Genomic DNA, 1,153,433 nt, shown 5'->3' with positions numbered 1-1,153,433 from the left:
TTGTTGGGAGCAGAGGCATTAGCTGTGTTCACATCAGGTAAGCAGAAATCAGATTGGAATTCTTTTATGACTGACTCCAGGTAGGAAGCTAAAGATTTCAGGATTGAGACTCATTGACACTATGGCCTCTTTATACCATTCTGGCAGAGTAAAGAGGCCCCAAGTGGGTTACCTTCCTGCCCCCTTCATTCTCCCCCTCCCCCTCTCCGGCCCATTTACACTGTCCAAGTGATACAAAGGCGCCTAAGAGTATGTCTACACTGGAGCTGGAGGTGTAATTTCCAGTTTGAGTAGATGTAGGTGTAATGACTTTGATTAATCTAGCACACTAAAATAGCTGCCCCAAGTCTGTATTTAGGATTTCAGACAGCATTGTACAGGGACACAGGACCGGCTCCAGGGTTTTGGCCGCCCCAAGCAGCCAAAACAAACAAAAAAAAAAGCCGCGATCGCGATCTGGGGTGGCCTCCTCAAGCACCTGTTTGCCAAGCTGGTGCCTGGAGCCGGCCCTGCAGGGACACCTAGCGTGTCCCACAACACATGCCTCCACAGCTATGCTTCTATGTTTAGCTTGCTAACTCAGTCAAATCTAGTGCAGGTAAGTCTACACAAGCTGGAAATCACACCTCCACCTCCAGCATAAACATACTGTTAGTATCAATGCAATCCATGGTCTTCATCTTGATGAACTTATCTACAAATATAAGCATGTTTCTTAAGTGTACTGTAGAATTTCTCTCTAATGGATCTCCTGCCCAGCACACTATAAACAAGTGGGGTGCACTGTGAAGGTAACCCAGTGGTGCCTATCTACCTCTATGCAAGTCTAGCAAAGTCCTTTTGCTTTTAGAATAACTAGCTGCAGAGGCTTAGCATGGATAACTCACCATTGGTGTAACAGAAAGAGTTGTCCACACACGCAACCGTTAAATGGATTAACAATCTTACTCTCTATGAGGCTCAGTGTGGGAGCTAGGGCAATGACTCACTTTCCTCTCTTGACTGAGCCCCAATCTGTCTTCTCACTGTAATTTTGATTCCAGAATAATCAATCGAATCAGGCTGCCCAAATGAAGATTTTTGAGGCAAATAGTTTTGGCTGAAATCTAACAATGATGGGTACTAACTAGTTTTCCCTCACTTCATTTCTGCAAAGATTCAGTGTTTCTCACTAAATTCATTGCAATAGGAGGAAGACTGAATAATGGAGTCCTTGATGTTTAAGAGAGTCCCTGGTTTCTCTGTGGATTTTCTCAGGCAGTTAGCACTAGCAGATTGCAAGGGATGCATTATTTCTAAATGTTGCCTAAGTGAAATTATATCAAGATGGGTTTTCAGCTTGTCATGGCTAATGCTTTTCTTACAAAGGCAGAAAATTAGCCTGCATGTACCTGCTGACTAAACGTTGTAGAGGGTTACTCACTTAAACATGCATCAAAAGCTTGTCATCACGAAAGCCTTGACCCTGCAAATACTCAAATGTGACATGCTTAACTTTAGCATTGAAATCAGTGAGGCTGCTCATGTTCATATTGATAAGCATGTGCTGAAGTATTTGCAGGAATGAGGTCTAGAACATAAGTGGGAGGAAAAAGGGACACTTGGGAGTATTATTCAGTAGTGTTAGAACAAAGGCCAAATACTCGCCTATTATTTCAGCTGTTCCCCATGGCCATAAACTCCCTTTCCCATATATGAACATATAGCTAGGGTTACCATATTTCAGCAAGAAAAAAAGAGGACGGGAGGAGCCCCGCCCTAGCCCCGCCCCTGCCCCTCCCACTTCCCGCCCCCCCAGAACCCCCAACCCTCCCCCCGTTCCTTGTCCCCTGACTGCCCCCTCCTGGGACCCCTGCCCCTAACTGCCCCCCAGGACTCCACTCCCTATCTAAGCCTCCCTGCCTCTTGTCCCCTGACTGCCCCAACCCTTATCCACACCCCCACCCCCAGACAGACCCCTGGGACTCCCACGCCCCATCCAACCACTCCCCACCCCCTGACAGCCCCCCCCCCGAACTCCCAACCCATCTAAACCCCTCTGCTCCCTGTCCCCTGACTGCTCCGATCCATCTCCCCACCCCTGCCACCTGACAGCCCCCCCCAGAACTCCCAAACACTCCCCCCCGCTCCTTGTCCCCTGACTGCCCCCTCCTGGGACCCCTGCTCCTAACTGCCCCCCAGGACTCCACTCCCTATCTAAGCCTCCCTGCCTCTTGTCCCCTGACTGCCCCAACCCTTATCCACACCCCCACCCCCAGACAGACCCCTGGGACTCCCACGCCCCATCCAACCACTCCCCACTCCCTCCCCAGAACTCCCAACCCATCTAAACCCCTCTACTCCCTGTCCCCTGACTGCTCCGATCCATCTCCCCACCCCTGCCACCTGACAGGCCCCCCCAGAACTCCCAAACACTCCCCCCCTGCTCCTTGTCCCCTGACTGCCCCCTCCTGGGACCCCTGCCCCTAACTGCCCCCCAGGACTCCACTCCCTATCTAAGCCTCCCTGCCTCTTGTCCCCTGACTGCCCCAACCCTTATCCACACCCCCACCCCCAGACAGACCCCTGGGACTCCCACGCCCCATCCAACCACTCCCCACCCCCTCCCCAGAACTCCCAACCCATCTAAACCCCTCTGCTCCCTGTCCCCTGACTGCTCCGATCCATCTCCCCACCCCTGCCACCTGACAGCCCCCCCCCAGAACTCCCAAACACCCCCCCTGCTCCTTGTCCCCTGACTGCCCCCTCCTGGGACCCCTGCTCCTAACTGCCCTCCAGAACCCCACCCCCTACCTAAGACTCCCTGTTCCTTGTCCCCTAACTGCCCCCTCCTAAGACCCCCCCCTAACTGCCCCCCAGGACCCTACCCCCTACCTGTACCCTGACTGCCCAAAACTTTCTCCACTCCCCCCAAAAAGCCCCCCCCGTTTCTTGACTGCCCCCTCCAGAACCTTCCTGCCCCCGGTCCCCCTTACCCTGCTGCTCAGAACAGAGTGTTGGGCTCTGTGCAGCCGAGCCGGACACGTGGCTGAGCTCCCCAGCACAACAAAACCCGGTCTGGCCCTGCACAACAAAACCCGGTCTGGCCCTGCACAGTGCTGCTGGACTGGGCTGCAAGGGAGCTGCCGGCTCAGAATGCAGGGCGGATCCGGCTCCTCTACAGCTGCTCCTGAGTCCAGCCCGGGACTTCCCTGCAGCCCTCCCAGCCGCTCGCTCTGCTAATCCCGGACATTGTGAGTGCTTTACAAATTCCCCCCGGACGCTATTTTTAGCACACAAAAGGAGGACATGTCCGGGTAAATCCGGACGAATGGTAACCCTACATATAGCAAGACAATCAATCAAAGAGGCTCAACAAATGTATCCTATTTACGGCCCCAACAGATGTATTCTATATACCCCTAAAAAGGAATTTAAAAATTCCTTAGGTCAGCAGAATGTATGCACGTTAAGTCATTTGTTACTGGGTATAAAAAGGCTTGTTCTACGCTTGTAAGGTGTGCTCCTCCCTCTGGCATGAGTCGAGGGGGACACCCGCTCAGCTGACTGATCAATAAAGAACTTGAAGCCGTCTTCTAGACTCCCGTGCCTCCTTGGGGTAATTGGGCAGCTCCAGGGGGAAACGAGCCCACTTGGCTAACAAATGGCGACCCAGATGGGACTTCTCTCCCTGTAGAGGGCACTGACCGACGGCCGAGGGCGATTCCGAGGAGTGGCCACCTCGAGCTGTTGCTTTGCTCGGGCCTCGGATCGTCACAATCGGCCGGGGCGGCTGTGTCCTCTCTAAAGAGAACTCTGAAGGACACGGAAGCAAGACGGCTTCAGAAGAAGGGGAAGTCTGACTGCCGGACGCGGCCACTTCGGGCGGTAAGTGCGTTTACCTCCTGGGTTTGAGGAATAACGCCCCCGAGGTGTGGGTTGGACAGTGGAAATCCCCTAGGCAGCCTGTATACGGGAAGGTATATTAACATTATTGTAGCTTTGTAAATGTCTTGTTGTTGTGTTTTTGGTTAAAGGGTAAGCAAATAACGGCCAGTGAGTAACGTAACTAACTCCACAAGTCCATGGGCCGTTTTTAACAATTATTGGGACTTGGAGCAACCTCAGGGATTGCTCTTGTTTGTGGGAGGGGTAATCTTGTTTCTCCTCTTGATGGTGTGTTGGAAGCCAAGATTGTAACTGATTAAGGGATCTGTGTAAAATGAGTAAGTGCCGCTGACAGGTCTGAGGCTTAAGCTGACTTCAGCCGCCCCAAGACTCCTGCGAGGGGAAAACCGGTGACCAGGATATCTTGATTGCAAGGGGGGTCAGCCGAACCTCGTGGCCCAGCGGATATCTGAGTTAAAACTAGATCCCTAAAAACCCCTTGATACCTTTGTCTTGAACGAACCCCTGGGTAGAACATAATGGGGTCCGGACAAAGCTCCTTCTCCAGTACGCCCCTGGGGTGTATGCTGGATAACTGGAAGGCGTTTAGACGCCAGGCTGATTATGGAACTGTATTATGTAAAGACAATCTTGTAAGATTTTGTACTCTTGAGTGGACAACCTTCGGGGTGGAATGGCCCGAAGGGGGGACACTCAAGCCAGAAATTGTACAAGCAGTACATAGCATTGTGACCCGGGATGGGCATTGGGACCAATATCCCTATATAGATATATGGCAGGACCTCGTAGCCAATCCTCCCCCATGGTTACAGAAATACACACTATTAAAACCTTAATGGCCCGTGCCCCTGTTAGGAAACCCTGTTTCCCTGTTAAGAAATCTTGTCTGCGGGCTGTGATTCCCTCTGCCCCTGATCCTATGCCCCCTCCCCCTTTGTATCCTGGCCTCCCCGTTCTGGCATCCTCAATTGAAATCCCCACCCCCTCCTCTGAGGATAATGCCTCAACTGAAAGGGGTGAGCCAAGCGACCAGGACTTTTCCAAACGGGAACCCCCTCCGATCTCTCTGAGCTCCCAGGTGTCTAACCACACCAGGAGAAAGACTGGCCCCGTGACAGCTCAGAGCTCCGAAACGCAGTGGAACTTGTCATCTGACTATAACCCTGGGGATATTCGGTTTACCCTTATTAGCTCATCGAGCAAGGGTGGCCCGGTACTCCAAGGGCCCCTGCAACAGAATTATTTGTGTCCACTGCGGGAAACTGTAGCCCCTGAGGGCAATCTCACTATGGTATATGTTCCCTTTACCACTAGTGATCTATATAATTGGAAGCAACAGAATCCCCTGTTCTCGGAAGAAAGGGGCCTGCATTTTAGCCATGGCCCTAAGGGAAGGATATGAAGAAAGGGGGGACAAAGTTAAGGGACGGCCAGGGCCACCGGGGCCCCCGCCTGGGTCGAAATCAGTGTGCTATCTGTAGGAAAGAGGGGCACCAGAAGAATGAATGTCCCCGGTGACAGGCCATGGGAAAGGAATGTAAAGATAAAACCCCGTCCCTTCCCATCCTCTACAACAGTACAGGACGTTCAGGGGAGGGATCTTCCCCATAGAGAAGCCGAGGGACCCAGTGGCCCCTCCTGACAGCACAAGCTGCCAGCCTGGATCCCACGGTAAAAATTAAAGTGGAGGGCCGCCCAATTGAAGCCCTTATTGATACTGGGGCCACTCTTAGTTTGCTCCCCCTTAATAAGGCCCCCCGAGATAGAGCTCGGGGACGTGCCATAGTCCAGGGGATAGAGGGACAAACTACAGCTTTGGAAAAAACTTTGCCTCTCCTAGTAAAGGTAGGGGACCGCCAAATTTCCCACCAATTTGTTTGCAGCCCCTCTTGCCCCATCGCGCTGCTTGGACGAGATATTCTTACTAAACTACAGGCAGAAATCTCGTTTGATAAAGGGACTATGGAAGTTAGACTTCCTAAGCAGCAGTCTTCAAATTACCAGATGACCCTGATAAGCGCTGGAAATCACCTCCCGGAATGCTGGGGGAGGAATGAAGAAAGCCAGCTGTCAGGGGTTAACCTTGAGGTTTGGGCAGAGGAGGGAGGTGTCGCTCGAGCCCGGAATGCTTCACCAGTGCATATTTCCCTTAAGGAAGGAAGCAGCCCGGTCTGAATTCGACAATACCCTCTTAAGCTGACCACTAGAATCGGGTTAAAACCTCTGATTCAAAAGTTTCTGCAGTGTGGGTGGATCAGGGAAGGCACGTCCCCATACAACACTCCGATAATGGGAGTGCCTAAGCCTAATGGGCAGTATCGGTTGGTCCAGGACCTGAGACAGGTTAACAAGTTAATAGAGGCTCCCTATCCAGTCGTCCCAAATCCCCATACTATTTTGGGCCAAGTTCCCAAAGAGCACAGTTGGTTCTCTGTAATAGACTTAAAAGATGCCTTCTTTTCTATCCCCCTTGATTTGGAATCTCAAAAACTGTTTGCCTTCGAGTGGGAGGACCCAGATACTCACTATAAGTCCCAATACCTTTGGACCGTGGTCCCACAGGGACTTACCTGTGCACCCGAGATTTTTGGCAGCCAGTTGAGAAGGGACCTTGCCCCATTCCTGGCTAGACACCCCTCATGTAACATAGTCCAGTATTGCGATGATTTGCTCTTAAGTACTGAAACAGAGGCAGCTTGTAAAGAGCAGACTGTAAAGCTCCTTAATTACCTTGGGGCACAGGGGTATAAGGTCTCAAGGGAAAAAGCACAACTGGTTAAGCAGCAGGTCACTTTTCTTGGGTATCATTTGTGCCAAGGAAGTCGTAGTCTGGGTAAAGAAAGAATCCAGGTGATACTCAATAACCCTCGACCTCAAAACCCCCGGGAGTTGAGGGCTTTCCTGGGGTTAACTGGATTTTGTCGACTCTGGATCCCTGACTACGGGGGAAGAGCCAAACCACTGTATGAATCCTTAACTAAAGAGGGTCTGCTTCATTGGACATGGACCAAAGAGATGGAAAAAGCATTTCGAGAGCTAAAAGAAGCCTTGGTTCAGCCTCCCGCTCTAGCCCTCCCCGACCCTCAGAGGCCGTTCACTCTATATGTTCATGAGAGGGGAGGGGTGGCTGCTGGAGTTCTATGCCAAAGGTCGGGACCAACCTGGTGACCCATTGGATACTACTCAAAGATACTTTGACTAAAATATGCACACAGTCTAGCTTAAAGTGGCTTGATGCGTTACCACTCGCCCTTAACTGCATTCGAAGGGCCCCACGTAAGGGTCTTAAGCTTTCACCATTTGAACTGGTCTTTGGGTTCCCTCCCCGAATACTTATCCCAGGATTCCGGGAGGATGTAACCTGGGAAGTGGGAAATGACTTACTATGGAAACAGGTTTCCGGGTTGCAATCTGTCTTGTTGCAGCTTTATCGATACGCGGCGCCATTCCAGGCTCTCCCCTTGGACCAGACCGTGCATCCGTTCCGGATCGGTGACCAGGTCCTTGTCAAGAAGTGGAAACGCGACCCCCTTACACCATGGTGGGACGGCCCGCACACTGTCTCGCTCATCAGCCAAACTGCGGTCAAAGTTCTCGGGAGCGACAAATGGACACACCATACACGGGTAAAGCGGTTTCTGAGCCCTAGCCCGGAGACTGAACTAGCAGAAGAGGACACCGGCCCTCTGCCCGCCCCGGCTCCGGACGCCCGGGGTGGCACAGGTGAAGACTCTACCTGGGAGTACCAGTACTTGAACGGACTAAAGGGACTGTTTAGAAAGAGATAATGAAATTGCTGCTAATATCTTTGTTTATATGCTTCCACCACTATTACGGTTGGGAGAATAGGTTTTTACAGCTAGGGGAGACAATAGCAGGATCCTTTAACCTCAGTAACTGTTGGGTATGCGGAGGCCCAGGGGATTGGAATGAATGGCCTTGGGTAGCCCAGCCAGTGCAAGCTAAATGGTGGATCAGTAATTTAAGTATAGTCCACAAAGGAACAGAAGTTTGGGATGAGGATAGTAGCCCTTGGCGACTCTATTCCTCTGAGATGGGGATCCTTTGTCTAAACCGAACAAAACAAGAAGGGGTATATGTGGGCAAAAGCCAATGTGACTGGACCCTATCTCTAGGATTTGACTGCTATGATCACCCTAGTTGCCATACGTATGACTGTTCTAAATATCAGGGACGATGGAACCAAACCCACGTAAAACTCACTAATCATAGCTGGGTACAATGTTCCTACCTACAGCATACTGGCGAAGGCTGTAAGGCAGTTGGACAAGATGGGTTCTTTGATGCCCTCTTTCTAAGTTGCCAGCGAGATAATACTGACAGTAAGGATCACGTGGTACGCTGGTATCAGTGGGCATGGCAACATTCTAATGGAACTCGGGTAACCCATTTTAATCATTTTTGGTCTACTACCAATAGCCCTAAATTTGGTTGTAATTGCGCTTGGAAGGAAGGGGCTGGGCCTTGGAAATGTGACTATTGTAATCCTGACGGTACATCTATTGTATTAGGGGGACCCCTGGAGATGGGTAACTCTTTGTATTACGAAGAACCGGGCCGCGAGGACTACCCCGAAGCCTGGGATGGCCCCTTTGCGAATGGACAATGGGCCCTAAAAGGCCATTACTGGATATGTGGGCAATATGCTTATCGAAGATTGCCTCCAAATTGGTCAGGAATTTGTTATGTTGGGTACATTAGGCCCTTATTCTTTCTACTACCCCAAATCCAGGGAAATAAATTAGGAATTAAGGTATATGACGACTTGATTAGGGAGAGGCGGTCCGTTGATTCTGCATTGACTGCTGGAAGCTCCCAAAAGTGGGGGGCTCAAGAGTGGCTCCCTGTGTAATTGCATTAGTCCGACAAATGGCTAATCAAATTGTACGCCAACGCATGATGGCATTATATCAACCGGTTAAAGCTGAGGATTGGGGGCCATAAGGCTCTCAAAATGCTTTTAAGGGGGGAGAACCTTGTTAGAACAAAGGCCAAATACTCGCCTATTATTTCAGCTGTTCCCCATGGCCATAAACTCCCTTTCCCATATATGAACATATAGCAAGACAATCAATCAAAGAGGCTCAACAAATGTATCCTATTTACGGCCCCAACAGATGTATTCTATATACCCCTAAAAAGGAATTTAAAAATTCCTTAGGTCAGCAGAATGTATGCACGTTAAGTCATTTGTTACTGGGTATAAAAAGGCTTGCTCTACGCTTGTAAGGTGTGCTCCTCCCTCTGGCATGAGTCGAGGGGGACACCCGCTCAGCTGACTGATCAATAAAGAACTTGAAGCCGTCTTCTAGACTCCCGTGCCTCCTTGGGGTAATTGGGCAGCTCCAGGGGGAAACGAGCCCATTTGGCTAACAGTAGTCACACAAGTTTTCTTAGGTTACCATTACACAGTGATGCCATGCCATCCACCTCAAGATGCTCTTATTCCTGACTTTTAGCTACAGTGACCCTACACTTATCTTAAAACACAACCAATACACATGATTACTTGGGGCTTGCACTTTTGGTGGCCACCCAGCTAGCAAGCTAGGCTAAACAGCATCAGCAAGTTATTATCCAATTCCACCCTGGGGGAAGAAATCAGGGCTTATCCTCTTCTTCATATGCACATAAATGCAATTTGCTAATGCATGTTTTCATAATGCCCATAAAGTTCAAGGATTTACTTCCACCACATGCCTACCACTATGATTTCCAAATGCCCAGACAGAGGTCTTGGGGCCCTGAATGTCATTAATGCCAGCCTGGCTCCTCTTCTTTCCTTTACGTCCAAGATTTAAGACTGATACAGTAATAGGATTATGAAGGGTTTTGTCAGTTTTCAGCAATTTCCTCTGATCACTGATGCAAACTGTTGTGGTTACTTCAGGCCTACTTGCTCCCTATGGGCGACACGAGTCCATGTGGAGTTTCCCATCAAGGAGGGGATGTGCTGTTTCTTCCCTCTCCCCCTCACTACACCAGAAGGTTTGGTTTCCAAACAAAATAAAACAAAATAGTGGAAGCCAGGGAATCTCCAGAGCTGTGCACCAGCTCACAGCTAGGCTGACTAGGGTGTCCCACTGAACCTGAAGTCCCACCCCAAAAGAAAGAGAATTAGGAGGATATAGTGTGGGGGAGGGAAGTTCAACAGTATGGAGAAGGGAGATGGGTAAGTTAACATTACGCAAGACAGAGAACCTAATGGGAAACAGTGCAAGAATTACTAAGATTTGGTGGTAGAATTATGCCACAGGCAGATTCCAACACCCCAAAAGAGGTTTCCATGCAATCATAGGAAGAGAGGAAAATATAAGTCTTGCTGGGTTGGGCTCTAAACGTTTTGCACATCCTCCACTTGCAGCAGTAGATGCCGTTCATGTTTCTCCATTCTCCTTGTATGTATAGTTAGCCCTGATAACTGAGTGGGCGGAAGGACAAAGAGTTAGAATCAGAACATTCAAATAATAAACTACACTCCATTATCAAGGAAACAGTGATCAGAGTCTGCAGCTCTCATAACAACATGGTGATGAGAACAATATAAAAACCTATTCCATAGATATTACAGTATTTGCAGAGAGTGGAGACGTTTTTGATTTCCCAGAATATGTAGAAAATTAAGGGACCAATTCTGCCACCCTTACTCATGTCATGTTGAATAGGATCTTACTCCATGAGAAATCCCATTGACTTTGAAGCTGTAAGATGCTATTTAAAGAGATCACAGATATAAGAATCTGGCCCTAACATATTTGGAAGTTTTGCAAATTTTATAACTGTTTAAAATAATTGTCAAGAAATCTTCCTCTCCTTCTATAAAAATGGCCATAAAAAATGAAAGTTTTTGTAAATATTGAATTAATTAGAGGCCTAATAATCCAGAAAGCTCTAAATGAATGGCCTCTGAGTTCTCTCATTTCTTTTCTGTAATACTCCACCACATTTAACATTTTTGCTCAGCTTTTAGTTGCATTCACACTATTGCATATGGTGGTTGACCCCCATCTACCATTTTGAGTGAAAACACAGAATAAGCAGCAGGGAGACTTTTTATACTAAAAGAAAAAGAAAGAGAATATGAAAGTGTGAGCAGCTCTCATGTGCTGCTGGATATGCTACATGATATTATAGGAAACTAAAACAGGATTAGAGTTAACAAGGAGCTTCCTAAATGCAGTTCATTAGCCTCCCATTATTGTCCTCAGAGAATAATGAATTGCTTAAGTTGGTAAACAAATTAAAAACCATATCAACTGTACAACATGCCATTCTTTACAAGAACACAGCTTGAATGTTTGAATTGAAATCAACTGTGTAAAATACAAAAATATTTTAGAGTTGTCTCAAAATGTTAATCCTTTTCTAAGTTGCTTGTTTGTACCTTGGAGTAGAATGCAATAGTAGTAACAACAACCAACTGTAGCTCTTTTCATGCTGAATGATCCCAATTATCTTTACTAAGGCCTGGTCTACACTGGGGGGGTAGAGGGGAAATCGATCTAAGTTACGTAACTTTAGCTACGTGAATAATGTAGCTGAAGTCGATGTACTTAGATCTGCTTACCGTGGTGTTTTCACTGTGGTAAGTCGATGGCTGATGCTCTCTTGTCAACTCCACCTGTGCCTCTTGCCCTGGTGGAGTACCGGAGTCGATGGGAGAGCACTTGGTGGTCCCGTCGATCCAGCGGGTAATGTAGACAAGCCCTAAGTGTCACAAATTCTGCCTCAGGACTCTTGCACAAAGTTCTCAGTGATGTCAATAGGAAGCCTGTGTATGAAAACCAGAATGCACAGTTTGGCCCTGTACAGGATAGGGAGTGAGTGAGAATAAAATATACAAGTGAAAGTACAGCGGAAATTTTGGTAGGTGCTATATAAATACTAAAGCTGAGGGAATATTTTGCTCCCTCCCTTTTTCTCCTTGCAGAAGTTTCATGAGTAGATTTTCTAGAATGTACTTGTTATTTGCAAGTACTTAGCAATTGTTTTGTAAACATCGTATTCTGTGACTTGATTAAACAACTCATTTTGAGGATTTGATACTCCATAAGCAAAATTCAAACTGTGTTAGTGAGTATTGATTATTACCTAAGTTGATGTGACCTAGAAACCTCTCAAAGCCAAATGACAAGAAGTTTTCAAGAATATCCTGCTCTTGGTATGTACATTCTGGTTCATCAATGAATATCATATGGTGAGGTCTTAAATGAAAGTCAGGGTCAGATTGGTCATTAATAGTGTTGTGAAATGTATGCACAAATACTATTCATACTACTACTACTATTCATACATACTACTATATGTACACTAAAACTATGTTCCTAATGTCTGTATCAAGGCAGAGTTGGCAAACAGGTTTCCGCCAGATAAAGGATGTTTTTTCACCTGTCTCTCTTGGTCCACACATAAATTAAACATTGTAAACTAACACAATGGAAGCCTCATTTACATATAAAATCTTCGTGGGGGGGATGTGAAACCAACAGGGAGGATGAACACTGGCTACTAAATTACAGGGGACTCAACCTGATTGAGGTACAAGCAATGAACTTTAGAGAATATAAGGAGAAGGCAAGAAAGCCATCCCTTTATCCTGCACCTAAGAAGTAATAGGGCATTGAAATTACATTCATGAAAATGAGATCTCAAACATGCTTGGCTGAAACACTGCAAAGGACATTTGGGGCGAGATAACGTTCTTTATACCAAAAGTTAGTATGTTATATTTAATCTCTAGAAATTGTGTTATAATTTTGTATTATATGTAACCCTTTTGTTTCCATTATCCTTGAATCTAGAACCTTTGAGAATAAGCTTGTAGTTGTTTTCACTATAGAATATATCTTGGTGCAGTGGTAATATACAAGGAGCTGTTCCTGAGTGGAATTATTCAAGCTGATATGTTCAAAATGTTTTAAGAAAAAGAAACCATGAAGTCAAAATTAAATGCAGTAAAACAGAGTACTTTTTCTAATATTCTCAGTATTGCTTGCACTTTGAAGTACACAATTTTAAGAAATGGAAGTTTCAAAAATAAGTTGTTGGTCTTTTTAAAATCTATTTGGATTTTTTGATATGCTTAAATGTTTCAGATAATTTCAGGTCATCTTCTTAAGCTTTTGGCAAACTTAATGGCCACTGAGCCAACTTTGAAGCAGATCTTCCTACACTTACTCACATGAGTAGTCCCGCTTAAATCAAAGAGGATGGGGAAAAAAACTCATGCAAATAAACTTAGTCGTGTGAGTAATTTATTGCAGATCAGGCCTTAATTATATTATTGACATATTAGTTACTGATCTAGATTTAAAATATTATATAGAAGCCAGTGTTTCAGGAATCAGAGCGGAATTACCTTTTGAGAATGCAGTTCCTAATCTGCAAGAATTTACAATACTAATTTCTAGGGCTATGGCTCATTAAAGGAGATAATTTATCCATTGGAAACTAAGTGCAGTATCATCTAATGGACTGAGCGCAGGCTTGGTTATATAGTCAATGTTTTCTGAAATTTGATTTTTGTTGTTGATGAATTTTATGTTGAAATTTCAAAATTTCAACCAAAAAAACCTTGAGAAACATTTTGACAATATTTTAACAATGTTGTTTCAGGTTTTGACCAGTTATATGGTTGGTCAGGCTGTTTCAATTTTTCAAACTATTTCAATGAAATTTTGAAGAAAAAAAAGAAAATTTAAAAGAAAAAACATTTAACATTTCTAAAAAATGTAGTTAAAAAATTAACTGGTATTTCAACTAGTTGTATTTGGGAGCAGCAACTTAACTTCTAATCCCATCTCTATTAACAATTCACTGTGTAGTCTTGAAGAAACTGAGAGAGCGAGAGAGGACACATGCACATCTTTCAAACTTGGGTACCCAAAGCTAAGCTCCTAATTAAGTGGCCTAATTTTCAGAGGGTCTAAGTTTCCACAGTTCCTACTGAAATCAACAGGTAATCCCGCTGCTCGGCACCTGCAGCGATACTACCCCTGGAAAAAGTTGGGTTCTAGAATTATTGATAAATATCTTGAGAGCTGAAAAGTCAATCTGAGTTGAGTGATTAACTCCCATAGGTGTCTTTGGAAAAAATCACAATCTAAATAGTGAGAGGTATATTATTTATTGCATCTTAGGTCTACTAAAAAATGTAAACACAAAGGCTGAAATCCTGACTCTACTGAAGTCAATGATAAAACTCCTATTGATTGCAGCTGGCACAGACTGTCTGTTTGCACAATGCCTAGCACAATGGAGTCCTGTTCCATAACTTGGACTACTAGGTGATATGATCATATTAATTTAAAAGGTCCAACGCTTTCAATGAAAAAGACAGATGTGAATTATTGGTTACCATTGATCTGTTCTTTGTCTTAATTTTTATTAAATTATAAAATGTTTGGAGGATCAGGTACACAATATATCAGAAGACGGTAACTGGATAATACTAGTGTCATCACTTTATTGCCTCTTGTCAGTTATCATCCTTACATTTACTGTTGCATCAGTGAACATAATGTTCTCTCTCTCTCTCTCTCTCTCTCATCTCTTCTGTATGAATATGAATATATGAATATATACCCAATGAATATATAAGGGAATGTTAGGGGCTATTTTTGTGAAGTTTAGCTTAACTTCTAAGAACACACCATATAATTTCGAAAATCTTGCACGAACACTTTATGCTTAGCTCATTCAAAACAGTTTCTTTTTTAATGCTTTGTGCAATCCATGTTAGATGGAAGGTTATTTCTTTTCTTATTTATGAGGTTTTTGATGCATGCTCTGAAAGCACCACAAACCCTATGATGTACTTCAGGGATACACAGCCCTGAAAATGGGGAGAGAAAAAGCAAAGAGATGTGGCCTTGTGCTACCCTGTAATACTCATGGACAGCATTTTCTATTAATTCACCTTGATTCTGTGGTATGAGTGCACTAAAAATAGAATCCTGAGCTAATCCTCCTGGGGGTCTATGTGCAAGGCCTTTCATGACAAGACTCCTGCCAATTTCTGCCTAAATGTACTAGTTACCATTATTGCTTTCTGCTTTGCAACCGAGTGGGTTTCCCTTGAGCTTTTTCAAGGTTTTTCCAGAGTAAAACTCCCTAACCTATACATCACACCATGAAGTTTTGTGTCTGTACGTGCGTGCTTACGTGTACATCATGGAATGCATTTTACAGCTAAAATGCAAAACTTCTTAAACATTCCTAAAAGGTGTGTAGATAAAAACAGTATACATGCTCTGAGAACAAAGGTAATATGAGGCTTTGCCATGTAAATATTTGTACATTTTCATTCACTTCCCATTATGAAGGAGCAAAAAAAAAAAAAAACTGTGGAACCTCAGTGCTTGAACAGTGATGAATATTTGACAGACATTGCAAAGAGCATCTGTTGGGAGGCCCAGGGAGGGAGAAGTGCTAGAGGGGAGGGAGGAGGAAGCACTTTCCTCCGCAGATGAGTTTCAGAACTGAATATGCCTCTTCCCCAGCAAGTAGTGGGCATTAACAACAGCGATGGAACACTGAGAAAAGGCACAGGTCAGATAATTTCAATTTCAATGCAGCAGACCTGGCTGTGAAAGCACTTTGATGTTACTTTATCAGTGCCAGTATTGAAATTCAAGGAACGTGGAACAGCCATATACTTTTATAGCTCTTTTGTTGTCAAGGTTTGAATGTGCAGTTTTCCTTTTATCATACTAGCTACTTCTACATTAATATAATAAATAGTAGCAATCCAGTGTCAGTGTTTTTGCTTCCAAGCAAAGTGATACTTCAAGGATTTTGAAAGACCAGGGTACTTTAAAGAGGTCATCACACAATAACACAAACACCAGAGTCCTTGTCATTTAAGATAATAGTTTGACTAGTGATGTCTAGGGCTCAGAGCTGTTTTTCATAAAGATTAGGGTACCAAATAGTTAAATGTTTTGCAATATACAGTGATCTGATCATTCTATTTTGACTTTGTGTTTGCACTCATGTCATACAAGAAATCTTGGGTTTCAATGCTTTAAAAAACATGAATGAACTTTACAGTGCTTCAGAATATGAAGTCTGATTAGAACTGAAGGAACTGTATGTGTTTCTCACCTAAATTCTGATCTCTGGTATTACAAATATTGAGTCTCCTCAGAAAAAGACTTGCCTACTGTGTCAGAGGTGAGAGAGCTGTGCTGTATGGCCATTCATCCCGAGACACCAGAATCATACCCCTCAAAGGTTATTTCACTGTGACTAAGAACATAAGAATGGCCACACTGGGTCAAACCAATGGTCCATCTAGCCCAATATCCCATCTTCCACTGAAAGTGGACAGAGCCAGATGCTTCAGACAAAATCAATAAAACAGGGCAATTATGGAGTGATCCATGCCCTGTCCTCCAGCTTCTGGCAGTCACAGGTTATGGGACACTCAGGACAGGGGTTTGCATCCCTGACTATCTTGGCTAATAGCCATTGATAGACCTATCCTCCATGAACCCATCTAATTTTTTTTTAACCCAGCTATAATTTTGGCCTTCACGAGTTCCACAGGTTGTCTGTGTGTTGTGTGAAGTAGTACTTCCTTATATTTGTTTTAAATCTGTTCTTGTGTTATATGAAGGGATCAATAACACTTTCTTATTCACTTTTTCCATGCTGTTTGTGATTTTATAGACCTCTATCATCTCTTAGTCCTCTCTTTTCTAAGATGAAGAGTCCCAGTCTTTTTAATCTCTCATCTTATGGAAGCTGTTCCATACTCTTAATAATCTCCATTGCCCTTCTCTGTACCTTTTCCAATTCTAATATCTTTTCTGAGATGGGATGACCAGAACTGCACACAATACTCAAGGTGTGGGCGTACCATGGATTTATATAGTGGCATGGTGACATTTTCTGTCTTATTATCTATCCCTTTTCTAATGGCTTCTAACCTTATCCTTTTTGACTGGCATTACATATTGAGCAGATGTTTTCAGAGAACTATCTGAACACTGGGAGAAGTTTCACAACAGAGGCCAAACCAAACAACAGAGGTATCTCTTAAATTTGCAAAAACAAAATGTTGCCATTTAAATTTTGTATTTGGCATAAGTCAAAAATTAAGTTCCATTTCATAAACATGTTTACCATTCTAAAAAAAAAAAAGACATTTAATGAAATAAGTTTCACAATACAAATCACTAAAAGTCAGTATGCCACATGTAAAGTGCTAGTACATTTGCCAACTTCACCTGCAATCCTGGGATTTTTTTTTTCTTAATGCTCACATGTGGTCAGAAAATCTTGCAGCTGTGGAGCATATACTGCACATGAAAAAGGTACTTGAAATACAGAATTTATCTAAAATTCTCTGGCATACCTTTCAGGTTCATTGCAACTGTGGTCTAATTTTGATTTAGAACTTGTTTTAAAAAAACTGTAATGACGTTGAATGAGAAACAGGAAACAAGCTGGAAAGCTTGTCTCTCTCACCAACAGAAGTTGGTCCAATAAAAGATATTACCTCACCCACCTTGTCTCTCTAAACAGGAAACAAGTCATTAGGCTACTGTGGAATGTAGGGTACATTCCACATGAATTCTTTTCCTTTCTCAAAATATGCTGCAATGAATCACTTGGGTGAAGAACAGCTGCATAAGATTACTCTGACATAATGAGCTGAAAGTTCATAAATCCAGTCCAACAATTTATATTAGCATGCCGTATGGGGAAGCGTTGAATTTGATTATCAAGAACCACTCTGACTTGCCTGCTTCACTTCAAAAAGAAACTAAGTAGTGCCAGAATTGAATGATAATATTGAAACAGACAGACCAAGGAGATTCACATTGCCATTAAAAAAATAAATCACACGACTTCCTACACAATGTGGGTGCTATGTGTGTAATCATTTACATTAATAGAAAGGCCATACTGCAGTCCCGACTTTGTGCTCAGTGGATAAGGTACTAAAATGGTTTCCCATCTGCTCATGTTTTCCTCAGATAACATCACTAATATCTCACAGACAGGTTTCAGAGTAGCAGCCGTGTTAGTCTGTATCCGCAAAAAGAACAGGAGTATTTGTGGCACCTTAGAGACTAACAAATTTATTCGAGCATAAGCTTTCGTGGGCTGTCTGTGAGAAGAAGTCATCTCACAGTTACATACAACAGGCAAGCTAGTTTAGCACTTAGTAGATAAGATCTGCATTTCACAAACAATGGTTCCAGGAAAAAACAAAGCTAATTCAACAATGAATATTATTTTACAGCTTCTTGGTCCAGATGCTAACTTTAGTGTATTGAGATATCACTGTCTTAACTTTATTTCACTCTTTCATGTGATTATTCAACATGACAAGTGTTCAATGTCTTGTTTTTTTCTTTCAATGTAATTACTACTACCAGTGACATATAGTAAGTGGACATGACTTCATGCTAAAAAACAATGGATTTCCTGTGGAATGAGGGATTTCATCCACATGAGCTCATGAAGAATTCAGCCTCATTATTTTTATAACATGAAATACCAAAGGAAGAATATAATGACTCATTGTTTATGTTAAAGGTTGCCAGCAATGGTTGCTGGATGTTGAATTAATTTCTATTTGATTGACCTGTATCCAAGTTCATCAGAGCCACCTGGGACTATACATTTTAAAATAAACAGGGATTTTTTTTTCATGTGGTATATTTCTCTTAATAGTATTTACAGATATTCACTCAACCAGAGACTGCAAAAGGATGACAGTGGTTTCTGCAGCCTCAGGCAATCTAGGGATAGACTGACTTTCCCACCCAGGATAGAACCATGCCTATTAGTTAAGGTTAGATTGTTTCCTGGGAAAGTTCATGTTAAGTGATTCTAAGGCCAAATGTACACTATAAACTTACATTGGTATAGCTGCTTCACTCAGGGGTGTGAAAAATCCACAACTGTGGGTGACGCAGTTACACCGACTTAACCCCCAGGGTAGGAGTGGATTAACTACACTGAAGAGTGAAGCTCTCATGTTGGCATAGTAGTATCTTTGCTGAAGCACTAGGGTGGCGCAGCTGCATCGCTGCAGCGTTTTAAGTATAGACCTGCCCCAAGTGTAAGCATCTTTACTAATGCCATTGGGATCTATTATCCCCTTAATTCTCAGGTCGCCTTCTTACCATATGCGCCACGTGCCTCAGGTAGCATGTAATCAGGATTCATCACTGAATTTGGTCCGCTGGTTGGATCATTAGCTTTCCCAGCTCGAGCCAAGTACTGACGGGGAATGTGATGTGATGCTGATCTATGCTCCCCATTCTCATATGTAATTCCCATTAACCTTAACGGGAGTTTTACATATAGTTTCAAAAGGGGATAGCTTCCTATAAATTTAGAAAACAAAATCCCTTGGAACTGCAATAGAGCAGCTCCCATATTTAATGTTAAATTTAGCTTCCAAGAAATTGATTTCAAAAAGAAACAAAAACCTTCTATTGGAGTCAATTATTCTTTTCTAATTTATAATGCAATTCCAATGGAATTTTACATTACTGTATATTCTTATTAATATAAAGAATCCAATGGCGTTAATGTTACAATGAAGACAGAACAAATTGCTGAGGAGTTGCTTGTATGTTAATATATTGGTCAAAGATTCAAATAAGTAATTTCCATTTGCTTCACAACTTATGAAGGAACTTGGAAATCTCCCCTATCAATCTATCATTGGGACATCTTGGCACCAAATGGCGTTGCTGATAGAATATTGTAAATAATTAGACATCAAATTAATTGTTTGCTGCAGTCACCTGTTTCTCCCTTCATGGAATGTTCATGAGTGGATCACAAACTTCTTTACCTTGTTATTCAAAATCTACTCTCCCTCCCCACCCCCAAATTTCACTTTGTGAAAGCCATTCAAAATTCAGGTCATGTTTCACCATTGAGACTGGTTACAGAATTCACACATTACTTTTCGTCCCTGAGTGGATGAACTTAACTCTTTTAATCAAGTTTACAGTGTGAATGTTTGTGGAAAACCAATTTAAAATTTAAAATTCCTGGAAGCATTCAAGCATGAGACCTTAAAATTTGCTTTCTGTGAGAATTTATGATATTAAACCTCAATGGCATGGATGGAATGCAGACACAAAAGGGGTGCAAACATGGCCAAAGCAAAGTTGTTCACAAATGCAAATTAATATTCACAGAATTTTCTCTCTTTTAGATTCAACATACCAGGAATAGTGTTCAGCAATTTACCATAAGAAAGCTGGTAAGACACTGGAGCGCCATGTCTCTGTCTGTGTCAAAACTATTACAGATTTTGATACATATATTAATTGGATCAAATCAGTTTATTCTATGCCTGGCTCCTTCTCTCCCTTCTCCTAGAATCTGCACTACACCCAAACTTAACTTTTTCACTGTATTGTAGGTCCATCCAAAGATGCCCTCGCTTTTTCTCCTCACATTGCCTATTATTTTGGCACTCCCTGGTGCGACTTCCTATCGTACAAATGAACATGCTTAAATTCAGGAAAATGGTACTTTCGGATACCTATTCCGACATACACAAAAGTGCACACGCACACACATGACAAAAACAGTAATGCTTTCCTATAATGAGGACAGCAGAACCCTACCTTGATGGTTGGAATCCACTCTCAATCTTGCTAAGTGGCAAGATAATCACCATTACATTTTTTATTTTACCTTGCTTAATTATTCCAGAGCTTTTTTTGTAATCTGCAAAGTACTGTTTCTTTTTAGAAAAGGAAACTGAGCCCTCTGATATCAGTGTTTATTTGGGTAAAGGACCATATTAAGATTAAACTGATGACTTTATAGGATTAGTTTTTCCTGATATTTGAATACCCTAGCTATTCAAGCTCAGTTTTTAATTCTAGGATTCACTCAGGGTATGCCTACACCATGGAGACTATACTGGCATAGCTAACTCAACCTAATTATGCTGACATATCCCATATTGTAGAGACAGCTTACACCAATGGAAGGAATCCTGTAGCTCTCCAAATGACTGTAGCTGTATCTATGGAAGCATTCTTCTATCAACATCGCTATATCTACACTGGCAATTAGCTCAGCATAGCTACCACACTCACAGTGTTTTCTTCCCCCGCCCTCCCCCGACCTCTGACCAACATAGTTATGTCAGCCCTAACTTTTCAGTGTAGCCCAGGCCTCAAACTCAAATGAGGTGAGAACTGAGGCCAAGTCTACACTAAAAAATTATGTTGACCTAAGTTACATCATCATATAGCCACACCAATAACTACATCGCTTGTGTGTGTGTGTGCACACTTCACTACTCGTGTCAACGGTATGTGTCCTCATGAGGAGTGCTCACATTGATCCATAGTGCAGTGCACCATGAGTAGATATCCTGCTGTGTAACTCGCCACCATGCAGCACAGGGTGTTTTGGAAAGTTTTTGCAATGCCTGACGGAGCCAAAACAAGTGTTAACTGGGAGCATGGAGTCAACATCTCATAGTGCAGTGTTCTTCACCCCATAATTTCATCTGCATCTCATAACATTTCATGTCCTCTTTTCAAAATCCCCACAAACCTGCACATCCCTCCTCATGGCCTGCCATCACTGACAGACCCATGGAGCTTGCACAGCTCTGCACTATTGTCATGAGTGTCGCAAACACAGAGCGCCTGATCCTGCAGTATTTGCAGAGTTGCAAAAGGAGTTGCAGATAACATGATGATTCCTTGGAGGCTAGATTGCAGTGGGACATAGAAAGAAACAATTCAAGATTGTTGGTGGCATTCACAAGCAGCGGCAGATGGTGGAGTGCTAATTCTGGGCCTGACAAACAAGCACTCACTGGTGTGGCTGAAGAACTTTCAGATGCACCAGGCCACATTTCTGGCTCTGTGTGCCGAACTCACCCCAACCCTCCAGCACAGAGACACCAAAATGAGAGCTGCCCTGACAGTTGAGAAGCAAATGGAAATTGCGCTGTGGAAACTCCCAACACCAGATTGCTACTGGTCAGTCAGTCATCCCCGGCCGTTGGGATGCAAATGTACAGGGCTGTTAATCACCTCCTGCTACACAGGACTGTGACTTTGGGCAATGTGCAGGACATAGTTGATGGTTATGCAGCAATGGGGGTTCCCAAACTATGGTGGGGCAATAGATGACATGCATATCCCTATTTTAGCACCAGACCACCTTGCCACAGAGTACATCAACTGAAAGGGCTACTTTTCTATGGTAATGCAAGCACCAAGGGATCACTGGGGATGCTTTACCAATAGCAATGTGGACTGGTCAGGGAAGGTGCACAAAGCGTGCATCTTTAAGAACACAGAACTGTTCAGAAAGCTGCTAATAAGGACTTTCTTTCCCATCCAGTGGATTACTATTGGGAATGTTAAATGCCAGTAGTGATTTTGGGAAACCCAGCCTACCCCTTATTCCCATGGCTAATATTACCATACACCGGCAACCTTGATAGTGCTTCAACTACAGGATCAGCACGTGCAGAATGACAGCTGAATGTGCATTTGGTCATTTGAAGGGTCGCTGGCATTGTATATTTATGAGATTAGACCTCACTGAAAAAAATATCCCAGTGCTTATAGCTGCCTGCTGTGTCCTGCATAATATTTGTGAGGCAAAGGGGGAAACATTTCCTGCTGCACATCTCTCTCCTTTTCCTGTGCCTTTCTCCTCTCCATTCTAACCTTATCCATGCTGTCTGCAAAGGTGATCCTCCAGGCCCTGTGCCCAGTCTCTGATGCAGCACTGGCTTGCTGGATCTCCTGGAACATGTCATCCTGAGTTCTCCTTCTCCTCTTTATCTGTCTCAGGTGTTCCATGAGTTTGGAGGGGGAGACCCTGAAGACCGCAATGGCAGCAGCTGCAGATACAACACGCAGGAGTTCCATTGTCAGAGTATTCACAACAGAAATTGAAATGTAAGATAATGAATTCACTTCTTCATTCCCCAAAAGTTGTATGCACTACAGTCTCACTTCTGCTTGGGATTGATAGAGCACAGTGCCAGGCATGGTGAGTATCGCCCTCGGGGGGGGGGGGGGGGGGTAATGGGGAAATGAGTGGGGGATAACTAGTATAGGGCAATGGAACTGAATACTGGCCCTGTTTTCCACAGGCGGTGGTGATTATTGCTGATATCCAACTTCAACAGAGTCAGAGAGTACAGCTGCTGCTGGTGTCCCTGTATGCTGTTAGCCTGTGTACTGCAGTGGTGCCTGCTGAAGTAATTGCTGAGTGGCATGGGAAACTGTCCTCCCACAATGGAAGAAATAAGGCTGCCATCCCCAGACACCTTTGTCAGAGGATTGCAGAGTACCTCCGTGAAAGTTTCACTGAGATCTCTACGGAGGATTCACAGGACATCCCAGTGCATATAAACAAACTGCTCCGCATGCCCTCCCCACCTAACTCTAGAGGGAAATGAAAAGGTGATAGCAACTGTCAAGACTGATTCCCCACTCTGGCACTTCGAGTGCAGAAGGTGAAGGCCCTCAAGGATTCTACAAATTAATACTGGCCACTCCAGGCTTCTATTAAACTCCTAAGGTTACAGCTTCTCTCTTACTTTGGATGGGTAGATCCCCCCGGTTGCCTGTCCCCCAAAATCCTCCTCTTTGCTGTTCATGGCAGGGGGCTGTGACTCAGGCTCCTCAGAAGTATCTACGGTACTCTGGGGGATGGTGATGATGTCTCCGCCCAGGATGGCATGCAGCTCTTTGTAAAAGTGGCAGGTCTGTGGCTCAATACTGGATCAATTGTTAGCCTCCTTGCCCTCTGCTATGCCTGCCACAGCTCCTTGGCTTTCATGTGTCACTGCTGCTGGTCCCTGTTGTAGCCCTTCTCCTGCATCCCCCAAGCAATCTGCTCACAGATGTCCACATTTCTATGGCTGGATCGGAACTGTGTCTGCACACCCTCTTTTCCCCCACAGACCCAGGAGAGCCAATACCTCCTGTGTACTCTGGGCTGGAGCATGTCTGCAGTTGATAATCAGCATGGTCAGCTGGGTAGTTACACTCAACATTAGAGAGCTGCTAGGTGTGCTCGCCAAGCTGGGCAAGCAGGAAAAGGAATTTCAAACATTTGTGGGGCTTTAAAGTGGGGAGTGGTTTCCTTTCTACTTCACAGCTGGGCAGCAGAGTTCACAATAGTGACTGAAGTAGTCAATGTGGGACAGCTTCTGGAAGCCAGTAACAGTCAACATAAGTAACCCAGTGTCTACTGTATCAACCTAACTACATTAACTGTGATGCTACACCAGTTGGGGGTAATGGTGTTATTAAGTTGGCGTAGCGGGGCTCTGACATCAGCGGGAGCCAAATTTAAGTGAAGATACATCCATACCTTGGTCGACATAAGCTGCCTTGTGTCAACCTAACCGTGTAGTGTAGACCAAGCTTGAGAATAGGAATGGGACCTATGGAGTTGCTTCTCCTCCGCCTTCCACTTTATGTAGTCAAACCTTTCTAAAGTGACTGAAAAGTGGGAATTTAAGATACTACTATTTTGATTGGTTAGTATTTCACTCCTTCCCTCCCCACATTTGCCCAGGGGTAAATGACTGCATAAGGTGAAAGGCAGTGGAGAATCAAGCTCCTTATATGTATTTGATGCTGAACGATGTGTGTGTAATTAAATGTATTGGCTATATTCAGTAGACCCTTCTCTACTCTCATTGTCTTCAGTTTCGCCTGAGAAATGACTGAATGTATGAACTGCAGGTTGCAATCCCATAGGATAAGAACACATGGGTCCAAATTCCATTTTCAGCTTCATTCATTTAGCTTGTAACTTCATTCTTTGCACAGCTGTAATTAAATGGAAGGCAGAATTTAAGCCTGTTTTAATTTTGGACAGGTGTTTGCAACAAATAAAAAGTGTTGCCAAGTCTCACAATTATATAGGAGTTTTGCATCATTTGGGGTTTTTCGTAAAGTCACAGATCATTGATTACTTATGAATCTCGGTTTTCATTTTTTTTTTAATAGGCACATTTTTAGTCTATGTGATTATAGAGAAAAGCTTGAAAACCATGGTCCCCCAAAGGCTCAAAAAAGGCAAATACAAAGAACCCCAAACATATATTGTTTTAATCCCATGATTTTTAAGTCAATATCATGACTGTTTGGGTCCTCCTGACTCATGATTTTTGAACACATGGATAAGGCAATAAGAGATAGATCTCACTATGTGGACTTGTGGCTGCACCTAAAAAATATCTATGGGCCTGAGAACTCTTGCCAAGATCTAAAACATGTCACTTAGCTATATTTGGAAATTTGAGTGCATAACAATCAATCAAACAAACAATCAATTGGAAGATGGTTCTAAATAGTTATTTAATGATAACTGGAAACCTACTATAACAAAGGTAGCGCCAATTGCTGTTGTGTCTATTGAAGTTGAATGGGATTTTGCTATTGACTTCTATGGAAGCAGGAAAGGGCTTTAATAGATGTTAGGTATCAGGAAAACTTAAATTTCAGTGTATGTGGTAAAGTAAATGTGGCTAAAGTGATTTATGCTCAAAATTGAATTGTGCATTGGAAGTTTCTGGCAGTGGCAGATTAGCCTGTGCCTGTGGCCACAGCCAACTGAGGGGCCCTGGAAAAATGGGTGCCCCTACATCCCACTCTGTCAACCCGACGCTCCTACCGCGGGAGAAGCTCCTGCACTCTGACCTTGCTCCTTGGCAGGAGCTCCGGGGGAATGGGGGGTGCACAGGGCCCCACAAAATCCCTAATCCATTCATTTTCACTGGGCTAGGGCAGGGGGTTGTGGTGTGTGAGGGGGCTCTGGGCTGGGGCCAAGGGGTTCAGAGTGTGGGACAGGGTTCTGGGAAAGGGCAGGGGTTGGGATGAGGGAGAGGGAAGCTGGGGGTGTGGACACCAGCTGGGGCCAGAAATTAGGGGTTTGGAACATGGGAGGAGTCTCCAGGCTGGGTCAGGGGGTTGGGATGTGAGGGTGTGAAGGCTCCGGCTGGGGGTGCGGGCTCTGGTGTGGGACCAGGAATGAGGGATTTGGGGTGCAGGAGAGGTCTCCAGGCTGGGGCCAAGGGGTTCGGAGAGGGATCAGGGCTGGGACAGGGGGTTGCGGAGTGGGAGAGGGTGAGAGGTGCAGGCTCTGGATGGCGCTTACCTCAGGCGGCTCCTGGAAGCAGCAGCATGTCCCCCCTCTGGCTTCTAGGTGAAGACGCAGCCAGAGGGCTCTGCATGCTGCCCCGTCCACAGACGCCTACCCTGCAGCTCCCATTGGCCGTGGTTCCCAGCTAATGGGAGCTGTGGAGCCAGCACTTGTGGCGGGAGCAGCGCATAGAGCCCCCTGGCTGCCCCATGCCTAGGAGACAGTGGGGGACATGCCACTGCTTCCAGGAGCCGCACAGAGCCATGGTAGGCAGGGAACATGCCTTAACCCCACTGCGCCACTGTCCAGACTTTTAACAGCCCGGTCAGCGGTGCTGACTGGAGCCACCAGGGTCCCTTTTCAACCGGGCATTCTGGTTGAAAACTGAATGCCTGGCAACCCTAACTCCCTACCTGGGAGCTAAAGCAGAACATGACCAGCAGCTCTTTTTAAATGGCCTTCCCACTTTGTCTTTGAGGAACTGTATCCTCAGAATGTGTCCTCTACTTCAGCAGGAATAGACAGACCTGCCTCCTAGTCCCTGTCTTGTGAATCCTTCTGGAAAGTGGGCCAAAAGTAGAAGCCACAGGCTTACTGACAATAGTTCTATTTTGGTTGAGCTAGTCTCAAAAGTATTTGAAAAGTTGTCCTGGGAAACAGTTGTCCTGATACTATATGGAAGGCTCCCTTCTGCTCCTCTTTGCTGCAACAGGATCCCAGTTTTGACTCATTGGAACTGCCTCTACTGTCCCACTCAGCTGAGGAGGTGGTGGAGCTCAGTGACAAATAGGGTTTTGCACCCTAACTATGTCGGGGGCCCTATTTTCAAAATTACAACCTGGGACATGTTTGTGGCAATATTTTTGTGCCTTTCTTCAATCTGCTCCACTGGGTTTGGAAAAGCTCCAACTAAAGCACTAGGCACCAGCAGAGAATACATTTCTATTTGGTATTTAATTAGTATTAAAGTTTCTCTTTAAGAATTAATATCTATCCATTGAGTGGATACAAAGCAATGACACCATTAAGGCAAAATGATTTCAGATTACCATGGAAGCTCAGTGAGTGCCAGTGGCATGGGGATAGAAGTAAATACTTGAGAAGGAATTTTCCAAATGTTGCATAAACGTTAATACTGTGTATGTGTGCGCAATTCCCAGGTTTCACTTTAAGACAGTTTGTGGATAAACAACTGTAACCACTTATATAAATGGTTGCCTATTTTAAGCATGTAGCTGGGTATTATTTAATATATCTACCACAAAAATGTAGCCAGGATAGCATAGAGCTACTTATGTAAACTGTACCTGTAAGGTTATTTTCTTTATGTTAAAAATGGTCAAGAGTGGATGTAAAACTGTAACATCACAAGCATGCTATTCCCGACATCTATATTGTATCTCTTAGTATCAAGGAACTTCTGACAGAGCAGGCTATTCAAGAGCACAGGCAATTTTTATCATTATATATTTGAATAATTATTATATAACCATCTTAAATAAGCAATGTCAAAAGAGACAATCCTCACTAGTCCATACATCCCAGCAAGCTTTGGCGAATTCCACAGCAATCTCACAGTCTTCCTTTAAAGTATGTAGCCAACTGGTTAGCAAGTAAGCAATAGCTCAGATATATCTAATGATCTCCTTTTTCCACGCACTTAATAATGAAATTCTAGGCAGCTTCTGAGCATTTTCATTACAGCCTCTTACATCAAGCTGGGGATAATTGCCCGCTATCCTTCACATCTTCTTTGTGAACTGATGCAAAGTTCTGATCTAAACCAGCATATCCTAAAGTTAGCAAACACCTATTTGAAGCATCATATGAGAGTTAGAACATTTCTACACTCTGAAGGCAGAATTCTGCCAGAAAGTGTTTCTATGAGAAAAGTTACCAGTAAAAGAAAGGAAAAACATGACTGAGTTCAAAGGCAACTGAAGAAAGAACCAAAAAAAGGGGAGCAGAATTATGATCCACAAATTTAGATTATGTATAAAGTATTGGTTCCAACTTCTGATCTACAACTCTTTCATCTGCCATGTCTGTCTACAATGGAAGATAAATCAATCATTCAATAAATAAGATTATAAATTCTTCTGTGCAGGAACAAGTCTTCATATATATATTTTTCACAGCACATGGAACAAGGGTGTTCCAATTCTGGTTGGTACCTCTGAGCCCTACTATAAGAACAAAAAACTAGTAAAGAAAAGTAAAAGAAAACACTAAGGGCTCGAGTCTCCTCTCATACCAATTTTATATTAAAGTTCATTGATTTCAGTGGCGTTACTTCTGATTTACATCACTGTATATGAACAGAATTAGGTGTTGGTGTTTTCCTATTGTATTAAAAAGGGCACTAGCCATTCCAGTCACTGCCAGGGTGCAGGATAGGTCTGTGAGGGTAGGCCATCTCCTAGAATGGCAAGGTTCCACGGAATGGACAATGGGAGCCCTCCTTTGTCAGGATCAATCCTGGATTGGTTGGAAGGAATGAGGGTTGCCAGGTATAAAAGGTGCTGTGAGGTGGAAGTAGGCTTCTTCCTCTTCCTCTTCTGCCCAGCCACAGCAGATAACATGGATATTACTGATGAGCCCACCTACTCTGGCAGTAGTTCTAAAGAAGCCCCATTTTCCTTACCCCCTGGCTCCTCAGTTAGTGGTTCCATTAACTCTGGGGGGCTTATTATTCAGATGGTTTCCTGCGTACCAGGGCATAAGGTTTGGGGCATTGACAGTGACCTCAGTGCTGGCATAGGGCTACAGGCCAGGAAACTGAATGGGCCTGCCAAGTGATTGGATTAAATTGTGATTGTTGGCATTCAGAAAACTTAGACTGCTCTGGATTTGAGTAGTGGGGGGGCAGACAGATGTCAGTTTGATTATAGGGGGTTGTTGCCTTTAGGGATACTTCTTGTCTTATGTTATGGTCCACTTGGCCAATTCGAATGCTTGTGTCCATCCTTATTGACTCCTGTTGTTCATGTTGTATATTTACAGCTTTACCCTAGGGAATGGGAAATGTATTACTTTATCAAGTAGATGCCTATGGGTAGACAATCACCAATACCAAATGGAGTGGGCCATACTACAGTTGTATTTATAGTCCAGGGGCTTAGGGTACAACGTTAAAGCCATAAACTGCAGACATCTACTGTGGATCTCTCCTTGATGATAATGGTAGCTTTGCACAAAGATCAAGTGCAAAACAGGCCCCATAAGTAGCAACTAACCTATACCCGATGTTGTATTCTGCAGACTCCGAACTGCAAGCAGAATTTAAACATACAGTGGAATTTAATGTCCCTAATGTAGATAAAGTGATTCAAGAGCAACAGCATCTTTGCAAATCCCCCATCCCACCTTTCTGCTTAGATCAAGCAATGGCTGGGAAATGACACAAGAAACCAGTTCTGATCTTTGTAAAATAAAGTATGTGGCGTGTTTTATGGCCTATGAAACCTGTATATTTGTTTTAAATCAAAGTCTTGGAAGAATGATTAACTTTTACTGAGATAGTGCTCAGAAATGGTTAGCTTCTGACTTGTCCTGTAAAGTGACAGGATGGCACCTCATTCCCCATTCTGGTACCAGGAGCAATAAAAATTAGAAAAAGGAGAATAAAAATCTGAAAAAAAAAAACAGATGAGTCTTGGGGCTTAAACCAAAGACAGATTTAGTTGTCTCATGACAATGATGCTAGAAAGAGTGGGAAAAGGGAGCAAGTAAAACATTTTTATTGAATGAACTTTGTGCCTGCAAATAATTGACAAATAGCCCCAGAGAAAACCTCCCTTCCAGAAAGGCTTGGTCTCTTCCTCAGAAGGTCTTTAATGCTCTCGTTATCTCTGCATAAGCATATTGTGAAGGACTCGTCCTACATTATAGCACCCTCTCCTGCCTAGACTCAGGCTGGTCCCCAGCTCCCTCCCAGGGGAAATCCTACCTGGGGCCCTCTCACAGAATTCAACCCTTCTGCCCCTCTGTGTCTTGAAGCTGCTCCTTCCAGCAGTTGCTCCATCCTTTATGAGAATCAGCCAATTAAGTTGCAGGTCTTTTTCCCAAGTGCAGCAGGTGGGGCTAAGTAGCCAGCCAGCCAGCTGCAGAGCTCTGGCCCCAGAGGAATACTGTCCCTTATACCTTCACAAATATGAAATCCAATAAATAGCTAAGAACACAATCTAGACAGCACCAAAGTATTGCAATGAATAGCCTTTGACATCAATTTATGTACATACATCCCTCGCATCAATGCAGAGCCGAATTCTTCTCAATTACACTGGTGTAAATCCAGAGTGGTTTGCAAGCACTGCTATGCTGTTTACTGTACCATTCAATTCAGATGCAGCCAAATGAAGTCCAACAAGCCCAGAATTCTTAAAAAACACACATATTATAGAAGATACGTTAGCAACTGCTGAAGTTAAAGATTGAAGTGCAACTTTCATTATAACCCCCCTTTTTTAGTTTCTGGTTTGATCAAGGTAAAATTATCAGTGATTGGGCTCAGCCTAAGGCAGTTTAATTTTGAAAGTTTGAGCAACATCTATCCAAGTGTTTTCTGAATTCTGTATGGGTTTAAAAAACAAAAACACAAACACATTCCCACTTGTTTCAATCAGTAGGTTTGTGGGTGCATAACTTACTAATGTTTGAACCAATTTTATTCAAACTTGGCTTGTTTTGTAGCTCTCAATTTGAAGTGGATTAAGCTAATCAGCAAGAAGGCACTCTTATTCCAGGATAAGAGTGTCCACACACAGAGTTAATAAGGAATAGTTAATCTGCTTTAAATTCACACCCTACCTTAGACTATGTCTTCACTATGGGGGGGAGGGCGATTTAAGATACGCAAATTCAGCTACGCAAATAGTGTAGCTGAATTAGACGTATCCGAGCTGACTTACCCCTCTGTGAGGACGGCGGCAAATCGACCTCCGTGGCTCCCCCGTCAACGGCGCTTACTCCTACCTGTGCTGGTGGAGTACAAGCGTCGATTCGGGGATCGATTGTCATGTCCCAATGAGACGCGATAATTCGATCCCCAAGAGATCAATTTCTACCCGCCGATTCAGGCGGGTAGTGAAGACGTAGCCTTATTCCAGATTAACTTTAACATCGAAACAAATGCTTGCCAAAGATTAGTCCTAATACCTAACCTTCTGTCACTCAACTGATGCATCAGCAAGATTGCCACAAGAATCTATGCATTCAGTTTTATTTAATATCAGTTAATTATTTATTGCATACATATTAGTAGCTCCTAAAGGTTTGGAGAAGTGGTTCACAGCACGTCAGCAAGTTTTAAATCACCCTATTTGTTCTGTTAATGAAGAATTGTTTCTCCTCTAGTTTCCCCACCTCCACTGTGCTATTCTAAATCTTCCTAGTAGCCAGAGAGCTGCAATATTTAGAAGACAAAACTCTTCCTCAGAAGCCATACTCAGTCCAGGTTGGCAAGTGCATGGCCAATCCATCTTCCCAATCACCCGAGAATCATAAGTGATTCTGCCAAATCATGCTGCAGGTCCTGGCATCACTCAGAGGTTTGACAACCTTCCTGTATTTGTCATTGAACCAAGAGCAATGAAGTAGTGTCTCCAGCATCACAAGTGCCAACTCTGATTCTGGATGTTAGCTGCTGCGCTGCTTGTGCCTGTGTTGCTGTTATGATTGATACAAACAGTGTATAAATCAGGTGGGGAGGAGGGGACAGAAGGAACTGTTGGCTATATTGTAAATGGTACTTCCGACTTTGGCCCACAGAGCAATGTCTATGCTGTTAATGGAGGATGGATGTGTTGACTTATTCCTGAGATTCCTCTCGTGGACAGATTTAAGGTGTAATCTTTGCATTGAATCACAATACACTAGATGTAATACAGCTACATCCTCTTTAAATTAACACATTTTTAAAGTGCTCATTGCAGTGATAAAACTGTTAATTTGTGTTTCTTCAGGATATCTGATAGAGGAAACCATTCAATAATGTCTTAATAAAGTCAGGGTATTCTATCTAAGCTCCTCTCTCTCACTTTTCAGTGAGAGGAATTAATTTAGCAAATTCAGATATGGTTTTCATTAGATCAAGATTAAATGAATGATCCAAGCTTTATGCATCAACACAATTTGTCTCTAAATAGCCATTTTAAAATATTAGATTTCACAAGAATAGGTTTCTATTTTATGGCTTATTTTCCTAGAAGAAAAGGCAAGTCGTCTATTAAAAAAGGTATAGTCTCATTTTCTTTGGGTCAGAAACATATTCAAAATGTTCTCAGTCTTTTCCGTTTCCCTTTTCTGAACAATGCTCTCAGATACTGCTGATACACTGCTATGACATTCATAGGCATGTTAAAGTTATTTACAGATTTGTGGAAGGCAGATATCAGAGGCTAGTGTTCACTTCCCAGAATCTATTGTTATTAGAAACTCCAGTTATAGTCATTTCCTCTAGTTTAATCAGAGTCTTGAAACATTTGGATCGTATTGTTTAATATTTTGTTCTGTTTATACAACATCCTCTCTACTTCCCTCATCACCTGAATAGCTCTATATTTCCCAAAGGGGAGCAGCCCCTCAAGAGCTGCAAAAATAAAATTAGAAGATTACAATTCACCCTTGAAAGAATAACTAGGAGCAGGATATTACCACATTTCATTTAATCTTCAATTAGAAAGCACCCTGAAAACATAAAGGAAAGGCTTTCCAGCTTACAGATGTGATTTTGTGACTTTGCAATATTGCGGCACCTCATCCTGAACTTTTCAATGGAAATGTTATCTGATTCCATTCATTCAGATTGTTTTTCTTCTCACAATACAGATCAGCTGTTTCTTTCGTCTCTCTTCTGAAACATTTTATCAGATGCTAAAGAAAAAACTAGAGATAAATGGAAAGAGCCTTATGTGAAAGCTTGAGTGTTAAAATAGTTTCTGGAGACAGCAAGCCCCCAACACTGCTGCAGAATGTCCCAGATACATAGGACTGAGTTCTGGTCATTGAATCCAATCTGACACTGTCTCACTGTAAAGCAAATCAACCCTCCAACACACAGAAAAAAAAAATCTTTTGCTCAGCTGTGACCCTTCAGTTCAATTATCAGGACATCAGAGTGGGTCAAAAGCCATTTTCCTCATTAAAAAATCCTGAATATGTTGCTTTTATATACTGAAGCACATAATTCTGGTCAGAAACAAGAGGGAATTAGTTATGTAATACACCGTAGTTATTTATGCTGCCTTTTAACAATGTTACATCTATTAAGGGAGAAAAAAACTGTCAGAAAGTAAAAATTATCCTTCATTAAAACAACCACCACCACCACCACCACCTACTTCTCTGGTGAATTTGCCATTAAACTGGAGAGGGTTCAGAGAAGAGCTATGAGAACCGTTATAGGATTAGAAAATATGCCATATAGCAATAGACTCAAGGAGCTCAATCTATTTAGCTTAACAAAGAAAAGGATGAGAGATCACAGTTCATAAATACCTACATGGGAATACGAAATTAGATAATACAGGGCTATTCAATCTAGCAGACAGAGGTGTAACAGGAACAAAAGGCTGGAAGATCAAGCGAGACAATTTCAGACTAGAAATCAGATGCAATTTTTTCATAGTGAGAGTAATGAATCACTGGAACAACTGACCACAGGATGTGGTGGAGTCTTCATCACTGGCAGTTCTTCAATCAAGATTGGATGTTTTTTTCTACAATATATGCTCTAATTCAAACAGGAACTAATTCAGGGAAGTCCTATGACCTGTGTTATGCAAGAGATCAGACTAGATGATCACAATGGTACATTGTGGCCTTAAGATCTAGGAACTGGTTATTGTTCCAAGGTCATAGAATATTAGGCTTGGAAAAGACCTCAGGAGGCCATCTAGTCCAATCCTCTGCTCAAAGCAGGACCAACACCAACTAAATCATCCCAGCCAAGGCTTTGTCAAGCCGGGCCTTAAAAATCTCAAAGGATGGAGATTCCACCATCTCCCTATGTAACCCATTCCAGTGCTTCACCACCCTCCTAGTGAAATAGTGTTTCCTAATATCCAATCTAGACCTCCCCCACTGCAACTTGAGACCATTGTTTCTTGTTCTGTCATCTGCCACCACTGAGAACAGCCTAGCTCCATCCTCTTTGGAACCCCCCTTCAGGTAATTGAAGGCTGCTATCAAATCCCCCCTCACTCTTCTCTTCTGCAGACTAAATAACCCCAGTTCCCTTAGCCTCTCCTCGTAAGTCATGTGCCCCAGCCCCCTAATCATTTTCATTGCCCTCCACTGGACTCTCTCCAATTTGTCCACATCCCTTCTGTAGTGGGGGGGGGGGGCAAAACTGGACGCAATACTTCAGGTGTGGCCTCACCAGTGCCAAATAGAGGGGACTAATCACTTCCCTCGATCTGCTGGCAATGCTCCTACTAATACAGCCCAATATGCCATTGGCCTTCTTGGCAACAAAGGCACACTGCTGACTCATATCCAGCTTCTTGTTCACTGTAATCTCCAGGTACTTTTCTACAGAATTGCTGCTTAGCTAGTCGGTACCCAGCCTGTAGCGGTGCATGGGATTCTTCCTTCCTAAGTGCAGAACTCTGCACTTGTCCTTATAAAAAAAAAATTAATGGAGACATCCTATCTTCTAGAATTGGAAGGGACCTTGAAAGGTCATCAAGTCCAGCCCCCTGCCTTCACTAGCAGGACCAAGTACTGATTTTGCCCCAGATCCCTAAGTGGTCTCCTCAAGGATTGAACTCACAACCCTGGGTTTAGCAGGACAATGCTCAAACAACTGAGCTATCCCTCCCCCTGTTGAACCACATTAGATTTATTTTGGCCCAATCCTCCAATTTGTTTAGGTCACTCTGGACCCTATCCCTACCCTCCAGTGTATCTACCTCTCCCCCCAGCTTAGTATCATCTGCGAACTTGTTGAGGCTGCAATTAATCCCATCATCCAGATCATTAATAAAGATGTTGAACAAAACAGGCCCCAGGACCAACCCCTGGGGCACTCCACTTGACACCAGCTGCCAACTAGACATCGAGCCATTGATCACTACCCATTCAGCCTGACAATCTAGCCAGCTTTCTATCCACCTTATAGTCCGTTCACCCAATCCATACTTTTTTTAACTTTCTGGCAAGAATACCGTAAGAGACCATATCAAAAGCTTTGCTGAAGTCAAGGTATATCACATCCACCGCTTTCCCCATATCCACAGAGCCAGTTATCTCATCATAGAAGGCAGGTTGGTCAGGCATGACTTGCCCTTGGTGAATCCATGTTGACTGTTCCTGGACACCTTCCTCTCCTCCAAGTGCTTCAAAATAGATTCCTTGAGGACCTGTTTCATGATTTTGCCGGGGACTGAGGTGAGGTTGACCGGTGGTCTGTAGTTCCCCGCGTTCTCTTTTTTCCCCTTTTTTGTCTCCTCAAAAAATAAACTCCACAAAATGTAAAAACTGGGATTCCCAGTGTTTCCTGTCTTCAATGTGTCTGTCTTTGAATGGAAGCTTTTCAGAGCAGGAATGTTCTATTTTTGAGGGCCAAGTATAATGCTGGAGCTAACTAAACAGTATATTCTTATAATAATAAGAGACATTTTAAGTGTCAGCAGAAGTGTCAACAAATCAGGCTGCCAGATTGAGGCAGAGAGTGAAGTCCAGAGTTTGGAACTCTTAACAGAGAGCACCCAGCTCCCTCGCATTTCAATGAAGCGGCTTACCATAAGCATCTAACCGATTGCTTCTGCAGTATCATTTAAGGAAAAAGTAATCTCCTAGGTGACTTAGAGATGACATGTAAAAGTACAGTGTGGAGTGAAGCAACCTCGCAATGGCAAAAGTACATATATACACTTAGTGATGACGCAACCTAAACGTTTTGTATGTTTGGTTCTGATACACCATTGAACACTAGCCAAACCTGTGGAGGATCCTTCCAGAACCCTTTTTCCTCCACATAATTCCTCCTCTTACAGTAAGCACAGCAATAGACACCCACTCCTGCCTCCACACACACACACTCCTTATCTAGTAGTGTTGTCTAGAGACCAGTGACCTTTTACAGCTCACCTCCAACACGATGGATGGCAGGGATGGATGTTGCTTTGGGAAAAGCTGCCAGACTCGGCCACTGTCCCAAACTCAGAATGGTCTGGATCTGGAAAGGAGGAGTCAGTGGCCCTACCCCAATCAAGATGTAACATGATATAGCACAATGCAAATTACTACTGCTGCACCCAGCACACAGACTTTCCCCAATAATCCTTTGCAAATGTTTCCTTGTCTATCTCAGAAGAGAGAGCACACTGAATACAAGCATCTCTGAGAAAACAAGTCAAATGGCTTCTTCTGACCTACTGCTGCTTGAAACACCAATAAATAGAAGGAAAAGGTCTCAGTTTTCAGTTAACTAGATTATAACAAAATAATAATTGTGTTCAACATTCAAGTTGTTACAGGTGCTTAAATTATCATCTGTAAGAATGTCTGTTCACGGAAGTGCCACTAAGTCAAGACCAGACATATTTTGACTTAAAAAAAAAAAAATCTGTTGAATACCTTAAATAGCCTAGCTAGACCAGGGCTCACATGCTGCTGAACTAAACATGAGCTACATTACACTGGAATGTGGTAAGAAATTCATACTGCTGTTCTGTGTGGTTTGAAAATCAAGATGTATCTGAAAGGAAATATCAACCAGGGAGGGCATAACTAGTTTGGATATGCTTGTTTAGACAGATATGAGGTCTTGTCTACATTTTTCTTAAAATCTCCTACCATTGCACAGAAACATAAGCACATGCTGTTACAGGAGTTCACTGTGTCTGCATATGTAAACAGTTAACAGAGAAAGTGCCAGTAGATGGTGCTCAGAAATATGTAGCATAGTTCCTGGGTTTGTGAGGCCAGTAAAACTTGTGCATGCCGTGAAAAGCTCTGTCGCTGTGCAGCTGTTTTCACCAGCTCTTAACACTAACAACTGCCAGCGTTTTAAGCACTGTTGTGTGCACAGCTGTCCTTAGCAGGGTTAGACAACAAGGTGATTAAAACATTTGAGATTCTATCTATACTTGGGCTATGTGACAGAGAGGGTCCTTGCTGATGGGTCCCCTCTTCTTTGCAAACATCTCTTACTTCAGACCTGAAACTCACTACACTACACAAGTCTTGCAGAGTAAGAATAGTGTGTAAAGTACCTGCAGAAAGCTTGTAACTGGTCAAAATTCATAGTCATTGCAAGATGTGTGTACAGGTCATATTTAAGGACTAATGTACATATATTGAAAGTATGCTTTATGGTCTTGGATGTAAAAGTTAGTCACCAGAGCATAATAAGTCTCTCTGATTTCCTATTCAAGCAGGAGAGAGTTGTCACCCTGCCCAGGTTAGCTGGTGACGTAATAAAAGACTCAGTTGTGTAGCTTTGCTCCATCCCAAGACTATTAATGGAAAACCATCAGACAACTGTGAACAATCAAAACTACTTGGACATAAAAAAGGAACATTACAACAGACAAGGGATTGCCCTGTCTATGAACAGAGACAAAAGACTGTTTCAGTATAACACAGGGTGGGGAAAGGTACTCTGGATCTGTCACCTGCTCTGGGTGTGATCTTTTGAGGGGTCCCTGCTTGAGAGGTTGACTAGCCTTCCTTAATTAGCCCCTAGTCAGGGCAGTTCTTCGACCCTCACCTCTAATTGAGTCTATTCAGTTGCTTGGCTGTGTTTGCAGAGGCAGCCTAGTGAGGAGTTGGGTGGGCTGACTCTTTTTTATTGTCCCAACCCTTTCTGCCTCCACATCCTTCACTGTACTCTCCCTCTTTATAGTAGGACTTGTTTCCTCCATTGGCTGCAGCTGTGGGTGCCTGCCTCCATGATTGGCAGTTGTGGCAGCTGCGTGGGGGTGTGGTGAAGCTACTTGCCTGTAAATGCTAGAAACCATTTTTTTATTGGCTTTTTGGGTGTGAAAATTCTGGAATTGGTGAATTGCTTTCCTGTCTGTTTTTGAAAGTAATGAAGAGCACAGCAATAATAGAGCACTTTAGGTATTCGCTCTGTGCAGTGGGATTTTTCATGTCATTGTTCATTGATGACTTGCTGCAGTAATTTCATAGTCTCAGTACCTCTTCAACAACTTTACAAAGGAATGTAACTCCATGGTATCATACTGGCATTTACTCTCAGGGGTGGGGGACTATGGCCCAAACCCAACCGACACTTGCACCCAAGCTTTGCTTTAAGCACAGGACTAGCCCTATTGATTTTGTGAGTCTACTCACATGCTTAAAGCTAGGATCGTGTGTACATTTTTGCACTACTGGGACCTACAATACTATGCCTAGGCAACCTTTTCTGGAGCTCTCTGATCACCAGCATATTTGGACAAAGTACAACTACAATAGGATTTAAAAAAAAAAAAAAAAAAAAAAACGGTCAAAGTCATTACAACAGTCTTTTGGCCAGATCTTCAGCTGGGGCAAATCAGCAGAGCTCCACAGCAGGCAATGGAGCAATGCTGATTTACTCCAGCTTAGGATCTGGCCCTCCATATTGCAATGTGATGATGTTCTCTACAGCATAACACAAGTTGATCACTAAGCTCACATTGTCCCCAAACTGAATTTATAAGTATTTCCTGATATTGGTTTTCAGGACCAGGGACTGACCCATGAAAGACAGGACAGTCCCCCAGCATTCATAGAATCATAGAATATCAGAGTTGGAAGGGACCTCAGGAGGTCTTCTAGTCCAACCCCCTGCTCAAAGCAGGACCAATCCCCAGACAGATTTCTACCCCAGTTCCCTAAATGGCCTCCTCAAGGATTGAACTCACAAGCCTGGGTTTAGCAGGCCAATGCTCAAACCACTGAGCTATCCCTCCCCCCATTCTAGAGGAGCATCAGTCCTATACTGTAATGTGTACAGAGAGACTTACGTGAGTTTACCCTATGATAAGAATATGTTAGAGACATGGTGTAGCTAGGTACAAATCCTACAACCATACCTTCTCCCCAAGTCCCAAGCATCCTAAATCACCAAAGGCTCCTCTGAAGCAAAACAGAAAGGAAAAAAAATTCCTAAATGTTGCCCTTTAGTCAAAAAAATAAGGATAACAACATTTCATTACTCCTGTATCCAAGACTTAAAGGAATTTTAACCCAAAACAGCCAAAATTGATCACTTTGGCAAAGCAAGTCTGTCTGCTGATTTCCTTGAAAAGTAGGCGTGTCTATACAAATATAGTCTGCTTGTGAGACAGGGGACAGCTCATTCACATCACTGGCTTACTGTATAAACAACCAAAACAACCTATAGAATATGGACTTGATCCCCATAGCCAATAGCTTCCCTTTGCTGCAATGGAGCAGTTTCCCTGGAAGATCTTTGTGTTAGAGGCTGCCTTCACTTTATACTTCCCTCATTAGCATTGAAATGTAATTATCTTTGTTAATCAAGCTTTAAAGGGTTCCAGATGTCCTCTCTCAATTCATCTGACATGAGAGAGATGCTCTCCCAAGTCTTAGCTTCTCCTGGAGCTCTCTGGTCACGCTATATGAGTCAATGTTCTTTCCTTTTAAGAGGGACACGGAGATGGAAGGCCCAGAGCCTCAAAGGTTTTTAGAGGATCTGGGCCAAAGTGCCATGCCTTAGAGATCACTAACTGGGTCTGTATATGCCTCTCACATGTGAATAAAACCTCACAACCATTCTACATGCACACATGCACACCTCAAGAGGATCCATGATTTCTGTACTCCAGGAAATTTTAGGGGGCAAAAGTCTAATATAGGCACAGCCCTAATGACACACTGACCATTAACTCTCTGACCCTGATGGGTCAGGAAGAAACTCTCACTGCTAGTGCTAATATGTGTCTTTGTCAACATCTTGAATTGGGAAATCCCAGCTCCCAAGGTTAATCAGGAATGGGTAAGGGCAAGAAGATTCCCACGCACTTTCCAAACAGCAGGAAAACCAACTGTTTGCAAACATGGGCAGTGTTTTGTGGAAATAAAACTGAGATGTCTCTTGACCCAATATAAAATGACTTGGCATGCTATGAATAATTTAGTGTGATGTCATGGCTGTAATTTAAAGAGAGAAAACCTTTTTTTTTTTGATTGGAGCGCCGCTTGTGATCTGTTTCTCATAACCCTTTGACCAGAATAGGACAAGGTGAACAAAACAGTGAAGAGTCTGCAGCATTTAGAAACTGGTTTCAAGCCTAAGTGAATTATTTATCCGTGACTCAGCACATCTCTTCTATTTGCAGGAATATTGCACAAATTAAAAAGGGTTCTTGCTTATTTTTGCATCCAAGAAACAAATCTGATTAAGATAAACAAGTAGCAGAGTGCTTTTTTTGAAAGCTATAAATAATGTCTGTAATGAATGTCTACTGGCTGCATGCCTTGAAGATATTTTTAAATGTTCCGTCCTTTCACATTTAATCTAAAATGCATTATACTGCAATTAATAATACAATATGGTCAACTGCATTAGTTTCCCTTAAATTTCCTGATATCATATCTATATCCCTGGGAAAAGGCTAGTACAGGACAGGGGTATCCTGTTTCATTATTGGGCACATTGTGGTAATATTATGGATAATCCAGAATGTTAGGTTATTTTAATTTTACATTTTCTTTTTAGTCCTCTCTCAGTTTGAACTCAGGGTAGTTTTGAAAAAAAATTAGACAGTCTAATCTGAACATGTTCCCTTTCCATGTTAAAAGTGATAGGATTTTTCTTTAATGTACTTAATGTTGATGAGTATTGTAACCAAGAACCAAGATAACTTTATCTTCTGCAACTATGGAAAATTGTTCCTCTGTATGCCACTCAGATGCAGTGGCAATTGACCTTTTGAGATCTAAGGAACCTGTGGAATTTATATGGGGTTTCCATTGACCTGGGGGAAACTCCAAACTTCATTTGGCTCAAGAGCAGAGCAAGAAAGTTCATGGCACTGCTTGTGCATTTTAAAATCCTCTGCCACGCGTAATGAATGATCAAATGAAATAACCAACAGCCTTTTTATATCATGCAACAATCGAGAGGAATTTTCTCAGACTCGTAACTACTTGGTTCTATAGTAAGGTTTCTTCAAGGCAAAAGCCCTGGCTGAGGACATGTTGTGGAAGACAGCCAGTGCTCTGTCTCCTCTAGAGAACAGGCTCTTTTCTACAGGTATGCTGCTGTTGCATCTTCAGGGGTGATATTATTGCAATTAACAAGAGGAGGAGCCTAGAGGAGAAGCTCCTCCTGGGGGCTGTCCAGAGTCTGCATCTAGTCCCCACCTGGTAGGAGTGGGATAATAGAAATAGTCATGGGATATTTGATTTGGTCTAAATTCAGATTATGCTGAAGAAGAGAGCAACAAGATACTACAAAGTATCAAATACAGATAAACGGGGTGACAGGTGAGATGTTATATTCACTTTAGGACCAAGGGAAGCAGAAATCAGTAGCTAGCTAAACCAAGATCTCAGCATTAGTTAGCGGCTATAGGTGACCATTGGCGCTCGCTGTAGGTGATCTGTGTTTCATTCACACAGTGTGACACTGAATGTAATTTATGCTGAACAAGTGGAATTTTATTAAACTATGTGCACTTCTCTATCCATATGGCTGAGTTGCTTCCAACCTAACTTTCTGCGTTCCCTGTTCCACTGTTCCCTCCAGGGAATATTAGCCCTATGAGTCCAGTTCCACTAATTATGATACACTCAGAACTCCTCACATAATACTATGAGCCTGATTCTCCTTTCTTATACCACAAGATGCTCAGATGAAGTCAATGGAGTTCCACCAGTGTAAATGAGAGGAGAGTCAGGCCATATGTTACATATATTAATGAAGATAAGTGAACTACACACTTTTTATGGGAATCTCGGTGTGCTGTTTGTGTGTGCATGGTTTTTAAAAGTTCAAGAGCCTTAACAAAGAAATTTCAATATGCTTAAATGGATCTGACATTTTCATTCCCCTCATCCCTAAGACATTATTTGCCACCCAGAGCAGGTACTACAGTCAACAGCAGTACAAGTTTCCCCACAGTGCCCATTGACATAATAACCAAACCCCAAACTAGACAGGCAACCAATGAGCTCAGCCTGGCATGTTAATCTGGAACTCTTGGAACAGGTCAGGTCGACAATGAACCTCAATGCCTGAAACCTGATTTTTCAAACTAGCCTTCTCACAATAACCCCAGATACACAAAATAAATGAAAAATAAACAAAGTCTAGCCACTGATGAGAGGAGGAAAGAAAGAGACCAGGGGAAAGAGAGAGAGAAAGGTATGTTACATAACCACAGTATCAGTTTGAGAGGGGCTCAAATCTACTAAAGGACCCAACCAAGATCAGGGACCCTTTGTGCTAGGCAGTGTACAAACAAACCTACTAAAAGACAGTCTCTGCATTGAAGATCTTACTGTCTAAAGATGCAAGATGGACAAAAGGTGAGAGGGGAAACAGAGGCACAGGGAGGGGAAGTGACTTACCCAAGATCACTCAGATGATCAGTGACAAAGCCAGAACAGAACCCAACTGTCCTGGCTTCCAGTCCAGTGTCCTAGCTCTACATTGATGAGCAACATATAAGAACCTAGACAGGTCTGTTGGTGTCACTAGGCATAGCTACCAAGTAACTCAGGGGAGTGGAAGGCCATAAGTGCCGATGAAACTCCTTTGCTCTGGGTCTAAGTGAGCCACAGTGACTCCATCTTGTGAACTTTCACCTACATCTATGCTAACTGCTTACATGCTGAAGCAGGCTAAAGCAGTAATGTAATGGTCAGCTTTTCTAGCAGATAGCTGCTGTTTCGTTCATACTAACAAGGTCAAAGATAAGCAGACGAATGGGAATTTTCCTAACTGTAACTGCTTGAGGAGGGAGGGGAAGGAGAGGTAGGGGGAAAAGTAACAGACAAAGCCTGCACAGAAACTGCTTGGAATATAAAAGGGAAAACTTGCTTGTATTTGCTGCGCTTGATTTGAGACATGTTGGTCTCCTAGTGCCTATTCAGAGCTCTTGAATAAAGTTGTTTTGCTTCTCCACACCTGGTGTGTCTATTAGTGCGAAGCACACCGTGCAATGAACTCTGCTGTTTGCCTCCTCGGGCCCTTTTGGGCTGGCAACAGGTCCCTCTCCCATTGAAGTTGTTCCACTATATATAAATAAATATTCATAGGAAAAAGGGGAACTGCAACACAGTCACACACCTCCCAGGTGAGTTCCCTAATTGCTGGTCACACACCTCCCAGGTGAGTTCCCTAATTGCTGGGCTATAGATGTTGTAATGTATATGTTGCAATACGCTATAGGCCATATGGGCCTATTATAAATGCTGTATGCTTGATATCAGTATGTGAGTAGCGTGCTGGCAGCTGAAGCAAGGATTTAAGGTTATAACTGCTCAAGCATTGTCTGTGCAAAACAAACTTTATCATGCCCATAAGAGGAAATGGAATGTCTTGGATTATGGCGGCCTGCCTGGAACTGCTCTTCTGGAATTATGGATGAAAGGCTTAGTAAACAGACAAAGAGCTAATGACGCAATAGACTGGTGTATAAAAAAGGTTAGAGTCAGACACTGACCCAGAGTCCTGAAAAAGAAGAGGCGTGTAACATGGGGCTCCCCAGCCCTTGTGATCAGACTGAATTTCGACTGGCCATTGGGATTTCCTTCAGATCTTCAGATTCTGGTGTAGTATGAAAGGAGTGTGAATGTGGAGTGAGTGGGGTTTATACTGTAATCAATAAAAATATTTAGAGTATTTTATATCACTGTGTCTGGTATCTGCCTGCTCCCCCATCCTGTAGGGAGGCCTCTATCAGAGCCTACCATTTGGTGGAGAATGTGGGCAGTAGATTGCCTGAACATTTATATAGATTCAGATTTTGTAGTACAAGGATTGTTTTATTGGATTGGGACTTGGAAAAGAAATAATTGGGAAACAGCTGAGGGGAAAAGTGTGGTCCAAAAGAAGGACTGGAAATGAATTTATAATTCGTTAAAGAGGAATCCAGTGAAACTGAAGGTAGAACATAAAGGCCATCAAAAGCGAGAAATTCTGGAATGATAATGCTGATAGCTTGGCCAGGGTGGAAGCAGCAAAAGAGCTTTTGGGAATTGCGGTGGTTACTAGAGCTCAGGCTATAGTGCAGGAGATTAAGCCAGAAGAAAAATGGGGAAACTGGAGGGTACAGGGGGATATGCAGTGAACAAAAAGACAGGAGAGGTAAAGTGGGTACCTGAAAAAACCCAAAGGGAAGAAATTATTAATGTCTGCCACTCCATGGCACATCAAGGAATAGAGAATATGCTTTTTAAGGTAAAACAAATTGGAATCTGACCTAGAGTACAGGAAGATGTAGAAAGATTTGTTAAAAATTGTATAAAATGCATGGCAGACAGCAATAGAACACCTAGTGCAGGGCCATTGTTACATCAGAGAATTGTAGGGCCATGGAGTAGGATACAAATGGACTATATTGATAAGTTGCCAAAAACTTCCAGAGGAAATCAGTATTTGCTGGTGGTGGAGGATTCTTTTTCTGGATGGGTGAAGGCGATTCCTATCCAGAACCATACTGCAGAGACAACCGCTAAGAAACTATGGGAAGTTGTTTTTAGCAGGTATGGAACTCTGAGACCAATTGATTTGGAAAATGGACCGCATTTTGTGGGGGAAGTAGTGAAAAGCTTATTGAAAGTTTTAGGACTAAAGCAGCAGTTACACATTCCTTACCGTCCTCAATCATCAGGATCAGTAGAGAGAATGAATCAAACTATTAAGAAGGCTGTATGAAAGGTGGTACAGGAAACAGGTAAAGATTGAGCAGAGAAATTACCATTGATGTTGGCAGCAATTCAAAGTAGTGATCGGTGAGGTACAGGGTATCAGCCATACCAAATTCTCTTTGGAAGGCCTATGAGACTGTGGGGCCCTCTACTGTACCAAGGAAAAGGGGATGTAGAGGAAGTATCAGTTACTCAATGGGTTAAAGAATTATTGACTGAACTTAAGAAAATGGAATTTAGATTAACAGATGCAACTGAGAAAGCAAGAGAATATAGGGACTCACAGGCCACCCAAGATACGAAATTATGGAACATAGGGGATAGGGGATGTATCTGAGGCTGACACCAAAAGATCATGTCTTAGAATCAAAATGTGTTGGACCATTTTCAATTATGAATAAAATTTCCCTCACTGTAGTGCAAATTAACAAAGAAAAAAAAAGGGGAAATGAGTACACACATCACAATTAAAGGTATGGCCCAAAGATTAGATAACCTTTTGGTTTGTTTTACAGAAATAAAAGTGGAATGTCCAACTGCACTGGAGGATATCCCGAACGGATCCTGGATTGGGAGTGTGGATATGGTGCAACGACTTTTGCAATTGGTTTGCTGCTTATGCTCGCTTTGCTTTGCTTTATTTGTCTGGTGGAAAGATTGTTTTGTGTCATTTACATTTTAGGAAGAAGAATACCAGAGCTCAAGTGAAGACAGAAGAGTTTAGCAAAGGCTTAACAAAAGTGCTTGGGGTAGTAGAGTCAGAGGCACTGGACATTATTCTTATGGAATAATGACCATGACCTCAACACAAGAGGTGTGCAAAAGTGGAACCAGAAAAGCGGAAAGTTTGCAGAGAATGAAAATTGATTTTAAAGTAAAAGTTCTAACATTGTCAGCAATGATTCGGGAAAAATGGGAACGTCAATGGCACCCTGAAGGGTGGGGATATGGTTTCTGTTTTTTATGTTTTGTAAGTATCTGGGAAAGTTTAGGGGTACAAGGATATACACATGGGAGCACCTCTAAAATGGAGGTATGGATTAAAGGGAATAATACATTCGACTATCAATGGGACACAATGGAGAAAATGGGACCAAAGACAGATGTGAGTGGAAACCCTTTGAGGTAAAATTTGAAATATGGTGGAAAAATGGTTAGAATTTAATATGGGAATATTTAAAACCAGAGGACTTGGAGAAGCAATGGGGGTATTTTTATATTATAAAAGGGGAGCACTGGTTGACATTTAAATTTAGTTATAATGAAAATAACCCAAATATAAGCATCCTGAATTGCACTTTTTGGAATTTGGGATTTAATGTAACTACCCTGGATGTGATTTATGAAAAAGAATTGGCTAATGTCCATGTGGGATGGAATGAGTCAGCGGCTTTCGAAGTGTGGAGGTATAACTCTATGGTAAATTCCATAATGGTGAAATTAAGCTGTTTCAGGAAAATCAATAGGGGAATATACTTTTGGGGATATGCAGGGCCGTCCTTCCCTATGCAAAGTACGTAGCTGCTCTAGCCCCTACTTCGGCTCTTCCCCAGGGCTCCTGCCCCTGCTCCGCCCCCACCCTGCCCCAGTCCTGCCTCTTCCTACCCCTGCCCAGCCCCACCCTCACTCCCCTGAGCTCTGCAGCAGGGCTGGGGCTGCACTCACCAGCAGCGGGAGTGCAGCGACCCAGCCCCAGCCATGCCACTGGTGAGTGCTGGGGGGTGGTTCCCCCTGCCGACCAAGCCAGCCCCACCATGGAGGCCTGGGGCCTGCTCCTTCCCCCAACCCCTGCAGAGGCCTGGGGCCAGCCCTCCCACAGAGACCTGGGGCCTGCTCCTCTCCCGCAGAGGCCTGGGGCCAGCCCCCCCCCGCTTCCTCCTCTGCAGAGGCCTGGGCCCCCCCCCCACACACACCCTTGGGGGGGTTGCGTAGGGCCCCAGAATAGCTAGGGATGGCCCTGGTGATATGGTAGGTATTTCATGTTTCTTAATCAAATACCAGTAAATAAAACAGCACCAAGAATTATGGCAGATGAAGGGGGAAGTAATTGAAGCCCCAACTATTGTGCACCAAACGATCTGGCTGGAGGGGTCACAATTAGATGCGAGTGCACAACATTCAGAGTGTATGCCATATGCCTTGCCTCTATTACTAACGTGGCAACAACAATGGGGAGATGGAGCTAAAAGAAGTAAAAGAGGTATCAGAGAGTATATTGTGGGTGGCATTGGCGCTGGGGTTGGGGTGTTGAGTTCATTTGTTATTGAGACATTACAAAAGAAAATGTCAACGTTGGGTGAGATTTTGGGAGCCATACATACGCATGTAATACAAAATGTTGGCACATTATCAGCGCCAGGAATAAGGAATGTAGTGCTCCAAGTAAAACAAATACAAGCCTTGGAAGCATCTTTAAATGCTAGTTTATTGAGTATGTCAGAAATTAATAACACGACTGCATTAGCAATATTATGTGTACAGATTCAAGCTTATGGGATACGGTATATAGAGAGGATAGTCAATATACTGAGTAATGGGCAATGACCCTTTGAGTTGTTCAAAGACTCCCATATATAGAGACAACGAATTATAGGATGGAAGAAACACCTTGGGTTTAATTGGAATCAGACCACTCTAAAAGGGGATTGGAAGGGCAGGATAACACTGGAAAAAAGAAAAGAGCGGCAATGGCCGGGATGCTGCCAAAGATTATGAACAGAGAATTATGGCAAATAGAAATAAGGGGAAGACATTTGATTCAGGAAGAGGGGGGCTATAAATTGGTGGAATTGGTAAAACGTTGTGAGGTGTGCAGGCAAAATGAATGGATGTGCCCAGAGCTAACTTGTTCTTTAGAGGTATGTCCTCCAAATCATTCAAGTGGACATTGTATAATACAGTATTTAGCCCCAATGGCACAAGAGTGTTTGATTTAGGCAATGGGTGCATTTGTGTTGTGGCCACTGAAAAATATATATTTTGGGGAGATATGACAGAAAAAGGTCCAATCGAGTCATGCAAATGTAATGTAACAGAGGTTATTATTGAAGGAATTGTTTATCGGGAACCCTTATTCTTAAAAAAGGAAATCATTTGGGAACCAAAAGATGGGGACTGGTCCTTTGACTTAGGGGTACCTTGGGAACAATGGGAGGAATTGGTTGATAAAAGTGAAAAAAAATAAAACAATATGCAAAGGATGTATCTAAATCTGCCTAGTTGGGAAAGATAAGTATCTTGTTGCTTAATGGTCAAATATTAAAATTAGGAAAAGAAGGGGAAGAATTGACAGTCCACCATTGGTACAATGTTTCTAAGGAATGGTGTCCCAGTGCTACAGCCCTCCTGAATGAGGCATTGTATCCTATTGTTATATTGTTCATGTTAATGATTCTATTAATGTTTGTCATGCTGTGTTTGTACTGTCAAATAAGAAAATGACAAGCAGTTTTGGAATGAGAACTATATAAAGCTGAGTTGCTTGCAAAATTATAAAAGTCATACAATAATCAATGTTATTAATCATGTATCAAAAGGGGGACTGTTGTGATGTATATGTTGGAATACGCTATAGGCCATCTGGGCCTACTATAAATGCTGTATGCTTGACATGAGTATGTGAGTTGCATGCTGGCAGCTGAAGCAAGGATTTAAGGTTATGAGCAGTCAAGAATTGTCTGTGCAAAACAAACTTTGTCATGTCCATAAGAGGAAATGGAATGTCTTGGATTATGGCGGCCTGCCCGGAACCTCTCTTCTGGAGTTATGGATGAAAGACTTAGTAAATAGACAAAGAGCTAATGATGCAAGGGGCTGGTCTATAAGAAAGGTTGTTTGCTATAGCTGAAGTTGGAGTTAGACACTGTCTCAGAGTCCTGAAAAAGAAGAGGCGTGTAACGTGGGACTCCCCACGCCTTGTGATTGGACTGAATTTTGCCTAGCCATCGGGATTCCTTCAGATCTTCAGATTCTGGTGTGGTATGAAAGGAGTGTGAATGTGGAGTGAGTGGGGTTTATATTGTAATCCATACAAATATTTAGAGTATTATATACCAACACTGTGTCTGATATCTGCCTGCTCCCCTATCCCGTAGGGAGGCCTCTATCAGAGCCTAACATTGGGTCATTCCAACTCTCTCTCTAGCCCAATGTCTGCTTCAACAGGAGAGACTGAGAGCAACCAGCCCTAAACCACCCTGTAGCCCAGTGATTAGAGCACTCTTGTGGAGAAGGGATTTGAACTTGAGCCTCCCCACCTTCCACATCAGGCAGAGGTGAAAATTGACCCCCACAGCCTGGGTGAATACTCTAACCACTGAGCTAAAAGCTATGGAGGGACACCAGCAGCTCCTGCTGCCATTTTGTGTGGGTTTAGATGTTCTCAGAGCATGTGTACTGGATTGGGCCTAAACTGCAGGGTATGTGGGGAACACAGGGGCTGTGCTAGCTATAGGCAAACTAGGCAGGGGTCTTGGGTGGCAGATTCTGCCTAGGGCAGCAGGAATAGACAAACAAATCCTGAGTGGCACTGCGATCTCATGCTCGAGGTTACAACACCACTCACTCAAATTCCAATGGCCATCCCCATTATGATGGAGGGACAGCTGGGCCAAACCTGAGTGAGCGGCACTGTAACCTAGTGCTTCCCTCCCAATGCCTACCGTAACCACCAAACCATCAGAAGGCTTGCTATGCCCCCCAACTAAGTCTGCCCAGGTTGAGAACCTGTGTTCAAGAGTGTAGGAGGAAGGCAGCAAATTGTCTTGAGTGGCCTCTGAGGAACACCTAATTTGCGAATCCCAGTAGGGCTTAGGCACCAAGCTGTTGGGCAGTGTCAATTTAGGCACTTCAGGGGCTTTACTGGCAGAAACTTAGATGCCCAGGGACTTTAAGTGACAGCTGAGCAGTGGTTTTGTGATGCCAATGACACCTAAATGTTGGATTTAGGTGCCCAAAGTGGCAGTTAGGTGCCTAAATCCCTTTGTGAATCTAGCCCTCTGTCTCTTTCTTCAGTTCACCAATAGCCAGCACAGAGAGCTCTTTGGGTACGTCTATACTTACCTCCAGGTCCGGCGGTAAGCAATCGATCTTCTGGGATCGATCCCGGAAGTGCTCGCCCTTGACGCCGGTACTCCTGCTCAGCGAGAGGAGTATGCGGAGTCGACGGGGGTGCCTGCTTGCCGCGTGTGGACCCACAGTAAGTTCGAACTAAGATAGTTCGACTTCAGCTACGTGAATAACGTAGCTGAGACTTCAGCTACGTGAATAACGTAGCTGAAGTTGCGTATCTTAGTTCCAAGTGGGGGGTTAGTGTGGACCAGCCCTTTGTCTCTAGAGCGCTAGCCACAGATTTAGAGGAGCAACATCCAAAAGGAATGTCAGAAACCAAAGAGTGTTGTGTGAAAAGAAATAGACTATTAGCAATGGAACATTTCAACTCCCCAGACAGAAACTAGAACACACTACAGTAAATGCAAGAATAAAATCAATGAATCAATAACACACTATATAGAAAATAGAACTAGAAAGGGAGAGATTATATTATTTGCTTTTGGAGAATACATGGGGATACAATTCAAGCTGTAGAAGCAGGTATCCATAATTAGGCCAATTTTGTAATTAAGACCACAGTGAGCCTTGCTACTGTAAATACGATACGGATAACTTTTAACCCAGCGAGTTTTGCAAGACTTGCTGGCTAAATCAAATAAAATAAATCAATGCAGGCAAAGGGGCCCAGAGGGGAAATCTATATATAACTTATTTTTTATACAGGAGAATTGGGGCACCTCGGTGGAAAGAGAAACATGTCAATTAAGCAATCATCACGATTATCAATGGCTCAGAGGACTAAATGGTGCTGGTACAGCGTATATCCTCTTTTGTTTTATACATTGCTTCAAAAATAAGCTCTGCACAAAGTATCTTAGAAACTATATTAATTTACGATTGATTTGTTTAGTTTTAGAGGCCATAACAGAGCTGAGAAGAAGAATTAAGCACTCGGCAAACAAGGGGGGCCACACAGCAAGAGACATATCCTCTCAAATACCAATTTGCACCTGTGAACTATTTCAACAAGGCTTGTAGACAACACCAGGTGTGCCATTTAAATTGATTTTTCACAAGCTGGTGTGCCAGTTAATCACTGTTTAGGGTCACTGAAATGCGTTGCATTAAATATATCCCCTGGTGTGCCATTTATAAGGATCCCAATTAAGTGGATTCTATTGTATAGCAACCTTCAGACAAGACATCACAAATCATTCTGAGACTCCCATACAAGCATTTGTTTGTTGTGTCTGCTAATAAATTCAGTGGGATTTTTAAAATTCAGTGTGAATTTCATGAATGTATTTAGATTTAAATAACAAAAAGATTGCCTGTACTAGATATTTAGGCGCCCTGTCATAATTTAATGGTGCAGCAAGGCCATAACCCCAGCAGCATTAAGAAACGAACGCATAACTGGAACAAATAACTCAATTCAGTGGGCCATTTATAAACAAAAAAAACACCCTCATCTTCACTCCCCATCATTCTGGGAACGTATCCTCAACCCCCACGAAAAAAACAATTTAGTAGATGGGTTTTGCAGCATGGCTGGAAGGTCTCCAAATTCAAGCTATGGGTGAATAAAGCCTGCAAAATATAATAAAATGTCAGGAAAGGAGACTATGGAAGGCTCTCTTTAAAAAATTAGTAAGACAAAAAGGAAGCTGGGCAAGAACCCAGTTTACTGTGAGTGTGTTATACATTGACTGACTGCTGTCTTTCAAGACTGTCTCATCTGTCTTATGGCTGAAAGGAAAAAAGGCAAACAAGTACTTTGCTTGCAAACAACTGATGCATGCTGACTGTTTAGAAACACTGCATCATTTAGCATCTGAATCCTACGGGTGAAAACAAATACCTTGAGAATGAATGTTTCTGAAATGTAATTCCTGCCGCCATGAGAAAAGGGAAGATAACTGGCCATTGAAAAAGAGAAACACAACCCTGAAGGAAGCCCTCTTTCTAGGGCTCGATCCTGTTCCTTATGAAAACAATGAGAGAGATGTCATTGCTTCAGTGTCAGCAGGAGCAGGCCTATCCTCCAATGGGAGTTGAGTGCACTACATACCTCCCAGGAAACGCTCAATACATTGCAGGATTGAGCCCCAAATATAAGATGCAGACTGGTAAAAAGACACAACATATAAACATTGGTTATTACATTGGGGAAGGAGGGTAATGGGGCCATATGAAAGGGTACACAAAGGTGCCAGGTAAAGCTGTTTACAGGGCCAATTTACAGCAGCTAGGAAAAATCATACTATATCTATACCTGTTATCTTCCTCTTTAAAAAAAAAAAAAGTTATACGCAATTTTGTTTATGTTTTTTTTTCAGATTGTCCAGACAACCCAAGTCCATTTAGCTGAATGTATATTGTTGTTTCACTGTTCTGTAAGGAACTGATCCTTTTTAAAAAGTCCAAAATTCACAATAGAAAACATTGCTAAATGGCCTTAATAAGCCGGTAAACAACCGCAAAGAGATAAAAGTAAAACCTTCTAGTAAGTCAGCAATTCAAACCTTACATGATACAGAAAAAGTCTATATGATTAGTGACCAAATATGTTTGTATTCAGTAGATTAAAGGAGATTTCCCTTTCCACAATACAATTTTGCCTGAATTTCCTCCTATGAATTGTCAAGCATAACCAATACTCTCTGGCTATTAAATCAACAGCTTCCTGTGCACATCTATGCTTCCATAAATCTACCTTACACCAACACCAAGATTTTAAAAAGTAACTGGTCATTTTGGGTGCCTTCATTTTTGGATACCCAACTTGAGAAAGCTTGATGGGTTCATCACATTCTGAAAATGAGAGCCCCTTGCAGTGTTTCAAGCTGGACACCCAAAATTTGAGAAGCCCAGAAACATTAGTCACTTTTGAAAATCATGGTCTGAGACTTTTCAAGAATGGGTGCCTAAATGTAGGCTTCTAAATCCATATTTAGACACTTGGTAAGCGATCCAAATACTGAAAGTGCTGCACACACAGTAACTCCTGTTGACTTCAAGACCAAAGAACTCGGTTTTCACATAGGTCTAGCATGGTCAGTGGAAGAGCAAACATCACCATCTTGGCCAGCTAATGTACCATAATGCTGGCCTGGAAGGACAACTTCTATAGTTGACAGAGAAGCTCATTTTCTCATGGATTTGACTTCTCTGCTGAGGCTGCCAGCTGGGGCGCTATTAGTACCAGCTATGGGAGTGACTTAGTACCGTTAACACCTGTCAACTGGAAACCAGACTGCAGACTCCTAATTCCTTTCACATCGGACACTGAACAACTATCTGAAGGTAACGATTCCTTATCATTTCTGACTTCAGTCAGATATGAATGGTTGACCTACAGATGAAAGGCTCCATATTAAATTAACAAACCTCTGAAATATCCAATTGCCTTACACCTGCATTTCCTTTCACTAAGTAGTAATCCTTCACTGTGAGCATTTGCATTTACATTGGGACTTATTTATGATAACCAATGTGTCACAGAAGATTAAGGTTTTTCTGTCAGAAGATATTCAGGGGGATGGTAGCAGAGATTTTTTTTCTTGATAGAAATACTAAAATGTATTAGGAAAAAAAGAAACCCAAAGTTTAAAGAGAGAAAAGCAAGGAGTTAAAATAAGTCAAAAATGATTGCTGCTGTAATTGCACATGCCTTCCTAGTGGAGCAGCAGGAAGCTAGACCACTGCTATTTGCTAGGCAACAATTATATAAACAGAAGTAAAGCCCACAGAATTCTTAGCAAATATCATTAAAATAGATTAAATATAAACATAATCCACATTATAAATCATGTGGGGGGAAGGGAATTTATAAAGTATTCTTAACATTTTATGAAGTGCTGTAGGCATCAGACTGCAGAGTCTTAGCCACCTAGAGGAATAGGGGGACAGATTTTTCTCTCAGCTCAGTCTCCTTCAAGCACACTTGCTGAAGAACAAGAGACTAATTAACCCTATGACACTGATATATTTTTTTTAAAATATAGTAAATTACAAACAAGATGGGAAGGCTGCGGTTCACCACTCCAGGCCAATGGGGGCAGCAGGAAGTGGCGCGGGCCGAGGGATGTGCTGACAGCCCTTCCTGCAGCCCCCATTGGCCTGGAGCGGCGACCCGTGGCCAGTGGGAGCCGTGATCGGCCAAACCTGTGGACGCGGCAGGTAAACAAACCAGCCTGGCCCACCAGGGGCTTTCCCTGAACAAGCTGCGACCCAAGTCTGAGAACCACTGATCTAGACGACATTTCCCTACTTTGCTTATGAGAATGTGCTAGAGAACTGTGTCAAAAGCCTTACTAAAATCAAGATATATCACACCTATTGCTTCCCCGCATCATATCAAAGAAGGAAATTAAGTTGGTTTGGCATGATTTGTTCTTGACAAATCCATGCTTACTAATGCTTATTATTAAGGCTATGAGTCTGTAATGGAGGTCACGGACTCCATGACTTTCCAGGACCTCTGTGACTTCTGCAGCGGCAGGTACAGCTGGCCTGGGGACCACCTGAGCAGCTCATGCAGCTCCCAGGCCAGCTGCACCGGCCACTGATGGAGCAGGCTCAGGCCACCATGCCCATCCCTTCCAGCAGCAGCAGGAGTTCGGGTGTGAGAGGGGCCTCAAGGGGAGGCAGGGGGTTGGGATGCGGGATGGGGGAGGGCTCTGGGTGGCGCTTACCTCAGGGGAGCTCCCTGGAAGCGGCCGGCATGTCTGGCTCCTAGGCAGAGGTGCGGCTAGGCGGCTGCGCGTGCTGCCTCTGCCTGTAGGTACCACCCCGCAGTTCCCACTGGCCATGGTTCCTGGCCATTGGGCACTGCGGAGTGGGCACTGGGGGCACGGGCAGCGCATGGAGCCCCCCTGGCCAAGCTTCTGCCTAGGGCCACACGAACATGCCAGCTACTTCCAGGAGCCACGCAGAGCCAGGTAGGGAGCCTGCTAGCCCCACCAGCCTCCCCCTCCCCACCTCCAGCACCAGCGGGGGTCACAGGCCACAGGCTGCTGCCCCTCCACCCCCCCCAGCAACAGCAGCAGAGGTCCCAGACTGCACATCGCTGCTTTTCCTCCCCCCCCCGAACCAGTGGGGGTCCTGGCCCCCCCCCCCCCGTCTCCCCTCCAGAGCACCCAAGTATTAGTCAGGGGTATATACTGCAAGTTATGGACAGGTCACGGGCCATGAATTTTTGTTTACTTCCCGTGACTGTCCGTGACTTTTACTAAAAATACCCCGACTAAAACATAGCCTTACTTATTATCCTCCAGGTGCTTATAAAATTGATTGTTTAAGAATTTGCACCAGTATGTTTCAGCTACTGAAGTTAGGCTGACTGGTCTATAATTCCTTGGGCTTTACTTGTTCCCCTTTTTCAAGATAGGTACTCTGTTTGCCTTTCTCCAGCCTTCTGGGACCTCTCCCATCCTCCAGGAGTTCTCAAAGATAATTGCTAATGGCTCTGAGATTGCTTCAGGCCCTGCTGACTTCAATATATTTAATTTATCTAAATATTATTTAACATTTTCTTCCCCTATTTTGGCTTGTATTCCTTCCCCCTGATTGTTAACATTAATTGTGTTGAGTATCTCGTCATCATTAACCTTTTAGTGAAAACAGAAGCAAAATAGGCAGTAAGCACTTCAGGTTTTTTGATGACATCAGTTAAGTAGAGGGCCTGCACTTTCCTTTGTCTTTCTCTTACTCCTAATGCATTTGAAGAACCTCTTCTTATTGCCTCTTTTGTCCCTTGCCAGGTGTAACTCATTTTGTGCCTTAGCCTTTCTGATTTTGTCCCTACCTACTTGGGCTGTTCTGTTTTACTCCTCCTTATCAATTTGATCATGTTTCTACTTTGTGTGGAGTCCTTTTTCATTTTCAGGTCATTAAAGAGCTCCTGATGGAGCCATATTGGCCTCTTACTATTCGTCCTACATTTCCTTGGCATCGGAATAGTTTACAGTTGTGTCTTTAATATTGTTTCCTGTTATATTGTCTCTTGTTATATGCTAAACACTTTTAATAAGGCAATGCAAATAGGAATTCTCTCGAAAGACGCTTACAGGAGATAACATTGTAAACTATTAGGTTCAGGATTGTATTCCTTGCAGCAAACATATATTCTTTGTTAATTAAAAGCAAATGTTCATGCAAGGAATGTAAATCCTTATACATGAATTCAATAAAACAATTAGAAAAATAACTCAGAGTAAGAAGACTCAGTTGCAGTTTAGTCACAGAGTTCTAAATTAAATTATTTGTAATCCCTTTATTTTAGAATGCTTCAAGACCTGTCTGGGTATAATAAAATCCTTTGAATTCAAGATATCAGATCCCCAGCTAGGGTAAACTGTTGTAGCATCATTGACTTCAACTGATACTGATTTATATTAGCTGAAGATCTGGCCTGCTTATTCTAGACATACATGTAGATTCCAACTCAGTTTTAAGAAAGTTTGATTCCCTAAAACCAAATCAGGACAAAGCACAATCCATGTCATTCCAATCTCCAGCTTGTTACGAGCTTCCTCAGTTCCCTTAACAGCTGCTAAAGTGTCAATCTGCCTGTGTTTAGAAATCTCCAATTCTAAAATCCTTCCACTGTCCCAGCCCTGGATTAGCATGATTATTAAAAATTGTTTACATAGCGCTGTAAATTAAAGACAGCCCTTTATAAACAAACACAAATCACGTTCCTTGTTCTTTTATTCCTTATGAATGCTAAAAAGGGATATTCAACTGGATGATTCTCACTGGCTATTCAACAGTCTCCTTCATTTCTCTTTCAATGGCCTCTTACAGTTTTACTGAGTTTCTGCTGGATTTCTTGTGATTCAAACTTTCAAATAGACCAAGAGTTGAAGAACAAGAATAATTTTCATAAAAAGGCCAATTCTGCTCTCTGTACAATGCTAGGGCTGATTATGGTGAGCAAGAAAAACCCTACTTGTGGATAGTAATTTCTAAACCTAATCCACATCATGGATGGAAAAATACCAAAACTAGCCTGAGGATCTGTTGGTGGAAAGAGTTTGAGTGAAATTATAAACTGGGGGACAGGGGGAGACACTCACACCACCAGAATATGGAGCATTTTGACATGGTTTCATGTGTACTGGACTCCTTGGTTAAAAGCCTTTTGTCCTAACAAAACCCACAAAGCAGTCCAAAATGAAAGCGAGGCTATGGTGACAATCTAGGAGACATGCCTGTGTATGTGGGATCCTGTCTTAATGCACCATACCCTACTGCTACCGTGATTTAGGGCCCTTATATTCCTATTGTGAAATGCAAATTGTTTTTTGGTGAGGTTTAGTTGTAGCTGTTTAAGGATAAGCTGCTCCTCCCCTGTCTGTGCAGCACACAACTGAGTCTCAGCCCATTACTACTAAGTGACACCTATTCTGCTCCTCATACACACCCTCATTACACTTTGCTCTTATGACGGCAATGGTAGCAGCAAAGATATAACCACATGGAGCCCAATCTTACTTCCACTGGAGCTGATGCCAAAAACCTTCATTTACTTCAAAGGTTGCAGGATTGGATCCAGTACAAAAAAACAGGGAGAACATGGGAGTTTACTTTTTATACCTACTGAGTAAACTTGGGCAATTGCTCTGAGTAAAGCCTGGTTCCTTCTTCAGAGTCTGATCTGCTCATTTTAGGGACTAAAATAAGTTTGTACTGTGTTAGCCCTGCAGAGCCAACACAGTGCATAGAGACAATTAGCTTCTTTCCTCCTTGTGCATCTTCAACAGATTTATTTTCTAAATTCAACTCAGCTATATTGCTGGAGATCTATTCCGTCTATTTAGGTGATTATATGGTCCCCATTATTGTAGTATCTGAGCACCTAGCAAACGTTTTTAGCCTCACAAAGCCCACATCTTCCCCCTGGAAATAGAAAGGTATAGTCTTATCATCCCCGTTGAACGTATGGAGGAAGCTGAGACACAGAAAGGTTAAGCAACTTGCTCACGGACACACAGGAAGTTTCTGGAAGAGGCAGGATTTTCATGCATGTCTCCTAACTTCGAGTCCAGTGCCTTAATCACAAGACCATCTTCTTCTGTCTTTTGAAAGCCGTGGGTGAAATGTTCAAAGCACCTAAGGGAGTTGCAATGGCTGTTGGGAGTCTAACTCTATTAGGCTCTTTTCAAAATCCCACCCAATGCGAGTTCACAAGTGGGTCTAATTTAGCTTTCAGAATCTTCAGAGCTTCTCTTAACTCTCATATCCCAGGGTGAGTGTGCCGGTCTGGCAGTTAGGAAAAAAGTATCATTTTTACTTGTAAACCAGGGGTCAGCAACCTTTGGCACACAGTCCATCAGGGAGCTGCAGCTCCCATTGGCCGGGAATGGTGAACCGCGGCCCCTGGGACTTGCGGGGGGCCATGCCTACGGACGGTCAACATAAACAAAATGTCTCGGGGCCCGCCAGCAGATTAACCTGATGGGCTGCGTGCTTAAGGTTGCTGACCCCTGTTGTAAACTAAACAAATTTCATCTGAAATCACTAAGACACAGCAAGCATGGAACCTTACAAGGCCACGTTTACAGAGTCACCTTTCAGAGCACAGCCACACTTTAAGCATTGCTTTCAAGTCACAAGACCAACCAAGGAGTCACGGGTGCTACCGACCGAATTTCAATGTTACAAAACAACAACAAGGTTTCTTAAATCTGTATTTCAATGGGATGAGTTGGCCAGCAGAGAGGCACATCTCCAAACAAATGTATAAAGCTATATCCCTGCTGCTGTAAAATATATGAGGAAAACTCTTTATGATGTAATAAAAACCAACAACCCCTAGCTGTTGACTGGTAATGATAAATGTTTTGAATGCTTTACTTAGAATAAATTATCTCAACCACCTGATTCCCACAATAAATTAAAAATTGGATCCATTTGAAATGTATGCTTGTGGGGGAAGATCGAAATCAGCAAAGTGTGACCACATCTTTAAAAAATGTGTAGGTAGTTCTCATCTTAAAATTATATGGGCTTGCAAAGATTAGATGATGTGCTAGAGTGGTTAGGAGAGGATTGGGAATCCTATCTGCTGTACTTCTTCAACAGGCTCAATTCTCAAGCTGACCTGTTAATAAAGGAAGCCCCTGGACCATGGAGAGAGTTGCTGAGGCATAGCGAGGTGTATTGGCCAAGTTCAGCATTAATGGCAATTGTGAATCATCTATTATTCATGACTAGTAGGAAAGGAAAAGGATATTTCTACTGTTAAGTAAATAGGGGATTGTTCATTTGTTGATTGACTTTGTATGACTAAGGGACATTTACTTCTTCCCTTTCAATAATCAGCCAAAGATATAAATTGCTCTTCTAAGCTTACTGATATGAAGCAGCAAACATTTTTCTTAGTAAATATCAAGGAGGCACACTTGAGGAAAAGGAAATTTTTATGTAAGAAAAGGATTTCTTACTGATAAGTTAAGGAAGAGAAAGATCAAGATTCAGAAGAGAGGGAGAGGAAATTGGACCAAACTGAACAAACTTTAGGGCTGTGTTCTCATTTGTGCTGTACCTGTAGCATCTCTAAGCTATGTGTATGGGGTATGTGTGATGCCAAGTCAAATAATCTGTGTGCGAGCTTGTAATCAGTCCCACTTGCATTTCTAAAGGCATTTGACTTGTCCTGCTTGTGACTGGAGGCAAATAAAATATTATAAACCAAAGCAATTTACAACAGGATATTTCAGTTGTTCACTTTACCCAGGAAACAGAACTCCCCTAAAGAGTATGATCTCTGGGCTACCCAATACTAATAAACCTACAAGAATCTGGTCACGTACAAAAAGGAATTTGCACCAGAGTTTTATGAAGATTTATATTCAGCTGTAAGCATGCAAGATAGCAGGGAAGCTGTGGGATAAAAATTTGTAATGGAGTGCACAAAACAGGAAATGCTACAAAACCCTGCTTAATATACATAAGATAATAATTAGTATGCATTGAATCCTGGGGAAGAAAGCAGATGCACAAGCATTTTTACTGTAGATAAATGAAGTGTGGCTGCTGCTGAATGTAAACCACAAAGGGCAACTTTTTCTTCTAACTCTTATTCATGCGTGATGATTTTGCAGCAGTTTTGGATGAGAATTAAGTAGATATATTATGGAAATTAATGTGTCACCTAGTCCACTTAATCTCATTTTCAGGATGGGCTGAAGTAAAGCATCTTTGTTTTCTGAGAGGCAGGGAGAAGATGCAGACCTAATGATTTTTGGCCTTTGACTGTATGAGAAAGTTGTAGAAAAAAATCACACAGAAAATCAGTTTCACAACTGGTGATCAAAATAATAATAAATAATAGCCATTCCCCAGCTTTCTCTGCTGTAGGCTAGGAATTTCTTGATCACTGTACTTCTGTGATAAACTGGGAAGAGTAGACATCTAGCATTTTGAGAGAAAGTAGTCTGAAGCACTGTAGTGCCACAAAAATCTACAAAGGAAACACTTCCTTATCTTCATGAAAATGCCCAGAGGAAGAATGTTAGTGCCTAGTTTCCACTACTAAAAGCCAGCTGGAGTTCTGAAGCAAGTTTGGGCAGCTCAAGATCCTGCAGCCAACTTTGATCCATCCCCACCTACTCCCAACTTTAGTAACTGAATTGATGGCCAAACAGTGCCTGGACTGTGGTCCCTCACCATTGAACTGTACAGTTTTCGAACGTGTAGCGATGCCCGGGATAGTCCGAAACATGGTCCTTGCGATTTGGCATGCACCAAGATTTGGAGTGCCAACAACCCATTGTTTTCTATGGTGCTCCACAATTCAAAAGGTAAGTATTGTGCAGGGCTGTAACAAAGGTACAACCTGTGAAACGGTAAAACGGCCAAGAAAGGGATAAGAGCTACTTGCCTGTCACGTGACCCAGCCAGAGACTGAAAGGAAAGGTGTGTCGCCTTTAAGGGCTGCAAAAAGGCAACAGAAAGGCCTCCATAGCTTGGGTTTATCAGGGGAATTGCTTTGGGTTTTTTTTTAATCATGAGTTTTTGTGCTTGAACAATAAATTGTGCCCTGGGGCAAGGCCCTGAATATGGACTTTGGCTTGGCACTGGTTCTTTCCTGGGCTGTGAGACAGCCCACCATCTTACACAGCCAAAGTTCAACTTTTCATCAAGATAACTGATTGCTGGCCGCAGTGCCTGAGTAAGAAGATACTAGTGAGCAGAGGCACAGCGGCATAGAAGCAGGGGAATGGAGTTGGTAAAATCTAACCCAGTGTCAAGTCGTGCATTTATAGGACTGTATAAATGTGTATTAATATACATCATGGCAGGAGACATGTCCCACTGACAAGTGCCCCATCCCAGCTCTCAAAACTGTCCTTTGCCTGCCTTGCAAAGCCAACCTGGCCACCTTTCCACTTGCCCAGACAGCATGGAGATAAGTGCAGCATAGGAATCTGAATAGAGAATCGTTCCCTCATTCCCTCCTAAAAAGCCACCTCAGTTCTTTCTACATGATCCCGCAACCCCCGTTTCTAAAACCCTCTCATTCAACCAGTGAACAGCACCCTTATCACAACTCCCTAAAGTTGCCAAAACCTTCCCTCTGCCCAGTGACGATCATCCTTAGCCCACTCCGTGCCTCATGTCATTCCCAGAAGCACAGATCTCAGGAAGTGAGTCTAGAAACATAGCAGAACTTAACTGGTATTCAAAGGAAGTACAAGTAGCCACAAGCTCGTTGAACAGCACTGAGGTGCTTCTGAACACACCCGTACTCTAAAAATAACGCATTTCTTAAACCTCATCAGTCAATTTCCAAAACAAAGAGATGCAGCAGAATGGGGCGGACTGGCACTAAAACCAAATCCAACCCCTCAGCAGGGACACCTCATTTCTCAGCCAAGAGTCAATAGCTCAGTGCTGCAGTGAGGACTCATACTTCTAATAGCTGCTTGTGTGGGTTTTTTTAAGTATACCCAGGTACATTTACTAGGACATTATAATGTTTTATCATGAATAATTAATCCCAAACTACAGCTCTCAAAAAAGAGAGAACAAAGAACATATTATTATGTATTAGTCTTGCAATTTAGGGCCAGACTGTACCGGGAAGACACTAGCCTTTGTAGGGGGTGTTGCACTTTCCAGTGGCACAGAGTATAGAATGGTGCATAGTATTCTCCTCTCTTAGCCCATCCAGGTAGGCTTGTTGATAAAAAGATGGAGGTTGGGGTAGGGCCATGGTCCTTGATCCCCTACTATTCCCCAATGTCCACGGGATGCCTAGTGCCCCTTTGGGTGCTTGGACAAAGCAGTCCCTGAGCTACCCCAAGTGCAGGGACTGGGACTGGCACTGGCACTTCTGAACAATGTGAAATGGGGTTGGAGAGTACAGACTCCAGGCATCCCCCTCCACACAGCAGGACAAGGCACAATCTAGCCTTTTGTGCATGTGTTCTGAGTTTGGGCAGAATTCCGCTCTCAAATTGCTTCCATACAACCCATTGAAATCAAGACACTGTGTAGACATATCTGGGAACAGAATTTGCCCTATAGTGACTATTCAGTGGGTCTCCCAAACATTAGTGATGTTCTGTTGTATACATTTTCCTTTCAAAGGTCGTATGTTATGTTACAAAAGGGAACAAGAAAGTATACAGTTTTGATACTAAGGAAAAAAACAATGTTCTCCACTAAGGCTCCACACTCCCTTCAGTGGGAACAACTTCTGCAGTGAAGGAGAAACACTGTGACCTACGTCTTCCAAGGCTGGGGGAAGAAGTAGGAAATATTTTTCTGTCCATGAAAGAAACCAGGGTTCTGTTATTTTTTCCAATGTGCATTGCTTTACATGTATCCACATTAAATTTCATTTGCCATTTTGTTGCCCAATCACTTAGTTTTGTGGCATCTTTTTGAAGTTCTTCACAGTCTGCTTTGGTCTTAACTATCTTGAGCAGTTTAGTATCATCTGCAAACTTTGCCACATCACTTTTTACCCCTTTCTCCAGATCATTTATGAATAAGTTGAATAGGACTGGTCCTAGGACTAACCCTTAGGAAACACCACTAGTTACTGTGTCACCGAACCCTCCTTGGGAGCTGCCACCTGATGTGTCAAGACTACTTCTACCCTTGCTCTCCCTGCCAGCTCGGGACTGCAGCACCCTGTCTTGCTGAGCCAGACACTCCCGTCTGCTCCAACACAGACCCAGGGTCTGAATTACTTGCCCTAAAACTTGCCCCAAAGCTGCAGGTTTACCTGAAAGCAGCTAACAGAAGTGTTCCTGTTTTTAACACTCAGATGCCCAACTCCCAATGGGGTCTAAACCCAAATAAATCTGTTTTACCCTGTATAAAGCTTATTCAGGGTAAACTCATAAATTGTTTGCCCTCTATAACACTGATAGAGAGATATGCACAGATGTTTGCTCCCCCAGGTATTAATACATACTCTGGGTCAATTCATAAGTAAAAAGTGATTTTATTAAATACAGAAAGTAGGATTTAAGTGGTTTCAAGTAGTAACAGACAGAACAAAGTAAGTCACCAAGAAAAATAAAATAAAATACGCAAATCTATGTCTAATCAAACTGAATACAGAGTAAAGCATCTCTGAGGGTGAGATTATAAGTTTTTTCCTCAGACTGGACACCTCCCAGGACTGGGCACAATTCTTTCCCCTGGTACAGCTCTTGTTCCAGCTCAGGTGGTAGCTAGGGGATTCGTCATGATAGCTTCTCTCCTCCCTTGTTCTCTTTCACCCTTATATATATCTTTTGCATAAGGCGGGAATCCTTTGTCCCTCTCTGGGTTCCCACCCCCTCCTTCTCAGTGGAAAGACACCAGGTTAAAGATAGATTCCAGTTCAGATGACATGATCACATGTCACTGCAAGACTTCATTGCCCACTTGCTAGCACACACATATACAGGAAGACTTACAGGTAAAACACAGCCATCTGCAGACAATTGTCCTGGTTAATGGGAGTTATCAAGAGTCCAAACCACCATTAATGGCCCACACTTTGCATAATTACAATAGGCACTCAGAGTTATATTTCATATTTCTAGTTTCAGATACAAGAGTGGTACATTTATGCAAATAAGATGATCACACTTAGTAGATTATAAGCTTTGTAATGATACCTTACAAGAGACCTTTTGCATGAAGCATATTCCAGTTACATTATATTCACTCATTAGCATATTTTTATAAAACCATATAGACCACAACATCACAGTTACCCCTTTCCATTCTGAAAATTTATCATTTATTCCTACCCTCTGTTCCCTGTCTTTTAACCAGTTCCCCATCCATGAAAGGATCTTCTCTCTTATCCCATGACAACTTAATTTACGTAAGAGCTTGTAGGGCAGCATGTGACTCTCAGGCCACATCTATACTATACTTACACTTATATTGGTGTAACTATGTCACTCAGGAGTGTGAAAACTCTACATCCCTGAGCGACACCATTATACTGACCTAAACCCCACTGTGAATAGTGCTATATCGATGGGAGAGCTTCTCCCCTCATCATAGCTACTGCCTCTCACAGAGGTGGATGAACTACACCAACGGAAGAAGCTCTCTTCATTAAAGTGCTACAGCAGTGCAGCTGCAGCATTTTAAGTATAGACCTGCCCTTAGTTAATATATTTCTCTCAGGGATGGTGCAGTAAGTTGAAGGGTCATGGGGAAGGGAAAGGATATCCTTCTTTTTTGCTGTAGATTGTGTAACCATTTTATACTGCTCATTATGTGTTTACTCAGTGCAATATGTTGGCTACATGGGAATGCAAGCCTCATTCTTATTATATGTTACATATTTGGCCTGATTCAAAGTCCATTCAAGTCCATGGAAGTATTTCCATTGACATTACTGGGCTTTGGGTCAGGCCCATACTTTACATTTTACTTACAAATCAATATAATGTAAAACAAAATATTCACTATTCAAACCCATTCTGCTCTATAGGTCTACTGTGCACATGAGAGGCCCCTAACTGAAGCCTCACTGTAGCGGGGTGGTGACCCTTCCAGCCCGGAAGAGCTTAAAACAGCCCTGGAGAGGGCTGGGGCAGGGGGAAAAGCTGGGCTGATTGGGAAGCAGCCGCAGCTGGGGCCACACCCCAACCAGACCCAGCTGGCCCTATAAAGGCCAGGGAAGCCAGGAGCAGCCACAATCTCTCTCTAGCCTTTGGAGAGGGAGGGACCAGGCTGCCTGGGGAGCTGAGGAAGGTACCGAGGGTGGAGCAGTGCTGGGGAAGGGCCAGGGAGCTGGGAAGCTCCAGCCTAACAGAGCCCCAGGCTGCGGGCCGAAGGAAGGGCCCACTCTCTGCTCTTGGTAGAGGCTGCAGGTCCAAACCTAACCTTGCCTGTGATGAGTGGCATTTACACTGCAGTCTGCCCCAGTGAATGGGGGCTAGGTGATGGCTGGCAGTGGCCATAAACTGAGGCAAGGTGTGGATAGTGTGTTGGGGTTCCCTGAGGAGGGGAGACCCAGAGACTGAGCGGTGTACTGGCAGGGGGCAGCACCCTGGTGTGCAAGGGGCACCAGGTCTGAGGGAGGGACATGAGGGCCAGGAAAAGTGGAACACTGGCCTGCAGAGGGTGCTCTGATGGCTGGAGAGCTAATTCCCAGAAGGTACCAGCAGGAGGTGCCACTGGGGTGAGTCTGCGCATGGTTACACTCACATTGAACGAATGAGACTTTCTGTAATTTGTATATGTTAATCAATGGTCATTACTGATTAATTGATTTCCTAGGGTATGAAATATCCTGCCATCTGCCTTTATTATATGCCCTTATTTTAGTTTCTCAGAATACAGCCAAATATCCTCCAGCTCAGAAGCAAGACTGAAAACACCCTGCTTTTCGATGACTGCCCAATGGAATAGTACTAATTGTAACCTGGATTAAAGAAGAGTAGATGGAGTTCAAAGAAGGTGCACTGCTTTATAAGCCACAGATAGACAAAATGTATAGGTGTTGGTCCCAGGATATGAAAGAGACAAGGTAAGTGAAGTAATACCTTTTATTGGACCAACTTCTGTTGGTGGAAGATACAAGCTTTCGGAAGAATTTGGTTCAATAAAAGATATTACTTCACCTATGTTGTCTCTATAGGAACAGATACTGACTTCAGTTACACTGGATAATCTAAGGTTACTAGTCAGTAGAGCTCCTCTGATTTGTCTCTATGCAGATTACAGAATCTGGCCTGTAATAGATACACACTTCCATATACTGCTCATAGAAGGAGAAGTTTGGAATTAGGCAGTTAGGCAAGAAAAGATACCTATTGTTATGTTGCACACCATAATACTTTATGGAAATATGCTTATGAATGTATATATAACATAACTGGAATATGTTTTATGCTACATATGCCATGTAACATCTCTGTAAAGTTATGATCTACTGAATATATTTATCCTATTTGTATGCATGTATCATTTTTATATTCAAAGCTATGAATATTGGCTGTGTACTTGTTTGATTTTAAGTAGCCTTAGGCCTTGGCTACACTTACCAGCTAGTTCGACGGCTGGAAATCGAAGTTCTGGGTTCGACTTATCACGTCTAGTCTGGACGCGATAAGTCGAACCCGGAAGTGCTTGCCGTCAACTGCGGTACTCCAGCTCGGCGAGAGGAGTACCGCGGAGTCGACGGGGGAGCCTGCCTGCCGCGTGTGGACCAAGGTAAGTTCGAACTAAGGTACTTCGACTTCAGCTACGTTATTCACGTAGCTGAAGTTGCGTACCTTAGTTCGAATTAGGGGGGGTAGTGTAGACCAAGCCTTAGTAAGGCATTTGGTCAGCTTCTTAAGAAAGGAATTTGCAAGTTAAGTGCCCACTCAAGAAACACTTAATGACAATGGAACCTTGGAAGACTCCAATCCACATAAGGAGTCTACCTGGGAATGTTCAAGGTAGCATGTGAGCAATGGCTGCCACTTGTGAAAGTTCGGAGTCATGCATGGACATGTGACTTACCCATGTGACTCCAAAACTCCATCTTGTAGCTGGGATTTTACACAGGGGGGAGGGAAGGGTCTCCACCCACAAGAGAGTCTATTTAAGCCCCTGGGAGACCCATTTTGTCTTCAGCTGGCTCAAGAGAGAGCCTCTCCACCCCCAAAGGATACCTGAAAGAAACTGGAACAAAGAACAGTAACCACAGGGATATGAGTGATTGCTGGACCCAGACTAGAAGAAGGCTAGTCTGTAAAAGAAGCTTACTGGAACATCCCTGAGGGTGAGATTTCATCTGTAATCACTTTCTTACTGTATTAGGTTTAAACTAATGGTTTTTTATTTTGCTTGGTAATTCACTTTGTTCTGTCTGTTATTACTTGGAACCACTTAAATCCTACTTTTTGTATTTAATAAAATCACCTTTTACTTATTAATTAACCCAGAGTATGTATTAGTGGTGGGGGAGTGGGGGGGGGGGGGCAAAATGCCATATTGCATTGCAAACCCCTGACTAATTTGCTGTCTTTATCACTCCAATGGGTCTCTTAGTTTACTGTTTTCCTGAGATATACTGGCTTGCATGTTTCCAAGATGAATCTCATTTTCTATCCATGCTTCTATTCTGTCTGTAGGTCCCTTCTTATTTATATTTCCCTGCTGGACATTGAAACTCCTCCTAATGCAGTAGAATATAAATTAATAGAACATATCTACTTTTTCTACTGTAGTTTATTGATGAAGATGTTTAATAAACCCGCAATCCTGCAAAGGCTTCCTACTGAGCCTAGTGCTCTCCACAGTTTGTAGCCCAATCGGATTATAATATAGCATTTGATGGATTGTCTCATGAAATCTTACACTCAAAATTAATTAATTTTCTGTTTGGATAGGAACATTGCCATGTAGATTGAAAATAGGCTTACTGGCTGTAAACAAGCAGTAATGCGAAACAGTAAATTAAATGTGTGTGGGGAAGAGATGTCTAGTGGCATGCCACAGGGGTCTGGGCTAGGTCCAGTTGAAAGGTCTGAACATGAGTAGTCCCACTGAAGGCAATTCAGAAAGAATTAGCTCTACTCCTTTCAATATGTGTTTGCAAAATCAGGATCATAGAGAAAAGCAGTAAATGTAACAGCTACCCTAAATTTGTAAATCTGCCAGGAAAAGCATCCATTTTTTTCTGGCGAGATCTGCTTTTTATCAACTCTGTTTATTTCTCATATTACCTTCTAGAAGTTTATTTTTTTTATTTTAGAAAATAATTTTCCTCATACTATTTATTAGGAATATGAATTAGACTCAGGGACCAGTCGATGAGTTTAGTAATGTGAGTATCTTAAGAAATGGCACATTTCAAATGAATAGTAGAGAATTTTCAGGGAAAACAAATTTTGAACTCAAACATTAGTATTCATACCAAAAACATGATCCCATGGGTTATGCTCATCTAATAAAGGAACAGAAACAGCAATGCCATGTGACTGTCTCCAGTCAAAAATGAACCAGCTCTACTTGAATTCTGAATATCCAATATTCACAGTAGATTACCCACAGACAGTCTATAGGCCAAGAATTATTTGTAGAAATTATTTGGTGAATAATTTTGAAGGATGAGCTAGTATCCATGCTCTTGTCCTCTAGAAGAGTCAGTACAGACCATATGAGGGACAGATGCATGGCACAGCAGTAACTGAATCAGCTCTTACATGTACTTCAACTTTTTTCCTGCTCTCTTTACTAGGAAATAGCATTTCCCTTTAATAAATTAATCACTAAGGGATGTCTTTGCCCAAATTGTGTGCTCTCTATACCCATTGGCTTTCCCTGAACCCTTAGTTTAAAAAATCCTCTACAACCTTTTTAATTTTACATGCCAGCAATCTGGTTCTATTTTGGTTTAGGTGTTACCCATCCTTTCTGTATACGCTTTCTTTCCTCAAAAGTTCCCCAGTTCCTAATAATCCTAAAACCCTCCTCCCTACACCATTGTCTCATCCATGCATGGAGACCCTACAGTTCTGCTTGTCATTCTGACCCTGCATGTGGAACTGGAAGCATTTCATAGAATGCAAACATGGAAGTCTTGGACTTTAATCTCTTATCTAGCAGCCTAAAATGGGCCTCAAGGATGTCTTTCCTACCTTTCCCTATGTCATTGATACCTACATGCACCCATGACCACTGGCTCCTCCCCAGGACTGCAATAAGTGTATCTAGGTGTCTCATGAGATCTGCATACCTGGCAGGCAATTTATCATGCAGTTCTTCCAGTCATCACAAACCCAACTATCTATATTTCTAATAATCAAATCCCCCAGTACTATAACCGTGCTGTTCCTAGTAACTGGGGTACCCTCCTGAGGGGTATCTTAAGTGCAAGAGGATTCCAGGACATCATCTAGAAGAAGGATCCCAACTATGAGATTGTTTTCCCTCTACTCCAAATTGATGTTCTCCTTACCTGAGGCTTTCAGTCTCCTCAACAGCACAGTAAGATCCTCCTGGACTAGAACTTAGGGCATTCGAGACTGCTGACACCACTACCTCACCACTGGAGGCTTAGGCAAGGTTCCTGCAGGAGGACTCTGTGAAGCTAGGCCCAGCAGGAAGTATCACTCAGCAGGACCTGAGCGGTAGCTCCTCTTAGCCGACTGATTGGCTGGCACTGGTACTTAATCCAGGAAGCCATGACAGGGAGTTGGCTGACCAGTAGTACGGACTGCTTGCCTGTCTTCCTTCAGACCCTATGTGTGAGAGAGCCCAGACTCTGGCTTCTGATTCAGCCTGACCCCTGCCCTGACTGCCCACAGCTTGGTCGAGACACAGATGCTGTCACACTGGGACTGGGATCACTCTACTGTGTTCCTGAAAGTTTCCTCTATGTACCTTTCGGTCTTCCTTAACTCTCCCTTTCAGCCACTCTGGCCTCAAGAGCATGTACCCTGTTTCTGAGAGCCTGTAGTTGCTTGCACCGTATGCACATATATGCCACCTGCCAACAAGGCAAGTACTCATACATGCTGTGGTCAGAGCAATAAACTGGATAGCCCCCACTCAGCTGCTGGACTTCTGCCTGCTTTACTTTTACTGTTGCAGGTTGTTGTTCTTTTAACTCTTGCAAGCAGTTATTAGCCTAAGTTTAGGTGATGTTGGTTAGGGGTATTTGCCTCTCACACTCTCTCTTTAAAGTCCCTTGTAAAACTCCCCAGTTTGCCACACACCAGCCCCCAAACAGACCACACTATAATCTTCAAGCAAGAACACAACAAATAAACTAACAAACTCACCCCATTCTCAAAGATGGCATAGTCTCTCTCCTTCGCTTGCAGAACCCCTCACAAAACTCCTGTCTGCTATGATGGTTTTAGCTATTCTTTTGCCTCCTAAAACTGAAACCAACTAAATTTCCCAGAGTCTCATTTGGAAAGATTTTCAACACTAGTGTGTGGGCTTTCTTTAGTTTTTCTCTGTCTTCATTTTAACTGGCGAATAGCAGCGAACTTACTACCGTGTTTGCCAAAGTTAAGGTCACTGCAGCCTTAGTTTTTCAAAAAATACCATTTTTCTGTTTGTTCTGTTGGCCTGAAAAGACCACACATTACCCTTCTCAGCTGAACAGTTTAGCTTTTGTACCTTCTACTATTAATCTGCTAGGTTGATAGCAAAAATGTGTGAACCTCTACTATGCCAGATGATTGACAGGTAATTAGCAGCTCCTAGAGAGCCAAGGCTTTGAATTCTATAGATATGTTTGGGTCTGGACGTAATGGCTGCTACTCTGACCTTTTTTTTTTTTTTTTTGGTATACTTTCATTGCATTACTAAGAGCAGTGTCTCTACAAGAAGCAACGTGCCTGTCCTAGATGATGTCAGCTTCTGGAGTGCCACTGAAGCAAGTCAGTGTAATGCAGAGCTTTGTTTAGGTGGACTTTGCCCTAAACAAATAATTAATTAAGCAGTCACCATTCAGCTCTCACAGAAAGGATGTCTGAAAAATGCCTTGTATGGTTCTATCCTTGCTGTCTTCTGTCAATGGCTTTCATGACCAGATTTGCTCATTTTACCAATAAAGTTATCCTTGTTTATATTTAACTTCTGTTCCTGCAAACACAATCTGTGATTTGCCAGTCAAGCTGAGTTTTAATGTCTCCCTGGGCAGATTCTGCCCTCACTCACACCTGTGCAATCTGTATTGGCTTCAGTGGGAGAACTGTTTCTGAGGCTCACCAAAACTGATTCAGTCACCTTACAGTTTCCAACTCAAAGTGAGGCCAGGACTCCGCCAGCTACCACCCATTAAGACAGCTGTCTGGGAGTGGTGCAGAAGCAAACAGAACACCCAGTATCACTGACCGAGGCAGAACAATTTTGAGAGAGCCCTTCGTAAAACATTGGCAGCACATCTCTAGTTATGGACGCTCTTGGCAATTATGAAATAATGTTAGCATTTGTTGCAGTTCACATATCTTGATTTGAACAGGAAGCAGGAGAGATGAGTTCCTTACTTTTTTTGTATATATACTGCAGACTGTTGCAGGGCTGGTTAACAGAATAGCAAACATCTGTTTACACGGTGATGCCTTTGTAAACACATATTTGCAATAGAAAAAAATAGCTGAATGTGTATAGAATATTCCAGAAGACCATTCAACTTTTTTTTTTTTTGCACAATTTTTGCATGTCAATGTTAGATCTTAGGATTGTGTTGTGTGTGCATTTCAGTGACCCCATTACAATCTTCCTCATGCAAGTTGTCCTAAGAAGCACTTGATAAGCAGCAGCCCTCTATGGCTATCAGACTAGGCAAACAGAGTGTGCAGTGATCCCATGAAGTTTGTGCGGTTTCATTAGGCTGGACACATCTTAGAAACCTACTGAACATGCTCCAAGTGTTTTTGTCATCATTTATAGAGTACTTTTAGTTCTCCCCATGAGTACCGAGTCTCATGCCAAGTTCCAAACTTCAGGTTCTTTTGTAACTATTCCAGAAAAGCAGGATTCAGAACTTTTTTACCATACAATGTGAAAAGTTTTTTAATCCCCACTCTCCTGTAAATCAAAAGCAATGGAACGTGTTTTATATTCAAACTTTACCCAAACACACAAAATCACACTGTTGGACAGAGATCAGCACTGAAAATCTTATAGCCGAAGGTGAATGCCTCAGTAACAATTTTGAAAACTTCACTATAGCAATTACTAACAGAATCCTATAATAGCAGCACTAGTCTTCAGGAACTTCTGGTGTGGAGTGCCTGTGCCAAAGGCACACAGCACAGTATAAAATAGCAGGGGAAAGAGAGGGAGAGTTCATAAGACAATGGAAAGAAATAAAAACAAAAAATCCCACAAGGTTTTTCCCCCCCAAAGTGCCATAAATTCTTTATGCCTGTGCAGGACAGACAGGACCTCAGATTTTAAAGAGTAAACTGCACGGAACTCAAACTTCCTTGCGAGGATGAAGGAATGAGCTGACTGTGTTGGGATTTGGAGGATGCTATAAAAACCTATATAGAATAGAACAGAACCTGTGATTTCAGAGAGCATAGGGTATTTAAAAACCTGAGGCGTAATCACTATGCTGTCCCCCTTTGCTTGCTTTAAAAACTGCCAGACAAATAAAAAGGTGTACGTGTGTGTTAGAATTATAAGACGTTTGGTGCAGAATATATTTCTGCTGCACTTAAACCAGGTAAAGGCTGTCTGCAAGCAAGTGGAGTGCAATCTGCGCATGCGCGCGCACACACACACACACCCCCCTTGAAAGGTCTTTCCCCTTTCTTGCAAGTTGTTTTAATTCACTGTGCATGATCCACTTCTCAGAAAACACTTTATACTTCTACTTTAAACACCAAAATGGCTATTCAATGTGGGATTAAAAAAAAAAAAAATTACTGAATTCAACAGCCACAAAGCTATTGAAACATTTCATACTTGAAATAAGTTTTTCCATGCAGGACTTCTCGTTCTGTTATATATAGCTAGATTTAAGGCCTTTAGGAAGCCCTACTGGCTTCTCCTCAAGCAATCTTTATTGAAACAATAATTTAAGCTGCTTCCAGCTAGGCTTCAGAAATTACACATGACAAAGATTTCCTTTAGAAATATGTCAACTTAGTTTTACAAGTGCTTTATTAGACCTTTTTATAGCCCCCACACTTACACTTTTTTTAAACAGAAATCCTGTAAGAAATATTCCTAATTTTAGGGCAAGCAGCATATAAATAGAAAAAAAAAGTGTGAGAGGTGCATAGTTCTCTATTGCTAATCCTTTTACTTATTATCAGATGTTTCTGTAATTAGGTAAGCCCTCAACTATGTATTGCACAGAGCTAAAACTTCTCACTGAACCCCATTATACTAAGATAAAGTCAGTATTCCATTTTCTCATTCCGGCTTTCTCATTCTGTTGATTCCCAAGCAGCTCATGCTGGTTTCTCTCTTTCCTGTTGATGAGGAAAATAAATAAGAAGTCAAAGAAAAAAACAAAACCAGAAACAACCAGTGCAGCAGCATTAATTTTGAAAGTAAGATGGTGTAAAGGAAAAACCCTGAAAAGAGTCTTTTAAATAAGCATTGAGAATAATAGAAATGTAGGGCTGGAAGGGGTCTCAAGAGGTCATCAAGCCCAGCTTCCTGTGCAGAGGCAGGACCAAGTAAACCTAGACCATTCCTGACTGGTGTTTGTCCAACCTTAAAAACCTGCAATGACGGGGATTCCACAACCTCCCTTGAAAGCCATTCCAGTACTTAATTGCAGAGCGGGGCATGGATCAGCATTCATGTCACACTCCCTGTCACTACCCGGCCCAGGCCAGGGAAGCTAATGATCCAGCCAGTAGACCAAATTTGGTGATGAATCCTGGTCATGTGTCACCTCAGGCATGTTGCACATACACTAAGTACTTAACGGCCCTTATAGTTAGAAAGCTTTTCCTAACTTCTAATCTAAAGTTCCCTTGCTGAAGATTAAGCCCATTTCCTCTTGTCCTACCTTCAGTGGACATGGAGAACAATTGATTACCATCCTCTTTAAAACAGCCCTTGCAGTATTTGAGGTCAGTTAACAAGTCTACTATGAGTTGTCTCAAGACTAAACATGTTCAGTTTTTTTAAACTTTCCTCATAAATAAGGTCTTCTAAACCTTTTCTCATTTTTTGTTGCTCTCCTCTGGACTCTTTACAATTTGTCCACATCTTTTTTGAAGTGTGGCACCCAGAACTGGACACAGTGCTCCAGGTGAGGTCTCATCTTTACCAAGTAGAGGAGGACACTTACTTCTCTGTGTCTTTTACCTACGACACTCCTGTTAATACACCCCAGAACACTAGCCTTTTTAGCAACTGCATCACATTGTTGACCCATATTCAATTTGTGAGCCATTATAATCCCAGAGCCTTTTCAGCAGCACTATCACCTAGCCAGTTATTCCCCATTGTGTAGTTATGCATTTGATTTTTGTTTCATAAGTGTAGTACTTTGCACTTGTCTTTATTGAATTTCATCTTGTTGAATTCAGACCAATTCTCCAATTAGTCAAGGTCATTTTGAATTGTAATCCTGTCCTCCCAAATGCTTTCATCCCCTCCCATCTTGGTGTCATACACAAATTTTATGAGCATATTTTCCGCTCCATTAGCCAAAATACTTACTAGTACCAGACCCAGGACAGACTCCTGCCAGACCTCACTCAATAAGTCCCTCCAGTGTCACAGTAAAACATTGATAACTACTCTGAGTATAGTGTTTCAATCAGTTGTGCACCCACCTTAAAGTAATTTTATCTAGACTGCATTTCCCTAGCTTGCTTATGAAAATGTCATGTGGGACTTAGTCAAAAGCCTTACTAAAATCAAGATCTAGCACATCCAGATCTTCCCCCTATCCAGTAGGTCAGTAACCCTGTCAAAGGAAATGAGGTTGGTTTAGTATGATTTGTTCTTGAAAAATATATGTTGGCTATTGTCTCTAGATGCTTACAAATTGATTATTTAATAATTCACTCCAGTACCTTTCTAGGTATTGAAGTTAGGCTGACTAGTCTATAATTTCACAGGCCCTCTTTATTCCCCTTTTTAAAGATAGTACTACATTTGCCCTTCTCCAGTCATCTGGGACAGCACCCATCCTTCCTGAGTTCTCGAAGATAATCACTAATGGTTCTGAGATTGCTTCAGCTAGTTCTTTAAGTATCATAGAATGCATTTCATCAAGCCCTGCCTACTTAAATATATCTAACTTATCTAATATTCTTTAACCTGATATTTCCCTATTTAATGAACTATTATGAGATAAAACAGAAATTGGCCTCAACTAAAAGAGATGAAGGCAATGTCTCTGATTTTCCCTCCTGCCACAGCTGTACTCAGCACAGGAACTTAGGGTGTTGGGGAAGGTGGGTATTTCATCCCAATGTAAATTAGAGCAGTCTCAGGGCTACTCTAATTTTTCTATTATCAAGTTATAGACTTACATGGGATACACACTGTGGCATTGACAAACTGGTCAATTTATGTATGACCCATAACAACTTAACAAGAAGCACTGAAATGTAATCAAGACAATCTACTGGTATGTTAATTTCAAAGTGATGTCCTAGACCAGCAATCATTAACCCATTTATATGTAGTAATATATATCAAGGGTAGATGCTAAATGTATTTGTCTGTGTTAAACTTCTAACAAGATACAGGTAAACAATGTGATCTAATTAGCTTGTAGATGCTAAAATCCTGTTCCTGTCTTATAATGCTTCATTACTGTATTCTATTAACTCAAAGATCAAAAATGTAAGATACTACAGGAACTAATAATATTATTTACATTGTCTTCAGCTTAATTATGTATGTTATAATGAACTGCCTTGATTGTTTGAATGACTAATTGCATTGTGTTAATGAATACAACTAGTTTACCTGTGTATGCACAGGAAATAGAAGATTAGCTTCAAAGCAACACTCTGCACTGCCAATTCTTCATCGGAGAAAGGTCATGCTGTGACAACTGCTCTCAAGAAGTGTATTAGCTTGTTAGACGACTATAAAGAAAAGGCCTGATCCTTTTTATCTCAGGTCTGCTTAAACTTTGACAGGGAAGGTCTCAGGCACAAGACTGAGATCTCCAGATTTACTCTGGATTTACCCTGGAATTCTCATAGAAGAATTTGAACAAACTCTACACCTAGACTGCCCAGTGGACTAGAACCTTTTACATTGATTCCAGAAAAACTTTTGCAAATCAGCAGCCTCACCACCTCAGCTATGAAACTGGCCGCAGGACTTTTTACATATCTGTGTATATATATTGAGATCTTAACCACTGCAACGCTCTTCCTTCTTTTTCCTTTTATTATTAAAACCTTCAGTATTAGTTACTAAAGGATTGGGATTTGTGTGATTATTGGGTAAGTTTTGAAACTCATACTGACCTGGGGATCCGTGTCCTGTCCTTTGGGACAGGTGGACCTAACATATGGTGAATCTGGTTTTCAATAACCCCACTCTATTAGACTTGGCTCTCTAGGTGGGGGTCAAGAGCTGGCATGCTTAAAGGGGACTGTATTTGGCTTCTTGATAGTCAGCGTGGTACTACAGAAGCTATTTTGTTACTGGCTTGGTGAATCTAATTATTGAATAAACTACCAGGTTTGGGATTGACTGCCCTATTCTTTGCAGTCTGCCCTGAGTATAGCATCCTCAGTGTGGCCCATCCAGTCACCCAGTCTCACACACACACAAATCATTACAATATCTAAGACCTTGCCCATTGTATGGCTTTTTGTATCTAGTCTAGCTACACCAGTGCAAACCCCAGTGTAGACACATTGCACAGATGTAAAATGAATTTTCACTGCTGTGGCTTATCCCAGTTTCAAATAGTTTAACACTGGTGATGCAAAGACAGAAATTTCTCAGGAGACGGCCAAGACTGTAGCATGAACTCCAACAGAAACTAAGGCCCATCACAAACTTCACCACTTTCTGTTCTAAGTGCAAAGTTCATTTCTTTGACTTTGCTTTCTCTACCATAAATATATAGCAACATGTAAATAAAAAATCCAGAAGACACTCCACCACACACTCCTCCCTCTGGGGAGAGGATGAGAACAAACATGTGACAGATGTTAGTCCCATCGTTTGCTGCAATACTGAAAGACACTCAGATACTATAGTGACAAGCACGGCATAAAAACCAATAGAGGATAGAATTGAATCTACACTGGGGGGTTTGTACTGGTGTAAATGTACCTGATATAGACAAGTCTTAAGTGCATTGAACAGATTTTATGTATTCATCCTCACAATACTTAGGATGTCAGAAAATGCTACTAACCTCCACTTTGAAGATGGGGAAACTAAGGCACAGAGAGATTAAGTGACTCACCCAAGGTTAACCTGGCAGTCTGCTGCAGAGCCAAAAGGTGAACCCAGGTATGCTGAGTCCCAGTTCACTTCCTTAAACACCCCATCTCTCCACCTGTCCTAGAATATGTTACAGCAGCCGAGAGCCTTAGGAGCATTCTAGCCCCCTCCTTCTGAGCACACACCATCTGCTGGGGCTGGGCGGATGGGTGAAGTAGAGCCAACTATGCCACCTCTCTGCCTTTGAGGGAAGGCCCGATGCTGGGGATTTTCCCTGGTGGTGACATTGTGGCAATTCTGGCCCCTTTCCACTATCAGTGGAAACTCTGCATTGGCCCTAAAGGAGGAGAGAAAAATGAGTGAAAAAAGCAGCACGATATAAAATAGGAGATGGGGAGTGTAATTATTATAACATTTAGCTAGAGGGGAAGGTTCTTTGTATGTTTATATTAATATTTGAGAACTCATTCACTCGTTACAGAAGATGTAGTTCAATAAAGCTTCACAGCTTTGTCATAAAAATCCCTCGCTCTACCCCATGTATCCCCCCCAAGAGTGGTATAATTGCCTCATCTGCCTGATACCACACAATTTGTCAAATGATTGGCACATCTATATCAGAATGCCCCCCTTAGCAGGTCAAAATATTTGTTGGAGCTATTCGTTGAATATGTAGCACTCCTGTGGGAGATAATGCAGGGTCCTGTCAAACCTCAGTGCCCCTTTAATTTCCAGGGGACATTGTGAAGCCAATTTGTGTTTGAAAAAAAAGTTTGACAATTGTATTTCAGCAAATGTGAAGGAAAATGGGAGGAACAAAATAAGAGACACACAAGAAAACAACACTCTTCTATATACTCAGTCAGAATTTAGTCATTTCCATATCATGAAACATGTGGTGGGGAAGTACTCTCAAACATATAGAAATAAGTTTTTTGAAGTGGCAAATTTTAATTAAAATAATTCTGAAGGATATTTTTCATCATCCTTTTGGAGCTGGAAGGCCACACTATTGCCAGTATTTCACAACCCATAGGATGGAACTTATACACATCTTCTGTTTCCATGTTGCCATCTTGCACTCTAGTGGCATATATGTTCTTGTTTCTAGTTTACTATTACTACCTTCCTACTACCCCTTGTTACCTCTCTTTAAAAATTCAAGGTTTCTAAGGAATCCCGGTCCTCCTCCTTTATTGGCCCAGTTTTCTCTTCTGAATTCTTTTCCCACCACTTCATTTCCACACCCTCTCATGTGCCCAGATGGTAGTGCTCATGAATCCATCCATCCTCCATAAACGCAAAAATAGGTCTGTTGCCTTTCAAATTATTGAGGGCCAGATTATCCACCCCTTTCTTGCTTTGGAGAGCAGTTACTCAGGATATGTCTGCACTGCATACTCTACCCTGCTCTGGGCATCCAAGCCCGTGAACCTGCACTTGCCAAGCTCACCTGCTAACGTCCATGCTGCAGCAGAATGAATGCCTCACCGTCTCAGAGTGAGGTACAGCTCTGGAACAGTTGATGCACCTGATGTGTGCTGCCATAGCTGTGGTTTCTCCACACTGATTCCGAAGCAGGGTCACAAGCATAGACTAGTGGGATCTCATTGTCATGAGGTGTGAGATGACTAGCAGTAGGTCCAGAACTTTTGCATTAGGAAACACACCTTCGAGGAGCTTGCATCAAGTCCCCCATGCCAAGAGATACACGAGGGAGGCCATACCACTCCAGAAGTAGGCTGCTGTGGACATCTGGAAGCTGGCTACCCCAGACTACTACAGACCCCAAGTTAACTGTTAGCGTGGTGGAGCCTTGTGATGCAATTAGGACTGTGGTTTACCCAAAGATGGTGGGCAAAACTAATGTGCCCAAAATAACTGCTGGCTTTGTAAGAATAAGCTTCCCAAACTGCACCATGGCTACAAATGTGCCCACAGTTCGCCCTCCACAAGGAGCAAGCAACTATGTCAACTCTTTGGTCAGCCAAGGCCTACATAGCGATGGAGTAGTATCCTTTGTAGGATACTACTCCATTGCTATTAGGGATGTAAAAGGTTAAATGGTTAACTGGTAAGCATTAGGCTTACTGTTAACTGGACCTTAACCGTTAACCCCTGTAGCTGGCTGCGGCGGGATGGCCGGTGTGACCCCGAGCGCAGTCACGTTGGGCCGGGCGGGCTGGAATGGCCCTGGCCACACTGGCGGGACCCCAGCCCAGGCCGGTGGGCTGGAGTGGCCCCACCCCACTGGCAGAGCCCCAGCTCTGGCCACACTGTGCTTGCAGGTGGGCTGCAGCGGTCCCGGCTGCGGTGGGCTAGTGGGGCCCTAGTTCTGGTGGGAGCCCTGCTGTCCCACACTGCCCCACTGCTGGAGTGAAATCAGTTAACGGTTAAACGATTAAATGATACAATTTTAATCCTTTCACCGGTTAACTATTTTAACCAATATTTCCATCCCTAATTGCTATGCCGGCCTTGGCCGACCAAAGAGGCAGGTTTGTGAACACCAGTGCATGCTGTATTGGCAAGGTGCATGATGCCACGTGCTAAGATCTGGCGTTTACCGGTTTGGACAAGCAGTGACCTTATTTGCTCCAAATTACATGATTATCAATAGGGTCTCTGTGCCCACTCATGACAGCAGACTCTGCTTACACTATCCTGCCATGGCTCATGAAACCATACCCTGAGCTCAAAGAACCTGGCAAAAGAAAGCTCAATAAATGCTTGGCAGTTGCAGGCTGGTGGCTGAGTGCACATTTGGCAGATTCAAAGCAAGATGTTGCTGCCTTCAAAACTGTTTGGACGCAAGCGTGGCCAACACTGTCCATTTTATTGTGGCATGCTGCACACTGCACTCTGTTTGCAAGGTGAAACAAGAGCATTTTCACATGGAGTGGACTCAAGTAGATCTCAGCTTACCAGTGAGAGAAAGGGGTTGACAAGCTGTAACCTGAATGTGATGGAGATCATAATACATGTTTTCTTTATTTAAACTGTGCTTTTAAATACACAGTTCAATACTCCCCTCCAGGTTAAAAAGGAAGAATAGTGTAAAAGATTATTCAAAACGTGAAAAAGTAACCCATACTTCAGGTTCATACAGAAAATAGCACTATATAATCTGGAAATATGGAAAAGAATATTGAATATATCACATTAATTTACCATTGAAGTAGTTGGAGTGGTACATTCTGAATGCCAATACACTGCTTTTTATTTAACAAGTTAAAGGGCTCTGTCATTCAAACGTTACAATATATTGTGTAAGGGCATTTTGGGCTGAATAGTGCCGAGATGTATACCACAGTCAACCCCACAGGATACTAACTAGGGCAGAATTTAGCTATATTTTTTTTTATAACATGCCCTTATTGTGATATTCAAGTGTCAGACAAATTAATTTAAGTAAAAACAGAGTTCTGGTTTCTTACTCTCCCTAACAAAAACAGCAGCAGAACTTTTCAGTGTTTAAATATTCTACACAGGGCAAAACAAGTGCATTTTGTTAGTGTAATCTTTTTTTTATTTTAGTTACTTTTTCACATATAACTTCATGTAAGCTACAAAAGTTGTGAAATGCAAAAATGGTAATAAAACAGCAAACTTAAAACAGTTTAGATAAAAAAACATGTGTCTTCCCCCTAACAATGACCATTAAAAATGAACCACATTTTGATGGATTCATTCAATAAACATACCATACACTTTTCAAAAGTAAACAGAACAACATTAGAGAAACTAATACCATCAACAGCATGAAGTATTTAGTTGATTGATTTGTAAAGACAAATGAAATCTCTAGGCACAGTTTTAGGCATTATAGAGGACACAGAGGCAACAGGTTAGTGTGCACTGTTCTGTACAAAAATACAGTCTGAATAAATTACATTGCTAGCCATAAGATTAGACTTCACTTACCAGTTAGTTCATTGCATGTTTAATAATATACAGTTACATGCTAATCCATATATCATTCATATTTCAAACACATAGGTCTCTATATTTATGTCTTTAAAATTTACATGTTGAACTTACAAAAGCTAAATGTAGTTGTGCAAGAAATTCAAAAGAGTGGGTTGGTACTTGTCGCACCGGATAGTATACTTTAAGCTTAAAAAATAAAAATAACTAGCCCTGCTTGCAAGTTCACTATATATATTTGGAAGAGAAATAATGGGTTTGTGGTGTGAAAAATTAGCTTGCTAGTGAGATAAAGCCACATACAACTGAAATGATGAAGGCCTGATGTAAGAATAATATATAAAAAATGATGTCTATTGTATATACACTCCAATAAAGGAGTGTTTTATTCTATGGGTAGAAAAAAATATTTCCGCTTTACATTGTATTTACTTTTCGTTTGGTGCCAAAACATACAATATTCGGCAATCTTGGCCATGGTAGGGGAAAAAAGCAGCAGCATAGGCTAAAATTAGGTGCCTAATCCCACACTTAGGCTACTAAATAAAAAGGACCAGATTCTCATAAGTTTCCCCACACACAAACCCCACTAGTTTTATTGAGTTTAAGGCCAGAAGGGACCATTAGATCATCTAGACTGACCAATATAATACAGGCCATTACATTTCACTCAGATGCCTCTGAGTTAGACCAAAACATTTCAGTCCTCAAGAAACTAAACTTTGTCCCACAAACAGAGAACAGAAGAGACCAAGGTGCCACCAATGCCCACAGCCCCTGCAGTGGCAGTGAACTGATTATGTGCTGATCACCTGTAGATCCCATTAACTTCAATGGAAGTTGCAGGTATTCAGAACCTCTGAAAATCAAGCCCCGACTTTTGATGCCTAAATATGGATATAGGATCCTAACTTTAGGCACTCAAGTTTGAAAATGTTTGCCTAACGGCCTTTTATGTTATGAATTGTGTGTTTTCCAGTATATGTGCAACTTATGTGTATATGCATTAGCCCACTGAATGTGTTCTCTCTAGCTATACAGAAAGAGAAAGAGGGAGTTTACTAAGATTAGTAGATATGACATAGGTCTAGCATTGTACGGCTTCCTCTCCTTGTACTAAGCAAAGTGCTGTGTAACTGTCAGCACCAAAGCACTGTTTCCCCTAGAAAGGGGCAGAGATCCACTCACAGTAGACTTAAAATTAGCCTAATTCCCATTCCATCACACAATGTTCCTAATGCTGCTAAATAAGAGCAGTGTTATGCTGCAGTCCAGAAAGATTTGCAGTTAAAGCCAAGGCCTGGAATGTGGTTAAGTCACGCAGGAAAAAATGCAAAATTCCAAATATTCTCAGCTGCATGCGAGATAAAGTGAAAGGTGCTCTCCTTCTTTCCCTCATGCCCTTTTACCCTCATCCTTCAGCAGGCCACACAAAAACATTTAAGTGAAGCTATCATTTTGCTCTGTCATCCTAGTCTAGCTAATCATCACTGATCCAGGGAAGAGTGCTGATGCTGACGATTCTCCTGTGATATTATACACTCTATCCCAGAGAGGCCTAGGTTTGTTAAGAACTGGGTCTTGTTTTTTAAAGTATTTCTGTCAAACAACAGGCTACAAGCAGGTTTATGCTTCTTCTATGCCTATTGCTGAATTGCCTCTCTCTGTAAACTGTGGCGAGTACATTTAATAACATTAGGACCACATCCTTTTGCAGAACCAGCAATACATCAACCATACGAATGCATGTTTACAGCTTCAAAGTCCCTGCTCTTACAGGGGCCCAACTAGGATATATTTTAAATTTCTCCATTAACAAAAATAATTATTTCTAAAGTTGTATATTAGAACTGTATAAAAATATGTTCACAATTAATTCAAAGTACCCAAATAAGCAAATATTAAACAAAAATAAAAGTTATGCTGTGTAAGTCAATTTAAAACCCTAGTTTAACTTGGCTCTCATTTCATTTGTATAGCCTCTGGAAGTTTTAAGTGGGAAATATTCAGCAAGTAGTAATTAGACAGATGTCAATCAACCCTTTATACTCAGAGAAAAACAAATATCTGAGCTTACATACTGTACTGATAACATTTTTATACTATACATAACTAGATCTCAGCTACGTTCTTTCAATTAGAGACAGAAAGTAACTGGATTTTTAGAAAGTGGCAGTCTCTCTCCAATAAACAGCTTTTTTTTTTAAATAAATACTTTTAATAAGTACCAAGCAACTAGTTATTTTAGATTTAATCCAATTCCATCTCAAATTTATATGAACTTTTAGGTATTTCCCATCAAAACAGAGCATAAGGGCATACAGAGAGAGCAACCAATTTTAAGATGTTTATTTTGCATTACTAACCCAAAATGGAGATCGCGATCCAAGCCTCGTAAGAAGGCATACAAAGTTAGTGCTTTAACCACTGCACCACAGCAAACATTACCATTTTGAGATGTAATATGTTTCTTCCTCTGCATATGTTTATATATTATATATATATATTCATTTATACTAACAAATGCCTTCTATAAAAATAGTTGGACTTGTTATTTATGCATTTTTACTGCACAGTTTGGAAATTAAAAGGGCATGAAGACAAATGCAGCTCATACATGCATTTTATTTGCCTCAGGGAAATTCGAGGCCCCATTACCCCTCACCTCACCCCACAATACTCAGAGCTGAGACAACTTCCAGCCACATAATTAGAAGCATATGTCTCCAGGTTTTGACTTCCCTTCAGGGATCTGCCACAGTTGGCAGGGAAGATGTGGATTGCCAATGCATAAACTCCCATTGTTGTTTTTTTTTTTTTTTCAGCAGACTGTCCAATGCAGACATTAGGAAAGTCATTGATCATTTACATTCATTGCCCCCAACACATGGTCATTTGCAACTAATTCCTCAAAAGCTTTTTCTAGCAAGTGACCAGGGCCCAACACCACTTGATGTAAGATGGCACCACCTGCTTATCATGACATCTGAATCCACCATGATATAAGGAAACTTCTAAATGGAGCTTATGATAGCTGCTCCCCTGCAGGCGATGGCAGAAGCAGGCACTGCGTTTTCATTCCAGCAATGTCACTCACAAGGATCGCTGTATGTAGATCCTTTGCTTGTTGTCAAGAAAAATGACATTAACGTATCAGCAGCTTCCAACGTTTGCCTGTGTAAGATTAGCAATCTTAATTTTCGCAGTTGTCTTAAATGGATGTAAAAGCTAGTTATAGTGTTTGCAGCCAAAAGGCAAAGGCTATTAAATCAACAGAGCAGACTGCTTGGTGCTCCACAAGTATTCTAAAAAACAGCGAGTTAGAAAAGATGGAGAAATCCTTTTGTTATTTCTTTTCTTTTTCTCAAACTAAAGTAGTACTAGTAGTAGTCTTCATAGATCTTAGGGTTCAGGCAATAAAGGAGGGCACCCCCAAATGAAAATATAGTTGCACCCCAAGCCAGGCCATAGCCCCAGTTGAACTCATGGTATATTTTCAAGTTGACTGTCTCGATGAACTTGACTGGATAAAGGACTAGGCTGCACGCCTGAAGAACAACTGAAAGAGAAATTAACCAAAAGTCAGAAGAGGGTTTTACTCATTTACATAAAACACACCAAACATTACATTACCAACACTCACATTAAAAATGTGGTTTTTGGTTACATGAACCTATTTGAGCTAGCAGTGAAAGAAATAGCAGCTTATCGGTGTAGAGAACAATTAAATGAATTGCAAGAAATTTGGACCCCACTTCTTGATACATTTGTGTAAAGAATGTTGAGATAGCTCAAGTAATGCTAAACTTCCGTTCCATCTGACCTCTCCGCTTTTCCTCTCCCTCTGTCCATCCTCCAATCTCCTCCTTCCCTTTTTAAAATATTGTTACCCCCCATACACACACTCACACACACATTCCAACATGTTATTTCTGTGTAATATCATCTGATTTTGTATTGTTTGGTCTTGCAGCTTTAACAAGTTGTAAAGTTGCATAACTGCATAATTTAATTGGCTATCTTGTGAAATGTGAGGTATTTGATAATATGCACAAGCAGCAAGTCATTTACCTTTTTGTATTTTTAAAAAAATAATCATAAAAATGCCTTTGGTCCAATTTTTATTTGTATATATTGCTCTATTTGTATATAAAAATAAACTAACACAAACTATAGAGCGTATAGCAACTCCAATATATTCCCTAGGAGATGAACAAATGTTATTGTTATTGTATAATTATATGATTCTATTTGTTCCCTGGAAATTTAAAGTAGCAGCAATCTCTTCCCAATGTCCTTTTTGCTACCTTTTTTTAAGTCTGGAGTTTGGATTCTTTCTGTAAATAAAACAAAAATGACTAATCTAATAGATACTACAAATAGAACACATTGAAGATGAGGAGGAATAAAGGAACCTGAAGAAATACAGTCCACACTCAACCATTTTATTCTAAACAAGAAGTAATATGGGATATTAATTAATATGTCCAATTACAATATAATTCTTATGGAATTATATATTATGTAGACATCACCCACTGTAATCAGGATTAACAAAGGAATTCATAAAGCTTTGTCACCTATTGTAAAGTCATAAAACTCTAATACGTGGAAAAATATTTGCTGCATATGGTAAATACAGAGAGGAAAAATATGTCTTACTCCGGCTCTAAACTGATGAAACAGAGCAAATACTAGGAAGTGAGATGCTTAAAAATAATTATTTTCCAGGATACTGTTCCTGAGAGAGTGGGAAGATTTCATACAGCAAGAGGTATATGCTACAAACACATTTGCAATGAAATTCAATAAATGTGATAACTATTGCGTTGTATCCTGACCAGATGTAATAAGCTGCATTGTGTGTGCATGCAAGGATGAAGAACCTAATTTTCTATTTGGAGAGCTCAGTTTTATAAGGGTCCATTCTTCCCTAATGCAGGTACATAACTACCATTAGCATAATTGGGATAAACAGTTATTGGGTTCAATACAAGGATAAGTGGGTGAAATTTAATAGCCTGTATTATGCAGGAGGTGAGACCAGATGATCTAATGGTCCCTTCTGGCCTTAAACTCTACGAACTGCATGTGCACAAGAGGAGAAAAGACACCACAGCAATGTGATTTCCAGCCTTTTTTCATCCTAAATACAGTGTGCCCCTGATCTCATGAACATTTAAGCAGATGATTAACTTTGTGCACAGGAGCAGCCCCATGATTTCAGTGGGACTATTCACAACCACAATGATAAGCACATGCTTAAGTAATTGCAGAATTGAGGCATATACTGTTAAAAGCACAGAGCTATCTGATATGATAGCACATTTTTTTTTAAACAAAGAAATATATTAAATGTAATAAAAATAAGAAAGCTATTTAGAGATAATTCTCTATGAGCCCCGTGCCAGATTAAAATTACACTAAAAAAATGACTATTCTGAATTACAGAATTCTGTCTGAAATTACATTGCAAAATTATAATAACATGAAATACATCTTAATTGTATTACCCTGGTGTTTAAACATTTATTGCACAAAAAATCATTTCAATTTTGCTTTTTATATCCTCCCTGTGCACTCTTTCCCTCTTTTAAGTAAATGGCTTTAGTGCTACCAAAAGATGCCAATTTGAGTGCACTAGAGACAAAAGCCCTCAATTTACTGGCAGAAAAGGAACTGCAACAACAACAATAGTGCAAAACTGTCCTGCCAATGCAGCTCAACCCAACATTGTCTCATAGACTTTAAAGCCAGAAGGGACCATCCTGATCATCTAGTCTGACCTCCTGCACATCACAGGCCACAGAATCTCACCCACCCAGTCCTGTAATAAACCTATAACCTCTGGCTGAGTTACTCAAGCCCCTAAATCATGTTTTTAAAGATGTCAAGTTACAAAGAATCTATCATTTACTCTAGTTCAAACTAGCGAATGATGCATGCCCCATGCTGAAGAGGAAGGTAAAAAAATCCCTAGGATCTCTGCCCATCTGATCTGGGAGAAAATTCCTTCCTAACCCCAAATGCAGTGATCCTGCGCATGTCAGCAAGACCCACCAGCCAGACACCTGGGAAAGAATTCTCTGTAGTAACACAGAGCCCTCCTCATCTAATGTCCCATCTCCAGCCATTGGAGATATTTGCTACTAGCAGTCAGTTGGGCCACGTGCCATGGTAGGCAGTCTCATCATAGCATCCCTTCCATAAACATATCAAGCTCGTCTTGAAGCCAGTTAGGATTTTTTGCCCCCATTGCTCTCCTGGGAAGGCTATTCCAGAACTTCACTCCTCTGATGGTCAGAAACCTTCACCTAATTTCAAGCCTAAAACTTGTTGATGGCCAGTTTATATCCATTTGTTCTTCTGTCAACATTGGTGCTTAACTTAAATAACTCCTCTTCCTCCATGGTATTTACAGAGAGCAATCATATCTCCCCTCAGCCTTTGTTAGGTTAGGCTAAACAAGGCAAGTTCCTCAAGCCTTCTCTCGTAAGGTAGGTTTTCCATTCCTCCGATCATCCTAGTAACCCATCTCTGCACCTGTTCCAGTTTGAATTAATCTTTCTTAAACATGGGAGATCAGAATTGCACACACTATTCCAAATGAGGTCTCACCAGTGCCTTTTATAATGATACTAACACTTCCCTGTCTACTGAAAATACCTCACCTGATGCATCCTAGGACTGCATTGCCTTTTTTTACAGCCACGTCACATTGGTGGCTCATAGTCATTTTGTGATCAACCAATACACCCAGGTCTTTCACCTCCTCTTGTGCCAAGGTCATGAATGAAAATGTTAAATAAGATTGGTCCCAAGACCAATCCCTGAGGAACTCCACTAGTAACCTTCCTTCAGCCTGAGAGTTCACCTTTCAGTCTGATGCGTTGTAGTCTCCCCTTTAACCACTTGCTTATGAACCTTTCAGTTTTCGTATTGATCCTCATCTTCTCCAACTTAACTAATAAATTTCCCACCTGGAACAGTATCAAATGCCTTACTGAAATCCAGGTAGATTAAATCTACTGCATGTCCTTTGCCAAAAAAAAATCAGTTAACTTTTCAAAGAAAGATCAGGTTGGCCTGGCATGATCTACCATTTGTAAAACCATGCTGTATTTTATCCCAGTTACTGTTTACTTCTATGTCCTTAACTACTTTGTCTTTCAAAATTTGCATACATCCTAGGTCAAACTAACAGGCCCGTGGTTTCCTGGATCACTTTTTTTCCCTTTCTAAAAAATAGGAACTATATTTGCAATTCTCCATTTACAGATTCATTAAAAATCCTTGCTATTGGGCTTACAATTTCATGTGCCAGTTCCTTTAATAGTCTTGGATGGAGATTATCTGGGCCCTCCGATTTGGTTTCATGGAGCTGTTTGAGTTTGACTTCCACCTCGTATGTGGAAATTTCTACCTCCATTATCTTCATTTCTATTAGCCACCCTGTCACTACCACTAACCTCCTCATTACCCATACTAAAAAGTAGGGTAAAGTATTAGTTTAGGTGTTGGGCCATGCCTAGATTATCTTTAATTTCCACTCCATCCTCAGTGCTTAGTGATCCCACTTCTTGTGATCCCACTTGTTTCCTTGTTTTCTTTTTATTTATATGGCTAAAGAATCTTTTACTATGGTTTTAATTTCCTTAGCTAGGTCCAAGTCTGCTTGCCTTTGGCAGTTCTCACTTTTTCCCTACATCGTCTGACCTCCAAGAGGGAGCTTTCCTTGCAGAGCCTTCCCACCTTCCATTCCTTGTAGGCTTTCTGCTTTCTCTTAATCACTTGTTTGAGATGCTCTCTCATCCAGTTTGGTCTGCAACCCTTCCCTATGAATTTTTCCCCCCTGATTGGGATGCAGTTTTCAGATAGTTTCTGCAACTTTGACTTAAAGTAATTCCAAGCCTCTTCCACATTCAGTTCCTTGACTTCTTTGGTCCAGTCCACTTCCCTAACTAATTCCCTTAATTTTTTTTTAAAAGTTAGCTCTTTTGAAATCAAGGACCCTTGTTGCAGATCTATTTTTGTTTATCCTTCCATTTCGTTTAAACTGAATTAGCTCATGATCACTCAAACCAAGGCTGGCCTCTACAATCAGTTCTTCTATGAGGCCCTTACTACTCACTAATACCAAATCTAAATTGTTATCACCTCTTGTTGGTTCTGTGACTATTTGATGAAGAAATCTGTCAGCCATCACATTTCAGGAATATCTGGGACCTGACGTTATTAGTAGCACTTGTCCTCCAATCTATATCTGGAAAATTAAAACCTCCCATAATCTGACAATTCCCAGTAATATTTATTTCATTATTAAAGAGGTCTCTATTCATATCCAAAATGGATCCCGGGGTCTGTAGCAGACCCCAAGTACTAACCCAGTGGAGCCTCTGTTGCCTTTCTTCCCCCTAAGTGATTTTGACCCCAAAAGACTGTTTTATCCATTCTATCACTTTTAATTTCTTTAGAATCTACCTTGTCATTAATATCCAATGCTACTCCACCACTTTTACCTTTATTTCTGTCTTTCCTGAACAGCACATACCCTTCAATATCTGTACTCCAGTCTTGACTAGTGTTCCACCATGTTTCTGTTATCCCTGTAATATCTGGTTCCTCTTCTACACCAGAAATTCTACTTCCTCCGTTTTGTTACTGAGGCTCCTTGCATTGGCCTACAGATATCTTAGTTGTTTCTACTTGGCTTCACCCAGATTCTTCACCTGATTAGGTATGGTCATTCTACTGCCTACCTGACTGTTGGTGTCATTGATACTGGCACTTTCTTTTCTCTTGATGTCCATTCTCCTACCCTTTATTTTTCCTTTCTCCACTGCTGTATCCTCTCTTACTTGATTTTCCTCCAGCTCAATGTTAGAATCAGGTATGGAGATTGCATGAACATCTTCCAGCCATCTCCCATGAATTCCTAGTTTAAAGCTCTTTTAGTCAGTTGTGCGAACCTCCATCCCAGAAATCGGTTTCCCTCCCTACTCATGTGGAGTCTATCCCACAAGAACGGTCCTCTGTCCATGAATGCCTCCCAGTGATCGAACATCCCAAAGCCCTTCTTATAGCACCACTGCACGAGCAATCTGTTGATCATCATAATCTTGTCTTGCCTTGCCTTCATTCTCATCATCTAGGGACAGGCAGAATCCCACTGAATATCACCTGAGTCTCCATTTTTAATACATCTTCCCCATCCTGGCATAGTCTCTTTTGATGCATTCCAGCGAGAATCCAGTTGTGTCATTTGTTCTCACATGAAGGACAATCAGTGGATTATTTCCTGCTCCCATATCTTAGCTCCCAGCAGACAGCACACCTTTCTGTTCTCCAGATCAGCTCTGGTGACAGGTCCCTCTGTCCTTCTTAGTAGGATGTCCCCAATCACATAGACCTGCCTCTTCTGATGGTTGCAATTCTTTGGCCTTCCTCCTTCCATTCTCTCTGACTGCAAGTCCTCATATCTTTTGTTCTCTCCTGCAATCTTCTGCGAGTCATCCTCTATCTATCTGAACTTTGGCTATCTCAATCGACTTTTCCCTCTTCTTGTAGAACTAGCTGCTCTTTTCTTCCTTGTCCTCCCACCTTCTGTTACTGCCTGTAGTGCCCCTTCATTTTCCAACTCAGCAAACCTGTTCCTGAGCTCTACTTCTCCTTCAGTAGCCAGTCTTTTCCTCTGGCTGGTCCTTGTAATCACATGCTTCCACTGGCCACTTTCCTCATCCAGCAATCTACTCTCACAGTTCTCCAGTCCAGCTTGCATCTGCCAGTCCTGAGTTTTCCCTTCAGCCTCCTCTCGTCTTCCCCTTCCCCTAGTGCGCTAGTCCTTGTTACAAACTGAAATATTCAAGTCCAGAACACAGTGCAGGGTTTGTTTTTATGAAGTATTCTACTGCATTTCAAAGACTTCTTTCCTGGAAGTTGCATTTGAACCAGCATTTTATATAACACTGTATATGCAGAACAACAACACTTTTGAAAATAGGAAAAAAGTAATCCACTAGCTTTTTTCATCTTGTTAAAAAATGTTATGGTATGAAGAGTTTGCTGAATAACAATCAATGCAGCCGTCTATTTGGAAAATGTTTATGAAAATGGAGTACTTCTATGTAAATACACCTCTACTCCGATATAACGTGACCCCATATAACACGGGTTCGCATACAATGCGTAAAGCTCTGACACGCTGCTCTGAGCAGCGTGTTAAGGGTGCCGGGCCGGACCGAGGCCGAGGGGTTGGATAAGGGGCAGAGGGTCTCGGGGGCGGTCAGGGGCACACCCCCCCCCAGGGTCTAGGAGGCAGGAGCTGTGGGGGGGGAGCAATTTGGGGGGCCCAAAAGTCCCAGAGTAGCCCAGGGGATTAGCAGGGGGCCGGGAGCAGCCCACTCCACTTCCCTCACCCCGCCCCAGCCGTGTCGCTCGGGGGAGAGGGCTTGGGGGAAGGGATCCCCCCCACACTCACCGGCAGAAGCGGAGCAGCCCGGTCCCAGCCCGCTCCACTCTGCCAGCTCCCAGCCACATCGCTCCGCTTCCCGCCACCGGTGAGTGCAGAGGGCGTCCTTTCCCCAACCTCCCCACACTCACCAGCAGCAGGAAGCGGAGCGCCGCGGCTGGGAGGTGGCGGAGTGGAGCGGGTTGGGACTGCGTTGCTCTACTTCCCATGCATGTGACTGCGGGACTTTTCCCCAACCTCCCCACAGCGACACAGCTGGGGCTGGGGCTAGGAAAGCGGAGCGGGCTGGGGCCGCGTCGCTCCGCTTCCTGCCGCAGGTGAGTGCGGGGGGGCGTCCTTTCCCCAACCTCCCCGCACTCACCAGCAGCAGGAAGCAGAGCAGCCCGGCCCCAGCCCGCTCTACTCCACCAGCTCTCAGCTGCGACGCTCCGCTTTCCAATGCAGGTGAGCACGGGGGGCATCCTTTCCGCAACCTCCCCGCGCTCACCGGTGGCAGGACGTGGAGCGCTGCAGCTGGGAGGTGGCGGAGTGGAGCAGGCTGGGGCCACATTGCTCCACTTCCTGCCACTGCTGGTGAGTGCCTGTCAGGGGGCAGGAGGTGTGGATAGGGGTCGGACCAGTCAGGGGACAGGGAGCAAGGAACGGGGGGCCAAAGCAAGTTCGATATAACAAAGTCTCACCTATAACATGATGAGATTTTTTGTCTCCCGAGGACCATGTTATATCGGGGTAGAAGTGTATACGGCTTCTCACCTCCCTCCTCTCCCCCCCCACCCCAGCACACACTGAGTAATACCACACACTGAGTAATAACTGCTAGGTGCTATAATTTCAAAGATAAGCACACATGCAAGATATAGATATGAAACAACTAAGAACAAAGTCAACCAAATCCTGTGCATCATGCCCTTATAGTCACTAGATTTGGATGCTAATGAGCTGAGAAGGGAAGTGAATTTCAAAGACATGGGCCCTCGGATAGGGAGCGTGTGCCCAGTTCTCTGTCATGAACTGTTGAAATCCAGTCTCTGAAAGCAACCATTTCCTAACTGATCTCCACTGCCTTGGAATTGTATAAGGCAAGAGAGAAGGGTCTCTCAGCTATAACTGGTCCCAAACAGTCTGAACAGGGCTTTAGGGTACTATTCAGGGTTTTGGTGGTGGCCTTTAAAGAAAATTCCTGTCATAGTCCTAAAATTTATCAAAGGGGTGGGATTTCCTGCCAGCTCCCTAGCCAACCATTGTCTGGGAGCAGAAGGCTGACCCTACTTCTTGCTGCCCAATCTCCTCAAACTGAAAGAAGAGATTATTCAGGGTGCAGGACAAGAATCTGATCTTTGGGCTGGGAGGCCGGTCTCTAGGTATGAAACTGTGACAGTGTGTACCCCTATTATCACACCTTTTAGAGGATCATGGTAAAACTTGTACAAAGTATGAATTGTGAGGGATCATTTGAAAACGTATGGCACGCTGATCATTATTGTCTTGGTAAAATGTGTGGCCACATAGTATGTGAAGTTATAAAATTCCACTGTGATATTACATGTTCCAACATGTTCCGGAGTGCAGTCACAAACTGCTTCTCCAGAGACAAAAAGCTAGCCAATGCCTCAGCCAGGTGTCAACGAGATCAAATGGACCATCACCTGATTAAGTGGCCATTCTTCAGCATGAGAGAGGCTGTGGGCAAAGAATCTGAATTTTGACAAAGAAGCAACTTGAGGTTCCTGTCCACACAGACTTTCTGTCTCCTGCACCTCAGCTGGAGACAATTCTTGCACAAGAGAAATAACTACAAGATGACAGAGCAAACGCCCCAAGTCATCTCTTCTTTTCTCTCTACCAATGGCATGAACAACACCTGAAGAAAAAAGGAGTAGCATTGGACTGGGGAGGGATCCGGATTGAAACATTCAGCCACTAAGACAGGGGGAACTTGTGATGAGCGAGACCTCTGCTTTGAAGTCACTTAACTAATACCTAACTTAACAAGCTGCGTTATTACTTTTTGTTTCTTTGTAACCAAATCTTTTATGCCTCATTACTTGTAATCACTTAAAATCTATCTTTCTGCAGTTAATAAATCTGTTTTATCTAAACCAGTGTGTTTGGACTGAAGTGTTTGGGAAACTTCATTTGGGATAACAGGATTCAAGCATATCATTTTCTATTAATGAAATGGCGGACTTTATATGAGCTTGTATTGTCCAGCAGGGCAGGTGCAGAGCAGTATAAGATGCACATTTCTGGGGGAAAGTCTGGGACTGGGAGTTTACTGGTGTTGCCCTGCATTGCAATTCATTAGTGGCTGGCTATAGCACTCAGGCAGTATAACTTAGCGTGACTTACATGCTGGAGGCTGTGTGTGAGCAGACCAGCAGTGGTTGCTCTCACGGCAAAGCAATGGAAAAGGTACCCCAGATTGGAGAATTGAGGAGACACAGCTGTCCAGTGGTCCAGATTGTACCCTGGGTAATGTCACAGAAACTATATGCAAGAATTGGGCAGAACACAAAGATAAGTAGGAGCCCTGACCAATATTCCCTTTAATTTTTTCCATCCAGGTGTGAAATAAATTTTGTTATGTGCACCGAGGTAATGTTCGGATGTGCGCCACCAGTAGAAACAAAATACCTAGATATAATATATATTTTTTAAAAGTTACCATAGAGATAATTACTCTAGTCAGGAAAGGTTAGGCATTTTAGAATGTACTACTCAAAGCATTAAATAAAAATTATGAAATGCATAGACCAGTCAAAAAAACTAAAATAACACACTTTGAAAAACTAAAATTACAGAGAATATATGTTCACTGCAGGAAGTACTAAGAACTAACAACAAACAACAATAACACAAGTATGTGTTGGGAGGTGAGTGTGAAAGACTGCGTGTGTGTGTGTGTGTGTGTGTGTGTGTGTGTAGAGAGAGACATACAGACTGCGCGCGCGTGTGTGTGTGTGTGTGTGTGTGTGTGTAGAGAGAGACATACAGACTGCGCGCGCGTGTGTGTGTGTGTGTGTGTGTGTGTGTGTGTGTGTGTAGAGAGAGACATACAGACTGCCTGTGTGTGTGTGTGAGAGACAGACAGAGATTGTGTGCGCTGCGGAAGTCTCTGAGAGACCGTGCGCTGTCTCTTTAAGGTAAAGGCACTCACTCACCACCTGGAACAGCATTCAGACCTCAGACCCTCGAGGTTGTCCCCTCTCCTCTGCTGGAGTACAGGGGCAGGAGGATATCCTGATATCAGCACCCCTCTCCCCATTCACTCTGCACAGACAGCAGGAGAGTCCCAGGAGTAGCAGGGCTCCAAGGCAGAGGGCAGGAGCAATGTGAAGCACTGAGGGGGGGTGGATCTAAAACTAGATCATGCTTAAATACTCACAACTAACTAATGCCCTACTATGGAAATCCCTTTGGGGACACTCTTCAAATTTCAGTGTGTAAAGCTTCTGACACATCCTGGAAACAGGGGGCAGCATTTGCCTGCTCATTTTATTAGTCGTTTCTTATATTGCCCAGTGCTCAGAAACAACTATCTGGATGAGAGCTCTATTATTATAGGTGCTGTATGAGGAAGAGACAGCCTCTGCCATCGAGCGTATACAAACTAAAAGGCCAAGACATACCAAGGATAGTGGGATATACAAACAAGCAAAGTGATCAGGTGATGATTGACTAGCATCTTGTTTGCGTCACAGCGTTTTGTAGGGAAGGGGCTTGTTTTTGTTCTTATTTTTTTTTAAATATAACTTGTCCTCAATTGCTCCTCTACTTACCCATTGTTAATTTCAAACATGTACTAAAATGTAAACTATCCCTATCTGCTGTTCTAGCTAACCTTCTGCACTGTGTTGGCCCACTCTCAATAATTAGCCAGGGTTCCTTCACTACCTGTTGTGCCTCTGCCTTCCTACTCCCCAAGTATCCTACTACACACACACACACACACATACTTACTAGCTAAGGCCTTTTGCTGGGAGAAAAAAATAAAAGTGGTAGCCAACCACAAAAGCCCTCAACAATTATCCAGAATCTAAAGTCTTTGGAGGACACTCTCACAATGTGACATGGAGTGGGCTGATTCCCATCCTTACACATTCTCATCTGCCCCCACCACACACAGTCAGTGGCTCTAGGCACTTCTTTTGTTCCACCTGGAGTAGATATCTCCATCTGAAGGGAGGGGGAATAAATTCTTAAGCACAATCATGCAGGTTTCTGGAGCTGGGGACCCTATAACCTCTAAAATATTCTGAAATCCACAAAGAATCTGAATCTAGAGACATCTGCATGGAAGGCAAACGCCTCTGTGCTCCAGCCTAGATGTCCCCAATAGCATCACAGGTCTCGCAGGGTGATGCCTGGCCCCTGTCCAACTCCAAAGATATTTGAAAGAGCTGCAACCCTTAGGAATAAATGACAACGTCAGCATTAAATCCCAAAACCATTCCCCACAGATTTGCCAGGCAACGTTGCACAGGCAGCTCTTCTTGGCCTCACCATATCCCTCCCTCCATCACATTTTGGGCCATGGCTCTTAAATACAAACAACCTAGGGTAAAGGAAACAGGTAAATTATCTTCCACATAGTAGAGCATTAATATAGTCATACTGATGTAGGTAAGTGTGAAGAGCAGAATTGTTGTAATAAACAAGCAAATTTATTTTAATCCCAGTGGAAAACATTGGGATTCTTTCTCAGGCTCTCTCCGAAAAGAGAAAGCAAGGCTTTTATATAAAAAAGAAAAAGCTACAAAATTTAATAAGATATTAATTAAGCAATAAGTCATGATAGACAGTATATTTCTGGGCAATTACTGCACAGTATTATGAGACATGGAGTCAAAGGCCAAATGAGAAACCACCAGAGAAGTACAATAATCCCATTTCCCTAGAAATTAACTGCCTGGAGTGTTTTATAATGTTATGGTTGAAGGGGAGTTTAAAAAAGAAAAAATAAGAGAGAGACTAGTGCGTTCATTTAGTGGGCATGTGTCAGTTAATTCACACACAGATCAAAAAGATCCATTTCTACTCAAGATTTCTGAACCCATTTTGCATTTTCTCAGTAAAAACAAATGAGACAGACAACAGTAATATTACCTGCATAAAAGTGTGTCCCTATCCCTGCTAAATTGCAGCAGGCCAACTGCATTAATACATACAGCAGGGGGCAGCAGGATCCTTCCCCAGAGCTTTGTTTCAGCTCTAAATACCCTTCAAATTCTAAAAGCCTATCTTTTCATATCCTTGAAAATGGCTTTTTTTTAAATCCATCTAGCAGACTAGATGTATCTGTCAGTCTCTTCATTATGGGCTATCAGAGAGGCTTAATCTGTTGGCTCCAGCACAGATATGATTGACAGGATGAAGGGAAGCCATGCTTGGTGGATCTCGCGGGGGAGGGGGGAATATATCGTTTACCGGCCAAGCCAAAAACACCAGAATGCATAATAGGACAGGATTTGGTATGGCAATTATATACTGTATTGCAGAATTCTTGGGGCCTATTTGTTTTTAAAGGTCTTTCTTGAGGTCTCACTGTATCTCTGGATAAACTGTTCCATTTTGGTGCTTTGAAAATCAAAGAAGAGCTTTACAGTATACAACAACCGTTAAAATTAATAACTAAGAGTTAACCAATTAAATTAATTCTCTGGTGGTGCAGGAGCAGAAATAAACACCTTTAAAATTTAATCCCATTTATTTTCATCTTTATGGCTTCGGGGTTCATTCACCATTACGAATTAATTGTTCAATCTCAAATTTTAAAAAAAACATGAAAACTTATCAGAATGGGCTTCAAGAAGAATAAAGGGGGACATGAAGCAACACAAAATAACCTACTCAAAAAGCTGGTACTTTTGAGTTATTCCCTGCAGTCCCTCATGCCGCAGGTACTTCAGACAATAATTATTTGTTTGCAATGGATTTAGAAGCTGCAAGACTGCAAATGTAAAAATTATTGACCTATTACAAAATTGATATCCCAAAAATGCTTAATACTATTTAGCATAAGACAAACAAAATGTCTCTGAACTATTATGACTACAGTGGACATCTACTGCATGAAAGTGAAGCTGTGCTCATAACATTTTAAACACAGTTCTGGAAGTGATTAGTTTATTTACCTGCTGCAAAGAGCATGACTGCGAGTGGTCTGTAGAACCGCCTCCGAGACCCCACACAGATCGAGATCAAACCAATCAGGAAAGCTATGAGAATGATGGTAGCACCGCCCAGAAGCAAAGCGAGAGTCGCTATCTGCCAGTCTAGAAAGAGAAAGAAATAAAAACAATTGCAGCAAAACAACAAACACTTCCCCTACAGAGGAAAAGGAGAACTATGAAGGGTAACGAGCATATCAAGCCCTGAGGAAACTCACAACCATTTTTTCTTTTTGTAAATGAGTGCAAATCCTTCAGGAGTTTTTAAATGCTTCATATGATAGATACAAGTTTAAAGACAAATCCTGCAATCCTTTCTCCAGATTCAACTGGGGGTTTTGCCTGAGAAACAACTGCAGGAGTTGAGTCTTTGGCTTTGTCCAGTTTAGGAAGAGAGGACAAGATTAGGTCAGGATTAGTTAACATGTGTTAGTTTAGTCCAATCTAATTTACAGCTTTCCCCTAGTATTAACCTTTATTCTACATTATTCTACGTGTCCTTTGGAATGGTGGTTGAAGCATGAAGGAACATATGAATCTTTAGCGCATCTATCATGTAAATATCTTGCGATGCTAGCTACAACAGTGCCATGAGAACACCTGTTCTCACTTTCAGGTGACATTGTGAACAAGGGGGCAGCATTATCTCCTGCAAATGTAAACAAACTTGTTTGTTTGAGCAATTGGCTGAACAAGAAATAGGACTGAGTGGACTTGTAGGCTCTAAAGTTTTACATTGTTTTATTTTTGAATGCAGGGTTTTTTTTTACATAATTCTACATTTGTAAGTTCAACTTTCATGATAAAGAGATTGCACTACAGTACCGTATTAGGTGAATTGAAAAATACTATTTTGTTTTTACAGTACAAATATTTGTAATCAAAAATAAATATAAAGTGCGCACTGCACACTTTGTATTCTGTGTTATAATTGAAATCAATATATTTGAAAATGTAGAAAACATCAAAAATATTTAAATGAATGGTATTCTATTATTGTTTAACAGTGCGATTAATCTCAATTAATTTTTTTAATCGCTTGACAGCCCTAGTTAATACCTTGACTTGAGCATGTCAAGGCTGACCCTCATGAGGAGCATTGTGGGGTCTGATCACCCATTTATGAGTATGAAATGGGAAGTGAGGTAGCCACACAAAAAATTTCTTGAAGGAAAAAAGAAGACACATTCAATAACCTGAATCATAAGACTCAGAAGAAGGAGGGAGATATTACAAGCAAGAATTCATTTTGAACTAAAAACAAGGATAAATCCAGAAACTTCCCAGTGCCAAAGTAATGACTGTAATAAGCAGAATGGGCTAAATCCTAAAGTTCTTACTCTAGATGCAAATCCTTACTTACAATGAAGTCAATGGGAGTTTCGCTTAGATATAACTGCAGGAATTGGCCCAGTGATAATTCACAATCATCTTTGCAGTCTGGAATCACGTATTTCTGTACACTGTAAAATCCACCCCATGCACAGGGCCAGGTAATCCCAATTTGAGGGTTTAATCTGAAATTGAGGGGGCCTTGTGCTGACCATGTGCAAAGAAGCGGATTTCAACCTTAGTCCCATTGCAACAATGTGGATCATAGCAACAACTCCAGTCATTCAGAACTAGAAAAGAGATAATCACCAACACAAATCCCTACAATGAGTTAGTGGGGAGAGAAAGAGCTATGGATACTTTGGATCTCTCACTGTCTGGCACATCTAGTGCTGATATTTCACTTGGAATAGAATAGCAAAGTGTATGACTATTAACTCTGTACCACAGAACTGATTTAGGACCTCATTCTCAGCATGTATTTAGAGATCAAATATTACCAGAATAAGATCAAATCAAGAAGAATAAATTGCCCAGAACCTTTACATTTATTTTTAAAGGCAAGCAAGCAAAATATGTTCAAAATTAAGCACATTTTGGTTTCAACAACTAGTTAGAAGGAAGGACTCCTACAGTATGGATGATGGATGAAAGAAATGAAGAGGAAGCTGTGAAAAAGGAAGTTTGTGAATGCATTTCTAAATGAAAACAGTATTGTTTTTTGAAAAGCCATATTTGTGCATGTTTTATTGTCATGCTATTTAAATGTTTATGCATATATTTTGTCATTTTAATTACTGAAAAACACCCAAATAATATTTCAAACTATTTATTCTTTGTTTTCTTAGCTAAGCAATCATTAGGAAGACATATGCTCAGGTGATACTGTGAATTTCAGTTTCTCACACATAGAAATGAGCAAGAAGGACATGCCTCTTAGGTCCTCTCTACAATGGTGAAGTTTGAACTGCTGTAACTACACTGATGTATTTATGCCAGTGTAAATACATTCTACATTAAAACAATATATACATAGTACACAACTGATTCAAACCCATAAAGTAGACACACTGCAATAACCTGAAGAGGGGCTTACCACCCGCATGACTTATCCCAGTAAATCACCAGTAAGTCATGTATGAGTGGAGCATCTCTTTGCTAATGGGTCTGCGCCAGCGTAACTATATAGATGCAGTTACATTAGAGAAATTTGTAGCAATGAAGACAGGTCCTCGGTGACTGAGGTTCAGATATTGGACTGTCTATGGCCTGGGAACCAGGAACTCTTCAAGTCTCCTACCCTGACTCAATATATGCAGTTAAAGAAGTCATTTACTCTCTCTGTGTGTTTTTCTATTAGTGAAATGGAAATACTGTCTTATTTACCTACAGGAGTATTACGAGAACTGATTGATTAATGCTGATATGACAATGAAAATTTTAAATGATTATCATGTTACTGATTTATAAGACAGACACTTTTCTAGTAACAGAATGCTGTGCAAAATGAATATATAAACATAGCAGCACCCACAGATATCAAATGGAGGAGCATCCCACCAACATGGAACCACATCAGAGAAAACCCTACACTTAAAAATTGCACTGGTACAAAGACAAGACAAGTAATTCATCTCACCCAGAAGGTAAAGCCCACCGAAGAGTGCAAGTATAAATCAAATTGCATACACATGGAGACACTAAGGAATGAAAATTTTCAATGCTTACAAATAACAGGAGATTACATGTTATCTTCAGGATGATCAGAAGCCAGAATGTCTCCTTAAATAAAGGTGTGTGACACTGGAGCTACAAGGTGATGAGAAAGTTAAGAATGCTACTGCTTTCCAAAGGGATTGCAAATAGGTAATAGATAAGGCAGGAAGACAAATCAAGTGGTAACAATAGTCCAAGTACAAGATGTGAACTTGGAGTAACATCTTAGCCACCAGCTCAGACACATTATGGATTTTGGAAAGGTTAAAAACAACGATACCACCATGTTTCATTACTGATGTGGGCTGTAAGCAGACAAATCAATGTTGACAAACACCTATTTTCCAGACTAAAAGATTTAAATTCAGTGTGATTACTCACATGTATAAAGTGATGGATGTGACTGAAAGTTTGAAAATTGAGGCCTTATTGATCAGTATTAGTTTTATTGGTTCTGAAACATGATCCACTTACATTGTAATAGTCCAATACATCATAGCAGTGCATCACATCAACCAACAGAGCAAGACTTTGGTGACTGCAACAAAGTTGTTAGAAATTGTGCTAGTCTTTTCACTATGCCTAAATGGTAGACATCTTATATAATTTGGGATTTAAAAGAATGGTCTCCTCAAATTTGAACCCAAATTTAGAAACTTAGATTTTGAAAGAATGGCTTTTTAAAAATCTACACCCAATTGAAATATTTCCAGGGTATTTTAAAAGCTTAAAAGAAAAGGTATTTTCACTCATAAAGTGTTTGCAACACAAACATTGCAACACTGAGAACCTGAAATTGGTCATGAACAAAAGTGAAACTGACTTAATTGATTTTCATTGGACAAGCTGAGAGAAATGCAAAAAGAAAAGTAATAAGTAAATTATGTTTTAAAATTATTTCAGTTTTGAAATCTAAGTTGTTGTTAGTAACAAGTAAAGAATTACATTAAATGTGTCATAGAATCATAGAATATCAGGGTTGGAAGGGACCTCAGGAGGTCAACTAGTCCAACCCCCTGCTCAAAGCAGGACCAATCCCCAACTAAATCATCCCAGCTAGGGCTTTGTCAAGCCTGACCTTAAAAACCTCTAAGGAAGGAGATTCCACCACCTCCCTAGGTAACCCATTCCAGTGCTTCAACACCCTCCTAGTGAAAAAGTTTTTCCTAATATCCAACCTAAACCTCCCCCACTGCAACTTGAGACCATTACTCCTTGTTCTGTCATCAGGTACCACTGAGAACAGTCTAGATCCATTCTCTTTGGAACCCCCTTTCAGGTAGTTGAAAGCAGCTATCAAATCCCCCCTCATTCTTCTCTTCTGCAGACTAAATAATCCCAGTTCCCTCAGCCTCTCCTTATAACTTATGTGCTCCAGCCACCTAACCATTTTTGATGCCCTCCGCTGGACTCTTTCCAATTTTTCCACATCCTTCTTGTAGTGTGGGGCCCAAAACTGGACGCAATACTCCAGATGAGGCCTCACCAATGTCGAATAGAGGGGAATGATCACGTCCTTCGATCTGCTGGCACTGCCCCTATTTATACAACCCAAAATGCCGTTAGCCTTCTTGGCAATAAGGGCACACTGTCGACTCATATCCAGCTTCTCATCCACTGTAACCCCAGGTCCTTTTCTGCAGAACTGCTGCCTAGCCATTCGGTCCCTAGTCTGTAGTAGTGCATAGGATTCTTCCGTCTTAAGTGCAGGACTCTGCACTTGTCCTTGTCTTTTGGCCCAATCCTCTAATTTGTTTAGGTTACTCTGGACCCTATCCCTACCCTCCAGCATATCTACCATTCCTCCCAGTTTAGTATCATCTGCAAACTTGCTGAGGGTGCAGTCCACGCCATCCTCCAGATCATTAATGAAGATATTGAACAAAACCAGCCCCAGGACCGACCCTTGGGGCACTCTGCTTGATATCAGCTGCCAACTAGACATGGAGCCATTGATCACTACCCGTTGAGCCCGATGATCTAGCCTTTAATTCACACCTGCTTGATCACAATTAACATACCTTAGTATGTAACTAGACATTCCTCATGGAATGCCTCTGGGATAGATATGCTAAGCAAGGGGACTACAACTCCTATCAGCCCTCTCCCCACTTCAGATCTCCTTTCCCCTAGCCAGGAAAGGGGAACGGTCCTGAACCAGGAAATGGCTGGACTCTGGCCACTGAGGTCAGGGAAGTTGAAGCAGAAGTTGCATGGCTAGCCAGAAGCTGCACAGAAGCTAGATGCAGAGAGGAATCCCCAGGGACTGTACACAGAGCCACCTGTGTCCAGGCTGGGATGCTGGACGATAAAGCCAGGTATAGGTCTGCGTGGTACTTATGTGGGAAAAGCAGCAGCTGGGCAGAGAACCAGTGCCCCCATGAGAAACAGTAACTGAGCCGGACCTAGAACCCTGCAAGCTCCTATGTGCTCCAATAGAGACTGGACTGGAAAGGACACCTCAGGCACTAGGCATGAAGAGCCCTGACTCTTGATTTGTACATGCCATAGGAAACAATCACCCCTACACTGATCCTGGTGGGTGTTTTTACAACAAAGAGATTTATTAATAATGTTATTATTTTAGGGGTATCACAAAATTTGCAAAGTCTATGTGATTTTTAACCAGAAGAATTTCATACATATTTTCATCATCCAGAATGTGCCATACAAAACAGAAAATGAGCCTTTAACATACAAATGCTCTTCTCAATTAAATAAAATAAAAATAAATAGTCCTGGCCCCTTTGACATTAATCACTTTCTTGCAACTCATATTTAAGTCTTTGCCTTTTCCCATCTGAGGATAACTTCAGTTTCATATCTATTTAGAAATTCTGCCATTTTTTTAGCTATTTATAAGCACAATGTTAATTCGACCTTGAAAAGTATCACTCTGCTCCCTGCCACCCGGTAAAGTGAAGTGAACCTAAGTACTCAGCTATATCTTCATTCTTAATTAAAAATAGCTTTATTTGTCCAATTTCTTTGCCAAAATAGTACTTCAGTTTTAGGATAACATCAGCAGAAGTCATAAAAGAAGGATAAAATGTCTCCAAGTTCTGAGAATAAAAAATGTATTTCCTTTTAATAAAGAGGTCATTCATGGTAAATATGTGAAAAAGCCATGCAAATGTTTTGTGTTTCAGTACTTCAGTGTTTTGGGGCATTCCTGGAAAAGAAAATATTTTTCTCTCCACAGAACTCTGGATTGAAAGTGGCTGTGAAAATACATATTGTAATATACTGAATATTAACATACAGTAGCTCTTTCATATACTGTAAGTAAACTTAGTTAATCTATTTTTGGAAAACAAGAAAGATAAAAGATAAAGCCAAGGATGTACAAAATTTGATTTGGACAAAAGTTCTCCACTGAGCCCTCTGCTTGTAAGGAATGAAATAAGCGAAATTATTTGTGTCACTGACAGTGGTAATGAAACATTAGAAGAATTTCTGAACAAGAAACTTTAATATTAGAGAAAATACTATTTTCCTTATTCTAATATTTTCTCAGCTTCTTAGTAGAGCTTATACCTAGGACACATCCCAGCCTCCTCCTGTTTAGCACTCTGCTACAGATTTAAATAACAGTACACATCCTCAGAGTTTGTATTCTGTTGTATACAGAATTTAGATCAAAGAATGATGAACCTGAAAGAATGTGCCAAGTGAAATGCAGAAAAATTGACACACCTACACCAGATGCAAAAGAAATTAAGTATAACCCACTGAGTGTCATAGCAATTAACTAATAAAGCAAATAAGATAATGAGAACATTTCTAATTACTTTAAAATGTCAACAAGTGATTTGTGCAGTTATAAATAGCTATATATCTCTCCTTTTGCTACAATTACAAACCTCCAAAAACAAATTAATCATAAAGAAACATAAATCATCATTAAAGCAAAACATAAAGTAGAGTATACTTTCTAAAAAGTTCTCTGACCAGCAAACTTGTCATCCCTTTTCTTAACATTATCCATATGCAAAGACTAGCATGGCAGGCCTGATTCTCTTCTCATACCCAAGTAAATTAGGAGTAACTCCATTGAAGTCAGTGGAATTATTGGTGTAAAAGGAATATCGTGACCACCATAAAACTCTTGTGGTGAAATTACTCCACCCACATAGAGACCAAGTATGTAGGCTCTACGTGAGTGGAGCACAGAACGCGCAAAGAATTTCTTGGAAAGGTTATTTGGATTCTATGCAGGCAGAGTGCAGAACTGTTAATGACGTGAAATCCACTCCCCACCTTTCCATCCCCACCAAGCCTGGGCCAGGCCATGGGTCTGCTATGCAGTCCGTCTCCGCAGCTATGAGCGCAGAGTACTAGGGCCACTAAGATCAAAATAAAGATGGATCTGCAGCCTCTGTCCTTTTGGCTCTCTTCACAGAGATCCTTTGCACATCTTGCAGAGGTGCACAGACACCCCTGTGAAGTCACTCCATCAGCAAACCTCCAAAGCAGTCCCTTACACAGGCACTCCATACTATAGGTGACTTTTCTGTGCTATTTATGTGCTTATATTGTTCTCATCATCATGCATGACTGGTGCTGCCCCTTTTGATCTTTGCATGTTGTAGCAGATTCTTAGGCACTTGGGAATATTTTACCTAAGGCCAATCCTGTCTACATGAAGCCATTGTCTGTGAACCAGCCCTATTGTGGCTGTATAAATAGTTTTCTTAGGGTTGAATACAAATATTTTGTTGAGTCATTGCTCTGTTTGTGACATGAAACTGAATTTTGGCACTCAGTACAGCTATCTAAGTCTACAGATGCACTGAAAGTAGCCACTCATGGGAAAATTCAGAAGTATTTTTATAAACCAAACCCACCAAGTTCTGCTGCTATCTTAGAACAAGAAAATGTGGAGACAATAAGTATTTTATTAAATACCAAACTCCAAATAAGGCATATTAAAAGAAACACATATTTATTAATTAATTGAACAAAATATTCCAGAATATATTTTTGTACTTAAGACTCACAGCTAAGGGGTGGAGAGTTACCATTTTCATAGAATCATAGAATTGGAAGAGACTTCGAGAGGTCATCTAGTCAAGTCCCCTGCACTCAACTAGGACTAAGTATTTTATACACAATGATCCAAATATTACTTGTTTTACTCACATAAAATGCCAGTTAAGGCCTCCAATCTACAAACTGCTGTTGTGATAGTTGGGCCTACAAATTTAGCCTAATTGTGAGCTCAACTGTAAAAGATATGTAAAAGTTCATAAAATGTCAACAATAACCTATAATAAGTTTTGATGGGAACAGTTGTGGAAGGGAGACAAAAAAACTGAATTAATCCAAACAAAAAGATCTCGTGATATAATTCAAGACTTTTAAAATCATAGTAAACAAGGAAACAAGAACTAAAATTTTAGTAAATGAGAAAAGTGTGAAATCAGTGAATTAAAATTGTGTCAGAGACTAGGTCTAATTGGTGGACAAAATATGAGGAGATAGGCTATTCCATCCATCACTCCCTCTCTGGGTCCTTAAACAAAGAGACTTTGTGGGGGAAATATGGAAAAACAGAGGGAGGCTACTGGAATGATCTTCACTGTCATCCCCACCATTTGCTGTGATCCCAGACCCAGGGCCAGTGCTACCATTTAGGCAAACTAGGCGGTTGCCTAGGGCGCCAAGATTTGGGGGCACCAAAAAGCAGTGCTCCCAATTTTTTTTTTTTTTTAAACAGCGTTCCTGGGCTGGGCTGCTGGCAGCATGCTGACACGTGCAGCTCCGACTCCCTCTCCCAGCGCAGCGGCCGCTCCACTTCTCCCGCCTCCCAGGCTTGTGGCGCCAATCAGCTGTTTGGCGCCGCAAGCCTGGGAGGAGAGGAGAATTAGAGCAGGGGCTGCGTGCTCGGGGAGGAGGCAGAGCAGAGGTGAGCTAGGGTGGGGAGCTGCCGCAGGGCTGGGGGCAGGGGGGAAAGTGCAAGGTGGAAGTTTCGCCTAGGACGCAAAAGTTCCTTGCACCAGCCCTGCATCCTAATTCTGAGAGATGTCCCAACCAGACCAGGCCAGAAAGAGGGACCCAGATGACATCGCCACCTCTACCGGCTCCAGCTTAATCCCAAACACCACCTGGGATGAAATGGGATCGGACTATAATAGGAGCAGCTTCAGCCCATTTTAACTAACTTCTTCTCTCAGGTTTTTACCCACGAAAGCTTATGCTCCCAATACTTCTGTTAGTCTTAAAGGTGCCACAGGACCCTCTGTTGCTTTTTACAGATTCAGACTAACACGGCTACCCCTCTGATACTTCTTCTCTCACAGTGGTTCTCAACCCACTTACCATTGTGGGTTGCATATGCAGCTTTTTGTGTGTTATCTGAGCTGCATCCACACAATAGATATACTACAGGTCTGGCCCTGAGGATGTCACATGGGCCGTAGCTGTGTGGTGATTGGGCCGCAAGTGGCCCACGGGCCACAGGTTGAGAACCACTACAGGAGGACAGTTATTACTATCTTGAACTAGGATCGCCAACTTTGTAATATTTAAAAACCGGACACTCCAGCAGGAGTGGCGGAATCACCCCTGCCCCGTCTCTTCCCCAGAGTCCTCACTCCTGCTCTGCCCCCTCCTCCTGAGGCCCTGACCCCGTTTGCTCCTCTTTTCCCTTCCCCCTGTCACTCACAGCTCTTCCCCTCTCTCCCCCACCTCAGCCCAGGTTGGGAAGGACTTGCCTCCCCTGCCTGCAGTAAGCTGACTTTGAGTATCAGGTCAATAGATCTGACCGGACACTATCAGGTCCCCTTTTCGACCGGATTTTCCAGTCAAAAACTGGGCACCAGGCCACCCTATCTTTAACACCATCAGAGAGACTGTCAAACTAAAGGTTTTTTCCTTGTAAGATGCTCTCCAGCTAAAGGGAAAGAGAATAAGGAATGTTGTTAAAATAAAGGTCTTATGTTACATTCCAAATGCTTTAACTGGTTTTCCTTATTTTCTGTTTCTTTAATAAAGCTTTTAAAAAGAATTGTAATGGTTTGTTTGCCATAGTGCTAAGGTCTCTGCATGCCAAACCCTGGACCTTATTTAACATGTTTGACAGTGACTGGGTTACGTTAACACCTTTTGTCCATTTATTCCATCTAAATTAATACAACACTTGCTCCATGCAGGCAGCACCTGGTGTTTATCTGAAATGGCACTGTAATCAATGGGGGTCTGTGCAAAGATCCATTTGCACAAAGCAGCATGCAGGATCAGGGCCTTATTCAATAGGAGTTTTGCATAACACAAACAGGATTTGCAGTACAATTTTCAAAAGCACCTAGATGACTTAGGAGCCTAAGTCCCACTATTTTCAATTAGACTTAGGATATGTCTACTAGGGTTACCATATTTCCACAAGCAAAAAAGAGGACACTGGGGGGGAGGAGCCCCGCTCTAGCCCTGCCCCTGCCCCGCCCCATCCACTCCGTCCCACTTCCCACCCCCTGATTGCCCCCCTCAGAACCTCCAACCCCCCCACTCCTTGTCCCCTGACTGCCCCCTCCTGGGACCCCTGCCACTAACTGCCCCCAGGACCTCACCCCGCTTCTTGTCCCCTGACTGCCCCCTCCTGAGAACCCCCCACCCTCACTGCCCCCCCTATGACCCTACCTGTCCCCTGACTGCCCCAACCCTTATCCTCACCCCCACCCCATATTCACACCCCCACCCCCAGACAGACCCCCGGGGACTCCCATGCCCTATCCAACTGCTCCCCACCCCCTGACAGGACCCCCAGAACTCCCAACCCATCCAACCCCCTCTGTTACCTGCCTGCCTCGATCCCTCTTCACACCCCTGCCCCCCTGACAGCCCCCTCAGAACCCCAGACCCATCTAACCCCCCCTGCTCCCTGTCCCTGACTGTCCCAACCCTTCTCCACACCCCTGCCCCCCTGACAGCCCCCCCCAAACTTCCGACCCATCCAACCCCCCCTCCCTGTCCCCTGACCAGGGCCAGCTTTAAAGAGCCCAGGAATCGGGCTGCGCTCCGGCCGGCGCTGCTGGGGTCTGAGCCGCCGGAGCCGGGGCTGGCGCCGCTGGGGCCCGAGCCACCGGAGCCGGAGCTGCTGGGGCGCTCGGCCAGCGCCGGGGCCGCTGCCCTGGGGCCCGAGCTGGGCTGGGGCCGCCGGGCGCCGCTCGGCCCGGGCCGGGGGGAGCCACTTGGCCAGGGCCGCGCCTCCCCGGAGCTCTCCTCTCGCGCCCCCCCCGCCCCAGCTTACCTGTTGCTGCCTCCCGCTTGCCCCTGCTTCTTTTCAGACTTCCCGCAAAGATCTGATTCGCGGGAAGCAGGGGAGGGGGAGGAGCAGATGGGCGGAGCGTTCAGGGGAGGGGAAGAGGGGGAAGACAGCTGCGGGGCCAGACAGCGTGGTAAGGCTGCAGGGGATGGGGGGAGCCGGGAAGGGGCTTTGGGTGCCCAGCGGCGCTTGGCCGCCGCTTTTCTTCTGTCTATAAATAGCCGACCGGGGGGAAATCCCGGACATTTTTAGATTTTTTAAAATCCCCCCCGGACGGCTATTTATAGACCGAAAAGCCGGACATGTCCGGGGAAATCCAGACATATGGTAGCCCTAATATCTACACTGCAGTCATGGGGTGTGATTGCTGCTTGTGTGTATATATCCAGCTAGCTCTAATCGTTTACCCTTAGTCTTCAGAGAAGAAAGTCAAATCTATCCCAAAGATATTAACATCTAGTAGTTGGTAAATAATACAGATTTGCATGTAAAAAAAAAAAAATGGTGCCAGGATGCATAAGTTTACAGATGTATGAACAACTTGGGATGTACCATGCACTTGATCATTTGGCCATTGATGTATTGCTCCCGAGGAAAGTAAAACAATGTTTATTTAATAAAAAAATCCCCCAACACAATTGGATACTACTTTTCCTTTTTAAGCCAGCTGCTCTCGCTTTTCCAACCTCACGGAACACAAGCTTCTAAGACCTTGTGGGATTATTCTTTAGGTGATGAGGAAAAAAGTGTTTTCATCAGATGAAAGAAGATATACTTGATGTGAAATGCTTAACACTTTTTTTAAAAGGTGCTATACATCAGACATCTCTTCAGCCAACCAATCTTCAGACTACAAGACAAGCACAGTATTACAGGAAATCATGTAATCTATAATTTATTCACCGTGTAATGTATGCCTAGGAATTTTCTGCCCCAGATACACGACCTTGATCTGAGATTCATATAGAATGTTTATTGTGTTGAAACTAATTGCTGGGCATTCATTCCAATAATTACAGAAACCTAGAAATCTTAGAATTACAAGTAGCTAATGCAGAGAAAGGGAGGGAGACAAAGAGTGAAGACATACTTTTCAAGGTAAAAAGAATCTAATCTCTCCTTTTCTGAGCTCCTATATACACACCTATGCATTTGGCTTGTAATATTTCAACAACTAGAAATGGGGGCGGGGGGAGATGAGAGAAATACACTTCACATTGCAATATGAATGTCATTATTTGCCAGAATTATCATTATTTACCAGAATTAGCAGAGTGCTCAAAGCTAACGAGCAATTTTTTCCTAACATTTGTAAAACTCATTTCAATGTACCCTGTGAAAAACGATCAGCACTTCAAAATCACTCAAAGAGCATTTTCCATCAAAATGATGGTCTTAATATTACTAATCTGGAGCAAGCAAAAAATGAATGAAGCAATACAACCTGACAGACCCTACCCCCTCCTACTTGTTAGATTGGATCCTATGTAATCATCTTTGGCCAAGGTTACAGTCCACTTGGTTCTAAATATACGTCTCATCAAATATTTAATCACTTCTATTATCACTAGCTTTAAGAGCATCAAATTTCTGAAACCATATATTTTTTTTTCAAATAAGCACCCTTTAATAGAAAAGTAAGCATTATAATTTAAAAAGTGATAATGCACAAAAGCAATTGTTAGGAGACACTTTACTGAAAATATCTTTCTTGCTTTGAAAAAAAACTGTTGGGTGTCTTTCTTTATTTGAATACATGCACACACACACCCCTTATGTGTTTGCTTAGCGGGAGTATTGCTGGGTTCCATGTATATACTTCCAACTTGGGTGACTGGAGAACATGTTTGTCTTTGGCTTTTCACTCCAAAAGGCCTGAAACAGTGTGTTTCATGGTATGCTGTAGTGGGAACATGTGTGGCCTAGAAGAATGAGCATAGGATTTGCTGTGAAAAGGCCCTGAGCTCTAATCCTGGCTCTGTTAGCCAGAGCACGGTCTTGGACGAGTCACTTTGTCAGTTTCCCTACCCATAAAACAGGGAATATACTATGCGGCTGATGGGATGACTAATTAGTTAGTGATTCTAAGGCACTTCAAATATATTTCAAGCACTATATAAACACTAATTATTATTAACAGAACTTCATTGATGGCAGGTTTGAAGTAAGCTTTTTACTTTTATACTGAGTCCACGTAAACTGCCAATTTAAAAGAGGTGAGCTTGTTGAAGGATGGATTAAATAACCCAACAGGCACCTTAGCTCCAACCTGATATTTTGAATTACTATATGAGGATTAATGTTTCTTTACCACTGACAGAAAAGAATGCTGAAAATGTTTGTATCCTTATAGGTCAGTATTACTCCTTTGGGTGGGGGGGGACAGGAGGGAAGAATGTGTATGTTCTGGAATTATGGAAATCTGTTAAGAAAAAACACTAAAAATCAATTTTCTGTCAAGGCAGAAGAGAGAAATATGCTGCACTTGCATTTTATTTAGTTTGGCATATAACTTTTTTGGATACATCAGTAAAGTACAGAAGTTTTCATGCTAGCTATGGGACTGAGAATTAATTTCCCATTCCTGTTTAACTACCCTTTTTTAGACTTAATAAAATTACATTTGTTCTGCTTATGCTACTTTATAGCAAGCCAGAAGAGGGTACTGTAGTGACTACTATCTTGCTGAGCTTTTTGCAAATATGTGTCAATACCTACTCACTTAGAGCAAAGATCCATAGCTTCCAAGGACAACGTCACTTTCGAGCTAGCAACTTTGCTTTGACGCAATTGCTCAGAATCAAAATAAGCATGTATGTGTCATCCAAGACTATTGACCATGTTACTTTAGAAATTTTCACCTAGTGTATAATTTAGGTTAAAGTCATGCAAGTAATCTGACACCAAACAAGGACAGTCAGTTCTACTTCATTTTTTTAAGAACAGCTTATTACATTAGAATAGGATTTGAAGCACAAAACTACAGTTAAATAATTTTTAATATGCACTATGTTCCAAGTTAAGGATGGATTATCAGCTTACCTTCAATGACTTCTGACTACTAAATTTAAACATCTATAAAGACCTTGTTGTATTTATTCCCTTGGGTTTGTTTTGTCTTTTAAACCTTCCTGAAAGATTGTAAAGAGTATAATTTTCTTAAAGGGAATTAAATGTTGCAAATATGTGTATTTAGGTGGTTTACTAAAAAGAATTAATATGTGCCCTATAAACCAGAAAAGCTTTACACTTGTTAACTATATTCATTTATATTCATAAATATTTTTATGTGTATTATTGATGCAATAAGCCATAATGCTCCCCGAGGAGCCATTTTGGTCTATAAAATACAGATGTATATATTTAAACCAAAATACACATTTACCTGATATAAATGGTTCCTTCAGAACTGATCTGTTTACCAGTTCATATTTATATGTATTTTTGATTTGACAGCATATGTTGGCTAAGGTCTATTGTAAAAAAAGAACCCAGGTTATATAGATGTGTCATACCATTTTTATATAAGATGCATTTAATTATATAGAAATGTCATGAGAAATTAAGTGTGCAGGCTCAATAACCCCTATTTAAACATGAACTTCTTTTGCCTTAAACACATTATAATTTAAGAAAAGCCTAACCCACATCAGAATAATAATCTGCAAGATTCTGTTTAAAAACAAAGCCAAAGAAAGCTGAATCCTGTAAATCCTTGGTTTCAGTCCCACATATTTAAAAATCAGAAGGATGACGTTTTAAAAAATTTACAGACAGATTTGCACATAGGCAAAACTCTGCATGTTAAGTTTTTGCCCCAGACAAAATTTGTGTTGCAGCACAACTCCTAAAATACTTAATTGGCGTAACCAACTCTTGCAATTGTATTGGAAGTCTTGTGATACTTTGTGACTTTTCCTTAAAGCCCCAGCTTCTGGAAATGTGTGATTAGATAAGAATATCAGCTTTCATTTGAAAACTAAATTAAGGTTCTAGCCCTCAGGGTTGCTGAGAAAAAAATCAAAAACATGACCCAAGTGAACCCTAATGACTCAAAAGCCAGGAGCCAAATACAAAGAACCCTAAAATGTATTTATATTTTTTTAAAAAATCTCATGCTTTTTAAGCCAATCTCGCGATTTTGTTGGCCTGACTCATGATTTTTGAACACATAGGGCTGGCAATACTAGGAAGTATTCACACAGCTCTAAGTATAACAATGCTAAGAAAGATATGGGGTGCTTAGTTAAAATTATTTTAAAAAATCCTCAAGAATAGATGTATACTGTATGTCAAGTGATGGAAGTATTGACATGAATGAAAACAGGCAAAAGAAATTATTTTGGATTACCGCCCATGCAATCACTCTCTGTAAATTCCTTGATACAAACACAACAAAGTAGCTCTTTTGACAGCAGTTGGGGACCCTAAGCCTAGTTATGACAAAAGTTTCCAAAATTTACAGCTTACTATATTCTTCATGTAGTAAGAAATTGCACTTCAAATATTAAGCAAGAACTCATGATGTCATGGAATATGGGTCTGATCTAACTCTCACTGAATTCAGCGGGAGCCTTTCCATTGACTTTAATGGGTTGTATCTGGCTCTGAAGAGAAGTGGGGCAGAAAGAACAGCACAGTTTCTCATATTTCAGGTTCCCTTTGAGAGCAGGATCATGTGCCAAACATGAGGAAAGTAAAGGTCTTGTTCTAGTCACCTCAAATAAAACAATCATTCATTTCTTCCCCAGTAGCTTGTGAAACCTGGCTCTCCTTAAAGGAAAATGAGCAAAGCTGTTTCAAAGAACTGGAATAGAATCGAACAGTCAAGAATTTCTGCAAGGGGTAGAGAAAGGGTCAGGTGAGGGCAGCAGATCTGCTTTGATTTTTAACATGCACTGCCCAGCAAGGCTGCATTGACATCTTAACCCATCCCCCTTTCTCCACCCACCTGCCTCCCTCTGTCTTCCATAAAAATAGAAAAGGTAGATGACTGACAAAGCAATTAGAGACAGATTAACAACCCTCAAATGCTGCTTTGCACTATCCAGCTTCTTTTAATTCTCCACATTCTTTTGTGGGGAAGGGGCAAACACACAGTGAAAGAAAGGGGGGAGGAGATGAAGCCATCTGAAAAGTCTTTATGCAATCAAGGGGATATTATTTCAGGACACTGAGAAAGGGCAAAGGATTCGTTGCTAAGGAGACACTTCGAAGCTGACATTCCTACATAAATTTACATTTATCCTGAAGAAGGAAAAGAAAGCTGTCCTCCAAAGTTTGTTTAAATTCCCTGGTAACTGAACCAAGATGACATTTTTAAGAGTATTTTTTGCATTACACAGTCTAAAACAAATAACACTAAACCCCACCATACGTTACCCCAGACACTGACAATGAATAAAATAATTTAAGACAACCAACGAGGGGAATTCTGTAATATTGTTTTCAAGCAGAGCTTAGATTGGTTCTGAGAACTACAAAATGATTTAGCAGAAGCCAGGAAAAGAAGAAATTCATGCATTAAAAACATACAGTACAAAACCAGGCTAACAGCTAACGATCTCTTCCCTTGCACGGTTACCAAAAATCTGAGGGCAACGACTGACACACATAGATGCTTTAGCAGTTTTTTCTGTGCGGGTTTTGATTTAACTTGTAAATGTTTCCATTGGGACTCCAGAAGTTTTTGCAAGGAAGCCTAGAAAAACCCGTTAAAAAGCAGATTTTTTAAACGAATGGAATCCAAGAGGCAGCTTGTTTGTTTCATTCACAGACCGTTTCTGAGTATCCCAAGCAATTTTTAAATAGGAAAGGTGCCCCCTCTCCCCCATCCATGAACAAAAGAGGCAAAAAACTGAAGAAACGCCAATAGACCAAAACGAGAGACGTGATTATAGGGCCAAAGGAATATGAAAGGAGAGGAAAAGCAGGGGTGAAAGCAAGATAAAAGACTTGCCGGTATGCGGGGCCGGCTCCGGGCGGAAGGGGCGGGGCTGGGGGTCAGCCTCCCCAGCCAGCCCTTCCATGCTGCCCGGGCTTCAGCCGGGAGCCCCGGGCCCTTTCAAATGGCCGGGTCCCGGGGCAGCTGCCCCTTTTGCCCCCTCCTCCCCCCCATCGGCGGCCCTGCAGGTAGTGTAGCTTTCCTGGAAAGGACATACACTTGCTAAGAAGGGAAACACATAACCGGGGGGGCTGAGAGGAGCAAAGGGGTGACAGAATCCAGAGGGTGTCTGCTCAGGACAAAGTAAAAAAAAAAAAAATTCTTATCTAGTCTGATCTGCAGATCACTGGGCTGGGAGCCCCAACTTTACAGACAGATCCTGCTGGTTACTTTGGAGGCGATATAAAAATTGCTCCTTCTTTGGTGAAGAACTACCAGCGGTCAAAAACCAGAACTAACCAAAGCTCAGAACCTTTTGGCATAGCAAAGACAAATGCAGCCACCTAGCTGATTTACAGAAACGACCTATTCTTAACCCGCTCCTGCCTCCCTAACCACAAAATAGAGAAAGGGCTTGGTGGTATGTGGAATTGTGGAGCTCTCGGCACATATGCATTATTTAGACATTCGCTTATCTATCCATTTGGAACTAGAGAGAGGGATGGGTAGGAGCAGAGGTGCAGGACTGGGATGCAGTATGGCAGAGTGGAACCTGGAAGGCAGCGCTAAAGGAGACAAGGGAGACTGGACTGCATTACTAGATAGCAGAGGACTGGGATTGGGATGCAGCACTGAGGAGGAGAGGCATCAGAGAGGGAGACTGGGATGCAGGCTGGCTATGGAGGGGGAATGGGATTTGGAGACAATGCTGGCGGATAGGCAGGCAAATGAGGATACAGTGCAGGGTGGAAGGTTAGGGGACTGGGGTAGACTGGGTGGAGTAGTGCTAGGTTGGAGTGGTGGAGTGGAATGGCTAGGGTATAATGGGTGGGAAAGCTGAGTATGGGTGGATATTATGGACGGCTGAAGGGTGGGGGATGGATAGGGGTGGTGTGGCTAGGTCGGAGTGACTTGGGTAGAAGGGTTGGTTGGGTAAGGGTGGACATGGGCAGCTGAAGTGTGGGGTGCTGGGTAGGGGTGGATACGGGTGGATGAAGGGTGGGATGGCTCGGTAGGAGTGACTTGGAGTAGAGATGCTGCCGGCGGCTTAAGGGTGGGATCTCAATGGGTGGCTGGGGGAGATGCTGGGGAGGGGTGGCTACAGGCAGCATGGCTGGGGAGGGGGTGGCAGGGAAGGGAGGAGATGCTGTAGCTCACCGCTGTGCAGGGTGGACTCGCAGAGCCAGCTGTCCAAGTTGCCGGGCTTGCGGCAGGACTCCCACAGGGACAGGTAATACTGATGATCTGCCGTGACCCAGGCCGGGCTCAGTACGGCTCCCAGATCCAGGCACAGCGACAGGAAGATGCACATCAGCCCCACCAGCTTGAGCGGGGTCAGCACAGACACGCGCACCTCCTCCATCCCGCTGCCGGCTGAAGCCATGGGGGCCGGGGCAGAGCCGCTGCCACCCGCCGGCCCGGCAAGCGCAGGAAGGAGAGAGGGGCAGCCGCGCTGGTGAACTGCAGCCAACCCAGAGCCCCGCGGCGGGGCGCGGTGCCGGGCTGGAGGCTGGACCCCTGCTCTGTCACAACGCACCAGGTGCGGCAGCAGCAGCTCCCACCAGTCCCCCAGCTCTCTGAGCGCGCACAGCCCCGCTCCCCGGCTCTGCCCAGATCACTCCTCCCCTCTTCCCTCCCCCTGTCTGGGGAAGGGGGGGAGCTTGCACGGGGCCCCCCTCCGAGCCACGCACGTCACGCCCAGGGCTTCCTCCAGGGAGCGGGGGATGGAAAGGCTGCCAGCCGCCTGCCTGGCCCTCCCCTCCGACACACGCTGATCTCCCCAGCCAATTGTGGGGAGAGTTGCCCCAGCCTGTTGCCTGGCTCCTGCGAGTGCCGTGGTGGTGGGGAAAGGGGCGGCCGTGCCGGGATGTTAACGCAGATTAACTCCCCCTGGCGGCTCCACCCCCCAGTTCGCCGCGATCCCCTCCTCTGCCTCCCCCCGATAAAGTTTTGAGGAACTTTTAGCTCTTCTCCACTTCTCCAACCAGGGCAGCCTCTCTGCTCACCTCTCGCTCCCACTCTGCGTCATCTTCTCCCCCTCCTCCCTTTCTTCTCGGCTGTGCCTGCCAGCCCCTAGAGATCTGCTCCCGGGGGCTATTTGAACCTGAGCAGTTTGGAAATCAATTCGCAGAGTTTCCAAATCAATCCTGTTCTCCAATTTACGCCACCTAGGGGTTGTCTTTCTCTCTTTTTAATTTGGCAGGATTCATTTCTTTAGCAATCTGTTCAGACACAAAACAAAACCCGTTCGGGACCATTAATACACAAGGTTTCTCTGGGGAAGGTTACCAGCCCCGCTGAGAGACCGTGCAAATAAGAAAACACAGCACCGTACAGACGAGATCTCTTCTTCCCACCCGACCCAGGCACCCCTTACACACGGAACTCTCCACTCATAACTTGGGTAGGAGGTGACCTCGATTAACGCCTATGATCTCAATCGTCTGGGAGGCGTGAAAGTAGATTATGCAGTTGCTAATCTAGTAGTTAGATTTGTTTAACCCTAAATTTGTTTTCGTGAGAACTAATCCATCAAAACCATACTTGAAAATATATGGTGGGTTTTTTAAAGAATGCTGGGGGTTTGTCCCACTCTGGTTCAGATGACGATTCCCCCCCCCCCTTTTTTTTTTTTTGTTGTTTTTTTTTTGTTTGTTTGTTTTCTGGGACACTGTTCTGAATCAGTTTCGGGCAGGGAGGGAAATGAACCCAGCGGACAGGCACAAAAACAAAAATGTGAGGAAGAATGCCTTTGAAGCTATGTTTGGAAGTAAGGCTAACAGTCCCCAACTGGTAGGCCTACTTCAAACACAATTATTTTGCAAAGTATATTAACAAAGAAATGAAAGAACACTTCTGGTTCAGGATTAGCAGCGAAGGGTGTCGACTATAATTCATTCTTTTAAGGATGAAACCTTCTGCCACTTCTAAACCCCAAAGGGTGTGTGTGTGTGGCTTTCAAAAACGGGAACATTAAATCTTTTCTTGCAAATGTAGGCTAGTGTTTTCCATTTCCCTCTCTTTAACTAAATCTCTGACCCCAAATTTAGTCTTAAATTTTTGGTGCCGTGCAGGAGTTTTGTTTCTGTTTTGTTTGTTGTGTTTAATTAGCACTATAGTGCTGTGAATGTCAAGGGCATATGTTTTAGAGTCATTCTCAAACATTGATACTGGTCCTATTCACTTCACTTTCCAAATCAACTCACAGGAGAAAGATGGAAACAGACTGGGAACATTTCTGGTGTCAAGCAAGAATTATTTTTTTAATAAACCGATTAAAGTCCCAGAATTTCAAAAATATATTGATTATATATCATTATATGTATATTTGAGGTAGGACTATGAAAAATGGATAGGCGGAAGAACCTCAAGAAAGCAATAATCAGACTCTCTAAATACAAGGAACTGTTTCCTAAGCCATAATAATTATTTTGCATGCATGTTATCCATCTGTGACATAGCACCACATAATGCTTTATAGGAATATGCTTATGAATGTATATATGATATAACTGGAATATGTTTTATGCTACATATGCCATGTAACATATCTCTGTAAAGTTATGATCTACTGAATATATCAGGGGTCGGCAACCTTTCAGAAGTGGTGTGCCGAGTCTTCATTTATTCACTCTCATTTAAGGTTTCGCGTGCCACTAATACATTTTAATGTTTTTAGAAGGTCTCTTTCTATAAGTCTATAATATATAACTAAACTATTGTTGTATGTAAAGTAAATAAGGTTTTTAAAGTGTTTATGAAGCTTCATTTAAAATTAAATTAAAATGCAGAGCCCCCCCAGACCAGTGGCCAGGACCCCCCCAGGCGAGTGCCACTGAAAATCACACGTGCCATAGGTTGCCTAACCCTGGAATATATTCATCCTATTTGTATGCATGTGTCATTTTTGTACTCAAAGTTATGAATATTGGCTGTGTACTTGCATTTGGTCAGCTTCTTGAGAAAGGAATGCGCAAATTAAGTGCCCAATCAAGAAACACTTAATGAACAATGGATCTTGGAAGGCTCCAATCCACATAAGAAGTCTACTTGAGGACATTCAAGGTAGCATGTGAACCATGTCTGCTACCTGTAAGTTCTGAGTCATGCATGGACATGTGACTTCCCCATGTGACTCCAAAACTCCATCTTGTAGCTGGAATGGTACACAGGGGGAGGGAGGGGTATCCACCCACAGAAGAAAGGACAGTTACCTGTTCCGTAACTGGCGTTCTTCAAGATGTGTTGCTCAGGTGTATTCCACTATAGGTGTGCGTGCTCGCCACATGCACCGGTGCCAGAAGTTTTTCCCTTAGCAGTATCCGTACTGGGGGAGCACCGCTGCGACCCCTGGAGTAGCGCCAGTATATCATGCCATAAAGGGGGCTGCGTGCTCCCCCATCCCTCAGTTCCCTCTTGCCAGATAACTCCGACAGAGGGGAAGGAGGGCAGGACATGGAATACACCTGAGCAACACATCTCGAAGAACGCCAGTTACGGAACAGGTAACTGTCCTTTCTTCTTCGAGTGATTGCTCCTGTGTATTCCACTATAGGTGACTCCAAGCTATCCCTGATGGAGGAGGGTAGGAGTTTAAGTTTTAAGTCTTAAGGGTTACCCGGGCGGAACACCGCCCTACCAAACCCGGCGTCATCCCTCGTTTGGGAGATAATTGCATAGTGCGATGAGAAGGTGTGGACAGCGGACCACATAGCTGCCCTACAGATGTCCTGAATAGGGACATGAGCCACATAGGCCGCTGACGAGGCCTGGGCTCTCGTCGAATGAGCCTTCACTATAGGAGGCGGGGGAACCCCTGCCAGGTCGTAACAGGTGCGAATGCACAAGGTGATCCAGCGGGAGATCCGCTGGGTGGAAACCGGTCGTCCCCTCGTGGTCTCGGCCAAAGCAATAAAAAACTGGGGGGACTTTCTAAATGGCCTGGTTCTGTCTAAGTAAAAGGCCAGCGCTCTGCGGACATCTAACGTGCAGTCGGCGCTCCTCACTGGAGGAATGGGGCTTAGGACAGAGGATCAGGAGGAAAATATCCTGATCCATGTGAAAAGCCGAGACTACCTTTGGCAAAAAGGCAGGGTGAGGGCGGAGCTGAACCTTGTCCTTATGGAAGACCGTACATGGCAGTTCAGAGGTCAGGGCCCTGAGCTCGGAGACCCGGCAGGCTGAGGTGATGGCCACTAAGAACGCCACCTTCCACGACAAGTGGGACCGCAAACACGTGGCTAAGGGCTTAAAAGGAGGCCCTGTAAGGCGGGAGAGCACCAGGATCAGGTCCCAGAGCGGGACCGGGCGTCTGGCGTAAGGGAATGCCCGATCTAAGCCTTTTAGAAACCGGGACGTCATGTGATGTGAAAACACCGAAAGGCCCTGCACCGGGGGGTTGAAAGCCGAAATGGCCGCCAGGTGCACCCTGATCGAGGAGGGCGCCAGCCCTTGGGTCCTAAGGGACAGGAGGTAATTGAGGACAAGCTGAATAGACGCGGAAGAGGGAGAGGAACCTCTATCCCTCGCCCACATAGAGAACCTATACCATTTGGCCAGGTAGGTTCGATGTGTGGAGGGTTTCCTTCTTTCCAGCAGGACCCTTCTCACATCCTCAGAACACCTTCCCTCCTCCTCATTCAACCATGGAGCAGCCACGCTGTCAGGTGGAGTTGGGCAAGGTTGGGGTGGAGGAGACAACCTTCCTCCTGTGAGAGGAGGTCCAGGCAGAGCGGCAGCCTGCGAGGGGGGGCCGCTAAGAGTTGCAGTAGGGTCCCGTGCCAATGTTGACGGGCCCAGTCCGGGGCTATGAGGATAACCCACACCCCATCTGACTTCATCATCTGTAGGACCCTGTCTATTAGGGGGAAGGGCGGGAAGGCGTACAACAGGGGCCCCGACCATGGAGCAGGAACGCATCCGATATCGCCCCGTCGCCCTCTCCCGCCCTGGAGCAGAATCGGGGACACTGGCGATTCTGGGTGGTGGCGAACAAGTCTACCTCGGGAGTACCACATTGTAGGAAGATCCACCTGGCCACCTCCCTGTGCAGGGACCACTCGTGCTGTTGGGAGAAAACCCTGCTCAGGCGATCTGCGAGCGTGTTGATCTTGCTGGGCAGGTAAAAGGCCCGGAGGAGTATGTTGTGGGCTATACAGAACTCCCACAGGAGCTGGGCTTCCTGGCATAAGGCCCGGGAACGCTTGCCCCCATACTTGTTGACATAATACATGGCTGTCGTGTTGTCTGTGAGGACTCTGACCACCTTCCCCTGTATGTGGTGGCAAAAGACCACGCACGCCAGGTGTACGGCCCTGAGCCCCCTGACATTTATGTGCAGGGTCAGTTCCTCGGGTGACCACATACCCTGGGTCCTAAAGTCTCCCAGGTGGGCTCCCCAGCCCAGGTCCGAGGCATCCGACACTAGATCTAGTAAGGGAGAGGGCTCTCGGAAGGGGATACCCTGGAGCATGTTGCTCGGGAGGGACCACCATTGGAGGTCTGCCACCACCGTTGGCGGCACCGTGATGACCTTGTCCAGGCCGTCCCTGGCCTGGGAGTACTGGGAGGCTAGCCAAAGCTGAAGGGGCCTCATCCGAAGCCGGGCATGTCGCATCACATAGGTGCATGCTGCCATGTGGCCTAGGATTTGAAGGCACACCCGTGCCGTGGTTACCGGGAAGGCCGTGACCGAGGCGATGAGCGCTTTGAGCATCTGGAATCTGTCTCGTGGGAGGGAGGCCTTGGCCACCCAGGAATCTAACAGTGCCCCTATAAAGCTTATGCGCTGAACCGGGATTAACGTGGATTTCTCCTCGTTTACCAGTAGGCCTAGAGCTGCGCAGGTGTGCAGCAGGAAATTCATCTGCTGCTGCACCAGAGCCCGAGATCAGCCCTTGAGGAGCCAGTCGTCGAGGTAGGGGAAGATCTGCAGCCCTTTCCTCCTGAGGTGGGCCGCCACCACCGCCATACACTTTGTAAATAACCTTGGGGCAGTAGAGAGGCCAAAGGGGAGGACCATAAACTGGAAGTGGTCCTGACCCACCAGGAAACGGAGGAAGCGCCTGTGACCCTCGACAATGTGGATGTGAAAGTACGCATCCTGGAGGTCCAGCACCGTAAACCAATCCCCCTGGTCTAGGGATGGAATAATAGAGGCCAGGGACACCATGTGGAATTTGAAACGAACCAGGAACTGGTTGAGATTCCGCAGATCGAGGATGGGCCAAAGCCCGCCCTTCGCCTTCGGGATGAGGAAAAATTTGAAGTAAAAACCCTTGCCCTGGTATTTCTGAGGTACCCTTTCCACAGCTCCCAAGGAGAGGAGGCGCTCTACCTCCAGGTGGAGGAGGAGGGCATGGTCCGGGTCCCCGGCTGGCTCCCAGGACGGGGGATGGTTGGGAGGGATTGAAATGAACTGCAACCTGTACCCTTGGGAGATGGTGCTGAGGACTCATCAGTCCAACGTTATACGGGACCATTGCAGCCGGAAGGCTGATAAACGGTTGATAAAACACAACCTTATTAACTGGGGGGGGGTACACTGGCAACAGGCCCCGTGACCTCCCTCAACGAGTCAAAAACGCCGTTTCCCTGGCCTCTTGGCCTTCGAAGGCCCAGGTCTTGGGGCCGAACGGGATTGGTGTTGGGCCCGACGCCTCTGCTCTCTCTGCCGCTTAGGCGGGGATTCGTTTCTGCCCCGAGCCGGAGGAGCAGAAGTTTGAGGCCTGGACTTGTCCTTAGAGGGTGGGATGTACAGGCCTAGCATCTGCAGGGTGGTGCGGGAGTCCTTCATCCTGTGCAGATGGGTGTCTGTCTGGTCAGCAAATAATGCTTTGCCATCAAATGTCAGGTCCTGCATTATAGACTGGGACTCCACGGAGAGCCCCGAGAGCGAGAGCCACGACACCCTTCGCCTGGAGACTGCTGAAGCCATCCAACGAGCGGCTGTGTCCGCTGCATCCGAAGCCACCTGGAGAGCTGCTTTGGCCGCAGCCGCACCCTCGTCAACCAAAGCCCGGAACTCCTTCTTGTCCTTGTCTTGAAAGAGGGGTTCGAACTTGGGGAGGGAACCCCAAAGATTAAAATCATAATGGCTCAGCAGTGCCTGGTGATTGGCCACTCTGAGCTGGAAGCTTGCAGAGGAATAAACCTTTTTTCCAAAGGAATCAAGTCTCCGAGCGTCCTTGTCCTCTGGTGTGGGCACGGGCTGGCCATTCCACTCACGGTGGTGAACCGACTCTACCACCAAAGAGTTCGGAGCTGGGTGGGTGTATACAGGGCCGGTGCTACCATTTAGGCAAACTAAGCGGTTGCCTAGAGCGCCAAGATTTGGGGGCACCAAAAAGCGGTACCCCCAATTTTTTTTTACAGCGTTCCTGGGCTGGGCTGCCAGTGGAGCGCTGACATGTGTGGCTCAGACTCCCTCTCCCAGCGCAGTGGCCGCTCCATTTCTCCCGCCTCCCAGGCTTGTGGCACCAATCAGCTGTTTGGCGCCGCAAGCCTGGGAGGGGAGGAGAATTAGAGCGGGGGCGGCGTGCTCGGGGAGGAGGCAGAGCAGAGGTGAGCTGGGGTGGGGAGCTACCGCATGGCTCCCTGGGGCGGGGGAGCTGGGGACGGGGAGCTGCCGCAGGGCTGGGGAAGTGCAAGGTGGAAGTTTTGCCTAGGGCGCAAAAGTTCCTTGCACTGGCCCTGCCCAGACCTTCTTCATCCTAATTCTAAGAGATGTCCCAACCAGACGAGGCCAGAAAGAGGGACCCAGATGACATTGCCACCTCTGCTGCACTGCTCCCCGGGGGGGGGAGAGCTGCCGTGGGAGGGGCGCCTCAGGGAAGGGGGGGGAACGGGGAGCTGCCGCATGCCTGGTGGGGGCGCAAGGTGGAAGTTTCGCCTAGGGCGCGAAAGTTCCTTGCACTGGCCCTGGATGTATAGGTACTCGTGACCCCTTGTGGGAACGAAATACTTCCTTTTGGCCTTCTTGGAAATGGGGCCAATGGAGGCCGGGTCTGCCAGAGGCCGGTGGTGATGTTGGCCACCCCCTGCTGGAACGGGAGGGCCACACGCCCCGGTGCCGAGGAGGTGAGGACATTAAACAGTGTGTCGGAGGGCTCCTCCATCTCCTCGGCCTGGACCTCGAGATTTGCTGCCACCCTCCAAAGCAGCTCCTGGTGCGCCTTAAAGTTCTCCTGAGAGGCCGGAGGCAGTACCGCGACCGAATCACCCAGTGCTGAGGAGATAGATGGTGCGGTGCCTTCAGCAACCGACGGCATTGTAGGCTCGACGTCCGGGTCCTGTCCCAGGGTCGGTGCCAGAGGTTCGGCATCCGCGGTCCGATCCCGGTGCTGAGGAGGCGATGCAGGGTGGCCCTGAGAGGCTCCCACCATGGAGCGAGGTCTTGGCCGTGCAGGTGCCTGAGGCCACGGTACCCACTGGCACCATTGCCCTTGCCAGGGAACGGCCTGGCACTGAGACGCATGGAACCCCGGCAGCGCTGGTTGCTCCTGCGGCACGGTGCGGCCCGGGGAGAGATGGCTGCGTGCCGACGCCGAAGTCCTGGAGGAGCGCACGGTGCCGTGGGAATGACTGGGGCGGTCTCTATCGTGACGGCTCCTGTCCCGAGACTTGGACCTGGATGACGTGGACAGGTAGATGTCCAAGGAGCTGTCTCTGTACTCCCCGCGGCGCCTGTGGCCACAGCGCCTCAGTGCTGGGGACTCACGGGACACACTCCAAGCACGGCGTCTCTGACAGTGGGTGCTAGAGTATGAGCGCCGGTGCAGACAGCGTCGGGACCTGTTCCTGTCAGACTGACTCAAGGAGGAACGGCGTCGCCTCTTGTCACCTGCTCTACAGCGCCCGAAACCGGAGGAGTGGGACTCGCTCGCAGAAGAGCCGGCACGCGGAGTCGAAGTGCGTCGCGGGCCTCTGCTCGGCACCTTGACCCGGGAAGGTACCTCGACCTTCGATACCTCTGGGGAGGGCTGATGGGCGCCCAAAGGCGGCTTTCCATGGGACTGGGGGCTCGACTGAGGTGGTGCTCCAAGCACCGAAAGGGCTAGGATGTCACGTGTGGCCTGAGCTGCCTCTGGCGTCGAAGGCATGCGTACTTCAGGCGAGGTTTGCACAGATGGGACCGGACTACTCTGCTCAGCCTGAGTCAGAGGTCTCTGTCCTGACAGGGATCGTGGGCTGTCCAACTTGGGTCTGGCCTCACCCCTCTTCTTCTCTCGGCACGGGACCGGGGGCCCTACTGAGGTGGCGCTCCCAGCACCGGAAGGGCTAGGATGTCACGTGCGGCCTGAGCTGCCTCTGGCGTCGAAGGCATGCGTACTTCAGGCGAGGTTTGCGCAGATGGGACCGGACTACTCTGCTCAGCCCGAGTCAGAGATCTCTGTCCCAACGGGGATCGTGGGCTGCCCAACTCGGGTCTGGCCTCACCCCTCTCCTTCTCTCGGCACCGCTGAGTCTTCCCTTGCTTCTTACTGGGGGAGTGGTGCCGAGTCGACAATGGTGCCTTGCTGTGCACCGACAACGCGGTGCCGGGCGCGGAGTCGGGTCGACGCGCCGGTGCTGGGGCCAATGCCGACTCCATTAGTAAGGCACGGAGTTGGATTTCACGCTCCTGCTTCATCTGGGGTTTGAAAGAACGGCAAATCTTACAACACTCACTAACGTGAGCCTCGCCCAGACAGCACAGACACTGAGAATGTAGATCACTTCTGGGCATGGAGTTGTGACAAGAGTCGCATGACTTGAAGCCTGGGCCACAGGGCATGCCCCAATCCAGGTACTGACGAAAGAAAAGTTCAGCAAAGGAAAAGTTCAGTGAACTAGATACTACTAAGGCTATAAACACTGCAGCCTAGGCTGGAGCAAGTTCCGACTACCCTCACTGGTGGCAAGAAGGAACTGAGGGTGAGGGGAGCGTGCAGCCCCCTTTATGGCGCGATATACCGGCGCCACTCCAGGGGTTGCAGCGATGCTCCACCAGTATGGATACTACTAAGGGAAAAACTTCCAGCATCAGTGCACGTGGTGAGCACGCACACCTATAATGGAATACACCTGAGCAATCACTCAAAGAAGAAAGTCTATTTAAACCCCTGGAGACTCCTCCATTTTGCCTTCAGCTGGCTCAAGATATAGCCTCTCCATCCCCAAAGGATACCTGAAAGTAACTGGAACAAAGGCCAGTATCCATGGGGTGTGTGAGTGATTGCTGGACCCAGACTAGGAGACTAGTCTGTAAAAGGAAGCTTACTGGAACACCTCTGAGGATGAGGTTTTATCTGTATTCAGTTTTCTTACTGTATTAGGCATAGACTTGCATGTTTTATTTTATTTTGCTTGGTAATTCACTTTGTTCTGTCTGTTACTACTTGGAACCACTTAAATCCTACTTTCTGTATTTAATAAAATCACTTTTTACTTATTAATTAACCCAGAGTATGTATTAATACCCGGGGGGGGGGGGAGGACAAACAGCTGTGCATATCTCTCTATCAGTGATATAGAGGGTGAACAATTTATGAATTTACCCTGTATAAGCTTTATACAGGGTAAAACAGATTTATTTGGGGTTTGGACCCCATTGGGAGTTGGGCATCTGAGTGTTAAAGACAGGAACACTTCTTAAGCTGCTTTCAGTTAAGCTTGCAGTTTGTGGGATGTGGTTCAGACCTGGGTATGTGTTTGTGGCCGGCAAGCATGTCTGGCACAACAAGGCAGGATTCTGGAGTCCCAAGCTGGCAGGGAAGCCAGGGGCAGAAGTAGTGTTGGCACATCAGTTGGCAACCCCAAGGGGGTTTCTGTGATCCAACCGGTCATACCATCTTTCTTTAAAACTCCATTTTTTTTCTAAAAGGCCTCCTCCTGCTTCTTTTGAACTCCATAGGAATTTTGCCAATGACATAATAGGTAAGAGATCAGAATCTAAATTACAACGTAAAAAAAAAACCCCTCCAAATTCCTGTTCCTCCATATATAACCTCTTGAGCAGGGCTGCCCGGAGGTGGGAGGGGAGGCAAGTGAGGCAATTTGCCCCAGGTCCCGGGCCCCGCAGGGGCCCCTACGAGAATATAGTATTCTATAGTATTGCAACTTTTTTTTATGGAAGGGGCCCCCAAATTGCTTTGCCCCAGGCCCCCTGAATCCTCTAGGTGGTTCTGCTCTTGAGATGTTTCAAAAGCCATTCAGATCAAAGCAAACTACTAAACTTTTAGTGTGCAAGGTCCACACAGACACTTAGAGCATGGCAGACTAGTGCGAGTTAGATTTACATCCCAGTGTGCTGTGAACTAGGTGTTTCTATAGACAAGCCCAGAGAGAGAGATGAGGGGGAGGGCAGATCATATTACTTAGATTGTAAATTTTTGGGGGTGCAGAATCAGTCTTTTTCATTATAGGTGTGAACAGTGCTTAGCACAGTGGAGTCTGGTCCTTGACTGGTGACATGTAGGTGCCATTGCAATACATATAACTGTCATAGTTTGCAACCATTTCTAATTTTCAAGGACATTCATGGACTGCGTCTCTAGAATTTCCCCTGTGCCTCAGCATAGCATTATCAATTTCAAAATGCTCAAGGTGAAAACCAAATCATGATAGTAGAATTAAAGGGTTTTTTTTTAACAGGTTGTTAATATTTTTATTTCTAAATGTTCTATATAGTAGAAATTTGTGTCCTTGTGAAGTACAGCTGAAGTCCATTAATCTCGGCCAGTCATTAATCCCAAGGAAATACCCTGTTTTGAATCATTTTGCTATTTTAAGATGAAGTTGGAAGGGAATGTGAAATAGGTGTATGGATTTTTTTAATGACTGGGGCAGTTTCAATTAGTAGGTAAAAGTCATTTATACATTAGCCAATCAGATTGCTTGAACCTCATCATTGCATTCATCTTATAATAATTAATTAGAAGAATATGGGAAATATAATTAGAAAATGAGAACAGGATTAAAAATTGATAAAGAGTGTACTTGGGCCTAGCTAGACACACTGTTCCAAAGCAGGATGATATGAAGAATCACGGCTCAGTGTTTCCCCCAAGATTTCATGAGAGTGGGGTAAATGTCAGCAGAATGTTAGCAGCACAGGGAAATTGTGTGCATTATGGATGGAGATGGTAATGCTGTCTTTAGTTAAGGTTGCCTAGCGCAGGGGTTCTCACAACAAAATTTTTGGTGGCCTCAGAGTGACATATTTTCCTAAAATACTTAATTAACTTTAGGAAAAACAACTATGCAAATATACATGTCCAAATCATCGTAATTTACTTATGTAGAATTTCCTTTTGCAAACTCAATAATAAAAATAAGGTACAGTTGTCTTTATTCTTTACTGGATCTAAACGAAACAGAAACACAAATAAGGTGCTTTGCACATTTTGTCTTTTTTTGGTGTTTCTTTTGCTTCGTCGGTTGCTTTGTTTAAAAAGACTTGCTAGCTAGTAAGTCTGCTGTTGTGAAAAAGTAATATTTGTTAATATCACTTTTCCCAGCAGACTTACTAGCTAGCTGGGAGGCTGTGAAAAGTGATATTAATGAATATACAAATATCAATGTTCACAGCAGATGTACTCAACCCTGGCAAACCAGGGGACAAATTAAACCCTCGATGGGGAGGCGGGTAGGAAGACAGCAGGGGCCAGCGGCGATGTGGGGGTGGTGGTGAGCCAAGGGCCAGCAGCTGTGGCAGTGTAGCTGGGGTCCAGAGCTGGAGCCCAAAGCCACTTGACTGAAGCCTGCCACCCGCGACCCCAGAGCTGAAGCCTGAAGCTGGAGCCACTGACCCTGGGAAGGTGGGAACTCACTGGCTGCCTGCTCCTCTGGTGCTTGTGGCTCCACAAGGGGTCAGGGTCCAACCCTTGCTGGTGGCCCTGGGGGAGGGTCCACTGGTCTCTCCCTGCAGTCACAAGAAAAGCTCCTGGTGGCCGCATTTGAGAAACGTTGGCCTAACGCTTTCCATTGTAAGATCTTTTTTGAGTTGCTTATAACTTTAACAAACTTTACCAGTTTGGACTGAACTTTTCCATGTCAGGTGTCTGTCTCAGGCTGCCTTTTTTTTTTTTTTTTTGAAAAGTGTCAGTTAAAATGGTCTCAGCCATTTCCATGAATGAGATGGGGGCGGGGGGAATTGTTATGCCCATGTTAAAAAAAAAACTCTTGTGCCTGTTTCATTGAGAAGCTCTAGCACCTCCATGCATGTGCAGGGACTTGAAATTTCAAAGAGAAATTCTCCCAGGAATGTGCTTTTTATCATCCCCATGAAAATATGGCGAAGCAGTAAGGTTTCGAAAAGTCTCAGTTTGCACATGCTGCATAGAGATTTGCTAGTGTTTAGCTAAATTCTCTGAAGATTCCATATGCACTGATTGTGCTCCATCCCCTCACAACTTCTGTCTATGACTGGATAGTGTTGTGCATGAGCAACTGAGCATGCTCCATCCCAGGGCTGCGGGGGTTCTCTTGGGGCTCTGGAACGTAGAGTAGGGAAACTGTCTTTCCTGTACTCCCAATGGATCCCCCTGAAGTGCCCAGGAGAAGATGGAGAAAACAGTCTCACTGGAATGCAAAGAGATGGGGAAAGAAGGGTAGAATAGATGCAGAGGGGGTGAAGGGAGAAAGACAGAAGTTGGGTGGGGAATGGATAGCAGGAGAGGGTGGCAGGAGCTGCGATGGGGGAGATAGGAGTAGAAGGGATGAGAGACAAGCTTGGAGGTGGGGAGGGCGGGAGGAAGGAAGAAGAGTCTAACCATATCACACTCCTGCCAGGACCTGGAAGTGAGCCCAGGAATCCTGAGTCAATATTCCTCTGCTGTCAGCAAAAAGCTGAAGTGATTTACCCGTACATACACTGCAGATGGAAACTGACAAAGAGAGAGATTCTTTTCCCATCAAAGTCGTAAGCAAAACTCGTATTTACTTCAGGAGAGCAGCACTTGCCAGTTAGTGTCCACTCCAGTAAGGTGCTAAGTGCACTCTACTCCCACTGATCGACACCTTTTATAATGACTGTGTGTAAGAAGTAGTCCTGCTAAGGGTCCAGTCTTGCAACTCTTACACAAGTATTGCTCATGAAAGTAGTTTTATTGACTTCAGAGGGGCTACTGGCATAAGAACTGCACAAATGCATAAGCATTGCAGGACTGGGCCCTAAGATGGTAGTAATAGTTATTCTAACATAACAGTAGTGTTCAGTTTTCCTCTGTATCTGGTGCCATGAGTAAAGTGCCTTTGTGTTTCAGTTACGCACTATTTGTGGCAGATGTTGCTAGTGCTTGTTATACCACATTAGATTCTTAAGCCAAGGAGCATCCAAACAGGAAGTGTGCTACCAATTGGAGGAGTGGCATGTTTCTTACCTATGGTAAATCTATCACTGCAGGCTAGATGGAGAGCCCTTAGAGTACTGAATGGTGTCATGAAGAACTACTGCCTTTTTTGCTTATTAAAAAAAACCCACCACCAGTTTTGGATTCTAGTGTCATACTAGCCATGACATATGAGCAAAAACAGAGTGACTCATCAAGAAGAGGCAGAAGTACTGAGAAAGAAGTGTAGAAAATTGTTAACTTAGGATGAGCATGGAAGGCAGTAGAAAAAATTCATAAGGTGAACTGTAACTTGAAGACCATGGTGAAGCCGAAGTATGGCTATCTTGTGAAAAAAAGAGATGGAGATGAATTATCCTATGATTGAAATAGATAGAAGTTGTAGCAAGGATAGGAAATGATTAAGTTGCTGGCTCTGATGGAATGCACTCTTGTATTCACACCCTACCCACTATTGTAATAATCTTTGTACAAAACGTGCCTTGTAAGTAGGGCTTTCAAACGATTTAAAAAATTAATCATGATTAATCAGTGCGATTAAAAAAATTAATAGTGATTAATTGCACAGTTAAACAATAATAGAATACCATTTATTTAAATATTTTTGGATATTTTCTACATTTTCAAATATATTGATTTCAGTTACAACATAGAATACAAAGTGTACAGTACTCACATTATATGTATTATGGATTTATTACGAATATTTGCTCCATGAAAAACAAAAGAAATAGTATTTTTCAATTCACCTAATACAAGTAATGTAGTGCAATCTCTTTATCATGAAAGTGCAACTTACAAATGTAGATATATGTACAAACAATGTAAAACTTTAGAGCCTAGAAGTCCAATCAGTCATACTTCTTGTTCAGCCAATTGCTCAAACCAGGGCTGGCTCCAGGCACCAGCAAACCAAGCAGGTGCTTGGGGTGGCACATTTTCAGGGGTGGCATTCCAGCCAGCCATTTTTTTGGGGGGTGGGAGCAGCAGCAGCAGTGGGGCCATAGTGTGGACCAGTGCCCAGGGTGCTGCCGTGCGGGTTCCACATCCCGCTCTCCAGGGCTCTGCTCCCTCTGGGGCTGCCCTGCCCCAGATCCTCGACCCTTTGCCGGGCAGTCCCCCAGCTCTGTCCTCTCGGGTCCCGGCTGGTCCTGGAGGCGGGAGCCTTGGCTGGAGGGACCCTGAGCTGAGGTGCGGCCCAGGAGCCCCACTGCTTACCCCAACCCTGCCAGCGCCAGACTGGCTGGAGGTTAAGGGGGAGCAGGCAGAGTCAGCACTGGTGGGGGGGAAGCCCAGCGCTGGGGCAGTAGGGGGTGCAGGTGGGGGAGAGAGCCCAGGTTGGGGCGGCAGGGGGTGTGGGTGGAGTGGGGGGGAGAGCCCAGGATTGGGGCAGCAGGGGGTGTTGGTGGGGGAGGGTGGGGTGGAGAGCCCAGCGCTGGGGTGGCAGGGGGTGCGGGTGGGGGGGGGGGGAAGAGCCCAGGGCTGGGGCTGCAGGGGGGTTCGGGGGGAGCCCAGGGCTGGGGTGAGGGGCAGCCAAATTTTTTTTGCTTGGGGCGACAAAAAACCTAGAGCCAGCCCTGGCTCAACCAAACAAGTTTGTTTACATTTCCAGAAGATAATGCTGCCTACTTCTTTTTACAATGGCACCTGAAAGTGAGAACTGGTGTTTGCATGGCACTGTTGTAGTTGGCTTTGCAATATATTTACATGCCTGATCCGCTAAAGATTGATATGTCCCTTGATGCTTCAACCACCATTCCAGCGGATGTGTCCATCCTGATGACGGGTTCTGCTCGATAACGATCCAAAGCAGTGCGGACCAATGCATGTTTATTTTCATGTCTAAGTCACATGTCACCAGCAGAAGCTTGATTTTCTTTTTTGGTGGTTTGGGTTCTGTGGTTTCCGCATCAGAGTGTTGCTCTTTTAAGACTCTGAAAGCATGCTCCTCCACGCCTCATCCCTCTCAGATTTTGGAAGGCACTTTTGGAAGAACATAAGAACAGCCATACTGGGTCAGACCTCCGACAGTGGCCAATGCCAGGTGCCCCAAAGGGAATGAACAGAGCAGGTAATCATCAAGTGATCCATCCCCTGTCACCCATTCCCAGCTTCTGGCAAATAGAGGCTAGCGACACCATCCCTGCCCATCCTGGTTAATAGCCATTGATTGACCTATCCTCCATGAATTTATCTACTTCTTTTATGAACACTGTTATAGTCTTCGCCATCACAACATCCTCTGACAAGGGGTTCCACAGGTTGACTGTTGTGTGAAAAAATACTTCCTTTTGTTTGTTTTAAACCTGCTGCCTATTAATTTCGTTTGGTGGCCCCTAGTTCTTGTGTTATGAGAAGGAGTAAATAACACTTTGTTATTTACTTTCTCCACACAAGTCATGATTTTATAGACCTCTATCATATCTCCCGTCATATCTTTTCCAAGCTGAAAAGTCTCAGTCTTATTAATCTCTCCTCATACGGCAGCAGTTCCATACCCCTAATCATTTTTGTTGCCCTTTTCTGAACTCTTTCCAATTCCAATATATCTTTTTTGAGATGGGGCGACCACATCTGCTCACAGTATTCAAGATGTGGGTGTACCATGGATTTATACAGAGGCAATAGGATATTTTATGTCTTTTTATCTATCCCTTTCTTAATGATTCCCAACATTCTGTTCACTTTTTTGGCTGCCGCTGCAAATTGAGTGGATGTTTTCAGAGAACTATCCACAATGACTCCAAGATCTCTTTCGTGAGTGGTAACAGCTAATTTAGACCCCATCATTGTATATGTATAGTTGGGATTATGTTTTCCAATGTGCATTACTTTGCATTTCTCAACATTGAATTTCATCTGTCATTTTGTTGCCCAGTCACCCAGTTTTTAGAGATCCTTTTGTAGCTCTTTGCAGTCTGCCCGGGTCTTAACTATCTTTAGTAATTTTGTATCATCTGCAAATTTTGCCACCTCACTGTTTACACCTTTTTCCAGATCATTTATTAATATGTTGAATAGGTCTGGGCCCAGTACAGACCCCTGGGGGACACCACTATTTACCTCTCTCCATTTTGAAAACTGACCATTTATTCCTACCCTTTGTTTCCTATCTTTTAACCAGTTACCAATCCATGAGATAACCTTCCCTCTTATCCTATGAAAGCTTACTTTGCTTAAGTATTCAGATCCTTAAATCTTGGGTCGAGTGCTGTAGCTATTTTTAGAAATTGGTATCTTCTTCGTATTTTGTCAAATTTTCAGTGAAAGTGTTCTTAAAACGAACAACATGTGCTAGGTCATCATCCGGACTGCTCTGATATAACATGAAATATATAACAGAATGCAGATAAAACAGAGCAGGAGACATACAATTCTCCCCTAAGAAGTTCAGTCATAAATTTAATAACACATTTTTTTGTGAGCTTCATCAGTATGGAAGCATGGCCTCTGGAACAATGGCCAAAGCACGAAGAGGCTTATGAATCTTTAGCACATCTGCACATAAATACCTTGCAACGCCAGCTACAACAGTGCCATGCAAATACCTGTCCTCACTTTCAGGTGACATTGTAATTAAGAAGCAGGCAGCATTATCTCCCGTAAATGTAAACAAACTTGTTTTGCTTAGCTATTGGCTGAGCAAGAAGTACGACTGAGTGGACTTGTAGACTCTAAAGTTCTACAGTAACTCCTCACTTAACATCATCCCGGTTAACATTGTTATGTTGCTGATCAGTTAGAGAACATGCTTATTTAAAGTTGCTCAATGCTCCCTTATAACATTGTTTGGCAGCCTCCTGCTTTGTCCACTGCTTGCAGGAAGAGCAGCCCATTGGAGCTAGCTGATGGGGGCTTGGAACCAGGGTGGACCAGCAGCCCCCCTATCAGCTCCCCTAAGTTCCCCGGCAGCCACCCAGCAGGCTATCAGTTGCAGGCCATCAGGTGTCCCTCCCCCCACTGCCTTGTGCTGCTCCCGGGAGCCTCCTGCTTGCTGTGTGGGAGAGGCCAATGTCAGGGTGTCCCCCTCTCCCCTCTCCTGCCCCCTGCTCCTGTACCACATCTCCACAGAGCAGGTGGGGACACGACAAAGTTCAGGATGGAGGAAGCTTGCTGGTAGCAGCTGCTGTCTCAACTTGCTGATCTACTTAAAAAGGCAATGTACTTAGAGTGGGGTCAGCATACTGAAAGGGGCAAGTCGAATCTCCCTCTCTCATACACGGTGTGTGTGTGTGTGTGTGTGTGTGTGTCTCTCTCTGTCCCTCTGTCACACACACACACAGTGTGTCTCTCTCTGTCTCTCTCTCTCACACACATGGTGTCTCTCTGTCTCTCTCTGCCATGCTGTCTCCTCTCCCTCCATTCCTGCTGCCCTATAGAGTGTGAGGCTACATTAATAACGTGTTAACCCTTGAGGGCTCAGCCAAGTACTAGTTCATCATTTAGCAGTAAGGCATTCCCTGGGAAATATCTCATCCTCTTCCACTCACTGGTCAATAATATCATGGTGAAATGTACGTAACAACACTGTGTGTAAAGTTATGATATCTCCCCTGTATGATGTTAAAGGCGCAAGTTCAAATTCACATAGCCCCAATTAGGTAAAACTGGTCAAGCAGGTATTGAACGAAGGGATATGTGTTTACTTCAGTTTGTGTATAAGCTGTAAACAGAATCTTCAGACAATGAGGGGAAGAAGGAAGAAGACAAAGAAAATCTGTATCTACACAAACAGAGGGAAGAGAAGGAACAGCTTGAAACCTCCCCCTTACAGGACTCCCCATGTCTCCTTGCTCTCAGCTGGAAAGAACTTTAGCTATGGGTCTCTCAAGGAAATGCATTTCAGAGGGTGACAGAACTATCAAAGTGAGAAGCAAAAACACACCAAGTTCTCTCTCTCTACCCATCTCTCTCGTCACCTAAGAAGGCAGAAGAAACTTTGGGAGCAGATCCTCATCTAGGAGTTTGGTTAGTAATGTACTGAAAACATGTGGTAAGGGACTTCACTTTAAACCAAGGCTAGTTTGTTAGTTTTAAAAAGTGTTTTATCTTTATTTTTTTCTTTTAACAATTTCTGACTTTAATGCCTCATTGGCTGTACTTAAATTCTATCCTTTTGTCATTAAATATACTTTTTTTGTTCTTTAATCAAAATTAATCCTGTGTTGTGAACTATGTGAGTTACTCCATTTAAGGTGGCAAGTTGCTGTATATTGTTTCCTTACCATGACAATGAACCTTTGTTATCTGAACTGTCCTGGGGAGGACTGGACAGACAGCATGGAATACACATTTTTGGGGGGGGGGGGGGAATCCAGGACTATGAGTGTGTTGGGGTCACCCTGCATGTGGTAACCAAGGCTGATGGAAGCCAGGGTGTGACTGAAGAGTGGCGGGGAAGTTGCACCTACACACAGACACTTAGGGTGTGACTTGCATGCTGTAACACTGTTTGTGAGTGGCCTAGGTGGGAGCTACAGCAACAAGGCATTGTGAGGCACCCAAGGTTCCAGTGCCTTGGGTTGTTATAGTGGAATGTTATAGTGACACATATTGCAAAGTGAATATCCATGGTTAGTCCATAATGGGGATGATTGGCAGCACTACTATATATTTTGATGTCTTTGTTCTGCAGCGGCTGTGATTATAAGGAGTCTATTATCTCCTGACATATCATCACCCCTTATGGTCAAGTGCATTACCATGAATCCTCATAGTCAGCACATTTAAGAAAGAGCATTTGTTCTGCTCTTTGATCCCTGTTGGAATTTCTTTCACAATGTTTTAAATCTTTCCCCTAAATCGTTGTCATTTGTATTTCTGACAGAGCACATTTCTTCACTCATATATCAGCACTTTTCGTGCCTATAAGCAGGAACAAAAATGTATTTTTCATTGGCTGAATTGATGTTGCTCTATTTTTGCCTGTAATTCATTTGTTTTCTGGTGTTTACTTGCTATTAGGGACGGCATGGCTTTTAGAGACTGCACGTTTGTTTATTGTTATTTTTTGTTTTTTTTATAAAAACAAAGTCTGCAAGCTAAGGGTGGTCTAATAAAAGTCAATGAGAAAAAAAAATAACAACTTGAATAAAGTACTATGTGGGGACTCACAAGTAGAGCTGGTCATGAATTTCTTAATGTAACATTGAATTTTTGGTCAAAACCAGAGAGCGAGAGAAAGATCAACCCATCTTAGAATAGCCAATATCCTTGCCAAACTGAATTCTTGTTTTCCAGCCAGCTCCACTCACAAGACATGGATAGAAGCCAGAAGCTTAGAGTTTTGTTCCTGGCTCTGCCAGCTAACTCATTGTATAGCTTTGGGTAAGTCCCTCACACTTCTATATCTCAGCTTTCTCATCTGTAAAATGGGAATAAAGGACATACTCCCACTCTTACATCCTAGAATACTCAAGAAGCTGACTGAGGAGATATCTGAGCCATTAGCATTTATCTTTGAAAAGTCATGGAAGATGGCAGAGATTCTAGAGGACTGGAAAATGGTAAATATAGTGCCAATCAATAAAAAGGGAAATAAGGCCAACCTGTGGAATTACAGATCAGTCAGCTTAACTTCAGTACCCTGGAAGAAAATGGAGCAAATAATTAAGAAATCAATTTGCAAATACCTAGAAGATAATCATGCTGACTTATTTATCACCTGGATTTGTCAAGAACAAATCATGCAAAACCAACCTAATAGCTTTCTTTGACAGGGTAACAAGCCTTGTGGATGGGGGGAAGCAGTAGATTTGGTATATTTTGACTTTAGTACGGCTTTTTATACTGTCTCGCCTGACCTTCTCATAAAAAAACTAGGGAAAAACAACCTAGATGGAGCTACTATAAGGTGGGTGCATAACTGGTTGGAAAACCATTCCCAGAGAGTTGTTATCAGTGGTTCACATTCGAGCTGGAAGGGTATATTGCAGGGATCAGTTCTGGCTCCAGTTCTGTTCAATATCTTCATCAGTAATTTAGATAATGGCATAGAAAATACACTTATAAAATTTGTGGATGATACCAAACTGGGAGGGGTTGCAAGTGCTTTGGAGGATAGGCTTAAAATTCAAAATTATCTGTAGAAACTGGAGAAATGGTCTGAAGTAAATAGGATTAAATTCAATAAAGACAAATGCAAAGCACTCCACTTAGGAAAGAACAATCAGTTGTACACATATAAAATGGCAAGTGACTGCCTAGGAAGGAGTACTGCAGAAAGGGATCTGCGAGTCATTGTGGATCACAAACTAAATATGAGTCAACAGTGTAACACTGTTGCAAAAAAAGCGAACCTCATTCTGGGATGTATTAGCAGGAGTGTTAGCAAGACACGAGAAGTAATTGTTCAGCTCTACCCCACACTGATTAGGCCTCAACTGGAGTATTGTGTCCAGTTCTGGATGCCACATTTCAGGAAAGATGTGGATAAATTGAAGAAGGTCCAAAGAAGAGGAACACAAATGATGAAAGGGCTAGAAAACATGTCCTATGAGGGAAGATTGAAAAAAAATGGGTTTGTTTAGTCTGGAGAAGAGAAGACTGAGAGGGGACATGATAACGGTTTTCACATACATAAAAGGTTGTTACAAGGAGGAGGGAGAAAAAATATTCTCCTTAACATCTGAGGTTAGGACAAGAAGCAATGGGCTTAAATTTCAGCCAGGGCAGTTTAGTATGGACATTAGGAAAAACTTCCTGACAAGCAGGAGTGTTAAGCACTGGAATAAATTGCCTAGGTAGGTTGTGGAATCTCCATCAGGGAGATTTTTAAGAGCAGGTTAGATAAACATCGATCAAGGATGGTCTAGATTAGTGGTTCTCAAATTTTTGCACTTGTGACCTCTTTCACACAGCAAGCCTCTGAGTGCAACCCCCCCTTATAAATTAAAAACACTTTTTTGTATACTTAACACCATTATAAATGCTGGAGGCAAAGCAGGATTTGGGGTGGAGGATGACAGCTCATGACCCCCCATGTAATAACCTCATGGGGTCCCAACCCCCAGTTTGAGAACCCCTGGTCTAGATAATACTTAGTCCTGACCTGAGTGCAGGGGACTGGATTAGATGACCTCTCAAGGTCCTTTCCAGTCCTACGATTCTATAATTCCTTACTGTAGAAGTTACTAGTAACCCCTTAACAGCTAGTAGCCATTATGTCAGCCAGCGGCCATTAGGAAAAACCAAACACCTTAAGTACACAGTAGCCTAAACTTTTCAACTGTCTTCCCTTTCAAGGCCTTAAGGTAGTTAAAGCTGGTCCCAAGCCGTTTTTCGCTAACAAAATAGCAAAAGCACGGGTCTAACAACCACCAATCAAGTGTTAACACGGCAAGGGTCTTTGTCTGAATGTGTATAAAGGATCTGTAAAATGTGTGTAAGACAAAGCTTTGTACCCCGGTGCAAAGCTCTCCTTTCTTCTGCAAAATAGAGCAACTCTTCCTTATCCCTTTCTGGCTGTTATTGGCTCTCAGCTAAATAAACCCAATATTTCGGTAACAGTTACTGGCGACTCCGCCGGGACTCTCCTAGCTCGGACATTGGACTTCGGACGACTGTGGCTAACTGAAAACGGCGCCAACAGGGTATTTCACCCCTTTTCTCTGCTTCACCACGGCCCCTGGGATTCATGTTCCAATAAGGTGAGTCCTAATAGGATAAGAAGACACTATCTGGTTCTGGTCTGGTTCTGTTTTGGTTAACCCGTTAATGAATTTCTGTCTTATACATTTGGGCGTTAGGTGTGTGAACAAAACTGAGCCTCTCATTCGTAATTCCTCAAAGTAAAAGCCATCGTGTCCAAAAAAATAGCTAATGCATCAATAAATGCTTTCCAAAAGTTAAAATAAAAAAATTAATAAGGTCGCAAAAATAGCTTTGCCATTAAAAAAAAGCAAACACCTTAAGTACACAGTAGCCTAAACTTTTCAACTAGAATCCCCTAGTATCATCACTAAAGCAAAGATACATTTGATCTATCATCAATGAGGCCCCCTTCCCGTACCTATCTCTGTGTTGTATCAATGGAACAGCCACATCAAAAATGCCAAAGACTAGAAGGGCAAATTCATTAATCCTGTAATTATTAAATAAATAAAATAAAAATAAATAAATAATTTTAAAGAGGGTATCAAGTAGGGAAAGTAAGTTTGGTGGAACATGTTCCCAAACTCTTTCCCCTGTAGGAGTCATACCATGTGTTGTATGTAAATATTATTGTTTAAAAATTAGCATAGTCTTTGAATGAAACAATATGAGGAAACATGCACTGAAGATTAAACTGATGGCAGATGTCAACTTGTTCCATTTAGAAATGTATTTTAATCATTTTAGTTCCTTGAAGTGATTACCTTTCCAAACCCCTTAAAAATGCAAGTGTGCCCCAGAGACCCCTTGGCAAAGGGTCCCCTGTTCTTTGCAAACAACTCTCATCTGAGACCTGTCAAAATCACTACACCAAACATATCTTGCAGTGTATTTACCCATGAAAGATAACATGTAAATGTGACATTGCTCTGATGTTATCTGAACCTGTGATCTGCTAGGTCACTCCAATCCTTGACTCTGGGAGCCAGCCTTACCCTGCTGTGCTGTGAGAACCCCCACTCCTGGGCTGTTTACGCACAGCCTCTAGCATGTAAGCTGCTTGGACTGTGCAACTGAATGACACTAGCCAATATCTCCGGTCCCAGACACAACCCTAGGAACCTCCGTCTTGCAGTGTCCAGTTATGCCCACTGGATGCTGCAAGCTTATATGAGTTCATCAATTTAACAAAGAAATTGATATGTACCAGGCTTGTTCTCCCAAGGGGAGTCTCTGACATGCTTCAAACCAAACGCACTGCTTCAGATAGAATAAACAAACACATTTATTAACTACAAAAGATAGATTTTAAGTGATTATAAGTCAAAGCACAGGTCAGATTTGGTCAAATGAAATAAAAGCAAAATGCATTCTAAGCTGATCTTAACACTTTCAGTGTCCTTACAAACTTAGATGCTTCTCACCACAGGCTGGCTGGTTGCCCTTCAGCCAGGCTCTCCCCTTGGATAAGCACTTCAGTCGCTTGGTGGTGATGTCTGTAGATGGAGGTGAAAGAGCGAGGAAGAGCATGGCAAATGTCTCTCCCTTTTATCATGTTCTTTCTTCCCTCTTGGCTTTGGTCCCCCCTTTCAGAGTCAGATGAGCATTACCTCAGTAATCATTACCTCAGTAGTCCCAGACTGACCAAGGGAAGGGGGGTGACTCACTGGAGAGTCAAACAGATCCTTTGCTGCTGCTTAGGCCAGTGCCTTTGTTCCTTGGAGGCTGGGCTGGGTTTGTCCCATACATGCCCTGATGAGGTATGAACTGCCCCACGGTTCCTGGAGAGTTTTGCCTGGGCTTGCTTTAAGCCACGAGGACACATTTTCAGCCTCATAACTATATACATGAAATTACAACCTATAACTTTACTATAACAACAATGCTTAGTGCATCATGAGCCTTCTGAAGACACCCGACATGACAAACTTTGCATTGGATACCTGTAGAGAGGGGTCGTTGGGGTTCGTCCCATTCCAGGGCGGCGGGGAACCACACCGCCTCCTTCAGTCCTTGCACTGGCCCCTGGGGAATCAGTTGGGCCACAGGAGTCCTGGCTCAAGCTGTCCGGCAGGGGGCTGAGCACACACACAGGTAACAATTAGCAGATAACAAGCACAGGCCCTGGGCCAGGGTGGGGCAGTAAAGAGTCACAGCTCAGGCCCTCAGGCAGGGGCTGAGCAGCGGTTTATATAGTCAATAGGCCCAGGCCCTGGGTCAGGGCGAGGCAACAATGAGTTCAAGGCTCAGGCCCTCAGGCAGGGGCTGAGCAAACTCAGGTAAATAGCATACCCAGGCTTCAGGTTCCAAGCAGCCTGCGAGAGGGGGAGACTGCCACCCACATGTTGGGTGGCAGGGTGGGACGCAGGCCCTCCCACTCCACTGTGTCCCAGCCCAGGGCCTTAGCAGCGGCCAAAGGCCCCCTGCTGTGTCAGTGGGGATCCTTGCTGCAACACACTGACCTGGGTTCCGGCTGTGCTGCAGCCAGACTCGGGTCAGCTGCCCCCGGGCTACTTCCCAACTCCCCCTCTGGAGTTACCTGGGTCAGGGTGTTGTCCTCAGGGGAGTCGATCACCATTGGATCCTTGGGGTAGCTGGCAAGGGGTAGGCTCAGTGACTTTTCCACACGCTGATCCGTGTTGAGTATCGGCCAGTCAGGCCAGTCTCCAGGTCCACTGCCGGTTGCTGGAGTCTTCCCAGTGAGACCTGGGCTGGAGACGTCTGGCATCTCCAGTGGCTGCCTCTCGAGTGAGCTCTCGGGTTGGGCTCTTATACTTCCTGTCCTGCCTCTCTCCCTCTGTGGGGCGGGCTTGGAGTGCTCTGGCTCTGCTCACTCTGGTGTCCGGCGGAGCTCGTTCCTCTCTGGAGCACTGGGGAACCACACTGCCTCCCTAAAATACCATACAATCATATTATAAGGATGAACATGGGGGTGCAGAGTATTCCCCTGAGATATAGAGTGTCACAGTAAGGTATCTACAAAAAGCGTGTAACTTGTCAAGACTCAATCATTTCAAGCTGTGGGTATGAGCTATGTTGAAAAAATAGGATTTATGGTTTTGGATGTAAAAATTAGTCACAGGGCCTATGTCTCAGTGATGGGCCATTCAAGCAGGAGGGAGTTGTTACCCTGTGCTGGTTAGCCAATGATGTAATGCAAGGCTCAGTTGTCTAGCTGTGCTCAGTCCCAAGACTATCAGTGGAAAACCATCAGAGACAACTGCAAACAATAAAAACCACTTGCATGTAAAAAAAAAAAACCTTTACAACATTAATTGCGCTGTCTATGAATACAGACAAAAGACTGTTTCAGTGTAATACAAAGTGGGAAGAGGCACTCTGTATCCATTCACTGAGTAAACATCTTCTAGAGCAGAGGTGGGCAAACTATGGCCCATGGGCCGGACCATCCTGTCCGGCCCCTAAGCTCCTGGCCCAGGAGGCTAGCTCCTGGCCCCTCCCCCGCTGTCCTCCCTCCCCCGCAGCCTCAGCTTGCTTGCTCCGCCGCCGGCGCAATGCTCTGGGCAGCGAGGCTGTGAGCTCCTGGGGCAGCGCAGCTGCAGATCCGGGGTCTGACCCGGTGCTCTGAGCTGCGTGGTGGTGGCGACAGCAGCGGCAGCATGGCCCAGCTCCAGCTGGGTGGCGTGGCTGTAGCGCCCCCAGCCACCGGTGCTCCAGGCTGCGCGGTTAAGGGGGTAGGTGGTTGGATAGAGGGTGGGGGGAGTGGTCAGGGTGGTCAGAGGGCACGGAACAGGGAGGTTGAATGGGGGCAGGGGTCCCGGGGGAGCCGTCAGAATGAGAGGTGGGGGTTGGATAGGGCAGCAGCGGGCAGTCAGGGGCAGGGGTTCTGGGGGCGGTCAGGGGACAGGGAGCAGGGGTGTGTGGATGGGGCAGGGGTCCTGGGGGGGGGGCAGATAGGAAGTGGGGTTCGGGCCATGACTCCTTCCCCAACCGGCCCTCCATACAATTTCCGAAACCTGATGCGGCCCTCAGGTCAAAAAGTTTGCCCGCCCCTGTTCTAGAGTGGGAAAGAGTATACTGGTTCCTGGGAAGCCAGCTAGATCTGCAACAAACTGATTATTTTTTTGGCGGGGGTGGGGGGAGGAGGGAGAGAGAGGAAACAACTTTATTAGTTAGGAAAGGTAACTTAATAAGGTATAGGCCCTAGGTGGTGTTTTATGATTTTGTTTTTTATTGTAACCTTTTTTTCCAGCACACTCTCATTTCAAGTTGAACCTTAATTCTTTCTTAAATAAACCTACTTTTGTTTTTTTATAAGTGCTCACACATGCTGTGTGTTATACAGGAGCAGTGATTTAAGGTAAAACTGGTAAACTGGGATACACTGCTCCTTTGAGTACCCTTGCTGTCAGAGAGCAGCTATGTGGAGGCAAGAGCCTTCAGTCAGAAGTCCTTTCTCTCCCCTCTGAATATTAGGGTCGCTCTGGTTTGGGGGGCTGAACTCCCTGCGGTATGTGGATGTTCAAGCTGCATGCCTCCCAATACAGAAATTAGGTGAAAACCCAGAGTGCAACATAGAGCATTTCCTTTTCCTTCATGGGTTATTCCCAGATAGAGGAACAAAGGGGCCAGGCACAGTCCCTGTCTACAAAGAGAATTCAAAGCACCCTTGGATATCTTCCCCTCATTGTACATTTGTCAAGATGGACGGTTAGCTGGCTTTTACAGAGCCAGAACACACAATTAGCAAAGAATGTGAAATTAAATGACTAAGTACAAACCAACTTAAAAGAGGAAATTGCTATGCTCCAGTGCATACATGTTTCACAAGACCAGGGCAGTGTAACTAATCTGCTTGCAACAGTGTCAGTGGATATACTAAGTTTATGGCAGTCATTGTCTGAAAGAAAAGTTATAGACACATAGATAGATTGAAGAAAAATCACTATGACTAGCATGGAAATTAAAGCACATAGATAGGGCCCAATCCTGCATTCCTTTCACATCCTGAACTCTTATTCATTTAAATTGTTCTGAGCATGCAAGGAATACAGGATCAGGCCCATAGCACAGAATGAAGAGAATATGAAAAGATTTCTGCCGTATCATTGCATTTTTGACTTTTGACTCCAAATGACTGGTATTTTTTTTAATATAGAAGAAATAATCAAATATTCTCTTTAATTTCCGGTCTGCATTGAGTTTGCTCCATTTCCTTTATCACTTACAGAAATAATATATTTTTAATCCTTAAAACTTTATATTCTTAAGGGACTGTACTGGGACCATGGCCAACTGTTGGCACCAGTGTTGCTGGTTTTGCACTCTCTCTCAAGTCTTGGCCGGAGGTAGTTTACGCAAAGGCATGCTAAGAACAGATTCCTAAGGTAATCTGTTCAATTTGAAATAACCCTGGATATTGATCTCTTGTTCTGTGCTTCAGTACAACCACACTACTTTGTTTAAAAGCTGTTTGCAGTACAAGAGCATGGTGGGCAAGTACAAGCCATTTTATATGGGGCCCTTCAGTATTACTAATAGATAATGGAGTTCTATTAAAGCTACATTCTTATTTCCACCCAGGTGTCTTTGCACCACTCTGGCAGTATACAGTGGCATCAAGGTGCCTGAGGCTATGTCTACACGAAGAGCAGCGTTTAGAGTACAGGCACTACACCCTGCCCCCAGCATGGGTATAAATAGCAGTCTAGATGGTGAAGCACTACTTAGGTGAATAAAGAACGGACATGCCAGAACTTTAGGTATGTACCCTACATGGCTCTCTGCATGCCCAAGCAGTGCCTCCCACATCTACACTGCTATTTTTAGCAGTGTAGCCTCCCACTGTCTCCACGCTGCTGGAGCCTTTCCCCACTGCCTTCCCCCGGCCCGAACTTTTCACTGCCTCATGTAGCTACACACTGCAGTGTGGACACTGCCTGCTTTTCACTGTGGCATGAAGCTACACAAACCCTACATGCCACCACCAAGGCCTTAGTAGAAATGAGAATCAAATCCAGAGTCTCCTGTGAATGATAGCCCCTCTTGGCTTTGGGGGAAAGATTTTTTATAGTTACCACAGCTAGTAGGAAACAACTGAACATCCGAAGAAGTGAGGTTTTTACTCACGAAAGCTTATGCCCAAATAAATCTGTTAGTCTTTAAGGTGCCACCAGACTCCTTGTTGTTTATGTATGCTTCAGTTCACCAAAGTATTTATAAGAACATACCTAAATTAAGTACAAGTAATCCCAGGGAAATTAGTGGGACTATTCACATGCTTAAAGTTTGATCATTTTAAATGCATTGGTGAACTAAGTGCAGGTTACCCTGGTTGAACAATTATAAAGTTGCTGGAGAACATTAGAGTACAAAAATATAAATTAGCAAAGAACAGAAACATTTTAGAACTTCAGAATATAGCTTTATCATCGCCAATGAAAATAAGCATAAATTTCAAAGTAGTTTTCTATAATTCTTGATTAACATTCTTAAGAATGACATTGTATCTAATATGGAGATCTAAAGAGATCCCAAGTTTTTAATTTATGAAGTTTTGTAAACTTGCTAATTTTTTCCCCCTATTGTTACTCACACCTTCTTGTCAACTGTTGGAAATGGGCCAGGTTTTTTTCTCCTGCTGATAATAGCCCACCTTAATTGATTACTCTTGTTATAGTTGGTATGGCAACACCCATTTTTTCATGTTCTTTGTGTATATATATCTTCCGACTGTATTTTCCACTGCATGCATCCGATGAAGTGGGCTGTAGCCCACGAAAGCTTATGCTCAAATAAATTTGTTAGTCTCTAAGGTGCCACAAGTATTCCTCAGTCTTTTTGCTGATACAGATTAACACGGCTACCACTCTGAATAACCCTATGTTATCCTGTGAGACTTGGGATCAAATCCAAGCTGGCTGTGCCATAATTATCTTAAAGCCTCATTGAGCTGTGAGACAACTTTACCTTAGTGCCAATATTTCTGTTTAGCACATAAGCATCAGAGGGTGCTGTGTATGAACAAAGGTAAATGGACATAATAAACTAGCATCTTCATATTGATCTGGAATCACTCCATGTCCTTGGCTCCAAAACTATGTAAATGAAAGTTTGTCATGGTAAATTTATTTGCTGTGCCCACTGCAGCTGAAGCAAAAGAGGGTATGTTTCAAAATGTATTTAGCTTTTTTCAAAGTGATTTTTTATTTAGAAAAACCTCTTAATTTTGTAACTGTAGTTATCAATTTTAGTTAAAACAGTAGAAGGAGCTGGCCTAGTGACAGTACTTTGCACCAATATGAAGGAGACCTCCGTTTAATTCCTATCCTTTTATAGTTCTAGCTGGTAGGGAAACTCACTCAGACCTTTTGAGAAAGAAAGAACTAGAACAATGCTTCGCAGTGTGGGATGGGACTGTTGTGAAGATTGGAAGTGGCAATGAGGTTCGGAGGCGATTGCTGACAGATGTCTAAGAAACAGCAAAATAATCCTCCCATCTGTCCGAGATGTCTGTGACTTCCATTCTAGACATCTCCACTGGTGTGTTTTAATTGGCTGTGTTCATTTGTGTTTGGTTGATATTATGTTTTATTTGCATTTGAAATTTGAACCGATGCTATCCCATTTGGGGCCCTAAGCAAGAATACCCCCCCCCCCCGGTACTGTACTAAAATAAGCAAGTTCTTATAATAAAAAGCAAACAGAGGCCCCCTTGAGCTGCTTGGGGCCCTAAGCAATTGTTTAGTCTGCTTATGCCTAGCACCGGCTCTCTTTGATATATAAGTAAGATAAGGGAATTCATAAGAGTAGCCACTATGGTAAATCGATACTGACCCAATCCTGAAACCATAAAGGTCTTGGTTTCTAAATGGTGGAAAAGACTAGGAAATAAGGGGAACTTTCAGTAAAGACTTGGGGAACTTCTGGGGCAAGGGGGTACTCTATCTTTTCCACATCAGTGAGGAGTAACAAATGTAGAATATCATCTGGATCCTGACCAAAGGTCAATATTGGAGCATTTATCTGGCATTCTTCTGACTTGATCCAGATGATATTCTCCTAGAAGCATGCTATCTGTGTGAGTATTCTCTTCTTCAGCAATGGTGTCAGGAGTGACTGAATCCCTCTCTCTAAAAGGAGAGCATGGAGATAGAAAGAACAATCCTCACTGTCAGCTAGGTTTGCTGATGGGGAAGGTTTGAAAGTCAGGGAAGGTAACAGGGAGAACTAGAGCAGAAAGAAGAGAAAGATGCTTAACTGTGGGAACTGAAAGGAAAGGAAAGCCAGATATCAAGTCTAAAGGATGAAGAAGGAGCCTGAACAGAAGCTGTATAGAGAAATAAATAAAACTTCAAGACTGCCTACAAAGTCAAAAAATAAGGGCAAGACCTATCTCCATAACATACTAAAGACAGCAGCAAACTTCAAGGCACAGAAACTGCTAATGCTTCAAAAAAACAGCAACAATGGAACCCATATTCCAAAAGACTGCACCAGAGTATTCAAATGTAGAAACTCATATGGCTGGGTTAACTGGATCCAAAGATTTGAAAAATTCTGGATGATTTAATAGACAAGTCAGAAGAATGCCAGATAAATGCTCCAATATTGACCTTTGGTCAGGATCCAGATGATATTCTACATTTGTTACTCCTCACTGATGTGGAAAAGATAGAGTACCCCCGCCCACAGTGAATGAGGCATTTGATACTAGATTTATAGGTAGGCATAATTTTATATAGGAAAAGGTAAAATTTAATAGGAGGCTTCAGGAATGAGAGGAAACAGCTGAAGTTTTTATAACAGCAGTTCACAGTCTTGCTGAACATTGCAAATAGGGTGCCTTAAAAGAAGAACTAATAAGAGATAGGATAGCTGTACATGTAAGGGATAATAAGTTGTCAGAGCATCTTCAATAAACCCATATCTGATAGTAGTGAAAGCTATAACTCAAGTCAGAGCACAAGAAACCATAGATAAAGAGTACTACAATTTATATGCTAGCAGCAGGAGGCACCAAATCAGATAACATTGATACAGTAAAGATGAGAAAAACAAATGAAACGAGCAATGAGACTAAGCTCCTAACATAAGAATCGCCCAGAACTAAAAAGTGGGAGGACAAAGAGCATTTACTGGAGGGAAAGTCAAATAAAGAAACACCAAAACCACTGTGGAAGATGTGGCAATACACCCAACCACACCTGGATGCGATGTAAAGTGAAATGGGCAAAGTAAGTGTAGGATATGCCACACACACACACACACACACACACAAAAACCAGGAGTACTTGTGGCATCTTAGAGACTAACACATTTATTTGACCATAAGCTTTCGTGGGCTACAGCCCACTTCATCGGATGCAAGCTTATGCTCAAATAAATTGGTTAGTCTCTAAGGTGCTACAAGTACTCCTGTTTTTTTTTTTTTTTTGCGGACTGCTAAAGACACGGTTGCTACTCTGAAACCAACAAAAAAAAGTTCATTTTGTAATAGCCTGCAGATCACTGAGAACCCCAGGTAGGAGTGCTATCATCAGAGGATGTTTCTATAAAAGCAGGAAAAAAGAGGGGCAGGTATACATAAATTAATCTAAATGGATGAAACTGGCACTGAAACAACTGTCACTATTATTAAAAAAAAATATTCCAAGGCTGGAGATGTGCAAAGACCCAATATGATTCTACACTGGTCCAGTTTTATATGCATAAAATATCGTAAAGTCAGGGATAAAAGAGGAGGAACCAAGTTAAGAGGTTTCCCTACTAAAAGGATGGCACCAATGTTCCATTGTTCTGTTGCCCATATTATCACAGTTACACAAGTAAAAGGATACATACCCTGTTGGTTTGTGGACCCAAATTTTCCTCACAGAGGGCCACAAATTCTCACTGTTCCTGAGTGGTAGCTGTTGATTCTGGGTCTCTAACGGAGATGTCTATAAACTCACAGTTAATCTGGCATTTCCTTTATTGACTATACCCTTTAGGAAGCTCATGTTTGTTATCTACATTTATATTGAATAATTACACTCAATAAATTATTTCCTGATATGCCTTTCTTCAATAATAGGATATGATTAGCTGGGTCAGAAGGCTCAGATCTTTATCCTTTTAAAGAAGGGGATCTTATTCTCCCAGAAAGACAAACATTAGTTTAGACGAAGTGTAACACGGACAGACTCCAGTTGTCAACGAGTGGGATTGAACCTCGGGCCTCTGGAGCTTAGTGCATGAGCTTCTACTGAATAAGCTAAAAGTCTCTCTCTCTCTCCCCCCCCACCGCCCCCAGATGGGACAGAGCACCACACCTGGGTGCTACGTGGGTTACAAAAGCAGCAGTCTGTTGGGCTATGTTGAGTTATGTTTTTAAAGCACCCCATCACTTGCCTATTTATTGTGGAATGCAATGGATATCAAGGGAGTTTCTCTTCTTCTTGGTCTTGTCTTAACTTAGAATGTATGCTTTTTTGGTAAGGAACTCACTTCATCTGTATTTCTTTGCAAAGCACCATGCACACATGTAGTGCTATAGAGCTAAATAATATTAATAATATTTCCATCCTTTCCCCCTTCAGGAGTTGCAGCATCAAGCGTATGTTTCATTTTTAGTCTGGTGAAGATTAATGGCTAGACCTGAGTGGGACAGCTCTAATATGGCAACATGTATCCAGCTGCAGCACCTGCTGTAGGCTCCTGTTAAACAGTGCATGTCTGGAGTTAATTTTTTCATAATTACATCCACAGGCAATGGAATTTAACATAACTGTATTAACCTTGATACAGTTCAGGATAAATAAATTAGAAGATATAGGAATGTGTCTATGGTGCAAAATTGATTGTTTGAATACAAATATTACTTGGTCTGTTAATTTGGAACACGTAAAGGCAAGTAAACAAAATAGCTTAGGCAGACTGAAATGTGAGAATAATGAAAAATGAGTGAACTTATTTATTGGAATCTCAGTGTCCCTGTTTGAGCTCTGTGTGTGAATAACTGTTTTTGGTATGCTGACAATTCGGGGGGGGGGGGGGAATTCTCATTTCAGGTCATCTCAAAACTGAATCTTTTGGGAATTTTTGGCAAATCAAAGAGTTGGGAAATATTTCCTCCTGGCTTAAAGGAAAAATTTTGCTTCACCCAAAACATTTCATTTCAATTTTGGATTTTTTGAAGCAAATAATAGTTCAGGCTAGATTTACAGTCAAAGCACATGGGAATGCTGTTACTGCCAATTGGCTGGTGGTTAGGGGACTCAGCTGGGAGATGAGACAGCTGGATTCAGATCCCCACTCTGAAACAGGGATTTGAACCTAGTTCTTGTACATTCTGGGTAAGTACCCTAACTCCCAGGCTATAGTGGGGGGCTCTCAGTTTCTCCTGTTGAAGCTGTTTCATTTTGTATTAAGTATTTAAATATTCATTGGGCCAGAGAGAGAGAGAGAGAGAGAGAGTGCATGAGTGAAAAATGACTCTGTGATCTGGTGTCTAGGCCACTCACGGTGCGGGGGCAGCTGGGTTCCAGTCCTTGCTCCAATAAATATTTAATTTATTTATTCAAAGTGGACCAGCTTCAACAGGAAAGACAAAGAGACACCCACCCTTGAACACCCTGTAGTCTGGTGGTCTGGGCACTCACCTAGGATGTGGGAGATCTGGGTTAAAGTCCCTGATCTAAAGAAGGGACTTGAACCTGGGTCTCCCTCTTCCCACGAGAGCGTCCTAACCACCAGGGTGCTTGGTGGGGAAAATACTACCAAAGTTGATAGGAATTCATGGAGTATTTTGGATTACCTGAATCTGCCAAAAAAAATTCACCCATCTCTAGTCCCTGTGAGTGGCAGTGGGTTGCTATCATACCTCCTTATTTGAAAAATGTGAATTGGATCCAATTAGGGGGCAATTGTATGTCACTGAAGACAACTGCTGTGCCTTAAATGGGCAATTATTAGAATACTTTTTTTGAGGACCACACAAACAGCTTAACCTCAGTCCTAGTATAGTTAATGTCAAGGAGTCCTAATATTGTTACACCACTTCAAGCTATTCTTGTCAATTAACACTTATTATTAAGGTTGTTGCTAACGTTAACTTGAGCTTAACTTCAGTGCACTGATATCTGCTATAAGTTTATTGTGGTCAGTGATTGCATCAGAAATGCTTAGTCATGACATTAAGAAAACTAGAAAAATGGATCCCCTTTCATTTTAGGTGTCTTCTGCTAATTATTTATCTCTCTAAAAATGAACAATTTTAGAAGGCTCTGTGTCTCACATTTGGAATCCAACAGTAAATATCCCCTTTAAAACAAGCAGTATGTGTGGTAATGAGGCCTCTATGTTGGCATTAGCATTAGGGTTTTTTTTTCTTGGTGGCAATACTTGTAGATCTATCAACCTCTTGGTCAAACTACCTAGCTCATCAGTAACCCTATTTTCATCCATTTCCCCAAGCTTTGTTATAACATTCTAAATCTGTGAGCAGATGCAAACAGCTGCCATTACAAACAAAAACAAAACCCACACACTAGAGAAATCTTTTTCTTTCCTCACAAATATTACCTGTAACATTTCTCTTATCTGAGGCCCAGAGTGGGCAATAGTGAGTTCTACACCAGTGGCAGGTCTAAAGACTAAGTGCGAGATTTATACCAGTGGAAAGAGGTGACTTCCTGTGATCTTGCATATTAAAATCACATTGTTAGGTATAGAAAAGCAACTTAATTTTTAGAATTAAATAAACATCAGTAATATTTCTCTCTCCCTCTGAGACCAGTATAATTAGACTTTGAGCTAGATGCGCAAAAGAATTTAGGCACCCAAATCCCAAATGTGGATCCTCATAACCCATGCTCAGCTGCCGCTTACCTCTGGATGTGCCTAAATACCCTAAGTACCTACATTACTGCTTCCAAAGTCCTGTAGGCACCTAAATTTCTGCCGTAGGACAGGCACATAGCCATGTACATCTTGACAGCCAGGGCCTAGCTCAGGCCTAAATCCTGGCAGAATTTTCAAACTAGGCATTCCCCTTCCTATGTTACCTGCAGGGCCTGATCCAGTAGATGAACCTTGGAGCATATCTAGTGACTTGGGCCCCACTCAAAACACAGTGGTAGCTCTCCCATGTCAGTATGCTATCCACTGTCTCTGTGGCCCAATGAATACGTAATTAGATATACAAAGTGCAGGGCCAGCTCCAGGCACCAGCTTAACAAGCAGGTGCTTGAGGCAGCCAAGGGAGAGGGGCGGCACCTGAGGCAATTCGGGGATGGCAGGTCCCTCACTCCCTCTAGGAGCGAAGGACCTGCCGCTGAACTGTCACCACCGATTGCATCTTTTTTTTTTTTTTCCAATTTTGCCGCCGCCGGTCGCTATCGCGGCTTTTTTTTTTTTGCTTGGGGCAGCAGAAATGCTGGAGCCGGCTTTGACAAAGTAGAAGTTTTTCAACAGGAAAGATTGATAAAAAACAAGCCCCAAATACTCTGTAGCCCAGGGATTAAGGCACCCACCTTGGAGGCAGATACCTGGATTCAAGTCCCTGCTCCACATCTGGCAGAGTGGGAATTTGAACTGGATGAGTGCTCTAGCCACCAGACATAAGCAAGGACACTGCCATCACCACAGTTTTTGCAAGAAAATGGTGATCTGCCATAGATACTTAACTCTAGGAGAGGATTCATGGCTGTGAATCCCAGCTACTATATAAAGAGCCTGGGCACCTAATGAATGGCAGAGTGCCTAAAAATTAGATGACAGGTTTCAGAGTAGCAGCCGTGTTAGTTTGTATCTGCAAAAAGAACAGGAGTACTTGTGGCACCTTAGAGACTAACAAATTTATTAGAGCATAAGCTTTCGTGGAAGCAGTGGGCTGTAGTCCACAAAAGCTTATGCTCTAATAAATTTGTTAGTCTCTAAGGTGCCACAAGTACTCCTGTTCTTTTTAAAAATTAGATGGTGCGGTGCTGAGACGAGGTCCCCTTTGTGGATCTAGCCTATGGTAACTAAGGGCCTAAGCCTGCTCTAACTAAACAATGGCAAAACCCCAAAGAAGGATCAGGTACGAATGGCTTTACAGGTGTGTACACACACACAGGAATCATCCATCACTGAAATGCAGTTGTCAGTGTATGTCTAGTCCATTTAGCATCATCTTTGGCAAAGTGTATTTTTATTTTTGCCCTTTCAGAACAATCATCCACATCCTAGTTGGAATCACAGCTGGTATTTCAGCTTCCATGTTAAATTATAATATAACGTACTTAAGTGCACATCTTCAAACCTAAGATAGCAGTGTACTATCCATCAATATAAGAACCTATCATTCCTGGCACTCTATTGTGTCCCTGTCCCTCAGCTGATCAAAAAGATAATCGGCGTCTGATGGTGTAATCCCTACACAGACAGACAAAGAGTGCTCCAGTTCTTCCCGTGGTGGTGGAAAGAGGCTGAAAAGGGACAAGCCTTATCTTAAGGGGGTTCCCCCATGGACGAAGGAGCCCTATTCCAACCTCCTGAGCAGCCCAGAGCATGCTGGGTATGGTCTTGGGGGGGAGGAAGAGAGGGAACGTACTACAGAGTGTACTACAGAATGGAACAGTCCATAGCCAGCCACACAAGGCAGCTGTAACATACAGTAACCCGTGGGGATGCTCTAAGTCGCATTGGTGGCTGAGGAGGCCTGTAGCCTGGCACAAAATTTGGTGGACACAAAGGTGGCATAAATCCATCTTTGACCCTGCCGAGGCTGCCCCTTCTGAGTTCGATTCTACGACGTGCCTCCGTCACAGAATTTCCTAAGCTAATACTTAGTCCTGCCTTGAGAGCAGGGGACTGAACCAGAAAACTTCTCGAGGTCCCTTCCAGTCCTACAATTCTATGATGCTATTCTCACTCAGACTGGTGAGCACTTAAACAATCACATCAATGTCACTGAAATGGTTCAAGAGTCACACAACCTACCCCCATAATGGGACTATGTAGTACTTTCACCATTTTTAAAGGAAGCTATTGTTTAAAATTGAAGAGACTATCCAAAAATAATGGAATATTTTTCAAAAGTGTATCTACTTCCTGTTCTTTCAGTAAATCCCAGTATTCTTAGGTTGCAACTTTTATTATTATTTGCTGGAATTTCAATCTTGCTATATAACAAAGAATTGTCCTTTATCTGAACACCAGAAAGAGCTTTTAAACTCTCAACCCTAGATCAGGTGGCTTAGGTATTATTGCTTACAGTTTTGATGTCTACTTCAAGTGTTTCTATTTTCTTCTGAACAACACTTATTCGCAGACCAAAGGAGGCATTTTCTTCTCTGCTACATTAACAGAGTGGAATGCAGTGAATTTAAAATCTATGTGACATCAGTTAAAGCAGCAAAAAAAATCGATGATTTGAGAGGCCTGAAAGGTGGTGGAAAAGCTGTTGTGATTTATCCATACATTTTAAAACCAATTGATACAAATAAGCATGTTGTAGTGTAATATGATTCTGACGCTGAGGAGAAGAGCTGGGTGGAGTATTGTGACAGAAACCCACCCACATCTGAAGGCTTCTTCCCCCAGCCTAAGAGGAAGAGCTACTGAACACAGGGCTCAAATAATTCCGGGGTCAACAAATGAAAAACAGGGCCAGGAGTGAGGGTTACAGGTTCAAAATCAGGGAGCCAGAAGGGGACACCAAGCAAAGAACCTTGGGTAGCGCCCACTGCTCCTCAAAGGTGTGCAGGGAGCCAGGGGACGCAGCCCAGGAGAACTCTGCCCACACTCGTGATTGAAGGGAGGAATGAAAATAGTACCCACAGTTGCAGAGCTCCCCATCCAGCATCCTCCTGGTGGAATAGATGACCACCTTGGCCAGCACCAGTAAGAGGTTCACGAAGAGGGTATGCATAAATCAGATGGCGCAGGGAAAAGTGCAGCCAGAACCTAAAGTAGGGTGACCAGACAGCAAGTGTGAAAAATCAGGACAGTGGGTGGGGAGTAATAGGAGCCTATATAAGAAAAAGACCCCAAAATCGGGATTGTCCCTATAAAACCGGGACATCTGGTCAGCCTAATCTAAGGAGAAGGTTCTGGAGGAGCTGGAAAAGGGGCTGCAACCTGGTGCACTCGAGATAGATACGCACCAGGGTCTCCCTCACACCACAAAAGGGGCAGATGTCGGGGAGAGGGGTGAACTGTGCCAAGGGCTGGGAACCATCAGCTAATCACTTAAACACCAATTAATTTCCTCCCTCCCGTGGACCTGACTGTGCCTAATTAGCAGGTTAGAATGGGCTGGGGAGGACAAAGGAGCTAATTAGCACATCAACACAGAGGTTAGAGGACAGCACAGGAAGGAAGTGCTAGTGGGAGAGGCAGGCTAGCAAAGCCAGAACTAAGAAGGATCTCTGATTGGAGAAAGAACAGGAGTACTTGTGGCACCTTAGAGACTAACATATATATATATGCATCCGAAGAAGTGGGCTGTAGCCCACGAAAGCTTATGCTCTAATAAATTTGTTAGTCTCTAAGGTGCCACAAGTACTCCTGTTCTTTTTGCAGATACAGACTAACACGGCTGCTACTCTGAAATCTGATTGGAGAGACTCTTCCCTTTCTGCTCCTTGGAGGAGGGCTGAGGAGCAATGGTATGGATCTTGGATCAGTAAAGGTGGTGGGAAGAGCAAGGCAAATAAACTACACCGTGGAGTTTAACAATGGAAGGTCTCTGACTAGTCTTTGTAGACAGGGCAGAAGACAGGGGCAGGATCTTGTCCTGTCACCAGTATAATCAACTAATTTATTGTTAAATTTTCATATGTACTCATTCAGAACTATTTGCCAAGTTCTTCAGCAAACAAACTTTAATGTTCTACCAGTCATTCAAACTTTTGCAACAAACTCTCTGAAGTCACCCCATGATCAAGTCAGACAGACAGTTATTGTTCCCTGACTGGATGTCTGCTGCAACTAATCATATGCAGCACACATTTCACATGGCATATTTGAATTTGCAGTTCAGCATTTGAACTGATGGTTAGTTATGCAATTTGAAATTCCTGCTTTTGTGAAATGTGTTCTTAGGTAACATTCAAGCTGAAATGATCTCTTTTTACACAAGTTTTGTTATTAGTGAAACTAGTTCATTAGTATGTTTGTTATTAGAAAATAGATGATTTTATTTAAATTTGAATGAAAATTTGAAAAAAAAAAAAAACCCAAACACCTGTTTTGGAAGAATTCACTCAGCCCTGTTGAAGACCAAATGTAACCCTTGCCAATCTTCTGTTGAAGCCATCGAGAACAGCAGTGCTGAACTTGTTCCCCGTCGAAAGCTGTAGGCTCTGGTTAGCTAGTTGGTCTTGTAAGGCTATGTCTACACTTGGAGGTTGGGATGTGTTTCCCAGCTTGCATAAACATAGTCTCAATAGCTCTCATTGAGCTACCACCTGAAAAATAATAATGTAGCCACAGTTGCATGGGCAACGGCATGGCCTAGCTGCCCCAAGAACCTACCCACAGTGGCCAGGCATGTTCGTACTTGAGGCAGCTAGGCCAGGCCACTGCTCACCGCTGCCTGTGCTACCATGGCTGCACTGTTATTTTTAGTGTGCTAGCTTGGTGAGAGATAGCAGGAGTGTGTCTGTGTGTGCTGGGAATCACATCCCTAGTCTAGATGTAGTCTTAGTGAGGTTACAGCCAAGATTTTCTACAGTGACTGATGATTTGGGGGCACAGGCATCAATATTTGAGTGTCTGTCGTGTGACACAGTGAAGGGGCCTGATTTTCAGAAACTGTGGAGCATGCTCCCTCTGAATATCAGGGCCTTTTAAGGTGTCTTAAGTTGGGCACCCAAACTTACTAATCACCTTTGAAAATCTGATACTTTTTTTTTACTTCTAAATAGAAGATTAAGGAAGTGGCTATTTTTCTGTCTTTTACAGGAATAAAATCAGGAGTAATGGCCTGAAATTAGAAATGGAAAGATTCAAGTTAGATATAAGAAACCATTTCTTAACAGAAAAAGTAATTAGAGAGTGGAAAAATAAAACTGTCTACTGAAGGAGCTGAGTCACCCTCGTTAGAGATGTTCAGAACTAAATTAGATAAATTCCTAGTTGGCTTAGTGTATAGGAAGATCATGCTCCACACAGGGGGTTGGACCGCAAGATCTGAGATTAGTGCAACCCAGTAATCAAAGTTTTTGTAAGTAACACAAAGCTTGACAGAACGGTGAACTCTCTTAATTATCGTTTTGACTGAAATATAGTGCAAGTGCAAAACATACAATTTAATAGAACCTCGCCAGTTCTCATTTTGCTCAATCAGAAATCTGATAATTCTTTATATATGGACTCACCCCTCTTCTTAGCATAAATTTAAACAGGCAAAGTGCTATAGTGAAGGTTTCTATTACTAAAACTTTACATTTACAAATGATACTACAGGGTGTTTGCTAGGAGGCTGTCAGTACTATTGTAAATAAAAACTAAAAACTTTTTTTAAAATAAAAAGAAATTGAGTAGTCCAGACTCACTAAGGGATCCTATTCTTATTGTTAGCTTAAGCTCCACTATAATCGATTGAAGACTATGTCAGAAGTTAAAGAATATGAATGACCTGAATAGTAAATGCATGCTGGAAAGATGATTTTGCCATAACATTGTTAGTGACATATTGGCAGTGTGTGGTAAATTTTCAAAAGGCCAAAGCCCCAGCTTCCCTTTTCTCAGGCCTATTTTGTGCCTTTAAAACTTACAGCCTCATTTCTTGCCTGCAAATCTAAATGCTTGTGCCTCTAACTACCTGATATGCATGCACAATCAGGTAGTTACAGGTGCAACAATTCAGAGTTGCACTTGCATTTTTTTACATTTACATTTTTTTAACATTTTTTTCAGGTAGCAATTATGCTTTCAAAAGAAGAGGCCTTCCTTTTGAAAATTCATCCCATTGTGTGTGTGTGAATAAATATAAATATGTATATACCTTATTTTTACAATTTGGTTTATTTTTTCAATTTTTTTAAATTTAGTAATCACATTTCTGATAAATAATTGAATAATGTATCTTTTGTGAGGTTGTATTCTTTTATAACATCCATTTGTTTTCATTGGTGCATTTACAGTAGTCTGGTAATATAAATTTCATCTCAGACATTAGTGCAAATTACTGAGGTTCTCCTGCACGCTATGAAAGTATGGTTATAGCTTGTGAAAGATATTAAAAGCAATGTCAAAATATAATATAATTATGTGATCATGACTAACACAAAGAAATAACAGCTAATAGAAGCACTTACGGATTCACTGAAATTACGGATATTATTAAGACCCTACTTCATTCGCGATATTGTGGATCCTGCAATATTAGGTTTCCACTGCAATTTTGATTTTAATTTGCTTACTTTGCACAGTCCACAATTTTGCATACATTTTGAGTATGCAATTAGTATGACACCAACATTCAATGCCTGTAAAATGAGCTCCCTGTGAGGGTGGAGAAAGGAACTCACGAGATCCTTGAATATATAAACCAGCAAATCTCAAATAGGAGTAGGGAGGTTATTTTACCTCTATATTGGGCATTGGTACGACCACTGCTGGAATACTGGGTACAGTTCTCATGCTCACAATTCAAAAATTATGTTGAAAACTTGGAGAGGGTTCAGAGAAGAGTCAAGAGAATGATTAAAGGATTAGAAAACCTGCCTTATAGTGATAGACTCAAAGAGCTTAATCTATTTAGTTTAACAAAGAGAAGTTAAGGGGTGAATTGATTACACTCTATAACTGCCTACATGAGAAACAAATATTTGATAATAAGCTCTTCAATCTAATTGAGAAAGGTATAATACAATCCAGTGGCTGAAACTAGATACATTCAGACCAGAAATGAGGTGTAAATTTTAATGGTGACTGTAATTAACTTTTGGGACAATTTACCAAGGGTTGTGGTGGATTCTCTGTCACTGGTAATTTTCAAATGAAGACTGGATGTTTTCCAAAATATTTTGGGGAAGTTCTATGACCTTTGTTACATAGGAGGTCAGACTAGATGATCACAATGATCCCTGCTAGCCTTGAGATCTATCACATCTATACCCAATAGCTAGAACACTCACTAGGATGTGGGAGACTGAGGTTTGAATCCCCACATTGCCCAATTTGGGGCAAGCTCTTGAACCTAGGTGCCCCACCTCCCAGGTAAGTGACCTAACTGCCAGTCTATAGCATTGCTCTCTCAGCCAATGTTTACTTAAGTATTTCATACAAAGTGTAACAGCTTTAACATGACAGATTGAGAGAGCTCTGCCCCAGGGTATCTAATAGCCCAATGGTTAGGGCACTCAAGTGAGAGGTAGGAGACCTGGATTGGAGTCTCTGCTCCAAATCAGGCAGAGTAGGGATTCAAACCTCTGTCTGTCCCTCCACCTCACCCCCAAATGAGTGCTATAAACCTAAAACTACTGAGCGTCTTTTGTGCAGATAGGTGTGCTTTGAGCACAGCTACCAGATTGGGTAAGGTAGGTATAGGAATGCTTAGTTTGTGAATCTTGTCAGAGTTTAGGCATGGCAAGCTGTTTGGTGGTGTCAGGACATAGTTGACTTTCTGCCAGTGGGCATGCACAAACCTAGGCAACTAGAGAATTTAGGCTCCTACAGACTTAGGTGGCAGCTGAACTGGGGGTTTTATGATCCAGAAAACCCCTGTTCAGCTTCCACCTAACCCTGTATGCACCGGAACTCACAGGGTCCCTAAATTTTTGCTGTAACAGTTTCCTAGGTGCGTAAGTTTCTATCTCTGGGCATGTGCACTGCTGCTTCACTTCAGGTGTCCAAATGCCTATCTGACACCTCAGCCCCAGTTTGATCCACAAACTGGGGGACAGGCAGGCAAATGCCTATCTTCCCTGCAGGTCTCAATCCAGATACACCTACTGCATCAGACCCCATTCAAAATCTGGCTAGAGGAGCAAGCAGTGGTGCTCACCTTATAACTTTTAACCCAGAGGTTAAAGCATTCACCTGGGATGTAGGAGACTCAGGTACAATCGCTCCCCTGCCTGATGGGAAGAAAGGAGTTGAAGAAAGGTCTCCAACCTCTTAGGTGAGTGCCCTGACAACTGGGCTATGGGATATTCTGAAGTGAGGCTCCCTCAGTCTATCCTGTTGAAACTGTTCTACTTTGTATAAATAAGTAAAGAGTCATTGGACCACAGAGAGAGCAAGAAACTAACTCTATAGCTTGATGGTTAGAGCATCCCCATGAGAGAGACCCAGGGCCAAGTCCCCCTATTCCAATGACTCTGTATTTATATAAATCACCACCTAGTGTGCTGGCTTTTGTAGATCCCATTTTTAAGCACCTCTCTCTCTCAAGTCATTCTCTAGAGATCCCTAGAGATCTTCGCTAACTGATGCTTTCCAAATAAAATATTTAATGCAGACATCGCTGTGCATTATTATTAGGTAGATGACTTTGACCATGGGCTTCAATTTATGTTCTGACTGAACTGTACCAAAATATCAGGTGAGCTAAAGCACTTGAGCACTAAGGATTTATCTGGTGCAAGGGGTTCCAAAAAGTCAAGGCTCCCGTAGCTGGGACTGTAACAGATTAATGTCCTTTGAGGATTGGGCACAGAAGTGGACTAGTAAAACACACACATACCAGTGGGTTAAACTTTTGCTACAGGGGCTCTGACATGGAGAGGGTTGGGTATGTTTTCGTATCAGCTTTGGACAGCCATTAGACGTACAATGTTAGTAGTTAGCACTTTATTACTGAGCATGAATAAAACAAGAAGAGATCCAGTATTGAACTGCTAACCCCACTGTTATAACCATCATGTACGGGGAAAGAGTGTGTGCAACTGTGGCCTAGCAACACTGCCATTAGATTCCTTACTCAGTACTGTTGCATCAATAATCAGAAGCATAGTGCAAAGAGGATGCTTGTTGCTATAAAGTGAAGTGTAAATGCAGTTATTGCTATGCATAAACTGCTGCTTCCTAAAGAACACTGTAATTTACTAGCTTGTGAGTATGGGCACCACTGCCCACAACTTCAAGAGCTTCTCAACTGTGTGCTACTACTCTATATCGCTAACAGAGATTCTCCATCAGGTGAAGCTGTAGAGACCCATGCTTTTGAAGCAGTAGGGTAGGAAGTCTATTCTGGCGGCCACTGGGCTGGATTGTGAACCTTGCTCAGGCAGGGAATCTAAGGGGAAGAAAAACCCTTGATGCCCCAGCACTTGCTACTAATACTGTGAGTAGGAGAACACTTTCATCAAGGCTGCTTACTCCCCCACCTACAGATGGACAGGGGAGCAGGTGGGTGGGAATGGGGAATGAGTAGAAACTTGGCTCTATCCCCTGCCCCAGAACATCCTGGCTGGTGCAGCTGAGCTTGCATGAAGGGGGAAGTAACTTGGGCCAAGAACAGGGCCTGAAAAATTTACTCCCCCCATGACCCAAAGGGGGAAGCAGGGACCAGACAGTGACTCAATCATAATTCAGACCCTGCCCTGCACTTACACGCAGCCACTTAGGACAGATTGTTCTAATCTAGCCCACAGTGATGTTCCAAGGAGATACAATGAGCAGTATAATGACAGTGTTGTGTTAGGCCACAGATTTGTTACAGCATTTTAAATTACCCAAATGCATTAGTGTCCATTACAGACTAATTAAGTGTATTCAAATTACCCAAATGTTCTCATTTCTTGGGTGGCAAGATTTGAGTCTGAAAATGGAACTTTTGAATTAGAGGTGGATCTGGGGATTGTTTGTTTGTAAAGAAAAAAACAACCCCAAAATCTTTCCTTCCTATTTGAAACCTTTATTTTAAAATGAGCTATGCACAGGCCGACCTCTGAACCCAGGAATAGTCCTGTGGAAGTCAAAGGGTGTAGAAGTCCACCCCTGCAGAGCTCATTGCTGGACTGGGGCCAAATTTCAAACTACATTGTTGTTGCTGTTGTGTTTGTTTTTAAAGACAAGTTACATAAACCTTGAAAGTCTGGGATTTTATAAAATAAACAATATTTTTAAAAATTTATCTACATCAATATGAAGAATGATACTATATCAACTGAAACCAAATATGTCTTGGATCAAATAATAGACTGTGCATAAAGATTTAGACATATGAATTTGACTTTTGTTTCCTCTATTCTGTTCCTATTCTAACTTCCTCTGCTCCCACGTGTCACCTTCTCCCCTATTTTCATTCACATTGCCTTCATCTTAAATTTAACCAGGACAGAGAAGACTAGTCATTAATATAAACTGCTTAAATGTATTTGTTTGCTGAATATATTTACATTCCCATCTGAAATACATCAACATGGAAAATAACACAAAATTAGTACTTGGAAAAAAGTTATTTGTGTGTGAAACCTTAATACACAATAACAATTAACTGTTTTTGCATTGAATCTATGATTTTTGTCATTTTTCACTCTCATTTGTCCTTTAAAGGTCATTGAAACTCTGAATGTGATAAGCCTTGTTTCATTTAAACTTTTAAGTACTAATGCAGCTTAAGTATCCTATTTACATTTTTAATAGCAAAGCTTATAGTGACAGTGTTATTAACACTAAGTATAGAAAGTAATTAATAACTTCATCAAGTTCACCCAAACGCAGACTCTGAGATGTCATAATAAACAATTTATCCTTCATCCAAGTTGAATGGCTTCTATTTATTAATTTAGAGCCAAAAATTCTATCTGCCTTGAAACTTACTTTGACTTTGTTATTTGGACTCCAAACATTTAAAAAAAATCCATCAAAATATCACTGAGGTTACAAAATAAAAAACAGACACGATTTGTATAGGTCCTTCAAGGTTCTATCCTATGGTGCTGCCAAGTAAGCAGAAGGAGGACATGTTAATTAAACTTATTCCAAGCCAAGCCATTTTGTTTTCATAGTTCCTTCGGATAGTGCCCAAATGGGGATGTCAAAGAAAAAAGCTACAGTATGATGACTTGGTCTCCATAATCAAAGGTTTTTTGGGGGGAAAAAGATACATTTCCATTTCATAATTGCTAACCATCATTGTAGATGGTATAATTTTTGAGCTCTTAAGAGGATTCTACACATAACAGAGAGCAAAAAAATCAAACTAAAAAAAAAAATGAAATTATAGAGGTTCAGTCAAAAATCTCAGATCAAAACCCAGATTGAGATCCATATTTTGCAAGTGAACCCTTGTTTACACTGGAGTGTTTCAAACCTAACAGTCTGAAAGTATCCAGACTATGAAAGTATCATATATATACTCTTAAGAGCTCAAAAATTATACCATCTACAATGATGGTTAGCAATTATGAAATAGAAATGTATCTATTTCTCCCCCAAAAATCTTTGATTATGGAGACCAAGTCATCATACTGTAGCTTTTTTTTTTTTTTTTTTTTTTTGACATCCCCATTTGGGCACTATCAGAAGGAACTATGAAAACAAAATGGCTTGGCTTGGAATAAATATATATAAAGTTTTGCAGCTTGAACTTCTTCTTAAATAAAATAGATATTAGAGATTTGGCTATAGAATCTATAATGCCTGGCTGAACGTGTGTTGTTAAAGTTTGTCGAGACTAATGAATATGTCCTTAAGTGAAGTAACTCGTAGACAAATAAATTAAACTAAAAATGTAATAAGGTTATTCTGCCATATTTCAGAACTCTGTGGAAATGGATTAGATTTCAGTTCAATAGTTGACACAGCACAAATGGCTTCTTTGGTAACAGGATTAAAAAAATATTGACATTTACTTACCATAACAAGATTGATAATAATGCATTAGCTGCAACCATCAATAACTAACTTGACCATTTCACTGAACTTGCATACTAAAGATGTTGACAAGGGAGGCACTTATTAAAAAAAAAAAAAAAAAGAAAAACAAGGCAAGAAAATGGAACCAACAAATCCTGCCGCAGAGCAGAAATCAGAACATGACAGGATGAGTGCAACATCTCCCAGAGAGGGTGCACTCAAAATACTTTTAAGAAGTGCCGTGTCACTTTTAACATCTTCTTTTTCAGCTAACAATAACTCCCTTAAAACTTCTGACTAGATCTTGGAATTGAACAGGAGACCAAATTGCTTGCATTTAAAACAGAATACGTTAGTCAGTAGTCTATTGTGCTTTAGGGAAAATTGAAGAATATAGGTCTAATTTCCCCAGTCAACACGCAAGAAAATAATCCTCTGACAGTGGTCAGCTCAAGAGCTGAAGCTTCAGTTTCTCCAGGGGTAGTCGGAGAGGGTGGAATGAACTCCCCCAGGAATGAAGGACCATCACTAACTTCGCCGCTTTCCACTCCAAGTGCAAGGCACGTTTCTTTGACCTTGCATTCTCTAACACACACATAGCAACAGGTATATTAAAAAACAAAACAAGACCCTCCACTGTGCACATTTCTTCCCCCTGGGGGAAAAAAAATAGAACAAACAAGAAGTGACAGATGAGTGACAGATGTATAGTCATGTTTTTGAATGCCCTACTGGAAGGCACTCAGATGAGTCCAGTGTAAGAATCTATATACAGTAGAAGAGGGCAGTCCATTCCTATCCAGCAAAGCACTTCAGTACATGCTTAACTTTAGGCACCTGCAACTTCAATAGGATTTAAATTCACAGTTAAATACTTTCCTGAATTGGAGCCTAAAATAGCCCCAGTTTCATCTCCAATGCAGTTGGCTGATGAAAGCATTACAAAAAAGAGGAGGAGCAATAAAGCCCGTAGCTTATAGCTACACTCCCTTCCAAAGCCTTCTGAAAAATGCTCAAGGAATCATCACCTCAGAATTGCTCATTATCAACCACCAACGTCATTTTTTGTTTAAAGGCAAAAACTACATTATAGTTTTTCAATTAACTGCTTGACGCAAGAGTTAATGTTCTCATAAACTAGTTGTTAACTGATGTAACCATTGGTTTCCACATAGGTTATTGAGATTATAAACCATACTCAACAGTTTAAAAAAATCAATAGAATGTTTAAAAAATGTTTAGTGAATCAGGAACAGCTCCCTTGGTAAATTGGTTGTTTGCTGACAATTAATGCTGACAATTAATGACTGATTGTTCCCAGTTCACAACGTGGGACATGCTCTGCTACTTTTACAATTATCAGTTGATTGCTTGTGTTTCTTTGGGTTTTTTTTAATATTAAGGTACCATTAAACAGAGTTTGAAGTCAAATCTCTCAGGTGCGAACACCAGGTTAGAGTCACTCAATTTATAATTGCAGAAAACTACAAACAGCAGAGACAGGGGCCGTCCTTAGACATTTTGGTGCCCTATGCAGCTCCCCCGTGGGGGGGGGGGTGGCCCCAAACCTCCGTGCGGGGGGAACCCCAGGGTTCTGCAGGGGGCCATGGGGAAGAGGCGGAGCAGAGGCAGGGGCAGCTTTCCTGGGCGGCTCAGGCGGCCGGGGGATCGAGCTGGCTGCTGGAGCAGCATGCAGCTGCATAGGGCACCAAGAAATTTGGGGCAATTTGGTGCCCCAAATTGCCTGGTGCCTTACGCAGCTATGTACTTTGCATATGGGTAAGGACGGCTCTGAGCAGAGAATGATATTAGCTGCATGGTAAGTTTTTCCAAGGCAGAAATCTGTCCAAAGCAAATACAAATGGAGAGAAATGTTGGCAGTCATCTAAAGGTTAAACAGAATTCCATGTACCTATTTAATGCAACATTTACAAAGAGTGAAGAGCTGGGTGACATACTAATTATCCAGGGGGTTAAGGATTTGCATTTTATTTCCTTGTACTGTTTCAGTAATGTGCTGTTCATTTTGCTTCTAAGTTATGTTAATGTGTAGTCTAAAAGCTATTGCATCTCCTGTCTTCCCCTGTTAAAAATTTTATAAGAACTATATTTCACCTGCTATCAGTGTGCCTTCTCATCTAGAGATAGATGGCAGGAAGCTAAAAAAAAGGGGGGGGAGGGGGACTTGATATATTGGAGCCTGTCTTCATTTCTTCCCTCTTCCTTTTTAACCCCACCAAAAAAAAAAAAGAGCACTTACTTGTAGCCATCAAGGGCCTAACTCTCCGAGGTGTTCAGTATCTCCCAGTAGTTTTAATGGAAGTTGTGGAAGCTCAGTAGCTCTGAAAAATCAGGCCTTAGATAAACAAATAAAAGATAGGGTTGTTTCCACTGCTATTTCCTGTACGTGTGAGATCTCCGCCAATGAGGACAGGAACAGGACTAATATGTTAAAAGTGGTGTCCTTACTGTGGCCTTACTGTTGCTATTTATAAAAGTTGTCTCAGAGCTGCCACTTACAGAAATGCAGATTTGCAGAATACGTGGTAGCAACAGTTTCAGCAAGACAGTACTAGCTGTATTGTGTCAGAATATATTAAGTTACGCAAGCTTTTGTAGAATATAATACAATTCCATTCTTCTCAGTAGATGAGTAACCAGGAGGTATTCATGAGGATATGAAATGAGAAACATCATCCTCTTCCAATTAATCACTGGTAAATTAATGATCTCATGAATGCATAAATGTCTTTATATATCATAAATATAACTAGCTATAAAAAGAACAAAAATAACTATGCCTATATCTCATATTAAACCAATATATATCAGCTTTCAAATTGGACTAGTTTGCATGATAAAAGGAAGTAGGAGTACTGTACATGTGCATTGTTATGACTTGATACAATAGTATTCCTGTGAGAGTTTTGATTTTCATCATGAAAAAAAACTGCACCAATGTATAACTAATTCACACTGAACCCCAATGATCTCTTCTTTAAAATGTCTTCACAAGTATAGTTGCAGTGGATAATTTGTTCATGTAAGTGAGCTTCTCATCTCTTTACCTGGTAAACTGTGCTTCATTCAACACAGCTTTTGTCATTTGTGCTGATCACTAGAGAGAAAGAGACATTTGAGCCTTTAAGACCACACAAATGTAAGTATTTTGCAAATGTGAGAACTCCCCAGTGGAAATTCTGGACTGCAACATCCTACTCAAAATATGTGACCCGATTCTCTTCTCACTTACAATGGTGTAAGTTAGACATTATTCCATGGCAGTCAATGGAGGAACAGTGATATCAAACTGGTATAGATCACAGTTGCCAACTTTCACACAGTAAATAAGCACCCTGACTTTCACAATAAGCCAAAAATCAAGCTAATACCATTTCAAAACAAGACCAAAACAAGCCAGCCCCTAAGCTCTATGTGACTAGATCCCCGCAGCATGTATTTTGGGACTGGTGGGCCCACTGTGCACTCCTGACTCTCTCCCCCCTTACCCTTGCTTGCTCCCGTTGCCCCTGCTTGCTGGGAGCCAATCAAAAAAAAAAAAAAAAAAAAAGGAAGCAACAAGCTACAAGCCAAAAACTAGCCAACAAGCAACTCACAAGCCAATTAAGCCAAAAACAAGCGCAATTTCTGCATTTTTTTCGTGGGTTTGGCATGTCTGATATAGGTGGGGGAGAACTCAAATTCAACATCTGCTCATCACTTCTGCGGTTCACCATTCCCGGCGCGGGCAGGAAGCGGCTCCCACAGCTCCCGTTGGCTGGGAACGGTGAACCGTGGCCACTGGGAGCTGTGAGCAGCCATACCTGCAGACACTCAGGTAAACAAAGCATCTCACAGCCCGCCAGGGCTTACCCTAAGCAAGCTGTGAACCAAGTTTGGAAACCCCTGCTTTAGTGTGTGATTTCTTCTGATCTCACAAACTAAATAGAGTAGGCTGGGTTCATACTTGGAGTGGAATATTCCAAGACAAACCCAGCTTCTCCAGGAAATAGTGTTTGGGATTGAGTGGGTACTACTTTTTGCTCTGACTTAGTTCTCAGCATGATATTAGTGGAAGCTATGTAGGAATAAGTGGTCAATTTTCAACATGGCATAGAGTTAACAATGGGGCACTCCAAGCTAAGGTGCCAGGGCCGGTGTTATGTAATATAGTCATTTGTAAGATAGGATGGGGGAGGGAGAGAGTTTGAATAATGAGTTGTTTGCAAATAAGACAGAATTATTCAGGATTGTCAAGACTCAAGAAGACTATAAAGAACTCCAGAGGGGACTATCAAGGCTTAGGCAAATGGATACCACAACAGCAGGTAATAATAATAGTTTTCACATATAAGGTATTCCATTGATAGAAATAATCGGAACTGTGTGTATGCACTGCTGGGTTAAAAATTAAATCTTTACAGGTAAAATGTTTTGGAGTCTCTCCTTAAATTAGGAAAGAATGAGCGCTTTGCCCAATTTTATTTCAAGACCTTACCTCAGGACATGACTTATGGTTCAAAGCAAAAAACTCATGAGGAAGACCAAAGCAATTGCCCTGACCAACACTAAAAGCCGTCCACGGAGATTTCATAGATTCCAAGGCCAAAAGGGACCATTGTGATCATTTAATCTGACCTCCTGTACAACACAGGCCATAGAACTTCCCTCATATAATTCTTTCAGCAGATCTTTTAGAAAAACAGCCAATCTTGATTTAAAAATTGTCAGTGAAGGAGAATCCATTGGTTAACTGTTCTCACTGTTAAAAATTTACACCTTATATCTATTCCAAATTTCTTTACCTTCAGCATTTCCCTTGCCTCTTTCAGCCCCCTAAAATAGGACACATCCTTCCCTTAAAACCCTGCTGAGTCATGTGACAGGCAGATCGGCCCAGAGTTACACAGGAATTTAGGCATCTAACCCCAGATTTAGGTGCCCAAATCCCATTTTTAGACACCACTATGATCCAGAAAACCCATTCGGCAGCCGCCTAGCCTGTAGGTGCCTAAATTCACTCAGAGCCTAAAATGTTGCAGTAAAAGTTCCCTAGGTGCCTATGTTTCTGCTTTTTTGGCATGTGCACTGCTGTCTCTCTCTAGGTGTCTGGACACCTGTCGCCCACCTAAACCCCAGAGAAATCCATGAACAGGGGAGAGAGATATAGAGGAGCCATACCAATGCCATCTCTCCAAACCACAGCCTCAGATCTAAGTTTGGATCTAGATTTGCAGCACAAATCTCTATTTAATGGGTCATACCTGAACATCAAATCCATGAACTCCAAAATTTGGAAGAGTTTGGATTCAGATCTGCATTTTAAACCCTCACATTTCAGATTCAGGTTTTTCCTTCAGCTAAATATCAAAATAAGTTTGGTTCTAGACAGGGTCGGCTCCAGGCACCAGCAGATCAAGTACGTGCCTGGGGCAGCATTCCATCCATTCTTGGGGCGGAACAGTCCGGGCGGCTTTTTTTTATTTTATTTTTTTTCCTGCTTCGGCAGTTCGGGCGGCAGCAGTCCGAGCAGTTTTTTTTTGTTTTGTTTTTTGGGTTTTTTTTTTTTGCTTGGGCCAGCAAAAATGGTAGAGGTGGCCCTGGTTCTAGAACTATAGTTGGTTTCTGGGATTAGGGTCCAAGGGCTTTCTTCAGGCTTTTCAGAGGATTGTTTACTTGCATACGATGCAAAATATAATTAAGGGCTTAAAATTTGAATTTTAAAGAGTCCCTGTATTACTTAAAATATAAAATAAATGAAAACTTATGTGAATATTGGCCTTTGAAAAGAGGGATTTTTCCTCTATAGGAAATATGCCAGAATGTAATCTGCCTTAAAAAAACAAAACAAACAAACCTCTATTCACTGACTCCCTGAATCTCCATCTGGCTGCCTAGGCATCGTAGCTTGGGTGTTGAATGCCCACAGTCATAAAGATAGCATTCTTTCAACCCTCCATACATATTATGTCAAGTTGCATCATGTCAGATTTGAAGTGATTTAATGTGCTGTGACACCGTGTAGCCCAGTGCTGTGCACTGCATTACAAACTGAGAAAAAAAAAATCAAAGGGACACAGAACCACACCCATTGGTGATTTGGCTACCTTGATACACTGACAATACCAGGCTGTACTGTGCCATTGATTTTTAAGCAGGACACTGACATAAATGGGGAAATTGGCTAAAAAATTAATGGCATGATATGTACCTCTGCCTTTGGTGGAGATGAATATTTACCCTCTGTGGCCACATCTCCTTCTTTATTTCAGACACCTTAAAAAAAGAGAGAGAGGGAGGAAATCACTTTACATTCATAATTAAACATATTCCACGTGATATTAGAATACCTTACTAATACAGCTTCACTGTAGCCCAGTACAGCAAGATAGTAAAGACCGGATTTTTTCAGCAGTATTCGCAGCAAATAATACCTTAATTACATTGATTGAAATGGGACTACTTGTTGAGTAAGTACTGGTCGATATTTGGAAGGGGCAGAGTCTGACCCTAAATGAGTTGAAGTGTGTTGATTATTCCACTATTGATTAGTTATTTCTAATTGGTATCAGTATATTTTGCAACCCCCTTACTAGAAAAGAAGGCGTTACAAGTCTATCACCAGCACATAAAACAGTGTCTTTCATGACAGCTGTCACTTCAGGTAATAAATACCCAAATGCAGATCTTGCAACCAGTTAGCAGATTGCTAAAAGCAGGAATCTCTGTACTCATTTTTTGTTTGAAATGTTAAATAGTGTAGTGACAGTTGTGGATGTTTAATTTCCTAATTTCCCTTCTCCACTATAGACCCATCAGCCCCCGCCATGCATGAGCCAAAAAGGAGACAGAGTATCTTTCCAAAAGCTGAATTTTGACTTGGATTGCCTGTATTAGAGAAGCTTCATAAATGCTCAGATGCTGACACCATTGCCGATTTAACAGCACCAATAAAATACTCAAACACTCTCTCATCACTGTATGCATTGTCACCTCACTCAGCGAGAAATATAGATTAGTAATGTTTCCATCATCTTGCCAAATTAGGAATGCATGGCTTTCTCGGTGAAGCGAGGTTAACAGAGTTGTAGATGGGATGTCTCCTGCCATCTTAATATGGAGAGCGTTGTTATCCATGTATGCTGGTTATATAAATGTAAATACATTCCTTCACACCTGGGTGCCCAGAGACCTCCAAATTAAGGGCCCAATCCAGCTCCCGTGAGAATGATCATTTACGTCAATGGGAACAGGTTAACCCCTTGGACAGTGAGGGGGAAAAAGTCCCATCTATGGTACAACTGTGTTATTTTACCACAGTGTGAATTAACTATCATGAAAAAAGCTAAGTATCTTACACCTCCTCTAGATATCTATTTTCTGTTTTAAGTTATTAAAATTTTATTTATTTATTTTAGAAAAACCCTATATAGCCCATAAACTTTTAATGTTTGTTTCCAAAATTAACTTTTTAAAAACCAGTAAGAGTGGCTTGTATTAAATATACTTTAAAACAGTATTTTGGTGGCTACCTGTAGCTTTTTCCAGTATTCTCTTTCCCCAAAATCTCTGTGTATTACGCCCATTTTTCCTCTGCTAATTATGCTGATGCGGGCACCTTCATCCACCACAGGAAGTCATTAGAGAGTAATATTATTTTTAAAGTTAATGTTAGTACTGTAGCATCTAGTAACATCAATTAAGGACCAGGCTTCATTATGCTAGATGCTATACAGAAACAGACAATAGTCCCTGCCCCCAGAGAACTTATACAGTCTGCGTGTTGGATGGGACAAGTGGACAAAACAGACCAAGAGGGCAGAGATGAATGGATGGGGAGGATGAGGTAACAAAATCAGACTTTAGCAGAAACTGGATTCCTCAAGTTGCTACTTGCCTAAACAAGCTTTGTTCTGCCCATAGGGCCTGAGCATTATATGCCTCATTGGTTCCAGCTCAGGAATTCAGTTGCTGAACTTGGATTCCTCGTATGACAGGACAATGTTCTGTCTCTAGATTTCCATGTCCGCCAACAGTACCTGTTTCTATATCCAAATAGATCTAACACCTTGCTGCTCTTTGCGACTTTTATACCACTGGTAGTATTTTCTCTGGGACGGCACCTCATTCAATGGGATTATTCAAGTACTTGAAGTTCAATATGTGCACAGGTATTTGCAGGACTGAGGCCTTAATGGGGAAGTGGGGTTTCAGTACAGGACCACAAGGCAGGAACTACTGAGTTTTAATCCTGATACACTCTCCAGCCTTGGTCAAATCACAGCCTAATTTCAAAAGGGGCCACTGATTTTGAGTGCCTCAATATTTTGGTGCCCAATTTGAGACACTGTGGCTCCCTTTGAAAGTTTTGGCGTTGGCCTCTCTGTGCCTTAGTCTCCTATCTCTGTTAAATGAAGATAATACTTAAGGCAACGCTAGTTGTTTAGTACTGGTAAAGCTCTTTGAAGTTTAGGGTTGCCTGTGTGTTGCTCACCTGTTGGAATTGCTTTGCCCTTTTCTTTTGCCTTAAATTTAATTCTATGGTACTTCTGTGATGAGGTTCTGTAGGTCATTTCACAGTAAAAAAAATATTAAATTCACACATAGCTAGAAGCTGAGGAGGGTTCTCAAAGCCCATATGCTGTACAGCAGGTTTCTTACATAAATAGGTCATGTAACCTGCTGCCTCCTGGCACAAGATGTGTTCATCTTTTATTTGTTTGTATAGATGGCCAGGAGGAGGGGTAAGAATCACAGGAGGGTACCTGAGAAGGCAGAAGAATATCAGACAGCATTCACTCTGGGGTCGGGTGACTAGACGTCCCAATATTAGTGGTTTTGTCTTATACAGGCAATTATAACGCCCCCTCCTCCCAGAAAAAAAGTGTCCTGATTTTTCACACTTGCTATCTGGTCACCCTACTTGAGGAATTTTGGGGGGAAGAATCTGATTTTTCAGATGCAACCTCTATTATGAACTTCATGGAGTTATTTTAATTCAGGTACCATAGTATTACCTGCTGCAAACTCATGGAAATAGACAACTTTGGGGGTGGGGAGAAAGAGGTCAGCACTAGAGTTAAAAATAAAATGGTTGTTGAGTAGTTTTGTAGCTTGACTATATTTTCCCACTTTCAATAGAATGAGATAAATGAGCTTTTGTTCCAAATTTAGGGTCTGCATTAATAAATAAAAGAAACACTTGGTGGGGGGCACTAAAGCTTCACCCCAAGCCCTCAGTTATGTATACCCAGCACGTGCATTTCAAGAAAGTAGACGAGACTAAAAGGTAACATTTGCGTCAATAGCTAATATTTTTATTTTTTAAGTAGGGATGCTTCCCCAGTCTTTGATATATTCCCCTTGTGTGCTGAAAATGAGACTGATTTCAAATCCACAGCCTTGCTCTGTCCCACTGAAATGGACTTTTTCAAACATGTCAACATGTTTATTTCAACATTATTTACAACTGTGATTTTTATAAATCATCTGGTTTAGAAATACAAATCTGTTTGGTTATATGCAAAACTTGTAAGTGTTTATTTAGACATCAGAAACCACACACTTCTAATTTAGTGTGTTAATTTATAGATCCCCCTCAAATCTAATTTAATATACTGATTTATAAACATTAAACAAAAAGTTCAAATTGATTAATGTTAACTCTGCTGTCAGATTTATGCTTCCTCGCTAAGAACACAGCTGTACCTCATTGGTTGGTTTACCAATCCTAATGTTAATTAGTTCTCTAGCTGTCTGATCAGAAAATATCTTCTTTCTTGATCATTAAGTTCTGATTTATCTTTTTGATGTATAACTATGTCTGATAATTTGTTACCACAGAGTCCTGATTTATTAACCCTATGTGTTAAAATTTACAACATAAATTTGAAAAGCTCTGAACTAGGTGTAAAAAAAAAAAAAAAAGTTGTGACTGCTTTATGACTGAAAAATAATCCTCAGGAGCATAGAGTTTTTATACAATTTTGCTGTGGAACTAAAAAAATAAATTGGGAGTGTTTGTCAGAGTTTTCCTTTTCTAGTCTTTCCTTATTTTTGCATTTGCAAATGACGCCCAGAGACATTTCATCAGCATTTTCTGAAGGTTGGCTTCCTAGTATTTGACCTGACTGAACTGAGGGAACTACAATATGTTGAGCTCCTTGACGATTTTGGGGGGTCTGATTTGGTTTCAATTCGGCTTTATCTTCCATGTGTATTTTTCATCCGCTGAAAATCGCTGATGTGTATTTGGACTTGAAGGGTAGCTTGGGAAGCTCGGACACTTGTAGGACAGACTATTAATTATATCTGCTGAAGTCGTTATTTCTCTGACAAACTGCTGAAAAATTTATGTTTATCAGTTCTGTGCTCTCACCTACTGAGTGTTGAGTTATTGCCTCCTGGGAGAGGCACTCATTGCCATGGCAATCCTGGAAAGGGTCAGAAAGCCTTGGACAGGGATTAACCTAGGAGAATAACGACCCTCCAGGGCCCCTTGTGCTTGGCAAAGGGATTTTATGGTTCTCATAAATATTATACAAAATTTAGCTGATCCTTTTGGTTTATTTTTATCTAACATTCCTCCTTCTTACACCTGCTGGATTTATTAGGGTAGTTTCCCCACTACCCATTTTTTGTGGAAAGGCTTTGTTTTACTTTTGAGCTAAGCCATTGGAGAAGGGATGCATGGCTGTCTATTCTGTTAGGGCCAAATCCCAGTCCCTTTGAAAAAACTGATTTTAATGAGCTCAGGGTTTGAACATTGAAGAAGTAGCAGCGGATTTCGAAAAGGGGATGCGATAATTATTGAAAATCTATAGAATACAGAAATCATGACCAAGGATTTGTTTTTGCGTTTCTTAACCTCACAACAGTATCATGGAGGAACTCCTCTTTTTCCATCAAAGTACTTTATATGGGGTTCATCACTGTAGTCTCTGAGGCTCGGCTCCACAGTTGAGAATTGTGTTGCTGAGCATTGCAATTCCTAACTTTGAGGCACCTCCAAAATCACAGAAACAATTCCGTGTGCCACAAAACCTGAGTTGGGCACGTGGGCTCCCTAACCAATGAGTGGAGAAAGACAGGTGCCTAAGAATGAGATCCGCCAAAGCCTTTGAAAAAAAAATTACAAGATCGCGGTAAGAAGTTTGTTTCCAAAGAATGAGACTTAGAGAGGCAACCATTATGAAAGGATCTGTTAGTATGGGGCCTGAACTTCCATCTACTGAAGACAATGGCTCCACTGGGAGCAGGCTTTAGATGCAAGAAATTCAATAGAAGTACCCAACTCAAGCAAGGAAAGTACAGTGTTTAATTACTTGAAATACCCAATTATCTGGCAAATTTTAAAGAATATTTTATGATTTACCTGTCATATGTTTTTCTATACATCTTTGTCCTTCATAACTGCTTAACATGGTATCCATGTAGAAGCAGAACTTTTCTCCTTCATTCTTTTCCTGCCAGATTCATCTAGTTGATGCCATGATCCAGTGTGTGTGTGACACGAAACTCACTTCTGTTCCAAACTGTGACACTACTGAGGGAAAGCAGAGAAGAGCAGTTGGCTGCCTACAAAGGAAAATGTTTGTCTCTGTATATGCCTCATGATAACAAGCAGACATACAGAAATGAAAGATAAAAAAAGTCAGAGTTCAAGGGGCTTTTTGGGTTAAAATACTAAAAATTTGAAAGTGAGCTTTTAGATTCAGAGTAGGATCTAGATCTCTTCCGATAAGATTGTATGGAGCCTAGCACAATAAGCCCGAGTTCCTCTACAGGCAGGGCTGGTAGCCCCAATGAATATTATGGTTGCCCAAGACCCTGCTGTTAATTGCTTATAACTCCCATTCTAAGACCCTGCTGTTAATTGCTTACAATTTAGCTGAGATTTAAACATTTGGGATGAAATTTTCCATGGTGGGTGTCTATCTCAGATTGAGCTATATTTTGGAAAATTTCAGCCCAAATGGTTCAGCCATTACTGAAGACAAGATTAGGAGGAAAATGCATTGTTTTGCCCACATTAAAAAATTCCAGTGACTTTTTCCATTGAGAAGCTTTTGCAACTCCATGCTGTGGAGAAGGGATTTCAAAATTGGTAGGGAAGCAGGGTACCCTTTTGCCCTCCTCCCATAAAAAGCCACACAAACTTGGCCAAGTTCGTAGCCCCTGGGGGAAAAAAAAAAATCAGTTTGCCCATGTTCTGAGATTTCCTAGAGTTTAGCAGTTAAAGTCCTCAAAGATTCTATCCTCACTGAGTCCAGGTCTACATTACAGACCTATCTTGGTATAACTACCTTGCTCAGGGGTGTGAAAAATCCACACTCCAGAGTGACGTAGGTATACTAACCTAACTGCCCCATGTAGAGAGCGCTATGTCGACAGGAGAGCTTCTCCCACTGATATAACTATCACTTCTCAGTGAAGTGGATTAACTATGTCAACAGGAGAAGATCTCCCATCAGTGCAGTAGTGTCTTCTCTAATGCAGTACAGCGATGCAGCTGCACCACTGTAGTGCTATACATGAATACAAGTCCTAAGTATGCTCCAGCCTCTCATGGCTCCTATTGCTGACCAGACAATTCATGAAGTCATCCCCACAGAGCAACTGAGGATGCTCCAGCCCTGGGTTAGAGGAGCCAAGCCAGACTCCCTGAGTAATGGCTGCTCCTGACCGTGGCACCATAAGAGAAGGGAAACTGTCTCTGCTATGCTCTCAATGACACTCTGCCATCCCCACTAGCACTCAGACAGATTGGAAGAGGAAACTGTTTACTTCAATGCAAAGGGGACAAGAGCCAGAGCAGACGGAGAGGGAAAGGAATAGATTGGGACAAGGAGTCTGGTGCGAGTGGGGTGGGGGCAGTGAGAGAAACTGGGAATGACAGGAGGATTCCCTCCATATTGGACATGCTCCAGTATGGGGTGGAGCAGGACTTTCCCTGCAATAACGGCTCTGGCTCAGGGGGAGTAGATAAGGACAAGGAGCGGAGGGTGGGGGTAGGGGTGGGAAGACAGGGACTGAAGGCTAGCAGCGGGAGGGGGAAGAAGAACTGGGAATTCAGAGAGGGAGATTTAGACTGGGTAGGTAGGGCGGCTGGTGACAAGGAGCCAGAAGGTGGTCTGCTAGGGAGTCCAGAGGGTGAGACTAGGATTGGCTGAGCAAGGTGACTGGGACTTGGACTAAAAGCCTAAGGAGCAGAGACTGGAGCTGGCTAGATGAGGAGAATGAGAACAGGACTAGGACAAGGAACCCGAGGTGGGAAAAGAGGACTGCGACAGACAGCTAGGAGGGAAGAGGGTAAATGTGGTCAAGCTTGAGGGGAAAATGAGCACAAGAGTCTGTACTCCGCAGAGCATACTCCCCTCCAGAGCCTGGAATGGAACCCAAGTTCTGAATCTCACCATCCCTCTGCAGTCAGCAAATACATGTGAAACTGGCAAAAATGTATCTCATCCCCTCCACTGATGGTCCACAGAGAGGATGACAACCTACTACTGCTATCAGTTACTCCATTAGCTCACCTGGCACAGGTCAGTGCAGGGGATCTAAAAGTTCCAACCCTGGTGATGGCTCATGGAGTATCAGTACGATGCCAAATGATGCAATTATTTTTTGTGTGTAGTTTCCTATGTTAAAAGAACATTAAGGTTGTAAAGTCAAGCACGGAAAAGTTAGGAAATGCCAGAATTAAGATGACTTTTGCAACCTTAATTCCCCCTCACACCCTGGTGTATATGCATTATGATACAGTTTCTAATTTCATGATTGCATACTGTTTTTTCCACAGGATCTGTGCATCCTTTATAGCATGGGATAGTTCTGTTATGATGATTAATTGGGGTTATGTAGTGAGGAAACTTGCATGTAAGATGCCTGCTTCATTTGTTGCAGAAGTTGGAACATGTGTACTATTAGTAGTACTAGTGAGGGTGGGTCTAGGTCTGCCCAAAACTGAATGCGCTAACTCCAGGCTTCAATTGACTTCTTGAGACAATGAAGTGGGGGGGGGGGGAGAACCACCACACACACAGGAGCAGAAGTGAGATCAGGGATCCACAGGGGACATCGAGCAGAGAATCCCCAAGTGCCCACTGCTCTTCAAAGGCACTTAAGAAGTCAGCCAACGCTGCCCAGAGGAACTCTGCCTGCAGGTATGATCAGATAAGGGACCTGATATAGCCCCCCCCTCACATCCAGCTTCCTCCTCCAGGTAAGGTAGATGGCTGTCTTGTCCAGTGCCCAGAGGAGGTCCTGCAACTTTGTGGGGCCACGGATGGAGTGTGCAAAGGCCAGAGCGGAATACAGACTGTCCCAGGGGTTCCTTGCCCTCCTTAGGTGGCAGCAGTTCCCACCTTCAGTGCTGGGACAGGACATGAGGGTAAGAAAGTGGATGGCATGAAGCACGCGTGCATACAGATGTTTCCTGGACATGGTTTGGGAACAGACCAACTGGATGTCATTCAGCTGACTTAGGCTGCATGTTGGGGCAGCTCAGGAAGGCTTGTGGGACATGAGCCTAATGTCAAGTTCCGGAGTGCCAGGGGTGAGTGGTGGGCAGGGAGCAGCCTTTCATGGGACCTGTTCAAGGAAAATGAGAGAAACAGGAGGCAAGGCTGCCCTCACCTCCTGGAGCACACGATTGGGGACACGTGGGTGAACAAACCCACATACTGTCTGAGCACCATGGGATCCACCCAATCCCTCTGGTAGTCTAGGTGGTCTCCAACTCTGGTGGTGCCAGACAGGACCAACTTCCAGCACACCAAGGGAGATTCCACCACCCACACACGTAGGTGAGGGTTGTGTAGCAGGGTCTCTGCGAGGAGGTCCTTCCCCTCGGTGGCTGCTGCAGACCTTGTTGCAGAGACTAGCTTCCAGGTCCTGAGGAAGTCCTGGTAGAAGACCGGCAGCTCAGAGAGGTCTCGGGGTAGATCTCTTGGGAGGAGATAAAAGAGCAGCTGGTCGTATCAGCGTCCTCGGAGGCGGTGGAGGAAGGTGCGTGCCATTATGCTCCATTGGAAGGTGTGTAGTGAATGAAGCAGGGGAGGAAAGGATAGTCTCATACCTAAGACAGTTGAACGATGCCCTAGAGTATTGGATTCCATCCTTGCTTCTGCCACAGAGTTCCTGCGTAGTGCTAGGCAAGTTACTTAAACCAGACATTTCACAGGCAGTCACTAATTGCGTGTTCCTCATTTTCCGGATGCCCAACTTGAGACCTTGGTGTTTGACTTCTATAAGTGCTGAACACTCACAGCTGCAAGTGAAGTTAATGGGAGCTGTATCTGAATACATAAAGTGCTAATGTAATGCTTAGTACTCTGAAAAATCAGGCCCAAGGTGAATTGGCACCCAAAATTTGTGAATTCTTTTACTCTAATCTCTCTGTGCCTCAGCTCCCTACCTGAATAATGAAGTTAATACCTATTCTTCTCACATGGGTATTGTGAAGATAAATTAATATTTCTGAAGCACTCAGAAGAAGAATCATAGAAAAGCCCATAAGTATAGTGATAATTCTGTCTTCAAGGCAGAGTGTGTATAAGTCATGGAGCCTCACTCTGAACAATTATTAGAAAACAAAATATTGAATAGTTGCTCATTAAGCAAGCACCATCCATTCTGTGCACTGAAGGAGGCAGGGGTCCACCAGAAAAAAAAAAGTGTGATCATGTGATCCGCTATATCCTAATGCATGCACATGTGGGGACTGAATCAAGGTTGCACAGACCACCTTAATTCTGGTATTTCCTAGTTTCTGACTGCTTGACTTTACAAGCTTAATAATGTCCTTTTAACATAGTTTTTTGTGTGTAAATTTAAGTTGGCATGGCTCTTTAGTCTAGAATTTGTGATTAAGGAAAAGTCTACAATGTACAACCGAAATTTCAGTAAATCTCCATTGCAAAGACATAATTCATTCCAAAATATAATTACAGAACAGAGTTATGGGATGTGTCATTAACATCTTGGTAATAACAGTGACCAATACATTAAATTGGTTTTCCCCAAGACTCTCCTCTCTGCCCCCCTCCAGATCATTTCTGTTCAACTATCACATACTGTATTCCAATTTTTAATAATGCCTGTGTACCCCTTAAGGTAATTTTCTCTGTCTGCATAGCCTACTTAATTTTAGTCTGCTTTAGCTTCAATTTCAGCTGTCTCAACTCCATGGGGACAAAATCCTCTCAAAGTCCTAAGTATGTAAGCCCAGTGGCTGAACTGCCTTCCTTCTCCAATGCTAAGGGACCCCTTAATTCCTTTGTTAAGCCTTTGAAAATGACAAGTAAAGATTTACAATCCCTGCAGGGGCAATGAAAAGGAAACCATCCAGATGCCACCACACAGTTCTGTAGTAACCCTCTCCCACCACTGCCAAATGCAGGAATGTGGTAAAGATGCTGAATACTCAGTACAAGAAATTTCACAACCCATTAGCAATGCTACATCAAAATAATAATGAACAAAAACCAAATAGGAACCCAGCAGGCTGAAATCCCCTGGGTTTGCTGGCAGGAGCATAAGTGAGAATTCAATGTCACATTTTGCACAAATACTATTTTGAACTAAATAAGTGCCTCTATCTAACACTGGAAAGGATAGAGACCACACACAAAATGTAGCACAAAATCATTGACTGAATCACCTTCAGGGCACAACAACTGACTAATTGTTTAGTGATCCCTTGGTATCCCATAAGGCATTAGAGACAGAGGCTAAATCTGTAAGATTTTCCAAAGGGTGTGTGCAAGTAAACCCACTGCTCTAGACAGCCTAATTTTCATATTAGCCTTTCCTGAGACATTGCTGGACAAGCGTGAAACTGATTTTAAGCCCTTTCAGCACAGAGCCAGAAACGCAGATCTGGGAAATCTGAAACTTTCTACCAAAACTTCGTACTGGAATGTGACCCTTTTCCTTGCTCTGAACTGTCTGTGACAAACGAGTCTATCATTATTCATAACAGTGTCATTTTTAAACTCCCCAGGCTTTTGGAGGGTGGAGAGTCATCATTAAAACATGGCAAACTATTTACAGCAAATAATTTATTACTATTTCAGTACTTATTCTGTTAGCTTGTTATCTATGAACAGGTTTGTTTTATTAAGTCATTTGTTACCAAAGTGATTCGGCAAATGCTTTATGCAAACATATTTCAGACTGTGGGTTGCTCTCAAACCTGTCACTGCACCATTGCTGGAGTATTCACCATGCATAATTTGCGGTTCCCATTAGTCTCCTAAGTCACATGATAACAGTTTCTGCTGCCTGACTGGATAACCAAAGCCTTAATAAGCGGGAGGTGGGGTGGAGTAAGTCATTTGTGACACCAATGCATTCTCATGAGCATCTGAGAGATTTCTGGTGCAAATATTCATTGGAATCCATATACACACAGATGTCTGCATCACTCCCTCATTCCACAGTCTTGCAAACACGAAACAAAAAATAATTCTCTCCTATGAATGTTCATGATAAGCAAATGAAAAGGATTCTAGATTTATGGACAGTGGTAGGACACTTGAATAGTATGTGCTTAACATGTTATAAATACCTAGAGAGAGAGAGAGAGAGAGAGAGAGTGATGAACTTTGTAGAATGAGCAACAGAGGGTCCTATGGCACCTTTAAGACTAACAGAAGTATTGGGAGCATAAGCTTTTGTGGGTAAGAACCTCACTTCTTCAGATGAGTAGAATGAGTTATTGTAAATCCTAGCATTATATGAAGATTGGTGGAGTTTTTCTCCCTCTATTAAAAACATAAGTAAATATTAGTGCTTATGAAATATATTGAACTGGAAGCAATTGGTCCATTCTTGAGCCAGAGGATAGGTACAGGATAGGCAGTGGCAATTGAGTATTTTACCATTGCACTGCCCCAAGATCCAGGAGAGACCATTTCCAGGGCTGAAAGCTAGTTTCCAACTACATAACATTAAATCATTGACCTGGTGGTGTCTGTCATGATCCAGGGCTTTGGTTTACCTCAGACCCACTGTTGTTCACTAACTCCAGATCCCCATTTACCTTCTTACCGGTTCCCATTTTTCTGAACCTCTGTGGCCTTCTCTTCTTCAGCCACCCCCACCCCAGTGCCCATGGCATCCTAGCTCAGTTCTCACATGCCAGTGAAATCCTAAATCATGACATGTCATGTGGTCAGTACATGCGGCAATTTGTGAGATCCGGTTCATACCTTCCATAGGACTAGCTAGGGTTTTTGCATAATTAAAGTTAAAAAATATTCTCCAGTTTTTCTTACAGAGATGAATTTAGTGGAATTCAAATATAGGCTAAATTCAGCTCTGAATGCCATCCATTTCTGTGGAAAGCAACAGGGATGGATTTGGCCTCATAGTACACTGTAGGCCCCTTCATCCACACTTCTGCCTCAAGTTTCAGGTCTTCCTATAATTATGAATGTAAATGGTAGTTTTGGTAGATTGACAAATCTTTACAGGAATCTGTTAGGAGTATATGAATATGAACTACTTCCCACATTGGAAAGATGTGTACATTACCAGACTGCAGCATGAAATACAACTCCTTAAACACTCCTCCACAGCACTTTAGCATGTTGAAAACTAGCATTTGACTGCCCATTACTGTTTTACAGGCCCCTCCCATGAGAACTCCAAAGTTACCCTGATATTTTGGAAAGCATGACAAGGGCCTGCTCAAGGTAGGCTGTTAATTAGGGCATACAACAGAAACCAATAATAGACTACGTAATAGAAAAGCAGAGGGTTTGTGTTTAAGAACCATGCAATCATAATGCTAGAGTTAAGAGTATCATTTTAATTATAGATCTTGTTTATGCTCAGGGGTTTATATCTCAGTCGTAAACTTTTTCTTCAGATTGCAACTTGGCATACAAGGCCTCAGCCTGAAATCTAATGTTTACACTGACCTAAAAAAGGCAACAATTTTGCATTTGAGACTTACATATCTAGGAATTCTTTATACTTTCAGAGCCCCCCAAAAAGCCAATTTCCATTTGGGAAAAAAAAAAGTGTGTTTTTTTTTAAATTCATCTGGCCACAAAATGGTGTAATTAAAAAAAAATTAAAGGAATTAAACAGTCACTGCAGCTATCATAGGTTGACAAAATCATGAAAGAAATCTGAAAAAAGGCCCTGCAACCTATTTCTATTGTTTGCTTTAGAATTTAACTTCTTGTCATCCACACTACAAAACTGGGGCAAAATCCTGGCCCCACTGAAGTCAATGAGAGTTTTGCCATCGACTTAACCAGAGGCAGGTTTTCATCCTTGAACTTTAACCATGGTAAAATAGTCAAATGTCAAAATAGTCCTTTACCTTGGAATATACCATCTGTGCTTTAGGCTGGGCTTGTGACATGCACATATTTCTAATTCTAGTCTCCAAATTTTAGCAAAGGACTCACTCAACACTTTGAAGCTAAATCAAAACACAGCACAAGCCATGTTGTTTCAACTTCCAGGTTCTAAAGAATTTGTTTCATTTGCTGTTTTTCTTCTCCCTCAGCCCAAGTCATGGATATTTGTGCTTTTGGAATGTAAATGAAGGGGTACTCATCAAATTATTCTGGTTGGCTGATCAAACTCTCTCTAGTCCTCTTCTTTGGAGTCTGCTGTATTTTTCCACCTTCACATTGCATGTAAAATGCTTTTTACCTAATTTTTTTATTTTTAAACAGGCACAGATACAGTTTTAGATTAACAAATACACCAATATGAAAAATATTACAACCGTAAACCATTACCTGACGTTACATTTCCACCATGTCAAAATGAAAGTTGTTCTACAGCACCATCTGATGAAGCGGAAAGGTGTAATTGCTCTGGACACCAGGGAACCTCATGGGATGCAGAAGGCACCTGTTTGCCAGACTCTGGTGTGGCAGTGGAGCGCTCTGCAGAGGTTACTCCAAGCTAGTACCTGGAGAAATCTGTGACCCTAGGAATCCATTCCAAGGTGCATGGGAGGTCTGGAAGATTTAAGTAGATATTTTCACAGCTCTATGGGAAACCAAAGTTCAAATCCCTGCTCTCTATCAGACAGAGTAAGGACTTGAACCTGGGTCTCCCTCATCTCATGTCAGAGCTCTAACTATACAGGTGTAAAGGGCAACAGTGGCATTTTCTCTAGTTGCTGGTGCTTGGAAGAGCAAGCTGTCTGTAGCACAGCCCTGCTCCTGACCTATGTCCCTGTACCCAGAACCATTATGGAGGCCCATCTAACGTGGCTGCACAGGTGTACACAAAGGGGTCTCAGTCCCCAGTGTAGCCATAATGCACAGGGCACAATCTCTCTAAATCTGTAGTTTCTTTGAAGACTTAATTGAAACTAATGGGGTTTCCATGTGCGGCCACAATTCAAATGCAGAATGCATAAAAGGTGGAGTGTCAACCTTCAGTATGAAGACTTTGGGTTTTGTTACTGTGCCACAGCCTAATTGCTCTTTATGTTTATTATTTGTCCTGAGATAGCACAAAGGCCCCAGTTAGGATCCCATTTTTCTAGGCACTGTGCTCACATAACGTAAAGACTAATCCCTGCCCCAAAGAACTTAGTCTAACTAACGTTAAATGTAAAAGGTTAGTTTTTAAGTCTGGCAATTGATGCTTTGTTACAATGTAGGAGACCTGAGCTGGATTCTAAATATCAGAGTTTAAATTTTTGGTGTATCAGAGGCTCAAATAGCCTAGTCGTTAGTGCTCTGCATTACTATGCAAGTCAGATTTACGGCCTGGTCATCATTGGTCACGACCAACAGGCCAAATTCTTCACTGCTGAAGTCAATGGAGGTATGCTATGAGAGAGTTTGGACCAGAAGGTGTTTTTTTTTCCAAAGCCTAAATACATTTAGAGAAGTTACATTACTGACTTTGGTTTCGAGCCTGACTTTAGAATATGCACAGCTGCTACAAGGAGGTGATAAAGTGTGTCTTTAAAATCTTTTATTTATAGAAACTTTGAGTTTGCAAACAGAACAAAACACCATCCCTCTATTTAAACTCTTCCAATGCATTCCGAAAGCTGCCCCTTCACAATCAGGTTTTTTAGTGTAAACCAACAAATCCTAAATGGAAATTTAGAACCATTCCCTACATTTTCTTTTTCAAGTAAAAAATACATATGTACATGAATACTCTACCAAAAAAATGCATTGCATTTAAAATTAATCTTGTTGAAGTGAAATCAATTCAACAAACCAGTTTTAGACTTTTCCCTTGGTTTGTGGATTTAAATTGCTTCTGAAAAAAATCACATGAACCAAACATCTATATGGCAAGATTTTAGCTCCATTACTACAAAAGTAGGCTTTCCACCTGCCTCTCAGATTCCATTTCCCGCACAGAAAATGCACATTTAAAAGCACACTTTCTGTGGCAGACATGAGCTCACCAAATTGCATATGACTGAATCTTTTGAGGACCTTTTAACTCCAAGATAGCTTTTCAAAACTGTATCCGTAAAAACAGCTTTGCATTAACAGATAATATAGTGTTTGCCATAAAGTTACAGGTACAGATAGTGATATGTAACATGGGTAAATTAGCGTATTTAAAACAAACATATTCCCTGGGAATGTTAACAGGTAAGGTATATTAACCCTAAGTGTAGCTTATTTAACTTGGCCATTTAAAAGGTTAGCTCTTTTCATGTCTGTAATGTTTGTATAACTTTCTTACATGCACAATGTTTTAAATCCTATGAAAGCACACAAAAGTTCTCCTTTTGTAGCATGTGTTCATCTCATTGATTTTGCAATATAAAAGCGTAAATACAGTGCAATCAACATGCATGCATATACAGTAATAAAGATGGTCATTATACGCTGTGGTACTTCTGTGCATTGTTTAAGGAAACCTGTTTATAACTTACTTGCTTTCAAAGTTACTTTAAAAGATAATTAATTTGAAAGGTACGTCAGTCACATCTTCTTTTCAAGGGATCTATGTCTAGGTTTTTATTCCACACTTAAATATGAGTGGCCACCATACTAGTGAACAGGTCTGACTACCAAAAGGAGGCTGCCAGACAACTCTCCAATACCAAATTCTACAGGCCACTTCCCTCAGATCCCACTGAGGAATACACTAAGAAACTGCACCATCTACTCAGGACACTCCCTACACTAACACAGGAACAAATCAACATACCTTAGAGCCCCGACCGGGGTTATTCTATCTACTACCCAAGATCCACAAACCCGGAAATCCTGGACGCCCCATCATCTTGGGCATTGGCACTCTCACTGAAGGACTGTCTGGATATGTGGACTCCCTACTCAGGCCCTACGCCACCAGCACTCCCGCTATCTCCGTGACACCACTGATTTCCTGAGAAAACTACAATGCATTGGTGACCTTCCAGAAAACACCATCCTAGCCACCATGGATATAGAGGCTCTCTACACAAACATCCCACACACAGATGGAATACAAGCTGTCAGGAACAGTATCCCTGATGATGACACAGCGCAACTGGATGCTGAGCTCTGTGACTTTATCCTCACACACAACTATTTCAAATTTGGTGACAATATATACCTCCAGACCAGTGGCACCACCATGGGCACCCGCATGGCCCCACAATATGCCAACATTTTTATGACTGACCTGGAACAACGCTTTCTCAGCTTTCGTCCACTCATGCCCCTTCTCTACCTATGCTACATTGATGACATCTTCATCATCTGGACCCATCGGAAGGAGACTCTGGAAAAATTTCACCATGATTTCAACAGCTTCCACCCCACCATCAACCTCAGCCTGGACCAATCTATACGGGAGGTCCACTTCCTTGACACTATGGTGCAAATAAGTGATGGTCACGTTATACCGAAAACCCACCGACCCCTATGCCTACCTTCATGCCTCCAGCTTCCATCCCGGACACACTGCACGATCCATTGTCTACAGCCAAGCGCTGAGGTACAACCGCATCTGCTCCAATCCCTCAGACAGAGAACAACACCTACAAAATCTTCACCAAGAATTCTCAAAACTACGATATCCACATGAGGAAGTAAGGAAACATATCAACAGAGCCAGACGTGTACCCAGAAGCCTCCTACTGCAAGACAAGCCCAAGAAAGAAACCAACAGAACCCCACTGGCCATCACATACAGTCCCCAGCTAAAACCTCTCCAATGTATCATCAGTGATCTACAACCCATCCTGGACAACGATCCCTCACTTTCATAGGCCTTGGGTGGCACACCAGTCCTCGCCCTCAGACAACCCGCCAACCTGAAGCATATTCTCACCAGTAACTACACACCACACCATAGTAACTCTAACTCAGGACCCAATCCATACAACAAACCTCAATGCCAACTCTGCCCACATATCTACACCAACGACACCATCACAGGACCTAACCAGATCAGCCACACCATCACCGGTTCATTCACCTGCACGTCCACCAATGTAATATACGCCATCATATGCCAGCAATGCCCCTCTGCTATGTACATTGGCCAAACTGGACAGTCCCTATGTAAAAGGATAAATGGACACAAATCAGATATTAGGAATGGCAATATACAAAAACCTGTAAGAGAACACTTCAGCCTCCCTGGACACACAATAGCAGATTTAAAGGTAGCCACCCTGCAACAAAAAAACTTCAGGACCAGACTTCAAAGAGAAACTGCTGAGTTTCAGTTCATCTGCAAATTTGACACCATCAGCTCAGGATTAAACAAAGACTGTGAATGGCTAGCCAACTACAAAAGCAGTTTCTCCTCCTTTGGTGTTCACACCTCAACTGCTAGAAGAGGGCCTCATCCTCCCTGACTGAGCTAACTTAGTTATCTCTAGCCTGACTCATTCTTGCTTGCATATTTATACCTGCCTCTGAAAATTTCCACTATATGCATCCGAAGAAGTGGGTATTCACCCATAAAAAGCTCATGCTCCAATAAGTCTATTAGTCTATAAGGTGGCACAGGACTCTTTGCTGCTTTTACAGATCCAGACTAACATGGCTACCCCTTTGATACTAGTGAGTGTTTGCCTTGGGTATCTGATTATTGCACTGATATCATTCTAAGGTGCTGAATTAGAGCCAGACACCTATGCAGACCCCATGTATAGATCCTAGAACTGATAGTCAGTCATCCTAGAGAAATGGTGGGTGAAGTAATATCTTTTATTGGACCAACTTCTGTGGGTGAGCAAGACAAGCTTTCAAGCTACAGAGAGTTCTTTCTCGGGTCCAGGAAAGGTACTCAACAGCTAAATACAAGGTCAAATAGATGGAATATGTGCTAACTACTTATGCTAAGCTATCTGTTCGATCTTGTATTTAGCTCTTTCGCTCTGAGTACCTTTCCTAGACCTGAGGGAGAGCTCTCTGTAGCTTGAAAGCTTGTCTTGCTCACTCACAGAAGTTGGTCCAGTAAAAGATATTACCTCACCCACCTTGTGTCTCTAATATCCTGGGACTGACACAGCTACAACACTGCATGCAACAGATTGTCATGTTTTTTAAAAACCCTGACAAGATGAGGTGTGGGAAATCTTTGTGGACATTTCCTCTCCCCAGTACTCCTCTTGCAGGTTTTACCATGGGAGATGATAGTCTGACCCCAGGAATGGAGGCGTAGTATGTGGCACTATAACTATAAGCAATCCAATGAAATTTTAAAAGGGAAAAATTGAAGTACAAAAAAAAAAAATCAAGAAAATCCTTCCAACAGCCAGGTCTACTGGGCTATGGAATAGTCTTCTTAGCAAAGTATTGGAAACCTAGTTGTGTAAAACAACTAGATAAAATATATTCTGCAGGAAATACAGGAAAACTTACTGGATGATCTCAGAGGTTTCTGCCACCTCTAATTTATGATTCTCATACTTTCTTCTACTCTATTCATATTCTTATATTGTGCCCCTCACTGTGGCATTTGAATGCCTTCCAGTGAACATCAAGCAACATGACTAGCATTTGTCACATTTGGTTCCTTCTACCATCTTCTCCTGTGACAAGGCACCACTTACCACTAGCGATGCCTCGTTGTTAGGTCACTAGGCTCTAGCCCTCCCCCATCTACAGCATTCACTTCAGCAGTGTGGCAGTCTCTCTCCTAGCAGATAGGACCTTAGCCCTCCATCCAGGTCACCAACTGAGTCCAACCACTTCTGGGATAACAGTCCAAAAATATATTAAGTCCTCACAAAAGAAAGTCTTCTGCCCACCTCTACCTCTCGGTTTACAATATCTCTATCCCTCCAGGGGGGGAAGGGTTGTGCCCTTTTCAGAGGGCTTGGGTGCCCTCCCTCTCCACTGGGCTCCAATCGAAGGTTTTACAAGAGGCAGTGATATCAAGCACCCAGGAGTGCTTTAGGACTGCCTCCCTGAACCACTTCCTACAACTTACCCTCCCACAGTCTAGGAGATGGTCAAAAATCTCACAAACAATCCTGCAGAATATTGAGTATAGGGTTCCTCCAGCCTAGTGAAAGGCTAGTGCCTCCTCCAGGGCTAGGGTTGCCAATTTTCTAATTCCAGAAAACCAAACACCCTTGCTCCACCCACTGCCCCACCCCTGCTCACTCCAGCCCCTCCTCCTTCCGTTGCTTGCTCTCCCCCACCCTCGCTCATATGCTCATTTTCACTGCAAGGCCCAAACAGACATATATATTGTTTTGACAGATGTATTATGCTAAGTTCAGGTTTTATTTGTTACAGGACACAAGAGTTGGCAGCAAAATAGTCAAAATGGGTAATTTAAAAACATGAAATTTCGCAAAGGTTTTCCTGATTCTTTCCCTCCCTCTTCCCATTTTTCGTAACCATCTCCATGTTTTCTGTTCACTTAAATTATAATTTTATGTGTGGAATTAGGACCACACATTGTCATAGCTGCAATGGGTCCATTAAAGGCCCACTCCTGAAGCCCAAATACAAATCCATAGAGCACAACCACAGAAATGCACACCTGTCCAGATACTCATATAATTAAATCTGTAGAAACAGACTCCCACACCTACATGTAGATACATACACCTAGCATGCACTAACACATATACTTCCACTTATTTATGATTACAATTGTTGTTTAGTGCTTAGAGACCCCAACTCAGATCAGGGCTCCAGAGTGGTAAGTACTGGACATACACATAAAAAGAGAGTCTGCCACAAAGGGTTTATAATGTAGCTAGCCAGAGGTGGGGAGAAATGTATGATACATTGGCTGTTCTGCAATTACTAGTCAACAACATTCATTTTTTAAGAAATACATTTCTTTTAGAGTTCCCTTCTCTTTTAAAAACTTGTTATGAAATGAATATACACATTTTAGGTCATCAATTTTTTTTGTACACAAGCCAGCAAAAGGAATAAAAGCGAAATTTAGGCTGCAAATTTTATTCACACAGGTATACACACATGCGGCAATACACGCACCTCCCTACACAAACACACACAGTATCTTACACACATACAATGCATACATGCACACACTTACACAGAGACCCTCTTTCATATACTTTTCCAGGGGCTGCCTAAATCACCCAGCATGAAGGGAGGAGGGTGGTCTGGAGGGGAAAAGATGGGGGTGGGGGTGGAGGAGAGAGGATGGGGAGGGAAAGAGACCAATGACGAGAGCAGGGTGCGGGTGAGAGAGGGCAGTGAAGGAGAAAGGAGGGAGTGTGTGTGGGGGGGTGGATGGGGATGCATGGAGAGGCAGAAGGCTACAGGTGCATGAGGATGTGGGGAGCACAGGGGTATATAGGGACACAATGGGTGCAGTAGTGTATGGAGGTGAATGGGGTTCAGGGCTGTGCGGGGTGAGGGACATGGGATTGGTGGCTCTGGAGGCCGAGAGGATGGGTAGAAGAGCGCTGTAAGGGGTACGGGGCTGGGATGGGTAGGTGTGGAGGCAGGATGGGATGTGGGAGGAATGCAGTGTGGGGATGGAGGTGCAGGGGTGGTGGGATGGGGAGGGATGCAATGATGGGGGATGGAGGTGCAGGGGGGTTGGGTTGGGGAGGGATGCAATGATGGCGGTGCGGGGGGGGGTTGGGATGGGGAGGAATGCAATGATGGGGGTGCCGCCCCATTCCCAGCACTCGGAGATGGCGATACACATACCTCCAACTCCTGGGTGCCGGTGATGGGGCAACAGACCAGTTTTGCTGCAGGGCATGTGCCAGAGCTCAAGCCCAGCTATGCGAGGCAAATAGGGCCAGGGAACAGCAGGAGAGGTGCGCACCACGCGACTCCTCAACAGCCGCCTGCGAGCGCTCGAGTGGCGCTAGTTCTGCCCCTACCCTGACCCAGCCAATGGGAGCTGCGCCTGAGGGCGGGGCCGCACTCAGACCACCGCTCCCCCACAGCAGCCCGTAAGGCTAGGAGCCAAATATGCCAACTGCTTCCCGACCCAGGAGCTGCATGGTCCATGGCACAATAGCCAGGGAGCCTGCCAGCCCCACTGCAGTGCCGCATGAACCAGTCATTCAACGTCCCGGTAAGCAATGCCAAAACCAGACACCCTATCTAGGGCCTGGACTTGCTACAACTTGTATACTTCATCCCTGCAACCAGGTCTCCTGCTGTACCCTTACTCAGGAATTTTCAGGATAGAATGGGAAGACTGACCTGTCTGCCCACCTTCTGAGCTGTCTGGCTTCCTTTTAAGCCCTTCCTCCAGCTAGAGCAGACTGCAGGTGCAGTAGGGCAGGTCCACGAATTGTCCTCATGAGGGGTTTATACACCCCATCCCATTCCCCAATGTGTAGATGTCTTCTAATCCAAGCCCTTAGCATCGAAAACTAGTGAATTGTTTTTTTTTTTAAAATACACAAGTTTGTAAATATAACAAAGTTTACAATACACTAATTTTCTTTGTTATACGTAACTCTGCTTAATACATTAATATCTGACTGGAAAAAAGCAGGGAGATACAGGGATAAGAAAGGATATGGAGAAGAGATCTCTAAATTGACACTGTTTATTGGCACATGCTTCTTCAACATATTCTTGGTTAGAATAAGGATTCTCTTGCTTTGTAAGGGCCCAATTCTGCCAGATCTCCACACTCTCCTCCCATTGAAGTCAGCAGCAAAGTTTACAAGATAGGGGCCTCAAGTGAGGAACCAATCCCAGTTTTCTGCAATGGATACTAATGTGTTTTTATATATGTATATTTATTTAGATTTCACATACACACACATATACATACTATAGCCATTTAAGTTCAGTCATATTGATGGCCCCACATTTTCTGTCCAATGCCGAAGATATTCTTTTCCACCATAACATTCAAAGAAATTCATTTAACTGTTCATGTGGAATCTTTTTAGTATTTGAAAAATGTGCTAATATTCACACTATGTATTATTCATATACAAGTCCTGCTGGAATTTATATACTTTATGAAAAATGGTCTCATTCAGGTTTTCATTTGCTGCCCAGACAGAACTGAAAATGCCCACCAGAGGTATATGATGAGGCCTTGGCTACCCTCGCGGATTCACAGCGCTGCCGAGGGGAATAGCTTGCAGCGCTGCGAGAGAGCGTGCAGCGCTGCAGACGCTGATTACACTGGCGCTTTACAGCGCTGCACTCGCTGCGCTCGGGGGGGGTGTTTTTTCACACCCCTGAGCGCAGCAAGTGCAGCGCTGTGAATTGCCCGTGTAGCCAAGGCCTGAAAGTGTCTTACAGCACAGTTTCAGAAGTCACCCTGGACATTTCCTGTTTTATGTTCGATAACTAAATAACCTCAGCATGCAATTTATAGTCCTTAGACTTAGCATAGGCCTTATCTAGGGACTAGGACAACCATTGCATACTCTGAAGAGTGACTCTTTAAAGAATATTGTGGGGTTCCAGAATTATTGCCTTAGTGATTCCAGATCACCTTTTTAAAACTTCCAAGTACAAAGATTCTCCCCACACACACACACCTCAATAATTAACCCTGTAAACTAAATCTAGAATTGGAAAGACACACTGTGTTCTTCAGGCTTTGACATCAGTAATAGAAATTCTGCCATTGGAACTTAGTTGATATTTCTGCATGAACCAGAAGACAATACAGACAGAGAATTCATGGCTTTGTCAGGGCTGCAGCCTTAACTGGAATGAGGAATTGTAAGAATTAATTCATGTTACTTAAAATAAGCAGACATGATTTCGGGGCGGGGGGGGGGGGGGGGGGGAGAGACGGGACACAGCAAATCAAATCCAGTGAATAAGAAAATGCCATTTCTGACTGACAGGGTGTCCAAGGGCAAAACCTTCTTAGGCCAGGAACATGTTGCTTCTCTTTCATGACCACACATACAAAGGCAAGGAGTCTGCCCACAGAGGCTAACTAGACACAGATCATCACCAGCAATCTTCCTTACATGCAATTCAGAAGATGAGTGAGTTAATTACTAAGCCAACTTGGCATATATAGACCTAAGTTTGCAGCTAACAAATATTCACTATTCCATTAAGGTCTTATGTTTAATATATAGTAGATTGTTAAAGTATTTTTACTACATGCTTCTTTATAAGCTTGTCTTTCATGGACTGCTGTTCTAGCATGCAGAACAACAAGAAAACATTTATTCTTCTCCAAATCCTACTGCCACTGACACCAGTGAAAAAAAACTATCTTTGACTTAAATGGTAAAGGAACAGGCCCTCAATGCAACTGATCATTTATTATACTACTACAATACTACTAACAGTATGATCTTGCTATTTTGCACAATGACAAATATCTCATGCGCTTTACTCAGTTTTGTGAATTAGTGACTACACATGATTATGCTTGGTTTTTTACTGTATCACAGAAAGAATTTCTGTGTTGTACAACCATGGTTCATAAATATTCAACAAGCAAAACTTAAGCACGCAACTCACCAGCTGGCACATTCCCTGGTAGCTAGGCATGGCAGACAGGCTCCCCTCCTTTAGCGCTCCCTGTTGATAACCATTCTGTCCCTGCAACTGTCTGCTTCTTCTTGCAACTCAGCCCTCTGGCTGGGTCAGGGTCCTCCCCCTTTTCCAGGGTACCAAGAGTTCAACAAGTTATAGTCCATCAATTTCACATTGGACCCTCTGTCTGACTCCAGCCTCACTAGTCCTTACTCCTTGACAAGGGGCTCCACACCACTTTCCTCTGTGGGCTGGTAGGGGAACCCATGCCTTCCCTCTCCACTCTGTTCCAATCCAGGGACCCCAACTAGACAGTCAAGACCTGACTACACAGACCCCTTGCTACCTCTCTGGACCACTTACAACCTTGCCCTGTCTTCGGCTTTTGCTTCAGCCTCCTCCTGGGCTCCAAACTCCACTCCCCTTAACCTCCTTCCACAGGCTCCCTCTGAGTGTCTGAGCACTTTCTGCTATCCAGCTGGTTCTGCGGGAAGCGAGCTCTCGTTACCCTCCCCTCACAGGCCAGTCTCTGTCTCAGCAGCAGTCTTACTGCTCTGGGCAGGCCCCTCCACCAGTGAGCAGAACTTTGGATGAACTCATTTCCTGCTGCTTTCATTCCCAACTGCCTTGGGCTCTCTCTCACAGACTTACCTTCCTTCAGGGAGGCTCTGTCTGCCAGCAATCCAGCTCAGCTCCCTGACACCAGCCAGGCTTCTCTTGTTGAAAGAGTGCTAGAGATCTGCTCTCCTACCTGGTCAGCCCCCACCTGAGCTGGGTTCAATCCTTTTAAGTTCTCCCTCTAGGACTGATACCTACTCCAGGTGTAGTAGGGTGAGACAGAGCCTGAAGACTCTCATTATCCCCTTCAGGCCCAGTGTGAGGTACGTATCCCCCAATGGACAAAATGACCACCCCAACTGGTACAATTGTAATCAAATAAAAGTAATTGTTGCACAATCAGAATAATGGCAAAATCTGTACAAAAATCTTATGACTTGTCATGCTGTTGAGATTCCTCACTCTTTGGCACAGAGTCTGTAATCCACTAATGAGCTATTCTAAGTGCTAACATTTAAAAGGCATGAAGAGAGCCTTTTAGTGAGCCCACACTACTCTATAATATTTCGGGGGCGGGGGGGAGAAGGTTGACAAGTGCAATTTATTTTAATGAATGCATGCTTTATACTATACTAGCAAATGTACAGTAGTACCTATTGTAAAAGTAATGTAATCTTAATCCTCCCTACACCACTCAGCTATTAAATCTGTGCTTAGTAATGGGGTAAAACCTTCTAGTTTGAGTGAATTAACAAATTTGCAAGTTACAGAAACAAGGGTTAATAAGGTTCTACTACTACAATTATTGTTGCTAGTGATATTTTCTTTTACCATTGATTATGGTTAATGGGCAACCTCCCTTCTCAAAGCACTTGAAAATGGGCAAAACTTCTTTGAAGGCCATTTTCTATTTCTGATCCCAAGTTTCTATGTCTTCCTGAGGCCCACAAATGCAGTACTGCTCTTTTCATTGGGCCCCTCTCAGGCACCACTAAATTCATCTGCTTCTCAGCCCCTTCTCCTGGTCCGTGCAGAGCTTTGCTGTCTTGCCTCTTCTTTGGCAGAATTCCCCTACTGCTACCATTCGCTATGGAGTCCAGCAGCTTTCCTTAGGATTTTCCCTGATTTTTGGAGGCCCTCTCTCAGGATTCCCCTCCCCTACTCTGCTGCCTTGGAGGAGGGGAGGGAGGAGTCTCCTTCTCCTATTACAGGCCCTAACTCAAAGCTCTCCTACAGTAGCCTACCCCATTTCCAGCAAGTACCTTAACCTAACTTCCTCAGCCTGTTCCCAGAGGGAAACTCCCCTAATTCTCTCTCCCAGCTTTCACTGCTTCACAACCACAGGTGGGGCCAATCTTTCTAATTAATCCCTAGGATATCCATCTGGGGTCACTAATTAGCCCGTATGTTACCAGCTCATTAGTGAGGCTGAGAGATGGCTGTTATGTTACAAGTAAGACTGAGCCCAGCTTCCCTCAGAGAGCCAGGAAAGGATGGTGGGTGCTGTAACAGACTAGATTAGATGGTCCACTACAGATATTTTTTGTCTTTAGTTTATTATTCTTTGACAAATGTAGGTTGGGGTTCTACTACCCATCTACTGCTCTCATGGTACAGGAAGTGGGTCATCTGGTCACTCCATACTCAAGTAGACCAGCCAAGAGAGGAATAGGAGGAGACTGGGTGGACTTTCCCCCCAGATACGATTCAAGAGGATGTGGAGTGGGAGATTTTCATGTAATGAAGAAATTACCTTTAGGAACAGAGGGTGCTGCAGAGTGAGTGAGTGGGGAGAGGCTAGGCTGAAATGTCAGGGGCCCAAGTGTTTCTGAGCTTATTTTGAGTCCTTTGCTGTGTTTGTAACAAGGCAGCATTCAGGAAAAAAGTGTGTCAACACACCTCTTGGGGCAGGAAGGGATCAGTCTGACTGGCTCTTTTGTCTCATCCCCATCCTGGAGAGCCTGTCCCTCTGAGAAATGATGTGCAGGGCTGCATTCCTGCCTGTAGATCCTGTCTGTATGAACATGGGCTGGCTTCACCCACTACCACATTGCAGCTGCCTCTTGTGTGGGGCAGCTGTTTAAAAAAGGATCCCTCTCCCAGCTCTGGTCCACGTACTTGTAGAGTAATATTCATGTCCAATACAAACATCTGCATTAAGGTTGTAAATTGAAGCATGCAAGTTAGGAGATTTACAACCTTCACTTGGCTATATATCCAGAATCCATGGAGTTAGTTACACTGGTGCACAGCAAGTCAAATCAGTTATTCCAAATTTATATTACATAACAGAGATCAGAATCTGATTTCTAGTTTTTCATGCTATTTGTCTAAAGCACAATGCATATCTATGAAGCTGTCTTAATAACCATTGTAATAAATGTTCACTACAATAAATCATGTAAATCCTTTAAAGTGATGCTTTCAACTTTAATTTTACATGTTTTGTTTATGTCACTAGAATAATATTTTTACTATAAACATAATTTATTATTGTTTAGCTGGCAGGTCAGTGGATTTGAAGCTCACCTCTGCTCAACTATTCTTGGCATTTCAATTAAGATCTTACATTACATTTCTTCCAGTATCCATTAAAGATCATTATGAGTGATTTTTTTGCTAGAACCACCTGAATGACTTCAATCAACTTTAGAGTGAAAGTCTAATGTGGTTTGCCCTAAAGCCCTGTATATGCACTTGAGATGTGGTGAATATATTACACATAGATTTTATTGAACATTACAATGGCAAACATAGGAGAGGAAGCCGAAAGGCAAATAAAACATGTGGTAAGCGTACAACTGCTTCATTGACTTGACAGACTCCTATGTGCAGGGGCCTAAAAAGAAGCAAGTAACCTTGAGATTTCTTGGCTAGAGATCATATTAAAGGAAGCCTATCCCACCTCTCTTATGCCTTCAAACTTGTTTTGAATATACTGTCACTGACCCAACCTCTCTTTGAAAGGGATATCAGACTACAGGATAACCACAGACTTGTCCTCTGGCTTGCACCAGACGAATGATTGTCTGTAATGGACTGACCAGTTGATCCTGGCTACATGGGACTATTGCCCACAGAAGAAGATCATCAATGCTATCCCAATGAAGTGCTGCTATTCTTGACTCCTGTCCTGAGGGCAGCTGACCCCACCCATTACTCCAATTGATACCACTGGGTCTAGAAAGTACTCAGAGTCCAGCATGAGCTTCAGTCCCATTGAAATCAATGGATCTTAAGCAGGTGCTTAAAGTGAAATATACCTAAGTGCTTTGCAGGATTGGGCTGATGATGATTGCAATTGGACATTGTGCTGTTGTTCTCTGATGATGTTCCAGTTCACTTGGTCAGACCAATGGTAGAGATGGGAGGGATTGCTTTTGACCACTTCACTGCTATATATCTTTATCTTATTTTCTTACCAAGGGGTGATCATGTGGGCGAGTCAGCAACAGTTTCCTAAAGAAACATTAAATTGTGCCAAGTAGAATTCCTATTAATTCTGCATTTAAAAAAAACCCACTATGATAAATGTTGCTGCAACAAAGTAATAATGACTTGCAATTTATTGCTGATAACTCTTCAGGTGCTTGATCACTATGAATTATTTTGTATTCACTGTCATTGCACTAATCATTATTAATTTATTTGATATCCATGTGGCTGTCATATACAATCTCATGAGACTTCCATTATAACAGCATTAATTAAACATATCATTAAGAAGAGTATCTTAGCCTTATGAAATCGTTTAGTATTCATAACAATATTGATCATAATGAATTCATTTGATATTAATGTGAATGTCCTATGTACTTCTACAGAAATTCCATTGTAATTTAGTACTGATGTGCCATTATAATAAATGGTTACCAGCAGAATGGGCAAGTTGTAAATCTCTGTATTCACTATCTTTTGACACAATACACTCACACACTGTTAGAAGCAGTATAGGAGCATTTGGCATTTTTAGAACTGAATTGGAAAATACCTACTGTCAAGCAGTGCTCAAAGGAAACATAGGGATGTTACCACACTCACATGCTATTCTAGGAAGAACTACTTCCGGGAGTGGGAGTGGGGAATGTTAGCATGGAATGCTACACACAATAGACCGGAGAATTAGCTGGGTCAGATGGCATAGGTCCATTTAACGCTTGTTGAAGATTTAATCTAGTGTTTCTTGGTTATTATAGCTAGGTCATGACTGCTTAGATGGTACAATGTTAGCTCTACCTGCATAGATTTTTGAACAGTGTGCCTGCATTTTTTTTAAAGTGGTCTGTCTCCTTTCTAATATTTGAGCTAGCCTTTCTTTATGTTTGCATCATTTGTAAAGGCTCTGGTGGTTCTCATGGACACAGCTGCTTTGGAAATCAGCTCTGTACTTACAAATAGAGCTATGAAAACACTGCCTACTGCCTCTTCAGCCTGTTGCACTGTCATGGACAGCTGTGCTTTCACATTCAATGCCAAGAGTTTTTAAAAGCTATCAAATAAATCATAAATAAATCAGGCAAGGAGCAGGAAAGGGTTACTCTCTATTTACTGCATATATATCTCTAAAACAAATAATACCAAGTATTGGAAGCTGGTGCTTTATAAAAGCAAGTTATTAAATATTCACAGTCAAGTAAATGCACACAACACACAATGAACGCGCTCAGTAACACACAGAACTCATTCCCACGTAACCATGATATTCCATCCCATTTGCTCTCTCCGATGCTAAGTTCCCTTCAATCACTCCCATAACTGTTATTTCTTTCTCCCCTCTCTTTGCTCCTGATATCCTCATTCATCACTATGCCCCCTTTGTGCTTCCCTGCATTTAGTAATTTCTCTGCTCAGACCTCACTTCATCTCTTTCTCAGTATTCCGTATCCCTTTGGAGTCTTCGCTTCTCTCCTTCCTGAAGATGCCATTTCTTTTTGCCTGAAACTCTTGGTTTTCCTCTTTTACTTCCACGTTCCTCCTTCAATTCCCATCAAAGTGCCTCCTTTCTCTTTATACTGTAGCTTCCCTTCTCTTTCCAAAGAGCCTAACTTCCTTCTCATTTCTGAATGGAGCTGCCGCTTTTGAGTGAGACTAGAGGCTCCTGTTCTCCCTCACCTCACTCTGAGGGTTTACAGCTGTTGAGAAGTGGGGTTCCTCCCATTCCCATGATGCATTTTCTTTCCCCTAACCCTCAGAGCAGCTGCTTCCACTACTACTGAGGTTGTGAGGGATAAGGTCAACCTGACTTACTGCAAATGAGCAAACCATGCTGACATCTCAATCCAAGAGGAGTCAAATTAGTAGCCAAAAGCACTCCTCAGCACAGCTTTATTTTCCAGCCTGGTTATCTCCCTAGAGACAGCCAGAAATGTGTCTGGTCAGAGGATGGGCAGCAAAACGTGGTGACCTATAGCCACAGATATCACAGGCCTCAACAGCCAGACCTGAGCAGCAAAAGTGGGGACTGAACAATCGCTAGTTTCTTTGTTTATGTAAATATCACTTCAATAACCTACTCTTCAAAATGTAACACAATCACTGTTTTATTAGTTGTATTACAGGAGTATGTAGATGTCGCCTCCACTGTCAGGGCCCCATTGTGCTAGGCACTATACAGACATGTAGTAGGAAATAATCCCAGTCCCAAAGTATTTGTAATCTAAGTAGCCAAGCCAGACCAAAGGTAGCATCAGAAACAAAGGCACAGAGATGCTAAGTGACTTGTCCAAGGTCACACAGCAGGTCAGAATCAGAGCCAGGAAAATGAATGCAACTCTCCCAATTCCCAGTCCAGTACCCTACCATTGGACCACACTGCCTCCACAACAAAAATACCTGTGATTATTCTGTTACTTAATGGACACTGCAAAAATCTGGAGCTCTCTGGGTATTGGCTTGGTGAGCCCCAAAGGCTATCATTGAGAATTAGAGAATGTAATTATGCCCTTGGTCATTACCTGCCAAAGCCTAATGCAGGGGATAGGAGAAATACTCATTTGTGTTTTTTCTCTTTCCAGCCGGACCAGAAAGTTCAACGAAATCATTGTGTGTCTGAGAAACCATGTGAAAGCTGTTCCTGCTGTTGTCTCTCCTGATTACATAGAATTGGTCTTGCCAAGCAGGGGCACAGGAGACATACCATGTGAGTTGCCCCCTGTGATATTTTCCAATGTATCAGGGTTCCAAATGATAAACAGAAGGCTGATAAAATTCACAGATACAGACAGGGCAAAAAAAGGTCACACAAAGCATCTGTAGACACTGCAGACAGAGAGAATGCGTAAGGAAACCACTGCTGGTTTAAGGACACAAGTTAATTTGGAGTACATTTATAGCATGAGTCAAACAGCTTCCACACTTGTACTTGGCAGCACTAAAAATGAGAGATGGCCAAAGTCTGAACATGGAGATGGGTCCAGATTTTGAACACCCTGATATGTACAGGTGTTTGGATCCAGGGATTTTCTTCAAGCTACTATAGAAAGAAATAGTTTCTTTGCAAATTTTGGGTTTGAATTATTAAAATGTGAAGATGTTTGGATCGGTGGTGGGGGAGATTGGACCAGTCTCTACCCAAAACACTCAACATTAATACTGGAAAATGGAAAACTAAAATAATTCAGATTAGGTGTGTTGAATACCAGCCATCAGGTCACACATCATATAAGCAGGAAGGGTATCACTTTGCCATCAAAATATAGGAATTGCCCTTCCTCTGTCACTCCAATCTTTATCAGACAAAAATCTGGGGACCAGTGCAAAGCTGCAATTGTAGAGGGTGCAAAAGAACATGTCTGCAAAGGAATTCTCTGAAAGAAATAGAATTTGTAAAAAAGAAAAATTGAGATGAAGACGATGACTAAGAAGTGCTCCTTAATAGGAGTAGGTGGGAATATTTTTCCCATTAATCTTTTCTGACATACAATTGGCAACCTAATCTAACAGATTCTGTCTGTGTTCTAAGTGACTCTCACCTTATTCCCTACAAAGTGAAGCATGCTGCCTTGGAATTTGGGATCTCAGAATGTAGCAATGATGTTCTCTGTGATCTTCAAGTGTGTTGGAGGGGGGTCATTTTCAACCCCGATAGTCCATCAAATGCTACTTAAAGTATCCTTGCATGCATTTTATTTGGCATTTATTTATTTGGCAAGCAACTAGGATGAATGAAGCTCTTGAGGCAAGCATCATGGCAGCTCATTAACGATGAAATGATTGTTTACATGCTCTCTACAAAATTCCACTCAGTCTTGGAACATAGATGAGCAGACATGTGGTTTCTCCCCATCCCCCACTTTCCACACATACCATCATCCTTGGAGCAGCGCTGAAGTGTCAGCAATGGCTTTGAACAGTTATTGAGAGGGTGGAATTCCATCTGGGCAGGCTTTTCTATATTGGCATCTCTTGTAAGATATGATAAGCAGGAAAAGAACAGCTGAAGTGGTTTGAGGTCATTTTTATCCTTGCTTAAGAAATCATGGGCAATCAAATGAAGACATTTATAATAAATAAATATGTAAATAAATTAAATAAAATGGGACACCATCGCCAAAAGTCCCCATATTGGGTTACACCTACCAAAGGGATGAACCCAGAAGAGAGCAATATACCAGCAACCTTTTATAATCTTCTAATTGAGCTTTTCCAACACATTTTAGTTTGGCAGCGTTCAAGGCCAAACATATTTTCTGACTCTTAGATACAGAACTTCCAAAGAAGCTGCTGCCAGTGTGGCCCAAGTTTAGGCCTGGTATTTGGAATATTCAGAGTACATATGTACATCACTGCCCTGTTGCCTCAGCAGACTGGCTATTATTGTAGTACAGTGAACCCAAGCATGTCAACATCATTTCTGTTTATTGCATGTGGAGCCAACTGACACCAGACAATAAGAAAGATCTCTGGTTCCTTCATGCTAAGTTGGTTGAGAAAGAAAGTGACACCCACCTAGCATTTATATTTAGGAAGGAGAAAAGACAAGAGGGGAATAAGAAGCAGAGAGACACAATAAGGAAACAGAGAGAAATAAGTGGTAGTGGCAGACAGATATTGAAGAAAAAAATTGAGAAGGAAGAGGGAACTCATCCAGGCAAGAAAGGTGAATTAAGAGGGAAAAAACAGTCCAACGAGTTAATTAACACATTGTTTCATTTCATCTTGGGAGGAGTAGCTTGACAGAAAATTGGAAATCCTGAATTAATTTGTGTTATGGGAGTAAGAGGTGTTGCAAGAAGGGTCTGTCTATCTACTCATACATCCCCCATCACTATAGTGTCTAAACACTGCAATATTGATGCATTTATCCTTCCAACACCCCAGTGAGGTAGGGAAGTATTATATCCATTTTACAGATGGAGAATTAGGACACAGTAAGCAACTTGCTGAAGGTCACGCAGGAAGCCTGTGGAAGAACTAGAAACTGACCTCAGTTCTCCTGAGTTCCAGTCCACTGCTTTAATCAAAAGATCAATCCTTTGGAGAGTTAATTCTTCTGGAGATTTTAAGTGTTGCTGCTATAAGGTTAGTATCAATACTGGTCAGGCTATGGATCATCCTGTACTGTTGAGCTTGTGTTTATTTGTTATGGGGGAGAGGGGATTGTTTATGTTTGCATGTCCCTAAAGTAAATAATCTTTTCTGAAAATTGGTTTAATCTAGAGAAAATATTTTCATTCCAAACAGACCAGGCTCCTTCACAGGTGGTAAAACCAATAGAGTGGTGTAAACTTGGAAAATAGTGTCACAACCTTGCCAAACAAGGAACGTTGGCCAAGAGTGGTAAGATTCTGGCCAAGCCCACACAGCATGAGGAAGAAGGCAGTGAATCCACGTTAGAGGCTTTTGCCTGGGCTGAGAATGACTGCAGACAATAATATAACAGATCCTTCCGATCAGAGTTCGTGCATTCTACCATGTATGTCTTTCTTTATTTGGATTTATGTGCCTCTGCTGTAAATTACAAGAGCAAAAATAAAATTAAATAGAAGATTACACCTTGACAGCCAGTAGAACTCAACCCCCAACAGAACACAAAGCTTCTCTCCCCTAGGCAGATCTAAGACCCAACAGTTAGTGATGGGCCAATGTCAGGGAGCTAAGTCTTGGTTTGATTCGGGCAAGGTTTCTATATCTATCTGAAGCTTATCCAAATTATCCAGAACATTGAGAGCTCCTCTCCTCTCACCACTCTGCCATCAGGCCCTGAAATCCTCTTTGACCCCCACATAGCCGCCACTTCCACAGCAGAATGATGTTCACTCTGTTCATTCTGTTTTCATCTGAGGATGTGAGCAGCCTCTTACCCCTTGCAATGACAATATTTGAGCTCCACATGGATACTGAGAAATCTGCATCTTCAGCAGGCCGACTAGTCTTTTCTTCTGCACTGGCCAGGGGAGCAGGCACAGCAGAATCTAGTAATCCCATGCTGGGTTCAGCTCCTCTGCCACTTCAGAATTAAAAGGCACTCAAGAATTTATTCCCCAGAGCAGTCCATGTGTATAGCTTGATTTTGACATAGTCCCACATAACATTCTCACAAGCAGACTAGAGAAATACGGTCTAAATGAATCTACTATAAGATGGGTGCACAACTGATTGAAAGACCATACTCAAAGAGTAGTTATCAGTGGTTCACTGTCAAACTGGGAAGATGTATCTGGTAGGGTCCCATAGAAGTTAGTCCTGGGTCTGCTACTGTTCCATATTTTCATTAAATGATTTGAATAATGGAGTGGAGATTATGCTTATAAAATTTATGAGTCACACTAAAATGGGAGGTGTTGCAAGCACTTTGGAGGAAAGGATTAGAATTCAAAAGGACCTTGACAAATTGGATAACTGCACTGAAATCAACAAGATGGAATTCAGTAAAGACAGGTGCAAAGTACTATACTTGAAGGAAAAATCAAATTCGCAGTACAAAATGGGGAAAAACTGGGTATGTGTTAGTATTGCTAAAAAGGATCTGGGTGTTAGAGTGGGTAACCAATTGAATATGAGTCACCAATCTGATACAGTTGCAAAGAAGGTTAATATCATTCTGGGATGTATTAATAAGAGTGTGTTATGTAAGACATGGGCAATAATTCTCCTGCTCTACTTGACAATGCTGAGGCCTCAGCTGGAGTCCTATGTCCAATTCTGGTGCCACACTTTAGGAAAGATGTGGAGAAGTTGGAGAGAGTCTAGAGGTGGGACAACAAAAATGATAAAAGGTTAAATGTTTAGTGTAAGAAAAGAAGACTGGGGGAGGGGGGATCTGATGATAGTCTCCAAATATGTCATGGACTGTTATGAAACATGGTCAGTTGCTCTCCATGTCCACTGAAGATAGAACAAGAAGTAATGGCCTTCATCTGCAGCAGCAGGGGCAAAAAAAAAAAAAAATCTAACCCGCTTCAAGACTGAGCTTGGTAAGTCTATGGAGAGGATGGTATGAGAGGACAGCCTACAGTGGCATTTGGCCGATCTGCAACTGCTAGCAGCAAATATCTCCAAAGGCTGGAGATGGGACACTAGATGGAGAGGGCTCCGAGTTACTACAGAGAATTCTTTCCCAGGTATCTGGCTGGTGGTCTTGCCAACATGCTCAGAGTCTAACTGATCACCATACATGGGGTTGGGAAAGGAATTTCACCATGGGTCAGATTGGCAGAGACCCTGGGGAGGAGGGATTCACCTTTGTCTGAAGCATGGGGCATGAGTCACTTGCGGATTTAAACTAGTGTAAATGGTGGATTCTCTATAACTTGAATCCTTTAAATCAGACTTTGAGGACCTCAATAACTCAGCCAGAGGTTAGGGGAGTATTACAGCAGTGAGTGGGTGAGGTTCTGTAGCCTGCAAAGTGCAGGAGGTCAGACTAGATGATCACAATGGTCCCTTCGGACCTTAAAGTCTATGAGACAGTGTTGGGTTGATATGCATTGGCAGGTTTTTTTGCACTATTGTTGTTGCAGTTCCTGTTCTGCCAGTAGATTGAGGGCTTTAGTCTCTAGTGCAGTCAAATTAGCATCTTTTGGTAGCACTAAAGCCATTTACTTAAAAGAGGAAAAGAGTGCACAGGGAGAATGTAAAAAGCAAAATTAAAATGATTTTTGTGCAATAAATGTCTATGAGTCTAAGGGAGATTTAGGTTAGATATTGGGGGGGGGGATGTGACTGAAGCGGTAGTTAAGCTCTGGAATAGGCTTCCAAGGGAGGTTATGGAATCTCCATCATTGGAGGTTTTTCAGAACAGATTGGACAAACACCTGTCAGGGATGGTCTAGGTTTACTTGGTCCTGCCTCAGCACAGGAGGCTGGATTTGATGACCACTCAAGGTCCCTCCCAGCCTTATAATTCCATGAAGCATCCGATGGCTCAATATCTTCTTTCTGAGAGTGAGGAGGGGCACCCATAAACACATGTTTTCAAGACTTCTGAAATACTTGATAGGTATTGGGACAAATATTGCGGAAGGAGGTGGTTTGTATTTTAACCCAACCAGTTGACCCTTCCTTACTTGGAATGCTCTGACCTTAGTGAAAGTCAGTTTCATTTCCCCCAAAGAAACAGTTAAATCACACTATTAAAAAAAAGCAGTTTGAATACTTTTCTCTAACCTACATCTTTTTCTGAATGTCACCCTAACCACGAGCTGTTCAAATTCTTTGCCAGAGGGGGATAAAGAGAGGGAGAGAATCATGACACTACTGCATTTAGATGAAGGAACTGATACATATAATGAGGTATGTTGTAGTGAGGGTGGACTTCATTATCAGAAAATAGAAAATAACTCATCTAAGTGTGGGCATTTGAACACCTGCTTCCTGTACTGTGATGTAATGGGCCTGTTTCTTGTACAAACTCAACTCCCAAATTTTGATTAATTCTCCCTCATCATTTTACCAAACTGTAATCCCAAACTATTCTACCACTCTGCAGTTACAGGCCAGATTACAAACCCTATTGCAATTATGCAGACATATGACTGGTAAAAGCCAATAAAAACATTTTAGATTCCTGATTTCACATTTGACAGAATAAGGGTTTGTGGGCTGTTGTTTTTTTCAAGATCATATTTCAGGAAGGAAAGCTTCAGGCAGAGCTAAGCGTCCAGTGAAGGTGATTGCTAGAACTAAGCCTGAACCGTAATCTGCCAACAGGGTGATTCTTACAAACACTCATAGCTCAGTGTAAGCCTCTCACTCTAATGCATAGTGAAACTTGATGACAAAGATTTTAAGACATTGCAGCAATTTGGGATGCAATCAGCCACCACAGTTTGTTAGTAGACATGTGCCTCTGTCATAAGGATGTCTAGTTATGACTTGTTTCCTTTTCAGGTAAAAGTAATTTGTTTTTTATTTTAGGCTGCATTAAAAAGAGAGAACAAAAAATGGAGAGAGGATAAGAAAACAGATTTTTATATTGAGATTGCTGTAGCAACAAGAACATATTTCCAAATACCCAGAGCTAAACAGCAGTTGGTAATTGAGGAGATAGGATGCTGGCATTGTGTCAAACCACAGAACAGTGCTGCAGTAGAAGGGGGGTGGGGGAAGCAAACCTCTTAAAACTGTAAGCTTACCTCCTTCTGCCTTTTATGAATTCTTGGTCTATGCCAAGGGGGAGGAACTCAAAACACCCCCTAAAACCTGGCAATGGCTTTATATCGTTCTTTGGTTTTGCTTTGTTACTTTCCAGCAAACATAAAAGAAAAATCAGAAGCTTTAAATGAGGCCAGATTTGTTACATTTTTTACCCTAGCATTAGTCAAAATAAATATTCCTCAGGAAATAGTTTTGGCAAGAAACAGAAAAGCATAGCTAATTTTTTTCTCCTAATATGGATGTAATTATGGACAATACAGTATGTTCTTATTGCAATCATTGGACAGAACTGCTAGTATTTACACAATAAGCTTTTCAGAGGCATATTTTCCTTTGTGTCACAGCTGCAGTGGGAGTCTTCTTGTTTAAAATGAATGGCTTTTTAAATAATTCCTAATCCTGGTGTTTAGGAAAACCAAGTAACTGCAACTGAAACTTCTAACCATTGGTTTGAGAACTCTAAGAACATAAAGAATGAAGAAATTTCATGTTCCTCCCTCCCTACTTTCCCTCCACCAAGTTGCTAAATGCTTTAGCTGTGTTAGCATATGCACATATCTATTTATATTCTGTAACAGAATGAACTTACATTAATAGCATTGCTTTCAGTCAAGGCCATTACTACGGGTGATTGCACAGTTTGGCTGACGACCCATTCCCAGCCTACTCCTTTTAGCCTTCATAGGCATGTCTAGGAGTTAAAATAGTTTTACTACATCGGTGTGCTGTTTCTAAATGCAGCAGGAGTAAGTCTCTTGTAATGCCTTCCCCTTGGTAGTGACTTTCCTTGAGTGTCTGTAACCAGGGAGGAAAGGGACTTTTCCCTGATGCACAGGACAGGAGGCAGACTGCTAACCAGAAAGGACTCTAGCAATGGAGGGTATGTTCACAATTCAAATGCAATAAAAGGCATTTTACTGAATGTGAAGTTTACCCCCGTAACTATAGACAGGAGAATGAATTTGGGAAGTCAGCGTACTTGGCTTGGGAAGGTGTCCCAATACTCTTTGGAGCAGGGGCCATCTTTTTGTCAGATGTGTGCAGAGTGCCCACCACCTTGGGGTCCCAATTCCCAGTTGGGACCACTTGCCACTACACATATACAATAAATAATGAAAATGACTCTGTCCGTAGGCACCTCGGTCCATCATGCATGATGAAGAGGTTCAGCTGGGAAGCATTGTGGCATTCTCTCTCTCATTGCCCACCCTGTAACAAGATCAGCTGCAGGGGTCAGTGAATGGCATGTACTGCACATTGGCTCACTGTTCTCACCTGGCTCTTTATTTCTTTTAGTAAGGCAGCCCACTGTCATTGCTGTAGCTGAAGTACCAATAAAGGAATAACTGTGACCAGGATATTTTATTGGGCTCAAAAGGAAGTAACTGTTTGGTACAAATGCTTTGTCTAGATAACTTGGCAAAGGTTAGGCGGAATGAGGTAGGACCAGCCATGGCTGCATTATGCCATAACAAGACAATCTGGCCACTGATGACTGATCTTGCCCCATTGAAGTCACTGGGAGCTTTGCCATTGATTTGTTTGGATATAGCCCCTAATCAGCATACCTTGTTCACATTTCCCCTCTGCATTATGATCCCCCTTTGAGATTCACTGAGTGCAGTGGCTGATGGATTCCTGTAGGAGCTGTTCTGACAGGGGGCTAGAGGGAGTACGAAGGACCAGGAGCACAAGAAGAGGTACAGAAACTGCATATAGTTAGCCCATTCTTCTGCAGAGGTTATTCAATCTGCGGGTTTGGGAGTCTGAACTCTTATTCCTTCCAATGGGAGAACATCTGAAGTTTTCAGATTCTAGTTGTCATGTAACTCCCACAGCACGATTCCAGGAAGCTGGGGGGAGGATGAGAATAGTGCTGCATTCCCCATTCCAACTTTTGAACTCACAGGGCTGGGATCCATTTGATTTCAGCAGCATCTGCTTGCAGAAGCTGAGAGTACACCTGTGATGGGTTGGATCACAGAACCTCCCTTGGGAGCTGCCACCTGATGTGTCAAGGCTACTTCTGCCCCTGCTTTCCCTGCCAGCTCGGGACCGCAGCACCCTGTCTTGCTGAGCCAGACACGCCCGTCTGCTCCAAAACCGACCCAGGGTCTGAATTACTCACCCCAAAGCTGCAGACTTAGCTGAAAGCAGCTTACAGAAGTGTTCTTGTCTTTAACACTCAGATGCCCAACTTCCAGTGGGGTCTAAACCCAAATAAATCTGTTTTACCCTGTATAAAGGTTATACAGGATAAACTCATAAATTGTTCGCCCTCTATAACACTGATAGAGAGAGATGCACAGCTGTTTGCCGCCCCTCCCCCGGTATTAATATATACTCTGGGTTAATTAATAAGTAAAAAGTGATTGTATTAAATACAGAAAGTAGGATTTAAGTGGTTCCAAGTAGTGACAGGCAGAACAAAGTGAATTACCAAGTAAAATAAAATAAAACACGCAAATCTAAACCTAATACAACTGAATACAGGTAAAATCTCACCCTTAGAGATGTTTCTTTTCTCAGACTGGACGCCTTCCTAGTCTGGGCACAGTCCTTTCCCCTGGTACTGCTCTTGTTCCAACTCAGGTGGTAACTAGGAGATTCCTCATGATGGCCACCTCCTTTGTTCTGTTCCACCCACTTATATATCTTTTGCATAAGGTGGGAATCCTTTGTCCCTCTGGGTTCCCACCCTTCCTCACTGGAAAAGCACCGGGTTAAAGATGGATTCCAGTTCAGGTGACATGATCACATGTCACTGTAAGACGCCAAGCCTTCATTCCTCCCAGCCTGACTCACAGGAAGGCCTGCCTGCAAACAGAGCCATCCACAGTCAATTGTCCTGGTTGATGGAAGCCATCAAGATTGCAAACCACCATTAATTGCCCACACTTTGCATAATTACAATAGGCCCTCAGAGTTATATTTCATATTTCTAGTTTTAGATACAAGAGTGGTGCATTTATACAAATAGGATGAACACACTCAGTAGATTATAAGATGTGTAATGATACCTTACAAGAGACCTTTTGCATGAAGCATATTCCAGTTACATTATATTCACTCATTAGCATATTTTTATAAAATCATATAGACTGCAACGTCATAACAATAATTCCCCTAGGAACATGATTCTGACAAACCAGGGCCTGTTCCTGTATTCCTTGTTCAGCCCAGATTCCTCAGTCTAGAGTTTTCAGAAGTATAAGTCTTTATATAGGGGTAATACCTGGAGATCCCAGTCCCATTGTGATAAGCATCATACAAACACAAACAGTCCCTGCCCTGAAGAGCTTAGTCGACGTATAACAAATAGACAACAAATATAGTGGACAGAGCAAGCCCAAGGGAAAAGTGAGATGATTAGTCTGCTCAAATCAGAGATCAGTGCTGTTGTAGAGAATGCTATAAAAAACACTACATGTTAAGGGTTTAGTCTTGGTTATGTGTTTAGGCCCTGATTCAACATAGCACTTAAGCACATGCTTAACTTTAAGTACCTGAGTAGTTTGATTGACTTATGTGGAACTATTTATGTGCCTAAATAGCTTTGCTGAACCAGGTCATTAGCCCTTTTTCTATGAAAGTTGTAAGTCATCTTTAAATTATACCTGTTTTCCTTAGTGTAACTTTTTAATCTCACATGGAACGGTGACCAGCTCAGTAGCATGGCCAGTGGATTCCTCGAAGCTCATCCTCGATCCCCTGATCCTAGCTTATTGAATTGGGTTTAACAAGCAGCAGAATGTGCCAGCACTAGATTACCTCTCTGTGTCTAAAAGGAACATGAGTTAACAGTAAACCTCCAACAGTTTTAGTGCATGCAGCAAGGAGATTATAGAAGATATAGGAAGGCCTAAATTTAAAGTGAGAATTTTTTATTTTCTTATCAAAATTAATTCATTTTATGAATCACCATAAAAGTGAGGTTTTGTATGACACTCCGCTGTGAACATATTACATAGGATCACAGGGTTTGAGGTTTTTGTCATATCACTCTCCTCTCCACCTCTCCCCTAAGGATACAAAATATAGGCCTTCCTGATAGAAATATTTTTAAAAGCAGATGTGAAGGGGAATCTTCCTTTGAAAACATGGCACATTTTAATAGTCCCCATTATTTTAAATAGGTGGACAGGGACATCCTGATAGTTTTAATTTTCCTTTGGATTTAGTTCCACTTGTGATTACACACACACACACACACACACACACAGAGAGAGCTGTCTATTCAATATTTGGTGTGCAACAGAAGGTGCCACTTTGTCAGAGCCCTCACTAGAAATGACGGTGCAATAAAAGATTATTTTTCTCTTTCATTTCCCCCGTGTTAGATTGAGTCTTCCTAGATGAGATTGGAACTTCTGTGGGGAGACCAACCTCGGAATATGAGAAATCCTGTGACACAGGGAAGGTATGGACAATTGGGGAAGATTTAAGCATCTGAAGAAAGGCTGCACAATAACAAATGTCTTTGTTTCCAGGGGAAATTCTGTATACAGTTACATAGATTATTTATGGCAACAGATCTTGCAAATACATTATGTGACAGACATGGAGAGACAACATAAGGGTTAAGTCAATTTTCTGCATTTGCTATGAAATGGCTTTGAAAGGTGAGGTAATTAGTGCTCCACAAGCGGGAGGGGCATGGTCATTTTAGAAAACAGCCCTGCTGCCTTTCAGCCAAAAATGCCATTGAGGCTATTATCATGATCTATTGTTTGTGTTGCACTAACACCTGAGATATGGCTACACAGGAGCTGGGAGTGAGCCTCCCAGCCCAGGTAGACAGACTCGTGGTAGCCTGACTCACGCTAATGTGCTAAAAATAGTAGTGACACTGCTACAGCTTGGGCTTCTCAAGCCCACCCGAACCCCTGGCTCTGAACTCAGCTAGCTAGTTCAAGTACCCTCTACAGCCACAACATCCTCACTGTTATTTTTAGCCTGCTAGCTTCCTAGCCTGCCTACCCAGACTGGGAGGCTCCTACGGTGTAGCCGTACCCCCTAAAGGCCCCAAATAGGTTGGGGCCCTGTTACACTATAAGCTGTACAGACAAGCTCCAGGCTCAAAGGCCCAGATCCTCAAAGCTATTAAGTCACCTAATTCCCATTGAAATCAATGAGCGTTAAGTGCCTAAGTACCACTGAGGATCTGGGCCAGAGGCTGTCAGGGCCAGGGCATGGGTAGCCTGGCCTAAGGGTTGAGATTAGCATCAGGCAGAGGCTAAGCGCCCAGGAGCACCCCAGGAATCAGGCCAGGTTGGAACACCAGGAGATCAGAGTCAAGAGACAAACCAGAAGAGAGGGATCAAGAGCCATTAAGTCAGGATACCAGGAGACTAGGAGCAGGACACCAGAACAGGTAAACACCAGAGCATCAGTCCGTGGCAGGATAAAGCCTAGCTGCACAGACAATGTCCTGTTTCCTCCTCTGGCTTAAATAGGGGCTGCAGCCTAATCAGCAGCCTTGGAGCTCTCCCAATCAGAGTGTAGGGGCAGGGTTTGTGCCCCAGTTGGGCTTCATGGATCCTAGTCCCAGTTGCTGCCTATGAGCTGCCAGGTGGAGGACTGCAATGTGACAACTCCTAGGAACTCCCCCAGACCTGCATTTGAGACCCATGGGGCCCTACACAGTCTTAAGACTTGGTCTTAAGCTGCTTTTGGCAGATGGCACCCTGTACCCACATGGAGCCTGCTGGAGAGTCAATAGTAGCTATCAGCCACGTCCTAAAATATTATTCCTTTAGAATAGAATCAAGTGGAGCACTTTGCAGTATCAGGGCCTTCACTGAAGACAAGATTTAACAAGAGGGTGAAGTAACCAAATGGGGAGTGGCTGGGATAACATTTATACAAGCATTATCCACTACTAAAGGAAACCTTTGATAAACTTCTTTCACAATGAAAGAGGCTAGGTTAAAACAAATCATGAATGGGAGGAAGGGAGGCGCAAACCAGAGGAGGAAAAACAATGATCAAATCAAAAGAAGATAAATATTTTCACAAGTAAAATTATTTTATTTAATAGACATCATGCCATAAATGAGTTGTTTTCCTGTGAAATCCTCTTTGTTCAGGCAACTTGCCCTTGGATAAATAATGGTTGTTCTTTTTGCACAGAAGTCTTGTGTAATTAGCTGATAATCATCACCCCTTGCATCTCATAAATGGAGAAAAAGGTAACAAAAGTGCTCACCATCTCCAAGTTCACCAGCTGAAAGTGATCAGCAAGTCTTGGAACACAAGATTCTCCCCTGCTTCATTGAAAAGGAGGACACTCAAGGAGACAGACCAAAATGCTGACTCTCATGTCTGCATTATACATTTCTTTAAGGCATATTGCAGCAGACAGGATTTTTCCTTGAGTGGAAAATACTTTAAATAAATCTCAGACTAGAAAAATAGCTATTAATCCTTTGCGCCAGAAATAGAAAAGTTGGTACAATGGTAGTGGAATCCTATTCCTTTGAATAGAAAAGGAGACAAACCTTCAGCTGCAAAATCTTCCAATATAACCGTCAAGGAGGAAACACATATATAATCATAATTGCTGTCTGCTGGTTGAGACAAATCTGATTCCTGCCTCTGCTGGTGATTGCAATCCTATCAACTTGCAAAAAGTGACAAGTCTGCTCATGCTAGCATAATTTATGTCTGTGTCCCACATCCAGTTCTCTACAGCAGAGTTTGGCAAAGCAGAGGGAATGTTAGGAGATCTATACTCATTTAAGAAGTTATTTGAGCCTCACCAGAGTGTAATCCACTGTTATTCCTCTGAATTCCTTCCTATTTAGATTGCAAGTTCTTTAAGGCAGGGGACATCTTCTCATGATGTGTGTATAGTGCACCATGGGGTCCTGATCACCAACTGGGACCTCTAAGTGCTACCATAAGACACCAAAAATAGTAAAAGTAAACTCTAAGGCCCTGATCCTGCAACAAGCTCTGGGTGGATGGACCCATATGCCTGTGCAGCGCCCAGGGACTGAGAAATCTGCAGGATCAAGGCCTAAAAGCCTACAGCCTATCAGTCACAACAATTCTTATGGGAAGTGAAAAATGGCAAAGATTCCACAAAAACAACAAGGAGTCTGGTGGCACCTTAAAGACTAACAGATTTATTTGGGCATAAGCTTTCGTGAGTTAAAACCTCACTTCTTCGGATGAGGTTTTAACTCACGCAAGCTTATGCCCAAATAAATCTGTTAGTCTTTAAGGTGCCACCAGACTCCTTGTTGTTTTTATAGATACAGACTAACACGGCTACCCCCTGATACTTGACACCATGAAAGATTCCACAGTTATTTTCTGGAATATACAATGCCAGTCTTTTAGGGTAGTTGAGCAGGGAGCAAGTTTGGATATCTTCTTCCCCCATGCTGCAGGGGAAGCCACATAGTCGTATCTCCTGAAGCTGTTGAACCCTCTAGGTAAAAGCCCCAACATTCCTGACTAGTGCTACTACACTGCCTTCTGTTGCAGAATCCTCCTGCTATTTGTGCCCCAATCCCAAGTGCTATGTTTCAACCTTCTGTCTCCTACTGGAGGGACCACATGCAACCCTCTCCCCAACAACTGACCAATCCCGACTTCCCAGCTTTTAAAACACAGCTGGAAAAATGTCAATGAACAAGTTGGTGAACAAAGATGTTGACAAGCAACCCTGCTTGAGGCCTTTCTTCTGCAAGGCTTCTGAAAAGCCCAAACAATTACTAAAAGCTATCTTGACGGGCAGATGAGGAAGAGCTGACACTTAATTTAAAATTAATTTTTTTAATCAATTGCAAAGGTATGTATTTATATATTCCTACTCTTTCACCTTTTGTATGTGACACATATTCTTAGACTGTAACCTCTGTGTCTGTCTTCAGATACATTTGTACAGCACCTAGAATAATGGGGCCTTGAGCCTGATTAGGGTCTCTGGGCACTAATATTGAGGACCAGATCCTCAGCTGATGTAAGTTGGCATAGCTCCACTGACCAACGGAACTATGCCATTTACACTGAGGATCTGGCCCCGCCTACAGAAAAAGCACCTAATAGCAACAGTTCAGTGCTGAGAGAAATTTGTCTGGGAGGTTCTAGCTGGGACAGTCTCCTGTGCTAGGAGTTAGAAAATAAGAACATAAGAACAGCCAGACTGGGTCAGACAAATGGTCCATCTAGCCAAGTATCCTGTCTTCTGACAGTGGCCAATGCCAGGTGCTTCAGAGGGAATGAACAGAACAGGTAATCATCAAGTGATCCATCCCCTGTCACCCATTCCCAGAGTTACTACTGTAACTTCTGATGCTGAGAGATACATGTACCTGAATATTTCAAACAGGGCTCTTTTCACTCATCTTGAGATGACAGAATTTGTAGCTATGCCTTTGTCACAGTTTCTAATGATTAGATTTGTTCATTTTATGTTTCTGCCTAGAACATCTGTGCCTGTTTTGGTCTAATTCACTCCCTGTTCTGTTACTCCAGTTTTACATTGGTGCATATCCACTGACATCAATCAGCTGGAGTAACACTGGGACAGAGGGAGAGCAATACAGTGATGAATCAGGTCCTTTGCTGTAAAGCAATGTCATTCCTGGCTCTGTGTGGGTGTTACATAACTGGATCAACAATAGTTATGGGAAATTAATCTCTAAAACATAAAACAGATGGGACTTTGCTCAGACTTTCCTGCTAACTGGACTATAAATCTTTTCCCTAATTTGGCATCCACTTGATTTGAAAAGAATGATTTGTGGTTATTAAGGGTTAAACAAAAATAAAAGAGATTAAAGAACACTGTTTTGCCTGCTTAATATTAAAAACATGGCCAGTGATTTCCAGCACTGAAAGGCAGTGATTCTTGTACTGATACTGCAGTAAAAGCTAAAGTTAACAACTTACAGATATAGCTACCATATTGCTTTAGGGTGAGAAATTCATGTGTTCCTGCAATTTGATCTTCTGGCAAGCTGACCTTGCTGCAATAAAACAAATACCATCTCTTTGTAAGTATTTTACAGGATTGGGGCTATGATATGTGTCAGTGCTGCAGGGTTTTGTAAATGATACACTAATCTGCTCCACTTCCCAGTTCATTCAGAATCAGTCCTCTGCCATTGCCCACCTCCAACTGATCTGTTTACATTAAGACCCGCAATGAAGTTTGAGCTGGGCAACAGCCTGTTCTCATTATTAGAATCTGGAACACAATTCTATTCAAGGCCCTAGTGTCCAGCAAAGTGCTCACTGTTTTATCTAATTTCTCATCTACGACAACCATCACTGACATCTGTGCATCTGGTAGGAGGTGTTAGACATCAGCTAATTCAGCCAACCTCCTAGCCTGGTTAAATAGCACAATAGTACAGGTACACAAAAATGCTGATAGTCAACAGCTGGAAGTTGTTACCGTATAAGCAAAATAAGCTATTCAAGAAAAAAGGCCAAGTTCAATCCATTGGTCTCCAATGTTTAAAAAAGATGAACTCAAACTGGAACGGGTGCAGAGAAGGGCGACTAAGATGATCAGAGGAATGGAAAACCTGTCGTATGAAAAGAGATTAGAGGAGCTTGGGTTGTTTAGTCTGACAAAGCGAAGGCTGAGGGGGGATATGATTGCTATCTTTAAATATATCAGAGGGGTTAATACAAGGGAGGGAGAGGAATTATTCCAGTTTAGTACTAATGTGGACACGAGAACGAATGGATACAAACTGGCCGGGGGGAAGTTTAGGCTAGAAATTAGACGAAGGTTTCTGACCGTCAGAGGGGTGAAATATTGGAACGGCCTTCCGAGGGAAACGGTGGGGGCGACGGACCTGTCTGGTTTTAAGATTAAGTTGGATAAGTTTATGGAGGGAATGGTTTAATGATAAAACATAGTAGCCAAGGAAAACCAAGCAATGGTACATGAACAACATAATGGCCAACAAGGGTCAGGCTAGAGACTCTTGCCTATATGCTCGGGGTATTACTGATCGCCATATTTGGGGTCGGGAAGGAATTTTCCTCCAGGGTAGATTGGCTGAGCCTCTGGAGGTTTTTCGCCTTCCTCCGCAGCATGGGGCAGGGATCACTAGCAGGAGGGTCTCAGCCGATTGAAGTCACTAAAACACAGGACTGGGGACTTCAACGGTAGAGTACAGGGAAGGGTCTTGCGGCCTGCAGCATGCAGGGGGTCAGACCAGATGATCATAATGGTCCCTTCTGACCTTAATGTCTATGAGTCTATGAGTCTATGAGTAAGCCAGTACGAGTCTGTTGCTTACATGGGGGCTGAATTTAGCCCAGAATATATTAACGAGTTTAGCCTTCTTCCAAAGTTAGATCAGCCATTTTCCTTCACATATATTCTTACCATCCTGATATCACTGTCACCTCAGAAGGATATCACATTAAAACCTAACCTGGTGCATGCTTGTGCAATGTATTGACTAAGTGGATATATTTAGTACTGCTCTCTTTTTGACAGAATGTCAGAACTCCTCAAGTATCTGTGACTTTTCTCCTGATTGTTGGCCATGTTTTTCAAATTTAAGGTCCTGAGTTTAAGGCCTGGTCTACACTACGACTTTAATTCAGATTTATCAGCGTTAATTCGAATTTACCCTGCAACCGTCCACACAACGACGCTATTTATTTCGAAATAAAGGGCCCTTTAAATCGATTTCTGTACTCCACCCCGACGAGCGGAGTAGCGCCAAAATTGATTTTAACATTTCGAATTAGGGATAGTGTGGCCGCAATTCGATGGTATTGGCCTCCGGGAGCTATCCCACAGTGCATCATTGTGACTGCTCTGGACAGCAATCTAAACTCGGATGCACTGGCCAGGTAGACAAGAAAAGCCCCGCGAACATTTGAATTTCATTTCCTGTTTGCCCAGCGTGGAGAGCACAGGTGACCACAGATAGCTCATCAGCACAGGTAACCATGCAGGCCGATAATCGAAAAAGAGCACTAGCATGGACCGTACGGGAGGTACTGGATCTGATCGCTATATGGGGAGAGGATTCAGTGCTTGCAGAACTTCGTTCTAAAAGATGAAATGTCAAAACTTTTGAAAAAATCTCCAAGGGCATGATGGAGAGAGGCCACAATAGGGACTCAGATCAGTGCCGCGTGAAAGTCAAGGAGCTCAGACAAGCCTATCAAAAAACAAAGGAGGCAAACGGTCGCTCTGGGTCAGAGTCGCGGACATGCCGCTTCTACGCCGAGCTGCATGCAATTCTTGGGGGGGCCGCCACCACTACCCCACCTGTGATCGTGGATTCCGGGTCAGGGATAGTCTCATCAGCTACACCTGAGGATTCTGCCGATGGGGCAGAGGAGGAGGAGGAGTTTGCAGAGAGCACACAGCACTCCGTTCTCCCCAACAGCCAGGATCTTTTTCTCAGCCTGACTGAAGTACCCTCCCAACCCAGTATCCAAGACCCTGACCCCATGGAAGGGACCTCAGGTGAGTTTACCTTTTAAAATATAAAACTTGTTTTAAAAGCAAACGGTTTTTAATGATTACTTTGCCCTGAGGACTTGGGATGCATTCGCGGTCAGTTCAGCTACTGGAAAAGTCTGTTAACGTGTCTGGGGATGGAGCGGAAATCCTCCAGGGACATCTCCATGAAGCTCTCCTGGAGGTACTCCAAAAGCCTTGCCACAAGGTTTCTGGGCAGTGCATCCTTATTCCGTCCTCCATGGTAGGACACTTGACCGTTCCATGCTTGCAGCAAGTAACCTGGTATCATTGCCTGACAAAGCCTGGCAGCATATAGTCCCGGTGTTTGCTGGCATTCAAGCAACATCCGTTCTTTATCTTGTTGTGTAATCCTCAGGAGAGTGATATCACTCATGGTAACCTGGTTGAAATACGGGAACTTAATTAAGGGGACAGAGGTGGCTGTTCCTACTGGGCTGTTTGCCTGTGGCGGAAAATAAATCCTTCCCTGCAGTTAGCCAAGCGCAGATGGGAAATTGGCCCTGAGCTTTTCGCGTTTGGCTAGCAGGGATCTTCCCTGTTACCAGCCACGCGGTGGGGGGAGGGGTACCGTGATCATCCCAGAGAATTTATGGCGGGAGGGGGGCGGCGGCGGGGGGGGGGGGTGGTTAGTTTGGTTCCTGCAGGGATCTTCCCTGATACCAGCCACGCGGTGGGGGGAGGGGTACAGCGATCATCCCAGAGAATTCATGGCGGGGGTGGGGTGGGGTGGTTAGTTTGTTTTCTGCTGCTGCTGAATGTTAACAGAAAAATCGCAGCACTCTACAGGCTATGCTTGGTATGTGGGAAAGGAGGGCGCTGAAGCTGTAAGGCAATGGCTTACCATGGCCGCATGCAAGCCGAATTCTGTTGGCCGGACCTGTGATCTCTAGCAGCAAAGCCACAGGCATTCAGTATTAAGAGGCAAAATGCGACCTTGCACAGAAATCACATGTGGTATGTAATGTGAATAGTGTTGGTCACCGTGAAAGAGTATAAGCATTGTTCTGCAATATGTATCTTTTTAAACAATTCTCTCTTTTCCCCTCCCTACAGCAGCTGCAAATTCCTCAAGCCTCCCTCCTCCATCCCGAAGGCTATCACAGATAAGGCGTCGTAAAAAGAATATGCGAGACGAGATGTTTGCAGAAATTATGGAATCCAGCCGCAGTGACAGAGCTCATCTGAATGAGTGGAAGGAAACGGTTTCAAAGTATAGGAAAGAAGCCAGTGAACGTGAGGACAGGAGGGACCAACGTGAGGACAGGAGGGACCAACGTGAGGAGAGGAGAGACGCTCGAGATGAGAGGTGGCGGCAGGAAGATCAGAGGAGGCAGGATGCAATGCTGGGGCTGCTGCGTGAGCAAACAGACATGCTCCGGCGTCTGGTGGAGCTTCAGGAACGGCTGCAGGAAAACAGAGTGCCACTACAGCCCCTGTACCCTCCTCCCCCCTCCCCATGTTCCATATCCTCCTCACCCAGACGTGTAAGAACGCGGGGGGGGAGGCTCCGTACACCTTCCCATTCCACCCCAGTGGACAGCCCAAGCAAAAGGCTGTCATTTTTTTAACCTTTGTTTAGTGGCCTTTTCCTTCCCACCGATCCTCCTCCCAAATCCCACCCGGGTTCCATCCCTCTTTTTCTAATCTATTAATAAAGAATAAATGATTTTTAAATGATAGTGACTTTATTTGGTTTGAAAGAAAGCTGGGGGAAGGGGGAGGGTGGGTTCCTTACAGAAAATGAGTCAATAAAGTGCAAGTGCTGGAGGAACCAACTAGGGGCAAAGCTTTTCTTGACCTGCTGCTCACAAACAGGGAAGAACTAGTAGGGGAAGCAAAAGTGGATGGGAACCTGGGAGGCAGTGACCATGAGATGGTCGAGTTCAGGATCCTGACACAAGGAAGAAAGGAGAGCAGCAGAATACGGACCCTGGACTTCAGAAAAGCAGACTTTGACTCCCTCAGGGAACAGATGGGCAGGATCCCCTGGGAGAATAACATGAAGGGCAAAGGGGTCCAGGAGAGCTGGCTGTATTTTAAAGAATCCTTATTGAGGTTGCAGGAACAAACCATCCCGATGTGTAGAAAGAATAGTAAATATGGCAGGCGACCAGCTTGGCTAAACAGTGAAATCCTTGCTGATCTTAAACGCAAAAAAGAGGCTTATAAGGAGTGGAAGATTGGACAAATGACCAGGGAGGAGTATAAAAATATTGCTCAGGCGTGCAGGAGTGAAATCAGGAAGGCCAAATCACACTTGGAGTTGCAGTTAGCAAGAGATGTTAAGAGTAACAAGAAGGGTTTCTTCAGGTATGTTAGCAACAAGAAGAAAATCAAGGAAAGTGTGGGCCCCTTACTGAATGAAGGAGGCAACCTAGTGACCGAGGATGTGGAAAAAGCTAATGTACTCAATGATTTTTTTGCCTCTGTCTTCACGCACAAGGTCAGCTCCCAGATTGCTGCACTGGGCAGTACAGCATGGGGAGAAGGTGACCAACCCTCTGTGGAGAAAGAAGTGGTTCGGGACTATTTAGAAAAACTGGACGTGCACAAGTCCATGGGGCCGGATGCGCTGCATCCGAGGGTGCTAAAGGAGTTGGCGGGTGAGATTGCAGAGCCATTAGCCATTATTTTTGAAAACTCATGGCGATCGGGGGAGGTCCCAGATGACTGGAAAAAGGCTAATGTAGTGCCCATCTTTAAAAAAGGGAAGAAGGAGGATCCGGGGAACTACAGGCCAGTCAGCCTCACCTCAGTCCCTGGAAAAATCATGGAGCAGGTCCTCAAGGAATCAATTATGAAACATTTAGAGGAGAGGAAAGTGATCAGGAACAGTCAGCATGGATTCACGAAGGGGAAGTCGTGCCTGACTAACCTAATTGCCTTCTATGATGAGATAACTGGCTCTGTGGATGAGGGGAAAGCAGTGGATGTGTTATTTCTTGACTTTAGCAAAGCTTTTGATACTGTCTCCCACAGTATTCTTGCCACCAAGTTAAAGAAGTATGGGCTGGATGAATGGACTGTAAGGTGGATAGAAAGCTGGCTAGATCGTCGGGCTCAACGGGTAGTGATCAATGGCTCCATGTCTAGTTGGCAGCCGGTTTCAAGTGGAGTGCCCCAAGGGTCGGTCCTGGGGCCGGTTTTGTTTAATATCTTTATTAATGATCTGGAGGATGGTGTGGACCTCACTCTCAGCAAGTTTGCAGATGACACTAAACTAGGAGGCGTGGTAGATACACTAGAGGGTAGGGATCGGATACAGAGGGACCTAGACAAATTAGAGGATTGGGCAGAAAAAAACCTGATGAGGTTCAACAAGGACAAGTGCAGAGTCCTGCACTTAGGACGGAAGAATCCCATGCACTGCTACAGACTAGGGACCGAATGGCTAGGTAGCAGTTCTGCTGAAAAGGACCTAGGGGTCACAGTGGACGAGAAGCTGGATATGAGTCAACAGTGTGCTCTTGTTGCCAAGAAGGCTAACGGCATTTTGGGCTGTATAAGTAGGGGCATTGCCAGCAGATCGAGGAACGTGATCGTTCCCCTTTATTCGACATTGGTGAGGCCTCATCTGGAATACTGTGTCCAGTTTTGGTCCCCACACTACAAGAAGGATGTGGAAAAATTGGAAAGAGTCCAGCGGAGGGCAACAAAAATGATTAGGGGTCTGGAGCACATGACTTATGAGGAGAGGCTGAGAGAACTGGGATTGTTTAGTCTCCAGAAGAGAAGAATGAGGGGGGATTTGATAGCAGCCTTCAACTACCTGAAGGGGGGTTCCAAAGAGGATGGAGCTCGGCTGTTCTCAGTGGTGGCAGATGACAGAACAAGGAGCAATGGTCTCAAGTTGCAGTGGGGGAGGTCCAGGTTGGATATCAGGAAAAACTATTTCACTAGGAGGGTGGTGAAACACTGGAATGCGTTACCTAGGGAGGTGGTGGAGTCTCCTTCCTTGGAGGTTTTTAAGGCCCGGCTTGACAAAGCCCTGGCTGGGATGATTTAGCTGGGAATTGGTCCTGCTTTGAGCAGGGGGTTGGACTAGATGACCTCTTGAGGTCCCTTCCAACTCTGATATTCTATGATTCTATGAAAGGGGGCGGGTTTTCATGAAGGAGAAACAAACAGATATTTCACACTGTAGCCTGGCCAGTCATGAAACTGGTTTTCAAAGCTTCTCTGATGCACAGCGCTTCCTGGTGTGCTCTTCTAATCGCCCTGGTGTCTGGCTGCGTGTAATCAGCAGCCAGGCGATTTGCCTCAGCCTCCCACCCCACCATAAAGGTCTCCCCCTTACTTTCACAGAGATTGTGGAGCACGCAGCAAGCAGAAAAAACAATGGGGAGATTTCTTTGGCTGAGGTCAGAGCGAGTCAATAATGAATGCCAGCGACCTTTTAAACGGCCAAATGCACATTCTACAACCATTCTGCACTTGCTTAGCCTGTAGTTGAACAGCTCCTGACTCCTGTCCAGGCTGCCTGTGTATGGCTTCATGAGCCATGGCATTAAGGGGTAGGCTGGGTCCCCAAGAATAACTATTGGCATTTCAACATCCCCAACGGTTATTTTCTGGTCCGGAAAGTAAGTCCCTTGCTGCAGCCCTTTAAACAGAGTAGTGTTCCTGAAGACGCGAGCGTCATGAACCCTTCCCGCCCAGCCCGCGTTGATGTTGGTGAAACGTCCCTTGTGATCCACAAGTGCTTGCAGCACCACTGAAAAGTACCCCTGGCGGTTTATGTACTCGGTGGCTTGGTGCTCCGTTGCCAAGATAGTGATATGGGTTCCATCTATCAACCCACCACAGTTAGGGAATCCCATTGCAGCAAAACCATCCACTATGGCCTGCACATTTCCCAGAGTCACTACCTTTCGTAGCAGCACCTGAGTGATTGCTTTGGCTACTTGCATCACAGCAGCCCCCACAGTAGATTTGCCCACTCCAAATTGATTCCCGACTGACTGGTAGCTGTCTGGCGTTGCAAGCTTCCACAGGGCTATCGCCACACGCTTCTCAACTGTGAGGGCTGCTCTCATCTTGGTATTCTGGCATTTCAGGGCAGGGGACAGCAAGTCACAAAGTTCCATGAAAGTGCCCTTACGCATGCGAAAGTTCCGCAGCCACTGGGAATCATCCCACACCTGCAACACTATGCGGTCCCACCAGTCTGTGCTTGTTTCCCTTGCCCAGAATCGGCGTTCCATGGATAGAATCTGCCCCATTAACAACATGATCTCCAAAGCACCGGGGCCCGCGGTTTCACAGAATTCTGTATCCGTGTCCATGTCCATGTCCTCATCATGCTTGTCGCTGCACTGCCGCCGCCGCTGCCTCCTCGCCTCGTTTTTCTGGTCCTGGCTCAGCATAAACTCCACGAGAACGCGCAAGGTGTTTACAATGTTCATGACTGCTGTTTTGAGCTGAGCAGGCTCCATGCTTGCCGTGGTATGGAGTCTGCAGTGTTCACCCACCCAGGAAAAAAGGCACGAAATGGTTGTCTGCTGTCTGTTGCTTTCATGCAGGGAGGGAGGGAGGGAGGAGGTGAGGCTGTACCCAGAACCACCTGCGACGATGTTTTTTGTCCCATCAGGCACTGGCATCTCAACCCAGAATTCCAATGGGCGCGGGAGACTGCGGGAACTATGGGATAGCTATGGGATAGCTACCCACAGTGCAACGCTGCAGAAATCGACGCTAGCCCCGGTACATGGACGCACACCGCCGAATTAATGTGCTTAGTGTGGCCGCATACATTTCGACTTTATACAACCTGTTTTCCAAATTCGAATTATATAACTTCGGATTAATCCCGTAGTGTAGACATACTGTAAGTCTCATTGCAACATATGTGTAATTTATTTAAGGTAATGTCTATTGTTTGTATAAAGCCATGGATTTGTTGCCCTTACCCTTGGTTAAACTTGCAAATAGATTTTTTTTAAATGGATGGTGTCGATCTCCTACAGTCATTTTTCATCTGCTTCCACTATCATTCAGTTGTCTTTGTGGGAATTTCTCCAATGTGTTCCCAGAATGACCTCTCTCAGATTGAGCACGGCTTCTTTTTCAATGGTACACGTTACCCTATGGCAATTAAGTGGAGTAGAACTCTTTTTGCCACAAATAGTGAATTCCAAATTGTTTAAATTTAGGCTACTTTTTAGCACTTACAATCTCACACCTAAAATGATATTTACACCACTGTGTAGATCACACATGAATTTAGTCCTTCTGACTGCTCCGCCTAAAACACTGCAGGATAAGGGTTTGTGTTAACCTTGAATTACAAATGGTTTTGACTCTCTTACCACTGTGACATCATGAAACTTTATGCATCTACTCATCCCTCACATTCTGAGTTTGAGTCTTTGCTTCTTACCCCACCAGTGTAACTTCTAGGAACAAGGCCATTTGGAGTTGTGTTAATGGCATTTGCCTCAGAGCTAGTGGGATTCCCTTCTATTTAATATTTGTACCACTGCTTTTCTTAGTATTTTTAGAATGCAACTTAAAATATTTATCTATTGTTTTTTATTTCATGTTGTTTGTCCTGTTTGATGTTGACCCAGTGTAAGTACCCTGACATGCACAAAGAGTGCTTAATCAATTCATAATATTTGCAACAACTTGCTGAGTTTTCACTTTGAGAGACATTGTCTGGGACAGGTATATAGAAGGAGCTTTTTTTATTGTTGTTTGCTTGTTTTTCCCTGAGAGTGGCCCATTACTATAGATTGCTCTGAAATCAAACGAAGTGAGCAGCAAGAAGTACTAAGGTACAAATCTACCTCTTAATTAGGGGAAGAAGGAGAGTACATAAAAACTTAGGTCCAGCTCCACAAAGGTCTTTAATCCCATAAATCCCGTTAAAATGGAAGCTAGATGGCTAATTCTCTTTGAGGAGCTGAACCTTAGCTTGGAAGATTTGGTCAGGAATTTAAAACACTTTTGGTAAGTAGCACACAAATGAATTTCTTTTCTGGCAACCTCCTAAATGAACTTTCAGACATTGCTAATGAATGTGATAGTCATTTCACTGGGTTGAATATTTTAATGAGTCCATCCTTACAAGTACTTGACCACTCAGAGAACTTGTCTTTTGTTCATGATGGCCCTAATGATTTTACTTCTCCCTTCCTCCCTCCCCCCATCTCTTGGGAAGGGACTTGTGTGATGCTCCTGCATATTAATCTTATTAAATGGGCTGGAGCTCACAATCTAAAACCTAAACTCCTTGGTTTAGCCACCAGATCTATTGCGAAAGTTATTTCCTCTTTATTTAACCTCTCTCTTGAGACTGTTGTACTGAACTGGACACACCTTTGTATCAAAGTGGAAGGAAATCAAACTTGATCCAACACAGGTCTAGGTCACTTCTTCCTGTGATTCCTAAATCCCAGAAAAAAAATATATACTCCCAGATAAGAAGTTATCTAACCTGTTGAGTTGTTTTATTACACAAGGCAGTCTAGTTTTCAAACAGTTCATTCCAGCCTTTCTACAAAAGGCTACACCTGTTATTTGTAGCCAGAGACTCAATGTGTAGTCAATCAGAAATCTCTCCTGTTTGGGAGAGTATTTCAGGTAGTAACTGGAGAGAGAAAACATTTTTAGAAACATTGGAGAATGTGATTGTAAAACCACAAAAATTGGCAGGGGAACTCAGGAAACAGTGTAGTAGCTGAAACTACTATTAACTCGTGTTTTGAAATTGACTAGATTTCAAGTTTGCCGTGTTCATTTAATGTTCTTTTTTCTGCTACATGTTAACTAAGTTTACATAATAGGAGGTAGGGTGTCCTGCTTCTTCTTAACTATGGAGATAATACTTTGTACAGAAACTGTCCTTCACAATCTGAATTTTATGTAGATAACTGAAGATTCATCTTCTTGTGATTATAAAATACCCCATTGTAATGTATAATTGGCCGAGCCATTCCACATATAGGCATTCCCATCAGCTTGCATTGCTGTATATGTTTACACTTGGTAATACACCAAGTTACTTTCTTTCGTATTTCCAGCAGCTTGATCCATCTTTTATCCTTTGTTCTTCTCCTTGGTTTGTAAAACTCCAAAGGTTAGAAGCAAAGCAGGTAAGCAAGCATTTGGTGTCTTAGCACCTAAGAGACAAAACCATTATCTGGCTCTCTTAGATCATTAAAAGTTAATATTATCTGATATTGTCCTTGTTTATGTAGTAAGTGCCTTTGCTTTAATGTGTGCTTTTAAAAGACTATATTAGCATTTAAGAAGAGTCTCACTGTGGGAATTCCAAACTGTGTTAGCATCCTCTAGATAGAAGTGTCCACACAGTACAACTTCACATATTGCAGGTAACCGGGCAGCTGGAACTGGGAATTTTGAACTGGACCTGAAAGATGAGCTGTGCATGGTACTGTACTAGGTGATGCTGTTAGACTAGTCTTCCAAGTTCTTTCATTTAGCAAATGAGCACGTTTTGACTTTTTGGAAGATTTGCTGTGTTGTTGCTACTTTGTTTAGAGGCAGCTGTGCAAGCTGCAGGAAAGTTTGCTCTTGGCCTTAGACTCTGAAATGCTCCCTGGGATCTGAGCACAGGGATTGGGCTGAGATTCCTGGAAGAAGGGGTTGCCCTGCATGTGCTGCTTGACCATCTCATTTCAGGACTCGTATGCATGTAAATAAAGCAAGTTACATTTAGAATATACCCAATTTCCACATCACTGATTTCTCCTCCACTGGGAAGCAGACCTGCAAGGCCCTGAACATGTGCTACCATTTGGCAGAGGAGCAACAGTGGTCTCAAAATTGGCTGCTGGTGCCAGAAGCAGGGGAAAGTGTACATTCTGTTATTGCTTTATTGTATAGTCCTGTCACTGTTTGACACTGCTAAGTTGAATAAAACCGTAGCAGGCTGCTGCTCAGAGCAGGCCTCGCCAATGAAGTTCCTAAAAAAATAAAACACACACACACAGATACACACACAATAATAAAGTCCCTCCCCTCATGATGGTGTGTTTGCATGGAGTGGGAGAGGGAGAGAGTTCTCTTTCCCAGTCATTTCTCTAGATATCTGATAGGAAAATCCCAGGTTACATCTATAGTACCTCTTGCATTTCCATAACTGATGTTGTTCATGGGTGTGAATAAACCACCACCCCAACCCACCCCAGACTGACATAAGTTACACTGACATAAGCACCAGTGTGAACAGAACTACACTGGCGGAGAGCTTCTCCCACTGACGTGGCTACTGCCATTCGCAGGGGCTGGAGTAGTTAAGCTGACAGGAGAGCTGTAAACTCCCTAGTGTATCTGCCCCCAGACAGCAAACTGAAAAATCTTTGACCCAAGTTCAAAATGAACAGACCACTGAAGGTCTGGGTTTTCTTTCTCTCCAGTGTCCCTGTTGGGAGCCAGACACTTTCCTGAAATCTAGGAAACTGAAAACCATTATATTAAAGTCCAAAATAAGGAAAACAGCCCCTCCCCAGGGGTCAAACCACTGAACTGATTTTCCTTATCTTTGGGACCAGCACCCAACAGCTCTCACTCCCTCCAAACTCTCCTCTTCTGAGGAGAGACGGTTTATTTCTTGCCTCTTCTTCCCAGCATGCCACAACTGGGAAGGCCTGGGATTCTCCTTCCCCAAAATCTTTCTGGCTGACAGAGACAAGGACATTTGCTCTGCCTTCCCTGCATTGCTTTGGTCCCAGGCTCAAGATGGCGTTAGTAACATGGGTTCTATTCAAATTTCAAACTGCTGCTGAAGAACTGCTTCCTATCTGTCAGCAGCTGTGTGCAGATAATAAGCTCCTGGAAATGGGATAGTATAGCCCCCCAAATTGCCCTTCTTCATCTGAAAGGGCCAGTACATCTCATTACAAAAACATTCCCACACTTCTTCCTAATCTGTTCTGTATCTTAGAATAACCATTTATTTGCTTTTCTGAAATGTTAAGTATTTATTATTTGTATTACAGTAGTGCAGATCCCTCACCCGAGATCAGGGCTCCATTGTTTTAAGAGCATACATACACTTAGTAAGAGTCAGTTTTAGCCACAAAGAGATTATAATCTAAAAAGGACATGATAGATAAATGGTAGGAGAAAGGAAACATTATCCCCATTTGACAGATGGAGAACTAAGAGAGATTAAATTACTTCTCCCAGGTTACACAGCAAGTCTGTGGCTGATCTGGGAACTAAGCCAGATCGCCCGAGTCTCAGTTCAACACCTTAACCAAAATGGCAGCCTCCTTTAGACATGCTTGACAAAAAGATTTTAACTGACAGGTTCTACCATCATCTCACACATATGAATGTCATTTGTCACATGGCACATTTTATGTCTCAAAAGACCTTGGCAAAAGAAAGAAAAAGTGGTCACCCCTTTCCTTGAACACATTGGAAAATTCACTTGTGTTTCCATGTCATGATGATCAGAGCATTTATTTGTATTGAAAGAGTTTACAATACACATGAGATCATTTTGTGAACCTCATTATTAAGGTTTTGCTGTTTGCTCTTGCAGACTCTTGTTAGAATTAAATGGCCTAATTATGTCACTGATCAATTAAATGCTTATTAATCCCCTCGACCAGGCCCACCAACAGCAGTTCCGGGCCTCAGGGCAGAACAGTCAATGGGACCCCTAGAGTGGATGGGCATGGTATCTCCTACAGTTGGGCCCAGGGGAATCTTCGCTTCTTTCCGGTCTCCTACTGTCTGTGTTTCTGTGGATCATTTTCTCTAAAACACATTTACCAACCATAGAGATCCTAACTTTCAGCTCTTCTCCATGGGTATCCATTCAGCTGCCTTTCCCATCCACCTGGGACTGGTGCAAGTTCCAGAGCTGCTTCAGAATGGCCCATTATATCACCAAAGAAGTTTCTTCTCATTGGCCTTTGGGAAGATGAGGCAGAATAAACGGTAGTTTCTGTAACTGTGTCACTACCTCAAGGCTCTGTGTCTGGAATCTGAAGTGCAATATCTCAACACTGAAGAATTCCCCTCCCCTTCCTTCCCCAGGCCAGGGGTAACCTGATGCTCTAGTAACCAGCTGAGATCTGCTTTTTTTTTTTTTTTTTTAAGGTATTTCCAGACAACCAGGCAAAAAACTAGGAGTGTATCCAAAGGTACTTGAGCATGCAAACGTCTTAACTCAGGTCCCAGTGGGAAACCATTACAGCTGTTATTATTTATGCTTTTGTATTACAGTAGCACCTCTGGATTCCAACTGAGATCAGGGCTCTGTTGTGCAGGGTGCTGTACACACTCATGGAGACAGTTCCCTGCCCTACAGACACTACAATCTAAACAGACAAGTCAAACAAAGGAAAGATTGCTATCACCATTTTACAGATAGGAAATTGAGGCCCAGATTGATTAAGTGATTTACCCAAGGTGGCATTCTGTTCCCCCCTTCCCCCTAACCAGAACCAGCCCACAAGCAGCCAGAGAATTCCTCTGCCGTGGGCACTGCATTGTGCCATCACAGGCAGCCCTACACTGCTCCCACTGTACTCTCCAGTCATGGGAGGCAGGAAGTCTAGGGCAGAGAATCGAACACAGAGTTCCTACTGCTGTACCCCCAGGACCATCCTTCATCTCTGTGCAAAAACTCTTCCCAGAAATAAGTATGAACTTCCAAGACATGACAATAAATACACTGAAAGGCAGTCAAGCTGTATGATCCATTCCTAAAGCCTACAGCTAAAAGAACCCCAACACTTTACATTTGTGGCACACAATTCTGCACACATAATCATTTGCATATGCAACAATCTGAAAAGAAGGCCAAACTGAGTTTCCTTTAAAAATATGGCCCTTTATGCCTAAATGTAGGGAACACTTAATATAATGTTGCCTAAAGGTTAGAGCAGCAAACTGGGTTCTATCTCTGTCTGTGCCACTGATTCATTGGGTTTCCTAAGGTAAGTCATTTAATCTCCCTGAGCCAAATTTATTGTGTTTCAGCTAATTCCCATCCTTCTGCCAATTTCCCACCCAGAACATGAAGGAAAATGCCAACTAAAAGTCTGGCTGAAACAAACAGAGTACTAATATATAGTAGAGGGAGGGTCCCAACATTAACCAGTGACCTAAATAATGATTCAATTTACCTACTGTGCGCTCATGGGGCTGTATAAAAATTCTCACAATAATCCCCTAAGGCTTGTATGTCCCTCTTTGACATGTTACTCATGCACCAGTTGAAGCTCTTTTTGGAGCCTTACATTCTTATTCATATTTCAGAGTAGCAGCCGTGTTAGTCTGTATCCGCAAAAAGAAGAACAGGAGTACTTGTGGCACCTTAGAGACTAACAAATTTATTAGTCTTTAAGGTGCCACAAGTACTCCTGTTATTCTTATTCATAGCTTCCAAGGCCAGAAGGGACCATTGTGATCATCTAGTGAGTCTGACCTCCTGCATAACACAGGCCATGGAACTGCCCCAAAATAATTCCCACAGCAGATCTTTTAGATCTTGATTTAAAAATGGTCAGTGATGGAGCATCCACCAGGATTATTATTAGTGAACATAAATAAATCCTCTGGTGAGACTCCATCACTGTCCCCTTTACAACAGTCCCAACAGCAAAACATCCCCATCCCCAACTACCAGCCCTGATCTCCAATCATCCCGTCACCCACAAACTATCTCCAAATACCAGAGATAATCCCCTAATGAGGTCAGCCACATGACCCCAAAGAACAGCCCCCAGCCCCAAATCTAAGGCTAACAGGGAGTTTCACAAGGGAGTTCTCCAGGTGAAGGAGGAGCAATACAGCACCCTTTTGGGGTAAGTGACTGTCTGTAGTGTGTGTTTGTTTGTGTTTGAGGGTTACTTGCTGTGTGCTGAGCTTGTGTTTGTCAGTCTGTTTGTTTGTTTTGGTTGTTTGAAGGACCGTGTGCTGTGGCTGGCAGTTGGAAGGTTTGAAAGCTAGAGGCCTCTGGTAAGTGGCTGAGCCTTCATCAGTGGGCAGGGCATTCATACAGGCCAGGGCTTTATAAAGCAGCGCACAAGCGACCAGGGGCTGCTAACAGGGAGTTTCGCAAGGGAGTTTGGAAGGGGAGCAGGAAGGGGGCGAGGGTCCCTTGCCAGTTCCATCTGTTGTCTCTTGATTCCCCTTAATACCTATAAAGCAACTACACTCATAACTTTTTGCTTAAACAACCCTTTCAGCTGACAGGGGGCTGCAGACGGGAGTTTGACAGAGGGAGGCTTACGATGGTTAGGAAGAGCCGCAACACCTGTGCCAGCACTTCTACTGTCTCCTCCACCTGTGCCTGTAGCCAGACAGAGTGCCTAAGCATGGATGCCTCTACCCAGATCCTGGTGTGGTTTTGCAAAGACTGTAACTTGCAATTTCCACTTACTGATATCCAGGCTGGGGGGACCATCCAATGTGAGAGGTGCCTGCTGGTGGAATCTCTCAGGCAGCAGGTGGGAGAGCTACAGGAGGAGGTGGCTAGGTTGAGGAGCATCCGTATCCACGAGCAATTCCTCGACAGTGTCCATGTGGAGACAGCTGAGGTAGCTGTCCCAGTACACAGGACTGCTGATACACCACTGGTGGAGGAGGAGATGGCTCAGGGTGGACACTGGCAGCTGGTTACTTCTGGCAGCAGGCAGTGCTCCACCCTTGCTCCGAACCCTCCTGCCGTGGTTATAGGTAACCGTTATGCTCTTCTTGATACAGGAAAGAAGGAATCACTCCCTACAGTAAAGGAGGAGAAGCCTCGTACCCCTAAGGCTGGAAAGTCTGCTGCCACCACTGCGAATAGGAAACGTAGGGTAGTGGTGGTCGGAGACTCTCTGCTGAGGGGGACGGAGGCGCCCATCTGTCGCCCTGACATTTCATCTCGGGAGGTATGCTGCCTGCCGGGGGCCCGTATCTGAGACGTTACGGAGGCATTGTCGAGGATTATCCAGCCCTCTGACTACTACCCCATGCTACTCATCCATGTGGGCACAAATGATACTGCGCGGTGTGACACTGAGCGGATCAAGAGTGACTACAGGGCTCTGGGAGTACGGGTGAAGGAGTTTGGAGCGCAGGTGGTATTCTCTTCAATTCTTCCTGTCAAAGGTAGGGGCCCGGGCAGAGACAGATGCATCATGGAGGTGAATGCCTGGCTGCGAAGATGGTGTCGCCAGGAGGGCTTTGGCTTCCTAGACCACGGGATGCTATTCGAGGAAGGACTGCTAGGCAGAGATGGCGTTCACCTTTCGAGGAGAGGAAAGACCCTATTCGGACACAGACTGGCTAACCTAGTGAGGAGGGCTTTAAACTAGGTTCGACGGGGACAGGTGAGCAAAGCCCACAGGTAAGTGGGGAACATGGAGACCGGGGAGATGGGTCGGAAACAAGAGGGAGTGTGGGCTATATTGGCAGAGAGAAAGGAAAGTCAGGACAAAACTGGGAGGAAAGATCAAACCAGTATCTTAGATGCCTATATACAAATGCGAGAAGTATGGGGAATAAGCAGGAAGAACTGGAAGTGCTAATAAATAAATACAACTATGACATTGTTGGCATCACTGAAACTTGGTGGGATAATACACATGATTGGAATGTTGGTGTGGATGGGTACAGCTTGCTCAGGAAGGATAGACAGGGGAAAAAGGGAGGAGGTGTTGCCTTATATATTAAAAATGTACACACTTGGACTGAGGTAGAGATGGACATAGGAGACGGAAGTGTTGAGAGTCTCTGGGTTAGGCTTAAAGGGGCAAAAAACAAGGGAGATGTCATGCTAGGAGTCTACTACAGGCCACCTAACCAGGTGGAAGAGGTGGATGAGGCTTTTTTCAAGCAACTAACAAAATCATCCAAAGCCCAAGATTTGGTGGTGATGGGGGACTTCAACTATCCGGATATATGTTGGGAAAATAACACAGCGGGGCACAGACTATCCAACAAATTCTTGGACTGCATTGGAGACAACTTTTTATTTCAGAAGGTTGAAAAAGCTACTAGGGGGGAAGCTGTTCTAGACTTGATTTTAACAAATAGGGAGGAACTCATTGAGAATGTGAAAGTAGAAGGCAGCCTGGGTGAAAGTGATCATGAAATCATAGAGTTTGCAATTCTAAGGAAGGGTAGAAGGGAGAACAGCAAAATAGAGACAATGGATTTCAGGAAGGCAGATTTTGGGAAGCTCAGAGAGCTGATAGGTAAGGTCCCATGGGAATCAAGACTGAGGGGAAAAACAACTGAGGAGAGTTGGCAGTTTTTCAAAGGGACACTATTAAGGGCCCAAAAGCAAGCTATTCCGCTGGTTAGGAAAGATAGAAAATGTGGCAAAAGACCACCTTGGCTTAACCACAAGATCTTGCACGATCTAAAAAATAAAAAGGAGTCATATAAAAAATGGAAACTAGGACAGATTACAAAGGATGAATATAGGCAAACAACACAGGAATGCAGGGGCAAGATTAGAAAGGCAAAGGCACAAAATGAGCTCAAACTAGCTACGGGAATAAAAGGAAACAAGAAGACTTTTTATCAATACATTAGAAGCAAGAGGAAGACCAAAGACAGGGTAGGCCCACTGCTTAGTGAAGAGGGAGAAACAGTACCAGGAAACTTGGAAATGGCAGAGATGCTTAATGACTTCTTTGTTTCGGTCTTCACCGAGAAGTCTGAAGGAATGCCTAACATAGTGAATACTAATGGGAAGGGGGTAGGTTTAGCGGATAAAATAAAAAAAGAACAAGTTAAAAATCACTTAGAAAAGTTAGATGCCTGCAAGTCACCCGGGCCTGATGAAATGCATCCTAGAATACTCAAGGAGCTAATAGAGGAGGTATCTGAGCCTCTAGCTATTATCTTTGGAAAGTCATGGGAGACGGGAGAGATTCCAGAAGACTGGAAAAGGGCAAATATAGTGCCCATCTATAAAAAGGGAAATAAAAACAACCCAGGAAACTACAGACCGGTTAGTTTAACTTCTGTGCCAGGGAAGATAATGGAGCAAGTAATTAAGGAAATCATCTGCAAACACTTGGAAGGTGGTAAGGTGATAGGGAACAGCCAGCATGGATTTGTGAAGAACAAATCATGTCAAACCAATCTGATAGCTTTCTTTGATAGGATAACAAGCCTTGTGGATAAGGGTGAAGCGGTGGATGTGGTATACCTAGACTTTAGTAAGGCATTTGATACGGTCTCACATGATATTCTTATCGATAAACTAGGCAAATACAAATTAGATGGGGCTACTATACGGTGGGTGCATAACTGGCTGGATAACCGTACTCAGAGAGTTGTTATTAATGGTTCCCAATCCTGCTGGAAAGGCGTAACGAGTGGGGTACCGCAGGGGTCTGTTTTGGGACCGGCTCTGTTCAATATCTTCATCAACGACTTAGATATTGGCATAGAAAGTACGCTTATTAAGTTTGCGGATGATACCAAACTGGGAGGGATTGCAACTACTTTGGAGGACAGGGTCATAATTCAAAATGATCTGGACAAATTGGAGAAATGGTCTGAGTTAAACAGGATGAAGTTTAACAAAGACAAATGCAAAGTGCTCCACTTAGGAAGGAAAAATCAATTTCACACATACAGATTGGGAAAAGACTGTCTAGGAAGGAGTACGGCAGAAAGGGATCTAGGGGTTATAGTGGACCACAAGCTAAATATGAGTCAACAGTGTGATGCTGTTGCAAAAAAAGCAAACATGATTCTGGGATGCATTAACAGGTGTGTTGTGAGCAAGACACGAGAAGTCATTCTTCCGCTCTACTCTGCTCTGGTTAGGCCTCAGCTGGAGTATTGTGTCCAGTTCTGGGCGCCGCATTTTAAAAAAGATGTGGAGAAATTGGAAAGGGTCCAAAGAAGAGCAACAAGAATGATTAAAGGTCTTGAGAACATGACCTATGAAGGAAGGCTGAAAGAACTGGGTTTGTTTAGTTTGGAAAAGAGAAGACTGAGAGGGGACATGATAGCAGTTTTCAGGTATCTAAAAGGGTGTCATAAGGAGGAGGGAGAGAACTTGTTCACCTTAGCCTCTAAGGATAGAACCAGAAACAATGGGTTTAAACTGCAGCAAGGGAGGTCTAGGTTGGACATTAGGAAAAAGTTCCTAACTGTCAGGGTGGTTAAACACTGGAACAAATTGCTTAGGGAGGTTGTGGAATCTCCGTCTCTGGAGATATTTAAGAGTAGGTTAGATAAATGTCTATCAGGGATGGTCTAGACAGTATTTGGTCCTGCCATGCGGGCAGGGGACTGGACTCGATGACCTCTCGAGGTCCCTTCCAGTCCTATAATCTATGAATCTATGAATCTATGAAAATCAAAATAGCCTCAAACACCCCCACCCCGCACCCAGCAGCCCAGCGCTGTCACTGAAACACCCTCCCCTCCCCCTTCCCAGACCCACCCTGCCTTTCTGCTCCCTGGCGGACCCCAGACAGAGTCTGGCCAGTGCCCAGCGGGGAGCTGCCAGCACCTTTGCTGCAGATGTTGGACCAGCGGCTGCTGGATCCTGAGACCTATCTCAAGTCTGCCCCCCTCCGGTCCTGTGCCCAACTCTGCCCACACCCCTGCCACTCAGCTCCTACCCCCCAGCCATCCCTGCCTCCTCTGCACCCCCACTTTTTCCCTTCCCAGCCCAGCTCCCCCACCCACATGGATGCAGAAAGTTTCACTCCTGGCTACAAAGTTGCAGCGATTGTCGCTGAAGCCGGGCTGGCTCCTCCCCCCGGCACAGCTAGGGGGCTGCTGCCCCGACTCACCCTCCAGCTGCCCAGGGCCCCTCCTGCCCCAGCACTGTTTGACGGGGTGCATGGAATCTCGCGGGCCAGCCCGGCAGAGCCGCTCTGCAGCCCACAGCAGGCACTGGGACTCAGGAGCGTGTGCCTGGAAGCCCTGCGACCTGCCTGGGTGATTTAAAAGGGGCTTGGAGCTCCCGGCTGCTGCTGTGGTGGCAGCCGGGGGCCCCAGGGCCCTTTTAAATCACTCCAGGCCCTGGGCAATTGCCCCCTTTGCCCCCTCTCCCATCAGCAGACCTGCCCTTGACTCATCCGCTATGCTAGAGGACATGCGAGACAGACAGGGCACAATGTTATATAAAGATCCAAGGAGAAGCAATAGCTGCTCTCTGTTCTGAACATTTCAAGGGGAAAAAAAGCCTTGCCTTGTATTATCTCTACTGCATTTACAATGTGACGAGCCCCAGTGGATGAGGACCTGTAATCTTTACCTAAGAATCCAGAGACCAAGGAAATGAAGTGCCAAGGTAAAACATACTGCCTAAGGAGCTATGTTTTATTACCCATTTGCAGCAGATTTAATAATAGAAAAGTCCTTCAATAAAAACATAACTTTTGTGTAATACATGCTTGCCAAAATGTTGTTACTAGCAGACTTCATGGGGATGTGCACTTTCTAATGCAAGTCATATTGATAAACATCTAGACTGCCTTTTCGGGGGAATTTAAACTGCTAACAAACAAAATATATCAGGGAGATTACATTCTCCCAATCCATTTCACAGGTCTCAACATCAGCCCTTTTATTTCATTAAGAGTGTGAACAGGCCCTAGAGTCACAGAATGAGCTTCATTCTTAGCTCAAAGTATTGTTCAAACTGACATACAAAAATGGGATAGACTAGGAAGCACAAAAAGAGAAGAAAGGAACTACAGTAAGAAATGAAGGAAGCTACATTATTAAAGATAGCAGTAATAATAGTATTCACACCCTGATAATGAATTGTACAGAACATTAAAAAGAAAACTCTCCTATACTTTTCTTCTTATTGTTTATCATCTGTATTGTGGGCACAGCCAATCATGGATCGGGCCCCACTTGTGGTGATCGGGGGAGGTCCCGGACAATTGGAAAAAGGAAAATATAGTGCCCATCTTTAAAAAAGGAAAGAAGGAGAATCCGAGGAACTACAGACCAGTCAGCCTCACCTCAGTCCCTGGAAAAATCATGGAGCAGGTCCTCAAGGAATCCATTTTGAAGCACTTGGAGGAGAGAAAGGTGATCAGGAACAGTCAACATGGATTTACCAAGGGTAAGTCATGCCTGACCAACCTGATTGCCTTTTATGATGAGATAACTGGCTCTGCGGATGAGGGGAAAGCGGTGGACGTGATATACCTTGACTTTAGCAAAGCTTTTGATACAGTCTCCCACAGTATTCTTGCCAGCAAGTTAAAAAAGTTCGGATTGGATGAATGAACTATAAGGTGGATAGAAAACTGGCTAGATTGTCAGGCTCAACAGGTAGTGATCAACGGCTCGATGTCTAGTTGGCAGCCGGTATCAAGCGGAGTGCCCCAGGGGTCGGTCCTGGGGCCAGTTTTGTTCAACATCTTCATTAATGATATGGATGATGGGATGGATTGCCCCTCAGCAAGTTTGCAGATGACACTAAGCTTCAGGGGAGAGGTAGATACGCTGGAGGGTAGGGATAGGGTCCAGAGAGACTTTGACAAATTGGAGTATTGGGCCAAAAGAAATCTGATGAGGTTCAACAAGGACAAGTGCAGAGTCCTGCACTTACGATGGAAGAATCCAATGCATTGCTACAGGCTGGGTACCGACTGGCTAAGCAGCAGTTCTGCAGAAAAGGACCTGGGGATTACAGTGGATGAGAAGCTGGATATGAGTCGACAGTGTGCCCTTGTTGCCAAGAAGGCCAATGGCATATTGGGCTGCATTAGTAGGGGCATTGCCAGCAGACTGAGGGAAGTGATTATTTCCCTCTATTCAGCACTGATGAGGCCACATCTGGAGAATTGTGTCCAGTTTTGGGACCCCCACTACAGAAAGGATGAGGACAAATTGGAGAGAGTCCAGTGGAGAGCAACGAAAATGATCAGGGGCTGGGACACATGGTTTACAAGGAGAGGCTGAGGGAACTGGAGTTATTTAGTTTGCAGAAGAGAAGAATGAGGGAGGATTTGATAGCAGCCTTCAACTACCTGAAGGGGGGTTCCAAAGAAGATGGAGCTCAGCTGTTCTCAGTTGTGGCGGATGACAGAACAAGAAGCAATGGTCTCAAGTTGCAGTGAGGGAGGTCTAGGTTTGGATATTAGGAAACAGTATTTCACTAGTTGGGTGGTGAAGCACTGGAATGGGTTACCTAGGGAGGTGGTAGAATCTCCATCCTTAGAGGTTTTTAAGGCCCAGCTTGACAAAGCCCTGGCTGGGATGATTTAGTTGGGGTTGGTCCTGCTTTGAGCAGCGGGGCGGGGGGGTAGACTAGATGACCTCCTGAGATCTCTTCCAACCCTAACCTTCTATGATTCTATGATTCTAGCTGCTGTACAAACACATAATAAGAAACTGTCCCAGCCCTGGAGAGGTTTTTTTAAATTCCCCCCCCCCCCCAGTGTTTGCCCTTATCTCCCAAGGTATGGATTGCAGCTGGGAGCATGCCTCCCGGCCCAGATAGACAGACTTGCATTAGTTCTGCTTGAGCTAGTGCGGACGTTGTGGCTGGGGCAGCAACTTGAGCTAGCCACCCAAGATTGGAGCCAGGAGGTTGGTCCGGGCTTGGCCTCAGGTAGCTGGCTTGAGCTACCACCCCTGCCAAGTGGGCATTCACCCATGAAAGCTTATGCTTCAATACTTCTGTTAGTCTTAAAGGTGCCACAGGACCCTCTGTTGCTTTTTACAGATTCAGACTAACACGGCTACCCCTCTGATACTTAACATCCACACTGCTATTTTAAGTGGAGCTAGCATGAGTCCGTCTACCTGAGCTGGGAGGCTCACTCCCAGCAGCAGTAAAGACATTCCTTTAGAGTCAGAACTGCCACCTTTCAATTGGGGGTGGCAGTGAACTTGGGTAACACAGTGAAATTTGGCTTTGTACAGTGGTCCAGGACAAGACTTATAGCCAAACCATTATACCGTGTGTCCTGGGTTTAACTGGGATTTCAGTGGTGCAGTGGCGTTATGTCCCTCAACTTAGGGCTCAATTTCACCCTGAGAGAAGAATATGGCTGGTAGGTTGCAATAGTGCTAAAATACCCACCGTTTATAATGAAGCTGTGTATCTATACTGGAACAAACATCACTATGATTTCAGAATCTCAGAACAAAATATATGAACCAAAGTTTAAAAGAAAGACGATCAATTACTCATCTGAGAGCAGGATGTTGTGATGGTTACAAGACTGCATCACAGAAAGATGATGAAATATGTATGTGACTGGTCATTCTGCAGCATGATTTCTGTGACTGCAACTGCACTTTCCATCTTGTTTCTGCTACTTCAAACACTGGGGAAAACCTATGCTAATGCAGAGCTAAAATGGCAAAGCCGGGGGGAGGGGAGACAGTATGTATAATTTTGTATTCATATGACACAAATGACCAAAGCATGACAAAAAAGCCCCTAAGAAAATAGGAGGCTAGCTTAATTTTTCTTTGTTTAGAAAGACTTTTACAGTGCAAAGCTGACCAGAATCAAATTATTGGGACAGAAAGGTATAAATTTCTTTCAGTGGAACTTTGCCAATCTGCAACAGCTCAGAAGCTAGACCACTGTATCCGAGAACTAAGTGAAACACATTATGCTAGTAAGGCCGTATGTTTACATCTATGTACTGAAATATTTTATTTCCAATACAAAAAATAAGGTCAGTTGCCTTTAAAAAAAATCTTTTCAAAAAGGAAATTGTATCTCAATGACAATTCAGTGTAACACTTGCTGCCCTTGAAACTCTGAAGTGATAGCCTGATTTAACAATTTTAATTCACAGCTGGGAACAGAACTCAACACAGTTTCAATAACTGAGTCGAGATAGTTATGAAAGGCCAAGTGTCTTGAGTTTGTGGATCTCTCTCTGCTCAGATCCCTAACTGAAAACAGGCTCAGATTATACCTTTTCTTGATGAAAGAAACAGAAGACTGGAATAATAAACAATTCACATTAAGAGATGTCAGGTTGACTGGGCAGTATTAACAGAAGACCCAAAACAACATATTCATATATTTAAATTAATTAAATAGTTATGTGCAGTCAGCTATCTCTTACCAACATCAATAACTTTATGCCATCAGCAAATTTTGCTCATTGTCTCATCCTCTTCCAGATCATTAATACATACACCTCTACCCCGACAGAACGCGACCTGATATAACACAAATTTGAATATAACGCGGTAAAGCAGCGGGGAGCCCCGAGCCCTTTAAAGTGCCTGCTGCTTTACCACATTATATCCGAATTCGTGTGGTGCCCCAGGCCCTTTAAATCACTGCCCGAGCTGGCTACCGGAGCCCCGGGGCTCCAGCAGCCAGGCTTGGGCGGTGATTTAAGAGGCCAGAGGCTCTGGCCACTGCGGGGAGCCCAGAGCCCTTTAAATCTCCTCCCGAGTCTGGCTCCGGTGGTGATTTAAAGGGCCCGGGGCTCCCCGCAGCAGCTGGAGCACTGGGCCCTTTAAATCCCAGCCAGGGAAGCTGGTCCAGTCCGGCACAGCATACCGGCTCTTGCCAGTATGCCGTACCGGCCCGAACCCGATATAACGTGGTCTCATCTATAAGGCGGTGAGATATTTTGGTTGCTGAGGACCGCGTTATATCGGGGTAGAAGTGTACATTAAACACTGGATCTAGTGTGGAATCTTGAGGCACCCAGCTATTAATTTGTGCCATGATAAAAACTGACCATTTAATCCTACTCTGTGTTTTCGGTTTCCTAGCTAGTTTTTGATCCATGATCATTCTTTGCTTCTCTCTCCATTACTACTTAGTTTCTTTAGTAGCATCTTATGTGGGACCTTGTCAAAGAAGTCTGAAAGTCTAAATAAATTATATCCAATTAGCTTTTCTTTATCCACTAGTTCAGTGTTTCCCAAAGTTGGGACGCCGCTTGTTTAGGGAAAGCCCCTGGCGGGCTGGACCAGGCCGGTTTGTTTACCGGCCGCGTCCGCAGGTCCAGCCGATCACGGCTCCCACTGGCCACGGTTTGCTGCTCCAGGCCAATGGGAGCTGCTGGAAGTGGCGGCCAGCACATCCCTCGGCCCGTGCCACTTCTAGCAGCTCCCATTGGCCTGGAGCAGCGAACTGCAGCCAGTGGGAGCCGCGATAGGCCGAACCTGTGGACGGGGCAGGTAAACAAACCAGCCCGGCCCACCAGGGCTTTCCCTAAACAAGTGGCGTCCCAAGTTTGGGAAACACTGCACTAGTATATTGACACAAGCAACTATTCCCTTGAATTTGCAGTGTCCATTTGGTCCAGCCATGTTTGTGCCCCTGTTTAATCACTATTTGCAAATGTTCACCCAAACAAATTCTGTTTCCATAAATGTTTAGGGAATTGATTGTTCTGTATGCAAATATGGATAGTCATACAAAAATACTGACAAATATGAGTGTTCAGCATTCATTAATTTTCATTCTTCTATTAACTGAGATATTAATATCCAATAAGAGAGAGAAAAATCCAATCAGATGTCTTAAGCAATCAATCATACAATCAGCAAATATTCAAGCTATAGTAAATTGGTCACCAAGGGTTGACTCAGTTGTTCAGAGTATTATGGGTTGGAGTCATGCTCCACCCCTCCCTTTCTTTCTCTTTAGTTAGCGGGTGTTTTACCCCACTTTGTTCTGCAGCTGAATAAAGCAGCACATTTCTAGTCTGCAGGACAATAAGCAGAGTGTTTTTCTTGTGCAATGAGTAGTCCCTTTACAAAACAACATCAACAGTTTGCCCATATGATGTAGCAACCTGCATGGAACTTGGAGGGAGGAGCACAAGTTGTAGGAGAGGAAAGTTTGGAGAGGCACAGAGAGTCAGTCTGTGTGCACATGGCTAGAATGCTAACCTGCAGTTGGAGCAGCTCTGTAAACAGTCACGTTAATAAAGAGCCAGTTTAGTTTAATATGAATGGAGCCCTCTCATTTTATTAACCAGCACACAATACATAAAACATAGGCTGAAATTTGTATGTGTAATCCATTTGAATAATTATAAATGGCAAATACATTTGTGAAATTCAGTCCGAGTGTGAACAATTTGCTCGCAGGTAAGAAAGGGCTAAATTTGTCTAAGAATTTATTTACAATGAATAATTTGACTAGCTCAGACCCAAACCTTGTACAATATATTGCTAAACAGGCTACCTGTCAGTCTGCAGGCCAAACTTGTAAACTGCTATCTGTGGTGCTCTGTAATCTGAGGGTTGGAAAACAGCAGTTGCAAAAATATTGTATGATGTACCACCAGGTTCTATGGGGTATGCAAGAATGTACCATTATCATGTTTTCCCTATTGTGAAAGAGGAGTTTACAGCACCAAAAACTGCACTTATTTAATGAAAAGTCTAAGAATTGGAGCAAATATCTATCCAAAGCCTGCATTTCTACACCTGAGATTAGCTAGGAACTAAAGGTATTCTGCAGCTGTTGTATTCCAGGACTATCTCTAAGCCCAAGGAATGAAACAGAAATTATATACAAGTGATCAGTGGTCATTTTCCACAATGAGAAGAATGACTGTCATTAGTTTCAAGTATATTATGATAAGTTATTTCTGGTAATTCCAGTACTTGAAATGCTATGAAACATAAACCAGTCCCATTATATTCAAGGAGCAGCCAATTTATACAACAGCTGGGAAGGTGATGAAAGTAGCTGTTTCTATTTGACCAGCTAAATCATAAAATACACATATCATATGCTAGCTGCTGACACAGCACCATAGATCAAACACCAGCTGCATTGTCACAAAAAGATGTTACAATGCACAAATTTCAGGCCAGGGTAGATTCGGAAAGTGTAGTTCAAGTATATTCATCCACTGGGTAGAGAAACTATAGAATGAATGGTTGGAGAGATTGCCAAGCAAGATGATGTATAATGCAAAAGGTACCATTTTGGTTACCCAGGTAGTCTCTGGATGTGCTGGGTGATTCTCCTACAATCTCTGCTCAAGAGGCAATACTTCTGGAGATGCAATTAGAGCTCTGGAAGATGCTGATTTGCTAGTGCTATGTGCCATTCCCAGAAGTACCACTTACGGAGGAAGGAATTGTGACAATGACTTGGTTGAACTCCCTGGTCTGGAGTACTTATACTGATTATTTGGTGTACCTTCATGTTCTGGGTATTCTAAGACCATTTTTACTGAGACAAGCTTCTAATTCAGTCGGAAGCCTAGTTCACAATTATCAAGATATTAGGTAACTCAAGCCATCAGCAAGATGAAGAAAGGTAATGATATTTATTGATTACACATAGCACTTATAGAGGGCCACATGCTGCTACCTTTATTCACATGGAGCAACACCTTACTATTCTAATGGGACTTACCTTTCATTCTAATGGGACTACTTGCTTAGTAAGAAGTGACTCAATGGGTGTAAGTGGCATGATCAGCCCTGTTGTGTTTGCCACCTTCAATGTGCTAAAAGAGTTAGCCTCTTGCACCTCATAACACTAGGGTGATCAGATGCAGGGCCGGCTCCAGGATTTTGGCTGCCCCAAGCAGCCAAAAAATCGCGATCGCGATCTGCAGCGGCAATTCGGCGGGAGGACCTTCGCTCCGAGGGGTGAGGGACCGTCCACCGAATTGCCACCGAATACCTGGAGGTGCCGCCCCTCTCCGGAGCGGCCGCCCCAAGTACCTGCTTGACAAGCTGGTGCCTGGAGCCAGCCCTGATCAGATGTCCAAATTTTATAGGGACAGTCCCGATTTTTGGGTCTTTTTCTTATATAGGCTCCTATTACCCACCCCACCCCTGTCCTGATTTTTCACATTTGCTGTCTGGTCACCCTACATAACACCTTTGTGAGACGGGGCAGTAAGAACTGTTGTCGTCATTGCACAGATGGGAAAAAACAAACAGAGGGATTGAACAATTTGCCCAAAGTCACACAGCAAAACAGGGTCAGAGCCGGTATTAGAACACTCAGAATTTCCTGGTTCCTAGTTCTATTATCCATCCACTGCACCACGCTCTAAGCATGAAGTATAACAGAAGAATGCACTGCAACTAAGGCTCTTTGACAGAACTAGAGCAAGCTGGAGTAAATAGTTAAAAACCCACAAAGCATTTGCCTTCTCTTCTGCAGATACAATAGACTGAAGATTATTAACAATTAGCAATTACACCGACAAAGGTTCAAAAAAATAATTACCATGTAAAATGCATGCTGATTTAGAAGCTGGAAAGAACCAGGCAGTTATTTAATAACTCCGGGTCACATGCTATTGTTTTCATTGTGAATTCTGCCAGAGTAAAAAATGAGCAAGGACTTCAGGACCATGTCCCTCATGAGATAATATACACATGTCCCTACTGCACCGTTCTTTCCCCCATGTAATTAATCTAAACTAAACTAAAAGGTGATGTTACAAATACTTTAAAACCCATTGGTCAAGTTTCACAAGATAAAACTGACTCAAGCCTCTCTTCAGACCTTCCAAATGTTAGGCCCTCCTTGTCTTCCCCAGTTGTCTGACTCACTTATCTTGGCATCTGGTCCAGATCCTATCTTCCTCTAAGCGAGCTGCCCAGTGACATTCCTTTTTGTGTTCTTGCTTCATAGAAACCTGGTCTCTTCTGGAATCTGATCCAGCTCCGGCTGCAGGAGATTGGAGATGGATAATTGCCCTGAGTCTTCATGTAGAGCAATAGCCTCATCTCCCTCTTCCAAAAACCTCTTGCTGCCCTCTTATGTGAGCGTGGCTGCAGCAAACATGCAATGGACCCCCATCACAGATGGAGTTCTATCTTATGCACAGTGTCTTCTGCCCCTAACTTCCTACTCTGCTTTCCTGGGGCCTTGCTTTATTAAACCGGGGGACTGCACCTCTAAAGAAATGTTGTTTCTGTCTGTGTCTCTTAAAGAGCAGGTTCATCCACAAGCCTGCTGTGACATACCACACCACCAGTCTAGCCACTGGCTGAAGCCTTGCCCACAGCTTCCTTACCTCAGTCCTGTCTAACTTCCCAAAGTTGCTCTCAGAGGTTACCAACAACTCCACTCTATCCAGGCGCACAGCTCCCAGGCACAATAGCCCTACACAGACTCTCTCTCACCTCAGAATGTTGCCATCTACCATGATTGCCCCCGTGATTGCCCCCAGTCCCTAATGCTCCCATTTCTACAGAGTCAAGACTGTTCCCAGTACAGGAGTTCGCTTTCTGACAGGTTCCAACTGCTCCAGTTCTGCCCCCTCCCCTCCGGAATAAAGCCTCCTTCGAAGATCCACTTCCTACCCAGGGCCAAGTAACAGTGCTTCTTTCCTCCCAGTGCCATTGGCCTCTCTTCCTGATGTGAGCTCACAAGAGGGGAGAGGAGGCATTGATTTTCCTGGGGGCATGGCATATTTCACAGTTTAGCTGCTGCAAAGTTTATGGCATGGGTATAAAGTTTATGTTCATGTTGTAAACAAGGGAGAAAACATTGGAGGGGCAGAAGGGGAGAGAAAAGGAGGGGACATTAGGACAAAGTCTTGACTCCAAACTGCATATACTTACATAAAAATAAAATGTGACCAGTGTTTAGTCCCTTTAACTGAATTGTTTTGTTTTAAAATCACATTTTTTGTCTTCTTTGGAATCCTAGATTGAAATGGACATGACTGTTATTATCAAGTTTGACTGGGGCTGTATAAAATTTAACTTTCATTGTAATAAGTGCAGCTTAGAAGAAAACTGCATCCATTTTGAATAGCCCAACAGTCTGAAAGTTCACCAACAAATCTACTTTTCCATGCACATAAAGTTTGGAATGTATTGGAAATTGATTTTTTTAATCATAAAACTAGTATTTCTGAGCCTAATGCAAGCAGTGCTAGTCTCCTGTGAAATCTTTGATGATGCCATGGATCACGGCTGAAATAGTTCCCATGTTGCTTTAGTATCATTTCAGTATCAGAAAAAGTGCACTCTGTGAACAATAAAGCATTCTGTTCAAATAGCAAACATTAAGGGTGTGTTTTTTAAAAAATGGGCATCAAAGTTATACAATTTACAATTCTCCATTGTTTCACATGCAGTTGGTCACCAAGTTATTCATATGTTTAATACCTGCAGCTTAGGTACACATTGTGAAAATTTAGCTATATCATTCTTTTCTAAGAGGCTAGGAAGCAGTTAACAGCATCTAACATGGTTCTCTAATTACAACGATTTTCTTTAAGCCCACTGAGACATATTTATGGTTTCTCTCTCTTTGAATTAATATGGCCAATATGTTCCCAATGACAATAATGTACTTCATCTCAGGCTTGTCTCTCTAATATAGACACAATTCTTTAAGAGCCCCCGTAGCAGGGGGCAAAGCAAATTCTTTTTTGTTTTACTGTTGTGCATGGCTAGATGGAACTCAACTTGGGTTTATTTCTGTAATATGTCTGGTTCCATTGACCTTCATGTACCTTCTAGTCTCTCTGACTTTTATGTTATCATAAGTGGTGGGCTGTCCAAGTTATCCTCATGGAAAGACCTTTCTACCACTTAGCTGCAGTCATGGTATGAGATAATTAGTTGGGACCCCAATAATCTGGTCTCCCTGGATGATAGAAATGACACTCAGTGTCTATTCCTTGCTGCACCACATATTGAATAATAATTATATATGTTCTCCAAGCTCCCACAGACCTCCACCCACCATTCTTCTGTTCCATAACCAGAAAAAGATATGTTCATACATATTTTTTTAAAATCAGTTTGCTTTTAAGGGAAGTTTGACATAGGATTGTATCTGTATTTGAATGTGTGCCACACCGTACCTCAAAGTAGCACCCTGTAACTCCGATATTCATCATTATATAAGGTTACGATATTTCATACAAAGCATACCATGTAAGATATTACAGAAAAGGTCATGATCTGCTGAAACCCATTGTTCTGTCAAAAGATGTATAACAGTAGTGTGTATGAAGTTATGAGATTTTGCTGTATGGTTGTTACTGAAATATGTTGTAAATTTGGGAGTCCACCGCTAGTTCTCCAGTGACAACAAAGGAGGTGACCAGCACCTGGGCAGGTGTTGAAGGATCATCATGACCACTAATCAGCAGGAGAGTTGTAAACGAGGGATTTACAATTCTGTAAGAGAATTGCACAAGCATCATACAATGGGGGATTACTCAACTCTGTGAGCCAGCAAAGCCCACCAGGACATCTCTGGACTAGTATTTTTCAGTTTCCAGGCACATGGGCTGAGAGTATAAAACAAGGGACAGTGGCATCATGCAATTGCCTTTCTCCTCCCCCACCTACGCTGGAAGCAACAAGAATGCTGGGAAGACAAAGACCTGAACTGAAGAGATTGGTCCCAGGCTTCTAGGAAAAGCTTGTGTATTAAGGACTGTAACCTACCTGCAACATCCACTGGGGTGAGAAAACTGCTTGATACAAATACTGCCTAGTGTAATAAGATTTAAGATTTAGACTGTGTACTTACCTTTTATTTTCTTTGGAAATTATCTCTGATCTTTTGTGCCTACCACTTATAATCACTTAAAATCTCTCAGTTTGTAGTTAATATAGCTGTTTTATATTTTACTGAAAACAATGTGTTTTAGTTGAAGTGCTTAGGAAATCTCAGCTCATGTTACAAAGGCTAGTATGTGTCCTCTCCACATCGGGGGGTGGAGAGGGGGTAGATTAGGTAGTGAACTTATGCTGGTCAGGCTTCTGACCAGGGCAAAATGGTACAATTCTGGGGTGCAAGGCTGGGGGCTTGGGAGATTTGTTGGTGCCTTGTGTTGGGTGATTTTTGAGTGGCTCAGGGAGCATTCATGCGATTTAGCATGTGTGGGGGCTCCACATGCTGTTGTGCTAAGTGATAATGGTGCCCGGAGGGGTTTGCTGCTTGTAGCACTGTGTGAGACAGCCCAGGCTGGAGAGTTAAGGGGGCACAGCAGTACCCCAGTTCCAGGTTGTATCCCGGGGATCCCATCACAGAATGCCAGAAAGGAAACGTATTTGTGTAAAGCCTGACAAAGAAAAAACAGTAATTTCAGTGACCTCCGGCTCTCAGAACACTTACACAAAGGCACTTCAATGCTCTGGTGCATTCATGCTCTGAGACCATCCTACTGTAGATAAATAGCCAGGGTTTAATGGAAGAGCCCATGTTACTGACAAGAATTGTTCCTAAGAGCTCCTTTCACTATCCTCAAAGAAGCTGGGGGAATGGTCCTCACACTAAAGGCAGGGATAAGACATCACAAATGTGCCAAGTATTGTCTCAGAACATCAGTTGGACAGCGCACCTCTCTGACATACTAATTCCCCCTCCATCAAGAATAGCACTTAAATAGAACTCTTTGAATCACCGAACATTGGTCAGACTTATCATGAGCAGTCACTCTGGTTGAAGTCAACAGGACTACTGACAGGCTTAAAATTAACTATGTGTTCAAGTGCTTCGCTGAACTAGGATCAAAGTCAACAACCGCAGGTGATTTCATAGGGCTCAAATCATAGTTCAAAGATCTACCACATATAGAACATCAAGAAAGCTTTCATCAAAATCAAGCAGCTAATGGCCAAAAGTGTCATGTCAACAGGGCTACCCCAGGAACTGCCAGTGGCCTCAAATGCTATGGGGTTACTCTATACAAAAAGAAGTTTAAGAGGAGGCCATTTTCATGATCTTGTGGAGGATGGTAGGGGCCTGGTATTGGTATTACAGGACTCCACACGAACTCTACACTTGCCTGTTGGAACCATCCTGAACTGCTTGAAAATGAAATTTTCTGAGCTTTACACACCCCAGAAAGCTAAAATTTGGTCCTGGTTTTATACAAATAAGGACTTGTATAAGTGAGCTAGTAATCTAGCCAACTTTATATTCCTTTAAATGCCACAAAGTCCTTTAGATTGCATTCTGCACATTTGAAATTAAATGTTAATAAAACTGGACAGAAAGCTTTCCATCAGATATTTTTGTGTAAATTGCACAGCACTTCCAAAACCATTGTATTAGGCCAATTTAGCAGCTCCTATTTAGGATGAAATGATGAATCAAATAGCTGTCACTTGAAGTAAATATAATCACTGCTTGACTAATCATAAACTACCATTATTTATACATACAGGAAAACATGTTTCTAAGAGAACTACCTAATTAAATGTTACATACTTTAAGCATCCACTAGAAAAATTACTGGTGATATTTTTGCCTTTAGTTCATAGCTGAGTGGAATCTAACTTCTAACCTAAGCTGTTATCTTTAAAATTTTTGAATAGCTTATGTGTCTCAAAACACATTTTGTACAAAAAAAGGCCATGATTTTCCTGAGCCACAACAGATGATGTGCTAAATGCTGTACATTATTAAGGTGTCTCCAGCACGGTATGCAAACCTGAGCACTCCACAACTCGGCAGGAAAATGAAATGGGCTCCGCTTCCCCACACTGAAATTTCTCATTTTAGCCCAGCCACTCCCAGTGATGACTGACTATGTCCTGCTGCTGCCCAGGGAGAGTAGTACATGTGTGTATTCCTTCTGGTAAGGAGGGGGAAGCAGCATGGAGAGGTGGAAGGGAAAAGCCTGGGGACAGGCTTGGACAGGCTGTGCAAGACAAAGATGTAAAAATCCTGGGAGAAGACACATTCAGGACTCCAGTTCTGAGGTAATTGTTTCCTGGCTGAAGTGCTAAACATCATTGTAAATTCCATACTTTTTTTATTAAAATAATGTGGAAAAACATTGAGAACAATTGTCTTAAAATACAAGAGAAGAGATCACCCTCCCTACCTCGTCTGTCTCCTTTTTGCCTTGATGCAAGATACTTCCTCACCCTCAGTTCTTCTCTCTTCCTCCAGACTCTTCTGGCTGTCACTGTGCTTTGATTCTGTCCTCTTAACGGCCTCTGGTTCCACAGTTTCCATTTTGGCTCACAGATCATTGACACAACAAGCTCTGGTAGTTTCTGCTCCACACACATGTCGTAAAGCTCTTCTGAAGATGCAGCACACATTTTAGTTGGATACAATCGATCATTCTCCCTCCCAGGGGGGTGAACTTTAGAAAGGACATCAGCCAGGCAAAAAAATAATGGCATAAAAAATCTTGTGTGCCATTACGATTGTCCTCTTGTGCAGGGCATAAGTTCACCGTTGCTGCCCCAGAAGCTGATCAATGGGACTGTTTAAATGAATAAGGCTTTGCAGGGTGATACTCAGATTAGTTAGCCTCTTTGCTGCTGGGATCCCTTGAAATCTTTGTGGAAGGGAGCAGCATTCTTTCTAGTGGGTCCGGTAGAACATAAAAGGATGTGCTGGGTACATAGGGCGGCTCTGGGGGTTTCCTATACTTAGCGCAACATAGTAGCACTGATGTGGCGAGTCATTTCTGCATACTATAAAGGAGGGCATCATATACTATATAACTTTTTATATAAAAGACATACAGTCCAGTTTTGTCTATCAATTAGAAACCAGATGCTCACTAAAACCTGGAGTGCTTTATCATTCTACACTTTTAAATTACAAACGGATATCAAATGCCATTTTCTTAAAGTTTTAACTTAACTGGTTTCCCTCCAACTGCAATGGTTTGGTATGAAACATTTTGTTGTCTTCCTATAAATACTTGTATTAGTTCTCATTGAGGATAAGTTAATTATATCCAAAAAGACATCTACTTTCCCGCAGCCTCGTCCCTACAGTATAAAATCAGTTAAGAATGACTCTTTTTACATTAATGGTCCTATATCTATGAAATAAGAAGTGCTAATGCACCAGTCATAACACTGGCTTTTGAAAGTCGATGTACTATCAGGCTTATAATAGCACCTTTACTCAGCACCATGTTTCATAGGAAACACAACAGAATCCATTTTGTGTGTGTGAAAAGTAAGGTAAGCTCTTTTTAGTGCTGAGGTGTCAAACAAGCAGCCTGACAGATGTTTTGATGTAGCCTGGACATCCTGCTGGGCTAGCTGAAAAGCAGACGTTTAACTGGAGCTTATGAAGAGTCTTTGGTACATTTCTCTTTGCAATTGTCCCTTTGTGCTGTGCTTGCACTGTATTCTACCAAGTGACTTTAAAAAAACCACCATAAAATATACCTAATAAAATATACATATATAGAAACATAAAATATCCATAATTGGGTGAATCAAATAAAAACCTGACAAAGAACTCTCTACTTTACGTTCTATAGGACATCACAAAGGAGTGGAACAACAGGAAAGAATAGAGAGAGAAGTGCAAAGGAAAGGGGGAAAAGGTAACAGAGCAGGGAGAGGAGAATCAAAAGGGAAGCAGATAAGCAAGCATATTATACTAAGGGAGTAGGTGGGAGGACAAAGTGGAGACTGGATGAACAAGAAGAAGAAGTTATGGAAGGGGGGATGGAACAACAGAACAGGAAGGCAGCATTACTCTTAGCCTGAAAGGAGAAGAAAAAGAAAAGAAGAGGTAATACCTTTGTAGAGTTGTTGCAAGTTTATTTATTGGCTTCTCCTTAATCCAATGTTAGTTTTTATTTAGTAATACCTACTAGAACTGGTTGGGAGCATTTCAACACAACATTTTCCCATAGAAAAATATCAATATGCCAAAATCAAAATATTTGTGGGAAATGGTCAGTTTCAACAAACTTCCCATGTTGAAAAAAATGTTGGAAAAAAGTTCTGAACGTTTTGAAAGAAGACTTTTGGCCATTTTCAACATGAAAAGTTTTGTTTCTGGGTTTGAAAAGACTTTTTGTTTCAAAATTTAAATTAACTCATAGTATTTTTAAATAATAAAAAACATCAACACTGAAATGAAATGTTTTTAAAATATCAAAATGAAACATTTCAATCGATCCAAATCCTTTTTTCCCCCACAAACATTTTTGACATTTCCCTGCCTCCGAGTTGATACTGTCCTCAGCTTTTATTCTGGATTTGTATACTCTCGGCTTCTCTCTTTTTCTTTGTGCTTAAATGTAGGGGCTCTGCTGCAACAGAACTATTATAAATCCCTCCATGTGGTATCGTCTAAGTTTACACATCCATTGTCCACTGTGTTGTGTTTTTTGCTCTTTACACAACAATAACAATGTGAAGAATCACGTGGGTCCTAAATAACCATGTTTAGTAAATATATACAATCATGCAACACCTAGCTATGTACACACTGCTATTCTGACTGGTTTCTGTCAGCTTTTAAAACACAGAACATAGTGAATGCCACTATAGGACTCTCAGACTGTTTGAAGGGATACTACCCTATTCCTATATACTATGCCCCACTAATAGCATGCCTGTTACAGATGCTGAGCTATCAGCCTCAGGGCTGGGAGTGGGGTGTTGCATGGCGGATCCACACCCTAGCCCTGGGTTGTGGGGGAATGAATGCTATCTTCCCAGGCTCCTTACACTCCACCCACATAAAGCCTGAATACTCAGGCTGTCTGCAGGCGGAGTGAATTTCCAGCAGAGTGAAGCACCTAGCCCAATACAGGTGATGGAAGTATGTTAAAGAAATAATAAAGCACCAAATAAGAGCCAGTTGTCAAAATACAAGATGGGTACTCACCATACTATATATATAATTTGGTCTCAGTACAGAATGATGTTGGCACTTCTGGCCATGTGTGTGTTTATAAATAACAAAATCTTATTTTAATGTTTCCATTCATTAGTTTTCACTCAGATATTAACAATGGAAAGGCAGGTGCCCATAATTAATTAATTCAGCCTTTGGATTCTTAGGATAATATAAGCTCCTCTGTCACAATTCATATCCCTTAGCAGCATCATGCAATTGAACTCTAACCCTGCACAATTTATTAAGCCTACGTGTTACCAGGGATGTTCAGAAGATATTTTCTTAAGATCCTTTCCATTTCTTCTCTTAATTCTTTGGAAAGTAATGTCCAAATAGTCTGTAACATTAAAATATTCTGCTATGACAATGGTTATAAAGAACATTGGATAATTCTGAGTAAACAGGAGAGGAAAACATTTGATGAAGATGAACCTTTAATCACTGTGCAGATATATTCTTAGAAATAAAGGGAAAACTTACTGGAAAAATAATCTTTGTTTTTAACTTAATAAATCTGAATAGTTATCTTTACTTAGTAAAACAGCATAGCAAAATTGATAGTTTGGGCTGACTTTAATACTGTATCATTACAAAGATGCATTCTGTACTCACAAGGCCAAAGTCCAGTCTCACTAATGTCAGTCAAGCCACTGAATAATTCCACTGAAGCCAAATTAGTCACTCCAATTTACTCTGACATAACTGACAGCAGAATTTGGTCCATTTGGTTTAATCCGACAAAATTTATTTTTACCATGCAACAAGCATAAAAAGTTAAGATGTTTCTGCAATAAGAGGGGCAAAGAGTCAGAACAGCAGTGATCATAAACTCTTTATGTAGTATATTTGTAACGTAGTACTCTTAACAACCCCTGGTCTTAATTTTAATGTTAGGATAAGAATAAACTTCTCCGTCTATTTTTGACAGATATGAAGAACTGATTCTTTTGAAGCTAAGCAGTGTGGTGCTTACTTAATGGCAGAAGGGAAAAAATTTTTTCCAACATATTTATTTACAAACATCACATATGGCAAGTAGGTGAAAATGTCCTAACTTTTGTTGTTGTCTGGGAAACAGCCTGAGAGATTGACACACAGCTCAGTCGGTTTCATTAAGACAGCTATAATTTGGCAATAGCCCCTTTGGTCTGATGAAGTGTATGCCTTACGCCCTATAAAAGTCAGTCCATGACATCGTAAAATGAAGACATCACATTAAAAAAAATTATGTCAATAGACTGCAGATATTCACAAATGTTTTTATTATTCCCATCTATGTATATGTGAGAGGAATAACAGTACCAGAGTTCCCCAAAATAAACAAACTAAAATATACACAGACGTCACTGTGCTGCTTTCAGAATGCACATAAACAGTGCTTAATCTAGAAAGATAATGAACTCTATCCCTCAGGCCTGCATATCTATTCACAGACTAACTTGCATATTCTAAAGCCAAGCCTAGTACTTTATCATCTTAATCATGCACTCATGCATAATGAACTAATTTATTGCAACATCTTATTAAATGCTGATGCTGTCTCCTCCCCCCCGCCCCTCCCGCCACTCCTTCACCTCACAATTAGTTCTAAATTTTTGTTTTCCTAAGGTTTTATGTTTTCTTTTCCTGATCCACTCTTGTTCTATCATGATAATTATTTATCACTTCTATTGCTCCATAAACGTACATGGCATTTAACGAATCCCTGCTTCAATCAAAGGACCTGATTCAACTCCACTGGAATCCTGCCATGGACTTCTATTGGAGCTGGAGCAGGTCCACACTCCCAGTTCTCCAAAGGAATCTGCATAGGTTACCATATTTAAACCTTAAAAAAGGGGGACACTCCACAGGGCCCTGACCCCGCCCCCACCCCAACTCCACCCCGGCCCCACCCCAAATCCACCCCCTCCCCTGAGCGCCCCTCATTTCCCCTCCTCCCTCCCAGCCACGCGAAGCTGCCTGAGCGCTACCGGCTTTACGGTTTGCCGGGCTGCCCCCAGATCTCCAGACCCTATGTCCCCGGGTGGGCGCTTCCCCAGCACAGCCGGAGCCCGGGAGGGGAAGCGCCCAGCTGGGGGTGCAGGGTCTGGAGGTCTGGGGGCTGCCCGGCAAACCGTGAAGCCGGTAGCGCTCGGGCAGCTCGGCTCTTCAGCTACACAGAGCTGAGGTGTCTGGGCGGAGCAGCAGCAGCCGCCACCGCGGGGGAACCTGCCTGCAGCTCACAGCCTGCCGGAGCCAAGGTAAGCAGAGGACTGGGGCGGGGAGTATTTTCCCGGACGTGTTCGGCTTTTTGGCAATTGCCCCCAGATGGGGATTTGAGTACCAAAAACCCGGCCATGTCCAGGAAAAAACAGACATATGGTAACCCTAGCATAGGTATCAGTGTCCTCAGTGGGGCTCCACAGAGGGATAAGGGTCTCACTGTGCGGGATCAGGACCTATGTTAGGACAAAAACAAGAGATGTCTTTGTGACAGAATACACCCCTGTATTCACACCCTACACACTGTAGTAGTAATCTTTGTATAAGGTATGCCCTTTAGGGTATCATTTGAAAATGCATAATTTGCTGCTCAGTATTGTCCTCATAAAATATGCATGGCAACATTGTATGTGAAGTTATATCATTTCCTTCTACGACACTATTAACACATGTTCCAAACCCCACAATCCTGCCCAAACAGTAGTTGGCACACAGGTCTGTCCTAAACAAATAAATGTGTGCTTGCCTTAATTTGCATTTAAGCAGTAAACAGAGCCATGAAGCAGGAAGGGAAACAAGAAAAACAGATGAAGAAAAACAGCAAGGAACATCCTTCCATGCAGACTTTTTGTATCTTTGTTCTCTGTGGGAAATGTTTTTCAAAAGGGAGATTGGGACTATTAAAAACAGAGTCAAACACCCCAAGACACACACCCTCCCCCGCCCTCTTCATTCTCCACCCCTGAGAAGACAAAAGGAAATAGCCATTGGACTCTGGGGAAGGGGTCCTGACCTGCAAGTTTGGTCAGTAACCTTGCTGGAAACATGTGGTGAGAAAGTCTGCTTTGCAACTAAAATTGTTTCTTATGTTGATACTTGTAAGCATCTTATCTTTATTTTTCATGTAACCATTTCTGACTTCTATGCCTCATTACTTATACTCACTTATAGCCTCTCTCTTTGTAGTTAATAAACTTGTTTTATTGTTTTATCTAATTCAGTGTGTTTAAGTTGAAGTATCTGGGTAACTCTAGTTAAGATAATAAATTGGCATGTTATTTTCTTGGAGGAATTTGTACTGTCCAGGAGAGGGCTGGGCAGAACAGGACATAGATTTCTGGGGGGAAATCCAGGACTGAGGATATGTTGGGGTCACCTTGCAGTATAACCAAGGCTAGTAAGAGCAAGGGTGTAACTGGCAGGCTGCAGTTGTACACAGACACTCAGAGGGTGGCTTGCATGCTGGAAGGTTGCTTGTGAGTGGCCAAGTTGGGAGCTACTTCATCAAGGAATTGTAAGGCACCCAAGCTTGCAGGGTAGGGGTGACACAGCCCCCCCCACCACCACCACCACACACTAGTCTGGATTGTGCCAAGGTATGTCATGATGAAAAACATGGTAAGAATTTTGGTGCAAAGGAGGATGAGGTTGAAGACAATGTCAAATTGCTTGGGTGAATCAAGTCTTGAGAGTTATGCTCAGCTTTTTTGTTTGGTTGATTAGATATTTTTTTTTTGTTAATATAGAAGGGACTATAGTTTAAGTCACCTTGAAATCTCATTCTTACACATTCTGCCTAAGCTCAATAGGGTCTGGTGTTTCCATGTTAATACAGCAGATGAATATCTGATTTAAGGATAGTATAAGATACCTGTTAGAACGCCAAAATTAAGGCTTTAAGCTAAGCCTCAACTGTCATGTGGCTCTATAACTCAAAGAACAAAATGGGCTTCCATTAATGGAGAAATTCCATTTATAGGAGAAAGCATAAACATTACAGTTAGGGAGCTGATTAGATTTTAGATGGTAGAGATGAAGGTGATAGGAGTGGGAAAGAAAATTGATAACACCATGAAACACTTATAAACCCAATTAAAGAAATGAACATCCCGTCAGACAACACTCTTGGTTATATGAATTCATGAGGAGTCTCTTCACTTCCATTTTGGCAGAAAATAAATTTGTTTAGTGGGATTTAGAGGTCTGGTCTATTTACTGCTATGGTATTGTTGTATTGTAGATTAACTATATGGGCTTAATATAAGAACATATTTTTAAAGAGATGTTCACCAGCAAAATATACAGAACACCGGTGCCAGCAAGAAGATGCACATGCAAAATGTATGATAGTACATGTCAAACAGGTAATTGTGTTTGCAAATAGGTGATTAGTATCAGAGGGTTAGCCGTGTTAGTCTGAATCTGGAAAAAGCAACAGAGGGTCCTGTGGCACCTTTAAGACTAGCAGAAGTATTGGAGCATAAGCTTTCGTGGGTGAATGCCCACTTCATCAGATGCAAGATGCCCACTTCATCATTGCGTCTGATGAAGCGGGCATTCACCCACGAAAGCTTATGCTCCGATACTTCAGTTAGTCTTAAAGGTGCCACAGGACCCTCTGTTGCTTAAATAGGTGATTGTATGTGCAATTAAATGTTTTCTGAAGAACTGCATATTTTATCCTGCATTTACTTGCTTGTGCCCATGGGCACCTGTTTTGCAAGCACAATTTAGTCACTTCTTTGCAAATCTGATCTTCTGTAGTCATTGTCATACCTCATTTTACTAACATAATATGTGCAGAGACAGATTTAGATGAAGGCCCCATGAGGCTCTTGATCCAAGAATGCACAGCATTATGATGTTGCTAGCTTGATTGTATTGACATCTTATCTGTGGGAGGAAATGGTTTTGTAAGCAGCCTTTACTGCAAACTTGTCAGAATTGTTTTCTCCTGGATTGCTTTATATACCTAAAATCTACACTCATATTTTGGAGCGCCTCTTAACTTATCAAACCTTGAATACAGGTTTGATGGTCCCTAAGGCCATATCTGATGGTGAATTAGTTTTACACAGCCTAAAGTAATTCACCTGTTTTGATGTATCATCCTGTTTCAGTACTGCCATATTCTTACAAGAGTGGTGGATACATGGACACACTTCTCTCAATAGATCTACAGACTGAGGGCCATAGCCTGTATTCCTAAAGCAGGCAAAAAATACTGAAATCAATGAGTTTGATAGGAGTTTTGCCTGCATCAGGGATATAGAAGTGGGCCCAAAGGGGAGGCAGATGGACTTTAAAGAGAAAGAACATGAAAAATTCCCCTCAAGTTAATAACCATGTAGGATGATAGCTGCCAGTCTGATAGAATAGTTTTATTTTTATATCCTTTTTGGGACCAATAAAAAGAACAGCAGAATGTCAGCATGTGAGCTACAAATGAACATAAAAACTGCCAAACTGGATCAGACTAAAGATCCATCTAACCCAGTATCCTGTCTTGTGACAGTGGCCAATGCCAGGTGCCTGAGAGGGAATGAACAGAACAGGCAGTCATCAAGTGATCCATCCCCTGTCACCCATTCTCAGCTTCTGGCAAACAGAGGCTAAGGACACCCTAACAGCCACTGATGGACCTGTCCTCCATGAACTTATCTAGTTTTTCTTTGAACCCTGTTATAGTCTTGGCCTTCACAACGTCTTCTGGCAAGGAGTTCCACAGGTTGACTGTGCATTGTGTGAAGAAATACTTCCTTTTGTTTGTTTTACACCTGCTGCCTATTAATTTCATTTGGTGACCCCTAGTTCTTGTGTTATGGGAAGGAGTAAATAACACTTCCTTTTTTACGTCCTTCACACCGGTCATGATTTTATAGACTCTATCATATTCCTCCCGTACTCATCTCTATTCCAACCTGAAAAGTCCCAGTCTTATTAATCTCTTCTCATACGGAAGCTTTTTCATAACCCTAACCAGAGAATTATTTTAGGGTATCAACATCTTTTTTTGATCGTCTTTAAAAACATTTGAGATCAATTCTCGCTCTGCCAGTGCAAGGTGATTACGATTCTCTCCCTGCAGAAGCAGTGGCAGCTACGCTTTGAAGGGGAGATGCAGCCTGGGGAGAGCGCAGCAGTGTCTGACCAGAGCTTCCAAATGAGTGCACCTCTCTGGCACTTTGACTATGCCCTCTTCCTAGGCAACAGCTCCCTAGAGCTGTTCTGGCCAGCTCCAGTCTCCATGGTGCAGTAGGGATTATTAATATCTGACAAAAGTAGGATCCAGAGGCATATCTAAGACCAGGACTACACTGTACAAGGCATTGCACACACATATTATAAAAAACATTACCTGCCCCAAAGAGATTACAGTCTAAAACAAAGACAGTACGATTACCTACCTTTCCCAGATGGGGACCTGAGGCTCAGAGAGAATGACTGATGTGTCCAATGTCAAACAAGAAGCTAGTAGCAGAGCAGGGAATTGATCTCAGATATTCTGAGTCCAAGCCTGCTGGTTTAACACCAACACCACCAGCCTTCCTCTCAATTATGAAGGCTTAGCTCACATGCTATACATCTTACCTCAGTGTGTTACATAGCTGTAGCTACACCACTGTGAATTTTCTTAATGTCAACAGGGCCAGAGAAGTTGTGTTGGGTAAGGAGCACTGTAAAACCACCAGCACTGGATTTTGATGGGAAACAACTGTCCTCGTTGTAACCCTTCTTGAGGAAGATATGAGCTGGTCAGAGAATGAGTTTAGAAAAAAACAAAACTATTTGGCTGAAAACTATTTCCCCCTCTCCCCCACAAAATGTCAAAACTTTCTGCAGGAAGTAGACAGGGAATAACAAATGATGCTTCTGAGTATTTAATCATCCCACTGATTTATATGAACTGTCCATCACACATACAAGGTAAAATTCAACTCAGGGCAAAGGGACTGAGAACCAGGTGAATATCATCCTAATAAATAAGACATTAGTGGGGTTTTAGTTAATGTCTTTGTCTTCCAAATGCCCTCGGCTTTCACTATTATAGAGGCCGCAAATTCAGGTGTACAGGACAATGGTCTAGGATCAGGAAACCTAGGTTCTTTTCCTGTATCTGCTGCTGACCTGCTATTTGACTGAAGGCAAGTTATTTCATCTCTTTCACTCTGCTTTCCCTCCCACCTTTTGTCTGTCTTGATTATTTGGATAGTAAGCTCTTCAGGACAGGGACTGTTTCTTATTATGTGTATGTACAGCGCCTAGCACAATGGGGCCCTCATCTCATTTGGGGCCTATGGGCCCTACTGTAACACTAACACTAACAATAAATAATAATAATAATTAAAGATTCCTACATCAGGTGCAAGATGAGAACAGCCTATTCCATACATGCACCTGAGAGCATCCTATTTAGCAAACAGCTATAACAGTGGTGGTTTCAATCTCTTTACAGTGAAAGGGAAGATGGTCACTGGCACTCAAAGAAAAGTCATATAAATAAACATCTGCTCAGCATGCTAAATAAAGATTTTTTTACTGATTATACATTTACATATTGACACACTGAGCCAAATTCTCCTGCCTGAGGTTGCACTGGTGTACAAGAGAGGAGAATTAAGCTGTTTATATTTTTTAAAAACAGCCAGACCAAGGCATTGATTTGCAACTGCCTTTTACATTTGTTTGGCACACACTGTGTCTTCATATACACTGCTCTGAGAATCAGCAACACTACCAAAACCACAAGTGCCTATATACATACAATTCCTACCTGGAGTTAGTCTTCCAAAAATAGACTCCCCTCATGATGGTACCAATAAAATAACAGTTTTAGTTGCTAGCTTATCATCAAGCAAGAAGTGGGGGATGAGATGTGAAAATATGAAATCACACAAATGATGCCTGAGTTTCTTATGCCTGCTGCTCTTGTGTTATATTCTAAGATTGTTAAAGGATTTCTGTTATTTATAACAGACATTTTCCCCGTAATATTTTGTTCTATCCTATTAATAAAATCAGTACATTTTCACAAGCACCTAATTGACTTAGAAGACTATGTCTTATTGAATTTCAAGTGTCTAAGACCCAGATTTTTAAAGATATTTAGACTGTTAACTCCAACTGAAATCAGTGAGAATTAGACACCTAAATACCTTTAAAAATCTGGACCAAAGAGCTTAAATCTCTTTTGAAAATAGGGCTGGGGAACCTTTTTTTGAAAATTTTACCCCAAGTCACAATTGTTCATATACTCAAATGTTTATTTGCATCTAATACAATAAATCCTTGTGCTTTGTTGAGACTCTGTACCCAATATATTTAATTTTTAAATAATCATTCTGTGTAATTCTCAATGTGTTTCTAACAGATTCATCAAACAATATCAGCTCCCGCAGGTGGTCAGAAATAAGTGCAGGATGGCAAAAAATGAAAGGGGAGAAATATCTATTACACCATCTAGTCAGTTGCCATTTCAGTGGAGGATTGTCGTTCCTACGATACATTTTCCTGGGTTTTTTGCTCACAAAGAGTGACTCTAAAATAAATATTCATATGAACCTTTGCAAAGTGATTATTATTTAGCATTTGTATTACTGTGGCTTTTAGGAGCCCCAGTTACAGATCAGGACACCGTCGTGCTAGCTGCTGTTCACACAGAGAATAAAAAGAAAGTCCTTCCTCCAAGGATTTACAATCTCTGTGATATCTCCCAGTAATAAAATCTGACCCAAAACATTTCATATGTTTAAAAAAAAGCAAAGTTTAAAAAAATCAGTTCAGTCATAAAATGATAGAAGCACATTCTGCTTGGAATTACACCTCAGGTTAATTTGGATTAACTCGTCTGAAGTCAATGGAGTTACAATATAAATGAGATCAGGATTTAGATTAATATTTACAAAAGCATTTGAATTTTAGATAAGGGTTAGTTGTTAAAATGTTCAAGTTAAATATGACATAACAAAAGCCAGCATAGAGTCCCCTTTCCAGTTCAGAGCACTCAGGGCAGAATCCGTGCTGGGTACTTGACACAGGAGAAGGAGAAGGAGGAGGAATGATGCAATTATGGTTTCCTGTGGTCAATCTGTGCCTAGTTGCTTCTCCAATTTTGGGATCATATGCCAAGTAAGAATTATCTGAGTGCAGCTGTGTTCTGCCACACCCCTCTATGCTCTGCCCACGATACACCCGCTATGTCAGAATGGAAGGGCAGGACACTTTAGCACAGCAGTTGGCTATGCCAGCTTTACACCAGTTCAGAGCTCCCTGTTTGGAAGTGGGTGGAATATTCACTTTAATGAGAACCCCCAAGTCACCCTGTTATGTCGCCAGACCCAACAGCCAATCAGTGCTGGTGCTGATAATGATTGTGGAGTCACTGTCTGAGTAATAGCCTTGCTAAAACAAGCATACTATGCTCCTGTCCCAGTGGTAGTGCTTTGGCCTGCTCTTCCTTGGGAACCATTATGAATATAATTCAAGAGTTTGGCACTCGTTTCCCCAAGCTAAGCTTTTCTCTTTTGCCTCCACAGTGGGTTTTCATTTCACACTCCACTGCCTCCACGATAATAAGAAATCAAATCATCTAGACCACCAAGCAGATGGTGATTATTCCTTGACATAACCTTCAAGCAGTTAAACAAATTCACAAGCCAAGGTTTACTTTGTTATGTTTCCTCCCATTCCACTCTCTTGTGGGTGTAAATTTTCAAACTTCAAAACCAAACATGGAAATCCTGATATCCTGCCTGATAAATTCTTTTGTAAGGCCCCAATCTAGTAAGATACATAAGCATGCAAATAACTTTAAGGACATGAGCATTCCCACTAATTTCAATGGGATTTTAACAAACTGTTCAATGCTATGGTGAATAGTGACAGATTTCAGTACATGGCTGAAGTTAAGCATGTACTTAAGTGCTTTGCTAAATTAAGGCCTAATATGGGAACAGAGGATGTCCGCACCTCTCAGGAGATGCTTAGCACCTTGCTTAATCAGACTCTACATTCCGCATAGTAACTCTTGTTATATGTAAAGCTGCACATCAGATTCCCGGTTACTCGGTGGCAGAACAAACTTTGCCAAGATGAAGAAAGTTAATTTGGGTGAATGAGTCAGGAAAATGGTAAGGACAGACAGAGATTTTCTCGTATAAGTCACTGATTCAAATGCAGCTTGGATCAATAATCATAGAACCATAAGGTTAGAAAGGACCATAAGGGTCGGGTCATCCAGTCTAAGACCTTGCCAAAATGCAGGATTTGTTGTGTCTAAACCATCCAAGACAGATTACTGGAAATTATTAGAATTTGACAGCTTCTCATGCACTTAGTGAAATGAGTTGGTGGTTTCAGTCCATTTCACAACAGTGAAAAGATCACACTGTTAAAAAATACTGTCACAGGTGGTACCCTTTTTGGAAGTCTCAGCAGAGAGGCCAGGGCTTGAATGAGCAATGACACTTTCTTCTAGAAGTGGTATTTCCAGGGATGAGGTACATAAGTGAGGAACATGGAAGAAAGTCCCTGCTGTAGCTGCTTGTGCTAGACAGTTTCTATAGATAAAACATCATTCTTCCATATTATCACACTTCCAGGGGGAAGGATAGCTCAGTGGTTTAAGCATTAGCCTCCTGAACCCAGGGTTATGAGTTCAATCCTTCAGGGGGCCCTTTGGGGATTTAGTTGAGGATTGGTCCTGCTCTGAGCAGAGAATTAGACTAGATGATCTCTTGAGGTCCCTTCCAACCCTGATATTCTATGCTCTTCCACAAAGAGTTGGGGAAAAATAGGTAAGATTTTTCCAAAACAAATTTCAGATCAATCTATCCCATCTCTATATCATCATCTAAGAAGTCTTCATATTCTCTGTAGGTCAAGATTCATATCAAATTTCTATTAAGCAATATTGTCATAAACCAAACCCACAGTGTGTCCACACAAAAAGCAAAACTTAGCAAATTCCAGCCCTGAGTCCGAGGTCATCCTTTAAAACCGTTCACAGCAACCTTTGCTTGATTTTCATTCAATTCTGATTTAACCATGTAACTAAAACATTTACGAACCACAAATTTAATCACTAACCACGAAAAAGACAATATACTCAGTGAATGAAGCAAACATATAAGCCAAGCCATATGAAACAACCAACAGAAAACCAAATATGCAATTACTGAAGAAATGGATCCACTGGGGTCTGGACCAGTAATATGATATGCATTCACTTTCAAGGTCTAGAAAGTACAGCAGGCTTAACCTCTCCAGCACTCAGAGTAACTGTTGCAATGGCTGGCAGACTTAGTACTTATAAGATGCTTTTCATTCATAGACCTCTGAAGGTTTTACCCAGGTGTATTAATATCATCCCAATTTTAGAGAGACGGACTTTGATGAGACACAGAATAACGAAAGGCAACATTTTCAAAGTTAGATTGATTTTGGATGCCCATCTAAAACACCCTTTGCCCAATTTTCCAAAGGGCTGAGCACCCGCTACAACAAAAGAAGTCAACGTGAGTTGCAGGAGCTCAGTACCTCTGAAAAGCAGGCCCCTGCTATCGTAAGCTAAACACTCAAAAACTCAGGTCCCGGAACTCAGAAGCTACTTTTGAAAAATGTAGCCTAAATGCCTTGATCAAGATTAGGCAGCAAATCACAGGTGGAGCTAATGTGCTAGTTAAACCAACCTCTCTTTGTCAGAGACTGTAAGGAAATAGGGCAGAGCAAGAGTGGAGAAGAAGGTGACACAAAGGGAGTTCATTACCTCAAGAGGTTCACTTTTATCATAAACTGCGACCTGTCTGTGTGAGGTATTTTAATTGGCCAGCTTGTTTTTGTTTTTCTTAAAGGGGACATGACTACTTAGGGCAGGTGTTAGTGGTTGCATCTATGGGAAGGAACGGACTGAAAAGAAAGAAGATAATTGTGGAACTGATTGAATATTTTAATACAATAAATAAGAATAAAATAATATGCAGATCAATACACCAAAATAAAGTAATAGAATAATAAAACACCATCGAATATATGTTAAAGTGAGATAGGACTATAAATAGTTAAAAGTTAAAATATTTTTCCTCTCCACTCTCCCTGTCACTCTTCTGTTTTCAGTGTTGTTTCCTAAATGGTTTGCCCCATTTTTAAAATAGTCTATTTACATTTGGTTTTAAACTGAAATAAATACTTTGGATAAATACCACAAACTAACCAGTAATCAAAGGGCAAAGGGCCATGAGCTCAGTAACCAAAAATGCACTGGCTAGTTATCATAAATGGACCAAAACAGGCAACGGAAAGGAAATTGTATAATAAATAAAACAAGCCAAGCAAGCCATAGAACTAGAAAAACACATATCAGTCATCCCCATGACCACTTTGCTTGTACACTGTATCTCTTTCATCTGTTTTTTGTCAATTTATTCTTTGAGGCAGGAACCACAAGTTCTTTATGCGTTTGTACAGGACTTTGCATATTTTGGCTGCTACTGCAATGTAAACAGTATAAATATTTTTAAAGGACCTGCTACTGTCCAGAAAAACCTCCAGTTTGGTGGGTGTATTGGTTCTTATGCACTCTGTATTCTGGGAATCATGCAGACTGTAAGGGATTTGAGCAGAAAAAAAAATATTTACTGTGATGATCCTACACAGCAGCCCTTGTGTTTTGTCTCATATAGAATTCAGGTCAAGTCTCATTGTTCATCTTGCACCGATGCAGAAGTCCAGTCTTAGACCAAGATTGCTCTGACAGTGTTGTAGACCTATTATATGATATTACTATATAACAGTAGTGCCTCGCTACCTTTCTTTGTTATAAAACTAACACTCATTATCCACACATTTTGCTGGCTCCTGGGGAAAAGTACTACAGAGAAACCAGACTGTACATTTTCATGGTCTGTATGCACTTGAGGTCTTGTCAAGCAGGGTAAGTATAGTGTATTTTTACTCAGCAGCATCACACTCAAAGCAGGAGGCAAGTTTTCATTCCCACTGTTTTCAAATAATTTATAAGTAGAAAATAATCAACAGGGAAATTAATAATGGGTCCTTTCACCTTTAGATCACAAGTTCAAATGAAGCCATCTCAGTAGTTGCTGAAATACTGTCTGAGATCAGTTTTGTGATCAGTGTGTGAGAAACTGATGTCAGACAGTATTTCAGCATTACTAAAAGCACCATCACAGCTAGCAGTAATAAGCATCCTTGCTGACGGTCTCAGAAGAGAGGCCGAGAATTAAATGGTCAGGGAGACTATACTGTCCTCTAACTTCTAAATACAGAATGGGGAATGATTGGTGCTGCCTGTGGCTGTGACTGTTCTGTGGATAGAAGACTTCCATTTCCGGTTCTCAATCCTGCACTAGCATTCCAATTTCAATCATGCAGGCTTCTGAGCAGGTCGGCCCTGTCCCAGCAAATCACATGAGCATATGTTTTACATTATACGTGGGAGTAGCCTCAATGAAGTCAACTTTGAAGAGAAAAACAAATCTTGCAAAGCTAACTTTAGACAACAAGCAGCCCCACTGCAGGCTAAAGTAATCATCTCACATGGAATCAAAGAATCAAGTAATTTACACCTGTGAGGGTGAGATTTTCAAAGGTTCCTAAGGGAGTCAGGTGCCCAATTTCAACTGCAATTCAATGGGGTTTGGGCCCCTAACTAACTTAGGTTCCTTTGAAACACTCCCAGGTTAATATTTTTCAGAACTCGCTCTTTTAGATATGTAAATTCTGCATTAAGAACCATCTGGACAAGATACTCTTAAACACATGTTGTATTATAATTATCTGAGAAATACTATGGGATTATATAACTAAGGCCAGCTAAAGCCACTCTGAGCTCACTTACAACCAAGGAAATCTATTCCACAGCCAAAGGTTCTGCCAAAATTGCCCTGCTAATATTCCCCGGACATCCATTTCCAGGCACTATCAGCCACTATAAGCAAATGTCTGACTATTGACATAAACGGTTACAGGCAAACATAGAAAAGAGGCCATCTTTTAGGTAGCCACCACTACCAGAAGCAAAGCTACATGCATATGTGCCCAACAGATAAGAAATGGTGGCAGCACCGGAATAAGCAAAGCCAATAAAGTATTTTAGTGACCATTCTGTGCTATACTATATTTCAAATAGTTATCTTCAAGTAAAATATAGACACAGTGTAGCAGCTGTGGCAGATGCAAAACTCTGTGTACTGTGAACTTACAAAGCAAACAAGAAAAAAACTTTAATTTGAGGCCTTTTGTGGGGAATCTTAATTTAGAAGATCTAGTTAAGAAGAAGAATCGTTCCCATTTGTTACATTGCCTGGATGATTTTCACATAACTGTTCTTATCATCCATTGGCAAATCCACTGGAAGAACCAAATTGCCATACTACTACAACATATTTGCAGCAAACAATATGAAATCCAATTAAGCTGTACTTCTATGGTCAGTTTTCCTAACTAACTCCAGAAATATTCTGCCTGACTCACAGGAGTGTGCTGCATTTGTGTTTATTGACTGGGTAGACTTTAATAAAAGGGCACAACAATTCACTCTGAACTGTGCCCATGCCTATTGTGTTAAAATCCAGTGCAGGAACCTCTTGCCTACTGAAATGGAAGTCCTTCTCAGAGAGTCCTTGTACAGTGTACCATTTCGTAAAGTTTAATTATAGCTGCTCCGTCTCGTATTGCTAGAGTTACCTTTCGTCAGCATTCCTGTGATAAGCCCACTATGTTTTTACAGATGGTAATACATTAATATTTTAAAAGTTTGTTCTGGGCTAAAATTTTGTTCATCAGGTTTTTTCATGGTGATGGGGGTGGTACTGAATTTTAGTTTATTTTTTTGCCTTTAGTTGGTTTACCAGAAAGCAAATGGCTTCTGTGTTTGCCTGAATTAGCTTTTGTAAGTTGTTTATCAATAGTATAAACAAATATGTACATTTGTGTATACTTAAATTCTGTAGCTACTTTACTGCCCTTAGAAAAATAACTTCTGTGAGTAGTGACATATTTTTCATCACAACTTTACGGCAAATATGCTATGCAGGGTTGTAGCACAATTGTAAGTCTTGTAATGTAGAATGACAACGATCAGTGACTAATGGATTGATGAGCAACTAATGCTAATAATGAAAGTGATTTATAATTACATGGAACATATCATCAAGAACAATCCCAAAGTGAGTTGCCCACTGTTTTATGAACCAATGAATCAAACCTTCTCTAAATGAAGTCACTAGTCAAATTCCCAATGACCTTGGTCAGAGCAGGATTGTGCTGGATATTAAGTGCTCACAATTAAAAAGGTAAATATTAACCAAGCATTATCACACAGTGGGTGTGCAAGATACTGCAGCTGTTCCATATTCTAAGTACAGGGAAATACTGCTGCAACTCAGACATCCCTGGGTAGTAACAACTTTTTAACCATGACCAGTATTCACACAGATGTGTCTTGCTGCATGCTTTGAAGGTCAGCAAATTGGGGCTATTTGGGACCAAGTTCCTAAAGTAGGGACCTCACAGAGAATTTGCAGTCAGGGATCTCAATTTCAGCAGTGTCACACAGTGAGAGAGGCACTCTTTTAGGTTGGATCCCCCAGCTATAAAGGTCAAAAATGACCCCTTAAAGTTATCAGACTGGTATCATGTGCTTGCAATGAGATACACTGCATGACAAATGCAGTGTCCTGGATGCAGCTTCTGAATCGATTTAAGGTGTAGTCTCATATAGCCATACTTCATCAGACAAATGGTCCAGGTAGCCCAGGATCCTGTCTTCCAACAGTGGCCAATGCCAGGTACTTCAGAAGGAATGAACTGAACAGGCAATCGCCGTGTGATCTATCCCCTGTCATCTGCTCCCAGCTTCTGGCAATCAAACACTAGGGACACCCAGAGCGTGAGGTTGCATCTGATCATGTTGGCTAATAGCCATTGTTGGACCTATCTTCTATGAGCTTAGCTAGTTCTTTGTTGAAACCCATTACAGTTTTGGCCTTCACAATATCCACTGGCAACAAGTTCCAAAGGGTGTCTAATTGTCTAATACAGAGGTGACAAAAGGAGTGAATCACGGACGAGAGCTCCACATCTGAGAAAAAAGGAAAAAAACCTCCTGTCCACACTTAAACGAGAAATAGCTGGATTAGTCACTGATACCCCTTGGTCATTTAAAAGCATTTGGGAATCTAACAAAACCCTCTGAAATGCAAAGTTTGGAAAAAAAAATAATGCTCAGAAAGATACTCTACCACCTGCACTGGAGAGGATTCATAAATTCCAAGACCAGAAGGGATCATTGTGATCATCTAGTCTGACCTCCTGTATATCACAGGCCATAGAACTTCCCCAAAATAAAGTAATTATAAAATAAAGAATAATAAATAATAATAGTATCTTCATTTTAAAATTGTCAGTGATGGAGAATCCACCACGACTTGGTAAATTGTTCCAATGGTTAGTTACTCTCACTGTCAAATATGTATGGCTAATTTCCAGTCTGAATTTGCTTAGCTTCAACTTTCAACCATTGGATGCTGTTATACCTTTCTCTGCTAGATTGAAGAGCCCATTATCAAATATTTGTTCTCCCTGTAGGTACTTATAGACTGATCAGGTCACCCCATAACCTTCTCTTTGTTAAGTTAGATAGATTCAGCTCCTTGAGTGTATCACTATAAAGTATGCTTTCCAAAAATTTAATAAGTTTCATGGATCTTCTTTGAACCCTCTCCAATTTATCAACATCCTTGAGACAGTCTTCCAGCAGCAGCTCCACTAGTACCAGATACAGAGGTACTATATCCTCCATCCTCCTATTCAAGACTCCTTTGTTTATACATCCAAGGGTTGCGCTAACCCTTTTGGTATCAGTGTTACAAGGGGAGCTCAAATTCACAGAGTCACTGTTTCCCTGGCTAGAGTTCCCCATCCTGTAACTATGGCCTACATTCTTTGTTCACAAAAGTATACATCTAGATTTGGCTGTATGAAAAGGCTACTGTTTGCTTGCACTCACCATTCCAAATGACCCAGATCACTCTGTATCAGTGACCTGCCCTCTTCATTATTGACTACTCCCCCAATTTTTGTGTCATCTGCAAACTTTATAAGTGATTATTTTATATTTTCTTTCAGATCATTGATAACAACGTTAAATAACATAGGGCCAAGAACCAACCCCTGTGTGACTTTACTGGAAATTCACCCACTTAATGACAATTGCTGTTTACAATTACTTTTTTTGAGATATATCAGTTAGCCAGTTTTTAATTGATGTAATGTGTACATTATTAATTTTCCATTGTTCTAGTTGCTCAATCAAAATATCATGTGATATCAAGTCAAATGCCTTAGAGAAGTCTAAGTATATTCCATCAACACTATTACCTTTATCAACCAAATTTATAATCTCATTAAAAAAAAAGAGATATCAAGTTAGTCTGACAGGATTTTTTTTCCATAAACCCATGCTGATTTGCATTAATTACATTACCCTCCTTTAATTCTTTATTAATCAAGTCCCATATCAGCTGCCCCATTATCTTGCCTGGATCGATGTCAGGTTGGCAGGCCTATAATTCAGATGGAGATCAGCATACTGGAACAACTAAGCCCACATCTCTTCCCACTCTCCTAACAGTCTCCTGTGCAGTTGGATCTAACAACATAGAACCTAGAGGTCTTAATTTACATTTACTTCTCCCCCCTCCCCAAAGGGAAAGTGGAATGGGGGGTGAGGGGAGAAGATAAATAGCCCCACATATTTTAATAGTTAATTTTCCATTTGAAAGGTGTGAAATGGCTCTCATAAATAGTTTAAAACTACATAAATGTGCAAAGCCCCTCGCCTCAAGAAAAGGGATCAAATATATCAAATTCATGGAAGAGTCAAGCTCAATAGTGGGAACATGGGGTGAAAAATCCCCAAACCCAACATTTTATGGGTAAAAAAATCCTCAGTCACAGTTTTTGTCATAGAAATATTCTGGTGCCTGGCTTCTGGTGGCACAAACAATGAAATAGATATCGGGCAAGTGAATGTAGCTACTCTATCACAGCAGCAGCATCTGGAGCTGTCAGGTGCATCCACCCACCATCAAGATGATAAAAAGGGCAGTCCCATAACAAATGGCATGCTGCTTGTTCCTCAGCTGTCCTGGATGCACCCGTGAGGATACAAAAAGCAGAGTTGATTGTTGACTCCAACTCAACACAATGGTGACTGAAGCCCCAGTATTCAGCATATGCAAAAATTAGGGCATTGGTACATCCATAAGATTGCAATACTAGTGCACCATGCAAGCCCTCAGAGGAGTGCAACTCTCAGCTGGATTTTGATACATGTCTTCTCAATGTGTTGTCAAAAGGACAGCGAACGTTTGAGCTTTATCCCCAGATAAGTAGTGTACAGTTCAAAAACAATTGGCTGATTGTTCAGAAGGACCTACAGCTGTCACAGAGCTAACAAGCTGGCAAAATGGAAGCAAGATGACACTGTCTTTAGTGCATTTAGTTTAAGCTGCCACTTCAAAAAATAATACTTGGCCAAGGTGCCAAGGTAAGATAACAGGCAGGACTCCAACTCCTCAAAGCTTCTTCTGGCTATTGTGAAGCAGATGTCATCAGCGTATATGAACTTAATTGCTGTGGTGGGTAGTAGGTCAGCCATATATATATTAAAGAGCATCTGAGTGAGTACAGATCCCAGGGGAAGTCTGTTGTTCACATGAAGTGGGCGACTTGAACCATCTCCACACCTGACAATCACTGTTCTGTAGAGGTCATCTGCATAATAAAAATCTACAAGTTTCTTGCCTGGGACCACGCCGTATAATTTTAGGGCTAATCCACATTGCCAAACTGTATCATATGCCGACTAAAGTTCAATTCAAACAGTGCAAACTTTCTGTCCTGCCTCAAAGGTATCCTCAATAAAAGATATCAGTCTAATCACTTAATCCTCAGCACTATGGACCGGTCAGAATCCTGCCTGATAATGAAATACTGAAATGTGGGTTGATTAAAAGGCAACAGTTGCTTATGTACCAGTCTCTTGATCAGCTTAAAAGTAATGCTGATCAGAGCATTTGCATGATAGTTTTTTGGGTCATCCGCCTAGCTTCCAAACTTAAGGAGGGCCTCTACATATGACCTTCACCAGACCTTTGGAACTGTTCAGAATTCTAATCAAGAATTGTAGAATCTTTGCAGAAAGTCACAACGGTATTAGCTCATGTGATGCAGGAACTCCCCCTGGATGTTGTCACGCTCAGGGGCCTTGTAAGGTTTTGAGAAAGAAATTGCTGATTCCAGTTTTTCCCTATTGAACACCTGGGATAAGTTGGAGTCAGCTGAGGGGGTTGACCAAATATTTCTGAGAGCAGATAATACCTTCTGATCATGATCTCTGTAAATGCTGGATGGATGCTGGCCATAAGGTGAGTTGCCACAGCATTTGCAGAGACAAGTTTGGGACATTCAGGGGTCTCCCCTGCTTGAAGGCAACAAAGAAGGCCACAGATCCTATGGCTTGAGTACATGAAGTCCAGAGTTTCAACACATTTGTGCCTTTCTTGTCTCCTAACACTAAGATGTTCCATTAATATATTAATGGATTTTTGTCCTCTCCGGCAAAGCAGACTTTTGGACTCTTTGATAGAGGTTGTCACAGATGTCATCTCAATAGGGGATATATGTCCTGTGAAAATCACATGGAATTGACTTTCTAGCTGCACTTAGCAAAATCTCACAGAAGATCTTGTAAGCCAGGTTCACATCATCAGCCACATGCCATGACACCATGGGCAGGAATGGTGTCCCTAGCCTATGTCTGCCAGAAGCTGGGAATTGGTGACAGGGGATGGATCATCTGATGATTACCTGTTCTGTTCATTCTCTCTGGGGCACCTGGCACTGGCCACTGTTGGAAGACAGGATACTGGGCTAGATGGACCTTTGGTCAGACTCAATATGGCCATTCTTATGTTCTTGGGACTATAAGAAGTCTGTCCATTTCTTCCCTGAAGTGGTCTCATTTGGCACGCTGGAAGTTACATCTCTTGAACGTGTTTACTTCAGCCAGTCTGAGCTCTAGTTCTGCTATCACCATTAAAATATGTATGAAGTTTCAAGTAAACTCAGACATGGAAAATGAAGCATCTAAAGAGAGGAAAACAAGAACTGGTGATGACTCAGTAGCGTGTAATTGAGAGTCCTTGATGGAATGGTTTTCTTGAAGTATTAAAATGTACATGAACATATAAGCAGCTAGCTGCTGAAGAATATCACGTGAAGGGGTGGCGATCCCCTCTATATTAGCTGTAAGATTATTAAAGTGCAGATGGCCAAGTTGTCAGGATTCATCTCTCCCATCCTGGGTGGTTAACAGAGAACACCAACATGAAAGCTCCTGACATGTCTCCCGTCACAGAAAGCATGACTATGACAAACATGCAACTGTAGTGATGATGTACCCTCACAAAACCACACACAGAGCACAGTTCTACTTCCATTGAACTCAATGGAGAATTTGCCTTTGATTTCAACAGGAGAAGGTTCATCTTCATAATGTGATGCAGTCACACACAAACTTAAAGTGCCAAGAACTGCTCCATAATTATTACTCCACAGTTTTGCAGGTTTCTAGGAAAATGGTCTCTAGAAAGGACAAAATCTTTTGTATCCTGATGGGAGTGTACAAAAGTGATTCCTACCTTCAGAATATATCTTTCATCACTATCAAAGACCTAAATATAAAACAATAATGACATGAAGCCCAGAACACAATGGCTTAAATCTTATAACACTATATAAGAAACTGTTCTTAATTTCCCCTGTGATTTTCTGTAATCTCTGACATTGCATTTACATTCTATGTAGCTCTCCGATGTGTGACAGAATCCCAGCACAGCAATATAAAAGTAACATAATTCCAGAGGGTGATATTAGGCTACAAGGGCTCTCAAAGACAATACATTAGCTATTGATAATCTTTATGAATCATTGTATTACTTTTTATTACAATGTAGTTGAAACTGCTGTAGAAGATGCACTTTTATTATTCTGTGCCCCCTTCATTTTCAAATGAATATTTTTGATATGGTTAAAAAAACCCTTTTCCATGTGCCATTCTAAAGTTGCATTTCTAGTTTAGATCCCAATACAATTAATGTTAACATTTTTATTTCTTGCAGGTGAATCAGTTTGAAAATAAGAAATGTAAATTTTTTTCTCTCTTGCATTTGTCTTCCTTCTTCTTACTCTCTTTGTTATTTGATATTATTTTAATTTTTAAAGGGCATTTATTAAATACAAGAATATGTTAGTTAATAATTTAGTGCTCTCTCTAATTTGAATATTTATTATAACTTTCAATAAAATAAAATTAAGTTTGAAAACGTTGTCATAACCTGGTCTGAGGGCATAATTTTTTATAATAAATTTCAAAGATGAACAATTCCAATTTCAATTTCTTTAAAAAGAAAGCAGATATAAAACGATTCTTTACCTCAGGGTACGTGCAATACAGATTAAGTCCAAAAAAGTAAGGTTCTAAACTGATAATTGCTTGTGGTGTAATTCTGACATTGCTTTTTATATTATAGGACAGATCTACAGCTGGTATGAATTGGCACAACTGTATTGACTTCAAGAAAGCTATATTGCTTGATACCAGCAGAGATCTGGCCTTATGCCTGTCAGTGAATAAGGCATCAAGAAAGGACAGGTTGTCCATTCAGGAATAATAAGCTCATTCAGTTTGGATATCACTATTGCTCACCTTGATATAACCCTATGTACACAATGGCTCTGTTCCAACCCTTCCAGGTTTGCTCCTTCAGCAGCACCCACAGTTAGTTAAAAATTCAACACAGGAAAGGCCTTGATGCAAATGAAAGGCCTGATTTTTCCCTGCCCTACAACTTCTCTAGTTTTCTGCATCTGCTCAAAGTAAATCCCAAGTGGGTGTAAAATGCTGCCAAATCTGAACAGCAACATTTTACACCCAGTTGGCACATGTGTAAATGACTAGACAAGGCACAAGATAATAGAAAAACATACCCAGAGAGTGGCAGAGGAATTCTGTTTAAAAAAAAGGAATGGCCACCACCAGGGTTAGACCAGGCAGAGCTATGCTATATTTACAAGAAGGTAGCTCAACTCAGGTAGGATATACCAATATTAGTAGCCGTCATACTTTCATTGATGTCCCATCAGCCATTGCCATAGTATATATATAAAAACAATTAAATAATAAGAATAAATCTAAAATGCTATATTCATTAGACACTTCTAATTCTAGGTAGTACTGTCTATTAAGGTTGCCTGACATTTCCCATTATAAGACCATGTTTTCGGTGGTTTGCTTAGGTTTTGTTTGCAATATACATATATAGGAGACTGGGTCACTAATAGTTAACCATTATCTTTTCTTCAAAAGAGGAACTGCCATTGAAATACAAGTTATCTGGAAAGTTTTAGAATTTTGTTCCTAGAGCTTCTCTTCACCCCTTCTTCAGCTGGAAGACGACAAGTTATCATCTAGGAGACAGAGGAGTTATTTTAATGCAGAATGGCCCCTAAATTCCTGGGCATATATCTGAGGATCAGATGAAGGACAAGTCATTTGGCCATGCTCCATTGTATATTGAAAATAATGCTGCAAGTTTAAACATTTATAAACCCTTTTGTTCAGTTTGGGAACGAGACTTCCAGTAGTTTGGGTTTAAAAGAGAGGTGAATGTGAAATAAGTGGGTTCTCTGAAATGGCAAGTATTAGAGACCCAAGCTGATTCAACATTACACACAATAAAAGGTAAATTTCAGATGTAATTGTAAGCATCTAAACATCATTCAGCCGGATACTCAGTACATTGATCAGGATTTGACCTACGAGCACAATACTCACCACCATCAGGAGTGTTGTCTGCACCTACAACAAACTAATGAAATGAGGGATAACAACTATCGCTTCAGTTTATAATTAATACAGATGGGGAACTGGGCACAGAATGGCATTCACTTGGGCACCTAACTACAACTTTAGATGCCTAAATCCAACATTTATCCACTGTTGGCATTCACAAAACCCCTGCTCAGCTGCCATCTAACCCTGGAGGTACCTAAATTTCCTAGGTGCACAAGTATAGAGGTGCTGCTGCACCCGCTGGCTTGAAGTAGTAATAACAAACACCAAATACGTAGTTTCCACCTTCAGCACCCCTACTATAAAAAGTGTTCTAGCACCATTGCCTAGGTGCCTATGTTTCCTTCATTGAAGTCCATAAGGCACCTACGTTTCAGCAGCTGGGCGTATGCTCAGTTGCCTAAGTCCTAACTTGTGCCTAAACCCAAGCTGCATTCACAAACTAGGCTTTCCCTCACCTGTTTTGTCTTTGGCACCCAATCCAGTGGGCATGCTCTGAGCATGCCTAAACCTGCACAAAATGTGTCAGAGGTGGTGTCCCCATCTTCTGACCTTTACCCCAGTAACTTGAGCATTCACCCAGGATGTGGGAAATCTAGATTCAAATCCTGCTTCTGCCTGATGTGGAGCAAGGATTTGAACTTGGGTTTCCCAATTCTCAGTGACCTGGCTATGGGGTATTCTGATGGTGGGGGCGTGAATCCTTTCATCTCTCACGTTGAAGCTGTTTGTGGCTGTGACTCCAAAGCGGAATCCCTTTAAAGGCTGTGGATCAGGACCCACCTCTCTCACCAGTATTGCCTATTGGCTTGCTTAGGCAGGTTCACACTCAGCATGCTGCCTGTTGTGATCCCATTCTTAGTCACCTATTTCTCCCCATCATTGCACAGGGAGCCCAACAGACAAACTCAGCGTTGTGTATTCCAGTAGGTAGCAGGTTGCTTAAAATTTAAGTGCTGCAACGGTTAGCATTGCAGAGCCAAAAGTCCTTATGAAGCCCACCCTATTGATGTGCTCAAGATCACACAGGAAGTCTGTGGCAAAAGGAGCCCAGGTATACCAGGTTCTAGGCCAGCATCCTAACCACTGGACTGTCCTTCCTCTGTAGATATTATAGTACCTGACAGCCTTCACATCTACAAAGACATAACATGTACTTGCCACAATTTGATTTCATTCTCATAAATTGCCTGGTGGGCCAGAACTTCGTGTAGTATTAATTAGGATAGGATTAACAACAGTTCACTGTCTGACATGAGAACATCTTTAGAAGCCAGTGCTTCAAAGGAACATCTTGCACCACAGTGGCTTTCCTGGGGTATAGAACTTTCAAGAGCACATACCCACTAATGCTTTCGATAGCTGACCTATGAATATTTGATGATCTTACATAATGTGTTTTACAAGAAGGCAGCACTAAAACCTGAGTTAAGGATGGAATGACCTTACAGATCTTTTCTGTAATCCAGAACCAAAACACTTTTTATCTGTAAATTTTAAAAGGCTTATTTAGAAGGACTGGTTGGCTCATGGGCAAAGCTGGTAGCATCTCACAGTAAATTATTTGTAAAAAGCAACAGAGGGTCCTGTGGCCCCTCTAAGACTAACAGAAGTATTGGAGCATAAGCTTTCATGGGTGAATGCCCACTTCATCAGACGCAAGTAAGTGGGCATTCACCCACGAAAGCTTATGCTCCAATACTTCTGTTAGTCTTAAAGGGGCCACAGGACCCTCTGTTGCTTTTTACAGATTCAGACTAACACGGCTACCCCTCTGATAGTAAGTTATTTGACAATTCATGGCCAGGTCTTAGTGTAAATCTCTAGTTTATAAAAGCTAAAAATAACCAGTTACCCTATTTTAATCAAATTCCCTTTATGTTGCAATGAATACTGTTTTTAAATTAGGTAGTGACATTTAACAAATAGTCTGCACATATTTTAAATCCCAGTGCCTTCCAGTCCGGTCCCAGAGCAGCAGCAGTGCAGGAACAGGGAAATGACAGAGCTATTGATGCTTCTTCTTCAGTACCACTTTCTTCAGCCCCTGCAGAGGCAACAGTGCTAGGCAGTCTCCTTTCAAACCTGCTCTGTAAGCTCCAGGGCTTTCCCTCAAAACCAGAGAATTCACAGAATCCATGACAATTCCCCTTATTCTCCACGATTAACAACAGCCCTGATCTTGCTGCCCTTGGAATCAATGGCAAAGCTCTCACTGACTTCAATGGGAGTAGGACCAGAGCCTTGGAGAATTCTTGCTGTTTCAGACTACTAGGAAGCCAGGTTTAAAGCTGGGTACTCACCGATTTCTCAGTAAAATTGGTTCAGCTATTTGCTTTCACAACAACCTTTCTGGGGCGGGGGGTTAAATTCATGAATATTTAAAATAAAAAACACTCCAATAACACAAGAATCATGGAATCCACAATAGCCTTGACAAAAAGATCAGCCTCACTGATGAGATTTGCCCTAAAATAGAGAAAACCAACATAGATGGAAATTCATCTCTGTCACCGGTTGAGTTTGGGCTCATTCAGTACCATCAGATAGCATTTAGTTCAGTATCCGATGGATATTGAGAAAAATATCACCCTCATTTTCATCCTTGTTGACAATCTCTGAGGAAGCACCAATAGGCAATAAGCAAAAGATGGTCAAGGTCACATATGCAGGAAAAAGCCAATACTATGCATGCTGTGGCTTAAGAGAGAATTTGTTTCCAATGCAATCTATTGGACGTTTTCATGATCATTCAATTCACTTAAAAATTAAAGTATTTCTTTAAACATCATCATAGAAAATAGACTCCAGCAAGCCACTTTCTCAAAACAGAGGTCATAGAATAAATAGAAATTATGTATGCTGGCTAATTAGCAATCAGTGGAACTAGCGATGAAGGCTTTCTGAGTCATAAGCCATCATTCTTCATTTAAATGGAGAGAAGACCTGGGGAAGATAATACTCAGAACTCCAGACCAGTAAAGGTTTGTTACTGTTACTCAAATCTAGCTGTTTGAAATACTTTGTAAGGTAAGCACTCTGCACAATTGCTGACTGAAGATAGTGGGAGTCTTTTGATAGACTTCAAAGGGCTTTGGATCATGCCCAATGTATGAATGGAATAAGTACAACCTCAGGGGATTTCAACCATGAAAGGACAGATTTTGAACTACAGACAACCAGTGCAATAATCTAAAATCAAGATGTTCTAAAATCAAGCATAAATCTCCACTATTCCATTGCCAAACAATGCTGGCTGGGGATCCAAAGGTAGGCCTACCCCGCAATCCTTTCCAACGGCTGTGCAGGGCGACTTGTATGGATTCATTTTCAGGAGTGGGACTTAATTTGAACACCACCCGTGCCACTATGACAGGCCTTCTTTTTATAATGTCCCATTATACAATACAGAGGACATTTGATGAAAGAGCAGTAAATTTAAAATCAATAAAAAATAAACATTCCACCTCGTTTCTCAGTGTAAGTCACTGCACCAAGGTTTCAAGTCAGACACTTTTTCTGGATTGGAAAAGAAGGCTGGATAGTGTAGTGACCCCCAGTGACACCTCCCACTAAGGAAGCTAGGAATATGATAAGGTTAATAAAATCTCATATTTCACAGCTGATGTCTAAGAGGCAGGAAGACTTTTTCCTGATGTGTTCAGCATTTGGCTGGCTTCGTTATGGTTTTTTTCACCTCCCTCAGAGGCACACACAAGAAGGATGGGATAGGTTTTAAAAATTCAGCCCACTAGATGTGTTCAGCTACACAGCTCTACCTATTTGCTTTATGCCTGACCTGCAGTGCACCCGGGAATTCTAAACCTGAGACTTGCCTCAGCAAGCACAGACCCCTGACTACAGTACAAAGCTGGTTCATGATGCAGCTGTCTAGCTGGCAGCTCAAGGCCAGCACATGTTTTTCAACGAGCTGTGAACTAAACCCAGATATAGTCACCATTAATCCACTAGGCTAGTTCCTTCTAGAATTATGTTTTCTAAGGTATATAGTTTTACAACTATTGGATTACTGTATCGCATGCTTTTCCAAACTCTCTAGAGGATGCAGTTTTTTCAGAACCAAGAAGGCCTGGCAAATATTGATTACGAACCTGCACTAATTACTGGATTAGCTGCAGCTTAATGGCTGGTTTATTACAGATATTTATGGACAGGCCAAAAGCTGTTTTACCAAATTAGCATCATGAGTTGGAAAAAATGATCATCACTAGCTCTGTAACTTAACTCTTTTCACTAACTGTCCCCCGCTTACAGTTCTACTTGAGAGCAAAAGTCTTTAAAATTGTCTCCCACCTCTGCCCCATTAGATAAAACTATTATAAGAAACCTGCTATATCTTGTAGCGCTATTAAGTTCCATTGTGAAAACAATGTCAGTCTACAGTTCCTAGTCTGTTACAGAAATGGAGTAGTGGTACTCTTGGGCTATTAAAAAGCTTTGAACAGTTAGCAAGGAGGAAATGTGACAAAACATTCTTAGCACCTTAACTATTTTAAGGGCCAAGTGTGATTAGCCTACTCGCCAAAGATAGAAGCCCTTTTATTGGTTTAGGGCTGTTATGTGATAACAAACTTGCTTTTTGTTTGGTTGTTTAACTACTTATTTATTTAGAAAGGTTAAACAAGTTTATAAATCCTTGCCAAGTAAATGTCAAAAGCAAAACAATCATTACAACAGTTAGCTTTTGTTTAAAGAGACATTATACAGGAATACAGTCCTCAGACCTTTCTATATAACAGGATGTTACCATGCCTTATAGTGCTAGACTCAAGGAGCGCAATCTATTTATCTTAACAAAGAGAAGGTTAAAGGGTGACTTGATTACAGTCTACAGAGAGAAAAAACATTTAATTATGGGCTCTTCAATCTAGCAGAGAAATGTGTAACACACTCCAATGGCTGGAAATTGATGCTAGACAAATTCAGAGTTGGAAATGTGATGTAATTTTTTAAAAGTGAGACTAATTAACCAATGAAACAATTTACCAATGGCTGTGGTGGATTCTGCATCACTGGCAATTTTTAAATCAAGATTGGATGTTTTTCTAAAAGATAAGCTCCAGGAATTATTTTGGGGAAGTTCTATGGCTTGTGTTATACAGGCCAGCCTAAATGATCACAATGGTCCTTTCTGATCTTGGAACCAATAAATATTATAGAATGAGAATCATACAACAATAAATATAATATGTCATTTCTAATTATTTTATTACATTGAATGAAATCTCTATATACACATTTAACAGTCCCGTCATGTTTATCAACTACTAATATTCAAAAAAATTAGACAGTCATGTTGAGTTTTTTGCAGATGAATGTATTTTGTCTGAATATTGAATAAGCACTAACCAAATAGCTAAGTATCTATTTGTCCTATGTCTATTTTCCTGGGTACATAATTGATCTCTTAATTTTTCCACAACCTCAAACTCCCATGATTTTTGGACCACTCCTCTATGGTTGGACCCTTTTTTCTTACAGCAGGTAAGGGTGGGAAAGTTGAATTCTTTTCACGGAGTCATTTAAAATGCAGTTCTTAAAAGCTTGACTACTTTAGGGACCAAATTCTGTTCTCCAGTATACCTCTGCAACCTGAGTGAAGCCCAATAAGGTTGGAGAGGTGTGCTTATAAATGACTTGTATAGTTAGTCCAATTAAAGTTAACATCTAAGGATAGTTTTGAAAATTATCATCATTTTCTACTGGATTAATATAGTTAGCACTAGGGTTGCCAATGCTCCAGAATTGGAGTCTCCAGGAATTAAAGATTAATCTTTAATTAAAGATTACATCATGTGATATAACCTCCAGGAGTACGTTCAACCAAAATTGGCAACCCTAGTTAGCACTCTTGTTTAGATTGTCTTTATCTTAGTATAGACAACACTACATTTGCCTTGCTGATGATATTAGAAAACAAGGCAAAAGGCATGTATAGTAAATAGATTTTTACATTATTAATTAACATAGTCCCAATACATAAAGCATAAAGAAGACACACACAAAAACAATCTTCAGTTGGCTCATTGATAGTGAGGGAGCATTTTGCTCTACAGACCCAGTGGATGGAAGTGATCTTTATGTAGAACTCGAGTGGTTTATTTTTCTTTGCTGGGGGAAGCTGGCTGAGATTTATCATGTCTCCAGGGAAGGAAGAGTCATTCGTTGGTGGCTGGCCAAGGAATAGCATAGGTGGCATCTGCAGAGGCAGCTGGACTTGCTACCCTTGCAGATGGAGTCAAAGTGCTCTGCTGCAGTTTCAATGGGATTGAAAGAATGACAACAGAGGAAGGAAAAAATAATCAAACCAGCATTGGTGCCCTTGTATGATCTGTGGGCTATGACATGCTTTGATACAACTCTGGCACCAAACAACATTGTGGTCCCAGAGATGAGCTGCAGCACAAAGCAACCAGGGTAACTCCAGGCTGGCTAACGAACATATTGGGTAGTAAGAAAGGGGTGAGGGGAGAAATCTTTATACATCCGATAACACTTTGTTACTCACATACACAGTATTAAACTGAATGAGACATTTGGAGCTGGGAAGAAAGCCCCATGGGGTTTATTGGCAGTGATATTACATTGTGAGGAGCTTACCTTCTTCTAGAGCTTTAATTGGAGATTGTCTTTTGGGATCTGGTGGTCCTAAAACATATAATCCGTTTTCTGTGATTTCAGGGACTTCAATCCTTTGCCTGCTGGGCTTATAATTCTACTCTTTTACATCGATTTTACACTACGGTAACTCAGTTAATGTAAACAGAATCACATTGGTGTTTAACCGGTATAATGGAGTGGCGAATCAGGCCCTCTATATTACCATGTCTGAAAAATAGAGATTATGTGTAACTTAAAAATTAAGATTAGCAGTAAATTCAAGATGAACTATTTTTCTAATAAAAAACTACGAGGAGTCCTTGTGGCACCTTAGAGACTAACACATTTATTTGGGCATAAGCTTTCATGGGCTAAATTCAGTGAAAAATACAGTAAGCAGAATATATATTATAGCACATGAAAAGATGGGAGTTGCCTTACCAAGTGGAACCAGAATCTATAGTAGAGCTGAACAACACATGCTGTGTACCGAATCTTTATGAGATGAGAGATTCTAATTAAGATAAATGTTACCTCAAACTGTAATTATGAAAAAGTACATACTGTGGAGGGAAAGTACTTTAACTTCAATCATTAATTCATCATGGGTTGATCCCATCTAATTGGTGTAGTCAACCTCTAGCTTAATTTATTTATTCTTATAACAGCTATTGTTTCAAAAAGGTAATGATTGGTACTAGTGTTTACCGTTTCTTGTAAATGGGTATTTACTTTAAATGTCGTTTTCTGTCTCACATCCCTTTAATGAATCCAGCTCTGTCTTTAGGCCCTGATTATGCAATGAGCTCTTTGTGAATGGACTCCTTAGCCCACAAAAAGTCCAACTGACTTCAGTGGAGATCCATGAAGGTAGATAAGTTTGCCTACATGGTGCCCAATTTAAGTCTCATGGGGTGGGATTCACACAGGGGACACCCTGCCACCTAGTGGAATTCACAACCCTGTGTTCAGCACCCAGGCTTCCTATACTATGCAATGGGAAGAGATAGGCATCTAAAAATGAGATTCAGAAAAGCCAGCATGTTGAGCAGGGAACTGCCTAAACTAGCCAATCAGAAATGCTGAGGAGAGGGGGTGTGGGCTAATCCTCATTCCTCAAATGGATTTAGGATCCAACTCCAAGCCAGAGGGTGGTGCCTATCGCCACTTGGGATTCTCCGGGAGTTAGGTTACAGGCTAGTGATTTGTCTTGAAAAAAATGAAGAGGAATTTCTCACCCTTCTTTATAACCTTTATCCCAGTGCTTAGGGCACTCATCCAGGATGTGGGAGACTCAGGTTTAAATCCCTCCTCTGCCTGATATGAAGCAAGGACTTGAGTCTCCCACCTTTTAGGAGAATGACTCTGTAGCCCAGTGGGTCATTCTCACTCTAACTATGGATCAATGAATAGTTATGTATTTATGAATAGTGGAACAGCTCCAACAGCGGGATTGAAAGAGACCAGGCCTATACTGAAGAGTTAGGGCACTCACGTAGGAGATGGGAGACCCAAATTCTAATCCCTGATCCATATCAAGAAGAGGGGAGATTTGAACCTAGGTCCGCCACATCCTGGATGAGTGCTCTAGCAAGTGCACTGACAGTTAGAAGGGGTCGGACTATTGCCATTATCTTTTGTGTGTGTTTAGACATGCTCTGCGGATTCCTACCAGATCAGGCCTTGAAGACAAGATAGCGGGGAGAACACCTAGTGTGTGAATCCCACTGGGGTTTAGGTGCTGCGGAACTGGCAGTGTCATGACTCAGGTGGCTGAGCACATGCCCAGCCACTGAAATGTAGGCACTTTGGGGACTTTACTGTTGGAAAATTAGGTGCCTAGGGAGTTTAGGTGCTTGCAGGGTTAGTCAGCAACTGAGCAGTGGCTTTTTGAATGCCCAACCATGCCTAAATGTTGGATTTAGGTGCCAAAAGGGGAAGTTAGACGCCTAAGTCCCCCTTGTGGCTCCCTAGCACTCCTCATCTGCTCGGGGGGTTGTCCACCTAGAGCTCATGTCAGGACCAGGGCCTTAATATGGAGACTCAGAACCTGAGGCAAGCAAAGAGGTGTGGTTAGGCAAATTGGGATGGAAGGGGAACTCATCAACCTACCCCCTTCCTCCCAAAAAATGAAAATTTAATTCAGAACCATTTTTTTGTGGAAGCAAGAGAACAGGAATCCCATGAGCTGTACATTTTGTTAAGGAACAAATAAAATGAAAAGGCCCATGGCTTTGCTTCCCAGGCCTGCTGAAATCCTTGATTAAGAGCCAGTTTGGGAGACTCTTCTACCCCATTTAATTAGGAACAATTTGCTGCAAGGTAACACATTAGCATAACGTCCTTTTTCGCTAAATATTGTATTACAAACCATGACAAAGTAAGGGGGATAAAATAGCATCCAGGCAACCAGTAGCTATCATGGTATTTACAATTCTGTCAATTTAGTCCCTTGCTGTGAGTGTGTTCTGGACTTTGCATATTTACATTCCTTGTGCTTCATACACTGATATGCTTCATGGAACATAAGTACTGCATTCCATCAATTAACATTGCTCTTCCTGGTCTCTAAGATGTACGTTTCCATTGCCTCTTTGTTTCCCCATTTGAATGCGATACATTTTAATTTTACAGTAAATGCCAGTTTACATTAGCTCAGCTGTCCTCCTGACATAATCTGACTTGAAGTTATGCAAATGATTTCTTTCCAGATATCTCTGATTAGCTGAAGAAAACAGTCCGTAATTATTTCTGAGATAATCAAGGAGAATTCAAGCTTGATTATATGTAGTAGATTCTCTTCTTGAATCTAAATTGCAGTATTTCCTGCCATAGGACATTTCAGAAGGCACTTTAAAAAGAGTTGTAGTTTCCATCTTTTCGTCCCCTGCAAAGCACTTCAGCTATTTGCTCACAGCTTCATCAAATCAACCCTTCCTTTTTATATTCACAGCTTTCCAGACATCATAAGTGGTATGCCAACAGGCTCAGTGCAAATGCTGCCTGTTACTAACATTACAAAGTAGTAAATCCCACTGGTAATGCATAGGTGTCAAAGGTTTTAAACTATCTTAGAATAATAGAATCATAGTGTTAGAAGGGACCGCAAGGGTCATCTAGTCTAATCCCCTGCCAAGTTAAAGGAGAGGTGGCCCAAAAACAGTACTTATGATTAAAAAGACATTGTCAACCAGAAGCAAAGAAACAATTTTAGAGATTTGTATTCTGTGCTTTATTACTAGTGGAGTTTTGCTGGGCTGCAATACACTAAAAAAAAAACAAATGACTCACTAGTACACCACAATCCATAGTTTTCAAATCACTTTCATACAAACAGGGATGGGTGGACCTCAGAAGGTCCAGCATTCAGATTCTATTTGAATAAGCAGCCAAACATTTGAATGCTTATCCAAAGTTTGTATCAATTATGCATACATTTTTTAGCTGAATCCAAATCAAGTAACCCTCCTTCCACAGTCCCCATACTCATCTCCCCACATGGTGTTTTGGCAGGGGCAGAAGGGCAAAGTTGCAATCCTGGGTCTCCATTTCCTCAGTGCTCCCATTTGGAGAGCAGTACCACCCACTGCCATTTTGCTGCAATAAGAAGAGGGAGGATATGTGCAGTGGGGGTTATTTACCCCCAAATTCTGAAAAACATAACAATTCCATTCAGGTTTGAGCTTTGGGCAAGGAGTCAAGCAAGTGGCACACACTTAGGGATGTTGAAAGTCCAAATTTGGATCCAAGTTTTCCTATAGTCCTTACCTCCAAAATGCATGGAGTCTGAAGATTCATATCTCTAATCCAAATCAGTTCTCACATTACCATTCACAAAATGCTTTGCCATGTTATATCACACATTTACAAAGTTAAAAGTAAAATATAACAGCAGAAGGGGAGATAAATTAGATATGATATAGGTATTTCAGTGGAGAGTTGAAAGGAACTGAAGACCTGATGAGGTAGAGAGATACAGGAAGGCTGTTGCAGATTGTATCAGCAGAAGAGAAAGTATTAGCAGAAGAGAAAGTTACTGCCCCAACAGTGATGAGACTTTCTGAAAAGACAGAGAGGGAGTCAGTGCAAGACAAACAGGTGAGCAGAGAGGGGACAAGAGAGAGACACAGGGCCAAATTCTGCTGTTATGTATGTCAGTGCAAGTCCAGAGCAACTCAATTCAGGTAAATCAAGTTACTTTGGATTGGATGTGATGTAAACATATGTGGGAAAGAAAAAGTAACAAAAAAAGAGCAAGAAAATCAAAATGTTTTTGACCCTCAAAGACTGATTCAAGTTTTGGATGAAGTTTAAAGTTGGGTTTTATCCATAGTAGTTTATCCATCCCTTATCTCAACTATGAAAATGTTCTTTTACCTCTTACCTTCACCCATTCCACATGCTTTTTCATCTCTGAAGGCTTTTCCCCAGTCCAAGTCTATCTGATGTTTCTCTCTTTTTTTTTTTAATAATTTTATTTCCCTAAAAGAAGAACAGGAGTACTTGTGGCACCTTAGAGACTAACAAATTTATTAGAGCATAAGCTTTCGTGGACTACAGCCCACTTCTTCGGATGCATATAGCTTTGTAGAGAGGCAAAGTTTGTCTTGTAAATGGCTTGTCTAGTTTTTGTAAAGTCTATCCATGAGGAAGTTTGTGTGGAAGGTTGGTTTCTTATGAGAGTATCCAGTTCTGAGAGCTCATTCTTAATCTTTCCCTGTTTGCTGTATAGGATGCTGATCAGGTGGTTTCGCAGTTTCTTTGAGAGTGTGTGACACAGTCTCTCAGCATAGTCTGTGTGATATGTAGATTGTAATGGATTTTTTACCTTTAGTCCTTTTGGTATGATGTCCATCTGCTTGCATTTGGAAAGGAAGATGATGTCTGTCTGTATCTGTACGAGTTTTTTCATGAGGTTGATGGATTTCCATTCCATACGGCTAAATGCAGTGCCTTGCATAATGACAAGTTTCAGAGTAACAGCCGTGTTAGTCTGTATCCGCAAAAAGAAGAACAGGAGTACTTGTGGCACCTTAGAGACTAACAAATTTATTAGAGCATAAGTGGGCTGTAGTCCACGAAAGCTTATGCTCTAATAAATTTGTTAGTCTCTAAGGTGCCACAAGTACTCCTGTTCTTCTTTTTGCGGATACAGACTAACACGGCTGTTACTCTGAAACTTGTCTTTATTTCCCTATTGTCCTGATGTTTATTTATAACATAGATCTATTATAGCAGTCTAGCAAGGATGCAGTACATTTGCAATTCCCCTTAGCATTAGTGGGAGCACCACATGGAGTCAGGGGAAAACCACAGCGCAGCATTTTGGGGGAAGTAGCTTGTCACTGTCACCAAGTAATTTATTATTATGCTATGAAGACATAGCAAATTGTCACAGGATAGTGGTCTTCTGTTGCTACAAAAATGTGAAGGCCCAAGCACTCTTATTTTATATAATACATGTTGAAGCAAAGCCAAAAGATTTAATTTTAAAGCAGGAAATATCAATCTTGTGACAAAGTTTTATAACACTGTTAATCTGGTTATTCCAAATGCCTCCTGTTGATGTAGTCAGTCTATTGTAGATTTCAGTGGAATGTTCAGTGGAATTATATGAAAAAAAAGAATTTGTCACAGCCAATCAGAGAACAGAGATGCCATACAACTACTGACCCATAACTGTGCATTTAGAGCTTGATCCTGAGCACATTGCAGTCAACAGCAAAACTCCCATGGACTGCAGTGGTGCAGGATCAGGCTTTTATTGCTAAACTGTGCAATTCCTTGCACTCTGATTGGCTGAGAGAGTCTAGTTTGCATAACGATGGTGTGATTACTGAGAAATCAGAATAGAAATATTTGCATAATCATCACTGTAGGCTAACTAAGAAATAACCACACCATCATTATGCAAATTAGGCCCCCCAATCTGACTCCCAAATTAGAACTCCAGCAAGAGGGCAGGTATTTTTCATTATCCGTCAGTGGTTATTTGCTCATATCTGTGCAGTGACTGTGCAAATATTTCTCATTTATTCTACTACAAATATGTTGACTCTCTTCTTACTTTCCTCAGAACTTTCCATTAACATATACACACCAAACATAACTTCAGTGGCCTATTCCTGAGAGTAAGGCTATATAGGGTGAGGCTCACTTTCTTCCTCATCAACATATCCTGGGTCTCAAAACCTTCTAAACTCTGGCCTCAGGGTTTCTTTTCTATAAACTCCCTAACCTTTGGCCTGGAGTTTGTTAGCCCAGGTTATGTTCACTGCATTGTACACACAGGGAATCCTGAAGTTATTGTTTAAAAGTCAGCTGCTCAGTTACACCAGTGCTAATCTGGAGTCAGCCCATAGACTTTAGTGGAGTTTCTGCAGAGCTGCATCTGTAGCTGTGATGAGAAACTGGCCCAAAGTAATAACATTCTAATTGGTTTATAAATCAAGCGTAGTTTGTGTTTGGGCCAATTAGAGACCCACTTATCCATTAACATTAGTTATTAAAAAGTACATTGTACTCTTAGGAAAATGCTGGTTGCTGTGGCTATTTTTGTAATTTTTCAGTGAATACATGTCAGGCATACATCAATCTGCTTGGCAAGTACATTTTGGAAAAAGAATGCTTTCAAAATGCATTAACTTAGTCTGCTATCTCCCTTCTCTCTCCCTCCTCTCCTGCTGATATTTTTCTCTCCACCATGTTCCTCTGCTTCTGATCTGCCTCTCTCCTCTGCCCCCTGCTTTTTCTGATGATGAATTAATTTCCTCCTCTGCCTCTCCTTCCTCCTTTCTCTTCAGTTAATCTCTACTACAACTCGGAGTTGGATGGTCTCTGATTTTTTTAAGTGAACATACAAGTTGCCTTTGAAGGCATCTTTAAAAGTTCTATTTTCTTTTCAAAAGCTTCCAGTTTTGCTTTTTTTTTTTTTTTTTTTCTTATTAGAAATGGAGCTTCAAAGCTGGAAACTGTCTACAGTGCCTATGATAAGAACCTATGACTGGATAGCAGAATTTTAGTTGAGAACGTGGGGTCAGCTGCAGGGTTTCACTTTCAAATATTTCAGTGGTTTTTTTCTGTTTCAGTTGTATTGTTTCATGGTATTGACTTTAAGCATCCAAGCTTTTGATGTGTCTTTCATTCTTATTTAATGCTACTAATGCCATTGCTAAATAATAATAGTGCTAACCTTGGCCATTTATTATGATCATCTTGGCTTCCTCGGATTAAATCCTAAATAATGAAAGTTATTGCTCAGATTAGATTTTAATAATCACACTGTGTGTTTTAATAATCACATTTAATGATGTACATAGCTGTGTCTGCATCACTCCTGTTTGTTATCAGCAATGATCCTGGCCTGCCATATAGTCGTACTTTACATTTTACTCATGTTGCTAATTAACATTGCACCATTATATGAAACATAAAATTAAATTAATGTAATAGTAAAATTCTTGTTAAATCTAAATTGTTCTTTTTTAGAACTTTGCTTAGTAGGAATTGGAGGCACTAATAATTTTCCTTTTCACTTTGCCTTTGGCTGATGAGCCGTTTGGTTGCAAGAACCTGTGCAGCCTTTTCTGAGATATTACATCATCTGACTGTGGGATATTTTACAGTGGATTCTTGGTTCGATATCACAGAAAGGCATAATGGACAGAAGGATTTGATGGAGAGTCAGCTTCTTAATGCTGAATTCACTGACTTATCAGTTTCAGTTTGGGGAGTTGGCACACATGCTACAGGCCTGACGCTGACAGGTACTGAGTAGTCACAACTCCCATTGGCTGTGACAGACGTTAGGATTTTCTCCACACCTTCCAGACCCAGGCCCTTCAGTTAGTTTTGGTTCAGATGCTTTTGCAAACACAGACTGAACATAGAATTAATCTTAAACTCAAACCTGAAACTCAGATAAAACAACCAGGCTATGAATTGGTTTGGGTCAAAATCATAAGAAGCAATTTCTAGGATTTCCATCCAAAATCATGAATTGTCCCAGTTTCAGTCAAAACCTGGTTCAGACTCACTCAAAGCCCAGGGGACCCTTTTGGACTGACATTCACAGTCTCTCTCGCTTAGTGCCCTTTGGCTCCAAGATGGGCAAAACTATGCATAGGCTGGATTTCCAAAGAAGCCTAAGCTTTGTGGCAGCAAGCTGTGGCGCTGCCCATGACTCCTTCAGTCCTTCACTGTAACACTCACATTTAATAAACTCCCCATCAATAGCCTCAAAGAACACAAGTCAATCCAACTCCAGGACACTGTAAATTGCATGTAGAAGTTGGGGAGTGGGGAATTGAATGGACTTTGTAAAATTGGGTTTTATAAATCGAGGTTTCAGAACAAGTTTGGAATACCAGTTGTGATAAATGAAGGCTGGGGCGGGGGGAGAGCTCCCTTTTACGGATCCATACAGCCAGTTAACTATAAAATCCCTCTTAGGCCTGGTCTACACTACGGGGTTAGGTCGAATTTAGCCGTGTTAGGTCGATTTTATAATGAATGCGTCCACACAACCAACCCTGTTCCGTCGACCTAAAGGGCTCGTAAAATCGACTTCTGTACTCCTCTCCAGCAAGAGGGATAGTACTAAAATTGACTTTGCTGGGTTGAATTTGGGGTAGTGTGGACGCAAAACGATGGTATTGACCTCCGGGAGCTATCCCAGAGTATTCCATTGTGACCGCTCTGGACAGCACTTTGAACTCTAATGCACTAGCCAGGTACACAGGAAAACTCCCGGGAACGTTTGAATTTCATTTACTGTTTGGTCAGTGTGGCGAACTCAGCAGCACTCAGCAGCACAAGTGACCATGCAGAATCGTAGCGCATAGAATGTTTCTATGCTCCCCCTATCATCCCTGTCCCTGAGGTTATCACAGATTAGAAGGTGAAAAAAACCGCATTTGCGATAACATGTTTTCCGAGCTCATGCAGTCCTCCCGCACTGATAGGGCACAGCTTAATGCATGGAGGTATTCAGTGGCAGAGGCCAGGAAAGAATTAAGTGAGCATGAAGAGCGGAGGCAGGACGCAATGCTGAGGCTAATGGGGGAGCAAACGGACATGATGAAGCATCTGTTGGAGCTGCAGGAAAGCCAACAAGAGCACAGACCCCCGCTGCATCCATTGTATAACCACCTACCCTCCTCCCTATGTTCCATAGCCTCCTCACCCAGACGCTCAAGAACACTGGGGAGTGGGGGGAAGAGGCTTTGAGCACCCAGCCACTCCACTGCAGAGGATTGCCCAAGCAACAGAAGGCTGTCATTCAAACAGTTTGATTTTTAGTTTGGCTACAATAAGCAATGTGGCCTTGTCCTTCCCTCCTCCTCCACCCCACCCTGGCTACTTTGTCCGTTATCTCTCTTTTTTTTTTAATTAATAAAGAAAGAATGCATGGTTTCAAAACAATAGTTACTATATTTCGAAGGGGGGAGGGTGGTTGGCTTACAGGGAATTAAAATCAACAAAGGGGCTTTGCGAACAGGGGCTGCTAACAGGGAGTTTCGCAAGGGAGTTCTCCAGGTGAAGGAGGAGCAATACAGCAACCTTTTGGGGACCGTGTGCTGTGGCTGGCAGTTGGAAGCTGTGAGCTTCAAAGGAAGGTTTGAAAGCTAGAAGCCTCTGGTAAGTGGCTGAGCCTTAATCAGTGGGCGGGGCATTCATACAGGCCAGGGCTTTATAAAGCAGCGCACAAGCGACCAGGGAGCTTTGCGAACAGGGGCTGCTAACAGGGAGTTTCGCAAGGGAGTTCTCCAGGTGAAGGAGGAGCAGGAAGGGGGCGAGGGTCCCTTGCCGGTTCCATCTGTTTTCTCTTGATTCCCCTTAATACCTATAAAGCAACTACATTCTAACTGTTTGCTTAAACAACCCTTTCAGCTGACAGGGGGCTGCAGACGGGAGTTTGACAGAGGGAGGCTTACGATGGTTAGGAAGACCCGCAACACCTGTGCCAGCACTGCTACTGTCTCCTCCACCTGTGCCTGTAGCCAGACAGAGTGCCTAAGCATGGATGCCTCTACCCAGATCCTGGTGTGGTTTTGCAAAGACTGTAACTTGCAATTTCCACTTACTGATATCCAGGCTGGGGGGACCATCCAATGTGAAAGGTGCCTGCTGGTGGAATCTCTCAGGCAGCAGGTGGGAGAGCTACAGGAGGAGGTGGCTAGGTTGAGGAGCATCCGTATCCACGAGCAATTCCTCGACAGTGTCCATGTGGAGACAGCTGAGGTAGCTGTCCCAGTACACAGGACTGCTGATACACCACTGGTGGAGGAGGAGATGGCTCAGGGTGGACGCTGGCAGCTGGTTACTTCTGGCAGCAGGCAGTGCTCCACCCTTGCTCTGAACCCTCCTGCCGTGGTTATAGGTAACCGTTATGCTCTTCTTGATACAGGAAAGAAGGAATCACTCCCTACAGTAAAGGAGGAGAAGACTCGTACCCCTAAGGCTGGGGAGTCTGCTGCCACCACTGCGAATAGGAAACGTAGGGTAGTGGTGGTCGGAGACTCTCTGCTGAGGGGGACGGAGGCGCCCATCTGTCGCCCTGACATTTCATCTCGGGAGGTATGCTGCCTGCCGGGGGCCCGTATCCGAGATGTTACGGAGGCATTGTCGAGGATTATCCAGCCCTCTGACTACTACCCCATGCTACTCATCCATGTGGGCACAAATGATACTGCGCGGTGTGACACTGAGCGGATCAAGAGTGACTACAGGGCTCTGGGAGCACGGGTGAAGGAGTTTGGAGCGCAGGTGGTATTCTCTTCAATTCTTCCTGTCAAAGGTAGGGGCCCGGGCAGAGACAGATGCATCATGGAGGTGAATGCTTGGCTGCGAAGATGGTGTCGCCAGGAGGGCTTTGGCTTCCTAGACCACGGGATGCTATTCGAGGAAGGACTGCTAGGCAGAGATGGCGTTCACCTTTCGAGGAGAGGGAAGACCCTATTCGGACACAGACTGGCTAACCTAGTGAGGAGGGCTTTAAACTAGGTTCGACGGGGACAGGTGAGCAAAGCCCACAGGTAAGTGGGGAACATGGAGACCGGGGAAATGAGTCGGAAACAAGAGGGAGTGTGGGCTATATTGGCAGAGAGAAAGGAGAGTCAGGAAAAAACTGGGAGGAAAGATCAAACCAGTATCTTAGATGCCTATATACAAATGCGAGAAGTATGGGGAATAAGCAGGAAGAACTGGAAGTGCTAATAAATAAATACAACTATGACATTGTTGGCATCACTGAAACTTGGTGGGATAATACACATGATTGGAATGTTGGTGTGGATGGGTACAGCTTGCTCAGGAAGGATAGACAGGGGAAAAAGGGAGGAGGTGTTGCCTCATATATTAAAAATGTACACACTTGGACTGAGGTAGAAATGGACATAGGAGACGGAAGTGTTGAGAGTCTCTGGGTTAGGCTTAAAGGGGCAAAAAACAAGGGAGATGTCATGCTAGGAGTCTACTACAGGCCACCTAACCAGGTAGAAGAGGTGGATGAGGCTTTTTTCAAGCAACTAACAAAATCATCCAAAGCCCAAGATTTGGTGGTGATGGGGGACTTCAACTATCCGGATATATGTTGGGAAAATAACACAGCGGGGAACAGACTATCCAACAAATTCTTGGACTGCATTGGAGACAACTTTTTATTTCAGAAGGTTGAAAAAGCTACTAGGGGGGAAAAGTTAGATGCCTGCAAGTCACCCGGGCCTGATGAAATGCATCCTAGAATACTCAAGGAGCTAATAGAGGAGGTATCTGAGCCTCTAGCTATTATCTTTGGAAAGTCATGGGAGACGGGAGAGATTCCAGAAGACTGGAAAAGGGCAAATATAGTGCCCATCTATAAAAAGGGAAATAAAAACAACCCAGGTAACTACAGACCAGTTAGTTTAACTTCTGTGCCAGGGAAGATAATGGAGCAAGTAATTAAGGAAATCATCTGCCAACACTTGGAAGGTGGTAAGGTGATAGGGAACAGCCAGCATGGATTTGTGAAGAATAAATCATGTCAAACCAATCTGATAGCTTTCTTTGATAGGATAACGAGCCTTGTGGATAAGGGTGAAGCGGTGGATGTGGTATACCTAGACTTTAGTAAGGCATTTGATACGGTCTCGCATGATATTCTTATCGATAAACTAGGCAAATACAAATTAGATGGGGCTACTATAAGGTGGGTGCATAACTGGCTGGATAATCGTACTCAGAGAGTTGTTATTAATGGTTCCCAATCCTGCTGGAAAGGCGTAACGAGTGGGGTACCGCAGGGGTCTGTTTTGGGACCGGCTCTGTTCAATATCTTCATCAACGACTTAGATATTGGCATAGAAAGTACGCTTATTAAGTTTGCGGATGATACCAAACTGGGAGGGATTGCAACTACTTTGGAGGACAGGGTCATAATTCAAAATGATCTGGACAAATTGGAGAAATGGTCTGAGTTAAACAGGATGAAGTTTAACAAAGACAAATGCAAAGTGCTCCACTTAGGAAGGAAAAATCAATTTCACACATACAGAATGGGAAAAGACTGTCTAGGAAGGAGTACGGCAGAAAGGGATCTAGGGGTTATAGTGGACCACAAGCTAAATATGAGTCAACAGTGTGATGCTGTTGCAAAAAAAGCAAACATGATTCTGGGATGCATTAACAGGTGTGTTGTGAGCAAGACACGAGAAGTCATTCTTCCGCTCTACTCTGCTCTGGTTAGGCCTCAGCTGGAGTATTGTGTCCAGTTCTGGGCGCCGCATTTTAAAAAAGATGTGGAGAAACTGGAAAGGGTCCAAAGAAGAGCAACAAGAATGATTAAAGGTCTTGAGAACATGACCTATGAAGGAAGGCTGAAAGAACTGGGTTTGTTTAGTTTGGAAAAGAGAAGACGGAGAGGGGACATGATAGCAGTTTTCAGGTATCTAAAAGGGTGTCATAAGGAGGAGGGAGAGAACTTGTTCACCTTAGCCTCTAAGGATAGAACCAGAAACAATGGGTTTAAACTGCAGCAAGGGAGGTCTAGATTGGACATTAGGAAAAAGTTCCTAACTGTCAGGGTGGTTAAACACTGGAACAAATTGCCTAGGGAGGTTGTGGAATCTCCGTCTCTGGAGATATTTAAGAGTAGGTTAGATAAATGTCTATTAGGGATGGTCTAGGCAGTATTTGGTCCTGCCATGCGGGCAGGGGACTGGACTCGATGACCTCTCGAGGTCCCTTCCAGTCCTATAATCTATGAATCTATGAATCTATAAGGGGGTGGGTTTGCATCAAGGAGAAACACACACAACTGTCACACCAAAGCCTGGCCAGTCATGAAACTAGTTTTCAAAGCCTCTCTGATGCGCAGCACATCCTGCTGTGCTCTTCTAATTGCCCTGGTGTCGGCTGCTCAAAATCGGACGCCAGGCAATTTGCCTCACCCTCCCAGCCTGCCATAAACGTTTCCCATGTACTCTCAAAGATATTATGGAGCACACAGCAAGCAGCAATAACAATGGGAATGTTGGTTGCGCTGAGGTCTGACCAACAGCGCCAGTGAGCTTTTAAACGTCCAAAGGCACATTCTACCACCATTCTGCACTTGCTCAGCCTATAGTTGAACTGCTCCTTACTCCTGTCCAGGCTTCATGAACGGATCCCCTGAGCTCGTCGCTGGGGAGCAGGAGAGCAGAGTTGCAGTGGAAGCGGTGGATGACAATGGTTAGCAGTCCTACTGCACCATCTGCTATGAAGGCAAGGACCTGCTTCTATGTAGCAATGCCAGCTGCTGCAGGTGCTTCTGTGTCGAATGCTTGGAGGTCCGGGTTGGGCAAGGTACCTCGGCCAAGGCAAAAGAGCAAGAGTCACTACACTTGATAACAGAATGTCAGTGATTGCATTGGCTACTTGGATCACAGCAGCTCCCACAGTAGACTTGCCCACAACAGCAGCAGTGACGGTGAGCTGAGCGGGCTCCATGCTTGCTGTGGTATGGCGTCTGCATGGGTAACACAGGAAAAAAGGCATGAAATGATTGTCTGCCGTTGCTTTCACGGAGGGAGGGGTGACTGACGACATGTACCCAAAACCACCCACAACAATGTTTTTGCCCCATCAGGCACTTGGAGCTTAACCCAGAATTCCAATGGGCAGCAGAGACTGCGGGAACTGTGGGATAGCTACCCACAGTGCACCGATCTGTAAGTCGATGCTAGCCACAGTAGTGAGGACGCACTCCACCGACTTAATGCGCTTACCGTGGACATAAGCACTCGACTGTATAAAATCTATTTCTAAAAATCGACTTCTATAAAATCAACCTAATTTTGTAGTGTAGACATACCCTTAGTAGCTGTTCTTTACATGCTTTACCTGTAAAGGGTTAAAAGTCACTGCAATGCATACCGGGTAGGTAAAAGGAAGTGAGTGGGCACATGGACAAAAGAGCCAATGGGAAGGCTAGAACTTTTTAAAATTAAAACAAGACTCCCCTTTTGTCTGTCTGTGGTTGTTCTCCCAGAGCGAGGGGACAGGGCAGAGTTATGCTGTGAGAAGCTTGGGCCAGGTATGAGAAAAATCATCAGTATTATACCAGAAACTACTCATTTGAAACCCCAGATATGTAAGTAGACCAGGAAATGTCTAGGAAGACACGATTAGGTATTTTCTTTCTTTTTGTTTTTAATAAAATTTACCTTTTTTAAGAACAGGACTGGATTTTTGTGGCCTAAGAGGTTTGTGCATATGTTGTTTAATTAGCTGGTGGCAACAGCTGATTTCCTTTGTTTTCTTTCTCAGCTCTTCCTCGGAGGGGGGTGAAAGGGCTTGAGGGTACTCCACAGGAAGGAATTTCCAAGTGCTGCTTCCTGGGTTCTCAGAGGGTTTTGCACTTGGGTGGTGGTAGCATTTACCAATTCAATGCCAGAAAAAGCTGTAACTATGGGAGTTTAATACAAGCCTGGAGTGGCCAATATTAATTTTTAGAGTCCTTTCGGGCCCCCACCTTCTGCACTCCAAGGTGCCAGAGTGGGGAATCAGCCTTGATACCAGTACTTGACCAGATACAAAGTTTGGATAACAGAGAAAGATGTATAATCAGGGTTCAGAAAATCAGGCATGCCTGCATGATAGTTGTCCGGTATGTGTTTCTACTTCATTTTAGAAACACCCAGACCCATATCCTATACAGCTCCACAGATTCTTTCTTGGTCTGCTTGGAGGACATGGTTCATTACTACCATGGATGGCTGAACTGTAGGCAAAGAACCATTGCCAGTTTCAGGCCAATAGGGATTCTCTGCAAATTAGAATATCTGGAGCTAATTCCCAAGGGCATCTGTTAATCTGGTAGAATAGAATCAAGGACTCCTCCCTTGGGAATGGGGTGGTAGATTATGGCAATTGTTGACAATGCACAATGGAAGAAGGGAATAATGTCTGAGGCTTTTAAAATTTTATGTGCCTGTGCCAGCAACTGCAAAGGTGAATCTTCATTGAATTGAGCTGTTTAAAATTGAATGTGAACAAGAGAAAGAGAAAGAAGTGGCTAAACTGTAATTTTGTCACATCTCTGAAAGACCCTGAGCATTTTGTGGAAATATGTTTATGTGTGGAGATGTAATATGTGATTTCAGCATATCATACTGAAGTTTGAAGATTGTCACTCCAAGAGGTGTAGGAACTAATTTAATTACATATAGATGGCAATTCCAGCTTATAAAACAAGCATGTAGCCTGGGCTGAGCAGTAAATCACAAATCCCTGTATTCAGTCCCTGCCACATCCTTTAAGTCATTCTATCTGATGAGTGTCAGAAATGTTTGTTTTTCTTAAAGATATTTAAGGACTCTCATCTTTGACAAATATGGAAAACCCTAAATAAAATCTGAACATTTCATCTATGATACTTCAGCAATATATGCAAAATGCTTCCCTTAAATCAAGACAGTTAACTGAGGCATTTGGTAGTATATTACCACCTGATACATTGACCCCCTACTTCTTTTTTTTCTTCTAGATCTTTGAAGTTACAGTCTATGGCTCCAGCTCTGATGTGAAACTTGAGCATGCCCCAAGCCATAGCATCGCAAAGACAATGGAACCTGAAGAGTGCAGCTAGCGCATCAGGACTCAGGGCTCAGATAAGTCCTGTTTTGATATCGCATGACAGTGTGCTAGAAAGTTTCTTTTTCTTTTTTGATATCCTATTAATAACATAGAAACTGAAAACCTGCACCAACTGAAGATGATAGAGCTAAGCAGGTTTTAAGAACAGGTGAGGAAATAAACTAGCTATCAATACTATAATCGAAAATGGCCCCAGTACAGCAAAGCATATTAACAGGGAATCATTGGACTACTCAGGCACTCAAAATTAAGCATTTGCATAAATACTTTGCTGGACATTGGCCTAAGTGTTGTCCTTAGCTATCCTTGTTAAGGGGTAGTTAATGAATACAAGTTGCTAAAGTAGATGGAATTTTGAAATGCTGTGTGCCACTTATCTTTAAAAGTACTCCAAGTACTTTGTGAAGGAAGAAGAGGGACAGTTTAAAAGAGTAGAGAAATAGAGACTAGATCAAACATACTGAAGAGAAAATTTCTATCTCCTGCATATCATACACATTAAGGAACTCAAAACTTTATTAATTGCTTCAATAGTATTCATTCTTCTTTATTGATTTCTACAAGAGACAATAAAAATTATGAATGAATTTAGGTTGGGAACAAAATTCTCTACCTTCACTCCTCACTTCTTATTTGTTTCAATGAGAAACATGTTAATTACATATATGATCTAGAAAAACTTATAAAATCATTGCTGGTAAAGTTTGCAGATGGACACAAAAGATTGGTGGACTAGTTAATAATGATGAAATCAGATTAAATCAGATCACTTCGACAGGGCTATTTTTAAACTGGATGCAATCAATCAAATAATATGCAATATATAGCTAAGTGCAAAGCCAAATATTTAGGAATAATGTAGCCATAGTTAAAGGATGGGACCATGTATCCTGGAAACCAGAGACTCTGAAAAGGCCTTAGGAGTCATGGTGTATAAAAATTTGACGTGAACTCCCACTACAAAACTATGGCCAAAAGGACTAGTGCAAACCATGTGTAAACAGGAGAATATTGAGGAGCAGAAGGGAGAAGGAATAAGTGCAGTGGGAATAATAACTGGAAATAACACACAATTCTTCAGAATTTAACCACCTTTCACTCCCTGACAAATGTGAACTGAAACGCTATCAGACCATTAAGTTCTTGTTCATTTTACTTAATTTAACTCTGGAAGACACTCGGGAATAAGCATAGCATAACAACCTAAACCAAAGAGAAATGTTATCAAGCTATCTGACACATCAGCCTTATTTACATAAGTGACAAAGGAGGTTCTACCAATAGGTAGGCTTACTCCGCATCTTGGATAGCAGCAGCCTTCCTAGCACCAATATCAATATGAAGTTTGCTCACTAATCTACGCACCATCAGTGTTACTTCAGAATCAGAGTTTACAATGGCCTCATGAATAGCTTTCTCCTTTATGGTAAAACAGGGGTCCCAGGGCCCCTCTCCAAAATGTACATTCCAACGTACAGTAGCTGAGTATGCATTCTTCTATTAAGTACACATTCATACACCTCTGCATTACCCTTTGTCAGGATGAGTGAATAGGAGAAGACATAGGAGCTAGCCCTGGAACCAACTGGTAATAAAGGGCTGTATTCTGCTCCCAATTACAGTGGTGTAAATCCGGAGTAACTTCATTGCCCAAGGAGTTTTGCACTTAAACCTCAAGTGGCATGATTGCTATAGGCTCTGATTCAGCAAGAGATTTAAGCACATCACAATTAAATCATGTGAGTTGTCCCATTGCAGCACAATGCATGCTTACATTTGAGCATATGTTTAAGTTCATTGCTGAAACGGGGACATGATGAGCAGATGGACATAAGAGGCAGCCAGGATCAAAATGGAAGATTAATTAAATAGCCCAAGGTCTCTTCTGTCTCCATATTTCTAGGATTCTAGGTGGTGATGACAGTATAGAACAGACATTTTAGTGATAGGTTTTTATAATAAACTTGGCCTAGATGTGACCTTGTGGCTCACATACTAAAATTGTCCCTCTCTGCCCTTGATACTGCATCAGCAGCTGGTATTAAAACACTCTGTTCCAGTCTAAATCATTATTAGCATACGGAATTTCTGTCTCCTCCCCAGCTTGAAATAAGAGCATTAAAGATCCTATTTACTATTAGATTTCAATGCCTTTTCCTGTTCTACAACTCTTACTTGTTATTTAATCTCTACAAGACATTCTTTGCCAAGATTGTTTTTTTCCTAATATCTCTGAGTCACCCTTAGTCTCCAACTCAATCTGCTCTGCTCTGATTTTATGACTGGGAGCTGCTCCAGCTCTATTATTCATTCCCATGTCTGTCCTCTGTCTCATTCTCAAACTCAGGAACTTCCTACTGCTTTTGTCTTCTCTCTTCTGATGGTGCCTCATTTAATCCAAGGCAGTTTCTCGTAAAATTAATAAAATACCTGGAACTTTTTGCAGTGAAAACATTTAAAATTTTCTTTTCTCTAAAAGTGATATCTATCTCTCATGCATATGACCTGAGCTTGCTCCCACTAAAAACCAATGGCAAAAATCCCATTGGCTTCAGTGGGAGCTGGATCTGACCCTTAGTGAACAGAGTGATATACTAAGGTAAAATCATTAAAAACTGCTTCTTGAAAATAAACTGAAAGAGTTTTTGGTTTTTTTAAACAAAGAGACTTTACTATCAAATCTTAAAGCCCAGATTAGTTCGTTCTTCTTTATCACAGATCAAGACTTTGATAGAGAAGTCTGTGTTTGGATCCAGAAATTCAAGCTCCCCCTTTTCTGAAATTCAGAGGAGTTGAGGTCCTGGTTTGGTCACTCTCTAGAGCTATGGATGTTCACATATTCTTATAAAAACATCTTATAAAAATGTGGAGAAGTATAGAATATAGAATCAGGTCAACACTGAAACAGACTGGGGAGGCTGAAATACAAGATAAGGAAACATTAGTGACATGTAAGAACTATATAGGATTTGGCCTTTACCCGTATAGTCTATTTCCTCTGAACTGACCACAACTAAGTCTGCTCTCGTGGTGTATCAAAAAGCTATCTTGACTTGGTTCTCCATTACTCTAGTTCCATTAGGTCAGTCTGTTCTTTGGCTCCATTCCCTTCAAATACTTTTATTGCTCTAATGGTCTTCCTCCTCTTTCAGTTTTCAGCAGGTTTCTCTTGGCTTGGATCATTCACCTCCTTATATCAAGGGAGTCCTATTCACTAGGATAAACCTTGTCCGATTGGCTCATACCATTTCTTCCTATAATCAGCTTATTTTTGTGTGGTCTACCAAACAGGGCACTAGATTGGGAGCTGTAGGACCTCAGTTCTATTCTTGGTTCAGCCACTGGCTTGCTGTGTGACCTTGAGCTAGTTATTTCACCTCTTCCTCTATTTCACCTACCATCTTTACTGTCTTAGCTCTTGTGCACAGGGACTATCTCCTATTCTGCTTGTCCACTGCCTAGTACAATGGGGCCCTGATCTTGGTTGGAGCCTGGAGTTGTGTAGTGAGGCTGAGTGGCCTCCCTCCAAGCAGGAGAGCAAGGCACCATTACATGCCCCTTGGAAGGCAAGGCCTAGATCACCCCGCCCCCCTTGCCGGAAGGACCAGCGCGGGGCCGGAAGTATAAAAGGCCAGCCCTGCAGCTGAGTTGGGGGAGAGCCTGCTCCGGAGGAGGACGCTCAGCTGGTTCTCCAGAGGCCCTGAGAGGAACCTGTGCTTCGCTGTTCCCGATCCCCAGATGTGGATGACGACTGGCTCAGAGTACCCACTGCAGTTTACCCTGAAGAGCCAGAAGAGGCCTGGAGGCCGCAGGTACCAAACCCCGGGGAGGCAGGAAGTAGCCTGGGGCAGCCATGGAGCAACCAGCTGCAGAGCCCGGCATGGCTCAAGTCGGCGTGTTGAGGCTGGATCCCCGCCGACACAGGGGCAGCCAATCGTGCCCCTGCCAGGGCCCTGGGCTGGGACGCAGTGAAGTAGGGTGGGCCTGTGTCCCCCTGCCACCCCACCCTGGGTGGCTGACCCCTTACACGGTGCAAGGAGGCTCTAGCCCAGGACAAGAGCACCCTTACCACTCACCTTTAAAGGCTGTTTGTTTGCTGGCTGCCTGAGCTCCACACAGGCCAAAGCCAGCCCTAAAAGACTACTTGTTTGCTGACTGCCTGAGCTCCGCCCAGGCCAAAGTCAGCCCTGATAGACTGTGTTTCGGGGCTGCCTACTGGAGCTACTTAAGCCCAGGCTAAAGCCTGGTAGGGACTGTCAATTACGCAGCCCTATTGGGAGGCTCTTGCCGGTTGGACAGACTCTCGCCCCGACCCAGCAGGACGAGCCTGAGTGGCCTCCCTCCGACCAGGAGATCGAGGCACCATTACAAGGTATTATTGTAGCAAACATAAAATAAAAATCTTCCTGATTAATTCTCAGTGGTCAACTGGTCTCTTCTCTGTGATGAACTGGAAGGAGTGAGTTGTTAAAGAAGTTAATTTACCAGTCACTTCAATATACCAATAAGGTGTGGGATTGCTCGTCACCAATGGGAGTTTATCACCACTGAGGAAATAAACAGGTGGAGATTTCTCATCCTAAATGCTCCCTTGCATATGCTTTCAATAGGGAGAACAATCTGGTCTGTTAGAATTAGAATGTCTATCATGCCCTCAAGTGTTGAAAAAATATTTAAAATAAAGAATAATGTAAGCCAATGCTGCTCCTATCTAAAATTTACCTATCTACACATCTTAGGGTTTTATACTGCCCCCCATCATGGTATTATCTGAGCATCTTCCACATAAAAATCAATAGAATTGCTCCCTAGTGGACTTTACTCTGCCACTTCTCTCTTTTCAGGGTCAAAACTCTGCTTGAGATAGTTTGGTGGGTTTTTTTGTTTTGTTATATTTGTTGTTGTTTTTTTATTATTATTTTTATTTTCCTTCGCTGAAGGGACTGTAAAATAATATTGAAATCATCAAGATGCCCATGTGGAATCACAATCTCTTTTCATTATTTAAGGAGGAAAATATCTTTATCTGTGTTAGCCTTTAAGAATTTGCACCCAGTTCAGAAGACAGGCAAATCTTTTGTTTGTTTGTTTGTTTTTTGGACCTAATAGTTTTAATAGATAAGGCCTCTTTTCTGAATGGTGGCAGTTATATGAAAGGCTTTCCTTGATATGAAATGGACTATGCCTTTGAAATCTGTATATGGTGTCATACTGTATAACAGTAAGCTCTTAATATACTAACTGAGTTTGTAGTATATCAGACAGTATGGCTCATCTTGTATACATATCTGCTTGTTATATTAGTGCTAACAGCTGAGGAACAGACCTTTTCAGCTTGAAAGCTTGTATATCTTTGTAGTTCCAATAAAAGTAATCACATTATCGGACTTAATGTAGACCCTTAGGGTAAATTATGTAATATTTATGTTGGCATATAACAGCTGAAGTACAGCATAGAATTTGGGGCACCATACTAATACTTAATTAGTATTTGCAGAGCACTTTTCATTTTTAAAGCTATGAATAAATATTAGAACATAAGAATGGCCATACTGGGTCAGACCAAAGGTCCATCCAGCCCAGTATCCTGTCTACCGACAGTGACCAATGCCAGGTAACAGGTAATGATCAAGTGATCTCTCTCCTGCCATCCATCTCCACCCTCTGACAAACAGGCTAGGGACACCATTCCTTACCCATCCTGGCTAATAGCTATTAATGGACTTAACCTCCATGAATTTATCTAGCTCTCTTTTAAACCCTGTTATATTAGGGTTGAACTTCTAAATTAATAAATCTAGATTATGGAAATGATAAAGAGAAATTGGGAACAATGCCAAGAAGAGAAACCACAGAGAAGAAACAAAAGCAAAAGTGTCAGGGTTCAGGATTTGGCCCTATCAATCTATATTAGAAAGATCAAGTAGAGAACAAAATCTCTTTTCATTGTTCTCTACCTTCTTCACACTATTGTTATTTTCCTATCCCTCCTTACTAAGGGTTGTCCATCTCCCTTTCTGTTCTGTTCACACAGTAGTCAGGGTGCTGAGCTTTGGGATTTGAAATTTAAGTCAGGTTCTACTTGATGTGGTTTTTAAAAAAGATTTTTCTAATCTCAGATTTATATTTACAGGCACGAGCAGTTATTCATAAGAATGTAGGGGGAGGTTTTCAAAGGTACAAAAGGCCGTAGGCACTCAACATTAAAAATCAATGGGAGTTGGATGCCTAACTAGCATTTCCAAAATGCATTTCCAATAAGCATATTATTGGTTTTTACAGTCTATATAATAAAATAAAATTGTATGTTCCTCCACGAACAGTCTCTTTACGATGAAGTTCAGGTTGCAGGCACATATCAGTGGGTTCAGTGCATATGGCCTTTCAAAAATATTAGAGTCACAAACAATCCTGAGATCTTGAAAATGGAGTTAAGGTTACACTTTTCAAATAAGGCACCCAAAGTACCTTAACTGAGACTATGGGAAAATATCAGAAAAGTATGCTACCTTAATCCATCCACTGCTGTTTCATTTTATCCATGTCTACACAATGTAGAATGCCTTCTCATCTTTATTATATAGACAATTCAAGGTTCATCATGGTGAGCACTACTGCTGCAAACCACAGAAGAGCATCAGAGGACCTCAGGAAGTCTGCAACCAGGGAGGAATAGTGAGAAGAGAGACATTTCTCCCAACACCTTCTGTGGACCTCCTCAGGAAGCCTTAGGAGACTTGCTGGGCTCATAATACCATGCAAGCCTTAAGAATCTCATCAGGCCATATTGCAAGCCAATGATGTTTTTATTCTTTTTACAATTGAGTTACAATTTAGCGTCTATCTTTGCAAGGAAAAGGGCTAAAGGATTTGTGTGTATTCCTGGCCCCACTGAAATCAATGGAGCATTGCCACTGAATTCAATGGGGACAAGATTTCACCCTTTTTGTTTAATGGAAGTTTAGGTCTCCAGCAGTCAAATCATTGTGATTGAAAACAAAATAAGAACTTCTGCAATTGGATTTTCATCAATAAAATGCTGGTGTTGTATGCTCTGTCTCAAGTAGATAGGTCCAATATAATTTTTTTTTCAAGTTTGTGAGGAAAAATGACAACTTTTTGAGTTCCAATTTACACCTCTGTATTCAGAGTGTACATAATTCAGAAATTCCTTGTCTAATTTATTTTATATTTTGTAGAAAATTGTGACGTTGGATCCACACCAGGCCGGTTTTGAGGCTGATAAAAGTTTCTATTTAGATTTTAGAGGATTGGGGATTGGAAACTCATTGCTCCATGATACAGCTATCCAAAATAAGACATCATTATGAACTCATGTTTATATTATTTGTATTGCTCATTTGTGCGTAGTGAGAAAAAATTAGGGTCTATGGGAATAATAGGTAGAATAATGTAATGTATCTATCAACTGCTACCAGCTGAAAATGCAGATTGTTTGTTAATTTATTGTAGCAATGAGACATTAGGTAGATTCTGGATTATTTGGTAAGGAAACGAAGAGAGACTGTAGTGGACTTCACCCCTTCACAATGATGCCGTACAAACATGTTGAACTTTGGGAATGCAACATTGGATCAGCGCCAACTGGCAAACTCCAATAATTTGACTTGCAACATCCTTGCTTTCACCATGGTCTCTTCTGACAAGTCATCATGTGAGTTTGCCATTACAGACACATATTGACCGAGGACCACATTTGGAAAGCACTAGGCCTAATTCACATGTGATCCCAGCTAAATTTAAGTGAGGTTTCCAGGGATGAAAGGTTAAAGGACTGCACAGATGCCCCACAGCTAACCCTTCTCCACTCCCCATCCCTCCCCATCCATAATTCTTTATTCTTTCCACTATTTGACATTTTTGACTCCTGTCGACTAGTTAAATAGAGTCTGAGAGCTTCTTTCACATCTAAAAGATTTGTTTAGTACATCATATTTCATAATCAGGTGCCTTCATTTATGTGTCTCAGGAGTCTTACTAGTTTTTACACACTCCTTACCTTCCAATTTCCTTACCTCTAGGACAGCATGTTGTACACATCAAGCATGGCCAGAGAGATCAACAGCTATTCAAAGTTTATCTTGCTTGCTGGCAGCAGCATCATAAAAGAAAGAAAGCAATTTGAACAATTTTTTCACCTACTGGCAGTACTTCTCCTAAACAAGCAGGACTCCTGGCTTTTTCTTACATATTGTATATTATGAGGACATAGAAACAGTTACTTACAATTTGTATTAGGAGTGCTGAAATGTTCAGTTCAATTCCCCCACCCCCCACCATAAAAGCTAAAAGTAGTTCAAATATAGGTCAAACACTACAGAACAAAAGCTTTCAGACCTCCTTGCTGCATATATATAACCCACAACTCAGCTGCTAGTTGGTCAGCTGTTCATTTGTTGTCTACAAACTTATCCATGGTCTTCAGAGAAAAATATTTTAGCCAGGGAGCTGACATAAGACTGTGCCACTGTTCACATTTTAGTTCCTTCACTTCCTAAATATTTATAGATTGTTGCTCTCTAAATAGAAGGATAAAGTTATGGACAAGCTTAATAAAAACCCGGAGCATTACAAAAGTTGCATTATCTAAAGATTTATTTTACGCTTACACTTAAATAGTTAGAAGTTCAATCATGCTGTGGCACTTGGATAGGGGTTTTAGGATGATATAGTTTTTTTATATTTCCTTATTTATTACTTTTTTACTGCTAAAACAAACAATAATCTGGGTTTGGAGTTTTGTTCCAACAAGTTTGTTTTTCTGGTTATATATCACCCAGTGGTATATTTTTCATATTTATTGAACACACCACAGAAAATGAAAAAGAAAACATTTATAAAACTCAAAAGATCAAGTCCACCTTCGTTGTAACAATCTCTCCTATTCTCAGTCTCTCTCTCTCTCTTTATGCAAAGAGTATTTGAGCAAGTGATCCACCTGAATGTCAGGTGGTATAAAAATCACAGGCTTAAAATGAAGTTGACAATAATAATTACAGACACAGCTGTTGCATTAAATATCAATAAAAGATGCAGAGATTCCAAGTCACCCCACAACAATTATTTATAGGTGCCAGGGGGAAGAGGTTGGTCTTCAGGATGGATTTGAATTAGGAGAGGATCAGTTAAGATCTCCTGACTATAAATAAATGGGAAGAAGAGGATATTTTCCCATCTCTCTCTCTCGCACACCATCTACTTGGTAGTTTGATGCACTCAGCTCGGGTACACACTGCAGAGAGAGAGAGAGAGAGAAAATCTTTTGTTGCCAGCCTGAGAGAAGAGAGCCTCATGTAATTTATTTTTATTTATGTTATAAAAATGGTTTTGTTTCACGGACTGATAATAAAAAAATGAAATTGACATTTAACATCTAGGCTGTTTTACTGCAGTTTGTCAGGTGATGCAGAAGTGGCCAAATGCCTGATGTGAAGCTGCCCCTCTGGTTACAGTGCTTTGTAACAAAGGCTCCTAATAACTGCTCATTTCTTGCTGGTGTCTCCATTGGCATTTTGAGCTAAGTAAAAAGTACTGGGCTTTCCCATGCAGTTCCTTTGGACTCCCCCCCCAGACCTCTCACGGCAAAGCAATCAACCAGAATATATACATAATTGTTTTCACATACTAAACTTTGTATCCAGACTTCTTTACTGCTGAGATCAGTGGTTTTGGATCAGCCTATTATGAATATAGGAGGGGAAGTATAACTGTACAGAATGTACACTAGGAAGTGATGCAGAAAGGATGATTAAACCCCACCACTGTTGTAGTCTTCTATAGGCCAGTCTCCTTGCTCATTGTTACAGCAGCCTAAGGGTTGTGTGATGGCTTGGATCACAGAAATCCCCTGGGAGCTGCCACCTGATTTGCCCAGATCACTTCTATCCCTGCTTTTCCTGCCAGCTCAGGACTCCAGCACCCTGTCTTGCTGAGCCAGACACTCCCGTCTGCTCCAACAAAGACCCAGGGTCTGAATTACTTGCCCCAAAGCTGCAGGTTTACCTGAAAGCAGCTAACAGAAGTGTTCCTGTTTTTAACATGCAGATGCCCAACTCCCAATGTGGTCTAAACCCAAATAAATCCAAAGTTTTGCCCTGTATAAAGCTTATAACATTGATAGAGAGATATGCACAGCTGTTTGATTTTATTAAATACAGAAAGTAGGATTTAAGTGGTTCCAAGTAGTAACAGACAGAACAAAGTAAGTCACCAAGCAAAATAAAATAAAACACACAAATCTATGTCTAATCAAACTGAATACAGATAATCTCACCCTCAGAGATGCTTCAGTAAGTGTTTTCCTCCGACTGGACACCTTCCAGGCCTGGGCCCAATTCTTTCCCCTGGTACAGCTCGTGTTCCAGCGCAGGTGGTAGCTAGGGGATTCTTCATGATGACTCCTCCCGCTTTGTTCTGTTCCACCCCTTTATATATCTTTTGCATAAGGCAGGAATCCTTTGTCCCTCTCTGGGTTCCCACCCCCTCCTTCTCAATGGAAAGACACCAGGTTAAAGATGGATTCCAGTTCAGGTGACATGATCACATGTCACTGCAAGACTACATTACCCACTTGCCAGCACACACATATACAGGAAGACATACAGGTAAAATACCATGGTATGGTATTGCCACCCTTACTTCTGTGCTGCTGCTGGCAGGGCTCTGCTTCAGAGCTGAGCACCTGGCCAGCAGCCGCTGCTCTCTGGCCACCCAGCTCTGAAGGCAGCGCAGAAGTAAGGGTGGCAATAGTGCAACCCCCTACAATAACCTTGTCATCAGTGTTCCCTCTAATTTTTCCCACACGTGTGCGGAATGAATTTTGTTATGTGCACCAATATGGAGGTGATATGTGAGGGGCAGAGGGTTGGGGGAGGCATGGGGGGTGAGGGCTCCAGCTGGGGGTGTGGGCTTTGCGGTGGGGCTGGGGATGAGGGGTTTGGAGTGCAGGAGGGTGGTCCAGGGCTACGGTGGGGAGAGAGGACTCTCCCCAGCTCTCTCTCCCCACAGCAGCACCTCATCTTGGGGGCAGAGGCGCCTCTCCCCACTGTGGCAGCTCCAGAGCTGGGGCCGCGGGATAGGTCCCCCTCTCATGGCAGGTCCAGGCCGGGGCTGGATTTGGGCCGGGGGAGTGGCACCCTGGCCACGGCAGGTCCAGACCAGGGCTGGATTTGGGCTGGGGGAAAGGTACCCTAGGTCCGGGCTGGGGCTGGGTTCAGGCCGCCCTTCCCCCGGTCACGGCAGGTAAGAGCTTGGTTCAGTAGTTTGAATTCATAACCATTCATGACACCATTTGGTCAGCATTCCATTCCACAATCTGGATGGCCGATTAGAAAGATTTGTCAATCACCTTTTTAGAAGTGGTTTACAAAAAGAATAGATATACAGTATTTAAGTGGCTGAATGTGACTTTGGGGGATTTAGGGGTAATGTTTCAAAGGTGCTTAAGTGACTCAGGAGCCTAAGCACCATTTTCAATAGGGATTTAGGCAGTTGGAAGACCAAGACTATGACTACACTAGACAGCTTACAGTGGTGCTGTAGTGGAACCGCTCTAAGATGACGGGAGAAAACTCTCCCATCAGCTTAATTACTCCAGCCCCTGTGAGCAGCGGTAGCTATGTCGGCAGGAGAAGCTCTCCCACCAACATAGTGCTGTCCACACCGGCGCTTAAGTCAGCATAAATTATGTCGCTCAGGGGGGTAGCTAATTCACACCCTAAAGTGACATAACTTATGTCGACTTAAGCTGTAGTGCAGCCATAGCCTAGGTCTCACTGAAAGATTCCTAAATGCCTATTGACTAGGTTCCTTTTGAAGATAGTATTTACATTTCTAAAGTCACTTAGGTGACTTGGAAAACTTTACCCTTCATATTAATTAACAATGGTTGATGCAATAATGCAAAAGATTGTTTGCTCTAGGTCCGTTCTGAAATGCTAGTGCAATGTGGCTAGCAATGTGGTTAACTGGGGCCTGTTGTGACTGCCATTAATATCTTTCCATTGATTGTAGTGTGAGTTGAATTAAGCCCTAAATAAGACTGTCTTGTTCCAGACTACTACATAGCAAGGGCTTAGATAATTATGCAATTCCATTAACAGTCACATCAACAGCAAGGGCAGAGTAACAGTAGTTCAGGTCTTGTTCAGCAAATCATAGAACTACCTTGCATAGAAACAGGCAGGGTAAAATTCAAAGTTTTTCCTCGGAAACCTATCACCAGCAAGCACTGAAACTGATCATAGCAGTTACACTTGGCAATGATCTTTTAGATAATTGACACCATCTCCCTTTAAATGAAAATGCCAAATATTTAAAACACTTGTATCTAATTAGATAAAATTATCTATCTAATTAGATAAAAGGTGTACTATTTACAACATGAGCCTAACGCATTTTAAAAAGTTGTTTGCCATTCTCTTTCACTTAAGAGATTTGTAAATGTCAAATCCTGTTTGCTGGTGCTAATCCTGTGGTCTACTGAAATGGCTGCATTTGATGAAAAAGTGAAATCCACAAGGCACTTACAGAAATGAATTGCCAGTATTGGAAGCACTAAGTGGATTTGATGTGTGATTTTGTTGTTGTTGTTCGCTCTTTTTTTCTTCCTTACTTTATCCTGTTGCCATAGAAATGAGATCAAACTCCAAACATGGTCATTTTCTCTGGTTTAAAGGCCATTCCATTTAACTCAAGATATTCAGTATGGATTCTGAGAAAACTGAAGAAAGAAAAACAGTGCATTCTGCTGTTTAATAAAAAGAACCTTAATTTGCAAGGGGCAGTGAAGGAGTCACACTGAAAAGCAGTGAGAAAAGGTGAATCTGTGTACCGGAAGATTGCCTGCCTCTCCCTATTATTAGGTACAAAAATAGAACAGTGGTTTTAAATTGCTGCTAGTCCCATCTCCTGAAAACTTGACAGTAAGAAGAGGCTTCTGGATAAGCTATTCTGATATTTAGAAAAATTAGAGTCTTTAAAGAAAAGTGGGGAGAGATCTCTTTTAGATTTACATGACAAAGAGACAAAAAAGGCTTTATGGAGGCATGTTAATGAACTCTTAAGGTACTGAATGAGCTAAATCAGATGCAATATTCAGGCTGCTCATACTGACATTCATATGAGACTGTGGCAACTCTAACCCTCTTTGTTAATACTATTAGATGCATGGTGTAACCAGAACAAATTTATTTTGTTTAAAGGGTTTAAGTGCAATGGATCTTATGCTTTTAAAGTGTGGAGAAATCACTTAGCATCTAGTCCTGTTTGCCTCCTTTATCTGGACTGATGGGAAGAGGGACTATTGTAAGGAGCACACCATTCTGTGAGTCAGGAGTTCTGAGTTCTAATCCAGACCTACTTAGCACTGATTTACTGTGTGACTTTGGGCAAGGTCCAGGGTCTTTGGGCCTCAGTTTATCCATTTGTGCAATCAGGATAAAAATAACCCCATACAGGTGTTATGAAGTGTCATTAATGTTTGTAATATGCTTTGACATGCTCAGATGAACGGTATTATGGAAGTGAAAAAACCCAAGCTCTCCCTGTTAAAAAACCAAAATCAGATCTTTCGCCTCTTCTGCCAAATTGACAGATGGTTGTTTGACTGCCTTGCAGTAGAGAGAAAATTAAGACCCAAATGATAACTATCAAAGTCCCTGTGTTGCAAAGCACTGCGGCCATCAGAGTAACTCAGTGCAAGAGTACCAGCACGCAGACTGAGAGAAACAAGAATGTAGTCCTTGGATTTCATGCACCTGAAACTGTGGTGTATGTCGGAAAGTACACTGTATTGACATGGGGCATAAGATAACAGAAAACGAAGAGAATCACTAACATACTATTTTCAAGAGAAGTAGGAATTTTGTTAGTTACTCACATGGTAAGCCACTGAGAGAGTTGAGAAGAGAATCCACATCTCCCAACGCTTACTTCTCTGCACTAATTGCCAATCAATGCCTTAGACATTTTGGTGAGGCAGCAGTCAAAGCAGAGTTTTGTTGGGATATTGAGCGAAGAGGGGAGTTAAGATGCAGCATTGTTTCTACAAGTAGATCAAGTTATAAGTTAAAAGCCAGATATTTGTAAATTCATAATTAAATGCATCTTTCATATTTGAGGCATTCTAACACACTGAACAGGGAGTTCATAGATTCATAGACTCCAATGCCAGAAGGGACCATTGTGATCATCTAGGCTGACCTCCTGTATATCACAGGCCATAGAACTTCCTCAAAGTAATTCCTAGAGCAGATCTTTTAGAAAATCATCCAATCTTGATTGAAAAAATTGACAGTGATTGGTAAGGCACCGGGACCCTTGGTAAAACGATTAATTACCCTGACTGTTAAAAAAAGAATCCCTTTTTTGCCGTCTGAATTTGTCTAGCTGGATACTCACTGAGGTGCCAGTACTGCTTGTGTTACTGCTCTTTCAGTTGCACTCAGCAAGAGCTGAGCCTTCAACATGATGTCTTCTTTAATGAAAAATTGGCTATTGAGCAAGGTACACCCAATTTTTTCAAAAGAGCCATGAGAGATGTAAGTCACCACAGAAGCTGGTAGATGGACCTCCTCCACAGAAGGCATCTCTTGCCATGTACAGCACTTTAATTGTGGCACTGTTGCACATAATAGAGTGTTGATTCTAAGCAATAATCTCATTGGTGTGTTTCATAATTTAGGACTAAATTCTGATTTCAGTTACCCTGATAGAACTCCACTGAAATTGAGAGAGTGGCCCCAGAGTAACTAGCAGCTGAATTCAGCCCAAATGTGGGACAGCAGAGCAATGAATACTAGACTGCACTAGGGTGACCACTTGTCCCGATTTTATAGGGACAGTCCCGATATTTGGGGTTTTGTCTTATATAGGTGCCTATTACCCCCCAACGCCTGTCCCGATTTTTCACCCTTGCTGTTTGGTCACCCTAGACTGCACACAGCTCTGCTCCTGAGGGATGAAGTCCATGAAGTGGCTGCAGAGTAGAGCTGGTCAGGAATTTTTCCACAAAATATTTTTCTCTGAAAAATGCTAATTTGTCAAAACCAGAACTGTTCATGTGGCATGATTAGTGTCAACAAATTTCCTGACTTGAGAAAAGTTTTGTCATTTTTGAAACAAAGTGGGGTTTTTTGTTTGTGTCAGAATGACTTTTCATTTTGAAATTTAACTTAATTTATATTTAAAAAGGTCAAAATCAAAATGTTTGTTTCAATTGACCTGAACCAAAATTATGAGGCAGCCTACCCACTGCAGGCCCCTTTAGAATCCTGCTCCCTGATGTGCAGCGGAATTGACTGTCCAGCGGAGAAGATTCCATGCCTGCAGAGGCCGGGGCATGTAATGGTAATATATAAATTCAGGCCTGGCCTCTAACAACATCACAGCTACCACTACTCTCCAGTGTCAGTGGTGGGTATGAGCTCAAGCTCTCGTGTGGAATCTGAATTGACAGAGTCCTGGCTGAGGGTTGAGAAAGCTACAAATTGAGCTGGAATGGTAACAGTAGAGTATCATACAAATGCAAAGAGAGGGAGAGCCAACTTTCAAAGTTAAGTGACTCTGGAAAAAAAAGAGTGTGAAATATTAAAAGGCGAAGAGATATTGCTTTCATGTACATAATCCCCCCACAGTTTGTACAACCTGTAACTGAAGGAAGATATAGTAATACAGCAACAAATGACAGCCAGTAGGAGAACATTATTTTTAATAAACATATCTGTCAGACAAGCTCTAAACTGGTAGCTGTGAAGGCAGTTGGCACAACAGACTGCCTAATGGGGAACATGAGTCTGAGTCCAGTAGCATCACTATAATAGGGGCCTGGCAGGGGAGATCTGGAAATGGTTAGAGCTGTGGGGGGATAAAACATGAGAACATCTTTTCATGAAAAGTCATGCTAGCGGGGTGGCCTTATATACATATATATGTTACTTAAGAAAACGGGAATACAAGGAACTCATTTCAATGAATCTGAACAACGTACAGTCAATCCAACACTAGAATAAGTATTAATGGCAGGATGTCTTCCAATTTCACTTTATTTTGAGGCATTTACCATGTCTGGCTACAGTACTTATTTCTTCTCACACATTCAATGGAACACCTTGCACAGCTGTTCCATAACAGTAATGATGTTAAGTACACTAACGCAGAATCAATGAATGGACCAATCAAAGTTAGAAAAAATAGTCTATTAATTTGAAGAATGATGTATTCTTTCTGATATAAAAATAAATGAGTCTAAATCTCAGTTACTTTATTTTCATCTGTTAACTTATAAACATAAGAGTGCTTAAGCAGTAAGTTAGTTGATTGCAATCTATATTTGGTAGATTACAATTTATATTATTTATTTTGGGAATTAAAATATCCCAAAATTAAATCATCTCTATAGAATGAATTTTGAAACCATGACATATTCTGCAGAAGCTAAATTGATAGAGACCTCTCTATATATTCTGTCTAGGTTAGAACCACTGCCTAGTAAGTGAATATTCTCTGGAGGTTGTCCTTCTTGTTACATATGCTCCTAATTCATATTCTAAGAGCACTTTTATGTTTTGTCTGGGAGAAGGATCACAATTCATTTGTGATGGGCAAAGACCATGACTTAGAAAACAGTTATTGATTAACACCATTGAAAACTTATTTTGCTGCTCAGTTTAATGGAATAAACTGAATTCATGCATTTGGACTGAAACTGAAATTAACTCTCTCATTCTTCTTAGACTAAAAAAGCAACAGAGGTTCCTGTGGCACCTTTAAGACTAACAGAAGTATTGGGAGCATAAGCTTTCGTGGGTAAGAACCTCACTTCTTCAGATGCAAGAAGATGCTTATGCTCCAATACTTCTGTTAGTCTTAAAGGTGCCACAGGACCCTCTGTTGCTTTTTACAGATTCAGACTAATACGGCTACCCCTCTGATTCTTAGACTAACTAATTTCCCCTTTTTAAATCACAGCCTCTTTTGACCCAAAGAATCTTTAAATTCTCACTGCATTGGAAATCTTCAAGAAAGCTGCTAAAACAAATAACTTAAAACGTACTATCTTTGCTTTCCATCTAGACGATCCTGACATTTTGTCTACTTAGAAAATAAGTCATGTGACTGACACCTGGCATCTATGGGGAATTATTGCCCTGTTACATTTAGTGGCAGGTATACAATCATTTCTATAGAGCACTGAAGGTAAATTCAACTCAAGCATTTCTTGTATTATACCAAAAAATGTATTAAGTGAAACTGAACAAATTCTTATTTCTATCTTTATCTCCAAAGCTCTTAACTCATGTTTCTATACCAGCCTACTAATTTTAAGTGATAACATACCAAGTCAACACTGAACAGAATGGAGCAGGTATTGGACAAAGCCTGGATGGTCATATTTATATATACCTTTTTATTACCTCTTTATTTCTACACCCCATATGGAAACCCAATATAAAAATTGCCCGTCAAGCACATGTTCCACCAAGAAGGTACCATCAAATGGGACAAGAGAAGTTAGACTTTTTTTAGTGCAACTCTTGGGGAACAAGAGAGTTTACTCGGGGTGGGGGGGGAGGGTTGTGAGCAAGGATTGCATACTAATGGATTGAAATTTTTAACCTTCCAGAGCCAATGGCATTTCCCTTTTGAGAGACTGTCCCAGACGACCTTTAGAGATAGCATACTTGGTGGCCCAGATATGATTAGGTGTAAACCAAATATCAGCACCCGATCCAACTATGAATCAAGCCAAAGTAAAGACTCGCATTGATAAGAAAGGGAGCTGGATCAGGCCCTTATTCAGTTTCTACTGGCATCCATATTAGTCCTGGTAGCTAAATAAACCTCTCCAAATCTGGGTTGCTAGTTCCATAAAATATGGCTTGTCCCTGTGAAGTGGTTGACTCACTACTAGTACTTCCTTGTGAAGTACCTTCCTGTCAGGTACTTCCTGCCAATGATCGCGCCAGCTCTGCAGTGGCCTGCTTCTTCCTGAGACTTGTGCCTCTGGCCAGTCATTTTAAAGTCTCTCCCCTTCCAGGTTAGTCCATACACAAAAAGCATGGGGAATTAACACGAATAAATGAGCGAAATGAGGAAACAGAGGAAATAGAAGGGAATGACTCTCTCTCAAGGTGAGTCAGCATCTGGCTTTCCCTTCCCTCAAGGAGGGTCCATCAATCAAGCAGTGGTCATCTGGGAAGCTCCTGCCTTCGGTCAACCCATTCTTCAAGAGCTGAAAGTCTGTTCTCTTCCCTGGTCTGCCAATAAGCGAGTGGCTCTGATCCCTTTTTAAATTCCTTTTCCAGCCTGTGTATGCTCTGCAGGTGTGGCAGGGCAAAGCTGCCTGAACCCAGAGCAGCTCCTTATCCCCTGGTTGTCCAGTGTGAGGTTTGTATGCCCCATCTCACTCTCTAACGGTAGCCCACTGTTATTGAGGAGCCTCATTGAATCTGACCTATGCAAAACAGAGAGAGAGAGTCATAGGTGTGACCGTGGGTCTGCCTCCCTTCCCATACTGCTGGTACTGACTATAACCAGAATATCAATGATAAGAACAAGAAAGCTGAAAGCATGCAAAAAAGTCATTGGTGTCCTGGCAGTGACAATTCTAAGAGTCTGGTGCTGTTACAGCTGATGCTCTGACTTCTGTCCAAACTTCCCCTGACACAACAAACTTCACACTAGTATCCTCTAGGCCACTAATATTGGTCACCACTTCTCATAGTCATCTCCTCGCGTCTGCCAATTCCCTTGGGAGAATATTTCACAACAGAATAGAATTCGCTTTCAGGAAGTTTATCCTGATAATCATCCTAAATTTTCTGCTCTGAATTTCATCCCATTACTCTTAGTTATATCTCCTGGTGCCATACTAAAAAATTCTTTCCTTGGCGTTGGTAGCGCTCTTCAAACATTTGTAGTTTATTATCATGCTCTGCCCCCACCTTCATCATCACTTAGCCAATTTAGTTCCACCTAGTCCCCATGTAATTAATGTCACTATTCTCTGAATTCCCTCTAATTGATCAATATATTTCTAGCTATATGTTGCCCAGAAATGAACAAAGTATTACAGCTGCACCAGAAACATATGGGAAACCACTATTATTACTAGTGTAATACCAACAGAGTGCTAGGCATACTTCAAGGTCCCAGTCTCAACACAGGACTCAATGGGGTTGAACTGGCCCTTAGCATCAGAGCAGCCAACTGGGGATCACTAGGGTGCAGCATGACCATTCCTGTAGGCATGCTCCAATGCCCCATCTGTAATTGGCAGGTGGAGTGGGAGGACGTGACTAAAAGCTGGTCAGTTCAACTTTTTTAACTCTTTGTGGATCACAGGCAAGTTTCTGGTCCAACGTGCAAATGAGAACCCCCTACATTAGGAATCTGCCAACAGCACAGCTCAAAATATGACTGACTGATTGTGAGATGAAACTATACAGAGAATGCTGAAATCTGCTTATGTGCTTGCAAACTCAGCGGATCCAAGATTCAAGGCTTCACAATTTCCACATGACCTGGGAGAAGACAAACACTGTGAAACAATAGCTAGGGAACTTCCAGCTTTCAGCAAGGACAGAAGATCAACTGAAACAGCAGTATCTGCTGCTCAGCCAGCACCAGCCCAAGCAGAAGCTGCTGCTTCAACTTTCACATCCTTTTTCCTATTTTCATTTCCTAGCCAACGCTGCAGCAGCAGCAGTTTTGTGTCTCAATATTTCACAAACAACTTTAAGAAAGCTGTAACGCAAGGAGGGCTGATAAAAAGACACTGATCTTTATTTCCTGGCCCAAACACATGATATGATACATGGTTATAAAACTCAAGTATCAGAGGGGTAGCCGTGTTAGTCTGAATCTGTAAAAAGCAACAGAGGGTCCTGTGGCACCTTTAAGACTAACAGAAGTATTGGGAGCATAAGCTTTCGTGGGTAAGAACCTCACTTCTTCAGATGCAAGAAGATGCTTATGCTCCCAATACTTCTGTTAGCCTTAAAGGTGCCACAGGACCTTCTGTTGATGGTTACAAAAGGTGCTTCTCACATGACAGTGAGTAGTATCTACTTCCTTTTTTTCTTGAAAAGTAAAGTGCAAATAAAATATATCAACTAAAACGAACTATCACTCCCTAATATAAAGAATTACTAAAAATACAGAAGTAGAAACATCTAGGAGGGAGATCAGGGTATTGGACATCTGTCAAAAACTAGCATCCCTGAACCATAGTGTCTTTCTCATTTCATAGCCACTAATCATTCTCAAAAGAGATCTTTCTGCTGCTTGTTCTCAGAACAGTTCCTATTTGGCCACTGAGGTGAATGCCCTATCTGGAACCTGTGTTTTCATTGTAAACGACTGTGTCACTGCTACTTCTCTCAGCACAGAAGCACTGTCAGCAGTGTCATGATTTTTAGCATTTTTCTTAAAGCCCCGCTGCCGAATCATGATCTTGCATGAAAATCTCACCTTTCATTGGAAAAAAATAAGTCACTAGCCCTCATGGAATAAAGAGAAAAGCTTTAAAACACAAATCAAGTGCACCCCACACACTCAAATACAACAATTATTATTAAAATCTCATGATTTGAGGGGGGAGGGCGAACTCGGGAGTTTTGAATATTTCTGCATCAGTAGCATTCTGGATGTCCTGAAGAAAGAGACAGCCAGTGTCCTCCTTGGTTTTGTTTAGGTATCTTATGACCCGAATGGGTATGGATATATGAAAATTCTGTGAATGACACCATGTTTCATTATCAGGTTAGTGTCTGAAAGCTAACATTCTCTCCCATTTGCAATGGGGATAATTATTTTGGCTTTTTTGCATCTCTTGGCACTGGAGTTTGAGGCATTCTGGGGTCAGGACTAGTAAGAATGATGTGGAGTGGGTTCTAACTTCATATCTACTCTAGAATGTCTCAGGACATTTCTCCATCGGCATGGGTCAGAAGAGTCTCCCAATCCTTGTGAGCCTGGCAGATGAATTTTAGGTAGATGGAGCACCAGTTAGGTAAATGCCCTTCAGCCAATCATCAGAGCTAGACACTAGGAGATTGATTTTAAATGAAGGGTATTCTTTAAACACAGCCTTTTTTCGCTACACCTTCCAAGAAGTCAAGTCCCCCCCTCAATTTTTTTTTCCTTATTGGGAAAAGAATGTTAGAAATGTGTTCCCTACCTTAACTGTGTAATAAACTAGCCCCTTACTAGAGAAAGAACAGAAAAATAAATCGCCTTCAGCAAACTACGAAACTTGACTATAAAGAATTCTGATTTCCTGTTTTGGCAGCTGTAAAGAAGTGAGAATGGATGAGGAGTAAACATGTTCTTCTATGGCTTCACCGGAAACATTCCACAAAGCAACACAAAGTCTGCGTGGAGCCCGGTGACTTCATCTTTCTGTTCTGTTCCAAGTTTCAGTGCAGTGCTGAAGCACATCACTAGAGTGGAGAACTGTGCTGATGATACTTGAAAGAGTATGTATGACTGACTACTCGCCTTGTTGCATATGTTGCCCTCCTCCACTTTTTCCTTAGTAGTATCATTGACACATAATAGGGTTAATGGCTCCATCAGGTGACACTCAATATTATGTCAAGGGACTTTATTATATCTTGATTTAGCAAGAGTCTTTGTATTAATCATGACCTCCTGAAGACATTTTGACTGGTTACTGTCTGCTGGAAGTGCATATTATCATTAATATTCTATACACTTTTATTCTGGACTTTGGTACCCTTATGGGTGCGAATGTGCATTAATAACTAAGTTCTATATTCTTGGATATTATGGATTGTGGATAGTCAATAGGGAACAGGTAGTAACTGCACTGTAAATATCATAAAGATGTGCCTTGTATTTTTAATACCATAAAGGACCCAAATTTCTGTACCATTATGGTCCTTTGCAATCAGAAAAGGAGAATCCAACATAGTACATTTCCACGAGCAAAACAAAGAGCTGGAGCAGAACAGATTCATTATGAATTAATGAAATAAACTCTGCACTTACATTACTTTGGCTTCAACCAAAATCAAGGGCTTGATTCTTCTATTAACTCACTAGGGCAAGCCAAGACCAAATACATGGAAATTGGTAGAGTTACACTGGCCTTAAAACAGTCTAAGTGAGATGAGAATCAGGCCTTAAGTATTTATGCAAATGTCACTGTACAAACAACTTAAAATCATTGACTGGCCAGACTGACTAGCCAGTGTTAGTATAATAAGGACTTTCTAATATGCAAGCAGAAGGGACATTGGGGAAATGCTGATGTGGAAAACACTGCAGCAGGTTTAGACTGGTTCTATAGAAACCAGTGCCAAATGCTTGAGGTGGATTTTCCTTTTCCATACTTTTCTAAAACAATATTAAATTGGTAGATTACCAACGAAATCTCAGTCAGTCATATGCACAAGGAAAACAGAAGGAAAACAACATTAATTAAGGTTATACTAAAAGGTATGATATTGATATATTGATGCACTGTGTTTACTTGTAGGCATAATACATCTACACAGTGGAGCTCAGCAGAAATTAAGATACCTATAGAAACACACTGGCTTTGGGAAAATAAACATATCACCTGATTAATTCCCCCCGCCCCCAGTCATGTTTCTTTTTATTTACTGAGGTCAAAAACTGGATTTTCATTAGATATTGTAACCTGTTATCTTTCATGTGATATACCATAGTTACCAGTAGAGAGGCACTCAAACTAAAATTCTAGATTAGAAAGACACCCTCAAGCTTTATGAAAGGTCATATCTGTAATTCAAATGCAAACTTTGTGCCTCTGATCTGGGAATGGATCACATGCTGAAGAGGGGCCTATTAGCCAGTTACGGTGGTGCTCGCTGAGGGAATGAAAATAGCACAGGCCTACATTTTCAAACCTGGGGGCCTGAAGTTAGGCTCTTAAATCCATGTTTAGACATTTAATTAGATTCAGAAGGCCAAGTGTGAGAGCTCTGGTTTGGCCTTTATTGTCAAAAATGTTAATAAGAGCATGTGGCAAAGGGACTCAGCATCCAGTGTATTGCCTTGTGGTTAGGTGAGGCATTGCAGGGTTTTTTCTCTGTAGCTGTGCAGCCCAAGTCCACTAATGGTCCCCTCCTCCCTTGTGACTTCAGCCCTTGAAGGGTAAACCAGGGTCTTTACCCAGTAGTCCCATGATCTCATACCAGGTCCATGCCTAAGTCCAGGCTATCTGGTCCCTTATGTCTGGGGTTTTCCTGGAGATGCTGTAGGGGAACTCAGAACCTGTACTCTCTGTTCCAGCTGAGGGACCCTTATGGAATTGGTTAAGGCCTGCCTTGTCAGACCTCTTGCTTCTTCCCTGAGCTACTTCCGATGTCAGCACACCTTCTTCGCAAGGGCTTTGTATTCTCACTGGGGGTCAAATATCTAGTCCCAGGTCTTAAGGCTATCAAGGAAATGAAACTAAAGTAACAGAAATTAAGAGCAACACTAGTTTCTTTGTCCTATCAGGATCCTCCAGCCATCTGTCCTACTGCTCTGTGCTCACAGGCAACCGAAGATAGTTTGTCTCTCTGCTGTGCTTCTTTCTGGGAGCTGAGGATGAGAATTCTGTCTGCTGCCCCTGGCTGGGCCCTTCTGAACTGAGCTTCCCCCCTTTTAAGGTGCCTCCTTTAAGATTTGCATGTCTCACAGGTGCAGTAGGGTGGGGCTGGCTGAACTATCTTGTTTGGTGTGGAGTTTGTACAGCCCATCCCAGAGCACAATTTGATAGATGAAAAATCATTGGAGTATTTTAAAATAAATATCTGATTTCACTACTATATCAGATTGCATGGTACAGTTCCACTGATGTTTTCCCTAGAGATGGGTTAAAACTACACATTTGAATCCAAACCCCTTTGAATTTCAAGGGTTTCAAATTGAGAGCCTCAGATCTGGATCTCTAGCCATGTCTGGTTTGGTTTCTGGGTCAAATTCAAAATTAGACAGGCACTATTTTCTTCTTTGGGGATGTGGCTGAAAGCTAGTGAGAACTTTCATACAGCAGAAATTGTGAAGATCTCATGAGATTCCCACCAACTGCATCAAATATTTCATGAGAATACCTTGGGACATTTTACTGCCATTTAATCCAAACTACTACCATAGCTCTGATTTAGCCCATAAGACAAACACCAGCCCAAATCTAATCCAGATTCAGACGTTTCCTTGACCTATGTCTAGTTTTGGTCTACCTTTTGATACTGAACAAAGCTGGCAGGTTGAAATGTCAATGGAGCAGCACCACACAGTCCGACTGGGTATAAAAGAGGTAACAGGTGTATTCATAGAAGTTATCATGATACCATTTGTATGCACTGTTATCATAAATGACTATGGATGCTTAGGCATACCTGCTATTATCCTGGTGCTGGTTTCACAGGCATCAGATAAATGCAGTAAGAGAATAAGGGCACAATACCATGATATTAGGTGCTAGCACTAGAATTACTGTGCTCCTGCCCCTCCACGTTATGGCTGCAGGGTTTATATATTCTGCTCTACCTATGGGGATAATTAGACTGGCATTACTCACTGGCTCAAGGAGTCCAAATTCAATTCTGCTTGAAGAAAATGTAAGAAAGGAGTATGCTCTGCTTATTTTGCTTTGAAACATGGGTGACTTGAAGAAAAAGTTCTTGGGTTTTGAAATGTGACTATCTAAAAATAAATGAGGGCCAGATCCTTAGCTGTAAATTGAAGTAGCTCCACTGAAATCAAGTCAGGTATTGCACATTGCCTATATTTTCATGTGATGTAACTATAAATCAGGAATATTTCATCGCTGAGACTAAATCCTGGTCCCATCGACTTCAGTGAGTCCTGGATTTGACCTTTGTTCTGCAATCTGTATTGGTTTTGAATATGTTTGGAGGTGAAAATTCAAATGTTGGTTTTGAAGTATGAAGTCCTAAATGGTGTGGATTCTAACTACATTAGAAACCCCTTTTCTTGACAGCTGTTGTGATGACTTGGGACTCTGGGCTAACACTCCCCATAGAAGGGCTTTGACTCTGCCACCCTCTTCATCCTTTGCCCAACATGTATTTGTTGGTCTTCAGGGCATGCTGCAACACTTAGTTATTTTCCCATGCTTTCCCAGTATAGGTTGAGTGGGTGTGAGTGAGTTGAGGGAAACAAATTTCTCATTGATGGGGTGGGAAAAGGTTTTGTGTGGCTTTTTATCTAGTTGAACTATTTGTATGTGTTGGTAAAATATATATATATATATGAGCCTAACTGTGTTTGACAAATCAAAATAAATTGGCCCACATGAGGAAGCTCTGAGTTGGAGAAATAAATGTCTCTTGCTCAGTTCAACCATTTAAAATGGTCAATACATTTCTAACATAACTGTCTTTATTCAATAGCTGTCCCATCTTTATATGGCTGAATTCTACTACACTGGCTTCTTAAAAAAACATCTGTAAAACATTTTTTACTATATATCACAGATGAATCTGAGCTGTAAAGTTTGGATCTTGATCTGGATGCTAACTTTTCCAATGCTCAAAGGCGCTCAGGACTGGGGTTTTGAAACTGAGCACATTTCTGATATATTTATGGTACAATTTGGGAGATATGTAGTGGTGAGTCCATCACATCATCTCTCTGACTTGCACTGGTTGGTGCACCCATTGAAGAGTACTTAAAATCTGCAAATTGGTAAGCAAGTTAGCAAACACAATGGATAAAACCCAGAGGTTATGTATCACAAAAAATATTATTTCAGTTGTATTTTTACATGAATACTTTGAAATAAGGCAAACACTCTCTACTGGTATGAACCCCACACCCGTAGTATCTGAGTACCTCACAAACATTAATGCATTTATCTTCAGAACAACTTTGGGAGGTAGGTTTCAGAGTAGCAACCGTATTAGTCTGTATCCGCAAAAAGAACAGGAGTACTTGTGGCACCTTAGAGACTAACAAATTTATTAGAGCATAAGCTTTCGTGGACTACAGCCCACTTCTTCGGATGCATACAGAAGAAGTGGGCTGTAGTCCACGAAAGCTTATGCTCTAATAAATTTGTTAGTCTCTAAGGTGCCACAAGTACTCCTGTTCTTTTTTGGGAGGTAGGGAAGCATCATAATTATTCCCATTTACAAATGGTGAACAAATACACAGGGAAATGACGTGACTTGCTCAGTGTCATACAGGAAGTTTGTGGCTGAGCTGGGAATTGAACCCAATCCAGTCCCTTAACCACTTTATCCTACTTTATCTACAAAGCTCCAGTCTTAGGTTAATATTCACTGGGATTTGCTTTACAGGAACTATTATCCTATTATGTAGAACCTTGCTAATTCACACATTTCCAATTTGTACGCAACATAATTGCATACAAAAATAACTTTTCAGTGATCCCCTTTTCAGCAAAGATTTTGTGGCAGAGTACAGTAGAGAGATTTCACATTATTTTACTCCTTTTACAAGATCTCCTACAGAACTGTATATTTACTAATGTGCTGTGAATTATCACGCATAATTAAAACTAAGCTAGTCAAAGAAATTCAAAACACATTTTGTGATGCATTATCCTGGCTTTTTAAAACCGTGCTTGCTTGTTTACTTGCTCATTTGTAAACTTCAGTAATAAGACTCCCATTATTAGTATAAATTAATGAGATTCTGCTAATTATTGACCACCAGATGTCTCCCATATTGTTCCTTATAAGTAACAGTAAAATACTGGAAATTGTGGACAAATTAATAAAAACAAATGAAAAGAAACTAAAGAGTTCAAACAAAGTATGTTCGCCGATTCATGCCAAAATCTACAGTACACGCTTTGAAAATGTCACAAAAACCAGACACAATTTACTGTGCGGTCTGGTACTAGAACAACAAAAAGAGTTGGGTGAACTTTATGACATTTTGTCTATACTGCACATTTTTTCCATAAAAGGGCATCTATTCGAGTATTTTTCTATGTGCTGTTAGCTTGTTTAGGTCTCTACAAAAATACCAAGTGTCACAGTTCAGGCAACTGCACCTATATTTCCTCTCAGTGATTCAGTGAGGACCCCCACTCTGAGGCTTACCGCTCCCCAGCTGTTGCCTTTCTAGGGCGGAGACCATCATCTCACTCACTCCTGACCAGGGTTAGAGCCCTGCGCACATGCACCTTTATACCCGTGGATGTGGATAGCCACAAATATAAATCAGTTATCCCAGAACTGCAGGGCTCCCCCGGGGAACCACAGTGGCGAAAGGAGCAGAAGGTGGGGCCGCCGCTCCCAGGAGCCAGTGCCCTGAGCCAGCAGCTCTTCTGACATGGCTGTACTGCCCCCAACCCTGCCCACTGGGGTGGGTACCAGGCTCACCGGCAGCTGTCCCTGGTCGCGCCAGTCTGTGCAAGTGGGTGCACACACCCCCAGACAGGAGACACAGACAGCTGTGTGGAAGGGACGGGGCAAACCTGGGGGTGGGGCTGGGGGCAGTACAGCCACACTGGAGGAGTTGCCGGTGCAGGGTGCTGGCTCCTGGAGCAGTGGCCCCATGTTCTGCTCCTTTCACCGCTGCAGTTCCTGGGAAAGCCTAGTGGTTCAGCGGATACCAATTTATATACGCGGATATCTGCATCCGTGGGTATAAATTTGCATGCACGCAGGGCTCTAACCAGGGTATCTCCAGGCTGCACAGTCCCCTGAGTATACTGTGATTTCACAGCAAGAGATTCTGCCTAAGCAGGCCTGCTTGCTTTCTTCTTAGAGACAATTAATAGTGTGACTGCTCACAGTTATAGTTACCACACAGCTCTTTTCACACAAGTTTATTTTATCCTTAAGGTTAAAGCACTAGAGAAAAAACATTAAGAACAGTAATAGGGACCTACACACATGCTAATGAGTTTACCAGAGATCACCCTACCCCGGGCTCGGGCAGGAGCAGTCCTTCAACACCCCACCCAAGGTGTTTCCTATTGGTTTCAAGTTCATCGCAGCTTCAGCTCAGAACAAGCACAGAGTCTTATGTTGTCTCAGTAGGCCCAGCCCTTCCAAACATTTCTTGAGGATTGGGACCCTCTGCAGGCAGGGCTGGATTAACTCTCTTGTGGACCTGGGGCTATTAGATTTTGTGGGGCCCCTGAATACAAGTATTTTTTTCTGGGAGGGAGTTTGGTGCAGGATGGGGCTGGGTCAGGGGACTGGGATGCAGGAGGGAGTGCGGGGTCTAGGAAGGAGTTTAGGTGCAAGAGGGGGATTCTGACCTGGGCAGAAGGTTGAGGTGCAGGAGGGGGTGTGAGGTGCAGGCTCCAGCCAGGAGGCGCTTATCACAGGCAAGTCCCAGCTGGCGGCGCAGCAGGGCTCAGGCAGGCTGCCTGCCTGTCCTAGCCCCACCTTGCTCCCAGAAGCGTTCAGCTGCTGGCACATCTCTGCGGCCCCTGGAGGAAGTGGGACCCCATGTCTCCGTGTGCTGCCCGCACCCACATGTGTCACCTCCGTAGCTCCCACTGGCTGGTTCCTGGCCAATGGGAGCTGCGGGGATGGTGCTGGGGGCGGGATGGCATGTGGACCTGCCTCTCCCTCTCCCTCCTCCCCGGCAGGGGCCACAGAGACGTGCTAGCAGCTGGCCACTTCTGGGAACAGCATGGGGCTATGGTAAGCAGGCGGCCTGCCTGAGCACCCCGCTGCACCACGGGACTTTAGCGGCCCAGAGTTGGAGATCGCTGCCTGTGATTTATTTTTGCGGGGCCCCTTTTGACCTGAGCTGCAGCCCCTAAAGCCCCTGCCTTAATCCAGTCCTGTCTTCAGGCCAGGGTCCTATCCATTTGCTGGATCAGGAAGAAGGCCCTGAGCCTGTTTAAAACCAGGCTATTTAGCCAATAATCCTTTCTTTGCCCATTGTTCCCTGGAGAATCCAATTGATCTAGTTACTAAATTCTAGTACATGTGAAATTTTCCAGGGGTTAGCTTCAAAGGACTGATAACCACAGGAATTACATTTGCATCCTCCTCCTCCTGAAGGAGTTACACAGAATTCCACAATAACACACACACAATTGCATTTTTAATACAATCAACCTCTCTAATACAATCCTCCTAACATTGGGGACTGTATTAAACTCCCATCAGGTTTAACTTAATTCAATAGAGTTTATCTTAATTCCATAAGGTTTGTCCAGGATATTGTCACTCTGTCACACCAACGTCTACTGTCATTTTTCAGCTCTCTGTGATTCCTTTGTGGTAGAGGCCTGCCATAATCAACTCCCCCTGCTTCATCCCAAATGCTTTCACTAAGTATGGGCTCCCCAAAGGAGGATGGGGGAGGTGCGATGATTCACAGGATGCCCAGGAGAGACTTGCTAGTAGCTAACTAGGGGTCAGCTCCCTGACACCACCAGCCTATCAGCCAACCAATCTCTCTGGGCTCTGCCACCGGGGCCCTTACTTTGCCTTGCAGATTAATAACAGGTGTCCTCCAGTCCCTGGGCCCTTTTGAAGCATTCCCCTGTAGTATTCAGCCCCTTACCCACTGAGCACTCACCATAATACCAGGTCTGCTGTCCTCCAAGAAACAGTGTACACACCTGCTTGTTTGATTGAACTCAGGATCAGCTCCCATATAACATTACAGCACTCAGGTAGATTTAGAGTGAAAACAATCATAAGTTTCTTATCAAAGATCAATATTTAAGAGACAGTGAGTATGGATATGGAAACAGAAGGGTAACATATAAAACAAAATCATAACATAATTGTTAAGACTAAATTTAACTTTAAGAGTCTAACAACTGTAAAAAGGAAGCTTATCTCACCCCAAATGTCTTTTTGCAGCATTTCCAACCAAGGCTGGCTACGTTCCCATTTTCATGAATGTAAATGTGCTGTCCATTAACTTGCTCAGTGCAAGATCAAGGGGCGTCTCCTATCCTTCCACTTATAGCCCCAGAGTTCATTTTCTTTGCACACAGCCAGGCTAGCCCTCATGGCTTGTTTCTTCCTGTCTGCTCCTTTCCTGTCGACTTCATATGTATATGGGGCTTCCATTGTATTGGCTTACAATATTTAAACTGCATGGCCAACAAAGAGACAGGCGAATCAACATCCTTTATCTGACCCCCAAAGCTATTTGTCAGCTCTGCCTTGGACACAGACGTTAAAACTTATTTTTAGAACATATACACAACTACTTAAATATCATCTTTACATACAGCTCATGACAATTATGAGGATCAGTGTAAGCTTTTATTAGAGACTTCACATGATACCATTCATGGACAAAAACCATGAAAGCAGTGTGCTAGGGATAGTGAGTTAGGAGTTGCTGTTACAAAACAGTGAACCCTTTGCCAGTTGGTTTCAAAGGGCTTCTGTGTCACAGAAGGGAAGGGAGCGTGGTGCTTTGGCCATGCTTTCTCCTTCTACCCTAGAGAGCAGAGCAGGTCCTGAACATGAAGAGGTGCATAGCACACCCTTTTAAATGGAGGCTCACCTCTGTTTCTGACAGGCAGTTCCCCAGGGCATTTGGAGGATGTCAACCTGAGAATCCAAAAGGACTTCTGACAGTATGGAGCGCTTCCATGACCCCATGCTTTAATATGGGCTGTGCCGTAACAGCCACAGTATAGCCTCTAATATATAATATAATTTCTCTGGCTGGCACTGTCCAGTGCAGCACCCCAGATATGCCATCAGGTTTGGTCCTGCAAAGACTGGGTATTTTTTGTATTTCTAACTTGCTTCTGAGCCACTCCTGTAAGAAACCACGTTGTGCAGTTAGCATGAACAGTTTACAAGGCAGAATGACTTATTCTCTTATAGTTTATTTTAACTCACAGATCCAAAGATTCTCAGGCCAGAAGAGATCTCTGTAATTATTTAGTGTGACCTCCTATGTAACACAGGCCATAAGACTTCCCAGAAATAGCTCTTGTTTGAAATGGAGCATATCTTTTAGATAAAACATCCCTTTTTGATTTAAATCCACAACATTGGTAAGTTGTTCCAATGGTTATTTACCCTCACTGTTAAAGTTACAACTTATTTCTAGTCTGAATGTGTCTAGCTTCAGTTTCCAGGCATTGGATCGTTGTCTGCTAGATTGAAAAGTCCATTATCAAATATTTTTTCCATGTAGGTACTTATACACGGATCAAGTCACCCCTTAACCTTCTTTCTTAAGCTAGATAGCTTGAACTCCTTGAGTGTATCACTATAAGGCATGTTTTTCAGTCCTTTAATAATTTTCATGGCTTTTCTTTGATCCCTCTCCAATTTATCAACATCTTTATTGTATTATGGACACCAGGACTGGACCATCTTTCAGCAGCAGCGGGACAAGTGCCAAATACAGAGGTAATATATCCTCCTTCCTCCTATTCATGAATCCAAGGATTGCATTAACCCTTTTGATAACAGTGTTGCACTGGGAGCTCATATTCAACTGATTATCCACCATGACCGTGACCCCAAGCCTTTGTCAGAGTCACTGCTTCCCAAGACAGAGCTCCCCTTCCTGTAAGTATGGCCTGCATTCTTTGTTCCTCAATGTATACATTTACATTTGGCTGTATTAAAACACATATCACTTGCTTGCACTCAGCTTAACAAATGATCAAGATCACTCTGCATCAAGATCTTCATTATTTACTACTCCCCCAGTTGTCAGAATGTATGGTATAGTTCCAAGTCTTCTCTATGATGTAGCCAAAATTAACATACACATACCCCATCTCTAGCCTCCGTGTTGCATACGCCAGCTAATAACCATATAATAAGCACAATTAGCAATGTATACATCCTGCATATCCTCAAACGCCAACTAAACCACCCATGGTTCATTCAACAGGCTGCATTTCTATTAGATGAGCCAGGATAAACTTATCTAAAATAGAAATTATATACTACATACAGAGTAAGTTATGTAGTGCACTGCTAGCAATGCCTGGATTAAATACAGACAGTTTTGCCAATACTCGTCCAATGTTTCATCCTCAGTAGTGCACACTGTAGGTTACAGGAATTTGATAAGGTGAACTGGCCCCTTATTTCAGAGTGCTGAAGAAGTGATTACCGGCTATGGTTAGAAAGGAGAGGAGCATCAGCAAGAATGTATAACGCATTCTGACTCAAATGCCTGGGATGAACACATCAGAGTCTCATGCTCACATGCAGAGAAATTTGCCCCATAGTTCCCCAGAGAATCACAATATTATTGTTTTGAGATCAGAGAGTTCTCCTAGTTCATGTCCCCACTTGTCTTGTGCACTTTCTACTCCTTAACATGTGTACAACACTAATCTTTATCCACAGACAATGGCAATTCTTTCACAGCTGCAGGAGAGCAGAACTAGAGAAGGTTGGTGTGGCTTTTTTTACAAAATGGGCATGCACCGAATTAAACATTTAAATGCATTCGAACAGCAGAGTTATTCAACTTGCTCATTTTTAATGCTAGTGGCAACTTTTTCGCTTTTTAGCTTGCAGACAGACTGCCCTCCAAGTTAACCTTTCCTTGGATGCTTCATCAGCTTGCTATAAGACTGTTCAGCTCCCTTGCACTTAACGGATTCATTAATGTCACCTGAATTTTCCAACGAAAGCGGGTGACAGCTTGAGCAGATACCATGTAACTCATCTAATCACTGGGGGAGGGGGGAAAACTAAATTAATTCTATAGGGAAAATGTATCCTTTTAGATATATATTCAAACCTAAATCATGGTGGGCAATAGAGAGGAAAGAGACAATCTTTCTATTGCAGTGTAAATGATACATGTTAGTTTTAATAGGAATAAAAGATCCCCACTTTCAGAGACAAAAAGATATTAGACTATAATCAATCATTTCTGTCATTTAATCCAGGATTGGATGCCTGTCAGAAATTAGATCCGCAAGGTTTTTTTTTTTAACCTTAGACTCTTGGATATTTAGGGCAAACTATCCTGAACTATCAAAAATGATGTATTAATGAATAGTCTATATACATCCACCACCAACAAAAGGCTGCAAAGCTTTTTTACCAAGAGATATAAAGCCATTGTGTGTGGCTGCATAATGTGTGGGGTTCTCATACTGTACTGAAGTGATAATGAAGCTACAAATTCCTGGCATAATAATAGCACATGGCAGGGTTGAGGGAGGGCACAAGATAACGCTGAGTGCCTAAATTGATCTTGCCGTGTGTTATTAGAGCAGGGACATCAAGCACCAGGCCCCTGCTATCATTATAAAATGGATTTCAGAGGGAGTTGGGCTTTAAAAGGAAAACTAAAGAAAAATAACAATAGTTTGGTTTGCTTTTGATTTGGGATAATCTTAAAGAATCTAAACTGAAATTAACTGCAGCTATGAAATATTGCTGCTTTAACAATAAGGGGGAAAAATCACCTTTATGCATATTGTACTTGGAATCATCCTTTTCTGAAGACTTCAAGTATCCATTTCAGCATCTAAAGATAAACACAAGATTACAACTGAAAGGTTGCAATGAGAATAGGTTACACCCATGCCATTTCCCATTTATGTTACAATCCTTGTCACAAGAATGGATTGACTGGAAAGGAGTAGTTTGCTCTGAGACTTCTTGTCTGTCTCATGAATTTCCTGGGGGGTTTGTTTGTTTGTTTGCAAACATAAAAGCAAACCTTTCTGTAGCATTTCAATTACACCCATATCAAACAAGCTGTTTACGGTAAAACTTCCACAATTTCAGTGAATAAGCATGTCAGATATGACATACTGTCCATAGAAAATGTGCATGCCCATGAATACCCAAAACACTTCACCTTAAATCTCTGAATGTCACCGTATTCTAACATCAGAATGCTGGACAACACCAGTTTGCTGATGGAAGACAGTAGACCTCATTTTCCTCTCATTACACTGGTGCAAATCACGAATAACTCCATGAAAATGAATGGAATTACATTGGTGTAAAACCACTGTTAGTGAGTGGAGAATCAGGCCCAGTATCTCTAGGATTGATGAAGAACCACACTGATGATGCTGAAATGCTAAAGGGAAGTTGAAGGAAGGAACCTCTTCTGTCCACTGCACTGACTGACTGTTTTCTATTTTATTTACTCTGGATTGAATCCTGCACGGCACTGAGTAGGGTGCAGAAACGTTTGGCAGTCCTGAGCATTGATCGAAAGTATCAGCTGCATGCAAAGCCATAGTCGGAGACATCTAAGACTTTATTGTTTCTCTCAAACATGTCCATAGTTGGCATTTTAATTGTCCATTACCACTTTTTAAAATGCAGTGTGTTTTCCTTTTTAAGTATCTGAGTAAGGTAGCCATAGTAGTGACACATGAATATCTGGGTTGTGTTGTGTGAGACATGTTACCCTGGAAAAAAGAATCAGCGGGGCCAGCATGTCTCATTGTGTTACTGTGCAGGATGCATACATCACACATAAAGGAACCCAGAATTTGCTTCCCTTCCCTTCCCTTCCACCTTAATAGCACCATCTTAAATTGCACCCTTGCACATGTATTGGGCAAAACTGAATTAACTTAGTCCATCTTGTTGGCTTGAGGTCAGCTGTCTAAACTTACACTGTCCTCTAGTCACTTCTGCAGGATCGAACCCTTTCTTTGTTTCAAGACCGGATACATGTTTTTAGTATTGTTTCTTAATCTTTATGAGGCATAACAAGGTCTCAGAATTTCAAAAATGTAAAGTGTTATGTAACATATAGGGGGGTGTTGTCTTAATCTCACCTTTTCAGTGTTCTATATTTTGATTGGCTGATTGTTCATTTCAATCACTGACGGAAGGAATTGCTAAAGAAGTAAAATTGCTTCACCATCCCTCTTTTGAAACCATTCTTGGTGCCTCTCAGTCATTTCTCTTTCTCCGTGCCTCCAATGACTATTGCCAGACCTCCTATCTGAAGAGAGAGACTGCAACCTTTTCCTTGTCAAAACTTTGTACCTGTTAGTTACTTTTGGCTTTGCATCTCTTGTTATCAGAACTCAGTTTCTCTCACAGAAACACCCATCACTGCCCCAAATAATAACATAATATGGTGGTACTGTGATGGTTTGGATCACAGAAACCCCCTTGGGAGCTGCCACCCAATGTACCAAGACTACCCCGTTCCTGTTTTCCCTGCCAGCTCAGAACTCCAGCACCCTGTCTTGCTGAGCCAAACACTCCCGTCTGGTTCCAACACAGACCCAAGGTCTGAATCACTTGCCCCAAAGCTGCAAGTTTACCTGAAAACAGCTCACAGTAGTGTGCTTGTCTTTAGCACTCAGATGCCCAACTCCCAATGAGGTCTAAACCCAGATAAATCTGTTTTACCCTGCATAAAGCTTATGCAGGGCAAACTCATAAATTGTTCGCCCTCTATAACACTGATAGAGAGATATGCACAGTTGTTTGCTCCCCCAGGTATTAATACATACTCTGAGTAAATTACTAAATAAAAAGTGATTTTATTAAATACAGACAGTAGGATTTAAGTGGTTCCAAGTAGTCACAGACAGAACAAAGTAAGTCACCAAGCAAAATAAAATAAAATGTGCAAATCTATGTCTAATCAAACTAAATACAGATAATTTCCTGACCAGTTCCAGAGCACTCCCTTTTACAGGCTAATCTCCTTTTAGCCTGGGTCCAGCAATCACTCACACCCCCTGTAGTTACTGTCCTTTGTTTCAGTCTCCTTCAAGTATCCTGGGGGGCGGGGGGTGGAGAGGCTCCTTCTTTAGCCAGCTGAAGACAAAATGGAGGGGTCTCCCACAGGTTTAAATAGACTTTCTCTTGTGGGTGGAGACCCCCCTCCTACCTCCTATGCAAAGTCCAGCTCCAAGATGGAGTTCTGGAGTCAGCTGGGCAAGTCACATGCCCCTGCATGACTCAGTCTTTACAGGCCAAAGCCATTGTCCACATGGTATCTTGCATGTCTCCAGGAAGACTTCTTATGTGGATTGGAGCATTCCAAGATGCATTGTTCCCCAAGTGTTTCCTGATCAGGTACTTACCCTGGCAAATTCCTCCCTAAAGAAGCTGACCAAATGCCTCACAGAGCTTATTTAGAAACCAAGCAAGCATACAGCCCATATTCTTAACCTCAAGTAGAAAATGATATATATGTACAAATAGGATGAACAGATATAGTAGACCATAACCTTTATGGAGATATGTTACATGGTACAGGCAGCACAAAACATATTCCAGTTATATCATACATACATTTATAAACACCCCCCCATGAAGCTTCATGGGGTACGCTGTCACAAGCACATACTGTCCCCGTCATGTTTTCTCAACACAACGAGGAAGTGTCAAAATGGCTGGTGCAAGAGGCTCAGTGCATATGAATATTCCAAGGCTTTAGTGTAGCATATTTGTTCTCCTGTAAGTAAAATCAGTGTTGGAGTTAGTTTGTCACTGCAGAACACCAGGTATGCCCTCTGCTCTCAGGCTGCAAGCACAACAGCAAAACAGCAGTGATTCCAGCCTCATCAGCAGGCAGCTCTTTCTTCCCAAGATAAAAAAGCTAGAAATAGCCAGAGTCATCAACTACTCCATACCATGAGAAGTAAAATGGAGAGACTAGAGCAACGTTCACAGCTCTCTGTATCTAATAATCAGGAGGAAAACATTAAGACCCTGATCTGGAATACTGCCGACTGACAAGATGTGTAAGGGATTTTTGCACACACTTAAAGAGTTCAGTTCTGGAGCCTCATTTCCTTCAGTGTGAGCTCAATTCCTGGAATGTTTAAAAGATCAGACTCCTAGTGCATGTGGTTTTGCAGTCAAGGGGCTGGTCTTCCATTACAGTAGTAATTGAAACTCAAAAGAACAAAGCACATTGAAAATACTCCTTATCTTTTAGATAATAACCCTATATTATTAATCTGGGGCTGGCTTTCCTGAGAGACCACCACTCTTTAGAGGCCATACTCACCACAGCTGGATCCCCCTTGTTATAAAAAAGACAGGTTGCAAAAACTATTAATTTAATAGGGGTTTTTTTGGAAAGGGCTGAAGGTATGTTCCCACAATGAGCTCGTGGAAAGGTGCTTTTTTGTAGCTTACTGGTTGAGTTATTTGTTCCTAATGGAACATTTGCTTTTTTAATGCCGCTGGCGGCATTATTAACCTGTAAGTTTAATTAATGTCAAGGTGCCTGAAGCATCTGTATAGGTTCATTATTTTCATCTAAAGAACTAAGTATTATTGCAGTTAGCACGGTCATCATCATGACCAATTACTACTGTCCAAGCCCCAAACTGTTGCATCTTGGTTAGAAAACAGAAAATACGGAAATACATCAGCATCATATTGATTTACTGTGAAACTTTAAGCCTAATGTCACCTTATAAAAACTTTGAAAATCTAGAGTGCTATGTAGTATTGACATCAAACTTACCCAATCATATACACCAATACCACGCTGAGTTTTGTTGACTGAAATAAATTCTGCTCCTGTAAAAGCAGCAGCTGAGTGATGAGCCTCAGCTCACAGATTATCGTGCCAAATTACTATGTCTGTCTGAGTTGGTCCTTTCCTGGTCTGAAGGTGAGATTAACAGGAAGACACTACCTATCATTTATCATTAAAATCCTTCCAAAAACCAAAATACGGTAGTCACTGCTAATTAGACTTCAAGGGAAATTGTCTCACCAGACAAAACAAGAAATGATGTTGCTTCAGACTGGGAGACAGGACACACCGCTGTCAATACTAATGATTTTCAGCAAGTGCTCTTTTGCTTGGAGACTTTTATATTAGATCTGTGTGATAAAGTTGTACACACAAGAGTGTTGAGAAGAGAAATTTATTCTGGACCCTAGTCACCTGACTTGGGTCAGGATTAAAAAAGGTCAGTGATGTTCTTGTCACATGACAGTTCAGTATCCACTATCAGGAGTGATGGCTGTTACGGGCTGACCCAAAGCAGTAGCTGGCCCAAAGAGGCTACCGTAGATCTATTGTTGATCTGAAGTCAAGGACACAGGGCAGGTCTGTTCCCCTCTTAAAAACAATTGAAATAATAATAATATAAAATTAATATAAACTTTCCATACCTACTGAGGACTTTCTATTGATTGGACTTTCTCTGCCTTGTGCTGATTAACTGTTTGCTCCAACCCTCCATCTCCCTCACAGTCTCTTCACCTGTCAGTCTGCAGCTGCCTCTCTTAACTTAATAATAAGATGGAAAATATCATAATGCCCCTATATAAATCCATGATTAACCCACATCTTGAATATGGCGTGCAGTTCTGGTCACCCTATCTCAAAAAAAGATATATTAGAATTGGAAAAAGTACAGAGAATGACTACAGTGATTAGGGGTATGGGACAGCTTCCATATGAGGAGAGATTAAATACACTGAGAGTGTTCATCTTAGAAAAAGAAATGACTATGGGGGGATATGACAGAGGTCTATAAAATCATGAATGGTGTGGAGAAAGTGACTAAGGAAGTGTTATTTACCCCTACACATAACACAAGAACCAGGCATCACCCAATCAAATTAATAGGCAGCTGGTTTAAAACAAACATAAGGAAGTACTTCTTCTCACAATGCATAGTCAACCTGTGGAACTCATTGGCAGGGATGTTGTGAAGGCCAAAATAATAACTGGATTCAAAAAAGAATTAGATAAGTTCATGGAGGATAGGTCCATCAATGGCTGTTAGCCAAGATGGTCAGGGATGCAACTCCCATGCTCTGAATGTCCGTAAACCTCTGACTACCAGAAGCGGAGACTGGACAACAAGGGATGGCTCACTGGATAATTGCCCTGTTCTGTTCATTCCCTCTGAAGTATCTGGCACCAGATACTGTCGGAAGACAGGGTTAGATGGATCACTGGTGTTAGCCAGTATGGCCGTTCTTATGTTCTTAATTTTGAGGACCTCAGTGATGCCTTAATATTGGACTTAAGCCCCTAAAATGGCAGTTAGGTATTTAATTCCCTTTGTGGATCCAGCCCTAAGCTCTTAGGGGCAGGGACCATCTACAACTGTATGGCAGTATAGTGCCTCGGCAATGGGGCCCTTAGGCACTACCTTCAGAAACTTGGTTATTATTCATAATAGCCAAAGACATTATACAAATTGATTCTGACTGAAAGGGAAGAATTGGTTGGGAATCTAAAGATTGAAGGAAATTTGGGTGAAAGTGATCATGAAAACCCCAAGACTTTAACAAACTCAGAGAACTAATAGGTAAGGTCCACCACTGAAAGTAGGACAAGAAGTAATCGACTTAATCTACAGCAAAGGAGATTTAGATTAGCTATTAGGAAAAAGCTTTCTTATAAGGGTAGGTAAGCTCTGGAATCGACTTCTAAGGGAGGCTGTGGAATCCCTGTCATTGGAGGTTTTTAAGAACAGATTGGACAAACAAACACCTGTTGGGTTTACTTGGTCCTGTCTCAGTGCTGGGGGCTGGACTAGATGACCTCTCAAGGTCCCCTACAGTTCTCTGAGTCTATGGTACTATGAAAATAGTATTCCATAGGTAATGTAGAATATACTCTTTTCTAGAGTCAAATACCTTGTAGGGGCTTCTAGGCACTACTGTAATATAAATAATTAGTAAGAATTAATAAGCATAACTTTTTATCAGATACCAAATACCCCCATGACGCAAGTATTTTGTCCCTTTTTTACTTACTACATTTTAAAAGCAATAACTGAAGTAATTTACCACTGGGATAATGCAATATATGAATAAAATATAACACAATTAAAATAAGCTATTTTGAAAGTAGTCATTAGTTCACTTTACAATCTTACCTATTTTATCTAGGTGGGAGAGAGGAAAGAGAAATAAAAGTGGATAAGGAAGGGGGCGGGAAAGAAAAGTAGTAAAAAGAAACACCATTGAGTCAAACCAAGGAAAAAGGCTAAGAGTCATAATGTATCTATAATGGATTCTGTATAGTCTCAAATTTGTCTTCAGTGCCCTTAAGCCTTCAAGATAATTTTTCACAGGGAGCTGTTACCATGAGAGATGTTACTCATTTCCTTTCCAGTGGAGAGTTACAGGTGTCTCAGCTTTTAGTACTTCCATGTCTGTACTTGGCTTAACAGAGCTGATACATGACAATGGGAGTGTCTGCCCACTCTTACAAGGGAGTAGCTGCTTAGACGGGTGGCCTCTCAAAGACCCTCCAGGGTAGAGGAGTGTAGCAACCTACCAGCATTCCATGAATATCCTGGAAGATTCAGAGGGGGTACCTGGTCCCAGAATGACTGCACAGAAATGAAAGAAAGGCAACGAGAACCCACTCCACTATGCCCACTAAAAAATGGCAGTTTCCTCTGGTGCTACACCTTAGCCATAAAAGTTGCCATTGCTTGAAATGTTACTGCTGCTAACCTCTTTCCCCAGTAAAAAAATAAAGTACACCCTCTCTTGCTGCCTCCACTTGCCTTCCCTTCCACAACCAGGAATAAAAGCAAATTAAAGCTAGCTCACAAGTTACATTTCTTAGACTTTCATACACTCTTGTGCTTGGTCTAAAAATGTGCAGGTACAATTTAATCTACTAATAACTCAGACAATTGGAATTGCTTGTGATATAGAAACAGCCACTCCATAGTGATGAGTAAAGCTAAATTCCCATTCCCCAGATGTCCCCCAAAAGAGACCATTCCCTCTGAAATTTTGCATGCCATATCTAATACTAGGGCAGAATTTTTTTGTAAGAAAAGATTTTAAAGTTATGGGACCAGATCATAGAAATGTAGGGCTGGAAAGTCCCTCGGGAGGTCAGCAAGTCCAGCCTCCTGCACTGAGGCAGGACCAAGTAAACCTAGATCATTTCTGATAGGAGCTTGTCTTACCTGTTCTTATAAATCGCCAATGATGGGGATTCCACAACCTCCCTTGGAAGTCTATTCCAGAGCTTAACTACCCTTCCATTTAGAAAATTTTTCCATGCCGTCTTTTCCTTGCCACGCAGTGCATGATCAAATGCATCATCTTGAAGTAGTTCCCGAATCTGAGGACCAACAAAGACACCTTCCTTTATCTTAGCTTCACTTAACCTTGGAAATTTTCCACAGAGGACTTGAAAGTTGCTTGTGTTTTGTCAATGGCCTTGACAAGGTTCTTCATCAGACCCAGCTTGATGTGTAAGGGTGGTAACAAAATCTTCCTTGATTCAACAAGTGGTGGATGCTGAACACTTTTCCTCCCAGGCTCCAATGACTGTCGGAGTGGCCAATCTTTCTTGATGTAGTGGCAATCTCTTGCACGACTATCACATTCGCAGAGAAAACAGCAGTACCTTGTGTATCCAGTCTGCAGACCAAGCAAGAGAGCAACAACTTTCAAATTGCCACAAAGCTGCAACTGATGTTGATCATAGTTTAGGCACCTCAAAAGTTGTTTCATGTTGTCATAGGTTTCCTTCATATGGACTGCATGACCAACTGAAATTAATGGCAAAACATTGCCATTATGCAGTAAAACAACTTTAAGACTACATTTAAGACTCGTCTGCAATGAATCAATGAACAGTCTCCACTCATCTGGATCGTGAACGATGTTGAGGGCTGCCATCACATCATCGATGTTGTTGCAGGCTACAAGATCACCTTCCATGAAGAAGAATGGGACAAGTTCCTTTTGATGGTCACGGAACATGGAAACCCTAACATCACCTGCCAGGAGATTCCACTGCTGTAGTCTGGAACCCAACAGCTCTGCCTTCCTCTTGGGTAGTTCCAAATCCCTGACAAGGTCATTCAGTTCACCTTGTGTTATGAGGTGTGGTTCAGAGGAGGAGGATGGGAGAAAATGTGGGTCCTGTGACATTGATGGTTCAGGACCAGAAGTTTCATCCTCTTCCTCTTCCTCATCTGACTCAAGTGAGAATGATTCTGGTGCATCAGGAACCGGCAGTCCTTCTCCGTGGGGTACTGGGCGTATAGCTGATGGAATGTTTGGATAATGCACAGTCCACTTTTTCTTCTTTGACACACCTTTCCCAACTGGAGGCACCATGCAGAAGTAACAATTGCTGGTATGATCTGTTGGCTCTCTCCAAATCATTGGCACTGCAAAAGGCATAGATTTCCTTTTCCTGTTCAACCACTGGCGAAGATTTGTTGCACAAGTGTTGCAGCATATGTGTGGGGCCCACCTCTTGTCCTGCTCTCCAATTTTGCAGCCAAAATAAAGGTGATAGGCTTTCTTAACCATAGTGGTTATACTGAGCTTTTGTGATGCAAAAGTCACTTCACCACAAACATAGCAGAAGTTATCTGCACTGTTCACACAAGTATGAGCCATCTCTGCTCACTTTGGCTAAACAGAAATGTGTCCCTTTGCAAAAGCAAACACTGACAAATAAGAGAGCACGACACTGTATGATTTCTAGAGCTGATATAGGGCAATTTGTTCAGCAGAGTGATGTAAGCTTCTTTATGATTACATCATCCATGACTTCTAGGAATAACATGATGCAATCCATATCATGTATGACGCAATACCAGCTTCAGATTGCATCATTCATTGTTTTGCCTAAAAAGCAAGTACTGTCCAAACCCAGTCATAGATTTATTCATAGATCCAGTCAAAGATGTATTTTAGTCATGTCTGGTTTAAATTGAGATCCCTTCCCTTTATAACTCACTTATCCTCCGCCATTCCCAAGTCAAGGGTTGTATATACTGACCCAATAGCATATCTTGAAAACTAGAGCCAATCAACAATTTTAAGCATCATTTTCGTTCTCAGTGACCCAGAATTAGTAAAGTTTGACTACATTTATTTCAGAAGCATTTTGGGTGTAGAGCAGTGTAATTTCCCTAACTTTTTTCACTCATCTTACCTCTGAAATGGCTTGGCTTACAGATTCCGCATTTAGGTCCTGATCCTGCAAGGAACTCCACCTATGTGGAGTACTTGGGCCTTACGGGGGGCAAAGGAACAAAGTTAAGGCTGGGTGACTGAGGTAGAAAAGGCAGTGAGACAGTGAGTGGTGAAAGATCCTTTAGCTCTTCATTCCAAACCTTGTAGACATTTAAGTTTTTAGTATAAAGGTGTAGAACATTTGTAAAAAGAGTATGATACTTTGGGGCATTGACTGGACTCCACTTAAACGTACTTTCAACCTTCTTTCTTTATTACACGCAAAAACTACATTAGAAGAATGTTAAAGTTGCAAAATCAAGTACTGAAAATTTACATTATTACCGCTTTTTGTTTCCTCCCCATAAACTCTCCTGGGCAGGGACAGTGTCTTACTACCTGTGTGCGAAGTACCTGGCAGTACTCAAATCATTAATAATAATAGGGGCTGCAGAGGGGGAACAGCTTTACAGATGTAATTTGCATGCTATAAGTAGTTCATTTGCATCTTGCAACTTGCAACTTGGGGTTCCTGCATCTAGCAAGCAGTGTGTGCTACTCTAGCTTTCCATACGTCCTACCCCTTACTGTAAACACTTGTACTTTCAGTTTTCAGAATCACCAAGGCTTCTCTGTCAAATATGGAATTATTTTGTGATTAATCATTAATCCTTTTTTATCTTTATATTCCACGATAGAATTCTTCCTCAATGCTGATTACATTACAGAGAGGAAATAGAGCTTAGTAAGTAACTTCCTATAGTATATTCTGGATTTATTTTAACATCATCTTTGTCACCTGTTCAAATGATTCTTGCACATAAATGATAACTCATGCTCCGCCCCACCATTGCAAGACATACACATGCATCCATTTGCTTTGTCTCTTTGTGTTAGGCCAGCATGAAATGAACTATGAGTCATTTGATCAGGGCCATATACCCTCAGGAGTTGAAGGCTTTGCAATGTCTATAGATGGCATACCTTCAGCTTGTTCAACAACACAGTTATATTCCTTCAAGTGACGATTTCATAAATGTACATGCTGTAACAGTCCTCAGGGCATCCAGGATGGTGAGTCACCTTGTTACCTCCAGTGACAGGGACTCTTTCTTATGGTAGCTGGGTGTCAGCTGCCTAATACCACCAGCCTATCAGCCACTCAAGCACTCTCCTCAGGGCTATGCCAGGCCTAACCTTGCCTTGCAGGTTAACTGTAGGTGCACTCTGATCCCTGAGTCCCTTTGAATCATTCCCATGTGATGTCCAGCCCCTGACACTGGCTACTCACAAAAATCCCAGATCCTCTGCCTCCTGCACTCTGATCCCTGAGTCCCTTTGAATCATTCCCATGTGATGTCCAGCCCCTGACACTGGCTACTCACAAAAATCCCAGATCCTCTGCCTCCAAAGGAGCAATGTGCCCAATATTCCAGTTTTATCTTAAACCACCATTCCTGTAAACCACAGTTTTTCTGAGCACTTATAATAAAAGAGAATTTGGTTTATTTAAGAAAGAATAAAGATTTAATTAGAAATGAGAGAAAGGGACAGAAACAACTGGTTACAACACAAAAGAAAATCATAAAATGCAAACTTGGGTCCACATTTGTCAATAGTTACCTGTCCTATCTAATAAAGTAGACTTTTTCCCCAAAGTTAAGTCTGTTGCAGAGCTAGCTTGTTTCATAAGAACCAGGATCCAAACATTTACGAAAGTACCCCCAATCCTGCAGGTATATCCTCAAAGAACGGATCCAAAGTGCCTTTCCCTACACTGTTAGACTGAAAGAGCCTTTTTGTCTTTATTTATAGCTAGTGTGAGCTCCTGCTTACTATAATGTTCCTTTTCACCTCCAAGTGGTTTTGATCATTTGTAATTGTCTTTGATGGTTTTCTACTGACTGTTCTGGAATATGGCACTGGTAGACAATGGAACCTTGCATTACCTTGCTGTTTGATTAGGAAGAGGTGACAACTCCCTCTTGCTTGAATGGTTCATCACCAAGACATATTACCTCAGTGACTACTGTTTACTTCAAGTCCATTAATCATATTTTCAGCATAAATACGTTATTCCTTAAATATTATGCGTACATACATCTCTCCGTGATTATGAGTTTTGACAAATTCTGAGCTTTCTGTAGATATTTTACCTATTACTCTTTAAGGATAAATATCCTATAAGATATATTTGGTGTAGTGAGTTTGTCAGGTCTGAGGTGGGACTTATTTGTAAAGAACAAAGGACCCTTGGCCAAGGAGCCTCTGTGTCAGATAGGCATATTTCAGGTGCAATGGAGAAGTTAAATAATTATCATGGTGAATGGCCCTGTACATTCTCTTGTTCTTTCAACTGATTCCCTCTATAGCTGTGCTTACACTGCTAGTTTCCCTTTAAATACATGCCATTTTAGGAGAACTTTCATGAGGGCCTATCAGTGGGCCACCTCTTTTTACCATGTTTACAGATGTTTCTCTTCTCTTTTTACTCCAAATGCTCATGCACAGTCTCTGAGGAGTCCAATTCACTTCCTCAGTGAGCAAGGCAGAGAAAAACTTGACTCAAAAAGTGCTGGAACTGGATTCTCTCCAAACTGCAAGGGGTAGATCCTCAGCTGGTGTAAACTTTCTTTGACTTCAGTGGAGCTAGGCCTATTTACGCCAATGAAGGATCTGCCAATTGAAGACTTTAAGGACAAGTACTTTGTCTTTAGTCTAAATGGAAGGCTAAAATCAGATTATACAATAGTTGTGGTAGCTAGAAGCCATTTCACTTTTTTGTATTTATACGCTAAATTTTCCAGCTACTTAGTAACTTCTAGGAAGTCCTGTGTTTCCCTTGAGTTACACTTAGCAGAGATGGGTCAGCTTATATATTGAAAATGGATGTTTTAATTTCATCCACTGAATTCTCAAGGATAATATTTTAAATTGCCATTTTAAGATTACATTTCCCCTTACAATGTACCAAAAGTATATATCAGCAAAAGAAAAACCATGAAAACAGAATCATCCACTCTTTCAGACTTTAATGTGTTATTGTTCACTAAAAGACAACTACTCAACAAAAAATAAAATAAAAAAGATAGTAATCAACGCATCTCTTTCAAATTGCTCTATTATGAGTTTTCGGTACCGCATGAAAGACAGCAAATCTAGCTGTTTTCTATGCACAGTACAAGGCCATTCTGCAGACTGAATATAAGAAATCAGAGTGGGTTCAGAGTTAAGAGGATATGCCTCTTTATTGTGTTCAGAGCTCTCCAGAATGCTTTGAATACAGTATTCAAAGTTAATGAATTTTCTGCAACATAGCAGAGTTTTCCTCAGTTCCCGACATGCTTACTCAAATTTAAAGTTGTTACCCATAAAACCAAATTTCAGTTTACTCTATCTCACGAAGTAATTGGGGCACTTATTATACCAAGGCTGTCCCAGGAAGCTTCCTTGACTTTCACAAGCTCTTTTTCCTACTGGGCCTTTTATTAATTCACATCAATCTGAAGCAAAATCATAAACAAAAGCAAGGTCACCATAACAGGATAAAAGAAATGTTTAACTGGAAAAATCTATAACATGGTTGTCAGTTGGCACATAGACATGAGAACACCAATTGGGGGAACAAGGACATGATGTACAATACCAATTGCTTCACTTTCAAGAATTACCAGTCTAGAAAATCAAACCATGGAAAGGAAAGAGCAGTAGTGGTATCTACTGTTTATTAATTATCCTGTCAGTCATGATTAATTTTCCTCAAGGAAAAATAAAAGAAAATGTCAATACATTTAATAAGTCAATATTAATATTAAGGGTTTTTTATTAGGGCTGTCCATTAATCGCAGTTAACTCATGCAATTAACTCAAAAATTAGTCATGATAAAAAAATTAATCACGATTAATTGCAATTTTAATCACATTGTTAAACAATAGAATACCAATTGAAGTTTATTAAATATTTTTGGATATTTTTTCTATATTTTCAAATATATTGATTTCAATTACAACCCAGAATACAAAGTGTGCAGTGCTCACTTTATATTATTATTTTTATTACAAATATTTGCACTGTAAAATGATAAACAAAAGAAACAGTATTTTTCAATTCACCTCATACAAGGACTGTAGTGCAATCTCTTAATCATGAAAGTGCAACTTACAAATGTAGAGATTTTTTTATTACATAACTGCATTCAAAAACAAAATAATGTAAAATTTTAGCACCTACACGTCCACTCATTCCTATGTCTTGTTCAGCTAATCACTCAGACAAACAAGTTTGTTTACATTTACAGGAGATAATGCTGCCGGCTTCTTATTTACATTGTCACCTGAAAGTGGGGCTGTATCAGAAACCTTACTAAAACCAAAACCTCACATCTACAGCTTCCCCTCATCCTTTAGGCCAGTAACCCCATCAAAGAAGGAAATCTTGTTGGTTTGGTATGATTTCTCCTTGACACCAATGCAGGCTATTATTTACTACCCTCTTATCCTCTAGATGCTTACAAATTGCTTATATAATAATTTGTTCCATTATCTTTCCAGGTATTAACGTTAGGCTGACTGGTCTATAATTCCTCAGGTCTTCTTTTTTCCCCTTTATAAAAAATAGGTTCTATGTTTCTCCTTCTCCAGGATCTCATCCAGCCTCTCTGAGTTCTCAAAGCTAATTGCTAACGGTTCCAAGATTGCGTCAGCTTGTTCCTTTAGCTCCATAAAGTGGGTTTCATCAGACCCTGCTGACTTGAATGTATCTAACATACCTAAATATTCTTTAATCCATTTTGCCCTTATTTTGACTTGTGTTCCTTCCCCCCGGTGTTAATATTAATGGTGTTAAGTATCTGGTCACCATTTAGCCTTTTAGTGAAGACTGAAACAAAATAGGCATTAAACAACTCAGCCTTCTTGATGGTGTCCATTATTAGTTCTCCTTCCCTGTAAGTAGAAGATCTACACTTTCCTTTGTCTTTCTCTTACTCTGAATGTATTTATAAAACCTCTTCTTCTTATTGCCTTTATTGTCTTTTGCTAGGTATAACTCATTTTGTATCTTATCCTTTCAGATTTTGCCCCTGCATATTGTGCTATTTTTTTGTATTTAGCAATCTGCCCATGTCTCCACTTTTTGTGTGATTCCATTTTGATTTTTCAGGTCATTAAAGAGATCCTGATAGAGCCATATTGGCCTCTGACTCTTCTTCCTATCTTTCCTTCGCATCGGGATAGTTTGCTGTTGTGCCTTTAATATTGTCTCTGAGAAACTGCCAGATCTCCTAGATGCCTTTTTCCCTCAGATTTTCTTCGCATGGGATTTTACCTGTCATCAACAATGTCACCACTATATTCCTGTTCCTACTGTTGTTGCTGCCACTTCTGTTCACCTGCCAGTGGCATGACTCAGTGCAGATTTTGATGTGATGTCACTGGCAGACATTCCCAATAATGATCTTCAGACCTGGAAGAATAAGGTGACAGTACTTCAGCCATATTTACCCTCCTCTTTTTTAAATATGGACATACACTCTTTGCAGACGAAATTTGGCTTTTTTCCCAGGGTCCTTTATCAATCTTCTTTTACTGTGTTGAATGGCTTTGAATGAATTTATCCCCCAGTCACTACCCCATTCTCTGTCCAGTGATCAGGCTGTGTGGGTGGTTGTGTGTGGTGGTTAATTTGCTGTTCACACTGCTCAGTGATGGACTGCACAATTCAAAACAGAACAATGTCAAGAAGAGTCTTCTTCATTTATTAGATATATTTTTTATGACATTTTTCAAAATGTTTTCCCTTTTGACAGCCATACTGCCTCCCCTTCTCCTTCTAACTCCTTCCATTATGACAGTGAGTGCTGATGAGCAACTGAGTAGGATTCAGTTCAAGATCAAATAACTGCAAGAAGCAGAACTCTGGTTTACTTCCTCCTCCACTGTGACGCACGCATTATACCTGTGCTATGAGTACATGAAACACAAGTTTGACTTTTTTCCTCATTGGCATTAACCTCCTTTCACTCACATGAGTCACAAAATTGCACAGTTAGGGGGCGGAAATAGCATATTGATTTCAACCTTCGTTGTGATACTAGCATTAAAGATACATTTGGCCACTTTTGCTTGCAGTGCGGAAATGGTTTTTTGTTTGATTTTTAACTCAGCACTAAAAATCTTTTCTAATTTCATTTTGATCTATAGCACCTTAAGTGGATTTTAAGTGGCAAGATACAACTGAGCTTCAATAACTGTTTCTTATCAATGTTATCATATCTCAGAGATCTCAAAAAGGAGCTGAAGTGCAATTAACTTTCTACTAGTTGGGATTAACATAAAGTAGATAAAATAAATGATTCAATGAACTACTTCTAATTATTTATCTACTTTCACACTATAAAAAGCAGACATGCCTTTTATTTGTTAAGATGATGATGTATATTGAAGAATTTTAAAGCACCTATTTGAATTTCCCAATGAAGTTTTATTAAGCATAGAAAATAGTTTCCAATAGTATGAGGAATTAAAGCAACAGTCTAACTAGCTTCCAGATAATTCCATAGCTACCCTGTCTAACAAACAAACCCAGACTATTATAGAAATATTCTTCAGATGAAAATAATTGTGACTTGCTACAGGAATCGAGGGGTGTAAGTAACTTTCTCCTATCAGTGACCCTAGGCAATTCTAAGCAACAGGAGCATAGTAACATTGGTTAGTCCATATCCCTACACCAGGAGAAAAATACAACTTTTGTTTCTGGATTAAACACAGTGCCCTAAACCCATTATTAACCATTCTCATCTCCTTGGTGAATTCAGACTACTGCATCGGGTACTGGAGGCAAATTAATAAATCAGTTATTGCCCAGTGATTATATACACACAGATACAAGAGTGGCATACAATTAATGTAATCATCTTGGGAATGCAAAGGCTTTACAAGGCTTACCAGAACCTCTCATAAGGTCTCATAGATTGGAATTTGCTGGTGCCATCCTCTCTGCTTTGCATCCAGCTGCATGAATCTGATTAGATTTCTTGCTTGATAAATTAAACTCTGAAAACACGCAAGGGGATAGAGGTCTATAAAACCTGCATTGTGGAAACTTCAGTGTTCCAGCAACAGTCCGAGAAAACCAGTCCCAACTGCAGGGCAGGAGAGATGGGAAAGTGGTGGAAGAGATTGCCCAAAGTCTGTTCAAGCGCAAAGTTTCAAATAGGAACTTTTAGCAAGAAGTTCATATTGGAGTGGGGTTTGCTCACTCCCCAAATCCTTGTTGCCCACTGCTGGCAGACTGAACAACCCCCTTCTTTGGAAATTAATTTAGGAAACTTCCCAGCCTATGGCCGTGATTCTCTTCTCATTTACACTGGTTTCACATGAGTGTTAAACCATTGACTTCAGTGGAGTTATTCCCAATGAACAGTGGTGCAAGTTAGACTCAAATTAGCCTCTATGTATCTGCCTCTCTAGTTTAAATGTAACATCTTCATGCATCAGAACCAAAAGGCTTTGAAGAGAATGAACAAATCAGGATTTTTGTTTTTCTGTTTGTTTGTTTGTTCTTGCAACTGTGTAGCTAGAATATCTGTCTTGGCCCTCACTAGTCCGTTCTCAAACAAGCCCTGCATACCAGATCTACCTGATGTATTTTATTAGTATACGCATTTCTATAAGGCTCCTCACCACAGCATCCAAGTGCCTCGCAGTGAATGGCTGGGTGGATGGATGGTTATGTATGTGTCTTTGCTAATTCAGCTAGACAATAACAGATTTCCAAGCTGGGGTAGCTCTAGCAAGATTGACAAATGCCCATTGGGCCCCCTGCCTGCTCTGTAATGTGAGAAAGCCAGCTACTTCCTACCTCAACTCTGCCACCTCACCTTTCAGAGGGTGTTGTTCCCTTGTCACTAAGACCAGTAGCCCCAAGCACAGTCCTGTCTCCTCCCAGTTTCTTGGCTCTAGGTCTCCAGCAGCATTCAGAAACTAAGCAGCTAACGGGACTGATGGGGACTGCCACAAAGATGGCGAAGGGCTCCCTGATGCATGGGGTGGGCAGGAAGATAAAGAAGGGGGTGCTCTTCCACTTAGGTAGGGGAGAGAAGAAAGGGGCTCTCCTGCAGGAGAGTTTGGGGTCCCTAGCTGTGCTGGGGAGGGAGCAGGTGAATCACTAACGATTTGGAAGTTCAGTCTGTTTTGAATCAACATCTAAAAGTTCAGATGCCTATGTGAACCCTTAAACCATCTGAAGTGATCCCAGCCCACAGTCCCACTCAAAGTGCCGGGTGGATTGCTTTTACCTTACTCCAGAAGGAGGCCCTGACTCCTCCTCTCATGCATCCTAAAGAGTTACATGGATTGCCTCACTCTTTCCCCCTCCCCCAATTCACTCCCCTGCCACTCCAAGGTCACCAAGCTCCCTACTTCCTGCCAAGAGAAGGCAGCAGAAGTATCCCATTTTCTCCCCAACTGGGATTTCCTATATCCACTGTTACTTTTAGTTCATTTTTTTCTTCCTTTCAGTTCATTGTTGCAGCTGGAATATCTGCTAAAGCCATTCCAGACTTGAACAGAATAGTTCACACACCACAGGCAAATTTTAACACTGATGCACTGGCAGTCCCCGAGGTTGGGAAGGAGAATTTATTCTTTTCATTTGGGAGCTGCCTTGTTTGTGCTCAGTAGGTGTCCTCAGGTTACTTTTCATCTTTCTTGTCTCCTTCCTTCTCAGAGTCCTTTGGAAAGGGCTGATAAACTGCAATCAGATTGTATCTCTTTGCCAATTTTGGATCTGGAATGAGACTGTTTCTGCAGTGAGGAGTGTGACAGTGACTTGTAGCTCTTAATTTATCTGTGATAACAATGTTCTATGCTGCTTTCATAGACTCACCTATAGGGGTTGCAATGGGAGACAAAGTGTGATTGCCAGCAAGACAGCTGAAAGGAGACAGGAATGTCAGGGGCCATTATTTTTCAATCTGTACAGTAATGTAAACTGCTCCACCAAGTAAAAATGGCATTACAGGTGTTTCAATTTCTGATCATATTGGGGCAGATTGTGCCTGGCCCTCACAAGGTAACACTGTGGGGTGAACGTAAGGGAGGGGAGGAAGCTCACCCCTCTCTTTGCATGGCTCAGGTAAGGGTGAGGTAAAATTATAGTCCCTGCACTCAGGTGCAAAGGGACTGCTCCATCTGTGCCCCACCCCGGCACACAGCTCTCTAAAGGGAGTGAGGAAGAGGCAAAGCCATGACCTCATCCCACTCCCAATGCACCAGCCCCAGAGCTGTACTGAAGTGCAGGAGAGAGCAGGCTGCAACCAGGGTGAATGGAGTATCAGGTCTGTCCCCGCTTCCCCCGTTACATGTCAGGAAGTTCCTGAAGGCATTATGCCATAGTGAAGGAGAATGCCTCTTGCTGCTCCCCTGGAGGTTGTATGGCTCCACCTTGCCACTTTAGTTTGTACGTTAAAAGGCGTGGTGTGGGGTTCTGTAAAAGGAGCTCACTTGTGGTAATAATTGTAATAGTACTTAGCACTTTTCCTATACACAACACTGCACAAATGTTAACTCATTGAATCTTCATTGGACCCTGTTGTTGTCCCTGTTATAAAGATGCGGGAACACAAAGCACAAGGAGGTTCAGAGCTCAGATCCTCCATCCTTAGTCACTCTGAGGGATGACTCCTGTAGTAAGGGGCGGGGAGACTCAGCCTGGCATTGGGAAAGAGGGATTCACAAATGCTTTACTCCCAGTCCTGCTTACAGAACACTTGACTATGCCTCTCCTCTGGTAGTGGTGGGTACCTGGCACATATTCAAAAGGCATTGCCCAAGCTAAAATAGCCATCTCCAGGCTGATGGTGTGGCAGTGGAAAATGTCCTGAGCATAGAGACAGAAGGGGAGGCAGGAATAGCAAGAGAGCAGGTGGGAGACTGGTGATTGCAGGTGGGGTGGTGATGGGTGGGACATCCGAGATGACAGCAATCACAGCAGACAGGACCCTGACTGGGCCCCAGCAGCAGGTTTCTTTGGGGAAGGTATCCTGGAAGACCGATATCTCTGAATGGATTCAGGACCATTTTGGCCAGTACAACAAATCCTATTTCTGTCAATACATTTTTCTTGCTAACCCTTTAGATAATTTTTGTTTCAAAACTGGGACACGCTGCAGTGGCGCTGCCTGAGGAATTTGTGGCTGTGCTGTGGTGCTTTGCAACTCGCAATTAAATGGGAAACTCAGTCAGCACTTTAGTGGAACAGTTCATTCAAAACCGCATTATTGCTGAAGCGGCAACGGGAGCAAACATAACGGTACTCTGCACCTGTCTGCCTGATATTATCTCCGCTCCAGCTAGCGGCTGTTCAGCCAGACTAGTGTGCAGGAGGAAAATTAACTAATCATTTATAGGGCATGTCATTTTCTAACGACTACATCGTTGCTAGTGCTTTTTATAAATAATTCAAAATCAAATGAGAGCCACGGCAAACACAGCTGTAGCTCGTGCGCCATCACCCACCTGCTGGCGGGTCTACCTAGCTGGCATCTGCTCACTCAGCCATGTCGGCATGGACTGAAACCAAAGTCGTTAAAAAGGAACAACAAGCTAATAAACATCAACTGGCAAAACCTGGCTTTTGCCAAAGTGGCATCAGCTGGTACACCAGAGCACTTCCCCGTTCCCAACCAGCACCTCCCTCTGCTGCCTGACTCAAACCTCCTTGGCAGCACATGTTGCTCAGAGAGCACCTGAGGCCAGTTGGAGTGCTGCTGACTGTGCATACTGTTATTTCTTTGTACTGAAAAAAACAGGGGAAAAAACATACTTAAAGTTCCATTGTCTATAAAGAGTTTCTGTATGAATGTGCTTAATCCTTATAATTGCAGTTCTCATGAGAGCAAGCTCCCGGAGAGACAGTTTTCTCCTCCATATTTTTCCCCGCCCCAAATGGCTGCAAATGTGCTCCAGTTGCTGCTAACCAAACACCTGACATGCCACTGTCTGAGCAGCTTCCATTGGATCTGAACCCAAGTGACACTTGTGAATGAACATATGGGAATGTCAGGGCTGGTCGTTAGCGGGTATGAATTGATGTAGCTTAACTAAAGTCAATGGAGATGCTCTGATTCACATCAGAGGAGCATTTGACTATAAAAGACTCCTGCAATTACACAATTCTCTTCCCACTGTCAATTTGTATATATCTGCAATATAGCCACCTAACCAGATAGATTTTTGTTTTCCATTCAGGAATTCTGCCTTGTGAAACATTTCTCTGTGTGGGTTTTTTTTTTTAAACAAACCACAGAATACCTGCTTGATGTCCACTTAAACTCCTTGTTGCCCACTAGCTATACTCAGCCTCAGGATGTATGACAAAGAACCACAGTTAGTGCAGGCAGTAGTGAGGTGAGTTTCTTCTCTTTCTTGGAAATACATCTAGGTACTCTAAGTAGAAGACTCCTGTGTTGTACAGTCCTTATTAAGTACACCTGTAGGACTCGGAACAAATGAAAAAAAAAGTTCCTAATGTTAAGGAAGGAGAAAAAAGGGGAAAATATCAGACCGACAAAAATGAAATAGTGTTTTAGGCAAAATCTGGACTGAATAGGATGGGGGAGGTGGGCAGGTTTGCAATGTGTTTGTGATGATAGACATTCTCATGTCATGATAGGCCAGGATATAAGGATGTGGGAGATCTTTAATAATTAGGTCCCAGTCCATGTAGATCTTTAAAGATTATTACTTATGCCAGATTCCAATCTGTGCACGGGCATGGGCAATCGTAGCCATGTGCAGGCTCTTCTGGGCTTGCGGTTGTGCATGCGGTTGTGTATGCGGTTGTGCATGTATATCAGTGTTCTGACCCAGTAATGGTTCTACCTATTCTCTCTTGCCCCATCATGCCCCTTCTCCCCCAAACAGCTCTCAGTCTCAGGCACCTTGATTAGCCAAATTAGTGATGAGAGTTCCTTTTTCCTCTTTGGTGCCCCCTTTATTCTAATTGGCTGCATACACAAAACAATGGAGCAGTGACAGAGTGGGCAATGTATGTCCCAGAGGTGAGGCTAATCTGATGATGATACCACCACCACCACCACCTAACTCTTATCTACCGCTTTTCAGCTCTATGTCCCAACACACTTTACAAAGGAGGTCAGTCTCATTATCCCCATTTTACAGAGGGGGAAACTGAGGCACACAGAGGTGAAGTGACTTGCCCAAGATCACGCAGCAGGCCAATGACAGAGCCGGGAATAGAACCCAGCTCTCCTGAATCCAAGTCCAGTGCTACATCCACAAGGAGAACAATGCATAGGGATGTAGGGTAGAGACCTCAGTACTGATGCAAAAAATTATTAATAAAATAATTATAATTGTATTTGTAGTATTAGGTCATTCAACTTGCCTGTGCCTTTACTAAGGCTTATAATATACTTATAATTATTTGCATACATATGGTACTTGCAGAAGAGTACCTCACATGCATATATTTTTGAAATTATGTGAAATATTCAAGCTGACTAATGGAATTTTAGGACGCTTGCACCTTATCTCTCAAGGACACATGAATATCAGGAAAGATAAACATGGTTTTATGGCCGCAAAATATTTATTACCACCAAGTGTGTTTACACTGACTCTGGAATGCAGCTTTATAACTTCTATTTCATTGTAACATTCTAATCAATGCATTTTCTTTTATACTAGGCTTTGAAAGACATATAGAAGTGTTAATTGTTGTGCTTTGTGCTTTGTACAGAATATAGGATAAGAGTCTGTAATTACAAGTTGCAAACATACTGCAAATGGTAGGTTGTAAATTAAGAGACCATTTAATTAAAAAAAACAAACGAATTACAGTCTTATTAAAGAATGGGACATGTCCCTTTTGTATGAGATATTAGTTTGGTATAGATATGTTCTTGTTATCAAGAAAACAGATTTGTAAAATATTCATGTTTTAGGAAGACATCTGATTATGAAAAGAATCTAAGATGTTAACACAGTAACAAATCTTAGTAAACTCACACAAAGAATTGTAGAAATATCCTACATAAAATGAATATTATTATTACTCAAAAAATGTCATTCAGAAAAGCCTGTAGGAAAAACATATGTAGTTGGAAGTATTTTAATATTTTGTAGTTTCTCAAATGCTTAAGATCGCACAAACTTCTTTTGGATTTATATTTGCAAATATTTTGTATCTAAAAGCAAGTCTTCATATAATAACTGCCTAATATCATTATTACACAAATATTAAGATGTTTTGTGTACAAATATAGCAATATCATTTCATGCTATAACTGGTTACTAATATAAGAAGCCACCTGAGTATAGAAATGTTTATATTAATTGGGAAATTAGTTATCTGGCAATGTTTAAGCAACCCCCTTACCACTTAGGAAGAAAAAAGTCACCTCTCCAAAGATAGGGAAAAAAGAAAAGACAATACCTTCTTTGATGACCATTTAAGCTTAAAGAATCTCTTGAAGAATTTAATTTAAAAAGCCCATTTTGACGGCTCACTTTTATCATGAGAACAGAAGTGTTTGGATTTGTTTGAGAAAGAATTTCAATTCCTATTAAACCTTGATGGAACTAACGGGATATTTCAGAAAACTGACTGAACAAAAGGAAAAGTTAAAACTCTAAATCTAAATATGTTCTGAGATTCTCCCTCCACAAAGACAAAGAAAATAGAACTGTCAAGAAAGAACTACAACCCTAATGCATATATGCATTACCAAACTGCATATTCATAAGATCAAGAGGCTCCTAGAGGACTACCCCCTGAAGGCATGGAGCCTATGAAAGAGTGAGACCAACCAACTTTGAATCTGAACAAGCCTGAAAGAAGTGTGCTTTTCTAATTCATGGAAGTAGGCAGGAAGAGAGCATAAAAAGCTCTGAAGTAAGTGTGACAGAAATGGCAATTTTCTGGACAAACCTTACTGAATTAAGTTTCTGCATCATTGTGGCCCAGGGACTGTAGGTAGTTCCATGGAGGCTGGGGACCAGAGCCCACCGGGAACTAAGAACAATGAGGGGTGGTCAGGCAAATTCACTCATGTTGCAAAACCTCCAGAGAGCTACCATGACCTGGAAAGAGGCTTGCATATACAATACTGGTTCTAACTGGATTCTCCAGAGCCCAATAGACAAAGAAAGGATTTTTTTGATAAATAGTTTTAACTGACTTAGGTCCTTCTTTCTGATCCAGCAAACAGACAAACCTCTGGTCCAAAGGGGGGCCAATCCTTAGGGAATGGTTGGAAGGATTTTGGCCTGTTGAGGCCCCATACGTCTGGGTGCTTTGTTCTCAGCTGAAGCTTTGATGAATTTGTGATCACAAGAAAAAACCCTGTGTGGGGTCTAAAGGAGTAATCACCAGCCAGAGTCCTTGCCAGAGTGATGGGGTGATCTTTGGTAAGCTTATTAGTATATGTGTAGATTCTTTTATTGTTTTTAATATGTTTTCTCTCTAATGCTTATACCTTAAGAATAAATGTGCTTGCTTAGAAAGAGCTGTGTGGTAACTTAACAGTGCCAATTACAGGTTGTACCATCTCTGAGGAGAAAAGCAAAGCAGGCCTGCTCAGGCAGTCTGACTTTGCCAGAGAGATCATAGTATAGACAGGGAGCTGTGCAGTCTGGAAATAGCCCAGTCACAAGGGAGTGAGACACAGGTCTCCACCCAAGAAAGATGACTGAGAAGCCGAAAACTTAGAGTGGGTGCCCTTGCTGGATCATAGAGGGGGCATACAAGTGCAGTTTCTGTGATAGTAAGCCCCAGCCGTACACCCTGCTACCCTGCTTAGACAGCAAGCATTCCATAATTCAACCTGTCCATCTCTACAAGCAAGCTGTCACAGACAGATAAGAAAAACAGAGAAGTCTCAAGAAGAAACCCACCCAAGGAAAATCTCCCTAAGATTTGCTGTGGTACCTTAAAATACTAACAGTTTATCCTGTTAATCACCAAGTGGCTAGATCATGTACTTTTGGAAAGGAGACAGGGGCTAAACTTGGGTAAATAAAGAAACAGTGAGTTTTAATTGGATTTCAGAGTCTTAATAATCATAATTGGCCTGTCTTAAAACAGCTTCTCAAATGGCTTCTTCCAAGTAACTGATTTAAATATTTTCTTAAATCGAGTTAGCTAAGATCACCCACTTTGCCCAACTATAAACTGTTCCCCTACCCAGAAGCAAAAAAAAAAAAAATTGTTTATCTATAAAGATTCTTTGTAGTTGAAGAATATACCAAAGAATGGATTCACAATAATTTGGGGAACCAATATACTTTGGTCTTCACGTACCAAACAAAGTGCTCTACCAAATGTGATTCACTCTCAAACATGTAATCTCTGCTAAAAGCTCTCCACAGAAGGTATGTCTACACTTGGAGCCAGGGGTATGGTTCCCACCTCAAGTACACATACTCACACTAGCTTTCCTAGGGATAGCATGCTAAGAATAGTAGTGTAGCTGTGATAGTATGTGCAGCGGCATGGGCTAACTGCCCCAAGTACATACCAATGGGGTCTGGATAGGTTTGTACTCAGGGTGGCTAGCTCATGATGCAACTGACCACTGCCTGTGCTACTGTGGCTACACAAATGGAGTAGGGCTTTGTGTTTTAGAGCCATAGCTTCCCAACTGTGGACTAGCTTGTAATGGTTTGACTCATTCTGGAAGACATTTTCTTCCCCCAGCATCACAGAGTGAGGAAGTGTTCACTTAGTGTCTTGGGGTCCTGATTGCAGTTACGTTATTCACATTCTCCCCCCCATTAATAACTTTTTTCTGTGTTAATAGACTCCTGTGCAATGAGCTAAATCCAGCAAAATCCTTACCCGGTACATGATTACAAAAAGAGGCCAGGATTTAAAACAGGACATTCTGAGACTTACTTACATGGCTTATTTTATTAAAGTTAGAGCTAAGAAAGAAGTAGGACCTAATTCCTAAGCTTTTACCAGGCCTTTATACTTCAAATATGGACTATTTAAGGTGAGTTGAAGATGCATTACTCTGTACATGAGGGTATAATATTCCATTGCTGCTTTATTTAGTGTTTAGAGCAAGGGACTGTGAGTAAGGAATTCCTGAGTCTTAGTTCCTGCTCTTCCAGTGACCCATTGGGTGGTACTGGACACCCACCTGGGGATTTAGAGTATGATACTGGAGGATTCGCTAAAGGTTTGAGGGGAAAGACAAGTACAGAAGGGCCTGTGTAGTGTTCAGTGAGAGAATAATTATTTTTGTGTTTATAGGAGTTAGCTGGTTGGGAAATAGGTAAGAAAGGAGAATCAAGGAGTGAAGCTGTCGGAAGGTGACGTGTACAAAGCGTGAGTGTGACTTTCCTGTAACTGAACCACAGAGGGTGCTCATCCAAAATGGCTATTTTATTATAGGAATATAAAGTCCAGACCCATACAGGGACATCGGCAACTAAACCACAGATTTGAATTGCCACCTTTCCCCCTCCAAGCCATTTCATGTGCAGTTAGGTTTGCCCATGCTACTGTTTTTTGCAAGAAGTGGCTTAGGCACTTGACTGCAGCAGAGGGTTATAGAATCACAGATACAAAGAGATAAATGGAACCTCAACAAGTCCATCCCCTGTGCTGAAGCACAACTAAGTAAACCTAGACCAGGTGTTTCTCCAACCTGTTCTTCAAAACCTCCAATGATGGGGATTCCACAGCCTTCCTGGGAAGCCTGTTCCAGAGCTCCATTACCAGTATAGTTAGAAAGTTTTTTCTAATATCTTACCTAAATCTACCATGCTGCCGATTAAGCCCATTACGTCTTGGTCTACCTTCAGTGGACATGGAAAACAATTGATCATCTTCCTCTGTACAATAGCCCTTAACATATTGGAAGACTAATATCAGATCTCCACTCAATCTTCTTTTTGCAAGACTAAACATGCCCAGTTTTTTTAACCTTTTCTCATAAATCATGCTTTTAAACCTTCTATCATTTTAGTGGTTTCTTCTGGACTCTCTCCAATTTTCCACATTTTTGCTGAAGTGTGGTGCCCGGAATTGGACAAGTACTCCAGCTGGGGCCTCACTAGTGCTGAATAGAATGGGACAATTACCTATCATGTCTTACATACAGCACCCCTGTTAATATACCCAGAATGATACTAACCACTTTTGCAACTGCATCACATTGTTAGTTCATACTCAGTTTGTGATCCACTACAACCCCCCACATCCTTTTCAGCTTTACTACAATCTAGCCAGTTATTCCCCATTTGGTAGTTGTGCATTTGATTTTTCCTTCCTAAGTAAAGTACTTTGCACTTTTATCTTTATTGAATTTCATCTTGTTGATTTCAAACCAATTCTCCAATTTGTCAAGGTTATTTTGAATTCTAAGCCTGTCATCCAAAGTGCTTTCAATCCCTTTCAGCTTGGTGTCCTCTGCAAATTTCATAAATCTAGTCTTCACTCCATTATCCAAGTCATTAATGAAAATACTGAACAGTACCAGATAAGCCCTTGCAGTTTGACAGTAAACCATTAATAACTACTGTTTGAGTATAGTCTTTCAACCAGTTACGCACCCATCTTATAGTAATTTCATCTAGACTGCATTTCCCTAGTTTGCTTATGAGAATGCCATGTGGGACTGCATCAAAAGCCTTACTAAAATCAATATCTAACATGTCTACAGCTTCCCCCCCTCCACTAAGCCAATAGCCCCTTCAAAGAAGGAAATTAGGTAGTTTTGGTATGATTTGTTCTTGACAAATCCATGCAGCCTATTCCATATAACCCTATTATCCTCTAGTTGCTTACAAACAGATTGTTTAATAATTTGTTCAAGTATTTTTCCAGGTATAACATTATCCAGGTCTCCCCCCCCCCTTTTTTTTTAAAGAAAGGTACTATGTTTGCTCTTCTCCAATTTTCTGGGACCTCACCCAGCTACCATGAGTTCTCAAAGCTAATGCTAATGCTTCTGAGATTGCTTCAACTAGATCCTTAAGTATTTTAGGATGAATTTTATCAGTACCTGCCAACTTGAATAGACCTCACTTTATCTAAACATTTCTTTAATCTGTTCTCCTATTTTGATTTGCATTCCTTCCTTCTTGTTGTTAATATTAATTGTATTGAGTATCTGGTCATTCTTAACCCTGCAAGTGAAGACTCAAGCAAAACAGGCATTAAATACTTCAGCCTTCTTGATGTTATCAGCAACAGAGGGTCCTGTGGCACCTTTAAGACTAACAGAAGTATTGGGAGCAAATACTTCTGTTAGTCTTAAAGGTGCCACAGGACCCTCTGTTGCTTTTTACAGATTCAGACTAACACGGCTACCCCTCTGATACTTGATGTTATCAGTTTTCCTTCCCCACTAAGTAGATGACTTACAGTTTCCTTCAGCTTTCTCTTGCTTCTAATATATTTACAGAACCTCTTTTTATTGCTTTTAGTGACCCTGGCTCATTTTGAGCCGTAATCTTTCTAATTTTGTTCCTACAATGGTTGTACTATTTTTTTGTACTCCTCCTTAGCAATTTATCCATGTTTCCATTTTTTGTAGGATTCCTTTCTGATTTTCCAGTCATTAAAGAGCTCCTGATGCAGCCATATTGGCCTCTTATTATTCTTTCTATCTTTCCTTCATTTCGGGATAGTTTGCAGTTGTGCATTTAATACTGTCTCCTTGAGAAATTGCCAGCTCTCCTGTACTCCTTTATCCCTTAGATTTTCTTCCTATGGGACCTTATCAGACTCAGAGAACTGGTAGGTAAAGTCTCCTTTTTTGAAGCCCATTGTCCTTATTCTGCTGATCTCACTCTTTCCTTTCTCTAAGAATCATGAAACCTGTCATTTCATGATCACTTTCACTCAAATTGCCGTCAATTTCAGTTTGCTACCAATTCTTCCCTGTCGGTCAGAATCAAGTCTAAAATGGCTGTCTCCGTGGTTATGTCATCCACTTTCTGAAACAAAAACTTGCCCACAAGAATTTGTTAGAAATTTTGTGTTTTGCCATATTATTTTTCCAATATCTGGTTAGTTAAAGCCCACATTACTGCCATGTCCTGTGTTTTGGATATTTCTGTTTTCTGTTCTGGAAATGCCTCATCCACCTCTTCCTGATTGGGTGGTCTATTTCTACCATGACATCACCCCTAATTTTACTCCTTTTATCTTTACCCAGAGACATTCAGTGGGTCTGCCTTTGAGCTACTTCTGGACCTCAGAACAAGTGAATATATTCTTGATGTATAATGCAACACTTCCTCCCTTTTTATCCTACCTGTCCCTCCTGAACAAGCTATACCCTCACTCCCTGCATGCCAATATTCCAGTCATGAAACTTATCCCACCAAGTCTCTCCAATACCAGTTGAATCACAATTGAGCTTATGGACTAATATTTCCAGTTCTTCCTGTTTATTCTCCATACTCCTTGTATTTCTGTATAGACATCAAAGATATTGAGCAGATTTCCAAGTGTTTTCCCTCTTATTGCTCCTATACCTGGGTTCATGGGTCAAGGATCCCAAACGGAGATAGTCACCTCCCTTCAGCCCCAACTTAGGCACCTAACTACATGATGGGGTGGGTCTTAGGACACACCCTCTCATCAGCATTTCCCATTGGCTCATTTAAGAGGCTCCTCACCCTCTGTGCTGGCTTTTGTGGATCCCATTTCCAGATGCCTCTCTCCCCACCATGCATTGTGTACAGAGTCTAGGTGCCTAACCCAGGGTTTGTGAATTCCAATGATTTTCAAGGCGCTTACAAAGTGCTGAGTGTTGCAATGCCTCCTTTTTTCCTTTGTGCAATACAATCTCAAGTAGGATTCTCAGAAGCACCTAACTGACCTAGAAACATAAGTGCCATTGAAAATCAATTGGATTTATGCTCCTACATCACTGAGGCACTTTTGAAAATCCTACCCTATATTTTTTATTCAAGATTTCAAACATGGGCATTCTTTAGACACATTCCTTAAATACTTCTAATAGTGGGGGGTTACTTTAAATAGAATGTGTGTTTCTCTCCAGTCCCATTTAACAGCAACATCCTATTAAAAACACTGAAAAAGGTCAAGGTTCTGGACTACCAACTACTACTTTTCACAAAGTCTACCGATTAAAATGAAAATCTTGATGCTTCATTTCCATGATAAAACCTGTAACAGAAAATAATACAGTCTGGCTCTTTTCGTGACAATGCCTGAGACAAGTATGGAAAATAGCATGAATGTAACCCAGTCCTCCGTCTCATTTTAACATTGTTACTCCATGGTTCACTTCATCTTTTGATCGCCATTCTCTCTGCAGGAATCAGCAGATACCAGTTAGAGGTGATATTGACATGCATCATCTTCAGCATTGCAAGTATAGTGTGTGAGCTACATTTCTAATAGTCACTTTTTTATCTGCAGTGTGCACCTGTATTACTGATTTGATCTAAAGAGTTCTCCTGCAGAGGAACACATACTATAATTACTTTTGGCATAATGATAGGTGTAAGTTAATTCCAAACAACCCAAATTAATAAAAAGCTCTTTAAAAGCAGAAATACAATCCCTGTGGAGAAGGCTATGCAATGGCCACTTCCAGAGAGAGATTTACTTTAGCTGTCACAGTGTCCAAACTAGTTGTAACTGGTTATAGCGTAACAATTCCATTTGCAATGGCAGGCTGCCGCCTTTTCAAAAGTGCCAAAAACTATAAAGTGGTGGAAACTGCTTTGATGTTATCACATTTTTCTGTACCATGTTGTCTTGTGCATGTAAAAAAGGGTCTATTTAAGTTGCTCCATTCCCAAGGGTGTGCTCTGCATAGCTAACAGCTATTGATACCAATTTTGGCAATGAGATTTATATAATCTTCTCTTTTGTAGAACTGGTCAAAACTTGAACTTTCCATTCCATGGGAAATTTCAACATTTAAAAATTTACATTCAAATCAGAACAAACAAATATTTTTGAAATTTCCTGCAAAAAGGAAATTTTGAAAATTTGCTTTGGAAAATTTTCAAAAGTTTATTTCAAAATTTTCAAAAGTTTATTTCAAAATAAAATTTTCATTCTGAAATAAATAAATTTTTTCATTTTCATATTACATTATTCTTTTTTACATTACTTCATGACATGTCAGTAGTAGCAGTGCATAATATGACATGTCCTGCCATATGTAACTACAGTAAAAGCTTTTTTATCTGGGATGTTGGAGGAATGGAGGGTGCCAGTAAGTGAAAAATTCCAGTTAACTAGGAGGAAGGGAGTTTGGGTGCAGGAGGGGGTGCGGGGCTGGGGGTTGAGGCGTGGGAGAGGGTGCGGGGCGCATGCTCTGGGAGGGAGTTTGGGTGTGGTAGGGGTCTCGGGGCAGGGGGTTGGGGCACAGGAGGGGTTTCGGGGTGCCGGATCTGGGGGGTGCTCACCGGGCAGCTCCCCGCAAGCAATGATCTGTCCCTGCTGCTCTGCACACTGCCCCCGCCCCGAGCGCTGGCTCCACAGTTCCCTCAGCCCCTCACCCCCTCCCGCACTAAGAACCTCTTATGGCCATTCATCCACCATTTCCAGGGAGCCATGCAGAGCCAGATAGGGAGCCTGCTGGCCCCATGCCAGCTGGACTATAAACCAGACTTTCTATGAAGTTTGTGCCTCAGTTTCTCCATCTAGAAAATGGGGATGATGCTGACCTCCTTTGTAAAGTGATTCAAGTTCAAAATATCTCATAGCTCATGGGGGGAGGGTCTTAGGACAAATCCCTCCCGTCAACATCTCCTATTAGCTAATTTAGGGGCTCCTTGCCTAGCGTGCTGGCTTTTGTGAATCTTGTTCTAAGGCACCTATCTATTCCCATTCATTTCATAGGAAGCCTGGGTGCTGAACGCAGGCTTTGTGGATTGCAGTGTTGTTCCTGTGATTTTTCTAGGCACCTCAGAGTGAGGTGTTGCAATGCTGAGTGTTGCAATCCCTACATCCCTTTGTGGATCTGGGCCTATGCATTAGGTTGGGAGTATAAGTGGGATGCTGAATGACCAAACTGCTTAGTTCCTTGCTTCCCCACCCCCTTCTTTTTCAGTTTCTGGGCTATGCAGCTTAGCAACTTTTAACTTAGTTTAGTAAATGTAATGTGTAGGAATTAATAAGAAAATTATGAATGGCTAAAGGAGAATTTCCACATGAGGTTAGGGAAGCTCCCCTGAAGTAATAGAAGATGTGGCATATTTATTTCTAAGCAGTTCATATGTACAGTGCTCTGTCAGAATGTCAAGAAGTGTCTCTTTTTTCCCCTCTGGTACATAAGGTCTGAAGAATGCGGTGGCCCCAGCTTCTGCAGAGTCAAAGATTGCACTATCACCTCACAGAATGGGGGGAAAGAAGGGCTGTTGCGAATGGCAGGTAACTCTTCATAGTATTTCCGAGGGATATTTTTATTGTTAGTCTCAGTGCTGAAGAAGGCCTGACCTTGGGTTTCCCAGTGTACTAATATGAGCAGCAATCTTTGGAGCTGTGCTCTGATTATGGTATGAGGAGGACACTGGGTTAAGGGGCACTTTTACTTCTACATTTTTCTTAGATAATGACAGAAGTTAAACCATACAGGAAAGATGGAGATAGCATTTTGATTGCTACAGAGAAAATAGTATTATAACGAATGTGGTTTCCAACCTCCTTTGTAAGTTTTTTGTGATGCTGAAGCAGTCTCTCAGTGCTACTGGCTGATCCTGAGGTCAAAGGTTGTAGAACAAGAAGCTCTGGGACAGTCTCACTTGACAGTTTGGAGTTTTGAGAAGGACAGAGACAAATAGAACCAGTAGATGTAGGTTGCCATGGTGCACCAGAACACACACATTTCCCATTGCTCATGTAATCTGCCAGTGAACTCATATGGAGTAACTTTTTCCTCTGTATTTTTTCCCCACTCACAAAGGATTAGGCGAATGCTTCTGCAGCTCGGTCTGAGTAAGGCAGAACAAGATCAGAACACACAATTCAGGAGAGTTCGGAAGGAACCAAGAATCCTTTTGGCACAGTTTGTTCAAGGATTCTGCCAGATACCCAAGTGCTGAGCACTACTGACCCAGCACTGCAGAGATGGTGTATTAGAGATACAAGGCGGCTGTTTACAGCATTTGTTATACTGCCAACTTTTCTTTTGTTTGGGTGCCATTATTTACCTATTTTATTGTTCCAATTAATTACACAGGTTTCTCAATTTAAGCTTAATTAAAAGATTGTAACTATTGTTAAAGCTGTTTAAGGTTTTGGATTATGGTGGTTTTTCAAGACTTTCACTCCATTAATACAAACATTGTTGGGTTCTGTAGGATCTGTTACACTAGGAAACTGACTATTGCTGATAATGGTTCTCAACAATGGGTCCCTCTGTATCATTTTTAAACACCAGATTTTGTCATGGGATGAACTGTTGTTGATAACTATTATCAACAAAAGGCCATTTTCCTAGAGTAGATGAGCCTATTCTATATTGTATCTTTATATCTTGTACATACCCAGTTGTCTTCATCAAATAAACCTTCAGTATACCGGAAGAGAACATGAGGTTTTTTATGTCAAGGGCTTAAGAGTCCTACTCTGGTGTGAGAATTTAGAGTTTTACCTAGAAGTCAGAATAATGTGCAATTAGTTGTTTATTCAAATAAACAAAATGACCAGTTCTTAAAATCCCAGTTAATCCTTTTTATGCGCACATCACTGTATACTGCTAATTCTAGTTTATAACTAGGGCTCCGTTTCTGTCACGGAAGTCACGGATTCCATGACTTCCCATGACCTCCATGACTTCTGCAGGTGCCAGTGTGGCTGACCCCAGGGCCACCCATGCAGCTGGATCCGGAGCCAGCTGCTCAGGTGGCCCCGGGACAGCCATACCAGCCGCTGCTGGAGTGGGCCTGGAAACAGCCACACCAGCCGCTGCTCCAGCGGCCCCAGCAGCGGTCCCTAAGCAGCTGGCTGGAGCAGCTGTGGTCCCCAGCCGGCCAGCTGGAGCAGCCGCGGTGGTCCGCAGCCCCCTGCAGCTGGTGCCACGGGCACTGGGCACCTCCTCCCACCCAGCAGTGGCTCCCCCATGCCTTGTCAGTGCCCTCCTCCCCTCCAAAATTTAGTCCTGGGTATTTTAAGTACAAGTCATGGACAGGTCACCAGCCGTGAATTTTTGCTTATTGTCCATGATCTGTCTATGACTTTTACTAAAAATACCTGTGACTAAATCATAGCCTTACTTATAACATTCAAACTTAGACTCTGGGCCAGATGCTTAGCTTTTATAAATTGACACCACTCCATTGAAATCGATGCCAGTTTACACCAACTGAGAATCTGGCCTAGGAATTACACAATAATAATGTTTTAAAAGAGCTATTTCTTCTTTATGTAGTGGAAGAACATCACTGTCAAGCAACGCAAGTTTGTACCCATCCATACACCGATAGCCATAAATTATACAAAATGCTTGCAGACTTCGAAGTGCTTTTAGGTAGTCTGAATGCATGTGCTTGTTAGGAGGAATGAAGGCTGCTGGCTCATATGTCAAGTTGTGATGTATAACACCATGTTGCAGAAGTCCTGCTGTGTGACATAATATAGGGGAAAGACACAGCTCAGCATGATATATTACAGAGTCAGAAGGGAATGTTAAAAAAAAAAGCCCCCAAAAACTAAAAAATCTCACTTTTATAAACAAAACCAAACAGAATATAGTTAATAAACTATGGTTTTCAGAAAACTGCCCTTTTGATTTACTCTCTTTTGCTATAACATCTTACTGATATTTTTGTCTTTCATCCAGAGTACCTACATTCTTTATCAACTTTACAAATTATATAGCGTATGCAGACAGGAAACTTCACCTTCTATTAAAATGTAGCCACCTCTTATTTGCAAAAGGCAACAGCAACTCGAATCAACATTTTAATGCGGAAAGTGAAAAGTACTAACTAACTTACATTTAGGTGAATTAAAAAAAAAAAAAAAAAAAACTTAGCTCCTAAGAGAGAACCCGACATGTTCACCATCAGAGTTTTAAGAAATGCCTAGCTTGTAAAATTGGATTTGAGCTAATACAATAGAAACCCACAGTTGCAGAACAGTCTGAACTCACCCAGTCCACCCATCCTTATTGTATTAAATTCTACTCTGTGATAGTGGGGATCTCACACATCTCTTTATAATATGGACATAAATCTATTGATGGGAGAGGTGGAAAATCTCAGTTATGTGCATCACTTCATCCACCCTGCAAATTTTTGGTCAGTGTCAAAAACGATAGATCAGATTGTACCTGGCCCTATGCAGGCATGCATGACAAGTGCAGAGGGCACAAGAAACTTTCCTTTACCCTGCACCTTCACAGAAGGAACAGTGCAATTTTTTAGCAAACCTGAGTACAAGGACTGTGTGAGGTCTGTGCCTCTATAGGCACTGGAGAGTTACAGGAGTGAGGCTGAAGGAGGGAAGTCAGGACCCAGCTCCCCCGACCATTGGCCAGGCAAAGAAGGGGATGTCTACTGAACCCTTGGAAAGGGCAGCACAATGGTCATGCTATTCATGCTCTCATCGCCCTGATGGGAGCTTTGCAGGGAGGCCATGCAAGCCTCTTCACCACCACCAGAACAGGCTGTGCCTTGAAGACATTTTTGAGTTTAATGATTCTGAGCTCTGTTACCCTGGTGTAAATGTAGAGTAACTCTACTGATGCCAATGAAGCTACACTGGTGTTGACCGGATGTAAGTGACATCAGGCCCATTGTCTTTACTTTTCCTACTCAATTAAAACAAACGTCAAACAAATAACTGGAGATATTTCCAAGAACAATGATATGAACATGTCTGGTTTTCCTTCTTGTTGCATGTCCAGGGGGAAAAGTATCTTAGCCTCAAGTGGAAATTAAAAATCTTCATCAAACTTACAGAGTAGCAGGTTCAAACTGCTATTGATCAACTGGTCAAAACCAGCTGAGTCAAAAGGTATTTCATGTGTGAAGTTCAGTCTGAAGCCAGGAAGCTGTGGTGTGTTAGAAGCTGAAAGGAGCTACGGAACTGTTTGTATTTTCACTGTTTCTTGGGGTACTTGAACTGAGTCAAATCCATTGGTGCCGTCCAGCAATTCTACATGACCCCCTTGTGTTCCAGACACCCTCTTGGAATTATTCCTCCTTGGATGTACAATTTCAATAAATAAAATTAATAAACCCCCAAAGTAATAGTGTTTTTTTCTTTTTACTCACGAAAAAGTCTTAAGCTGTTTGAGCCGTGCTCCCTGTAGTAGTCATGCAACCTCCTCTTGTCAAGACAGAAATATCAATATACACTCTCACCATGTACAGAAAGACAAGAAAAGCCTAGGAGAAACAGAACAAAGACAAAAGAGATCCGGGACTTGGGGAGGTTTCTCAGCAACTGTTCATGCCGATATTTATTGTGTTTATCCGAATAAAAGAATCCTCCTAAGTGTGCTTTAAAGAGGATATATTGCTTATATAAAAATTCTTCTTTCCCTGAGCCATATAAATATTTTCTGTTCCTGTTCTATGTGGTTTTTTCCTTCCAGACAATGGCCACTGTTAAACTGAAGAATCACGTAGTTCAGGGCAAGATTGAAGTGCAAGCAACCAAGGAAAAATTAACAAGAACATTGATAAGGCACCAAATAGCAGGATAGGCATCTGCAGTTTACTGCAAAGAGTGTCATTGTACAAGTTCTCCCCAACAGGCAACATCAATCTTATGTCTCAGACTACAGCTTCAGTGTAACCGTATGATACAACTGTCCTTCACTGGCCTCTTGTTCATTTTGTTGTCCTTTAGATTTGAACTGCCGTCCAGCGTCATGGACATTTGAAAAATAAAGAGTTGTCATTAGTAACAACACATTATTAATAAATGAAAATCACTTGATTCCCAGCCACAGTTCTCATTTATATTTTTGGCTGTTGCTATTTCTATTTTTCTTGCAAATTGAGTCTCTTTTATCTCCAAAGTCATTTCACACTGAATCTTTATTAACTCAGGAGCAGGCTTTACTGAGACTTAAGGGAAAAATAGAAATGGATGAAAAACATTAAGACAAATTTTCAGACTTAGGAGCCTCTGATGCTCACCAATAGATGTGCTTGTCACAGGTAACTGACCATAGAAAGTGGTAATTGCATATGCATATATATCTGTGGCAGGTATGATCACCTGTCTGCATTTGTATTCTTGTATTTTACAGATACTACTTAAATAAACTGTGAAAGTTTTGTACATTAAGGTCTTTGTCTTTCAGAAAAAAAGAGTTAAAAAAGGACACACTGACAAAGTTTGGTAAAATATGGATTTCACCAAAAACTGGAGTCTATAGAAATCTACAGATAATGCAAGTCTTTTGCTATTCACCATCCCCTTTTAAGCGTGTTTTTGGTGTCATTTAAAAGGTGGTGGAATTCATATGACCAGAAAGCACACTTTCATTTCAACTTTTCTCATCTAGTAGACTTCTGTCCTGATAGAATTACAGAATGCTGGCAGGACGTTGAATTTCCCTGAGTAAGTTTCAGAGTAACAGCCGTGTTAGTCTGTATCCGCAAAAAGAAGAACAGGAGTACTTGTGGCACCTTAGAGACTAACAAATTTATTAGAGCATAAGCTTTCGTGGACTACAGCCCACTTCTTCGGATGCATATAGAATGGAACATATAATGAGGAGATATATATACACACATACAGAGAGCATAAACAGGTGGGAGTTTTTTTTTTTTTCCTCTTAATTAATTGGCCTCTCAGAGTTGGTAAGACAACTCCCACCTGTTTATGCTCTCTGTATGTGTGTATATATATCTCCTCATTATATGTTCCATTCTATATGCATCCGAAGAAGTGGGCTGTAGTCCACGAAAGCTTATGCTCTAATAAATTTGTTAGTCTCTAAGGTGCCACAAGTACTCCTGTTCTTCCCTGAGTAAGGAATTTGTAAAAACTGCATACAAACCTCAAGATTTGGCTCAAAATAGCAGAGTAGATAATAATTAACTCTCTCTGTATGAGATTCCCATGGGCTGGTTCATTTTTCTCCGTTTAAAAAGATAACTTTTCTTCTCTCCCCCCCGCCCTCCGGTTTACCAAAAGATACATTGCTTTAGAAACTGCTGTCATGAATTTTTGCCTGGAATTATTCACTTTTTCTCCCTTTCAATCCCTAGTCTTGGCATCCTGTTTAAATACCATGACATCATGCTGCACCACCTGAAAGCACCGAGCAATTTGTTTAGACAGTCTAGCTTTGGGGGAGTATTTATAGCACGGTCTGCATGCTGAAATTCTGCCATGGAACAAAATAAGCTCTAATCTTTTGGGGATCTACATGAGCAAGTCAAATGCCAGCACTGACACTTGGTGTGATTAAAAAGACTGCTGTATCTTTATAAACTGATTATACAGCAATGCAGTTTGTTCTGCTGGAGGGAGGTGGCATTAATGTTAACACTATCTAAAAGCAATCTCTTTTATCCTCTAATGTCTGGCTGGTTCCTTTGCTATTCCACTGCTGATGTCAAAGGGAATGATGACTATCAAACACACTGAAATTATCTCATGCAAATATCACCATTAACTTCATTCTTTATTAATGTCAGCATTAAAGTCAACAGCCATATTGCTGTGTGACACCGTGAAAGCCATCATCATATGGATTTGTGCATTTGTCAATGGGAACAATGTCATTCATGATGACACCCTTCAAGAAAATGAACGGAGTGAATATCATATGCATGATAATGTTGACATCAATATTGATGTTTGACAACCAGTTAAAAAAGCTCCTTATAAAATCAAAAATATGAAGAATGTCAAAGGTTTACCTACTCCTTGATATCAGCATTACCAGAAAACTGCTGCTGAATGCAGATGGAGTACATTTCCTCTCATCACATGATTTCTTGGACAGGAGGAAATCATGCACGGAGGAAAACCCTTATATGGGAAAAGAGCAGTTGGAAATGCAGAGGAAAGAGTGCCTTGTGTTTACGGCACTGGATTGGGACCCATGAGATCTGGTTTGGTTCAGGCACAGACCTCCTGTGTGACCTTGGACAAGTCACTTCATTTCTTTATGTCTGCAAAATAGGGATAATAATGCTTCCTTTCCCCTACCTTTTGTTTGTCTAGTCTATTTAGAATGTAATCCCTTCAAGCTAGGGATACTATGTATACATACACAGTATGAAGCACAGTAGGGCCCAAGTCTCCATTGTGAACTCTAGATGCTACTGTAACACAAATAAATGACAATAGTTTAGCTTACAAAACTTGCAGAAAATACTTGTTATACCATAGCACCAGGGGAACATTTATAAACACTTTGATAACCATATTGTACTTTTGAAATGCTAATATCATTACCTTGAAATAGAATTCAGTCATTTATTCAGTTTTGAGGCATAAAATGAAAACCCAGATTTTGACACTTTCAAAAAAAATTGTTTTGTTATTTATAGAATCCCACATTTCACAAATACCAAAATCTCATCTCATCCCTGAAAGGCTCTATAAAACCTCGTAGGGGACCATTTTCAAACGTGTCGAAGGGTATTTCTACAATGCAGCTGGGAGGTGTGGTTCTCTCAATATGAAAGACAGACTTGCAGTAGCTCAGCTTGAGCTAGAACTCAAAGTTGCAATGTGGATGTGGCGGCATGGGGGAAGGCTTGGGCAGGCCACCAGAGCTCGGACCCAGAGAGGTGAACGGCTAGGACTCTGGTGGCTAGCCCATGCTGCAACATCCATGCTACTAGTTTTAGCATGAGTCTCTCTACATGGACTGAGAATCATACCTCCCAACTGCAGTGTAGACATAGCCTGAGTGATTGAGGAGCCTCCACATTTTCAAAATTGACTGAGATTCAGTGGGGTTTAAACCACTAAGTGGCTAATTCACTTTTGAAAATGGGATTTAGGAGCTTTGGAAAAAAGTACCCTTTGTGTTTTAGGCTGGAATAATTTAGGGCGACTACCTCTGTTAATGCCCTTTAAACACCTCAGCCTTGGCTACTTGTACTTTAACATAATTATTGTTTTATCTGCTTATTGAATGGTTCTATATTTTCAGAAGTATCTGAGGACATCTCTTTTACAGCATTTTACTTTAAACCGAAAAGGAAAATGTGACATGGTCAACATTTTCTCCCCTAGATTCCCAAAATGAAGCACCTAAACTCAAAGGAGCTTCATCAGCTTCTACTAAAGTCAACAGGAGTAAGTTTAGACTGGAGTTCCTGCAACAGCTTTGCACCTATGCAGAGCCCCACTGAATTCAATGGGGTTTGACGGAGGGCTCTGCCTACATGGGCCCAGTTGCAAGAACAGGGCCTAAGTAAAGATCTCAAGGTTTCATCCTGTTAGTGGACAGTGACCTCTTCTCCCCTGCTCCGGAACATGAAGTCTCTCATTATTCAGGGGTCTTGGTGTTTTAAAATAAATGTGGACACTAACTGGCACCCATCCTCGTTGGCAATTTCAGCAGAGAAGTTGAGGACTTCAATCCTGGCATATCACTAGAACTGGTTCCTCCAAGTCAGGGTGGATGCACACTGACAGGTCTGTGTGGGGAGCTTGCAGTGCCACTATCCTGGCAATATGTTCTGTATGTGAACAGCTTCTCTCTTCAGAGGTTTCTATCCAGCACCTGTCTCAAATACTAAACTCACATCTACAGTAACAAGAAGAAAGCCCTATTTTGAATGTCTGTCATTTGGCCAAACCGGACAGTCTCTCCGCAAAAGAATTAATGGACACAAATCTGACATCAGGAATCATAATACTCAAAAAACAGTGGGAGAACACTTTAACCTGTCTGGTCATTCAATGACAGACCTGCGGGTGGCTATATTACAACAGAAAAACTTCAAAAACAGACTCCAACGAGAGACTGCTGAGCTGGAATTGATATGCAAACTAGACACAATCAACTCAGGATTGAATAAGGACTGGAAATGGCTGAGCCATTACAAACATTGAATCTATCTCCCCTTGTAAGTATTCTCACACTTCTTATCAAACTGTCTGTACTGGGCTATCTTGATTATCACTTCAAAAGTTTTTTTCTCTTACTTAATTGGCCTCTCAGAGTTGGTAAGACAACTCCCACCTGTTCATGCTCTCTGTATGTGTGTATATATATCTCCTCAATATTTATTCCACTCTGTATGCATCCGAAGAAGTGGGCTGTAGTCCATGAAAGCTTATGCTCTAATAAATTTGTTAGTCTCTAAGGTGCCACAAGTACTCCTGTTCTTTTATTAAACTTCAAAGTTTCAAAGACCTGCATAATGGGTGGGCAATGCAAAATACAAGATATGGGCTATTTTAATAAGGTGAACTGCGTATATAGCTGTCCATTAGCTTATACTGTATACTTATCTAGTTGGGTTGTGAATGTATTACTGCACAAGCACATTATGGGTCTCACCCACTGTACTGACCATTATGTGTTTATTGAGAGCATTGTATTTGGAGGCAAAAAAAGGGGGGAAGGGGGCTGAGGGTTGCAATTTGCTGGACATAACCTGCTGCAGAATCAGTCCTCAATACTGCAGAATAATAGGAAGCTTGCCAGAATATTTGGTCTTTGAAGCTGCCGAATCCCTGTGGCCTGAATTATAAATTTAATTACCAGAAAAAAAATGTATACCAGTGTTTTCACTCGCTTCTCCTAACTGGAGACTCTGCCAAGGGTCAATAAGTTTGTGATACCTTCCAGGATGCCTTTCAGATAGAGCAATCTACTCTCTTTGACTTGATCAATCAATGGTTACAGCCATGTCTTCTTGTCCTTGGCCGAACTAGAGAAATGGCTTTTTCTTTCTTTCTTTCATTTGTGTTTTCCCCTTCTCTCACAATGTGATGCTTTATGGGCACTCTGCCAAGGTCTTGGGGTCCGCTGCAGAAAAAGGTTTCATCTATGATTGCTCCCCAGATGACTTCCTAGCAGCAGGCCTGACAACTTTGGAACTTCATTGTGGCTATTGTGGAGTAGCATGAGGCCACATTGTCATGCAAAATCATGGCATTCAGCATACAGGGCTGCGTGGAGTTTTAATAGGATTTGGGATTTTCAGAGGGAAAGTAACTCCCAGACAACAATCTCTTCCTTTAGCATCACCCATGCAAAAATCTGCACCCTCTCATCAAATATGGCATGACTGACCAGAACCTCTGCTCAGCAACGTGCCAGTGGCTAACACCATGGTGACTGATGGTGATCTGCATAAATGCCATGTTACGTTGCTATTTAGAATTAGGGTTTGTTCATGAGTCACTATTTTAAAAAATTCAAATCCCTATAAACTGACCTGATTTGTACAGCAAATGAACACAGATATTTTGTGCTATCCTTGCTTAATCCCATCCTTACCATTCAGGAGGCTGTTTTCATTTTCCATAAGCGCTAGTCCTTATGCATGTCCTGCTCAGAAGAATCCTATCTACTAGCAGGTTTTTCTCTTCCCTGTGCTGCCACGCACATCAAAGAATACTTTGTGGTTTCTAAAAATAAGACGAAGAAAAAAAGGTAATAAAATTGTGTCTAATATAACCAGCCATTCAGCTACAGGTTTGTGTTATTTTTACATTAAAGCTCAGCTGAGTCAGAAAGATACCTATGATGGGCACATCCTTTTTGTGCCAAGATCAGTGAGCGAGTTCTCACTAGAGCATTTAATGACGCTCCTTATTAAACTCTCTATTACTGCAGCATCTTTTAGTGGCTGGTATTTAAATAACTATATAGCACTTTTCTTAATTGTTGGGATCCAGCTATGAATAATGCTAGGAAATGACACATTAAATGGGGGCAGGAGAGGAAGGGCTAGAGGCTACTAGGTGAATATTAATAGTCATCAGGCACTTTTTGATAGGTTTGCGTCAAAATCCATGGCCAGATATAACTGAGGTTTTTCAAAGGCTAATGAGATATGTAACTATTGTGGCCAAGATTTCCAATAAAAGTAACCAAGTGATCTTGGATACCTTCATTTTTTGGTGTCTACCTTGACATCTTAAAAAAGGCCTGATTTTGCTCCATACCACACTCGGAATGTCAGGCCCTTTTCAGTTGGGAATGCAACAATTGAAACACCCGGCCTCACTTGTCTCTTTTGAAAATCTTGGCCTGAAACCTATGCATGTGTGGCACATAGTGAAGGTAGATAGTGGAAGTCTTAGTGCATACCACCAAGGCTAAGAGGCAATTATGCTGCATAAGATTATGAAAATGGTTCCAGGTTCCAGAATGCAATGAAAATTGGTTGAGCTGGAGGGGCAAAAAGCAGGAAGATAGTAACATGTATTGCATGCTTTAATCACAATGCATTGTAATCTACAACAAAAGTCTATCAATAAACTGATGCAGAGAGTGGGGATTCTGCCCCTCTTTACCAACTTTCTACACACATTTTTATTTCAACATAGAGACATTACTAATAACTGTAGGCAGGGCCAGCTCCAGCTTTTTTGCCGCCCCAAATGGTGAAGAAAAAAAAACACAATTGAACTGCCGCCGAAGTGCGGCCGAAGAGGAAGAGAGGGAGTGAAGGACCTGCCGCAGAATTGCCGCCAAAGACCCGGATGTGCCGCCCCAATAACGAATGGAGTACCGCCCCTTTCTATTGGCCGCCCCAGGCACCTACTTCCTTCGCTGGTGCCTGGAGCCGGCCCTGACTGTAGGAGGACCCAATGATGCAATTTAACGTGTATTGTAAAGGCGTGGAGTGACATCTGTGTATTGAGCTGCTTTAAATATTATCTGTAAGCTCATGTATCACCACCCACCACCTGTTGCATGAATGGTATCTGTATCAGCCATAAAAACAACAAGGAGTCCGGTGGCACCTTAAAGACTAACAGATTTATTTGGGCATACGCTTTTGTGGGTAAAAAAATTCACTTCTTCAGATGCATCTTTAGTCTTTAAGGTGCCACCAGATACAAAAGCTAGTTACCAACAAGTGAGGTTTTTTTACCCACAAAAGCATCCCAGGCCAATGGGGGCTGCGGGAAGTGGCGCAGGCCCAGGGATGTGCTGGCCACCCTTCCCGCAGCCCCCATTGGCCTGGAGCGGCGAACCGCGGCCAGTGGGAGCCGCAATCAGCCGAACCTGCGGACACGACAGGTAAACAAACTGGCCCGGCCCGCCAGGGGCTTTCCCTGAACAAGCGGCAGCCCAACTTTGAGAAGCACTGGTCTAAACCATCCAAGACAGATGGCTATCCCTATCCAGCCTCCTTTTGAAAACCTCCAGTGAAGAAGCTTCCACAACCTCCCTAGGCAGTCTGTTCCATTGTCCTACTGTTCTGACAGCAAGGACATTTTTCCTGAGATTTAATCTAAATTTGCTATGCTGTAGTTTGGACCCATTGCCTCTTGTCCTGACCTCTATGGCAAAAGAGAACAACTTTTCTCCATCTTTTTTATGGCAGTCTTTCAAGTATCTGAAGACTGCTATCATATCCCTCCTTAATCTCCTCTTTTCCAAACTAAATATACCCAGTTCCATCAGCCTTTGCACATATGGCTTGTGTTCCATCCCTTTGATCATCTTTGTCACTTCCCTCTGGATCCTTTCCAGTTTCTCTACATCCGTGCTATAGATTGGTGACCAAAACTGTACAGTACTCCAGCTGAGGCTTAACCAGGGCTGAGGAGCATGATACTATCACCGCCCATGACTATTAATGTAACCTAAAACTGCATTTGCTTTTTTTCCAACGGCATCACACTGCTGACTCATGTTGAGGTTGTGATCCACCATAACTCCCAGATCCTTCTCAACAGTGCTGTCAAGCCAGTTTCCCCTCATTCTGTATTTGTGCATTTGTTTTTTCTTGCCTAAGGGTAGCACCTTACATTTGTCTTTGTTGAATTTCATTTTGTTGTCAACTGCCCAGTTCTCCAGTTTATCAAGATCCCGCTGAATTTTAGCTCTATCCTCCAAAGTACTGGCAACCCCCCAACCTCTGTGTCATCTGCAAATTTGATCAGTATGCTCTCTAGTCCTACATCCAAGTCATTAATAAAGATATTTAACAACACTGGACACAGAACACATCCCTGTGGAACCCCACTTGAGACCTCCCTACAATCCGACATCATTCCATTAATAGTTAACGTGTTCACACTTATATCAGATACACTTGTTTGTGAGTGGATCAAAGAGAATGCTACAGTGCATCTTCCCTTTCATTTTTCTCATGTACTATTCAGAGGATTTTTACTGCATCCCTGCTTTTCTCACAGAATAAGAGTATCCGACCTCATGGCAGTTAGATAAATTAAAATAAGTATAGCTGTCTTTTCAGTTGCATGTTGGTTAAATCAGATAATCACTACACTGTCAAATGAACTCACACAGGAAAATGATACAAGACAAAAAAACACCTCATCACTTGTGGGTGAGAACTTCTCACAAAGTGATCACTCTATATCTGACCTATCAGTCCTCATCCTCAAAGGAAACCTGCACAACACCTTTAAAAGATAAGCCTGGGAACTTAAATTCATAACTTCGCTAGTAGACACTAGAAATCATTGTCTTAAAAAAGACCCTGGATTTATGGATTATTACAACAACCTGTAACCCCGCCTTTTTGTCCTATGACTGTAGGGGTGTTAACAGTCCATTTCACCTTTAATGGCCCCTAAGGCCTGGTCTACACTACGAGTTTAGGTCGAATTTAGCAGCGTTAAATCGAATTAAGCCTGGACACATCCACACGACGAAGCCATTTTTTTCGACTTAAAGGGCCCTTTAAACCGGTTTCTATACTCCACCTCCGACGAGGGGATTAGTGCTAAAATCGTCCTTTGCGGGTCGGATTTGGGGTAGTGTGGACGGAATTCGATGTTATTGGCCTCCGGGAGCTATCCCACAGTGCTTCATTGTGACCGCTCTGGACAGCACTCTCAACTCAGACGCACTGCCCAGGTAGACAGGAAAAGCTCCGTGAACTTTTGAATTTCATTTCCTGTTTGCCCAGCGTGGAGAGCACAGGTGACCATGCAGAGCTCATCAGCACAGGTAACCATGATGGAGTCCCAGGATCACAAAAGAGCTCCAGCATGGACAGAACGGGAGGTACAGGATCTGCTCGCCATATGGGGAGTCGAATCAGTGCTAGCTGAACTCCGTAGCAGTAAACAAAATGGCAAAATATTAGAAAAAGTCTCAAAAGCCATGAAGGACAGAGGCCATAACAGTGACGCACAGCAGTGCTGCGTGAAAATTAAGGAGCTAAGGCAAGCCTACCACAAAGCCAGAGAGGCAAATGGAAGATCCAGGGCAGAGCCCCAAACATGCCGCTTCTACGCGGAGCTGCATGCCATGCTAGGGGGTGCAGCCACCACTACCCCAACCGTGTGCTTTGACTCCATCAATGGAGAATCACACAACAGGGAAGCGGGTTCGGGGTACGAGGAAGATGATGATGAAGACAATGAAGATAGTTCACAGCAAGGAAGAGGAGAAACCGGTTTCCCCAACAGCAAGGATATGTTTATCACCCTGGACCTGGAACCAGTAACCCCCGAACTCACCCAAGGCATGCTCCCAGACCCTGAGGGCACACAAGGGACCTCTGGTGAGTGTACCTTTGTAAATATTACACATGGTTTAAAAGCAAGCATGTTTAATGATTAATGATTAATTTGCCCTGGCAATTGCGGCCAGTACAGCTACTGGAAAAATCTGTTAACGTGTATGGGGATGGAGCGGAAATCCTCCAGGGACATCTCCAGAAAGCTCTCCTTCATGTACTCCCAAAGCCTTTGCAAAAGGTTTCTGGGGAGGGCTGCCTTATTCCGTCCGCCATGGTAGGACACTTTACCACGCCAGGCCAGTAGCACGTAGTCTGGAATCATTGCATAACAAAGCATGTCAGCGTATGGTCCCGGTCTTTGCTGGCATGCAGACAACATCCATTCTTTATCTCTCTTTGTTATCCTCAGGAGAGTGATATCATTCACAGTCACCTGGTTGAAATGGGGTGATTTTATTAAGGGGACATTCAGAGGTGCCCGTTCCTGCTCGGCTGAACAGAAATGTTCCCCGCTGTTAGCCACGCGGTGAGGGGGAGGGGTGAAGTGATCATCCCAGAGAACTGTGGGGGGGGGAAGGGGGGCGATAGTTGGGTTTGTGCTGCATGTTAACCCAGAAACTGCAGCCCCTCCTTTTACACTGCAAACCCATTTTAAATGGCCAACCCAACGGGTGCTTGGTATGGGAAATGAGGGCGCTACTGTTTGAAACCATTCCCACATGTTAAGAAGGTTAAAAAAGCCAAAAGACTGTGGCTTACCATGGCTGCCTGCAAGCCAAAATCTGTTGCCTGGCACTGCGTGAGTGATCTCTCACACCAAACTGGCAGGCCCTCAATATAAGAGGAAAAATGCGACTTTGTAACGAAAGCACTTGTGCTATGTAATGTGAACAGCAAAATTTAACGTGAAAGAGTGTACCCGTTGTTCTCTAAAATGTGTCTTTTTTAACCACCTCTCCCTTCTCCTCCACCAGCTGCAAATGTTTCTCCTTCACAGAGGCTAGTGAAGATTAGAAGGAGAAAAGGCGGACTCAGGATGATATGTTCTCGGAGCTCCAGATGTCCTCCCACGCTGACAGAGCACAGCAGAATGCGTGGAGGCAGTCAATGTCAGAGTGCAAAAAAGCACAATATGAACGAGAGGAGAGGTGGCGGGCTGAATCGTGGGCTGAAGAGAGCAAGTGGCGGGCCGAAGAGGATAGGTGGCATCAGCTTGCTGACAGAAGGCAAGAGTCGATGCTCCAGCTGCTGGAGCATCAAACTGATATGCTCCAGCGTATGGTTGAGCTGCAGGAAAGGCAGCAGGAGCAGAGACTGCCGCTACAGCCCCTGTGTAACCAACAGCCCTCCTCCCCAAGTCCCATTGCCTCCTCACCCAGACACCCAAGAACACAGTGGGGGGACCTCCGGCCACCCAGTCACTCCACCCCAGATGGTTGCCCAAGCATCAGAAGGCTGGCCTTCAATAAGTGTTAAAGTTTTAAAGTTTTAAACTGCAGTGTGTCCTTTTCCTTCCCTCCTCCTCCACCCCTCCCGGGCTACCTTGGCAGTTATCCCCCTAGTTATGTGATGAATTAATGCATGAATGTGAAGTAACAATGACTTTATTGCCTCTGCAAGCGGTGCTCGAAGGGGGGAAGGGAGGGTTAGTTTACAGGGAAGTAGAGTGAACTGGGGGCGGGGTGGCGGAGGGTTCATCAAGGAGAAACAAACAGAAGTTTCACACCGTAGCCTGGCCAATCACAAAACTGGTTTTCAAAGCTTCTCTGATGCGCACTGTGCCCTGCTGTACTCTTCTAACCGCCCTGGTGTCTGGCTGCGGTTAGAAGAGTAACCTTCTGTAATCAGTGGCCAGGCAATTTGCCTCAACCTCCCACCCCGCCATAAATGTCTCCCCCTTACTCTCACAGATATTGTGGAGCGCACAGCAAGCAGCAATAACAATTGGAATATTGGCTTCGCTGAGGTCTATCCGAGTCAGTAAACTGCGCCAGCGCGCTTTTAAATGTACAAATGCACATTCCACCACCATTCGGCACTTGCTCAGCCTATAGTTGAACAGGTCCTGACTATTGTCCAGGCTGCCTGTGTACGGCTTCATGAGCCATGGCATTAAGGGGTAGGCTGGGTCCCCAAGGATAACGATAGGCATTTCAACATCCCCAACGGTTATTTTCTGGTCCGGGAAGAAAGTCCCTTCCTCCAGCTTTTGAAACAGACCAGAGTTCCTGAAGACGTGAGCATCATGTACCTTTCCCAGCCATCCCACGTTGATGTTAGTGAAACGTCCCTTGTGATCCACCAGGGCTTGCAGCAGCATTGAAAAGTACCCCTTGCGGTTTATGTATTTAGCAGCTTGGTGCTCCGGTGACAAGATAGGGATATGGGTTCCGTCTACCGCCCCACCACAGTTTGGGAATCCCATTGCAGCAAAGCCATCCACTATGGCCTGCACGTTTCCCAGAGTCACTACCCTTGATATCAGCAGGTCTTTGATTGTGTTGGCTACTTGGATCACAGCAGCCCCCACAGTAGATTTGCCCACTCCAAATTGATTCCCAACTGACCGGTAGCTGTCTGGCGTTGCAAGCTTCCACAGGGCTATCGCCACTCGCCTCTCAACTGTGAGGGCTGCTCTCATCCTGGTATTCTGGCGCTTCAGGGCAGAGGAAAGCAGGTCACAAAGTTCCATGAAAGTGCCCTTATGCATGCGAAAGTTTCGCAGCCACTGGGAATCGTCCCACACCTGCAACATGATGTGGTCCCACCAGTCTATGCTTGTTTCCCGGGCCCAGAATCGGAGTTCCATGCCATGAACTTGCCCCAGTAACACCATGATTTGCACATTGCTGGGGCCTGTACTTTGTGAGAGGTCTATGTCCATGTCAATTTCCTCATCACTCTCGTCGCTGCGCTGCAATCGCTGCAATCGCCTCCTCGCCTGGTTTTGCTTTAGCATGTTCTGGCTCTGCATATACTCCAGGACAATGCGCGTGGTGTTCATAGTGCTCATAATTGCCTCGGTGATCTGAGCGGGCTCCATGATCCCAGTGCTATGGCGTCTGGGCTGAAAAAAGGCGCGAAACTATTGTCTGACAAAGGGAGAGAGGGAAGGATGGGTGAGCGACGACATGGCTTACAGGGAATTAAAATCAACAAAGGTGGTTGTGCATCAGGGAGAAACACAAACAACTGTCACACAGAATGGCCCCCCCAAAGATTGAACTCAAAACCCTGGGTTTAGCAGGCCGTTGATTTCACGGAGGGAGGGGGAAGCAAATGAATTCAGAACAAAACTGGTCCATCTATTTTTTACATCTTAAGCTGGCAGCAGACGGTGCAGCATGACTGATAGCCATCAGCATCTTCTGGGTGCTTGGCTGAAAATGCTGTATTACAACTGCTAACCATCATCGTCAAGACGGTTCAATAGGACTGCCGGCAGGACTGAGTCTCCAGGAGACAAAACATGTCTGCCCAGGTTTCTCTGACTGAACTCACTGAAGAGTACGACGACGACGGATACCAGTTGTAATACACCATCCACTGCCAAAAGGCAATTAGCTGCTGCTGTGTAGCAATGCAGTCCCACATCTGCCAGCACCCAGATGACATATGGTGACAATGAGCTGAGCTGAGCTGAGCGGGCTCCATGCTTGCTGTGGTATGTTGTCTGCACAGGTAACCCAGGTAAAAAGGCACGAATCGATTGTCTGCTGTTGCTCTGACGGAGGGGGAGCGGCCTGACAACATGTACCCAGAAACCCCGCGACACTGTTTTTGTATCATCAGGCATTGGGATCTCATCCCAGAATTCCAATGGGTGGCAGAGACTGCGGGAACTGTGGGATAGCTACCCACAGTGCAATGCTCCGGAAATCAACGCTAGCCTCGGTACAGTGGACGCGGTCCGCCGACTTAATGCACTTAGAGCATTTTATGCGGGGACACACACAATCGACTGTATAAAACCGATTTCTATAAAACTGGCTTCTATAAATTCGACCTAATTTCGTAGTGTAGACATACTCTTAGAATATGTGCTAACTACTAATGCTAAACTATTGTTCCCATGTGTTTAGCTGTGACACTCTGAGGGCTAGTCTACACTGGCAACTCTAAAGTGCTGCTGCAGCAGCGCTCTAACGTGGTTTGTGTGGTCGCGGCAGAAAAAAAAAGCTCTCCCAGCGCTCTAAAAAACCCACCTCCACAAAGGGCGTGGCTAGGGTGACCAGATGTTCTGATAAAATTGGGACTGTCCTGATATTTAACCCTTTGTCCCGTGTCCTGATCAATGTACGATTGGGACGCCATTTGTCCCGATAGTCAGGTAAGGAGGCGAGCAGGAGGGAGGCGCCGACTCTGTGGGTGCTCCAGGGTTTCCATGGGGAAAAATTGCGTCCCCACTCCTTCCACCCTCCAATGCTTCCCGCTGCCTAACGGCTGTTTGTTGGTGCTTAGCACTTTCCAGGAGGGAGGGAGAGGAGTGGGGATGCAGCATGCTCAGGGGAGGAGGTGGAGAAAAGGCAGGGTGGGGCGGGGAGTTGGGGGAAGGGGGGTGGAACGAGGGCGGATGCTTGGGTGGGAAGAGGCAGGGAGTGGGCGAGCACCCACCCAGCAGAGGGGAAGTCGGTGCCATAGGGATGAGTGGGGGGGTGAAGAGGTGAGCAAGTGAGCAGCGGGCGGGTGGGCGGAGGGGGTGAGGAGGTGAGCGGTGGGTGGAGGACTTAGGAGGGACACAGCAAGCCAGTAGGAGGCCGGGGGATGAGGAAAGGCATGGGGGGGGGTGAGCGGGGAGGGGGCAGGACCTGGGGCAGAGTGGAGGTGGAGCCTGGGAGGAGCGGGGGTGGGACGTGGGCGGGGCTGATTGCACCCCAATGTATCCCGATATTTTAGTGTTGTGATCTGGTTACCCAAGGTGCGGCTCCCAGCGCTGGTGCACTGTCTACACTGGAGCTTTACAACGCTGAAACTTGCTGCGCTCGGGAGGGTAAGAAAGTTGCAGCGCTGTAAATTGCCAGTGTAGACAAGCCCTGAGTACCTTTCCCAGACCTGAAGAAGAACTCTGTGTAGCTCAAACGCTTGTCTCTCTCTCACCACCAGAAGTTGGTCCAATAAACTTACTACCTCACCCACCTTGTCTCTCCAATATCCTGGGACCAACACGGCTACAATAACACGGTGTACAACAGTTAAAATAACTCAATACTGACTCAGATACTGGCAAATGCTGATTGTGTTTTAGTTCCATAAAACAAAGACATTTTTAAGGATTAGGGAAAATGGAAATTTCAGCAAGAAATTACATAGCAGTGAAAAATAATAGCATGGATCAATAAAGATGAATGTCCATCTCTAAGATTTTGAGGCCAATGGTAAACACAATACTATGCTCTCATCACCCTTACTGTGGCCTTCTGAGAAGTGCTAAACTCAGATTGAGATTTACCACATGCTGAAACTGGGTTCTTTTTCACACTTATTTCCCATTTAATATATGAGCTCTTCATTGTCATTTATGTGTAGATTCTTTCTCACTTGTAAAGATATTTCATTGCTTACAAAACAGCAGAGTGCAGAAGCTAGCTCTGACCTTCCAAAAGATTACTTTGAACAGTGACTAATTTCTCACCTTCTGCAGTCATTAGCACTGACTTCATTTTAATACATAATTCATATTTTGAAAAACTTATTCCAGAGCATTCAGCAGTTACAGTGTTCAGCCATCCAACCTATTGGTTTTGCCAGATGACTAAAAAGGGACCATCCTTTGGCATGTTTAAAAAGTTATCCTGGCAAAGTAAATAAAAAGCTTGGACAGTCACTACACATCCTTCCATTATTGTGGTAGCCAGTTTGCTAATGTATGTTCGCATCATTGCTATAGCCAAGTCTCCAGTCAATTTATTTGCATTGCTGGTAGTTGAATCAGCTGCTAAAACAGGAGACTGACCTGGCCTGAGGGAGTTACTGCTGAGGATTCACTTTTCATATGCACAGACCACATCTACAAGGGACACTCAACTTTCCATGAGGGAAAGGTGCCATTTATCTCATTTGTGACTAGACAGTATTTATGTCTTGAATATGAATTATCATGATTTTGCCATAAAATGTCACATCAGAGAACTGTCTTCTACGTGCTTACAGCAAATTATTAAGTCAAAATTAGGCAATGTGTTTCAAGGACAGTGGAGACAGGACCTCAAATGACCATAAGCTGCAAAGATACATGCTTTATGGTCATATAACTGATATTTCTTTAGTTCATACCTGTTAATGAAATGTCTTTGCCACCTCAATTCTGTAAAGCACCATTTAGATTTAGGAAATCTATTGAGTTACTTCTTGTCAGTTTTCTCAAGTCAATCCACAAATCTTTTGCTTGAGAATTAAGTCCCTGGCTTTGACACTTCTTCACTACTTCTTGCACGAGTTGCCTTTTCACTAACAAAAAGGCTCTAATTTCTTCTACCTCCTAGTGCATCCAATATTATTTTTCCAGTCAAAGAATCAAAATCCTGTAGTTCTTTTTTCAGAGCACACTGTTGAGAACAATGGAAATACTATCATTTCTTCACTTTTTTCTGGTGCTAGAAGACATAAAACAAACAAAAAAACTTTCCAGTTTTTTATTCAACAGACCTAACCAACAAGAGATGCAAAAGATTGCCAAAGTGATGCTAATTCAAGTGGTGACTGCATTATAAGATATACTTAACTACAATTTTGGTATTCTGTTGCTAGAACTTGAAGTGTGTACATGAACTAGTCCAGTAAATTGCCCAATTTGGGCATGCAATCTTGTGGTCTGAGGAATTTTTTCAAAAGCAGTCTGAGTAAAATTTTCAAATGCCACTAAGTGATTCTCAAAAGTGATTCAGGCACTCTGGAGCCTAGGGCTATAACTATACTGTACAGTTCACTTGGACCTGAGCACCCATGTTAGCTACGTTTATAAAAATTCCCTCTAAGAACATTTTGGAGTGAAAGCAGTGCAAAGTGAAAAACTATTTTTTCTCTGATTATCTGTGTCATATTCAGCGGCAAGAAGTCAATTACAGATGCTGTACTATGGACAATACAGTGTATCGTTACACAGTGTTTTTTGACATGTAACTTGGAACACGATTTTATGCTTTTTGAGGGTAAGGGATCTAACTGAAAAATACTATGATTCTAGTAGCACCTAGGATGCCCAACCAAGATCAAAGCTACACTTTGTGCTAGGTGCTTTACAAACATAGTGAGAGACTGTACGTTTTGGGGGGGATCTGGACTATCTAAATAGCATTATTATCCCCAGTTTATTGAGAAGGTGCTGAAGCACAGAGAGATTAAGGAGCTGTCTCTTAAACCAAGATCTCCTGATTCCTTGTCCAGTGTTTTAACAAGATCATCTTTCCTTTCAATTAGCCCCAGTGTTTCAAAGTTAGAGGCTTGTGTTTCAAGTAACTCTATATTTTGTTAAAATTATGTCTCAGTTATAAAGAGAGATGCAGTTGAGACATCATCGGCTTCACTATATCACAGAGTGAGATCTGAATCAAGTCACAAAGGGCTGCTATGAAGGTAACATACTAACTTTAACATCTCTGCTGTATTCATCAGGAATATGTGAATAATCTGATCACCCCCTCCTCACACACACACACAAATATTTCATTACCTACAAGTCTCAGTTCAATAGGAATAAGTTCTTACAGCCCGTGAAACCCCCACATTTCACCCTTGTAATAACATGATCTGTCAAACAGTAAGATCTCATTACCTTAACCATTGATTTGTCTCTGATGCTGGCAAAAAATGAATCTTTTATAAGTCTCAGCACAGATGATAAAAAAAATCTACCTGAGTTTTCAAAGTATTGATCTTTTCAAAAACTCCATGGGCAACAACCCCATAATCAGAGGGAATGAACACAGACTCCCACAGGGCAATGGAAATGCTTTTTTGATCTTCTCATTTTTCCTAGCAATAGATTTCTCATATACCAGCTTTACACCCACATCATATTAAGAAAGGGCAGAACATTAAACATTAAAAAGGGCAGAATTTGCCAACAGTTACCGCAGAATGGAATCTGAGTGACTGTAGTTCAGAGGTGAAAGTAAGCCAGTACGGTCCAGTATGGCATACTGGCAAGAGCTGGTACACAGCCGACTGTACCGGCAGGGGGCAGCTTCCCTAGAACGGCGATTTAAAGGGCCCGGGACTTCCCACAGTGGCTGGAGCCCTGGGCCCTTTAAATCGCTGCCAGAGCCCCGCTGCCGGAGTCCAGTGGTAGCGGCAGCGGCCGGGAGCCCCAGGCCCTTTATATCACTGCCTGATCCCTGGGGGTCCCGGACGCCTCCGCAGCTACCGCTAACACGGGGCTCTGGCAGTGATTTAAAGGGCCCGGGGCTCCCAGCCGCCATTACTGCAGCTGGAGCCCCGGGCCCTTTAAATCTCGATTTAAAGGGCCCGGGGATTTAAAGGCCCCGCCTCTTCCAATTAAGGCACCGGCCCCCGCTCAGGACTCCGGCATATCGGTAAGTCCTTTAAGTTACTTTCACCCGTGTCATAGTTATTTCTTGTTCTAAATACATGGGGACGTTGTGGTATCTCAGATTTCACTCCTTGATAACTATTGGCAAATGCTGACTTTTTAAGGGTAGTCATTGTCCTAATGGCTATGAAATCTGCTTTTTGAGCTGAAGATACTTTAAATAGACTATACAATTTTGGTTAATTACAATCCTTTTGTGTATATCTTGCAAAAAACAATTATAATAAATTTCCATATTTTACACAGCTTCCTAGGTTGCTCATCTAGCAAAGAGATTGTGCATGAGTGGTGCCATGTTTTGTTAATTTAGAAATGGAATTTTAACATAAATCTATATTATGGTTTTAAAGTATTACTTATTGCACAAATCTGACCTTCATCTTTACGCCTAATTGAAATAGCTAATTTTTCATCATGTGTTAGTCTTATAGTGCAGCAGTTCTCAAACTTTAGCAACCCGAGGACCCCCATTTTGATTTAAAAATTTTTGGGGACCCCTAAGCCCCCTCACTCAACCCCAGGACCTGCCCCCAGTCCACTTCTTCCCCCAAGGCCCCACCCCCCCGTTCACTTCATCCCCCCTCCCTCCATCACTTGCTCTCCCCCCCCTCACTCACTTTCACCAGGCTGGGGTATGGGGTTGGGGTACAGGATGGAGTGCGGGATGCAGGCTCTGGGAGGGAGCTTGGGTGCAGGAGGGGGTTTGGGGTATGAGTTTTGGGAGGGAGTTTGGGTGCGGGCTCTGACCTGGGGTAGGGGGTTGTGGTGTGAGAGGGGGTGAGGGCTCCGGCCAGGCGGCACTTACCTTGGACAGCTCCTGAAAGTGACTGTCACATCTCTCTGACAGTGGCTCCTAGGGAAGGGGGTCTCTGTGCGCTGCCCCTGCTCACAGGCACCTCTCCCACAGTGCACCTCTCCCACAGGCACCTCTCCCGCAGTTCCCAGCCAATGGGAGTGTAGAGTCGGTGCTCGGGGTGGGGACAGTGCGTGGAAACCCCCTGTCCCTCCCCAGGGGCCGGCTGTTTCCAGGAGCAGCGTGGAACCAGGGCAGGCAGGGAACCTGTCTTAGCTCCACTGCGCCACCGACCAGACTTTTAGCACCTAAAATCTCCTGGTTTGGCTTCAGTAGCCTCTGGGAAATAGAGAAAGGGGGAGGAGTTGATCAGTGGGGCCCGCAGACCCCCTGGAGTACCCTTGGGGACACCCGGGTTCCATGGACCCCAGTTTGAGAAACGCTGTTAAAGTGGGTCCTAATCGTAATAGGTTTTGAGTGTCAGTTAATGTAGAAGTGTGTGTGACATTCCTAGAACTAGGGGTAGATTGAACCTATTCCAAAATATTCAGCTTTTGTTGAACATAAAGATATACAATAAGATCAAACAGGACTGAGTAGTTAGAACTACTCTAAAACTAGTAGTGTATTAAATAAAATTTTTTAGAGAGACTGCTGAGACATGGGTTATAGATTCCACCCGGAAGGCATCAAGAAATGGGTTCCATCAATCTCTCTGGTAATAGAGAGAACTATAGCTGTTTGCCTTTAATGCAGTGATATCCACATTTGCTAAGCTTCATTGGGCCAGCCATAGGGAACTAACTGCATACTACTGGAAGGAAACTCGGGCTGTAAACTGAACAGACCCCCTGTGAGGTAGGGCAGCGTTATTAACTCATTTGAGCAGATGGAGAAACTGAGGCATGTAGATTAACTGACTTGCCTAGCACCAGAGAGGGAGCCTGCAGTAGACTCCGAGAATAGAAATGGAATCTTCCTGATTTCCCTGTTTAGTGCCTTAATCACAAGACCATTCTTCCTTCATCCTCTCCTGCTAGAACCTTGAGACATTCTTTATAAATTACATATATACTGATACAGTTTTTCAAAGTGTGCACAGAAGATTCTGCACATAAATGCTATTTCAAAAGACCTGTGTTCATGACCATATTTCCCTGTGAAAATGTACTTTGGAAGTTTACTTGCTCTGAATTGCAACATGAGAGCATCGCTGCTTCAAGTGCATTACTGACCAGTTACTACAGTAATACAATGCCTCCACGTATGAATTAGGGAAGGCAACTACACCAAAGATGCAAGAAATTAGGCTACTCTTCCAAAAAAGAAATAATACTTCAGCAGGAACATATAGTTCCAAAGAAGAATGAAATGAAAACAAGAAGACATTCTCTAAAATATTATCCTGACACAACAGGAAACAGTGCATATATTGCATAGCAACCTTTTGCTATTCATGTTGGGAAAACCTGTCAGCACATGGTGCTATAGTACAGACAAAGCTTTGTACTGTGCTCCCAGCTTTCCAGCTTGGTTACCCATTTTCCCTTTACTTTCTTTTCATGTTCTACAAAAATGTGCCAAGGGCCCTACATTTCTCACTTGCGAGAGGGTTTCCAGCGCCAGCAAACTCTTTGCTTCAAGCAAATGTTGCCATTCCAAACAAGTTGCCAGTGTTCCTAATTGAACTGTCACTGCTCACGCTGTTCACATCATTTTATCCCATCCCTGAAAGCAGTGGGGGCAAATTTTCCTTGAATGATTTAACTATGAGGAGTTCTTCTGCAGAAGAATAGAAAGAAGCTAATGATGAGTTGGAAGCTATTCAATAATAGTGACTAAAACTTGTTAACTAAAAAATCCCAAAGAATTCTTTTCCTTTTGGTGGACTTGTGTTTGGTCTATTTACAAGGGAAAAGCAGAGCAGGGAGAATTGCAGTCCTTTTTAGCTTGTTTGCAATAGTTTGTTACTAGGTGAATAATGAGTGCTCCGGCTTCCCTTAATGAGTCAAGTTGTGTTGTTTACCCAGCATTGTTACCCTTCTCTCTGCTGTCAAACATTTCTTTCATACTGTTAAGGTGTCAGCAGGAGTCCAAGGTGCTGGTCCGCTTAGCAGCAGTGTCGCCCAGCGGCAAGAGTCCAAGAGGGCCGCTTTAACTAGTGGTAGTATCACCCAGTGGCGAGAGTTCGGGGGCTGCTTTTCTTAGCAGCAGTATCACCCCGCGGCGAGAGTCCAAGCAGGCTGCTTTCCCTAGTGTCTGTATTGCACAATGGGAAGTGTGAGGAGGGCAGGGGAACCTGGGCCCACCCTACTCCACTGGGTTCTGACCCAGGGTCCTTCAAAACCAGGTTCCCTGTTACAGAGTTCAGGTCTCCACATCCCCAAGTGTGTCCCCTTGGTTGCTTCCTACCCTTTCCTCTGTCTCTGGCAGCTCCTCTGTAGTAGCAGCGAGTAGTCTCCTTCAGTCCCCATGGTCGACTGGCTTCCCGCGATGCAGCTTGGATCCTCTACCCCGGCAGCTCGGAGTCTCAGCGGCTTCTCAGACTCAGCTGCTCCCTTTTGAATGCTTCCTCCAATGGGAGCAGAACAACAAGGGTGAGAGGGCGTAGCCTCTTGGGCCTGAAAGAGTTTATTAACCCTCACCTCCCTACTGTGGGGTTGATACACCCTGTCACACATGCACCCTGTGGAAAAGATGAGAGTTCACTTTTTTATACCTGTGCTCTTCTCAGATCCAGCTTCAAGCCAAGAAGCTGTCTGGCAGCACTGCATTTTAAAGATGTCGCTTCACCACCAACTTCTCATGCAATAATTTCATATGACTAGAGAGTGCTAACTCACTCAGACCTGGGGGAGAGCAGTTAGACTCCAACTCCAGTGAACAAAGGTCAGACATCAGCTGTAGGCACAAATGAAGTCCTATCGGCTCTCACGGCTTGGCTTTGTAACTTGCAATTTTAGAGGCTGTCAAACAGGAGATCAATCATTTCACACTCTAACCAGAATGGACGTTCCAAAATATTTGCATAAACCTCTCTCTATCATTCACTTCAAGAGTGGAAATTTCTTTACTACCATAACCTGGAGTCATAAAATATGACAGGAAAGAACATCACCCTGCCCTTTCAAGTTGTCCAGGATGCTTCCCAACCAGAAGATGATTTTACTGACAATGATCATTAAGCAAGTAATGACAGAAAAACTACAGACAGGTAGATAGGGTAACACACATATCAAATTGTTCTGTGTGTGTTAATGGATCCCACATAGCTAGCTATCTACATATTAGGTCTTCTACTGGTGCCCACCATGCCAGTATAATATCTCAGCACAGTATCTAGCTAAAGAGATCCTACAAGGATTTAGATAAAACTGTATTCAAGTTATGAAACAAGGACAAAATGCGGAACCATACACTGAAATTGTATAATGGCAAATTTGGGTGGCATATAAGAAAGGGCTTCATCTCCCAAATTTCTACTATCTTGCAGGAACAATTGCTTAAATAGACCTCCTGCCTTCCACAATCGTGTGGAAAAGTCTGTCAAGAACCACACAGTAGCGGCCTTTGGTGTTTATGAATATAAGTCTAAGATGGACTAGCTACCATTTTCCAGATATATCTGCTGAAAAGCAGGTCTTCTTGCTATGGGACAAGGGATTGACTTGGTGAACCTACAAGTCTTTCCATCCAAATGATTCTCTGTATTCCTGACCAGAAGTGGAGTTATCCATTAGCAGCAAGACAGTTTTTAGTGGGAACAGCTTCAAATCACGTGACAATTGTAGCTGTGTGAAATCTCTGAATTTCATCTCAGACTTACTTAGCCTGCATTACAGTAGCAAGAGTGATGGATGTTCACACATCTGCAAAAACCATGAATTGCCTTCTCCCCTTTCAAGCTTCCTTCTCCCCACAGCTAGCTATTTCTCTCTGAAGACACAGAGCCTCTCCCACCCCCCTTACTTCTTTACCTTAACTAAACTAGCCCTGAAGGAGTAATTAAGAGTATGTTAAAAAATAAGTTAATTAGTTTATATTTGCATAGCACTTTACAAGGGAATGTACTGTATTCAAATGCTATGCATTTTTATGTGATAGGGAAAGGATCCTGCTCCCTTTAGAGCATAAATGGAGTTAATTGAACTTGAACCTCTCAAACAAGGTAGAGTCATGCATCGTATAACTAAGATATTTGCAGCATTCCCATTAGAGAGAAAGAATCTCTATAGTGTGAGTATTTTCCCCCACCTCTACCAATGCATTTGTTGTTACCAACACATACCTAAGCTCAATGAAGGGCATCACACTATAGAAAATATATAGTAGCATGCCTAATGTTAGGTATCAAAATCTTAGTTTAGGGGTCAGTATGAATTAGGCCCCCAACAAATACAAAGTGATCCAGCAAAGCATCATTGTATCTTCATTCCCCTTCTCTCTGGTGAATTGGTTTGCTATTCTAATAAAGAACAAATTATACAGCAATATAGTTGGTAATAACAAATATCTTTCCTTAGTAGAAGAGCCAAAAATCCTTCTGTTCACTTTAAAACTGCTTCAGCTAATGAATATTCTTCACACAGCAGGTCCGATCCTACTCCTTTCTGTGGCTGCTTCGCACTAGTCTACTGGCACAAAACCACCTTAGCTCACTAACTTAAGGTTCCCCAACACAGAGGAATAGTTTGCATTGGGTGCGCAGGTGGCCCCAAGATCATGGAGGTTGTAGATATGACATATCTTTGCCCCATGCTCTTCAATACTGCCCTGAGTGGACATAACCAACATATTCTTAACATTAGCTATGAAACTTTAATATCAAATATTTGCCAGGAATGGTTTCCTCTGAGTTGTGTATTGTGGTAAAAACAGGGAGCTGAGTCTTATGTGTGCTTTCTGTTTCCAACACCAAAATTTGGAATGTATCAATATTTGTTTCAATTTCTATAGAAATGTACATCTGCCAAAGAGTAGTGAAGATGTAAACGAATGTCCATGATGGAGAAACATTTGATAGCAGTATTTGGTCATGATACCGTATGCAAAGGACTTGCCCTACGTTATCAGGCTATTTGTTCATAGGGTGACCAGCTGTCCCGATTTTATAGGGACAGTCCCGATTTTTGGGTCTTTTTCTTATATAGGCTCCTATCACCCCACAGCCCCTGTCCTGATTTTTCACACTTGCTGTCTGGTCACCCTATTTGTACATCACATCTGGCATGTTGTCTTCTACAATGACAATATAGAATACTTCAGAAAAAGGTGAAAACCCTTCAAAATGCACCTGGCCAAATGTGCATTATTGTACTCAAAGGGGAAACTGTGGCTTACCTAATGCATGTGATTTGATTTCCTTTATCTTAACATGTGTCACTAAGAACACATGTCTTGTAAGACCTCCGTATGTGGAAGTCCCAGTGACTTTCATGGGAGTTTCCTTTACGGAAGGCTTGCAGGACTGGGCATCAAATGTTACTATGGGCCATTAAATTATCCAGCTTTTTAGTCTGATTTAATATTTCTTTTATGTATCCAGTATGTGTAGGTTTCACCAACTTTTTGTGGCACATCAGAAAAAAAAATAAAGATCTAAACATGTCAGATATTTTCAAGAGAGAATCCCTACAGGGTGCATATATATGCTGTTCCAATACATGAAACTATTGATCTGTCAAGCTCTAATCACACTAGCGATGGTTAGACTTCAAGGTCACCCCACTCCACCAGGAGTCTCAAGTTTCTTCTAGTGAGTATCCTGGCAACCCTGCCTATCTTTACTTACTTATTGGAGGGATGCAGGGTGTTGGAGGGAACAAGAAGGACGATATTAACAGGATGTCAGGGACTTAAATAAATGGTTCTTTAAGTTGGTGCACAGACACTGCAGGCTATTTTGAGATGCCAGCTTCAGTTAGGATGAAATGCCTTTCAGCTGTTCTTCCTCTGCTAAGCATAAGTATTTTAGAGTGAGAAGAAGGAGCACTGCAAGTGTCTCATCCAGCCCAGTCCCCATCAATTAATACGCAGATCAGTGCATTTTTCTGGCAGGTCCCACCCCACACCCAGCTTTTTTGCTGCACTGGCAGAAGAGCGACCCCTTCTCTGTCTCCTTACACCAGGCCCTGGAATAACTGCTGCTACCTTAACACCCCCTCCCCACACACACACACACCTTCATTTTATTTCTGTTTTTCAATTTGTTCTTTTTTCTTTCTTTTAGTTTTGCCCATTTTTTGTTGCTCCCTTATGTTGTGATCTCCCATCCAAGTTCTCTGCTTACCAAATAGCAACATGCTGCCTGGAGTCAGGGTGTCCATAGGTGGCTTCATAGGGGGTGGGCGGTTTGAAGGGGGGCTTCATGTGCTTTTGCTGCTGAACCGACTGCCCACAGGACTAAAGAACGGACACTTGGGCTAGTGAGATAGTGCCCAGAGGCTGCAACATGTGAGCCGCTTCAGCAATTGACTGTATCAGGGGTTACTGTGGAATCAGGAGTACGATAGGTGAGGTTCAAGGAGCCACCAATTGCTTTGCCCACAGCTGCTGGCATATAGTTAGAGTGATAGTTGGAGCATTTCCAGGGTCACGCAGCTTTCTCCACTTCCACAGCGTCTTTCTGCTGCTCTGCACCTTCGCACAATGTTAGAACGCTCCCTCCATACTGAAAATGCTAACTTATCCATGATATTGATCATATTTTAGCCACTTTATAAATAAAAATAATAACTAATACTTTGAACTTCTGGATCTCAAAATGCATTATAGGCATTAACTAATTAAAACCTCACAACAGCCTGGTACATATAAGGGATACTTTACCAACCACTGAAATGCAGCCATCTCTGGGGGTAGAATTCAGGACCTCTTTAACAGCATAACAAGCCATATTTAAGGACAAGAGGTGAAGACAATTGCAGCAACTTACTTGAAACTGCTAGGGAATTTATAGACAAAAATGTATCCCATTTAAGCTATAGGCAGAATGTTATCTGACTTGATTAGTCTGGGACACGAGGGGTAAAAATCTCTACTCTTAAGAGCACAGCACGTTCAGAACTGAAACACTGAGAAAGATATTGGACATAAAACATTTTCTACAGAAAAGTATTTCTTTGGTTCAATTTGTCTGCAGGAATACACTCGTTATAGTTACTAAGAAGCCTCCACAGGAACAGAAACAAATCTCCCAGAGCAACAGAATTTTTAATAATTAGTTAAACCAAAACTTAAAAAATTACTTTGGGAGCTGTGTCATTTTCTCTCCCACATTCTAAATACTTTAACTATCTTTTATTATTCTCTTTTGCTCATTTATAGCTGGGATTTCTGCCAAGCTTGCAGTGAGATAGGACTCTTATGATTAGGGCTGCCTGTTGCTGTATCAAAAAGTACTTCTGTTGTATACCAGATAGATTAACTTTAAAGAGATGGCATTGGTCTATTTTGTCAAAATATCCACATCCAATAACTTCAGTTTTGTACACATGCCAGAGGTGAAGTCATCCATTTGTGCAGAAGGTATCCCTGTCAGGAAAACCTTTACTTCTTCTGTTGGCAAGCAGACAACTGACAGCAGATTAGTCAGTCCAGTGCATTATAGCTTTCATCTCATCTAGTAATCTGATTGTTATTGCCATTTTCCATGTGCTAGGAAATCAAACTTTTATTATGATTAAAGTTTCTTAATGGGACAGATTGTGTCACCCTCGCTCACGGGACTACTCTCCGAGTAAGATACTACTAATCTCTATGAGTGAGGATGACAGAATCCAACCATTAACTAGGGCCAGCCAGACTTTTAAAGTATGTCTACACTGTAGCTGGGAGCAAGCCTCCCAACCTAGGTAGACAGACCCAGGTTGGGGGAGCCCAGGCTCTCAAGCTTAAGTGGTCAGGTGGGCTTGAGAGCCCAACCTCTAGCCCAAGCCGCAGTATTCACACTGCTATTGTTAATGCATGCATTCAAGTCCCGCTAGTGTGAGTCTGTCTACCAGGGCTGGGAGGCTCGCTCCCAGGTGCAGTGTAGACAGACCCTTGGATCAGTTCAATCATGTTGAACAGTGCCACTCTCCCCAAGGGGTCCCATTGAAATCAGCATGACCACTTGTGCAATAAAGGTGCACCTCCACATGACTAAGGGTACTAGAACCTGACCCTATTTCTTCTTATGCAATTAGTTTCAGATGGGTATAAAACTCTGTTGGTTGCTACCATAGAAATATCCTCTTAATTCTCATATTTCAATTAATTTTAGTGCTTCCAAGATCCTCTTTCATGAAACAGCAGTTCTGTGTTGTTGTTGTTGTTTTCAATTGGACTGTAACAAGGAGGCGTGGCCTCCATCAGAGGCGGACGCGGAGGGAACGCCGCAAACTGCCTGGTGGGCAGAACCAGGAGGGCCACACCCTGCACACCAGAAGCAGAGGGGCGGGACATGAAGGGGAAGTGTAGAAGTCCAGCCCAGCAGCTCAAGTGGGAGGGAGCTGCCGAGGGAGACAGACACTTTTTCCCCGCTGCTGCCCCAAGGACCTGCATGAGTTTCCAGAGAGCCCTGCCCCTCTCAATACAGAGGAGCTGCTTCTGCTACCCTTGGTGGTGTATCCCGAGGATATTGAGGACAACCCCTGGAAGCAGCCCAGGAGAACCAGATTACCATATGGCTGTGGTGCCGCTGGAATCACGGTCAGCGTGCTAGGGGTGGAATCCCCGCTGACCCAGTGGCAGAGTGGGCCACTGTTAGGGCTCTGGGCTGGGACATGGTGGAGTTGGGCAGGCCCGCGTTCCCCTACCTAGGCCAGGAGGTCTGCAGTACTCCCCCTCCCTAGGCCAGGAGGTCTGCACCCCTCAGACACCCCTGCCTGAGCTGCGTAGACTGTGCTTGGTGCTCGTCCCTGCCGGAGCCCCATAGACTGTGGTTGGTGCTATAACTCTGCCTGATTGCAGGCCAGAGCCCTGACTGTTTACTGCTCTGCCCTGCTTGAGGGCCGGGGCCCACCGAGTACCACTAATTCCCCCTTTCTTTGTTTGAAAAATACTCTAGACTGCAAACACGGAGGGATGGTCCCACCCGATTACATGGACATTCAAAGAATATCACTGACTATCAGCCTTCACTTGCAGTTTATGTTCCAGAACCAGGACATAAAACACGAGTGGCCTGATTTTCCATCACCCTGCATCGTGTGTAGTTATATACAGTAGTGCAATGTGGGTACGAAGTGCTGCCAGACTGTAGAACTGCCCTACCAGTAATAGTGTGCAGCAGCAACAGTAGATAGTAACTGAGCTAGATCCCTTCCAAACACCCACTGTCATAACTGGCAAATCTCTCTAAAGCTTTTAGTTACACCAAAATAGAGGCACTCACCAAATTAACACACACTAACTTTGTTTTTATGGTTGGCAACTTATTCTGCAGCTCAAGTTATGTGCTGGAATGACAGGACCTTGGGGATTCAAGTTACTATTAGCAAAGAACAGAACTCACTATTCAGCAACGAAAGCCATTAAGAACCCATATTGTCACAAAAGGACAACTCTAAGCAGAACAAGGGGTTATTTTACCAATATACAAGGGTATGGTGAGATTTTAGGTCTACACTACAGACCTATATCGGTATAACTATGTCATTCAGGGATGTGAAAAATCCACACTCCTGAGCGATGCAGTTTTATCAAACTAACTCCCCCTCCCCCCATGTAGACAGTACTATGTCAGCGGGAGAGCTTCTCCCATACCTACCACCTCTTCAGGAGGTGGATTAGCTACGCCAATGAGAGACGTTCTCCAGTTGGCGTAAAAGTGTCTTCATTCTAGCGCTACAGTGGTGCAGTACATGAAGACAAGCCTTAGTACCATGTTTAAGTTTGGGCACCTGTAGTGCTCCCTTGCCCTCCAGTGCGGAGGGAGGCCACTCTGCCTTGTTATCTTGGAGTTTAGTCCTCGGCCTCGGGTTGCACTGGTGGGGCTGAGCTGTAAGCAGTCTAGAGCTCTGGGCCTGTCTGGCAGAGGCAAAACACACAACAGTCTGGGCCCCTTGTCCCAGCCCCTGGACAGGGCAGCGCCCTGCATAGTCTCTAGCTTGCTGCCCCGCAATAGGGCTAACAGCAAGTAACAGTCTAGGGCCCTAGCCCTTCGGCAGGGCTGGGCTGGTAGCAGGCTATAGCCTGGGCTTGTGGGCTCAGGCAGCCAGCAACCACACACAGTCAAGACGCTCTAGCCCCTGGGTGGGTAGGGCAGGAAGCAGGCTTTAGCCGAAGCTTGGGGCTCAGGCAGCCAAACACACACAGTCTCAGGGTTCAGGTAGAGGTGAGCACCCACACAGTCTAGGGCAGTAGTGGGCAACCTGGCGAGCCGCTAGACAGTTTGTTTACATCGACTGTCCGCAAGCACGTCTGTCCACAGCTCCCAGTGACAGTTGTCTCGCGCCACTCTGAACAGTTACCCTGCGTGTGCAGCCAACCATCCCCCACTTCTTTTTCTACCCCAGAGGATCGACGTGAAACTCCGAAGTAGAGGGGAGGAATGAGGGTAGTGGAGCATTCACAGGGTCCTTGAAGAACCTCAGTTACTGCACAAAGTGAGTAACCTCCTCTTCTTCTTCGAGGAGTGTCCCTGTGGGTGCTCCTCTTTAGGTGACTGTAGAGCACTAGTGGAGGGGAGAGGCTTCGGAGTTGATTTATGTGCGGTGAAGAGCACCAAGAGTCCAAACTGGGCATCTGCAGCTGATTGTTGTTCTAATGCATAGTGTTTGGTGAAGGTATGGACTGATGCCAGGTAGCTGCTTTACAAATGTCCATGATGGGTACATTATTGAGAAAGGCTACAGGTGTGGATAGCGCTCTGGTGGAGTGTATGCGCGAAGTCCAGAGGGAGCTTGCAGATTAGTTTTGGTAACATAATTGAATACATGTAGATACCTATTTAGATAGTCTCTGCTTGGAGATGGTTTGACCCTGGGAATGTTCTGTTGTGAACACAAACAGTCTGGATGATTTTCTAAAGAATTTTGTTCTTTCTATATAGAACGCTAGCACTCTGCGGACGTCCAGCATGTGAAGGGAGGCCTCTCTGTTGTCTGCATGCCGTTTGGGGAATAATACAGGTAAGTAAATGGGCTGTTTAAGATGGAAGGGGGAGGCAACCTTGGGTATGAATTTAGGATGTGGTCATGGGATTACTTTGTCTCTGAGGAATGTGATATAAGGTGGATGTGCCATTAGGGCACCCAGCTCTCCCACCCTTCTTGCTGACATGATAGCTACTAAGAAGGCAACCTTCATGGATAGGTGCAACAATGAGCAGGTTGCTAGTGGTTCAAAGGGTTTACCCATGAGGGCATGGAGAATGAGATTCAGACCCCACATGGGGGTCAGGTGCTATAATGTGGGATAAGTGTTCTCTATGCCTTTAAGGAAGCGTTTAGTCTGTTACTCCATCCACCTTAAAGTGGAAGGAGGTGCTGGCTGCAAGATGCACTCTGAGTGAACTAGTAGATAGGTCCGATTTTTTTTAGTGTCAATATGTAGTCGAGGATTATGGGTAGCAGGGCCAACAGTGGAATAATCTTCTTGTCCTGGCACCAAGTACAGAATCGTTTCCACTTGTGCATGTATGTCTTTTGTGTGTTCAGCCTTGGACTGTTCAGAAGTATATCTTGAATTTCCTTAGAACAATGTGTCTCAAGTCCCATCATCCATGGATTAGCCAGGCCTTGAAATGGAGTACTGAAATGTTGGGGTGATGGAGGCATTCTGTGTCAGCAGATGAGGCACAAGGGGAAGGGTTCGTGGTGGTGTCACAACCATCTGTTTCAGGTATGGAAACCATGTTTGTCTGGGCCATGTTGGTGCCATGAAGATGACCCTGGATTTGTCTTGTTTGATCTTGTGGAGGACATGGCTCAATAAAGGGATTGGGGAGGCGGGAGGCATACAGTAGTGGGGCCTCCCATTTCACAAGAAAGGCGTCTCCCAGAGAGTCGTGCCCCAGTCTGGCCTGAGAGAAGTATTGAGGGCACTTGGCATTGTGTGCCATTGTGAAAAGATCTATTGAGGGGAATCCCCACTGTCCGAATATAGTTTTCATTATTCCGGGATCCATCTCCCACTCGTGGGTTTCTGAAAAGTTCCTGCTTAGTTGGTCCACTGTTGCATTCTGGGGTCCGGGCAGGTAGGATTCTATGATGTCTATGTTGTTGGAGATGCATCACTGCCAGAGGCAGACTGCTTCTGCACGGAGGGGATAAGATCGGGCTCCTCCTTGGCAATTTACATAAAGCATAGTCGCCAAGTTGTCTGTAAGAATCTGGACAGTCCTGTTGCGGATCAGAGGGAGAAAGTGCTGGCAGGCATTTCGGACTGCCCTTTGGTCCAGTAGATTTATGTGGAGATTGGATTCTGTTGGGGACCAGTGACCTTGTATGGTATTGTCACACAAGCGTGCCCCCCATCCCAACGGAGAGGCGTCTATGGTGATTGTTACAGATGGAGGTTTTTGTTGGAAGGGGACACCTGAGCAAACATTCGTATGTTGTGTCCACCACATGAGTGAGTCTTTAACCCTGCTGGGCGTTGTAAGACGTCTGTTGAGCGAGTGTCTGTGTTGCATATAGACAGTGCGGAGCTAGGTCTGTAGGCATCTCATGTGGAGGCTGGCATGTTTCACGACAAACGTCATAGCCACCATGTGCCCCAGTAGTTGTCGGCACGGTCTGGCGTACGTTTGTGGGCTGTATCTTACTGCTGTAATTAGATTTGTTAGAGTAAGAAAGCATTGTTGGGGTAGTTGTGCTGTTGCTGTGAGTTAGTCAAGGTGTGCCTCTATAAAGTCCAACTGTTGGGTGGGTATCAGAGTGGATTTTTGAAGGTTGATTTGTAACCCTAGGTCTGTAAACAGGGTTATAGTGGTGTGAGTGGCATCGATTGCTGCCTGCTGTGTTGGTGCTTTTAGAAGGCAGTTGTCTAGGTAGGAAAAGATGATCACACCCTGCCTATAAAGGTGTGCTGCTGTGATAGCGAGAACCTGGGAAAACACCCTTGGGGTGGTAGACAGGCCAAAGGGGAGCACTCTGTAGTGGTAATGCAGGTTCCCTAGAGTGAATCACAGGAACCGCCTGTGTGCCGGATGAATGGTAACATGAAAGTAAGCATCCCGTAGGTCAAGGGCCAAAAGCCAATCTCCTTTCTCCAGTGCCGGAATTATAGTTGCTAGAGTCACCATCTTGAAACGTTGTGTCCTCATGAACTTCTTTAGTTTTCGCAAGTCGAGACTGGGCCTCCATCCACCTGTTTTCTTCTAACTGAGAAAGTAACGTGAATAAAACCCTCTGCCCCTGTGTTGAGCTGGCATGGGTTCCACGGCACCTAATTGTAGGAGATGGTTTATTTCCTTCTCTAGCAGATACACGTGAGAGGGGTCCCTGAAGAAGTACTGAGAAGGGGCGTGGGTAGGTGAATAGAGATAAAAGGGATGGAGTAGCCCTTTTAGATTATTTCCAGACCCCATTTGTCCGTGGTGATGGTTTTCCAGACTGTGCAGAATGGTGACAGATGGTCTCCAAATGGGCTGGAGATTGGATGTAACTCTGCGATTGGAGAATGTGGAGTTCTCGTGTCCTCGACCAACACTTCAAAACATTTGCCTCGAAGTGGATGGTTGAGCTGTAGACGACTGATCTTGTGGTTGTCGGTGTCTTGTCTGCCTCTGTTTGCAGCACTGGTCATAGTGTCTTCGAGGCTGGGTGTCTGGGGCAGTTCGGAATCGTTCATTATAGAATCTGCCCTGTTTCTTTTTGTTTGAAGGGACATAGATTCTGAGTGTCTTTAATGTTGCTTGGGAGTCCTTCAAGGTGTGCATGGAGACGTCTGTGCTCTATGCAAACAATTTTTGGCCTTCAAAAGATAGGTCCTCTACGGTTGCTTGAACTTCCCTTTGGAAAGATGGAGCCAGGAAGCCCTAGGCATGACTACGGATATAGCAATGGATTGTGCCACCATGTCAGCAGACTCAAGAGAAGCCTGCAGGGCTGTGCTGGCCATGAGGGAACCTTCTGCAATATTGGCCTTGTAGTGCTCCTTTTTGTCTTCTGGAAGTTGTTTCATAAAGGTTGCCATCTGAGAAAACATGTTGTGCGTGTATTTGGCTAGTAAGGCCAAGTAGTTGCCTATTCGGAATTGGAGGGTTATGCAGAAGTTATGTAAAGCCTGCATACCAAGCAAGGGAATAAAATTCATAGGGAAGGGTTGCAGACTGCGCTGGATGAGCGACCATCTCAAACAGAAATAATCAAAACAGATTACAAGAAATCAGAAAGCCTAGAAGTAATGGAAGATGGCAGGGATCAGCAAGGAAAGCTACCTCTTGGAGGTCAGAAAGCATAGGGATAAAGTGAGAATTGCCAAAAGCCAAGCAGAGTTAGACCTTGCAGAGGAAATTAAAACCAATAGTAAAAGATTCTGTAAAAAGAAAAAGTGGGACCTCTAAGCACTGAGGATGGGGTGGAGATTAAATATTATCTATGTATGGCCCAACACCTGAACAAATACTTTGCCTCAGTTTTTAATGAGGCTAATGATGAGGTTAGAAGTAGTGGCAGGTTGGCTAATGGCAATGAGGATATGGAGGTAGAAATTACCGCATCCAAGGTGGAAATCAAACTTAAATATCTTAATGGGACTAAATTGGAGGGCCTGGATAATCTCCATCCTAGAATATTAAATGAACTGGCACATGAAATTGCAATTCCAACAGCAAGAATTTTTAATGAATCTATAAACTCGGGGGTTGTACCCTGTGACTGGAGAATTGCTACTATAGTGCCTATAAGAAAGACAAAAAAAGTGATCCAGGAAACTACAGCTTGACCTCAATTGTATGCAAGGTCTTGTAACAAATTTTGAAATAAGAAGTAGTCAAGGGCATAGAGGTGAACAGTAATTGGGATAGAATACAACCTGGTTTTACAAAAGATAGATTGTTCCAAACCAACCTGATCTCCTTCTTTGAGAAGATAACTGATTTTTTGGACAAAGAAAATGCAGTAGATCTAATTTACCTGGTTTTCAGTAAGGTATTTGATAGAATTCCACATGGGAAATTATTATTATTAGTTATTAGTTGAGTTCCTCAGGGAACGGTCTTGGGACCAAATCTTATTTAACATTTTTTATTACTGACCTTGGCACAAAAAGTGGGAGTGTGCGAATAAAATTTGCAGATGACAGAAAGTTGGGAGGTATTGTGAATATGGAGGAGTTTGGAAACGCATATGAGAAGATCTGGATGATCCTGTAAACTGGAATAATAGAAATGTGATGAGACTTAATAGTGCAAAATGCAAGGTCATCCTTTTAGGGACTAACAACAAGAATTTTTGCTATAAGCTTGGGACTTATCAGTTGGAAGTGACTGAGGAAGAGAAAGACCTGGGTATATTGGTTGATCACAGGATGATTGAGCCGTCAATGTGATGCAGCTGTGAAAAAGGCTAATGCAGTCCTAGGATGCATCAGGCAAGGTATTTCCAGTAGAGACAGGGAAGTGTTAGTACCATTGTGCAAGGGGAGACCTCATCTAGAATAGTGTGTGCAATTCAGGTCTCCCATGTTTAAGATGAATTCAAACTAGAAAAGGTGCAGAGAAGAGCTACTAAGATGATCTGGAGAATGGAAAACTACCTTATGAGAGGAGACTCAAAGAACTTGGCTTGTTTAGCCTAACCAAAAGAAGACTGAGGGGAGATATTGCTCACTATAAATATATCAGAGGGATAAATACCAGGAGGGAAAGGAGTTAAGTTAAGCGCCAATGTGGACACAAGAACAAATGGATATAAATTGGCCATCAACAAGTTTAGGCTTGAATTCTAACCATCAGAGCAGTGAAGTTCTGGACCAGCCTTCCAAGGGGAGCAGTGGGGGCAAAAAATCTAACTGTCTTCAAGACTGAGCTTGACATGTTTATGGAGGGGGCAGTATGATTGGAATGCCTACAGTGGCACGTGGCCCATTGGCGACTGCCAGTAGCAAAAATCTCTAATGGCTGAAGACGGGACACTAGATGGGGAGGGCTCTGAGTTACTACAGAGAATTCTTTCGCAGGTATCTGCCTGGTGGGTCTGGCCCACCTGTGCAGGGTCTAACTGATCACTGTATTTGGGGTTAACAAGGAATTTTCCCCCAGTCAGATTGGCAGAGACCCTGTTTTTTGTTTTTTTTTTGCCTTCCTCTGCAGCATGGGGCATGAGTCACTTGCAGGTTTAAACTAGTGTAAATGGTGAATTCTCTGTAAGTTGCAGTATTTAAACCCTTATTTGAGGACTTCAGTAACTCAGACAGATGTTAGGGGCTTATTACAGGAGTGAGTAGGCAAGGTTCTGTGGCCTGCAATGTGCAGGAGGCCAGACTAGATGATCACGATGGTCTCTTCTGACCTTAAATTCTATGAGTCCTCATTCAAGAACAGGAACTTGTATAGAGAGAGATTTCTAAGGAACGCTGGCTCACGCTAGTACAACAGGGAATACCTAGAAGATGCATTTGGCTTTCCCACAGTTGTGCTTTTAGTTTCTCTAGTGGCAGAGCACAGACAGGAATGAATATAAGATACATTTGTGTAAAAGAGCTGTAATGAATATAAAGGATATTCTTCATTGAGGATTATGGTCATAGAGACCCAGATCTCCTCTCTAGCTCTGTAAGCTCCCAGACTAACAAAGTCTGTACTGCCTAGCATCACCCCAAAAGGTTTCTCAAAGTTCCAGCCTCAAGTAACCAGTCCTGGAACAGGGACCATACTGTGACTCACCAAACAGTAAACCAATGCTTAATACCACACCTAAGGCATGTATCCTTGCACAACACCTCCCCAGTGAGTTTTATTGGGTCACTGTGTTTATTGGGAAGTGGTAAAATGACATTTATATTTTCTCCATTCTGATAGTTTCAAATAATTTCATTGGCACAACACTGATATTTTCCATAATGCAGGTCTGTAACAAAAGCAGGTCTTATTTGCGGTGTCATGTGAGGTTATTATCAGGACTATTGACCAACTGGGATTTTCTAGCATTCTATGCTCTGACTTAACAGGTTTTCCTTTCAGCATGCTTAACAGTCAGAACTAATGCAGACTATAACTCTTGTCACCACAGCACTAAAAATCTTCCCTAGCTAGTTTCTGTACTTGCAGTTCATTGCATGTGTAATTAGTACCATCACTCTCTTTAACTGCCCCCTATTAAATTACCCCCTTTTCAGTATTTTTCTTCTGGGACTTTTTAATCTGCTGATATTGACAAAGAGGATCAGCCTGATCACACTGGTACACAAGGATTTCAGGAATACCGCTTGTGACTGTCATTTCATGCTCCATCACATCTGTGCATCTCAGATCATAATACTAATTAAGAAACAAGTCTTTTCTTCACCTGTGAGTGGTGCAAAGCAAGCCACCAGCACGCTGAGCACAGTTAAAGCAAGCACATTAGAACCTTGCTGAACTGGTGGGCTGCAACCTTCTTCTTCTTCCTTCTCCTCTGGGATCTAACCACCTCTGCCATTTTGGTTTTCAGCTCTTAATTTAACATACCTGCTAGAACTAAGGCATATCCAGTGATCATTTTCCCTTGATACCTCCTCTGCAGCAAGCTACTCCATACATCAAATGCTAATTAATGTATCACTGTTCTTTTCAAATGATCAGTTCAGTAATGTGCCCTGCAGTCACTAGCTCACTAATATGTATGTATTTCCACTGGTCTTCAGCTATAAGCAGCTGCTGACATTTTTCAGATGTATCTTCTGTACATGTATCTACTGCAGCACACAGCTATTTCCAATCTTTTTCTCTCTCTCTCATTTACCACCTGGCACCAAATACCGTTTTTTCTGGTTTCTATGTATTAATAGCAATACTTTGCACTTCTATAGCGCCATTCATCCAAGAATCTGGAAGTACTTTACAAAACTGGAATGAATTAAGCCTTGCAACAACGAAAATACAAGTGATCATTCCCAGTGTACAGATGGTGGAGCTGAAGCACAAAGAGCTTATGACTTGCTCTAGGTCACACGGCTACTCTGAGACAGAACTGGGAACAGAACACAGATCTGCAATCTCACAGTCCTGTGCTCTAGCCACATAAATTACCTTCCATCTCCTCCTGCATCCAATATATGAAAAAAATATACCATTGCTGCAAAAGGAGCTCTCATGCGGAAACAATGACTCTTAATTGCCAGTCCTAACTAATGCGTTTTTTCACCACTTATGGTTAAAAAGCAATTCTGTAGGATCACTCTCACAAGAGAATACTACCACCTAGGGATTTCTTTATTCCACAGTGTGTGGTGAATCTACTAACCTGAAAGGTCTAGAGTATCTCTGACAATCAGACATCGTAACAAATCTTAAGTAATTATGTCAGTTCCTTCAAAGACATCTAGAGCATCTAGTAAGTAGTAAAAGAGTTGAGACCTCTAAAGCAAATATGACTATCTTCATGCTACAGCAAAGTCCATACAAGAACAAGCTTCCGCACACACAGTCCTAGCACAGTTGTTTAATCATGTGTTTTTTGTTTTTTTTTTGCTGTGTCATCAGAAGATATGCAGAGAAAAATGTTGATTGAATAATCAAACCCTACCAAAGGAAATAAAGAAATTCAGATGCTGAACCAGCCTACTCAGCAGCTCCCCAATACGCTATTGCAGGGGTTGGAAATCTCTGGCACGCGGCTCGCCAGGGTAAGCACTCTGGCAGGCTGGGCCAGTTTGTTTACCTGCTGTGTCCGCAGGTTCAGCTGATCGCGGCTCCCACTGGCTGCAGTTCGCCATCCCAGGCCAATGGGGGTGGCAGGAAGCAGTGGCCAGCACATCCCTTGACCCGCGCCGCTTCCCGCCGCCTCCATTGGCTTGGAGCGGCGAACCGCGGCCAGTGGGAGCCGCGATCGGCCGAACCTGCAGACACGGCAGGTAAACAAACCGGCCCGGCCCGCCAGGGCCTGGCGAGCCGCGTGCCAGAGATTTCCGACCCCTGCAATAGAGTATTGGGGAGCTGCTGAGTAAGCTGGTTCAGCATCTGAATTTCTGCTCTATTGTCATTATAAATTATCACGCAGCAATGCTAAGAGGCCACCACTAAGATTGCGGACCCATCATGCTGAATGTACACATGGACCCAGAGTAAAAGACAGCAACAATCTCGAATAGTTTATAATCTAACTAGATAAGAGAGAGGCAGGTAAGTGAAACTGAGGCACAGATGAAGGGGAGGAGGATGGAAGGAAGTAATTTATAGCAGCCCTCAAAAGGGTGCAACTTACTTCCCCTTGCCTGCCTATCCAGATCCACTGGCCAGTAAACAGGGGGGTGGAGCCTGGGCTCTCACCAGCCCTCTTATCCCCCGTGTTTAGCTCCAGTGCTCTGCGCAGGACCCAGTCTCAGGATCCCAGTAGCCCTGACTCAGAAGCACAGAGTGGGGAAGTCTAAATCCCTGTATGACCATGTTAGGGTTCCTCACAATTTCACCCCAAGATTCCATTCTGCCATAGTGGACCTAGAAACAGGCCTTCTTCAAAAAAAGAGACATGACCCTGTTTCTTTCAAGAGTTAGAGGTTAAAAGACAAAAACACTGTGGATCTGAATTAATTCCATACCCTTAAAAATACAGATAGTGCTAAAATTAAATAACCTCCCCACACACACTTTAAAAAAATGCATCTTTTGTTTATAAAAACTGCTTTCCGCACCCGTTGGCTTGAAGTGGATTCCATCATATACAGGGTTAACAGTTGGGTTCAATGGCTCTCAGCACCCCCACTGTACAATCTGTTTCCACACCCCTGTTCCAACCTCAGTGTCAGCACATATAATCGTGTGACTGTCACACATCAAGAAAGCAATGGATTAAGGTTCAATTGGTCTTTCTATTACGTTTTCAAAATGAAAGATATCCATAGCTGTAGCCCATAGATGCCTTTAAGCTTGTATGTACCCCCCCCCCCAAATAACCCACCATACCAAAAAAAACCCCACCTAGGCCAGATGTTTATGAAGAGGAGTCGATCCATAAATCAAGTCATCTCTATGGCAGACTATGCCATCCCTCTATTAACTTACTTCTCTTCCTGAAAATTAACCAAATGAACAGGGCATCTACTTTTATCCCAGGTATAGAAAAGAATACTAGTGGCCAGATACTGGCCCTCTGAGCAGCACAGCAGAGCATCTGAGGGTTCCTCTGGCACAGGAGGCATACTGGGACATGTTAGTGGAGGGCATGTAGCCAGAGCACTGCTGTGACCCCGACCTGGCAGAATAGCTCCTCGGGTCCTGTTACTAGCTAGGTTAATTTATGGGTCCTGGAGCTGCTCCAATCACACTGTGGGCTGAACCCACCCCCAGTACCCTTGGGGACCAGGACAGAACAAAGACAGCTTGAAACCACTATGCCTGTCCCCAGGTCCTGCACTGAACACAGACTGGCTGGATCCAAAAATCGGTGTGAACATGCCTGTAATTGTAATGGAGAGAAGTTAAATTGCTGACTTATTTGACTCACTTTTGAGTTTTACAAAAAAAAATAAATTCTAACAATCTTGAAGGGCAATACATAGCCAAAGCACTGTTGTATGCCTCTTTGCACAATAGTAACTCATCCATACTACCTTGAGTATAAAGTTTACTACTCTAAAAAAGAAAATTGAGTGAATACTAATTGCTGTGGGAAATGCCCTGCCAACTATGCTGTGGGGTGAGGGGACTCAGTACGAACAGAAATGTTATATTTAAAAAAAATATGTTCCCCTTCTGTAAGATTCTCCTTGCACTACCTGGTTCATTGATGATATCTCAGAATGCATCATTCTGAGACACCAAAAATACTGGATGTCTTATTTCAACCCATAGCGTCAGTGAAGGAGGAAATGCTGGTAGGATTTCATGGAGGAGTGTTTCTGTCTCGGGTTTTGTTTAAAAATTTACTTTTCTCCTAACTCTCTGCATCTTGTTATCCCTCCTACCCTCATTCGTGTGCATCCTGGTTAGTGGGGACAGTCAGCAGATAGCCTGTCGAAAGGAGAAGGATGTTCCTGTGATTAAGGGACTGGACTGGAACACAGATGATCTGGGTTCTATCCAAGGTGCATGAGGAGATTTCTTAGGGCAGACTGGATTATCATAATATCCACTTCTGGCCTTAAAAATCCAAGAGTATACCAGAAGTCTGGGATTAACTCAATATTAGTTTATTTTTGCAGGTCACATTTAAAGTATGCATCACCATAAAACTGAAAACGTGTTTGATTGTTTTTAAAAAAAGGAACTTCACACATCCAAATCTACAGTTCAATGGCTTGAGCCACCTGTGGGTGAAAACAGTAGCAGGAGCTAAGTTAAATTCCAAAGCAGAGAGCATTGATGCAGTGCAGTCAGTGCTCTGAGGCTACTTCTAGAATCTGGTGCCCGAAATATTCCAGACTCGTGTTTCTATGGTATTTTAGCCTTGTTTGCTTGTTTACCTGAATTTACTTTTTATAAAAACCTTTGAAGAAAAATCATTGGGACTCTTGGGACTATTTTTGGGTGTTGCTCACGGATTAGAATTTCTCAAAGGTTCCAAGAGGTCTCTTCAGCTATTTTGTGACACTACTAAAGGCCTGTCAAAAACTAAAACTCAGAGTTAAGGGTAAGAGTCTGTCCTTGATTCACCCTGTGTTGTGCGAGATATTGGAGCAGATGAAAGACACTCAGGGTGCTGCAGAACAGAAAGCAATATTACATGCTAGATCAGCCCCAGCATACCTCATCTCAACAGAGTGAATTAAGGACATTCTTTACTCAGAAATTCCTTGCTCTAGTTGCTTTCTGTACGCTAATTAACATGATTTAAAGTTACTTTTTTGTTTGTATATTCAAGCTAAACACCCTTTGGACTTTTTAAAGTATGCTACTGAAAATGCACAGGATATTTATAGATGTTGCCTATTGTCTATAGAGTTAGGTCTAGTCTCTGTTTCCCTTCCCCTCCCATGCTGTCCTATAGAATCACAGAATATTAGGGTTGGAAGAGACCTCAGGAGATCATCTAGTCCAATCCCCTGCTCAAAGCAGGACCAACACCAACTAAATCATCTCTAATCCATTAAAGCAGAGGTCCCCAAATTGTGGGGCGCATCCCCATGGGTGGTGGGTGAACCATGGGCTGAGGGAGGCTAGCTCCCATCTTGTCCTGTCCCTTCTGCCCAAGGTCCCACCCCTCCCACCCTCTTTCTCTTGCTGGAGCCTGTTCCTAAACCCCAAACCCCATCCCCAGCTGCGGCCCCAGCCTTGTCCCCAGGAGCGGCACTAGGGTTTTTGGCGCCCTAGGCGGGGGTCCTTCTGCGCTCCTGGTCGGCGGCGGCAATTCTGCGGTGGGGGGGTCCTTCCGTGCTCCCGGTCTTTGGGGCACTTCGGCGGCGGGTCCCGGAGCAAGTGAAGGACCTGCCGCAGAATTGCCGCTGAAGACCCGGAGCACGGAAGGACACCCCGCTGCCGAATTGCCGACGACGGTGGCAAAATGCCGCCCCCCCAAATCCTGGTGCCCTAGGCAACAGCCCAGGTCACCTAAATGGAAGCGCCGGCCCTGCTTGTCCCTCTTACCTCTATCCGCGTTGTCCCTGGGAGCCACAACCCCTCTCCCCGCCCTGGTGCAGGGGGAGGGGAGGAACGGGACGCAGACAGGGATAAAGGGGGCCAACCCTGAAAATTTTGGGGACCATTGCATTAAAGTCTAGGGAAATAAGATTTATTAAGGTACTCATAAATAAAATCAGCATCTCAATGATAAGATAGCCCTACAGACACCCTCCTTCTACACTATGAGAAATTTTATTCAAGTGAAAATATTTCAGGAAAAGCATTGATTTTTCTTAAGGGAGGGGACTAGGGCTTTTGTTTTTTCCCCTTCTTTTCCAGTCTTCCCTTTAATAGCTTCAGTAGATTTGGGACAAGTCCCCAGTGCACTAGTGCCATGTCCTGTTGCAGAGATGCTTTCAGCTGCTTATCTGTATGTTTGCTCTGCCTGAGTTGTGCTTGTCAACCTGTCATCCTTGGCTCTAATTACTTCCTTTCCAGCTTATTCTGCAATCATCTTCACATACAAAGCTCCTTTTTCCTATTACAAATCCTCCACAGACCTCAGTGGAACTTATAATACCCAGGATGACATATTAAAAGCACAGCTCCAAAGATAAACTTCACTGTTTTCGGTAAATTGGAACCCCTCTCCTTGTCAACTTGATGGTTGGCTTTGGAATGATGTCTTTAAAAATGAGGGGCCTGTTTATATTTTCACAACTGTGAATCTTTCATCCTTCCCCTTCTACTATGTAATTCTATTTGGTGTGGGGGGACAGGCCTCATTATTGATGCTTTTTCCTAAATGGGTTTCTAACATGCATTCCCTGATTCTGATGATACTGAAAATCCATAGCGCCGATCTGTAGTGCTAATTGCAGCTTGAAAATCCATTTGAAAAAAAGTAATTCAGGGTTCAAATGGCATGATAAAGACAATGAGAGCAAAAAAGAAAATGCTTTATTAGGCTATTATTGAATTAACAACGAAAAGATAAAGTGAGCACTTCAGCAAAGGAAAGAGAGCGGCAAATCTAGCAGAAATCTATACATTGCTCTATTTGCTGCTATATCAGCAAGCACAAACTTCCTCAATGCAAACAGAGCTCTGCACTTTCCCTCCAGAGCAATCCAACTCTCATTCCGTTTCTTGCAGTCTTCTGTTCCCCTTCACTAATCTTTGCATCCTTTTATAGAATTCCCACTTGGGCACCTAAAACATGTCTTACATCACAACCCTACGAACACTCACACCACTTCAATAATGCTTTTGAACTCCGCTGATCATGCTGAATTAATGTTAGACTACAGTGTTCATGGCTCTGGCAACAAAATAATTCCTGTCCATTTGTTAGATATTTCATGAAATATATTAGACTCCCACATAATGCAATTTAGCTATTTTATGCATCATGTTCTTTACACTGATTGAACTTGTCTGCATAAAGACAGAGATTCCATAAGTTAACAGGCTCAGCATGTGAAACCAGTGAGTAGGGAAGGCAGAAGCTGGGGTACGTTGTCTAAGAAAAACCAATCTTCATTTTCTGCAAGCTACCTTTAGTACTACAAGTCGGAAGTTGGGGTTTCCTCCACCCCCCACAGAAAAGCAGGACACTTAACACTCATGGAGTTTCTGGAATTGTCTTAAATTATTATAAATCTGCTTTAGTATCTGTTATGTGACAGCTCAAAATGTCATGTGACAATCACACCGATTCATTTTACACAGCTTTAACACCCAATAAATAATTAAACATAGCTATCTGTCTGAAAAACAAAAGAGAAAGCGACAGGAGATGAGAAGCTCTTTGGGCAAGAGGACCGAGTTTAAATGACATCAAAGCATTATTTTATTTACTGCAAAATGTTTACTCTTTTCTGGATCCTCTTGTCTCTTGTAAGGGAAGCAAACAAATATAGGAACAGATTGTATGTCCTACCACTGAAAGAAATAAACACACAATTGATTCTTTTTTTTAAAGCAGAAGGCCAGATCCTCAGCTAGGATAGATCTGTGTATCTGCATTGTCTTCGATGAGCTCAGAATTTGGCCCACAATTCTTTATATTAAACACAAAATTAGTGGAACTGATGTATGGGGAAACATGTTTTGTTGTGAATTTGGCTCTTATTCTTGGGCAGGAGGAGTATAGGTAATTGATGTCCTGGGCAGGGCCGGCTCTGGCTTTTTGGCCGTCCCAAGCAAAAAAAAAACCACCACCACCACCACCACCAACAACAACAAAACGGTGCGGCCAGAACGGCAAAGCAAAAAAAAAACCTGTGGACCGGCTGGGGGGTGGGGGGGAGAGAGAGGGAGGGAGTGGGCAGGAGAGAGAGAGAAGGGGCGGCCAGGGCTACAGTAGGGGCGCTGCCACCCGGCCCCTCCCGCTGCGCCGCCTCCTGCCGCCTGCTGCGAGGGCTCCGCTCCGGTCGGCGGGGAGGGAAGGAAGAGGATTGCCCTGCAGGGTGCTCTGGTTCTCCACGCCGCTGCCCCCTACAGGGTGGCCGGAGCGGGAAAAAAAAAAAAGCGGCGTGCCACCCTAGGATTGGGAGGAATGCCGCCTCCAATGATCTGCCGCCCCAAACACCAGCTTGCTCAGCTGGTGCCTGGAGCCGGCCCTGGTCCTGGGGTCCTCGAGGGAGGCTGGCAAATGCTGGATACACAACTTTCTCCTGGTAGCCACTCTATAAAAGCCACTGGGGTCATGGTTGGAGGCACCTACTTGTACATGCCCTTCTGACAGAGATGTCTCGTGTCTTTGTAGAGGGAAAGCTTTGTGAAGGACAGGAGAAATGGCAATTCCTAGAATGAAGATGTGGGAAGAACCTCAAAACCAAGGAGTGGGTTAATTTTTAAATTTTTAAAGTGGTTTTGGTCTATTTTTCATCCAATTGATGGTATTATATGGCCCCAAGTTAATAACAGGTTTCAGCAGAGACCCAGGGTGGAAGAATCCATTTTCAAATGACATTGGGGAGGCAACAATATGGTGACTGGGGTCACCCTAGGCAACAACAATGCCACAGTGAAACATATGGCAAGAATAAACTCTAGTACTCTTTGGCACGCCAAGAGAGATTAACCATACAAAAGGAAGAGATTAAATCATTTCTGGAGGAATGAAAGGAAAAATTCTTCAGGTCAGAACCTGATGGTTTTTAATGAAGCACTACATTTATCTGGCCATTTTCTCTAACTTAAACAAACTGAATTAAAATGGAGTGACATGTCATCCATTTTTTTTAAATTAAATTTTTATACCAATACCACGTCTGCTAAAATATTTGGAGTTTTCTCTAATACTTTTTGCCTGCAGGCTCAAATTTCTCATCTAGCAATCAGAACTAAAAGCAATTTAGGAATCTCGATAAAGCATTTAAAAACGACTTCTTAAAGACAGGCTATAAAAGCTTTCTGCAGGCCCACAAGATTTTCTTAGCAGATATTCTGTTTTTCTCGCAACAGATACAATTTGTCCCACATTTTCAGTCTGATGATGTTTTCTGAAATACACAAAAAGTCCAGGAGGACTAGAAGCAAGCGGCTTGTATTGATGAGGAAACTGGAAATGAGGAGGAAGATGGAATTGGACTTCAGATGCATGTGTCATCTGCCCCAATGAGCAGACTGTCTTGCTTGAACCTTATGTATTTGAGAAGCCAGAAGAGGAGAAAGACTACTTGCTGGAGGAAATAGAGCAGCTATGCTAGTTTATGAATGGCAGCCAGGAGCATGCCCATTACATTAGAATATTGCACCACTGAAAAAATGTTATAATGACTGCTGATTTCCGTTTTCCTTTAATTTACTTCATTGAAAGCTGACAGATTGATTGCTTAGCATGGTTATTAACTTTTACGATTCCAGCAGCTGTCTTGGACCATTATGTAAGTTAGAAACTCAGCACACACTTAAAAAAATAAAATAAAATAAAAATTGTAACTTACCCAGTAAGAAAATGCTATAATGACTGCAACTGAGTGCAGAGCATAATGGATGGGATTGACATTTCTAAACAATGGGATCATTGTCAGAGTGTTGATGTGGCTAGACCAAAGAGAGTCCATCTAAGCACACATAATGGGAACCATTTTGCAGAATTACCTATCCATCTTGATAAATTATTAACAGGGCTAGCTACTGATGGTGAGAATAGCACGTCTCCTCTGTTTACAAATGCTGTGGTAACCTGAGCCTTGGGGTTTAACTAAATCTGATTTAGTGGACTTGAACTTCAGAAGCAAGGCGTTAGACATCTGTTTCTGTAACTCTGAAGGTCTTTAGTATTCTCAGCTGTTCATTCTTTTGCTTTTTCAGATGCCACAAGAATTCTAAAAAGCAAGTTCACAGAGGGCAAAGGAGCATCACTGAATTGTACACATTCATACAGGCTGCTTCCTGAATGACTGGTAACTGCTTTGCATTAAACAACCAATATGGGAAGATTTGTATTTCCTCATGGGTTTTACACCTCCTTCTCACCTCATTTTTCTTTTACTTTTGATTATTACATAAATTGACTTCTTTCCTCCCTCCCTCATTTTCTTGTCGTCAGGTGACTTGAGAGTGGATTCTCTTCATTCTGCAGAAGGAATAATTTGACATATTGCATGCAATGAAATAAGCAACATGTCAGGGGAAAAAACAAAACTAAACACTTATGAAGACCCTGGGGGAAAACTTATGTCTACTGTGAAGTATTCCCAACAGATATCATTAAACTGTACAATACTAATCTTTTTTATGAGCCTTGGCAAAGTGAACTGTGCTTTTTTAAAAAAACAAACAAACATTTTGTTAGATTAAGATCTTATCTAAATCTTAGCTTTCACAATAGGTCTAGGGAGGGCTGGTCACTCAGAAGCTGCAATGGAGTTTTGATCACAGTGGGAACTGTGGAAATGGAATGCGGGTGGGGGAAAGGAGACCAGCTCCATTGCAATTGGCATTAATCCTTCACTTCATTATTAATTCACTAATGATCATAATTAATTTATCTGGCATTAATGCAGCTGTCATCTGCATTTCCACTCAGTGTCCTGGATAAAAGTGAAGGCTTTTCTGTGAGGCAATCCACCTTAAAGTGTTGGGCCCAGATCATCGCTTGGTTTTCATTAGAGCTATACCGATTTACACCAGCTGAAGATATGACCCATACTGTGCACAAATTACTTGCTCAAATCAATGATGGCTTTAAAAATTGTTTCAAAAATCATGGAGGTGAAGGTGTGGAACCAAACACAATCAGGTATAGAATAAGCACAGGAAAAAACACACTCTAAAAAAACCTCTTTTCTTCACAAAATTTTCCAGAGCTTCTTTGATTCAAGAGCTTCTGTGTGTGTGCTCATTATGGGCTAAATAGTTGTCCAGTTTGCACAGCAAACATGTTCCCTTGTGCAAACTACCTATAACACAGGTGGCAGCGCAGGATGGGAAGAAGGCTCCAGAGAAGTGGTTCTCAACCTATTTAGCATTGTGGGCCGCACATGCGGCCCACAATGTGTTACATGGGCCTCAGATTGAGAACCACAGTTCTCCCCCCAGTTCCCGATGCCCAGCATCCCCCACCCGGAGATCCCTCCACAAAGCAGGGCCAGGAGCGGAGCCCTGGGCACGGGGCTTGGTGGCCAGACCTTGCACCCCGCCGTGTGGAGCCGGGCAGCTCACTGCTGCCACGCAGGGGCCGGGCAGCCAGCAGCTGGGACCTGAATTCCACCACGCGTGGTCTTTCATATGCGCAGAGCCGGGCAGGGCCACGCAGCCTAAAACCTGGGGGTGCTGCAGCACCCCCACAAACCTCTAGTTTCCAGCGCCTCCCACTGCCTCACAACCCAGAGCGCCTCCACTCCCCACAACCCCTGCCCCACTGCGGCACTCAACAGCCTCCTGCTGCCAGGAACGCTCCACCAGGCTGCCAGATGCTGTCTTCCCTGGGCCTACCCCGCTCCGTTTCAGACCAGAGCGGCAAATTTTGAATTTTTTTAGCACACAGCTGGGCTGCAGCTGTGTGCTAACTGGGCCATAGGTTGAGAACCGCTGCTCTAGAGAGCCCATTTGTGCAGTAGGGTGGGTGGCTGGGTGTGAGAAGTAGTAGGGAATCAGAATACTATATTCTTGGCTCTACTCCCCAGCACACCAGCTAGTGTAGCTGTGTTACTGGGCCACCAGAGACTGCACGTTTGTATTGGGTATGCACTTGACCAAGTTTATTCCCTCCTGCAGCAGCAGGAAAAAAATGGAAAGGAGATTTTGACTCAGAGAAGGGACACAGTCAGAGTCATTCCCCTTTGGCTGCTCCAGGGGCAGTGCAAGAATGTATTTTCCTTGCTCAGCATAGGTGGTGTTAGTCATCAAATTGTTGCCTAATCTGTTGACTGTGTATTAATGATACTGATTACTTTAACATCTCCAACTGACAAATTAACACTTTGAGGTTTGGTAGGGTCTAGTCCCGGATCAGGCCCCGTGATAGAATTACGGTTAAATTAGGAACCCCAATGTGCATGGTTGCAACACTCACACTTGGAAAGTACCTTCCGTATTTGCAGTCGTTTTATTAACACAGTTGGTGAAGTTACAAACACTCCAATGCTGCAAGGTAGATAATGATCATATAGAATGAGTGTTTGAGCATCAAAATGCTCAGACCATCCCTTGCAAAAAGACCTGAAGTGTTACTCTCCATCCTCTCCGTGACCAGCGGTCACCATCCTGGCATCTCCCCAGGTACGCAGGCCAGGGTACAGCTTTTATAAGGGATTATGCTGATACCACTATACCTAATACATATTCAGTAGGGGTTTCAGCCCCTTTTTCTTATTTGAACTTCCACACCCTACTAATGTTAGGGGTGCCCTTCTCCGACAGGCTACTAGGCCTTTTATATCAAGCGTATTAACATATAAGCCAATTAGTTACCATGGCATTTTTGTGGTTGGATGTCTGCTGATGTTCCTAAGTAGTATCAGCTGGTTTCTTGTAGTTACCTGTCAGCAGTTTAGTCTGTCTTTGGTTATCTTATGATCAATGATTACTCTTGGTTAGCTGCTTATACTAAGGTTTATTAGCCCTTGTTTAGTTTAGCTAAGGTCTTGTCTTACAGCCCTGGAGGCTTGTTAAGACTGAAATGCAATACGCCTACTCATACCTATGTCTTACCTAACAGATGCCTATGCCAACAGGCTTCTAAATATTATTCTCTCTACTCATGCCAGTTCTGCTCATTGCCCATCAATATGTGTGCAGCTGTATAAGGGAAGCAGGGTTTGGCTCCTTTTTTAATTCTGACACCTTAGGGTGGAATTCGCCCCTGAATACACAGCAAACACAAAGTGTATGCACCACGTCAATCCCACCCAACTGGCGCTTTGAGTGTTTAAGGAGATTCAAGTGGTGCATAGGTCTCATGCTGGCCTTCTGCCTGAGGATGAAATTCACTCGTAAACCCACAAGGGTATCATGAATTGAAATGGCGGAACTTGCAATTGTCATTGAGCGGGCAATGGTTGGTCTTACTGTTACTGCTGCTCATACAGGGTAGTTCTACTTTGAAGAGTCACTCTGTAACAATGGCATTGTGGCATTCCATGTGTATTGCCTCCAACAGTCAGAAAGAGTCCAGAAATAATACACAATTTGTAAGAAGGACAATATAATTTTGTCTTAAATATATGTATAGCACCCCAAGCAGGTGACTGAATCCATTCTCGAGAAAGAAGGTAGAAGTTTTCCATTGTCTCTTTTCAGAGTGACTATTTTCGAGGGTAATGTTACTACACTTCAACTTGACAAAGGAAATTCTGCGCAGATTGACAGATAGGGTATGGAGATCTGTACTGTCATTTTTTCAGGAGTGAGAGATTTCTAGGATGAGGTCAAGAAACTGGCTTATCCACAAAACTGCTAAGTAAGTAAGCCACTTGAAAGAGTGACCATAGTAATTTACTCTCAATCCAGAAACATGATTTAGAGGGGAGGTATTTTTGCAACAGCCCATCCACATTTAGGAGCCAAAAGAACACTCCAACATTTTAACAGCAAATGGGAAATGGACAAGAGATGAGTGGAAAATTTGGAAGAAAACTGGCTAAGTACATTTTTAAGCATTTTTTTAAAAATGGCAAAAAGTAGCAATTTTCTTTACCACAAAGTTGCTGGCGAAAGCTGTTTTATAATTGCGACATAGGCATTTTCACCACATTGTACATCACATCAGAGGCAAACAGGTCAGAGGAAAATTATCACATGCTTAAATCTGTCATTTACGATGTGACTCAACTGTGTGTTTATTTGTTGCAGTGGCCAGAGAGGAAAATATTATCAAAAACATTTGGCAAAATAATCTGCACTTGTTTTCGAACTTCTGCTTGAATGCACAAATCTCAAAGACATTAGAGTAGACTGCTTGTTGTGGGGATTTTTCTTGTGTATTGTTGTTGCTTTGTTAAGGTAAGTAGAAAGAAGATGGAAGAGAACACTGGATTCTTCAGAAGATCAGTATTGGTAGTAAGACTTGGAAGCTTTCACCTTTAAGTCATTTGTTCAAATACAGCACAAGATCATAATTTGCAATGACTGTTCCCTGCCCATTATGAACTGTGCTGGTAGTCTCAGTCCAGCAAATTGCTTAAGTACACGCCTAACTTTAGACACATGGACTAGTCTAATTTATTTCACATGCTGAAGTTAGACACGTGCTTCAGCACCTTCCTGAATCAGGACCCTAATGCACATTACAATCACAAATGGCATGCCCTATATCATCAACAAAAAGGCCAAATACCAAAGGAGCATGGAAGTTAAAATATCTTGTATCTCTGGAGACAGTCGCTCCAGGTCAAGCTTGAGACATGTTGATGGATTGTTTTGACTGTTCCGCAGAAAACAGAAGTTTTCAGTCTTCAGGACCTTTGCTATGGTACGTTCACAAGCATTAAATTAAGTGAAGCCCTAGATGGAACATAGCATTATCGATGGAGCTGACAGTCCAACACTTTTCATTATAGGATCCTGTTTTCAGTGACTTATAACTTTGCCAAACGTTAATGGTTCAGTTTGACATTCTCCATGCCAGGTGTCTGCCTTACCCCATTTTTTTTTTTTTAAGTTTCAGTTAAGACAGTTTAGCCATTTCTAAACAGAAGATTAGGGGGAAACATGCTGCTTTGCCCATGTTAAAAAAAATTCTCACAGCGGTTTTGTAGAGCAGCTCTGGCACTCCAATGCTTTGGAGCAGTATCTTAAAATTTGGCAGGGGAGGATGGCCTGTGTGCCAGGGATGTGCCTTTTACTCTTTCCAAGGAAAAAATGCCCAAGTTTGCCCAAATTATGAACTTTCAAAAAAAAAATCTGTTTGCACATACTCCGTACAGACGTGTTAGACTTTGGCAGATAAATTCTCCACACAGGATAACAGCTTTACTACTGCGACCAGTTATTCCATTAATTCAAGTTGCAGAAGTCCTCGCCATAGAAATAAAGATCTGAACCCTGCTGTTAATGGGAATCAGCGAGGTCTAAGATGATAAAATTTGCTTTTTTCCAGTATTTTATATATAATATAAAAATTAGGAAATTACATTATAAGTAACCTAAAAGAATGTTTAGGTTGCAAAGTCAAGCATTCAAAAGTTAAGAAGTGCCAGAATTAGGATTGTCTGTGCAACCTTACCTCGGCCCCCCTGTGTGTATGCATTATCGTACAGCCTTTAATTACATGATCACATACTATTTTTTCCACAGGACCTCTTTCTCATTCAGTGGCTACAGAGACTTAATTCTAGCATTTCCTAACTTCTGAGAGCTTGAATTTGCAACCTTAACATTCTTAAAATGTAGATTTTTTTTTTTACACAATTAGAGAGGCATAAAAGAACTGTAGTGATAGGCGGGCAGCAATAAACAAATTATTCTTCCAAGGAATTTAAAGGGTGAAACAAGCCAGTGGGGTAGGAAAATAGAAAGCATTTTATGGAAGAACATGTTCCTTTCCTGCATTAAATGTAGGTCTAATAGATAGTAAAAGCAACCAGAAGAAGGAAGGGTGAGGAAATAAGGAAGATGCCAATACCACATAAGCTAAGAAGGCAAAGGAAAATGCGAGTCCAGAGGAATACTATCCAGTGAGAGTAAGCATCCTAGAGAATTAGGATAGGAAAAAAAACCCTACAAGCAGATTGTCTCCAAAAGTGCTGTTCTAAATGATCACATGATCACTGACACCGAAGGGCCAAAGGACCTAAAAAGAGAATAATCATCCATGGCTTTCCATTCTAATTCTCTCTCACTCCACAGGGGGAAAATAGGACAGCAGCAGGACAGTTAGCAGGGGAATGGACTAGATGACATCTCAAGGTCCTTTCCAGTCCTATGATTCTTTGTTGTTTGAAATGTTTAATTGGAAAGAAGGTATGCACATGGGAACCTCTCTTTTAAAAAGGCACCCAAAAACTGTGTGGCAACAGTGAGATGGGAGGGAAAATCTGCACAACATGAAACAATCCATTAGTAATAAAGCTGGATGGGAGCAAGGCAAACAGGAAAATCTGAGGAAGGTAGGATTAGCAAATATACCAGGGGTGGCCAGATCATGGCTCATGACCTGCATGTGGCTCTTTTACTACTAAAGTGCGGCTCCCGGAGCCCCCCACACCTCCCCATTCTCCACCTACTAGATTGCGTGAGGGAGCTCGGGGCTTCTGTCCTGCGGTGGGGTAGTGGGGCTAGGGTCTTCTGCCCTGCAGCAAGATAGTAGGGCTAGGGGCTTCTGGTAGAGACAACTGGTGCCTGCTGAAAGTGGGAGGATACAATTTAAAGGTCCCTCCCCCGCAACAGCTTTAGTCAACATCCCCTCGCCCCCTGGGCACACCTTCCCTCATACTCTCTGGGGCCTCTCCCTTTAGCTCCCAGGTGTTAGCTCTGTGTGGAGGGGCAGCGTCAAACAGCTGGGAGCTGTAGGGAGGGACCTCTGCTTTAGCTCCTTGGAGAGAGGGAGCAAAAGCAGCGGCTCTCCCTGCAGCTCCCAGCTGTTTGCCTCTACCCAAGGTGCAGCGCCCAGCTTGTTGGCTCCAGCAGCTGCCGTGCAGGGAGGCGTCCAGCAGCACCATGTGACCAAGCGGGGCCAGCAAACCCTGGCAAAAATCTGGATAAGGTGATGTCCAGCATAGATTAAAGCCTGTCACCCACCCACCCACCATTAAAAGAACAGTAAGGTTCAAAATCAAGCACTTAAGAGTTATTAAATGCCAGAGTTACGGTTACCCATATAACTTTCTACATATACAGGATGATGTGATAAAGTCTTTAAATGACATGACAACATACTATTTTTTCCCATAAGACCCCTGCCTCCTTCAAGTAAACGATAATAATTCAACAGTCAAAGGAGAAAGATTTTTAAGAAGTTTACAGAAAATTAATTTCCAAAAACGTAAAGACCCACGAAACTATCATGCCTCAATTTTAAGGGGGATCCTGATGAATACAAACAAACAAACAAACAAACCAGAAAAACTGTAACACAATATCCAAAGAAACATATGACCATTGATATTATAGGTGAGAGTCAAAAATACAACAATGACTGTTTCCCCCCGCCACACCAATTGGATAGGACCACTATGTGTCTATTGTCAAATGCCACACACACACACACACACACACACCCCTCTTTCAATCTTTCCTCCAAAGTCCTCTCCGACCCATTCCTCCACTGCTCTTGACAACTGCATTCTCCTCCCCCTCACCCAGGCTCACAAAAACCTCCATGTATTTGCCTCTTTCACCTTGGTATTCTTACTACATTCTGTTACTCCATCCTCTACAGCATCTCTAAAATTTGCCCCTTAATTTCTGACCATTTGAGGTCATTACTGTAGAATACTTTTACAAACAACAATATTGTACTATTTTAATGAGGGCTTCCTGAACGACCGTCTCATGGATTTCTTCCCCCACGCGTATGCTCATTATGATCAAGAAATCAATTAGAACTGCTGCGCCTCTTCTGTTTATTAGGTGCCCTAGTTCATACAAGTTCCTTGTTACTACTTAGAAACACATGAGGGAAATTGATGTTATTTCCCTCTTTCATGTTTCATTGTCATCCCAAGGGTTATTTTATTTACTCTTTCACATCCTCTTTGATAGAGTCCTCAGGCCAAGATACTTTCATAGATCAAAGCAAGACTCTTCAGGCTGCGCCTAAATAAGTATGCAATCATCAACAGAATTGCAGCAAATTCTTTGGAAACTATATGTAGATTTTATTTTTTTATTGATTTACTTTTTGCTTCCTGCTAAACAAAGACCTGGGATAACAAAATGCAGAAAGAGGAACATTCCTGCTTGTAGATTAGATTAACTGAGCACATTTGGTGTGTTGGGGGCGGGGGGAAATCAATGCAAAGACGTCAATAATGTTATAAAAAGCGATATGTATTTATTTTCATTAAAAACAAGGAAATATCAAGTGTCAAAAATAGCTTTCTGATAAACTGCTTGTGGTGATCATGGTTACTTGAAAATCCCATCAGAAATAATAATATTAATGAATAACAACATCCAGAAATTTTTCAGTCATATCACACTATCTATTCTGAACCTCAAAATGTTCTTACTTAAATACATTATACCCAAAAGATCTAAATCCCAGAGAACAGTGTAATGCTGGCAGACCAGGTGCCAGCTCATACCAAGGCCCTGTGCCTCACCTGATAAATTCATAGCTGGAAACCAGTATGGTTCACCTGTGTGTTAGCATTGTTAAAATAAATGTTAAATTGATAAAAATGTGTTTAGTACTTATGAATGGCTTGTACGATACTGCATGTATTAATCTCACTTATCTGTACCCTATGTCAGTGGTTCTCAACCTTTTCGGACTATTGTATCCCTTTCCAGAGTCTGAAGCCCAAGCCCCACCACCCAGGGCTGAAGCATGTAACTTAGCTTCACAGGCAGGGCCGGCTCTAGGCACCAGCAAACCAAACATGTGCTTGGGGTGGCACATTTTCAGGGGCGGCATTCCAGCCATCCTTTTTTTTTTTTTTTTCCTTCGGGCGGCAAAAGCCTAGAGCCGGCCCTGGTAGCAGCAGCGCATCATGCATGGGGGGGGGGGCACGCTGGGGCTGCTGCGGTTTGCACTGCAGAGGAGCGGGCTGGGCAGGCTCCGAGCGTGGGCCACTCAGGCTGGGTGCCACCCCACGGGGCACACAGAGCCGCCTGCAGGTGCCACAGGGTGGCCACCCCCCAGTGCCGAAGCCAGGGCTTGGCGAAGCGGCCTGAGCTGCCCAGGGATTGCGGCAGGGTGGTCAGAAGCAGCAGCAGCAGCAGCAGCGGGGCCATAGAGGGCGGGGCGCTGCCTTGCGGGGCCCGTGTCCCACTCTCCAGGGCTCCACTCCCTCTGGGGCTACCCTGCCCCGGCTCCTCAGCCCCCTGCCCTCCCGGGTCCGGCCGGTCCTGGAGGCGGGAGCCCTGGCTGGAGGGACCCTGGGCTGAGGCATGGCCCGGGAGCCCAGCTGCTTACCCCGACCCTGCCAGCGCCGGACCCGGGAGGGCAGGGGGAAGCAGGTGGAGTCAGCACTGGTGGGGGGAGCCCAGGGCTAGGGCAGCAGGGGGTGCAGGAAGAGAGAGCCCAGGGATGGGGCAGCAGGGGGTGCAGGTGGGGGAGGGCACTGGTGGGAGGGGGTGAGAGCCGAGGGCTGGGCTGGGGAGCAGCCAACATTTTTTTTGCTTGGGGCAGCAAGAAACCTAGAGCCGGCCCTGTTCACAGGGGCCCCTGTGGTGTAGGGCCCCAGCCAATTACCCTGCTTGACAACCCCTAACACCAGTCTTCCACTTGCTTCCCCCACTAAACCCATCTCCCGCAACCTTCCTGGGGCTCATAACCCCCAGGTTAAGAAATACTGTTCTAGATGAGATGATGTACTCCATGGAAGACCTCTGCATACCCCCAGGGGTATGCATACCCCTGGTTGAGAACGACTGCCCCATGTTATAGAGCGATAGCAAATGTTTGCATTGCAAACCTCTATAATTGTATCACTCACCATACAGGAAATAATTAAAATAAAAATGTTCGTCCTGTACAAAAGAAGGCCTAATGAAAACAAATAAGCAATTGTGAAGCATCAAAGGACAGAGACCTTGTTGAGTGCATTCCTCACCCCCTCCAGGAAGGGGAGAACTGTGCATGAACTCATCCCATCAGCTTGGACTCTGAGTTGAAGAGGATAACAATCCCTGACAAGGAGAAACCTGGTTCCTTTTGGTGCATGGACTCTAAAGGGGCAAGAATAATTAGGCATAAGCAGAAGACCCTCAGCTGTTTTGGCTGGGTTAGCCCCAAAGGACATATACAGTCTGCTTATGATAGAAGTTTCTATTACCTTTTGAAACTCAAGACTCATACTAATTTGTGTGTGTGTGTGTTTTACCTGCTTGAACATTGTAAATAACTCTCTATTTCTGTTTCCTAGTTCATAAATCTTTAGGTAATTACTGGATTGGCTAAAGGTACTATCTTTGGTTTGCAATCTAAGATATTATTGATCTGGGGTGAGTGACTGGTCCCTGGGGACTGGGAGCAACCTGGGTAACAAGACAGACTGAATGCCTGAGGGGAATATTTGTGACCAGGGCCGGCTCTTGGCACCAGCGCTCCAAGCGTGTGCTTGGGGCGGCACTTTCCAAGGGGCGGCACTCCGGCTCCTTTTTTTTTTTTTTTTTTTGCTTGGGGCGCAAAAAGGTAGGGGATGCGGGGAGGGCCGCAGGAAGTAACCCTGGGGGGGCAGAGGAACTGCTCCCCCCCAGCTCACCTCCGCTCCACTGCCGCCTTCTCCCCCTCCCTCATAGGCTTGCCACGTGAATCTGCTGTTTTGCGGCAAGCCTGGGAGGGAGGGGGGAGAAGCGGAGCGGCGGAGGCGCGCTCAGGGGAACAGGCGGAGCAGATGTGAGCTGCGGCGGTGGGGGGTGCAGGGAGGGCCGCAGGAGGTAACCGGGGGGGGGGGGGGGGGAGGCAGAGGAACCGCTCCCACTCCAGCTCACCTCCGCCTCCTCCCCCGAGCGCGCTGCTGCTCCACTTCTCCTCCCTCCCTCCCGCCCAGGCAAGCCTGAGAGGGAGGGGTAGGAGGGGAAATGTGGCACGCCCGGGGGAGGAGGCGGGGCTGGGAATTTGGGGAAGGGATGGGAATGGGGCAGGGAAGGGGCAGAATTGGGGCGGGGCCCCACAGGAAAGTTTGCCCTGAGGTTGACACTCATGGTTGTGAGCCACTCCAGACAGCATGACAAACAGATATTGCAGTCTGAATCTTTCCTTCTCCTCAAACACAGTACTGTACTGAACAGAACACCAGACATGAAATTAATTATGGTGTAAACTGCTTTTTACCTTAACTGAGCCAGTTTACACCAGCTGAGGACCTGACCCAGAGTGCTTAGAGTTTCCTCTCCAATAGGCTTATGCATTAGCTATGCCTCATGGCAGCAGTCAGAGGCACTATGGCTTATCACCCACCATGTGGCTTATTACCCACTTTATTTAGCCAAATCCTTAAGCCACACCAATGTGAATCCAGAGTAACTGAGAGCAGAATTTGGCTCTCGGATTTTAATCAGTCTGTACTTGAGCACATTCCCAGTCTTCTTTTTTCGCTCATGCTTTACAATGTCTTCAAGAAGATCAACTATGTTTTCCTCTTTAAAAGGGTGTTAATTTCAAAACCAAGTGGTGACAGTTTACATGTCAATACTGTTGACTATTTCACTACTTCTCATTTTAGCAGAAGCATCTAGTTTATCCCAGAGTCCCAAATTGTTTCCCACACCTTCCTTTGTGGGAAAAATCCCAGCAGCCCCTCCACCCTGCGGCTGCCAAAGGGTCTGACTTTCCCCTGATAATGCAGTTATCCATTTTCAATATAAAAAAATTTCAGCACATTGAATATTAAACACCTAGAGACAGTAGAATATAAATAACACAAGGAACTTTGGACCGATTGTATTATTCATATTTAATACAATCAATACTTCCCTTCTACCTTCTTAGATCAAGCTGCTACAGAATTTCTATTCTGCCACCTTAAGGGCCTTGTTGCAGAATTTAAGGAAAGCTTGCTATGGAGAACGTGATGCCTTGAGTATCATAGGTGATCTAGTCAACATTTGTTTGGTTATTTTGGGGAACTATATTTTCAAGGGGCGTTAATGATTTTGGGTGCTTCCCTTTTAGGATGTGTAGCCTGAGAAACCTGAAATGATTTTGCCCTCTGAAAATTAGGCCCTTTTTTAAAGGTGTCAAATTGGGCACCCAAAAATTGAGGTATGCAAAATCTAGTCACTTTTGAAAATTTAGGTCTTGGCTCTTCACATTTCATCATTAGAAAGTATCCTAAGGGACTCCCAGATAATCTGCTGACATCATACATTTTAAAGCACCATTTGTCTTACACACTAAACACAGATGGACAGAAATATTTATTATCCATTCATTGAGTTTAAAAAAAATTCAGTTTCACATAAATTAGTGACTAAAGTTACTTGAAAAATAACGTGAACGAGATATCTTTTATTCATAACATTTTACACCATACAGACCAAAGAATGGTTTTAGCAGATTTTTTGACAGGAAAGCAGGAACTGAGACAGAACACATCAATAAACATTAATAAAGTCTGAATGCATCAACTCAAAGTCTTTGATCTTAAAAAGATTTTAGGCTTTGCTGTTTGCATGTTTGTGAGCTCAGAAGGTACAGGGAGATGTTACAGAGACAGCAAAACACTGAAATAGAAAGAACTATGTGTATTTTGCTTCAACAGTTCAACAACCCCATCACTATCACGTCACATATATTTTTGTTAAGGATTGCAAAATACAACCACACTGTCAGCAAGTCACTGAGGATTGGCACTCTGACATTATGGTGAGGAGTACCAATATAAGAATTTAGACAGATATTGCTCTTATTTGCTACTCATTTCCTGACACAGCATTTAATTTTCATTATTATTATCCTAATAATAAATAGTTGATTCTATAGCACACTTGCCAAAGCACTTGGGGAAGGGGGGAGAAGGGCACTGTGCAACAGAATAAATATAAAAATAATGTAATGAAAGAAGAATATTCTTTGAAATTCAAAATCAGAGGTAGATGATGCACAATTTAGTGTTTGAGGTTTATTGTGAGGAGGATGAGATCATCAAGATTGTCTAGATTATGGAGAATCTTTAATTTGGTAACATTGAAGTTACAGTATTAGATGTGCACTCTGGGTGAATTCTTAGCAGTGGACCACACATAACAACTTGCTCTTTCTGCCAGCCTCACACCCCTGCCTCTGCCAGATAGAGAGGCTCTCTCTTCTAGCTGTAACTTTCTTCTGCAACATTGTAATAGGGCAACGACTCACCCTGCAGCGTCTCCTGCCGGTCATCCAGGGAATTAGCTCACCAGCCTTTGGAGTGCCCTCTGCAGCCCAAGTCTCACCTGTGGCCCTGTGTTCCTCCCAGACCCCGGTGCCCCTTTCCCTTGGGTGCTGCCCCCGGAAGTACTTCTTCAGCTCCCTGGGTCTTCCCTCCCAGGGGAACCCCCAACCTCCTATCCCCACCCCGCCTCAGTCTTGGGCTACTGCCAGTCACCATCTTGCCCCGCTCACTTGGGCGGACTGCAGTGTAAAAGCCACTCATCATAGGCAAGGGGGGTTTGGACCTGCTGTCTTTGCCTACCCTTGGGCTGCCCTTCTGCAACCTCAGTACCTTTCCGGCCTTTATCAAGGCCTGCAGCCTGGGGAGTTTCCAGGCTGGAGCTCCCCAGCTCCTCTAGCCTTCCCCCAGCCCTGCTCCACTGAGGTACCCTGCTCAGCTCCCAGCAGCCAGGCCCTCCTCTCTCCGCAGGCTAGAGACTCTCTTTGAGCTCCTGGCCCACTGCCCTCTTATAAGGGCCAGATTGGGGGGTGGCCCCAGCTGTGGCTGTTTCCCCTTTCAGCCCAGGCTTGCTGCTTACCCCAACAGCAGCCCTCTCACAGCCTCAGCCCCTACCCCAGGCTAGTTTAACCCTTTCAGGGCAGGAGCGGGTGACCACCCCGCTACAAACATCCATTCACTGGCATAAAGGCATAATGAGAACTGCTTTTCCTTTCTCTTTAGATATGAAGAACTCCTCATCTTCAGCATGTTTATACATTGTTAGTACATGCCAGCACAGGCATCCCTCTTTGTCAAGGAGTCGGTGTTCCACAGTCAGCTTCAAAGGGACTCTGTGTAGTCTGACAGAGCGACTACAGCAGGGTTTTTTTTGTTTTTATTTTTCTGGAATAAGCTTTATCTCAAGGATCTGAACACGTCTGACTGTGGCTGACAGGGCCATCTGAAAAGAGAGGAGAAGAGGCAAGAAAGCGGAAGCCTGATACCATTCATTGACTGTATTTCAGTCCTCTAAGGAGGTTGCTTTGTGGTCATTTACCTATTCCAATACAGCATTTCACTGTTTCACATGCATTGCAGACAGGTTTTCGGGGGCTGAAACACTGCTCTTCACTCTCAATGTAATCTTAAGATTTTTTTTTTTTTTTGGTATAGTATTGATATAGCATAGTAAAGATTAGACTAGAGTTGATGTATTTTACATGCCAGCCATTGTCCCAGTACATTTTTTATGCTACAGTTAAAAATGCAGGAACTCACTGATGAGCAAATGGTCACAGCATAGCCATCACATACTAAACTGCGTCTGTGATTCTGTAGAGATTGGTTTTTTTTCAGACCCATCTATACTATATGCTTCTTGTTTCCTAATACGGTAGTTTATTTCTGACCTAGCACTGGTAGAAAAGTCTTCTGAATGCAAAGCTGTCCAATAGGCTGTTATTGCCATATTATCAATGATATATCACCACTCCACACATGTGAAGTCATTGTACATGCTTTTTTTGCATCACCATTGATTGTCTGATGAAAAGCTTCATGTGGCTATGGAACATTTTTCTTGGCAATCAATCTTCAGCAGGGAAAGCAATGTGATATTTCTCCTGTAGTGGTGAATTTATGGGAACCATCAGCAGGCAACAGCAGCTATGGCAGCGTCATGCAGCACACCAGTACTACATATTCCTAAAGTAGATACATTGGTGATTATAGTACATTGCACTCACAGCATACGTTTCAGGTGATGTACAATGAAGATAAAGTACTTCACGGAAGAGAAGAGGGACTGAACAGGATTACTCAGAGAATATGCAGAGATTCAAGAAGAAAAGACTATGAAAAGTAAATACTATTGTGGCATCTGATACTGAAAATATGCCTCCTTAATTATTTTTTTTAATGACAAGGACTTAAAACAGTGCTCTAATAGGCTTGGGGTGTTCAGGCAAACATGCTATCTTACTAGCAGGTGGTGATGCTTCTGGGAAAAGAACTAGCAGGTTCTGCTGACTCACCGAGGCAGATGACTTCTTATTCCACCTGGATATAGGGGAGGCTCACTAGAGAGAGGATCTAGAATATGGGTTTAGCAGTACAGATGTAGGAACCTAGGTTTGATTCTGGCTAGGGAGGAGGGTTGAACAGAACTTTATGTTATTGCTAATTTCTGTGCTAACAAACCCATCCCTGGGAAAGGGGATGAGTTTTGACTCAATTTATAGGTTGTGGATGTTTTATATCTACAACCAGGTTTGGGACAGAAACCTGCGCACAAACACTTTCCAACAAAATCTCAAAGCACTCGACAATATACATTTCAAACTACACAAAGTATCCAGAAAGCTCACCACTGGTCCATAGCCACCTTAGATGTGAAATTTGCAGGGCAAGTAACATTACACAGCTGGTCTGCGTGGGAAGTAAATACCATGTCTGTTTCAAATTGCAGGAGGATTACTAGATTGAATTTGGTAGAATTAATATTTTCTTGTTTTGTTACATTATTTCAGGTTTTCCATTCCAGGGCTCATCTACATTAGAAAAATAACCCACTGGCTAACAATGGTTGTCAGCAATGGGTTTCTCCTGGTTTCTCCTCAACTGTTAAAGGGTCCTGCAGACAAGGCAAAGTTGTTGCCAATATTGCCACAGGTAGCACAGCTCAGACAGTATCACAAGGTACCACACCTTCTCTAAATAGTCTGAAAACAGTGCTAGTGGATACATTGTTTTCCACACCAGTTGAAGTGTGTGTGTGTCCCATTACTGACACCTACTACAAACAGTTTGTTTTCGTAGCACAGGAAGGGACTCTGGGAGTATGCCACACAGTATTTGTCTTTGTTGTTCCCCCCTCACAAATACTTCAGTCACTTGCTTACCATATATAAGCAGCAAAAGTAATGTAGGCAAAAAGTCTCAGTCTCCTTAGTCAGCTGGTCCTTAGTTGGTTTACCCTTCATGCCAAGATCTCAGATATTTTCTGTGATCAATGGAGGGAACAACCCTATTGCAACAATGAGATGTTCTGTTGCACTAGTGAGCACTCAGGGAAGGCTGGGAATATCTAATTCCTTCTAACTTGGGTCTTATCTACACTGAACATTTTTTCCTTAAAGTTTCTTGCCATTGCCATAACTGGTGGAAGAGCAGTGGAGACAGGGCACAGCGGGCCACCTATGTTTTAACCACAAAGTCATCTAGACCAGCCAGGATTAGATCAGGTCTACTCTAACACAGTTAGGTTGACATACGTTGCCTTGCATTAACCTAGCTGTGCAAGTGTCTTCATTTAAATTTGGCTTCTGCTGATGTAAGTGCCCCTCTATGCCGATTTAGTAACACCACCTCCCCAAGTGGCATAGAGTCATGGTTGATATAATTAGGTCAACACAGTGTCAGGGTAGACACTGCGTTCCTTATGTCAACTGTTACTGGCTTTCAGAGCCATCCCACAATGCCCCACACTGTCAATACAGTTGATACAAGCACTTCTGGTGAGGCCACGAACTGCCTACACAAGGAGCCAAGTGTGCAAACACACAAGTGATTTAAAAACTATGGCAGCTGTATGCCAACTTAAATTAGGCTGATATAAGTTTGTAGTGTAGACATGGTCTTAATCAACCTTGTGGTTAAAAGACTGATGGCCAATCTACACTAGCTTTCCCACCATGGAGAGAAACTGGTGGTAGTAATGGTGGGAATATTTTTTAGAAAGGGTCTAATGTAGAGAAAGCCTGTGCTCAGACTCTGATGGCAGGGTTGAAAATGCAAAGTGAAGGACTTTCTGCTTTCCTTTTCCACCTTCTTGAATTTTAGCTCTTTGAATTTCCATGTTATTTTCAATCAAGTAAATGTGAGGCAGACAGTGACAAGACTCAGATGGGACCAAGTTGTTATGACAGTCCTGGGGGGCCAGTTAGCCACAAATAACATTTGCCCCTTTTGGGGGAAGCATGTCCCATGGAGTGTGAAAAGGGTGTAATCTCTGTAGGCTCTGAGAGTTGGGACTGAACATCTCTGGGTATTTGGTGGAGGGAGGGAGGTACTTAGGGAGCATAAGGAACCAATGTGAGGGCTAAGGACAATCAACTCCAAAACAGTGTAAAAAAAAAATCATAGGATTGGAAACCATGCTCTCAGAGGACAATTGATTTCCTTTGTGCCACAGGAAGAAAATAGCCAGGCATAGTTCCTGCACCTCAAAATAGATAATATTTCCTTGTTACAGGTATCCTCCATTGCTTCACCAAAGAACTGAAAGCCCAAAGAGACAACAGTGAGTGAGATAACTTCCAGGGATCCTAATGAATGTGGGAAATGTTGCTTTTATTTTGTCTGCCATTCATAGAAAAGGACTAGCGAGGAGAAATGCTTTCCTTTTTAGATCTTGAGAAATACAAATTAATGTTAACTTACAACCAGCCAAATATTAATCCCATAGTTCCAAGATGGGCATTTTATCTCAATTTGAGCACAAGAATATTTGTAGTCATGAATTCGATGTTACATCACTATTGATTTCACTGGAGTTACACCGCCGTAAAACAGTGATGAGTCAGCATCACACCCATCTAGATAATAAGATTACAGGAATGTCACCCTATGTGTCACTCTGAAGCCTAAGATATCTGCTGAGTCAGTGTGAAGAGCTGGAAGCAGCAACAAGCATGGTTGAGAGCTCTTTTTGTTTAGGATATCACCTGGATCAATCACTGCAGTGATTGGTGTTCTGTTACTGGCCTATTTTTAAATTCTCAGCCATTTTCAGCATTTGTTTTTTGTTTTTAAAAAACAACAAATGCTGAAAATGGCTGAGAATTTAAAAACAGGCCAGTAACAGAAACAAAAAAGCAAACAAACCACACACACAACTTTATGAGTTATACCCACATAACAGCACGGGCTTCCAGCTACTGCTGAGATGTAATTGATTTTATTCCTACTCCGAACCATTACCTATGTTTACATTCACATGATTTATACACATTTCAAGGGGAGTAACATTTTTATCATCTGACATTTTCACACAACAATAGATAGACAAATATTTTAGCAAGTGTGGCCCCATCCAAATACTATCAAGCTATGGAGATAGTGAGGGATTTCTCAGGCCCAGATTAACCAACATATACATGCACAGGGCCCCCCATGTTGGGGCAGGGAACAAGGGGGCCCAGACCACCAGAAGAAAAAATGGGCCATTGGCAGCCCAGGAGCCACATCCAGCCACTATATAAATTTATTTGGCCATCAACCCATATGCTGGAAAAGAGGGAGCCCCCCGCAGTCTCGCAGCATTGCTCCTGCATCCTCTACATGGAGCCTGTAACCCGCTGCTGGAGTGGCCATAGAAAACATGCTGAGGTCAGAGCGCTCTCTTGCCCGTGAACCATTTGCTTAAGAGCAAAGCGTGCACAGGCTATTGCTGCTGCCTAACTGCTCTAGAAACTTGTGCTGCTTGTTGTTGCCCTGTGGAATGGTGTGTAGCCTCTTAACAACAAGAACAAAAACAGTATGGCCCACCCAGGGCCGGCTCCAGGCACCAGCCGACCAAGCACGTGCTTGGGGCGGCACCTTGGGGCGGGGCGGCACTCCGGTTTTTATTTAATTATTTTGTGGTTCGGTGGCGCAGTGCTTGGGGGGAGCGGGGCTTCGGGTGGAGCGGCGCTCAGGGGGGGGCGGGGGCTTGGCGCGGCGCTGGCGGGGGGGGCGGGGATTTCGGCAGGGCCGCGCTCTTCTTTTTTGCCTGGGGAGACAAAAAAGTTAGAGCCGGCCCTGGGCCCACCAAAAGGTTTTAGTGCATTTTGAGACCATCCACTACCACATACTCCATCTAGTTTAAGGAAGGTGTCCCCCCCCCCTGCAATTTCCATAATGCACATGTCCCCAAATTTCTTTAATCTGGCATTGGGCCTCCTCCTCTGCCCGCTCTGTATAGAAGTTCAGTTGTCAAAGGATTATTTCCCCCTGCTTTAGGAACAGAAGAGTTACCATTCTGGGTCAGATTGGACCTCCATCAAATCCAGTATCCTGTCTCTAACAATGGCCGGTACTAAGTGCTTCAAAGGAAAGTGTATGAACCCCCGCAGCAGGCAGATGTGAGATAATCTGCCCCCTACGCTAGGTCTTGTGCTTGTCTCAGATTTAATATTCCTTCCAAAAAAATGTATATCATATTCTTGACGTCCATATAAATGCACAATCCCTTTTTCAGTTTTGCCAAGTTCTTGGCCCCAATGACTTCTTGTGGCAATGAGTTCCACAGTTTAATTACACACTGTATGAAAATTAATCTCCTTTCATCAATTCTGGATTTACCAACTTTTATATTTAAATTAACATCTCTTATTCTTGTGTTATGAAATAGGAGAAACAATGCTCCCAACCTACCTTCTCTATACTATTTATTATTTTTATCATGTCCCCTCATATTCATCTCCTTTCATCTAGTCATTCTCCTTGCAGTTTTCTGAACTTGCTGTAATTCTGCAATATCCTTTTACAGATGGGGTGACCAGTACTGCACATAGTATTCTAGATGAGGATGCACCATGCATTTATATAACAGTACTATAACATTTTCCATATTATTCTCCACCCCATTCCTTATGCATCCTAACATCTTGTAGCTTTTTTGACCAGAGCTACACATTGACCACTGATCTTCATTAAGCTGTCATCCCGGTGCTGCCCAGGGCCTTCTCTCAAGTGAATACAGTTAATTTAGACCCTTGTAAGGTCTATAAGTAATGCATACTTTCCCCACCAATATGTGAATACTTCCCTCCAATTCCTTTATACCTGTCTCCTGAGAGTTATACATATGATCTGGCAGATTATGTACTACTTATTGTTAATATCTTTAGTAATGCTTATAGCCCCCCCCCTTCAGATCAGCATTGTGCTTGTACATACAGCATTGTGCTTGCATCATACAACCACATAGCAAGAGATCGGCTGTGAATCTTTTGGGGGCAAGGACTTAACTAGACAAGACAGACAAAAGGTGGGGAGGGGAAAATGAAAGCACTGAGAGGTGAAGTGATTTGCTCAAGGACACAGCAGGTCAGTGGCAGAGCTCGGACAGAACCTACATTACTTGAGTTACAGTGGAGTGCCCTATCTACTAGTGTCCTCTGCCTTTTCAGTGTGCTCCCAATTGGGCACCTCCTAACATAGCCTTACTGCTCTGAAGAAGTCTGCAGAACAATCAACCACATTTCACGTTGTAGAATTAGGGCCTACTTTAGCTGAATTTGACAACAACAACAACAACAACAACAAGTAAACACTGGTTAGGTTACTAACACAATGATTTACAAGTGCAGACTATTTAAAGTGAATTTGGTTTTATTAAATGTTTTATTGAACAATGAGTATTGTAGGACATAGTGTAATATAGCCTATAATAATTCTGGGATAGTAACTTTACAGTTATTACATACCTTATTAGCAAGTGACATGAAAATATTTTGGGGGACTGACTTTGGGCTATTACTGCTCCATATCATACCACAAAGGAAACATGCACATAAAAGTGATCTTGATGAGATTTGAAGACATTACATTAAAAACTGAAATGGTATCTTTGAATCTGAGGGATTTGATCATCGTATACTAGCAGTGATTTGTCTGCAAGACAGAAAGGAGACGCACAAAGACATAAAAAGGACCATGAATGACTGGAGGCATAGAAAACATTAATTGGTGGGATAAAATCATAACTGGTGAGGCAGGCTGAATACTAGAAATTTTCATTCAAGATGCTCGAGATAAATACAAAGCCAAGAGGACAAACCCACCTGGAATCTAGGGCTACGTCTACACTACCCACCTGAATCGGCGGGTAGAAATCGATCTCTCGGGGATCGAATTATTGCGGCTCGTCGGGACGTGACAATCGATCCCCGAATCGACGCTCTTACTCCACCAGCAGAGGTGGGAGTAAGCGCCGTCGACGGGGAGCCGCGGAGGTCGATTTTGCTGTCGTCCTCACAGCGGGGTAAGTCGGCTTCGATAGGTCGAATTCAGCTACGCTATTCACGTAGCTGAATTTGCGTATCTTAAATCGACACCCCCCCCCCCTGTAGTGAAGACCTGCCCTAAGAGAAGTGGCAGCTGCAGCTATAGCTTGATTGCAAAGCCTTGTCTGCACTGGCGTTACAGCTGCGCTGGTGCGAATCCCTACTATAGTCAGGCAAAGCCTCTGTAAGCTCCAATTTGCACCAGATTCAATTTACACTGATTTCAGGTAGCAGTAAATGGCACTGGTGCAAATCATGGGTTACAGTGGTTTTGTCTGTCTTGTCTAGGTCTGTGCGTTGATGCAGTTATGCCCGTGGTGCAGACGAGAGTTAGGTACCTAACTCTTTTTAATTGTCAATGGGAGTTTGGTACTTACCTGCTCCTTTGTGCCTTTGAAAAGTCTCCCCCCAATGCTTATAAGTGCAGGGCAAGAGTGACAGATGAATAAACAGTCAGGGTGCTCAGCCTGCATATAAACCTTTATCATATTGTATGTAGCATCAGGAACCAATTTTCAAAGCTTTGTTTAATGCAATGGGTAAAATATCTTTCTAGGAATCTGACATTAATACAGACATTCTTTGCACACAAGACAATATGTAACATTGAAGTGCTCTCTGTTTTACCAACTCATCTATAAAGATGTCATATGGTTTCATGTAGCAATGTGTTGGATTATAAACATTCCCTATATGGGTACTGAAAAGTTAGTTTTCTGGAGGATTACTAATTAACTCAAATAATAGTGTGCTCACAACCCAAATTAATCACCAGGCATAGGTGACTACTGTTAAGTTGAGGCTGTCAGTGGGAACCTACAGAACTGAGCTGCGTAATCTGACAAAACTGTGAAGAAGAATAAGAATATAAAGATGAACTGATTTTAAGTGTCCCCAGACTTCATACTGTGAGGGGGGATGTGTTACTTTTTATCCTCAAAAAATAACAGGTGGGGAGAGCAGGAACTCTGATCATGGAGGGGTGCCTGAAAGCATTTTGCCACTAGAGCAGGAGCAAGCAGAAGGTCTCCAGTGCTGATGGTGGAAGCAGGCTTACCTGTGACATTCACTAGACATACTCAACAGAACTATTTTGCATTTGCCAGTTAGCACACAGTGACAGGGTCATTATAACCTAGGGTGACCAGATGTCCTGATTTTATAGGACAGTCCTGCTATTTGGGGATTTTTCTCATATAGGTGCCTATTATCCCCCACACTCGGTCCCGATTTTTCATACATGCTATCTGGTCACCCTATTATAACCCCTCTAGGGACTGAAGTGGTGCTGCACACACTGCTAGCCAGTTTCCTGTCCAGTGCTTTATAGCCAAATGGCTACCTCCTGCAACAGTGTACTAATAGAAGACGGAGCTCCCTGCACCCTCTCCAGATTACACTCTCTGGGCAGCCATCATATGTCCCAGAGTGTAAATTAGATCTAAAATATAATATGTACGTTATAAATCAAATGTATGCAACAGTGAATTCTGTAGCACGTGCCATTTAGAGCCTGTGCTAATAAATAATGAAAGCTAAACAAGCTGCATTTGTAGCAAAGAGGGTGCAGCCAGAGATTCTGGTATGAGATACTTGCCTCATATAACTCACAGTCCAAAGTATACACCTGAGGAACCAAAAAGGGCTTACCACACTGTATATGTGTATAAGGTACATCCTGACAGTATAGTAGTAGCAGCACACTACAGTTGATTACGTTCAGGTCCCAGATTGGGCTGGAAGACCTGCGCAGACAACACATGGAGAGGGAGCAGCCTGGTGATGAAACACCTTGTGCCTTGCTTAAAGCAATCCCTTCTGAGGGAAGGATGTCATCAATGGGCTCCTAAACTTTTGGGCACATAGCTTTCACTGGGTGCAATGGAAACTCGTGGGCAGGATTTGCAGGACTAGGCCTGTGTTCTTATCAAAGTGTTCATTTACTGCTACAAATGAGACAGGGACACCTCTTAATAACGCTATCCCACATTCAGGATAAATTGAGATTAAGGCTTGAACAAGGATCAATGAAAAGAAGAGTCCACAGAAGCCTTGTGTTACATATTTCCTCCTTAATATTTATTATTGCAAATATTTCCATTGATTTACACTTCTCTGGCTGCTGAATAATGATGCTGAAACACTGTATGAAAACTGAACACTGAAAATAAACAATGCTATTAAATTGTGGCATCAACCCATTTTTGTGCTCAAAGAATTTCCTCTGCAAGCCAGGAATTTCTTTAAAGGAAACTTTGATTAAATGGGGCAGATTCTCTGCTGCATCCAGCAAGGGGGTGGGGAGGTGACATGGTCCCCAGTTCTCTGCCCCAGCTCCAGTTTTGCCACAGGTTAGCCTGCTCTAATTTGCACCATGTGGATACCCTAAGGGCCATATGCCAGCTAGTGATAACCAGAGCACAGGGCACTATGGCCATTTCCCCAGCACACTGCTCCCTGTCCCAGTGCCAGGCAATGTAGAAAGGGAGCTACTAGAACTAGCTCTATTGCCACGAAAGACTCCGCCACATGTGGTTATACCCGGCAGAAGATTTGTGAGAGGTTAGTGTTCCCTTTGTTGCACCTGAGTAGTGCAAAAAGAGCACAGAATCTGTTCCTCTATGTTCAAGTGCTCCCAGAACGGAACATTTAGGGTTTGGCATTTTTTGGTGCTGGACCTGTTGCAGGTGTCACTTTAGCTATGAATGGTCCTCCTCCAGACTATTATGCAAATTGCTACTGGTATTGCCAGAGCTTGCCCAGAGGTCCAGCAGTCTAAATGTACCCTCCATCAGAAATACGAGAGAGAATTGTAGTTACTAGTAATATCAGTAGTTGCTTTTCAAAAGCGCCTCACATTGATCCAGTTCTCTTCTCTGTGAAGGTACAGCTTCAATTTTCCTCTGGAAACTTTGATCAAGGTATATTGTCAACACGGAGTTCCTTTCAGACAATTCACTGATGCTACATTCTACAGACAGCCTGAATCAAACATCTTTTGTTAATGTTACTGACATAATATTTCCTTTGCTTTTAAAAATGTTTTTGCTCTTGTATTTGTTCAGGCAAGATTAGCATATGTGGTACCTTATAAAGTGGCAGCTCCTGCTTTAGGCAGTTGATTATCTATGCTGACTTCCTGAGTGATCATCTGAGAGATATTAATGATTATCAGTGAAGATGAGAGCATTATTCAGTGCTTGCCAACAAGCATCACGTGTCAGTCAGGAGCACCTTTGAATAACGTCATCCATGGTGAAAACCATAGAAGGATTATGCTACCTTGGTCAGGACCGGCTCTAGGTTTTTTGCCACCCCAAGCAAAAAAAAATTTCCTCCCTCCCCCCCTTTTTTTGGCTTTTACATATGTTTGCACTTTGCAATTTTTTTTGACTGTTTAAAATTTTTTAAAAATGAAAACAGAATTTGTTAATGAAATAAAACAATTTCCTACTTTTAAAATATCCTTCTTTTAAAATCTAGCAAAAGCCTAAGTTCCAGATGTATTTTCTTTTTGTTTTTAATAAAATGTACCTTTTTTAAGAACAGGATTGGATTTTTGTGGCCTAAGAGGTTTGTGCACATGTTTTTAAATTAGCTGGTGGCAACAGCTAATTTCCTTTGTTTACTTTCTCAGTTCTTCCCCGGGGGGGGAGGGGGAGGGGGGAAAGGCTTGAGGATACCCCACAGGGAGGAATTCCCAAGTGCGCCTTCCTGGATTCAAGGGGGTTTTTGCATTTGGGTGGCAGCAGCGTTTACCAAGCCAAGGTCAGAGAGAAGCTGTAACCTTGGGAGTTTAATACAATCACGGAGTGGCCTGTATTAATTTTTAAAATCCTTGCATGCCCCCACCTTCTGCACTCGAAGTGCCAGAGTGGGGATTCAGCCTTGACAGCAGCTGAACTTTCGGCACTGATTGGAATGGTACTGGTCCCAGCATGTAAAGTTAAGCACATGTGTAAATCTTTTCAGGACTGGATCTTAGCTTTCTCCTATTTTTTTTAAACGCTGTTGTACAAAGCTTGGACTCAATCCTGATGGGAGCCTTTCCAATGACTTCACTGGGCTTGGGCTGAAGCACAAGATCAGTAGGAGGCTGCATGTTCTAAAGGTTCATGCTTTGCTGCAGTGAACCCACATCTGAAATAGCTTGGGGAAAAAAATTAGTAAACAAATATTCAGTAAAAGTACGGTTGTTACAAGAATAAATGCAAACTATTATACAAATTAGGTGTTGCTCTTGGTAAATGGTCCAAAATATAGCTTGCAATAATTTCCTATAGTGTTTTGGGCCATTTCTGTAATTTTTTAAAAGGATTAAGAACTCTGTCCTACTCAGCAACCATTTTGCCATTCACCCAGGATTATAAACAAAGGTCCTGAATCATCAAAGCACTTAAGGACTGCTTAAGTCCCATTGCAGTCAATGTAATTTAAGCACATGCTTGAGTGCTTTCTTGAACTGGGGCTTGGAAGAAGAAGAAGAGGGCAAAGAACTCTGGGGTTTTTTGTTTGAATGTACAAATGAGGCACTGGGGGCTGATTTTTATTTTTTGTTTGTCATTCAGCTGTGTGTGTAAGAGAATCGCTTAGCTGGACTACATGGAAATTAGCCTCTGGCAAGAGGTAATGGAGATGACACAACCAAGTGAGAAAACAATAAAGCAAATAGTGTTCATTTCTTTTTTGGAATGTTAATGTTTCACTTCTGATGACAAGTAGCTATGAACTAAGTCTCCCAAGACCCCAGATGACCTGAACCACATAGCCTGGTTATATACAATAAATATACAGTTTTTCACCAAACATTTAACAAACGAAAACTGGATAAAAAATGTTTGCTACCTAAAATATCTAAACAACACAAAGCCTCAGAGAGACTGAGTCATCTCACAACAGCACATATAACAGTATGGCAGTGAGATGGGAAGGAGATGTGGGGGGGGGAGGAAGAATTGCTCATTTAAAAGTATTTATTTTTGGACAACGAGGATAAGCATATAATCCAAACATTAGGGGCTGAATAAGAGATGCAGAATGTATTGTTGTACCATAGCCCAGAACCTACAAATAGCAGAATCATCCTAATCACAGAACAACTTCATTATAAACAATTCAGTGGAACTGAATTTGCAATCCATACATGGTAGTACGTTAATTCTTTCAGTGCTTTATCAAGTCATTGTTTGCTGTAAAAAGGGTCTGCTCTATATAAATATTCTGTATTGTCCAGGGACCTTTACGTAAATACAGCATTCATTTCGTATCTGTTTCCTTCATTGGAGTCTTTTCTCTCAATCTAATTTTACTGAATACAGACTCAACATAAATTAACATTCACACTCTCTTTCCTTTACTGCTATTAGTGCTTCCAATCAAATGATGGGTCATACCGGGGGTGTGCAAGGGGGGACAAGCAGGAGCACGGTCTTCCCCCCAATAATATCAGTGGGGACACAAAGCTCCTCCAGCCGCAGAGCTGGACGGGGGTGGGGGTGAGGGGGGGAGATAGGTACAGAATGTTCCACTCCAAGAGAGGTCAAATTTAAATTTCTGTGCATGCCCCGGGTCATACTGAACCTGTAGTTATTCAAATTTTACATAGTTTCTTACTTGACAGCGTAGTGACTAACCGTATCCAACAAGAAGCAGAAAGGTATATGTTGTTGTTTTGAGTCACTTTACAATTAAAAATGTTGTATTCTATTTACAGGCTGGGGCCAAAGGGCACACAGAGATTCCTGCAAACATGGAAACAGGAGCACCTGAAACCTGAGGCTGAAAGCTCCACCCACTTGAAGGCATGCTGCCACTGAGGAACGCTTCATAATTCCAGGAGATAAAGAAGTGCTCAAATTCGGGTTTCAGTCACAATTGTGTTATAGTATGTGAGGCTAGGCCCCTATAGTAACTGTGATAGACACAGGCCAGTTGAGTACAGCAGAGTAGTCCTATTGGTATCCAGGAAGTGGGCAGGCGGAGCCCACCCACTGCTAAAGGACCTCCCCCCAGCCTAAGGGGAGGATCCACTGGGCCTGGAAACCAAATGATTCTGGGGGACAACTAACGAGAGAACATGGACAGGAGTGAGGTCAAAGGGTCAAATGAAGGGAACCTGATGGGGACACCGAGCAGAGAACCCCGGACAGCGCCCACTGCTCCTCAAAGGCATCGAGGGAGCCAGTGGACGCCGCCCAGAGGAAATCTGCCCGGATGCGTGAACAGACGGAGGAGCGGAAATAGGCCCCACAGTCGCAGGAAACCTCGTCGGCCAACCTTCTCTCCCTGGTTTTGTAGGCCAGGACTAGGAGGAGGTTGACAAGGAGGTCCCGCGACTTTGTGGGGCCCCGGATGGGAAGTGCATAGATGAATAGGTGAGGGGAAAAGTGCAACCAAAAATGTAATAATGTATCCCAGAGGAGCCGGAATAGGAGCTGCAACCTGGCACATTCCAGATATATGTGTGCCAGGGTCTCCCTCATGCCGCAAAAGGGCAGGTGTCCGGGAGGGGAGTGAACCGTGCTAAGTACACCCCCATGCTCAAGGCTCTGTGAAGGATCCGCCAGTTGACATCCCCGATGGGCCTCGGGACCAGGGTGGAATATAGGCTGGCCCACCGGGGCTCCTCACCCTCCAGAGGGGGCAGAAGGTCCCGCCACTTCGTGACGGGGTGGGACACGAGGGTGAGGACATGAAGGGTATGGAGCACGAGCGTGTACAAATATTTTCGTGGCGCAGTCTGGAATCGAATCAGCTGCAACTTGTGCAGCTGGCTCACAGTAAAGGGGCGGGATGGCCAGGAAGGTCCACGGGCACAGCAGAGTAGTAGAAGGCAGATATACTGGCCACTGGATAAGCACTTTTCTGTTCCCTGACTGACCAGAGCGGGGGCTGCTCCAGGCTAGGGTGGACACATGACTCCAATTAGCCTGCAAAAAGTCAGGTGAGGCCGATAGGCTAATGTGAACACCTGACTCTAATTTAGGCCCCTCTGATACTGTAAAAGAGCTCACTCCAGTCAGGCCAGGGGAGGGAAAAGGGAGTCAGAGGAAAGGAAGTGTGGCTGAAGGGCTGGGTAATGGAGACACCTGCAAGCCACTGGAAGGGAGCCCTAAGGTAAGGGTGAAGAAGGCATTGAGAGAGAAGCGGGAGAGCTGTGGGGAAGTGGCCCAGGGAAGTGTAGCAGCTCTGGCAATGAAAGGTCGGCTGCCAACAGCTGCTGCCACTAGGGTCCTCGGGCCGGAACCTGGAGTAGAGGGCGGGCCTGGGTTCCCCCCAACCTGCCACTACAGAAACACCTCCTGGGAGGGGAAGACAGGCCCCTGTCAGGACAGGAGGCTAAACTGTTCTTGTATAAGCCCATAGGGACAACAGACTGTGGGAGTTCTCTCACCAACCTCCTTGCTGGCTTATGATGAAAAGGGCTCATCCCTGGCCCTAGAGAGAAGGGCTACATGGAGGGTTGCAGTGAGCCTCTGAGGCTACCATAAAGCACCTGGAAGCACGGAACCCACAGAGACAAAGTTGAAGCTCTGCCACATAACTTATAGATGTCCTAAAATTATGGCATGATAGAAGTGATTCACCCACATATCTTGCAGTTATTACTCTTTATTATTGTATTACAACAGCACCTAGAGGCCCCAGTGTGCTAGGTACTATATGTGGGGGTATAATATGGGGCCTTTTATCAAGTAGCAAACCCTCAGGCACAATGGGAAGCTGCACTCTCTGATTCCAACCCCCTTTATGTAGACACACCCAAGTCTGTGTTTGTCAAGTCCTTGTTATACATACCCCAGCCTGTAATAATTTCTGTCCCCTTCAGCACAACAGGCAGTCACAAGTTGCATGGCTCTAGTGTAGGCTTGACAGCCTTAGGTTTCTTTGCCAAAGGAATTGACTGGAGTGGACTGGGGAACCCAGGCCCAGCCACTTCACTGGGGCCCAGCGCTGGGCCCTTGTTTGGAACAGTCACAACCAGTTCTTCTCAGTACCTCGCTGCTCTCGGAACTCTCTCTTATCTCTCCTCCTCTGAAGGCTTTGCCAACCTCTTGCTCTGCTCCTCCCACTTTGTAATATTAGCTTCTCAGACAGCTTTTCACCAGTCTGCTGGACAGATCCTTACTCTACAATGTAACTGCTGCTGTTCCCCTCCTTTTACTGAGGTCCTTAACCTTTTATCAGGCCAAAGTGATTCCCTGCCTAATTCATTGCCTCCCAGTTACTCAGTGAGTTAACTACTCCCAGGTAAACATGAGCAGTCTCATTTTCCCCTTGTATAGTCTGTGAGATGTAGGCTAGGACCCTGACTTCAGAGGGCCAGAAACCCTCTGACAGGGTGAAAAGGGGTAAATTTGTAATTGTTGGACATTAAGTAATTTTATTCTTAAAGTTACTAAAATATTTAGTCTAGAGACAAGAACTGGTAGGCCAGCTCTTACTGTTTCTCTCAACTGCACTTTATGGATGTGACACCCACTATTTTAGCCACAGGGGATCTTTTACACATTTTAGGGGACTTCACAATTAGGATAGGGTAGCCAACTTTCTAATCACACAAAACCGAACACCGCTGCCCTGCTCCTTCCCTGAGGCTCCACCCCCTGCTTGCTCCATCCCCCCTCCCTCCATCGCTTGCTTTTCCATACCCTCATTCACTTTCACCGAACTGGGGTAGGAGGCTGGGGGGGGTGTGTGTGGGGGGGTGAGGGCTCCGGCTGGGGGTGCAGGCTCTGGGATGGGGCCAGGGATGAGGGGCTTGGGTGCAGGAGAGGGCTCCGGGCTGGAGGTTAGGTGAGGGCTCCATCTGGGGGTGTGGGCTCTGGGGTGGGGCTGGGGATGCTGAGTTTGGGGTGCAGGAGAGGACTCTGGGATGGGGCAGGAGGTTGGGGTGCGAGAGGGGGTTCAGGGCGCAGGGTCCCGGCAGCGCTTACACATGGTTCCCAGGAAGCAGCTGCCAGGTCCCTGCGGTCCCTAGGTGCATGGGCGGCCAGGGAGTCTCCACGCGGTCTCCTCGTGCCCACAGATGCTGCCTCCGCAGATCCCATTGGTCACGGGTAGCGTGCAGAGCCTCCCTGGACACCCTTGTGCCTAGGGACCGCAGGGACCTGGTGGCCGCTTCTGGGACCCATGTGGAACCAGGGCAGGCAGGGAGCCTGCCTTAGCCCTGGGTCCCTGGTGCACTGCTGACTGGACTTTTAACGGTCCGGTCGGCAGTGCCGACCAGAGCAGTCAGGGTCCCTTTTTGACTGGGCATTCCGGTCAAAAACCCAACGCCTGGCAACCCAAATTAGGGCCAAACAAAGTCATCAAAATTATTAACTTAGGCTATTTTATTAGAAAGGAGTAAGAAGGAAAACAGCATTAAACAAAACAATACAGACGACACAAATAATGAACTGGTTACTTCATTACAATCTCTTCTCTATGCCTCTCTGTGGAGAGCTTTCAGCAGAGATTATATTTTTGAAATTGAACCTGACTTTGTCTTTTTATAAGCTGAGACCAGATCTTATTTCTCAAAATTATTTTGAGTCCAGTCTTAGTGTATCATAAAAAAATTAAGATTTAAAAAGAGAAAACAATTTTGTTTAAGGATAGATAGATCCTGTTGGTTATTAATAACCAGATAGTTTATACATGAACAAGACACACAATTTAACTAAATCCATAAAAATCAAAGAAACCATTTAAATAAGTTATTTAGCAGATGCCATTTAAGGTATTGTTCTAAGACAGGCCAATTAATTAATATTAATAATCGTATATCCAATTAAATCCCATTATGTCTCTGTTTACCAATGTTTAGCTGATGTCTCCTCTCCAAGAATACATGGTCTAACCATTTGGTTATTAACAGGAGGAAACTGTTAACATCTTAAGTTACAGCAACATTTCCATATCCCAATAGTCATTACCAGAGTTTTTAAATGTAATCCCTTAGCAGCGTTAATTAACTTCTTCTCGCCAATCCATGCTGAAGTTTTGGGGAGTTTGTCCTTGGGCTGGTTTCTTCTTAGCTGTCTGTAGAAGCTTCCTTGTAGAGATGGATAGGATGTATTGAGTGCTGTGTTTTGGAGCAGGACAGCAGAGCAATACTGGGTGCTCAGTTCAGAGTTTTTATACTTGTCTCCTTTGTATTTTGATAACATTATAGGGAAACATAACTCTTTCAAGCTTGCTTAGATTCCATGTTGCTGTCATCCTTTCATTGACTCCATGCCTTCAGGGTTTGATTTCAGTGATGCCATCAGTTCCTGAAATATGCAGTCTGCTTGATGAATATGCAACACACTTCTAATTGTCTTTGTTCTCTTGTAGCAGAAAATCCTCCCATAACTTTTTAAAAGTTAGTTTTAACATTCTTTTTATTCAATCCATTTTTGAGTTTTTTTTCAGCTTTATTAGAGTTTAACAGGAAGTGAAATTCTGATTTTTAGAAATCCATACACATGTTCTTTATACGGAAGTGTTTATTTTGCAAGTCTAAAAATTATAATGATTCTTAGAGTGTTTAGCTTAAATAGTTATTAAATAAATTGTTGATTCTTAAGTTCTGGAGAGATGATGATATCTGTCTTCCTGAACGGGTGAGTTGCTTGAAATTGCCAGATAGCTAGCTACCTAATTGTCCATTAATATAAATAATCTATATTTAAATGGCTTCTTGGTTTAGTAATCAAATTAGCAATGTCATTAGATTTCAGGTTGGTACATAAAGCATTTTAGTATTTATATACAGATGCTCCCTGTAGCAATGATGTTAGGAAGTTATATTAGGAACTTTGCATTTAGCTAGCATATTTATAAGCATGCATATCACAAAGGTGTGCCATTTCAACATTTAAAAATAACCAAAAGGTTTTACACACTTCCAAATATACATTTTCCCACAGAGACTTTTCCTTGCAAACAGGGGGAAGAAAGGGCTCACTTTATAGCTTAGGAGACAACCCGTACTGTTGGAATATCCGGAATAAGGAACATCCTCACACTCCTTCATATGACCATCTCTTTCCTAAAACATATTCTTTACATAATTCATTTTTTTGAGATAAGGATTCTATCTAAACTAAACTGGTATATTAAATAAGAGGGAGGTGTATCTTTTTGACCATGTTGCAGCAGTTACAATCTTAATCACCATCATTAACACTTATTCAGATTGCAGAACAGAAGGAACTTTCACATGGAATTTCAAAACTGCATTTCAAGGGTCAAAACATGGTATTTATCTCCCTTGACACTTCACAAGTTTGTCACATTGACAAACAACAGAATTCTTAGGAATCTCCTTAGCATGGACATTTCATATAACTAAATAAACAAAAATATATGCATGTTGGGTACTTTTCTCCAACACCATATGTACGAAAGTAATAAATATCTGCTAAGAATCAGTAAAAGTACAGGCAAGTTTGTAATGACTGAACTTTATAAGAAAAAAGTTATAGTAATTTCATTAATATCCTTTCTGCATCAATATTGAGGTCTCACCTCTATATGTACATACACATAGTAAGTCACAGTCACTACCACAAAGAATGTAATAAATAAATAAATAGACAAGAGAGGCCAAGGGTGAAAGAAAGCATGATCATCCCCATTTTACAGCTTAACAAACTGGCACAGAGAAACTAAGTGACTTGCCCAAGGTCAAAGAGGAAGTCTACGGCAGAGTCAGGAACAGAACCCAAATCTGATTTGTAGTCCATGCTTTAACCCTTGTTTGATGGCTGCTTTTCTGCTTCTTCAGGGCAGAAGAAAATACTGCTTCTGAGGAAACATCTGTCCTGCTTGTAGGGTTACATCAGATTTCAAGATAATCATAGAATATTAGGGTTGGAAGAGACCTCAGGAGGTCATCTAGTCCAACCCCCTGCTCAAAGCAGGGCCAACACCAACTAAATCATCCCAGCCAGGACTTTGTCAAGCGGGGCCTTAAAAACCTCTAATGATGGAGATTCCACCACCTAGGGCCGGCTCCAGGCACCAGCGCAGCAAACAGGTGTCTGGGGCGGCCAACGGAAAGGGGTGGCACGTTCAGCTCTTTGGTGGTGGGTCCCCCAGTCCCTCTCAGAGGGAAGGATCTGCCACTGAATTGCCACCAAAGAATAAAGCGGTGGCGGTAGAGCTGCCGCCGAAGTGCCACCGATCATGGCTTTTTTTTTTTTTTTTTTTTTTTTTGCCGCCTGGGGTGGCAAAAACGCTGGAGCCGGCCCTGCCACCACCTTCCTAGGTGACCCATTCCAGTGTTTCACCACCCTCCTAGTGAAATAGTGTTTCCTAATATCCAACCTAGACCTCCCCCACTGCAACTTGAGACGATTGCTTCTTGTTCTTCATCCTCAAGCCCCATTGTTTCTGCCTAAGATTTCATTTTTAAGGATAGCCTGAAATGTCAAGTTAGTAAAACAATGGCCCCTACATAACAACTGAAGACATATCTGCCCACAGCTTTAGAGATAAACCAACAGATTAAAACTTTTCATAAATCTAAGGGTATGTCTACACTACGAAATTAGGTCGAATTTATAGAAGTTGATTTTTTAGGAAGCGATTTTATACAGTCGATTGTGTGTGTCCCCACTAAGCCCATTAAGTCACATTAAGTCGGCGGAATGTGTCCAGAGTACCGAGGCTAACATCGACTTTTGGAGCATTGCGCTGTGGGTAGCTATCCCACAAGTTCCCGCAGTCTCCGCCACCAATTGGAATTCTGGGTTGAGCTCCCACTGCCTGATGGGGCAAAAACACTGTCGCGGGTGGTTTTGGGTACATGTTGTCAGTCACCCCTACCTCCGTGAGAGTAACGGCAGACAATCATTTCACCCCTTTTATCCACACAGACGCCATACCATGGCAAGCATGCAGACCACTCAGCTCAGCCGCCACTGTTGTGTCCTGGGTGCTGCTGGCAGCAGAAGGTACAATAGGGCTGTAAACCATTGTCACACTTCCGCTGCCACTCTGCTCTCTGGCTCTGGCAGCTGACGGTGCAGTAGGGCTGCAAACTATCATTATGCTTCCGCTGTCACTCTGCTCTCCTGCGGACGCCATACCACGGCAAGCATAGAGCCCGCTCAGATCACCGCGGCAGTTATGAGCATTGTAAACACCTCATGCATTATCCTGCAGTATATGCAGCACCAGAAACTGCAAAAGCCAGCGAGGAAGCAACGGCAGCGCGGTGACGAGAGTGATGAGGACATAGACATGGACACAGACTTCTCTCAAAGCACGGGCCCTGGCAATTTGGTCATCATGGTGGTAATGGGACAGGTTCATGCCGTGGAATACCGATTCTGGGCCTGGGAAACAAGCACAGACTGGTGGGACCACATAGTGTTGCAGGTCTGGGATGATTCCCAGTGGCTGCGAAACTTTCACATGCGTAAGGGCCCTTTCATGGAACTTTGTGACTTGCTTTCCCCTGCCCTGAAGCGCAAGAATACCAAGATGAGAGTAGCCCTCACAGTTCACAAGTGAGTGGCGATAGCCCTCTGGAAGCTTGCAACTCTAGACAGCTCCCAGTCAGTCGGGAATCAATTTGGAGTGGGCAAATCTACTGTGGGGGCTGCTGTGATCCAAGTAGCCAATGCAATCACTGAGCTGCTGGTATCAAGGGTAGTGATTCTGGGAAATGTGCAGGCCATAGTGGATGGCTTTGCTGCAATGGGATTCCCTAACTGTGGTGGGACGATAGACGGAACGCATATCCCTATCTTGGGACTGAAGCACCAAGGCAGCCAGTAAATAAACCGAAAGGGGTACTTTTCGATGGTGCTGCAAGCACTGGTGGATCACAAGGGACGTTTCACCAACATCAACGTGGGATGGCCGGGAAAGGTACATGATGCTCGCGTCTTCAGGAACTCTGGTCTGTCTGAACAGCTGCAGCAAGGGACTTACTTTCCAGACAGAAAATAACCATTGGGGATGATTAAATGCCTCTAGTTATCCTTGGGGACCCAGCCTACCCCTTAATGCCATGGCTCATGAAGCCATACATAGACACCCTGGATAATAGTCAGGAGCTGTTCAACTATAGGCTGAGCAAGTGCAGAATGGTGGTAGAATATGCATTTGGACGTTTAAAAGCGTGCTGGCGCAGTTTACTGACTCGGTTAGACCTCAGCGAAAGCAATATTCCCATTGTTATTACTGCTTGCTGTGTGCTCCATAATATCTGTGAGAGTAAGGAGGAGACGTTTATGGTGGGGTGGGAGGTTGAGGCAAATCACCTGGCCGCTGATTATGTGCAGCCCGACACCAGGGCGGTTAGAAGAGCACAGCAGGGCGCGCTGCGCATCAGAAGCTTTGAAAACCAGTTTCATGACTAGCCAGGCTACGGTGTGAAAGTTCTATTTGTTTCTCCTTGATGAAAACCCGCCCCCTTGGTTCACTCTACTTCCCTGTAAGCTAACCACCCTCCCCTCCCCCCTTTGATCACTGCTTGCAGAGGCAATAAAGTCATTGTTGTTTCAAATTCATGCATTCTTTATTAATTAGTCAGAGAAATAGGGGGATAACTGCCAAGGTAACTGGGGAGGGGTGGGGGAGGAGAGAAGCACTGGGTGGTGTGGGGAACAAGGGGAGGAGGGAAGGACAAGGCAACACTACACTTCAAAACTTATTGAATGCCAGCCTTCTGTTGCTTGGGCAGTCCTCTGGGGTGGAGTGGTTGGGTACCCAGAGCCCCCACTCCCGCGTTCTTGGGCATCTGGGTAAGGAGGCTATGGAACTTGGGGAGGGGGGCGGTTGGTTACACAGGGGCTGCAGTGGCGGTCTGTGCTCCTGCTGCCTTTCCTGCACCTCAACCATATGCCAGAGCATATCAGTTTGATCCTCCATTAGCCTCAGCATTGCCTCCTGCCTCCTCTCATCATGCTGCCGCCATTGCTCCTCTTGCTCCCACCACCTCTCCTCTTGATCCTGCCACCTCTCATCTCGCGCGTCCCTCCTGTCCTCACGTTTATTTTGTGCTTTCCTGGACTCTGACATTGTTTGCCTCCAGGCATTCTGCTGGGCTCTTTCAGTGCAGGAGGGCTGCATGAGCTCAGAGCACATTTCATCGCGAGTGCGTTTTTTTCCACCTTATCTGCGCTAGCCTCTGGGATGGAGATAATCATGGTAGCGTTGAAACATTTACAGCTGCGGGAGGAAAAAAAAGGGAGATTTGGATTGACCATTTAAAATGGGTTGTTCACTTAAAAGGCGGGGCTAAGGTTTTTGGGTTAACGTGCAGCATAAACCCAACTAAACGCCACCTCACACCCAATTCTCTGGGATGATCGCTTCACCCCTCCCCCTACCGCGTGGCTAACAGCGGGAATGTTTTCTTTTCAACCACAGGCACACAGCCCAGCAGGAACGGCCACCTCTGAATGTCCCCTTAATAAAATTCCCCTATTTCAACCAGGTGACCATGAACGATATCACTCTTCTGAGGATAATACAGAGAGATAAAGAATGGATGTTGCTTGACTGCATTCCGGTAGCTTTACTGGCCGCGAATACATCCCAAGTCTTCAGGGCAAATTAATCATTAAACATGCTTGCTTTTAAACCATGTATTATATTTACAAAGGTACACTCACCAGAGGGGCCTTCTCCGCCTTCAAGGTCCGGGAGCCCGGGTTGCGAGGGTAATGTCTCCAGGGTGATAAACAGTTCCTGGCTGTCGGGGAGAACGGTTTCTCCGCTTGCCTGCTGTGTGCTATCATTTTCCTCATCCCCAAAATCCTCATCCCTGTTGCGAGACTCCCTTGTAGGAGTCCACGTACAGGGGTGGGGTAGTTATAGGGGCACCCCCTAGAACTGCATGCAGCTCATGATAGAAGCGGCATGTCTGGGGGTCTGACCCGGAGCGGCCGTTTGCCTCTTTAGTTTTTTTGTAGGCTTGCCCGAGGTCCTGAAGTTTCACGCGGCACTGCTGCGGGTCCCTGTTATAGCCTCTGTCCTTCATGCTCTTGGAGATTTTTTCAAATATTTTGGCATTTCGTCTTTTGGAACAGAGTTCTGATAGCACTGATTCGTCTCCCCATACAGCAATCAGATCCAGTACCTACCGTTTGGTCCATGCTGGAGCTCTTTTGCGATTCTGGGATTCTATGGTCACCTGTGCTGATTAGCTCTGCATGGTCACCTGTGCTGATTAACTTGCCACGCTGGCCAAACAGGAAATAAAATTCAAAAGTTCGCAGGGCTTTTCCTGTCTACCTGGCCAGTGCATCTCAGTTGAGAGTGCTGTCCAGAGCGGTCACAATGGAGCACTCTGGGATAGCTCCCAGAGGCCAATACCACCGAATTGCGTCCATACTACTCCCAAATTCGACCTGGCGATGTCGATTTCAGCACTAATCCTCTCGTTGGGGAGGAGTACAGAAATCGATTTTAAGACCCCTTTAAGTTGAGAAAAATGGCGTTGTTGTGTGGACGGGTGCAGGGTTAGATCGATCTAACGCTGCTAAATTCGACCTAAACTCGTAGTATAGATCAGGGCTAAGTAACTAGAGCTACAAAGAAAGGGGGAAGAAGTGAGGATGGGAAGTGACAGACTCCAGCATTTCATGCTTTCCCTATTAGTTCCTCATCGAGGCTTTTCATTCTTCCCCATCCTAACATCAGCAATTCCAACACCCACTGCCAACCAACTGCACTGTGGAAAACATAAATAAACTCCAAATGTCCCAACCAACTCCACTGCAAAACAAACACAAAATTCTTGAAGACAACATCACCCGCCAACCAACCAACTTCATTGCAGGTAGGAGCACAGGAATTAGACTAAAGCCCACCTTCCCAATCAACTTCACTGAAACCCTTCTTTCCAACCCAACCACACACACACACACACACACACACAAGCCTTTTAACAACAACAACAAAAAAGATCTGGCAGCTGCCTGCAGTCCTGTGATAAAGTGTTATTTTCGTTGCACTGAACAGTCCCTTTGCAAAACTTGTATTCTCCCCTGTATTTTTAGTGGATATTGAGTAGCAGCTATTCCCACTAGCAGAGTCTTCAAGAGAGCAGTCTACAAAAGCTGGATAACTATAGTATGCCAGGCCTCTAGAGTTCTGCATCTCTCTCTTTAAATTTTGAAGTCTGCTTCCATTGCAGCTCAGCTGTGGAGAATCAAAAAGTACTGTGCTTGTGCCTTCTTGATTTTTGCAGAGATTTGTAGCCTCTTTTCCTCCTATGATTGCATGGTGAGATACTGTAATGCTATATTTCAGAGTAGCAGCCGTGTTAGTCTGTATCCGCAAAAAGAACAGGAGTACTTGTGGCACCTTAGAGACTAACAAATTTATTAGAGCATAAGCTTTCGTGGACTACAGCCCACTTCTTCGGAAGTAGCTATATGCATCCGAAGAAGTGGGCTGTAGTCCACAAAAGCTTATGCTCTAATAAATTTGTTAGTCTCTAAGGTGCCACAAGTACTCCTGTTCTTTTTGTAATGCTATAAATTATCAACTGTACTTTAGTTTGAAAGTATAGAAGTAACATTCACAAATTATGGGCCAAGTTCTGCTGCCAGTTACCATGAGTTAAAGGGAATTATTCCTAGTTTTACATCTGTGTTTCATTGAGATCCGTGTTTGGTCCTGTGATTTTTGTCATCTTTGCAGACATTGCAAAAAGCAACAGCACGTGGTTGCAAACTGAAACGTGGTTACTGCAACAAGGAAACATCCTGAGTTGAGTACCCTGAAAAGCAGCTATTAAACAAAACAAATACCAAACAGCTCCTGGCTTGTATTGTTCAGAACAGAAATTCGATAGGCTATTTGGACTAAATTTTAAGGAAGCACAGCTTTTTTAAATTGGTTAGTTGTGCTCCTGCTATTTGTGTGCTGTTAGTTCATGTTACTTTAAAATTGTTGTACATGCATGTTTAAACGTAACACAAAGTGCTATTTAGCAAGGTTTTAAATGCTCTTCACATACCTTTCTGTTGAGCTTTTTCTTCATGGTTCTGTGCAGATAAATTAATACAATTTTGCATATACTCACACAGCGACTAGCATGGCCTGAAGACTAGGAAGTGGGCTGTATGCTATTTTACACCCTCAGATTTAAATAGTTATACCAGGTGCAAAGCGGTGGGGAATCAGGTGCAATGTGCAGAAACAGTGGGAGTGGAAAAGTACAGCATGTGCAAATTAAAGGCTGGCCTCTGTTGTTGCTCCCAGTGAGGTCAGTGGCAATTTTTCTATTATCTTTGTTGGGAGAAGAAATGAGCCCCTAAACTGCCCAGGTCTGCCATATGTCTATCCCTGTTCTGATGGTGGTTCTGCTGTCATATGATGCAATTACTTACTTTAAGAAATGCTGCTCTGTGTCAGCTCTAACCTAAGAGACCAACAACTTTTACACTGACCTTGGCAGTGTTCCAGGACCAGCCAACACAGAAAAATGAACGAATGTGCTTTTCTCTAGCATCAGCTATGCATCCTATCTTGGTCCATTTTTTTTCTTGAACAAATATACTATTTTTGGAGGAAATGGACAACAAGCTTGTTTCTCTAGGAAATGCACGTATTGTCTTCCTACACTTGTACCTGCAGATATAAAAATTTCGGCGGCGGCAGCAGCAGCAGCAGGGGCTGCTAGCAATTCTGAAGATGGTGGGAGGGGACTAACCAAATCCCTCCTCACCCATGCTCCCCTATGGAGCCAAGGCATTGAGAATACATGGTTGCAGCAGACCCCTGGCAACACCATAAGGCCTAATATCCATTGTTTTGTGGGGAGAAGGTAATTGAGAGGGGGATTTGGTAACTGGCAGATCCCAGTGCACCCTGACCAGGGCCGGCTCTAGCATTTTTGCTGCCCCAAGCGCGCACACACACACACACACACACACACACACACAAAATCCGCGAATGCGATCGGTGGCAATTCGGCAGCAGGTCCTTCACTCCCAGAGGGAGTGATGGCCCCGCTGCCGAATTGCCACCGAACAGCTGGACATGCCGCCCTCCTCTTCATTGGCCACCCCAGGCACCTGCTTGCTACGCTGGTGCCTGGAGCCGGCCCTGACAGCCCTGGACTTGCACATATGACATCAGCATATATGACCCATATTGATCAGTGGACTTCCTTTCCTCTCGCTCCTGGCCCTCTGAGTATGACCTCTGGGCGGCAGAGAGGGCAAGAAAAGCCTTCCCGGACCAAAAATGAGAGAGCCCATCATCTGAGGGAGTTGTGAAGATAGCAAGAGAGGTGGTAAGGTCTAGTGGACAGAGCACCTGCTTGAGTCCCAGCCCTGGCATTAACCTGCTGTGTGACCTTGGGCAAGTCACTTCACCTGTCTCCCCACCTGTATCTGTCTTGTTTATTTAGATTGTAGCTGGGTGGGGCAGGGATTGTCCCATAGTGTGTGTGTACAGCGCCTAGCACAACGGGGGCCTGATCTTGGTTGGGGCCTCTTGGCACTACTATAATACACATACTTTTTAAAATTATCTAATAGTTTAAGGGGCAGCTTGTTATAGTCCAGGGATCGGCAACCTTTGGCACCCGGCTCGCCAGGGTAAGCCCCCTGGCGGGCCAGGCCGGTTTGTTTACCTGCCGCATCTGCAGGTTCAGTCAATCGCGGCTCCCACTAGTCACGGTTCGCTGTCCCAGGCCAATGGGGGCTGTTGGAAGTGGCGACCAGCACATCCCTCGGCCCGCAAAGGCTGCATAGTTTCCTGACATACACTATGATATCCCCAGCATGCTTGTGCATGTGTAGAACCCCTTGGAGTCAGGATGGGACTTAAATGTAGATTGATTTTTTTTTTCAGTAGGCAACCCCAGAACTCAGGAGATCTGGGTTCTATTCCTAGCTCTGCCTTTGGTCTGCTGTGTGACACTTGTCACAGTGTCAGAGTAACCGTACTTATATCCCCATCTCCATCGTCCACTCCAGGTGTCCCCAGACATGTCTCAGGTCTCCAGCCTCACTTGTTTCTTGACAGGAACGCTTGTCCAACTCCTTTCTGACTGGGGGGTTTTGAGGCTGCATAGCTTCCTGACTTACACTATAATATCCCCAGCAAGCCAGTCTGCCTGAAGGCCGCACCTGTGCTTTGCTTTCTCTGAGAGTGTTGCCAGTAGTTATAAGTTACCGCGCAGCTCTTTCTATGCAACTACATTTATTCTTAAGTAAAAGCATTACAGAGAAAACATGTGTAATGAAAAACCAGTGAGTTCCTATATGTATGCTAAAAGCTTACCAGAGGTCACCCACCAGTCTTATGGGGCCCTAGTAGGTCAAAGTCCTTCCAACCCTTCCACCAAAGGTTGAGTCCCCACTTAAGACAGATGGTCCAGTCCATTTGCTGGATCAGAAAGAGGGCCCTTTGTCGGTTCACGCTCATCCCTTTATACCATAAGTGCTTTCTTTGTCTCTGGAAAACCAAGCCACAACCAGTATATGCAACTCCCTCCAGGGAATGGTACCTCTCTAAGGTCAATCACCGAAACTAAAAAAACTTTAATCAGCCCTCTTCCCCGCAATACTGTTTTTAGTTCCTGTAGAAGCTATGGTAACGATCCCCAATGGAATAGAACATATTCATAAATAAGCCATTCATAGATTTAATACAATATGGTACCAAAGATATTGCAAGCATTGCAATATCGGTCATAACCTTTCCCCTCTTGGTGCCTAGTTCGCCAATCCGTAACATCTTACATGCTTGGTAAAGTGTTTTGAGATATATGGATGAAAAGCTCTATATAAGAGGTGGGTAGTATTGTTATTGTTTAATATGAACACCCAGAAATATTGCTAAAGATTGTGGGAGCAGTCTGTATGTGGTAATTACGAAGAATGTATCCAGGATATGCAACCAAAATTTGGCCATTTTGGCATACCTCCAAATGATTTGGGGGAAAAAGGAGTCCAGCTTTCCTGACTTCAGGGATAGTTGTAGGTACACATCACCTCTGATGATTAGGCCATGTTTAGTTAGGAGCCTAACCGTAGGAACCCAGGTTTCAAGACTTTGGTTTTTTTACACTTATTGTTTCTAGTAACCTTTGGCAAGTCAAAGCTTACATGTGTCTTTACTGACTGTGTCTTTTCTCCCTGTATTTTTTCAACTTGTTTCTTGGGAATTCCTGTTCTTAAAATAAGTGGCATTTATTGTTTTGACTTGGAGAGAAACTAATGAAAATCCAGAGTGTTTTTTTAAGCTTTTATGAAAGTTTGAGATTGATCTACCATAGTCGATGGCACATGTTTGCACCTGCGTCCCCTTGTGTGCAGACAGAAGGTTTATATTTGTTGTTAGACAAATATGAAGTGCTGCCATTGTTTGTTTAAAATTAAATGAACTAACTCTACAAGAGAGTCATTGATTTTGAAAAAACTACTTAGAAGAAACTGCATTTGCAGCAATAATAATGAACTTTAAAGCTATGCTAATTTGGGGATCTAAAAACCTAAGATAGTGTCACTTTAATTGCACCTAGTATTAGCATAGTCTTTAATCCAACACACACACATGCTATTTTGGAACTAGATTTAATAATCTTCTTAATAAGATTTAATACTTATTAAAAACGCAACCTCTAACTAACCCACTATGGGATACACAAGCATAAATTGAGTAATGGATTGCTCCTATTGTTGAAACCCTTGTGCTGCTTTACCCCATCCCCTGACTACTATTTGTTACCCCTTCCCATTGTGTCACAACCTGGGCCAGATTATGGCAGTCTGAATTGCCAGGCATACCCCCAGATGAGAGCTCCATGTGACCCCCCACCACTGAACCATGGACTTGCCCCTAATTGGGTTGGTAAAGGCAGGATCCCTTCCCTTTGCCCACTGTGTGGGCGGAGTCCCACCACCACTCTTCAGGCAGGATGAGGTCTCCTTCAACGTTCACTTCAGGGTATTTAGGCAGGCTGGGGATCTGTCGCAGAGGAGGGAGGACTCTGCTCTCACCCATGTTAAGCAAATGATTTTGTGTGTGGAAGCCCTTACATACACCACCTAGTCTCAGCAAAACCACGATAGGGTGGTATTATCATGGGCGCCGGCATGCATAGGGAAAGTCTACACTGCAGTGTAAGCCCAGGGTTATTAGAACTCCAGTAAGCAGACCCTGGGTTTATTAACCTAAGGCTTGAGTGTCTACACTCATTTGTAACCCCAAGTTAGAAATTGTTAAAACTTGGGTCCCAACCTGGGGCTCCAGCATCTACACTGCATTATGTGGGCCTGAGTCCAGCCAATCATATCCTAGGGCTTGTCTATACTTACCGCGCTGGTTCGGCGGCAGGCAATCGAACTTCTGGGTTCGATTTATCGCGTCTTGTCTGGACACGATAAATCGAACTCAGAAGTGCTCCCCGTCGACTCCGGTAATCCTGCTCGCCGCGAGGAGTATGCGGAGTCGACGGGGGAGCCTGCCTGCCGGGTCTGGACGGTGGTAAGTTCGAACTAAGGTACGTCGACTTCAGCTACGTTATTCACGTAGCTGAAGTTGCGTACCTTAGTTCGATTTGGGGGTTTAGTGTAGACCAAGCCCTAGACTTCCTAGCGCCCTCCCAAAATGTGGCCGCTCCAGCCTTTTGTTTATGGTGCAATGTGGGAAAACTTGACTGTCCACCAAACTTCACTGTCCTGAGGACAAAGTTGGCCCACGGGACTGTGGGATACTTTTGGCAGACTCCTTGAGTGTGGATACACTGCAAAGCAATAAGGCTTGAACCCTAGGTCCCAGCTTGACTCAGGCTCAGACCCTCTATGCCCATGGGGTCCTGGGAGTGAGGCCTGAGTTTGCATGATTTGTGTGTAGATGGCAGGAGGGTTAGACTTGAACCTGAATTTGAAACCTGCGCTTACGTTGCAGTGTACACATATCCCCAGAGTCCTCTGTGCTGGTGCAGTGTTATCAGCTCCCAAATCCAAAGAGCAGAGGGTTTTGGAGTAACAGCAATGGGCTGGAATGTGTTTTATCCAATATGTAAGCTGAGATTCTGATGCCATCATGTAACTGCAGGAACCAGGTCCCTAGGAATGTACCTAAGTGCCTATGCCTTACTCAGCAATATTTCAAACAGGAGTGTAAATTTTGGAGCAGGGATCTTGTCTTTCTATTTGTTCTGCAAAGCATCTAGTACACCTTTAGGTGTGGTAAAAAATAATTAATAGTGGGGGTGAAATTCTGTTCTGTTTCACTGGTGCAAATTCAGAGTATCTCCATGACTTCTGTGGATTTACTCCTCAGTTCCACCAGCATGACCAAAGTAGAATTTGACCTGATCTGTATGCTCTTTTTATGGGAAAGGCTGCTTGAAGGATCATAGTAGCAAAGTTTGAGGCCAGGTCTACCCTACCACTTACGTCAGCAAAATTTATGTCGCTCAGAGGTGTGAAAAAAACACACCCTGAGTGACCTAAGTTTCGTTGGCATAAGTGATAGTGGGCACAGCGTTATGTTGGTGGGAGATGCTCTCCCACCGACATAGCTACCGCTGCTCATTGGGGGTGGTTTAATTATGTCAGTGGGAGAACTCTCTCTCCCATCGGCATAGAGTGGCTACAGGAGAGATCTTACAGTGGTGCAGCTGCATTGGTACAGCTGGGCCACAGTAAGGTCTCTAGTGTAGACATTGCCTGAGTCAGAAGCTTAAGTAATTGTACTATTGCATGCATAGGAGAACTAAGCACTGCAGATCTGCAGGCTGTTGGAAACGGGGCACTGCAGAGGTTACATTGTCAAACTTAGGACCATGAGGAGGGCAATGGGCTGAATGGTTCTGTCTCTAATAAAAACCCTGGTGGCTGGTCTGCTGCAGATAAAAATGAAGTTAAATCATGATGTGTATTATATTCTGATTGTTTCTTTATCTGATCCATTCTGCAGTTTGGTTTTAGATATTAAATATTCAGCAACTTGTGCTTTGTGAAAAATAGTTTATCTGCCTGCTGCCAGGATGTTTAGTTCCACTGAAACCTTTTGTTGATTTGCTGAAGGTCTTTAATTGAAGTGGTCATGTAATTCTGATGGTTAAGGTCGTTTCCAGTTTGGATATAGCCATGATAAATGGGTTGATTATTCATCATTATGAAATGTCTCTGAACAAAAATAGAGATTTTGGGTTGGGTTCTCAGTGAAGTCAAAGTCCTATCGATGTATTGCCTTGTAAATGAAGAGGTCTGACTTTTTTTCCCTTTAATTGTATAGATGCAATCTGATTCATAGTTCTGCAGGGACTGGATTCCTAGAGGATTATTTCACTTCTCAGCTTTATGCTTCATGCCACCTTCTGGAAAGATTTGGTTTGTGTTTCTTAATTATTGCAGCTGTCACCAGTAGCAGACATTATAGGTTAGGTTACAAACACTTTCCATTACAACTCTCTGTTTTCACACACTTCTTTAACTTTCTACAGCAGTCTCCTTTTGGTGCTCAAGTTTTCCATTTCCAGACAATGCTCAAATGTGTATTTGTTTGGAAAGTGAACAAGCTCCATTCAGCCATTTTAGAGTTGTGAGAAGAAAAATAATTGTTAAAGAAATAATAGCCTAGAGGGTCACACATTTTGTTGCTTATGTAGGCTGAGCTGTACAAACCACCAGGCTCTGACCGCCGACAACAGCAAGGCCCCCTCTCCCCTGGAGACAAATGTGGTAATATTTTTGATCCATATGTGCATCTTAGTTTCCCTGTGTATTTGGCACTTCTCTGCTCTGAGTGTATAAGGGAATGGGGTCTGGCAGAATGTCACAGAGCTGGTCTGAGGTGGAAACAGGCTGTTTAACAAAGGCTAGCTGGAATCCACATACATGACTCAAAAGATTGGAAGGAACGATGGAAGCCCCAATGGCCAGAATATTCACACTTAATGACAGGAGACACAGGCAGACTGAACATATAAGTATGGTTTGCAGTGGAAGGGCAATGGACAGAGATGTCATGAACCTTTGTTAAGAACTTAGCTCAGAGAGACACAGGGTATGTCTATGCTACAAAATTATGTCAACCTAAGTTATGTCGACATACAGCCATTGCAGTAATTAAATTGCTTTTGCGTGTCCACACTACTTGTCGGTGGTGCACACCCTCACTACCAGCACTTGCATTGATACAGAGAATAGTGCATCGTGGGTAGCTATACCACCGTGCAATTTGCTAGCATCTAGCACAGGGTGTTTTGAGATGGGTTTGCAGTGCCTCATGGGGGCAAACAAGTTGTGCAGGGATGACTGGGAACATGATTTCAACATCCCATAGTGCCGTTTTCACCATTCCATAATTTTATCTGCATCCCATAATGTTTCGCACCTCTTTTCAAAATCCCTGCAAACACGCACATCCGCCATCTGTGTGAGAACCATGGATCCTGCACAGCTCTGCACTATTGTGATGAGTATTGTGAGCACGGGAGCCTGATCCTGCAGTATTTCAGAGCCGCCAGAGGAGTCATGGAGAACATGACAATTCCTTGGAGGCTAGATTGCTGTGGTACATAGAAACAATTCTAGATTGTTGGTGGCATTCAAAGAACAGCTGCAGACAGTGGAGCGCTAGTTCTGGGCCCAAGAAAAAAGCACTTACTGGTTGGATCGCATCGTTATGCAGGTTTGGGATGACAAGCAGTGGCTGCAGAACTTGCAAATGAGTGAGACTACATTCCTGGATCTATATGCAGAGCTTGCCCAGCCCTCCAGTGCAGTGACACCAAAATGAGATCTGTACTGACTGTGGAGAAGTGAATGGTGATTGCTTTGTGGAAGCAGGCAATGCCAGATTGCTACTGATCAGTTGGGAATCAATTTGGAGTTGGGAAATCCACTGTGGGGGTTGCTGTGATGCAAGTGCGCAAGGCCATTAGCCACATGCTGCTATTAAGGACTGTAACTCTGGGCAATGTGCAAGACATAGCAGATGGGTTTGCAGCAGTAGGGTTCCCCAAACTGCATGGGACGATAGATGGCATGCATATCCCTATTTTGGCACCAGATCACCTTGCCTCAGAAAGGGCTAATTTTCTATGGTATTGCAAGCACTGGTGGATCACTGGATACGTTTTACTGACATCAACGTGGGCTGTTCAGGGAAGATGCATGACACACGCTCCTATAAGAACACAGACCTGTTCAGAAAGCTGCAAGTAGGGACTTTCTTTCCAGAACAGAAGATTACCATTGGGAACCTTGAAGTGCCAATAGTGATCCTGGAAGAACCAGCCTACCCCTTACTCCTGTGGCTCATGAAGTCTTACACTGGCCACCTCGACAGTGGCAAGAAGTGCTTCAACAACAGGCTCAGCAGTGGAATGTGCCTTTGGCCCTTTGAAAGGCCACTGGCACTGTCTTCTCACGAGATTAGACCTCAGTGAAAAAATATCTGAATAATTATAGCTGCCTGTTGTGTCCTTCACAATATCTGTGAAGCAAAGGGGGAAAAGTTTCCGCTTTGGTGTAGGGCAGAGGTGGGGTGGCTGTCTGATTTTTGAGAAGCCAGATACCAGGGCTATAAGAAGAGCTCAATGCAGAGCTATACAGCTCAAAGAGGCTTTGAAAGACCATTTCAATAGTGAGCCACAATAATGTATGTTGCTTTCGTATGTTCTGCTTGGCATTGGGGTTTTGGTTTTTTTGCACTCCCGTATGAGCCTTGTAATGAGTGTGTTGTGTATATTAATATATCATTGCAAATGCACCTAGTACTACTATTTGTGAATGATGTCAGTCCCAGACAGCATATGTTGTGAACTAATAATGATGAATTACATTTCCATAAATAGTCTTTGATTCCAAAACAATGCATATAGACATATTTATAACTGAATGAAACTTTATAAATACAGCGGAAAGAACTTTTGAAGGAGAAAGAACAGTCATTTCCATTTCACGAACACATACACCAACTGTCTTTCTCACAGGTCACTGTATGTGCAGCTGTGATTGCTTATACACCTCTACCCCGATATAACACGACCTGATATAACACGAATTCGAATATAACGCAGTAAAGTAGTGCTCCGCGGGGAGGGGGGGGGCGGGGCTGCGCACTCCAGCGGATCAAAGCAAGTTTGATATAATATGGTTTCACCTATAACGCGGTAAGATTTTTTTTTGGCTCCCCAGGACAGCGTTATATCGGGGTAGAGGTGTACTCTTCTCTGGAGTGGTAGGGATAGTGCATCAGTCCCAGATGCCAGTTTCAGACCAATTCTCCAATTTGTCAAGGTCATTTTGAATTCCAGTCCTGTCTTATGAAGTGCTTTCAATCCCTTCCAGCTTGATGTCATTCATCAATTTTATAAGAATACTCACCACTCTACTGTCCAAATAATTAATGAAAATATTGACTAGTACCAGACCCAGGACAGATCCCTGCAGGACGCCACTAGATACATTTTTCCCAGTTTGACAGCAAACCATTGAGTATGGTCCAAATTGTGCGTAGTCAACCAACCAATTCAACCTTATGGTAACTTCATTTAGGCCACATTTTCCTAGTTTACTTACAGGTATGTCATGTAAGACTGTGTTAAAAGCAAGCCTTACTAAAAATCAGAGATACTGCTTTTCCCCTATTCACTATGACAGTAACCCGGTCAAAGATGGAAATTAGGTTGGTCTGGCATATTTTGTTCTTGACAAAGCCATGTTGGCTATTATTTATCACTCTATTATTCCGTAGATGTTTACAAATTGATCTTTATCTTTCCAGGTATCAAAGTTAGGCTAATTAGTCTATAACTTCCCAGATCCTCTTTGTTCCCTTTTTGAACGATAGATACTCTGCTTGCCATTCTCTAGTCCTCTGAGACCTCATCTGTCCTGCATGAGTTCTCAAAGATAAGCACTAATAGTCCTGTGTGCAGTGCTCCTCACCTTGGAGAACATCATGGCATTTAGTTCATTTGTTCCTCCATTTACACCCCCACCCCTGTAAAGTAACAGGATGCAACTTTCATCACCCTTCAATCTTGAGGAAAATAACAGGACCTAGTCCAGCAGGCTTGGAATCTGCATGTTAGTGTTTGGGATCATCTCCAGTGATAATTTTCTAAACACCTGATTATTTGCAGAATTTCTTGATTCCTCAAGAACTCCCATAATCAGGTAAGATGTGGAACAGAGATTAAAGCCCTGGTTAAACAAAGCATTTAAGATCTGCTGTGACAGAATACACCCTGCATTCATGTCCTACACACCTATTGTAATATTCTTTGTGCAAAGTATGCCTTGTAAAGTATTTGAAAACTCCTAATTTGCTGGTCAGTATTGTCCTGATAACACACGTGTAACAACATTGTGTGTGAAATTATAAGATTTCCATGTATAATGATGTTAACACATGTTCCAAATCCCACAGTCAGGTCTATCCTAAACAAAGGAAGGACTGTATGCTTGCCTTAATTTGCATTTAAGCAGTAAACAGAGTCATCAAGCAGAGAGGGAAAACAAAGGAAGGTCAAACAGGTGAAAAAAAGAGTCTTCCACATAGACTCTTTGTATGCTGAATCTCAGCTGCAAATGTTTTTCAAGAGGGGGATTGAAACAACAAGGAGGGACAAACACCCCAACACACCCTTCTCTCTCTCCCTACCCAACTCATTCTCCGCACCTGAGAAGACAGCTGTTGGACTCTGGGGCCAGGGTCCTGAGCTGAAGAGTTTCAGCAACCTTGTTGGAAATATGTGGTGAGAAAGTTTTTGCTTTGCAACTAAGATAGTTTCTTAAGTAGATTCTAGTAAGCATTTTATCTTTATAATTCTGTAACCACTTCTGACTTTTATGCCTCATTATTAATACTCACTTAGAATCTCTCTTTGTAGTTAAAAAACACCTTGTTTTACTGTTTTTTTTAATCTGGTGTGTTTAAATTGAAGTGTCTGGGTAATTATTTAAGGTAATAAGATGGTGCGTAAATCCATTTTTCCTTTAAGGGAATAATATATTGGTACAGACTAGGAGAGGGCTGAGCAGTTACAGGGAATACATTTCTTGGGGAAGATCTGGGACTGGGAGGGTGTTAGGGTCACCCTGAAGTATAACCAAGGTTGGTGAGAGCCAGGGTGTAGCTGGCAGGCTGCAGTTACACACAAACACTCAAGGTGTGGCTTGCATGCTGGTAGGTTGTTTGTGAACAGCCCAGGTGGGAGCTACTACAAGGCATTGTAAAGCACCCAAGACTGCAGGGCAGGGGTGACACAGCCCCCCACTAGTCTGGATTGTGCCCCGGTATGTGTCACATGCCTAAGTGACTTGCCAGCAGTTTCATAGGGAGAGGAAAAATGGGGAATAGAACCCCAGGTTTCTGGCAGCCAGCCCTGCATTCTAATCAGTAGACCACACAGGTAGCATTTCATTGTTTAAACCCATATTGGCCTTTAGTTATTGCCTGTAATCTGTGCAAAATGTTTTTTTAACAATGGAAAATAAGGTGGAGGGTAGTAGCTTCCAAATCCTATTAGATGGATGTGCCTGTTGGTTTAATTACTACCTTCAGATTCTCCAAATAGGAGTATAGAAGTGTTCTGCTTTGAAACAGAACTTAGATTTTTAAGTGGGTTTGAGAAAAGGTCCTTTAAGGAGCTAAATACTGAAGAGCCCCACTGGGGAACCAACTAAATTTGTTTTTCCTGACATGAAAAAATTCTAGCAATAACATGTTTATTTGCTGGAAATCTAAGCTACCAGGGTGAAAACCATCTACAGGCAGTGGTGTGCATTGTAAAGATCTATGCACAAAGGACATGCTCTCACTGCAACGTTATCCTGCTAGCCAGTAAATTACTACACACGTGAAACAAACTCCCCACATAAAGGCCTCACTGCGTGAGCAAATATAACAGAACCTGTCTTCTGTACCATCTGTTACCAAGACCTCCTGTCAATAGTGAATCATTTTCTCCCCTCAACTCATTTGAGGTTCTTAGCCTGCATCCTGGGAAATGTCTGTTTGCCTTTCTCTCTTTATCCAGGGTGTGAGTGAACATCACAAACTGGCAATTTCTATCACAATGAGGTTGGAAGAGAGAGATGGAGTGAGAGAATGTGTCGTGCTACGGGATGAGCCGGGAGGCTGCCGGGTAGGGGTGGGGAGAAGAGAACAGAACAGTAAAGCAGCTGACTCTGTGGAAGTCTAGCCTAAGATCATTTCAGGGGAAGCAGCTGCAGGAACAAGAGCAGGATGTAAGCAAGTCCTTGGCCTGCTACATGAGAAGCAGAGGGGGAAGGGAAGCAAAACAGCAGCTGAGTGAGACAGCCTGAGTGAAGAAGCGTCAGGGAGAAAATAACAGCAGGCTGTCAAATAATCTGCCCTGTGTAGGACACTAGTGAGAAAACAGCATTAGGTTATGAGGGAAGTCTACCCAGGGATGCTGCTGTGGGAATGGCAGCCAGCTGCTTAAAGAGCCAAATTGCTGGAAATCATGTGAATTTCTAAGAGTCTCATTTTTTTACGCCCATGTACAATTCTTTGGAGATGGCTTCTGACTAATAGGCTAGGAAGAGGTGTAAAATCTCTTTGATGACAGCAACTTTAAATTATATATTTCTGTGAACAAAAGTCCTTTTAATCACATGGCTCTAGCATGTGCCTTCACATGAACATCCTCTGAAGTGTCCATTGGTGTACAGCATATCTACCAGGAAGGAGCAGAATATAACCCTGTTTGACTTTGGTTTAACTGAATGGAGGTACAGCCACTTTCTGGGTGTAGTGTTTAAAACAGCTCCCCTACTTGTAAAAGCTAGGGGTGTGGCATGCAAAGTGTTAAGCTGTAAAACCCTCTTGGTTATTTTTTGTGGCATAAGGCTGGGTGTCATTGATTTTCTGTAAATGTCTTTACTCATCCAATAATGATTGAGGTGTGATGACTTGTCTGATAAATGACCTGCTGGGAGGGTCGATGGCCATTTTTTTAAATGAATGTTAATACTAGTAAAGGATTCCAGATTGACAGCTCTGACGATCCAAGTCCTCTGTTTATCTACAGAATAGGAATAACATGGCAATATGTCTCAAACCAAAAACTGCAAGAGAAGGTAATTAGTTCCGTGTCTTCTCTGCTGAGAATATCAACAAAGGTGCCAGTTTTGACTAACTCCAGTGGTGGCTTCTGTGAAGGGGTATGTGTGTGTTTGAAATATGGGATCTGAATGCCCATATGTTTGGATGAAAAGCACTGTTAAAGTGCCAAGATTATTTACATTGTATTTCAAATGACTTTTTGCTGGAACTTTCTCCCTTCTCCTTCTGTCCCCTTATTTCCAGGGGCGAAGGAGTCAATTGGTGGCCTCTCAGAAGGAAAAGTACAGCTGCTGTTGAAGTTGAGCTCACTATTGTGAGAACAGAGAGATGAAGCTTGAGCAGGTAGGTTGTTGCCTGAGTCTGCAGCCAGGGTAGCTAAAAATTGATGACTTAAAAAAAAAAATGGATTTTTAAAATTTAAATTAGATGCAGTTTTATTTTTAAAACTAAACCTATTTAAAATTAAATTTGATATTGACCAACTAGGTTAATGTCTAAACTTACTATAATTATTGAAATCACTGAAATTAAATAAAAAGCAATATTAAGCAGTGCAGGTTTGCTGCCAAGTTTTAAAGAAAGACACATCACTGACCTGGTGAAAGTCACTGGCTAAGCTCTGGAAAACAGAGTTTAGTAAAGTGCTAACCCAACTTTTGCCAGCAGAAGCCCCTTCTGCAAATACAGAAAATATTGTTTTTTGTTTGTTTATCTAGCTCTGTTCAGTGACTAGTTAATTCAAAGTTAATAAACTGATTGGGAGTTGAAAAAGCAGGAAGTTTGTTTTCCCCTACCCATCTATGAATAAAAATGAGATATGAGCAAATGAAATCTTGTCCCAAAACCTTGAACATGGTGACCAGAAACAACTAGTGTAATTAAATAATTAATTACAGATAATACTTCCTAGCTTTAAATACAGAACATGTTTTGAGATAACTTTTTTCTTGTGTATTCAGCACATTTTAAGGTAGTTTTGTTTAATTAAAAACAATTTTAAAATGCTGTTTTGTACACTTTTAATTGCATTTGAATTACAATCTAAATAGAGCTTGACAAAAATCACGAGTAAAGAAAATTAATCTAGTAAATATGCATAATTCCCCATTTTCTAGCATAATAAACACGTATAAATTAAGAATCAGAATAAATCCAAATTAAGCTATATAATTGCTTCAATAAATGTGTATAGATAAAGCTTTTCCTCCTGGTTTGCAAAAAGAAGCACCACATTTAGTGTTAAAGCTATATTTAGTTGCAAATCAACATGTTTTGATGATTGCCAACCACTGAGAATCAATTTTTCTTTAGGAAAATAACTAAAAAGTACCAATACAAAAGAAGATTAAATTGATGATTTAAATCAGCATTTCCTGCTTGCTAATTTAAATCATGATTACAATCAGTGATTTAAATCTCTTAAATCCATCCACCCTGCCTGCAGCCCTGTACGTGAGCTGTTCCTGTGGCCGAGAAAGAAGAGACAGCTCTCTAGCCTACCACTCTAGCATTCAGCTCTCTCTGACTCCGCTCAGGCTTCCGGAAGCATCTAGTTAGGCATGCTCAGAAGCCTTAGCAGGATCATCCTGTTACTGATAATTTAATCCTATCTGCATAGCCACGCCCATGTACCTACCATTATACTTACTTTCTTCTTCAGCTTTCATTTAATGAGCTGCCTGAGCCATGTGCTTTCATCCAGTGATATTTGGTACACCTGGCCCAGCGGAAGAGCCCTTGGACTTCAGTTGAGACATGTACCTATGGCACTTCACAAAATGAGTTGGCCACCTTATCACATGTATTGCTAGTTGGGTTGCTAGATGGATGAAAAAGAAAGGACTTAAATGTTAGTAAGGAGGGTCAAAATGGTAAATAAAAACAATCAAAATTAGCCTTCATTTGATGACAGAACTTTAAAAATGGGACAGTCACACTAGGAAATAATAATTCCAAATAACTTAATTAAAAATACCTTCCAAACCTTTTCATTATTTTTTCCCCTGCCATAAAATACTTTATTCTCCCTAATTCTTCATCTCTTCTGGCTTCATCTTATGAAGTCATAGTGCTGAATTTGAGGCATATTGGCTTTTGGTCAACACTGAGGCTATGTCTACACTACAAAATTACATGGACCTCGGTTACTTTGGCACTATCAACACAAGGAACCAAGTGTGCACACGCACAAGCAATGTAATAACTACAGCAGCTGTCTGAAAAGCACAAGCATTAACCTAGCCGTCTAGTGGAGACCATGCCTTAGATGTAACAATCACAGAATTAAAGCTGCATTGCAGAATCACAGAAATAGGCCACTGGGGCCTGATCTTGGTACCATTGACTTCAGTGACAGCCAGTTTTGTTCCCAGATATCTGTCTGATGTACAGTTGGATGTTCTTTGCAAAAAGTCCTATCATTAATGTAGAAGGATTGCTGTCAGTAATGTATTCCTGTCATTAATCCACCACGACTGGTGACAGCGGCAGTGTTACTACTGTGATCGCTATGCAAACACTACAGTTGGAACTTTGCAAAGGAGTTAGGTGCCCAAATCCCATGAGGATTTTGACTTTAATTCCCGTAGGCTCTTTTGAGAGATCTCAGCCTACATAACCACTGTTCAAATGCATGCAAATGCACAGGTGAAAAGATTCCAGAAAAGGCTGAGCTACAGGTGGTGTTAAGCTGTTAATGCAGCGTGCCTCATCTGCAGCTGAAATATGACTCTGATGCTCCAAGACATAGGTGCTGTTTCTCACCTTGTAGGGCCACTCAAATTCAATTGCAAAACATATTTTTCTGGCCATGAGTGTGTAATTCATTGTGCCTCTGTTATAGATCTTCATGCCAGTGGTTATAAACATGTTGATTCCTCTAGAGCCCCATTGGAGCAGATAGCTGTCAAACTGCTGCTCAGGGCAAAGGATGCTTTTGCTTGCTTCTCATGACTCTAAATCTGCAATCAATAAACCACTCTAAGTCCTTAAGTTGGATCCTACGGTGAAGTCATAGGGGCTGTTTCATTTTCACCAACTTTGTGCAGGTCAGTGTCAACACCTGAAGGTACGGTTGCCACATCTGTGGTACAACTCCTACCCCATCAGCACCACAGGACATCTGGGATGATCTTGAGCCCATAAAACTGGACTGTTGGCAGTGTGTACTGACCACTTTTTTACAGATTTCCTAGGACAGCTACCTCAAAAAAGAGACTATCCTGGGAGAACCTGAACAGGTGGCAGCAAAAGGCCCCTGGCAGCGATAGTCTTCTTGCATTCAGAGCCAGGCCCCATTCATCACTTTGCTGTGCATATGCTGTCAACAGCTACAGCAGAAAATTGGTGATCTCATGCTAGATACTTAATTGTGGTTTTAGTGTTTCACCACTTATGAGGGATAAATTGGTCTCCTTTTCAAAGGTTTATCTTGTACACTTTGTTTCTCAAGCACCATCCTGTTTAGAAAGTTTTATTTTCATTATTCCCTCAACATTTTCAAACTGAAGACATTCTGTGATCACATCGAGAATACACCTTTGCAGTTGGGAAGGTGTGGGCAGGTGGCTTGCTATCCACTTTTACCCAAGGCTACGCTTTGTGTTGGCTCTAGTTCTCCTCGTACTTTTTAGAAAGCTGCTTTACTTTGGCCGCTCTTACAGTGACTTATTTTGGAGATGCCAGAAACAGCAGATGAAAGGTTCAAACATCCATTGGTGGTTGACAGCAAGACCAATGGGCACAGTTACAGTGGTTGCTATTATAATCTCAGCATTCACTGGCAAGTATCTGTGTAGGATTTGAGATACTGCAGTTATTTCCTATTCTAAATATAGGGGGGATATGACATTTATAAATATCTAGGTAGATTAGATAATCACCCACTTCCCGTGGAATGTAGGTATCTCAGATACTGTGGTGAGGGAATTGTTGACGAATATTGATATCTTTTTCTGAATTAAAGAGTAACCACTGTACATAATCAAACTCAAGTTGAAGGCATTGGAACATGTCTACAGACAATACGACTCCTCTGGCATCCATAATGGATGTTTCTATTCTGTAAGCGCTTTCATGGGTTGCTTGAGGTGTATATTTGAAGCAGCATCTAGACCATGCCCACTATCTTGGGGTTGGTTTTCCAATTACCGATGTTCCTGCATTTCCAAATTTCCCATCCCTTACACCTTTGTCCAAGTCAACCCAAACTCTTTCCCCCCCTCATTCTTCCATCAATCCACCAGTTCTCTGATGTTCCCTTTTATTCTTTCAGTCCCAACGTGTGCCTGTCTGAATATGCTCCGTCACCTGTAATTGATTACCTGATGGTCTAGGGGCTTAACTAAAAATGCTTAGTGATTATTTGTTTTACTCATCTATACCATTTTCCCTAAAGTGTAGTTTCATGGAAAGAGAAAAATGGATGTAGATGAGTTAAATGTAGTAACACCCAAAATGTTTAGCTACATCTAACATTTTTCATAGTTTTTGGGTGCATTGGCAGGGAGGCAGTATGGCCTTGTGGATAGAGCACTGGACAGGGGCTCAGGATACCAGGGTTCTAGTCCTGGCTCTGACACTACCCTGGAAGGTGACCTTGGGCAAGTCATGTCTCTCTGTGCTTCAGTTTCATATCTGTAAAATGGGGATAATGATGCTGATCTTCTTGGTAAGGTGCTTGGAGATCTACTGATGAAAAGTGCTACATAATGGCTACGTATTACTGAGAGATGAATAGCACTATTTGGTCTCATTTCATATGGGTAACCTTTACAAATGGATCTAGATAGTGTTGCTGTTCCTCCTAACGTGCAACACTTCTCTTATTTGTAGACAAGATTGAGACATCATTGTTTAACTTATATTGTGGTCATTATTTACTTAGTAGTTCAACAATATTTACTTCTGTATGTCACTTAAGACTAGTTTATAATAGCCTCCCCTTTCTCTGTGCTCCTGATCTACTTTTCCCGGAACCATTTATTTAGGATGTTAAGTATTTGCCTCTCTGAACATAGTCTTGATGTGGCATTACTTAGGCCTGGTCTACACTAGGAGGTTATATCGAATTTAGCAGCGTTAAATCGAATTAACCCTGCACCCGTCCACACAACGAAGCTATTTAGTTCGATATAGAGGTCTCTATAAATCAATTTCTGTACTCCTCCCCGACGAAGGGAGTAGTGCTAAATTCGACATGGCCCTATCGAATTTGGGTAGGTGTGGATGGAATTAGACGCTAATAGCTCCGGGAGCTATCCCACAGTGCACCACTCTGTTGACGCTCTGGACAGTAGTCCGAGCTCAGATGCTCTGACCAGCCACACAGGAAATACCCTGGGAAAATTTGAATTCCTTTTCCTGTCTGGCTAGTTTGAATCTCACTTCCTGTTTGGACATCGTGGCGAGCTCAGCAGCACTGGCAACGATGCAGAGCTCTCCAGCAGAGATGGCCATGCAATCGCAGAATAGAAAGAGGGCCCCAGCATGGACTGATTGGGAAGTCTTGGATCTGATCGCTGTGTGGGGCGATGAGTCCGTGCTTTCGGAGCTGCAATCGAAAAAACGGAATGCAAAGATCTACGAGAAGATCTCAAAAGTCATGACAGAGAGAGGATACAGCCAGGATGCAACGCAGTGCCGTGTGAAAATCAAGGACCTGAGACAAGGCTACCAGAAAACCAAAGCGGCAAATGGACGCTCCGGATCCCAGCCCCAGACATGCCGTTTCTACGAGGCACTGCATTCCATTCTAGGTGCGGCCGCCACCACTACCCCACCACTGACCGTGGACTCTGACGATGGGGTATTGTCGACGGCTGCTTCCTCGGAGATGTTCGCGGACGGGGAAGATGAGGAAGGAGATGAGGAGGACGAGGCAGTCTACAGCACTTACAACGCTGATTTCCCCGACAGCCAGGATCTCTTCATCACCCTCACGGAGATCCCCTACGAACCCTCCCAAGGCATTAACCGTGACCCTGAATCAGGGGAAGGATCAGTCGGTAAGTGTTTTAAACATGTAAACATTTATTTTGAACAGAACAGGAATGGAATATTAACAATGGGGTTTTCATGATTACTTTGCCCTAGGCACTCTACTTTTTAGTCCTTGCCAGTGCAGCTACTGGAAAATTATGTCAATATGTCCGGGGATAGAGCTGAAATCCTCCTGGGACATCTCCACGAAGCTCTCCTGGAGGTAATTTGAAAGCCTTTGCAACAGATTCCTGGGGAGAGCGGCCTTATTGCTTCCTCCATGGTAGGAAACTTTTCCGTGCCAGGCTAGCAGCAAGTACTCTGGGATCAGTGCCTCGCACAGCATGGCCGCATACGGCCCTGGTTTTTGCTGGCATTCACGCAGCATGCGGTCTTTCTCTGTGTCCGAAATCCTCATCAGAGTGATACCACTCATGGTGACCTGCTGTAGATTGGCCAAACCGGACAGTCTCTATGCAAAAGAATTAATGGACACAAATCTGACATCAGGAATCATAATACTTAAAAACCAGTGTGAGAACACTTTAACCTGTCTGGCCATTCAATGTCAGACCTGCGGGTGGCTATCTTACAACAGAAAAACTTCAAAAACAGACTCCAACGAGAGACTGCTGAGCTGGAATTGATATGCAAACTAGACACAATCAACTCAGGATTGAATAGGGACTGGGAATGGCTGAGCCATTACAAACGTTGAATCTATCTCCCCTTATAAGTATTCTCACACTTCTTATCAAACTGTCTGTACTGGGCTATCTTGATTATCACTTCAACTCAATTGGCCTCTCAGAGTTGGTAAGACAACTCCCACCTGTTCATGCTCTCTGTATGTGTGTATATATATCTCCTCAATATTTATTCCACTCTATATGCATCCGAAGAATTGGGCTGTAGTCCACGAAAGCTTATGCTCTAATAAATTTGTTAGTCTCTAAAGTGCCACAAGTACTCCTGTTCTTTTTGCGGATACAGACTAACACGGCTGCTACTCTGAAACCTGTCAGTATTGGGACTGATTGCCTGTTCCTTTACATAACTGTAACCGGCGGTTTACAGCCACGCGGTGGAGGTGGGACAGGGGCAGCATACAGGGATCTTTCCCGGTGTAGCAGGGTGGTTACCCCACTCTTGCCTGAGGGGTTTAAAACAACCCCGGCAAAGGGCTGGGGCAAAGGGAAAAGCTACTGGGCTGATTGGGGAAGTAGCCACAGCTGGGCCATGCCCCAATCAGGCCCCAGTTGGCCTGTATAAGAAGGCTGGGAGCCAGGAGCTCAAGAGTCTTTCTCTGCCTTCAGAGAGAGAAGGGCCTGGCTGCAGGGAGCTAGACAGGGTACCTGAGTGGAGCAGGGCTGGGGAAAGGCTGGGGAGCTCCAGCCTGGATAGCCCCAGGCTGCGGCCTAGCGGAAGGCCAAGGGGTACTGGGGGTTGCAGAGGGCAGCCCAGGGCTAGGCCAAGGCAGCAGGTCCGAACCCAACCTTGCCAATGATGAGTGGCCTATACTGCAGTCTGCCTCAGAGAGAGGGGGCTAGCTGGTGACTGGCAGTGGCCTTATCCTGAGGTGAGGTGGGGTTAGTGGGTGGGGGTTCCCCTGGGATGGGAGACTTAGCATATGTATGGGTATTGCCAGGGGGCAGCACCCAGAGCAAGGGGCACCGGGGTCCTGGGAGGGACACGGGGGCCAGAGAAGAGGAAAGGTGGATCACTGGCCTGCAGAGGGCACTCCAGAGGCTGGTGAGCTAATTCCCTGGACGACCAGCAGGAGGCGCCACAGGGGTGAGTCCGGACCCTCTTACACCCGGGGACAGCCACGAGGGGGGTGGGACAGGGGGAGAGTTCATGCTGGTCGGATTGCCGGCAGCAGGAACTGGCCAACGCTAGGGGCATTGCTTTGAACATGAAAGGAGGGCACTGCTATAAATTAAGCTTTCAGCAGCCAAAAGTCTACAGCTTACCATGTCCGCCTGCTAGCCGAATTCCATTGTCCGGCCCCACTTGTGTGATCTGTACTCCAAGACCCCAGGCACTGAATGGGAAGGCCGAAAATTCGACCTTGTCCTGAGTGCGCATGTGATAGGTGCTGTGCAAGGTCTTGTTCACAGAGAGAGACTATGTTCATTGTTCACAAAAATGTATCTTTGTGAGGAATTCACTCCCTTTTTCCCATCCCACAGCTGCGAGTGTCTCCCGACCTACCCCGGCATCCCCCTCCCAGAGGCTGGCGCAGATTAGGCGCCGAAAGAGAAGGACATGGGACGAGATGTTCTCAGAACGTACGGGCTGCTCCCGAGCCGAGGCAGCACAGCAGACCCAGTGGAGGAAGAACATGTCGCAATACCAGAGAGCACACAGCGAACGGGAGGACAGGTGCCGTCAGGAAGACCTGCAGGCGACTCAAATGCTGCTTGGACTAATGAGGGAGCAAACGGACACACTCCGGCGCCTTGTAGATGTTCTGCAGGACCGGAGGGAGGAGGACAGAGCCCCACTGCATTCTATCTCTAACCGCCCTCCCCTGCCACAAAGTCCCATCCCCCCCCTCACCCAAAGTCCCAAGGAGGAGGGGTGGCAGGGGCCGTGAAAACAGTCACTCCACCCCTGCAGACTGCTCAAGTACCAGACGGCTCTCCTTCCCAAAGTTTTGATAAGTCCTTTCCTTCACTCCAAAAGCACCTCACCCAAGCCCCCGTCCCAGTGTCACCCCCTACCTGTGTAGTTGTTAAAAAATAAGTTTCTTTTAATTACTGTTTCTGTCAGGTTCTTTTAGAGGAGAGTGTGTTTGAAGAGGGGAAAGGGGGTTGGTAATTGGAAAGGACAATCACCTTTACCAGGGTACAGACACGGGGGCAGGTTCAGCAGCAGGTCACACATACTGCAGTCACTAGGCACCCTGGTCAGTCTGGGAGGTGGTTTTCATATTTCTGTGGGGGGGGGGTCTATGTGAGTTTGTGATGGGGGAGGGTGGTTACAGATCTTATGCAGCGGTCCTTAGCCTGGATGACAGAGCCACGCAGCAGGGGATCTGTAACCATCCTACCCTGTCACAAAGTCACATAGCCCCCACACACAGAGTCCCGAAAAGGAGGGGTGGCAGGCTCTGTTGAAACAACCAGTCCACCACTGCGGACCACTCTAGGAGCAGGAGCCTGTCATTCCTCAAGTTTAGAAGCGTCCTTTCCATCACTACACCCGCTACCCACCACAGTCTGCGTCCCAGTTTCAACCCTTTACCATGAAACCCTTAATAAAGAAAACAGTGTTCATTAACAAAGTTCCATTTATTTTATTTTTAAAGGTGTGTTGGAAGGGGGGAAATGGGGTGAAGGGGGTATGTAACTGGAGAGGATAGTCAACATTAACTGGGTAAAGAAACGGGGGCAGGTTCAGTTTCTCTTTAAACAAACTTAATAGTCACAGGTTACCCTGCTCACTGTGGAACCTAGCTTTCAAAGCCTCTCGGATGCACAGCACGTCCCGCTGGGCTCTTCTAATCGTCCAGCTGTCTGGCTGGGCGTAATCAGCTGCCAGGCGATGTGCCTCAACCTCCCACCCCTCCATAAAGGTCTCCCCCTTGCTCACAGAGATTGTGGCGCACACAGCAAGCTGCAATAACAATGGGGATATTGGTTTCGCTGAGATCAGAGCGAGTCAGTAAGCTTCTCCATCTCCCCTTGAGACGGCCAAAAGCACACTCCACCACCATTCTGCACTTGCTCAGACGGTAGTTGAAGAGTTCTTTTTCACTGTCCAGGGCGCCTGTATAGGACTTCATGAGCCAGGGCATTAGCGGGTAGGCTGGGTCCCCGAGGATCACTATAGGCATCTCTACATCCCCAACAGTTATTTTGTGGTCCGGGAAGTAAATACCTTCCTGCAGCTGTCTAAACAGACCAGAGTTCCTGAAAACACGAGCGTCATGAACCTTGCCCGGCCATCTGACGTTGATGTTAGTAAAATGTCCCCTATGGCCCACCAGTGCTTGCAGGACCATTGAAAAGTAGCCCTTTCTGTTAATGTACTGGCTGGCCTGGTGGTCCGGTCCCAGGATAGGGCTGTGAGTTCCATCTATAGCCCCACCGCAGTTTGGAAATCCCATCGCAGCAAAGCCATCTATGATGACCTGCATGTTTCCCAGGGTCACTACCTTTGAGAGCAGTAGCTCAACGATTGCGTTGGCTACTTGCATCACAGCAACCCCCACGGTAGATTTGCCCATGCTAAAGTGGTTTGCGACTGACCGGTAGCTGTCTGGCATTGCAAGTTTCCAGAGGGCTATGGCCACTCGCTTCTGGACAGTCAGGGCTGCTCGCATCCGGGTGTCCTTGCGCTTCAGGGTAGGAGACAGCAACTCGCAAAGTTCCAGGAAAGTTCCCTTACGCATGCGAAAGTTTCGCAGCCACTGTGATTCATCCCAGACCTGCAGCACTATGCGGTCCCACCAGTCCGTGCTTGTTTCCCAGGCTCAGAATCGCCGTTCCACAGCATCAACATGACCCACTGCCACCATGATATCCATGGCGCGGGGTCCCGTGCTTTGTGAGAGGTCTGTGTCACTCTGAGACTTAATGTCCTCACCGTGCTGCCATAGCCTCCTCGCCCGATTTCTCAGCATCTGCCTCTGAAAAAGGTGGATGATAAGGTGCGAGGTGTTGACAACGGCCATAACTGCAGCAATGGTCACAGCGGGCTCCATGCTCGCAGTGCTGTGGCGTCCGCGCGGTCACTCACCAGAAAAGTGCGTGAACTGATTGCCCGCCGGCGCTTTCAGGGAGGGAGGGCGGGAGTGACGGTTGAATGACAGCAGTTACCCAAAACCACCCTCGACATATTTTTTTCCCCAGCAGGCATTGGGGGCTCGACCGAGAATTCCAATGGACAGCGGGGACTGCGGGAACTGTGGGATAGCTGCCCACAGTGCACCGCTTCCAATGTCGATGCCTGCCCCGTTAGTGTGGACTCACAAAGTCGAATTACTGTTCTTAGTGTGGATACACACGTTAGACTTTGTAATATCGGTTCCACTAATTCGATTTAAGTAAAATTGAACTACTCTCGTAGTGTAGACATACCCTTAGATTATAAACTCCTCAGAGCAAGGACTTTCTTTTTAATATAGGTGTGTGTGTGTGTGTGTGTGTGTGTGTGTGTGTGTATTTTTTTATACACACACACACACAGCACAATGGAATCTTGATTATTGGGGCCTCTGGGTACTACCCTACCAGGAGTTTGAAAAAATATTAGTTTATATGTGGCTAGTTGAAATTACCCATTATTACTGCTTTATTAGTCAGAGTTGCCTGTTGATGTTCCTCAACACTGTGCACTCAATATCCTTTTCCTGATCCAGCAGCTGGTAGCATTACCTTATTAATATGCTTGTACACCTCTACCCCCTATATAATGTGACCGATATAACACAAATTCGGATATAACGCGGTAAAGCTGCACTACAGGGAGGCGGGGCTGCGCACTCCGGCGGATCAAAGCAAGTTCGATATAACAGCTTCACCTATAACGCGGTAAGATTTTTTGGCTCCCGAGGACAGCGTTATATTGGGGTAGAGGTAAATTCTTGGGAATTGGATTTATATCCATAGAAATTGGACTCTGTGGTCCTCTCCACTCAAAATGTTACCTCGCTAGAAAATATGGAATCGGTTTAGGATACAGTGCTATTCCATTATTTCTAAGGCCTATTCTCTCTTTCCTGAGTAGTTTACAGCCAGGTATTACTATAGTCCAATCTCAAGGTACTCTTTTCTGTTGCTAGGCATTCTGGTGGACCTATTTTTGATGATCTTTTTGCATTGGCATATGAAGATTTTATAGTTTAGGGTGTGTGACTATTATTATTTTACCTTTCTGTTACTTTCCCTGAATGTACCTCTGTGATCTCCATTTGTCCCTCCTCCGGTTCCAATTTAATTTGTGTCTCATCCTTTACTATCAGATACTATTATTACTTGCATCCCTAGTAGATGTCTGTTTCTGACCTGAGTGTTCCTTAGCACCTGCCAGCTTTCCTTCTGCTCCTAGTTTAAATAATCCCCTATCACCTTGTTGGTTTTCTAAACTAGCTGTGTTGTCCTACTTTAGTTCAGGTGTAGCTCGTCTCTTCTGTACAGACTCCCTTCCTTACCCCCAAAAAATCCCCATTACTCTTTAAATCCCACATCTTCATGCCATCTTTTCATTCATCTATTGAAACCCTAAACGTCCCCCTGTCAAGCTGACCCTGGGAGTAAGCCTCTTTCAAGGGTGCTTAAAATGTATGGATAGGTGCCCTTCTTGGAATTTCTTTAAATCTACTAAATATATGGCACCTGTCCATACACGCTATGCACCCTTATTACTTAAATACATCTTAAGGGCAGAAGAATAATTTTTGCTAACCTGCCACCAGTAGGCCAAGCAACTGAAACTCAACTCTCCCCTTTACAATTTGCCCCGTTTACAAATGCCTTGGGATGAGGGGGAGACCATCTTTGCAATATGGTCTGAAGGCCATCAGATTCCGGCTATTTTGAACCCAGGAGGATCAAATTCCAAAGTCATCAGACCCTATTGGAAAAGATCTACCAGCAGCCCTCATCACACCAGCAGGTCTATGCCTTGACTGGCCCTGTTGATCTCAATGGTGGCAATATGGCATGGGGAGAGAGTAGATGACATTTAGTTTCCAGGACCTCTCTTACACCTGCCTATGTCATTGGCATCAATACGTACTACGTACCTCAACCGCAACTGGCTCCTCTATGGCACTTGATGGGTTTGTCTTGTCAGTTTTGCCACCTTTGCACCCATTAGGCAAGTCACCAAACAATTTTGAGTCACCGCACCCCCAGTTACTGATATTTTTAACAATTTAGTATTCGGTTAACCTGTATATGTCTCTATGGTAACCCTGTGGCATGGAGTGACCTCCTCAGTGTAGAAGGAATCATTAGTCTCTTCTATTGAATTAGGATTTCTCTTGGGGCTATTTGCCCTTCCATTCCAACTTGAACTCCTCCCAACATAAGACCAACTTCCTCAACTGCATGGTCAACTTTCCAATTCTGAAGTTAGCCCACTCCACAGTATGCTAATACTTGGTCTCACTAAATAATTTTCTCTTTCTGTGGCCCACCAGCACTACCAGCTTCAAAATAATGGGTAACGAGGTAGCTGAGTTTAAGAAAGGTATAGGTTTCATAAATTTTTTTTTAAAGGACAGCATTTTAGCATTAAGCAAGAAAATAATGCAGAAGATAGATTGAATCTGCAAGTACCTGTGAATGTAAAACTGTCATCTAGCTCAATGATTCAGAGAATCATCATACAATTAAAAGTTTGGCATTTGAACATAACTGATAGTTTTTTGCCATGAACAATGTAAGAATGCTGAGTCAGTGCTATCATTACAATATTCACATATTAATAATTAATACTTCTATATATTCTTCTTGCCACCCACATATTCACTTTGAATTTCTAAGCACAGATCTGAACACCCACACATTCATCTTGAATTTTCAAGTGCACAGCTCAGCAACTGTGTATTTATTTTACATTTGAAAGAACACAAATCAGTACTTTCCATAGTTCTGCTGCAGGTATGTGCAAGTTAATCCCAGCTATGTGTGCAGGATACAGGCAGATGTAATATTTATTACGGCCATAATTTTTGGAAGTGGCTACTAATTTTGGGTGCTCAACAATGTACACCTCATGGTCTCATTTTCCAAAGGTGCTATGCAGCGAAAACTCCTTTTGATTCCAGTTGAAGTTATGAGTGGTCAGCATCTCTGAAAATCAGGCCCCAGTTGTCTCAAGTCATGTAGCCAAACAATTGAGGCACCTAAAATCAATTGACACTTAACAAAATTGGCCTATATGTACCAGAGCACTTGTATGTTACATTTATTCTCTTAAAGCCCATGTACTGATAGACTGACAGTAATTTTTCTTCACATGGAACATTCTCCAGAATTAAAAAGCCCACTTGAAATGTACATCCAGTGTGTGCCTCTCAGAAGGTTTTCTGTTTCTTCTATGGGGACTACCAAGTGCAGAAGTCAATCGTCTGTTTTAGTACCACATGTGATACGTGGGCAGTATTAAGATTGAGTACAAGTGGAGTTGAGAAACCTGGCATAATTACTTTTATGAGGATTTAAAATGGTCATGGCTATTTGCTAGGTATGCCTGCTTCATAACAAAGTATATACATTTATATATGAGCAGCTCACATAATGTCATTCCCAAAACCCGAATCATATTTAACTGAAAGATTGAACCGTTTGATGCTTGTACAGATTTGTGTTCTCCTAATGCAAGTGGCAACACCGAATTGAAGAATGGCAGAATTTCACTTCATGGTGCCTGATTCTCCTTTACTGCATTGACCCTTTGTAGTCTCACTTGTGTCAGTCTGGTAGCATTGTAGCACTCACTGTGTGCTGGTGTGAATAACTACCATGGGGGATATGGCAGCAGTGGAGAACTATGCTCTATGGGCTGGATTCGCAAAAGGACTTAGGCACCTAACTGCTTATTTTGGCATCTAAATCCCAGAATCAGACCCCACAAAACTACTGCTCAGCTGCTGTCAAACCCAGTAGGCACCTAAACTCACTCGGCATCCTCAATTTTTGCAATACAAGTTCTCTAGATGCCTAAGTTTCTGACTCTGCATAAGCCCCACACCAGGCATCTAGGGGCCTATGCCCCGGAACAATTCACAAACGGGGGAATAGATAGTCCTCTGCCTAACTTGCCTGTGGAACCCGATTCAGTAAGGGTGCTCAGAGCTGGTCTACCGGACCGGGTTCCTATAGAGAAGCTTACCCTAAGGGGAGTGGGAGAGGAGGAGTTTGACCACCTCCCTCATAACTTTTAGCCTAGTGATAAGGGTACTTATCCGGGATGTGGAAGACCCCTGATTCAAGTCCCTGCCCACCTCAGGGGAAGAAAGGATTTGAACAGTGAACTTTGACCTCTCAGGTCTGGGCCCTGGCTGTTGGGCTAGGGCAGTGATCCTCAAACTTTTGTACTGGTGACCCCTTTCACATAACAAGTCTGAGTGCGACCCCCCTTATAAATTAAAACACTTTTAAATATATTTAACACCATTATAAATGCTGGATTCAAAACAGGATCTCGGGTGGGGGCTGACAGCTTATGATCCCCCCCCATGTAATAACCTTGTGACCCCCTGAGGGGTCCTGACCCCCATTTTGAGAGCCGCTGGGCTAGGGGCTAGTCTGATGTGGGGCTCCCTCGGTCTCTCCTGTTAACGCTGTTTTAGTGTAGATAATTTTTTTTTTAAAAAGGTTATTGGAGCAGGGGGACTGGATCCTGGTTCTCCTGTGTGAGTGTTCTAACTCCCATGCTACAGAGTGTCTCTCTCTCTCTCTCTCTCTCTCTCACTCACTCACTCACTCAGTGATTCTTAAAAACCCCACCAAACAGCATAGGTACCTAATGCCGAGAGAGGGTTTGCATCTGAGGACCCCAAGTGGAGGGAGGCACATCCCTGCAGCCTGGGCTGAGGCACCCATCTCTGAGAGAGGGGCCAAGCTTTACACACACCTCTCAGTTTGGCATCTTCCATTAGCTAGCTTAGGCAAGGAACCACTTATTGTGTCATTTTTTTGTGAATTCCATTCTCAGGCACTGTCACTCCACATGCATTGTATAGGGCACCTAACCCAGGTTTTGTGAATCCCAGTGGTTTTTCCAGGCACCTAAAATTAGACGTGGCAATACTCATCATCCCCATGCCTATGCTTCTTTGTGAGCCTAGCCCTATCTGTATATTCTGGACAACAGAGGAGGACAGGCACTCAGAAATATTGCCTTCTCTGTTGACTGTACGGTTTCGTTTCTCTCTCCATCTTTCTTTTCTGATCCCGGAGTCCTGACTCTTTGCAGGATGCAGAGAAATCTTGCACCAGATAATGTGCTTGAAAGATTGTCCCCTACCTCTCCTCCCCTCTTTCTGGATAGCATCTGCCTTTCACACTGTGACCTTGCTGAGTTATTAATGTGTCATGGTCTCCCAATTAAAATATCCTGTTACAAGCCAGGTGTCCCATCAGGGGTACAATGACTGAAAGAAGGTAAAATATGGAAGAATATATTTCACGTCAGTGGAAGTGGCAGAGGCAGGAGATGAATTGGATTCCTTTTAGATGAATCTTTTATGGATCAGCAGATTTATTCAAAGTTATTTAAAAAGCAGTTAACATTCCATTAGCAACAAACTGCGATCTGTGTCAGCAGTAAGACACGGTTCAGTCATTTATTTTAGGGCGAGATGTCTCTGCAGGGAGAAATGCAAGTATTAAATCTCTCTTGCAGGCAGATAAATACCAAGGAAAAACCAGGGAGTTTATCTTTTTGACTCTAAATGTTAGGCCTGCCTGTTAAGGTCTTATTTACATATGTTTTGTTTTTTTTAGTTGCTTACTCTATGCGAGGGGAAAAAGCAAAGTTACCATTTTCAAGATAGTTCAGGTTTGTGATCAAAGTTTTTTTTTTTTAAATGTACAGATTTGGCTGCTGCAGTGTCATTTCACTCAAGCTGGAACATTGTTGGCTCAGCATTATATCCTCTGCAAACCCGGATTGGATCCCAAAGACCTTTTTCAGAATAATACCTTCCCCAGCTGCCTTAAAAGAGAGTTCTTTGTGGGCCCGTGCCCTGATGTGCTCTTTGCCTGATCCCCACCCCATTAGGCAGTCTTTACCTCTTCAAATCTCCTTACTCAGGCAAAATCTACACTGAAATGGGTGGCAGTTTTGTCTCAGTAAGGGTTGCCAAATTTGGCTGAATGTTCTTCGAGGAGTGTCCCTGTGGGTGCTCCACTTTAGGTGTCTTGGTGCCCTGCTCTTGTAATTGGAGATTTGTAGTAGCAGTGTCCTGGTTGGCCGTGCATGCACGGCAGCCGTCTCGCGCCACCCCGAGTGGCTACTTAGCATGCGCAGCCAACCATCCCTCAGTTCCTTCTTTACCTCCTGTGGCTTGAGTCAGAGTGACAGCAGCACCCCCGTCTAAATTGCTTATATTCCCACTTTTAGTTATCCCTTTTGTCGGTTTTCCTCCGTTCCCTGTCCTTATTTACCCACTTTAAAAAAAAAAATTGTTAGCTTCCCCCCACCACCGGCAGGTCTCCGCTGACGGTGACTGAACTACGGCCATTTCTCTATAGCCCTGAAACTCCTCAGGCATGCCTGGCTCCCTTGGCCTTAAACGCTGCCTGACCTACAGGATATCAATTTCTGTATTGGATGGTCACGCTCAGTGCATCCGCTGTCTCGGAGAAACCCACATACCACAGAAGTGTCCACACTGCAAGAAATTATCTGCCAGGACACTGAAAGCCAGGGACCTCCAACTAAAATTATTAATGATGGAGAAATCCCTCAGGCCAGCCTCCGGTCCAGAGTCCAGGAGTCCTCCAGGCCAATGGTCTCCAGCAACAGCCTCAGACAAGGGCTCCACCGAAACCATGGCTAAGGACCCTGCACCTGGGAAAGCGACCAAATGTTGGTCGCAGTCATCGCCACTGAGATCCCCCTAAAAAGGAGCGGTCTCCTGGCAAAAAGGCTGCCCCGGTACCGACGGGACCAAGAGACACTGGGAATGTCCGATACCGATATGTCCCGAGGAGCCAAGGCACTGATGTGGCCAGGCTCTCACTCAGGTGCCTGACCTAAAGCTAAGCTCCCTAGTGTGGCACCAACAGTGCCAAAGAACGCCTCAACACCGGCTAGTGTAATGGTGCCACCTGCTGCATATACACAGCCTCACAGGACCTCGGCAGCGGCAGGCATACTATGCTGCCATCCTCAGCACCGAGCTTCCTGGTACCACAACCCTTCACGAGACAGGTGGACCTGACAATCTCCTCCATGCTGGGAACACGCCTCTTCGGCACTGACAGTATCCCAGTCAGACCAGGACCGACCCGAATAGGCACTCCTAGGAGATCTGCACCTCCATTATTTAGTGATGAGGTTGATTCAGGTCTTTATACCCCTCATCATTCCTCCCCAAAACCGGGACCCTCTCACCAACAACCAACTATGCAAGGACAAAGCTCCTAGGCACAACCATGGATACCACCACCCGTTATGTCACCCAATTGGTCACAATGGGACATCTCCAAAGCCCAAAATCTTAAACCCCACAACCCACCAACATCAAGCGCCATCCAGTTCCCTTCATCCACAAACCCACCACCATTGGAGGCCCAGGAGAAAGAGGCGGGGAGCCAGAAGAGGCTCCTGAAGATGATACACTGCCACCCATCCATATTTCGTCCCCGGACGAAACAATTATACCACCGCCTCCCACCATAGGACATGATTTCAAGTCCTTCCAGGACTTACTCAAAAGAGTTGCAGAATCCCTGGACCTCTCTTCAGCAGAGCTGCCAGAGACCCAGCAGAAACTTACTGACATCTTGCAGGCATCCCCATCAGCAAAGATAGCTCTGCCCATTAACTCAGCCTTAATGGACCCTACAAAGACAATATGGCAGACACCTGCCACTGTCCCACCATCCTGTAAATGCTTGGACAGAAAATACTATGTACCAGGGAAAGGAGCTGAGTTCCTATTCACTCATCTGGCTCCTAATTCACTGGTCGTAGAGAAGGTGCACCGAAGGGGAAAACAACCCAGTCAAAAACTATACGTTATGGACTGGACTGGAAAAGGCTTGACCTCTTTGGATGCAAATCTTACTCCTTGCCTCATTGCAATTTCATATAGCAAATTATTCAGCTCTCTTAGCAAAGTACACCTACAACTTGTTCAACAAATTGAGATCCTTTATTGATCAACTGCCAGAGGAAGCAAAGGAACAATACAAAGCCAACGTTGAAGAGGGCTCCTTAATTGCCAAAACAGCCCTGCAAGCCTCCCTTGACTCTGCTGACATGGCAGCCCGATCCATAGCCACGTCAGTTGTAATGCGTCAAGCATCATGGCTTTGCCTCTCTGGATTTCCTAGGGAAGTACAAGCCACAGTTGAGGACGTGCCCTTTGAGGGCCAAAAACTATTTGTTGAGAGCACAGATGCATCTCTTCATACCTTAAAGGACTCATGAACAACCTTGAAGACCTTGGGTATTTACATTCCCCCGAACAAGAAAAAACAGGGCAGATTCTATACCCAAAGATTCCGTCCTGCCCTGTACTCCCAACCCCAGAAACAATTTGATCAAGGCCGCAAGCAAAAACAAGCAAGGCACAGGCAGAACCAAGATCAACCTGCCACATCTCAATCTTCAACATTCCGTCAATTGTTTTGAAGTATTGGTTGAGGGCTCGAGACTGCTACCTTCTCCCATGCCAGATTATCAGATGACCTCCAATCTCTTTGGAGACCGTCTGCTATTGCACTACCCAGAACAACATCACTACGGACAAATGGGTGCTGAAAATCATCCAGAAGGGTTACTCTATCCCATTTATATTTCTACTCCCCCTGCCCACCCACCTTCTCCGTCCCTCTTCAGGGACCCCTCTCACCAGACCCTGTTGCAGCAGGAAATAAACCATCTCTTGCAACTAGGAGCCATGGAAATATTACCACTCCAACACAAGGGAAGAGGGTTTTATTCCAGTTATTTTTTCCCACAGAAGAAGAACGGCGGATGGAGATCCATTCTGGACTTACGCAGACTCAGCAAGTTTGTACTGACACAATGCTTTAAAATGGTAACCCTGGTAACCATCATCCTGGCATTAAAAAAAGGAAATAGGCATCTTGTAGGTTGAGGGATGAGAGCCAACTTTCATGTCACCATTCATCCAGCGCACAGAAGATTCCTGTGCTTCACACTAGGCCATCAACATTACCAATACAAAATGCTACCCGTCGGATTATCGACAGCCCCAAGAGTATTCTTCAAGGTCTCAGCCATCGCCGCAACTCACTTCCGCAGGCTAGGGAAAATGATCTTCCCATACTTGGAAGACTGCCTCATAAGAGCACCAACTCAGCCTATGGCAGTACAAGCCACACAAACTACTATACCTAGGGTTTAAAATAAATGCCCAAAAGTCCACCTTGGTCCCGGTCCAGCAACTAGAGTTTATAAGGGACTATCTTGACTGCCTCTCAGCACAAGCAAGACTACTCCAACAGCGATTCCTCAACCTAACCAGACTGATAACAGTGATCACAGACAGCCCCCAAACATCCACCAGGCCCTGCCTACAACTCCTTGAGCAAATGGCTGCTACATCTTACGTAGTCAAACATGCCAGGCTCCATATGAGATGCCTACAGGCCTGGCTCCACACCTGCTATATACCACACAAGCATTCCCTCCACAAATGGCTCACTATGCCCCGCAGAGTGAAGGACTCCCTCAAGTGGTGGACGCAATCGCAAAACATCTACTCGGGTGAACAATCACCACAGATGCCTCCCTCGTGGGATGGGGAGCACATCTGGACAGCAACACCATCCAGGGATGTTGGTCTCTAGCGGAGACCAACCTGCATATAAACATGCTAGAATTCTGAGCAGTCAGGAAAGCATGCGAACAGTTCCTTCTGCTTATCCACAGCAATAGCATCAAAGTCCTCACGGACAACACAGCCTGCATGTTTTATATAAACTGACAGGGTAGAGCTCAATCATACCCTCTCTGCATCGAGGCACTACACCTATGGTAATGGTGCATATCCAACAAGATAGACATTTCTGCAGCTTACCTGCCAGGACTTTAGAATACCGCGGCAGACCAGCTGAGCAGGCACTTCTCACAAGCCCACGAGTGGGAGATGAACTACCCAACCCTTGTGACCATATTCAACCAGTGGGGGTTCCCTACTATAGACTTATTCGCAACAGCTCACAATACGAAATGCCCTCGATATTGCTCCTGAGCGGGGCTCGGGCACCACTCACTGGGTGATGCTCTTCTCAAAAATGGGAAGCATCACTAATGTACACGTTCTCCCTGATTCCTCGGTTGAGCCGGGTGTTGCAGAAAATCAGACAGGACAAAGCCAGGGTCATACTCATCGCACCCACATGGCCCAGACATACGTGGTTCCCATATTTGAGACAGATGGCGGTGAAAACCACTTCTATCTCTTCCACTGCTTCCTCACATCCTGACACAGGACGACGGCTGAGTGAATCACCCCAAGCTAGCGGTTCTCCACCTCAAGGCCTGGTTACTCCATGGCTAAAGGGGCTGGATAATGACTACTCCAAGGAAGTTAAAGACATTCTCATGAATAGCTGCAGGCTGACCACACAGAAAACACCCACTCAAATGTGGGTATGATTCTGCACCGGCTGTGAGGTTAACCACATGTCTCCTCATTATGCTCCTCTACCTACGGTCCTGGACTACATACTAGGCCTTAAAAATTGGGCCCCTCCAACAGTTCCATAAAGATGCACTTACCTTACTCCCCTTGGGGTAACAGCAGCTAACGCTTCAGAGAAAATACTGGAAAAATGGTAGGGGGAAAGATAGAAAAGGAAAGCCCCTTTTCTCAGACAAGCAGACTCGGCTCCCTTTCGGTGTCTGTTACTGGTGGATTTAGCTTACAATAAGGGTGTCCCTCCCTCCCTGTGTGAAATAATAAAAAATAAAGAGAGACAAGGTAGTATGGTGCAAACAAAGGTAAGTGTATTCAGGGCAAATGTACAGAAAACTGGAAAAAATGGGGGTGGGGAGAAACACAATCTTAACCATACAGTGTTTCAGTGACTGGCTTTAGGAGCTTGAAGCTCAGACCCACAAAACCTCCCTTAGCATTCAGAAAAACAATAAAAGAAACCCCAATACAGAAACCTTTCCTATGATTTAGGTGCAGTGGACACAGCGTGCAGGTGCGAAGCCCAGGACTTTCTACTCTCCAGCTGATTTAGAGCCTTTGAAGAGGACTACTGGGGAATCCCGACAACTGTTGGACTTCGTCGCAGGCGGGGAGACCCTCTGGGAAGATGGACACCAGGAAAGCAGGACCCTCCGCAGGTAAAATGGATTCAGTTCGCTGTGACGGGGATAGTGAGACAGGCCTCTCCTTCTTCAACCTTGCTGCGGGATAGATGGTACTCTTCTCTCTAGCTCTGGAGTTTAGGAAGACCCGACCGTGCACGCACTGCCGCTGGAATGGACAGCCCCACGCGGTCACTGAGCAGGCTCTTATATAGCCTTTTTGGCAGGAAAAACTGGTTCTGTCTGGTTTGAGCCAGAGGACTCCAGTGTCTAAGTTGTAAACAAGTTTGCTTACAAGGATGGAGTCCAAAGGTCATAGTTCATATACTCCATATTAAATTCTGTTAAAGCTAGTGATTCACTTAACATTACCTTAGAAATACATTATTAAAATAACTAATTGAACATATTAAACAACACCAACATTTCTTACTTCTTTATACCTAACACTGCAATCACCTCACTACATGATAAGGTAGATGGAATCACGATCTTTGCTCATCCAACAACTAAACGATTCTTAAAGTGCATGACCAACATCTACTCTCCCTAAAACATCCTACTCCTTTATGGGACCTTAACCTCCTGCTATGCACCCTCACGGGCAAACCATTCGAACCCCTTGCAACTTGCTCTTTGCTACATCTATCAATGAAGGTTTCCTTCCTTAGCACGATCACTTCAGCAAGAAGAGTAGGGGAGCTAGGGGCACTAATAGCACACCCGCCCTATACCACATTCCAGAAAGACAAAGTAATCCTAAGAGTCCACCCTAAATGTATACCTAAAGTAGCCTCCGCATTTTATTTAAACCAACCCATTTACTTACCGGTGTTTTTTTCCAAACCCCCACGCCAATGCCAGGGAGGCATCCCTTCACACTCTCAACGTCCATAGAGCTCTGGACTTCTACCTAGAAAGAACATTTAGAAAATTGTCACGTCTCCTTCTATCAGTCACTGAGCGATCGAAGGGTGAGGCCATCTCTAAACAAAGACTCTCTAAGTGGATTTCTGGCTGTATCCACCTGTGCTATTATCAGAGCAACATGCCAGCTCCAGCTGGGGTTCGTACCTGGTTGTTTCCACCAGAGCGCTATCCTCATCAGTAGCGTTTCTCAATAACATACCCATCGTACGTTCTTTGAGATGGTTGTCCCTGTGGATGCTCCACTACCCTCCCTCCTCCCCTCTACTTCGGGGCTTCATGCTGACTCTCTGGGGTAGAGAAGGAACCGAGGGACGGTTGCCTGCACATGCTAAATAGCCGCTCGGAGTGGCACAACCAACCAGACACTGCTACCCCAAATCACCGATTACAAACGCAGGGCGCCCAAGACACCTAAACTGGAGCACCCACAGGGACAACTATCTCGAAGAACCTCAGTTACTGCACAAGATGAATAATCTTCTCTTCCTTTGTTGCAAGTTCCGTGCCATAACTCATTGCATCCAGATTTTTATTCTTGGTCTGAGCCCTAGCTGCCAGAATGGCCCCTTAGGACCGTGGGCAGCTGGGGGTAAGAGAGAACAACTTGCAGCCCACTCTAAGGGTATGTCTACACTACGGGATTAATCCGAATTTAGATAATTCGGATTTGAGAAACAGGTTGTATAAAGTCGAAATGAGTGCGGCCACACTAGCACAGTAATTCGGTGGTGTGCGTCCAAGTACCGGGGCTAGCGTCGATTTCTGCACTGTTGCACTGTGGGTAGCAATTCCATAGCTATCCCATAGTTCCCGCAGTCTCCCGCGCCCATTGGGATTGTGGGTTAAGATCCCAGTGCCTGATGGGACAAAAAACATCGTCGCAGGTGGTTCTGGGTACAGCCTCACTTCCTCCCTCCCTCCCTCCCTGCATGAAAGCAACGGACGGCAGACAACCATTTTCGCGCCTTTTTTCCTGGGTGGGTGAACACTGCAGACTCCATACCACGGCAAGCATGGAGCCCGCTGAGGTCAAGACAGCACTCATGAATATTGCAAACACCTCGCGCGTTCTCGTGGAGTTTATGCTCAGCCAGGACCAGAAAAACGAGGCGAGGAGGCAGCGGCGGCGGCAGCGCAGCGACAAGCATGATGAGGACATGGACACGGACACGGACACAGAATTCAGTGAAACCACAGGCCCCGGTGCTTTGGAGATCATGTTGTTAATGGGGCAGATTCTATCCATGGAACGCCGATTCTGGGCAAGGGAAACAAGCACAGACTGGTGGGACCGCATAGTGTTGCAGGTCTGGGACGATTCCCAGTGGCTGCGGAACTTTCGCATGCGTAAGGGCACTTTCATGGAACTTTGTGACTTGCTGTCTCCTGCCCTGAAACGCCAGAATACCAAGATGAGAGCAGCCCTCACAGTTGAGAAGCGCGTGGCGATAGCCCTGTGGAAGCTTGCAACGCCAGACAGCTACCGGTCAGTCGGGAATCAGTTTGGAGTGGGCAAATCTACTGTGGGGGCTGCTGTGATGCAAGTAGCCAAAGCAATCACTCAGGTGCTGCTACGAAAGTTAGTGACTCTGGGAAATGTGCAGGCTATAGTGGATGGTTTTGCTGCAATGGGATTCCCTAACTGTGGTGGGGCAATAGACGGAACCCATATCCCTATCTTGGCACCGGAGCACCAAGCCACCGAGTACATAAACCGCAAGGGGTACTTTTCAATGGTGCTGCAAGCACTTGTGGATCACAAGGGACGTTTCACCAACATCAACGCGGGCTGGGCGGGAAGGGTTCATGACGCTCGCGTCTTCAGGAACACTACTCTGTTTAAAGGGCTGCAGCAAGGGACTTACTTTCCAGACCAGAAAATAACCGTTGGGGATGTTGAAATGCCCATAGTTATTCTTGGGGACCCAGCCTACCCCTTAATGCCATGGCTTATGAAGCCATACACAGGCAGCCTGGACAGGAGTCAGGAGCTGTTTAACTACAGGCTAAGCAAGTGCAGAATGGTGGTAGAATGTGCATTTGGCCGTTTAAAAGGTCGCTGGCGTTCATTATTGACTCGCTCTGACCTCAGCCAAAGAAATCTCCCCATTGTTATTTCTGCTTGCTGTGTGCTCCACAATCTCTGTGAAAGTAAGGGGGAGACCTTTATGGCGGGGTGGGAGGCTGAGGCAAATCGCCTGGCTGCTGATTACGCGCAGCCAGACACCAGGGCGATTAGAAGATCACACCATGAAGCGCTGTGCATCAGAGAAGCTTTGAAAACCAGTTTCATGGCTGGCCAGGCTACAGTGTGAAATATCTGTTTGTTTCTCCTTCATGAAAACCCTCCCCCTTTACTGACTGATTTTCTGTAAGGAACCCACCCTGCCCCTTCCCCCAGCTTTCTTTCAAACCAAATAAAGTCACTATCATTTAAAAATCATTTATTCTTTATTAATAGATTAGAAAAAGAGGGAGGGAACCCGGGTGGTATTTGGGAGGAGGATTGCTGGGAAGGAAAAAGCCACAAAGAAAAGGTTAAAAAAATGACAGCCTTTTGCTTGGGCTGTCTACTGGGGTGGAATGGGAGGGTGTACGGAGCCTCCCCCCCCGCGTTCTTACACGTCTGGGTGAGGAGGATACGGAACATGGGGAGGGGGGAGGGTGGAACAGGGGCTGAAGCGGCAGTCTGTTTTCCAGCAGCCATTCCTGAACCTCCACCAGACGCCGGAGCAGCCCCAGCGTTGCATCCTTCATCCTCTGGTCTTCCTGCCGCCATCTCTCATCTCGATCGTCTCTCCTCTCCTCACGTTGGTCCCTCCTCTCCTCACGTTGGTCCCTCCTCTCCTCACGTTCACTGACTTCTTTCCTATACTTTGAAACTGTTTCCTTCCACTCATTCAGATGAGCTCTGTCACTCCTGCTGGATTGCATAATTTCAGAAAACATGTCCTCCCGCGTCTTCTTCTTACGACGCCTTATCTGTGATAACCTTCGGGATGGAGGAGGGAGGCTTGAGGAATTTGCAGCTGCTGTAGGGAGGGGAAAAAAGAGAGAATTGTTTTAAAAGCTACATTTTGCAGAACAATGCTTATACTCTTTCACGGTGACCAACACTGTTCACATTACATAGCACATGTGATTTCTGTGCAAGGTCGCATTTTGCCTCTTAATGCTGAGTGTTTGTGGCTTTGCTGCTAGAGATCACAGGTCTGGGCAACAGAATTCGGCTTGCATGCGGCCATGGTAAGCCATTGTTTTACAGCTTCTGCACCCTCCTTTCCCACATACCAAGCATAGCCTGTAGAGTGCTGCAGAAGCCTGGCCAATCTCAGCCAGTTGGGGGGGGGGCAGTGTGGGGGGGCTTGTCTGGGCCCCTTCAGGCAAGTAGAGTGCTGCGGTTTTTCTGTTAACATTCAGCAGCACCAGAAAACAAACTAACCCCCCCCCCCGCCATGAATTCTCTGGGATGATCACGGTACCCCTCCCCCCACCGCATGGCTGGTATCAGGGAAGATCCCTGCAGGCACCAAACTACCCCCCCCCCGCCGCCGACCCCCCCCCTCGCCATGAATTCTCTGGGATGATCACGGTACCCTCACCCCACCGCGTGGCTGGTAACAGGGAAGATCCCTGCTAGCCAAACGCGGAAAACTTCAGGGCCAATTTCCCATCTGCGCTTGGCTAACTGCAGGGAAGGATTTATTTTCCGCCACAGGCAAACAGCCCAGTAGGAACGGCCACCTCTGTCCCCTTAATTAAGTTCCCGTATTTCAACCAGGTTACCAGGAGTGATATCACTCTCCTGAGGATTACACAACAAGATAAAGAACGGATGTTGCTTGAATGCCAGCAAACACCGGGACCATACGCTGCCAGGCTTTGTCAGGCAATGATACCAGATTACTTGCTGCAAGCATGGCGTGGTCAAGTGTCCTACCATGGAGGAGGGAATAAGGATGCACTGCCCAGAAACCTTCTGGCAAGGCTTTCGGAGTACCTCCAGGAGAGCTTCATGGAGATGTCCCTGGAGGATTTCCGCTCCATCCCCAGACACGTTAACAGACTTTTCCAGTAGCTACAGACTTTTCCAGTAGCTGAACTGACCGCGAATGCAAAGTCAGGCAAAGTAATCATTAAAAACCGTTTGCTTTTAAAACAAGTTTTATATTTTAAAAGGTAAACTCACCTGAGGTCCCTTCCATGGGGTCAGAGTCTTGGGTACTGGCTTGGGAGGCTTGGGAGGGTACTTCAGTCAGGGTGATAAAAAGATCCTGGCTGTTGGGGAGAATGGAGTGCTGTGTGCTCTCTGCAAGCTCATCCTCCTCCTCCTCCTCCTCCTCTACCCCATCGGCAGAATCCTCAGGCGTCGAGACTATCCCCGACCCAGAATCCACGAACAAAGGTGGGGTAGTGGTGGCAGCCCCCCCTAGAATTGCATGCAGCTCGGCGTAGTAGCGGCATGTCCGCGGCTCTGACCCGGAGCGACCGTTTGCCTCCTTTGTTTTTTGATAGGCTTGTCTGAGCTCCTTGACCTTCACGCGGCACTGCTCAGAGTCCCTATTGTGGCCTCTCTCCATCATGCCCTTGGAAATTTTTTCAAAAGTTTTTGCATTTCGTCTTTTAGAACGAAGTTCTGCAAGCACTGAATCCTCTCCCCATACAGCGATCAGATCCAGTACCTCCCTCACGGTCCATGCTGGTGCTCTTTTTCGATTATCAGCCTGCATGGTTACCTGTGCTGATGAGGTATCTGTGGTCACCTGTGCTCTCCACGCTGGGCAAACAGGAAATGAAGTTCAAATGTTCGCGGGGCTTTTCCTGTCTACCTGGCCAGTGCATCCGAGTTCGGATTGCTGTCCAGAGCGGTCACAATGATGCACTGTGGGATAGCTCCCGGAGGCCAATACCATCGAATTGCGGCCACACTAACCCTAATTCGAATTGCTAAAATCGATTTTGGCGCTACGCCGCTCGTTGGGGTGGAGTACAGAAATCGATTTAAAGGGTCCTTTACATCGAATTAAATGGCGTCGTTGTGTGGACGGTTACAGGGTTAATTCGAATTAAAGCTGATAAATCCGAATTAAAGTCGTAGTGTAGACCAGGCCTAAGTTATGTAGTTGCCTGCCTGATTCCCAGCTGGCCCCATGATTGGGGGTGGGGTAAAGCGGGGGATAGGGGACATAAAAATGTCTCAGGCCATGCTTGTCCCATTCCTCCTGCCTGGTCCTGTGCCAATTAGAGCTCAGCAAGACACCAAAGAACTTCATCCCTGCTTTTTACCTCTCAAGACAGTGGAGTAACTGTACAGTGCTTGCAGTATAATTTCTCCGTGCTCCTATCAACCAAGACAACACATAGATTCAATAAGTGGTAACCAGCACCAGCTTCACCAGTTCCTTCCACAGCACCAGAATAATTATAAATGCATCCAGACCCAAAATAGCTGGACTCCCTTATTTTTGAGGGTTTTTTTTTTTAACACCAGACATGAAAGGAATAGTATAGTTACAGGAAGGCATTGAAAAGCAAATGTTGGAAATAACACAGATAAATTAACAGTCCATTGTTGCTAGTTACTCAAACCAGTATTTGGGGTAATAAATCAGCTTGTTAACAAGTAGCAGGCAGACACAGACATAGGCTACATCTATACTACAAGTGCTTCAGTGGCACAAACATTGCACTGCAGCTGTGCCGGTGTAGTGTTGATGCTATGGCAACAGAAGGGGTTTTCTGTCAATGTAGTTTAATTCATCCCCTTAAGAAGTGGCAGCTAGGTCAAAGGAAGAATTCTTCTGTTAAAGTATCACGGTCAATATCAGGGCTTGGGTCAGCTTAACTACATCTCTTGGGGGTGTGAAATTTTCACACCCCTAAATGACATAGCTCAGTTAATCCAAGTTTTAGTTATAGAACAGGCCCTTGTGAGCTTGGTATGGCATCATTGTACACACGTGGATATATAAGATGTTTGCTTGAATTGTCATTTTCTTTGAAAGCCAGATTCATTTTGCAGTGATAGTTTGGGTTCAAGGTTGTGTATTGCTTCTTGATCTCTTGTATGCTGTGAGCATGTACAAAGGCCTACCGTTCCTTGAACTAGTCCTCGGACTGTCAGATTGAGGCTGTCATTTGTTCCGTGTTTCCCATTGCTTATGTTTCATCTATGCAGATCTCGAATGAAGGACTCCGTTTTCTGAACCAAAGTATGGTGATGCATTTCCTGAAGGATGATTAATTTAAGTAATTAATTTAAATATCTGTTTTTATTCTTGTTTTGCATTTGTACTTTTTAGTTATTTGCCTAAAGAAAGGTTGATTGGTTGGTAACCATTAAAACATGTAAAGTTTGCATTTAGTTGCAAATGTACACTAAATACAGAATTTCTTTTTGCAAACCAGGAGGATATACTGTATCTATACACTTAAGAAATTTGGCTTCACATACATTTATTCACTCTTAATTTTTACAGTTTTTTTATGGAATAAAATGGTGAATAATGTATTTCTCTTGTACTAGATTATTATTTTACTCATGATATGGGTCAAGCTGTATTTGGATAGAAAATGGAATTCAGTGAAAATAAACAAAATCAATGTTACAAAAATTATTTTTATTAAATAAAATATCCTAAATATGCTAGATACATATTTATCACGTTTTCATTACAATTAGTTGACTTATTAAACAGAGGAAATATTATCTGTAGTAAGTGAACTGAATTGATTGTTTTTGGTCATCATGTCCTTCCAGATTTCAGAACTAGTAGATCTCGTCATCACACCTCATCTTTATTTATAGAGTGGTAGAGTTAAACAAGCTCTCCTGCTTTTTCAACTCCCAATCAGTTTCTGAACGTTCAATGAGCTAGTCATTAAATTGAACTAATTGAATAAACTGAAATGAAGAATAATTTCACTCTAACTTTGCAGAGGAGGGTATTGCTGTCAAAAGCTGGTTTAGCACTTCACCAAACTGTTTCCCAGTGCTTAGCCAGTGACTTCCCCCAGTTCAGTGGCTTGATTTACTTTAAATCTTTGTACTGCACAATATTCTTTATTTAAATTATTTTAATATTTACAGTATAGGCCTTGATATAGATGTTGTAACTTCAAATGTAATTTGAAATAGGTTTCATTTTTAAAAGAAAAATATATTTAATTTAAAAAATCCAATTAAAATAAATGTTTTTATTTTTATTTTTAAATTGATTTTCTAACTACACTGATTTCCAAGCAGCTGTTGTTAAATTTTTGAATAATTGGGATTTTGAAATGCTTTAAAGGGAGTAGAGTGACGGGTATTTCCTAGAATCCAATAGATTGGATTTTTATCAAACTGTGTATTGAAGGCATTTTGCAGGCTATTGGATATGTGTGGCCAGAAGTGTTAAATATCAGGCCAGTTCTGGAAAAGTGTGTGTGTGTGTGTGAGAGAGAGGAGAGAGAGAGAGAGAGACATACCACTGCAGCAAAAAGCAGGGATGCTTGGATTAATTTTGTTGTTGATAACTGGGCCGTAGAAGACAGATGGGATTTATTTGCCACTGGAATTTTCTCCAAGACTGTGGTATGCCTGTGCTGATGGGTGCTCAGCACTCATAGAAAAAAATGTGTGGGTGCTGAGCACCCATTGGCAGCCAGCTCCCTCTCCCCCCCAAGCCTCCTGTTCGCTGGCAGCCCCGCCAAGCAACTTCTTCCTCTCCCTACCAGTGCCTCCCGCCTGCTGCGATCAGCTGTTCTGCGACATGTAGGAAGCCCTGGGGGGAGGAACGGGGATGGGGCACGCTTGAGGGAGGAGGCAGAACTGGGTGGGAAGAGGCGGCGGGGGGACTTGGGAGAAGGGGTGGGCGAGGCTGGGGGTGGAGTGGGGGTGGGAAGAGGCAGGGCAGGGTGGGGGTTTGGGGGAAGGGGGTAGGTGTGGACAGGTCCTGGGACAGAATGGGGAATTGAGCACCCCTGGGGCCCGGAGGAAGCCGGCAGCTATGAAGAGTCATTTTCACTGTGATTTTGGCATTCTAATCCTCTCTGTCTCTTACGCAGTGATTGGTCTGTTGCTGCATCATGCAGGGCTGCAGATAGTTATGGAAATACAACCTCTCTAGTTTGTACAGTTGGGTCATTTGTTCAAATGGTTTTAGACCTGTAATCTCAAAGCATTTGTTCAAGAGAATTGATATTTTCTGTTGCTATCTATTTGTGGTGTCCTGAGAGGCCAGATGTTGAGCCTGGGGTATCACACACATGTATTAGTCAGGAAAAAGAAGTTGTGATGCCAGTTCCTTTACCTGGACACATTGAAAGTGTTTTTTTAGTGTCTTGAAAGGGCTAACTGTTGCATGCACAGACACACTTTGTGGGTGGTGTTGCAAATCCATTTGAGTCAATATTTTATTTGCCCTGATAAAGGCTATAAACCCTAATGCTTCAGGGTGTAAGTCAACCACTAAATGATGGGGGTTAGGAAGAAATTTGGTCTAAGAAGTTTTTTCCATAATTGTCCACTATGAAGCTTCTTGCATCTTGCTTGCAAGGCCCTTGTGCTGGCCCTTGACAAGCTACTGGACTAGGTGGACCAGTAGTCCAATCTGGTATGGCAATTCCTATGTTTCCTAAGGTGATTCCTGTACAGTTACCAGGGACACTTCTCAGTTAGTCTTAATTTGTGTAATACATACCTCATGTCTTCCTATGAATTGTTTTATGCAGTGTTGTGGTAGCTGTGTTGGTTCCAGGGTATTAGAGAGACAAGGTGGGTGAAGCAATATCTTTTATTGGACCAGCTCTCACCAACAGGAGCTGCTCCAATAAAATATTACCTCATCCACCCTGACTAAATTGTTTGTCAACCAAAAGTTGTCATTATTTGGTGTAAGATCTAGGATTTGCTTGTGTGGAAAGGCGCACAGATACCATGGGGATGGGGGCTATATTTATGTACTTACAATGATTTGAGAGAAAAGAAGGGGGAATCTTACAGTCTAAGCTTTACAATATGTCTGCTGGAGGAACAAGAACTATTTCAGACCATACTTTGTGATGAAGAAGCAAGTGTAGGCTTTGATTTTGGGATGATGATTTCTCCAGGCATCTGTTAATCCAAGCACCTTCATTGAGTCACTGAATCTTTCAGAGGCCTTATCTTGTGAAAGAGCATGAAATGACTGGCCTGTAGTAGAATTTAGTGCATTATTTAAATCTCCTTATGTTTGAATTGTGACACAAATTAGGTATTGCCTTTACAATATTGAAGGATCTGCATTTGAGCTATAAATATTTAGTAGTGAGACTTTTCTTTTGATTTCCCCTGATAGTATTCTGCTATCTGAATTGTTCGTTTAAGTTATGGGTGGTTCAAGGGATGCGCTTTTGTTAATGAGAATTACACTGCCTGCTTTTAATTATTAGATTTTGAATGCAAAGAGTTGGAAATCTGATGTGTCCAATACCCCTTTGAGTTTTTAATGGTCTTGAGTGATCAAATATTTCTTACAATTCCCAACAGACACACATTTCCCCCTATGGATAGACTGAATCTTTATATATATTAAGATGGGTTTGTGAGCGAGCTATTCCTTCTTTCACTCTCTTGTCCTTCTAAAGGGGAGCTGAAGATGAGAAAAGAGTAACAGCCAAAGTAAAGCACTTTATCCTGTCCTTTCTCTTCTGCAGGTCTTTGGCACTAATTGCTTGTAATGGGTGGAGGTGGTATTAAAGAGTTTGGAGCTGTCACTCTTACCCTGTTAGATTATTGTTGTAATAGTATACATGAGCCGTGAGACATTGCGTCCTCTTCCTCCTCCTTAGATAGAACTCTTTGGAAAGACTTTTCTACTGTAGGTCTCCTTTAAGGACAAATCATCAGTTTCTAACACTACCCTATAACAGAGATAGTTCTTGAGGACTTCTTTTCTTAGCCCTGAACCTCTACAGCAATTGCTCTTTGGGGCCATCTAGCTCCAAATTTTTGCTTGCATTCTTACAGTGGTAGGTCTAATGGCTTTGGGTCAGGCTCTCCAACCTGAAGCAGCATTTTTTGTCATTTCAGGCGCCAGCTTCCTTTTAACAACCTTTACCATGACGAAGCCAAGTTGGCCTAGTGAAATTCTTTATAGAGAGGTTCTAACAAGTAATACTGATCTACCCAGAAAACCTTCTGGCACCCTTTCCGAGGATTACGATGTACAATACTAAGACACTTGTAAACACTATTGGCATCACATTCCTTGATTATATACAGAGGAAAGTAGTCCCTTTTTGTTACCAAGAGCTAATTTTTATCACATCACCTCTGGATGTAGAAAACATGAAGCCGGGAAATGTAAGGAAACTCATTATTAATATAGCAACAGTCTATCTAATCTATCTATCATATTGTGGATGCTACCAGAATACAAATGATCTATCTTGCAAAAAAGTTGCCCTAAGCTCTTTCACTCTGTTAGATACTATGACAAGTAACATCAAGCAAGGCAAATGGCTGATTGTGTGTAACCCATGAGTGAATTTGAATATGTGGAAAATCTATAAACTAGTTCAGGATTCCCAGGAAGGAAATTTTCATGTTAGTACAAAATGTATTAAACTGAAACACTGTATAGAACATAGCTGTGAGGTCATCTTTATGGTCTCTGTGTGTGTATGATGGTGCTTATGCCATATGTACAGATTAGACCTGTTAGATAAACACCACATGTTTACAAAATAATCATAGAATCAATTCCTTTATTTCTGTAATCCTGGAGTGAACTGCATTTATTTTCTTTCACCTTTGATTACCTCATCTGCACTTTGCCCACTAATCCATCTCTGCCAGGATTACATTTTCACACACTTTGAATATCTTGCAAACAGCTGTCATTTTTAAAAAAATGTTTTGTTCAGGTAAAAACAGGCCTTGAAAAAGACCAATAATCAGTCCTGAATCAATGGCAAATTTAAATTCCAATCTCTCCCTGCCCAGCATACACTGTTTTGTTTTATTTTACTACAAAGACATAGCTTTCCAAATGAGATATAGGGCAGGTCTACTCTACGGGGTTAAGTTAACCTAAGTGACGCAACTCCAGCTACGTGAATAATGTAGCTGGTATCATTATACCTTAGGTCGACTTATTGCTGTGTCTATATGCACTGGGTCGATGGGAGAAACTCTCCTGTTGACTTACCTTATGCTTCTCGTTCCGGTGGAGTACCAGAGACGACAGGAGAGTGATCAGTGGTCTTCACTAGACCTGCTAAATCAACCCCTCCCCTGCAGTGGATTGACCGCTGCAGCGTCGATCCACTGGTAAAAGAAGACAAGCCCATAGCAACATCTCTAGGCCTGGCATCTCATAAGATATTGTACCTCACAACTGCAACATCTTTTATAAATAAAAAAAATATTTTAGATACATTTTAGCAGTACTAATTTCTCTTCTTCTACCTCTACATTTGAATTCACAGGGCCAGATTCTAGTCTATGCTTATGTAACTCATGGTCTTCAGTGGAGTTACTCTTGATTTTATACTGGTATCCTGTCAGAATCAGGCCCATTGTATTTAAGACCGAGGGATTAAAAAGTAGTAATAACTATTATATAACAGTTTAAAACTTTTTCATAGGAGCATTTCTGTAAAATATGTGGCATAAACAAAACACATGTAGCACATTGTGGTAAAAGAATTTTATTGGTGCTTTTTTTGCACTGACCTACATAAGTCTTTCATAGTTTCACCAGTCCTGAGTAGTGATGGTCATTCCATAGATGTGCCAGTAAAACATGTACAATTGCCACATCATTTTGTATTCTGTATCTAAATCACACCATTGAAAACAAGGGAATAGTTACAATTAGCCATCTATTAAGAATAAAAAGTCTTGATAGTGCATATGAATAAAGAAAGCCCTTGAAGAATCGAGGTCACTTGCCAAATTGTTCCTTTCAAACAAAGATTACATGGACATCATCTCCCACATTACATCCAGGTGCAAAGACAATCTACACACTGCAACACCAAACTCTCTCTTTAACTAATCATTCTTGACTATACATGGAAGTACAGCGTGACTGACAGTTCTAGTTTAATAAAGGAAATAAAATCTGAACAGCCATCCTCACTAATTTTTTGTGTAGTTTTGATTTTGGAATTAGTACAGTATGTTTTGAATGGATGTGTAGAATGTTTGCTTAACACTGTGAGGTAAGTTTTATTTCCTGTTTACTGCTCTTCCACCTTTTTCCTCCTCCTTGTTTTTGTGTGTAATAATCTAATCTCGGCTTGTATAATGCAGGGAGATTTAAATTCAGTGAAATACTCCACATTTTCCAAAGCATTAGAATCGAAAAACCATTCAGGCTATGATCATATGCTGTGTGAACCACTTTAACTTTATCAGATTGCTGCAAACTCTGTGTAAGTGCTTTATCTTGAAAGAAATCAGAGGCTGACTTGTTTACTTTTGTGTGGATATAGTGCTGAGTGATATAGTGCATAGTGAGCACTATGTGCAAAACTGTGGTGTCCCATATTAAAACTTACTAAAACTGAAGTGCTTTAGTAAGCCCAGCATTAGCCCAAAGCCCTAAAACCTTACGGTTTTTTCCAAATCTATTTTGCCCAAATTAAAGGAACTCACTGCTATGCTATAAAGCAATTTGTATGATACATTTATATTTAAAAACCTCCTGGTACAAATTTAAAATCCTTTTGTATTTGAAAAAATATAATATGAATCTATTTTAACATTCATAAAAACCCAAACTTCAGGTAAACTTAAGATAAATTCTTATAATAGAAAAACCCTTAAAACCTAATGCAAGACACATTAATTTTATGAGTAAAGGTAAGAAACTTCAAATCCTACATCTGATTGAGAACGGAACATCTTAAAGCTCCAGAAAAGTGACAGAGTTTTCACTAGAAACTCTCTAATTTTTTACTATAAATGTGCTACCAAACAAATAATATTGAACTAACCTTGAGGGTTAGGGGCCTTTTTTCACCAGACAGACCTTTCTTCAAGACAGAAAGAAATACATTTAGTTCCCCACTGCCACCATCAAAGCAGGATGGTTTTAAAATATCAAGACATTATGTATAATTTTAAAATAAGTCCTCCTTGGGTCTTTATAATTGATTTTACAAAAGATTACTTTTCCACAGATGGCAAATTAAGACTAGTATATTTTTATTTTGTTCTTAAGACCAGCGGTGCACCTTTGACAGGGGAGGATACTCCAGTGGTAATTAGCTTCAGATTTTCACGTAAAAAGTTGCGCTGTCGAACTGTGGCTGACCTCATGTAACCACTAGTAGAAACTACTTTTGCTGACGCAGTCGGTGGTGTGGTCTGTGGAGGCAGCCCATTGATCTCATATGTCCATTGCATTGATGCTGTCTGAAAACAAAGAGGAGAGATTGGATATAAAGCAGTCATGGCCTAATCTTGAAATATATAATAGCTATTTAACACAATGCTTTTAATTAGAAAGCCATTTGTTGTTCTCCATGTAGGGTCCCTGAAAGTCACACAGCCTAGCCCTCTAGGTGATCTACACTTTTCTTTTTATAGTAAATAACAGTCATGTATATTGTTTTGAAAGAGTTATTTCACAGCATGATGTGAATGAAAGGAATGAATGGGTTGCTATGTTTATTTATACACTAGAATTTATTTGTGGCTCTTGTAATACATGGTATTCTAAGTTTTGGTGACTAGTTGGTTCAAGATAATTAATACAGTGAGTCCTCCTTTTCTAGTTATGTTATGGAAAGTGGAACTATGGACTCATATTGTAAACTCTAGTTTAGGAATCTTAAATGAATTTAACATGACATTCTTTACCTCTTTTATGTATATTTCTATGTATGCAGCAGTGACCCAGCCAGGCATCATCTAGTGTTGTAGTACACCTCTATCTTGATATAACGCTGTCCTTGGGAGCCAAAAAATCTTACTGCGTTACAGGTGAAACCGTGTTATATTGAACTTGCTTTGATCCACCAGAGTGCGCAGCCCCGCCCCCCCAGAGCACTGCTTTACCGCGTTATATCAGAATTCATGTTATATCGAGGTAGAGGTGTATATATTTCTGTGTCCAATCGGCAGTCATCTCCTGTATTGCTTGTATTTATTAAAGCAGAATGGTTCTTGCTGTCATCCCATATATGTATGCTCAAACAGCATTGATCATGTAGTTAATTGCCTCTTATAGGCATTGATCATGTAGTTAGTTAATTCTTATGCGCATGTCAAAGCTTCAGTGCTCTCTTATCTCCTCTACCTATCTGTGATTGTCAACGCAGAATTATGATTGCAGTCATTTCCTGTATGTATGTGTCTGGCTAGGTGGGATCTTGCAGTCATTTCTTCAATATCTGTGCCTAAACTGCCTTAATTTTTAGAGGCATTTCCTCCCTCTGAGTCATTTTAGTACTATCCTTCCTGTCATTACGTGTACGTGTGTGTGTGCACGCGCAGTAAGCATCTTTCAATTATTTCGTCTGCAACTAATTGTCAATTCATTGATCTGAAGGTTTCTGTTGCCTTTTGCCCTTAAACTCAGGCCTGGATTACTACAAAATGTCTTAATTGTGAGGTCTTCCAATGGGGTTGGAATAGCATGAACAGGCTAAAAGAAAGGCCTGGTGCAGAGCCTGGTGTAGATGGTAGTCCCCCAGCCTTGTGCGGATGATAGTCCCTCTTTCTCTCTGCTTTGTGATCTATGGCTGCAGTAACGCCTAAATAGCTGCTTTGGGGGAAGGGGAAGGGTGTGTGTGGGGGGGGCAGTAACCATGGATTGTAACATATCTCCCTCTCCCCTACACCCCAAAAAAGAGAAAACAAGATGATATAGAATCCTTTCCTCTCCCCCACTTCCAGGGACAAGGGTTTTATTACTAAAGGTAATTAACATTTATATAGTACTTTTATCCATTTACTGTGCTGAACAAGCATTAAATGATCTTCACCACACCATTTAGATGCTATAAATAGGCTTGGAAGGATTAGATATTTATCTGTAAATGTTGATTTCACCCAACAAACACGAACCAATGAAAACAGAAATTTCCATTGATAACAAATGAAATTTACAGAATGGCAAAGTAACAAAAATGCTGCTTGAGAACTTACTTGTCTTTGATTTAAGGATAACATGGGGGAGGTAATATATTTTATCTTTTATGATCTTTTGATTTAAGAATTTTTATTTTATATATTTAGATGTGATGCTGGCAATTTGTGTTTTAAAGTTTTAACTTCTTTTTTTTAATCTGTCTGCGGTCATTAAATAATTGTCTGACACCTCCCATAATTTCCCTCAACTGTAAACATTTAAATCAATCAAAAAATGCTTAAAACTTGTAATTTCATGCAACTGTGAACACTAAAAATAGGGGAGGAAATCTTAAAAATATCAATATCACCCACTGAAAGTATTAAAAAAATAAAAATTGAATTCTGTCAAGATAATTATAAATCGTATTATCCCTCATTTGCAGATGGGAAAACTAAGAATTGGGTGGATTGCATTCCCTAAGGAACTCAGAAGATCAGTGTCAGAATCAGACTTAGAACTCAAGTGTTACTCCCAATTTTATGCTGATTCCACTAGACTATGCTGCTTGTAGGACAGCCTGCTTCATTAGCTGTGTAGCCTATTCAGTCTTCCTACCATGGGCATTGTTGGAGGATTTTTGACAGCTGTATAGTGGCGATGCTCCAGGATTGGGCATGCTTTCTTTCCTTAGATCTGAGTAGGATTCCCCAGCCTCAATTTGACCCAAAATATAAAATAAATAAAACCCTCAGACCAAACATGGATCATCCAATACATATGGGATCAAACATTCCCAGAGTATGCAATGTTAATTTCTATAATTATTTAATGAATATGGCCTGGATAAAGCACTACAAAATAAACTAAAAGGAATATTAGGTCTTCTTCATCTCTCATTTCCACTACAAGCATCCCATGTTTGCAACAGTACACATGAAGACAATTAGAGGGATGTGAGAAGTGGGGCACACAAAAAGATATTTATCTGTTTCTAGTTTGTCATCAGTCTTATGGTTTGCTGTTCATAACAGATTTCAAATATCAATAATTTTTAGCTCTAGAGTCAATGCAATAATACTTCTCCATGACATTAACTGCCATCCTGCCACTGCTAAAGTATATATTAGATGTGACTTCCAATTATTTGCTTGTGTCCATATCACAGATAGCTAGTGTGCACAGGTTCCAGGGCATTAGATTGTATGTTTTTTGAGGCAGGAGCTGTCATGTATAATGTGGTTGTACAGCTCAAGCCAGTTGTGATTTCTAGATGCTACTACAATATAAAATATTTAATGTTAATGCTCCTTTTTGTTAAACTAATCTCCAAAATTAAACAAGAAGCTTAACTGTGAATGTGTTTTATCTATGCTCAAAAACTTGTCACTCTCACCAACTGAAGTTGTTCCAAACAAAGATATTACCTCACCCACCTTGTCTCACTGAGGTCTGGTCTATACTACCCGCCTGAATCGGCGGGTAGAAATCGACCTCTCGGGGATCGATTTATCGCGTCCCGTTGGGACGCGACAATCGATCCCCGAATCGGCGCTCTAACTCCACCAGCAGAGGTGGTAGTAAGCGCCGCCGACAAAAAGCGGCAGAAGTCGATTTTGCCGCCGTCCTCACAACGGGGTAAGTCGGCTGCAATACGTCGAATTCAGCTACGCTATTCACGTAGCTGAATTTGCGTATCTTAAATCGACTCCCCGCTGTAGTGTAGATGTACCCTGAGAGAGGAAGCAACCTCTCCTGCTGAGTCTTTAATATCAGAACACCTTTCCATTTATAGGGAATGTTTTTTTTTAAAATGGTTGGCTTTAAAATTAGCACTCTTGACTTTACATGAGGTGTTAAATTAATTACCTATGCTAAACAGAATTACTCTGCAAAAGTCATGCAATTTCTGAGATATACAAACACCAAAATAAAACGTAAGATCATTAGATCTTTCATCATGCATGTATAATATTTTAAAAAAAAACCCTCATTACCATTCCACTAAAATCTGAATCAAAAACTAATTTTATATTGAGTGTTGTTATGTATAACAAACTGATTAGTTAATCCTTATCCTAAACCCTATTTAATAGTATAGATTGATGGACCTGCCTTCATTTTCTGAGAAGATAAATGCAGCCAAGCCAGCACCAGGTCCAAATATAACTGTCATTTTTAAACATATATTTTCCTCTGTGGTTAGCTAATTGCCTTATTAACTCCAGCAGAAGGTGAAATGGTTTATCTTTCTTCATTATGTCAGATTAACAATTTAGTATGAAGAAAATGTAACCTCAGAATCATACTCATTGTGTGCATGATTCATTAAACACTTCAAGGCCAGAGAAAAAATCTGATAGGCTGGAGCAACTAAACTTTACACTGAGGTACAGATTTGCTAAGAAATCATTCCTGCTCATAAAATCCATATGTGATGTAATTTTACAATCTGTAGTATTCCTATATTGTTTTCGGCAGGTTCTATCAGCAATCAGTTTTATTACCCAGCAGTTTTTAAACATAAACTCTATTGCCTTGTGTTTTTTGATATTTGATCACTACATATTCATGTTTATGTTCATTTCTGCTGTATTTGTAATGAAGTATATCATCCATTGTGCTGCCTTTTCACCAGTGCTCTCTACTAATGTGCATTGTTAACGAAATGGCAGTTACATAGCTATAGTAGATTTGAAGTCAATAAAATACCATTGAATCATGTTCCTTCTGAGTTTCCTCCTCTTATTTAAGATGGAAAGAAATTTATGATCTGAAGAGAGATTTGGGATGGATCTACTGTAATGTACTGAGACTAAGTATTCTTTAAAGATTGTTGTAGTCCATCATGAATTAAAAAAATAATGATTTAGGATTAAGAATTATAAAATGACCAAAACCAATTCCTTTCTTAATGGACTGTCATGATGAACTGTCCCTTTAGTTGTAACTAATTTATAATCTGCAACAATGGTAGTTCACCTGGTGTAAAACTCCTGCCATTAACCAAGGACTGAAGTAAATATTTCTTACTGTGAAATGATGTGTTTAAAAGGGAGGCCCCCTTTCTTGGATGCAGAGTTTGCTAAAGGGGCAACTGCTATTATTTCTAAGACTGCAAATTATACAGTACAACTAACAACATCATTTGTTTAATATTGTACATCAAACAACCCACCATTTACTACAGTTTTACTCATTATGAATATTCTGATCATCATGACACCTGCAGATTGGCTCACACTGCCAAATTCAGATCCAAATCTGAATGGATAAACACATTCAAACTCCGGATCCTTGGTCAGATTCATTTCAGTGAGACTTGAGCATGGAATGTTTGGGGAGTGAGGTTCAGACAAAGCATTTTTTTTATTAAGTCTCGATTTATCTTACAGCATTAAATGTATTTTTCGTTAGCGAAGGAATGTCTGAAATTTGGTAGGTTCTTCAACCAGGAAAATCTGTAAAGGCATTGATGTTGTGGTGGGGAAGAGACACACTGCTTCTTTGACCTTGAAAGGTTTGCTCTGTATAATCCTACATCCCTTACTTGCACATGTAGTCCCATTGACTCATGTGTAAAAGTTACTGTGTCAGGTCCATATTTCCAAACACAGAAACTTGCACCTTTTCTCATTACTTAGTATTATGATGATCAGTTACAATAGGTACAACTGTATAGAGAATAGAATACTGACATTGAGAGTCACTAATGGAATTCTAAAGAAAGCACATTGATTAGACTGGGGTACTGTATTATAGATACAAAGGAATGTGTTCCTGAAAAAAAAATAATTGTCTAGTAATGAGAAGGGTATCTTTTTAAAAAGCCTGTGGTCAATGCAATGTTTGTATCGTCTGCTCCATATTATCTTTATTATTTTTGATTACATGGTTTGAAGCACTATGACCTCTTTCTACTTGCAGTTTTCATGGGACACCGTGTATATCCATATGTCAATTTCAACTACAGCACCTATTGAAGTTTGGAACTGTTTACTGGAGTAGCTTAACTCTCTCGATTGGCTAAGTGTTTTTCTGTTATGATACACTAAGCCTTTTGTGGGGGTGGGATGGATGTTGATAGTGGGAACTCTTCAGGTAGCAATGAGGAGAAAGGTCAGCAGGAAAGAAGGGGTGGAGGAGAGATGTATCTTATTTTAAAAACACAAAAAAACCAAAGTATAGAATCACCGCACACAAGCCTAATGTCACTTTGCTCATATATTGCTGCCCTTTTCCCCAATTTTTTTCTTTGACTGCTAAAACTGTAAGTTCGTCATGGCTGAGAACATTTCTTGTGTTCTGTGAGGTTATTAGCAGACTTTGGATTTATTAAATAACAGTCCTATAAGTAGACTTATTCCATACTGTAGATTCATACAGCTACTAAGCTATCAAATAGAGAACAGATTTTTATGAGCTTTGCAAATTTATGATAAGAGTTGAAAGATGGCACGTTTCTAATCAATGAACATTTATAGGACAATAAGTTGCTCCTGCCAAGAACAATGTGATGATGCAGCTTTCCTGTACTTTTCCCACAATTATTTTCAGACCCGTTCATAGAGTAGAAAGTCACTGGGCTTAAGTAAACTCTCACATGTGGGGATCCTGTAGTATAATGTCTACTTTGGATGTTCATGCTGTGCTATGATGTGGGTCAAATGCAGCAAGTCAGAATCCAGCAGTAGATTTCTGAAGATCTGTGACAGCACAAGCCACAAATCTGAGAACAGGAATAAGCTCCAACACACTTAGTACCTTGCAATATGACTCAATATCAGGTGAATTAAAACCTTCCTGTTTTTATTTTGATCTTACCAGGACCAAGGGCAAGTCAACATTTTCACCCAATATTGACATTACTGAAAGGTAAACTTCAAACGAACTGGATAAGTAGGACAAGCAGTTATAGTCTGAAATCAAGGCGGAAAAGTTCAGTTTAGAAATTTGGAAGAATACGAATTACTTAACGGAAAAGATCAGCCAGGCAGCTGAAAGTGCTGCAAAGATGGCCACACTGCAATTTAAGTATTTCTCCCTCCCCTCAGATTCTGTGACAAGCATGAGGAAAAGTGCCAGTTTTAAAAATAGGCAGACAATGGGAATGACAAATTTACAAACCTATTAATGACACCAATTTTCTTTTTATAAAAAGCTAACATCTGAACTCCATCACCTCCCCACAACAGCACATAACCTGTCACATTCTGATTTTTTAATTTGAGAGTATATATGTGAGGTGGGGATGAGGACTTTTGAGGAGGAGGAGACTCTCATACACACACTGTAATATTTAAAATCTGGTGTTACTAGGAAGTACTGAAATTAGATTAATGAAAATGGATCAGATTCTGATCCTTACTGTGACATGGAGATTACTCTGATACAGGTAGAAACCTCTCAGTGCGGTAGAATTGGCAGAGTGACTCCATTAAAAGTCAGAGGAATTACTCTGGATTTACACCACTGCAACGGAGAGCTGACTTTTTCCCTAAAAACAGAATTAATTGTTACTATATATGTATATATGTCCTTTACTAATGTACAATACTGTGTGTGTATGAATTGCAGTTAAAAACTGTCACAAGCTACTAAACTGTGGTGGAAAATATGTCAGTACATGAAGAAAAGTATCTAAGTATGGGAATGGGTACCTGCGCATACAAACATCCCAGCTGTGCACAAAGGGAGGAAGAAAGGTCTTGGGATAAGCCACTGATCAAAATAGGCACTGATTTTGTTTTTATACTACTCTAAATTAATATGAATTCTGCTAAATTATGATTACTGACCAATGTGGAAGGAAAAGCACCTAGGTACTGAGAACAATGCATATACATGTTTTTGAGCAGCTAGCTAACATGAAACAGTGTCATTTTCTCTTTCAAAATGCACGTCTGTGCACACAAGCTTATTATAGTCCCACCTGGTCACCGTGACTTCCACGTTGCATCATCCATTTCCAGCATGGCATGACTAATGGCTTTGATGTGCTATCTTTCACAGGCTAAGCTAGTGATTATGCAGGAATAACAGTACAGAAGCCTGAATTCTTGAGAGCTTGATAACAGTAAATGCAATCTGGTTTACTCTGACATACATTTTATCATCCAAGGTTTATTTAGTTTGGCCTCTATTTTAGAATATCTCTGATGTACTCATCCATGAATTCCAAAACAAGCCTTTGAATCTCTAGCTAAGCTTGGCACAGAGCAGGGCGTGGCTGAGAGAGAAGAGAGCAAAAGGAGTGGTATGCCAGCTTTACACACCCCATGGCTGCCTTAACTTGTGCTAGGCAGCAACTGCCCTCCATGGGCACACTAAGCCCAGGATCTGACTCAGGTTTAAGTCCAAGCCCCGCTTCTGTGCACACACAAATCAACCCGACTTGTGGCAGCAAGCACTCAGCACCTGGGTTTAAGGACCATGCTAGAGGGGATGGGTCAGAGCCCGAGTTCTGCTGTGAGTTGGGTCCATGCCCTGTGAGTTGGGTCCAGCAATTGCAAACCCAGGTGTACAATGCAGTTTGGTCCCTCAAGCACAAGCTTGGGTCCCACAGACCTGGGTTTACAGTGCAATGTAGACATACCTCACAAAGCCATTCTGGCAGCCAAGGACTGCCACTGTACAAGGACGCTCCAGCCATGTGCCCACACGAGCTATGATTTCCCTACACTGAGAGCATCTGGTTGGTACAATGCTAAGATGGCTCTGCAGCTGACACAAAGCAGCCCCAGTGTGGCCAGAATCTGGCTCTGAACTGTTTAAACCTAACAAATAGAGGGACTGTCAAATTCTCTGACATTTCTGCTGATGCTCATGTAAAAAACCCAATTCTCTTTGGTAAATTTCCATTATGGCAGGTCCACCAAGGGTTCTTATAAGAACCATCTTGTTTATAAAAGCTCCTAGATGTATGGAAGATTCACAGTGGAGCAATTATTTAAAATATTCTTTATGGATTATGTCAGTGTATTTCTCATTTCTAGCTGAATTTGCTTAAGAAGTTCTCTTTCAGGGCTACTGAAGCAACCATGATTGGTTTCTTCACTGGGCATTTTGTTATCTCTGTCTTCTTCTTTTTTTCATTCTTTGATCTACAGAACTCTGTAAAAGCCCATATTTTCCATATCAGTTTTACTGATTTTAAAAATTTCCTAGTCACTCTTAAAGCAATCCTCTAATATGAATTGTTTTAATATATTTTACTCCAAACAGCACTTCAGATTAACAATGTGGAAATGAAAGTTAAAGACTTTTTCAGTGCTTCAGCAAAGCAGTTAGTTTCTTGCTACAAGTAAATGAAACAAACAGCCAGTAATTTTCTTTACATTTTTTGCATCCTTTAAGACTAAGAACCAGATTTGCACAAAAAGTCAATGAAGTTTCATTATTTCAATATATTGTTGTTAATACAATGTACATGCTAAACTCTAGTAAAGACAAACCTGAATCTCTTACATTAATAACTTGCTCTGGATTGAGTTTCTCAGCAGGGCAGCTAAAACAACAAATTTGCGTGTACAAAGCTTGGCTTTAATGTCTTCAGCAAATGAGAAAAAGATGACTGTAGGATTTCTCTCTCTTCCCTCCAACCTTCCATTTCATTTTGCAATACAATTGTAATGGCCACCATAAAATAAAGCATGAGCTTATACTGTCATCTCTGCGGCTTTACAGCCTAATTATCACAGCTCATTGAAGCGCACAAAAAATAGCAGTCTTGCTAGTAAACTATTTATAGAATTTAATAAAAAAAAGTTAGTGTTAAGAGTCTGACTATACACCCACAAAAACAAGGGAATTTTACAGTGACGATGCAGTAATCCTCCATTACGGTAGCATCAGAATAGAGGTGATACTAAAAAGAATGAAAGTAGAAGGCATTTCCTCACTGTTTCTAAAAATAGTCCAAAACCACACCTAAAGTCAATATATCAGACTAGAAAAAAAAAATCTATGCAAGAGAGGTTATGTAACGAGGTATAACACAAACTGTATTTCACTACACTCATAGCTATTTCCCCAAAGGGCCTGATTTGTGTGTGCGTGCGGGCACTATGGTCTGTCTAAACTGCACTTGGGAAGTGCCCTGCAGCTAGTAGTGTAGCCATGGTGGGACAGGCTAGCTGCTTGAGTCCATACCGCAGTCCTGAGAGAAACAGACCTGGAGACACTAGGGTGGCTAGCCTGTGTTACCGTTGCAAAATGGCTACTTTTAGCAAGCTAGCTTGCTCAAAGCTAGCTGGGTTATGTCTACACATGCTGCTGTCGCACCTCCTGATTGCGGTATCAACATACCCCTTGCTGCTTAACCCTGTCCAGAGTACATCTAGGTAACACAGGTATGTACATCTAACACTGCAATTATGGTGGCTGGCCTTTTTCCAGCTGCCTCGAGCTCAAGGGAATGCAGGCTGTTTAACTGCAGTTTAGACTTCTGGGCTGGGGCTGGAGCCTGGGCTCTAGGACCTTCCTTGCAGCCTAAGCCTGGAAGTCTACACTGCAGTTAAACAGTCCTGCAGCCTGAGCCCTGCAAGCCCGAGGCAGCTGGCAAGTGCCAGCTGCACAGGGCCGGCTCTGGCTTTTTTGCCGCTCCAAGCAAAAAACACCCGGCCAGCCGGAGCAGCAAGGGGAGGGGGGACAACAAACGGGCCGGCTGGAGCAGCAAAGGGGCGGGAGGGAAACAAACCTGCCCCCGGCTGGAGCGGCGACGAGGCAGGGGAACAAACTGGCCGGCCTGCCGGAGCACACCCCAGCTAGCGGGGGGCGGGGGAGAGAGAGAAGGGGGGCGGCCAGGGCTTCCTTATGCGGGACGCTTGCCACGCGGCCCCTCCCGCTGCGCCGCCTGCCGGGAGGGCTGCTCGGGTCGGCAGGCAGGGAAGGACGCGGGCTGCCCTGCCGGGCTTGCTACAGGGCGCTCCCCTCCTCTGCCCCCTACAGGGCGGCGGAAGCAGCAAACCAAAAAGAAAAAACCTGCAGGGGCGGCCAAAGCGGTGAAGCGCAAAGAAAGAAAAGATTAGACGGAATGCCGCCCTTTGGAATCTGCCGCCCCAAGCACGGGGCAGCTGGTGCCTGGAGCCGGCCCTGCAGCTGCAGGTTTTTAATTGTACTGTAGACATATCCAAACTGGCAAAAACAGCCAGAGATGAATGCGAGAGCTGCTGCCTTGAGCTTGTTAGGAATTTTTCAACAAAACTTTTTATTTATTTTTTTTTAAATGTGAATGCATCAAAACCAAAACTTTTTTTGCAGGAAAATTTCTCAGGTTCTGTGGGTGTCCTTGAATAGCCAATAATACAGTGGTTAGGGTGTAGGAGATGGATTTTATAATGTACTATGAGAATTAATGTATGATTTAATTTCATCCTGTCAGCCACCCCTTTTGAATAGCAGAAAGGAATGACAGACCAGAACAATCCTTATGACTAATTATGGTCATCCTTTTGTTTTAGAATAAGTTATAAAGCTACTATGGTTTCCTATATGTATTACAAATTAGGAAGTAAGAGACAGGATTCTCTATTGTGTCTATGTTAAGTAGATTAGAGGAACATTGAAGGCCTGGGTCTCAATATAAATTGTCTTGGTTATTGATTGTAAAACTTAGACAGGTTTAATTTGCAATGCCCTGTTGCTCAATATAAAATACTACTGTTTGTATTCTCAATCTGTATGAATGAGGAATGTATGCATTAGAAAAAGATAAGGTGTGAAGGCCATTGTTATAGCCAGTCAAGGAAGAAACTTGAATAAACTTAAAGGACATCAAAGAATCATCAACACGCATCCATAATGAAGGGCAGATTGATGACCCTGAGGTAAAGGCTGGCACCTCTAAAGACAATTGATTAAATCGGAACAAAGGACAGGATGACCCTCTCGGAGGTGTATTGGAATGTTTACACCAATTAAGAAGTAACCGGTCACGAAGTGACACAGCAAAATCCATAGGCTTCATCAGAGAAGAAAACCTATAAGAACAGGGTGCTTTGCCATAGGACTTGGGGTTCGTCTTGCCACACTCCAGGAGCATCGGATTGTGACCGATAGAACCCCGCACCCCTCTGCGACCAATCTGGCTGGCCACTAGATTGATCCAGACTCTGGACTGGTAACTATAAACATCACTGCAGGGTGTGTGTGTGTGTGTGTGTGTGTGTCTAAAAAGCATATGCTAACTGTGGTATTCTCAATAAACGCTGTGTGTATTTACCTTCCTCTATAAAGATCCCGTCTGCTTTGTATGAGCATAACAAGGGCACTCACCAGAGATGCCGGCGCCTCAGCTTCAAATCTCCTATTTGCCTCATTCAGTCCAGGGACTTGAATCTGGGTCGCCTACATCCCAGATGAGAGCCAAACCCATTGGGCTATAGAGTCAGTTCTCTCTCTCTCTCTCTCTCTCTCTGTGTTCCAGTGAATATTTAATTATTTATACACAGTGCAACAGCTCCAACCAAGGAGATTAAGAGAGACACCGACCCCAGAATAGCCAGTTGCCTGGGGGTTAGAGCTGTTTATTACAACCAGGCTGAAGAGGATTTACATAATACCAGAATAACCATAACCCATTAACAACCTCCCTGACTCTGAATGTAGCAGATACATCCAGCTACAATTAATGGCAACTCCAGCAAATATACTTTGTCTATGCTAGTGTTTCATCAATTTGAAGATCATAGTTTGTTTTAAATGACTACATGGCTTGGACCATTTTTGTCTAGGAGTGAAGAGCTCAAGGCCAGGTTCATGTATAAAGGAAATATTTTTTGAGAAATGAAGTGGGACAATGTTGAGGCAGTCACTACTCAAATTCTTGAAATTCTCTGTGTGTATATTGAGGTAAAAAGTTTGATACTACTTTGTTGAGGTGCAGCTTGATTAATAGTGGGAAATAGGGATCACAAAAATATAGTTTATTTTGGGATTATTTTCAATGGCAAAGGAACTTGTCATGTAGATGATGAACTTGCTCCCGTTGAAGTTAGTGTCAAAGATTTCACTATTATTAATTAATCCCAGACCAAAAAAAGTTACCATGGATTTAAGTCTGAAAGTACATATAAAATAAATAAATAAAAATACAAGGATGTTGTAATTATCCCAAAACCAAGTATTATAAATAGAAGAAATTCCAAGTTAAGGGTACACTTGAAAAAATAAAATATTTTAAGAAGAAGAAAAAAAACAACAACAATAATTCAGGCACGCAAACAACCTTAACGCTGCTCTGTCGTGATGCCATGCAATAACCATGAGCACTAATTCTAAACAAGAAACCCAGAAAAGAATGCTATCATGTAATATTTTGAATTTTGTTAAGATATGGGGTGTCAAACTGAAGTAACTTTCTTTTATTTGAATTTTAAGGGCATATTCCTTGGTGGACCAAAGTAACCTGAGCAAACAGGCCATTTAACCAGGATTCACAACTGCTTTGTCTCATCAGAGCAGTACAAAGCAGCTGAAATGTACTGGTGAGTCTGGCCCTTAATTTACAATTGACTTATTGGTTTCAAGGGCTGTTTTAGTGAAGAGGGCACTATGTGATGAGAGGGCAGAGAGAGCCCAGAACCTGAGTCCCAACATCTGAGTTTTAAAGGGACCCTATGAGTTCCTTGCTCAGTTCTCCTGGCAGTGCTACTTCAGTATGCATGAGGCGCCTTTCAATTGCCAATGCCCGGACTACCATGCAGCCATGAAACCTTCACAGTGGAATGACAGTCAGGCCAGTTACTCTACCAATGGGGACTCCTGATACGTGTTCAGTCTCCCTCATAACACTGGGTCCTTACAACCAATAGAACTGTTGTGGGCAAATTAGCTCAATAGGAAGGATCGCGATTGGTAGACAGGGCTGGCACTTCCATTTAGGTGACCCAGACGGTCGCCTAGGGTGCCAGGATTTGGGGGGCGGCAATTCGGCGGCGGGGGGTCCTTCCACGCTCTGGGTCTTCAGCGGCAATTCAGCGGCGGGTCCTACACTCGCTCCGGGACCCGCCGCCGAAGTGCCCCGAAGACCAGGAGCACGGAAGGACCCCCCCCCAGCTGAAGAATTGCCGACGACGACCGGGAGCACGGAAGGAACCCCCACCTAGGGCGCCAAAAACCCTGGCGCCGCTCCTGTTGGTAGAGAATTACCTCTGAAGTCCCCATGGCCCCCATTTAATTTAAACAAGTCTGTCTGTAACTTATATAGTCATAGCAATTACACACAACAATCATTAATAACCTAGCTGAATTACAACCAAATTTCTGCAAATGTATCTGATGTGTAAGATTTCCATTAACTTTAACTAAGGCTACGTTTTAGTCATGGGTATTTTTAGAAAAAGTCATGGACAGGTCACGGGTAGTAAACAAAAAATCACTATATACACCTAACTAAAGCTCGGGGGCACCACGGGTGCTGGGGGGGAGGGTTGGCAGGAGCTCCCTACCTGGCTCCACATGTCCCTGCAGCTCCTAGATGACAGAGGGGCCAGGGGGCTCCGCACGTTGCTCCCACCACAAGCGCTGGATGCACAGCTCCCATTGGCCAGGAACCGCAGCTAATGGGAGCTGTGGGGGCGGGGCCTGCAGGCGCGGGCAGTGTGCGGAGCCCCCTGGCTCCTCCGCCTAGGAGGAGCTGCAGGGCCATGCCAGTGAGACCTGGGGAGTTCCCCACCCCGAGGTAAGCCTTCCTCACAAGCTCAACCCCCTGCCCCTGAGCTCCCTCCCACGCACCCAAACTGCTGCTGCTGGCCCAGGGGCTGCGTTGCTCGGGAAGCCCCTGAGCCAGCACCAGCGACTGCGGAAGTCACGGAAAGTCACAGTGACTCTGTGACAGACTCGCAACCTTAACTTTAAATATATGGAAAATTTGAGTCTGTTATTTCATAGTTAAGATGGTTTGGGACAAAGAAGAGCCTGAGCCAGATGATAAATTTTGTGAAGGACCCAGTTGTTAATTAATTTTAACTTCATGAACTAATTCACAGATTTACTTGTAAATTCTCAAAAAATTAATTCTGTACTCAGCGTACGTGCTGTAGGTTTGAGAATACACTGTATTTTTCCTATACATCAAAATGATTGAATCCAATCTTCAATTGCAAAATGGAATTCAACCTTCATGACAGAGTTGCTGCCAGCACCTCCATATTTTAACTTCTATATCCTGATGCCTAAAGGCCAAATTAGGCAGGGGTCCATTGTATTAGACGTTGTACAGACATCTCATAAAGGTCAGAGAGCTCATTGATTTCAGTGGTGCAAAACTAGGCCCGAAAATGCTTGAGCCTGTAAGCATTAATAGCCCTCAACACACTCGTTGAGCTCACCACGCTGGGTGGGACCTTTAGGTCCTGATCCTGTAACCTGATCTATGTGAGCAGACCCCTACACTTGGCTCCACTGAGTTCAAGGGTTACAGTCCACCTGTGTGGGATCATAGTACAAAAGAGTGGGACCTTAATGAGCTATGTAAAGATGTTAGAGGGTTTGCTTTGGTAATTTAGGGGTTGTCAAAATTGTCAGTGGATCACTGTGGAATTTTATTTAAAGTAGTTATCACTCATATTTTTGAAGTAAAATAAGCTATATTTTAAAGTCTCTTTAATGCACTTTTTTAAAAAAATAGTAATTAGCCAAAGAATAATAATAAGTAGCCATTTGTGCATGCCCTCCACAGCTGGTTACAAAGAAGACTGATCATTTAGAGATCACGTATAAAATCAGGGTTCCAAATAAGGAACTTTTGGAAAGGAGACTGGTGGGTTAGGAAGCTAATATTAAGAACCAAATTCATCCCTGGTGCAACTCCATTGCAGTGAAAGAAGTTAAACCAAAGATGGATTTGGCCTGGCGCTTTTAAATGCAAAAATGAGTACAAATGTGAATTAAGCATTGAGTTCTGACATTTATATTTGAATTTTCTGACCTCTGTCAATTTGTGTCACATAACATTAACATTATTTAAACCTTATTAAATATAAAAGAATCTAGAGAACTAATTCAGTCAAAATTCCTTTCTCTTTACAAAAGAACAAGAGAGAGAAAGCTCACCACTCTGTTTACGTGAAAGGAATGAATGAATCAAACCTCTAATCAGGTAAAAGGAAACTAGGATAACGGATCTAGGACCTTTACATTTTTCTGGAATTCATATTTTTATTCAACATTTTCCAAGTTGTCTCAGAAAGATCAAATTAAGGTGAACTGTAGTACTTATCTTAGCCAGTATATCATATATTTTTATCCAGTAATTTGCCTTTCAGCTTGTTTGGTTTTAAGCATCTTATTTTCTAGCTATAGAACTGTTTAATTAGTTTGTGATTTAGTAGCCTAATTGTGCCAGCATTTGGTAAGGACTTTCAAAACACCATTCCTGGGAAGTTGAGAAACCTTCAGACGCTTGCTCCTATATATGAATACATAAACTTAGGCCCTTTTTATCCCTTGCTCACACACCCTCTATCTATATAATAAAATACCAAGATTGTCACTTCTGTCTGAGTCATTGTGAAGTAATGGAAACAGCGAGAAGCATGGTTGTGAGCTCTTTATTGTTTAGAATATCACCAGGTTCAATCATCCAATTTTCAAGTTCTCATCCATTTTCAGTTTTTTACAATTTACATATTACACCTGTATGACAGCACATGCTTTCACCTAGCTAAAAATTAACTTGATCATTTGCTTTCCTTTTGATGTGCTGTTAAATTCCTTTGCTAATGCAGTCTGTCACCTGGGTGAGGTTGGGGTAGATCAGGGATCGGCAACCTTTGGCACCCGGCCCATCAGGGAAATCCACTGGTGGGCCGGGCTGGTTTGCTTACCTGCCACGTCTGCAGGTTTGGCCGATCGCAGCTCCCACTGGCCATGGGAAGCGGTGCGGGCAGAGGGATGTGCTGGTTGCCCTTCCCGCAGCCCCCATTGGCCGGGGACGGTGAACCGCGGCCAGTGGGTGCTGCAATCAGCCGAACCTGCGGACGCGGCAGGTAAACAAACCAGTCCGGCCTGCCAGGGGCTTTCCCTGGCGGGCCGCGGGCCAAAGGTTGCCAATCCCTGGAGTAGATGGATCTAGATGGGAATGTACTTCTAGGAATGTTTTACGAAAAAAACCCTCTATAAAGCTTCCATGAGTTAATTTTCTAGATTTTTGTTTGTCATTTCTCTAACAGTGGTAACTATAGGGTTGCCAGGTGTCTGGTTTTCAGCCGGAACGCCCAGTCGAAAAGGGACTCTGGCGGCTTCGGTTAGCACCATTGACCAGGCCATTAAAAGTCCAGTCGGCAGCACAGCGGGGTAAGGCAGACTCTCTGCCTGCCCTGGTTCTGTGCGGCTCCTGGAAGAGCCCTCACCTCTCCCCTATACCTCAACCCGCTGCCGCAGCCCTAAGCTCCCTCCCACACTCTGAGCCCCTCATTTCTGGCCCCACCCCAGAGCCTGCACCCCCAGCCAGAGCCGTCACACCCTGCCCCAGCCTAAAGCCGCCTCCCACACTCCGAACCCTTCAGCTCCAGCCTGGAGCCCCCTTCTGCATCCCACACCCTTCATCCCTGGCTCCACCCCAAAGTCCGCACCCCCAGCCAGAGCTCTCATCTCCTGCTGCACCCCAACATCTTGCCCCAGCCTGGTGAAAGAGAGCAAGGGAGGATGGAATGGGAGGGTAGGGCCTTGGAGAAGGGGCGGGGCAAGGGTGTTTGGTTTTCTGCAATCAGAAATTTGGCGACCCTAGTGGTAACTTTAGTAACAGAGCGGACTTGTTTTAAAACTTCTTCACAAAGAAACTTCTTTGGTCCATTAATATAATACAGCAAGCCCACTCACTCTTAGAGGACTCACCTGAATTACTAAAGTTGCTTTATGCTTCTTGCTGTACATACTTGGCTTGAATCCAACGGTTATACGGGTTCCAATAGTGTCAAGTGGAAGAAGTTCCCCAGCTTGAGGCAATACAACAAACTCTGGGTCACTGCCTGGCAGGAAGTATGCAGTGAATGGTTCGGGATACCTAAAAAGAGGGTAAAAGTATATTGTGCCTATTACATATGATCATTATGCAATTCTATTTAAAAATAGCAGGTATCCTGTTGCAGTAGACATGCATGCTATCATGCAGCTGTGAGTCATGATACTTGATAGCTTATGGGATGCATACTGAATAATAATGGGACTGTTGCCCCTTTAATGGAAAAGGAAACACAACTGATCTGTAAAGACAGCTCAACTTAGTAATATGAAAATAACCCATTTTACCAGGTACCAGTAACAATAGGTTACCACGTTGGAGCAAAAGCTGCTTGTTTGACTTAGGTAAAACCCCCACTGATTTCAGTTGAGTTGCATGTACGGTAAGTAGGATTTTAATCAACCCATTTTATCAAAAGCAATGCCCTATGAAGACCACAAGGTAACCTTGTTTAATAAAATTTAGTGTGTAAACTAGGGGTAAGGATCAAGTCTTTCTGTGAAGCAGCTTCCCACCTTTTCAGATGTTGTTAAATAGGGAAGGGATCCTAAGTGCCTTGAAAGGAAGACAGAGAAAAATCGCTCCTTCCTATCTCCTCTTCCCAAATTACGTCCATACTTTTATACACAAACGTTTTATACGTTAAATGCAGCATTTTAAAAACTGGGTTAAATAAACTATGCCTGGATAGAGTGACTCTTGTTCCACTGACACTATGGCGATGGGGCTTTATATGAGAGTTTTTTTTCTATTACAGCTATTGTAGGATTTGCTGTCTAACAAGTTTCAGGATAGTACAGAGTCTCTTGAGGAAATCCTGTCTAATTTTCAACAAGGATAATGGTTGGGCAGTACAAAAGATAAATAATAGTTTCCCTTTCTCCAATTCCAAATTGCAGACTCCCTCTCACATCTCGTTAGGGACATCTCATCATTAACTTGGTGTTAATGTAGTAGAAATTTGATTCCTTTTTCCCACCCAAAAATTCTCCTTCCTTCCTTTTTGTTATTGATGACAACTCCACTATCCTGCCTGTCATCTAGGCTCATAACCTAGGGGTCATCATCTGCTCCTCATTCTCTTCTTACACCTGTTTGTGTCCAGAACTTGCCGTTTCTTCTTCCACAATGCTTAAAAGATCTGACCCTTCCTCTGTCATGACAGCCACAGCTTTCTTCTCTACCTTGATTACTGCTATCTCCTCCTCCTCCTCCAGATATAGGTTTCGATGACAACCTCATTGCCTCCTCCAGTCCATCCCAAATGTGGCTGCAAACATTTTGGTGTCCTTCAGTCTCATGGCATCTTCCACCTTTGCTGGCTCCCTCTTGATGATTGCCCATTCTGTTCATTCCCTCTGAAGCGTCTGGCATTGGCCACTGTTGGAAGACAGGATTCTGGGCTAGATAGACCATTGGTCTGACCCAGTGTGGCTGTTCTTATGTTCTTTTCCATCAGGAAATTTGAATTTGTTGTCCTGGCCTTTAAGGCACTGCATAAACATTCCCCACGCTACTTACCTGAACTGGTCTCTTATCACACTGGCTGCCCTTGCCCTGTCCATGCTTTCAACTATGCCAGTCTTGATGTCCCATATTCCATTCATCCCACAACTATCTCTGGGAAAGTGAGAGCATTAGGAATGGATTTAAATGAGGAGATGGTGGTGTCTGGCAGACCACAAAGGGAATGCCATTCTATGCCTAGGGGCAAATGTGAAAAAAATAATACGTGAAGAGAGAGGGAAAAGGGGATAAAAACAAAATAGCTTTTGACTTTTTTCTAAATAAAAATTAGCTTACCTATGAATAGCTAAAGAAGGAAGAGGAAACAATTAAACAACTGGGGAATGGGAATATCATTATTGTCTCCTCTTCCTTCTACCCCCCGCCCACCCTCCCAAAAAAGGCAAGCAAACCTGGAACACGACATAGTACAGTACTATATGTGCCATGATTAAGGCAACTACATCTTAGCTTGTGAAACTGAGGGAGGGATAGCTCAGTGGTTTGAGCATTGGTCTACTAAACCCAGGATTGCGAGTTCAATCCTGGAGAGGGCCATTTAGGGATCTGGGGCAAAAATCTGTTTGGGGATTGGTCTTGCTTTGAGCAGGGGGTTGGACTAGATGACCTCCTGAGATCCCTTCCAACCCTGATATTCTATGATTCTACTTTAATTAAACAGTCGAACAATTCTTCTTTGAGATGTTATCAATATTGGTGTATTCATGGGTCCTCATTCCCAGGAACAACTTTGCCTTGCACAACTAGCTTTTAAAAAGAAAATCTGTCATTCATAATTCAGCTACTTAATATTTTATGGTGGTTCCTTCCTCTGTGGAAATGTCCCACATTTCCTGGGTAAATGGCATGCTCCATGTTAAGGAATTCATGTAGAATTTATGTGGGGCTATATTGTGCTGCTGTTGAAGAATAGTTCTCCTTTCATGGGAAGGTTTGTGAATGATTTTCTTGGTAATGAACATAGTGTTTTTCTTCTAATAAGTTATAAAGAAGCAAATAGTTGTTGATTTTATAGTACCCAAAACTGTGCCAGGGTACAGTCCTAACATAGAACATGAAAAGACACAATCCTTTCCCTCAAAAGCCTACAATATAATTAATAATCAACTTTAACATAGCTACTAAGTTAAATATTTAAGATGGGACTCGCCCAACAGCTCTGTTATTAGTGAAACATGTTACCATAGAAGAGCTCCAGGTTCAGTATCATCCTCCCATTTCCCAGGCCAGCAGAGACTAAAGGCTGGTCTACACTTTACAGTTAGGTTGACATAAGGCAGCTTGTCTCGACCTAATTATGTCAATGTCTACACTACAGCCTTCCTCCTGCTGATGTAAGTGCCCTGCTACACCGACATAACTCCACCTCCAAGAGAGGTTTAAGTCTTATTTCGGTGTAGTTAGGGCAATGCAGTGTCTGTGTAGAGACTGCATTCCTTACATCGGCTGTGAAATTAACAAGAAAGCCCAGCTGCTCCCTGCTCCTTTGGAGAGCTGAGCAGCTGGAACCTGCTTCCGGCTGGGAGCTGGGGCAAGAAGCCCGGGTGGCCTCCCCTCCCCTCCCAATTGATAAGGCTGCCCCCACTCCCATTGGGATGCGGGCAGGAGGCAGGTGAGAAGCCCCTAGTGGCTTCTCCCACTCCCGGTGGTGAACAGGGAGTGGAGGGGGGGAAGCCCCCTGCTGGGAGCCTGTGGGGCAGCTGGGCTCCCGGCAGAGAGCTACCAGCGGAGCTAAGAGACCAGGCCCTCAGCTCCCCACACTGCCCCTAGCCACCAACCCAGCAAGGGTAGTGCGGACATGCACCACCGCAGTTATTACCGCAGTGGCTGTAAGTTGACCTAAATAGGTTGACTTACATTTCTAGAGTAGACATATCCTAAGAGGCAGTACATTTATAATTCCAAGAGCTTCTGTGCCTAAACCAAGGAAGGCACACACAGACTTGGTCAGATAAGGTCCTTACTATATGGTGTTTTCAGGGGAGGCACGTGCATGAAATAAATCTTAATATAGATTTCTATGCCAGGTCAGAGCCCATTATGAACGAAGAGGTGCAAATATATCTTCCAGCCTTTGAGTTTTATAATTACTGTCACAGGCTACAGTAATCGAGGTTAGATATTAATGACCAAGCCAATGTTAACACCCTTCTTAATGAATACGGAATAGCAACTAGAAAATAAATCCATGGTACCAGCAAGAGTGAGATGCAGTTTTTATTGTGTATTTCCACCTTTTGGTTTAATCCTTAGATTATTCTGTAAGTAGCAGTTTATGCTAATTTGTATTCAAATCATTCTTGATGTTGGATATTGCTAAACATAGATGTTTTAATGAATTCTAGAAATCTATGTTCTCAATACAAGGAAACAAGAGATCCTTCTGCAATGTCTATAAAAATCCTTTTTAGGCCCACCATACCTGTTTTACAGCCCTGAATGTATAACACAGCCTTCATTATATTATGGCCTTTGCAAAATATCCATGAAATTTACACTAGTCTTCCTTAAACCTGTCAGTAAGGTAACTCTTTGTCACTTCAGTTTGGGAGAAGCATTCCATATTGATTGCTGCCCATTGATATACAGCATGTTTCTCCTCATAATTTACAGGGGCTGAAAGCTGTGTTTGAAAACCCGAGTCTTCAGGGAAAGTCATAGGAGTTTTGATCCAAATATACTTTTTTTTTCCTAGTAAGAGAAGAGTAACCTATGTTACTCATTTAAAGACATTTAACGCCACAGGAAAATAATGCTTGCAATTTGTGAATGCTATGGTGTAGTTTCAACCATAGTTGAATTACTGGAAGTGAAGCTCATAATGACATCGTTGCTGATGGGCACTCTGAACAGAGGTCTAATAGACTACCAAATTCACATTTTTAAGCAGCCTTATTAGCTATTATAAAATTCTACAAAGCTAAGTTTTATTTGAAAAGCACAAGTGAGATGATGGGCACTTTTCAACAAAAGGATGACATATAGAGAATAATAAGGTCTCCATCATTTATCAGAATTGATTACATTTTGTACCTGTCCGAAAGCAACTTAGGTTTAATCAATCACTCTAAGGCATGTGCCTTAGACACCAAAAGAGATTTTAACTTCACTGATGACCCTGCACCCTTGGAAATATAGGATCTTTAAAACTCCAAAAGCATAGTGACAAAAGCCTGGTTACATGGTGAAATACCTGAGTCAGGGGAGGAAAGGACTTTGGTGCCTCCATGTTATGAAAACAGAAGCAGATCTGGGATTTTTCAAACCTTCTTTAAGGTAAGATTTCCTTTTTATTTTTTGTTGTAAGGATAGCTAGATATGCCAACTGGTGAGTTACTTCCCCCTATTCCAACTCCTTTATGAACTTACATCTTAAATATGTTAAACGCCAAACACCACATTACTAAAAAGTATGATTATAAACCTTTTTTGGTGACCCTGCTTTAAATGTTCCAATATCAATATTTACATTATGTCAACTACAGCCTCAAGAAAAAATAAGAGCTCAGTCACTATTTGTACTTTATAACTGTACTACATGAAAAATACCAAGTTAAAATATTCTAATTACATCTCTGGATTGTTGGGAGAATTTCATAGAATTGTCATGAAGTAGATTGAATGACATCAAAATCCAGAACTCATTTTTGGTCTTGTGTGTGTGTGTACAGATATAGATATACACGCGCGCGCACACCCACACACAGCCACACACCATTTAATAAATGAATTTGCTTGCAGCATACATAATTAAATAATTCTGGCATGCTGCTAATTCTAGTGAAATACAGCAGTAAAGTCAGAAATATTTTTTCAAAGCTGACAGTGTAAAACAGGCTTCATTTTTCCCTTCAGAGGTCTGAAAAGCATAGAAAAATGTATAGTTTTTAAAATGAAAAACAAATGACAGACTCAAACATAGAGCCAAAATGTCCTGTGTACCATTCTTTAGGCAGCACTGAAATTAACCTTGGATAGCCCTTTGTGACCAAGAAACTCCTTTATATCAAATTAACTCTGCATAACAGGGGTGGGTGAACTGATAGGTGAAGTAAGAACCAGTTTGAACCCATAATCACGCAAAGCTCTGAGAATTAGATTGATATAGCTAACTCTGCCACATCCAGTCCTGTCCTACTTTCCTACTCATTAAAGAATCCTTTCCCAGTAGAGCTGGTAGCACATTTTTTTGCTGGAATGATTTTATGTCAAAAAATGCCCTTTTTGTAAAACCAAGATTTTCTGAGAGAAAATTTCAGTTTTGCTGAAAAATTTGGATTTTCCATCAGGAAAATTGGAATGATGGTTCCCAGGCTGCCTGAAAGTGACAGAAGCTTTCCTGAAGTGCTGCTGAAGCAGAAAGCCCTGGCGCTGCCTCCCCACCTCTCCTGCAGCTCCAGGAGCCACAGAGGCAGAGTGTAATGCCATTTGGATGCCCTAAGGACGAGGACCCACATCTTCCAGGATCTGCAACAGCAGGGCAAAGCCTGCAATATCAGGAGTTCTAGTTTCCTTGCTGTGGAACCAGGGTCTCTTGTTCCAGGGCAGCCCTACTATGTGGACTGCCCCAGGCTGGGATCCGACGGTTTCCAGACTCCTAGGGCTGCCCACTCAGCAGTCATGAAATTTTGAAAAAAAATCATCATGTTGTGAGATCAATCCTTGATGGGGCCACTGAAGGATCTGGGGCAAAATCAGTACTTGGTCCTGCTAGTGAAGGCAGGGGGCTGGACTCAATGACCTTTCAAGGTCTCTTCCAGTTCTAGGAGATTTAAAAAAAAAAAATCACTTATACACTTCAATACTAACTGAACATATATACACTTGTCTTTGGGAGATATTGCATGGGATTTTCTTCTTTTAAGAAGTATATATATTTGAGCCCAAACAAGTTGAACAGATCCACTTAAATTCTGAATTTATTGACTTGTGGTAGCCAGATTTATCATACTGAGTAGTGTCTTATTCCCGTCAGTAGCCCTATTTTCTTCGATGTACCATGTTATTCCCTTACTCATGATGAGTAGTATCTTACTACATGAGTAATTCCACTGAACACTGTGGTACTACTTGCGTAGTAAGGTACTAGTCAGTGTTAGTAAGGGTGGCAAAATCTGGTCCTATGAGAAGCTTTTTGATTTTAAAAAGATACTAGAAATGTTCTATGGGCTGGGGCTAGCAAATCCTAATCCAGCAAAACTCTAAGTCACTGGGCAATTTCCTCTGTTAAGGTCTGAAAGATTCTCAAACAAAACTTTTAATTCCTTTTTTTATATTTTATGGTTTTTAACCTGTCATTTGAGTTATACAAGCATTAAATTACATCTGATATTGAATAAGAAAGTTGCTATATTCTAAATTTTAGTTGGACACTTATTCCTAAATTATAAACTCCTTTTTTTCCAACACCTACCCACAAAACAAAACCAACCCGCTTCCCCCCATCCCCCTCCCCCCCTCCCCCCGCCGCCTCTCCTCCAAAGCTGGAGGTTTTCAAAGCAATTTTTGACATAGCTTGCAGTACAGTACTGGGAACATTCACTGAACATGGCTGAAGTGAGGGCGGGTATCCTTTTCCATTTTAAACAAGGTTATAGTTTCTCTGACGGAAAGAGTCTGTATTGCATCATGGCACCTTCATTTATATAACTGTAATGATTCAGACTTTATTATACCTTTTACAAGAACATTAGGTCTCTTCACTACTATCATACACCTACCAGCAGATTATAACATTGCCAGAGCAATTGCTTCACTTTTGTTCCCAAAACAACCTATTCCGCTGTAGCTGATAACTTGAGCATTGTGATAGGAGGCTTTTCCAGTGTCTTGAGGAATCATCATCACTGACAGCCATCTAAAAGCTGGAACAACTGTCCATCTCAGATGTACTGCTCTTGGAAGTAAGCTCTTTTTAAAAAAAAAATCAATAAGGACCAAGGACTTCTTTTTATTTTGGGGATCTTACAATGACAAATTTGTTATGTATGTTAACTATCCGCTTATCTGCCAGTGTACTGAGTATACTTACTAGACATGCAATAAAAAAGCAAATTAAAAAGGGAAAAAAGCAACCTCACTTATTGATTTAAATTGTAAGCCTCATACTTTTGCTTCAAGCTCATCTTTTCCCAATAGTTTTAAATTATTCATAGGGAGACCATATAGTTCAACATCACCTCCTTGCACTGTATTAGGGACTAATACACCACTACCCCGATATAACGCTGTCCTCAGGAGACAAAAAATCTTACCGCGTTATAGGTGAAACCGTGTTATATTGAACTTGCTTTGATCCGCCGGAGTGCGCAGCTTCCCGCCCCCCTCCCCCCCCCCGGGACCGTGGCTTTATCACATTATATCCGAATTCGTGTTATATCGGGTCGCGTTATATCAACGTAGTGGTGTATGTGGTTTAATACTATACTGTTATGCAATTGTAATAAACACAGAAATTAATTACTTTATAATCAGATTACTACTGATTATTTTCTGCAGGACTTATAAGGCGACATTACTATATGCATACCATTATGAAAAATTTGCTGTAGATGAAAAAAATCATTGTCAAAGTTCATTTCCTTTATCAGATTAGAAAGTATATTAGAAGTGGACTATTTACTGTTTACATAACAAAACCTAAAGGAACACAAACAGTGCAAATTGAGGGAAATAATACAGCTTTTTAAAACAGCCTCGTCTTAGTAAAAATATTTGGTCAGTTCCATCATTATTCTGTAATGTAAATGCCTTAGTGGTGTATCATGCAAATTTCCCCCGTATACATTCTAATGCACACAAGCATTTTAGGGCCAAACCCTGGAGAAATCCTAACTCATGGAACAAGCCCACACATGCTTATCCTTCAGGGTCAGCAGCCTACCCCACGGTTGTAGAATGCCTCTACTTCCACTATCACACCTTCCGGACAGCACTTGTGTATTGCATAACTTGCATACAGGGACACCGGAGGTAATGGATGGTGACTGATGTCACAAGATCCACCCACTTCACCCTGCTCCTCTTGCCCAAACCCATCCCGTCTAATGTATTTCTCTTCTGAGCATGAATCCAATCCTCAAAACCTGGATATATGCTTTATCTTTGAGAGCATTACCTTGTCTGACTTGTAAGCCTAAAGCCAATCACTGATTCTTTGTTTAAGCCGGCTGCTTCAATATTGATGACATCGTCTACTTCTGGCTCAGTGGCAAGTAACAGTATTGGAAACTTCCAGACACCACCTGTAGTGCACCGTACCACCAATGTTGCTGAATTCCTTCAAAATTAAGTTAAAAATATCATTACAAGGAAGGCATAATGAAATATAAGGTCAATAAATCCTTGTCCAAAGTGCAAAGTAAGTCTGTGTTTCTGCAAAATTGCAATGCATCATAATGAAAATACAGTTGGCTCTAAATTGGAATGTAAATTTTTTAGGCTGTATACCATATTATCAGTCTTACTTTGGAATGGAATGTCAGCTAAACCGCTCATCTTGTTTGCTGTATGTTAGTTTTACTAAGAAATGGCCTAATGCAGAGGCAAAACAATTGGTGCGGCTGTGAGGCCTGATTCTTTTATTTACACGGTGTGAATCCATATACTGCAATGGAGTTACTCCAGATTTACACTGGTGTGGCAAGAATATAGGCCCCAATCCACAGAGGGACTATAAGTGCTGAGTCACAACACTGAGTGTTAAAATGCTTAACTTTTGGGTGCCTAGCCAGCCAGTGGAATCCACAATCCCTGAGCTAGGCACCTAGGCTCCCTACAGTGGCTAGCTACAACAGTGAAATTGGTGCAGTCCCATCAGGGTCTACAAGATTATGGGGACCCAACCAGATGGAGCACGGCATTTCACCTGGAACACAGGTTCACAATGGCATTCATTCACATTTGGCGTTTGTGCCCCTCCGTCAGATGGAAGTGTGACTGGGCTAAATTTGAGTGAGTGACATTGCAAGTTGGCACATGAGGTTGCAGCATAACTCAGGTTTGGCCCGGCCACCCTGCCTTCATGATAGGCACCAGGTTGCAACGCCACTCATTGCTCTAATTTGGTCTGTGCCGTGTGAATATGGGAAAAGGTGATGGAGCAAATGGAGCTGCTGGAAGGCTGAGATCAAGAGGAACCTCCCTAATCCAGGAGCAGAACGCTGAATCTTTCCTCATATGTGGAAGGATCGAACCAAATCCAAATAGAATATATATGTGTGTGTGTGTGTGTGTGTGTTAACAGTATTGAGGAGATGTTACAGATATTAGTGAGGGCTGGCTTTTTATCTAGGACAGGTAACATTCCTATGATATGAAAGCAGACATACCATAAGTGCCTGACTTAGATAGTTGTGTAACGTGGACTAGATACCATGATCTATGAAAAGTGCTGAGGATGTAGTTATTTCAATAGTGTTGTGGATTTTTTTTTTTTAAATTGCATGGCTGTATGGATCCTTGTATTTGGTGCCCGTGACACAGAGCCCACATTTCATACATTCATAGAGTCTAAGGCCAGATCAGCCAGTCTGACCTCCTGTGTAACAAAGGGCACAGAACTTCCCCAAAATAAATCCTAGATCATATCTCTTAGAAAAACATCCTATCTGATTTTCCAAAGTGGGCTGTATATTTGTGACAACACTTGTTTGCATTTGGTGCCCAGCCTTGTGATTTGTGAATGCAAAGCAAATGCTCTTTGTACTCAAATTGCAAGTTTTCCCCTGGGCAAAATTGTGGGTTGAGATATAAAGATTTGGAGCTTGATTCTCCATTGCATTGCTCCTCTTTTACAGCAGTGTAACTCCATTAATTTAGTTCCAGTAGAGTTGCACCAGCTTCAAACTGGAGTAACAGTGATGACTCAAGCCCTGGGGCTTTTTGACTAACTACACCTGTGCTTTGATGTGCCTTGCTACTTAAAGTTTGACATATAAAAGCTGTTGCCCATGTTTTATGTTGATATAATGTGTGTATTTATTACTAATTTGTGTAGTCTCATAATTGCTGTTGAGCAAATTTTCACTTAGATAACAGTTATTGGTAAAATGTTAGGGTTTGAATATGGGGGCTCTATCTTATGGTGACATCACACACAAGATTGATTTTTGGAGACCAGACTAGCAGTTCTTTCAGCAGAAATTGAATGAGCAAGAAAAGTTGATACATCAAAAACAGTTGCTATATTTGCAGACCAAAGGATGGGAAAACAATGATTTTGGTTAAATTTTGTATAAATCCATAAATGCATTTTTTTTTTGGTTTGTAGATAGCTTGCGTATTGTGTTCCTGTATTTATGGATAAGATGGATATGTTCTGTTTTTCCAAGATGGTAAAGGTAAGCAACATTTTAGATTTTGGTGCAAAAATAGGCTAGGGACCCCTTCCTGATGCCAGAGTTCTCTGGGGCTTTGTTACGTCACTGTTGCCTATACAGTGCATGGGCACAGATAGGTGCCTAAGAATGGGATCCACAAAAGCCAGCACACCAATTGGGGAGCAACCTAAGCTAGCCAATAGCAGATGCTGAGGGGAGGGGTATGTATTTTGCCCTGTCCTTCTCAGGGATTTAGGTTCCTTCTTCCAGCCCAGACTTAGGCATCTATCGTCACTTTGTTTCCACAGCCGGGACTCCTCTCCCTGGAATCAGGCACCTAAGCTGTTCTTGCCAGGGCCACAACATTGCCACCTAACTCCACACAAAATGACCGACCAGTGTGGGGAGATGGAGGGAAAGAGGAAATCTCCCTTATTATCGGTAGTGCAGCAATTAGGGTATTTGCCCAGGATATGGGAGACCCCCGTTTGAATTCCTCCCTCTGCCTGAGGAGATGTGATTTAAACCTGGGTTTCTCACCTCTCAGGTAAATGCCTGAACTACTGGATTATGGGAGATTCTGATGTGATTCTCCTATTGAAGCTGTTCCACTATTTATAAATAAGTACATATGCTTTGATCCGGAGAGTGACTCCATAGTCCAGTACTTAGGACTCTCACCTGAGAGGTGGGAAACCCATGTTCAAAATCCCTTCTCCACAGGCAGAGTGGGGAATTGAACTTGAGTCTCCCACATCCCAAGTGAATTCCCTAACTTCTGGGCTAAAGGTTATAAGGGAGTCTGTCCCCTCCTCTCCCCCACTTAACTGTTTTGTGTGGCATTAGGCATGCTTTAAGAACAACTAGCAGATTGGGCCCCACAGGCAAGGTTTTGAGGCTCTCATGGTACCTACAATTTTGAATTTAGGCCTCCTAACTCCCAATTTAGCATCCCAAATTCTTTTGTAGATCTGGGCCATGGTTCATAGTGTGTTAAACTAATTCGTTAGAACCAAATATTTGAGATTTGACTTGTGCTTCTGAAGCAACTAGGGATGTAACAGGTTTAACAGTTTGAGGTCGGTATCTTGTGCCTTGCTTTGCCGTACCTTGTCAGATGATTCAATAAATGCTATGGACACTGAGCTGATACAGAAAAGGATAGTTACCTGTTCCATAACTGGCGTCCTTCAAGATGTGTTGCTCCTGTCTATTCCACAGTAGGTGTGCGTGCTCGCCACATGCACCGGTGCCAGAAGTTTTTCCCTTAGCAGCACCCATAGGAAGGGAGCACTGCTGCGACCCCTGGAGCGATACCTCTATATCGCGCTATAAGGGGAGCTGCGTGCTCCCCCCACCCTCAGTTCCTTCTTGACAGACAACTCCGACAGAGGGGAAGGAGGGCGGGATGTGGAATAGACAGGTAACTGTCCTTTCTTCTTCGAGTGATTGCTCCTGTGTATTCCACAGTAGGTGACTCCAAGCTATATCTGATGGAGGTGGGTAGGAGTTTAAAGGTTATTGGGATGGAGTAACACCATACCAAACCCGGCATCATCCCTTGCTTGGGAAATGATCGCATAGTGCGAGGAAAAAGTGTGGACAGATGACCATGTGGCAGCCCTACATATGTCCTGGATAGAAACGTGGGCTACATAGGCGGCCGATGAGGCTTGAGCTCGCGTGGAATGTGCCTTCACTATAGGCGGCGGGGGAACCCCAGCCAAATTGTAACATGTGCATATACACGAGGTGATCCAGCGGGAAATGCGCTGGGTGGAAACCGGTTGCCCCCTCAATCGCTCGGCTGACGCAATGAATAGTTGCGAGGACTTCCTGAACTGCCTGGTTCGGTCCAGGAAGAAGGCCAGTGCCCTACGTACGTCTAGCGTGTGTAGGCAGCGTTCCACGTTTGAGGAATGGGGCTTAGGACAGAGTACTGGTAGGAAAATGTCCTGATCCATATGGAAGACGGAGACCACCTTCGGGAGAAAAGCGGGGTGTGGGCAAAGCTGAACCTTATCTTTGTGGAAAACCGTATATGGGGTTCCGAGGTCAAGGCCCTAAGCTCCGAGACGCGACGGGCTGAGGTGATAGCCACCAAGAAAGCCACTTTCCATGACAAGTGAGACCAGGAACACGTGGCCAAGGGTTCCTGGTCTCGTGAGGCGGGATAACACTAGGTTCAGATCCCATTGCGGGACCAGGGCCCTGGCATATGGGAAAGCACGATCTAGGCCCTTTAAAAAGCGGGAGGTCATGTGATGGGAGAACACCGATTGACCTTGCACCGGGGGATGGAAGGCCGAAATGGCCGCTAAATGAACCCTGACAGAGGCAGGAGCTAGCCCTTGGGTCCTAAGGGACAGTAGGTAATTGAGAATAAGCTGGAGGGATGCGGATGACGGGGAGGCGCCCCGCTCCCTCGCCAACCTGGAGAACCTAGACCATTTGGCAAGGTACATCCACTGTGTAGACGTCTTTCTGCTCTCCAGCAGAATTCGTCTTACATTCTCCGAACACCTTCCCTCCTCCTCATTTAACCATTGAGCAGCCATGCTGTCAGGTGGAGCGTGGCCAGGTTGGGGTGGAGAAGGCATCCCCTGTCCTGGGAGAGGAGGTCGGGACAAAGCGGCAGCCTCCGCGGGGGGGGGGGGGGAGGGCGCTAAAAGTTGCAGAAGGGTCCCGTACCAATGTTGACAGGCCTAATCTGGGGCTATGAGGATAACCCTCGACCTGTCTGCCTTTACTTTTTGCAGAACCTTGCCTATCAGTGGAAAGGGTGGAAAGGCATAGAACAGTTGGCCTGACCATCGGAGGAGGAACGCGTCCGAGATCGCCCCCCTTTCTGCCCCTGCCCAGGAGCAGAACTAGGGGCAGCGTCTGTTCTGGGCTGTAGCGAAGAGGTCGACCCAGGGAGCTCCCCACCCTCGGAAGAGCTGATGGGTGACCTCCCAGTGGAGTGACCACTCGTATTGGTGGGAAAACACCCTGCTGAGCTGATCAGCTCGCACATTGCATGTGCCGGGTAGGTGGAAGGCCCGTAGGGAGATATCGTGGGCTATACAAAACTCCCAGAGGTCCAGGGCTTCCTGGCACAGGGCCGAGGAGTGCTTGCCCCCTGTCTTTTGATGTAATACATCGCGGACGTGTTGTCCATGAGGTCACTGCCTTCCCGTGAAGGTGCAGACTGATCGCTACGCACGCCAGGCGCACTGCCCTGAGCTCCCTGACATTTATGTGCAGAGACAATTCCAAGGTCGACCACCTGCCTTGGGTTTGAATGTTCCTTATATGGGCTCCCTAGTCCAGGCCCAAGGCATCGGACCCCAGGTTTAGTGAGGGAGGGCTTTCCCTGAAAGGGATCCTGTTTAGCATATTGCTCGGGAGGGACCATCATTGCAGCGCGGCCACCACGTTGGGTGGCATTGTGACTACCTTGTCTAGGCTGTCCCTGGACTGGGAATACTGGGAGGCCAACCAGAGTTGGAGGGGCCTCATTCTGAGCCTGGCATGTCGCACCATGGACCTGCATGCTGCCATGTGACCCAGGAGTTGAAGGCACACCCTTGCCGTCATCATGGGGAAGGTCATGACCAAGGCTACGAGGCTTTTGAGTGTCTCGAATCTGTCCTGGAGAAAAGAGGCTGTGGCCTCTACTGAGTCTAGCAGAGCCCCTATGAAATGTATGCGCTGGGCTGGTACCAACGTGGACTTGGCCTCGTTCACCACAAGGCCCAGACAGCAGGAATTGCATCTGGGTCTGCACCTGGGACTGGGAGCTGCCCTTGAGGAGCCAATCGTCTAGGTAAGGGAAAATTTGCAGCCCGTTCCTCCGGAGGTGGGCTGCCATCACTGCCATGCATTTGGTAAAAACCCCGAGGGCCGTGGAAAGGCCAAAGGGGAGGACCGCAAACTGGTAATGGTCCCGCCCTACCAGGAAGCTTCGCCTGTGGCCCTTGAAAATATGGATGTGGAAATATGCATCCTGGAGGTCCAGGGATGCAAACCAATCCCCTGGGTCAAGGAGGGGATGATGGAGGTTAGGGACACCATGCGGAACTTGTAGCGGACCATAAACCTGTTGAGGTTCCGCAGGTCGAGGATGGGCCGGAGTCCGCCTTTTACCTTTGGGATCAGGAAGTACCGGGAGTAAAATCCCTTGCCCTGAAGTTCCACTGGTACCCTCTCCAACGCACCTAGGTTGAGAAGGCGCGCCACCTCTTGGTTTAGGAGAGCGGCATATTCCCGGTCCCCGAGGTCCTCCCGGGACGGGGGGTAGAGGAGGGGCGGTGAGGTGAACTGCAACGTGTAGCCCCTGGAAATCGTGCTGAGGACCCACTGGTCCGACGTTATATGGGACCACTGCACTCGGAATGCAGATAAACGGTTGCAGAACACAAACTTTATTAACTGGGGGGTATCTGTGGCAACAGGCCCAGTGGCCCCCAGCAAAGAGTCAAAACCGCCTCTTCCCCTGCCTCTTGCCCTTTGAGGGGCCTGGTCGCGGGGCTGAGCGGGACTGACACTGAGACCTGCGTCTCTGCTCCCTCGGTTGCTTAGGAGGGGGTTCATATCTACCCCTAGCGGGGGGAGTGGAGGTTTGCGGCCTAGGTTTGTCCTTCGCTGGTGGGACATATAGGCCCAGAGTTTGCAGGGTAGTGCGGGAGTCTTTCATCCCATGCAGGCGAACATCGATTTGATCTGCAAACAGTGCTTTCCCGTCGAAGGGAAGGTCTTGCATCAGAGACTGAGACTCTGCAGAGAGACCAGACAGGAGAAGCTATGATGCCCTTCGCATGGATATGGCTGACACCATAGAACGGGCTGCTGCGTCCGCCACATCCAATGAGGCTTGGAGGGCTGCTTTCGCCACTGCTGCCCCTTCCTCCGCCAGAGCCTCGAACTTCAGTAGAGAACCCCACAAGTTACAATCATAGCAGCGCAACAGGGCTTGGTGATTTGCCACCCAAAGTTGAAAGCTCGCAGAGGAATAAACTTTCCCGCCAAAAGAATCAAGTCTCTTGGCGTCTTTTTGTCCTGGGGGGTGGGTGCAGGCTGGCCGTGGCGTTCCCGATGGTTGACTGACTCCACCACCAGGGAATTAGATGCCGGGTGGGAGTACAGGTACTCATGTCCCTTAGCAGGAACAAAGTACTTTCTCTCCGCTGTCTTGGAGATGGGCACCAAGGAAGCTGGGGTCTGCCACAGGGCAGTCGATATGTTGGCCAGACCTTGGTGAAGGGGTAAGGCCACACGGCCCGGTGCCAAGGAAGACAGAACATTGAAAAGGGTGTCCAACCGCTCTCCATCTCCTCAGCTTGGAGTTGGAGATTTGAGGCTACTCTTTTGAGGAGCTCCTGGTGAGTCTTAAAGTCCTCTTGTACAACAGACAGAGGTGCCGGCAAAGGGGCCAGTCTGGCTACCAGGGCGTCGGGGGGTGCCGCAGGTTCGACTCCCAAGACCGAGTCCGGACCCGGTGCTGCCGGTTCGGTGCCCGTCGACTTTTGACTCTGTGGAGGGGGGATGCCAAATGGGTCTAAGATGCCCCAGTTATCGTGCACGGTCTCACCTGGGCAGGCAAATGCGGCCACGGTGCCCATTGACACCATTGGTCCTGCCACGGTGCCCCTTGCCACTGACTGGCTTGGGTGCCGAGTGGTGCAGGCTGCTCTTGGGCCCAGTGTGGCTCGGGGACGGGTGGCTGGGTGCCGAGGTCGAGGTCACCGTTGACCGCACAGTGCCATAGGAGCGACGGGAGCGTCTATGGTTGTGCCAGTGCCGGCCCTGAGAACTGGACCTCGACACGATGAGGAGAGGTACTAGACCGAAATGCTGCTCTCATAGTCATCCCGGCGATTGTAGCCGATAACGCCCGAGGAGAGCTCCGTCTATGGCAGGGGTTGGCAACATTTGGCACGCGGCTCACCAGGGTAAGCACCCTCGCGGGCCGGCCCAGTTTATTTACCTGGTGACGTGGTAGGTTCGGCCGATCGCGGCCCCCATTGGCCGCGGTTCGCTGTCCCGGGCCAATGGGGGTGGCGAGAAGCCGCAGGCAGCACATCCCTTGCCCGTGCCGCTTCTCGCCGCCCCCATTGGCCCGGGACGGTGAACCGCGGCCAATGGGGGCCGTGATCAGCCGAACGTGCCGCGTCACCAGGTAAATAAACTGGCCCGGCCCGCAAGGTTGCTTACCCTGGCGAGCCGCGTGCCAAACGTTGCCGACCTCTGGTCTATGGTGTCTAGTGGAGCGGGCACTCGAGCATAAGCATCCATAACAATGGCATCGGGATCTGCTCCTGTAGCTCCTATCCGAAGAGGAGCGTCGACACCGCTTGTCTCGGTGTGTGCGCTCCCGATGGGGAGTGGAGGACCTTCGAGACTCCCATGCATGCGACTCAGCCAGTCTGATCGGAGTAGAGGCTGACGTGAGCTATGGGAGGACCTCGTCGAACGGGGCGCACAGTCCTCGGAACACGGGCTGTCCCTTGCCAGGGAGGGCTGGTGTGCTCCCAACGGCGGCTTCCCTTGGGACCAGGGGCCTGTCTCAGGCAGTGCACCCGGCACCAGAAGGGAGAGGATGTCACGCGCGGCCTGTGCAGCCTCCAGCATAGACGGCATTCTCACCACGGGAGAGGCACGCACGCACGGATGGGACCGGACTACTCCGCTCGGCACGAGTCGGAGGTCTTGGTCCTGAGGGGGACTGTGGGCTGCCCAACTCGGGTCTGGCCTCACCCCTGTCCTTGTGTCGGCACCGCTGAGTCTTCCCTTGCTTCTTAGCGGGTGAGCGGTGCCGACTGGTGGAGGGCGCCTTGCTCCTCACCGAGGATGAGGCACCTGGTGCCAAGTCCAATCGGCGCACCGGTGCCGGGGCCAAAGCAGATTCCATTAGCAAGACCCAGAGCCGGGTATCTCTCTCACGTTTTGTTCAAGGCTTGAACGACCTACAGATCTTACAGCGATCGGTTACGTGAGTCTCACCCAAGCAGCAAAGACACTGAGTGTGCGGGTCGCTTCTTGGCATAGAACTGCGAGAGGAGTCGCATGACTTGAAGCCTGGGGCACGGCCATGCCCCACACCAGGCCACTAACTAAGGAAGTTATCCAACTATGGAGAAGATGAGTACTACTAAGGCTACTAGAAGGGCTACAGTAAGACTGGAGCACAAAGTTCCAACAACCTTCACTGGTGGCAAGAAGGGACTGAGGGTTGCGGGAGAGCGCAGCTCCCCTTATAGCGTGATATAGAGGTGCCACTCCAGGGGTTGCAGTGATCCCCTCCTACGGGTACTTGTAAGGGAAAAACTTCCGGCACCGGTGCACGTGGTGAGCACGCACACCTACTGTGGAATACACAGGAGCAATCACTCGAAGAAGAACTACTTTTACCCCCACCTTTCTACACACTGTTTTATGGGTCTTAGGTACAAACAGATGCTAGAGATAGAGGAACTTCTCAAATCTAAATGATATCAATGAGAAGGTTAACTGCATTTTATATAATAAATGAAAAGTGGCTGCTCCTCTGTTAAATTTCCTTGATCTCTGCTATATTTTGTTTATGGCTAGCCTAGCATGTGTCCTGAACTTATCAAACCATCTCTCCTGTTGACACCTAGGTTTTGATCAAATCATATTTTAAAATGAGATATGTATGAAAAGATACTGTTAGTGAGCTCAATCACTTATAGTCAAATTCAGTGGATGCCTCATCTGTGTATTCAAGGGCAAAGTTCAATATTCAAGTGCAGTTGAAGGTCATTTCTATTCATAAAGCCAAGGATAGGATTCTTATACCAGCTATCCAGTCCAAAGGCTTTTCCAGAGTACTGCACCTTACACTAGGTATGGCCACCAAGGAACAGGTAAATACCCATAGTTTCTTGGAATTCCCTTTATCACAGGGCTCCAGATTCACCCCGATTTAAAACAAATTAGGACTGTCAATTAATCGCAGTTAACTAACGTGATTAACTCAAAAAAATCAATTGCGATTAAAAAAATGAATTGCGATTAATAGCAGTTTTAATCACACTGTTAAACAATAATAGAATACCAATTGAAATTTATTAAATATTTGGGATGTTTTTCTTCATTTTTATATATATTGATTTCAATTACAACACAGAATACGAAGTGCACAATGTCACTTTCAGGTGACATTGTAAATAAGAAGTGGGCAGCATTATCTCCCACAAATGTAAACAAACTTGTTTGTCTGAGTGATTGGCTGAACAAGAAGTAGGACTGAGTGGACGTGTAGACTGTAAAGTTTTATATTGTTTTATTTTTGAATGCAGTTATTTTTTGTACATAATTCTACATTTGTAAGTTCAACTTTCATGATAAAGAGGTTGCACTGTATTAGGTGAATTGAAAAATACTATTTCTTTTGTTTCTTTTTTACAGTGCAAATACTTGTAATCAAAAATAAATATAAAGTGAGTGCAGTATACTTTGTATTCTGTGTGGTAATTGAAATCAATATATTTGAAAATATGGAAACATCCAAAAATATTTTAATAAATGGTATTCTATTATTAACAGCACGATTAATCGTGATTAATTTTTTTAATCGCTTGACAGACCTAAAACAAATGTTAAAAACACATAGGGACACTTTTCTAAGAGAGGTGGTCTCTTCTGGCTCCTCTGGTTGCCTTGAGACTTGGATTTTGATACTGCTATAAGTTGTTAGTTGATGTTGCTAGGGCTGTACCATTGCCAGTGCTCCACTCTACTTAGTACAGTGATACACGCATAACCAGAGTAACAACTTCACAGAACCTTCCCAACCCGCATCTAAGATGAACCACTGGCAGTTTTAATATCAGAGCATCACAATGGAGAAGGGCAAGTAAGCACACCCCAAATGATTGTTGTTAGAGGAAAAACAGAGAGAGGCAGAGCAGAGAGAGGGACATATGGGCAGGAATGGAAAGACAAAGGAATATATTGCGCCCACTACTTCCAGTAAGTCTCATAGCAGATATGGATGGTTCAGGAACAGAGACTTACCTCATTGGTTTGTTAGGTGCAAATACGATATTGAAGGTCAGTGTTATAATCCCGGACTCTGCATCCCGATCTTTTTGCACCAGATTTATAGCCACTGAAGACTCTAGCTGAGATTTAACTTTATTAGATTCATATTGAATTTCATACAGAAATTCATCTGTTGTAAAAAAACCTAAATAAAACAAGCACAGAAGATCAATTTGTGAATGTTCTAAATGCAAGCATTCTTCTTTCTAACAGGATTATAATTGTAAAGATGTGTTTTGGTACTAGGTATAACATATATCAATTAATAAATGGGTAGGTATCTAAAAGTGGAGACCTCTGCAGTCTGGTTGAACAGGGAATTTCACTACTTTCCATTGGTGGGGTGGAGAATCTCAGACAAAAAGAGAAAGGGGAAAAAAAGGAAAAATCAGTCAGGAGAAGTTTAATGCTTATACTTCTGCTCTGATGATCAATGCTTTGGTTACCACTTTTCACAGGCAAGGGAGGTATTTCTAATTAATGAGACAAAAGTAAGTTAGAAGACATGATGCTGTTTGCTGCTAATGCCACTAGGATACTATCCAAATATCCCTCATTTGGAACATCATTGTCAGTGCTTGCTTCCAACCAGAGAAGCAGTTGCTGTCCTGAAAATAGCAAAGATGTCACTCGCAACCTGTCTTCTCTCAACCACTGTAGAATTTATTAAAAGGCCACGAACCAATGTTGTAAGATTAACCATTTGAACATCTTGAAGCACCTATTACAGCTGGTAAAAACACCAGCCTGTCCTTATGAGAACCGACTATGTACCCTGGGCTCTATTAAGGGGGAAAATAATTGACTAAGAGGGAAGTATGTTGCTGATCCAGGTAAATTAGAAGTATTAAGGGCCATGTTTCTGGGCTATCTTAGCAAAAAAGATGTGAATTATATATTGGGAGTGGATGTTTATTTGGCTTTCAGATCCAATATGAAGGAAAGAGAGACAAGTGCAGGCAAAGAATTTAAGATACATATAGTTCAAAGAAAAATTCAGGAGGCAGTAGCAGCCAAAAAGGTGCCTGGTCCCTTTGGGAGTTCACCAATGCTGGACCTGTGGCTTTTGCCTCTGGCTTTGATTCAGAAAAAAAACTAAGAGCGAGTACAGAGAGTAGTACACCTTGTGCCTTACCCCTGCGGCCCTTCTATTAATAACAATATTGATCTTAATCTATGCTCAGTTTGATATTCCTCATGTGATACAGCAGTAGCCATGATAAAGAGATGTGGCCAAGGCGCACAGTTAGCAAAGTGTGACATTAAGTCTACATTTCAGTTGCTCTCTGTCCATCCCAAGGATTTTAACTTGTTTCCAGTCTGAAGGTTCCTACTGTTTGGATTGATATTTGCCAATGGGCTGTTCCATCTCTTGTTCAGCTTTTGAGAAGTTTAGTACAATGCTGGAATATTAGGCTGTGAGGAAAATAGGCTTACATAGGTGGTTCATTCTCTTGATGACTTTCTCTTTTCAGGAAAATTGGGAACAGGCAAATGTGCCCACCTATTGAGTGCTTTTCAGAGGATGGGTGCACAGTTGGGTGTCCCACTGGCTCTGAAATGATAGAAGGGCCAACACAGAAGTAGACATATTTGGGAACTGAGTTAGTCCAAATGCAAGGTTTATCACAGCTACCCAGGGAGAAGCTGGACAATGTAAGGGTGTTAATATGGGCAACATGGAGTGCTGGAAAGATTACACTCAGGCTAGTGGGCATTCCTGGACTTGGCCATCACTAGGCATGCCATCATTTGCACAGACCTTGTTATTTACAATTGTATTAGACATTGGGAAGAAGGTTGGGGTCCAGATCCGTGGACATTCTATTATGCATTGGGACCACATGCGGGCAGCCAGGTCAGTAGGTGGATTGTATCCGAGCTTCAAGGCTGAAGCCATTTGCCTTTGGTGGTGTGGCAGATGGGGTATGAGTTGGAATCAGCACACGCCCCTGCTGCACTCTTTGAGGGCTGAGCTATAGCCACATGTCCTGATTACTTGCCTGACAAAAATGTTCTTGCAAGTTGCACTGCTTTAAATTTAAGGATTAGAGGGCTATGAGCTGATTATGCATTTATGGCCTCACACTCGATTGGTTTGGTCGGAGATGCTTGAAAGACAAGTTTGGTGGGTGGCCATTGAGCCAGCCTGCATTGACAGGATATGGAAAAATATGAACTGTGAGGTAGCCAGGATAATTTTGGGAAGGGTAGGGGCGGTGATAACACACAGGGATATCAGATACAATGGCCCTGAACTAGTAACCAGTGTGAGTAAAAGCTAAAAGGGCCAGCTTCCAGAGCTAAATGAGATGCAGGATTGTGCAGTTGGACCTTGTGCTCATGAAAGGGAAGAGCTTGAAGTCTTTGAGGACTGAGGTGTCCCCTATTCATCCTTGTGGCCTCTGTCACTCCACCTCTCTTTTGCGGGTGCCAAAGAAGCTTCACAACTGAACTGAGTCCATAGGGAAGACTGGGAAAGGTCTACCCTAAGTTGTTATTTGGTTGGTGGTAAAAGCCCTGTAACCCACCCTGAAACCAATTATGCACTTGGTTCATGAGAGCTGGGGTGGATAAAGTGCCTCTTTAAGTAAGCATTTTTACTTCTACAATTCCCCCATGCCTGCAAAATAAATCAGTTTGTTATTTGATTATCATATATATGCTTAACTGATTTTATGTTGCTAAGCAGTGCATCCATTACCAGCAGCTTTCATATGCTGAGTACAGAATGCTTGTACAGGATTATAATACAGTAGTTCCAAACGCTATACTTCCATTATAAATGTGCTGTCATGTAAATATATGGTCTCCCAAGTAACACATATATAGATTTTGCTATCGATGAGAAAATTCTTGGCATCATTTTTTCCTTCTCCCCATGTAATTCACACTTGGACATTAAAGTGTGAATATAATTTCCTGTTCCTTTTCAAACTGATCTCTTGATAAGTATGGTGTTGAGGTGATGCACTCAGATTGAGAGACAGTGCAAGGCTTGTTGTCATTCCTCTACACAAATGCCAAAACATGGAGATTCAGACATAAAAATTAACTTAGGAGGGGAGAGAAACCAGGACATCATTTGAAGCCTACTGCATAGGCAAAATTGCGACTGCTGAACAGATGTTTCTTTCGGCAGTCAAATCACACAATACTGCACAAAGGATGCCTGTTTTATAGTTCAAACAGTTCAGATGCTAGGAAGAAAATGCTGTGGCTGGTAAATTGATTATTACATTCTGCTTTCAGTTTCTGAAAACATTTTTATTTGTTTTCCTTTCCATATTTTTCTTTTTATTCACAAGTGATAAATATTTATTTTTCTGCTCAGGGCTAACTGTTTTATAACCTGTTCTATGTTCATATTAGGTATTCTGTTAAAATATTTTAATATCTACAACACTTGAGGAAAAACAATGTATTTATATGTGCCAAATGAAAGTATTTGAAAGCATCTTCATGCCAGTCCCCTAGCTGGTTGTGAATCTGCACTGCAAATCTAATTTACGGCTGTTCAAAACAGAAAAATGTAATTAGATTTTCATCAGAGCTGCAAACCCTAAAGACTACCATATTATCATATTATGGAAACCCTCCGTGAATATGTTAATATTTGTTTCTAGACAGTTCCGTGACACACATGCTACCTAAATGAAGTGGCAGCTGCTACAGGCAAAAAAGGTTGTATATCATCACCAGAAAATTGTCCACGTTGTGTGACTAAATCAAATGATCCAAGTTCTTTGAGCTCTTAAAGATTCCAGTTTTGATTAAAATGGTCAAAGAATAAAGCAGCAGGAGAGAAAACTGCCTTGGTTTTTAAAGTACTGTCATGTCAAACACATGCGGGCAATTTCACAGTTTTTACCTATCAAAATTTTACACCTGGTGTAGAAAGGTCACATTAACTATAATCATTCACAATTATTTTTCTTTTTAAAACCACTATTCCGTATTTACTGCCTAATACAACAGCCACTTTAGCTAGTTCAAATTGTAACACAGTGCAGCAAACATGAAAATGCAGCTTAAGTAATCCATCTCTGTTTTGAAAGGCAGCATGGTGGACAGAGCTCTGGTCTGTTTTTTATCCCTAATTCGGCCACTGGTCCACTGTATCACCTTGGAAATGCCACTTCATCTCTCCGTGCCTCAGTTTCTTCCTCTAAAAAATGGAGTCTTGCAAGGTGCTCAGCTCTCCATATGGCCCTGCTACTTTTGCTTTTTCCTTGGCTCGGAGTAAGAAGCATGGCATTGGACAATAAAGTTCTTTGAATATTTAATAGGAATTTAGGAATTTAATAGAATGAAGTGGTCTCTTTCCCTTTATTTTGTTACTTTTGACTTATTAATAAAGTACCTGCCTATAATCTTTTCTCTTATTTGATAAATACAAATTACTGACCGAAGTACTACTTTTGTATTGAATAGACAAGGATTTTTAAGGCTTCTGAGTCTGGTGACGATTTAGAAAAAAATATAATTTCTGTTGAAACATTATTCGTAAATATAGTTTACTGTTCATCTTAATTGATTTTGTTCTATGTAGTTTTTGAAATCTTTGTTTTTTTAAAAGAAATGTTCCTTTCTTATGCCGGGTTTACTTGCAGTCCTGCACGCATCATTATTTGTGATGTTAAAAAGTTATATTTTCTGAAAAGGATCATAAAACCTGGATTCTGAAGAGATGAAAGTTACGTCATGCATTGCTCGTTCCACTTACTATCTTGAGTTTGTTCTGATTAGAATGTCATTTTAAAAAGGATAAAGATGAATTCTCTTGGATCTGTCAGAAGCTATTTCACCTATTAATATTTCAGCAAAAATCCTGGGAGCTGAAGAGATGCCAAGTGAATGAGTTCTGTATGGGAGTGACTTCTCAAACCTTACAAGCTTTGTGAGAATGTCTGATTGAAATGTGCACTTTTGTACCTGTTAAATCTATCAATATTAGACACTTTCTTGAACTAACAACTCAAATGATCAAAAGGCCAGATCTGGCCCAAGATATCTGAGCCAATACATTTTATTTGATTTATCAGAGCTGTAGATCAATACAGGGTAAAGGAACTCTCCTCTATTTAGAATTCTCAGAGTATACTCCCTCTATAGAGCCACACTCTTAAGAGTACATATTGTCATCAGACATTCTGAGCTTTCTGGCAGAAAAGTAATTGTTGGGCTTTTCCATCAATTCAGAATGCCTTTGGAGGACTCAGACAAAACAGAAGAGGAGGCACGAGAAGCAATGTACTCAAACAACTTTCCTTTCCTTTTAGAATTATCTTAGTAGATCCTCACTCTTGGTAGAGTGACCCACAGGGTACAGGTCCCAGGAAAAAGGCTGAGCAGTACTTCATAAATTAGAGAATTGCTCTCCCACAACAAGCCTCTGATTTCTCTCCTAAGATAAGAAATGGCCATTGGTTTGAAGTGTGAATGGAACTCCATGCAGCAGTTTTACAGATTTCAGAGTTAGACACATTCCTCCAGTATGCTGGAGATGTTACCTTAGTCCTAATTTATTGAGTCCACAGGACATCTGGGACTGCTTAGTCATAATATTACTATTGATATTGTCAATGAGCGCCTGAACAGTTTTGGCCTGAATATGAGGCAGGAACTGTTGACATGCACAGCATATCATGCACAACTCAAGGACACTGATGTGTAACCTGGCCTTGCAGGCAGTCCACAAACCCTGAATCTGAAGATTGCCCAGATGTTCTCCCCAAGCCATGGTTGAAGGGTCTATTACTGAAATCACAGAAAGGATAAGGGGAGAGAAGGGAACATTTCTGCATACATACTAGCTCCAAAATGACAACACCCTGTCGAGGATTCATACCAGCTTATCCAGGTGGTGATTGAGGGAAACATGCTGACTTGAGCTATGCTTGCAGTGCTTTGAGGAGAAGCCTGGAATGAGGGGTCACGTGTGTACATGCAGCCGTGTGAACTAGGAACCTAAGGCAATTCCTTACTTTGGTTCATGGGTGATCCTTGAGGGACACACACAAGTCCTATATTGTCTGGAATCTGGAAAGAGGTAGAAACGACCTGTCAGAGGTCAAGTCCAGGAGTGCTCCAATAAACTCTATTCTTTGTTAGAGGCAATAATGATAACTTTTCTTTGTTTATTTTCAGGCTCAGAATGCTAAACAGATGGAGCATGTGATTGATAACGGTCTCTACTAGGTGTCTGGAGTGACCCTGAAACAACCGATCATCCAGGTAATGAGACATGTGGACATCTCTCTGGCAGAGGCAGGCCGCTAGGAATCCCCATGGACTGCAGCCAGGAAGAACAGCCTGTAGTTATTACCCTAGCCATGGCCCTGACAGCAGCAATGCCATGTCCAAGGAAGCATGAAGAGTTGATTGAGAGACCAAATGACATTTTGCAACAAGAGACTGAAACTGCTCCCTAGAACTTTCTGGCAGTTTATTCATGAACTGAGAGATTGCCTCCCAATTAAAATAGTCATATCTGGGAATTAAGACTGGTTATTAGCCATGTGGAGCTATAAACTTAAAATACATCTTTCTCCCAAAGAGATTAAGCTTTTTTGCATCTTTTCCTTAGGGTTAGCTTTAGCCCAGCATTGTTGACTCCTCTCCTTCACCGCAACCACTACTAATGAGCCTGGCATAGGGTGTAACAGAACTGCTCAAACCCTGGGATGGAACACGGTATTCACTTTCTGTCCATTGGGCCACAGGTGAAAAGGAAGAAGTGGTTTGTCACAGAGTCTTGGTAGGCTGCATGATGGCCTTGGGTATTTTCCTCCATTAGCTCCACTTGTGTACAAAGAGAAGCAGCCATTCTTTTGAGGAGCTCCTGGTATACCTTAAAGTCATTTGGTGCCAAGGAGGATTCCGACAATACCAGAGTGTTATCCATTAATAAGGATGATACATTAAGGGGAGGCAAGGGAGAAACCTCCTGAGGATTGGAGCCATGATACTGGCAAAGGCTGCTGCTCCAAAGGGGGTTGAGGTAAGTCCAGTATATTGATATCATAGGTTGATCGGTACCGACCATCACAGGTCTCTTGGTACTGGCAGGTGAAGTCTCCGTCCCCAGTATGACTAATGAGGAGACGAACAGTACCGGGCCCCAGTTATGCTGCCCACATGTCCCAACCCCAGGCTCTACCCTTCTCAAATCTCCATCCATGCACAGCATTGGCGGAAGCACGGATGACTTCCTAGCTGCTGGTACCATGCAACAAGGTGGAATCAACACCAAAGTGGAGGATGACAAAGTGGTACCAGACCCCTAAGGTTGATGGGCTCACAGCAGAGTGTACCAGAGTCGAGGAGTGTGGTACCTGCACTCATGCCAACCAAGTGTCTTCACCCTGGATCAGCGGCGCACTGAAAAGCATAATAAGTCTCTGTTCACTGCATCAGCCTCTAGTGTTATTTGTACCTGTATTAGTGGCTGTCCTACTGTGATCAGAGATGTCTCATCTGTCACAGATGGTGAAGTAGTAGTTGTGATGGCCGCTGGGAGAGTACCAGAGTCAACGACTCAGGTCTATCAGTATGAGTCACATCCAGGCAATGGTGAGCTGAAGGGCATGCTCTATCATGGGTACCAGCATGACCATCTGTGGAGGAAACCCACATTTTGGTCTTCAAAGAGTCTGACACCGACTTCTTATGTTTGAGAGAACATGATTACTCCAAAGTCTTTGACCTTGAAGACAGTCCCGGTGACAAGAATCTCCTGCAACCCCATCCGCCAGTAAAGCTAGCTCTGGGAAGGAATCATTGAAGAGCTTCCCTTGGACAACTGAGGAGTTCAGATGCTAGTGTAAGGGCTGCCTTTATAAGAATGTGTTGAAGGTGTTCTTCCCACAGCTTTTTTGTCCTGAATTGGAGCCTGGCAGATCGAGTCTGTGTACCAAGCTGTCTCTTATGTGGCATAGGCTCCCCTGGTATTCGGCAAGGCAGGCAGGGAAGCCTGCCTGAGGGGAAAAAAGAAGCAAACCAGAAAAATTATAATAAAAATAAGAAAATCAAAAAGAAAATATCAAAATAACAAAAAAAAAACAGTACCACTAGGCAAAATAAGTAGCAAGAACTTTGTTCTCAAGGAACACGGAATACTTCAGTTCCTTCTTACCATTGGTGGTTGAAGGAGGGGCAGAGTGGGGCATCTCTGCCCTTTATATGCTGCATTTGAGCACAAGGAGCCAAGATGTGGTTGGAGCTGCCTCTGTGGGTATTGCTAGGAAAACACTCTGGCACTGGTCCACGAGATGCTCACACACGCCTCTACTATAATGGACATATGCGAGCACTTGAAGAACATTAAGGAGACATTAAAACCTTAAATTTAAAACAGATCTGTCAGAATTTGTCATATAAATGTTAAAATATTAAAAAGACATTTTTAAGATTGATAGGCATAAATTGAAACATCCTTTAAAAAGAAGCAGATTCCTGAGTATGAAAATTCAATCAGCCTCCCAAAATCAAGCTTGAAATTCTATTAAATTTTATCTTCTCTGCCCTGTGAGCCATTGGTGAGAGAACCAGGGTGCTAGCTTTCTTCATGTTGGCTTACGTGTACACCTTGCATGACTACTTAAATACTAAGGTGATGGATACATCAGAAGATAGAAGGTGAAATGCTGGCCCCACTGAACTTAGTGTCAAAACTCCCATTCATTTCAACAGGCCCAGGCTTTCACTCAAAGAGTGCAGGATACACATGTTGTGTTCTTCTTCCACTCTGCCTGTTTGCTCTGTTGTCATGTAACAGCTTTGTAAAACTCCCAGGAACACAGTCAGAGTCAAGGAATCATCCAATAGGTATACACATGCTTGAAAATTACAACAAAGGTGATGGAGGTCTGATTTTCATAGACTCATAGAATCATAGAACTGGAAGGGACCTCAAGAGGTCATCTAGTCCAGTCCCCTGCACTAGTAGCAGGACCAAGTATCATCTAGACCATTCCTAACAGGTATTTGTCTAACCTGCTTTTAAAAATCTCCAGTGATGGAGATTCCACAACCTGCCCAGGCAATTTATTCCAGTGCTATTAGGATCATCAAGACCTGAGAGTATTTCTTTAGTGCCACATATGTTTTTAAAATAGAAACATAGATTAGAAAACACCTTCAAACTTCAAAGTGCAGTTCAACTCTAAAAATGGTATTGTGTGGTTTCAGGTTAGTCTCTCAAATCTTCTCCCTTTAGAAGTAAATGTACAAGTGTCAGGCCTATAAACTCACCTTGGCATCTGAAAATCAACCTGTTTCGTTCCCAGCTTACATATCACCTTGTGATTGGAACTCTAACAGATCTGTTGATGCTGTGAGAGTCAGAAAATAATCCAACTCACTCGCCCATAACGGTATTGGCTCTGGTCGAGAAGAGGCAAAATGACTCTGAAGACACACAGGAAGCAGATCTTTCAAGTAAGGTGAGCCATTTTTACATAAAAACTTTTCAGAGTTGAGCTGCACTTTAAGGGTTGTTATTTTGTTTTATTTTTTGTGATGCATTCTTGCTTTGGGTATTGCCAATAATTGGAAAATAATTCCCTATGCTAAATTGATAATTGAGAAGTTTACAAAGAGGGCCAAAGATAGAAACTGATAAAAGCCTAATTAATCTTTTAAGTGTGTAGTTACTTCTTGTGGGAAAACAATAATACTTTTAAGAACAAAAAAGGCAATTCACTTGTGTTATTTTTGACACAAATAAAGCTCTTAATATAAATGATTTGGATTATTAGAATTTTGCTATATACAAGTCTGTTTTTCCCAAACTAGCTTAAGCAAGAGCAATGCTGCAGTGTAGCAATTTCATCCAATGCCTTGTGGTGATTCTATTAAACTATTATACTCAGCTGCTTATCTGAAACATTTTAATTATTAGCCACATGTGCAAAGTTTCAAATCAGCTTATGTTTGCACAATGCAACTTTATTTGCATTTTTCATAAAACAGGGTTGTTGGTTTTTGTGCCATTTTTACTCGTATTGGAATTGTGGAACTGGGATAAATTAATTAGAGGTAGGCAACTTCATTTTATCTAACTGCAAAACCAGCTGAACAATGCAGGTTCAAAAGTTTAACATGGCTGTTACTGGGAGCATATTTTGCTAGTGAGAAATGGAGGGGGGGAAAGGGCACAGAATTAAAATTGTAAATGAAAGAAGGGAGTATAGATTCAGTGAGTCTGTCTTCAAGCACAGCTGCAGAAGAAATGACAGGGTGCACTGACCTGAAGATATGGCAGATATTAGGAAAATGTACTTAACTTCAAGAGCAATTGGAGTGTGTAATAAACTGTCAGGGGAGGTGGTTTAGGCACTATCAGTGGATATTCAAGAACCAGATATGATAAAAGAAAGGATAATAAGAGTAGTTCTGCAAAATAAAATTCAAAGGGATTTTGGTCTTGCTGGTTCTAGGTATTGTGACAGACCCAGAGCAGTGGGGTACAGGAGTCTGGTAGAGGGCAAATATACTGGTCACTGGATGAGTAGTTTTCTGTTCCCTGAGTGACCAGAGCAGGGGCTGCACTAGAGTAATCAGGAACCTGCTAGAACCAGTTAAGGCAGGCAGGCTAATTAGGACACTAGGAGCCAATTAAGAAGAAGCTGCTAGAATCAATTAAGGCAGGCTAATCAGGGCACCTGGGTTTTAAAAGGAGCTCACTTCAGTTCGTGGTACGAGTGTGAGGAGCTGGGAGCAAGAGGCGCAAGGAGCAGAGTGAGAGGGTGTGCTGCTGGAGGACTGAAGAGCACAAGCGTTATCAGACACCAGGAGGAAGGTCCTGTGGTGAGAATAAGGAAGGTGTGTGGAGGCCATGGGGAAGTAGCCCAGGGAGTTGTAGCTGTCATGCAGCTGTTACAGGAGGCACTATAGACAGCTGCAGTCCACAGGGCCCTGGGCTGGAACCCAGAGTAGAGGGCAGGCCCGGGTTCCCCCCAAACCTCCCAATTGACCTGGACTGTGGGTTCTTCCAAAGGGGAAGGTCTCTGGGCTGTTCCCCAACCAACATGGTGAATCTCTGAAGCCAGAAAATCCACCAATAAGCGCAGGACCCACCAAGATAGAGGAGGATCTTTGTCACAGTATATATTTATGTTTATTAACAGTATCAATGTGAGGTGGCTCTCCCCAAATCTAGGCAGATCTCTGAAGAAATATGGATTTTTTTTTTTTTGCGGGGCAGGGGGGAGAGGCTGAACATCTTACTACTTCCATTGGGATGAAAAACCTCATTCTCCTGAGCAAAAGAAATTGAAGGAAACTCTACCAGTGAGGACTTGGGAGTTTCCCAAATCCTATTTGGCAATGGTGTTAAACTGTAGGAGAATACCTTACCCCCCAAGTAAATTATATCTACTGGTTCTTCTTTATCCTTTAGTGTTTATTTTCAGAGTTAACAGTTTAGAGTGACATTATCATATTTTATAGATGCCATGAAGATTTGCTGTGTATTTCTCTAGCTACTTTATTACTTGGTCCTTTTTTTATATTCTTGACTACTTTCCCTACCTGATGCTCATTAGTTTATCATTTCTAGCACCAGCTGTATCCTTTTTAAAAAAGATTTGAACCACATTGGAAGATTACTCAGAAAGAGTTCCTGGCTACCGAGGTGAATGATATGTTTGTGTTAGTTACTGAGCTACTTTTTATTTTAGTTTCTAAAAAGTAATTGCAGGAAGGATTGATATAATTTCTGATTGTACCTGAGTTGACTTCTTATACTTATGTGAAGTTGAATTAATCACTTCAGATTAATTTAGATGAGTAATTGGTTTCCTGAAAGTTTAAAATATATTATCTGAGTATGAATTCACTTGGGTGCTAGAAAGTAGTTCTAATTTGCATAACTGTGACTGATTTTTAAGAATTACAAAAGTCTGATTCTTCTAGGGTGACCGGATGTCCCGTTTTTATAGGAAGAGTCCTGATTTGGGGATCTTTGTCTTATATAAACTCCTACTACCTCCCCACCCTTTGTCCCGATTTTTCACACTTGCTGTCTGGTCACCCTAGATTCTTCATAAGAGTAAGGAAACAGCAGAAACACAGAGTGATGTATAAAATCAGATGGAAGCGTGCTTGTTATTTACAATCCCCATCTCCCCAAAATTCATCAGTCCCCTCCTGGGATTTGCCATTGTTTTGAAAAAGAAAAGAAAAGTAGTAGTTTCTTTTTCAAGTAGTACCCGTGGTTTTGTTTTAGGTATCCAAGATACAGAATGTGCTATCCAGATACACACTACCAACATTGATTATCTTGGTCACGTCTGAAGCTTTTATTTCCACCGTGCAACCATGTATTCCAGTTCAAAAAATTTAATGTTATCCCAGTCTTCTATAAACTGTGTTGCTAACAGAAAACAATATTTGCCCTTCAAAAAATGAAACATTTTTGTAAAGAACAAATTAAAGTTCTCAAATTTAAACTCTGCCAGTTTAACATGCTGAAATTCAATTAACCATTAAGGATAATTAAATGTACAGTTTGGTCAGCATGAAATTATCAAACCCCATTAGGACTCTGATGCAATTATCTACTGTTGGTTGCTTATTGTAAAAATTATTTCAGTTTTATTCATAAAATTCTTAAAGCATAATTTTTAGCACTGAAAATTGGCAGTAACATGTAGAATTCTGAACTAGCTGCTACTTCCCACAGCTCCCATTGGCTGGGAATGGCGAACTGCTGACAGTGGGAGGTATGGGCGGCTGTGCAAATGCAAATAAATTGTCTGACGGCCTGCCAGTGGATCACCCTGATGGACCACAGGTTGCCCACCACTGATATAGATACTCTGGAATCATCCCACTAGGATATCAAATAATATATGATTCTCCACAATTTAAAAGGGCATTAATGCTGGGATTTGATCCAACAATTAGAATGGCAATGGTTTCTGGTGATCCTGCTCAGACTCCTTTACATCATACAGAAGAAAAGGCAAAAAGATTGTATGAAATACAAAGGGAAACAATGCCACCCCCAAAATCAACATCTAAAAGGATGTCAGTAATAACTTTTTTCCAATAATGGTCCAATGGGACAGGGAAACTAGCAAAGTAGACAGAATAAAGTAGAATTAAATAGAGGAGAAAATAAAAATAGGAGAATGGTCCTATATGAACAAAGGGCAGGTGATCCAGGAAGGAATTGGTATGGAAAAAATTATTACAGTATTAACCTAGAGACAGAATTGATGGTTTGCCTACTGATGAATTGCTCCAGAGATTAGCTAATCATGAGAGGAATATGCCTACAGTTCCATCTAGTCCCAAAATTCAGGTCTAGGGAGGCCAAGCATCCCCTATCTCCCTGATATCAGTAGAAGAGCATGCTGATTTAGTGGCACATTTACAAACAGGTGATTGGGGAAGACCCACTGTATATGTGAAATTTAATAAGGGAGCGTTCAGACAAAATATGTTGATAGATACTGGTGCCACATTTTCTTTAATAAGCACAAAGAATAAGAATTTATTTGGACCCCCTGTAACCAGAAGAAAATTGCATGGATTTAATGAAACAGAGTAGAGTGCCATTTATTTCTCCATTTAACTTTAAATTAAGTATAAAGCAAGGAAAAGAACAGTTTGGTTTAATGGATCTTGATTGTGAAGGAATAATAGGAATTGATATATTGAAAAATCTTGGGTTAATAATCGATCTAGTAAATAAGATATTGTGGGAAATGCCTTCTAATAAAGTAAAGGATGAATTGCAGCCAGTTGTTATTGAAGCAGGGTAAAGGCTAGCTACTATTAAGGCCGTTGAGGAAATAAAATGGCCTGATTTGCCAGCAGTATTGGAGATTGCACAAAAGTATAAAGAGGTCTGGACTACTAATAAGGCAGAATGTGGAAAAATTGAAGCAGAAGTATTAATTATTGGACTGGATCCCCCACCTCAAAAACAATATAAATATCCTAAGGAGGCAGAACCTAGGTTAATGAATACTATCCAAGGTCTTTTAGAGCAAGGAGTTATAGTCGAACAACAGAGTACAAATAATGCAGCCATATGGCTAGTTTGAAAGGCAGATGGTAAACTTGGAGATTAACCATCGATCTTAGGCCACTGAATAAAGTAACTCCAATGACTGCTCCAGTGGTAGCAAAATATCCAGAGGTGATTGCTTCCATTATGGGAGGAGCATGTTGGTTTACAGTCCTAGATTTAGCAAATGCATTCTCTGTTATACCTTTACATCCAGATTCTTGGTATAAATTTGCCTGTACATTCCAAGGAAGACAGTTGTTTCACTCGAACCCCCCTATGGATTTCATAATAGCCCTGCCATATACATATGCATGTAAATAAGATGTGGGATAAAATGCCTAATAAGGATGGCATCAGGTCGTATGTAGATGTATTATTACTACAAAAACTAGGGAAGAAAACTTAAATATTAGATCAGGTGTTATGGAAAATAAAGGAAACAGTGTTTAAGGTTAGACCAGAAATAGCTCAAATATGCCAACAGCAAGTGAACAATCAAGGAGTAACGTTGGGACAGGAAGGATGATCACCAGATAAACAAAGGGTAGAATTATTGCAAAAATTACCAGCCCCTACAGATGTATCTGCTTTAAGGTCATTTTTAGGGACGACAAATTTCTCAAGAGATTTTATAGAAAACTATGCAGAAAAAGCCAGCCCACTCTATAAGTTATTAAAGAAGAGTAATAACTGGGAATGGGGATTAGAGCAGCAGGAAGCTTTTACACAACTTAAAAAAGCATTAGCACAAGCCCCAGCTTTAGCATACTCAAAGGTAGGACAACCTTTTGTGCTCCAATTGGCTACTACGAGCTCTGGAATGAGTACTGTATTGAGTCAAGTCTATGGTACAGGTCTTCAACCAGTGGCATATTCTTCTAAGATTCTGAATGGAGTAGAACGGGGATTCACCCCTTCTGAGAAAGGTATTAGCCTTAGTTTGCAACATTGGGAATATTTAGTAGGATTATCTCCTGTGCTTCTGAAAACATCCCACTCACCCGTGAAATATGTATTAACAGGGAAAATTAATGATGGACACGTTTCTAGTCCTAGATTAGCAAAATGGATGTTAGCCTTGCTGAATAAAAATGTAATAATGGAAAAGGTCCCAAGTTTATCACCAGTTCTTTATGGTCTTGTAAGTGACGTGAACAGCATCAATGTCCCCTACCAGAAATTCCTCCTGAAGGACCTATAGTATTCCAAGGTGGAGCAATCTTAAGTGAGATTATAGACACAATAGACATAATTTGGTTTGTGGATGGTTCTAGCTTTTATGAGCCTTAGCTGTGGCACATACGGGGTATGCAGCAGTAAGAATATCCAATGAAAATGTTTTTAAGGGACAGTGCATACCTCATTAGGCACAAGCTGCTGAAATTGTAGGTGTGGCAGCAGCATTGGAAAATATGCGAATGGATAAAACCGTGGCTATTTTTCCAGATTCTGAATGGGTGCTGAGAGCTACAGGGGAGTGGATGCCCCTGTGGCAAAAGAGGGTCATGAAATCAGCAGATGGTAAATACATTGCTCATGCTGAAAAGTTAATGTATTTGTGGGAGTTAGCACAACAAAGGACACACCCAGTATGAATGGGGAAAGTAAAGCCCATAAGAAAAATGTTGAAGGAGCTCAGTGGGATAAGGCAGATGAACAAGCTAAAGTAGAAGCCAAGGAGGGGACAGGATGGCAGCCACAATTCCAATTGATCCCAAAAGCTAAACAAGAAAAAGAAAGAATAGAACAGATTGATTTAGTAGCTTTTCAAAAAAAAAAAAAAAAAAAGATCCTGAAATAAAGAAATTGATATCGAAAGAAAAAGGGATGGAAAATTTGGCAGCATGAAACAGGATTGGTATTAACTACTGAAACAGAGGGTAATATGTCTGTGTGTGCAGTTCCAATGGAAATTAGATCTGAAATGATTTCTCTAGTTCGTGATAGTGGGCATTTAGGAATAGATAAGACTCTCAGTAGGTTACAAATTGTAGGATGGTGGCCAAACACGAGGGCAGATATAGAGCAATATGTGAACAATTGTTTTTACCCTGTGCAGCAAATAATGCAGATATTAAAATAATAAAAGGACCATTAGGACACCAGAGAATAGAAGGTCCGTGGGCTAGGTTACAAATCGGTTTTATTGGCCTATTGGCAAAAACTGCAAAAGGAAATCAATATTGTTTGATGATAGTGGATCCTTTAACTAAGTGGTGTGGCAGAGCTCCGACCTTGTCCCCGGGGGTCCCATGCTTCCAGGCGGTTTATGCTAGCCTCAGAGGCTCCACGTAGCCCTTCTCTCTCTAGGGCCAGGGTTACAGTCTACAGAGCCCTTTTCATCATAAGCCAGCAAGGAGGTTGGTGAGAGAACTCCCACAGTCTCTGTTGTCCCTGTGGGCTTATACAAGAACAGTTTAGCCTCCTGTCCTGACAGGGGCCTGCCTTCCCCTCCCAGGAGGTGTTTCTGTAGTGGTGGGTTGGGGGGAACCCAGGCCCGCCCTCTACTCTGGGTTCTGGCCCAGGGACCCTAATGGCAGCAGCTGTTGGCAGCCAATCTTTCACCGCCAGAACTGCTACATTTCCCTGGGCCACTTCCCCACAGCTCTCCCGCTTCTTTCTCTTAACGCCTTCTTCACCCTTACCTTAGGGCTCCCTTCCAGTGGCTTGAGGGCATCTTCATTACTGAGCCCTTCAGCCGCACTTCCTCTCCCCTGGCTCCCTCCAGCCTGACCAGAGTGAGTCCTTTTATAGTATCAGAGGGGTCTTAATTAGAGTCAGGTGTTCTCATTAGCTTAATGGCCTCGCCTGACTCTTTGAGGTTAATTGGAGTCAGGGGTGTCCACCCTAGCCTGAAGCAGCCCCCGCTCTGGTCAATCAGGGAACAGAAAACTGCTTATCCAGTTGCCAGTTTATCTGCCTTTGACTACTCTGCTGTACCCAACTGGCCTGGGTCTATCACAGTGTGTACAGGCAATTCCAACAAGAAATAATACTGCATTAACCACAGCTAAGATTTTGGTGGATCGAGTTATTAGAAGATGGGGTATCCCCAAATAAATCGTTTCAGATCAGGGACCTCACTTTATAGGAGAAATTACAGAGGGATTGTGTCAAGCTTTTGGCATTAAGCAAAGACTGCAAATAGCTGGACATCCTCAAAGTTCAGGGCAAGTAAAAACTGCCCTGAGGAATGTAGTAAATCAGCAGGGTAAAGAGAAACTATCTCTAATATTAATGGCTACCAGGGGAATGGTAGCATCACATGGTGTAACTCTCTTTAAAGCCATGACGGGGAGAGATAATGAGGTTGCCTGAACAGTGGTGGGTAACAGGTACACCCCCAGATGGATCACAGCCTAGAGTGCTAACAGACCAATGGATGCAACATTTGCTAAAATCCATTAGCAAAATGCATTACAAGTGGTAATAGCACTTAAAGCGAATGTTCAGCAAATGGATAAGAAGATGGGACCAATATTGCATCCTCAGGAATGGCAGACAGGTGATATGGTCACGTACAGACAAATAAGAGAAAAAGACCATATCTTAAGCCCTACATGGGAAGGACCAGTTAGAATAGTTAATAAAGCAAGTCTCATGGTGTATCAATTGGATATCTGACAAGGAAAAAGAAAAGTGTCAAAATGGTTTCATTCATCACGGTTGAGAAGGGAGAACAAAAAGAGTTATAATGATCTCTCTCTTATTATAGAGACAGGAAAAAGGTAAGATAAGAGAAATGCAGAAAGGAGTGTTGAATGAGATATGGGATGAGAAACATTGGTATCCACCTTCCGTTCCTTCTACCTGGACAGAACAAGATTTAGAGGAGTTCCTGGAAAGTTTACCTGTTCTGGAACTGACTAGTCAGAGTTTGGGGGTCGACCAATCTTCCCAAATGGAAGCTGTTGTTTACCAAATGGAAGAACAACCCCTTCACATCATAACTCCCTTCTGGGGGAGGATCAATGTGGAAAACCGGTCATTACAATTAACATAAATGGGGGGGGGAATATGTCAATCAGGTTATCTAGACATGGGATCTCCATATTCTGTGTTAAACAACATATATAAACCCTCAGATTTTTTTACCCTACATCTCCTCAGATATAGCTGACGTACAAGGAGTATTAGGGATAAAAAGTGAGATTCCTATAACAATCCCATTGACAGTATAGGGAATAAGGAAATATGTAATTTACATTTCGGAGTCATGATCTGGGGGCAAAATGGACTTGGAATAATAGGTATGGACATCCTTACTGCACTAAGATATTCAATAGATTTAGGCAGAAGCATCTTATGGGCAAAATAAAATTTTTTATCTATAAAATATAGGTACATACAAGTAAAGTAGTAACTTGTCTTTATTTTTTTTATTTTGATTGAGAAAGAAAAGGGAAGAGTAGAATAGATAAACAAAATGGCAGCTTGGTTTGAGGAAATTCCAAATATGAAGGAAGAGGAAACAGGAGATTTAATGGATGATGAAGAAATAAGAGATTTATTGAATATAGATACGCCAATAGATGAATTTATAAGCCTAAATGCGACAGAGGATGAAAGATACGGCTGAAGAAAGTGGGATTAAGGAAGAAAAGGGAACTCCCCCACTAATTGTGTCCCAGATATATTTAGCTCAGTATATGAGACCGATGGTTCCAATCCAAATTATTGAAGCAGAAATTGAAACACTACTATATGGATACTGGATCATTGATTTCAATGATGAATACTGCAGTAGATGGGGTTATTATACAATATAAGTCATGAGACATGTATATGTTTACGGGACTATTGGGAGAACAGATACCTATTCCCTTAAGTGTTCCTCTGTCCATCAACATAGGTATTAGATTAATAGATAATGTGTCATTTGGTTTAGCAAATATGGGAGTCGGTAGTAGAGGACTCATTGTTATAGATATTCTAAAAAGACTGAATTGTATGATGGATATAAAAGCAAAGATACTGTGGAATGCTGAATAAAACAATAAGAAGCAAGAAAAATGAAATATACAATACAGAAGGTTTAATTAGGTAGTCCCTAAAGAAAGTAATGGTAGATTTAGATCCTATGGATGTTTTGAGGCAAAACTCACTAAAGGTCTAATATACGTTTTACATTGTGGAAGGATGGAAGAAATTGATGGAAAAACTTTTAATAGAAGTTCCTACTGATAGAAAGAAAAGAAGTTTGATGGATACAATATTAGGAGGAACAGGTACAGGGCTTGGAATACTGAACAGTATAGATGAAGAGGTATTGGCTAATAAGTTAAATTCAGTAGGACAACATTTGGAAGCTGTGTCTAAACCCTTAATAACCTCTTTAAATGATATAAGTGCTATCCAATTGTATACGTTGGAAGAAAATGTGTATTTATTAGAAGTTGGACTACACTGCTTAAAGTGAATCACATATACAATGTAACTCATAACCCTTATAAAAACAAATACTTGTGTAATATTACTTTGGTGATTGATTATGATTTCAAGCGCACACTATTCAAAATTGAGAATGAAGAATATAAAAATCAATACCATATATATAAAAAAGAATTAACCCAATACCTGTAGGATTAAACCTAAGTTTAGTTAAGCAACAAAAACAATTACAAAAGGCTCAGAAAAATGCACAAAGGCTTATGATTACTGTGCACTTCCACTAAGGGCATATCTACATTACACACTGGATCGACAGGCAGCGATAGATCCAGCAGGGGTCGATTTATCGTGTCTAGTCTAGACGCGATAAATTGACCACCGATCACTCTCCAGTTGACTCCGGTACCTCACCAGGGCAAGAGGCGCAGGCGGGTCGATGGGAGAGCGTCAGCTGTGGACTTACCACAGTGAAGACACCACGGTAAGTAGATCTAAGTACGTCGACTTCAGCTACATTATTCATGTAGCTGAAGTTGCGTAACTTAGATCGATTTCTCCCCCCCTCCCCCTCCAGTGTAGACCAGGCCTAAGAAAATTGAATTAGTAATTGAACATATAAAAAGTGATACCAAACACAGATGTGTTTTTGGGATGGTCTCCCACAGCAATGGGATTCTTTAATGTAATTTTGCATCCGAGTGGTAGTCCTGATATTTCAAATTGTAATGGCAACTATGCTTATTATTTTGGTGTATTGGATCAAATGAAAATTCAGACAGCTGAAGTATATACAATTCCTAAGTTTTAAACAAAACTACTGTGGCACACAGGCAAGTGTGACCAAGGTGGGAATCAAGAGTGGTGAGGAATTGTGCCAGTATCAAGACATGTCTGCTCAGTCTCATGACTGACAGACTTGAATCAACAATGGACAAGACCACACACCCATTGAACTCACAAAACAATTAAGTGCTGGATAAACTCATTTATCTATCATACCAGCAGGGAAGGGAATTGATACAAGCAGGGCCACCCAGAGGATTATGGGGGCCTGGGACAAAGCGGGGGAGCTGCGGTGCTTGTACTCACACGATGGCGGTCCGGGTCTTTGGCAGCATGGGGCCCTTCAGTCGCTCCGCGTCTTCGGCAGCACTGAAGGCCCCCCCGCCGCCGAAATGCCGCCGAAGACCCGGAACGCCGCCGGGCCAGGGCTCGCGGGGCATTTCGGCGGCGGGGGAGGAGGGGCCCTTCAGTCGCTCTGTGTCTTCGGCAACACTGAAGAGCCCCCTGCCGCTGAAGACCTGGACCGCCGACGACCAGGGCTTGTGGGGCCTGGGGCAAATTGCCCCACTTGCCCCCCCTCTGGGCAGCCCTCCATACAAGAGTGTTTTTTTTTTTTTTTTAACTGCGCTAATCCTTTGTCACAACTGGCAATACCCAGGACAGAGGCTTATGACTGCTTCTCCCTGCAAAGAAAAGCCTCGGGATGGGGTTTAAATGGCCATAAAATTCACTTCCCTCGATCAGCTTAACAAAAATGGTGACAGTATCATGTTACTTTGGTTTGCATAATTTAGTAGTTAGTTTTAGGCTAGATGCTTTAGATAAACTATTAATGATGATAGTTTGGAGCTATAAATACAAAATGGTGGAGAGAGGAGAAGAACAATAAGAGAAGATCGAGAACAGCAGAGAAGGCAACCAGGCAGCAGTTATAGAAGGGAAAGGTCAGAGCAGAGAAAAAGCAGAAGGACCTGAGATGAAACAGAGGAATTGATGAAGAAGTGTAAGTCTGATTTCTTGTCTGTTTTAAAGGACTGTCTGTGTCTGTCCATAAAGCTGGATGCCTTCTTCTGAGTGTGATCTAACCCACCTCATCCTGTGAGCTCCCAGCCCCCTCTCAGAGAATGGTAATTTTTAAATGTTCAATGTTTCTTTAAAGCTATATTGTAGTGCTGTTTTATACATACACATTGGGAATTTGTATGTTACATTGTAATAAGTCTAATGTTATTATATTGGAGGCCTTATGCATATGTATGAAAAGGTCAGTGTGTACTAATACTGCAACATTGTATTTATCTTATAGTTTGTGTAGTCTTCTGTGTCAATGGAATGTATAATCTCTAAATATAATGTAATTGTGCCTTACTGCCTGTTGTATTCTGTACTGCTTTCTTGCTTGCTTTACTGAATATATGTCAATCACTGAATTTTCTCTCAATAAATAAGACTGTTTTTGAAGAACTACTACTTGTATGACAATCCTCTGAGCAGAGGTCTATATCCGTGTCCTTTCAAGGGTTAGCAGGATTAGCCTGCTCTGGAAACTCTTTTGCGGATCGGAGTCAAACCTCCTGGTAATACCCTGGCAATTTCTTTAAGGGGGGTCACCACCTTTCTCCCCATTTGGGCAGAATAAATTAACAATCAATTTATAATTATAGGTAGGCCAGTATTGGAGTGCCTTGGGTCCACATTTTGGGGTAACACTGAGACATATTTTTTACTCCCCAATGTAACTGTCTCTTGTATACCATGATAAGACCAACCAGGTGATTTGTTAGGATACACACAGTCTTAGTGAACTAATTTTATTTTTTAATGGTGTGTGTTTGTGGGTGGGGATGGAAGGGATCTTCATGATCCTACCAGTCTCCTGTGTGAGAAGCAAAGCACCCAGTTGCTTTTGGTAGAGTCAGTGTATAGTTGCCAACATGTAAGTTCTTTGAGGCAAGGACTGTCCTTTATTGTATGTTTCAGAGTGCCCAGCACATACGAGTCCTTGCTGCTCATTTGTACATGTACTTTATTACTATTATTTTTATTAATGGCATTGGCAATTGTCTAAGATGGTGGACTGATGACTGTCAGGCTCCCCCAGTCACTGGAGCATCTTGGTGAATTTTAGTACTTAGTTCTTTTCAAACATTAACTAATTGCCATAATACCTTTGTACAAAATGTAAGTACCTTTATGCCTGTTTTATAAATAGAGAAACACAAATTAAGTGCCTTGATGAAGGCCACAGAGTGAGTCAGCGTTATAACCTGGATTAGGATGACCGGAAAATCATACTTAATTAAGTAGATGCTATTAGTGTCTCCTCATTTATCCAGAGGTCATCTGGCTGCTCCACAAAGGAGGCAGCTCTGATGCAGTGAACAGGGAATAGTCTGATATCTGAACAGCACTGTTTCCCACGGCTATGGAAGTCACCTGAGGCCCTTCCCAAAATTGAGGGGCCTGTGGCCCTGGTTTGCAAGGGACACAAAGGCCAGTTCTTGGCAGTTATAGGGGGAGTTACAAATAACCCATGATGTTTAGGAAAGTCCGTTACAAACTTTCAACCCCTGTGACAAGTTATCCTATAATTCCAAGGCTGTGTTTGCAAGCAGATGGAGGCACAAGAAGTTTTCCAGGCAATTAGTTGATTCCTGGTCGCTGCTACATTGGACTCTGCTTTTCCCTGAATTCTGTACCCTGCACTCAACTCTGCTCCTTTTTCCTGCTCCATTCCTGGCTCTTTCCTCAATCTTGTCTATGTTCCTGATTCCCACTGTGCTCCTGCTCTGTGCCTCACCTTCAACCATCAGTTACCAGCGCTGGCTCTGAACCCTGTTTCCAACTATGACTCTGGCATTTGGTATCTGACCCTGGCTCCAACTATGGCTCGACCACAGACTTATTTCCCCAAGCTGGACATCTGCTGTACCCACTAGACCCGACTCCTGCTCTGACCACTAGGCAAGACCACATATGGCTGGGTTCCAAACAATACCTAGTGGAGAAATGTGTGATTCACAGAAAATAATACCCCAAGTTGACAGACTTAATAGAAAGCTCAAGGACTGATCACTGTAAAACTTGCACTGACATTGTTTGTGCTTTTTTTTTTTTTTTTTTTGAGGATTAACAGTAGTCTACAACTCCTTCCAGTACTGCCAGTCCAAGATCTGTCAGATGCAACAAATTTGTTTTTTCAGGGGGGAAAATGAAGAGCACAAGAACTAAGCAAAGAATAGTGTTGATTTAATTTTATACTTGTCATGAAGACAATTATGAAGCACAGAGGAAAAATGAAAGGGTATGCCGAAATACAAACAATATTTCTGATTTGTTCCCAGATCCTGCACCTCAGCACCCCAATTAAAATATTGTGAACTGAAAACATCTTTGTGGGTATTTGAGTACCAATGACCACACCAAGCACACTGCTTTGCTTCAAAGTTCCCACATCTGATATTCCACAATCCATGACTTTCTAAACTGGAGCAGGGTTAGCTAAGATGATACTCATAAGGAACTTTAGAAGATCTTATAGTATAGGATAGTTCGCTTCAGTAGCAGGTTTTTTTTTTTTTAGTATAACGCAATATTATGGGAAGACTATATATTGTAGGAGTTAGGCTTTTAACATCACATCAGATCACTGATCTGTCATGGGTATCACATTCATTGCAACAATTACACTATTAACATTCATTTCATAGGCAAAAAAACATTGAAGAGAAGTAGCTACTGGGCACATACCATCTCTGCTTTTCAGAATTAAGCATTTTGATGGTTACTTATTAAAATAACAAAGCATATTACATAATAATCCCCATGAAGGACTAAGAGCCAGGCTTTTAAAGGTATCTATATTTCCTTAAAAAACTGGCCCTAAGGGCCTATCCAGTAGTGGTTCCTTAAAATAAGCTGTATTTTATTTACAGTGGATTTAAAAACCTCAGACAATACCAACTATCTGTACTTTAGTTTTCAATATATTAAACAGGGTTTATCTGACTGAAATCCTATATTTGGTACTGTACTGTAAATAGTAACCTTTTAACTGTAGGATCATTATGGCATTGAATCTGCCGGACTTTTGAATGCCATGTAATATCATTACAACTGTACAGTGTTAAGCTATCCCCTCTTTTTTAAATGAATTACAATAATTTTCTATTTAAATCAAAATCATGCTGAATGGGCTAGACTCATAATTCTTTGAAGGTCTGCGAGCTGCTCAAAAATTTTCACATCTCAAGGGTTTATTTTTGTCCAAATTATTTAAATACTGAAACACAGCAGTAGCTGTTTAAATCTGCTCTGCCTGTAATTATCATCATCTATCTTTGGATATAAAAATTGCTTACTACATATCTCATACATACTCTGATGGATCACTGTTTCAGAAGGAAAAAAAATGAAAAACAGCTTGGCGAGCTGTTATCTTAGAGCTTTACACTTTTATTTATGCTATTACTGGTAGTCTGCAGAACATATAATAGTACTATTAAATTTGATTCCTCGACAGGTATCAAAGTCATCTAGGAATAATGACATTATAATGTCATTGACAGCATTCTGAAAACTGCCGGAGCCATAAATGATCCTCGTTGTCAAAGCATTTCATTACCATACTCCTTGTCTGAAAAGATGTAATGTCCCAAATCAATGTCTTGCAATACATGCAGAAGCTAGTGTTAATAAATATGAAATATTATGGTTGTGCACAAAACATGCACATCAGGAATCTGCAAGTGTTTCAGAATGTTGTCTCATTTGCTGAAGGCACATTATTCATTTCAATTTAAATGCCATAGTATTGGGGAATTAGATGTAGTAATGTTTAAAATGACTACTGTTCATATATGATACAATTATAAACACTACGGCCATGTTATTCTATTGTTTAGAAATATTCTTTGATATACAACAGCTATTTCAGGGTCAAATAAGGTTATGTGATAATATTTACAACTCTAAAGAGAGACAAGATTATATGCTGGGAATTACAGAGCATATTTTTCTTGACTTAATTCTATTATTTTGTAAAATGTGAACACAAGGAAACTGATCTGCAGAGTCTACTGTCCACACCACAGTGTTGGTTATCCTTAACTGTGCAGTACTAGATTAAGTATGTATTATTCACCCTCCACTCTCCTCCAGGTTTCATAGACATTACACAAAAGACAGACTATTAAAAAGTCTGGAGTCAGTGACCTCAGATATTCAGTTCTGCTGTCCAATATTCGCACAATAAACCAACCCAGAAGGAAGGAAATTAGACATTTTTAGGGCAAACTCTTGCAGATTTCACAATGAATTGCAATGAAGTTACCTAGCACGGGTCTTTCTGTAAAACAGTGTTATGATACAACAGAAAAATTCACAGGACAAGGTCTGGGGCCGGCTCCCGTGGTACAAATCAACCAAAAAGTTAAATTGATCGGCCCTTAAGAGTGGAACCTGGGGTGGATCCATCTTGGCTTCCCCAATGCAGGGGCTGTGAGTGTGGGGTTGTGTGTGTGTGTGGGTGGGGGGATTGGGTTGTCCCTCCTCCAGTGTAAAGGTAGGTTAAAGCCGCTTTACAACCCCACTCCTCTACTGAGCAGACCTTGGTTACTTATTCATACAACACTTTTAGGATGAATTTTTCATAAAAGGCCTCTATAGTTTTGTATCCACAATCAAGTCTAGGTGCAATTTTCAGGGCACAATCATTTGTGGATTCAAAGATAACATCCCCTGATTTGTGGTCATACATGCTTTTACATCTGTAAAGTTGGGGAGATGTCTAAATTCTAATATTTGCATCTTCAACTAATTGCAAATACTGTATAACACTGCAGGTGCAAACTGAGAAGTCAGATTGAGCTCCCATAGAAAATTCAGCTCCTTAAGATCAAATTCCTCTCCCAGGCTCACACTCTGTAAATTTCATGTGAGTTTATCTAAAAGCAGAATTTCTGTCTGATGTGTAAGGAATATAATACTATCGTAAAAAGATAAATAATTGGGTAAAAACTTACAATTTCATCCACTGTGACTACAATTTGGGAATTGCTAAAGGTGATATTTGAAGACTTGAGCATCAACACAGTGGGTCAAATTCAGCCCTAGCACAAGCAAGCACAACTCCCACTGACTTCAGTTGAAGTTGCATCCACTTGCACAGAGGTTGGATTTGGCCCTGTTTGTCAGGCTATTCATGCAGAGCTTAAGGATTTAGTGAATATTGTTAAGTGTAAGGGAAATTTTCTCTGATGCAGGTGCCCAATAGGTGCAGAAAACAAGAACTGTAGCCAGTGCAGACTCTCTCTCTCTCTCCAGGTACTTACAACATCCTCCCCATCCCCTTCTCTCTCTGAAATTGTTACTATGAGAGTAGTACAAAAAAATGGCATGTCCCAGAGGAAATTAACTTGTATCATATCCTGGGCTGATGAAACAAGTGAGCAGCAGTCATCTTTTGTTAAATCTTATTGCCCCTACTCAGCTCACATTATTGCAGATAATGGGCCCAGTGGTGGGGAATGTGGCATATAAATAGGACAACCCATACAGAGCTGTCTCCCTCCACATCCAGCATACACACACTTACTACTCATCACAGGGTTTATGCGAGCCACACCTTTTTAATCAGTTAATGCTGTACTGCACATGAATACAAAAGAAGCCTAAGTTAGCTAACTGGACAGTAAATGGGAAGCCAGCCTCAGGCCTCAGACCTGAGACTGGTGACTAGTGCAAAAAGAATAAGCATCTCTGCCTGGTTTACAAGTCCATCTATACGCACCCCCAGACACATGCTTACTGTTATGACTATTGGGATATTTGTTAGGTTCAGTATGTAGTAGGGATTTTCTTGCTTTGGGTGACAAGTCCCCATCTCTTTTCAAAGACAGGACAAGGCTCTAGATCAGGGGTTGGCAACCTACGGCACGCATGCCAAACATGGCACGCGAGCCGATTTTGAGTGGCACGCTGCCTGGCTGGTGAGAGGAGGAGGAGGAGGGGCAGAGGGACCAGAAAGCGCCACGCTGGGGGAAGAAGCGGGGGAGGGGGGAAGCTTGGCTGCCGCAGGACCAAGCTTCTGCCTCCTGCCCCGGCAGGGGAGAGTGGGGGGGGGTCCTGGCAGAGAGAGGTAGGGACGGAGCCTGGGGGAAGGGGGTGGAACAGGGCATAGCTCTCCCAGCCCCCTGCTGTGAGCCGCTCAGGGCAGGGGCTCGGAGCACCCCCACGAGCTGAGCACCCCAGCCCTCTACCCTGCACCTCCACACCCCCCCCAGCCCTCTGCCCTGACCTCGAGTCCCCCCCAACACCCAGCCTTCTGTGCTGCACCCCCCACACACCCAGCCTTCTGCCCTGAACTCCCCCCACACACCCAACCTTCTGTCCTGCACCTCCACACACACCCCAGCCCTCTGCTCTGACCTCGAGTTGCCCCCAACACCCAGCCTTCTGCCCTGTACCCCCACACCCCCCCAGCCCTCTGCCCTTACCCCTGAACCCCCCCACACATCCAGCCTTCTGCCCTGCACCCCCACACCCACCAGCCTTCTGCCCTGATCCCTGAATCCCCCCACGCCCCCAGCCTTCTGCCCTGAACCCCCCACATCCCCACTGCCCTCTGCCCTGACCTCTGAACCCCCCCACACACACACCCAGCCTTCTGTCCTGCACCTTCTGCCCTGCACCCTCTGCCCTGACCTCTGAACCCCCCCCCACACACACCCAGCCTTCTGTCCTGCACCTTCTGCCCTGCACCCTCTGCCCTGACCCCTGAACCCCCCCTCAGGTCTGGGGTCCCGGCTGCCGGCCCCTTGCCAGCTGGTGTCCCGGCCACAGGCCCTGCTCAGCCCGCTGCAGGCCTAGGTGAACAGAACCCCAGGCTGGAAGCGGGCTGAGCAGGCTGGCGGCATAAGATCAGCATTTTAATTTAATTTTAAACGAAGCTTCTTAAACATTTTGAAAACCTTGTTTACTTTACATACAACAATAGTTTAGTTATATAATATAGACTTAGAGAGAGACACCATCTAAAAAACGTGAACATGCACGCAAAACCTTAAATTAAAGTGAATAAATGAAGACTCGGCACACCACTTCTGAAAGGTTACCTACCCCTGTTCTAGATAGTACACTCTGCAAATAATGTACAGTAACTGCTGTACTGTTCTTTCTTACCGGCAGTAACCTGAACTTCATCCTGGACACTGGGTGTCTTAATTTTAGTGGTGATCATAACATTTTTTGCTGCTGGCATAGCGGTTGTTCCAGGAACCACACCAGTTAACAGAACTTCCACTCGCTCCTCCACTCTGTTTCTGGCTCGACAGCTTACAACAGCTACAGGAAAGAAGGGATCAATTTTTGTAAAATGTTGCTTTCCTGAAAAATTAATTTCTTGACTTTAACAAAATAACTAAAAATATAAGGGTGAGATATCTTTAGAAAGATGCTAATATCAGGTATTCAATTACCCCAATGGGGACTGCGACAGTGAAGAGGAGCCAGTTTCACTGTTCCCTTCATATTCTGTCTGACAAAAACACATGGTAAGATGTTGCTCAATTTATTGAAAAAATATTCTGGACTAAGCAATTCATTTCCACAGCTGCTTCTCAAATAACACTTGAAAAGAAATCTCTGCAATTTCTTTGCAATTATGAAATTTAATTTAAATTCATTTAAAAATAAAAAGGTATAGTATAATTTAAAATATTTTAATTGGAAATAAAAATAGGAGCTGAAAAAAACAAATTCAAAAGAAAGTTAATAGTTGTGGAAACTGAAAATGAATTTTTTTTATATCTTAATTTAAGACCACATGCTGTTGCTCAGAGTTGAAGTTTTAGAGAACATTTAACACAATTTTAGAGAACCATACTATGATTTAAAATTTTGCAACTTGAGTTTCCCTTAAGTATCTGAAGCAAAGGAATTTTAATATAGAAAAAACGGTTACTTACCTTCTGTAACTGTTGTTCTTCGAGATGTGTTGTTCACGTCCATTACACATTAGGTGACTCACAAGCTTACCATTAGAGGAGGGTAGGAGTCAAGGAACAATCGATTGAAGCACAGCCCTGCCGACCACCGCGTCCTCCCTGGTCTGATGATGGATTGCGTAGTGGGCTGTGAATGTATGCACCGACGACCAGGTGGCCGCTTTACAGATTTCCTGGAGTGGAACCTGTGCCAAGAAAGCCGCCGAGGACGCTTGGGCCCTAGTCGAGTGAGTCCGCATCTCTGGGGCTGGCACGTTGGTGAGCTCATAGCACGTGCATATGCAAAGCACAATCCATGCTTACAAGCCTTGCGTCGAGATAGGCTGGCCTCTCATTCGCTCCGCAATGGCAATAAACAGTTGAGTTGATTTGCGGAATGGCCTGGTCCATTCTAGATAAAATGCCAAGGCCCTACGGACATCGAGGGTATGCAGGCTGCAGTGGCTTGGGTCTGTATGGGGCTTAGGGAAGAACAATGGTAAACAAATGTCTTGGCCCACGTGAAAATGTGTGACCACCTTTGAAAGGAATTTAGGGTGTGGCCTCAGTTGCACCTTATCCTTATGAAAAACTGTATAAGGAGGTTCTGAAGTGAGGGCTCTCAATTCCGATACCCTCCTGGCCAATGTGATGGCCACGAGAAACGCTACCTTCCATGAGAGGTGCATGAGGGAGCAAGAGGCTAGGGGTTCAAAGGGTGGCCCCATGAGTTTAGTTAGGACCAGGTTGAGATTCCACACAGGGACCGGCGGGCGCGAATAGGGAAACACCCTTTCCAGTCCCTTGAGGAATCGGGCTACTGTGGGGTTGGAGAACACCGAAACTCCCAACTCCCCAGGATGGAACACCGATATGGCAGCCAGATGCACTTTAATCGAGATGGGGGCAAGCCCTTGATGTTTGAGGTGCAGCAAGTAGTCCAGAATTGATGGGACTGAGGCCCACAGAGGCTGTATGTGATGAGGCTCACACCAGTGGGAGAACCTCCTCCATTTGGCAAGGTAGGTCGCTCTTGTGGAGGGCTTCCTACTACCAAGTAGAATTCACTGGACCTGGTGAGAGCACCTGTGCTCCGTATCGTTTAGCCAGAGAGATACCACGCCGTGAGATGTAGCGACGGTAGTTTCGGATGGTGTAGGTGACCCCGGTCCTGTGTGATGAGGTTGCGATGGAGGGGGAGGGCAATCGGGGCGGTTATGGACAGTTCCAGCAGGGTCGTGAACCAATGCTGGCGTGGCCATGCCGGGGCGATAAGGATGACTGCCGCCTTGTCCCTGCGGGTCTTGAGGAGGACCTTGTGGAAGAGCGGGAATGGAGGGAAGGCATACCTCAGGCTCCCGCCCCACGGAATCGCGAAGGCATCTGCCAACAAGCCTGGGCTGAGGTTCTGGTAAGAACAAAACTGAGGGCATTGGCTGTTGCCCTTGGTGGCGAAGAGATCCACCAGGGGAAACCCCCACCTCTGGAAGATTGAATGCAGGACGTCCCGTCTCAACGCCCATTCGTGCATGTGGTAGGACCGGCTGAGGCGGTCTGCTAACCCGTTTTGGATCCCTGGGAGATATGTTGCGATTAGGTGGACTGAATGGGCTATACAGAAGTCCCATAGACAGAGTGCCTTGTGACAGGGGGGAGAGGATCGGGACCCACCCTGCTTGTTTATGTAGAACATGGCGGTAGTGTTGTCCGTCAGAACTGACACGCTGTGGCCTTCTATGGTGGCATGAAAGGTCTGACAGGCGAGGCGAACTGCCCTTAGCTCCTTCAGATTGATGTGAAGCAACTTTTCTTCCCTGGACCATAAGTCCTGGGTTCGCAGGTCCCCCAGGTGCGACGCATCTGTTACTAACGTCAGAGTGGGTTGCGGGGCAGCGAAGAGGACCCCCTCGCAAACCTGCTGCTGATTGAGCCACCAGCGGAGGGAGTTCAACACCCGAGCCGGGATTGTCACCACCAGGTCTAAAGGGTCTCTGTTGGGGCGATACCTTTGGGCCAGCCACAACTGTAATGGCCTGAGTCTTAGGCGGGCATGTCTGACTACATGTGTGCAGGCCGCCATGTGCCCCAAGAGTTGCATGCACCATCTGGCCGTGGTCGTGGGAAATTGTTGGACGGCGCTTACGACCCTTTGAATGGCCAAGAACCGTGACACTGGAGGACTTGCCCGTGCCGCCACCGAGTCCAGGACTGCTCCTATGAAGTCCAGTCTCTGCATGGGGATCAGTGAGGACTTGGGCACATTGACCAGTAGGCTGAGCTTGCAGTACACCCGTAGAGCCAGCGTCACATGGGAGCGGACCTCGGCCTCCGACCTGCCCGCGAGGAGCCAGTCGTCCAAGTACGGGTACACGCGCATCTTTCTCTTCCAAAGAAAAGCTGCCACCACGGACATGCATTTTGTGAACACTCATGGGGCTGTTGCCAGGGCAGGACCGTAAATTGAAAATGGCACTGGTTGATGGTGAAGCGCAGGAACCGCCGGTGGGCCGGGCGGATGGCGATGTGAAAATACGCATCTTTCATATCGAGGGCAGCGTACCAATCCCCCGGATCCAGGGATGGGATAATAGCTCCAAGGGAGACCATACGGAGACGTGTTTTGATCAGAAATTTGTTTAGGCCCCGTAGGTCCAAAATGGGACGGAGGCCCCCTTTTGCTTTGGGAATCAGGAAATACCTGGAGTAGAATCCTTTTCCCCTTAGGTCCGGGGGACCTCTTCCACTGCTCCTACTGTGAGGAGGGTCCGCACCTCCTGCATGAGGAGTTGCTCGTGAGAGGGGTGCCTGAAGAGCGACGGGGAAGGGGGATGGGAGAGAGGGGGCGAGGAGAACTGAAGGGAATAGCCCGCCTCCAATGTGCGCAGGACCCAGCGGTCCGATGTTATATGTGACCAAGCACGGTAAAAATGGGACAGGCTGTCCCTGAAACATAGAGGTGGATCCGGAATAGAGTATGGTACGCTGTCCTCGATCGCAGCTTCAAAATCCTGGCTTATTTCCTGGCTGCGGCTTGCCTTGGCCATGATTTTGGCCCTGGTTAGGCGTATTGTTACGTCTCCACCTGTTATCCCTGCCACGTCTGCGGTATGGTTCCTGTCGAGGACGAGGGTGGTACTGCCTCTGTGGTGGTTGGGGCTTGAAGGGTTTCCTCTGTGTCACTGGAGTATGCATTCCCAACGACTTGAGGGTCGCTCGAGAGTCTTTGAGGCTATGTAGTCTGGCATCCGTCTGGTCCGAAAACAAGCCTGACCCCTTGAACGGAAGGTCTTGGAGGGTGTTTTGCACCTCTGGTGGAAGGCCGGAAGCCTGTAACCATGCTGAGCGTCTCATTACTACTGCTGACGCAATTGTCCTAGCAGCTGTGTCCGCGGAGTCAAGGGAGGCCTGTAGGGAGATTTTGGCTACTGCCTTCCCTTCGTCCACTAGAGCCGTAAACTCGGGTTGAGAGTCCTGAGGCAGGGATTCCTTAAACTTGGAGACTGATGCCCAAGAATTAAAGTTGTGTCTGTTCAGAATCACTTGCTGATTAGCGATCCTCAACTGGAGGCGCCCAGAGGAGTAGACCTTTCTCCCAAATAAGTCCAAGCGTTTCCCCTCCTTGGCCTTGGGGGCTGGGGCTTGCTGGCCATGACGCTCTCGTTCGTTGACCGCAGAGACGACCAGCGAACAGAGAGTTGGGTGAGAGAAGAGGAAGTCAAACCCTTTAGATGGGGCGAAGTATTTCCTCTCCATGCCTTTTGCAGTTGGTGCACTGGAGGCCGGTGTTTGCCATACTGTTTTGTAGTTGGACTGGACCGTTTTTATGATCGGGAGCGTAATCCAGGAGGCGCCCTCTGGGCTTAAGATGTCAACCATGGGATCCTCCTGCTCTACCGTCTCCTCCGCCTGCAAGCCCAGATTGAGGGCTACACGGTGGAGCAGTTCCTGGTGCGCCCGATGATCGATCGGGGGAGGGCCAGACACTGTTGTGCCCACCACGGCTTCGTCTGGTGAGGAGGAAGAGGTCAGGGCCTTTTGTGCATCTTTGTCTTCCTGCAACTCCTCACCAACTGGGCGCTCCTCTGGGGCCCGTCCCATGACGTGGGTCTGAGATGGTACTGGGCTCGGTGCCGAGTCTGCCCCTTCCCGCTCCGGTGGTCCGGAGACCGTGGCCTCCTTGCGAGAGGGCGGGCACCACTGCGGAGAGCGGGACCAGTGTCCCGAGGGCCCCGATCTCGAGGTCCTGGACGGGGGGGCCTTGCTGGTGGTAGGCCCAAGGGTCCAGAATGGCCATTGTCCTGGCTGGCCCCATTGATGATGCCAAGCGGCTTTGTGGTCCCTACTGGCCTGTGCTCTGTGGGCATATCCGCTGTATCGGCCCGAGTCTGCCTCTGAAACCACGGACGGTGATCTGGAAGGCCACGGCGGTGCCGTGGGACGGTGCCGGTCCGGGGTCGGAGAGTAGTGCCTCCGTGACCAGGAGTAGCGTCTTGCTGATCTGGACCTGGATCGGTACCGGTGACCACGGGATCGGGAACGACTACGGGTGGTCGGTCTCGGGGATCGTGTAACTGACACGTCCCGGTGCCTACTCGAGTAGGGCTGCTGGGTCGGTGCCGGTTGCTTATTGAGGCCCAACGGCTGTGCAGCTCTCTGCGCGGAGGGAAGCCGGGAGTCCACCGAGGCGGAGCTCGACTGGGACCGGCGCCGTGAACGGTGCCGAGATGGCGACCGTGATGGGCGCACCATTGCCGGCTTGCCTCTGGATGGCAGTCTCGGCGGAACGTCTTTAGTTTGGAGGGGGTCCTTAGTGGACAATTCAATGAGGTCCTTTGCTGCCTCAAATGTGTCCGTGGTGGAGGGCTGTTCCAAAAGCTCCTCCAGCCCTTCCTCCTCACTCGACGCGCCTATCCCGGGGCTCGACGGGCCTTTCAGCGTCGGAGCCACTGACACCGGGACCTGTGCCAGGGCTGCAACAGCCTTAGGCGCCATCGAGGTCTTCGTGGGCGCTGCCCTCTTATGCGGGGAGCGTCCTCGGGCCTTGGGTTGGCCCTTGGATTTTGTCGGCGAAGACGACCGATGCCGGAGGTGTTCTTGCTGATTTGGTGCCGTGGGCTTAGGGTGCCCCGCCGGCGCCGGATCACGGACCGATGCCGGGGCACTCCGCACTGAGGCTGACGGTGCCGTCGAAGTGGAGGGCTGTAATGCCGTCTCCATGAGCAGCTGCTTAAGGTGAAAGTCTCTCTCTTTCTTAATCCTGGGCTTGAAAGGCTTATGGATCTTACAGCGCTCTTTTTGGTGTGCTTCCCCCAGGCAATGGAGACATGAGTCGTGTGGATCGCTTAATGGCATAGGCTTACGGCATGTGGCACAAGCCTTGAAGCCTTGGGCTTGCGGCATGCCCCGCCGCCCAAGGCCGGTGCTGGGGTTGACCAAACACCTAATACAAGAAGTTTGAGTATTTCTAAAGAACTGATAACTGCTAAGCTTAACACTAGCTACTAAAGAACCGATAACTGTAAAGATAACACTAACGACTATGCTAAGGGACACTCTCAAACGAGAGACAGAGTTGTTCCAACACCGCCACGGATGGTAAGAAGGAACTGAGGGAGGGTCGGGCCTATATATATACCCTAGAGCAGGGTGCCGCTCTGGCGGGAGGGAGGGGGCCCTGCCGGCCCGACGGGAGCCGCTGAGGGAAAAAGTTTCTGATGTCCGTGCACGCGGCGCGCGCACACCTAATGTGTAATGGACGTGAACAATCACCCGAAGAAGAATGTGACTTCCGTGAATTCTGTGATTTTAATCCTCCCCTTAGAAAATATTTCAATGTTCAATACAAGGGTGTTTTATCCGGTGTATTATAGTCTGTAAAACCTTTTTTATTACAATTCTTTCAACACCATGAAAGATTAGTAAATTAGATCTAGAAATTGAAGGGCACTATTATGTTCCCAGATAAAATGATTCAGAAATTTCCAGCTGTCTCAAACTCTGCATAGACTTGGACAAAGAGCCGGTTATCTGTTTCTCAGTTTTAAAAAGTCAATGTTCTTTCCATCAAAATTATGCCCAAGTAAATATGAAAAGAATTATTTATTCTATGATTATGAAAAAGCTAAATATTTTTTTTATCCACTCAAATGATTAGCAGTGACTTATAGTCACAAATTTTTAGGTTAGAAGGAACAATTATGATAATCTAGTTTAACTTCCAGCATTATACGGTCCATAAAATTTTACCTAGTACTGCCTGTACCAAGCCCATAACTTCTCTTTGAAAGACATCCAAACTGGATTTAAAGTCTTCAAGTGATGGAGAACCCACCACATCCCTTGACAAGTTATTTCAATGGCTAATTACCTTCACTGTTTAAAATGTGGACCTTATTTCTAGCCTGAATTTATCTAGCTTCAGCTTCCAGCCACTGGATCTTGTTATTCCTTTGTTTGATAGATTAAAGAGCCCTCTATTATAGTCTTCCCGTGTACGTACCTATAGAGCATGATCAAGTCGTCTCTTAACCTTCTGTTTGATAAGCTAAATAGACTTAGATTCCCACATTTCTCACTATAAGGCAGGACTTCCAGAACTTGTATCATTCTTGTAGCTCCTTTCTGATCCCTTTCACATTTTTCAACATACAGTACTTTATGAAGTCTGGATACCAGAATGGGACAGTGTTCCCATAATGGTCTCACCACTACTGTAGACACGGGTAATATCACTTCCCTATTCCTACTTCCTATTTCCCTGTTTACATATTCAAGAATCACACCAGTCCTCTTTGCCACAGCATTGTACTAGAAGCGTCTGATCAGTTGGTTATTTACCAGAACTCTAAATCCTTCTCAGAGTCACCGCTTTCCAGGATACAGTCCCTGTATATGGTTCAATCACTGCTTTTGTGCCTCCTGGTGTCAGGTCAGGGAGTTTTGGGGATCTTTTACTTTAGCACACCCTCTAGTCAGTTGATCTGGTTCTACCATGATCTTTTCTTGGTGAATTGCCCCTCTGGCCAGGGAGCACTTAAATTCAATCCCCTTCCAGGGTTACAAAAGTCCAACTAAAAATTCAAAGATCCCAGTGATAATCCTGCCCCTGTTGCGCTTATCCACAGCCTGTCCCTTGGACTCAGTCTCTGGACACTGCCTTTGGATAACGATTCCCCATTTACAGTTACCACTGGAGATCTATCCATTAGCTACTTTTTAATCTAATATGTACTACATTAATTTTATACAAGGCTACTTTTTATAATCATGTAATGTGGTACTAAGTCAAACACTTTACAGAAGTCTATTGTGATGCAAATAAGGATGAGGCACTATCTAATCAACTAAAGCAACAGTTTGAAGTTTTGATATCACAGGCTGTAGTCCATAGGCAATTTTAATAATACTATTTCCAAAGAAAAAACAATATAATCCTTATATTTAGGATAACAATTTAATGAGAAAAATAGATCTCTAGAAGATTACTTGCTATGGGCCCTGATCCTACAATTGGTCAACGGGACATATATAATGGGACGTAAGTACATATGTAAAATGCTTAAGTGCTTTGCTGAGTTGGGGCCTATATTTAGAAGGATAAACTACAGTCCATTTATAACTCTGGATTGTGCGATGGAAAGAGAACTCACAGTCTATATATAATTGTTACAAATTGTCATTAAATGCTATTGATATTCAGAATTAATGCAAAGATGTTGGTGTGAACTACAAATATGTATTGTGCATAATTTACATGGAAACAGAACCAGTTATAAATATTCTGAGTTTTCATAACAGCTTTTAAAAAATTAAAATTTAAGATGTGACAGATTCCACTTACATAGAGTAGTATGTCACTTAAGCAATTTATTAATGCTAACATTTTTAATGTATAGTTACCTTACCTAGTGAAAACAATGGCCTAAAGAAAAGAGATATTTATCCCAAACTGCTTTCATAGTACACTAAAGATTTAAATAAGAACACAAGCATTCACCTTTTGTACACATAGTTTTCATGCTAATAAGAAAAGTTATAATGGTGTCATACTGGGCACAAGTGGAATATTTGAGAATATTCTGCTTCACTCCTTTAATGAATAAAGAGGAAATTAGTGAGATGAAAGCTCTAATTAATATCACATTGGCATCTGACTGCAAGTTAAAGGTCCTTAAACAAATCAGAACAATGACAGTACAAATATCTATTCCTATTAAGTTCAATAATTTTAATCCTCAAGACGTCTCTCATTATCTTCCCACACTAATACAGGTTGTTTTTATTTGCCAAAGGGAGATTCAGTATAAAACTGACTAGCAAATTTTCAAGTGCCTTTATCTACTCACAGGCAGTGCTTTTATGAAGGCTATTAGTGTCTGAACCAGTTCACAATGTCCATGTTATTTAACAGAATTTAAAGTAAACCAATTCTGAAGTTATACTGTGATTAAGAAATAGATATATTTAATTTAGTAGCAAATGAAGCTCTATTTACTTCCAAAGTGAGCTAAAACGAAATTCCATAAATATTAGTCTATATCAGTTAGTGCCAATTAATTTTTCCAGGAGTGTTATGGAAAAGTTAAAGTGATTTGCAAACTTCCTTCAGAGTTTGCTTTAGGATAAGTATCAAAATTCTTCTGTCAGATTTGCTCCATGGATGCTGATTCAATATTCTGCTCTCCTCACATATTTGCAAAGGTGTTCTGGAAAAACAGGCTGAAATCCACCTGTGTCAGCCTTCTGCATGATGCAAATTCCAAGTGTTAGATGTCAAAAGGCAAGCAACTGTTTTGATTTTATTACAGTTCTTATGTTTGTGGCTTTTCAGCTATTTCATACCTGGTGCTGATTTATACGGTTGTGCTTCAGGGATTCCATGAATTGGGTAGATCCAGCATATTCCATGGATTTCCCCATTCTCTGATGTGGTGATGCTGTTTGGAAATTCAAGTAAAATATATAATTAACTTCAACTAGCTGAGAAACTGGTGTTATTGATGTTAACTTAAAACTGTGGCCAAGACTAGGGACTTTGGGTGCCCAACTTGAGACACTGTGAAAGGCTTATTTTAGTCTAAAGGAGTAAAAATATGGAAATAATCCTTTCAGATATGTTTGTTATTTTGGTTTGCGGTCATATTTCTTGAGTTCTTTCATGGGGCTCACTCCCTTTTCTACTTTTATACTCAAATTATCCTGGACTCCAAAGTTCTCAATGTGCCTGATTATTTTCCATTCCCTTGCATCTTGTGCAATCATTAACAGCTATGCACAGCTGCTGCAAAGTGGAACCAAATCAGAATGGTAGTGTTTTACACCCACTTTGCAAAGATGTGAATTTATCACACAAGAGAATTGAGAATTGAGCTGTGTATTCAGGATATGAGAACACTTGGTCTGATCTGTTCTCACTAATATCAGTGAAAATTTGGAGCAAGTTCATTGAATTTGGTAGTTATATTAGTGGAAAATCAACAAAAATGGAATCAGCATAAGGCCAAATATATCTCTGATAATTGCTTTCACAAATATATCAAAAGGATATTTACTGATTTATTATTGGTTCAAATTTAGAACTAATTCAAATTAGTTAAAAGAATAATGGAAGAATCCAACTGTTGTTCATTTATCTACTACACCTAAAAGCAGTGGCAAGTAGTTCTCTTGAGTTTCCAAATTTAAGAAAATGAAAGGCAGGTGTTCAAACTGACTGAGTGCTAGCTACCATTGCAGTTCTTCGTTCAGATGTTTAAACACTTACATAGAAACGTCTCTCAGAATGGACAAATTTCTGCCATCAAAAACACACATGCAATTCCATCTGAAGACAATAGGAGTTGCATTCATATATCTGAGGAAAAATATGACCATTGGCTGAAATTGTTCAACACTGATTTTTTTCCTATCACAATAATTACCTTTTCAGTTCTTTGTTTAATTCAGCAGGATCATCATAGGGCCAGTTTTCACCATTCTCCTTCACTACATGAACAATCACCACAGCTTCATACAATTTCATTGTGTCAGGCACAAACAACACCGGGATGTCCAGTTTACCTTTTGGAGGTAGTGGGATTGCTGTAAAATAATACAACAGTTTGTCACTAAGGTGGAAAAGAAGACATATTTTGAAAGCTTTGAGTCATTTAGTCACTTTCTATGTATATATTTCTCTTTGTCTATTCCACAGAATATTTAGTTTGGCCTCTATCATAAAGGACTATTTTCTCAATTCGAACAAAATTATTTTAACCTTTTATTGCAAGTAGTCAAATAATATATTGTTGCTCACAATGAAATGGACAAATGCATGCTTTACTTAAAACCCCAGCTCCTGGAGACAAGTGCTTACTTGAAAATCCCAGCTCTCACTTAAAAAAAAAGTTTTAACCTTCATAGTCGTGGAGAAAAGCTTGCAAATGTGACCAGAAGGCACCTTGCAGGCTCAAAAACCTGGAGGTGAATTAAAAACCCCAAATATGTATTTTAAGTAATAATTTTAAGGTGATCCCATGATCTTTTGGGGTCTGACTAATGAATTTTGAATGTTTGGACTTAATATTATAAAGACTCTAACACTATGTATAAAGATCCAATCAAAAACAATCCTTTATAAGTATCATATCTACACATGGCTAAACTGTTTTTATTTTTCTGGTTTGCCTTTATTTAATGAAAAATATTTTGTATGAGAGGAAATAATTAGTACATTTGGACAGGTAACTGAACAATATAAAATATGTAACGTAACTTTAAAAACATGCTACTAAAACTAGTTTGATATTTTAGATTTCATCCATCAACATCACACTTTAAATTATTTCATGCTCTATGTTTAAGTTGCATATCACTTACTTTGACAACTATTTCCTTTAAATATATTTTAATAGGATTTAGTTCCATGTTTGCAATTGACTTTGCTCATTGTATATTTCATCCCATTGTGTAGGTTTCATCTCTCCCAGAGCCCTTGTTTGTACCTCCCCTTCTTGTACCTTCTCAACATACTTAAAAGCCTACAATGACAATCATTTATAGAAGTGGCCAGTGTTTAATTTGTAATGAAAGAGGTGCCGAGGCTAAAGCAATTTTTTTACATTCATAACTGATGCAGTAAGCCTAGAGGTGCCAGGGCTCAGCCGAGCACAAGCCCTGGAAGTGTCCCATCTTATAGTGAAACCTGACCCTAAACACTCTATTTAGTATGCCATTTTGGAGAGACAGCTTTACATAGATTCACAGATTTTAAGGTTAAAAGACACCACTGTCATCATCTAGTCTGAGTTCCTGCACAGCACAGACCATATGACTTCCCTGAGGTTTTTGTTTGTTTGTTTGTATTTGTACTATAACATACAGCATTTTCTCTCATATTGTTGTAACCGTTCTTCACTGTCAGAAATTCTTTGAAAATAAAGAACACATCATTAGAATAAAAGTTAACAGACGGGCAAATTAGTTTTGAGGTTTTAACTATTGAAACCTCAAATAGAATACTCAAATTCTGTACTGGGCGCTTTAAACCACTATTTTGAACGATCTTTTGATTACACAGAAATGTTTACCTACCGAAGTTTTATTTGAAATTTATAAATTGTAAAACCTGGCATAATTTTTCCAGCCTTTCCAGAAGAAAAGCTTCTAAAGAGGGTCATCTGAGCATGACCTTCATTTTAGCAATGGTATTATTTTATCCTGGGAGCTTCATGTTTAATCACATAGGTGGTAGTACATTTCTTCTCCATGCAGCTCGAATTTTTGGTCTGTAGCAAAGCTGGTAGAAATGGTCTGAATCTAGCAGTGAAATAAGTACTTGGAAACAAAGTAGCAGTATAAGTTCTCTTTCCTAGTACTCAATTAAATACTAGGTTTGAACCTCTGCTAACTCATTTGCTAAATACTGTATTTTGTGTCAGAGTTTCTGTTTTTTTAAAGATCAAGTCATCAAGATCTTAATTTCTGTTAAACAAGTTAAAATATAAATTTGTACAATGCTAGGACTATTCCTGCAGAAATGAATGGATATACTATGGGCTAGATCCTGGAGGGTAACCAGATTTCACAGAGTGAAGTCAGGGACGTGTGTGTGTGTACATGCACACACACACATTGCTCACCTGTACTCTCTCCTGCTCCAGCTCTCTGCATGCTGGTACCCTTGCACTATGTTAAAAGTGGAGTAAAGACCTGCTCTAACTTGCTCAGGCTGCAGTAGTCACTGCGTTTTAACACAAAGCACAAAATACTACAGTACAGCTACACTTACCGACCCTTGCCACATACAACAATGTACAGAAGTTCGAGAGATGGAATTTGCCTGCCAGGATTCAGGGCTAGTGCCCCTCTCCTGCTGAAGCCCCAAGCACTGACAGGTGGGCTGCACAGGGCTGAAGCCCTGAAACCATGAAACCCCCATCCCTGCAGGGCAGAAGTCCCTAGCCCCACCAATCTGCCACAGGACAGAAGCCCCGAGCTCCCCCCCAGTCCGGTAGGTGGAGAATGAGGGGGCGTGGAGGGCTCCATGAGCTACACTTTAACTGTAAAAGAGCCGCATGTGGCTCACGAGACACATTTTGACCACCCCTGCTCAGAATACGGTCAGCCCCTAAGGTACTCAAATGCTGTATGCGATATGAAGTGTTGTTTTGGTTCATAGAAACATAGAATATTAGGGTTGGAAGAGACCTCAGGAGGTCATCTAGTTCAATCCCCTGCTCAAAGCACAACCAACACTAACTAAATCATCCCAGACAGGGCTTTGGCAAGCCGGGCCTTAAAAACCTCTAAGGATGGAGATTCCACCACCTCCCTAGGTAACCCATTCCAGTGCTTCACCACCCTCCTAGTGAAATAGTGTTTCCGAATATCCAACCTAGACCTCCACCACTGCAACTTGAGACCATTGCTTCTTGTTCTGTCATCTGCCACCACTGAGAACAACCTAGCTCCATCCTCTTTGGAACCCCCCTTCAAGTAGTTGAAGGCTGCTATCAAATCCCCCCTCACTCTTCTCTTCTGCAGACTAAATAACCGCAGTTCCCTCAGCCTCTCCTTGTATGTGCCCCAGCCCTCTAATCATTTTCATTGCCCTCCGCTGGACTCTCTCCAATTTGTCCACATCCCTTCTATAGTGGGGGACCAAACTGGACACAATACTCCAGGTGTGGCATCACCAGTGCCAAATAGAGGGGAATAATCACTTCCCTTGATCCTGTTCCTTATCACCTTCCTCTCCTCCAGGTGCTTCAAAATGGATTCCTTGAGGACCCGCTCTATGATTTTGCCGGGGACTGAAGTGAGGCTGACCAGTCTGTAGTTCCCTGAGTTCTCTTTCCTCCCTTTTTAAAATATGGGCACTATTTTTGCCTTTTTCCAATCATCCGGGACCTCCCCCAGTAACAACGAATTTTCAAAGATAATGGCCAGTGGCTCTGCAATCACATCAGCCAACTCTCTCAGCACTCTTGGATGCATTAGATTTCGACCCATGGACTTTTGCATGTCCAGCTTTTCTAAGTAGTCCTTAACCTGTTCTTTCACCACTGGGGCTGCTCACCTCCTCCCCATACTGTGTTTCCCAGTGCAGCAGTCAGAGCTGACCTTGTCTGTGAAGACCGAGGCAAAAAAAGCATCGAGTACTTCAGCTTTTTCCACATCATCTGTCACTATGTTGCCTCCTCCATTCAGTAAGGGTCCCACATTTTCCCTGACCTTCTTCTTGACATCATAGACAAAAGTCACATTACAGAAATCGTCATTACAAATGGCACCCTAGCCAGCAGTTTCAGCAGAGACTAAATGGGCCTGGAGAATGAACTATTTTAAAGTGCACCAGGGGGTTGAAACACGTTGGTAGGGCAATTTGTGATAGCTTGTATTGCCACTACCCAAGCTGTGACCATCTGTACCATCCTTCTGTCACCTTTCAATTGAACTTAGCAATTTAAAAAAAACAGAGACTTTTTTTATCTGTAATAGCGAGGCTTGGAAAGATTAGTTTTTTGTTGGTATATGTAGAAACTGATAAGAAAATATTTCCATTGATAACTGAAATTTGTAGATAGACAAAGTAAGAAAAATGCTGCTTGCAAAGTTATTAGTTTGATTTAAAGATATCTACTTTGTATATTTTGATATATGATGTTGTGTTTTAAAGTTTATAAAGCTATAACTTTTGAATCTCAATATCTGCTGTCATTAAATAATTATTGTCTGACACCTCCCCCCAATTATTTTGTACAACTGTGGAAATTTAAAGAGATATAAATTGGGGGGGGGGGGAAGAGTCAGAATAAACAGATATTAGCCATTTTTGGTAGACATTTTTCTGCTGTTTAATACTACAAGTTGCACCTTTTTTGAACAGGAAGTCTCTATCACTGAGAACCACCTAGGAATCATGACTTGAATAGCAGAACTTCCAGAGTGCGGTGAAGCATCTGACAAGCTTGCTGAGACACCAGATGGCAACTGGTTGGAAGTTTCATCGGTGGAAGAGGGGCAAGTTAAATGAGGTAAGGACACCAAATTTGTCTCAGCCAGATTGGTGCAACTAAAATGACTCTAGCCTTGTCTTATTTGATTTTTTTTCAGTACTTTCAAAAGTAATGGTGTTGGTGGATATCCATAAATAAGGGGTCTCGCTCTCCCTCCCTCAAGCAAAATTTTGTGCACTGTGCATCGGCGGTGATTGCATACAAGTCTACCTTTGGAAACTCCCAAGTTAAGGGTTTGTTGTTGAGGACTCATTAGTCTAGCTCCCATTTAATTTTTGGAGAAGTGCCTGCTGAGCTCATTGGCCATGCTGTTTTGAATACCTGGAAGGTAAGAAGATGAGATGACTATCTGGTTGGCTATGCACCAAATCCAGAGTTTATTGCTTTGCACAGAATGAGGGGGACCATGCCCCTGCCTATTGATATAAAACATCCAGGCCACACTGTCTGTCTGTTATGATCTTGACTGATTTGGCTCTTATCTTATCAGAGGAAGGAAGTGAAAGTAAGCATTTCTGACTTCTCTCAACTCTAGAAGTTTGATGTGGAGAAGCTGCTCTTGGGATGATGATTTTTCCTGTATTCTGAGAGACACCAGATGTTGGCCCCCATTGCAAGAGGGAAGCATCTCATATTGCCATAATGCAAGGGGAGTCATGAATACGTGGGACTCCTGCACAGACCTGGAGACAGTCCTTCCACCATCTGAGTGACAGCAGAATACAGACACTTGCTTGTCCAGTCTGTGCTTGTTTGGTATATAGACTGTCCTGAGCCATCCCTGAAAGCGTCAAAGATGTAACTTGGTGCTTAGGGTTACAAAAACACAAGCTTCCATATTCCCCAATAATTGAAGACAATTCCTTACCTAGGTTTGAGGGCTAAGCTGAATCTTTGAGATGAGATTCCTTAGGATGAGAAATCTGTCTGTAGGTAAGTGAGCCCAGCCTGCCACCAAATCCAGAGAATCTCCTGTGAAATCTATCTTCTATATTGGTGTCAGGGCAGACTTCTCGAGATTCAGTTGGAGGCCTAGTCTGTGGAATAATAAGCTTGTAATTTGTTCTGCTGACCATACCTCTTGATAAGTTTGGCTCCTGAACAACCAATCATCAAGGTAAGGGAAAACAATTATCCTTAAACAACGAAGTTGGGTGGCTACAACCATCATGATCTGTGAAAATACCCTTAGGCAGAGGAGAGGCTGAAAGGGAGAATGCAGCACTAGTAGTGTTTGACTACAAAGTGAAGAAACCTCTTGTGAAAGGGTATGTGAGATGAAATTAGGCATCTTGAAGGTCAAGAATCACAAACTAATCCCTGGAATCTAGACAGGGAATTATAGGTGCAAGGGTCACCATCCTGAATCTATGTTTTACACAGTTGTTCAGACATCTACTATCAGTCTCTCTCACCATGTTCTTTTTTGGAACCAGAAAGTACTTGGAATAAAACCCCTTTCCCCTGTATTGCACAGGAATGGGCTCTATAGATCCTAAGTGTAGAAGAGAATTGACCTCCTGTCTCAGCAACTGATTGTGAGAGAGTCCCTGAAAAGGAACAGGGAAGAGGTGTGGGCAGGAGGGATAGAAGTGAAATGGATGGGATAACTGGATGTTACTACCTCCAAAACCCATTTGTTGCATGGTATGCTCTCCCACACAGCTCAAAATTGGGAGAGATGGTTTCCAAAGGGGGAAAGGAGACTGGGACAGTGCAGCAGTAAATCCCTGCTGAGTGAGTGATCCAGACTCTTGATCAAACCATCAAAACTGATGCTTGGATGATACGGATGGCTGGGATGAGGCAGTTGTTGCAGTAGCTGGCTTCTTTTTAAAATATCTAGGCCTCTTGGCCAGTGGCTCGTGTGGCTTACAGAAGGTAGAATAATGGGGTGGAAAAGATCTCTACATCATCTGAGTCTTGCTAATCTCTCTTGCTCTCTGTTTGCAGTTCCTGAGAGATCAGAGCATGGACCTCAAGTCCTTCAAGGTGTGAACGATAGAATCATAGTAAGTGTAGGACTGGAAGGGACCTCAAGAAGTCTTCTAGTTCAGTACCCTGCACTCAAGGCAGGACTAAGTATTATCTAGACCATCCCTGACAGGTGTTTATCTAACCTGTTCTTAAAAATCTCCAATGATGGAGATTCCACAACCTCTCTAGGCAATTTATTCTAGTGCTTAACCACCCTGATAGTTAGGAAGCTTTCCTAATGTCCAACCAAAACTGCCCTTGCTACAATTTAAGCCCATTGCTTCTTATCCTGTCTTCAGAGGTTAAAGAGAACATTTTTGCCCTCCTCCTTGTACCTGAAAACTGTTATCATATCCCCCCTTAATCTCCTCTTCTCCAGACTAAACAGACCCTATTTTTTCAATCTTCCTTCATATGTCATGTTTTCTAGACCTTTAATCATTTTTGTTGCTCTTCTCTGGATTTTCTCCAATTTGTCTGCATATTTCCTGAAATGTGGCACCCAGAACTGGACACAATACTCCAGTTGAGGCCTAATCAGTGTGGAGTAGAGCGGAAGAATTACCTCTTGTGTCTTGCTTACAACAGTTACCTCTTGTGTCCTGCTTGTAAATCCTAGAATGATGCTTGGATTTTTTTGCAACACTGTTTACACTGTTGACTCATATTTAGCTTGTGGACCACTATGACCCCCAGATTCCTTTCTGCAGTACTCCTTCCTAGGCAGTCATTTCCCATTTTGTATGTGTGCAACTGATTGTCCTTCCTAAATGGAGTACTTTGCATTTGTTCTTATTGAATTACATCATATTTACTTCAGACCATTTCTCCAGTTTGTACAGATCATTTTGAATTTTAATACTATCCTCCTAACCCCTCCCAGCTTGGTATCATCTGCAAGATTCATAAGTGTCCTTTCTATGCCATTATCTAAATAATTGATGAAGGTATTGAACAGAATGGGAAGATATTGAACAGGACCCCATTTGATATGCCCTTCTGGCTTGACTGTGATCCACTAATAACTATTCTCTGGGAACAGTTTTCCAACCAGTTATGCACCCACCTTAGAGTAGCTCAATCTAGTATTCCCTAGTTTGTTTATGAGAAGGTCATGTAAGACAGTATCAAAAACCTAACTAATATCAAGATATACCAATATCAAACTAATAAAAAATGCACTCTACCAAGCCTATTTACAAGCCAACAGGCATCAGGATTGCAGCAAGGGGAGGGAGAGGGCAGAGCCTATCCCCACTGGAGTTATGTCCCAGTTCAACGGCCTGAAACTGTAAATCACAATCACACATTGTCCTCACCCTAACAGCAGGAACCCCAGCAACTTCCAGAGGATGAACAAGGTTGGCAGGATATTGGATTAAGTCAGATATGGGAGTAAAAAAATGAGTTTATTTATTCTTGATTCAGTATAGAAACAAGCACAGCACTTTGCCCAACAGCTTAGATAAGGCCCTGCCCCAAGGAATTTCAATATACTGTTAAGTACAACTAGTAGAAACAGATACAGTTACAAACAGAAAGTCTGAGGGTGGGAATAGGCAATCAGGAATTGAAAGAAAGGGAGATGGGTTTCAAGAAGGTTAAAGCAGGCAGGCACCACCTACTTAATGGTTAATCTGCCATTAAAACGGAACCTTTAAATTGTGCTCCCTCCCACGATCAGCAGGTAAGGGTCCTCTCTGCTCCCCTGCCTCAGAAGCTTCATTTACTTGGTCCCAGGGGCTAATTACTTGAAGACTTGGGTATGGGGGGTTGTCAGAACTGAGTCCAGAAGCTGGTCTTGGGGCTTTCTCTGTCATCAGTAATTTAAACTTGATCTCCCTGTTTTTCTGAGAACTCATTTTGAAGGTGTAGATTTTGCACTTACTGGGGATATGATTGACTCCCAAACAGCGAAGACACCGAGAATGCCCATAACTGACCGGGATAGATTCCAGGCAGGAAAGAGTCTTTGTAAAACCCAAGGATCCTGGCATTCCCCAGAACTAAAGTTCAGAATAACCCCCTTAATGAGGAAAAAAGGAAAGGAAAAAGGAGGGGACTGCAGTCCCAACAACTACTACCAAGCTAAACTAACTAATGCTACACTACTAAACTGAGGAGAGCAGGAGCAGCTCTACATTGTCTCAGGCCAAAGGTGTCTGACAAGAAACTGAGGGCGCTTCTCCCATGCAGACCTTTATGTTCTTGGAATGGGGCACCAGGAAACATAGGGTGCATGTGTGGGCCAGACAGGCACTGCTACCAAAAATCTCCAAGCAAAGGCACAGGGGTGTAAGCACACCTGAAGGGGATCACCCATGTGGACACTCCTTGAAAAAGAAACCAGGATTTCTGAGCGCTCCATATTCTTCTGGGGGCAGCAAATAGCTGTGAAACCCAATGATAAATGTGTGCCTCAAGTCCTAGTGGCTGACCCACAGATGATCATAGCCTACTACTGCTATCTGTTTCTCTTTGGCTCAAGTGGCAGAGGTCTGTGCAGTGGCTTACAAGTTCCAAGCCTGCTGATGAACCATGTGGGAATCAATGTGGTTCCACATGATAGAATTTGTTTTTTTCAGATTTCATTTTTTTAAAACCTAGGAAGCTACAACAACAACAAAAAACTAGCCTCTCATTTTGACTCATTTTCCCTCCGCTCTCTTCAGGGTTGACTGCTCAGCAAAGGGATTTGGAGAAAAGGATAAGAGTGGTAAAATCCTGTCCCCCAGTTTCCTCCTGTTGGAAAACAGCTCTGGACACCAATATAGCTTTCCCTGGTCTTTAAAGCCACTACTTTTCCCTTCTGATTGGGTCTTTAGAAAAGCAGCTAGCTAGTCAGCTGCCTCAGTGTTCCTGCTGCAAGCACCAGAACTACATCTCAGCATACAGCGGGGGGCGATTTCAGTACACCTCAGCATCACAGATCCTGTTGCAACTGGCTGCCTGTGGTCTAATGCTGTCTGTACTGGTAGCTAGGGATATCTGGAGTGCAGTGGTGCTCTGGTGATGTTTCCTTCCCCTGGCTATGACATCGAGGCTGATGGCTACAAGGACAGCATGGCATACTGTTGCTACAGCAGCCTATACTACCTGGAAAATCTCCAGCTAGCCAGTCAAGCTACCTTTATGGCCCCTTTGCATTGCCAGAGCAGCACAGGGGTAACAGCTGGGCTGAGGATCTAGTCCTCTAGCTCTCTGAAAAAATGACATTAATAAAGTAAGTTGTGGGTTTTTTTCAAAAGCTACAAATTAGATGAGTTTATTTTTAATTTTCTGTTATTGTAAGGTATGAAAAAGCCTGAGAAAGTTTGGAGAATTCTTCTGTGTCCAACTGTGTATACAGTAACTAATTCTGCTTGTTAAAGAACACAAGTGCTTCTTAAAATAAATATTGTAATGATGAATCTATGTGATTGCATCCTGATCTCCAGTTAGTGGAAAATTGGTCATTAAACCTCACACTAATTTTGTAATACCACTGCTAACTCATGATACAGCTCAATAAACCTTAATATTATAAACTATTTATAATGACAGTAATTCTTACATTATTAGGCTTGCTGATGATTGTCAACTAACCAACTGGTCATTTGGTAAAGATTGATTTCCTTATGATTTTGCCTAATTAATAAAATAGATATGAAATAGGTATAATTGCAAAAACCATACACTGCTTTATGTTTCTCTTCTGTCATTTTTACTTGGTATGTATCTGCCAGCAAACACTGCATATTAAGGACTTGTTTCTACCTCTCTCTAAGTATTTATATTGTAGTAATCCCTGTAGCATATAGACACAAAATATCCATAACTCCCTCTCCAGAGAGTTCAGTAGCAGTACACCTTTTATTAAGAATGCATTGTCACAATTTCTAATGACCTTTGATCTAGGTAATGACAGTTACATGCTATTTTTTTTTAATTAGTGAGGAAACAGATGGTCTTTTGTAATCAGACCCTAGTCCATTGAGGGCTCTGAAAATTGGGAACATAACCTTGAATTGGATTAGATATTGAATAAAAAGCCAGTATAGCATGTTCTAATTTACCTGTTCCACTTAGAAGTTGGGCTGCTGCTTTCTGAGCCATTTGAAATGTGTCTATTGTGTCAGCCCTAGGAAGGGTGCACTTCAAGAAATGGCCATAGTTATCCACACCTTCATTTCTTAAATAAAGGCTAAGTTTTCATCTGTGTGAGGACTGGATGCATTTCTCTTTCCAGGTAGAGAGGGGAAAGATATTTATAGCCATTGCTGCAGCTTAGAAATTCAGACATATGAGGTAAGACTATGCAAAACTCTGCTAATCTAGGGATGAACACCCTCAGTGGAGTGGGCCATGGATTCCTCAAGATCTCTGAAAGGCTTCCTCTTGCTTACTGACTGCACCTTTATCTTACCCAAGTTGAGTTTCAGCCAGCTGTTAATCACCTGGACATGTGTTTCTTCACAGCACTGAGGTAGGCAGGTTATGGTGTGGTCAGCTTTAGAAAGGACTGTATCATTGATTTATTACTGGCAATTGAGCTTGCAGCATCTCAGTACATCTTCCAGTGCTTTATCATAGATGATGAACTGGAACCCTGTGGGATTCCACAGGTGAACACTCTGGGTGGGGAGGAGCAGCTGCCCATCACAACCCTCTGAGATCTAAGTGAAATAAGCAGAACCATCTGGCAGCAAGTCTCTCTCTTCTTGCTAGGTTTCCCAAAAAGGCTATCATGACCTCAGGATCATCTGTGTTTAAAGCAGTAGATAGGTCTGCTAAAATCAGTCATCGTTGTCTTGTCACTGTCCATCGCTAGGAGCTCAGTATGATTGGCGCTCTCTTTGTGTCACAGTCAGGATCCTCATGGGGAGAGGATATTAACAGACGTTAGATGCTGCCGGAGATGATTTGCTATTACCTCTTTAGTGAATTCACTCAGAAGGGGAGGATTTAAGATCAGCTAGTTAGCGAGATATTGCCAGGGCTCTGGTAGGTTACTGTTCCTGAGGGATGCATTGATAACACTAGTGTGCAGAAAGCCCAGGTGATCTTTGCTTGCCTTCACCAGCTAGAAGAGGCAAAATTCTGGCTCACGTGTGGACTTCCCTTGGCACTTTCCTAGTGACTGGTCCTTTGTTAAATGGGAGAGTGGATATATATCAGTGCTTTAGGCTGATTTTTACTGACTCTGTTACTCTGGTGAGGCTGCTTCAGACCCTCCCCTCCACTTGGCAGTGAGCTTTGCTTGGGGACATGAGTGGGTAGGTATAGCAGTCTGACTTGCCTGTTCTACATTAATCTTGCACAGCTGGGTAGTTGTGTAAATGGAAAGAATGCTTCCCTGGATCTATCAATGAGGATTCAAGGTGGGTCATTATGGCTGGTCCTGTATCTTGCTGGGAGATTGCTTGGGAAAATCCCTTTGTTGTCATGCCATTTTTTCATTCCTGGGTCAATGGGTCACAGGTGACATCTGCTTGTATGCAGAATCTCCCAGGATAAGACGAGTAGGAGTCTGCAGGATTAGGCCTGAAACAAGATTTGTCCGCTCTGAAATGAACTTTTGGGTGGTCTGTATATAATTAGAATGTCAGTGCTGATCATGTGTCTGACTCACATGTCAGTCAGGTACATTTCAGCAGTTAGGTTTTCAGGAATCACGCTACACCTGAGGTTAGCTGGGGAGATGATGGTCACTTTACCTCACTTGTCATCACTCTATTCACGGAACCGACTTCAGAGAAGAGTCTCCAGAGGGAATTTAAGTTGGTGTAACTTACGCTATCTTCCAACCCCTTCAACACACATTATGCAACAATTCCATAGTCTGGCTCACTGAATCTGAGTGCAAAGAAGTCTATGTTGGTGCAAATCATATGTAACAAAGAAAGGAAAATAGCTAATCTCAGGAGGGTGTAACAGGCTGAAAGCTAAATTAGCCCTCATCCTACATTAACTTAAAGATTTTTATGTTATCCCCTGGCTCCTCAGCATGTAACCAACATCATCTTAGATTCCCTTACACATTGGGTAAAGTGTGTATAAGTAGGCATAACAGAGTTTAATTGTGTATAAAGGAATCTAACTTACACAACCTTGTATGTCATTTCTGAGTTTGGACTAGAGTGTCTCCTCCGCTCCCCCCCACCCCACTGAGCAGCTGTTTGCTTCCCAAATTGTGGGAGCTTAGATCAGTCATTTTCCACTGTGGATGCCTGCTGATGGGGCTCTGATGTCAGTGTTTCAAATCTAGAATTTGAGGCCATTCCATATTTACCTGATTGCTTTTGAGGATATTCCTTCCCTTATTAGAAAGGTGAAGAAAGGACTATGGAAATCAGACCTTAACCGGGGATACACAAATGTCTATTTCAACTTGCAAAATAATTGAAATTGATTCGAGAATTGTTGGGGTTTGTTTAAAAAAAGTGAGTGGCATGAGAGGAAGAATACCTGTGCCAAGTCTTTACCCCTTATTTGAATGATTTCACAACATCACTATTACAAGCATACAAAGGACAATGTAATAGAGACAGAGTGTTTATAAGCTTTGTTTGCCATTTCATGACTCTTGCATTTTATAAAATTTTGTATAAGTCTGACAGACAGACACTTTGTGATTTATTTCATTTAGAGCTTTAAATTATAAGGATTTATTTGTGGTACTAAAGCATGGATACAAGTTAAACAATTGCTATTTAGATGAAAAGAAATGGATTGAGAACAGAGCTCAGTAATTAAATATGTAGTTTTCTTTAATGCAACTTATTTGGTTTTTAAATGAAGCCTGTCTAAAAGGCCAGGCATGAGCTTTCCTGTTCATTTATTAAATTATCCTTCTCTAACTAATAAGCCTATAGTACAGTTGCTGCTGAAATAAAAAACTACTTAATATATGACAGCAATATCTATTGCCTTTATTTATCATAGAAGTGTAGTAATAACTAATGCTACAATACCTAAGATTGAAACTCATTTAAAAATATATTGCCAAATACAGTAGTTCATTTCTCTGGTGATAACCATAACAAGGAAAATTACATTTTTAATAGTTTAACTTTTAGATAAAATATACTAGTAATAGAAGTTAAATAATGATGAGCATACCCTTGTTTAGGATAAATGCATAGTATCTTAGCTATGGTCTTTTTTCATCCCTAACACAAGGGGTCTGCCTAATACATTTTAGGAGAAAATCCCCACCACCCCCACACTCCCATGCCATATTTGAGTAGCCAAATTTGGTGCAGGAATGTTCTGTGGTGGTGAGGGGAAGAAATAATCTCCCAGGCTGTGTAACCTCCGTTGAACCACACTGTGGCAGTCCCTTGTAGCCATTGCCTTCCCTTGCTGGTATGGTATCTCTGCTCTGTGTGGTGTCACAGGGTTGCCAAGCATCACACATCTTGCAAGACACTCATGGACTTGCTTCAAGGCTGCCCTCATCCCAACTGCTATTGCATATGTATAACTAGGCTGCTGACAGACTGCAGTGATTCCCCTGCAGTTTCTCCTCAAAGCTGCTATGGTGGATTTTACAGGATTTCAGTCTGAGGACTTGGACCTAAAAGCTGAGCAGGGAAGAGGTGAAAGATGACTTGTCCAGATGGTGGGGTAGAGAAAGGGGATCAGAGTACAATGCAGCAGCTGTACATAGGGCACAGGTTAGCATGGAAAAATGGAATGGGAGCACAGAGAACAATGGGCAGCAGGACTGAAGAAGCAGAGGAAAAAATGGGGGAAGGATGGGAGGCATAGACAGTAAAATGGAGGAAGGTGGGGGAGGGAAGTCAAAGGAAAAGATGGGTGGACACAGGATTGTGGATGGTACTTAGACAGCAAAGTGTGAAAGATACTTACAGTGGGGATACTTAGTGGGGATACATTTTCTATAGATTCTAGGACTGGAAGGGACCTCGAGAGGTCATCGAGTCCAGTCCCCTGCCCTCATGGCAGGACCAAATACTGTCTAGACCATCCCTGACAGACATTTATCTAACCTACTCTTAAATATTTCCAGAGATGGAGATTCCACAACCTCCCTAGGCAATTTATTCCAGTGTTTAACCACCCTGACAGTTAGGAACTTTTTCCTAATGTCCAACCTAGACCTCCCTTGCTGCAGTTTAAGCCCATTGCTTCTTGTTCTATCCTTAGAGGCTAAGATGAACAAGTTTTCTCCCTCCTTCTTATGACACCCTTTTAGATACCTGAAAACTGCTATCATGTCCCCTCTCAGTCTTTTCTTTTCCGAACTAAACAAACCCAGTTCTTTCAGCCTTCCTTCATAGGTCATGTTCTCTAGACCTTTAATCATTCTTGTTGCTCTTCTCTGGACCCTCTCCAATTTCTCCACATCTTTCTTGAAATGCGGTGCCCAGAACTGGACACAATACTCCAGCGCAGAGTAGAGCGGAAGAATGACTTCTCATGTCTTGCTCACAACACACCTGTTAATGCATCCCAGAATCATGTTTGCTTTTTTTGCAACAGCATCACACTGTTGACTCATATTTAGCTTGTGGTCCACTATAATCCCTAGATCCCTTTCTGCCATACTCCTTCCTAGACAGTCTCTTCCCATTCTGTATGTGTGAAACTGACTGTTCCTTCCTAAGTGGAGCACTTTGCATTTGTCTTTATTAAACTTTGTTCTTTGTTCTGTTTACCTCAGATCATGTCTCCAATTTGTCCAGATCATTTTGAATTATGATCCTATCTTCCAAAGCAGTTGTAATCCCTCCCAGTTTGGTATCATCTGCAAACTTAATAAGCGTACTTTCTATGCTAATATCTAAATCGTTGATGAAGATATTGAACAAAGCCGGTCCCAAAACAGACCCCCTGCGGAACCCCATTCGTTATACCTTTCCAGTAGGATTGGGAACCATTAATAACTACTCTCTGAGTATGGTTATCCAGCCAGTTATGCACCCACCTTATAGTAGCCCCATCTATGTTGTATTTGCCTAGTTTATCGATAAGAATATCATGTGAGACCATATCAAATGCCTTACTAAAGTCTAGGTATACCACATCCACCGCTTCTCCCTTATCCACGAGATTCGTTATCCTATCAAAGAACGCTATCAGATTGGTTTGACATGATTTGTTCTTTACAAATCTATGCTGACTATTCTCTATCACCTTACCACCTTCCAAGTGTTTGCAGATGATTTCCTTAATTACTTGCTCCATTATCTTCCCTGGCACAGAAGTTAAACTAACTGGTCTGTAGTTTCCTGGGTTGTTTTTATTTCCCTTTTTATAGATCGGCACTATATTTGCCCTCTTCCAGTCTTCTGGAATCTCTCCTGTCTCCCATGATTTTCCAAAGATACTAGCTAGAGGCTCAGATACCGCCTCTATTAGCTCCTTGAGTGTTTTAGGATGCATTTCATCAGGCCCTGGTGACTTGCAGGCATCTAACTTTTCTAAGTGATTTTTAACTTGTTCTTTTTTTATTTTATCTTCTAAACCTACCCCCTTCCTATTAGCATTCATTATGTTAGGCATTCCTTCAGACTTCTCCGTGAAGACCGAAACAAATAAGTCATTAAGCATCTCTGCCATTTCCAAGTTTCCTGTTACTGTTTCTCGTTCCTCACTGAGCAGTGGGCCTACCCTGTCCTTGGTCTTCCTCTTGCTTCTAATGTATTGATTAAAAAGTCTTCTTGTTTCCTTTTATTCCTGTAGCTAATCTGAGCTCATTTTGTGCGTTTGCCTTTCTAATCTTGCCCCTGCATTCCTGTGTTTGCCTATATTCATCCATTGTAATTTGTCCTAGTTTACATTTTTTATATGACTCCTTCTTATTTTTTAGATCATGCAAGATCTTGTGGGTAAGCCAAGGTGGTCTTTTGCCACATTTTCTATCTTTCCTACCCAGCGGAATAGCTTCCTTTTGGGCCCTTAATAGTGTCCCTTTGAAAAACTGCCAACTCTCCTCAGTTGTTTTTCCTCTCAGTCTTGATTCCCATGTGACCTTACCTATCAGCTTTCTGAGCTTACCAAAATCCGCCTTCCGGAAATCCATTGCCTCTATTTTGCTGTACTCCCTTCTACCCTTCCTCAGAATTGTGAACTCTATGATTTCATGATCACTTTCACCCAAGCTGCCTTCCACTTTCAAATTCTCAACATGACTTAATAGTAGGTTGACATTTTTCACTTTTTTTTCCAATTCTAATTTTTCCCAAGCATCTGGATGGTGTGTAGACAAAACTTCGGAACACTGTATATAACCTTCATTTACCTACTGACAACTATGTTGGCTGACTTCAAGGGGTCCATCTTCCTCCTGTGTGCACCCAGTGTGGGCCTGAGTCATAAGCCATTAAACTCTATGGAAAAACTGCCCATTGACTTCAACAAGCTTTGGCTTGATGCCTAAGAGCACTGGGAAATGAGGGAGCTCTCCCTCTGGAGTGCATGCAAAAGATCACTTGCTTTACTCACAGCTATGAGTAAAATCACTTGACATACACCTGATGGTGGTTATAGGTAACCGTTATGCTCTTCTTGATACAGGAAAGAAGGAATCACTCCCTACAGTAAAGGAGGAGAAGCCTCGTACCCCTAAGGCTGGAGAGTCTGCTGCCACCACTGCGAATAGGAAACGAAGGGTAGTGGTGGTCGGAGACTCTCTGCTGAGGGGGACGGAGGCGCCCATCTGTCGCCCTGACATTTCATCTCGGGAGGTATGCTGCCTGCCGGGGGCCCGTATCCGAGACGTTACGGAGGCATTGTCGAGGATTATCCGGCCCTCTGACTACTACCCCATGCTACTCATCCATGTGGGCACAAATGATACTGCGCGGTGTGACACTGAGCGGATCAAGAGTGACTACAGGGCTCTGGGAGCACGGGTGAAGGAGTTTGGAGCACAGGTGGTATTCTCTTCAATTCTTCCTGTTAAAGGTAGGGGCCCGGGCAGAGACAGATGCATCATGGAGGTGAATGCCTGGCTGCGAAGATGGTGTCGCCAGGAGGGCTTTGGCTTCCTAGACCACGGGATGCTATTCGAGGAAGGACTGCTAGGCAGAGATGGCGTTCACCTTTCGAGGAGAGGGAAGACCCTATTCGGACACAGACTGGCTAACCTAGTGAGGAGGGCTTTAAACTAGGTTCGACGGGGACAGGTGAGCAAAGCCCACAGGTAAGTGGGGAACATGGAGACCGGGGAAATGAGTCGGAAACAAGAGGGAGTGTGGGCTATATTGGCAGAGAGAAAGGAGAGTCAGGAAAAAACTGGGAGGAAAGATCAAACCAGTATCTTAGATGCCTATATACAAATGCGAGAAGTATGGGGAATAAGCAGGAAGAACTGGAAGTGCTAATAAATAAATACAACTATGACATTGTTGGCATCACTGAAACTTGGTGGGATAATACACATGATTGGAATGTTGGTGTGGATGGGTACAGCTTGCTCAGGAAGGATAGACAGGGGAAAAAGGGAGGAGGTGTTGCCTTATATATTAAAAATGTACACACTTGGACTGAGGTAGAGATGGACATAGGAGACGGAAGTGTTGAGAGTCTCTGGGTTAGGCTTAAAGGGGCAAAAAACAAGGGAGATGTCATGCTAGGCGTCTACTACAGGCCACCTAACCAGGTGGGAGAGGTGGATGAGGCTTTTTTCAAGCAACTAACAAAATCATCCAAAGCCCAAGATTTGGTGGTGATGGGGGACTTCAACTATCCGGATATATGTTGGGAAAATAACACAGCGGGGAACAGACTATCCAACAAATTCTTGGACCGCATTGGAGACAACTTTTTATTTCAGAAGGTTGAAAAAGCTACTAGGGGGGAAGCTGTTCTAGACTTGATTTTAACAAATAGGGAGGAACTCGTTGAGAATGTGAAAGTAGAAGGCAGCCTGGGTGAAAGTGATCATGAAATCATAGACTTTGCAATTCTAAGGAAGGGTAGAAGGGAGAACAGCAAAATAGAGACAATGGATTTCAGGAAGGCAGATTTTGGGAAGCTCAGAGAGCTGATAGGTAAGGTCCCATGGGAATCAAGACTGAGGGGAAAAACAACTGAGGAGAGTTGGCAGTTTTTCAAAGGGACACTATTAAGGGCCCAAAAGCAAGCTATTCCGCTGGTTAGGAAAGATAGAAAATGTGGCAAAAGACCACCTTGGCTTAACCACGAGATCTTGCACGATCTAAAAAATAAAAAGGAGTCATATAAAAAATGGAAACTAGGACAGATTACAAAGGATGAATATAGGCAAACAACACAGGAATGCAGGGGCAAGATTAGAAAGGCAAAGGCACAAAATGAGCTCAAACTAGCTACGGGAATAAAAGGAAACAAGAAGACTTTTTATCAATACATTAGAAGCAAGAGGAAGACCAAAGACAGGGTAGGCCCACTGCTTAGTGAAGAGGGAGAAACAGTAACAGGAAACTTGGAAATGGCAGAGATGCTTAATGACTTCTTTGTTTCGGTCTTCACCGAGAAGTCTGAAGGAATGCCTAACATAGTGAATGCTAATGGGAAGGGGGTAGGTTTAGCGGATAAAATAAAAAAAGAACAAGTTAAACATCACTTAGAAAAGTTAGATGCCCGCAAGTCACCCGGGCCTGATGAAATGCATCCTAGAATACTCAAGGAGCTAATAGAGGAGGTATCTGAGCCTCTAGCTATTATCTTTGGAAAGTCATGGGAGACGGGAGAGATTCCAGAAGACTGGAAAAGGGCAAATATAGTGCCCATCTATAAAAAGGGAAATAAAAACAACCCAGGTAACTACAGACCAGTTAGTTTAACTTCTGTGCCAGGGAAGATAATGGAGCAAGTAATTAAGGAAATCGTCTGCCAACACTTGGAAGGTGGTAAGGTGATAGGGAATAGCCAGCATGGATTTGTGAAGAACAAATCATGTCAAACCAATCTGATAGCTTTCTTTGATAGGATAACGAGCCTTGTGGATAAGGGTGAAGCGGTGGATGTGGTATACCTAGACTTTAGTAAGGCATTTGATACGGTCTCGCATGATATTCTTATCGATAAACTAGGCAAATACAAATTAGATGGGGCTACTATAAGGTGGGTGCATAACTGGCTGGATAATCGTACTCAGAGAGTTGTTATTAATGGTTCCCAATCCTGCTGGAAAGGCGTAACGAGTGGGGTACCGGAGGGGTCTGTTTTGGGACCGGCTCTGTTCAATATCTTCATCAACGACTTAGATATTGGCATAGAAAGTACGCTTATTAAGTTTGCGGATGATACCAAACTGGGAGGGATTGCAACTACTTTGGAGGACAGGGTCATAATTCAAAATGATCTGGACAAATTGGAGAAATGGTCTGAGTTAAACAGGATGAAGTTTAACAAAGACAAATGCAAAGTGCTCCACTTAGGAAGGAAAAATCAATTTCACACATACAGAATGGGAAAAGACTGTCTAGGAAGGAGTACGGCAGAAAGGGATCTAGGGGTTATAGTGGACCACAAGCTAAATATGAGTCAACAGTGTGATGCTGTTGCAAAAAAAGCAAACATGATTCTGGGATGCATTAACAGGTGTGTTGTGAGCAAGACACGAGAAGTCATTCTTCCGCTCTACTCTGCTCTGGTTAGGCCTCAGCTGGAGTATTGTGTCCAGTTCTGGGCGCCGCATTTTAAAAAAGATGTGGAGAAACTGGAAAGGGTCCAAAGAAGAGCAACAAGAATGATTAAAGGTCTTGAGAACATGACCTATGAAGGAAGGCTGAAGGAATTGGGTTTGTTTAGTTTGGAAAAGAGAAGACTGAGAGGGGACATGATAGCAGTTTTCAGGTATATAAAAGGGTGTCATAAGGAGGAGGGAGAGAACTTGTTCACCTTAGCCTCTAAGGATAGAACCAGAAACAATGGGTTTAAACTGCAGCAAGGGAGGTCTAGATTGGACATTAGGAAAAAGTTCCTAACTGTCAGGGTGGTTAGACACTGGAACAAATTGCCTAGGGAGGTTGTGGAATCTCCGTCTCTGGAGATATTTAAGAGTAGGTTAGATAAATGTCTATTAGGGATGGTCTAGGCAGTATTTGGTCCTGCCATGCGGGCAGGGGACTGGACTCGATGACCTCTCGAGGTCCCTTCCAGTCCTAGAATCTATGAATCTATGAATCTATGAATAAAACTAGGCAACTATGGATCCACATAACATTGGAGTCTCTTGCCCAGGCTGCGCTATTCCCTGGCCTGCTCCTGCTCCCAAGCCTCAGAGTGTAAGAAACTTCAAGACAGCTAGCTCCAGAATACCAGGCATGTGGAGCTATGGCAGAGTAATCCAAATTATTTTCCCCTCTATAAGTCTATCCACACTATCCTGGCGCAGGCTGGTCGCTGCTTCCCGCAGCTCCCATTGGCTGGGTAGTGATCCGTGGCCATTGGGAGCTGCGGGTGTCCGTGTCTGCAAACAGTGATTGTAAACAAACTGTCTTGCGGCCTGCCAGTGGATTACCCTGATGGGCTGCAAGTTGCCCACCATTGCTCTACAGTGTACTAATTTCTTGTGCACTAACTTGCCATGCGCATACTGCTACAATGCAGTGAAAGTCCTGGAGTGCATCTTTAAGCGTGGCTTAATGTACTGTGCTATAGCAGGGTCCACACAGTAAGCTAGTGCCTGGCAAGCTGGCACACTGTAGATTCACATCCTTGCTTGCTCCACATTTGTTGCACACTTATTTACCATGTAGACAAGCCCTATGAGAACAAAACTGGAAGCATCACATTCATTATTTAGGAAAGATGCCATGTCCCTTTTGGCAGACAACTATAAAAAGAATTCAGTCCTACCCAATTTGTCAATGAAGGTTAAAAGTTCACCTTGCCCTGCGAGATGACACTAGTAGGAAGTTCCACTTTTCCATCTCTCCGATACAATAAAACCATGACTAGTTTTTATCCATTTCATCTAATTTTTAAACCAAAATACACACTGAAATATCTTGAATTTGTGGTTAAAAAAAAACTATAACTTTCAATTCAGGTGTAATTGAATTTTTGACATATGTCATATATCTCTTTGCTTATTTTTGATAGATATTTTTATTTTCATTTTAAGCTTTTCTTAGCCATAGGTAACTGTTCTTATCACTGACTACAGAGTGAAATTCTGAAGCTATGGAAGATTTTAATCAAAATAGAAGTATGATGAAGCCAGAAATGACGTTGGTACAGCTGCATCTTTTTACTTTTTGTATTCAGCCAAACATTACACAACTTATGACAGGTAGCCAGAAATTGTATTAGATGTTAATTTTCAAAGAAATCAACTGTATAAAAGCAAATCTTCTCTGATTTATTCTTGGCATGTGAACGGTGAGGGATACAAAGATTACCCAGCACTTTTATCCTTTCCAAAGTTTCTTCCTTGACATAGTTCATAACCTCTTGAAACAGTCAAGAAAAAAAAAAGTTTAGCTTTTATTCTCTTCTGTGAACCTCCTGTACTATTTCCCTGAGTTTCAGAATTGCTCATTGTTGACTAGTCAGTTCCCACACTAGGGCAAACATGCTTCTGCAGTAAGGCTGGTTTGCATATCATATTCCATGGTGTCTCAGTACTCCATAGAAAAAAAACGGTTACTCACCTTTGTAACTGTTGATCTTCAAGATGTGTTGCTCATATCCATTCCAATTAGGCGTGTGCGCGCGCCTCGTGCACGATCGTTGGAGAATTTTTACCCTAGCAACCCCCGATGGGTCGGCTGTGGAGCCCCCTGCAGTGGCGCCTTCATGGTGCTGGATATATACCCCAGGCTACCCAGCGCCCCCTCAGTTCCTTCTTGCTGGCTACTCCGATAGTGGGGAAGGAGGGCGGGTTTGGAATGGATATGAGCAACACATCTCGAATAACAACAGTTACAAAGGTGAGTAACCGTTTTTCTTCTTCAAGTGCTTGCTCATATCGATTCCAATTAGGTGACTACCAAGCCTTACCTAGGCGGTGGGGTTGAAGTGAAACATCGCTGAGTGCAGAACCGCTGAGCCAAATGCAGCATCGTCTCTAGACTGCTGTACTAATGCGTAGTGAGCGGCAAAGGTATGAACGGATGACCAAACCGCCGCTCTACAGATCTCATGGATCGGAACCTGAGCCAGGAAGGCAGTCGAGGAGGCTTGAGCCCTCATCGAGTGGGCAGTGAGGCACGGTGTCGGAACACCGGCCAAGTCGTAGCAAGCACAAATACAGGATGTGATCCAAGAGGAGATACGTTGCGAGGAGACCGGTAGGCCTTTCATCCAGTCAGCCACTGCAATGAAGAGTTGAGTCGTCTTCCTAAACGGCTTCCTATGCTCGATATAAAACGAGAATGCCCTGCGTACGTCCAAAGAGTGCATACATTGATCTTGTCACGTAGCATGTGGCTTAGGATGGAAGACTGGGAGAAATATATCCTGGTTCACATGAAAAGCTGATACCACCTTGGGGAGAAAGGCAGGACGGGGGCGAAGCTGCACCTTGTCTTTATGGAAGACTGTATACGGAGGCTCTGACGTGAGGGCTCTGATTTCAGAAACACGCCTTGCTGAAGTGATGGGTACTAGGGAGGCTGTCTTTCAAGATAGGTAAAGGAGTGAGCAGGTAGCCATTGGCTTGAACGGGGGTCCCGTGAGCCTGGAGAGAACCACGCTGGAACCAGCTGACGCAGCTGTGGGTATAGGCGATCTAAGCCCTTTAGGAATCTGATGACCATCAGGTTAGAGAAGACCGAGGAAGCATGTTCTCCTGGATGGAACACCAAGATAGCTGCCAGGTGCACCCTGACAGAAGATATCGCCAGGCCCTGCTGTTTTAGGGATAGGAGATATTCCAGTATAAGTGGTATCGACGCCTGCAAGGGGGGCGTGGCACGTTGCTCGCACCAACAGGAGAATCGCTTCCATTTGGCTAAGTAGGTGGCCCGAGTGGAGGGTTTCCTGCTGCCCAACAGAACCTGCTGCACGGAATGTGAGCAGAGCAACTCTGCCCGAGTTAGCCATGCAGCATCCACGCTGTAAAGTGGAGCGATTGCAGATCGGGCTGACAGAGTCGTCCGTGGTCCTGGTAGATTAAGTCCGGCCACAGCGGGAGCGGGAGCGTGATCGGAGGCTCTACCGACAACTCCAGGAGTGTGGTGTACCAGTGCTGCCTTGGCCATGCTGGAGTGACCAGAATCATGCATGCCTTGTCCCTGCGTAGCTTGAGCAGGACCCTGTGGACCAGCAGGAATGGAGGGAAGGTGTAGAACAGCTGGTCTCTCCACGGTAGTAGGAAAGCGTCTGACAGGGAGCCCTGAGAGTGCCCTTGGAGAGAACAGAACACTTGGCACTTTTGGTTGACGTGTGAGACGAATAGGTCGATGTGGGGAAACCCCCACTTCTGGAAGATGGAGTGGATGGTATCTGGTTGAATCGACCACTCATGAGATCAGAATGACCTGCTGAGGCGGTCTGCCAGCGTGTTCTGGACTCCTGAGAGAAACGACGCCATGAGATGTATCGAGTTGGCTATGCAAAACTTCCACAGGCGAATAGCATACGGGGGATGATCGAGCTCTCCCTTGCTTGTTGATGTAGAACATGGCCGTGGTGTTGTCTGTGAGGACTGCCACACAACAACCATGTAGATCACAAAACGCCTGACACGCTAGGCGCACTGCCATCAGTTCTCGAACATTGATGTGCAGGGCTAGTTCGGATGTGGTCCAAAGGCCCTGCGTCCGGTGCTCCCCGAGGTGAGCGCCCCAGCCCAGAGATGATGCGTTTGTGACCAGGTATAGGGAAGGTTGTGGGGTGTGAAATGGTACTCCTTCACACATCAACGTGTGGTTCAGCTACTAGTTGAGGGAGGTTAAGACCGAATTCAGAACCGTGACCACCATGTTCAGGCTGTCCCTGCATGGACGGTACATCGATGATACCAGGCCTGAAGTGGGCGGAGCCGAAGTCTGGCATGCCTGGTTACGTAAGTGCATGACACCATGTGTCCCAAAAGGCCGAGACATGTCCTTATCGTGGAAGTCGGGAAGCCTTGGAGGCTGCGGATGATGTTTGCGATAGCCTGAAAACGAGTGTCCGGCAGGAGAGTGTGGGCGAGTCTGGAGTCTAAGACTGCCCCGATAAACTCTATTCTCTAGGTTGGCTCCAGAGTAGACTTTTCTCTGTTGAGTAAGATGCCCAGCTTGTGGAATGTGCGCAGTGTGAGTTGGACGTGGGACTGAACTTCTTCCCTGGTGTGGCCGTGAACTAGCCAGTCATCCAGATATGGGAACACCTGTATCTTTTGTCAACAAAGGTAGGCTGCCACGACAGCCATACATTTGGTAAACACTCTTGGAGCTGTGGACAGCCTGAAGGGAAGGACGGCAAATTGGTAGTGTATGTGGTTTACTACAAAGCAAAGGAAGCGCCTTTGCGGAGGGTAGATTGCTATGTGAAAATACGCGTCCTACTTGTCAAGGGCGGCGTACCAGTCTCCAGGGAAGGGATAATGGTCCCCAATGAGAACATACGGAACTTCAACTTTACCATGAATTTGTTGAGTCCACGCAGATCTAAAATGGGTCGAAGTCCCCCTTTTGTCTTGGGGATCAGGAAATAGCGGGAGTAAAACCCCCTGCCCCTTAAGTCTAATGGAACCTCCTCTATCGCTCCCATGGACAGGAGCGTAAAAACCTCCTGTATAAGGAGTTGCTCGTGAGAGGGGTCCCTGAAGAGGGATGGGGCGGTAGGATGGGAGGGTGGGGACAAAGAAAATTGGAGAGCGTATCCCCTTTCCACCGTGTGAAGAACCCATCGGTCCGAAGTTATAAGGCACCACGCATGGTGGAAATGGGAGAGGCAATCCCAAAATAAAGCGAATGGATCCTGGGTGGTGACTAGTATGCCGTCCTCGGGCGCACCTTCAAAAATTTTGCCTGGGCCCTGAAGATGGTCTAGGAGGGCCTTGGTTCTGACCGGGTTGGTGGCCGGTGGATCTCCTTCTACCACCTCATCCACGTCTTCTGGAAAAGTCTTGTCTTGGACGAGGGGAAGGGTAGAAACTTTGGGGCTGTGGTCTAAAGGGCCTGCGTTGGGGTCCTGGGACATGCATCCCCAGGGAGCGCATGATGGTTCTGGAATCTTTAAGGCTCTGCAACAGAGAGTCTGTTTTGTCCGAGAACAGGCCCTGACCATCAAATGGCAGATCTTGAAGGGTCTGCTGCAGTTCTGGCAGTAAGCCAGACACTTGCAGCCAAGAAATGCATTGCATAGCTAGGCCTGATGCTAGTGTCCTAGCAGCAGAGTCCGCTACGTCTAGAGAGGCCTGTAAGGAGGTCCTAGCCACCTTTTTACTCTCTTCTACTAAGGCCCCAAACTCATCCCTCGAGTCTTGGGGGATCAACTCCTTAAATTTACCCATGGAGTTCCATGAGTTATAATTATAGCAGCTCAAGAGCACCTGTTGGTTAGTGGCTCGGAGCTGCAGACCCCCCCCCCCGCTGAGTAAATTTTGCATCCAAACAAATCGAAGCGCTTGGCATCCTTAGATTTGGGCGCTGCAGCCTGTTAACCATGGCGTTCCCTTGCATTCACTGAGGACACCACCAGTGAACATGGCTGAGGGTGAGTATAGAGATATTCATAGTCTTTAGAGGGGACAAAGTATTTCCTCTCTACCCCTCTGGCAGTAGGTGGGATAGAGTCAGGGGTCTGCCATATTGTGTTGGTGTTAGCCTGAATAGTGCGGATGATGGGTAAGGATATCCGGGATGGGGCAGCAGCTGAGAGGATGCTCATCACCAGGTCCTCTAACTCCACTATCTCCTCTGCCTGAAGATTCATGTTACGTGCCACCCTACGTAAAAGGTCTTGGTGGGCACGTAGGTCTATTGGGGGTGCACCCGAGGTTGTTGTCCCTGCCACCGCCTCATCTGGAGAAGATGAGGAGGATGCTTCAGGGGGTAAAGGATCCTGTGGTGGGTCCAGTTGTGAGGGGTTCTGATGTACAGGATCCATTGTACCGGGGTCTGGGGCCTGCGTAGGAGTCGGCGCAGGTGCCTCCATACCCCCAGGGGGAGGATGACTGATGGTGGCCTCCAGTACTCGGGGCTCTGAACGTGCTGAGCGGGAGGCTGCCGGTGGAGCCCCTTAGGCTTGGTGATATGCCCATGGGGTCCAGAAAGACCAGTGTGCAGGATCCTGTCTAGGGTCTTTGGCCCCATCCTGCCAATGGCCCAAGTCGTCTGCTGCCTGATCCGGAGCAGGATAGGCTGAGCGGGAGGCGCCATCAGACTGTGAAGAGCATGAGGCGGATCATGAGGGCCAGGGCGGTGCAGAGCATGCCTGCGTTGACTCTGCTGGGAATGGTGCCGAGCGGTGCTGGCCCACAGGAGAGCGGTCTCTGCGCGGTGCCGAGGAGCGGTACCAGGATCGAGAACGGTGCCGATGGTCATGCTGGTACCGAGATCCAGACTTGGATCGCGATGAAGACCGTCTGTGGGAGCGGTGCCAGGAGCGGCCTCTCAAGCGGGATCAGCACTCAGACCAGTGCCGGGATCTGCGTTGGGAGTCCGAACAGTACCGAGGTGCGGGGCGGTGCTGAGAGGTGGAACGGATCGTGAGGAAGATCTGGGCCGCGAGTACGACCGGTGCCGTGATAGAGAACGGCACCGGGACTGCGAGTGGCACCGGGACCTGCTCCTAGACTGGAAGCGGTGCAGAGTCCACGCTTGGAGATGGAGGACGTAATAGGGTTGGCTTGCCCCTAGACTGCACCGTGCGGATGGGTGCGGTACCACAGTCTGAGACGGTGCCAGTTCTGTGAGGGCAATGAGGTCCCTCGCTGTCACAAACGTCTCCGGCGTAGATGGAAGACAGGGCTCAACCACGGTACGGGTCGGGGAGCCAGTCCTCACTGGACTCAACGGCCCTTCTGCCGGTGCCGGAGTCAACGGTGCCGATTTCTGTGCCTGTATCCTTGGTCGCTCCGAGGTTGGCAAGGGGGGTGCCAGTGCCTGTTGTTGTGAGGCAGTCTCCTACGGTTTACAAAGTCTCTTCTGACCCAGAGACAGAGATCGGCGCCGAGGAGCTTGCGGTGGACGCGGTGCCGGTGGAGGTCGGTGCCATGGGACTTTATCCGTGTCTCCTCACGGTGCAGTACCGGAGGTCACCGCCAGAGCACTGCGTACCGAGGCGCTCGGTGCCGGAACTTGGCATGCCGAAGGAGGGTTTGGGCTGAGGGCCACCTCCATGAGGAGCTGTTTGAGCCTAAAGTCCCGCTTCTTTTTGGTTCGAGGCCGGAAAGCCATGCAGATCTTACACTTATCGGTCTGGTGAGATTCCCCGAGACACACTAAACAAGAGTCGTGGGGATCCCCTGTTGGCATAGGCTTAGAGCAGGCTGAGCACGGTTTAAACCCTGGAGCCTTGGGCATGAGCCCGGGCGACACACCGGAGGGAAGGGGAGGGAGAAACCCCCTTTCCGCTCGCTAACTTCACTTATAAACTACTCTAGAACTATGAACTACTAAACTACACTAAATCTATAACTATAGAACTAACTAACTAACTACAACAATATCTAACGGGAAGGAAGAGCTAGGGAGAGTGGAGGACAGCTATGCCACGCTCCACAGTTCCAACGACCGTCACGGGCAGTAAGAAGGAACTGAGGGGACGCTGGATCGGCTGGGGTATATATCCAGCACCATGAAGGCGCCACTCCAGGGGGCTCCACAGCTGACCCACCGGGGGTTGCTAGAGTAAAAATCATCCGACGATCGTGCACGCAGCGCGCACACACCTAATTGGAATCAATATGAGCAAGCACTCGAAGAAGAACCAAAGTTTAAGGCTGATGTACGTGTCTTAATGATGACAATAAACTTTTTTGCTATCTTTCTGACTAGATAATTGAAGATAAAAAAAAAAACAAAAAAAACCAACTCTCTCCTGCAAGGGATTTTTTGACTCTTGATTCTTATTTACCACACAGAACTTTCTCTGCCCATGATGTTGTATGGGTTTTTTCTCTGAAAGCAGGAATTCAATAATCTATTTCTGAAAATGTGTTTTTTGAAAGGATTCCCTGAGAGCAGACAGATGACCTTCAGAGATGCTATCACAGCTTTTCCTCTGCTAACTTTGTACGTGGATTATTTGATCAACTTCTTGATCTACTGGAAGTTTTTCAGAAATTACTTTATTGCATGAACCCCAATGATCTGGATGGCGAATGGAGTAGAATCAGCAGATATCTGTGTGGCCTGTCATTATTTTCAGCAGGAATACAAGAAATGGAAATTGGAAACAGGTTCATAAACTCTGCACCTGTGCAGAGGACTGGGATTGAGACTCTCTCCAATGTGTTATTGGTGTCAGGATTCCAACACAGACAGTCAGGACCACGGGTCAGAACAGGGGCAAACCTGAGCTAGGGAGTAGGGGAGGAATGAGTAGTCAGATTCCAAGCCAAGGTTGATACTCAGAATCAGAGCCTGAGTTAGGTTTCAGGGTCCAAGTCAGGAGACAAAGTCCAAATCAAGCCGAGGTCAAAGCCAGAAGTTCAGGAGCAAGGAGTGGTCATGGCAGCTACAGAAAATCTGCACTGTTGCCTGGACACCTCCTGGAATACCCCTTTGGCTTCCTGCCCTCGAAAAACCTATTGAGAGCCATGGGTCTGCTGCCTGTCAGACCACTTGAGCAGGGCTGGCTTCAGCTTTTTTGCCACTCCAAGCGGTAAAGAGAAAAAACAAAACAAAACCGTGATCAGCAGCACTTCGGCGGCTGCTCTACCACGCTGCTTCATTCTTCGGCGGCCAGTCCTTCCCTCCAAGAAGGACTGAGGGACCCGTCGCCGAATTGCCACCAAAACCAGACATGCTGCCCCCTTCCATGGGCCGCCCCAAGCACCAGCTTGCTGCGCTGGTGCCAGGAGCCGGCCCTGCTAAGATTACCATACCTAATAAATAAAAAAAGAGGACCCTCCACGGGGTCCTGGCCCCGCCCATTTCCCAACCCCAGCCCCGCCCCAACTCTGCCCCTTCCCCGCCCCAACCCCGCCCCCTCCTCCCTCCCACTCCCAGCCACGCGGAAAGGGCTGCCCGAGCGCTACCGGCTTCACGGTTTGCCGGGCAGCCCCCAGACCTTGCGCCCCCGGCCGGCGCTTCCCCAGCGCAGCTGGAGCCCGGGAGGGGAAGCGCCCAGCCGAGGGCGCAGGGGCTGGAGGCTGCCCGGCAAACCGTGAAGCCAGTAGCGCTTGGGCTTTGGGCAGCCCCCTTGCCTCCGGACCCTGCGCCCCCCAGCCAGGCACTTCCCCTCCCGGGCTCCGGCGGTGCAGGGTCCGGAGGCATGGGGGCTGCCCGAAGCCAGTAGCGCTCGGGCAGCCTGGCTCTTAAACAGAGCCGAAGAGTCGGGGAGGAGCAGAGCCGCCGCGGCCGGAGGCTCTGCTCCTCCCCTGACTCTTTGGCTCTGTTTAAGAGCCGAGCTGCCCGAGTGCTACCGGCTTTGGGCAGCCCCCATGCCTCCGGACCCTGCGCCGCCGGAGCCCGGGAGGGGAAGTGCCTGGCCGGCGGCTGGGGTCCGGAGGCAAGGGGGCTGCCTGAAGCCCATAGCGCTCGGGCAGCTCGGCTCTTAAACAGAGCCGAAGAGTCAGGGGAGGAGCAGAGCCGCCATTTTCCCGGACATGTTCGGCTTTTTGGCAATTCCCCCCGGACGGGGGTTTGAGTGCCGAAAAGCCGGACATGTCCGGGAAAAAGAGGACGTATGGTAACCCTAGGCCCTGCCCTTGAGACAAGGACTTCCCATGGTCTGTGTTCACAGCAGGTCTTGGACAGTGGCACTAGCTGGTTACAGCTGCTGCTATGTGGCAGTGTAGAGATGCTGGCAGTTCTGCAGGCCTGGGTTCTAGACCTTCAGGGCCTTATGTTTGCATGGCAATCTGAAGAATTGATCTGTGATTGTAACAGCTGGTATTGATAACCTACTGTGGTGTTCCTTAACAGTAACACAACTGAAGGAATAGAAGTTTGCTCCCAGACAAGACATTGGCAAAAACATTCTGCATCAAGAAATTATGGTGGGGTGGCAAGCTCCATTTCTTTCTCAGAAAAATCTTTGGGTTTTATGTTCAAACTTGTCATCCACTATGACATGCTACCTGCTAGTTCTGTCAAGAGAGAAAAGTGATGTTTTCCGAGAGTACCTGTACATGGTGGGTGTGTCTTGTAGCCATTGCTCTCCAGGTTGCAAGATGTTCTGTTCTGAATACACTCTGACAGAGTCCCACACCCCATCTACTTTCGTTGAGGAAAGGCTCAATCTGATTTCGAAGCATCTGCTCTGGCTATTTATTCTGACCACTGCTGCCCAGTTGTCAGAGCAGGCAAAGATATATCAATTTAGATTGTCAATGGCTGGCCAGAAAAGGCTAACTCAAAAGCCAAAATTTGGAGAATGTTGGAGCAACTGATATTCAGGCATTCATGATCATGTCCAGATGTGGGAACTCCGGGATGGGAATCCAGTAGGAACAAATGAAATCCACTTGTACAAGAGATAAGATGACTTTACCATTTTCAGATTAAATTCAAATATGGGAGAGCTGGAGAAATTTATGAGTGGGATTGTATGATGGGATTGCTTGTTATGGTGGGAGGGCTGGTTTTGGCAGCCCTGAGGGTCCCTTCCATTTTATGTCTTATGCTTCTAAATCTCATGCTTCAGGGCTTCAGCCTGCCACCCACAGAAGTCAGGAAGGGATTTTTACCCTACAGTGTATTCTGGGGTTTTTTGGTCTCCTTTCTCTGAAGCATCAGAGATGGCCATGGCTGGACATGGGACACTGGACTGAGTGGGCCAGTGCTATGAGGTGGCACCAAGCAGTCTTTCTCTCATGTACTCCACTGGCAGGCACATGCTTGGGATCTAACTGATCACTGTGTGAGGTCCTGTGACGTTATTGACATAAACTGGGACCATGTAGATCATTGTTGCAACCAAGGTCCAGTAGTGGCACCCAAATCTTGTATAAAGGGGGTCAAATGGGGTGTCTAAGACAAGGTTCTGGTTTACTGGTTATGATTATGCTGTCTATATGTGTGTATCAGTTTTGTAGTTGAAGTTATGAATATTGGCTCTATACTGTCTGTATGGCAAACTTATGCTATGCTGCTGGGCGACATCCCAGACAAGCTGAGATTAGCTCTGCCTAGCCTGCTTGATGGCCCATTAAGGACCATCAGCTATACAATGGACCCATTGAGAGAAGGCAAATATGCCTTCAGACTCAGCAAAGTATGCAGGAACTGTCCCATGTGACTCCAGGCTCCATTTTGCTGTAATTTTCCACAGTAAGAACAAAAAAGGTGTTCTTACACCTGGAAAAGACTATATAAGGCTGATGCCTCATCTCCATTTTGTCTTCAATCCTGCTTCATACCTCTGGAGGAACTTTGCTACAAGCTGAAGCTCTGAACAAAGGACCGAGGACCCATCCCAGCGGGGGATGTATTCCAGAGACATGATTTGAACCTGCAGTTTATTCCATCGCTGCTGCAAGCCTGAACCAAGAACTTTGCCATTACTGTATGGAATTGATTCCATTTAACCAATTCTAACTCTCATCTCTATCTTTTTCCTTTTATGAATAAACCTTTAGATTTTAGATTCTAAAGGATTGGCAACAGCGTGATTTGTGGGTAAGATCTGATTTGTATATTGACCTGGGTCTGGGGCTTGGTCCTTTGGGATCAGGAGAACCTTTTTCTTTTACTTGGGTATTGGTTTTCATAACCATTTGTCCCCATAACGAGTGGCACTGGTGGTAATACTGGGAAACTGGAGTGTCTAAGGAGATTGCCTGTGAGACTTGCGGTTAGCCAGTGGGGTGAGACCGAAGTCCTCTTAGTCTGGCTGGTTTGGTTTGCCTTAGAGGTGGAAAAAACCCCAGCCTTGGGCTGTAACTGCCCTGTTTGAGCAATTTGTCCTGAGTTGGCACTCTCAGTTGGGTTCCGCCAGAACCGCATTGTCACAGGTCCTAAAGGAATTTCCCCTGAGGTTAGATTGGCAGTGATCTTGGAGACTTTTCACCTTCCCCTGCAGCATGGAAGGCAGGTAACTTTCCAGGATTATGTGTCTATATCTTACTTAGCTACTTAATGGAAATGTCTTCACCAGTCCTCACTTGGTGTTATTTGAAAGCCAGGATGAACAAGTGCAGAATTAAATTGCCTTTTTCTTTAATATATATGAAGGCAGGATTAAGAAAGACAAGAGTGATTCCAAACATAGGGATAGAGTTAAATGAGTAAATCTGTAGTGAATAGCCCTTCTTACTGCATTCCATTATTTCTGAGATTTTGAGGCCATTGTGATCATCTAGTCTCACCTCCTGCATAACAAAGGCCCGGAGTCTTCCCTGAATAAATTTCTGCTTCATGTCCAGTAGCTGTAGACCCATATCTAGAGCACATCTTTTTGAAAAACATGTAATCTTTGTGTACAAATTTTCAGTGATTTAAAATACACCATATCTCTTGGTAAGTTGTTCAAATGGTTCATTGCCTTTACTGTTACGACTGCACTTTACTTCTAGTCTGCATTTGGTGAGCTTCAGCTTCTAGCCACTGGATCTTATTATACTTTTGCCTAATGGATTGAAAAACCCTCTATTAAATGTTCTTTTCCTATGTTGGTACTTATAGATTGTGATAAAGTCATCCCTTCTGGTTAATAAACTGTATAAACTGAGCTCTTTGAGTCTCTCACTATAAGGCATGTTTTCCAATCCTTTAATCATTCTTTTGGCAATTCTCTGAAATCTCTTTACTTTTTCAATATCCTAGTTAGACACCAGGACTGCACACAGAATTCCAGTAGCAGTCGCATCAATTCCAAATACAGAGGTAATATATCCTCCCTACTTCTAATCGATAGCCTTCTTGTCCAACAATTGCATAAGCCCTTTTGGCCACAGCGTTGCCCTGGGAGCTCATGTTAACCTGATTATCCACCATTATCTCCATGACTGATCAGATGGGTCTGCACTGTATTGTGGGAGATACAGTCCTCCAGGAAGGCAGGTGCATAGGAGACAAGGGCCCAAATTATAACTCCCATAAGGCAATGCATTAGGGAAACACAGTTTAATGTTGTTCTGACTTGGAAAGAAGCCTTTTCGGTCAATTCAGCAAAACTAAATGAAATGAAACATTTTGATTTCAGGAATGTAAAAATGTATTGCTTCAACTGAAAATGTCTAAAGGTAGTTTTTTGACATTTCCAAATAGAATTTTTCTGAATTAACAATCTGAAAATTTTCAAAATTTACCTTTTCCTTCTGTTTCAAGACAAAACAGATGTTGAAATGCTGGAATTCCCTGTGGGATGGAAATTCCAAATTTCACTTAGCTCATAGCAACAGGTATATATGTTGTTGGTTGAGGCTTTATTCTATTTACATCTAAGAAATATAATCAAGCCATGATCACTGGCACCTAAGCAACCAGTAATTTTTATTTTTGTGATCAATTCTTTGTGTCAAGATTAGGTATAATATAAAATTCAGCTCTAGAGGTCTAATACACAATTCCTATAGACTTCCCTCAGAAAGTGTACTGATTACAAGCAGTATTAAAAGGGACACAGTCATCCGAATTCCTACAGACACTATCAGTCTTAGCTCCGCATAGGGACAATAGGCCCTGTTAGAAGACACAAATCTCTGTGTCATTGTTTATAACAGCTGTTAGTTACTTTCCAAGTGAACAGTGAGTGTGCTTTGTCCCATTACAGAAAAAAGGGGAGGTAAATACTTAACTACCCAAAATCGGTTGTGCCTTGAAGTGAAGTCAGTATTGCAATAGCCTACAGTAGTATACTGACCTTTCTCTAAAAACATTTAATAGGAGGTATTTTTTAAAGAGAAAAACAGTAGAAAACTTGAGAAGGGATAGTAAACAGAAGTTATATGGGGTATTTTCTACAACTGCAATTACTTTAAAAGAAAATTTCAAATAACTATATTAAAATAAACCCAAAACAGTAATTTAATTGCTTACATTTTACTATAAATTGAGCAGCAACTATGTTGTTGAAAAGAAACATTGTTTGTTAGACTAGCAATGTGGTTTCTAGGTAATTAAAAATGCTGAATTGGAGTTTACATTTGATAATTAGTTTACAGTGAGTGAGTGGTTCTGCTCACTTTGCTAATGCTCAATGCTGAGCTGTGAGCAAAATGGTTAAATGCAGGGTTTTCTTTTTTGGTCAATGATAGTAAATCTATTCCTCTTCTGCTTAAATACTGGTTTGAGAAATCAGAATTATTTTATTTTATAAATACGTAACATTAAAAAAATTAAACTGTTGAGTCCTTTTTCTGACTATTAAACTAGTATTGTAGCTGACTTAAAGATGGATCTCTTAGCAGTGGGGTTTCATATTGCCAGTATGACTTTTCATCAACATGACTACGCCCTTCAGAAGGTTCAGAAATGTCAAATGCAACTAACACCCCCTAATTTCAATTAGAATTTGCAGCTTATTAAATGCTGGGAATTGCTTTTTGGGATGTTGGCTGATTAAACTAGATTGTAGCCTTCTTTTAGAAATACAGCTCTTCCACATAATTCATTTAGAAGCACCAAGGTTTCTGCAGGAAAACCAAGCAGCTTTAGAAAGCATACCTATTCACCCGACTATGTCTATACATTCTAGTCAACTCTGTGACAGCAATGGCTTGAGGCATACCCAACTCAATAGCCCCCCATTACTCCTTAGGAAAAAAAGTATTGTCTATAAAAACTATCAGTGCCGCTTTTTTCCCCCTTTCAACTTGAGGACGTAGGAGAACGCAAAAGAATTTTCACCTTGGGCACCTCTACATAACTTCAGTAAGGCCAGCCCTGCTTTGTATTATGCAGCAGAGCAGAAAATAATTGTTTCCAAAACGGGCTTATTTGAAAAACAAATACTATACTGTAACTGATTCACCAAATCCAACAATGAAACCAATGTGTTTCTTTCACCCCTGAACCTTTACCCAACCTCAACTCTCTTTCACGGTTAGACCATTCCCCTTGAAAATGACACCTATCTCCTATTATAACAGCTACAGGTTCTTCAGTTTTAAGATGTAGAACTTGCAGCTTTAAGTTTGATGCTGTTCTCGGAACTTACCCTGCATTGCATCCCAGAGGGGCCAACACATCACTGAGCTTACAACATCCTTCTTCCTTGTGAAGTCTCAAATAAAGAGAGAAGTCCTTTGGATAAGTTTCCTGGGCTTCACAATAGCAATTTTAGTTGCAATAATACTCTTGGTACCAACACTTAGTTTACCATGAATGAACAGACACACAAAAAAGCTTGCAATGTATTCTTTTAAATTCTGTGTACATGTTATAATGGAGGATACACAAATCATGATACATAAATGCAGGTATTCTGACTGTGCCAGTTAAGTTTGGAAAGCCTTTAAAGAGTCTCACTTCCTTTTAACAAGGAACTAAAAGGAAGTGAGACTCTTTAAAGGCTTTCCAAACTTAACTGGAATGAGCTACATTAATTGAAATACAGCATTACACTAATTAGTACTTCACACCTGCATTGTGATGTCATCTAATAGCATGAAACCAGCTCTACAAATAAATAGCCACCAATTCAACCAGCAAAATGTTGCTGAGGAAAAACTTTAGGTATAAAAAATAGAATGAAAACATGGCCCCAACAGCTCAAAATGTAACTGAGTTAATGAGGTCTGCTGATTGAGTGTAGTTGAGGTAATATAAATAGCAGGAAAACACATGGATTGCATTAGGATTCAATGTGGGAAAGGCACTGATACTTATTAATAGAAATCAATTTTTATAGGCTATTACCCTCTGTTTTATCTTAAAATCTATTATGCAGGGGAATAAGATTTAAAGTATATAGGATTTTAGTGCTTGTAAAACAAGCAGAGAAAGGTTATATTAGTTAATGTTAAAAAAAAGTCAGTGCAATCCATGTTCATTTAAACGTAAAAAGCAAAGATATTTAGCGTTAAGATTCTCAAAAGAACATGAATTTCCACGCTTTACAATCATGAAAAACTGCACAATGCACCATACTATTAAGCACATTTTATGTATTTAATAAATATACTTAAATTATGGGAACTGCTCATATTAAATTAATTAAATCAATTAAATCAGAGCTTGAATCTGTTAGGTTTCTGAATATTACTCCTCACAATACCTTTGTGAGGGAAGTAATATTAACAATTTATATATGAACAAAAGAAACTGAGCCACAGCAGAGAAGTTTAAGTGATTTGCCCAAGGTCACATAGTGAGTCATCAGCATAGTTGGTCTCCAGACTCTTAAACTTATGCTCTGGCCTCTACATTACATTTGCTTTCTAAGTAGAACTTGCCAAGCCTTGTGATTTCTGGTTCATAAGAAATTTCAATTTTTTAAAATTTTGGGTTCATTTTGACTGAGAAACCAATTTTTTTGAAAATTTTCACAAAGTGGCAATTCTGAAATTTTGGTTTCAGAAGCACCAACACATGATGTTTGTGAAACAAAATATGCTTCCGAGGATCAGGCTGCTGAGTGAAACTTAAGTTCTTGCTGCTCTCTGGGCTGCATGGTTGCCTGCTGCAGACCTGGGAGCTGAACCCCAGCTCAAACTGGAGTTCTCAGTACTACCAGTGGGGGGCATGGATCAGTGTTCACATCGCACTCCCCATTGGCACCCGGCCCAGGATGGGGAAGCTAATGATCCAACCACCAGGACAAATTCGGTGATGAATCCTGGTCACATACCACCTGAGGCATGTTGTGCATACACTAAGAAGAAGTACTATGAGTCTCCCTAATAAAATATATGGAGATATACCTATCTCATAGAACTGGAAGGGACCCTGAAAGGTCATTGAGTCCAGCCCCCTGCCTTCACTAGCAGGACCAAGTACTGATTTTGCCCCAGATCCCTAAGTGGCCCCTGAAGGATTAAACTCACAACCCTGGGTTTAGCAGGCCAATGTTCAAACCACTGAGCTATCCTTCCCCCAGGTAGATGTGGGAGTGGGAGCCTAGACCTAAAAGCACCAGCTGCAGCTCAGTCTTGTATTTCAGTATTGTAGCTGGCTTAAAGATGGATCTCTTAGCAGTGGGGTTTCATATTGCCAGTATGACTTTTCATCAACATGACGTCTAATAATAAACTAAGCAGTGTTAGATGCTTACGCCTAGACCACTACGGAGCAAATTTCATTCCTCATTCCAGAAATTAGAATTTAGGATAGTTTTAAAAGTTGAACGTATCTCCAACATTTGCAGTCATGATACCCTAAATGGGTTAGTGCTCTCTAGAAGAAACACCTTCAGTTTCTCCCCCCCCGCACAAGACAGTAATATATCAAGTGACTATGAATGTATTAGAGGATTTTATAAATGTTGCTAACATAAACCTGTGTGTCCAATTAATGATTTTCTGTTGCAGGAGTTGACTACTCTGAAAGATGACCTTTTAATATTAACATATTGATTGAAATGCTTCTGATCTAATTGTAACTCTAAATGTCTCCTCCATATTTCTCTAAGGCTATCCTAATTCTAGCCTATACATGACGTTAAAATCCTATCTACTATATACCATAATTTCCAAGCAGTATATATACTATACATTTTAACAGTGACAATGCCTTAGTTATACTTGTCATTAAGGCATCTTTTTCTATTTGAAGCACCGCACATTCACCATTATTACCTAAACTGATTTTTTCCTCAAACTGATAATGATGTGACTCTTCAGAGGAAGGAAAATATTGCTTAAACCTATATTTATTGTTTCAAATCCAACGAGGCCAAAATGCCATCATCAATTATTTCTAATAATGAAGGATTTCAGATTGGTCTCTTTTTAAGTGTATAAGGTTTTAGCATAAATATTTTAAACACTGAGAACCATATATCATGTGCATGAGTTACTGTGGATAGAATGGAAAAATTATTATTGTAGCAGTACTAAAACCTGAAGGAATGGTGAGAGGTAGCAGCAAGAAGCAGTCTCTTCCCTAAATGCACCCAGACAGGTTCAACACCAGAAGCCTTATCAAACCAAAATAGGACTTGTCTAATCATAACAGGTTTATGACAGAAAAGTAAATTGGGGAATCGAAATTCTCTTTTGCAACTAAAAGATACAAAATTTTAATGAGAATTTGAATAATGTATTATCACCCCCATAAAAAATGTTTTGAATAGTTAGTTAATCCTATTAGTAGTATGAAGGAATATCAAGGGAAGAGAATTGAAGTGGTAGAATAATGTGGATATGATGTTCATTTTAATTAAATTAATCCTTCCCTGCAGTGAACAATTTAAATGACTCCATTTGTCAAAAGCTAGAGTTATGGTATTATTGGGTTTAGGATAAGTTTAATATCTTATGGGCACAGTGAAATTATATTATATATAATATAAATAAATGTTTTGGTGAATATTTAGGCCCTGATTCACCAAAGCAATTAAGTACATTCTTAACTTTAAGCATGTGATTAATCCCATTCCTATTCAGCAGAGCATTGAACGCACATATGTAATCTACATCATAAGATTCCAGGATAGTCACTCTGAAGCCCAGAATGTCTGTTGAGTCAATGTGAAGCAGTGGAAACATCTACAACCGTGGTTCTCAACCTGTAGCCCTTGGGCCGCTTGCAGCCCAATCAGCACTCAGCTACGGCCCATGTGATCTGCTCAGGACCATACAGGCAGTATTTATATTGTGTTGATGCGTCACATATAACACATAGAGACCTGCGGCCCACAATGTAAATAGAATGAAAACCACTGATCTACAAGCATAACTGAGGTCTCTCTTTGTTCAGACTATCATCAGGTTCAGTCTTCACTGGGTTTCACACTCTGTTACCATCCAATTTTTAAATTCTCAGCCATTTTGGCTTTACGAATTACACCCATGCGGTGTGCAGCTACAGTAAGGTATGTACGTATTCCATGTGAAGAGCCCAAGACGATGATATCAGAGGGTAATTCAATCAAATCACTACGCTTACACTTCGGCTAATTTGCATCCAACAATTACACTGGTTGTCTGAAGGAGACTGAACAGATATTGGATTACTTGGCCCATCTGCCACAGTTCTTCAAAACCCATACAACCCCACAACCAGCACCAACACTAACCCCAAACACACACAGCCCCTGACTGTAGCATACTTCCTCATTTTCACCCACACCAATCAGCATTAATCTTCCAGGATTGCCATTCTGTATGTGACTCTGAAGTCTACAATGTCTCTCACTCAGTGTGAAGCAATTGAAACAGCTACAAGTATGGTTGAGAGCTCTTTTTGTTTAAAATATCAGCAAGTTCAATCACTGAGCCCTATGAGAACCGGATGGAATGTTAGAGTCCAAAGGTTCTGTAGCAGTTGGAATGTGACAGTTGATCAGAGAAAGTGGGGGTAACAGGTATGGGGAGGGGGGATAACAGAGCTGGTTGTGACTCCAGCCAGGGGGCAGCTCTGTGTACAAAGTTTAGGGAACATGTACAAATAGCCACATGGCTCACTACAACGTAGAGTATGCAAACAAGAGCCCATATGCAGAAGTGACGCTGGGGGGGGGGGGGGGGGGCAGGAATGGTCACATGCCCCTCCCCAGATGCCCGGGGGGGCACATTCCAAAGGAGGTGGGGAGTTACAGCTGTGCTCAGGTACCTGCCTCAAGTCAGAAGGAGAGTATCTTGCCTGTGCTCTGCGGCTGCTTGCCCTGCCCGGGCTCAGGGGAGGGAGAAAGAGAGGGCTGCTGGGGACACTGGGAATGATTGTGGGGATCATGGGGGGAAACTGGGGGCAGCATAGGGCAGAGCTGGGAGTCTGGTGGAGTGTGGTGGCCACAGCAAGGAAACAGCCATGTGGCCTGGATGAATGGGCTTCTGTTTTTTTTTAAAAGATTGAAACAAAGAAGCACTGAGCACCTCTCTGGCTTGTAGGAAAAGAGTGGGGTAGAGTCTGTGTATGTAGTGATAGCCCAGGGGTGAATGCTTGCTCACTCCATTGTCCTCCCAGAATCCCAGGTCAGAATTAAAATACCCTTGATTTCCTCCCTCACATGCTGAATCCCTTAGGATTAATTATGGTAGGACCACAATTCCCAGGGATTTTCTGTTCATGCCATTGTGTCTGCAGACAAGTGAACTTCACCTTGCTAAGGCCCCTACTATTGGGGTTGACAAGAGCAGCTCAAGGCCATGGGCCAGTTGAGTTCTCTGGGCTGGGGTGTAACTGCTTGAGCTCTCTAGTTGGATGCTCAAGTGGTTTGAACTGGGACTTTCTAACATGCCCAGTGCCCCTTCCTTGTTTCCTTGCCCCTCTTCTGAATGGGCAGGTCTAAACTGTGAGAATAGGCAGTGTTTAAAAAACGTATTTGCTAACATGCTTGAACTATCATGTTTTTCAATACAATCTATTTCCTAGTCTAGACAGGATGGGTCAATGTCATATCCCCACATTCCATTCTTCCCTCAGATATAGGCTTTAAAGAGGGAAATTGCTCTATTGTATAGTAAGCAGGGCTGTGAGTGTGTTTTCCAGAAATGTGTTTTTTGGTTTTCATAATTCACCCTCTCTCATAGCCTTGAGCAGGGCCGGCTTTAGCAAGAGCGGGGTCCGATTCCTGGGGGCGTGGCTTTCCACAAGCTCCGCCCCCAGGAATCGGGCTGCGCTCCGGCCGGAGCTTCAGCTGGGGTCGTGGGGCTTGGATCTGGCCTGGAGCCGCTCAGCTGAGCTGAGCCGAACCCAAGCTGGACCAGACCCGAGCCGAGCCAGGGGGCCGGACACAGGCCGGACCTGAGCCGGTCCGGGGGGGCCGAGCTGGGGGGCCGGGCCCGAGCCGAGCCAAGCCGCGGGGGCTGGGCCCGAGCTGAGCCGCGGGGGCCGGGCCGGGCCCAAGCTGAGCCGCGGGGGCCGGGCCCGGCCCGAGCCGAGTTGCGGGGGCCGGGCCCGGCCCGAGCCGAGTTGCGGGGGCCGGGCCCGGCCCGAGCCGAGGGAGCCGGGACGGAGCCGAGCCAAGCGGGCCGGGCCGGCGCGCTTGGCCAGAACTGGGGCCGGAGCTGCTGGGACCGGAGGTGCTCGGCCGCGGCCGGACTGGGCCACGCCTCCCCGGAGTGCTTCTCACGTCCCCCTCCCACACCCCTGACTCAGCTTACCAGGTGCTGCCTGCCCGCCCCTGCTTCTTTGCAGACTTCCTGCGAACCTCTGATTCGCGGGAAGCAGGGGCGGGGGAGGAGCAGGGGGCGGAGCGTGCAGGGGAGGGGAGGAGGGGGAAGTGAGCTGGGGGCGGGGTGGAGAGCTGTGGCGCGGGGCCCAATTCAGCCAAATCTGCTGAATCGGCCTAAAGCCGGCCCTGGCCTTGAGACAGAAGCAGTTGCGGACTGTAGGTCTCCTCTGAGAGCCACAAACCCCCTCTCCTGTTTTGCTGGGAGTGTGATTTGTATCTAATGCTGGAAGAGCTGTACAGCATGTTTAGCTGATGGCCTCCTTTCATGCTTGCCCTTAGCAGCACATTCTGGGGTGGCACCTCATTTTATATGTAAAGTCTTTTGATTGAAGAAGTTTGGACAGGTCAGGTGGTTTGTTTGCATTAGCACTCTGGTTTCTGTAGATCTACAGCATATGCACCCTATTTCCATAGTGGCATTTTGGTGGTCTTGCTATGTAACAAGAGAGCCACTTCCAGCTCACATTGGAAATACAGAAAGTAGCATTGATGGCAATGTTTTCACTGTAAAGAGTTTGCCAAGAAAGGATAAGGACAAAGTGTTGTAAGCTGCTCTCTCCTACCAGGTGCAAAGTACACAACAGGTGTGCACCAATCCTGAGGGTCACCTTACTGCACCCATCCCTGCAGTGGCTGAGTGTTACATGGATACATACTTCAATATTATTTCTATTACAATACATTAATACCTATAGGAGCTTATAAATTACAAGCTCTAAAAATACTGTATACAGAGTGAGGTGTTAGAAAGTATGCTGTATTATATACGGTGGTGGGTTGGAAGGTATGGCATATTGTGTACAGTGGGGTATTGAAAGATATGGCATATTGTTGCACTTTGAAAGCTAGGGGTATAATTAATTTGTTGTAATTCCACTCACTCCAGATAAATTACACCAGGGGTAAAATTGGCCTACTAGATTTAATTATTTTTCTGTACTACTGCAAAAATATCTTATGGCTTGCATTGTTCCAGAAATCCTCAGCAAACATACAGTTAGTTATTGTTTGTTCCCTGCACTTTAGTGTAACAAAAACTAATGAAAAAAGGAATTTAAGGCTTAAGCCATAAAGCAAGCAGGTCAAATGTATAATTGAAGTGACTAAGATGATCACACCATTATCTGTCCCTCGTATTACAGACCTAAGGGACAGCTCTCTGCTTATGCAGCACAGAGTGAACTTGAAACAGCCAAGGGACTCTCCCCAGTGGCAGTGATGGTTCTGCTGCCTTCTGCATCTGCCATCTACTGTGCTGGAACCCACTGTGTGGCATAAGGGAAAGCAAAGGCTTCTCGGAGGCAAGGAGGAGGCAGAGCATTTGAAGGAAGAGGAGGAGGCAGAGCTAGGGTTTGATATACCCGGTTCTCAACTGGCTTAAGGTCCTTGGGGGATCTTTCCACTTGGGCACAGTGGAGAATTAAGCCCAAATCTCTGAAATAGACCAGAGTACTGGATCATTGAAATAAGCGTCTTGGCCTGGTATCCCCATTTATATGGCAGTTGTTACAGGAAAACGGTCTCTTACATTTTTAGCCCATGGCTGGTCTTTTTAAATAAGTTATGCAGAAGTAAAGATGGATCAGCGGTCTCTTTGGTTTGATGGGAATATAGCAGGTCCAGGACATAAAATTCTCATTCACTTTAGCAGGGTTCAAAACCAGCTAGATAGCAAATATGACACATTTTTGTGCACTGTCTGAGCAAGACCTTGATAATTTGCTTCTAAGTCCCCATTCTATTGTCCAATTTTCTGGGCGCTCTCCCCAGACAAACTCTGCCTAGCAGTGTACTTCACTGCGACGAGACAGTGCATTTCTCTTGGCAGCAGGGCCAGCTCCAGGCACCAGGCAACCAAGCACGTGCTTGGGGCGGCACCTAGTAAGGGGTGGCCAATCTTGGGGTGGCGGGGGGCAGCGCAGTGCAGCGCTCGGCGGAGGATGTTTGGCGGCGCGGCACTCCGTGGGGAGGGGTTCGACAGCGTGGCGCTCGGCAGGGGGTGTTTGGCAGTGCTCCGTGTGGGGTGGGGGTTTCGGCAGCGCGACGCTCCACGGGAGGTGTTTGGCAGCGCGCCAGGGGGTGTTCAGCGGCGCGGCGCTCAGCAGGGGGTGTTTGGCAGTGCTCCGCGCGGGGGGGCCTTCAGCAGTGCGGCGCTCCGCAGGGGGCGGAGGTGTTCGGCGGCGCAGCGCTCCACGGGGGGCAGGGGTGTTCAGCAGCACGGTGCTCAGCGGGGGGCAGGGGGTATTTGGCAGTGCGGCGGGGGGGGGCGGGGGCTGTTCGGCGGCACGGCGCTCGGCGGGGGTTTCGGCGATGCGGTGCTCCGCTGGGGGTGGGGGTGTTCGGCAGCGCGGCGCTCGGCGGGGTTTCAGAGGCGCGGCACTCCACGGGGGGCGGGGGTGTTCGGCAGCGCGGCGCTTGGCGGGGGGTGTTTGGCGGCGCTCCGCGCAGGGGGGTTCAGCAGCACAGTGCAGGGGGTGTTCGGCAGCGCGGCAGGAGCTGTTCGGCGGCCCGGCGCTCAGTGGGAGGTGTTCGGCAACGCGGCGCTCGGTGGGGAGTGTTCGGCAATGCGGCGCTCAGCGGGGGGTGTTCGGCAGCGTGGTGCTCGGCGGGGGGGTGTTTTGGCGGGGCGGGGTGGCGCCGGGGGTGCGTGTGTGTGTGTTACGGCGGAGCGGCGCTTTTTTTTGCTGCTTGGGGTGGCAAAAAAGTTAGAGCCGGCCCTGCTTGGCAGCCATCTTCCATTGAATTTCTCTAAACCACAAAGTGCAGATAGAACGACCGTATCTCTGAGCAGCTGCAGGAATTTTTCTGGGAAATGCAAACTTGTTGGAGGGCTAAGCTGCTGCTATTATTCACACCTTTTACCCCAATGGCAATGCTTCCATTCCATGCTGTGTAATGGTCTGCTTGCATCTTTGCCACTAGAATCAGGAAAATTCCTTGACCCTACCTATGAAATTAATATGCATCTAGTGTGCTAATATAAATTATTTGTTATCTTAGTGCTTGGGAATGTGAACGAGGGATAGGACTTCACTCCAAACAGTGTTTTTTATTAAAATAAAGATGAATTATTTTTCTATCTAAACCTCACTTGGTTGGGCTGTAATTATAAAGCTGTTGGCGTTGTGTTGGGGTTATATTTATTCACAAGACTGATTCTGGTACTTTATTCTAAGGTAACAGTGAGCACACCAAAGAAGTAAATGACAGGGGATGCGTGGAGTGGGAGGGGGCTGGCCCCAGGCCTCTGTGGGAGGGGGGGCTGGCTTGAGAGGCAGGGGGGAACCACCCCCCAGCACTCACCGGCGGCACAGCTGGGACCGGGTCCCTGCACTTACCACTGCCGGTGAATGCAGGCCTGGCCCTGCTGCAGTCCTCAGGGGTGGGGCTGTGGCAGAGCAGGGGTGGGAAGAGGTGGGGGCAGGGGGAGAGCAGGGGTGGGAACAGGCAGGACTGGGGTGGGAGGCCTGGGGAAGAGGCAGAGCAGGGGCTGGCGCAGCACGTAGTTGCGCAGGGCACCAGGAAATTTGGTGCTCCAAGTTTCCTGGTGCCCTACGCAGCTGCATACTTTGCGTATGGGTAAGGACGGCTCTGGCTGTCAGCTACTAGTGTTAAAAAGAATATGCAATCATGTAATTAAAGACAATATCATAATGCATATTCACAGGGATGGCCAAATTAAAATTGCATGGGCATCTTTAAATCTACCATTTTCTATACTTCTGAGTGCTCCACTTAGCAACCTAAATAATGTTCTTTTAATATAGTTGGGGTTTTGTGCGTGTCTGTGTAATATTATGTAATAACATTTTGAATTGTTTCCCCACTCTTATTCCTGAAAATATGGTCTTGACAAAGGGTAAATTGTTAACAAGTAGTTCAAAATGATGGTATATCAGAAAGTAATATAGAAAACAGATCTACGTTCAATACATGACCCTGTTCAAGTTAAAAGTTTTTGCAATAAAGCTATTTATGCCTCCAGATTAGCCTGTGATAATTGCATACATGAACTAAAAGTAAAGCCAAAGATCTCTATGATATGGGAAAAAGAAATCCCAGGTTAGCTCTACAACTACTACTCAGGTCCTTCACTAACACAGAAATTCACATAGGAGCACCATATCAGTGGGCAAGGAGTGGCATCTATGTGAACAAAAGCATCGCGAAGAACTCTAATTACTGTAAGGCTAGGTCTACACTACGGGGGGGCGGGAAAGGGGTCGACCCAAGATACGCAACTTCAGCTATGTGAATAGCGTAGCTGAAGTTGCGTATTTTAGGTTGACTTACCTGGCTGTGAGGACGGCGGTGAGTCGACCACTGACGCTCCGCCATCGACTCCGCTTCCGCCTCTTGCTGCGGTGGATTTCCGGAGTCGAGGGTAGAGCGATCAGGGATCAATTTTATCGCGTCTTCACTAGACGTGATAAGTCGATCCCCAATAGATCGATTGCTACCCAACGATCTGGCGGGTAGTGAAGACGTGCCCTTAGGTAAGTAACCGCTCTTTCTTCTTCAAGCATTTGTCCACACAGGTCCTACTGTAGGTGAGTGACTAGCAGCTACCCCTCAAGGAGGTGGGTGATTGAGTTCCTACCTAATTAATGACTGCAGAACACTATTACTGTAGAAGAAAAAGGGACTCTTCTTCTGGAAACAAGGCCTTTTCCTAGAAAACTCAAGAACTCTTCGTTGGTACTGATATAAGGAAGATGGAGGCCCCTGTCTGGAAAATTATTTGTATCAGTTTGGGTTCCTCTTTTGTGACGGTGTATAGAGACCCAGAGGCTGAAGCATCACTGACAGGTCTTCAGAGACTAAGGCACTTTATCAGTTCTGGAATTTCATATGTCATGGCCTTCAAAAGGCAGGTCTTCAATAGTTTCCTGAACCTCTTTTGGGATACCTGATGACTGCAACCATGATGTTCGTCTCGTAATCATCACAGTGGGCATAGACCTGGCTGCTGTGTGAGAGGCAACCAATGAGAATTGCAGAGCTATCTTCACCACTAACTGGTCTTTTGAAGCCACCGCTCTCAGTCAGTCTCTTATCTGTTAAGGAAGTCTCTCAGGGTATGTCTACACTGAAAGTAGATATCCGCAGCTGGACCATGACAGCTGACTTGGGTTCATGGATCTTGGGCTCAGGGGCTATTGAAATGCGGTGTAGACTTTGGGCTCAGGCTGCAGCCCAAGCTCTGGGACCTTCCCATCTAGGATCCTAGAGCCTAGGCTTCAGCCTGAGTCTGAATGTCTACACCACAATTAAATAGCCCCTTAGACTAAACCCCACGATCCTGAATTGGGGTTTTAATTACAGTGTAAACATACCTTCAGACAGTTGTAAAACCTTGTCCCATAGCATAAATACTTGAGACATCACAGACAGAATAGTGTGGCATTTGAAATAGCCTTCAATAGGGCTCAAATACCCTGCTGGGCTTCTTTGGCTTGGCTCCGTTTTGACTGGGAGAAAAAATGGTTACACACTCTGAAGAATTGCCCACTTGTGGGGCAAAAATTAAATGGCACTCACTCACATAGATTGTGTAGATCTTCAAAATATGATTCCTGTTCTCTTTTCTTATAGAATTTGATCAGCATTAAAATAGTTAACAATGTGGATATTTAAATCATCATCACTAGACATCTGAGTTAACACCTTACTGAGATAAGCAGAGGCATTTCAAACCTCAGTGCTATTTCTTAGCACTAAGAGGTCTTAGGTAAACATCACTGCATCAGTTACACTCAGTTCATATTTTGAAGCTTTTTTCACACCTTTAAGGGATATAGATGTTGGGTGAGCTTCTGTATTGCGCCACAGAGGGAAGGATGACTGTAGTGGTGTGGGAAGGGAGGGACACAGAAGCCCATTTGTGGTTCACTACTTTGTCAGAAACTCTTGTCAGGAGTGACATATTCATTACACCTTACACATTGGTGTCACGATATTTATTTAAAAGGTGATATAATATATCATTTTAAATCTAACACCATACTGGTCATTAATGTCACTGTAAAATATTTGTAACACCTCGGTAGATGAAAATTATAGCTACTCTCTGATATTATGTCCTGGAGACTGAAGACAGACAAAGGTGACAAAACAGGTTTTTTTCTATATAAAGGGGAGAGAGGAAAGAAAATATGGAGGCAGATGACCTGCCCAGGAAATAGGGTTCTGACCTCCTGCCTCCAGGTCAGCTAGCAGCTAACCTTCCTGCAGCTTTGTAAGGGGGGAGGGCAGTGTGACCCTAAGTGCATCCCAATGCCAGAGGGCAAGGGGTTCATTCGTATCAGGTATGAGTTTCATCTGGCCTGACCAATTCAGTGTACTCGCTATGGTTAAAATCTGTATATAAAAGGTATGTAAGATATTGGAAAACTAACACTCTGATCATTAATGTTCTTGTATGATATATGCACAGGGTGTGTACAAAATATTATGAATATGTGCTAGAATTATATTCTTAAAATGTGTTTGGCAAATAATGCATAAGCACAGTCTGCCTCGAAGGATTGTATATTTGAGCCCCATCTTCAGGCACAGACAATGAAGGTCTATTTTTACATATTAGGTAAAGAAACATTATCAAGCCAACAAGTGGGGGAGGAGACAGCCTGGCATGTGTCCCAGCAGGTGAAAAAAGCTTTTATTTATCGAAGCTTTTACTTTCCACAGAATATGTTGCAAAAGTTTACTCATCTATACAAACAAGAGGGGCTGAACCTCAAGTGATAAGCAATTGAATCAATTGACTGTATGTCAATATTACTGTATTACAAAAGTGTATAGAGTGAAGTCTTTTCAGAAAGCTAATGCCACACTGATGATTAACATTTATGTATTAACACAATATGAGGAAATATGGATACTTCATGATACCATGCTTTAAAGTCTGGCCAAACAGGGAGAAACCGGTTTCCTCCTAGACAGGAGAGAAGGCAGGTATTTATTTACCTGTCTCATGTAAGTTAAGCATTATGGAATCAGAAGGATGGAAGCCCCATTTATATACAGGGGGAAGGGAAGGCCACAGGAAGAGAAAAACAGGTGGAGGTCATCCTGCCTCTTGAAACAAAGTAGTTGAACTTCTGAAGATATAAGCAGAGACAGAAGCCATCTGTGGCCTCCATCACTAGATGGACACAAGGGAACAGAACTTTTACAAGCTGAGAAAGATGGGTCCTTCTACCAAGGGAGGAGCTGAAGTCTCTGGAAAATGAATATAGATGAGAAACCCACTTACACAATGATTTTTCACCCAGGCAGATAAGAGAATCCCAGCATTTTGTACTTTGGTGGAAGGTCTTGACCAAGGGAAAATCAGACATAAAAGAAAAATGACTGGTGAAAGAAACCATCTTGAACAAAGCCTATACCTTGCTAGATTTATTTTAGACCTTTTACATGTGTGTTTTCATTTTATTTGCTTGTAACCATTTCTAACTTTTTATTTTTTTACTTGGCATCACTTCACATATGGCCTCTTGATATTTTTTTTATTTTTACTATAAACCAAATCAGAGCCTTGTTTGCAGGGAAGGGTAGATTTACCCAGTTAAATTAATAAGCTCTAATGTACTTTTGTCTCTTTACAGGAACAAACAGATCTTAATATTTCTCTGAACTATCCTGAAGAGGGCTAGATATGGCAGAACACGTGTTTTTGGAAAAATCTGGGACTTGGAATGTGTTGGGGTCACCTTGCTGGTTGTTACCGAGGCTGGTGGAAGCCAGCGTGGGGCTGTAGACAGGTTGCTGGGCCAGAGGTGCTGATCCAGGGCTGTCTAGCACACAGACACTCAGGGTGTGACCTGCATGCTGTAATACTGACTATGAGCATCCTAGGCAGAGAGCTCCAGTAGCAAAGCATTGTAAAGCCCCCAGGGTTACAGGGTAAGAGGTGACATAACCCCTCTCTGGTCTGGCTTTCACCCCAGACCCTGTGACAAATGGCTTTAAGCTACATTTGTGCCCTTCTTATCCTGGGCTGCTCCAAGGTCAGTAGAGGCCCCCAGCATATCTTTAGGCTTGGCGGCCTGTCTAATTTACAGAGCCTTGTGGGCTGCACTGAGGCCATAGCACTGCACGGAACCTCCTCAGCACTGCATGCTCTGGCTCTGCTCCCTCATGTCAAGGCTTGTGAAGAGGTCCTCAGAGGACAGTGTTATGGCTGTCCCCTGCAATGCCTGCGCTAGGGGAGTCCTCTCCTAGCTGGGATAAGGGCTTTTAGGGATGCTTTATACCACTCAGGCCCCTTTACCTAGTGTAAAAGGTCTGGATCAGGGGAGAAGATCTCACCCTTTACTAAAAAAAAAATAATCAAAGCTTAAATTCTGGAACACAAAGTGGCAGCATGAGTGGAGGTCAGAGTACGCTATAGTCTTGTATGCCATTTAAGGCTCAACGTGATACGATTAGGAGACCTTCTGGGGGCCCATTTAAGACAAACCTTAAAGTTTTTCTAGTTTAATTCAATATTTGAGCCACTCTATTGTTCAAAAATGTTTGTTTTGGGCAAGAATCTTTAAATTAGTTACTATACGCTTACCGTATAGAGATTTGACCTTTGCTTAACTTTTGTGCTTGTATTTGCTACAGCATTCTTAATCTCATTGTAATAGGTTACACTGTCTTTGTCTATAAAAACATCAATAAAATGTTTTATTTAAAAAAAAGTTTTAGAACAACTCAATGCAAAAAAAAATCAACATTAATTCAAAACAATAGTTGAGAAATCAAGCCCTCAGAAGTCATTTAGTGCAACGTTAAAGTTGAAAGCTCAATTTCAATACTGCCTCTGGTGCCTATGCCTAAAAATATGGTGTGTGTGTCTCTCTCCCCTCCCAATTAGTGATATAATCACATATAAGATTCAATGAACAGCTACTGCTCACCTAAAACCAGAAAATAAACCAGAAATTAAATAAAAATCTAACATATAGCCACACTGAAAACAAGGGCTGGATCTTATTGTGGCCCTCCAGCTTCAAAGTCTTGCAAAGATGTTTCACCTTCTTTTCTATTTTTGTAATGCTGGGGGTAATTTTCAAATATAGCTAAGTGACTTTGGTGCTTAAGTACAATTTTGAAAAGAGAAAATTGACTTTCAATAAGACTTAGCAGCCTAGATACATAAGTCATATTTGAAAATGGGATTTTGGTTTCAAAGTTATTGGGGTGCTTCTGAAAATTTTACCTTTGGACTCCGTAAATAAAGTTTGTCTTTGTATTTCCCCCTAAATCATGGAGACTGTTATTTTAAACAGCTATAGTAAAATATTAAAGTAGATGGAAGTGTCCAATATGGCTCCCTGCAAACTGTTCTACTCAAAACTTAATGAGGGCTCCAGACATAAAACTTTTATGCCTGGAGTATTTAAAATACATAAAATGAGGCTCCATGAAAATGGAAAGAAATGCAACAATGTAGATATAGCTTTGGAGACTACATGTAAATTCTATTCCAATTGTCTTTCCATCTAAAAATATTTTATAAAAAATTGATTTTTTGATATTGGGGATATTTTCTGGATTTTTTGGCTATATCCAAAGAATGAGTGTGCAGATAATTTGCCATGGCAAATTTTGGTCTAGATATAGAGCTCTGATTCATTATAGGGCAAAACCGCCCTATTTCAACTGAGTTTTGGTGATTAACATATCACTAAATAAGGAACAGGGTATTTCTACCTATGCAAGGACATGCTCCAAGTTAGTCTGTCCAACCACAGCAGTTATTAAATGGATCATCATCAGCAGGTTATTCTAATTTACGATTAATGGTCTTTTCAGTTTCTAGCCCTATTGAAATCAGGAAATCTAATTTATATACAGGGGGAAGGGATGGCCACCCATCAGAGCCAAAACATACTGAAATAACTGAATATTTGGTTTCTCTGTTAGAAACTAGAAAAAGGAGACTAAGTTATGTGAAATAATAGCCTCCTCCGAGGAGTATTTGTATAGTTTAATTGCTCTGAAGTACTGTACCTGGGGTGGTTAGTAAGAAATCATGAGACAGTGATGAAACCTACTGCATGGCCTAACTTAAATCTGTGAGGCAATTATATCTATTTCCCATGATAAATTCACATGAGAAGTTTTATATGGATTTGCATGGATGAATGCTCTCAGCATATAAAACAGCACATTTTCCTAATAAAGTCAGTGTAAAGTTCTGTTCTCAGAATTGAAGGGCCTGACTTTTAAAGGCGCCTCAACCAATGCTTCTTGTTTGTGCTTGCAGTTTTGGATGTGTAAATGATGTCTCTGATTTGCAAACAGATATATAGATGTCTATATTATATAATCTGTGTGTACAAAGTTAAAGGCACAGAAAGGGGAAGAGGGGTCAATTTTCAAAATCTGTCCTAACTGATTGAATTCTGGAGATTTTAAGATATATCTGTAAAAAACAAAAAGGTTAAACCTAGAGTCAAAGAGAACGAGGAGGAAAAGAGCAAGCTACAAGTCAAAGAAAAGAAGAAAATCAAGATCCAGAGAAGAAAGGAGCATGGTGTGGGCTCTGCTTTAAAGCCCACTGAAGTCAATTGGAGGTTTTCCATTGAATTGATTTCATTAGCCACTGCATCGGAGTCTATATTATTAAGTGAGCCAAGTGAATATGAGACAATAAAACTTTTTACCTCTGCCCTCTACATACTGCATGTCCACACATCATCTGTCCCTAAGTGCAAAGGGGAAGGAAGATAGAGCCTCCTCATAGAAAAAATGACTCCTACCCAGAAGCAAGGCTTCCATCTCCCGTAGTTGTGAACGAGGCAAGCAGCACAACATGCATCCACTCACCAATATTCTGTTTACCACCTACCTATTGGCAGACACCAAGCTAGCAGGATTCTCAGAGCAAAAAGATGTACAGCTGTGCATCGTCAATACATGTATAAAACAACAGACTGGATAGTGGGCAGTATGATTGACTTAGGGTTACCATATCTCATAAATAAAAAAAGAGGACCCTCCACGGGCCCCGGCCCTGCCCCAACTCCGCCCCATCCCCACCCTAACTCCGCCCCTCCTCCCTCCCACTCCCAGCCAGGGGGAAAGGGCTGCCCCAGCGCTACCGGCTTCAGGGTTTGCCGGGCAGCCCCCAGACCCTGCGCCCCCAGCCGGCGCTTTCCCAGCGCAGCTGGAGCCCGGGAGGGGAAGCGCCCAGCCGGGGGCGCAGGGTCTGGAGGCTGCCAGGCAAACCGTGAAGCTGGTAGCGCTCGGGCTTTGGGCAGCCCCTATGCCTCCGGACCCTGCGCCCCCAGCCGGGCACTTCCCCTCCCGGGCTCCGGTGGCACAGAGTCCGGAGGCACGGGGGCTGCCCGAAGCCCGTAGCGCTCGGGCAGCCCGGCTCTTAAACAGAGCCGAGCTGCCCGAGCGCTACCGGTTTCGGGCAGCCCCTATGCCTCCGGGCCCTGCGCCCCCAGCCGGGCACTTCCCCTCCCGGGCTCCGGCGGCGCAGGGTCCAGAGGCACGGGGGCTGCCCGAAGCCGGTAGCGCTCAGGCAGCCTGGCTCTTAAACAGAGCCGAAGAGTCAGGGAGGAGCAGAGCCGCCATTTTCCCGGACATGTTCGGCTTTTTGGCAATTCCCCCCAGACGGGGGTTTGACTGCCGAAAAGCCGGACATGTCTGGGAAAAAGAGCACGTATGGTAACCCTAATTGACTAGGATTGGTTTTCTGCTTTAGTATTTCCTTAAACCGATTGCTTGGTCAAGTTTACTACATACTTTATGGATAAGATTAAACTGGACAGTTCCACATGGTGTCTATAGTAAAGAACAAAAAACATCCCATGGCATCAGTCACAGCTTTTCTGTACGTCTGCATAAAATCTTTGCATAGGAAATTATCAGACTCTGCGTGAGTCCTCACCACCTTCTCTGTGATCTACTCCCTTGCTGCTGCATCTCCAGAAATGTTATTGAAACATGGAGACACAAGGTGGGTGATATAACATCTTTTATTGGACCAACTTATATAAAAGATATTACTTCATCCATCTTGTCTCTCTAATATCCAGGGCCCAACATGGCTACAACAACACTGGATTGAACCAGAGATTAATGGAATGCTAAACTGTATTATACTATTCAGCCACTAGGTGGCACTGTATGGAAAAGACCTTATTTAAAGATAACTTTAGTCACACCTGGGAGAGCATTAAAGGATTTTAGGATGAACACATCTGGTGTGTATAAACAAGCTCTGTAGCCAGTCCATACCTGGTACAGAAGTATATGACAGAGACCTCCAAACAGAGGAAAATAAATAAATAAAGAGACCATCAACTTGCAACCTCCTTCCCAATAGCTGTTAGCTAGAAGGGGAAGCAAAATACTTGTCAAGAAATACCCCAATCTGTGACAAAATTTGGAGGAAACTGAGTGGTTAATCTCACATTTCCTTTTTCCATAGGACCGCCTATGGCTATTTCCAGGGGAAGTTGATACAGGCTTTAGTTTGTATTTCTCCAAAGGCTAATTTGTTTGGTTTAAATCCATATAGAGCAGGGGAGGGCAAACTATGGCCAGCAGGCTGGATCCAGCCCATCAAGGCTTTCAATGTGGCTCACAGGATTGCCAGCCTCTGGTGCAGTGGGGGCTAAGGCAGGCTCTCTGCCTGCCCTGGCCCCACACCGCTCCTGGAAGCCACCGGCACGATGTCCCTGCGGCCCCTGGAGGCGGGGTGGGAGTCAGAGGGCTCCGTGCGCTGCCCTCGCCTGCAGGCATCATCCCCCCACAGTGCCCAGTGGCTGGGAACGGGGAACCGCGGCCAATAGGAGCTTCGGGGGTGGTACTCACAGGCGAGGGCAGCGCGTGGTGGAGCTGCCTGCCCCACCCCAGTCCCAGGAGCCACTGCTGGACATGCTCACCACTTCCAGGAGCGGCGCAGGGTCGGGGTAGGCAGGGAGCTTGCCTTAGCCCCACTGTGCGCTGCTGCCACCCCGGAGCTGCTCGAGGTAAGTGGTGCCGGGCCAGAGCCCACACCCCAAACCCCTCCTCCCTGCCCTGAGACCCCTAACTCCTTGCCTTGAGCCCCCTGCTGCACCCCTCCTGCACCTCAAACCCCGGCCCTGAGCTCCCTGCCGCAACCCTGCACCCCCTATCCTGAGCCTCCTCCTGCATCCCGCACCTCTCCTACCCCCTAATCTCTTGCCCCAGTCCTACATTCATGGCCCTGCATACAATTTCCCCACCCAGATGGGGACCTTGGGCCAAAAAGTTTGCCCACCCCGATATAGAGTATTTATGTGAATGTGTATGGTTATATATTGATAGAGATAGACACACACACACATATACAACTGTATGAAACACCACCTAGAGCAAAGGTTTAAGATTCATAATCTAATAAAATGCCTTGTACAACTTGAAATTGAAAAGCATAATTTACAACATGACCTACACAAAGATCCTGTTTTGAAAAAAAGCATTTAAATGGCTTTAATAAATACAGAAATCTTTCCATCATTTCTGGGATGAGGAATAGATGATTGTTTTTTATATTAATATTGGAGCAAAAGATGACAGTATCATGTTATGAAAGACCTGGAATTATTACTGAAATCCCCTAAATTATGAATTCATCCTGAACTAACCACAAGATTGCTCTGTATTGCTGTATAACTTCAGGAAACAAGTTGCTATTAATGTACAACTTGTCTATAAATGTTTGTAAAATTTACAATAGTAAAGGTAATAAATTACTTTCAGATCCTATATCAGTTAGATGGCATAAGTATAAATTAAAACATTGCACATAAAGACTAAAAAGTAAATATTTCAGTTATTTCCTGGCAAGTCTTAAATTCTGGCTTCCAGATTTCTCTGAAATAGTTGAAAATATCAAACACTGTAGGAAAATATAGAAAACAATAGCTTTCAATGGACAAAGTGCCTTGGGAAAAAAGAAGGGATGAAGGAAGATACATGCTTAAATACAACTGAATGATTGTAAAAGCTATTTCTTGCTTTCTTTACTGTTACATGAACTAAAATAAGGGGAACTTTCAATTGTTAAATTATTTTACTTCCAGAAATTCTTTTCTCCTGCTTTCTCCTTAACTGATCCCTTTAAACTGATAATTTATCAAAAACAAGGCCAGTCTTAAGGGAAAATAGGACCCTGGGCAAACTTGTATTTTGGCACCCCTGACCTCCATGGGCATGGTGCCGCCCACCATTGCCCCTGGCCCCCACGGGTGCCCCCCATTTGCCCCATGAGCTCCACACCTCCCATTTGCTCCAACCCCTACACTGTGCCTCCTTCGCCCCAAACCCTGCACTCCCCCTCCTGCGCCCATTTGGGTTAAACTGATCTTGATGTAGAGCAGCTGTCATTGCTGCTCCCTCCCTCCCTTGAATTCTGCTCCTCTGCACACCCCTAGAGAACTGTGGGGGCGGGCGGGGGGAGGGGGAAGGAGTGATGTCAGGGCTGCCTGCATCCAGGTGACTTTCCCCACCTGGGCTGCATAAAGGGGAGGATAGGAGAGCAGCAGCCCTGGTGGGGAAAGTCGCCTGCATGAACAGAGAACTTACTGTTGCTCCTCACTCCCCCCATCACAGCCCCTAGGGAGAAGTGGAGGAACGTTGGGGGGGGGGGCAGGGGCAGCAGTATGTGTGCATCACCGCTCCCCCTTCCCTTTTTCCTCTGACAGGAGGAAGCAGGGAGAAATCTGGGTGCCCCCCAATGTGGCGCTCTTCTGCCAGCCAGGAAAAGCTTCTGACTACACCAGCAGTGTGCACCTCTGCGCTGCCACATGGTGCCCACTTGACCATGGCACGCTTGGGCAATCACGTGGGTGGCCCACCCCTAAGGCCGGCCCTGTCTAAAAAGGGCCTTTTTCATTGAAATTTCTTCTTCCCCCTTACGCTGTATTAGGGAAACCATGTGTTGTTGCAAGAGAAATACATTAAACTAATAACTTTTCATGTACATGAAGAAGAAACTGCTTTTCAGATATACAGATCTGTATTTATTCCACACACGTATTATGTTACTAATTTGGGAATCTAAACAGGTTGTTTGGGGTCAGTTTTTGTTTCTTTTGTTTTTCATTTTTTTTTTAAATCCCTTCAGTTTACATTTTAATAGGAGATCTACCAGCTAGATGCTTTTTCCACCTACTAGCTCACATATCTTTGTATAATGCTATTACTAATCTTCACAGACGTAAAATGAACTTTGTCCATTTGGCTCAATATAAGATAGCTTGGTTTACCTTAAATGAATTTATCCTCTGCCATTAAAAGCACTTGCTTCATGTAAACAATATGACACTATTTTGCAAAGGGTCTTACACTCATTTTTTTGGTTAGTTAGCCACATTCTAGAAAAAAATGCAGTGACCTCTTGTTTCTTTTATATATATCAATAACAACATTTGTAGCCTTCCTTCCTAAAATGGGATAATCAAATGTCATGCTTCATGGTGTAATACGATTATTACAGGGTAAGGAAGGAATGTCTATTTCTACCACATACAGCACTGCACAATTGGCAAGCCCCAGTTTCGGGAATGGGTGTAATTCTTTCCTATGAAGTATAAGGTGTTGGTCACTGGCTCACTGATTTAGGACGAATTCCTTGTCCCAGTGAAGTCAAACTCAATATATCATAGTGCAAACTTCTCAAACTTTTAAAATTATGTTTATATACACAATGTAACTTCCTATATATTTCAAGGTTTATAAAAGATGACACCTTGTAGAACCACATAGCATATAAACAGGAAGCCACATACCTTGCGTCTGCTTCAGTGGAAGATAGAAAGCAAACTCCTTACTGCTGGAGCGATGCAGGACAGATGCACTGAGAGGACATATGGTCTGTTCCTGATCTAATGGGGAAAAAAGGGAGAAAATAATTCTTTCACTTCAACGTCACATTCAAGGAGTGAAATTCACTGGAATTTGAAATGTGATCAAATGAGTTCTCTAATGAAAGAGCTTCACAAATTAATGTGCTTCAAAGTGTACTTTGAAACAGGAGGTGACATTTTTGAAGGGTCTCCCAGTGTTTTAATCACTTTCCTTAATATGCTGAATGAAATTGTAGATTTAAACAAGGAAATCCTGTTAAATATCTTTACAATAAGAGAGACGAGGTAATATTTTTTATTGGACCAACTACAGAAGTTGGTCCAATTGAAGATATTGCCTCACCCATCTTGTGTCTATAATATTCTGTGTCCAATATGGCTACAACAACGCCGCATTTACAAGAAGATACATATTACCATTTTTTTAAATCAAAGGTTAAAAGTGAAAATTTTCTCGGTTAGAAAGGTACTCAATGCACAAAAGAAATTGCCTACGATCCAAACATTAATTTACTACTCATATGACTCACAATATCACACTCCTTATTGTACGCTACCATATTCTGGATATAAATATTTGAAGACCAAGGCAAGTAGGTGGATAAAGAAACAAAACGGCTGATAGTATAAAACATGTAAGCCCTGACAACAGCAAGTGAGTTGGAGCTAGCAAAACTGCAACATGAGGAAGAGATGCCGCAGAGGTTAGATAATGAGAAGATGCTGTTGCTGTGACAACAAGAAGTAACTGGATCAATTATACAGGCTCTGATCAGTTACTAGTCCATAAAGATCCTGCATATTTAAATCATTGTTAGTATTTTCAGATGCAGTGACATATTTAAAAAATAAAATGGGGGGAGGGATAGCTCAGTGGTTTGAGCATTGGCCTGCTAAACCCAGAGTTGTGAGTTCAATCCTTGAGGGGGCCACTTGGGGATCTGGGGCAAAATCAGTACTTGGTCCTGCTAGTGAAGGCAGGGGCCTGGACTTGATGACCTTTCAAGGTCCCTTCCAGTTCTAGGAAGTATTTCTATTTTACATTTAATCCTGAAAACATTTATACCCAGGCAGGGTAACTGGACGATTTACAGGTATGTAACCAATAGAAGCAACCCACCTGACCAGGAAGGCCTGTGATGCATTTACAGGCATGGACATGGTGCACAGTCATGATCTGATTTAGGTAGCTAAATTACTGAGAGAGAGGGCATTTTGGATAAATCGACAATCATATTGTAGGTAGTGCAGCCTAATGGCTAGATCTGGACTGGGATTCAGGGGACCTGCATTCTCATCCCAGCTCTGCTACTGGCCTGCTGAGTGACCTTAGGCAAATCACGTCCCCGCTCTGTGCCTCAGTTTCCTAATGTGGATAATGATGTTTACCTCCTTTGTAATGTACTTTGGGAGCTACAGATGAAGAGTGTTATATAAGAGCTAGGTGTTATTATTGTTAAAACTATTTCTGAGGCATGCACTGAAGACTTGTAAGTCTAATCATGTGCCTGGGGTCTGAGCCTCTGCAGGAAGACATAGGATCAGCAAATCGGTACCTAGCTAACAGAGGTGATACTTAAAAGGAAGGAGCAGGAGGAGACGGGGGGGAGTTAATTCTAAGAACCTGAGCCAAATGGATTGATTGTGTTCAGTGAATGTGACATGTGTGTGGACACGGACATTGAGAATGATGAAATGACCTAACAAGGACAAGACGATGTTATACAGCCACTGTCTTAAGTTACCTTGAAGGTTACTCTGGTGTGTGATGTAGTCACTGTGGAATCAGAAGCCAAGCCTGAGTACTATTATTACTTAATTAAAAACTAAAAGCTATGTGACTTACTCTACAATCTGAATTAATTTTATTTATTTATTATATTACCATATGACCCAAAATGTGCTAGGCACTGTGCAAACACAGAGGAAGAAGCAGTTCCCACCTCAAAGAGCTAAGTTTGCAGAGACAGAAAATAGAGAAAGGATGGGGGACAGGGAACATGATACAAGCAAAGAGATCTGGGGTGGGGGGACAGGAATACATTTTATTAGCTACTGAATTTTTCTTGTTTTTTTAAGTGTAAATATACTGATTTGTGGACAATACTATATTACTGAGTTTTCAAAACCAACTCTAAGTACTCAGATAAAGGAGGGAGAGAGAAACTGACAGCCATTTAGAAAGAGATCCAAGAAAAACGGACATGAAGGAAGGTCACAGCAGTGTCTGGCAAAGAAGTCCAATTTCACTAATTTAAATAAGACTAAGGTCTGGTCTATACTACCCGCCTGAATCGGCGGGTAGAAATCGACCTCTCGGGGATCGATTTATCGCGTCCCGTTGGGACGCGACAATCGATCCCCGAATCGGCGCTCTAACTCCACCAGCGGAGGTGGTAGTAAGCGCCGCCGACGGAAAGCCGCAGAAATCGATTTTGCCGCCGTCCTCACAGCGGGGTAAGTCGGCTGCAATACGTCGAATTCAGCTACGCTATTCACGTAGCTGAATTTGCGTATCTTAAATCGACTCCCCACTGTAGTGTAGATGTACCCTAAGTGAGTGTAGTGAGGATTACTTGAGGGAAGGAGACCTAGCTTTTGAGAGTGAGTCCATGCATTTGCATGTGGATTAATTGATTTTCCAAACTTGTAGGAAAGAAACACAGAGTTTAAATCAGACAAATATATTTTACAGCACCTCTATTGTACTGAGAAGTGAGACTATTAACTACAGATATATAGACAAATGCTCTCTCTAAACAACAAAGTTAACAGGAATGTGCTTTCATTATCCAGTCTTTAAAGGACGCTGATTTCACCTCAGAACCAGAGAAAACAAAACATGCATAAAACAAAGATAGTATATCTCCAACTCTCCGGTGAAACAGGGAATTTTAAAACATCCCACTGAACTTCAGCCTATTTTACCTGATAGAGGGCCACACAGGTAAAAACTGTCTGACTGCACCTACAATGGGTGACTGTGAGGCTATTTTAAGGATACCCAAAGCAGGATGGGTGGGAAAAATTTACATGCTTTTCTTAAATACAATGTCAAGTTAATGGTATGGCAAGCCATTTTTATTACATTGACATACTGCAGCGGAAGGAGCTAACTGTTTTGTAACCTTACTCTGTAAAACTGAAGGAACCTCCTAATTGTTTCCCCAAGTCTGTAATGCACTAAATTGATTACAGCAAGTTTCTCTCATTTGAAGCCTTCTTGCTGTGAGCAGGATTTTGCAATGATCACAATAACCTTCACATAAATATTTATTCAACACTAAAGTTATTTTTCACAAAACTGTTCAACTACCTCCGGGGATATGGTTATTGTAAACTAATTACACCATGTGAAATTAAAAGCACTGGGCGATACCTCATGATGTCCTAGAAATGTGCATATCTTAACATAACCACACTTATTAGTGGTGGACATGATGGTTGCAGTTATGCCAAAAACAATGCAACTAATCTTAGCACTTTTATTTTAAATTGATTAACCACTCTCTAAGTTGATCTCAAAAAATAATGAATTTCTTTATATCTGTGATAATTTAGGCCAATGCTGGTGTACAAATATGCTGTGATATTTATTTCCAATATATTTTTACTGTAAGAAATATAATAGTGATTGATAAGTTGGAATGTGCACATTTGAGGTAGGCTGGACACGTGATAAAAATGGGAGAAAAACAACCAGCAAAGAAAGCATGTGAAAAAGAGGACACCAAGAAAAGGTGAGCAAGACCACGGTTACAATGGAGAGAGACTGTCAAGAGAAGTTTTAAGAGAAAAGGACTGGATCCCTAAGACCTGTCCCATGGACCAGAAAAGAGTGGCAAAGAATCATAGTCACCTCCACTCCCATGTAAACAGGAAAAGGAGTCAAGAGGTGAAATGAAGTGATATTTTTAATGCAAACAAACAATTCTTTACATCAGATTTCCTCTATGAGTTCAGTATTTAGTTCAGTTAAATAAATGAATAAAGGGGGCAAGTAAGTAATAAGAGAGCAGTCTGAAAACATGTCTAAAACAAGTGGCAATTTCTGCATGGAAATGAGATGATTGAGCTACTGTGTGTACAGTTCTATCTTGAAAATACTATTAGCTTTAGTAATCCACAGTATTTTAATGTCACTGTGAACAAGCCCTAGCTAAATGCCATCTCAAATATTGGTACAGGAGATCAGTTTTGCTTAAGATAAATATACAAGTAGATAATGCTAGATGCCAAAGATGAACCAATTACCAGCCTCAGATGATTATTAACTAGCACTGAGACTTGAATCTTTTGTTTGAGCACAGATCTTTAGTCATTTGGGTAGATTGCTTGTAAACACTACAGCAGAACCACAGAGTTACAAACAACTCGGGAATCGAGGTTGTTTGTAACTCTGAAATGTTTGGAACTCTGAACAAAACGTTATGATTGTTCTTTCAAAAGTTTACAACTTAATACAGCTTTAAAACTTTACTATGCAGAAGAAAAACACTGCTTTCCCTTTATTTTTTAGTAGTTTACGTTTAACATTACTGTACTGTATTTGCTTTTTTCCCCCCTCTGCTGCTGCCTGATTGTGTACTTCCAGTTCCAAATGAGGTGTGTGGTTGACTGATCAGTTTGTAACTCTTGTATTCATAACTCTGAAGTTCTACTGTAGTTAATTTTTTCTTGAAACTTGGAAATATTTTACCCATGAAGTTCAGTGGTTTCAGTATCAGAGAAGATGTTCCCAGATGTTGCTTCAAAATTTGCCACTGATGAGTTGATGCAGAGAAAAATACATAGATGCTTTGAATTACATTAAAAAATTCAGCAGCTTCACTAGAAGCTGATGCTGCATCACTGACCACCAAGTTCAATGAATGAGAACTGCATGGGACAAAAATAAAAAAGCTTGAGGTTTAACTTTCGGATCTGTGTCTGCACTCCTCTGTTCTTTCCTCTTATGTTGGCACCATTATCGTATCCCTGACCTCTCGTGTCAGCAATCGCAATTCCCATATCTTCCAAGCTTTTTAAGAAGCACATTTGTCATACCAGCTCCTATAGTATCATCAAGGTCAATAAATTCTAGAAAATGCTCTCTGACCGTCACCATTGCAGGGACATTTTCACTAGGTTCTGTTGTTGTTACAAAACACACCATTCAAGTCATTTGTTCCATACGGCTGATATCAGGTGTGCAGTCCAGAATAACAGAGTAATATCTTGCTGACTTCAGATTTGCCACAATCTTCTGTTTGACTTTTGTTGCCTTTAACTGTATGATCTCATTTTGAATTGTTTTTCCAAGGTAGTGGTGTTTGTACATTTCTTGGGTGGTGACTCTTCTTAGATGATCCTGGAGTACAGCATCAAACTCAGCCATCAGCTCCACAATTTTAAGGAAGTTTCCATTGTTTGGCACATACAGCTGATCTGAAGTGCCACGCAGTGCTAGTTTTGGGTAGCAAGCATTCTCACAATGACAATGAGACTTTTCAGAACATTTTGCCAGTAAAGAGAGACTGATGCAATCTTCTTTTGATGCTGATCATCTATGGTGGCCTTTAACCTTAGTCTCATCTCAAGCTCTTTCCACCTATGGAATGCTCTCTGGTGATTTGCTGCCTTCTCATGGCATGCCAGATTTTTAGCCAGATTTTTCCAGTCCTTTGTTCCTGTAAAACCCAATGTGGCTGGAACATTAGACTGGAAGAGTTTGCAACAAAAACAATATGCAGCATTCTGGGTTTTTGAGTACATAAGCCATGGCCTCTCCACTTTGTCACCATTGGGGATTTCATGCCAGTAATGTGTTGGATGGAAACTTCTATTTTCATTGTCTTTGGGGAACATGAAGTGTTTCACTTGCTATGGCCCATGCAGTACAAGGAAGTCCCTCAGGTTACTGCTCAAGTGGGTCCGCAGTCCTGGATCATCTAGATTTAAGGAACTAAACTCAACAGCAGCTGTTTCTTGTGCCTCCACCACACTCTTCTCTGATCTACACTTTTCTTTAGGAATGTGCATGGTTACATCCATTTGAGATGGAGATATGGATGCTGCAGTAGCTGCCAGGTCACCTGCACTCTGACTGACTGGAAGATCTGGCATCTTCTCACCACTCACATCCTCACTGGGGCCGGAAGGCTCACCGTGAACATTTGTGTCTATGTATCTCAGGAGAGCTCCTTCCTGTTTAGATAGAAAGCAAAGGAAGCTTTTCTTTCTTTTTCTGAATGCTGTCCCACAGGGGCTTTTCTTCTTTCACTCATGACTGCTGTTCTGTGCCAGCTATAGTGGCTCTCAACACTCAATTGAAGGGGACAAATAAGCAGGCTGGTAGCAGGGCCTGAGTGAGGGAAGATATCAGCGTCTTAAGGGCCTAACTGGCTCCTACTACTTCAGTTGACTGCCTGTCCTCCTCAAGTGGGTTCAGGGAAGCAGCAGGAAACAGGAAGCTCCCTGAGAAGCTGGTGTGAATCAGTCCAGGCTCATGGGTGTCCTAAAGAATTACATAAGAGGCTCCTCCTCCTCTCTCTCCCTGCAGCTCCTGCTGCTTTCTGTTATTCCCTCTCACCTTTTCTCCTGCCTGCCTGTCATGTCTCTTGTGCCCTCCCCTTCCTCCAGCATAGCACTCCATCATCTTTGTGCATTGTGATAGACCCAGGCCAGTTGGGTGAAACAAAGTAGTAGAAAGCAGATATACTGGCCACTGGATTAGCAGTTTTCTGTTCCCTGACTGACCAGAGCAGGGGCTGCTCCAGGCTAATGAGAACACCTGACTCCAATTAATCTGGAAAGAGTCAGGTGAGGCCATTGAGGTAATGTGAACACTTGACTCTAATTAAGGCCCTTTTTGATACTATAGAAGGGCTCACTCCAGTCAGACTGGAGAGAGCCAGAGGAGAGGAAGTGTGGCTGAAGGGCTGGTTAATGAAGACACCTTCAAGCCATCAGTAAGGGAGCCCTAAGTTAAGGATGAAGAAGAGACAAGCGGGAGAGCTGTGGGGAAGTGGCCCAGGGAAATGTAGTAACTCTAGCAGTGGAAGGTCAGCTGCCAACTGCTGCTGCCATTAGGATCCCTAGGCTGGAACCCAGAGTAGAGGGTGGGCCTCGGTTCCCCCCCAATCTGCCACTACAGAAACACCTCCTGGGAGGGGAAGTCAGGCCCCCGTCAGGACAGGAGGCTAAACTAGGGACAACAGAGACTGTGGGAGTTCTCTCACCAACCTCCTTGCTGGCTTATGATGAAAAGGGCTCAGTAGACTGTAACCCTGGCCCTAGAGAGAGAAGAGCTACGTGGAGGGTCGCAGTGAGCCACTGAGGCTAGCATATACTGCTTAGAAGCGCGGGACCCACGGGGACAAGGTCGGAGCTCTGCCATAGCATCTAGAGCAGAGAGAATACATATGCACCAGCAGCAGACATAATTTTCTATACTCTGGGTCCTAGTGGCACCCCCCCACAGTCTGGCAACTGAGGTGGCCACCTCAGTTCACCTCATGATAAGGCCAGCCCTGTATAGACAATTGAGGTGAAATGTTGGGCTCACTGAATTCAACACAAAATTCCCATTAACTTCAGTGGAGCCAGGATTTCACTCCTGATACATATAAAAGTTTTATGGTTTCACTTTCTCTATTTTTTATATCTGTAAAGAAGTGCTAGGGTGGTGCTGTCATTTAAAATTCACAAGTACAGAAATAGTGCTTATGAGTGTTCTTGGTTCGGTAAAACTTGAGAATGAAAATGATCAGTCTTCCATCCCTTGTCAATCTGATCGATATAAACTAGCTACAGATTGAACCAGAAGAAATGCAGCGCTGAATCATCTGTGATGTTTGTCAACCAATGCATATTGTCAGGAGCGCCGCCAGCTTTTCTGCCGCCCTAGGCGGCGGAAGGTCCCGTCCCGAAATGCCGCCTCCCACAGAGGCGGTGGAAGGTCCCGCTGCAGAAATACCGCCGCGGTCCCCGTCCCTCAAATTGTAGTGCCCTAGGCAACCGCCTGGGTCGCCTAATGGATTGCACCGGCCCTGCATATTGTAATTTGCCATTTACAGACTTTTTAGACATTTTTTTCATACATCTAGGGCAGAACTCCTCATACAATAATTATTGCTTCACAGTTCTTTTCATGTTTTGAAAACCATGATAAAGCCAACTTTTTATGAAAAAAATTCCTCTAACACACTATCTAAAATAGTTACACAAGTTTTGATGTTTAAGGCTCATACGTCTCTAACTTAGATCCTCTATTTCCCCTGTTGCTGTGTTTAATTCTCTTAAGAAGTGTTACATGGTCTAAAACACAATTTGTAAAGATCACAATCAATCAAACAATTCATTCTGCCAGCTGACTTGCTACTTTCTGTCAGTTTCCCATGTAGTTGAGTTCTACCCCGATATTGTTCTCCTAATCTCCTTGGCAACAAGTGTTGTGAGGCCAATGCAAAAGTATGGCCACTAAATAAGGGTATGAATTCCAGTAATATACTTTAAAGCTAATATATTACCTGAAAGGCTTCAGGGTGTTAAAAATGTGGGCTCTTACATGACTAAGCCTACTACTGTAAACTACAATTTATTCCTGTTCAATAAGACAGATTTATTTACAGACCTGGGTAGATCTATTTGGTTTTGGTTGTCAGATAGCATAGTCATTTCTACCCTTAGGATTAATATTTTTCAAGAAAATAAAAGGTTTAAAGAATCACTGGAACTAGTGGCCATCACTCTCAGGGCTACAATAATAAGGGCTTAAGTCTCAGTGATCATTCAGGTGGTTTTATTACTTGATATGCTACTAAAAGCCAATGAGACCATTCATTTTAATGCATAAATTTGTATATGTATCAAAAAACCCCAAACCCAAAACAACGCTCCCTCTCAAACCCAGACTTTGCATCTAAAATATTTGTATTTAACTAACCCCAGAGACAGGATTATTACTAATGGTGAATACTATGGCAGTTTTGTATGGACATTTCTGATTCATTTGTATTTTTCTAACTGTATATCTTCATTGTCATAGGAGCTCCAACAGCCAGGATAGGCATTTCAGTTTAAATCCGATTAAAATAAATTTAGACCTATCACATCATGGGATAGGGATGTCAGTGTCTATACTGGAATAGTGCTCAGTTCTTGGCACCTTGATATCAGAACGATATAGACAAATGGGATGGCATTCATAGAAGACCAATAAAAATGGTTGGGGGAACTACCTGACTTGAACTGCAATGAAAAATTAAGAGTATGGGGTAGTTTCACTACATTTTGACGATGGGCACATGCATGCAAACACTTATTAGGGTGTGTGCACGTATCCTTACTCACGCACTAAGTTCCAGTAAATCCTACCCTTGAACGAGAGAGCACCACTATATCAGCTCATGTGTCACCTCTCTTCCCTCCAGCTAGTGTAGGGGACACAGCCAAGGGAAAGAGGTGTGGCTACACTATCTCTATGGCCTGGCAACACCCATCAGCACTTGAGTGTTGCGGTCATAGGCAGCCAGCACAACATAAGCACTTAAATTGCACCAGGAGATTAGATGGGCACAGAATTATGTGCTTCCTCTTCTCCTTAGCTGTAAAAAGTATTGCTCTGCTACTGCTCAGAATCTGGACCTTTGTGTGCAGGAACTTGCCTATGAGGGCTACATCTACTTTTTTAAGGTTAGTGTGGCTGCAGTTAGTAGCAGAGTGGTCCTGGCATGCCATTCCTTGACCAGTTGACTGCCTAAAAGGATGTCTCAGTACACTCAGAGCTCAGAAGAGATTTCAGAGCCCTCCAAAAACAGAAGACAGTACAGGATGGTGGTAGGCTCTGATTAGTGATTTATTATTTTATTTTTGCCTGGGCCCATCAAAGCTTTTGTGAGAAGTAAAGGAGCAGCTTATTCACCGTGAAGCACTGTATTCTGTGTTAGTAAAAATATTTACTGTGAATTTGCATTTTTGTATTATGTCTGTGGTCAATTTCCTTTTACAGCTGTAAGACTGCTATACGTATCACCACAGCCAGTGACATGATCATCATCAACAACCTAGTTACACTGCTGCACATTCTCTTTTGTGAGAAGTTTGAAAAAATATATTTGAGAATAAAACTATTTAAAGAGAAATTTAGAAAATCTGTTATGAGACTAAAGCCTCTACTTTCTGTTTATGGAAGATGCTTTTGTCACAAGTGCACACACTACCTGAAATTAGCAATTCAAAAATACCTGATTCTGCATTAAAGTTTGGATCTCAGAGCCTATGACCATACTTCAAATAGTTTTGAAGTACCATTCTCTCTGCACTTACATATATTGCATCTGTACCAAGTGACCCTAATGTTCAGTATACCATTGACTGAGTTCTATCTTCAGGTATGCATGAACAGCTCACAGAAATCATAAGTTAGTCACATGTGCATTTCTGAGTGCTGAATTTGGTACCACACTGAGCATTCAGTATATGACAATATTGGCCTCAGTCTTGAAAACACTTATGGGTGTGTAAATACACTCACATAAGTAGACACAATGAAGTCAATGGGACTACTCACCTGAGTAAAATTAAACATACTTAAGTGTTTGCAGGATCAGGGCCATTATGAGTAAAGAAATATTTTGAATTAGAAGATAAATATCTTTCTATTTTTAATGCTTTAATTTTCATTATCCTAACGTAATTCTGAATAATAAAACAATTCAGCCTTATAATGAGTATAATACTTAAATGAAGAGAAAAGGTTAACATTACAGTATTTAGGGGATTCGGGGGGCTGGGGAGGAGGGGATTAAATTCACCTGCTGTGACAAGGTGATCTATCTCTATAAATCAGATAGTTTAACAGACTCCTACTCCATGCACAGGTGCAGCAAATCACTAAATGTCACCTGAGACTCAAGAAGACAGATAAAAAACAGGAACCTCAGAAGAGTCAGGCTAGCTAGGGAACAAAAAAAAAAAACTGACTAGCAAGCCTAATGTCATTTCAGAATAAGGTCTTTATGAAAACTTTTGTTGCTATGGCAATGGTATTTATACTAAATACTAAGATAGATGAACTAGAGTGCCTAGCATTAAATGAGGATATTGATATAATAGGCATCACAGAAACTTGGTGGAATGTGGATAATCAATGGGACACAGTAATACCAGGGTATAAAATATATAGTAATGAAAGTAGGTTGTGCTGGCAGGGGAGTGGCATTATATGTTAAAGGAAGCATAGAGTCAAATAAGGTAAAAATCTCAAATGAAACAAACTGCACCATAGAATCTTTATGGACATAATTTCCATGCTTGAATACAAAGAGTAGAGCAGTAGGAATATCATACTGACCACCTGAACCAGGATGGTGACAGTGATTGTGAAACACTAAGGGAGGTTGGAGAGGCTACAAAAGCAGAAAGTGCAATAATAATGGGTGACTTCAACTCTCCTCATATTAACTGGGTAAATGTCACCTTAGGGCATGATGCAGAGATAAAATTTCTAGCCACCATAAAATAGCTGCTTCCTCGAACAGCTAGGATAACATTTAACTTCTAAAAGGGGAACTATACAAAAATGAGGATGCTCATTAGATGGAAATTAAAAGGAGCTGTCACAAGGATTAAGTGCCTGCAAGCAGCACTGGGACTATTTAAAAACATCCTAATAGAGGCTCAGACTAACTGTATACCTCATATCAGAAAATACAATAACAGGACCAAAAGAGAGTCACCAGGGCTAAACAGCAGAATAATGGAGACTGGTAGAGGCAAAAAAAGGCATCCATTAAAACTTGGAAGTCAAATCATAGTAAGAATAATAGGAAGGAACACAAGCTCTAGCATATTAAGTGTAAAAGTATAATAAGGCAGGCCAAGAAATAATTTGAGAAACAACTTGCTAAAGACACAAAAACTAACAGTAAGAACATTTTTAAGTACATCAGATGCAGGAAGCCAGTCAAACAGGCAGGAAGCCTGTCAAACAGGCAGTAAGGCCACTAGATGACAAAGGAGCACTCAAGGAAGACAAGGCCATTGCAGAGAAGCTAAATTTATTCTTTGCATTGGTCTTCACTGCAGAGGATGTGGGGGTACTTTGCCCCTTCACTCCTCCCCACCCCGCTGCTCCTCCATACCTCCTCCGGTGGGGCGAGTCCCCCTCCTTGTGCTGTGCGGAGAACCAGCCCCGAGTCGGAGCGCTCAGCTCACCAGCAGCCTGACCAGCAGGCTCTTTCCTTCCCCCACTGCCCTGGCTCGGCTAGCACCCCAGAAAAGCCCAAGACCCTCCGACCCGGGGCACTGGCCAGAAGGAGCCGAGCCCTGCATGTGCCAAAGCCCCACTGGCACAGGGAAGCCTTTCCGCCCCTCAGCTAAGCTCTGGAGTGGCATGGGGGAAAAGCGATTTCCAGCCTGTACATGCCCCGACCCCAGGGAGTGAGAGGGTTCTTCCTTCCCCTGGGGACTCTCCCTTGCTGACCCACCTCTCTGGCAGGGTGTACTGAAGCTCCTGCAATCAGGTTCCCTGGGCCCTGGTGCACAATGCATCCTTAGGGCTTAACCACTTCCTGCACGCACTGTAACTGGGGTAGGGTTACCATTCGTCCGGATTTACCCGGACATGTCCTCCTTTTTGTGCTAAAAATAGCGTCCGGGGGGAATTTGTAAAGCACTCACAATGTCCGGGATTTCCCCCCTCCCCCGGAGCGGCTGGGAGGGCTGCAGGAAAGTCCCGGGCTGGACTCCGGAGCAGCTGGAGAGGAGCTCCGCCCTGCATTCTGAGCAAGTGTCTCAGCACAAAGTGCAGCCCTCCCCTTTTGCAACTGGGAGCGGTTACTGCCATGCAGCGTAGCAAAACGGGAGCGAGAGCACTTTGTGCTGATACAAGGGCAGCTCTCCCCTGCAACCCGGTCCGGGCCAGGGACCGGGTTTTGTTGTGCAGGGCCAGGGACCGGGTTTTGTTGTGCTGGGGAGCTTAGCCACGTGTCCGGCTCGCACAGAGCCCAACACCCTGTTCTGAGCAGCAGGGTAAGGGGGGCAGGAGAAGGGGCAGGGAGGTTCTGGAGGGGGCAGTCAAGAAACGGGGGGGGGGCTTTTTGGGGGGAGTGGAGAAAGTTTTGGGCAGTCAGGGTACAGGTAGGGGGTAGGGTCCTGGTGGGCAGTTGGGGGGGGGTCTTAGGAGGGGGCAGTTAGGGGACAAGGAACAGGGAGTCTTAGGTAGGGGGTGGGGTTCTGGAGGGAAGTTAGGAGCAGGGGTCCCAGGAGGGGGCAGTCAGGGGACAAGGAGCGGGGGGGTAGGGGGCTGGGAGTTCTGGGGGGGAGCTGTCAGGGGGCAAGAGTGGGGAGAGGGATCGGAGCAGTCAGGGGACAGGGAGCAGAGGGGTTTAGATGGGTTGGGAGTTCTGGGGGGGAACTGTCAGGGGGCAGGAGTGGGGAGAGGGATCGGAGCAGTCGGGACAGGGAGCAGAGGGGTTTAGATGGGTTGGGAGTTCTGGGGGGGGCTGTCAGGGGGTGGGGAGTGGTTGGATGGGGCGTGGGAGTCCCAGGGGTCTGTCTGGGGGTGGGGGTGTGGATAAAGGTTGGGGCAGTCAGGGGACAAGAGGCAGGGAGGCTTAGATAGTCCTGGGGGGCAGTTAGGGGCAGGGGTCCCAGGAGGGGGTAGTCAGGGGACAAGGAACGGGGGGAGGGTTGGGAGGTCAGGGGGGGCGGGAAGTGGGAGGGGCAGGGGCGGGGCTTCTCCCGTCCTCTTTTTTGCTCGCTGAAATATGGTAACCCTAAACTGGGGGACAGGAGGCAGACGTGTTATGTTGGTGGCCAGCAGCAGCCTGGAGGCATTCGCGGCCTTTAGACACTGTGCAGGCAGGAAGGGACAAGCTGTTTACAGCCACAAGGGTGTGGGGTGGGGAAGAAGGGGTGAAGAGATGAGCTCTGCAAAGACATGGGCTAAGTCATCCCTACCCCACCGAAGAAGCTCCTGTCCCTTCCCTCCCGCACAGTACTGAAAGGCTGCTGCTGGCCACATTCTGATGTGAACCCTGGCAGAAATGTGGAGAGGGGAGCATATGACCCTGCATGACCCCTCCCATGTGTTGCCTCAGGAAGACATGGCACCAGGTACCAGGCAGGCGGGTCTGTCCCAGGGGCCCGGCCAGAAATTGAGGGTGGAGAGAGTTGGGCAGGGAGGGTCGGGTCGGTCGGTCACGCCCCTGCGTGAGAGAGAAAGAGAGAGAGAGAGAGTGTGTGTGTGTGTGTCCTCTCCCTGTGTGAACCCTAAAGCCTTAAAGATAAGAAGGTAAATAAAAAGAATCAACTATGCAGTATTTCTTTTTAACAGGGGCTCAGTCAACTTGATGTTAATTTGAATGTTTGTACTGCATAGTTCTGATTGATTGCTGTTGCACTCGCTTGAATACCAATAATTTTACCAGATGTCCCATATTCAGCATAGGGAAATATGTTCACCCTAATTCAAACAATCAGTCTTCAAAGTCTCAAAATATAGTCCATCCACACAACCCATATTCACCCCTGGTGTCTTCTGCCAGTCCTGGGGCCTTTCTTCTGTCCTAGCTTGCTTTTTGCCGAGCAGTCACAGCAGTCCTTTCTAGCTGGAGTGATTGCTGCTCTTTCAGCAGGAACTCCCCAGTCTTCCTACGTGGAGTCCTTTTCTCCCCAGAAGAGGATCCAACATTCTCCTGGGGCCATCTATTCTCTGGTCAGGATAGGTCAGAAGGCAAACCCCTCTTTTGCTCCCTGGTCCTTCAGCTTCTCCAGCCCCTGTCTTCAGCTCTCCTTTTGGACCTCAATTTAGAACTCTCCCAGATGCTGCCCTGCCCTACTAATCAGATCCAGCTGTTCTGTCACAGAAGAATTGGATCCACTATCCTTAAAGGGACCTGCCATCCTGTGACAAATACATTTTAGCAATATTACAGTTCATATACATTTATACACCATACTGGAAATGATATTTTACTGAACATGTATGCCCAACTCCTCAAAGATATTTAGGCACCTAGCTTCCATTGATTTCAATTGAAATAGGCACCTAGTTACCTTTGAGGATCTGGGTCGTAATTACTAAATTATTAAAAACTGAAGTTTTATAGTCATGAAACTGCTTATGCAGCTAGAAATTACTTTCTTTGAAAATATAGTAGAAGTAGGCTTGCATACAGAAGAAAGAATGCCACTTTTTACCAAAAAGAACAAAAGGAATTGTTACTGTTTCTGCAAAAAGCAAGCCAAAGTCTGCACAATGCTGATCTGAAGGCTTGGATACATAGCTCAGTTATCCTACTTTGACTCCCCTCCCTCTCCTCCCCCCCCCCGCCCCAGTGGTAATTCATTGAGGAAATTAACCAGGTTTTGCAAATTCAAGACAGATTTTAGAGTTGTTTATATTGTTTTATTTTGTACGATGGGCTCTATAGTGTTAATCCGCTCAAAGAAAATGCCTTACAGTTCTACTGTAAAAGACTACAGAAATGTTAGTTCATTATTTCAGGTCCACTATTGTGTAATTAATCCAAGGAAAAATGGAGAGCAAAAACTGAGTCTAAGGTGCAAAAGTCAAGATTAGAGTTTTTCTAGACAGTTTACTTCTACACCAGGTTTCACTGAGTACCTCTTTGGAATAAGTTAATGCTCTATAGTTAAAAAGATTGCACCCTATTTAAACAAGGAAGGTTTTTGTGAACTCAAGGCACAACTTAAGTATGTCAGAATGTCACAGTTCAGTAGTCTTTAGTACCCATTTTAAGCTATGTAAATGATTTCTGATGGGGACTCTATTCAGGAGACGAATACTTGTTCTCATATTAGTTTTGTGAAGAGTGTAATAGATTAGCATTTTACAAATAATAGCTTGGTGCTCCAGTAGTATTAAATATGCCATTTGGCACTATATGCTTAACAAGACTTGCAGCTTGCTTCTTATAACTGTTCTGTTGCTGTGCAAATCAGAAGAAATAGTGACCTGCATTTTACAGTAGTGTAAAACATGCTGTATTCTATGAAGTGAAATAGAAACACATAGTATCAGGGTTGCCACACACATCCTCTACCTCAAGAAGTAGGATTTTCAAACTGTGGCCAGCATACTGCCTGTAATTCACAAATCACTAGCTGATCAGGTACACTGGCTGTGCTCCTTCTTTACAGGTGCTTCTTCAGGCACCTCGGGGTCAATAAAGAGCTTGAATGCCTGAGGGAGACAGCTATAAAGGAGAAAGAGCAAGCCTTGGGCCACTGCAACTATAAGAGAAGGAAGAGTGTGTGATGCTGCACCCCATATTCCTCACAGTGATATTATGATGATATGATTATGACATAATTATGATGTATTTTATGCAAAATAAGTCGTGTGAGGTGCCATTGGAAAAGTTATAATAAATATAATATAATATAATAATCCTATTTGTATGCATATATCACTTTTGTATCTGAAGTTATGAATATTGACTATGTATCTGTATTCCAAATGTAGTTAAACCTGGTAATGCCCACAAGACAAGATGCTTTCAATCTAGATGGTGGGTGGGGAAGGGTCTATCCAGGGTAATGGGCCATTAGGAAAAAACAATAAGCCTTAGGGGAAGCTTATCTCCCACCTGGTGATGAGCCTTCCTAAGAACACTCCAAATAGCCTGTGAGTAATGGCTGCTATGACTCTACAAGGACATGTGATCAGACCACATGATTCTGGACTCCATCTTGGGAGGCCTGAGGGCCTGAGCCCTTGACTGTTTCCTGCCCCACCAGGCTAATTCCCCAACTCACCAGACCTAAGTAGTGAGGCAGCCTGGCTCCCAGCCGCCCCAGAGAGGGATGACCCCCAACTGAACCCGTCTACATGGTTCAATGTACATAATGTTTCTAAGTAGTTTGGAGCATACATGTGAAATGAAGCACCAGGGTTTCATATGGTTTCATCATAAGTTGATGACCTAGTCCTCAGGCTTTAACTTCCAGGTGAAAAGGGGGGGGGGAAGCAAAGAAAGGAAGTAGTCAGATGGTGTGCTGTCCTACATTTCCTGTAAGCTGTGCAGCCGCGCAGCAGCCTATTTAGAGCTTAGGGAACCTGCCCAGGGACTAGCTGGGGGAGGGGTGCCCCTCCCCCAACCTGCCTTGGCCGGGGCACTCATCCTGCGGCTCAGACCTGCCTACGGCCAGGGCACCCCTACCCGGCCTGAACCCAGCTGGGGCGGCACGGCCCGAACCCAAGCAGCCTGGCTGGAACCCAAACCCGGGTGGCACAGACCAGACCCAGCTGCGGCGGCACAGCCCTGACCCAGCCAGGGTGGCCCAGCCCGGAACCAACTGTGGCGGCCCAGCCCAGACCTGCTGGAGCCCCCCTCCCCCAGCTCAAACCCAGCCCCGGCTGGACCTGCCAGGGCCGGAGGAAGGGGGCCTATCCTGCAGCCCCAGCCCCGGAGGTCCCACAGTGGGGACAGGTACCTCTCCTGCCAGCCCAGGTGATCCTGGGGGGAGTCCTCTCTCCCTGCTGGAGCACCCTCCTGCACCCCAAACCCCTCATTCCCGGCCCCACCTCAGAGCCCCCACCCCCAACCTGAGCCCCCTCCCACACTCTGAACCTCTTGGCCCCACCCCCACCACATGAATTTTGTTATGTGCACCAATATGGAGGTGATGTGTGACACATCACCTCCATATTGGTGCACATAACAAAATTCATTCCGCATATGGGTGGGAAAATTTAGAGGGAACACTGGTGCTGTCTCAAAAATGGAGCTGCATTGCACCTCAGTAGTGAATGGATACACTTCAGTGATTGGAAACTTTGTTCAACTGAGTCAAAGTGCTTTGCGGTCCAGAATGAAAAACACTCAACCAAGACAAAATGGTTCTTTTTGCCAGACACTGCACAATTTTTACCCAGATGGAAGGTGCTAATGGAATTGAAGAGGCCTGCTATAAAATGGCAAGATCCCAGCCAGATCGTGGGGTGGGAAGGATTGAAGACAAAATTCTGAAGAGTAGGGATGAGATAGAACAAGTTTGACTGGAAGCTCCCTGTGGGGAAAGTAAGTGGAGGTAGGGTGGGTGTGGGTGTGTGAGGGGGGAATCAAGAGACTAAGGGCGAATCTGAGCCTGAGGTGGGGTGGGATTTGGACGGTGGGTTTGGGGGGAGATTAGTAGGAATGTAGAGGGGAGATTTGCAGATTAGAGAAGGGGGAAATTACCCCTCCATTATAGTTTGGTCCTGGACCTTAGTCCTTAATGGTTGAGGCCCTTTTGGAGCAAGGTCTAGCTAGAATTCATTTCTCCTAGGAATCAAGGCCTGAATCCACAAAGCACGTAGGAATTGTAATTGCTGAACGTTATGACACCTAACTTTTAGGCACCTAGAAAAAACAACAGGAACTATGCTGCAATACACAAAACCTGAGTTGAACACCTAGACTCCTATGCAATGAATGGGGTGAGACAAGCACCTAAGAATGGGATCACAACAGCCACAAATACTAGGTGGGGAGCCACTTAAAATAGCCAGTGGGAGATGCCAACGGTGTGTCCTTAACCCTGCCACTCTCATGGAGAGAAATGCCTATGTCCAGGCAGCAAGGAAGCCTCTCTCTGTTAGCTATCCGCGAATGGAAGCCCATCTCCTGAAGTCAAGCAGCTTAGGCGCCTAAGTAGTTTCTTGTGGGAATGACTTAGACACCTGCCTTGCTCTGCACAAAACAGCCGAAGCAGGAAGCACTGACCTTCTAACGGTTAGCCCAGTGCTTAGAGTGCTCACCTGGGATGTGGAATACCCAGGTTCAATTCCCCACTCTGCCTAAGGGGGACAAATGATTTGAACAGGGTTCTCCCTCCTCTTAGGAGCGTACTGTAACCTCTGGGCTATTCTGATGTGGGGCTCCCTCAATCTCTCCTGTTTAAGCTGTTCCACTGCAGATAAATAATGAGTGATTGGAACAAACCGATTAGACCTAGGGGACAGACAGAATCTAACTCTGTTAGACTGGCGGTTAGGGCACCCACCTGGGACTAATGAGGTCCAGCTGTCAGCTGCTCCCTCCAGGACCCACAGCTCATAAGGTAGGTCAGTTTTTTTCCTTCCTTTCAGGGAGGCTAATGTCTTCCTCTCCTTGCAAATTACTTATTACATTATTGCTGGGGTGGGGTACCTACACTCTGTCACACATGTATTGCTTGCATATACCCCAACATTGTTCAGCAGGGTCACAGAATCAGAAGTCATACTTTAAGAAGCTGGGAAATAGTATACAAAACTAACACTGAAGATTCAGCTTTAGCCAAAATAAAGATTTCAAATCTAGTTCTTGTATGCAAATTATGGATTTTTTTCAAGGTCTCTATTTGTCCCATCCCAATTTGCTTTTCAGTGCTGATATGTTGAAAGGTTCCACTGCAGGATGTATTAAAAAACAGCTATCTTCTCTGATCTCCAAATGATTTCTTTGTAGGTGATTGATCTGAATTTCACATCTGAAACTGAAAGGGTCAGATGTCTGCTATCATTATGACAAGAAACCAGCCATCACAGAGATTTAGTTTGCATTACTCCCCTATTTATTGAGCTAGCTACAACCTGTCTTTAAAACTTCCATTTGCTAAATGACTTAAGCCATCAAATATGTTAAAATGTCATTTATGTGAACACTAAATTTCAAGATGAGATAGTTAATGACTAATCTCAATAAATCTCCAACACCGTTCTTGCCTGGACAGTATTATGGCTGAATTCATAGATTCCAAGGCCAAAAGGGGCCATTGTGATCATCTAGTCTGACCGTCTGTATAACATAGGCCATAAACATGCCCAAAATAATTCCTAGAGCATGTCTTTTAGAAAAACATCCGATTGTGATTGATGGAGAATCTTCAAAAAAGAACTAGATAAGTTCATGGAGGGGAGGGGAGGTCCATGAATGGCTATTAGTCGGGATGGGCAGGGATGGTGTTCCTAGCCTCTGTTTGCCAGAAGCTGGGAATGGGCAACAGGGCATGGATCACTTGATGAGTGCCTGTTTTGTTCATTCCCTCTGGGGCACCTGGCATTGGCCACTGTCAGAAGACATGATACTGGGCTAGATCGATCTTTGGTCTGACTCAGTACAGCTATACTTATGTCCTTAATCCACCACGACTCTTGGTAAACTTTTTCAATGGTTTATTACCCTCAGTGTTAAAAATGTACATCTTATTTATAATCTGAATTGTCTAGCTTCAACTTCCAGCCATTGGGTCATGTTATACTTTTCTATGTGAGACTGAAGAGTCCACAATTAAATATTTGTTCCCCATGTATATATTTACAGTCTGTGATCAAGTCATCCCTTAAGCTTCTATTTGCTAATCTAAATAAACTGAGCTCTTTGAGTCTATCGCTCTAATCCTTTAATCATTCTCCTGGCTCTTTTCTGAACCCGCTCCAATTTATCAAAATCCTTCTTGAATTGCGGGCACCAGAATTGGACACAGTATTTTAGCAGTGGTCACACCAGTGCCAAATATAGAAATAAAATAACCTTTCTACACCTACTCAAGATTCCCCTGTTTATGCCTTCCAGGATCATATTAGCCATTTTGGCCCACACCTTTACACAGGGAGCTCACGTTCAGCTGATTATCCATCAAAACCCCAAAATCTTTTTCAGAGTCACTCTTTCCCAGGATACAGGTCCCCATTCTGTAAATATGGCCTACATTCTTTGTTCCTAGATGCATACATTTACATTTAGCCATATTCAAATGTAATTCAGGCTCCAAGCAAGATGTCTATGCAGCCTTCAGTATTACAAAATCTGTACAGGCCTGATTTAGCCTGAGATCAAGATATATATATATATATATATATATATATATGTGTGTGTGTGTGTGTGTGTGTGTGTGTGTGTGTGTGTGTGTGTGTGTGTGTGTGTGTGTGTGCTTCTGGGCCTGTATCTATATCTGATGAGAAAACCTTTAAGAAGAATATTAAGTAAGACTATAACCAAGCCACATTACCAAAGCACAGGCATGGAGGTACCAAGTAACTGTTCCTCACCATGTATATTTCTATTGTATCATATCATGCGATTTCTAGACTAGTAACCATTTCTCTATACCATAGACATTTTTAATGCAATCAAACAGAAATTATTAAAGCAAGAGTCTTTACCTGTTAACAGCACATCTACCAGTATATCTTCAGTGGTAGGATTTTTGAAGGATATGATGATGGAAGAATGACGACCAATACAAGTACTTATGCTAGCTGGTTCCATTGGCTGAGGGATAAGGCCAACCCCAGACAGATGAAATATCCACTCATTAAGCTGTAGGCAAAAGAAAAACGTTGATATTAGGGGAAAAAAACAGTCTCCACATTGAACATTGTATATCTTACTGAAGCTCACTTGTTTCTCATTTTCTGTTGGTCCGGTTGTATACTAGTGGAAGAAATATTGTCCAACGTTTTCTTTATTTTTCTCCCTTTACGCTCAGTTTTTATCTATTCTAATCATTGATCTCTTGGAAGAAATAGATCCAATGGTCTAAAAGATTAATGTAAAGAAGGACACATTGTGAATATAGTGGCAAGAAGTCCAGAGGAAGAATACAGATAACTGATATATAAGGGATAACAGAAGAACCACACAAAAAAACTAACACTGTGACACTAAATGTCAGAAAGGATTTTAAAGACCAGAGATACATGTATAAAAACAAATATGAAATATATTAAATACATCAACAGCATGGAGACTAAGAGAACAGGGAGTCAAAAGAGCAATTAAGGAGGATAAAGACGTTGCAGATAAATGATTTATTTGCATCAGTCTTCATTACATAGGATGTTATGGGAGATACCTGCACCAGACCTATTCTTTGCAAGTAATAAGATTGAGCACTGATAACGATCAAAGTGTACAAAGAGAAGATCCTCAGATAAAATGAGAAATTAAATAGCAAAAGGACTGGATGGTCCAAGAGTTCTGAAGGAACTTAAGAATGAAGTGGCTGAGTTAACAAAATTATACACAATTTCCTGAAAATGGGACTTGAGGGCAATAGTTGTACCTAACTTTTTTTTTAAAAGGTAGTGGGGTGAAACTGGCAGTTACAGACCTCAATACTTCTGCAATGTCTAAATGGTTACAAATAATTAAAAACAGAATTATAAAATGCCTAGATTAACATGAGACGAGGGAAAGAAACAAATCACCATTGCTTCCGTAAAGGAAAATTCTTTGAGTGTGTCAACAAAATACGTGGATAAAAAAAAGAAGCAGATGAAATAATGTATCTGTATTTTTGAAAAACCTTTGCAAAGTCCCTCGCCTGAGCCTATTAATGCAACTCAGTAGTTATGAGGTAAAAAAAGAAAGAGTAGGAGTAAATGATCAACTTTTCACACGACAAAATGTTAACATCAGGATGCTTTCTATTTTTGTATTAGAAACTGTACTGTTTAATATATTTATTAGTTAACTAGAAAAGGGGGTGAATAGCAAGGTGGCAACATTTGCAGATGACAAAAAAATTATTTACATTAGTCAAGACTGGAAAAGACAGTCATGAACTTCTTAAGTACCTAACCAAGCTACATGAATAGGTAGCATGATGACAGATGAAATTCACTGTTGACAAATGCAATAATTATCTCACAATTATTGCAAGGAACCGTTTGAGTTATTTGTACATATACATTATGGGGTTTTAAATGTACAATAACCACTCAGGAAAAAGATATGGACCTCACTGGGGACAGCTCAATGAGTACTGCTTAATGTGCAGTGGTGGACAAAACCAAACTATTGTAAAGGATTTACAAGGTATGGAATAGAAAATAAAGAATGAAAATATCACACAGTCATATAAATCACTGGTACACCATGATCTGGAGTTCTGTGGTTAGTTCTGGACACTCTATCTGAATAAAGATATAACAGAAAGAGTGGGGGATGGGGTGACAAACACATGGAAATATTTTATATAAAGTGAAATTGAAAAGATTGGGTCTGTTTAGAGAGGAGACAAATAAAAGGGAACTTGGGAGTTACACTGAATACAGAAAGAAGGTACATTGGGTGCCCTTATTTATCCTTTATAAGCAATGGGACATTCAATTAAATTGAAAAGAAAAAGAAAATTAAAGCCTATTAAAGGAAAGTTTTTTTGTACATGACATAATTAACCTGTGGAACCCAATGTCACAGATAATCATTGGGGCCAAGAATTTAGTAGGATTCAAAAAAGGATTAGATCTTTATATAGAGATGTGAAGAACAACCATAGTTACATAAATTAGAATATAAAAAAATGATTTGTTTTCACTTTAATAAGGTATATAAATCCCCTTTCCAATCCAAGGCATAATTTCCACTATTAGAACAAAAGTTAGGGAGAAAATCCCCTATGTGGTCAGGTTACTTCACAATTGTGCAACTCATACAGGCTACTCTCAGAGACAGCATAATGGATTAGATAGACCACTGGTCTAATCCAGTACAAAAGTTCCCGTATTCCTATACCTAAAAGATAAATGCTTTATTAGACACATCAGGTCAAGTTCATCCCTGGTGTAATTCCACTATCCAGAATGAATATAGTTTATTTCCTTTGAATTTAGTAAACTACTTCCCTTCATCCTCACATCATAAGACAAAATATCCACATGAAGGTGGAGGAAAAGGCAAATAAAACAATTATTTCCTGCCAAGTTTAGAATAAATCATAAGGTAGAAAAACTTTAATAGCTGGGGTAACTCAGGTGTAGAATCAGATTGGACTGTGTGGAAGTGATGATGAAGATGGAATCAAAATTTACTTAGATATTGCTGACAAATATAATACAGCTCTGTTTCAGTTATAAATCTGTGAACACCATTCTCAGACTCTGACAAGAAGGCAGGAATGATCATTAAAAAGATTTTGTTGCAATTTGGGAGAGTACCCAGATCAGTTTTTGGGGGAGCTTCTTTGCAATCACAGAAGAAACTGACTGGAAGGTTCCAAAAGCAGCAGTTATAATGAACATGTGACATGCAACATCCATTAGGGTGTCATGCTCCGTCACTGCCCAAGGGGCTAAAAATCTTCAACAGGTTGAAGGAGTATTGACAGTCTCACACTAAGGAGCTGAGACACAACAGCCTGAATTCTGGCAGATGATATACTTGGAGAAGCAGATGTGCTATACATCAATTTAACCGTTTCTCAGCTGGTTTAGCCCAGCTGTAATGTGAACCCAAGCCTGGTAAACTAGATATTGTAATTGATGTCCTGCTCTACTGTGAATCCAGGCCTGGTAAACTAGCTATCATGGTAGATATATACCCCAGGTTTACTTAAACTATCAGTAAAGGAGAAGGTACCCTTTTAATGCAGCTGTACAGAGGGAGTAGCCTATAAAGTTAGCTGTTAATAAAGATGTATCTGATAGAAAATAAATCAGTTTCCTGGTAGTCCTATTTTTGCAATTTTGCTCACTCAATTTGAAATGTTTAAAGATAAACCATGCTGTCTTAGAAGGAAAAGGGCTAAGTTTTCATAGATTTTTTTTTATTGCCTCTATTTTTGTGTTTTCGGCTGGAGACACTTTGGACCTGATGTTTTGAAGTGCTGAGCACCCTCAGAAAAAACATCCTCAAGGTGTTTCAAGTTGGGCAGCCAAAAAAATGAAGCATCCAAAATTAGAGGCCAATTTTGTAAAAAGTTAGACCAAAAAAAAAAAAATCTAGTGTTAAAAGAAAAGGTTTGGCTTGCATGTGAAATGGAAATCTAACAGGATGAAGAATATGCACTGCCCACTGCAGCATATCAGGAGGAAAGAACTAAAAAAATAACCCTAAGCAAAGAATATTTGACAAGATCTATTGCAAAGCCCTGCTTCTCTCCTATGCTGCTTAGCACTATTAGCCTCGCTCCATTACATATGGATGTTGCTGGTATGCTAGGAGAACAAGATGATAGAAATATATTAACACTCTGGGCATGCATTATATTCAAGCTGGCATTTCAGTTGTGCTATCCCAACAAAAATAATTTTAGGTTTCAAAAACTATAGTAAAGTGATTAAAACCTAAACTTGGATTTTTATTTTGAAGAGCTCGTCACACAGCTCTAAACCAGAAACAAATCAAGCATATAACAGCCCATAGCAGCTTCTCTCAATTCAGTAAAGAGGCAGAATCAAAAAAGTTAAGGTATATCCTATAACTACTGTCATTAGTTGATTTTAGATTACACAGCTATGGCATGGTTTACAGTGTCAGTTCAGATGCATTTAATCAGTGAAATCAAGAAAGGAAAATCAATGCAAATTTGTTTAGGTTAAAAAGTTGTTCTAGGATTCAGATATTAGAAAAGAACCACCTTAGATTTGTGCAAATACATAATATCTTTTTAAATGCAATAATTAGCATCCTGGAATCATCTGGCATCAATTTGGTAAGGTGTGTAGCAGTGAAAGTGAACAGAATAAAAAAAAGAAAGATCCATATGGTTCAGGGATGAAAAGGGCATTGAAAAAAATTACAAAGGTAAGAGCAACAGATTGAAAAGGTTGAGAGGGCCTGGACAAAGCAACTGAAAGGATGAGATAAAGTTCAGCTGCAGATAAAAATTTGGAGATTTGCCATTATTTGAAAGGAGATGCACTGGATGAGAAAAATCAAGTGTCAGGGCTCAATTTGTTCCTGAAAGGTTTAAGTGAATTATTTACTTGCTTTATTGCTTCTGTATCTGATGAAGAATTAAACTTTTAATGTATAGACCAGGGTTCTGAGAGCTATTAGGATTCAGAAAAAGATAATGGCATTTTGTCCTCTTGAACTCCTCCTTGGTCATATACCACTTATACCAGAAATGCTGGCTCCTTGCTTTTATTCTTAATAAATATTAAAGAGGAGGGGGACTCTAAAAATGCATACTTTGCAACCACCACCTACAGGTAATCTGTCCGCTAGGCATTCTGATATCAGAAAAAAAATGGGCTATATCACTTTCTTACTCCTTTTTTCTTGTAGAAGAGACAAGTTCTGCTTTTGCAGTATTACTGAGAATCATGCTAGAGACATTTCCCTAGCATTCAACTGAGGTAATTTTCAAGTCAACAGCCCATTAGGATATTTGACAGCCCAACAAGAACAAAGAGAGGAAATTACATACATTTGGAAAGCAAACATTTCACTCAAGCACAACTCATGTGCTGACATTATGGCACTTGTGTCATAATATCAGTTCTGCTCTTTGTCTCCAGCTGCAATTTTTAGTAAGCTAGTAGGTCAAGGAGATGACTCATGCTTCTCCAGTTAGTTGCTTCTCTTTAAAGATTCAGGAAACACAAAGGAAAAATGCTAAAATTTTTAACACATCAAATATAAAGAAGATTAGTTTCAAGTTAAATTAAAGGATGACAATTCTTTCAAGTACATGAGTATTTTAAATGAAGATAAACATTAATATGTGGGGCTTATTTATGATAATACTGTACAAAAGGAACTATTAAGTTAATTTCAGAGCAGGAAGACTATTTCAGTAATGAATAATTTGGGATAACCTGGTAATTACTAAGCAAATTAGAAATACTAATGCATATTCTAGTTCTCTGCACATCAACCAACAGCATTAATTCTATCTAAAATTGTAGATATGTTGAAAGCTGAGCAAAGCTAAGGCTAAAACAAATTATTCATCATGTGCATCTAAGTCGATTATTTTTGCACTGGCTGTATGATTAAGGATCCAAAAATCTGATTTTAAATTGTCCTTTGGACTGAAACTTTTATTTATAACTATATTTGAAAATACTGTATTATCTGATTTCATAGTGCTTTGGACACTAAATATAGCATCATACCTGTGGACATGTGAAGGTGATTGATGCCATGTGATTGGCTCTTCCCAGGGCAGAAGGACAGAACTGAACAGGTACTTCAGTAGTGGAATGAGGAGCCACCATCAGCTGTGCAAACACACAAAGAAAGCAAAAGAGAGGGGAAAAATCAATACTTTTTTTGAGTTAGTTCCTTTTTTGTGCTTTTTATCGACACTGTTGATGTTTATTTGATTAATGTGTTCCACTGTACACATTCTCCACTCAGCATGCACAGTCTGGTACGACTGATAAAATGTACCGCAGTAAACAGTATTTAGTGGCAGTCACAGCACGTTTATTCCCCAAATACTAACAATGTGGTATTACTGACTGCTAAAAAGGAAGCTAAGTTTGATTTCTTAAAATACCAATGGAAGGTATATGATTTTTATTTCTGATCACATTGCTACTCTTTAGTTTAGTTTATTTTTTTCACATCAATGTGATACTAAAAATGTTAGTACATTGAAATCAAAAGAAACAAACTGACTTTAAGGGGAATATATAGTATGTTTATACGTGCCTCTCCTCTCACATACACTCACACAGTAAATGTAGTTGCTTCTGAACTACACTAGTGTGATTCACAATTGCATAGGAAAAAGCCAGGTGCGCCCAGCTACATTGTGATAATACAAGTGTTCTGAAGCTCAAGGCAAACAGAGCACGTGTCACACTATCAGTGCTTTTGCCCATATAAATCAGGTGGGCAAAATCACTGATTTCACAATTGCTACATCATTTTTTAAAATGAAATAAAATATTAGTACTTGTTCATATCTAAACAGACAGTTTTAATGCATTTTACTGTGTGATAATACAGAACAAAACTGATCAATATCGTGCAAGTTGGCATCATTTAATAAAATGTAATACTATTTAAAACTAACAAAGATCAAAACATTACATTACAACAGCTGGCACTGACAAACCCCTGTGCCAAAATGGCTGTCAAGCCTGAAAGATTAGTAACAGGCAGTGAACAAGAATTACTAGACTATCAGTTTTTGTGCACTATAGTTAATGATCTTGTCACAGTGTCCATGGCAGACCCCAATTTTTAGAAGTTTATAACCAAATAGGGCTTGCGGTCTTGTATTCCTTGCACATCCAAATCTCCAAATGATGTCAATGGGAGCTTGATTTGAGTGAGGAATGGAGGTTTGGGCCCAGATGTAATTGACAAAGGGTTGAAACTTGACATGCCCTGGGTTTGGTTTTTTGTGACAAGTTTTTTTTAAATTATGTTTTTAAAAGTAACAATAGAAGTTTATTGTTCTGGATACATTAATTCTAATCCTATATTTTAGACAAAATATTTTATTTTTATAAGTGTTATTTTGCCATTTCTATTATATTAAAATAAAATATTGTTGAAAACTAAACGTTGGTGTATAGACCAGAATGTGCAATGTTCTCAGTAACATGAAAATAGATAGTTACACAACAGGATTAATAAACGGGAATGTTTTGCAATTACAGTTCTCTAAGGTATTACAGAGATCCACAGCCCTGGGTCTTCTGATTTCAAGAATTAACTGGCAAGCATTAGCATTACATTTCCAAAACTAGAAACTGCAAAGATCACACTAGAATATAATCCCGTTTTCAGTCACTAAAAGCATTCTGAAACTTTCACATATTAGGTTGAAATTTTCCAGGACTAGACTCTGCCCAAAAATAAAATTATCTGGACAATTTGAGTAAAAATGCTTCAGCCATTTTTGAATGAGAGGAGAGTGAAAAACATCTTCCATTATTAAAAAAAAAATCTTGGAACCATTTCTGAAAAGAACAAACAACAAAATGGCTGGTGGTAAAAAGGTAGAACCTGGCCTGGAAAGAGTTGTTAGTGATGGTGTCAAACAGTTTTTAAAACAAATTAGGACAGTTCATTTAAAAAAAAAATCTACCTTATCAAACCACTGAAGTTGAATAATTAATCATTTAAAAACCAGTTAAGTCACAAACTAATGATGACTTGTATGCACAACTTGTCCTTTTGTATGTATTATGCAGTGTTGTCTGGTGGACAGAGCACTTGACTGGGACTCAAGAGATCCTGATTCTATTTCCAACTCAACTGCTGGTTGCCCTTGCGCAAATCAGTTTATCTCTGTGCCTCAGTTTCTCTCTCTGTAAAAGAGGGATGATGATACTGACCTCCTTTGCAAAGCACTTTAAGATTGACTGATGAAAAGTGCTATATAAAACCTTGGTACTATTATTAATTACATGGTCATATATTATTTCCCAAAAATATAGTACAATATTTTTTTCTACAGCCCTTTAAGCTGCAGCAAGATTTAAGTTACTCAGTGAGAAAGCCAGGGCCTAGAGGCCAAAAGGGAGGGTTGCAGAAGGGAAAACAAATAACAGGAGGGCATAAGATGTAGACATGAAGGCTATAACTTCAGTCTGCAGAGCCTGAGACAGGTGGTATTCCCCACAGTGCCACCATGAGGCCATGCAGAGACACAGCAAGGGAGTACTATGGAGAGTAGTTGCCACAGGAAGTGCTGCCTAAGAGACCCAGAGTGAAAGACAGTGGCCCTCTGATTGGCCAAGCACCCTATTTAACCCTGGGGCCTTCCAAGGAAGTTGTCTGGGCAACCCCACACATAGGCCTTCTGTAAAGCCAGACTTTTCTTGATCTCCTGATCTCTGTCTCTGATGCCAGCCTGAATCTGACCCCGATTCCTGCCTCCTGATTCTAATATGATACTGTCTCCAATCTCCAGCCTGACTCTGATCCTGGCTCTTGCCTCCTGATTCTATCTCTGGTCTCAGATCCCGGGCTAACTCGGATCCTGATCCTTGCTTACGGAACCTGGCTCTTGCGACTCCTCCAACTCCTGCCGGCAACTACCATCCCCAGTGGACAGTCTTCAGCCCAGCTGTGACTGGTAGAACACACCGCCTATGCCTCGCCCCAGTGCCTTACAGAATAAGTGGATGCTTACCCAAGCATACCAGACTCTACAACTTTAATCTATATCTTCCTAAACCCTCTTGTTAATTGCTTTTCCTGATTAACTCTTTTCTTCCCTGGCATGTAAATTACCCCTTTCCAACTGAGACTCCCTTTGACTCAGTTAAACTGATATCCATGACCCTAAGGATGGAAATTACAATCTAAATTCCTGATTCTGCTCCTCCATATGCAGACATGTCTACTTGGGCTTAAGCAGATGAAGTATAGACCAAATAGGAGGAGGGATGCAACAGAAAAGCAACCTGATTGAACAGTTACGCTTATTACACACCCTGTTGGTTCTGTGGTGGTGTGTGGGTGTATTGTAATGTGATCTAAATTAGCATAAACTGAGGCATGAGAAAAGGGGTGGATAATTAGTAGTGCAAGGCTAAGTTGAAGTACTGAGTTCTAAGGAGGAACCTGGAGGAAGATAGTGAGGTTGATGGAATGGTATAGTAATAACAGTATATTATAGCCACACAGCTACAACATTGTATGCTTATTATTGTTTGTACAATTTTTCTTTCAAAAATTTTGTGCATGGTGTAATTTTGACAGGGGAAGTCCCCGCAAAATCTGGATTAGACCAGAGGAACTAGACTAAAACCAGTGGAGAGACTTCAAGTCTCATTGGATTATACAAAGGATAATCCAAGAAAGAAAATGTGTTGAATGCTACAGAGAAGAAAGGATGCTAGCTAGGATTAAGCAAACAGTTAGGAGTCATTATTACTGAAGTGTACATTATAGTGGCATAGGTACGTATGGAGTTTTATATAGAGAATGGGATTTGGTCTCATTTTACAATCTAGGTTAGATACACCACGACATGGCACAATGCACGTCAGAAGAGAATTACCAGGTTGCTAGTGCACAGTATGCATCAGGGGCTGGTTTAATTTATCCTGTGCTTTTCATATCTGTTGTATCCTCTTCAGGGCAGAGATGGTCTTTCTGTGAGTGTCTGTAAGGTGTCCAGCACAATAGGGCCCTGATCCCTGACTGAGGCCTCTATGTACTATTATACTACTACTACTGGTGACAGGGGAACACCATGGAAAAATACTTTATTAATAGGTCTTCTCCATTTAATATAAGCCCAGAGAAACCTTCTTTGCACCAGTGCCACTAGGGGAAGAGAGATATCTGAGAAAAGCTTTCTCCCTGCTAGAGCACTATTACATAGAAAGGGGAGCCTGGAGGAAAGCCACCTCCCACACACCAGTCTTTGTTTCCATATGTCTCACTGGTGGAAAAGACAGGGATGCAGGATTTCTCTGTGTGGCTCATCTGCCACGCTGAGTCCTGCACAAGTCTGAGTAGCTCATTTTTCTTAGTAGGCATAGTGAGGTGCTGAGCATGCTCAGTGCACACGGCATTCTTAGGGTGTTTGAGACCCCTCATGAATTTCTAGAGGCAGGTTAGCTTCTACGCAGCTTGTGTGCCTCAAAGGGCTTTGTAGAACACCTAACAACCATATTAGCATGGCTGAAAAAACCTATTGATCGAAATTAAAAGGTCAGGTAATAGTTGGACTTCTCAAAATAAGACAGACTACGTTATATAAAATTAAAAACTTAAATTCATATATCTATAGTATGTATAAATACAAGATCTACCATTCTTGGGAAAGAATATTATTTACAGATGAAAGTGGACTAGAATCCTCTGGTCAATAAAAACATGAGTAGGCATATTGTTATCAGACAACAAAAAATTCACTACCATAACAATGAAACAAAACAACAGAGTAGAATCATTTAGTCTGACTGCCTGCTCTTGAAACAGAGATGTGATTTTATTTATTTAATATTATAGGAGATCTCTTCTAACATTGATTTTATTTCGGGTGCTATAATATGGTACTATACCAGGAAATTAATCTCATTTGAAATACAAAGCTATATATAAATTACAATGGATTGGCTTTCTATTGCAGAGAAAATGATAAATAGCAATAGGATCTATAACTAAAATAATCATTAAACAGGATGGCTTTAAAAAGGACTAAATTTTGCTCACTTCAGATAGTAATATGTGCCGAAGATACTCTTTCATTTCATTCACATAAAAGCTACAGAGATAACAAGTGGCTTCTGGAGATCTTCACAAGAGAAACTAGTGGAAAAGAGCCTCAAGAAATCTAAAGACTGCTTCTATGAAAACACAAAACTTTATTATGAAGCAATTAGAACTGCTACATACACTGCATGTGTGACACATACCCAGAAAAGCAAGGGAATTAAAAGTTAAGCCACCTAGCAGTACATACTTGCTACTCCTCCACCCACAAGCACACAACGTACCATTACCATAACTACAGTACACCATAGTTTACACCTTTAACTCTACCTCCCTTTTCTGAACACAGCCCTTATCCGATATTTTTTTTCTCTACACTAGCAGTCGTAAATGTTTGATGTAGTAATTGGTTGTGATAGGAGACAGTTTTTGGCAAAGGGCTGCTTGTAAAAGGAAGGTTAAAAGGGTCCAATGGAAGGCTGGCCCCACTAAGGGGCAGACAAACTTGTGGGGTGTAGTGTGTTTGTGCTAAAATTGTAGTACAAAAACTTCTTCACAAAGAAGTTTGTGTGTTAGCTTCCTAGTTTATTTATATTCTTAAATGAGCGAATAAGTCAGAAGACTCATAGACTTTAAGGTCAGAAGGGACCATTATGATCTTCTAGTCTGACCTCCTGCACAATGCAGGCCACAGAATTTCACCCACCCACTCCTGTAACAAACCCCTGACCTATGTCTGAGCTATTGAAGTCCTCAACCTGTGGTTTACAGACTTCAAGGGGCAGAGAATCCTCCAGCAAGTGACCCGTGCCCCTTGCTGCAGAGGAAGGTGAAAAAGCCCCAGGGCCTCTGCCAATCTGCCAATCATATTTACCGCTAATAGTCAAAGATAAATTAATTGCCAGAATTAGGCCATCCCATCATACCATCCCTTCCATAAACTTATCAAGCTTAGTCTTGAAGTCAGATAGGTCTTTTGCCCCCACTACTCCCCTTGGAAGGCTATTCCAGAATTTCACTCCTCTGATGGTTAGAAACCTTCATCTAATTTCAAGTCTAAACTTCCTGATGGCCAGTTTATAGCCATTTGTTCTTGTGTCCACATTGGTACTGAGCTTAAATAATTCCTCTCTTTCCCTGGTATTTATCCCTCTGATATAGTTATAGAGAGCAATCATATCTCCCCTCAGCCTTCTTTTGGTTAGGCTAAACAAGCCAAGCTCTTTGAGTCTCCTTGAGGGCAGATGTGCAGCTGATAACTGAGAATATTTTCTCTGTCAGCAGCTGCACGTGAACTCTTCTTTACTGTAGCGTACATTCTGACAGAAAAGCGTCAGATGGAAAAAGTTTTTTGTGCATCCAATAAGGCTTGCATGCACAGCATCTACACTTTCAGTTATTCTCCTAAAAATTATCCCAAATCCAATTTAAAAAACAAACAAGCAAAAACCCCTTTGCACCAGACGTCCACAGAGTCTACCTCTCTGCCAAACTTTGGGTGGATATACCATCATTTTAAAGATATATTATTGAACATTGAAAATTTAGGTCTGCCAAGGAAAAATTTGACAGAGCACAAATTGTAAGACTTCATATTACAAATTTATAAAGAGAAACCAAACAAATCTACATAGAAAATTCAAAGGGCATAAAGGTCAACTTCTTGTGGAGAAAAATAGAAATCTATGCCCCATTTTAAGCTCATTTGAATACCCAATATAGTTGCTACTAGGCACCTCCACATTTCTCACATGCATCAGTTTTGCACTGAGTTCAGAGGAATTACTCCAAATTTACATCAGGGTTTCAGGAGAATTACATCCTGGGAGTTTCAGTTAAGCTTCATTAAACAACCAAAAGTTTGGCAATATCTGAATTTAATTGGTCTGGACATCAAGAAACTCTGTTACTGTGAGATTGCCTATTCTTTATATTGAGTCAACCATACAGGAAATAATCTTTTTGTGGTATTTCAGTAGTGATGCTTCTGGCCCAGACTGAAATTAAGTAAGGTGGAGGCACATAGAAATGCAACCCAAAAAAGTTAGCAACATTTTTTCAAACCTCAAAGTTTGGGTTAAAATTTTGCTAGAGTTTTAGACAGGAGCTTATTTTAGCCAAAGGCGTTAAGCTTTCCCTTATTTATATGGCAATAAATGGACATTTTTAATGGAGGAAGTTGGCATGAATAGATTTGGTTACTAATATGTAAAAGGAATGATCCAGTACTAATGGATTCTTTTCTTATGATCTGACTGTAAAAATCAAAACCTGAAAAATGACAGTTACTGACCTGTAACTGAGGTTCTTTGAGATGGACTCTGCATATTCCCACTCATGGGATGTTCCAACCAGTGCAGACTGAATGGTAAAATTCTACTAGCAGTAGTCGAAGGAACGTCCACACACCTTCCTTGCCATCACCTCCCCGCCCCCAGTGAAGTCCGTATGTTCTAGCACAAGGGTTTAAAAGACGCATGATGCTCCACTGCCTTGATTCCTTCCCCCATGATCCAGGCCCTTTGGTAGGTAGGACTTCATGGTAGCGGGGAAAGATGGATAGGGAGTGGGAATATGCAGAATCCAGCTCAAAGAACCTCAGTTACAGGTAAGAAACAAATTTCTTCCTTCAGGTGTCCTCTACATATCCCCACACACGGGGTAGATTAATAGGCAATCTCTGACCCAGGATGGTGGGACTCAGAGTTCTAGTTAAACAAGGAATGCAGGACTGCCCTGCCAATCTATGCATCTGATCTAGATGCCAAGTCTAAAGAATAATGTTTAGTAAAAGTGTGAACAGACCTCCACGTTGCTGCTCTACATATCTCTATCAGAGGAATTTGACTAGAGAAAGCCATGCAAGCTGACTTGGATCTAGCTGCATGAGTTCTGATGCCTCAAGGAATGGATTTATGAGCTTCATAAATATCAAATAACCTTGAAGACTGTCTAAATTGGTTAGTTATGTCTAAATAAAAAGATAAATGTTCTCCTCAGATCTAATGGGTTTAATTTAGCTTCCCCATCGTGAGTATGGGGTTTGGAGAAAAAACGGTAAAATTACAGATTGATTTATGGGAAAATCAGAGACTACTTTTGGTAACAACTTGGGATGAGTGCAAAAAACCTCTTTATCCTTATGAAACACAGTCAATGATGGATCAGCCATTAATGCAGGCAATTCATTTTTGTGTGATGGAAGTGATTGCTACCAAAAACAATATTTTTACAGATAGATGAAATAAAGAACCGCTCCGCAGTGCTGTTAAAAGTGACATCTTATTATTTGTGTTAGTACTACATTCAGATCACAGGAGGGCATAGAAATTCTTATTGGAGGATACAAAATTAAGGCCCTTTAAAAACCTCTTAATTGTTCCATTAGTAAAAATTGATTTTCCTTCTGCAGGTACATGATATGCTGATATGGCTGAGAGATGAACCTTAACTGAAGATAATGAAAGAGATGTCTTCTTAACATACAATAAATACTCTAATATATAATTAATTGGTGCCGTATAAGGATCCACATTATTCAAGGGAATCCACAATAAAAAAAAACACACACAAAAAAACCCACGGTTACTAACCTTCTCGTAACTGTTGTTTTTCGAGATGTGTTGTTCATGTCCATTCCAATCAGGTGTGTGCACGTGCACGATGGCTGAAAGATTTTTCCCTTAACAGCATATGTCAGTTCGGCCTGGGCACCCCCTGGAGTCACGCCCTCATAGCACCTAATATATAGCCCTGCCAACCCGCCACCCCTTCAGTTCCTTCTTGCCAGCTACTCCGACAGAGGAGTAGGAAGATGGGTCTTGGAATGGATATGAACAACACATTTCGAAGAACAGTTACAAGAAGGTGAGTAACCATTTTTTCTTCTTCGAGTGCTTGTTCATGTCAATTCCAATCAGGTGACTCCCAAGCAAATTTAGGAGCGGGGGTCGAAGCCGTCCACTGACTGGAGTACTGCTCTACCAAAGGCCGCATCATCTCTGTCTGGCCTAGTAATTGCATAATGTGCGGTGAAAGTGTGTATCGATGACCATGTCCCCGCCCTGCAGATTTCCTGGGTGGGGATTTGAGCCAGGAAAGCTGTTGATGAAGCTTGCGCTCTTGTAGAGTGTGCCGTTATCAGGGGCGCTGGGATTGCTGCTAGACTGTAGCACTCGGTAATGCAGGTCACAATCCATGATGAAATGTGCTGTGTCGAAACAGGCTGGCCCTTCATCCTCTCCACTGCTGTGCCAAACAGCTGTATTGACTTCCTGAATGGTTTTGTTCTCTCAACGTAAAAGGTCAGCGCTCTGCAGACGTCGAGAGTGTGGAGCCTATGCTCCCTGCTACTCGCATGAGGCTTGGGGTAGAAAACTGGGAGGAAAATGTCCTGGTTGATGTGGAACTGCGATACCACCTTTGAGAGGAAGGCCAGATGGGGCCTGAGCTGAACCTTGTCCTTAGAAAACCCGGTGTAGGGCGGCTCGGACGTTAGAGCCCTGAGCTGCCCCTTTGGGCTGAAGTTATTGCCACCAGGAGAGGTAGAGCAGGGAGCATGTTGCTAGAGGCTCAAAGGGATGCCCCATGAGCCTAGAGAGGACCAAATTAAGGTCCCAAGCAGGAACCGGTTGGCAGACGTGCAGGTACAACCTGTTGAGGCCCTTCAGGAAGTGACTGACCAGGGGGTTAGCGAAAACAGAGCGTCCCTGTACCCCCAGATGGAAAGTCGAGATGACAGCCAGGTGTACTCTTATAGAAGACAATGAGACACCTTCCTGCTTTAGGTGGAAAAGATAATCCAAAATCTGAGGCACTGAGGCTAGCGCCGGGGAAAAGTCACGCTGAGCTGACCAGATTGAAAATCTCTTCCACTTGGCCAGGTATGTGGCCCTAGTGGAGGGTTTCCTACTGCCCAAGAGAACCTGTCTGACTTGTTCTGAACCGGAAAGCTCAAACAGATTCAGCCATGGAGCCTCCAGGCTGTGAGATGCAGCGACTGCAGGTCTGGTTGCTGGAGCCGCCCGTGATCCTGCATGAGAAGGTCCGGGAAGAGTGGCAGGGTAATCGGGGCTCCCACTGACATGTCTAGGAGAGACGTGTACCAATGCTATGAGAATGACCCGAGCCCGGTCTCTGTGGATCTTGTGCAGGACCTTGCGGATGAGCGGTATGGGTGGGAAGGCGTATAGAAGCGGTCCCCCCAATAGAGGAGGAACGCGTCCGCTGTGGAGCCCAGACTGTGATTCTGGAAGGAGCAGAACTGCTGACACTTCCTGTTGCGTCGCGTGGCAAAGAGGTCGATCAGGGAACAGCCCCACCTCTGGAAGAACGAAGATGCGACGTCCTGGTGAAAGGACCACTCATGGCTGTGAAAAGACCTGCTGAGGCGGTCCGCCAGCTCGTTCTGGACCCTGGAAGGTACGATGCCTGTAGATTGACTGAGTGCTCTATACAAAAGTCCCATAACCTGAGGGCTTCCTGGCTCAGGGGAGAGGAGTGTGCACCCCCTGTTTGTTGATACAGAACATCGCAGTCATATTGTCTGTCATGACCGATACACATCGACCTGCTAGATACAGGCAGAATGACTGACACGCTAAGTGTACCGCCCTGACTCCCTGACATTGATATGAAGACGGAGATCTGTCTGTGACCAGAGGCCCTGAGTCCTGTGGTCACCCAGATGAGCTCCTCACCCCAAATCTGACGCGTCCATCACTAACGCTAGGGATGGTTGTGGGGTAACGAAGGAGACTCCTGAGCACACCTGCTGAGTGTCTGTCCACCACAGGAGCAAGTCGAGGATAGGGCGAGGCAGGGTCATGATCCTGACCAAGCTGTCCCTGGCAGGTCTGTATACTGACACAAGCCACAACTGAAGCGGCCGAAGCCTGAGTCTGGCGTGCCAAACCACGTATGTACAGGCCGCCACGTGGCCAAGAAGTCTGACACAATTTCTTGCGGTGGTGGTGGGGAACTGCCTGAGTCCCTGGATCATGGCCTGGAATCTCACCTGCGGAAGAAATGCTCTGGCTTGGGTTGAGTCCAGAACCACCCCTATGAACTCTATCCTCTGGACTGGGGACAAAGTTGATTTCGCCTCGTTCAGTAGTAGGCCCAGATTCTCGAAGATGGCTCTGATGAATGCCACCTGAGCTTCTACCTGAGCCTTGGATCGGCCTTTGATCAGCCAGTCATCGAGGTATGGGAACACCTGTACCTGATGTCTCCACAGAAAGGTGGCGATGACTGCCATGCACTTGGGGAATACTCGAAGTGCTGCTGACTGGCCGAAAGGGAGGACATAAATTGGTAATGGGAACCATTGACCACAAACCTGAGGAACTTTCTGTGGTTGTGCACGATTGCTATGTGAAAATATGCGTCCTTCAAGTTGAGGGCAGCATATGATTCTGCTGGATCCAGTGAAAGGATAATGGAGGTCAGGGAGACCATGCGGAACCTGAGTTTCCTCATGAACTTGTTAAGGTCGCGCAGGTCCAGGATAGGCCTGAGGCCGCCTTTGGCCGTGGTATTAGGAAATGATGGGAATAAAAACCCTTGCCTCTGTGCTCCAGTGGAACCTCCTCCACCGTCCCCAGTGCTAGGAGTGATTGCACCTCCTGAATGAGAAGTTGCTCATGAGAAGGGTCCCTGAAGAGGGATGGGGAAGAGAGATGGGGAAGGGGAGTGGAAGAGCACAGAATTGGATGAAGTATCCCCTCTCTACCATGCAAAGGACCCAGCGGTCTGAAGTTATACGGAACCATGCATGGTAGAAAGGGGATAGTCGGGAGGAAAAGGTAAGGCGGGGTATATCCAGTCTCTGGTCTGGTGCGCCATCCTCAACCACACCTTCAAAAGGCCAGTTTAGGGCCAGAGGGCAGTTTGGACTGGCCTTGATTAGCGGAGGGATGTTGCCTTCTCCTACTGCTCCGGTTCCTCCTCCTAGAATTGTCCTGGCGGTTCTGCTGCTGGAACATTTGAGGAGGTTGTGGGCGGAAGTGTCTGCTGTATGGCGGGGGTATGCAAGTCCAAGGATCTGAGGGTGGCTCGGGAATCTTTTAGGATGTGAAGCTGTTTGTCCATTTTCTCTGAAAACTGAGTCTCACCCTCAAACGGGAGGTCCTGAATTGTTTGTTGGACTTCGTAAGGTAACCCTGAGACTTGCAACCAGGCCCCCCACCACATAGCCACCCCTGTCACCATGACTCTTGTGGCAGCATCTGCAGCATCTAAAGCTGCCTGCAATGAAGAGTGGGAGACTAATTTCCCTTCTTCCACCAAGGCGGTGAACTCTGACTAAGAGTCCGAAGGGACGAGCTCCGTGAACTTCGCCATTGAAGCACAGGTGTTATAAGAGTACCTGTTCACAATGGCCTGATGGTTAGCAATATGGAGTTGCAAATAGGGTTATCAGACGTCCCGATTTTATCAGGACTGTCCCGATATTTGCTTGTTTGTCCCGCGTCCCAACCAATGTTAGGTCGGGACACTGGACAAACAAGCAAAGGCTCCGGAGGGGGCAGCAGCATCAGCAGCCCCGTTCGTTCCCCTGTGGGACACGAGCAGGACGGGAGGGCTGGGGCCTGCTGCCCCCACTCCAGGGCCGCCTGCGGGATTGCACCAGCTGGGCAGGCAGCCCAGACACGACTGGCCAGGGGCTGGGCGCGCGCAGCGTGCGTGCTGGGTCGCCGCAGCAGGCCTGGGCTCGGGGGGTTCGCGGGCGCCAGAGCCAGAGCCACCAAGTGCCACATGCTTGGCCGCTTCCTCCCCCCGTGGCAGTGGGAGCTGCAGCAGTGGCTGCTCCTGAGTCCCGCTGCCCACGTGGGGAGAACAGCCGCCGCCGCCTGGCCCCATGGGCCGCCCCCCTACTCTCCCTCCAGGTACTGCCCGAGTCCTGCCTGCACTTAGGGCGAGGCCAGACTCACACTCACCCCAGCCCCGCGCTCCCCTGTGTCTCCCGGGCCTCCCTCCAGCGCTTGCGGAGGGAGGAGGAATGGGGTGGGGGTTGTTTGGTTTTTTTTGCTCTGCCAGCGTTTTTTTTCCCCTCTGCCCTTCTGCCCCCCCTCCCTCCCACATCCCGATATTTGACCAGGGTGATCTGGTCATCCTAGTTGCAAACCACCAGTGGAGTAGACCTTTCTACCCACGAGGTCCAGGCATTTAGCATCCCTATTCTTTGGGGAAGGACCTTGGAAACCTTGTCTCTCCCGCTGGTTAGCCGCATCGACCACTAGCGAGTCCGGAGGCGGATGAGAGTAGAGATGCTCAAAGCCTCTGGAGGGGATGAAATACCGTCACTTATTACGTTTGGCAGTGGGTGGCAGGGATGCTGGCATCTGCCACAGGGTCTTAGTGGTGTCCACCACCATCTTTATGAGGGGTAACGCTATCTGTGAAGGCCCTGAGGGTGCTAGGATGTTCACCATGGGATCCATGTCCTTTACCACCTCCTTGGCCTTGATGCCCAGACCTTGGGCAGCCCTGCGGAGCAACTGCTGTAGAACTCTGTCCTCTAACGCTGGAGCTATGGACGTCCCTGCCAACGCTTCGTCCGGCAACGAGGAGGAGGAAGTGTGTGCTGGTAGTGGAAGCTCCCTACCATATGACTCCTGGGGCAGCAATGGAGGAGGTGGTGCCGATGAAGCAAATGTCGGCGTCAGCATCAGTCTCACCGGAGGGAGCTGCATTGGCACACTCACAGGAACCGCTGGGGTCAGGGGGCCCGGTGCCGACATTGGCACCGGGGCCATAGGTGCCTGCATCGAGGTCAACGTCAACCACGGTGCAGGCATGGGAGACGGGTGCTGAAGTCGGAGCCAAGCACAGTGCCGGAGTCAATGATGGGGCCGGAGGCAAATGCGTCGGGACCATAAGCGCCAGGGGCGGATGCACGGCGGAAGGCGGCACGAAAGTGGCAGAGGCCACTGAAGATGTCACTCAGCGTGGGCCCTGAGGTCCTCCCTGGCCCTGGTGATAAGCCCAGGGAGTCCTGAAGAGCCACTGAGGTGGCCACGCCTGATGCTCCCTTCTGTCTCTGCCTGACCTCGCTCTACAGCTTCTGCTCCTACTTGAGCGATAGGAGTCAGGCTCTGACTCTAAGGTCTCAGACACTGAAGACCACTGAGGAGCCGATTCTCGGTGCCCCAAACGTCAAGAGCTCGGGGAGCGGGAAGGTTCTCTGTCGGAGAGTGTAGGTGCCGATGGAGAAGGCGAAGGGGAGCGCCTCGACATCATAACCGGCTTTTCCTTAGAGTGCACCGGAGGACGGGGCTCCGTCGGCGCTACGGGTTCCTCCCTGGCAGGCGAGGACAGTGCCGTGAGGTGGAGGAGATCTCTGGCAGCCTGGTACGCTTTCGGCGGGGATGGGAGTTGGAGCTGCTGCGTAGGCTCCGGTGATCAAGCTGGGGCCGGACTTGACTGCCTCACCTGGATAGGAGTCGACACGACCCTGGAAGAAGATGCTGAGGAGTGGCCCACCTGGGGTCGCACATCTCGAGGCTTAGCCAGAGGAGAAACAGTCATCTGGCTTTTTCTTCTATTGAGGCACCGGTGCGTGGGAGTGGTGCCTACTATCAGATGAGCCCCATGAGGAGAGTCCCTGGAGGAGTCCTTCCTCAGCGCCGAAGGCACCGGGGCGCTCCGCGTCGAGGACGACATCGTAAGTGTCAGATCTCTTGAGCCTGGGTTGGAGTGGGGGCATAAGGCTGCCTCCATGAGGATCACCTTCAGCTGCTGTTCCCTTTCTTTAAGTATTCTCAGGCGGAACTTGCGGCAGATTTTACAACGATCTTGCTGATGGGTCTCCCCCAGACATCAAAAACACAATGAGTGCGGGTCACTCTTTGGCATGCGCTTGGCACAAGACATGCAGTTCTTAAAGCCTGGAAACCATGGCATGTGACGGCGCTGGGGCTAGAGTGGGGGAAAGGGGGAGTAGAGTGGGGGAAAGGGGGAGACCCCCAACTACTATACTAAACTATTAACTGGAGTACTACTAGGAACTATCTAACTATATACACAGAATAGAAGAGAAAACTTGCTGAGCAAGAGCCAAGGGAAGTTTCAGCCACCATCACTGGCGGTAGGAAGAAACTGAAGGGGTTGTGGTCGGCAAGACTATATATTAAGCGCCATGAAGGCATGACTCCAGGGGGCGCCCAAGCCAACCCAATGGATGCTGCTAAGGGAAAACTCTTCCAGCCATCGTGCATGTACACACGCACAAACCTGATTGGAATCGACATGAACAAGCACTCGAAGAACTTCTTTTCCATTTAAGACTATAGCACACTGTCATGTGTATTATTTTCTAGAATTGGACAGTACATTTTGTACTTCTAATTAAAGACTTTATTCTAGCCCATCTAAAGGCTTATTCCCCATGCAATCAATTGAAGGGACTGAAGGTTCAGATGGTAGACTTTCCCTGTTTGTTGTGTCAACAAATCCAGTGTCAGCAGTAAAGGTTCCACTAATCCTTCTGATATATGTATCAAATCCAGATACCACTGGTGTCTGGGCCATGCCGGTGCTATTAAAATCATCCTGACTTTGTCCTGTCTTATCTTATCATTCTTTGAATGAGTGAAAATGGGGGGAAAGCATATATTAAACCCTGACCCAAGTGTATTAGAAAAGCATCCGATATTGATTCTTTGTCTCTACCTGCCCTGGAACAATATCTCTCACATTTCCTGCTGTTGCTGGATGCAAGCAGGTCTATTATTGGGTTCCACTATAAACTAAAGAAGTGATTCACTACTTTGTCCTTCAAGGACCATTAGTGCATCTGACCCGATGACCTACTCATATGACCTGCAAGGGTGTTCTATTCCCCTGCTATGTGAATTGTTACTGGATTAATACTGTGTTCTATCCAGTACTCCTAAAGACTCTTGGCCTCCCTACATAATTTCACAGAGTGAGTCCTCCCTTGCTTGTTTAGATAATATAATCATGCCTTATTGTCTGTTACTACCTGAACTAGTTTGTTTTTGAGCTGAGGTAGAAAAGACCTTAGAGCTAGTCTGATTACTCTCAGTACTAAAATACTGATGTGTATATTCCTTTCCTTTGATGACCAATGATCTCTGACCAACAATTCATTGTTCATATGGGCTCCCCATCCTAGGGTACATGTATGCATGGTCGGAATTACTGATGTTTTAGCAGGATTGAAAAGTGTACCCTCTAACCGGTCCCCAAACTGTGGATAAACGTCTAAGTGGACTGGCTTAAACTCCGTGTCCTCATGTCAAATCTGATATCTTGGAGGAACTGTAGAGAACAAAGAAGATAAAACTTTCCATTTATTATTATGTGTTTTAAATTTCTTTATGGGTTATAATTACACCTCTACCCCGATATAACATGACCTGATATAACACGAATTTGGATATAACGCAGTAAAGCAGCACTCCGGGGGGGGGGAGGGGCAACGCACTCCGGTGGATCAAAGCAAGTTCGATATAATGAGGTTTCACCTATAATGCAGTAAGATTTTTTGGCTCCCGAGGACAGTGGTATATCGGGGTAGAGGTGTATGTTGAGACTGGAAATGATACGCCTGTCTCTGATAATCATAATGAAGTAAAAGATGAAGGAGGGTAATACCTCTGATACTTGTGTAATGCAACTGTATGTGGCGTCTTCCTTGTATTAAAGAATCCTAAAAATCTAGCAGTAGATCTTACATTTTTCATCTTCTCTAGTACTTCATAAGTCTGAATACTAAACAGACTTTCTCCTTCAAATGGAAGGTCCTCAAGCCTCATGTTTGTCTCATGAGGGAGTCACATTGATCTTAACCATGCGTGTCTCCTTACTGAAACAACCAAAGTGATTTGCTGAAGTATCTGAGGAGTCAAAAGTCATTCTCAACTGTTGCGCAGTAACATTCAATCCTTCATTCAAAATAGCACTTGATAAATTTTCCATTTCCTCTGGAAGTGCATTAAGGAGAAAGGACATTTTGCTCCAGAGATGGTATTGGTACCTAGCCATGACAGCTTCATAGTTGGATTTGCCCATTTAAAAATGTAGCTGAAGAAAATATTTTTCTTCCTAACACATCTAGCCTCTTCCCCTCCTTAGATGATGGAGTAGAGTGAGTTTGGGCACCTTTTGATCTGTGAAGTGTTGCTTTGACCACCAATGACTTAGGAGGCAGATGAGTATGAAACACAGCAAGTCCTTATATATTTATATAATTTGTCTTCCTTCTTACATAGATGCTGCCTTTGCTGGCTGAACAATCCCTTTAACAAGGGAAGAATGACTTATTGACTAGCTGCTGCCATGAAAATATCAAAGATAGGATGTGATGATTTCTTCACAAAAACAGAAGGAATATCTAACACCTTCCACATTTGAGATAGTAACTCATGAAAGGCTAATGCCTCTTCGGATGGTGATGATACTGAGACGTTCCCCTCGTTTTCATCTGGAGAAAGCACATCTCTTAATTCTGAATTGGACTCTGCCAGCTCTAGTTCTTCCTTGCTGGATAATATTTCACTTATTTCCATAGGTGTCTTGTTCTGAGTAAGCGTCATTGGCTGGTCCCTATCCATTGGATCTGACAATTGAATGTCCTCCTGATACTGTCTTGCTGAAGGTCTGTCCCCACAGATTGATCCGTCTTGATAAGGTGCCAGAAATGGCCACTGGGACCTCCTTACACCAGGAGTGACATGCCACTCAGGCAAAAACTCCACTAATGGATCTGGCTGGAAATATCGTTGTGCCTGCGGATCCAGCAGGGCTGCTTTGAACTGATTATAAAACATTTTTCCTGGTTCTAATCTGTAATCCACATCCCTCTTCTGGTCCCAATCCATTTGCAGCTCAGATGGGACTAGAGACAATAACCTTCTTGAAAAGGAGAAAGGAGAGAAGTTCCTCTCTGGGACCCAAAGGGGTCTTTGGAAGAGGCAGCAGCAGAGAGCCCCTGACCCTTTCCTGTTCTTTGCTGACACTTGGAGAAGCAGTCAGCCTGATTGGTTGTAATAACACACCTGACATGTTCTGAGATGTAGTACCTGGCTCAGCTGTCTACAGAGCCATAGATGGATCCACCTGATGAACTACTGCTTTAACAGTAACCCTATTTGGAACCATATTAGTGAATGAACTCTCATCATTTCTTTTAATTGGATGCTTAGATCTCATCCTCAGGACAGGCACCTCCAGATCTGATATTGTTGAATTCACAGAGGAATGGCTCCTACCTCTATGTTGAGAATCAGAGACTGGCTCTATAATGAGATTCCGTCCCTGTAGGTCCTTCTCTCTTGGATTGGCTCTATGTAATGAGGCCAACACTGAGGATGGCTGCACATTTTTCCTTGGTACCGCAACCATGTTTTTCTGAAATGGGACATCTCTGGAAACAGAGTCTGTCAAAAGCAACAAAGAGTCCCGTGGCACCTTATAGACTAACAGATGTATTGGAGCATAAGCTTTCATGGGTGAATACCCACTTCGTCAGATGCATGTAATGGAAATTTCCAGAGGCAGGTATAAATATGCAGGCCAGAATCAGTCTGGGGATAACGAGGTTAGTTCAATCACGGAGGATGAGGCCCTCTTCTAGCAGTTGAGATGTGAACACGAAGGGAGGAGAAACTGCTTGTTTCTGATCCTGACCTTTTCTTCTTTTTCAGATCCTTAGCTCTCTCGCATCCTGCACCTGACATAGGAGCTGAATCTCACTTCTTCCTGGATGAAGAGTCTTCAGGTGGAGGCATTGACAAAGCCAGACTCTGAGAATGGACCGCCATTGTCAGTGCATCCTGAAATCAAATTGCCTGCAGCCTGTTTTGTCTCACTGTCTTTGCCCTTGTGGCAAACGCTGAGCAGATCGGACAGTTAGAGGGAGAATGCCCTTCCCTCAAACATGCTAAGCATCTAGCATGTGCATCTGATGCTGGGAATATCACTGGACGCGAGACATATCTTTTGAATCCAGGCTTCTTAGTCTTCTGATCCATCATGTTATCCCTTTAACTACCTCTAAATAAAGCTATGTAACCCTATGTACTTATGTAAGCGATACAAGCTAGCTATCTGCTACTGATCCAAAAGTCTCAGATAGCAACAATCTAAATGTCCAGCAGGTCCTGATTGAAGTAACTGAGGCAGTGGAGCACCACACTACTTTTAAACCCTAGTCCTACAACGTCTGGAGTTTGGTGGGGTGGAGTGGACAAGGGAGGCACATGGATGTTCCAACAGCCACTGCTAGTATATTTTACCATTCAGGCTGTAACGGTCAGGACACCCCATGAACGGAAATATGCAGAGGACATTCAAAGAAAGAATACTGGGAGTATTTTAAAGAGGCCTGCCTCTACTTCTATGATGTTTAACTTCTTTGTCCACAATATAACTATCCAGATCTGTTTCTCTAAACTATCAGCATTAGCAAATAAGGCTGATTAGTCCAAAATATACCAAAACATTCTGTATGAGTGCTACATTCCATCAACACTGAGGAAATTGTCCTTTTACATATCAGTTATCTATGTGGAGAACTACATGAGTTCCTACAGCTGCGATGCAGAGGACATTATTAAGGTAAAAACCTGCAAGGATGTTTCTTCCAATTTTGTTCATATGAGATGATCCAATGACTGAAGTGATCCCAAATTAAGGTGGTCCAAAGATTGAGACAGCCCAATATTCTCAACCATACCAGATTTGAACTGATCTAACAAAACTATAGAGAATATCTAAACTTGCTGACTTTAACTTTTTAAATTACTACACTAGTTTTCTTCAAACTTTGCTCATCCTTAACTGGACAACACCATCTCTGAGTTGTTGTTCAAATAAAAATAATATTTTACATTTAACATTAGTGTCTTTCATCTGAGACTATCTCAAAGTACTTTACAAAATCATGTAGCCTCACAACTGCCATGTTGGCAGGTAAGCATTATTATTCTTTTTTTAAAGGGGGAGAGACACAGGAACATTTAGGTTAATTGATTTGCTCACGATTTCACAGGAAGTCTAAGGCAAGGCCAGAAACAGACAGTACTGGCCACTGTCATGCCATGAAAACAACAAGGAGTCTGGTGGCACCTTAAAGACTAACAGATTTATTTGGGCATAAGCTTTCGTGGGTAAAAAACCTCACTTCTTCAGATGCATAGAGTGAAAGTTACAGATGCAGGCATTATATACTGACACATGGAGAGCAGGGAGTTACTTCGCAAGTGGAGAACCAGTATTGACAGGGCCAATTCAATCAGGGTGGATGTAGTCCACTCCCAATAATAGATGAGGAGGTGTCAATTCCAGGAGAGGAAAAGCTGCTTCTGTAATGAGCCAGCCACTCCCAGTCCCTATTCAAGCCCAGATTAATGGTGTTAAATTTGCAAATGAATTTTAGTTCTGCTGTTTCTCTTTGAAGTCTGTTTCTGAAGTTTTTTTGTTCAATGATAGTGACTTTTAAATCTGTAATAGAATGACCAGGGAGATTGAAGTGTTCACTTAATGGCTTATATATGTTATCATTCCTGATGTCTGATTTGTGTCCATTTATTCTTTTGCAGAGGGACTGTCCGGTTTGGCCAATGTACATGGCAGAGGGGCATTGCTGGCACATGATGGTATATATAACATTAGTTGATGTGCAGGTGAATGAGCCCTTGATGGTGTGGCTGATGTGGTTGGGTCCTCTGAGGGTGTCGCCAGAGTAGATATGGGGACAGAGTAGGCAATGAGGTTTGCTACAGGGATTGGTTCCTGGGCTGGTGTTTCTGTGGTGTGGTGTGTAGTTGCTGGTGAGTATTTGCTTCAGATTGGGGGGGTTGTCTGTAAGCGAGGACGGCCTGCCTCCCAAGGTCTGTGAGAGTGAGGGATCATTTTCCAGGACAGGTTGTAGATCGTGGATAATGCGCTGGAGAGGTTTTAGCTGGGGGCTGTATGCGATGGCCAGTGGTGTTCTGTTATTGTCCTTGTTGGGCCTGTCCTGTAATAGGTGATTTCTGGGTACCCGTCTTGCTCTGTCAATCTGTTTCCTTGTCATGCCATGATGCATAATTCTAAACTGTTGTCTGAAGTATCAGGTTATAGTTAACAAAACCAAGCAAAGGGGTCATAAAAGTGGTCTAGTAGTAGTGCAATGTGCTCCCTTGTACAATGTGCAGAACTTGAAATTCTAGGGGGGCAATGTGCCCATACTCTAAGGAGAAGAGAACATCTAACACTGCTTTCCAACAACCACCCTTTGCCATTAAAAAATATACAATTTATAAACTCTAAGGGGGGGTCTCAGCTATCTGTGCTAAAGAGAGGGCTGCCACGAGGAAGGCTGAGTACAAAAGGGGAAAACGGGACAAAACAGAATATTCATGTCTCTGAAGATTCCCTGGGTGAAAAAATAGCAGCAAGATGATTATAGCAAATGCTCAAAAACTGTACTTAAAAGAAAGAAAAAGAGGTAGATATTGTAACTCAAAATCCACGTCAAAGTTCAGTGCTTATACTGTATTTGGACTGAATGCTCTTAAAGTTATATAACTTAATTTTGAATGGATCTTTCCTAAACAATGTATTATGGGTACTGGTGACCCTTAAGCCTCAGGTAATGAACTAGGCTGAAAGCATAGAGGATATTTTTAAACTGCCTGGACTGATCACATGCAAATCTGCTGGAATCAGATGTCAAGATAATTAATTCTAATCCATTTCTGTGCTAAAGATCTGAACATAATACATATGAAACTTCCAGAGTTCTTCCAAAATCTATTTATATAGCAAGCTAATAATATAATGAATCAAGATTATGCTACTTGGCTACAAGTTCAAATACTGATTTGTGAAATGATTAGTAGCAGAACACATCCAGCTTTTGCTTATTTTATGATGAAATCTGAATATACTCCAGATAATAAAGTGACTAAAATAAACTAACTCTTCATCTTATTTGTTCAGCTTGAGGTAATATGATACCTAAAATACAGAGCAATTCAAGAAGTAATGCTGATTTTTTTAAAACTTGAATTTATAGTATTTTGATCCTAACTGGTTTTTTTACTGTAATACATTAATAAAACAAAACCCACATTAAAATAATTTTACAGTTTTTTTGGCAGGAGGCAGCAAAGTCAAGAAAATTCACAGTTAAGGTTGAATTTTTACTCTCAGCCTAATTTCTCAAGTCTGGTTTTCGTGTAAATTAGGGTAGCTTAGTGCGGCTCTGATGATGCACGCTGCCCCAAAAGCCACTTTAAATGGTCACCTGTAGATTCCCCTGATGAATGGGAAATCCTAGGGTGGCAAAGAGATGCCATAGCAGCTCTTACACCCCCCATTCTCCCACTCATCAGAGGGAGGTGTGGCCAAGACTCTTCTGCCAAATTGGTCCTCAACTATTGGAAAATAGCTACCTTAATTTTATACTATCAGGCTGCTCTAATTTACTCTGAGGACCAGAATGGCACCAGGATCAGAGAAGTGCCAAGTTTGCTTTAAAGCACTTTGAAGGCCCACTCCTGAGCTGCACAGAGAGTTCCTTGGCCACAGCACTATTTCAGGGTCTTTGAATCATTTAACACTATTTGTAGCAATGTCAACTGATAAGAGGAATCACGTTTATATTAGAATATTAGTCTTAACTGTGAATTTCATTGTTTTATGTATTCTTTATGTAATGCTTCCACCATAAGCACTCCACCCATTGTCCCTGGGCATCTACATTGTCTTCTGGGAAGCAGTGCTCAGACTATAGGCAAGAGATAATAGACCACTGAAATCCTGTAGGATTCTCCCAAAGGAAAAGTTTCCTACTAGATTTAAGAACACAGTGTGCCTTCACTTGGTGGAAGAGAATTCACACTTTGAATGCAAGGCTTTAGTCCTTTCATGACACTTATTGGATAACTCCTGGTTTCCCTGTTTGCAGTGATGGAAACTACGCTTGCAGTCTAAAGTGTGAGAAAAAATACAAAATCAGATGGTGAAAACAAAGCAGATGGGTAGTTAACCCTGAATGGTTTAATGAGGGATACGAAAACTAAAAACAAGAAGCTGGATAAACAAATTTAATGCAAGATACCCTATAAAAGCTACATCTCTTCTCCCATCATTTTCTTTCCCCATTCTAACTCCTACAATCTTCTCAAGCTTCTGTCTTGATTACATAGGTGCTGGAGGTGCAGCAGCACCCCCTGACTTGAAGTGGTTTCCATCATGTACAGGGTTTATAGTTTGGTCCAATGGCTCTCAGCACCCCCACTATACAAATTGTTCCAGCACCACTGCTTGATTGTTCCATTTGCCTCCACCACCACCTGACTTCATGCCTTCCCAAATCAATGTTTGCCAAGCTCGCTCTCTCTGCTCCTTCACAAAACTACTCCACAAAGTGCTCCACAAATGTCCACACTGTGCTCATTTTCTGATCATATTGCAGTGTTTTACATCTCTTGCCTTTAGGCTGTAAACCTCTCTAGAACAGATGCATGTATTTATATGGCAAATTTAACCCTTTGTACAATTCTGCATATTCTTAATACACTACATAATTAACAACTTGTTTCATCAATAAAATTTGAAGGGACACATCTACTATGTCCCTATTGCATGAAGGCAAAAGGATCTTTTCAGGGTTTTTTTTTTTTTTTTTTTTTTAAGTACTTACAGGTTTCCTTGGGTCAGTCTCTATTGAAAAATTTCCAGGATTGCTGTTGACAATTTCCAGTTCTAGGGTTTCATGCGTAGGATTAAGCAGAGGGATATACATACGGACCCATCTTAAAGAAAAATAAAATCTGAGTAAGGTATTCTAAATTACTAAGCTTGTTCCATTATTGCCTAATGTTAAAACTTTTATGGCTTTTGCTGATTTGAAAAACAAGAATTAAGTTTCAATGTGTGTAACAGTAGTGACAAGTACTTAATAGTATTAAGAATAGTGCTAAAATATATTAACTATATGCCCTGCAATACCTGCTTGTGATTACATTAAGTAACCACCACTTCAGTTTTACTTCTGTACTCTATTCTCTCTTTGATTTATGAACTCACTCTCTAGGACTAGGACTAATTTTAGTGTCACTCATTTTAGCCATGTGGCTATTTCATAACTTTCAAAGCCGCCAGAAAGATTTGATAGCAGAAAGTAAAATGATTACATTTATACCTTACCACACATTTATAGTCCATAGATAGACTGCAGTGTCTGACCTCAAAGAAAATAACTGCATAGAAATTAATAATAATCAGATAAATAATAATACCTGCATTTCCTTTTCCTCTAAATAATGCTAAAAAGAAGCTAGTAATTAAATGATATCTCCAATAGCTTTTGATTTACTGCCACTAAGCAGTAATTCTTCGTGTTCACCTTGTAACCTTGAACATTCAAACAAGACTCCTGTACTATGGCCGCCCATTTAAAAGCAGGTTCTCCCACTCCCTCCTATTCACTCCCCTCACTGCTCCCACACGAACTGAAAGACAATGTCACTTTACACAACAGTGACACTGCTCGTTACAATATAATGACTAATCATTATATTTAAAATCTAGAGTATGGATTTTAATGAGTACAGTGACAGTCAGAGCAAAACTTGCATTACAGGGGTTGTGAGAGTGGTGGGCTTTAAATCAGCCAGCACTATACCTTGCAATCTGCATTTTTTTCTTATCCACTTATAAGCAAATACATGGAGATAAGATGCGTTCTGTAGGATATGTTATTTTCAAAGGAAGACATTACTAGCTATTCCAAGATTCCTATTATTCTGACCATACTACTATAATATAATAATCCCCATTTATGGGGATGTTGACCATAAATCACATGCTGGTTATAATGACAAGGGACATATAAAATAGATTCAAGGTGGATCAGTGGAAGTGGTAATTAAGGAAAAGTTTGAAAAATTTGATGCACACTTTGGTTTTGCATTCATTCAGGTCCTCAAATACAAAGATACCCATCTATCCAAAGCTATGACAGGTCAACTGCCTGATTGCTCCATATATTTTTCCCCTGGTAGAGCAAGTTAATCACATCCAAACTACAAGATTTTTTTTGTAAAAAGCAATAGCTCATAAATGGAAAGGCATTTGAATCAAATTTTATGATTGTGACCTGAGGTCCCAATCCTGCAACTTCCTCAGTGTTGTAGACGCCACCCCCTTGTATGTTAATAACGTGTTGATTTCAGTGGGGCTCCATACAGGTCTAGCACTCCACCTGGGTACAGGAGGTTACATTGTTAGGACCTAAACCCCCAACAGCTGAAAAGCAGTTCTCTCATGCCTAACACTTACCAAGAACTCTACTAGGGGATTTCTCAGTCTCAGGGATAATCAAGAATAAATGGGAGACTTAGATATTCCCTCAGATTACTGCTTTTCAATAGAGTAGTGTTACCATGAGATGGAAGACACAAACTCTTTGATTTCCTCAAAATGAAAATGGATATATATACACATATATACACACACACACAGATAGATAGACAGATAGATTAGATAAGGAACAGACTGATGAGGGGAACAACATTTTATGAGACAATCCAAAACATTCCAAAGAAGCCAATTAAAAAAAACAACAGTTTTATGAAAGAAAAAGTGTTATTTTCCAAACTATCTCCACAATTTCAAAAGGGATGTAACACTGATCTCTACTTTTTGTAACAAAGAAACTATTTGGGGGACAGACAAACAGTACAGTGTACCAAAATACCCATTGCAAATATTACAAAGCAGGTGTGTATTTAAAATAGTATGGTACATCAATACATAATGATCAGCTTCATTTACAACTTCATAGTGTGTAGTTTAAAATATATGGGCAACTGCTATTTGAAATATTTCAATAACATTTATTAGAATGTATTTTATTTTATAAATAAATCTACTTCAAATTTCAGTGGCAACACATAAAATATGTATGATTTTCATTTACATTTAAACAATAAATACAATAGCTAATTGAATTAAGGGTGTCTGGAATATTCTTTCACATTAATGGCTGTAACTTGCACAGGTGCTATGACAGTTTTATAAACAGCTTCAAGATGTGTGCGTATGCACTTGTAAAGGGGCTCAATGTAAAAAGGCATTTTATAATTGCTATTTAAAATAAAAATGATCATGTCCATTTAACTAATTGAGATAATTAAATTTTAACAAGAGTTAATTGCTTTAGCTTTTGATCTATTTTTAATTTATCTAATTTTTCTCTATAGCCATTATAAAATATTTATTATGCATCCTGGAGCTTTAAAAATATTATTATAGTATCTTTTTTCCTGCCTAAAAAGAATTCCTTCCTAGTAGATCAATGAGAAAAATGATGCTTTTTAATTAGGGCTGTCAAATGATTAAAAAAAGTAATCGAAATTAATCGGGGGACTTAAAAATATAGTGGTGATTAATCGCGGTTTTATTCACACTGTTAAATAAGAACAGAATACCTATTTAAATTTATTATAAATATTTTGCTTGTTTTTCTACATTTTCAAATAGCTTGATTTCAATTATAGCACAGAAGACGAAGTGTACAGTGCTCACTTTATATTATTATTTTTATTACAAATATTTGCACTGTAAAAAAGATAAAAATCTACAAGTTGAAGCATGAAGGGGCATACGAACGCTTAGCATATCTGGCACGTAAATACCTACAACAGTGCTATGCAAATACCTGTTCTCACTTTCAGGTGACATTGTAAATAAGAAGTGGGCGGCATTATCTCCTGTTAATGTAAACAAACTTGTTTGTCTTAGCAATTGGCTGAACAAGAAGTAGGACTGAATGGACTTGTACACTCTAAAATTTTACAGTGTTTTGTTTTAGAGTGCAGTTATGAGAAAAAAAATTCCATATTTTTAAGTTGCTCTTTCTCTAAAGAGATTGCACTACAGCAGGAGTTCTCAAACTTCATTGCGACGCGATCCCCTTCTGACAGCAAAAATTACTACATGACCGCAGAAGTAGAGAGCCCATCCAAGCCCCGCTGCCCTGTGTAAGGGTTGGCGGGGGCCAAATGCTGAAGTCCGAGCCTTGACGCACCAGGCAGGGGGGCCAAATCTCGAGGGTTCAGCCCCAGACAAGGGACCTGTAACCTGAGTCCCACTGCCCAGGGATGAAGCCAAAGCCTGAGCCCTGCCATCCAGGTGGTGGAGCTTGGGCTTGGACCCTGGGCCCCAGCAAGTCTAATGCCATTAAAATGGAGTCACAACCCATTTTGGGATCACAACCCACAGTTTGAGAACCGCTGCACTACAGTACTTGTATGAGGTAAATTGAAAAATACTATTTCTTTTGTTTATCTTTTTATAGTGCAAATATTTGTAATAAAAAATAATAATATAAAGTGGGCACTGTACACTTTGTATTCTGTGTTGTAACTGAAATCAATATATTTGAAAATGTAGAAAAACATCCCAAAATATTTATAATAAATTTAAATTGGTATTCTATTACTGTTTAACAGGGTGATTAAATCTGCAATTAATCACTTTTTAATCTAGTTAATTTGCTTTGCATTAATTGCTTGAGTTAACGATAATTGACAGCCCTAATTTTAATGTACCATTTGTGAACAGTAATTGTTAGAAACGTTTAGAGTTTATTTGAATGTCCTTCTTTATTTATTTCCTTTTAAAGCATCTCTATGTTCTGCTCCTCTGTCACAGAGTTTTTCCTACTTTTAAGAATATCATGTTAAAACACTAATATTCCCTTAAAGGGAATGTTAGGCATATTAAACTGTATTAACTGCATTTGTAAATCATGTTCAAGTTGCTCACTTTGTAGGTAAGGCCCTAAATTACATCAAAGATTAATACAAGGTTGTACAAAATGTCACCCAAACTGTGAGGATATGGTCTAACACTTTCTCCAAAAAGTGGCAATGACAAATAATTTTAAACACTTTTAAAAAAATGTAATTACTGTTGTTGTTAAAGATCATTTATCCTATGCAGATTGTAGTGGGGCAGCTGCCCCACTCCCTGAGAATTTAGGCTGCAGTAGGCCAGTGCGCCTGCGCAGACAGCCAGCCAATGAGAGAAGGGCTTATTGGGATCCAATCGGGGCCCAGATTGGAGACAGCCAATCAGGACCAGGCTCAGCCCTATAAAAAGGCTGCTCAGGAAGGGGGCACTCAGTCTGTCCCAGGCCTTCAATAGGGGAAAGTCTGTCTCCAGAGCTGGGAGACTAGCACTTGGGACAGCGCAGTGCTGGGCAGGTCTGGGGGAGCAGAAGGGAACTCCAGTCCGGTGTCTGCCAGGCTGCAGGCCCTGAGGGGAAGGGCCTAGCTGGTGCGAGGGGCCGAAAGGGAAATGGTCTAGGGACGTGGACAGATGGAGGGAGAGAGAAGGAGGGCAGGATGGCTGCCACTAGAGGGTGCCTGGGTTGGGACCCAGAGTAGTGGGCGGGCCTGGGTCCCCCCCTTGCCTTACACCTGGTCAAGGGAGTAGTTGTCTTGGGTTGCACCAACCCCCTGCCAAGAGGGGTGTGACTTTGGAGGTGCGGTTGCCCACATTGGCTGGGGCGCAGAGAGACAGCTAATTGACACACACACCCCCGGAAGGGGGTGAGGATGGACTAAGGGCACTGCCGGAAGGGAGTGACTCGAAAAGGACACTGCGAGCTGGTGAGCGACGCAGGCTCAGACGCCAACCGAGGGTGAGACAATGGACGGGACAACATCAGGAGAGGGCGCTCCACTGGACTGAGCTAATTCCCAGAGACAACTAGCAGGAGGCGCCAGGTGGTGAGTCCCAACCTTGTCACACAGATCCACAAAAAAATAAATATGTTCTATTATTATTATTAACCTTACATGGAACTTTACAAACAGACATGCTACCTAATTTAAAGGCCTTGATTCAGCTAAGCATTTAAGCTATTCATCTGACTCCTTACTAATATAAGGAATTCTATTATGTTTAAAGTAGCTATTCCCATGAATATGGCTTTGCAGGTATGGGACAAAACATGGGATAGCAGCTCAGGAAGTGGAGAGTATGGATAGATTATTCATGAAGAGAAAAAATAGGACAGGATTTCTGGAAGAAGTAAATTTGAGGAGAGCACTGAGGAGGGCCTTTGCTGGACCGAAAGTAGGGGGCAGCATGAAGCCAGGAATATGAAAAAGAGAAAAAGATTAAAGCAAGGAAAGAGGGTTGAGAAGTGTGCTGCAAGCTATTTTAATCTATTTTGTTAGAGTTTATATCACATATAATGTCTACTACTGTTTATTTGTTTGCCTTTACTTTATTTAAAAATCAGCTCCTTCACCATTCCTCTTATGTTGTTCTCCTATGCTGCATGGGTGTCCTGTGCAGGTGTGTTCATCTATCAGTGTGAAGGGACTAGAATCACATATGATTGCTTGTAAAGTAACACAAAATGTAATTTGAAAGTAGAATCTTGAAAGTCAATGAATTTTAAATAATATTTCTGACAGGCATGTGTTGTACTTAACAGCGCTAATCCTCTCCAATGCATACTTTCATTATGCATGCATACTAAAGTAGGAATTGCCATAGTGGAGCAGACCAATTGTCCATGTAGGCTTGTGTGAAACAGTTGTCAATGCCAGATGCTTCACGTGAAAGAGCAGAAACTCCTTATCATATACCTAACTGTGCAAGTCTGTACCAAGAGAGAAGCTTTATATTTGATCACAACTGGTGGTAAACATTAGATCTGAAACCTGAGGATGCACAGACTTTGCAATTTTATCCTATCAAAGAATAACTGCAAAGGCTATTCTCAGTCATATTAATCCCTCCTGCTGCAACTCCTACACAGTTTGTTAACTGAAAGGTTTTTAAAGCTACTGTTTTAAACATTATGCAAAAACATTAAAAACATTTATGTATTAAAAGATATGGAAAGGAGCAGCTATGGCATTTTACACATATATTTCCTTTCAGTTCATCTATCCATTTGCCAATAATGTAGACCAGGGGTCGGCAATGTTCCGTACGCAGCTCGCCAGGGTAAGCACCCTAGCGGGCCGGGCCAGTTTATTTACCTGCTGACGCGGCAGGTTCAGCCGATCGTGGCCCCCACTGGCCGCGGTTCACCATCCCAGGCCAATGGGGGCAGCAGGAAGCTGCGGCCAGCACATCCCTTGGCCCACGCCGCTTCCCACCACCCCCATTGGCTCGGGATGGCAAACCGCGGCGAGTGGGGGCCGCGATCAGCTGAACCTGCCGTGTCAGCAGGTAAATAAACTGGCCCGGCCCGCTAGGGTGCTTACCCTGGCGAGCCGCGTGCTGAACATTGCCGACCCCTGATGTAGACAGACAAAATGTCACTTTTCCCTTAAGTTATTATTCTAAACCTTAAGTTATCAAACTCTTTCAACACACACATCACTAATCATATACACAGGTGTGGGAACTAGGGGTGCGGGGATGCTGCAGAACCCCCAGATTTCACTGTGAGAAGTTGGCCGGTGTTGGTGCTGCCAGAAGCATATACATGCTTTACAGCGGAGGTCCCCAATCTGTGCAGCGTGTCCCCCAGGGGATTGCTGAGGAACATTTTGGGGGGCGCAGGTGAGGTTCAGTCAAACCCCGGGGAATGGGGAGGGAGCACCACCCAGCTCCACTCCTGGCCCCAGCCTGGCTACTGGCCCCGACTGCCAGTCCAGGGGCTCTTCTCCTGACTCCACCACTGAGTATTGGCTGCACAACCCGTGGTCCCAGCTGCCAGTGGGCTCCACTCCCACCCCCACACACGGGGGGTCCCAGTTTCTGCTGGCCCTGCACCCTGGGGTTCTGCTCCCACCCCCAGCTATGGTCTAAGCCAGGCCCCCCTTACTCCTCTCCATGCCCCCCTGCCCCTCCCGGAGCCACAGCCCACTCCTGGCCCCAGCTCTGGGGAGGCACAGACAGGTGTAAGGAGGGGGCACGAGGTAATTGGGGAACAGGGGCTTTCAGCTCCCCCACTGTAAAAAGTATGCCAGCCCCACTGATCATATAGTTGACACAGCTAAAGATAACACATAAATCACCAACACGTGAGTCCAGGTTTTCGAAAGTGTACAACATTCAGCAGCTCCCATTGTTGAAGAGAGCTTCTAGGTGTTGAGCACTTTTGAAAATTTGGCCCCAGTTGTGGGTGCTGAAAGCTTTTGAAAACCTGACCCTAAAAGCTGCAAGTATGTTTTGAGAGTCAAATTACGTTGTGGGAATGTAAGGTGAAATTTTATAGGAGGAACAAGACAAGAAGATCACTACTACGTACAGCCTCCGGAGATGCACCTCCCGAACAGTAGCAGAGTTCATGCACACCTGTAAGGTCTGCAGGAAAGAAGCCTCAGTACTTCACATCTCTGGAGGTGAGAAGAAGATAAGCAGTGTTCACAGTTTATAAAATGGGCCACTTGGGAAGGTCGATGATTAGGAAAGGAAAGTCCTATACAACTTAATAGCGAATAGTACTTTTTCATAGAGCATTTAAGACAACTTTAGAATTCTATAGTATTGTAGCCAATTACTTCATTTTATTATCCACTTATCATTGCGTTATTCAGTGTTATGGTCAACTCATATGCTATATCATATATAATCAATGTATGTTAAATAGATTTAAATTGTAGGATTATAGGAGTACAAGATTGACAAGTGTTTAGGAGTGATGTGTGCGTATTAGCTATATAAGTAAAGCATGGCTGGAATGCAAGGCCTACAGGCTGAGCGCTCGAAGATTTTAATGTAACCATACTAGGCTGTAGTTTTAGAATGCTTGACATGAGAGGGTGACTTAATAATAACCCTGTGACAGTAAGGTTGCAAGATTACTGTAAAAGATGATGTTATGGGTGATTTTACGAAAAAAAAGACTGCAACATACCACAAAGTACTTTCCAAGACACAAGACACCTAACTGTAACGTCATGGAATGTCCTGCTTTGACTGCAGGTTACCATGGATGCATGTTGTGAATAGATGCTAATGAGGATAAAGGGAACTAAGGAACAAGCTATGAAAAAAGGACAGTATTTATGGGATGTGGAAATACACATAAGGAAAAGAGAGTTCAAACACTCATGCATCTGAATAAGGTGTGCGGCATGATCAGAATAACAATGTAAATGTAGTACCCTGGTTGGGCAAAAGTGGGAAGACCCCAAGTGAAACCCGAGCAGGAACCATCCCTCTATCGATGATCATCTATTGAGATATCCATCAGACCCTAAAATATATTTGAGGATGTGAGTATGACTAGTCTTAGGCATTGCATGAGTTTTTGTAGGATTTATACATGCATGGGTAATTTTAACTTTACTTGTTGTTTCAATAAAACTTGTAGTACAGATAGGACTTTGTATTTGTGATTGTGTCTGCGGTCACTATCCTTGGCCTTTGTGTGTTCTTGGAGTCTGCAAAATTGAGAAAAGCACCAGAGGTGATATTCACTCTCTTGAGCTTGAAACTGTAGCAACAGGAGCTGAACACAAGGTAGTTTAATTCAAAATTACTAAATTCAATTTAAGTAAGAAAAAGGCTACCATATGGATAACTTGCTACTAAATTCTGCAGCTGTTTAAGAGAAATTTATAGAGACCTCTAATTAGTTTAATTCCAATTAAATTACTCTTCCACAAGCAGAATTCAATATGTATCATAATATATTAAAGACACAATCTGTGAAGATCCTGACTGTACAAGTTTGACTCTTATTACTAGGGCAGCTAGGTGCTATGGTAACACAAATAATAATAATATGGTACATGTACATCTGTATAACCAGATCTAGAGGTAATCTGCTATAATTCCAGAATGCGTACCTGTTTGTATGTTTTATATTAGGTATTGATACCAAGGAACAAATTAAATTGAAGTATGATGCTGTACTTACTTTCCAAGCTCACATTCTATTTCAGGTAATGTAGTTGGCAATGGTTTCTCTGACGTCAGCTTCAATGCATACCAAAACTCCCCAACCATCTCCGACAGGAATATAATACTGAAGACAGAGAGATAAACAAGTTCCGTCTGAGATGTGTTTTTGTATAATGTCCAGATTGATAAAAGCACAAATTAGAATTTTAGAAAAAATGAGTTCAACAAAGTGACCCCTTTGATAACTAGTAGAATTTTCCACTAAGAGTCCTATACAGCTCCATAGATACGGTAGCATCTGGATACACCCATCACAAATGAACAGTGATCTTTACGGAGATCCATGGGCAATCAACAGGCTTCATCTTTCTTAACTTTTCAGTTGAATAATGGCAGTTTTTATATTAAAAGCAGAAAAACTAGAATATATTTCCAACTTGAACTTATAGGAGAAAATTTTAATTTAATTCAAATGTCACAGCAGTTTGCTACTAGATGTCTGGAGACCTGCTATATCATCTAAAAAATAAAATAGGGAGACATCATTAGTTCATTTGAAAAGGAAAATACTTTTAAAAACTAAGATCAAAACTGAAGCATCTATAAGAACATGACAAATGGATATGTTTCAATGGCGTATTCATTATTCTATAATCAAATCTTGTCAGGATTGAAAGTTATTTGTTGCTATGTGAGATACTTAGAGTAGTGTATTTTTGTGGCAGGCATTTTAACACATTCCATTCTTATTACAGATTTGTTTTTCTATTTCTCATTTTGTGGCCAGGAGAATCACAAAAATAAGTGAAATAATATTAGAGTAAACACATTAAACTATTCCAACATAGCTAAAAATACAACATGCAAACCTGAGCTGCATGAAGGATCAGCTCCTCTTTAAAACAAAGACATGAGTTCTGATTTATGCCTTTATAGGAACTATGAGGCAGACTGTTCACTGTGGCCACTTTACACTGCACCCCTAGCATAAACTGGCTTTGAAGTCAGCATTAACTGGGTGGGGAAGATTACTCAAGTGTAAAGATGATAGCAGAGCCACCATAAGGGATTTATATATATATCAGGGATTGGCAACATTTGGCACGTGGCTCGCCAGGGTAAGCACCCTGGCGGGCCGGGCCAGTTTTATTTACCTGCTGATGCGGCAGGTTCAGCTGATCGCGGCCCCCACTGCCCGCGGTTTGCCGTCCCGGGCCAATGGGGGCGGCGTGAAGCCACGGCCAGCACATCGCTCGACCGCTCTGCTTCCTGCCGCCCCCATCAGCAGGTAAATAAAACTGGCCCGGTGCTTACCAAACGTTGCCGACCCCTGATATAGATATATAGATAGGTACATCTATCTATCTATCTATCTATCTATCTATCTATCTCATAGAATTGGAAGGGACCCTGAAAGGTCATCAAGTCCAGCCCCCTGCCTTCACTAGCAGGACCAAGTACTGTTTTTACCCCAAATCCCTAAGAGGCCTCCTTGAGGATTAAACTCACAATCCTGGATTTAGCAAACCACTGAGCTATCCCTCCACCCCCCAGTTGCTGGCATAAACATGGTAAAGAGGCAGTAGCCTGGCTGCACTTGCCATGCCAATTTCTGACTGCATTTTCAGACCCTCAGAGCTGTTTGTCAGTGCTTTAATTTAGGGCAGACCTCAGGTTGCTCTAGCACAGGGGTCGGCAACGTTCAGCGCGCGGCTCGCCAGGGTAAGGACCCTAGCGGTGCGGGTAAGCACCACTCGCCACAGTTCGCCGTCCCGGGCCAATGGGGGCGGCGGGAAGCAGCACATGCCAAGGGATGTGCTGGCCGCAGCTTCCCACCAGCCCCATTGGCCCGGGACGGCGAACCGCGGCGAGAGGGGGCCGTGATCGGCCAAACCTGCCACGTCAGCAGGTAAATAAACTGGCCCGGCCCACTAGGGTGCTTACCCTGGCGAGCCGCGTGCCGAACGTTGCTGACCCCTGCTCTAGCATGACACATGGAGACCAGCTTTGCACAGAGCTACAACAGGATCAGGGTAGTGCAAAAGTTACACCACCTTTGCACATGCCCTCTTGGCCTGCATGCTGCAGATCAGCTGAAACCAAGAACTGCCCCATAGATCTGTCAAGTTAAAAGCACGTATCTTATCTTGTTATCTGAAAATTATGAATTTGGAAAAATACTCCACCAGAATATTCTGACACAGCAAAATAAAGTATATTTTTATTCTCAGCTTTCAGAAATTATCAGTTCTGTATCTTGTCTCTGAAAATTTTACTAGAATGTTAACAGTGGTCATTTCTATAAAACTATAGCCTCTGAAAGCTGTAGTGCAATAATACTTGGCAGTATTCTGTTCTTGGGAAAATCAATAAGAACAGATTGAACAATTGCTTTTGGGACTGCTTATTTTGGTGAACTTCAGCCAACTAATGCTTAATTAACAATGCCCTGAGAAAAAGTCTTACAATTCCGCAGTGTTCAGCAGCCTTTACTAGTTCAGCTGACAACTATGATCAGTGGCAGCCAAGACCAAAAGGTCATCAGTCTTATCACTGGCAATTATCATACTGTACAGACTCTTCTGAGTTTCCAATGTGGTGAAACATCTTTAATTTAAATCTTCTCCATATTCATTAAGAAGATCATTTCTAATTAATGGAGATTTCTCAAGCTAAATAGATTTTCATGAAGACCGATAAAGGGTTCTTCACCTGTGTTTAGTGAAGTAATTTTAGTTTAGTTCCCTTTCTGCAGAAAGATGACTCCAGGTCACTCCTTTTATGGCAAGTGACAAAATTAACAATTCATTTGAAGTCCATATTTTGAGATAGATTTTCTGATATTAAAGTAATATCATAAGAAAATGTACACACAAATCAAGTGATATCCATCAAAGAATTGCCATCTGCCTATCAGCCATCAGAATTATTCAAAGAAACTGGCAGGTTTGTGTAGAATATATCTAATGTTAAAAAAGTAATACAGAGAACACAAAATATTTCTAAGTAACATTCTAGGGTCAAGGAGTTATTGTAGGGTCTAGTGACAATATTTTTACTGAATATTATAAAGCACACATACATGTTAACATTTTGCATCTTACCTTCCTTCTGAAGTGCCAGTACTAGCTGGGGAATATTTTACTTCATAGGACAGAGTTTCTTTTGGCTGAAGAACAAGAATTGTTTCTCCACTAAGTGCAGCACCCATTAACACTACATCTAACTGTAGAGTTTCAGGTGTAGGATTAGTGATGGGAATTTCAATGCCAATGGTATCCTGGAAACACAAAATGAATGAATTATAGGACTTTCACTGTCAAAGAAGTTTGTTAAAGATGATGTAAGGAAGATGCTTCTGCATTAATTGAACTGAATGGCACATAGGCCATATTTAATTTGATAAATTAACATAGTGTAAATGCACCAAGAGGCAGCAGTAGCCAATCGCCCAATCATAAGTCACTTCTTGTTCCATCTAGGGTGACCAGATGTCCTGATTTTAAAGGGACAGTCTCCATTTTTGGGTCTTTTTCTTATATAAGCTCCTATTACCAGTCCCGATTTTTCACATTTGCTGTCTGGTCACCCTAGTTCCATCTAGTAATCAGGGGTTATCAAACTCTCCAGCCAACCCTCCCCGCCAATATGCCATGTAGTCTACCAAGGCCCGTCTTACATTATAAAGCTAGCCAGCACCCTATCATTGCAGAGAGAGCTAGTGCAGCCCCAAGTGACCTCTCAAGGTCACTTGCAAGGTTTCTGCAAGGCTCCTCCCTCTTCATTTTTAAGTCCCATCATAATGCTTTACATGGTAAAAAACTAAAAGTCCAACCCCACTTTGCTATCTCTCTTCTTTAACCCCTATTTTCTTGTCTATCTTTCAACTGTGAACTCTTCGGGCAAAGAGTATCCTTTCTCAAATGTTCAGAAAGCACATAGCATATCATGGGAACTACCAAAACTAAATAATATAGAATGATACCAAAACCAAGCTGGAAACAAACTGTGGCCTGGGTAGATCTACATTTACACCCCTGTATTGGATACCTACAACATGACTAGAAGTCCAGGAGAGGAAGCAGATTCCACAGAACTATTATGTTTCCCTCTTGGGCTGCTTTTGGAGCTCTGCAACAATGCACTTCATCTTATTTCAGGGATCATGGCTAAGCCACAAATGACCATATAGTAAGTTTGGCCCTATGTACTTTATACACAAGCTTTATTCCACATCAAAGATGAAATATTTCATCTGGGTAGGGATGGAGTATTTTATTCAAAGAGGTCCACTCTTTACTGGTTTTTACATGTATCACATGTATCACACACACTTTCTCCAGACAATGTCCCTTTTTCTAGTACTGCACTCGCTCATAAAAAACATGTTCCCATTTTCTGTCGTTCTCCAACCAAAGGCTGTCAATGTGCAGCACATTCTCTTTTTTTGTACATAAGACAATGTGACTCTCAGAACAGAATCTGGCCCACAGCTTGAAGTACAAAAATTGGAATCCTACCTTAATATGAAATAAGACAAAAACAGAACAAAATATCTGAGAAAATGAAAAGATAGTAAAATTTTAGCATAAAATATTTTACATCCCACTCTCAGCTGCTTATCCCTACATTGCACTTGCCTATAATTTAATACATTCCTTTACATTTACAAAAAATTGCTGCTGGAGTTGAACACACATAAAATTAATTTAACATTCTACAGACAGTAGGATTACACCAACAGTTCAAATCATTCAAGTGCCTTGCATCAGGAAGATGCAATTTAAATTTGCAATAAAATACTTTAAAGCTCAGATTAATAGTTTTTAGTGCTTAAAACAAATTTCTAAATGTATTTGCTATTTGATTGCTAAGGGCTTCAAAACAAAGCACTATAAAGGCACGTGTATGTTTGCGTTTAAGAAATATCTTTATAGCAAAAGAGAAATACTTGAATGCCTGTCTAAAAAGAAACTGTCAAAAAATGTAAATAATTTTATTCAAAATAATTTATAGTATTTCCTTAGAAACTTACAACAGAAACCTGTCCCATACTAAACACCTCCCCCTCCGTTGTGTGCATGGACGACTCTCACACTCACAGGTTTGTTATTACAGGGATGGTCATGAGAGCAGTTCCACTGGCATCTTTAGTATGTAGGTATATTATAAATTTCTAGAGTGATTCTTCACGTAAAGGGCTAGGTGCAAAAGTCATGCATTTGGACGCATAGTACCAGGAAGAACTACAAGATTTCCATCTACACATTGAAACAGGTGTTTCTCAAACAACAGGCCCAGGGCAGTACCCACCAGAGGAGAAACAAAAGAGCTAAAGCAGCAGCAATTTCCAGCCAGATTTATAATACTTTAGTTAGACTTACAGGTGGTTGTTCAATTTGTTTTTTATGTTTTGAGGGAATATTTTTATCAGTGACCTAGAAGAAAACATAATCAGTTTGCAGATGATGAAAAAATTGGAGGCATGGTAAATAATGAAGAGGACAAGTCACAGATTCAGAGCGATCTAGATCACTTGGGAAACTGGGCTCAAGCAAACAATATACTTCTTAATATATTTAAAGGAGTGCATAAACTGCCATGGCAACCCCCCAGGAAATTTAGGTTTGTTCGGCAGTCCATGTATCTATTAATGAATCTATGCTTTGTTCTTCGTGTTTTACAGGTGAATCTCAGAGGGAATTTTTTTTCTTTCTTAAGTTGAAAGTTTGAGTAGAACATTAAAAAAATGGTTTTCCCCCATTGAATTCCTCTGCCTTTCGGGGAATCAATCAGGGCTGAGATAAGTTAGGAACTGTGGGTTGGTTGTTCCCATGGATAAGCAGGTTTGGGGTCTAGAAAGAGATGAGACCAGCTGAGTAGTGCTTTGGCTCTTCTCTGACCTGCATGCAGCTAGCTTGTCAAATGCCAGGATGAATGCTCCAGTCTTGCAAAACTGCCATTGAAGAGTGTGCAAAAGCATTGCAGGGTTGCTCTGGTAAGCCAAAATGCACCTGTGCAGCAGGGACTGTCTACTTTCTGTCAACAATGACCGTAACACAGTGGTGAATGACACTTGCTCCAAGCAACAGCAATCCCAACTGTGGTATGAATGCATACGCATTGTTGGTAGTAGTAGTTAGCAGTAATTGTGTGGACATACTCACTGCATGTTACAGAGATGCAATGACTATTTCAGTGTCAAAATTCTAGGGTATAAATAGGGCTCTGGAGCCAGGTAAGAAACAGAGATTTGGATGGAGAAACCTGGGGGAACCAACAGAGATTCTACAGCTCTAATCTTATTTTGTGCTTTGTAAGCATGTCCTTTTCCCAACTCATTTTCAAACAGTCCCCTCACTGTGCAGAATCCAAACTCACCCCCTTCCTGTGGTTTTACAAACACAGACATTACTAATATTGGGGGTCAGCTCAAATCTTCTCTTCAGGCTTGACTGCTCCTAGGGATCCTATTTCTGTCTCGCTCATGCCCATGCCCAAGATCCTTCCTCTCTATAGAGTTACTCCCATCTCTTGTATATTGGGCTAGGTTAATAAACCCTCTGACCACTTAAGCTTTTCCCCAAAAAATAAATAACTGCTCCTTAAATATCATCTAAATAAATCATAGAACATGTGCAAGGCAAAACAACATACCTACCCTGGCTGAGAACAAAATGCTAAGGTTACTACTTCTGAAAAAGAATATTGCAAAGCAAATTGTCTGGAAAACAGAAACTATGGTTAAAACTAGTGAATGTTGTTTTGGAAGGACACTAGATAAAAACATGATTTATTTAGTAAAAACAAAGGAGCTTTCATGTTAATGTGTTTAGAAGTGCTATAAACATTAATAGTTAAGAACTGCAACCATTTTTTCTGACAATCTGAGACAGTTAAATGAAATTTAGTGAAAGAACAATTTACTGATTGTATATTGTTAAAATACCATGAATAAAGATAATAATTATGTACCACATATACTAACCTTGTGGAAAATAAAATACATAAATGCTTTGTCTGTTTAGGATTAAGGACACTTGCAAATAGTTATATTGCTGCTTAATAATCAGATATTTTATTTCGATAATTCAATACTTTATCATTTTGCTTAAAAGAAGAAACCTCCTATTTTCTGAAATAGTCCCTCATAATCTGCAATTTACCAACAAACATTTGAGGGGTACAGCTATCCTGGTTAAATGGATAGTGCTAATTCACACACCACAAATCTCTTATTAAGCTTGTAACACCTATAGTAAGACTGGTATTTACTCAACTGCTGCTCATATTGAAAACCAATTGTACCAGCTGTAGGTGAGTGTTACACAACCACCTTTAAGGGTGACAAGAATTCAGTTTCTATGTCCGTTCAAACTTTGTCCTCTCTGCAGAGCCTGCCAACAAGGATTCCAGTTGCGATGATATGTACACCTGCTCACCAGGAACTGAAGTGAAACAACAAACTAATTTCAGAAAGGCTACAGAACAGCCATCAGACAGTAATACCCTTTGGTCACTCTTGTCCTGGACAATAATGATTCTTTAAGTGCCAACCATGTGCTTATACTGTAATAGTGCATTGAGACAGTCCTTGCACTGATTCAAATGGGCAGCCTAGTGGAGAAACACATCATATCCCATTTTCAGTCAGCTGAGTTACTCAGCCTCAGTTATTGCATACTTTTAAAAGAAACTTTCAAATCACATTTTAAAATAATTTCCTTCCTTAGTTAAAATCATCTTACAAACCTCAAAATGACTCTTGTTTTGAACTCAGATCTGTAATTTGCTAGTTTTAGATCTTGTTTCATATGCTGTTAATTCAGATGCAGATTGAGAGAGTATGTTTTAATCATTATGGTGACACTTAATAAACAAACACTGCTTCAGGAAGCCACATACGCTCTCCCCATATAGGCAGCGTGTGCAAGGAAAGCAGCTGCTCCAGTCCATATGGTAGAGACTGGAGTGTAAAGGTATTTTAATTTTATTCTCATGTCGTTAAATGGTATTTTGGGATTGGACAGCCCTGTAATATCATTTTGGGAGACATGGGGGTGTATCCATCCCATTTGGCAGGGTAGTTGCCCCTTCTGCAATGGCGTTCTTTGGGGAAAAGATATGTCCTCTCTTGAAATATTGTTTTGAGAAGTGGGACCTCCACCCCCAAAGAGTATTTTGGCAGATGGAGCCTCTCCTCAGCAACAGCATTAATAATAATCAAAACAGCTCCCGCAGCTGTGGGGAGCCCAGAGCCCTTTAAATCCCGCCCGCAGCTCCAGCGGCTGGGCTGGGGCCGGGATTTAAAGGGCCCTTTAATTTGCCTGGGAGCCCCAGGTTGATTTAAAGGCCCTGGGGCTCCCAGCCACAGCCGGTGCCCCAGGGCCTTTAAAACTTGAGAGCTCCACCTCTTCTGGTTGAGGCCACGCCTCTTCCAGATGAGGCCATGCCCCTCTCAGGACTCCAGCAGTACCAGTAAGTCCTGTAAGTTACTTTCACCCCAGTTCATTATACTGGCCACTCAACGTATGACGTAAAGTAAGAGCTCTTGGTGCCGAAACCGGACTACATTCTGTACATTATACACGTGCACTTAATTTCCATGTCAAAGTCTGAGACCACAAGTCCACTGCATTCCCCATGTAGTTTAGATTACAGAATTACATTAGTGTTGGCCTTGAAAGATATTGCTGTAATTGTAGAAAATTAGTAAACCAAAATAAAGCATTTTGGCCTGGACAATTATACTGAGTCACCACACTTAAATTTTACTCCATTTACATGTGCTATAGAGACTTGATCCTGCAAGCTACTGAACATTGTGGCCCAAAGCACATGAGTAGTCCGTTGACTTTGAAAATGTGCTTACATACATAACTGGGTGGGACCACAGAATACACCAATTTGCAGGATCAAGTCCTGTGCTACAGTCTTAAAGGGAAAGTACTTCAGTGTAACCCCCCCCCCCTCCCCCCAAACAACAACAACAACAACAACAACAACAAAACCCTAACCAGAACTATCACAGCATACCACTGTACATATTCTGGGTAAATTATATACTATAATAATTTATTTTACACTTACGGTGAAGTATAGAAAATAAAATAAAACAAAATAAAACGAAACACAAGTGACTTTCTGTAAGACAGTATGTAAAACTTCTGGCTCTCTATCCAGAATTTTGCTGAATATCAAATTTCCAAAACTGCTTGCTCAGCAGAGTTAAGATGAGAAGAAATAGTAACAGTGAGACTATGAAGACAAAATAAATTAACCTCATTTTCATGACATTAAAAATAATAATGTATACTACATCCAAATTTGCTCTCAAACAGACAGACATATCCAGAGTAACTCGATTAATTAAAATTGAATTACTCTGGATTTACATCAATGTAATTGATATGAAAATTTAGCCCGTTATTTCAACAGTTGTTGTTTTTACACTTAATTTAGAAAAATATGTTTCTAAATTCCATATAACTAATTAGCAGGTTTTAGAAAACCTTCTAAAATGTTTACTCTCTTTCTCCTCACATTTACATTTTTGGCTTTGGACTCAAATGTAGAAGCTTAGCAATAACACTGTTGCTCTGATGCCTTGAACTTACTAAAAACCGAGATCTAGGAATACCAGCTACAGATTAAGTGACAAACTAGTATAATAATATATTTGCTCTCTTTCTCCACACATCTGACAACTATTTTTTCACAAATATGACCACTCATGTAGCAAAATATGAACCACCTTCTGATTATTGTTTAATAGTCTCTTGCCAAATTCAGCTGTAGTCTCCCTGGCATTTCATGATCTACATTAGCCCCCTTTGTGTTGCACCACATAACTGATTAATATGGGTTGTTGTTTTTTTTTTTATTTTTGGTTTTATTTTTTCAGCTTCTATGTATTTATCAACAAATTTCATTCAAACTCTAGTCATTCATCCTCCTTTTTGATAACTACCATTTTATGAGATCTGCAAAGATGTTCTGGTCTGATTTATTTGTCAAAGTGCTTTTAGTTAAAGTGGTTAATAATTATAACCTTCCCAAATTTTATTTTCTTCCAGGAAGAATGCCGCCATGATTCTTTCACAGAACATTACTTTTTATGCTACCAATTGTTATGAAAGCATACTTTTAAAACTCAAGCTTAGGATATGGTTCATAACTTCAAGTTACTCAGTTTTCAAGAACAGCTTTCACATTCTCATTTACTTTAGGATTTATGGGAAAATAATATGCCACAGTTATGAAGTAATGTTTGTGATTTACAGAGTATATAATTATAAGCATTAGTATAAAATTCATCCATAATTATATGCTTTATACCTATAATCAGAGAATAACAATAATATAATTATATGAAGCAAAGTTATTCAAAAACAATGTCAAGAGTTTAAAGTGATGTTTGATCTGCTTTAAAATTGCTATGATTATAGAAAGCCTTCAAATTCTCCATATCTAGTGGTATAGTTCAGTTCCAGGTTATGCAAGTTTTTGCTGAAGTAACCAATGCTGTGGTTCCTGAAGGCTAACAATTCTCTTGGGGTGGGATCGTGATGGCACATGGTGCCACAAATGGCCTACAGCCAGAGCAGACACCCAGCAGTGAGCAGTGTTGGTGAGAAAAGGGGGGCATTGTCTGACTACCTCAATGAGCCAATTCAGTGCATCTCTTGGGCAACCTCTGCTGGCGACCCTGTTATAGAAACCTGGCTTATAAATTAAAGAATGGCTGCTGTGTACCCAGAAATGCTTATGCACGTGAGGAGGGAAATAGCTGGAACCTATCAGTTCCCTCACACTCCCTGTATTGGCCAATGGTTGACACAGAGGTAGAGACTCCAATGTGCTCTCCCCAGCTCCAGCCGCTGCCTGTACATACTCCCCAAGCATGTTCCAAGCAGGAGAAGACGAAAAGTAGTGGGCAGCCCTGGTGCCAGAACACACAACCTCATCTTCAACCAGGACCCAAGGAGTGGCCATTCCCCTGCCAGACTAATCAAACACCCCATCCCTTCCCTGGTAAAATGGAAAGGGGCAATCTCCTATCTTAACCGTAGCTTTTACAAACACAAATTACATATTGTCTAGCAATTCAATATACATTGCCACAATTTGTAATAGGAATAATAGTATTTCATGGTATGAATTAGAAATCTTGTTTCATTCTGAAAGGAAAACAAAAAACAATGAAGGACCCTTAATGACACTTCCTAGGTTGGGTCAGTGAAATGGGTTGGTCTGGCCAGGCATTAGCCTCAAAGAGACATGCCATGTCATAGTTTTTGATATAGGAGTCTGTTGTGCTGTGAATAACTTTGAAAGGTTAATGGGATTTAGCAACTCTTCTTAATAGTCACCTAACATTTTTAAATGTCAGACAGAAAACTAATTTTTTTAATGTCACATGGGAATTTTTAATGAAATTGAATTTCTAATCGTCCGATAACTGCTCAATTATTTCATTGCCATTTTTGGCTTTTTTATGATATCTGTTAAGGAACAGGAAAAGGTTAACTAGTAGAATAATGCTTTTGATACCTATATTTCAAAGCTCAATCTTGAGAAAAGTAGATACAGAATAAGGAGTGTGTAATGTCCAGTGGCCAAAGTGTGCTAGGGGGCAGGGTAGAGCAGTAGTCAAGTGTGAACAGATGGTCAGGTACCTGGGATGCCAATCAGTATAAGAGGCAGGCTGGAGCAATAGTTGGAGTTCTTGCAGGGGTCAGTAACTGGACGATCCAAACCAAGGAACTAGGTCAGAGGGTTAAGGAGGCTAGGTTGGGTGAGGTGGCAAGGCAGAGTCAGGCGAGGCATTGGGGCAGCAGGATAGGGTTGGGTGAGGCGGCAAGGCAAGGCAATGGTCTGTTGCTCAGACAGTTTTGTCTTCCTGTTGGGGTCTTTATATAGTCCTGGTACCCAATGAGAATGCTGTCTGCCCAGCCAATAAGGGGCCTGGGGCATGGCTGCTGTGGGTCTGTAGACTGTAGCACTAAATCTGTTGGTCGGGGTGGTGGTTTAGTGCACTGTGGTGGCAAAGCGGCTAAGGACCTGACTGATCTTCTACAGTGTTAAAAACCCAAACATCAAAGGCTACTCAACCTATCCATGGTTACTTGGTCAACATCTCCCATACACTTTTTGATAAATATAGAGGTGTGAATGCTTTGAGTGATGGCAGTAGACAAGATTAACTATACTATTATGATCAAGGTATCTTAACCAGGTTGAACTCCATATATACTTACTATAGTTGGGATTTTCAAAGAAGCCTACAGGAGTTAGATCTCCAAATCACATTGAAATTTAATGGGACTGGGTGCCTAATTCCCCAAGGCTACTATGAAAATCCTAGCTTATGTGCTGTAAATCCTGAAGGAAAACAAATGGTCTCTGATTCTTTTGTGCTCCCAGGAACCAAAAGCTGAGGCAGAGCCCATGCAAAATTTTAAACCCTTTGAGGTATTAGCTGATGATGAGAGCTCAGAAGAGTTGTTGTCATTTGAACTGTTGTCAGTCCTTTGAATTAAGTATTATCTCCTATAGGAAGCCTATGGGTGGCTTGTGTACCAAATCCTGCTTCATGATATCCCCCATCCAACTTGGAATCTCATCAGGACAATTCTGAAATCACCTGCCACATATACTCTAGGTTAACTGAGGAATACCTGAACAAAATAAAACCTACACTGGAGAAGACAAATACTGAGGAAAGATACTCTGATCCAACCCCTCAGAAAGAATACCTACTTGGAAACTTCAGGGATGTGGAGCTACTGAGAAAAGATTTAAAATCAACCTTAAACTCTATTACCTACAAAACAGTGGCACTATACTTCAATATACCTGAGACTTCACCAAGTGATGGAAATATGATGCTATTAGATTTCTACATATTATACCTGTGGCTAAGTCATTCATCGAAAGTTCATCCACCACTATACAGAATCTGACATGTTCTTTGGTTGTGCTTGTGATGTCTGACAATACATGTCACTGGGGCGACAAGGTGGGTGAGGTAGCATCTTTTACTGGACCAACTTAGTGAGAGAGACAAGCTTTTGAAGCCACACAGAGCTCTTCTTCAGGTTTGGGAAAAGTACTCCTAGCACCCCAGCAAAATGCCAGTTCCTTGCATTTTGACCTTGACCTTGCATGTTGCTGTGGTGCATGGAATACCTATCCCGGACCTGAGGAAGAGCTCTGTGTGACTCAAAAGCTTACCTCTCTCACCAACAGGAGTTGGTTCAATAAAAGATATTACCTCACCTGCCTTGTCTCTCTAACATCAAAGGATAGACATGGCTACAACAACACTACATAATATATGTCACTGGCTGAAAATGTCAGGAGGTTTCTGTTTCTGAAACATATGTTCTCAGTTGATTTCAGATACTACCAATGGTTTTATTTTCCAGTACTTACTTTCAACTGGTAAAACAATTTCTGAAGTACACCTCTACCCCGATATAACGCGACCTGATATAACATGAATTCAGATATAACGCGGTAAAGCAGTGCTCCGGAGGGGCGGGGCTGTGCACTCCGGCAGATCAAAGCAAGTTCAATATAATGCGGTTTCACCTATAACGCAGTAAGATTTTTTTGGCTCCCGAGGACAGTGTTATATCGGGGTAGAGGTGTAGCTTTAAATAAACCTTTAAGAAATGCATATACATATGTGTATTTAGTAATGAAAAATATCTATTAAGCAATTACCATACATTTTGGATTTTGTAATTTCTGCAAATTTTCATTATACAGTTATAAATATACTGCATTGTTCTAAAATTATTACTAGGGAAGATGATGAGAATAATTTCTTGAAATAGTTAACTCACTTTTTCCATAAAATGTGTCTTAACAACACATATATCGTATCTAGTATTTAAAAAATTGTTCCTAACCATTTATTGTCAGACAGTTCCCCCTGTGGTGGGGCAGATTCCAACCCCAGTCTGGAAGGGGTTAAAGAGATCCTCTAGGCACAATCAGCCTCAACCTGGTGCACCTGTGAGGCTTGTCAAGCCTGGAGATGGGCGGATCTTTAAAAGGGAGGGTCTCTCTCAGTGCAGGGCGGCACTCTGAAGGAGCAGAACTCCCCAGCCTCTGGCTGTCATTCAGGGAAAAGACTTGAGAGCTTTGGCTGCCCAGGCCCTCTCAGAAAGTAGAAAGATCGGTACATTTCCATTTTCTTTTTCCTCTCTTTAGGTTCCTGAAAGCTGCAGAAGCATGCTGACTTTGTTTGGACTGCTTTAATTCTCTGCCTGCCCACCTGCCCTGTCACGCAACACCTTGAGAAGCACTGAGGACTGTGCCCTGCACTCAGACAGGAAGCATTGCCCACCCTTCTCCCTAAAGGGATGCTAGAGAGATATAGCATAGCGCACCTCCCACAAAAATTGGACTTGATTTTTCGTTAGTAATAAAAAAAGATGATTACAGCTAAATGTTGTATTAATCAGACAGGTCTTATGGTTGTCATATAGATAACATCAGTCACTTATTTCTACTTAAGTAGTGGGGACGGACTAGGACGAATTAAAGGGAGGGCACTGTATGTAAACATTAGGATACAAAGAGAGCAAGATTTCACTTCACAATTAATTTCATTTACTTTATTTAATTTATGAGCCAAATTATTTAGGTTTTACTGAATCCTTATTCAGGCAAACTCCCGCTTAAGTTAAGGAGAATTTTGATGAAAAAATACTAAGTAGCAACCTCAGGATTTGGCAGTGTATTTTTTAAAAATAAAAACTACATTTAGTACAGACTGGAAGCAGGGCCAGCTCCAGGCACCAACCTACCAAGCATGTGCTTGGAGCGGCACCTGGAGGGGGGCGGCGTTCCGGCCCGAGAGCGGGGCTGCGACCGGGCTCGCCACCCTCCCCCCGGTGCTCCGGCCAGTCGGGGAGAGTGGGGCACTGGCTGGGCTCACCGCCCTCCCCCTGGCGCTCCGGCCAGCCCGGCGCTCCGGCCAGTCGGGGAGAGCGGGCCCGCAGCCGGGCTCGTCGCCCTCCTCCCGGCGCTCCGGCCGGTTGGGGAGAGTGGGGCCCCGGCCGGGCTCGCCGCCCTCCCCATGGCGCTCCAGCCGGCCGGGGAGAGCGGGGCCGCGGCCGGGCTCGGCGCCCTCCCCTGCCGCGCTCCCTGCCGGGGGGCAGCAGAAGGCTTTTTTGCCTGGGGCGGCAAAAAAGCCAGAGCTGGCCCTGACTGGAAGCCAGATTTATTTTCTGCAGCTGGACAACTTGGCCTGGAAGTCAGCCTCTCCTCTTATTCTATAGTGAAGCTGTTGGTTGCAAGTTTGTATTGTTTTTACAAAATAATGAAGAATTAAGAGTAAGGCAGCTTCTTTTATTTAGTGGAACTATTATCCTGCTGCTGCATTGTCAAATGCATTGTGTAGCCTTTAAACTCCCTCAACATAGTCAAAAAGTTTTCTTTTTTCCCTTATAGCAACTCATTGGCTTTTAATATTTTAACAGCACATTTTCAAAATTGCATAAGAAATGCACATGGAAATCACATAAAAAGAAAATGGATTTTTTGCCCACTTCTCCCTAACCAGTTTTTCCCCCCTAGCTGCCAAGGGAGTGCAAAGTTTTGCATATTAAAACAATAACTTTTTTTCCCAGCTGCAGAATATCTGTTAAGCATCCTATTTAAATAAAGAATAACTAAACCCACTGAAGTGAGATTATGGTTGGAAAAATGACTGTAAAAATGGCAGGTTGTTATTGAGTTTGTCTGCTTCCATTGAGTTATCCAAGTTACCCCTGCTTTATTGACAAAACCAGGATTTTACTATTGTCGGCAGTGACAAGCCAATAGAACTGAAAAAGAGCAACTAATTAGAACTGTATGAAACTCATTGGCTTCCCTTTGCAGGGATTCACTGGTTTTGATCCATATGGGTACACAAACCTTGAGTTCCATTTGGAATTTTGGGTTCAGATGAATCTTAAATCTGAAAGTGTCATTCAGCCAAAAGGTGTCTGTTTTACTGTATCAACAATGTGAAACTGCAAATCTTACATGATTTGATCCAAAATCTTAAATCTGCCTGAAAGGTCTGTAAACATTTTAAATAAACAGGTCTGAATTTAAAAGGTGAGAGGCACAGACATCACAACTCAGTCACTAGCAACCCTGACTACAACCCTCCTCCTCCAAGATTCTATGAAAATCATTTTCTGCCACTGAACAATGGACAAGTTCACATTCAGGATGGAATGCTTCAGAGGGAGAATGACAAACACTAAAAGTGATAAATGATTAAAGCCATTATAAAATATTTCACAAAATGTACATAGGCAAGACACATGTAGCACTATTTTTCAACTCCTTCATTAAAGCATATGGTTGACTTCATTGTCACTATAAAACTTTTGTTTTAAGTTGCATCCTGCAGAGGGCTACACAGTCTGTATGGCTAAGTCCACCCAGCAACAGCACAGTTTCTAGTCTCATCCAATATTAATTTTATTTTTCAAGCTATCAATGTATCTCTGCATTGCCTATAATCACGATGCATTCAAGACCCAAAACTATCTTAGGAAATCATATGAAACTGTTCTTTTTGCTTATTTTTACAGTGCTGCATTCATGATGCAAGTCACCATGTACCCAGAAATGAAATTACTATTCAAAGAACAAATCAGGAGAAGAGAGTATGGCAGGCAGGGAGGGCGGGGGGACCTGAATTCTAATTGTATGAAGCCAAACCATAGTATCCGTTCTATATTTTTCTAGGGAAAGCTTCTTGCAGCAAAGCAGTGCAACTGTTATTCTATTCATAGAACTCATCAGCATCCATTACAAAAGCCATTTTTTCTCATTTGCTTACAAACCAAACAGAAAATAGCACTTCTAGATGATAAAATGAATATTCTTCTAAAGAAGTTGAGAAAAACATTAGCCCTGGAAAAACAAAAACACAACACTAAAATATCTCATTCAAAGGCAAAAAATGCCGACAAAAATAAATCTAGACAGGCTAATCTCAGTATCATATCAGAAATGCTAAATAATGAACTATTCAAGCTTTACATATTTAAATGGTTTATAAAATACAAGCCGTTTTATTCAATGAAACAGTATAATAATTCTTCCAAGCTGATTAACAACGTTTTATTATGTTTTTGATGGTTAAAGAAAATATTTGCCTAATAATCCAAAAAATGATTAAGCAATTTTTAAAAAACAATCATGAAAGCCCAAGTTTATTAATAGTGTGCATTGTGCAAAAGTGGAAGGCACCTAAAATAGATTTCTCCTGTTCTGTATAGCTCTAGTACAAAAGCTGGTTGAAGTTTTTTATTGAATCCAGCTCTGAGTGCCAATGTGTGAAACAGATTACAGCAGAATAAAAACCACATGAGAGAGAGTGTGAAAGATGGTAGTTAATGAATGATTATAAATAAATGTTTAAAGTTAGCAAACGACGGCTTATTTTTAGTTTACATTACTGAATTTAAATTTAGCCCCAGAATATTGGGTATTTTTAGCCCAAAAAGTGAACTTGTGTGGTCTCTCTATAAATTTGTACAATATTCCATACAGTGGAAGTTATATATACTGTTAGTGCAATGCCACAAAACTAAACCTTGAAAACTATCTTACCAGAGCTGCACACTTCACATCCAAGGTTCTTTCAGGTGCACAGGGTATACAATTAATCTCCAAGGAAAACCACACTTTGCAACATGAAGAATTTCCTCCTGTGTAAACAAAATAGAAGAAAGTGTTTTTTACAAATCTGTTCTTGAGACAATGTGTGAAATCTTAGCCCCATTCAACTGAATGGAAGTTTTGACTTAAGCGGGGCCAGGATTTCACCTATTAATATTTGTAATTAGCACTGAGGCATCATTTCAAGAAAATCACAATCTAGTGTAAGTATTGCCATTCCACTGCATTCCTTGTTACTTTATCTTGTAGATTTAATTTGATAATATGATTAACAGATGCAATCTGAACTGAAATATCACTTTTAAAAATTAACTTACTCTGACACTTTTTAGCTATTTTCTGCATATGTGCATTGCTTAAACACAATCCAAGAATAATTAAAATAATCTTTGCATTAAAAGGCTGTTCTACAGTATTAAACAAAAATATTAAAGAACAAAAAAAATACTTAGAATAAAATTTTTACCTTAGCAGGGACAGTCCTCCCTTGCAAAGTCTACACAGTATATTTTGTTTCACAGTTGCATCAAATTTTGCATCAAGTTTTCAAACAAGGTGACCTTAGTTTTAAGTCTTGTGGCTATGTGTAAATCAGACACATTAGCAACTGACAAATGTATGTGTCAAAACATTCTACCATAGGAATTGCCATATTGGGTCAGACTAAACATCTAGCCAGTTTCCTTTCTCTGACAATGGCCAGTACCACGTTTTGCAGAGAAAGATGCACGGAACTCTGCAGTAGGCAGTTATGGAATAAAATGGCCATAGGAAAATATTCTTCCGAAACCCCGTTAAATAGAGTTTTGCCTATTTTCTGAAATATGATTGTTTATATCACATATAAATCTCTTGTATCTCTCTTCCTACATGGTCCAGAAGGCAGCAAAGAGAGAATTTAGGGGGTTCTGCTGCTATCTAGAAGAGAAACAAACAGCACCAGAGTCTTGGAAGCTGACTTCCTGCACAATCAGGAGAGAAAAAAACTTTATTGATTATCTCATTTCCCATATTAGAGGTCACTTGCAACTATATGCAACTATAAATATTAGAAACTTGATTTAAAAAATAGGAACAAATTCTGCAGAAATTGATGGATTAAAAGGACAATACATTTACAAGGAAAGCTTGATGCTCATCACTGTTAAGTGGGCAAGTGGATTTGTTAAATCCTGCTTGGAATGTACTATGCTACTAGGGCCAGCAACAGGAGAGTGGATCCTTCCATTAACTATTGCCAGCAAGGTCAAGCACTGCCCCAACTCTGCATCTGAAGTGTCTGGCGGTAGAAAGGCCCACACTTCCCAATGAAGATATTTTTATAAATGCATGGAGTTTAAGGCCAGAAGTGACCAACAGATAAGCTAGCCTGATCTGTATATCTCAGGCCATTAAATTTCCCCCAATCATCCCTATATTGAGCTCATTAACTTGTTTGTCTACAGGATATCTTCTAGAAAGGCATCCAGTCTCAATCTGAAGCCATCAAGAGTTGGAGAATCCACCACTTATCTTGGTAATTTGTCCCAATGGTTAAGCACATTTACTGTTAACAATTTGTGCCTCATTTCTAATAGAAATGTCTCTGACTTCAGATTCCAGACATTGGATCTTGTTATACCTTTCTCTGCAAGCTTAAAGTGCTCTCTAGTAGCTGGTATTTTCATCCCGTGAAGGTACATATACTTATACACTGTAATCAAGTCATCACCCAATTTTCTTTTTTTTAATAAATGAAACATATTGAGCTCTTTAAATCTCTCACTATCAGGCATTTTCTTCAGCACTTGCATCATTTTCATGGCCTTTTCCTGCACTCTCCAAGTTTTTAATAGCCTTTTAAAAATGTTGACACCAGAACGGTCTGCAGCAATCCACTATAAGTCTCACTGATGCTATATGCATAGGCAAAATCAATGTCCTAATCCTACTCACTACTCCTCTGTATATATATCAAAGGATCACATTAGCCTTTTTTGCCAGAGTATTGCACTAGGAGCTCATGTTGAGTTGCCTGTCCACGCCAACCCCTAGATTCTTTTCAGAGTCATTGCTTTCTACAATACTGTTCCCCATTCTGTAGGTATGTCTTGTTCCTTGCTGTATAAGTTTGCATTTGGATGCACTAATACACATTTTGTTTGAAGGGACCCAGCTTCCGAGCAATCCAGATAGCTCTGTATGTCTCCTGGTTCTCTTGACTAGTTTGGGATAGGGACTCCATCAATCTTCACGTCAATCAAAAATTTAATCAGCAGTGACTTTATATTTATGATGAGATTACTGATGAAAATGTTGAATGATGCTGGGTCTAGAACTGATCCCTGTGGAACTCCATTAGATACATCCCTATTCTATTATGATTCCCCTCTGACTACGTTTTGAGAGGTTTCAGTTAGCAAGTTCTTCATACATTTAAAGTGTGCTCTATTAATACTGCATAGTGATAATTTTTTTTTAAATCAGAACAACAAACACCTCCTAAAAGTGTAAATATATTAAATGGATGTAGTTACTTTTACCAACCAAACTTGTCATCTCAACGAATAAAATAAGGTTTGACAAGACCTATTTTTTCATAAACCCTTGCTGTCTAATTATTTATCTGTTCTTTACAATTGAATCCTGTTTAGCTTTTCCATTATTTGTCTGGGATTGGCTAACTGGCCTGTATTTACCCAGGTCATCCCACCTGTCTTTCTGAATATTTGTACAACATTAACACTTTTCCAGTCTTCTGGAATTTCCCTGGTATTCCAAGATGTATTACAAATTAACATCAGTAGGACAGAAATCTTCTCAGCCAACTGTTTTAGGACTCTTTGGTGCAAGTTACCTTAGCCTGCTGATTTAAAAATGTTTTCTAGTCAATTAGGTTTAATACCCTCTTTGGTTACTAATGTACTACAAAGTATTTCAGCATCCTGCTTCTTTCCAAATACATAACAAGAATATTGACTGAACATTTGTGGCTTTTCTGCTTCATTATGAACAATTTTACCACCTCCATCTAGGAACGGTCCTATACCATTGCTAGGAATTCTTTTGGTCCTAATATATTTAAGATCCTTCTTATTTTTCTTAGGTCTGAAGCCACAGATTTTTTCCATGCTGTCTTTATCTTCCCTTATCAATTATCTGCACTTCACCACACTGATGACCCTGACATGATGGTGGTGTGATTACTGCTGTGTGTTGCTAGTGCTGCTGTTCTTAGAAGAAAGTGCAGTGTGTTGATTCCCCAGACCTTGATGTTGTTCACAAAGAAAAACCATAGGCTTGGTTCAGTGGAGAAGGTTTATTGTTGATGAAGCATGGTACTAGCCCTGCAGCTCAATGGTTACAGATACACTAATACATGTATGCTCACAACAATGGTATCAGCTCAATCAGCAAAACATTAAGCTGTCCCCTAGGCTAGCATAAGAATGCCCCTTCTATGACTTCTCCTTTTATACATTGATACAAACAAGTTACATATTACATTCCACATGTTGCTAGTTACTACCCTTGTACCTGCTAGTTCGAACAAAACATCCTCATCCATTATCCGGTCATCCCATTCTTATCTTACAAGTGGTCAGTGTGCTCTTGTACCACCTCTTGGAAATTTGTTTATGTAGCCACTTGATAACTCTGGATGTTCTAGAACCATCCTCTCAGATCAGGAATGTGCTTACTTGGTTAGCTAATATCTAGTGTTTGGCTATTTTGCTAAGGCCAGGCCTACTACGATTCACAGCCTTTGATTCACACTGTTTGTTATGCCAAGGGCTTAACACTAAACTTCCTCTCATCAGTGAAAATATCCAATTCCTCTTGCTTGTTACCCAGATTCCCAGCACGGATATTTAAGCAACTGAAAATTTTCTTCTCTTCACTTTATTTGTCACATCTGTCCAAAATGTTGGTGACACAATGAATTTGAGTTTGTAATGCATTTACCTCCTTATCACCCCACCTTTACATTAGCAGTTTAATGCCATCCTGGCTGCTCCAGCAAGTCTCCAACCGAGATTAGTCTCCCTGTCTATGAAATGGGGACATCCCAGTCATACAGCTCTGTCCCCCACTGGAATGTGGACAATGCGCCACAAAATTCAGACCTTCAGCTTTACACCATTCACAAAGCCAATAGTTCACCTCCACTATTTTCTGCCTTCTCCATTTTCTCACCCGTGTGTTTCAAACCATCTACATCAGTGCCCCCAACCCATCTTTCCCACTGAATAGAATCTATAAAATGTAGGTATAACTACAGCCCTATGAATGTACTAACTCCCAATGCCTACACTGGCACTACACACTCCAGTTAGGTGGGTGTGAAAGCACAAGACCCAGCATGGGGAATTACACTGTGTGGGAAGTGGAGAGTTTTAACTACATTTAACATAAGCAATTCAGCAACTTCCTGTTGAAAAGATATTGTTTGTTTTGTTTTTTTGCAGGCTGACCTGTCTGCCAAACAGACCTGCAGATATTGTTGAATATCATATAGGCAGTTTATATAAACTCTAAAGAGCTGGTACCTTTTACTCAGGGAGAACACAGCTGAATAACCTTCTCCTGCAAGAATAATTTCTTAAGATTTTCTGTCTGTCTTATGCACAGCCATTTGTAAATTTTTAAACATAACTGTATAACAAACTCAAGTAATGATATTATAGATATATAGGTGCATCCTGGGAAAAATGAATTACAGGAGTTACTAAACTGTAGCTTATAATTTAAGGACAGCAACTGGATGCTGAAAAGATTTTTGTGTCACTAGACCTTTTCTACAGAACACAGGTTTTGCCCTGGTTAGCGCTTGCCTTGAGTTCTAAGCTTTTCTCTTTCTTTCTGGATTTTGTGTGTTTGTTTGTTTTGTTTTGTTTTTTATTGGTGACAGAAATATCTACACATAATGATTTCATTCCAGAGAAAAAAATACATTAAATGAACATTAAATTTCATGGTTAAGTACTCAAAAGTCAGGAAATTTCAAAATTAAGGTTGGATGTGCAACTATCACTTGAATTCAATGGTTGGAGGACACGAAAAACGAAGTGTGAATCAAACAAACTTCTATCCTCACTCCTCCATAAGCAGTAAAATTGAGTGAAGATTAAATTCAGCGTTTCTTTCCATTCAGTCTAATACCACCTATGACTAGGATTAAATCAATAAAAATATGTTGTAACTTTTATGTCCATTACTTTTTTGAAGTGTTTATTAAAATGTAACTCAAATTCTATATTCTGGCTATCATGAAACTGTGCCATATACTCAATGACCAATCCCAACTGAGAACAACCAACTACACCTCTACCTTGATATAACGCGACCTGATATAACACGAGTTCGGATATAACACAGTAAAACAGTGCTCTGAGGGGCGAGGCTGCGCACTCCGGCGGATCAAAACAAGTTCGATATAATGCGGTTTCACCTATAACACGGTAAGATTTTTTGGCTCCCGAGAACAGCATTATATCGAGGTAGAGGTGTATGTGATTTGTATTACACTTTTCCATTCCTTTCAAGCAGATTCCATCCTGGGAAAACCATGTTCTTTTGAACAATATGGGCAATATATTCAGCCCCAGAAAGCATAAGGTACAGTGGCCAGGTAGAAAGGAATAACATGGGAAGAAAGAGTTTTTAGAAGTGCTCAGTTCCAAATCTCTGCAGTTCATCTTTTTGGAACTACACACTCTATGAAGAAGTGATTTTTTTTTTACTGTGAATTTTTAAATGTTCATACCTTTTTTGACTGCTATCATTTTTAAATGCACTTTGCAAATACTATGACAACTCAGCAAAAACTACTTACACAATAAGTTTTATAGTTTGTCTGGTTTTGTGATGTAGGTCTTTTATTTTTTTAACTGTTAAGCGTTAACAGTTCCCCCCATTGCTAAACACATTTTTTATTCACCATCCTTAACACAAAAAACTTTTCAAAACATTCGCCATTCCCCAGCCATGGAAAGTTTCAGTCCAAAAGGTGACATTTTCAGACATTTATGAGCAAATCAAAACAGGGGTTCATAATAGAAAACATACTGCAATGATACAGACATACCGTGTGTGTGTGTGTGTGCTCATTTATAAACTTTTGACATTTTAAATATATTTGATATCTTTCTTCATGACTTAGTGATAGTACTTTGAAGTATTCTGAGGTAAACCTGTGTTTGATTTTAGTCTCATTCCCTGTTGTCTCATTCTCTGGGGCTTCACTGACAACAACAAAAAATCCCTAATTTGCCTGCATACAACCACAGGGCTGTGATCTTGTCAGATCTCACAACACAAGCAAGATTAAGCTTGTTCAGTACTTGGATGGAAGACTGATAATGCATCGCAAAGCATTTTGGAGAGGGTTAAAGGTGTGTGAATGGAAAGTGGAAGATTCCTTTGCAGGATGGACTCTGACTACTAGGCCATGCTGCCCTGTACCTGCAAGCTGCTATATTGACTCTAGCCGCTAGGCCACGCTGCCTTGTGTCTGAGGGCTGCTGTATTGACTCCGGCCATTTCGCCACACAGCCCAGAACCCAGGGGCTGCTGCTTTTACTCTGACCCTTGGACCTCATCATGGTGAGGCCCAAGACAGTCAGGTAGACTGTAACTGCGGTGTCAGCACACCCACTATCAACCCCGAAGGGAGATGGGGTGTGCATCCACTGCCACACTAACAAGCACTTTTCTTTGATTCTGAGCTTGGCTGCTATAAATCAGAAAAATAAACAGAAGTTGCATGAAATTCTAAGAACATTTATTATTCATGTTTTCCTTCAAATTGAAGGAATTTATCTCAACCTTTAAAATCAAGACACTTGAAAAAGAAAGTCTGAATATTTATTTCCAGCATTTGTGTTTGAAAATCTGTAGTTTGCTCTATCCAAAGCACATTACAAAATTTAAGTTTGCATGAAAGCTTTAATTAGGTCTTCAATGAACTACTCTCGGTTAAATTGTTCAAGCCTCTCAAATAGGTTACCTAGCCTTATTCCTGTTCATTTGACTTTCCAAATCGTCAATTTTCTCCAAGTGAATTTTAACTTCTTTTTCCAACTCAACCATTCTGCTATCTTGTCACATTTCTTTTTAATATTGCAAATGTGTTTTTCACTGGTGTCCACATATTCTCTTACTTTTATTATGCCAGTTTTCAAACTATTATAGAGAACTGGTCAATGCATTAGTGGTAATACCTAGATACTTGTAATCTTCTATTATAGTTTATATGACAACCCGAAGAGTTAGAGATCATACAAACTCCTCCATTATTGACCATACCACACTTTTCCAGTCTCATTGAACCAAAATACATTATCACAATTATAGCATCATTTTGTCTCTTTTCCCACAACATGAAATATAATCTATCTCTCTCTCTCTTTTTAACTTCTTCTCCTCCTATACCTACTAAGCTGGTCATGACTTAATTGGACTGAAAGTGGTCAGGAATTATTCTGATAATGCTGCAGATCCAACAGTGCTTTGGAAGAATATATTGGATTTTTTTCTAGCTTATGTATCATTGATAACTTTTTCAGAGGAGTTCTAATTATAGAATTTTTATTATGAAGATTACATAAGATGCAGGGGGAGACAAGCTTGATTTTCTCATCCACTGCTGAATTTGCAATTAGAAAAAGCAATCTAAAAAGCAACGTTCAATTTGGAAAATGAACAAACTTGATATGGAAATAATTGTAAGCAAATGAATATTTCATATTCATAATGCCAGTTTTACAGAGTATCACTGTGCTTTTAAATACATAAGAACAGGATTTCACAGGACTGTTGTTCTCTTTCAATGCATATATAGAGACAAGGTGGGTGAGGTAATACTTTTTTTGGACCAATTTCTGTTGGTGAAAGAGACAATCTTTTAAGCCACATGGAGCTCTTCAGGTCTTGGGAAAGCATTCCCAACATCACAGCAAAATGCAAGGTGCATACGTAGCTAGCACATATTGTAAGGGACCATTCAAGGTAGAGTGGCCTGTTAACCCCTCTGCAGACATAGACAACAAGAGGGGGTTAGTGGGTTACAAATAGCTGTAATAAACCATAATAATAATAAACCATATCCAGTCCATGATTTTTGGGGTATAGCACAGTTATGAATGTAAGCTCCCAGGCTCATCTTTTGAAAGTGTAGCTTGAAATCTTGTCTCTCACACCAACAGAAGATGTCCCAATAAAGATATTACCTCACCCACCCCGTGTATCTAATATCCTGAGACCGACACACCTACAACTACACTGCATAATGCACATGCACATGCACACCATTACTATTATGTGACCATTGAAGACGTAGACCCCTCTGGCATACACTTAAGCACTGCATTCATTAGTAAATCCACTGAAGCCTTTGTAAGATTGAGGCCATAGTTTATGAGAAATTATGAACTGATAAATAATGGTTGTATTTAAAGTGAAAACAATGCCTTTTCTTCTCTTTTCTTTTCTTTTTTTTGGGGGGACGGGGGTGGGGGAAGAGAGCAAGACTGATACTACTGTAGAATCGTCTACATTAATTTTAATATATTATCTCTTGAATTCATATAATACTGCATATAATGCTTTATGTTGCTTATTTTTCAGGTTTGTTTGGTTCTAGAAAACTAAGAATTCTATTACAAAGAGCTAAACTTCATCTAGTTCCCTTGCCCTTACATTTTATTCTTATGTTAAATTTATAATCCACTCTTTCTAGAATTCTCAGGAAATGAATACATTTTATGGATTATTTTAAACTCAATTACCATATAACATTTTCTGTCAGAGGAACATTTAGTTAAAATAGTGTAAGATTGGTACATAGCAATGGCTTTCACAAAAAGGTTTTGGACACCACCTATGGTAGTTTTTCTGGACAACTAATCTATTCATATCTACTAGATGAAAATTACAACTTTTATGTATTGATAGATCCAGGATTCTATTGAAAAACATTTCTCAATTAAGTCTTTTTATTATTGGTCCTAAGCATCTCTTTCTGTCTCTACATTTAGTTTCCAAGTGTAGAAAATTGTTACGTAATATATGGAGAAAACTGCAAATTACTCACAGATAAAGAAAAATCTTATAATGTTAGGATGTTAGATGATCAAGATGATGTAAAAAGGAAGGCACTAATGTTCAATTCTGCCATGCAAAGAACCAGTTATGCTTATAAAGGCAATGCAGTTGATTATATTCTTCCAGAGAAGTTATGAAGTTAAGATTGTAACCTTTATATTTCATATATGAGCTCAAGAGTCATTTAGTCTAATGCTCTTTTTTTTTTCCCAATACAATTTGCTTTATAAACTGAGTGGAAACAATGAGTCAATAAGTCCTTTCCAAGCCCATTGTAGGAGGTAAAAAATGTATTTAGTTTCTAAAGATTAATTTTTAAAAAATTATTTAATACACCTCCATTATAAGGTGTCATAAATATAAAAATTTCAAGTATATTGAAAGACAGTTCCAGTTCAATTTACACATGGATGTCAGGGTCTCATTAAAGAAACTGCTACAACATTCACTGCCTATTAAAATGTCTCAAGAGATACACTCAAGGGGCCAGATCCTCAGCTACCGTAATCTGTCACAGCGCCACTGACTTCAGTAAAGTTACAGCGATTTACACAAGCTGATGATCTAGATCAAGGGATTTTCATCACCCAAAACTATGACCAAGATTTTCAAAAGTGATTGGTAATTTTGGGTGCCCAACTTGAGACACTATATATAGTTTTGTAGAGGGTAGGTACTCTCTCTGCTATTCAGTACAAAATTAACCTAGAAGAATCAAATAGCATGGCCCAATAGAAAACATTATACTAGATTTTCCCAGAAGTTTTTTCTCCAACGGCTGTATTTTCCATCTTTCAGAGTTTAAAGGTTTTTCAAAAATAACAAACAGGAATAAAGTATGCATCATCTTCATTACTGCACTACTGTATCTGTTCAGAGGTGTCACTCTACCCAACTACCAGTTTTTACAGCATTCCCTGTTGCGCTCCTGAACTTCTAATCAGGCCTTTAGCCACCAGCCTTCTCTTATAATCCCATTCTCTAGGCTGCAGGAGGCAAGAGTAGGGAGTTGACACCTTGAGTGTGCTCTAGTACAGACAGTAAACCTTGTAACAAACCTCTGCCAAGGCAACACAATCCAGTTGTCTTTTAGAGAGGCTTGAATCCATATATATTACCTTCTTTATTAATTGCAGACAAGCCAGAACTCTAAATATCAAGCTGGCACGTTCCACATGGAAAAAAACCTTGCCATCTATTGACCAGCTACAGTTTAAGAGAAAAATGCTTAAACTCTGCGTACAAAAACAGACCCCAATATGGGTTCATCATTCAGCAACACAACAGAAGTTACAGAAAATGTAAAATTAACATTACCAATCAGGATTAGAAGCATCCATATTATCAACCTGTATATTCTTACTAGAACATTTCACAGAAACATGACAAAACATATGGAAATCTGTTTTCTCTGACTTTGAATAATCACTTTTCCTTCAAAGGGAACCTTTCTATTGATTTCAGTGGGATCTGGATCAGGACCTTCAAGTTCCACTATTCCCAGTTCTACCATTGACCAGCTGTGTGACCTTGCGCAATTTGCTAAAGCTTTGTGCCTGAATTTTCCCCTCTGTGAAACTCTGATAATACTTTTTATCACACAGCAATGTTAAGGCTTAATTATTATTTTAATTACTTTCAGAGCCTCAGATGAAATGTGCTACAGTATATAATTGTGAAATATTACTACTGTACATTTCTTTTTCTGCCCTAATCTCTATTCTATGGCACTGAAAATGGCAAAAATGTGATTAACTGAATCATGTATCCAAGACATTACAGAAGGATTGCTGAGGATCATCCAGCTCTCTGATTACTACCCTATGCTGCTCACTGATATGGGCACTAATGGTACTGCAAGGCATGACCCCGAGCAGATCAGAAGTGACTACAGGGCTCTGGGAGTGAGGGTGAAGGAGTTGGGGGCGCAAGTGGTTGTTCTCATCGATCATTCCAGTCAAGGGTCGGGGTCTGGGAAGAGCTAGACAAATCCTGGAGGTAAATACATGGCTGCACAGATGGTGTCACCAGGAGGGTTTCAGCTTCCTTGACCATGTGATCCTGTTCTGAGAAGAAGGGTTGCTGAGCAGAGATGAGGTCCACCTGTCAAAGAAGGGGAAGAGTATCTTTGGACACAGATTAGCGAACCTAGTGAAATGGGCTTTAAACTAGGTTTGTTGGGGGGGAAGGAGACAAAAGACCACAGGTAAATCCAAAATATGAAGACATGGGCAAAGGATTGGAATCTGGGGGGGAACATAGGTGTGACACTGATCCAGAAAAGGTTAAACAACTTGAAGGCTAAATTACCAAAAGTCTACATTTAAAGACATATTAGGGCCATTCCTTGTAAACAGCTAATGAAGCCATGTTAGACAGACTAGAAAAATGTACACTTGTATTGTTAGAGAATTAGAAGAAGATAGTGATTGTAATTGCTAATAAGATTGGGACTTTTCAACTTGGAAAAGAGACGACTAAGGGGGGATATGATTGAGGTCTATAAGATCATGACTGGTGTGGAGAAAGTAAATAAGGAAGTGCTATTTGCTCCTCATAACACAAGATCTAGGGGTCACCAAATGAAATTAATAGGCAGCAGGTTTAAAACAAACAAAAGGAAGTATTTCTTCACACAACACACAGTCAACCTGTGAAACTCCTTGCCAGAGGATGTTGTGAAGGCCCGAACTATAACAGGGTTCAAAAAAGAACCAGATAAATTCAGGGATGATAGGTCCATCAATGGCTATTAGCCAGGATGGGCAGGGATAGTGTCCCTAGCCTCTGTTTGCCAGAAGCATGGAATGAGTGACAGGGAATGGATCACTTGCTGATTACCTGTTCATTCCCTCTGGAGTACTCGGCATTGGCCACTGTCGGTAGACAGGATACTGGGCTAGATGGACCTTTGGTCTGACCCAGTATGGCCGTTCTTATGTTCTTATGTTGTATTTAGCTGTGGAACCTTTTGGCAAAGGAGGAGCCTGTGCAGAAAGGATGGGATCCACCTAAGCCAAAATGGAACCAGATTGCTTGCACTTAAATTTAAAAAGGTCATAGAGCAATTTTTAAACTAAGGGCTGGGGGAAAGTTGATAGGTGTGGAGGAGCAGATGGTTCAGACAGTGACATCCCTTAAGGGAGGATCTATTAATGGAGATTCTCTATGTCCTAGTAAGGAGGAGAGGAGATAAAAATACGGGTAAGATCTGATGAGAAAAAGTCAAATGAAAAAAAGAGTCCCATTCAATTACATCATGTAATGGCAGACAGCTAAAAAGTTACAATTGTTTCAAGTGCTTATATACAAATCCTAGAAGTCTACATCATACAATGGGTGAAATAGAGTGCCTCGTATTAAAATTCGTATTGATATAATAGGCATCACAGAAACATGGTGGAATGAGGATAATCAATGGGACACAGTAATACCAGGGTACAAAATATATCGGAAAGACTGAACAGGTCATGCTGGTGGGGGAGTGGCACTATATGTGAAAGAAAATGTAGAGTCAAATGAAGTAAAAATCTTAAATGAACCAAACTGTACCATAGAATCTCTATGGATAGTAATTCCATGCTCGAATAATAAGAATATAACAGTAGGGATATACTACCAACCACCTGACCAGGATGGTGATAATCACTGTAAAATACTTGGGGAAATTAGAGAATATAAAATAAAAAACTTAATAATAATGGGGGATTTCACTTATCCTCATATTGACTGGGTACATGTCACTTCAGGACAGGATGCAGAGATAAAGTTTTTTGATACCTTAAATGACTGCTTCTTGGAGCAGCTAGTCCTAGAACCCACAAGAGGAGAGGCAAAGGGGATGGCTAATGTAACATGTAACCAGAATGTTCCTGTTATTATATTCTATTGATTCAGAGATCAAAAGGGAATATTAACATTTAGATGAAACTTGAGTGTAATAACATCATTGTCTATATTTCTTTTTGAAGTTTAGTAAACGCTATGAACTGATTAATGGAAAGCACTTTATGATGCTGATGAATGCAACTAAGTACCTGTGTATACATAGGAAATAGATTTTTACTTCAAAGCCACTGTTCTTCACCAAGGGATACCTGCTGTCAAGAGGTTATCAATAGCCTGCCGGAGATCTATAAAAGAACGCTAGGGCCCCAATCCCGTATCTCAGATCTGCTTAAGTTTGGTCAGAGGAAGCTTGCGTTGCAAGACTGAGGTCTCCAGCTCCAGTCTGGATTACCCTGCTACTTCTCATGGAAGAATTAGAACAAACTCTACACATGGACTGCATATTTGGAATATAACCTCATTAACTGATTCTGGAAAGAACTTATGCAACTCAGCAGTTCACCATCTCTACTATGAAACTGACCTAAGAGCTTTATTCATATCTGTATGTATAATGATCTTTTATCCACAATCCTCTCTCTTTTCTTTTTAAATAACTTTTAGCTTAATTAATAAGAATTGGCTGTAAATGTGTATTTGGATAAGATCTGAAATAATCATTGACTTGGTGGGTAATGTGTCCGATCTCTTGGGATTGGTAGAACTTTATATATGATGAACAAGATTTTCAGTAATCCTCATCATATGTGACTTGGCTGTCTGGGTGGGATATAAAGGGTAACAAGAAAACATTTTACAAATACATAGGAAGCAAGGGACAGGGTCAGGCCCACTAAATGAGGAGAGGAAGACAATAACAGAAAACACAGTAATGGTTAAAATGTTAAATGCCTTTTTTGTTCCAGTTTTCACCAAAAATGTAACAGTGATTGGATGACTAACATAGAGAACATCAGTGTAAACGGGGTAGGATCTAAGAATAAAATACGAAAAGAACAAGTTAAGAATTACTTAGACAAGTTAAATGTCTTCAAGTCATCAAGGCCTGCTAAATACATTCTAGAATACTTAAAGAACTGGGTGAAAATATCTCTGAGCCATTAGCAATTGTCTTTGAGAACTCATGGAGGAAAGATACACAAGTACTAGAAAAATGCAAATATAGTACCTATCTATAAAAAGGGAAATAAGGACAACCCAGGGAATTACAGACCAGTCATCTTAACTTCACACCCAGAAAGATAAGAGAGCAAATAATCAAACAATCAATTTATAAACACGTAGAAGAAAATTAGGTAATAAGTAACAGTCAACACGGTTTTATCAAGAACGAATCATGTCAAACCAACCAAATAGCCTTCTCTGACAGGGTAAAAAGCCTTGTGGATGGGGGAAGTAGTAGATGTGATATTTCTCAACTTTAGTAAGGCTTTTGATACTGGCTCACACGATTGTCTCATAAACGAACTAGAGAAATATAGCTTAGATGAACCTAACTGGTTCACAACTGGCTGGAAAACGATACTCAGAGAGTAGTTTTCAATGACTCGCAATCATATTAGAAGGGCATATTGAGTGGGTTCCCACAGAGATCCGCCCTGGGTCTGCTTCTATTCAATATCTTCATAAATGATTTAGATAATGGCATAGAGAATACACTTATAAGTTTGCGGATGATACTAAGCTGGGAGGGGGTTGCAAGTGCTTTGGAGGACAATATTAATATTCAAAATGATCTTGACAAATTGGAGAAACAATCTCAAGTAAATAGGATGAAATTCAGTAAGGACAAATGCAAAATATTCACTTAGGAAGTACCAATTGTGACAGACCCAGACCAGTGGGGTACAGGAGTCTGGTAGAGGGCAAATATACTGGTCACTGGACAGGTTAGGGTGTTGGTACCCACGGCAGAAAGCAAGCTTCTGGCCCAATGGCAGGGGCCCTATGAGGTGGTTGAACCCGTGGGGGAAGTAACCTACAAGGTGCGGCAGCCAGGACGCAGAAAACAAGAACAGATTTATCACGTTAACCTTCTGAAACCCTGGCATGCACAAGAGGCATGCACAACGGTCCAAAAAGACCTAACCCAGGAAAACAAGCCTTCCAAACAGGTAAGAGTGTCTCCCGATTTAACACCAGACTAGAAGAATGAGGTGTCTGAGATGATCTTCCGGAACCAAGATGTGTTCTTGACAAAACCGGGTCGAGTTTACCGAGACATATCACCACATCGTCACGAACCCTGGGGCCAGAGTAACGAGGCTCTATCGGGTGCCAGCGGCAAAAAGGGAGGAAATAAAAGCAGAAGTAAAAAAAATGCTGGAGTTGGGGATCATCGAAGAATCCCACAGTTAGTGGTCCAGCTCAATCGTGCTGGTGCCCAAACCTGATGGCACCACAAGATTTTGCAACGACTTCCAGTGACTAAACGAAGTATCCCAGTTCGACGCGTACCCCATACCTCGCATAGATGAGCTAGTGGACCGTCTGGGTAATGCCCGGTACTTGACTACCCTAGACTTGACAAAGGGGTACTGGCAGATTCCCCTTGCAGAAGACGCAAAGGAAAAGACTGCGTTCTCTACACCAGAGGGTCTTTTTCAATATACTGTCCTCCCTTTTGGACTACATGGGGCCCCAGCTACCTTCCAGCGCCTCATGGACAAGCTATTACGCCCACATAACAGTTATGTTGCTGCCTACTTGGACGATGTGGTCATTCATACCCCAGACTGGGAAACCCACCTGGAGAAGTACTAGACACCCCACTTCAGGAAAGATGTGGACAAATTGGAGAAATTCTGGAGGAGAGCAACAGAAATGATTAAAAGCTCCACGAGGAAAGATTGAAAAAAACTGCATTCGTTTAGTCTGGAGAAGAAAAGACTGAGGGGGAACATGATAACAGTCTTCAAGTACATAAAAGATTGTTATAAAGAGGAGGGTGATATATTGTTCCATTTAGCCATGGAGGACAGGACAAAAAGCAATGAGTTTTAATTGCAGAAAGGGAGATTTAGGTTAGACATCAGGAAAATCTTCCTAGCTATCAGGGTTAAGCACTTGAACAAATTACCTAGGGAGACGGTGGAATCTCCTTGGAGATTTTTAAGAACAGTTTAGACAAACACCTGTAAGGGGTAAGCTAGATCACTGGTTCTCAACCAGGGATCTGGGGGCCCCTGGGAGCTGGGAGCAAGTTTCAGGGGGTCTGCAAAGCAGGGCCAGTGTTAGACGTGCTGGGGCCCAGGGAAGAAAGCCGAAGCCCCACCACATGGGGCTGAACTCCAGGGTCCTGAGCTCTGCCACCCAGGGCTGAAGCCTAACTTAGCTTTATGGGGGCCTCTGTGGCATGGAGGCCTCTGTGGCATCTGGCCCCAGGCAATTGCCATGTTTGCTGTCCCCTAACATGGACCTGGCTTTTATATGCAGAAAACTAGTTATGGTGGCACAGGTGGGCTGTGGAGTTTTTACAGGATGTTGAGAGGGCCTCAGAAAGAAAAAGGTTGAGAACCCCTGGTCTAGACATTCCTCTCCTGGAATTGACACCCCCTCATCTATTATTGGGAGTGGACTACATCCACCCTGATTGAATCGGCCCTGTCAACACTGGCTCTCCACTTGCGAAGTAACTCCCTGCTCTCCATGTGTCAGTATATAATGCCTGCATCTGTAACTTTCACTCTATGCATCTGAAGAAGTGAGGTTTTTACCCACGAAAGCTTATGCCCAAATAAATCTGTTAGTCTTTAAGGTGCCACCAGACTCCTTGTTGTTGTTGTTCTTGGTCTAGATAATATTTAGTACTGCCTCAGTGTGGGGGACTGGACTAGATGACCTATTGATGTCTCTTCCAGTCCTCCATTTCTATGATTCGATGTGGGAATTAGAGTTCAGAAATGGTGAGGAGCTCCATTTTACACAATTTCTGGAAATGTCCAAATTTAGGAAACTACTAGGGAAAGATGAAAGATGATTACAAGAAAAAAATTACTGCTACTGAGCTAGTGCAATAATGGCAATAAATACACTTCCAGCCCAAGAGAAACAGCTAATCACAGCTGTCCTAGAAGAGAAAAATATAAAGTTACAAAAAACTAAAGGTCACTAACATCAAAACATGGTATCAGTTTATTATATGATGGCCAAGATCCTCTGATGTGACTTGTAATCTTCAGTGTCTAATTGGAGACACTCTGAAGGGGCCCATTTTCAGAAGATGGTGCGCTCAACATTTTCTGACATTCAGACCCCTTTATGATATTCTCATTCTGGCACACAAAATCACTAGCCACTTTTGAAAAACTATTCCCATTCATTCATATATATATATATATGAAATAGAAAACACTGAAAAGGAATCCTGAATCAAAGAAATAAAGTATTTAGAAATTTTTACTAGATTTCAGTAACAACTATTACAGAACTGTTGAAGAATCTGTTTGACTAAAATAGAAAAATTATGCTCTCAAACCTCATTCAACCTTTGAACAAAAATTACAAATGCTTTTGAATCTCAAAAAAACACTTTTTAAAAAAGTAACATTACTTAAATTTTATTACTTTCTGCTTTTATACAACTTGAACCACCTATTCCTTGTTCTTGCAAGGACTTGAAAGATAAGTGCCAAAATATTGAAAAACAGCTGTTCTTATGAACTCTCCAGACCAGTTTTGCTGACAAGAGAGGCTTGGATAACTATCAAACTTTGGGGGTAAAGCTTTCGAGGTTGACGCAACAGTGTCTCTGTGTGTGTGCGCGCATGCGCAAATACAAGCCAAACACAAATTACTGTTATTGTAATTTACATACTTAACCTTTTTTATGGGATACAGCTATCGTTGGGACTACATTTTTAAAAATGGAGTGCAAAGTATAAAATACAAACGTAAGCAATGGTATGTACAATCTCACATGAAACACTAGGTAGCTGCATGTTGCAGATGCATATTACCCATTTTTTACAGTCAGCAAAATATTTTAGGCACACAATTTAGAAAACATAGCCTGATGTTTTTGAAGTCATGCAAATAATTTATTTTGCAGCATGAATCTGGAATTTTTCCTTTGTTACTGAGCTGCAGCAAGTATATGCGAGAAGTTTTTTCAGCCATGTTAATGAAATATAAAACATGCACTGTCTGTTGCACAGTTTACTAAGCCTTTATTGTAATTGCTGTATGAGGAACAAGAACACAGTATCATAAATCTTTAAATATGCAAACAAAACTTCAAATCAAGGGAATATTGGTAATTGCTGTATCAGAGAACAAGTCATACCAATTTGATTGCAATGCCATGATCACCTTCAATGAGCAGTTCAATATATACATGTTTTCTAGGAAAGATACTGTAAATAACCTTTTCTTAAAGGGACAGATGTCTTTCTGTTGAAAACCCAAAGTATCTCTTCCTGAAAAAGAAAATAAATCCTACGCAGAATCCCTACAGGATGCAAAATGAAAACCACAAGACATTTTTTAAATTATAAAGAATATGGATACACTAGCTCTCCATAGTTTAGTTTCAAACTAGGTTCCCATTATAAACTGAATGCTGAAACCATCTTTCCTTTAACATTGCCAGAATTACACTATCCATATTAATATTTCACATGCAGGAGCTCACACTAAGATAGAATTTTATTTTTCAAAGTCTGAGGGAAATCATGCATAGTGCTTGTGGCAAAGAAAAAAGAGGGAAAATAACTCCCTTTTAAAAAATGAAAAACAAAATGTAAGGAAAAAAATATCACCTCAGAAAAGATAACCTCCTAAACCTAGGGCGAGGTGAGGCGAGCTGGATGGGTGGAGTGACACCTCTGTAAGAATTGTAAAGTAAATAATTTCCCCTTCCCTGTAGATAATCATTAGGATCTTCCCTTCTAGAAAGTAAAAAGCTTAAATGACATCCACCCCTACCCCCTCCCCAAAAAAAAGGGTTCCTGGGAAAAAAGGGATTTTGTCAAATAAATAAAAACGTATTTGGGGAGGGGAAGGATGGGATAATTTGGTATCACTAACCCTGGAAACCAGCTATAGACCACGGAGAGTCCCTATTCAAAAACAGCACCTCCATATAATATGTAGATATGGCTTCCGCTCTGGCTTCTCTTGCACCAAGGGCTCTGGTGCAGACAGTGTCAGTGCTTCCTGGAAAACTTAGAACTGTCTATCCTTTCGGCTGGTGTTCCTGGAGAGACCAAGTTACCTGGGTGTGGAGCTGTTCTGTATGGGCTCTCTATCCCAGGAGTGCATAATTGTCGTCATCACTAAAATTTGGATGGAAGGTATTTTTGAAGTCTATTTCTAACTGCAGATTGTCCCTAGACTACCATCAGCCCAGAGACACAGAAGATTGTCTGTTACATTGACAGGATACAAGAATCCGTTTAATATTTGCTTCCCATTTGCCTGGGCCCCTGCTCTCCAGTCTGATTAGAGAGAGCTGGGACTTCTTTCCTATCCAGTTGGAAGGTCCTTGTGAACACACCTACAGCGTGGGACCAAAACAATCAAGCATTAAAGAAAACCATATTGTGCTGTACCAGTCGATGATGGGCAGTGGCAAATGGCAGGCCAGTTAAAACTTTTGTAGGAGATTCAGGTCCCTTGTAGTCTTTTTGGAGGAAGATTATTGGGCAAAATGTAGGTGAAAAGTTCAAAGGAGCATAATAAATAGTTTATTCTAAAGCTGAGAAATAGAGGATTTTATGTATAAACAAACATAGGTAGAACCTTGTCCAAAGATGCTTAAGGTCAAAGGGCATATTCAGGCACCAAAATGCAATTCCGGAAATTATGCTTAAGTAAAAAACACTTCCCTGGGAGAAACCAGTAGTCATCTGTATAGGTTTTGCTAGGCACTTGTGTCATGGAGGACCATGAGTGTTGAGCGGGGCTACCCCTGTTGGCCCAGTGTAGGATTGGTACACCCAATCACACAAGTGTTGGGTCTCCCTGTGAGATCAGACAATTGCAATAAGGAGGGCTCAGCCCCCCCGAAAGGCCAAGCAAACAATCATTCCACAGCCCCTGGGCAGGGCAGGGCAGAGCAAAACAAACTGTCTGTTGCCCCTGAGCCTCCTGGCTGGGGCAGGCAATAGCAGTTGGAGTTCTGAACCCCTGGGCAGGGCAGAACAAACAGTCTGTAGCCCCTGAGCGGGGCAGAGCAAGCAAACAATAGCCACCTCTAGTGGTAAGTGGGAGGCGGGGTAGTAGGGGAACCCAGGCCCACCCTACTCCACTGGGTTCTGACCCAGGGCCCTATGAAGCTGGGAAATTCCCAGTTAAGGGTTTAAGCATCAGCTTCTAATACATTCCCTGAGTGACTTCCTCCGCAAGGTGCATCTCGGGCATCTCCTCAGCTGGCAGCGGCTCGGCATCCTAGTCATTCTTCATGGACTGAGCTGGGCTGCTTTCTTTTATCTGTCCCTTCCACCTGGCACATGAGTAGCAGAGGTGAGGGGGCGTGGTCTTCTGGGCCCACAGTGATTCATCAGACACCACTGACCCAGTGTGGGGTTGGTACACCCCATCACAACTCAAACTAATATTTTGCAAACATGATCTGAAGCCTGACAGATACTTCAAGGTAGAGCAAAAAAGATCTGCCAGAACTTTCATTGTAAATCAGTACAAATTTTGGATGTGAACTGAAGTGTGATATTTAACAGACAGATAATGTCACTGCAGTATAATATCTGAAGCATGTACCCAGCTAACATGAAGGCAAACTGACTGCTAGCTGAGTACACTCAAGGAGCGAACATTTCATTAATCTATTGACTGCTCTGGTGCATTATCTGCAAACAGTCTACATAAAGGTTACATATCTTCCTAAATCTGTAATTTAATCCTTTTTCTGATACATGCAGCCTATGATTCTGTCATTTAGTTAACATTGTTTGCACTCATGATAGGTGATGGATTAACAGAGCTCTAAACTGGAATCATTTATTCATCCACAGTAAAGGTACAGTCATGGATAGAGGCAGTGCAGAACTCCCACTTTGTCACATGCTAAGATTGCTAACCAGATTGTCAACTGTGGTTATGGTTCTGTAATTTCACTAATGTATATTATACTAACATCAGCACATTTCACATGGCAACAATTTTCACATGACATGCACATTTTGAATTACATTATGAGACCACCCTTCTTTGACTGTGTTATATATTATTTGTATTCCAGCATAAGGCATTGTTCACAGAGTAAAAAGGAACAGTTCTTGCAGGGGTAGTTTAAAAATCTAAGACAACAAGCAATACAAATTTTGGAAGAGAGTGATAGAATCAAGTTGTGTACAGTTTTTATTTACATCAGCCCCGCTTCTATTTAAAGTTGCCCTGCCTTTTCCATTGTAAGGTTGTGTTGTTAGTTGCTTATAATTTAGGTAAACAAACTGTATAGATTGAAACTTTCCATGCCTGCGGTCTGCCTCAAGCTGTTTTTTTTGTTTTGGTTTGGTTTTATTTATTATTTATTTTTGAAAGTTTCAACAAAACAGTGAGCCATTTCCAAAAATGAAGCTAGGGAAAATTAGATGGTTTTGCCCATGTTAAAAATGTCTTACAATAATTTTGTTAAGAAACACTTACACCTCCCTATTTTGGTACAGAGCTTTGAAAGTTGGCAGGGGGAGAGGGGGCACCCTAGTGTCAGGGATGTGCCTTTTGTTGTCCCTTTCATGATCCCCCTACATTTGACCAAGTTGTAAGCCTCTGGAAAATAAAACTCACTGTGCACATATTCAACAGAGGTTTATGAGAGGATGGCAGTTAAATTCTCTGGAGATTCCATCTGCACTGAGCACACTCCAGCCATTGAGTATGTGCAATCCCAGGACTGCAGGGGATGAGCAGGACTTTTCCTGCCATTGTTCCTCATGGCTGCCCAGGGCTGTTTTGTCAGGCATCAGTAATTGAAAGCAGGGAGGAACTCTTTTCTGGGCTCTCAATGCTCCTCTTACTGGTGCCCAGGTACCGAGGAGGAGGAGGAGGAAACTGTTTGATTCAAATTCTAAGGTGTGAGGCATGGGTGGGGGCAGGGGGAAATAAAAAGCAGCCTCAGAGCAATAGGAGCAGAAAGGTGGGAGGTATTGGAGAAGAAGGGGACAGGAGCTAGGAAGGAGGAAATAGGAAGAAAATGGAAGGAGGGAGAAAAGGACAGGGATAGACTGGGGCAGAGGGGTGACAGCAGTGTGGCCACTGATGCATCCCCAGAATATTGGACATTCTGGTACTTCCAGGAACAAAACTTCCAGCCCCACTCTGCCTGTGTGACCCTGCCCTTACTGGTAAGACCTTGCATGCAAGTGTGTGCAAGGTTACGGCTTATAGAAGATGCTGTTTTGAAGAGTGCCCTGTCCCTGATAGTATGATCTCACACTCCCCGCTCTGCAGGGGCAGAGCAGCATGCTCTTCAAAATGACATTCTCCATGCAGGATACCAGACAAAATCACAGCCAAATTTGTCTCAGTACTGGACAGGGGACAAACCATAGAAAAACAGGACTGTCCAGCTTAAAACCAGAGTAATGGCCTGCTTAGGTGAAAGGGCAGAAGCATCTATAATTATTAGAGCACAGTCAGCTCCAGAACTTGGAATTAAAACCAGAATTCCTGAGTATCAGCATTCCTTTGCTGTCAGCAAATAGCTGTGGCAAAATGTGTCTCTCTTCTGCAGTCAACCTTAATTTGGCATTTCCTAACTTTTGAGTGCTTTGATTTTCCAACTTTAATATACTTGTAATTTTTTAATCTAATAACCCTATACATATTCTCAATGATTAAATAAAGATGCATCAACTATATCTGACTGCTGCTCAACCTATTCATTATTACCTGGGCAATTTCTTGTAGGAATCAAAGAAAAAGTAGGCTTTGGAAAGGAATTTGAATGAATAGCATACAGACAATACGGATCAGTTCAGGAAGCATATTCTATGCATAGGGGACAGCATAGCAGAGGTACAGAGACAGTTGTGGGGGAAGCACTGCAAACAAGAATGACATGAACAAGAAATGAGCAGATATGCAGGGAGTGGAAATGCTTTGAAGGGTCTAGGAGGTAAGGAGAGTAACCTTAAACTTGATTAGGTGAAGAATGAAAAGCCAGTGGCAGGCATAAAAGAGGGTGTGTCATGGTCAGGATGACAGACAAAGAAGATAATCTTAACCTCTGCATTTTAAATAACATGAAGTGGGGAAAGGGGGTGGGAGTGTGGGTGTTGTGCAGCATAGAAAGAAGTAAGATAGGAAATGATAAGGGCATGGATAAAATTTTTTCCTTCTGTGGCTAGAAAGGAAATTAGAAAGGCAACCAGACTATGACTGAACAAGAGAGAATATTCTTAGAGCAGTTCAGATGCTTCAACTCAAACCACCAAAGTTTTTATTCTTGGCTCTCCTTCATACTTGAACTATGTAAAGGTGAACCAGCAGTGGTTTGTGTGTGTCTGTGAATTGTCTGTATAAACATTTTGTGAACTATATTACCACATCTGGTTTATAATATTTATAAATCTTTCCAATGTTGAGAGTTATAAGCAAGCCTTTAGAGCTCAAGCCTGGTTTGTACTTTACGGGTCCCATGGGGCTAATCACATGGTATTTCTCATTTCCCTGATGGTCTGCACCTACTTCACATGATCAGAAAGATCATTCCACTTTGGGATATCCTCAGTGCACCTATTATCGCAGGTAGCAGCTGTGGCCCTTAGGGGCTTTTATAATCTAGAACTTGCCTGGAGGGCATGACCATTCCCCGGGACCTTGGTCGGTCATGCATGCCTTTGTCTCCTCCAGTGTAGGATATTATGCTTTACTCACCTTTACAGCTACCACTTGAAAGTTCATTTACTACTACTAGAGGGTCACACACATTGCTTCTAAAGGTCAAGATGTACATACAGTGAGAGAGGGGCATATTAAGCTGCTGCCTGCGATACTGTGATATATGTAGGCAGCAATAGGGAATACCAAAGATTCCTCTGCCTACAGCACCAGATGGACACACTGTGGCCTGATTTTCCCCTCTCATCTGTTGAAATCAGGCTTTTGCAGTTTTTGAATTTTTACCAAAGTTAATAGGGCTCTACCCATTGATGCCTAGAATATTCCGTGAAATTTTGGAACGTATTGGATGCAGAGAAATGCCTTTGAGTTGAATGTAGGACCTTGCTTCACACAGCCAATTATTTATCATTATTTTAATTGAAGTTCCTTGTTATGGAGAAAGTGCTATAACAGATAATGCAATAAATACACATGAACAGCATCCTGACAATATCTTTTCTTCTCTGTCTCGCATGCATGCACACACAGAGAAGACAAAGCAGAAAATGCTATCTGTATTTCTGGATCACACTTGTGGCAAGTCGCTCCTTGAAATCTGGATAGCCAAAATAGTTAGCTGATAAGTAAAAATATTGATAATAACTAGGAAACGAGCATACCACCAAGAGGAAGTGAAGCAAATATTTTGAGAAGGAGATAGTGGGAATCACAACAAAAGAACTTACTGTACTTTTTGCCACTATAATCTACCATAAATGCTTTGTTGCTATTTTGTGGAAATATATTAGTACTCTATAAGTCACTCAAGCAATCCATGACTGAATGCATAAGAATACAGAACTCTCCACTGTGAGGTTGCTGCAATGGATTAGTAATAAATAGGCAACAGATAGTTTGCACATTTTGTACAAACTAAAAGCAAATATTATATGGGCCATTTATTTTGTAGCTGCTGTAGAAAAATAGATCCTGATATAATACTGGCAACAGGCTATTTATGAACAAGGAGACATGTCAGATATAGTTGATGTTTATTGCTAAGAAGCCAGTTGAAATAATGGCTGATGTGAAGTTATAAAATGTACTATGTGGAACATGACTTACACCACTAAAAGATATTGCTGAATCACCAGTTGCAACCTTTAGACACTCTTGAGTACATACTGTGTTATGTGGATGGATCTTGCTTATCCAAAATACAGAAGCATTTTGATAGTGTACTTTCAACTGGTAAGTGATTTTCAACTGCTGTTTCAAAAGAAAGAAGGAAACAAAGGAAGAAAAACCCTGAAGTTTTTCATAACTAAAAGTGAAATACACAATACAAACAGCAATCAAATTTTATATTAGCGTTTCTGCACTGGTGTTAGTATATTACAATAAACTCAATCACACCAAAGCAATGCAAAGAACTGTACTTTTTATCACATCACAAGAAATCTGCCAACATTCCATGCCAATGCTAGCTGCTCATATAGTCACACTGGTCTCCGATTTTGAAGTGAGACATTGCTTTTCAGTTTATAGAGACTCTGTGAACTTCAAAAAAAAAAATCAAAACTTCTGGCTGAAAATATTTACCTAATGTTGTTACAAATAACACCTAAATGTAGGATAACTAAGAGATTAGAAAAATATATTATTCTCTCAGTTTATTTACTTTGCATATTTGGCAGTCATTTGTGTATAGTAAGTTCCAGTGTTTTCCTAAAATAATTGGTCAATTTGAATGCATCTTTCTGTCGTTTGAATGAGTCTTTCACATGGCAACAGGGAAGAAAAAAAATATAAAACAGAAAAGTGTGATTGCAAAGCCATACCACTTGTAAGAGATTCAGAAGCAGATGTAGACCCAGAAACTGAGTAAATTTTACTGACAAGATTTCATGCTGACTTACCCCATTTAATGCTGTCATTTTTAGAATTTGAGTTTCAAGAAATGTTCATATTGACTGAATAGAATACAATTTAGAAAAACTATTGGTTATTTTTACCTACGTCTAGCCAGATGTATATTACTGTGACAAACTGTGAAACTGTATTATTGTTTTTTTTTAATTGCTGTGCATACCTATATGTGTTTATGATGGCTTACTTGCTAGGTGTGAGATCAAAGAGGTGCTGTTAGAGGAACCAAGCAGGAATGAGAAAATTTTTACCTGATCATTTTCTGGTAGCAGCTTCTGACCGAATTCATTATTAATGGGCCTTTACCTGTGGAATTCAGAGGCAATTCAGTGCTTTTGTTGGAGGCTCCAGGACTAAGGTCCATCCTTAAGCTCAGGCGACCAAAACAGTTCTTCCACAACTGTAGAAACACTCCAGCAACCAATTATTAGCATTAAGACACCTGATATAATGTATTCAATTAATCTGAAGACAATATATTAGGCCTCCCTTTAGAAAAAAAATCAATTTATATTCTGGTCATTTACCAGACCATCAAGATGCGTTCAATTGGGAGAGAAGGTGCTAACAGAAAATTATCAGAAAAGAAATTTTTCATTCTGTTGCACAGCTTCTCTTCTCATGCATTACTCATGGGAAGTATCAAGCAGTGTATCCCAGCAGTAAGGAGAGAAAAGATGAACAGAGTTTAATTATTATAGAAGAATAATAGGCAGGAATGGAAGTTCCTCCCATAGAAAGCAAGAGCTGTCTAAACTAAGGAGTTATGTGGGAACCAACCCCGTAGCACCTTCCTACCAAAGGATGTTTCTGAAAAGGAATGAAAACATACTTTGAAACCCTTCCCCAAATGAGGTTCACAGTTTTCCATCGTATCTCTAGAGGCTTCTGTGAATAGTTTCTCAGATGCCTATCAGGCTGCCATTTGCAGGACTTTTAAATCTTGCCTGCAGCAACTTTGAGGTCCTAAGGCCGGGGTAGGCAACCTATGGCACGCGTGCCAAAGGCGGCACGTGAGCTGATTTTCAGCGGCACTCACACTGCCCAGGTCCTGGCCACTGGTCCGGGGGGCTCTGCATTTTAATTTAATTTTAAATGAAGCTTCTTAAACATTTTAAAAACCTTATTTACTTTACATACAACAATAGTTTAATTATATATTATAGACTTATAGAAAGAGACCTTCTAAAAAATGTTAAAATGTATTACTGGCACGCGAAATCTTAAATTAGAGTGAATAAATGAAGACTCGGCACACCACTTCTGAAAGGTCGCTGACCCCTGCCCTAAGGCCTTGGCAATTAGGATACAATGAGATGAACAGGGTACAAATGGCATATGTACTTTGTGATGGGTTGGACCCTGCTTTTGGGAAGCCACCTGATGTACTGGGATTTCACTGAGCCTCTTCTGCTCAACCAACCTGTTTCCCTCTCCCTGCTTTCCTCAATTAGGCTCTCCGGCCTCTTGTAGCACACACTGGACTATTCAGAATTCCAGGGTGGGACATTAGCCCATTGGTAATGAGTGAACAGAGAAGCTGTTCAAGAGAAAGGGAAAAAATTGACATAGATAAGGAACATCCCAGCAAACAACTCAAACACAAGAACTGCAAAGAAGCTATCTGCCTGGTACCAGCAAAGCTGCGCAGTTGTTTTGCCAAGGATGAGGGGAGAGAGATCAAAAGACACTGACCAGTTAAAGGATTTGCCTTGTGGAAATGGAGGGGGAGAAAAGGGCACACATTGCCTGAGGCTGACATACAGCTTGACAGAGATACAGAGAGAGGGTCTGAGAATGCAAACTAATCATCAGAGTCAAAAGAAGGGGTTTGGAATAAGTTGGACCTACCTATGCTATGGGTAGAGAGGTTATGCTCATGTAAGACAAAATTGTATATAGGATTCTGTGGTTTTAACTCACTTTCCTCAATGCAGTGTTCCCCATTGGCAAATAAATACTACTGTGTTTTGAAAAAGCTGTTTCTGTGTCACAGCAAATTCAGTCCATCACAGGTTCCTAGAGGAAAAGGGCTTATAGGTGCCCAACCCAGTTGGGTCTGTCAGGTTAACTCAGTCGGTAACCAGAGGAAAAGCAGTCCAAGAGTGGAAGGTGCACACAACAAGGCCTGTCACCTGAAAGTACAGCTCACCCCCTAACAACTACAAATTAAGGTTGTTTGAGAAAAGGAAAAAATGGTTTGACTATTCCCTTGTTAAACTGGCTACGAATCAGCTCAGTGTCAAATATAAAGAATTTTCATACACATGCAAATGTTTGAGATCTATGGGACTTGATGGGATGACTGTGTTTCACAAGAGTTTGGCTTATATAGTTTATTTGTTGTTTTAGCTACAGACCACCTGAGCAAGCAAAATGCATATCCCAGGCATTTTAATCAGATAAGAAAATTCCCTGATCTGTTTATATGCAAATGAAATCCTATATGGTATGACTGCCAAAAGCATGCAGATATACCGGTTTACAAATGGAGTGACTGATGTATGGTTATGGCAGACATAACATTACTAGCTTCAAGAGCATACCAAATACATAAACACCTGCTGCATAAAAGAAGATTCAACCTAAAGCTCAGAAGCAGCATATGGGAGGTTTACATTGCTAACAGTTACAGTCTTTTTTTTATTAATAATTTAAAATGGACAATTACACTCAGTTTGCATAGATTCTCACTGTACACATTCTATGCCCAACAAAATTCTACGTGGATTGCAGGTCCATAAAGCATCACTGGGTCTGAATTGCTTCTGTACATCATGTTAGTACCAGAATAAAACTGTTCAAATGAATTGTATAATGAATCACATAGGTCACAAGAAAATTAAAAACACTTTTAAAAGAATTTGAATGCTGTAGTGAAGCATACAGTAACTAAACACTATTTTCAACACAAAGGAAGAAACAACAAAATTGTTCAATCATTTATGTTATACATCTGAGCCACTCCAAAACCATATCTACACTGAATATCTTGTATTAGAAGCCATAAACATAGTTACAAAATGCTAACAAATGGAAACCATTTGGCAGGTTACGTTCTTCAAAAATGTATGCAGAGTTTACATAAAGATTACTTGTGATTGCTTACCCAGGCTACATCTTCCTCTAAACAATCGGGGAGGGGGTAGGAAAGGGAAGAGAGACAGTTAAAACAAATGAATTATGCTTATGGACTTAGAACACAATATTTCTGAAAATCCGGTGTGTAGGTTAGACTCTCATACATGTAAGCTTAACGACACAATCTAAATTTATGATGCAGATAAATCAACATGACGATCTGGACAGTGTCAGTGGTTAATGTATTTGTTCATATCAATTATTTTTAAAGAATCTGAATGCTTTCTTTCATAATGGTCCCTTCTGACCTTAAAGTCTATGAGTCTATGAGTAATATTAGAGGGCAAGTTAATCATACATCTGCAGCCAATGCGAACATGTTAATCTCCACTTGTGTATGAGTTCCTGTATGATTCTTTTAGAATATAACAGGATGCACTGTAGAATTTCATTCTAAATCATCTCTGTGCTCAAAAATTGTCATTGTACCATCATCACATTCACATCCTAAAGTTGAGGAAAATTTAAAGTTACCTGAAATTAGAATTCTGAGAAATTTGCTCCCACAAATATACAGTGTTTAGATATAAGAACCTGGAAGCCTCTACTGTAAGGTCTGAAAAGCAGGGTTGTGTTGATACATAAATTCTGGCAGGAAACCATCTTTGAATATAGAACATTTCCAATCAACACCTCAATTCCTTAATCCACCTATCCAGAAACCTGCTTTTTCTAAAGACAGCGAGGAAAAGGGTGCGTGAATCTGTGAAGAACATAAATTGCAAGAATTCCAATTTTAGATAAGAAACTTACTTTTATCCTACTGAGACTAAAGAGTAGTATCTGTCATTGAAGGAGGGCTGGCTGAGAGAAACATTAATTTTAAAAGAGAGTGAGGAAAAGCTTTGCCAAAGTGTATGTCTGGCCTAACTGCTGAGTCAAGACAATATTGCTTATAATAAGTATAGGCAAGCTCCAATGGGGTCCGTCTTTTTGAGGGTACACCTTACAAGCTCTCAGAAGTTAAACACATGGCAAAATGATAATATAATATAAAGACTTCTACATAATGACTGTAGCTAGAGAGAAGATACTTTGAAACAGGCTACTCCTTGATGTAGATCAACATGAGCCAAGAACATGTGCAAAATTATTCTGTCCTATCAAAATAAACATTCTGAATCTGATTCCTTCCGAGATGTCAAACTCTACTTTGGGCATGAACATTAGGCTCTCTTTTAAGATACCAGCTCTTCAGATTCTGTGCTACGGCTGGCTGGTGGAGAGAGGCAGGTTTGCAATGGCACACAACTTTCGCTCAGTGTCGCAGCAACAGCTTGACACCATCTTCTCTCCTCTCCCCATCTGCTGCCGGATTGGATAGCTTCAAAAGGTCAAGGTTGGTTGCTAGGACTAAACTGAGAATTCCCTCCATGTACACCTAAAGGTATTGGATGCAAGAAGGGAGTTCCCCTTGAAACAGCTGCTGAGGTTGCCGTGATAATGGTCACATTTAAAGAGGCCTGGAAGTACTAGCAAGTTTTGGCCAGATTATGAAACAAATGTTTACTGCCTACAGCAAGTCATTTCTCTTCCCTGTGCCTCAGTGTCTCCATTGGTAAAATGGGATAATGATACTTACCGACTTTGCAAAGCACTTTGAGATCTACTGATGAAAAGCACGATGTAAAAGCTATGTATTATTAGGTATTATTATGACACCACAGTGTACAGGGTCAGCCTCAAAGCCTTAAAGTTTGTGGGGCAGACTAGTGAGATGATTCTTTGGGTTACACCCAAAGTGTAACTGACTCACTTTATATTGAAAAAGTGTCTGTGTATGTTTGCAAGTGATGTCTTTAAGTCCTCCCCGTCTCCTGTTAAAGAAGGGAAGCCCAGCTGCATGTTGCTTTCAGTCTTAGCAATCATTCTACATTGGTTCACATTTTCCAGGCTTTCTCACAAAGAAAAGAGCTAGAGACTCACTTTTAAAAACAAAAGTTGAGATTTTCTTTTAAACGGATCAAAAGCTGGCTCTGTTAACAAGGAGCCTGCACAAATCCCAACCTGCACATCGGTGATGCAGAAATAGATCCATCTTGCTTTGGTCTAAATCAGAGATGAGAGGATCTGACTTAAGGGTCCTAGAAACTGGCTTTCTCTGCAGAGGTGATAGTTGTTAAAACTTATTTCTGAACAAACAGATGAAGGAGAAAAATAATGAAAAGATTAAAGAGAACGATTAATCAGCTTGTTCTAGTCTAGAATGGATGCTGAATGGTGGTTGGTAGGGTTAACCCAGCGTAAATGTGAAGCAAATCTTTATTTCTGAAACTATTTCTCTTTGTTCTGTAGTGATAGCTATGGTGTAATTTATAGAATGCGAACAGGTAAATACATATATAAAGTATCCTTTCTGTCAGGATAAATGTAAGAAGCAGTTAAGCACCCTTTTGGAGTGAGATAGTAGACTTCAAATCACCTTGACATCTACTGGGAGAGCAATACAGCAGTGCACAGACAATCTAGGAAGTTTTTGGAGAGTGTTGGGGACAACTTCCTGGTGCAAATGCTGAAGGAACCAAGTAAGGGCCGTTCTCCTCTTGACCTGCTGCTCACAAACAGGGAAGAATTGGTAGGAAGTAGAAAGGTGGACACCCACTCCTGCCCTGAGGGGCTTAAAAAAGCCCTAGGGAAGGGCTGTGGCAGAAGAAAGCAGCCACTGGGCTGATTGGGGGAAGCAGGCAGAGCTGCGACCACGCCCCAAACAAAGCCCAGCTGGCCCCTATAAGAGGCTGCGAGCCAGGACCCCCAACAGTCTCTCTCTGCTTTCAGAGAAAGAGAGGAGCCTGGCTGCTGGGAAGCTCAGGGTGCCTAGAGTGAGGCAGGGCTGGGGAAAGGCCAGAGGGGAAAGAGTGAGGCAGGGCAGGGGAAAGGCCAGAGCTCCAGGCTGGCAACTCCCCAGGCTGCAGGGTCTTGTCCAAGGCCCCATAGAGGCACTGGGTTGCAGAGGGAGGCAGCAGGTCCAGACCCAACCTTGTCTATGATGAGTGGCTGACACTGCAGTCTGCCCCAGGGCGCGGGGGCAAGTTGGTGACTGACAACAGCCTACGAGGCGAGGTGGGGATAGGGGGTAGGGGTTCCCCAGAGAGGGGAGACATCGAGACTGAGGGGTGTACTGCCAGGGGGCACCGGAGTCCAGGGGGGGACACGGGGGCCAAGCGGCAGTGGAATACTGGCCTGCAGAGGGTGCTCCAAGGCTGGCAGAGCTAATTCCCAGAAGAGACCAGCAGGAGGTGCCACAGGGGTGAGTCCCACATGTTTACAAGGTGGCAACCTGGGCAGCAGTGACCATGAAATGGTAGAGTTCAGGATCCTGACAAAAGGAAGAAAGGAGAGCAGCACAATACGGACCCTGGATTTCAAAAAAGCAGACTTTGACTCCCTCAGGGAACTGATGGGCAGGTTCCCCTGGGAGGCTAATATGAGGGGGAAAGAAGTCTGGGAGAGCTTGCTGTATTTTAAAGAAGCCTTATTGAGGGTGCAGGAACAAACTATCCCGATGTGCAGAAACAATAGTAAATATGGCAGGCGACCAGCTTGGCTTAACAGAGAAATCTTCAGTGAGCTTAAACACAAAAAGGAAGCTTATAAGAAGTGGAAACTTGGACAGATGACTAGGTAGGAATATAAAAAGATTGCACAAGCATGCAGGGGTATAATCAGGAAGGCCAAAGCACAATTGGAGTTGCAACTAGCAAGGGATGTGAAGGGTAACAAGTAGGGTTTCTACAGGTATGCTAGCAACAAGAAGAAGGTGAGGGAAAGCGTGGGACCCTTTCTGAATGGGGAAGGCAACCTAGTGATAGATGATGTGGAAAAAGCTGAAGTACTCGATGCATTTTTTGCCTCGTCTTCACAGACAAGGTCAGCTCCCAGACTGCTGCACTGGGCAGCACAGTATGGGGAAGAGGTGAGCAGCCCTCTGGTGAAAGAACAGGCTAAGGACTATTTAGAAAAACTGGACATGCACAAGTCCATGGGGCCGGATCTAATGCATTGACCATTATCTTTGAAAACTCGTGGTGATGAGGGGAGGTCCCGGACAATTGGGAAAAGGCAAATATAGTGCCCATCTTTTAAAAAAGGAAGAAGGAGAATCTGGAGAACTAAAGACTGGTCAGCCTCACCTCAGTCCCTGGAAAAATCATGGAACAGGTCCTCGAGGAATCCATTTTGAAGCACTTGGAGGAGAGGAAGGGGATTAGGAACAGTCAACATGGATTCACCAAGGGCAAGTCATGCCTGACCAACCTGATTGCCTTCAATGATGAGATAACTGGCTCTGTGGATATGGGGAAAGCGGTGGAAAGAGGATTGGAACTGTGAGCTATGAAACTGCTTCCTGTTGGACTCCTATTGGTTCAAGGAAAGCAGGATTTTGCATACTTTCTTGGTAAATAAAACACGATTGCAGCTAGGAAATACCTGGCTCCATCATCTATTTCTCTTCCTAAAGGAAACAACCCACAAGACCCTGACTATTGGCTCACAACTCATGTCAAAAGGGGTAACTATTATATTTTGACATATAAAGCCCTAATAGATTTGGACTCTGGCTATCAGTAAGTGTACTCCGCTTCCTATGTGAAATCTCAGCAGATCAGTGCAGCAGAGGTGCTTTAACCATGAGGGAACAACTGGCAAGGCGTTTATAGCGAAACACCTTCAACTCCGGAACTTGCTTCCAGCTTTGTCCAACAAAAAATAAGTCTAGTTATCTTCAGGCATGTTGCAAAGTCCAAATGTTTTCTCAGGCTTTTTAAGAAGGAAGAGAGTTAGAAAGAGATATGTGGATCGATAAGGGATTGTCATAGGGTGGTCCTGCCTGCAGCACCCCCGAGGCAGGCTGTAACAGAACAGGCACACCTGCATCAGTTTCCCTCCTTCAGGGCCCAAAGTAAATCCTCTTCAGGCCCTTTTGCTTCAGTAATGCCCCTCCTTAGGGCTAGTTTATTACAGAAAAATAGTGTAAATATCCCATAGCAAAAAATTGCAAAACATAGTCAATTTCTCATGCCCAGTTTATATAGTCCATAAAAAATAAAACCCACCAAATCCTCCTGTCCATCTACATAGCATATACCACACTCCAGTATCACCACACTCTGGGCTCTTCTTTGGTCCTCTCCTGTCTTTTTATCAGGGCAGGCAGCCCAGCCCTTCCAACTGGAGTGCAAATCGCTTCTTCCCATTGGAATCCCTGCCCCCACCTCTGCACTGGGAGTTTATCATCACCAGGGGACCATCCCTTACCCCCTCAGCCCTCTCCAGCCATCTGGCTCCAGCTCTCCAGCATGGAGATGTCAGTGGGTAAACACTCCATTGCCTTCAGACTTCTCTGGCCCTCGGCTTCAGCCTCCAACTTAGATGTCAGAAGGCAAGTCTCTCTGCAGGGCTCTGGACGTTAGCTCTCTCCAGCCCTCTGGATTTGGCTCTCTGGCTTGGGTAGGCCAGCCAACTAACTTCTCTTGCTGCTCTGCTCCTTTAGCCTTTCTCCAGGAACCACCACCACTCCTGCCCTCTCTGGTCTCTGGAAGCTCTCACCTGCCAATCTCTCACTCCCAGGCTGCTCTTACCTACCCTCTCTTGAGGACTCTCCACCGTCTCTATCTCTCCCCATTTATATGGCCCAGATGCCTTCTTTAAGCCCACTTGGAAGGCAACTGATGAGTCACCGGTGCACTGGATCCTGCTCTCTCTTAAAGGGATCAGTCAACCCGTAACAGGGCTGCTGATAATTCTTATGAGTCCTTCCCTGCACTGTATAAAAGTCCCTTGAGAAACTGTTCAGTTAAAGGATAGGCAAAAAAGAGAAGACACGTTCCAGAGAAACAGGAGAAGCTAAAATGACAAGAAAACAGCTAAGGTAATTAGATAGAGCAGAAATCCCAGAACAAGTTGTACTGTAAAAAGCAATTAATTAAATTAACATTATTACTGGAAAATCAAATGAAAAACAGATTCTTAATCATTAGCTAATAAAGGACAAAAGAGTAGAAACAAAGAGTGTGATAAAGATGCTGTAAACAGAGTACATTCTTCCTGACCCTGACTAGTGATAAAGGGAGCATGGCATTAAACATTGATCTCTTATAGATCTTCTTGAGTGTTTAAATGCAAGCATTATAAGGTGTCCAGAAGCATGGTGACCGCATCACATAAATGTTTAAAATAAATCAAAATAATAAAAAGTCATTACAAAATGGTTAGAGATGCTACACACAGAATATTTCTGAGCCAAACTCATAAAAGCAGGGAAATGAAAAGTTAAGCCACTTAATGGTATGTACCATACCCTCTACTCCTCCATCGACCTTACCATTATCGCAAACACTACACACCCGTGACCACGCACCACAACCTTCACTCTGCACATATCTCTTTAGCAAATATTTTTCCAAGTACACCTCTACCCCGATATAACGCTGTCCTCTGGAGCCAAAAAATCTTAACGCATTCTAGGTGAAACCGCGTTATATCGAACTTTGCTTTGATCCACCGGAGTGCACAGCCCCACCCCCCTGGAGCACTGCTTTACCGTGTTATATCCGAATTTGTGTTATATCGGGTCGAGTTATATCGGGGTAGAGGTGTACTAGAAGTTGTAGATGTGTAGTGCAGTAGTTGGCTGTGTTGGAAGAGGATATTTGGTAAAGGGTTCTGTGCAGAAGGGTGGTTAAAAGATGTAATGGAAAGCTAGGATAGGTTTAATATTGTGGTTGTGGAACCCTTAGTGAAAATTCACAATAATTGGCCACCTCCTTTTACAGAAAGAAAAAGAAAGAAAAAAATGTGTGCCCTATTTTTGACCCATGTTAGAAAGCAGTCCTAACTATAGAGTCCCTACCAAGCGCCACCATAATAATAATTAAAGACATGAAGTTTTTACTTTGAATTGTATCTACATCATCACTTTTTTTATTGTCTTTCTGAACTTTTTGTCACAGGCACAGACAGGAAAGAGATAGTCATCTAACTAACATTTCCCTCTTAAGTTACCTTTTATGTTAGCTACCACTGTCATGGTGATGACATTCAACTGCATAGTGTACAACAGCTCTGAAGACTTCTCCCTATCAACTTTGAGCAAGTAAATCTGTGATCATTACTTCAATTTCTCTTTTCAGCAGAGAATTTCAATTTGTATCCATTATTGTCCAAAATTTAGGATTCAGCCCTGAAGTTTCTTTTACCACCCCATTCAATGTTGACAAATTTGCCTGTTGCCACCAACACAACATTGCCTCTGTATACAACTAACTTAACTCTCTCTCTGCTACAATTCTCCATCTATGCCTTCTTCTATTACCTCACTGTGTGAAAGTCACTTTGCGTTTCTGCTTCTCCATCTGAAAAAAAGCGTTAATATTTACTGTCTTCACAGGAGTTTTGTGAGGATAAAATGATGTTTCTAAAAGTCTTTGAACATGCAAAATTGCTATTTAAATGCTAAATATAATTACAATCTTCTCTTGCAACCCCCTTATTTTGTGTTTTCCCAAGTTCCAGTTCTCCAGAGGCCAGCATGTAAAGTACGCTACTGCTTGCTGCCTCACTTGTACAAAGTAATAGGACCCATCTTCACTATCCTCAAACAGATGATTCATTTTTGAATCCCATTCAAAACCATTCTCTTTGCCTTTGTCCACGGATCTGTTCTAGCCTCTCTCTCTATTCATTTGTCTATCTACTCCTCTGCCTCTTCTCATCTAGCAATGACTTCCTCTCAGTTCCTTCACATAATCTCATCATTAATCCTGAGTTTTATCTACATCACTTGCATTCTTGAACAACTTTCTTTTATCAGTTTTACTGTCTCTATTTTCAAATCCCCTCTGAACGTATCTTTCTGCCTTGCGTGAAACTCTTATTTTTGCTTTTCCTCCACTATTATTTTTTTCATTTTAACTTTGTAATTGTATCATTTAATTCTATAACATGCATTTTCTATTCGTTTGCATGAACTACACCATTATAAAAAGTTAATTTTGTAATATTGTGTACAGTCCATGTAAATGTAGATCGTGTTTTACTTTATACCTTAGGTCACTTTTTCTTACTTTAAATAATACCATTAACAAAGAAAAGTATTACAAAAGGCAAAGTTAATTAAATTAGCAGACTGAGTTGTACAAACAAAGGTTTTTAAAAGTGTATTTAAAACAACCACTTGACCTCTAGTTTTCCCTTGTTCTGAAGCCTAATGTTAGAGAGGCACGGTGGTCTGATCACTAGGGTACTGGACTGGGAGTAAGGAATCTGGATTTTGTTCCCAGCTCTGACCTACTGTATGAAGACTTGGGCAAGTCACTTCACTTCTCTGAGTCTCTATTTCCCTTCCCATCCTTTGTCTGTCCTGTCTGTCCTGTTAGTTTAGTTTGTAAACTCTTTGGGACAAGGACTGTCTCTCACTATGTGTATGTACAGAACCTAGCCCAATGATTTCTGCTGAGGCATCTAGGAGTATAAATAGTGAAGTATAAATAGTAGTAATAGGCTGCCAACATACACTTTCGGTGATTTATCTGAGGTCAATCCAGACCTTTAATTTACTTATTTTTAATGGATGAATAGATCTAAAATGAAAAAGTATAAAAAAAAAGCAAATAAATCTTCTCAGACTGCAGAATCTTCCAATCATCCTGTAATCTAAACTTTATTCTAGCTAACCTTGACTAAAACATAACTGCTACCAGTGATAAAGTATCTGTCACTTTCCAAGTAATTTCCCCCCAGAAACAGACTAAAATTATCTAAGATCAATTATTTTATTTTAAGCAAATCTTAATTTATGTACATTAAAATCTAAAATAACCCACAGAAATACAATCCTAAGTACAAAGCTATCCTTGCAATTATAGAGAACAAAGAACTTAAATTAGAAGTAAAAACTTATCTTACTACACCTACTGTTGGCATTTGTAATGGTAACTAATTTTCAACAGACTATTCTTCTAGGACTTCACAATCTCATAAGATTTTCCAGAAAATACTGATAATGAGCTAAGGTAGCAAGGTAAAATCACTTGAAAGTAGCCTAATATTGCAAACAAACTGATGTGCATTATTATCAGTAATGTTTCTTGTTATTTCACCACCAGCAGCAACAGAAAAAACCTGCTTTTTGAGAGTAATAGGAGACATTAGTGGAAAGTTTAATAGACACAATTTTCTTCAAATTCTTTGCAATGAAGCTTGAAATCAAAACTTCAAAGACTCACATCTACAAAACCAACTAGATAAGAGCATTAGTAGAATTTCTTGAAAAAGCTATTTTCATTTCTTCTTTAAACTAGAGAGGCTTGCAGCATGGATATATGATCAATGAAGATAAAAATGAATCACACTTATATCAGTAACACAAATGCTGGCATCTCTTTTCAAATTATTTTTAAAAATGTTTACTCTAAGAGCTAATTCCTGTGCCTTATGCACTAGGGACCCAATCCTGCAAATGCTTGTGCCCTAAGTTAACTTTAAGCATGTGAGTAGTCCCATTCACTTCAGTGGTACTACTCAGGTGCTTATGGTACACAAGTGCTTAAGTGTTTGCAGGATCAAGGCCTAAGTCCTCCACTAGGTGCTGAGTAGTAAGATGGTGTTTGGAGAGGCTTCTGTAGAATTGTTGCTACTGCACTGATGAATGCACAGCCTTTACCACTGTGCATTCACAAACGATATTAAGTTTGCTGCTCTGTTAACTGATATTTGAAGAGTCTTCTAGTCAAAAAGTCTAGGAAGAGTGTATTTTACATCCAAAGCTCTACAAAGGCAGGGGTTATCGAGTGCGACAGCTTCCTCGTTGTGTTTAAAGTTTGGGCCTGCAAGTATATGAGGGACTGCATCTCTGTCTCTCAGCTTCTTTCTGCTTATGCACAATTTCTAAAAAAAAGGCTCTAAAAAATGATGGGTATGGAAGGCAGGGAGCACAGATCTGTATTTCTGATATATTCAAAGAACTACATTCACTGCTAAGTAACCTTTTGTTAGAGAAAGATATCACTTTTGATGCAAAATGATATTATTACTAGAATTATAACAATTCATTATTATAATTTAGATTAATACAAAGTTGCCTTTTTCTTTTCTGAATGTAAGGAGATATTTACAACAGTGTTCATGTATATGACTCTTAGAGATTATAGTAGCTCACGTTCTTCTATTTTTGCATGCAGACATTAAATAAGCATATAAACTAGACAAAGAAATGAATAGGAAAACTCTGCTTTCTGTCCACAGTTGATAGTCACCAAGATTCTCAGAGAAGATGACACCTACTTATCTATAAAATCATATTTATTTCCTACATTGTCTCTTTGCAGAGATCCTGGAATGCAGCTTTATAAACTTTTATTTTGCTTCTAAAATCTTCGTATTATTTTCCTTTATATAAAGTTGGAAATATTTAAATAAATGCTATGGTGATTTGTGCCCTGCATAGTATATTTGGTAGGACTCTTTCATAGCAAGTTGTAAACATGATTACTATAGAAGGCTGTAAATGAAAGAACTATTTTGTCAGAAGACAAACAACAGTAGCCATCTCCAAGTATACAGGATACATCTTCTTTGTTTCAAGACACCCAGTCTGGCATTAACATGGTCCTTATCTTATTACATTTGGGAAATATTTTATAGAAGTTATCTTCTTAAATCACGGTTCCACTTACAGTGAAGTTATCTATTTATTCCTCAACTGCTTAATATTGTCTTAGCCTTGTATGAGTTGTTTATTTGCACTGTTTTGTACCTAAATGCAAGCATTTCATACAATGCCTCTGACAACATTGCTATAAGAATGTATGAATATTTTATGTTTATAGAATCAAAAAACCTTACCATAACTTGTAACTAAAATAAGAATCCATTTGAATATAGTTATATTTATATTAAATGATTTATATTTATTGATTGGCTTCTGTTAAGAAACTAAATTAAATAGTTTTTGTTCAGATTCTTAGGACTTAGTTTATAAATGGGTATAAAATAAGTGATCTTAACTGTTTAGATTACTTTGATAAATTAAACACAATTGACTGACTTTTCCTTTGTCCACTATAAAATGTTTTAGTTGTCTGGTATACTAATTTGGAGTAATAGTTTATTTCAGCCTTAATTTACCTGGGAAATGTGTTCTCCTAACCCCCCACAGCACAGCAGACCCTTAAAATTGTAATCTCTGCTGGAAGCTCTCCAAAAGACAGACATAAAAAAGAGACCGTAATTGAAATAACCATTGGCAATTACTTGTTTATGTTTCTTTTACTTTTTCTCTTTATTAATAAATTAGTCATATTTTGCTTGACTTTAGCTCTGGTGTCCCTAACACATAAAAAGGTCACATTCAAATAGTGGAGTTCATATCCTTGACTTGGTAATGAGAGAACCCATTTCTATGATATGGCCTACCATTGCTTGTTTCTCTACATAATAACATTTTAGTAATTTGCATAATAAAATTAGTTGGTGCTTAACACCTTAAAACACTGCTTTTTTGCCACACTATTTCCCGTTTGTCAGTACAGGCCCTCAGTTTTGGGAGGTTAATTAGCAGTAACAAAGAGGTGGTTCTGCTCTTCCAAATTAGGCATTATATCTGACTGCCAAGTCAAGAGAAAAATGCTGCATAAACATATTAATTTAATTACAGTTTGTAGAACCACTTATCTTGTTGACAGACATTTCTGAAATACGCAGACGAGGCTGCTTTAGATGTGGCAAAATATATTTTGAAAACGTTAGGTACTGCTATGTGTTCTGATATTGATTCTCCTTTTAACTTATCTCCATATGATTTATCTGGAATATGAGATCTGAAAATTCCACTGCTAGAACCAGGAAATTTGAGAACTAAGAGGAGCTAGTAAACACTGGGTCAGTTGGAGCTGGAGAAGGGGTCCCATAAATAATATCAGCCCCAAATATACGGTACCAGAAGCAAGTGTGCTTACAACTCCTACAAAATCTGTTTTCTCTGATTTGATACCAACAGCACTTACAGATCCCAAGAATGGGACTTATACTGACAATATTCAAAGAAGAGCGTGTGATTTCCTATAAAACAAGTTGGTTTGATATTCTGAGACAGTATCTCAGCAAATTTCAGGAATCCCCTTCTTTCCTGTCCTGAAACAATCACATCAGTACTATTTGGTCTGCCATCAAAGAAGAAGAACTTTAAAAGTAAGGCAAAATGTGTTAAATGATTTCTTCTGTGTTTAAGCTATCAGTGTTATCACTGGTTTTGAAAAACAGCAGACACTTGACTGCTAACAGTGTTGCAAAAAGAGAAAAACAACAATCAAAGCTTGAAGCTACATAAAAATCTTTTGAAAAATCAACCAAAAGACAAGCTTTTGTACACATATGCAATAAACATTTGGCTATGCATTATTCACAGGCACGTGGCTTGGCACATCAAATATGCATTTCATTTAAAAATGAATGATGATAGGGGTTTATACGGATTGATAATGAAATTACCCATAATAATAAACATACCAGTGTTTGCTGCATCAACAGTTTGTGATGTCTCTGTTGACAATTTCTGAAGGGCCTGTTCACCATCTGTCTCCTCCGGTGAGCTGTTATGTTGAGACTGCTGTTGTTCTTCAACTTCGACAATAAATGAAATTACACCTAAAACAAATAGGTACCAGATGTTATATTAACCAGGACATTAGTTTTATAAGATTGTCTGCCAGACTTATATTAATGTTGCTGCTGCTCTGAACTAATAAAATATGAGGCAAAATCTAAATTCCAGGTGTCAGCTATCCAATTATAATTGATTGTGAAAAAGAATACATCTTTGATGAGTTCAAGGAAATGAACCCTGCTTCCAATTTTTTTTTTTCTTTCTTCAAAAGGATAATTATTTTAGCAGCTTACACAAAATAATTAAAGGCCAGTAATAAGGAACGTAGATAAATTATCAAAGCCCGCACCGCTTCCTGTAGCTCCCATTGGTTGGGAACGGCGAATCGCGGCCACTGGAAGCTGTGGGTGGCCATACCTGCGGACAGTCAATGTAAACAAACTGTCTTGCAGCCCGCCAGCGGATTACCCTGCTGGGCTGCATGCGGCCCACAGGCTGCAGGTTGCCCACCGCTGGCTTAGAGTGTTGATGGACTCCATGATTTTTTTTTTTAATCACTGACCACAGTAATCTGGTTTTGCTGTTGCCATCCAATATACGTCATTGCTTTAATTTTCCTGAGCAATCATGTATGACTGTCATACAATTTTGGGATTGAACTCGTTTTGTAATGGAATAAATTTAGTGACTATTAAATATCCAGAGACTGAAAAATTAGGCTTTGTTTACTGCACTGGCAAATGACCCATTCGATTAAAAATAAAGAATTTTATTTAATCTTAAAGAAAGTACAAGCTCCAATACATACATGGTTGCTTTAAGCAATACTGATGACACTCCTAAACATTTGAAAGAGCAGCTTGGAAAGACCTTGGCTTTGTTACTTGCATTATGTGCCACTAAATATGCACTTTAATCAACACATCTTCTTGAAAGGACTATATTTCCCTACTAATTGACTTTTGTCACACTCAGTATTTTATTAGATTCTAGACACACTTAAAGCTGAAACAGGTCTACTAGTTGCACTTTTAGGTTCTGCATCAATTTTTCAAATTTCGACTTGGTACATCAATCAGCATATGGCATAAGGTTTTAAAATAGGTTTAATGTTTGTCTCCTGTACTTGCCATAAAAACAGTTTATTTTGTTGCTTTTAGGCTTATTTTATAATACTCTATAATGAGACATTATACTCCTTAATACTCTTAGTGTTCATTTGAAATATGTTCCACAGGGAGCTTTTTTAATTGTATCTTATTAAATGTTTGGTGCATTACCTAGCTGGGCAAAATATTCATGGTAAAATTTATTTTTATTGAGTTCTTTTAAAGTTCATGAAACATTTGGGAAATTGGGGCAGTTTTATAAAATTTGCAAAGAAATTTCATGAAAAAGATTTTTGACTATTACGATGTCTAACACCACTCTGTGGTACAATTCTGCATTTGTTTCTTTTCTTTTTTTCCCCCTCAAATTTTGAGCTGAGTTGGTTGGTTGTAATGGATCACATCAGTCAGATGATATTGGTCTGGTTCCCTGATTGAATGAGCTCACCTTGTTGTCAAGAGGTTTGACTGAAGCCATTTTGATTCAGTTTCTCGGAGGGAGTAGCTGCATTTGTGTACTCTCTCTCAGCTAACCAGAGAAAAATATATATTATCAGCTGCAGTATGCTGCAGTCCTTACTACAGTATGTGTGGGGGCGTTAACTGCCCTTCAGCTCAAAAGGACTTCCCTTAATCACATGCTTCCTCAAATGGCTCCTGTCACTTGGTGCCTACTACATTCTCATATAATTTTGGTGAGAATCAGTTTTAAATCAACAATGGCTTCACTCTTATGTTAATATTATTATACTAATAAGATGGTCAAGTGAAAGAATGAAAAAAAGAGAAACAAAATATAGCTGTAAGTTTAATGGTGGCCCACTCAGCTGTAATCATGAGTCACAGTACTGTCTCCAAAAGCAAAATAGTTCTGCTCTTTCTCCTCTGGTGTTTTGGCCTACTATGTTAGGTGGATTCCACATCACATTCAGCAGGTTTCACGTGCCAAGAAATAAAAAAAAATGACTTGCACTAAGATGCTGGGTTACTTTCAGTCTTTATACTGAAATGAAGCATATCAACTTCAAACTACTGTAGTCTCTTTTTCTGTGCTAGATAGCATCTGAACAGTACCACTATACTGAACCAAAATTGAAAGCAATAAAAAGCAGACATGCATTTAAATGTAGAGGAATGGACCATTTTCTTTTTAATGTTAGGGTGTTAGTCTCCAGAACATAAGGGTTTCCCCTTTAAAGAATTCTATAACTCCCCACCACAAAAATCCATTTCCAAATACCTAATTTTACAGATTTCTGAAATTATACACACTATGAAACCTATAGATACCACTTGAATAAATGGTAAGTTTTGCAAACACCAGGAAATGGAGAGTAATATAGAAAGTGGTCTTAATAGAGGTTAGGGGTATAATTCAACCAGCAAAAAAAGCAGGTTAATTAATGTGGGATAAAACAGTCAGGGCAGGGCAGTCTTACATTACTGCTTAAGTCAATCTACTTTACATCACTCATAGCACCAGTGTGGACAGCGCAAATCTTAAACTGAATCAATGCATGATCACTCAATCCAAGGTTATTTCCTATGACCAGCTCTTCTATGATTCCTCACTACTTGCCAAAACCAAATCTAAAATTGCATCAGCTATGGTTGGTTCGGTGACAATGTTATGAAGGAAACTGTCATCTAACACATCCAGGAATAACTGGGGCCGATCACTAGTAGCAGTATTTATTCTTCACTCTACATATGGGAAGTTAAAGTCTCCCATCACAACACAAGTCCCAAAAGTATTTCTCTCTCTAATAACATAAAAAAAAAAAAAATCTCTGTCCTTATCTGACCCTGGGAGTCAAAAGCAAATCCCAACACTATCCCATTAGGGCCTCTTTTACAATCTTTCTCCAAAGTGATTTTGTTCCAAAAGATTCTGTTTTGTCCAGACTATCGCTTTTCTTTACTATTCACCACTTCATTGATGCACAACACTACTCCATCACCTTTACCTTTATTCCTCTCTCTCCTAAACAGCACATATGCTTCCATACCTGTATTCCAGTCATGAGTACTTAATCCCTATATGTGCTTTAACCTCCTGCACCAGTAGTTCCAGTTCCTCCATTTTTATTGTCCAGACTCCTTGTATTTATGTACAATCATTTTAGTTGTTTCTCTCAAACCTCATATGATTTTCTAGCGAGATTAAATTTAGTCCTTTCACTAACTGTAACAACCTACTTGACTCAATATTTGTATTTACTTTCACCTTGCTGTCCATTCTCTTACCTTATAGTGTTTAGTATCCCTTGCTGTATCTCCTGTGTATTGAAGCCAGGTGTGGAGATTTCATGAGTCTCTCGCACCCATCTCCATTCATCTCCTAGTTTAAAGTCCTTCTGATCGATTGTGTGCCTGCCTTGATCCTATCATATTAATATCCCAGGTACTCAAGTGGAGTCCACCTGTAAAGAAGAGTCTTCTTTGTGTAAATGCCTCCCAGTGGTCCATCATCCCAAAATCATCTTCATAGCACCAGTACCTTGAGCCATCTGTTGGATCTTCATTATCTTTCCACATTTTGCCCTCCTTCATTAATCTACTGAAAATCGCTTGAGCTTCCACTTCTTCAAGCATCTGACCCAGCTAGTGTAATCATCCTTGATCCACTCCAGTGGGAACCTAGCAGTGTAATTTGTCCTGACCTGCAGCAGAATCAGCAGATTTTCACTGCTCCCATCAGGATCCTTTTCAGCCTTCCATCCACAACTCAGATCCTTGTTCCTGGCAGACAGTTCATTCTTCTGTTCTCTAGATCTGGTGATAGGTTGCTGCCTGTCGACTCTTCTGAGTATAGAGTCCCTGGTCACCTAGACATGTCTCTTCCTGGTGTTGGTATGAATTTGTTTTATGTTCTCTCTCGCAATCCCCTGTACATCCTCATTTTTCCTTAGGCTCTAGTCTCTGGCCTTCAATATCTCTTCCTCTCCTCTACAGGCACTGGCTTCCCTTCTTTTTTTCCTTGCTACCCCATCATCTGCCTGTTTCTTCTCCTCCTCATCCCTTAGTGCAGCAAATATGTTACTCACCGTGATTTCATCACCACTAGTTGGTCTCTTCCTCTGCCTGGTCCTCATGGTCATGTTCTTTTACATGGGTCACCCTCCTTTTCTAGGAGTCTGCCTTCCTGGTCCTTTTGTTTGACAGGTGTCTGCAAATCTTGAGTTGTCTATACCACCTCCTTTCTTGCATACCTTCAAAGCCCCATCTGAATTCCATCATAGTCTCCAGCTGCAACTCTAATTCTTGAATCTTCTCTGTTTTTGAAAGAACGAATACTAAAATACTGGAGTGTGAATTTGATATTAGGTCTCCAGAGGTCAAAATGACAGTGTAGGTTAAATCTGAGGAGGCATCACGTTACAGAGCACAAACAGTGAAAGACAGACCATCCTACTGTAAGTACAAATCTGGAAGTCTCTATACCAGAAAGATGTCAAGAATTCTGAGCAAAATTCAGTGTGAGAAAAACATAAACATAATGTAAATGATAACTGGGTGTTTAGGATTCTTTATTGTGATTTATTAGATGCCAAATAGAATTACAGTTCCTCAGTCACCAAAGCAATTCTTCAGTTAAACCACCATCCTGGTTAAAAAGTGATGTGCAAGTACTGATTAGATAGTTATTTATTTATTTTATTATTTATCTATAACAAATGGAAAAATGGGGAGATTGACAGCAATGAGTACAAACTGGCAGCTAATTAATAATCTATAGCCAGTAAGATTAATGACAATAAGAAGTTGTTCTTGAAATATAATCAGGAACAAATGAAATCTTAACAATGGCATAGGTCCAATACTAGATAAAGATGGTACAATTGTCAATCATGCTGTAGAAAAGGCAGAAGTATTCAATAAATAGTTCTGTTCTGTGTTTGGAAAGTAGCAGGATGATTTTTCATGTGTTGCAGTGATAGTAAAATACTTTCTATTCCATCAGCAACTAGAAAGGATGTTAAAAAGCAACTATTAAACATTTTTAAATGAGTTGGAATGAATAGCTTGCACCTAAAAGTATTAAAAATAATTGGCAGAAGAGCTCTCTGAATCATTAGTGTTAATTTTTAACAAATCTTGGAACACTTAGAAAGTTCCTGAGCACTGAAATGACGCTAATGTGCAATATTTAAAAAGTAAATGGGATTAGCACAGTAACTACAGGCCCATTAGACTGACTCTGACACCAGGCAAAATCATGGAAAGATTGATAAAGTTACTCTATCGGTAAAGAATTAAACAATGGAAGCATAACTAATGTCACAACACTATTTTATGGAAAAGAAGTCTTGTCAAACAAGCTTGATATTTTCTTTGAGACTAACAATTTGGTTGATAAAGGTAACTATATTGATACAATATATTTAGCCTCCTCTCAGACATTTGCTTTGGTCCCATGTGACATTTTGACAAAAAATAGCACTAAACAAAAATCAATGCACATTAAATTAGTTAAAGCTGGTTATCTGATCAATCTAATAATTTACATGGGAAAATCACCATCATGCAAAGGTGTTTCTAGTTGGGTCCCACAAAGATCTAATGCTGTTCAGTATCTTTATCAGTGATCTAAAAGAAAACATAAAATCATTGCTGGTAAAACTGCAGATATTGGTGGAGTGTTAAATAATGATCGGGACAGGTCAATTATACAAACTGATCTGGATTGCCTGTTAAGGTGGACTAATTTGAACAGCATGTGTTTAATATAGCCAAATGGAAGGTCATACATCTAAGGGCAAAGAATTTAGGTCAGGCTTACAGGATGAGGACAGGATCCTGGAATGGAGTGACACTGAAAAGGCAATTAATGAGAGCTATTAGCATGATGCTGTAGCTAAGAGGGCCAATGCAAACCTGGGAGGCACAATCAGAGCAATATGAAGCAGGAACAGACAGGTAGTATCAGGTCTATATACAGCATTAGTAGGACCATTGCTGGATACAGCTTACAGTTTTGATGTACATACTTCAAGAAGAATGTTGACAAATTGAAAGGGTTCAGAAAAGAGCTACAAGAATTATTTAAGGACTCGAAAGCATGCCTTATAGTGAAAGACTTAAAAAGACCAATCTATTTAGCTTATTGAAGAAAAGGTCAAGAGGTGGGTTGATCATGATCTAAAAGTACCTCTATGTGGAAGAGTTTTCTGAGACTAGACAGCTCTTTATTCTAGCAGACAAAGACACAATGAGATCCAGTGGTTGGAAGCTGAAGCTAGAGAAATACAGACTGGAGTGGAGATAAAATGTGTTTGGTTTTTTAAACAGTGAGTGTAACTAACTATTGGACAACTTTCACAGGCATGTGGTGGATTCTCCAGCACTCGCAGTATTTAATTCAAGACTGGATGTCTTTCTAAAAACATATGTCATAGTTCAAAAGAGAAGTTATATGTTTGATTCAGAAATTATTAGGTGAGCTTCTATTCTCTGTTATACAGGAAGTCAGACTAAATGATCAGAATGGTCTTGTCTGGCCTTAAAAATCTCTGAAAGTTGCTGGGAATTAATAGAAATATAACAAAATATTAAAGGACAGGAAGAACAGTGTCACTGTATGAGAAAATATTTTAAACACTAAATAATATCTGTATAGTTAGAACAAAAGACCACATGAACGGCCAGACTGGGTCAGACCAAAGGTCCAACTAGCCCAGTATCCTGTCTTCCGACAGTGGCCAATGCCAGGTGCCCCAAAGGGAATGAACAGAACAGGCAATCATCAAGTGATCCATCCCCTGTCGCCCAATCCCAGCTTCTGGCAGACCTCTATCATATTCACCCTTAGTAGTCTCTTTTCCAAGCTGAAAAGTTCCAGTCTTATTCATCTTTCCTCATATGGAAGTTCCATACCCCTAATAATTTTTGTTGCCCTTTTCTGAACCTTTTCCAAATCCAATACATCCTTTTTGATATGGGGCGACCACATCGATACGCAGTATTCGAGATGTGGGTGTACCATGGATTTATATAGAGGGAATATGACATTTTCTGTCTTATTATCTATCCCTTTCTTAATGATTCCCAACATTCAGTTTGCTTTTTTGACTGCCGCTGCACATTGAGTGGATGTTTTCAAAGAACTATCCACAATGACTCCAAACAAAATAACAACCAAAGAGTAGGGAAAGCGTCTCCATTCTTATTTGTCATCCAAACTCACCTACAGGTGTAACCATGTTTTCACTTTACTCATAGGGATTTGTTAACCTTGGACCCTTTATCCCTGTTTTCTAAGTATTTTTCTTGACTTTTATGCCATATATCTATTAAGATATGCACTGGGTTTGCAAAATATAATGGTTGGGATTTTCAAGAGCTTTCATTGTTGGATTACGACTCCTATTGACAACAGTAAGTCTCCTATTGACTTTAGCAGGTGAAGAGTTAGGCCAATACTGAGGGTTTTTGAAAATACCACTGTTTCTCAGTTGTCCTTCAGCATACATGCATTTCAGAACAAAAATACTAAACACTGAACTATGAGTAGCAACTGGAAAAAATAGTTCTTAAATACAAATTAAAATGTAAGGAAAGAGCACAATGAGATGGTTATTTTCCTTGTCATTCTTTAAGATGGTTTCTTGGTAAAAATATCATTGCTATTTTTTTAGTTTTAGGATGCAATATAAACCTTTTGTTCAACCGCAGCCCACATACTGATGCAGCAATTTTGTTTTATATTATTGCAAAAGAAGCAATCTCTTTAAACAGACAAAGGCGGTTTTATTTCCCATTAAAACGGCATTGGCAGCATCATATCTCACAATATGAGATTCATTGGCCATATACAGTAATACCGTACACTTTAGTGAAGTGGAAAATATTCAACTTTTTTCCTTTTGTATAAATGGACCGTACGAACTGAAGGATTTATGGGCAAAATAGAAATTCTCTGAGCATGATTCTTTTCTAGTTTTAAACAGATAGTAAAATCCATTACTCTGCTCGCAATGTCCCAATATATTGTCTTCAGACAATGAAAGAAAGCTATTTTGTGCTGGAATTTATGACATTAATCTGAAAATATGTGGAATGGTTAGCTAGTGGTTTAAATACTACAGACATGTTCTTAATGAGTGTGACTGTCTTCTTAAAGATATAGTACAATAGTCTCAAAACAAATATTTAATGTGCATTAGAGCACTCTTTTTGTAAAGTGTGTTCTAACATAATGGGGTCTAAATTAGCTGTTATTGCTCAGGAAAGAGATCTTGGAGTCATTGTGGATAGTTCTCTGAGAACATCCGCTCAATATACAGCAGCAATCAAAAAAGCAAACAGAATGTTAGGAGCCATTCGTAAAGGGATAGATAAGAAGACAGAAAATATGATAATGCCACTATATAAATCTATGATATGCCCACACCTTGAATACTGTGTGCAGTTCCGGTCATCCCATCTCAAAAAAGATATATTAGAAGAAAATGTACAGTGAAGGGCAACAAAGTGATTAGGGGTATGGAACAGCTTCCATAGCAGGAGAGAATAAAAAGACAGACTTTTCAGATTGGAACAGAGACAACTAAGATGGGGATATAATAGAGGTCTATAAAATCATGTGGAGAAAGTGAATAGAGAAGTGTTATTTACCACCTTCACATAACAAGAACCAGGGGAGACTCAATTAAATTAATAGGCAGCAAGTTTAAAACAAACGAAGTACTACTTCACACAATGCAGTTAACCTGTGGAACTCATTGCCAGGGGATGTTGTGAAGGTCAAAAGTATGACTTGGTTAAAAAAAGAATGAGAAGTTTATGGAAGATAACTTCTTGGGGCTCACTTGACAATTGCTCTGTTCTGTTCATTCCCTCTGAAGCACCTGGCATTGGCCACTATTGGAAGCCAGTATGCTGAGCTAGATGGACCACTGATCTGACCCAGTATGGCCAGTCATATGAGTTCTAGGCTGGCTTTAAATTAATAAGTCTGATATATGAAGCTATGCCTTTGGTCAGTGTGGGAGAGAGGGACAAATCCAACCTGTTTTCTGAACGATGCTGTGAAACCAATTTACAATGAATTTATATAGAGAGAATCTTGACTTAAATAAAAGCGAGTGAAAGTTCCATACTGCTTCTGTAAACCTAAGTAGCTTGCTGGGAACCAGGGTCGGCTCTAGGCACCAGCAAAACAAGCTGGTGCTTGGGGCGGCACATTTTTAGGGGCGGCATGGCCGGCGCCAGAATGCCGCACCTAAAAATGTGTCCCGGCCGCCCTAGCTCACCTCCGCTGCTGCTGCCACGGCATGCAAATCAGCTGTTTCGCGCGCCGCAGCAGCTCGGGGTCTCCCCTCCCTCCCAGGCTCTCAAACCTGGGAGGGAGGGGGAGATCCCGAGCGGCTGTTTCGTGCGCCGCTGCTTCCCCTCTCTCCCAGGCTTGAGAGCCTGGGAGGGAGGGGGAGAAGTGGTGCCCACGCCGCGGCCACTCGGGGTCTCCCCCTCCCTCCCAGGCTCTCAAACCTGGGAGGGAGGGGGAGATCCCGAGCGGCCGTTTCGCGCACCGCTGCTTCCCCTCCCTCCCAGGCTTGAGAGCCTGGGAGGGAGGGGGAGAAGTGGCGCCCGTGCCACGGCCACTCGGAGTCTTCCCCTACCTCCCAGGCTCTCAAACCTGGGAGGGAGGGGGAGATCCCGAGCGGCCGCGGCGTGCGAAACAGCTGTTTCGCGTGCCGCTGCTCCCCCTCCCTCCCAGACTTGAGAGCCTGCGGTTAGGAGGCAGGGCTGGGGATTTGGGGAAGGGGCGGAGTTGAGGCGGGGCCGGGGGTGGAGTAATTAAAGAACGGGGGGGCGTGGCCAAAATTGTTTTTGCTTTGGACGGCAAAAATCCTAGAGCCGGCCCTGCTGGGAACAGAAGCTCGCAGACTTCAAATACAGGCAAAAAGGGAAATTTAAAGTGTGCTGATACCTGTTGCCAGGCTAATGTGTGGGGTCTTACAAAATCCATGGTCCATTCTGGTCAATTTCATGGCCAGAGGATTTTAAAATTGGTCAATTTCATTATTTCAGATGTTGACCTCTGAAATTTCATTGTGTTGTAACCATGGGGGTCCCGACCCAAAATAGGATCAAGGGGGGAGGGTTTCCAAAGTTGTTGTGGGAGGGTCCCAAGATTGCCACCCTTACTTCTGTGCTGCCTTCAGAACTGGGCTCTGAAGGCAGCAGCCTCCGAGCTTCCTGCGGCTAGAGGAGGTTCCTGGAGGTGGATAGGATCTCCCCATGCTACTGGGAGCACCCCAGCCAGAGGCTCCTAGCTGCTAGTCCAGACTAGTGGCAGATTAAGACAGGGGCCCCTGGCCAATTCCTCCCCCCCCCCCAAAAAAATGGGTGCCCCAGCCCTGGAAGAAGCCCCGGGGTGAAAGCCCTGACTTGGTCATCCCAAACCTCAGCAGGAGCTGTGGGGGAAGAAGCCCCAAGCCTGGGTGCATTAAGCCTGTCTGCAACCACAGAGGATGAAGCCCAGAGCCAGCTGGAGCCACAGGGGATGGAAACCCTGAGCCGGGTGCCCCAAACTCCAGCTGCAGCCACAGGGTGGAAGCCCTGAGCCCAGGGTGTCTGGGCTGCAGCGGTTCAGGCGGAAGCCCCTAGGCCCGGGATGCCCCGGCTGGAGTTGTGGGGGGCAGAAGCTCTGAGCTCAGCACACAGAGCTGTGGCAGGAGCCACAGGGGGAGGAAGCCCTGAGCACGGTGCCCAGAGCCCAGCTCCCAGACTGCTGCAGTGCAGAAGTGGGGGTTTACCATCCTCACTTATGCACTGTCTCTGGAGGTGGGTCTGATCTCAGCAAGAGCAGCCATGCAGGGGAAGGACAACTCCTGTCCCTCCCCTGCAAGGCCAGACTAGCAGCTAGGAGCCCCTTGCTCCCAGCAGCACGGGGAGATCAGATTTTACGGGGAAGGGCTTATTTCACAATCCATGACACATTTTTCTCGGCCGTGAAATTGGTAGGGCCCTACTAATACTTATATGAAGCTCTCAAATTACCTCCTAGTCAAAAAGAAAAAACTGTGGGAAAACCTGCTGACGGATATAATTTGCATGTTATTCAGTGGAATTTCATGAAGTACTTAATGTTGTACTATTCAGAATTTGTTATACTTTATTCTTAGGAAATGAGTTAAAAGTGTGATGTAACTGTATATATGAGGACGGGCACAAGAAAGTTGTGTGCCATAACCTAAAAGTTAGTGGGCTCCGATTGGGTACTCAAGCCCAGGGTGCATGGAGGGGAGTGAGGACTGTATCTGAGGTCTTACTTTGCTCTGGTGAGAGACTCCAACTCAGGATTGAGACAAGATGGGAGCCTTCAGCTACGGACTGGAGCTGACCTGGTGGAGTAGGAGCAGTGAAATGCATAGGATTTGGCAGCAGTGAGCCAGATATCATCTGATTGGGTGGTGACCTCAGCAATCAGGGCAGCCCTCAACAGTCATCAGTGGAATGAACCAGACAAGAGACAGAGGCAGACCACAGCCATCCACAGCAGTCAAGTTAAAAAAGAGCTCCCCCCAATTTTTGCCCACTTTGCTTCACACTCATACTAGATTTATGAATGTGATTGAGGTGGATTGGGACTTTGCTTTGAATAAGAGCTACAGGGACCCCTGAAAATAAACTACCAATTAATAGGTGAGGTTGTAGAAACTGCCTCTATGCTGTCATTATCCTCAAATTACATTTTAAAGCAAAAATGACCAAATCTTTATACAAATACAAGGGCCGATAAATTAAATTAGAGAGCTCTGCCAGCAGAAGCTGCTGTACCATTCTAAATCATTAACTCTACAGGGTCTCATACAGCAGCCTCACACAATGTGGAGGTACTGAAGGGAAATACAGTTAAGCCAACAATGTACATAAACTATAGCATTCTGACAGTATTAGCATCCTCTTCATGAACTTATTTATATGGTGTCAGAGCTCCTGTTTTCTTCCAAAAGGAGCCCTGATGTAGCTTGGCTTATTAGGGTAGGCAAATATACCACCCTCTTCCTAAAGTAGGGTATAGATGTTCAAGGTAATAATAACATAAAAAGACTTCCCACTACATTTACAAAATACATAAAAATAAACTAAGGATGCTAAATAAAATTAGAAAATAGGCCCACTCCCACCCTTCCAATTGCAGATCTTATATGAATACAAAAGATACCATTGAATACAACTGTACAATCAAATGCAAGGGAGGGAAAGACAATTGAAAGAAAGAGGGGAAGAGTACAGTTGATAACAAGTGGATTGGCAATACTGCCGCTAGTCTATTTTCTGTACAATTAGTCTCCCAATTGCCAATGCTATCAAAAATCTCTCTCTCTGGCCTTTTTCTTAGAATCTAACAGAAACAGAATGATCTGCAAAAGAAAAGCTGCATGTATTTGGCACACAAATAAAGATAATCAATGGCAGGTTTCCACATGGAGCACGTATTTGTTATTAATGTTCGAAAAATCTCTCCATATTCTCTCCTCCTCCATATCCTCTTCTTCCCTTTTTCTATTAGTAGGCATGTTGTAACATTTGTTTATTGGGCTGAAGCAGGTGTTTGTTTTAATGAAGGCAAGTCGCTCCATATTCCCCATGGAGAAGTAGTTACATATGTTGATGACTACAGCATAGGGGTGTCAAACATACAGTCCGTGGTCCCAGTCAGTTAGAAACACAGTATGGTGTGCGATGTTTATCCAAAGAGTGAAGTATAGAATTTTAGACCAATGTTCTATTGCAGCTGGTGGCAAGGAAGTTGATGTGCAAATAAAGGTCTCAGAGAATGAGGAATAGTGAAAGACTAGATGAAATAGGTGCAGAACTTTTGGCCTATCGTTAGGACTTTGGTCACTACAAAGTGCCTTCAGAGAACTCCTTCACCAGTAAGTTGAGACTGTGTGCAAAATAGGAGATGGAAATGAAGTTGCTGCTGTATCTAGTAAGGGAACCCAGAGTGCACTGAAGGAAATGTAATCAGTGGTGAATGTCCACTAACACAGCACTTTATGGTGTGATGAACTGCAATCTATACTGCTTAGCACAGACATTCCAGTGAGGAAAAAAATATTTGTCCCCAGCCACTCTGGAGGAGTAATAGACTCTATCTGTTTGTGGAAGGCGTAATCCTGAGAAAAGATGAGCAGATCAAATGCCAGCATCTTTGCACAAGGAATCTTCAAACATTAGGGCTGGGTGTGTTCTTAATAGTATTCTTAGCCCTTCTAGGCCTTTTTTTTTTTTTTGGACACACTTTAAAGGGGAACTTCAACAAATACACCATTATAGTTGTGTTGCACAGAATGAGTAACTATTTAATGCTTTAGAAAAGAATATTTGGAAATCACTTTAACTTCATTTAGATTTTATAATCTATTACTTAGGAATGGATCACGGGGGACTTCTCTCTGGAGCCAGAACATTGTATGAACTGGTTATTAAGTCTTATTTCTACATTAAGGCAAGTCTATGACTAAAATTAATTAGCGTATATAATCTTAGCCCAATCTTAGAATATTTCCAAAGAGATCTTAAGAATGATCTGAAAGGACTGACTTTTAAACTGTGCCCCTTTTCAGCACAATAATATTAAAATAGGAACCTGGAAAACACAAGAAATGTAATTTTACCATTGCAATTTCATGTAACACAATACACCCAGAAAAAAGTATGTTTGAATGTAAAAGAAAACTGAACTCCTTTTGCTCAGAACAGCAGTTTATATCATAAGAAGCACTTCATATCAAATTGCAAAATGTATTTTAAAATTATATAAGGAACTAAATTAAAAGAATATGAAGGTTGCAAAGTGAAGCACCTTTAGGTTACAAAATACTAGAATTAAGGTTGCTTGTGCAGATGCATTATGATACTTTTAATTACATAGTATTTTTTCCAGAGGATTAACAGTGCCACTGAATGAGTAGCTGTTCAATATTTATTTTTATCCTCATGATTCAACGTGTGGCACCACGCATTTTCAACACAATATCCAAATGCTGTACTGAACCCAGAATTATTAATTTCCTCGTGGGCTTTTTAATGGTGCTCTCATTGTAGTATCTTAGTTCTTTACAAAAGTTAATGAATTTATCTTCATAACACCCCTGTGAGTTGATAATGTAGTACTCTGCCCATTTTACACATGAAGAACTGAGACACAGAGATTAAAGCCAAAACTGTCATAAGTGTCAAATAATTCTGGGTGCCCAATTTGAGATGCCCAGTTTGTGATTTTTGGAGTACTTAGTATTTTATAGCACTTTATATGTTCAGAGCAGATCTCCCATTGACCTTGGTTGCAGTGACGAGCAGTCAGCCCCTCTGCAAAGTGTTTCAAGTTGGGTACTCAGGCCTGGTCTACACTGGGGGGGTGGTAGGGGAATCGATCTAAGTTATGCAACTTCAGCTACGTGAACAACATAGCTGAAGTCAATGTACTTAGATCTACTTACCGCACGTGGTGTCTTCACTGTGGTAAGTTGACGGCTGACGCTCCCCCATCGACTCCGCCTACGCTTCACACTCCAGTGGAGTACTGGAGTCGACAGGACAGTGCTCGGTGGTCGATTTTTCGCATCTAGACTAGACACGATAAATCGAGCCCCCGCTGGATCTATCGCTGCCTGTCAATCCAGCACGTAATATAGACATGCCCTCAGAAAATAAGGAGCACACTGTGGATACCTGTGAAAATGTTGGTTTGTGTGACTTGCCCAGCATCACATAGGAACTCTGTCACAGAGGCAGGAATAGAATCCAGGTCTCCCGGGCAGTATTCTACTGCCTTAACCATAATACCATCCTCTCTCATGCCCATCTAAATAGGCAGACTTTTAAAATAAAATTAAATACATAAAAAACAAACAAATAACACTAAACACCTCTTTCTCTGCTACACAAAGCAGAGAGAAAGAACTCATGACTCTGTACTCACTGCTGAGATAGTCATAAAAGAACTTAGATGGAGTTGGGTCCACAGCTCATTAAGTAACTCATATCAAACATTCAGATCTCTTAGGATCATGCATAAGGCTACAAAAGACATTACTTCACAATGGGTTGTGAAATAGCGCCATAAGAGTATGCACACCCTGAGGGAGGAGTGAATCTGTGTTGCCAATACTGGAAAGAGAAATTTCTATTTACAGTCTCACTTCTGTAACTACGTGTTTCAGATTGTAGTCAGTAGACAACTGATCATTACTATGGCATTCTAATATTATCTACAATTGCTACTACTCAGCTGGTTAACACTGAAGTCAGATCCACTTTCTAAAACAACTGTCATTTATTCTTCTAAAGGAAAAATTCCCTTCCCAAAGGAAAAAAATGGGAATTTGGCCTTCTGTTCTTCAGCAATAGTCAGTGTTGATGTCTTATAATAAAATACTAGTATTCAGTACATACTGATGCTAAATCATGGGACAGTAAAATTAATTTTAGACATCCAAGTCTTTATTAGCACAAAACAGGACACTTCCCAGTTATCAAAGAAATAATTAAGCCATTGTGTTTCAATGCACGGGTCACTAGCACACTCTATTTCTACCCTGCCCTTGAGACAGAGAGAAAAAGACCAGACTGAAGAGCAAGGGCTCCTTCCATCTTTTGTAACTCAGAGAAATGCTGTCTTAGATTACAGGACAAGAGCAGACTCCAGGCTCTGCTTTTAATTCTTTGGTGCCAGTAATGTTATTAAATCTACATTTGTCCAATTTTCTTTGGAAAACTAGGCACCGATCCTGCAAACACTTAAACATGTGTGTAACTAGGCACATGAGTGGTCCCATTCTAGTCAAACTTCAGCGGGACTACTCTTGTGACTATAATTACATACAAGTCTTTGTAGGGTCTGGTCCTTAGGGTCCACACACAAAAACAATGATAAATAAAATTAAAATGACCAGTCCCAAAAAACATCAATTATAGCTGAAGAGCTAGCAACAATTACAGTTAAAGTTGCACAAGCAATTCCATTGCAACCCCTTGATTTCAGTCACCATTAGTTTTCAATTCCAAATATTGAACTTAAATTTTTTAGATATGGTTCCTGCCTGAAGTTAATATTTCTGGAAAATTAGAGCAAAAATGGTCCAGCCATTTTCCAACTTTTATTGAATAGTACTAGCATTGACACAGATGGGAGCAATACGTTTAAATTTAGCAGGCAAATAGTTCTCTTAAAAATCACAAGAAACTTAACTACACATTTACATATTTGATTAATAAAAAATGCTAACTAGGAGCCTGACTAGCCAGACAAGCAGCTGAAGTTCCTTCACTTGTTACTGTAGAGAAGAAGAAACAGAGGTGGTCAAGCCCCTCCTCCCTTATGTAACTTGTGGTGCTGAACATTTAGTGCCACAAGATGGCTCTTGTGCAATCCTCAATGGAAAATGATTTTATAGAAGTCAGCAAAGGTGGGTCCCTTCCCAATGGCAGGAATATATCCACACCTCCTTAAAGAACTGCATTTTTTTAAATGTGGCCAACTAATAAGCCTTTCAAACCACACATTACGTATGCACAAGAGTTGAATAACATCATTATTTTAAATAATTACAGCTGAACATTCAGAAGGACTATGCCACTGGAACGCAAGTGACTAATTTAGCCCAAAAATGCAATACTAAGGAATGAATTAGCTTTACATGGTGAAATATCAGGCTCCTGAGGTATAAACTTTTCTATTACATTGAAAACATAGTGTTCCCCGCACATAAAATATTCACTGGCATATATACAACGAGACAGGGCTCTGTAGAAATCCTTGTCTCATTCAGCAAGGTACACAGGCTGAGGAAAGTGTATTCTCTTGCTCAGAACACAATAAGTAGGAAAGATACAGGATATATACATATATAGTAGGGCTGTCAATTAATCGCAGTTAACTCACGCAATTAACTTTAAAAAATTAACTGCAATTAAAAATATTAGTTGTGATTAATCGCACTGTTAAACAATAGAATACCAATGGAAATTAATTAAAATTTTGGATGTTTTTCTACATTTTCAAATATATTGATTTCTATTACAACACAGAATACAAAGTGTACAGTGTGCACGTTATATTATTTTTTATTACAAATATTTGCACTGTAAAAAACAAAAGAAATAGTATTTTTCAATTCACCTCATACAAGTACTATAGTGCAATCTCTATCATGAAAGTGTAACTTACAAATGTACATTTTTTAATAACATAACTGCACTCAAAAACTAAACCATGTAAACCTCTAGAGCCTACAATTCCACTCAGTCCTACTTCTTGTTCAGCCAATCACTGACAAACAAGTTTGTTTACATTCTCGGGAGATACTGCCGCCTGCTTCTTATTTGCAATGTCACCTGAAAGCAAGAAGAGGCGTTCGCATGGCACTTTTGTAGCTGGCATTGCAAGGTATTTACGTGCCAGATATGCTAAACATTCATGCCTCAGCCACCATTTTGTTAAAAAAATAGTGTGTTAATTAAATGTGTCACTGAATTTCTTGGGGGAGAATTGTATGTCCCCTGCTCTGTTTTACCTGCATTCTGCCATATATTTCATGTTATAGAAGTCTTGGATGATGACCCAGCATATGTTGTTTGATTTACAAACACTGTCACTCCAGATTTGACAAAATGCAAAGAAGGTACCAATTGAGATTTCTAAAAATAGCTACAGCACTCGACCCAAGGTAAAAGAATCTGAAGTGCTGTCCAAAATCTGAGTGGGACAAGGTGTGGAGCATGCTTTCAGAAGTCTTAAAAGAGCAACACTCTGATGCGGAAACTACAGAACCCAAAACACCAAAAAAAAATAATAATAATAATAATAATAATCAGCCTTCCGCTAGTGGTATCTGACTCAGATGATGAAAATGAACATGCATTGGTCTGCTCTGCTTTGGATTGTTATCAAGCAACACTCATCATCAGCATGGATGCATGTCCTCTGGAATGGTGGTTGAATCATGAAGAGACATATGAATCTTTAGCGCATCTGGCACATAAATATCTTGTGATGCCAGTTACAACAGTGCCATGCGAACGCCTGTTCTCACTTTTAGGTGACATTGTAAACAAGAAGCAGGCACCATTATCTCCTGCAAATGTAACCAAACTTGTTTGTCTGAGCAACTGGCTGAAGTAGAACTGAGTGGACTTGCAGGCTCTAAAGTTTTACATTGTTTTATTTTTGAATGCAGTTATTTTTTATACATAATTCTACATTTGTAAGTTCAACTTTCATGATAAAAAGATTGCACTACAGTACTTGTATTAGGTGAATTGAAATGTACTATTTCTTTTGTTTTTTACAGTGCAAATATTTGTATTCAAAAATAAATACAAAGTGAGCACTGTACACTTTGTATTCTGTGTTGTAATGGAAATCAATATATTTGAAAATGTAGAAAACATCCAAAAATATTTAAATAAATGGTATTCTATTATTGTTTAACAGTGAAATTAATCGTGATTACTTTTTTTAATCGCTTGACAGCCCTAATATTTAGATTATGCTATTCAAACTAACCTACGTGGGGTTTATGGAGAGAGGAATGGTTTATAGATTTGTACTTGTTTATTATTATTATAAAAATGACAGTATAAAAACTGAACTTTTTTTTACCTTTAAATATTCCTCGTTTCCATGCAGATACATTCAGAGTGTAAGCGGTTGTGTCATCAGCTTCTACAGTGAGGTTTGGAGTACCAGCCACCATTGGAAGATCTGAAGTCACCTAGGAAGACATATTGCACACACAAAAATCAAATACATCCTTTCTAACAGCTTTGAAAAGTAACATAAGGTAGAAACAATATTGTAAGCAATAATAATTATAATATCTGCTCTTATATAGCACTTTCAATTATCAGATCTCAAAGTGCTTTACAAAGGAGGTATAAATCCTACTCCTTCAACACAGTCTTTGGTTGACTGTAAAGTGGAAGGAATATGCACAATACAAGAACTAGTGTCACATACAGAAAGTATCAGGTATAAATTCTGGAGCCACTACTCAAGTTATATAGCATTAAATCATTAAGTCAGTCAATGGGACTACTTAAATGTAAGGAAGGAATCAGGCTTTCAGTCTTTTGCATACATTTTCCTGAGAACAAAAATAGGTGTAAAGAACATTAGATACTAAATTTACTAAGGAACATTTTAAATAGTGTTGTTTTAATATTCATTCTGGCCACTTATGCATTATGTAAAAAATAACCAGTAGTATGTTTTTGAAGTTGTGTGTCTATAACTTAGGCGGAAAGTCAATTAATTGAATAAGAACTGAAATAGCAAAAGATTTTTTACACAGATATTAACTTTGCAGACCATAATTATTTTTACAAAAGTACAAGCTCACAGAGACCATACTGCAAAGTTTGCTCACAGCCAAGAATCACTGAAAAATTAAGTCTAGTGTTCATAATGGATTTGGAAATACAAACTTTTATTTGAATTTGACAAAATGCCTTGATTTTCCCTCTAACTTTTCTAAAATCTGTCCCTGGCTTTTCATGGCATATTTGCTGGAAGCCAGACTGCCAATGTAGTCATAGTCACTAAGATACTTTGATGGTTACAAATACCTAGCTATGGTAGACAGACTGCAGAAAGTGTGGTTCCACATGCCATTGTTTCTCTTGCCTTAACTTCTGTAAATTTTCTCTCTAGGCTCCCTGACTCTTCCCTCTCCAATCCAATCACCATTTCATAAGTAAGGATCCAGTTCTGTCACGGAGGTCACAGATTCCGTGACTCCAATGGACATCCATGACTTTGGCTTCAGCAGCGGAGCTAGAGTAGCTGTCAGCCCCAGCCCAGGAGCAGCAGCTCCGGGCCAGAGCAGAAGCCAGTGACAGCCCCCGACATTGGTCCCAGTACAGATCCTTGGGGGACACCGCTATTTACCTCTCTGCACTGTAAAAACTGGCCATTTATTTCTGCTGCTTGTTTCCTATCTTTTAACCAGTTACTGATCCACGGGAGGACCTTCCCTCTTATCCCATGACTGCCTATTTTGCTTAAGCCTTTGGTGAGGGACCTTGTCAAAGGCTTTCTGAAAGTCCCAATACACTATATCAACTGAATCACCCTTGTCCATCTGTCTGTTGGCCAGTGGTGCAAGTAGATTTTAACTCTTACCAGTACGGTACTGACCCCTCAACTCCCCCCCCACACACACACACACAAAAAATGTTCCATGACTAGAGTCCTGCGTGGATACAAATTTATACCTGTGGATGCGGATATCCGTGAATAGAAATTGCTATCCCCTGAACCACCGGGCTCTCCCAGGAACCTCAGCAGCAAAAGGAGCAGAACATGGAGCCACCACTCCCATGAGCCAACGCCCCACACGGGACGCTCCTCCGCTGCAGCTGTACTGCTTCCAGCCCCACCCCCAGTCCTTCCACACAGCTGCGTCTCCTGCCTGGGGTCTGTACAGTCCTGCCAGAGGACACTGGTGGGGGCGGAGATGGGGGCAGTACAGCCGCCGGTGTGGGGCACTGACCCCTGGGAGCGGGGGCTCCACGTTCTGCTCCTTTTGCCACAGCTGTTCCCTGGAGAGCCCTGCAGTTCAGCGGATAGCGATTTCTAGCCACGGATATCTGCGGGTATAAATTTGTATCCACGCAGGGCTCTACAATTCATTCTTGAAAATGCATCTTTCCAGTATGGCGTACTGGCAATAAATGTTTTAATGGTATGGCGTACCTTCCCATGGGAGCTTAACTTGCACCACTGCTGTTGACCCACTCAAAGAATGCTCATTGATTTGAAAATTGATTTCTTAATTATTTGCTACATTATCTTTCCGGGTACTAAAGTTAAGCTGTAAGGTCTGTAATTCTCCGGGTTGTCCTTATTTAACCTTTTTATAAATTGGCGGTATATTTGCCCTTTTCCGGTCCTCTGGTATCTCTCCTATCTTCCATGACTTTTCAAAGATAATCACTAACGGCTTAGATATCTCCTCACTCAGCTCCTTGAGTATTCTAGGATATATTTAAATCAGGCTCTGGTGACTTGAAGACATTTAACTTGTCTAAGTAATTTTTAACTTGTTCTTTTCCTATTTTAGGGTCTGAACCAACCTCATTTTCACTGGCATTCACTATGTTAGACGTCCAATCATTACTAACCTTTTTGGTGAAAACTGAAACAACAATTATGTCAGAATCTGAGGTTTCATGTTAAAAAAAAACAAAAGTTTTTGCCTTCAAAGCTGAAGATATAAAGCTTGACAATGTGAACTCAAAGGCAAATAAAAAAGAGCCCCAATTTATTACTTTAACATGTCATTGGCTTAAAATAATCTAATTATGTTTTGGAGGCCTGATTCATAATATTGAATGCTTTGGGTTAACAATACTGTAGAACCTCATTCTCTTCTTAAAAAATATGAAAACTTGTAAGTGGAATATAAGTAGCTCACATTGGGTCAAATCCTGGCTGCATTTAAGTCAATGGGAGTTTTGACATTGACTAGTGGGTGGAGGGATAGCTCAGTGGTTTGAGCATTAGCCTGCTAAACGCAGGGTTGTGTGTTTAATCCTTGAGGGGGCCACTTAGAGATCTCGGGCAAAAATCATTACTTGGTCCTGCTAGTGAAGGCAGGGGGCTGGACTCAATGACCCCAGAGTCCCTTCCAGCTCTATGAGATAGGTATATCTCCATATATTTTTCAATGGAGCCACGATTTTTACCCCTCATCCTTTCCTCTATCTGTTTTGTTTTAATGTTTGTTTGATGTAGACTAAGATTTTGAAGGGGGCAGCAGAGCCTCTTTTAAAATCTCTGTAAAAGGTCCTGCAGAATTATGGCACTGTATAAATACTTAATACATTAAATAATAAAATGATAAAATAATTGAGTTTTGAGCTAAATCAATATTCCAGTCAGAAAGGCTCGATGGTATTTCTTCCAGCTCTGTTAATTATTTCAGTGCTCACTGTACCCAGCTTGTCAAGCACCCACGTGGAAGACTTTTCAAATTCAGCAAAGATTATTGTTTCAATAGTAAAAGCATTAGCTGCTTGGATCAATTTTTTCCTCCCAATTGTTAGCTTAGTCTTTCTTGTCAACAAGCTTTATTTATATTTTCTGAAGAAAACAACAAGTCTAATGTTATCTTGCTTTTGGCACTAGAGCCATTGATTGGCCTTACCATTATTCTTCTGTACATCATTTGTGTTAATATAATCCTTGTCAGATCACTGCAAGAAAGTGATACTATTTCCAATAAAGACAGTTAGAAAAGCAAGCTACATAATTCAGGTGATCAGTAGTTATGAACATTTGAAAAGCCACTGAGAATAAAAGTTTGAAAGCAATGAAAATATGAATTATGTGTTTTTCCTCCGAGATGTTTTACATTTTTACTCTATCAACATACACATTACAGTATTTAAATAATGTTTAGATTGTGCTACAAAGTGACAAATGCAAAGAAACTGAAGGCTAACTTTTCCTCTTGTATTGTGCAAATATTGAATTGGACATTGCAAACATTATTTATGTATTCAGTGTACCTGGCGCTGTCCCACTGAAGCCATAGGACCAGCAGATAGTAAGGCTACTTTTATTTAGATTTCTAAACAATGAATTTAGGAGTCTAACTTTAGACACCAGGTTTTGAAAATGGAGGCTTATACATTTAAATAAATCTTTTGTTAAGGAAATAATAATAGATTATTGGAAATCATAGATGATTTTGAATAATATACTTCAAATAGACACAATTCCTTTCAAAGTCCCACAGTGCACAGGACAAGTATGCATACTGCACTATCATTTAGGATGGTGCAGCCTACTCCTCTGGCATTCTTGGCCAATGAGGAGGATTTTATGGGGTAGTCCTTTTCCTGCCCCATCACTGTCAGAGTAACTTTTACTCCCAAGGGGCACTAGAACTGTGCAACCTTTGTGTAGGACAATTAGCATCCTCCCCTTACACAAGGGAAAAGGAACCACTTTGGTTCCTTCCCACTGTTACCTGTGCTAGGTCCAGGGACAACAGGGCTCTTGATGATTTAGAAATTTAAGCAGGGATTTGTTTCTTTATAAATATGTATATAGTAATATATAGTAAAATGTGCATATATATATTACACATGTGTATATACGTACATATACACTTTTAAAAATACATCAGTTTACCTTTAAAGTCTTCCCTGCTTGAATCTGTGCTTAACTGAATTATCCTTTTTCAGGGACTTGTAGGCCATATCCATTAAGACAGTTTCAATAACTTTCCTCACAATTTATATTAAAATGTATCTATAGTTTTCTAATTTGTCTTCTGACTCTCTTAAAATAATTGAAACATATTTTCTCCTATTTGAAGTTTATGAATTTCTCCTGAATCTAAAGAACCATTTAAAACATCAGTGAAAAGCTCATTCATTTTCATTAAAATATACAGAAGTTACCAGCAGTTGGTACGTTACTTTCTTTAAGGGTGCCTTATAAACAATTGTGCATCTTATGAACAATTCTTATAAACAACTGTGTCATTTACACACTATATAATGTTGCTCCTTTACTACAGGTAAACTGAGTAATCTTCAACTTGGAGATTACCATGTGATGCCTGGGTAGAAAGGGTGGCAAAATAAGAATCACCCTGCAATTTCATTATCTCTAAATAGAAGCTCTTCACGGGCATTTCTAAGTAGTCATTGGTTTATTTTATCTATTTAATCCTGTATCTTCCTTATCTTTGTAAATCCCTTTATTGTTATGCAAGATATTCTACAATTTGTCATTTCTATTTATGCTCCTCTAATTGTTCTTTCTTCTTTCTGTTTCATTTTATAATGTTTTCTCTATATGTTCTTACCAGTTGCTTGACTTACAAAACAAAAACAAACCACCACCCTCATGTCTCTGATATTCTTCTTTATTCTCCTTCTCTCTACAATTTAATTGTCCCTTTAATGCCTTGGTTTAACCAACTTCCTGCTAATTCAATTATAATCACACTTCTCTCTGGACATACATACATCTAATTTGTTACACAAAATATGCTCCTGGAATGTTAAAATCCACATAACATTTCATTTTCAATTGTCTTCTTTGTCTGTCTTTTCTTGATCCTCTTTCCCAATTTTTCCCCAAAGGTCTCTTGTTGTCTCTTACGTCTTCTAGATGTGAATCAAGGAACTTACAAGGTGACTTTTTTTTTTTTTTTAAGTTCTGCAAGTCAAATAATTTGAGCTTTTTCTACCCATTAAAACAAAACAAAATAGAAAATTAAATACAAAAGAATTGCACAGTTAAAATGAAAAACAAACTAAAACATGCAAAAGTAAAGGTTCTAAAAGGAGTGTAGTAGTTTTTATTCTTGTTTTCTGAATAAAGGTGTAGTTTCATTTAGTACTATTTATGTTGTAAAATATATGCTATAAAACGCAGGGGATGTGACCCATGGGCAGGCTGACATTACTATCTGAATCTTTTTAGATTTCCTTACTGATTTGTGGTTTTAACTGTATAAACTCAAAGTAGAATAAATTCTTTTTTTAAAAAATTTTTACATAAATATTGGTTCATCGTCTATATCTTTGCATCAGTTCATGGACCTTCAGCTTAGTATCCAAATCTTTTGTACCATAGAAGTAAAAATAAAAACTTCTACTGGTTTCATAGTCTTGTCAAAACTGACAGTTCATAAACCCATTCAGTGAATCATGTACTCCCTTTCGTTTTTCTCATATCACATGCTCCCTTTTTGGCTTTAGCCTATTGCAACCCTTTTTAATACTACATAGTTACATCAGACTCCTTCACAAATGCTCCTTCCTGTCTTGAGGGGTAGGGATGGAAATCTGGTTGGACCCAAAGAAAAATGGCCACTCCTGGGAGGAGAGATGAACAAGAAGAGCTCACACTCACACATGCTAGAGCTGTGCCCCAATTTGTGCTTCAGAGTGCACACAGGAGTGTAGCTTGGCTAGCTGGAGAGGACCTGATTGGCTCTCAGAAGCCCCTTCAAATTAAAGTCTTCGCAGGTGTCTCGGGACCAATCTTGCCATTACTGATGTCCTGCCCTCCCTCCCTGTATTTGAGGAATACTGACCTGTCTTTCTAGGATGCCAGGGGTCTGACCAATTGTCTGTTTTGGTATTAGGAAGGATTTTTTTTCCCATTGGGCCAAATTGGCAGGGATCCAGAGGATTTTTCACCTTCTCTGCAGCATCATGTATGCACAATTTAGGTTAAAACAGTAAAATTAGGAATTTTACAGTTAGGAGGCAGTATAGGAATGTTTAATGGCCGGTGTCCAGTAGGAATAAAGGCTAAAGAGCCAGCTTCCAGAGATAAATGAGACCGAGGGTGTGGCTAGTAGACTGATTACCTGTAAGGAGAAAGGGAAACCTGAAGTCTTGCAGTCTGAGGTCCACTATGGTACACTCCACACCCCTCAGAGGGGATAGGGCAAGAAGTTCAGAAGTATGCTGAGTCCTAGGGGCCTGGCTGAAGAGGGCTCACCCCAGCTTATTGGTTACATGGTGTAAGTCCTGTATCCCTGCACAGGACACAGTTAAATAAGAACATAAGAACGGCTGTACTGGGTCAGACCAAATGTCCATCTAGCCCAGTATCCTGTCTACCGACAGTGGCCAATGCCAGGTGCCCCAGAGGGAGTGAACCTAACAGGTAATGATCAAGTGATCTCTCTCCTGCCGTCCATCTCCACCCTCTGACAAACAGAGGCTAGGGACACCATTCCTTACCCATTGTGGCTAATAGCCATTAATGGACTTAACCTCCATGAATTTATCCAGTTCTCTTTTAAATGCTCTTATAGTCCTAGCCTTCACAACCTAAGCAGGTAAGGAGTTAAACAAGCTGACTGTGCGCTGTGTGAAGAAGAACTTCCTTTTATTTGTTTTACACCTGCTGCCTATTAAAAATGCTGGTATGGGAGAGAGGGTGAGCAGATAAAATGGAGTGGCAGCACTAAATTAATAAAGTTGTATCCTACTGCTTAACTCCTTCCCTGTGTCTGTCTTTCATTCACCTGGGTATCCAGATCAACCACTTAAGATTTGCCACTGGCTTCAGTGGCCAGTGGAACAGGCCCCTAAATGCCATCTGAAATTTGTATTTCCTCAATCTTCCATCAGCCTCATCTATAACATCCTGTAACAGGGTAGCTGACCCCTTAAATAAAACTGGGCTCAGCTCTCCCGTTCCAGTTCAGGTGCATCTCAGTTTGGTGTAATGAGGAAGCTGGGGCTGACCCAAGAGATATAAAGGAGAATTCAGAAGACAGAAGGGAGTTCAGAACCCAGAGTCCAGCATCCTGAGAGAGGCTTAGAGGGAGAGTTTAAGGCCCAGAGTTTAGAAAGGAAGAGAACCCAGACACCTGGGTAAAGAGAGCTCAAGAGGAAGAGCAGAGCTCAGCTGAGAGCTTCAGGGATGGGGTACCCCTGAAGACAGGAGTAGTGAAAATTCCCTGTTTGAACAGTGGGAGCCAGGTCAGACTAGTGAAAGCAGAAGGCAGGAAGGCAGTCAGAGAGTTGCCTACAACTATCCCCAGGCCAGAAAGCCATGGTCAGAGAGAGATGGATACCTGAAGCCTAAAAGCAGCAGAGGGAGATGCCTGCTGGCTCTCTGAGCTGGAGACCTGAAGCCAGAAGACCAGAAAGAGTTGAAGACTGGGGAACAACGGAGGGGTGAGCCCACTTATGTCTCTAGGCAAGAGCTGGAACCATTCATGTGAATGAAACAGGGCAGAGTAACACCCCAGCTAGAGGGGCTGAACTGAAGCATGGTGAGACACACCAAGCCGTATCTGAGAGCTGAGCTGACGTGTAGTCAGAGACACCAGAGCCGTATTTGGTGTTGGACTGTTGAGACAAATGTACTGTTTGGATTGTGCTGGGGGGATTCTGGTTTATGGTAGTGGGGCCTTTGGTAATAAATTAACCCTGAAAAAAGGGCAATCTATATGCTTCAAAGGCTGTTCTGAGTTTATGTAATGAATCAAAAGGGAAACTGAGGCAAGGGGCCACTTGCAGGGCTGCCCACAGGCCACACATTTACATGCCCCAATACAATTACTATGAAACTCACTAATATGCTCATCAACTTCTGCTATATCTCCTACAGATTCAAATACCAGCCATCTATCATTAATGAACCGCTCCTACTCATTTATCTTTGTAAGCACTTCTGTCTATTTCAGCTATTCACTCCTTCAGAGGCCTAATTTCCAAACAATGCTCACAACCAAATTATCTCCTTTATCAGAAACCTTGACAGCCATAAACATACCACAGCCATCACTTACACGATTTGTTTTTGCTCTATTCAGCAAATTGTTTGTGCTGCTCAGATGCCCAACTGACTCAGCTATACTACAATCATGACACACATCCAGAATAAGGTTTTTTAAAGCACTTGATTCACTCAGTATCTTACTCTCTACTGGACTCTCTCACAGTTTCAGTTAGCATTTTTTTTAAATCTTGTATTCTGTATCCAAGAGCAATCAGAATGTGAACAGAATTATAGTGTTAGTCTAGAACAAAATTCAGTTATATAAGATTTTGATAAGAATAATTTCTTGCTATTACTTTGGACAGTAACTTGATAAGAAAGTTAAAAGCTGTAACTGTACATGTTAGATACACCAGCTGGGAATGCTTTGGGACAATTGCTTTCATCGCTGTCAGGTAGAAACATCAATTGACTTGTACCCAAAGTTTCATCCTAATAATATTTTCCCCCTATATGAGGATTTTCATCCAAAGAGGTCTTAAATTATTTATATTGCAGTAGCACCGAGAAGCCACCAATCAAGGATCAGGGCCTCATTGTGCTAGGCACTCATGTACACACACACACACACACACACACACACACACACAAAACAATAGAATGGTGCCTGTGCCACTAAAGCGTTTACAAAGATGCCAGTGTTTTAGAAAGGTAGATATTATTATACCCATTTTACATACAAGGAAAATAAGGATTGTACACATTAAGGTGTTTGTTCCGGATCACAAAGCAAGCATGTAGCAGAAATGAGTATAAAACCCAAGTGTCCCAACTCCTAGTTCCATCTATTGCTACACGATGAAGCCTCTTTTAGTGTGGTGTCCCATCCTGTCTCTATCAAATTCCTCAGCTTAAGCTTACATATTGTTCAAAAACAGAAAGGAATGAGTGCAATAATAATAAACATATCCAAAATACTATTAATATCAGGAAGAGTCATTATAATGATCATTTCTGAAATATTTGGTCTATACGTCTGAAATGCTTGGTATCTATGTAGCAACACTTCATACAGGGAGAATAAGTTACGAAATTACTCAAAGACAATGACTGCATCCTATGGGAAAAAGATGCATCATCTGATATGTCAGTCCAGGGTTGTCTTATCCATTAATGGAAGGAGAACTAAACTGCAGATTTTCAAGTCTCTCTGACATTCCAGGCCATAACCTTGAGAGAGGATAATAGGTAGCCTAGTAGGTGAGGCCCTTTTTGAACTATACAGTCATTTGGGGATTAGAAGCAGAAAATTGTCACTTTCATTTTAGTCACTTCTGGTAGTCAGTCTACCCACATTTAAATTATACCACATTCACTTTTCCTAGATTTTAGGAGATTGCCAAGGGCACCCAGAGCATTGAATTGGTGCTTTTATTAAATTAATATAATTCTAAATAACTCAATCAAAAATACAGACATGAAGTATAAGTTCTGCTTGTTTTTGAGAAGACTGTCTAATCCCAAATCCAATAGAATTTGTCTTTCTCCCGCCTCCCCCCCCAACAAAAATCAGTAAAATGGGAGTTGGTGGTACCTGGGGTTAATGGAGTTGCCTTTTACTTTTCAGTGTCAGTGTTCAAATTCCAACTTATGTTTTAAATGAAAATAAGATGAATTCTTATTTTGTTGCATGAAGCACACATGGTCATTACACAAAATACAATCTGAAGTAGTTTAGTAAGATTGGTGTTTTTTCTCAAGAAAGGCCCACAAATGAACAGGGTGTGGGACTATGGTGCAATGGTAGAGCTGTGTAGAAAAGCTTCAGGGATGCTTCTTTTATTATAGCCTGACTCCGTACACAGTTACTAGCCCTTCATGTTCATTAGCATAACTAGATGCTTTACTTACATAGGTTGTTTTAAAAAGACAGTCTATCCTATAATTAAGAAACAGCAAGGCTGTTCATGTTGCCCTAATATTTAGCGTGTAATCATTACAATTAGATCAATGAAGCAGTGCTATCTTACAGTATCCGCAAAAGTACTGACTGTATCCCTTTTTTTTTCAATGCCCACAAAACTTATGTTCAGTATCATCATGATTGTTCATAAAATAAAAACTATGAAATACCAGAGTTAAACAAAAATTGGAAGACTATTCTAACAAAGTTATCATGGTATCCCTGTGAAAGACTTTTGACAGTCCAGAGTAATATATAATTAAGGATTTTTTTAAATGAGAGGAAAAAGGGGCCTGATTCTCCAAGTGCCCGGCACCTTGAGTCATCATTTATACCTACCTGTACAAATGGAGTACAAAGTAGATATAAAATACTACAAGATCCAAATTTTCCATTCACTTTTAGCAGTAGCAACATTTTACACTCACTTTGCAAAGGCGCAGATGACCACCCAGGGTGGAAGGCAGTAGAGAACCAGGCCTCAAAATAGTATGAAGAAATTAAATTATTAACAGAGCTGAGTCACCCTCAAATAAGTGACTTAAAATGTGATATCTGATAGTTATTAAAGCCAGACAGGTAAATGAATGCATAGAATGGTATTTATGTGAACACAGTTAAATTAAATAGCCTAACCCCAATTGTCCAAAATGCTATTTTATTTAATTTCAGGTATATCTAAACCATTCAAGTAATAGTAGGTACTTGCAGTTACCTTTATTGTACAATTGTTATTTACAAATATTCAATCCCAATTTTTGTGAAATATTACCACATAACAGCTGTCATTCTTTTCAGCAATTTTTTCCTTAAACATCAGAGATAGATTATAGCCAATTATCTCACTTGGCATTTAATAAAATAAGAGAACACATTAACTGTTCTTTTGGAAAAGAAAACAATTCAATTTATAAATATCTAACTAATTTATTGGTTAGAGCTAAGGTATATTTAAATAAAAAGAACATGAAATAAACCTATCATTTCAATTGTTCATTAGCAATTTAAAAAAAATTCTACAGTTTATATGATCATTCAGCAAAGCTCCATTTACTCAAAACTGCAATCCTTTTTCTCACATTAAAAGTGGATTCCAGTGTATAGTTTAATGCCCACATAGGGATACCTAATTAAATATAAATGCATCCATAAATTGGCTGTTCCAAATGGCTTTTGGGATTATTTATGTTCATTTCACAAGAATTCAAGATAGCTGAAGGTAAAATGTGTGTGTATATTTGTATTATAAACTGTTTGTCTGTTTTAGAAAAAGTATCAGTTGTGTGTGACACTCTCCTTTTGAAAAGGTCCTTTTATTTACTTAGTCCGAGATTCTGAAGCAATAAGTAAAATAGCACATGTTATGTGGTTTATATATGCGATTTTATTGTTCGATTTTATGCAGATAATATTCAAGATTTATTAATATTCCAGCTCTTCCCTTCCCCCACCATTTAGATTTTTAATATTTGGAGTATTCAGTACTAATGGCTACATATAACATTTCCAAATCAACACTTGGTGCCGGTTCCAACTCATTTTTTGATGCCGGCATGCCCAGCTGAGGAGAGAACGCTGCATGAACTAGCTGAATATGGGGAGGAGAAAGGAGAAGGAAACAGAGCTGATTTGGGGTCTCGTGAAGTTCACTAAACTTTTGTTTAAAAAGGCCTCCTGCCCTTTCCTTTGCAGAGATGGCCTTAAAAACCCAAACTAGTGCAAACCAATTGCAATGGTTGAAAGGAGCAAGCAGCTGGATTCCACTTCTGCAGCTGGAGGGGACAATGACCCACCCCACACAGACACTTATCTGTGCACTAGTAGCTGCAAGGTAATTTGTAAAGTCATGTCTGTAAAAAAGCCGAAAATGGAGTGTCTTCTTTCCGTGCGGTGCACTGCAGTGAGCCATGCTGCTGTTTGTACATGTTCCCCAAAGCCTGTGCACAGAGCTGCCCCCTGGCTGGAGGCACAACCAGCTCTGCTACCCCACATACTTGTTACTCCCACCTCCTCTGATCAACTGTCACATTCCAACCGCCACAGAACCTTTGGCCTCCAACATTCCATCTGGTTCTCACGGGGCCCAGTGATTGAACCTGGTGTTATTCTCAGCCATACTCATAGGTAGTTCCATCACCTCACACTGACTCACAGACATTCTAGGCTTCAGTGTCACACATGGTCTAGTGACAATATTAGATTGTGTTGATTTATGAGGGTGGTGAATGGGGGCTGGGTGTTTGGGGTTATTGTGGGCATTGATTGTGTTATGTCGGTAGTTTTGAAGAACTGTGGCAGTTGAGACAAGTAATCCACCATCTGTGCAACCTCCCACATACAACCAATGAAACTGTTGCACAAAGATTACCTGTAAAGGAATGGTAGTGATTGGCTGAGTTACCTCTGATATCACACTGATCTAGGACTCTTTGCTATGGCATACATACATGCCTTGCAGTAGCTAAAAGCACCAGTGTAATTCAAAATAAAAAATGAATGAGAACTTAAAAATTGGATGGTAACAGACAGAAAATCCCTGTGATGATCGAATCAGGTGATATTCTGAACTCTGCTTGTAGCAGTCTCAATCGCTTCACAATGACTCAACAGACATTCTAGGCTTTAGAGTGACAATCCTGGAATCTTTTTATATAGACAGAAATGTGATCGAAGTGGATCACCTCTTTCCCTGCTGATGCTTGCCTGCCCAGCTACAGCCCAGAGTTTAAAGATCTAAATATGGGAGGAAAGTTTGGAGCAATATCCCTCTGTCCTTCCATACCTCCCGCTCCTGGGGAAACCTGATTGTCTACCCCTACTTCAGCTAGGAGAGACCAGCATCCAGACAAACTAATCCACCTCAGGAATCAAATCAGACCCTCATTGTCCAAACAATTCATGCGGTTCATACACAAAATTGATTCATCCCCACTTTGCCAACCACTCCACAGACAGAGGACACAGGAGAAACTACCTGCCACAACAGTTGCCAGCAGAAACGGCAGAACACCCATCTTCCACCATCACTACTGTTGTGAAGAACAGCTGTGTGATAAAGAAGTCTACTAGAGAAGTTCCATTAAGTGATGGGGAGGCTGTGGGTACTGCGGCTTGAATGAGTTACGAAGGACTAATGGATGGGGAACAATACAAGGGGAGAGGATTGAGCAGATGGATTTTTGGGCATGATGGTTGAAGAATATGAAATTGATGGGGTTTGGGATTTCAAGAGTTGGGGAAAGGGCATGGAATTGCTATCCAAGAAATGTCTCACATACTTTCAGCTAAAACAAATTGTTTGAGGGAGCCTCTTGTTAAACTTCTAATTGCACATAATCAGATTACCAGGAAACATCTGCTAAGGTACCCAACAGCAGTGCCACTCTTTCATTGTTACTGAAGGGCCCATTGTGACAAAACAGACAGACAGGAAGAAGGGGCTGTATAGTTTGGATGGCCTCCATCTCAGTTGAAGGGGAACGAATTTCCTTGGGGACAGGCCGAGTAGAGTAGTCAGGAGGGGGTTAAACTAATAGTGAAAGGGGAGGGTAAAAAGAAGAACGAGATGAGCACTCAGCACAAAATCAAGATGTTGAGAACAAAATTAATCAAGAAACCAAAGAACATGAAAAGAAGAAATTCCTGAATTGCCATTACACTAATGCTAGGAGCCTGGGTAACAAACAAGAGGATTTGGAATTGCTAATTTATGAGCATAAATTCAATGTAGATAGTATTATTGAAATCTGGTGGGATGATTTGCATGATTGAAATATTAAAAATTAATGGTTATAAACCATTTAGGAAGGATTGAGTTGACAAAAGGGGAGGGGGAGTGGCACTCTATGTAAAAAATGGCATTACCTGTTTCCAAGTCACTGATAACTCAAAAGAATATGATCTTGAATGTTTATGGATAAATGTCGTAATAGATAAAGCTTAAGATGGGATACTAGCTGGTGTCTGCTACAGACTAACAAATCACACTAGGGAACAGGATGACTGCCTCCTTACACACCTATCTACATAAAATTTAAGGAAAAGCCTGTGAGATCATGGGGGGCTTCAATTTGAGTGACACAGGTTGGCGGCTACCAGAAGTAAAAGAGACTTGAAATTTCTAAGCATTATAGATGACAATTTCCTAACTCAAAAAGTGTTGCATTCAACACAGGAGAATTCTATATTAGACCATGTCTTAATAAATAAAAAGGAACTGATCATAGAACAAATGCGAATGATAATTGGGATCATTTAAGAACACCTTATTTGAAGCCCAAAAAGCCATGATCCCACCATTGAGGAAGAAGGCCATGCTGGTTAAAAAACCAACCTGGTTTAGAGGGGAACTGAAGGTAGTTGTAAAAAACAAAATACAAGGGAAAATTGACAGTAATGAGTTAAGTACTGTAGAAAATTGATAAGGGAATCCAAGAGACATAAGGAGAAATCTATGGCCAGCACAGTTATGGACAATAAGTAGTTTTTAAAAACTATATTAGGAACAAAAAGAATTGTTACAATGGTATTGGTCCATTACAAGATGGAAATTATGAAATTATCAATAACAATGCAGATAAAGCAAAAGTTAGCCATAAATATTTCTCTTCTATATTTGGGGAAAAACAGATGATATAATCGCATCATATGGTGATGATAATACTCTTTCCATTCCAGTAGTATCTTTGGAGGATGTTAAATAGAAGCTACTACAGTTAGACATTTTTAAATCAGCAGGTCCAGATAACTTGCATCCAAGAATTTTAAAAGAGCTGGCTGAGGAACTCGTTAGACCATTAAATTGATTTTCCAATAAGTCTTGAAACAATGGGGAAGTTCCAGAAGACTGTAAGAAAGCTCATGTTGTGCCAATTTTTAAAAAGTGTAAGTGGGATGAGCTGGGGAACTATATGCCTGACATTGATTCTGAGCAAGATAATGGAGTAGCTGATAATGAACTAAAGGAGAGTAATATAATTGATGCAAATCAAAATGTATTTATGGAAAATAGATCCTGTCAAACAAACTTAATATTTTTTGATGAAATTACAAGGTGGGCTTATAAATGTAATAGGATTGATGTAATATACTTAGAATTCTATAAGGCATTTAACTTAATATCACACGACAATTTGACTAAAAACTAGAATATCAAATTAACAAAGCCTACATTAAATAGATTAAAAATTGATTTAGTTATAGGTCTCAAAATGTAACTGTAAGCAACAAATCATCACATGAGTATTTCCAGTGGGGTCCTGCATGGGTAAGTTCTTGGCTCTACGCTATTTAAAATTTTTAGCAATGACCTGGAAGAAAACAAAAATCATCACTGATAAAGTTTGCAGATGAGACAAAAATTGGGACAGTGGTAAATAATGGAGATGACAGGTCACTGACTTAAGAGTGATCTAGATCCTTTGGTAAACTGGGTGAAAGCAAACAGTATGAGTTTTAATATGGGTAAATGTAAAGGTATACATCTAGGAACAAAGAACACAGGCCATACTAACAGGATGGGGGACTATTCTGGGAAGCAGTGACTCTGAAAAAGATTTGGAGGTCAGCTGATATTCAGCTGAATATGAGCTCCCAATGTGATGCTGTGGCCAAAAAAGATTTGTATTTGGCACTGGTGTGTCTGCTGCTGGAATACTGTGTCCAGTTCTGGGGCCCACAATTCAAGAAGAATATTTATAAATTGGAGAGGGTTCATAGAAGAGCAATGAGATTGATTAAAGGATTTGAAAACATGCCTTATAGTGATAGACTCAAGGAGCTCAATCTATCTTAACAAAGAGAAGGTTAAGATGTGACTTGATTACAGTCTCTAAGTACCTACGTGAGGAACAAATATTTAATAATGGGCTCTTCAAACTAGTAAAGAAAAGAGTAACATGATCCAATGGCTGGAAGTTGAAGCTAGACAAATTCAGACTGAAAATAAAGCATAATTTTTTAACAGTGAGAATAATTGACCATTGGAGCATTTACCATGGGTTGTGGTGGATTCTCCATCACTAACAATTTTTAAATCAAGATTGGATGTTTTTCTAAAAGATATGTTCCAGGAATTATTTTAGGGAACTTTTATGGCCTGTGTCATACAGCAGGTCAGTCTAGATGATCGCAACCATCCCTTTTGGCCTTAGAATTTATGAATATACATGTATATTTGAAAGAGAAACTGAACTGAGTACTGGAAATGTAACTTTTTAAAAAAATTGCTGGTTATGTAATAATTTTAGAGTGTTTTCTGAAATGAATAACATTTTGCATGTGTGATCTGATAACTGACCACTTATCTGTACTGATTTACGTGTTCCTTTATTTTCTTTCAGAGTGTTTATTTTAATGACATCTGATCTGAATGGTACTGGAAAATTAATTTAGCGTCTTATTTTTACTACAAGAGCAAGCCACAAATTGTAGCTAAATTTACTATAAAAGGTGCGGTTAGAAGCAACTATTCACACATCAGTGTATTTTTACCCTACAGAAAATGGTTTTATGTAAAAAATTAAAAAACAGTAGAGATTGTTGTCATGAGACCAAATGATTAAATTATTTAATACTACTTTACACTTCTATTGCAATCTGATGATATGAATCTAATTTTGCAGCCACTACAATCCACTTATGTTGAAGTCTCTAACCTTGCATTAATTCAGTATCAGATAAGAAACTGCTCTGTGCCCAGCACTACACGTGTACACAATGCTTTATGAATTCTGTTGTAGAAAAGTGTTATATATGGGGTAATCACAGGAATTCCTTTTATTGCAGTATTTCCTAGTAAAGGCTTCAGAGAGATTGCCTTAGCAGAATTTCCCTGCAGGGGTTCACTTTCAGACACACACTCTCTCTCCATCCCTTTTCATCCCCACCCCCAAAACCAGAAACCTTTTTCAGTTTTTGATTAAGTGCCAAATCTCATCTTGCTGTTATTAATTCAGGTTCAAAAAAGAACCAGCTGCTTCTCCTCAAGTCTTGTCTACACTACAGTTTTGTTGACAAAAGTCAGTTATTGTCGACAAAAAAGTGGAGGTATACACATTGAAATGCTCCTCCTGCCAATGTAACGCCCCTGCTACGCCGACATAATAAAACCATCTCAACAAGAAGTGTAGGGCTTATATTGGAGTTGCTAGGGTAAAGCAGTGTCTGTGTAGACAAACTAGCATCTGTTAGAAGACAGGATACTGGGTTAGATGGACCTTTAGTCTGACCCAGTATGGCCATTCTTATGTTAAAGCTGCCCGGTTCCCGGTGGGGAGCGGGAGGGAAGCCCCAGATAGCTTCCCCCCTGTTCCCAGAGGGGAACAGGGAGGTGAAAAGCCCCAGGTGGCTTCCCCTCTGCTCCTGATGGGGAACAGGGAGCCGGGGGGAGGGGGACCCCGCCAGGAGCCCGAGAGCCTGTATGGCAGCTGAGCTTCTGGTAGGGAACTGCCAGCAAAGCTGAGAGAACAGGCTCTCAGCTCCCCACACTGCCCCTCTTAGGTCAGTGGAAGCGCTACTGGTGAGAACATATGCCACCGATCCAAGCAGGGTAGTGTGGACATCAGCCACTGCAGTAATTAATGCAGTGTCTGTAAGTCGATCTAACATAGGTTGATTTATCTTTGTAGTGTAGACATAGTCTCAGCTTTACATAGATGAAGGGATGACTCCTGTTCACACACATTTTAGGAGCTTCACTCCCTAGGACTAGTCCAGTGGTTCCCAAACTTTAACAACCGGTGAACCCCTTTCACTAAAATGTCAAGTCTCGTGAACCCCCTCGTAAAAATGAATATTTCCAGGGATTTTCTCCTTTACCTGAATATAAATTATAAAAGCAGTGATCTTGGAAATATAAAATTTGTTTTTATGTCATGTTTATTACATACTATTATTAATTACTTATCATTATAGTATTTTTATTACATTATGAAAATGGCAACACTCTTCCAAGATCTCACTTTCGTAGCTTGTTTCACTTTAAATAAGCCTGTTATAAGACAAGGCTCCTATGTTTCATCAAGGAGTACCAGATGTGAAACAGCATGAAGTATTTAAGAAGCCAACTCAAAGAGTTCTTCCTACACAAGCATTCAGGTCTTGAGCAGTCCAGGCAAACAACACACGTTACAACAAAGCTTAAACTTGTTCTTCATAATAATTTTAAAAACAATACTAGCTGCCTATTTAATTTTAAAAACAGCAAAAAATATCCACCCCCCTTTCCATTTCTTATACAGAGTCTTGAAGTTTAAATCTCTTCAGTGTGATAGATATGCTTGCTTTGATCTGCTTAGCTGGCAGTCCAGGGGCTCCAGGCTGCTGGCCCCTGGACCCGTGACTAGTGGCAGCTCTGTCCGCCATTAGGGATTTTTTTCCCCAAAAACCCCCCAGTAACATTTCACGAACCTCCAGAGGTTCACGAACCCCAGTTTGGGAACCACTGTACTAGTCAAATCCAACAAGGTGGACAGGGATTATCTCTAGTGATAAAACTGGGATAGAAACTACCATCTTCACAGAAGCATACCCTGGAATCTCAAAGGACCTGCACATTCTATTACATAGACATACATTTAATCTTCAGTTTGGACTGAGGTAAGAAACTGAGGTCTGTGAAGCCTACACCTTTGAAGAGTAGACTATTTCTCACTGTGAACTATTTTCTACAGATCCACACCAGACCAGTTGCTTCTGTGTTAGAAGCTGTGTGTTCTAGGAAGGAAGGAAGGAATAGGTGAGGGAACACACCATCCCTTCTGTATGAATTAAAACAAATCCCAATCAGAGGGGATATAAAGAGAAAGACAGTGTGATTTACATGATTTACTTTTGAAAAGAAGAATTTGCAGTATTCTACTGCATTAATGATTACAGTGAGATCTTTTATCCAGGAACAGGAAAATATTTTGGCAAATTGTGATCATAGTCAGATAAATGCTGGTTTTTTTCTAGGGCTGTAAATTAATCACAGTTAACTCATGCAATTAATTCAAAAAAATTAATCGAGATTTAAAAAATTAACCACAATTCATTGCAGCTTTAATTGCACTGTTAAACAATAGAATACCAATTGAAAATTATTAAATATTCTTGGATGCTTTTCTACATTTTCAAATATATTGATTTCAATTACAACACAGAATACAAAGTATACAGTGTTCACTTTATATTATTTTTATTACAAATATTTCCACTGTAAAAATGAAAAGAAAATAAAGTATTTTTCAATACTGTAGTGCAATCTCCTCATCGTGAAAGTGCAACTTACAAATGTAGGTATTTTTTGTTACATGACTGCACTCAAGAACAAAACAATGCAAAACTTTAGAGCCTACAAGTCTACTCAGTCCTACTTCTTGTTCAGCCAATTGCTAAAACAAACAAGTTTGTTTACATTAACTGGAGTTAATGCTGCGCCAGATACGCTAAACATTCATATGTCCCTTCATGCTTCGGCCACCATTCCAGAGGACATGCTTCCATGCTGATGACGCTCATTAAAAAAAAGCATTAATAAAATTTGTGACTGAACTCCTTGCGGGAGAATTGTATGTCTCCTGCTCCGTTTTACCTGCATTCTGCCATATATTTCATGTTACAGCAGTCTCGGTTGATGAACCAGCATACTGTTTGTTTTAAGAACACTTTCGCTGCAGATTTGACATAACGCAAAGAAGGTACCAATGTGAGATTTCTAAAGATAGCAACAGCACGTGGCCCGAGGTTTAAGAATCTGAAGTGCCTTCCAAAATCTGGTAGGGATGAGGTATTGAGCATGCTTTCAGAAATCTTAAACTACAGAACCTGAACCACCAAAAAAAGTAAATTAACCTTCTGCTGGTGATATCTGACTCAGATGATGAAAATAAACATGCGTCGGTCTGCAGTGCTTTGGATTGTTATTGAGCAGAACCCATCATCAGCATGGACGCATGTCCTTTGGAATGGAGGTTGAAGCATGAAGGGCAATATGAATCTTTAGCGCATCTGGCACGTAAATATCTTGCAACACTGGCTACAATAGTGCTATGTGAATGCCTGTTCTCACTTTCAGGTGACATTATGAACAAGAAGCGGACAGCATTATCTCCTGAAAATGTAAACACACTTGTTTGTCTGAGCAATTGGCTGAACAAAAAGTAGGACTGAGTGGACTTGTAGGTTCTAAAGTTTTATATTGTTTTATTTTTGAATGCAGTTATTTTTGTACATAATTCTACATTTTTAAGTTCAACTTTCATAATAAAGAGATTGCACTACAGTACTTGTATTAAGTGAACTGAAAAATACTTTATATTTTTACAGTGCAAATATTGTAATCAAAAATAAATATAAGATGAGCACTATATACTTTGTATTCTGCATTGTAACTGAAATCAATATATTTGAAAACGTAGAACACATCCAAAAATATTTAAATAAATGGTATTCTATTGTTTTTAACAGTGTGATTAATCAGACAATTAATTTTTTAATCACTTGACAGCCCTATTTTTCCCCATGTAAGAAATTAAAGAGTTACTTTCAAAGGAAGGGTCCCATTAATCCTGAAGTTCAAATCATGTGAGAGCTTAATCTCTTTATCTCTCAATTTTCAGCATCAGCTGCACTCTAAATGACACAAAAGAGACAAGATGGGGAGAATGTGAGGTTAATATATAATAATTTTAAGATTCTGTGACCTAGCTAGCAAGATAGTCAATGCATAGCCATATTGAGTTACTGGATTGTGTGAAAAGACTGGTTCATTTTAATAGTGGGGAAAGGTGATAAATGAAACAATGACTAGAGAAAAAAACAACATTCTGGGAAAATACTTCAAGGGTCCTTAAGAAAACAATGGGTGGGCTATTAATCAGGAAGTGCCTACCCAGTCTGGCTCCATCCAGGTTAAAAGGCTTATTTTTCCAGGTCTGGGGCCTAAGATCAAAAGAACACTAACCATTAAAAAATAACTGCCTAAAGAGGAAAGAGGGCCAAGTGGACAGCAGCTGTTTGAGGGGAAATAGAATGAGAGAACCTGAAATAGGTATAAGTAAGAGCCAAATGTGTAGGCTTTTCTAATTTTAGCCCTTTTCCCTACTTGTCATGTACCACTGGGTGAATAAACAATACATTGGTTTTGAAAACGCTGTTTTGAATCACCTTAATTAGCTACTGGTCATATCACCCAAAGGGAATTCTCCTGCTGGGGCCAACCACCATTAGAGGAGTCCTGGTTGGTAACCAGCAATCCAGTCTAAGAGTGGCTGAATTGTGGGTTCCGCCTTTAAGCGGGATAATCCTGGCAGGTTACCTGCACACACAATGCTGCAAAGGAAGGCAACTTCTGCCCCCTACCCGCAAAGGTCACTGCCATTCTGACCATGGGGAAATTTCCATTTCAACCCCACATATGGTGATCAGTTAGACCCTGAGCATGTGAGCAAGAACCAACCAGCCAAGCACCTCAGAGAGCGACTGCTTGGTGCCAACTCAGAGCCCTGGGCTCTCCCCATCCAATGTCTCATCTCTAGCCATGGCCATCCCTGATGCTTCAGAGGAAGGGGATAAAAAACCCACTCCCAGAATACACTGGGGGGGGCAATCCCTTCCTGACCCTGATCCATGAGCTTTGGGAGCATAAGACAAACTGGAAGTGAGCCCCACAGCTGTTCAGCTCTACCTCCTAACATCATAAGTTACTCCATACAATTGCACTCAGAATTTTGTCTCTCTTCAAACTAATTAAGTTGTTTGCCCTCTTCACTGTGGACTTTTAAAGCTACAAATCTAGTGCTTAGTGTCCTTCAAAGTCAATATAAATATGTTAATTGGATGGTAAATCCTATGGTCAGGGCTCTGTGCAGAATTAATAAATATATATAATACAGTAGCACCTGGGGCCATGAATAGCATAAAGGTATTAACTTTGCAAATCAGTTAGTGGAGGACATTCTATTCATGAGGGGTAATGAAGAAGAACATATGAAGAGATCTGTAGGAAGAGCAAGCACAAAGAAGTAGGAGATTGAATGAAGAATTCAAACTTCCCTTCCCCAAATCTGAAGTGACTTCTGCCCCTGGCCAAGTTAGCAAGTGGTTAAATAGGAGCTTAGTACCAAAAGCCTTAAACTCCTTCAAGATACTAAATACCAGGTCCCCATGCCTTTTTGAATGCCTAAAGCCCTAAATTACCTATACCCAGATGCCAAATCATTGTCCTGCAACTTCTACACTGTAGTTACTCATCAATACAAAAATTCGCATCATGCTGAAAGTATAAAATAAACTGAATAGCGAAGTAAATAAATGATGGAAAGAACACTATACTGATTAGAGTGGCACATAGGAGTGTGTGTGTGTGTGTGTGTGTGTGTGCGTGCGAGAGAGAGAGAGAGGGGGGGGGGCGGGGGACATCACATACTTCTGAACTCCCTGCTGCATAATTTTGATCTACTGTGCTGCATAAGACAAAGACCTGCCTAAGATACATCAGTACTTTTAACAGTGGAAAATACATCACACACTGTATTCAAGTTTAAAATAACTTTAAATAAAAGTTTTTGCATTGTCTTTTTTTGTCATTGAAAGCTTTGTAGGTAGGTATGTAATTAAAATACACACCTTTACTTAAGGTGGGATTTTCAAAGGTGCTTGAGTGAGTCAGGCACACAACTCTCACTGAATTTTAATAGGATCTGGGCATTTAACTCACTTCGGTGGCTTTGAAAATCACAACCTTGATTTGGATTGGTGGGTACATAGGCATTTAAATCATAGATGTAGACTAGAACATGTATTCCTGCTCCAGATATGAATAATATTCTCACGTGTCAAGTGAAGGAAAAACACTCTGTCATTCAAGTTTCAGAAGGAAGAGGATTTGTTTGCCTGACTTAGGGGGAAAAAGGGAACTTTTATGGAACTCATTCTATTTAACCCTTGTCCTATCACCTATTTAGGCTGCACAATTCAGAGATACATAGTGATTATTCGGAAGCTGGGGAACATATGAACAATGTAATTAACTTTTTCATTAAATTACATTTCTATTAAATTAATGATTTAATATATCCAATTATGAAAAATGGAACACTGATGCTGATTTACACTCCTCAAGACAAAATTACCTAATTTCTAAGTGCTAACTAGGCAGTAAAATCTTTATGAACGTAGCTGTAAATTATTATGGTTTCCCAACTACTGGTTCATCTCAGTATTAAGAACCTCACACCTAACCTGCACTGCATCATTGTGGAGAATTAACTATATAATTTTTTAGAAATATCATGTGCACCTCAGTTTCCCTATGCCATATTATCTTGCCTAGCTGCATAGAATTAAATCAAAGGTGGAAACCAACAAGAAATGAAACCATGCCAAAGATAAAGTACTATCAGAGAATATCAAGGTTCTTTTGGGAAAACGGGAAAGCCATTAATTGGGTAATACCCCTGGCCTGGTGCCAACTAAACATGCAAAGTTTACTCTTCCCCATCCTGGGCCTAGGAATAAAGGGGATACTACAATCTTAAAGATGCTGGTCTATGTAAGAAAGGGTGGGATGGGGATGAGGGCTGAATGGGCTGTCAACAGCTGCCCAAGAGGGAGAATCTGATACACACAGAGTCACAGATAATATGACGCAGATCAGGGCAGTCTGCTTCTCCAAACCCAGAGACGTAGGTAACTGGGCCAAGGGGTGTCACAGTTCAGTGCAACTACACCAGTATTCCTTGTACAGTAGAACCTCTGACTTTTTATTAATTTTTTTTTGGCTCTGCTGCTGCTGATTCTGTATTTCTGGTTCCAAATGAGGTGTGTGGTTAACTGGTCAGTTCGTAACTCTGGTGTTCATAACTCTGAGGTTCTTCTGTATGTGGTCCCCCAAGGGCACTCACTCTAGGTTCCCGGCTCCTCAGCCATCACCTCTCCTGGGCAGAGACCCATGTCTCTCTCCCTGCAGACTGCAGTTTTTCAAGGCTGCACAGTTCTATACTGTGATATCCCCAGCAATACCAGACTGCCAAATACGTCAGCATCTGTGGTTAACTTTCTTGCCAAAGGCTATGAACAGCTGTAATTGCCAGCAGTTACAATTTACCACACAGCCCTTTATAAAGAAGCACATTTATTCTTAAGGTGAATGAATTGCAGAGAAAATATATTAAAAACAATAGAAGAACCTATGTGCATGCTAAAACCTACCAGAGATCACCCCAGCTCCAACCTTGGACTCTGATAGGCGTCAGTCCTTCAAAACCCACAACGGGTTTTTCCCCAGGTTATAAGTTCATAGCTGTCCCAGATTCAGAACAACCCTGAATCGTTCATTCTTTCCTTTATACAGCTTTGCCTTTGATCCTGGCCTCATGAAACAGGTGATGCAATACACAAAGGCCCACTCCTCAGGAAGTAGCTTCAAAGGGCTGGGGTTTTGCATAATCGTAGGTGGGGAATTTGCATTCATCTCCCCTTAGATATTACCCAGGATTCCACTTCATATGTGTTGTTCCAAAAGTTGATTCTTGACTAACGCATTGTTCAATATAGCACTTACATCACATCTCCCCCCTAAAGAGGTTACATACAATATCTGTCCACAATAATACATAAACAATGGACCCCCAAAATTTTTAAATTTAATTTAGTATTTTTTTTCAAGGATGTTGTAGGAAAATGCCATATCTGTTACACCACAAGCTTGCATGAAGAGGTTGAAAAGAAAAATGTGGAAGCTCCTAAAGCCCAAGGATTTTATTTCTTATGTTGTTTTGTGTACTGAACAGTGAGTCAAATGAAACCTGAGTATAAGGCAGGTCCCATTCTATGGTATATTGTATTGAATAAATGCAAATATTCCTTTAATAATTAAAAACCACACAGATAAAACATGGACTTAAGGAAAATAAATTTACCCTACTATTTAGAAGTAGCATCATGCTGATGTACGGTAGCTACCCAAAATGGTACAGGACACTTTTTCCAGTGATGTCTAATTTTTAGAGCATGATACCATAATGCTATTAACATAATTCTACCCCAGCAATGGTAAAACATTTTCACCTGCACTACAAGCTTTGGTTTGTTCTGCTCCATTGTATCTAATGGTTTCAACCTGGAGAAATCCCATCAACAGAGGATGTCAAAGCAGAAGTGGAAGAGTAAATAACTAGTGTTGAAGTATTTCTCCTGCACTGAAGAATGAAATAAACTTGCTCATCCATTGGTCCAGGTATGATCTTTGTTGATTGTGATAGTATAAATGTACAGTGTAGAGTGGGAAACAGATTGTGTGTGTGCAGAAATGAAATCCTCTTTCATGTATGCAGTATAGCAAGATCCACCTACACAATGGTAACACTACTGTATACTTAGGGTCCAATTCCAGCTACCCTACACCACAAGGGTGGGAGAGAGACCAAGGAGCTTCTTCTCCCTCTTGCACATATGCACATAGGGCAGACAGAATCTCGGTGCTTCAGCAACTCTTGACCACAATGGGAATGACAATGCAGCCCATGATGAATCGTACATCAAGGTAGAAGGAAGGGGTTAATGAGGCAGGGGACTATTTGGGGTCTCACTCAACCATATACAGGCCAGTTGCCTGAGGCCAGCACTAGCAAAGCACGTGCTAGATTTCCAAAAAACTGTAATAGAAGCTCCCAGGTGAAGTATCCTATTCATTCTGAGAGTCCATTTTCCTGCCTCAACATTCCGCAGATAGAATCCCTCTGCCAAGTGTTGCACACGGGCTGCGCTACAATACCCTCCCCGCATCTCTGCTCACCCCACCCCCAGTTCCACAACCCTTTCTGCTCAGCTTTAAAAGCCACAAAAGAGCTCTTGGTGGTTTTTATTCACTAAGTCCAAATCTTCCCTGAATAGTATTAGAAAACCTTCTCTGTGACTGGGAAGGAAAGAGGTGGTCCTCTGGTCCTGCCCCAAATCCTCAGCCATCTCCTGCCTATTGGCATGCAGGAAGCCACTGGTTCTGCTACTTGGGAGTTCTATATATCCACAAAGGGTACAGGACTTGCCTCTAATAGTGTACAGACAATTTACCATTCTAGACACATTATATGGGGAGAAGATACCTATTGCTATGTACATTGCTTACCACCTTGCATTATGAAAGAATCTGGTGAGTTTTTTAAGGAGCTCTTAGACCTCCATTGTTTAGAGCATGAGGGCAGAAATAGGCTTACATAGGCAACTGTAAATCTGGCATTTCCTTACTTACAAACACTTGATGATGCAACCTAAATAGCTTTCTTTTAACAAATATAATATTTGTATATTAATAGAAAATTTATATTAAATAATACATATACGCCTAATTGAAGCCAGGGTTAAAATGTCATTTTGGCTAAAACCTAATTTTCTTTGAGTATTCACTGGTTTGGAATACTGGGATTTCTAAGCTCTAGACAAAGAACCCCTTTACAAGATACTCATGTTAGCAAGACTTACAAAAATTGCAGTAATTAATTTTACATATGGAAACAGGCTTATCTCAATCCATTTGTAAAGTTTACTGAGTAAAAAGAGTGAAAAACAAAAGTATTAAATTATTTAATAGTAAGAAACAATTAAATCTTTCTTCATGAAATGTATAATAAATCATGCACTAGAGTAAAAAGAATTCCTTCCTATGGAAACATCAACTATACTAAAAACAAGCTAAACCCTATTCGATATAGAAACAATTTCTTACTGCCAAACGAAAGTTAATAAGTAGGAACTAAGACAATATTCTTACTATGTTATTTTCACACCATAATTTGCATCCTCTTTGACAAAGATACATGTATTCTAACATTCCACAACTTTACCTTGTATGTCAACTTGTTCTTTGTATAATTGGGCACCATTAGGACCTTCTGAGTAATTTGTCTCACTTGACAGTCTATTACGATATGATCCAGTGCAAGAGGTTTCCTCCCTATTCCCTTAAGGCCAAAGATGTGTTCAGTGCCATCTGTTTCATTTTGTAGAATAAGCTTGCCCTGTGACAAAGGAAAAAAAGAAGACATTTCAGCACTGTGTGAGTCTTGCATGGTTGCCAGACAAACTCCCTTAACCTAATTAATCTTGAGTCCAGGTAGTGAAACAAGCTTTCAGGGAGGTGTTGCCTGTTTACTTTCCAGCATATATGTAAACACTTCTGCTGAATTAATGAAGACAAACTTAAGGAAGACTGACTTTTATTTCTAATTTTTCTATATTACAGAGTTAGCAGTATAGTGCCTCATGTATATTGATTACACACTTGTTTACTTCTACTCAGCAAAGAAATATACCTTCCAAGAAAATATTTTCTGAGCCATCACTATTCCTAATTAACGTGAAAAACTGGAAAAGAAAGGTACTTTGTTCCAGCAGTACTCATCCAGCAGAACCCTGTGCAGGAGGTGGCTCTTGGTACTAAACTTTTTTGAGTCTATTTTATTTACCATACATAAGAAAGAGACAACATTAACTTTTTCTTTTATCTATTATATGAATCCTCATACACAATAAATTACAAATAAAATTTGCCTGTGTAGTTTTTGTATCTTGTACTTCAACATTATTGCTGGTTTTCACAGAATAACTTTGCCTAGTAGCTTTGCTCACTGCATTGATCAGAATAATAGAATTCTATTAACATTTTGGGAAACTACAAAATGAGAACTAAGATCATTAATATCCACCCTCAAAACCTATGAATTTTATTCCCTCTTTGAATGATAACTACAGAAACACATTTATGGATGAAACTAAAACAATGAAATCTTAAAACCATTAAGTAACAAAGCTGAAGCTGACCTGTTTGCAACTCACAATTTTTAGCTGTTTAAATTCTGATCAGATTTAAATCAATGGCCTAGGAAGAAGAAACTTTGCATCTTGCTAAAATTGACTGTCAGTGGAGTTTGGCCCCAAAGGGAATGATTTCATCAGACTGTTTAAAAAAAAATGAAGACACTTCTGAAAACCATCAACTTATTTAATGATACAGTCTGGAAGGCTTGGGACGAATTCCTGTGGTTTATAACTTTAGAAGAAAGAAGAAGAAAACGCAATCAGCATCAGAACTATCTATTGAACTCCAGCATCCACAGCTTTCTTTCATAAGCAAACTCCATTTTGGGGATCCTCATTCAGGTAGGAAAGATAAAGAGCAGATACATCAATACTATACTAACAGAGAATTAGAGTTATAAGAGTATTGAGAGAGCAGGGACCTGCTGGGGAAGTCTCCATAATAATGAGGACCTGGGGGGAAATCCCCATTCAAATCAATGACAACGTTCCCATTGACTTAAGTATTAAACGAGTCCAGGCTGGAGAGAAAGGAGCTTGCCACAAAACTGACAAAATCTGTCCTCTGGGTGGGAGTATGTAGGTTTTGTGTGGATGACCTACCTCTGGATATTTTGCTGTGAGACTGAGATTCCAAAGAACTGGTGTTTCATGCCTGACCTGTTGTGTGCAGGGATCTACATGTGATACACATCTGCTGAGTATGTGCACACACACTAAATGCTTTATACCTATAGATATATATATTGCATCACATATCCAAATTCTATTCTCATGTACACTGAAGTAACTCCACTGAAGCCATTGAAGTTGTACCAATGTAATAGAGTGAGCTATGGCTATCCACACATACAGATTATATACTCCAAACAAAAATATTGTGCAGTATCTGGGCCTAACAAATAAATAATAAATGATTAATAATATTAGTGTAACATTAAGAATGAGAAACCAAACACTCAAAAGTTAGAAAATATAGAGTTAAGCAGGAATACTCAAGTCTTAAATCTAAGCCTTCATACATATCCTTTAAAATGTGGCTTCTCCTTATATCCTATATTATTTTTCAAATATAATATAAAATTCAAACATAGAAAAAGCTTGTTGAAAATAATTAATAATTGCTAAGGATAAAATATACCCAACTCTAACTCTCATAAAGCAGGAAATATAGAGTACAACCATGCAATCATCCTAATTCTGCTGTCTGTGTAATGACAGTTTTCCCAGGGAATAATTCCATATTCCCTAGTTTAGGTTGTTTTAGCTTAGGTGAGGTTTGTCTTTAGGACTGTTAACGGTTTTAGGAGGGTTTGTATTTTTGTTACTGGATTTGTGAACTACATTATACGGATGTTAGTAAGTAATTTGAATAGGTTATTGTAGTTTGTAGAGAGTAATTATTTTGTGCTAGGCAAAAGAGTGATACTGTAAATTTGTGTTTTTGTATAGCATGGCAAACACCAGAGTAGCTCAGGTAATGCATAGGCAGGCATGTACAAACTGCTTCCTGTTAAAAGCTGAAACAGCCCATACCCTGGTATGTATCTCATAATATCCAGAATGGCAACTACCATTGGGACAGAGTGCCTGGGAATCCACCCCAATATGAGCAATGACATAACTAGTAATGGAAATTAATGAATGAACTAATATAACATCCATTCCTGTAGAATTCCCATGGCATATATGCGCAATGAGGGATGCTCAATGTTATTAAAGAACCTTAAAACTGGCATTTCCTGAATTTACTGATTACATAAATAAAATAATGTATATTTTAAAAAAGGCTGGAATGCACTGTATATATTTGTAATTAGAATGTTTTCAATTTGTATAGAATACCTAATAATTTTATTAAAATTGGGTGGGCAGAGAGAGACGGTAGGACCACGAGAAAAGAGAAATTGACGATACAAAATATTAGCCTAAGCTCCCCTGAAGGCAGTTTATTACATGTACATCCTCAGGAAAATGTCTTGCCCTGAATAACCCTGATTCAGAAAACCTCTTAAGCAGGTACTTAATGTTAAACACCTGCTTAAGGGGTTTCTTGGAGTGTAGGCACAAGTTTCATGTGTAGCAGCAAACCTTATAAAGGCTGAATGTCTCTTTTCTCTTACCAGAGTGACGCACTCAGCAATGGGCTTAAACATGAGAGGATACTGTGTTGTTTCACCTGGACCCACATATATGAGAGGAGGGCCATAAAAACAATGTCCCTCTAGGATTGCTTGAAGTTTCCAGTCCTGATTAGACATATTACTCTGGAAAAAAAAATAGATGTCATCCAAATGGTACATTTAAAGTTACAACCTACATTTACCTGCAATTACAGCTACATTTAACTTTCTATCCATTAATTCTTATAATGGACACCAAATCAGACCACAATCTTTATTTTTTCAAAAGTGCCAACTCAGAGCAGAGTTTAGGAAAATAAAGATTATATTTTTAAAAGTTTGAATGTATTCAACAAAAAGTTCAATAATACTGGTACTGTGGATACTAGTAGGAATGCTCTAAAAATTCATGTTTTACATACTCATACCATAAAAGAAGTTTGATTGTACTTATAATAATGGGCTCAATCTAACCAAAAATGTGCATAGCCATATGCACTCAGATACTGAATCTGCTGAACACTAAACTATTTAGTAGAAAGACTGTCCTGTGGCAGAACCCAAAGTATGAAAGAAAAAACCAACAGTTGTGTGTTGACAAGTTGGAGGCTCAATGGGAAATGAAGAGTTCATGCGAATTTCTCTTTCATGCTCCACAACATCAGAATCTCATCCTCTTTAAAACCAGCACCCCCCTTATCCAGCAACACACAAAGGTAACTCCAGTTCTAGGAGCAGCGCCAATAGACAGGCTGAGCAGGTCAATATCCATTATCTTATTTATTCTTTAAAAAGGAAAATAAAATGAGCAGAAATAAAGATCCCAATCATTTCAGAACAACCTCCTTGGTTACTTTAAGTGTTTCACTGTACTTTCACAATACTATCCTTCTCCAGACAAGCTACTGATCTCACGTCTGATCATGGATCCCTCCCCTCTTCTTGTCCCATCAGATCTCAGTGTGACTTTTTCTATACTATCACTCTCTATTCTTCCTGACCACCTCACACAAAATATGGTATGTGCAGCACTCTCAACTCCTGGTGCAAACCTTAGGTAACATTTTTACTTCTAATAGAACCTTTAAGTCTTCCTCTTGTTGTTTTATGCCACATCATTTTCTCTCTTTAGCTTTTCATTTGAGACAGTCTGCTGATGGCCTAAAAAGCTTGATAATGACTTCTTTGAAGAAGATACCCAACCCTACAGCTCAAAATTCACTCTTTGACTCTCTCTCTCTTATATCTTTTTGGACTGTCAGTTTACGCCATAATTGTGCACTATGGGATTTCTTGCATCAGTTTCTGGAGCATCAGGTCCTGGTCATTGCTGGAGATAAATTATTAGATTAGATTAATGACTATTCTGATCTACTATGTTAATTTCTGTCCCTCTCTTACATCATAGTTTCTTAGTATTGAATGCTTCAAATATTTAACTTTTGAATACGCTTTTCTAATGTATCTATATTACATATTATTAGGGCTGCGTGTCTGTCATGGAGGTTGCAGAAGTCACGGATTTCATGATTTTCAGTGACCTCCGTGACTTCTGCAGCGGCAAGTGGGGCTCACACCAGGGCCAGCCACAATGGCCACCGCTGGAGTGGCTCTGCAGCCAGTCAGGCAGCACCGCAGCCAGCCTTACCAGCCGCTGCTTGGGTGGCCCCGGGCAACTAGCCCCAGGAACCGCCCGAGCAGCGGCCAGTATGGCTGACCCCAAGGGCCGCCCGAGCAGTGGCTCCCAGCAGCTGGTGCCACTTGCCACGCCCCCCTCCCAGCAGTGGCCCCCCAGGTTGCCACCACCAGTAGCGCGTCCTCCCCAGGATTTAGTCAGGGGTATTTATAGTATAAGTCATGGACAGGTCACAGACTGTGAATTTTTACTAAAAATACCCATGATCTAAATCGTAGTCTTACATATTATTTATAACCTCACATGTCTCTTAAATAATTATTTTTTAAAAACAACTTCTTTTTTGTGGAGCAAAATACATTAATACGATCTGTACAATATTTAATTCTGCTATCCTGCGCCTTAATTCAGATTTCTGATTTCCTTCCACTGCCAGAAATCTTACATTTAGTATTCATACTACTCATACCAACCTTTTCCCCCCTACTTGCAATGTCCTGTATGTTAATAAGTGCCAGTCTCAGAAGAAAAATCATTAGGAATAACAGACTAAATAGTTATTGAGGTGGGCAGAAAACAATCTGTAACTCTTTTATGTTTTATGTTTACATACCATTTAGACTTTGGGCAACAAGATAACATCGGTACTTCAGTACTTTTGTGGTTGCTATGGTACATGGATGTTAATTTTAATTTAAAAGGCTGAATCCAATAATCCGGAATCTTGATTTAACCTTCTAATTGTAAAATGGACTTACTACTGGTATGTCCTGAATCACGGCCTGATAGGCTGGTGTGACAAATTCAAGCTCAGCCTCAGCGCTGTCTGTATTCACCACACACTCAATCAAGTAGACCCGAATATCATAGAAAGATTGCAGCAGAATCTGGCAGGGATAGCGACCAGGATATCGTGGAGTAAACTTTATAGGAAGTTCAACTGCTGTATCTTTATCTAAAACAAAACAAAAAAGTATAATTATGTAAAGTGTTCCAAAAATATTTAACACACAAAACATCTGGAGAGACATATGTAGTCTGTATAAAGAGATTCTTTCTACGGTACAAACATAACACAAGTAACTCTGGAATCACAGAAGTCTTTTCATTTATACATAGTCAAAATTAATTTTGCTAGAGAGAAACTTTTGAATATATTTACCCTTCCAAATAACATTATTTTGTATAATTTTTTGTTCTGCATAGAGAAAATATATTAAAAGATTTACTTATTACATTTAGAAAAGTTTATTGCATATGAATCTTTTCACAGATACCATATACATAGTGACTACGACTTAAAAACATTTGTCAACAATTATCATGCAGCAGTATCTGACACAGACTCAGACTTTAAAGCAGAAGTGACCATCATGATCATCTTATCTGACACACAGCAGGCCACAGAACCTCGCCCACCCACTCCTGTAATAGACCTATCACCTCTGGCTGAGTTACTGAAGTCCTCAAATCATGGTTTAAAACTTCAAGTTACAAAAGAATCCACCAGTTACATTAGTTTAAACCTTCAAGTGACTCGTGCCCCATGCTGCAGAGGAAGGCAAAAAAACGCTATGGTCTCTGCCAATCTGAACCAGGGGAAAATTCCTTCCCGATCCCAAATATGGTGATCAGTTAGACCATTAGCATGTGGGCAAGACCCTCCAGCCAGACACCTGGGAAAGAATTCTCTGGAGTAACTCAGAGCCCTCCCCATCTAGTGTCCCATCAGCAGCCCTTGGAGATATTTACTACTAGCAGTTGCAGACCGGCGACATGACATTGTAGGGAGTTTCATCATATCATCCCCTGCATAAACTTATTAAGATCAGTGTTAAAGCCAGTCGGGACATAACTCAGTATAGAAAATAATTATAATATTGCAGATACCATTGACCCTAACGCTCCCCCTGTGATCTACACATCTCTCTTTCTGTGATCCAGGGCAAAGGGTCAGCCACCTCCATGAACTCTGGAGAGGGCCCAGTGCAGAAAAGGAGGGGAAGACATGTGAGGCAAGATAGTGGCTGTGAGCAGAAAGAGGTATGGTTATTCCCTGGAGCAGCCCCCCACAAGCCCTTCAGGGAATTCACAAAAAGTGAATGCACCTTGCAGCGACAATAACTTCTCTGTGGTTCCCCTTTATACTGAAGAACCCCACTTCAGGAGGACTTCCAAGGGTAGATACCAATGCAGAAAGACCGACATGGAATGTAGAGCAGTGCAGAGGCATAGAACTTCCATACAGCTGGAACTGAGATCCACAGGGTTTGAGGACACCACCACCCAGTTTGTTCCACAAGCAGGGCCGGCTCCAGGCACCAGCTTCTCAAGCAGGTACTTGGGGCGGCCGCTCCAGAGAGGGGCGGCACGTCCAGGTATTCGGCAGCAATTCGGCGGACGGTCCCTCACTCCGCCTGGGAGCGAAGGACCTCCCGCCGAATTGCTGCTGCAGATCGCGATCGCGGCTTTTGTTTTTGTTTTTTTTGTTTTGGCTGCTTGGGGCGGCCAAAACCCTGGAGCCGGCCCTGTCCACAAGGGAGGACACAACCCACCTACCTCAACTAAGAGCTTGGAAAATAACTCTTACAATGTTTTCCTCCTCCACTCTCCCCTCCACTGGGTTATTTTGTGGAAAGGAGGCAATCAGGCTCAAAGTGTGACATTATTTTCAAATGATATTTTGATGGCAACTATTGTGTTTTAAAAATGCAATCAATCTTCATTTACAATGCTGCTCTCTTTCACAAATTATATTGCCCACTTATTCAAATCTCACATTTCTGAAAATTGAACAGCAAACCAATACTTCCCTGTTGCTTTACTGCGTTCCAAAAAGTTGATACTTCTCTTCTCTGTACCCTCCATTATTTCATAAAAATAGCTCAAGTTCAAAGGATGAATAATATAGCATTACATTACGAGCCTTTCAACATTACTAGGCTATCAAAAAGATTATAAATTGCACCTCAGGTTCAACCTTCTCTGAAATAAATTAGCTTGTTCCCTCATAAAGACAAGATTAATGACCTGCTAATTTATGAATTATTACCCTTTTTCTGTTTTGTCACTAAGTTATTATCCCCAGTAGCTATCTTCCGCAAAAATGTCCCAGGTTTGTCAGTTATGCAAGTAATAAAACTCCCTTCCTTATACCTGATTCATAAATATATTTCCTGCAAATTTGACTGTAACCCTATCTGATCAGTCAATTTGTGGGAGTACACAAAGGAAATCCAAACCAATCTACATATCTAAATCATTAGTGATATATTTTAAGTACCTGCAGTACTTCAAGGTAAGATGGAATGTCTATCCTCACATAGTCCAGTTATTGTCAATATACTGTAGTGTATTTTGTATGAATTGGAAGCTCCAAAATGTTTTGTAGCAATAAGAGGAAATTTAAAATGTTATGTAGAAGCTTATTATTGGGGTAAATACTGCTCCCCCTGTTGCACCCCTGTGGTCATTTAGAGTCCACTCCTGACTAACCAGAACAATTCAGTTCTATTACACAGTGGGGAGGGCAGTTTATCACCATCATCCATAAGGTTCTATAGCCCCCCATGTACCATTGATATGTGCTGCAACAGCAACGGGGGATAAATTCCTTCCTTCATAAGCCCTATGGAAATGCATTCTGCTAACACAGGCTGTGAGCTGGGAAGATTATTTCCTATTATTTTTAGTCAGGACACTCAAGTGTTTCACAAGATACTGAAGCCCAACAATATTAGTCAGGATAAAATCTATCAAATTATTAACTAAAATTCTTCATTTTAAATGTTAATTTAAATATAGAGGTGCATGAGTAGCCAATCACTAGACCAATGGTCCCCAAACTTTTTTGTTCAGGTCCCCCCCTTACCTGGTCCGCGCCCCTCCAAGAGCCACAGTCAGGAGCCGGGGCTGGGAGCAGGGCCACAATTTGGAATGAGGCCAGCGCTGCCACTGGGGCCTCAGCCAGGAGCGGGGTCGCAGTCAGGGCCAGGGGCTGCGGCAGGGTGCAGGCCCGCAGTCAGGACCAGGAGCCAGGGGCCACGGTCAGTAGCAGAGCTGTGTCCAGGAGTGGGGATGGGAGCCGGTGGCCGAGGCTGGGGCCGGGGATGGGGCTGAGGCCAGAGTGGAGCTGGGAGCAGAGCAGGGCTGGGTGGTGCTCCCTCCCTGTCAGCCATGGGGGCTGGCCTGGGCCCTGCCACCCTTCCCCCCGAACATTCCTCTGCACCCTCCCAGGGAGGCATGCCCCATAGTTTGGGGACCACTGCACTAGACCCATCTATGGTTGCTGCATTTTGTATACCCTAAAGGTAAAATACATGCCTTATGGACATTATATTTATTTTTTATAAAAATAAATCTCTCCCCAATATTTATAATATTTGGTTTGGGCAGTGCTTTATAAAATATTCATTCCACATGCATAAAGCAGATATTTAAGTTCAGGAATAGGTAATCTGAATAACTATGATCAATGAAAGGGAAAGCAAGGAAATGTGTAATGTTTATATCATATGGTCAGGTACTTTACTCCCTAGAAAATGATATAAGTGAGATTGAATCGTCAAGTCAAATAAATTACAACAAATACTTTTTAAAAATCTTCCGAGATATATGAAGGTTGTTCTCTTCTTCAGAATGCTACTTTTAATGCATACAGTAAGGTAATCAGGATTTAAGATTTTCTCAAACCAAAATGTTTTTCTTCTTTTTCTGTCTCTCGCATTACAGTAAGCACAAAGGCCTTTGCAAAGAATTAATTCACAGACTTGCTGAAAATCATCCACAGGGTCGCAACAGCGGCAACCAGGGCAGCAGTTGAGAGCACATGTAGGAAAGTGGGAATGGTGGGCAACAGCCAGGCCAACTGCTCACAGCAGGACCTGCACCATGATTCCCTGGAGGTGAATAATGGCCCCAAGCTTCTCCCTGGACCCAATGAGAAGCAGAAAACACCAGCAATAGTGGGTGTGATTTCTCCAGGTGGGGATTTTTCCTTTGGAGAGACCGTGTGCATGGGTTGTGGGAGGTAGGATAGCAGGATGCTCTAGGAGCTCTCCAATCCCTGATGGCTGGGAGAAGACAGAAAAGAACAGGGTAGAAGAGATGGGGATTTTCCCCTGTAGTTTGGGGGCCCAAATGGAAAACCCTGACTAAATTTGAAATTTGTAGCACTCTCCCCACACAAAAAAGGTTTAACACATTTTTTTATGAAGGGACTAACTCCCCAGAGTGATTTTAGGGGGGGATGTGGTATTCTTCACTGCTAACTTTGAGAATTATAGATGTTTTTGTAAACCAAGTCAAATTGCCTTCACCAATTTCTTGAAAAAGTCGAAGTAAGGACTCTCCTTTAACATGTGTATAATTACACATGGATTTAATCATATATTGATTTCATATTGGCAAATTTACTTTAAATATGTTCTCTGTGTGTTTTTCTGTCTATATGTATATTTTATGACCCACTTGCACATTGTAATTTCTAAAAAAATAAAATAGCTTATTTCAGCATCATGTTTTACAGCCATAAAATATGGATAAAGGGCATTTTCATTTTATCTAGATATAATTTTACAAAATGCATAATGCCCTCAAGAATGTACAGAATGTATTGCACAGATTCTGCAATTTTGGAACAGCAACTTTTGAAACCTTCACATTTGGGGATGATTACATCTAAATGGTTAACTCCAAATGTGTTTCATTAGAGCTGCTGGGAGCACAGGGCCAACTACTGGACAGCTGATTGGTGGCTAGACCCAGGGCTACCAGAGCAGCAGCTCCAGCCAGCCCCGGGGGTGCTGAGCACCCGTATTTTTCTCCCTTGGTGCTTGAGCCCCTTAGCACCCACAGGGGAAGTGATGTCAGGCTGCACCTCCATGGCATGATTCCAGATAAGGGACTGGTAATTTGCTTGCTTGGTATGTTGTGGAAGACTATCATAAATTGAGGGGAAGTCCTGTTTCTAGGCTTGCTTGAGACAGAAAAGCTTATATTGCACACGATTTAATGCACTGAGTTAGCTGTTGGGTCATAGAAAAGGGTTATCAGAATTTCTACTAATTTCAACTGTGCACGAGGTATATTCACCATAATGCGAAAATTGCAAGGCTTCTAAATTTGTATGGATTCTTCCTGACATACTTCCAGGGCTTTAGTTTGTCAATCCTTGCCAGACTTCCAGCTGAGTCACACCCAGTCAGTATGTATACTGCTGTCAACATTCTGCAGTTGTTGGCCAAGTTCATTTGCTGTGGCATGGGTTGGTATAAACCTAGCTTTCTTTCACTCCAGGATTAACAACAGCAATGTTGATTTTTTATTTATTTATTTTTTTTTTTGGGCGGGGGGGGAGAGAGGGAAAGAGAATTCAAGACTTTGTTCCAGGAGCCAGCAAGGAGCTCAGTGGGTTACAGTAAAACATCTGACACTTCAGTTCTTAACCATTCATTTGTAGATTACTCCGAAGACATCTAGAATCAAGGGGATACACTTAACTTCAAGTTAAGGAGGGCCTTCCCAGAATTCAGCTCATTCTAGAGAGCAGGTTAAAGGTTTATAGGGTGAGGCTGATGACAGCCATTCCCCAAGTAGCATGGATTACAGAAGAAAGGTTGACCTGCATTTGGATGAGTTATTGTTGGACAGTTTCCCCGATGTTACATTAGTAAGGTTGCAGCCTAGTTAAACCACATTCTCATTTTTCTAAACCACATTCTTTTTTTCTGTGCTATCCAAAATGACACCTTTACAAAGAATAGACCCAGAAATTTAGCTTACAGTTATTAAACATTATCAAACTGTTAGGCCTCAGGGGTAGAGAGAATCTTATGATACATAATGTGGCCTTGCGCAGGTTACTTCACCTCTCTCTCTCTCTCTCTTCCTATTCATGAGTTGTGAATAATCTTCATCTACAAACTACATTATAGGAGTGCTGTTAGGCTGTTGTCTAGAAAAGTGATGGTCCCTCAGTAGTTGTGCCAGAGTACAGCCTTATAAGGTGAAGGCTGACAGAGGGACAGGGCCCATATCCTGCACTTTCCCAAACTGCCTGCACAACTCCAACCTCTCCTTCACTTCTCCAAACCCCATATTCTGTAGCTCTGCATCAGAAAAGGTTGTAAGAAACTTAAAGTGTTATGAGCAGCACATGTTAAGCGGGTTGTGTATCAGGAACATCTTGACTAAATAACCAAATGCCTTGCTTTCCTTTGATCACATTCAGATCCATTGTTTAGGAAATGGTAGAATGTGTCATAATTACATTACTCTCACTACTTACCAGAGCTGTTCATCTTTCTGCTATTTAATTAATGCTAATTTCCTTGACAATGCTTCACAAGTAAAATCAGAGTCTACATGTGGACTAAGCCCTTTAAAATATCGGGTCTTAAGTCAGAAACATTGTCGGGGCAAACCTTCCAAAGGAAACTCCTTCAGAATGCAGACAGAGAACATCTAATGTGCACAACACACATTCTCTGAAAGACAAGGGTGGGGCACAAACTCTCAGAACATGGGTCTTGCTGAGGTTCAACAGCCACAGCACTTTGAGCCACCCAGCAATGATGATGACAGACTGCCTGCAAACACTCTGGTTTACACAGAGCCCTAGTCTTTCTGCACATGAACCTTTCACTCTCTTTGACTCATCAGTTTTGGTTGATCTGACTTGGGGTTCTAAATTTAACCCTCAATAACTGTGATAAGAATCAGCAAACTTTTCGTTATTTCTCCTACGTTTTAATGTTGACAAGAAGTGACATATTTCTGGAAAATTATTTCAGTCTTTTTCTTTTTCAAAAAAAGGAAGAGATCTTGGAGTCATTGTGGATAGTTCTCTGAAAACATCCACTCAATGTTCAGCGACAATCAAAAAAGCTAACAGAATATTGGGAATCATTAGGAAAGGGATAGATAATAAGACAGAAAATATCCTATTGCCTCTATATAAATCCACAGTACGCCCACAGCTAGAATATTGCACCCAGATCTGGTTGCCCCATCTCAAAAAAGATATAATGGAATTGGAAAAGGTACAGAAAAGGGTAACAAAAATTAGTAGGGACATGGAACGGCTTCCATATGAGGAGAGATTAATAAGACTGGGACTTTTCAGCTTGGAAAAGAGACAACTAAGGGGGGGGGGGATATGAGAGAGGTCTATAAAATCATGACTGGTGTGGAGAAAGTAAATAAGGAAATGTTATTTGCTCCTCATAATACAAGAACTAGAGGTCATCAAATGAAATTAATAGGCAGCAGGCTTAAAACAAACAAAAGGAAGTATTTCATCACACAATGTACAGTCAACCTGTGGAACTCTTTGCCAGAGAATGCTGTGAAGACCAAGGCTATAACAGGGTTCAAAAAAGAACTAGATGAGTTCATGGAGGATAGGTCCATCAATGGCTATTAGCCAGGATGGGTGTGGATGGCATCCCTAACCTCTGTTTGCCAGAAGCTGGGAATGGGCGACAGGGGATGGATCACTTGATGATTACCTGTTCTGTTCACCTAGCATTGGCCACTATCAGAAGATAGGATGTACTGTTGGACTGACGCAGAATGGCCATTCTGATGTTTTTAAAGTTTGAATTTAGTACTTCTGAAACGTTGCTGGAATCTTTACTTAGTCCCATGTCAAGGATAGGATAGACAAACAGGAGCAATAACAGCTTCGCTACGCTGCCGCAACTATGCCACACTGTGATCTAGTGGGATCACCTCTAAAGGTAAGTTTCAGAGTAACAGCCGTGTTAGTCTGTATCCGCAAAAAGAAGAACAGGAGTACTTGTGGCACCTTAGAGACTAACAAATTTATTAGAGCATAAGCTTTCGTGGACTACAGCCCACTTCTTCGGATCCGAAGAAGTGGGCTGTAGTCCATGAAAGCTTATGCTCTAATAAATTTGTTAGTCTCTAAGGTGCCACAAGTACTCCTGTTCTTCTCTAAAGGTAGTAGTCTCCAGGTTCAGTCAATCCCTTCTGTACTACGAACAATTGTATCAATGTGATGTGTAGACATAGCTTTAGTTGTAAGCTCCAGACTGTCCATTAAAGGGGCAGTACACCCCACTATACTGGTACTACAATAAAAATATTAAATTGTATAACAAATATTTTGAGAATTTTGCGAATTTTCCACCCAGCATGAGTTTTACCCAATCTAATTACACTAGTAGCAGTGTACACTCTGTTTCTCAACCTGAATATTGACAGAACCTTAATAATAAAGATTAATTAGTGAGCAACACTATCCATTAGTTCTATGCCCTTCTTAATCCTTCGAAACTGACCGTATAAAAAACATTCTGAACAGTTTTTTATATATACAGCCAGTGTCATGACATGCTGAATCTGGTGCGCCATAGAACTAATTGCATGGAAATCAGCATTATTATCTAAATAAATTGTCTACTTTGTTAGTATCCTAGCAAAAAAATAAAAAACTTAGTTTTACTCAGTGGCCAGCTTTAAAAAACACTGTTCAGTAATTTAGGTTCAAAGTTTGATTTATTCTTCCTTGAAATTATAATTCAATGCAAAAATGATCTTACATTGTTTTATGTCTGACCGTATAAATGTTTGCCCTAATGCAGAAGAATCAACCATCAAGTATGAATTAATTAACAAACCATTTTCAAAGTTCCATTGATAAGACTGATGCTGGTGGTATACAAATAAAGAATTGAACAAAATAGAAGTATGATGATTAGTGCTCACCTAATGATTAGTTAAAAAAGAATGCTAAATGAAAAAGGGAAAACAGCATGAATAATGTTTTAAGCTTTTCTGAGGTTATACCCAATGGAAAGTAACTAGAAAAAGCAAAAAAAAAAAAAAAACCTATTTAAAAAAAGCACTTATGCACACAGAAACCAGGGACTATATTATACAGTTTTGCATTAAAACACACTCAAAATCTGCATGAACTCTTACGGAAATCCTGCTGAGCTGGGCTGAGAACAGCAATTATATATCCAGCTAATCAAAATATTATCTTTATCTTGCTCATGTGCAAATCTAATTTTAGAACAAAGTAGTGGGAAAGTCTTCAGAAAACCTATTATCTGTTGTTTGCAAATTATTTTCCTTTCTTAAATAAAATGCATTTGTTACTGTATTTATCTTATCAGAGCCATTGATAAAATGTAATTGTTTAATCAGCACCAAAAAATCACTTGACAAAAGTTCTGGAAGGACATAGAATTTAAAATCAGTTTAGATAAAAAAGTAAGTGGTACTGAAACTGTTCAGATGATAACTGTGTTACTAACTTGTAATCGGAGCTTTTCAAATTAGCCTTTTCCACAACTTCCATATTTGTGGTGTGTGAGCACTATACCTCAAAAACTCAGGAGCCACTTAGGTATTATAAATTCAAATGGAAGCCAAGAGCTACAGCACTAAGATAGTATCAGAGGGGTAGCCGTGTTAGTCTGAATCTGTAAAAAGCAACAGAGGGTCCTGTGGCACCTTTGAGACTAAGAGAAGTACTGGGAGCATAAGCTTTCGTGGGTAAGAACCTCACTTCTTCAGATGCAAGTAATGGAAATCTCCAGAGGCAGGTATATATCAGTGTGGAGATAACGAGGTTAGTTCAATCAGGGAGGCTGAGGTGCTCTGCTAGCAGTTGAGGTGTGAACACCAAGGGAGGAGAAACTGTTTCTGTAGTTGGATAGCCATTCACAGTCTTTGTTTAATCCTGATCTGATGGTGTCAAATTTGCAAATGAACTGGAGCTCAGCAGTTTCTCTTTGGAGTCTGGTCCTGAAGTTTTTTTGCTGTAAGATGGCAACCTTTACATCTGCTATTGTGTGGCCAGGGAGGTTGAAGTGTTCTCCTACAGTTGAAGTTATTCACCTCACCCTCCCTGATTGAACTAACCTCATTATCTCCACACTGATATATACCTGCCTCTGGAGATTTCCATTACTTGCATCTGAAGAAGTGAGGTTCTTACCCACGAAAGCTTATGCTCCCAGTACTTCTGTTAGTCTCAAAGGTGCCACAGGACCCTCTGTTGCCTTTTAGCACTAAGATAGTATATAGCACAATGGTTCTCCCTAAAATTACATTTCTATTCAGTCTTTCTAATTCTGCCTACAAGAAAATTGAAAATAAGTGGGTAGCATTCCCAATATATCCAAGAGACTAACTGGGATTTCTCCACTTACACGTGAATAAATTGATTTTCTCCTTCATAAGTCATCCAACACAGATTTCCACTTTTAGGAAACGGGAAAAAAATGAATCTGCAAAGGAAAGAGCTGTGGATTGGAGAAAGTGTTATTGAAGTGGCAATCGCACAAACTATGTATTTGATATCGGTGGGTAGAAGTTAATAATACTTTGAAAATATGTGCACAGCGTTAGAACTTTGCAACAAAGTGAAAAAGTGGGTTCTTGAGTTATTGGTCCTAATAGAGTGACAAGAGGAACCAGGGGGTTGACACAAGGCCCCTGAAATTTAAGAAGGAAGAGTAGAGAATTAATACAGAAAATAAAGTCCTCCAAATGTGTCACCATTGTTCTTTTTAGAGGCTCTTAGAATAATCAGATCAAGGAAGAGCTCAGAACTAATACTAAAGAATGCAGTAAACACTTGAGTAGATATCAGCACTGACGGAACCAAATAAGAGTGTTGAGTCTATCATTTATTGCATTGAAACAAATTAATGTAATGCTAGTGATGATAGCTTAAAAGCAAACAATGCCAAAAAACTAGACAAATGCCAGCTAGTAATTTCTGTAGTAAACAAGGTCACAGTTTTCTTCATCTTCCACAGCTTTGGAACTTATGACTGAGGGACAGAAGTGCTCTCTGAACACAAAACAAAATAAAACCTAACCAACTGTTTTAGCATCAGTGTAAGATTTTTACACAAAGACAGAGAAAACTGAATATATTAACTGTAAAAAACATTTATCAGAAGAGAGGTGATAACTCCAAATACTTTTCACAGTATTTCTACAGAAAACTTTTTAATCCATTCACTGGAAAAATAAAATCAAACCTCTTTTATTGGGCATTCTTTAAAAATATAACAGCAGGCAGCCTATATTGTCAAATCTTGTCAGGAGAAGCTATAGAACTCTTTTATTAGTTTTTGATACAGAACCTAAATTAGGTATCAAGATGTAATACAATGCCTTTCATTTTAAGAACAATTTTTCAGTGCACTATATTTCAGTGCACAGATGCACTTCCATCTCCTGCTGGACAATTTTAATGTTGAAATAATTCAAAACAAAACATTTTACATCTCTGTAGTTCAAAATGTAAAATGCTTTTTCTTCCATTTGCCTAGTTGGGTTTTTATTTCCAATTTTATAAAAGACGCTAGACAAAGAGACAAAACATTTAATCAGATGCATGAGTAGAAGTGCAGAGGACTTGGAGCACATTTGACTTAGGTAAGCAAGTCCACCACTGTGCAGGTAGTGAATGAGATGTGTGCTGTGGTGCAGGGCTATTGTATTTTGGGGGTTATTGTGCATACTGATTGTGTTGTGTGTGGTGGCTGTGTTGATTTGGGTGTAGGGCTTGTAGGCTGGTGGACCTAATCACCAGCCTGGGACAAAAATTCCATGTCTGGTTCCATTTGTACTCTTTTTCCCAGAGCTCAGTTTATTCTTTAAAACACATACAAAGGGAAATATGAAACCACCACCACCAAACCTATAGTCCTGTTCTTAACTGAGGCTGTGGGGCCCTCTGGCAGATATGGGGGGTGGACCTTCCCCAGCCTATTGGTGTCTGTGGGGCCTGCTTGCCCTCTTGCAGCCTTCTGCTGCAGCCCCAGGAGAGTGTATTCCTCATGGAAGTGGTGCGCTCATGTATATACTCCAGCTGGGAGTCAGACCCAGTTATTATCAGCTGTTTAGCTGGATCAGCTGATTCCTAGTACCTGCCTGCTGGGCTTCTCTCCAGCCCAGGACCAGCTACTCTCCAGCCCACCTAGTTCTTAAAGGGACAGACTGCCCTATTACATGGGGTTGCACTGGGAGATTTGCATTGATTTGTGTAGGTGATGAACAAGGGCAGCATGCTGTGGTGATGGGCTATGTGTGTTTGCAGTTACTGTGTGTGCTAGTCACAAGCCACAGAGTCAAGAGGGACACCTGGACCATAGCCTCACCACTTTTTGGCCAGGCCAAACCTGAGTGGCACTGCAAACCCATGTGTCAGGTTTCAATGTCACACACTCAGATTTGGCCTGGCTACATGGAGAGATGGCAGGGCCAAATCTGAGTGAATGGCATTGAAACCCTAGTGCACCAGATCCCAACACCATTCAGGTTCCAAGCCAAAAGGTTATCCAGCCATGGCCTGGGTGCTCCCCTGCCCCCAGCTCTGCGGACTATGTGACGAATGCACACAATAACCCCAAACACTCAAATTTGGAGGGAGTGGGTTTAGGGGATCATGGGCCAGGCTGCTTGGGGGGGGAGGGAGGTTATGCCCAAGAAGGAAAGACGAAGGTCAGGCAGAAAAAGGGGAGCAAAACTATGATCCATCCACTTTAAGTGGCACTCCACTGCCCCTGGCTGGTTATGTTGTGGGGATAGTTGTGTTGATTAGTGTCAACAATTAGGGCGGTTGTGCTGGGAGAATTGTGCTGATTTGTGGAGGTGGCAGCTGGACCAAGTAATCCACCATCTGTGATGTCTCTCCAGGGCCAGCTCCAGGCACCAGCCGACAAAGCACGTGCTTGGGGCGGCACCTAGTAAGGGGCGGCCATTCTTGGGATGGCGGGGGTGCTCAGGGTTTTTTGTTTTTTGGGGGGGAGGTTCGGTCGGGCAGCGCTGGGGGTGGGTTGTTTTTGTTTCGGTGGCTGGGGGCGCTGGGGCGGGGGGGATTTGAGCACCCCCTGGTCGAGTGCATGTGCCTGCACTCTCTCTCTACCTGTTTGTGGTGGTCTTCACTGACCCTCTGTCAGTTTGTCCCTGCTCCAGAACAGAGCAGTCCTCCAGGCTCCTTCCCTGGAGGCAGTATCTTCGCCCAGCTCTTCAGCTGGACCACTACGGTTCAGCCCCCTTCTGGGATGCCTCAAAGTCCAGGCCACTTCCCTGAGCAACTAATGGGGAGGTTGGAGGGGACCAGGGCCCGCCCACTACTCCGGGTCCCAGCCCAGGGACCGTGTAGATAGCAGCTGTCGCTGTGTCCCTTTATCTAAGTTGCGCTGCGGTTCTAATTCCCTGGGCCACTTCCCCGTGGCTCCCGCATATTCTTCACTCTTAGCTCAGGGCCTTGTTCTTGTGAGGTACCAGCAGCCAGCCTAGAGCACCATTCTCTCTCCTCCAGCTCTAGCAAGGAACTGAACTTGCTCTGGCCTTGCAGCTCTTCTTATACTGACCTGTTAGGCCCTGATTGACTACTTCCCACACAGCTGCTCTAGGCAGCTTGGAAGACTTCTCTGCTTTCTTTTCTGGGGCAGGGCCATAAGGCCTCCAGCAGGGGCCTCAGAGCCTCACCTCATCACACTCAGCCATACCAGAGTTTAGTCTGGCACAATTTTCTTTAAAGCACAGTTTTAAGTAAAAGCTTAAAAATTGCAAAAATGTTCTGTAATCTCAAGAAAATATAAAAATAAATTAGTTTTAACAAATAATATGTGACTCCTAAAACCTTGCAGCTCTTCTGCAACATTTCTGCTTTGCATAATTGATCTAGAAATCCTCCATTTGATATTTATTGATTGTACCTATAATACCCAGTGAGTCCTTCATTGCCTGAAAGATAAATAAAGGTTTTAAATTGTTTTAAAATCCCACATAGTAATTCTATTCCCCCCCACTCCATAATTAACATTGTATTGCTAGAGATGAACAGCAAGTATACTGAAGGTAAGGTATAGCTTATAGGTGCACTGTTAAAACTGGCTACAATAATTAATTCAGTCTTGGCCCTTTAAAAATCCTACTGACCTGTAGGAAAATAATGTCCTTTTTATAGGAACTCAGTGCTAGAGAATGGAATTTACCCCATAGAGCTGAAAATCTTCTTCTGGATAAGAGATATTTGAAAGAATCAGGATTGCACACATACAAATGTATCACAAATAGACTATGAAAAATTATATTTCCACTTAAAAGCAATATTCTGATAATTATATTAAAAAGACACAAAAATATAATGTCTATACAATGTGGCTAATAGTTCAAGTTTTAAATGGTGATTCTACCCTGAAAAGTAACTCTAAAAATAGCAACTTCCCACTCAGTGGATCTATTTATGACACGTGGAGTCGAATCTATTTACGATAGCAGCCAAGATAAGTTTTTACTGCTTTTTGCATCTGCCCTGCAAGACCAACATTGCTAGGAATATACGTCAAACTCAATTCCTTCTTGTGTATATCATCAACAGAATTGTTTACTAAATTCCAGTTAGTTACACCTGTTTACTTCATTGCCCAGGTGACACTGTCAGCTTCAAGACAAGGCAGTGGGGATGCACTGGTGTCAACAATGCCATATTTGGTTTAAAAAAAAACCCTGAAGGTTCCTTAATGGTAACTGTTGGCCTTTGAGAGATGGGCCATTCATCCATGAAGGACTGCATTCCCTGGAACTGAAATCACAAAACACAAAACAGTGGGATAAGAACACCAAGATAGAGGGAAGGGTGAGCAGGAAGTGTGAATGCACAAAGGTGACTTTCAAATTAGAACAATCACCAGTAATTGTCCTTTTGTTCTTCTTCAAGGATCTCTGTGCTTTGCCATTTGTGAGAGAAAAGTGAGTAGTACCACCTTGATTATACAGTGTCCTTTGAGACCACAGAATACAAGATGTCCTTGCCAACTGAGTCGCCAGCATCAAAGTCCTGGTGTCAGAGTCTCTCCCATAGGATGGTGCCAGTGGCAGGGCCAAAGCAAAAGATAGTGTAAAGGTTTCACTCATTTAGTGGCCGATAGTTTCAGTGCCAAAGTAGGTCAACAAGAACCTAGATCGCCAATCTGAACCACTCACGCTAAGGCCTGTGCCTTAAAGTCCTCACTGGGGAAGCAGGCCTGAAACCGTAACTGTCTATCCTGATGTGTTCTGGGTGTGAATACCTAACAGGCAGCATGCTGTCAAGGTGTGAGAGCTTCTCCTAGAGAGACTGAGCTGCAGACCTGTACTCTAGATTCCGAATAAAGGCCTGAAGTGTCGTTTTCTTGATAAGAACATAAAAACGGCCATATTGGGTCAGATCAAAGGTTCATCTAGCCCAGTATCCTGTCTTCTGACAGTGGCCAATTCCAGGTGCTTCAAAGGGAATGAACAATTAATCATCAAGTGATCCATCCAGTCAGCCATTCCCCGATTCTGGCAAACAGAGGCTAGGGACTCCATCCCTGCCCATCTTGGCTAATAGCCATTGATGGACCTATCCTCCATGGACTTATCTAGTTCTTTTTTTAACCCTGTTATAGTCTTGGTTTTCACAACATCCTCTGGCAAAGAGTTCCACAGGTTGACTGTGCATTGTGTGAAGAAATACTTCCTTTTGTTTGTTTTAAACCTGCTGCCTACTGATTTTATTGGGTGACCCCTACTTCTTGTGTTATGAGGAGTAAATAACACTGATGTCATTCTAAATGATGTTAATACACAAGAAGGAAAGAACCAACCTTGAATTTTACATTCTATGTTGAGTTTGCAAGGCTGGCAGTTAATATCTTTTTACTTATTAACTGAACACATTTGACATACAAATTAAGACCTAAAGACAGAGACCTATAATATTTTCATAGAGTCACTTTTCAAAGTAGACTCACGCTTTCAATAAAGGTTTATTTGACAGGAGAGATGTGAAAGAGCCCTAACCAAGTACTTCTTAATTACCTCTGTTGTCCAAGTAAAGATAAATAAGGCAGTAAAATGTAGCTCAATGAGGAGTATAGTAATGGAAATTAAGTAATCATAAAGTTCACTTGTGATGGGTTCCTAATATGATAAGGAGACATGAGAATTAATTTGCAATCTCAGAATGTACAGCAGACCCTTGCTAGAACGCGCGAATTTGGTTATAGCGCGGGACCGCTCATGGATCACAAATTTAATTACCTTCATTGGAATCCATGGTAACGCGGTCCCCGCGTTAACGTGGGACCGGACATGGATCCAAAACTCCGCGTTCTAGTGGGGATCCAGTGTATATAGTAAGTGGAGCTCTTAAGAGTAAGTAAAAGGTGATAAACATAGGAAGGTTGCTGGTTAATCTTCCACAAGAAGATTTTTTTCTTTTTCTTTTTTTTAATGTAAAAAACAAAATGCTAGAGCACATATACAGCACTTAGACCATGGAACATTACCAGGAAACCAACAGGATCACTGATAACAGTGTACTGAAAAACAGATTTAAAGACCCAGGAAATTAGTTTGAAATAAAAGATTGTTCTGATTAAACCCAACAGTGCGCAACAATCTGAGACAACATTTAGAAGGCATACCAAAAAAAAAAAAGACAAAGCTGATCCCAGTTCTTGAAAAAACATGAATGCATATTTTAAAACATATACATATTTATTCAGTCAAAATACAATTACTTGAAAGTGTTATTAAAATATATGAAACTTGTGTAACAGAATGCTGTAGATAAAAATAGTTTCTACTTAGCATAACTGACTGATGTGGTGAGGGTAAAAGAATTTTTAAAAATTATTAAGTATTTTCTACCCTAAGTGATAAATATATGGCATGATGTAGCATCCTTTTTAATACTGCCAGATAATGATTTAAAATTCAATTCTTGTTTGGCTGGTTGTTCTGCACTTTATTGCAAACTATGGCAATGAAACAATAAAAATGTCTTGTATTTCTAACTAAAATTTTAGTCTATTACAGTACATGAAAAATATTCTGACAAGACTGATATTTTAGGCTTGGCAATTCAGTAGGTAACTGTGATAGGGTGGAGTAGACCCAAAGGTCCCCTGCTGGAGGCCTCAGGGTCCAGCCACACCCATCCCAGAAAAGGAGCAGTAGATAGGTCCTCAAAGCTGCCTAGAGCAAGCTGCGGGGAGCAGCCAAATAGGGCCCAGCAGGCTCATAGAACAAGAGCTGCAGAGCCAAAGTAAGTTCAGTCTGCTTGCAGGGACTGAAGGAGCAAGAGGTGCAGCTGGCTGGCTGCAAGAGCTGAGGCAGGTAGTTGCTGGCAGGGACCAGAGAAGTGAGGGAATAGCTTCTGGCTGACTGCCAGGACTCAATTAAGACGGGCTATGGGGAAGTGGCCCAGGGAAATGCAGTTAGTTAAGGAACATGGCATGTGGCTGCTACTTAGAGGGTGTCCCTGGGCTGGGACCCAGAGTAGTGGGTGGGCCCGGGTCCCCTCCCAAACAGCCATTGAGGAAGTGACTGTGCCCTGAGAGAAGGGACTGTACACGGAACGGTTACCCCCGAGAGTGACCCAGCTGGAGAGCCAGGCTCAGAGGACTAAAGGGCAGGTGAAGAGCCTCCAGGGAGGAACCCCTGGGGATGCTGCTCCAAACCAGAGAAGGAACCTTGGCATGTAAGCTAGCCAACTAGGGTATGGAGATACACCCTGTTGGTCAGACTGAGGACTGGAGCCCAGGGCGGGCGAGAGAGATGTTGCCAGTGAAGGAGTGCTGTGATGGACACCGTTGGACTGTGAAGGGACTGAGCCCGGGGAGGGCTACAGGACATTATTGAGGGCTTTGAGATATGCCTGGTTGGACAGCATACCTCAAAAGGGATTTGTTTTGTTAAGTTTCCACACATGGACAAAGTGTGAGGTCTGGTCTACACTGGGAGGGGGATCGATCCAAGATATGCAACTTCAGCTAAGCAAATAGCGTAGCTGAAGTCGAAGTATCTTGGAGCGAATTACCTGGGGTCCAAACGGCACGGGGTCGACGGCTGCGGCTCCCACGTCGACTGCGCTACCGCCGCTCACTCTGGTGGAGTTCCGGAGTCGACGGTGAGCGCGTTCGGGGATCAATATATCGTGTCTTAATGAGACGCAATATATTGATCCCAGATAAATTGATTGCTACCCGCCGATATGGTGGGTAGTGAAGACGTACCTTGACTCTGCCTGACAAGTGCAGCAGCCGATGTGGGGGCACCAGGAGCCAAGACATTGAGAAAAAAACTGCAGGCACACACACACTCGACCCAGAGGGGCACTCACAAGAGGTGAGTGCCACCCCATTACAGTAACACATTTCTTTAAGTTAACACAGAACCAACATCCCAGTATGATGTTGAGGGCATTGTGTTGCTGTTGAAGATATTGCTTTTTGGATCAGTTATAAAACTGAGTCCTTCTTTTTGGATTCAATGTAAAACTGTGATCCCGTGCACTTTTTGGGTATTCATAATTTTTGAAGCAACAGGGGGTGTAAAATTGGTGCTTTTGACAAATTTCAATGTGAATACTTTTTGGGGCCTCTGGAAGCTACCATAATATAAATATTAAGTGACCACATGGCCAGTTTAGATTACAAACAAGCCCAAACACAATGTCCTCCTCTATCTATTATTAGGGATAGCATTAGGGTACCTCCCAAATCAGGATCAGGATCCTACTAAGCTAGGTGCTGTACAAACACAGTAAGAGACTGTCCCTACCAGAAGACCTTAAAATACAAAAAGGCAAAACCAGTGAAAAGTGGGGAAATGATACAAACACACAAACATTGGGATTAGAATGGCAATATGAACACATTTTGTTCTTTCCATGTTTATTGCTCCCCTACCCCTTTCCTTCCCTCCCCACCATCCTTAAAGACAGGCAACACACAATAGGTGAGGGAGAAGGATATAGACAAATATTACAATAGTTGCTAAAATAATCTTTTGCTCCCTCCACTGAGACAAAAAGATGATCTCCTATCAGGCAAGAGCTCTATTTATGATGACAATTATTCTACTAACTATGACAGTGGTACACCAAGTGCCAGCTCTGGCCAAGGTCGAAGGCATTAGCTAAGAACTGACAAACTCATAGCTGGAAACCAAGCCAGCTCACCTATATGTTAGATCTATTCAAAACAGGTATTAGTCTTATAAGAATGTATAGTGTTTAGACTCTGTGAAACAGTTGTTAAATTGCAGCATGCATTAATCTCACTTGTAATGTCTGTATTCCATGCTATAAGGAATATGTAAGTTTTGCTTTGTAACTTTAAAAATGTTTGCTGTGAAATTGTGAACCCAGGTACAGGAATCATCTCTCCCTCTCCTCTCCTCTCCCCCTCCTCCCCCCGCCCCTCCCATATTAAAGACATCTATCAAGACTAAACAGCCATTAGGGAAAATCACAATACAAAGGATTAGTGAATGGCCTTATCACATCTTGGAAATGCTATATATAAAGGAGCCCATCTCATAGACTGGAAGGCCAAATGTAGAAGATAAAACAGGTCACAAGAAAATTTTTCATCTCTTTGCTGTTTGAATTCTCACAGGGCCAGAGACACTAAACTAAGGCAGAGATCCCGAGAGGCTATCTCGTGGTCCGCCATGAAAGACATTTTAGATTGACCGATTACTACACCTCCGTCTTTAGGAATCATAGATGGTAACTCATTTGTGTGTATATGCTTGTTTGCTTGAACCTGTAAATAATTTGTATTTCTTTTTCCTATGGATGGTGTACCTAGCCTCTGTTTGCTGGAAGCTGGGAATGAGACGTGTTGTCAGAGAACTACTTCCTTTATTTCTCTTCCTTCAAGTACATACTTAAGACCATTTTTCCAGATGTCCAAGAGATTGTCTTCTCTACAAATACATTTTGGGGGTTTTATGGTACTAACTGATCCCTTTGAGAACTCCTTCTTGCCCCATACATCTCCCCAAGGCAGGTTTTTGTCCCTCCCTTTTCTCAGCAACAAATAAACAGAAAAATAACATCTTTCTTGACTTGCTATTTCTCCAAAGCAGTTCAACACAGGTTAGTAATTTCACATAATTAACATTTTAAAACTTTGATGTATGTGTATCCACAGGTGGTTAAACTGTAGAAGTCACGTCTGAGAAGTTGCTAAGCAACAGTGACCTGCTTAGGATCACTGGCCAGACAACGACATTTTGTTATGTGGATAAAATACTGGTAATATTGTGTCTTTGTCAGAGTTGTGGGGGTGGATTTCTGAAGTCATCTCACAGACTATTTCTTTGCATATCACCTACATTAATCTCTCTGAACAAAGTCATTTGTAACTTTTCTAATTCACCTCCAGACATTTCTCATTACTGCAAACACAAACACTTATTTTTAACTTGACAACAAATACTATGTAAACACAGAGAGATCTTATGCTTAAATAGCATATAGCAAATAGCTTAAATAGCAAATAGCAGCTTCTGTCAGGAAATCTTTCAACCTTTATACCTCCTGGTTGTGTTAGCCATCTGGTTGCTCACCAGGCTGGTTTCTCCTCTCCTAGGTGACAGATGACTGCAATAACTTCTCCCAGCTTCCCGAAAGTGTGATGTGATCTGATGCACCCTGAAATACCTTCCGTGTGGCTAATCACAACAATACATATTTCATGTTTATTTCTTTCAGATGCTTCATCTTCACATTTTCTTTTCTTTCTATTTGAAGCTGGACCAAATGGTCCATGTTAGTGCAGTTCCCAGACCTCTTTCAACTTCCAATCTCTCCTACCACTGAACTGTCTCCGGACTCTTTTTGCCTTTGGAACTGTACATTTGTACAACTAATTTTCTTTATAGCTCTTTTCTGGTAGTAGTCTCAGAGTCAGGGGATGTCCATCATTCTCTGGCTATTCTTCAAATGGATGCATCACTGGTCTACAATTTTTGAGAAGTCGTCTGCTTCAGAGATAAAAATGTGCTATCTATTATGTATTTTGAGGTTCTGAATTCAAATATGACAATTAAAAACAACTGATTGGCTACTGTTTCTAAGATATTTACGTTTTTACATTTTATGTCTATGTATATTGTGAAGATAGTAGAGTTTTAATCATAAATTGTAAACCTAAGTCTTTTCATGTGATTATGGTTGCTTTACATGATAATATTTCACTTGTCCTGTTTATGTAACACTTTAAAAATCAGCAAAAGGGTTATATAAATAACATTTATTATGAAACAAAAGGCAAAAAACTATTATGTACTTAGTTTAGTCCTATTCAGTGTCTACTCGTTGCTTCTTGGCTTGTCTCTTGTAATCATTAAATGGAGCATCTCTTGTCACTGTCCAGCAATAGTCTGCAAACATTGATGGGCTCCATTTGCCCTGATAGCGTTTCTCCATTGTTGCAATGTCCTGGTGAAATCACTCGCCGTGCTTGTCGTTCACTGCTCCGCAGTTCGGTGGAAAAAAATCTAGATGAGAGTGCAAAAAATGTATCGCTGGTATGATCTGTTGGCTCCCTCCAAATCATTGGCACTGCAAAAGGCATAGATTTCCTTTTCCTGTTCAACCACTGGTGAAGATTTGTTGCACAAGTGTTGCAGCATATGTGTGGGGCCCACACATTGTCTTGTCCTGATCTCCAATTTTGCAGCCAAAATAAAGGTGATAGGCTCTCTTAACCATAGTGGTTATACTGCGCTTTTGTGATGCAAAAGTCACTTCACCACAAACATAGCAGAAGTTATCTGCACTGTTCACACAAGTACAAGGCATCTCTGCTCACTTGGCTAAACAGAAATGTGTCCCTTTGCAAAATCAAACACTGACAAATAAGAGAGCACGACACTGTATGATTTCTGGAGCTGATATAGGGCAATTTGTTCAGCAGAATGATGTAAGCTTCGTTATGATTGCATCATCCATGACTACTAGGAATAACATGATGCAATTCATATCATGTATGATGCAATACCAGCTTCAGATTGCATCATTCATTGTTTTGCCTAAAGAGCAAGTACTGTCCAAACCCAGTCATAGATTTATTCATAGATCCAGTCAAAGATGTATTTTAGTCATTTCTGGTTTGAATTGAGATCCCTTCCCTTTATAACTCACTTATTCTCTGCCATTCCCAAGTCAAGGGTCGTATATACTGACCCAATAGCATATCTTGAAAACTAGAGCCAATCAACAATTTTAAGCATCATTTTCGTTCTCAGTGACCCAGAATTAGTAACGTTTGACTACATTTATTTCAGAAGCATTTTGGCTGTAGAGCAGTGTATAAGGACATCTGACAGCCAATTTCCAAAGAAGGCTTCTGGCAGGTAAATTACATTGAAGCTATTGCTCCAGCTGCAATGCTCAACACCCCTGCTGTATCTGGAACAGACTTGTATGTAAGAACCTGCAGAGCTAGAACTGGGACCATGGGGGTCCGGGTCACTGGCACCTCCATATCATCATAGGAGGCTTAGGCTGGGCTCCCATGGGAGGACCCTGTGAGACTGGGCCCAGAAGGAAGTACTGCCCGGCAGGACCTGCATAGCAACTCCTTACAGCCCACTGATTGACTGGCACTGGTATGTAAGCCAGGAAGCCATGACAGGAAGTTGGCTGAGCAACAATACAGACTGCTTGCCTGTCTTGCTTCAGACGCTGTGTGCATGAGAGATCCCAGACTCTGGCTTCTGACCCTGCTTGCTTCCTGACACCTGGCCCCTGGTTTGCCCTCTGGCCTGTCTTGGACTGACCCTCTGGTACCCGACTAGGCCTGACACCTGACTCCTGCTCTGACCATTAGGTTTGACTGCCCACGACCTTGTCGTGACATTGTATCTATTTGGCAATATAGTTTCAATGGTGGAATTCATATTTTCCAAGCTCTCTACCCTCTTCACACATGTTGTGAGTTTACCTGAAATCCTCTCCTTACTACTAGTAAGACTGCTGCAAGCAGAAGGCCAGATGGAAGCTTTGGGTCACTGTCACGATTATTTTTTTGGTCCAAAGCTTAAGCTACCACCTCAAGAGTCTTCTCCTCCAGACCCTCCCTCTACCTCCCTCACTCCCAGCCTAATTAAGCTGGGTGGATGGGCAACACAATGGAAAATTAAATTATATGTTGATAATTGCCAAGTAGTGCATATTAGAAGGCATTATTTGGACTATCCATAAACCTTACTGGGTTCTAAATTAACTGCATCAATTCAGAAAAATAAAATAAAAACAACAGGCAGAGCCCAGTGTAGATCTCTGCTCAATGTAAGGTAGCGATCAAAACAAATAACCAAATATTAAAAATGCATATGGAATAGGACGGAAAACGTAGAAAAATGTATAATACTATTATGTGAATCTAGGGTACAGCCTCATATGGAATACTGTGTGCAGTTCTGGTCACCCTGCCTCAAAATTAATATTACAGAAGTAGAAGGTTGTCAGAGGCAGTGATGAGAATGATTAGCAGGATGGAAAACTTCTCAAAGTGAGATTGAAAGGATTGGGATTATTTACCCTTGAGAAGACATTAATAAATGGAGATATGACATAAGTATAGAAAATAACTAATGGCAGAGAGAAGGCCCATTGGTAAATTCTATTCACCTTGTCTTGAGACAAGTGCAAGGGAACATTCAGTGAAATTGAAAGGTGGCAACCTCAAAACTGACTAAAAGGAATCCTTGTTGTCCCTTTATTATGACACCAGTGTCATTCCTATGTCAGATGGTGGCAGATGTGTAGCTGCTTGCAGGTGGATTTCCAATGGATATACTCCAGGTCAGGGGTAGGCAAACTACGGGCTGCGAGCTCCCGCTGGGGAGTGGGGTCTGGGGCTTGCTCCACTCCAGCGCTCCAGCCAGGCACTGGGTTGGGGGCCTCACCACACGGCTCTTGGAAGCCGTGGCATGGCCCCTGCTCCAGCTCCTACGTGCTCCAATGGAAGCTGCAGGGGCGGTGCCTGTGGATGGGGCAGCATGCAGAGCCGCCTGGCCATGCCTCCACATAGGAGCTGGAGAAGGGACATGCCACTGCTTCGGGGAGCCACTTGAGGTAAACGCTGCTCAGAGCCTGCACTCCTGAGCCTCTCCCCATGCTCCAACCCTCTGTCCCAACCCTGATCCACCTCCCATTCTCCAAACCCCTTGATCCCAGCCCAAAGCACCTTCCTGCATCCCAAGCCTCTCATCCCAAGCCCCACCCCTGAGCCCGCACTCCCAGCCAGAACCTGCACCCCATGCCCTAGCCCTGATCTACCTCCCACCCTCCAAACCCCTTGGTCCCAGCCCAGAGCACCCTCCTACACGCCAAACTCCTCATCCCCAGCCCCACCCCAGAGCCCTCACCCACAACCAGAGTCTTCACCCCCTCCCGCCCCCCAACCTCAATTTTGTGAGAATTCATGGCCCGCCATACAATTTCTATTCTGAGTTGTGGCCCTCAGGCCAAAAAGTTTGCCCACCCCTGCTCTAAATGTAACTTACTTTTATTTAATTTTACATGCATACACCACTCCTGAATCATGATAGTCAAATAGCACATGCAAGACAATCCCTTCTTCCAGCAGTCTCAGCCCAACACCAATGCTCAGATCCCAGGAAGCAACTGCCTCTTGACTACTTCTCCCTAACCAGAGACCAAGGCAAAAAGCAAATTCTCCTGCTGCTTGCACAGCTCCCTCGCCTCTGAACCTTCCATATCAAAAACTAACTACAAAGAATGTCTTCCCAAGAGCAAGCACCATGAACTTGGGAAATGATGTTATATCGCCACCTGGTGACATGTGCCATAATATACTTTTCACACAATGTACAATTAGAATGTGTAACTCATAGCCACAAGACATAATTGAGATGAAGAGTTTAACAGGATTGAAAAAATGAATATTTATACAGATAACAAGAATGTCCACATTTATAATAGTAAATATTAAAAAATAATCATTTTTGAAGGACTATTAATTGTCATAGTTCAGGGCATGAACCAATTCCTAATGACTGGCAGTTAGGAGGAACCTCTCTCTGGGGGAAGTTTATCACACAAAGGCCTATTATAAGGGCTGCTTCTGGCCTCTCAGAGATAGGATGCTGAACTAGATGAACCATTGGCCCGATTAAATACTGGAAATTATTATGTTCTCCACTAAAATAAGCACACTGGCCCTACAGAACATAGGAAGTATGAACCCTCTACACAGGCTCCCCAAATCCTGCCCTTCCTCCACAATGCAGCAGAGAAACACTGATTCTGCTGCATCTGGGTCCTGCTATGAACTGCACAGGAGGAAGCCGGGTTTACCTCCTGCTGATAACTTGACCACCACTAATGAAAGCCTGTACATAAAAAAAATTGCAATGTCTTTCAATTGCTTTGTACAGTTCATTAGTCTTTCTCCTTAAACAAAAAAAAAAAAAACCCCTAAATTTCATGATCAGTAGCTAATGCTGTAGTGGGCAGGACTCCAGACCAAGCAGCAGAGAACATAGAAGCCTTAGTGTTGTACTCTGCAGTCTTAACTCACCATCTCCATCCCTACCTTTCTGACATCCTGCCCCCTACTTCATGCAAAGGTCACATACTTCCGAACAGGGAGACATTCTTCACTCTCAGTAGGAGAAATTAATTGCTGCTATAGCACTGAACTGCTCTCTCTCCTGGGCTCCTGGTATACTTCCTAAGTGACAGGGCAGCATGGCTCTGAACAAGTTTTCTGGAAAAATATTCTGCTTTGTGCTTTAAAAATGGAGACAGTATTTTGTGTTTCTTTTCTCTTTTTTAATGTGACAACGGATTCCTTCACACAAGGAGCTAAGTGTATTCGATTGGCTTCTCACAAAAATATAATGGGCAGTGGCCATGTTGCTGGAATGTGACACTCTCGGGACTCAGTTTGGATTTACATCACTGTGGACTGAGAGATGAATCTGGCCCACTGTATCCACCATTTTTAAGTCTTTCTAAGGCTATAGCTACACTACAATCTAGGGGTGTGATTCCCCCTGCTCAAATACACATACTCACAATAGTTCAATGAGAGTTCCCAAAAGTATAAATAATAGGGTAGCCGTAGTAGCATGGGCAGCAGCAGCAGCGAGTACATACTCACTGGTTTCAGCTAGATTTGTATGTGGCCCGGCTAAGCCATGCTGCTGCTGCCCGCATTATTGCAGCTATATACACTCATGCTCGCGCCCATCCAACTACTGCAAGTATGTGCATAGAAGCTGGGGAATCACACTCTTAGCTCAGAATGTAGATGTAGCCTGACACTGATCACAGTACATACCTCTCAATAGGTTTATGCAATCAAATTCAGAGTACAGCTGAGTGTATTTCCCAGAAATTGAGTCCTGGACGAGAACAAGTTGCCTACATTTTACTGTTAGGAAGACTGACTGGGGAAAAAGCTGAGGTCATCTGACCCCCTCTGACTGAGGGTGTATATCCAACATTTGTGACTGAGATCTGCAACTCAAGGGTCCCTGGAGATGCCAAACTACTTTTGGATCATCAAATAGTGGCAGTGTAGGAGGGACAGACCAAGACACAGAATGCAAGACCTGCAACTGTGGCCAGCCCCAGAACAATGGACGAGGCTTCTTGCGACTTTATGAACATTGACAGGCATCAGCCACAACTGGCCCTTAAGATGAAAAAGTGAACATTTCAGCTCACGCTCTGGCTCCTGTTGACACACGCAGTATGTACAACGAAAAGTAACAGTGGCCAGGATGGGAATTCCAGAGCACAACTCTTGCAAACTGACTTTAGCTTCCATAAAACCCACACCATTCTTACTCTGCAGACTCTCAGAACCTTTGGCTGCGTAAGGAGCATTCCCAGATGGAGTTCAGGTGTCACAGTAAGCATTTTTTAATGGATACTTCCCTGAATTGCACATAGCCCTTACGGATCTTCCTCTGCTCAGATTACTCCTGCCTCTAGGAGCTACTGTAATACAAATAATTAATACTAAATCAGAATATAGGTGCAAAATAATGCTGATTTTGTATCATTATATTTTGCTTATTTACAAGGCAAAAGCAAAGAGGGCCATAATTTGGCACCTAGATATTATGGAAATTGGTGCCTTACAAATATGTATTATCATAACATTATTCTGTATAATATACAGCTTTTCTTTAATTGCACCACAGCATGCTGTACTTTCCCAGAAAAAGTCTATAATTAGGAATATAAGTTTATATAATGAAGCCCTTGAGAGACCATATATATATATATGGTCTCTCAAGGGCTTCATTATATAAACCACACACACACACACACACACACATATATATATATATAAATCCCTATTTTTTTTTCAGAGTAGGCCTTTAAGTCCCAGGAAGGCCACAGTTCTCCCTAGTTTGTGGAGGCTTTGAAATGTAAAGGAGATTTTCCAGCTTTCATTTGAATAAAGAAAATATGTTTCTAGCCATTTTCTTTGTGAAGACAGTCTAGAAAACAGGAACAGATGTGAACTGATTGCTAGCACTAAAAGGAACAAACAGATCTTCTAAACTGCTGCATCAGGAAATTGCAGCAAAGAGCGGATGGGCTAAAGATTTCTCCCCGCTCCCTCCTGTTACATTTGGGATGTGTACTAAGAGTCCTCAGGCTGGCTCTGAGCATAGTGGTTGGAAGGACAGTATCAATTCAGTTTGCAGTAGGAATGACAATAATAAATGTTTTCTAGGCCCACTCAAGACCAATGAGTCCATTTGTGGGCTTTAGCCATTTATAAAGCTGACAAACTACTTCATATTGATAACAGCTCATGAATGCCCAATCCTGCTATCTATGTGTACTCGGAACTTCTGTCGACTTCACTTGGAGTTCTTTGTGGAAAACAGCATGATCAAGCCGTAACTAGTTTATTATGTATTTATTTATTTATGCTAGATTCAAAGTGTGTCTAGGAAGACAGATTTTTAAAAAGCAAACTACTGTCCACTTTTTTTTCTAAAATCCAGAACTATCTAAACAATCTTCCAACTAAAAAACTGACACTACAAATTAAAAAAAATAGCAAAAAAATAAAAAGAAATAAAGAACATTATTTAACCTGCAGCTAAAACCTGACCTTGTTCTCATTCCACAGTACTGATCTACTATTGATTTAATATCAAACACAAAGAAAAAATAATCATTATAAGAAAGGTTCATTAAGTTATTCATGAACAAGCTTTGAAAAATGGAGCATATTAAAAAATAAAATCTTTAACACCATAAAAGAGCAAAAGCATTCATAAGCACTAACTAAAAACAAACGGTTTATCTGTTATTGGAATATTTTGAAGACGTACACCATACATACATAATTGTAGCTTTTCGGTCCACATGCACACAGCTTTAGCTACGTCTAGAAATTTACACACTCACTTCATGCACAGAGTATGTCCATACCCAGCTCAGGTTGAAGGTTGTTTATAAATTTGATTTCTGCCCTGCTCCTCTTCCTCAGAAAAACTAACAAATCCACCTGAAGTTTTACACATTATATCTCATCCCAGGACAGAATTTCCTGGACAAGCTAAAGAAATGTACAACATTTTCAGAGAAAAGGGATCTTAAATAGTCATTTTTCAGAAATCTGCCCAATGCTTTTGGTGGTCATCATACCCCTGAAACAGATTCATATATAAACTTCAAACATTTCCAAAAGTACCCATCAAAAGCAACTTTCATAGATTTGGAGAGAGGACATGCAGAAATTATGGAGATGCCTTAGGGTGTTAGAGGAATACTTAACAGATACTTAAAACCTTTATTGAGAGAATACATAAACATTTGTAATATATAAACTGATCTCTTTTTAGGTGTGTACAAATATATTTATGTATATACACATTTTACATGCATTTAACATTAAATATTTATATTTCTGAAACACCCAGATGGCCCAATGAGCCATCCCCAATGAGCATACAAATTTAAGGTCATTATCCTGAAATCATGTATGCATATGAGTTGTTCCACTGAATTGAATTAAATTAAAGTTACTCATGTGCATAAGGCTCTACAAGATTCGGCCTAATATACATGCACAAGAATGATCATACACGCATCAGCTGGATGACTGCATTATAAAAACTCGAAGTGAGCACTGCCTCATGGGCAGTAATGTGCATGGTAGTTAGATGTAGACAATCACAATTGGAGGGACTGTGAGAGAAGGAATACTTGGGATATAAGTGCAGTAGTCTGGAAAACAGAAGATTGGACTAGAGGGGCAAGGGGAAAGGAAGAAGCCATATTTGGAAGCCAGGAGGATGGCTGAAAAAAGTAGTCTGGGAGTCTGTTCCTGTTCTCTTGGAGATCATGAATATCTTGCATTTTTGTGGTCATTAATAAGAAGAACATGTGTAATGGAGAGACACCATTTTCTCAATTTCTGGTTTCTCTCAAGATCCCATTAATGGGGCAGAGTTAAGGTTGTTTGGGTGACTTTTTGTACATTGGAGTATTTTTGCAAATACCAAACTTAATTTAGAATTTTCAGATTAACATTTGTGTTTTCTAAGAAAAGTATAACCTCCTCTTCAGTGTTTTTCTGGTTGAAGTAAATATAGATTATTTCAGTGTTACTCAATATTAACTATTTTTTCCTGGAAAATTTTGTATATTTATATTGCGTGATTGTCCCTAACTTTAGTGTATTTTAACTAAAAAATTAGAAAAATGTCTCAGAAAGAGTTGTAATATGTGTTTATAGTAACTACTTATACAAATTATTTTTTAATATTCTATAAGTAATTGCATTTCTCATTCAGAAAAGTTGACCATTTTCTATAGAGACTTCTGTATAGACAGATACCTCTACCAGACAAAACAGCCAGGTAATTTAGGATATCTCAAAATACGTCATCAAATAGATTATCAATTGTCACATAATCAGGTAGCAGTTCAATTACAAAAAATCAAATTAACAATTAAACAACTTTTCTTTTTTAAGAATAAATACCAGTAGCACAGATACATAAATGTAAACAGTTAATACTTCTTATTAAATTAGGTCATATATACTTACTATTAAAAACACATTTAACACAAAGGAGATAAAAAAAATTCTGACACAAGACAAAAGAAAGAAGGGTTTTCATGCAGTATAGTAAAGCCAGTTTTGTATTCCCTACATGCCACAGTGCTGGAACAGCAATGTTCTATAATACAATGCAATGAATTCCAAGTGGGTGCTTTGAAAATTCAAGAGGCTGAATGGACTTGGAGTTGACTCTTGTCATTGCCACAGCTTTGGTTCAATGATTTTTCATTTCAGCCTCAAGTCACAATGATACCAACAAATGAACAACAATGTTAAATACATGAAGACAAGTATGTAAAAATATTTACACATAAAAGTATGTAAAAAACATGGAGAGTCAAATTGGTGTCAAGATGAATTGGTTTATATAAAAGGTGTTGTCTGCTTCACATAAAAGCTAAGGGCTCTTTTCAGATGCAGTGACTATATATATATATATATATATATATATATATATATATAATCTTGTCAAGAGGCTTGCAAGGAATTCCCTGAGACATTTGATTTCCATTTTATCTTTCAAGATTTTCTGCACCCATCACAAAGATTTTCAGTAATCATATTGACAATTCATAACTTTTTGGTAAAGAAATTGGCCGTGTCCCATGTAAGACATTCGGCCATATATATCATATCCATACGTTTAAACAAAATAAGACTTAACCCAGTACATTTTCATCAATCTCTATTCAAGGTAAAATTCTAAGAAATAATTTTGACTATTCAATACTATCTTAACTTTATGCAGCCAGTCGTCCCCCCACCCCGGCTTAGCTTAGTGCCAATACTGGAAACCAACATTTTAAATATTGAATAGATTCCAACCTCTTAATAATGACTATCAAAAGCATAATATGTACAGTACCAAGTTTCTAGCCTACAATGCAAGTGGCTTTTAATTTATGGTTATTTTTGAACTGCCAAAGATCAATCAAAACCTGTTTTCATTTTTGCTAATTTGGGAAAATATAACCTTCAAGTCCTGAAAAAAATGAAAGTCAACCAAGTAAATGCAGAGGTATTTAAATAACAGTTGTGAGAGAAATAAACATAGACTACCTATTTACTTTACTTTAGTCAGGTATTTGTTGTGACATTTAGTCCATTTTCCTTGTCTGATAGCTTGATGGTGTCACTCCTGCAGGTATCGTGGAATCATGTCGCTACTTCATTTCTTAGGGCTTGTCTATATGAGGAAATTTACTGGAACAGCTATTTTGGAATGGCTACCCACGTAGACTCTCTATTCCAGAATAAAATCACATTTATTTGGAAAAATTAGTGAACTTCCAAAGCAGAGTAATTATTCTGGAATGAAGTGTCTTCTATTCTGGAATAGAATGTCCACACAGGCAAATATTCTGGAATAGCTATTGTGTAATAACTTATTCCTCAGTAGCTATTCCATTCAGTTTCCTCATGTAGACAAACAATTGTTGGTTACTTCCCATTTAAAACATAACAGGAACAGCTGACAAAAGAGGCAGGACACATACAGATCATACCAATTATATGACAATAGTTCACCCTTTGCACTTATCTTCATAAATTACAAAGTTATGTGAACTTCCACAAGAATTATTATGCTCAGATAATGATTTCACATCACATTTATACAGGGTGAATTTAGGTTTCAGATTAATGCTTATGAGAGGAAAAACAATGACAGTGAGATTGACCAGTTCAAAAACAGCTGTAAAATCACTATAGGTAAATACATATGACCTGGACAAAAGACTACTTTGTTTTTATAAAAGTTCAAGAAGAGAATATAGGACATACGCTCGCTCACTGTTCCAGAAGCCAAAAGAAATAACAAAAAGGCCACCTTGGCACAGGAAATATAAAGTTCCCTATTCCAAAGGATATAAGAGAAGTATAAACCAGTCTATTAGGTACAAGATTATGTAGTGGCAGAATGAAAGGTTTAGTAGTAGTAGTAGTAGTAGTAGTAGTAGTAGTAGTAGTAGTAGTAGTAGTAGTAGTATTGTAGCTTGAGATACAGATGAAGATTGCTGATAGTATTTGTGTTTTAGCACTACCCTCAAGGAACTCTAAAAAGAATGAAATTTTAAAGACCTAGTTCAACATTTCAAAGCTACTGAAGAATGAAAAGTTTGGCGGGGGGGGGAGGAGGGGGGAGAGAACGACTACGTATATACTTTGAACTCCCCTGCTTCAGGGCATAAGCCAACCTCTAACCAAAGGGCTAGGAAGAAACTTTCCCTATAGGAAGGTTGCTCTTTAATTAACCACTCTGGAGTTTCTTGTTCCTTCTTGTGACTCATCTGGTAATGGACACTGTCAGAGACAGAACACTGGACTTGGTGGACCACTGGGCTGATCCAGAATGTCAATTACTATGTTCCTAATACAACATCTGAAGACTTTCTTTGCTGATCAATAATTTGAAAATGGCTGAGCAAATAAGTCTTCAAACTTTGCATGTAAACAGTCTTTATTGAGTGCTAAGGCCCTTCACTAGGTTTGGTGTAAAAATTAAAAATAGAAGAAATACGTTATCAGAAATAATTTATCAGCATATTTATCAGGTGACTAGGTGTTCATCATGCCTAAGGGTCTTTCCTGTAAACAGACCAACATTCACCAAACATTACTCATGCATAGAGTCTCAATGATTTCAAGGGTCTGTTCACCAGATCAGGCCCTTAGATTTTAGTAGAGTCTTGCAAGGACTCTCCTCTTTTGTAACCTCACAATACACAGTCTGGCCTGTCTGGTCCAGGAATTACTGCTAGGATAAATCTGGGTAGGGGAGGGTATACATGTCTCATTGAAACACACAGAACACAGTCACACAGGAGATTAAAAATTAACTTTCCAGGGTTTTTTTCCCCTGTTCCTGCTATCCTCATCTGTTGTTGTTTTTGTATGTGTTGCAATCCAGTTAACACAGCCTTGGAGAAAAATGCAACAATGCCACTCACTCCTTTCCCATCCTTTCCACTTCATCAATGAGTGAACTATACTTGCAAAACTTGCTACATCTCAATGAAAAGTGAAATTCAAAGCCTTCTTGGACCATATTGTAAATATTAATGTGAATGGGCAGTTGTGGTTTTATGCTTTTTGTTTTCTTAAGACAAGAAAGGCAAAAGGGAAATTTAATTGTCAGACCTATGCTGCACATATGTAATATCTTAATGACTAATTAGGCCAGCAGTTCTCAATCCATCAATGGTCTGTGGACAATATTCACTTCTCACAGGACACAGAGCGTTTTAAGATTCCAGGACAATGTGAACGTAACCCTTCGAAGGCTCCCAACTGCCTTTCACTAGCATGAGCTGATGACAAGAAACGTACTGACACTTGAATCAAAAAGCTACGACAGTGGAAAACTTAAGAGTTAGAAAGCAAAAAGGCAGAGAGAGTGTGAGGCTGGCAGGCCAGATGCCAGCTCTTGCCCAGGCTGCAGGCATTAACTAAGAACTAACAAAGCTGATCACCTGTATGTTAGTTTTGCTCAAAATAGGTATGAGTCTTATAAGAAAGTATTTAGTGTTTAGACTTTCTGAAATACGTGTAAGTTGCTGCATATGCACTAATCTCACTTGAAATGTCTGTATTCCACGCTATAAGAAAATATGCAAGTTTTGCTTTATAACTTTGAAAATGTTTGAAATTATGAACCCCCCACCCATCCAAAAAAAACCTATTAAAATCAGATGGGCCATTGAGGAACATCTGGGTTGAGAGGTTTGCTGCCACTCACTCCAAAATGTTGTGTAGATATACCCTTTGTGGATATAGTGGGAAAGAATTGGGAGAAGGAGACAATTTAAGGATGCTAAGTTATGAGTTGAAATTCAAATAATAAGTTGCTTATTACCTGTTGCTTTCACAGCCTGCTGGTCTTCCTCTGAAAAGGCTTTAGAATGAACTTTGCTTGTTGCTGACACGGGAATAGAGAGTTTTTCAGGGATTTCAAAATATTCTGGCATGCTCACTTCTATACTGTAGTCCACAGATTTTAACTTTTCGGGGTATTTAGTAGGCCTATACAGTGCATCTCTCTGCAAATAAAGGAACAATAAGTTTGAATAATAAGTGCAACCATAATAAAGACTTTAAAAGTAAATAAATTCTGTTTTTAGAGACTCAGACTAAAACAAAAGAAGAGTGTATAATTAAACAGATAGAATAGCTGATTATTAACTTTTGCAAATATTACTACAGATGGGTTCAATTAATTTTAAGTTGCAAAATAGTGAATCAAATAGATAAAATGAATCTAGAAACTCTTCCTCTTACAGCTGTGAACAAATTTTGTGATCTACAAGCCTCCTTACATGTGCCTGAAAGGGTTCTCACGCTGCTCAGAAACAAATTGTAACTCTTCAAAGCTCTTCAAGGAAGGTAAGAAAGGAAAAAGAAAATATACTCGAACAACAACATATTTTTTCACTTGCTACTCCAAACTAGAAGCTTCTGGAATTTTTTCACCAAGTCTTCAGAATTGCTGAACAAGGAAAGTCCAATAAAGTGACAAACATTTCTTGTGGGGAGAGGAGGAATTTGTACACTGTTTTATAAGTAATCAATTAAAACTGAGATAAAGTGATATTTCCAAGATACTTCACTTAGGCTAGGTCTATACTACCCGCCTGAATCGGCGGGTAGAAATTGACCTCTCGGGGATCGATTTATCGCGTCCCGTCGGGACGCGACAATCAATCCCCAAATCGGCGCTCTTACTCCACCAGCGGAGGTGGTAGTAAGCGCCGCCGACAGAAAGCCGCAGAAGTAGATTTTGCCGCCGTCCTCACAACGGGGTAAGTCGGCTGCGATACGTCGAATTCAGCTACGCTATTCACATAGCTGAATTTGCGTATCTTAAATCGACTCCCCCCTGTCGTGTAGATGTACCCTGAGGTTTATGTACCAGAGGGAGTACAAGGAATTTTCAGGACAAAAACATTCTTTCTTCCTTTTGGTAAAAGGCATTTCTGGATTTCTGATCAACACTGGGCTGTAGTCCACGAAAGCTTATGCTCTAATAAATTTGTTAGTCTCTAAGGTGCCACAAGTACTCCTGTTCTTCTTTTTGCGGATACAGACTAACACGGCTGTTACTTTGAAACCTGACAATATTAATGAGTAACCAGCTTGAATTCAATGTATGCATTCAACCATCATATCAAAAAACTAAACTTGACACACGATGGTAGCATCACAGTATTACTTTAATGGTTTAATACATTCAATTACTCAAAAGTAGCATGCCCTATCAAATATTACTGTATCTCTACCATACTGCCACAGTCAGCAGTTACAAGCTTGTTCAGCAAATACTAATGTCAGAAAGTAACTATACTTCAAAACTAGTTCTTGTTACGTACCTAAGCTTAAAAATTTGTTCATCATCATTGGTCATTTTTGCCAGTTTTCTCAATAATTACGGCTTTTACAGCTCCCTCTCCTGCCATTCTCTAAATTACACAAGCTTATGGTATAGGGAAACCATTGCTAAGATATATGTGGTGAGAGGCATCCAGCCTGTTTTTTCTACTGCTTCAAATATTCAGCTGTGTGTGAAGGACACATGTGTATCCCCAGTTGCTACTGCTTTTAAATAATGCTATGTTCCATTGTGCCAAGGCACATGCTTCCCAACAGTGGGACTGTGTAGAGAGAATTCATAAAAGAGAATTTGAATTTAAAGTTTATCATTTTATTAGTGAAGTCAGACACAATATTATTCATACTTTAAGATCTAGCCTCCCCCTGTACTAATGTTACAACTCTTACTAAAGTTAGTAGAAAATGTGCACAATTGCTGATGGAAGACATGCACTGCATTGCATTTTTTTAATTACAGAAAGGATTTGTGAAGGAGAAAAATCTAAAAAGTTAGATACTGAATAGGATTATCATTATTAAAAGGGATACTGTCAAGTACTGTTTGAATCAATAATTCAAGCAGGACAAGGCATAACATGGCCTATATGCTTTATTCGGCATTATTTCAAGGGAGAGATTAAACTTCAGTGAAACCCTAAAGCAGATGTGGGGCCCTTTGTTAAACTTCAACAGCTAATATAAGATTACTCAAACAACAATATAAAAAAATGTAGGCGTATGTTCAAAATCCCTTCCCCATGAAACATAACTGGATAGTCATGTATGACTGGGCATTAACTTACCTAAACAGAACATTCAATATTTTTTGGTACTATGTATTTTTTCAGGACATATTTACAAGTGGAACAAGTAGAGTTGCTTCTTGAGGTAACAAATTGGATGATTTCATAATCTACTTCTTTCTTTTATTTGAGGCTGGAAATACGCTGAAAATACCCGCAAAATTCAACAGTTGAAACAAATCATTCATCTGATAGTAGCAATAACCTATTCCAACTAGCCTGTCCCAGGGCAGAAGTGGTATTATTTTAAAATCCGTGAGACAGCTTGGAATAAGAGTGCTTATCTTTATTGTTTATGACAGGAGTCACAGAACTGAACAAATAAATTCATCTGTTTATTCGGTCTCCAAATCTATGAGGTATTTGGATAACAAATTGTCAGTCTATGAGGTATTTGGATAACAAATTGGCAGCCATAGCTTGGACGCTATTGGTATCAGATGATTGTCCAACATTTTGCTGTCAGTCAGAAATTCAATATAATTGGAGAAACCCAGATAAATTTAGTAATAATATAATTATTTGGTAGCAAATTTTTCAGTGGAAACACTGAACACAGAGATAAATTGTGCGGATCTTGAAGAAATTATCATGATTTTCACAAGCATTTAAGTATTTTGAGGGTCCATGCTCACATTTCTCCCCTATTTTTAAAATATGAGAAAAACATAGCTGTCATGGCTCTGACATGAGATATGAAATGGTCAAACTATTAAAGGTGGTAAATATTTTGACTGTCATAACTAGATAGATATAATTTTTTTAAAGTTTAATACTTGTTGATTTAAAGTACAGTCGTATTCAGGAAAAACAAACTATGTAAAAGGTGTGACAGATATTGCAAGACCATGCAATATCTTTGGGTGAACATATTGTATTAAGTTTGTGAATGGTTTATGTACCATTGATAGCCAAGGACTATATGCAACTCCAGGAGGAGGACGTTTACCACAACTCCTCCAGGAACTAAAAACTGTGGAGGGTGATTAAGGTTAGTTGTTGAAACTGTAAACAACTCCAAAAAGGTATCAGAGACCAAGGGACAAAGAAGACACTTTTAATATAAAAGGCTGAGTTAAAACAAGCATAAGACCTTCTTTTGATTCAGCAAACAAACAGACAGAACCTTCTGCCCAAGGAGCCAGGGGGTCCCAATTCTTGTGGCAGGATTGGAAAGACCTTGACTTACTTGGGCACTATAAGACCAGTGGGTGATCTCTGATAAGCTTTTAGGATACACAAAGAAACATTTTTTTTATATGTTTACTCTGTAATGTTTTTATCTTAAGTATAAATATATTTTGTTAGGGCCTTTGCAATTGTTTATTGGTAACTGGGTGTAGCCCCTGGAGAAAGGTTAGCCACAGATGTTGGACCCCGTCAGACCTGTTGGGAAAATCACAGTGAAGCACAGAGGGACTGCAAGCCTAAGCCCCCAGTCTCAAGAGACAGATTGATGCAAATCTCTGCCCGAGACAGGTGATAGCTAGGAAGCCTGAAACCTTTATGTAGGAGGGGGGACAAAGGAGTGGTTAATACTGAAAGGGTGACAAAATGTACGCTGTTATTCAACAGATCTGTTCCTTTTGTATGTATTCCAAATCATATCTGCTTATTTAGTAATAAACACAAATGTTTACTAATTTTTACTCCAGTTATCACTGGACAGCCAACTGTAAGAGAGCGAGGCACATTTTATTCTGGCACATGCATCAACGTAACGGTTAATGATGTTCCAAAATGTGAAATTTTATTACTGGTGAAGAACATAATTGACTTTCAGGTCCCAGGGTGAGTTTGCACTATGAGCAGATAGAAAAAATAGGCTTTGTTACAAGCATCAGACTTCATTAACTTATTAATATTCTCTGAAGATTAGCCACCCTTGTCTTTCTAACTTTTTTGCAGCCCATCCTGTTTGCTCCCCAAGTATCCCATCCCCCTTTTCTGTGCATTGTGTTTGCTCCCCAGGTATCCCATCCCTCTTTTCTGTGCATTGAAAATTCTTCTGCTACAGGTGACTGAGGCAGTGTGGGAGCTTCCCTGGACCTAATTGTCTCTCTGATAATTTTCAAATCTCATTTTAACTCTGTTTGTTCCTTCTGGCCTATGACTTCTAACCCCTCTCTAATAAAACAACTGTATGCCCTGACTAATTTTTTTTGTGCTCAAAGGTTCTCCGAAATGAGGACATTTTACATCAACAGATGCTGCCTGAATGATGTATTAAAATCTACATAGTTTATTTGTGGTTTTGTGTATAGCCTGCAATTAACTATGAAAAATTCTAGGATCCTTTCCTATAAAAGACAGCGTGTACACACACACACACACACACACACACACACACACACACACACACACACACCACCCTTTCACTTTGATAGAATTCAAACACTGAGCAGTGAGACAAAAAAAGATTATGGGCCCAATTATGATCTCATTTCTAAAAAATGCAGCTGAGACTAGAATTTGACCCAAGATGTTTTTTGTTATTGTTATTTAAAATGTACTGTTTAAAATGCACCAAATCCTAGGTACTTCCCTCTTAGAGTCACATGACTGGGGGCGGGTTGGTGAGAGAAGAGCCATGCTCACAGCCAAAAGAACAGGAGTACTTGTGGCACCTTAGAGACTAACAAATTTAATTTATTATTAAACTACAGCCCACTTCTTCGGGACTCCCATAATGGTCTGGGTCTGGGTAGCAGAGCAGTGGTGAGGCTGGAGAAAGACCAAGGTAGAACCCCTTGTTCACCTCCCCTAGATCAGAACTCCAGCAGAGTGTAAACGCTCGCCCGCACCATCCCAAGGCACCAGGTCACAATAACCCAGCGTCTCCGAGAGAAAGAGCTGAAAGCCCCCAGGAACAGAGACTCCAGCACAACAGAAGCTGGAGGATGGGAGAGCCTCAGCTGGATCCCCAACATTACTTCATTCAACTAGGACTTAATCAGGCATTGGGTCCCAAGAACCCTTTCCACACAGTTATATGGAGTAGTAGGAGGACAGGCGGGTGCTTCTTAAGGTTGAGCCAGTCACTGGGGACAAAGGGCAGCAATGAAGATCCAAGACAGGGAAGAGACCATGTTGGGGCCCACCCGCATTTCCAGACCTACACAGCTCCCAGAACCAGTGGTGACAGCAGAGTACATTTTACATTATGGATTCTGGACATTTTGTACCGTTTGTTGATTTTCTGACCTCCTCCTCCCCCCCCCCCCCCCCCCGCTTCCTCCACTCATCACAGTCCCTTCTCTGGCAGCCCTCCCAACCTGCCCTCCTCCACTCCATTCTTTACTCTCTCTTCAGTGTTCACCTTCCCTTTCCTTTTCTCCTATTATCTTTGCTTATATAACCCCCCCACCACCATTTTCCCCTCACTCGCCATTAATAAAACACATTCACATAATGATCATCACCTCGATCATTTATCTGTATGTTATATCCCTTTTCTCTCACCCATTTTTTGTTTCTGTGTTCATTAGATCCCAAGCTCTCAAGGGTTAGGGACTGTCTCTTCCTATACTTACTTTGTACACTACCTGACAAAATGTTGTGCCAATCCTGATTTAGAGCCTTTGGGAAGGAGCACAATGGAATAAGTAAATAATCAGAGTTTCACTGGAGAGAGCTATAGATGCATTATTCATCTAATAAACACAATTTCCAGGGACTCGCATAAACTGCTCTTTGTATGACAAGAAGAAATAATTACTAAGAGAATTTTTAGCAAAGTGGTCCAAAAATAGAGGGGACATTCAGCCATCTATATGTAAGGGCTAAGGTCACATACTGTACAGAAATTAACCTGCATTTTTCCTTTGACTCCCAAGGACAAGTTCTTCAGTTACAACTGTGCTCCTTAACAGAATTACAAAATAAAAGGCAAACAACCATTACTAAGAATAAAGATCTACATCATTTCGGTTTTAGAGGTACCAAAGTAGGGATGGCAAGCAATAATAATGTAGATAGCACCTCTCCTTCTGTTCGTATGTGTAATTGGATCTGTAGCAAAAGCTTCTTTACTTATACACTAATCTATAAAATCCTTTCTAAAGGACTTCACAAATCTATATAAATTTGCCAAACTACAGAATTTTTAGGCAATTCTGACATCAAACCAGAATGCAGCCCTTGAGCTTCAGACTAAATTGTAAAACATAACTCTACTCACAAGCTTCTTCAATAAACTCTTCCATAATTTCTACACTATGGACTGTTTTTATGTGACCAATAAATGTGAATTTTATGACAGACTTTAGTATGATCGCGTTTCGGAGTTTAAACTTTACAGTGGTTTACCAAATGGAGAAATATATTGGTTTTAATCTATTAAATAAATCTCTTCTGCATCAATCAAAGCTAAGCTCCGTGATATTTCTCTTGAAGTAAAATTTGACAAAAGAACATTTCTAGTGCAAGGAAAAGGGCTCTCTCTGCGTATTATATTCACCTCATACTTTTTTATTATTGATTCTCAAATATGACATTTCAAATATTTTGACATCTCACCATTAAATATTCATACGTAATCTTGACTCTCATCAACCACCCTAAACTTCAAATCATATTAGGACTCTCATTAGGTTTTACCATGACTACTGGTACAAGACACTGTACTTACTCCCACTGTTCCCAGGCCTGACTAAATCCAGAGCTAATGCTCCACTACAGCAGATTCTTTGTGCAGTATGAATTAAAAGGTACAGAAGTATTATGCATGAAACACACAAAAAATGTCACCCCGGCAACTTATTAGCTAGCATCCTAGAGGAAGAAACTTAAGGCTAGATACCGTGGATGTATATCATGCCCCCCTAACACAAATCAGAGTTCTACAGCATCGGGATTTCACCCCATGGTGAGGAACACACTGTAAATGGATGTATAAAATGTAGATTATTCTTATTTTATATATATTAATTTGCAATATTAGTGTTTAAAAGAAAACTTCATAAAGTGAGAGACACAGAGATTGGACAATATCCTGGGGGACCTATGAGTGAGAGTTGTCTTTGTACCCCACTCCTCACAATCCATACATACATACACACGCGCACACACACACACACACACACAACAGCGTAACAGCTTCATTTTCTTTACTATTATATGGTATTTTTCTCACTTTTTCTTTCAGTAACCACAGTTATTGTTCATAAGACTATTTCCACTACTGTATACTGTACCTTAATGCTCTCAAACACAGGGGAGCAGACCACAATTCCCATACCAATGTTTAACCTATTGAATTAGATATTATGTAAAAGGCAGGTTCTTCAGCCCCATTAAGACTGCTTTGCACAGTTCTGGCAGCAAGGAATGTTACAGCCAATTTAACTGCTAAGTAGAGAATTTCCCTTGTATAGGGGAATCCTCTAGTGGCAGAAGGCTGCTTTAGCAACCTCTGTACTACCCTCTACCACAGAGCATTGGGGACACATCCAGGGAAAACCAGGTATGGCTACAAGGCTGGAATAACAGAGAGCTGCCCAGGGATCTACCTGATGGTCAGATGGCTCCAAGATCCCAAGGGAGCTAAAATATGCAGCCCAGGGCCTGGATCACGATTGATATACAGTTACATTTTATTTTCATAATGGAAATGTGCTTGCATGTTCAGTGATATTGCAGATATTCTGGATTTACTCACTAAAATTTCACTTTTAAAAAAATTAACGTAACATATACTCTAGGTCTTTACAAGTTTAGTAACACTACTGCAATAGAAATGATCAAATTTCTGATGAAATGTCTCTAAATAATAGATTGATAGATTCCAAGACATGAAAGGACCATTGTGATCATCTAGTCTAACCTCCTGTATAACACATGCCACAGAGCTTCCTTGAAATAATTCCTAGAGCCAGGGCCGGCTCCAGGCAACAGCTTACCAAGCAGGTGCTTGGGGCGGCCACTCCGGAGAGGGGCGGCACGTCCAGCTATTCTGCAGCAATTCGGCGGACGGTCCCTCACTCCCGCTCGGAGCAAAGGACCTCCCGCCGAATTGCCGCCACAGATCGCGATCGCGGCCTTTTTTTTTTTTTTTTTTTTTTTTTGTGCTGCTTGGGGCGGCAAAAACCCTGGAGCCGGCCCTGCCTAGAGCAAATCTTTTAGAAAAACATCCAGTCTTGATTTGCACATTGTCAGTGATGGAGAATCCACCACAGCCCTTGTTAAATTGTTCCAACGGTTAATTGCTCTCACGGTTACAAATTTATGCCTTAATTCCAGTATTAATTTGTCTAGCTTCAGCTTTCCACCATTGGATCCTGTTACACCTTTTTCTGTTAAACTGAAGAGCCCATTATCAATATTAGTTCCCTGTGTAGGTACTTACAGACTGTAATCAAGTCAGCCCTTAGCCTTCTCTTTGTTAAGCTAAGTAGGATTGAACTCCTTGAGTCTACCACAATAAAGCTAGAAGATCTAAACTACACTTCACTGCTTATAAGATTTTACTTTTTAAAAAATGCTATGATGTTCTTGCTAAGATATCAGTATACAAATGTGACAAACACACTGTGCATGTCTAAGTTATTAATGGATAAATGCAATTTAGTAACATTTAGGGTGCAAGGAGGTCACAGAGTCTCTTGACAGTATATCTGTACTACTTGCTTAGCATATGTTCCTTGTTTCTTATGAATCCTGTTTGAATACGCTTATGGTTAAACAGTAGCTCATGGTAATGGAGCAAAGAAAAGGAAACCATTACAAATTCACAGAAAAGAGGATACCAATAATTAGATCTGTTACATGGAGTATGAAAACTTTTACAGTCACGTATGTATTGAATGGTACTTTCTGAAATTTAACAAACCCAGTCTCAGAAATAAAGAGAAGCTATGTAATATTCGGCTAGATTTACTGTGTTTTTTACCTCAATTCTGGACAGCCCTAAGGCTGCAACTGCGACTCGAACACTGCTGCTCTCCAGTGTTCCTGTGACCTTTCTTCGCTTGTGTTCGAGAGCTGACATCTGCTGCTGTGCTGCAATGGCTAGAGCCTTCTCCCTAGCTTCATTAATCAAGGGGATCTTCAGCGTTTCTTCAAGAATATCAGTGAGACCGCATTTCAAGCACAGAACTGGCTGTACTGCACTGCGACCTGCAATAAACAAAGCCATTTGTCAGCGGCTATTACAACTGTATACCTTTTTTATTCGGTAGCCCAGAACACAAGCAAAAATATGAAATTCAATTCCTTCAGAGTTTAATGTAACAATGTAAGCTTTGCTATAATATTTTGAGTTTTAGACTAATTATAACTTACAATCAGAAGAAGGACTGAAAACACAAGACTGAAATCCAAATGGAAAGGTCCTATTCATAATCAACAAAAAGGTATATTTTAACTCATTTTCTTTTCAGCTAATTAAATTTATGGGAGGAATAATTATCAACAATCTACTGAAGCTTTCATACTTCTCTTGTCACTGGGTTGTCAGAGGTCCTTACAAATTGTAAAGTAAACCATAGTGAATATATATATCTTTCTACCTGTCTTCCCCAATCAGTATTGTTCCGATCACCCTCCTCCCATTTGTTCGTAAGTGTTGTTCTGATGGGAAGACTAGGTCAAAGTGAGAGGATTCTGATATGAAGGGAGTAAAATTTGTGGTGGTTTCAGCATCTTCTGAAGGTGAATTCCACAGCTGTCTGTTAGTTACTGAGATCACTCCATTTCTCTCTCTCTCTCTCTCTCTCTCTCTCTCTCACACACACACACACACACACACACCCTCCCTCTCTACCTCCTGTGGAACATATCTATAGTGGGAAGACATTTTGGAGAGTACGGTAATACATCTATTTATATTACCCTGGCACCCAAAGTCCCCAGCTAAAATTGGGGCCTTTCTGTGGTAGCACAGTACAAACACACAGTAAGGGACAATCCCCTTACCCCCAAAGGATTTACAATCTAACTAGGTAAGACAACCAGAAAGGGAGTTTTATCCTCATTTGACAGAGGAAGTGAGACACAGCAAGATTAAATAACTTGTCCAAGAGCTGGGAATGGAACCCAGATCTCTAGCATCCCATTCCAGGTTTTATACACAAGACCACTCATGGGCTGTGCTAGTTGGCTCAGGGCCCCGTAGAAGAGTAGGTTTTATGGTTGACATATGCCTCTTCACTGCTGTTCCAGCTTCACCTAAGTTCCATCACCACAATGAACAGCAGAGGCAGGAACAGCTCCTGATGGAATACTTAACCCAGACAGCAGGGCGTTTTGATAACGCATGGTCAATAATCTTATTGAGAGGAATGAAAGAGACAAGCAACAGGAGGAATTGAGCCGCTGAGAAGAAGAATGGAGGAAAGTCTTGTAGTCTCACAGAAATGCATATCACAGAGTCACACATTAGAGTGCACAGCTTAAACTGTTTTAGCATTTGCATGCCACCTGTGAATCTGTACTTCAAGTTTCAGCCTGATGTGGTTTAAAATGGCTGAGCCATAAACTCTTCAAATGCATCATTCTGAATTGAATAACTCAAGTTATTAACATGGCAGGAACTGGCACTGGGCAGAAAATACCAGTAAGAGCCTAGAGCTCACTATAAATGTTGTACTTTACTGCTATCATAATGACAACATCATTCTGAAACTCAGCACTCCCTGGCTACAGATGGTTCAGTTTGAGGGGCTACAAAGTGCTAAATCTTTTAAAAGGTACCTAATAGGAACACAATCATTGATACTGTAACGTCTGACATGACTTTCCCCTTATTTTTCCCCTTTGGTTTCAATTTTTATATATTATAGTAACGAATCTGACTGGCATTATTTAGCGATAGTGAGTGAAAGAGCAAATTCTTTAGATAACTTGCCCAGAGGAAAGAAGGTCTCTTCATAGCTCATGTAAGCCATCAAGTTCATAGAGTGTGAAGAGGTCTTGAATTACCTACGGCTGTATGCATTGTAGAACAAGGAGCGGGTGATGATTAACACACTTCCAAAAGCAGCAGAGAAATATACTCCTCACTATAATTAGAGGGCATCATCTCAGGAGTTTACAGCCCAAACTGCTGATTTTTCCTCACAAAAAATTGAGTAGGTTTAAAAAACTATGTATTTTAAAGCGAGATGGGCTCAAAACAATGGTTTAGAGATGGTTAAATACAGATGGTTACATTTAATCTTTCCTAAACTGATGTAATAAATGCTATATTTCTCTTTGATTGTATTGCATTTAAAGGTGTCCTGTCTCCCAGAGTCTCTTGGAGGCACATTATCCACATGAGAAATAGTCCCGTACTGACAGAGCTGTTCAGACCTCATTAAATGGCCATGCAAGAGTGTGTCTGAATCACAACCCATGAAAGAAAGGTCACTTCCCAAATAACTGTCATTGCTTCAGATAATTTGCTGTGTGGATCTATATTCAGTGAACGAAGAGCTATAGAGACAATTACTTAAAGAATTACAGATTCTAGGTAAATACCTTTCTCTCTCTGACTATTGCCACCATAGATTCCCAGCCCATTAACAAGCAGAAACAACTCCTGAAGGAGGTGGATTTGGACAATACTAATTGAACAAAGTTGCAGGATTGCTCTCCAGAAGTCACCTTTAGATCCAGAAGCTAAATTAAGGGTGTAATGAAATATCAAGGAAGTAATGCTGTATAAATGTAGGTAAGGACTTGTCTAGACGGTGCACAAGTGCGCAATAGCTGGAGTGTAAATTCCAGTGTACACCAGCATGTCATTAAACTAACTGTCCATGAAGACCCGGCTGGTGCTCACTAAAGTTCCCTAGTGCTAGCTGACATAGTATTGTTTGACTATGTTAACATGCCCTAGGGAACTTTTAGTGCACACCAACAGGGTCCACACTGGCCAGTTAGTGAGAGACCCATTGGCGCACACTAGAATTTGCACTGCAGCTGATACACAACAATACACCATGTAGAGAAGCCATAAGGAACTAAAAGTAGGAGCCTTACATATTTCTTTGATTGAGATATTTCTGAGACATTTTGGCTCTATGGTAGTTCATTGTGCTCCAAGAAATACAGGTTGCAGACTACACATCAGGACATCATAAATGTTTATACAAAGTGCCAATATTTCATATCTAGAAAAGTTCAAAGACAAGCAAGAGATGCTTGTACTGGTTCAAGTAGTGTCAAACTACTGCTGCAGTACTACAAGATTGAGGCATCTTGGAAAGTAGCTATAGAAAAATATTGATATGGCCAAGCTGAAAATTTACTGTAGTTTACTTGCAGAGACATATCAGGTTAGGAGGCTTGCAAGCCGCCTCTAATTTGAAAAAGGTCTGGGCAGCAAAAAAAAAAAAAAAGAAAAAATCTAAACCATATGACTAAAGGAATAATTTTAGATCATGTTTATTTTGCAATGTCTTTCTATGGCTCGTTCCATTGTAAAATGGCTCATCTTTCGTACTGTATTTATTTTCCTTCCCCCTAAGTGCCAGAGAGCTCAACGCATTATAAAGGATGATGTTTTCCCAAATCATTTTTTCCTCCTTTCATTTACTCTACCTTTTAAAGTACTGCTAATGTGTAGAACATTTGGACTATCCATCGGAAGCAAGCCTGACGGCAAAGGTATGCCACATGTTCCCTCTACCAGGTAAACAAATTCTCCAACCTGAAACACAGGAGCATATGCATTTCAATTCAGAGAGCAATTCATGCAGAACAAATTACAAACCATTAAAACAAACAAAAAGAAAAACTATTCTAGTAATACAGAAGAGTGACTTATATAAGTGGTTCATATATTTTGAAGAGCCTTTTTTTAAAAACTGCTTTTTTTAAAGAAGAAAATGAACATATTACCTAAAAAACCCTATAAGTAACTGTAAGGGTGAAAATTAAACTTGCAAAATCAAATAATTTCAGAATCAAAGTTTCTATAGTGTTAGGGGACTGGAGAGCCCCCATACAGACCGCACCCTTAGACGCTTCTCAGTTCCCTGGTGAGGCACCTTTACGCTTCTTGTTTTTAATGTTTATCTTTTTAGTATGTGTTTCGCGTTTTCCAACAGTAAGGGGAGCCATGGTGAGCATGTCTCGGTACATGCATAGCCTAGAGCAGAGGTATCAATTTTTTGTCAAGGTCCAAATTTCTTTGTCAAGGTCCAGGTCCAGACTCGAGAAAAAATAATAAAAAATAACAATAATAATGATGATAATAAGTAAATAAAAAGATTTCAGGGTCCATTCAAAAGTGTCTGGTGGTCTGGATTTGGCCTGCGGTTTGCCTATATGTGTGTGTTAACAGCTTCTCTGGTGGTGGAGTGGTGACAGATTCTGGATAGAGGAAAAGGTTCATCTGGCTGCAGCCAGAATACCTCCCTGGACCACCCAGCAAGTAGTGAGATTTTACTTACTTGCTGTAATTCTAGTCTAGGATCACATATTTAGATCCTCTTGTAATTTTCAATAAATTGTTAAAACTACCTGGTCTCTCTGAAATTTGACTGCATTGCTCTGGGAGATGGGCAATTCAGAACAATAGTTCAGTTCTTTTTAACTCATCCCACTACAGTTAAATGCCTGAGCGAGGATACCACGAGCCACAAATGAGATAGACAAAAAAGTATATACTGATCATATGCAGTAGCCATTTTTAAAACCTCTGTAATCAGTTGTTTTAAACAAATAGAGTAACAGCCTGCATAGTTCACATTTAAAGGATGAAACAGTTTAAATTATTTCAAACGACATAATTTTTAATATTTTGAAGTTTTGTAAAGTTTAAAGCAGCTCAGCTATTTGGTTAAAAAAAAAATTTGAACCAGTAACATTTTGTTAACCAATTCATAGATCTCTAGTGAAAAATGGGGGTGAAAGTGGGCTAGTGACATGCTCTGACTGTCCTTTAATGTTACTGAACATTTTCCACTTACTTTCTTTTAAATTCAAATGGTCACTAATTGAGGGAGTTAAGTTAAGTAACTAATCTGATTTCTAGAGTTATGCCAAAATCACTGATGACAACACTGCACAAACAAGAAAGTAAACAGAAATGTTATCTAGGGGAAAACAAAGGGGCAATAAGTTTTACCAAAATGGAAAGGACATAGCCACTGATGAACAAATGATATTTCAAACTGTTGAGAAGGTATAATAAGCAAAGAACAAATACAATAAAAATGCATGTTAAACGACTTGTGTACAGTAGCCTAGACTGTAGGGACTAGATACCAAAAAAACAAAAAGAATGCTTCGAGGTGGTGTAAATTACATCTCCAAGCAACAATAAGTTCCATGTTGCTGAGGAGAATTCACATCAGCATAGAGCAGGCAATGTTACCCTCAGGATTTCTGCTTTGGGGGTAGCTTACTTCCACCAAAGTTCCATACAGTAGGAATCTATAAACACATTCCTACTGCTTTAGTGACCTCCCCTTACTCCCCCACCTCCTTAAGCTAACACCACTCACTTCTTTGGACTCCCCTGGCCTTTAGTGGCCATGCATGCCAGCAAAAGGAGTATGTACTCATCTCATATGGCCATTGTCAACCACTAACAAATTATTTGCCACTACAGGCCTCCACGAAGATTTATACAAGCAAAATCTGTGTGAATCTGCTTAGGAATGGTATGGTTCAGGTTGGTTGTTTACTCTTGGCAGGCAGCAATAAAGAAAAAAAAAAAAAGATTTATTTAGGTTAATTGGTCCATCCTCCCGCCACCAATGCTCCCTGCATGATGGGCTAAGTGACCTAAAATAAGTCTGTTTTTTATTTTACCTTTCCTCACAGCTTTGTAGGAGATTTTTTTCACTCTAGAGCTAAAAACGTAGTGTTTATAAGTTTTCTAACTTAGTAAAAAGAGAATTATTCAAATTCCATGGCATTTATCTCCCTTTCCTTGGTTTAAGAGCCCAAACACTTCTTTCTTGAGGGGAGTAAAACCCATGGCAAAATTTGTGTACCACCCACAAACTAATTACCACCCTGGGGAACCAATTTAAATAGAAATTATTCCCTTTCAAGAAAATGTTATGGCTCCATAAGGTCCCTGTAAAAGCTCTTGGCATACACAACTAGTTGTATAAAAGTACCAGTTGCTAACGCTCCATTCTAGTATCATTTTTCCTGTGTCATTAATTATACCAACATACTTATGTGTAAAAAGAAGCTCTTTCAATTCAAAACTTGGTTTGACAAGATCTGAAAGTGTTGATTTCCACGGGCTGTAAGGCCAATTTGCTTTTTGCTCAGGCTTTTCCTGATGTTGCAGAATGGTCAGGAGGAATCTTGTTTATGGTGTTTTGGGAGGCTTAGTGAATATCCTAAATTTTTGAGTGCTTAATTTTGCAGCCTTAATATTATTTTTTTAAGTTTTTGTATGAAAATTTCCAAGATTTTTAAGAAAAATTACATCCTGTGGAACAATATTGACAGCTATTTGGTAGACGGTAGAGAAATGCTGGAAATCAAGAATACTGATGTCTTTTCCTGACTCTGGACAGGAATGTGATCTAGAGATCACAGTCAGCCTTGTCATGCATATAGATTTGGCATATTTAATCCCCTCATCAAATCTCAAATCCTTGCTCCAAAGCATGGAGATGCTAAAGTTCTTTAAAAAAAAATGGTTGGGAAAAAATAATTCTGAAAAAACTGTTTCTCTCTAGCTTCCAAAAAAATAGCACAAGGTAGAGAGAAAGCATGAAAACTTCAACTCAAATGGTTAAAATTTGACAGTTATAAAGCAACTGGGAACATGGGTTTATAATGGTACATTTGGTAGCACAACCAGCTGTGTCTTTAAGTGCTACATCTTCTAAAAGAAAAAAGAGTAGATGGAAGGTGATTGATGGAGGAAAGAATGGATATCACTGAGTTCCTATTCATTTCCTGTGTCAGCTAGAAGGAAATGAGTGGCAGTTGGGACTGAGCCCTTTATATATGCTTGTCCGGGAGACACAAGATGTAGGCAGGGTATACACACAGCCCCAGTGAAGATTACTATTCCTAAATTCTGAGCCTGCACACCTGAAGTGAGCACACCACCTACAGTGGGGACCCCTGCAAGAACTCTAAAGGGAGTACAGTTAAAACAAATGTTCTGTGTTTCATCAGGACAATCTAATTCTGTTCACAACCTTTTGGAAATACCAGTTGATGATTTCTAAGAGAATTTAAAGCTCTACATGAAAGAAGTCTTTAAATTGCACAGGAAGGGGAAAAGATAGTAAAACTTCTCCCTCCACAAGATATTTAGGTAGAGAAGGCCTGGACTTTCTAATCACTACACTTTTACAACTATAACTTTATAATGATTATTAGTCACTTAAATAAAGAGTTGGTATGTGAACCAACCCTCAGAAATGAAGATCTAGTACTAAAGGCTGCCTCATTAATTCACCGAGTCAGGCAATACATTTTTTTCCCCCACAACACCTCATGTGAAAAAAAGATCTACATTAATATCTGAAGGACATGTAGATCCTCAATTTTTCTTCTAAATAGCAAGAGGAATATTAAAAATTAATCATTTAAGTTTTTAAAAAGTGTTGTTATAAGTAAGTTAAACTTTCATTGTCATTTCAAAAGACCACTACAGTGCCAATAGAGAGGTAAACAAAGAGGTATTTTCACAGTTTAAAAAGCAGCATGCCTAGCTGGTCCAATGGTTGGGGTAGCATACGAGAGGAAAGACTGATTCTGAAACAAGCTAGACTCTTGCTACTGGGTCTTGTTCAACATAAAAGGATCAAAGATGTGATGATAGACGGCAACTGCAGGCAGACTTTGGTGAGAATTCTTGCTCTAGAGAATAGTCACCACTGTAATAACTGATGCCTGTTATGCAGATCAGTATAAGGTAAGTAATAGAGTGGCCCTGAATGAGGTGACTGAGTAAGACTAGGTGCAGCAGAGTTCACATTGTATACCTAGGTATACATCACCTAAATGAAGAGACTTGATCTTTACATCACTTCTCTTTAAATTATGGTTTATTAATGATGAAATGATACAATTATAATATTGCAAGCCTGTGTCAATAAGCACCCGTGTTCACACCCTACAAGCTGCTGTAATGATCTCTGTGCAAAATATGCCTTTTGAAGTATCATTTGAAAACTAATAACTCATTGATCATTAATATTCTAGTGTGATGTATGTACGTAATGTGTATTAAGAGTTATGAATATATGCTGGAATTATGACAAAGAGTGTGTAAACCAAGTAGGTTGGGGGAGTTGTTACACTTTCCTTTGTCTAAGATAGATTTGTTTATTTGATTCTCTGACCAGCCCAGTATTCAGGCAAAGACAATAAAGCTGCATATTTACACACAAGTAGAAACAGGACTATCAAGACAGCAGGGGGAGGCAATGGCAAGAAACAGAACAATTTGCATTTCAGCAAACACAAGTGGGGGAAGAAAGAGCATGCAGCTTCCTTCACCACCAGACTCCATGTGGAGTCCCCTCACAGCTTAAATAATCTTTGCTTTGAGGTGTAAAGCATTTCAAAGGTTTACTGGTCTATAAAGACAAGGGATCTAAACCTGGAGTGATAAGCAATTGAATCAACTGATTGTACACATTACTGTATTATAAGAGTGTACAGAGTGATGTCTTTTCTGAAAGCTAAAGACACACTGGTGATTAATAGCATTGTGAAAAGTATGCATTAACACTAGGTGAGGAATTATGGATACTCATTGATATTCGGTAGATATTAAAAGGGAGGATGGAGACAATTTTAGCAGCTGCATTTTGGATGGATTGAAGGAAAATAAAGAGTGGGGGACCCGGAAGGCCAGAGAAAAGGAAAAGTAATAAAAATGAGAAATGACCAGCTGGTGGACAAGACTGTTCGCTATTAGAACAGAAATGTTTGGATTTTCCACATGTGGAGAAAAAAGTGACAAGGGTTGTAAACAGTCTGGGTATGTGGTGAGAAGGGACAGACATTACAAATTATCTTCATGGTACAGCTCGAATAATGGGAAGGATGGTGGTGTTATTTACAGCAATGGAGTAAGGTGGAAGTGGAGAAGATTTGGGATGAAAAGTACCTTGGTTTCAGCAATGGTGAGTTTGAGCTAGTCATAGTTCAAAAGGCTGTGCTGGATAAACTATTAGGTATGCATGACTGGACTGAGGGAGCCAGGTCAAATGTGGAGAGATTTGTGAGTGTCATGAGCACAGAGCTGGATGCTGAATCTATGCGAGCAATTGAAGTCATCCAGGGATATAGGGTGTGAAGAGAGAAGAGGGAAGAAACAAAGATGTGGTGCAGAGCGACATTGACAGACAGGGAGGGAAATTCAGCAAAGAAGATGCTGAAAAAGTGGTTGGAAGGTAGGAGGAAAAACAGAGGACAAGACTGACCACAAATCCCAAGAAAGGACATGGCATCAAGGAGAAGGAAGTGACCAATGACCTAAAAAGCTGCAGGGAGATCAAGGAAGCTGGAACACAGAGTAAAAGCCATGAAAGTTGTCCATTAAGAATTTGTTAGGTATTTTGGTGAAAGCAGTAAAGTGCTGAAGGCAAAAAACAGATTAGGCAAATCAAGAGAAAGTAACAACAGAGGACGTAAAAGCAGCTTTTATAAACCACCCATTCAACAATCTTAGATATGTAGGTTAGAAGGATGACTGAGCAAATGTTGGATAGAAACATAAGGTCAAGAATCTGTTATCTGATGATGGGGGTTGTGACACTGGTAGACCAGGTGCCAGCTCATGCCAAAGGCCCAGGGCCTCACTGAACACCGACAAATCCATAGCTGGAAACCAGTCTGGCTTACCTGTGGGCTAGCATAGTTAAAATAGACCTTAGTGCCATAAGAATGTGTTTAGTATTTAGACTTAAAGGAATGCTTGTAGGATGCTGCATGTATTAATCTACTTCTAATATCCGCATGCCATGGTATAAAGTTATACTGAGTGTTGCATTGTAAACCTCTAATTGTGTAACTCACCAAACAGGAAAAGCAGCAATAATTAAGGTAAAGTGCTCATCCTTCAAACAAGATGGCCCATTGAAGGCAAATGAGGCATTGTGTAGCACCAAAGTACAGAGACCTTGTTGATTGCATTCCTCGATGCCTCCAGGAAGGAGAGGCCTGCTTATGAACTCATCCCATTAGCTTTTATTCTGGGGTGAAGGGGGATAAAGAATCCCTGGCAAGGAGAAACTTGGTCTCTTTATGCTGTCTGGACTCTGAGGGGCAAAGATTCCTAAACATAAGCAAGAGATCCTCATGCTGCTTGGCATGGGTCAGCCCTAAGGGACATATAGAGCTGCTTATTATAGAAGTGTATATTACCTTTTTAAATCTAAGACTGCAATTCATTTTTGTGTGTATGTTTGCTGTTTTAACTTTGTAAATGTCTCTCTCATTTCTTTTCTTAGTTAATAAATGTTTAGTTACTTTATTTCAGAACTGGCTATAGGTCTTGTCTTTGGTTTGAGATCTGAGTACAACTGACATGGGGTAAGTGATAGATCCTTTGGGACTGAGAAAAACCTGAACATTGTTGTGATTTTTGATGTAAAGTGACCATCTATTTCATAGTTCATCCTGCCTGGGTGGCAAGATGGACTGCAATGCCCAAGGGGACTGTCTGTGACTCCACGGTAAGACTGTTTTAGTGATTTAGGAGTTCACACCTGTTACTGGTTTGGTGAAATATAGTTACAGAACATACAACCAGTTTAGAGTTCCTGCCCTGCTTTTGACAGTCTGCCCTGAGGTTGGCACTCTGGGTCGTGAGCCACTCCAGACAGTGTGACGGGGTAACAGTACATGTTCAACATAGAGTTTCAGGACAATTAAGCTTCCATCTACTACCCCACCAATGTCTCACACACTTAATGTAAAGGAATGCCCCCTACAGGGGAGGAGACTAGTTTAGTTTCCATGTTCATTCAAAATTTGACTTATCTGGTGAGGCTGCCAAGCAGTGTCAACTGTAGTACTGATTGTTAATGTTTTAAATAATAAGTAGGGCTATCGATTAATCGCAGCTAACTCATGCAATTAATTAATCATGATTAATTGCAGTTTTAATCACATTGTTAAATAATAGATTACCAATTTAAATGTATTAACTATTTTTGGATGTTTTTCTACATTTTCAAATATATTGATTTAAATTACAACACAGAATACAAAGTGTACAGTGCTCACTTTATATTATTATTTTATTACAAATACTTGCACAGTAAAAATGATGAGTATTTTTCAATTCGCCTCATATAAGTATTGTAGTCCAATCTCTTTATCATGAAAATGGAACTTACAAATGTAGATATTTTTTGTTACATAACTGCACTCAAAAACAAAACAATGTAAAACTTTAGAGCCTACAAGTCCACTCAGTCCTACTTCTTATTCAGCCAATTGCTAAGACAAACAAGTTTGTTTGTATTTACAGGAGATAATGCTGCCGGCTTCTTATTTACAATGTCAACTGAAAGTGAGAACAGGCATTCGCACGGCACTTTTGTAGCCAGCATTGCAAGGTATTTACGTGTCAAACATTTGTATGCCCCTTCATGCTTTGGCTACCATTCGAGAGGACATGCTTCCATGCTGATGACACTCTTTAAAAAAATAATGCGTTAATTAAATTGTGACTGAACTCCTTGGGGGAGAATAGTATGTCTCCTTCTCTGTTTTACCCACATTCTGCCATATATTTCATATTATAGCAGTCTCAGATGATGACCCAGCACATGTTCATTTTAAGGACACTTTCACCGTAGATTTCACAAAACGCAAAGAAGGTACCAATGTGAGATTTCTAAAGATAGCTACAGCACTGGACCCAAAGTTTAAGAATCTGAAGTGCCTTCCAAAATCTGAGAGGGACGAGGTGTGGAGCATGCTTTCAGAAGTCTTTAAAAAGCAACACTTGGATGCGGAAACTACAGAACCCGGACCATTAAAAAAGAAAATCAACCTTCTGTAGGGTGACTATATTTCCCTATGCTGAATACGGGACACATGATAAAATTACTCTTATTCAAGTGAGTTCGACAGCACTCAGAACTATGCAGTACAAATATTCAAATTAACATCAAGTTGACTGTGCCCCTGTTAAAAAGAAATACTGCATAGTTGATTCTTTTTATTTACCTTCTTATCTTTTAGGCTTTAGGGTTCACATGGGGAGAGGCAACACACACACACACACACACACACACACACACACACACACACGTACACCTCTTCTACACAGAGGGGGTGACTGACCTACCCAACTCTCCCTGCCCAGTGCTCTCTGCCCTCCATGCCTGGATAGAGCCCCAGGACCGACCCCCTCTCTTGGTACCTGGCACTATGTCTTCCTGCCAGGGTTCACACCAGAACGTGCCCAGCAGCAGCCTTTCGGCGCTGTGTGGGAGGGAAGGGATGGGAGCTGCTTCCAGCCACAGGAAAGGAAGGGGGTGGGGAGGGATGACCTAGCTCCTGTCTTTGCAGAGCTCATCTCTTCCCCCCGTCCCACTCCCCTGTGGCTGGAAGCAGCTTGTCCATTCCTGCTCGCACAGTGTAGAGGCAGCTAATGCCTCCAGGCTGCTGGTGGCCACCAACATAAGCCAGCCACCTATGGCTACAGCACGGGCAGGAAGGGGTTAAGCCCTAAGGATGCATTGTGCACCAGGGCCCAGGGAACCTGACTGCAGGGGCTTCAGCTGCCTGAGATCCTGGCTAGAGAGGTGGTTCAGCAGGGGAGGGTGCCTAGGGAACAGAGCAGCCCCAAACTCCCTGGGATAGGACCCAGAGCAGTGGGGGAGGGAGGCAAAGCGGGTGCTAAGCCCCTGTCCTGGGGGCCGCTGTGAGCCTGCAGGTTTGAGGCAGGAACAGGAAGGAAATCAAAACCCTCCCCACTCCAGAGTTTAGCTGAGGGGCAGAGAGGCTCCCCGTGCCAGCGCTGTGTGCGGCTTTGGCACATGCAGGGCTTGGCTCCTGGCCAGCAGCCCGGGCTGGAGGGTCTTGGGCTTTCACGGTGTGCCGGCCCAGCCACAGACAGCGGAGAAAGGAAGGAGTCTGCCAGCCAGGCTGTTCTCCGCACAACACTGGGAGCAGGACGCACCCTGCCGGGAGGGGATGGGAAAGATTATGGAAGAGCAGCGGGGCTGGAGAGAGTGAAGGGGCAAAGCAGGGATTGGACAGCGAGAGGGGAAGCACGTAAAGGGCTGATGGGCGGGCAGCAGAGATGACACATAGCTGGCTGCTGCCTGGCACCTGCCCGCACTCACCAGCCACCGAAGCTCACAGCGTGCAGCAAGTGCTGTCTGGAAACTAAATGGGGGGCCGGGGCCCTGCTGGCCGAGAGCCAGCAAACAGCGGGGGCTGCGCTGATGGACCAGCATGGAGAGCGGCTGGCTCTGCATGCTGCAGCTTTGCCCTGCCACCAGCCTTGCACAACCATCCCCATGATCGGCCACTGGACCCCCTACTTACCACTGGTGGGCGGGTGGCTGGCGAGCAGGGATCCGGTCACCAGTACTGATGGGGGTAGACAGAAAATATGGGACAATTTGCCCGTTTTTAAGAAAAAGTTGGGACACCTGCATGAGGGCTTAAATACGGGACTGTCCCTTAAAAACGGGACATCTGGTCACCCTACTTATCATAAACCAAACAGACATCAGCTGGTGATAAACTTTGTGTCACTACTCATCTAACAAACTTAAACCAGTGACCTACAGATGAAATGAGGTATATCCTGTCAATGTCCACTTCCCACAGCTTTCCACTCCACTCAGAATTTTTTTCAGTATATTAGCATTTTATTTCTACCGTTAATGTCAAAATAAATAGCTAAATATTCAAATCTCAATCCCTAAACTGCAGCCACAAAATATTAAGTACCCAAGCAAACACATATTCATGAATATAACTTGTACTTATTACCCACAACAGCATATGCACAACTCCCAATTTTGTACACGTTACCCATTTTGCACAAACTGAGGCATGCCCTTGGCAGGCACTGCTTAGGTGCAAAGTTTTACAAATGTTCTCATAACTGTTGTATATATCATTAACAATGTTAAGATATAAAGACATTGACAGAACACACTTTCTAGTCTTACCAGGTCATTGACCAGAATGATGGTGCAATAGCGCTTTTCCAGATTAAAAGGAAGAAAGTAAAGATCCAGGTTTGCAGAACTTCTCCCTTCTAAGTACAGTGTGCACACTGGACTGAAGAACTCTTGTAGGTGATTGAATCGATTAACTGCCAAAACATGATTTAAGGGTTGTTTATACACAGTAACAAAGCTGGTAAAGGCTAAAGTACCTGTTCCAATATAAAAGCATAGCAAGCTATAATAGCATGCCCTAGGAACTAGTATTTAAGGTGCTCTCAAATCACAAAAACAGTAAAACTGCATGCTATACAAAAGTTACATAAACAAATTATGCTAATTCATTCCTTTCATGCTTGCCAAGCCTATGCATACACACCTTTTTTAGCTGCACAGCTCAGAAAGAGCAAGACTATGTTGGATAAACTACCACTCTATATTCACAAAAAATAAAATCTTCCGAGATATACAGTAGATATGTAAATTACTCCTTCAAGAGGCAAGGGTACTGCTTTATACTTTTTTAAACTAATATGATTGCTCCCTCAACGAGACTAGCTGCATGACAATATGAAACTGGGAAATCCTCAAGCATGCACAGAAATTAAAATGTGCATGTTTGCTTTTGATGGACAGCATTTTAAGTACGTTGAAGACTATGATTACAACATAGTACACATTACATTGTGTACTGTAATTGTTGCATTTTCAAAACTTAACACAAATGAAGCTTTTTCCCCAGCTAGCAATGATTTCATTAATCAGGTCTATAAACACTCAATTCATGCTCCATTCTGATTGTTTTCCTTATTCCTGTTTCATAATGGCAATATTTATAGTATATTCAGTGCTCTTCAGGTGGTTCAAGTGTTTTAAAAGATTACCTGAAAAGAATTTTTAAAAATTCAGGCTAGGATGTCAACAAGACTGCTTTGGATATCTGTCATATTTCAGACTCTGTCACATATCAGCTCAATAACTACAAAAGACTCAACTTAATCATCTCCTCCAGGAGACATTCCCTTATATGTTGGATGTGAGGGGTGAATGGGACACAGCCAAGTACCCTTAAAGTCTCTGTAGCCCAGAAAATTTAAACATTTAACATGCTGATCTGATGCACACATTCTGGACATAAAGAATGTGTAAAGTCCAATTTTCATTCAAGCTTAGCCACCTCAACCCTCCAGGGCGATGAACTGATTAGAGGCCAGATGTGAAAACGGAGCCAAAACAAATGGGTCAGAGATAGCACTGATACACATGGTGACAGCTCATTTAGGAACAAATCAGTATTGAAAGCTGACCTCCAGAAAAAAGTGGCTGATGCAAGAAACCAAAATCAAACAGAAACCACACACGCATCACTTTTTTCCCATAACAACAATGCAAATAAAACAAACTCACTATCCTAAAATACAGGGCCATCCTTAGGATGTATGGGGCCCTACGCAGTATTATTAAACTGCTGTCCCTATGCCTGATGGCAGCCCGGGGATGGTGGGGATGGACGAGGCAGCAAAGCATACCAAGACACCCAGCCTGCCTCACGGTGGTGGAGAGTCACAGTTCCCCGCATAGACACCCGTACCTTCTCCCTCACGCAAAATGAGCAGCGCCAACGCATTCAGTTCTGTGAATACGGCCCCTGCCTAAAGGACACTGCAGTGCGCGTTGGGTGTGTGGGAGCCAACCTGCTGTCCTGGGCGGTGGGTGAAGCTGCTGCTTGGGGTGGCTAGCTCCCCAGCCCACCTCTTCTGCATGTGGCCCTGCCCATACTCCACCTCTGCTCCACCCCGGACCCCACCCCACTCCGCCCAGACCCCACCCTCTCCCCACTGCCTCCCTTCTCTCTTCCCTTCCCCATTCTGCTCACCCCCTCCCAGCCAAATCCATGAACCCAAATGAAGCAAATGACATTTGGGGAAAAAAAACAACAACAACAACACCACCACTCTTCTGCAATTTCTTTCTAAAGAAAATGGAGCATGTTTTCCACTGCATGCCAGATGGTGAAGACTGGACATGCAGAAGGTACCTAATTAAAAGCACTAAACTTGGAAATAAAACATGTCAGTCACAGGTTTTTTGATATGCCCTGAAGTTTGTTAGAGATTTATTTGCAAAAACTTTGTAGTAAGGGTGAGTCAGCTGTCTTGCTGAATACAACGTTAAATATTATGGAATACATGATGCACCTCTTCTCTGTTTTACATTTTCTTAATCAGTATTTCTAAGCTGATTTTATATTTTAAACGTACTCTTAAGCCTTCATAAAGTAATCATTCCAGATTACTACATATTTAACTCACTGAAACAAAGACATTATTTTAAATTAATCAGTCACAGAGGTTTCAAGTATTCATAACAATGTTCATTGCTTTTAGAAAAAGGGAACACTAATTTACTTTGTGTGATCTCCATAACAATAGATATGTTTATGAAATTTCACCAACTTTAAAAAATACATTTCCAAAGATTTTAGGCATAACAAATTATTTTATATCGTACTAGGTACTGATTTTGCTGGAGGGTTCTCTTAAAACTAGTTCATCAGATAATCAGAAGTAAAGAACGGGAAACTCTTTGTCCAGCTACCTGGAAGGAAAGGGGTGTTGTTCCTTTAAGGGGCGGTGGGATGAGGAGAGGAGAGTGAAGGGAGAAACAGATGGACAGAAAGGACAGGAAGACTTTGGAAGCAAGTTTTTTTTACTATACTAATTAAAATTAAAATATGTATTTTAGATAAGGGTGGTCTTTTGAAGGATCTATTTAGAAAACTATATGTCTGAAGATCCAAGCATTTAAGGCTAAAGATGATTGTGCATCTAAAAATCTATGCAAGGATTTTTTTAGAGATGTGACTTTATAATCTTCACCAACTCAATAATGAAATATTTTTAAAGCAAATTTTAAACTAAGATCCTGTAGACAAACATGTTCTGAGTAAATATTACAGTAATGCACAACTGTTTGTCAGTAAATTCAGAAACTGACAGTATATACCTGGGGGTTGGCAAATGCCTGTTGAATGGCTTCATGACCACTTGAATGGCTCTTTAACAGTTTCAGTGTTGTGCTAATAGGTCTGGCAGGCTGGAGGCTTTTTCACTTTTAAGTTTCTAGATCCCCTCCAGAGTAAAAGTCACCAGGCTGCAGCAGCTAGCTGTGGGAGCCTGCAGGAATGGTCAGAACAAGGATAGGAAGAGCTGGGAGGGTGGACACTTAAGACCCAGTGGTGCCCCAAATTTTCAGGTGCCCTATGCAGCCGGGTATTCTGGGTATTCCTAAGGACGGCCCTGCTAAAGTAGACCAACAACCAATGTAGTGCTGCAAATGAAGACCCGGCACTTCCAAAATCCTTTTTTGCGTGTATACCAAACACTCCAATGGTTGAGTGGGCACTTGTACAGTTCTAATAGCTACTGCTTTTTAGACGACTCTGAGGTAGCAGTGCACCTTTAAAGGGGAATGCTCAATGATGTGCTGGAGGGAACTCTCAAAGATCATACTGAGAGGAAGGTTAGGCTGATTTCCTAGATTCTGATAGTGCCCTCTTCCTGTCGGGATACTGCAAAATTAACCTTGATATAAGTTACTTAACTTTGGGGGCTCACAGAAACATTTCTGAAGAGCAATTACACACATGCACACACAAAACGTATTTTGCATCAATTAGCAGATATTTTCAGAAAATTCTGCAAAAGATACACCTAGCTACTCAATACAAGGTCTTTACCCTTTGTGACAGACCCAGACCAATGGGGTACAGGAGTCTGGTAGAGGGCAAATATACTGGTCACTGGATGAGTAGTTTTCTGTTCCCTGAGTGACCAGAGCAGGGGCTGCACTAGAGTAATCAGGAACCTGCTAGAACCAGTTAAGGCAGACAGGCTAAGTAGGACAACTGGAGCCAATTAAGAAGAAGCTGCTAGAATCAATTAAGGCAGGCTAATCAGGGTACCTGGTTTTAAAAGGAGCTCACTTCAGTTTGTGGTGGGTGTGTGAGGAGCTGGGAGCAAGAGACGCAAGGAGCTGAGAGTGAGAGGGTGAGGGTGTGCTGTGCTGTGCTGCTGGAGGACTGAGGAGCACAAGTGTTATCAGACACCAGGAGGAAGGTCCTGTGCTGAGAATAAGGAAGGTGTTTGGAGGAGACACCAAGGGGAAGTAGCAGCCCAGGGAGTTGTAGCTGTCATGCAGCGGTTACAGGAGCACAGGGCCCTGGGCTGAAACCCAGAGTAGAGGGTGGGCCCGGGTTCCCCCCCAAACCTCCCAATTGACCTGGACTGTGGGTTCTTCCAGACAGGAAGGTCTCTGGGCTGTTCCCCAACTCACATGGTGAATCTCTGAGGCAAGAAAATCCGCCAATATGCACAGGACCCACCAAGATAGAGGAGGAACTTTATCACACCTTTAACCCATGAGTTTTCAATCTGGAGGTCGCAATCAGGTATAAGGAGATTGCAACTACCTCTTCCTTACCATATTGCTAAATGGATAGGGAATCTGAGATCAGAGAGACAATATCAAATCATAAGGGACAGAAAAATGTTAAGAACCATTGCTGTAATCCCTCCCTCCCTTCCAATTATCTGAACTGAACACAGTGCTATATTATTAATATAGTATAGCTTTCAAGGACCAAATATAAACATTTCCACATCATATAGAGAACATTACTATACAGAAGCCATATCCCAAAATGTAGTGCAACATACAATAGATATAAAGACAACCTCGGTATTTCAGAATTACTCTGGTACTAGTAGTACTGATATAGCAAGTCTCAGTTTTCCATAAGGCCATACGTAAATGCAATAATATTTTGCTCAAGTATGCAGTGAACTTCAAGGAACTGCCCTGCAGATTTTGTGCAACTGAACTTTCTTGAGGGAATCTACCTATGCCAGCACCATAACTCCCAATGAATAAATCTGGACATAACTCTTGAATCAAAACTATTAGGGAATGAAAGTGGAAAAATCTATGGACAATCAATCATTTTAAATAATTCTTTCATATCCAACACTGATAAGCTGGAGGGGTTTCAAAGGAGCCCCTTGTTAGAAGAGCCAGTCTTTGAGCCCTGTAAAGGAGAATCTCAGCTTGCTTTCTTTTTTAATAAATTCTTTAGCTGTAAAATGTATTACTAAACTTGCATGGTCTATCTAAATGTAAAACGTCTGCAGACAAATCTGTAATACAAGTATCTATTATTGTATGTATTTTAACTTTTAAAGATTCTGTTCATTCACATTGGTTCCCCATGTACTCCAAAAGTCATTAGTTAAAACAAATTTTGCAGAAAAATTAAATTTTAGAAGTACTTACAGCCATTTGAGTTGTTCTCTTTGTGACACAGTACATCTTCACCTCCCACGTCACTTGTACTATTCAGTACATTACATCCAGAACTAGTGAAAGAGAGAAAAAGCAACATGCTAACTGAGCTGTAATTTATAATATTAAATAAAATGGTGTCTTCACATTTCATACATATAGGAATGCTATTTGTCAGATTTTGTAATCTGACAAATACGGTTTTAAGAAAGTGATTTTGGCATAATCTACCAGTAGAAGATACTGAATTTTATTCTGTTCGTAAGTTATTGTTACTTTTATCTCCTAAAACAGTACATTCCTTCTTCAATTCATCTGCATGTTCTTTTTCAAACTAAACAGATAATCAAACTCCACATATAAAAAAGCAGGTTACAAGTGCAAAAATTATGATTGCTGGTGATTGGCAAATCAGCTCCAAGTGTGTATGCCCAATAACAATTTTGAGTTAATACGAATAAATTTAGTCCCAGTTCTCTTTCCCCTGTCCCGCAATCTTCATATTACTACAAACCTATAAGAATTCATTTAATTATAAATTCACCATGGACTTTCTTCCAAGAGGGATTAAATAACATTAATGCAACATTAAGACTGACATTTTGAAATTACAGAAAACAAGACATTCAGGAAAGCTACTTACCTTCCCTACTGCACAGCAGTAATCAAAGGATATATATTAAAAGAAAGTGAAGGTCTCAAATACTACAGCTATGGAAACCATGTAACTACCAAAGATAGAACATTCCCTGAAAAGTTCACTTCCATGCATCTAGGGTGACTAGACAGCAAGTGTGAAAAATCGGGACGGGGGGGGGGGGGGGGGATTATAAGCGCATATATAAGACAAAGCCCCAAATATCTGGACTGTCCCTATAAAATCGGGACATCTAGTCACCCTACATGCATCTGCAAACATACCAACAGAAGCATGACTTGTAACAATGCGGACTACACAATTTGAGATTGTGATCTGGATCTTTCATTAATCAAATGGGCTTTTCAGTTGGTTACCAACCAATGTAAGTGCTTCACTAGTCAAATGCAGGTGTATTGACATGAACCGTGTTTTGGGTAATTTTATGTTTGAGGGAGAAGGAAGAAAACTGAAAAATCTTTTAAGGCATTTTACATCAAATTGTTTTTATATTCACTAGAGAACTTTAAAATTTATTAATGTTGAACATTGCTGAAACCCCTACCCAATCATAACAAATCCTGCTTTTTTGTGTTTTTACTTGAGCACTTGGGTTGAAGACGGTAAAGGTAATAAACCATACCAAATTATACAGTAGATGTATAAGATTTTTTTATGTTTACGATCATTGATAAGGATTTGGTTTTGATAGTTGGCAGCATGCCTATAACCTGGGCTTGGTACTACTTAGAGTGTTAAATCAAAGTGAATAAAAATGAATGGATTTGAGGCCAAATCCTGCCATTCTTGGGCACCCAAATCTCCCCTGAGTAAAAACTGAAGGATTTGACCTGAAATTAACTTTTTTCCAAATTGACTTTGATTTAACATACAGTAGTAAGCAATACCAATCCCAGGTTTTAAGTGACCTGACTTCAGTCAATGGGAGACATGTCTGAATAAGGACTCCAGGAATGACCCTATGGGATAAATAATTTCCAATAGCAAGGCTTGTGGTAACTCACAACTGAAGGATAAAATTGACTCTCCTTTATAACGTCCAGAACTGTAAGAGATGTTGGGATTATATAACTGGAGAGTCTCCTTTAGTTCAATAAGTGGAACTAGAGTTTTAAACTTCAAAGGTTCCTGGTATCACAGACATCTGGGATAGTACTCTGTGCAGTTGAAGAAATTTCAAATGCAACGAATGTGTCATTTGAATTTTTACTTATTTAGGTCCAGATTCTGCACTGGTATCTTCTAGCGCAGTGGTTCTCAAAGCCGTCTGCCGCTTGTTCAGGGAAAGCCCCTGGTGGGCCCGATGGTTTGTTTACCTGTCGTATCCGCAGGTTCAGCTGATCGCGGCTCCCACTGGCCGCGGTTCGCCGCTTCAGGCCAACGGGGGCTGTGGGAAGCGGCACGGGCCGAGGGATGTGCTGGCCACCTTTCCCGCAGCCTCCATTGGCCTGGAGCGGCAAACCGCGGCCAGTGGGAGCTGCAATTGGCCGAACCTGTGGACACAGCAGGTAAACAAACCAGCCCAGCCCACCAGGGGCTTTCCTTGAACAAGTGGCAGACCGGCTTTGAGAACCACTGTTCTAGGGTAAAATGTACCACCTGTGCAAAGTTCCGTTGATTTCAGTGGGAGTCTGCATATGTGCAGGAGTCTATGCTAGTGGATCCCAATGATTGGGGCCTTAGTTACTTCTCACATTTTAAACTTCAACACACCTGAAATTTTATCTTGTCTCATTTATTCTTGTTAGGCTCCCTCCCTCCACAGTGTCTATTGTTTTTAATGCTTGTTATTTACTTATAGAATTAGACATCACAAGTTGAACTGCATGCATTTTGTTGTTTTCTCATGGACATTTCTAATCCATGTTGAACAATAACTATATCACAATTCATAGGAAGTATGGAGGTGAAATGTGTTTCTTGCCAATTTTACATTTCAGGAAGAAAGAGCGGTTACTTATGAGTAACTGTAGTTCTTTTAGTAGATTGTGGGTACAGATTCAGACCCTAGGGTGTGCCTATGCACTCTGCACCAGATATAACCCTTTGTAATGCAGTGCCACCACTCACTATGCATGCTCCTTCAAAGGAATGAGCGTTTGGGCCCAAGTCCTTATAAGATGTCATACCCCAGAGTCCCCTCAGTTCCTTTCAACCAGCAAAACACCACACATTATTCATCTGAATGAAAACCAACCTAAAACCTGTTTATTGGCAACTTTTATGTTCCAGGGAAAAGGGAAAGATACTGAGAACCTTTTCTAAACCCAATACATCATGGATTCAGTCTTGGCCTCATTGATGTCAATGGCATTTTTGTCACTGAATTCAATGGAGCCAGGATTTCACACCCTCGTTTTCACCCTGTGTCTCTAACATGCTTCGGAATGTACAGATGACAAGTGCTACGTAGTATTTAATAACCTTTTCTTCCACATCCTCTAGAGCAGTGGTTTTCAAACTGTGGGTCGCAACCCAGTACTGGGTTGCGGAATGGAAGGAACTAGGTCACGGCAGCTCTGGTCAGCACCGTCGACTGGGCGGTTAAAAGTCCCATCGATGGTGCTGCCCGGCTAAGGAAGGCTTGTCCCTACCTGTTCTGACACCGCGTTGTGCCCCAAAAGCAGCCAGCAGCAGGTCTGGCTCCTAGGCAGGGGGGCCATGGGGCTCCTAGGAGCAGGACCTACTGCTGGCACCCCAATTCCTGCCCCAGCTCTGAGCCCACCCCAACCTAGAGCCCCTTCTTGCACCCCAAACCCCTCATCCCTGGCCCTAGCCCAGAGCCCTCACCACTCCCGCACCCCAACCCTGGGCTCCAGCCCAGAGCCCCCTCCCACACCCTGAACCCCTAATTCCTGGCCCCACCCTGCATCCTAGCTCTGAGCCCCTCCAATACCCCAAGCCTGTTGGTTCGCAGGCATCAACAATTTTCTTCAAGAGGGTCACCAGAAAAAAAAAATTGAAAACCACTGCTCTAGAGAACTTGGAAATTTTACCAATGGGAAACATTATTCAACAATCACAATGAAATCTATTTTTCATCTTTTCCCTGTGAAACATTTATAAAATTGTATTACTAATGTTAAGCCAAATTAAACATTAGAGGCCATTACATTGGATGAACAAGTAGCTAAAGAGCACATATTCAGCAGTTTATCCTCTTATTTGCTGCACTGGTTGTTATGGAAAGATCAGCATCCAATAGTAATGCTTTATGTTTTACACTTCATAGTTAGTCAGTCAACAGGGTGTGATATAGGCAGAATTTGACCATGATATTTAAGTATCAGTTGTATAACACCATTACTGAATGAAGAATCTTTGGTGGCTGCATCACACATGAAAATTGCAATCTGCATGATGTGTAATGTGCTATTCAATCATTTGAATAACTGCTATTTAATCTGACATACTAGTACCTTAGAAATTATCTCTGAAGCTCTCACTTGAACATAAACTAGTAAAAAACCATGTTTCCTGTCAATATTAATGTGAATAAAAGACTTGCGCTGCTCTACATGCAAATTAGACAAATTCATCAATACAGAATAAATACCATCTTCTAATCTGAAATATTTGAAGCACAGTCATGCATACTTCAAGATTTTTTTTTTTTTTTTTTTACATTTGAACTTGCATAGATATGCTCACTGTGTCTGGTCTTAAAATCTGTCCCTAAAATTGGTGATGCATAAAATAGAACAACAATGGACTGGCTTTGCACATTTTTTCTCATTCATTATTGATGAACCATCATGACTCATAAGTGGCAGATACAAATAATTGATGAAAACATTTTATCAAACAATGAATGCAAAGACAACTCACTACATATCCTTTCTTTCTCTAGTTACACAATTCTCAGTTTGCAAATTTGAATTTAAAATATGTTATACGCACCTGTACTATAAAGTAATGTTGTCGGTTATTAGATTTAGTTATATATATTACATAGGAAATACAGAAATTACTGTTGTAAAATGGACCTAACTTTATACAATTCCACTAACCAAGCCACAAGGGAAATGGGAAGGTTGCAATGCATGTATCACTTAACAATATTAAGATTGACGTTTTGAAATTACAAAAGACAGGACATTCCTTGGGCTGGGTTGTAATTTAGCCGGTTATAACTCCTTACCTAGCTTTTCTCTCAGCTAGCCCCTTATTTTCTCAATTAATCCTCAATCTAGGAGGATCCAGCAAACAGTTTTCTCCTGCTGGTGTCTGCCCTGCTATGAGGGAGGAGGCAGCATTTATGCTGGTCCCTTTCTCTCAGTTCATTCCCAACTGGTTTGGGAAGAGGAGAGTAATTCCCTGCCCTTTCTTCAATGCTCCTGGCCCCAGCCCTTAAAGATACAGGATCTTCTCCCAAGCGTGTGTGTGTATACACACACACACACACACACCCCTTAAAGGGCTAAGCCACATGATAGGATGGGCTGAATATTAGGCACCACAACCCTTAAGAGGGCTGACCATCCCATCACACTGGCCCAATGAATTCTTGCCACTAAAGGAGCTCTTCCAACTACAACATCTGAATTCTCAGGCCTCTTTTACAATAAACCATTATCAGTGGTTCAGGATTAGGTTGTCTAAATATGTCTCCTCTCCATTTATTCTCTGCCATCCTGTCCCACTCTGGCTGTTATCTGACATAACTACTCTGGTACTCTTTATTACAATTGCAGTGTTTTCTTTCTGGGACACATTTCCCTCACAAACTAAGGGTCACAAAATGAATCAGCACTCTTGTACTAGTTTTTGTTCCCAGTTCTGATTTCTGTCCATTTTTTCCCCACATAAAAACTGTCCATGCAAATAGAGACAATGCTTTCCATGGAAAACTAATTATGTTTTGTTTTTTGCACCAGAATATTTTCCCCTTTAATATACATTGGATATGGATTCCCTTAGCACTCTAGGTTCTGCCTTCTTAGTTTCTTCTTCTGACAACTACCATCTAGAATATTCCAGTTAGGAATCAACTTCACTATTTTCCATATAAAATTGTATGTGCATGATTGACTGGGAGCCATAAGCCCCAACACCTTCCCCTCCCCCCATTCTCTAATTTAAAAGGATTACTTTAGGTCCCTTACAAGGTACTTGGAAAGTAGACTAGAATGGATCTTATATACGTTTTTGCTTTCTGTACCTGACCTACTGCAAGAGTGTACACAAATGTACTATACCAATTAACTGAAAAAAGCTGACTTGTGCACTTGTAGTCTGCCATTAAATGGGCAAAAAGATACATTTCCAAATGTTCACACTTTACTGGACAAGCATCTGCAATTCCATATAACCACTAATGTTATACCCGGTTCTACAATGCTCAACATAAAAGTGTTCTTAACAGTGCAAATTCTATTTATAATAGTGGCACAGGTGACTATAAGGAAATATTCTGCACCTGTTACTCAGCCAAAACATCTGTTGGGAGAATGGTTTTTAATTGAATGGTTGCAACTTTAATAATGTTTAATGGGGCAGGAGCGTTAAACCACTCTCACCCCCCGCAAACATACCAGAAAAAAAAATCCTAGGTATTTACTTGGATCCAGTATAGTATTAAATGGCTTCCTTAACAAATAATCAATAATCAGGAGATCTGGCAGTTTCTCAATAAGACAATATTAAAGTCACAACTATAAACTATCCCAAGGCAAAGGAAAGATAGAACAGTAAGGGGCCAATATGACTACATAAGAAGCTCTTTAATGACCTGAAAATGAAAAATGAATCCCACAAAAAGTGGAAATATGGACAAATTCCTAGGGAGATGTACAAAATAACAGCACAAGTATGCAAGAACAAAATCAGAAAGGCTAAGGAACAAAATAAGTTACTCCTAACAAGGTAATAAGAAGAGGTTCTTTAAATAAATTAGGCGCAAGGTAAAAATGAAGGAAAAGATGTAGGTCTTCAACCTAATGAAGAAGGAGAGCTAATCATACAAGGCTGGAAAGGACCTCAAGAAGTCATCAAGTCCAGTTCCATGCATCAAAGCAGAACCAAATAAACCTAGACTAAATATGCCCAGTTTTGTTTTTTTTTCCCCACATTTCCTCATAGGTCAGGGTTTCTAAACCTTTTATCATTTTTGTTTTTCTCCTCTGGACTCTCTAATTTGTCTAAATCTTTCTTAAAGTGTGGTGCCGAGAACTGGACATAGTATTCCAAATGAGGCCTCACCAGTGCCTAGTACACAAGGACAATCACCTCCCATGTCTTACATACAACACTCCTTTTAAAATACCCCATAATGATATTAGCCTTTTTTGCAAATGCATCACACTGTTCACTCATATTCAATTTGTGATCCACTATAACCTCTAGATACTTCTCAGCAGTACTACCATCTAGCGAGTTATTCCCCATCTTGGAGTTGTGCATTTGATTTTTTTCCTTCCTTAGTGAAGTACTTTGCACTTGTCTTTATTGAATTTTATCTTGTTGATTTCAGACCAAGTCTCTAATTTGTCAAGGTCATTTTGAATTCTAATCCTGTTCTCCAAAGTGTGTTCTTAATAATGATATCATCTGTAAATGTTGTAAGCATGCTCTCCGCTCCATTAGCCAAGTCATTAATGAAAATATTGCATAGTACCAGATCCAGGACTAACCCCTGAGCAAATCCCCCTAAATACATACTCAGTTTCACAGCGAACCATTGATAACTACTCTTTTAGTATGGTCTTTCAACTAGTTGTGCACCCACCTTATGGTAATTTCATCTAGGCCACATTTCTCCAGTTTGCTTATGAGAATGTTATGTAGAACTGTGTCAAAAGCCTTACTAAAAACCAACATATATCACATCTATTGCATCCCCCCATCCACTAGGCAAGTATCTCTCTCAAAGAAGGAAATTAAGTTGGTTTGACATTTGTTCTTGACAAATCCATGCTGGCTATTCCTTATAGCCCTGTTATATATACTCCAGGTGCTTACAAACTGATTGTTTAATCATTTGTTCCAATATCCTTCCAGGTATCAAAGTTAGACTGACTGGTCTATAATCCCCAGGGTCCTCTTTGTTTTCCTTTTTAAAGATAGGTATTATGCTTGCCCTTCTCCAGTTCTCTGGGACATCACCCATCCTCCATTAGTTCTTGAAGATAATCGCTAATGATTCTGAGATTGCTTAAGCTAGTTCCTTAAGTATCATAGGATGAATTTCATCAGGCCCTGCCAACTTGATTACATCTAATTTATCTAAATAAATAGTCTTTAATCTTTCTTTCCATTATTTTGGCTTGCATTCCTTCCTTGTTGTTAATATTAATTGTATTGACTATGTGGTCACCATTAACTTTTCTAGTGAAGACTGAAGCAAAATAGGCATTTTTGATGTCATCAGTTATTAGTTCTCCTTCCCTACAAGGTAAAGGACCTACACTTTTCTTCATCTTTCTCTTGCTCCTAAAGTATTTATAAAACTTCTACTTCTTGTCTTTTAAATCCCTTGCAAGGTACAACTCATTTTGTGGTTTAGCCTTTCTGATTCCACCCCCATATGCTCATGCTATTCTTTTGCACTCCTTAGCAATTTGTCTGTGTTTCCATTTTCTGTAGGATTCCTTTTTAGTTTAAGTTCTATTTTGATCTTAGGTACATGAGAGGAAATTCGGCCCCAGTGAAGTCAGTGCCAAAACTCCCATTGACTTTAATAGAACCAAGATATTAATCACAGTTTATTTGGTAAAATCAGTTGTTGTGCACACACTTACATTTTAAAATTTACTGGCATATTTTATAAAGACAAACTTTACAGCAAATTTTATATAATCTTCCTGTAACCCCTAAGAAGCAATTACATTTCTTGTCATCTTATCTGCTTGGTACTATTTTATCCTCTCCTTTTGTTGTTCACAAATACAGTAACTCCTCACTTAACGTCCTCCCGCTTAACGTTGTTTCAAAGTTATGTTGCTGCTCCATTAGGGAACATATTTGTTTAACGTTGTGCAATGCTCCCTTATAATGTTGATTGGCTGACTTTACAAGGGAGCATTGCACAAGTTCCTCTTCTCCGCCTCCTCCCCCTCCCTTCCTCCCAGCGCTTCCCCCGCCACCAAACAGCTGTTTGGTGGCGCTTAGGACTTTCTGGGAGGGAGGGAGCGAGCAAGCAGGGAACCTCCTCCCCCCCGCAGGCAGGGCCACCTGGAACACAGGGGCTTTAGGGCTGCAGCTAAGGGGGCCCCGGGGCCCTGGCCTGCAGCTCCAAAACCCCTTTCGGAATGCGGCCCTGCGAGCACGGGCCAAAGGACTCGGGAGGAGCAGGGGCAGCCGCGCAGCCAGCGGCCAGAAAGAAGCAGCGCTTTCCCCTTCGAAGCCGGCCGGAGAGAAGCATCACATCTTTGATACAGAATGCAGAACTTATGATTTCCTAAACCGTGGCAACTGCAGCAAAATCACTGTATAGACAATAAACCGCCTAAATGTTATGTGAGGAAATGACTGTTAAAATGGGGCTATTAAAAGGAAACACTGTGAAAATTAAACCACACAGTCTTTTTTCACTAGTAAGAGCAAATTGCAAATTGTTACTCAATAGGATTTATTCAACTTTCATCAGATACAAATACCACAGATACGCATTGGACTGATTTGATGGGCTACCAAAAGACAAAATTCTTCCTTTTTGAGTATGAAGTGACATGGGTGAGCAAAGGAGTTGCCGAAAAGTGATAGGTTCTTGACCCTTCCTGCCTGCAAAATGTGTGCACAGTGCCTTACTGCTGCTCCAAAAGAAAGAATTGTACACTCCCACCTACTGCCCACTGTCAACAACATGTGTATGTGTGGGAGGAGGTTAAGGGCCTGACTGTGCACCCATGCTAGCTGACCACATTCCTTTAGGGCCACAGAGAACCAATAGACATGGTAACTAGTTTCCAAGATCATATCTGAACCCTGTTTTAGTCTGACAGAGGTGTGTTGGCAGGGGGAAGAAAAGAAACATTGAAAGAAACATTCTGACTCCACTTTCTCTCTAGTATACCCACACCCCAAACCAGAATTATTTTGCTCTTTATATGCATCACTGTGATGTACAGTAAAGTTGAAGAGTGACAGGTACCATAGGCATATCTAAATCTATATAGCAGCTACTTCATCAGTAAACTTAGGAAGACAGAAGCAAAGGAATGTATTATTAATCAGAGAGAGAAGGAATCCAAGAGAACAGTTTACTAACATACTTAGAAACACTGACCCATGTAATGGCAAAGAGCTCAATACAAAATATTCACTAAAATCCCATGTCCTTGCAGGATATAGCCTATGGGTATGTCTACACTACGAAATTGGGTCGATTTTATAGAAGTCGATTTTTAGAAATTGATTGCGTATGTCCACATTATGTCAGTTGCCTTTTTTCCTGGGTTACCTGTGCAGACGCCATACTACAGCAACTGGTTTTCAAAGCCTCTCTGATGCGCAGCGCACCTTGCTGTGCTCTTCTAATCACACTGGTGTCTGGTGCGAAACGATTGTTTGCTGTTGCTTTCACGGAGGGAGGGGTGACTGATGACATGTACCCAAAACCACCTGTGACAATGTTTTTGCCCCATCAGGCAATGGGAGCTTAACCCAGAATTCCAGTGGGCGGCAGAGACTGCAGGAACTGTGGGACAGCTACGCAGTGCACCGCTCTGTAAGTTGATGCTAGCCAAGGTAGTGAGGATGCACTCCGCCGACTTAATGCGCTTAGCGTGGACATACGCAATCGACTGTATAAAATCGATTTCTAAAAATCGACTTCTATAAAATCAACCTAATTTCATAGCGTAGACATACCCTGTGAGAATAAGGGGGAGACGTTTATGGCGGAGTGGGATGTTGTAGAAAATTGCCTGGCATCCGATGTTGAGCAGCCAGACACTAGGGCGATTAGAAGAGCACAGCAAGGCGCGCTGCGCATCAGAGAGACTTTGAAAACCAATTTCATGACTAGCCAGGCTTCTGTGTAACAGTTGTGTGTGTTTCTCCTTGATGAAAACCCACCCCCTTTGTTGATTTTAATTCTCTGTAAGCCAACCACTCTCCTCCCTTCGAAATAAAGTAACTATTGTTTTGAAACCACGCATTCTTTCTTTATTAATTAAAAAAAAAAAAAGATAACCGACAAGGTAGCCCAGGTGGGGGAGGAGGGAAGGACAAGGCCACACTATTGCTTATTCTAGCCACACTAAAAATCAAACTGTTTGAATGACAGCCTTCTGTTGCTTGGGCCACCCTCTGGAGTGGGGCGGCTGGGTGCCCGGAGCTGCCTCCTCCCCCACATTCTTGAGCGTCTGGGTGAGGAGGCTATGGAACATAGGGAGGAGGGTAGGCGGTTATACAGTGGATACAGCAGGGATCTGTGCTCTTGTTGGCTTTCCTGCAGCTCCAACAGACGCTTCATCATGTCCGTTTGCTCCCCCATTAGCCTCAGCATAGTGTCCTGCCTCGGCTCTTTGTGCTCACCTAATCCTTTCCTGGCCTCTGCCACTGAATGCCTCCATGCATTAAGCTGTGCCCTATCAGGGTGGAAGGACTGCATGAGTTCGGAAAACATGTCATCACAAGTGCGTTTTTTTTCTCCTTCTAATCTGTGATAACTTCAGGGATGGATATGATAGGGGAAGCGTAGAAACATTCTATGGTCTACGATTCTGGGGGGACTGCATGGTCACCTGTGCTGCTAAGTTCGCCACGCTGACCAAACAGGAAATGAAATTCAAAAGTTCCCGTGGCTTTTCCTGTGTACCTGACTAGTGCATCGGAGTTCAAAGTGCTGTCCAGAGCAGTCACAATGGAGCACTCTGGGATAGCTCCCGGAGGCCAATACCGTCAATTTCCGTCCGCACTACCCCAAATTCAACCCAGCAAGGCCAATTTTAGCGCTATTCCCCTCATCGGGGAGGAGTACAGAAGTCGATTTTAAGAGCCCTTTAGGTCGATGGAACGAGGTTGCTTGTGTAGACGCATTCATTATAAAATCGACCTAACACGGCTAAATTCAACTTAACCCTATAGTGTAGGCCAGGGCTTTGATGTTCCCACAAAACTCAGGACAGTAACTGATGTTATAGAAACAGCTAAAATCAGGTAGAATGTTTTAAGTTAGCATAAACCAATTTACACTATATCAATTATTGAGCAGAACTGTAATGCCTCCTAGTAGTATCTTTCTAAAATGCACTTGTGGAAGATAATAGAATAAAGATATTAATGTTGGACTGACAACTCTCAGAATCTTCTACATTTATACACTGGAACAACGCACAACATTTATATCTATTGTTTATCTTATGACAATAAGAAATACTGGTTGTTCCGCTTTGTTTAGTACGACCCCTTCCTTCACTCATCAATCTGCCTGGAGATGTAACCTGCATCAGAACCAAACTCAGAAATGTAAGAATATTTCTTGGTATTCTGAATAATTAATTTAAAAAAAAAAGTGTAGTGAGGAAGTAAACAAACTAACAATAATTTGGCATATATTGTACACTGACAGGACTGGCCTTGAGAAAAACTGACAATTTTTCATGTGTTTCTTTTTTAAATGAGTAGTTCTGAAAATATTTCACCAAGGAAAGGATTTTTTTTTATTCTCCAATCAGTTTGCACATAAAACCCTTCATAAAACCCTTCTAACGACCTACCTGTACAGTGACAGCCATGGTAAACTGCCTAATGCTAATGGTAAGGCAAAAGTATGGTTAGCAAGTCTCTAATATATACTGTCCAATTACTTATTTTAAATTAAACTATGATGTCTAAGCTTAGCTAATAAATGTAACTTTGTTCCTATTAGTGTAACCCATCATTCTCCCTCCCCCCGCCATTCTCTCCCTTCCATTGTGTTTTATAGCTATCTGTTAAATTCTAAATAGGGACAAGGTGTAAGTCGTTTGAGGGGGGGGAAAGATTGTCTTATAGTTTGTTTATACAGTGCTCAACACAATGAGCCCCCATCTTGATTGGCGGCTCTGGGCACAACGACAGTACAAATAACATCATTTCTGGTCTGATCAAAACAAAACTATCGAACCCAGTATTTTTATTATACAGGAGTGTATATTGCACACGCAGTTTTTTCTTTACTGTTTCAAACTCTGCGGGTTATTTATTGTCAGTTCCAGAAATGTTCATTGTTAAGAACACACATGGAGGATTCATCAATGTAAAAACATAGGGAAAGTTGTGGCAGAGCAACGTTAGTGATTTCTGATGTGGTAAAGTTTCCTCAATCCCATTTCAATCACATTTAGGCCTGGGCATGGGAAAGAAATTGCAATTGTTAAATTGGTTGATTAGCTAATCCATTGTCAGGAGATAAAGTGCCCATGCTGATTTTTTGCATCTATCTGAGCAGTTTCTGATATTCCTGACCACAGATTTTTGTTGACATCTGCAAATGTCAATGGAATTGCTTCAGTGGTTCCGTTCCTTTTTCTATAAAAGGTTCCAGAGGGTAGTTTGGGGCAATCAATCTTCTGCCTGAGCCTGCTCTCAACTGGGCGTGCACAGTTTCTTTTTCATTACTCTAGCTTGTTTAAAGCTGAGATGGGGTGGGCCGATGAGGGGATATCCACTGTGGTGTAAGCTGAAAACACCCAGCCTTATAGTTCCACCACACCTGGCCCACTTAGAAAAAGGGATTGATTCTCCACACCAATTACATGCCAGTGTAAAAGCACGGAGAATCTGATGCACAGCAACTACGTAACATCCTTTGAATTTCTAAACTTTGTATATGACAATTTCCTCACTCAAAAAGTGTTGCAGCAAATAGGGGCAACTTCTATATTAGACCTTGCCCTAACATATAAAGAGGAACTGATCACAGGACTAAAAAAGTTAATGGTAGCTTAGGTACAAGTGATCATGAATGATCAAATTTATAATGTGCAAACAGAATAAAGTCCAGACCAGTAATCTGTATACTTGGGCGCTTTAATAGGATTAATTTCACAAAGCTGAAAATAATGATGAGCTAAGCCAGCTGGGAAGAATTTAATCAGAAAAATTTGAATGATAATTGGGAATCATTTAAGGACACCTTATGAGATGCCCAAAAGCCACCATCCCACAACTAAGAAAGCCGTGATGGTTAAAAAAAATCCTGGTTTAGAAGGAGAAGAGGTGGCAGCTGTAAAAAAAAAATTAAAAATATACAAATGGAAGAAAGGAGAAGTTGATAGTAAAGAATATAACTCAGAATTTAGGAATTGTAGAAAATTGATAAGGGAAGCCAAAAGACACAAGGAGAAATCGATGGCCAGCAAAATTAGGGGCAAGAAGCAGCTTCTTAAATATATTAGGAACAAAAAGAATTTTGACAATAGTATTATACCATTACTAGATGGAAATGGTAGAATTATCATTAATAATGCAGAAAAGAGAGAGGTGTTCAATAAATATTTCTGTTCAGTTGGAGAAAAACAGATGATGCAGTCTCATCATATGGTGAAGATAACAGACTTGCCATTCCTCTAGTTTCTTTGGAGAATGTTAAATAGAAGCTAAATAGTCAGACATTTTAAAATCAGCAGGTCCAGATAACTTGCATCCAAGAATCTTAAAAGAGCTAGCTGAGGAAGTAACTGGACCATTAATATTGATTTTCAGTAAGTCTTGGAACAGTGGGGAAGTTCCAGAAGACTGGAAGAAAGCTAATGTTGTGCCAATTTTTAAAAAGGGTAAATGGAATGACCTGGATACGTCTGATACTGTCAGTCTGATACTGATCCCAGGCAACATAATGGAGTGGCAAATACAGGACTTGATTAATAATGCACTAAAGGAAGGTAGTGTAATTACTGCAAATTAGCATGGGTTTATTGACAATAGATCCTGTCATATTAACTTAATATCTTTTTTATTGAAATTACAAATTTGACAGATAACGGTAATAGGGTTGACTTAATATACTTAGACTTCTGTGAGATGTTTGACTTGACACATCATGATATTTTGATTAAAAAGCTAGAATGTAACAAAGTTAACAATAAATGGATTGAAAACTGGCTAACTGATGGGTCTCAAAATCAACGAGGAGTCCGGTGGCACTTTAAAGACTAACAGATTATTTGGGCATAAGCTTTTGTGGGTAAAAACCCCACTTTTTCAGATGCATTATCACCTAGATCTGTTTCCATTTGGGTCTTGCAGGAATCGATTTTTGGCACTATGCTATTTAATTATTTTATCAATGATCTGAAAAAAAAAAGTCATCACTGATGAAGTTTGCAGATGACACAAAAAGTAGGGCAGCGGTAAATAATGAAAAGGACAGGTCACTGATTCAGAGTGATCCGGATCACTTTGTAAACTTGGTGTTTTAATATGGTTAAATGTAAACATATACATCTAGGAACAAAAGTATAGGCCACACTTATAGAATAGGGGCTTCTATCCTGGGAAGCAGTGACCCTGAAAGAGATTTGTGGGAGGTGGATTATCAAGTGAACATGAGTGGAGAGATTATTTTCATCTCTGTATTTGGCACTTATATGACTGCTGCTAGAATCCTGTTCTGGTGCCCATAATTCAAGAGGGATATTGATAAATTTGAGAAGGTTCAGAAAAGACCGGTGAGAATGATTAAAGGATTAGAAAACATCCCTTATAGTGACAGATTCAAAGAGCTCTATCAATTTATCTTAGCAAAGAGAAGGGCAAGAGATGACTTGATTAGTCTATAAGTATCTACATAAGGAACAAATATTTTATAATGAGCTCCTCAATCTAACAGAGAAAGGTCTAACATGATCCAATGGCTGAAAATTGAAACTAGACAAATTCAGACTGGAAATAAAGCATATGTTTTTAAATGATGAGAGTAACTAATCATTGGAATAATATACCAAGGGTTATGGCAGATTCTATGTCACTGATAATTTTTAAATCGAGATTGGATTTTTTTCTAAAACATATGCTGTAGGAATTATTTTTGGGAAGTTCTACAGCCTGTGCTGTACAGGGTCTCAGACTAGATGATCAGAATGATCCCTTCTGGCCTTAGAATCTATAAAACTATTAATCTAAGTCTGGATCAAGAACATTTGAGATTAAGGACATTTGGATTAAGATAATTAGACAAGATTGAGCTAATGTTTGTAAAATGGAGTAATCATCCCAAAGTACTGGTGAGCCAACTTGTCCAGCATTTGTCCCACGGGCTCACAGTTTGGAGGTCTTATTTGATCCAAGTAGTTAAAGTAGTAATTATGATCAAGAATATTTTTCTAATATACGGTTGGTGAAACTACTATGATATGACTGCTTTCCGTGGATGTTGACCATGCTACAGTTATCTATACTTTTGTTGCTAATACTAGACTGCTGTAATTGGCTTTACATGGGGCTAAACCTTGGAATCATTTAGAAGCTAAAATTAGTACCAATTGCTGCACCTTGCTTATTAAGGAAGCATTACACAGTACATTGGCAACAAGTGCAAATCACAAAGCACCAGTTAGGACCAGGGCATTATTCTAAGTGTTCACCTAAAAAGCTTAAATTGTTTGGGATCTGGCTACCTGTGAGGTTACCCTTCTCATGCATTACTGCTGCAGTTGTGATCAACAGAGGCCCTCGAGCTGGATCCTCTTACACATTCATTTTAAGTGGGAGACAGCTGCTGATAGGGCATTTTTCTTGAAGTGTTTTCAACTCTGGAACTTGTTATTGCCTTAGTTCACCAGAGCCCAGATTTATTAACCTTCAGTTACACTGTTTGTAGTTTACATGTTATTATCATAAAGAAACTTAAAATCATGAATATGTATTATGAATAAGTTAAATGAACCATGTACTGACAGGAAGATAAATAATAGGCCTTCTGTATAGCTAGCTTCCATAATATGTGAATGGGACATTTTACTGCCAAGAATACTTAGAAAGCAAACTGAACATTTCAAATTATATTTCATTCTATGATTTGAAAAGTAACGTTCTTAACCATAAGTAATTCTAAATCTCTTGACAAGTTAAGAGTATTGCTTCATATGTCTGTAGTAGTTCCTCTGCTGTGCCAACACAGTCATTTGTACAGAGTCCAAAAGTGTCAAACCTCTTTTCTATCTTCTCCTTACTTGTATCCGTGACTATCAATCTTGGTGATACTCATCAGTCTCCCTCACACATACAATAACTTCTTCCTGTTCCACCTCTTTTGTCTTGACAAATAAACTTGTGGATATTTGTTTCACCTCCTGTCAGCTACAGATGGTGAAGACAGAAGTACTTCTTTTGGGCAAGATGAGAATCCTTAGACATAGCACTTTCTTTCAACATTCTTCCTTCACTCAGATTGTAACTCGCCTCTATCATCTAATCTAGGCCATTTTTACCAGCGTAGTCATCCTGACCTTGAACTTTTCTCCTTCCACACCTCATACATCAGAAAATCTGTCTACAGTCACCTACGTAATAACGGCTGTGCATATAACTGCCTCAACTTAGATCTCTGCATTTGCATTAATCTCTTCTCATCTTCATTTTTGAAAATCCATAGTTTATGTCCTCCTAAAGATATAGGATTTAAAACTCTAGCATGTGCAGAATTTTGCCACCTGCCTTCTCACATGCTAAAAAAAATGTGAAGATCTCACCCCCTCCTGAAACAGCTTCAGCCTGTTCAGTTCAGGACCCAATTCAATCCAAAAGAACTTTTCCTTGTTTTTAAGCCTCCAAATGAATAAAATGTCACGAAGGCAGACTGGTTCCTCTCCCCACTTCATCCACTCAATTAGCACGATTGTCCTCTCTGTCCTTTCACACATCACCACTTTAGCTCTAATATTTACCTGTTCTGCTGTTTCTTCCTACCACTAAAGTCCACCTTTTCCCTTATCTCCCATACTCAAATTTTCATCTCTTCAGATCTTAATTTAAAAATATATATTTTTCCAATGCCTCTGACAATATTATTTCATTTATAAAATGTCTTTTCATAAATGTTATGTAATTTTTATCATATGCCAAAGTCACATTTTGTAATTCTTGAAAGTTTAGAGATACAGGTTTATACAAGATGTTATACAAATAAAGTTGTATTACACGACAATGTACAATCAGTAACTGAATTTTAAAACCTACCTGTGTGTTTTGCCTTGCTTTACTTGGCTGGCTTGATGCAATTGCTCAGGTACAGTCAAGTAAGTTGTAGATTCCACTAAAATAACTCTGGAAAAAAAGCAAACATGCATTTTTACTGTACATATTATTTACAAAATGAAAGTTTATTACTTTATCTAAAAATCTGAAACAAAGTCCTGGTAAAGAAAATTATTATTGGCCTCATGTTGGAAAACTTAAAAAGTACACTAAACCTGCAAAAATATAAGGGACAAGAAGTTTTTTGTTTTTTTTTCAAAATTATGAATCAAATTCAAATTCACAAAAATTCCAAGACACTTCTCAAAACTTAAGCCACAATTAACTTCTTTGTCATTTAATAATAGGAAAAAATGGTTACTAACCTTTCTGTAACTGTTACTCCTCAAGGGGTGTTGTGCATTTCCGTTCCACTGTAGGTGAGTGCATGACGTGTTCACAGTTGTCGGAGATTTTTTCCCTTAGTGGTACCTGTTGGGGAGGCTCAAATTCCCTCTGCTGCCACATGCCATTGCCTTCAGGTATAAAGGGGGGAACCACCCCAACTCCCTTCAGTTCCTTCTTACGATAGAGAGAGGTAGGAGGGCAGGTTGTGGTATGGACACATGCAACCAATCTCGAACAACAACAATTACAGAAAGGTTAGTTACCATTTTTTCTTCTTTAAGTGGTTGCATATGTCCATTTCAATGTAGGTGGCTCACAAGCAATCTGGTCTGCAGGTGGACTTGGAGTCTATCTGAACAGTGATTGTAGAATAAGATGCCCAGATCTGGCATCGTTCCTGGACAGATAGCAATAGTATAATAATGGGCAAACATGTGCACTGACTAAGTCGCCACTTTGCAAATGTCCAGAATAGGTACTTGTACCAGGAAAGCCGTGGATGCTGTGTGTTATCTAGTCCAATAGATACAGTGACCATTCGTGGTGATCGGTAAAGGACCTGCTCAACTGATCTGTTAGTGTATTCTACATCCCTGGAAGGTAAGCAGCCCTGAAATGGAGATGGCCATGGAGAATTCCCAAAGGAGAATCACCTCCTGGCACAATCAAATAGACTAGGCTTCTCCCTGCCTGTTCACATAAAACAAAGTTGTTGTGTTGTCTGTTAATACTAGCAGATTTTTTTCCCTTGATAAGTGGAAGGAAGGTCAAATGAGCTAGATGAACAGTTCGCAATTTCCTGACATTCATATGCATCTTCAAATCTTGGGCAGACCAAAGACCATGAGTCTGCAGGAACCCAATGTGGGATCCCCAACCCAGGGCCAATGCATCTGGGCCTAAAGTGAAGGCTAGTTGTGGCGAAGCAAAGGGGACCACTGTACGAACTCTCAAAGGGTCCAGTCACCAGTCCAGAGAGGACAAGATTAACACTGGTACTCAAACCTAGACGATGATGGCTCAGGGAATACAAAGAAGATAGCCATCCTTGCAACTATCTGAGGTGCAGTTTGGTGTGCTGCACTACATAGCTATACACCACCATGTGCACTAGGAGCCTGAGGCAGCTGCATACTGTGGTGACAGGATGAGCTTTTAGTTTCAGAACCAAGCCCCACAGCATGTCTAACCTCAATTGCTGTAGAAAATCTTTGACCTTCATAGAGTACAGGACCACTCCAATAAATTCTATTCTCTGGACTAGTTTCAGAAATGTTTTGTCCACACTAAGTAGGAGCCCCAGCATAGCAAAGGTAGATTGAATAATGGCTACACTTTTTAGTGTAGGAACTATGGACCGCAAGTCCCCAATAAAGGATGTATGTCCTGCCTAGGCTGGGACACAGGACCCAATCTCTGAGTCTGAAGAGGATGAACAATCTGAGTCTTCTGATAATGGGATAATAGAACCCCCATTGGTACTGGAGACTGACAGCCAGAACCCAGAGATGGAGATACTGGAGAAATCATAGCTGGATTCCATCTCAACTGTACTGTCTTCCAAGGTAAGAAAGTATAGTGGCATCAGTACCACATGCTTCAGAGGAGCCAGAGTAGGGTTCCGAGGCAACCAGCACCAAAAGGTTAAGTAGCTCTCTAGAAGCCGCATGTGCCTCTGGTGTTGACAGTGCCAGAAATGCTTCTTGGCCCTGAGACACTGAAAGATAGCCTGAAGATGCTGTAGTAGGCACTTCAGAGGTCAGTCTTGACAGCTCCGGCACAGGTTCTCGAGTTGACTACCCTGTTTTAGCTGAAGTATGCTTCAGGGAGGGTCTCCTTTCAAATGACCCTCTCAGGTCTCTTGCCTTTAGAAGGCTTCAGTACTGGGGATCTTGACAAGTGAGATACCAAGTTGTGTGCTTCTTCCTCAGCACCAGCGATAGTGACTGAGCTCTCAACTCAGATAACGTTGGTGGAGCACTCTGTACCGATGCTGACATACCCAATGCCCGTTGCAAACTGGACAGGTCCAAAGGAGGACAAAGCACCACCTCCATAAGAATATACTTAAGCCCAGCCGCTTTTTCCTTTTTTGAGCAAGGCTTAAATCCTTTAAAAATGTGACATTTGTCACACACATGGGGTTCCTCCAAGCACTTAAGGCAGTTGGGGTGCGGAACACTCACTGGCATTGGTTTGCTACATGAGCAACATGATTTAAAACCCCAGAGACCAAGGCATCATTCTAACACCGGTACCAGTACTGAAAACTGAACTGGTCATTTATGACCTAAAAACTAAACCCTATAATTAACCATCACCTGAAACTCTAACTACGAGATTACTTTAAGTAAAAATGGGTATATTTTACTAGGAATGAGAGAAGAACTTGCAGTTACAAGTCTCTAATCACTCCAACAACCATCATGGGCAGTAAGAAGGAACCGAGTGGGGTGGGGGTGCTCCATCCTTTATACCTGCATGCAGTGGCATGTGGCAGCAGAGGGCACTCAAGCCGCCCTGACAGATACTGGTGGAGGGGAAAAAAAATCTCTGATAACCATGCACTGGACACACACACTCACCTCGAGTGGAATGGACATGTGCAATCACTCAAAGAACAACCTAATTGGAGCCATCTATTCAAGGAGCAAGTATATTATGAATTACCAAAACTATTACTTTATCTAGATGACAGTTCAATTTGGAGTCTTTACTGCAAATTGATGAAGAAATACTTTTCCAGTGACATATGGCATAACCTTCAACCTATCCTTAGCCATAGTAAAGAAAATAAACATCTGAAGATTCAGCAGCATCCCACAGCTTAATAGAATTGAGGTATTAATATTAAAATAGGAACTATTTTTTCCTAAAATTTTACATATCCAGAGACTAATTCCATACTGAATGAAATGAAACATCCAACTGTCTCTTCTCATTAATGTAACATTCAAGTAACTATGAGTAAGGCTGCAAGTGGGTCATGGATCCTGTGACTTTCCGTGACCGCCGTGACTTCTACAGTGGCTGGTGCTGGCTCAGGGGCTCTGTGCCTAGCGCTGCCCAGCCCCACCCCAGCAGTTCCCATTGGCTGCGGTTCCACCCCCAATCTCTCCAGTACCTTAAGTAAACCCTTTCCCAGAGATCCAACCTTGTGGGTACTCTGAATTTACAATTCAGCTCTTCAGGGAAACATGATAGTGAATGCAGGACTGTCTCATGGGTTTGTAAGAGCTTCAAAAAACACTCACCCTTTACTTTAGTGAGACAAGAATTATGCAGACCTAGACAAAACTAAAAATACCTTTTCCCATTTCCCTGCTTCAATTTCCTCACTACTCAAACAATCTCTGGGCTTTCTGGGGTGTTCAGGGTCCCCCTTACTGAACATGACTTCTCCTCTGAATCATGAATCTGTCTCTTTCCTCTGCAGCCAATTTCCTTCTGCTCTCTCTCCAAAGTGGCCAGCAAAAGACCTTCTCTTTTACAGCTTCCTCTTTGGTGAGGTGACCCTCTGATCAGTTTAGTTAAGAGATTGAAGTCCTTTACCAGGTAATAGTTTGCTTAGTTACTTTTTCCCCGGAGTTCAAGCTGAGAAACTGGTATGCCCTGGGTAGAGAAGCTCTTTGTTCGAAGATGCATCATTTGAATGGATGATCATCAAAGTTTAATGACCCTCTATTGTTAGCCCTGTGCCAGGTACAAGAATTTATCCTGTCACTTCCTGGGGGTTTTAGCTCTCAATATGGAGGCAATAGACAGCAGAGAAGGCAAATAAGCTCCACATTCAAACTAGGATTTGCAATCTGACACAGATACACAGAGAGCCTCCAATATCAACCAGTATTCCCCTAAGTAGTCACACTGAGCATGACATATATTACTTCAAGTAGGGTGACCAGATATCCCGATTTTATAGGGACAGTCCCGATTTTTGGGTCTTTTTCTTATATGGGCTCCTATTACCCCCAGCCCCCATCCCGATTTTTCACACTTGCTGTCTGGTCACCCTAACTTCAAGTGAGTAAGGGTAGCAGAACCTGGACTAAATATATTGATGCAGCTCCAGCTCTCCCTGAGTCTATGTCTACAGAGCCCTGTGGTTTGGACTAGGGGGACGTAAATTGCAGCACACGCTTAACTCCCCCATGTGGGTGTGAACTAAAAGGTACATAGTTCACATTTATGTAGTTCTCTTTAAACGGCAATTCACACCATCACAGTACAAACTGTGGGGCGATGCAGACAAGCACTTATATAACTGGAGCCAGTTAAAACAATACTCCACATTGTGGTCTCAAATCATCATTTCACTGGCCTTTGGGAGTTTTGGCCTGATCAGACTTTCACTGTTCATCTTTGATGAGCTAATATGACCCCTATCTATGCAAAGCATGTTTGATAATGTTTTAAACTTGGATGTGTAAAATTAGAGATGGAGTTAGGTACCTAAGTAAAAGAGGCCTGATGTGCTCAGTAATCCATGGCTCTCAGTGAAGCCAAAGACAGTGGTGAACCATCAGCCCCTCTGAAAATCAGGCCACATTTATCTACATGCCTAAAAAGAATTGACGCACCTAATTTTAGGCACCCTAACTTTGGGTGAGGTGCTTAAACTGCTCTTGCTTGTTTAAGGAGCTAATGCACCCTGCATTTGCTGATGAGACAAAGTTCAAATGCCCCCTGTTGGAAAAGACAGTCTGACCAAATCTCTGGGAGTAGGTACCGATATTCTGTCTTCTTGAGGCACCACAGCACACTCTCAAGACAATGTCATGAAAGGAGGAGGATTGACATGACAGTCAATTCAGGTTTCCCGTCACCAAGTATATGGATATCTCTAGAGTAGAAGAGAGATCTACAGCTCTCCTGGATGGTCAACTCAATTGGGAAGCTACTGGGTATACTGCTATTTGAACCTTAATGGTTCCCTGAAAAAAGGCAGAGACACAACTGGTTGTCAGACATTTGCTCACTAAATCATCTATGGACATTGAATAACTGCTCAAGAAAGGCAACAGTTACTGCAGTCATCAATGTCCTCCCAGTAATGGACAGAAGTCAGGTGCCTCTGGTGACTTTTTAAGTAGTTTTTTTTTAAATGAGGTCATACCCCTATATTTTATACGAATTAGGGTTGTCGATTAATCGCAGCTAACTCACACGATTAACTGAAAGAAATTGTGACAATTAATAAAATTAATCGTGATTAATCGCAGTTTTAATCACACTGTTAAACAATAGAATATCAATTGAAATTTATTAAATATTTTGGATGCTTTCTACATTTTCAAATATATTGATTTCAATTACAACACAGAAGACAAAGTGTACAGTGCTCTCTTTATTATTTTTATTGCAAATATTTGTACTGTAAAAATGATAAAAATGGTAGGAGGTGAATTGAAAAATACAAGCACTGTAGTGCAATCTCTTTATCATGAAACTGCAGCTTACAAATGTAGATTGTTTTTTGTTACATAACTGCACTTAAACAAAACAATGTAAAACTTTAGAGACTACAATCCACTCAGTCCTACTTCTTGTTCAGCCAATCTCTAAGAAAAACAAGTTATTTACATTTATGGTAGATAATGCTACCCACCTCTTAATTACAATGTCACCTAAAAAGAGAACAGGTGTTTGCGTGGCATTGTTATAGCCAGCTGTGACTTTGCACCCCATAATGCTTTATGGAAATATGCTTATGAATGTATATATGACATAACTGGAATATGTTTTATGCTACATATGCCATGTAATATATCTCTGCAAAGTTTACGCTCTACTGAATATATTCATCCTATTTGTATGCATGTATCATTTTTGTATTCGAAGTTATGAATATTGGCTGTGTACTTGTTTGATTTTAAGTAGCCTTAGTAAGGCATTTGGTCAGCTTCTTAAGAAAGGAATTTGCAAGTTAAGTGCCCAATCAAGAAATTGAATTCCCACAAGTGTATGGCTTCCTGACAGAGGAGGGACAACCACGCTCTGCCTTACTTGTTGATGTAAAACATGGCCGTTGTGTTGTCTGTGAAGATTGTGACACAACGGCCCTGAAGGTGTTTGCGGAATACCTGACACGCCATGCGGTAGGCATGACCTGATGAGATTCGAGTCTATTCTTTGGGTTGGCTGCAAAGTGGACTTTTCGGTGTTGAGCAGCAGGCCCAGTTGCCTGAACAAGCTCATGATGAACCGAACATGAGACCACACCTATAGCTCAGAATGACTCCGAATGAGCCAGTCATCGAGGTACAGAAACATTTGGATCCGATGTCAGCAGAGCGAGGCCACTATGATGGTCATACACTTTGTGAAGATCCTTGGTGTTGTGGACAGGCTGAAGGGAAGGACGGTAAATTGGAAATGCTGTTGGTTGACCTCAAAGTGAAGGAATCGCCTGTGCGGCGGGTAAATTGCTATGTGGAAGTATGCGTCCTTCATGTCGAGGGCGACGTACCAGGATCCAGGGAAGGGATAATGATTGCCAGGGAAACCATGCGGAACTTCAACTTTACCATGAATTTGTTGAGTCCGTGCAGGTCCAGGATGGGTCAAAGTCCCCCCTTTGCCTTGGGGATTAGGAAGTAACAGGAGTAAAAACCCCTGCCCCTCAAATCCTTTGGGACTTTTTCCACTGCTCTGATAGACAGGAGTGCCTGTACCTCCTGTAAGAGGAGTTGCTCGTGAGAGGGGTCCCTCAAGAGGGGTGGGGGGGGGGTGAAACAAACTGAAGCTGGTATCCAGTTTCCACTGTGCGTAGGACCCAGTGATCTGACATTATGCGGGACCACGCAGGGAGGAAATAGAGAGGCGGTTGAAGAAAGGCGGAAAAGGATCCTTCAAGGAGACTGGTGCTCCGTCCTCGGGCGCACCTTCAAAAGTTTTGCTTGAGCCCCGCCGATGGTTTTGGGGGGGCCCTGATTCTGGCCTGATTGAGGACCAGATTGTCTCCTCCTACTACTGCGGCCACACCTTCTAGTGAAGTCCTGCCGCGGTTGAGGGTTAGGGTAGGTGTGCTGCGGTTGGGGCCAGAAGGGCCTAAGTTGCGTCACCGGGGTATGCATGCCCAATGAGCACATGATGGCCCGGTTGTCCTTCAGACTCTGAAGTCTGGGGTCAGTTTTGTCTGAGACTAGCCCCTGTCCATCAAAGGGCAGGTCTTGAATAGTCTGCTGCAGCTCCGGTGGAAGACCGGACACTTGCAGCCATGAAATGCGGTGCATAGCCACGCCCGAGGCTAGAGTCCTAGCCACCAAGTCCACCGCATCTAAAGACACCTGCAGGGATGTCCTCGCTAATTTCTTGCCCTCTTCTAGCAAGGCCCCAAACTCCACCCTGGACTCCAGATGAACCAACTGCTTGAACTTCTCCATCAAGTTCCAGATGTTATAATTATAACGGCTCAAGAGGGCCTGCTGGTTAGCTACCCTGGGCTGCAGGCCACCAGTTCAATATATCTTGCACCCAAACAAATCCAGGCATCTAGTGTCCTTGGACTTAGGGGCAGGTGCTTGCTGGCTGTGTCTCTCCCTCTCGTTCACAGACTGTACAATGAGGGAGCAAGGTTGGGGGTGAACATACAAATATTCATAGTCCTTAGAGGGCACCAAGTATTTCCTCTCCAACCTTCTGGCCGGGGGAGGAATAGACACTGGGGACTGCCAGATCATATTGCCATTAGCCTGGATGGTCAGAATAAACAGCAAGGCTACACGTGTGGGGGCAGTGACCAATAAAATGTCCACCACAGGATCCTCAGCTTCCACCACCGCCTCCACCTGGAGGTTCATGTTCTGTGCCACCCTACGTAGCAATTCCTAGTGTGCACGAAGATCAATAGGCGGTGGGCCAGAGGAGGATGTGCCTGCTACAGCCTCGTCAGGCGAGGATGAGGAGGACACCCCCGGGATTAGTGGATCTTGGGGAAGGTCTGTTTGTGGAGGGTCCGGTTGCCCTAGGTCCACCACGCTAGGGGCATGGGCCTGATCTGATGGCAGGGCAGTCGCCTCCGAGGCTGCCGGGGGAGGGCGGCTCACAGTGGCCTCCAGTACCCAGGGCTCCGAATGAGCAGAGTGAGAAGTGCCCGAGGGGACACCTTGGGCTTGGTGGTATGCCCAAGGGGTCCAAAAAAACCATTGTGGGGGTCCTTGGTCAGGATCCTGTCCTTCATCTTGTCCCTGGCTAGCACCATCCGCGTCTTGGCCCTGGACGTGGTAGCCACTCCCCGCTTGGAACGACGTCGAATTTGGTCGTGAAGGCCAAAGCGGGGCTGAACGCACATGCTGTGTTGCACATTCCCACTCTGTCGCTCCGCGCCTGGGAGACGGGGACCGGTGCCAGGGTCTCGGGCGGTACTGGGATCGGGATCGGGACCGATGGTCATAACGGTGCCAGGAGGCTGATCTAGATCTCGACGAAGACCTACGGCCCAGGCGGTGCCGGGATCGGCTGCGAGACAATCAGCGTCGGGACGGGTGCCGGGAGCTGAACCGGTACCAATCATACCGGGAGGGAGACCTTCGTGAGGTGGAGCGGCGCTGCGAGTATGACCGGCGCCGAGATGGGGATCGGTGCCGGGACTGCGAGCGGTGCCGAGACCATTGGCGGGATCGGAACCGCGACCTGGAATGTGACCGAGATCGGTGCCGAGCTGTCTCGCTCTGCGATGGAGGTCGCATGAAGGCGGGCTTCCCTATGGATGGGACAGTCCACACAGGCGGTGCTGGAGGGTGAGACGGTTCAGGCTCAGTCAGCATGATCAGGTCGCAAGCGGTGGAGAAGGTCTCTGGAGTGGATGGCAGGCTGAACTCTACCACGGTGTGCACCAGGGAGCTTGTGTGCACCAGACTCAATGGCGCTTGCGGCGCCAGAATAGACGGTGCCGGAGTTGGACCCTTCGCAGGGCGGTCCGGTACAGGCCGTTGCTCCAATGGGGGCACAGGCGGTACCTGAAACTGTACAGGAACAGCAGGTGGTTTGTGCGGCTTCTTGGGCAGCGGAGACAGCGAGCGATGTCGTGTCTGTACAGTGCCGGAGACGTCTGGTGCCGAGTCTTTGCTGGTGCTGGGTTGTTCTGGTGCCGGAGGCGCGCTTCGGACCAATGGCGCCTGGTCTGCGTGTGATGCTGAGGGCACCGGGTTAAGTGCTGCTTCCATTAGGAGCTGTTTTAAATGAAAGTCCCGCTCCTTTTTTGTCCGAGGCTTGAAAGCCTTACAAATGCGGCACTTATCTGGTTGATGGGATTCCCCCAGGCACTTCAAGCAGGAGTCGTGGGGGTCTCCCGTAGGCATCGGCTTGAGACAGGCCAAGCAGGGCTTGAAACCCAGAGACCTAGGCATGGGCCCTGGTACCGGGAAGGAGGGAAGGGGATAAACCCCGTTTCCTCCAAGTACGATCTACACTATCAACAAAACTTACTATTAACTACACTATAACTGTTAAAACTATTAAAAACTACACTAAACAATTATTTACAGTACAAGTAAAGAGCTAGGGAGGTGGAGATCAGCGATGCAGCGCTCCACAGTTCCAACGACCATCACGGGCAGTAAGAGGGAACTGAGGGGGCGCTGGGTCGGCAGGGGCATATATCCGGCACCGTAAGGGCGCCACTCCAGGGGACGCCTCAGCCGACCCACCGAGTGTTGCTAGGGTAAAAATCTTCTGACGATCATGCACGCAGTGCACGCACACCTATTGGAATCAATATGAGCAAGCATTAGAAGAAGAACTAAACTAATTCATCTGACCCCCCTTAGGTAGTTCAGGTCAAAGCACAATGGTGGGGCAGTGAAAGCAACTTCACAAGCTGCTACCATTCTGGATCCAGTTTTCAAGTATGTAAAATACTGTTACAAGGAGAAGGAAGAAAAATTGTTCTTCTTAACCTCTGAGGATAGGACAAGAAGCAATGGGCTTAACTTGCAGAAAGGGAGGTTTAGGTTGGACATTAGGAAATACTTCCTAACTGTCAGGGTGGTTAAGCACTGGAATAAATTGCCCAGGGAGGTTGTGTAATCTCCATCATTGGAGATTTTTAAGAGCAGGTTAGACAAATACCTGTCAGGAATGGTCTAGATAATACTTAGTCCTGTCATGAGTGCAGGGGACTGGACTAGATGACCTCTCGAGGTCCCTTCAAGTCCTATGATTCTATTTTGTGGATAAACAGAGGACTTCCATCCTCAGGACTGTCAACCTAGCAAACATTAAATTCACTTAAAACCCCACCGAAAATAAAACAGCGATGAATTAACATGAATGAGTACCAGTCACGTAACAAAAAAGCACACTGACAAATTTCCATCAATCTTTCATGTTTCACCAATGAGGGTACTTTGTAATTCCTGGGATTTTATGGCATATCTCATTTTAGCCTATCATATATGAAATTACAAGGAGGCAATGTGTGTATTAAACAGGCTATCATTAAGAGAAGCCAGAAATAATACTGAAAACTGTTTTGTGTTCTGTGCTCTTAAATACAAATTAATTTTATGGTCCTGTATTTGGCTCTGCAGATTAAAGACAAAATCTGGAGCCAGATCACACAGCACTGAGATATTAAAGCAGCATATTTACATTAATACTTATAGGGAAATTGGATTCGCTTAACATCATTTCTCATAAAGTCACATTTTTCAGGAATATAACTACAACATTAAGTGAGCAGTTCCTGTAATTTAACTTCAAGTTTTCCTACCTTTTTAAACTGGAGAAAATTATGGAAAAGACTAGATATACATAATATTATAGTTATGATTTTGTCTTCACAACATTGCCTACCTGAATATTCCATCAGTTCTGAAGGGACTAGTAACATTCAGACTAACTTTCTTCCGTTCATAACATGGGGATTTGCATTTTATTACACCCTAAAAGAGAATAAAAAGTTATAGCAGTGTCGGAAAATTAAAAAAAAAAAAAAAAAAAAAAAAACTCCGTACTTAATGCATACAAACAAGGCAGCAACATTAATTTTGACATTTCTTGGCCTTTGAGTAGCTACCTTAATATAGTCTATTGTCTGGAATTTGCTAATTTCCCCTCCCCCTCAAAAAAAATAAGTGATGCTTGATTTCCTAAAAACAGACAATAGCACATCTATATTTTATAATCTGGATCTATTTGCAGGAGGAAGTCTCTTTCCTGTGATCCTGGAATCCCTTATTCTCAGCCGATGGGCACCTTCAGTACACTTTTCACTACGCAACCAAGCCATGTATGGATGTGCAGTGCAGACATCTTTAAGCTCAACTATCTCCATACTAAGAGAAAAATAAAACGTAAAATGTATTGTGCATGAACAGCATGGAGTTTTCAGAGTTATACCCATAACTCAAAATCAAAACCAACTTTCACCAGAACATTTAAATAAACTTCTCCTCTGTAATAGCTATTTCAATGCCAAATTTCATCAGTTTCACCCTCCCTCCAGTCATTCTATCTAGAAAGCTGTTTATAAAAAGAAAAACTGCACAATTTTCTTCTTCTATATTGGGAAATTGGGTTTTTCCTTCACTTGTCTCAAAAAATTGCTTAACTGGTTGTGGAAAGTTTGAGCAAAACAAATAATCTTTTGGGAGAAACCAAATCTTAGTATTAGAGCCTAGATGATGAAAATTTCAGAAACTAGTCTGTGATTGAAAGCAGGGTGAGGGGAAAGCATTATGCAATCTGAGCTACAGCGATCACAGACTCTCCTGGTAAAAACATATTCCTCATACAGTTATCCATACTTTTTTCTTAGAGACATAAAACAGGTCATAACATTTACAGCTGATCTAGTTAACCAAAAAAGTCTACTACACCCACTTGGCTAACAGTGGAGAAACACAGTTGCAAATGAGGCTCAACTGTCACCCACATAAGTTTCAGAAGAGTCCCATACACACTTTTTCCTAATATTAAACTAATAATGTGATCATGGTTTCAGCACATTCCAAGAATTACAGAATTATACATACATGCTAGATACTACAAATCTATGTTTTATTTTGGACTCTTACATAGAAATGGTCAAACAAGTAACTTGTCTCAGCAAGAAACAGGTCTATGTCACAAGTACTAGGTTTTTAATACTTAGGATATCTCTACACAGCAAAAAAAAAAAAAAAGGGGGGGGGGCGGGAAAAAATCCTCTGCCAGCAAGTCTCAAGTCAGTTGACCTGCCACGGATGGTGGGGTGTTTTATTTTTTGCAGTGTAGACATATCCTTAATGTAAAAAATAAAGTCATTTCTCAATGGACGGAACACCAGGTGTAAAATGTTCAAAAGCATCTAAGTGATGTAGGTGTCCAAGTTCCATTTTCAAAAGTAACTAGGCACTAAGGGTCAGATTATTAAAGGTATTTAGGTGCCTAAAGATGCAGATGGCTGCTCTCCATGATTTTCAGAAGTGCCTACATGCTTAACTCCCACTGAAAATTCCACTAGGTGCTCATCTCCATCTTTAGGCACTTAAATACCTAAGCAGGGCCGGCTCCAGCATTTCTGCCGCCCCAAGCAAAAAAAAAAAAAAAAAAAGCCACGATTGCGATCGACGCAGCAATTGAAAAAAAAAAAAGCCGCGATCGGCGGCAGCAGTTCAGCGGCAGGTCCTTCACTCCCAGAGAGAGTGAGGGACCCGCCACCCCCGAATTGCCGCAGGTGCCGCCCCTCTCCCTTGGCCGCCCCAAGCACCTGCTTGTTAAGCTGGTGCCTGGAGCCGGCCTTGTACCTAAGTCCCATTGACAGTTAATAGGACTTAAGCTTCTAAGTGCCTAGGTCACTTTTGAAAATGGAAGTCCCTTAGATGCTTTTGAAATTTTTACCCCAAGCCTTGTTTATATTTGATATATCATTTGAGCTGGTTGGGAGTTTTTCAACAAACTGTTTTTTGTTTGAAAAATGTCAGCTTGTCAAAACTGAAATGGTTCAGGCCCAGGGTGGAAATGGTGCAGGGGAGAGAAAAAGGCAAATAGAAAGACACCCCAGAATAGCCGTTAGCCCAGCGGTTAAGTTACTCCCCTGAAATGTAGGCGACCTGGGTTCAAGTCCCCTATCAGCCTGATTTGGCACAGGAACTTCATTCTGAGTCTCCTACGTCCCAACTGAGTGCCCTAACCATTGGGGTTTTGGCTATTCTGCAGTAGGGATATGTTTGTCTCTCTAATTCTTATTTCAAAAGGTCTAGTTTTCATTTTGATAAGGAACTAAAACAAATGCTGAAACAATTAATTTTTTCACAAAATTAGATTTTTGTTTTACTGTCAATCCTACATATCATGTAAGTCCAAGAATTTTTGTGAGTGATTTACAGGAACATTCACAGTTTTTCAAATGACATACACAGTACTTACAGCAGGGTCAATACGGCTGACTTTAGATTTCAGAGAGAAAGTCATTGTTGTACCTCCTACTCCACTTACAGTCTTCGAAACCAACAACAACATTGCTTCAGCAGGATGTAAAAAGCGACTAGTGAATTCCACATTTATATTTATTTGGCTCCTAGTTAAAAAAAAAAATAAAAAAAAATAAAGGAATCACTTTCTTTAGAATTAAATAAATTAACCTCACAAATTATTACCAAAGAAACCTGGAGGGTCATTTCAGTACCAGAACATTTTTAAAAGATTTTTGAAGAGAGGATGGAGAAAAGGAGAATTACTTTTGAATTCGCCAATATGCAATGCTGTGTCCAAAAGCTGTTTTTGTTTGTTAATAAAAAGGAGGGGAAGAGGGAGAGAGAGTGAGAAATAATAATTTAGAAAAAATGTGTTTGTTTACTTGTACTATCAGTGTAAAGTTTAAATATTAAATGTTATTGTTTTTATACTCTTGTGCAGAAAGTGCCACCCTTTCCTTGTATGTTTATTCTAGGATAACAATTACCAGTAAGTTTATTGTGTGTTCCCTTTCATCCAAGAGAAGTTTAAAAGTTAAACAATTAGATACTTTACTACAAATATTGTGGGCCAAATCCAGAAGTCCTTAAGCAAACTCTCAGTCAAGTCCTATTGGGTGAGGGCTGAGTAAAAACAAATAAGGATTTCAGGATTTAGCATATAATTAGAGATGAAGGAAAAACTGCTTTCGTGTAAATGAAGACTGTGTAGCTGATAAACCCACATAGAATGAGATTCTAAAAGAGGTGAAAAAAGTATGATTTTCCCTAGCCCTGGGACAATGAAAGATTAATTATCATTATATTATTGAAGAATAAGCTTGGGTTCATAGGACTTTGTGCCTACAAACATCTTAGAATGGTACTGAGGTCAGAAAAACAACAGGGCATGGGTGAAAAACAGAAGGCTGTTTTAAAGCACGGGAATTACAGAAGCTAAAAATACATAGTATTTCAGGGGGAAAAAAAGATTCTCTATGAAATATGGTAATAATATAGCTACTCAGAAAGGAGAACGAGGAGCATTTGTGGCACCTTAGAGACTAACAAATTTATTTGAGCATAAGCTTTCGTGGGCTAAAACCCACTTCATTGGATGCATGCAGTGGAAAATACAGTAGGAAGATATATATACATACACAGAGGACATGAAAAAATGCGTGTTGCCATACTAACTATAATGAGAGTAATCAGTTAAGGTGGGCTGTTATCAGCAGGAGAAAAAAAAAACTTTTGTAGTGATAATCAGATGGCCCATTTCCAACAGTTGACAAGAACGTGTGAGTAACATTAGGGGGAAAAATTAGCATGGGGAAATAGCTTTATTTTGTGTAATGACGCACCCACTCCCAGTCTTTTTGCTGATACAGACTAACACGGCTACCACTCTGAAACCTGTCAGAAAGGAGAGGCACCCAGATTTTGTGGGATGCTTGAATTGGAATCACTTAAAACAAAGTAGAAGAAAGTGAAAACTTAAACTATGAGGTCATCTGGTTAATACTTTTGGTTAATCCTGTTAATACTAATGCCCTGCCGATTCATAGAAGCAGCCCTAAAAAAACAGCAGACTGAGGCCTGGTCTACACTACGATTTTAGGTCGAAGTTAGCAGCGTTACCTCGATTTAAGCCTGGACCCGTCCACATGACAAAAAAAGGCGCGAAACGATTGTCTGCCATTGCTTTCACGGCAGGGAGGGAGGGAGGGAGGGTGGGGCCTGACGACATGTACTCAGAATCACCCGCGACACTGTTTTTGCCCCATCAGGCATTGGGATATCAACTCAGAATTCCAATGGGCAGCAGAGACTGCAGGAACTGTGGGATAGCTACCACAGTGCAATGCTCCAGACAGTGCAATGCTCCAATCGACGCGAGCCTCGGTACTGTGGACGCAGTCTGCCGACTTAATGCATTTAGAGCATTTTGGGGGGGGGGGGGAACACAATCGATCTTATAAAAACGATTTCTAAACAACCGATGCTTTTGGTACTTGAGAACTATATGTATTATAAACATCCACAAAGTCAAGAGCACAGTAAAGCTGATCAAAATAGAAGATATACATTTAGGTCATCTTGATGTAAGGTTGCCCTAAGCCACAGTAGTTTAAGAGGCAATATGCGTAATGCTGTGGTCAGTCCAAAATGTGGGGGAAGCTTGTATTGGCTGTGCTGAACCAGGGTGACATACATATAAAAATTTTAACGTATTAGGTGGGGGGGGGGGTTGGGGAATATATGAACGCTGCAAATGAACTATTAATATTAATTACTATTATCTGTAAAATCAATATTAATCATTCAATATTTGTATAGGATAATAACTTTGCATAGTGCTTTACAGAGATTGAAGGGATGCATGGCATTGTCCCAGACAGCCTACAAGCTAAATGTGACCCAGAGAGCAAACAAAACAGACAAAGGAAAGTGGTAGGCAAAGGAGAGTTAAAACAAAATGGAAACAATGTATCAGGAAGGTCAATAAAGGAAGAGTTAATAGTACAGGCATGTAAGTCAGTGGCAGCAAGGAAAGCAAAAATTGTGGGTTTTAAAGGGGGAGAGAAAGGATGCATGGTGCAGGAAAAGAGATGTTGTGCCAGGCCTGGAGAGCAACACAAAAAAAGGACACAGAATTGAGAATAAGAGAAAACAAAACAAAGAAGAGTGGTCAGAACACAAGATGTGATGAAGGGAGTGATGGCAGATCTATATGGGGCAGAGCTGTGCAGAGCCATAAGAGAGAGTCTGAGAAATATGAAAGACAGAAAAGCAAATCTAGGGGTTACTATAAATTCTCTAGCCTTAACCAATTGAGAACGCCACTCCAGTGGTGCTCAGAAAAGTTGGGTTTGTGTGAAACTTGCTTAATTGCTTTCAGATAAAGCGGTCAGGTTTTTAGCTGGTATAAACCAATGTAGCTTGACTTCAGTGGAGCTATGCGCCAATTTATGCTGTGATGTGTTACATCACCAGACCAACACAGGACCAAAGGGGCACAAAGGAGGTTTAAAGTCACATCTTCTCCCATGCTCAGTGTCAAATGTAAGCTCCGACAAAACTAGCCTTTTGTCTCCTTGTGGAACAACTTCAGATAACCCTATTTGTTCTCTCACTATTATAGTAGTGAACTCCACTCCAAGCTCACTGCTGTGGGCATGTTTGTTATAAAGTGTTCAGAGCGGTCTGAAAATCATTATTAGCTTAATCTTGTACAGTCCATCATCATAAAACAAACAACCCAGCCAAATTTAAACCTCTGTATTTTTAATTTAATTAAGCAGATTTAGTTTTCTGCATAGGAAGAGTCAGAAAAAAGTTGTTTTTTCTTACTGTGAGTTACATAGGTTCATAGAATTTCAAATCTGAAAGGACCCTTAAATAATCTAGTCTGACTTCCTGGATATCACGTCATTAAATTTAACTCAGTATCCCTGTACTGAGCCCAGTAACTTGGTTTAGCTAAAGCACATCTTCCAGAAAGACATCTAATCTTGATTTGAAGACAATTGTTCCAGTGGTTAATCACCCTCACTGTTAAAAATTTGTGCCTAATTTCTAATTTGAATTAATCTAGCTTCAGTTTCTAGCCACGGGTTCTAGTCAGGCCTTTTTCTGTTAGATTAAAGACCCCTTTAATACTTGCCTGCATATTTGTACATCATAAACAAGCCACCTCTTCTTTTTGATAAACTAAACAGATTGAGCTTTAAGTCTCTCAGTAAAAGACATTTTCTTCAGCCTTTGAATCATTTTTGTTCGTCTTTTCTTCATTCTCCCCACTTATTAAACATCCCTTTTTAGAACATGGACACCAAAACTGTATGCAGTATTCCAGCATTGGTCTTATCAATGCTTTACACAGAAGAAAAAAATCTCCCTATTCCTACTCACTCCATCATTTATAACTTTTAGAAACTCTAATGATTTTTTACTATTGGCTGCATGTCTCTCCCAAATTGAAGTCCCCCATAACAACACAATTCTTCTTTCCACACATTACATACAGGTAATTAAGGAGTAACAGATTCTGAGCTCTGTAACAGAGTCCTGCTAGTACCCTTTCCTGGGCTTTAATAGTTAGCACGCTGATTCATATATAGTCAAGATCCCGTGGTTTTGAGTTATCAATAATCCTGAAGTGGGTAACGGTGTCTTTAATATAGAGTGCCATTCCCCACCTCTTTTATGCCCTCTATCATTCCTGAATAGGTCATTACCACTGATTTTAACATTCCAGTCATGGAAATAATCCCACCAGGTTTCAGTAATGCCAAATATATCCAATTTTTTCTCATCAGAGGCATTGGAAATTCTCATTTGCTTCTAATCCAGACTCCTTGCATTGGTCTTCCTATGTAGAACTCAGTTAGAAGCCACTCTTTCTCCTTCACTTCCTTACAGACTCTAAGTCTTTCTACAGCAGACATCAGAAAGTTCTGAGTAACTCCCCTGCAGTGATACCTTGAAGAAAAGCATGTAGTCCAGACATAACCAATTAAATAGAGACTGTAGCTTATTCATCACTTTACTAATATTTCCCTAGAAATTAAAAACCAAGTAAGAGATTGTATTCTAATATAAAGAATCTACCTCATCTGTTTTTCCCTGCTTTAGGTTATTACATTTTGTATTTCTCCCCATATTAACAAAGCTATTAATTACATCTTACAAAATGTTTAACTTGGTGGCCCATGAGTATAAACAAGCTAATGTTATCATAAACTATATTCAGGGCTGTATGCAGAAGTCACCAATAGATGATTAACTTTTGAGTCAGCTTTCATTTCCATGCATTTATCCAAGATGTCTGCTACAGTATTTAATGCCAGTCTTAAAGAAAAACTTGTATATATTTGCGTGCGTCTTTTTATGTACTTGAAAAGGTTAAGTGAAAAACAACCACGGTATTGAATTTTAATAAAAAATACATTCTATTTTCAAAGATTACCTTTTTAATTTTTATCTGAAGCAAATGTAAGGAAAACAATCAAATTAGCTGCAAAGATCAATAACAACATAGCATTTCCCATTTATGCTTTCTATATATATTTATAATAAGGGTGTTATTTAATATAACATTTTTGATCATCTTAACAGAGCACTGTATTTATGCTGACCCTTCTTTGAACTTTTTAAAGGAAACGGTCTTCATTAGCAATACTTTTTATATTTACTCCTTCTACCAGCTTGAATAGTTTTCCTACAAACTGTGACCTTTGCTTTCCATACATGGATTCATTGCATCTGCACTTCAATTGTCCAGAGGATCTGGTATTTTGTAGTTAAACTACATACACTGAAAGACCTGTACCCAGACATATGACCAATCACATACATAAAGTGCAGAAAATTCAACAATCAAACACAGAGGAAGCAGGACACATGCTAGCCCAGGGGTTCCCAAACTAGGGGTCGGGACCCTTCAGGGGGTTGCGAGGTTATTACATGAGGGGTCACGAGCTGTCAGCCTCCACCCCAAACCCCGCTTTGCATCTATCATTTATAATGGTGTTAAATATATTTAGAAGTGTTTTTAATTTATAAGGGGGTTGCACTCAAGAGGATTGCTATGTGAAAGGGGTCACCAGTACAAAAGTTTGAGAATTACTGTTGTAGACATAGAAGTTGGGTTTTCAGCTAGTAAATATCCATTGCAACAACAGTTTCTAAACATTTTACATCCCTTTGTGACCCTTACGTCAGTTAAGTTTCAGAAAGTTAGGGTATAGAAAGAACATGTTGTACCTTTACAATTCTCATCTGGTGGAACTGCGAAGAGGTTAGTTAACAACACTATTAAAGCCTTGACATGCCCTCTTAACCATTCAATCCTGCTAGAGTATAACAATGAGAAATCAAAACAAAACAGCCTATTAGAAATTATTCTTAGCTGCACAATCTAACCTAATGTGTTCACGTCAAAAAGTTGGATGGACTTGCTAAGGGGCATGGTTAGCTCTAGTTGGGGGGGGGAGAGCGGGAGGAGGGGAAAAAGCTTTAGAACAGTAGATCCAGCTCAAACTTAAAGCTTTCATCATTTATCAGAAGAGAGGAGCTCCCTGCAATAACTGAAAATATGTACTCTGAGTTCTGTTGAGGTAATCTGTAAATTAATTGGGGGAGGGATAGCTTAGCGGTTTGAGCATTGGCCTGCTAAACCCAGGGTTGTGAGTTCAATCCTTGAGAGGGCCACTTAGGGATCTGGGGCAAAATCAGTACTTGGTCCTGCTAGTGAAAGCAGGGGGCTGGACTTGATGACCTTTCAGGGTCCCTTCCAGTTCTATGAGATAGGTATATCTCCATATATTATTATTATTTATATTAAATATGCCATTGATGAGTTACTCTGGATTCACACCAATTTCACAAGGAACAGAATTTGATCCTTATACTGTTTATTCTGTGTCTGCGTTTATAAGTGAATGCATTCTATTGTTCCTCTACAAACTTTTATACTTATGCATTGCTAAATCTATCAGGACATCACATTCAATAAAACTAAACAGATGGTTACTTACTTTGGGGCAATGACGACAGTGTTTCCTTTAGGTAATAAGAAATCAGCAGACTCTCTTCCTACAATTGTAGCGTTGTACACCAAAGGTTTAAAGCTTGGGTTTTTCAGACGCACCTATCACAACAATCGATAGAAGTTATTCTACTTTTACTTATTTACTTTTAGAATTGAAACATGCATCCATCGCTCAGTCTTTGGGGGCACACATACTAAGTATAACATAGAATATACCCTTTAGCAACAAATAAAGTAATCAGACTCTCACCCTGGAATACAGCCTTCAAACATATATCAATATAGTCCAGTGTTTTGTGCCATTCTTGTGGATCTGCTAGGAAATCCATATAGAATTATGCAGATCACATATTTCCAGCGGGAGAGCAGACTCTCTTCCCCCAGATCTTTCAACCGCTGTTTCTTCTAGAGTATCGTTCCCATTGGATCCTGCAAGCATTGTAACCCCACATCAGCAGCTATTCTCTAGTTCCTCTCTCTCTCTGATCCCAGAAAGCCACAACTAGACTCTTGGAGAAGCTCCTGCACTGACTGAAATCAGTGGAGGAAACAGCTGTGGAAGCCAGAACCCCAAATCTGAAGAAAACTAAAAAGGGGCCATTCTTCCTCATTCTATAATCTCTGTATTGAGTAGCAGAGGGGAACATGTGATCCATTAATACAAAAATGTGTGTGTAATATATATTCCACATAAATGGTAAATTTTAGTGCTGGGAGTGATTCAGACCTAAATCCAAATATAGCAGTACCTGTCTAACAACAGTAGCATGGAAAGCTCCAGTAAATTCAACAGTCTTCTTGGGTAAATACTGAGGGAGCCTTTCGTATAAATAGACGCAGAGCATAAGCATCATGACTGGGTTTGGATCACAGATGTCGGTGGCCTAATTTTAAACAGGAAAAAAAGATCAATGACCACCGGATATTTAGTCTAATCTCATGTGTATAATTGATAGTGATTTATTAAGATACAGAATTTGAAATGTAAAATATCTCATTAACGTGCACACTTATTTTCAAATTGCTCTTTTAAAAAAAAAAAAGTTTTGAGTTACTTGCATAACTGATATGAACAATTTCATTACCATCTTGAATATGAATCTTTTCTCAGCATAGGAAAATGTCAAGAGGATCAACGATAAAGTCTAGTAAGAAAACTCATTAACTATACAGTAACTCCTCACTTAACATCCTCCCGTTTAACATTGTTTCAAAAAGTTACGTCGCTGCTCAATTAGGGAACATGCTCATTTAAAGTTGTGCAATGCTCCCTTATAACGTCGTCTGGCTGCCTGCTCTGTCCACTGCTTGTGAGATTCTGTGGAAGAGCAGCGACTTTACAAGGGAGCATTGCACAAGTTCCTCTTCTCTGCCTCCTCCCCTCCCCCCCAGTGCTTCCCCCATCGCTTAGGACTTTGGGGGGGCGGGAAAGGAGCGGAGATGTGGCTGCTCCGGAGAGGAGGTGGAGTGGAGGTGGGAAGAGGTAGGCCTGGAGCATCCCTTGGCAAAGTCAGCACCTGTTCTTCTCCAGGTAAGCTGCCGCGGCTGTTGTGAAGGTGCTTCCTAGCGTCCTTGCCTGCAGCAGGCTGTGCCTGTGTGGGGTAAGCCAGGGGCACTTCCAAACCACAGTACTGTACAGTATATAATGCCTTTTGTCTGCCCAAAAAAATTTCCTTGGAACCTAATCCCCCACATTTACATTAAATCTTATGGGAAAATTGGATTAGTTTAACATCGTTTCACTTAAAGTTGTAGTTATGTTCCTGAAAAATACAATGTTAAGTGAGGAGTTACTGTACAATGAAATGAAGAAAGTTATTGTGCACCTTTCTTCCATAGTTTGGGGGGGAAAGCATTCATTTGACTAGAAAGGGAATAACAACAAAAATAAATAAAACTCAGTGATTAGAGAAATACATTTCTTAAGCAGTTTTCTAATAAACCAACTTTTATTTAACATTTACCTTTTAAAATTTCCTAACCAAACTCATACTAATTATTTCTACATAAACATTTTTAAAAAGTTACAAATTTCTGTAAAATTAAGATTACTACATGACAATACAATAACACCTCTCTCTTACAGAGCCCTTTACAAATGGAAGTTGCTATCAATACCCCCTCAATATATTTGTTTTGAGAAAAATATCAATTCAAATGACAAGAAATGCAGATCAAGTTAAGTCTTTATTGCTCAGATTTTAAATAGATCATTGTTTACAGAAACCTAAAACTCTTACACCATGTGTCTGCATGGACTTTTCACACCCTTCATCACATAATGAAGAAATAAAAGTTCTTAGTTTATAAGACCAGAAGAGACCACTGTGATCATCTCGTCTGACCTTCTGCATAGCACAGGCCACAGAACTTCCCTGAATTAATTCCTGTTTTAAAGGCAGCCAATTTAAATATAATATCCTATCTTGATTTAAAAGTTGCCAGTGTCTAAACATCCACCACCACCAATTTGTTCTAAATGTTAATTACCCTCAATGTCAAAATTTTGCACCTTGTTTCCAATCTGAATTTGTTTAGCTTCAACTTCCAACCATTTAACCATGTTATACCTTTCTCTGCCAGACTGAAGAGCATGCCATTAAACTTTTGTTCCCCCATGTAGGTACTCTCAGACTGTGAGGAAGTCATCCCTTAATGTTCTCTTTGTTAGGATAAACATACTCAGCTCCTAGAGTCTATCACTATAAGGCACATTTTCCAATCCTTTAATCATTCTCATGTCTCTTCTCTGAACCCTCTTCCATTTATCAACATCTTTCTTGAATTGTGGACACCAGAACTGACACAGCATTCTAGCGGGGGTCACACCAGAATCAAATACAGATTTAATAATATAGCCTTCCTATAACTACTTTATATTCCCATTTATACATTCAATATTCCTGTGTATACATCCAAGGATTGCATTAACCCTTTTGGCCAAATCACTACACTGGGAGCTCATTTTCAGCTAATTACCCACCATGACCCTAGCTCTTTTTCAGAGTCATTGCTTCCCATGATAGAGTCCTCCAATACTATGCAAGTGCATTCCCATGTACAACATGTGTTCATGAAAGGTATGACTATAGGGTGGGGAAAATAATATTAAAAGCAAAATAATCTTTGCTGAGGGAAAAGGCTTCCTCCTTCATACTTCGCATGTGTCAGTCGGAGGGGGCAGGGGTGTCATAGAGAGCACAGGAAAGAGAAGCTCCCTCCTCTCTGTTCTGGTGCCCAGACCCACCACAGCCCCAAGCAGCTGGGTGCAGCCATTACAAGAAAAATCCATCTAAGCCTCTGCAGTCCTTTCCTGAGCTTTACTTTTCTGTAGGGATGATGCACGCACAATCCTGTCATATGTCAGACCTGTGAAGTGATAGAGCATGCTCAGCTGCTCTGGGAGGATGGCCCAGATGCATATGTGAAGGGATGGATCATGCTCAGTTACTTTGTGGGGATGGTGCATGCGCAGTATGGTTGGCACTAGGAGATGTGAAAACTTGAGCATGTTCAGGACAAAATCTTTGGAGAATTCCGCTGCTACTCTAAGAAGTCTCTACTGTGCATGCACAAACTGCAATTTTTAAAGGCTTATAACTTGGCCACATTTGGGCAGACTTTCATGGTTATGGCAAAAGACATATCCCTGACACAAAGGCTACCCTCTATCAAATTTCAAGTCCCTGCTCCAAAGCATCGGAGCATTAGAGCTTTCCAAAGAAAAGGTCACAAAAATATTTTTAACATTCAAAACCAAAATGTTTCCTTAGCCTCATTCTCAGAAACAGCTGAACAGTATTGGCTGAAATTAAAAATAAAATAATAATAAAAAAAAGGCAGGGTGGGAATGGAAAAATTCAGCCCAAATGGTCTGGCAAAGTTATAAGCAACTGTATAAAAGGGTCTTATGGGAAGCACTGGGCAATCTTAACAATAAACCATGCTACTAGCACTATCTATAATTCAAAGTAGACCCTCCTCAGACTAACCGCAAGGACTCAGCTCACTTCTGAATCCTCTTGTTCTCCCCACATCTGTGAAGACTTCAGGTCTCCCCTGCTCTTGACAGGTGAAAGATCCACCAGCCAAATCCAGGGTGCATCTCCTTTGGGAACTGGCCCTTTTAGTTTTTTAACCTTAACTCTACCTCCACAATGCTGCAAGGAAGGTAAAAACCTTTCCTTGCCAATCTGTCTTGATGGGAAGAAATTCCTTCCTGATCCCAAAAACTGGCATTCAGTCAGACCGACCCACGGCATTCTGGAAATGTAACAATAGAATTCTACAGCAGGGCGAGCGAAGCAGAGCAACAATAGTAGCAAGATGGTAAGTGGGAAGGCTTTAAATTGAGAGAGACAATCGGCTCCCCTCCTCCGCCAATTGGCCAATGGGAAACAGCTAAGACCCTCCCTTAGGCACACTCCCACATGCACTCCGAGGTGCAAGGAGGAACTAGGCTACAGCATGGGCTCTCCCCCTCCGCCTCCTCCCAGGAGTTGATCATCCTCCTTCTGGTCTGATCAAATCTCTCCCACCCTCTGCCCTCATCCCAGAGATGGGGAAGGCACAGGGGCATTCCTATGGAAAGTAAAACATTTTCCCTCAATGGTTATTGTATTTTTAATTAAATGTTATATGCTATCCAAAAGTAAAGAAGATATACTGAATTTTTTAAGCAACAATAAAATCAGTCTGGATCTTACAAGAACAGCATTCTCACAAAAATTCAAATACTACAGAAAGACTATTATTTTCCTGCATAAACTTTTAAAGCCCATTTATTAAAAGAATACACCACAACGTGGAGTCATTAGCCCAGCAACTGCTTTTCCAAGTGCACAGTATGAACATTCATTACACACTGATGCCCTTCAGTGTTGAGATATTTGAGTACATCTACCCACCCCTGTACCATGGCCATCTATATTTATACTACTAAGATTTAATCTTGCAAATATTTGCTCACAAGATTAGTTCATTAAAATCAGTACTACTATTTATGCAAGTAACTGTTTTCAGGATCAGACCCTTAACTATATCACTTTGTCTGCAGAAGAGAGAACACAGATGTCAATGGCCTTATTTTATTTTAGTTGAAGTAACTCAGAAACTAGCAGATCCCCAAACAGATGTATAGGGGACCTTGAACACCCTGCATGAAGATCAAGAATTTTACCTTCCAATGAAAGTGGAAACTGTCCTGTTTACATACACTGAACCAACAATCATCGTACTTTTGTATTACCACCTCAATTTAAGTAAGCATTTACCTTTAATTAATTGTTGTAAGGTCATAACAAGTTAGTTTCCTAGGGAAATAAATTAATGCTTACACTGTGGGATGGATTATGTCTTTTAGGCACTGCCCTGTACAGGGCAGGGTTCTTGGAAGGTATTGAGAGAGGCTGCACTGTTGCTAGAACTCCACAAAGAATTCTGACTAAGCCAAAATTCTTCCTACAGCACTCTGGCCATTGTAGAAGTGAACCACCCCACCCCCTTTAGGAAGCCTGGTGCCATCAGCTGAGAGTCATGGAGCACCACTGTTCCATAACTATATTGTGTGAGTGATTCTTGTGCATCTAATCCCTCCTTTGCCCAATTATAGTCTGAATCAGATTATACAAATCTGCCACTAGCTGAAAGTAAAATCACACTTCTATATCAGCAGTTCTCAAACTGTGGCCTGCAGAGTACTTACTAGTAGTCCTTTGAGTCCACGCTAGTAACTTTGTGCTAGCTCACTTCCTACCAAAACATATTAAAATAAGGCAAAACACACACAATTTTCTAATATTAATTTCCCATATAAGCAATTGTTATGGGAATGATTGCATATAGAAAGAATGGAAAGTAGTCTACTAGACAATCTCTCTATTAAGATGAAGTCCAAACTAAGATAATGTTTGAGATCGCTTGTTTGATATGATCACTATACATAATATGGGTCTAATATACCATTAGTTTCACTGTAACACTAATCTAAGACCAAAATGCAGTTAGAGTCCTTTATGTTGGATGTTTATAGAAAGGAAAATATTCATCTACATGTGGCATGTTCGACCACCTTCATACTAAGTCTGATCTCCTTGAAAGATTCAAAACATGTGCCTGATGATTTTCCAAATGACTGAATTCTCAAATATACTCTTTTCAGATCTACAAGACAGCGTAATCGGTCATTTTTCAGATAAAGGACATTAAAGGGCACTTTTCCAATATTATCACAAAATTCTTCTGAAAGTTACTTACAACCTTGAGACAAAGAGTCTGATGCTGACCGAGAATATGCTTAGTGAACCTTAAAAAAAGTTAATAACCATGGATGGCCACTTGGTAACAGGAATTACCTGGCTTCAGCCAAGTTCCAAGAAAGACAGTAATTCAGTCAGTCCTAACTGCTTGAAGGAAAGGGGTATTTAAGTGATTCTACAGTAAAAGGAATCATTTTCCTAACAAAACTTAACTTTTTAGATATTTAAGCAAGTTCTGAATTACTCTGTTCCCAACAGATATTCTGACTATGGACTAACTCGTCAGCCCAAGGCCCATCCTGAGTGGTTTGATTGGGTACTGAGGAGAGTCTTAGCGGTATTAAAATATGCATCCGAAGAAGTGAGGTTTTTACTCACGAAAGCTTATGCCCAAATAAATCTGTTAGTCTTTAAGGTGCCACCAGACTTTTTGTTGTTTTAGTGGTATTAAAAGGTTATTCTCTCACCAAGACCCAGAAGCAGCTCTGTTCCATGACAGAAAAAGCCCTGTATACCTCTAATGTCTACCCCACTTGGGGTGGAAGAACAGAGGAATGACACAGCAGCAGATTCTCTGACCCTGCCACTGCAACTGTCACAAAGGGAATCCCTTCTCCAAGCTACTCGAAGGATGCACACACTTTGTCCAGCCTGCCCCCCAAAACCGCATCACCCGCATCCAGACTCGTCCTCTGAGAGATGTAATCATACCAGTTTTGCTGGTGAATTTGGAACCGTAAGCCAGAATAGAATGGATGAGCGACTGAAGACATTATTACAATCCTGATCTGTACATTATTCAGACAATATTTTAACTGAATGTACTATATGTCATTGTAGTTCTATTAAAGGCAGATTGTGGAGCTTAATGATGGTTATGAATGACATGAAGGTTCCATATTCTCTATATTACGATGAAACTGCTGTCAGAAGACTTTGGTAGAAGCTTGCTTACCTGCCAGAGGTATTACAAGTGGTATTTAAGTGCATTTGTATTACAAAAAGAAAAAGAAAAATCTATGCACCAAAGCAAGCATTCATCAAACTGTGCAGCTCACCTTTTCCAGGGAATATGCAAACAAGTATTTAATAAAAACAACTTTTCTTTGGTAGGACATTTTTACTGAGAACACAGAAGAGTTATAAAACAGTTTTGTTTTGTTTTTTGCTGAGTCCTAAATGTGTAAATGACAACAAGAAGAAAAAGTAAGTTTGCCCTGGCAATATATTTTTAAAAAATTAAATATTTTTTATTAATTTAAACAAAAATTACCTGATTTCTGATGTCTAACAGAGTAATGAATTTAAGCTCCCAGGCACTTTTGAATGTGTTGTGCAGATTTCCTTTAAGGATGAGGATTGATAGGTCACCTATAGAGGTTGTGAGAAATGTTCACCCACAGGTGATACAGTGGGTGAACTTTTATCAGTTTCCTGTGTCAGTTCATTCGAGAACATTTTTTTTTTAAACAACTAACAAAATCATCCAAAGTCCAAGATTTGGTGGTGATGGGGGACTTCAACTAACCAAATATATGTTGGGAAAATAACACAGCGGGGCACACACTATCCAACAAATTCTTGGACTGCATTGCAGACAGCTTTATTTCAGAAGGTTGAAAAAGCTACTGGGGGGAAGCTGTTCTAGATTTGATTTTAACAAATAGGGAGGAACTCGTTGAGAATTTGAAAGTAGAAGGCAGCTTGGGTGAAAGTGATCATGAAATCACAGAGTTTGAAATTCTAAGGAAGGGTAGAAGGGAGTACAGCAAAATAGAGACAATGGATTTCAGGAAGGCAGATTTTGGTAAGCTCAGAGAGCTGATAGGTAAGGTCCCATGGGAATCAAGACTGAGGGGAAAAACAACGGAGGAGAGTTGGCAGTTTTTCAAAGGGACACTATTAAGAGCCCAAAAGCAAGCTATTCCGCTGGTTAGGAAAGATAGAAAATGTGACAAAAGACCACCTTGGCTTAACCGCGAGATCTTGCATGATCTAAAAAATAAAAAGGAGTCATACAAAAAATGGAAACTAGGACAAATTACAAAGGATGAATATAGGCAAACAACACAGGAATGCAGGGGCAAGATTAGAAAGGCAAAGGCACAAAATGAGCTCAAACTAGCTATGGGAATAAAGGGAAACAAGAAGACTTTTTATCAACACATTAGAAGCAAGAGGAAGACCAAAGACAGGGTAGACCCACAGCTCAGTGAAGAGGGAGAAAACAGTAACAGGAAACTTGGAAATGGCAGAGATACTTAATGACTTCTTTGTTTCGGTTTTCACCGAGAAGTCTGAAGGAATGCCTAACATAGTGAATGTTAATGAGAAGGGGGTAGGTTTAGCAGATAAAATAAAAAAAGAACAAGTTAAAAATCACTTAGAAAAGTTAGATGCCTGCAAGTCACCAGGGCCTGATGAAATGCATCCTAGAATACTCAAGGAGCTAATAGAGGAGGTATCTGAGCCTCTAGCTAGTATCTTTGGAAAATCATGGGAGACGGGAGAGATTCCAGAAGACTGGAAAAGGGCAAATATAGTGCCCATCTATAAAAAGGGAAATAAAAACAACCCAGGAAACTACAGACCGGTTAGTTTAACTTCTGTGCCAGGGAAGATAATGGAGCAAGTAATTAAGGAAATCATCTGCAAACACTTGGAAGGTGGTAAGGTGATAGGGAATAGCCAGCATGGATTTGTAAAGAACAAATCATGTCAAACCAATTTGATAGCTTTCTTTGATAGGATAACGAGTCTTGTGGATAAAGGAGAAGCTGTGGATGTGATATACCTAGACTTTAGTAAGGCATTTGATACAGTCTCGCATGATATTCTTATCATCGATAAACTAGGCAAATACAATTTAGATGGGGTTACTATAAGGTGGGTGCATAACTGGCTGGATAACCATACTCAGAGAGTTGTTATTAATGGTTCCCAATCCTGCTGGAAAGGCATAACAAGTGGGGTTCTGCAGGGGTCTGTTTTGGGACCGGCTCTGTTCAATATGTTCATTAACGACTTAGATATTGGCATAGAAAGTACGGTTATTAAGTTTGCAGATGATACCAAACTGGGAGGGATTGCAACTGCTTTGGAGGACAGGGTCATAATTCAAAATGATCTGGACAAATTAGAGAAATGCTCTGAAGTAAACAGGATGAAGTTTAACAAAGACAAATGCAAAGTGCTCCACTTAGGAAGAACAATCAGTTTCACACATACAGAATGGGAAGAGACTGTCTAGGAAGGAGTATGGCAGAAAGGGATCTAGGGGTTATAGTTGACCACAAGCTAAATAGGAGTCAGTGTGATGCTGTTGCAAAAAAAAAAAAAGCAAACATGATTCTGGGATGTATTAACAGGTGTGTTGTGAGCAAGACACGAGAAGTCATTCTTCCGCCCTACTCTGCGCTGGTTAGGCCTCAACTGGAGTATTGTGTCCAGTTCTGGGCACCGCATTTCAAGAAAGATGTGGAGAAATTGGAGAGGATCCAGAGAAGAGCAACAAGAATGATTAAAGGTCTTGAGAACATGACCTGTGAAGGAAGGCTGTAAGAATTGGGTTTGTTTAGTTTGGAAAAGAGAAGACTGAGAGGGGACATGATAGCAGTTTTCAGGTATCTAAAAGGGTGTCATAAGGAGGAGGGAGAAAACTTGTTCACATTATCCTCTAAGGATAGAGCAAGAAGCAATGGGCTTAAACTGCAGCAAGGGAAGTTTAGGTTGGGCATTAAGAAAAAGTTCCTAACTGTCAGGGTGGTTAAACACTGAAATAAACTGCCTAGGGAGGTTGTAGAATCTCCATCTCTGGAGATATTTAAGAGTAGGTTAGATAAATGTCTATCAGGGATGGTCTAGACAGTATTCGGTCCTGCCATGAGGGCAGGGGACTGGACTCTATGACCTCTCGAGGTCCCTTCCAATCCTAGAATCTATTAATCTATGAAAAATAGTAATTGTCTGGTTTCACCCAGAATAATGCATACAATTATGGTATTAGAGCACGGAGACAGAGTCATTCCCAAAGTTAGATTTAGTTATCTTTTCTGAATATAACAAGAAAACAATAAGCAATGGCCATATTTATTTTGGGGAAGGCTACATTTTAAAAATGCATCTAGTTACTCTAGATGTGGAGAAATTGGAGAGGATCCAGAGAAGAGCAACAAGAATGATTAAAGGTCTTGAGAACATGACCTGTGAAGGAAGGCTGTAAGAATTGGGTTTGTTTAGTTTGGAAAAGAGAAGACTGAGAGGGGACATGATAGCAGTTTTCAGGTATCTAAAAGGGTGCCATAAGGAGGAGGGAGATGCTAACTTGGCTCCCAATTATTTAAAAATAGAAATAAACAACATTCCACATAGGTCTTAAAAATGAATATGAGCTAGAAGAGTCCTTTCATTTGTTTACCAGAAGGGTTTATTTTGTTTTGTTTTTTGGCACCATGACATTCATATATTTTACCAGTTAATTACAAAAGTACAAAGATCCTTAAGCTAGATCTAGTTTTTGCAATGGAACTAAATTTTCCTCACTTAGGAACACCCTTGGGCCTTGGTCAGCCCAGTGAAATTTTTAATAAGGAAGACCCACATAGTGTGGTTGCTTAATATACAGGCAAAAGTATTTGAATTGATCCTTAAAAGAGCCACGTATATTTCAGGAGACTGAAAATGACCACTGAGCTTTGAACAGCTGTACTCCAGATAATGAAAAAGCAGAGAAGAATGGAGCATAGATGGATATATTTTGAGAAAGTTTTAGGCAAACCATCACGTTATAGTGCAAAGATACATTGTTCTTGACAATAGCCAAACTGATTTCTTCAAGTTAGCAAGGTGTTTGGTCATACTGAACTGTCTTCTGATTCAGATCCACCATAGGGATAAATGATGATTGATTTTCATTTCCTTTTGCTAAAAAAAAAAACAAACAAAAAAACCCCGAAAACCACACACAGTAGTACTCAAACTCCATTCCACCATTAAAATAAATATCAAAGTGCATCACTCTGTACCCACATTGATTTTGACAGCTTGTGCACAGTTTTACACATTGAGTTTTATTCCACTAGCATTAATGTTGAATTTCATCCAAAGTGCCAGGCCAACTCTAAAATAAAATTTGGGACTCATTACAATTAAATCACTAGCTGAACAGGGAAACTGAGGTTTTTAGCAATGGTTAGAAGTAACTTTTCATATCTGTGAAATATTTACAAGTTTTGATCCTTTTTCACCACAGACTGAGATCAATGAGGTGATTCACACGTTCTTGATAGGTAGGCTTGATTCTAATGATACATTTTTAAGACTGGAAACTATTGTTAGCAGGTCATGGTAATATGGTTGCATTCTTTTTATTTTCTTTTATCTACTCTGTATTCATCACTAGCCGGAGATCTCATTTGTTTTTTATATTGTTATTCTAACTTCTGTTATGATGTCCAAAGACCTTTGGGCATGAAATAAAAATTACTATACATTATTAATTCTGATAAACTGCATTGTATCATAATGTTCCACAGGACTAAATTTTGCAGCATCTATAGTGTCTATATTATTTTTACTACAAACCGTAAACCCTGAGTCTAATCATGAAGGAATTAGTTGAACCATTAAAGAACAAAAGCTCTTTAAATATTTTAAAAATGAAAATAAAAGTTTCTCACCAAAATGAGTTTCATAGCTACCTAACTTTGCCAATACCTGAATGTTTTCCAGCAAATTAATCATGAGAATTCATAAAACTTCCAGTGGAACAGGATAAATGAAAAAGAGAAGCTCCGAGTAGCTGTCCTGTCAAAACCTTGCTTCCTGATGTAAAGCTATAAAGCAACATTATTTACTATATTGCTTTAATATGTTTACCTCTAGATGAACCAATTCTATCATTGACTATAATGATTATATGGTAAGAATTGTACACTAAAAATATAATATTGCTATTTTGCATAGCTTGTATCTGGTATGAATGCTATATTATCCTCTTCCATATTAAAATAAATAAAATATAAAATGAATCGGGATTATTGAAACTTTTGTCCAGAGAAACAGAGTTTGATTAATTTTCACTCCTGCCATAAAGTTGAAGTCACTTATATCTACAGATATGTTCCTCTCTTCCCCAATCAATACTCCCCAAAGCTACAATAAATGTTTCTGGCAGATTTCTTAGAAGAAATAGAGGAATGTATTTTAAATAATTTCAGAAACATCCATTTTATGTTATCAGAAACAGAAAACTCTAGCAAATGAGTAGTTCTACGTTTTATAACCGCCTCAAAACAATTGAGATAATTTCTTACCATTGGAAGATAATAAGCCTAACGTAGTCACCTCTGAAAAGCAACTCCATGGGCAAGATTTATTTTCCTGTGGATTCTTACTTTCAACCTTGAAATCAAACTGAAATTTCTTTCTAATTATAAGGAATTTGTGGTAACTGTGGTTACTCAACTTGCTAAATATTAATGAAAGAAAGTTTGAGTTAAAGAATTACATTTACTAGTTACTTTGGCAAAAGCAAGAACATATTTAAAGCTTAGGAATGAAAGAATTCATATTTCCATTTCTAAAATGTTTTCCTTCTCATACTGTCTTTAATATTGGAATCTATGGCAAGAACGATGTGAAGATTTTTTCCTGCCAATGTCTCAATTGTCCTAAGGATGGGCCAATCTTCCTAGTGACACAGGCTGCACGTGTACTTGTACGGCACCTCCGCAAATCACATACAGGAATAACATGGCATCCTCCATGCAGCATGACCTTACATGTCTGGTGTCCATGCAAGATCACGCCATACAGAAGACATCATATGGTAGAGCGGTCTTCTGTGCAGGTGGATGCAATGTAGCTCCTCCACTTATGCAAAAACCCAGCCTTTTTTGAAGCTATATTCTCAGAAGAAACCCATTGTCTACGAATTACCTATTCCCAGATCAAAGACTCTAGCTGTATGAAGGAGGGACCAAAACTTTTCATGAATGTGCTTGTTCTGAGCCAAGAAGGTTATGAATTGGTAACCGCAGAACAAACCCTTGCTAGGGTTTGAAGGACTGTTCACGTGCCAGAGCTCTTCTTAGAGTGGGGTGATCTCTGGTAAGCTTATTAGCATGCATGTAGGTTCTTTTTTTTTTTTTTAAATGTGTTTTCTCTGTAATGTTATTACCTTAAGAATAAATGTGCTTACTTAGAAGGAGCGGTGTGGTAACTTAACTGTGGGCAATTACATGGTTGATAGACTCTGAGAATACAAACCAGGCCTGCTTAGGCAGTATGTCTTGCTTGGGAATTCATATGGAAAGACTGCTGTCATATGATGTGACTACATAATCTGATTTTTCCACAATACCGAACAGAAATATTTATTGAACATGTCTGCCTTTTCTGCATTGTTATTCCTAGTATATTTTTAAAACACCTTATTGTCCTTAACACTGCTGGCTACAGATTTTTTCTTGTGTTCTTTTGCTTCCCTTATCAATTTTCTATATTTTCTAACTTCTGATTTATATTCATTACTATCAACTTTGCCTTTCTTCCATTTGTTATATATTTTTATAGCTGTCTCCACTTCCCCACGAACCCTGGTCTTTTTTTAACCCATGTGGCCTACTGTCTTTGGCGGAAAAAAATTTGGTTGCTTTTCTGTTTCCATGCAAGTAAAAAGTACCAGGTTTTTTCTTAGAGACATGAAGTTCCTTTTTTATACTCACAGTCAGTCACTTTCTTTCACGATATTCCATAGGACACCAAAGGCTAATTCTAGTTGAGTTTAAAACTAAAGATGACTAGATAGAGGAAGGGGCTGTGGGGAACTTTGTGTTTCAATAGGCCTCCGCATTTCAGTGAACATCACTGAAGACAAACTCATTGCTAATGTACTTTTATCTGAGGCTCTGATTTATCAAGATCATAGATCAAAGGGAATAGTTGTTGCATACACATTGAGAAGGATGCCTGGGAACACTCAACTTTTCAAAACCAAGCACAGAGAACTATTACTTGAAATTGCCCCAGTTTGGCATAGACAGTAGTATACAGAAAGACATTTTCTGGTCTAGCAAAGAGAAAGCAAGGTGCTCTTTTGTACTCTTCTATATTTTGCTTATATATGTCAGATATGGCAAGAATGCAAACTATGTTAGATAGCTGTTTCAGCCAAATCTAAGAAGGATTTTAATTTAAATGTCTCTTAATTGGTAGACAAAAGTTTCAATGTGCATAGTTAGAATATACCTTAGATATTAATAATCTATCCAAGGATTTTGAAAGAACTCCTTAAAGTTGGTTTTGTCAAGAAATGCAGTTAAGAGTGCCTTCCCAGAGGGAAATATTGGGAAAATGAAGACCAAGCAGCATAGATAATCAGTAAAGATGACTAGGGTAAAAGAATAGATGGCATGTTAAATGAGGTCCCAGAAAAAGAATCTGATATCCTATAATTACTTAGGAGTTCAGATGAGTTCGTTCAGTTATTTCTCTGGTGGCCAATAAATTAACCTGTGGACTGTCTCAATAAACCCCGATATTCTGAAGATTTAGACAATTTGACTGTACCATGTTCCATTTCTGCCTTTCTCCATCGTTACTGACACCATCTTCAACCTTCCCTAATTCAGGCTCATACCTTTGGGGTCATCTTTGACTCCTCCCTTTTTTCTTCTTTCCTTATGCAGCCAGCTAATCACCAAGTCTTACTGCATCTTACTCCGCAACAAAAGAAAACTCTATCCCTTCCTATCTTTAAGAATGGACAAAGCCCTTGTCCATAGTTATCTCTGGCACTGCTTACTAGAGTATCTTCTATGGTTTCTCTGATACTCCAGACATCACTCCAGTCTACTTGGTTTAAAACTGAAGTGCCAACACTATTATCCTCAATCAGACAGACAGCCCAGCGCACTTTGGAGTTCCTTGAGTGGGTTCCTCTTGCCACTGTTCCTTCTCCCCTAGCTATTTAGAAGGGGGAAACTAAATCTGACCAGCACTTCCAATTTCCCCATTTTAACATCATCCTCTGGGTCTCCAATCTTGCGCTATCCATGTTTGTTTTTTCAACTGCAAGCTCTTCTGAGCAGGGAGTGCTGGAATTCAAATTATAGTAATAAAATACAGGAAAATAAAACAAATCTAAAAAACCCCAAGTCTTCCAATAACGCTCCAGGGTGTTACTTTCACTTATGATAAGGCAAGTGAAACACAGAAGGATTTTTTTCTTCCACAAATAATCCATCTTGACTGAATAAGTCTCAATCTCAGCCAAAAAGGGGATTTTTTTTAAAAGGCTTTGAACTCTCCAACATATGAATCATTTAAACTTACAGTTGGAGGCTGTATGTCTTCAGTCAGTTGAACTTCTTAGTAATTACAGAATCTTAGATACCATCCCCAGAAACTGATTGAAAATGTCATCCATTCCAGATCTAATAAATGTTACAGTTTGCACTGTCACCACCATCCTCATCAAATAATACAAGACTGCCATGAAGTTCGTAAGAGGTAATAGCTTGATATAGTGAAGCAGCCTGTTGATACTGCTGGAATGCCTTAACCTATAGAATTTATGAGACAAGAGTATTCCAGTAATAAACCAAGTTAGGATAGTTCAGCAAGATCATTCATGTATTTCACTGTAAACTGCTATTACCAAAGGACAAGGATTCATGGAGAATATTTACAGTATTTTTAGAGAAAGACATATGATGAATCCCAATAAATCTCTTTAAAATATGTACTCCCTATATCCTGTCAATTTTGAATTTTCCTAAGTGTATTTATTTTTAGGAGCCTAGTGTAGTGGTTAAAGCACAGGACTTGGAGACCTGGGTTCTGTTCTCAGCTCTGCCACTACCTGGTCGTGTAACCTTGAGCAAGTTATTTAACCCCTGTGCATTAAGCTTTTCTATCCATACTACAGAATTAACACTAACACCTCCCATGGTGTTGTAAACTTTAACTGTACTCTGGCACTAGAACCTTTGGGGTTTCTGAAGAATTTGATGTAGCTTTCACATCAAGCAAGAATCTGATTTTTAGTGACAAAGAAAATTTCCAATTTCATCACCAAAACATGTGACATATCTGCCTTGCTCCTGCCCGACTTGACCTAGTAATACCTCTGTGTCAGACTCTGAATTCTCAACTACAGCTGTGTTTTACCTTCAATTTAATCACATAGGCTTTTGGAACATTACTTTGTTATACATACAGTTTACAGACTCCGTGAATCCACAAGTCAATACATATTTACAACACAAAAACACATTTCTCAGAATAGGTCTTCAAATATAATACACAAATACTCACATTTTTAACCTTGAAGTTTTGGGGGGGGGGTGCTGCTGCTGTTAGTCTGGGACTCATATACAACTGTTTAGGACCATAATTGAAACACTTCCTTCCTCTCCAGTTCTTCAATTTCAGCTCATAGTGATCTGATTGAAAGCAATGCAGTACTGCTCCAGAGTGAGAAACTTTGTCTGCTCAGTCACTACTACTCACCCATATCCCAAACAAAAATACAAACTGACTCTTAACTCCCATTCCTTGGAAAGTTAAGTAAATTGAATTTCCTTCAGTAGCTTCACAACCACATCATACTAAGTGGTGCTGTAGAAGTGCTTAGTATCATTATTACATTTTGCTGAAAAGGAATTATCACCACTAATACCAGGCACAATGCAAGGATGCTGTACAACTAATCACCCAAAAATACAGACACATTCCTTTTTTGGGAAAGTTGGCAAGGGCACTTGTGCACAACCAGTGGGGGCTCCATATTGGGGAACTAGCAGTAGCCAAATGGATGCTGATTCCTATAGTGGGGTAAGGGTTACAAATCAGGGAATTTTAAGCATGCAGGTGCTGAATCCCTCTCACGCTTGGAATATATGGGTTGGAGCCATAGAGAAGGATGCATCGGGGCTCAGATGGAGTGGATAGTGCCATTGAAGCTGGCAGTTAGTCTCCTTCGGGTGGGGAAAGACAGACTCATACAATGGCATCTTCCCCACCGGCGTGCACCTTCTCAACGCCACTAAAGTGAAAAATATTGGTAGAATATATAGAAACATTCTCAAAATTGCAGAGGGAGGCTGTGATGGAAGGTAAGGCAAAGAGAAACGAGATGGACACTGCAAACTTCAAGGGTCCTAGGATTTCTTGGACCTGGGAAAACTGGCAAGCTGTTTTTTTGATATATGCATGTGTGTTGTCTGCCAAATAGTGTTGCTCCAGTGTAAGGACATAATTTGGCAGGCATAGAATACATTTGGTGCATGGCATGGACCTATTATGATGAGGAATTTAGATTACAGGTGGCAACATGTCCAGGAATGAGGTGGCATCAGGCAAATAATGACCTTTGGTGAGTGGCAGGGGACCTCGAGATTGGGCATTGCCATGCTTACATATGGATAACAGTTTATTGGTTCTGTGGTAACTTAACCAGAGGCCCGATGCTCGCAGTAAGGTATGCTGGGCCTTCAATGGAGACACACATTTCTGGAACTTCTACAAATATAAATATGCACATGAGAAGTGCACTGGCATCCGCAGGGCACACAATTACCTTGCCCAATCAGGGAAAGTCCCAATCCAGTATGAAAAGAGGGTTATTCACGGTGCTTCCCTATCATTAGACAGTGGACCAAGTAGCAGGGGCGTGGGACAGATTTATCCCTCGCTATGTTCAAGATGCTTCAGGTACTCCTTTGGGTCACCCTCATCAGATAGAGGGGGCATATTTAGGGGAAGTGTTTATATTAGGATTCAGGACACTATATGAAGGAATTAGAATTCTCATGAAAGCTCTTAATAAAAGTCTATTGAAGGTTTGAGTCGTATAGCAAGGAGACAAATGGCACAAGAAATAAATCATTAACAAAATTTTAGGACATGCTTGACTATGTCCAACCTGTGAGTCTCTCTTTTTGGGTTGGCACCCAAAAGACACACAGGGAATATTGCTCAATCCACCAACTGTTTATGATAGAGAAGTTCATCAAGTGATGTGACAGACCCAGAACTTTGTTCAGTACAGCACTCTCCTTTTGACACTGCTGTGAACATTGTGAGGGCTTGAGGCTCCAGAGCAACGTTAGTGAAATGAGTCTAAGTAGGAATTTTGGCTGCTACCACTATATCCTCAGGGATTTTTTTTCCTTCTTAAGGTCAATTTCATTTTGACAAGGCCATGTTCAGCATTTAAAAAGTTCAGCATGGTGATGGACTGGGCTTTGGTACAGGAGTCAGGCTTACAAAAGGTGATGCACATTACCCTGACCTGGGATTACTCCTGACAGAAGAAAAACAGAGGGTTCTACACCAAACTGATATATTTAGGAATAGAGTTAGATACAGTGGCTGGTATCTCCAGACTCCCTGCAAGTAAACTTGGTCATCTTAATTTTGCATGCTGAGTCATGGCAAAATTAAGATGAACAATAATAGCCTGCAGTTTGTGCAAAGTCTCCTTCTTGGCTGTGCTGGCCCTCTCGATCAATCCCATAAGTTCTGCATGCTTAGCGATAACAAGGCCAAATCATTTTATAAGAGTGAAGAAAGAAATGAAGGAGGATTCGTGGGCATGGCATCATTTCCTAACTCACTTTAATGGAGCTTATTTTTGGAGACAGGATTCATTGCTAAAGGCAGTCTTCAAAGTTCAGTCAGATGCACTGGGTTTGGGGATTTTCACCATCACAGGTGGTCCACTTACTGGATACAAAGGGGGATAGTTAATGACATCACATTCCTGGATTTCCCCCCTTATTTTCAGTGATATTTGGGGGGATGGAGTTTGTGAACTGAAAAAAAAAAAAAAAAAGAGTGAGATCTAGAGTGACAACCTGGCAATGATACATGTTATTAATAGCCAGCCCTGCAAATCACTCAGGGTTATGAGGTCAGTTAGGACATTTTCATTGCAGTGTTTTAATTTATATAATCTATTTTGCTGCTAAAAGTATCCTTGGGATTTATAACGGCATAGTGAATGCTTTGTCTCTATTACAGAGGGAGAGATTTCAAAACTTGGCACCAAGTGCCAACAAGGAACCCAAACAAATACTGCAACCTCTTTGGAACTTTGCCTCATGACTTCTCTTGGATTAGTGTAGCAATTAGTAGCACCACAAACATTTAGGGCTAACGCTTCATGTTTTATAGAATTTACTTAAGTTCAGGGCATGTGTACGATTTGGTCAATTCCTGAAGACCACATAAGTGTGTGGGGTCACTGGTACAGTATCGGCTGGCACCATCATCAGCCATCTCCAGTCATTTATCAGGCCCCATATTTTGTAGCAAACTGTCCTGTTATCCAGATCTTTGAGGTGGGTTTTTAATTAGGAGGCTATTAAATAGGTGGTCACAATCCTCAAATCCCAGGTAAGATCCCCAATGATCCATCACTATTCAGATTCTTCGGAAACTGGAGGGAGTTCTTCACTGGCAACCTTGATGTGGCCAGGAGGCATCTTTGTTCAAGGAAGTATTCCCACTGGCATTTTTGGAGCATTCAAAGTCAGCGATTTGGTGCCTGGGTCAGCAATGGATACCTCAAACAGGGATTTGGAGTTTAGGGACTTACAGCTTGGGTGAGCAAACCAATCATCTTGACCCCGAGAATGCCAAAGACAGATCAGAGATGGCAAGGTGAGTCCATAGTACTGCATGAGGGTGGGGAGGCAGGGACATGCCCATTGGTACCTTGAAGAACTTATATAAGGCTGAGGCTGGCTGGTGTTGGACACTCTTTCTTCATGTTGACAGGAACTACCTCAAAAATTCCAGTTTTTTTGCAGTCTTTAAAAAGGGACTTATATTGCTAGGCTTCCCTTCTAGCAAATTTGGATCCCACTCTTTCATAACATTCCTTTCAGGATTTAGGTGGTGACATCTGCAGCACAACTAGGAATGGGGGCTCAAGGGACACAGGCAATTGTTTGATGGCATTTGAATGAATACAGGATATATGGGAGGCCCCTGGTTGAAACTAGAGACCAACAGTGTCAATGTGCCAATTTTTTGTTCTTTTTGACAATTTTCAGGAGCAAGGCAACAGGGAATAAGAGCAAGTATTTGGATCTATGGGCACAGTATTATGTATTGGGCCCATAGGCAGGCAACCAGTTTTGCTGGTAGTTCACAGCAAGGCTTCAGGGTGAGGTGATTCTGAGTTGACAAGGAAGGGGGCATGCTAGGGGAACGGCAGATGTTCCTCTTACACTCTTTGGCAGCCAGGAAGCAGCCATCTGAAAGAATTAACATACACCTGGGTGAAAATAATTTGAAATTTCATCAAGCGGTTGACTTAACCATTACAGCATGGAGATTTAAAGCAGGTCCCAGGGGCAACTGGAAATTGGTCTGAAATGTTGCAGTGAGGAGCCACTGGGCGTCCCCGGGCTGACAAGATCAGAAGGTGCATGATTCAGGAGGTGGTTAAATTTGCATGCTAGTTGGGTGGATCGGTGATTACCCACCAAAAATTATCATATTCAGGGAAGATGAGGCACACCTCCCTGACCAGGGAGCATATATATTTTTGCCTGATATCAGGAAGGGAATTGTTAACCATCTGGGAACCCAGCTGGGCAGCCAAAACAGCCAAGTTAATAGCTGGCATCTCTTGCTGGCAGGTGTACAATGCAGGTATTCATTTGATAGGGTTCTGGTTTCCTGGTAAATTGTAACTTGCAGCGGATTTAGGGAAAGGCATCCCCTAAAGAATCTGGGAATGGGGCTGGGGCTCCTAATGTCAGGTACAGCTAGGAGACAACCCCCTTTCCGCAACCCCTTAACCTTGTTATGAGGAGAGGGCAGTGGGGTCCCAGCAATGGGGTGTGACAGGCTGTAGAAAGGTGGGGGCTGACAGCAGCCCTCCACAAGGTTGAACAGATTACAGAAGAAAAGATGATCCGCACTATATCAATTATTGCCAGATAGTTTCCGGATGAGTTAATAAAGTTGTAAGCTAGTTAAAACACATCCCTGGTGTCTTGTCTGGTCTTTCCATGTGTTCAGGACAATGAACTTGAACGCTTAGTGGGGAGGAGAAAGGAAATGCAAACTTCACTCAGTAAAGCAAGAATTAAGAATTTTTTCAAAAATGTAATCAGAACAGGTCCCCAAATCCAAAATATCTTTTAAATTGTATATGGGGTTGCAATATTTGAAATGTGAAAAGAGCAAATGTTGCTGTGGTGAATTTCACATTTCACATCAGAGATATGCTATATGAAATCAGTTATAAAACTAATACCCCACCACCAAAAGGTACAAATACAGTATTTTCCCCAAATTTTAGCTAGCTGCAGCCCATGATTATGAACATATTTAGGCTCTTTTAAAAAACAAACAAACTGACAATAGGAAGTTAATGTTGGTAAAGTCACTTGTTTCACAAGATGTATGCAGTCTCAAACCATAGGATGGGGAAGTCTTAGGAATAAGTCCTGGATCCAAAAGTATCATAGTCCAAAGTTGTACGTGTGCATGCAAGCATGCATATACACAGTCACACTTCAATTTTTTCCAGATTGAAAATTCTACCACTCCCAGCAGTAACAAGAAATCACCCTAAAAACCCCTAGAATCTTTCAAACTGAAAGAAGTTTTGCACACACAATATCCCAACACAAGCACATAATAGATTCCCAGATTTTGAAGCTGGAAGGGACCATTACTATCATAGTTTCCCCTCCTGTTTAATGTCAACCTTAGAATTTCATCCCATAAATCCTACTCCTACTTGATACGCCTTTGTTTATACCCCTTTCAACTAGAGCAGTGTTTCACAAACTTTTCAGGTCAGTGGCCTCTTATACAAAGTCAATAATTTTCATTATCCTTTTCTATTTACTGTAAAAATAAAAATGTATCCAGGATAACAATGATAAATCTATGTGTTATTTGTGCACGTGTTTTGAAAGACTAACAAAGAATAGGACGTGTGGGGAGTAAGGGAGCAATATTTTAATTGCTTTAGATTGTAAAAAAAATTTCCAGTGCCACAGATGCCCCCCTGGTTGCCTTTTATGACCCCCAAAGGGCTGTGTAACCCACCAGATGAGAAACAAGCAGCTAGAGAATTGTAATGGGAGCTCATATTCAGCTAGCTATTTATAATGACTTCCAAATCCATTTCAGTCACTGCTTTCCAGGATACAGTCTCCCAACCTGTAAATATGGTCTACGTGCAACATTTTCAAAAGTGATTTAGAAGTCAAAACCCATTGAAACAGTAAATTTCAACATGTCTGAAAATTTTACAGTACATTCTTTATTCATAAATGTATGACTAACGTTCCTGGATTCAAACAATTTTTCTATAATTTATTCTTGGAACTTCAGTAATATTAATAAACCATTCAAGCTTCAATTTTGTGGTTTATGAGGTCAGCTCTCTCAATGGAATTATAGTCTAATTATATATGGGGTGTGTGTGTGTGTGTGTGTGTGTGTGTGTGTGTGTGTGTGTGTGTAAAAATGCAGTCGTTTTATATGAAGCGGTATTTCAGTTTCTACATTTTAACAGTGCATCACAAAAAATTCACTTCATCTCATTCTCACCCAAATGATATGCAAGGTATTATTAATAGTAAAGTAACAAAAAGTATTCAAAATGTATATTGCACATGGAATATAAAAGCATTTACCTGTACACCTATATCAAGGCTGATGGCATGAAAAGCATTCACGAGTATCAAGCAATTGTGCAGACATTGTTCAGGAGTTCCCGGATTAGTATACATATTCGTAAAGTGAGTTGAAATCTGTATAGAAGATAAAATCAAACTCATCATATTGCACTGGAGAAAACTAAGCATATGTATTCTTCACCTTCTCATTATTACATGTATGTTCATATACACCCTGAACTAAATATTCCAACTTAAGTACATACTCAAGAAAAGAGTAATCACTGAAATAATAATTCAAGACTTACTATATATGGCTTTACCTTTTAAAGTTCCTGCAAGCTGAGAGTTCCAAAATTAAAGTGGATAATAACAGTAGTAATAAATACTTAGACTAATGCTCGTCCAGATATACAACTGACAACGTTTTTTTTTAAATAAGATATAAAAAAAAGTTCTTACCAAATATGGGCAATAAGCTGCCACCTGTGCTGCCAATACTAGACCATCTAGAAGATCTCTGTCAAAATTTACTATCCATCTCATAGGTGGTACTTCACCTGTTTGAAACAATATAACACAGGTTAGAATTATCTTCTCCCTTGAGAGGTTCTACCGTAACTTTTCACAGAAAGGATGACCTATGAAATAACTAATAAAGACAAGTTACTCATCTGTACTAAAGTTCTCAGAGTACATTTCTTCTGTAAATTAATGTTGTTGGGAACATATTGGGTGTGTGCCAGAACCATCCAAAGTACAGAAACGACTACTTGCATACCATGATGCAGCTTAATATTCACCACAAAGGGATTTCCAATGTAACCATCCCCAGTTCTTTTTCAGCCACTTGAAATACAATTAAAGGACTCAAACAGAAGGAAGAAAGGCAGGTGGGTGGGCACCTCGTTCATTATGTGGGTTGTTTAAGATTTATGATGTCCTTAACTCTATTTGTTTAAGTGCTTGGGTTATAGATGTCTGTGCGTGCACGCACACACACACACAGTTTCCTTCCATTCATAGGGGCACTTATATTTATACAAAGCCCCTGAAATGCAAGAAAATACTTGAATACTTTCAAGATAAGCCATGTAAACCATGTCAGTGCAACTTGTTTTTTGTTGTTGTTATTTTGTTTAAACCATTGAATTATTTGTCACTAATTAATCAACAAGTGTTACATAAATGAAACTGAACAGTTTCCATCTACTGATGCACAATTAAGCAGACAACTAGCTCTTCCTTTGCTTCAGCATATGCACTCTGATTCCTCACATAATTGAATCATTTTTGTTTTCCTGGTGCTTTTGTGAAAAGTAATCACTCAGTTAAGTTCCCCATATTTCATAATTGACAATTATGTTTTCCAGCTTTAATATTTAACACATCAGTGCTTAAAATATTTATCCCCTGCTCTTAAAAAGCAAAACAGCCTATGACTGTCCCACAGAATTACAGATGGGGCAAAAGTGCCATTCGGGCGGATTTACACCATGTCCAAACCGGGACTGGCTGCACTCTGTGAATACCTTCAGGAGAATCTGGTCCAAGGATTTATCCACAAATCAACATCGCTGGCCAGTGCTCCATTCCTCTGTTAAGAAAGGAGACAGCAGTCTCCGACATTGTTAACTACCATGCCCTGAATCAAGAGTAAGGAATCAGTACCCTCTGCTCCGGATTCCTTAGTTACTGGATCACATTGGGGCTTCCCATATGTTTGCTAAGGTGCCCCCCACCCCAGGAGACTATAACCTCATGAGCATTAGGGAAGATGATGAATGGAATAGGGCTACCATATGTCCGGATTTCCCCGGACATGTCCGGCTTTTTGTTCTATAAATAGCTGTCCGGGGGGGATTTTTAAAAATCTAAAAATGTCCGGGATTTCCCCAGTCGGCTATTTATAGATCGAAAAGCAGCGGCCAAGTGCCGCTGGGCAGCCAAAGCCCCTTCCCGGCTCCCCCCATCCCCTGCAGCCTTACCACTCCGCTGGCCCCGCAGCTATCTTCCCCCTCCTCCCCTCCCCTGAACGCTCCGCCCCCTGCTCCCCTGATTCCCGCGAAGCTCGAAATGAAGCAGGGGCAGGCCGGCGGCAGCAGCAGGTAAGCTGGGGGGGAGGAGGAGGAGAGCTCCGGGGAGGCGCGGCCCTGGCCAAGCGGCGCCCGGTGGCCCCAGCAGCACCGGCCAGGACCCGGCCCGCGCCCCAGCACCCCCGGACCCGGCCCGGCCCAGGCCCCAGCAGCGCCGGCCCGGCCCGGGCCCCAGCACCGCCGGCCCCAGCACCGCCGGCCCGGGCCGGGCCCCAGCAGCGCCGGCCCCAGCACCCCCGGACCCGGCCCGGCCCGGGCCCCAGCAGCGCCGGCCCCAGCACCCCCGGACCCGGCCCGGCCCGGGCCCCAGCAGCGCCGGCCCCAGCACCCCCGGACCCGGCCCGGCCCGGGCCCCAGCAGCGCCGGCCCCAGCACCCCCGGACCCGGCCCGGCCCAGGCCCCAGCATCCCCAGCCTGGCCCGGGCCCCAGCAGCGCCGGCCCCAGCACCCCCGGCCCGGCCCCCAGCACGCCCGGCCCGGGCCCCAGCACGCCAGCACCCCCGGCCCGGCTCGGGCCCCAGCACCCCCGGCCCGGACCCGGCCCGGGCCCCAGCAGCGCCGGCTGAGCACCTCCGGCCCGACCCCAAGCCCTGCAACCCCGGCCGGAGCGCAGCCCGATTCCTGGGCTCTTTAAAGCTGGCCCTGGTCAGGGGACAGGGAGGGGGGGTTGGATGGGTCGGGAGTTTTGGGGGGGGGGCTACCAGGGGGGCAAGGGTGTGGAGAGGGGTTGCGACAGTCATGGACAGGGAGTGGGGAGGTTAGATGGGTCTGGAGGGGCTGTCAGGGGGCCAGGGGTGTGGAGAGGGTTTGGGACAGTCAGGGACAGGGAGCAGGGGGGGTTAGATGGGTCTGGGGTTCTGGGAGGGCTGTCAGGGGGCAGGGGTGTGGAGAGTGGTCGAGGCAGGCAGGTAGCAGAGGGGGTTGGATGGGTCAGGAGTTCTGGGGGTCCTGTCGGGGGCAGGGAGCAGTTGGATAGGGCATGGGAGTCACCAGGGGTCTGTCTGGGGGCAGGGGTTTGAATATGGGGTGGGAGTGTGGATAAGGGTCGGGGCAGTCAGGGGACAGGTAGGGTAGTAGGGCATTTTCAGGAGGGGGCAGTCAGGGGACAAGAAGCAGGGGGGCTTAGATAAGCGGTGGGATCCCCTAGGGGGCAGTTAGTGGCAGGGGTCCCAGGAGGGGGCAGTCAGGGGACAAGGAGCGGGGGGTTGGGGGTTCTGAGGGGGGCAATCAGGGGGTGGGAAGTGGGAGGGAGTGGATGGGGGTGGAGCTGGGGCGGGGCTAGAGCGGGGCTCCTCCCCCCCCCCCAGTGTCCTCTTTTTTGCTTGTAGAAATATGGTAACCCTAGAATGGAAGGCCACCTTCCGAATGCACTGTGGTCATTTTGAAAACCTGGTAGTGCACTTCAGTCTGACCAAAGCCCCCATTACCTTCCTGCAGTTTATAAACAAAGTGTTCCTGGACATTCTGAACCAATATATAGTGTTTTATCTAGACAACATCCTGGTCTTCTCAGACAATCCTAAAAACTACAAACACTGGTCATGCTTGAGCAGTTCTTGAGAGTTTACGGGTGCATGGACTCTATGCTAAGCTTAAGAACTGTGCATTTGATCCTCTATGCTCTGCTCTGGAAGAATGCCCAGTTCCAGTGGTCCCCCACACCTAATATGCATTTGATCAGCTGAAACTCACCTTTACCGTTGCACCCACACTGGCCCACCCTGATGCCTCCTGAACCTTTTTAGTAGAAGCGGATACCTCTAGTAAGACAATCAGGTTCATACTCTCCCAGCAACACAGATCTGAACGAAACACTACACCTGCATGCCTATTATTTGTGGAAGCTTACTCCCAACAAGAACTAGGAGATCTTGGATAAAGAGCTCCAAGCCACTAAGGGGGCCTTTGAAGAGTGGCAACATTATTTGGAAGGGACTCACCGTCCATTCCAAACAATTGGAATATCTGCGCAATGCAGAGGTATTAAACCAATGGCACCTCTAATGGGCTCTTTTTTTTTTTTTTATGGTTCAACTTCACTATCACATATTGCTCCAGAACCAAAAACAGCAAGGCCAATGCCTTGTCCTGGAACTTTGACACTGAACCACATGGACCTAGCCAGGAACTGGCTCACATTCTCAAACCCCTCAACTTCCTGAATAATGCTCTTTGCCAGGACCTAGTCACACTGATTCGTTTTGCCTCTGCCTCAGAAATTCTGCCAGACAAACAAGCTGCCATTGATAGGGAAGCAGACAACACTTGGAAGGGGGTTACATTAGAGAATACCCGCATTAATGTTCCCCCAAGTCAGGCAAGAATGGTGGCCTTACAGCTATGCCATAACTTACCTCTGGGCCATTTTGGTCAAGTGGTCTACCACCATCAAGACTGTTGTGAGTCCACAGGACTCTGACAGCTTCATGATAAAATCCAATGCTTAAATGACCCAGGATCAGGTTGGAGTGTCTTCAGAATTGAGTATATCACAGGGTTTGTGGCACAGCATCTTAGCTTGAGCACACACATTGCAGGATTGCATGAAGACCTGTATTATGTGGCTCATTCAGGGCCATGAGAAAAGACATCACTGCTGATTGTGGATCATACTTTACAGCCTAATTCTGGTGTGAGGCCCTTCTGAGGTTCCAGCTGCACCTCTCCTCCTTCTACTACTCTCTGTCCAATGGCCAGACGGAAAGGATCCATCAAATTTTAGAGCAATACCTACAATGTTATATTAACATTCATCAAGATGATTGTTCCTCACTATTACCCTATGAGGAGATTGCACACAATGCAAATGACACAAAGAAGGGAAAATCCCCTTCTTTGACAACTATGGGTATCACCCCTGATTCCACCCACAGCTATCTATGACCTCTCCTAACCCGAACACCTCAGACTTGGTGCAGAGGATTCATCATATCCAGGAAGAAGCAAAGGGCCATTTGGAAAAAGCAAAAGTCAACTACAAATGACATGCAGACCCAACATCTTCATCCAGACTCCACCTATTCATTGGGACAAACACTGTGGCTCTCAACAGAGCACCTCTACACAAACAGACCGTCAAATAACTTGGACATCCAGTTACTTGGCCCTTATCAAATTTGTCACCAAGTTAACCTGGTCATTGTTGAACTACATCTTCCCTGATCTTTCAAGATCCACCTGGTATTCCACAAATCCCTCCTAAAATTCTATGCCAAGGATTAATTTCCACACAGGACCCAACCACCTCCCCCATCAGCATGCATACAAGGCCACAAGGAATGTGTCATGTGCGAGATCTTGGATTCTAAACACCGGCAGGATAAACTTTTATATCTGATCGACTAGGAAGGCTATGGCCCTGAGGAATGTACATGGGAGCCAGTGGAAAACATTCACACACTCGCTCTAATACAAGCTTTCCATGAGAACCACCCTGAGAAGTCTGGACCCACAGAGCCTGGAAGGCACCCAGAAGAGTGAGGTCAGGTCCCATGGGCCTTGATCCCAGGTCAGAGGGGGTCTTGGGAGACACCACACTCCAATCCTCCATCTAGAAGCTCACAGACAGCAGCAGGGACCAGGCTCCATGAAGCCCAACTGGGGCACAAGTCCCACCCTAATGCTCTGATTAGGAGAGCTCCACAGCTCCTGACTGGGCTGCAGCCCTGATTTAAGACAGAAGAGGAAACAGGAAGCTGTCCATACAACTAGGCTTCCCCCTGCCACAGACTGCTGGTCTGGTGATTACTTGTTCCTGCCTTCTAATCCTGACCTCCTGGCATCCTCAACTCGGTCTGATCCTTGCTAACTGCCTCCTGATTCCTGCCCTCCCATTCCATCACCAGATCCTGACTTCCCAGGAAGTCTATGAGTATCTATGGACTGAGCCTGACTCTTGGTACTGCCTCCTGGTTCCTGTCCTCTGGGTCTGTCACCCGAACGTGATCCCCTGGTATCCTGACCATATGGTATCATGACTTCACCTAACTCTTGGTAACTGCCTTCTGGTCCTGTCGCCTGAACCCGACCTCCTAGTATCCTGACTCAGGATGACTCTTGATCCCTGCCCTCTGGTTTGTCTCTCAAGTCTGATCTCCTGGCATTCCAACCTAGCCTGATTCCTAGTAATTGACTCCTAGCCCCTGGACCCTCAGCCTGTTTCCAACGCTAACCCCCAGGCCAGGCTGCCTATGCCTCGGCTCTGACATTATCGAGCACATATATTGCCATGGTCTCCAACCAGTAGTCAAGAAAGGTCTGTCTTCTGCTCTCATGAGTTTGATGTTACCGTGGAACATAACTTCCAAGGGAATTCAATCTTCCTCAGAAAAATGCATTCCATTTAGTAGCTTGGTTCAGTGACACTAAGGGTTTTAAAGATGAAAAGATGAAAAACAGTATGTTGAAATGTATCCAATAATCTATGAACAGCCAATGTAATGAGCAGAGCACCAGAGTGAGAAGAAAGCTGCTGTGTTTTGAATCTGATGGAGCTTCTTTATGCAGTCATTTCCCAGTACAGCCAGTTTCAGTTATATAGCCTGGAAGTCTGCAGGCACAGATCATTTTAGTCAAGTCACTGCTGAAAAGCAAAGGGCATAAGAGTCCAGAAGCAATAGAATTGAGAAGCACACTTAGCTGTAATGTGACTATTTAAGGGTGGAATACTTCCCCAGTACCATGAGGAGCTCTGAATCTTCAAAATGTTTTCTTTTCATCATCATCTGTCTTGCTTGACTTTAGATTCAATCAGATGCTTCATCCACTCGCTTATCTCAGGCAGCCACAGGGACAGTCAGTTACAGAACCATCAGCACTGAGGATGAGCACATTATGGAGCTGATAATATGTGACCCATGATATGTCATGATTTTCCCCAGTGGCTTCACTAGGAGAAGATCTGGGTTTGTTTGTTGGTTTGTTTGTTTTCTCCAGGAAGGCTAACATACATCATTATCATGTTTGCAAAGAAACCCCTTCCAAAAAATTCAGACAAATTTAATTGAGAATCATCACATTTACACTGAATGAATGTACTGACTCCCAATCAAAAGCTCAGCTGGAACAGTAATTCTGCAGATATTAGAATTATTATGCTTCAGATTCAAGAAACAAAGAAGATTTCACCAAGAGCTAATTATTTAGATGTTGAAAGTTCACATCAAGTCTTGTAGTAACGCAAAGTAAATATATTAACAGGCCATCTCAAATAAAAAGCGATGACCTGGGGACCGTTATTTTAAATACTTTGCCCTCATAAAGCAATCTAGAAAACACACTGATAAAATTATCTCAAACTAAACATGTGTGTGTGTCATGGAAGAATTTTGCAGTTACTTCAAAGATTGTTAATGCACACCCAGAATTAGAATCTTTTTAAATTATAATAACCTGCATGCATTTATAATATTTGGAAATTGCTGCATCAAAACAGTTAAGTAATTTGATTGTAAACTATACAGTTTTATTTCTGGAGAACAGGTGCCCTTTCCAGATAGATTTACATAAAAACATTTTACATCTAAATTTTCACCATAGTGAAAGAAATACTTAGTTCATGACAGAAATGTCATTTAGAATTTCAAGATTATGTTTTGCTGACTTCAGAAGTACAAAATTACCAGGGAACAATCTAACCTTCCATTAGTGATCCAAAACTGCTTTTGAAGCACAGGTCAAAAAGAATTATTTAGAAGACAATTTTGTACAGACATTCTTATCTGCTGGATAAGAGTCATGTCTTAAGAGGTTGTCATTGTGTAGAGAAAAAGTGCTCTGTAGAAAAAAGTACTCATTTAATGTTCATGCAGCAAGAAAAAGCCTAAAGATATGATTCAGAGTGCTATAAAGGACAGAAATACTGTACATGTAAGATCAAACTTATGACCTGCCACTTTGGCATGCTTCTCAGTGACAGTCATTGCAAAGACTTCCCTTTTAATTTCATGGTCATGTTCACCAAGTGATACTATAGATGTAGTTTAGTCTGTCTTATTTAATACTAAAGCCATTGCACTACTATGCACAGCATAAGATATAGATTATCCTGTGATTTTTTTAAATCGCTACAACAGTCTGCTGTATAGAAAAACAAAACCCCAAAATCCACAGAAAAAGGAAAAAAGGACAGTAGGAAAGTAATTAGCCTATTAATAATTAACCACATTATAAAAAAATTTCAAAATATGACAAACTACCTTACTACACACTAGAACAAAAAAATGTTCACATTTCATACATCTTTTGTGCATATATAGAGCAGGAACACTTCAGTGGCTGGAATATTTATTTAGTTGTTTATCATTGTATATAAGTTATTTGCAGATATTTCAGTACATGGGGGAGGAGGGATAGCTCAGTGGTTTGAGCATTGGTCCGCTAAACCCAGGGTTGTGAGTTCAATCCTTGAGGGGGCCATTTAGGGATCTGGGGGAAAAAAAATTGATCCTACTAGTGAAGGCAGGGGGCTGGACTTGATGACCTTTCAGGGTCCCTTCCAGTTCTATGAGATATTAATAATATATGGAAATATACCTATGCACAGAGAACGTGAGTGGATGCTGTGCAAGCTTACCCACAGAGCTATAAAAATGTACCTCAGTCCTAACCTGTAACACCAATAGTTAATCTAGCATGGGCCTTCTCCAGTATTATGGTGTTGTTTCAATGTGGACATCTAGCAAGCTGAGGTTAAGAGAAGATCCCAAAATATTTTTTGGGTGATTTAAGCTATAACTAAGACCCAGATTTCAAGAAGTGAAAGGCCATTGGACTAAGCTGTAAAACCCACTGCCACCACCACTGACTATTGTATTTGATCAGAGCATGCTGGTCTCTCTCCTTCAGATAGTTAGGCATCAAAATAAGTGCAACTGTGGGCACAAAGAGTATCCACAATATTGAATTTGAGATTGAAGCCTGGCTAAAAGTCAGGACCAAAAGTTAAATCTTACTCTTGCATCCAATGCTTCTATCTTTTTCCCCTCAAACAATGACTATAGTTCAAGCATGGGATGAAACTTCTGTTTTTGTTTTGTCCCACTTCCATGTTTGAACAGTCAACTCTCAACAGTTTACAGTTAGAACTAGAGCTGGTCAGAAAACAAAAATTTCTCCCACAAGAACTTGCAAATGAAAAATCTTTGCTTGAAATTTTTATTCAAAATTACCTTTTTCTTAAGGAAAAATCAAACCAATCAAAAATGAAAAAAATAGTTTCATTTTGACTTAAAAGGGAATTTTGAGGGTTTTTTTTTTTAGTTTAAAAAAACAATGCAAATGGCATTAAGTTGTAACTAAATGAAAACTGTCATTCTGAGTAGACATGAAGTGTAGTTTCAGCTTTTATTCATCTTGAATTGTCAATTCAAAAATAAAACTTTCATTTAGACCCTTTTTAATGGAAAAATTTACATTTTATCAGGATTAACTTTTTCCTACCAAAAAAAAAAAAAAAAAATCAAATCAGTTTGATTAGACTGTATTTTTCAGCAGGACATCCTTCCACTCAAAAATTTCAACCAGTTCTACCCACAACATTTAAGAAGTCTGTCCAGTCTGATCATGAGAAGGAACCAACTGTCAAGTTGTTTACATTTATTAAGAACCATGTGATGCAGTAACTGTAATGTTTCAATGGTCAAGTAATTTTGAAGATGAAGGTTCTATAGTGTTCCCTTCAACCTACTTTATTGCAGATTATACCTTAACAAAGAGTTTTTTCTCTTTTTGTCAAATTGTATATCACTAATAGGCCTAGAAGACTCAGCTAACAATTCTGCTTCTCTTTGTAGCCCAGCATGCACTCCCTCCCCCTGACTCTGTGCTTTTTAATCAATTCTGCAAGTTATACCTTCTACTGTTTTTAATTATCACCATATGTGTATTACCCCTGGGCTTTGATATACCTACAACATCTTAACATATACGGCTAAGGTAATCCATGAACATGAATGTTTTGGTTAAAAGTTACACTATATGTTAATCTTAAAATATATTTATAATTTAACAGTAGGTCTTATTTAGCTTCAAGGAATCCACCTTAAAATTAGAATATTATCAAGTAAGTTAAAACATTTATCATGTTTTCCCATTTAAAACATGTTTACAAGTACACTTTTTGTATTGGAAACAGTTAATACTTCTAATATCAAGCAATTTCATTTATTCCCAAGTATTTTAGAGTAAGTAATTAGTCACAGAACAAAATGTAAAAGTAGTTATTTTTTCTAATTATAATTACAGGTCTAGCATTAAAGCCTCACGCTAGCTGCTCTAATATAATTAAACTTTCTAAACATAATTACTCTGTTTCAGTGCTGATAAACAATGGAAATCAGAAGTCACGAACAGGACATTTCTTTTTTTTGCTCAAGCATACATTTTAGCTTTTCAAATTTTGATTACAAAGGGTCTTTCGATTAAAATATTGATAAGTATTTAAGCAGAGATTCTCAACCTTTGCAGTGCCAGAGGTCATGCTGGAAACTCCACAAGAGCCCAGTAACTACACCCACTTTTCACACAAATATGTATCAGATCTGACCATAGATAAGACTAAGCTTGTGTCACGGATATTTTTAGTGAAAGTCATGGACAGGTCATGGGTAATAAACAAAAATTCATGGAAGCCGTGACCTGTCCTTGACTTTCACTAAAAATATCCCTGACAAAATGGGGAGGCAGGCTCAGCACCTACTGCTACTGGTGCTCCCAGGTCCCCCACCCCCTGCGGTCAGTGGGAGCTCCACGGTCCCCCACTGCAGAGTCCTCCTGCCCACAGGGTTGGGCAGCTGCAGGGTGGTCCCCACCCTGCCCGCCACAGAAGGGTAGCTGCGGGGTCCACCGGCTGCCCGCCACGGCTGTCTGGGAGCTCCAACCGGTGGCAGAAAATGTCACAGAGGTCAATAGAAGTCACAGATTCCGTCACTTCCTTGACCTCTGTGACATAATTGTAGCCTTAATCATAGATAAGCACACAGTCACAACTGAGTGGCACACTCAGCTCTTTACCATAAACATGGAAAATCAAAATATTCTCAAGAGGTGTGGAAAGGATATTAAGAGAAACACTGGCATTACTTGTGTCAATGCGAACACTGGTACTACTTCTTTTAAACCAGAATGACTATCTTTGACATTATCAGGAAATTGGATTTTACTCTGTTCAGTGACCACAGTGTTTTGATTTGTTCAGATTCATAATTAAACATTCCACTCACAAATAAGTGCTTCCAAAATGGCTTGCAAAAATAGTACTCCTCTTATGCAATTCTAGGTCTTTGTCATTTGGCAAGCATTTGTGTAAATATAATAAAAACTTGATTTAGAATATGATGTCAGTCAAATTCAACTTTGGCTTCAGATAAAAATAAGTCTGTAAACAATTTGAATGCCTTTTTCTCTATGATAATCTCAGATTATTTCTTCATATTTGGTAAGAATCAACAGTATGATCAGTGCTATACAAGAAACAAAAATAAGACAGACCCTGCCCTGAAGAATTTATAGTCCAATAGACAGAAAAAAGAAGACAAGATGCACTAGGAGGCTCTGAAGAAGGAATAAGAGTAGGGTTTTCCATCCCTGGAATGTTTGATGTAATTCACTTCTTGTGGCTATTGAGGAAGAAATGTCTTTAGATTGGACTTGAAGGGGGAGGAGTGTGTGGATACTGGAGAACTTGTGGAGTCATTCAAAGAGACAAGGTGACACAATAAGATTGATTGGTGAGGAAAATAATTTTAGCAGTCACCCATGTAATTAATTTAGCATCAAATAAATATCAAAACTGATCAAATCTTGAATTTCTTAATCCATTCATCATAGGGATAACTGACATTCATGTTTCTAGATAATTTTCTGGCAAGATGGAGAGTAGAAATTCATTTCAATGAATCTTCGCTTTTTATAAAAGCTCACCCATTATTTAAAAAAAGTTATCTAGGTAATATTTGAGGATAAAAAATGCTAAAAATATTAAGATTCCAAAGTGAAGCACTCAGAAATACTTGGAAATACCCAATTTAGGTAGCCAATGCAAAACTTAATTTTGCCTCCTTGTGTTTATGTATAGTCAGAGACAAACACTAAATTAGGATGCAATTAAGGTTACAAGTACATATCAATAATTTGGGGTAAAATACCTTGCAAGGATGTTGTAATTATAAACCTTAAATTTTATCCAACAGTGACGCCATAAAAGAACTGCGAGTATAATTAAGGTGTTTTAGTGTTCGTGGTGCCAGGTTAGATTACATGCCTTTTAAAAATACTGGATTTTGTTTTCCTCACGGTGCCACTAAAAGAAAGGGGTATTTTTTTGTCTAGGTGCCCTAACAGTTACCATTCCTTAACATGTTTTGATTTCTTTAAATTGAATCTTAAATCTGAATTTCCTGGATTTATAATACAGTAACTCTTCGCTTAATATAAGAGGGGTAGCCGTGTTAGTCTGAATCTGTAAAAAGCAACAGAGGGTTGCATCTGAAGAAGTGAGGTTCTGACCCACGAAAGCTTATGCTCCCAGTACTTCTGTTAGTCTCAAAGGTGCCACAGGACCCTCTGTTGCTCTTCGCTTAATGTTGTAGTTACGTTCCTGAAAAATGCTACTTTAAGCAAAACGATGTTAAGCGAATCCAATTTCCCCATAATAATTCATGTATAGAGGGGGTTAAGGTTCCAGGGAAATTTTTTCATCAGACAAGTCTGTGGAGATAAGGTACAGGAGCAGGGGGGCAGGAGCAGGGATAGGGGGACACCCTGACATTAGCTCCCCTCTTCCCCCCCCCCTCCGCCAGCAAGCAGGAGGCTCCCGGGAGGAACTCTCATAGACTCATAGACTTTAAGGTCAGAAGGGACTATTATGATCATCTGGTCTGACCCCCTGCACGCTGCAGACCACAAGACCCTTCCCTGGACTCTGCCGTTGAAGTCCCCAATCCTGTGTTTTAGTGACTTCAATCGGCAGAGACCCTCCTGCTAGTGATCCCTGCCCCATGCTACGGAGGAAGGCGAAAAACCTCCAGAGGCTCAGCCAATCTACCCTGGAGGAAAATTCCTTCCCGACCCCAAATATGGCGATCAGTAAGACCCCGAGCATGTAGGCAAGAGTCTCTAGCCTGACCCTTGTTGGCCATTATACTATTTACGTACCATTGCTTGGTTTTCCTTGGCTACTATGTTTTACCATTAAACCATTCCCTCCATAAACTTATCTAACTTAATCTTAAAACCAGACAGGTCCGTCGCCCCCACCGTTTCCCTCGGAAGGCCGTTCCAATATTTCACCCCTCTGACGGTCAGAAACCTTCGTCTAATTTCAAGCCTGAACTTCCCCACGGCCAGTTTATATCCATTCGTTCTCGTGTCCACATTAGTACTAAGCTGGAATAATTCCTCTCCCTCCCTTGTATTTATCCCTCTGATATATTTAAAGATAGCAATCATATCCCCCCTCAGCCTTCGCTTTGTCAGACTAAACAACCCAAGCTCCTCTAGTCTCTTTTCATACGACAGGTTTTCCATTGCTCTGATCATCCTAGTCGCCCTTCTCTGCACCCGTTCCAGTTTGAGTTCATCTTTTTTAAACATGGGAGACCAGAACTGCACACAGTACTCCAAATGAGGTCTCACCAGCGCCTTAAACAACGGAAGCAGGACCTCCTTATCCCTACTAGATATACCTCGCCTAATACATCCCAAGACCGCACTGGCTTTTTTCACCGCCACGTCACATTGTCGACTCATAGTCATCCTGCGGTCTACAAGGACCCCTAGGTCCTTCTCCTCTTCTGTTACTTCTAACCAATGCGTCCCCATCTTGTAACTAAAATTGTTATTAGTCATCCCCAAGTGCATCACCTTACACTTTTCACTATTAAATTTCATCCTATTTCTGATACTCCAATTCACAAGCTCATTCAAGTCTCCCTGCAGAATATCCCTATCCTCCTCCGAATTTGCAACTCCTCCCACCTTCGTATCATCCGCAAACTTTATCAGCCCACTCTTGCAATCGGTTCCGAGGTCAGTTATAAATAGATTAAATAAAATGGGTCCCAAAACCGAACCTTGAGGCACTCCACTAGTAACCTCCCTCCAACCCGACAGTTCATCCTTGAATACGACCCGCTGCATTCTCCCCATTAACCAATTCCTTATCCACCTCTGGATTTTCATATCGATCCCCATGTTTTCCAGTTTAACCAATAATTCCTCATGGGGTACAGTATCAAACGCTTTACTGAAATCCAGGTATATTAGGTCCACCGCATTTCCCTTATCTAATAAGTCCGTTACTTTCTCAAAGAAGGAGATCAGATTCGTTTGGCACGATCTGCCCTTTGTAAAACCATGTTGTAATTTATCGCAATTGCCATTAACCTCAAGGTCCTCAACTAGTTTCTCTTTCAGAATCTTCTCCAGCACCTTGCACACTACAGATGTTAAACTAACAGGCCTGTAGTTACCCGGATCACTTTTTTTCCCTTTCTTGAAAATAGGAACCACGTTGGCTATTCTCCAGTCTAACGGGACCACCCCCGAGTTTACAGATTCATTAAATATTATCGCTAATGGGCCTGCTATTTCCCGTGCCAATTCCTTCAATATTCTCGGATGAAGATCGTCCGGTCCTCCCGACTTAGTCCCATTAAGGCGTTCAAGTTTTGTTTCTACCTCGGATGCGGTAATCCCCCATCCTGTATGCCCCTCTGTAATGGTGCTAGTATCCCTAATACCTTCATTGGCTTCATTAAACACCGATGCAAAATATTCATTGAGATATTGCGCCTTGCCTAGATTATCTTTAATCTCCTCTCCCGCTATAGTCTTCAGTGGTCCCACTTCTTCTTTCTTTGCTTTCTTCCTATTTATATGGCTGTAAAACCTTTTACTATTGCTTTTAATTCCCCTCGCTAGGTCCAACTCTACACGGCCTTTGGCCTTTCTCACTCTATCTCTACATTCTCTGACTTCACTAAGGTAAGTTTCCTTACTGATCCCTCCCCTCTTCCACTCTTTGTACGCTTTCTGTTTTTTCCTAATCGCCCCTTTGAGTCGGTCGCTCATCCAGCTCGGTCTAAATCTCTTCCTTAGTAATCTTTTTCCCTTTTTGGGGATACAGGCCTCTGACAGCTCATGCATCTTTAACTTAAAGTAATCCCAGGCTTCTTCTGCCTTTAGATCCCTTAATACGTTTTCCCAATCCACTTCCCTTACCAGTCCCCTTAATTTGTTAAAATTGGCCTTTTTAAAATTATAAACCCTAGTCTTTGACTTAATTCTGTTACTCTTTCCATTTAGTTTAAACCAAATTAGCTCATGATCACTGGAGCCCAAGTTGTCCCCCACTACCACTTCCTCAACGAGGTCCTCACTACTTACCAGAATCAAATCTAAAATGGCCTCCCCCCTCGTCGGTTCAGCTACCACTTGATGAAGGAATTGATCAGCAAGCACATCTAGGAACATCTGAGCCTATTATTGCTACTAGCGTTTGTTCCCCAATCTATATCCGGGAAGTTAAAGTCCCCCATAATTACACAGTTTCTATTAGTATTTACTTCCCTTAATACATTAAATAGTTCCTTATCCATATCCTGGGTCGATCCAGGCGGTCTATAGCACACCCCAAGCACTATCCCCGGAGAGGCTCTAGTAGTCCTTTTACCCAGTGTGAGTATTGCCCAGACTCTAAGGCACAGGGCAGGAGCAGCACATGGTAGTGTGGGAAGGGACAGCTGAACTGACAGGCAATTGATAGCCTGCTGGGCGGCTGCCGCACAGAGAACTTAGAGGAGCTGATGGGAGGCTGCTGGTCCACCCTGGTTCCAAGCCCCCACCAGCTAGTTCCAACGGGCTGCTCTTTCTGCAAACAGTGGACAAAGCAGGTGGCTGCCAAACAATGTTATAAGGGAGCATTGCACAACTTTAAACAAGCATGTTCTCAAATTGATCAGCAATGTAACAACGAAATGTTAACTGGGACTTTAAGTGAGGAGTTACTGTACTTGCTTTTGTGATAATTACAAAAATCACTGAAATGTGTTTTACCCTAAATTACTGTTACATACTTACAATCTTAAATCCATCTGAAACCTAGTTTTTGTCTGGGAGTTTCCTTTTTTTTTATGTTTTTTTTTTATTTCAAATGTCATACATGAACCCTAAACAAAAAACTCAAAAAGAATATAAATATCATATACTAACAGTGCTTTGAAGTAGGGTTGTCAAGCGATTAAAAAATTAATCTCTATTAATCACACAGTTAAACAATAATAGAATACCATTTATATAACTATTTTTGGATGTTTTCTACATTTTCAAATATATTGATTTCAATTAGAAAACAGCATACAAAGTGTACAGTGCTCACTTTATATTTATTTTTGATTACAAGTATTTGCACTGTAAAAAAACAAAAGAAATAGTATTTTTCACTTCACCCAATACAAGTACTATAGTGCAATATCTTTATCATGAAAGTTGAATTTACAAATGTAGAATTATGTAAAAAAAACCTGTATTCAAAAATAAAACAAAATTTTTGAGCCTACAAGCCCACTGAGTCCTACTTCTTGTTCAGCCAATCACTCAGACAAACAAGTTTGTTTACATTTGTAGAAGCTAATGCTGCCCACTTCTTATTTATGTCACCTGAAAGTGAGAATAGGTGAACTCATGGTATTATTGTAGCTGGCATTGCAAGATATTTAGGTGCCAGATGCGCTAAAGATTCATATGTCCCTTCATGCTTCAACCACCATTCCAGAGGACGTGTCCATACTGATGACGGGTTCTACTTGATAACAATCCAAAGCAGGGTGGACCAATGCATGTTCCTTTTCATCATCATGAGTCAGATGCCACCAGCAGAATGTTGATTTCTTTTTTGGTGGTTCGGGTTCTGTAGTTTCCGCATCACAGTGATACTCTTCTAAGACTTCTGAAAGCACGCTCCTCATCTCATCCCTCTCAGATTTTGGAAGGCACTTCAGATTCTTAAACCTTGAATCAAGTGTTGTAGCTATCTTTAGAAATCTCACATTGGTACCTTCTTTGTGTTTTGTCAAATCTGCAGTGAAACTGTTCTTAAAATAAACAACATGTGCTGGGTCAACATCCGAGACTGCTATAGCATGAAATATATGGCATAATGCAAGTAAAACACAGAGCAGAGGACATACAATTCTCCCCCGAGGAGTTCAGTCACAAATTTAATTAATGCTTTTTTTTTTTTTTTTTTTTTTTAACAAGCATCATCAGCATGGAAGCATGTCTTCTGGAATGGTGGCCAAAGCATGAAGGGGCATAAATGTTTAGCATATCTGGCATGTAAATATCTTGCAATGTCGGCTACAAAAGTGCCGTGCAAATATCTGTTCTCACTTTCTGGTGACATTGTAAATAAAAAGAGGGCAGCATTATCTCCTGTAAATGTAAACAAGCTTGTTTATCTTAGTGATTGGCCGAACAAGAAGTAGGACTGAGTGAAGTTTTACATTGTTTTGTTTTTGAGTGCAGTTATGTAACGAAAATAAATCTATATTTTTAAGTGGCACTTTCACAACAAAGATTGCACTACAGTACTTGTATGAGGCGAACTGAAAAATACTATTTCTTTTATCATTTTTACAGTGCAAATATTTATAATCAAAAATAATATACACTTTGATTTCAATTACAACACAGAATACAATATATATGAAAATGTAGAAAAACATCCAAAATATTTAATAAATTTCAATTGGTATTCCATTGTTTAACAGTGTGATTAAAACTGCGATTAATCACGATTAATTTTTTTAATAGCGATTTTAATTTTTTTGAGTTAATCGCATGAGTTAACTGCGATTAATCGACAGCCCTACTTTGAAGATATGAACACTCTGGGTGTTTTTTGTTTTTTACTTTAGTTTTTACGGTCAGAATCACTAGTATACTGTGATTGCTTTGCCCCTTTATCCAGTTAAGCTAGATTTACAGCTGTTTTGCAACACAAGCAGTAAAGTCCTTTCCTCCTGCCTTTTGCACCTCATTAAATTCCCCCTCCTTCCTGTCCTCCACATTCCCATGCACACACAGCCCCTTCTCCCTCCCGCAACCACCAGGATGCATGCAAACGCATACACACCAGTTTTCTCTTCCCTCCTGCCCTCTATCAGGAGAAGACCCAATGTAACAGATTCTGAGAAGAAATATTTAGAATTATTTATTGTCTCTGCCATTTTTTACAACTGAGTGTTTATCTATTGCATAATAATATCTCCTTCAGAGAAACTCACAAGCAATTTTCCTCTTCCAAACTGGACACCATCTCCCACTGACCTCAATGGCACTGATGTCATAAGCTGATGCCTTCTTTCGAAAAAGCCTGTACTTCCCATTGTTCCCAATAATAATGAAGTCCAGGAAGAAGTTGGTCCCCTATTCTGTCAGGAAACAGAGAGGACACTCAATCCCAGTGAGAACTAGGCGGGATGGATTCCCTGTTCAGAATGGCTTGTGGTTTCAGTCCCAGTGAGAACAGCATGAGCTATTTTGAAAGACAGCAGGCTTGCAAGAAATGCTCTGTAGAAAATTAGTATTCTTTAGCCCCTGCTGGAGAAACTTTCATTCATGAAAAACAATTGGGAACATGACCATTAATCTTAAATTTTAAAATAGTTCAAATTTAGGCTAGGTACAGATTTCAGTGATTAAACTATATGACAAGTTTGACACCCCAATGTTATCCTGTTAAAACCAGATAAAGGAAAAGAAAAAGTCTGGCACCAGGCAGTAAATTTCTTATAATACCCATTTTTATTTAATTTTAAATCCTAAACTAGTTAATGAATTTACTTATAAATTCTCAGAAAAAAAAAAAACATTCTGCACTCAAAGAGTAAGTACTGTAATTTTGGGGAGGATATACTGTACAGGTTTGAATCTTTGCTTTCAATGCAAAACAATTCAACTTTAACTATGAGCCACAACCAGATACTTCATACATTAGTCTTTTATTACATAGTCACATACTGTTTTTCCCCACTTCCCAGTTCAATAGCAATAGGTTTCCCATTCATTCTTTCATTTAGAAAACCAAAACTTTATCTGTATTGGCAAGCATTTGGATCACAGAGCACTCAGCATTTATATCTGTTTCTCAAGCTTAATAAACTAAAAAACCCAATTAAAAGCTTATTTTGGATTAGACCAATATTATACAGGACCTTTGAATAAATATACCCCAATATATAAAGAACTTGAAGTTATTTAAATACTGTGTATCATTTCAGCATTCAAATAAGACAAGACAGTTGATTTCTAGGGATTATTACATTCCTCTCACCTTTCAGTATGCTGTTTCATACCACCACACAGAGTATGAAATAATGAAAATGCACTGCTTCTCCCATCTTATTACTGAAAATAGCAATAGTTATATGAACTGCTTTGGACACACACAGCCAACAGTGCATCCCCCACATTAAATGTCTAAACAGCTAAATCATTAACATAACTAGAACAAAGTAAGCCTATGCGCCTACCAATATGCCTTTTGGATTCCACATCTAAAACATCTTTCAGAAGCAGCTGGAGCATGCAAGATTCAAAAAGTTTACCAAGTGCAACTAGGTTTACATAATACAGGCACCTTGTTTTGATGTGAATGCAGTACCACTGTAGACATCTGAAAATGTGTCATATAAGCCAGAAAACCAGACTGGTCTCTGAATCTCTCTCAGTGATCTGTGTTTAGGTAGCCTTCACAAAATATATACATGAAATAAAATTAAATTGTAAATTCAAAGAAAATTGGTCTAAACAGTTCATTTCTTTCCTTAAACTCCTTTTGCCAATCCTCCAGATTTTCCATATTTTGGATGACATATGGACAGCTGGAAGCATTTCATGTATGTGGGTCTCCTCAAGTACCACCTCTTTTCATACCAACTCCTTCTTTAAAGCTATATAACACCAACTGGCACAAACTACTAATGACTAGAAGAAAAAGGATTTTTTAAAAATATTTCTCTCAATGTACTAAAAGCTGTATTTAAAGTGGAATTCTGCTTAATTATCAAAGGCAAAATATGCCCCTTCAACTCAATAAAATGTAGACTTTTTTCGCTTTTCTATTAAGGACTAAGTGCTCAGAACTGATCATTGTTACATGTGAGCTTCCAGTCTGTTGAGAATCACGTGTGCTGGAACTCTCTCCAATTTGGACAGACTATCTGGATTCCTAAAAAAAAATAGAAATAAAAAAAAAAATCCAGAAGCGTCCCTTCCTTGCATCTAATCCTTCTTTGCATTGCTCTGTTTTGTACGCATGAGTAAATATTTTAAGTTAATGGAGTTTGTTGACTTAATGACTCAGAGTGCAATTAAAATCCAAGTAAAAACAGTTTAATAAATTTCTTGTACTCAAAGGACTCTAGTCTCTTCTCAGTACTTGGATGCTCATTAGAACATATCTTGAAATATCAATTACTGGATTTGCATGCAAAAACAAGTAGGCAGTTTCAACAATACATAAGGAAAGGCATATCTGTTTGTGAGGATAATCAAACCCTAAACATTAGATTTCCACTCCATACGGCTAAATGCAGTGCCTTGCATAATACAGACTAACACGGCCGCTACTCTGAAACCTAAACATTAGAGTAACACCAGACTATTTGCATGTTTAAGCACCAACATATTTCTTCTTGGGTATTAAAATACATAACATGTTTCAATCCTGGAGAAATGAGGTATACAGACATAGTAAACAGTGAAGGTTCATTCTCTTCATAACCTCATTGCAGTGCCCACCATATAGAGTTTGTGTGATTTTTACTTTGGTTGGAGAACCATCAGAATAATTCAAGCTATGGTTTGCAACACCAGTCTGCTGTCAATCAATGTCATATAACCATAAAATCTTTACATGGGACAAAAATTCTACCCACCCACAGGTGTCTGGCACAACTAGACTCTCAGAACTGTGGCACGGTTAGAAGCATTGCTCAACTTAATAACTGTATTCCAATATATGGATGCAATCACATTTGCAAAGTTGGATGCTTTGGTGGTTGAGGCATACTCCTAGGAGCCAGTCCTCATAACACTGAACCAGTAACAGCAATACAGTTGTTCATATGAAAGTGAAGGGCAGCATACCAAAAAAACTGAAGATGTCATTCAAGCTTCATCTGTTCCAATACAGAGTATTCTTCAAAGGAGTGACTGCAATCATATTAAATATGAATATACTTGATGGCCAAAGTATATTTACAAAGTGCCACCGAGAAATATCAAGAGACATTGCTGTAGACTTATGCTGAGTCTTATAGAATGAACATGTGACTGTTGATCATCTGAATGATCACATCCTTTTAATGTTTTTGTTGGTTCGCTATGGGCTAGTTGAATTTTTACTTTAATCTCTAATGCAATTTTCTGCTGTACACCTCCCCAAAGTGTTCCTAGGATGATTCTATGTAAACTTTTCATTCTAAAGATGTGTTACTGGAAATACTGAGCCATCTTCCCGTAACAATTCCATTTGTTCATTATTATCAACTTTTGTAAGACCAAAGAACCAACATTCAACGTAATTGTGGCTTTTACATTGCTAAGATTATGCTGTTGAGTTCATCTGGGATATGTTCAGAGGAAGAACTTGTTATATGATTGAAGAGGATTTAGTTGACCAAGTTGTTGAGAAGGATTAGACCCCACCCCACCAGGGTAAGACTCCATTCTCCAGAGGTTGCCTCTGTAAATAATAATTTACCACATATATTTTGTGCCAAATACAGTCTTCTAGGGGTAGAAATGTCACCAAAAGTTTATAAACTAATTAAGCAGCTAAGGGGACTCTTATCTTTAAATGACGCTGAGGATGGTTTGTGGCCAAGGCCACTGTTCCCTGCTTGGAAAAGCAGCCAAGACTGGGACAAGGGATGAAGAGAACACTAAGGAGAAATGACTGGGAGAATTGTAAGGGAAATAGTGATATGTAGGGTGAAGGTTATGTAGGGGGTTGAAGGTGAGGACAAGGAGGCTAAATATCTGCTGCAAAGGATCAATATCAAAGAGGTTAATTAAAATGACATTTCAAAAAATTCTTCTACCGGCAGCCATTATATTGCAGAAAATTAATACATTTATAACACCAGCTATACGGGAACAGTGTCAGAGATAGGAAAGCTATTTCTGTCATACTTCTAATACTAGCTGGATATGGAGAAGAACATTTACATGTCTTGCTTAAATGTTAATGTTCTTCTAACACAGGTTACTATAATCTTATTGCAAAGAAAGATTCAACATCCCAGTTATAATGAAGTCCTTATGAAGTTCTGTGCCAGTATTCCAAGATTTTATCATTTCATTGGTATACTTGGTAACTTCTAAAATGTGGAAGAATGCAAAGCTACCACTGGGGTAAAAAGGTCTTACAAATGAGTTACTTCAAAACTTCCCATTTCAGTGGTTGTCTAGATTCTCAAAGTATTAAGAAAAATCTATTTTGGCAAAGACTAAGCCTGCTTTTGGAAGAAAAAGATCAAAATCCAATGGTATGCATATGGCCTTAACTATACTCTTTTGTGAGGGGAGCTATGGCAGTTTGAGAAAATTGAAGTTTGATAAGTCGATTCATATTTTGGTAGTTAAGTAAACTAAAACTCATTCGATGGTGTTCTTAACTGGCCTTAAAATAGCGTAAGAAATATTACAGAAGAAAATTGAAATCCAAACAGCAATTTCCTGCTCATGGAAAGCAATTCTGGTTTGGAAATTTCTGTGATAAGATCTTACATGATTTGATCTGTGTGAAACATGGCTTGAAACTTCATTTAGATGACTACAATATAGAGCAATTGATTTGATATCCCAATGCTCCTTCTAGCAGCTGAAGAGTTTTTCTTTCAGAATGTGAAAAAACTATACTTGAACAATTATCCTTCTAAATTTGCAAGATTTTCACAAAATTTGTTAACCTAATTTGTTCTGGTGATAGCACATCATCATAAACTTAGGGAAAAGATAGGACAAATAGCTTTCAGGACATAGACAGTTTTGCTATATTTCTAACAGAAGCAAATCCTGGAGGCAATGGCCTGCTACTGAGTAAATCATGGAATGCCTTAAACATTGCACAAGAGTGGTGGTTTAGCACCAAAAGAGAAAAAGAAAAATGGTCCCAGAGGTAGCTGAGCTCTAAGCAATTAGGGATTTGTAGACCCCCAAGATTTTTACCTGAATCTGAATATATTTCTAGATTTTGCTGTATCCAATGCTGGACACAAGTTGTTCCTGATGACTTGCTTAACACATCAGCTAGTGAAAAATGTTGCTTCTCAGCTTAAGTTTCTGGATGGCTGACATAGCTACTTCTAAGAAGAAAGTCCAGTGCAGTGCAGTAGTTTAAACTAGAGGGAACAGATGTGGATGAACAAGGTGAAGTCTTCTGAGAAAAGGTGGCATATTTTTGCCAGCCAAGAGTTTTCAAAGGTTACATGTATATTTCTTTAAACTAAACAACAACAAGTGCCCATTCAAGGACTCTAGGTATCCCAACACACATACCGTAGAACATGTAATAAAGACTACCTACCAGTATAAAAATAATCATATGTTAAAAAGAAATAATTCAGTCAAAGCATCAGAAAAGCCCTCCCTGGAACGCAACCCCAACCTTCTTTGAAATGCCTGTCAAAGAAATGGACTGACAGCATGACTGAAGGATATCAAGTTCAGATTATTTAGGACCAAGGATCTGTTTTTCTATAGATTTGGTGTATCTGTTCTAACAGTCCACCCAAACACTCCTGAGGTTTAACTGTAGATAAACATACCATATTTTACTTAATTGCTAACATATTTTTATAATAGGTGTTTCCATATATTAATGTGTGTCTTCACTTTTACTGATCTAGCTAGTATACATAAAAGCAAGTATTTGACCCTTACTACATTAAAGACAATGCATCAAAATATCAACTAGTATGAGTAAAATACCAGGATTTTCACCCAACAGTTCCTCAGATGATCACTTTTTCCTCTATTACAGATAGAGAACACTTATTTTGTACAGTGTAAAATATCTGACATTTCAGGTTTCCCTCTACAATAAGGCCCTAGGAACAAAGGTGAGTAAGTGCTCCTTCTTTATAGGACACAACATTATCTTCATGACTTCTCCAGTAGTCACAGACAGCAGAAGTGAGCAATCAGCTTTTGTCTGCTGCTTGATAATGTGTTGAACTGTTTCCAGAACAATCAGAATGAAGGTAAGGAATATTTTACACTAAGATACAGAAACTAACATTTCTGCTTCATCAGAATTAAAACAAAACTAACAAATTACAAATAAACACAAATTTCAAGTCAAGTACAGGTCTCCAAATATTTAAATACTGTAAGTTTAGCATGTACAAGCAAGGCTAACTTAAACTTTATCCTGATTCAAGACTTTAGATTATATAATCATTCTCTCTGAACAATGACTCCCAAAATATCATAAATCTCTCACATAACTGGAGAATGAATCTACCATTTTTATTGAATAAACTCAGATAATTAAAGAAAATAAGTACATAATTATTCAAACAGAAAAACTGAGCCAACATCTTAGTACAGTATAATTACAGTTATCCAAAGTCCCTTTATCTGAAAATCCTAGTTATCCAAATCCACAGTGAGTCCCCCATGTAGATCAATGTTAATTAATAGCACTTCCATTTATCTGAACAGCCAGTTATCCAAAACTTTTGGATGTCCCCCAGGCCATTCAGATAAATGGGAGTATACTGTATACCCAATAGATTCTTAGGTCTGATCATCTTGAACACTTAATCAAAACTTTAATTACAGATGGGGATAATACCACTGCCTATTATTAAGAGTGTCTATTATTTCCCATTATACAAGTCTTTTTTCCAGTTGCTTATAAACTTCACAAAACTTTAGCAGTTTGAGCTAACATTTTTCTTGCCAGTATCTGCCTCAAGCTAAACTTTTTTGGAAAAAAACGTTTGTTTGTTTTTTTGAAACAGGGTGGAAACAGTTACTTAATTACCTACAGTAACTGTTGTTCTTTGAGATGTGTTGTGCACATATATAGTCCTCTGTAGGTGCATATGCACCCAGTGCACTCAAGTGTCAGAGACTTATGCTCATGGGCTCCTGCTCGCCTTATGCATGGAGCCAAAGCCATAAAAGTGGTTATCACATCCTTCTCACCACTTGTAAAATTATTGACTGAAGCAGAGGGGAAGGTTGGAGGGCCATGGAATGTATATGTGCACAACACATCTCAAAGAACAAGTTACTATAGGTAAGTAACCATTTTTGCTCCTTTAAGTCATTGTACACATATACATTCCACTGCTGGTGACTCTGTAGCAGTTCCCTCTTAAGTGGTGGGATGTCAGAGTATCTGAACAGAGACTGCAATACCAACTTGCCCAAGTTGGCATTGTCCCAAGTGGCTAAATGATGGCACATCAGGAAAAGCATGTACAGATAGCCACGTTGCTGCTTTGCAGGCATCTGTTATGGAACATTGCTCAAAAAGGCTGAGAAAGTGGACTGAGCCCCGGTGGAGTGAGCCTTTATTTCAGTGGAGGAGAGACTTTCGCAAGATCATAAATTTTAATACAGTCAGGAAACCAGTGTGAGAGATGTTGAACTGTCACTGGGTGGCCTTTGACTCTCTCATATTAGGCTACAAAGAGCCTGGGAGAGTCTCTGAGGGCGAACAAGACAGAACAACAATGTTCTGCAGACATCCAACGTGAGACAGCTTTTTTCAGTTTTGGAGAATGAGGTTTCGGAAAACACACTAGAAGCTAAATAGATTGATTCAGGTGAAAAGCTGATACCACTGTTGCAAAAGACCTGGAATTGACAGCAGCCATCTTATATATTCAGCCAACATAAGTTGAAAACAAGAAAACCAGAGAGTCAGGAAAATTGGGCTTTGGCAGATAGAACAACAAACCAGCTGCAGCATTACTAACAGGGATAGATACAGTAAAATCACAGATTCATGAGAATGGAAGGGAGTATGGACAAGCTAACATTGTTTCTGCAAGTTTCTTACTGCATGTCTATGTGAGTTTCTTGTTAGAAGTTGCTTTTGCTGATAAGTAGAAATTATGATATTTTTGCTGTTGCTAGGGAAATTGTTTTAGCCCATTAGCGATTATTTTGAGAAATTAGTTAGTGTGTATTTTGGAGGAGCAGGGAGTCACATTCTACCGCTGATTACGCCTTTCCACCCTGAGAGTGTATCCCCACCAACAAGTCATAAAGATAAGCAGACCTTGAGATGTTTTAACAAACTTTGAAAAACACAAAAAGGTAAGTAGGCAGGCACTAGACACAGGAACCCCTGTATAGTGATGTTTTATGTTAAATGATTGGTTAGAATTATTGTATAGTTACGGGTTGAGTGAAATAATTGGTTATGGTATAGATAATAATTATAATTAATGGAGATAACCCATCTCCTAGAACTGGAAGGGACCTTGAAAGGTCATCGAGTCCAGCCCCCTGCCTTCACTAGCAGGACCAAGTACTGATTTTGCCCCAGATCCCCAAGTGGCTCCCTCAAGGATTGAACTCACAACCCTGGATTTAGCAGGCCAATGCTCAAACCGCTAAGCTATCCCTCCCCCCAAAGGACTCTCATTTTAACTATATAGTGAGAGTCAGAAGAGAAGTTTGTTGGACCTAACTCTGGGTCACAATTAGACCAAGATCAAGCTGCTAGACTTCAGATACCCTGCACAACCATACCATGCAGCAGTCAGAGACCCAAATAATCCAATCCTGACTAGCCATCCGGAGAGGTTCATCTGTTTATTGGGAATACTGAGCATTGGAATGCTTGGTGAGTGTATTCTGTTGATTACCTGCTAATAAATACAGGTTAAGGGTATTACTATGTAAAGGCTTGTTCACTCTGAAAAGGTCCCGCTAACCAGTTGAGGACCACTGGACCCAGGGAAGGGGCCCTAAATAGTTTGGGTAACACCAGGGCCGTCCCTAGACATTTTGGTGCCCTATGCAGCCCCCTCATGGGGGTGGGGGAGGGCTGTGAGGGGCCCCAGGCCTCCGGGGGGGGGGGGGGGGGGCTGGACTTATGCCTCTGCAGGGAGGGGTTGGGGGGTAGAGGGGAACCGCCCCCCCCCCCAGCACTCACAGGCGGTGCAGCTGGGAGCCAGGGGAGCGGAGCAGGCTGGGGCCAGGTCACTCCACTTACCTAGGGTTACCATATTTCAGCAAGCAAAAAAGAGGACGGAGGAGCCCCGCCCCCGTACTGCCCTAGCCCCGCCCCTGCCTCCCTCAGAACCCCCAACCCTCCCCCGTTCCTTGTCCCCTGACTGCCCCCTCCTGGGACCCCTGCCCCTAACTGCCTCCCAGGACTCCACCTCCTACCTAAGCCTCCCTGCCTCTTGTCCCCTGACTGCCCCCTCCTGAGACCCTCCCCACATCCTAACTGGCCCCCTAGGAGCCTACTCCTACCTGTACCCTGATTGCCCCAACCCTTATCCACACCCCCACCCCCAGACAGACCCCTGGGACTCCCACGCCCCATCCAACCACTCCCCACCCCCTGACAGCTCCCCCCAGAACTCCCAAACACCCCCCCCCCGCTCCTTGTCCCCTGACTGCCCCCTCCTGGGACCCCTCCTCCTAACTGCCCTCCAGAACCCCACCCCCTACCTAAGCCTCCCTGTTCCTTGTCCCCTAACTGCCCCCTCCTAAGACCCCCCCCCAAACTGCCCCCCAGGACCCTACCCCCTACCTGTATCCTGACTGCCCAAAACCTTCTCCATCCCTCCCCAAAGCCCCCCCCCCGTCTCGACTGCCCCCCTCCAAAATCTCCCTGCCCCTTCTCCTGCCCCCTGGCCCCCTTACCCTGCCGCTCAGAACAGGATGTTGGGCTCTGTGCGGAGCCGGACACATGGCTGCGCTCCCCAGCGCAACACACAACCGGGTCCCTGCCCCTGCACAGTGCTGCGGGAGTGGGGCGCTGGGCTGCAGGGGAGGAGAAGCTGCCGAGGCAATGCAAACGGCCCGGCTGGCTCAGAATGCAGGGAGGGAGGGAGGGGGGCGGGGAGGAGGAGCTCTACAGCTGCTCCGGAGTCCAGCCTGGCAAGCTGCAGGGGGAAGGGCTCTGGCTGCCAGAGCCCCATGTGAGCGTCTGACTTTCCTGCAGCCCTCCCAGCCGTGCCTCGCTCTGCCTGGGGGGGAATCCCGGACATTTTGAGTGATTTACAAATTCCCCCCCGGACGCTATTTTTAACACAAAAAGGAGGACATGTCCGGGTAAAACCGGACGAATGGTAACCCTACACTTACCACACAGTGAATGCAGGCCCCCCCAACCCCTGCAGCAGTCCTCAGGGGAGTGGGGGCGGAGCAGGGGCAGGAAAAGGCAGGGTGGAGGCTTTGGGGAAGAGGCGGAGCAAGGGCTGGAGCAGCACGCAGCTGCACAGGGCACCAGGAAATGTGGTGCCCCAAATTTCCTGGTGCCCTACGCAGCTGCGTACTTGTGTATGGGTAAGGACAGCCCTGGGTAACACTACCATTGGCATGAACTTAAGGTGGAACCTGAGAGAAATCTTGTCTTTGTAGAAAACTGCACAGGGAGCATCAGCTAGCAGAGCCTGTAGCTCCAAAACTCTTCTTGCAGAAGTAATTGCCACCAGAAATGTAGTTTTCACAGATAGAGATAGCAACATTGTTGCCAGGGGCTTAAAGGGGCCCTCCCATTAACCATGACAGAACCAATATCCATGATGGCACTGGGTCAGATACCAGAAGATAGTCATTGACTAGACCTTTCAGAAATCTGGACACCAGAGGGTGAGAGAAAAAACAGAAAACCCCTCTACTGGTGGATTAGCTGCAGACAGGAAGCACAGTAAACGCTCACAGAGCTAACTGAAAGGCTGGATGACTTCAAACGTGATAAATAATCCAGTATATGACTAATGTCCGAGCAATAGGGTGATAAAAAAAAAGAGATCAAGCCCAGATGGAATGGGGATGGTATGATGGGATAGCCTAATTTTGTCAATGAATTGATCTTTGATTATTAGCAGTAAATATGCCCAATGGCCTGTGATGGGATATTAGATAGGATGGGATCTGAGTTACTACAGAGAATTCTTTCCTGGGTGCTGGCTGCTGAGTCTTGCCCACATGCTCAGGGTTTAGCTGATCACCATATTTGGGGTCGGGAAGAAATTTTCCTCCAGGGCAGATTGGCAGAGGCCCTGGGGGGTTTTCGCCTTCCTCTGCAGCGTGGGACACAGGTCACTTGCTGGAGGATTCTCTGCACCTTGAAGTCTTTAAACCACAATTTGAGGACTTCAATAACTCAGACATCGGTTAGGGGTTTGTTACAGGAGTGGGTGGATGAGATTCTGTGGCCTGCGTTGTGCAGGAGGTCAGACTAGATGATCATAATGGTCCCTTCTGATCTTAAAGTCTATGAGTCTATGAAAATTCCTTCCACTTAGCTGTGTATGTTGCTCTAGTGGAATCTTTCCTGCTGCTCAGTAAGACAGTTTGGACATCTCCGGAGCACAATTTTTTCATGAGCGTCTAACCAGGCATCATCTATGCAGTGAGGTGGATAGATCAGAGGTTGGGATGTAGAGACCTGCCCTGGTTCCAAGATAGGTCATGTTCAACTGGTGGCCTGATTGAAAGCTGTTGTAGGTCTGTGAACCAGTACCATCTTGGCCAGGCTGGTGCTGCTAAGATTAATGTTGCTTTATCTGTTTTCAGCTTCTTGAGTACTGTTGGGATGAGGAGAACTGGAGAAAACGCATACAGCAGATGATTGGTCCATAGAAGGAGATATGCATCTGTTAAGGAACCCAGACTCTGGCCTGAAGCAAAATCTTTTGCATTTGTTGTTCAGGTTGGTAGTGAGCAAGTCTATTTTTGGGTATCCCCATTGATGGAAGATTTGGAGGAGGATGTCCTTTTTGATTGACCACTCCACTAAATCCCTGCTGAGGGAATCTGCAATGGTTTCCTCACTCTTGGAAGGTGGAAAATTCTCAGGGAAACTTTGTTCCTTATGCATAGGTTCCACAGATGGATAGCCTCCTGACATAGCTGAGTCAATATTGACCCTTGCTGAGATAAAACACTGCAATGGACAGCGGGGGCTTTGAGACAGAATGTGCCAGAATACCATTCTGGTACTATGTTGTAGAGAAGTCATAACATACAAAATAGGCAAGCTAAAAATCACAGAGATAGGGTGGAAGGAAGTTGAGGGACGATCAGAGGGAGGCAAAAGCAGGATGTCCATTGCTAGGATGAGGCAGTGAGTTGGGGGTTACCAAGGATAGGGAGGGGAGGAGAGGGCCCACCCAAACTCACCCAATCGCAGCCCAGCTAAGGGAGCGGGAGGGACCAAGATGCTCTACATGCAGACTCCTACTCCCAGTTGTCAGCCTAAATGGGAAGTGACAAATCCAGTCTAGCACTTACATGCCAATGACCATGCACAAAGTGGCCCTGAAGTGGGATAATAGTGAGTAACAATGATCATGTCAGTTAAACATCCTCAGGGAGCAAATCACCACCTCCCAATATTAGGTAACATTATGTAGCCAACCACTACTAGTCAAAGAGAACAGACAATAAATTCTCTGTGCCAAATTAGGCAGCCAATCAATACTTCGAAACCCAACAGTCCATCAGTGTTAGCCACCTCCTGTTCTGCTGCCAATCACTGTATTCCCCCCAGACATCCACCCTCATTGCCCATACCCAGAAAGAATCTATTCTGGTAACCCCTGCCCTGCACACCAATCACAGCAGCGGAGTACCATGCTGGAACTTGCAACTCCCCATGGATGGTCAGGGAGTCCCATGATAGCCTAAGGCAGATAGCAAGAACTGCCCCCCATCACTTTCAAGCTAGGTGTTTGGGGTGGGGAGGGCATTCCCGTACCTTGAGATTTATGACTAAATCACTGGGTGTTGTCTGTAAGGACTTGCACCTTCCCAGCTCCTAATGGCAGATACCAATGAACAACACAGAGCTTCAGCACATTTACATGCAGAGAGACATCCTGGGGTGACCATAGAGCTTGCACACAAAGTCAAGCAAGGTAGGCCCCCAAGCCTTTGGTAGATGCATCTGTAACCAGAGATTTATAGTTGATTCTGAAGGGCTAAGTCCAGGGACTGAAGCATTAATGCAGGTATGAAAACCAGCATGTCCAGAAGATGCCTGGATGGATGATATATTGAACGGAGCCAGGACTGAAGACGGCAAAGGTGAGTCTGACATGCAGACTTATGTATTTGCATGAGGCCAGGTGACCCAGTTGTAGGCAGGAAGGCACTGTTGTTGGGTTGGACTTCAAGCTTTTGGAGAGAGTAATTAAGAACTGAAACCTGTTCAAAGGAAGATAGGACATCACAATTACAGTGTTGAGGTCTGCTCCTATGAATATTATATGCTGCATGAACTGTAACTTTGTTTTGCCTAAATTCAGTTTCAGGGCCAGATGAAAGAACTGCTATCTGATTTCAAGGATGCGGATATGGATTTGGATGCTTGAGGCTCTGCACAACAGCCAATCGTCAAGGCAAGGGAAAATTTGGACACCTAGGTGACACAGGTGGTCCGCTATCACCACCATGTGTTTTATCAAGACTCTTGGGGCTGACAACAGGCCAAAGGGGAGCACCATAAATTGGGAGTGTGTGTCTCCTGCTATGAAGTGAAGGTACTTCCTGGGGCATAGTTGTATTGCCACATGGATCTAGGAGGCCTACAAATCAAGGGCAGCATACCATTCTCCAGGAAAGGGATAATGGAAGCAACGGTAACTATCTTGAACTTGATTTTCTTGATAAAGCAGTACAACTTGGTCAAAAAATGGGACAAACTATCTGACTTTCGGGGGATTAGGAAGCAACAGGAATAGAATCCTTTCCCTCTGTAATGACAAGCCAACTCTTCTATTGCTCCCAATTCCAAAAGAGACTGTACTTATTGAAGCAATACAGTCTCACAGATGGTTCCCTGAAAAGAGATGGGGAAGGTGGGTTGGAGAAAGGGAGGGAGATGAACTGGATAACATATCCCTCCTTTATAGTGCTGAACACCCCTTATTCAATGTTGTGTCATTCCAAGCACTATAAAAGAGCAATAGGTGTCTTCCAAAAGGTGGGACAGGTACAGTGTCCTCAAAGAGTCAGTAAAAATACCTGTTTAGTGGTTGTCGAGGCTTGGTGACAATGAAGATTGTGGTTTGTATCAAAATACTCTTGTTCAAAAAAATGGAGCTATCAGACAGAGTATCAGGTATCGATCGGGTGAAACCCAAATCAGAGGATTCTGCCATCAGATCATAGAATCATAAAAGTGTTGGACTGGAAGGGACCTCAATAGGTCATCTCCTGCACTGAGGGAGGACTAAGTGTTATCTAGACGATCCCTGACAGCTATTTGTCTAACCTGTTCTTTAAAACCTCCAATGATGGAGAGTCCACAACCTCCTTACATAATTTGTTCCAGTGCTTAACTACCCTCACAGTCAGAATAGTTTTCCTAATGTCCAACCTAAATTTCCCTTACTTCAATTGCAGCCCATTACATCTTGTCCTGTCAATGGTTCAGGAGAACAACTTATCACTCTCCTCTTTATAAACCTTCCAAAGAAGAGGAAGAGTATCTTTCGATACAGACTCGCTAACCTGCTGAGGTGGGCTTTAAACTAGGTTTAAGGGGGGCAGGAAACAAAAGCCCATAGGTAAGTCCAAAACATGAACACCTAGGTGAAGGGTTGGAATCTTGGGGGAACATGGGATATGCAACATGGACAAAGGAGAGACAAGAGGGAATATAGAGGGGAAATCTGATAAACATCTTAGATGTCTGGGTACTAATGCAGGAAGTACGGGGAATAAACAAGAAGAACTAGAAATACTAGTGAATAATCACAAATATGGCATATGGCATCACAGAAACTTGGTGGGATAATTCACATGACTGGAATATTGGTACAGAAGGGTACTGCTTGTACAGGAAGGACAGGCAGGGAAAAAAGGAGGAGGCGGTGCCATGGATATCAAAGATGTATACAATTGCACTGAGGTTGAGATAGAAGTGGGAGACTGACCTGTTGAAAGTCTCTGGGTAAGGATAATAGTGATAAAAAAAATCAAAGGTAAAATCATGGTAAGGATCTAATATAGACCACCAGCCCACAAAAAAAAAAAAAAAAGATGGATTTTTTTTTTTAAACACAATTAACAAAATCATCCAAAATGCAGGACTTGGTAGGGCTATTGTACTGCTCATTACTCTGAAAAATCAGGCCCAAGGCATCTCAATTTGGGCACCCAAAATTAGTGGATACTTTTTACCTTAATCTCTCTGTGTCAGTTCCCCAGCTATAAAATTAGAATACCACTTGTAGGGTGACCAGATAGCAAGTGTGAAAAATCAGGACAAGGGGTGGGGGTAATAGGCACCTATAGAAGACAAAACCTCAAATATCAGGACTGCCCCTATAAAATCGGGACATCTGGTCACCCTCTACCACTGCCACCTCATCTCAGCGGCGTTGTGGAAATTGATTAATTAATATTTGTGAAGCACTCAGATACTGCAATGATGAGCACTACAGAAAACCCCAGGAGGAAATCAATAATTCTGTCTTCAGAGTAGGGTGTGAATAATAGTGTAATAAGGAAGGCCTAGAGCCACACACACTGAATAATAAGCTGAAAAACAAAATATTTTAGAAGCTCCTCATGAAATGAGCACCATCCATCCTGTGCACTGAATAATGTAGATGTCCTGTGTAAAGAATAATATGTGATCATATAATTAAAGATTGTATCATATTGCATACAAATAAGGGGCCAAATTAAGGTTGCACAGGCAACACGTTATATTAACCAATTTTATTATTTTGTTGAGAGGACCCATAAAAACCATGAACTGAAAAAACTGGCTTGAAGCAGGTATAGTCAAAGCAGTCACCATGTAAACTTCCACATAGAAAATACATATACATATATACACATACATACACACACACAATCACTCCTGCTATTCCAGTCTGAAACTTCTCTGAAAGCAGAAAAATACTAATTATGTTAAATTGTGAGGGGATTTTGTGGTATACAAGTGTCTATAAGGAACCAGACAGAGACCATGAAACTCACTGTCACTTATCTATGGCCAAATCTGAAACCAACTCTTCACAAATGAGAACATTAACCTACTGAGCCATCTGCCCCATTATGATGATTTAATACAAACATTTTATTTCTGAGTATCCGATTACCTAATTAAACTTTTCATCATTTTGAGTGCCAACTCTAACCCTATTGTAAAAAGCTTTTAAAACTAAATAATGGTTTAATCCTGCTTTAGAATTGAAGATAAATTGTATGAATTCATTTTTTACAACAATTTATGATACTAAGCTACAAAGTATTGCCAGGAGGCAAAAAGAATAGTTACTTACCCTACTGCAACTGTGGTTCTTCAATATGTGTTGTTCACAAGTATTCCGCTTCAGGTTTGCAATGCACTCCATGCACTGGAGATCAGAATCTTTTGGCCAGCAGTGTCCACTGAGACGGATTCTGTGCCCTCACAACCCCCACAACTGAGGGCATAAAGAGCAAAGTGGAGACCAACTACCCCTTAGTTCCTTCACCAATAAGAAATCTAGGTGTTAACTAGATTATGTAGTAGCAAGAAAGGGGGGTTGATTGGGGATTATATATGAGAACACATCTCAAAGAACCACGGTTACTGTAGGGTAAGTAACTGTTCTCTCGTCTTCAAGTGTTTGTCCATATGTATTTTACTTCTAGTGATTCACAAGCAGTCCTGGAGGTGGATGCTCAGGCAAGTGTGCCAGAACCTTTTTAGAAGTGGGGGCCAAGGCCAAAGTGCCCCCTCCCTCTTCGAGGCTGGTTGCTCCAGCAGTGAGACAGCTTCCCTCTCTTCTGGTGCCACAGCAGCCCCTGCTGGGCAAAAAGTGTAATTGCAGCATCTCTCCAGCAGAATCTATTATTCGCGGGGAGGACAGGAGGAATCTGCAGGGGACATGAATTCTGCACTTACATTTCTTTTGTTAAAAAGTGAGGGCCCCCCCCCCCCCGATTCCAGTGCCAGGGCTCAGAGTTTACGTAAATAATTAAGACCGCTCTGCCAAAGCAGGCATCTGACTTAGATGCCTCGACAAGGGAATAATGCCTTTAAAATGTATATAATGATTCCCAAGTAGCTGCCCTACAAATTTCAGAGATCAGTACATTCAAATAAGCCACAGAGGTTCAAACAGGGGTTCCATGAGGGAACATCATCCACAGAAGGATGATGATGTTGAGATCTCAAGAAGAAGCTGGGTCTCTGACAGGGAGTCATGAGCACAAAAGTCCTTGAGAAATCTTGTCACTATGGAGTGTGAGAAGAGTGACTGTGAAAATCAGAGCATGATATGCAGAGATTGCAGCTAAATGGACTTTCAGGAAACTAAATGCTAGGACGTTTTCCTTCAGAGATAATATGTAGTCTAGAACCTTTGGTATTGGAGACTCAACTGGGTCCACATTGTCCTGGGCTGCCCACACAGAAAATTAATTCAAATTTTGCAGCACAAGTTTTTACAATGGAGGCCTTCCTAAACACTGCTAATATTGTTAATCCAGTCAACATTCAGGCCATCAGATGTAGCAAGGGGGGTTCTAGAGGCAGTGTTTCAGAACCAAGGCCAGATACTATGTCCATACAGACAGGGAGATAGATGGGAGGTTCACTGGACAATTGGAGAAGGTCTGAGAGCCAGAACTGTCTCAGCTAATATGGGGTTATCAAGATCACGGTGTCTGTCCCATCTAATTTGTATTATCCTGGGGAATCACCAGAACCAGAGGGAATGCACAGAGGAGGCTCTTAGACCACAGGAGGAGGAATGCATCATTAGGGATTTCAAGTTCATGCTGCCCCTGGAACAGAAAATCTTGCAACTGGCAGTCTCTGCTAATTCAAATGGTCTATCGCCAGGTTCCCCCACACCTGGAAGATAGGGTGCAACATGGAGTCTCATAATGACCACGTAAGGTTGGATACCAGATTCTTGCTTAGTAAGTCTGACATACTCTTGTTTATTCCTGGGAGGTGAAGGGCCAGCAGGGTTACCGAATAGAGTTGGCATCATTCGCAGAGTTTGATGGCTGCCTGACATAACCAGGATGAGCGTATGCCACCCTATTTGTTAATGTAATGCATTGCTGACATATTGTTTGTCATGATCTGCAGTACTGAATTCCACCATGTTGTACAAGGGGCTCTGTATTGGAGGGGAGGGGTGAACATTAGTTCAGGGGGTCTTTTGATGTATTGCAGTCCAGTTTGAGGATTTTTGGATGCAAGTTAAGCACTGAAAGAAATTTTAAAGACTTTCAGAGCGGCTTTTTTGAGGAAAAAGCTTGCTAGGGTTCTAGCCACTGGTAGTACACTGCTAGATTATGACTTGCTGCCACTGGCAGTAAGAAGGCACGGAAGGAGGGCCACTCCACCCTTTATGCCCTTTTATAGGAGGGCATAAAGGAGACACAGACTGTGAACATGGTTCCAGCAGACACGGCTAACTAAAAAAACCCCAAACACCTGGCCTCGTATGCATTGAATGCATGCACACCTAGAGTGGGATCCACATTGACACACACTGAAAGAAATTATGTCTGGAAACAGAGGTAATGTTACCAGTGGTCGAACTGACAATTTCATCAGATCAGAGGACTAGAATTGCCTAGGCCGAAGTGGTGCTACCATGATCAGAACTTCCACATCTTGTCTGAGCTTCAAGACCCTTGGTATAAGGAGAATTGGCAGATAGGTACTCGTCCCCAGAGTCCACAAGATGAGGCAAGTTTCTCATTGAGAACTGGGACTTACACTCCTCTGGAGCAGAAAGTGTGACACCTTGTGTTTGTCTCTGTGGCAAATAGATTTATGATTTTGTGACCACACTTGTGAAAGTTGGTCTGGATGATGGAATCTTTATCCATCATTCCTGATCACATGAGAACTATCTGCTCTGGTGATCTGCTAGGCTGTTTTATAATCCATGCAGGTGCAGAGCTACTAGGGTGATCTGATGACAAATACACCAGTTCCAAAGGCAAACAGCTTCCCCACTCTGCCCTTTTTGCCCTAGGTTGAGGAGCACAAATGGCACAGGTGTGGTTCCAATGAGTACTGCTGGCCAAAGATTCCATTTGAGTGAATGGAATGTATGTGCCACGATAAGTGGAATATTTATGGACACATATTCAAAGTATGGTACTTTCAGTGACAAACTGTCACAATATCCTTAAGATATACAGAAACTGGGGCAAAAGTACTAAGGGGGTGGGGGAGGGGAGAATAGTCAAAGTATTGCTTCACCTTTTTGACAGTCTTTCCACACAATTTTTCTGGTTTTCTCATAATGTGTATTCAGCCAGGTAAGGAGGAGTCTTTCAGATGGAGAATATATATTACTGGATAAAGGCTCAGCATTTATTCTTGGCATGCTTTGCAGGCTTTCTGAGCTCAACAGATTACTGGTAGTAAGTGATGATACACGTGCAAGGACCAACACCTGAAATCAGAAAATATATTTCATCTTTTTACTAAAAAGTATAATTACAATTCCAAGTAGAAAGAACAAAACACAAAAATACAATTATTTTTCAAACACAGAAAAACTTTCAGATTTGAACCTATTTGGTAGATTCTAAATTAGCATAAAGGCATGTTGCATTATTGGGGCAGGGCTGCCAGTCTCCACCTTTTTAAAAATGTTTCTTTATTGTTTTCAAGAATATCATTTACAAACAGTGAACAGCATGAAATTTAACCATCTCTTCAAACACCAACAAAAAAAATCATAATGTATAAAAGCATGGGAATGAATTCAACCCAATGTGCTCCTAAAATTATGTAAATATAATATTAAGTCTTCCCTTCCATCTTCAAATGCACAGCAAATACACATGACATATTCACATGTATTTTTTTTGTCCAATTGCAGTTTACATTCAGCAGTGAAAAAACTATCTTTCCTAAAATCTACAGTATTTTCTTTTGATATTTAGAAATGGATTCAGAATCTTGTCAATGTTATCCAATTTATCCTCTATCCAAAAAACATTATTTTATGAGATCAATGTTTATATAAATAAACTTCCACTACTCTTTCAGTTCTGTACAGTTATCCTTTTAGCAATCCTTAACATAGCAGAGATTGGTTCTGATTATGCTTTAGGGACTCTTAATTCCTGAATCAAATAAAATGCAAATGGGAGATTCTAAACATATTTTGTTTCTAATTATTTTTCAATTATTTTTGATGATTTCATCAAAAATAATTTGACCTTTTTGCATTCCCAGAATGAGTCTGTAGAATCCAATAGCAGCTAAATTACCAATAAATATTGTAATTATTTTTTAATCCAAGTTTATAAATGCAAAGCCAATTTAATCCAGTGTTTGCAACATCTCCTTCATAGCTCATTTCATTTTTTTGGAGCCAAATTCACCGCCCAGTTTATCTTAAAAATTCTCCTATTGACATTATTAAATACTTATATTGTGGTAGCACCCAAACGTCCTTGCACACAGAGACTGACGTAGTTCCTGCCTCAAAGAGTTTGTAATCTAAAGCAAGCATCCTATAGACAATGGAGGAAGGGGCAATCAAATTTTTTCATAAACACATACTATTTTTTGTTTTGTGTTAATTATCAACTTTTCCCAAATGTCTCTCAGCCTTGCAATCAGACTTTGGTTACTGAGCATCTGGGGAGGGAAGGTGCTTTCCAAGCATAAGTGGCAACTTGGGGAGGAGCACAGAAGTTGGTTGTAAGGTTGGTATCATTAACAGAGTGAACAGGATGAGGGAGAATGTGGAAAGAGAGACCAGAATAAATAAGTAGCAAGTGTCAGAGCTGGGAAGAACACTGAAGGTTAAGATAAGAAGTTTGAATCTGATATGATGGAAGAGAAGTAGCAATGGGTTAAAATAGAGGAGTCGTGTTCAGACCCATGGGCAAAGAAGATGATCTTAGCAGGTGAGCTATGTATGAATGAGACCGGACAACATAGATGCCATGAAGTCCAATAAGGAGGACGTTACAGCGTTGAAGAAGGGAGATGAGGACCTGGAAGGGACAGCTTTAGCTGTCTAGATGGAAAGAAAAGCTCAGATTTTAGAAATGTCATAGATGAAGTAGCAGCAAGATTTGTATAGTGATAAAATTTTGATAGAGACATTATACATGTGGGGTAAGAAAGAGGGATGACTCCCAGGTTATGAGCCTGACTGAAACGACAAACAGTGGTATAATCAATACTGAAAGCAAATGTAGGGGAGGGAAAATGGTGCAAAGGAAAAGATCAGGAATTCTGTTAAGTTTGAGGCATCCAGAGGGAAATGGTGGCAAAACAGGTAGAGATGTGAGACTGCAGAGTTTGCACAGCAAGGTTTGCACATTCCCACAAAATAAAAGAGAACAGGATTTCAATCCCCTAAATTCTGAACCACCTCCACATTCCCACCAGCCTTCACACTGCACATGGAGGAGCTATACTACAACAGATTCCTTCAAGTAGGTCTTCCTCTGATATCCCTATTCAGGGCATGCTTCATAGTGAGGAAAGGTCAGCAACATACGTTTCTTCACAGAAAAGATTTAATTCACCCTCATGGTCCATCAACCCAAGACAGAGGAAATCCGGCTACACGCCCTTGGTGGTGGCAAATTCATCTCTACATTCTACTATAGAAAGCAAATCCACTCTCAGACAATGATTGGGTTACATAAAAATAGAAGTAGGAAATTATAAGGACTAAAAGTAGTTCCTGGGATTGTGAAATATTGCTTGCAGCTTAAGTACTAATGAGCAATCAAAGGAATTATTCTAACCTTCAATCATTTCCATAAATTCCTAATTCACTTCAGCACTCAAGATCTGTTTTATTAACCCTCTTGTATTTCAAAAATATCCAGATTGTCTGAGATGGTGTCTTATGCATCGATGTGAAATACATGTTGTACAGTAACTGAAAAAGCAGAATGGGTGGCGCTTCAATGTGGGAACTCAACTGTGTTTTTTCTATACATTAGTTACGTCTTATCTCTGGAATAGCCCGTCTGTCTGGCTTTCTAACTATACTGTAATTGAAGGTGGTTGAGATGAGATATATTTCTAGAATCCAAAGACCTTCTTTGAATGCAAAGATCTTCTTTTACTATGGAATAATCAAAAATCTTTATGGGCCTGTGATGGCGTGTCCAGGACCAGCTCTAGGCACCAGCAAACCAAGCACTTGGGGCAGCACAATTTCAGGGGCGGCATTCCGGCTTCGGCAGTTGTGCTCTCTGAGGTTGGTTTTTTTTTTTTTTTTTTTTGCTTGAGGTGGCAGAAACACCTAGAGCCAGCCTTGGGGGTGTCCACACCAAATCAGGCTCGAAGGGGTTAAGGTGGTCACATGGGCCAATTAACTCCCCAGGCTGTACCTGGAGGAGGAGCCAGGGAGCAGGGATTAATTAGACGAAGCTCAGCTGGATGGGAACAGGAGGGGACTGTATAAAGTCCAGAAGCTGAGAGCAGCGGGGGCTGCAGGGAAGTAATATGCAGTCACTCCCTAAAAAAAGTGAGGTGTGTTTAGAGCTATAGAGGTAGGTAGCCTACAGTTACTCCTTGGGAGGAGGAAACTTGGGGTGGCAAACCCAGAGAAGGGAAAGAGACAGAGAGGTAGGAAAGGCTCAGGGGAAAAGCAGCAAGGCATGGGATAGTGCAGACCTTGTCTACTGAGGAGAGGGCCCCTGAGCTAGAACCCCAAAAAGAGGGTGGACCTGGGTTCCCCTACCAGCCACTGGAGAAGTGACACAGACCATGCAGTGGAGAGCAGAATGTCTAGGACAGTTTTCCCCAACAGACTTTGATATCCCAGAAGGGGGAAACATGCATAGTGACCTGGCCAGAGGTCCAAGTCATGAAGAGAAAGTTGTAGCTCCTGGTGCGAAAGGGGCTGCAGGGTGAGAGAAGACAACAGGTGGAGGGAGAGACCTCCAGAAGAGGACACAAGCACCTGGAAGGAGCAAATCCCCAGAGCGGCCAGGAAGAGGTGCCCTACCAGCGAGTGGCCCCTGTGACAGGCCCTTTTCCTGCATTTAGTTATAAAGTACTTGTATAGCACCCTCATCGTAGTATCTCAGAGCCTCACAATCTTTAATGTATTATTTCAAAACACCCCCGTAAGGTAGAAAAGCACCGCTGTTCCCGTCTTACGGTTGGGGAACAGAGGTACATACGTCTATATGGGATGGAAAGCCAGGGTGTGAATCTACAGTGCACTAGCTTGCCACGCAGTAACAACATCCTGTGTGGACACTGCTACAGTGCACTAAAAGTTCCGTAGGGGTCTTTTACAATCGGCAGACAGTCAGAATCTGCAGAGTCTGTAGGAGGGGTCTTGTCATATAACTTATAAAAAGATCTGTGGTTTAAACTTTATATCTCTGGTCTCACGCCAGGTTCCTGAAGTACAGAGGCTGCAGCATACTCACAAGGAAGACACTCTTGGCTGCCTAACTGTGATAGAAAGCATGACAAGCATAGGGGACAGCCATGATGGACTGTCCCTAAGTGAAACAAACATCACAGGAGGAACCCCAAGCCTCAGAAGGTCTTGACAGGGAGAACAGTATATAACTGTGTTTTAGCTGCCAATTTTGATGACAGAAACCCATACTGGCAATGAGAATGGGAATGATGCTGGGCAGAGCATATTTGCTCAGATGAGGAAAAATTTAGTCAGCAATGAACCTGGAACTGAGAGAAGAGTTGGCATCAATCATGACACACTCCAGGTTTAAAAAAAAACGTGAAGAGATATCCATGTCAAAGCACGTGTTAATTTTATCACTGATTATCCTAAGGATGCTGAGTACTTGACGTTTCAGAGTAGCGTTTACATGGCATCACACACTCGGAACTCTTCAAGACTGAAGTGCTTCTGGATATACAGTGTGCTTTCTTCTTTCTTTAGGCACTTGGATAGAGAGTAAAAGGGCTGACAAGAACACCATCCATTCAGTTGTAGATGTAGTATTGAGGGAGGAATGCTTGACACCAAAGCACACTCCAGGAAAAGCAGCTAACTTTGATCAGAATGGAAATAACTCTGCCTTTCAGGGGCTGTTTATGCCCGGATATAGTATGCATAAGTGATTATTCGTTTTTAACAGACATTTTAGATGAACATTTCTTCAAAAGCATGAACTCTTCATTTCAGAATCCAAGATGAAGAATTTTCTAGAATACCAAGTCAACCAACCCCAACCACTCTACCTTTTTTAAACCAATAAAGCATTTTATGATTACTAATGTGTAGGGCCCTACCAAATTCAGTCCATTTTGGTCAATCTTACATCTGGGGTTTTTAAAATCAGTCAGTTTCATGTTTTCAGATGTTTACGTCTGAAATTTCATAGTGTTGTAACTGTGGGGGTCCCAATCCAAAAGGCAGTCAGGGTGGGAAGGCCACAAGGCGATTGTAGGGGGGTTGTGGGACTGCCACACTTACTTCTGCCCTGCTGCTGGCAGGGGTGCTGCCTTTAGAGCTGGGCAGCCAGAGAGGAAGGCTGCTGGCCCAGCGCCCAACTCTAAAGCCAGGACCCCCACCAGACACAGTGCAAAAGTGAGGGTTGCAGGGTATGGCGGGTGGTTACCATATGTCTGGTTTTCCTGTGAGTCTCCAGCCCAAGTGGGGGGGCTCACAGCTCTGGGCCACAGCCTCCCCACGTGGGTTGGGGGGGGTAACAGCTCCAGTCGCAGCCTTCCCATGCAGTGGGGTGGGGGATTTAACAGCTCCAGCTACCAAGCTTCCTGAAGCCAGGGGAAATCCTGGAGGTGGGTCTGATCCACCCCAGGAGCGGCCCCTGCAGGGGAAGAGGAAGTCTTGTCCTTCCTCATCCCCAGCCGGGATGAGCAGCTGGAGCCCTGCACAGGGTAGGAGCCCCTGGCTGCATACCAGATTTCACAGGGGAGATCGGATTTCATGATCCATGATGCATTTTTCACAGTTTTGAATTTGGTAGCTTTTGCACATTAGTAGGGCCCTAACTATATAATCTGTTGAAGTATACATTACTTTTAACTAATGTTCACATTATAAACAGACACCCTTTCTGCTTGCAAAATAGGAAACATTTACACATGTAAGTCCTCCCACTGTATTTAAGTCTGTTAGCAATCACATTTAATTGCATTAACAATTAATTGTACTCCAAAAATCGAAGCGACTGTGGGTCCTTTAAACCACTGCCCCTAAGGGTATTCTATACCGCCAAAAAAAAAAAAATGTTCTTAACTCTGGTTAGCTAACTTAAGTTAAAATAGCAGTGAAGACATAGCAACTTGGATTAGCAGTTCAAATTTAACCTCAGGCTCCCCTGTAAACTTTAACTCCAGCTGCTAACCCAAGTTAAAAGCCAAGTTGCCACATTTTCACTGCTATTTTAATCCATGTTAGCTAACCCATGTTAAGAACACTTACTTTTTTTTTTTTTTTTTTTTGCAAATTCCTTTATAGACATAACCTAAAAGAAAAGAAATCTTGAACCTCCTAATATGTCAGCATTTCCAGATCCAAAACTGGCAGAAAAAATAAAATGAAATAAGTGGTGTGTGCATGCCTTCCTCTAAAGATAGTGTTTTGGCATGTTCATGCATATGTCTGGACACATGACCCTGTGCTAATGATCCTAGATCAGTGTAACTATAAATGGTTATAAAACATTTTTAAAGCATTATGTTTCATAGACTGTTACCAGTTAATACGAAATGAATTGGATAGTCAGTGTATATTTTTCGTGATTATCTAAGGGCAGAGATGTTATTTTTCATTTCTATAAGCAGTAGTGAGTATGTTAAAACTGAAATAAACTCCAAAAATAAAATTCTGACCACCACAAAAAAAAAAAAAAAAAAAAAAAGGTATGTCAAAGAACAACATATTTTTGGTGCAACAGGATCCTGTTATTTTTTCTGCCATATCTATGTTTCAATATTGTGGGAGTAAGTCCTAAAATATTTAAGTCACAGGACCAGTAAAAAACGAAATAATATATTTTTTTGTAGCTGTGAAGCTGAATAGGATTCATTCCTTTTTCTGTTAGCTACTGAAGAGAATAATATTTAACACCACCATGTTTTTTCGCTTTAACACCCTTGCAGCTTTTTGCTCTCATGTTGTCATCTGGTTAAATTAATCTTCACAGTTTAGGGTTCAGCCTTTCCTCAGAACATTCCTGAACTCCATTACTGTCCTTTGGAATTACACATGCATATCCGGGAAATCATTTCCATGTCAAGAAATATGAGCATAATTTCAGCTACGGACCATGTACTTTACAAATTATAAAAAAAACTGAAAATATATCTTAGCTAAGCACATTAATTCTTTTGCCATTTGTTAAAACATTTGAGGTATTTGAAGGAAAGAATTATTCTATTCAATCTCACCTTGTTTGAAATCTTCCTGTAATAGTTGCAAATATCATTTAAAAGCTTAGTACTATAAGATATTACATGTCTGCAATGTACCTTGTATACCTGGAGTAGTACATCGGTCCATACACGTTTGCTCATGGTCTCGAATACATTATCATCCAAAACAAACAGACTCTTATTGTTAAAAATTTCAGAGTTCTTCATGTTAGCTTTTTGCAGCTCAGTCATCTGAACCTTCAGATAAAGGACAATGAGATTTATATTTTATCTTAAACTATGACATCTATAAGATATGCTAACCATGAGCAACAGCCACTACTGGCTTTTAAAGTTTGTCAGGTAAACAATTGCTTTTTCTAATAGCATTACATAATTAGTGGATAAAGAAAAAGCAGTCCATGCAGTATATTAGAAATTTGCTAAAGGATATAATGCTGTTTCTCACAGAATCTTAGGCCTGGTCTACACTACGAGTTTAGGTCGAATTTAGCAGCGTTAAATCGAATTAAGCCTGGACACGTCCACACAACGAAGCCCTTTCTTTCGACTTAAAGGGCCCTTTAAACCGGTTTCTTTACTTCACCTCCGACGAGGGGATCAGCGCTAAAATCGGCCTTTGCGGGTCGGATTTGGGGTAGTGTGGACGGAATTCGACGTTATTGGCCTCCGCGAGCTATCCCACAGTGCTTTATTGTGACCACTCTGGACAGCACTCTCAACTCAGATGCACTGACCAGGTAGACAGGAAAAGCCCCGCGAACGTTTGAATTTCATTTCCTGTTTGCCCAGCCTGGACAGCACAGGTGACCACGCAGAGCTCATCAGCACAGGTAACCATGATGGAGTTCCAGGATCGCAAAAGAGCTCCAGCATGGACCGAACGGGAGGTAAGGGATCTGCTCGCCATATGGCAAGACGAATCAGTGCTAGCTGAACTCCGTAGCAGTAAACAAAATGGCAAAATATTAGAAAAAGTCTCAAAGGCCATGAATGACAGAGGCCATAACAGGGATGCACAGCAGTGCCGCGTGAAAATTAAGGAGCTAAGGCAAGCCTATCACAAAGCCAGAGAGGCAAATGGAAGGTCCAGGGCAGAGCCGCAAACATGCCGCTTCTACGCGGAGCTGCATGCCATTCTAGACGGTGCAGCCACCACTACCCCAACCATGTGCTTTGACTCTGTCAATGGAGAAACACGCAACAGGGAAGTGGGTTCGGGGTACGCGGAAGATGATGAAGATGATGAAGACAATGAAGATAGCTCACAGCAAGGAAGCGGAGAAACCGGTTTCCCCAACAGCCAGGATATGTTTATCACCCTGGACCTGGAACCAGTAACCCAGGAACTCACCCAAGGCGTGCTCCCAGACCCTGAGGGCACACAAGGGACCTCTGGTGAGTGTACCTTTGTAAATATTACACATGGTTTAAAAGCAAGCATGTTTAATGATTAATGATTAATTTGCCCTGGCAATCGCGGCCAGTACAGCTACTGGAAAAGTCTGTTAACATGTATGGGGATGGAGCGGAAATCCTCCAGGGACATCTCCAGAAAGCTCTCTTTCATGTACTCCCAAAGCCTTTGCAAAAGGTTTCTGGGGAGGGCTGCCTTATCCCGTCCCGTAAAGGACACTTTACCACGCCAGGTCAGTAGCACGTAGTCTGGAATCATTGCATAACAAAGAATGGCAGCGCATGGTCCCGGTGCTTGCTGGCATGCAGACAACATCCATTCCTTATCGCTCTTTGTTATCCTCAGGAGAGTGATATCATTCACGGTCACCTGGTTGAAATGGGGTGATTTTATTAAGGGGACATTCAGAGGTGCCCGTTCCTGCTCGGCTGAACAGAAATGTTCCCCGCTGTTAGCCATGCGGTGGGGGAGGGAGGGGTGAAGTGATCATCCCAGAGAATTGGGTGTGTGTGTGGGGAGGAAGGGCGGTAGTTGGGTTTGTGCTGCATGTTAACCCGGAAACCCCAGCCCCTCCTTTTACATTGCAAACCCATTTTAAATGGCCAACCCAATAGGTCCTTAGTATGGGAAATGAGGGCGCTGCTGTTTGAAACCATTCCCACATGTTACGAAGGTTAAAAAAGCCAAAAGACTGTGGCTTACCATGGCTGCCTGCAAGCCGAATTCTGTTGCCTGGCACTGAGTGAGTGATGTCTCACACCAGACCGGCAGGCCCTCAATATAAGAGGAAAAATGCGACCTTGTAACGAAAGCACATGTGCTGTGTAATATGAACAGCAAAATTTAACGTGAAAGAGTGTACCCATTGTTCTCTAAAATGTGTCTTTTTTAACCACCTATCCCTTCTCCTCCACCAGCTGCAAATGTTTCTCCTCTGCAGAGGCTAGCGAAGATTAGAAGGAGAAAACGGTGGACTCGGGGTGATATGTTCACGGAGCTCCAGATGTCCTCCCACCCTGAAAGAGCACAGCAGAATGCGTGGAGGCAGTCAATGTCAGAGTGCAAAAAAGCACAATATGAACGAGAGGACAGGTGGCGGGATGAATCGCGGGCTGAACAGAGCAAGTGACAGGCTGAAGATGATAGGTGGCGTCAGCTTGCAGACAGAAGGCAAGAGTCGATGCTCTGGCTGCTGGAGCATCAAACTGATATGCTCCAGCGTATGGTTGAGCTGCAGGAAAGGCAGTAGGAGCAGAGACCGCCGCTACAGCCCCTGTGTAACCAACAGCCCTCCTCCCCAAGTCCCATTGCCTCCTCACCCAGATGCCCAAGAACATGGTGGGGGGGGCCTCCGGCCACCCAGTCACTCCACCCCAGATGATTGCCCAAGCATCGGAAGGCTGGCCTTCAATAAGTTTTAAACTGCAGTGTGTCCTTTTCCTTCCCTCCTCCCCCACCCATCCCGGGCTACCTTGGCAATTATCCCCCTAGTTGTGTGATGAATTAATAAAGCATGCATGAATGAGAAGTAACAATGACTTTATTGCCTCTGCAAGCAGTGCTCGAAGGGGGAAGGGGAGGGTGGTTAGTTTACAGGGAACTAGAGTGAACTGGGGGGGGGCACGGAGGGTTCATCAAGGAGAAACAAACAGAAGTTTCACACCGTAGCCTGGCCAGTCACAAAACTGGTTTTCAAAGCTTCTCTGATGCGCACCGTGCCCTGCAGTACTCTTCTAACTGCCCTGGTGTCTGGCTGCGCATAATCAGTGGCCAGGCGATTTGCCTCAACCTCCCACCCCGCCATAAATGTCTCCCACTTACTCTCACAGATATTGTGGAGCGCACAGCAAGCAACCATAACAATGGGGATATTGGTTTAGCAGAGGTCTACCCGAGTCAGTAAGCTGCGCCAGCGTGCTTTTAAACATCCAAATGCACATTCCACCACCATTCGGCACTTGCTCAGCCTATAGTTGAACAGGTCCTGACTACTGTCCAAGTTGTCTGTGTACGGCTTCATGAGCCATGGCATTAAGGGTAGGCTGGGTCCCCAAGGATAACGATAGGCATTTCAACATCCCCAATGGTTATTTTCTGGTCCGGGAAGAAAGTCCCTTTCTCCAGCTTTTGAAACAGACCAGAGTGCCTGAAGACACGAGCATCATGTACCTTTCCCGGCCATCCCACGTTGATGTTGGTGAAATGTCCCTTGTGATCCACCAGGGCTTTCAGCAGCATTGAAAAGTACCCCTTGCGGTTTATGTACTCGGTGGCTTGGTGCTCCGGTGACAAGATAGGGATATGGGTTCCGTCTATCGCCCCACCACAGTTTGGGAATCCCATTGCAGCAAAGCCATCCACTCTGACTTGCACGTTTCCCAGGATCACTACCCTTGATATCACCAGGTCTTTGATTGCATTGGCTACTTGGATCACAGCAGCCCCCACTGTAGATTTGCCCACTCCAAATTGATTCCCGACTGACCGGTAGCTGTCTGGCGTTGCAAGCTTCCACAGGGCTATCGCCACTCGCTTCTCAACTGTGAGGGCTGCTCTCATCCTGGTATTCTGGCGCTTCAGGGCAGGGGAAAGCAAGTCACAAAGTTCCATGAAAGTGCCCTTACGCATGCGAAAGTTTCGCAGCCACTGGGAATCGTCCCACACCTGCAACACGATGCGGTCCCACTAGTCTGTGCTTGTTTCCTGGGCCCAGAATCGGCGTTCCACGTAATGAACCTGCCCCAGTAACACCATGATTTGCACATTGTTGGGGCCCGTACTTTGTGAGAGGTCTATGTCCATGACAATTTCCTCATCACTCTCGTCGCGGCCCTGCACTCGCCTCCTTGGCTGGTCCTGGTTTTGCTTTGGCATGTCCTGGCTCTGCATATACTCCAGGACAATGCGCGTGGTGTTCATAGTGCTCATAATTGCCGCGGTGATCTGAGCGGGCTCCATGATCCCAGTGCTATGGCGTCTGGTCTGAAAAAAGGCGCGAAACTGACGGAGGGTGGGAGGGGCGACTAATGACATGGCGTACAGGAACAGGGAATTAAAATCAACAAAGGTAGCTGTGCATTAGGGAGAAACACAAACAACTGTCACACAGAATGGCCCCCCCCAAAGATTGAACTCAAAAAGAACGGTTACTTACCTTCTGTAACTGTTGTTCTTCGAGATGTGTTGTTCACGTCCATTACACATTAGGTGTGCGCGCGCCGCGTGCACGGACGTCGGAAACTTTTTCCCTTAGCGGCTCCCGTCGGGCCGGCGGGGCCCCCACCTTCCCGCCAGAGCGGCACCCCGCTCCAGGGTATATATATCCCTGCCGACCCGACCCCTTCGGTTCCTTCTTGCCGGAGACTCCGACAGAGGGGAAGGAGGGTGGGAAGTGTAATGGACGTGAACAACACATCTCGAAGAACAACAGTTACAGAAGGTAAGTAACCGTTCTTTCTTCTTCGAGTGATTGTTCACGTCCATTACACATTAGGTGATTCCCAAGCTTACCATTGGAGGTGGGTAGGAGTCAAGGTACAACTGACTGTAACACAGCCCGGCCGACCATCGCGTCCTCTTTGGTCTGATGATGGATCGCGTAATGGGCTGTGAACGTGTGTATGGACGACCAGGTGGCTGCCTTACAGATCTCCTGGATCGGGACCTGCGCCAAGTAGGCCATTGAGGACGCTTGGGCTCTAGTCGAATGGGCCCGGATCTCCGGGGCCGGAACATTGGTGAGCTCATAACAAGTGCGTATACAATGCACAATCCATGCCGACAAGCGCTGTGTTGAGATAGGCAAGCCTTTCATACGTTCCGCAATCGCAATGAACAGCTGGGGTGTTCTGCGGAACGACCTGGTCCGCTCCAGGTAAAATGCCAACGCCCTTCGGACATCCAGGGTATGTAGGCTGCGGTGGTGAGGATCCGTATGGGGTTTTGGAAAAAAATACCGGTAGGCAAATGTCTTGCCCCATGTGAAACTGTGACACCACCTTTGGGAGGAATTTGGGGTGCGGCCTAAGTTGCACCTTATCTTTATGGAACACCGTATAGGGTGGTTCCGACGAGAGGGCCCTCAATTCCGATACCCGTCTGGCCGACGTGATGGCCACGAGAAACGCCACCTTCCACGAGAGGTGCGTGAGGGAGCAAGTGGCCAGGGGCTCAAAGGGAGGACTCATGAGTCTATTTAGGACTAGGTTCAGAGACCACGTCGGAACCGGCGGGCGTGAGTAGGGAAACACCCTTTCCAGCCCCTTGAGGAATCGGGCCACTGTGGGGTTGGAGAATACCGACACTCCCAACTCTCCCGGATGGAAAGCCGAAATAGCGGCTAAGTGAACTCTAATTGAGGCAGGCGCAAGCCCTTGATTCTTGAGGTGCAGTAAATAGTCCAAGATGGACGGAACAGAGGCCTGTAAAGGCTGTATGCGTTGAGGCTCACACCAGTGGGAGAACCTTTTCCACTTCGCCAGGTATGTTGCCCTTGTAGAGGGCTTCCTACTATTAAGGAGGATTTGCTGAACCTGGTGAGAGCACCTGTGTTCTGCATCGTTCAGCCAGAGAGATACCATGCCGTGAGATGAAGCGAAGACAGGTTCGGGTGGAGTAGGCGACCTTTGTCTTGCGTGACTAGGTCGCGATGGAGGGGAAGGGTGATTGGATCGGCTACGGACAGTTCCAGCAGGGACGTGAACCAATGCTGGCGAGGCCAGGCTGGGGCAATAAGTATGATCGTTGCCCTGTCCCTGCGGGTCTTGAGAAGAACCTTGTGTATAAGTGGAAATGGAGGGAAGGCATATTTTAGGCTCCCTCCCCATGGGATCATGAAAGCATCCGCTAATGATCCCAGGCTGAGGTTCTGGAACGAGCAGAACTGAGGGCATTGGCTGTTGTCCCTGGTGGCGACTAGATCCACCCGGGGAAACCCCCACCTCCGGAAGATCGAATGCAGGACGTCTCCTCTCAGTGTCCATTCGTGCATTCGATAAGATCGGCTGAGGCGGTCTGCTAAGCCGTTCTGAATTCCCGGAAGATACGTCGCGATGAGGTGTATCGCATGGGCTATACAGAAGTTCCATAATTGGAGTGCCTCGTGACAGAGGGGAGAAGACCGGGACCCGCCCTGCTTGTTTATATAGAACATGGCGGTAGTGTTGTCCGTCAGGACTGCCACGCTGTGACCTTTTAGGAAGGCGTGGAAGGTCTGGCAGGCGAGGCGAACCGCTCTTAGCTCCTTCAGATTGATGTGACGCAGCTTGTCCTCTCCGGACCACAGCCCTTGAGTCCGCAGTTCCCCCAGGTGCGCCCCCCAGCCCATGTCTGATGCATCTGTCACTAACGTCAGAGTGGGTTGTGGGGCAGCAAAGGGGATCCCTTCACATACCTGCTGGCGATCGAGCCACCAGCGTAGCGAGCTGAGCACCTGGTTCGGGATCATGACTACTTGATCCAATGGGTCTCTGTTGGGGCGATGCGTGTGGGCGAACCACAACTGTAAAGGCCGGAGTCTCAGCCGGGCATGTCTGACCACGTGCGTGCAAGCTGCCATATGCCCCAGAAGCTGCATGCAACACCTTGCCGTTGTCGTGGGAAATTTTTGGACCGAGCTTACGGCCCCGTGAATTGACATGAACCGTGCCTCTGGTAAACTCGCTCGCGCGGTTACCGAGTCCAGGGTAGCACCTATGAAGTCCAGCCTCTGTGTGGGGACTAACGTGGATTTCGGCACGTTGACCCGGAGGCCGAGCTTGTCGAACGTCTGCAAGGCCAGCGTCACGTGAGATCGGACCTCGGCCTCCGACCTGCCCGCGAGTAGCCAATTGTCCAGGTACGGGAACACACGCATCCTTCTTTTTCAAAGGAAGGCTGCTACCACGGACATGCACTTCGTAAACACCCGTGGAGCTGACGCCAGGCCGAAGGGCAGGACAGTAAATTGGAAATGGCGCTGGCCGACGACGAAGCGCAGAAAACGCCTGTGGGCCGGATTGATTGCGATGTGAAAATAGGCATCTTTCATATCGAGGGCAGCATACCAATCCCCCGGATCCAGGGATGGGATAATAGTCCCAAGGGAGACCATACGGAAGCGCGCTTTGATCAGAAACCTGTTTAGATCGCGCAGGTCCAAGATAGGATGGAGGCCCCCTTTCGCCTTGGGGATCAGGAAGTATCTGGAATAGAATCCTTTTCCCCTTAGGTCCAGAGGGACCTCTTCTACTGCTCCTGCAGCGAGAAGGGTCTGTACCTCCTGTATGAGGAGTTGCTCGTGAGAAGGGTCCCTGAAGAGGGACGGGGAAGGGGGATGGTAGGGAGGGGGCGAGGAAAACTGGAGGGTATAGCCCGCCTTCACTGTGCGCAGGACCCAGCGGTCCGATGTTATGCGCGACCAGGCCCGGTAGAATTGGGACAGACGGTCCTTGAAACCCAAAGGAGGATCCGGTATATGAAGTGGTACGCTGTCCTCGGGCGTAGCTTCAAAAGCCTGGTTTATTTCCCGGCTGCGGCTTGCCCTGGCCGTGATTCTGGCCCTGGTTAGGCGTATTGTTACGTCTCCGCCTGTTATCCCTGCCTCGACGGCGGTAAGGCTCGTGTCGGGGCCGAGGGTGGTAATGCCTTTGCGGCGGCTGGGGTTTGAAGGGCTTACGCTGCGTTACCAGCGTGTGCATACCCAACGACTTAAGGGTCGCTCGTGAGTCCTTAAGGCTATGTAGCCTGGCGTCCGTCTGGTCGGAAAACAAGCCCGAACCTTCAAATGGGAGGTCCTGCAGCGTGGTCTGCACCTCCGGCGGGAGACCTGAAGCCTGCAACCACGCCGAACGCCTCATCACGACTCCCGACGCGATTGTTCTAGCCGCAGCGTCGGCTGAGTCCAGTGCGGCCTGTCTTGGCCACTGCCATTCCCTCGTCCACCAGGGCCGTGAACTCCGGATGCGCGTCAGGTGGGAGGGAGTCCTTGAACTTGGCGACTGATGCCCAAGAGTTAAAATTGTGCCTGTTTAGAATCGCCTGCTGATTGGCGATCCTCAGTTGCAGGCCCCCCGATGAATAGACTTTCCTCCCTAATAGGTCCAATCTCTTAGCTTCCTTGCCCTAGGGGGCAGGAGCTTGCTGGCCATGTCGCTCCCTTTCGTTGACCGCCGAGACCACCAGCGAACAGGGGGACGGATGTAGAAAGAGGAAGTCAAACCCTCTAGATGGGGCGAAGTATTTCCTCTCCACTCCCTTTGCAGTTGGCGCACTGGAGGCCGGTGTTTGCCACACCGTCTTATAGTTGGACTGTACTGTCTGTATAATCGGGAGAGCGACTCTGGAGGGGCCCTCTGGGCTCAGGATATCGACCATGGGGTCGTCCTGCTCTATGGTCTCCTCCGCTTGCAAGCCCAGATTGAGGGCTACCCGGCGGAGCAGGTCTTGGTGTGCCCGATGGTCAATCGGGGGAGGGCCGGACACCAGTGTGCCCGCTACCGCCTCATCTGGCGAGGAGGAAGAGGTCGGGGCCTTCTGCCCATCCTCATTGTCCTGCAATCCGGCATCAGCCAATTGCTCCTCTGCGGCCTGACCTGCCGCGTGGGATTGGGACGGTACCGTACTCGGTGCCGAGTCCACTCCTTCCCGCTCCGGTGGTCTAGAGACCGTTGCCTCCCTATACGATGGCGGACGGTGCCGCGGGGAGCGGGATCGGTACCGGGATGGCCCGGATCTCGAGGCTCCCGATGGGGGCTCTTGTTGGTGGTAGGCCCAGGGTGTCCAGAATGGCCATTGGCTCGGCTGGCCCCATTGTGACTGACCGTAGTCCCTGCTGGCTTGTGACCTACGGGCATACCCGCCGTATCGGTCTGAGTCAGTCCCCGAGACCACGGACGGTGACCTGGAAGGCCACGGTGGGGCCGTGGGACGGTGCCGGTCCGGTCTTGGGGAGTAGCGCCTCGTCGACCTGGACCTGGAACGGTACCGGTGATCACGGGACTGGGAACGGCTACGGCTGGTCGGCCTCGGGTAGCGAGCCGCCGGTGCTTCGCGGTGCCGACTCGTGCTCGGTTGCTGAGTCGGTGCCGGCCGTTTGTTGAAGCCCGACTGCTGCGGTGCTTCTTGCGCCGAGGGCAACCGGGAGTCCACCGAGGCGGATCTCGACCGGGACCGGTCCCTGGAACGGTGCCGAGACGGCGACCGTGGTGGGCGCACCATCGCCGGCTTGCCTCTGCGCGGCAGCATAGGCGGGGCGCCTTCAGCACGTGCCGGGGCCTCGACGGACAAGGCAATGAGGTCCTTAGCTGCCTCAAACGTGTCCGGAGTGGAGGGCTGTTCCACCAGTTCCTCCAGCCCTGCATCCTCGCTCGACGGGCCCTTCGGCGCCGGAGCCACTACCGGGGTCCGTGATGAGGCCGTGTCGGCCTTAGGGGCACTCGAGGTCTTTACCGGTGCCGCCTTCTTGTGCGGGGAGCGACCTCGGGCCTTAGGTTGGCCCTTCACTTTTGCCGGCGAAGACGATCGGCGTCGTGCACTTCCCCGCTGGGTCGGTGCCGCAGTCTTCGGGTGACCCGCCGGAGCCGGTTCCCGCACCGAAGCCGGGGCGCTCCGCACGGAGGCAGACGGTGCCGTCGAAGTGGAGGGCTGTAACGCCGTCTCCATGAGCAGCTGCTTAAGGCGAAAGTCCCTCTCTTTTTTAGTTCTGGGCTTAAAGGCCTTGCAGCGCTCCTTCTGGTGAGCCTCCCCCAGGCAACGAAGACACGAAGCGTGGGGGTCGCTCAATGGCATAGGCCTGCGGCACGTGGCACAGGCCTTAAAACCCTGGGCGTGTGGCATACCCCACCGCCCGGGGCCGGTGCCGGGGCTGAACAAACAACCCCAGCAAGAACTTTAAGTACTCTAATGAGCCGTTAACTACTGGTTAAACACTACACAACTAACTGATTAACTGCTAGATAACTCTAATGTGCTAAGGGACACTCTCAGACGAGAGACAGAGTTGTTCCAACGCCGCCACGGACGGTAAGAAGGAACTGAAGGGGTCGGGTCGGCAGGGATATATATACCCTGGAGCGGGGCGCCGCTCTGGCGGGAAGGTGGGGGCCCCGCCGGCCCGACGGGAGCCGCTAAGGGAAAAAGTTTCCGACGTCCGTGCACGCGGCGCGCGCACACCTAATGTGTAATGGACGTGAACAATCACTCGAAGAAGAACCCTGGGTTTAGCAGGCCATTGATTTCACGTAGGGAGGAGGAAACAAATGAATACAGAACAAATCTGGTCCATCTATTTTTTACATGTTAAGCTGGCAGCAGATGGTGCAGCATGACTGATAGCCATCGGCATGTTCTGGGTGCTTGACAGAAAAATGATGTACTACGATTGATAGCCATCATCATCAAGAATCAGATGCCCAGAGTGGAAAGTTTGGTGCAGTATTCCTTAGAGGAATCTGCTGAAGAACTTTCCCGGGTGCCTCTGATTGAACTCACTGAGGAGTACGACGACGACGGATACCAATCGTAATACACCATCCACTGCCAAAAGGCAAGGAGCTGCTGCTGTGTAGCAATGCAGTACCACGTCTGCCGGCACCCAGATGACATATGGTGACAGTGAGCTGAGCTGAGCTGAACGGGCTCCATGCTTGCCATGGTATGTCATCTGCACAGGTAACCCAGGTAAAAAGGCGCGAATCGATTGTCTGCCGTTGCTCTGACAGAGGGGGAGCGGCCTGACGACATGTACCCAAACCCCCCACGACACTGTTTTGCATGATCAGGCATTGGGATCTCAACCCAGAATTCCAATGGGCGGCAGAGACTGTGGGAACTGTGGGATAGCTACCCACAGCGCAACGCTCCGGAAGTCGACGCTAGCCTCGGTACTGTGGACGCGGTCCGCCGACTTAATGCACTTAGAGCATTTTATGTGGGGACACACATAATCGACTGTATAAAACCAATTTCTATAAAACCGGCTTCTATAAATTCGACCTAATTTTGTAGTGTAGACATAGCCTTAGTTACAAAATTTTAGCTGCCTGCGGTGAGAACACTATGGAGTGAAAACTCACTGGAGAACCAAAAGCAAAGCATAATGATAAATGGCAATGCACATATAGTGTATTTCCACAGTGATAAGTGTTAGGACCATTAAACATCTTTAATAAAGTTCTGAAAGGGGAAGTAAACAAATACTAGGAGTGGCAAATACCAGTGAGTATAGGGAAGTAATACAAAGGGATTAAAAACATGAAGAGAAATGAATGTATGATTTAACCTGAAAAAAATAAAAACTAACAGATTTAGGGAAAAAGAATCACACATACAGATATTAAATGGGAGGGAGAAACCTGAAAAGCAGCAATGCTGACAGAGACTTAGAAGTATACTTATTGCTTGTTTAATTTTGAATATAGCAGCAAAAAGAGTGACTACAAGTTCGGACTGAAAATGCCCAGGCATCACACCATAAACTGGGATGGATGGGTGTGTAAATGAGCTCTGCTTGCATGTTTCTTGTGTGGCTCTCCTTAGAATGCCAAATTCATTCCTAGGCATCATAAAGAGAGTGAGTGACAAAACTGGACTTAGTCTGGAAAAAAACTACAAAAGTATTAGGGAATGAGAGAGTGACTTATGGGGAAAGAACAGAAACATTTAATATGTGTACTATTTGGCTAAGAGATAATAGTCTACAACAACATATTTGAAGCAAGGGTCACATTGGGGAAAAAAACATGATGGTTCTCTTCTAAACTCTACCTACAAAATAGGCTCCATCAATATATCAATCGCCAAAACAAGATACTGCTCCCAGTAGATTGTGCAGATGTTCAAAAATATTGTATTGCCACTTGGCTCCCTAGGCTACTTGAGCTTGACACCCCCTCAATGGGATTTAAATATGGCCATGAGCTCTGCTGGGTTCATTGGATTTATTTGCTTTTGGACTGGGGTCGGGTGAGAGGAAGGGGAAGAGCTATATCTCATAATCTGGTATTTGAGATGCTAAAATGAAACATCACTCTCAGTAAATTGTGCGGATCTGTGATTCTCTCTCTCCTTTCTACATGACGGATCAAATAGCTAACAATGCTGACATTTAAGTTCTCATAATTGGATATCTGAGTAATCACCTCACTGAGATGAATGGGGCAGGTCACACCTCTCAGGGCCATTGTTCCAGGCTCTCGGCAGATTCATCACCGCATCATTAAACTTTGTTCATATTTTTGAAATTTCTTTTGCAACAATAATATCAAGAGACTTATTGTTTTTAAATTAATGCTGAGATCTGGAGAGAAAGACAACAGCTTCAGGGAGGTGCCTGAATGGCATATGGTTATGTAGTGGCTGTTTCTGAACTCTGTTTAGAAAGGTGTAAAGGGGAAGTCAGGAAGCAAATTAGCAAGGGTGACACACAGAAATTTAACTAGGAGCAATGGAATAAAATTAAGAAAGAAAATTTAGACTAAATACCAGGAAACACTTCCTGACACTGAGATTTTTTTAGGCTGTTGTGGTTTCTCAAAGGAAGTGGAAGAAGCATTGCTTGGGATATTTAAATCTAAGTGGGACAAAACATTAAATGTGCACACAAACTGCAAGCAACAATCTTGCATCAGCAGGCAATGGGCTAGATTATTTAACAAGCCCCTCTTTTTCATCACTCCTGTACTTCTACAAAGTAATTGCTCTCAGCATTTGCCTAGCCAAAAGTGTAACTTGCATTCGGTCTGTACTGTACAAGTCTTAGCTCCCGCTGTTTCCCTGAGTTCTTGTTTGACAGATTTCCCACTCTTCTTCTGCTCAGTAAATTTTACTCACTTTGTTCTACTGCTCTTCCCTACCACACACGACTCAAGTTTTGACTGTCAACCTCTAATGAAGTCTCCAGTTTTAAGGGTTTTCATGGCTATGTTCTTTACAAAAATATTAGGATGATGGCATCATGAGGTTGGCAAAATGTTCCAGATCAATCAGGTCTTCTAACCCACTGATTGGCAAGGGTTATATTTGAAACTAAGGTGGCAAATTAAAACTTAATAAAAGGAAATACTTTTTCACACAACTGCAACAATTAGCCTGTGGAACTCATTGGAAAACAGAGGTAAAGAGCTTAGGAAGTTACAAAAGGTGGTTAGATTGATTAACAAGAATATCGAGAATTATAACTGTAAATTTTTAAAAACATAAGTTTTGGAAGAGACATAAACCCTTGTGTTTCATGTCTTAAGTTTACCTTTAATTTTTGGGAACTAGAAGAAAACTTTTCCTAAGGGTAGGTCATCCTATAACTGTCTATTGCAGGGTTTCTTGAAAATTCCTCTCGAACTCTGGGAACTGCTCACTATGAGTAACAGGATATGTGACTAGAAGGACCACTGGTCTGATCCAGTATGAGAATTACTATGTTCCTATTTTTTACAAAGGAAATGTTTTAAAAAAAAAATCTACTAAGTAGTTTTTAGAAAAACACAGCTCCACCTCCTACACATGTGTGGGGCTGATTGCACTAAATACCAAACTATAGCTCTGATCCTACTAAGGCTTATGCACATGCTTAATTTTACACATTGCAAATAATCTCACTCATTTCAGTGGGACTGCTCACAGTGCAAAAAATTAAGCATGTACATAAGTCTTTGCAGGATAAAGGACCACGTATGTAGGCTATTTTAGAACAATTACCTTCAATGCGATTTGCAATCCAATCCATTTCTTATATTCATCAGGTTCAAGCAGAAATTCAGGCATAACATGAGGAAGGCATGCTCCTTGGCTTCTGAAATTATACAAAAACAAAAATAGGTAGACAGGAAAGATCATTTTTAAAGACAGCCCCTAATTTCACACCCACAGTTTTGTACAGGCTAACTGTAGGTGAAAACCAATATCTACAATCAACTTAGAGCACAAACAACAGAATGCAGACATCTGACCAAGTATGATTTGTGTGTTCAGTCGCAGATATTCAGATTTTGAACTATCATTTGCTACTGCAATTGATTGAGAGTACTAAATCAGAGGTGGGGTTGAGACCAAACAAGCATTGCTGGTTTTGAAAAAGCTTGTTTCTGGAAAAATGGCCGAAGAGCCTTAGAAGTCTTTTTGCCAACAGGCTTTGCATAACGGTTTTTTAGTTCCTATGAAAGGAAGTTACTTTTATAGATGATGTTCTTCAAGATGTGTAGTCCATATACATAGTCCACAGTTGGTGAGTGCACATCCAGTGTGCACACGTCAGACAACTTTCTGGTCAGCAATATCCACTAGGGCAGTGTACGTGCCCTTCCTCTCTTTGTGCGTTCCAGTGAGAATATAAACGGTGGAGCCTCCTTGTCACACCCTCCCCACTATAAGAGCCTGTGATGTCAAGACTCAAAAATAGTGGGGATGGAGGGTGGTTTGTGGAATATGTATAAGGCCTACACATCTCAAAGACCATCCGTTACTGTAAAGGTAAGTAACCTCTATTTCTTCTCCCAGTGCTACTCTGTATACATATTCCACCATTGGTGACTCCCAAGCCCTCACTGGAGGTGGATATGATGAGTGTCTGTGAGTACGGACTGCAGCATAGACCTTCCAAATCTAGCATTGTCCCTGGTTGCTTGCACCAATGCACTGTGCTTCATAAACATCTGTATGAATGACCAAATTCCTGCGCTGCAATTGTCCTGGATTAGCAGTTTTGCTAGCGAGGCTACTGGGGTAAACTGAGCCCTGGTGGAGTGGACCATCACCCTGCCTGACACCTGCCTCCCCTAGCCAATAGCAAGTCTTGACCCATTGGACAATCCAGTTCTATAGCAAAAAGAACAGGAGTACTTGTGGCACCTTAGAGACTAACAAATTTATTTGAGCATAAGCTTTCGTGGGCTACAGCCCACTTCATTGGATGCATAGAATGGAACATACAGTGAGAAGATATTTATACATACAGAGAACATGAAAAGGTGGAAGTAGCCATACCAACCGTAAGAGGCTAATTAATTAAGAGAAGCTATTAACAGCAGGGGAGAAAAACTTTCGAAGTGATAATCAAGATGGCCCATTTTGGACAGTTGACACGAAGGTATGAGGATACTTTAACATGAGGAAATAGATTCAATTAGTGTAATGACCAAGCCATTCCCAGTCTCTGTTCAAACCTAAGTTAATGGTATCTAGTTTGCATATTAATTCAAGTTCAGCAGTTTCTCGTTGGAGTCTGTTTTTGAAGCTTTTCTGTTGCAAAATTGCCACCTTAACATCTGTCACTGACTGATTAGAGAGGTTGAAGTGTTCTCCTACTGGTTTTTTAATGTTATGATTCCTGATGTCAGATTTGTGTCCGTTTATATAGCATATGGTCCGTTCTATAGCATTTGTGTAGACACAGCCTGCCCTTTGATTGTCTCTATGTAAGACAGGAACAGCCTGGTAGACTTCCTGAAGGATTTCATCCTGTCAAAGCAGAACAATCTAGCTCTGCACACCTCCAGCATGTTCAACGTTTGCTCTGCTCTCTCAGCATGAGGCATTGAGAAGAATACAGGTAGGTAGATTACCTCAATGACATGGAATTTGGACACCATCTTAGAAAGAAGTCTGCCAGGTGTCCTCATGGATACTCTGTCCTTGTATATGACTGTATAGGGTGGCTCTGCCATTAATGCTTACAGCTTCCTAATTCTCCTGGTCGATGTGAATGACAAGAGAAAGGCAGCGTACCTGAAGAGATAGGGCAGGAAGCATATAACAATACACTCAAAGGGGGTCTCTCCATCAGTTTTGAGAGGACCAGGTTAAGGTCCCATGATAGGGCTGGATCCCTGACTGGCAGATAGAGTCTCTAGAGGATTTGCAGGAACCTCTTTGCCAAAGGTGTGAGAAAATTGAGTATAGTCGAGTTGGTGGATGGATAGCTGAAATAGCCATAACAAGCCCAATGAAAGAGCAGAATGCTTCTGCTGCAACAAGTAATCAAAAATCTCTTGGTCCCCAGAATTCATGGGGCACAGCTGGTGTTGTCATGATCAATTTGCAAACCTTGTCCATTCAGAGACATAGTTATACCTACTGGAATCTTCCCTACTACTAAAAAGAGCACCTTTTGGAGGTCTCACAAACAGAATCTCTCCACCAGTGTTAACCAGTGAGCATCCACACCATCTGGTGGAGTGAACTCATGGTCAGATGCAAGGTCAAGCCCCTGGTTCCAAGCCAAGGGTTCAGAAACAAGGGGTAGAGTGATCTGCTGCACTATAGAGAGGTCATGGAGGTCCCTGAACCACATCTATTTTGACCAGAGTTTGGCTACGAAGATTACTCTGGCCTTCTCCACCTGACCTTCCAAAATACTTCAGGGAAGAGGGGGATGAGAGGGAATACATACAAGAGTTCCTCTGTGCATGGGAGGAGAAAGGCAGCTGAAAGAGAGCACCCTCCCTGAGCAGCAGTGGTGACCTTTGTTGTTCTGCACTGTCATGAAAAGGTCCATGTGCAGGACTCCCCCGTTGCTGGAAGATATCACTGAGGGCCCTCTGGTGCATCAACCACTCGTGATTGTTACAGAAGTACCTACTGAAGCCAGCTGCTGTCATGTCATCCACCCTGAGGAGATGGACCACTGACAGTGTAATTCCATGACCTATGGCAAAGTCCCATAGTAGGACGGCCTCCTGACATAGTGCCAGCACCTGTCCCTCCCCACCTTGCCTTTATAGACAGAAGACCGCCACCGTATTGTCCATGACCAGGATTGTGTGGAAGGAAGGCCATGCAGATCTTGTATACAGCTCTGAGCTCTAGAACACTAACATGTAAGATAGTCTCTGTAAGAGACTATATGCCTTGTGCTATGAGATCGCCCATGTGAGTCCCCCACCTGAATGTGGTCCTTCAGGGCAAACTGGGACTGTACAGAACCCATTTGTGTATGTTGCCTGGGTCCTTACACCAGTCCAGTGACTGGAGAACTGCTGGAGGGAAACATACCACCTTGCACAGGTAGTGTCTTCTTGGATGGTATAGCCAAGCCTGAAGCTACTGGTAGTGGAGCCTCGTAAGCAGAGTGATGAACGTACAACCTGACAAGACCCAGTAGCATGAGGCAGGATCTTACTTGTGTTTCAGGGTAGAACTGCAGGCGGGAGCAGAGATTGTACAACTGGAACTTGCCAAGTGGTAAGTAGGCTTTCATTGCCTCTATGCTGAACATGGCCCCGGCAAACTCTTCTACGTGGGGGCTAACATGGATTTCTTCTCATTTGCTAGCAGACCCAGGCATGCAAATAGCTTGGGAAAGGTCCTAACATTGGTTTGGACCTGAGGTTCCAAATGACTCATAACCAGTCAAGTTCAGGAACACCTGGATGCCCATCCTCCTGATTAAAGCAGGCCACTGCGTAGAACCCAAAGGGAAAAATCAGTATAGGTAGTGATTGTTGTCCAACACCTTAGGGAGTGCTTGTATACCAGGTGTATCCCAATGTGAAAGTACAGATCCTGGAAGTCGAGGGAAGCACATTAATCTTTCTGATCTAGGGAGGGGATGATTGAAGTCCGATATCAGCTGATGCCTCTATCTTCTTGGGGGTGAGAAAGTACTTGGAAAAGAATCCTCTTCCGCTCTGCAGATGGAGAACCTCCTCTATCGCACCCAGAACAAGGATGCATTGAATCCCCAGTCGAAATCGCTTCCATGGGAAAGGTCCCTGAAGATGACTGAAAAGGAAGTTGTATGGGAGGGAAGAAAGAGGAACTCTGGACTACCTCCAATACTTAGCAGTCTGAAATAATGCTAGACTAGCATGTTAAAGAGACAGATAATTGCCAAAAGGAGGAGAAGGCAAAAATTGTGGAACACACTGTCCAATAAAATTTGCTGCCTGCCCAATTCCTAAACAGTATGGTACAACTGAGAGGTGCCCTCCCCCAAGCAAACTTTCTGCTTGAGGACCTCTGTCTACAGCCCAAGCACTCAGGCAGCTTATGTTGGTAGGGCAACTGTAGCTAATAAGGTTGGGACCTAAAGTGCCTCCTCCTAGAGCCTGGGTATAGACACCCAGAGATCTGAGAGTAGCCCTAGAGTCCTTGAGGGATCTCATTGCCTCATCCGTCTTGTCATGGAACAGCGAGCAGACCATGAACAGCAGATCCTCTATAGTTGTTTGTAATTCCTGAGATACACATGCCAAGGCCAGCTACAAGAAACAGCACATCATGATCTCTGCCGCCATTGCTGTGTGTCTGCCGCATCCAGAGCCACCTGCAACACAGTTCTGGTCACCAAACATCCCTCAGCCAGAATAGTCTAGAAATCAACCCTCTATTCTTGCAGAAGCTTGTCAATAAGCCATTGTAAGGCTCACCAGTTGATGTGGCCATATTTTGACAAGACAACCTGGTAGTTCAAGATCCTCTTTTGGAGGCTCAAGATGGAGTAAGATTTTCCATCAGGGAGAGAGGCTTCACTTCCTTATCCTTGGGCATTGACTTCTGGTGTCTTTGGAGGATTCTTTCATTGGCCACTATTACTACCAGGGACCCTGGTATCACTTGATACCATAGAACTTTTCATATCCAATAACCAGGACCAAATACTGTCCGCCTGCTCACTTTGCCATAAGGCTTTTGCAGGTTCCAACAGTCCTTTACAGATTGTGTTGATAATCAATAATTAATGACCAATAATTTGACAATAATCAATAGCCAATAATCAACTATTTTAATTGCTATTATATATTTAAATGAGTTATGGCCTCTTGATTTTCCCTTTTGTTTAATAATACCAGACCCCCAACAAGTCAGGTTTGATTGGATTTATTAATCAAACAGTTAGTAAAAACCACACATACACAGAGGCCTATAACTACCAACAGCTGTGAAAGACCTTCCCTGTAGTTTCTGACAGACTGTGTGCACTCTGCTAATGGTCTCACTTCCCCTATGATTTAGGGATACCTATACCCTTGTGGCCCTTATGTCTCATTCTGGTCCTTATCTATTTCCTCTTCCTGGTACGTACTACTCCTTACCTTAAATTATTGCCAAGGCTCCTTGTTCCATTGCAACTTTCCAATGGTCTCAACACCCAGTTAGTCAGTATTTATGCTCTTTTGGAGATAATTTCATCTGTTATACCGTAAAAATATATCTTACGAACAGCTTTCAAAATAGGTTAAGTGTAATGACAGTAAAATTCCATTCTTCATTAGATTTATTTATGCTTAAATGCTCCCAGGCCAGCCTTGAAATCTTTCTTGACTTATCTTAAGTGTCAATAATTGGGATTGCTATACATTCCAGGACTGACAAAGTGTAAGAGGAGGAGTTTGTGTGGCCCATCCTGTGCCTACTCAGTGTGTCTTTCCATGACTGCCATCTCCTGTCTCATGAGATCTTGGAATATCTTGTAGTCCATGGGAGTAGTGACCAACTGATCTGTTGCCAGGGCACCATCAAGGGATGATGAGGCTGTGGTGGCTGGTACCGTCCTGCCTTTCACCATGAATCTGCTGCACTGGAGCCACCTGTTCTTGGCCTGGTTCTGGGGGCACAGCAGGGACAGATCCAATCTTAGGTGCGACAGGGATAGTCCGTGCCTTAAGCATGCTGAGGAGGCCACCTCAGGGTAATACTGCAGTCCCCAAGAGGCCCACATGCCACAGTCTTAAGGTGCAGGGGCCCAAACTCTCTGAAATCACTGATACATGTGCTGGGCCAGGTCAGTACCCCACTCTACCCTCAGCCACAGGAATACATCTCATCTCCCTCCTCAAGATCAAAACTGCCAAGTCATGGGACCTAGCTAGGGGTGGCTGCTGGCTTTCCCAGAAGTTGGAAAATGAAAGTAAGTAGTCATCTGGGAAAGGTGGCGCCCACCCCCTAGGTGAAAGGGGAACCTGACAGGTACCAGAAACATTCATGTCACCAGGTCCAGGAATCTGAACAGCATCACGGGCAAATGCAGCTCCAATAGCTAGGAGGGCATCCACCCTAGAGATACAGACCATGATCTGGGGTGACAGAGCCCCTCTGGGTAGGTGTGACAGTAAACGTATAAATATTGGTGCTGAAGATCCCAGGATGGTAAGTACCATAGTCAGTCTTCTACCAGATCCTGTAGCAGCTGGTGATCATACCAACTGCCTTGGTACCAAAGAGGTGAACACAGACACGGGTAAGGCCTCTATCACAGCTGGGTCCACTCGGTTGGCACCAGCTCCAGTGCTCAAGGAGCTTTTCCTAAGTTTTGAGGCATCCTTTATGTCCAGCTGCCTGATAGTCTTATTCAGCCTCAGAGTGAGAGGGCAGTCACCACCTCTTCTCCTTCGAAGACTTCCACTCTGAGTCCAACCTATCTCTATGCTTTCCTTGATAGAGATGCCACGGGCATGAGCAATCCCTCAGCTAGTTTCAAAGTCAGCGCAGGGGCAGATTTGGACAACCTCTGGACACCTGGAACCCAGGGTCAGAGTCTGGCTCCAATCAACTGCTCCATAAGGAAAGCCCTCAGGCAGGTCTCCCTCCTGGGTCTGCTTAAAAGAGGACCTGCAGATTTCACAGCACTCTGGGACTTGCCCCTCATCAAGGAAGAACAGATGTCTCATGTGTCCATTGTTCAGAGTCATATCTGCCATGGCAGCCGACACCACTTCTCCCCACAATGTCCGCTAAAGCTGCCCTACTTTAACTAAACCAACCCTGCTCACTAATTACAAATGCTTAAGTTGAGGTTACTCCAAAGAGAGTTGCTCTGACACATACCAAAGGTGGTAAAGAAGGAACTGGGGTGTGGCAATGAAGCTCCACCCTTTAAACCCTAGTTGAGAGGCACACGGAGACATTGGATGCATGCGCTGTCCCAGTGTATACTGCTGACTAGAAAATTCTCTGATGTAAGTGCATATCCACACATGTTCCACAGTTGGTATAAGAATTAGCGCTCAAAGAACCAAATTTACTGCAACCTGTTGACTAGGACAAAAATTCCCTATTTAATTTCAATACAAAAGATGCAAATTGAAATGTGAGAGAGAAAGAAACAGTCGTGAACATAAAAAATATGCTTTTAAACCAGATAGTTACAATTTCAACAAATACAGAACCACCATATTAGCATAAAAATGCACCTTATCCCATTGTCTGACATGAGATTTAAGAGGGGGGGGGGAGGAAAAGAAAGTGGAGGGGGACAGAGCATAATCACGGATGTTGAAGTATATAGTGGAGAGGACAAGGAGAGCAGTGATTATCATCAAAAAGTTGTAGTCATGTCTACGAAGTGATCTTTAATTGGGCTTTCTGAAGTAAGAATGCCTTGTAGCATCTCCCAACATTTGGAGGTCTAGATTGTTTCGACTTGATAGTAGTCTATTTGCAAGTTTACAATCCTAGCTGTTTATCTCACATGAAAACATTTTGGCTAAGGAAGAGCTCCCAAAACAAACCAGAAATCCCAAAAGGGGGGCAGGTGGTTTGTGCAGAACCTGAGCTTCCTGTGCACCTCCTCTCCAGCTACTCAAGCTCTGGCCTTGCCACAGGATGATTCTCCTGTATAAGGCAAAGGCTGTGAACACACATTTTGAGACATATTATGTGACTTTGCTTGGTAGGCAAAACAGTAAAAGAGTGATAACATGTTTTTGTGCTTCTGCAACATGGGATATTCCATTGAGCTAGGTAATATTTTCTTGCCAAGACTAAATAAATAAAAATAGCAAGGGAGCCAACCAGCTGCATCATCTTCTCTCAAACCAATGTTATCCAGGCTCTAGTAATCACCCATACTGTCTGTTTCCTAGTGAAGACAAGTTTTCAACAACAAAATGCCAAACAGATGAAACACTTTGTTTTGTAAACCCAAATGAGAGAAATGGGTGGTGGGCCTACCAAACTGGCAGACCGAGTTCTCTGGGTGGTATGATTACCTAACTCAATAGGTAGATTAGGAATTAAAGGAAGGTAATGTAATTAATGCAAATCAACACAGGTTTATGGAAAACATATCCTGTCTAATTATTTTTGTTTAAATGAGATTACAAATTTGGTTGATAAAGGGAATAGCAATAATATACTTAGACTTTTCTAAAGCGCTCGACCTAGTACAACATGACATTTTGATTAAAAAAACTAAAACTGTATAAAAATCAACATGCCACACACTAAATGCATTAGAAACTGGCTTAACTAATAAGTCTCAAAATGTAATTGTGAACAGGAATGGTAATCAAGCAGATGTTTTTACAGTGATTGGTTCCCACAGGGATTGGTTCCTAGCCCTACACTAGTTAATATTTTTATCAACAACAGGGAAGAAAACAAAATCATCACTGATAAAGTTTGCAGATGACAAAAAAACTGAGCAAGTGGTAAATAATGAAGACAACAGGTCACTGGGCCCAAGTAAACATGATGTGTTTTAATATGGCTAAATATAAATGTTTACATCTAGGAATAAAGAACACAGGCCATACTTACAGGATGGGGGATTCTATCCTAAGAAGCAGTGACTGAAAAAGATTTGGGGGTCATTGGGGATAATTAGCTGAACACGAGCTCGCAGTGTGATGGTATGGTCAAAAGGACTAATGGGATCCTTGGATGCATAAACAAGAGAATTTCAAATAGGAGTAGGGAGGTTATTTTACCTCTGTATTTGGCACTGGCATGACACTTGCTGGAATACTGTGTCCAGTTCTAGTGTCCACAATTCAAGAAGGATGTTGATAAACTGAAAAAGGTTCAGAGAAGAGCCAGGAGAACGATTAAAGGATTTTAAAACATGCCTTACAGTGACAGATTAAGCTCTTCAAGTCTATTTAGCTTAACAAAGAGAGGGTTAAGGGGTGACTTGAATGCAGTCCATAAGCACCTACATGGAAAACAAATATTAAATAATGGGCTCTTCAATCTAGCAGAGAAAGGTATAACACAATCCAATGGCTGGAAGTTGAAGCTAGAGAAATTCAGACCGGAAACAAGGTGTAAATGTTTAATGGTGAGAGTAATTAACTATTGCAATAATTTACCAAGGATCATGGAGGATTCTCCCTCACTGGCAATTTTAAAATCAAGATTGGATGGTTTTCTTAAATGTATGCTCTAGGAATTAGTTTGGGGAAGTTCTATGGCCTGTGTTATACAGGAGGTCAGACTAGAGGATCACAATCGTCCCTTTGGGCCTTGGAATCTATCACACTAGTGACTGCAGGGTAACTATTTTTCTCTTTTTCCCTCCCCTCTCTGTTAGCTTTTTGGCAGCTTTGCACTTACATTGTAAAACTGGATTTTTCTAAACAAGCTGAGGCTAAATCCCAACAATATTGATATTATACCAGTTGAGAATTGGAAGAAGTATAAAGAGAAGAACATTGGCTTAGTTCTCCTAAACTTAGTTGGAGTCACTTCAGAATACTACTGTAGAGTTCAGAATCTTGGTATGACATTAGAAGACTAGATATCAGCAGGATCAAAGACGGTTTTTACTGTCTGAAAAATGTTACCACCATGTTAAGACCTGTGATGAAATTTCCCCATCCACTTGCTACAGCAGAGAAAAAAAAAACAATTAGAGACGTGATCACACCTGTGGTATAACTCGTGGATTGCCTCCTGGCCAGAGAGGTCTGAGCTACATGATATCCATTAGATACCCTGGCCTTACAAGCAGGCTGAGGGAGCAACTGCAGAGGAGGTAAGACTCTCCTGCAGGGGAAAGTCCAGAAGTTTGAGGCTTTCTGTGGCTGGAGAGCAGAGTCACAGGAGTACATCTAACTCCTGTGGTGGACTCCTGGAACAAGGGTCCAGTGTTCCAGAAGAGGAACAGGGAAAAGAAGGGACCTACAGGGAGCAAGGTGTGTCCTATACCAGATTGGAATTTTTTACAATTCAGTATAACAGTGAGATAAAATCTCCTTTTACAGTAACATTTTCTTTCCATGCTACTGATCCCAAGAATATTGACACTTTAACAAGGAAGCCACCTCTCACCTCAGAAATGCCAGTTTTACATCATCAGCCTAATGTTCAAGGATACTTCACAGTTTGTTCACAGTGAAGCATTTCTCATTTTGGTTTACAAACTGCTTTGCTTAAAAACAAAACCCCACACTTTTCCTTTTAATAGGAAGAATCATTTAAAGTCCTTTCCTTCCTTCTAAATCAGAAGGCTATCACATTTGGAATAGAACAGCCTTATCAAAACTTCTAATCAGGGTCACTTTATAATCTAGTTTTATGTCTGATTCAAGTTATGATAGATAGATAGATAGATAGATAGATAGATAGATAGATAGATAGATAGCATCTTGGGGTAATGAGCCAATTCTATCAACTTACACTGGGCAATTTATATGCGAGAGGAACTTCCATTTCAACCATTATGGCCTAAAAATCCTATGTTTGATCCTAAAAGTATGTATAAATCTGGGCAGGTTGCCTTCAGTGCAAGAATTGTTCTTCAGCTTGAAGCATTGAAACACAAACCATCCATATCAGTGCCAGGGCCAGAAGAATCCAAGCCCAAAATAATGCTGTAACTATCACAAGAATCGATAATACTAAAACTTAATGATGCTACTGTCTGCCTACAGTTACAATATTGGAAATCTCACTTACGGATGCAGGCCTAGATACTTTGTAACCGCTTAGACAACTGTGCAGCATAGCTTTCATCAGCTCTCATGAGCCAAGAGATTAAGACGACAGGAAAGATAAGTAATATAGTAGCTTTATGCTAATAAACAGCTGATTGCTGGTTTTAAAAAAAATCTGTACTTTAGCTCAAAGGCTAGAATATAAAGAAGCATTACAGGGAAGAGGATGAAGAACTCTAAGTCTAGTTTACTCAGAGTACAAAAAGCCTCCTGACTCCTTGTTCAGAGAGATTTTCACAGGGCTTTTCATTTTAAAAATTCCTTTCAGTGTGTTTCAACATCTCTAATGTTGTGAATAGTAATCAGCTGAGTTTATCTTATTATGTAACCTGCTTCTCATTGCAAAGTAAAGCACTATACATTTTCATTAATGTGCTGTATAACTTTTATTCACTTTATAGGTGTAAACTGATAGGTCTTAGTTTAGGATCAGGGAGGAACTAGCCTATTTTTCTTGCAGCAGAGTTGTGCTCTCTTAACAATCAAGGGGAAGCACACAAAGCATTCATAGAATGTTTTGCATTCATTGTGTCCAAACTCTACATAGTGGCATGTGTGTCCCAGATCATCCAGATTTCAAAATTTGAGACGACCTCAAATTCTCTTAACAAAAGTGTTTTAATCTAAGGCACCAAAACAACAACATAATGAAGCAGTAGCACTGGCTCTGGGATTCATGAGATTGAGAGTCAAGTTATCCATAAATTCACAGGATCTGTGCTCTCTCGAATTAAGAAGAAAGCTTCATAAAGTTCCTCTCTAAGTTCTCAGTTCTCTTTCCATTGATTTTTCAATTGGGTGACATGATGTGGCCCTGCATCCTAGGAGAAATAACCTGACAATGTTCTAAAGATGGATCAGGTTTTTTTAAATGATAGATACCACCATCATGTCAGAAACAAAATTAGTTCCTCAGCTTTAGAGTGGTTATTTAACATTTCATAACATGCCATCACCAAGCTTCACAGATTACATCACTACCAAGCTCATTGTAATTTACCATAAACATCACACTTTTAATCACAAGAACCAAAAAACAGTGTAAAAATACAACTAAGAAAAAGCATATTATTCAATGGGAAAGGTATTTAAACTACTTAAACACAACCGGGGAAACATAAGCAAAAATAACCCTTATCTTACTTGAGGAAAGTGAGCATTGTAGAATGCTGCCAGTGGAGCTGGATTACTCGTTCAATAGGATCAGAGGGCAAAGACTGGCTCGAAGTAATTCCTGGTAGCAACTGTCCACTCAGATGGAGGAGCATGTCATAAACAGTCTTCGTATCTTTGCCGAGGTTTTGTTTAATAACTTTTTCATCAGATGAAGTCATCTGGATTTTACACACATCACTAAACAGGGGGGAAAAACTTAACTTTACTGTTTTAAATACATTAAAAACAGACTTGCATTAAAAAAACTACTGTACCATTAACTGTGGTGAATTCATTAATAAACCATTATGGAAAGGTCTGAGGAATGGATTGTGAAAAATATAGTACTTCCTGATTTCTATACAGATGTTATGACAACATAAGATCTTTTTATTTGGTTAGACTATTTAATACAACTGAGCCTGTGCTAGTCACCATTACCTTTCAAGTACAATTTCATTTTCACCCTATATAAAAACCCACACATTTGAGAACCAGCCAAATGAGAGAATGTCTTTTTCTTTCAGTACTATCAAACAGCTAGGACTAACTCAGGTGATTCATCTAACTGCTGATAGACATCAGGTGCAAGGGGCTGGTGACAAGACTCTACTTACTGGAATTTGCTTCCCCTGTTGACTCATTCATCAATTTGTTGACCTTATGGGCAGGGGGAAAGGTGCAACTATTTATTTACATGGTTTTGCCTTGAGACAGTGGTGATGGTCAGAAACTGGGTTCATTCTGGGATCAGACTCAATTTCAGTTGTAATAAGCATTGTATATGGTTTTAATGTTGTACATACTCTCAGAACCTCTTGTTTGGGAACATTTTATAAATGGAAAAAAATAGACCTTTTTCTTTTACAATGCATAAAAAGTTTGACTAATTAAAAATATCTTTGGGTTTCTCCATCTAATCAGTTGCATATTAAAAGTAACTTGGTCATAAACATGGGTCATCCAAGAATGTTTCTAATGATGGAACACACATTGGTACAATGCAGCATTTTCCTAGGAAACATTTAAGAAAAAAATTACAATTACCGCCTTAATGAGTGGGGAATAGAAATAGGATTAGGTCCCTTAGACCAACCAAAAAGAGTGAACCAGTTCTGAACTGCAGTTATCACTTTCTGAAAGAAGATGTGTTCCTCTCTGTCTTCGTCAGGAAAAAGCGATAGTTGAAATTTATTTTCTCTCTCCTGACTTTGGCTGTCAGCTTCATCCTTTTTCACCCATTCATTTTCAAGCATATTTTCCGATTCTGAAGAATACAAAAAGTATTTCAAATTTTCCTTATCCATTTTCCAGTACAAAAACAGCACTTTTTAAAACACTAATCTTATTGAGACAGCAAAGAAATAAAATACAGAGATCATATGAACTGTTATTTATATTGATTATTCCTGACAAGTGACAAGATATAAATTTTGGAAACAGCAAACCTTGCATTTCTGGGTCCTATCTTTATTTAGAAAAGGAGAAATGGTTATTACGCAATCAGAATAAGATAAATACAGACCATTCAAACTTGGCATATGAAATCATGGGCAGTAATCTTGCCAAAATATTCTTAGAAGTGGTTCCAATAAGGATTGTTTACAAAGCTTGTCCAGGCAAGTTCCATACCCCAGTGATATAGAAACGCACAACTGGCTAAGTTACCTTTGCCCAAATTATCAGGTACTATATAAGCCTCTAATACTGGAAGAGGATTGTTTGTACTATCAGTTTATTGTATATTATCATTGCCCCCATCTCCCAAAAAAACCTGATATGGTTGAATACTATATTGCATATTATCACTATCATGCCTAAACTATAAAAAGTTAGGAAATACAAAGTTAAGGATTAGAAGTTTATCAAATCAAGCACTCTGATGTCAGAAAATACGTTGCTCATGCAACCTTAATTTGGCTCCTTTGTGCATATGTATTGTGTATTACATGCAGAAGTAATTACCTGTGAAACATTTGGAGCAAGTGACTTGCTCAGCATCACATAGGAACTCTGATTCTACCCCTGACTGTACCACAAAGTTTCCAATACCTTGACCATGAGACCATTAATGGCTATTAGCCAGGATGGGTAAGGAATGGTCTCCCTAGCCTCTGTTTAGCAGAGGGTGGTGATGGACGGCAGGAGAGAGATCACTTGATCATTACCTGTTAGGTTCACTCCATCTGGGGCACCAGGTATTGGCCACTGTCGGTAGACAGGATACTGGGCTGGATGGACCTTTGATCTGACCCAGTACGGCCATTTTTATGTTCTCATTCTTTCTTTTTCTGCAAACCCCTGCCTCATTCACTACATAGCTTCCAACTTCTGCAAAAATGAGGCAGAGGTCCTACTTACAACAGATTCCTTCACTACAGTGACTGAGGAACCTCTTTGTGCCCACTGGCAGAGGGCACAGGGGACACAGAGTTTTACAGCAATCCTCTAGTCAATTATATGCACAATAATTCACCAAAGTGGGGGGGAGCACGTAAGGTCTCTACTGAGAGTCAATAGCCCGAAGGTCAGCATAATTATTGTGTAACATATGTACGGATAATATTTAAGAAGTTATGTATCTATAATGAAAATTAAGTTCTTGACATTAAAGCAGGTCATCAGGAGGTGACATGCCTTGTACAGATTCTGTTCAGGCAAGGGGTGTTAGACACTAGTCTCTGTCTGCTCATTGTGCATCTCATGATGCACTTTTCATATATCAGGGCTTACAAAGAAACACACAGTATCCTTTAAGTAGGGGACAAGCTGGCAGCATGTTTTGTCTCAAAAAATGGATTTCAGCAGGTCTGGCTGAAAAACGCTAGTAGGACTTTGGGGAGAGCTTTAGTTTAAAAAGTCTACGTTTTAAAATGAGTATATTTTATTGTATATGTAAATATTTGTTTCCAATATTTCTACCTGCTTGCTATGATTTGAATCTCTTCTCTTGGTTAAATAGAGTTGTACTTGTTTTCACTATAAACACATCTAATTGCTCTGTGTTAAATACAGCAGTGGCCTGAGGTGAAGCTAGTAAGCTGGAGTGCACTGCTTCTTTGGGAGCAGCAAATCTGTAAATACTGTGCGTGTACAGCAGAACAGGGGCAGGACACTCCAGGGAGATGCTCAGAGTGCTCAAGGGTTGGAGAATATCTAGCACTAATCTGCACATGGACAGTGGAGCGCTTGTGTTGCCTATAGGATCAGGGAGCTGTCCCCCAGCAGACACAGACAAGGCTTCCCCACATTAAGGGAAGGTGGTAGCAAAGTGCCTGACAACCCTGGGTACGCCCAGAAAACATCAACCTAATTCATCCCCAGACCACCACCCATCCTGTGCTCTGTGTAAAAAAATAGAATGGGATCACATAATTAAAGACCATATCTTAATGCATACATATGAAGGGACCAAATTAAGATTGTATGGACAATGTTCATTCTGGCATTTCCTAACTTGTGCTTGATTCTTCTACATTTTAATCCTTAACTTTGTATTTCCTGCTCTTTTATGGTTTAGATTATGGATGAGATAAATCTTAACTAACATTAAATTAAGTTGTTTATGTATTTCCTCAGCTTTTTTAATAGAAAGAATTATTTTATATAATTACTTTTTAAATAATAAAGCCTTTACACATTTGTTGCCTTCTATGTATATTTTGTTGTCATTGTAGTCTTTGTGAAATGCTAGACTATACCACTCCCTGTTAATTGAAAAGTAATTAAAACTATTCAAACAAAACATTTTACTGGAACTTCAGTGTCTTTTAAAAAAATTGTGTAACACAAGACTATGACTCAGAGATCTATAATTTCCTATTTCTTTTAAAAGGTGAATATTCAGAAAGTCATAGACCCCAATTTGGAAGGATCAGATAAACAATCTAAAGGAAAAGAGCTGGAATTTTGTAGCTTATTTTCATGTAACCCTTTTTGAGGAAAGTAACAAACAATAACCTTCTGAAAAAGAACCAGTGTGCCTTAGCCCAGTACAAACCCAAAGGAGCACAGGAGGAGCTGAACCAAACCCTGTCTGCTTTCATTACAGCTCCTCTTGGGACCCTTCTTTGTAACAATGTCATGGGAGTCTAAGCCCTGGTATACACTGGGGGGACAGGGGAAGAATTGATCTAAGTTATGCAACTTCAGCTACGTGAATAACGTAGCTAAAATTGACGTACTTAGATCGACTTACCGTGGTGTCTTCACCGCGGTGAGTCAACTGCTGTCGCTCCCCCATCGACTCTGCTTGCGCCTCTCGTGGCACTGGAGTACAGGAGTCAACGGGAGAGCGCTCGGGGGTTGATTTATCGCATCTAGACTAGATGCGATAAATTGATCCCTGCTGGATCAATCGCTACCCACCAATCCGGCGGGTAGTGAAGACATACTCTAAGAGAAATCAATTATTAAAGGCAGATGTTGCATGACAACCAGGAGAACAGTGACCCTTCTGAAGTATGTAAATGAACTGGAGGGAGTGATGAGTGGCTAATTGTCTCTGATGTTTCAGTGTTTCAGGCAGCAGCAGGGGAAGGAACCATGCATTGAGTGTGGGCTTTTCCCACGTTTTAAATCTTTCCAAATTTCCTAAAAAAACAACAGCATATAAACCCAAAATACATACTGGAGATCATTCCACCCACCCACTCACCCTCACTCACTTTTATTTGTGGCTGAAATCTGGTTCAGATTCCCCATGGCATGTTTACAAAAAAGAGTTCCAAAAAAGGTGAGACCCTAAGGTATAGGCCTTCAAAAAAGAAAATTTTGATGCAACTTTAACTGCTGTGAGACGAATAGATATTTTCTCTGCTACACTAATTACTTCAGTGTTTACACTTCTTAAAAAGCATTTTATCATCATCATCATTTTGGTCTTCATATTTTTACAAATAACCCATTTAGACTTTCACTGTGCAGGATATTAACATTAATTGTGTGTGGTTTTTGTTTCGATTTTTTAATCTAAACTGGTTTTATAATTGCTTATGGTTTAAAAAGGAAAATAGCTGTGTCAACTGATTCCTCTTTTTAAAACCTTGGGTTAGCTATGTGATGAGGATCTACTGTATTGCAAATTGACTTTTCATTGGGGAGTTCTATCAGAATCTCTCTTCCTTAGACAATGGCAGCATGGTCACCTTAAAAAGGACCAGATTCCACCACTCTTATGCATACTGAGTATTAATTTGTTCCTGGAACAGTCTCATTCATTTTAGTGGGATGGCTCCAGTCATATGATATTACCCTACGTGAGTAAGAATAGCATAATCTTGCCCAAAGTTTGTGACCAGTTATTGGCATAGTAGAATCCAACCACAGGTTGAATCCGCCCACCACAAGGTTAAAACTCAGTGACTATGGCAGCTAATTTTTGCCCCTCTCAGCAATTTAGTAGGGCACAAGGCTGTTATCCTATAAACAATTCAGTATGGGACGGGAGGGGGTTTTCTGCATGAATGAGACTCCTAGACATGCTGTGTAACCAGTTTGGTTAATTCCAATTCCATTATGTATTTCCCCTTTGTGTTCATGTCCTCCAGCCATTCTATCGTCTGATGGGATGGGATGGGATGGGATCATTTCCCAAATATTCACAGGCTACACTCATTGTCAGGCACCATAGCAGATAAGACATTTTTCTTTAAAAAAATTAAACACTGCAGTAGTAAGCAGAAATACTGTTACAGAAATCTATATATTTAAATATTAATTGCTGTTTTACCTGAAGAACCTTCATAGGCTGAGTTAGTGACTGCACAAAGGGAACTGGAGGAAGTACTATGGGACAGTGATCCTGGAGTGTAACAGGGATGCAAAACAGCTTCTCCATTGTTGTAGATTATCCCATTATGGTCTATAAAATACAGATTTTGAGCAGAAGTTTGATTAAAATGCACAATAAAAGACATTACCTTACTGGCTATGTATTAATGGTTCAGATACACAGTTATCTGCTATTAAATATTGGTTTCTTTTGCAGCTCAGGTTATCAGGTAACACTTACAGTTTGGCTGATGAGAACATGGCACTTCTCTAAACAGTAACTGAAGAAAAAATTATGTGCAATTTCCCCCCCACACACACACACACTATAATCTGTACATCTCAGGTATGGGCACCTGCTGAATAAACCCCAGAGGAGCATTCCCAACTCTAAAGTGCTCAGCCAGTAACCAAGTCCCCTTTTAAGGCGTGTCTGACCCCAGCTCCTCATTCAGTGGGTCTCAGTGTTTCATAGTCAGCCTTTTCAAAGCACTACCAATCCCGCACATTTCACAAATCAAATTAAAAAGCAGCATCTACAGAAGCCTCAGATTTGTTGAGATGTGTGCAGGAGTAACAACACGGAAAAGTAATTCATGTTCTCTGAAAATACTCCGGTTTTTTTTTTAAATCCAAAGATACCCTTTCTCAGTACAGTCTTCCTCTCCACTGCTACAGGGGGGAAGAGTCTACTAGCAGAGAAACAGGCAATTGTGAAGTAGTGGAAGATTACCAGCAGGTGAGGTTGAGATAACGCATGAGGGTGGGCTAAAAAGATCAAGATAGCAGAGAAGGAGCAGGAGGAAAGAAAGGCATTTGGAGTGAGATAACATTGTAGATTTAGGGAGAAAGTTGGCAGTGGGGAACTGGTGTCTTGAAGGTGAGTAAGAACTGAATTTGGGGCAGCAGGCCCCAAACGAAAGCTGAAGGATTGTGGGTTGCCTGCTGGGAGTTGATTCCTGAATCATGCGCCTCCCCAGAGGTACAAGTGGAGCTCAGACTCCTAAATTCCCTCAGCCAGACAGCTCTATTGCAGAGCTCCTAAAATGATTCATGACTTAACTTCTGTACCTGGAAAGATAATGGAGCAAATTTTTAAGCAATCAATTTCCAAACATTTAGAAGATAATAAGGTGGTAAGTAACAGTCAGCATGGATTTGTCAAAAACGAATCATGCCAAACCAACCTGATTGCTTTTGACAGGGTAACAAGCCTCATGAATGGGGGGGAAGCGGTAGACGTGACTTTACTAAAGCTTTTGATACTGTCTCACATGACCTTCTCATAAACAAACTAGGGAAATGCAATCTAGATGCAGCTCCCATAAGGTGGATGCAGAACTGGTTGGAAAACCATTCCCAGAGAGTAGTTATCAGTGGTTCACAGTCATGCTGGAAGGGCATAACGAGTGGGGTCTCGCAGGGATTGGTTCTGGGTCCAATTCTGTTCAATATCTTCATTAATTATTTAGGTAATGGCATAGAGAGCGTATTTGTAAAGTTTGTAGATGATACCAAGCTGGGAGAAGTTGCAACTGCTTTGGGCGATAGGATTAAAATTCAAAATGATCTGGACAAACTGGAGAAATGGTCTGAGGTAAGTAGGATAAAATTCAATAAGGACAAATGCAAAGTATTCCATTTGGGAAAACAATCAGTTGCACACATACAAAATGGGAAATGACTGCCTAGGAAGGAGTACTGCGGAAAGGGATCTGGGGGGGGTCATAGTGGATCACAAGCTAAATATGAGTCAACAGTGTAACGCTGTTGCAAAAAAAGCGAACACCCTTCTGGGATGTATTAGCAGGAATGTTGTAAGCAAGACACGATAAGTAATTTTTCTATGCTACTCTGTGCTGCTTAGGCGTCAAGTGGAGTATTGTGTCCAGTTCAGGGCGCCACATTTCAGGAAGGATGGGGACAAATTGGAGAGAGACCAGAGAAGAGTGACAAAAATTATTAAAGGTCTAGAAAACATGACCTATGAGGGATGATTGAAAAAACTGGGTTTGTTTAGTCTGGAAAAGAGAAGACTGAGAGGGGACATGATAACAGTTTTCAAGTATGCAAAAGGTTGTTACAAGGAGGAGGAAGAAAAAAAATCTTAACCTCTGAGGATAGGACAAGAAGCAATGGGCTTAAACTGCAGCAAAGGAGATTTAGATTGGACATGAGGAAAAACTTCCTAACTGGAAGTTAGGAATCAATTGCTTAGGTAGGCTGTGAATCTCCATCATTGGAGATTTTTAAGAGCAGGTTCAGGGCCAGCCCACAGCATTTTGGCAGTGAGGCGGGGAGCTCAAATGACACCCCCATATCCCCTTGCTTTGGCCAAAAAACTTTGAAAGGTCTCAATTCTGTCTTCTTCCTGATGTAGTCCTCTCATGGTACTGCTCTGCTACCTACCCCCAATAAAGGAGAACTAACAATTTAAAATGCCTTGTTCAAAAATTTTAAGCAACGCTTATCTTTCAAACGCCTGAACAGCAAACATAACTTTTCTTGTCTGCACAGTAAACACTGGCATTTTTATCTGTTTGAATAATCAAAGTGCTGTTTTCCGTGCCTTCTTGGTTGCAAAGATCTGAACTGCTTCCTGCTGAAGGTCCACAGTCTGGGCCAGCTCATGCTCTATTGAGATGGTTGTAAGGCCGACCGGCCTCTCCTGTGTCATTGTGGAGCGTAGATGTGTTTTTATTAACTTCAGCTTGGAGAAGCTGCGTTCTCCACTGGCAACTGTTACAGGAAGTGTTAGAAGTATGCGCAGAGCAACAAAAGCATTTGGAAAGAGGGTGGTCATCTTATTTGTGCACATATATTCCAGAACAGCCTTTGGAGTTGATCCTGCTGAAATGCATCTTGGAAGGGCTTTCAGTTCATCACCTAAATCACTCGCATCAATATCACACATGTCATGTGTCAACACTGTCTAGTGCCCTGTATTGCTGGTGTAGGTCTTTTTCAGGTATAGTGAGGAGTTTTGGAATATCATACAACATCCCAAATATACTGCTGTGTTCCTTGAGCTGCATGAAATGTTCTTCAACTGACTGTATTGCACAATCTAGAACCTGGTTAAAGAATTCAACTTTGAATTGTTGTTTGGGGTCTCTTATGGGATTATTCTGTGCCTTGTAATCAAAATGTTGTCTTCTTTGGTGACTCTTGTATTCTTGAATGGGTAGGAAAATAGCTTCAGTGTGATGTTCCTCTGCCAACTTCTGTGCACTCTTCAGAATGTTTTGAAATCCCTCATCTGACTGGTAAGACTGTAGGTATGACTTTGCTTTGTCCAGTTGTGCCATTGCTCCAGATAGATCAAGGTCAACACCTTGGAGTCTCTTGCTTACAACATTTATTTCAAACAGTATGTCATGCCACAACACTAAGCCAAAAAGAAATTTGAAGTTCTGTATGTTTCTGATGATTCCATTTCCCTCTGCTACTGTTCTCCCACGAAAAGTTCCTGTCATAGCATTATCCTCCATAATGGCAATTATGGCATCATCTATCTTCCCAATTTGGTGTTTGATAGGCTTTATCGCCTCCACTCGACTTTCCCATCATGTGGCACTCAGTGGTTTCAGTGTCAGAGAAGATGTTCCCAGATGTTGCTTCAAAATTTGCCATTGATGAGTTGATGCAGAGAAAAGATACACAGATGCTTTGAATTACATTAACAAATTCAGCAGTCTCACTAGAAGCTGATACTGCTTCACTGACCACCAAGTTCAATGAATAAGAACTGCATAGGACAAAAAAAGGGTTTAACTCTCAGATCTGTGTCTGCACTCCTCTGTTCTTTCCTCTCATGTTGGTACCATTATCGTAGCCCTGACCTCTCATGTCAGCTATCGCAATTCCCGTATCTTCCAGCTTTTTAAGAAGCACATTTGTCATACCAGCTCCTGTAGTATCATCAATGTCAATAAATTCTAGAAAATGCTCTCTGACAGTCACCATTGCAGGGACATTTTCACTAGGTTCTCTTGTTGTTGTTACAAAACACACCATTAAAGTCATTTATTCCGTATGGCTGATGTCAGGTGTGCAGTCCAGAATAACAGAGTAATATCTTGCTACTTCTGCAACAATCTTCTGTTTGACTTTTGTTGCCAGTAACTGTATGATCTTATTTTGAATTGTTTTTCCAAGGTAGTGGTGTGTGTACATCTCTTGGGTGGTGACTCTTCTTTGACACTGTACTCCAGGAGCATCTAACTCAGCCATCAGCTCCACATTTTTAAGGAAGTTTCCATTGTTTCGCACATACAGCTGATCATACAGTGCCACGTGGTGCTAGGTTTTGGGTAGCAAGCATTCTCACAGAGGCAATGAGCCTTTTCAGAACATTTTGCCAATAAAGAGACTCTGATGCAATCTTCTTTTGATGCTGATCATCTATGGTGGCCTTTAACCCCTTAGTCTCATCTCAAGCTCTTTCCACCTATGGAATGCTCTCTGGTGATTTGCTGCCTTCTCATGGCATGCCCGATCTCTAGACAGATTTTTCCAGTCCTTTGTTCCTGTAGAAGCCAATGTGGCTAGAACATTAGACTGGAAGAGTTTGCAACAAAAACAGTATGCAGCATTCTGGGTTTTTGAGTACATAAGCCATGGCCTCTCCATTTTGTCACCATTGGGGATTTCATGCCAGTAATGTGTTGGATGGAAACTTCTATTTTCATTGTCTTTGGGGAACATGAAGTTTTTCACTTGCTGTGGCCCATGCAGTACAAGGAAGTCCCTCAGGTTACTGCTCAAGTGGATCCGCAGTCCTGGACCATCTAGACTTAAGGAACTAAACTCAGCAGCAGCTGTTTCTTGCATTTCCACCACACTCTTCTCTGATCTATACTTTTCTTTAGGAATGTGCATGGTTACATCCATTTGCGATGGAGATATGGATGCTGCAGTAGCTGCCAGGTCACCTGCACTCTGACTAACTGGAAGATCAGGCATCTCCTCACCACTCACATCATCACTGGAGCCGGAAGGCTCACCGTGAACATTTGTGTCTATGTATCTCAGGAGAGCTCCTTCCTGCTTAGATAGAAAAGCTTCCTTTGCTTTCTTTCTTTTTCTGAATACTGCCACAGAGGGGTGTTTTCTTCTTTCACTCATGACTGCTGTTCTGTGCCAGCTATAGTGGCTCTCAACATTCAGTTGAAGGGGACAAATAAGCAGACAGGTAGCAGGGCCTGAGTGAGGGAAGATATCAGCGTCTTAAGTGCCTAACTGACTCCTACTACTTCAGTTGACTGCCTGTTCTCCTCAAGTGGGTTCAGAGAAGCAGCAAGAAACTGGCAGCTCCCTGAGAAGCTGGTGTGAATCAGTCCAGGCTTGTGGAGGTGCTAGAAAGGTACAAAAAAGGCTCCTCCTCCTCTCTCTCCCTGCAGCTCCTGCTGCTTTGTTATTCCCTCTCACCTTTTTTCCTGCCTGCCTGTTATGTCTCTTGTGCTCTCCTTCCTCCGGCACAGCACTCCACCATCTCTGTGCATCTAGAGCAGAGAGAATACATATGCACCAGCAGCAGACCATTTTCTACATTCTGGGTCCTAGTAGCGCCCCTCACCTAGTCTGGCATCTGAGGTAAGGCCAGCCCTGAGCAGGTTAGACAAACACTTGTCATAATAACATAAGAAAGGCCGTACCGGGTCAGACCAAAGGTCCATCTAGCCCAGTATCCTGTCTACCAACAGTGGCCAATGCCAGGTGTCCCAAAGGGAGTGAACCTAACAGGCAATGATCAAGTGATCTCTCTCCTGCCATCCATCTCCACCCTCTGACAGACAGAGGCTAGGGACACCATTCCTTACCCATCCTGGCTAATAGCCATTAATGGACTTAACCAACATGAATTTATCCAGTTCTCTTTTAAACTCTGTTATAGCCCTAGCCTTCACAACCTCCTCAGATAAGGAGTTCCACAAGTTGACTGTGCGCCGCGTGAAGAAGAACTTCCTTTTATTTGTTTTAAACCTGCTGCCTATTAATTTCATTTGATGACCCCTAGTTCTTGTATTATGGGAATAAGTAAATAACTTTTCCTTATCCACTTTCTCCACATCACTCATGATTTTATATACCTCTATCATATCCCCCCTTAGTCTCCTCTTTTCCAAGATGAAGAGTCCTAGCCTCTTTAATCTCTCCTCATATGGGACCCGTTCCAAACCCTTAATCATTTTAGTTGCCCTTCTCTGAACCTTTTCTAATGCCAGTGTATCTTTTTTGAGATGAGAAGACCACATCTGTATGCAGTATTCAAGATGTGGGTGTACCATGGATTTATATAAGGGCAATAAGATATTCTCCGTCTTATTCTCTATCCCCTTTTTAATGATTCCTAACATCCTGTTTGCTTTTTTGACTGCCACTGCACACTGCGTGGATCTCTTCAGAGAACTAAACACGATGACTCCAAGATCTTTTTCCTGATTAGTTGTAGCTAAATTAGCCCTCATCATATTGTATGTATAGTTGGAATTATTTTTTCCAATGTGTATTACTTTACATTTATCCACATAAAGTTTCATTTGCCATTTTGTTGCCCAATCACTTAGTTTTGTGAGATCTTTTTGAAGTTCATCACAGTCTGCTTTGGTCTTAACAATCTTGAGCAGTTTAGTATCATCTGCAAACTTTGCCACCTCACTTTTTACCCATTTCTCCAGATCATTTATGAATAAGTCAAATAGGATTGGTCCTAGGACTGACCCTTTGGGAACACCACTAGTTACCCCTCTCCATTCTGAAAATTTACCATTTATTCCTACCCTTTGTTCACTGTCTTTTAACCAGTTCTCAATCCATGAAAGGGCCTTCCCTTTTATCCCATGGCAGCTTAATTTACATAAGAGCCTTTGGTGAGGAACCTTGTCAAGGGCTTTCTGGAAATCTAAGTACACTATGTCCACCGGATCCCCCTTGTCCACATGTTTGTTGACCCCTTCAAAGAATTCTAATAGATTAGTAAGACACAATTTCCCTTTACAGAAACCATGTTGACTATTGCTCAACAGTTTATGTTTTTCTATGTTGGACAATTTTATTCTTAACTATTGTTTTGACTAATTTGCCTGGTACAGACGTTAGATTTCCCAGCAATTATAGACCGGGATCACCTCTAGAGCCCTTTTTCAATATTGGCGTTACATTAGCTAACTTCCAGTCATTGGGTACAGAAGCGGATTTAAAGGACAGGTTATAAACCTTAGTTAACAGTTCCACAACTTCACATTTGAGTTCTTTCAGAACTCTTGGGTGAATGTCATCAGGTCCCGGTGACTTGATAATGTTAAGTTTATCAATTAATTCCAAAACCTCCTCTCGTGACACTTCAATCCGTGACAGGGATTGTCTAGATAATACTTAGTCCTGCAATGAGTGCAGAGGACTGGACTAGATGACCTCTCCAGGGTCCTTCCAGTTCTATGAAATAGAACTGCAGAGGGAGTTGGTTGACTTGGCAGGCCTGGAAATTTAGGGCATGTAGTTTCAGTCCTGCACAGCAATTCCTCCTTTAAGCTCCAAACCACCAAAGCACATGTTTCACTTTAAGAATGTGAACAGTTTCATTCTTTATATTTTGTACAGTTAAAGTCTTAGGAGCAACTAGTATTTGTTCTGAAAGTCTTGAACATTTTTATAAAACATTCTTTGAGACTTAAAGGGAGCTAAAAAATTGGACTTTTCACATGCTTAACATTAAGCAAGTGCTGAAGTTCTTTGCTGGTTTGGGGCTATTAGTGTTGCGGCTATTAGTGTTGGGTCATTATCCCCATAAGTGTCCTCTGTGTTCAGCCAGGGACCAGATGGAAAATCATACCCAGTTTAACCATTTTAATTTCTTTGGCTCCTACGTTTACAATGGTTAATGCCCAAATCTACCCATGTGTGAAATTTTGTGCTTAGGAAAAACTGGAGTCATTTAAGTCTTTAGTCAGAAACCGCGATTATTAAATTTGTTCAAGACTTTCGGAAGAGATAATAGTGTGCCTTTCAGACTTTAATTGTAAAAAAAAAAACCAAAAAAAACAAAAAACAAACAAACAAAAACACCCATGAGAATTTGTTGTTTTGACTTGTAAAGGGGTTTGCATCAAAAATAAGCCTTGTCAAGAGACACTAGTGCTACCTCAACTATGAAGGACTGCAATTCTCAATCAGAAGAACCATGAGGTGATCACAAAAGAATCTGAACCTGAGAGCTCAATTTAGCTACCATTAAAGTCAATGAAAATACCCATATTGGCTTCGTTACATTGTTGATTGTTGCCTCATGTTGAAAAGGCCTAAAGATTTGACTGGCATTCTTTGAAAGTTATTTTCCTTTCTTAACATATTAAAAATTTCATAAAAAAATTAAATTACCCCAGTAAGTCAAATTAGTAGTTTGCCCAAAAAGATCAAGATAAACAAGCTAAGCTGAACTAAAAGTTTTACATCGTGTAAGAAAAGCACAAGGGGCATGTAGGACTCAAGAGTGACGGTCTGTTCTACACACCTTTGAAGAAAAAAAATGAACAAGTTTCAAATTACATTAAATACTCAATAGGTTAGAGCAGGATTACAGTCATACCCACTGAAAGGCCAAATACACTATGCTGGGCAGGGCACAGTGGCTCAACATACAGGCATTAAACGGAAGAGAAACTAGTAACCATTTTATTACTCTTGAAGTGACTGCCATCAGAGTCAGCACCAGTTTAATCAATTAACCCTGCAGCCCTTTGAAAAACAAATAGGTATTTTTACCCCATTGGAACTGCACATTATTTTATATATATATATATATATATATATATATATATACACACACACACACACACACACACAGAGTATGTCACACAATTGCAATTTATGAGAAAAACATAGCCATTCAACAACCTTAAACATCAGAACAAGTTAAGGGAGCTATACGGGGTCAAATATACAGTGTGAACAGTGTGTACAACAATGCATTCTCTAGTAATAGGGTAGATAGTCTTTCCAAACATGTTCTATTACAGATCAAAATACAGGTTTCAAATAGAAGACTTCATCAAAAAAAAAAAAAAAAAAATCACAGCATCAATCCTGCAATTGACTACAATGAAATTGTAAAAGAGGACCACCAATCTCTCTGTAGCACAATAAAACAAAATTTCTTTCAGATGCTGTTTCAATGGTACCTCACACCATTCAGATTAAAAATATATATAGATTACATATTATGTGGGACCAGATTTAGGCACACAATTTGCTGGGTTGAAATAGGCAGGTTTGAAGGATGGCTGTTGTGGAGTGGTAGTGCTGGGCTCTGATGGGCCACTGCAAGTGATCTTTTTGGACAGACCTATGCCTTGGGGCTGAAGCATTAGCAGGCATCACTGGGAAAGATAAGCAGCAGCCCATAAACAGGTTTAAGGACCTGGCAAAGGGCCTCATCTCTCTTCCCATTAGGCTAGTCACCTTTGTACAGATTCTACAGGTCACCGCTACTTAGGTGGGAACCAAGTGGCTGCAAGGAATGAATACAGCAGCCCTAGTTCAACCCCCCTCAGGCCCAAAGGAAAACAGCTCTTCAGATCTAACAGAGATCCCTTCTAGTCTCATGAAGGAAAACAAAATCTGCAGTCACTGAAGACTCTGCAAGGTTCAGGCAGCTACTCATTCGGATTCTTGCAGGCAGGGCTGGCTCCAGGCACCAGCCCTCCAGCATGTGCTTGGGGTGGCACCTGGAGGGGGGTGGTGCTCACCCGGGGAGAGAGGGGCCGCGGCCAGGCTCGCCGCCTTCCTCTCGGCGCTCCGGCCAGTCAGGGAGAGCGGAGCCGCCCTCCCCCAGCGCTCTGGCCGGGTGGGGAGAGCGGGGCCGCAGCCGGGCTCAGCACCCTCCCTTGCCGCGCTCCCCACCAGGGGGCGGGGGACGGCAGGAGGCTTTTTTGCCTGGGGTGGCAAAAAAGCCAGAGCCCTCCCTGCTTGCAGGTTTCAGAGGCATCTGAATAAATTCTGAACATCAGTTGAGTCTTATGGGCATCAGTTGAGTCTTACTGGGATCATTTTTGAGGTTTTACTCAATTCTATCTGATTCAGCTTCAAACTTCTACCGAGATAAGAAAAACTAGAGATACAAATCAGAGCTGTCAATTAATTCCAGTTAACTCACACAATTAACTAAAAAAAATTAATCATGATTAAAAATTAATTGTGATTAATTGCCGTTTTAATCGCACTGTTAAACAATATGCATCCGAAGAAGTGGACTGTAGTCCACGAAAGCTTATGCTCTAATAAATTTGTTAGTCTCTAAGGTGCCACAAGTACTCCTGTTCTTCTTTTTGCGGATACAGACTAACACGGCTGTTACTCTGAAACTTGTTAAACAATAGAATACCAATTGAAATTTATTAAATATTTTTGAATGTTTTCTACATTTTCAAATATATTGATTTCAATTACAACACAGAATACAAAGTGTACAGTGCTCACTTTATATTATTATTTTGATTACAAATATTTGCACTGTAAAAATGATAAAAGAAATAGTATATTTCAGTTCACTTCATACAAGTACTGTAGTGAAATTTCTATCATGAAAGTGCAATTTACAATTTTTTTTTTTTTTTTTTTTTGGTAAAGTAACTGCACTCAAAAGCAAAACAATGTAAAACTTTAGAGCAGTGGTGGGCGACCTGCGGCCGGTCAGGGTAATCCACTTGCGGGCCTCCAGACCATTTGTTTACATTTGCACTGCTGCCCACAGCTCCCAGTGGCCATGGTTCGCTGTTCCCAGCCAATGTATTCTGTGTTGTAATTGAAATCAATATATTTGAAAATGTAGAAAACATCCAAAAATATTTAAATAAATGGCATTCTATTATTGTTTAACAGCACGATTAATCGTGCGATTAATCATGTGATTAATCCCAATTATTTTTTTTAATTGCGCGACTAATCACGATTAATTTTTTTAATCACATGAGAGCCCTAATACAAATGAATAGTGCTTAATGGTCCCAAATCATCACAGACACAAATCATGTTGTTTGTTTTTTAAAGCATCTGAGCAACCTGCTCTTGTTAATCTAGGGTTACCATACGTCCGGTTTTTCCTGGACATGTCCGGCTTTTCGGCAATCAAACCCCCGTCCGGGGGGAATTGCCAAAAAGCCGAACATGTCCGGGAAAATGCCGGCCGGGCACTTCCCCTCCCGCGGCTGCTCTGCTCCTCCCTCCCCTGACTTTTCGGCTCTGTTTAAGAGCTATGGGCTTCAGCCCCCTTGCCTCTGGACCCCAGCCGCCGGCTGGGCACTTCCCCTCCCGGGCTCCGGCGGCGCAGGGTCCGGAGGCATGGGGGCTGCCCAAAGCCGGTAGCGCTCGGGCAGCTCGGCTCTTAAACAGAGCCGAAGAGTCAGGGGAGGAGCAGAGCCTCTGCTCCTCCCCTGACTCTTCAGCTCTGTTAAAGAGCCGAGCGCTACGGGCTTTGGGCAGCCCCCATGCCTCCGCACCCTGCGCAGCCGGAGCCCGGGAGGGGAAGTTCCCGGCCGGGGAGCAGGGTCCAGAGGCATAGGGGCTGCCGGAAGCCCAAGCGCTACCGGCTTCATGGTTTGCAGGGCAGCCTCCAGACCCTGCGCCCCTGGCTGGGTGCTTCCCCTCCCGGGCTCCAGCTGCGCTGGGGAAGCGCCGGCCGGGGGCGCAGGGTCTGGGGGCTGCCCGGCAAACTGTGAAGCCGGTAGCGCTCGGGCAGCCCTTTTCGCGTGGCTGGGAGTGGGAGGGAAGAGGGGCGGAGTTAGGGCGGGGTTGGCGTGGGGGGGGGTTGGGCGGGGCTGGGTGGGAAATGGGCGGGACCAGGGCCCCGTGGAGGGTCCTCTTTTTTTATTTGTTAAATATGGTAACCCTAGTTAATCTGAGAAACGTAAAGGCCCCAACCCAGCAAATTACAACATGCAGCCAGACCTCTGTACATTCACAGACAGCCCCGCTGATATCCAATGGTTCTCACAGGTAGAGCACTCTGCTTCCCCAAATTGTTATTTACAGGATTGGACCCAAGTAATAAACTGAAAAACAGAGTCACACTGTGGTCAAAGTAGAATTTATCTTAGCTCCATTTATATCACATTACAAACATAAACCTGCTGCTGAATTGTTTGGAGTGGGTTCCGAATGTAATTTCACCACTGCATACATTCTAGTTGCCTGCCTTACCTCGACCCTTCTGCAAAGATAATTTCAATGGTTGTAACTGGATTCTAAAGCATGGACATCTCCTTTAAGTAAGAAGGGTCCATCCACGTAAGTTGACTTATTTTACACTAATTTTGACACTAATCAATCTGATTTTTTCCAGTATTTTCACAGTATTCCAGATATATTTGAACAAAACATTACAAAAAAATCTCATGTCTTTTCCAGAATCTCAAAAATACTGAACAACATTTTCAACTATTATATAAATACTCTGTAATAACTTTACCATTCAATTATGCTGCTTTCTTCTGTGCTGTTTTTTCTTTAAAAGTCCAATTGCAGGTGGCACAGAAACTGCCTGTCAACCATAGTTCTTTGTTAGCCTAATTTAAATTAATTTATTTTCCTCCGTGTAGTTATGTTATCCTTTCTAAGCTTACTCCAATATTAGCACAATTATTCTAAAAATTGTAGGCTTGTCAGACATTTTTCAATAAATATCCAACTTATTTTGTCCCCCTACTTTCAATAAGAACAAGCCTGAATCTGTATGAATCCCAACATATTATAAAAATCTCATTATGAGTATATTTTCTTCTAAGTACCAAGTAAAAATGCTTCCTTAATTAAATAAGTAGCTATGATCATGATAAAAATTATAGATAGACTATGGTGGTTAATATAATTACAATGTAATAACAATTAAAAAGATTAAGTGAGGAAATGTTCACTACCCTTACCACTTCTCAAGACAATTTGTTGGTCTGTGCAGTGGAATGCCAGGTATGGATATACAGTAAGAAGGCAGTTCTCTGCTGTGGCAGCAACCTGAAGTGAGAACCTGGGGAGGTCAGAAGGGAGGAAGGGGAGGAGAGAAGTATTTTTTTTAATATATGAAAAATCTTTCAATATTTTCTATTAATATGGCTGTTCTTCTGTTGAGTTTTTCAAATATTTCACAGTGAAGCTTTTTTTATGGTCATCTGATTTTTTAATATTGCCTTAGATTTAGCCATTGTATGGTGAACAATAAAATAAACCTTAATATCTGTGTAACAGTAACCAACACTAAAAATAAGATATGCAACCGACTTCTGCTCTCTTGTACAGTGGTGCAACCAGTAGGGTTGCACTGCTGTGAGAGCACAATTTGGAAAGTTTGTGTATATCAATAATCCACAAATAGAGAAGACTGATACAATAATGGTTCTCTCCTATCTGGCACATTCTACTCTGAACATAAATGTGTCATTAATTTGAAAGTTTAAGGAGTAGAAAGGATTTTTTGAAATAAATGCACTGTGTCCATCTGAAAACAAAAAAATTAAAATTAGAATTGATGTTTATGAGCATACTAAAGGAGGTTGCCATCTTGCAAAATAGATTATGCAATTTTTGACACTGGAGAGAGTTTATCACACCCCAAAGAACTCAGTAAAAACAAAACAAAACAAACAAACAAAAGAAAAAATGGGAAAGCTGTCATCTACTCTTGACTCTCTTTAATCCATGAAGTCAGAGGGCCAGAGAAAGTTGCATATGAAGGCCTATAGTTTCACTTCCCTTTTCCTGCACTATTACATGCACTGTTTCTACCTTAAGTAAAATTGATGATAATTTCATTCCATAACACTTTTACAGTATGTTGACACACAGGAAACATATATTACACAAACAGATCTTATACTGCCAAAAAGTAAAAATCTCTAAAAAGTGATCAAGTTATAGGTCTGAAGCTATAAACACTTTGTACCACTGATCATGTAAATTTATGACTTTTTTCCATGAAGGTACGTTATAAATAGTAGGTGAACACAATTAATTTATTGTTTGTGTTTGCAATGGAGCATAATCAAATCATATTAAAAAGTCTAGGTGTTTTATTTGAAGATAAGGTAATCCTCCTCCTAGCAAGTGTGGAATTACTATATATGGTAGATCACTCACTCAGTGGAATCAGTTTTTAAATGCTTAATAAAACAAAATCAAAATATATTTGTTATCTGAATGAACCATTAGTGGTCCACTCATTTTCATTAAACCAATCCTGAGATTTTTGTAATACTTTATTTAGGGAAACAGAACACCATCTGAAAAAATATCTATGCTTTTTTATTTTGTCCTAAAAAGACTTTCAGGCAATTTGTTTCAGTTAATACAAATACATGAGTGATATATTTTGCATTAAAGTAGCTGAATTGTGACCGACAGGGACACTGGAGATGTCATAGTAGATCATGAATCAAGCATTCTGTCTCCAACAGCATTCAGTGCCAGATGCAGACTGTCTGTCAGCCATGAAAGATTTCTAAAAGGACAGATAGCCCAAAGACATCAGGATCTTTCTGACAGAAAACTTTTTATCATCATAGTCTGGGGGTGGATTTTACAGAATACAGGAAGAAATGGCATCACCTGTTTAGGGCAATGAGAACAAGACTGCTCCAAAATTAATAAGGGCAGGAACATAAAGGTTCAGATGCATTAAACGATCCTGAAGAGCCAAAAAGGATCCTAGAGTGAAGCAAACAGAACAACTCTGATTAGATCCAGAGCTTGTATAATTGGCATGGAGAGGGGGGAAATAAGATATTCCATGTAAGCTCTGTGGGATAACAATTGTCCTTTCAATTCATTTGCACACGATGCCAAGTACAGTGGGGCCCTTATTGGACTTGGGCATTTTGCTACTACTGCAACACAATAATAATGTCCAATGACAGACATGTTTTCACATGATGTGCAAGATTTAATGCTTGTGCCGTAAGTGCACTTAAAATCAATGGACACTGCTGACCAGGGGTATCTACACAGCCCACGGCGGCAAGTTACAGAGCCCAGGTCAAACATCTCAGGCTCCCACTGCGGTGCTAAGAACTGTCGTGTAGATATTGTAGCTCTGGCTGAAGCTCAGGCTCTGATGCCCACCCCCTTCCCTAGCTGTAGAGCTCTAGTCTGTTGATCCAGGCTTTGAGACTCGTTGATGCTGGCTGTGGAGATGTAGCCTAGAAGGTTCCAGGGCTCATGCATACTTCCCAAGAGTGAGGCTCCATGCAGGCAAAATGTCAAAGAGGATTGGTCCATAACCCCCAGAGATTCCACAGGCCCTGCTGTAGAAACAGGTAGGACGTGACAGATGGAAGGAGAAAGAATTGAAAGTTGAGGACATGGAGGCTGGGACCTCACTACTGTGATCTTCCTTCTCATTAAAGTTATTCAGCTACCCATCATGCAGACTTTTGTTAGATACTTTTTCTATTCAGAGCTGACCAACTGCTCATTCACCTGATCTAGCATGTAAGATATTGTGCAGTACACACAGCTGGAAAGCCATAGATAATGTGGGATAAGCAGCATTCTGTTAAGGAAACAGAGTAGAAAATATGTACCCTTAGATACTAAAACAAGAACTACACCAAGCCTAACACTATGGGTTTGGTACAAGAAAGGACTACAGAGGTTGGCCTAAGTAATCTGCTCCCCAGAGACCAGCAGTGGAGTCAATTTGCAACCACTACTGCAACACAAGGTCTACTCTACAGTAAACCCTCACAGCTCTTATGTTCCACCTCTGTAAGAGTAAAGCAGGTGGATCTGTCAGGTGCCTCCACCCAGAGCAGTGAATGAACACCAAAAGAGCTCAGCAGCATTGCACCTATAGATGTCAGGCTACCGCTGGGCAAATAACTGATATTTTCTGTTTGGTGGCCAAACTGAAAAAGTCTGGAAAAAATAATTATTTTGGTTCGACCCGAAATGAAAATTTGTTGGTACCTCACCAAACAGAATAACTGGAAAAAAGTCATTTAGGCTCAAATGAAATATTTTGTTTGACCCAAAACAAAATGTTGCATTTCACTTTGGGGTGTTTGGGGGCCTCCTCCTCTTTTATGAGGGGTGTAGTTAAATCTAGCTAAATTTCAAAATGAAATGCTTTAAAATGAAAAGTCAAAGTGTTTCATCTCAAAAATGTGAAAACAAAAAACTTTTTCTGAATTTCACACACACACCATTTTTATTAAATCAAAATTTTTTGCCAAATTTGACCGAATTCACAAACAGCTTTAGCTAACCCAGAACTGCATTTTTTGATGAATAAACTATTGCCTGAAGAAATTTTGCCCAGCTCTACTTCAGACCCTTTGTCTGAGATCCTGGCATTTATTTCTCTCCTCCCACCACAAATAACAGAACTGCATTGGGTTCTATCTTCTGTCTCTTTCATGGTGCAGGAGGCCAAATTTGCTGTTACATAAGTCCTACTAAAGCATTTGTGTAGTCAAATAAATAAAATAAGATAAAATAAAAGTGTAATGTGTATTAAAATTGGAGACCATCAACATGCAACATTCTCATTGATTTTTTTTCCAAGTATTGTAGTGATTTTTCCCACAGTGAAGGATCTAGATTTTGCAGCTAAGTGTGACACCCCTTCTATTTTCTGAAACTTGGGCAAGAGAGTCTCAGCTTTTCTACCTGCTTTTACTTGCATCAGCCCTGTGGAATAAGACATCTGTCAATCTGGTTGAGGGCAGTTAAAGAAGCAAAAATTGAGATCATCAGTAAAAGCACAAAAAAAAAAAAAAAAAAAAAAAAAAAACACCACACACACACAAAAAACCCACTACAAATTAACTGGAAAGATGGGTTGTAAATTAAGGTCATCATAGATAAATATTAGTATAACTTCCCATGACTCATTTAATTTAATCTACACAAATAGTAAGTTGCCTTCTTAAAATACAACCATAGTCCTTCACTTTAGAATTCAGGCTATACATGACTATAAACCTGATTTTACTACAAAACTTGCTTGCCCATTGTGTTTCCAAAATCACCTCTGTGAAGCAGCTAGGTCCAAGAATGCCCAGCCACCATGACCTACTCTTATTTATGGCACAAAGATTTATTATTTATTAAATTAGATTTCAATCTTATACAAACTCAATACCAAAGGACACCGATCCAAACTTTGACAATGAACGTCCTTGACATGCACTTAGAAACCCAACATAGGATACGCAAATAAAAATTAACCAAAGCAGCAGCACTTCGTCTCACCTTTCCGCACACCATTTCATCCACAGTCATGTAACCCTTATAGCCTAAAACTTCCCATTGTACTTTCCCCACTAGACAAAACTCACCCAAATAGATAGGCTTTGCCATGTACCCACAAAATACCAATTAACCTAACACAGACAAACCATCAAAACAGGTCCCTTGCCCGAACAGTGAAATGCAGGAGAGGAATTGAATTTCCAGCTGCTTATCTTCTAATCACATTCCAAACACTAGATCAAGAGCTGGAGTTCAAGATCTTCATGATTCAAACCACTACAACACACACTGTCTCTTTGGAGGTGGAAAAACAAACAGAGAGGCTTTTTAATTCTGGTGGTACAATTCAAACAAATTAACATCTTTACAACACCAATAGTTACAAATATTCACAATACACAATATTCTTTATGTGGTGTATAAGAGGTTACATACCAAATAATTATTCTCCAAATGTATTGCCTCCATTGACCCAAACTGTGGGAATGCATCTGTAAGCAGAGTCAGGATGAGCTCTACCCTGACATCTGGTGGTGAATTATGGCGAGTGTGGAAAAGAACTCCAGGGGCTGATTTTGTTTGCATAGGCACACCCACTCGCCTGGCATGAAACAACAGCAACTCAAAGTGGTTACTTTGGCTGGTGTGAGATTCCCAGTTTTTTTGTTATTGGGGCAGGAAGAATAAAGTTTTGTTACCCTGATTCTGTGAATCAAGGCCAGTGGAACTGTTGTATGACAGAAGGACTGAGTGAGTCCTTCACCATTACCTAAGTAGCATTTGCTTGTTAAGGGGCATGGGTTACAAAACCCAGTGAATTGAGAGAGGATGGGGACAGGTATTTGTACCTGATGGTATGGGCCCCTCTCTGAGGGGTTGAAACACCAATTGCACTACCTCCTCTCTCCACTGTTGAATATTAGAGCTAACTTTGCTTCCATTAGAAGTTTAGTTACAGACTGCTGAGCTGAATTTACTCTGGGCCAATGGTGCACTAGCACTGGGGCTCCCCTACTATGAGCTAAAATCACTAAGAGCTGAAATCACAAAAGAGCTGAGATCACTAAGACTGTGTTAACTAGTGGGGGAGCCTAAAGCTATATTGCTAAGCAGCTGGTGGAGCAGCTAGCAGAGTGGAGCCTTGCAGGACGGTTGGAGTGGAGCTGAGCAACTCACAGGTCGGTGAGCGGAGCGGCTGGAGGAGCAGCTGGCAGAGCAGAGCCTTGTGGGAGCGGCCCAAGGGATGGCTGAAGTGGAGCAGAGCTGAGTGGCTCACAGGTCGGTGAGCAGAGTGGAGCAGCTGCCAGAGCAGTTTGTGGGACGGCGGGAGCAGCCCACGGGGCAGCTGGTGGAGTGGAGCGGCTCGTGGTGAAGGCTGCGGCGGAACCCAGTCGGCCTCGGATCACGTAAGGTGCCCTTAACACCCTGCGTGCCCCCCCCCCCCCGAACTCTGGGGCTGCACTGACCAGGGACAGAGACTTGGGGGGGGGGGGGGGTTGTTGGACTTTTGGGACTTTGGTGATCCTTGCGTTGCTGGTTTCAAGAACCCAAGGGAAAGGACACAGCCCAACTTGCTGGGGTGGGTTTTTTTTGCTTATGGTTTGTGTTATGAATCCTGATTGTGGTGTTTTTCCAATTTCGTTTACCTCATGTTATTAAACATTTTCTGTTACACTCAGACTCCGTGCTTGCGAGAGGGGAAGTATTGCCTCTTAGAGGTAATTGTCCCAGGTCACTGGGTGGGGGCTCGAGCCGGTTTTGCATTGCATTATTAAAACGGAACCCCAAGATACAGAACCCGGCCCTTGTTGCTGCCAACTTAGATGGGCAGAAGGGTTACACATCTCTTGTCAGGCAGCAATGGAACCCATTTCACAGCAGCGAGCTGCTGGGGAAACACGTCCCTCTGTTTCAGCATTCTAGAACTAAAGACTCAAGAGACACCCCAACACCTCACTTGTACCTCACTTCCTTTCTAAGATCCCATTCCAGCAAAACAATTTAAGTTCACAAGTAGTCCCACCACTTCAGTGGAGCTGTTCAAATGCGTCAATACATTGCTGGATCAAGGTTGAACCTCTGGGCACATCCTGTAAATCTCCCAAGCAGAGGCTGGGTCAGGGTGAATATGCAAAAGAGATAAATAACCTCTTTCTGTTTGAATGTAACAAAACTCTTCATCACATTGCTTCCATTCATCCTCACTGTGAGAGCCTAACTAGCAATGACTGTGCTAAGTAGGTTAAGGGGTGACTTGATTATAGTCTATAAGTACCTACATAGGGAACACATATTTACTCTTCAATCTAGCAGAGAAACATATAACACAATCCAATGGCTGCAAGTTGAAGCTATACAAATTCAGACTGGAAATAAGGCACACATTTTTAACCATAAGACTAATTAACTGCTGGAACAAATTACCAACAGTTGTGGTGGATTCTCCATCACTGCCAATTTTTAAATCAAGATTGGATGTTTTTCTAAAAGATATGCTTTAGGAATTACTTTTGGGAAGTTCTATGGCCTGGGTTACACAACAGGTTCCCTTCTGGCCTTGGAATCAATGAATATAGTAGTACTCCACCACCTTCTTCCTAGCTGAAGTGACTGAAGCATCATTGTCCCAAATAAAGCACACACTAAGAGCTAGACTTAGAGGCTTGCAACCCAACCTGGACTCAATGTGACCCAACTACAAGTGGTGGTTTGGGGTTGGATCGGATGTAATTTGTATATGTATAGTATACATTCGGTTAGGTAATCACTTTATCACTGCCTTCATCTAACTTTCTTTTTTGCCTGTCTGTTAACAGGGCAGCTAAAGGCAGGGAAACATGGGCAACTCCCAGGGCAGCTCCCCACATGGTTACCAGTAGCCTTAGCAACATGCCAGCAACAAGACAGACATACACTATGGCAAGGGCCAGGAACTGTGAACATAAGTAGGAGGTCTCCTCCTTACCTCACTGAGGCCAGTCTACAAGGCAGGAGCCTCTCAGCAGCAGGCAGTTGCAAAGGGAGGAGGAGTCTGATCGTACAGATGCATGGAATCTGCTGTCCACAAGCAGCAGCAGCTGCCGCTCCAAGAGAGCAGGAATCTGTATTAGTAAGCGAGACACATTTCCTGTGCACAGATGAAACATTCCTGTCCCTGGGTGCAATGAAGAGTGCTGGGCAGCTGGGATCTGGCTCCTCCACTTCCCCCCTAGCTGCATGCAGTAGTGGACATGGGGTATGTATCTATGGCAACCTGATGGCACCAGATCCATAGAAGCAACCCCTTGGGAGTGGCAGGGAACACACACTTCATGTTGTGTTTTTATCTCTCTCAGTATTGCTGCAGGACTCAATCACTTTCACTCCAGGTCCGCTTCCTACTCCTCTCATGTGGTCAGTAGTATTTCATGGCGGGGTCCCTGAAGAGGGGTGGGGAGGATGTGTGGAGAGGAACTGCATGGCATAACCCAGTCTGACAGTGCTTATGTCCCAGCTGTCAGTCGTGATAGCCCCGAGCATTATGAAAGCGTGACAGTCTGTCCCCAAAGGGGAGACATGAGGATAAAGGAGCAATTACTAGAACAGTGCTCTGGTCCAAGGAGTCAAAATGCGCTCTTGGATGATGCGGGGGGGGGAGGGTATGTGGACTGACCAAACCCCGAGCTGTCTCCTGTGGTATCTATCCCTCTTTCTGGGGTAGTCCTGTTGCATCGGAAGAGGGAAGGACTGGCCAAACATGCCCTGTGAACAATACTACTGCTGCTGTTAAATGCTGTAGTGGCACCTCTGCACCACCAGCATGTACAGCCCCAAGGACGGCAGGGTAGCCCTAGAGTCCTTGAAGGAGCGCAGCATTTCATCAATTTTGTCCAAAAACAGCATTTGTCCCTCAAAGGGCAAATCCTCAATGGCTTGCTGGACATAGGAAGCAATGCCCAATATCTGCAGCCAGGAAGTCCGTCATCACTCTGGCTGAGATGTCTGTGCTGTCAAGCGCGGACTGCAAGGACATCTTAGCCACCAAGCAGCCCTCAGTGAGAAATGCCCAAAATTCCTTTGATGAGGGCTCAGGCAGCTGGTTTGCAAACTCTGACATAGTGGTAGAATTAATGAAATTGTATTTGGACAGCAAGGCTTGCTGATTAGCAATTCACATATGTAAGGAAGAGGAGGTATGAATCTTCCTGCCCAAGAGGTCAAAATATTTAAAGTCCCTATCCTTGGGTGTGGACTTAAACCTGCCCTGCTGGGCTCTGTCATTCATTGCAGTTACAACTAGAGAATTTGGGGCTGGATGGGAGTAAAACCTCTGAAATCCCTGCACAGGAACAAAAGAGCACTTTTTCATGCACTTAGCTGCAGGCAGGAACAAAACAACTGTGCTCCAGAGGGCCTTAACTGGTTCAAGGAACACATCACTAGTAGGGAGAGCAACTCTCCCAGGGGCAGATGGCTGCAGGATATCCACTAATTTGTAGGGGTTCTCTTGCAAGAACTTCACTTGGGTATTGAGGGAATCAACTACACACTGCAAAAGGTCTCGTTAGGCCTTAAAATCCTCTGGTACTGAAGGGAAGGATGATCCAAGCATCACAGAATCATCCAAAGATGACAATGAGTACCTTAACTAAGCCAAAGCCAGATCCAGTTGCAGGGCTGATGGACCCAGATGGGACGACTCTGAAGACTCTGCCCAGAGGACTAACAGTCCCTGGGCCTGGGGAGGATCGACAGTCACCACTGCAGACCTGGCCAGTGATCTTGCCTTCAAGCGAGATGAAGAGGGGAACCTCCACAACTGAGGAGCATCCCACAGATTCCATGGAGGCCAAAGACCTGGATAAGGCATTAGTGGCCAGTAGGCACTGGGCCAAGAGCCTCCATCCCAACTGGAAGACGAGTATCAATCCTGGTATCCATAATGGTCCATCAGCAACCTTCAATCCAGGTTAGCCGATGAAGAATGGAAGGATGACGACCCCAACTCTGACACGGATGTAGCCAATTACTTCATTTTATCATTCATTTATTGTGTGATGTTATGATTAACATGCTATCTCATATATAATCATTGTATACTATATAGATTTAAGTTGTAGAATTATAAAAGTATCAGAGGGGATAAGTATACATTAGGTATTTAAGTAAGTAGGGCTGAAACACAAGACCTACAGGCTGAGGCCTGTAAGATGTCAGCTTAGCCATAATAATAAATAATAATAATAGGAGATATCCTATCTCCTAGAACTGGAAGGGACCTTGAAAGGTCATCAAGTCCAGCCCCCTGCCTTCACTAGCAGGACCAAGTACTGATTTTGCCCCAGACTCCCAAGTGGCCCCCTCAAGGATTGAACTCACAACCCTGGGTTTAGCAGGCCAATGCTCAAACCACTGAGCTATCCCTCTCCCCCCTAGGCCATAGGCATAAGTAAGCAACCAAAGAATGACCCTATGCCACAAGATCATAGGAAAAGATGTGCCAATGGGTGGTATTGCAAGAAATTTACTGTAAGAGTTATTTTTTGCTTACAAGATATCCAGTAGTCACATTTTTCTAACACATGCCTAACCACAGGGTGTACCATGTGCATAAATGCTAATGAGGTATAGTCAGAATCACATTATAGAAAGAGATTGGAAAGTTTAGCTCCCTACTGGAAGCTCCAGCAGGAACCACCCCTCTACTGATGATCAATTGGCAAAGCAGCCATCAGACCTTAAGAATATCATTAAGGATGTGAGTATAACTATATTTGTAAATTGTGCGTTAGTCTTTATAAAAATTCTATAGGCATGGGAAATCTTAACTTTAACTGTAACTTGTAAAACACACTAGACATTGTATTTGTAAATGTATGAGTGGTCACTATCCTTGGTCTTTATGTGGTCCCAGAAACTCGAAATCTGAAACAAGTAGCAGAGGTGACTTTCACTCTGTTGAGCTTGAAACTGTAGTCACCAAAGCTTAACCCACGGTGGCATACCACCACATTACAAAATTCACATTAAATAAAATAAAAGGCTATACCAAGGAGCCTCAGGATCCCAGAGATAAGGGTGGAACGAGACCAGAGAGAGAAAGTAACCAGTCCGATTCGTCCATCATCCAGAATAAGGCAGGAGGCAGCACTGCCAATGGAAGTGGTACCATCAGTACTGAGCATGCCCATTCCGGAAATGGTGTTGGTCCTGAAGTCAGCAGCGGTACCAGAGTGTCTGATGGTACTGATGTCAAGGGCAGCGAAAGCTGCCACAGTAGCATTTGTGGTGCCGACTGTAGCAGTGCCAAGGAGATTCCCGGTGCCGGGGTCCCCCATATGCATCCCAGTACCAGCCCTGCTTTCACAACTTACGGAAGGGCAATATTGGGGTGCAGTGCCAAGAGACCCAAGGGTTCAGCATCTTGTTCAATTGACAGAGCTGCAGATAGGGTGACCAGACAGCAAGTGTGAAAAATTGGGACAGGGGGTGGGGGGTAATAGGATCAGAAAGACCCAAAAATTGGGACTCTCCCTATAAAATCAGGACATCTGGTCACCCTAGCTACAGATGATGCAGCCCTGGCAAAGTCCTAGACCAAAGGAGAGATTGGGACCAAGAGGCAAAGGAGATCTGTACCTGCCTGATACACTGCTGAGGTGGAAACAATGGATACTGGCATCTCCCTCATCGTGCCAGACTCAACAGAAGTCCGGAGACTGCAACTCGAGTAAACGGTACAGGATTTCGAACCTCCAACCCAAGGAAGGGTTAGAGCTACCCATACCATCCTGCACACCTGTACCAACTCCATGCCAGTCCATGCTTTTCCTTGGGGAAGCAAAAGAGTCTTTTGCTTATGGCCCCAAGACCAAGAGCAGTCTTAATTGAGCTTATGCAATCTTTTCTTCAGCACAGTTGACAGGGAATGGCTCCTCCATTTCTTCAGAGAGGCACCTGCTCCAGCATGTGCAGCAGCAGCACTCCTGGAATCCGAAGCACCGTGTGTGGGGATCACTGTGTGGGATTGCTTCACCACACGAAGGACAACATTTGAACTCCTGTGAGGGCATCACTGAGAAAAACTACTACAACTAACACAAAGGGTACTACTAGCTATATACAACAAGGGGAAAAAACTAATCTAGTTGAGAGGTTATGAGGTTAAGACCACACAGAGCTCCGACTCAGCTATTGGCAGTAAGAAGGAACTGAAGGAGGGCTGGTGTTGCACTGCCACGTGCAGCTAGGGGAGGGGCTATGGCCACGAGGTGCGAGCGCCACCCCCTACAGGTACTGCTAGGCAAATTTCTCCAGCTCCGGTGCACTGGGTGTGCAAATATCTAAGTGCAATACACGTCTGCATCTACTCAAAGAAGATTAATGCCAGCTTTTTATTGAATTTGTTTTTTTAATTAAAGTAATTCCTCTTCAAGAGAATGGTGATATACCTTCTTTCATTTTAATGGCAGTACAGATAAAGGTTTATTATGCACTAAAATCGTATATCCCTCCATAACAAGGTTTGATAAGCTGCTACTGGATCATATAAAAAGAGTTATTGAAACTAACTACTGTGCCTGCAGAGCGGCTTTTTTCAAGCCTCAAAATTCTATTGTTTTGTATTATCCTTTCCTACGAATTACTGAAAGGTTTACAAAGAAACCACATCACAAATCACAGTTTATCTTAGAAGTAAATAAAATGGGTCTACCAAAAAAGAGTAGTGGAGTTACATTGATATAGATCAAAAAACAAAATATAAAAGTTCCAACCACTCCCTCTCTAATTACTTAAGTATTCATACAATTCTTGCATAAAAATATTATAAATATTTAGTTTTATATTTAGGGCAAACCTAATACCATGTTGTAGCCTTACAAGATTTGAAAGGACAAAATGTTTAACCCTGAAAATTGAGATCACAGTAGAAATAATGACAGGCAAATAATTAAGGTAGTGCTTATCAGCTCTTTGCACCATTCTAATTTTAAGATATATTCCAGGGGTAGGCAACCTATGGCATGCATGCCAAAGGCGGCACACGACCTGTTTTTCAGTGGCACTCACACTGCCCAGGTCCTGGCCACCGATCCGGGGGGCTCTGCATTTTAATTTAATTTTAAATGAAGCTTCTGAAACATTTTAAAAACCTTATTTACTTTACATACAACAATAGTTTAGTTATATATTATAGACTTATAGAAAGACCTTCTAAAAACGTTAAAATGTACTACTGGCACGCAAAACCTTAAATTAGAGTGAATAAATGAAGACTCTGCACACCACTTCTGACAGGTTGCTGACCCCTGATATATTCAGTCTCTTGTGCAACATATTATACTGCAATACAAAGTATCAGAGACTTTTGGCAGAAGTGATGACTATTAGAAAAACCACCTCCCAGAAGCACATTGCTAAAGGCTCAAATGGTGGTCCCATAAGTTTAGACGAGACCAGGTTCAAGTCTCAAGAGTGGGGGGACAGGTTCTCTTAATTGAGGTTACAACATTTCCAGGCCTTTAAGGAATCTGATTGTCATGTCACTTGAAAAAACAGACTGTTATCCACATGAGGGTGGCAAGCTGGTATTGCTGCCAGGTGAACCTTGGTAGAGGAAACTGCTAAGCCTTGCTGTTTCAGGTGCAGCAAATAGTCGCGTATGTGTTGGATGGATGAATGCACTGGAGAAACTCCAGTTTGCCAAGCCCAGACCAAAAACCACTTCCATTTTGACAGGTAGGCGGCCCTGGTGGAGGGCTTTCTACTGCTTAGTATGACCTAGCAAACTTGTTCCAAGCAAGCCTCTTTTATGGGATTTAGCCACTAAGTTTCCAGGCTGTTAAATGAAGGGAATGCAGGTTTGGGTGGAGCAGCTGACTATGGTCTTGAGTGATCAAATCCAGGTGCAATGGAAGTGAGACTGGAGTCACCACTGAGAGGTCCAGTAGAGTAGAGAACCAGTGTTGGTGGGGCCATGCTGGGCTACTGGTATAAGCCAGGCTTTAGCCCATGTGATCTTTAGAAGCACTCTGTGTAGGAGTGGGATCGGGGGGGGAAATCATAATAAAGCTTCCTGTCCAGGGGAGCAGGAAGGTGTCTGTGATGGAACCTGTATATAGTGAATATCTAACCAAAAAAAAAAAAAAAAAAAAAAAATCAGCAAGTTATACTGCAAGAAATTTAAAACAAAAAGCAATTCTACCTTTTGGGGGGGTGGGAGGGGAAAAGAGCACATCGGCTTCCTGATCCTGAACTTTAACTGTGATCTGACTGATTTCACATCCTACACTGTAAATCAGCATAGGACTACTAGGAACTCTACTGAACTAGCTTTATGCAAAAGATGTGAATAGAAACTTCAGACAGATTCGGTCTCCTACTTCCTTTTCCATGTGCATGGAGGAGGGACGGGAGCAGCATCTAGAAACTCAACAGGATTGGTGAATGTGGTAGTCCTTTCCTGGAAGTCTCCTAAAGATCTGCAGAGCAGAAAGAAGGGCCACCAGCTCTCTCTGATACCATGGGGAGCCATGGAATGGGAGGAGGGACTTCCTAGCACCAGGACAGGAAGACAGGTCCTGCCCCACTCCCATAAACATTATATAGTAGAGAGGGGGTTCAAAGGAAAGATAATGTCATAGAGGTTTAGGTTCAAGACAAACTCAAGCCACCTTAAAATCCAGCCAAGGTTGGGTAGTTGCCAACTGCTGCAGACCATTAGCCACACAAAACAAGTCCTGCAAGGTTCATGCAGCCCTACAGTCAAACATTTCGTTCTTTAAATAGACCTCTAAAGGTTTTTTCCATTGTATTGTATGAATTAAGCATTAAAATGATGATATATTAGGTTAATAAGGGGCTTTCATTCTGGAAGACTGCAAAGCACTTTACAAAGCTGAATTGACAGGAACACCATATTTCATGCTGTTACTTCCTCCTATTCGACTGCAGTACCATTTAAAGTATAACACCAAAACAAACAAACAAAACCAAAAAAAGAAGAACAGGAGTACTTGTGGCACCTTAGAGACTAACAAATTTATTAGAGCATAAGCTTTCGTGGACTACAGCCCATGCTATGCATCCGAAGAAGTGGGCTGTAGTCCACGAAAGCTTATGCTCTAATAAATTTGTTAGTCTCTAAGGTGCCACAAGTACTCCTGTTCTTCTTTTTGCGGATACAGACTAACACGGCTGTTACTCTAAAACCAAAAAACAAAATCTAACGGAGATTTTTTTTAAACAAAACAATTTGGACCAAAAATAGTAGGATTTGTTTACTCAACAGAACACTTCTCAAAAGTGAATATGAGGGAGTGGGAACAGAGAAAAACTGAGCAAAGTACAAGATTCTGAAATGATTTAAACCTTAAGGGCAAAGCTAACTAGCATGATTTGGAACTGGAATCCAGCTCAAAACAATGTATTTCTTTGGTTTACTTTCAAATATATTAGTTTATATTAGGGACTCATTGTAATTTTTTTCCAGCTAGTTTATGTCACAAAGTTTGTGTCTTACCCACTTCTCCAAAACAGAGAGTACCCTTCCTTCCCCCAAATGAACTTAATTTAAATGTATTACCTGTTTTTTTCATCATCGATGAAGAATATGTTCCTTAAAAATGACACTGGCCTAGATGACCTGAAGCTGATATGACAAGTGAGTCCTACATTTGTCCCCTCTGGTGAGACTGCAATAACTTGGCCACTTGGAAACTGCACAGAAAGGGGATTAATCTTGTCACCATCTTCAAATTCAAGCTCTGGAATTTCAACTTGTAGTGCTGACGGCCTGTGTTAAAAATCAATAATAATGATGTTTGTTCCCAAAGGGCAACAGTAACAAAGTTAAGTCACACATCTATCAAACTGTTTTTTGCAGCTTGATATATGAACCATGATCATAACACAAATTTGTTTTTTAAATTATTAGTCAACTGAAACTAACTGAAAAATTATAAGTCCTTTAACATTTAACGTGCCATTTTGTCTTTTACAAATGTACTGCAATTAGTTTTCTGTAGTGACCCACTGCAACTCAGCATTCTACGGAAGAATTTTTACAGACCATTGTTATAACTAAGGCCTAAGTATTACTTTTATTTGTTTCCTTAAAAATCACCTATGCTAAAGCTTTTCTCTATATTGATTTAATTGTATTAACGCTTACCAAATTGTTCTACTGTTCAAAACAGCTTTTACTATATATCTATTTGCACAAAATGGAACCTCCTGGACAGAGACATTTTGAAATACTTCCCCTGGTCACACAAATTTAGGCCCCAATCTTGCAATCAAATCTATGTGAGTGGATCCCCAGACCCATATGGAGTCCGGCTTGATCCAGTTGTGGTATTATTGACAAAAGTCATCCAATAAATTACTATTTCTCAACAGAAATCCTAGGAAATTCACCCCACCTACAAATGACCATCATCTGTAGGAAAGAGGATGTCAGATGTTCATTCAGATCTCTGACACTGCAATACAAACGTGCCACTAACTGTACTGGAAAATGAAATTTACTATTTAACCACAGAAAAAATGTATCACAGGTAGAGGAAGTACAAGCTTCCTAAGACTTGTCATACCAGTGTGCCTCAACTCTTGCCTGGAGAGACTAGTACTAGGGAAGGGAGCAATTCAAGTTCTGCCTAACATGCTAACAATGTCACCAACTGTGGTATTCGTTTTGATATGTTAGCACCTATCCACTGGAAACTATGGTGAGACCATACCATCATTTAACACAGGTAACAAAAACCTATCGGATGGTAACTGTATTTGAACTAGTGCCCTAAAATTTAAAAGCTCTGGATACCATTACCAAGCCCTAGTATTCAAAAATATTAAGCTGTACAATGCTATATGGTACAAAACCCATGATAAAGGACTCAGGGAGACATCTGTTAACCAAATATTGCACCAACTCTGGACTAATACATTTTGCTATACAGTATGGAGATTAAAGGAAAGGTTTTGTTTGTTTTCAAATCTTCAGTTTAACGGTGTTATATTTAGAGATCTAAAAAATATGAATAAAAAGGCGCAATCATTAATAAATCTAATTTATAGACACTTTTAGATTAATGTGTTTGTTTTGTTGAAATATAATACAGCCTTGCATAGATAATGAAATCATAGTACATCCAGTGTAACTCAACGATGTGTATAACAAAATCATATTAACCCAAAATAACTGTTTGAGGATTTCTAATCCATTTGCCAGAGAAAAATAACAGCTACAATGTTTTCATCTAATCATGACACCAAAAAAACCAACAAGTTTATGATGTGAATCTCAGACTGAAGTCACTGAGAAGCTCTCATAGCTGCTGCTTTTTTCAATAGTTCTGCTTTGCTTTCCAAAAAAAGTACAAAAAGTGTGACAATCTGTCCTGTACTGATGGACAGACACATTTCTGGAGCACAGAGCTAGTAGAGAAATGATACATCATGAGGATAAAATGCTGTTAACTATCACTATTTCCTGCTAAGTACTGCATTTTCCTCCATTGAGCAGACAGTGATATGAACACCAACCCACACAGCAATTATCAAGTACCTCCTGCAGCGGAAAACAGAGGAAGCATGATAATTATGGTGTTTATGGCAAACTAATCTGGAATTTAAGTGAAGATTTACCTTGAGTAGTCTTTTGGAATAATATTGACATACATCTCAGTTTTCATATCCAGAGGAACAGGCATCAATATCAAAAATGGGGGATCGAAGTTTATCTTAGGTGACTTGACAGTACTAGACAGAGTTAATAGTTTGCAATGAGATGGGTTATCATTCAGAAACACTGGCACTTCAGCTTCATACGTCCCAGGATAAGCTAATGAAAAATGGAACAATCAAACAAATATACGAACATAATTAAAATAAATCATTTGAAGTCACAAACCTGATAAGAACTTTCTAATCAAGCATATTGCTTTTGTTTTCAAAATACAGTCTAACATGAAAACAAGCTGCTGTACTACATATAGTGTCTACTAAGATAAGTTAGGAAGAAAAAAAATTGTTACAAGTGACTTGTCCTGGAAACTTGGAACCCGTTTTTATATTGTTTATTAGCAGGAAACTTTTTGAAATACCGGCATTTCTTCAAAATTATTGAAAAATAAAATATTTCTTGCAGTTGATGAGATGTATGTCCATTCTTAAGCATCATGAAATGTGAAACCACCCATCTCTACCTGTACTGTCATGTAGTCAAAGTCCTATGGGCCCTCTAAATCAACATAATAATGGACTCCAATATCTTAAAATATAAATTCAACATACCAGATTCCAAAACCCTGTACTGTTTCCAACATAAAAATGCCTCTCACATCTCATCTGCCAATATACAAAAAACTTCTAGGGTGAAATTACGATTCCACAGAAATAAATGCTAAAACTTACATTAACTTCAACGGGGCCAGGATTTCATCCTATATATCTATTACATCCAAAATAATTAAATTAAAAAAAAAAAAAACATTAAGTTCGGAAAGTCAAACACTCATTTAGGAAATATCAAATTTATGGTTGCCTTAACTTGGTCTCATTACCTGATCAGATACTAATTTTTCACATGACCCATACCTCAATCAGTGCACAGGTTGGAGAGTGCTCACTGAATAAGCACTTTTCAGTGTTTCTCTTCATCTTAATTACTCAATGTGTGTCCCCATGCATTATTTACTGCACGTTATCCAAACCTTGTACTCAACACAATTATTAATTTCCTCATAGCCTTTTCTATGATGCTCTCATCATAGTATCTTAGTTCTTTAATGAATTTATTTTACAACACCCCAGAGAGGTAAGGAAAATGAAGACCAAAATTGTCAAGTCTCCATTAATTTTGGGTGACAATTTGAGATGCTTAGGGTTTAATTTTTCAGAGAACTCAGCATTAGATAGCACTTTACATGTTCCAAGCACAGTTTCCGTTGCCTTCAGCGACAGCTGTGAATGCTCAGTATTAGAGCTGGGTGACATTTTTTTGGCAAATACTAAATTTACCAAAATATGCATTTTTCAGGGCACCAAAACTATTTGCAAATTCAAATCTAATTTGGCAATTAGTTTTGACCAAACAAAATGAAAACAAGATTTTTGAAAATGTGGATTTGATCAACATTGAAAACAATTTGACCTGATCAAAATTTTTCCATTTTTTGTTTGTTTGTTTGTTTCATCAAGAAAAACGTGGGAGGTGGAGCAATTTGGGAGGGGGAAGGGGATTTTTCCATCTGGCTTCCAAACCAGTAAATCAATTATTTGATCAATTCTACTGCGCACTTCTGTAAATACGACCCCAGGTGTCTCCAGTTGGGTACCCAGAAAATGAGGAACACATAATAGCCAGCTGTGAAAATTGTGGCTTGTGTGACATGCCCAACAACATATAGCAACACTGTGGCAGAGGCAGTGATAGAAGACACTTCTCTAGGGCAGCATTCAACTGCCTTTTCACTTCACAGCCCTGATTCATTCCAAGAATGGTTCCATCCTGTGTACTAAATGAGGCAGGAGTCCTGGGGGAAAAAATAGTTTGCCAAGTGCACTTGATTTCCATTCTGTTAAAAGGTATCTTAATTACATGATCACATACTAACAATAATTTGAACTTTCCTGGCAAACTTTTCTCTCTCTTTTCTACTGCTCCACTTGTCCAGCAGTCACCTCAACCATTCAGACGAATGTTTTAGAGTTTGCAGGGGTTTTGTATTCTCACAATTTTTCCTCCTTTAAATATATGACATTGCTTTCTCAACATCTGAGAAAACTGGCCACGCCCACTCAACCTCCTCTGAGCACAATAATCTCATCCAGATTCTGCTTCTTTCTTAAAAACACAACTGAGCTGAATTAAAAAAAAATGCTACTACTGCACAACAGCACTAACCACACAAACTGAACAACAAGAGGGATAAGATAATCACATTAAACCAGAATGCTAATCTGATTCTAGACAAGTAGTCAAATCAGTTAGCCAGAGAAAACTACATATCTAGCATACTATGGGAAATATTTGTTATGTTAACTATACCTCTAGTGACCACAGCCAAAGCTTGTGCTACACTACTACCTAATATTCCATCATTTGCTATATGGTAGTCAAGTTGCCAGGTGATATGGGAGTTTTCCTTGGGGATATTTCATAGTGTTTACAAATTTGTCCACTTAATTTTGCCCACAGCTGTTGGAATCCATGGAATTAAGTAATTCCTCCTCTTGTTAATACTGGACATACTGGGGGGACGGGGAATAATTATCCTAATTTATAAGAAAAGACCCTAAAGGCAGCACCACAGAAACACTAACTGAAATTTTAAAAAGAGTTTTCTTTCTGATCCTGCAGAACCAAAAACAGGAAACAAACTATCAAACTCCAATTGCATACTACCACTGCAAACAAAACAATAAATCGTTTTGTTAAGATGTAGCCACACATTTATTTCAGTCATCAGTTTCAGGAAAAGCCAATTTATAAAGCTCCCTCCTTAAGCAGGTCTGAGTTTCTGATATTTCTCCATTTGGGCATCATGGGGTCAAAGTTAAGGTTGTTTGGGAGAACTTTGCTGTGTACTGGCATGTATCTCCTTACTTTCCTGAAGAGGGATATTTACCTAAACAAGAGCCTTATTCCTTAAATAGTTCCATTGATTTTTATAAGTCTACTTAACACAAGGATGGGGAAAAAGTGGCCGCAAGTGGTTTTCCCTCATCTACATTCTGAGGTCAAACCATTGTGGTTTCTTGCCAGCCATTCTATCCCAGCCACCACTTGTGGGGTCATGCATACTTTGCAAAGCACGCAAACTAGTGTTTTTACATAAAGCACACAAACAGATGTATTATGAACCCAAGGTGGATATTATATACACTTAACAAAACATAAATAGGTGTTATTTTTAAATATATATCTGTGTTTACACATACACCTGGGTGTTTTGAATTCTTAGGCTTACCCATTGAATTATCTTCTCCAATCCTATTCACAAATCCCTTAAAACCTAAAGCAAGGCACTTTTAAATGAACATTTCATAAGAAGTTAAAAAAAAAAAAGCACTAGAACATTCTTTTAAAAGTGAACAACAAATCTGGACAATTCATTTCAAGGAAGCACTTTGTCTTAATTGCCCCAAACTTCCCATAAACTCAACAATGACATGTATGTGAAGTTTCAGTTGCATTGATTCTGATGTAGTTTAAATTCAAAGATAAATTCAGTTTCAAATTCACTCTAACAAGAAGTCCGCTGTAACTATAATGAGGCACAATCAGTGCCCATTGATAGTATTTATGACACTGCCTTAACTGCAGTAGAACATCATAGGCTGGGATTTTCAAAGGCGCCCAAGGGACTTGGGATCACAAATCCCATTGAAATTAACTCCCTTGTGCCCTTTTGAAAATGCCAGCCAAAGTCTAATGGCTTTAAATAAAACATCTGTCTTCAAATAACCAGCTTTAACTGCACTGTAAGTGTCTTTTTAACTGACTGGCTGAAAAGTTTCCTTTGGGTTTGAAAAAGACATAACTTCAACAGAAACAAAAATTTTCATAAAACTATTAGGAACAAAAAAAAAAGAAGACTTCAACTTCTCAAAGTATAACTCCAACGAGAAAAAATGGAGTCCCCAGGAGCACAAAGTTAAACACAGCTCCACTTGTTTTTGCTGAAGTCACATCAACCTCAAGCCCAGCAGGCAGCTTTCCAGTTACAAAGGCTCTGCTGGTACAGTCAGAAGCACTTCAGTGTAAGCTGCTGCTTTCCTCAAAGCAGCTACAGACTTGAGGATGAAAGTCTGTAGAGTTTCAGTACCAAAATAAAAAGTGAAGTTATGATTTAAACAGAGTGCAAACGATAACACTGTTAAGCAAGTTGTCACAGTCCGGGCACTCCCACACCAACAACAGCAGCAGGTCCCAGTACAGAACATCCCTTCCTGGCTATAAACAGGTTCAAATACAAAGTCTTAGCTTTGCAGGGTCCCATCAAAAGCCTTTCCATTTCTTGGGAGGTTTTAGCAGAACACCACAATTTTTTATCAGCTTGAGTACATGCTTTCCCCCCCCACTAGTTACTCCTTTCTGCTTTTTCCTTTTATAGCCGCTAGCTGAGCCATGATTTTTTTCCTCAGGAGATCCAGCTGTGTCCACTCCTGCAGATACTTAAGCTCTAGCTGTCTGGCTCTTAAACACTGCAAATCCAACAGGTGAAGTAGGAATTTTGACCTTGGCTCTAGCTGGATTTCCCCAGTCTAACTACCCAGAGCTTCTAAACACCCAGATGGGTGGTTAAGTATTATACCACCGACAAAGAAAAAAAATAAAGTTCTATTAATGTTGCAACAGTTTCTAAGGTGAAAATATGCAGAAATACCTGCATTTGATGTGTTTGTGGGGCCTCACAAAGCACCTCAAGTGTGTGCATACAACAGTGTAACTGTACAGGGCCATCTTACTGTAGACCCATAAAATCTGAAAGGCTCGACTTGGGGGAGGGGATACTCAAAAACCCGTATCATGTTACAATGTTGGGACAGAATGTTTCAATACCTGCATCTTCAATACCATGTCATTGCATCAATTTATGGTACTTTAACATCACTTAAAAATGCAAAAACTTCACATGTATCATCATGGCATATGATCAAACAGTCAAAAGAAAATTTCAGGTTGTCTGGCAAACCTACCTAAATTATTATTCCTCTCTATCTTCTATTTTTAGCCCCATAGAGTGGTGGGAAGAAAGCAAGACCACTTTAAACCATGCACTATCAATGCAAAATAAACCAGATTAAAAGTATTTTACTCCCAATCCCCCCTCTTCTTACACAATCAAATCATGTCTTCTGAATCTCTGCTGACCTAAAGCCAGGCTATCCCAATGCCCTACAATTCTTTCCTTCTCCTCTAATCTAGCCTATGAACCTCTTTCATTTCTACCATAGACAGCCAACCTTTCCTCTATCCACCCTGTTACCATAGTGAATGCACAGCCATACAGTCATTCACCTTTTCACACAATATACCATCAGACTTCCCTCCCAAACCAACACCTCCAGCCTATCAGCCATGGACTTCCAATAATCCATTCCATAGTACAGCCAAATTTTTCAATCTTTGAGCCTAAAAGTTAGGCTCCTACTATGTGCTTTTCAAAAGGGACTTGTGCTCCCAGGTAATTTAGGCCCATTTGAAAACTGCACTCCTAAATCTGTATTTAGGACCCTAAGTAGAAGTGGCCTCATTTTCAGAGCAGCTGAGCTAATTTGCACCAGAGGACCAGCCCAGCACAAAGCACTCTCCTGGCTAGCACTGAGCACTGCACAGCTGCGGCAAATGACTGGATGTTTAAAGGAACGACATGTGCCTTAGCTAGAGCAGGTTGTTGTTTTGGGGGCAGGGGGTTGTTTTTTGTTATTGACATTCCATTTCTATTTTAAATGGATAAAGTAATTTGAACAATTAATTGTATTCCATCATAATAACAATACTCAGAAAACGTGAAGGTTTCATAAATAAGCAATCAAAAATCTGAATATGACAACACAAAGATCGCATAACAATATTCTTCAATAATTAGATCAATTATGTGCAACCCTTAATTCTGCCTTGTGTGTGTATATATATTACAATATATAGTTACATGATTACATAGTATTTATTCTTTCATTTCTATTATTTATTTATATTACCGTAGCATCTAGGAGTCCTAGTCATGGATCAGGACCCCTATGCTAGGTGCTGTACAAACGGAATAAAAAGATGGTCATAAGGTGTATTCTAATGGAGAGAGAATTAAAGTTTCATGTGCAACACTAGAAGTAGTTTCATCATTTCTGAGCGCTTAGCTTTGCAACTTTAAATGTTTTATGAATGTAGATTTTTTTTTTATTAAATGTTGTACAATTACAGCATATGGATCTTGAACAGAAATGAATGTCAACAGAAAAAGAACATGCGACATTAAATATACAGATTCCTGAGGCGGGGAGGGGAGGTATCAAGTTGTTTTATCTCAAGGCTATGCCCTAGAAAAAGAAAAATCAATAATAAACTAATCATTTTCCCCATAAAAACTGCTAGAGGGTACAGCTATTCAACTTCCTGTTGTAGCAGAAAAAAAGGAATTAGAAGTTAGAGGCTGTGACATCCATCTGCACCCTTCAGTCATATAATCAGCAAACCTCCGAAAGGTTCTAAATTCTTTTAAACTTGCTGAATTGTGAATCTCATGACTCAGTCATGAAAACCAAGAGCATGGATCTATTGAAACTTACTTTTCTTTGAAGAATTACAATTATTACACAGGGTGACATGATACTGCAACATATTTTACCCCTTTCATGCATTCGTTAATGCATTGTGGATTATACAGTAATATAGGTAATTCAGGTAAGTATATATTCAGTTCTTAAGCATCTCTGTTGAACTTAGCCACTTCCATCACAGTAAGGAAACCTGTTACATTACCACACCTTGTGCAAGCCTTTTATGTGTTAGCTTTAAGTTAAATTTAGTGCTATAAAATACTTTAGCACCACATCCTGTCCCGGCAGAAACTCTTCATTTTGTATTACCTTGAGATCTACTGAGGAAAAGTGGTCTATAAGAGCTAGGTATTATTATTATTACTACTACAACAAACACAGTGATGTGTTGAAACAAATCAGTGCAATTTAGACTTTAACATAAATGCTAGGGCTTACTAATCAGTTTGAGCATCAGGGGGTAGCTGTGTTAGTCTGTATCTACAAAAACAACAAGGAGTCTGGTGGCACCTTAAAGACTAACAGATTTATTTGGTCATAAACTTCTGTGGGTAAAAACCTCACTTCTTCAGATGCATAGAGTGAAAGTTACAGATGCAGGCATTATATACTGATACATGGAGAGCAGGGAGTTACTTTGCAAGTGGAGAACCAGTGTTGACAGGGCTAATTCAATCAGGGTGGATGTAGTCCACTCCCAATAATAGATGAGGAGATGTCAATTCCAGGAGAAGAAAAGCTGCTTCTGTAATGAGCCAGCCACTCCCAGTCCCTATTCAAGCCCAGATTAATAGTGTTAAATTTGCAAATGAATTTTAGTTCTGCTATTTCTCTTTGAAGTCTGTTTCTGAAGTTTTTTTGTTCAATCATAGTGACTTTTAAATCTGTAATAGAATGACCAGGGAGATTGAAGTGTTCACTTACTGGCTTATGTATGTTACCATTCCTGATGTCCGATTTGTGTCCATTTATTCTTTTGCGGAGGGACTGTCCGGTTTGGCCAAAGAATAAATGGCTGATCCCTATGTGGATTCCAAACGTGGGAGAATAGTGAGCAGTATTCAGGAAGGAGGCAGACGCGAGGGGTCTTGGAAAGACCAATTGTGTTGGACAGCATGATCGATGGTGGCATCTGTCATCATGGAGGGAGCAATGGCGTAATGAATGGAGAAGATATGGTCAGAAGACCAGGTCGCCGCCTGGCATATGTCCTGCCAAGGTACATCCACTAGGAAGGAAGATGTGATGGCATGAGCCTGTGTAGAGTGGGCTGTGATCCTGAGTGGAAGCGTGGTGCCCAATAGTTTGTAGCAATTTTCAATCCAGTGGGAGATCCACTTGGAGTAGCATTGTAAAGAGGGTGGAGCCACGGCAACGCTCAGCAATGACGACAAAAAGTCGCAGGGATGTGTGGAAGGTGTGGGTTTGGTGGAAGTAAAAGACCAGCGCCCGGCAGACGTCGAGGGAGTGGAAGGCACACTCCAGGGATGAGGCATGACGTTTGGGGTAGAAGACCAGGAGGTATATACTTTGGTTGAGGTGAAAGGAGGAAGCCACCTTGGGGAGAATTTGAGGTGGAGACACAGGGAAACCTCATCCTTATGAAGGAGGGCGAATTGGGGGTGGGGGGGTCTGCCATCACCTTGCCAAGGTGGTGGTCACCAGGAAGATAACCTTCACAGAGAGGTGGGTGAGGCTTGAAAGGAGGTTTGGTGAGGGCAGAGGGGACACTAGGTTGAGGTTCCAAGGCGGGATGGACTGTCGGACAGGAGGAAAAACATTGAGGAAATCTGGAGGTCTTTGGATGTGTGAATACAGAGGAGCCATCCCCAGGAGGAAGGAAGGCACTGAGAGCAGCTAGGTGAACTTGGATGGAGGAGTGCGCTAGGCCTGATTGGCGGAGATGGAGGAGGTAGTTTAGGAGAGTAGGAATGGAGACAGAGTTGGTAGGAATATTATGTCGACTCACTCAGGCCGTGAAGCAATGCCATTTGGCAGAGTAACACATGTGAGTTGAACGTCCTCTGCTATTAGTGAGGATGTTGCAGATGGGTGTAGAGCAGGCCTGGTCTACACAGGATCCCCAACCAAATATCAAGCTGTGAAGTGAAGGGGGTATGTGTTGGGGTGTTGCAGGTGGCTGCGGTCCTGCATCAGACGATTCAGAATGTTGGGGAGGGGAATGGGCGAGCAGAGAGGTGAAAGATCAGTGTAACAGTATTGGCGAGACCAGGAGGGGGCTATAAGGATCACTGTTCCCGGTCTTTGTGTATTTTATATTCGGGGAGAAGGGGAGTTGGCAGAAGGCATAGAGTAGACGTGCAATCCAGGGAACGAGAAGGACACTGCCCTGAGAGCATCACAAAGAGGTCATGGTAGAAGAGAGGCCCCATTGGTAGAAAAGAGATTGGTGAGTGGGGTTGTGGAGCTTCCACTTGTGGTTAGCATGGAAAGAACGGCTGAGTTTGTCAGAGTGTTGCTGGTGCCTGGGAGGTGTACTGCGTGTAGGGTGATTTGGTGTCGGAGGCACCAGTTCCATCAGGTGGACGGCTTCTGTGCACAGAGAGGGGGACCTGGCGCTGTCCTATTTGTTTATATAGATGACTGCCGTCATGTTGTCTGATAGTATCTGTACATGGCAGGAGTGGAGAAAGTCCAGAAAGGCTTGGCAGGCCAGATGAACTGTTTGGAGCTCAAGGATATTGATATGCATCCATGCTTCTCTCATGGACCAGAGACCTGAATTGTGTGGCTGTCCAGGAGGGTGCCCCAGCCCACTAAGGATGCATCTGTGGTGAGGGAGCATGCCCACTAGGGCTGTGGATGGGTTGCACCAGGAGAGGGAGGACCAGCAGCTTGGTGAGTGGTTCTAACTGTGGATCGTAAACTGTGCGGAGCCAAGGTTGGAGGCAGCGCATATAGAGACAGGCATGTGGTATAACAGCAGTGCAGGCCACCATGTTTCCTAAAAGGGAGCGACATTGGCGGGCAGACGTGCGTGGACCATGTCAGAGCATGGTACTAAGGGAAACAATAATGGTAAATCAGTCCATGGGGAGAAAGGCTCTGGCTGCCACCGAGTCCAAATGTGCTCCTATAAAGGTAAGTGTGCGGGTAGGGAAGAGGCTGGATTTTTCTTTGTTGATGCAGACTCCTAATTTGTGAAGGGGGATATGCAGGGTGCATATGCTGGTCAGGAGGTGGAGTGAGAGGGTGCCACCAGAAGCCAGTCATCCATGTAAGGAAATAGGGTGTGGCCCAGTCCACGCATGTGGGCTGCAACGACCGCAAAGACCTTCATAAATATGATCCCAAAGGGGAGGACACAGAATTGGTAATGGGTATCTTTCATATCGAGAGCCGTGAACCAGGCTCCATGGGAAAGGGAGGGGATAATAAGAGGGAGCGTGACCATCCGGAAGCAAAAATTGCAGATGAATTTGTTTAAGTAGGAGAGGTTCAGGATGCGGCACAGACTAGCCCCTTTCTTTGGAATGAGGACATAGGGGGAATAGAAGCCACGACTACAGTGGCAGTGCGGCACAAGTTCTATGGCACCTTTGTGGAGAAGGGCAGTGGCTTTGCTGAGAAAATAGTTTGGGTAAGGGTCTGATGGGCGGCCCCCGGGTAGGTGGCATGGGGGAAAGGAAAGGAATTTGATCAGGTATCCTTGACAGATGATGTCCAGTATCTAGCAGTCAAAGGTGATCAAGCTTCAATTGCGGGTGAAGAGTGCAAGGCAGCCCCCGAATATGACGTGTGGTACAACCGGAAGGATTGTGATAGTTTGCAGTTCTAGACATGAGAGTCAAAACGATTGTTTGAACGGTCGGTGGGAAGTTGAGGCTACCGAGGTGGCTGAAGAAGTGTGTCGGGGCCGTTGGGAGCGAGGGCAATGGCAAGGTGCTTCAAAGGGTCACTGGGGGGTATGGTTGATAGCTGGTGCAAAGACAAGGGCGGAAGGGTGGATGCTGTTGTGGGAGGATGGGGGCTGGGGTATAGATGCCCAGGGAGCACAGGGTGGCATGAGAGTCCTTAAGGAAATGAAGGGACTTGTCCATCTTATCGCTAAACAGTTTATTGTTGTCAAAGGGAAGGTCTTCCAGCATCATCTGGACCTCTTTAGGAAGACCACTGGATTGGAGCCATGAGTCGCAATGAAGGACAACCCTGGACGCTAAGGAGCAAGAGGCAGCGTCTGCAGATTCTACTGCAGCCTGGAGCGTGAATTTTTCTACCAGTTTGCCCTCATTCAGCATGCACTGGATGTCCTGCTATCAGTCGGAAGAAAGAATCCTGGAATTCTGCAAACTTAGAATAGAAGAGGAAGTCGTATTTGGCCAGAATAGCCTGGTAGCTGGCAATATGGAATTGTAATCCTGCCAATGAATAAATTTTTCTACCCAGCAAGTCCAGTTTCTTTGCATTGCAGATTTGAAGTGCTGCTGGCAGGCATATTCAGTAGCAACATTGATTACTAGAGAATTTGGCAGCAGGTGGGTGAAGAGAAAATCTGTGCCCTTGGAGGGAACAAAATAGTGGCATTCTGCTCATTTTGGTGTAGGGGCACAAGAGGCTGGTGTGTGCCACACTGTCTGGGCCAGTTTCAATATGGCAGAGTAGATGGGCAAAGCTGTGCGGGTGGGTCCCTGGGGTTGAAAAATGTCCAGGAATTGACCTTGGGGGTCCTGAACATCCTCCACTGGGAGGCTGAGGGTAATAGCCATGCAAAAAAATAGGGACTGATACTGCAAGCGGTCATCCAGTGGGGAGAGGGAAGACGGGATAAGGGCATTGTCCAGTGATGACAAAGCAGCGGTAGGGATGGGCAGTTCCAGCAGGGCAGTCGGGATCGTCGGTGCAGATGGGGCTGGAGTGTCCAAGGGCTCATGCTGGCGGGTGGCCGTTTGGGTCAGAGATGTGCAGTGTGGGTGACGGGTAACATAAGCTCCGCCATCAGTGTGAAAGGTGATGAGCAGCCTGGACTGTGTGTGACCAGGTGCACCGAACCCAAGAATCCCAGTGGAGTTGATGGAGCCAGGAGCGAAGTAAAGGGTCCCTGTGCCTGCATAGATGGGGCCAGTAGAAAACAGTGACATTTAGAGGATACTCTGTTTGCACTTTGTTTGAACCTGGTGCTGAAGTTGAAGTCAGACCGTCAGCTGTAGTGCGCGACTCCTTGCCCGAACGGTCCCGGCTCAGGGAGGAAATGCTGCGCTTTGAGGCGGTCCCTGTCAGAGATCCACCCTTATTCCCATGCTTCTTGTGCACATGGTGAGGTTTCATCAGTGCCAGTGGTGCCACATAGGAGGGTGAAGCGCTCGCTGGTGAAGCGCTCGCTGTCTGTGACAGACATCGCTCCAGTGGTTCCATCAGAGCCAGGTCTTGCTGCGCACATGGGTGCATTGCCTCCACCATTAAGAAATTTCAGAGCCAAAGCTCACAAGCTGCTCAGGTCCGCTATAGAAAGGAGCGGCAAATGGAGCAGCGGAAAACGATGGTGGCTTCACCCAGACAATACAGGCAGATGGTGTGCTCATCGTTTACTGAGAAGGAGTGAGGGCATGAGGCACAGTTTTTAAAACCAGCTTGATGGGACATAATCCCCAGGGAGGATAGAGAAGCCCCCAAAGGCGGAAGTCCAAACAAACAATCTAACTAACTACAGACAAAGAATGGGCAACTAACTGACTAAAAACAAGGAGAACTATATACAGTGAATAAGAGCTATATACGGTGACTAAGAGCACAGAGGAACAGGGTACAACTGTAGCCATGCGGCGGGAAGAGGGAACTGGAGCAGCATCGACCCGCAGAGCCTCATAAAGCCTCGGACGCACTACGTGGCCAATGCATGATGCATGCACATGTCAACAGACACTACTAGCAACAGTTGTGGCTCTGGTGCATGGCGCGCATGCATACCCACATTTGGAATCCACACAGGGACCAGCACTCGAAGAACAATTTATATTTTTGTAAGTAGATTGTGGTCTTACATGAGAACAGATGTACATATGTGCATAGAGTAGAACATAACACATCTTCTCAATGTAATATATAGAATCAGCCTGCAGCCCGTAGCCTTTTTGGTAATAAGATGTAACTAGACTACAATGCTTTCCATTGTTTACTTCAGATTACAAGTTCAGTTCCATATTTTTTTCAGCAGTGTCTTCCCCCTCCATGGTTCTTAGTTTCCCTAGGTCCCTCCATGGGCCCATTTAAGGCGTCTGACTCCCAGACATCACCTCCCTTGGGTAGAAACCCACATCTCACTCTCTCCCGATGGGTGTTTTAAGGCTGCACAATTCCTTGTCTTATATTACAATATCCCCAGCAAGCCAATCTGCCTAGAGGCCAGAGCCTGTGCTTTGCTTTCTCTGAGAGGGCTAAGAACAGTGTGTTGCCAGCACATACAAGTAACCACACAGCTCTTCCTAATCAAGCACCTTTATTCTTTAGATAAAAGCATTACAGAGTAAACATAAAAACAGTAGAAGTTCCTATACACAGGCTATAAACTTACCAGAGGTCACCCACCAGACTCCTGAGGCCCTGAAGGCCAAAGTCTTCCCAACCCTTCTGCAAGGGTTGGGGCCCCTTTTGGACAGAAGGCCCTGTCCATTTGCTGGATCAGCAAAAAGGCCCTGAATCAGTTTAAGTGCAGCCTTTTTATATCAAAAAGCCCTTTCTTTGTCTGTTGGTCTTTGGAAAAATCCAGATTTAACCAATATAGGCAAGCCTTTCCAGGGGGTGAAACCTCTCTGGAGATGTTTACAACATAGGGTGATGCATTTTAATCACCCCCCACTGTTCGTGATTCCTGGAGGAGCCACGATAACCCTTCCCCTATTGAAGCTGCATACAGTCCTTGGCCCACAATGATACATAAACTTAATACAATATGGTCCCCAAAGGTATTACATGTGATGGCAATTTCTGTCACAGTAATTACTTCCTGTTCTAGGGTTTCCAAGTGACTATAATCTTGAGAGTCTCCTCCGGAATTTTTGTAGGGATATGTTTTACCTTTTATATACAAAATCTACTTGACTAAATCAATTAGGACTGTTCAAAAACATACGAATTGTCCCAACCTTAAAGTCTTCTAAAAAGATAAATTGCATTTTATTTCTATATTCTGGCTAGTTAGGAAAAAAAAACAAAAACCACTCTCACACACCTCACCTCCCCTTCCCCCCCCCCCTCCAAATTCTCCTTAGTCCACAGAGTTTTAATTTTTTACTTCACTTAAAATAAGCTCTCATTAAAGGTGCAGGACTGACAACACAGAAGAGTGTAGGAATTATTTTATCCACAGAACAAACTTCTTCCACACTCACCTAATGAGCCTCATTCAGACACTGTCCTAGAATGAGATGAAAGCCTGAAACCAGTGTCCCTTAAATTCACAGAGGAACCCATTAATTTGAATCTAGTCTCATCCCCCTAAGCTTTCCCCAAGGAAAGGTCTCAGGTATCCTATGCTATACAGACAGAAGAAATGTTTCAAGCAATTTCCCTTTCCTGAGCTGTCCAGACTGCAGCACTCTTAGTTCTCTGAGCTTCAACAGGGTTTTTTTCCATTGGCATAATCATGGAACCTGTTGCACTAGATAGTTTAAAGATAAAAGTAGCATTTCCTATCTTCCTGGCTTCAACCTATGTAACTTAGGAGTTCAAGAAAGGGGCTGTTTATAGTTTTATTTCAGTTTTTACCAAAGTTGGCTATCTGAGCAAATTAGCTCTTCAAACGTATTTCAGCAAAGAAAATGTGCTGATTCACAGTGAAAGTAGCCTTAAATACACCTCTGGAAATGGAATCTTGAACAAACAAACATTTATATAAAAGTTGACAAATTCAGAAAAATACTTACATGGGCAGAAGCCTACGGTGATACTAGTTTTTTGTCCTGGATCAAGAACTCCAGCACACAGACTAAATTTAAAAATGCCATCTTCTATGGCTTTTCCTGCACCATCAAGATCTAATTGCCATGTCACCGGTTGCCTTGAGATATTCTTCAGGTCAAACTTCTGTAAACAGTTGTAGGTAAACAAGGATGCAAGATGACAGAATGCAATAAGCATTATGTTATTTTTCACATCACTAAATATTAAGCTTTTCCTGTTGAAAACAAGTTACTATTGTATGTTGTGCTTTTTATCTACAAAGAAGAAACAATTTACACAAAGTTCAACAGAGCACTCTAGAGAGCAATAGAGTATGCAGTTTATACCTGTAAAGTAAGAAAATAAGCATGTCTCATGGTTCACAGATAGCACACTTGCCAGCACTCACCATTCACAAAGAACAATGTTTCCTACCTAGGAAGGAAAACCATTTTCTCAAATCTTAAATATGACACGCATTTCTTCAATGTAATAAGAATAACCTGGAGTAATAGCAAGTTGGCTATCAATCATGAACTAGTGTGTGATAAGTAGATTAACTGCATTTATGATAGCAGTGGTGGTAAGGCAAATGCAGATGGGAGAACTTCTACTGGTACCGGTGAAATTTTGCAAGAACTGGATACACTATCAAAGAGACCTGACATTACAGTTCTAGAAGATACTACATATATAGATTCTTCTGTTGAAAAACTTGTTGAGATTACAAAAGTTTAGAGCCAATTTTAAAAACCCACCTTTTTTTTTGCTGAATAGCAAGAATAAGAACCTTTGCCCTAGTAAAGTGGATCGTCCATCTGCTACATTATCCCCAGGTGCAGGGTTGTGACTTCACCCCTCAAAAGTTTCTCATGAGAATATATGGAGAGAGCCAGGGTATAAGAAATGCCATTGAACTGAAAACTGTAGCTCTTTTGGATAAATTTCAGCACACACCAGGTCCTTAGCCAAAACGTTACTGGCAGAAACCGGGATAAGTTATCTCCAGAAGGAGAAGGCTGCAAAAAGGGAATAGTGTTGAAACATACTGGCATCTGGCTGCCCACGAAGGTCCCAACATCATTGCATCAGAGTATAAAGTAGCCTCTGTGAAGGAACAGAAGATAAGCCCTCTCCCTAAGCCAACTCTCTTTGAAATGAAAGGCACTTTGAAACTACCTTTGCTTACCCTAAGATTGGATATCTAATTTAGTCTCCTGAGTGCTGCTGATACTATTTCTCACACCTAAAGGACAGCACGTTCATCCTAAAGACAGACTAAAACCCTGAAAAGACTGGGCCAAAAAACTAGTCTGAGTCTGCTCAAGTGATCATTGGTTTTAACACTGGAAAGGCTGTGTGCCTTCAAAAAGGCAATTCCAGCACTTTTATCTGAAGTCCTGAACCAGTGATATCTCTGAATGGCCACAGCAGACCAGAGAGAATGAGACAAAACTTGAGATGCATTATAGGCAGCTCATAATGCAGGTCTGGCTAAGTCTTGACCCTCATGAATGTTAGTCCTCTTAGACTGCCTGTCAGGGTACATCTACACTGCAGCTGGGAGCATGCTTCCAGCTTGGGTAGACAGATGCATGCTTCCTCCACCTGAGCCATCCGAGTATAAACCTAATCAAACCCCTTGGGTATGATTTGGGTGGCTAGCCCACGAACTGCCCAATCTACCTCCAGATATGCTGCTATTTTTAGTGTGCTAGCTCGAGCAGAGATAGTGCTCAACTGTCTATGCAAGCTGGGAAGCACACTGCCAGCTGCAGTGTAAACGTGACCTTGAAGGCAAGCTATAAGAACTAACCTTCATGAGGGTCAAGACTTAGCCAGCCAGACATGCATTATAAGCTGCCTAAGCCTACTCCATAGATTAAAACTATCCCACACTATTATCTCCTGGAAGGCCATGATGTCACCAGTAGGAGAGAGAGGTGATCAAGGAGACAGCTGGTGAAAAGGACAGAGTTCCTCTAACTTCTTCATTCAAGAAATATCACCCTTCACATAGAGAAGTTCAGGGGATCTGCTAGAAGACAATGACTTCCCACGTATCTTAAATAGATCATTAAAGAGAATGTAGCTCATCTCTTTCATGATTCCAGAAGGACCCTTTCCAGAGGCTTCTTGAGGAAACTTTAACTTGGGCTATATAGTATATATCCTCCAATACCTATGCAGATTAAAGTGACAATATGGACTCTGATCTAGCATTTTTGTTTCCCCCTACCCACCCACCATGGCTGGGAAAATTTAAAAGGTGAAAAATTGATCTTGAACAAGTAGAAAAGATTATCTCTCCTCCTATACATTTTAAGCACCTGGTTGATGGTCATGTCAGACATTTTATTATGGCATGAAGGACAACTTTTAAACTATGAATGCTTCTCTGGATCCAAAAATAAAGGATCCTAACAATACTATTACAAAACACTAACAAATTGCTACATAAAAACAAGACCTAAAATAACTACGGATTTAACTAAAAATGTCAAGGAAAATAGTAACTATGCAATGAAGGATGAGGGAAATAATTCCAACGCCACTGTCACCAGCAGAAAGTGCGGAACTGAAGAAAATAAAGGGGGAAAGGTTAACCTTTCTATACCACTGTTGGTACTTTGGATCTGTAGCTTCAGAGATTCCAAGGTCAGAAGGGGCCATTGTGATCTAGTCTGATCTCCTGTGTATCACAAGCTACAGAACTTCCACAAAATAATCAGTGTGAGCATGCTACCCAAATGCTAAGCTGTGCTAGCATGCTCCTACGATCATGAAGCATAACATATGATTGCCACATGGGGGATCTGCAAAGGCTTTTTCAAGAAGAAAAACTCATACTTATAAAATTAAGAGTATGTCATGAATTATTAACTGTCTGCATAAAATATGCTGCAAAAAATCTTCAAGTATGAGCTCAGACATGATCACAGTACGCATCATCACTGGACATCTTTGAAAGTCAACTACTGCTCATGCATTGTGGTAGCCAGTTTCCCATGGTGCGCACAATTTAGTTCATGAATCAGAGGGTAAAATCAAGTCTAAGCCAGAAACTGAGCAAAAGTCATAATTTTTAGAGACCAATATGAAACTCACAGCAGTTTAGAACAATGATAAAAACACTTTGGAATCCATAAGCACACACACTAGAAAAAAATTATGTAGTTATTAAGAACACACAATGTAATTTAAACAAGTACCTCTTTTACAGTCCCAGTAAAGTAAAAGATTAGGCTCAGAATAGTCATAAAAACATGTGTGTTTATTTACCTGAGTGCTCAGACTTTCATCAGCAATCTCTAAATGTATGCTTCTTGACTGAAATACCAGCTCTGAAGTGGAGAACTCAAGTGGAGGCTGCAGTACTGTAGGAGAAAATCAAAAAGTTTATAGAGCATCTTGACAAATATTTCTGAAACTTTTCTTTAAGACTTTATTTCCACTTTACACATTCTTAAGACCTGAAGAAGAGATGACCTTTGTAGGTCAAAAGCTTGTCTCTTTCACCAACAGAAGTTGGTCCAATAAAAGATATTACCTCACCCACCTTGTCTCTCTCCAATATCCTGGGACCGACACAGCTATAAACAAATTCTTAAGCGGACAGATTCTCTCTTTCTTTTAAAACCTGTCCTCCCTTTCAGTGTCTACAAATTGCAAGCACAATTAATATAATGTAAATGTCTACTTGATTATGACTCTCCCCCCATACAGGGATACAAATTTCTGTGACATTAATTGTGCACCCATCAACACATCAGTTGACAAAAGGGAAGTCAAGTCTGATTTTTAGCCTGACCTAAACTTATGTCTTTCCTTTATAACACTGATGCTATAAAAAGAGAGAATACTCTCTTCCTATTTCAGATTAAACACAAAAAGGAATCAGACTAGGTTCTGTGTGGACAAGGAGAAGTACTTTAGAAGTCCAATCAATGACTAAAAAATAAACTTTGTAAATAGTAAACTGGAGTTTCTTTGAGCCCCATCTATTTTTGTCACCACTAAATATTAATTTTCTGTAATGATGGATAATTCTAGTAGTATTAGCTTCATTTTTTCTAAATGGCTACTAAAAGTTTGGTACATCTATTATTAGCTTCTTTATTTTTTTTAGCAGTTCTTCAATTTGTTTAAATTTGTGATACTTTATATGTATTCTTTGGTGAATAGCAAAATCTACATAGATTTATCACAATGGCATTACTTTTCATTTAATACAGTAATTTCTCTTCTCCAGTGCCACAGTAAAGAAAGCGAAAGATGTATGATTTATGACAAAGCATTAACTGCAGTCCATAGGTGGGGGAGCTGGGTGCATGAGGGACAGTCCCTGGCTGGGGGAATGGGTGCATGTGTGGCTCAGTGCATAGGGGACAGTCCCCATCTCTGCAGGCAGGCTCCACAGCCATGCTCTCTGGGTGCTCAGCTCAGCAGCAGCGTAGAAGTGAGGGTGGCAATACACAATGCCATGCCACCCTTGAAATAAATTAATTAATTTAACAGTCAACAGTGCCAATTTAAAATGCTCCATGGTAGACATTTGCTGGTGTTGAAATGAAAGGTACTATATTGATTGAATCATATTGTTATCATATAACAAATACAAAACCTTTTTTTCTTTAAGATGTATGGGTAGTATATATATTGTGTTGATGAAGCCCACATAACACAGAGCTGCATATGTGGTCCACAATGGCAAACAGGTTGAGAACTACTGGTCCAGAGGGTGGTTAGTACATAACATGGTGTGACAAGGTAAAGTAGCTGCCCTGAAAGGGTTAAGGGATCACTGCCTATCCCTGCTGGATCCACAAGGATCACAGAGAAAGGTATTGTGCAGTATTTCCAAACCCAAGCATTGAGAAGTCAACACTTAAACTTGAAAAATCAGATTTTTTTTTAAAAAAGACAATAAATACTGGGTTCTTTTTATTTGTCTTCTGGTTTCTGTGCCTTTAGGGTGTACTCACTTCGCTTTTCTCCACAACTATGAGAGCTAGAAACTTGCTAAAAGGAACCCCAAAAAACAGAAATCACTGAGTGTGTCCTCTCTTTCCTCAAGGCTAGTTAAGGCAGGAAAAAGCCTCTGGGGATTATGACCACTATTTTTCAGTTGAGTCATTTTATTTTGTGTTGGTTATGTCCTTTGATATAAACGATTAACTGTACCCTGAAGAAGGGGCCTTAAAGTACTTGGCTGTGCACTTTGCTTTCCTTCCCTGACTGATGAAACAGCTCACCAGCCTACGCATGATTTCTGGTAACAAAAACATCCAAATGACACTGAAACTGTGCTTGCTACGCTCAAGTTCAGAAAACTGCATGACTGCAGATTAGGGTTGCCACCTTTCTAATCACACAAAACTGAACACCTTTGCCCTGCCCCCTGCCCTGCCTGTTCCCTAAAGCCCCATCACCACTCACTCCATCCCCCCTTCCTCAGTCTCTTGCTCTCCCCTACCCTCACTCACTTTCACTGGGCTGGGGTAGGAGGCTGGGGTGCAGGAAGGGGTGAGGGCTCTGGCTGGGGATGCGGGCTTTGGGATGGGGCCGGGGATGAGGGATTGGGGTGAGGGCTCCAGAAGGGAGTCTGGATGCGGGAAGGAGTTGGGATGAGGGGTCCAGGAGGGAGTCTGGATGCAGGAAGGAGTTGGGGTGAGGGCTCCAGGAGGGGGCTCAGGGCTGCAACAGGGGGTTAGGGTGCAGGAGAGGGTGCGGGCTCTGGGAGGGAGTTTGGGTGCGGAAGGTGACCTAGGGCCGGCGGTGAGAGAGGGAGTTAAGGATACGGGCTCCAGCCGGTCAGCGCTTACCCAGTCGGTTTCCAGTCAGCGGTGCAGCGGGGCTAAGGCAGGCTTCCTGCCTGCCCTGGCTCTGCATGGCTCCCAAAAGTGGCCAGCATGTCCGGCCCTGCTCCTAGGCGCAGGGGTGACCAGGTGGCACCATACCCACAGGCACTGCTCCCACAGCTCCCATTGGCCACAGTTCCCAGCCAATGGGAACTACAGAGCCGGCACTCGGAGTCGGGGCAGCATGTGGAGCTTCCCCGATTGCCCCTGCATCTAGGGGCCGCAGGGAACCGTTGACAGCTTCCAGGAGCCGCGCAGAACCAGGGCAGACAGGGAGCCTGCCTTAGCCCCTCTGCGCCGTCAACTGGAGTTTTAATGGCCTGGTCAGCAGTGCTGACAGGAGTAGCCAGGGTCCCTTTCCGACCGGGCGTTCTGGTTGAAAACAGATGCCTGGCGACCCAACTGCTGATAGAACATTTCTGCTTTCAGTGTAAGCAGTTCTGAGAACACACACATCCACAGTAGGATGCCATCAGCTTCTGACATATCTGCCAACAGTAGTAATTCTGCTGCCAGGACTGTCTCAGGTTCTCAAACCCTGTCCTGGGTACTTTTAATCACAGGCAATGGCCCAGGTAAGAAAACACAGATTTTTTTTTCTATAAAGATTACATACGTGTAGAAAATACACAGCCTCCCACCAACAGAAATGCATGACTAGTGACTAAGCATGGGAGACAGCATTTGTAGAATCAAGCCCTTAGATCTCAAAAAGCCTGTGTGTTATCACATTCTGTTTTTCAATGTGACATCTGAAAATAGCTAATCAATAACAAGTGTCGTTTCTTAGGTGGTGTGATGGAGTAAAGCTATTAAGTCGTTCTCTCATAGCACAAAAACATGTTTTTCTATTTGCCTACAGTAAAAGAGCATGGCTCAGTAATATACTGAGTGCTCAGAACATTTATTTATTTAGTATTTGTCCCCCAGAAAGGATTTCTATAAGGATATAATTAAATAGCCACAGAATAGAAGAAACTATAACCTAATTTATCAGCTACTTTTAGAGAAGGTTTCTTTGGCTTTTAAAATATTTGGATTGTGGCAACCTACAATTCTTTCAGACTACTTTTTAATGGTATTTATATGCAATGGGATACCAATTTAAGATCTATTTTGTACACATCCATTGCCATTTCTTAATCAGTCTAGTTGGAGTGTTTGTCTGTATCTAGTAATATTGAATAGAGTAGCAGTTTATTGAGTGTGATAGTGATTATATTTTACAGTTAAATATGCGTTCTGTATTTGTAGGTGTGTAGGAGAACAGAAGTCTTCAAAGAATTAAGTTTTTAATTTCAACCAAGTAATTTTATATTTGGAAGTGTTTTTTTAAATTGAGTGTATTGATTACTGAAATGCTTAATATACGAAGTACCTAAGGTATCTTTTACTCATTAGAATATTATAAATGCTCATTGACAGTGGATCTTAACTTTGAAGTCACAATTAAAAATAAATAAATAAATAAATAAATTGTTCCAAGGGTTATATTCTACACTTCACTTCTTTTGCATATGAAAAGGGCGCATATACATCCATAAGGTTTTATAAGAAAGATTGTCACTCATTATCAAGATTTAATACTGTGTATAATTTCATTGCTCCACAGAAAAACAAAAAAGCAGAAGATAAATATTTCCTTTAATTTTGGGCCTTACATAAAATCACTTCTGCACTATCAATTTGTCACTTTGTTACATTGTATTTATTCTTTAAAGAGACATGTTTTTTAATAATTTCACATTCATGCCTGTACTGGGATTTAGTTTCAATTTTGTTCAAAAGAACATATGTGGATATATTCAACAGAAATTGTCTTTATCCATAAGGACTGCACTACTACAGAGAAGAACCCTTGAGGGCAAACATTATGTCAAAGGTAGGTCTTAGGTTTGGGCCCTGTAGTGTTAGAAAACTCCAACATTATTTCCTTTCCCAGAAATCTACCCTGTTCCCAGTATTCTTACATATTGGAGTTGAGGGCTCAGCCTTCTCTGCTACTCAAAATATTACAGCAGTATGTGGACACAATTAAAGGGGAGAAGGCTAATATGATGATAAATGCATTAAAGCCTCATTCTCTGATAGCCCATGCATAAATTGAACACTGCGGACGAGCCATACTAGAGGTCTCAAGTAGTATGTATACGCAGACCAGCATGAAGGAGAGGGTCACTAAAGGAAAAGGACAGTTACCTGTTCCATAACTGGCGTTCTTCGAGATGTGTTGCTCCTGTCTATTCCACAGTAGGTGTGCGTGCTTGCCACGTGCACCGGTGCCGGAAGTTTTTCCCTTAGCAGTACCCGTAGTGGGGGAGCACAGCTGCGACCCCTGGAGTGGCGCCTCTATATTGCACTATAAGGGGAGCCGCGCGCTCCCCCCACCCTCAGTTCCTTCTTGCCAGACAACTCCGACAGAGGGGAAGGAGGGAGGGATGTGGAATAGACAGGAGCAACACATCTCGAAGAACGCCAGTTACGGAACAGGTAACTGTCCTTTCTTCTTCGAGTGATTGCTCCTGTGTATTCCACAGTAGGTGACTCCAAGCTATATCTGATGGAGGTGGGTAGGAGTTTAGAGGCTCTCAGGACGGAGTACCACCCTACCAAACCCAGCGTCATTCCGTGCTTGGGAGACGATTGCATAGTGTGAGGAAAAAGTGTGGACAGAAGATCACGTGGCAGCCCTACATATGTCCTGGATACGGATGTGGGCCACATAGGCAGCCAACGAGGCCTGTGCTCTCGTGGAATGGGCCTTTACAATAGGTGGCGGGGGAACCCCTGCCAAGTTGTAACACGTGCGTATGCAGGAGGTGATCCAGCGGGAAAGGTGCTGGGTGGAGATCGGTTACCCGCTCATACTCTCGGCCGACGCAACGAACAGCTGCGAGTACTTCCTGAACAGCCTAGTACGGTCCAGGTAAAAGGCCATCGCCCTACGCACGTCTAGCGTGTGTAGGTGGCATTCCTCATTGGAGGAATGGAGTTTAGGACAGAGTACCGGTAAGAAAATGTCCTGTTCCATATGGAAGGCGGAGACCACCTTGGGGAGAAAGGCCAGGTGCGGGCAAAGCTGGACCTTATCCTTATGGAAGACCATATACAGGGGTTCAGAGGTCAATGCCCTAAGCTCCGAGACCCGATGGGCTGAGGTGATAGCCACCAAGAAAGCCACCTTCCAGGAGAGGTGGGACCAAGAACAGATGGCTCCCCACCCCAGGTCCGAGGCGCCAACACCAGTTGTAGTGAGGGAGAGGTCTCTCGGAATGGGATTCCTTGCAACATGTTGGCCGGGAGAGACCACCATTGGAGGCCGGCCACTATGCTGGGGGGGGTAACGTGACAACCTTGTCCAGGCCATCCCTGGCTTGGGGATATTGGGAGGCCAACCAGAGCTGGAGGGGCCTCATCCTGAGCCTGGCATGTCGCACCACGGAGGTACATGCTGCCAATGGCCTAAGATTTGAAGGCACACCCTTGCCGTCAACACGGGGAAGGCCGTGACTAAGGCTATGAGACTTTTGAGCGTCTCGAATCTGTCCCGGGGGAGAGACGCTGTGGCCACCACCAAGTCTAACAGCGCTCCTATGAAGTGTATGCGCTGAACCGGCACTAACGTGGACCTGTCCTCGATTACCACTAAGCCTAGACTCTCGCATGTGGCCAGTAAGAATTTTAGCTGGGCCTGCACCTGGGACCGAGACTTGCCCTTGAGCAGCCAGTAGTCCAGGTAGGGGAAGATTTGCAGCCCGTTCCTCCTGAAGTGGGCTGCCACTACCGCCATGCATTTCGTAAAAACCCTGGGGGCCGTGGAAAGGTCAAAGGGAAGGACCGTGAACTGGTAGTGGTCCGGCCCTACCAGGAAGCGGAGGAAGCGCCTGTGACCCTCAAAAATATGGATGTGAAAATACGCATCCTGGAGGTCCAGGGCTGCGAACCAATCCCCCGGGTCTAGGGATGGAATAATAGAGGCCAGGGACACCATACGGAACTTGTAACGGACCATAAACTGGTTGAGGTTCCGCAGGTCAAGGATGGGCCTGAGCCCGCCCTTTGCCTTCGGGATCAGGAAATACCGGGAGTAAAAACCCCTGCCCTGGAATTCCCGAGGTACCTTCTCCACCACGCCCAGGGTGAGGAGGCGTGTCACCTCCTGGTCTAGAAGGAGGGTGTGCTCCAGATCCCCGGAAACCTCCGGGGGCTGGGGGAGTGGAGGAGGGGGCGAAGCGAACTGCAACCCATTGGTCCAACGTTATACAGGACCATTGCACTCGGAAGGCAGATAAACAGTTGCAGACACAAACTTTATTAACTGGGGGGCTTCCCTGGCAACAGGCCCAGTGGCCCCCCACAAAGAGTCAAAAGTGCCTCTTCCCCTGCCTCTTGCCCTTGACAGGCCCAGGTCGAGGGGCCGAGCGGAATTGACGCTGGGACCTGCGTCTCTGCTCCCTTGGTCTTTTAGGCGGGGGCTCATATCTGCCTCTAGCCAGAGGAACCAAGGTCTGTGGCCTGGGTTTGTCCTTAGTTGGTGGGACATATAGGCCCAGGGTTTGCAGGGTGGTGCGGGAGTCCTTCATCCCGTGTAGACAGATGTCCATCTGTTCTGCAAACTGGGCCTACCCATCGAAAGGCAAGTCCTGCATGAGAGACTGGGACTCCGCAGACAGCCCTGACAGTGAGAGCCAGGACACCCTGTGCATGGCAACAGCGGAGGCCACTGAACGGGCTGCTGTATCCTCCGCGTCTGAAGCCGCTTGGAGGGCCGCTTTCGCTGCCGCCGTGCCTTCGTTGACCAAAGCTCTGAACTCCTTCTTATCCTGTTCCTGAAGAAGAAGAAGAGGTTCCAATTTTGGCAGAGACCCCCACAAGTTAAAATCATATCTGCTCAGGAGGGCTTGGTGATTTGCCTCCCGGAGTTGAAAGCTCGCCAATGAATAAACCTTTCTGCTGAAGGTATCCAATCACCTGGCGTCTTTATCCTTGGGAGTGGACGCGGGTTGGCTATCCCTCTCTCAGTGGTTTACCGACTCCATCACCAGAGAGTTCGGGGCCGGGTGAGAGTACAAATATTCGTGCCCCCTTGTGGGCACAAAGTATTTTCTCTCCGCCTTTTTAGAAATAGGCACCAATGACACTGAGGTTTGCCAAAGCAAAGTCGAGATATTGGCCACCCCTTGGTGGAGAGGCAGGGCCACCTGGACCAGTGCCGAGGAGGACAAGACGTTGAACAAGGTGTCCGACGACTCCTCCAACTCCTCAGCCTGGAGCTGGAGGTTTGAGGCAACCCGCCTAAGGAGCTCCTGGTGAGCTTTAAAGTCCTCCTGCGAGACGGGTCGTGGCACCGTAATAGAGTCTTCCGGTGCTGGTGACGGGACCGGATCCGCCCCCAAGGCATCAGGTGGTGCCAGTGGTTTGACCCCCAAAGTCCGAGCCTGGATACGGTGCCACTGCTTCGGTGCCGGTTGACTTCTCCCGGTGCCGAGGCGGGGACATCGAATGCACCTGCGACACACCGGCTGCCAAACAAGGTCTCGCTGGTGCCGGCGGTTGGAGCCAAGGTGCTCATTGACACCACTGCCCCTGCCAGGGTGCCCCTTGCCAGTGCCCCACTTGGGGACCTAGCGGAGCTGCTTGAGCCTGCGGGACGGCGTGGCTCAGGGATAGGCGGCTGGGTGCTGAAGCCGAAGAGCGCACGGTGCCATACAAGCGATGGGAGCATTCACGGCCGCGTCGGTGCCTGCTTCGAGACTTAGATCTCAATGAGGAAGACTTGTACCCGTCAGAGGTACTGCTACCAGAGTCCCCATGGCGACCATGGCTACGACGCCTCGGTGCCGGTGACGGCCGATGGGTGCTTCGCGAATGACGTCTGTTGGAGCAAACACTCGAATGTGAGCAGCAGTCCCGATGGCGTCGAGACCTATAGCTCCAGAAGGAAGAGGAGCGTCGACGCCTCTTCTCTTGGTGCCTACGACCCCTCCGGGTAGCGGAGGACGTTCGGGACTCCCTCTCAGGTGAGTCGGTCAATGGGGTGGGCGTCTGACGCGGGCTACGAGATGGCCTCGCAGAATGGGTAGGTACCTCATCCTCGGAGCGGGGGCTATGCCAAACTGGGGATGGCCGATGAGTTCCCAGCGGCAGCTTCCCTCTGGAATGGAGGGCCCATCTCTGGCGGCACACTCGGCACTGGAAGGGCGAGGATGTCACATGCTACCTGCGCTGCCTCCAGCTCGACAGTATCTGCACCGCAGGCGAGGCACACACGGATGGGACCAGACTACTCCGCTCAGTATGAGCCAGGGGTCTGAGTCCCGAGGGGGATCGTGGGCTGTTCAACTCGGGTGTGGCCTCACCACTGTCCTTTTCTTGGCACCGCTGAGTCTTCCCCTTGCTTCTTAGCGGGGGAGCGGTGCAGAATAGTTGATGGGGTGTCGCTGCGCACCAGATTGGATCGGCGTGCTGGTGCCAGGGCCAATGCCAACTCCATTAGTAAGGCCCGGAGACAGATAGCTCATTCGCATTTCGTTCGTGGCTTGAACGACCTGCAGATTTTACACCGCTCACTTACGTGAGTCTCGCCCAGACAGCGAAGACACTGAGTGTGAAGATCGCTCCTGGGCACAGAACTGCGACAGGAGTCGCACGACTTGAAGCCTGGGGCATGGGGCATGCCCCGAGCCAGGCAACTAACTAGAATTCAAACTACTGAAAAGAGTTGTACTACTAAGGTTGGCAGTGCTGCAGCAGAGCTGGAGCACTAAGTTCCGACTACCTTCACCGGCGGCAAGAAGGAACCGAGTGCGCAGCTCCCCTTATAGTGCGATATAGAGGCGCCACTCCAGGGGTCGCAGCTGTGCTCCCCCACTACGGGTACTGCTAAGGGAAAAACTTCCGGCATTGGTGCAAGTGGCGAGCACGCACACCTACTGTGGAATACACAGGAGCAATCACTTGAAGTAGTAGTGGAGGGTACAAAAAAAAATTCCACAAGGTGCCAGTTTGCTGCTAGCAACAACATACCTGGGAATCTGGGCACTCACCTGCCTTTTAAGGGCCAGAAGAGAAAAAATTCCTTATTCTTCCTTACAGAAGCATATGACCAGAATACCCAGCAGTTCTCTCCAGGCTGCATTACAATCACTGCTTCAGAGCCATGTTTTAATTTTACTAATTTTTACAGAGCCCCAGAGAAAAGATACGGAGTGAAAGATGTGCTATTTCTCCACACTGCCTGCTACTATTCCAAGTGTGGTGGGGCTAGTACCAACTTTGGTACTATCAGTCAGTAAGAAGAAAACAAATTGAGTTGCGGGTTAACTAACTAACTAACTAAATAAATAAATGAAGACAGACTTCTAACTGGCAGAAGTATATTTTCCCCCAGTGCTCAGATACTGAATATACCAACAATAAACAAAGCAACAAGGTGACATTTAATATAGACAAGGGCAAACTACTACACTTATGCGGGGGCGGGGGGGAGAAATTCACAACTACAAGATGGAGACGAACTGGCAAAGTGGTATTATCGTTGAAAAGGACCTGGGAGTTACAGTGGATCACAAATTGAATACGAGTCAACAATCTGATGCAGTTGCAAAAAAAAGGCTAATATAATTCTGGGGTACATTAACAGGAGTGTTGTATGCAAGACCCTGGAGGTAATTGTCCTGCTCTACTCAGCACTGGTGAGGCCTCAACTGGAGTACTGCGTCCAGTTCTGGGTGCCACACTTCCGTAAAGATATAGACAAATTGGAGAGAATACAGAGGAGAGCAATAAAAATGATAAAAATCCTGATAACAGTCTTCAGCTATGTTAAGCGCTCTTATGAAGAGGACTGTGATATCAGGAAAAACTTTGCAACTATAAGGATAGTTAAGCACTAGAATAAGCTTCCAAGGGTGATTGTGGAATCCCCATCATTGGAGGTTCTTAAGAACAGGCTGGACAGACCCCGGTCAGGGATGGTCTAGGTTTACTTGGTCCTGCGTCAGCATGTGGGACTGTACTTGACCTCTCAAGGTCCCTTCCAGCCCTACATTTCTATGATTCTCTGATACTTAATTTTTAGAAAGGATAGCATTATAATTCCAGCTTTAAAGACATCAAAAATACACATTTAAAATTGAGTGAATAGATGCAAAGATACATTTTCTAATTATTTGATATTACAATAAATGCTAAATTAGACTAGTAAGTTCTACCCTCAGTTCTTTAGCATCTAATTTTTCCTTTGCTAAAGCTAGCAATAAACCCCTGAAAGGGCAACACAGAGCACACCACATGCGCGCACGCGCACACACACACACACACAGAGTTAATATTCCTAGTTTACATACCAGTTGCTTGAACTGTACATAATGGAGCAGTCATAGACCGAATTTGAGGACGAGGAACAATTATGTGCTTTCCTGACCCAGAAGGCGTCGTAGCTGTAGTGCTTTGCTGAGAAGATGGAACCTCACTGAAATTAATGTTCACTGGAAGACTGAAGTCATATGCTGCCACCTAAAGGACAAAAATATAGTTGTGGTCATTTTCTCAAGGAGGGAAACAGCAAGTTTATGTAGTACTATAGTATTGATATCACTATTTTAGCAGAATTATTAAAACAATTTTTGAGGAAATTAACTTGATGGCCTGATCGTGGACCAGAGAAGTTAATGGGAGCTTCGTCTATTGCCACATGGTGTCAGCCATCTTAAGTACTTAAAAGGCAAACCTTTTTTTCCCCCTAAGGAAGAATATAATGGGACAAAAATTATCAGAACTGTATATAGCCTAGCTCAGCTCTGCATGAGGCTTTTGGCACATCCTTATTTAAAAAGGTGCTTTGTTCCTTTTCAAGTATGATTGCAGACAAAAACGGAGTTGGATTTCAGGCTACAATCAATAGCATAGAGCAAGGGGGGTTGTGAAGAATTGAGTTTAAGAAAACCCTCCTCAACTGCCCAAGAGAAAAGGCAGGCTTTAGCAATCAAGTGGAGAGCCTTGGTGACTGTAAAGCCCTATGAGAAATTGGAATAGCATGAAATCCATGTAGCAGAACCATTTTCCTTGACTGATCATCATTCTAGCAAGCCTTTGCCACAAAGCACTAACATTGTTGCTTTTAACCAGAGTAAAACAAAGAGTCCTATGGCACCTTAAAGACTAACCGATGTATTGAAGCATAAGCTTTTTGCATGCATCTGACGAAGTGGGCATTCATCCACGAAAGCTTATGTTCCAATACATTGGTTAGTCTTTAAGGTGCCACAGGACTCTTTGTTGCTTTTTACAGATCCAGACTAACACGGCTACCCCTCTGATACTTACTCTGGTTAGGGTACCTAATCATGAAAGCACAGATATAATTACATCATTTTTGTAAAATGTTTAGGGTGATATTTAACAAGTAGGCCAAAAAGCAAATCATCTTCAAATGACTGTGTTTTGACTCTCACACTATCACATGTACTAAGTTCAGCAAATGGTTATGTGATTTGTTGAGACAAATGCTTATTTTTGTTTTGTTTTTTGCTTTGTTTGTTGGTTAGGGGCTGTTTATTAGTTAGGGCACCCACCTAAATGCATTCAAGGATTTTAAAAACTGCATAAAATCTTGCTTAATTTTTATCCACATAGTAAAAGAACTGAAATGCGGGATAAATGGATTCTGCATTACTGTGACCCTGCTTGTAACCTTAGTCAACTCAACTAGAAAAAGACTAGTGAATTATTCACAGCTTTTTGTTTGAAAGTGTGATATTTCTAGTATCTAGTTTCTGAGGAGCAATGTGACTATTAAACTACAAGGTGTGGTTCAATATATTCAGAAGTCATTGCTGTAAGAAATTATGGCTACCACAAGAGCAGGAAAGGTTTAGTGCGGTTCTGGCAGAAGCAGACAAATATGGAAGGATGCATCTCCAATGGAAAGGAAGGTTTCTGGCAACTGGGAGGCAAGTTGGGTGAGAGCAGACATCCACAAGTGACCATGAGGTCAGGGGAACAGATATTCAAGTAGAGAGGTAGGGGAAGGAACTGGCAGCTAGGAAGCAGGTCAAAGCTGGTTCTAACCCAGAGAGGTAGTTGGAAGGAGAGAGCAGATTAGAGCTCTTTGAGAGTGGGAGAGTTGCAGAAGAGGCAGATGGGGCGAAAAGGGGAGGAGAAAAAACAGTGGGGGGGGGAGAATGGGGGAATGCTGGGGGTGTGAGAGAGAGAGAGATAATAGGGTGATAAAAAGAAAGAGAGAACAGAGCCAAGAATGAATATATTCATCCTGAATGTTTAAAGGGTCAATAAGGATCTGAAGCCTGAAAAAAATCAGTTTGGAAAGAGATGCTGGATTTGGATCCCTTTTCTTCTTCATAGAAGTATACTTTTTTATTAGTATTTTACTTTAAATGAGTTAAATTAAAGAAAAGCTAAAGCATGCTAGGGGGTACATACACTTCCAGATGCTGCCTTCAGTTCTGCCATACTGGGCAACACACAGAGTTTGCAAAATTGTCTCCATTTAACATTAGTCAGTGCTATTGCTGCCAGCTATCAGCTACTGCATTAACTGCCAGCCTGCAAACACCAGAGGGTTGTATATTTTAAGCATATCCTAGCATGCCTTGCCTCGTAATGAGTGAACTGCCCCCTGCCAGGTAGACAATAATATACTCACTGCAAAATAGCTGCTCTGATGGTATAGCACAATTACACAGAATGACTGAGAGGGTGGGGGGAGAAATAAAATGAAGATAAAATGAAAAAGAATACATTAAAATAAAAACTCAGATCATGAAAGCAGCACCTGGTAATTGTTTATAAACTTAAGTTTCCTTTGGGCTAGTTTCCCTATAAAATCATTAAAAATTATTTAAAAAAAAATTAAACTCACTATGTTCACCATTCTATGATTTTGATTCTGCAACACCCCTATTAATTCCAGTCTTGAGCATCATTTTTGCAAACATTTGGCTCTATAGTTTAAAAGGGGACAAGGCTGGAAGCACTTTTAAACATACGTAATTTGTGAACCTCCAGTTGCATCTACTACTGATATTTCTGATCCTCACTCAACACTTGATTTTGTAAATCTTTACTTATTAGAGCTGATCAAGAATTTTCCATATAAGTGGTTTTTCCAACAGAAAATTGGGCTTTTCAACTAAATAAAAACTTTTGCAAAAAGTGTCTGCTGTCCATGGGAAACTTTGGTTTTTCTTTGAAAAACCAGACACTGAAAACCTTCCAGTCAAAAACTTCTGTTTTTTTTTTTTTTTTTTTAATTTTCCATTAAAAAAACCCAAACTATTTCCTAACCAGCACTATTTTTTTATGCAAGTAGCCTGTATCCATGAATACCCCCAATGAATTCAAGGATTACTTGTGTGAATAAAGGGCTTGGGAGTTGTGTTTCTGTGTGCCATGTACAGCGCAGAGCACACTGTCAGCACTTAAATGATAAACAATAGATGCATCCATGTTTCTGAAATGTCATACTTTTGATATGAGATGTGACAATCCAATGGAGGAGACTACAACCTTTAACTCTCATATATTTAATAAGGGTTTAATAATCTAAAAATGAAACAACAAAAGGTTTAATTACATATTATAAGATTTTCTTCCAACAGCTAGACCATTATTAAAGCAGAATGAAAACTGCTATAGACTCTTCAGTTAAGTACTCCTGTTGCTAATATCACAAATTATATCAATTGCTAGCAATAAATTGTAATAAAGCGATAGCACAGTCTGAACAAATATTAAAAATCACTTTTCAGTAACACTGAATAACAATTTAGGTGACAACTGTAATTGAATATTACAATGAATTAAATACAGTAGCTTTATGTTCAGAGTTCTTTCTGCCACTAGCACAGACCCCTCTGTGCATGTGCACTAAGTTTATCACTGCAACACCTAGCAGTGCCAGTATCAGCACTTCTACCCTTAATCCACCCTAGGATTTGCCACAGGGAAAAATTTACCACAGCAAGTATTGTGGTACTGGGACTAGAGTGCCGGGTTGCACATTCAATTCCTCCTTTGGGTAGGTTCTTTTTATTCTGATTTTAATTATTTAATCTTGAAGTACTCTGGGAAGAGATGTTTGGCCTCCTTACCATCCCCACCCCCCATCAGAAAAAGAATGGTCTATCTTCGGTGGCTAAAGAAAGCATGGGGTCAGGAGTCACCTGGGGGTACTCAGAGGTCTTCTGGAGATACATCAACTCATCTAGATATTTGCCTAGTTTAACAGGCTACATAAAAAGCATTATTAGTGAAGTCAGTACAAATTAAAATTTTATACAATTACTTGTTTATACTGCTCTATGTACACTATACACTGAAATGTAAGTGTACTATTTATATTTTAATTGATTTATTTTATAATTGTATGGTAAAAATGAGAAAGGAAGCAATTTTTCAATAATAGTGTGCGATGACACTTTTGTATTTTTATGTCTGATTTTGTAAGCAAGTAGTTTTTAAGTGAGGTAAAACTTCAGGGTATGCAAGACAAATCAGACTCCTGAAAGGGGTATAGTAGTCTGGAAAGGTTGAGAGCCACTGTCCTAGAGAGTGCAAACAGGCCCTCATTACAGCTGCAATGCTACCATCACACAAGTTCCATGTCAGAAGCAGGGGGGAGAGCTGCCAGCACAGATTTCTGATGATAGCTGTACCCAAGCCAAATGTGTTTCAGTTATAGATGCACTTATGTACTTTCAGACTGTTGAGCTGAGTAAAAAACAACATTAAAACTGTAGCCCTAAGTATTTCTATCAAATACTTGACAGGATTTGAGCTAATTCATTTTAAGATAAGTCCGTCTAAATTTAGAACCTGGAGGTGAAATTGTTATCTGTTATCTGGTGTGTGTATTATATATATATATATTATATATATAAATTGTTCAATAGAAGTCCATAGACAGTCAAGGGCAGACAAATTAAAAAAATATATTTCATTTTACACTAAAAATTTAAGTGAACTAAAATATTAATGGTACAATCACTCTCCCCTGCATCCCAATCCCCACACAGAGCAAAACCTTCAAAAGGAAACCGTTTCCTTCTCAAACAGAAAGAGGGAAATCAGCTGCCTCTTGGCCAGAACCATGCAGAGAACACCCCACACCACGACACCAGAACTGGGGAGGCCAGGGAGCCATAGCCCCCTCCCCCCACTTTTTTAACAAAAGAAACAATCACAGAATTCATGTCCCTCCCAGATATATCCCCTGCAGATATTCCCCTGCCCTGCTCAGAATAATAGATTCTGCCGGGAAGGCACTGCAATTACACCTTCCACCTACCATGGGCTTCTACAGTGCCAGAAGAGAGGGCAGCCGGCTCACTGCTGGAGCAGCCAGCCACAGAGACGGAGGGGACACGGCCTTGCCCTCTCCCTCACTTCTACAAAGGATCGGCACCCTTGCCCCCTCCCCCCCACACACACACACACTCTGGGGGCATTAGGCCCAAGTGGTACCTCCTTCTCCTTACCCCTGGGAAATCTGCAGAGAAAGGAGCCAGAGGCAGAGACTCCAACCCACAGAAGTGGAAGCAGCCCAAACAAAGACCTTGAAACCTCTCGACATTCGGAGAACTTTCTACAGTTACTAGTTAATATGTTTTTCCACCCATCCCGGGCTGCCCCTCTCCCCCGAGCACCAGAGGGTACCCCAGAGACCCCCCTCCAGAACAGCAGCTGTGCCCCCGAAGCCTCCCAGAACACCAAAGATTTAGACAGGGGTATTTATAGTACAAGTCATGGACAGGTCATGGGGCCGTGAATTTTTGTTTACTGCCCGTGACCTGTCCATGACTTTTACTAAAAATGCCCATGACTAAATCTTAGCCTTAATTATAATAAAATCTAAATTAACAATTATGGGACACTACTTTGTTGCTTCTTATTAATGCTGACAGCTTTTCAAGTAGGAGGAAGAACACATATAAAAAAGTTTTTGATCATTAATGGTGATTTTAAACTGAAAAATGTTTCCAAGAGAATGCAGTTACAAAAGGATGCCCTTGTAAATGAAATGTATATGTCAAGGGATCTTACTGGTAAGATAAAAGAGCATATCTTCAAGCTTGCCAATGCAAAATTAAGAATATACCCCTCCACACTGAAAGCTCAGTCAGTCTCTTTTCCCATTTTGTTTTACATAGCCTATACTATTTTATCGTTTCCCAAGTTTCCAGAAATTCAGCTTCACCCCTTCTACAAACAACCTGTTTTAAAAATTGACCCTAAATCTGTGCTCACTTATGCAGGATGCGATGTCATTGATTTGCATCAGGCACATTTAAAAAAAAAAAAATAGATCAGCAGTTAGAAGATACTGAATGAAATCCTGGCCCCACTGGAGTCAACAGGCGTTTTGCCACTGACTTCAATGGGGCCAGGATTTCACTCATAGGATATGTCTACATTTCAAATAAAAACCCACGGCTGGCCCATGCCAGCTGACTCAGGCTCCCAGGGCTCGGGCTGCAGGACTATTTAATTGCAGCACAGACTTCAGCTCGAGCTCTCGGACTCACCCGTCTCACAGGGTCCTAGATCCTGGACTCCAGCCCAGAAATCTACACTGCAATTAAACAGCCCCACAATCTAAGACCTGAAAACCCGAGTCAGCTGATGCGCCAGCCAGGGATGTCTCTGCAGTGTAGACATACCCACAGAGTATATAGACATACTGAAGCATGCTAGTCCCTTTGGGACCTTTGTAAAAATAAGTGAACAAAACTTTAAATAGACATACAGAAATGATAATCTCACACTAACTCGATGTAAGATATAGCTCTGAGGCATACCATGTCTGTAATTGAAAAGGTAGTCCTGAGGGGGATTGACTGATGTTAGACTAAATCTCAGGGGATAAATTGAATGTGACCAATTGCACAAAATAGCAAAAAAATCAAATTAGCTTCACCATAGGAGGTTTGGTAACTTCAGAATGGTCCTTGTTAAAAGAGAGCGATTTTCCAGGATATTGGCATCTTAGGATGTCGACGCTGTAGCCACTGTAGCACCATAGTACAGATGGCTCCTACATGGACAGGAGATTATATACTACTTCCTCAAGCCACAGCAAACATCCACCAAAGTCAACAGGAGGCTTGCACAAAGATCCAGAGTTATTGGCCTTTATATTTTGTGGCTATTATATTTCATGTGTTCAGCATCTTGTTTGGTATTCAGTATCAGTATGCTCACCTGTAAGACTAAATACTTCTGCCCTTTGTTTCTCTTCCTTCTCTATCTTCTTTCTTTTCCTTTTCCTTGTCTTATCACCCCCTCTGTTCTTCCCCGCAGCAAATTCTCAACTCTATGGGCTCTACTTCCACCCCCTCCTTCATTCTATCCACTAACATCATTACTAATTAAATAATAGTGTTGACATTAACATGTCGTCATTCGGCTTTAGAGTCGATACCTCTGAGATTAATAGGGAGGGCAAGGGAGTTCACACCCCTATCCTTGTGTCAGCCTGTCTGCAAATTCAGGATAAGACTATCAGTTTATGTCTGGAAGATTCTCTGCAACGCTGAGGACTAGAATTTATTTATTTAATGCAAGCTTAGATTCTGTACAAACAAGTATGCCACACAGACCATATATGAGAGAGAGAGAGAAAGCGAGAGAGAGAGAGAGAGAGAGAGAGAGCGCGTGCGCACGCGCTATATCTCTTTGGGCTAGATATTTAAAATCCATGAGTTACAGCAAGTATAAGACACTATTTCCCAAAGATTGAGAATATGAAGCCTATGTCTAGACAGCAAAGAAAAACCTGTGGCTGGCCTGGGGCTACAGGGCTGTTTCACTGCTGTGTAAACTTCGGGGCTTGGGGTGGAGCCCAAGTTTGGGACCCTCCTACCTCACAGGGTCCTAGAGCCCAGGCTCCAGCCCAAGCACGGAATTCAATGCAGCAATGAAACAGCCCTGCAGCCAGAGCCCTGCAAGCTCAAATCAGCCAGCACAGGCCAGCCTCGGATGTCTAGTTGCTGTGTAGAAATGTCCTCCATTTCTAAAACAGTGTGAACATGGGTTATATTACTTTATCATCCGCACCTAATGGGTCATTTTTCTAATTCAGAACAGGCCCATGAGAGCTACTCAAATCTGCAATTCACTTTCCTCAAACAAGTCCATCAGAGGCCAAATTTCTCCACTTTTAGGGCATGTTGCAAAACTGCATTTTCATAGACATTTAGGGAGGTAAGAGTTGTGATGACAGAAAATTTGTTGGGCAATTTGTTGGAGGAGGCTGATGTTTTGAGACACGTTTCTTCCCCCGCCCCCTTTGATTGTGCATATTTTACATTTTTTTTAAAAAGTGCTTGGAGCAATAGATTTAAACTTTTCATATAACTATGAAGAACAAAGTAAAAAGTTACAGAGACGTGACTTCAGAATTTATTTTCTTAACAACGACATTATTTTCTCAAAACTATTCCAAGGCCACTATGGTTTAAATATTTGCTGGTTTTAACTACTTAGTACTTTTGTTACACAAAATATGTAGGATGTCTATTTTCTCTAATCTTAGAAAACATATTAAATGCATCCTTTAAAATTATTGTTATTACTACTGCCTTATAAACTTACTTCTTTTGGTGTGAAGCACAACAAACATTCCAGAGTTGACTTCCCCTCTAACACCACAGAATATAAATACGGCCTCGGAGGATAATAATCAACCACTGTCAAACAAAATACAGAGATAGTTATGTGTTACAATAGTATACTCAAACCTTTGCAAAGGCTACCGTACTACAAACGGATTACCAATATAGGGTAGATATAATTTCCTTTGTAATTAGGGCTGTCGATTAATCGCAGTTAACTCACGTGATTAACTCAAAAAAGTGAATCATGATTAATCGCACTGTTAAACAATAATTGAAATGTATTAAATATTTTGGATGTTTTTCTACATTTTCAAATATATTGATTTCAATTACAACACAGAATACAAAGTGTACAGTGCTCACTTTATATTATTTTTATTACAAATATTTGTACATAAAAATGATAAAGAAATAGCATGTGAACGTCTGTTCTTTCAGGTGACACTGTAAACAAGAAGCAGGAAGCATTATCTCCTGCAAATGTAACCAAACTTGTTTATCTGAGCGACTGGCTGAACAAGAAGTAGGACTGAGTGGACTTGTAGGCTCTAAAGTTTTACATTGTTTTATTTTTGAATGCAGTTGTTTTTTGTGCATAATTCTACATTTGTAAGTTCAACTCTCAACATAAAGAGATTGCACTACTGTACTTGTATTAAGTGAACTGAAAAACTTATTTTTACAGTGAAAATATTTATAATAAAGAAATATAAAGTGAGCACTGTGCACTTTGTACGTGGTGTTGTAATTGAAATCAATATATTTGAAAAAGTGAAAAACGTCTTAAAATATTTATATAAATGGTATTCTATTATTGTTTAATCGTGCAATTTGATTAATCGCGCCATTAATTTTTTTTATCGCTTGTCAGCCCTAATCGCACAATTAATTTTTTTAATTGCACGATTAATCACAATTAATTTTTTAATCGTGCAACAGCCCTATTTGTAATGTATTATAGCTGAATTCACTATTTCTTACTTGTAAGATATAGTCTAATCCTAGCTCAAAGTTTTCCCTGTCTACTCTCTAAAACGGTGGTACTGGAATCAATGCATGACATACCCCATGCACATGCCAACTGTTTATGCCTGAATCTCTAGAACTTCCACCATTTAGTTCCTGGATTACATAAGAAGGAAGCTCCCCAACAAGCCTATTAAAATTTATATTTAAAAAAAAGAAAAGAAAAACATGAAAAATAAATATCCTACTGCTGTTATGTTATTGGGCTATTACGGCTCATTGGTGTTTCTAAACTCTTTTTTCATTGTCATAACATTAATCAGTTTTTTTTTCCCCAGAAGGATTTTGAGGCCAGGACCACACTAAAAAGTTAGGTCAACCCAGCTATGTCACTCAAGGAGATGAAAAATCCAACCCCTGAGCAATGCAGTTAAGCCAACCTAACCACCAGTGTAGACAGCACTAAGTTGACAGAAGAATTCTTCAGTCAACCTAGCTACCGCCTCTCCAGGAGGTGGACTAACTACAGTGACGTGAGAACCCCTCCCATTGCTGTAGCAAGTGTCTACAAGGAGGATATTTCTACACTGCAACATAAGCCTTTGCATGAGCCCAGGCTCAAGCCTAACCCCCCTTGCATCTACACTGTAATTGCACTAACCCAGGACTTGGACCCAGGGGTCCCAGGACACTGCAGGGCTGGAGGGTCCAACCTCGATTCAAGCTGGGATCCAGAGTCCGAGACCTATTGCTTTGCAGCGTAGATGCAGCCCCACTTGACGCAGGTCCTGGGAGTCATCCAGAAGTATCCCACAATTTCATGGGACAACTTCCTTAGTCCTCTGTAATCCAATAATCTTCAACCCACTCTACTGAAAATGGAAGACACACCCCTTTGCAAATGGCAGCCCTGCAAATCCGTGTATATCTACATCCATGGACCATTGTTGTAGATCATGGATCGGATGCAGATACAAGTTTTGTATCCATGCAAGGCTCTAAATGTAGGATCTCAAAGTCAGGGAAGGAGTTATCTGCAACTCATAGCCTATGAGGCTGCTTCCCTGCCTTCAAGATCCTACATTCCCTCTCCCCGCTATATACAGAGAAAGGGCGGGGGGGAGAGGTGAAAGAACAAGACAAGCAGCAAAATCCTCCCTGCTTACTTGCTTTGCAGAAGCAGCTGCCTCCCTCTCCAACAGACCTGATAAAGCAATGAACTCAGGAGAGGTTTCCTAAATTGTGTGGCTGCTTAAAACGCAGTGATAGGAACATGGGGAATTTTGCTCCCTGTCCTGATCTATCACCTCCCTTACTCTGTATCCGGAGGGAGAGGAAATGTAGGATCTTGAAAGCGGGGAAGCAGCCTCATAAGTTATGAGCTGCAGACAGCTTCTTCCCCACTTTTGAGATCCTACTTCCAGAGGAGATGGAAGTCCAAACCTCTCACTATGCCATGCTCGCTGTACCTCGACACAGCCCTGCAATTTGGAACATACAACCTACAAACCCATTTAAATTCAGCAACCACACCATCACTTCTTCCTAAGGGAAATGAAATCCACTGGAGAGGGATCTCCATAGTACAGGAGAGATCCAGGGCCAAATTTAGCCCTCACGTTTATGTGTCTTGCCCTATGCATTTGTGAAAGCACAATTTGAGCAAAAGCCAACTGTGACTCAGGGATTACTGAAGTCTGTAGCAACAGACATAAGACCTTTTGAGGTAGTCAGTGGTGAGGCATTCCTTGCATATTTTCAATGTTTGATTAACACAGGTGCCAAATATGGTCAAATGGATGCACATGCACTAATACCACATTCCACAACATTAGCCCAGCATGCTGCATTTGTGGCAGAAGAAAAATAAATAAATAAATAAAATCTCCATGGAGCTGAAAAACATTCTTGGCACAGTGGGTGGAGGGGTTACCCTCGATCTTTGGACAGAGGATTACAGAAAGGTTGCCTATTTGGGAATAACTGTTCATTACAGCCACAACAGTTCGGACTGGTGGAGCAGGTGGTTTGTGCGACTCAGCATGACAGTAGGAAATCAAAAACTGTGGAGAACATTCTTTCGGCTGTTATTCAGGCACTCAGAAGATTTGATATACACAGTATTACCCACCAGATGGATTTCATTATGGAACATGGTTGCATCACTCAAGTCCTATGTGCGAATAAGCTGCTCAGCACACGTTATAAATACCACACATGATCATACTACCAAACTGGGAAACCAAAAAGAGGAAGCAGTAACCTAACTGATCCACGCATGCTGAAATCTCATTACTTACTTCGGGAGATCTGGACTTCAAAACAGACTGAAAAAGTCTCTGAAAGGAGATGTAGAAACATGACGGAACAGCAAACTATTCATGTTTAAAACAATAGAGGAGCAGTGGGACAGAATATATGAAATTTTGACAAAAAAGGGAGATACTCAGCTCATTGATAGCATAGACCACTAGACCTTGAGCATTGTAATAGAGTTCCTGCAGCCCTGCAAGGAAGCGTCAGATGCACTACAGCAGTCACAGCCCACACTCCTCTTGGTGCTCATTTGGCACAAAAGGCTGAAAAAGCATCTCCATCCTTCTACCACTGATGTAAACAGACTAAGTCAACTCAAGTTCCAAGCTTCGCAACATCTCATCAAAAAGATTGAAATCAAGCCTATGCACAGGGTAGCAGTTTTCCTGCACCCACAAATGAAGGAGATGAAAGTTTTCAGTGAAGAGGAGAGACAGGAAGTTTATCAAGAAACCAAGAAGCTTGTCTTATTGCAGGAGAAAAATATTCCTGCAGTGAATCTTATGCTTCTTTCATCAGTTACACAGACTCCATCACCAAAGGAGACAATGGTCACATATAGAGTTTGAGGATTCAGACAGCGATTGTGGAAGTGATGATGATGAAACTGACAAAGAATGAAGATGTGTGGTCTCCACCACTTCAGCAGTTATACAAGCACAACTTTCCCCTTCTCAATCAAGTTGCACGGTTTGTGCATTCCAGCCCTGCATCTAGTGTGTGATGGGTGCTCCCCGGGGTGCCACCTGGAACTCAGGTACAGCTGAGCCCTCTGTCTCACCAATCTGGGTTCCCTCTTGTATTGTGACAAGCTGCAAAGCCCTTCAAGCTTTCACCAACATCCACAGGCAGGGACCACACCCAGCTGTGTTCATGAATGCTCCTTCCAGCCACTCATAAACCCACAATAGAGAGGCTATAGCCAAAATACTCACAGCTCCCCAGCCTAGGATCCCTGAACCACCCTGCCCTGGTCAAAAACCTCAGTATGAAATTTATTACCCAGTCCGCCACTTCGACAAAGGAAAGTGGCAGGGCCGGCTCCAGGCACCAGCAGAGGAAGCACGTGCCTGGGGCGGCACATGCTAAGGGGCAGCATTCCCTCCATTCTTGGGGTGGCACAGTCCGGGCGGCTTTTTTTTTTTTTTTTTTTTGCTTGGGGCAGCAAAAATGATAGAGCCGGCCCTGGAAAGTGGACATGCACTAACACTTGTTTCTGAGCTGAGACTTCTCTCTTTGCACTTCAAACAATGCACAGTTGTTTTAGGTAAAATACAAAATAGACTTACTAACTACAGAAAGATAGATTTTAAGTGGTAAGTGATAGCAAACAAACAGATCAAAGTAGATTACCATAAGAAATAAAACAAAACCACAATCTAAGCCTAATGTACTCGTTAGGATTTGAATCACACAGTGTCTCACTCAGATTTAAAAAATTTTATTAAGATGATGTTAAAAAAAAAATAGTGAACAGAGTTTGAGCATAGAAGTTTCTGGTTATCAGGGAATAACATACAGATTATCGAGGGTGCAAAGTTTGGTTTAAGATAAGGTGGCATGAGGAATACATAATCTGCAATATCCCCGATTGGGGGTAAACGGTTGATGGGTCAAAGTACAGACATTGAGATATGAGGGTATGAAGTTCCTAAAGTGGCTATGTTCGGGTGTGGATAATAATGAGTGGATAGGATGATGAGGATGGATTGACCCTCATTTGGTGAAATTTAATGTTCAGGGAGTTTATGGTTCCAGTTCATATGATTCAACGGAGAAGGTCACTTGGTCTCTTTCTCGTAGTGGGAGAACGATGTCACTCTGGCTCACGCCTCCTGGTACTGTCGGTGGCCGGTGATGTGCTCGATGTAGATGTCCCTGGACCATCGGATGGCGTCTGAGACCATGAGGCGCCGCATGAGACGTGCATCGCGTCGACCGATCCCACAGGTCCGCAGCACGTGCTCATTGCAGGGGTCCCAGGCGCCCAGGGCTCCGACAATCAGGGCATCCACCTGCACCTCATAGCCCTTCGCTCTCAGGGTGTCAGCCAGGGGGGCATACTTTTCCAGCTTATGAGCTCGGGCTTCGCGAAATGCCGGGGTCCTGTTCTCTAGTACAAACAGGTTAGCTTTTGCATACACAGGCAGGCTTCCTTCTTTCCTGCCTGGGACCAGCACAATTCAGGGCAGGTAGATAGCCCTGCAGTGCTTAATTTGTATTGAACAAGGTTTCAGGGCTCGGCCTTGGCAAGCCCTGGCACAAATTAAGCTCTGGCTGGGCAGCCAGAGAGCACCTTTACCGCCCTCCTATGCCCCTCAACCCTGCACTCGCCCCTCATCCCTAACTCTTGGACCCCCCTCCTGTGCCCATATGGGGAAACGGACCTGAAGTCACTGAGCACCTGCTATCGCTGCTCCTCTCCCCCCACACATACACTTAGGGTGGCGCAGAGAGTGACTTGCCAAGCCGAGACTTGCCAGGGCTCAACCCAAGCAAAAATTAAGCTCTATAGCCCTGCAATAGTATTCCCCTTGCATGCTTCCACAGGAAGAACAGACACTCTGTCCCTTGCATTATCTGGACTATTGAGAGTATCATCAGCTTCAGTTACCTCTTTATCAGCAACTCACACTAGGCGATGCAGATAATCCCATAACCTAGTTTGTTTTTTTGGGGAGGTGGGGAGGGGGGAAATCTGTGATCAATTAAAAAACCCAAGCAGCCTGCCAGAGGAACTAGTACTCGTGGCTTTCTTTTCTCACCGGTAAAACATTGCACCACATGCAGCAAACAGTTTTATTGATTGAGACCCTCAGTGGGGCTTTAAATCAATAGCATATTGCAGACCACGGCAAGAAACGTTGAGCAGGAAGCCTGGAGACTGACAGTTACAGGACAAGGAGGCAAAGGCTCCCTCAGCCCCTGACATCCCAGCTGTTGGGAGAAGACTGCAAACCCCGAGTGATAAAGGCAGGAATCTGGATGGAAACACACTGCTAATTTCCTCAACACACGAACTGCTACAGGGGGAAACCAACCTTAAGTCAAAGAGCTGGTGCAAAAACTGGGATTGCTGAGCTCTAAGTGTGATGACTTTATACATCACAAGCTAAACAGGCAGCAGAATTTTTTATTTTATAGCTCAGTTTGTGATTTTGAGCATTATTGGCTGGAGACATTATATTATTTTTAATATAAAAGGCTATTTGTTCTCATGCCTGTTGTATAATAAGATTGATGTTTAAAACAACAACAACAGTGTGCACATTTATTAAACAATATAGCTTTCTTATATGGTACACAGGCACACACACACACACACACACACACACACACACTCCTCCTGAGAGGCACCGTGAGACAGCATGCTGCTGCGGATGCGGTGAGGATACAGATAAAAGACAGAGTGCGGATCGTGGGTCAGATACAAGTTGATTCTTGTGGATGCGGATCCACATTTTTGTATCCAGGCAGGGCTCTACAGCTCAGGTCACCAGTGTTCCCTCTAATTTTTCCACACATGTGCAGAATGAATTTTGCTATGTGCACCAATATGGAGGTGATGTGTGGGAGGAGGCTAAGGGCTGGGGAAGAGGGTTGGGGTGCAGGGGGGTGAAGGTTCCAGGATGGGGCCAGGGCTGAGGGGCTCAGGGCTGAGGCAAAGTGTTGTGGTGCGTGGGGGGGGATGAGGCAGGGGATGAGGGCCTCAGGGCTGGGGCAGAGGATAGGGGTGAGGGCACTGAGGTGGGGCCAGGGATGAGAGTGCTCTGGGGCTACAGCGGGATCTCTCGCTCTCTCCCCCTCTCCCTGGGAGGAAAGGCATCTCTCCCTGCTGCAGCGACTTGGGACATGGGATAGGCGCCCCTCCCCCAGCTGCAGCAGGTCCAGGCCGGGACTGGGTTGGGACTGCATTCGGGCTGCCCCTCCCCCGGCCAAGGCTGTGTTAGGGCCGCCCCCTCCTGGCCGCCGCGGCAGTCCGGTCGGGGATGAGTTGGGCTGCCCTACCCCCAGCCACTGTAGCAGGTCCAGCTGGGGATGCATTGGGGGCTACCCCTCCCCCCGCTGCCACCATGGCTGGGCGAGTTCCCTGAGTGCCTGCGCGGCACTAAATAGGCTGCTGCACGGCCACGCAGCTTACAGGGAACTTAGGTCACCATTAACCCATTCTCTTCTGATCACTGATATGCAAGCACACTATCAGAGAGCCTCCTGGATTTGCAATGGGATTGGTGAGCTGTTCAAACTTCCTGTAACGTGCAGGGCAGGCAGAAAAGTTTTCCCACAGTGCACCACAGTCCTAGAGCTAGAGCGGCCACAATTTGAGGGGCACTAAGGACCTGGAATATCATTACTTTGACTTGGGTCTGCGCACAAAGCCTAAGATTTCAACTTTGGGGGGGGCAGAAGAGGGGGGAGTCTTAACATAGGATTTAAATGCAACGTAGACATCCAAGACCAGGGTTTCCTAACAGGAGCCAATGCCCCACTAACCCGGGCTTACATTGCAGTGTAGACGTACCCTGAAACACTGCAGTGGTACAGCTGTAATGCTACAGCTGTGCCACTGCAACGTTTCTAGTGAAAACACAGCCTGACTTATTTTGCCACAGCAACCACCCAATAGAAATCCTGTTTAACATTTCCGCAATGCACAAATGGAAAACAAAACAAAATACAAATGATTGAAATATTTGAAAACCAAAACTTAAGTGAGCATTCATTTGGGGAAAAATTATTTTCTTTGTATTCACAGAAAAGTCTTTTAAAGGAAAAAATATCTTGTGAAAATGTTTCTTGCTCATGCCAAATGTCTTTCTTTGGAGAAAATGAAGGGGAAACAATCAAACATTAGATTTTGGCTCTCCTGTAATCATCATTTTTTAAAAATAATTCTGCTATCTAGATAAACACAACACACAATAAAGAGGGAAGAAAACAAGGATAGATAAGAAAGAAAATGCTGTCTTTCTGTTGTTACTTCATTCACATTCTGTGGGTAAGATACATAAACAGGTTAGTCACAAACAGGTTGCATTAGTCTCTGGATCCTGGTGCACTTCCCCCCATCTGAGGAAACAACATCTGGGATCTGACTTGCATGCTGTGGTCTTCTCCCACTGGTTCTCCTTCATGCTGGAATAAGCCTGCTTACTCTCGCTTAGCCTGCCATGCTCTTTATGGCAATAATACAATGGAATTAAATCAATCCCAAAACTGGCAAAGTTTTGAATAGATTAGACAGAAGATAGAAAGACAGGAGAATGAATAGAAAGTATAGTAGAGTTAAATTATACACTATGAAAGCAGTAGAAGGAATGCTATACTTGGCATTGTAGAAGTTACTGAGACCCAGTAGTCCTCATAGCAATAACATGACATATTCGATGTTCTTAGAAACTGTCTTTCTGCTTTGCCAATGCTCCATTTATGGCCTGGATGCACGGAAAAGTCACCACAAAGTCAAAAGTCATGTTTGCATTGTTGGTGATAGGAGGTCCTGAAAAGCTCTGTGCTTTTCCCACAACATGACCAGAAGGGACAGATAATTAGTCAATATTTTCACAAAGGTCCAAATCAAGATGGTTGCAGGACTATTAACAGTGGCAACTCCTTCCTTTTCAAGAAACTGTTAATCTATTTGTATGTCAACTTTTAACCCTATAAGTATTCTGAGATATTATATTACCACCTTCATAAAAAGTCTACAAGATTCAATTTACGTGGTTTTTCTTTGGCTCCATTCTGTGCATTCTTCCAATAAAAGTTTTATGAAACTACCTGATTTGGGTTAAAATGACCATTTTAAAGCCTTAAATAGCACAGGTTTCAACATAACTTTTCAAAGACATCTCATGAGAGAGTATGCCACCTCAAGAACAGAACTCTGCAACTCTGGGCCTGTGAAGGGTGGGTGACTGAGTGAGACTGCACTGTGATGAAATCTTCCAGAAGCAGAATTCTGGTAAATTCTCCCTTCTTTTATGGGTAGCATCTGCCAGGATTCTCACCCTGGGATAGTGAGTAGCTCTAGACCAGGGGTGGCCAACCTGTGGCTCCAGAGCCACATTCGGCTCTTCAGAAGTTAATATGCAGCTCCTTGTATAGGCACCGACTCTGGGGCTGAGGCTACAGGCGCCAACTTTCCAATGTGCCAGGAGGTGCTCACTGCTCAACCCCTGGCTCTGCCACAGGCCCTGCCCCCACTGCACCCCTTCCCACCCCCTCTCCTGAGCCTGCCATGCCCTTGCTCCTCCCCCACCCTCCCAGAGCCTCCTGCATGCCACGAAACAGCTGATCAGGAGGTGTTGGGAGGGAGAGGGAGGCACTGATTGGTGGGGCAGCCGGTAGGCAGGAGGCGCTGGGAGCGGAGGGAGCTGCTGACATATTACTGTGGCTCTTTGGCAATATACATTGGTAAATTCTGGCTCCTTCTCAGGATCAGGTTGGCCACCCCTGCTCTAGACAGTGTTATGAGCTGGGTTAAATCTTGTTAATGGTTGAGTTAAAACCTCACTGAAAATTATGCATCAGTGTGCCCTTCCTTTAAGAAAGTTGTAAGAGATAGTTAAGTGGGCCACATGTAAAAACAAGGCATAATGGAGTCTGCAACATAATGGAGTCAGAAACTACCAATATGTGGGTGGAGGATTCCACTGGGTATTGTTCTGATCATATGAGTGGAAAAAGCCTAGCTGGGGAAGGGAGGCAGACAAGAAACAGACATAGATTGATGATTGGCTTTCATTCTGCCACCAGCATATAAGCACTGTGTGACCCTAGATGAGCCTAGAGGAAGATTCTTCTGGGTCTGATGCTGGCTAAAGAAGCTTTGAGCTGTAAGCAAAGACGCTATCCACTGTTTCTTGGTTCCTCTTGCATTCAGAGAAGCAGGACTTTGTACATTCCTTAGAAATCAACAAGAACCCATCAAAGAAAATACCAGACTTTGTCAATTTCTAGTCCCAACTGGAATATCCCCAGGACCCCAAACTTGTTGCCCCGAGTGGCTAGTCAATATGTCTCAAAAGAAAATGAGCCATGACAGTACATAACAGAGAACGTACCAACAACAGGTCAGAAACCGACAAGTAACTTGAATACTCCTTCCTAAATCCACCTACACAGTAGGGATAAGATACCACCTTAAGTTTTTGGAAGCACACTGAAAGACGCATGATCAAAAGCTAAAACTTTTAAAATCTGGCCAACTTAAATAAAAGGCATCCAAAAGAGAAAATAAAAAAATCTAGAAGACAAAAAAAGAGTATGAACTCCCTTGCTTCAGAAATAGGTTTTGCAGAACTGAAACAACAAAGCTGGATTTCTCCCTAAAGGAGAAACATTAATGCTTTGTAAACATCCATGTGAACAGCTACCATATGGCTGTCTTGAGTGCAAATTCCCCTGCCACTAACAGAAGTTGCTCTGCCCTAATGAGCATAAGCAAAGGCAATACACAACTGCAGGTGTGCCAGCCAACTCATAGCCGAGACAGGTACAACAGACATCCACTAAAAGTAAAACACAGTCTCTTTCATGACAATATTACTGTAGAAATTAGTATTAAAACACAGTTCTGGGATATTGCTAAAGTCTTAAATTTAAGCCAAGTACAAACTCAGATAATTATTCATTTTGTGAGAAAAAACCTCAACTGGATAGGTATAAGGATGAAAAGTTAGCATGATGCTAGAAATCCATTTTCATATTAAGAGGGAATCAATATCAGGACTATAACATAACCTTATTTTATGCTTGTTAAAAAAATAACTTGGTTTATAACTTAGATTGACACTTCTCTAGCATTATCTCCAATGCATTTGTATCATTTCTGTGGAACACAGTCTTGTATTGTATATAAAAAGTAGTGCAGGCAAGGTAAAACTAATGTCATTTTACAGGAATAGTATCATCTCTTAATTTATATTAAAAGCTAAGAAATAGCAACTACTTTACACTACACCTTTAAACTTTCTATACAACAGTGACTCAGTAAGATTTTTATACAAGAAGAACTTCAGCTTGGATTTCTTTTACGGCTATCATATTTTTCTATTAATTACAATTCTGAAATAACAAAAGAAAGTACCTGATTGGTCTTTGAAGTTCAGTGTAAAGTCTTTATACTTGGATAAATCAAACTCCACCCTTGCACGTGCTACTCCTTTGTTCTGAAGCAAAAAGGGAATTCTTTGGGTGGAACCAGCATAAACACCATGGAAGTTAAAGGATTCCTGTTAAGTTAAAAAAAAAAAAAAAACAATGTAAGAGCATTATAAGGTCATATGTATACCTGGAGAGTACTTTAAAAATATTGCAGTTCAGAGATCCATAAGTTTTCCTACATTAACTGGAAGTCTCAGTTCACCAACTGCCTATCCAGCTCCTTTATTGGCCCTAGGTCTTTTGTGGGTGCCAAAGACCACAGTTTTGGAACCACTGCTATAATCCCATTGATTGTACCACTAGTGAAATTTTTCAAATGGGAGTATGATTTTTCAATTAATTAATTTCATTCTATTTCTCCTCTTCTCCTTCCTTCATCATTGTCTAAACGCATAGTATGTAAAGGTTACAATTAAATCCCTCAGCTGCCACAGGTATATTTAATTTTTATTCTCTCTTCACATTCTCCTCGTCACTTCGCGTGAAATAATTTATAGAAAAATAAACTGAAAAAATGTGAATAACTAAGGAAGGAAAATTCTGACACCTGACTATAAAAGTAATAATTAAATAAAACTACAAATCTTACCTAGAACTAATAATTAGTGTAATAAAAGATACCTTATACTTACTACACTAATGCCTATTTCAGGGGCCTCTACAGATCCACCAATCCTAAATTCCAATACTTTTCCATGGCGGATGGCTACCTAGTTGAAAGAAAAGTAAAATTGTCAACTTTGTAATTATTACATTACTTTGCCATCACAACTGCTCCATTATATTATGTACTGTATAGTAAATGACCATTTTAAATATGACAGCTTTAAATAATAGACAACAGAAAAAGACAGCCATGGAATTCTACTGCATAGGTTCCCATGAAAAGAACTTCCCCACATTCTAAAGTTATTTTGCTATGAAAATAATATAATGAAGTCTAAAAATGCTGTATTGATTTCTATAATATACACATGCAATGATTCCAGTGGGTTATAGAATCACTGGGTAAAAGTAGCAGCTCTGGTGGATACCAAGCAGGATAATGATAGCCACTACTGAAGGAGGGAACCAAATTGAAGAAAAGAGCAGCTCTTTGCAGCCAGGAGAGAGAGCAATACAGGAGGGAGAACACAGTTGTTTTCTATGGCAGGTGGGAGCTGAGTGGAGGAAATCTGTCCAGTGTGAGTAGGAAGCGGTAGGTAGGTTTCTTGGGACAAGCCACGATGGAAAGAAACAGGTATTACAGCTAGGTCAGGAGAAGTGCTGCAGCTACCTCAGGAAGTATTAGAAGTGGAAAGGAGTGAGTGGATGTTGGGTTTAGTAGTATGGTGTTAGGGAACAACAGCAAGTGGAGAAAACAGTAGTGAGATCAGAAGGTGTGGCCAGGTCTGGGTACATGACAGCATCCATTAAAAATTATCTGAATTTTTTTCTTGATGCAAGATGAATCCAGCAAACTTATCAGTCTCCTGTACAAATCAAATCCAGATCAGGTATGTGTTGCATCCATAATCTCAAATCAACCTTTATAATGAAGCACTCTCAGAACTCAGTTTCCTTGCGATGCATATAAACAGGAGACAAATAATCTAAACACTCTTCAGTAGTCTAAGCCCTGTCACTCTAGAGAACATGAGAGTAGACGTAAGAACTGAGTCCAGTGCTCCAGTCTCCCACCACAGAATACAAATCACTTCCACTGTTTTCTGTGTGACTTACTTGTACCCTGTGCTTGGAGAATAGAGCCTTGAAATATAAAGTACTATTTCCAGACCACAGGTGTAGCCCAAGCAGCGATTTTTTGCACTAAATGAAATGAAGCAACCTAATTTACTGACTGAAAGTTTCTATCCTAAAACATATCCTTTATCAGTCTCTTTATTAAAAAGAGTTTATTCACCTAAACCATGAAAATAAATTATAATCAAAACAAGTGATCACTGTAAGTGGTAGACCTCAATATTGATGCAAAACTGATTATTAATAAAATTATCACAGTTTATTCTTATGACGTTGGTTCAATACAAATTTGCCTGGGCCTTTACTGAATTTAGGAAATACGAACAAGGTTTTGAAAAAACACATAATGCTTAGAGAAATAACAGTTTTATGTTTTCAGTTGATTATTTAATTATATGAAATGTTAACGCTATAGAGATTCCTAAGAAAAGTTCATTCAAATAGTGACAGGCTCCCAAAATGTCAAAGGAAGATAACACATTTAGAGGTTTATTGACTCAGTGGTTCATACAGACTTTGAAATGCAACTTTTAGAAGGTCTATCTCCATCTTAACTTTCTAGACTATCATGTTGTATGCATTGTTTTTAAGGATCTAGATAAGTATTGGTTATTATGCTTTTCTATAAAATATATAATAGATGCTTTTAAGTGCAAGTTGTAAATGTACTGCAAATGGCAGCTCTTATACCTAAGAACCATTGGGTCAAAATGGCCAGAATACCAGCAAGATTGTCTGATCAAAGTCCAAACCACATCCCTCTAGTATGAGGCAGAATCTGGCACAGAGATTAATTTTATCCCAAGCAACAGATTTTATAAGAATATTTAGGGATACATTGTGTTCTCAAAAGCCAAGAAAGTGGGTCTTTCCCCCTTCCCTTTTCAAAGACAATGCCTACGTTTTAAAACCCTAAGAAAGGGGGGATTTGATAGCAGCCTTCAACTACCTGAAGGGGGGTTCCAAAGAGGATGGAGCTCGGCTGTTCTCAGTGGTGGCAGATGACAGAACAAGGAGCAATGGTCTCAAGTTGCAGTGGGGGAGGTCCAGGTTGGATATCAGGAAAAACTATTTCACTAGGAGGGTGGTGAAACACTGGAATGCGTTACCTAGGGAGGTGGTGGAGTCTCCTTCCTTGGAGGTTTTTAAGGCCCGGCTTGACAAAGCCCTGGCTGGGATGATTTAGCTGGGAATTGGTCCTGCTTTGAGCAGGGGGTTGGACTAGATGACCTCTTGAGGTCCCTTCCAACTCTGATATTCTATGATTCTATGAAAGAATTACAGAAATATTAAAAATATTTTCTTTTGGAGGTAATCTAAAGTCTTCATTCTTCAAATGTAAAGGAGAACATTTATGGTTGAGAAATGATTTGTACAAGGCCTTTTCTACCTTCTGAATTCATGTTGCTGCTTAAAGATGAAAACCCTTTGTTCCTTAAATGCATCAATAAGTTTCTTTTGTGATGTTAATCTGCATCTAAATGCAAGCCTCATAATAACTTTCTAATGTCATTGTAATGAGTATAGGAGATGTTTTATGTACAAATACAGCAAGGTCATTTGATGCTATATCTAGTTACTTATAGAATGCAACACGCGTATAAAATATTGATAAGAAAATTAGTTAACTGGCTATGCTCAAGCAATTTATTTACTAAACTCAGAAAGACATGAGGTACTTCTCCAAAGCCTGCTAAGAAGAGACAATGCCGTCTCGGATGGCTATTTAAATTTAAAGTCACTGTCCTTAAGAATTAAGGTTAAAAAGATTACTTTGAGAGCTGAAAGACTATATACAATATAAGGTTTTTTTAGATTTATTTAAAACAAAATTTCATCTCCTATGAAACCTGGACAGCACTGAAGGAAAATATCAAAACATGGACTAAGTCAAACGAATTAAAACTGTAAGGGCATGTCTACACTAGAGCCCTAAGTTGACCTATGTTAGGTTGACTTACAGACACTGCAGTAATTACTGCGGTGGCTGATGTCCACACTACCCTCCTACAGTTGGCGGTATGCATCCTCACCAGGAGCGCTTCCACCAACTGAACAGAGTCACTGTGGAGAGCTGAGAGCCAGGGCTCTCACATCCGTGGAGTTCCCTTCCAGAAGCCCAGCTGCCCCCTCCACCTCCCCACTCCACTGGGCTCTTGGCTCCCTGCTTCCAGCTGGGAGCAGCCACCTGGGCTTCTCAGCTCCCTGATCGGGGAGCCTCTGGGCAGCAGCCTGGCTGGGAGTGGGAAGCCGGGGGCAGACCAGCTCTAACTGCCTGGCTTTCTTCTCAATTTCATGGCTCCAGCCATGAAATTGACAAGATAGCCAACAGCTGATGTAAGGAATGCAGTGTCTACACAGACACTGTGGCCCTATAATAATAATAATAATAGAGATATGCCTATCTCATAGAACTGGAAGGGACTCTGAAAGGTCATCGAGTCCAGCCCCCTGCCTTCACTAGCAGGACCAAGTACTGATTTTTGCCCCAGATCCCTAAGTGGCCCCTTCAAGGATTGATCTCACAACCCTGCGTTTAGCAGGCCAATGCTCAAACCACTGAGCTATCCCTCCCCCCGTAACTACACAGACATAAGCCCTATGCCCCTCATGGAGGAGGAGTTCTGATGTCAGTGTAGTAGAGCACTTACATTGGTGTGACAAAGCCATAGTGCATACACTGACAATTAGATCAACATAAGCTGCCTTACATTGACCTAACTGGATACAACAGACCAGGCCTAACTTTCAAGTTATAAGAATTTCCTGCCACAAAGGTAAAGGCAGTATAACCATCAAGTTGAGGAAAAATTAGAACTCTATTGCCTATGTAGTAACATATTGCATATGTACAGCTGAAACTGCAAACAAGGCAATCCCATTAAGGTGTTGAGCCAATGAAAGGGCCACAACAATTGATATTATGAATCCTTCCTCCTCCAGTAAGGTTATGGAAGGAAAGACTATAGACTGGAAAGGAAAGACTGTGCTGCTGGTTACGCAGTTCAAAATCTTCTCCCATCCTTCATCTTTGCAGCACTCACCACTGCACATCCTGTTCATCTACACAAACAAGCAACTAACAATGGTAACTTTCAGAGAACAGAAAGGAACATGAAGCAGCATCAAGAAGCAGCAGCCTTTCAGTTCAGCACGAGCCCATCAGCATCATGGGTGACATGAAACTTGCCAAAGCACTGCCAAGGAATTATATTTAAATTGTTCTTGTAATGATTTTATGAAATATTGAAAGACCATTGCAACTTAAGATACTAATTGAGCATATTAATATGACTTATTACTAGGATTATAAGATCTTGTTAAACATAAGATGGTGGATTGTTTATACCTGGAAAGGAAACAAACTCATCTGGATAAACAGAGAGAAATAGTGGGATTTAATTCAGTTTTAAGATTCTTGATATTCATTAACTGCCTATCTCAAGACAACTCCTTGAATGGCTTCTTTTAAGTAACTGATTTAAACTCTTTGATTTCATAGGATTAAGGTTATTCTTCTTTGCTCATTTAGAAACTGTTTAGGTTATCCAGAATATAACAAATCTTCAATTAAATTCTTCTGCCCACCTATAAACTGTTTTAGTTATCTATGATACTAGTGACTCCTGTTTTAGTTTAATTTTTGGAGTGAGGTATCCTCCAAGAGTAAATCCACTATCAAAAATGTAATCTCTGTTAAAAGTTCTCCACAGAGAGAGATACAGAAGAGATTGTAACTAACAAACCATAAACAATGGTTACTTGTTTCATTTTGTTTTTTCTTTCTTTAATAAAGTAATTATAATTAATAACTGATTATTTGTCTTGTCTTTAATCACAGCATCCTGTACAGAAAGGCAGAGAACACCATGTTATTAAAAAAGAGCGGAAGTCACATCCCAGAATTGGGATTAAGAGAGACAATTATTAAGATTGGCCTACCATTTCTTGTTTTGCTAAACTATAAATTCTAATAGTTTTTCAAATAAAATCACTTGGCACACAATAACTTGAAACACCCCTTTGGAAAGATAGATAAATTCATGCTCAAAGGCAATTTATCATCAATCTCCCACGTCCTAAGACTAAATCAATCAGATGTGAAGCTTTTAAGTATTTCCTCTAATAGTCATTATTTTGAATCCTTTCAAAAAAAACATTTATATGGTGGATAGTTTGTCTTTGATAAAACATTTGATTCTATTCCAACAAAAAAAACTTTCAAAAAGGAACACTCCTCACATCCATATGTATTCATAACAAAAACTCATCACCTCAAATACAGTATACTTTTTTTAATACAAAATAATAAGATAATGTTTAAAAATTGCTTTTTAAGAAAAATATACAACAGATATTCATTTTGAAAAACTGCAGTTCCAAATCATCAACATTTTTAGGAAAAAAATACATTATGTTGGATTAAAACAATGAGGAGTCTGGTGGCACCTTAAAGACTAACAGATTTATTTGGGCATAAGCTTTCGTGGGTAAAAAAACCCCACTTTGTCAGAGGCATGGAGTGGGTTGTTTTTTTAACCCATGAAAGCTTATGCCCAAATAAATCTGTTAGTCTTTAAAGTGCCACCGGACTCCTCATTGTTTTTGTGGATACAGACTAACAGGGCTACCCCTTTGATTATGTTGGATTGGATTAATGGAGAGCAAGATAAATAGATAGGCATGCATGTACACACCCACTTAACGAGATAATACACAAATGTTTAGATTTTTTAATACCTCCACTCTGGTATCAAATTTCATTACTGCATTGGGGGTGAAGTCGATTTTGAGATCAGCGTGGCCTCCAACAGGTACTACCCCCTGAGAAGGAGTGATAGTCATTCCAGGCAGGGGGTTCGAATCAAGAACCTTCAAATACAAATAATCATTATAAAACATTGATAGTGCTGTAAATGCACACTTTTACAGAATCTGGGAAAGACATTTCCTGTCCGGAAGAGTTTACAATTTAGTTAATGTAACCATCAGACTATGAGATTAACCAGGGCAAAAAAGTTTAGGACAAAATTTTCAGTTAGGCACCTAAATCCATATGTAGACACCTAAATAAATGATTTTATTTTCAGAAGTGCGAAACATCTGCCAGATCTTATTGTGCAACTAACTTTTGCAACCCAGCTTTGAAAATTTGGGCCTTGATTTTGTTCTTTATGAGCACTCCTGAACATTAGAAAATTATGATTTAGTACAACTCCAAAAAGATCCAATACAGCATCTTCTCCAATGATAGATACAAGCTGAGTGAAAATTATCTGCAAGTTATTCACAGTAGAAATGTGGACAAGACTCCTGCAAAGGGAAGTTTATCTATCCAGTCATTTCTACTTAACTTCTCAGAGGCCATGTAAGCCTAAGAACTTTCCTTATTTTTAATAAGCACAGTGTTGCAATAACAAGCATATTATCCTACACTCAAATGTGGTCAGGAGGGCCTGGGCTAATACAGACAGCACGATTAATGAAAGCAAGCTAAAAAATAGTACAAGGAAGAGAAACTAGGTCAAGTAGTCCCATGAACCCCTAAAGAGGGTAGGATTCTAAAGAGGATAACTATATTTTGTACAATAAAAATTAAAACTACCTAAAGGAGGGGGGGGGAAATCAAGTAGTATACCATAGATAACACATCTAATAACTGAGAACACAAACTCTAATAAGATATGAAAAACTCTCCAAAACAAGGGGAAAAAACCTGTACAGCAGCATAATTCAGTTCACCTGGAAGTATGCATGATTATGTCCTGTGTTTTGAAGAATGGCTGTCTTGCATGTAGTTAATCCTAGAGGAGCATGATGGAAAGGTATCCTTTGTTCCATAAACTGAATACTGGTGGGCCCAAGCTAACAACAATGAAAGGAAGAAAGCAAACATAACATGTCACTGAGTGTAAATAAATAATTCAACGTAGCTTAATTTTCTTTTGTTTTCACAATAAGCCAGACAATTGTGGAGATGCATAAATTAAACAGTGAAGTAGAATGTAAAGGGGAACCAACATTTATCTACTTTTTGCCAAACCACCTAGATCAAAAAGTAAACCTCTATCAAGATAACAAAATGTGTTTTATTTCCCTTTGAAAATTAATACTTTTGCTGTATTACTGTACTTCTGTTTAAGTTTTGCATGGCTATCAAATTCAGGTATGAAGTTTTTGCAAAAGCTGATATTTTGAGCGATTTTTTAATGCAGTGCACAGATAATTATGTGAACAAAAATAAATTATGATCCCGCTTACCCGCTAAATTGTTTGCTTGGTGGCTTGGTCAAGAACAGCACAGCTCATGTGTTCCCTCTCCTCACTTTGTTTGACAGACAAGATGACACGATCTAATCACAGTCCCCGATACCCTCCACCACAGCTCCTCTGTTTCTGTAGGTTGATCTCTGATCTGACAGAAATCTGTAAACCTATGGTTCCTCCTCATCTGGAAAGTGAAGTGGTGGGTGGCTGTGCTATACTGATGAAGCATCTTAGGGTATGTCTACATAGCAAAGAAAAACCCCCAGCTGGCCTGTGCCAGCTGACTCAGGCTCGCAGGGCTCGGACTGCAGAGCTATTTCACTGCTGTGTAGACTTCTGGGCCGGAGCCTGAGCTCTGGGACCCTCCCACCTCACAAGATCCTGGAGCCTGGGCTCCAGCCTGAGCCAGACATCTACACAGCAATGAAACAGCTCCGCAGCCTGAGCTCTGCAAGTCCGAGTTGGCTGGCATGGGCAACTGCGAGTGTCAGTTGCTGTGTAGAAGAAATCAGCAAGGGAGTGGGATAAGAATTGTTTTTCTAGGCCTCAGTATGCTACAGCCAGGACTGGCTCTAGGCACCAGCAAACCAAGCATGTGCTTGGGGCAGCACAATTTCAGGGGCAGCATTCCAGGCGCTCTTGGAGGTTCCCCCCCCTCCCCGCATCTCCCTTCGGCAGTTGTGCTCTCGGAGGTTTTGGTTTTTTTGCTTGGGGTGGCAAAAGACCTAGAGCCAGCCCTGGCTACAGAACAGACCATGTTGTAACAAACGGTACCAATTCATCTGCCCAAACAGTGGCAGGAAAAAGACATTCCAAGCTGACTAAGAAAAAGGGAGCCTCTGGAAAATAGAATGTGAGGATGTGTCTTATTGGCTATCGTTCTTAGAGAAAGAATTCCTCATTGGAGCATGAATCTAAGAGTTCTACTGGTGAAGGCACCATCAAACCACCTCTAAAAATTCACCCAGCAGCACACATTTCATCTGAGTTAGACTTTTCATAGACCCTTTATTGACCCAGGAAGCAGAGACTGTCCCCTTCTGGAGCGGCCACCACTTCTAATTCAGCAAGGATTACTAGCAGTTCTGTAAACCTCCCAGATACGCGATCTGATGTATTTAGGTACAACAGACCTTTCCTTTCCTTTCCCAGAACTATGTTTCCAGAAAATTGTGAACTGTGATTAGGTTTCAGAACCAGGGAGGAGCAGGAACCCTGGTCTGTGCTGTGGAAGAATGAGCCACAGAATTTCTACTATTTTAATCAATGTATACGATACAGAACATGTGAGGTTAAAATAAATTTAAATCAAGAAAATGTTGATAAAAACCAAAAATGTGCAAAACCATTTGGGTTAAATATTACCTTTGCAAGGCATTTTAGCTTAAGTGTGTTTCCCTGATGTACACACAGATTGAATTCTCCTGTTTCTGGAGAGCAGAAACCTGGATGCCAAACCACTTCACACTCCAGGTCTTTGTATGCTTCTACAATACCTAGATAAATATGTATAAATATGTAAATATTCACAATTCTGGAAAATTTTTGAAGTTTCCTGTATCTGACCGGTTCACATTACTAGCGACATCTGGCCTGATTTACAAAGGTGCTGAGCAATATACTTAGCTAGTTTAAATTAAACCTTGCTTCAAAGTTCTCATAACAACTGCATAACCCAGTTTATCAATATACTTCAACAGAACATATCCACAATTTATCAGTCTTTGAACATGTGAATCACACTCCTGTGCTATTTAAAAAGGAGGGTATTTTTAAATAAATAAAATAAATCACCAAAAATGATGTAAATCCATCCCCAAATTATTGTTTTTATTTGGAAATTATTTTTCCAATTCTCAAATTTATATCCGCTTTATATCCACGGATTCGATGTACAGTATAGGATTTTCTTTATCACTTCTTATCCTAAATGGTTGCATAGTATTGCTGTGTACTATTAAATAGCTGCCTCGTTCCACTCTCATGGTCAGCAGCTTAAACTCTTGACCTCAGAGTAGAGCTGCTGTGAAGAGCTGTTTACTGTGGCACAGAAACAGCAGGATGGGGCCATGGTGCATGTCCAGAGCTTATATAAGCAAATTAGTCTGGGCACCAAAAATTCAGAATTTTACTTGCTTTTAGGCCTTTGTGGTCTGATCATAGTTCTGACTTCCAGTAGTATTAATGCAGACCTTAAAAATAACATTTTACTGTGTCAAATAAACATTGACATTTGATGTCAGCCATCTTTAAGATAATAATAAAATGTGGTGTGCATGCATTTGTTTGCATGTTGCTTAAAACAGCTTTCAAAACATACTATACCTTTGGCTGGCCGTATAGAAAATGCTATTCCTTTATCTGTGACTATAGGTTTCCAACTGAATTCAGCAAGATAGTTTCTGCGATTGCATAATCTGACCGTTGTTCTAAAGCTTGTTTCCACAAGGAAACCAGGGGTTGGATTTAGAATCAGCTCCCTTGCAGATAGCTCAAGGGCAACTGGCACTGCTTTTGCAACTATCAGCACATGCCCAGTATGTTTGTTGTTTATTGTGTAAGTGAAAGACCTGTAATATAGAAAACGTATGATCCAATAAATGTTATGTATACTAAAATATTCAGCAATACAGTTACATTAAATATGGTCATTAGGAGCAAAATACCCAGTGAAAATATTGCATACATTAAGCATACTCAGTTAAAAGGATTACAAAAATTTGCTATTTGTAATTGTTTTGCTCTTTACAGTATGCTAGGGACCATAACATTAACAAAACGTGTTTCTATAGCTTTGATTCATTAAAATGTGATGGTCAAATATATAGTCACTTCTCTGCTGAGCGTTATCAGATACTAGGGCCTTGCAGGTCAACTTCATGTTAGAGAAGAAACCGGTGACCCGGACTCAGGTTATTTTCTTAGTGTACAGTAGAACCTCAGAGTTACAAACACTTCCGGAATGGAGGTTGTTCATAACTCTGAACAAAACATTATGGTTGTTCTTTCAAAAGTTTACAACTGAACCTGGACTTAATACAGTTTGAAACTTGACTAAGCAGAATAAAAACGCTGCTTTTAACCATCTTAATTTACATGAAACAAACACAGAAACAGTTTCCTTTTCTTGTCAAAAATTTTTTTTTAAATTCTTTCCCTTTGTTTTTTTAGTAGGTTACGTTTAACACAGCACTGTCCTGTATTTGCTTTTCTTAGTGTCTCTGCTACTGCCTGATCGCGTACTTCCAGTTCCAAATGAGGTGTGTGGTTGACTGGTCAGTTCGTACTTCTGGTGTTCGGACTCTAAGGTTCTATTGTAAGTGGTTAATTTACAAAATGTACACAAGACCTGTTTCCCTAAACAGAAGTGGTTACTAACTGCACACAGACAATGCCCTCTTGCAGAAACCTCAGCTAAAGCATCACTGCTTTTTCACCAAGAAGCATTTGTCTTGAACCTCTGTATCTCTGACTCTCCTGTAATCTCACACCTCAACAAAACACTGAGTGAAAATCTGGATCCACTGAAGTCAACGGAGCCAGTATTTCATCCACTATTCCTTGTTCCTACCTTCGCTCTGGGCTTTTTACACTGGAAATCTTTTACCCCCAAACTGCTCACCTACAACAACACTGCCTTAAAGGATGGCCTGGGTGTCTATCTTCCTTCTGTGCATGCACATGAATATTTGACTCAACCTCCTTAGCAACTGTATGGGTATAGTTAGAGTTCCATTTTGAGATATCACATACATTAGAAAAGGTTTTCCAGTACAGCTATATCAGCAAGCCCTTCTAGTGTAGACAGCTTATACTGGCAATATTCCCAAATGAAATAAGCTATAATGGCAAAAGCACTTTTTTGCCAGTATAACTGTGTCTACACTTTTGCCAGTAAAAAAAAAAAATCTCATCCCTAATTAAAACTTTTGCCACTGTAATCATGTTAAGTGTAAAACTAGGTTTTGTGTTTACATAACAACTCATAACCTGCAAAACATCAACACTTGCATTATAATAATATTTAGTTTAAACTAGCTATGTGAAAAATGTGTACATTTCCTTTGCCACCTAGGTTAATACCTAAATCAAGAGGCAAATAAATAGCCTTACTTCTGAAATTTCCCCACAGTATTAGTCTCAAAAACTACTGGAATGTAAGTCTTCGAAAGAGGTGGCAACACATGGGACAGTGGACTAGTCTGCTGTAGCTCCTCACTTTCAATTTCTACTTGTATCCAGACGTGCACAGGCAGATTATTGATGATATGCATTTTTCTCGTTGATGCAGAGTGCACACAAACTTCACCAAAGTCTATAGTGGAGGGACCTAGAATATATAAAGTTAAATCTTTATAGTTAAAAGTTAACAAAAACAGCTAAGGAAATGTAATCAAAATTGGTAGTTTAGTTCTAGGTAACCTATATCACTATCCTACATTTTGGTTCATCAAATTACAAAAGGGTGAAAAATAAATAAAACTACAGTAGTAGAGACAGATTCAAACCAAAACCTAGGATTAAATACCACCCACCCTGGATGCAGGCAGTTGTGTGGTTCAAAATGCTGTTCTACACTCTACATCTTAATTCCACTTCTCTACAACAGTAAGATAAATATTGTAGGAAGTAAAGGTATATGTAAAATATCATTATTGTGTCTGAAAGCACCACTAATGATAATTTATTAAAATGTAATTGTTTGCATTAAACATGCATTATAACAGTCAATGAGAAATGTAGTAATAGTTTCTACATATCAATGATCTTTTAAAGAAATGATACCTGATGAACCATCGCCTTTTAGGCAAGATATTGATTCAGACTCCTTGTTAAATGGATAATGTAAACTTTTCAAATCACATTTCAAGAAGTCTCTTTGTTAATTTATTCAGCTTAATTAATGACAGAACAAATGCAATTTGTTACTTCTCAGTCCAAAACTACAGAAACAGAGGATAATATTGGGCCATGGCTTTTAGGCGCAACTCCCTAATGAAACCAATCATTTGATAGAGCATGAAGTAGTGTTGCTAATGATTTGGCTATCATAGCATTCACATGCATGAGTGTGATCACATTTATGAACCATGCTCAAAGGCAATGTGTGCTTTTTTACTTTCCAGTACTTAAAACAACTGAATGGTTTCGTCACCTTATCTATGAATATTTACAGAAAAGCTGTTAAGTAATAAATTAATTTAAAACATTGAGCATAAAAAATGATGCGAATAAAGTTTCCTGTTATATTTTTTCAGCTTTAATTTTACACTATATACTTAAACCTCATCTGTGAGTAACTGCTTCCCTCTCAAACTCAAACATCTGGGCTCTTGTCATATCCTTACAGATACAACAACCTGTTGAAACCCAATTCCATCTCTCCCCAGGACCACTGACAGCTTCACTATTTTCAATTCCCACCTCATACATATACACAATATCTGCAAATTACATCCCACTTCCCAGCCTTCCTATTACGTCTCAATTCATAGGTATGTTTGTTTGTTTTTTTAATAAAAAGAGGGGCCGTAATAATCCCCTAATCTGACCTCTTGCATAACACAGGCTATAGAATATCACCCAGTAATTACTGTGTCAAGCCCAATGACTTTGGATTGAACTAGACCATATATTTTAGAAACACGTCAATCTTCATTTAAAGACTTCAAGTGATGGAGAATCCATAACATCACTTGATAAATTTTTCCAATGGTTAATTATTTTTGCTGTTAAAAATGTGCGCCAAATTCCAGCCACTAGATCTTGCTCTGCCTTTGTCTGCTAGGTTAAAGAGCCCTCTAGTACCAAATCTCTTCTCTCCATGTAGCTATTAATATACTGTGATCAAGTCAGCTCTTAACCATCCCTTCGATAAACTAATAGATTTAGCTTCTTAACTTGTTGCTCCTTTTTGAACTTTATCCAATTTTTCAATATTCTTTTAAAAAAAAAAAGTGTGGATACCAGAAATGGAATGGACACAGTAACTGTTTCACCAGTGCTGTATGGTAAGGTAATACCATCTCCAGACTCCTACTCGATAGTCTTGCTTATACATCCAAGAATCACATTAGCCCTTTTAGTCACCACTTTTCACTGGGCGCTCTCGTTCAATTAGTTATCCACCGTAACTCCTAAGTCTTTTTCAGAGTCACTGCTTTTGAGGATACAGTCCCCCAATCATACAAGTATGGCCTCTGTTCTTTGTACCCAGATGTATGATCTTGCATTTGGTTGCATTAAGATGCAAGTGTGACAGCATTCGGGGTTGCAATCCAGAAAAATAAGGTGTGTCATCACTTGCCCTGTAATCCTGGGTGCTTCACAATGCTTTGCAGTAGCAGCTTCCAACTTGGGATGCTCACAACCAGCCTACAAGCATGCAGGTCACATCCTGAGTGCCTGTGTACTAGGCAGAGCTAGTTTAGCAGCTCTGACTCCAGCAGCCTATCTACAGCTTCGCAGCACCACTCTGGCTTCCACCAGTCCTGGTTACTATTTGATAGGTGACCCCAACATACTCCTGGTCCTGAATTTTCCAAAAACCCTGTGCTCTGCAATGTTCAGCCCTCTCCTACAGGCTTCAGAGAAATAATAAGGTTTGCTTGTTCCTCTAAAGACACAAAAGAACTTCATAGCTTATTAACTTAACTGGGGTAAACCCACCCTTCCATTTAAACACAGCACTGCTTTGGTTTATAGTACAAAAATAGAACTAATTTATTAACAATAGGACATAAGTTAGGAGATGCCAAGTAAAAGGAATAAAGTTAGAAAGGGTTACAATCAAATAAAAGTGAAAACATACATCTGAAGTCTAAAACTTAATCTAGCAAGCTGAGGCTTTGTTTAAGATGGTTATTCTCACCTATATTCAGTTCCCAGAAACCTCTTGAGTGAAGGGCCCATCTTTCTCAGCTTGCAAGAGCTCTGTTCCCTTGTGTCTTTCTAGTGATGGATGCCAAAGATGGCTTCTGTCTTCTCTTATAATCTTCCAAAGTTCAATTAACTTGATTCAAGAGGCAGGATGCCTCATGCTATCCTTCCCTTCCTGGGGGCTTCCCATCTCCCTGTATGGGAATGGGGCTTCCACTATTTTGATTCCACCATGCTTAATTTACATAAGAGATAGCTGTCTTCTCTATTTACCTCTTGTCTGGGAAGGAACTTGTTTCTCCCTGTCTGGCCTCAGACTTCAAAATATAATATTATTAAGTACCCATTTTTCCTCGTACAGTATTCATACATTTCACAATGATATTAATCATCAGTGTGTCATTAGCTTTCAGAAGAGACCTCACTCTGTACACTCTTATAATACTGTAATATTATATGCAATCAGATGATTTAATTGCTTATCACTTGATGTTTAGACCCCCTGTCTTTCTAGACCAGTACATTTTTTAATGGATTTTTCTGATGGTTACTCCCCAAATAAAAGTTTATTCAAGCTGTGAGGAAGGCAACGTGAAGTCTGGTGCTGAAGGAAGCTCCATACTTTCTTCCCCCACTTGTTAGCTTAATAGCTTTGTTTACCTAGTATGTAAAAATGGACCTTCTTTGTCTTTGCCTGAAGATTGGTCTGGTCAGAGAATCACATACATATTCCTTTATCTAAGGCAGACCTGTCTACCAACAGCACTTGACATGCCTGATTTAAACACATTTTAGTCATGATTCTAGTATATATCCACAACTCTAAATACCCACCACATACATACATCATGCAAGATATTAATGATCAGTGAATTATTAGTTTTCAATTGATACCTCACAAGGCACATTTTGTAGAAAGATTACAATAGTTTGTAGGATATGAATACAGCAGTTCATAGTGTCATAGCATGTAATTTGTGCCCAGTTTACCAAGTGATCCAAATCATTCTGTGTAAATGACCTGCCTTTTTCCTCATTTCCCACTCTACCAATCTTTGTGTCCTCTGAAAACTTTACCAGTCATGGGGTACTAAGTCAAATGTCTCATGGAAGTCTACAAAGTTATCTATACCAAACAAACTTGTAATCTCATACAAAAAACAATATTGTTTGTTTGACAAGACATATTTTACATATTCCAAATGTACGATGAACCTGCATAAAACCTGAAATTCTCACTCTACCTACTAGCCACCCAGTATCGGTAGCATAGCCAAGGTGGAGCAGGGCAGCAGCCACTCCCCCCACTGAGCATCTTGGCACCTTTTTAATTATTACTCACCCGGCAGCACTCCGGGTCTTCGGTGGCGGGACCTTCACTCACTCCGGGTGTCTTCGGCAGCATTGAAGGAAATGCCACCAAAGACCTGCGGAGTGAGTGAAGGTCCCACCGCCAAGGTGCCACTGAAGACCCGGAGCGCCGCCAGGTGAGTAAAAGCACCACCCCATCAGTAAAAGCGCCACAGCGGGTGGCACCTTTTTTTTTTTTTTTTTTGGATGCTCCCTCCACCTGGCTACACCACTGCCCAGTATGTCATGATTTCCTCACATCCTACATGGTTAGATCATCATGAAGTATAGGGAGCAGCTTTCCTTTTACTACATGGAATAAACTGCCAAAGTGAATTTTACTTGGTACGTTCCATGAGTTTGCCACTAATGCTACCGATGCCAGACCTCTTACGTTAGCCACATAGCTGGAATTCCATGAGTAGCTGCAGTGCCTGAAGATTAACCTCTAGGTAGCAGGAGGTCTCATTTGTTGAGGAGCTGTACAACAACAATAAAACCCAAGGGGCTGCAGGTGGGGAGAATGAAAGTCAAGCAGTCACAAGGGAAGTTTGCACACCCAAAGACTACCTTCCCCTTTACACATAAATGTGCAGGCCCAGTTTGAGTTATTCCATCCTCAAATAATGGTGGGGTTTTTTTGTTTGTTTTTTTAAAACAACAACAAATATCTATGAGGCTGTATTAGTCTTCAGGAAAACAACATTTTATGGACTGTACATATTTACAATGCAATCCGAGAAATATTTATGGTACCAAGTCTCATCAGTAGAAGTGTTCCATTCAGGTTTCCAAATACAGGTTCTTCTTTGTCACACCACACCATACTGAAATTTGGTCTAAAAAGAGTTTTTAAGACATCACCCTTCTCCATTGTGATATCACTATACTTCCCTCCCAGAATCCTCTCCTTTGAAGACAACCATAGACAGGGTAGTTCTATTGATATTAATGCTTCTCCACATATTATGCAACATCAGGGCTTCAGAGAATGAATGACCTATATTCATCACACCTGTGGTATGACTCACTTTAGCTACTTTGCAAAGGGAGACATAAACAAGTTCTTCCAAATCTAAGTGTTCTGCACCTCTATACTGTCCGCAGAGGTGCGGGACTGATGACCAAGCACTACCATGAATATTAAAGCCAACTTTTCATGAAACACATATTATTTAAGGCAAATAATTACGCTGTACAGATTATATTACTATAATAAATACATTTATGCCAGCCAAATGAAATGATGTAACCTCGGTGATATCTTACCAATGAGTATCTGATATAGCTGTTTTGGTGTCAAAGTTATATTACAATCTTCCTTCTCTTGTGGAGAAGATGGTACAGCATTAAGCCCGTCATAAACCTGTGGAAAACCCCAACAAATGCTTTATCAATTATTCTCAGTGTTATGTTTTTCTTTTCTTTAATGTAAATATGCCTAACTTACCTCTTTGGCTAAGGATTCAGATTCAATTGCTGCCAGCTTTCGACTACTTAGCAGGCAGTCCTCATTTAAAGGAGTTGTTTCTAGTTTCGGCTTCTCCTTGTGTAAATCTGTCATTGTGATCTTTGGTGACCTGAGCCCCGAAGCTGGTTTTAGGCCTATGTTCACAGGATTGTTAAGACTGTTATATTTCCTTTAGAAAAACAAAAAGGTTTAAGTCCAAATTTCTAGAAACCTAACAAATGTTCCATGTTATGCATATAAAAATTAACTACCATTTTAAAATATTTCAAGTAGTTCTTTGGATTAGCATATTTCTCTAGAGAAAAAATCCTCAATTGTGTCAAATACTTTGAGCAATCCTACTATAGTGTCTGAGTCACAAACTCTCATTTACTCTATGTTTGTACAGTGCCTAGAACAATGGGGCCTAACCTGGATTGTGAACATTTAGGTGCTATTGCAATATAAATGTTAAATTACATCCAAAATCTAAGAATGTTACAGTTGCAAAGTCAAGAACTCAGAAGTTAGGAAATGCCAAACTAGTGAAGCATTCACTAATTCAGCCACCTAAGGCCTAATTTTTCCAGATATTTTGGCTTTTTACTGCACTTCATATGTTCAAAGCACAGCTAATCGACTTCAGTTGCAGTCACAAGAACTCAGAACTCCTTCAAATCTGGTCTTATGTTGGACATCCAGAAAACGTTCAATGCAACTGATGACCAACTGTGAACTTTTTGGCTTAAGTGACTTTCCCAGCATCACATAGGAACTGTGGATAGAATCCAGTTCTCCAGGACAGCATTCAACTTTAACCAGGAGACCATCCTTTCTCTTCCTGCAGTTCCCTACTCGTTCACTAGACACCTTCCAACTTCTGCAACAAATGAGACAAGAGTTCTACAGCCAACAGTCTCATCCATTACACAACGCTGATTAATTCCCAGAGAACTCTCCATCATGTACGCTGACTGAGGCAGAGGTCCTGTGGTAAAAATTGTAGGTGATCATGTAAATAAATACTGTATTATGGTGTCTACACATAAGGGGACTGAATTACGGTTGCAGAAGCAAACTTCTGCATTTCTTAACTTTTTACTGATTGACTTTGTAACATTCATATGTTTTAAAATAGATTTTTGTTTGTTTTTTTAACATTATTTCCTAAATTTTCTTTAGGGAACAAATTGAAAAAAACAGAAATTCTATTATGTGGAAACATACTGACCCCCAAATTGGGTTTGAACCTTTAGATTCACAGCACAGATCTCTTTCATTTGAGTTAACCAAATACCTGGTACCAATAGTAAGCTGTTATCCTCTATGTGAACAAGCCATCACAGGGAATGAGACACACACTTTGCCAGTGGGTTTCACAGCTATTTGCTGACGAAGAATATAGAAACTCCTGGGTTCATTTCCAGGTTCTGGAGGAGAGTGTACCCTAGTAGTTCTAGACCCTTCCACCCCATCCCCCATAAGCCTGTGTCCCCCTCTGTTCCTGTATGCTCACCACTCAGTTCTAGCTCACTTCCCACTCTGCTCCTATTCACCTACTGGCTCCCACCCCGCTCCCTCACTTTTTCTATGCACCCCACACAAACCCTGGCTCCTACCCCTCTCTTCTCCTATGTATCCCCCATACCCAATCTCCTGCCCCACCATCACTTATCCACCCCACCATCCCAGCTCCTGCCCGCTACCCCATCCTAGTTCCTGACTCCTTCCTCCTCCACTCCTACGCATACCTCTCACACCGCAGTTCCTGCCTCACTCTCCCCCGATCTGCTACTATTCAACCCCTCCTGTTCCCTCCCTGTTCCTCCATCTAATTCCACCTGCCTGGCTCCTATCCCATTCTGTACCTATCCTCCCCACACCCCCTTTCACATCCTGCTCTCTGCTCCTAATCCACTTGTCCCACACCACCTTCTGTCCCTCTTCCCCTCTGCAGCCCTCCCGCCACTTCCTGTCTCCCTCTCCTTTTACAACCTGCTCCATGGTTTCTCACCATCCTCTGATTACTATACCCTCTCCTCATGTCCTATCCACCAACTCTTCACTGCTCTGCAGTCAAGTCAGGTCCTGGATGCCAGCAGGGGGAGCTTTGAGAGCAAAGGGGAAGCAGTCTCCCTGCTCTCAGTTCAGTTGATTGATTCCACGGCAACCCCTGGCCGCTAGCATGAGCAACTACAGTCACAAATGCAGGGAAAGTCCTGTTCAGCCCATGCAGCCCAGAACTGGAGCATACCCAGTCCAGATAGATTATGTTCAGAGAATTTAATACAAGTTTCTACTGAACATGTGTGAACTGAGATTTTTTTCAGGGGCTTAAACCCTGGCCAAATTTGAAAGAAATTTTCATGGGGAGGCAAAACGCTAACACAGGGCAATATTCCTGCCCAATTTCAAGCCCTTACTCCAAAGCACAGAGGCAGTAGTGTCTCAACGAAACAGTTAAGAATTTTTTAACATGCCTAAAACAATCTGTTTTCCCCTAGCCTGGATCTTCGAAGCAGGTGAACCATTTTAGCTGAAAATTTCAGTAAAATAAAATAGCCCGAAGACATCTCGCATGAAAATTTTCAACCCAAATGGATAAAATCTGGCAAAGTTATAAACTAGTGAAAATAGACCCTTATAATGGGAAGTTTCAGGCAACCTTAATTATAGGCATCACTACCCTGCACCACCTATAACAACTAACTTCAGTATTTGTTACCGAAAATAATCACTAGTACTTGGTGACTTACTTCACATTATAAACCTTATTTTCAATTTATAAAAAACTGGGGTAAAAGATTTAACTAGAAGTTAAATCCAATTTTTTTTAAATAAATGGACATTTTTAAATCATGACACTCTGTCTGATCAGGCTACTCTTTAAAGATTTATAAAAGACTTTTCCAATGCTATTCTGACAAATTTGCAATATTCAGGTACAAACAGATAGATGAAGTAATAAACCCACGCTTGCAATTTTATCCACATGCATTTTTGTGAATTCTTAAGCAAAATCAGGACATCCAAAGAGAACTTTAAAAAGATAAATAATAAAGTCTCCGTGCCTTTGGGGGGAGGGAGGACATGGAAGGGGGTGGATTTAAAGACTTCAAGGTAAAAGAATCCATTGTTCCAATGGTCAATTACCCTCACTGTTAAAATTATGCATCTTAATTTTACTCTGGATTTGTCTAGCTTCAGCTTTGAGCCACTGGCTCATTATGCCTCTGTCCATGACCTTTGTCCAGTGAAGCAGCCCTAAGCATATAAATAATTACTAGGAGAATTTTTTTTAAAATACATTAAAAACTAAAGCCCCCGCACTACAAATGCTTGTGCATGGGCTTAAATTTAAGTTCATGAGTAGTCCCACTGAAGTTAATTTGAATATGAATGTACATTTACTGTAGCAATGCCTTAGGTATTTCTTCTTTTAAGAAATAAAATTTTACCTAGTAGCTTCTTTTTGTAAGCGACGCTGTCTTAAACTTTGAATAAAATCTGCATAGTATTCCTTATGTGCTTGCTTTTCCAGTTCTTCATAGTCAGTATAAGCAAAATCTGGATCCACATAATGATATCGGTCAGCTTTCGTAAAAATAGTCCTAAATATTTAGAGAGAAATGTAGCTTCATTATATAGATTAATGATTTAGGGTTTTGTTAGATTTGGAAAATATTACTGATTTTGTTACATAAATAATTTATTGCAAACTCCTAATATGTTACAGGTGATTATTAGTATTTGACTTTGCAAAGACAACAAAAAAAAATAAAATATACAAGAATTAGTAGTTACACCTGCAGTTTCCCATGAGAAGCAACTCAGAATGTAGTACATACATTCTTCTGTCAAAACAGACTGCTATATATAAAAAAAATTCAGTCTGAAAATATACTCAAGTATTTTAAGCGATGGATCGTGATGTACTTTTGAAATAAGTAATAAACTGTTAATACTTCATCCTAGTTTCTTATTTAAATATTATAGTACATTACCTATATTTTTTATGTCGTTCACTGGGCCTAATGCTGGCTGAGCGATCATTAGGAAAGGCTATAAGTGCATCACTTTTACAGTCCCTATTTATCTGGTGAGTATGCATCTGCGTTTGAGCTGATCGAAGCATTGCTACTGGTGCAAAATCAATAAATCGCCCAATCTCATCAGCTACCAACTGTCCAGTTGCATTGGTAATCATTGGTGTTATGCCTTAGGATTTAAATAAAACAAGTTACTTGCAATCAAGCTATCATTTTCAAATGGGAGGTACAAAGTAATATCTCAATTCAGAAAAAAATATATACATTTCATAAAGGTATTACAATGAAATCACATCTAAAAATGAGAGAGTTGTGACTTTTCTCACATCATTTTTACAAAAGTGTATTTACATTATCTTCATTCAAGAGAAGAAATGATGGTATTGTGGAAAGGGATTAAGACTCAGACTTGTGTTCAATTCCTGCTCCTGGCACAAACTTTCCTGCATGATCCAGAGTAAGTCATCTAGGCCTTGATTCAGCAAACCACTTAAACTTAAGCACTTGAATAGCCTCATTACACATGTGCTTAAAATGCTTTGCTGAATTGGGGCCTGAATCTCTCTATCAGTTCCTCATAGTTCTTAATTCCTAATACTTCCTCTCTCTCGTGCTTATCATTCTTGTATATTCAGATTATAAAGATTTTGGGGCAATGATTATCTCTTACTACGTATGAGCAACAAAAAGCAAAAGGTAGCCCTGATGTCAGATGGGACCTCTAGGTCAGAGGTGGGCAAACTACAGCCTGTGGGCCACATCCGGCCCGCGGGACCCTCCTGCCCTGGGAGGCTGGCCCCCGGACCCTCCCCTGCTGTTCTGCCTCCCCCGCAGCCTCAGCTTGCCCCGCCGCCAATGCAGTGCTCTGGGTGGCAGGGCTGCGAGCTCCTGGGGCAGCGCCACGGCAGAGCCCGGCTTGACCCAGTCTCTGTGCTGCGCAGTGCGTGACTGTAGCGCCACCAGCCACTGGTGCTCCAGGCAGCGCGGTAAGGGGGCAGGGAGCGGGGGTTGGATACAAGGCAGAGGAGTTCAGGGTGGTGGTCAGGGGTGTGGATAGGGGTCGGGGCGGTCAGAGGGCAGGGAATAGGGGGGTTGAATGGAGGCAGGAGTCCAGGGGGGGCAGTCAGGAAGGGGGAGGTTGGATGGGGCAACGGGGGGGCAGTCAGGGCAGGGGTTCCGGAGACAGTCAGGGGACAAGGAAAAGGGGTGGTTGGATGGGGCCGGGGCCTGGGGGGGACAGTCGGGAAGGAGGGGGAGTTGGATGAGGCGGCAGGGGGCAATCAGGGGCGGGGGTTCTGGTGGTGGATGGGGCAGGGGTCCCGGGGTGGACCATCAGGGGGCAAGAAGTGGGGGGGGCAGATAAGTGGGTGGGAGGCCAGGCCACGCCCCCCTCCCCTAACTGGCCCTACATACAATTTCTAAAACCCGATGCAGCCCTCAAGCCAAAAAGTTTGCCCGCCCCTGCTCTAGGTACTTCCATAATACAACCAACAATGTATATTTTGAACTAGTGTAAAAAAGAAGAGAATCAGACACTAAGGCCTTGGCTACACTTGCAGATGTACAGCGCTGAGAGTTAAACGTGACTTCGTGCAGCTGAGTAGGGAAAGCGCTGCAGTCTGTCCACACTGACAGCTGCCCAGCGCACTGTTGTGGCCACATTTGCGGCAATTGCAGCGCTTTTGGGAGCGGTGCATTATGGGCAGCTATCCCACAGAGCACCTTTTCCCATTCTGGCGCCATGGGTTGTGGGAAGGGGGCGTGGGTGCGGGGTATTCTGGGTCCTGTCCCAATGCCCCGTGATGCATCGCTTCGCATCCCAGAAATCTCTTTGTTTCCGTCCACCTTTGGCGCCATCTTTCAACGGTTTCTGTGCAGCGCGATCTGTCTGCAGGAAATGGAGTCCAAACTGCTGAGGCGTATGTTGACGAGTCTCGCCAGCACGTCACATTTGGCTGTCGAACTATTCCTTAAGATCCAAAGTGACAGTGAGAGTGAGGCTGAGGACTCCGACGATGCTATCGAGCCACGTAACACGTACGACACGAAATTGCTTGTTGCATTCACGGACATGCTCAGCACCGTGGAACGCCACTTTTGGGCTCGGGAAACAAGCACCGAGTGGTGGGATCACATCATCATGGAAGTCTGGGATGACGAGCAGTGGCTGCAGAACTTTTGGATGAGAAAAGCCACTTTCATGGGACCGTGTGAGGAGCTTGCCCCCACCCTGCGACGCAAGGACATGAGATTGAGAGCTGCCCTGCCAGTGGAGAAGCGGGTGGCTATTGCAATCTGGCAACTCCAGACAGCTACTGGTTGGTCGCAAACCAGTTTGGAGTGGGAAAGTCGACTGTTGGAATCGTGTTGATGCAAGTTTGCAAGGCCATTAATCGCATCCTACTCAGAAGAACCATGACATTGGGTAACGTGCAGGAAATAGTGGACGGCTTTGCACAAATGGGGTTCCCTAACTGTGGAGGGGCGATAGATGGGACGTACATTCCTATTCTGGCACTACCCCACCTAGAATCCGAGTACGTTAATCGGAAGGGGTATTTCTCTATGGTTCTCCAGGGGCTTGTGGATCACCGTGGGCGTTTCATTGACATTAACACAGGTTGGCCCGGAAAGGTGCATGACGCACGCATCTTTCAGAACACTTGGCTGTTCAGGAAGATGCAGGCCGGGACCTTTTTCCCCAGAGCGGAAGATCACGGTAGGAGAAGTTGAAATGCCCTTGTGATCCTTGGAGATCCCGCTTACCCGTTAATGCCATGGCTCATGAAACCCTACACAGGGAGCCTTGACAGCAGCAAGGAACGGTTCAACTACAGGCTGAGCCAGTGCTGAAGGACTGTGGAGTGTGCCTTTGGCCATTTAAAGGGCCGCTGGCAATCTCTGTATGGGAAGCTGGACTTGGCCGAAAACAGCATCCCCGCGGTTATATCCGTGTGCTGTGCCCTCCATAATATTTGTGAAGGGAAGGGTGAAAGCTTCACTCAGGCATGGACCTCCGAGATTCAACACCTGGAGGCTGAATTTGCACAGCCAGAGAGCAGGGCTATCACAGGGGCCCAGCACGGGGCTGCAAGGATTAGGGATGCCTTAAGGGAGCAATTTGAGGCTGAAAACCAGCAGTGATATCTGGTGCCCTGCACGGGAGTGAAGTGCAGTAGTTCCAGTCTTTAGGAATCAGTGTCTGCTTAGCACACAAGCAGACTTGCAGTGCCTGTTTATTTCCTGGGCTAAGGAGTCTTTTACTTTATGCAATAATAAAGAATGTTTTCAAAGCCAAAGAATCCATTTATTGAAAAAAAATATATATTTATTAAAAAGAAACAAGGGGGTGGAGTGGGGAACAGTACAATCACAGATTCAAAAATGTAACCCTTCTGCCAGGCCAAGTTGATAGCAGCAAGGGCCGGGTTCAGTACATAGGGGTCCCTTCCCAACAGCGTGACACAGAACCAGCTCGAGCCCCCACCCAGTGACCTGGGAAAATCTTACACAAACCCCTAGGCGCCTCGAAGAGGCAATATTTCCCCTCTCGCAAGCACAGAGCCTCGGTGTAGCAGAAAATGTTTAATAACATGAGGTAAACGACATAGCATTAAATTGGGAAAACACCACAACTAGAGTTCATAGACCAAACCATGAGCGAAGACCCACCCCAGCAAATTGGGCCGTGTCCTCTCCCGTTGGTTCTTGAAACCCGCGACCCAAGAATCACCAAAGTCCCAAAAGTCCACCGATCCCAAAGTCTCTTGGGTCCAGCAACCCAAGAATCACAAAAGTCCCAAAAGTCCGACAACCCCCCAAAGTCTCTGTCCCTGATCAGTGCAGCCCCAGAGTTCAAAAGGGGGGGGGGTGAGCAGGGTGTTAAGGGGCACCTTACGTGATCCGAGGCCAACCCGGCTGCTTCTCCGTGGGGTTCCACCGCAGCCTTACCACGAACTGCTCCACTCCACCCGCAGTCCTACTCCTGCCATCCCACGAACTGCTCTGGCAGCTGCTCCGCTCCGCTCACCGACCTGTGAGCCGCTCCGCTCACCGACCTGTGAGCCGCGCCGCTCCGCTCCGCTCACCGACCTGTGAGCCGCACTGCTCCGCTCCGCTCCAGCCGTCCCTTGGGCTGCTCCCACAAGGCTCTGCTAACTGCTCCTCCAGCCGCTCCGCTCACCGACCTGTGAGCCGCGCCGCTCCGCTCCGCTCACCGACCTGTGAGCCAGGCCGCTCCGCTCCACTCACCGACCTGTGAGCCGCACTGCTCCGCTCCGCTCCGCTCCAGCCGTCCCTTGGGCTGCTCCCACAAGGCTCTGCTCTGCTAGCTGCTCCTCCAGCCGCTCCGCTCGCCCCTGCTAAGCTAAGTTAGCTTAGCAATATAGCTTCAGGCTCCCCCACTAGTTAACACAGCCTCAGTGATCTCAGCTCTTAAATAGCTTTAGCTCTTTTGTGATTTCAGCTCTTTTGTGATTTCAGCTCTTAGTAGGGGAGCCCCAGTGCTGGTGCACTAATGGCCCAGAGTAAATTCAGTTCAGCAGTCTGTAACTAGACTCCTAAGGGAATCAAAGTTAGCTCTGACATTCAACAGTGGAGAGAGGAGGAGGTGCAATTGGTGTTTCAGGCCCACAAAAGGGACCCACACCACCAGGTACCAATACCTGCCCCCAACCTCTCTCAATTCACTGGGTTTTGTAACCCATGCCCCTTGACAAGCAAATGCTACTTAGGTAATGGTGAATGACTCACTCAGTCCTTCTGTCATACACCAGTTCCACTGGCCTTGATTCACAGAATCAGGGTAACAAAACTTTATTCTTCCTGCCCCAATAACAGAGAAACTGGGGATCCCACACCAGCCAAAGTAACCACTTTGAGTTGCTGTTGTTTCCTGCCAGGCGAGTGGGTGTGCCTATGCAAACAAGATCAGCCCCTGGAGTTCTTTTCCACACTCACCATAATTCACCACCAGATGTCAGGGTAGAGCTCATCCTGACTCTGCTTACACGCATATGTCCTGTCTGGTGTGCTGAGCAGTGAGTGCTGCACTTCAGGACAGCTATACTGCATGATGATGGGGCTTGAATGCAGAGGGTAAGGGTGGTGGTTTTGAGGGCTGGGTGGTGAAGATACTGGTGTTGGAGGCAGCGGATGGCGTGAAGAACATGGAAGTTGGGGAAAGTGGGTTGGAGGTGACAGTGGGGCACAACGGAAAGAGTTTTGAGACAAGGGCTGTGGGGGGAGGTGGCATTTGCGGTACTGCTTCTCTTTCTGCATGGCTACCAGCTCCTGGATAGCATCTGCTTGGAGCTCCAGGATGCTTATGAGCCTATCAGTGCTTTGCTGCCGGTGCACGGTGCTTTACCACTGGTGCGCTGCCTTTTCCTGGCAGATCCTGCTTTCTCTCTCCCTCCAGTCCTGTGCTTTCTCATTCTCTTTAATAGATTGCCGCATCACTTCTTGCAGCATGTCTTCTTTGCTTTTTCGCAGTCTCTTCCTGAGTCTTTGCAGTCTCTGAGCAGGCGATAAGAGGGACGGCTGAGGTCTCAAGGTTGATGCAGCCGTATAGGCAAAATGCAACATTTAACAGAGGCAGCATTGTTTATACCAGACAGAGTAATGATTCCCCCCGCACTTAAGGAGTAGAAAACACACAGGGTCTATACAATAGCATAATTTTCCCATCCGAAACAGAGCACACATATCCCACGGGAGCCTCAAAATGGTGAGTAAGAGGGACTGATTGTTTCAGGGCTGCACTGTCCTCTAGGTTTCTGTGCCTTGGGGAGAGCCAATAGCTTCAGGGGGCACCTACACTGAACACTGTCCCAACATTTTCCACATGAGTTTGTCCTGGACGATATCTCGCTGCTGAGGGTGACCTGGGAAGCAAGGGAGGGTCTTCTACTGCAATGCAGCTTCCGCCCTGGCCCATATGCAGCAATGGTCCCCCCGCCCCTCACAGCACAGTGGCGCGGACACGCCTGGCTGGGACAAGGACCACGGTGGCTCTCCCGATAAACCTGCACAAGCGCATTGCACACGTTCTGGATGAGACATTCGAGGAGATTACCAAGGCCGATTACCGTGATGTGATAAACCACATCAATGCACTATTCCGCATCTAGGCATGCATGCCTACCCCTCCTCTCCCAAAGAGCCCGCACTGAAAAAATTCCTTCCCGGAAAAAAAACCCGCTTACCGGGAACCTGCTCTTCTGTTTGTCCTCCACGAAGTACCAGCCGCTGTGACAGGCTACTTTCCTCCTGGCTCGAGAAGAGCTCCTGGCTGCATGTCTCCAGGGATTCTGGGGTGTCTCCATCCGGCCCACCACCATCACTCCCGTTTTCCTCCTCCCGCCCCCACACACCAGCTCTGAAGTGTCCATGGTGGTGCTCAGAGTGGAGGTGGGGTTAACACCAAATATCGCATCCAGCTCTTTGTAGAATCGGCAGGTCGCGGGGGGAGCACCCGAGCGGCCGTTTGCGTCGCTGGCTTTGCAGTAGGCACTCCGCAGCTCCTTCACTTTAATCCTGAACTGCAGGGCGTCCCGGTCATGGGCCCTTTCCATCATGTCCTTTGATACCTTCCCAAAGGTATCGTAATTCCTACGGCTGGAGCACAGCTGGGACTGTACAGCTTCCTCCCCCCAAACACTGATGAGGTCCAGCAACTCGCCATTGCTCCATGCTGGGGCTCGCTTGGCGCATGGAGGCATTGTCACCTGGAAAGATTCGCTGATAGCACTCCACGCCACGTCGGGCTGAGCAAACAGGAAGGGGATTTTTAAAATTCCCGGGGAATGTAAAGGGTCGGTCACATGGTTGGTTACCTGAGGCCAGGGGAGTAGAGTTTGAACTGATGACCAGAGTGGCTAGAACAAGCATTGTGGGATACTACCGAATAATTCTGGAGGCCATTCACAGCGCATTGGGCGGCCACACTGGCGCCGCCGCACTGCAGCGGCAGCGCAATACTTGCTATTCCTCTCGGAGAGGTGGAGTACATGCAGCACTGCAACCACGGAGATACAGCGCTGCAAATGCCTTGCCAGTGTGGACGGGGAGTGAGTTACGGTGCTGGGGGAGCCTTTACAGTGCTGTAACTCGCAAGTGTAGCCAAGGCCTACATTTATATATTCCACAGTTTCTCTCAATTTTACTAGTATATAGTTTGAAATTAATTATATGGGTCTGCTTTCCTATATTTTTTAAATTAGAGAAACACAGCCAGGTGGTTAAATCCAAAATTGAGAAGTATTTTTTTTAAAGTTCTGCATAACTACATTTATAGAAGTTTATCATGTATAAAATTAATCCAGTTAAAATAGTTTGTTTGAATATAACCATTTCCTAACAGCATTCATTGGCATAACCAGGGAGGGAGGAGGGGAACATGTTTTCCTCCATCCCAACTTTGTGACGCTACTGGAGATTCCCCTGCCAAAAAAAGTTCTCTGTTGAGAAGCTAGGCTTGTTATTAGGCAGTCTCCCATTCAAATTTGTTGTCAGATGACTCTCAAACTGGCCAAGTCTCATATTGCAGTACTTCCTAGGCGACCAAATGGAAATGTTTTTCCAGAAGTCCTGTCCTTATGCTATATGATTGACCAGAAACCTAAGGGTTGGGGAAGGTAATAAGAAACAGATGCTAAAATGGGCAGCAAAGTAAGCAACCTGGACATGAAAGAAATGGATGTGTTCACACACACACACACACACACACACACACACACACCAATAGAACCATCAAATCACACCTAAAATGAATAACCATTTAAACATACATCTGTAGCCCATGTCTTTTCTTTCATTACCGGTCACCTTTCAATTTATGTAAATTTAAAACATAATCAAAGTGTATGGGCTTTAAAATAATTATTGGACTGTGCCACAGAACAAAACAATTCCTCCAAACCACAAGCTTGGTGGTTCATAATGAAGACTAGCCCTGTAGCAAAACTTCAGGATTTAAGTGTCACAGCATCTTGGACACTAGCCAAGAACTGGGTTTCTAAAGCCAAACAGTAGTCTTGGCTAAATCAACACTGTTAGGTAGGACCTCTTGTAAGATATTAGAAACAAGGACAAGAAAACTTACTGGGAATATGAGGGAGTTGCTTTATGCTCTGGTATATCATTTATGCTATGGATATCACAGATCCATAGGACTGGGGTAATTGCAGGACAGTGATATGGGAAAAGATCAAAGAACCAGGTGTGGTGGTGAAATCATGGGGTAATAGTAGCCTCAAAAAACATTAAACACCTGTGGTATATATTGTCCCTCCTAACTTATTCTGCATGGTCCATGTCACTGTTTAGAATCCAAACACAGCAGCACTGTGCAAGTACACAACTACCAGAAAATGAAAATGATTATGTTTGATGTGAGTGAAATGCAAAGAGTGAACAAACAGTATAAATGATAAACACTATTTTTTTTAAAATTTTCATTTTCAATAATCCAAGGTATTATCAGTTCACCACATATAAGTGTATTTTATACATAAATATAAAAAACTTTCAACCTGACAGTGTTCCTTCTAGTAAATAACCATCTCCATGTATTTATTCTGGTAAACAGGCATTTTGGTTCAGATCCTCAAAGGTTTTTAAGGCACCTAATTCAGTGGGACTTAGGCTCCTAAATATTTTCTCAAGTGTTAGGTGGAGGGTATTAACAGATACATTACAAAGAAAGATAAATTACCAGGATTGTTCAAGATAGTTAAAGACAAAAGTACAGTACAATAATTCTTAATGTAAAACGTAAGACTGCAAATCCTCAGGATCATATAAAGCAGCACAAAGTTAAACCCGGATTAGATAAATCATGTAAAAATTAAAAAAAAAAAACAAATTACCATGGATATATTTTAATAAAGTGAGTATTCTTTCATCTTTCAAATAAAAATGTTTTTTAAAACAATGGCTAAAATATTAACGGAATCTATTCCTAAGACCTGTTAAGTATATTTCTAAAAATGAAAACACTCAGAATTTTTTTGCTTAGTAACATACCAGGGTTGATTTTAAACATAATTTTCTTGGTTTTCGGTTTGCATACACCAGTAAAACTTAAATGTATTTGATGAAAGGGTTTGATCTTCAAAGACAGTAAGTTATCTTCTTCTGCCACTGAACCGAAAATATCTACGACTTGCTTCACTTTAAAGGTTCCTGCTTGACGTGGAGCAAATGAAAACATCACATCCTAAAAAAAATGAACATTGCTATGAAACATTTTATTAAAAATAAAGCAGAGAGATATTATGTAGACTTCTTTATTACAAATTAGTTACATCATACTGATTCAAATTTATTTTAAAAGGGTACTACTTGCTTTTTCATAGTACTAATTATTACATGTAATTGAGCCAATTAAAAAGTATAGAACTGTTAGGCATTAACAAAATTTTATAAGCTCAATTCTGTAGAATAATATATTTACACATCTTCCATGGTGCCCTGAATTTATCTGTTCATAAAAGTTATACTTATATATTTGTTCTAACTGTACATGCCTTTGTGCTCCATAAAGGAAAAGAGCTAAAATATGTGATTTAATGGAACAATTAAACCCAAGGCCTTATCTCACAAAGATTTAGGTACATGAGCAATTTTACTTAAGTATCTATGTCTTTGCAGGATGAAGGCCAGAGTCACCACAAAATGTACTTTCCCATCCCTCCCCATTTGAAAATTGATATTATTTGGTGCTTGTCAGAGTCCACTGTATGGTTCTATACTGACAAATTATGAGCTTGGCTCATATAAAAGGAAATGTGGAACCTCTCCTTAAGTGAATCTAGTATTCACCACTAAAAATATGCAAACAAAACAATTTACAGTTCTAACACGAACAATTGTAAACCATAATGGTGTCCTCATCTTTCCAACCAAGTATCTATTTATTGTGAAAAAAATGAATATTTACATTACCTTTGTACATTTTTCTTTTACTTTCCCTTTTTCGGGACAAATATTAAAATGCGCTATCTTATGGAAGCTGAATGTTACTGGAAGTGACTCAGATTCATTTTTGAGAGTGCACATAATCTCTGTGTGTTCACCCATGAAACAGTCCATAAAATTAACAACTGGTCCTGGACTGAAAGTTAACATGACAGGAAGCCCTGAACCTGTCAAAGCTAACTCCACATGATGAGGATGAGTCTCTGCACAAGAGAGAGTAAGAAACAAGTATAAAATACGATACTGAATTAAAAAGACATGGAACAGTTTTAGACTCTTACAACCACAGAATAGGTGAAATTATGAAGCAACATGGTTTCTTTTCTAATACTATGTTTCAGAATTTTAATATAATTGGCCACAAACTTAATGCAAGATGTACATGCTTATTTACATAGGCTAACACATCATTTAAAACCCTCTTGGTTTATTAAAATTGGAAAAACACAATCATTTTGACCTAACCATAAACTTTGGTGATTTACAAATCTATTTTTTAAAAATTAGTTAAACCTACAATTAAATACTAAATTCTTGCAGCCAAAAGATGCATTCATGACATAAATGATTCTAAATGCATTTTCCCCTTCCCCCACCCTCAAGTTAGAATCTTAAAAGTCAAGGCTGCCCTTTTCCTCACTATTTGAAGTCTTCAGCACCAGTTCTCTTAATGTACATGTGCAGGTCCCCACAACACATATACAGGTCCCCTTTACAATTACTAATCTGACGTGGAAAAATTTAAAAACGTCAAAGTTTTCCACATGTAAACTATATATTTCTGATAACATACCTTTGATTGGCATGCTGTCACCATTCAGAGCCTGCAGAAAGCTCTCTTTACTTCCTATGGCCTCAAACCTCAAAAACAGTGCATAATCTTGTCTTGGTGGAAATTCAGTAAGTCCAATGTCTCTTTTAAATTGCCTGTAAAATTCACAATCTTTAAATACCATACATATTATTAATCAATGGTAATTTTTCATCAGTTCATTTGATTTCTACAATCCTGTTACAGCTCAGACAAATGAGACTTTAAAATTGAACACAGTACTGAAACGGAAGGGACTACTCAGATATAGTAGTCTGCAGCTCCCACATCCCAAAAGCAGCAGAGGGTATAGCCACATCAACTCTAATGACATACATACACAAGTATACAAAGAAGCCCTGTAGCTGCCCTATATAAACCTGGTGGTGATGATGTTTCTGTTCTTTCAGACCACCAAGTTGACATTATTCTAGTGACATTCAAGTTAAAAGAAGTTACCAAACTTGAACAGTGGGAGTCGCACAGCCATTTCTGCATATTCAACAGGTGGGGGAGGGAAATCAGTTCCTCTGGAGAATGTAATACCCTTCTTGTTGCCCAGAAACATGAAAAAAAAAAAAACGTTGTTATCCAACTTTCTGGTTGCTGAAGTAAATCTTAGTGAATTATTAACTACTTTACAGCAAGGTAAGTCTTTTTTCTATTCTTGTCACTAGCGTCAGGATGAGACGTTACTATGGAACATGTACATGCTGGCATGCACAGAACAAGTGTGTAAAACACCAGATCATCAACTGCTGTAGTGCGCTGCATTTGCAATGGGGAATGTAGCAGAAACTGCTAACTTGAAGGTGACGAACTATCCTAATTCAAGAGATTTCCCCCGCACACAATTTTTCATCCAGGAAATGTTCTTATAACTGATATAACTCAGTTGTCAAAGCCTCTCAGCAAAACTTCTAGCCAGCAAGAAGAGTTTAAAAATTATTTTTGAACAGTAAATCAAACCTCCTTGCCTGGATTGATCTGTGATTACTTTGGAGGATGAACTAAAAGGAAAATTTGTAGATTTAATCTGGGGAAAATGTATACATCTTTGTTTATCAAAGAAAAATGTATTATTTTAATTAATTTACTTTTAACTCTGTATATAAGAAATTAGGTTTCTAATTTATTTTAAACTGTTCATAAGCAGTAAACTAGCATTGATCTGTGCCCATTGAGAGGAAATAATTTGAGACATCAGGGTTAATTTAATACACCTAACACAGCTGCAAATAGATTTGCCTGAACTTATTAATTACATTTTTATTGTGTCAGCCTCTTAAGGTTGCACTGTGTACTTACTTTGGACAAAAGCACAGTGTGACCACAGTTTTTTGATAAGGTAGCAAGGTTCCTTGGTTGGGAATGCAGGAGATCAAAGTTGAAACATCTAGTTCTTTGGTTCTATTTATGAAGCTCAATTCTTGTAAAACAGCATCAGTACTCTTCTGAAGATGCGTGCCCTGTAAGACCACACCAAAATGTGAAATATAGTTATGCGAGTCAATTTCCCCTTTTAATGTGGCTCTTTCACACAGCAACAAGAGACAGAAGCCTAAAAGGTTTAAGAAGTAGGAAAAAATTTAACACTACCACCAATCTCTCAATTTATACTGTAAAACCCACAAACATTAGCAGGGGGATATGAAATGGACTCTTTTAAAAAAAGTTGACTTGATTTCTTGCTGGTATGAATACTTTACTCTCAATGAAACCTATAATGATAGTCCTGCTGTTGGACAGATCTTTCAGCAACTGTACTGATTGAAAGAAGAACGAGGTAAGGGACACTAATAGAGGGAGGCTGTAAAAAAAAAAATTGAGGCTGAAAAGCAGTCATCAAAACATCTTTGCACTGAAATTTTAAAATTCAACATTGTTTCCTTACCATCTCTTCTCCAACAGCATCGTCCTCCAGTACTGCCACCCAGTTCATGGTCTCTGGGCTTTTATTGTACAGAACCACTTGTTCAGTATTTGAAGTTCCAAAATAGACAGATCCAAAATGAATACATTCTAGTGTGTTTTCATGAGACACACCTAATAATTCAAGAACTTGTTCAACTACATGAGCTTCTATCCTTAAGTTTGTAATACCACGACCTTGCAATTCCACTCTGTTGGAAAGAGTAACAGAAAAAATGAGATGTACACATCTAAAATTCATACAAAAATAATCTATGAATTTTATTGGAGCTTTAGTTTGTTTACTATATGCCTTTGATTTAGTCAACTATATCAGAGAATTTAAACTAACCACACTGACACAAAAATAAACACATTCTACAGTACGAAGAGATTATGTACCATTATAAATTGTGTTCTCTGAGTGTGTTGTCTCTGCAAAGTCATAGTGGAAGAATCACTCATGGGGTACTGGGGGGGTTTTGAGCAGTACCGGCAGTTAAGAGGTGGGTGGCAACCATATCCTTGGAGCCTTACATTCTACTCACTTCAGAGTGGTAGCCGTGTTAGTCTGGATCAGCAAAAAGAACGAGGAGCACTTGTGGCACCTTAGAGACTAACACATTTATTTGGGCATAAGCTTTTGTGGGCTACAGCCCACTTCATCTGAGCATATAAAAACCTAGCTCCGTCTAAAAATCTCTCAATTCCCCTGTAACTAGAGAAGCCAGACTCCCCTGTTGCTGGATCTGAAGATTTTAAACCCTTCAATAATTGAACCATCTTAGATGGATCATCTCTAGGAGTCCTCTGCTTTTGATGTCCTTTAACAGGATAGGACTTGTCAGATGATCCTGGCTTCAGTGCCAAGGAATGTGATAAACTGATTTACTTGGGCCAGAAAACTGCCTCCTCAAGAGAGCTTTTCCTGGACTCTTGAACTAACAGAAGAATTTATAATCAATTGCTCCTGTCCTTCAAACTCTTGAAGAGAAAAGGCTTTGCGTGTTTTACAACCCTTCAAAGCACTGGAGAAGCGTCATGCCTATTAACAATAACGTTTGTCTGAATAAATGCAGCACTATTTGTCCCAGGTCCACAAGATTTTTTGGCTAATTAGATTCTTTGTACTAATCAAGTCCTAACTTTAAATAACTTTTTAAAACTCTTTACAAAAAGGAAAGAGCTATTATGGTTGCATTTAAAAATATTTATATTTTGCAAGATTCTACTGATCTGTGAGAGAGACTGTGTACTTGAAGTGAGAATACCAACGGAACCTGTAATGCCTCTCAAATCTATAAAGGTTTTTTTTAAAATACAACCTCTAAACTATTCCACTAAAAGAGAAAGGACAAGATTCCCCAAATCACATCAGCTGGCAGAGATACAGGAACCAACAGTGCAAGAGTATGTACGCCCTTGGTCAGAAGCATGTGGAGCTCAAGAGACATACATCCACTGCCTGTCAATACTATTTTAGTGTTGCCAGGCACACAATTCCTACAGCATTGCTCTATAGAGCCAATGTCATCAGCAAAACTATTTAATGAAGTAAAGCTCTGGACAATTGGGGGCTGCAATGGATGTCTGGTAACTTAGCTTCTTCTTGTCACATTGTGGTTCCAGTTATTCAGTATTTGGATAAATATGGCTGTACTGAAGAGATTTTAGAAATAATATAGGATATTAAAAAATCATCCAAAACAAGCAGACTTTATGCAGTCATATTCTGTACTTACTTTGCTACTTCCCTAATGACTCTGGGTATATCTGTACAGATATCCACTTTAACCAACTGTAATGTTTTGGGTTCCACCACTCCACTGGTAGGTACTATGTTAACAGGGACACTTCCATTGTAGTCTATTTTAAAAGCACCTAAGATGAATATAATATTGTATGTTACATATGATATTTAAATGAAAGATTATCTAGCATTCAACACTTAGAATAAACTAAAACACAGTAAAGTTTCATAAATCGTACATAAAATAAAGTAATTTATAAAAATAAAATTATGGTATCGTAACACAGATATTGCAAAAAATCCTAATCTAACATTTAAGATTTGTGTTTTTCTAGTTTTCCTCAAACATCAGATGCCCATACACAATGCCATTGTGCAAAGTTATTGTTGTAATAGACAATGTAATTACATTCAGAACCCAACTGATTGTATCATAAAACAGATGCTAGTAACACTTTGTATGTCCGGCAAATTTGAGACATAGCTTTATGTAGCGGTAGTAGCCAAATATTTAAGAGCTTAACCAAAGAGAAGTCTATTGTCTCCTTCCATGCAATTGACAACTGCATATGTATGCAGTGTAGTACACCACAAATGAGAAAAATCTAAGCACAAGTGTAGGATACATTTTTTAAAAATTAATAAACAATTTGAACAATAGTTAAATGGATGTATTCCACATGTGGCATCATATTACCTGCTGACAACCAAGAAGTATCAATAAACTATTAAAACTGCTGTTATATAAAGCCATGTACTGTAGTTACCACAGGAGCTTCCACATCAAATGGTCTAGATAACACATAGTCCTGCCATGAGTGCAGGGAACTGGATGAGATGACCTCTTGAGGTTCCGTCCAGTCCTGCAATTTTATGATTCTGTGATTTTTAACAAGATGCTGACTCAAAATAAAGCTTGAGTACTCAAGTTTTATGTTGATTAACAGCATGGAGTCAGGACACATGTAACCTACTCCCTCATTCAGAGGCCAGGATGCAGCCCCTCTCCTGCTGACATAACTCCAGTGTCTGGATACTGCCCCTCAACATTACTTGCAGGGAGTATTAGGTCCACTGGGTCCACAATCATGGATTCAGCGGTCCATCCCTTGTCTGCCCTCAATACTATCCTTTGCACCAGCGTATACAAAGCCACCTCCATATGCCCAATCCTGCATCAGCAGCCCATCCTGCATCATAGGGCTTAAATGGTGAAGGAGGCTATATAGGGTTCTGCTGCACCAGGCTCAACTTCACTCCAGGTGAATTATACGTATGCTTAAAACAGGTAAAGGATCAGTATTTCTCACACTACTTCTGTTCTAGGAGATAAATGATCATTTATTAGTAATGGCTGATTTCAAAAACCACACGTTACACATCAAGTTCCAACCTCGTAGAAGAAATAAAAAAAAAATATATGAAATCTGTGTACACTCAACGTGTCCGGTGAACAGCTGCTAACACTAAACATTCTACTTCGTAATGACGCTAACAGGAAAGGAAGACACTAACATCAATATTTTCTCCCCTAAAGAGTATTTGACAAAGTTGTAGTGAGAAGTATAAAGGAAAGGCTATTTACCCCTAATTGGAAGTTACCTCAGCCAAAAAAAAAAAATGATATGTAAAACAGGTAAGCAATTTACAGCAGTGGTAGATTTCCCACTTTAGAAGACTTAACTGCTGCAGAGACATCTCTACAAAAACACAGAGCCAAATACAAATTTCAGTAGACGCTTAGAACAAGTTGAATATGCCTGTCACAAAGCATTTTTGTTATATAATATAACAAACTGCTTTGTATAATAGAAGATTTATACTGTTCCATAGATCACCACCGACTTTTTTCTCCTCATAGAGTTGAGCATTAGATTCTAGGGAAAACAGAAGATTATAACTGAAACTTTTCACAAAACAAATAGTATTTACAAATATTTTTGTCCTCTTTCTGAATACCTTTCCTTATATATAGGAATTTATATTTATATAAACACACACACACACACACACACCCCTCATCTAACATCTGGAATAAAAAGCTAAGACAAAAAATTCTAAAATTACTGAAGTGTGCAACAGTTTTGATACCTTATAGCAAAAAAGATTTTTTATAACACAAACAAAATCTGACCACTAGTGCTTAGTAGATGTTTGCATGTATGTGAACATGGCTGCCTCACAAATCTCCTGTAGATGTATCAGAAGTTTTCAGCCACAGCAAGCTTCCCTCATCCCAAACAGGGTGTTGATGTGATCCTTGAGTTGTAGGTCTGCCAGATTTTAAACAATGAGACCTGCAATTAAATAGCCATTCTCATATGGCTCTCTTGGCAACAACATTCCCTGTTATTTTTGTGTAAGACAAGAACAACAAAAACCAGGTGGATTTTAATCCATATCAGATAAACATCTATAGAAAATTTGACACTGCTATGAAGAACAGCTTCACCAGGATGGGCTTAAAAGCATGGGATAAAATGATGGTAGGATGATTAACTAAAGTTGAATTTTGAAGGAAGAAATTTAGTATACATACTCATATCACCTTATCAGGGCCGGCTCCAGGTACCAGCCCACCAAGCTTATGCTTGGGGCGGCACCTGGAGGGGGGCGGCGCGGCGCTCGGGCCCCCGGGAAGAGCGGGGCCACGGCCGGGCTCGCCGCCCTCCCCCCGGCACTCTGGCCGCCCTCCCCCCGGTGCCCTCCCCCCGGCCGCCGGGGGGAGAGCGGCAAGCCCTGGCTGGGGCTCGCCACTCTCTTGCCGCCCTGCCCCCTGCGCTCTGGCCGCCGGGGGGAGAGCGGAGGCCCTGCCGGGGCTCGCCGCCCTCCTCCCAGGCAGGGCCGGCTCTGGCTTTTTTGCCACCCCAGGCAAAAAAGCTGCCGGCCGCCCCCCCCCCACGGGGGGGGGAGGGCGGCCGGAGCCCCGGGGGGAGGGCGGCAAGCCCCAGCAGGGGCTCCGCTCTCCCCCCGGCGGCCGGGGGGAGGGGGGCCAGAGCCCTGGGAGGAGGGCGGCGAGCCCCAATGGGGGCTCCGCTCTCCCCCCGGCGGCCGGAGGGAGGGGGGCCGGAGCCCTGGGAGGAGGGCTGTGAGCCCCGATGGGGGCTCCGCTCTCCCCCCGGCGGCCAGAGCACAGGGGGCAGGGCGGCGAGAGGGCGGCAAGCCCCAGCCAGGGGGGGGGGGAGGGTGGCCAGAGCGCCGGGGGGAGGGCGGCGAGCCCGGCCATGGCCCCGCTCTCCCCGGGGGCCGGAGCGCCGCGCCGCCCCCCTCCAGGTGCCGCCCCAAGCACAAGCTTGGTGGGCTGGTGCCTGGAGCCGGCCCTGCTCCCAGGGCTCCGGCCGCCCTCCTCCCCGGCGCTCTCCCCCTGGCGGCCGGGGGGAGAGCGGAGCCCCCTCCGGGGCTCGCCGCCCTCCTCCCAGGGCTCCGGCCCCCCTCCTCCCGGCCGCCGGGGGGAGAGCAGAGCCCCCGCCGGGGCTCGCCGCCCTCCCCCCGGGGTTCCGGCCGCCCTCCCCCCCCCACAGGGGGGGGGGGCGGCCGGCGGCTTTTTTGCCTGGGGCGGCAAAAAAGCCAGAGCCGGCCCTGTACCTTATCCTTAAAAAAAAGGGAATATAAAAGTGGATCATTCATTGGAACCTGAAAGTTATTCATTGTATGAGCTAAAGTTACTGCCATAAGAAAATGACCTTCTACGTAAGAAACTTGAGCTCATGGGTATCAAATAGCTCAAAAGGAGATTCCATCAGCTTAGTCAGGGCCAGCTTAATATGCTACAAACCAGGGAGTTTTTAGTGAGCATTTCCAAGTGTATTAAGTTGCACATGACCAAGGGCCAGAGAAAAATTATATGCCTTAAGTTTGTTCCCTGAAACCCAGAATAGATGCCAAACGATTTCTGGAAGAAAATGCCTATAACCCTGACAAGTGAAAAACGTAGTCAAATAATTTATATGTAGGCTTGGAAGGATTAGATTTGTATTGGTAAATGTTGGTGAATGTCAATTTCACTGTGCACACAAAAACAAAATATTTCCATCAATAATAAAAATGTACAGATAGTCAAAGTAAGAAAAATGTTGCTTATTAGAGGTTGATATGAGGACATTTACTTTGTATATTTGAGCATGTGATGTTGACAAAATTTGTTTTAACAATTATAAAGCTTTAACTTTTTGCATCTCCACTACTGTCATTAAATAATTATCTGACGCATACCCCCAGACTTATCCCCACGCAATTTCCCTTAACTGTGAAAATTTAAACTGATAAAAGTTGAAAAAAAGCTTAAAAATAAATATCTATAGTACATGTCCAAATTATTTATAAAAGAAAGAAAGAAACAGTTCTGCCAAGCCTATTTATATGGGATCACTTAAAAGATTCCACACAAGCCTTTTCATACCAGATCATCAGAATTTTCCCCTGAAGGGTATATACACTTAAGAAGGTTCCTTCCAAGAAGCTGAGGGACTTGAGACACCTGCTCAGAAACACCAAACTTCTCAATTTGTGTGATCTCAAGAGCTATGCCGACCAGGTGAAAGCTCTCTAGTTGGAATAGACAGTTGCCCTTCTTATTCTGTGGTAACAGGCATAGCCTGTCCCTCATCCTGATGGATTTTTGCCACTGCAATTCCTACCAAGTTTTAGAGCAACATGTCTTGCCAATGGGAAGGTATTGGGATCACAGACTTCAGTAAAGATAATAAAAGCAGTTATATGTGAGCTATTCTGCCTAATGAAAGGAGACGACATCTAGTGATTTGTAATGCAGTCCCTCAAGGCATGTCTATGCTACAATCTAAATTGACCTATGTTAGGTTGACTTACAGCCACCACAGTAATTACTGAGATGACTGGATGTCTACACACTAACCTCCTTGGGTCGATGGTGCACATCCTCACCAGGAGTGCTTCCAGTGGCTGAAAAGGGGCAGTGTGGAGGATTGAGAGGTACGACTCAGCTCCGTGCAGATCCCCGCAGGGAGCCCAGCTGCCCCCCAGGCTTCTTGCCTCCCTGCTGCCAGCTGCAAGGCAGCCATCTAGGGCTTCTTACCTCCAGCAGAGAGATCCACACACGGAGTCTGGTCAGCTGCTGTGCTCCCAGCAGGAAGCGTGGAGCCAGGCATCCAGCGCGGAGTGGGGAGTCCAGGCAGCAGCCCAAGCCAAGAGCCTGGGTGGCAGCCCAGCTTGGAGAGGAGACCCAGCAGGAGCGTGGCTGGAGAGTTGAGCTTTCTTGTCAATTTTGATACTCCATGAAATTAACAAGACAGCCAAAAGCAAATGTAAGTAACGCAGTGTCTTCGGAGACACTGCGTCACCCTAACTACAACGACATAAGCCCCACGCCTCTCGTAAGGTGGAGTTATTATGTCAGTGTAGTAGGGCACATACATCAGTGGGACAAGGCTGTAGTGACTACACTGACATAATTAGGTCAACATAAGCTGCCTTACTTCGACCTAACTGTATAATGTAGACCAGGCCTCTGCCTAGACTCAAGAATAACGCAATACTACAAATGTATTTTTGAATAATCAGAAGTCTTACAGCTGCCAGAAGTTTTACATGAGCTCTCCTTCTCTAAGCAGTTCCACAACAACTCACTACTGAGTTTAAGAGTCTGGGGGGGGGCTTTTACAAAACCAGCAATTGTGCACTCACAATCCTGTTCAAATCAAAGCCTTATTTTCTCCTGCATAAGATCTTAAATTCCTTTATGGCTGTAGTGTTAGCTTGCACAAAAACTACATTTTCAAAGAAAAATAAAATCTTTTGGTAATTTACTGCATAGTGACATTTACCTGGAGATGATCCATGGTTTGTAATACTAATTTCTCTACTAATTACTTTACTGTTTGCAATCACTGTGCCAAAATTAATCTCCGGCTCAATTTCCAGATAACAGCATGGAATTAATCTGCAGAGAAAAAGATACTTTAATTATTTTTTCCCAGAACTTCAAGCTATTTTGTGGTTTTTAAAAGGAATATATTTGAACAATGCAATGGAAAAAAAAATTCTGCTTTCCTCCTAATTCCATTAACAATACAATTATTTATGCAACTCACTTCAGCAGCATTATGAATACATGGAAGACATAAAAATGCCTACTTATTAAACTACTAATCTGTTTATTTATTTTTAAATTACTGTAACTTTAAAACAATTTAATTCCAGTCAATGAGCTGAAATGGAATGCAACTATATATTATGTTTCAAATTCCTGTGTTACGGCACAAGACCCTAATATAAATTCTCAGAAAATCTTTCACTCATTATGGGTTAATTCCAGCATAAAATTGACTAAAATGACAAAGATAAACATACACCACATTTCAATAGTAGCTGACCAAACTAATATTTATCCGGATGTTCACAACCTAGAACAACAAAACTTATGGCACTAAGTGTTCTTTATTTATGAGCATGAATCATGTAGTTTCAACAATATTAGTTGTAATAAAAGACGCTGGTGAAATCGAGTTAAAGCTATGTTTTTTTTTCCCTTTTTTCTAAGAGGCTTCAATCAAGATCAGGGCTCCATTGAACTAGGCACTGCACCAACCCTGACCCAAAGAGCTTTCAGTTTAAGGTTCCAAATCCTTGAATGGATTACGTGCAGGCAGACTGCTGCATTCAACAGCAAACTATCTCGAGGTGAAGGAAAGATAAGAAAAAATAGTAAGAGGCCAAAAGACTCCTAATTGAGCCATATAATGACCTAAATATCAAAAAGGAAACCTACAAAAAGTGGAAATGTGGACAATTTGCTAAGAATGAATACAAAAGAATAGCACAAGTATGTAGGAACAACGTAAGAAAGGTTAAGGCCCTAAGTGAGTTACACCTAGCAAGGGACATAAAAGTCAAGCAGTAGTAGTTCTTTAAATATATTAGGAACAATAGAAAGACAAAGGAAACTTGGGTCCTCTACTTAATGAAGGAGAGCCAGGGGTGAAAGAAAGATACAATTCTTACCAGCATGGAGGCCAAGCTCCAGGTCCCTGGAAGGGGCGCGGCCAGGGGTCAACCTCCCCCAGCCTGCCCTTCCACGCTGCCCGGTCCACACCACCCGGGGCTCCGGTGGCTGCCATGGTAGCGGCGGCTGGGAGCCCCGGGCCCTTTTAAATTCCTGGGCCCCAGGGAAGCTGACCCTTTTGCCCCCGCCGTCGGCAGCCCTGGATGCGGGCTGGGGGGGGGAGGGGCAGTGACGTTAAAGTGCTGCCGCAACAGCACTTTAACGTGGGCTGCGTATGGGCCGGTACTGGTGGCCACTTCTTACCAGTATGCCGTACCGGCCCACTTTCACCTCTGAGGAGAGCTAATAACATCAAAAAATCTGAGGTGTTTAAGGTCTATTTTGCTTCAGTCTTCACTAAAAAAAGTTAATGGCGACCAGATACTTAACACAATTAATAATAACAACAAGGGGGAAGGAATGCAAGACAAAATAGGAAAAGAACAGTTTAAAGAATATTTGGATAAATTAGATGTATTCAAGTTGGCAGGGCTTGATGAAATTCATCCGACAGTATTTAAAGAACTAGTTGAATCAATCTCAGAACTGTTAGCAATGATCTTTGAGAACTCTTGGAAGACAGGTGAGGTCCCAGAAGAATGGAAAAGGGCAAACATAGTACCTTTCTTTAAAAAGGAGATCAAAGAGGACCTGGGGAATTATAGATCAGTCAGCCTAACTTAAGTACCTGGAAAGATAGTGGAGCAATTTATTAAACAATCCATTTGTAAGTACCTGGAGGATAACAGGTTAAGACGGAACAGCCAGCGTGGATTTGTCAAAAACAAATCATGCCAAACCAACCTAATTTCCTTCTTTGACAAGGTGACACCAAGCTGGGAACGGGTACAAGCACTTTGGAGATCATCATCAGAATTCAAAATCATCTTGACAAATTGGAGAATTGGTCTGAATTCAACAAGATGAAATTCAATAAAGACAAGGGCAAAGTACTTCACTCAGGGAGGAAAAATGAAATGCACAACTACAAAAGGGGGGGGGGAATAACTGTGCAGGTGATAGCCACTAAAATACACAGCAGTACTATCAAATTGAATATAAGTCAACAAATGATGCAGCTGCAAAAAAGGCCAATGTCATTCTGGGTTGTGTTAACAGGAGTGTTCTAAGACATGGGAGGTTGGACGGGGAAGGGGTTGGAATGGAGGCAGGGAAGGGGTGGGAACAGGCAGGGCAGGGCCTCATGGAAGGGGTGGAGTGGGGGCGGGGCCGAAAGTGGCAGGGGGAAGGTGTCAGTGAATGCGGTCCTCGGGCCAATGTACTAGTCCTCATGTGGCCCTTGTGGTCATTTGAGTTTGAGACCCCTGCAGTAGGTGGTACTGAAGCCAGAATGCTCCAGAGGACCACTGCAGGCTCTAGGAGCATGTCATTGATAGGGAGTGGTACTCTCCCAGGAGCAGACAGCTGTAGGATGTCCACTAACTTATTGATGTTCTCCTGCAAGAACTCTGCCTGAAAGCCCAGAGAAGCAGCTGCGCACCGCAAAAAGTCCTATTAGGCCTTGAAATCTTATGGTATTAGAGGAGAGGAAGAGCCAGGCACTGCTGAATTGCTGGCTCCCATTCCTGGAGTGGTGGAGCTGGAAGGGGCAGCTCCATAGACTCCACACAGGAAAGGCTCACTGATGCCTTAACCTGCAGTCCACAGTTCCTGCCAGTGATCTGCCGGGTGTGCCGCCTCTGCAACCAAGGAGTGTCCCACAGATTCCATGAAGGCAACTGATAAGGATAGGGCATTGGTAGCCAGTAGGTGCCAGATGAAATGCCTCCAACCTGATCATGACTGTCAAAACTGGTGCCCGTGGTGCTCCGTAAACGGTCCCTGATACAGGTTGAGCATGGAGAACGAGACGAGGAAGATCCCAACCTCGACACAGAGAAGGCACAGGTTTCTGTGGATAAAGGGGATAAAATCCTAAGGGAGGGAGTAAATGGTCAGACTCACCAGCTGTCCAAAATGAGGCAGGGACCAGTGCCAATGATGGAAACAGTACTGCCGACACAGAACGTTCTAGTGCCGGAAATGGTGTCAACCCCAAAGTCAGCAGAGGTACCAAAATAGCTGACAGTGCTGAAGCAACTGGAGGGCACTGAAAAGCCACCACGGTAACATCTACAGTGCTGACTGAAACAGTGTTGAGGAGATTCCCAGTGCTGAGGTCCCTTGCACTGCGCCCGGTACTGGCCCTGCTTCAACAGACTGCAGAAGGGGAGCATCAGGGAGCGGTGCCAACAGACCCAAGGGTTCAGCGGCCTGTCCAGCCAATGGGGCTATAAATGACAAAGCCCTGGCCAAGTCCTGGAGCAAAGGAGAGGTTGGAACAGAACGGCAGAGGAGGTATGTAGCCTCTTGGTATGCTGCCAATGTAGAAACAGTCAGTACTGGCATCATCATTGTCACTACAGGACACAAGGGATACCCAAGGGCCAGAACCAGAGTTGACGGTACAGGGTTTCTAACCCCCCTACTCGGCACCAGGGAGCAGTCAGAGGCACCCATGCCATCCCACGTGGTCACACTAACTGTGTGCTGTTCCACTCTCTTCCTGAGGGAGGCGGGACAGTCCCCACGAGACCTAGAATGGTCTCGATTGGTCTTATGCAACCTTTTCCTCAGTGCACTTAATGGGGAATGAATCATCCATCTCTTCGGAGAGGTGCCTGCCCAGAGGATGAGGTGGCCGCTCTCTTGGAACCTGAGGGAGACTGCCAGTTCGACAAGGGCCTTGTTGCCAAAACAGGTCACGTGGCCTATTCGAGCAAGTGATGTTTTAGGTGAAGGTCCCTAGCCATTTGAGTCTGTTTCCTGAATGATCTACAGATCAATCACAGCTCCTTGACATGGGCCTCGTCCAAGCACAACAAGCACTGTGCGTGCAGATTGTTGCTAGGGATTGTTCCCCCACAAGACAGACAATATTTAAACCCAGTAAGGGCATCATACAGAAATACTTAACTAAATACAACTAACACTAATCTAACTACACTATGGGTACTGTTAATTATATATAACTGGGGAAAAAACTGAACTAATGAGAGAATGTGAGGTTAAGACTACACAGAGCTCAAACTCCAGTTCCTTCATACCGCTTGTGCCTGAAGGAGATCTGGGCGGTGTTGACTCTTATAGCCAGGAGAGGGGCTATGGCCACGAGGTGTGAATCTCACCCCTCCTTGTGTACTTCTAGGCAAAACTCTCCGGTCCCGGCACACATATATACCCTAAGTGGAATACAGGGCTGCATCTACTTGAAGAACTAGATATCTGTAAAATTTCTCATAATTCCACTACTCAAACAAAGTCCCAGCAGCAATGTCACTTGTTTTACGAATACCAGTTCTGCACCAACATGATCTCTTCATTGCTGCTCTAACCAGTGGTATGGAGAGGTACCAGCTTAATCACTGTTTTGAGAATAATTATGTTCACTTACATGAATCTGGAGGTCTGATGTTTTGAGAATGATGATTCCTTCCCAAGTAGCTTCTTAATTGGTAAGTATTCAACACAACTGAAAGAGATTAGTCCTTGTCCCAATACTACCTTTCATAGTTTCTGTTACCATGTTGTTTCTCCCCATCTACTGGCAGGTGAGAAAGCCATTTTTAGGAATAATTCTGTTTTTATTCTCAGCATAGCATTAGAGAGAATTTCATACCAATATCAAGAAAACGAGGACTTTGCTTTGCTACGTCTCATGCTACATCAAGTCGCAAATGTAACGTGGTCTGCGCCTTATACTTTTTGAGTTAAAGGAAACAGACAAAAGTATAGGCTAGTACAGATTGGAGACAGACAGGAAATCCATCCTGAGAAAATGCTCTCACAGATGTTGCAAAACCTTTTTTTTTTTTTTTATTAATATCTTGTTCCCTAGCAACAGTCAAAGTAGTAAATTCTAGGAGGCGATAAACTGGACTATTAGGACATGAAATAAGTACAGGGAGACAGTTAGCTTGTTTACAACTTAAAATGTATTATAGGTGTACTTTAAAGTATTCTACATTTCTTCCAAGAAGTTGCTTCAGAAATATGAGAGACATTAGAATCTTGTCTAATTCCACTCAGGAACCAGCTACACTTCTGGAACGCATACGAATCAGAAGATATTTTGTGACACTGCAGAGATTCTTTAAGGAATAAGACTATCTATTAAATCCCGTGTGTTTTATGATGGAAAGGTCAAGTTGTTGAAAAGATAGGAATAGTTTATTTGATTTCCTAAAGGACTTTGTACCATTCAAATAAGTGCTTAATATTTTACAACAGATCAAATTTCTGTTCTTCTGCTTCTGGTATGTCTACACTGGAAACTTCAAAGTGCTGCCATGGGAACGCTCCCACGGCAGCGCTTTGAAATGCGAGTGTGGTTGCGCGTGAGTGCTGGGAGAGAGTTCTCCCAGCGCTACTGTTAATCCACCTCCACGAGGGGATTAGCTCCCAGCGCTTGGAACCTGTCTACACTAGCGCTTTAAAGCGCTCAGACTTGCTGCGCTCAGGGGGGTGATTTTTCACCTCCCTGAGCCAGCAAGTTAGAGCGCTATAAAATGTAAGTGTAGACAAGCCCCGCATCTTTGTCTGGTTTAGGGCATAAGGTTTCTAGTCCAATCATTTAAATTTGATTAAGACCTATTAGGCCAAATTCACTCCTGCTTTAACTCCATTAGAAAAAAAAAGGAGTTACATCAGGGATAAATTTGGACCACCATCTAATAAATTGTTTATGTTTATCATTGTAAAAACTGAATGCGCCATATCACCAATAGTTAAAGTTGATGATTAGGGTAACAGCAAAAGGGTAATGTAATTAATTCCAATTTAGGAAAGTTTCTTTCTTTGGACTGTTGACACTACCTGAGAATTATGCACTCTAACATAGCTGAAGACCTCAACCCTGTAATGCATTTAAGCACATGTATAGTCCCATAATACAATGGTATAAAGACAACACATGAGTTGGGGGGATGGTAGTATTGGACACAGTTCAATAAGAGAAGGTTAATGGTCTAGAGAGATTAAGTAAATTTCAATCTCATGCTTATTTATCTTTACACATTTATTGTATTAGACAGAAGTTTTCATGCAAGGTTAGCATCTAGGTTTATTTAAATCCATGCAGATAACTTAAATTGTAACTGGCAATGAGAAAATTCCAAAAGCTAAAAGAATAATATATGGTGTAGAAAGAGAAATATTTAGGCCTGGATTCTACAAAGCAGTTAAGAACATGTCTGCAACTTTGCTCATATGAGGCTGCAGATTATGCTTCCAGTGCCACCGGACCAAACTCACTTAAAGGTAATTGGCAGATCTGGTCAAAATGTTTTGAACAAAACATTTTTTTCCCCAAAAAAATTGTTTTGTCAAATTGGGCATTTCCATAGGAACTATCCAATTTCCAATAATTTTTTTCAGGTTTTCATTATAAAAAAGAAGATTTTATTTTTGGCCAAAAACTTGGGGTGGGTGGGGGGGGGAGGGAATTGTTTTCTTAAAAAAAAAAATTTGGGAAGAAGGGATGGTTTGTTCATTTGTTTTTAAGAAAACCTGAAAACTTAATTAAAAAATTGCAACAAAATCCAAAAATATTTTCACACGTGAGAACAAAAAACCCCATTCCCTGACAAGCACTCGCAGTATTATACATGTGTCGTGGAAGGCATAATCTGGAGATTGTGGTGCTGCACAGATGTAGCCAAGCACATAGTTTGGCCTGCAAAACCCCTATGGCAACATGTGAGATGAACATTACCCAGTTTGATTGGCACAGCTCAAGTCACATTTGGAGGACCGGTATTTAGAAAATACAACTTTAAGGTCCTTATCAAAGGGCCAGTAAAATCTCTGATTTAGATGTTTCTTTGACACAATACCAGAAATTTCATTCCTTTCTAAGTTCACTCTCCCATTCATATTTAACTTCAGATGTAAGAAAAATTATTTTAAGATTTAGTCATCTGTACATTTTCCTTACTAAATGTTTGCCTGAAATAAATGTATATTAAAAAAGCTTCCAGGAGTGATATTTTAGAAGATTCTAATCTTTACTAAAACTGTTTTATTAAGAAATTTAGCCAGCCATGAAGGGCAGGGCTCCAGGGAGATGATCTGAACCAGCCCATATTTTTCCCATTTTATTATTCAAAATCCTCTCTTTATAAATTTTTAAGGTTGCTCAATATTAGAATTTTTCTCCAAAACCCTCAGATTAGATTTGGTGCTTGTATCAATCTTCTTCAAATCACACCACAAGTAGTAAAAATTCAGTGTATATATCTGTACAGACAATTGCTTCAGATATAGTAGAGGAGTGAGAAACACCTTCCCCATTGGTTTATCCCTGAACAACCACCAAAGGAAATAAAATATTAAAGGCAGGTAATAGGCATTTAACTCTGACAGATCAAGTACTCCAGCAACTGCCAGGTCCTTTTCATGATCTTATGCAAAATATTTAAAGTCTAGTTACCTGAGATTCCATTAGAATGTTTCTTTTAATGCTCTGAAATGCTGAAAATTTTGAAGCAGGAGCAGTCCTATGGGATTTTACTCAGGGCCACATTCATATTTACAATTTTAGCTCTGCTAAGCAGACAATGAAAATAAACTCTCTATATAGTATTCTCTCACATTCTGCTTTATGACGTACTACAGACTAGATTTGCGTCAATAAGTTTACAAAGTATTCAGCAGTGCTGAATGAAACAATTAAAAAAAAAAATCCCTTGTCAACAAAAGAACAAGACACCAGAGCAACCAACATTACCCTTGGGAAGAAACAGACTTTTTCAAAATAAAGACCACAAAGTTTATTCCTTCTTCCGGGACACTTTCACTGAGTAGTATACATTATTCTGTAATTTTTTTCTGCAGGCAGTTAAATTTTTAACTTCAAAATGAAAAAAATTACAAAAATTCTCTGGGTTTTATATAGGATACTCGGATTCCTTTCCAGAAGCTACTACGGTAAAAGCTTTGTTATCTGGCGTGTGGGGGATGTCGGTTAGTCAAAAATTCTGGTTAACTAAGAGTTATATTTACCAATGGAGGGAGAGAGTTTGAGTGCGGGAGGGGACTCAGGGCTGGGGTGTAGGAGGGTGTGCAGGCTCTGGGAGGGAGTTTGGGTACGGGAGGGGCATGGGAGGGCTTTCGGGTGCTGGATACAGGCGGCGCTCACCTCAGCAGGTCGCAGCACTCAGCAACATGTCCCTGCTTCTCCTAGGTGGAGGCGTGGCTCTGCACACTGTCTCTGCCCACAGGCGCCACCCCTGCAGCTCCCATTGGCCGCTGTTCCCAGCCAATGGGAGCTGCGGAGCCAGCACAAAGGGCAGGGCGGAGGCAACGCATGGAGCCCCCACGGTCGTTCTTCTGCCTAGGAGCAGCAGGGACATGTTGCCGCTTCCGGGGAGCCACTTAGAGCCAGGTAGAGAGCCTGCTGGGCATTCCAGTCAAAAACTGGACATCTGGCAACCCTATTGAAGATTTGTATTGGGAGATATCAGAAATGCCGGTTTCTAGAGCTTTCCAGTTGGTAAAGTGTCAGATAACACAGCTTTTACTGTAGTAGTATTGCCTTGCAAAAGGATATCTAGAACTTCAAGCAGGAAGAGGTTTTACCTGCAAGAAAAATAACAGCCAGGTGAAAAAAATCGAATTTGTTTCCTAGACAACCAATTTACTGTTTCCTACTTTAGAAGAATGTGCATAGAGACCATTCTGCAACCACTACAGTGAATGGTGCACACAGACTTAAAAGATCTCCAGATGTTCCTTCATTTTATGTGGGACAAATAGAAATAGTAGTTTCAGCATCTACCACGTAATAACTTAGTCACTCCTTGACTTGCAACTCAATGTTCAGACTGCTACAATTTAAAAACAGGATTTAAAATACATGACTCATCCAGAAATTAGCTCTTTGAAATGTTTATATTTTATATTCAGTCAAGAAACATTAGCCAAAGAATGGCATTTTTGGCATTCACGTTTAATTTGGTCAACATTGAACAGTTCTTGATTACAGAACAAGCAGTAGATTTCCTGAGTCTGGGAACAGATAATAGAACAATAATTTAGCTCTTAGTCTGTTCTGTAATAGCAAAGCAATTTTTGGATCAGATGCAGATGTGAAACTAAAATTACCTGCTTAGTCTGAATAAATGAACTGTAAGATCTCAAGACCATTCTGGGAGATGTGCTATACTCAAGAATTTTGCCCTCATTTAGCATATGGGTGCTTTAGCTGAAGCTTTTCCTATTCACAAGCAAAAACTTGGCCAAACTGTTTCATATGGTTAAAGATAGAATGCATGAGTAAGTTCAGAAAAAACTGTGCCCATTTCTTTAATGCATAGTTTTAAATTTTGGGAACATTGCTCACAAAGTACTTACAACTACAAATGAAAATACAATTCCTAAGTTAAATTGCCATTTCTGAGTCACCTCTTGGTGGCTACCATCTTGCTAAAAGTGACAACTTTATTTACACTGAATTTGGAAGCCTGAAGGGAGACTATTAATCAATTTCTATCATGTTTTAATACTCATATAACATCAAATTGAAAACATTTTTAAATGGGAGAGAAGCAAATCTGAAGAGTAGAGAGAAGTGACAGATACGTAAAGAGGAAGAAGTGCTGGGATAAGCATAGCCTAGATGAAGCATCCAAATATCCTGCCTACTTCTTGACAGAACTCTCAAAGAGTGAGGTTTTTATCTAATGGTTTGAATACTGCTTATTCTGAAAGGGAACCCATTACTGCCTGTGCACGTCATTTTTTATGTTAGTAATCATTTTATAAAAACTATTGTTTTCAGTTGTTTATGACCATGGATGCAATTTTTTACCAAAGCATAGGTTCCAATTTGATATAGATTATGCTATAATCTGAGACCCCATTATAAATTTTTAAAATATTTACAAAATTGAGGAAGAAATGCTTCACTATAATGCAGTCATAACTATATGTGCAATAATTATAAGGACTTACATATCATTGACTCAATAGTGAGTATATGCAGGGAAGAAAAAGGCCATCCCATACTTTCCAATTGTATAATTGGAATTGACCCAGAGAAAGCCATTTATCATGAAAACCATCATAGGCTAAAAATGTAGAGCACAGATATGAGCCCAAACCACTTCAAGTTCTTAAATATGAAGACTGAGTACACTTGGTCAAAATTTAAATCCTTTGTTAACATCAAGTGACATCACTAAAATGAACATCCTACCTGTGTGACATTCTTAAAAAAAAAAAAAAAAAAAAAAAAAAAACAGAAACTTACCTTTACAAAGAAATTCACCATTTGTTTTCAAAATTCAGATAACAAATTAGTTACATCATTATACATGGCTATATGTATTAGCATACTTCCCTTTCAAGTAAAATGAAAATATAATTAGCAGTTTATGTACTTTTAAATACCATACCCTATCAGAGGGATCTCAATTACATCTTCTTCTACCAAAAGGAGTAGTCTATCTCGAAGGTCCTCCTCACTGTCAGGATGATATTCCACAGTAGCTGTAACTTGAAGACCAGATGCAACAGGTTTATCTGGATTTTCCACAATCAATTTAAACTACAATGAAAAAAACAGCAATATTTAAATCAATTTTTAAATATTTCTATATAAACCTCTGTATACAAGTGGCCCATTTTCAGCATAATATGTTGGGGTTTACCTCGGTAATTAACATTATGATCAACAGCTTTAAAATTCCACTCACTATTCACCACTGGCAAGAAGAAGTTTCCTGATAATATAGTAAGCTAGAATACGGATATGTCAATTTCTGCAAAAATTAGCTTTCATTTAACAGTGTATTATTTCTACTCTTGAGGGGCGAACTTTATGAGCTTATGCTGTACAGTTCCCTGTGCAGCACAAGACTGTATAATTTCGGGTTTATATTCCAGAGGGGGTGTGCGCCTGGGGAGCTGGGAGTTGCATTAGCTGTGTAGCCTTCCTATTCCAGGGCTGGTCAGAGAGCTTGCATGTGACTGCAGCTGGGTGTGTCCCTTCCTGTATGTATGTTGGTGAAAGTGCAGGCTGGAGGGCTTTGCAACTTGTCACAGCAGTACAGTGTGAGAGGGAGCCCAGGCTGGTGGATCAGGGGGCTCAGTGGTACCCCAGTTCCAGGTGGCACCCCAGAGGGAACCCGTCACACAAGCCTTGACTACATCATAGGTCCCGCTTTGATATATGAACCACTGCAACAGCTGTGCTCCTCTGGGACAATGCAGATCACTAAGCGTAGTACAATGCATATGAGAACTAAGGACAAACCATTTTCTGTTGAAGGGAATTGGCTATGGAACAATTTTCTAGAGGTGATCTGGCAAATCCAGAGTCTGAACATCTTCATGAAACATTAAAAAGCCTTCCTCTTTCAGAAAGCCTTTCATCTATAAGTGATACTCACAGTTTGACCACCACTTTTATTCCCAACCTTATCTCCCAAAAACAAACTACATCAAGCAGAGAGTTTCTGACCCTGTAAAGTGAGAAGTGCCAACGTTTCCATGAAAGCCACTAGAAGCTTCACTATTCTATAGATTTATGTGGAAGGCGCTCAGATACTATAGTTATGAGAGGCAGTATAAAACTCTCAGAAAGCTAAATTGGAATATACTTTATCCATTTTGGCAGTCTTTGAACAGAATTGTCTTGGGCTTTGCTCTCCAAAAACCAGAAATCCACTAAATTTATTTATGGAACAGCTTTGATTCCAGTCAGGTAATAACTGAGTAGCCCATGTAATCTGGCCTCCTCGGTAAATCAAGAGGTTAGAGGAGTGAAGACCTGAAGCAAAATAAAATTGGTGAAAGTGGAATAGTATGAATACTCTATGGAAAAAATTAGACTATGGTTGGAAAACAAACATGTTGTTGTGAAAGATGATATAAGGAAAGCCAACATTATGGATGTCACCAATTCTCCTAGCTCAAGTGATGGTAACTAATTTTCAATGGTGGGGTAGGTGCTCAGAATCGCCAGAAAAAAAAAAAAAATCAGGCCACTTATTTAAGTGCTTTAAATGCCTAAACATGGAGTTAGATACTTAATTTAGGCATCCACTACAGACAATGTTATCTGTAACTTCACAGAATGATGATGAAAAGATAAGTTACTCAAGAACTGAATAGACCGCCCCCACCCCCATAACACAGAGGATACCATGTTGATGAAGGGGAGGGGAGGCTTGTAGTTAAGGTTGTGAAACAGGAAACTGGATAACTAATTCAATTCCTGTTCTGCTTCAAACATACTGTGTGATCTTGGCCAAGTCACTTAATCTCCGTGACTCAGTTTCCCATCTGTAAAATGGCGATGATAGCACTTCCCTGACTCACTGTGGTGTTGTGAGGATAAATACTTAATAACTGAGGTGTTTGGATACAATGGTGATGAGGAAGGATAAACAACTGAAACAACTGATAGATTGCACGTTGACGGAAGCAAAGGCTGAAATTGTGGAAAAGCAACATCACTTGCCCCACAACCTCAGCCATGCTGAACACAACGCCATCGACAGCCTCAGGAACAACTCTGACATCATAATTAAAAAGGCTGACAAAGGAGGTGCTGTCGTCATCATGAATAAGTTGGATTACGACCAAGAGGCTGCTAGACAGCTCTCTAACACCACATTCTACAAGCCATTATCCTCTGATCCCACTGAGGATTACCTAAAGAAACTACACCATCTGCTAAAAAAACTCCGACAAAGCACAGGAACAAATCTGTACAGACACATGCCTAGAACCCCGACCAGGGGTATTCTATTTGCTACCCAAGATCCATAAACCTGGAAATCCTGGATGCCCCATCATCTCAGGCATTGGCACCATAACATCAGGATTGTCTGGCTATATGGACTCTCTCCTCAGGCCCTACACTACCAGCACTCCCAGCTATCTTCGAGACACCACTGATTTCCTGAGGAAACTACAATCCATCGGTGATCTTCCAGAAAACACCATCCTGGCCAATATGGATGTAGAAGCCCTCTACACCAATATTCCATACAAGCTATCAGGAACAGTATCCCTGATAATGTCACAGCTAACCTGGTGGCTGAACTTTGTGACTTTGTCCTCACCCACAACTATTTCACATTTAGGGACAATATATACCTTCAAGTCAGCGGCACTGCTATGGGTACCAGCATGGCCCCACAGTATGCCCACATTTTTATGGCTGACTTAGAACAACGCTTCCTTAGCTCTCGTCCCCTAACGCCCCTACTCTACTTGCGCAACATTGATGACATCTTCATCATCTGGACCCATGGAAAGGAAGCCCTTGAGGAATTCTACCATGATTTCAATAATTTCCATCCCACCATTAACCTCAGCCTAGATCCATCTACACAAGCGGTCCATTTCCTGGACACTACTGTGCTAATAAGTGATGGTCACATAAATACCACCCTATACCGGAAACCTACTGACCGCTACACTTATCTACATGCCTCTAGCTTCCATCCAGGACACACCACAAGATCCAGTGTCTACAGCCAAGCTCTAAGATACAACCACATTTGCTCCAATCCCTCAGACAGAGACAAGCACCTACAAGATCTCTATCAAGCATTCTTAAAACTACAATACCCACCTGCTGAAGTGAAAAAACAGATTGACAGAGCCAGACGAGTACCCAGAAGTCACCTCCTACAAGACAGGCCCAACAAAGAAAATAACAGAACACCACTAGTTGTCACCTTCAGCCCCCAACTAAAACCTCTCCAGCGCATCATCAGAGATCTACAACCTATCCTGAAAGATGATCCCTCACTCTCACAGATCTTGGGAGACAGACCTGTCCGCACTTACAGACAACCTCCCAACCTGAAGCAAATACTCACCAGCAACCACACATCACTGAACAAAAACACTGATCCAGGAACCTATCCTTGTAACAAAGCCCGATGCCAACCCTGTCCACATATCTATTCAAGTGACATCATCATAGGACCTAATCGCATCAGCCATACCATCAGGGGCTCGTTCACCTGCATATCTACCAATGTGATATATGCCATCATGTGCCAGCAATGCCCCTCTGCCATGTACATTGGCCAAACCGGACAGTCTCTACGCAAAAGAATTAATGAACACAAATCTGACATCAAGAATCAGAATACTCAAAAACCAGTGGGAGAACACTTTAACCTGTCTGGTCATTCAATGACAGACCTGCGGGTGGCTATTTTACAACAGAAAAGCTTAAAAAACAGACTCCAATGAGAAACTGCTGAACTCGAATTGATATGCAAATTAGACACAATCAATTTAGGTTTGAATAAAGACTGGGAATGGCTGAGCCATTACAAACATTGAATCTATTTCCCCATGTAAGTACTCTCACACTTCTTATCAACCTGTCTGTACTAGGCTATCTTGATTATCACTTCAAAAGTTTTTCTCTTACTTAATTGGCCTCTCAGAGTTGGTAAGACAACTCCCACCTGTTCATGCTCTCTGTGTATATATATATATGTTCCATTCTATGCATCCGAAGAAGTGGGATGTAGCCCCTTATGCTCAAATAAATTTGTTAGTCTCTAAGGTGCCACAAGTACTCCTGTTCTTTTAACTGATATACTGATGCAGTACCCATCCTCTCTCCAAAGAAAAGAGATCCAGGACATGAAGAAAGAATGGGAGCTTCTTTGAAAGAAGCAACAGATCTCTCAAGTCCATACTGAAGCAAGTATGACTATTCAAGCTGAGTCCTGCCAAATTTTCAAGGACCTTGAGAAGCAAAGGAAAAAGATTGAAAACTGGGGAAAGAGCGGGTATACATAAGCCCCACCAACCATTAAGAAAGAAAAGCATTCTAACCAAACTTGAGTCCCTGCCTGCTCTGGAACACTACCTCACTTACATGGTGTTCATATCTGTGGCAAAGAAATTTACATCTGGATGACACCATTTGGCAAAGAAAGAGGATGTCACAGAGTTCTTGAAAGGAAACAGTTGGGGAGGATACGGGGGTAAATCAAACTCCCTACTTGAGTTATTTCACCCAGGAGAGGGTAAGCAAGATTCACCAGCAAAGATTAATCTGATATGCAACTCCCATAACTCAAACACATAGAGGCTTCTTTTCCTCAAAAGCACTTCTAATACTAACTGTGGATCTATCACTTAAAATCTAATGAAAACAGTCAATTTTCCCAATGTCCCATACCCGCCACCTGCACTTTGTCAAGAACAGCATATAAAGACTCCAAGAACTCCCTATATTTTCAGAATTGGTTCATCTTCCCACAATCATCCAGCTGAGGACTCATGGATTTTCATTAAGAGTCTCCTTTCTCCATGGACAACTTTATTCAGTTCCACGAGCTGCCAATGCTCCTCCTTTATGCCTGCAGCATCCAACCATGCAGGCTCCATGTGTAGTGCATCCCACTGTTGGCTTCCCCTGGCACCTGCACCCACCCAGCTAGGAACAGCTTTGGCCAAGAGTTCCCATTCATTCAAGAGTTGGGAGGAACAAAAGGCCGCTTTCCGGTACCTTCCCCCATGCATCTCCTCACAGGGCTGCAGTGGGGGCTGTGCCTGTGTATCTGGGGTCAAGTCCTGCCTACTGGCAGGATGGGGGTAACACTGAGCAGCACATCCCTTGGCCCACGCCACTTCCCGCAGCCCCCATTGGCCTGGAGCGGCAAACTGCGGCCAGCGGGAGCCACGATCGGCGGAACCTGTGGACGCGGCAGGTAAACAAACAGGCCCGGCCCGCCAGGAGTTTACCCTGGCAAGCCGCGTGCTAAAGGTTGTCTATCCCTGTTCTAGATCAATGGGTTAAAACACTTAGCGGGGATGTGGGAGAGACAGGTTCAATCCCCACTCAAGCAGAATGGGATAAAGGATTTGAACAGCGAGGTGCCTGCATGCAGTGGGGATTTAGGCACTGAACTCTGTGAGGGGATGGGGTTTAGCACACATCCCTCTGACTGGCATCTCCCAGAAGCTGTCTTTGGCAGCTGCCTGTCTAGAGAGCTGGTTTTTGTAGTACCGACGCTGTGTTACCTCTCCCCTCCCCCCATGCATTATATAGGGAGCATAATCACCTAACTCAGGATTTGTGAACTGCAGCTGTGTTCCTCTGACTATCTTGGTGCCCAAAATCTAGGCAGGAGTACTGCAATGCTTAAGTCCCTTTGTGAACATAGGACTTAGGTCTTTTCCTCACTGATAAAAAAGGTGATTTTTGTTTTATTTGGTAGCTAACATGCAGAAGCTATTCTGACATAAAAACCACAGTGAGAGGTCACTTCGGCTTTAGCAGTGAGGAAAAAGCCTGAAAAAACATCTCTGGAATAAGATCAGAGGACAATATACACATACGGTTGTGCCAAAGTTCAGAAGTACAAATTTAGTTTTGAAAACTTGATCAATATGCGTAACAGTGACAAGGGATTTGGGCAGGAGGAGGGGTGTTTATAATGAAGAATGGTAGATTTTCTGCTTAATAGCTTGTGTTTAAAATGGAATAATAATAAACATATTTCAAAAACTGTTTACAGTACTTTACACTAGTTTCAGTGTTTTGGGAACATTAAAATGTTATTATAGCCCATCATCTGCAATGGAAAGAAGCAAAGGAGAAAAAAAACCTTTCAGGTCTTATGCAATAGCCCTGAAGTTTACCTCTGTAGAATGTTTTTTCAAATTACAAAAATATAATGTTTTTGTGTCCACTTTTAAAACAGAAATTTCACCACGGTAGTAAATAGTGAGGGGAGTGCCCACAACCATCACAACTTGCTACCTCCTCCCAACCCCAGGTGCAGGAGATGGGAGAAGGGGAGAGCCAGCAAATTGTGACACGTGTAGCAACACAGAGAGAGAGAGAGAGAGCGCTACCCTTGGACCAGAGGATGGGGAAAGGCCAAGGTAGCCCATTGTATCAGGGCAGCAGTTTGCAGCATTACACCCGGAGTGGCAACCCGCGCGCAAGCCCCAGAGCCCGCCCCTGCCCACCCCGGCGGCCTGGCCGAAGCGAATGCGGGGACTTGCCCCGGGCGGCCCCGGCCCCAGCTCTCCCATGTCCCAGGGGCTCGCTGGGCGGGGGCAGCCTCTCACCTGGGCGCAGCGCGGCGGCAGCAGCTGGAGGCGGCGGCTCCCCGGCTGCAGGTTCTGGACGCTCAGCAGCGCCCGGTACCGGCCCCCGGGCACCGCGTCCACGAAGCGCAGCTCGGCCGGGCAGAGACGCAGCCCGGCCACGTCCCGCGGCCCCGCCATTGTCCCGTGCAGCGCCCGCGTCCCGGTTGCCTGGACACGCAGCCCGCAGCTGGGAGGACAGAAGGAGCCGGCACCGCTTGGAAACGGTCGCCGGGCAACGAAAACAGAACCCTGATTGGACGAGATTATGAGCGGAACTTCCAATTCAACCAATAGGGCGAGGGGCTGAGGGCGGAGTCTATCTTGGCCCCACCCCCTTGCTCATTAAATTAAATTAAATTAAATTAATGGAGATATCCTATCTCCTAGAACTGGAAGGGACCTTGAAAGGTCATGGAGTCCAGCCCCCTGCCTTCACTAGCAGGACCAAGTACTGATTTTGCCCCAGATCCCCAAGTGGCCCCCGCAAGGATTGAACTCACAACCCTGGGTTTAGCAGGCCAATGCTCAAACCACTGAGCTATCCCTCCCCCCGGTTAGCTACTGAACCAGCCATAGGAGTCCCAGTGGTGGGGGGAAGTACCAGCTGGGGTAATCAGACACAAGTGTGACAAATTGGCATGGGGGTAATAGGAACCTATACAAGAAAAAGCCCCAAATATCAGGACTGTCTCTATAAAATTGGAACATCTGGTCACCCTAGTACCAGCCTTAAGGCCCAACCCTGCATGCCCGGGGGGGGGCATATGGCACACCCGACTTGAGCCCCTGCCTTAGGAACTGGGAAGGATTCCCTTTCCTCCAGTTTTATCATGTCTCCCTCTCAGGGATGATGGATCCTGTGGGGAGTTTTGTATGAGACTTGATTCCTCCTTCACCTCCTTGGGGCAGCAGATGGGGTTTAAAATGTGACTCCAGTCAGAAAGATAACTCTAAAACACAGCATTAAGGGGTCCTGTGTTCATTGTGCCTCCTTTACAAGAAAAAATTATTTTGTTTTTCTAACGTCTAGACCTGCAAATCCAACCTGGGATCTTAAAGTGAAGCTGGGTTATTTATATCTCCAATATCAGCCTCAGTCAGAGTCTGCAGGTGGAATTCAGTTAAGATCTCTGTTGACATTCAAACCAGAGGAGAAGCCAGCTCCCACAATTAGTATGTTTGTCTCTGCAAAACTTGGTTGTTCTCTTGGCTGAAGAGACAGGGGTAGCAGAAATGCTATGTAAAGTTTGAACCAGGTATGAACAATTATCTTTCATATCTAGAAGGATTCACTGGGACAGGGAATGTTTAGATAGCTATGATCAGGTTTATTTCTTTATTTTGGCTTGTGGATTTCCTCTGTGCTAAGCTCAGGTATTTTTGTTTTCTTTTGTAACTTAAGCTGGACCCCAGGGAGCCATTCCTGGTGTTTAACCCCTTTTCAGTTGCTCTATAAAATCTGGCAATAGCCTGATTTTCCAGAAGTGTTTCCTTTCTTCTTCTTCTTCTTCTTTTTTTTAAATAAAATTTACCTTTTTTTAAAGACCTGATTGGTTTTGTGTCTTAAAAGGTCTGTGCATATGTTTTTCAATTAGCTGGTGACAACAGCTGGGTTTCCCTTTTGTTTGTTTTCTTTCTCAGCTTCCCAAGGGAGGGGTGGAAAAGCCAAGGGGCCCCAGGGAAAATTTCCCAAGTGAGTTTTTCCAGGATTTGCAAGAGGCAGTTTTTCACTTGGGTGGTGGCAGCTGTTTACCAAGCCAAGGTCAGAGAAAAGCTGTAACCTTGGGAATTTAATACAAGCTTGGAGTGGCAAGTATTAATTTTTAGAATCCTTGCATGCCCCCACCTTCTGCATTCAAAGTGCCAGAGTGGGGAATCAGCCTTGACAAGCCCAATGGCAATGGGGTCTACAACTCTACATTAACATATCATTGTATATATTTACTCAGTGGTGGAAGCCAGATGTGTTCATAAGACAAGGTGCTCCTGCTTGCTTTGCCTTCCTACTCTGCATGTAAGTGATAAAATGAAATTGACAAGATTCCTGCTCCTAGCCAGATTTCTAACAAGATTAGAGTCAATTTCACTTTACTGCTTTAATACAACTCAATAAAACAGACCGGGGCAATGGGGGAAAGTAGCTTACATTACATGCATACAAAACTTTAAGGCTAAACACCATTTCAATTAACCAAAAATGTGGAGCCTCAGACTTATTCACCTTCTGGAAATATGTGAAATCACAAAATTGGAGGCCCACATTTTTATGGGGAATGTGAGGAGTTGCACATTGGACAGCCTAGATGGATAGATCTTCTTTAAAGGTAAAGTTTCAGAGTAACAGCCGTGTTAGTCTGTATCCGCAAAAAGAAGAACAGGAGTACTTGTGGCACCTTAGAGACTAAGCTTTCGTGGACTACAGCCCACTTCTTCGGATGCATATAGAATGGAACATATAATGAGGAGATATATATACACACATACAGAGAGCATAAACAGGTGGGAGTTGTCTTACCAACTCTGAGAGGCCAATTAATTAAGAGAAAAAAAACTTTTGAAGTGATAATCAAGCTAGCCGAGTACAGACAGTGTGATAAGAAGTGTGAGAGTACTTACAAGGGGAGATAGAGTCAATGTTTGTAATGGCTCAGCCATTCCCAGTCCTTATTCAAACCGGAGTTGATTGTGTCTAGTTTGCATATCAATTCTAGTTCTGCAGTCTCTCTTTGGAGTCTGTTTTCTTAGCCAAGCTCTAAGATATAACTGCATTTGCTCCAATCCCTCGGATAGAGACAAGCACCTACAAGATCTCTATCAAGCATTCTTAAAACTACAATACCCACCTGCTGAAGTGAAAAAACAGATTGACAGAGCCAGACGAGTACCCAGAAGTCACCTCCTACAAGACAGGCCCAACAAAGAAAATAACAGAACACCACTAGCTGTCACCTTCAGCCCCCAACTAAAACCTCTCCAGCGCATCATCAGAGATCTACAACCTATCCTGAAAGATGATCCTTTACTCTCACAGATCTTGGGAGACAGACCTGTCCTCACTTACAGACAACCCCCCAACCTAAAGCAAATACTCACCAGCAACCACACATCACTGAACAAAACCACTAACCCAGGAACCTATCCTTGTAACAAACCCCAATGCCAACTCTGTCCACATATCTATTCAAGTGACATCATCATAGGACCTAATCACATCAGCCATACCATCAGGGGCTCGTTCACCTGCACATCTACCAATGTGATATATGCCATCATGTGCCAGCAATGCCCCTCTGCCATGTACATTGGCCAAACCGGACAGTCTCTACACAAAAGAATTAATGGACACAAATCTGACATCAGGAATCAAAATACTCAAAAACCAGTGGGAGAACACTTTAACCTGTCTGGTCATTCAGTGACACACCTGCGGGTGGCTATATTACAACAGAAAAACTTCAAAAACAGACTCCAAAGAGAGACTGCAGAGCTAGAATTGATATGCAAACTAGACACAATCAACTCCGGTTTGAATAAGGACTGGGAATGGCTGAGCCATTACAAACATTGACTCTATCTCCCCTTGTAAGTACTCTCACACTTCTTATCACACTGTCTGTACTCGGCTAGCTTGATTATCACTTCAAAAGTTTTTTTTCTCTTAATTAATTGGCCTCTCAGAGTTGGTAAGACAACTCCCACCTGTTTATGCTCTCTGTATGTGTGTATATATATCTCCTCATTATATGTTCCATTCTATATGCATCCGAAGAAGTGGGCTGTAGTCCACGAAAGCTTATTCTCTAATAAATTTGTTAGTCTCTAAGGTGCCACAAGTACTCCTGTTCTTCTTTTTAAAGGTAAACTGCATAGAACAAAAAGGGCACAAATATTTTTTTAAAATGTGGGGCAGAAGTTCATTTTGTTTTTTACTTTATTTTTATATTTTTTAGTGGGAATGGAAGAGGAGAAACCCCTCATTCCAAAAAAACCCTCATTCCAAAAAACCCAAAGACTATTTGTTTGTCTTATTTTATTAACATTAGACATTCAAGTCTTATCTATCCATCTGTAGAGGATGGAACAATGAAAGGGAGTGATGACCTCAAAAATGCCAAGAATGAAACCTGACCAACTGAAAGGGGAAATGTTCTTTGGACAGACTGCTCAAAACTCTTTGTTTTTGGTAACTTAATGTATTAACTTTAAATGCATACAAATATCACTTTGTTAAAGATTTGCTACCTTTTCACTTTAGAACTGACAAAACTCCCACCCAAGCATTTGCTCCTCAAAGAAATTCTCCAGCAAAATCAGGGAACTGAAGACTGGATATTTCTAAGGTAAAAATCAAGCAAAGGGTGGGAAAAAAAACCCTTTGCAGAAATGAAAAGACTCATTAGGTTAAGAAAAGCCTCACATTGTTCACTGTCTGTAACATCCAGTCAAACTTTTGTGTGTGAAATTTTATTTAAAAATGCTTGTCCATTTTGCTTGACGTTCTTCATGGAATTTTTATAATTTCAACAAAAATCTCAATAAAGAAAAATGTTTCAAATGTTTTCATTCACTTTTCAGGGGGGATTCCCCCCCCCTTTTTTTTTTAAACTCCCTCCCAGCCTTTTTTCTCCACTAGTAACTTTTCTCTAGAAGTTAAACTTTCTCTCATTTCTGCCTCCCCATTACCTCCCCTTGCCTATTTTTCCAGGTATTCTCAAGTGAGCAGATTTTCATTGCTTTCTTCCCTCCCCCCTTCCCCACTTTGAACCCAGCTTGCCCGTTGGGAAAAATTCCCATATGAGCTTGTTTAATAGCTATGATTAACTGTTTACTAAACTAGCCAATATGATCCATATCTAAAGCAAAGATCAACAATGACTATTGTCAAGAGACAAACAAGCCAACAAAATAAAAGGTAGAGGAGTACATCCTCAGCTGGTGTAAACTGACAATATACACTAGCAAGAAATTTGTCCCAACACCCAAAGGCTCCAACCAAATAACTTTTTGTGTTTGAAATGCTTGCCTTCAATACTGTGTCCGATAGCAGACTGGATAAGGGGGTAGAAATGCATGAATCAGGAAGGGCAACAGACTGCCAGTCTGGGTGTGGTGGACAAATAGGTTTGAATGACTTTTGTTTGCTCTTTTGCTTGCCAGTAGATCTTTTCATTTTGGTGTATTTACATGTTATCCTGAGAGGGTAAATAGTGGGTAAAAGGGCTACTTAAGAGATGTACTTAGCTCTAAAAGGACTTTGAACTTAGAAGTGATTTGTTCTTTTGAGGGCAGAGTAAATAAGTAAGATGTTGATTATAAATGTCAGATCCCAAAGAAAGATGGGGGTTATCCTGCAAAGACTTATGCACAGGACAAACCTTGCTCAAGTGAATATTCCCATTTACTTCTATGGAACCACTCATGAGTAGTTATCCACTTGCGTTAGTCTTTGCATGGTTGGGTCTTCACAGTGCAAAGTTCTTAAAGTTGCCTTATTGTGCTTATGGTTATTTTCAAATAGTGGCCCATGAGACAGAAAGCTGCCAGTTAACCAAGACTGTCTTTCTTACAGCCCAGAGCTCCCTGCAATATAGGCATGGCCACAAGTTGGGGCATCTCATACCTGGAAAGAGAGTACGAATTTAGGCATATGGCCTTTTGGGAAATGTAGTTTATCTGTTGGGTGTCCATCTTTTTACACTCATTCTTGGTGTCCTCAGAAAATGTGGTTTCACTGTGGGGAATTTTTGTATAAAGGTGATAGTGAGTTACCTGGTCTACTTACAGCGTATGAGAATTAAATGGGGTTATTTTGAATGAGGAGGATGATTTTTACTATTGTGGGTGGGAAATTTTATGAGAAATCTTCTGCTAAAAAGGATGAGTTCAACAGCCTCTGTCAGGAACTGGGCCATAGGCAGTCAGGCCTAGCAGGCAGAGCAGGAGTCAGGAACCCAGCGTCAGAACCAGCGCTAGAAGCAAGTGTCCTACCAGAGTCGAGGGTCAGAACTGGAGTCAGAGGCAGAATGCCTGAGCCTAGGTTCAAACCAGTCAGTTCCAGGAATCAGAGCCAAGAGTCCAAACCAGGTTATCTGGAGTCAGGGAAGGCAGAAGCCAGGATGGGACAGGGCTGAGGCCTGGAGCAAGTCAAGGATCTACCTTGTTATAGAGACAACCTCCAGGTGTTTCCCCTAGGCCTTAAATAGCAATCACGGAACACGATAGGTTCCACAAGTCAGGGCCTCTGTGGGCAGGACATCCAGTGGTACTTGGTCCCACAAGGCTCACAGCCCATTCATCATCACCTTGTCAGAGTTGTTGGATGTCGGTGTAGATACAGTAGTTGCTCAGTGATCCACAGACCCAGGTTTTAGTCCCATGGATCCTCATGCTCATTTTGTAGAGTTTTGACCCTGCTAGAGGTAACAGAGGATGACAGGAGGACGTCAAAGTGCACTATGGAATTTTTAGTCCATGGTAGCAGGGTCCACATGCCCAGTTAGTGCATGGCAAGTTAGTGCATCCTGGCTTGCTCCATGCTAACTGGCAGGGCAGACAAGCCCCGAGTCATCCATTAGAATAGCAGTCAGGACTTTGCTGGAGGGTTCTAACTATTCTTGGCTCCCCATCCATGGGAGCTCACAGTTAGAGATGATGCATATGAAGGATTTCACTGCAAGGAATTGTGCAGAGGACTCTGCAGTGTGAGATGCTGCTGCAAGAGCCATCACAAAAGGCTTTGCAGTGAAACCGGAGGTGGGGAACGTTAGCAGAGCTGAGTAGACTCTGGTAAGGCCGTGCCTATCCAGCACTTTTAATAAAACCAAATCACAAAGCTAGAGTAGGTGATGGCACCTTGAGACAGGAGTAGGCAAGCAGCTCCCTTGAGACTGGAGACACTCATGCAAAGTGACATTTTGCATGATCCCAACTGTGAGTGAGGTTTGGTTGATGAGTGAGGTGGTGCAGTGAAGGGGCTACCACCTGTGGAACATTCTCACCAGCAGGTGGGAAGGGAGTTAGACAGACTACTGCCAAGGTTACCGGAATGGGGGTCTGTATTTCACTCTTTATTTGCATATATATTCTGTTCCTTTGTTTTCCCAAATGTATGACTGTGTTCCCTTTCCTCTAATAAAGATTTTGTTGTTGGCACAGTCCCAGAATGCTTAAGCGGGGGAGGAGTTCCGCTTATTTAGAGCACCTAGGAGGGTGTTTTTAGTTTCTCCAGGTTTCTGGGTGTTACTTATTTGTCAAGAGGGATCCCAGATACCTGGAACCCAGTCCTTATTGCTGCCATTAATCACCTTGCAGAATATACTTTTAATCTTATCAACAAATGTTATCAAGTTAGTTTGACACGATCTGTTTTCCATAAACCCATGCTGATTGGCATTAATTATATTACCCTTCTTTAATTCTTTATTAATTGAGTCTTGTTTCAGATGCTCCATTAACTTGTCTAAGCTCGATGTCAGACTGACGGCCTATAGTTACTTGTATCATCCAGTTTTCCCTCTTTAAATACTGCCACAACATTTGCTTTCTTCCAGTCTTCTGTAACTTCCTCAGTGTTCCAAGACTTATTGAAAATCAATATTAACAGTCTAGGATGCTCCTCAGACAGCTTTTTAAAAACTCTTGGGTGCAAGTTATCCAGAGCTGCTGATTTTAAAATGTCTGACTTAAGTAACTACTGTTTAACATCCTGCAGAGATTCTGTTGGAAATGGGAAATATTTCATCATCTGACTTTTTCCCAACTACAGAACAATTGAACTCTGCATTTTCTGCATTATTACTGACAATTCTACCATTTCCATCTATTAAGGGACCAATACCATTGTTAGGTCTCCTATTTTTCCTCATATACTTTAAAAACTTCTTATTGTCCTTTACCCTGCTAGCCACAGATTACTCCTTCCTAGTAGGTGTAGGAAAACCCTTGTACAACTCCCCATCACTCT

General features: G+C 42.4%; 2 protein-coding genes and 2 long non-coding RNA genes across 4 annotated transcripts; 1 reads left to right on the top strand and 3 right to left on the bottom strand.

Moving 5' to 3' along the window:
• Nucleotides 1-80,224: 80,224 nt before the first annotated feature.
• Nucleotides 80,225-116,855, bottom strand: TMEM47 (transmembrane protein 47). Its single transcript, XM_054005908.1, has 3 exons — nucleotides 116,394-116,855; nucleotides 97,786-97,926; nucleotides 80,225-84,742 (listed from the first exon to the last, which is right to left on the bottom strand). The coding sequence occupies exons 1-3, from the start codon at nucleotides 116,617-116,619 to the stop codon at nucleotides 84,564-84,566; spliced, it is 546 nt and encodes a 181-aa protein (XP_053861883.1). The 5' UTR covers nucleotides 116,620-116,855; the 3' UTR covers nucleotides 80,225-84,563.
• Nucleotides 116,856-121,113: 4,258 nt separating this feature from the next.
• Nucleotides 121,114-123,368, top strand: LOC128830685 (uncharacterized). Its single transcript, XR_008443645.1, has 3 exons — nucleotides 121,114-121,356; nucleotides 122,062-122,151; nucleotides 123,088-123,368. It is a non-coding gene; the product is annotated as an uncharacterized LOC128830685 (long non-coding RNA).
• A 17,126-nt stretch (nucleotides 123,369-140,494) lies between these two features.
• On the bottom strand, nucleotides 140,495-166,229 carry LOC128830625 (uncharacterized). The gene is made up of 3 exons (XR_008443621.1): nucleotides 166,161-166,229; nucleotides 141,699-142,050; nucleotides 140,495-141,237 (listed from the first exon to the last, which is right to left on the bottom strand). It is a non-coding gene; the product is annotated as an uncharacterized LOC128830625 (long non-coding RNA).
• Nucleotides 166,230-501,824: 335,595 nt separating this feature from the next.
• On the bottom strand, nucleotides 501,825-1,145,608 carry CFAP47 (cilia and flagella associated protein 47). Its single transcript, XM_054005907.1, has 64 exons — nucleotides 1,145,450-1,145,608; nucleotides 1,138,780-1,138,931; nucleotides 1,128,108-1,128,223; nucleotides 1,122,299-1,122,437; nucleotides 1,120,540-1,120,768; nucleotides 1,119,954-1,120,114; nucleotides 1,118,628-1,118,761; nucleotides 1,117,802-1,118,037; nucleotides 1,116,881-1,117,073; nucleotides 1,107,809-1,108,022; nucleotides 1,107,263-1,107,415; nucleotides 1,103,805-1,103,994; nucleotides 1,103,624-1,103,720; nucleotides 1,098,239-1,098,455; nucleotides 1,096,451-1,096,695; nucleotides 1,095,491-1,095,621; nucleotides 1,093,601-1,093,723; nucleotides 1,092,599-1,092,730; nucleotides 1,086,748-1,086,825; nucleotides 1,086,039-1,086,183; nucleotides 1,074,642-1,074,736; nucleotides 1,066,376-1,066,544; nucleotides 1,055,449-1,055,543; nucleotides 1,052,151-1,052,310; nucleotides 1,037,632-1,037,827; nucleotides 1,035,569-1,035,778; nucleotides 1,020,684-1,020,784; nucleotides 1,007,726-1,007,857; nucleotides 1,003,042-1,003,261; nucleotides 1,001,983-1,002,192; nucleotides 989,885-989,978; nucleotides 975,892-976,032; nucleotides 968,683-968,878; nucleotides 931,600-931,697; nucleotides 931,156-931,272; nucleotides 908,972-909,106; nucleotides 908,209-908,321; nucleotides 901,641-901,791; nucleotides 899,085-899,173; nucleotides 887,883-887,969; nucleotides 870,110-870,192; nucleotides 864,782-864,927; nucleotides 854,238-854,346; nucleotides 850,603-850,829; nucleotides 841,400-841,583; nucleotides 807,403-807,599; nucleotides 805,009-805,152; nucleotides 801,913-802,086; nucleotides 774,517-774,628; nucleotides 755,691-755,828; nucleotides 714,330-714,427; nucleotides 699,800-699,975; nucleotides 696,712-696,819; nucleotides 687,508-687,619; nucleotides 663,830-663,934; nucleotides 658,145-658,301; nucleotides 636,928-637,023; nucleotides 579,344-579,503; nucleotides 578,265-578,359; nucleotides 568,621-568,782; nucleotides 540,213-540,384; nucleotides 528,989-529,150; nucleotides 520,218-520,386; nucleotides 501,825-502,720 (listed from the first exon to the last, which is right to left on the bottom strand). Exons 1-64 carry the CDS (start codon nucleotides 1,145,606-1,145,608, stop codon nucleotides 502,511-502,513), a joined length of 9,549 nt encoding a protein of 3,182 aa, XP_053861882.1. The 3' UTR covers nucleotides 501,825-502,510.
• Between the last annotated feature and the right edge of the window lie 7,825 nt (nucleotides 1,145,609-1,153,433).

Source organism: Malaclemys terrapin, chromosome 1 (assembly GCF_027887155.1).
Source record: "Malaclemys terrapin pileata isolate rMalTer1 chromosome 1, rMalTer1.hap1, whole genome shotgun sequence".
In the NCBI taxonomy this organism is placed as follows: Eukaryota; Metazoa; Chordata; order Testudines; family Emydidae; genus Malaclemys; species Malaclemys terrapin.
This window is presented reverse-complemented; position numbering and strand designations above follow the sequence as displayed.

Coding starts and splice junctions, on each gene's coding strand:
- TMEM47 (XM_054005908.1), bottom strand. CDS start 116,619: ATGGCTTCAGCCGGCAGCGGGATGGAGGAGGTGCGCGTGTCTGTGCTG. Junction 97,927..116,393: donor CGAGTCCACCCTGCACAGCG/GTGAGCTACAGC, acceptor TTCTCTTTCTAG/ACTGGCAGATAGCGACTCTC. Junction 84,743..97,785: donor AGTCATGCTCTTTGCAGCAG/GTAAATAAACTA, acceptor TTTCTCTTTCAG/TTGTTCTTCAGGCGTGCAGC.
- CFAP47 (XM_054005907.1), bottom strand. CDS start 1,145,608: ATGGCGGGGCCGCGGGACGTGGCCGGGCTGCGTCTCTGCCCGGCCGAG. Junction 1,093,724..1,095,490: donor AGCTAAAATGCCTTGCAAAG/GTAATATTTAAC, acceptor CATTGTTGTTAG/CTTGGGCCCACCAGTATTCA. Junction 909,107..931,155: donor GCCTTGATATAGGTGTACAG/GTAAATGCTTTT, acceptor GTTTAAAATTAG/GCCACCGACATCTGTGATCC.